Here is a 1,116,733-nt window from a genome sequence, read left to right on the forward strand (position 1 = left end):
GGAAGTGAAGAGGGCCTTGGGAATTCTTCATAAAAGGATGAGGAACTACTTTTGGGTTTTGAGGCCCATCTGAGGTCCATGATTTTGGACTTTGGTGTGTGGCATCTATGGAATGAAGGAGGGAAGGAAAGGCCAGACACTGAGCCCTAGGCCTGGCCTCAGGGAAGTGATTGACTTTGTGAAAGGCCCTTGGAGGTGAGGAGCTGACAGGGCTGATGAGGCCACAAGCATGGGATCCTTTCCTTTGCTCTGCACACTCTGGCCCACACAGCATAGGATGATGGCGCCTCTGGGAGACTGTGGGGCTCAGACAAGAGAACACACCATACCGGGCTTCATTCCTCCAGGCCAGCTTCCTGTCACACGTTCAAGCAAAAAATGGTTAAACAGGTGTTCAGAAAACACAAGCCAGTTGATCCTTAACTCAGTCCATGCTACCTTCTTTTTTGTACTTAATTATGTACTTTTAATTTTTCAAGAAACATTGTCTGATTTTTCGATTTTTTTCTTATTTTTGTCAAAATGGAATTTTACTTTGCTTTCTTCTTAGTCATAATCCCCTTCCCCCAATCCCTAACATACCTACCTCAAAGCATCACAGGAGATAATGCATGTGAGGCTGCCAGCCCACAGCCTAACACAGGTTAAGTACTCAATTTAGCTGACAACATCATTACTATTACTTTTGCCAAGTGCTTTCTTTCCTTGACACCTTCTGAAAGTCCTCCTGGGGGAGGGGATTCAGAGCACTCCTAATTTTAAGGACCCTGAGGACAGCCAGCTACGTTTGCAAATACCAGGGGTGGAGGATGGGTGAAATAACAGAGGTAGAAGACTGTCATAAGAGGGAGACAGATGGTGCGTGTGTTGGGGGAAGGGATCAGAAATCCTGGAAAACTTCTGTTCCCCCATTTGCAAGAATGTTTCCATTTAACCACTTCTTGCCTGACTCCTGATTCTACGTGACAGAGAATCGGGGAGTTTTAAGATTTGGGGCCACGTGTGCCAAAAGCTTGGACACTCGGGGTGGAGAGAGCTTGGAGCGTTGGGAAGCAGAGGCAGTGCGGGTCTTGCTGTAACCTCCAGGGGCTCCAGTCCGTGTCCGGGACACAGGTAAGAGGCGGTCTCCCTTTCCCCTAACTGGGGCGCCAGGCGGTTCGGACTGTCCCACGAGGGGGCGCGTCTTGTGCCCTAGGACCCGCCCTCTTAACTCCGGGCGCGGGGAGGGGACCTGGGCGCCCGGCGCTCCGCCTCCCGTTTCCGGGGCAGCGCGGTTACCTGCACCGCCCGAGCCGCACCTGGCGGAGGCAGAAGTCGCAAACGGAGGGAGCGCAGAGCGGCGGAACGGAGAGGAGGGACTGCGCTCGGCTGCGGGGAGGAAGAGGCAGCAGCGGCGTGGAGGGCGCAGTGCGCGGCACCGCGGAGGAGGGCCGGCGGCAGCTGCGCTTGGCTCGCTCTGCCCCGCCGGCCGGGCGCGCACCCGGGCCCGCACCGCGCCGCTGCGGGCGCACATGGCAGCGTGAGAGGCGGGCGGCGGGAGCAGCGGGCGGCGCCGGGCCGGGGCCGCAGGGCCGCATGGACAGCGGCACCACCCCGGCCGGCCCCCATTAAGGCCCCCAGTCCGCGGGCGCCACCCACCACCCTGATCATGGTGCCTCGGCGGCCGCCCGGGCCCGGTACAGCCGGCCGGAGCCGCTGAGCCGGGGGCCCCCGCGGCGGCCGGGAGCTGCATGGGGGAGCGCGGGCCGCTCTCGGGAAGATGCCCCGGCCGGAGCTGCCCCTGCCGGAGGGCTGGGAGGAGGCGCGTGACTTCGACGGCAAGGTCTACTACATAGACCACACGAGCCGCACCACCAGCTGGATCGACCCACGGGACAGGTAGGACCCCGGGGGGCCCCCTCATCCCCAGCCCCCTCCTGCCCCAGGGGCTACCAGCCGGTGCTGGGCAGGGGGTGCAGGGGAGCCCCGTGAGCCTTCTCGCGCCTTCCGCAGTTTGCCACCCGCCCCCCTTCTGGAGCGCTGCTAGTGCCCCGGTGGACTGCTGGGAGAAGCGGACAGCCAGTGAGTTGGCCCGGGTTGCCCCCTCCGCCATCCCCGAATGAAGGACTTAGGCCCCAGCCGGCACCTGCACAGAGTTTTGACCTTAAGCTCTAGCCCCGCCCCCCCCCATCCCTTTAGGTAGAGAGGTCGGGCGGGGGCTGGGGGAGCAACCAAGCCGAACCACGCTGGGGCTTCCCGGAGAGGCTTTCCCCGGCCGTGTGTGTGTTGGGAGGGGCGGGGGGTGGGTGGGGAAGCATCTGGTTTGGAGAGCATGGTAGGGACCCAGGATTCAGTGGGAGACTGCTTGAGGAAGGACACTACGCGGAGGGCAAGGCAACCGGGTGTGATTTTTGACAGGTGCCTTGGAGGCTCTGAGAAGTGCACTGGAGCAGCCAGGGGGCCTGGAGGCTGGGAGTGGGAAGGAAAGGAAGGAGTGGGGGTGCTGATTGGGGAGACTGGTTCTCCAGGAATCTCACAGCAGCTTGGAAGCTTTTAGGGTATAGATGGATGTGAGAGGAGCCTCGCAAACCCTGTCCATCTCTTTCTCCTTCCTTTCTTCCTCTGGGGACCTGAGCTCCTCAGCCCTGCACCAGCGCGTCCTGACCTTGGTGGGCACCATGCCAGCTGTAGCAAAGGATTTTTTTTTTGCTGAGGCAGGTGGAGTCTGATATGGCCATGGTGGCTCTTAGCTTCCAGACATTCTCCCGGTTTTGACTGCTTGGCATTTCTTTGCACACACACATACCTTCCCCGTGTTATGTCCTGAGGGTGGGGAGAGGCCCACCCTCTGGTACAGCTTTGTTGTCCTTTGCCATCTCGGTCTATGGTCAGAGTGTCTTAGGAATGTGGAATTTTCACCTGGTCAGTGTGACCTTGGGCTGCAGGTACCTGTAAAGCAATGGAGGTGAATTTTTTGGATCCTGCATGTTGGGCTGGGATGGAGGTTGCAGTAGTCTAGAATGGGGTGTGCAGCAAGATGAGGGTTAAGAAGAAGAAAAAGCAGAAAGAAAATATGAGCTGAGGTTCCTAGTAGTTTCTGTGAGCACTTAGATTCATTCATTCATTAACTGGATGCCTACTGTATGCTCCCTACCAGGCTGAATGTTTCATCAATGTAATATGGAAGAGAAATTCTTAGTCCTCGAGGGCATCCCTCGGGCAAGCTGCTTTAACCTCTGAGCCTCAATTTCCCTATTTGTCAGATTAACAGTTTGCTTGGAAGGGAAGAGTAATAATAGAAACTCTTAAAAGTTGCAAGGGACATAGAGTGTCTGAGCCCAACTCTGATTTACAAATGTAAGAGAAAGTTTAAGGCCCAAAGGTGTAATTTGCTCAGTATTTTTGTTTTTTCACCACTTTGATCTTTCCACCACTCCGCTGTTCATCAAGTTCTTTAGCAGTTCTGTAGTTACAACCTCAAAACGTGTCCTGACTCTTTCCTTCCCCACTCCTCAGGGTCAGTTGCCCCAGGGACTCAGTTACTGTGTTGGCAAACTGAGCAGCCCCTTGCCCTTTCCTACAACAGACATAAGTGCTTCTGTGTGTTCCGCCAGTGTAGGTCACTGCAGCTTACTGAGGCCCATGTACTGCCAGCAGTTGGATGTCAGAGGGCTAGGGCAGCCGCATATCCAGCCCAGGTTTTGCATCTGGGGACTTTTCTAGGACTCTGAAAGGATAGATAATAGAGCTACAGAAAAGCTTTTCAAACAACAGTAAGTTTTTATCCTTGGGAAGAGAGCAAGAAGTACAGCTTTAGTGGGAAACTGACTTGTTCAGAGCATTAATTTCCCAAATTTTTGTACTATTTGGACCACTTTTATTATTTTTTGGTACATCTACCTGTGTTATAGCTTACTTAGTACTTGGCTTTAAATCAACACAATCTGAAATGTTTGAGCCATTTTCACAAATGGAAACTAGTAATATCTGTGGCCATAAATGGAAGAGATCCTTAAAAATAAAGTGGAGAAGGAAAAAAAAAACAGTGCCATTGTGCTCTAGCTCAGTATCATTTGTGGCTTGCCCACAGCCCCAGCAACAGGTCTGCCCAGCCTTTGTTTTAGGCAGATTGGCACGCAATGGAGAGGATCAAAAACATACTGATGCTTAACTGAACTGCTCCCTTTCTTCACCTTGTAAGTCATTGGTTGTAACGCTGTATCTTTGTACCTCGTGGGCATCCCACCCACACTGGGCTGATGTGGGACCCCTGGGCTTGGGGTAGTGAGGGGTTCTGAGCACAACTCTGGGGTCACTGTTGTAGTGTGCCAACTTAAAAAATTGGGGGAGAAGAGCGGAGCAGAGAGCATCCACTTGTAGCTCCCTGGAATTTCTCTCTTGTACACCCACTTAGGAATTTCCGCCTTTCAGTCCTGCCTGCGAGACCTCAGCCCAATCTCTTGACCGCTTTGAGGTGCAGGTGCTCCAATGGTGAGAGAAGACGTTTGATTAGATGGTCTCCAAGGACCCTGCCCTCTCTCAGATACCATTTCAGACTCCTCAGCCTCTCCTTACGCCTCCTGACTTCAAGGCAGAATGGGGTGGGTTGGGGGAGTAAACGATCGGGGAGGAGGCTATGAGAAGGAGAAAAAAATTTAATAAAAGCCAAAAAGAGACAGACTTCTTTGAGGTAGTGGGGCAGGGGAGATCAGTTCTGCCAAGGTAATTACATCTCTGCAACTAGTTTATGCTGTGAATCAAAAAAAATCATATTAAAAAAAATTCTACTCCTTAAGTGTGTGTGTGTGTTTGCTGGTGTTTATCTTGGCCTTTTCCTTACCTGAATCAAGGAGATGCCCACCCATTCCCCCGAATTTAAAAGAAGTCAATCAAATAGTGCTTCAGTCAGAATAGTGATTTCTTAGCCACCGAGAACAAAATAGCGTCTCGGGTTACCAACCCTGAAGAATGTCTTGGCACATTCCTCCCTCTGGGCCGAGCTGTTTTGTGTGCTGTCCGGCATGGAGGCTGCTGGGGGTAGGGAATCCAGTTTTCAGCTCCCCTTTCACCAGGGGGTTGGAAGAGCAGCCAGGCAGCCAGCCTTGCCAACTCTTTCCCCTTCTCACCCAGGGGAAGACTGGGAGGCCGAAATTCCTGAGGACGGTTGTCCCAACAACTGGAGAGGGTTCAAGTGGGCAGCTTGGGTCCTGCCTACTGGGCCAAAGGCTGCAGCAGCATATGGAGGGGCTCCTCCTGCGGCAAGGCTGGTCTGGGAGGGTGTGTGCTCCGTGGGGAGTCAGGTGTGCATAGCCCCTTGGAGCCGGCTTCCTGTAACAGAATACCTCCAGGTGCTTCTGGGAGCTCCCAGCAAAGGGCCAGCATTCCATGTGTATTCAACTTAGTGGTATGCAAAAACAAATAGGCTGATTGTTCTCTGAAGAAGAATGGATTATTTGAACTGGCCTTGCCAGAGAAGGTTCCCGAAGCCTAACTCCTGCTCATTCTGTGGTTTGTGTTCAGCCCTTCTTCCAGGAACTACCTGGGGACTCTGTGGGCGCAGTTTCTGGGTCTGTGTAATAAGTGTTAGAGACCCACATGACTGAGAGGACTCTTCTACTTCTGTCGTGACTTGAGGAGAAACCTGTGCTAACCCTGTTTCAGAAACAATTTATATTGTGGAAATTGGGTCTACAGCAGTCATGAGATCTTCACCTCATTCTGGTCACAGACCCTTAAAAGAATCTTGACAAAGGATGCTTTCTGAAGAAAAATGCAAACGGTTTTAGGCAAATAATTTCAAGGGGCTCATGGACCCCAGGTTCATAACTCCTGCCATAGATTAACTGAGAAACTGCTTGTCACTACTTGTATGCCCTCTCGTTTAGCTAGGTAGGAAATACTGATGGAGCATTAATTGTATTTAGGCAGTCTGCTGAGAGCTTTTCGTGGGTGATTGCTTTTAATCCTCCTGACAATCCCTGGAATAGGTACATGAGGAATTATCTACCCAAGGAACCTGAGGCTCACAGGAGCTGAGTTTGGTGAAAGCCACTCAGCTTTCATGGAGCTGAGGTATGAATACTAGGTACACTGCTTCCAAAACCCACATTTCTAACCACTGCGTCACTCAGTTGCCTGCTGAATTAGTTGTTGAATCAAAACTTCGGCTCCATCGCTGAAGGATTTGGTGTTGGGGAATGGAGCTGGGACAGGCATGATTTCACTTACCTGCAACCATGCTGGTGGGTCAGGCCACAGTCAACCAGAGACCAAGTATGGACAATGGAAAGAGGTTGAGCCTTTGGATCCTGGCATCCTGGGTCTGTTGCTTGCCACCTGAGTGACTCTGGCAAGTTAAATATTCCTTCTGAGCTTTGGTTTTGTTTTCTCTATGATAGGGAGATGCACATAAGCTATCAAGGGCAGTTATGAGCATTAAATAAGCTAAATCAGGTAGGGCAGTTTGCACAGAGCCTGACATGCAGTAGGCCCTTGGGAATGCCAGTTCTCTTAGCTTTTACCATAAAGTGCCTATGAAACACTTAAGTCAAATGGCAACTGAGTCTCTGCCTGGCTCTGTAGCAGTTGGCAGCTGAAATGGACCTTGCTGATCATGTAATCCAGCCCTCTATTTGATGGATGAAACAGGCTCAGAGACAAATGACTTGCCCACAATCACACAGCAAATAAATGTCAACCTTGAGTCTCTAGTAAAGGTCTCCTTTCCTCTTTCTCTCATGTAAACATTTCCCTAAGCATCAGATCCAGTTTCTCCTCATCCATGGTAAGGATTTGGGAATTATCTTATGCTTGTGGCTGTTATTCTTCATAATTCTTTTTGACTGTGCAGACCAGCAAGTTTTTTTCATAGTGTCAAGATCATTTGTGGGTTGTGTGGCAGGAATTTGTTATATGTTGTACAGTTAGTACTGTTCACAGCAATTGCAAGTGAATTGCTATTTTTATAATCAATTAAAATGGATTTAAGGTTATTGTCAGACTAATGTCATTTTCTACCAATTTACATTCCAGCATGCTTTCTTAAGTGGGAGTTATATATAATCAGCCTACCAGGGAATTTACCCAAAGCCTCTATCTCCATGCTTCTGCTCTTAATGATCCACTAATACCTATAGATTGGGCCATTACACGTTATTAGAAGGCTTTTCTTTTCCTTCCAAGACCTGAGTTTAAGATCTACACATTCCCTGGTAGTCTGTGATGCATGGAATATCTTGTGTCAGTTATTAAGAAAGAAGGGTAAAAAGCACCAGTATAGAAAACAGGAAGAAATAAGGGACTTTGAAACCCACAGATGAATAAAATAATAATAAATGCATACATCTGAATATGCTACACACTAGATGAAGATTTTACATTATGATCTCATTGAATCCTTTCACTAACCATATAAGGCAAGTACTATTATCCATTTTGATTCAAGTATACATTTCCATTTTCAAATGAGGAACCTGAGACTTAGAAAGTAACTTTGCCACCAGTATGTGATGTGCCCAGGATTGGAGCCCAGATGGCAGAACTCCTGAATCCACAGTCATATTAACTGTAGCCATTTCAGGGCTCCAGAGTGTCCTCTTAATCAGTTGATCTTTGAGAGTTACCATTTATTTCTAAAATGAGGTGGACCTGCTCTGGATCCCAAGGAGACACACTGCAAAGGAGGCTTGATCTTAGAAGCCAGGGAGGTCCCCAGGTGGCTCAGCAGAGGACTCATCCTCAACAGAAATGAAGGCAGAGAAACACTGAAGGGTGCAGTGGGTGTAGAGAGTTCAAAGTCATTTCCAAGTCCCTCAGGTAAATGCTCCCAACAGCCAGGGAAGAAGTAGCCAAAGCAGCTACTCTCTGTCATTACCCCTCCCGCTTTTGACTGGGCCAAACTGACCTGATTCTCCAATCCCCTGGAGTCCCAGGCTCTGTGAAATGCTGCTCTTTTGAAGAGAATCAGGTTGCCTTGGTTACTGGGAGGGTTAGAATGCCAAGCTCAGGTGCACAGAAGGGAGACAAGGCTGGAATAAGCAGGAGTTGGAAGGTGGTCAGCATGTTGCTGCAGAGCCCTCTGGATGAAGAAGGCTTGGTCAGATTTTGGTGGTATTTGCTGGTGGGGCTGGGGGTGGGTGCAACTTAGTGGCAGTTGGCTGTCTGTGCTGAGTGCCAGGAGTTCTCTCAACCATGTCTACCCCCAGGTGATGAGGATCTGCAGCCCCATCCAGTTCCCTCGGAGAAACGGCTTGGGTGACATCTCCTAGCACTTCCCCTTGGACGGGGCTGAGGGCTGATCTAGGCTGGTTCTTGTGAAAAATTTGGGACATGCCTCTCCCAGTGCGGAGAGGGCCAGCCGGCCACACACCCTTAGGCAGAACAGTGAGAGACTGGGTGGCTGTTGCAGACGAGCTTTGAACCCGGCTGCCTTGAATCCGTGTTTCAGAGTGGGATAAAGGAAGAGAAAATTCAGAAACTGGATACAGTGGCGTTTTGTTATTTAACTTTTACCAGCAGTCCATCTTAAGCCTCCAGCTCCTGAGCAGAAACCTCTTGCCAAAATAATGGGGGAATTGGGAGGGACAGGCATTCACTGTTGCTGTGTCGGGAGAGCATAGAACATTCTATAAAGACGCTGGACAGGGAAGAGGGGGTGGAGTAGAGAAAGTGGAGAGGAGGGAAAAAAAGGACAAGTGCAGGGGTCACATGCTCCCCCAGTTGCCACCTCATACTTCTACCGGTGACTTCTCACCGTTGGGAGAAACGGGGTCTTTCAGTTTCAAATGTCTGCCAAAGAAAAAGGACTGAGGCTTAAGTTCTCGTTCAATGGTGAGCCAGAAAAAAAATGAAGCTGCATCAAGATTAGGGACACCTTTGTTGGCTTTTTTTTCTCCCCCTGCTCCATTCATCACTTTCTGTCAGCCAGGACACCAGGCCAGTGGCAGCTGCTGACTTTCCCCAGCCGGCTGCCGGCTGCCTGCTGTTGCTGGGCCTCTAGCAGCCCAGCTGGCCCCAGGCTGTCTTCCTCCCCACCCAGTGGCAGTTACTTGTTTGATTCATCACTGGGGCAGCCCCTAGGATCCACTGACTGGTACCTGACTTGGAAGGATAGAGTATCAAGATACAGGCATCAGGTGGCTGCTAGGATGAGATGACCCTGGGACAGCCTTCCAGTCCTGCATCTGTTGTGGCTTTTCTTGGATAGTTAGGGCTTTGTGAGCATTCTGCTGTGTATTCCAGGAATTTATTACAAGTGCATTGTTTGTCTTTGTATCACTAACAATGAGAACAATAACTGGCAGCTGGTGATAACTATGATAATAATAGTGATGTTTAATCATCTTTGTCTGGTACCTGTCATGTGTGGAGCATTGTTGCTCAGTGTATTTTTCTGGCATTTTGCAAAAGGGGATATTGATTTGAAAGTGACAAATCGAGGTCATACAGGTAGTAAAAGGCAAAGTTGGAATCTGAATCTAGGGGCCATGTGATTTCAAAGCCTTCCTCTTTGCACCACTGCATTCTCTTTCAGTGAATTTGGAAAGAGGAAGGGAGGGGGAGGGAAGCAAAGGGACCTTTAACTATAGAGAAATAAGCAGAAACACACCTATCAGTATATATACCGTATTCACCATGGAGAAAAATGTTTCTGTGGCTCCAGCCAAGCATTGTTTTGACATACACACTATTCCTTGCTGTAGATAAAGCCCTTCATAAAGATCATCAGAGGATATACTAAGTCAAGTTCTGGCTCTGCCGTTTGCACAAGTGACCTTGAATGAATTTCTTCTCAGCTGGGCAGCAGGGATAAGAGTAGGACATACCTACCCCTGAGGGTTGTGGTGAGGATGAGAGGACATGAGCCATGTCAAGTCCAAGCCCAGTGCCTGGTGCGCACCAGGCTCCTCATGGGAGCTGTTGCTAGTGAGGCTCGTTTACTCTCCTGTGCGTTGGTAGAGGAACTGGAACCGCTGTTCCTTCCTTGCCAACTCAAGTCTTTTCCTGGTGAGCCACGTTGACATCAGAGTTTGCAAACCACCTTGGCAGCACTCATTATCTAAATAAATCAATAAATTCTTCCCCCCTCCCCCCATCACTCTGGTCTTATCGGAGGCAAGCCCTTCTTTGGAATTTCTGGAGTGAAATGACTCTTGCCGATGAGCTGGCACCAGGGCTGTGTGAAGCAGCGGTAATGAATTGCAGTTGTCATGGCAGAGCTAAAAAGGCTGATACAGAAACTGGAAGTCTCTGGATTTATTTGTGATTGCTTTGATATCATGTTCCTTCACTTGGGGAGTCTTCCCCTTGCACTGTTTGAAAGCTGTTTTTGAGAACCTGCTGATTTTCGCATGGCGGTTTTTCACAAGGGCAGTGGTGTTTATCACGTTCCTCCCAGCCAGGGGCTGGCCATTCACTCAGCAGGTATTTATTGGGTGCCTACTGGGTTTCAGGCTCTGTAGCCAGTGCCGAGGATCAGAGCAAAGTCCCTGCCGCTGCAGGGTGTACCTATGGGCCAGGGAGATGGGTAAACAGGCAGAGATACTGGATTATGACTGGGGGCTTGGTGTCCTCTAGAATTCCTTAACCAATCTTAGGAAGGGGAAGGGGGGTGCTTGTCTGTGATATCTATTGTCAGTTGTGGTGTGAACTTAGACTTGGAGCTGGGAGGCCTTTGTGTCTTCAGTAGGGTGTCACCAGGAGCCTGTAATGATGAGCTGAGCATGAAGGGTGAGACACGATAGTCTCCAACCCATCACATTTACTACAGATTAGTGAGAGAAACAAGGGTCACCGAGCTTGTAAATATAGTTAAAAATAGAAGGCTCTCTGAACCTCGATTTTCCTTCCTCTCCTGATTCGTTCAAGCATTTAAAAATAGTTATTGGATGCTTGTAAATGGATAGAATGTTTATGATGTGCCAGGTATTATTCCCACACTGGGGATTCATCAGTGATTAAACCAACAAAAATCATGTAGTGGAGCAGTGTTGGGAGACTCTGGGAAGCGTCAGAACCACGTGGAGGGCTTGCTAGCCACTGGCCCCCTCCCACCCACCGCCAATTGGAGTTAGTAGGGCTGCTGTGGGGCCTGGAAGTCGGCATTTCCAACAGGTCCCCAAGTGATTCCGGTGCCTGCTCTGCCAGCCCCTGACAGCTGAGTCGCTGAATCCACACAGCAACCTGGGAGGGGTGCCATATTTATCCCTGTGTTATGGAGGAGAAATAGGAGAAAGATCCTGAGGAGAGCTGGCCCTTCTCCTGATGCTCCGAGAGTTAAAGGAAGTGGCCTCAGGAGCGAGTCCTGCTTGCCTGACCTGCTATGATAGCTATGAGCATGCAGACCTGAAGCCGAGGGCTGACAAAATCCGCTAGGGTTTTCTTCCACTGTGAAATAATTCACAGGGAGCAGGGGGTCTGAGGGGATTCCAGAACCAGAAGCCAAAGGGATTTCCTGATGGCAGCGTGCCAGGACGTTTGTGCTGAGCCGCTCTTCAGAAGAAGGGTCCCTGGGCTCCTCCGCCCCTGGAACCTCCCGGGGCCCATGCTGTCAGTCTTCCTTCGTCTTTAGGGAGTGCAGGGGAGGTGTGGGGAAGAGGCCAGTCCCTCCTCTCACCAAATCCTCACAAGCTCTCTGGGGAGGCATTGTCCACCCCTGTTCCCCTTGACCATGACTTGAATTTGCATCTCTGCCCTGTCACAGGCTAGTTCTGTGACCTTGATTACTTAAACCCTCCTGAGCCTCAATTTCTTCATTTACAAAATGAGAATAAATTAGAGCCTATCTCCCAGGGCTGGTCAGCATCAAATTAGAAGTCTTGCATATTCAGGATCCACGGTCCAGACAGTTCTAACTGCAGCAATCATGGTCTCCCAAGTACATTGTATAGCTTTACCTATTGTTAGCTAGTTACTGCTCAATTCATATATTTTAAGTACCAGCTTTTTTGAACATACACCCTTTCCTGTTTCTCTGGAAAAACTGATCATACTTAAGCAGTTCGACATCTTCCCAGTTACAGTGTGTGATTCAGTAGCCACAGAGTCACTGAGCCAACCAGCCTCTGAGCTACCTATCAACCAAGACACAGGCAGCCACGCTGTTCTACTACAGCCTAAGGTGCAGGGATCCTAGGCAAGGGAGACGGGAAGGCCTTTCTGAACGTCATTTGTGAGATGGATCCTGATGCAAAGAAGATGTCAAGTGACCGTAGGGCCTGGAGAATGAAGTGTGGAGGTCCAGCTTGGACAAAAACGGTTTGGGGATGGTATTAAAATGTTCATAAGCCAGTGAAAACCATTTCAAGTGGCTGCATCTACTTGCACTCAGAAGGTTCTCCATACCTGGCCTGTTTTTCCCTGCAATCACCAACAAAATACTTTAGGTCACACTGGCAAGACAGTTATCCAGTGGTTCCTAGACTTGTAGGGGCAGCAGTCTCCCAGAGGGCTCCACCTTCTGATTCAGTAGGTCTAAGGTGGGACATCAAAATCTACATTTCTGACAAGTTCCTAGGTGAAGCTGAGGTGCTGGTCTGGACCTACATTTTAAGAACCATTCAGGCTGGGTGAGGAGTAAGGAGGCTGCAGAAACACCCAACCTCCTGCCCTGGAGGCCTGCACACGTTTGTATTATGTCAGAATGGAAATAAACCACTCAGGCTAATGTTGAAACTTCTGGAGCTGTTAAGATTACCTCTTACTAGTCCTGCCTAGCAGAAGTCATCATTGTAGGCTGGTATGCAGTAGGCAGCGGACTCAGCCAGGAAATGAATGCTCCCAACTGGGAGTTTTGGGTCCTGCTTTTTTTTTTTGGCCCTTCCTCTCAGCAAGTCACTTACCTTTCCTGAGTCCCAGTGTCCATTGCTCAAAGATAGGGGAATAATGACCCTTGATCTCCTTTGCACCACAGAGAATAGGAGGTTGTATTTGGAGCTTAGGACAATAGAATCAGTCAATTAGTTTCAAGTTCAGTAGGACATCGGACTCATACCCCCACCCCACCCCAACTCAGAGATTCTGGTTTAATTGGTCTGGGGGATGTCCTGGGCATGGGGCTTCTAGATGCTTCCCATTTGGTCTGGGGTACAGCCAGATTAAAGAACCATGACCGTAGTTAAGTATCTTCCTTCCTCTTAGTTTGAATTAGATTATATGAAAGTACCTTGTAAAGGGTTTTTAAATTTAAGATCTACACAGTTCTACATAGAAAATTTGAGGTGATTCAGTAAGTATTAAAAAAAATAGTTGTGGCATGGGGAGAAGTAGATATTTGTGAGATATCAGGCACCTTGCTGTTTAGTAATTTCTCCTCTTCTATATCTGTTTTGTTATTTCTCTTCTGACAAGTTAAGTACCAAAGAGATTTGGGCTCATCCTTGCCTTAGTGTGAAAATCTTTCAACTACTATTGCCGCAGTGCTTTTCAACAATATTGGTCTAAGGTACTTTAGAGTTGTAGGCCTGGGGGTTGGGCCTCCCTTGCATCTGCTGTCTGCCATCAGCCATACCTGGTCTGGATTTCATGCCCATGTCTGTGTCCTTGAGACTCTGAAAGAGTTGGGTGTGCAGATGTTGTCCCCACAGAGGCTATAGCCTATGGATAAGAACTAAAAATAGCTAATATTTATTAAGATTTTAGAGTGTGCCAAGATCTGGGCTGTGTGCTTTGAGTGCATCATTCAATTTAAGGCTCACAGCAACTGTATGAAATATGAACTGTTACCATTTCTGTTGATGAGGAAACTGAGGCTCAGGAAGTTGAAAACTAGCCCTTGATTGCACAGCTAAAAGTGGCACAATTGGGATTCAAACCCAGTCCTCTCTGCTTGCAAAATGCGTGTTCTTCACCATCCTGGAGGTTGGGCCAGGCCGTCAAGGAGAGCACCACTGACTCAATCCTGGTAATCGAGACCAGGGTCATTTTTACTACTGTGATTTCCTGCAGGGGCAGCTTCTTCCAGTTGTCCAGGGTCTGTTTGGAGAGCCAGACCTTTCTGTTTGTGCTACTCCTGTTTTTTAGCAGATGTCCCTCTTTCAATAAGCAGAAAAAGAGTGAGCTCTTTTTCTAAGTAGTTGGTTTTTCAAAGCCCTTCCAAGAATCAGTTTCCTTGACCAGATCTCCCTGTCCATGGGGTTGTCAGCATCTTTGCTTCACCCTCCTTGTTGACTGTGTGCTCAAGGGAGGAGCTCCATCTCTTGTTACTTTGGCATCAGAGTAAGACTCAGTGAGAAAAGAGAATCAGTTCCCGTTGGACTCCTTGGTGTCTGAACAGCACATGGGCTTGTTCTGCAGCATTCTTACTTGTCTTCAGATTGTTCGTTTGGGGTTCAGTAGAAATGAGTTGCATCATCTCAGGCCTGAAGTGGCTCTAGTTGTGCATGAATTACCTTCCACTTCTGCACGTTGGGTAGAATTGAAACCAAAGAATGCCATTACCTTCGTCTGTTTGGTTCCTGGTGGGAGCTCTGCTTGGAAGGAGATACAGCAGCGAAGAAAGACAGACATTGTTCCTTATGGAGCTTACAAATAATAAAAATACAAACAAAATAATTATAGACTAGGAAAACAAGATGCCTTATTAGAAAGTAACAGGCTTTGTGAATCACACCAAAGGTCAAGCCATAAAGCTATAAAGTTCCATAATTAGAAAAACTGGGGTTTGCCTGTAACTTTTAACAAGAGAAATCTGTAGTAATCATCTCTCTACTTCTTAACCAGGTCTTCTCAATTCCAGTCAGGAGATCTTGGCGCTCACTGTAGCAGCAGTAAGTGGTATTTTTTATTAACTTTGGCCCAGGAGCATTTTCCGGAGGCAGCGTGATCTGTTGACAGCATACGTGAACATCCTGAGAGAGTGGCTCATATGCAGATTCCCAGGCCTGGCCCCAGGCAACAAAATCAGAATCTCTGGTATATGTGGACCCCAGACTCCACATTTGTAAAAAGAACCCCAACGTGATTTGGGTGCCATCTTAAGTTTGAGAGCCACTGATCAAGAGAACAGACTTGTCACAAGTTGCAAATCATTCTAGAGACCCAACCGGCACTGGAATACCTCAGCTTCCCTCACAGTCTGGCCTACTTCTGGGTTCCTCACTTCAAAAAACATGACTTTCTCAGCGTAGCACAGAGAAGACAAATAGTGACTCTGTGGCATCTTACTACACTGATGGACAGTGACTTCAGTTGGGTGTTGGGGGGACTTGTTAATATGGGTGAATGTAGTAACCATAATGTTTTCCATGTGAAACCTTCATAAGAGTGTGTATCAATGATACCTTAATAAAAAACAAACAGACAAAAACATGTCTTCCTTCTGGCATCTACTGATTTTTCCCCAGTGCACTCATGTGTTCCCTGTACAAGAGTAGTAAGTCTTCAGTCCCTCTGCCCCTACCTCTATGCCCCTCTCTCATGAAGATCACAGACGGATCCCATACCCACTGCCTCCACAGCCTCACACATGCTTGAGCCACACAGTGGTATCTTCCTGGACCTCTCTCTAATATCTAACAGTGCTGCTGACCCTCCTTCCTCCTTTACCAATGGCCATTCTTTTATTATTTTTTTTATTTTATATTTTTTTATTGAAGTATAATTAACAAACAACTTTATATGAGTTTCAGGTATATAACAATGATTCAGTATTTGTATATATTGCAAAATCAAGTCTAGTCAAAGTCTGTCACTGTACATAGTTAACAATTTTTTCTCTTACCAGAATTTTTAAATCTCAGCAACTTTCAAATATGCAATACAGTATTAGTAACTATAGTCACCATAGTGTACATTACATTACATCACCATGGCATACTTATTTTACAACTGAGGTTTGTACCTTTTGACCTCCTTTACCGATTTTTGTCATCCCCCACCTCCCTGTGTCTGGCAATCACCAGTCTGTTCTCTGTGTCCATGATCTTGGTTTGCTTTTGTTTTTTCAGATTTCACATGTAAGTGAGATCATACAGTATTTGTGTTTCCCTGTCTGACTTATTTCACTTACATAATGCCATCAGGATCCATCCATGTTGTCACAAATGGCAATACTTCATTTTTTTATGACTGAATAATACTCTATTGTGTGAATGTGTATATCATATGCATATATGATGTATATACATCATATATGCACATATATACATACACACATATATATGTTTGTTTCCACATTTTGGCTATTGTAAATAATGCTGCAGCGAACATGGGGTGCATATATCTTTTCAAATTAATGTTTCATTTTCTTCAGTTCAGTAACCCAGAAGTGGAATTACTGGATTGTATGGTGGTTCTATCTTAATTTTTTGAGGAACCTCCACACTCTTGTCCATAGCAGCTGCATCAGTCTACCTTCCCGCCAATAGTGAGCAAGGCATCTGGTGGTGTTGCTGGCTCTCCGTTGCCTGCAGTCACTCTTATGGGGAAAGGTAAAGTGTTCTACTACCTCCTGAAACCTACAAACTACAACAATCTAAAATTTGTTCATAAATTTGTAAACCCTGTTACAAATCAGCCCTGCCTCTAAGTTACTGGATGACCTTGGGCAAGCTATGTAATTTCTTGGGGCCTCACTTTCCTTGCTTTTATACAAATAAAACTAAGAGTAATAAAATAATAGCCAACATTTCATCGAGTGCCAACCACTGCTCTAAGCGTTTTATATTTGTTAGCTCAACTGTCACACTAACCTTCTGAGGGTGGTACTTTTACCATTCCCATTTAGAGAAGTGGAGGCACAGAGGGACTAAGTGATGTACCCAAGGTCACACAGCTGGGAAGTGGCAAAGCCAGAATTCAGGCTCAGGCCGTCTGGCTCCAGAGCTCATGCTCTTAAATTGTCACCCACTTTGAAGGGTTACTGTGAGAATCACAGGTAGTTCTATCACTTAGGGCATTTAGCAGAGAGCAAGGTTCAGAGTAAGTACTCACATATGTTAACAGTTATGACATCCTAACAGCATTAGTTTGCAGGTGACCCCTATCACCTTCACAGTCCCAGCCTGACTTAACCTTTCTGCTTAGCAACCACAGCTAACTCAGTGTCCCCAAATTCAAATTCTTGTGAAGATGCTGATTTGGAAATATCATGGAGCTGACATTGAATTGGACTCACCTGATACAGGAAACCACAACAGGGCTTGGGGATCATGTGGTACCAACCACAGCAGCTGCCCGCTTGGGAGAGGCCATGGGCAGCTTGCATCCCTAGGTCTTTCTTTCTCAGAACTTCCAGGGTAAGTTAGCAGAGGCAGTGGTCACTCTGTCTGAGCACATGTTCAATCCTGAGCTCTGCTTCTAGCCTCCGCCACCCTGTGGCAAGCTCCCGTTCATTTGGGTGCCCCTACCCTCTTGCTGCTGGAAGTGTGGACTGTGGACCAGCAGGCAGCATTGCTTGGGAGCTTGCTAGAAATGCAGAATCTCAGGCTCCACCCAGTCCCACTGAATCAGAAACTGCATTTCACCAAGATCCCCAGTGATCCTTACACATGTTAATGTTTAAATAACACTGACCATTCAGCACTACTTACGTTTGCATAGTCCTGGGTTTTTTGGTTTAAAAAAAAATTCTTTTGTTTTTGTTCTATGGCTGACAGTGCCTTTTACTAGCTCTAATCTAGGGCATGCCACATAGTTGTAATATCAATAAATGGAATATTACAACCAGTTATAAACATCATCAAGAGAAAGGAGCTTCTTAGCCTATTACCAGAACCCCATATAGGATAAGGGATTGAAAACCCAATTGAATAAGGGAGGCATTCCATGGAAAGGGGATCATACCTTCTGAGAAAAGGCAGATCCTGAGGCTACAGCATGTCCACGAGGGAGTTAGATTACAGCAGGCTGTGCAGGAAGTCCCCCAGTGTGGTAGAACATGGTCCCCAGGAGGCATGGGGCAGTCAGAAGTGGGAATCCTTGTGGGAGGGTGGTGTCTGTCTGCTCTAATTCACATGAGGAGGTGGCCCAGCAGACATTTGGCAGAAATCACAAAGGCAGATTTCCAGTCCTCAGAACAGTGGCAAGAGCAAAAAAGGAGGTTTGGGGTCCCTGTAAGATTCCCAGGTAGGGGCTTGAGCCAGTGAAATAAATGGCAGGCTCCCTGGAACTAGTTCTGGGAAGAAATACTGCTGTTGGGCTAACTGACACAGTGCCTTTGGCCAAGGGTCAGGCTGATTGAGTCAGAGCCCCCAGCGGCTAACCCCGAGCCAGGGGGAGCCTGAATGAGGTGGCACTTGGGCAGCAGAGGCCGGGGTCCTGGTGGGGGCTGCGGACAGGAAGGGCGGGCAGCCAGCCAGCGGGGGGCTGCAGGGAAGTTCCCTAAGAGGCCCTGTGGACCGCCTTGCCTTGCCTGGTGTGAGGGTGGTGAGGAGGTGTGGCCACATTCCAGAGGGCTTTCCGGTCACTGCTTGCTGAGTCTGGGTTCACCTGTGACCGGCATTTGGGGATAAGCATGGACCTTGCCCCCACACATTCCTGAGGTAACGCTCACCGTGATCCTGTGTAATGCAGTGACAGCCTGTCTGTGTGTGTGAGGCTTCTGACACCCTCCCTGGCTTCATTTCCAGTTTGTTTGATGTTGGTATGTACGTCTGAGTAAAATGACTGAAGAGCGAATCATTAGTGCGCTGTCCAGAGTCCCTTTGGGAACAGTCCAGGAAAACAAACCAATATTCATCAGAGTAGAGATCACAAAGCAGGACCACAAGCAGATTTTTTCCCCCATTCCTCCAATGCAGTTTCTCAGAGTGTGGTCCACAAGTCTCCTGCACTGACTCCCCCTGGGAGCTTGTAATAAGGTTCCTGGCCCCCACCTGAAATCTACAGAATCAGAATCTCACTGGGTCTTCCAGGAATCTGCACTGTTAATATGCTACCAAGACGATTCTAATACACCTTAAGCTTGAAAACATCTCCTCCCCATACCCGTAAGGTGCTCTCTTTCCTTTGCATAAAGCATGTGTGCCCTGCCTCCTGATATGCCCTCCCTGTGCTGTGCCCAGCTAACGGGCTCCCTTTTCCCTGTGGCCTGCCTTGCGACCTGTGTCCCAGCCCACATAAGGGGCTTGCTGTGCACCCTTCCAACGTGATTCTATCACATAGTCATTATTCTCATTGCTGTGTTCTCCAGTGAATGATGAAGTGTCCTGTCAGTGTCCCCCTGCCCAGCAGTTTTACACATAGTAGGTACTAGTACATGAATGAATACAAGTGAAGGCAGCTGAGAGGCAAGGGGGACATCCCAGAGTAAAGGGTGATGAGCAGATGCCTCCCAGTAAGAAACTGCCACCTTCTGACTCCTCTCTTAGTCAGTCTGAACTCCTAGGTCAAGTTTTGAAGCCAGAAGGCCAGCATTGGACCCTTCCGTTTGGGGCTGAGGTGACCCTAGTGGAAGCCCAGCTCTCTGTCTACATTTCAGGAAGAACCCAGTGCTTGAGAGGTAGAAAAAAAGAGGTAGGAAAAAAAAAAAAAAAGACTTGGCTGCTACAGGGCTCAAACTTCTCCCTAATCAGGCAGAGGAATTACAGAATAGAGCTATCAAACCATGAAACTCTCAGGAGTCCTTTCCCCAGTGTTTCTACTAGTTTGCTACTATGATTTTCTGTGTGAGGCTCCAAATTGCTGTTTGCCAAACCAGGCATTGTTGACCCAACAGAAATCACACAAAGATACAAGAAGCCCCGGACAGGCTGTCTTAATTGTGTTGGTGAAGGGACAGCTAGACACCTGTGATGTGGAGAATGCTGCCCATCACCGAGCTCTGAAATACAAAATGTATTTCCTTATTCTTAATGGCTTGAGCACCACAAAACCTGCTTTACCAGTCCAGAGTGCCTCCTCTGATCTTGCTTACCCCTGTTTACGTGGAGGATGGGGAGCTTCGGGGGTTGGCAGGGGGTGGGGTGTAGGGTGACTTTGTAGACGCCTGACCTGGCAAGGCTTGGGGGTTATTGCAGACTGCTGTGACTGCAGGGGACCCCAGCACGGGACACAGACTGGCCTCTTAATGCACGAGGTCAGGGTGAGGGCAGCAGGCACTTTCAGTCTGAAGTAGGGGCAGAATCCTTCTTGGTTCTCCGAAAAGAAAGCAAGCATTGGCCGAATTATAGGTGGTAGGGCAGAGCAGCTGAGGGCTCAGTAGCGCAAGGCAGGCCCTTAGGAAATGCTTTTTGAATTGAGTTGGTGAAAGGGGAGCCCCCAGTTTTAGTTAAACGTGGGCTCTGTGTCCTTCAGGAGGGAGTAAGGTATTAAAAGATTGTAGGTAATTACTAAGTTTCTTTTGTGCCTTTCTCATAAGACGTTATTTCTGAATCCACTCCCTTTCTCTTCTCCTTTCCCCAAATTACACCTGATTGGCTCCCAGGAGGAAGGCAGTACAGTGTTATCATTTGGTCAAAATTTCATAGTCAAAAAATGATAAAAGTCCAAAAATCTTGTTAGATGCTGTGGAAGCCCCCAACTGGAGACTGTGACACTGCCATTTGCTGAGGAATTTTACATACACTTGTCCTCACCTTCCAGCTGAGGTGGCTGAGGCCCAGAGAGGTTAGGGAATTTATCAAGGTCACACAGCAAGTTGGTGAGGAAGTTGGGTTTCAGGCCAGGGCTTTTGGAGTCCATGGCCGTAGTGCTTGTCAGTGGCGCATTGTCTCCCGGAGGTTGTTGGCTCAGAGTGTTTTGTGTATGTCCGGATTTGAGAATTAGTTAAGCGCTTGCACTCTCCAGGGTGCAGCGCTGGAATTCCGGCTCTGGAGGACGTTCCTGCCTCCTTCCTAGAGTCTGCCCGCAGCTGGATCGCACAGACCCTGCTCAGTAGGGTGGTGAAGACAGGAGATGAGGCCCAGGGGTTGGCGGGCAGCATGGTCAGTGGGTGTGGAGCAGGTGGGGTTGTGGTGACCCCACGGGGCACATGTTCCTGGTCACTTACCACGCATTGGCCCCCAGGACCCGCCCCCTGCCAAGACTTCCTCCCCTACTCCCACCTTGCCTCCTGCCCTCATAGGGTCTCTAGCTATTTGGAAACATGAGCACAGAGGCCTTTTCAGAAGGAGTCCTGTTCTACAGTATTCCCTGCATCCTCACTGAAGAGAGAGAGAGAAGCAGGATCCTATGGAAAGGAGAAACGAGTGTGAGAACAGTTTAAATCTGATTCTTAATGACTCCTGGAATACATCTCCTAAATGTCTCCATTTGCATTCAGGGACACTGTCTGCCTTTGTGAGGGGTTGCACCATGTTGAATGATGTGGCATCAGTGCAGTGCAATAACTGACTGGTGTCATGAAAATCCGGACTTGAGAATATGTTCATAGGCAGGAATGCAGCGACGGGAGATGGAAGGACCTCGTTATACTGCATAGTCCAGCTTTTAGTAACCCCTGCGTTTATTGGCCCTTTGTTCCTTTTCTTCTTGACAAAGGGTGATTTTTTTTTAACTTTCTGATTAGAAATCAGTAGTTTTAAGCCTGTTAATCACCTCTTTGGTTTGGCATGTGGACCAAAGAAAAAACCACCACACTTAATCTGTTTGCAAAAGTTCTCTTGGTTCCACAAGTTAAGAAACGTAGTCAGCCCCCAATTAAAAAAAAAATTAGGACTGTTACTCGGGATAATTCCTACTGTATAATAATAAATGTTCTGAGATTACTTTTTTTAGTTTATTCTAAAAAAAATTATTTTTAATTGGGTAAAAGATACATAATGTAGAATTTACCATTTAAACCATTTTTTAGTGTACTGTTCTGTGGTATTACTTACATTCACTTTGCTGCACAATCATCACTACTCATGTCCATAATTCTTTTCATTTGCGGAACTGAAACCCTATACCCATTAAACAATAACTCACCATTCACCCCTCCCTGAGCCCCTGGCAACCACCATTCTACTTTCTGTGTCTACCAATTTGACTGCTCTAGGGGCCTCATATGAATGGAACCATATAGTATTTGTCCTTTTGTGACTGGCTCATTTCACTTAGCATAATGTTCTCAAGGATCATCCATTGTGTAGTGTATGTCAGAATTTCCTTCCTTTTTAAGGTTGGACAATATTTGATTTCATGTAGATAACACATTTTGTTTATGTATTCATCCATGGACATGGGTTGCTTTCACCTTTTGATTAACATGAATAATGCTGCTCTAAACATGGGTGTAAAATATCTTTTCATGTTCCTTCCTTTAAATCTTATGGATATATACTCAGAAATGGAATTGCTAGGTCATGTAATTTTGTTTTTAATTTATTGAGGTCCCTCCATACTGTTTTCCCCTGGAGCTATAACAATTTACATTCCCACCAACAGTGCATGAGGGTCCCCTTTTCTCCACATCCTTACCAACACTTGTTTATTGCTTGTCTTGTTAATAATAGCCATTCTGACTGGTGTGAGATGATATCTCATTGTGGTTCTGATTTGCATTTCCCTGGTGATTGATTAGTGATGTTGAGCATATTTTCATATATCTGTTGGCCACCCGTATGTTTTCTTTGGAAAAATGTCCTCTGCCCATTTTTTAATCAGATTATTTTGGGATGTTTTTTGGTATTGAATTGTATGTGTTCTTTATATATTTTTTATGTTAGCCCTTATCAGATACATCATTTGCAAATATATTCTCCCATACAGTAGGTTGCCTTGTTTTGTTGATGGTTTCCTTTGCTCTGCAGAAGCTTTTTAGTTTGATGTCACTTGTTCATTTTTCTTTTGTCTCTCTTGCCTAGAGAGACATGTCTGGGAAAAAAAAAACACTAAGGCTGATGTCCAAGAGTTTCCTGCCATGTTTTCTTTTAGTTGTTTTTTGGTTTCAGGTCTAACAGGTTGTTCATCCATTTCAAATTTATTTTTGTGTATGGTATAAGATGGGCCCAGTTTCATTCTTTGCATGCAGCTGTCCATTTTTCCCAACACCATTTATTGAAGAGACTGTCTTTTCCCCATTGTATGTTCTTGCCTCCTTTGTTGTAGACCATTTAAGCATAGATTTATTTCAGGGCTCTCTATTCTTTTCCATTGATCTGTATGTCTGTTTTTGTGCTAGTACTGTACTATTTTGATTATTATAACTTCATAATATAGTTTGAAATCAGGGAGCATGGTACCTCCAGCTTTTTCTTTCCAAAGATTGCTTTGTTGATTCAGGGTCTTTTGTGGTTCCATTCAAATTTAGGATTATTCTATTTCTGTGAAAAATGCTGTTGGTATTTTGTTAGGGATTGTTTTGCATCTGTAGATTGCTTCCGGTAGCATAGGCATTTTGTCAATATTCTTCCAATCCTTGAGTATCAAATATTTTGTGTCATCTTCAATTTTTAAAAATTTTCCTCTAGTTTTCATAATGCAGGTCTTTCACTTCCTGGGTTAAATTTATTCCTAGGTATTTTATTTTTTTGATGCAATTGTAAATGGGATTTTTTTTAAATTTGTCTTTCTGTTAGTTCATTATTAAAATAGAGACACAACAGATTTCTGTATATTGATTTTGTGTCCTACAACATTACTGAATTCATTTATTCTAAACGTTTTTTGGTGGAGTCTTCAAGGTTTGTTATGTGTAGTATCATGTCATCTGCAAATAGTGACATTTTTGCTTTTTCCTTACCAATTTGATTGCCTTTTGTTTCTTTTTGTTGTCTGATTGCTGTGGCCAGGACTTCCAGTACTATGTTGAAAAAAGTATGTGAGTGGACATCTTTGTCTTGTTCTTGATTATAGAGTAAAAGGTTTTAGCTTTTCATCATTGAGTATGATGCTAGCTATGGATTTGTTGTATAGGCCCTTTGTTATGTTAAGGTATTTTCTTTGTACCCACTTTGTTGAGAGTTTTTATCATGAATGGATGTTGAATTTTGTCAAATACTTTTTTTTGCACTAATTGAGATGCTTGAGATGACCATATGGTTTTTCTCCTTCCTTTTGTTAATGTGGTGTGTCACCCGGATTTATGGATATTGAACCATCCTTGCATTCATGGAATAAATCCCACTCAGTCATGGTGAATGATCCTTTTAATGTATTTTTTAATTTGGTTTGCTAATATTTTATTAAGTATTTTTGCATCTATATTAATCAGAAATATTGGTCTGTAATTTTCTTTTTTTGTAGTGTCTTTGTCAGGTTTTGGTATCAGGGTAATTCTGACCTCACAGAATGAATTTGGAGGCATTCCTTGATCTTCTATTTTTTGGAATAGTTGAGAAGAATAGGTATTAATTCTTTAAGTATTTGGAAGAATTCACCTGTGAAACCATTTGATCCTTGACTTTTGTTTTTGGGAAATTTTTGATTACTGTTTCAAAACAGAATTGTTACCAGTAATCAGTCTGTTCAGATTTTCTACTTCTTGGTTCAGTCTTGGAAGACTGTTGTCCAGTTTGTTGGCATATAATTTTTCATAGTAATCTATTCCTTTGTATCACTGTGGTTGATTGTAATGCCTCTTTCATTTCTGATTTTGAGTCTTCTCTCTTTTTTTCTTAATGGATCTGTCTAAAGGTTTATCAGTTTTGTTTTTCTTTTCAAAGATCTGTTCTTAGGTTCATTGATCTTTTCTATTTTTTTTTTTTTTTTAGGTCTCTGTTTCATTTATTTCCACTCTGATCTTAATTATTTCCTTCCTTCTAACTTTGGACTTTGTTCTTCTTTTTCTAGTTCCTTTAGGTGTAAGGTTGGATTGTTTGAGATTTTTCTTGTTTCTTGAGGCAGACCTGTATCACTGTGAACTTCCCTGTTAGAACTGCTTTTGCTGAATCCCAAAGTTTTTGAACCATTGTGTTTCTATTTTCATTTGTCTACAAGTACTTTTTGATTTCCTCAACTTGTTTGTTGACCCCATTGATTGTGTAGTAGCATGTTGTTTACCTTCCACATGTTTGTGTTTTTCTTTTTTTTGTAATCAATTTCTAGTTTCATACTGTTGTACTCAGAAAAGATACTTGATGTGATTTCAAACTTCTTGAATTTGTTGATACTCTTTTTGTAGCTAACATGTGATCTCTCCTGCAGAATGTTCTTTGTACATTTGAAAAGAGCATGTATTCTGCTGTTTTTGAATGCAATGTTATATATATATTTGTTAAGTCCAACTGGTCTAATGTGTGAATCAAAGCCAGTTTCCTTATTGATTTTCTGCTGGATCATCTACCCATTGATGTTAATGGGTTAACCTAGTCTTTTTCAAGTGGGGCAATGGCTTTGGGAGTTTGAATTGAGATGGTAGCTGGAACCTGGTGGGTTTCACACCCCAGGGGAAGGCATTTCAGGGGAAAGAACAGTGAAAGCCTCTGATAGCAATCCTGAAACTTGGTAGTGTCTTGTTTTGAGAGTGAGTGTTTGCAGAGTTGGCAGCCAGGAAATGGGACTAGGCCTGGGAGTGTAGTGGAAAGAGAGCTGCTATAGTTCCTCCCCCAGTAACTATTAGAGCAAATAACCGTCTGGATGAGGAATGGCTCTTAATTGCCTTAAAGTAAGGCAGTTAGCTAAGGGCTTATGTTGCTACATATATTACCTTCGGCCACTGCATCTAAGGGCCTGGGTAACTGTCCTCAGGCCTGTGTTCCCTGTGTCTCAGCACTTGGGTCTCCGTATACTGTCCCAGGTATGGGACATCAGCTCATCCTACAGAGATCAGGGTTTCCCTCTTCCTGGGGTAAATGCCAGGAGTATTAGAAGCACCCTGGTTTACAGCTGCCCCTTTGCTTCCCAGAGCAGATCTCTGACGTGGTCACTCATCCCAAGGGAGGATGTCATGGAAAAGTGATCTTCATCCCTGATGCTTCTCTAAAGCCTAACCCAATTTCCTTGACGAGGCAGGAAGAGCAAAGGTACTGAGGAAGGGAGAGCGTACCCCCTTTCCTGCCTGCCCCTGATTAACTCCCTTCTCAGAGCCCAGCTTTAAATATCAGTTCCTCAAGAAATCATTCCCTGACTCGCCAAATGGGACCAGGTTCAATGTTTACATTCCCTCACAGAACAATACTCATTTCATTTAAATTAGTGATGGTAATTAATTAAGACCTCACGTTATTTCTGTTTAATATTAGCCTTATTACTTTTCTAAACCAGCTGTTCTCAAAGTGTGGTCCCTGGAGGTCCCAGAGATTCTCTCAGGAGGTCTGTAAAGTCAAACTTCATAACACTAAGAAATTCTTTGCCTTTTTCAACTTTCTACCTGTCACAAGAGGACAGTGGAGTTTTCCAGAGGCTACGTGATATATGATTTTATAAGAGATTGATGCAGAAACAGCTCTTAGGATCCAGCTGTCTTCAAGTAAGCTATATACTAAAGAGCCTTACAAAAATGTAAAATAATACCACTCTTCTCCCTAATTTTTTTGAGGGGAATTAGAAAATATTTCATTATAAAAATGTGATTTGTTAAAATGTCATGGGTTTATTATTGTTATTTTCAAAGGAATTAATAAGTCTTTTCAAATTTTCTGTTTTGATTTCTAATATGGTAAATATTGATAAATAAAACCCACATGACCTAAAACTTTTTGGAGTCCTCAAGTTCTAAGAGGTTGAAGGGGTCTTGAGACCAAAAGGTTTGAGAACTGCTGCCCTAGACATGGGTCAGCAACCTTTTTCTATAAAGAATTAGGTAATAAATATTTTAGGCTTATACATCACTGTCTTAACTACTCAACTCTGTAACACAAAAGCTGCCATAGATAATATGCAAACAAGGAGGCATGGCCATGTCTCAGTGAAAACTTTATTTACAGAAACAGGTAGAGGGCACATTTGGCCTGCAGGCCATAGTTTGCCATCCCCAGCTCCAGACAATGAGCTTTAAGATGGCAGGAACCACGTCCAAATTCTGAATTACTTTATTTGCAACACCTAGCACAGGGCCTGCCACTTAGTAGGTATTTAGTGATTTTAACACAAATAGTGTTTAGTTGCCAGCAGTACAAATCAAAAGTAACTGAGGCTTAGCTTCAAAATAGAACATTACTTCTTTATCACATTTTAAGAAATCAAGACAAGCCAATCAGGGTTGGAGTGGTGGCTCCACAAAAGGAACAGGGACTCTGGTTCCTTATGCTTTTCTGTTCCACCATTCTTAGCATGTGACTTGCATCATTAAACTCTCCTGATAGCCCAGCAATGCTTAAAAAGCCCCAAGAGAATGAAGCTGACCTGCCAGTAAATTAATTGCCCATCACAACAAAACTTAACATTCTTTTAAGAAAGATTTTCAAAATCCAGATGCTCAACAATTTAGTGTTCACAATGTCCAGCGCATACTAGAAAAGGTACTAAACGTATAAGGAAAGACAATCAGTAGAAACAGACCCAGAGATGTCAGAGACATTGGAATTGGTAGAAAATGACCTTATTTTAATTATTATAAATATGTTTAAAGATTTAAAGGAAAATAAATCAGAGAAATGGAACCTAATAAAAATTCTAGGTGAAAATGACAATTTATGAAATGGAAAAGTCAGTAGATGGGTCTAACAGTAGATTAAATGCTGTAGGAAAAATGATCACTAAACATGAAATCAGGGTAATAGAATATCCAAACTGAAACAAATTTTTTAAAAGCTGGAAAAAAATGCTTGCAATTTCAGTGATCTGTGGGACATTATTAAGCAGTCTAACAAATGTGTATTTGGATTCCTGAAAGAAGAAAGACAGAGAAAAATTAAGAAAGAAAATATATTTGAAGACTAATAGCCACAAAGTTCCAAGTTGCTGAAAAATATCAGCCCACAGATCCAAGAAGCTCAACCAACTCTGAGCAGGGTAATCATGTGGAAAAACCACAGCTCCACATACCATAGTCAAATTGCTGAAAGCTAAACATGAAGATAAAAAAACTTTTGTCAGCCAGAGAATGAAGATATACTACATACAGGAAATAAGAATAATTACTGACTTCTCATCAGAAACAATGCAAACTAAAAACTAATTGAGTAATATGTGTAAGGTGCTGAAAGCAGGGAGGGAGTCAGTTTTAAATTCTATATCCAACACAAAATTCCTTAATAAATGAGGGCAAAATCAAGATACTTTTTGATAAAAGCTGAGAGAAAATTTTCAACAGACTTACACAATAAGAAATACTGAAAGAAATTCTTCAAGCTGAAAGAAAATTATGTCAGGTGGAAACCTGGATCTGCAAGAGAAATTAAGAGTACCAGAAATATAGAAGACTTTTAAGATTTTTCTTAATTTCCTTAAAAGATAATCGACTGTTTAAAGCAAACAAAATAATATGTATTGTGGATGATTTTTTTTTTAAAAGAAGGGAAAAAGAATCAAACAGATGAGACAATAGAAAACTGTCAAGTTAGTAGACTTCAGTCCAGCAGTATCAACAGTTCATTAAAAGTAAATGGGACTAAACACTCAAATTAAAAGGCAGGTATTGTCAGATTATGAAGAAAAACAAGACTCAACTGTACAGGTGTATAGGGTGCCCTGTAATAGATTCCTTTTATATAAATATAAATACACAGATGGGTAAAATGTAACAGGATAGGAAAGATATACCATACACATACTGATCCAAAGAAAACTGGGATGGCTGTAATAACATACAAAGTACATGGAAAACATGAGTATTACCAGATACAGAGAGCAAGCTTTTGTAATAATAGGCCAATTCATCAAAAAAGACACAATATTCCTAAATGTGTCTATGACTAATAGCTGAGTTCAAAATACATGAATAAGTGCCTGGATCCAGTCGAGTGAGTTTTCCAACTCTTCCCAAGGGGAAGGATTGATGGAGGCATTTCCTCATTCCAGACCTGATTTGAGTCAGTGACAGGACAGAAGTGGGCAAAAGCAGGTTAAACTTCAGGGCCTCATTTGTGTCCTGCCTGTGCCTCAGAGAAGGCAGTCCCTGGGGGCTTCTGACAGGAGCCCTTATGGATACTTCCCACCTGTTCTTGCCATAGAGTGTTTTCTGGAACCGGATGCCAGCCAGTCCCTGGGACCAGGGTTCCTGAGGTTGGAGAGGGCTGGGGTCCTGGAGTGATGGATGGAGTCAGTGCTGGCCACCGGGAACTCAGAGCGTCCCAGGCTGCAGGATAAGGTGGCAGTGCCAGCCCTCAGGCTGGCTCCCACCATTCAGGTCCTAAGAGGTGCTGAGTCAGCATCAGGTGGGGCACGGGAAGGGGTTAGGGGAATTTTTAAACAGTAATGAAAAGTTGCCTGGAATAGAAGGAGGAGTTTCCAGATGGGGTGTTCCTGGTTGGCAGAGTTATATTGTTTTCAGCCAGTTCATTTGCTAACAATTCAGCAATGACTTCTTAATTTTTTTTGCCTTCCTTCCTTCCTTCCTTCCTTCCTTCCTTCCTTCCTTCCTTCCTTCCTTCCTTCCTTCCTTCCTTCCTTCCTTCCTGCCTGCCTTTTTATTTCTTTTAGACTTTTTAAAAATTGTGGTAAAATACACATAACATAAAAGTCACAGTCTTCAGCGTTTTAAACTACATAGTTCAGTGGAATTAAGTATATTCACTTAACAACCATCACACGCATCCATCTCCAGAGCTCTTCTCATCTTGTGAAACTGTACCTCTGTATTCATTAAATACTAACTCCTCCTTCACCTGTCCTCTAGCACCTGTCAGCCGTCGTCATACTTTCTATGAGTTTGACTATTCTAGGTACTTCATGTAAGTGGAACCATACACTATTCATATTTTTGTGACTGGCTTATTTTACTCAGCATAATGTCCTCCATGTCCATTCATTTGGTGGCATGTCAGAATTTCCTTCTTTCTTAAAGCTGAATAATATTCCATTATGCCTATAGAGCACATGTTGCTTATCCGTTTATCTGTCTGCAGACATGGTGGTTGCCTCCACCTTTTGGCTATTGTGAATAATGCTGCTGTGACGATGAGTGTACAGCATTGATTTCTTTTGTTTAATTTTGTTTTGTCTTAAGGTAATGAGGTGAATGTGGGGATAGGAGTTAGTGGTGCAGGACACTGGCATGACCACCATGAGAATAGAACAAGAAAAAGAATCTGGGAATTTTTCTGAGCAAGTCTGCATTTTTGACAGGACAGAGCTGTCAAGATATTTCAGTAGTTTAGGTCTTTAAAGTCCATCCTATGTTTCTACCAATTCTTTGCCCTATCTGAGTTAAGGTGTCACTTCTTACATTGGCTATCTTAATAGTCCCTGACTAACAGGATGGCCAGACTCCAAGATCCTTTTCCAGAAACTCACAATGCAACTATTTTGGGGACTTTCTTCTGCAAGGTTTTCCAGAGCAAATTGCTCCCCTTCTCAGAAACTCCTCATGGTTTAAAATGCCCATAGAAACCCCCAAAACTTCTTAGCATGATTCAGGGCTCCACTGGCCTTCCCAGTTCCCTCCTTCTCTCCTGCCTTCCATTCCTTCATTTATTGATTGGTTCATTTGTTCACCCTGTATTATTGTTGTATTTGTGTCCTGTGTTTTTGTATATGTTTCTAACCTGCATGTCTAGTACTGACTCAGTCAAATGGGGTTAAACCACCCAGCACATAGTAAGTGCTGAAATGTTCAAGATTAGAAGAGTTTTACCTTCTGGGGTCTCAGTAGCTCTTCACTGATAGCCTCATGAGGTAAATCAAGTCAGGAAATTGAGCTTTAGCAGTGCAGAGAAATGGGTTTGGAATCTAGGTCCTTGGATCAAATTCAGTCAGAAACAGAGTGTTCCTCTGAGTGAGACTGTGGCTTTATGACATAACCGGGAAGCTGGAGGCAGCAGGAGTAATGCTCAGGGTTCTCCGGATGTGCCCTCTCTTGCCAAGTAAAGATGAGGCCTTGCTGGGCCTGAGTTTGACTGAAGAACCATGGAAGGCCAGTGCTTGTAGATGTTCACTTAATGAAAGCCATGGTATAGTGTAGATTAAGTTGGCTGCTTTCCCAACTCTGGAATGATACATAATGGGAATATAAGCTTATGTTGGAAGGAACATGCTTCTCCCTCTATAGGGAACCCAGAAGCAAGGGGGAAGGCTTGACAAAACAAGTCACATTTATGTGGGCAGAATTCTGAGTGCTCGGGATTGGAGTGGAGCACGGGGTGGGTGTGGACTCCTTCCTCCAATGTACAACCCACTGAAGTGTTGCAGTGAGGACAGAAATGGGATCAGAAACACCTGCAGAGGGCTAAGTGACTTGCTCAAGGTCATCTGGCTAAGAAAAGCTGAGCTGGGCCTCCCATAGTATAGGAATCCAGGTCTTCTGCTGTTTCTAGCACATCACGAGCCTGTTGTTAGCATCACCTTCCCCTCAGAAGCCGTGCAGCGCAGCACAGAGAGCGTGGGTTTGGGCATCACTGCAGCCTTGGCCAGGTTAGCTTAGCCTCAGTGATCTCATGTGCAAGGTGTGGATAAGAACATTTGCAGGGACTAGTAAGCTGACCAGGTAAAGCAGCCCACAGGAACCTAGGACAGAGTCAGTTGTTAAAGGTGCTTTTTCTTGGTGAGCCCTTGCTTCATCAGCCTTTCCTTCACTTGGTGGTGCATGAAGCATCACCTAGGACTTGCCCCACATGGTCAGGAGTCTTGGTTGATTTCACCTTAAGTGCTATCAGAGAGGAATAAGGTTCTGATTGGATACAAATGTCAAACAACTGCAGTCATCGCTCCTTGTCTGATCAGAGCACTTTCATCCTTCTACATCAGCAATCTTGGTAGGTATGGGGAATTTTTTTCTCTTCCTTTCCCCCAAAAGTGTCTATCAACTCAGTGTCTGGTGTCTGTTGACTGTGGCATCTGGTACTTTGTCAGCTCAGCCAGAGACTTTCCTGGGCTCCTACCTGCCAATAAAGTAGACATGCTTCACTGAGAAAACCAGGTCTGTCAGGAGTGAACAGGTGGGCCTTAGGACCTTTGCCACCTGTAAAGTTGGTTTTGCCCTTTGGCACCCTCTTTGCAGGATACCCTTTCCCTTCCCCCCTCCCCCCGTCCGCTTTAGTAGTATCTCAGGAAGAAAGTTCTGCCCTAGAGTTTCCAGGAAGACACTTGATTGCATTACTGACTGATAACCCCATTACCCAGGAGCAGAGAGACTTGTAGTTTTGAGTTATGCTGAGTAATTAACATATGCTGGTGTCAAGGCGCAAGTGAAAAATTGAGAAGGCTTGGTTATGATAGCCCATGTCAGATATCACCTTAAGAAGGCTTTGAGGTTTCTTATTTTTATATGTTTTAAAGGGTTCCTTCTTTGGAGACAGAACTTCAAAGGACTCATTCCAGGCCACACTTCCTTTTGGTAAATCTTAACCAGTGTAAATGTTTACTTTTGTGTTGTAAATCCTAGGAGGTGGAGGGAGGAGGAATTTCAGAAGCAGGTGTCCTGCCAGCAAAAGTTAAAATTTAAAACTTAATCTGCTCTTTTGAGTATTTGGAAGAGAGAGTTAGTGGGGGAGGGGAGCATTGATAATTAACAAGCATGCTAATGAACCCAGAATCAATAGACATGGACTTTTTGCCACATTGTGTGAATTCCTGGACCTTGTGCCCGTGCGCCACTGGAAAGGAGGAGACTTTAGGAAAACTTGCCTTGCTTCTTCCCCTTTTGGGAGGGGTCAGTGAATGAAAACGGGAGGAACAGGGCAAAACAATTAAAAGGGTAGAAAGAGAAACAAAGGGGTAAGTGAAATGATGTAAAGCAATATTTGTTAAAAGCTGTTGCTTTGGATAAAAATGTGCATTCCTCAAGTGATTACTAAAAGAAGTCTCCATTCCCCTACCAACCCCAGCTGGGTTACCCTCACTGTACCCAGGGAAGGGATACCTTGAACAGGAGAGTTTTGGGGATTGGCCTGGTACCCCCACTCAGGAAAAAGACTTCTGAGTTTGTTTGCTGCCCAAGAAACATCCCATATAAGAAACCCTTGAAAAACTGGGAAATTCTGTGTAGGGAGCCCACCTTGTGTGTTATGTAGCTTGGGCAAAGGATTTACCTTCTCCAGGACTCAGTTTTCCTATCAATAAAATGGAGCTAGCCATTGGTACCTTCAAAATTGTGAAAATTAATTGGGGTTATTGATTACTAATGTCAGCACTAAACATCAGCACAATGTCCAGTAATCATTATTGTTACCCGCACCCCTACAGTGCCCACCATGTGTACATGGAATGTGCTGGAAGGGAATGATTTGGTGGAAGGCGACCATGGGTTAACAAAGCTAAGACCCCTGCCCACCTCTGCATGCTGTCATTCAGTGAGGCCTCTTTTGCCTTTGTCTTTCCTTTGTTCATCTGGAAAGGGTTGGGACTAGAAGGGGAAGAAAAAAGGACAGAGCAGAGAGAAGCATGCAGAGAGGGTTTCTGGAACTGTAGGTAGACAGCAGGCAAATTTGAGGCTACAGGGCTCTGCAGCTTAGGAGGAGGGAGATAGGGATAGAGCTGGGCCCTTTTCACTGTCCTCACCCCTAAAGCTGCTGCATGTTCTGACTAGAAGAAGCAGTTGGTGCATCCAGAATCCTCTACAACCAAGTCCTTCCCACCTCTCTGGAGTCTCAAACCGACCTAAAGGCAGACCTGCCAAGCTGGCTAACTCACATCCATCCTGTCTGGAGCTGTCAGAGTTCCCCTTCCCACACGGGGGATCATGCTTCAAACAGCAGTTTTACAGCTTCCTCACTTAGCCATGAGGATGAGAGCAACAAAATCAGAGAAATATCTCCCACTGGAAACTGCAGAGGTAAGTGCAGGACATCCATGCAGTGGAATTGCTGTGTAGACACTTAACCAGTGTGACGTGGAGCTACAGGTGCTGATATGGAAAGAATTTCGAGATGCATGGTTAAGCAGACATCAAGATTCAGGATTGTATGCGTTGTTTTTTAAAAAATGGGGTTAAAAATACACATCCATATATACTAGACTCTTATAAAGGGTCTCCAAGGGATTCTGTATTCCATAAAAACATTGACTGACACAGGATTGAAATAGCTGCTGGTCCAGGACCACCCTCAGAGAATCACTGTTTTAGAATTACTTTGTTTCATATAGTCCACGTCTCCCACTTCACTCTGTTACCTGCCTGGCTCCTGTTGTGGTTTCAGTTTGCAACCCCAAGTCAGCTGGGAGTGAGAGGAGGGAGATTGTGTATGTACTGCAGTATATTTAATCAGTTTTATGATTTACTTGTTTTTTTCCTCACAAAAATAAATATTAATATTGTTAATATCTTCAAATTGGAGTTTAACCTTAGAAATATTAGCCATGGTCAATGCCTGAGTACATATGCACAAACTGATTTTCCTGCTAACATAACTGGTACTGGAACCCCTCTGTGTTTTAGTCACAAATCATTTAAGAACTATTGTGGATAGACACTCATGAGAGAAATTAAAGAAGACACCAGAAAATGGAAATCTATCCCATGCTCATGGAGAGGAAGAATTAATATTGTCAAAATGGCCATCCTGCCCAAAGCAGTTTATGGATTCAGTGCAATCCCTATCAAAATACCAACAGTGTTCTTCAATGAACTAGAACAAATAGTTCTAAAATTCATATGAAACCACAAAAGACCCTGAATAGCTAAAGCAATCCTGAGAAAGAACAAAGCTGGGGGTGTCATGCTCCCTGACTTCAAGCTCTACTACAAAGCTACAGGAACCAAGACAATTTGATACTGGCATAAGAACAGACCCATAAATCAGTGGAATAGAATAGAGAGCCCAGATATAAACCCAAGCATCTATGGTCAATTAATATGTGATAAAGGAGCCATGAATATACAATGGGGAAAAGACAACCTCTTCAACAACTGGTGTTAGCAAAACTGGACAGTTACATGTAAGAGAATGAAACTGGATTATCGTCAAACTGCACACCCAAAAGTAAACTTGAAATGGATCAAAGACCTGAATGTAAGTCATGAAACCATAAAACTCATAGAAGAAAACATAGGCGAAAATCTCTTGAATATAAGCATGAGCAATTTTTTCCTGAACACATCTCCTTGGGCAAGGGAAACAGAATAAAAAATGAGCAGCTGGGACTACATCAAACTAAAATGCTTCTGCACAGCAAAGGACACCATCAGCAGAACAAAAAGGCATTCTAAAGTATGGGAAAATATATTTGTAAATAACTCATCTAAAAAATATATATAAAATATATAGAACATATTTTAACATCTAAAATGTATAAAGAATTTATATGCCTCAACACCCAAAAAAACAAATGACCTGATTAAAAAATGGGTGGAGGACCTGAACAGACACTTCTCCAAAGAAGAAATACAAGTGACTGACAGGCACATGAAAAGATGCTCCACATCTCTAATCATCAGGGAAAGGCAAATTAAAACCACAATGAGATATCACTTCACACCAGTTAGGATGGCCACTGTTCAAAAGACAAGAAACAGCAAATGCTGGCGAGGACTCAGAGAAAGGGGAGCCCTCCTACACTGTTGGTGGGAATGCAAATTGGTGCAACTGCTGTGGAAAGCAGTATGGAGGTTCCTAAAAACACTAAAAATAGAAATACCATTTGACCCAGTCATTCCACTCCTAGGAATTTACCCCAAGAAAATAAAATCCCTGATTCAAAAAGATATATGCACCTCTATGTTTATCACCACACTGTTTTCAATAGCCAAAGATATGGAAGCAACCTAAGTGTCCATCAATAGATGAGTGGATAAAGAAGAGGTGGTACATATACACAATGGAATTTTATTCAGCCATAACAAAGAAAAGAAATCTTGCCATTTGGAGCAACATGAATAATCTAGAGGGTATTATGCTCAGTGAAATAAGCCAGGTGGAGAAAGACAAATACCATATGATTTCACTTATTTGTGGAATATAAAAACAAAGCAAAACAGAAAGAACAAAACAACATTAGATTCATGGACACTGAGAAGTGACTAGTGGTTACCAAGGGGAAGGAGAGTGGGCAGAGGTGGGAGAATGGGGAGGGAGAATGTTGAACCACTGTGATGTAACTGTACATTTGATAATAAAAAACATTGTGGACAGACCTTTGTTCATACGTATATATAAATCTTTCTTTGACGTCTTCTGGTAAAACCAGGAAGGCAACCGAATAAAATCAAAACTCAGAGTAATTTTCAGTAGCTTGGGATAAATTGAGGGGCCGTTATTAAAGCTCTTTCAAGAAATGCTGCCTCAACTATGAGTAGTAGCACAAAGGACGTTTAAGGAACCCCAGGGTCTATGACTCAGTGCTGAGAAGGGCCTCAATCTTATCAGAGCTGTAGCTAGTTTGTTTTGCTTGTATTTTTCTTTCTATATATGGGAAAGAGAGCCATATAAATAAGTCCATGTCTAAATAAGTCTAAAAGCACTTTCTCAACTCATATCAAGTAAATATTCTAAGGTAAAGAAAGCATTTGGTCATAGATTGTTGGCAGTGTTTTTGTTTCTTGGTTATATATATAATAAAACTTCTGTAAGTGAGGCTTTCTTAGGTTTAATGAGGTAAAATGAGTGTGGTGTGCGTAGTGTATGTCAATGTGTATGATCACCACACATATGTATATGTGCTGGGCAGATACACATGCTGGTGTCTACGAAAATATTTCGGAAACGACACACAGGAAATCATTTTTTTGAGATATAGTTGGCATATTAACATTAGCTCCACATGTGCAACGTAGTGATTGAATATTTGTATGTATTGCAAAGTGATCACCACAATAAGTCTACTTAACAGTAATAGATTTTTTTTTCTTGTGATGAGGACTTTTAAGATCTACTCTCTTAGAAACTTCCAAATATGCAATACAATATTGTTAAGTATGGTCACTATGCTGCACGTTACATACCTATGGCTATAATGTTTGGACATTTGGAATGAATGGAAGTTTGTACCGTTGGACTTATTTTATCCACTCCTCCCCCGACTCCCTCCCGCCGCTGGCCATCACTGATCTGTTCTCTGTATCTACGAGCTTGTTTTTCTTTCTTTTTAGATTTCCACATATAAGTGAGAAGGAAATCTTAACTTTAAGGGCCTGCATCCTGTTAACCTTAGGGGCTTACATCCATGGGTGTTGAGAGGAAGGTTTTTGATGCTTGTGTATGTGGGGGGGAGGGGGAAGGGTTTGTTTGTTTTTTTACTTAGCATTATGTTATCTGTGATTTTTTTTTTAAATTTTGTAACAAAAAGAGAGGTGGAAACTTGAGCATCTCAAGCCCCATCTCAGACCTCTGAGTCTCTGGAAACGGGATCCCATGTGTTTGGCAGCGTGTGGGTTGTGTATCTAACCAGGCTGAAAGCCAGCCAGCAGCTCCATGTTCATGAGACCGAGAACCCAGGAGGCTCATCAGGGTTTCAGAGAAACTGCTAACTAGTCAATTAACTGTCGTCTTGCTCTCCTGTCTCCTTTCCTTCCTTAAATGTTTTCTTGAGCATCTTTTGTGCATAGCATCAAACAATCTTCTACAGACCCCCCTCTCCCTTCTGGAGCTGGAGGGGGTGCCCGCTTTGTGCCAGAGCTCATCCTGCTAGGATGTGTGTGTCATCACAATCCTTGACCATCTCTGCAGAGCCTTTAAGTCTGAGAATTTGCGCTCAGTTCTGTGAGCCCTCCCACTGGGAAAATGGCTTCTCCTCCCTAAGGTGACCTTGCCACAGGCCAGATACAGGTCTATCAAATTCCAAATGACAGGCAGCATCTCTGTGACCTTTGCATCCTCAAAAGGCAGCTTTGAAGTGAAGTCAGCCCACAAACACTGAGCTCAGTCCAGGTGTGGCCGCCAAGGCCTTCCCGAAGGAAAAAGACAGGCCACCCAACTCCACATGCACAGCTCCTTGTTCTCCGCCTGGGTCCATCATTCTGGGGATTGGGACACTGTAGAGTTCTCTAACTGGTGTCCTTGTTTTTTATCTTACCCTCCCCTCCTGACTCCATTCTCCAAAATGATCTTATTACAAGGTTTTTTGACAGTCTGATCATGCCATCCCCTTGCATTAAACTTTCGTGCTTTAACATGGCCCAGAGGACACTCACATAAGTCTGACCCTAACTTTGCTTCTCTTGCCCCAGCCTGTCCCCCTCCACCACCCACCACAGTCTAGCAACTGGTTTGCACAGGTGTTGCAGTTTTACACATTACAGAGCCTTCGCCAATGCTAGACCCTCCACATGGATTTTTCATCCCTTCTCTTTCCATCTGTTTATGCCAACTCACCCTTCAGCCCTGAACTTAATCATCACTAAATCAAGGAAGCCTCCTCTAACACTGGTGAGTAGATCAGAACCCCCTACATACAGTCTCATGCCACTGTGTGTTGCCACTTAGTAGAACTGCTCACATTATTTGTGTCACTGTCTCCTCCGCTGTACTGCAAGCTCCCTTAGAGTGGGGGCTCAGGCTGTTTTTCCATGAAACTGTATCCCCTGTGCCTGGCTCCAGTAAGCTCTGAACGTACATGTTGGACAAATGAATGAATGGTTGACCCTCCTGCTAAGCAGTGATGCTTCCCCTAAGGACCAGTGACAGGCCCTGCCCCCAGCAGTATGTGACTGAGGAGGCTGATTGGTAGGGTGGAATGTAGCAGGTCCCTCTGGTATCCTGGATACCAGAGCGGGTGGGAATGTAAACTGGGCTGAGAAGCTGCATTCTTGAAATTTCACGTTAGCCCAGGAGGAGACTACAGGGAAGTGACCCTGACCTTGAAATTCTTTTTAAAAAATCAAGATGAAAGGTGCAGTCATGCAACACGTTCTTTATGAGGGAGCTGCAAGGTGGGAGCTTCTACATCATGCTTGATCAATCACCCAGACCTGCATCTTGCAGGTGCACCTTCTAAGATTCTTTGGCATCAATTCAGTGCCCTGGAGGAGGTGAGAGTTCTGGCACATATTCCCTGGGCACTCGCAGGAACGTCTCACAGCATTTCCCCAAATGAGGTGCCGCAGAAGTCAAAAAGTGGTTTGATGATAATGGCCGGTGTTCACTGAGCATCTACTACATCTCAGGAAATGTGCTAAGCACTTTGCATGCTTTATATGGTCTTGGTTTCTCAACACACCTGTAAACAAAGAATCATGCCAATTAAACATGAGGAATTACAACTCAAAGAATGAAAACGACCCGCCCGTAGTCACATAGTTTGGGTAGAAGGGCTGGGATTCAAACACAGATCCATCTAGGAGCTTCCAAGCCAATGTTTCTATTCTGACTATTGTGTCATCTCCAAGTTGCCCTGATAGCCAGCACCTGGCCACTTACAGTTTTTCTAGCACTTCACATTCATTAGCTCATTAAATTGTTTAAAAACTTGATGAAGCAGATATGATTACTGTCTCTTCTCAGATTACTAAACAGAGGCAGGATTCAAACACAGCTTCATCCACCTGCAAAGTCCTTGCTTTCTTCCCCCTCAGGGAAGAGGGGAGTCTGTGTTGCTGAGAGTAAATATTTTCCTCTCTGGTCCTTGATTGCTCTGTTTATTAAACAAGGATATTGGATTTTATCAGAGGTTTTCAGAGGTTTAGTAGCAATGGGGCCATTCCGTCAAGCTCAGCCCCACCTCGAGTCCTGGCGGGTGAACCTCTCCCTGTGCCTCCGACTCCTGCCAGCCTGCCTGGGTATGCCGGTTCCACATGTTCCACATACTCTCATACAGAACCCAGTCTGAGAACCTCAGAAGTAGGTGACTTCAAAGGCCTTTCCAGGGTGGTCAGCCTTCTCTGTTTCTGTAATTTGGGGTCTGATAGAATAGCCAGGGCACATTCTCAATTTTTAAAACAAATACGTCATGGTCTCCCACTTGCTCAGGACCCCAGGCCAGAAGGAGCTGAGCCTGTGCCCTTCCTGCATTTTAGAAACTAACTAAAGGAGAGATTTTAAAGGTGAAATTCAGTGTCTTATGGTATGGTTGGTGTTCCCATGTGCTAGGAAATCCATATAAATTAGTAGTTACTGCAGGACTGCTGGAGTTAAACTGACTGAATTCAAATCCCTGTGCCTTCACTTCATAATTTGTGTCTGGGAGACAGAACACCCAAGCTGTGCTTCAGTTTCTCCCATGGGTCGAGAGGGTGCTGATCAATCTGCATACGGTGTATGGGCTTAATCTCCCATCCAGTATTTCAGTGGTTCTTAACTGGGGAAGATTTTGACCCCTCCTTCTCCCCCCACCGCAGGGAACATCGGCAATGTCTGGAGATGTTTTTGGTTGTCATGACTGAGAGGGTGCATCTAATAGCCAGATGTCAGGAATGCTGCTGAACCTTATAGCTCCCTACAGAAAGAGTTATCTGGCCCAAAATGTCTGCACAGGCTTATGGTGAAGGCCAAGGTTGAGGAACCCTGAAATCTATCTCAAGCACCAACTGTGCGGGTTTGAGAATGAACAGAACAGACCTGGTCCCTGTTTGCATGGATCTTGTAGTCTAGTGTGCATTGCAGGGGTGGGTAAGGGGGACCTTAATTAAGGTGGCTTGGTTAGATAAGAGCTCTCTGGGAAAGTGACAGTTTAACTGGAGTCTGAAAATCCAGGAGCTAGCCTTGAAGAGAGAGAAGGAGGGCCTTCCTGGCATGGGCAAGAATGTGCTAGGTGGCCGGGGTGAGTGAGCCTTGGAAAAAGTGTGAAGAGCTGGAAGCACCTGGAGAGCCTGCCAGGAGGGTCTTTAGGCTGGGGCGAGAGTGTGGATTTGTTCTAAAAGCCACGAGAAGCCACTGGAAAGCCTTTAACAGGGGCATGACAGAATCTTATTTATTTTTTAAAAATATTTTAAAAGTATTAATTGGAAGGGATTTTTCCTGTATAAAAAATACTGAGAGGTGCTGAGAAACCAGTCTTGGCCATCTTAAGGACCAAGGGATCTAGGGAGGCCACCCTCTGCAGGTGAGAGGACACAGGGCTTACCTGAATGCAGGCGCCTCGCGGCGGGGAGCAGGACCCACCAGCTGGGCTCCCTGTAGAAACGAGACCAGCCAGAGCAGAAGGTGGGATGGGGCCCTGGGTCTAGGAGAGGCAGGGAGCACCCCACAGTAAGTTGCCTAGGGGGGCAGGATGCAGGCCAAGAGGTCCTAGGCCCTGGGGGCTGGGGGCGGCCCTTTGATGTGATGGGAAGGAGAACACTGTTTTTGCCTAGTGGTTCCCACCTCAAGTCCGGGGGCCCCTGGGTTTGGGGAGCATTGTTTCCTCCGTATGTGGGGGTCCAGCACATGGGTTTTACCGCTTACCAGCCGAATCACCAGAGGCAAGTTACTTAATGTCTGTGGGCCTCAGTTTTCTCATCTGTAAAGTAGATGAGTAATTAACCTTCACGGGCTATGGAGTTGAAATAAGCTTCTACTTGTAAAGTGCATAGCAGAGGGCTCAGTGTAATCAAGGCTTAGTGAGTATTAGTTATTATGTAGTTACTTTCGATAACAGACACTTTCACAAATAATACATTTAATTTAATCCTTAGAGCAACAGTATGAGATAGGCACTATAATTGTTTTAAACAGCTTTATTGAGATATGTCACATGCCATAAAATTCATCCACATAAAATATACAATTAAGTGGTGTTTAGTATAGAGTTTTGCAGTCAGCACCACGACTTTAAAACATATTCAGCACCCCAAAAAGAAACCTTGTACCCCCTTAGCCACCAACCCCTCAGTCTCCTTCTACCCCTCCCCCCAGCCCTAGGCAACCGTTAGTCTACTTTCTGTCTCCATAATTTACCTATTCTAGACATTTCATATAAATGGAACCATATGGTAGGTAGCTTTTGGTGTCTGGCTTCTTTGACTTAACATGTTTTCAAAGGTTAATTCATGTTATACCCTGTATCTGTACTTCATTCCTTTTTATTAAATTCCGTTCCTGAAATATCCTATTATATGAATATGCCATATTTTGTTTATCTCTTCATTAGTTGATGGATATTTGGATTATTTCCATTTCTTAGCTATTATGAATCATGCTGCTGTGAACATTTACTTACAGGCTTTTGTGTGTCAATGAATTTTCATTTCTTTGGGGTGTCTGGTAGGTACTACTCTTACCCTTACTTTACAAGTAAGGAAACTGAGGCACGAATGGTTAAGTTACTTGCCTGGGTCACACAACTGGTGTGTAACAGAGCCGTGCTTAGAACTCAGGCAGCCTGGCTCCAGAGTCTGTGCTCTTCCTACACAGCAGCTCCTGTGCAAGGAGTCGGAGAGAGCAGGAGGGCACAGCAGATGTGTCCCTGCCCTCGTGCAGCTTACGGGGAGACCACAGGCAGGAACTAAAGACACAAAGCAACTAGTGTGACAGCCGTAGCATTAGAGAGCCGTAAGGTCCTGGCTGGTGGGCCCTGGGACTTGTCCTCATCAGAGGTACTTGGGCTAAAGCCGGGCAGGGTGTGGAGGTGCTGATCAGGCAGAGATGGTGGGAGGGGAAGCAGCAGCCTTGCTGGGCGCGAGCTTGCCAGGGTTAGGGCCAGAAGAGCGTGCGTTCTTCACTTAGCATTTAGTAGGCCCAGGGCTCTATAGATAATGGGTCCAAGGGGCAGTGCTTTCTGAGAAAAATCTCCCCCCCTTGAGCACCAGGCATAAATGCGTCTTGCTGTCAGATATGACTGATGTCACAGTCAGGCAGGCCTAGATTTCAATCCCCGTCTCTCACCTTAAACATCAGAAGGCTGGTTTGCTTCACATCTAAACCTGGGGTGGTGTTTTTCATCTCCTTCCCTCCAGGTAACTGGCCTTTCAAATGGGGGAGAATATCCATTCCTCTTCAAAGGGGTGCAGGTGCCATTTCCTGATGAAAAAATGAATTTGGGAATAAGTAAGGTATCAGTCACCAGATACACCCCTGTGGGGGTTTGGCCAGCGGGGTCCTCCCCTGACCCCTTCTGAAGTGAGCCGTGAAGAGAAGCTGGTGACTCACTCACAGGCAGCAGAATAAAAGCTTGTTATCTCCTGCTAGCGGCATTTGAGCCTATCCCATTTCCCCAGGGGGCTGGGAGTACGTGTTGTTAGCTGACTGTGAACACCCCACACATTTAGTGCCCAGCGGCTCCCGGCCAGAGGGCTCCAGGGCCCAGAGGTGAGTCTGTAGCCTGCGTCAGGAGCCAGTGTAATGGGAGGAAGCTGCAACCTGTCCCCAGGGCACTAGCTCCAAGGGCCTCCTCAGGCTGTGGAACTGGTGCACACACACAACCTCCCGCCGCATGGGGGAGTTCGGGCAGAGGAGTGTGGGAAGGGTAACGGGCCTCCTGGAAGACTTCCAGAGGTGGGGAGGATTAGACACTGCTCAAGCCCAGCTGACCTGGTTTTATTCTGAATTGTGTGGAGCAGAAGAAAGAAGAAAAACAACAGATCAGGGCAGTAGGTTCTGGGGGCTGATGGAGCTGAAGAACCAGGGGATGGCGGGTAGAGTTACTGAGCAAAAAGTCAGGCCATCTGCAGCTGGGCAGGCCTTTGGCAGGCCCTTGACTGGGAACAAGTCAGAGCTTTAGGTGCTCTGGGTGGACTGAGAAAGAGGTGGCACGTGCCCTGCCTCCCAGGAGTTAACAGTGCAGCCGGTAATGCATGCACACAGGTTTAAAGCAGTGAAATTAAGTTTTTGGGTCGAATTCATGCTGACAGGATTCAAGCAGAGGGAGATTCCTCTAGACTTCATGGAGCCCTTGTAGGTTTTGTGGGATTTAGAGCAGCCACACTGATGTTGTTGGGGGTGGGCAACGGGACCTGCATAGCCTTTCATGTGCTAGGACATTGAGGTGGGAAGGGACCCAGTGATTAGACCACATTGCATGGAGGACAGGTTTTGTGGGAAGGGAGAGCACTCCCACAGTGTAGATAAGGAAGAGCCTTGGACACCCAGCAAGGAGACCTGTAAGTAAAAGGGAGCCATTGGCAATCCTGAGCAGAGAATAGAGCATATATGCCTTGGTTGAGGGCACTGTTGTGGGCTCCTGAGCATTTCCATCCCCATCCAGTGGGCTTGTCCAGGTGTCCACTGCCGTGTACCCGTGTCTGGGCCTGAGGCAGGGAGCAAAGGGCATTTTCAATTCCTTCCAAAGTTAAATAATTCCTTCCTGCTTATACCCTCCAAGGAACTGGGCTCCCAGAAGCTTGGAGTTCTTATTCTGTAACCACCACTTGGCCCTAAGAGTTCCTCCTGGGGGCTCTGCATGTACTTCCCATTGCACACTGAGGACTCCCACCCCCAAACTTGCCCAACAACAATACCCCCTCCCATTTGCACAAACCTGTAGTCGTGGTTTTGGAGGTCATGAAGTCCCCTTCCTAGGGCACATGGAAGTGCCTTGTTGATGGTGGGACCTAACATTTATTGAGTGCTGCATTTTGCTGTGCACTTGATTTTATTCATGATAGCCTCTGGGGGTTGAGTGTTTACTGTGAAGTTAAGCACGGTGCTAATTGCATATCCTCATCTCCCCACACTTTTTGCAACAGGTGTAAATAGTGATGACCATTTTATGGATGAGGAAAACTGAGTCTCGGAGGGGATGTAACTTGCCTTGGGTCCCAGAGCTCAGGTCCGCCTGGCCGTAGACACCCCTGCTTCCACTACACTTGTGGGTGGCAGCACACACAACTGGTTGGAAGGTGTTGCTGACTTCCACCTCAAAAACTGAACTCTTGTTTCCAGGGTATTTCTTCCTTGTGCTCAGGGGTTCAGACTGCTCAGAGGTTTTGCCCATCACCCCAAATCAGTCTTCCACTGATGGCATTTCTTAATAATCCATGAGTGCTTCTCCCTTGGCTCCATTAGGGATTAAAAAACACTGCTGCATCCAGCCCTAGCTGACAGGAAGCTATCATGCAGCAGACCCAGAGAGTGGCCTGCAAGGCCTTAACATTATGAGCCTTTGAATTAGAGCTCCTGTGATACTTAGTTTCTGCATGGAAAGGTCTTGCTAGGGAAGTGGAAATGTATTAATTATAATTATCACTGTTTTGCTTAAAGACCTCGGACTGTTTCTGTGAAAGGAAAGGAGACAGGTTTAGGTGTTTCAAGGCATTTTAAGGCAGCCTTGCAGATCGTTTCTGCAAAGACTTCATTGGCCTGAGAGAATGTTCACTAGCCTGCAGAATTTTCATTTGTCCTAAGTTTGATAGAGCTGGGTATCCCGTGGGAAAGAGTGCTTGGTTAAAATCTGAGTTCTGCTTCCATCAATGAGTTATAGGGCCTTGGGCCTGTCCTTCTCACCCAAAGTCAGCTTCCTCACCTGCAACATGGGAGCACTATTTTTGTGCTGCAGAATTGTCCGGTGGGTTAAGGCAAGACAGCAGAAGTGATAAGACCTTTGTAAATTCCACAGTGGATATACTTATGGGGGATAATGGTACATTTCCTTAACTCCTGGAGTTCTTGAAAGCATCAGATGAAACAATAGAGGGGAAAGTTCTGTGGAGAGTGAAAAGCTCTCTGCATCTCTTTGGCAATGGTGTTATTGCTCAACCCTCCGCAATGTGTCTCCCACAGCAGGAAGCAGGGAGGGCTTAACAAAGCACTGCAAGTGGTTCACAGACCAAGAAGAAGCTCATTTAGAAAAGAAACTATGAAATAGAGGCCAAATATTTATAGTAAATATTGGAGGAAAAATTTTTACTGGGACTTTATTTTGAGAAGCCAAACTGAAGATTATGACAATAAGCGTATGTCATATTTAACAAAATTTGTTACAGTTGCAACTATGCCCCAATTCTTAGTATGAACAACAGTGTTCAATTATTTTTTTTTCATACTTATTTTGACACAATTAACAATAGCAATATAAGGGGCACCTTTCTCTTCTCATTTGACTTGCCCAGCGGACCCCATAAGGAAGGTCATTTTTGCAAAATAATTGAAGAGAGCTTCACCAGTTTTCAAAGGACCTCATTTAACCCCTTATTGTCATTGAAGTTCTTCTCTTTTGAGGGGCCTGCTCTCTCGCCCTCATCCTGGTGGGCCTTCTCCTTCATTTGTTAACTAAAGCACTCTGCTACTCCTTGGGTGTGATTTGAGCCATCCTTCAGCGTCCTTTTCACCAACTTCACGACATCCTGCATCATTTGGAGTATTAGCCATTTCCCGAGGTTGATGTGCATTGTGTTTGCATTGCTTTGTCAACTGCTAAGACATTGAACCGACCCATGAGGATGTTGAAGTGTTAATGGGCTGGGCTAGACACCAATACTAAATGGAGAGTAATAGTTGAGTAGGCACTGATTTTATAAGTGCTTGGTTCATGGGTTAAATTTTCCAGTTGTGATGACTCTTGCTTCCCTAACTGATCTTCCCAGTACAGGAGTCAAGATTATAAATATCCAGTTATTGAGTTTCCCGTGATGAAGAGGGCAAGCTAGAGTCAGAGTGCTTGGATTTCCATCCCAGCATCTATTTGTACAATCTATGTGGACCCTTGATATGATAATTAAGTTACCAGAGTCTCATTTGTCCTGCCTGTAGACAGAGGACACTGTTGATCCCTAACTCATAGGGTTTTTTTTGAGGATTAAATGAGATAGTTGAGATAAAGAACTTAATTTAATACCTGGAACTGACTATACTCTCAGCAAATGTTAGTTATTACTACCAAGTGTGGTTCATGGTTTTCACCAGAATGTTTTTACTCCTCTGTGGCCTAGTTGTCCTGTGGAACTGCACTTGGCAAGTAGAGTATCAGGGATGCTCTACATCCAAGTCCAGGGTCTACCATAAATGAGGCTTTAGCAGGAAGGAAGCCACTCAGAACCACAGTAATGTTGAGAACAAGAGTATCGCCATCATTCAAGATGTTTGTATGGTGTGAGAGACTTTACCCAGCATTACCTTATCAGGTCAAAGTGCCTGAACCTGTGTCATAGCAGAACCAGCCAAGGGAGGCATGCGTCTGTAAGAGCATTGGGCCAGGGTGCCACAGCTGTGGCCCTCTAGCTGCCTGGAGCTCTCTGCCCCTTGAAATTAATCAGGTGCCTCATGTCTGATGTAAGAAGCAAAGAGGTACAGAAACGTCAAGTTCTTGCAGACCTAAGTTAGCAGGTCTGAGTTAGGCTAGGAATCTATTTTAAAACACAAAAACATTTTGTATTTTATAAAAACACTCTAAAGAGAGAGCACCTACCTTGCACTTAGTAGGCATGCCTGAAATGCTTGTTGAGAGAATAAATGGCATGCATAATACACTGGAATACCTCCTGTTGTGCTGTGAGCAAAGGAATTCAGCTGAGCCATTGTTGAGAAACCTGTGTGACTGGTTAGAATTAGTTAAAAAGTAAAAGCTGAGGACCTCCCAGGGCCCAAGTTTGGTATGCTCTTTAAGCATGATTATTGCATAAATTGGTGGTGGTTTAGAAACGGTTGCCAGACGTGTCTTATATTTTAATGTGACAATGGATGTTGTGGTCGCTGTACAGCAATTTAAGTAGGAACCTTGTAGTTAAGTCAGGCAGTGTGTCTCCCTCAGTGCCCTACATGCTTTCCTTCTGATGTTGGGGCACTGGACCTTCTGAGGGTCTGCTGGGAGTCACGGGGCCATGAAGGGCAGGGGGAGCTGGGCAGAAAAGGAAAATAAGGCTTTTGCTCCTGTCTTAGGCTTTGTCTCCTAGTCATAAGAAAATCATTCTGCATCTATGACACTGGGCTCGTGCTCTAGGTTCCTCTTTCCTTTCTGTATGGGTCCTCAGAAATCGTGCTCAGGCACTGGCAATAACCCTGAACCCACTGGACTGGTCCCTGAGGGACAAGGGTCCTCCTCACAGGCCAAGGCCATGGTTTCTCCAGGGCAGCCACAACAACTTCGGAGCACTGGGGCGGATGTTGCTTCCTGGGTCCTGGGAATGACTGATTAAATGGGTTTGGACCATACATCCTGCAGGGCAGATTCCAGGAAGGAAGCCGTTCCTGGGCACTGCTTGTTTAGCCCACCACGCTGAAGGGTCCATTCTGAACTTCTGATTTGCCTTCCCCGGTGTCCACCCTTGAGAGGGAGTTTGGAATTCAGGGCCATGGATCCCAGCAGCTGCCCCACGATCTCCCTGCACCTTTTGTTGACATGCTAGTGTGGAGGAAAAGGTCTGGTGAAGTCCTTGTTTACTCTGTTGAGACCTGTTTGTGGGTCACCTGTTGCCATTCTGCCAGCTTATGAACACAGGCCTTGTTTTCCCGCATATACCGTCAACTTGAATGTGAGGGAGGGGCCCGAAAAAGGAGTAGGAATCCAAGAGAGGATTTATTTCATTCTTTAACCTGCGTGAAATCTGATAGAGATTTTTTTCATTGTCATTGACAAGCCAAGTCCGTCCCCAAATCCCAAATCCCTATATATTTATTATCATCATATGCACCAGGCATTATTCTGTGCTCTGTCCCTTGGGGAGAGTGTAGTGACCTAACAATCCTGATGCCTGCCCTGGGGAAGGTCACTGTCTACACGGAAAGATTTTAAGTTTATTTGCAGTGAAGCTGGGATCTAGTTTGGTCTGCAGGGTCAGAGGAGTGTTATTCAGGTGATGGTGATTTAATCATTTGACATAGTACCACCATAAAGTGCATTGCATGTAGAGTATTGAACACGTGCTGTATTCAAGCACTGTGCAAACACCTGGCATGCCTGAGTCCTTTACTCCTGTGAGGTGTTATTGTCAGCCCAGATTGACAGGTGGGGTTTGCAGCACCAAGAAATGGATGGAGTCATGTGTGCAGGACATATAGCTGCCAAGTGGCAGAGCTGTTCCTGCACGTAAGCTGAGGTAGGTTGCAGCTCAGGGAGGCCCGAGCCATCACCCTCACCCTCTCTGCTGTTTTCCTGCCAAGGAGGGGCACGTCCCCAGGATGTTTGCAGGCTTTCTTCCGCCTGGGCACTTACCCAGGCTCCTTTAATCCACGGCCGGATGGGAAGAGCTGCTGGCCCTGCTGGCAGAGGGAAGGGCCACACATCATTGTCCCTTTCACGAAGCTCACCTCTCACCAAGTTCCGGGGTGGGGTGGGAGCTTGGCGGTGAGCACAGGCCCGCCTTTATCCCACCTCAATGTCGGACAGGCCAGAGGAGAGCTTCTCTGACTTGCCAGCTGGGGGTGACAGCCATCACAAACAAGGGCTTCTCCAAGGAGGAAAGACAAAGACTCCCTCCGGAAAGCTGGGGACATGGGGGACTGAGGAGTAGTTGTCTGGTTAGGGTCCACTTGAGAAACACAGAGAAGGAAATGGTCAACCCAGAAAAGGGCTTTAAGAGGGCCCTTCCTGAATGTGACCTAGAATAAATTTGGTTGGGGTGAGGCTAGGGGTGACCAGTCCACAAACTATAGTCCTGCTTCTTCACTTAGGGATGTGGGAAGAAAGGGGTTTCTCTCCTGGGGGAAGAGTTTCTCGGTAATTGGAAAACCACCGCTAACATGCCTCGACTGCTTTGCATCTGCCAGACATGATGCCCAATGTCGTACTCACACTGTCCTGTAAGCCTCCCAAGAGCTCTGTGAGGTAGATGGGACTGCTGTTATCCCCACTGACAGAGGAAGAAACTGAGGCATGACGTGTTAATTGACATGCCCAAGGTTCTGGAGCTGGTAAATGGAGGAGCAAGCTGGGTATTCCTCCCAGCTGTGCCATAGCCAAGTCACCTCCCCTCCCTGGGCCTCAGTTTCCCCTCTCCACAATGAGATGGCTGTATATAGAGATTTCTAATAAAAGTCCTTTCGGGACCAAGGCCCCATGACTATGTCACATAGTCTTACAAGGTCATTCAGCCACTGAGGGGTAGGTCCTCTTGGGCACCTAGGTGTTAACACACCTTCCCTCTTGTCCCCATGCACACCTATTTCTGCGCAAGCCTCCTGAAATCTCCTTTTGTGTATAACATCCTCTACCTACAACTCTGTGGAGGTTTTTGTTTTTGTTTTGTTGTGTTTTAAATGCTTTCCATTTTTGATCTCAAGAAGTCCCTTTTGCTCCCCCCCCGTGAAAGCTTTCTGCCTCTTGTCCCACGCTGCAGGGCCCCATCAATGGCCAGGCAGCCTTGCGTTCAGCACAGCCCTGCAGACAGGCATTCCCAGCCCTCTAACATTTACTGAGCACCTGTCACAGGACTTGCCCAAAGTCACACCATCCATGAGCAGCTATTCCAAGCTGGAGCTTCATCTCGGGCTGCTATTAGGCATGTAGTAGGCCCTCAAGGAATTCTATTTTCTTTCCCCCTCATTAAACTGTCTCTTCTTTTTGCTTCTATTCACAGACAGAAGGCAGCACAAGGCAGGGAGCAGGGTTGACTGCTTCTCACCCTCAGGGCCAGACCTCCCAAGAGTCCTGCCTTTGGAGGCATTGGTCTGGACTAGCAGCTCCACCAGCCCCCACTCGAGGCAGCCTCCTTAGTAACCCACATTTTCTCAAAGTAGTGCCCAGCATTTCAAGCTGGCAGAAAAGGGTGGTGATTCACACAGCACCATCTGCCTGGGCTCTCCAATGTGAGCTCTCTCCACCTTTGCCACTTAAAACAATTGTTTCACCATCCAGGCCATTCGTCCAGGATCTCATGGGAAAACCTTCAGCCACATTGGACATTAAATGCTTGGAGTCACAGTGAAAAACCCCTGGAGAAGTTGCCCTTAGCTCCAGTTAGGACTCAGAGTCAGGACTTAGTTCTCTCCGTCTCCTGACTCTGTCCACTGTTATATTCCTTCATTCTGAGTTTCCACATGACAGGCTTCTGGAATGCAAGACAAGCAAAGAAAGAGGTCTCGGTCCTCCATGGCCCAGACAGAAGTCTGGAAGTAGACTCTCATGAGCCCACACTGGGTCACTTGCCTGCCCCAGCACCAGAAGCTAGGGTTCAGAGGCATAGGCTAAGGCTTGGTCAGGCCTGTATAAATGCCCCTCTAGAGCTGGGGTGCAATCAATTCCCCATCAAAGCACATGAACTGAGAATCTTAGGTGAATTCCCAAGAAAATTTGCAGTATGCTTACGAAAGAGGTGGAATAGGTGTTTGGTGGCAAACCCCCAACAACTGTCCTCTGCACCTTCCCTGCTGGTCCCCAGGGCCAGTCCAGGAGGCTGCACATGGGGGCTAGGTGGGCCCCTGGACACAAGTTGAGAGTTGCCCTTCTGGACTGACTCTCCTACTTTTAAGCAATGCTCTATTTTTTCTCCACTCAAAGATGAAGGGTATCTGGCCAAGGGCAGCACAGAGGGTGTAAAGGAAGTGGAGGAGACCCTGTCATTTTCACGATCATTCATTTGTTCATTCATTCACTCATTCTTCTGCTCATCAGATTACTCAGCTCTTTGCTCCATAAATGTTTGTTAACGTCTTAGACATTGGCAGGCACTCAGTTAATTAAGGATTTCCCAAACTTTAGTCATTGGTGGACCCTCTTCCCAATTTTTCATTCAGTCATTGGTGCAACTTTTCAATTTCCCTCTTCCCAGTTGTTGGCAAAAGCCAGCAGAAGCAAAATGATGTTATTGATCCTTGGCTAATGGCTCATGGGGAGGCTCTGAACCTGGGGTTTGATCTCCCTTTATTAAAGAGGGAGTCTGGCAGATGTTGGAGGTGTGTTAAAGACACAGTATCACCAGACTGAGACTGTTCATGATCAGATCTGAAAAACTGGAGGGGAGTTGAAAGGGGAATCGTTTTCTTCTGAGAGCCCATGCTTATTCCTGCCTTGTATGTATGCCAGCTAAAGTTGTCCTGCATGCTGCCAAAGTCTTCATATACATGTGGGAAATAAAAAATACTGATGGGATTCAGAAATGAGTCCAACATAGACCTTGCCTCAAAGCAACTTCGCTGTACCAGGAGAGAGAAGAGCAAGACGTGATGGAAGGAAGGGTGCAGGGAGCTCACCGGAGGGTGTGAGGGTATGCCCCTGGAGGCTGCTGGGGCCTTGATGCCCAGGGAGGATTGTGGCCTCCAGGGAAGAGGATAGGGCTCCCATGCAGAGGGAAAGCGTGAGAAAGGCATGGGAGTTGGGGGTGTTTGGAGAGCAGCATGTAAATGTGCCTGTGCCAAGTGCCACCTGCCCACTTGGGTGTCCTGTTTATACTTGGATCCTAATGGTGTTTAGTACACTCTCCACTCAGAACCGACACTGGGATATTTGCCCAGGGACTTGCTTATTCCCTGCACACTCTCCCCCGGGACACCCTGGTTTACTCCACCTTCTCTGCCCAATTCATCCTGGAGTGGCAGCTGGTGTAACAGAAGGAGCCTATGTGGATACGGACCCCAGAGCTGCTCCTTTCCTGCTGTAGGACTGGACCTTCTTCCTGTAAATTGGTGGTAATTGGACTGCCCACCAGAAAGGGTGGTTGAGGGTGTAAAATGAGACGGTGTACCTGGAGTGCCAAGTGCTCAATGAACATTAATGAAGACCATTTGAAAACGATTGTTCTGTATGCCCTCTTTAAGTGCTTACAGGTGAGACACGGTTGACTTCCTATGCCCTTTGCATCCCAGCTCTGGGACTTCAAGCAGGCTAACCTCTGGAGCCTTAGTTTCTTCTCATAGAAACCCTGAGCCTTGGCTTCATCATCTGAAAAGTGAGATATCCATGTCAGGTGATCCAATGACATGTACAAAGTCAGAACTACCCAGTATGCCCTCGGCAGATATTTCCTTTGCCTGAGTGGCATCAGCCGTGCTTTGCGTTAATGCGATGATTATTCAAACATCATTCACTGAGTTCCAACTTAGTGCCAGAGCCTTCCACACTGTTTTTTTTTTCTGACTGTCAAAATAACTGCAAGGTATTAATATTTGTATTCCCTGTTTTGCTAATTGGATGGTGCATGATGGTTGAGGGCACAGAACCTACTTGCCTAGATTCAAATCTCAGCTCTGCCGCTTTCCAGCTGTGTGGCCATGAGACCTGGCACACCCTTTCCATGCCTCAGTTTTATCTAAAAATGCAGATAATAATCCATACAAAATAGTGTCTTCTCCCAGGACTGCTATGAGGATTAAATTGTGTTAATACATGTCATGCTTACTTAGGTCAGTGCCTGCTAAATAGCAACACTCTGTAAATGAGAACTGATGCAGTCATTATTCCTAAGGAGGTGAAGCTGCTTACTCAGTTGGTAAATGGCTGAACTCCAATTTGAACCCAGACCTGAGTGCTCCAAAGCCCACCCCCCTTCCACTCCTCTAGTAGTCCACCTGTATTTTCAGCCCTTCGGGGGCCCAGGATAGTCACTCATGCTGCCTGTCACCCAGGCTCACCCCAGTGGGTTTGCTCGCTTCCCTCTTTCGCTTTCCCTGAGAAGAGGCCACCACCAACCTTCTCCCTCCTCCCCTAACTTTCCTGGAGCTATCTTGTAACCAGCCTGGCTCTTCCTTCCAGAATTTTCTTCCAGCAGTCGCATACTATTCTTCCAGACCCTGAGGCAGTTCTTGCCCTTTGCATGTGAAGTTCTTAAGTAAAGAGACAAGGTGCTACTAACGTGCAAACATGCAGCAGCCGAGCTGCTGGTCAGCCTGCTCTGACTGCGCGGAGCCTTCTCCTCTCCCACCCCCAGGAATTTGGGTTGCTGCCCTTCCTTGCCCAATCCTTCAGGGAGCCTCCCCTCCTTTCCCTCTGGGCTGCTGTCTTGAGGGCTTTTCCTCTGTAGTTGTGCGCCGTGGGGCCAATCACAGTCCCTTTTGAGGCCTTAGCTTCCTGTGCTGCACTGTGCCTGGTTGTGAAGGTTGAAGGCGAATAACACTAGTTATTTGGTGAACAATCGCTGCCCTTCAGGACCCTAGCTACTTCCTGCTTCCTTTCGGGAGCCTCCTGGGAGCTCTCCTTTATTTTAATCCTGTGGCACCTTTCATGGAAGTTTCATTTTGAACAGTGTCCTCATTGTTTTCATTCCTCCATATATATATATATATATACTACCATGTGTGAATGAATTAATATGTTTATGTGTTTATATAAGCTCATATATAGTGTTTGGGGCTGGGCACATGGTAGCTATGTAGGAGATACTCGCTATTAGCTTAGGCTCTTTCAAAAATGAGTATTTTTTCATTTGTTTCTCAATATTGATGCGGGTAGATCGGGTTTGTTGAATCCTTTTTCATTGGTCTGCACGTTCTCCAAGGAAAAGCAAAATCTCAACTATTCAGATAAGTTTCTAAAATTTGTTTTAGTTTACTTTTTAAAAATATCTTTTCTCCATTCTACTTTTTTTCAGGAAACCGAGATGTGTTTAGCACTAGCACTGTACTAGGTACAAAAATAATTATTCCTAAAATTAATGGGGCCCTTGGGTGTTCACCGTGGACTCGATTCCAGGGTCTGACTTTTACCAGTCCGCAGAGAGGTTTCTGGGTGCCCGCGCGGTCTACTCCATCAGCGTGTTTCTCCTTCATGGACCTCTTCTGGTCCTGTCATTCAAAGGAGGATTCTCAGGGCCTGTTCTTTGGTAATTTCCAGTTTTCTGTGAGGTTTGTGGAGAAGCAGTAAGGTTCAAGGGCGACCCTAATGCCTGAGGTTCCAGAGGTAGACCCTGGAGTGGGACCAGACACTTTGTGCCCCGGGAACTCTTTGTAGGAGTCTTGGTGTTGGCTTTCTAAGTGTTGGGTTCCAGGACTTTGCCTCTGGGGGAGGGAGAAGGGAAAAAAAAATACTCAAAACCCTTCCCCTTGGAGTAAAAGAGACACTCACAAGTCCTCTGTTTCATTCGTTCAGCAGATAGGAAGCATCACCTAACTGCTCCATCATCGGAAGACAGTGGTGAGCTAGGCAGGCTGGCTGCATCTGAGTGGGAAAGATGGCCAGGCAGTCCACATGCTGCAAACAAATACGGAGCTCGAAAGTAACGGGCAGATGGGAGGAGCCCTGGCCTCAGGCGGGGCTGCCTGGGAAGGCTTCTTAGAGGTGGCATAGCAGCTGCCAGCTGAAAACAGAAGGAAAGAGCCATGTGAAAGTGTGTATGGACATGTGGGCAGCTCAGGTAGCAGCGTCCTGGGCAAGGGGAGCTGCGTGAGCAAAGGCTGGGAGGCGGGCAGGAGGCTGCTGAGTTCTGAGAATTGGACAGAATAAGTCTGGAGAGGTCAGCAATGGACTGTGTCCCAGAGGCCCTGTGCAGTTCAGGTCTGAGGAGGCACTGAGGAGTTCAGGTCTCATTCTAGTTTTAGTGGCAAGACTTAGAAGGGGTTGAAGCAGGAGAGTGACAAGATTGGATTGTGTGTGTGTGTGTGTGTGTGTGTGCGTGTGTGTGCTCGCTAATGGAAGGGTGGTAAGCAAGATGGAGGAGGTAGAAGAATCAAAAAAGCCAACAGCTAGAGAAGTGAGGCGAGGGGAAGGCAGGCAGAGAGGGAGTTGCTGAGAGAAAGAGAGAGAGACATGACTAGCGGAGAGCGAAATGTCAGTGATTCCCCTGGGGATGGCGATTTAACAAGTGGGAGAGATCTAGGGGCTTTTGGAAACTGAGCAGGTGGAGGCCCAGCCCATTGACTGTGAGAGCTCCAGGCTCAAGGATCGGTCTCCCCATCCACATGGGGCAGACAGGGTGAGCCAGAGGGAAGAATCCCAGCTCATCCGCTGGTGCTGGACCTGCATGTGTTCTTCTGCACCATGAAATCTTGCCACATGATTTCTACTGATTAGATTTGTTAAGCCGCTAATGCATGTATTTCTTGGAAGGCTTTTCTGGAGATAAAGAGAAGGAAGTGAAGAAGCCCACAGTCCCTGAGCCCTCCTCTGTGCCAGGGAGCATGCTGCCTGGGCCTGCAGAGGTGACGTCTGGCCCTGAGCTTGCCCACTGCACTGACCCAGTTAGGCTTTGGCTTCTTTGTGTTGGTGTCCAGGGAAAAGGAGCAGTAGGTGCATTGTGTCAGGCAGGGGCCTCCAGTCAGCTGGGCTGGCAGGGCCCCGGTGCACCCTGCTCTCCTCTGGGGCTCATAGGCGGTGGTGGAGCAGTGGCTCCCAAGTAACTGAAACCTATAGACGCTCCACGAGGAGCCTGCCTACAATCGGGGGTAACTGCTTTCCCCAGGACTTTGAGCAGACTACCCAAGGGCTTCAGATACATGCACTGGAGAGAGTTTCCCCTCTACACGATGATAATTATACTGATGAAAGTGAAACAGGAGTAGGAGACAGAGGCCCCTATTGGGTTATTCACTCCCCAGGGAAGGAGATTGTTTGTTACCACACTTCTCCAGTTACCAGTGGGAATGAGGCGGGAGACCCACTGAGACAGTCGAGGTGGACGGGAACAAGCAGTGGGCCAGGGCTCAGGTCCTGTCCAGTCCTGCCACAAACCAGGGATCGGGGAGCCCTGTCAGTTCAGGAAGGTCTCTGAGTGTCAGTTTGCTCATCTGTAAAATGGAGTAATAATGATGGTAATGCTACTGCCTTTGAGAGTCCAATAAGATCAAGCATGCAAGCATGTGGAGGACCCCAAAGGATTTCTTCAATCACAAATTTTCCTTTTTCTTATTAGGACAGCAAAACTTGGAAGGTAGAGGGCCTAGCTGTGAACCTTGCTGGGAATTCCAATGAAATCTTTCTTTGTTCTTTTGTGAGTTCATTTATTTGCCCAATATGCATTCACTCAGTGCCCACTCATATAAGATGTGGGGGTTGCAGTGATTAATAAGACACTGCTCAGGACCGCATGAAACTCACAGAGGTGACAGACATGTAAACAAATAATACAAGCACAAATACTGTAAAGAAATAGGTATTCAACCCTTGCTTCAGATAAACGGGTGCCCAGGGAAAGATATTCTGGGCAAAAGGAGCAGCAAAGACAAAGGCATGGAGCATGTGAACTAGCGTAGAATACACATGGATGGTCTTAGAGTCGTGTTGTTACCAGGAGCAGCAGGAAGCTGCCACCTTCCCCAGGCCAGAACATTGTCAGGTCAGGGAGTTCAGGGGATGCACCAGAGTTGTTCTAGTAGCTCCTACAGCCAAATGTGCTAGCTGTGGTCTTGCCACAGTTTGTGTTGTGACACACAGGTCTGATCTTCATCAGCTTTGTGTTTATCACAGAAAATACTCTAAGCTCCCCCTATTTATTACCCTCTACCCACAGTCTTCCAGCAAAATCTAATTGGTTGCAATTTGGGGTAAGGGGTAATAGTTTTTTTGGGTTTTTTTTCTGTGTTCTTCATACCTAGATGCCTGTGGGGGAAGGATCAAGAAATAATCTCCAGGTCTCCCCAGGGCCTTTGCCATCAGCTCCTAGACAGCCTCTCAGGCTGGTGCCTCGGGTCTGCGGGCTTTAGGGAAGAGCCGGAGGGCTGACGGCATTCCTCTCCGGGCAGCTGCTGCAGGGCCATGCTGGGAGTCTCCTTGGCTTCCACCCTGCTGCACGGCTCCACTTGTAAACAAGGATCATGTAACTATGCTCATACTTGTTTTCTTTCAATATTTGAGTATGTTTCTATACTTTGAATTTTCCTCTAAGAAGAACATTAGAGTTCATTTTATAATGACTTTTGTATAAGGGATAGAAAGAGGTTTAATGGAAGGACTGAATTTGGATAGAAAAATGTTCCTGTTATTTTTAGGTCTTTTTTCTTTTTTGTCTTATTTCTGGTTATAAAAGCAGAAAAAAAAAAATCCTTGAATATTATCCTTACCACTGAAAAGCAAACACTGTCAACACTTTGGCATTTTTCCTTAGAGTCATTTTTCCCTTTTCTTGCAAGTGGGTAAGATTGCGCTGCATGCACAGTTGTGTGTACTGCCTTTTAATTTCTTTCTAAATTCTGTAATATAAGCATTCTCCCCTCTGTCATTCAAAATGCTTTGTGAACATACATTTCAAATGGTTATAAACCAACCCTTCAGTCCCTATATTCCACCAACCATTCATTTCCTACAGTTCTTGAGGCTGTATCTGTTTTTTTCCTGTGTTAAATAACATTGCATTGAACATCTTTGTGTATAAAATTTTCTACCTGGGTAGGTTGAGAACAGTGGTGAATACTGATGCATTTGTCCTCAAGAGTCCAGATAAAGCCCTTCTACCAAGCCTGCTGGGAGCATCCTTTGCTCTCCAGACCTTGGGTGGGCTTAGTGTGAGGATCAGCTGGTGCTCTGCAGTCCACCTCCTGTCTGTTGAGCCCCCAAATTAATCTCAGATTTGTGGAATATTAGAAACAATGTATAATGTCTCATTTGCATTGCCCAAGTGATCTTGGTGACATCTTTCTCCCTGTCTCTCTCTCTCACACACATATACCCTTGAGCCAGTTGGATATTCATACATTCCCCCCTGGCACCAGAAATAAAGGTGTCTGCCAACCTGTGGGTTTCTTTTCCATGTGGCTCACCATCTGGAATGGCCACCTGGCCTCCTTTTCGGCTGTGTGTGTGTGTGTGTGCATGCATGTGCTCAGGCACCCGTGTCCCAGGGCCAGGGTACTGTGTCCCCTTTCTGTGTTTGAACGGCTGAATGAACAGGAGCAAGAGAGCAGAGGCACAGAGGACACTGCCCAGAAGTCATCCTGGCAGTAAGAATGAATAATTCATATTGTATCTGCCACTTTCCAAAATAGCTATTTTAATTGCTTATTTGTTTCACTGCTGACTTTAATTCAGCTGCTTTCAGCTCACTTTGGTGTTTAACATTGACTTGCAGGTAGAGTTTCCCTTCAGGGAACAACAGTCTATTTATTTTCTTCTTTAAAAAGAAATGATGGGAGGAAAATAAACCCTTGAAGAAAGTCATGCTTTTCTGAGGCGAAAACCATTTTCTTTTCAATTCCTGTGCAGAGCAGCTTTGTAATCAGTTGCTATAGGTCTCTGTGGTCTTGGAAAATAAAGAAATAGCAGTTGGGTGGACAGACAAGGCAAGCTTCTGGGCTCTGTCAGTCTGCTTACTGTGATACAATCAGCAAACACTTGGGTGTCTGGAGCTTCTCAGATCCTCATACACAGCCATGCCATGCTTTCCTAGGCATGCCAGTGGCACCATGTAGGAAAGGTATCAATCAGAGAGGCCCTACCTGCCTGGGCAGGCAACCTGGGGAACTGGTCTACCCCTGCTGCCTATAAAATAGTGGGGGGCCAGTGTCATGTCCCCTCAGGGCTCTAACAGGACAACTCCAGTGTGAAATGTGTGGTTCCACTTTGAAATGGCTTCTTCACGGTCCTAGTAGAATGATCTGGAAAAGGGGGTGACTGGAAGTGAGGCTTTTGGAGTTCCCGATATATGTGTACAAGGGCTGCAATAGGTAGTGAGACAGAAGTAGAGTTTGGAGGGCCTGAGAAGATAAAAGCCATATGGGTTATGGTGTGAGGTGACAGGTGTCGATCTGAAGACACAAGAGCACTCAGAAATCCCATGGTGGTTGCAGAGATGGGGCCAGTGGGCACTGTGGCCCAGCCGTGCACCTGCAGATCCAGGGTGCCTGCAGAGCCGGTAGGCCAGGTGCAGCCGAGTGCCCCCTGCCCCAGCCCTGCTTGGCCTTCTGCCTGCAAATGGATGCAAAGGGAAGAAAGCCTTTTAATGTGGGAGGAAAGAAAATGATGTTCACTGAGGGCCTGCTATGTGTAGAGCAGCAGAGTGGTTGAGAACCTGAGTTCCTGGATCAGATCCAGATGTTGGCCCTGTGCTCACTGGCTGTGTGTCCTCAGGCAAGACACTGTGGGACAGGAGCCCAGTAAACACTAGTGAGGGCTGATACAGCCTGCCTGGGGCTGTGCTTGGAGGGAGGCTGGGTGACCATGACCAGGCCCTGCAGAGTGGGGTGGGAGGCAGAAAGCTCTAAATAAAGAACAAGAAGGAGAGGGATTTCTTGCACACCAGGTTGGGTGCCATTTTTTAAAGTACCTACAGATATGAGGTAGAAGATGCTGTACACCAATGCGCCCTAAATGTGGTGCTGGGACCAGCAGCATCAAGGTCACCTGTGAGCTTATTGGAAATGTAAATTCTCAGCCCAGCCCAGAACCAGAAACCTATTAAATCAGAAAGTCTGGGGGTGCATCACAGCCGTCTGTGGGTTACCAAGCCCTTCAGAGGATGTCGGTGCAGCTCAGGGTTGAGACCACTCCTGTATACGGTGAGATGTCAGGAGGGGTGTTCAGAGAATGACTGAGTATGGGAACGGGAACTGGGGGGATGGTGCCAGGAAACTGGTGCTCAGGAACATTCACTCCTCTGTGACCATGTGACTCTGGACAAGTCCTTAGGACATAGTCTGGGAAGCTCATTACTGAAAAATCCCTTAGCAAAGACTGTGTCATCTTTTCATGGTAAGGGTGGGGAAATAGCTGCCCAGGGTGGGGAAGGGATTTGGCACAGTCGCTCAATGGCAGAGCTGAGAACTAAAGCCGGTTGGATTTACCTTTCTGCTAGTTGACTGTTCCTGAATGTATCAGCTTACCTCTCTGTAATATACTTGTAACATTATTTTAAACAAGTTAATATCATATTGCATTGACTATGGAGCTTTCCTTAATTTTTTTCCTTACAACTTTACTGGGGACTTAATTATTGAAACACACTAAATTGTGTGTAATGAGTGCAATTTGATGAGTTTTGAGGTACATATATACATCTGTGACCCTCCTTCATAATCAGTATACAAACATTCCCATCACTCTTAAAACTTTCTTTGTGCCCCTTTATAATATCTTTCACCCCTTCTTTCCCCCATCCCCAGGCAACCACTGATCTGCTTTCTGACCCTGTGTTTTCTAGAATTTTATATAAATGGAATCATACATTGTGGTCCATTCTTTCTGACTTTTTTTACCCAGTATAATGTTCCTGAGATTCATTTTTGTTGTTGCATGTTAATAGTTTCTTCCTTTTTTATACTGAGTAGTATTCCACTGTACGGATGTACTACGTTTGTCTATCCATTAAACTGCTGAATGGATATTTGGGTTGTTTCCAGCTTGGGGTTATTACAAATCAACATAACCCTGATTTTAAAACCACCATTCGTGCATGTGCCATTAAAGAAAAAAGCTACCAATTAAATTATGACCCAATGTTTTTAAGTTAACTAGAATGTTTATTTCATAGTCACTGAAACAAATCTTTCAAACTTAGATTTTTTTACTCACCTATCTCTTATATACATACAAAAAAAGTATATAAACAAAATAAAACTCCAATACTCCTAAACATCTTCCCATTCTGAATTTCATTATTTGGAGTCACTTTTTAACTCAGCATTACTTATGTTCATGCTTTACTTTGAGTATCATCCTTGGTGCCCTCGAGAGTGTTGGAGATGCAGCCTTGTTACAAGGACCCACAGAGGAATTAATTCAAAGGCTTTGGTGCTGGGCTCTGAAGGCAGCAGGGCAATTATGTAGAGTTAGCCTACTGTGCACTCCTGCTTTGGGAATGCTGCTAAACGTGTCTGTTCACCGCCTCCTCCACCCCTCCCCACAACCATTTGGTTCCTAGGGGTTAAAAGTGCTCCACTATTGTCTCCGGGCTTTTATCCCAAGCCCATGACAGCTTGGATGTCTGTGCACACAGGCGGTGACGCCTCCTTCAGGACTGCAGCCGGGCAGACCGTGCTGTAAGAGGTCAGTAGGCCGTGGTAACACACACCCCAGTTTCAGAGATGTTAAAATCTTATTTTAAAATGTGCAGTTAGAATAGTTGAAATAGAGTCCATGTAAAGGAGCCTGAATAGTGCCTGGTACTTTGTAATAAACACACAATGAAAGTTAGTGTTTATTAGTAGTAGTAGTAGTATTACTACTACTACTACTACTCCTGTTACTATTAGGCGTTAGTTTCCTTGCAAGTTGAATGAGGGTGGTAGTGGTAGTATCTGCTTCACAGAAATTTTGGGAATATAAAGGAAATTATTTACGTTACATAGAGCTTAAGGTCCAGTGCCTAATATTTAGTTGACCTTCAGCAAAAGATTTTTAATTATTGTTTCATTGCAGGCTCACAATACCCTCAACCGTTGGGACAGGCAGGCCAAATAGTAAACTTAAGAAGGCTAGAACTCAAAGGGGGCCTTAGAGATGTTATTTTCTGGCTCCCTTGTTGTACAGGTGGGAAGCCCAGAGAGGCGAGGCACCTTGCTGCAGGCATGGCTAATGTGGTGCCAGCGTCAGGGTTTGGGCCCCGGTCTCGTCACCCCCTTCCAGTTCTCTAACACGTGCTGTCATGGCAGTGGCCTTAGGTCAGGGAGGATCCTGGAGAAAATTCACGGCCAGCTACCATTCTAGAAGGACCCGCTTCTCGGGCTGCATGGCTGAGGTGAGGGTCAGAACTCCAGGCAGAGGATCGGCCGAATTCCAGGGAAGGGTGGGCTGTGGCTTCTCTCTGAGAGTTGGAGGCTCCTGGAAGGCCCAGCACATGGGAAGACCCCTTAGAAACTGGGCTCATGGGATGAAAGGGGCAGAGCTGAGAGCTGAGTGGCCTCGGGGTCCTGAGTACTGAAGAGAGGAGCTCTGCAGGCCTGCCTGTGTTGCATGCCAGGTGCTGTGCTGAGTCACTCCCATGTACAGGTTCATTTAATCTCTTACCTGCCTGCCTGTGTTGCATGCCAGGTGCTGTGCTGAGTCACTCCCATGTACGGGTTCACTTAATCTCTACAAGACCCCTGTGAGGCAGAGTTTCTTGACAACTTTATCCCAGTGGAGAAACTGAGGCTTAGAGCTAGGGGAGGAATGGGCTAAGACTACACAGCTAAGAAGGGTGGGGGCGTCCAGTTTGGTTTGTTGGCCCTTTCTATAGGGCACAGAACTTCCTTAATCTAACTTGCAATTCAGAAATGAGGATGAAGCTGGCATGGAGCTGGGTAAACAGTATACCAGGTGGTCTTTTCTGCTGTAGTGTTGGGCTTTCAGGAAATTACCCTCTAGGGTCCATCTCCCAACTGGATCCCTCCATAAATAGGAACTTCATAATTTGATATGGCCTCTCACCCAGTGATAAGTCTCCAAGAATAATAGGGTGAGTTAGTCCAAAAAATACTATCAACAACTATTTCTTGGAGGCTGTTCAGATACTCACTGCATTTCAAGTGGAGCCAAGCTCAGCACCAGGTTGGCTTGATCTCTTGGTGTCATGAGTCTTATGGAAGCCACTGGGTTGATTCTTGGGTTTTAGTTTCAGCCCTGCCACTGGGTCCTTGGGTGGTTCTGGGCAAGTCTTCTCTCTGCATGCCTCAGTCTGCTCATCAGTAGAACAAGGGGGTTGGTTTGTCAGATTCCAGATAGCTCTTTCAGTTTCTCATTCTTTATTACCTTTATATTAGGGTCCTCATTTGGACAGCAATAAAAAAAATGCATTGCTTACATTTATTGAGCGTGCATTGTCTGTCAAAGTGCTATTTCATGCATTATCTCATTTAATGTTCAAAGAACACTGTGAAGTAGGTACGAATGGTATCTACCTGAAATGGTTGTTATAAGGGCCAAATGAGTTAATAGATACGAAGTGATTGAAACAGTTCCTGGCCCATAGTGAGTGCTCAATACATGTATTATTATTTTTCCAGTTTTGCAAAAGTGAACACTGAGCCACAGAGAGTTTAAGTATTTTCCCCGAGGTCATACAGCAGGAAAGTAGCAGAGCCAGAATTCAAACTCAGGGAGTCTGGTTCCAGAGCCCTGTGCTCTTTTTTTTTTTTTAAGTGTAATTTTTTTTAAATTGAAGTATAGTTGATGCACAATATTATATTGGTTTCAAGTATACTACACAGTGATTCAACAGTTACACACATTACTAAATCCTCACCCCAACTAGTACAGTTAAAATCTGCCAACATAGGAAGATGTTAACAGAATCATGGGCTATATTCTCCATGCTGCAGTTCCATCCCCATGACCGATTTATGTTATGACTGAAATTTTTGTGCCTCTTTATCCTCCTCACCCACCCACCCACTAGCCCTCCTACTCCACCATGGTAATAACAACCAGTCACTTCTTAGTGTCTATGAGTCTACTGCTGTTTCATTCATTTTGTTTATTTTGTTTTTAGATTCCACATCTAAGTGAAATCATATAGTATTTGTCTTTCTCCATCTGGCCTATTTCACTTAGCATAATACCCTCCAGGTCCAGCCATGTTGTCACAAATAGCAGGAGTTTTTTCTTTTTCATGGCTGAATGGTATTCCAGCATATACATGTACCACCTCTTTATCCCTTCACTTATAGACAGACACTTTGGTTGCTTCCATGTATCTTGACTATTGTAAATAATGTGGCAGTAAACATAGGGGTACATACATTTTTTTAAATCAGAGATTTTGTTTCCTTTGGGTAAATTCCTAGAGTGGAGTTACTGAATTTTATGGTTATTTCTATTTTTAGTATGTTAAGGAACCTCCTTACTGCTCTCCACAGTGGCTACGCCAATTTGCATTCCCACCAGCAGTGTGGAAGGGCCCTGTGCTCTTAACCACTACTCTGTGCTACCTCTTGATAAGACAAGAAGCAGGAGTAATACATTAGAGAGCAGTGGGGACTTTGTGCAGCTAGAGAGTACTTGCCCTCAAAAGGCATGCTAATTCCATCTTAAAAACATAGCACTGTAGTAGACAAACCTCTACCTACAGGCTGCATTTGGCCCCTAGTGGTCAGTTGGCCTGTAGTCAGACAGTCTATACAAGTCCACTATCTGGTTCTCAGAATCATAAGCCAGTCTTAAATCCCAGCAAGTGATACAGAGAATAGTAGCACAGATTCACTGCTATGTCAGCAAGCCAGAGGAAACTGGGGTATGACTAGGCGTAGAGGCATGGGGATGGAGGTGGAGGAAGCAACAGGCCCAAGGCTCAGGTGTGTGATCCCAAGACTCCTCAGGGGCAGACTGAAGACAAGATTTTAGCACGGAGGGGTGAGCCACTGTTTTGTGAGAGCCCTCCCTGAAAAAGAGAGGGGGCAAGGAGCATTCTGGAACCTTCCCTGCAGCTCTCTCCCTCCTCTTCTTTTCCTCATAAAAGAATTCCAGGAGTGGGAGTTACTTGGCAAGAACGATTCTGGATAGACCAGCCCAACTGAAGCAGGGAAGCAAAGAGGTCTGGGGGTCGAAAAACTAGAATGTTGAGACAGGTGTTTTGAGCTTGGAGGGAGGGAAGGAAATGTTTAAGAGCAAGAGAACTTGGAAATTCCTGGTGCAAATGCCTCTTTCAGAGAGCAAATTTTGAGTCAAATCCACTCCAGCTGCCGTCTCCTAACTTCTGTCATTCAATTTCCAAAAAGAGAAGAGTGCAGGCAGTCCCAGCTCCCCCAGGTAAGGAAGCTGTGGAGTACAAGCAAGGCTTATTCGCCAGTAGCCTGGATAATTATTTTGCCTCCGCTTCCCAAGCACGAAAATAGGGATATAAAACCCGACTGATAATAACAGCTAATGTTGATTGAGCCCTGTGTGCCGTGGGCTCAACATAGCTCATTTTGACCAGGTAGTTTGTCTGAGCATCCCCACTCCACAGACATAGAAGTGGATTCAGGCAGGTTAGGGTTCATGCCCGGGGTACACAGTAATTGGAAGTGCCTGCCTGCATTTGGAACCCAGGCGGCTGACGCTAGAGCCCGTGAGTTAACCACCACTGGGGCTCTCAGGATGAAGGATGACGATGGTGCAGATGATGATGACATGTGATAGCTAACGTATCTGACCACTTAAGATGAAAATGACACAATTCTCACTGTGTTCAGAGCATAGAAGTCTCCGAGCTAATCACGTTAACAACTCCCATTTATCGAGGGTTTCTTATATGCCAGGCCCTTCATATTACATACTAAACAGTTCATGTGGGCTATCTCATTAACCCACACAACACCCTTACGAGATTGGGACTTCTGAATTTCACAGAGAAGGCAACTCCTAGTGCGGGTGCATTACATGCCCATGGATGTGGAAGAAGTGGGGCATGGGTTTCAGCCCAGCATAGATTTCTGAGCCTTTGCCCATAGCATCTACCATCTCCACAGTCACTGGAAAGCTGACCATCGTTCTGTTCTCTTTCTTTCTCCCTGGACTCCTTCCTTCTCCAGCCTCTCCTAACTATGCCCCAATCCCTCCGTCCCTCCCTTCTCCCAGTGCCTTGGCCTTTCATGCCTGGATGGCTGACCTAGCGCCTCACTAACTACCCCTGCATCCTCTGTTGCCTGTGGTTCATAGCCTCAGGTAATGTAACTGCATCATATGTGATCACCAGGTGCCATGGGGGTGGGTCACTGCCTGTTTAAAGTATAAGCCTTGTCTGCCTGGCCAGACCCTGTGCTCTTAGAGGCAGAAACAGCTGATTCAGATGCCTGAGCCCCCCTCCTGTCTAGCATGAGACTGGACTGTTGTATCCAGGCAATAAGTGCATGTTGCTTGGAGAATTAATTGAAATGAGGGAGACAGGAGGAGAGTGGGAAGTGAGGGGAGCAGCTCCTCTGGGCCACCTTTGGCAGCTCTGCACAGTGGTGTCTCTCAAAGTCCTTGCCAGGGACCCCAGGGTCCAAAAAGCCCAACCTCTGCCTCCACACAGTCACTCAAACATAATGCTATGTTATGTAGCTTCTTTTGCTGTTCCTCAAACTCACCAACATCGTCCCACCCAAAGCCTTATACTGGCTGTTGCCCTTGCATCCCACAGTCTGGTCTTCCCTCCAAGATCACCTCCTCCATGAGGCCTCCCTTGGATGCGCACACCCTCCTCCCCCGTGATGCTGATCCCACCACCCTGTTGTATTTTCCTGAATAGCATGAATCTCTGAGATGGTTACTTCGATTTGCTTCCTCGTTGAGGTTTGTCCCCTGCCTAGACTATAAGGGCAGGCCCCCTCTGTCTCAGCCGCTTCTGCAGTTGGTGTTCATTAAGGTTCAGGTGTGTTCTGTGTGCACAGCCCTACTAACAAACTCATGAGATGGTTATGTTTATCGTGCCCAGATTTGTGAGACATGTGAAGAAAGGTGTTTGAAGGAACTGAATCAAAGGAGGGAAGGGGCTGCTTAGAAATGGTGCTCTGAAGGGCCCAGAGGTGAAGGCGTGTAGTCAGGAGTTGTGCAATGCATAGTTGAACTATGCATGGGAAACACCCTGGGGTGGAAGAACTGGCCTGCTTATTGAGCTGGGGCAGAAGAGAGGTTCAGCTGAAAGTTTGGACAGTTCTTGGCTTGGAGTCTAGAGAGCTCTTTGGAAAGTGATCCTGCCCAGCTGGCCCTGAGAGCTGGGTCAGGGGCCAGCATCCTGCTGGACGGCTGTGAAGATGGTACTGTGGGAAGCATTCAGATTGCTCGGGAAGCACTGGGAACATGAAAGTTACGTTACCCGTGCTTCAGTCCCCAGAGAATCACCACCCAGTGTTAGACTTGGCAAAAGGTTTTCTGCTCCTTCTCTGAGCTGCCTCCTTAGAGAAGATGCCCTATCTGAATTCCGAATGCCACCCAGCCGAGGCAGATTTCTCCCCGAGCCTCTCCCATAGACCCTAGGAAAGCAGCGTGCAGGGGGCAGAAGGTGAGAGGCCTGTGTGTTGTGCTCCCCGTAGGGTGGTCCCAGCAGAACCTACCTGTCTCCAAGGCAGCATATCTGGGCTGTTTTCCTGTTGTGAAACATTCGGGAATGTTTGTGTTCCTTCAGAGATTTGTGATTAAGAAGAGGCAGAACTAGTTCTTGCTTGGTTCCTTTCCTTCCCTCCCTCCCTCCCTCTCGCCCCTCCAGCATTTGGGTCATTTGATTTCATGGTTGGGGTTTTTCAGCATCCCAGGACTTGGAGGCTGGAGGCTGGATTGGGGTGAATCGCTTCATTGGAGAGTGGGGGCTGGGATTTCCAGGCAGGGCCTCAAGTCCTGGCCACATCTGAAAGCGGACATCTCTTCCCAGCTCACATTCTTGGCACTTGCCCAAGGGGAAACAGTGCAGGCCAGAGAAGCACCCACAATTTCCCGGGGGGACTGGTTCAAACAGACAGTTCCTCTCTCTGGCAGGAAGAGTGAATGTGTGCACATGTGTATACGTGTGTGTGTTTAATCCTCATGCAGCTAAAAACACTTCTCTTCATCCTGATTCTCTGAATGACACATCCCTGCACATTGAATAATTCATCTCCCTCTTGGCATTTGTTCCAGAGAGAATCTTGCTGTCCAGATTTCTTGTAACTTGCATAGTTCTCCAATAGATTTTCTCTTTCCCACGGAAGAGCTCTGGGAGTCAGGATATCAGCCCTCTGGCTTTCCCCCGATGAGCGCATCGAAAGGAAACCTGAATATCAGACCAAAGACTTCCTTTCTCCTGTGCCATCTTCCTCTGACTTTGGGCCTCGCAGATCACTCTTCTTTGTCTCTGTTGGGCACAATGTCTGCATTTGCTACAAGTGGGAATCAGCATCTCAGCCCCCTACCTCCCGCCTCTCACAGGGTGTCTACATGCCCTTCACCTCACTGAGGCTTGGAGCTTAACATTTTTTCAGACACTTTGCAGTGTCTAAGGCTGAGCAACCAATGGATTTAATGGTTTCTGGAAAAGTGATGATTTTTGGTGTTTCAGTCCTATCTCCACACTAAGCCCCATCCTCACACACAGAGAACTCAGTGCATCACTTGTATCGATGACTTGAAAACATTTGCTCATCTTTTCATTAAGAAGCGAGCAGCCGTGGCTTATCCAAGTCTGTTGAATATCTTTGTACCAAGACACAGATAACCAAAGGTGCAAACATGCTAAAGCACCAGTGCCTTTTGCTTGTTTCAGACATCCCTCTGCTCCAGATTCATCATCTTTATCTCTGACATAGCTTATGCTGCATTCCAGGTTGTTCTGAGACTCACTTGGTCTTATTAAATTTGATTAGCAAAGCTCAGGTTTTGGAATCAGGCAGTGGGGCTTCAGGTTATGCCTCTGGGGTTTACTACCTACGTGATTTTGAGCATGTTTCTCATTTGTAACATGCAGTTAGAGCCCCTATTACCCAGAGAGGGAACATAAGCTGCATAACTTGCATCTAGACCTACATTTAGCTGTTATTAAGTATTTTAATTATGTTGATATATGAACACGACAGAGAAATTAGCAAAGAGAAAGAAAAAGATTTGGAATTACATTAAAATCCTTCTGGTGGATATCATTTTAATGTATATCTTTCCAGTTTCTCTTGTATACATACACACACACACACAAACACACATTTTAGGCAAAATGTCATACTACAATAGTATCTGTGGATTTTCTCTTTTCAATAATGTTGTTTTTCTCAGTATATTGAGAGCATCCGTCCATGTTAGAGTATGGAATGCTACATTATTTTTTGTTCTATATATTCATTATTGTATTCACCTATTCCGCAAGGATTAGTTGAGCACCAATTGTAGGGGACATAGGATTCTTTTGCTTACATGCACCATTGATGAAATCATTTAATTAATCTCCAGGGAGGAATTTTGAAAGGTGATGATGCATGCGCAGATCCATGGGCACTGTCAGGAAGGGATGTGTCTTCTTGGTGTTCTGGGTTGTAAACTGTATATATAATAAGATTTATGTCTCTGCACCCGGGCTGGCAGGCAGAGCTTTCAGGGCAGAGGGCAGGGAGAGGAATGAGCCAGGAAGGGAGGTCACAGATTTATCTTTCCTCAGTAACAGAGTAACCTGGCCTGTGTGCAGTTTTTCCACAGAGATCCTTTCAAAGATTTCTTGGGTAAAATGTTGAATAAGATTTGGCTCTTGGTCACTGGTCTTCATTCTCCATAAGGAGAAGGGAATAAGCCACTTAGAGAAGTGTTTGGGTCGGGAGGCCTCACAGGATGTGTCCTTTGGTTTCTGAAGTCTAGGCAGGACATGAAGTGGAGATGCAGTGGACTGGGGACAACTTTGCAGAAACTTCATCCAGACTGAAGAGTACTCTTAGCTGAGGAGAGTTCCCAGCACCTGTGTGTCATCTCCACGTTTTCCTCCCTTTTACTCCAAGGCAGTGGCTTATGATTTCCCTGGGGCTCAGGAGATGCATTGAAGAAGTAAGCCAACTTTCAAGAGAACCCTTTAGCCCAGAGCAAGGGTTCTGGAGACACATTTCCTTGCTTGCAATCCTGCTTTGTCACCGACATTGGGAATGTTACTTAGTCTTTGAGGGTTACTGCCTTGGGTTTCCCCTCCAGAGAAAGCAAGCTAATAATAACTCATTTTTTGAGCATCGTTTGCAACATAATTTGTGCTAAATGCTCTTACAAACATGGCCTTATTTAACCCACGCGGCAACCTGGAGAGTGGTGATTATTATCTCCACTTTTCAGATAAAAGTGCTGAGGCTCAGAAAGGTTAAGTAAGTTGTCAGACTCACGCAGCCAATAAAGGGGTACTTACTGAATCCTTATTTGAGGTTTAGTCTGTTGCATATCATCTGTGCCACTGGATTCATCCTCATCGTCTCCCACAAAACAACAGAAAATTACTAATAGAAGTGTTTGGATTATCCTTTCATTTAGGCAATAGATATTTTGCACAGCCCACCTGACCCTGGGGTACATGAACACACCAGGTCCTGTCCACCGGGGGTTCTTTCAGTGTTTCTGTTTTCCCCATGTATTTTGCTCTAAGTTTGATTTGGAATGGGTTTAAGAGGGAGAGAGATTGCACAGGATAAGAGAGGGGATAGTTTCCTGCGGCTTGGAGGGAAGCTCTTGGTCTGGAACCTGAGACCCCATACCCGTTATCTTTCTCCCTGTCCTACTCTACCTCAGCTTGCCAATCTGTCAAAAGAGTGGTGAAGCAGAGCCTTTGGGCTTCCAGAATAAGGTGGGGGTTGGGAGCAGATAGGAGATGGGTAATATTAGAATATGTATTTTAGGCAGAGGCAGCAATGGGATGAAAGCAAAGGGGCTGTCTGGAGGGGCCACATGCTGACTTACATATATCTAGATTCCTGGCTTCCTGCACGCTGGGTAAAATGCTTGACCTCATGCTAAATGCACTGCACTCATGCTGAAATGGTGTGTGGTAGTTTCTAGCCTTGAAAAGCCTTTGTTTGTGTAGGTGGGTGATGTGTCTGTCTGATTTAGCCACCGTGGCCAGATGATTACCACCACTCCACACGCCACAAAATGGGGACTTAGGAGGGTGGTTATTGCTAAATGATCAGTTTGGCCTGGATTGTCTATCGAAGGAGGGCAGTGGGTATAGGCATTTGGGAGCTGACTCAGGAAGCAAGTGAGACTGCTTTTGGCCAGACCTCCAGGGATGGGAATCTGCTCCTCTAGTTGCTGTAGGACACCAGCTTTCTAGAGGGGAGGTGGGCGTGACAAAGACAGGCTAGAGCTAGAGTGAAGACTGGGCTCGAGGTGGGCCAGGACATTGTAGGTGGGGAAGCCAGAGAGAGCCGGAGTGCTAGTCCAGAAGAAAGACTTGGCCTCAAGCCCTTTCCCAGAAAAGCAGAAGAGAGGCCCAGAGGAGGATGACAACTTCCTCAAATCACTCCTCAGTTAGTGGCAAAGTTGGGGCTGGAACCCAGATTCCCTGCCTCCCTCCTGGGTGATATGACATTGTTGCTGCAGCCATGGGTTCACCTTACTGGGACAATGGGGACACAGAGCTGGTGTCAGTGCAGTTTCCAGGTCTTTTGGGCCAGCTCAGAGGAGCAGGGAGGCTGAGAGAAGCAGCCAGTTGTAGGACCTTGGAGATTGTAGGCTGATGGACTCTGTTTGTCCTCTCCTTTGCCAGGTACACCAAACCGCTCACCTTTGCTGACTGCATTAGTGATGAGTTGCCGCTAGGATGGGAAGAGGCGTATGACCCACAGGTTGGAGATTACTTCATAGACCACAACACCAGTAAGTTCCTGGCTGGCCTCCCTTCCTTGTCCCCTTACTCCATTCCCTCTACCTCTGCGCCCACCCCCAAGGCTGTAAGAGCTACCATCAGAGGCTCTTAAAGCCAGACTGTTTTGTTTTATATAGAGTTAGAGAGAGCTGTCAATGTAGATATAGATAGATATTATATGCTCACACAAAATAACAGTTAAGAAGGGTTTTAAATAGAATCTAAAAATCCCCTTCTCACAACTCCTCTCCCCAGTTTTACAGAGGCAAGCACTTGCGAATAATTTCTTGTAAATCCTTCCAGAAGTTTCCCAGTCATAGGTGTTTATATGTATATGTGCATATATTCTTTTTTTTTTAAACATATGTGCATACAGATTTTTTTCATATAAGGCAGATGTGTCATTTCCGACCATTTTGGGGCAGCCAGAGCCTCAGTGAGTCCCCTGCAGCGTGCACACATATGTGTCCACAGTGGATTCATAATGAGAGTGTGCATGTCTAGCCCATCATACCAGTCAGCCTACCCTCACTTCCCATCTGTGATCCAAGTATCCTGGTCCAGAATGAAGATTCCTAGTGTCTCTGTCTCTAGGACTATGATAGAGAAACGGCTGGGGGAGGGAGAAGCATGTTGTCTGACAGGTGGAGGAGCCCGGGCCGCACTCTCCCAGCCAGGGAGAGTTGATGTGTATTTGGGCCTCATCTCTTGTGTACCTTCTGGCCACAACTATTCCTGCCCTCTGAAATTTGCTATGCCATTTGTCCAGGTGTACAGAGGAAAGAGGATTTTTTGTCTCACTGTCAACCTTCTGAATGTAGAATTCCCTTTAGCCCTTCAGGCAAGAGGAGAACGGAATGAAATGGGAGATGCTTGGCAAATCCTGAAGGCTGAGCACACAAGGCCCCAAATCCTGGTAGCCCCAGTTGACTGAGCCTATACTGTGTGCCATGCGTTGGGCTATGCGCCTGGTGGGCATCATCTCATTTGGTCCTCCCCACCACCCTGTGGGTGTTGGGATGATAGCCCCATCTCATCAATGGGACTTAGAGGTAGTAATTGATGGCCCAATGCTCAGAGCTACAACACGGCAGAGCTGAGAATTAAATTGGCACTGGGAACACAGTTATACTTCCCTATCCACTTCCTCCTTGGGGTTTCAGGAGCACCCAGCCACCCCTCTGCTGTGCCCCTCATCACTCACAATCACAAAGAGGTAGATAACCCTTTACCTCTTGTTTAAGTTTGTCTAGAGCAGGAAAGTATCTAATTGATCTCTCTAGTTCCCGGCCTTTGCCCGGTAAGACACATAGTAGGTGTGTACTTGACCTTTGCTAAGTAGAAAAGGGCATATATACACGAATGCATGACTAAATGGATGAATGAGAAGACTGTTGTTGGCACCAAAGCGTGGAAGGATTTTTGAGAGACAGCTAATGGCATGAATTGCATTGTTGGTGGTAGCAGAGGTTTTTATTAGCACTCGTGATTGCATACTGGATAATGAGAAGTAAATATGCCTAATTGAGTGTGTACGGGGAATGAGGTTAATGCTTGGAGGGCTGCATGGTATGCTGGGTTAAACACTGATGTGCAGGAACCCTAATCAGCCCTTTCCTGTTGCTAATTGCTGAGCGCATTCCCCTCATTAAAATCTGATGGAGGGAGTGGGATTTTAAGGTACTTCTGGGAGTTGTTGGAGAAACAGAGAGAAGGAAGGAGTAGCAGCAGTCAGTGGCATAGTTTATCCTTGAGGGGGTGAGAGCAGAAAAGGGGTGTGGGGGGCTGTGAGGAAATGGGGTGCACAACAGAAGAACTCTGGTAGTTTTACTGGTTTCCTTTTGGTTTGAAGGTGCTTTCATTGGGTGGAGGGTACCACCTCTGCAGACAGAGCCAGTGATAACAGCACAGAATGAATAGGACCCTCAAGGCCCAAGAATTCAGAACTTTGGACTTGGACCAATCCTCTGTGTGTGTATTGTTCATTGAAATCATTCTCTTCAGAGTTATGGATACAGTAGATTGGAACAAGTTAAGACCACTATCTAGCATTCACTCATTCAACATTTATTGACCACCTGCAGTGTTCCGGGCATTGTTTTGGGAACTTTGGATACACAATAGTGCAAAATAGCAATGACCCTTGCCCTTATAGAACTTTCATTTTGGCAGAAGAGAAAGAAAATAAACAGAATAAATAAGCAGATTATGTAGTGTATTGGAAAATTATCAGTATTGTGAGAAAAAGAGGAAATAGAGTGGGGGGCTAAGGTGTGCTGGAGTGTGTTTAAGGGTGGTGGGAGAAGGATGGTGATAATGGTCTGCAGGAAGACCTTGTTGGGAACAGATTTGAGCTACAACCTGATGGAGGTGAGGGAACATTTCAAGTAGAGAGGGTTGATAGTGCAAAAACTCTAAGGTGTGATCACATTTAGCTTGCTCAAGGGGTGGCATAGAAGCAGGTGTGCACATAGCAGAGTAAGGAAGCAGGGAGAAGGACATCGGGCCAGAGAGCAGCAGGGCATGGATGGAATGTGGTCTGCCTTACATGCTATAGCTTCTACTGCATATGAGATGGGAGCTATTGGAGGGCTTCAAGCCAAGTGGCATGATCTGCTTTGTCTTAAAAGGGTCACTCTGGCTGCCTTGCTGAGAGTAGACCTTAAGGGAAGGACAGAAGCAAGGAGACTTCTGAGAGACCATTGCAAAGTCCAGGTGGCAGAAAACAGTTCCCAGGCCAAGGCTGTAGCAGTGGAGGTGGTGGGAAGTGGCCAGATGATGGAATTATTTCCAAGATAGAGCCAACGTTTCTGTTGGATTTCTGGTAGATTTAATAAGAAGGAGGAATGGGTGACCCTTGTTGGGCCTGAGCAACCAGAAGGATGAAGTTGCCATCGATTTAACAGCGAGAACTACAGGAGGACTGGGTTTAGGAAGGAAGAACAGGAGTCCGTCTGCACACATCAAGTCTTCCATGTTACAAAACTGAGAGAAGGTATTTCAGGTCAGTTTGATAGTGGAATCTGGAGTCTGAAAAAAAGGCTGAAGATACGTATTTGGGAGTGGTTGGCATATAGATGGTATTTAAAGATGTGAAGCTGGATGAGATCACCAAAGGAATAGACAGAGAAGAGGACCAAGGAATGAGCCCTTGGGGTCCCAGACAGTAAGAGGATGCAGAGAAGAGGAAAACAAACGTTTCTGAGGAGTGATCAGAAGGGGGAAAGCCAGGAGTGTCCCGACAGCCACGTGAAGAAGGGCAGTCAGCCCCGAGAGAGGCTTCTGACAAATCGAATAGAAGAGGACTGAGAAGTAACCGATTCAGCAACTAAGCTGACACTGTGACCCTGACTTTGGACGAGGACTTGGGCAAAAGCATGACTACAGTGATCCTAAAAGAAAACGGAGGGGAGGAATTAGAAACAGCAAATACAGACAACTCTTTCTAAAACAGAACGTGTTTTCATTTTTTCATATGTCAGTATTCAGTATTCCCACTGACTAATTACATCTGTCATGATTAGATGGTTTAAAGTCATAATCAAATATGTGATTTGCTGTTTTCTTTTCATACTATATCATGAATATTTGAGAGATGCCATTTGTCATTTTTAAAACACCAAATAGATGTGTCAGTGCATTTGAATACATAAAATGAATGTACTGTAATACTCCTATTGCTGACCTTTTGATTTATTTCCCTTTATTTGTTATAAATAGGATCACTAGGAGGAGAATCTTTACCCATATTGCTTTTTCCTTTGTGATAATTTCCTGAAGTTGTATTTCCAAATATAGGATTATTGAGTGAAAGGTTATGAACACTTTTGAGACTTCTGGTACATATTCCTAGATGGATAAGTATTTCCGGGAGATTGTATAAATCTGTATTACCACAGCAATAAGGTACTGTTTCGTCACACCTTGACCAGTATGGAGCTATTTTCATTTATTTAATTCTTGACACATTCATCATAGGTTTAAACTGTTACTTTGTTATTTGTTTGTGTAATAACAAGGTAGGATGTTCTTCAGGTGTTCAGTTGTTTTCACACAGTTGTTGTTAAAGTCCTTGATGAATACAGTAGTGTTTGCCATGTGGGGGTGTGTGTGTGGTGCGTGTAGAAAGCAGGTGTGTGGTATGCTGAGGAGGTGGGGTATGGAATGTGTAAATTGCTCCTGAGTATGGTGAAGATGTAGGCTTTTGGAGACTGTGTGTGCAGTCTGTTTGTAGGTGGAGGTTTGGAGCATGAGGGAGGATGGAGACATGGCTCTCAGTGATGGCTGGGCTCAACTAAATATTTGTTGGAGTCGCTGTCTTTTGACGAGGGATAAGAGGACTGAGGAAAGATGTTTTACGTAGCCATGCGTAACATGCTGACAGCTCAAACTATGTTCATGTTTAGCTTTAATAAAACAAGAACTAACAAACATTTGGTCAAGGCGACCTCTAAGATCTTGCCCAGGTATAAAGTTATGAGTTCTGGTGAGACAGACTAATGGAAAGGCAGTGTCAGCAGGAGCTGGGCTCGGGAGATACCCACTGGGTGACTGGTTCAGGATGAACAACAGCTAACACAGCTGCCTAGGGAGCTTTTAAAAAGCCCAGTGCCCTAAAGGAAGTCTTTTCAACAGTTGCTGACACAACCACTATTCACATGGAAAAAATACACCTCCACTTCTCCACCTCATACTATATGCAAAAATAAACTCAAAATAGATCATAGACCTAAACATAAAAGCTACAACTAGAAAATATCCAGAAGAAAATGTAGGATAAAATCTGCAAGGTTTTAGGGTCGGCAATTATTATTATTATTTTTTTTTGGACAAGACACAAAAGCACTCACCCTAAAAGAAAATTAATAAATTGGGCTTCATCGAATTTAAACCACTGTTTCTCAGAAGACACCATTAAAAAGCTGAAAAGGCAAGCCACAGATATTTGCAGTACATATATCGGACAAAAGAGCAACATCAGGAATGTATAAAGAACTCCTACAGCCTAATAGTAAGAAGCACAACAAGCTAATAAAAAATACGGGCAAAAGATTTTAAAAGATGCTTCACTAAAGACATACAAATAGTCAATACACCCATAAACATATGCTTTACATCATCAGTCTTTAGGGAAGTACAATTAAAACTATAAGGAGATACCCCTACATACCCATTATAGTGACTAAAAGGAAAAAGATTGACAATCCCAATGGTTGGCAAGGATGTGGAGGAACTGGACCTTTATTAACACACGACTGGTGACAGTGTAAATGGGAACAGTTTTGGAAAACAGTTTGCCAGTTTTTAATAAAATTCAGCATATACTTAACATATATCCCAGCAATTCCCTAGGTATTTTTACTTAAATTTTTTAAAATTAATTTTAATAATTCCCCCTAGATAGTTTTGCTTAAGAGAAACATATACTCATACAAAGACTTATGCAAACAAAGACTTATGCAGGCATGTTTATTATAGTTATTCATAATAATTCCAAACTGAAAATAATCTAAAAATTATTAAAAAGTGAATTGTGATATTGCTGAATAATATTCTATTGCATGAATATAATAAACGGACAACTGTACAACAGCGTAAATGTGTCTCAAAAGCCTTATGCTGAGCAAAAGAAGTGAGACTCAAAGCATGTAGTATATCCACTGATAGGAAATTCTAAACCAGACAGAACCAGAGGAAGGGGAGGGTGGAGGTGACTGATGGAAAGAGCACAGAGATCGTGGGGGTAAAGGATGTGTTTTTTTACACATTGATTCAAATGGTGGCATATGATATTTACATTTGTCAAAATGTATTGAACTCTACATTTTAAATGGCTATACTTCATTGTGTGTAAAGTATGCCTCAATAAAGTTGATTTTAGCAATATATTGATGCCCACTTCATACTGCAGGCCAATGAAATGGAAATCTCTGGTGTAATTCCAACATACAGGCAAGTTGAGACCAGTGTTCTGGTGTGTGGTTTTGTGCTGTGTTTACTGTATATCCATCTATCTTTCAATTTCTACTACAAAAGAGAGCCTTGGCCATCAAAAATGGTAGCCAAGACAGCCTTTACTTAAGGCCGTCACGTAGTTTTATATTCCAAAGAGCAGGACCTCAGCCAAAGGGAGGGTGTCACTCTCAGATTAAACCCAGAGCACCATGGGGAGGGTCCATCCCGGAGTGCCTGGGGAACTTGTCCAGGGCCCAGCCCTCCAGCAGGTTGCGTTTATCTTACCTTGAGCTCAGCGTCACATTGCTGTGAAGATTTAGTGACTGGTCAGCCCACCTGGGTTCTCACCTTTGGTGACACATTGGAATTACTTGGGAATCTCTGCAAATCTCCATTGCCTCCTTCCCACCCTGAGATATCCGAATGTAAGAGAGATTTGAACGTAATTGGTCCAGGGGAGTGGGCTGGCCATCAGGAGCATTAAAATTTCCCCACGTGATTCTAACATGTAGTCAGGCATTCTCAGCTATGTCTGCATATCAGAGTACCTGGGGAAGCTTTTAAAGCTACCAATGCCTGGCCACACTCCTTGAAACTGACCGAAGTGTTCTGGGGCAGGGTTCAGGCTTTTTTGTGTTGTTTTTTGAAGCACCTCAGCTAATTCTAATACACTGCCAGGACCTAAAATTACTAGACGAAGTACCATTTTTTTTTTTAATAGAGCAGTTTTGCTGAGAATCTGGGGGGAAAAGACACTCTCATAAGCCATCTGTGAGAATAAAAACAGGTGCAACCTTTCAGAAGGCAATTTGGTAGTATCTATTACAATGTAAAATGTGTATACCCTATGGCCAGGATCCTCACCTGACCCTTAACTACTTGATGATGTAATTGGCCTGCTGCTAGGCTACTGTTTCCACACCTGTTGGCAATGAGCCATTATTGTTGGTGTTACTATGTGGAGAGCCCCACCTGGTGCTGTGCCTGGAGTCAGAGTTGGAGAAGGGCTTGCTGCATGCAGGCTGCCTCAGAGGCAGACATAATTCCAGCACTCTGCTGTCACCATGCTACCTATGAATCCTTTTACCCCTAATGTTCTGTTGTTACTCAGTCTCATCCAATCCAGACTGAACTTGCCTCGGAAGCAATTCCCTCGCAGGTGAGACAAGCCTGCAGAATTAATCACGCAAGTTCGTAGAAATTATGTCTTTGAGAACCCTCACTGCAGCATTCACTGTGTTAGCAAAAGAGCTGAAAACAGTCCAAATGTTTCCCAGTGGTGGTCTGGGAAACTATTAATATCCTACGGTAAATAAACTGTAATACCATGGAATACTATGCAACCATTTATATGAATTAAAAAAAATTTTTAATTAAAAATAAAAAATAGTAATAAAACTGAAAAAAATGTGAGGTGAATCTTTATGCATCTACAGGGAAGGATGAATTGATACATCATTTAGAGATGAAAGCAGATTGACCAATATGTATGACATGGGACCATGTTGCATCAAGACTAAGTTTGTGTGTATAGACACGTATGTATGAAGAGATTGACATATAATCACAGGTCAATCTCTCTTGGTGTGTAAAACTCCTAACAGCAGTTACGTCTGAGGAGGGATTAGAGAGATGGTGTGGATAAAGTGAAGATTCCTATAGCCAGGATTCTCACCTGTCCCTGGTCGGCTAGCTCACTGCACACGTGTGGGCAATACATTGTTATTAACTGTATGTAAAGAGCTCTGCCTAGTGCTCTGGGCGTCACAGTGGCACAAAGCTGCAGGAGAGCAGAAGCCCTTTAGCTTTCATTCCTCCTGAACAGGCCCAAACAAGCATCTCCAAAGAAAGAAAGGAAAGAGAGAGAATGATCACAGAGGCAGCAGGGCCAAGTTCTCATCCCCACCAATAATGCTGTGTTGCAGTGGGCAGGCTGCTTAACTTCTCTGAATCTACTCTGTCATTCTTAAAGAGGATAATGGGCCCTGCCTCAATGCTTCCCATGAAGCTGTAAGGCCCTTATGCCCAGGTAAAGTAAACAAGTGATGGTGAGAGTAAATTCTCATAATTCTACCGTTGTAAATTTATAAAATAAGAGAGTCTCCATCTGTCTTGTCAATGGGTTTCAGCCCTGGGCAAGTGAACTATGGGTTCAATGAGACCAAAAAATGACAATGGAACATTCTTGGGAAAGGGTTTATACCCAACTTTATTCCCACCATAGCAGGTCAATCACTAGAATCCTGTCCTAGAGCGAGTCTGCATGCAGCAAGCCGGTCTCTGCCTCTGGGCCTCTCTGCCCCAGCAGCCGTCTCAGTCTTTGTCCTCTGTGCTGCCACCACTCCAGCTACTCTCCTGCAGCTGTGTGCCACCATGTCACCCAGAGCCCTGGGCAGAGCTCTTTATATAGTGACTCAGTCAATAATAGCTTATTGCCTACAGGAGTGGAAGCAATAGCCTAGCAGCAGGCCAGTCACATCATCAAGTAGTTTAGGTTCAGGTAAGGATCCTGGCTATAGGAACCGTCACTTTATCCCAGTGGGATTTTCCTTTTTTTGTGTTTTTCATTATTTTTCCCCAGAAGTGTAAAATTTTAGAAGTTACAAACTTTAAACAGCGTCTCCAGCCTGGCCATGACAAGCCAAGTTTATTTTCTGTGACCTGTATCAGCTCGAGGTTTGAGGCCAGCCCTTGAGGGGGACCCAGGAGTCACCAACCCTGAGGGGATCCACATCTGCTCCCGGGACATGGGGCCTCACAGCAGCCACCCTTTAGCCCAGCCTTAGAAATTCTGTCCTCCTCTCTTTCTATCTTTTCTTGCAAATGTTCCTCCCTCCTTCTTGGTTGAAGGGTTACAAAACTTTATGTATAGGGAACAATCCTGTGGCCCCTGCCAGCAATCTCCAGACTTCATTTTCTTTCCCAGAAAAAGAGGGAAGAGGAGCTTGAAGAACTGCTATTCACAGACGATTCAAAAACTGGTTCCAGTGAATAGCTCTGGCTTTACTCTCACCATCATTTGTTTACTTTACCTGGACATAAGGACCTTACAGCTTCATGGGAAGCATTGAGGCAGGGCCCATTATCCTCTTTAAGAATGACAGAGTAGATTCAGAGAGGTTAAGTAGCCTGCCCACTGTAACACAGCACTATTGGTGGGGATGAGAACTTGGCCCTGCTGCCTCTGTGGTCATTCTCTCTCCTTTCTTTCTTTGGAGATGCTTGTTTGGGCCTGTTCAGGAGGAATGAGAGCTAAAGGGCCTACAGAAAGAGGCAGACAATGACCTTAGTGAATGAAGCAGACCAATGATCAGCTGGTGGAGTGCTAGGGTCTGTGGCAAATTATGGACCCAAGGTGGCCAGATCTTCTGAACCATCAAGAAAAGTCCAGAGATCAGGATTTTAATGTATAAATATTATTGCTTTGACATGCCAGTGACCAGTTCAAAATTAATAAAACACTTTGAGTTAAGCAAAAACTATGGGCAGGCTGCTTTCACCTCATGGCCATGATTGTACCATTTCTGATATGTTAATCACTGCTAACCCCACCCACCCATCAACTGGGAAATGGCTGAGGGATTGACAGTTGATGGGCAGTGATTCTTTGACATTGCTTTGACCTCTTCCATGTCTGCTTAGCTACCCCTTTTTAAAATGTCTTTTTTTTGTTTTTTACTTTTTTTCCAATTATCACTGAATGTACTTAGTTGCACACATAATTTTGAATAATTTAAAAAATGAAAAAATACCCTACCTATATACCACTAGTAATTTGCTAAATTGGCTCCGAAACTTTTTGAGAATGTACATATTTATTTTGATAAATCAAAAATTATTTATGCAGTTTTGCACCCTGGAGTTTCACTCACTTTTGTATCATAAGCACCTTTCTATTTTATTAACTTCTCTTCAAAGACATTATTTTTATGGCTGTGTTAGTATATTATATAAATATAGCTGTGGGTAAAATTTTAACATTTCCAGAATATCCTGCCCGGCTTTCGTACATCTGCATGTCAACAGGCGTTCAGACTTGGAAAGAAGTATGGCTTTAGTGCATTTGCATCTTTCCTCAGGGGTGGAGAAGTTCATCTTCATATCAATGGGTAATTACCTGGGCAACGGAGGGCTTAACTGTACCTGAGAGGTGAGGGGGAGGGCTGCTTTTGCTGCTGCTTGAGAAGGAGAAATGGGCGGGACTGCAGTTTTGTAAGCAATGAATGGATTTTAAACTTTATTTCTCCCTTTGACTGATTTTGGGTTTTAGAGGTATTTTGCCCCAGGATTTCCTCTCCCCAGACTTACAATAGCATACTTACTTGAGCAGTTACTTCCTGTGTGACCTTGATTGAGTTACTTAACCTCGCTCTAATTGGGCTTTCTCTTGTATAATGGGGGTAATAATAGAATCTCCTTTATAGGGTTAGCGTAAGGATTGAAGAAGTAAATAGATATAAAGTGTTTAGAACAGTGCTTGGAACAGAGTAAACATTAAATAAGTGCTTGTTATTTATATTCATTATTATTATGGTTTTGTACAAATGCATCTTGGCCCGAATTTTTTATTACTTTTAATAAATTACTATAGGATGAATAATTGGTCATTAATTTGCATGGCCAGGTAGCCATCTTCAAAGTCTGTCCTAATTTACATTTCTAGCAGGGTATGAGTTGCCTATTTCTTCATATCCTCTGGAATGTTATTTATTTCACTTTCCTTTATTCTTGGCCAAAACAGGTGACCTTAAGCATCTGTAATGTCCTTGAGCCTCTCTGTCTAGATTAAAACTCAAACCTGTTCCTTTTCCTGGCTGTTCTCACAGATTGACCTTTTTTTTTTTTTAAAACATCCTGGTTTATTTCATGGTTATTTGCCTAACCTAATGAGAATCTCTGTTGTTCAATAGTAAGTTTAGCCCATTCACATATATTGTGATTCTTTCTTTATTGTGCTTTTTTTTCCCTGATAGTGGATTCCAACGGGTCACCAACCCAAATGATATTTGTGAGGTTGCTGACCCAGGGTCTCTGTGGTGTTTTCCAGAAACCACTCAGATCGAGGACCCCCGGGTACAATGGCGTCGGGAGCAGGAGCATATGCTGAAAGATTACCTGGTGGTGGCCCAGGAGGCCCTGAGTGCTCAGAAGGAGATCTACCAGGTGAAGCAGCAGCGCCTGGAGCTTGCACAGCAGGAGTATCAGCAGCTGCATGCCGTCTGGGAGCACAAGCTGGGCTCCCAGGTCAGCTGTGAGTACCTCCCACTGCCAGCACCCCCCACCAGTGCCACTGCAGGGAGCAGGGAGTGGTCTGCAGTGGAATCCTGCCTGCATCGCCTCCGTGCTCAGATCTGCCTGTGTTCCTCCATCTCCTCTCCTCTCTGCTGCTCTGCCTACTCCTGCGGGTGCCTTGCCGTGATTCATTTGCCATTTCCACTCCATTCACTTTTATTCATTTGTAATCCTCTCAGCATGTCAGTCCGGTTAAGAGTATCTCCTTGTTTAAAACCCTTCAGTGGCTGGGGAAGTGCCGAGCAGAGAGCTCTTGTTTAATGGGTAGCATTTCAGGTTGGGAAGATGAAAGAGTTCTGGAGGTAGATGGTGGTGATGAATCCACAACAGTGTGAATGTATGTAATGCCCCTGAACTATATACTTAAAAATGGTTGTAGTGGTAAATTTGGGGGTATGCCTATTCTACCAAAATTTTAAAAAAACCTTCAGTGGCTTCCCATCATGCTTTCTACTGCCTACAGGGCCCTGTGTGATCAGGCGTGTGCTGGCCACTCCCACCTCCTCTCATTCTCTCATTCACTAGGCCCCAGGTGCCCCGAGCCCTGCGTTCTGCTCCCCTAGCCTGCCTGCACTTCCCACTGCGGGGCTTTGTGCTTGCTGCTCCCCTGTCCAGATGTCGGTCTCTTTGCACAGCTGGCCCTCATCCTTTGGTGTCATCCTACAGGTCAGCGCTCTGAGAGGCTCCCTTCCGACCACACCAGCAACAGACTCCCTTCCCCAGCATTAGCCTCTGTCACGGCTTCTGTTCGTTTTCTTCATAGCATGTATCACAGTACATCTGCCTCTGTATCGGTATTCCACTAGAATATAAGCTGTATCAGGCCGGGCTCCTGTCTTCCTTGTTCACACTGGTGTCTGCAGGAAACAGGCATGCAGAGCCCCCGCGTGGACTGCAGTACCAGGACATGAGCTGTCGAGGAGCCCCTGACCTTGTACAATGTCAGGATTTTTTGTCTTTTACCACTATTTCTAATAGCCCGTTCTTTCCTATGTTTATTGATTGGTTACCACATACTGTACATTCTGCAGTAGCCTCAATATGCTATTTTACTTAATCCTCATAACAGCTCTATGAACAAGTACAATTAATATCCCCCTGTAACAGATAAGGAAACTGAGGCTTACGGGGGGATCATAAAATGCTCAGGGTCTTAACAGCAAGTAAGAGGCAGCAATAAGTTATAAACACATTCTGTCTGTCCCCTCAACATTTTCAGTGTGGACCAAGGGGCCAGCATTAGGCCATGCTTTTAGGTTGGCCATGGCTTGCCTGGGCTGGGACCAGATAGTCCTCCTGTGTGAAGCCCTCACATTGAGAAGTTTAGTTAGTCTACTAAGAGAACAGGGACAAAACTTGCCAGGTTACTCACTGTCTCAGCCCTGCCCTCTATCTTGGCGGCTCAAGAAAACCTCCAGAAATCTCAGATTGTAGAAAAGAATTGTATTACACTCTGAATCAAATAATGTTCCAGAGATTGTCATGAGGATTTTAGCATTTAACCTGTCTTAGCTAGGGCTGCCATATCAAAATACCATAGACCGGGTAGCTTAACCAACAGAAATGTATTTTCCCATAGTTCTGGCAGCTGGAAGTCCAACATGGTCTGGTTCTGATGAGAGCCCTCTTCCTGGCTGGCACCTTCTTGCTGTGTCACATGGCAGACAGAGAGAGACTAGCTGTCTGGTGTCTCTTTTTATATGGCCACTAGTCCCATCATGAAAGCCCCACCCTCATGACCTCATCTAAACCTGATTACCTCCCAGAGGCTCCCCCTTCAAATGCTGTCACATTTAAGTTAGGGTTCAACATAAGAATTTTGGAGGGGACACACAATTCAGTTGATATCATTATCCTTACCATAGACCTGGCAGGGAGATATTTTTGTCCCTAGTGAAACATAGGTTTGAAGATTAGAGTGAGTTTATTTCTCTCTGAAGTCCTGTAGTCTGAAAAAGTAACAAGTGTATATAAAAACAGTTTCCTGTTTTGGGGGGCAGGATGTTTACATGGACCCAACATATTACCCCATAAATCACTTACTGATTTCATGTATTTTCCCATGAGAGCTGCAGCCACGACCTTACACAGGTGTTAAATTACCATCACCAATAATGAGAACTGTCATCATGTGCCTTCTGGTGTGATGTCATAAGAACAATATGGAAGATTCTTACAAAAATATTTATCATGAATGAAATCATAAACATCCAGACACATCCATAATGTGGAATATCCTACCAGATAATTGGCCTGGACTCTTTAAAATAGAAAGTACTGTGAAAAACCAAAAAGAGGAGAAACTATTTCAGACTGAAAAAACACCTAAGGAGACATAAAGCAAATGAAATGTCTGTACCTTGATTAGACCCTGGACTGCAGGGAAAAAGCAGCCATAAAAGATATTCTCAAACAATTGGAAAATTGTCTTAGGTGTGATAATGATGTTGTGGCTCTAGGAAAATGTTCTTGTTTTTAAGACATGCATGTACTATCATGTCTGCAACTTAACTCCAAAAGGTGTCCAGTGAGGTTGGGGGGAACCCTGGTATCAGCTAAGTGAGCAGATCAGTATATGTTGATGATACATTGATGCCTTTGAATGTGGGATAGGTTTTCCAGTAATATGGAAATATGAGTGATATTCAATAATCTGGGATACTATTTCCAGTAGTCATTCATGGAGGGCTTAGTATGAACCAAGCATCCTGCTGAGAGAAAGATTGGGGTGAAGGGGCGGGATGGAACAAATGTGGAAAGTGTTAAAAACGGATGGATCTATTCCAAAATAAGAAGTCAGGGTGGGGAAGAGTCAAACAGGGCAGGAATGAAGCATTCCTGCAGAGAAACACTGTGGTAGGGAGTGGCAGTCTCTGGATGGTGAAGTCAGAAGGCCTGGGTTCCAATCTCTGTTTCATCATTACCAGCTATGCCCTCTTGGGGAATGTACTTTACCTCTTTAGGTCAGAGGTCCTGTCTGTTTAAATATGGAAATGTAAATAGTACCTTCATCTCATGGGTCCATGTCAAGGTTTTTTAGCTTCAGTATTACTGACATTTTGGGCCCAACAGTCTTCATTGTTGGACTGTCATGTATATTGTGGGATGTTTAACAGCATCTGTGGTCTTTGCCCACTAGCTAGCTGCCAGTAGTACCCCTCACTCCAAGCCATGGCAATTAGAAATGTCTCCAGACATTGTCAGATGTGCTCTAAAGGGGCAGAATCTCCCCAGTCAAAAACCACTGTTCTAGGGAAAACAGTTCCCTTAGAATGTGTTAATGGCTCAATAAATATTCTTGCCAGGAAACACTTTACATATTTTCAGAGCGTGGACTTTGGAGTTAGACTGCCTGGGCCCATATCCAGGATATGCAGCTTAGCAGATGGGTCACCTTGTACAAGTTATGCTACTTCTCTCTGCCTCTAATTCTTTATCAATAAAATTGGTATAATAATGGTATCATCTTCATTGGGGTATTATGGGGCTTAGGATTGCTAACAAACACTAGGAACTTGGGACTAGTACTTGTCATGTTCTTTTTTTTTTTCTTGTCACATTCTTAAGCTCTCAATAAATAATAACTATTTTTCGATATTATTAATTGATTGGCTTGAAATGACAGGCTTTTAACAGATCCCTGGAACCAAGGAGAATAAATACACTATCAGTGGTAGGAAGTAAATGGTGCGGTCCTGTCATATGACTTCTGGGCATGCCCAGGAGCTCTGCCAGGCTTAAAGACACCACCATCCTGAATGTTAAAGAACTTCATCTGAAGGGATGGAGTCACCTTAGGTAACTAGATATGAAATCCAAACTAGCCGGGAACTAGGGCATACCCCACCCAAGCATCCCAGTTAAACAGACATGACCCAAGCCTCCTCATGACTTCCTTCAGGTTCTACAAGGCAGGTTTGCCTTCCAAGTCAAGCTCTCTAGCATGTTGATAGACCGGTGAGGTTACATGCCTCACTTCTAACTCAGATGACCTGCCGGGACTTGTGAGAGTTCTGCCACCTGGCCTTGGCTGCTGTGGGGCCTGGCCACAGGTGGGGCCTTGCCCTGGGGATGGAGACTTCATTGTCTCCTCTGGAGCAATCTCTAGCTCCATGAGGAACGAGAAGAGAACGAAGATTTATGTGTACCTATTATATTCCTGCAGGGCAATGTGCTGGGCATGCTATGCACTAAAAGTAACTTCTCTCCACACACATACACACACACACACAATCCTGCAAGATATTGTCGTTCCCATTTTACAGATAAGAAAACTGAGGCCCAGAGAGGGTACAGTAGAAAAACTTCACACCGGAAAAAATGTCACAGCTAGCCTTTATAACCAGGATCATCTGCCCTCCAAAAACCAGCTTTCCTAATTTCATCCAGCCAGTTAACCTGTAAGGTTTGTGGGCTCCTCGCATCCTCAGAAAGTTGAGAACTCAGGATAGCTGGGTTCTTTGGGACCTCACTATGCCCCTTCCTCTCTCTAGGCCTTAGTTTCTCATTTGAAAAATAAATCACAAGGAACCTTGCAATTAAAAATGCCAGTTGAACCATCCACCTGAATTTACTGTCTCCTTAAACTAAGAAAATATCAGCTAAGAGATTTTTTTAAGGCATGCATGCACAAGGAAAGGGAAACCTGGACAAAAAGGAGCAGCAATAAAACAGAAGCTGGAAAGCAGACAGGCAGGCAGCAACCTATCTGATAGACCTGAGGAAAGAAAATGGGTGAATAGTGAGAAACATCAACACTCTCATCAACATAGAGCACTTGCAAAATCCTAGGGTATCAGAGGCAGCAGCTATGTCTGGGAGTGGGAGTGAGGTGAGTGGGGTCAAATAAAGAGGATTGTATGAAAGGTGTTTCTGAACCAGACCACCAGATCTCCCAGATGGGCACAGCCAGGCAATTGCCCATCCCCAACCTGTCAAAAGACTGGAGATATATTTTTTGGAAACAGTAAAAGAGAGTCTCTGGACTACAGGATACAAGGTTAGCTCAAAGCTGGGGTACACTATACCAAAAACACAGTGGGTAGGTACACACAGACATACAGGATTTTGAGACCCTAGCTAGACTGGCATGTACCACTTGGTTCCCAGAATGGTGCCAGGCTACTACCATCCAGGCTGGACAGTAGAAGAGTCTAAGGAATGACCAGAGGAAAGATGTAAAGACACTTACATTGAGGATTCCTGGGTGAAACAGTCCTGCCAAATCATGTACCACATAACCCACCATCAATAAGCTTATTGCTTATTGCTCCAGCCTTTTGGGCCCACTCTTAAATGTGAGCAAGACAGCTGAGATTCCAGACATTCCAGGAAAGCCTCTAACTTGAAAAATGAGATTAAAACAAACACATGGTAATAGGGAGGCCTTGGATCAGGGAGTACACAGGCAAAGAAAACATCTGGAGCAGCTACGTAACCATGAAACAAGAAAAGGATGCTATGTTTTATAAAAAAGAACTCTCAGAGAACACAAAAGAGCCTTTGGAAGTTAAAATATGATAGTAGAAATTTAAAATCCAGGATAACTAAAAGGTAAAACTGAAGAAATCTAAAGAGCACAGCAGAAACACAATGAGGTAGAAACTGAGAAAAAAAATAGAGAACCAAACCAGGAAATCTATTTCAGTAATAAAAGTTCCAGATAGATCAGAGGAAACAAGGGGAAGAAGAATCAATCAAATAATTCAGAAAAGTTTCCCAGAACTTAGCAGGGAGAGATTTTAGATTGAAAGAGCTCCATGAGCAGTTGCCCAACACAAGTTAAAAGTCAACTCACACCAAGATACATTATTGTACAACTTCAAACACTGGGAGCGATTCAAGGTCCTAAAAGCTTTCTGAGAGAAAACTAGGTTACACAAAAATTATCAGGACACAGAATAGCTCTGGGCTTCTCACACTAGGAACCTAAAAGACAATGGAGCAATGCCTTCAAGAATCTAAGGAAACTCATTTCTGACCTAGAATTCCATATCTAGCCAAACTACTTTTAATCAAGTATAGGGTAGAATCAAGGTATTTTTAGACATGCAAGATTTCCAAAAGTTGCTTCCCGTGTGGTTCCTTTCTCAAGAAGCCACTGAAAGTAATATTCTACCAGAATGAGGGGGTAGGCCGTAGAGGGAAAGGCATGGTATTTAGGAAAGGAGAGAGGCAAGGAGGGGAATATCAGGATGCCAGCAGTACAGTGAGCAGCCAGCTCACACTGAAACCACACACCCGGGCGAGACAGGGCCAAAAAGGAAACCAGCAGAGTTCAGTGGCCTCTGTGAGAGGAGATTTAGATAACTGGCAGAGGGTGAGGTTGAGTCAGTGATAAGGCTATATAGAAAGTAAGCAAGCATAAAAATGACAATTATTAACTCTAGGGAGAAAAAATGAACTGGAAAAGAAAAGTAAGCCAAGTCAGCAACATGCCTCTACCCCAAACAATGTGTACAGAGTAAAAGCAATGCAAACCTTGAAGATTGCATTCACCAAAATTATGCTGTAATTAAGCAGGATGGGGAGCTGGGAGGGAGGGAAGTTAAACTCTCCATCCTCCAGACAGAAGTGAATAAATAATGCCTAAAACTGAAAAAATCAAGAAGCAACAACACACGCATATTATTAGATACGTAGAGGCGGATATCCAAGAAACTGGCTGAACACACTGAAATGGTTCCCATTTGGGGAGTGAGATTTGGAATAGGGGCCTGTGCTCTCTTCTAGAAAACTACTATGTTCAGATATAACTTGAATAAAAGCAATTACAAACTATGAAAAGGTGGGAACTTTAAGGCAATCTCTAAGATCCTGTTCAAATATAAAATAATTGTAATGGAGGGATAGTGAGGGGATCAATGCAGACAGAAAGGGGAGGTGATAGCCTGTGTCTTGATTGGCGTGCTGGTTACTTGAGTAATTTTGTAAATTGTGAAATGTAAAATGTAAAATGTGAAAATTTATCAAGCTGCACACATTAGTTATGCACTTTTCCACATGTATTTTTTAATCCGATAAAAAGTTGATGTGAAAAATGGTAATAGGCTACATCCTGTTTCAGCATCTTTGGATACAAACAGAGCACTTCACAGTGATACCCCAGAGGGTAGCAATTCATGCCCAGTTGGAGGAAATCTGTTCTTTTGGGGGTTCCTATCCCCCCAGGATTTTTGAGCATGTCCAGGGAACACCTCTGCATTCCACTAGTCAGCCCTGGTGTTGCTGGTCCCCACAGCCACCCTCTCCCTGTTAGGATCAAGTCTTGCAATTTTTTAGGGCTCTTCCAGGCTGCCGTCGGGCTCACCTTTACACCTGCCCGAAGTGTAGGCCCAAGTCCTGCCGCACAGCCCAACAAGCAGGATGGCTGTGGGGCAGGGAGCTCACAGAACAGGCTTTCTGTGTGTATCCTTATTTTATTTCCACACTAACGACCATTCTTGTCTTTTCATGTTTTGACTGTCAGTGGGTAACAAATAGTTAACTACCTTAAAATTGTATTGAAAAGTACTGACCTGGAGAATATACTTAAGTGAATGCCTCCAACTATGTATCCAGCCAGGTCTTTCTCTGGAATCCTCAAGCCCAGCAAAGACCAGAGGAATTGGAATGCAGGAAATGAAAGCTCCCAACTGGAAATGAAACATGCCTGTGTCTGAAGTCCCTGTTCCATGCTCATGATGAGGGCTACAGGGCCCTCCCCACCCAGGTGTTCCTGCTACTCAGCTTCTCTGAAGCTCAGCTTTCATTACCACCACCATCATCATCATAAACTTGACAGAAATCCAACACTGTCCGTGGTGCAAAACGTTTGTGTTATTATACAGAGCAGTTTTATATCATTTTCCAAACTTCCCATTGTTGCATTTTAACTTTCCTTTTGCAAAATCAAAGACCCACTCAGTATTTTTACCAAATCCAAAAAGCAGCATCTCCTTCAGACCATCACTTCTACCTTCCGGACACTGGTAATTGCCAGCAGTCTCCACATAAGTTCTTCGTCCTCAGAAAAATCTCACTACACACAAATAGTGTGTTCAGGTGATGGTGAGTGGAAAGGGGAGGTGGTGAACTTGCTCATAGAGTGGGGTTAAGGACTCAAACACTTCTGTGGCCTCCCTACCAAGAATGACTGTCCTTTTCCAGAGCAGCGGGGTTGTGTTTACCTTAAGGACGCAATGCACCTTAATATTGGGCCATTTCCCTCTTCACATCACCAGTTAGGAAGCTGAGAGCCAGTTGTAGCAGCCTGGTAAGTGTGAAAATTAATAAAGGGAAACCTCACTGGTACGGTGTCAGAGGCCTACAGGGGGAGCTCACATGCCCACTCTTTCTTTTCAATTGCAACCCCCATGGAAGGAAGAGACCGACATCTTGCAACTCAAGACTATTTTGGCTGCTTTACCACCCAGTAGGATGAGGGAAGAGTTTCTGCTTTCATCAGCCCAACCTATGAGAGACTCATCTCAGCCAGTGAGCAGCCATCACCCATGGGACTCCCCAGTTTCCTCCAGTGGACTTTTGCCTAGAAAGTCCCTGCAGCAACCCACTTTCTTCTTTCTGTAAAAAAGAGCAGGCCTGTCCTTTGTTCTTAGGACATGCCTGTGGTTTTGCCGTAGCTTGCTTGTCCTGAATTGCAATTCTGTGCTATTCCTGAATAAACCCATTTTGCTGGTAAAATAACTGACAGTATTATTTTTTTGGTTAACATAAGGAAGTGGGACCTCATGGTAGGCAATGAGCCCTAACCTTGTGTCTCTTACCACTTTGATTCCTGTTATTTCCTCTTGTTTCGTTTTCCTTACTTTGAATTTATTTTACTCTGTTGTGTTCATTTTTCTAAGTCATGAAATCCTTTTTCAAGACATAAATACTATTTTAAGAATACAGTAAGATTACAAATACCACATGATAGAACTATAGATAAACATTGGAATGTAGCTTGAAGAAAAGATAATTGTATTAGGGCAATAGGATTATGCATTATTTACTTTCCTTTTCAAATTACACTAACATTATAAAGTACAGTAATTTTTAGTAATTTTTTTCTGGTTACAAAAATACATGTTTGTGTTAGAAAATGTGGAGAAGAAAGAAAAATACAAAGATGAAAATTAATATTCAGATCTCTAGATATCAGTGTTACCTTTTGCAATATTTCTTTCCAGTCTATTTTTAGATGGATTTGTGTGTGTATATATTTCCCAAATTTAAGTTCTTCTTTGTAGTTTTTTGTAAACTGTCATTTTCATGTAATAACAGGTCTGGCATTTTCCCCTTGTCCTGCAATATTCTGCACCATCATTTTAAATCACTTAAGTTGTATAGTCCCCATTCTATGCATATACCATATTTATTTAACATATCCCCCTTTGTTGTACATTTAGGTTGTTTGCCAATAATTGTTTCTTTCCAGATTTATCTAGATGGCCAAATAAGCCAACTTTACCAAATGTGTTTCTTCTACAGAATTTTTGTTTCTTTTTTATTGCAGTGGTCTCTGGTTCGTCCTCCAGCTCTAAGTATGACCCCGAGATCCTGAAAGCTGAAATTGCCACTGCAAAATCCCGGGTAGAGCCTCTTTGCCTGTACTGTTGATGGGGGTCCCTTAGGCCTTGGGCCACTAGCTTACCCACAGGACCAGAGTACATGCCTCACCCAGATGGTAGCAGCCAATGCTGATAAGCAAGATCCTAAATAATGTAGTAGCAATAGTAGTAGTCATCATAGTAATAGCAATGGTAATAACAGTTATCATTTCATAAGCAATCACTATATGCCAGGTACAGTGCTAAATGCTTTATGAGTGCTATGTCCTTTCAACAGCCCCTTGAAGGAGCTCCTGTCAATATCTGCACCTTAAACATGAGCAAACAGTGGCTTAGGGGAGGTAAATAACTTGCCCAAGGTCGCAAGAGACTCAAAGCTTACTCCAAAGTTCTTAATGTCATATACTGTCTTCCTAGCCACTGCTGACTTTGCATCATCATATTTAATTACTTCATGATTACCTTAGGAGATAGATATTATTCCCACATCATTGATGTGGAAACTGAGGCACAGTAGTTGAGTTGCTCAAGGTAAAATCAGTATTTCAAGCACTGGTTTAGTTAAATTTAAGTAGGTTCTATAAATTCAGATGCCTGCAAGAAAATATAAAAGGGGGAAGTGAACTGAGAGTGAGGCAGTAGGGAGCGGTGGGGGCTGTGTGACCTAGAGGGGTGTGCCCTGACTAAAGGGGTAGTTAAATGTCAGCCCTACCCCCATTGGGGCCATGCTGGAATGTGGGCTTGGTGCTGGCAGATCTTCAAGTATTTTTAGAAGATAATTATATACCTAGGTTTATTATACAAAATCTCAGTATTTAATTATTAGCAACTAATTTTTTTAAATTTAATAACACGGCAAGCCAAACAAAGCATTTCTGCAGGCTGATCTGGCTCCCAGGCCATGTCTTGCCTCTAAAGTCACTATACTGCCTCTCACCTCCATGCACAGCACTCCCATACCCATTACCTGCTTTAAGTAGTGCACAGCCCTGGACCTGCCATTATCCTCACTTGTCAGAACAGGAAAGGCTCAGAATGGCAAGATGCTTGAGAGAGGTCCTGGTTGGTGCAGGGAGCGCCAAGCTCTATCCCAGGTCAGCCAATTCCTGTGCACTTTGTTTCCCTGGAGTGAAGGCTGGCGAGGAATGACCTGCAAGCCAGCCAGGCTGGGTGCCAACTGATGTGCAGCTGCAGAACCAAGGCAGCATCAGTGAGAGGAGGGTGTTGTGACCAGTGACCAAGGGATGTTGATCTGAGTCATTTTGCAGGGGCCGTGGGGGCTCTGGGTTCCCTTTCTGGGAGAAGGCTGCCGAAGGCTCGGTGTCAACCTCTGACCTAGCCCTGTGTGTGGTCTTCTGCCATCCAGGTCAACAAGCTAAAGAGAGAGATGGTTCACCTCCAGCAGGAGCTTCAGTTCAAAGAGCATGGCTTCCAGACCCTGAAGAAGTAAGTCCAGCCTGCTGTGGGGAGCATGGAGATTGCCCCTGACCCGTGCTCCCCTCCTGCCCTCTCTGTCTCTCTGTCCTTCAGCTCCTTTCCTCCCTTCTTGAAATGAGGCTCCCTTCATTCGTTCCCAGTTCTATTCCTCTGACCTTTACTGAAGATAACATTACCCACAGCTGAGATTTAGAAAGGAAAGGAATCATTTCAGACCACAGAGTTCACATCCTCTGAATTCCTGAAGCCATTAAAATTTGTTCCTTTCATTTGCATTTTACCAGCCAGTCATAGAAACAAGTACTGAGCATTTCTGTGCGTCTGTCTCATCCCCTCTAGTAGACCCAGTAGGATGTGATTTGCACAGAGACAAAACAAACTTCTTTTCCATGGCCCAAAAGCGAGCAGCAACTTGGTTAGAGTGCCCCACCGAGGAAGAAGGGTGTGTCTCCCACGGCAGACAGATTGCTGGAGGAGCATGTGTGTGGTGCCGTACTCACTGGACTTTACAGGCAACTTAAGGAGTTTCCAGGATGACTTGGAACGAGTGTAATTTTCGGTTTTAGAAACTGACTTGCAGCCAAGCAAGGTACAGCTCTGTCGTTTCTTTAGAGCAGAAGTGTTCATTGTCATTATCATGATCATTCTAGCTAGATTTGTGAGTAGTTACTCTGTGCTGGGAAGCACTTGCAGTGTTTCTGCATGGGTGACCCCATTGCAACACTGTAAGGATGTTCTTTTAGCTAATTCCATTTTGTAAAATGGATGAGGAAACTAAAGCCACGTGTTAAGTGCCCCGTGTTGGCATATTATAATTAACCACGTGCATAACCAAGACGTACGTAATCCATTGAGTCGCATTCAGAATATCTGATGGGCCCAGAGGTGGTCGTCACGATGGTGTCTGGCAGCTCCTGGAAGCTCCAGGGCGGACATCTAGTCAGTCTCTCTGCTCTGAGGGCCATCTCAGTCAGATTCCCAGGTAGGCCATGTCTGTGCAGACAGCAGCCTCTGCAGTCGCTTGGTTTCTCTCTCTCCCTGACCTTACCTTTTCCTCATCCTCTGAGCCTCACGTGCACCCCCACCTCTCTGTGGCCGCAGCCCCACGCCTTCGGATGTCTGTCTCTAAGCCCTGTGAACCAAGGGGACTGTGGCCGCCCGTGGAAGGGCCATTTGGTTTTTACATCTTCCCATCCCCCAAGCCCCCAGTGTGTGAGGCGAGCCACTGCGAGTCCCCCACAACACAAGTGTCAGAAAGGACAACTCTGTGTTATTGTGTACAATGCATTTTTGTATTATAAATTACTATAAATTGTGTGATATAAATATGGTTTTATAAAAATACGCTTTATATTTCTATATATGTAGGTGCATTTAGATATATAGATACATATGTATATCAATTTTGTCTCTCAAATCAGATCCTAATCTCAGTAAGACAAGGGACCATGTTTTGTGCTTCTTGGCGATCTTCGGTAGTGCCAAGGACAGTTGAAGGCAGTACTGTGAGCTTAGAAAATACCCATTCTTGACCTATAAAGCAGATAGCCACACCAGTCCATCCCTCTGCAGTGGAGCAGCTCCTGAGCACATAGTTTAAGGGCTACTCACTCCCACGTAGTCACTGTCTACCTCAGGGGCCCTCTCCCCGCCCCCTTCCTGCAGTCCTCAGGAGCTTCTGGTTAGAACACTTCCCATTATTCTCTGAGCCACCACAAACCTGTTTTACTACTTTGTCAAGCTGTAGCAGCATTGAAAACTCTTGTCGTTTGGTAAGCTGATGCTTAAACCCCAAAGACAAGCCTCTTTTCCCCCACCCCCCCCACCGATGTTTGATATCAGGCCTAGATAAGACTCCGTTGCAGCTCTGACCACCCATGCTCCTCAGCCGGACGCCCGCTTCGTGTTCAGTGTGGAGGAAGGCATCTGCTGTAATGCACACCTTGGCACAGAAGGTCAGGAATGTAGCACAAAAGGCAGATGACCTGGGTGGGTTTAAATCCCAGTTCCAGGACCTTGGAAAAGTGACTTAATCCCCTTGAGCTTAAGTTTCTTTATCTGAAAAATAAGTTATTATAGAGACTGAATTGAAGTGTGTGGCAGTGCCTAGCACATAGGAAGAGGCCAGTGAGTGTGTGTGTGGGGGTGGCCTCTAGTTAGCTGCCTGTTGAGTCGGGAAGGATCCAGATGAGCTCTCCGTTCGCCCTGGGCTGGAGGCTGTGCTGGGTAAGCGCCGTATACCAGCCACCCCATTCAGTGTCTTTACTCCCTTAAAGGAAGTTTTGTTCTGCTCCACTGTATCGATGAGGGCAGTGACAAAGTTGAAAATTCCCCCAAGGCCACCCACTGAGTAAGCATCAGAGCTGGATTACAACCAGGACTGGGATTTTGAAGCTCATGTTCTAGTATCTCCCTTCTGGGCTTCATCCCAGGTAACTTCCCCCTCATACCCCGAAAACATGAGGCCTCTTCCCGTCTCCCCTGGGATCCTTTCCCGAGTCTAGTCCGGGATGATACAGCCACTTCTGCCTCCTCTTTGCAGAACATAAGGGGAAGTGAAATTCTTCCATTTGCCTGGTTTGTGGCTGGCAACCTCAGTTTTAAAAAGAGAAAAGGTTGGTGAGGATTGAAGGCTACCCCTTAGAGGAGACTGAAAAGTCCAGATGAAAGCTTGGCCTTTGGGTCTGCCAGCTGCATCGAGCCCTAATAAACAGGGAAGAGCTGAGCCTTGGCGTAGCATCCCTGGGGGAGGAGGGCAGGGTGGGATTCCCCCTGCTCATCCCCAGAGCCGCCCTGCCCAGGTGAGAGGTGTCTGGACAAGACCAGGAGGAGCTGGCAGCTGGCGGAGCCTTTGCCCTGCTTCTCCGTGGCCATCCTGTGGCTACGAGTCTCCGAAGGGCCCAGAGAAAGGACAGCTGTGTAATTTGGAAATCCTAAAACACATACATCCCCTACACACCCTCTCCTCCCCGGCAACCACACAACTTTTCTTTCCCTTAAAAAAAAAAAAAAAGGCAGAGAAAGACTCATTCACTGAGTACATAATGGTGACCCTTTGTTCCCCTCGCCCCAATCTCAGGAGTGTTCCCCCTTGGACCTGCTCTCTGGAGCCAAATTCCAGAGCCTGGGTTGCTAAGGCTCCTGAGAGAAATCAGGTAGAGGCTGTCTGAGGAGCCAGAAGCCCAGCAGACAGACCGCTTCTGTCTCATCCTGCTGAGGATTCAAAGCCATCCTCACCCTGTTGGCAGAGGACAGCTGGGCACAGTCCCTTCCCCAGAGCCCCCAGCCCCCACACATGCTCAAGCGAATAGTATTCGCTTGATGTGCCCTGCACATCCCCCACTTTGGGGCAGAGCCACCTCTGGTCCTGGACTCACTTGGAGAACCCTTTCCACAGCGCATCGCGGGCAGGCCTCTGCTGGGGGAAGCTCCCTTTAGACTAATTTTTCAAACTAAATCTGAGACCAGTCTTAGCGGACCTGGCAGGCTTGCCCAGGCTTCAGTCCTCGAAAGGAATAGACAGGCTATTTTTAGCGGGGAGGCATAAATGGGGCTTTGTTTTCTCTCCATGGAGGCTGAAATAACGGAAGGGAAGGGGGAGGGCCGTGCTGAGCCCAAGTTCATTCCCGCTCTCTGCTGCTCAGAGGCACAGACGCTGAGACCAAGGCAAAAACCCGCTCCCCATCAGCGATTCCCCACTCAGGTTATTTTTAGCCCAGGACAGTTTGGTCTCTAGCAGGAAACCAGAGAGAAATGCCCGTGAGCAGTTTCTCATCCTGAAATAATGGGTTTGTGGTGTTTCCTCAGACTGTAAAACTTCCTTTCCTCCGTGGGGGACTGAAACCTCCGGCCTAGCCTTGGTTAAAGTGTGAGGCAGGAAAACTCATCTCTGCTCCCCAGACCTCTGCTGCTCCACAGCCTTCCTTGTCCGGAGGGCTGGCATCCATACTGTCTCTAGTTTGGTCTCATCTTCAGGAAGCCACATCATGACCCTTAACGTGTTTTTTACTCTTTCCCCTCATCAAAATGAACATGTATGTAGGATGTAGATAAGCTCTTCAGGGTAGAAGTAATTAAATCCCTTACATGTGTCCAGTACTTCCTAGTGTGCCGCCTGATTTTCCATTCTTCATCCCATTTGACATTCCTAATAGCTCCATGAACATAGGCTGGGCAGATGATGTCCAGGTGTTTTTGAAGGCCATGCTCAAGGTCACACTACTAAGTAGTATGGCTGAGTATTTCATCCTAAACATTTCCTTCATTGTGTCCATTCAGGCGTGATTTTGCTTCTTCCCCCAAGGACATTAGGCAAAGGATGGGGACATTTTGGGTCATCATACCTCAGGGTCAGGGTGCTACTGGCATCTAGTGGGCATAAGCCAGGGGTATTACTACACGTTGTGCAGAGCGCAGGATGACCTCCCACTACAGAGAATGATCCAGCTGCAAACACCAAGTGTAAAGGACTGTTCTAGTGCCAGATACTGAAACCACTCACACGTGTGTAGCCTGCTCCGTCCCCAAGCCTGTCAGAGACAAGTCAAGGATACTGCCACATAAACTGTTAGTCATGATGCAGCATGGTGGGTACAGTGTCGCAGCTATGTGCAATGTGTTATGGGAACGCCTAGCCCAGCCTACAGGACCCAGTGGGGGCATCAGGGAAAGCTTCCTGTGAGAGCTGATGCTTAGTGGACTCTCGACTTCAGCAGTGGTGGTGTTCTGCAGCCCCACACCAGGGGATACCGCAGTTCAACAGGGACCTTCTGTGCCTTCTCGCATAGTCAGGAGCTGGGGAGGCAAGGTGTGCTGAACCAAGAGGACCCTTCTCGTGGGGTCTGAAGACTGTTGGTCTGTGCTTTTCCCCTGGGGAACTGCATCCCTTGCCTGGTCTCTGTCTCACCTTTCCCACTGATTGTCTCCTAGAATCGATAAGAAAATGTCTGATGCTCAGGGTAGTTACAAACTGGACGAAGCTCAGGCTGTCTTGAGAGAAACAAAAGCGATCAAAAAGGCCATCACCTGTGGAGAAAAGGAAAAGCAAGATCTCATTAAGGTATGAGAGCTCCCGGTTACATGGGACCCATCTCAATTTCTTCTGAGCACCTTTCTTGCCAGGACCTGTGGGCCATCTCCACATGCTACACAATCACCGAGTCCTCATCTAGTTTTCTTGGGCTTTCAGCCTCATTTATAGAGGAGGAAATGGAGGTTCAGGAGCATTACATGACTTGCCCAAGGTCATACAGTGTAAATGGCAGAACAGGAGCCATGGTCTAGTCCAGGGCCATGTCCTTGCCACTAGCCACCTGACTTACTTTTCAAAGAACCAAGTGGAGGGAGGTGGTTTTGACATTCCACCATCACAATGCAGCATCTTTTTATAAGCATTTCATTGCTTACAACAGTGTTTTGACTGTATGCTAGGAACTGAACAAATGGTAATAGGTAAGATTCAGTGTACCGGGCAGTTGTGCCAAGCACCTTGACTGTATCGTGCCTCACTTGTCCCTCACATCAGTCCTAGTTTATCCCCATCATACAGATAATGACTATACAGCTCAGAGAGGGAGTGGTAGAGCTGGGATTCAAACCCACGAATACCTGACTCAGAAGCCCATTCCCTTAATCCCTGTACATCCCACCACCCTCACAGGAACTACGCTGACCTCCCAGATATTGTATTTTTGTTTCCTTCAGCAGATTAGGAGTCAGGCTCAAATGTTGTAAATGACTTAGTGCAGGGAGCTCTGCTATGTCAAACAGAATAATCTCAAAGTCCCTGTCCATAGTAGCCTGGTGAAAACATTCAGATGAGGTACTAGTGGAAAGTGAGGTGTGTTTTTGTTGTAGTTAGCAGTCAGGAGCACTGAGTTTTCAGTCAGAGAGACCAGGACCAAATCTTGGCCCTGCCAATAGCCAGCTTCTGCTTGTAACAACTCTCATCAATAAAGTGGGGATAATCCCAGGTCATTCCTCACAGGACTGATGACAGGATTAAATGAGATCATGGTAAAGCAGATCATTGTTGAATACTGGCTGGCTTTACACTAGTCATCTCATTAAGTCAGGGTGATAGCCCTGTGAGATCGACCTATAATTATTTCTATTGTACAGGAGAGGAAACAGGCACAGAGAGGTTACTCCACGAGCTCAGATCACACAGCTAGGAAGTGGTAGAGCAGGGATTCTAACTCAGACAGTATGGCTCCAAAGCCCATGTCCATACCAGTCTCTGCTGTGTAAAGCATCCAGCACAGTGCTTTGTACCCACCTGCTGCTAGCTCTTTAGAAGATAAGTAGAATGTCTGGCGGGAGCATAGGTTTCTACAAATTACAAAAAGTGAACAGGAAACTAGGTGGAGTGTGACATGCAGAGAGCTCCCTCCCAGGAAGGTGTGTTGCTAACCCTGCCTCCCCTCTTCAGAGCCTGGCCATGCTGAAAGACGGCTTCCGCACTGACAGAGGGTCCCACTCTGACCTGTGGTCCAGCAGCAGCTCTTTGGAGAGTTCGAGTTTCCCACTGCCAAAGCAGTACCTGGATGTGAGCTCCCAGACAGACATCTCAGGAAGTGTGAGTAGGCAGTGCGTGCTGCTGGGGGCCTTCCAGGAGACAGTGCCCAGGAGGCTGGTCTAGTGGGCAGCCACCGTCTTGTTCCTCACCTGAGGCACTGGTTCCTCTGTGGGCCTGGCTGCTCCCTCAGTCTTCTGGAGCTCTGTTCCCTTACACACCCTAGGATGACATGAGATGAGGAGAAGCCAGCACTGACTCCTGAGCGTTGCCAGGCCACCTGCTTGTGCCTCTAGATGCTGCACAGAAAGCATGTTTGAAGGACCAAGTGTCTTTTCCTGGCTTCCTTTATTCTAATTTGGAGTGCCATTCTGTTTTTTTTGCACGAGCTAGAAAGCAGAGGATATTCCCTTCTGTTTGGCCTAAAACACTGCATGCAGCATTCAGACAGCTACTTGACTCCCTGTTCAAAAGCTCAGTCTGGTCTTAGTGATAAATAGTGCAAGTGCTATCCAGATGTAGCTCATGAAGGCACCAGAGCAGGACTTACCCACGGCAACCTGGAACTTTTGGAGAACTTTTGTTTCCTATACCAGGTGACACTGAACCAACCTACCTCCCAACCTCCATGGCCAAGTGCTATTCCTGTCTGGTTTCTATAGCTGTGTTCCCACTTGTGAAGAGAAGGTATGCCGTGTCTGATTGGATGAGCCTGATATTTTCTTGCCACTCTTTGACAGGCTGGCATGGCAAACAGGGCTGTCCCCTCCTCCTCCACACCACTCATGTGTCCAGCTACAAGCCACCTGTGGGCCTCCTTCCAAGTTCTAGGACCTTCTCCTTGCTCACTCAGTTTTTCTCTCCTGTCTGCAGCCTCTCTGGGTTTTCAATTGACCCCCTCCCCAGCACCCCCAGGGTGGCTTTTTTATATATATTGACTGTCCTTGTTTCCTCTTGACCAACCGCCCTCCATGCTTGAATGGCCCCCAAACCATTTGGGACTGCTAGATGATATTCTGGGGTCCCTCGGCTTCTCTTCTAGAAGAGATAGATTTCTGAGTTTGGGGCTCCTCCCCTGGATTGAAGGAAGGAGAGTGTTTTTGCCTAACTCGCTTCCTTGCGATCAGCGCAGCCAGTTCAATAACTGGGGGCTATTCTTAGCTACTTCCCACATGAGCTGTCAAGTCTCTCATGAGCCCTTGAAAATTAACTCAACCTCGGCCACAATAGCCACATAATTCTGTACTTTGTTCTTTCTTCCAGTTTGGCACTGGCAGCAACAATCAGTTGGCAGAGAAGGTCAGATTGCGCCTTCGCTATGAAGAGGCTAAGAGAAGGTACTTAGAGGCTGGATCATTCCAACCATAATACTGCATATGCTATTGTAGAGTGTCACTCTATGCCTGGCTATTTATATGCTTCCTCTTGTTTAATACTCAACAAGGGTTATGAAGATATGTGCTATAACTTCATATTTTTATATGAATATGATACTCAGAGAGGAAATGACTGACCCAAGAACACTTAGCTAGATAAAGAGTAGAACTATGCTTTGAACCCAGAGCTGTTAAACCTCAAAGCGTAGTTACCTTCCTGCTTGTTTTCTGAATTTCTATAAGCACAGTTTTCTAATGAGCCTGTAAGTAGTTGGTTTGAAGGAGCACAACTGGGGTTTTAGCAACAGGCTAAAAGACTATGGATACCACCTACTTCAGTGTCTCCTGCCCACTTGGGAGCAAGCTATGCTTTTGAACCATGTAGACCCCAGTGACTTTAGATGTGCTATGGCGTCACAGAATCCTAAGCAGTTGGAATCCACTGCCACAAATAAAATTAAAGTGATAATGAGAGCTGACATTTTTTAGAGCATCTGTTACGGGCCAGGCATTGTACTAAAACGTTTGTATGTGCATCATCTCATTTAATTTTAAAAGCAATCTTTTAAAGCATAGCTTGTATCTTATTATCTCCATGTTAGAGAAAAAGAGGGTAAGATCTATGATGCTTTATGACTATTCAAGGTGGTAGTCAGAATTTGAATCCTGGATGATCTGACTCCAAGTGTCTGATTTTCCTATACCCTGAGCCAGCCTTACTGAGGAAGAACTCACAGGGTAGGACAGTGAATGGAATATATTGCATCTATTCCTCCTTAGGCTATATTCCCTGGCCCATGGACATTCTAAGCCAGGCCAGGTAGAGTATAAAAGTACCTCTCTGCCAACTCTGTGTGAGCAGCAGAACCCTTTGCAGCAGTGACAGAAATGCTCTAGAAACTAAAAGAAGCAAAAAAGGGATCTGTAAGCTTATTGAATCCAAAGTCCTGGGGTAGTTAGCTTCAGGCACAGCTGGATCCAGGGATTCGAATAATGCTGCATAGACTCAGTTTCTCTCCTTTTCTCTACCCTGCTTGCCTTTGTGCGACGTTCCTGTCAAAGTAGAAAGATGATCCCCAGCAATTCTAGGCTCACATACTACCAAGTTAGCAATCTCAGCAGAAAGAGGACCTACCTTTCCAACAGTTTTAACAAGTTTCAGGTTTGAGACTCACTGGCTTTTCTGAGTGAACCAATCGTTATTGCAGAGTAAGAGGAATTAGAATTGTCTGAAGGTTCAGTCATGGGTGAGGTGCCCAACTCTGGGAAGGGGATTGAGGTCAGGTTTGTGGTAACCAAGTGACTTGAAAATTTGGGTGGAGTGCTTTCCCAAATAAAACTTGCAACATTGTTAACAAAAGGAGAAACTGAATACTGGTCAGGTAGGAAAAAAAGAAGTACTGTCCTGTGTACTATTTGAGCTCCCCCTAGAGGTCCAGCAAAACAGCAGGACTTCTAAATTTGGACAGACATTTCTTGTCCCCTCTGAAGAGGACACCTCTGAACCCTGGACCTATTCCAGCCTGCCATAATGTCTTTCTTAGATGATCAGTTCTGGGGACACTAACAGGTTGAAATCTTCACTCTGGGGTTGAGCAGTTAAACTTCTCATCACAGAACTTCCGGTCTCACCAGCCTTTGTCCAGCTTCCTGCCTCCCCCTTCATGCAAAGGTAGTTTAAATGTAAAGGACAGAGCTGCCTGGTGAAGGGAAAGCAAAGGCTGCCGGCTTGAAGGAGGGAAGAGAGGAGGCTGTAAAGCAAGGCCCGATCATTGTGTGCCAGACTTTGGCACATGCACATTTCTGCAGAGCCTCATAGTTTTCATCAGATTCTCCAAAGGACATATGGCCTGAGGTTTAAGCAGCACTCACACAGGACCAGTGCCATTAGAAAGCACATCCAAGAAAGCATCAATCACCCTTCAGTGTCCTACTTGTATTATAGCTCCTGCCCCCAAGCCCTGCCCATACCATTCTATCCTCAAAGTGGCTGAAGATACAAAGTTACCCAAAGCCGATTTTGATAGATTGCTGTGTATGTGACTATGGAACTTTAATTAATTAACTCTAAAATACTTCTGAGACACTTGGCTGGGGAATGGGCAAACCTAGATGTGTCTTTCTATACAGAATTTTCACTACACAGCATGGAGATCTTATCTCCAGTAGTGTTTTGATTGAATAAGAGGTGGGCCATGTTGTCTGCAGATAAGATCAAACTGGGAGTCCAGAGGCCTGGGCTCTCAGGAACTTTTGGCCATGTTTATGACTTACAGTCTTAGATGATCCATATTCTCTCCAGACATCTAGCCAACAGGGTTAACTGCCAGGTCTTAGCCACCCTTTAGGGAGGGAAAGAGGTGAGGCTAGGATGTGACAGGTGAAAGACTTCACAGATGCTAAATCCTAAAGGATCACATTATGATTGTTTTTAGATATTCACAGCAATGATCTTAATTATACCATGAATGTTATTTGGTGCAAAGGTGATCACACATAATGTCTGTGCAGCACTTGACAATGTACAAGGAACTAATGGTCCTTGTAACCCACCCTGAGGCACCAACATTACAGATGAGGATCCTGGGTTTCAAAGATGTAAAAGGATAGGGCTGTCAACTTCTTTTAACATTTAGTGGGTGCCTGCAGTGTACCAAGCACTGTGCTAGAAGCTTGGGATACCACAATGATTTCTTAAGAAATGATGCCTTCTGTCAAGAAGCTCAAAGCCAAGACTGGCTCAAGGCCACTGACCCCAAATCCATAGTTCATGCTGTGTCACCACTGCTGTCTGGACTGGGAGTGAGTGGTTAGCAGTTGTAGAATTTGCCGCCATCATCGTGGCCCCGTGACTGCCACCGATTGAGCACTGGTTATGGCCAGACACTCTGGATACATTATTGCTCATTTTCACAACTTGGGTGGACAGATAATCGTTTTCTTATCAACAGGGCTCAGGAAGTTTACATTAGGCTCAGGCATGATGTTGTACACCTAGTAAGTGGTCAAACCAGGTAATAACAGTAGCGGTAGAAACATTCACTGAGCGCCTACTGTATGTCAGATACTGTGCTTTATGAGAGTTTATGGATTATGTTATAAACTTTCAATCACAACCCCAGGACGAAGGAACTTTTTTTACTCTTCAGAGAGGTGCCTGAGGTCACTTAGCTGGGGTCAGAGGCTCCTGCCTGGTGATGAAACCAGCTTTCTCTCCTGCAGGGTTAGTGTCCCTTAGGGCAAGGATATTGCCTTGTTTATGTCTCTACCCCATCCCTGCAGAGCCTACTCGTTGGTGGCACATGGTGAGCACATGTTCAGTAGATAAAAATATGTTCTTTGAGACAACACACCAGTCTAAAGGAAGAGAGTGACTGTCAGAGATTGTTCAGATGTCATGGCTCCTCATTCCTCACCACCTTGGAAACTGTCACCCTGTTCCTGCAGTGCCACTGGCATGCCAGTCATGTTCGCCTTCTTGACCTGCAGGATCGCCAACCTGAAGATTCAGCTGGCCAAGCTCGACAGTGAGGCCTGGCCTGGAGTGCTAGACTCAGAGAGGGACCGGCTGATCCTCATCAATGAGAAGGAGGAGCTGCTAAAGGAGATGCGCTTCATCAGCCCCCGGAAGTGGACCCAGGGGGAGGTGGAGCAGCTGGAGAAGGCCCGGAAGCGGCTGGAGAAGGATCTGCAGGCAGCACGGGACACCCAGAGCAAGGCACTGACAGAAAGGTGGGGCTGGGCTGGGGCTGGGAGGCTGCATGGGACTGTACCCTCCCTGCGGGTCTAGCCTCCATCCTCCAGCAGCGGGAAGGGTGAGGGGGACAGCCTGGGGCACTGGGCTCCACCCTGAGAGCCCTCAGTTTAGAGAACTCACAACTTTTCTTTCTTTTTTTTTTTTTTTTTTATGATCATGCTTTTGATGTCATATCTAACAGACCAGCATCACGAGACCCACTGCCATATGAATCTTCTCTTTGCTCTTCAGATTTTGGTTTTATATTTTTACACGTAGATCTAAAAACCATTTTGAGGTGATGTTAGTATGAAGTATAATATATGTATTTAAGTCTAATGTTTTCTACATAGAATATCCTGCTGCTAAAGATGCCATTTTCTGAAACATTATCTTTTCTCATTGATTTCCCTTTGTACTTTGTCAAAAGTCAGGTGTTTTTATTTGTGTAATTCTGTTTCCTGGTTCTCCTTTGTGTCCGGTTGGTCTGTGTCTCTGTCCCACTGGTATTGCATTCTCATGATTATCGTCATCTTAGAGTAAGTCTTGCAACTGGGTCACATGTCCTCCAACTTTGTCCTCCATAATTGTTGACTAGTGCCTTTGCTTTTCCATATACATTTTAGATTCAGCATGTTTGTGTCGGCAAAAAAGTTTCTGTGTTTGGGATTTTGTTGACTCTAAAAATAAAATCGGGGAGAATCGACATTTTAACAATAATGAGTATTTGAATCCAGGAGCATGCATTTTGGATGTATGTTTAATTGGGGATTATGCCCTCTCTTGAGAAAATCTAGTTAATTCCCAAGGGCAACTAGCATCTGGTATGTAGTAAGCATTCAGCAAATATTTATTAGATAAAGCAGCAGCTTAGCAAAACATAGTATTGATTTTGCCTTTTCTCCTCATATGTTTTAAGCAAGAGAAACCTTTAGGGGTAACAGGAACTATGAACTTTTTTTTTGTTATCGTTAATGTACAATTACTTGAACAACATTATGGTTACTAGACTCCCCCTATTATCAAGTCCCCACCACAAACCCCATTACAGTCACTGTGCATCAGCGTAGTAAGATGCTGTAGAGTCATTACTTGTCTTTTCTGTGTCACATTGCCTTTCCTGTGTCCCCTCCGGTACATTATGCATGCTGATCGTAATGCCCCTTTTTCCCCCTTATCCCTCCCTTCCCACCCATCCTCCCCAGTCCCTTTCCCTTTGGTAACTGTTAGTCCATTCTTGGAATCTGTGAGTCTGCTGCTGTTTTTTTCCTTTAGTTTTTTCTTTGTTCTTATACTCCAGAGATGAGGGAAATAATTTAATACTTGTCTTTCTCCACCTGGCTTGTTTCACTGAGCATAATACCCTCTAGCTCCATCCAGGTTGTTGCAAATGGTAGGATTTGTTTTCTTCTTATGGCTGAATAATATTCCATTGTGTGTATGTACCACATCTTCTTTATCCATTCGTCTACTGATGGACACTTAGGTTGCTTCCATATCTTGGCTATTGTAAATAGTGCTGCGATAAACATAGGGGTGCATATGTCTTTTTCAAACTGGGCTCCTGCATTCTTAGAGTAAATAACTAGGAGTGGAATGACTGTGTCAAAAGGTATCTCTATTGTTAGTTTTTAGAGGAACCTCCATACTGCTTTCCACAATGGTTGAACTAATTTACATTCCCACCAGCAGTGTAGGAGGGTTCCCCTTTCTCCACATTCTCTCCAACATTTGCTGTTTGTCTTTTGGATGTTGGCCATCCTAACTGGTGTGAGGTGATATCTCATTGTGGTTTTAATTTGCATTTCTCTGATGATTAGCAATGTGGAGCGTCTTTTCATGTGCCTGTTGGCCATCTGAATTTCTTCTTTGGAGAAGTGTCTGTTCAGCTCCTCTGCCCATTTTTTAATTGACTTATTTGCTTTTTGTTTGTTGAGGTGCATGAGCTCTTTATATAATTTGGATGTCAACTCCTTATTGGATATGTCATATATGAATATATTCTCCCATACTGTAGGATGTCTTTTCATTCTACTGGTGGTATCCTTTGCTGTACAGAAGCTTTTTAGTTTGATATAGTCCCACTAGTTTATTTTTGCTTTTGTTTGCCTTGCCCAGGGAGATATGTTCATGAAGAAGTTGCTCATGTTTATGTCCAAGAGATTTTTGTCTATGTTTTTTCTAAGAGTTTTATGGTTTCATGACTTACATTAAAGTCTTTGATCCATTTTGAGATTACTTTTGTGTATGGGGTTAAACAATAATCCAGTTTCATTGTTTTACATGTAGCTGTCCAGTTTTGCCAACACCAGTTGTTGAAGAGGCTGTCATTTCCCCATTGTATGTCCATGGCTCCTTTATTGTATATTAATTGACCATATATGCTTGGGTTTATATCTGAGCTTTCTAATCTGTTCCATTGGTCTATGGGTCCGTTCTTGTGCCAGTACCAAATTATCTTGATGACTGTGGCTTTGTAGTAGAGCTTGAAGTCAGGCAACATAATTCCCCCTGCTTTATTCTTCCTTCTCAGCATTGCTTTGGCTATTCGGAGTCTTTTGTGGTTCCATATGAATTTTAGAACTATTTGCTCTAGTTCGTTGGAGAATGCTGTTGGTAATTTGATAGGGATTGCATTGAATCTGTAGATTGCTTTAGGAAGGATGGCCATTTTGACAATATTAATTCTTCCTATCCATGAGCATGAGATGTGTTTCCATTTATTGGTTTCTTCTTTAATTTCTCTCATGAGTGTCTTGTAGTTTTCAGAGTATAAGTCTTTCACTTCCTTAGTTAGGTTTATTCCTAGGTATTTTATTCTTTTTGATGCAATTGTGAATGGAATTGGTTTCCTGATTTCTCTATCTGCTAGTTCATCATTAGTGTACAGGAATGCAACAGTTTCTGTGTATTAATTTTGTATCCTGCAACTTTGCTGAATTCAGATATTAGATCTAGTAGTTTTGGAGTGGATTCTTTAGGATTTTTTATGTACAGTATCATGTCATCTGCAAACAGGGACAGTTTGACTTCTTCCTTGCCAATCTGGCTGCCTTTTATTTCTTTGTGTTGTCTGATTGCCGTGGCTAGGACCTCCAGTACTATGTTGAATAAAAGTGGGGAGAGTGGGCATCCTTGTCTTGTTCCTGATCTTAAAGGAAAAGCTTTCAGCTTATCGCTATTGAGAGCTCACAACTTTTCAAACTGGCAAACTGGGAGAAATTATTCACCATCCAGAACACCAGCTCCCCAGGACTTAAACAGGGAGTCACAGTACCAAAAAGCCTGTTCTAGTGCAGGTTTTCAGAAATTATCTTCTAAGGTAAGTCATGTAACTCTGTATGATTTAGAGCAGTCATTGCCAACTTTGTGACAAGAACTCATATTATACAAATGTGTCCCGAAACAGTGCATGCTCTTCCCATGTGTGATAGCCCTCTGATATTTTCTCTTACACTGCATTCCTTTTCACACTGGTCATGACTCACTTAATTGATTTCACCGCATGCTAATGGGTTGCAACTTCTAGTTGGAAAAACACTGGTTTAGATAGGGGTTGCAAACTGAGTTGCTTACAGGGGCCCAGCAGGTATGACAAGTGCTAGAGGCCCACTTGGTGGCAGATAGCATCCATGTAGCATGCACAGACCACATGTGTCTAAACTGGTTCTTTCTCCATCTCCAGCAAGTGGCAGTGCTGACGGCTGTGAGCCTCCTGTAGGAGAGAGAGGCCAGAGCCAACCCAGCACCCTGTCTGTGTCTGCAGCTGTTTCTTTCAGGCCCCAGGTTTGCCTGTGTTCATCTCTCTGACTGTTGTCTCTCTAGGCCTCATTCTCTCTGTTTCTTATGCTCCAATCTCCTCTCTCTGTGCTCTCTCTTCTCTCTCTCACAAAGTGGGAGTTATTATGCCCCTCACCTTCACACAAGAGCCTCTCCATTCAAGGTGTCTTTAAGAAGGACAGCAATAGGCACAGCATAGGGCCTCCCAGACCCCACTCATGAATCAGAGTCCCATTCATCCCAGCAGCCCTCATCGTGCCTCTGCTTCCCCCCTTCCCCCCCACCACCACTCATGAGAACCTCTGTGCTGCCTGGAGCACAGGGTGCTCAGTAGAGCAGAGCCTCCGGGCCCCACCCCAGGGACCAATTCTCCAGGCCTGAGATGCAGCCCAGGCTCTCACATTTTTAACCAGGACCCCAGGTGCTGAGCTACAACTTGTGGGAATTCCGGTTCCCCCTTCTGGACTCCCTACCTGCTTCCATGCTTGATGCCTTCTTGGCCCCCAAACACATGCCTCACACACAGATGCCATATGGCCTGCTGAGCCCAGTGCCTTGTGTTGCTGCCAGTGGTTATACCCTCGACCCCCTTAGCATCCTGTCAGGGCTCCAGTAAGGACCTGCATTTACTCCCAGAACATGCCTGTGGCTTTCCTTATAGAGAAGAGGAAAATGAAGGTAGAAGCAGTGAGCCCCAACTTCTCCTTGAGCTGTTCAGATCTCACAGCCATTCAGGGCTTTGCTGTTGTGGAGGGTCAGGAGATCGCACACTCCCATCCATCCCATTGAGAGCCAAGGGTTTCGTTCATTATGAGCTCTGTCTACCAGCCTGCTCCCTGCCCCACCAGCCCCAGGCAGCACTCTGGAAGAACCATGCCAAGGACTGAGCTGCCAAGACCATGCCAAGGCCACCCTGGCCACGGCTCGGTTCGTCTTCCCGTAATTTTGTGAGTCCAGTTGCCCAGGAACGGGTCCTGCCCATCCCTACCACCCCACAGCCTTGTCTGGAGTGACCTCAGGTCTTCATTGCAGGGCCTGTGCGTGAGGTCTAGGTGTGGGGCTAGAGGGATGGTGTGTAGATGGAAGGATGACATGGTTAGGTTTTCCATAAAAATGAATTCTTCTTCTTCAGTCCCCAGGCCGAGTTGGCTGTGCCCTGGAACAATGGGTCAGTCAATCCCCCTTTATCAGGATGGCATAAAGGGGATAAGAGGCCAACAGTGGAATGCATCTGTCCAGGGGAGACTGAGCATCTTTCAGCAAAGTAAATGAACTTTGCCTATGTCAGCTGGGAAAAAGCTATTTGTTCAGAAAATATTTATTGAGCATGTCCATGCTGTGGGCACCTTGCTGGGTGCTGGGAGAGCAAGGCATAGTCCCTGCCTTATAATCCCCAATCAGTGCAGCAGCTTATTAATATTAGTGTGCCTAAAAATCCCCTGGGATACTTAATAAAGATGCAGATTCCTGGGCCCTGCCCCCAAATTTTCTGATTCAGTGGATCTAAGGAAGACCCAGGAATGAGCACTTCATCAGCTCTCCTCCCTTCCTCACAGAGGAGGTCTGTGGGCCACACGCTGAGAACTACTAATCTAGCTGGTCCTGGAGAGCAGCCCAGGCCATGAGTTTGCATGGGCACAGCCTTGCTGGATGGCCAGATCAAGAGACCTTGAAGTGGGGTTAGAGGAAGCCGTTCCAGGAGCCAACACACTCCCTGGAGCCCACCCAAGGAGGCTAGGGGCTGAGACATGGGCCTGTATCCAGTGGTTCATTCTAAACACACAGGTTTTGCCTCCAGGGAGATCTTTACTGGATTAGGATTTAGTACCGGATATCAGACATGATCGGTGCAGGTCTTTGCTCCTAGGTTTAATGACATATGATCACACACCCCTAGGTCCTCTCTGGCTCTCTGTTCCCATTCTCTTTGGCTCCTTTGCTGACTGTTGCCAGTCCATTCAACCTTGGAATGCTGTAAATCCTCCAAGCTCGGTCCTGGCTGCCACCATTTTTTGTTCCCCCTCTGTATTTTACCCTCAGATAGCACATTCATTTGGTAGGGCTGTCAACCAAAGTACCACAACTGGGTGACTTAAGCAACAGAAATTTCTTGTCTCACAGTTGTGGAGCCTAGAAGGCCAAGATCAAGATGTTGGCAAGGTTGTTCTCCTGGGCTTGTAGGTGGCCATCTACAAGTGGTATCTACCATGTCTTCACACGGTCTTCTCTCTGTGCATGTTTCTGTGTCCTAATCTCCCCTTATTATTGAAGCACAACAGTCATACTGGAGTCGGGCCCACCCAGACAACCTCATTTTACCTTCATTCTTTAAAGGTCCGATTTGCAAATACAGTCACATTCAGAGATACTGAGTTGTTAAGACTTCAACGTATGAATTGGAGGACGAAGGACACAATTCAGCCTATAACAGATAGTAATCTCTCACACAGTGATCCCTGTGATGGTGGTTCCCCACCTTTATAACAGCCACCTGTCCAGCATTCATATCTGCACATCCATGAGATAACTCTTCTCTTTACCCAGATTGGTCTGCCTCCTACCTTACCGTCTTAACAAAAGCCATCCCAAAATCCATTCAGTTGCTCATGACAGTCATGTTGAAGTGGTCCACATTTACTTCCTTGGCCTCCCCCATTCTCCAGCCCATGCCCCTGTCTCTGTCTCCTCCAGTGTCACCCCAGTCCATGCCGTCAGAATTACACTGTCCCAGACATTGTAACTCCTCTCTGCCTTTAGTCTTCAGCTTCCTGCCCATTTGCTTCACAGCAGCCATGGTGACCTTAAAATGAAAGAGGTCACTGCTGAAACTCCTTGCTTGGGGTGTTCTTTTCCTGGCCAACTCCTGGTTCTTCCTTCTGATCAGCTTAATTACTCTCCTAGTCAAGGGAAACTACTACAACCCCCTTAAATCTCTGTGGCTTGACACAATAGTTTTATTTCTTGCCTCCTAGCATCCAGTTGTATATTCCTGGCTGACAGGCAGCCTTCTGTGGTTGGTCGCTCAGGGACCCAGGTTCTTCCTGTCTTGTGGCACCTCCCCTTTTAGGTCATAGGAGTCATCCAAGGGATAGCAGAGTACACACTACCACTTTTCTTAACTACTTCAGCCTGATGAGCATCACTTCTGTCACATCCTATTGGCTGGAACCTGGTCACATGCCTCACCCACCCAGCTGCAAGGCAGGCTGGGAACGGGTCCAGCTGTGGAGAGCACAAGTTGGGTGAGCACCAGCAGGCTCAGCCACAGGTTACTTGCTCAGAGTGGCTCGCCTGCCAGTCAAAACTTACTCATTTCTACCATTCCATGAACCTTGTCTTACAATGTGTTAATTAGATATTTGAGCATTTTCTTAATATCTGTCCTCCCTGCAACCTCCCCCATGGAATGTAAGCTTCATAAAAGCAGAAGCAAGTTCTGTTTTGCTCACAACTTTATCCCCAGTGCCAACAGCAAGGTCTAGTTTGAAGCAGGCACTCAGTAAATATTGGTGGGTGTGTGGATCTATGGATAGATGGATGGGAGGGAGGAAGGAAGGAAGAAGGAAGGAAGGAGAGAAGGGAGGGGAAAGGAAGGGAGGGAAAAATTGAGAAGGATCCTAATTCTACCACTAATTCTCTAGCTTTAAGTAAATTATTTAACTCTGAGAATCTCAGTTCCTTCAACTCATATATGTAAAGTGGTAAAAATCATTATTACCTTGCAGGATTATTGTGCAAACGAATGAAAGCAATGTCATAGGTTTCCTAGCACAGCTCCTGCTGCGTAGTAAGTGAATGAATATAGCTGTTACTATAGGATTATATGTGGAGGCCGCATCTTACCAATCATCATAGTAAAGTGCTTCCAGAAATTTCTGGTGTATGTTTCTGTGGGTCTGTGGAGTTGTACGAGTATGAGTACATGCCTGTGGTTCCTCTTTTAGGGAGATGGAGGCTGGATCCCTCGGGGGTCCCCGTCTCATTCCCTCTCTCCCTTCAGATTAAAGCTAAACAGCAAGAGGAACCAGCTGGTGAGGGAACTGGAGGAAGCCACCCGGCAGGTAGCCACTCTGCACTCCCAGCTGAAAAGGTGAGAGGGGGCAGTGAATGCTCCCCTGGGGGTGTCCGGATACAGGCATCCTGGCAGGGCCCAGCCCAGGCTCTGCCCTTCACGTGTCCTCTGTGGCTTGAATATGGACATTCAGCAGCACGGCAGGCAGGTGGTTAGTCCACTGGACTTGGCCTGAGCCTGGCGTGACTGGGGCGGGGCGGGGGAGGCAGGGTCCCTCACCTCTCCAGACTGCAGCCCCCTCAGTCCCTCTGATAACACCAAGGAGAAGGCCGCCTTTGGGTGCTAAATAGGTGTCAGGCTGGGCCTTGGCCAGCAACAGGGCATTATTGGAATTTAATAGCATTTTGTTTTCATCTGATACTTTTAATGGCCACCTCCTATTTGTAGTGGTACTTTTAAAAATTACACTTAGGATATAAAGTTCCCTTTTAAGATAAATGAATTAAACTGTAAATGGGGAGTTGATTTGAAGAAAAATATTGAGAAATATTATTTTGGGTTGGATTTGAATAGGGAAAAAGAACATGAAATGTAATGCATCCAGTGGAGGTTTGGGAAACAGAGACTTAGAGGAAAAATTGGACTTTTAAGGCAGCTGACTTGAGTTCATTTCCCAGCTCTGCCAATTTCTGATTATGTGAGCTTCCTGGGGTATCAGTTTCCTCCTTAGGGAAACAGGGTGCAAGGTCTCCCCTCAAAACTGTCAAGAGCGCCCAAGAATATAATGTATTCTGAGTGCCCGTGGTGCTTTTCAGAGCCATGCGGGGAGTTCCACAAGGCCCGCTTCACTCTGTGTCCTCAGCCTCTCTCCTCTCCCTGCCCCCAGCCTCTCGAGCAGCATGCAGTCCCTGTCCTCAGGCAGCAGCCCCGGCTCCCTCACGTCCAGCCGGGGCTCCCTGGCCGCTTCCAGCCTGGACTCCTCCACCTCAGCCAGCTTCACCGACCTCTACTATGACCCCTTTGAGCAACTGGACTCAGAACTGCAGAGCAAGGTGGAGTTCATGCTCCTGGAGGGGGCCACAGGCTTCCGACCATCAGGGTGCATCACCACCATCCACGAAGATGAGGTGGCCAAGACCCAGAAAGTGGAGGGGGGCAGCCGCCTGCAGGCCCTGCGCTCCCTGTCCGGCACCCCGAAGTCCCTGACCTCCCTGTCCCCCCGCTCCTCCCTCTCCTCCCCATCCCCGCCCTGCTCTCCTCTCATTGCTGACCCCCTCCTGCCTGGAGATGCCTTTCTGAGCCCTCTGGAGTTTGAAGACCCGGAACTGAGTGCCACTCTTTGTGAACTGAGCCTTGGCAGCAGCACCCGGGAGAGGTACCGCCTGGAAGACCCAGGAACACAGCTGGGCCAAGGTAGAGAGCAGCACCTCCCAGGGTGGGTGGGCCCCACAAGGAGGGAGGAAGGTGGAAACTGTGCTCAGGCCTGAGCGTTGACCCCAGTGATAATTATGGTCAGTGCTTACTGGCTGCTGTGTGCCAGATTGTTACATGGTATGTCGATTTATGTATTCATTCAGTAAGTATTTGTTATATATATATATATACTATGTCCTAGGTTCTGGGCTGAGGGTTTTTCCATTATGAATTCATTGATTTCACAAATACTTATCAAGTACCTACTGAAACGAAATGCCAGGTCATTTTCTAATGGGTGTGCCTGGATTCATTCATTCATTCAACAAATGTGCTGTGTGCCAGGCACCAGCTTAGTCACGGGATAATAGCGTCCCTGTTCCATGAAGCATACATGCAAATGAAGGCACAGACAATAACTACAACTAGACCAAAAGAATCACTAAGAAGGAACTTAAACAGGGGATGGGATGGAGCCTTTCAGGTTGGGGTGGGGCTGCCAGTTCAGACTGGGTTGTAAAGGAAGGCTACATTTAAACGCTGGCTTGGACACTGAGGAGCAGTGAACGGTACCTTGAACAGTGAGGAGGAGCCAGCCTTGGGAAAAGCAAGAGCATAGTCTCTGAGGCCAGAGGCAAGGGACTATGAGAGAGGCCAGAGAGAAGGGGTCACCAACAAGGCCAGAAAATCAGGCAGATTCCAGGTCATGTAGGGCTCGGATGGCTGTAGTCAGGAGTTTGGATTTTATCCTAATTGCAATAGGCACCCAGGTGACCATTTGGAGCGAGGTCATGGTATAGTCTGACTTCCATTCTGCCCGGGGTCAGAAAGAACATTCTGGTATGGATTGAAATTATAATTGGAATCTTCAAAGCAGAAGATGATGATGATGACAGCTAAGATTTATTAGGAGAAAAATTCTTTAGCAGCAACCATATAATGCATTATAATGTTTAATATTTATTGGGGTGTATTTTGAGATGGGCAGTGCTCTTCATACAGTCAAATAGATTGTTTCAGTTATGTCCTTTTCATAGATGAGGAAACAGAGGCTCAGTGAGATGATGTCACTTGTCCTAGGTGTCCAAACCATTGAATGGAGAAACAGAGATTGGCATCCGTTTTTTGTTTGTATTTTTTTGACCCCAGAACCCCACCTCTTTATAGTCATCCCTTTTAGGATGCAAGGAATGTCCTGAGACTTTCCTGGTGCTTGCTGGTCCCACCACGCCCATCTGGTGTGAAGGTCAGGACTGAGCAGGGTGCCCAGTAAGCTCACATGGGGCTCCTGGGCTTTCCTTGTTATGATTTATGAAGTATAGGTGTACAAGCACACTGCTCTACATATTTACTCATTTAAGCCTCACAGCAACTCTGTGAGGTGGGTGCTATTTTTTTTCTCATCTTACAGATGAAACAGGTTAAATGACTTGGTCCAAGATCAGTGTCACGGGTGGGAAGCAGTAGAGTCATGAATGGCACCAGGACCACCTCCAAACCCACCCTAAGACTTGTGCTGGCTCTGTCTGCAGTGCGTTCCTGCTTCCGGCTCCTTGTGAGGCCAGCTGGGAGAAGTGGGACCCATTTCAGCCTTAAAGCTCTGGGAATGGGTGGGAGGGCTGCTGGCCATTCCTGTGTAAGGGCCAGTGGAAGCAAAGGGGAAGACGAGATTTCCTGGTTAATTAAAGACTACTGGATGAGTGCCAGACATTTCCTTAGGAGCAGAGAGATCCCTGGGGCTCTCTCATCAGGAAGGGAGTCTTGCTGAGTGTTCTCAAACAAAAATAAAAACAGGCTTCCTACTGCAGCAGGTGGCAAACTTCAGAAAATTGTTCCCTGGAGAGGAGGGGGTGCAGGTGGAACCTGTAACGATGCTCAGGAAGGGTTCCCAACGCTCCCTGATTAATGGCGGTGATAAGCCAAGTCAGGGACTTTGGGACCCCAGCCGGGTGCCAGGAGTGACGTCTCCCCCCGCCCACCACAACCTCCTTGGGGTCTGTGGGCCACAGATGGCACATATCTCGGGATGGCGTTTCCTTCATGGCATCTCCAGAAGCCTTGTCTGCAGTGAGTGATACCAGGCTGAGCTCAGACGCTAAGCAGGTTATGCGATTAGTGCCGCTGTTCAGTCAGCAGACAAATTAATCTCCTTAAGTGGTTCAGTGGAGGGTGGAGATGCGTGGGTCTGAAGGCGGGAGGTCTCTGCCGGCCGCAGCAGGTGTGGGACACAGGCTGGGAAAGCCGCGCCCAGACGTCCGCTTGGCTGCTCCAGGCTCACAGTCACCATCCTTTCCCCCAGCCTGCCCCGCCCCAGTCTCTTCTCTGCCCCGAAGCCTGGCACACAGTGGGTGCTCAGAAGTACTGGCTGTGAGGTTGCAGGGCCTGAATCTGGCCTTCCTCACAGCACAGAGGTCAGGAACTATCCTGTTCATCTTGGTAGATGTAAACTTGGCAGTGGGCCTGGCTCGCTGTCGCCTGCCATCACCTGGGAGGAAGGAATGAGCAGCGTGTGCTGAGTGCCCCTGTCTGAGCCCAGGGTCAGAGGCATTCCAGGGCCTCCGTCCAGGGCAGGGACAGTGAGCTGAGTTAGGAGTGGAACGGGATAGGCCGAGTGGGAGACATGGCTCCAGTCCTTCCTTTTCCTCCCCTTCTACCTCCCTAGGGTCCAGGGACTGTTATTTTGCCCCAGGTGTGTAGAGATTGATCTTGAAGGCATCAGAATAGTGATGGAAATGACAGTTGCAATAAGGATAGTGGTACTGAATTTTGTAGAGCACTTTCCCTGTTCCAGGCTCTGCATTGAGTCCTCCCAACAGCCCTACAAGGTAGGTATTAGTACCCCCATTTTACAGATGAGGAATCTGGGGCCTGAAGAAGTTCAGTCAATGTCCTAGCGTCATGAAGCAGTAAGTGGTGGAGCTGAGATTTGAACCCAGGCACATTGACTCCTGAGTCTGGAATGCTAAACACAGAATCATATGCTCTCCTTTCCTTCACCCAAAAGTGAGGGAGGACCTTGGTATAAAGTTAGAGGGGTTGGAATTTGGCGGGACCATCTAAGGACAGAGTAAGTGTGTGTTGCAAAGACAGTAAGTATCCTGGTTCCTAAACCCCTCCTTGCCATCCCTCCTTTTTCCCCCTCTTCCTGCAGCTGTGAATACAGCCCAGGGGTGTGGCCTGAAAGTGGCCTGTGTCTCAGCTGCTGTGTCAGATGAATCCGTGGCCGGGGACAGTGGTGTCTATGAGGCTTCCGTGCAGAGGTGGGTCCCTGAGTCTGGCACCCTCTGTCTGGAACTCGGGAATGGGTAGAGCCCAGGGCCGCACAGGTGAGTGGGAGGGGCCTGCATGGAAGGCATGTCACGGGAAGGAAGGGTGAGCTCCGCTTCCGCCGGGCAGCCCTGTCTGGGGCTGTGCCAGAGATGCAGACAGTGTAGCTCCTCCTGGCACTGGGGGCACCTCGAATTTGGGAGAGCTCTAGTTCTGTGATTGCTGTCAGGAGGCGTACGGCCCGGAGAGCAGGTACTGGAGAAAGGACCTCCCCTTCAAGAGAGGGAATGGCATCTGTGGGAAGGTAGGCCCACAGGGAGGCCGAGCCGACCCAAACTTCCCTCTTGGAGGATCCAGCCACAGCCTCCCAGAGAACCCTGCTTCTGGAAAATGACTTTGGCCCCAGGTCACCACAAGGAAGCCTGACCCTCTTTCTTTCCCACATTGCCTTTCAGACTGGGTGCTTCAGAAGCTGCTGCTTTTGACAGTGATGAATCAGAAGCAGTGGGTGCAACCCGGGTTCAGATCGCCCTGAAGTGAGTGAGGGGAAGGGTGAGAGCAGAGGGGAGTGGTCTGTGTGGGGTCTCTCCCTTGTCTGCAGCATCGTAACAGCATTTACCTTCCTGGCTGCTCGGGGAGGAAGGCAGAACCAGCAGGACCTCTGTGGGGGGCAACTCTTAGCCTGCCTCCCAGCTCCCCACTTTATAAAAGAGAAAAATGAGGTTCTGAGGACCTTGTAATTTCCCCCATCTCACTGAGCCGGGCAGTGACAGACAGACTAGGACAGGACCTCCTGCCTCTTGTTCCCCGTGGTCACACTTGCCGTGGCTTTTGTCTTGCCATCCCATCGGGGTTTCAGGACTGCAGTTGACCCCAAGGGCTGCAGCCCAGATTTGTTTTCTCCTGTTACAGGATAGATTCTATTTTTTAAAATAGGAATTAACTGCCAACATTTAAATATCAGGAAATTTCACACAACCTTCTGGCTTCTTTTTAAAAATTCAGACTGTCAGCTCTGGAACCATGTCTGCATGGCAGCACGCTAGGCCTGTGCTCTGTAGCTCCCCACAGTCCCCCGAGCAGCCAGCAGCCATGTCTGTGGCTCAGAGAGAGGGAAATGTGTTACTAATAAGTGTTCCCTATGCCCCTTTTCATTTCAGGTATGATGAGAAGAATAAGCAATTTGCAATATTAATCATTCAGCTGAGTAACCTTTCTGCTCTGTTACTGCAACAAGACCAGAAAGTGTGAGTATGTAGCTGACAGGTGTGGATTATCCTCTCCCCCTTTCCAGATATCCCCAGGGAAGTGTTCCTGCTCTGTCCTGCTCTGACCACAGGCCTTGTAAAATAAATGGGGGTATTTGAACGCATATGACCACAATGTAAAGTGTCAGTACTGTGTATGTAGGTACAAGTGTGATAGCAAACATGCTGACTATATAAGACAGCATCTGCAATAAAGATATGCTAGACAGCTCCGATTCCTTCACATACACATCCTGTGTGCCTATCGTGAGCCAACACTGAGAGTGGGGTGGTGAACCAACTCCTGCCCTTGTGAACTTGGAGCCTCGTAAAAAAGAAGGTCATGGCACCTTTTATCTGCTCTAAGCTCAAGTGTTCCACACAGGAGGGGACAGGTCTGCCTTTCTCAGGAGTCAGTGCCTGTCACAGTACACATGAGAGGTATTGCCTTACAGTTGATAGCACAGCAAGTCCCTGCACCGTCCTCCTGCCGGCTCTTGCCATTGCCGACTGGGTTTGCATTTCATCGCACTCATCTGCCCACGTCTTTCTCCTTTAACGAGACCAGAGGCCTCGAGGGCAGCATGGGAGCTGGTAACTGCTGTCGTCTGCACCCAACCAGCATCTGGGGGTGCAGCATGTCAGGGAAGGAAGGCAGGAGGACAGCAGACCAAACAGAAGGAAAACAGGATTGGATGTCAGGGTTGTGTTCAGTCTTTCACTCTTGTAAACAGTGCCAGAATGAATACCGTTATCCGTATTTCATCAGCACTTGTGCAGGGGTGTCTAGGAGTAAGCCGTCTGGGTCAAAGGTTAAAGCATCTGTAGTTAAGATTGTCCTATTGCCTTCTGCAGGGGTGGTAGCATTTTGCCTTCCTACCAGCAGTTGTGCGAGGATTCCTCAATGTTAGCCAGCAAGCTCACAGATGTTTGCACACTGTCAGCCTCAGGCCGCTCATGCTTTGAGGTTCTAAGGAATGGAGGGATTCAGGAGAAGGGAGAGTGTGCCATGTATTTTCCCTGGGGCCCTTTCTGCTTCCCTCACAAATACCTATGTAAAGACTTCAGAACTTATCAACACTCATGCACCAGTGTTCTCTTGGGGATTCACAGCAGCTGTTTAGCCAAATACATCAGCCCCAGCCAGGGGATGACCCAGGCTCTCCTGCGTTTCTGTCTCCCTCCAGGAACATTCGCGTGGCCATCCTTCCCTGCTCTGAAAGCACCACCTGCCTCTTCCGGACCCGGCCCCTGGATGCCGTGGACACCCTCGTGTTCAACGAAGTGTTCTGGGTGTCCATGTCCTATCCGGCCCTTCACCAGAAGACCTTAAGAGTAGATGTCTGTACCTGTGACAGAAGCCACCTGGAGGAGTGCCTGGTGAGAGCTGTGTCTGTCTGTCTGTCCAGCCTTCCATCCTTCTGGGGAGTGGTCCACCTACACTTCAGGGGGAAGGCTTGGAGAAAACGGGTTGTGATATCAGTCAAGCTCATCGTGGGTTCTAGGCAGGAACTCTTCCACAGGTGAACAATGTTCTCAGACGTAAGGGGAGCAGAGGATGGGGGAGTGGGACGTTCCTTTCTCTGGGGTGGACCTGTAGGACCACATCCCTTGTGCCTGAGGCTGAGTCACCAGCCCTGTCCTTCCCCGCCATGTCCCCTAGGACTATTTAATTCTCAATATGTTCCATTATCTGTAAAATCCAGATAGCACTGCCTATACCACAGATGGTTCTCTGCAGATTAAATAAGGTGCTAAAGCAATGCTTCTCAAAGCTTACCATGCATACAAATTACCTGAAGCTCAGGTTAAAATGCAGATTCTGACTCAGCAAGTCTGGGGGAGCTAAGACTGATTTCTAAGAGCTCCCAAGTGATGGTGATTCTGGGGGATGTAAAGCAGCATAGTGTCTGCACCCACTAGGTGCTCAGTGCATATCAGTTCCCATCCCTTTCCTCTTCAGCTGGGGTGCTCAACAGCTTCCTCCCCTTTATGTTGTTGTTATTATTACTGGCAGTAATGCAGTTGTAAGTGTCGATTGGATGCAATTTATGTGGCAGGCTCTGAGCTAAGCTCCTTACACACATCATGTATTATCTCTACTGATCCTCACTATGACTTTATAAAAAAGGTAGTTATACTGGCAAGGAATCTGAGGCACAAAGAGGTGAGAGAACTTGCCCAAGGTTGCACAGTGAGGAGATGGCAGGAGCGCAGTCGGAGCCCAGCACGTCCTCCTCTGAAGCCCACCGCGTTAGACCCCTGGTGTTGGCTCTGCACCAGCGTAGCGCTGTCTGGACCACTGTCCCACAGGTGGGAAGTGATGCAAGAGTTCTGTGAGTGGCTTTCTGAACAGCAAAAAAAGCTTTTCCAAACCCAGAGAAGGGTTTCCTCAGCCCTGGGCATTCCTAAATGAGAAAAGACTCAATCCTGTTTTCTTCTCCTAGTTGGATGCCTTTTATTCCTCCTTCCTCTTTGAAGGCTGGCCGTTGCTGGTTGCCATGACAGCAGCCAAAACTGCTCATCTCTCTGTGGCTTGTCCCTGTCCATAGCCAATGGGAAACCTACTTTCCCGTATCCTGTGGGGACGTAGAGTGTCAGGCTGTCATGTTTTGGTGGCTGGAGGAGGAAGCGAGGAAGAGACACAAGACAGGGCAGTGTGCCCCTGCACCATCTCCCTCCACTGCTGGTTTGTGGAATCCCTGCTGTTGTGAGCCATTTAATCAGCCAGACAACAGTAGTACCCATCTTGAGTAATGGCTCTGTGTCTGTCCTGGGCTAAGAACTTTGCAGGCAGTATCTCATTTAATCCTCACAAGAGCCCTAGGAAGAAGTATGAGGACTACTTCCATTTGACAGGTAACTGGTTGAGTCCCAGAAAAGCTAAGTCACCTGCTCAGAGCATCCAGTGAATAAGTGGAGAAGCCTGGATTTCAACAGAGACTCCAGCTTTCTTATAGGTAGCCATCATACTATTCCTACCTGTCAGGGGGCTACTTGACTCTCTCGTGTCCCTAGAACTGAGTTGTGTTCGGATGAATACACGGCCTGCCCTCGTTGATACTGCAGATAACAGTTGTCCCCAGGGCTTTGGCGTGGCCTTAACAGAGGTCATAGGCTCTCCAGCTGGGCCCCCGGTGCCCACTCCCTGGCTGCTTTGCTCAGAGCCACTCAGCGCAGGTTCTGATAACACAGCCCTCTCCCAGGCCCCACTCATATCCCATCATTAACGTTATGGCAGCTCTTTGGCTCATTCCTATTTTGCCATCCTTACTTGGCAAAACCTCAGCCCTGTCAAAGTGAAGTCTCTACCTCCTTGCTACCCATGCAGTTGGAGAAAGACACACACAGCCGTGCTGTAAGGTCTCGTGTTAAGATTGTGGTTGCAAACCCCACATGAGCCCTAATGCTTCCCCGCATTTATTCTGCATCTCCCTCCTGGTCATCCCAGTGGTGAGTTCTCCTCCCCTCTCTCTTCCAACCTCCAGCAGCTCCTCCCGACCCTTACCCTCCCTCCGCTGATGCTCCTGCTCCACGGTCAGTTCTGAGAGAATGGAAGGAACCAGGGGAGAGCTGCCACCCCTCACCTAGCTGTTCTCATAGGTTCTGCATTTCTCCTGGTTCCCCTGCTCCCATCTAAGGCCATCCTCTCCCCAGGACACCATGCCCACAGTTATTCTCCTGCTCTTCCCTCTACCTGTTTTCCCCCCTCTTCTGGATGTGGTCTATCAATATGTCAACACTGCTGCTATTTTCATGTGCTTAAAAATCTTTTTTACCCCACTTCTACCTCCAGCTACTACATTGTTTCTTTCTTTTCTCTCATAGCAAAATGTGAAAGAGGTATTCACGTTCTCTTTGGGGCCTAACCCATGTGGGCTTTTGCCTTTGTTGTTCCACCATAAATGTGTTCGTTACATTCCCCCTGCTCTGGTCTAAGGCCATCAGTGACCTCCCTGTTACTAAATCCAGTGACCAGGTCTCCATCCTCATCTCTCTTGGCTTATCAACTGCCAGCTTATTTGGCTCAGCTCCTCGCTCCGTCGTCCTTGACATCCTTTGCTCTGACTTGGCTGCCCAGACACCTTGCCCTCCTAGTTCTTCCCACATCACTGGCTTCTCTCTCTCTTTGGCTGGTTCTTCCTCATTGCCCTGACCTGTAACTGTCAGAGGGCCCCAGGGCTCAGCCCTTGCTCCTTTACCCTTTTCTATTTGCATTCACTGCATTGGTGATCTCAGCCTGTCCTCCTGCTTCAAACACCATCCCAAATGTGTGGCTCCAGCCTAGGCCTCTCGGCTTATCTCTGCAATATTTAGCTGCTGCCTATTCCACATCTTCGCCTGCCAGTCCAGTAGGCATCTCAGTTGTGTATGTCCACAAGCAAGCGCCTGATCTTTCCTCCTGTATCTTCACTATCTCAGCTGATGGCAGCCCCATTCTTCCACTGTCCAGGTCAGAGAGCACAGGGTCACCGTTGAGTCACCTCTTCCTTGTGCCCTATAGTCAATCCTTCAGGAACTCCTGGTAGCTCCGCCTTCAGAAGGACCCCATATCCCAACCACTTCCCACCGCTGCCCCTGACTCACTGTCGTCTCTCACCTGGATTGGGTAGCAGTCTCCTGCTGGGTCTCCCTGCTTCTGTCCTTGCCCTGCTTCATCTCTTTGCAACACAGTAGCCAAAATGGTCCTATTAAATTACAAGTCAGTACATGCCCTGCCTCTACCTAAAGCCTTACAATGGCTTCTGTCTCCACCTAGAGTCAACATCTGGGCCTAGGCCTGGCCTCCAAGGCCCTCGGGACTCTCTTCCTCATCTTTCAGTATTCATGCTAAGACTCTTCCTCCAGCCTCCTGTGCCCCTTGGATACACTGCACGCTCCCCGCATCAGGCCTTTACACTTGCTGTGCCTTCTGACTGGAATTCTCTTCTCCCACATATTGACGTGCAAGGCTCACTCCCTCACCTCATTCTGGGCTTGACCTAAATGTCACCTTTGTAGTGAGGTCTTCCTTCCACTCTGTTTAAAATCACATGCCCCGCTCCACTCCTTCATCCCCTCCTATCCCTTCTCCCTGTATTATTATTCTCTGGAGCACTTTCGATCACCTAACATTTCTCTATATCACAGATGTTAGGGTACACATGATTTTCTCATTTTATCATCTCTGAAATCAAGATGCAGTTTATACTAGATTGCAGGTCATAGTTTAGTTGACAACTATTTTCCTTTCTTAGTAGTGCATGAAATAATAGTACACTTAAGAATTGGTGGCATCTTAAATTCCATGAAATGCAATATAAAATTTACTTATTTGATTTGTATCTAATTCTCTCAGATGGGCATGTAAGCTCATGAGGGCAGGGATTTTTATCTGCTTTAAATCCCGCTGTATCGCCAGCACCCAGAACAGAGCCTAGCACATAGAGTGCCTGGCACTCTTGGCGAATCTGTGTGTTGAATGAATGAATGTAAATGTCAGCTGAGGTAGACCATTTTCACACCTACGAGCCAGCCCAAAGTAGACGGGGTAACTTGTTGGAAGTCATCTCTTGGCAGTGTCACACCTCAGTGCTGTCCTCATGTTCATTACCCCTTTGCTCCTCATAAGTGAACTGGCACGTTCTGAACTGTGCTATCTGATGTATTTTTCCCCCCAGGAAACTCTGAGTCCCTTGGGGGCAAAATCATGTCTTACATGATACTGTGGCTCCAGAGCCTGCAAAGGCCTCAGAGGATATTTACTAAGTGGGCAAAATGAGTGAAGAGGGTCAAAAGGTACAAACTCCAGTTATAAAATAGTCATGGAGATGTAATGTGCAGCATGGTGACTACAGGTAATAATACTGTATTACAGTTTTGAAAGTTGCTAAGAGAATCAATCTGAAAAGTCCCCATCACAAGAGAAAAAAATTTTTTGTAGCAACATGTGATGACAGATGATAACTTACTGTGGTGGTCATCTCACAATGTATACAAATAATGAATCATTACATTGTAGACCTAAACCAATATAATGGTTATGTCAATTGCACCTTAGTACAGTATTTTTAAAAATATTTTTAAATTAAAAGTTTTTTTTACTATTAGAAAGAGGGCGAGAATAAGGACCCTTCTTATTCATGGGACATTTTGTACTTGTGTTGGTCTATCTGTGGGATAGACACAGATAGGATTACTGGTCAAAGAGAAAAATGCCTCTGTGTTTTTGCTAGATATTGCCAAATGCCTTCCATAAGATTTTTACCATTTGCATTCCTTCCAGAAAGGTAAGGGACTGCCTATTTCCCCATAGCCTCACCAATAGCATATCTTGTCAAATTTTTAGATCTTTGCAAATTTGGTGGAGGAGACATGATATGTGGTGTTTCATCTCATTTATAATTAATTACTTGTTCAATGTCTGAGTCAGCTTCCCGAGAAGGTGGGGAACCATCACTTAATCCCTGGTACCTGACACAGAACCTAGCATTCAATATGATTAATATAGGATAGGTACCCAACCACAAAAAAACGAACAACCCAATTTTAAAAATGAGCAAATGGCTTGAACAGGCATTTCTCCAGTGGCCAATAAGCACATGAAAAGATGCTCAACACCACTATCATCAGAGAAATGCAAATCAGAACCACAATGACTAAACTCATTAGGAAGGCTGTTATTAAAAAAAAAAAAAACAGAAGTGTTGACGAGGATATGGAGAAATTGGAACCCTTGTACACCATTGGTGGGATTATAAAATGGTGTGACTGCTATGGAAAACAGTATGGCGGGTCCTCAAAAAATTAAAAATAGAGCTACCACATGATCTAGCAATCTTACTGGGAATCTATCCAAAAGAATTGAAAACAAGGTCTCAAAGAGACATTGCGCACCCATGTTCATAGCAGCATTATTCACAACAATCAAGAGGTGGAAGCAACCCAGATGTCCTTGGATGGATGAATGGATAAACAGAATGTGGCATATACACACAGTGGGATATTACTGGGCCTTAAGAAGGGCAAACCTGTCACGTCCTGTCGCAACAGATGAACCTTGAAGACATTATGTTAAATGAAATAAGCCAGTCACAAAAAGACAAATACTGTTCGATTCCATTTATATAAGGTATCTACAGTAGTCAAATTCATAGAAACAGAAAGTAAACTGGTGGCTGTTAGGGACTGGGAGAGAGGGGGAAAAGGGAAGTTGCTTAGTGAGTATAGAGTTTCAGATTTGCAAGATGTAAAGTTCTGGAGACCTATTTCAGAACAATGTAAATATGCCTGACAGTGAACTATATACTTTAAAATAGTCAAGATGGTAAATTTTATGCAACAACATGAATCCACCTTGGGGGCATTTTTGCTAAGTGAAATAAACCAGGCAGAGAAAGATAAATATTGCATGATCTCACTGGTACATGGACCCTAAAAGAACAAACTCATAAAAACAACAGATTGGTGGTTGCCAGAGCTGTGGGGTAGCACAAATGGGTGAAGGTGGTCAGGAGGTACATACTTCCAGTTATAAGATAAATTAGTGCTGGGGGTTACGATATGAAAAAGAACTTCCAACATCAGCACTCTCTGGAAGACTCATGCCAGAAGATGATCATCAAAAAACCCCAACAAAGATCCACGCACTGCTACAGCTGTAGATGCACTCATCCCACCAGCTCCTGGACTTGCCATGGGAATGAGGAAGGAGATATCTAAGCTGGCCTGTGCATACGGTAAAACAACAAATTTGACTGGATCTATACTGTTGGGACTCAACCAAGAATTAGGAGAAGTGCAAATTGTAGCACTCCAAAATCTTACAACCACAGACTATTTACTCTTAAAAGAACATATGGGATGTGAACAGTCCCCAGGAATGGGTTGTTTTAATTTATCTGAATTCTCTCAGACTGTTCAAGTTCAGTTGGACAATATCCACCATATCATAGATAAGTTTTCACAAATGCCTAAGGTGCCTAACTGGTTTTCTTGGTTTCACTGGAGATGGCTGGTAATTACAGGTATGCTTTGGTTACATAACTGTACACCTATTATGTTAATGTGTGCGCACAATTTAATTAGTAGTTTAAAACCTATCCATGCTGAAGTTACTCTACAAGAAGATATGTCAAAGAAATAATCTTCCCAGGTTTTCTTCCACCTGCTACTTCTATAGCTTTTCTTCTTCCTACCTAATTATAACCCTTAAATAGAATTCGTGCCACATGTCGAATTTACCGAGTATCATAATTCTTCCAAGTGGTAAAGACACCTCAAGACAAATGCTGGGCATAGAAGCCACAGGGCATAAATATGCAAAGAAGTAAAAAGCTAACCTTTTCAAACAATAAGGCTTCTCTCTCACTTACCAACTTAACATTTCCCTGTATGGCCCCGGAAGATGACTGGTTAGCCAGAGACGGGTAAGATTCCTCAAGGGAGGAACAACCTAAGACAGGCACAGTCGCAGGGGGGCCATCAGGTGAGAAAATGGGGATCAGCAGAGGTGAGGCTTAGAACCTCCCCCCTCCTGTTCTGAGAGAAATCATCTGCATACGTGGATGTTTTATTGCCCTTGTCTAGCTCGGATTAACACATAGTCTACAGGCACACACCTGATCATCTACATTTGCTCTCTTACAACACTAAACTATGTTTTCTACCTTTGTCTCGTATCTACCTACCACTTCAGCATTTTATTAAAAATAATAATAATAAAGAGAGAAATGTGGTATCCACATATAAATCAAGTATAAAAATCAAATGAATATTCATATTTGAACTGACTTTATAGTTCATAATGCATGAACAAAACCGAAAGCTTCTGTGATGGCTGCCCTTGTAGTGTTCACCATGTAACTTATTCACTATGTAAGAATTTGTACTCCATGTAAGAACTTGTTCGTTATGCATCAGAAGATTGGAGACTGACGAAAATTAGGCTTGGGGTGGATTAATGATTGTGCATTGAGCATTGACCACCCTATACAGAATTTTATTGTTGTTGACAACCATTTGATCAATAAATATGAGAGATGCCCTCACAAAATATATATATATATATAAATAAATATATATATATAAACACACTTCCAATTGTAAAATAAATAAGTAACCGGGATGTAATGTATAGCATAAGGAATATAGTCAAAATATTGTAACAACTTGGTATGGTGATAGCTGGAACCTAGAATTATCATGTATATAAATGTTGAATCACTGGGTTGTACACCTGAAACTAATGTAATACTGTGTGTCAACTACCCTTCAATAAAAAATAATTATCCAGGGAAAAAAAAAATTAGTGCTGGGTATATAATGTGCAGCATGATAACTAGTTAACAATCCTACATTATCTATTTAAAGTTCGTAAGAGAGTGGATCTTAAAAGCTCTCATGACAAGAAAAAAATTGTAACTGCAAGGTGATGAATGTTAACTTACTGTGGTGATCAGTTCGTAGCATATACATATAGCAAATCATTATGTCATACATCTTAAACTAATACGATGTTTCATGTCAATTATATTTCAATAAAAGTGGGGGAGATGGTAAATTTTACGTGTTTTTTAATAATAAAAAAAGAACATTCTATAGGTGCTTAATAAAGATTTGGCAAACAAGTAAACCAGTGAATGAATAAGGTAATGAATGAGTGAATTACTGAAAATGATTAGCAGTGAGCCCTTTCTTCCTCGCAGGCAGCTCCCATTTCCCCAGGAGCCAGACTCCAGAATGCCTTGGCAGCCACCTCTTACACCCTCTCTTTGCCCATCCTCAACAGGGAGGCGCCCAGATCAGCCTGGCCGAGGTCTGCCGCTCTGGAGAGAGGTCAACTCGTTGGTACAACCTCCTGAGCTACAAATACTTGAAGAAACAGAGCAGGGAGCCCAAGCCAGTGGGAGCCAGGGCCCCCACCCCAGGGCCTGAAAGCACGGTGAGCTGGGCCACAGGTTTGCCCCACCCTCCGGCGTGTGCAGCACCTGGGTGGAAGGAAGGAAAAGCCTCTCCCAGAACTGGTGATGGCTGGGCATCGGAGGTGGAGGAAACCAGGACCAGAGGGTAGTGGTGTGGAGAGGGAGAAGGGACAGGGTAGGAAAGACCTCTGCCAAGGCGCAGGTAGCCCCCATCTGCAATGTTCCCTCTTCCCCATTTGTGCTCTCACCGTCTGTCCTTTGCTTGACTGAATATAACTTGCATGATTAAAAAATGAATTAATTATTTTTTAAATGAAGTGGAGAAGGGAGGAGAAACTGTGGAAGGTAGAAAATGTGTTGAGACCCTAGTACATGCATAGTGGTGGATGGTGGGAGGCAGTGGGAAGTAACAAGAAGAGCACTCCGAAGACTGGATGTTTCTCAACTGGGGGACAAGGATCATTTCTCTTCTCTGAGCCTCCATTTCTCCATGTCTAGTCTCAGTCTAAAAAGGTTGTTACGAAGCTTTGAAGAAGCACATGTAAAGAGTACTTGGTAAGGGCTTGATAAATGGTATCTGTTACATTACTGTTTAAGTTTCTTGAAACTCTTACATTTGCTTATTTTTGGTTAAAAAGTATGTATTGTTCTCATTTTAATGCAGTATACTTTAACCTATTGAAATATCATTAAACTTTTCCCTGCACTTGGAAAGCCCACTTCTGCTGACTGAGTAGACTGGCCAGTACTCAGCTGAGCAGTAAAGTTGCCCTTGGACATAGAGTGTCAGCGTATGTCAGCATGTCTCAGATCTAATGATGTCCAAAATAGAGAGCGTTTAGGATCCCGATTGGCTTGTCATTCTCTGTGGTGCTTCTGTCTTCTGTCAGTACTTGGTCACCTTGGACAGTCATGGCCCAGAATTTCAGTGGAGGGGATGGATGGGTAAGGAAAAGGGTAAGGGTTCAATCTGTTCTCTTCTCCTCTTCTTTTGTCACTATTGTCATCATTTTCTATACGTCCTTTTGTGTCTGGCACTGTCTCGTTTACTGTGTGCATTTTACCAAGGCACAGAAAGGTTACCTGAGGATACATACCTAATAAACAACAAAGCTAGGAGTCAAACCAAGGTCTCCCTCACTCCAAAAAAGGAGTCAGTGAGCTAGCAAAAGTCTTGAAAACAAATTTCTAGAGCATGTCCTTGGCTAAATAATGTCAGCCTTAGGCACATTATTTTCTTTATTCACATTTCTCAATGGAATAATCATAATTTCTACCTATCAGAATGATTGTAAAGATTAAATAAGATGCTATATGTAAGCCATCTATCAGCACCTGGCATATACTAGGCCTTCAATTAATTTTAGTTTCCTCTTTCTTTCCTGAAAAGAAAATTTCAGGAATTATACAGGCTCTGAGCCATACTTGAAGCGTATTTGCAAATTAACCATGTGCTCAGAAAACTACATGATCAGTTTTTGTTCTATTAGGTGCCATATACTGAGTGCCAATTATGTGCTGGATACTCTCTGCATTCCTTATGTATATATTCTCAATCTTCATAACAACCCCTTGTAGCAGTTGTCAGAGGGAACAGTCTCAGAAAGGCAAATAATTTCCTCAAGTCACTGTAGTGACTGTAGATACCATTTAGTATAGATGTTCTTCTTCCAGGAAGCCTTCCCTGAATGCAACCTCCCAGGCTAGCTATGCCACTGCTCCTCTGTTCTCAGACATCCAATACTTACAGTCTTTATCACATCATTTTGTTATTGATAGTTCATGTGATGGTCTTCCCGAATATACTGCAATCTCTTTACAGCCAGAAACCCATAAATCTGTCTCACTCAACAAATAATCTTGGCTGTCTTGCAGAATTCCCCGTGCATGCAGAGGCTATTCTTAGGAGAACTGCCAGGTAGAAGAACTAAGCACCATATCTCCAATTATAAGTGAGCCTGGGTAGATGCTTCCCCACTCCAGTCAGTCTTACCCTCTGTTCATTGGGAGGGTCACACTCTTAAGAATCTTTTGATTCTTGCCATGATGGACAAATGAATGCATCGGCCTTTGTCTCCACAGGATGCAGTATCTGCTCTGCTGGAACAGACGGCAGTGGAGCTGGAGAAGAGGCAGGAGGGGAGGAGCGGTGCACAGACCCTAGGTGACAGCTGGTAAGCAAGGGCTCCCTTGGGCCTCAGCTGCTGATCGGGCTTGGACCTGGACCCAGGAAGGAGATCCCCAAACACCAGGACGTTCAAGAAAAATGTCCCTCTGGGAAACTGAGAGCCTCTCTCCTCATGAGTTTTCTATAGGCAATGAGGCAATATATATATACAGCCTGGTACAGTGGTTCACAAAATTCCTTCCCAGTTTATCATTTTGTGTCCCATGAATCATTCCTGCCAGTTCACATCTTGTATTACTGTTTTGATACCATTATGTTTGTTTTGGTTAAAAAAATTAAGCTTTATATTACTATAAATGGAAAATTAGTATAATTTACCATAAATTGAAGATTCTCCAGTAAGGAATTGCATTTGACTGGGAAGAGAGAGAGTGGAAATAATAGGTTTAAATAAAATAGAAGTTTATTTCTTACTTAAGAAGAAAGGGAGGCATAGAGGCTGCTTTTATAGCCCCAAATGGCTGCTGTGTCACCTAGCCATCAGGCATCAGCAAAGAGGAAAAGCAAAAAAGTGTGCCTATGTGCTTTTTAACCAAGGAACATTCTTAAAGTCCCACCCAGCAATTTCTGCTTGATTCTCATTGGCTGAGCTTAGCGACATGGCTTGCCTAACTACATGAGAGGCTGGGAAATGAGGTCTGTTAATTGGGTTAAAAAATTAGGGTTTTATGATTAAGGAAGAAGTGTGAATGGATGCTGGGTAGGCCATGAGCCAAATCTGCCTCAGAAGGTAACTGTTGAAAATTAAATGTAATGAAAATAAAACAGAAGAATTAAAGTCTAGCTAGATAAATTGCTTGCTAAGGCTGTAGGTCTGAGGTGGTCTCTCCAGTGTTAAAAAGGAAGTTTAGTTGGTGTTTCAGCAATGTTAAAGACATGCTTCCATCAGAGAGAGACTCTCTCCTTGATGTAATCAGGAGGCGTGAAGGAATGGCACAGGAAACTACTTTCTCACCGCGTGACTCTTTAGTCCTTGTATCCTGACAGATCTCATTACATGTTTTAGGAAACAATGATGTAGACTAGGGTACAACGCTTTATCATTTTCTGTGTGAACTTTCGGCAAAACATTTTGAACTTTTCATCGCAGTAATGCATACTTATAGAAAAGTTCACTTAAGTGTACAGCTTGGTGAAATTTCAGAAACCAAACTACCCCTGCAGCACCCGGCATCCAGACCAGGGAGCAACGCACTGCCAGCATTCAGAAGCCCATACCAAGCTTCCTCCAGGCCGCTGCCCTCCACCTCCAGGGTAGCCACTATTTGGCAAGTCATTCTAACCTTGTCTGATCCTCAGGTGAACAGTAGAATCATCGCACCAACTGCGTAGGGTTATCGGAAGGGACTGGAGGAAAAGCCACTAATGAAGGTGAAGTGCAAAGCTCATAGTAGGTAGACACTCAGTAGATGGTAGAAACTATCATTAGGAAAATGGGAAGGAACATTGCTAGAAAGGGAAAAGGCAAGCCCCATCTGGAAATGACCACAGCTGATGAATCTTGCCATTTGGGAAGAAGTACTGGCGGTGGATTAAGTGACGTGCTCTGAATTCAAACAGATAGGATTCAGAGTCTTGCCCAGCCAGTTTCCTATGGGATTTTAGGTCTGGGTGAGGCCTGAGCACCGTAAGTTTTAAAAGCTCCCTGGGTAATTTTAATATGCAGCCTGGGCTGAGAACTATGGCTCTAAACCCCCGCTTCTTCGTTTGTGAAATACAGATTAAAAAAACAGCCACTATACATCTTACTACACTGATGGACAGTGACTGCAGTGGGGCATGGGGGGCACTCGATAATATGGGTGAATGTAGTAACCACATTGTTTTTTCATGTGGAACCTTCATAAGAGTGTATATCAATAATACCTCAATAAAAAAAATTTTTTTTAAAACAACCACTACAAATGGAGCATTTCATAGACTCAAAAAAACTATGAATGTAAGCACTTAACACAGACCCTGACCCACCCAGGAAGCACTCAATCACTGTTCTGCATTATTCTTGTACAGATTATACATTAGGTCTCAGGAGGAGTCTTTCATTAATATCTTTTACTCCAGGGGTCAGTCAGCAAATGTTTTCTGGAAAGGGCCAGATAGTCAATGTCTGCTTTGTGGGCCATATGGATTCTGTTCCATCTCCAAAACCCTGCTGTTGTGGTGTGAAGGCAGCCGGAGAGTGTATATATACCAACCGCTGTGTCTCTGTCATTGAAATGTCATTTATAGACACTGAAATGTGGATTTCACATAATTTGCACAAATCATGAAATAACCACTCACCTTTTTTTGTCCTGACCTTTGAAAATATAAAAACCATTCATAGTCCAAAACAGGCAGTGAACTGGATTTGGCCCACAGACTGACCCCTCTTGTGCTCCTCTCTTTTACTATTCCTCCATGTGATAAAGGGCATGGCAAGGTTCCTGAATTTTTCTGTGTTCATTTGTTTGTTTTCAGGTTCTCTCTGAATTGTCACAATTTCTTTCAACTCCTTCCTTCCTTCCTTCCTTCCTTCCTTCCTTCCTTCCTCTGTCCCACCCTCTCATTCTCTCCTGTCTCCCTGCCCTCCATTCTCCCTTCTTTTCTCTCCCCCTTTCTCTGGCATACTACGGGGCTGTGCTGGGCTGGGCTGTGCTGTGATTCACATCAGCAAGGTCTGATGCCGGAAGCGGGTCCAGGACCTGTCTTCTAAAACCCTGGCACAAGATCAGTGGTTTCCGCCAAATTCCAAGCTTGTGTTGAGACTTTTCACACTGTCTCCTAGCAACCGCCTTCTGTTCTCTTTCCTTTTGTGGCCCCCTGTTTCCCCACCCCTCACCATTCAAACTTCCCTAGACACTGACATACAAAGAGGGCTGGGAATCCCAGCGCTGCTGTATGGGGGTAAATCCATCTGCATCCCACCCCCTCCCCCAGACTGGACGCTTCTTTTGGTCCTGGAATGTTAACTAGCTTTGCTGTGCCTACTTAGCTCTGGAGGCATGTGTGGATGTCTCCAAAAGACTGGCCTTCTGTTCTAATGTACACTCCCTCTCCCTCGGCATCCAAGGCCCAGAGTGCCATTGTTATCTCCTCCTTTTATTTGTTTAGGTTTCTTTAGCGCATATAATAAGAAGACTGGGTTGGTGTTTTTTTTTTTAAGATCCACAAGCAAAACAAAACTCTAAGAGTATGAAAATATAAAAGAATATAATCAAAAACAATTACAGAGTAAAAATCCTTGTATTTGCCTCCTGGGGAACTTGCATGTGTTTGCCTAGGGTTGAGGAGTGGCATTGCTGGGTCCCAAGGAATGAGTGTTTTATATCTTAACAGGCATTGTAAAATAGTTCTGAAACAAGATTGTACTAGTGAAGGCTCCTACCCACAGTGATAAGAGTACCCCCAAACCTACACCCTCTGACTTTGAATATAATCAAACTATAGTACTTAATCAGTAATACGTACATTTTTAGCAAATACCGTTAAATTGACTTCACAGTGTAAATTGGCTGCTCTAATCTACATTCCCCACAGGGATGTGCCTATTTGCCATACCTTCCCCAGCTCTTGGTATTATCAGATATATGTATGAGTGTGTGTATATATATATTTTTTTTTGGAGGAAATACATTTTTTCGAGGAAAGGGGCACTCCAAAGGATGAAAAGATGTTGTTTGCTTTCATTAGTTTTCTCTTCACCATTGAGATTATTTTCCTTTCCAGAAATACTTAAATCAGAGTCACATTCAATAAGAAGAGACTCTGATAGTCTCTTGCTTAGTGGAGTTGGACACACTTGGAATGGAAACCTGGCTGCACCACTTGTGACACTGCACAAGGCCGTCAACTCTCTGATCCTCAGCTTTTGAATCTGTAAAATGGAGACAGGAATTGGCTGCAGTGTGGTTGTAAGGCCTTGGCGTAGTGCGCATAACTTATTAAGCCTTTGATAAATGCAGGCTAATGTGTCTGCAAAATTCTTCAGAGGTGCTCCTTTTGTGTTCCCATGTTTAATAGCTATTTTAAGAGTAGATCAAGAGGCTGTGGGGGCAAAGAAGGGGGAGAGAAAAGGCCCCTCCAATGTGGTTACACACATTTCAACACAGGGGAGATTGTAGTCTCAGAGCTGGGGTGGTGACTCAAGATCTGTTCTTCCTGTTGGGAAAATCCTAAGGGAGATCTGATGTTTGTCCACGGTCTCACTGAGTCAGCTAACTAGATGTCAGATTCTCTGCTTTTGACTGACATGCATCCATTCCATGTGGTAATGCTGCCTTATACTGATCAGAAGCTTGGTGGTTATATATGTCTCTGAGAAGTAACGATGGGAATAGAGATAAGGTAACTGATTAGCAGTACAGTCCATTTGTTACATCAACTCCTCCCAACCCTGAAGTCCAAGGGGAAAGGATAATTATGAAGAATATGACCAAAAACAAAGACTCATCATTAAATGGTGCCAGAGCACCATTGGAAATCCATAAATGAAAAAAAACCAAAAAAACTTTGAGCATCATGTACAAAAATTAATCTGAAATGGATCATAGAGCTAAACATAAAAGCTGAAACTGAAGAAAATATAGGAAGAATTCTTTGCAATTCTGGAATAGGCAAAGATTTCTCAAAGATTTTTTTAGGACAGAAAAAACAGAAATGATGAAAGAAAGAAATTGATACATGGACTTTATCACAATCAAAAGCTTCTGTCTTTGGAATACACCATTTAGAAAATAAAAAGGCAAGCCACAGACTTGGAGAAAATACAGTGATTCCTATCTGGACTATATAATGAACTCGATAATAAAAAGACAAGTGAATTTTTAAATGGGCTAAAGATTGTAACAGACACTTTGCCAAAGAAAACATGAATGATCAACAAATGCAGGAACAGATTCTCAACAGCAAAGTGTGAATTAAAACCACAATGAGATACGAGTACACATCCAATAGAATGACTAGACCAACAATGCCAAGTGTAGATGAGGAACTGGTGGTATTCTTACATTGCTGATGGGAATGTAAAATGGCAGTGGCCAGTTTCTTAAAAGGATAAACTGACACTGTATGTCCTAGCAGCTCTGCTCCAAGGTATATGTATGTTGAAACTTTGACCCCAGTACCTCAGAATGTGACTGTTTTCTGGAGATAGGACTTTCAAAGAAATGATCACGTTAACAAGAGGCTGTTTAAAGTTAGGGTGGGCCCTATCCAAAATGACTGATACCCTTGTAAGAGGGTGTTTGGATACACGTGTCAGGACACAGCATGAAGGCGGCCATCTGCAAGCCACAGAGATGGGCCTCAGAGGAAACCAAACCTGCTCATACCCTGATCTTGGATTTTTAGCCTCCAGAACTGTGAGAAATAAATATCTATTTAAGCTTCCCAGTCTGTGGTCTTGGGTTATGGCAGCCTGAACAAACTAGTATAGTATCCAAGAGAAGTGAAAACCTGTATCTGCACAGACTGGGAAGTGAATATAGAAGCTTTATTTATAATTGCTAAGAAATGGAAACAATCCGAATATATATCACCTGATGAATAGCTAAACAAATTAATGCTCTGTCCATCCAGTGGAACAGTACTCAGTGATAAAGTGGAGTGAACTATTGATACATGACCCAACATGGATGAATAGCAGAAACATTATACTGAGAAAATGAAGCCAGAGACAAAAGAGCATATACTGATTGCATTTACATGAAATACTAGAAAAATCAGATTTAATCTGTAGTGACAGAATGCTCATCAGTGGTGGGCTGGGTGGGGAGAGATGAACTGGGAAGGGTACAGGGAACCTTTCAAGGTAATGGAATGTTCTGTATCTTGAATGTGGTGGTGGTTACACAGCAGAATACATTGGTTGAAACTCATCAAAGTAGATACCAAACATGTGTTTTGTTGCATGCAAATTATACCTTAATAAAAAGGATGTTTTAAAAAAAAATGTGTCCTTCATCCTGAAGGTTAGTAATCCCTGCGCTGGATGTACTTAAAGACATCAGAGTAGCTTCTGGGGTGACTAACCAAAGCGCTTTGTCGTCACAGGAGGTACGAGATCAGCGAGAACGAGGCGGCCGCAGAGGACGATGGGGAGGAGGACATACTCGCTGAGGAAGCCTCACCAGATATGGGCGAGTGCCCAGCGTTAAAGGTAGGGAGGGCCGGGGAGACGGGTAAGGCTTTCTCGTGGATGTAGCCCTCAGTCCTTGAGCCCAGTCAGAAAAGGTTCAGTCTTGTCCTGCAGCAATCAGGGGACAGGCCCTCTGAATGAGATGTGACCTGCAGAAGGTTGTATAGGGGTGTCCCTGCCTGTACTCTGGGTCATCTCGGTGACAGTAAACTAGGAGAAGCTGACTCACTGCTCACCTTGCCTGCCCTTTGCAGGTTCCCCTGTTTCTTTGGACAGACCCCAGGCTTTCTGGTCATGTGGATCTGGGTTCAAATGCTAGCTTTGCTACTCACTAGCTATGTAGTCTTAAGCAGATGACTTCATCCCTCTTGAGCTTTGATGTCCTCATCTCTAAAATGGACACAATGATACCCACCTTGCAGACAGGTTCTAAGGTTTTGAAGGAATGTATTTATTTTGTTCTGCCCCAAAGTACAATAGGAAGAGTGTCCAGTCAAGTTCCCCTTGCCTCCTGCTTCCCTGCTGCACTGGGGTTACATGTTTTAACAGAATTCACTCTCCATAGAGATCTCTATGTTCTTTCCAACTGCAAGAAATTGAGCACCCCATTGTGTTTGAACAGGGCAGTTGGAGGTGGGGCTGCAGGGTATGCATTGCACACAGGTGCCTAGCCAAAGGGGGCTGGAGAAGAACCTGGGGCCACCTTCTAGCTGCACCACACATAGGGGAAGTCTTTCTGCAGTTTCTGCAGCCAAAGGGGAGAGCCTTTTCCAAAACACACAGAGGCACTGTTAAGGCTAACAGGGGCCCTGCGTTTAAGTGTTCTTGTTTGTTATCTTTTACTGGAAGCTTGTGAAAGGGTGGTAGAAGCCTTGATCACCTAGTTTAAAAAGCATGAATTATGGTTGCCTCCATAATTCTAAAAAAGCACCTGCAGTTCTGGGCTGAAGCCATGGAAGCCTTGGGTGTGGCTTTGTTAAAATGTGATTGGCATAAGCCTTGAGGGTGCGAAGTCCAGGACATCTGTGAGGTACCTCTCTGCTCACCTGAACTCACCTTTGGGGACTGAACATGCGCTCACTAGTCCCAACCCACAGGTGTCATGGAGGGAAAGGGGCTGGCACTCTGGGCCTTGAGCACTGTGCTGGCTGTGTAGGGCTGGGCTGAGGAAGCCCCTAGCTGTGTCTGTGGGCCAAAAATGAGGTGACAGGAGTGGGAGCAGCTGGGGAGTCTGCCCATGACTCTCAGGTGGGCCGCTGAGACCCTGTGGACGCTGGTGGCCTCAAAACTGTGACTTCTTCCTCAGGTGGACAAAGAGACTAACACAGAGACCCTGGCCCCATCTCCCACAGTGGTGCGACCCAAGGACCGGCGGGTGGGCACGCCATCCCCAGGGCCATTTCTTCGAGGGAGCACTATCATCCGCTCTAAGACCTTCTCTCCTGGACCCCAGAGCCAGTATGTGTGCCGGGTAAGCAAATACACAGCGCCTTCCTCCTCCCAAACGCCTGCTTCCTGTGCAGCAGCTCAGAGCCTTCAGCCTCACACTGTTCTAAGAGCAAATCCCTATTGTGCTCACCTTGTCAGGTGTCCCTGGGCAAGTGAACATCTCACCTCATGTGGAGTCACTAGACCAACTTCAGTTTCCTCACGTGGGGTTGACAGACTGACTTTGAAGGATTGTTTTAAGGATTGAACTAGAGAAAGTATGGAAAAGGCTCAGTAAGCAGTACATGGCCGGTGTTTATTTTATAATTCCAACCAACTCTCCCCTCCTCACACCCTGCGCTCCCTTCCACACGACCACTTGGTGAGATGAGACTGACCCCTCGCTGTCATCTGGAGTGATGCCTGAGGTCACAAAGCAGCAACAGGCCTGTGTTAGTTAGTCCCAGGTTTGTTTGGTTTCTTTTTAATTGAATTTGTCACTAACATTGAAAATTTAAGAAAAGTAAAGTAAGAATGAAGAGGTTTCACATAAAATCCCAGTTTCTCTTGAAAAAAGATACTGCCTGGCACCATGAGCCTTATGTTTTCTCTTGGCAGCAACTGGCTAGAGCTAAGCAGTGTGGCCGCTGCCCTTGGATGATTGGAGGGCAGGGGGCTTTCATGTTCCCTCTGGCCACCTGGCCCTCTTTATCTATTTTGGTTGCCAGTGTGCTCTTGCAGGCTTCCCTGGAATTTAGAAGCCCTGAAGTAAGTCTTTGAAACCCTTACCTTGCTACCCAATTAGTCTACCCCTTCCTAGGCCATCCCCTTTCTTTCATTCTGCCTTGAAAGGAGCATTTGAACACTTAAAACCACATATGAGGACTCATGCTGGTTGCTGGGGCTGCAGAACCAGGCCTGTTGCAACCTTCCTTGGGGATGGCATGGATAGGACACATGCACACTTTCCCTGAGTCCTGGACTCAAATGATGGATCAACATCCTTCCTTACTCTGCACCCTACAGAACCAGGGGACAATAATGAGAAGCATAAACAGAACCTTCCTGCCTTGTGTTCCCATAAGTGATCACAGAAGGGGAGACCCATGGAGCCTCCCTACATCATCAACCTGTCACCTACCTATGTATTGTTATTGGTGGAGGAGGATACTAAGGGGCATTTTCACTATCTGATATTCAGTATCCAAGGCCTACAATTTTAAGATGGAGTTAGAGAAGCTAATTTTTTCATAAACATGAGAGTTTCCCTACTTTACCGGCTCATCAAATTAGTCCACACAAAAACATACCCTGCAGTCTCTCCCAGAAATAACATAAGCCCCTCCCTTCTGTGTCAAGTCTCTCGTTAATCATTTGAGCTTGTAAGTGTCTGAAAAGACAGTGTAAGCACTGTGCATATTAGCTGCATATCTCACAGAAAGTTCAGGGTTTCCTAAAGCCACTGAATGTGATTTTGATGTTGGGGAATTCATGAATCATGGGTGAAGAATCCTGCAGTTAAGCCAGCTCACGGCTGAAGAGGAGAAAATATATAACCCACGTCTCATATGTGAATAATTTGAAGGATTTAGAAAAGCCCTTAGGATAATGTATAAAACCCTCTGTTTTTGGCAAAATTATCACCCTTATGAAAGTACAGTGGAAATAAAACACAAAGAATGTCCCTCGTCAGAAAAATCAAACCAAAAGAAATTAGTGTTGGATTCATTATTTTTCATCAGGATTAAAGTGCAGTTGTTAATTTGTTAAATGGAGGATGTAAATACACCTTTTGTAAACTGCATTTGTATCCTCTTGGTACATATTTCTAGTTGGTACTGCATTTATTCTGAGTGCCACCTTTGGAATAAAACAATAAAGGATAAAGCCCCTGTCTGGTATGATATCCATCCGGTCCATGTGTGTGAAGCACCCCAGTCAAGATGGTCCACCGCTCCATCTATGTATTAGTTTTGTCTCTTGAGGGAGAAAACATGGCCTGGGAATCAGACTGGACCTTGAAATCTCTCTCTGATACTCACCAGCTGAATGACTTATAAAAGCCTCATTCCCTCCGTTAGGATTATTTGAGGCTGAAATGAAAGCACATGGCACATAGTAGGTGCTCCACCCACCTGGCTGTTTTTACTGACACTACTCTGTTTCTGGTTCTGATTGAGACTCTGCATTGTACAGTAACCACTTCATCAGTTACATCCCTGGGGTTGCTGTGTTCGTCAACATTGCAGGACAATTAATATCACTATCACTAATTATTAATAACTGCAAAATTACAATGCAAACAGCTTCTCAGGAGAGACCTTCAGCAGTGAGCTGCCAGCTGCCAGAGCAGGCTCTGAAGAAGCGCCTCCTGCCTTGACCAGAAACCCCTGGTCTCTGGCTGTGGATGGGGAATCTGTATCTCTGGGGAGTACAGAGTAACTAAGTGATTGAAGGGATTCTGCTGAGGGGCTGTGATCGGCTCGGGCCTCACAGAGCCTGTCTGCCCCAGCTTATCCCATGATATATATTAATTATATATTATTATGTATCAATTACATGTATATCTCATATACAAATATGTGTGTGTGTGTGTGTGTGTGTGTGTGTGTGTGTGTGTGTGTGTATATAATAATAATCTTGGCAGTGGCTCCATTTGTGCCATGAAGGAAGGCTCTGTGGGTGACAGGGAAGAGTCGATGCACAGGGGCCTTGGCACAGTAGGTATAGGGGGTAGTATACCCTGGAGTCACTCTCATGTCCATCCCACTGTGCTTGCCAACTTTGGACAAGTTCCATAACCCCTGACCTCTGTCTCCTCATTTGTAAAGTGGAGGTGTTCCTTCCCATGGGTTGTTGGAAGGATTAAATGAGACTCCACATGTATAGCATGTGTCAGAGTTCATTGTGCTGAGCATGTGCTCAATAAATATTCACCTCGAAAGAAAAGGAAAGTGGCGTGAAACCTGCTTCATGCAGTCCCCAAGGAACAGAAGTGACGTAAACCTCTCCCTTCTGTGTCAAGTCTCTACTTAATCATTTGAGCTTGTAAGCATGTGAAAAGACAATTCAGACAAAAGCATCTGAAAAAACTCTGGTGTCTGCACAAGGACAGGAAGGCGTGAGCTGAGTCAGGGAACCCCACCATCCTTCCAGCCCCAGAAACCTTCGAAATGTACACTAACCTTAATTAACTTCCCAGGCCTTTTCTCCCGCAGCTGAATCGTAGTGATAGTGACAGCTCCACACTGTCCAAGAAGCCACCTTTTGTTCGAAACTCCCTGGAGCGGTGCAGTGTCCGGGTGAAGCGGGTAAGGCAGTCACCTCAAAGCTCTCTGTACACCTGCCTCCTCACTTTCCCAAGCTCATCCCCTAACGTCTGTTTCTCCTCAGCCACTGGCATGAAGAAAGTTGATCTTGCAAGTGTGATGATGTTTGTGAACTGCAAGGTCTGTGTAGGTCCCAGAGAAGGTGTCAGAGGGTACATGTAACATCATGATGATGATGAATAGGTTAGATCAGGAGGGTAGGTGCTTGGCCTTATCTTCCTGGGTAGAAATCAAAGTCATTGAGAACTAACTAACCCCAGGACATCACAGTCATCTAGGAGTCTACCTCACATAGGACTCTACTAGGCATGTTGTCCAGCTGACTGAGTAGCTAAAGGCTCTGACAGCCTTGCCTTCTGGCAGAGAAGCCAGATGCATCCAAGCACCAGTGGGAAGCAGGGAGGTGTGGATGGGCTTCTCTCAGTTCAGCTGGAAGAGCACAGGGAAGAAGCCACATACTGTCCCTGCAGATAAATCTCACCTTTCCTTATGGAGACTTGGCTGAGAGATTGGGGTGGAGTAGCATTAGGCAAAGGACCAGCTCCTGATGTGGACTTTTACCAATCAGGGCTGCAGAACATGCAGAGGAACCTTCCCCACATTGGCCTTTTAAACACGGCAGTTCTGGTGAGCCTGCAGAACATGAAGAAACAGGAGCCAAAGTGTCAGAGAGAGAAACAGAGCAGGAGAGAAAGAGAGCAAAGTGAAAGGCAAGGCTCAGGAAAAGGACAGTAATCAGGAGCCCCAGGTGGGGGAAGGTGTCTGGCAGTTGGCTGCTGACAGCTCAAATCTGGAGCTGGTCTTCGGTCTGTCACCACCCCTTCCCTCAAGTCCCCAGAAAGCACTAGAGAGTACAGGATAAAGAAAGTAATACAGAAGAGGGTGCACAGGGAGGGGAATGAGCACTGGCTGTGGGAGACTGTGGACATGGCCTCCGGTGGCAGAGATGGAGGACTGCCCACAGGGGGTCCCCCACCTCCACCCCTGTCTGCTGTAGCTGGCTGGGGCTGCAGAGTCTCTGGAGCACTGAGTCTCCTGGCGCGCTTGTTGGCCATGCAGATTCCAAGGGCGCACTCCCCGACAGTCTAGGTCAGGCAGCTGGAGTGGGGCCCTGGAAACTGCATTCTGATAAGCTCAGAAGTGTCTGGAGCAGTTGTTCCATGATCTATTCCTGGAGAAAAGCTTCTGGAGAAGGTCCTTGCTTGCCCTGCATTTTTTACAACTCCCTGCCAAGACACACCCCACACAATTCGCCCAAGTTTCCTTTAGGTCCTACCAATGTCTTGAGGACAGAAGGGTTCAGAGGCCAGGCAGTCCTTCTTCCACCCACTGCCTGAGTTTGTCTCTCTGCTTGGGCCTGAACGAGCATATTCTATGCTTGGACATCAGTCAAAGAAAAGCAAACGAATCTTGAGCTCCAAGAACTTGAGCCACATAGATCACTCAGCTGGATTTCCTAACCCTGCTCATTTATAAGCACAAACTAGGCCATGGTCACCCTAGAAGAACATTGTACAACTTGTGTACTAAGCTATTCATATTCCTAAAAGTGTGCTTGCCAGCCTTAAGTGAGGTTATGCCTCATAGTAATGTTTTATGTGACATTTCTCAAATCCCTTTAGCAGTCATTGTATTTGTTTTCTGTTGCTGCATAACAAATTACCACAAACTTAGCAGCTTAAACCAACACAAGTTCGTTATCTCACAGTTTTCATGGGTCAGAAGTTCAGGCACAGATGAGCTGGGATCCTTTGCTGAGGGTCTCACCAGGCTGAAATATAGGTGCTGACTGAGTGTATCCTCATCTGGAGATTTGACGGGAAAGGATTCACTTCTAGGCTCCCCCAGGGCTTTGGCAGAATTCGTTCCCTTGCATTTTCTTGGTCTCTACCAGCCAGGGGCTGCTCACAGCTACTAGAGGTCACTCTCAGGTCCTTGCCAATGTGGCCCTCTTCACGACATGCATTGCTTTTTCAAGACCAGCAGGAGAACTCTTTCCAGGAAGGAGAGCTTTTAAGGGCTCACCTAATTAGGTCAGGCTCACCCAGGATAATCTCCCTTTTGATTAACTCAAAGCCAGCTACTTTGTTTCCTGATCATGGGAGTGGTCCCCACCTTATTCACCGGTCCCATGTACACTGAAGGGGAGAGCATGATATGGGGCATGTATGTTACAAGGTGGGAATTCATCAAGTCTCAGTTTTCCTCCCGTGACACTGCTCTCTCCAGAGATGGTCACCCCATATGATTGTAAAGATGGCCACGATCAGTTCTTGCTTTTAGCTTGCTGGCTTACAATGTCTGTTTAAAGATGCGGCCTTTTTTCTAGTGGGTCAGCAAAAATACCAGAGTGGAATTATTCTTGCTGAGCTTAGATAACATAACTGTGAAGCACTCACTAAGAATATAATTGCCCGGATTCAGTTCACATTCTTATTCCTAAAGCTGCACGTGAACCACCATGGGGGCTGAGCATGGACGAGGAGTGGCTTCCCAGGGAGGAGGAGGGAGCTGTCATTGTAAGATTGGGGAAGGGGATGCTGGACAAGCAGAAACAATACATGAACATATATATGTATGTCCATTACACAAACATAAAGTCAAGATGACACAACCATCTACCCAAAGGGAAACAGACCTGCAGTGAGGAAACAACTTCAGAGCAGGATAGGGGCAAGAACTCACAAAGTGAGTGTGTAAACGTTGAATGCTCTGAGAGTTGGGGAACAGGGACAGTATGGGGAGTCCGTGGGTGGGGTCTAGAGCCAACTGCCCCCAGTGAAATCTTGGCTTTACCACTTATAATCCATGTGACTTAACCTCTGGGAGCCTCATCCGTGCAAATAATGATAGTTGGGACTTTCATAGGATTGTTGTGAAAGTGAACAGAAGTAATGGAAGTAAAGCTCCTAGCACTGCACCTGGAACATAAAAATACTCAATAAGCATGAGCTGTGGAAGCAGGAGAAATCGAGACAAGCTGCCAGGAGGGCAAGCCCCATTTTTGAGGGATGGGAAGCCTGCAGATGAGCAAAGGAGGGTATTTGAGGTTCAGTGGAGGGGGTCGTGTGGGCTCATTGGACCTGACCCTCTAATAACCCGCCTAAGCCATCCCCACTTCCACAGCCTCCATCGGTCAAATCCCTGCGCGCCGAGCGCCTGATCCGCACTTCACTGGACCTTGAGTTAGACCTGCAGGCCACCAGGACCTGGCACAGCCAACTGACTCAGGAGATCTCAGTGCTCAAGGAGCTCAAGGAGCAGCTTGAACAAGCCAAGAGCCACGGGGAGAAGGAGCTGCCACAGTGGTTGCGCGAGGATGAGCGCTTCCGCCTGCTGCTGAGGATGCTGGAGAAGCGGGTGAGTGCCCCAGGGAGGAAGGGAGGCAGCCTGGCCCAGCCTTGAAGACCACCCTCTGCTGCAAGGGGAGAGCCCTAGAGCCCTGTGACCCAGGGAGAGTGTTCCCAGGGCCCCTCTTTCCCATCAGTAGAGGGACCCAGGAATCCCTTTACTCAATAAATTTTATTAACACTTGACCTGGCTTCCAGGCCCCTTGGCTGCATTTCTGTGTTTATGTGTACAAGCTTTATTATTCACACTTATTCACCCCTGTAGTCCTTCTTCAAACATATTCAGTACCCAGTCTGCACTGAGGCACACACTTTAACAGAGTAAGCTCATTTACTAGAGTAAATACAGAACACTGACCCACACCAGTGCCTGCCTCTGTAGTCCCACAGAGCATATAACTCCAACATGGGCAAGAGAGGATCATGGCGGGGCTTTGTACTGATAAAGATGCCCAGGAATACAAGCCTGCTTGCATCTCTGCCCTGGTATACTGAGTTTGAGGGACTTCAGGGAGGCTCAAGGAAAAAGAGAGAACCACAGAATGGCACTTGCACAATGGATTTTATTTGGGTGGTACTGCTTTTGCAAGTTTGCATGTGGGGCAGTCCTCAAGCATGACACCTCCTTAAGGTAGCTGCTGTTCAGGGACCATTACCTAGAGAGGAGCAGGTGCAGGGAACTGGCTGGGCCAGGCTGGGCCCGGGGTGGAGGAGGGAGGGCGCTACGCATCCCGAGGGCATCACTCCGCGCACCACAGGGAGTCTGTGGGTCCAAGAGCTCCAAAGCAGCAGCAGCAGCTCAGGACCTTTTATAACCCTAGGGTTTCTCTCATCTGTGGCTAGCAGATATTGGGTACAGCTTCATGGGTCATGGAAAGCAGGCCAGTTCTAAGTGGCTAAAAAACCTGTTTGAGCTATATTTTAAAACAATTAGATCGGTAAAAATGTGACTTTGGCACCATTAGCTTTTGAGCTAACCATGTCCTAGACGGTGGTGAGGAAGTAAACAATAGAAGGCCAATACACAGAGGCCATCTTTGACTCATTTATGTAACACCTGCCACTCCCAGTTGCCACACATGGCAGGGATGACAGACCTCTACTATTTCTCTCTGCACATAGCCAGACAACGCAAAGAGCACCTTATAGAGAGTGCCTGCCTGGATTACTAGGAGGGCCATTAGCTGAAGTCTCAGCTCTTGACGCAGGTGGTGATGCCTTAGAGCAGAAAAATAGTGCAGGACTTCTTGGGTCTGGAGCTTCACACCAACTCTGGTAATCCGGAAAGTCCATAAATGTTTATTTCTTTGTAATTTATTACTTATACCCTATAGACCTAATAGGGTTATAATAAGAGTATTATGGGAAAGTAGAAAATTAGAGAAATTTTTAAGGAAGAGAAGGAAATAAATATATCCCTAACATAATTATAGTTGTCTATTACATTTATTTTTGGGCTTCCTGGTAGCCAAGGTAAAAATAGGCAAGAAAACAAGTGCATATGTGTTCTGTCTTAAGAAAACACCAACTAAGATAACCTGACCTTTCAAATAGTAAAAAAAAATAGTACATCCATGACTGTCTGATAATGACTTTCTACTAAAGAGCCCTTTAAATGATGGCTTCATTGACCAAAATTCTGTCATCATGCAATGTTTTCAAGTATATGGTACATGGATATTTTAGGGCTCTTTGCGGTTTGTTCTCAAAGGTGCTTACATAGGTTTGCATCAGGAGGAAGGGATATAATGTAATGAAGCCCCTGAGCATGACTAGGTATTGGGTTTTAACCACTTGTTAGTTGTTTGACGTAAAGAAATTTCTTAACATGCCTGGGCCTCAGTTTCCTCATCTGTAATATAGAGGCAATTATAAAATCCACCTTCTTAGGTGACCCTGAAGATTATAGAAGTAGCAGACATTTCACTAGGCAGCCCTCATCTCCTTATTTCCCGGAGGTCCACGTAGGTATCCAGTTCCCTGGCCCCTAAAACCTGTCCATTCTGACAGATGATGGGATCACTTCTCATTATTCTGAATAAAGAAGATCCTCCTCTGGAACAGAAGGAGTGAAGGTGCCTGTTCCTGACCCTCAGACCTTTTGACTACAGCAGACTCATCTGTGCTAGAAAGTTCTCCTAGGATGACCCATTTCTCGAGGCCCTAAGAGACTCTACTCCCTCATGGCTTTGCTTGCTTTGGACCTACAGATGGACCAAGCCGAGCACAAGGGTGAGCTTCAGACAGACAAGATGATGCGGGCAGCTGCCAAGGATGTGCACAGGCTCCGAGGCCAGAGCTGCAAGGAGCCCCCGGAAGTGCAGTCTTTCAGGTAAGCAAGTGGGTGCCCGGCCGCCTGCCTTCCCTTTTGCACCTGGCCGTCCCAGCCTGCGGCATCTTTTCTCAATCTCACTGCTCCCCGTGCCCTGCCCACTTCTCTAGCAGAGCACCAGCTCTCTCTGTAACAGATGTTCATCCTCTGCCAAGCTGTCCCTGGTGGTCTGTGAGCTTTGCAGTGCTTTCCCCTGGCTGTCTTATCAGTCCCCACACAACTCGAGCTAATTTGTTTGATCCTCTTGTTTAATGGATGAGCCACCTGCTCCGGCCTTTCCTCTTAGCGTTTCCATCACCGGTAATTGCAGAGGATTGGCTGAATGATTAATAATAAGCCTGGCGGTGACAGATGCTTGCTGGGCCTCCCTGGCTCTGCCTCCTGCCTGCCAGGATCTCAGGGAGGTCCTTTCTTGCTGTACTGGACCCAGGCATGTCACAACAGGACCTCAAATGCCATTTGGCCCAGGCCTCCCATTCTCAGAGGGCCTGGTGTTTACACTTGTGATGTCCTCCAAGATAAAGTATCCATGGTTGTATATGTGCTAAAAAAGCACTCCTCTATGGAATATAAACATTTAATATATGCTGTAATTTGTATAACCATGCTTGGACATCTCTTGATTTTTAACATTGGGAATCTAAAACAAAACAAAACAAAAAAACACACAGGAAGTGGCTTGAGAGCTCTTTTAAAGCTGGAGAGGCCCCTGATTTGAACTGAAGGTGACTGGTCCTCCTAATGTCTCCTAAAGAACGGTTCTCAACCAGGTCAATTTGGACCCCCCAGGGACATTTGGCGATGTCTGGGGACATTTTTGGTTGTCACAACTAGAAGGATGGGTGGGGGAGCGCTATTGGTATCTAGTGCATGGAGGACAGGGTTACTGCTGAATGTCCTATAACTAAAGGACAGTCCACAAAACAAAGAACTATGCTGCCCATAATAGCTATGTAGTGGAGTTTAAAACCCTGCTCTAAAGGGATGGCATCTCTCACAGGGAGAAGATGGCATTTTTCACCCAGCCTCGGATGAATATCCCCACCCTCTCTGCAGATGACGTCTAATCGCCAGAAAAGTATTTCCTTTGTTCCACTGACCACGCTGTGAACATAGACTGTGGCTAGTTGTTTATGTGGTGTTATATGAAGGTACTGAGTCACAAGTCCAGTAGTGCTCTTGTTGGTTTGAAAATGAATCAGATTTTTTAGTTTGGGCTCTGTTATTATTGAAACAAAAACAAAAACAAAAAACCAGCATTAAAATGACAAGATTGTATAGTTTGTATATTTAGGAATGTATTTTTGAGAAAGAAAATTTAAATGAACTAAAGCAGTATTAAGTTACTGCTCTTCTTAAAATTGTTTAGATTTTTTTTTTTGTACAGCTCTACCTTCTAGAGGTTTCACTGCAATAAGAAGTAATGTTTTGGGGACGGTAATCCTAAAAGGACGTCCCACAGATGTCACAGCACAGCTGACCTTTCCTACTTAACATATTTTGTACGATATTAAAAAAAAATGCACAAGAACCATTTGGGGGATTCTGAGGTGCATCCGTGAATCTTCACGAGCTGTGATGTGTTTTTATGTGATTGCCTGATGTGGAGCAGAAAGCACGGAGCTGGCTGAGCAGCCCAGCCCATGCCAGTCTCAGATGCCCAGTGAAGCCACTGAAGTGAGTGAGGGAGGGCTGTGGAGAACGCCTTTCAGCTTCATCTTCATCAATAAAGTGGCCTTTCTGAACGTATTTCTTCTCTCTCTCTTTTCCCCCACCCCTCACTCCATCTATGTTTCCCTGATTTTTGACTCCCCTTCCCAACCATTTTCTCCCCACCCGTTCCCTGTCCAGGTGACTTGTTTTTCTTTTGCCCACTCTTCCCCTGGTTTCTCATTAAATTAAAATGACTGCTCAGCTGCGGCTGTTGCAGACAAACCAAAGTCAGCCTTTAACAAATGAGAAGCAAAATCTCTTCCTGCTTCCTTTCGCTGACATCATCCTGTGTAACTTCCCACAAAGTGTGTTGCACCACCAGCCACATTAGAATCACTTGAGGCAGCTTGTTAAAAATACAGACGTCTTCCCCAGACCTACTGACCCACCCTTCCCCCGACCGGGATGGGTCCAGAGGCCTGCTACTAGCCATGTCCCACTGTCAGTCTTATGCACACTGTGTTTTGAGAGACCTACTGGTATAATGTGAATGAAGCCCAGGAAAAATGCTGAGGCCCTGCACCCTGTTAGAGAGTCACATGGGACACTGATCTGCATGGCCCTGTCCAGGCCTCTGAGGATCACTGCAAGAGAAGGTGGCAGAGGAAGTAGAGCCCCTTTCACTGGGCTGTGGAGGCTCCTCCGCCATCTCGCCACTGCTTTCCTGACCTGGCTGTTTCTCCTTCTGCAGAAGGAACCTATGGTGGCATAAAATCAACTGCTGTTCCCCATATGGCTTGCAGAGCTTTCAGGGGCCAGGCCTCCCTCCTACTACACAGTCCATTTTCTCACCACCAACCCAGAGCTTCCTTCTTCCCCAGGGCTTCACATCTCTGAACACACCAGTCCATGACACACAGTCGCTCCTTCCATGAAATTCCACCCCACACGTTGAGGGTTAGCTTTGCACTTTCTTCAAATGAGTATCAACATTGTCTAATAATTTGCAATAGGTCCCAGAGTACAAGGATTGTGTCTCACACTGCTCCTGTGGCCCCAATGCCTGCACAGCTCAGAGCTTTGAGACGGCTGCTGTCCTTGCTGACCCTGCCCTTCTGTTACGGGCACTGACTGCAGCGATGGAGCAGATGGCCCCAGCCAACCAGTCAGAGTGTCCCATCTCATTGGCTGCCATGAATAGACCAAGGAAGGGCATGGGGCCCTAGCTGGGCTAATCAGCTGGGCCCTGCGTTTTCCATTTGAAGGTTAGAGACTAGATTTTCTCTTCCCAAAGCTACCTATAGCTATGGTTCCAGCTTCAGGGACCAATCCTACAGAGAGAAGCAGATGAAAGGAGTGAGAGGAGAAGGGATATGCTTGGAGTCTGAGTGCAGAGGTCAGCTGCATCCTAACTCTGTTTGTAGTCTGTCTCGTAAACGGAGTCCAGAGTGCTCAAGAAAAATTTGAAAGTCATGCAATGGAGTTTTTCACTCAGTCACACCTTCATCCGTGTTAGCTGTCCCAACAAGGGTCAGCCCCTCACCCCCTCACAGCTTCAGTTTCCGTGAAGCAGAGCTCTAAACTGCCTCCTTGTGTATGGGAAAGGCCACATATGGAGCAACTCCTCCTGCCCAAGAAGCGTGTCTCAATGTCGCTGCAGCTGACAGAGCATTTGCAGGGAGTAGCAGACCATCTCTGCAGAAGGCAGACAGCCCTCTGTCAGCCATGGCATTGACCTCCCTATAAACAGTTCACTGGCAAACAAGCCACCAATACATCCTGTTGGTTGCCTGGCAAGAAACTAAAGAATAAATTTCCACTCATATTCATGCATGTGTGTTCTCCAGAATCTTCAGGAAAACAAAGCTCAGCAATGTGGAATGATCTGCTCAAGCTCTTCCAAAAGCTAGGATGCCAGCCTTGTCTTCCAACTTGGACATTTTCTACTGTCATTCAGCTCTAGTTTCTGTTTCATGGCATTGTGGTCACATGAGGCCTTACTTGAAGGGAATTTGATCATTTGGTTTTAAAGAATGAAGTCATGAAAACCTTTGATTTCTCTGCATGAGGGTATAGAGAAAGGTGGAGTGAGTAGGAGACCAGCCTGAGAAAAGACATTCAGCAAACCCTCACTGGGTTGGTTTGTTCCATTCATAAAGCCAATCTTATTGTCTTCTTGACTACAAATCTTTTGTAATATGCACACTGGCAGTCTTTGTGTTTGCTGCCTCCAAGAAGGCTAACAAGTAATATTTATCCAGGTAACTATCCCCCTCCTAATCAGACTGCAGCCATGCTGACCTTTCATTTCTATATTCCCATCCCATGGCCTTTACCTTCTGTCTGGCACACTTTCTCTCCACTTTTCCATCCCATCTTCATAGGACTTGCTCTTTATCACTATTCAGATCTCAGCTCAAGCCTCACCCCTCAGAGAGCCCCCTCTACCCTGATCCTGGGCCACCTTACCCTTACCCTCCTGTAAGTTAGCCTCTGGTACGATAGCATGATTTGTTTGCTTCAGAGCAGTGTTCTTCTCTGTAGTAATCCTATTACATCCCCTTCCTCTGTCTCTTCCTTCTAGAAAGTTAAGATCTTAAAACCAGGGTCCTTGTTTACTTTGTTTTCTGTTGAGTCTGATGCAGGCTGAGTCCTTAATAAGTATTTGTAGAATGAATGAATGAGAGAATAAATGTTTGCCCCAGAGGTGTGTTCAGTCACTTCTCCTTTGTCGTTCCTAATCAGGAAAAAGGAAGGTTCTGGGTGGAATAGAAGAACTGAAGGCTCTTCTTGTGGGGTGCCAGGTTGTAGACACCTCTCTGATCCAGCTCAGTGCTCACCGCTACAAACACACATGCCACCCTATGGCATAAAGAAACAAAAATGATTGGGATTCCTAACACACACATGCACACAATGTTCACATTCTTTGAAGAAAAAGGTTATTTACCCTGAATTAGTCTTCCTGTAACAGTTTATTTTATTTCAATAGCTAATACTTACATACTACACAAAATCCAAAGGGCACATAAGAACTATAGTAGCAAAATCCTCCCACTCACTACAGGCCTAGGCACTGTTCTAAAAGCTTGCTTATTTTTGTAATTTTCCTCATGACAGCACTATAAGATGTAGGTACTATTATGACCATGTCTGTTTTACAGTTGAGGAAACTCGCCCAGAGAGACTTAGGTTATTTGCCCAAAAGCACATAGCTGGTAAGTGGTAGAACTGAATTAAATCTAGTACATCCTCTTAAGACACCTCGCTACAGTGACCAGCAAGTCTTCTTCACACTTCTGTCCCCACCTACCAGTTTTTCCCTAAAGACATCCCATATTGCCAGTTTCTTTCATGTCCTCCCAGAAATAAGCAATGTATTATATGTGCATTATACATATAAGACTTATACATGAGTGCATCTATAAATCTAATCTGTAATGCTTATACAGTTGTACATGTGTATTCCTTTTTTTCCCTACCTAAAAATGCATACTAAAGGTATGTCCTGCACCTTGCCTTTTCTCAATAAGATACCTGTGAGCGAATTCACACTTTTTAACAACCATGTAGAACTCCATTAAGTGATGTACCATAAATCATTTAATGGACATTTATGTTGTAGCCAATCTCTTGCTTTTACAGTGTCCTAATTGCTCTCTTTGTCCATCATCCTTCCACACGTGTATGAGAATATCTGTAGATAAATTACTGCCTACATTTTAAAAATGTACTATCAGAGCACCACATATAGCTATAAAGTGCTTCTCAGACATTTCTCAGCAAGTTTGCTGTCTTCATTAAGTGGTGTGAAGATTCAAGGAGATAATATACTTTAGGTACTGAATAGTTGTAAGGAGTGGTGGGGAAGTTGTTACATTCTTACTGTATTTTAATGCATCTGGGAATAACTAAACTGAAAAGTCTGTCCTACACTATAATAAGGCTTCTCCCAGGGCATTTAGGACTATAAATTTATTTAGGACAACACAGTAAGTCATAAGTTTAAAAGCAACCATAAATATACATACAGCTAAATCAGAAGTAACAAAAGGACATAGGTTTGGCATTAATAATAATTTTTACTACTTGCCTTTACATACTTTATTTTTGGATTTGGCTATCTGCTCATGAGGATGTTGGAGACATAAGGCAGGCATCATGCATGTCTCCTTCACTATTTTAGCCCTAGAGCCAGAGCAGTCCCTAACAGATAGCAGATCTCCAAATAATTGTTTGGTGAATGAATTCGGCTAAGACCAAAGTTCTACTTCCAGTGCTGTAAGTAACAACTCAAACCTGGGCAAACACTTCCCAGTGGCTTTCATGACATAATGCTTCCCAAAGAAAGGCATAGAAGAAAATACTAGGTGGAGCCTAGCTGCATCATTTTAGTCATATGTTTATTTTAACATGCTCATCAAAGTTGTGAATTCACTGCTTAGGATTGATATGTAAATATTTAAGGTGAATCAGTTTAAAGAAAAAGATCACATATATAGTGGCACAAAGAAATGGCAAAAATAGTGATGGGGAAACATTGGGAAAAGATTAAGTTAATACATCTCAAACGGTCCTAAAGGGTCACCTAGCACAATTTCCTATTTACAAATGAAAGCAGGCCCAGGAGCTGTGGCTTGCTGGAAGTGAACTGAGCTCTTGGGAACTAAGGAAAAGAGACAGTGATATTCAGGTGCTGTTATGGGTTGTCCCTACCCCGTTTGGTCTGAGCTCCAGTAAGTGCTGCCTGGACAAACTGAAACATGAGGTCAACCTGAGTGTATCTGGGACAGCATCCTCTACTCCTTTCACTCCCATCCTACATCTGCATGCTCTTGGCTCATTATCCCTGTATCTTCCGTGTAATCCCTCTGCCCATTTTTAAAAGTTACATCTACTCTGTGAAGTAGTACTAAAACAATGGTGCCATCCCCAATATAAAATCACAATACGGAATATGCTTTTTTCTAGTACATCCCCCTCATCGAGAAATTCCAATAGACCTCTCCCTTTCCCCATCCACTCTTACAAATTACTGATCCACTTTAAAATTCAAAAGGCAGCAGAAAGCAGCTGCAGTGGCAACCATCCTGTCCTAGTTCAGGCCCCATCTCTGTGTTGGTGAAAGACTCCCGGGTCTGCCATCTCCCCGTTATAAGAGAAACAAGACAGGTCAGTACATTCTGGTTCTATCATAGGGCTCCAGAAATGGTGACAGTAATACTGCCACCACCATCCCTCACTACCGATTCCTCCTTTCATCTCAAGTGCAGACCCAGGAGCTAGAGGGAATGTTAACCCCAGAACCTCATCCTTCAACATGGCCTTGTGGCTAGGGATGCAGCCTGCCTCTCCACCTGCAACGCCTCTTTCCATCTGGAACACCCTTCCTCATCCCATTCCCAGCCTAAATATCACCTCTAGAAACCCTCCTCATCACCTACCAGCCAGGCCATCACACCTGCCACCACTAACAACCCACACACATCTTCCTATTTCCTGAACATTTTTTAATATGACTTCTCCCCTACTAGACTAGATTGTCAGTTCCTGTGGACACAGACTGTATGTCTAATTCATCTGTGTCCCCAGCAACCAGTCCTGAGTCATGGGTGCTGATGACTGCAGAACAAGGGTGAAGGATGGAGGCAAGTCAGGGGGCTCTGGGGCTGAATGGTGCCCACCTCTGCCCTTTATCCTTTAGAGTCCCCAGGGTGCTTTGCCAAGCTTGGGGAGTTTATGGGCAAGCTGCCACTCCAAGCCTCCCAGACTTTCTCTGGCTTCAGCCTGCCTGAGTTAGCCCCTCCTGTCCTAGTGTGAAGACCAACGCTGTTGTGACACCAGGTCACTTTCCCTTAGAGGGAAGACCCAGGGGATCTTCTGCAGATTACCTCACTTGTAATCAGGAAATTCCAGACTGATGGGTTTAAAATTACACACCTGGGAGAGGCTGAAACTGCAATTACACTAGGTACTGAGTCTTGGTGGAGCGTCACGTAAGTGGCTCCATTTCAGGCCTGTTCCTTTTTAACAGATTTGACAAAGAGGACTGGTTTTACTTATTAATTAATATGGCAACATTTCCCATAAATTAGATGAGCTAAATTTGCTGCTCCACAGTTTTGCTGAAAATAACATTGCGAGCACTTATACCAGAAACAACACACCAGAAAATATTCCACTGCCACTATTTAAAGTTGTGACAAAAGTTTTCAGATGTCAACTTTGAAAAGACGACACTCAAATATGAATGTTTAAGTATCTTTTATGAGGCACACAGCAAAAAAGATTTGAGACTGCTCCTCTAAGTAGGGGCCTTAGGAAAGAGGAAACAAGACAGTTCATGTCCTTGTTCTCCCAGAGCTTAAATCCCAGAATAAATGTTTGAAATTTTAACTCAAATATCACCTGCTCAAAAGACCTTCCGTGATCCAAATCACTCTACCACATGACCTTCCTGGCAATTAAATCTGAAACTACTTTATTGTCTACAAATCTCTTGGGGACCTTGTCTTTGTTTCCAGCTTATGTTCCAGCGCCTTGAAATAGTGTCTGGCATATTAATGCGCACAATAAATGCTTGTTACTGTGATAAATGAGTCTTATGTTAATTACCCATTTCACAGAGGAGCAAACTGAAGCCCTCGAGAGACAGAGGCTCTAGGTAAATGCCTTTGTCCAAGTCAGTCCAAGCACAGAGCTCTCCCAGCCCGCTCAATTCCTCTGCCCTCGCACCGACGGCGGAGTCTGAGGGCTGCAGACCCCACCCCGGCCGACCTCTGGGCGTGTCCTGCCTGCAGGGAGACCCATGTCCCGCCAGGAGGCGGCAGAGGCGGCCGTACCCAGAAGAGCCGCCGGAGAAGGCGGGACGGGTTTCCGCTTCCGGGCGGACTGGCAGCTTCCACTTCCGGCCACTGGGCGTGTGTGTCGCTGACCCGAGGATGGACGGTGTGGTGTCTGAGTGCTCCGCGCGGCTGCTGCAGCAGGTAGGACCAGTGGAAAGGTTTGGCGGGGAGGGTTCCTCCCCGGCTGCAGCCCGAGAAGCGTGGGGACGGCGGCAGCGAGGTGGGAAACCGTCCTCGTCCCCTCGGACGCGGGCAGCCAGGGTTCCGAGACCCGGGCCTGCGCTGCCTCCGATCCGAACGCGTTCGAGGACGGCCTCCCCGGGGTGAGAGAAGAACCAGTTACTCCCAGACTCGTGTGCATGTGGCGTTCATCGAAGTGGAGGGCGCTTCCCTCTCCCAGACCTCCCTACCCGCCTGCTCCGAGCGTCTCCGGTGTCGGAGCCTGGCTTGTTCCGTGGTTCTCCGGCGCCGCTACTTCCCTGCACATACACGTGCTGTCTCGGGATGCGGGGCGACAGGCGAAGAGGGGAGTAGGGTAAGAGCAGGATCCCTGGGTCCTGGTTTGCAGCTCAGCCCCATTTCCCTCCGTGGTACACTGAGCACAAGTAGCCCTAAAAAGGGGAGTGGTTCATTGTCAAGCAAACTCCTGGTGAAAGAACAGTCACAGTTTATGAAAGTGAAAGTGGGCCAATTCCATCATTACCTTTTATGCCCAGGTAGGGAGGAGTAAAAGGCAAGTCGTTTAAGTGCTCTTATCAAGGGAGCTGCTTTGTACTTACTTAATCAGCAGTCACAGAGCACAAGTGGTCAAGTAACTTGGCAAGTTTTGTCCCAAAACGAGCAAAAGGCCGACACTTAAGCTATTTTAAATGTGACAGAAGGCATTTGCTTTTTTAAAGAGCCTCAACTCAAGACTTGGGATTAAAGTCAGGTTGGTCACTCTTAAACTTGACTAATATTCTCACTGTAAATCAGAGTGGTTTATTGAGGCCAAAGAAACGGGATATGTGGCTTGTCCTGTCATATGCTTAACACTCCTATTCCTCTCCCCCAACACACACACACAATTTTTTCATATCAAGAATAATGTGTTAATGTCACCAAAAGCCTCAAGGTGGAAAAACTTAGCAAAGGGAAAGTGCTTCATTCCTATCACTGTCATGCCTTGGTGACACAGGGAAATGAGGTACATTTATGGTACAGTTTATCATGTGGAAGTCATCAGTCATACTGAATTGAACAAAGTGCCTTTTCTTTCATAGGAAAAAGAGATTAAGTCTCTAACTGCCGAGATTGATTGGTTGAAAAACTGCAGCTGCTTAGAAGCTTCTTCAGATTTGGAGCAGTTGCGGGAAGAAAATTTAAAATTAAAGTATCGCCTGAATATTCTTCAAAGAGTGAGTATTTTGGGCTCTAAAACAATGTTATCTAAGATTCTAAAAGTACACATTGGAGAAATTTGGAAAAAGGAGGAAAGAGACCCTATCCTTTAGTGCAAGTAATGGAGAAGTTGGTGCTGCCCTGTCCTTCCGCGGGCCTTTGAAATGCTTCATCATACTGAATGTTGAGTTGAGACATTTCCTTCAGCAATTTTTTTTTTTTATTTTAAATAATTGTCTCTGTCAAAGGAAAATATTTTAAGATATACTCACAGTCCTTCTGTGCCCTAAGTTGATAATTTTACAATTTCACTTTTATATTGCATGCTGTCATATTTGGTTATGTTTTGTTTTTGTTTCTGTTTTTTTCACTTAATATCTCAGAACATCTTTTTTCCATGAAGTTTGTGCTGTGTTTGTAATTTAATGACTCATGATCTAACACTGTTTAAAAATTAGGCAAAAAATTGAGCTTGGTTCAGTTGAGGTTTGACTTTCTTAGCCTGCCTTTCAGGTCTGCTGGTGATAGATTCCAGAGGATGACCTCACTCCCATCACTGTTTTCCTGTGTATATATACTGCTTTCAGCCAGGCTGCCCTGATACCTTTATTCCAAAGCTGACCCTATTTAACTCTTCTTAGATTCTGCCTGCCCCACTCCTATGAAGTCTTTTTTATTATGATTTGTTCTACTGAAGTAGCTTTGGATAGTCAAGAGTATTATTAAATGCCTAATGTGCGCTACAGGCTATGAGAGGAAAGTTACAAAAGGAAGTACAGTGAATTCTAATACATATTTCCATAATGTGAATTAGCTGTAATGTGTAAATAGAAGAATACTGTCACTGTAATGCAGAAGGCACATTTGTTTAGTCACAAACACTTTGCCCTACTGAGTAACAGTGACTTAACACAAGATACACAAACACAACAGAAAACAGCAAGCCACAGAAGAATAAAGTACTGTATGGGACACACATTCACCCTGCCTTCCTCCTGTGGCTCACTCAGGCTGCATGTCTGACTTACAAACAGTTACATGATTGTCTCAGGCATTATACCCTTGTTTTCATTAACTCAGCAGCCTCAACTCTTCCTTATTCTCCCTTCCATTGAGCTCCTTATTTTATTTAACATAAAAGCTTGTATTTATTTAGTCCTTATTAGAAATTACAGGTACCTTTTTAATAGTGGTAGTAAGATTACTGTGATGATAGTTTTCATTACACAATCACATGGATTTTGAGTAATTTGCTTCTGGTACTAATTTTCTTATAAGCTCTGTTGTTTCAGTGTGTAAATTTTCACATAATGTGAGGTGTTTCAGAATGCTTATATTGGGTTATGGAAGAGATCCTCATACTGTAAGTAATATTTCTTAACCTCATGGAGCCTACCATTCTTGAGGAGAAAAGCCTTGCACATATGAAATAGGTTGGGGAAAAGTCTTAAAATAATTATAATCAAATACTAAATTGCAGGGTGCAGAAATCACATACAGTGGATTTATATGTGAATGTTTACATATATACACACAAATATGCACACATACATACATCCACGTACTCATCCTTTAAATATACAAAGATTGAGGTTTATTTGTAATGGGTTTTGGGTCTTAGGAGCATATCTAAATAACTTTAATATTTGCTATTAAAAATCTTTAGATCATGCAAAGCATATTGTCCCTTTTTTTGAGTGTGTCACCATAGAGGGGAGTCAGTTATCAGTTAACTGAAAAGTTAGATCAGTTTTTTAGTGAGTTTAAAAATCTAATTTCTTTCATATGGTAAAGGCAGGTGATGCGGAAGCATAGCACTTGGATTTTCTGTTCTGATAGTACTATTTGAATTCTGATTTTGCCAGTTAACCTTTGTTACCTTTGTCAAGTTACTTCATCTCCAGCCCATGTGGAAATGGTAGTAATTGTAACATACAATTTCTGTTGGTGTAGATGAAGTAAGATAATGCATATAAATAAAGCACTTGACTCAGTTCTTGATACAGTACTACTCAAATAATAGCTTTCTTTGCTGCCATTAATATTGGGCACCATTGAAATATTTAATTAACATAAAATTGTGTGTACGCAGCCTTTTCATTTGTATTCCCTTAAAAGCTTATGTATTCAGTCACCATTTCTGACCTGCTACATGGCAGGTACAGTGCTAGATGGCAGGGATAGTGCTAGATGGCAGGGATAGAGCTATGAATAAGACACTTTCCCTGCATCCAGAAGTGTGGTGATAGAGACAAATAATTTTTAGAAGGTATGATAAGTACAATAATAAAGGTAAATAATTATTTGCAATCTGAAATGAATATATTCTACTTCAAAGGAGTTGAGAAATAGGAGGTAGGCATAGTCCAACGTGGGACACTTTTCTGATATGTTGATATTACCCATCAATATATTTGCCTCCTTTCATCTTATGCCTTGAAGAGGTCAACATTTTAATGGACAGAATACATTATTTGTTTTTGTCCATAGAGTTTTCACATCCAGCATTTGATAGGAAGTTAATTAAGACTGATTTTATATTTGCTCAGAGCTTTAGAGAAGCTGAGAAGATTCAGTCAGCCCTCTTTACTCCCTACTTCCAGTTTCTATTCTGATAAAAAAAAAACTGTAGAAAGACAGATCTCAGGGTATTTCCCATGTATGTTTTTGATGCTGTTGGATAGATTGTTCTATATTTGCAACTTATCTCAATTATAAGAGCATTGCACTGTGAGTGTATGTTTAGGTTCTTCTCCAAGACATTTGAAGGCTTCTCGATATTTGAGAATTTTTTATAATAATTTAATATTTTATTGACATATTTCCATTCTTTTCTTACAGAGCCTTCAAGCAGAAAGGAACAAACCAACTAAAAATATGATTAACATCAATAGCCGCCTGCAAGAGGTCTTTGGTTATGCCATCAAGGCTGCATATCCAGATTTGGAAAATCCTCCTCTGATAGTGACACCAAGTCAGCAGCCCAAGTTTGGGGACTATCAGTGTAATAGTGCTATGGGTATCTCTCAGGTAATTGTATTATTATAAAGCACACTTGGTGATTTGATTTTCTTAAACCTTATCATCATCATTACCATTTACATAAATAATAGCAAGTTGTATCCTCAATAAAAAAAACATTTTCCACAATTCTGAAAAACTTAAGAGGGAGTTCATGTTTTCAATTTTTTAAAAAGCCCGCAAACTTAAATATTTAGTTAAATGTTATATGCATTCTCGATATAAGGGCAATAGTTGGTACTTTTTTTGCTTTAGTACTTCCCTACAGGATTGCTGTATGTTTTTGGTGATTGTGGGAAGGTGAAAAATTGAAAGTTAGGGATTTCCATCAAATAATTGATGCAGCTGTGCTATCTGTGAGGTGGGCTTACACCCCGTTTTTAATAGCTACATTGTCTAATGTGTTTGTGGTTAACTGCCCCTGGTTTGGGACATTTTGCTTTCCTTTGTTGACTAGAAAGGGTTAACCTAAAGGGTCCAGATTTTTTTCTGGACAACTTGTATGTCTGTGCTGAAGTTAAATTTATAAGGGTACTATTTATTGCTCAAGTCTGAATATTGCACACTTTCGTACTTTGAAAATTAGAAATGTATATATCCTGGAAACAGGCACCATAATTAGACTGTTATATCTCATCAAAATGTTACAGATATGTGTGGCAACTGATTTTGAAGAGATCACATGGTTTTGGCACTGTGGCATTCCATTTGGCACTAATTATGCTTGATGCTTTTAATCTGTCCGTTTGCAAGGTCATTGGACTGCTCTGCTTTTGCTGTTTGATGGGTCTTATGTCTGATACATCTCATGCTTTGTCAGTTGTGCATTTCCAAGTAACTTGCTGAAACCTATTGTATAATGAATCGTTTTATGTTGCGTTATAGATACTCAAAGCCAAGGAACAGAAAGTTAATCCAAGAGAAATTGCTGAAAACATTGCCAAACACCTTCCAGACAATGAATATATTGAAAAAGTTGAAATTGCTGGTCCTGGTATGACAGTGTTACCTTCTTAAGTAGTTGTGTTGATGCTGAGTCCTTTTGAAATAAAGAAAACCATTCTAAATATGAATGTAGAGTTGAAACTTACATACTGAACAAGATGGTGAAAGTACCTTGGATTGAGAGTTAGGAAGTTAAGATTCTATGCTAGATTTAGCTGCCTGATCTTGGATAAGTTACTTTACGTCCCTATGATTCAATTTTTCATCAGCAAAAAAGAGAGATAATGGCAGTTAAGTCTGTAGCAAAAGGGCCATCTGTTTTTCTTAAAAGATGAACAAATCATTTGCTGAGAGTGAAGGGGCCCTGATTAAGTAGGAAGCTTTCGGGAAGTGGTAAGGTTTGAAATAGATGCTGATACAGGGAGCTTGTAAGAGGGCTTAAGTCAAGGCAGCAAGTAGTCTTAGGATTCTGAGGAGTTTTGTGAGAACCCAGTCAGCACTCTGGAGCTAGCATAAGTGAAATTGAGGTCTTTAGGAGTGAGTAGTCCTTCAAAATAGGAAACTATCTGATTTTTTTTCCCTCTCTTTTACTGTTCACTAGGTTTTATTAATGTCCACTTAAGAAAGGATTTTGTATCAGAACAGTTGACCAATCTCTTGGTGAATGGGGCTCAACTACCTGCTCTTGGAGAGAATAAAAAGGTACGTGTACAGTATTCAATTGAAATATTAATACCTTAGAACTGTGTGGACAGCACTATAACTGGGAATGGCTCTCACTTTCTGTATTAAGATTTAAACAAGGCATTTGAGGTAGCCAGCTGATAATTTATTAGGTATAGCTAAAATAGAGGACAGATAATCTGAATTAACAAATTTCTTTTTCAGTTAATTATGGACAACTAGATTCATCAGTAATTCATCAGGTTGAAATAGATTCAACCAAGTTGAATTACAACCCAAACTACTGTTTGAGTTTATTACTAAATGTTATTAATGAATGTGTTAGCAGAACAAAATGCTTAAACCTTTTTTATCTCATTGACTATATTTGACAAACAACATTGTAAATTAAGGTTTACAGCTATGCTACTTTGGTATGTTTATATACTGTAATATACTTGCCTTTATAGCTGTATTGCATAATCATAGTACAATGTTATTGTCTATGAGAGTGTCTCTTTATTGTCTATCCCAGGTTGTAGTTGACTTTTCCTCTCCCAACATAGCTAAAGAGATGCATGTAGGCCACCTAAGGTCAACCATCATAGGAGAGAGCATGTGTCGCCTTTTTGAATTTGCAGGATACCATGTGCTAAGGTATGTACTCTTGCCTTTGGAGATTACTACAGAAAATGAAAAATGTGACTTGAGAAAGAATCTTTGACTTAATTAGTGATTCCTGAGTATTGTTCTGCTTCTAATCATCCAGTAGGCTTTTTAAATAAATTTGGCCTTGAGCTTCTCCTGTGAACTAACAACTTTAGACTCTGTGGGGATGCAACCAAGAAAAAAGCTCCCCCATTGATTCCGAAGGTATTTTTGAGTGCTCCCTGTGTGCCAGAGGTTCATATTCTAGTAGGGAAAGAGCTAGACAAGAGATAGATTATGCTGGGCTTTCTAGGCCATTGTAGGAAATTGGGATTGTATTCTTAAGTGTAATGGAAAGCTATAGGGAGTTTTGCAGACCAGTTGAGGAAATAATTGAGTAAGCAAGATACTACTAAAAGTGACGACTGGCACTTAAATGTTAGTTGTTCGTAATGAAATGTAATTCCTCTCATTTAAACATGTTTATCATTTTTAAGTTATTTTATATTCTCTTAATTGGTATTAGATTAAATCATGTAGGAGATTGGGGGACCCAGTTTGGCATGCTCATCGCCCACCTGCAAGATAAATTTCCTGATTACCTAACAGTTTCACCTCCTATTGGGGATCTTCAGGCCTTCTATAAGGTTTGATACTATTTATTATATTATTTGTGTGTCTGCCATTTATAATTATTCATTTTCTTTAGTGAGTCCAGAATGGTGTTTGAAGCTGCTGTGGGTTTAAATAAAAACTGCTATACTCCCTCCCCCTTAACACATCATCTTTCCTTTTTTTTTTTTCTTCATAGTGGGATGCGTGGGTAGGTAGGTGGATGGGTGAGATGAGTGGATGGATCGATGGACAAACTGATGAATGGATAGGTGGGTGTATGAGTGTGTAGGTGGAGAGGTAGATGGATGAGTATGTGGATGGAAGGGGGGAGGGGGAGAGAAGGGGGAGGGCCATCTTTCCTTTTTTATTGGTGTATATTAGAAATTGAATTCTACCACATTACCATTGGTAAATGAATTTAAGAGTTTGTTAACCAAAATACGTTTTAGTATTTAAAGTTTTTTGATGCTATTATTTTCTTTATTTTATATACTTTGGAAATATTACTAAGCACATGTAATAATAGGGTTCTTTGACAAGTTGATTGGTAACTATTCTTGACTGTTGAGCTAGAAGAGCACTTGTTCTGTTTTTATTCTAAATTTTTGCTTCCTCCTCTTTGGTTTTTTATGGGAGGTGGTGATTTGTTATTTTAGAAATGAACAAATTTTAAAGCTAGAAATGTGGGTTGGTTCTTTCTACAGACCTTTTTACTTGTTTTAAACACAGGAATCCAAGAAGAGGTTTGATACAGAGGAGGAATTTAAGAAGCGAGCATACCAGTGTGTAGTTCTGCTCCAGAGTAAAAATCCAGATATTATAAAAGCTTGGAAACTTATCTGTGATGTCTCCCGTCAGGGTGAGTTTCGGACTTCATTCATATAACAAATACTATTGCATGTAGTTTCCTTGAGTCTGTATTCAGAATTAACCTTGAATGACAGGTTAAACTTTCAAGGACTGGCAGACAGATTTTTTTCTTAAATATTTTGTGAAAATGAAACAACTGTTAAGAAAGTTTATAAAGACATGCAGGTTAAAATTTAACTTCCTTAGAAGTCAGCAAATATTAAATAGAAAATAAAGTGGGAAAGAAAAAGGAAAAGATCTTATTCACAGTAGCTACCAAGGCTATAAAAAGCTTAGAAATAAATTTATCCAGAAATATGTAGGACCAAAATGAAGAGAAATAGACAACAGGATGTAATCAGTGTTTGAGTAGAGTAATGACAAAGTCCCCTAGTCCTCCACATTAATTTGTTTTAAGTCAATTTCAAGTTTTCATACTTGACAAAGTAATTTTAAAATTTCTTCACTTTGAAGACTAAATGAATAAGAATAATCAGCAGATCTTAGAAAAGGAACACTAATGGAGGTGTAAGTAATACAATGTTTTATAATGCTACTGTAAGTGATATTTTGTTATTGATACCTGGCTGGACAGATAAATAGTAATAATTAGGAAAAACTATTTAAAAATTCAGTAAATATGCTTTCCAAATAGGAAAGGCTTTTCTTTCTTTTTTTCTTCTCATACACATTTTTTAAGAAAAAAATTTTTTTAAGTTATGCAGGAAGTACATGTTCCTTTTTGAAAAAAGTGAATGTGGACAGGAAAAAAAATTAAAATTATCTTAAGTCCCACCCACTGTTAATATTTTGATATGTATCTTGTTCTTTCCATAGTTGCAAAATGACAACATGTATATATAATTGTTTGTATCATATACTCAATGTAACTCATTTCCTTGCAAATTTTTTAATTAAATAAAGTTATTTTAATGTAAGATTCATGTGTCTTGTTTATTTAAATTCCTATGCATGTTATTTGGTGACCTTTTTTTACCTAGAGTTTAATAAAATATACAACGCACTGGACATCTCTCTAATAGAAAGGGGAGAATCCTTCTATCAAGATAGGATGGATGATGTTGTAAAAGAATTTGAAGATAAAGGTAGGCAGTCTACATTTTTTTTTTTCATTATGAAAATTTTCAAACATAGGCAGAAATAGAGAAAATATTATAGTGACCCCCTAACTCCATGCATGTACTAGTTGTTCAACTTCAACATTTATGAATATAAGCCAACCTGTTGGATCTGTACCTTCCCATAAATACTGCATCATATATAACTTCATCTGTAACTACTTTGGTGTATGTGTTCCAGAAAGAACAAGCCCTTCCTTCCATCCCAAAATTAGAGTACCATTATCACTCTATGAAAATCAAGAATTTTGTAATGTTAACCAGTCAGAATTCAAATTTCACAAGTACATGCATAATCTTTTAAATACTGAGTTTTTTCAGAGTCTGTGAATTACATTTGTTTGGTATATCTTGAATTCTGTAAATCCATAGGTTTCTCTTTCTCCCCCATTTTTTCTCTTTTATTATTGAAGAAACTGGGCCATTTGTCTTTTAGAATTTCCCATATGGTGTTATTTAACAATAATTCCTCTATCTCTGTGTTTAAAGAAGCTTGATTAAATTCTGGTTTGCATTTTCTTCCTTTTTTTGTCTTGTCTTCTGTTTATTTGCGAGAATGCAAAAAAATGTCTGGTTGGATCTTTTGTTATGTTAAAATTGATCATTGAGTTCCAGTATTGTCAGTCTTATCTATACTTAAATTTCCCCATTAGACTTTCCCCTAGTGGATTTAGCAGCTGTGATGAGCAGGCTTTCATCCATTACTTCGTTAGAGATTGAAAAATGGTAGTATTCTATCATTCCTTTTTTGTTTGTTACCTTGAATTTTCCTCTGCAGAACTTCAACACATAATTATTTTGGTTATTGTCTGATATAGTTCATATAAGACAAGCAGTATACATGCTTAATTTGTTTTCTTTAATCAATTTCTGGAATAATAAATTTGTTCCTTAGTATCTTCCAGCTATGACAACTGAGTTGTTCTAAGCATTAGTAAGTGAGGTTTAATATGTCTTAGAGTTTTCAGTCATTTGCTTTTATTTATTTATTTTTTTAATACTCAGATTGTAGCTGTTATTTTCAAGGGAACTTGGCTCCTTGAATGGGAAATGGTATCAATCACAATCTAGAACCTAAGGATCATACTTTGAAGATAATAAAATTTTAAAGACTTTTTTTTTTTTTAATGAGAAGGAGACAGAGAAGCTAGCAATATCACAAGGTCACATAGCTAGTAAGTGGTAAGTCTGAGATTCAATCCTAGACAGTCTTGCTTCAAAGGTGTTTTTAACTACTATTTTATACTGCCTTTACCTTACCAAGCCTCAGTTTCCTACACTGTAAGAAAATAAAAATAGTAGTTGCTGCATAAAGTTTTTAGTTATTGTGAAGGTTGAATTTAAGACTTAGCACATAATTTGGCCCATAGTGGCACTCAAATATGTATGTTATTATCATTATGTTCCTTCCTATTCCTTCTTGCATCTGTGAATTTTGTCTTTCTCATCATGAGTATATGAACATTATTTTTTCTTTCCACTGATCATCTTAAATGCTACTGCCATGTTTGTTTCCTGGACCCTATTACAGTTCTGACTTTTTTTCAATACATTTTAAGAGGCAATGATAGAAATTGCATCTTTGTCTCAGAGGAAGACTTTGGCTCCAACTTGAAAACAAGCATAGACTCCCATGTTCTGTGTCCACTGAGAAGATGGGCTCCAATGAGGTGTTCTATAGAGTTTGGGAGCCAAGTGTGGTGTGAGTTCAGAAAACTGCCAGGATATTTCACCTGTGCCCTGAAAATACCCTGGGTAGCGAGGCAGCCCTGACAATAGCCACTTTCCAAGGGTTATAGTAGGTCATGGTGAGAAAAAAATCATGTGATTTTTTTGAGCTAATAAATATCATATAATGGCTAAGCATTTGTATTCCTTCGTGGTTCTTTTAGCATTATTAATAAGCTTTTTTTTTCTCTCTCTCTCTCTAGGATTTGTACAAGTGGATGATGGCAGAAAGATTGTGTTTGTCCCAGGATGTTCTGTACCATTAACCATAGTAAAATCAGATGGAGGTTATACCTATGATACATCTGATTTGGCTGCTCTTAAACAAAGACTGTCTGAGGAAAAAGCAAATATGATTATCTATGTGGTGGACAGTGGGCAAGTAAGTTTGTAGATTTGTATATATCCTATATTATTCAGTTATAGGTGAGACCGTATAATGAGGTTTGTGGCATTTGGCAGGGAAGACTCTCTAAATTTTCCCAAAGACTAAAATTCAGAACAGCAGTGTAACATAGGAGAAAGACCAACGTTTTAATTTGGCAAAACTGGACACTTCCCAGCTTGTCTCCTTAAACTAGAAAGGGTTACTTACTTCTCTGAACCTCAATGACCATTCTTATCTGAAAGGGTAGTTGTGACACCAAAAATTTAATTGAAATTATAATACATGAATCTGCCCTTAGTTCTGTTACTTTAAGAACTTTTGAACATATAAAATATAACAAACAGTTCTGCTCATTTTGTTTCTCACATATAGGAAATAAAGTAGAGATTTTATAATTATACTTGCCTTACAAGATTTGTGAATGATTTAAATTTAACAAATCTTTATCCCTAAGCACAAGAACTTTAAGTCATTTTTTATTATTAGAAAAAATAGCAAGTAACTTCATATTCCTTTCCTTTGTAGTCTGTGCACTTCCAGACAGTTTTTGCTGCTGCTCAAATGATTGGTTGGTATGACCCTAGTGTAACTCGTGTGTCTCATGCTGGATTTGGTGTGGTGCTGGGGGAAGACAAGTAAGTCTGGAAAACCTAAAAGTTATATTGACATGCCCGACACTCAGATTTCTTCCGAAGAAGCTACATTGCATTTAATACCATATTAGAATTAAGAGCAAAGCACACAATTTTTTTAGTCTGCATATGTTGTAATGGTGAACCCACATGTGCCATTTTGTACCTATATCTTAGCACTACCAGGGAATGTAGCTTTTTAGGGAGATTTGTACAAACTTGAATGAAAACCAGGCTATGGACTTAACAGATTATAAAAGGGTTTCTAGTTCCATAGATCTAAACTGTAAAATGTTTCACAGTACCCCCTCTCACTTCAAACAGTGTAATGCAAGCATTTTGTAAATTGTTTTTCCCTTCACAGTTGAGCATCTAGTCAACAAGTTTATTGAGACTCCAGTTGAGTTTTAAGGTTCTTCATGGCTTTCATTTCTGTGTTCATCTGAAAAATACTGTTTATTCAGACCTACATGTTAATATCCATACTTCAGTTTTTCTATTTTCCAGTTCTTTCCCCATGTTCTGCTAAATGTTTATGATGTAAAAAGGTAAATACAAACATTTGTACACACATTCATCAATTCTAAGGCATAATTTTTTTTTTTTTTGAGAGGGCAAAATATAACAAGTTCTTACATGGTGAACAAATTCTTACATAGTGAATAAGTTCTTACATGGTGAACAGTGCAAGGGCAGTCATCACAGAAACTTTCGGTTTTGATCACGCATTATGAACTATAAACAATCAGGTCAAATATGAATATTCGTTTGATTTTTATACTTGATTTATATGTGGATCCCACATTTCTCCCTTTATTATTATTATTATTATTATTATTTTAAATAAAATGCTGAAGTGGTAGGTAGATGTAAGATAAAGGTAGAAAACTTAGTTTAGTGTTGTAAGAGCGCAAATGTAGATGATCAGGTATGTGCCTGTAGACTATGTGTTAATCCAAGCTAGACAAGGGCAATAAAACATCCACGGATGCAGAAGATTTCTCTCAAAACAGTGGGGAGAGGTTCTAAGCCTCACCTCTGTTGATCCCCAATTTCTCACCTGATGGCCCCCCTGCGACTGTGCCTGTCTTAGGTTGTTCCTCCCTTGAGTAAGGCATAATATTTTTAACATCTTGTCATTCAGTAGTTTCTGAGGATTTCTTAGCTATTTAATCAGCATATCTCATAAAACCTATGGCGTTTTAGATTTGGTGACATTGCCCAGATAATATCATCATAGGAAGGTGGTGATGCTTCTAAAAACCACAACAAGTAGATCAAGCTGTTTGGCTAGACAATGTACAAAAGCCCTAATTAAGCGTATAAAAGGCAGGCTAGATGTGTCAAGATATTATTAGTTTAGAAAGAGGTTATGTGGAGATCAAAGACCTTGTTGGAGTCAACATCAAACATTTAGTTGTAACATATGACTCTTCTGTCCAGCTGCACTTTTCAAAATCACTGGGTCCTTATTCTGTTAACGGTCCTAAGAAAGTGCTTAAAAACTAACCAGTGAGTTAAATAATGCTTATGGTGTCTTAGTATTTGTTGTTTTTTTTGGACTGACACTTAGATGATTATTCAGACAGTTGGGTGAAATTATCAAATTTACTTTTATACCTGATATTTGTCATCAATATTCATATCTTGGCATTTATTATGTAATGGCTAAGGGCCTTTTTTGGGGTGAGGGAGGGATGTTTTATATTTCTGCACTCTCAGCAAGCATCATGTAATATGGCATCCTAGACTATAAATGAAGAATTATTTCAATTAGTGACAGCCTACCATATTTTAAATATTTACATTAAAATGTTCATGGGTTCTGCTGTATAAAACTTAGTGAAATTTTCCATTTTAAGGCTTTTAAAAACTAATAAATAATTTATCCTTTTATTTAATTATTCCTTAAACACCTGTTTATTGAGCACCCACTTTACATGGCATTGGCTGGGTTCCACAGTGTGTATATGAAGATAAATAAAACATAGCCTCTTCCTTGAAAGAGCCTATCATCTAAAGCAGAGCAGTTCCCCTATGGAACCTGTTAAAATATACATGCCAGTCTCCACCAGGGGAGTTACTAATTTACCAGGTCAAAAGTGGGTAATAGGTATCTGTTCTTCAAAAACTCTTTTGGTCTTTGGATATGGATCCCTCATATTAGAACCACTAGTCAGAGTTTTAAACAGACACAAAAAGACAAAAATTCAAGGCAGGGGAGTAACAGAAAAGACCAGTTATTGCAAAGTAGAGACATTGAGGAAGGCTTCCCCTAGCATTTTGGCTAGATTTTATAATGAGTATTATTTTATCAGACAGAAGGTTTAAAAGTTGTTGGACACTTAAGAAAGGAAGGGATGGCATAAGAAAAGCCATGAAAGTATTTCATGTATTTATGGTACAATAAAGGAGTTTTAATTCTGTGATAAAGGGCAAGAAAATCCTAAGTCAACTCTGAAAATACAACTTTAATAGATATCACAATTATTTTGGTAGGCTTTGTATTAGAAAAGCATGCTTCATTTCTACTGTTGTTGCATTTGAAGGATTTTTAACTTAGAAAAACAAATTAAATACTCAGTGTTGTGCCAACTTCTGTTTAATAAATAAAACCCAATTTTCATGAAATGCTTTTACTTGTGCAGTTGCCCAGGGCAATACTTACGAGTGCTTTTGCCTCATCCACAGAGGTTTCGATTTCAGTATGAATGGGACACTGGGGTCCCTTTGTGTGTTTGTTTAACTCGCATTTTAAAATACACTCAAATTTGGTTACCACTGAACAAATGGAAATATAATACAGAGAAATGCGAATGAGATTCTAGTTAAGAATTTGCTTCCTAAACAGTTCTAGAAGCAAACGGGTATTTTAATAATTTTTCTTTTAAGGTAAAACAACTAAGCCAAATTTTGCATTTAGGAAAAATGAACAACTTAACAGATATCTTCCTTCTTTCCCTTCTAGGGAATGTATTGAAGGTGAATATGTATAGATTGCTATTAGTAGCCTAAAGCATGGGATGCTTTCAGTTAAGGGCCTATAGATGAAGGAGAGTTGAAAGTACCCCTGTTTCTTTTGCATCCTCCTGGTTACCAACTGGAATAAGGCAGTGTCAAACCTTCACAGATTTCTGAATTTTAAGTTCTGTTTCAAGTCTATTTAATTGGGGCTCTTAAATTTTTTTAGGAAAAAGTTTAAAACACGTTCTGGTGAAACAGTGCGCCTCATGGACCTTTTGGAGGAAGGACTAAAACGATCCATGGACAAACTGAAGGAAAAAGAAAGAGACAAGGTAATCCAAAGCCTTATTTGCACATTGTGTATATGCCTTGTGTTGTGATTTTCATTTGTGTTTATAGTAAGAGAAACTGGGAAGGATTGTAAGGAGTCAGTTCACTTAGGACAGGCTTATATTACTCAGATTTTATTGCACAGTAACTTTTTTCATGAATTGCTGAGCATTTATTTTGAATACATACTCCTTGGCTATTATAAAAGGCCATGGCCTTTTCCTCCTTTGTTAATGTGGAAACAGCAGATTATTAGCAGCTCATGTGTCACTACTTCAAATTAATGAAAATTGTAGACCTAGAGCAATTCCCCAGCCTGCACTAGAGTCTACATCTGGGAGCATTGGTAGCATAGCCATGGCAGTCACCATCTACCACTGAAGGCCACTCATCAGCCATTAGAGTAGGCAACTGTTGGGCTTTCACAGCACCCATAAAAAGGACTATGATTAGGACAGAGGATTAAAGATGGCGGCGTGGGAAGTGAGACAGAGACTTCCTCCTGAAACTACATATAATACAAAAATATAATTAATACAACTAATCCTGAAAGACCAATAGGAAAGAGGACTGCACCAGACTGCATACACCTGGAGAAAAGAGCAGCCCTCATGGAACAGGGTAATGTAGCAAAGCTGTAGCCTGGCAGGACCTAAGCCCTTCCCCCACCCCAGCTTACGGGCAGGAGGAAGAGAAACGGAACAGGGAGGAAGTGGAGGCCTGGGACTGCTGAATACCTAACTCCAGAGATCTGCTCTGGGAGCACAAACCTACATTTCATGGTGCTTGCATGGTACTCTGGTGATTAGAGGGTTGGAAAGCTAAGAAGGCAGAATTCCTGGAGAGACTGAGATTCCAGCCACTTGTGGAAACAGGGATTGATATCTGGCTGCTCTGGGACAAGAGAAAGGCAGGCAGTCTGAGAAACTTCCTAACGAGGAAGCCCTTAGCAAGAGGGCTGCTAAAGGGGTGAGGACTGCACAGAGCTTACTGCTCAGGAGAAAGGACAGGTAGACAAAAGGAGCTTTCATGATCTTCAGGTGCTCCAGCTCCCTGGCTGGCTACACAGCTCCAAGGACCCCCTCCATGATACACAGCCTACTGCGCCTTTCTCCCGGCCAGCACCACCTGGCTCGCAAACAGCTAACCCTACCCTGGCATTAGGCCAGCCAGATGGAAGATCTGTCTACAGCAACTGCAAACACAAAGCATAGAGGCTTATACCTGTGTGCTCGGCCCACTGGTTCAGGCAGTGGAGACAGGGATAGCACCCGGGAAGCAGGAAACAGCTCTTTCCTCAACCTAGGCACCAATACCACTCCCCTGTGACCCCCAACATTGCTTCAGGGGCTGAGCAGCTCCAGAGAGTACAGCTTCTGGACACTAGAGGGCGCCATATACAAATGTGAAACACCAAAGGAACCTGGTTCAAAATAAAATTATTAATACAACTCCTGAGAAAGATTTAAATGACATCGACCTCATGAATCTTCCTGAAAGGGAGTTCAAAATAAAAATCATTAACATGCTCATGGAGGTACGGAAAGATATTCAAAACTCAGGAATGAATTCTCGTCGGAGATCCAATCGTTGAAGAGCACAATAAAGGTTATTAAAAGCAGATTAGATATGGTGGAGGAGATGATAAATGAAATAGAAACTAGAGAAGAGGAATACAAAGAAGCTGAGGCACAGAGAGAAAAAAGGATCTCTAAAAATGAAAGAATATTGAGAGAACTGTGTGACCAATCTAAATGGAACAATATTCGCATTATAGGGGTACCAGAAGAAGAGAGAGAAAAAGGGATAGAAAGTGTCTTTGAGGAGGTAATTGCTGAAAACTTCCCCAATCTGGGGAAGGAGATAGTCTCTCAGGCTATGGAGATGCACAGATCTCCTAACACAAGGGACCCAGGGAAGATAACACCAAGACATATAATAATTAAGATGGCAAAGATCAACGATAAGGACAGACTATTAAAAGCAGCCAGAGAGAGAAATAAGATCACATACAAAGGAAAGCCCATCAGGTTATCATCAGACTTCTCAGCAGAAACCTTACAGGCCAGAAGGGAGTGGCATGATGTATTTAATGCAATGAAACAGAAGGGCCAATATTACTTAATCTGGCAACATTATCATTTAAATTTGAAGGAGGGATTAAACAATTTCCAGATAAGCAAAAGCTGAGAGAATTTACCTCCCACAAACCATCTCTACAGTCTATTTTGGAGGGACTGCTATAGATGGAAGTGTTCCTAAGGTTTAATAGCTGTCACCAGAGGTAATAAAACCACAATAAAGAAAGTAGAACAGCTAATTACTAAGCAAATGCAAAATTAAAATAACTATCCCCAAAGTCAATCAAGGGATAGACAAAAAGTACAGAATATGATACCTAATATATAAAGAAAGGAGGAGAAACAGAAAAGAACCTTTAGATTGTGTTTGTAACAGCATACTAAGTGAGTCAAGTTAGACTCTTAGATAGTAAGGAAGTTAACTTTGAACCTTTGGTAACCATGAATCTAAAGCCTGCAATGGCAATAAGTACATACCTATCGATAATCACCCTAAATGTAAATGGACTGAATCCACCAATCAAAAGACATAGAGTCACTGAATGGATTAAAAAAACAAGATCCATCTATATGCTGCCTACAAGAGACTCACTTTAAACCCAAAGACATTCACAGACTAAAAGTGAAGGGATGGAAAAAATATTTCATGCAACTAATAGGGAGAAAAAAGCAGGAGTTGCAGTACTTGTATCAGACAAAACAGACTTCAAAACAAAGTCACAAGAGACAAAGAAAAACATTACATAATGATAAAACGGTCAAACCAACAAGAAGATATAACCGTTACGAATATATGCGCCCAACACAGGAGCACCTACATATGTGAAACAAATACTAACAGAATTAAAAGGAGAAATAAAATGCAATGCATTCATTCTAGGAGACTTCAACACTCCATTCACTCTGAAGGACAGATCAACCCAACAAAATAAGTAAGGACACAGAGGCACTGAACAACACATTAGAACAGATGGACCTAACAGACATCTACAGAACTCAACACCCAAATTTTTACAATAGCCAAGATATGGAAGCAACCTAAGTGTTCATCAGTAGATTAATAGATAAAGAAGATGTGGTTCATATACACAATGGAATGCTATTCAGCCATAAGAAAGAAACAAATCCTACCATTTGCAACAACATGGATAGAGCTGGAGGACATTATGCTCAGTGAAATAAGCCAGGTGGAGAAAGACAAGTGCCAAATGATTTCCCTGATTTGTGGAGTATAACAATGAAGCAAAACTGAAGGAACTAAATAGCAGCAGACTCACAGACTCCAAGAAGGAACTAGTGGTTACCAAAGGGGATGGGTGTGGGAGGGAGGGTGGGGAGGGAAGGAGAAGGGGATTGAGGGGTATTATGTTTAGTACACATGGTGTGGGGGATCATGGGAAAACAGTGTAGCACAGAGAAGGCAACTAGTGAATCTTTGGCATCTTACTACACTGATGGACTGCCTGCATTGGAGTCTAGGTGGGGACTTGATAATGTGGGTAAATATAGTAACCACATTGTTTTTTCATGTGAAACCTTCATAAGAGTGTATATCAATAATACCTTAATAAAAAATTTTTTTAAAAAGGACTATGGTTGGATTTGTATGGAATTTGGAGGAACTATATCAAAATGAAGAAAGCTTAAAAAAATTTTTAACATGGCTGTAACAGAGGTCTGGGTTTGAGATTCAACAGGTCTTATGTCTTCCTCTCCAGCAAGTCAAACAATATTTTAGAATGGACATGACTACTATAAATAGAAAAGTAAAATTACAGAAGGAGAAACAGTACAAGATGAAATATAGCCATGAAAGAGCCAAACACCAAAAAAAGCTTCTTTGAAGAGAAGCAGTCTTACTTGGTTCAGATAGATTACTGACTATCCAGAGAGCATGAAGGCAGGCCATGAGGCTACAGTCTCCTCACCTGCTCCCTTTGCTTTGCTAACAAAAAGATATGTAAATAGTATTTCCCTCTATTTCTAGTAGGTGGTTGCCAGGTCTGCCCAGCTGGTGTCTTTGGTGTAGTTTTGCCTTTTAGTCCTGGCCTAGGCACATCTGGCACAATCAGATGAAAAGTGGAAAATTTGGTCAGTCAGTTTGCTTAGTCTGCAGCATAACAGAAACTGCTTTGGCTGTTTTATTTATTTAGCCAATCCAGCTAGTATTTTTCATTTTTAATTTGCATACAATAAAATGTAAAGCTTGTGAATTTTTGCACATATATATGCCTGGTAATACCAGCCAATCAAGTTAAATTTTCATCATCCCAGAAGGTTTCCTATTACCATAAATCACTTCTATTTATTCTAGAGCAAATATAAATGAAATTATAAAGAATGTGCAATTTTCCAGGTGTACCAGTAGTTCCTTTCTTCTTATTGCTGAGTAGTATTCTGTTGTGTGAATATACCATGTTTTACTTACCCATTCTTTTGTAGGTGGACATTAGTATTGTTTCCATTTGTTGGCTATTATGAATGAAAACAATTTTCAGCATTGTTTTTCAAGCCCTTTTATGGATACATGTTTTCTCTAGGATATATATCTAGGAATGTCACTGCTGGGTTATAGGGTTGACTTATACTTAACTTTATTAAAAATTGCCAAGGAGAGAGTGGTAACCATTATGTATTCCCACCATTAATATACAGTCATTCCAGTTGCCGCATACCTTCATCAACACTTGATTTTGTCAGACTTTCTTGTTAGTCTTTTTGGAGTGTATAGTGGAATTTCACTGTGGTTAAAATTTACATTTCCTTCATGAGTAATAATAATTATATTTTCTTAGGCTTATTGACCATTTATATATATTTTATGAAAGTTCTGTTGAAGTCTTTTGCATGCTATTTGTTTTAAGCTATGTTTATTTATATTTGTATGCATGTTTACACTTTCCTGTGGACTTAATTCCTTCCTGTAGTTACTTGCTTCTATCTGGGATTATTTGCCTTCAGTCTCAAGATCTCTTGAGTATTTTTTTGTAGTGTAGGTGTGCTGGTGACAGACTATCAACATTTGTTTGAAAACATCTTTATATTGCCTTCAACTTTGAACAGTATTGTTATTGAATTGTAGTTTGGCAGGTGTTTTGTCAACTTTATAAAGATGGCATTCTGTTGTCCCCTAGCTTCTTTGTCTTGCATATCATTCGTCTCATAATTTCTCCTTTGAAGATAATATATCTTTTTTGCAGACTGCAGTTGACCCTTGAACAATAGGGTTTGAACTGTGTGGGTCCACTTATAGGTGGATATCCTTCAGTAAATGTATTTGGAAAATTTTTGGAGATTTCTGACAGTTTGAAAAAACTCTTTAGTTTTATTGGAAGAATACAGTATACGATACATACAACATATAAAATACGTGTTAGTCAGCTGTTTATGTTATTGGTGAGGCTTCTGGTCAATAGGCTATTAGGTTTGGGAGGAGTTAAAAGTTAAAGAAGGATTTTCAGTTGTGCAAGGCGTTGGTGCCCCTGACACCTGCATTGTCAAGGGCAGCTGTACTTCTGCTATTTTTCTTAAGCTTTGTTTTGGTACTTTGTCTGAAAAGTGCCTAAGTGTGTTTTGGGATTTGGGGGGTAGGGGGTTGTTTCTTTTGTACTTGCCACACTTGGGAGGTGGTTGGCTTCCTAAGTCTGTCAGTTGAGCTTTTCATTGGTTTAGGAAAATTCTTGGCCCTGTCTTCAGATATTGCATCTCTGCCCCATACTGTTCTCTGGAATTCTGAGAGTATATATATATATCATGCTAAAATTTGACTGTATATCCCATGTCTTTCACACGCTAATTTTTTTTCTCTACTTTTTTCCCTCTCTGCTTCATTTTGAATATTTTATACTTCCAATATTATATTTTGCTGTTGTATATTCCAAATATCTGGTGAAATTTTGCATCCTTTCAGTTTTGTCCCTCTTTCCTTTAATTTTTTTGAACACCTTAATCATAGTTTTCTTAGCTTTTCATTTTGAAATACTTTGATGCCCCAAACACTGCAAAATAATAGTCAACATGTTAACTTCTCAAATATCAGCATGTTATGTAGCCATAATAAGATTATTAAAATCAGGAAATTAACATTGTTACAATACTATTAACTAATCACAGAACTTCTTTCAGGTTTCACCATTTATCTCACAAATCTTTTTCCTAGTTCAGGATCACATGTTGCATTTAGTTGTCATAGCTCCTTAACCTCTTTTAAGTTGGGCGGTTCTTTGTTCTTTAACTTTCATGACCTTTACACTTTGGAAGGCTACTTGGTAAGCTTTTTGCAGAATGACCCTCAGCTGGATTTGTCTCATATTTCCTCAGGATTAAATTCAAATGCAGTCTGGTCAAGAACAGGTGTAGAATCCTAATCACTTCATTATTTCAGGAGCCACATGATGTTGATAAATCTCAGGACTGTCAGTAGTTCATTTTGATCACTTTAAGGTGATGGTGTCATTTTTTTCTTCACTGAAAGTTGTTATTCTTCCCCTTTGTAATTAGTAAGTATTTAAAGATAGCTTTATTGTAACCATTCCAAACTTCAAAGTGGCTGTCTTTTTTTCTGTGTTGCTATTGTCTTGTTTCTCCTCCCACCCCACCCCCTTGGTTTTTAGTCATTTCACCTGGCCTTTTTATCGAGATTAATTCTTTATTAGATGCTGGATGTTATGAATGAAAAGTTACGAAGCTTCTGGGTAAGGTCCTCTTTCTCCAAAAACCAGTTAAGTTTTTTGACTGGCAGAGAGCACACCAGCTCATTGTTTTAATCCTGACAGTCTTAGTCTTGGGCTTTGTTATATCTGAATTATTTCAGTTTTACCTTGATTACCGCTGAGGTGCAGTCCTTAACTCCTGAAATCAGGGGCTCTGCTGGCTTCACCAGGGTATTTACTAGTGCTCTTCCATCTTGCTGCTCAGACTCCTCAGCCTCACACAGCTGCTGAAGTCTCTGCTCATCTGCTCATCCACCCACTTGTTCTTCTTCACTGGATTATTTGGGAATCTTGCCACTGGACAATTTGAAAGAAATGTGTTCACAAATACCTAGGAATAAACCTAACCAAGGAAGTGAAAGACCTATACTCTGAAAACTACAAGACACTCATGAGAGAAATTGAAGAAGATACCGATAAATGGAAACACATCCTGTGCTCATGGATAGGAAGAATTAATATTGTCAAAATGGCCATCCTGCCTAAAGCAGTCTACAGATTCAGTGCAATTCCTATCAAAATACCAACAGCATTCTTCAATGAACTAGAGCAAATCATTCTAAAAATTCATATGGAACCACAAAAGACCCTAAATAGCCAAAGCAATCCTCAGAAGGAAAAATAAAGCTGGGAGGATTATGCTTCCCAACTTGAAGCTCTACTACAAAGCCATAGTAATCAAGACAATTTGGTACTGGCACAAGAACAGACCCATAGACCAATGGGACAGGCTAGAGAGCCCAGATATAAACTCAACCATATATGGTCAATTAATCTATGATAAAGGAGCCATGGACATACAATGGGGAAATGACAGCCTATCAACAGCTGATGTTGGCAAAATTGGACAGTTACATGCAAGAGAATGAAACTGTATTATTGTTTAACCCCATACACAAAAGTAAACTCAAAATGGGTCAAAGACCTGAATGTATGTCATGAAACCATAAAACTCTTAGAAGACAACATAGGCAAAAATCTCCTGAATACAAACATGAACAACTTATTCCTGAATGCATCTTCTCGAGCAAGGGAAACAAAAGCAAAAATGAACACATGGGACTACATCAAACCAAAAAGCTTCTATACAGCAAAGGATACCATCAACAGAACAAAAAAGGCATCCTACAGTATGGGAGAATATATTTGTAAACAACATATCCGACAAGGGGTTAACATCCAAAATATGTAAAGAACTCACACGCCTCAACACCCAAAAAGCGAATAACCCAATTAAAAAATGGGTGGAGGATATGAACAGACAATTCTCCAAAGAAATTCAGATGGCCAACAGACACATGAAAAGGGGCTCCACATCACTAATCATCAGGGAAATGCAAATTAAAACCACAGTGAGATACCACCCCACACTAGTAAGGATGGCCAGCATCAAAAAAACTAAGAACAACGAATACTGGCAAGGATGCAGAGAAAGGGGAACCCTCCTACACTGCTGGTGGGAATGTAAGCTAGTTCAACCATTGTGGAAAGCAATATGAAGGTTCCTCAAAAAACTAAAAATAGAATACCATTTGATCTGGGAACCCCACTCCTTGGAATTTACCCAAAGAATACAAGTTCTCAGATTCAAAATGCACCCCCATGTTTATCAGGGCACTATTTACAATAGCCAAGATACGGAAGCATCCTAAGTGTCCATCAGTAGGTGAATGGATAAAGAGGTGGCACATGATATTATGCTCAGTGAAATAAGCCAGGTGGAGAAAGACAAGTGCCAAATGATTTCTCTCATTTGTGGAGTATAACAATGAATCAAAACAGAAGGAACAAAACAGCAGCAGACTCACAGACTCCAAGAAGGACTAGTGGTTACCAAAGGGGAGAGGTGGGGTAGGGCAGGTTGGGAGGGAGGGAGGGAGATGGGATTGAGGGGTATTATGTTTAGTACACATGGTGTGGGGGATCATGGGAAAACTAGCACAGAGAAGGCAGAATTTTTCAGTCCTGTGGGCTCCTCCTCTTGGTGATTTTGTCCTCACTTCTTTGGCAGCCCAAACTCTGATCTCTGTCTTCTAATCCCCCAGTAAGACCACTTCTCTCTTCACGGGTTTTTGTCTCCCACTTGCCCCCCCGCACAGTGACTTGGGAAATGCCCTCAGGGGAAAAGCTAGGTGAATATGAATTTGCTTCCTATGTTTCCATTTTCCCTAAGATAATAGCCCCTCAAACTTAGCTTGTGTTGTTACTCTCCGGTGACTTCAGTTGTTTCATTTAATTTATCCAGCTTTTAAATAATTGCTTTGGTTTGTCTACTATTAGCTACTCCCTTATGTCTAAAACAGATATCTTTAATCACTTACTTGGTTGGGCCTGATAGTGCTTCACAGTATATAGCCAAATACTAGCAAAACAATGCATGAGTTCTTTGTCCTACTCTTGACACCCTGTTTTGATTTCAATTAACTACTTGACCCTAATTTTTTGTTTTAATTTTTCTCTATTACTTTATTTCCTGTGAACTACCTGAAAATCTTTATAGAATGAAGTGAACATAAACTAATAATTGGTGCTTTCAGTTTCATATCTACTGAATACATTGGGGGGAAGAAGTATTCAAGCTGATACTTCATATTTAAAAATCAAGTTTCTCATAGAAAACATTCTTTGTTGTGCAGAGCTGATGAGTTATATTTTCATTACTCTCTGTAGATTTGCCCATGTTGTTCTACCTTAGTGTCAATGTTTATTAAAGTTTACTGCTAGAAAAACTGAAGGAACAAAATAGCAGCAGACTCAGAGACTCCAAGAAGGGACTAATGGTTACCAAAGGGTAGGGGTGTGGGAGGGCGGGTGGGGAGGGAGGGAGAAGAGGATTGAGGGGCATTATGTTTAGCACACATGGTGTGGGGGATCATGGGAAAACTGTAGCACAGAGAAGGCAAATAGTGAATCTGTGGCATCCACTTTCCACTGATGGAAAGTGCCTACATTGGGATCTGGGTGGGGACTTGATAATATGGGTAAATGTAGTAACCACATTGTGTTTTCATGTGAAACCTACATAAGAGTGTATATCAATAATACCTTAATAAAAAATTTTTTTTAAAAGTTTACTGCTAGAAGAGCACCATTAAGATGCTCCCTACCGCCGTCTTCTGCCTATGAGACACCAAGACAAAGAGTGGTTAGTAAGCTATGAAGTATTTTTTTTGTTTTTCCAAAAGGTCTTAACTGCAGAGGAATTGAAGGCTGCTCAGACATCCGTTGCTTATGGCTGTATCAAATATGCTGATCTTTCACATAACCGGTTGAATGACTACATCTTCTCCTTTGACAAAATGCTAGATGACAGGGGAAACACAGCTGCTTATTTGTTGTATGCCTTCACTAGAATCAGGTAATTGTGGGTATAGCGTTGTTTTATTTTAAGTCAAATGATAATTTCTAATTTACATCAATCACTTCTTATTACATATTTTTGGGCTGGAAAAGAATGTACATAACAAAAGAGAACAGTGGCTCTTGTCTAATTTTTCAGGTCTATTGCACGTCTGGCCAATATTGATGAAGAGATGCTCCAGAAAGCTGCTCAAGAGACCAAGATCATTTTGGACCATGAGAAAGAATGGAAACTAGGCCGGTGTATTTTACGGTTCCCTGAGATTCTGCAAAAGATTTTAGATGACTTACTTCTCCACACTCTCTGTGATTATATCTATGAGCTGGCAACTACATTCACTGAATTCTATGATAGCTGCTATTGTGTGGAGAAAGATCGACAAACTGGTGAGTGTCTCATCCAGTGGCCGTTAGAACAGGGTACCAGCAACGCATTTATTTGAATTGGGTGTGCATCGTTTTCAACTTGTCTTATTTATAGAAATAAGACTTCTTCCCCAAATAACTGCAGGGTGATTCATATGTATATAATAGACAAAATTCAACAGTTCTAATTAAAATATAAATGGAATTTTTCCCATTCTCAGAAGACTACTGTCCCCTGCAGTCACATAGCATGGAACATAGGGCTCCAAAGAAAACAATTGAAAGACCACTACATATAAGACATTTCTAACAAAAGCAGTGTGACTGAGGGTCCCAGAATGAGTCTTTGGGGTTCTTGACAATGGAAACTGCCCTTGGAGAAAAACTGGGCTCTATTCTTACCTTATGCTTTCTGCTCTGTTATGTTACATAGTTAATGAAGTAGACTAAATTACTGAAAGAACTGGAACTATTAGGAAAAAAATCTCACCATTATCCTAGAATTAAAGTTTATAGTTATTTCAAACTATGAGGCCTAGGAAAGAACTCTGAATCTTAAAAGAAAGATAAATTTATAGTTCTAATCATTGTAGACCTTGTATTCCTTGTCTTATCAGTTAAAAACACTTGAGCAGAAATAACTTTGTTTCTTGAATTATCTGACTTTATAATTTAAAGTGAAGGTTTTTCCAGTTAAAGCCCCAGAACATCTATGGGTTAGGCTTTTTACTTCTCAGTAAAATCCAGAAGTAACAGGTTCTTTAATAATTTTCAAAAAGAAAAACCAATTTATATCTTCTTTTTTCTATTTTCTCAGGGAAAGTGTTGAAGGTGAACATGTGGCGTATGCTATTGTGTGAAGCGGCAGCTACTGTTATGGCCAAGGGATTCGATATCTTGGGAATAAAACCTGTCCAAAGAATGTAATCCGCTTTAGGTTTGAACACTGTGTGTTTTTACCAGAAGTGGCCGATAGCAGTTTGCTTTTTTACAATCATGTTAATACAAAAACAAGTAAAAGATATTTGTCAACTATCTACATAACCTGTGGTTCTTTATCTCTAACAAGTTGGCTTCTGAAATGGAAAAAATTACTTTCAAGGTTTGTGTACTTAAATAACAGTATTGGCTTGTCAGGGATGTATTGTCATTAATTTTAATTGATAGGGAATCCCATTCATTGAGCCCTACCATAGGCCCCAGGAACTTAATCGTCCCATGTATTCCTTATTCCACTGTTCTGTCATACATACTTACCCGCCATTTAACAAGTGACAAAACTGAGTCTCCACAGAAATAAGTAATTCTCCCTGGATTGCTCAGGAACAAAATCAAGGTTTGTATCCAAGTGTCAAACTCTTGTTTACATTCTTTACATTTTAGCAAATGATGGCATTTGCAATATACCAGACCTGGGTTCAGGGGAAGGGCATAGACTGGAAATTTCCTGAAGCTCCAGAATAACTCTTTAACATCTCATCAGTCATATGCCAATTCTATCTGCAAAGGAAGCTTGGAAAACTTGAATAAGCAAACAGGATTGCCATGATTTATTTGGATCAGTCAAGATTCATCCCCTGGACTTGGTATATTATTTCATTTCATGAAATCGAGAGTTCTAACAAGACAGAAAGTGAAGATTTCTGGTGGCAGTGAGGGCAGTAGGAGGAGACAGGTGCTAATAGTAATTGTTGGGTCAGTGGTTAATGTAGTCTGCTAACAAAGCTGAATTTAGAATTCATGGAGACAAGCTAACACAGTGTCTAGAAAGCCAAGTGTTTAATAAACATAAACTCTATTCCACTATGTTGTTTCCAAGGGCCTCCAAGCTCAAAAGGACCTTAGAGATGATCTTAATGAGTTCTAACAATAGCTTCTATTTACAAACAAACTGGTATGTAAATTTGACATATCCACAGGAAGTCAGTGCTTCCTCCAACAAACAGGAGGCTAAGCAGTTTCCTCTTAGCCTGCTAACTGCAAAGAGACAATCCACCTGTACTTACATAGGAGGAAATAAGAAAGACTATGGAAATGTGTTTGTTAATAATAGGTCACAATTGGTTCATATACTGACAAATATGCCTCAGCTTCTTGAGATAATAACTGTACCTGATTATTTCATCTTTAAAACATTGTCTGGCTAGAAATTATAGAAGTATAAATATCCTTAGGTAACACCAGAAACTTTTCCTTAGGAAATAAAGTTCTGATTGGTCTGTTTCTAATGTGCTAGTCTTTGAGGAAAATAAAAACAAAGCTAGAATTCTTAGTGTGAGGATGGGATTGAGAAAGATTGAGTACTAGCATAACAGACTTCGAGAGGGAAGGCTTGAGGCAGTCCTGTGTCAAAAAGCATTGATTGAGAGTACTGGAATATAGAACTAGCTCAGCCTACAGCTCTCTGACATTTTTTTGGCCCTCTGCTCTCCTGTAATGCTGAGAGGTGGGGGAGGGTCAGACTAGAACATTTCTAATGTCATTGCCTCTCAACCCTAATATTTGATTGATTCTAACATGCACATGACAAGAGCCCTAGGAAGCCATGTTCATGTGCTCCTCTGCAACCATCTTTAGTAGCTGGTTGGCTGCCAGATTCCAATGGTCTTTTTGTCCTTGAGTTCTATTTTAATTCCATTATTGTTGGAGAACACATATTGCTATTCTAAAATGCATTATTTCAATTCTCTGAAATTTGTTGAGACTTGTTTATAGCCCAACAGTTGTTTGGTTCTTATGAATGTTCATGTGCACTTGAATAGAGTGTGATATCTGCAGTTTGTTGGATACACTACCCTATATAGTTCTTTAAATCTCTCATATCCAGACTTCAGCAAAAATGGTGGAGTAAGGACCCCTTCCATAAAAGGAATGAAAAACTGGCAAAAGACTGTTGTAATCAACTTTTCAGAACTCTGAAAACTAAAAGATTGCAGTAACCAAAGTAATGCAAACAAGAAGAAACTATTGAATCTTAGTAAGAATGGAGATCTTTGTGGCATTTTACCTTACCCTGGCCTCATACTCCTCTCCTCACCTCAACAATGGCTCTGACTATAACAGCTATTCCCTGTGAGTGTACCAGGACTACAGTGAGTACAATGAAACAAATTTGCCAAGGATTGTGTTTCTTTTGAATTGTCTGTGGCACTCTGAAATACCAGCTCAAAGGGTTTGCCTTTGTCGTAACTCAGAACTCTTCTAGTACTGAGATGGTTACCTTGAGGCATTTGTCAAAAACATTTATAGGTAAATGTATTAGTTGCTGTCTTGGGGAGTGAGTAACATTTGGGAAAAACAGTTGACTAACCAAAGAGCTTGGGAAGAAAAGCTGGGAAATGAGACGCTTTAGGGAATAAGGACTTTGAAAAGCTCTGACATATTTCTGGGTCTCTAGAAAGCTATGCTCATGCCCAAGGCTGTACTCAAGAAAGACCTGAAAAGGCCCTAATTTCTCATCTCTAGGTGATCTAAGGCTCTGTGCAAGCAGGAAATAAGTACTAAGGCAGAGTTGTAGACGTCTGTAGAATGCTGAAGGTTATACCAGCATGCACAGAGCCCATCAGCAAGACTGGGAGATATTTTAGGTTCCAGGCTTTTAAGAAAATACCTGTCCAATCACAAACTAACCACTAAGCTAACAGAACAGAGAGTACAGTGGCTACTCAACAATGAATACAGGCTTTACAAAATTAGTTCAAAAAAGTCACTAAACAACTACAAGTAGAAATAAACTCTGGGAAGTAAGGAGAACCTGATTTCCAGAGTTAAAATATTAAAATACTCAAAATACCCAATTTCCATCAAAATTAAATAAAACCAGGTATGTAAAGAAACAAAATATGACCCATACATAAGAAAAAAGAAATTAGTGGAGGCTGTCCCCAAGAAAACCCAGACATTGGACTTCTAAGACTTATTCAGCTATTTGAAATATATTCAAAGAGCTAAAGGAAACCATGAGAACTATGTCCCACCAAATAGAGAATAGCAATACAGAAATTTCAAAAAGAAGCCAAGTAGAAATTCTGGATCTGAAAGTTTAATAACTGAAATGTAAGATTTGCTAGGTAGAAGGAAGAATCAGTTACTTGAAGATAAACCAGTTGAAATCATCCAATCTGAGAAACAAAAAGAATGAGGAATTTTAATAATTTAACAGAGCCTGAGAGACCAGTTGAACACCAGTAGAAGTACCAATGTATAATGGGAGCTATGGGTGAAGGGAGAGAGAGGCAGAATATTTGAAGAAATAGTAGCTGAAAACTTCCTAAATTTAATGAAAAACTTTAGTCTACACATACAAGAAACTCAGCTCCAAGTAGGATAAACTCAAAGAGATCCATTGAGACACGTTATAATCAAACTGTTGAAAGAAAAGACAGAGCATCATGAAAAGAGCAAGAGAGAAGCTACATACCACACAAAAGAAATCCTCAATAGCTAACTTAACAAAAACCACGGAGGCCAGAACACATGGAAGGACATATTCAAAATGCTGAAATAATCCTGTTAACCAAGACTTCCATATCCTTCAAAAATGAAGATAAAATTGAAATATTCTTGGTAAGAACTGAGAGAGTTTGTCACTGGTAGACTTTCCCTTTAAGAAATGCAAAAGCTTAAAATGTAAGGGCACTAGGCATTAACTTAAATCCACACAAAGAAATAAAAAATACCAGTAAAGGTAACTACATAAGTAAGTATAAAAGTCAATATTAATGTATTTTTTGTTCGTAACTCTTTTCTACCTGATTTGAAAGACAGCTACATAAAACAATAACTATATGGGCACATAATATGTGAAGATGTAATTTGTGACAAAAACAACCTAAAGAGGAGACACCCATGTAGGAGAAAAGATTTTGTACACAATTGATACTAAGTTGTTATTAATATAAACTAGATTGTTGTAAATTAAGGTGTTAATTATAATCCCTAAGGCAACCACTAAGTAAAAAACTCAAAGTAAAGTAAAAAATTACAAGGAATTAAAATACTACACTAGAATATACTAATTTAATACTCTTTCCAGTTGTTAACTGTAAAATATGTATAATAAAAAATTTACCATCTTAACCATTTTCAAGTGTGTCCTTCAGTGATATTAAATACATTCATAATGTTATGCTACCATCACCATCCATCTCCAGAACTCCTTTCATCTTGTAAAATGGAAATTCCATACCCATTAAACAGTAATTCCCCATTCCCTTTTTCCCCTGAGCAGCTGAGAACCAACATCCTACTTACTGACTCTGAATTTGACTAAGTATTTTTGTGTAAGTGGAATCATGCACTTACATGTCTTTTTGTGACTGGTTCATTTCACTTAGAATAATGTCATCAAATCCATTTTGTAGCATATGTCAGAATTGCCTCCCCTTTTAAGGCTATATTCCACTATATGTATATGCCATATTTTGCCAATCCATGTATCTGTTGATAGGCACTTGGGTTGCTTCCACATTTTTTAAAATTCATTTTGTTATCATTAATCTACAATTACATGAAAAACATTATGTTTACTAGACTCCCCCCTTCACCAAGTCCCTCAAACACATTATAGTCACTGTCCATCAGCATAGTAAGATGCTGTAGAATCACTACTTGTCTTCTCTGTGTTGCACAGCCCCCCCTATGCTCCCCCCCACATTATACATGCTAATTGTAAGGCCTCCTTTCTTTTTCCCCACCCTTAGCCCTCCCTTCCCACCCATCCTCCCCAGTCCCTTTCCCTTTGGTAACTGTTAGTCCATTCTTGGGTTCTGTGATTCTGCTGCTGTTTTGTTCCTTCAGTTTTTCTTTGTTCTTATACTCTACAGATGAGTGAAATCATTTGGTACTTGACTTTCTCCACCTGGCTTATTTCACTGAGCATAATACCCTCTAGCTCCATCCAGGTTGTTGCAAATGGTAGGATTTGTTTTCTTCTTATGGCTGAATAATATTCCATTGTGTGTATGTACCACATCTTCTTTATCCATTCGTCTACTGATGGACACTTAGGTTGCTTCCATATCTTGGCTATTGTAAATAGTGCTGCGATAAACATAGGGGTGCATCTGTCTTTTTCAAACTGGGCTGCTGCATTCTTAGGGTAAATTCCTAGAAGTGGAATTCCTGGGTCAAATGGTATTTCTATTTTGAGCTTTTTGAGGAACCTCCATACTGCTTTCCACAATGGTTGAACTAATTTCCATTCCCACCAGCAGTGTAGGAGGGCTCCCCTTTCTCACAGCCTTGCCAACATTTGTTGTTGTTTGTCTTTTGGATGGTGGCGATCCTTACTGGTGTGAGGTGATATCTCATTGTGGTTTTAATTTGTATTTCTCTGATGACTAGCAATGTGGAGCATCTTTTCATGTGTCTGTTGGCCATCTGAATTTCTTCTTTGGAGAACTGTCTGTTCAGCTCCTCTGCCCATTTTTTAATTGGATTATTTGCATTTTGTTTGTTGAGGTGCATGAGCTCTTTATATATTTTGGATGTCAACCCTGTATCAGATCTGTCATTTATGAATATATTCTCCCATACTGTAGGGTACCTTTTTGTTCTAGTGATGGTGTCCTTTGCTGTACAGAAGTTTTTCAGCTTGATATAGTCCCACTTACTCATTTTTGCTTTTGTTTCCCTTGCCCGGGGAGATATGTTCATGAAGAAGTCGCTCATGTTTATGTCCATAAGATTTTTGCCTATGTTTTTTTCTAAGAGTTTTATGGTTTCATGAATTACATTCAGGTCTTTAATCCATTTCAAATTTACTTTTGTGTATGGGGTTAGACAGTCCATCTGTTCTAGTGTGTTGTTCAGTGCCTCTGTGTCCTTACTTATTTTCTGTCTGTGGATCTGTCCTTTGGGGTGAATGCTGTGTTGAAGTCTCCTAAAATGAATGCATTGCATTCTATTTCTTCCTTTAGTTCTGTTAGTATTTGTTTCACATATGCTGGTGCTCCTGTGTTAGGTGCATATATATTTATAATGGTTATATACTCTTGTTAGACTGAGCCCTTTATCACTATGTAATGTCCTTCTTTATCTCTTGTTGCTTTCTTTGTTTTGAAGTCCATTTTGTCTGCTACTAGTACTGCAACACCTGCTTTTTTCTCCCTGTTGTTTGCATGAAATATCTTTTTCCGTCCCTTAACTTTTTAGACTATGCATGTCTGTGGGTTTGAGGTGAGTCTCGTGTAAGCAGCATATAGATGGGTCTTGTTTTTTTATCCATTCAGTGACTCTATGTCTTTTGATTGGTGGATTCAGTCCATTTACATTTAGGGTGATTATTGATAGGTATGTATGTACTTATTGCCATTGCAGGCTTTAGATTCGTGGTTCTTTTCTAAAGAATCTAAAGGTTCTTTTCTGTTTCTCCTCCTTTTTCTTCCTCCTCCATTCTTTATATATTAGGTATCATATTCTGTACTTTTTGTCTATCCCTCGATTGACTTTGGGGATAGTTATTTTAATTTTGCATTTGCTTAGTAATTAGCTGTTCTACTTTCTTCACTGTGGTTTTATTTCCTCTGGTGACAGCTATTAAACCTTAGGAACACTTCCATCTATAGTAGTCCCTCTAAACTAGACTGTAGAAATGGTTTGTGGGAGGTAAATTCTCTCAGCTTTTGCTTATCTGGAAATTGTTTAATCCCTCCTTCAAATTTAAATGATAATCTTGCAGGATAAAGTAATCTTGGTTCCAGGCCCTTCTGCTTTATGGCATTAAATACATCAAGGCACTCCCTTCTGGCCTGTAAGATTTCTTCTGAGATGTCTGATGTTAGCCTGACGGGCTTTCCTTTGTATGTGATCTTATTTCTGTCTCTGGCTGCTTTTAACAGTCTGTCCTTATCCTTGATCTTTTCCATTACTATGTGTCTTGGTGTTGTCTTCCTTGGGTCCCTTGTGTTGGGAGATCTGTGGATCTCCATGGTCTGAGAGACTATCTTCTTCCTCAGATTGGGGAAGTTTTCAGCAATTACCTCCTCAAAGACATCTATCCCTTTTTCTCTCTTTTTCTTCTTCTGGTATCCCGATAATGTGAATATTGTTTCATTTGGATTGGTCACACAGTTCTCTCAATATTCTTTCATTCTTAGAGATCCTTTTTTCTCTCTGTGCCTCAGCTTCTTTGTATTCCTCTTCTCTAGTTTCCATTTAACTTATCGTCTTCTCCACCGTATCCAACCGGCTTTTAATACCCTCCATCGTGCTCTTCAACGATTGGATCTCCGACCTGAATTCATTCCCGAGTTTTTGGATGTCTTTCTGTACCTCCATTAGCATGTTGATGATTTTTATTTTGAACTCCCTTTCAGGAAGGGTCACAAGGTCCATATCATTTAAATCTTTCTCAGGAGTTGCATTAATAATTGCATTTCCCTGATAATGTTATGTGGAGCATCTTTTCATGTGCCTGTTGGCCATCTGAATTTCTTTGGAGAATTGTCTGTTCATATCCTCCACGCATTTTTTAATCAAGTTATTTGCTTTTTGTGTGTTGAGGCTGGTGAGTTCTTTGTATATTTTGGATGTTAACCCCTTGTTGAATATGTTGTTTACAAATATATTCTTCCATACTATAGGATGCCTTTTTGTTCTGTTCATGATGCCCTTTGCTGTACAGAAGCTTCTTAGTTTGATGTAGTTCCATGTGTTCATTTTTGCTTTTGTTTCCCTTGCTCGAGGAGATGCATTCAGAAAAATGTTTGTCATGTTTATGTTCAGGAGATTTTTGCCTTTGTTGTCTTCTAAGAGTTTTATGGTTTCATGACGTACATTCAGGTCTTTGATCCATTTCAAGTTTACTTTTGTGTATGGGGTTAAACGATGATCCAGTTTCATTCTCTTGCATGTAGCTGTCCAGTTTTGCCAACACCAGTTGTTGAAGAGGCTGTCATTTCCCCACTGTATGTCCAGGCTCCTTTATCATATATTAATTGACCATATATGCTTGGGTTTATATCTGGGCTCTCTAGTCCATTCCATTGGTCTATGGGTCCGTTCTTGTGCCAGTACCAAGTCATCTTGATTACTGTGGCTTTGTAGTAGAGCTTGAAGTCGGGGAGTATAATCCCCACAGCTTTATTTTTCTTTCTCAGGATTGCCTTGGGTATTTGGCATCGTTTATGGTTCCATATGAATTTTAAAACCATTTGCTCTAGTTCATTGAAGAATGCTTTTGGTATTTTGATAGGGATTGCATTGAATCTGTAGATTGTGTTAGGCAGGACGGCCATTTTGACAATATTAATTCTTCCTTTCCATGAGCATGGGATGTGTTTCCATTTATTGGTATCTTTAATTTCTTTCATGAGTGTCTTGTAGTTTTCAGAGTATAGGTATTTCACGTCCTTGGTTAGGTTTATTCCTAGGTGTTTTATTCTTTTTGATACAATTGTGAGTGGAATTGTTTTCCTGATTTCTCTTTCTGCTAGTTCATCATCAGTGCATAGGAATGCAACAGATTTCTGTGTATTAATTTTGTATCCTGCAACTTTGCTGAATTCAGATATTAGATCTAGTAGTTTTGGAGTGGATTCTTTAGGGTTTTTTATGTACAATATCATGTCATTTGCAAACAGTAACAGTTTAACTTCTTCTTTACCAATCTGGATGCCTTTTTTTTCTTTGTGTTGTCTGATTGCTGTGGCTAGGACCACCAGAACTATGTTGGATAAACGTGGGGAGAGTGGGTATCCTTATCTTGTTCCCAATCTTAAAGGAAAGGCTTTCAGCTTCTTGCTGTTGAGTATGATGTTGGCTATGGGTTTGTCATATATGGCCTTTATTATGTTGATGTACTTGCCCTCTATACCCATTTTGTTGAGAGTTTTTATCATGAATGGATGTTGAATTTTGTCAAATGCTTTTTCAGCATCTATGGAGATGATCATGTGGTTTTTGTCCTTTTTGTTGATGTGGTAGATGACGATGGATTTTCTAATATTGTACCGTCCTTGTATCTCTGGAATAAATCCTACTTGATCATGATGGATGATATTTTGATGTATTTTTTTAATTCTGCTTGCTAATATTTTGTTGAGTATTTTTGCATCTATGTTCATCAAGGATATTGGTCTGTAATTTTCTTTTTTTGTGGTTTCTTTGCCTGGTTTTGGTATTAGAGTGATGCTGGCCTCAGAATGAGTTTGGAAGTATTCCCTCCTCTTCTATTTTTTGGAAAACTTTAAGGAGAATGGATATTAGGTCTTCACTACATGTTTGATAAAATTCAGCCATGAAGCCATCTGGTCCAGCATCTTGTTCTGAGGTAGTTTTTTTATTACCAATTCAATTGCATTGCTATGTTGGTAGCCATACCTGCCGCACCTAGAAATGGCGCCCAGCTTGAGAAAAAGTTGTAGGCAAAACAAAGACTACTTCTGGATAATCCCGCCACTTCCTGGCCGCATACCACATGCTAATTAGACCTCCACCTACTAGCCAATTGGCGTATCGTAACAGCTATGCTAATGAAGCATCACAGACAACGCGCAATCAGCTTGGAGCATGAGAACTATATAGCTAGCCCAGTCATTCCCTTTGGGTCCTTCCCCTGATGATTGTATCACAAAAGAGCTGAAGATTAAAGCTTTCTGCAGAAGAATCCTGCTGTTGTTGCGTGCTGTTCTTGCCGGCGAGGACGAGGCGCGCGACAAGTGGTGCCGAAACCCGGGACCCAGAACATCACCGGCACCGGGAGGACCCTTCAGACATCTGGAGAGGATTCAGAACTGCAGGACAGAAGAAAGCCCGGAGAGGTAAGTTCCGAGAGACGCGCTTTTAAGGGTGGTGGCTGATGGTTCTCTGTAAATAAAGAGGCACCATGGGAAACGCACCATCGTTAGTCTCAGCATTACAGGCAGTTCTCAAAGAGCGAAATTTGAAGGTCTCCACCAAAGTTTTAGGATCATTTGTAAAAGAAATAGACCGTGTTGCCCCCTGGTTTATCTGTTCAGGGTCCCTCTCCATCCCGAGCTGGGACAAGTTAGGGAAAGATTTTGATAGAGAAGAAGAAGAGGGACACTTGAGAGGAGGTACTAGACCACTATGGAAACTGATTAGAGCTTGCCTGCAGGATGAAAAGTGTGAAAAGGTGATAAAAGCAGGTCAGAGAGCCTTGTCAGACATCCAAGAAAGTATGTCAGAAACGGAACGGGAGACAGAGCTAGCTCGCGGCCGAAAAGGGGCCGCTAAAACGAAAGTTAAAAAGCCCCAGAGTGAGGGAGAGAGCCCGTCCAGGGCAAAAGCGAAAGAGCCCCGAGAAGCAGGTGACGACCGCCTCGGAGAAAATGGCAAATACCCCTGGAAAGAGTTGAGGGAACTCCAACTTTCCAATAGGGAATCAGAAGATGAATTAATGTCCTCGGAAGAGGAGGAAGAGACCAGAGTCTCTAGAACTGCTAAGTGCAAAAGTACAGATGCCAGCAAAACGGAGACGCAAACCAAAGGGAAAATGAAAGTGAGACGCTCCTCATCGCCCTTAGCCCCGCCGCCCTATGCGAACGGCGCACATTCCTTCTGTGCTCCAGAGGATTTAAGGGCAATTAGACAGATGTTCCCCGTAATCGAAGACAATGGAGCACGTGCCCATCAACCCCTTACCCATAAAGAGGTTAAAGACCTCGCAGAGGCCGTTCGGACCTATGGAGTCAGTGCTAATTACACCCTAGCGCAGATTGAAAGGCTGGCGGAATCCGCTATGACACCCTCAGACTGGCAATATGTAGCAAAAGCTTGTCTTTCTAGCATGGGACAGTATATAGAGTGGAAGGCACTATGGCATGATATAAGCATGACCCAGGCGCGTGATAACGCTGCTGCGGGGGAACCCGCGTGTCATTGGTCCTATGATATGTTGACAGGCCAGGGACAGTGGGTAGCCAACCAGATCGCTTTTCCTGTACCATTGTACACACAGATAAATGCGTGTGCTACTAAGGCATGGAAGGCCCTCACTAATAAAGGACAAGTGTCAGGTAATTTAACAAAAATAATTCAGGGGCCAAGCGAGCCATTCTCAGACTTCGTCGCTCGCATGATGGAAGCTGCAGGCCGAGTGTTTGGAGATCAAGAACAGGCCATGCCCCTTGTCCAACAACTTGTGTTTGAACAATGCACCAGAGAATGCAGACAGGCAATTACCCCCTGGAAACAGAAAGGATTGACTGCTTGGCTGAAAGCTTGCAGGGAGATTGGAGGGCCCCTCACCAATGCAGGCCTAGCCGCCGCTATATTGAAAAGCCATAAACAAGTAAAAACCCTTAATAGGAATGTTAAGTGTTTTCAATGTGGACAACTAGGTCATATGAAGAGAGACTGTAGAGGCCCAAACTTCGAACAGACGGCCCAGAAAACCCCTGGAGTGTGCCCGAGATGTAAGAAAGGCAGACATTGGGCTAAGGAATGCCGATCTGTTAAAGACATAGAAGGGAAACCCTTAGAGTCGCCAAAAAACTCCCAGAGGGGCCCCCGCCGCCAGGGCCCGCAAATATATGGGGCAACCAGCACACCAGTGTCCTTCAGGAGCAGCACAGCCCCCCAAGGAGAGCTACTCCAGGTTCAGCAGGATTGGACATCCATGCCACCACCAGAATAGTGTTAACTCCACAGATGGGAGTTCAACCCATCCCCTCAGACTTTAAAGGCCCCTTACCACCAGAAACAGTAGGGTTGCTCTTGGGGCGCTCTTCTGCTACCTTGAAAGGCCTTGTAGTCCACCCCGGAGTTATTGATCAAGACTATGAGGGACAGGTAAAAATCATGTGTTCAGCCCCCAGAGGAATCTACCCTATATCCCCAGGAGACCGCATAGCCCAACTCTTAGTGTTGCCTAGTCTCCATGCCAATTATCCAGCTACCACCACGGAGAGAGGAGAAAAGGGCTTTGGTTCCTCTAATTATAACTCAGCCTTTATAGTATTAGATTTAGCAGACAGACCAAAATTGACCCTTAAAATAGAGGGAAAAAGTTTTGAAGGAATCCTAGACACTGGAGCAGATAAAAGTATCATCTCTGCAACCTGGTGGCCCTCCAAATGGCCTGTAACACAGTCCTCACACTCTTTGCAAGGTTTAGGATATGAGTCTAGTCCTACCATTAGTGCCAAACCATTGAAATGGCAAGCGCCTGAGGGGCAAAAAGGCACAGTTACGCCTTATGTACTCCCACTGCCAGTCAATTTGTGGGGGAGAGATGTTATGCAGGGCCTAGGCCTTAAACTTATTAATGAATACTCCACCCCTGCCCAAGGCATGATGATGGATATGGGATATATCCCTGGTAAAGGACTAGGGAAACACCAACAGGGACGCACAGAGCCTATCCTACCCAAAGTAAAAAGTGACCGTCGCGGTTTGGGTTTTTCGTAGGGGCCATTGAAGACGCCATGCCCATACCCTGGCTTACAGAGGAGGCCATATGGGTTCCTCAGTGGCCCCTATCCTCTGAGAAATTAGAAGCAGCTCACCATTTAGTACAAGAACAGCTCCAATTAGGACATTTAGAACCCTCTGTATCTCCATGGAATACGCCCATATTTATAATCAGAAAAAGGTCAGGATCATGGAGATTGCTTCATGACTTGAGAGCAGTAAATGCTCAAATGAGGCTATTTGGACCTGTCCAGCGAGGACTGCCACTTCTCTCTGCTCTACCCAAAGAATGGGAAGTAATCATAATAGACATCAAAGATTGTTTTTTCTCCATACACCTAAACACCAAAGATAGAGAAAGGTTTGCTTTCACCCTGCCAGCTATTAATCATGAGCAACCAGACGCCAGATTTCAGTGGAAAGTCCTCCCTCAAGGGATGGCAAATAGCCCCACCATATGTCAACTGTATGTTCAGCAAGCGCTAGCACCAATTCGCGAAAACTACCCCAAACTGAAAATCATTCACTACATGGATGATATCCTTCTCTGCTCCCCACAACCAGCAGAAGTAGAAGAGGCCTATGTAAAGCTCACTAAATCCCTAGAGACTTGGGGACTGAATATAGCCAGTGAGAAAGTCCAAAAATCTAGTGTTAGCAAATTCCTAGGAGCCACCATTTATACAGATGTAATTTGCCCCCAAAAGCTTGAGATAAGACATGATCAGCTGCGAACTTTGAATGATTTCCAGAAACTCCTAGGAGACATTAATTGGTTGCGGCCATTTTTAAAGATACCTACCACTGACTTGAAACCACTGTTTAAAACCCTAGAAGGAGACTCACAACTAACATCTCCGCGTTCCCTTACACCTGAGGCAGTGCAAGCTATCCATAAGGTAGAACAGGCCTTAATGACAGCACAATTGAGTAGGATACAATCAAATGAACCTTTTGAATTATGCATTCTTCCTACTCCGGGACTGCCAACTGCAGTCTTGTGGCAGCAAGGACCACTGATCTGGATCCATCCCCAGGCCTCTCAGGCTAGAACTATAGAATATTACCCTGCTACCATAGCCAGTCTCGCTCTAAAGGGAATAAAAACCTCAGTCACACATTTTGGAAAAGCTCCAAATACAATCATAACACCCTATAACAAAGAGCAAATACAAACATTATGCGCCATGAATGACGATTGGGCAATACTTGCTTACAGCTTTTCAGGAACATTTGATAATCATTTCCCTAAGCATCCTCTCCTTAATTTTGCTAAAGCTCATCCCTTAGTATTCCCTCGAATCATTAGCCACACCCCGTTACCGCACGGAGACACAGTCTATACAGACGGATCCAAGACAGGTACAGGTGCCTATGTCCATAACGGCAATATAGTAACAAAAAGGTATACACCCAATACTCCTCAAATAGTAGAGTGCCATATAGTTTTGGAAGTACTACAAACCTTTCATGGGCCTTTAAATATTGTGTCAGACTCTCGTTATGTTGTTAATGCAGTTAATTCCCTAGAAGTAGCTGGGCTGATCAAAGCATCAAGTTCGGTAGCTACCCTGTTCAAACAAATACAATCACAATTACTCCTTAGACGCTCTCCTTTATATGTGACCCACATTAGAGCACATTCAGGCCTTCCCGGGCCTATGACCCAAGGCAACCACTTAGCAGACCTTGCAACTAGAAATATAGCTTTCCCTCTGCTAGACCCTGTCGCCACTGCTTCAAAATTCCACTCACAATTTCATGTCACTGCTGATACACTGCGCAAGCGGTTTAGCATAACCAGAGCCGAAGCTAGGAACATTGTTCTTAGCTGCCAACACTGCTGCAGTTTTCTTCCCACACCTCATGTTGGGATCAATCCTAGAGGTATTAAGCCTTTACAGGTTTGGCAAATGGATGTAACACATATTTCTTCCTTTGGGAAGCTGAAATATGTACATGTATCCGTGGATACATGTTCGGGAGTCATCTTTGCCTCCCCATTGTCTGGAGAGAAAGTTTCCCATGTCATTCACCACTGTCTTGAGGCTTGGAGCGCATGGGGGTTACCCCAAATCCTCAAAACAGACAATGGTCCCGCCTATACTTCTGCCAAATTTGCTCAATTTTGTCATCACATGGGAATTAAACATATCACTGGTCTTCCTTACAACCCACAGGGTCAAGGGATTGTGGAGCGCGCGAACCGCACTCTCAAATCCTATCTAATTAAACAAAAAGGGGGAATTGAGGACATACCCCCCACGCCCAAAACAGCTATAGCCCTAGCACTTTTCACTCTCAATTTTTTGAACCTGGATGCTCAAGGCCATACAGCGGCGGACCGCCATCATCAATGGCCAAAAGACCCACAAGAACTAGTAAAATGGAAGGATGTACTATCTAACCAATGGAAAGGCCCGGATCCAATTATAATTAGATCCAGGGGGGCTGTATGTGTTTTTCCCCAGGGTGAAGAAAACCCCTTCTGGATCCCGGAACGCCTGACCAGGAAAGTCCTGAACAAAGGAGATGGCGCCTCTGTGCCTGTGGATCCTGATCTTGTCGATGGGAATCCTGACTCAGGGAGTACTGAGATGGGGAATATTGTCAGTCTTCCCTAAGCCCATGCCTGTTCGCTATAATGCAGCAGTTTTTCCACGCTTTTTTACTACTAACTCTAGCATGAACCTGCCTTACTTACCATTAGATTCTCTAGCAGTTTCTTTAGGAGAAAACCGAACCTTTGAAACCGATGGATCTTTGTGCTTCACCACTCGTAACCACTCAAATTGCCTGTCCCTTAAACAGCATATGTACGGGTGGTTTAGCCGTGATAGAAAATCGGGTGAATTTAGTCAGTCCTTTCGTGAGAATAAGACCTACACTAATGCAGTAGTAAGCCTAATGGTCCTTTGGATCAATGGTACATTTGTGAAACCTCCTATTAAGCAGATTAATTATAGCAACATATTCTTCCCTTACCGTCCCCGTCAACCCAAATATTCTCCCCATTGTGTGGGAGATTATGAGGGAGAGCAATGGCCCTGGACTGATTGCCAGTCACATGCAACAACCTGGGCAGATGAGGGACACAAATTTTCCTTGTCCCCAGATATGGAGGAAATTTCCGGCAGCGTTTATAGAAGGGTGGCAGAAGGAGGGGAGTTCCTACAAGATGTAGGCAGGAACCCCTTCGATAAATGGCTGCTGTGTGGAGTTAATGGTTCATGTTCAGACCTTTCTCCCTTTATTGTCCTACAAGGGGGAGGGATTGGGATGTCTGATAGTTCCTGTACCTATGAAGCTACAAGCCCAACCTTAGATGGCAAAACTGTATACCAGGTGAATAAGACTACTTATAATATTTCATGTCAAAGAGTTGCACCAGCCCCTGCCCAATATCCACCTACTCCGGTATGCGTGTATCCCCCATTTCTATTTATCTTATCCAATAACAGTTTTGACTCTTGCTCCAATGACACCTGTTTCTTGTCTCAGTGCTGGAATATAACTGTCCATTCCAATGCTTTAGTGGCCCGCATTCCTCGCTGGGTCCCTGTCCCAGTGGATTCACCTGATTCCATGACCTTGTTTCGTGAGAAACGTGACTTTGGTGTCACTGCCGCCATAGTGGCTTTAATATCTCTGGCTGCAGTGGCTGCCACTGCAGCTGCCATAGCCTTGGACACCTCTGTTAAAGCGGCTGCAGAATTGAATAATCTTGCGGATTCAGTAGCCACTGCTCTGGACCGTCAATCCTCACTTGATGGAAAGATGAAAGGAGGAATTATGGTCCTCAATCAGCGAGTAGATCTAGTGGAAGAGCAACTAGATGTGCTCTGGCAGTTAGCCCAATTGGGATGTGAGCGAAAGTTTCGCGCTCTCTGCATTACTAGCATACAATATGAAAACTTTACGCGAGCAGCTAATCTGTCACGAAGCCTGTCCCAGTATCTTTCAGGAAACTGGTCCCAAGACTTTGATGGAACGTTAGAAGAGCTACGGCAAGAAATAACCCACATCAACTCCACCCGGCTAGATATTTCCGTAGCAGAAGGACTCTCTTCCTGGTTCCACAGAGCTCTCTCCCATGTTAAAGAGTGGGCGGGCATGGCTGGGATGGGTGTATTCATGCTTGGAGGTCTCATGCTCCTACTCTGGTTGTTATGCAGGCTCCGTGCCCAACACAGGCAAGATAAAGTGATCCTTGCTCAAGCCTTGATGGCGGTAGATATTGGCGCCTCTCCCCAAGTATGGCTCAACATGCTCAATAAAGAAGCTCAGCTTTAGCTTGAGGTAGCCCTTGCACCCTGAGCCCTTGTGGCATTGCACCAGGTTAAGGTACCTGTTCGCTTACCCGAAGCTTCTCATACGAAACTCGGTACAAGAGGGTCACTGCACAGGCCCAAGCCCTTTGTACCGGGCAGTCCCATCGTCAGCTAGAGGGTGCGAGGCACTGCACTGCAAGAGGTCATGGGCCCCTCTGAGAGACATGCCTGATTGCATAGGGGTGGATGTCTACAAACCCCTCTCCAAAAATAGGACATCAAATGTTTCTGGAGATCAGGTCTCTATCTCCACCTCAGCTGACAAGTTCCGCCCTGAGTTTCAACAAAACAAAAAAGGGGGAGATGTTGGTAGCCATACCTGCCGCACCTAGAAATGGCGCCCAGCTTGAGAAAAAGTTGTAGGCAAAACAAAGACTACTTCTGGATAATCCCGCCACTTCCTGGCCGCATACCACATGCTAATTAGACCTCCACCTACTAGCCAATTGGCGTATCGTAACAGCTATGCTAATGAAGCATCACAGACAGCGCGCAATCAGCTTGGAGCATGAGAACTATATAGCTAGCCCAGTCTTTCCCTTTGGGTCCTTCCCCTGATGATTGTATCACAAAAGAGCTGAAGATTAAAGCTTTCTGCAGAAGAATCTTGCTGTTGTTGCGTGCTGTTCTTGCCGGCGAGGACGAGGCGCGCGACATTGCTAGTAATTGGTCTGTTCAGATTTTCTGTTTCTTTCTGGGTCAGCCTTCAAAGGTTATATCTTTCTAGAAAGTTGGCCATTTCTTCTAGGTTATCCAGTTTGTTAGCATATAATTTTTCATGGAATTCTCTCATGATTATTTGTATTTCTGTGGTGTCCGTAGTGATTTTTCCTTTCTCATTTTTGATTCTGTTTATGTGTGTAGACTCCTTTTTTTCTTGATAAGTCTGGCTAGGGGTTTACCAATTTTGTTTATTTTCTCAAAGAACCAGCTCCTGCTTTCATTGATTCTTTCTATTGTTTTATTATTCTCAATTTTATTTATTTCTACTCTAATCTTTATTATGTCCCTCCTTCTACTGACTTTGGGCCTCACTTGTTCTTCTTTTTCTAGTTTCATTAATTGTGAGTTTAGACTGTTCATATGGGATTGTTCTTCTTTTCTGAGGTAGGCCTGTATTGCAATATACTTCCCTCTTAGCATGGCCTTCACTGCATTGCACAGATTTTGCAGTGTTGAATTACTGTTGTCATTTGTCTCCATATATTGCTTGATCTCTGTTTTTATTTGGTCATTATCCATTGGTTATTTAGGAGCATGTTGTTAAGCCTCCATGTGTTTGTAGGCTTCTTCATTTTCTTTGTGTAATTTATTTCTAGTTTTATACTTTTGTGGTCTGAGAAGCTGGTTGGTGCAATTTCAATGTTTTTGAATTTACTGAGGCTCTTTTTGTGGCCTAGTATATGATCTATTCTTGAAAAGCTTCCATGTGCGCTTGAGAAGAATGTGTATTCTGCTACTTTTGGGTGGAGAGTTCTGTAGATGTCTGTTAGGTCCATCTGTTCTAATGTGTTGTTGAATCCCTCTGTGTCCTTACTTATTTTCTGTCTGGTTGATAGGTCCTTTGGAGTGAGTGGTGTGTTGAATTCTCCTAGAATGAATGCATTGCATTCTATTTCCCCTTTAATTCTGTTGGTATTTGTTTCACATATGTAGGTGCTCCTGTGTTGGGTGCATAGATATTTATAATGGTTATAGCCTCTTGTTGGATTGATCCCTTTATCATTATGTAATGTCCTTGGAAAAGAGACATATTTTAATGAGTTTTTTTTCAATTAGTATATCATGGGTATCATCCCACAGCTTTGTATATTCTTCCAAAACATCAGTTTTAGTAGCTGAATTGTATTCCATTGTATGGATGTATTACAATTTACATTAATTCCTTGTTGAGCACAGAGCTTATTTCATAACTTATGCTTCAATTATGCTGCTTTGAACTTATGCTTCTTCAGATAATGCTAAAGTGAAGATTCTTGGAGCTGAATATTTATACACATCCATGATTATCTCCTGCTATACCAAAGAAGTGAAATCTCTGAGTCTAAGCATACATTCATATTAAAGGATTCAGCACACATTACCAAAGGGCTCCTAGAAAGAGGGTACCAGGTCACAGTCCCAGCAGCGTGTATGAAAACTCCATGTTCCTGTATGAGGGCTTTCTGCTAACCCTGACCTCCTTGAACCCCTATACCCAGCATAATTTTCTTGATTTGTTTTGTATAAATAATTTGCCAAATATCAAGGTAAAATTCAGTGAAGAGTTTGACAACTTTCCTTGCCAACACTGGATATTAAGTTTGACAGATTTGGTGATGCAAGGTTAGCCCTGGGAAAATTATTCAGCCTTAAGTTATTGGGCCTTACCTGTTAAAATGTAAAAGAAGTATATGTCCCTTCTCTGAAGGCGTTCACAGAATATAGGCTGGGTTTCTTAATCCACCTTAACCACTACTTGCCTTCTGTTTGACTCTGGAAAAGTTACTTAATCTCTCCTCATTTTCACCTTGCCTGCCAACTGTGAGGACGGTGAGTGTTATGGATTGAATTGTGTCCCCCTATTGTTGAGGCCATAACCCTCAATGTGACTGTGTTTAGATATGGGGCCTTTAAGGAGGTAATTAAGTCTAAATGAGGTTATAAGGAAGGGGATCTACTTTGATAGAACTGGTGTCCTTGTAAGAAAAGGATAAGGTCTCCCTCTCTGCCCATGCACAAGCATAGAGGAAAAGGCCTTCTATAAGCCAAGGAGACCATTCTCACCAGAAACCAACCCTACTGGCGCCTTAATCTTGGACTTCTAAGTCTCCAGAATGGTGAGAAAATACATTTCTGTTTTTAAGCCATCCAGTCTGTGGTATTTTTTTATAACAGCCTGAGCAGACTAATACACTGAGGATGGGGCCATGTACATTGCATTTAAGGGCAGAATGTATGAGGTTGGATGTGGTTTTAAACCCTGGTACCACGAGTTATTAGCTATGTGATCCTGGACACAATTTCTTTGGGTGTCTAGTTGGGGAAGATAAATGAGAAAAGAAAAGTATTATATGTAAATATATATATAAATATTGTATAATATAAATTATATTAATAATTTATATAAATATATCTTTAAAATATAAAAGTGTAAATATATTATATATAATATGTATAAATGTGAATGAGAATGTGTGTGTTCTTATTTACCTTCCCCAACTAGACACAGTTATATATATATGACATATACTAACTAGTAACAATAATAAACATGGTTAATATAGGCACAATGTTCAAAAAGGGTTGTCCTACCATTACTGCTACTACTCCTAACTGAGATGGCTCTGGGCAAACAGTCGACAAATGTTAGTTACCACCTACAAACTGTATAACTTGGCTGGGAAAGTTACTTCATCTCTCCAGTCATTGCCTTCCCCATCTCTTCAGGGGAAGTAAAAATTCTCACCCCCCAGGATTACTGTGAGGATTATAGGAAAGGAAACAATTAGCTCAGCACCAGGAACATGGAACTTTTCTTCCCTCAGGAACATTTTAGAAAACAATCTCAGAAAAAACAATGTGTAATGCCTGACAAATAGACAACTCAGAGGGTTTCTTTTGTATAGAACTCTAAGATCAGGATAGAATCAGCGAGAGTTGGTCTTTGCTTTGTCAAGAGTCTTCCTTTTCCCCTTGGAAGAATGATCTATATAACAATAATATAACAGTAATATGCATGATTAAACAACATCCTTTCCATTCCTTTGGCTCAATGTTCAGTTACCTGTTGCCAGGTGTGCCTGGGTGACTGCAAACTTCATAGGAAGGTGGAGGCACCAATCTAGAGGAGACCGAAATAAGAGCAGTGGTTAGGTGGAGGTGGAGGAATTCTCCCCACTTCCTTGCTTAGTAAATTCCTATTGGCTTCTTAGGATGTGGCAAACAGTTAAAGGTGTGTCAGTATCTAGCAGCAAAGGCACTCTGCCAACAACGTAAGCTTCTCAGCACCTGCTCTGGCTTTAATAGCTTTGATAAGAACTACTCATTATTGAGCACCTATTTTAAGACTGTATAATCCTTACAACAACCTGATTATTCCAATGAAAACACAGCTAACAATTCAGAGTCAGGGCTGGGACCCAGGTTTGTTTGCCTTAAAGTATATGTTATTCCTTCTCCTCTTTCTCTACTACTTTTCAGATTCCTTCCTTTTCCGTCTTGCGCATCCAGATTTCAGGCCTTTCCCTGTGGCTTCAATGTCACCTGTCCCCATGACCCTCTACTTGATGGACTGAGAGGGATGCCAGCTGCTCTTTCTCTGGAGGGCACAGGGCCCTGAATAGCACACCGAAACAGACAGGAACCTGGGAGCTGGGGACTCCTCAGGAACCTGAGTCTCTGAGTCACTGAAGACAAAGCAGGTATTTCAGTGAAAAGGGCTCAGCCTTACTAAGAAGCTTAAAGAAGATATTAAAGGCACTGGTTTTTAAAATAGTGTGTTTGAGGGGGTTCAACATTTTTGGCCAGAACAATTTCATACTGTGACCAAGGGAACTGAATAAAAGAGTTCAGTTAATATGCTATGTGGAAGCAGAATCATTGCATTTAAACAGACCTATGTTTTAACAGTTAAGATTTTTATACTTGATAAAAGAGCCAAGAGAACTCAATGGGGGAAAGTTAGTTTCTTCAATAAATGGTGTTGGGGAAAACTGGATATTCACATGCAAAGAAATGAAACTGGACTCCTATCTTACAGCACTCAAAAAATTAACTCAATATGAATTAAAGACTTAAATTTAAGACCTGAAACCATAAAACTCCTGGAAGAAAACACAGGGAAAAAGTTTGATGTTGGCAATGATTTTTTTAGATGACACCAAAAGCACAGGCAACAAAAGCAAAAAGGAACAAGTGAGACTATAAACTAAAAAGCTTGTGTACAGCAAAGAAACAAATCCACAAAATGAAAATCAACCTATGAAATGGAGAAAATATTTGCAAACCACATATCTGATAAGGGGTTAATATCCAAAATATATAAGGAGCTCATACAATTCAACAGCAAAAAGACCCCCAAATAATCCTATTTAAAAATAGACAAAAGACCTGAATAGACATTTCCAAAAAACATATTCAAATGGCACCAGGAATACAAAAAGGTGTACAGTGTTACTAATCACCAAGAAAATGCAAGTCAATATCACAATGAGATCTTACCTCATACCTGTTCGAGTGGGTATTACAAAAAAGAAATATCAATTGTTGGTGAGGATGTGGAGAAAAGGGAATCCTTGTTCACTGTTGGTGAGAATGCAAATTGGTGCAACCACTATGGAAAACAGTATGGATATTCCTCAAAAAAATTAAAAATAGAAATATCACATGACCCAGCAAATCTACTTCTGGAATGAATGAAATCCCTATCTCAAAGAGATACCTGCATCCCTATGTTCATTGGAGCAGTATTTACAATAGCTAAGACATGCAAACAACTTAAGTGGTGGATGAATATATATACATATATGGCATATTATCCAGCCACTAAAAAAGAAGAAATCCTGCTATTTACAACATGGATGAAACTTGAAATCATTATGCTAACTGAAATAAGTTAAAGAGACAAAACTGCATGATGTCACTTATGTGCGATCTATGTGGAGTCACTATAATGGAATCTAAAAAAAACCAAACTCCTAGAAACAGAGAATTGATGATTAACATGGTGTGGGGGAAATGGGTAAAGTCAGTCAAAGGATACAAACTTCTAGTTGTAAGATGAATAAGTTCTAGGGATGTAATGTGCAGCTTGGTGACTACAGTTAACAATACTGTATTGTATATTTAAAAGTTGTTAAGCAAGTAGATCTTAAAAGTTTTCACCACACACACAAAATTGTAACTATGTGAGGTGGTGGAGGTGTTAACTAACCTTATTGTGGTAATCATTTCACAATATATACATAAATCATATCACCATGTACATCTTAAACTTATACAATGTTTTATCTGTCAGTTATATTTCATTAAAGCTGGGGAAAAATAAATAAACTGATTTTTATTTTCATTAAAATAACTTTTGTTCATCTGATCATCTGACATTTGGAAAGTCAATAGTATTTATAAAAGGGTCAGTGATACAGGAGGGGTCACCTTTATTCTAATTATTTCTTTCTGGAAAACATTGATTCTTCCTGTCTTACTAGAAAATCCTGAAGAGCAGAGAGACCAAAAGGTTATAAGTGAAGTTAAACTGCAGTCAGAGTTACTTAGCATTAACAAGAAATCATGGGGTTATTCAAGAAGTTTTCTGTCAAGCTCTGATTTGACCCCACTGGAAAAAGAAAAAAAAATTCTAGAGAGATGAAGAAATATGTACAGGCAAGAGTTAGGCCACAGATAGGTTATTCGGAGTCAAAAGAGTAGCTGTGAGATCAACTGAAGTCCAAATGCCTATATTTGGGCTCTATTTCATGTCTATGGCTTTATTTGGGGTTTTCTACTACCTATCAAATCATTAGAAAGCGGAGCAAACTAGTGGTACAAATGAGGTCATAGAGAAAATTATTCTGAATATTTTGAAGTAAATGTGTCATCCAGCAGCCTTGATTTTTTTCCCCATTGAGCAATTAATTCTTGCAGAGGATTTAAAATAGGGCATGAATAGTATCAGAGAGAAGTTACTCAAGGTTAATTTGTATCAGCAGTGTAATTTTATGTTAATTTTTCCTGCTAGTATTTGACTTTCCCTCTTGGCCAGTGTTAGCCCAAATGGCCAGAGTTAACCATCCTAGAAAACTGGTTAAATAATATTCAGTTGGGTCACAGAAATCTCACCGAGGTAATCAAAGTATATGAGGTCAGTTGAGGTAAAAAAACTTTTGCTTTATTTTGCTGTTTGGCATGCTTTGCATTTCATGTTGGCCAACACCATGACTGAAGTATAGACAGTGCTAGTAAAAGGTAAAATGCAATGGATTGAAGGAAAGCAGTTAGACTCACTATATTTTTGTGAGGATTTTAGATAATTTGTAGGAATTTGTAGATGGTAGTATTTGTAGTGTAAACAAGCCAGCTAAGCCTGAATTTCAACTTCTTATTCTGTAAAAAGAGGAATTACTGATGATTTCTAAGGTTTCTTCTAGAAATAAGACCTTTGGAAAAGTAGCTCATTACAATAGACTAAATTGTATTCCTCCCAAATTCATGTCAAGCCCTAACTCTCAATGTGTGTATTTGGAGTAAGGAAGTAATTAAGGCTAAATGTGGTCATAGGGTGTAGCCCTAATGAATTAGTGTGCTTATAAGAAGAAACACCAAAGAGCTCACTCTCTATCCCCAGGAAGTGAGGACACAGTGAGATGATGACCATCTATAAGACAGAAAGAGGGCTCTCACCTGGCTCTCTGATCTTGGACTTCCAACCTCTAGAACTGTGAGAAAATAAATTTCTGTTTCTCTGGAGAGCCCTGACTGATATACCAATATAAGCTTTTTGGGAATTTACTGAGTGCCAGTCACTAATTCTACAGGGGGAAAAGGAGTGAAGTCTGAGTCACCTCAGAGATAAAGTACCACACCCAGCGAGGGAATGGCCAGATGTTAATGGGCTTGCAATTCAGGCTTAAACTGTTCTCCATGGTACAGAGACTAGAAGAGGAAAGATGGTTCTCTTTTCCTACTTTATTTAACAAGCTGTATTAGATATGTGATTGGGAATTGATGATGATTCTGGGTTTTAGTCATGTATAAAAGTATAAAAAGGTATTATATTTAGCTTGATGAGGTAATTTAAATACATGTACATTGAACAGTAAACTTTGCTTGTGATGTTTGTTTTGGGTGCACTGATCCAGATGTGCAGATATGTATCTATGTAGCAGATACTTATGGCAAAAACATTTGCTGTTCACTGATTATCCTACCCACATTTCCCAGCTGCCTTTCAGTTAGACAGGGCATGTAACTAGATCTGGCCAATAAGTTATGAGTAGAAATGACATGTCAAGCCCTATGTCAAAACATAGAGTAAAGAATGTGAGTTCTCCATGCATTCTCTCCCCAGTGGTAATAATAGAAGTCTCTTGTTTCTTATGTTACAGACACAAGCCGTTGGTGCCTGAGCCTTTCCTTGACTATGTGGAGCAAACCTCTCACAGACCTTCAGTGAAGATGAAATGTAAGCAAGAAATAAACATAACATTAATCCATTGAGATTTGGGGGTTATAATATGTTACTACTGCATCACAGCCCAGACCATCTTGACCGAATACAGTGTGGTCATCACTGGGGGTAGAGATGCAAATCCCTGGAGTCACCTTTGGAAGTGGACTGTGCAGACTGGGGGAGCCACTTCATGCATGAACAGTTAAATACTAATGAGACTGCCTTCCAGCTGGTTTTACCTAAATCATGGCTAGTCATTCATTAGGTAATTTTCTGAAGTGGTTTATGAGAAAAATAAGAGCAAAGTTTTGCATGTATCTTTTTAACTCTATGAGTAGTACTGATGCACTCCATTTTTAACTATGGAGGCCCAGTCATAGATGTAACTGGAGTATCACTAAATTTTATGGAATAATAAGTCAATTGTAAACAAAAGTTTAAGTGACCTTAGCTGTTCTTACTGGCTGTCAGAGAGAAATGTCTGAATCGTAATACCAATGTATTCCTTTAGGAAACCTCTTAAGTAGGTGGGACCTGCTGCTAAAGAACCTTTGGAAATGAGACAGATTTCAGCATTTTCAGTGGCTTCAGATGAAAATTTTAGTGGAAGAGTTTTTTTTTGACACTTCAGTCCTCCTATGATGCCAATAACTGGCACAAGACCAGGTCCTGGAGCATCCTTGGAACATGTACAGGGCAGGTGGAACATGTTCAGCTGCACTGAAAGTCTTACTGGCTAATGGGTGCTCCCAGTCTGTAGCATTCTAACAGGTGGACTATAGCAAATGGCTGTGCCAGGTAGGAATCAAAGCCAGGAGACAGAAAAGTTCTCTATGGGAGTCCTCAAACACTACCCTGGGAAAAGTTGCCTCTGGTGAGAAGCAAGATTTGAAAATTTGATTTGCATCAGTTCTAAGGATCTCACCAGCAAAGAGGCAATGGGAAGAAGCCTGAGAAAACTACCTAAGGCTTGCATACCTTGAAAGAGGGTGGGTCTGGAACCCTTAGTGGATTTTTGAAAATGAGAGCAATAATGTGATGAAACCAATGGGTAGATGGGGGTAGAGGAGGGTATAGATAGCTGGAGAAATTGTCACTGCTAGACTTGTAGTGGAGGCTGCCTCAAGCCCTGGTTTGAAATCTAGTCAGTAAAGTGGTCCAACAAAACATGGGGAAATGTGCTCCACTAATGAGGTGGCCCAATCTTATTGTTAGTTTACAGTAATTACTCCCCAAGAAAACTCTAAAGGCGTGAAGATGATGCTCATTAGATTTAGTTTGTAATCACTAGCCACCCTTCCCAAAGGATTCCATTTAACGGATCACATGGGAATGCATGACATCCTTGAGTATGTCAGTTCTGAAATGAACAGCAAGAAGAGTAGAAAGGCCACCTGAGTCTGTTTAAAACAGAGGCTATGAACAGGGGTCTGGGGAGATACTTGTAGTGAAGATGAGTTAATGACAAATTAACAGAAAGTGAAAAACAAAGGTCAAAATGTGTCAGTAAGTATCCCTGTTAAGGCTTACACCTGGAGTGAACAGAATTGTCTAAACAATTTTTAGATGTAAGTTTGGGAAATCTAAACTATTTAAAATTAACTAAACTATTTTAGGTAAAACTATTGGATTTGATCCCCTTCAGTACCCTGTAGTCATACTGGAGAGGGTTCACTGCTGGGGACTGGGCTTTATACCATGAATAAAAGCAAAGAAGAAATATACTATTCATATGTAACTGTAGACCTCCATGATACTGTGCGCCAGACTGAAAAATATTAATGCTCATTGATGAGAAATTTGTATTGCTGAGTTGAATACCTGTATTACAGGTAGTATTAGTACATTTATAGTGTGAATTTCTTTCTTGATGTAATAAGCCTTATGAACTTGTGCACATTTTCTAGGTTACAGTGTTCTGGTTGTATGTGAAATATAATGGCTAAGTGAAGCAGGCACTGTTGGTGCCCTACCTGATATACCCTAAGCCCACTTCTAAGTTCACCCACAGCTGTGATAAACAGTTTCCAGAATGATCCCAGCTCCCCACTCCAAGAACCTGCTTCTCTGCCTGAGGGCTTCCTGCAGCATCAAAGGAGTTTGCTGAGCCATGCACAGGAGCAGCTCAAAAGGCAGGGAAGTTAATGCCCCAGAAACAACTCTCAACAATAGGGAAAGAAAGAATTCTGGATTAATGCCCCAGCCTTCCAGCTTGCAGTAAACAATTCTGTGATGCCTTCCACACAGTTTCTCAGAGGGTGCTCATAACAAATTGAGCTGTAATCTCCCACTGGTAATCTGCTCATTAAAATCCCATTTCTTAGCCTTTCTATTCTCCTGCCTCATTTTCCCACTTTCACATGTGTTTTCTGGGGTCATCTCCCCAAAAGCCACCTGGACTGAAGTCCTTATCTCAGAGTCTGTGTTAGTCAGTGTTCTCCAAGGAAACAGAGCCAATAGGATGGATTGATTGGTGTATCTGTATCTACATCTATACCTATATAAAGAAAGAGATTATAAGGAAATGGCTCACACAGTTATGCAGACCGGGAAGTTCAAAATCTGCAGACCACTGTTGCAGTTCAAGTCCGAAGGAAGGCAGTCTGCTTAGAACGAGGAAGAGTCTGTGCCATTTCAAAGACTGTCCGGCAGAATTTTCTCTTACCCTGGGGGAAGGCCAGCACTTTATACTATTCCGGCCTTAACTAACTGATCAGATGAAGCCCATCCACATTACAGAGGGTGAGCTACTTTATTTGGTCTACTGATTTAAATATTAATCCCAAAACACCCTCACAGAAGCATCCAGAATAATGTTTGACTAAATATCCAGACATCCTGTGACCCATTCAAGCTGACACATAAAATTAACCATTACAGGGTCTGATTTTTGGAAAACCCATAACTAAGTCACCAAGCATATCTCATTTTGGAGAACACTCCTCAATTTGCAATGAGAGCAGAAACCTCTAAGGAATGTGTTTTATGAGAACCATCCACCTCAGGAACTGTACATTGCACTCTCTGATCCCTTGTCCACATTCTAACACATAGACTTCTGGCCCCCATTAAGGAGGCGCTTTGGCTCTTAGGGAAAACCAGACCTGGTGTCACTGTCATTAATTGAGACAGGGAAAGTCCTGGTCCCGGATGGAGTGAAAGCTTTGCTGTGTGCACATTTAGTATCCCCTGCCTGATATTTTCCCAGGTTTTCAGGTATGTCCTGTTTCTGGAGAAGACACTTATCTCCACTAATAGAGAGGTCTTCTAGTCGCTTACACCGCCATCAGTCTTTCCCCACCCACGTCTTGGATGGCTCCAAAGCCATCGACCTCAATTGATGTCGCTGTCCGCGGTGCTGAGCAACCGCATACGGCGGGCCTCCGCGTTCTGTAGTCCTTGTACTGCCCAGTGGTTCTTTTTATACTCAGGAAGATGCTGCAGACTGAAAGCTGGTTTTTGAAGCATAGACTAGAATTCAGGATAAACGTGAGATTTTTGGCTCCTGCTGAGGTTATAGGATTTAGGGCTCCAGCCTATGTGTTCCCATTCACACTGAAAAACCAACATTTTCTTGCTACCCTATATTCCCCAAACAAGTTCTGGGATTTAGCACAGTTGATGGAAGAGAGCAGAGCTATGCAGAGAACAACCAAGGCTGGCTTGTAGGCTGTTAACCACAGCAGGGGAGTCACTATACTCTGGCAACCCCTGGCTTGCAATTTTCCTCTTTCTGACTTCCTATATCCAATCTATCAGAAAGTTCTGTGAAGTCTATCTTCTAAATGCCTCTTGGATTAGTCTACTCTGTCTCTCCTCTGCCTCCACTTCCACAACAACAGTGATCAATCACCACTAGCGCTATCACCACCCTCCCTCTAGTAGTTCTAATTACCACCATTGGCAATTGCTGGTATCATCTGTTTAGGATAAAATTTTCAAAGCAGTATTACTAAATTGAAATATAGTTACATGTTTAAGGATTTTGTCAGAATATGCATTCCTACCAACCTTGTATAAGTGACAGAGCCACTCTTGGTAGCAAAAGCTCTAACAGCAATACATTTATTTAAAACCAAAAACAAATGGTGCATCTTATTGTATATAAATTGTATCTCAATAAAAAGGTTGACCAATAGAAATACAGTAAAAAAAAAAAAAAGCTAGTGCTTATAGAGCATTTAGCATGCACCATGGCTGGGTTATGTGTGTGTGTGGTGCTTTAAAGCAAACATTTGAAGTAGGTTGTTTTACAGATGGCATGATGAGACCCAGAGAGTTCAAGAAACTTGCCGAAGTTCAAACAAGATCCTCAGAGAGGGTCAGGTAAGCTTCCTCAGACCACACAGCAAACAGGTGGCACATCAAAGACTAAAGCCCATCCTGGTCTCCGCTCTCCTGCCGAGGAGACGCCCCCTGACTCCCCCACACCCCCACACCCCCGTTCCCTTCCCTGCGGTCGAGAAGTGCCAGGGATCCCCGAGAAAGCAGAAGATGGGGAAGGGGCAGGGGATGGTGGTGGTGGTGGTGGTGGTGGGTGTCAAGAGTTACAAGGCAGCAGGCTGAGTCTGCGTGAGCGCCGGGAAGGGGGGTTTCCGGGGCTGCAGGGTCGCTAAAGCGGGTGTGATGCAATCACGCCAGTCGCTGCGTCAAAGGGCGGCCCCGGGGATGCGGGGACTGCGGTAGAGCAGGACCTGACCGCCTCTCAGTCTCGCCCGGCCGCCGCGGAGGCTAACGCGGCCGGCGCCAGGACCACCTCCCGGAGCCTCCGCGACCCCTGACAAACCCTCCCAGTCACCGGTAACCCCTGCCAACCGCGTCCAGCCCCCGGGGCGCCCAGGGCGAGCCATGAAGTCTGCGGGCGCCCGCGGGGGCGGGTCAGGCGGCCGCAGGGGCGGCGGCTGGGGCGGAGGACGCGGAGGCGGCGGAGGGGGCAAGGGCGGCGGCGGCGACGGCGGCGGTCCTGGGGGCAAGGGTGGCTTCGGGGCGCGGGCGCGCGGCTTCGGCGGCCGGGGCCGGGGGCGCGGCGGCGGGGACGGCAGGGATCGCGGCGGCGGCGGCGGCGGGCAGCGCGGGCGCGGCGGCGTGGCCAAGAGCAAGAGCCGCCGTAGGAAGGGCGCCACGGCTGTGTCGGTGGAGCCGCACCGGCACGAGGGCGTCTTCATCTACCGTGGGGCAGAGGACGCGCTGGTCACGCTGAACATGGTGCCGGGCCACTCGGTGTACGGCGAGCGGCGGGTCACAGTGACCGAGGGCGGCGTGAAGCAGGAGTACCGCACGTGGAACCCCTTCCGCTCCAAGTTGGCTGCGGCCATTCTGGGCGGGGTCGACCAGATCCACATCAAGCCCAAGTCAAGAGTGCTGTACCTGGGCGCCGCCTCGGGGACCACGGTCTCCCACGTCTCCGACATCATTGGCCCCGAAGGCCTGGTCTACGCGGTTGAGTTCTCCCACCGTGCCGGCCGCGATCTGGTTAATGTGGCCAAGAAACGAACCAACATCATCCCCGTCCTGGAAGATGCTCGGCACCCGCTCAAGTACCGCATGCTCATAGGGATGGTGGACGTGATCTTCGCCGACGTGGCGCAGCCGGACCAGTCCCGCATTGTGGCTCTGAACGCCCACACCTTCCTGCGCAATGGGGGCCACTTCCTCATTTCCATCAAGGCCAACTGCATCGACTCCACTGCGTCTGCCGAGGCAGTGTTTGCCTCTGAGGTGAAGAAGTTGCAGCAGGAGAACTTAAAACCTCAAGAGCAGCTGACCTTAGAGCCCTATGAGAGAGACCACGCTGTGGTCGTCGGTGTCTACCGGCCCCTTCCCAAGAGCGGCTGCAAGTAGCTTCCAGCCCTGGCTGCCCCTGCGATCGCCCCAAGACTCTCTTGTGTTCTTATGTATGTGTTTTCTTTGTGCGTTGTTCTTTCTTTTATATTTCTATTAAATGGCATACAGAAACAGTACCCAGGTCTATCAGTGAGCCCCGATTGGGGTTTGCTAAAGTAACGTCAGTCCCCAAACCCTGAACGCAGCTAAGACACATGGTGGTAGGATCCCATCAGGGGACAGCTTGAGAGCTGTGCTTACTGTAATCACTCAGGGCCTGACTCCCCAGGACCCCTCTTCACATTGCTTCCTCATCAGTGGGGCAGGGGACACAGATCAGCTTGTGAAGCCCCCCCTTGGAAATGAGGGGGCACTTCCATGCACATTGGCCAAGGCACATGACCAAGCCTGACTCCAGGAAGTGGCATTGAATATTGATGGGCAGTTACACAGTTTAACACATCCAGTCCGACTCCAAGCCAGAGTCCTAATCACAATATATATTTAGTACTTTATTCTTCAACTAAGTGAGCCCTTTTGCATGCCCCAGCATAATTTAATCATCACGCCAACCCTGAGATGACTTTATTACCATTTTGCTTTCACCTGTGAAGCAACAGGGCTTCTGACAGCAAACTAGTCACCCAAGTTTACACAGCCAGTAAGAAGGTAAAATTTAAATGCACCTTTTGGTTTCTACATCCACTGCTATTTCCTCTCCCCCAGTGGGATCTTACCTTTCCCCGACACAGCCCTCACTGGGCAGACCGTAAGTCCCAACATGAGAGCAGGGCTCCTCAGCTTCACTGTGTTCTTTCTGTCACCTTCCTATGCCACCCTTTTCTTAGATTTCAAAATAGCAAAACAAGGGGGACTGGATAGGATGTGGGTCCAACTTGCAGGGTATTCCCACTGCAAGGCATATCATGCCCAAAGTGGTATCGCCAAGTGTCTAAGAAACAACCAGAAGAAGGATTCTCAGAAAGTACCCATCTTAGAAGGGCATTTTCTGCAGCCCCTGAGTTGCTGCACTCAGTACATTCAATTTTAGCACTGCAGATTTGCCTGGAAGAAGGAGCAGAACGATTCCAGGAGAATCGTGAATACTCCAAATCTGGACCTTAAAAAGGCCTTTCATTTATTCATTCACTCATACATTCAAAAAATCCCCATTGTCAAGGTCACTGACATTTAGTATGGGAATGATTGTTCACTAATGCATCATCTGGAGAGTGAGTGTGCCTTCTTAAAGATGTACTTGGGCAGAGATTGTAGTCAGCATTTTCTGAAGGCATACTTCCTGAACAAAATATAAAGATAAATGAGATTTTTAAAAAGGCAGCTATTGCCCCTCTCTTCCCCTCCACTCCCCTACCACATCTATAAAAAATCTATAATGCAGGAGAAGAGTTAAAGTTTAAATTCATTGGCCAGACAGATTCAGGAAGAAGAGAATGAGTGAAGTGAATGTCTACAGAAGCCCAAACCAGGCATTTTCATAAAGAGGGTGAAATCTTCATTACAACACTGCAAAGCAGGGATCATTATTCCCATTTAACAGATAACTGCAGTTCAGAGAGAAGACATGACTTGCTTAACAACCTCCGGTAAGGCTCACAGCTAGAAATCAAACCCAGAAGAGTCTGACTCCAAAATCTATAGCCTTTCCACAGAAATCCATCCTGGCTCCATTGCTTTGCAAAGCCTTCTTTCCAATCCTAAACTAATTTATTCATTGCTGGGATGAACCCCGGAGGCTGGGGATGGACTGCCAGGAAATAAGAATATTGCTTCCAGGATCTTACAGGATCCAGCCCTTCCTCAGAGCCAGCTTAGCCTCAATAAGGAGCTCTTAGTTCCTCCTTACAGGATAGCTCTCCTCTAGGATCGGGGACAGAGCAGAGGAAACGTGGCTTCCTTCCTTGGCATGAACACTCCCACATACAAGCAACAGAAAATTTATAGTCCATGTCTGAAGCTGCTTGAAGTGAGACCATCAATGGAGAAAGTCAAGAAACCACCTGAAGAATGTCTGAGTTGCAGATGGGTTCCTAGTTAGGCCTGGTAAGCACCAAGAGAAATATGGGTGTAAAGACTAAGGTAATAGAGAGGGTTTGGGAGGATAAAGGCAGGAAAAGTATAGAACTATTACCCCAGTGGGCAATGAGGCCCAGGAAATAAGCAATGACACTGGGCACCTGATCTGTTCAAAGCTGAAAATGCTTGGGTTCCCAGAAGGCATTCAATTGTCATCTCAGTGTGTCTTAGACTGCTAGGTCTATCATCAAATACCACAGCCTGGGTGGCTTAAACAACAGACGTTTATTTTCCCACAGTTCTGGAGAATGGAAGTCCAAGGTCAAGGTGTCAACAGGGTTGGTTTCTGATGAAGCCTTTCTGCTTGGCTTGTTGGAGGCCACATTCTCCCACGTCCTCACATGGTCTTTTCTTTGTGTGCATGAGAGGAGAGAGAGATACTGAGAGACTGAGAGAGGGAAAGGGTAAAGGAGGAGAGAGAGAGATCACTGGTGTCTCTTCCTCTTCTTACAAGGACACCAGTCCTGCCAAATTAGGGCACCACCTTTATGACCTCATTTAACCTTAGTTGCCTCCTTAAAGGCCCCATCACCAAACACAGTCACATTGGGGGTTATGGCCTCAACATTTACATTTGCCATTCAGCCCATACCTAACACTAGGGCTGGACAGGAACTTTCAACTAAAACGCCTGTCTTACTAGCTTGTGAGAACTGCCTGAGGAAACCAGTGTGCAGTGTGAAGTACCTGCATAGATCTCTGCGTATTGTTCCTTCCTCCAGTCTTACTGCCAATATAAGATAACAAGTTCGCTGAGAATTAAGACCTACCCTAAAGGCCATGGGAGTTGGGGGGATTTAACAGGGCTTCTGAGGGAACTGGTTCAAGCTGGGAGCTGGTTGGAACTTGCTGCTGAGTCTCAGAGAATCGACAGCCTGCCAAGAGCCATCGTTGAACCTGGCCCAAGTGTCGGTGAGTGGCCGGCTGCAGTCATCTCTGCAGCAGGTGCAGTGGCCCTGGTGGCTGGTGCTCCAAGGCCAGGTGAGATGGACCCTGTGCTAAAGGGAGTCAGCAGGAGCCAGCAGGGAAGAACACACAGATCCAACTTCCCACCTACCCTCACCCTCATCGTGTCTGTCAGCCTCCCCAGCCTGGATGCCTCCTGGGATGAAGGGAGGAAGAATGGGGTGGAGAAGAAGACCTGATGGAATGGACCTTTGTCCAAAAGGGGCTATATTAAACCAGAAGGAACCAACTTCCTTTAAATCAACAGTTTCCCTCCCTGCTGCAATCCTGCTATCAAACAAGACGCTTTAGCACATCTGAGCTGCAGTAAGTATATCTGGATTCCACTACACTCATATTTATCAGGCACTTACAATGTCCTAGGCATAGAGCTAAGTATTTGTTTATTTTAAAAGTATTGTTTTAAAACTAATTAATGAAAACAAACATGCCAGAAAAATACTGAAACATAAATGTTTAGCTTAAATGAACACTGGTATAGCTACCTCTAACATTTGTGTACCCTGGAGCAAGAGAACACACAAGAGCTCCTGCCAGTGGCCTCCCCCTTCCTCTTCCCGCCCCCCTGGTCTGCCCCACTCCCTGAAAGGCCTCATGTGCACGCCTGTAGACTCCCAACACTCAAATCCAAGATTCATCCCCATGCTCTTTAAAGAGCTTCCTTTAACACATGCCTTGGGGCTAGAGTTGCAAACTGGGATGTGGTCCCTTTTCAGGAGGACTGGCCTGGGGAAGACAACAGAAGCGGGCTCAAGCTGTTCAGGCAATGCATGATCTAGAAAATGGGAACACAGAATGCTGCGGGGCATGGCACTTGCTCTCTGTGGGTTCCCTGCCCTGTGAGGCAAGGTACAGAGGAAGGCCAGAGCACAGTCCTCTAAAGTATGGGGCCCAGGGCAGGGACCCTAGTTGCTCATGTCTATAAGAGTGGCCCCTCTGCCTCTCCACCCACCCAAATCTCGGCATTCCTTCTTAAGGAGACAGGTCCAACTCTTCCAAGGAGTCTTCCAGGCCCTTAGGCTCACAGGAAGCCCTCTTCAGAAAGCTCTTGATTCATGTTCTGACTGAGACACCATTTACTAAGCACATTTTATGTGTCAGGTGCTTCCAGATACCTTGTTTCACTTAATCCTCTCAATTCCCGCTGGAAGGCCAGTGTTATCACCCCCGTATCACAGATGAGCAAAATGAGGCTCAGGAAGGCGACATGAATCACCCAAGCTGGTACAGCTAGAAAACGGGAGATCTGGGATGTTTTGGAGCAGGATTATATCCTTTTTCTAAATCAATGAAATTAAAACACTCCATGGGAAGGACTGACATCAGTGTTTTTAATAAACCTCCTAAGTGATTCTAATGTGCACTCAGGGCTGACACCCACTATTTAAAATCCCATACAATTCTTATCATTGAATGGGATAGGCAGATTTAGGACAGTATTTTGAATAACAGGAAGATGACACCTGAGTTTTTCTGTGGTGCCTGCTGGTACTTGCGGCCTCTGAGACAGCCCAGGATGCTCCCTGACATTCCAAAAGGAGGGTTGACGTCTGTGTCTGAAAACAAAGTTATTGATATTTCTGTGCCTTTGGCCTCTGAGTGCTGTGTGCGGATCGTATTTGTTTGGAGCTCAGCTGAACTGGGAGAGAGAGCTGAGCTGCCAAGTGTCAGAGTAGCTCAAAAATCAAGGAGCCATCTAACTCCATACACAAAAGTAAACTTGAAATGGATCAAAGACCTGTTTGTAAGTCATGAAACCATGAAACTCTTAGAAGAAAACTTAGGCAAAAACCTCTTGAATATAAACATGAGCAACTTTTTTCTGAACACATCTCCCGGGCAAGGGAAACAAAAGCAAAAATGAACAAATGAGACTACATCAAACTAAAAAGCCAAAGGACACAATCAGTAGAACAAAAGGTATCCTACGGTATGGGAGAATATATTCATAAACAGCATATCCAGCAAGGGATTAACATCCAAAATATATAAAGAACGTACACACCTTAACACCCAAAGAAGCAAACAACCCGATTAAAAAATGGGCAGAGAATATGAACAGACACTTCTCCAAAGAAGAAATTCAGATGGCCAACAGGCACATGAAAAGATGCTCCAAGTCGCTAATTATCAGGGAAATGCAAATTAAAACCACTATGAGATATCACCTCACACCAGGTAGGATGGCCAACATCCAAAAGACAAGGAACAACAGATGCTGGCGAGGATGTGGAGAAAGGGGAACCCTCCTACACTGCTGGTGGGAATGTAAATTAGTTCAACCATTGTGGAAAGCAGTATGGAGGTTCCTCAAAAAACTCAAAATAGAAATACCATTTGACCCAGGAATTCCACTCCTAGGAATTTACCCTAAGAATGCAGCAGCCCAGTTTGAAAAAGACAAATGCACCCCTATGTTTATCACAGCACTATTTACAATAGCCAAGAATTGGAAGCAACCTAAGTGTCCATCAGGAGATGAATGGATAAAGAAGAAGTGGTACATATACACAATGGAATACTATTCAGCCATAAGAAAAAAACAAATCCTATCATTTGCAACAACATGGATGGAGCTAGAGGGTATTATCCTCAGTGAAATAAGCCAGGTGGAGAAAGACAAGTGCCAAATGATTTCCCTCATTTGTGGAGTATAACAACAAAGCAAAACGGAAGGAACAAAACAGCAGCAGACTCACAGAACCCAAGAAGGGACTAGGGGTTACCCAAGGGTAGGGATTGGGGAGGGTGGATGGGGAAGGAGGGAGAAGGGGATTGAGGGGCATTATGATTGGCACACATGGTGTGTGTGGGGGTCATGGGGAAGACAGTGTAACAGAGAAGACAAGTAGTGACTTTGTGGCATCTTGCTATGCTAATGGACATTGACTTTGGAGAGGTGGGGGGGGGGACTAGATAATATGGGTGAATGTAGTGATCACAGTGTTGCTATGTGAAATATTCATAAGATTGTATGTCAATGATACCTTAATAAAAAAAAACAAGGAAAAAAATCAAGGAGCCAAAATAAGAGTTTTTAATTTCTTACTAGAATTACACGGAATAAGAGGCTAAAACTGGAAAAGCACCAACTCCCCTGTTCCATTTCCCCCATGGATGGCCCTAGTCAAGGGTCAGGGTATCAGAGCCAGGTGGAAGGTCATCTCACTGTTAAGGGCACCCCAAAAAAAGGCTCCAGCAGTTTTAGGGCCCCTGAGGTAGGTGGGGGGCTGGGGGAAACAAGGAATATAGATGTTTGAGTACTGAGTCAGAGTGGGGAAAAGCATCTTCAAGATCTCCCTCCTTCCAGTAGATGGTAGAGCTGCCTGAAGGAGACTTCTATTGAAGACTTCAGGTAAGAGACCTAGGAATAGTGGTGATGGGGAAGGAATGTAAATTTACTGGTCAAGTGCCCCCCAAGTCCTTGACTGTACCCATTGTTAGAGACTGCAGTGCACAGGCTGTACCCCAAGTCTGGCATGGAGAGGGCAGCTAGCTGCTGACCCCACCAGGTCTGCCAGATAGTCTTTGTGATCACTTCTAGTCAGTCCTGAGAAATTGGTGAGGTGTGGGGGGGGGGGGACTAGATAATATGGGTGAATGTAGTGTTCACAATGTTGCTATCTCAAATATTCATAAGAGTGTACATCAATGATACCTTGATAAAAAAAAAAACAAGAAAAAAAAATCAAGGAGCCAAAATAAGAGTTTTTAATTTCTTACTGGAATTACACGGAATAAGCAAGAGGCTAAAACTGGAAAAGCGCCAACTCCCTAGTTAAAAAATCTGTTTTTAACTAGGAGCCAGATTCTGCAATGTTTATCTCCTCATCCAGTCTCTTAAGTAGGGGTCCCTACTATTTTCATTGGTTTGAATGGGCTTTCTCTCTTAAACAAAAATACTGATGGCTTTCTTTCCAAAATCTTGCCTTTTTATTTTTCCTTTATTTCTCACATTTGCCATTTCTACTCTCTGGTGGCTACCAAGCCCCACGTCAGCTATGGCTCCAGGCCTACTGTCCATTAGACACTTCTCCACTCACTGCCTTTCCCTGAGCCTCTGCCTGAAAACTTCAGTCAAGAATTCTGAGGAACCTCTGACTTACAGCCAGTTGGTCAGGAGCTCAGGTAACAACCTGGGGTTGCTACCAGTATCTAAAGTTGGGGTGAGGGAATAGCCCTGTACGACAGCCCGAGTGTGGGATCTGATGCTATCTCTGGGTAGTGTCAGAATAGAGTTGTAGGACACCAGACTGGTGTCAGAACTGCCAGTGGTGTGGGAAACAACTCCCCTCCCCACGTTGGAATTGGGGTACAGAACCAACTTTGGAGGTGGGGCCTTTGGGATGTGATTAGGTCCTGAGGGCAGAGCCCTCATGAATGGGATTAGTACCCTTAGAAAAGAGACCCACAGAGATTCCTTCCCCTTCTATCATTGGGGTCACAGCAAGAAGTTGACATTCTGCAACCGGGAAGAGGCCTTCACTGGATGCTGACCACACTGGCAACCTGATTTTGCATGTCCAGCCTCCAGAATTGTGAGATTTCTTTTGTTTATAAAACACCCAGTCTGTGATAGTTTGTTATGGCAGCCTGAGCAGACCAAGACGGCATGGCCTTCCAAGGGCCAGCTTCTGACTACTTCAGTCTTCTTTCATACCACTCTGAATTTATGTTCCAGTAATTCTGAATTGCATGTATCAATATACTGATTCGTTTGTATCACCTTGTGTTTGACATCTGGGCCCTGCTGATGATTATTTCATCCTGTAAACTACTTTCTTCTTTACAACCTTCTCCACAACTTACTCCTTCCTCAGGCTTTAAGACTTCTCTCAGGTCCTTTGAAGAGTTTTCCCTGCCTGCTCTTCCCATGTTTCCACCTTCACCCACGTGGACTGGAATCAGTGCCTCCCTGCTCCCATCGTTCAGCACTGTTTGGCCAGGAAACTTGTATATGTTATTAATACTGTGGGAAGCAGCCAACCCAAAGGCCCCGCTGCCTCCCGGGCACTCTGCTTCTCAAAGGATCTGCTTACTATACCAATTGTTGTTCATGGTGAAACAAAAGAAGTCTGGCTGCTTGCAGAATGTTCTCTCTGCCACACAGTAAGGCTTTCAGAAACACTGGCCAAGAAAAGCTGAGGAAGAAACTGGGGTTTTTTATGGAGAACACCGTCTTATTATGTGATTTTATTCTTCTCCCACTGGAACCAAATTTGTCCACCTCACTGCCTTTAGTAACCTCAAAGCCAACTGTGTATAAAATGAGAGTTCCTGTGGCCAGAATTCTCACCTGGCTATGGTTGACTAGCTCACTGTACACCTGTGGGCACTACATGGCTGTTGACTCTACAAAAAGAGCTCCACCCATTGCTCTGGGCACGACACAGTGGTAGGGCTGCAAGGCTGCAGGAGAGCGGAGCAGAGGCTGGAGTGGTGGCAGCGCTGAGGACAGAGGCCCAGAGGACGGCTGTGTGGGATGGCTGTGCAGGCAAAGAGGCCCAGAGGACAGCTGTGTGGACAGAGAGGCTCAGAGGCAGACTGGTTTGCTGCATACAGACTTGCTCTGAGTGAACGGGATTCTAGTGACTGACCTGCCACCTGGAAATAAAGTTAGGTATAACCCTTTCACCGTAAAGAGCGTTCTGCTGTCAATTTACTTTGGTCACATTGAATCCATAGCGAACTTGCCCGGGGCTGAAACCCATTGGCAAGACAATTGGTGTAGTCAGCAGGATTCATTGTTGACCAAGGAAAAGGACAAGCTGCCCTTATGGGAGGGGTGCTTCAGCGGGCTGCCCCTGTGAATGGGGAAACAGTGGATCGTCCCCCAATGGGTATGTAGTCTGAGGTGGCTTGCCTCCTGGAGGACTGGGCCCCACTCCAGGACTGGAGGCAAGTGGAGGTGACACCTGAGGCAGTAGGGGTGGCCCTTGGTATAGTAAGCAGATCTTTTGAGAAGCAGAATGCCCATGACGCAGTGGGGACTGTGGGTTGGCTGCTTCTCACAGTATTAAAAAAGTCTACAGAGGAGGCCCAAGAAATGGTGGCATGAGAACACGAGCCGCAAACTTCTGTGGATTCCCTGAAGAAGGAGATGGCATTGATGCAGGAGGAGGCAGCACTAGAGTGCTGGCAGCAAGGTGCCATTGGAGACAAGATGGCAGCGCTGCCAGGTGTTCTGAAGGAGGAAGAGGCCATCAAGAAAAAAGACAAACTCCTGACAGAAGCACAGGCGGAGGTGGCATGAGAACATCAGCTGTGAAGCATTGAGCTGAAGGTAAGAGACCTGCTGAAGACTGAGCTGGCATTGTTGCAACGCACTGTAGCAGAGGAGGCACTTAGGGGAGTGGAGAGAAAGGTGCCATCAGTCCCAAAAATGGAGAAGCTGGGGAAGGATGAAAGAGTGGTGCCAGAGGCACTGACCCCTCCTGTATTGAAAGCACACCCAGTGGTTGTAAAGAAAATAAAGACCCAGCAGCTGAAAGTTCCCCAAGGAAAGGAGCAGCCCCCTTCCTAGGTCGTGGACCACTCTATGGTCCACCCCTATACTCAGGCTGAGCCGGTGGCTGTGGGACTTAGGGGTGGATGGAATTCTTCTTTTGGGATCAGAGATGGGAAAGCTGTCTTCCTTGACAGTGCAGCCTGCCTTGAGGCAGCGATTACAAATGCAAGGTGACACGTACAGTAGCTGAAGCAACGAGAACCTGGAAAGAAATAAGACCTGTTATTCACAGGAGGAATTTGAGGGGCCTCATGAAGGTTACAAGGACCCAGATATGGGTTGATTTGATACAGCCAGGAGTAGATGGAAGGAAATTAGATGGGAAGCCAAATAGGATCTTACTGGAGCTATGGCAACAGCTGAAACCAGAGCAGCAGTTCCAGCCATTAAGACCAAAGAGGCAGAAGTCAGAGATAGAGCCATGAGTCCGGCCTGTGTGTCTGCAAGACTTTTTGCTGGAGAGGCTGGAGAACAGTGTTTGAGCTTCCTTGCACAGGGACCATTGCTGAGGACTAAGGGAACATAGATTGAGAGGAGAGAATCCTGGAGGTGTGGAGTGTGGATCAAATGAGAGCTCCTGTGGCCAGGATTCTCACCTGGCTTTGGTTGACTAGCTCACTGCACACGTGTGGGCACTACATGGCTGTTGACTCTATAAAAAGAGCTCCACCCAGTGCTCTGGGCACGACCCGGTGACAGGGCTGCAAGGCTGCAGGAGAGCGGAGCAGAGGCTGGAGTGGTGGCAGCGCTGAGGACAGAGGCCCAGAGGATGGCTGTGCGGGACGGCTGGCAGAGAGGCCCAGAGGACAGCTGTGCAGGATGGCTGTGCAGGCAGAGAGGCCCAGAGGACGACGGTGCAGAATGGCTGTGCAGAGAGGCCCAGAGGACAGCTGTGCAGGATGACTTTGCAGGCAGAGAGGCCCAGAGGATGGCTGTAGGGGACGGCTGTTCAGAGAAGCCCAGAGGACAACTGTGTGGACAGAGGAGCCCAGAGGCAGAGACTGGCTAACTGCATACAGACTTGCTCTGAGTGAACGGGATTCTAGTGACTGACCTGCCACCTGGAAATAAAGTTGGGTATAACCCTTTCACCCTAAAGAGCGTTCTGCTGTCAATTTTCTTTGGTCACATTGAATCCATAGCGAACTTGCCTGGGGCTGAAACCCATTGGCAAGACACCAACGATCAATCAACACCGTGGGGGGTGTCCTGCACTGACCCACTTGTTCTTCACCACTCCTTCAACAACCACTTCATTTCTCTGCCCTCTCCCTGGCTAAGATTTCACGGCCCTTTCTTATAGTCTCTTCCTTGCTTAATTCCTTGTCTCTCTCTCTTCATTTCTGCTCAAAAAACTGGCCAATTATTTTCTGAATGCATGTTTCCTGGAGTACATGATCAAATGAAACAAACCTTCCAATACATGCCACGATTTTCCAACTTCTACAGCCCCAAGCTCCTTGGTACAGTCTCTCCCTTCCAAGTTATCAGCTGATCAAAGCTTCATTTCTTCATAAAACTAGTCACCACCCTTCTATCCTGACAGTGGTTTCTTTGCCACTTGCTACTAGCCTCTAATCCAGTGCCATGTACTTTAGGTTTTTGTTCTTCAGCGTCATTCCATTTCTGGTATCGGTTGGGATAGGTGTATTAAATGGGTAAATCCCTGAAACCTGTGCCTAAATGAAGTTTGTTTCCGTCCTCACACTAGTTACTTCACTGCTTGGTGGAGGGGCCTCTGTTAATTTTAGCCACTTAGGGATCAGGCTGACAGAGCAGCCACCATCCTGAATACTGCTTGCTGGCTGTCATACTAGAGGGAAAAGATGCCTCCTGGTCTCAAACAGGTGATAAAGAGCTCTAGCCTATAAGTGGCACACATCATTTCCAAACACAATTCACTCAACAGATGGCCCGAACTAGTCATATGAACCTATTCAACCACAAGGGAAACAGAAGCACAATCCTACTGTTAATCTGAAAGGTGGAATACTGAAAATTTGCTTAATGTTAATGACTGTTAAGATATTAGCTTGTGGTATTATGTGCATGTGGTGAGCACTTGGAGGTTAAGAAATTTGAGGTCATATACATAGTTAAGTATGAGTATTTGAATCTGTTTCAGAATACATGCTCTTAACCACTACTCTATACTACCTCAAACCACCAGTAAGTTATGTTGATTTTTAATTCTTACTATTGGTGTGTAACTTAATTGGGGTGGTCACTATATTTGCTTTTTTGTTTGCTTGAATTGAGAAAGGTGCTGAAATCTCATCATGATGGCAATTTAATGCATCATTTCATCAATTTTAGCTTAATTTTCTGGCTATTTGATTACTTGCATATGTATTTTGTTATGACTTCTTGGTTAACTGAACTTTTTATGATTATGCAATGACCCTATTCCTTCCTTATGATGGATTTTATCTTCAAGTGTATTTTGCTTAATATAACTATGTAAGCTTTATTTTGCTACTACTTGCCTGATTTTTAACCCCTTTGATTTCAAACTGTCCAGGTCCTTATACTGAACATTATAGGCAACACGTAATTTTTTTTTCCTGTTAAACTCAATCTCTTAATTGGCAAATTTAGTCCACTTGTATTTGTTTGCAAAGATATTTGCATTTTTCTCATTACTTGTAGTTCTGCTTTTCCTATATTGATTGCTCCTCCTTGCGTGGATGGTAACTTATTTTTAAAATTTATTTGGATAACATTCTGGTGCCACATTACTTGCCCAACAAAGCAAGGGTTAAAAAAAAAAAAGCACTGGAATGTGGTAAGGAGAGCTAGGGTTGAGTTTTGCTTATATTAACTTGCTGATGTTTCTTCATAAAAAGAAGAAATATTGTCCTAATTGACCCAGGACAATTCAGTTGACTTCTCTGTGCTTTATTATTACTCCATGTAAAACCTCGAGTTTGAATCAGCAGTCTGTGAGATTCCTTCTAACTCTTGGATTCTGTCTGCCAAACTTGGCTGGTCAATGGCTCTTGGTGTGTGAAAGATTCTACAGCATCTCTAATCTGAAGTTTGCTCTTAAGTCTTTCTTAAAAATTTTTTCCCAGCATGATTGACACAAGTATCTTTAAGGCTCAAGATAGCATGCCTTCTTCACAGCATTATTTCAGGTAAAAGCAGCATTATGTAAAATAACCCAAGAAAAAACAATGTTTGTAATTTAGTTTTCTCGTGTCCAAGATTGGTCAAATCTTAACTTTCAAAGTTAGGGAATTGGATGTGTTGACACTAGTGTGAGTAGTTATTTTGTATCCATATTCAAAATAGTCAATATGAGTTTTGACATAACTCACACCTGTGGAAACATCCCCACAATTAAGATAATTAAACACATTCATTGCTCCCCCACAGATATTCTCCAGATTCTTTGTAATTCCTATCTTCCTCCTATCCCTGGACCCACACAACCACAAAATGGTAAGGATTACCTTCTGACACATGATGCTGAAATGACTATATGTCCCTATGCCAAAACAACACCCCCCACCAATGCCCCACAAAAACCAAAACGCCCCTGCAAAACCTCTACTCTTACTTCATGGATTCACAGGAACAACATACTGGGGATAAGGAGGAGAGGAGACTTTACAAAGTTTCTGCTCTCAGAGTTTATATTCTACTTCTACATTACAGTTCAAATCTTACATTTAATCAGAGTGCAAATGTGGGACTATAATATATAAAATAAAGGATAAAAAGACAGACATAGTAAACAACTTAGAGAATTTATTTGTAAAGTAGGAAATAAAAGGCATGGTTTTAAGATTCTAGAATATGAACAAAACTAGAAAAAGTTAAAGTACAGAAAAGAAGGCTTAAGACAGTACTTAAATTGGCCTAATGGCCATACAATACAAACAAGCAAAACCCAAGAGTCTCTCATGCGAATAAGCATTAAGGAAAAGAGGATGGGAATGTTTACAGAACAGGCCACAACAAGTATTTTTAAAATTTACATAAACTGTACGTAAATGAAAAAATAAATTAAACAATTTACAAGAAATGTTTGATAGGTTACAATAGGCTATAACTTAAGATTATGAATAAAATTTGTAGCACACCATACATTTTTATATCACAGATTCAGTGTTAGAATTCCAACATGTACAATGCTTATACTTGACAGAACGATGCATCACATACAATAAGGCAACTTAAACTGAAATGGCTTATGTAAGTACAATTAACTTGTACAACCTTCTTCTAGGTGTGATTTGGTCAATAACAGGGCAGACTTAAGACAAATGCTTTCGACTTCAGTTGAAAAGCCAAATTTCAAAAAATGCACACAATATATTAAGAAAATGTTAAAACCATCTTAACATGACTTATGTCCTAATTCATTCATTATATCTGGGACAAGGAGACTAACATATTGATGTTAGGTCTATAAAATTATCTTTTGTTTCTAAGTGTTGTAAACTAAAAGGGGCACCTCAGAAAAAAGTGGCAAATTTGAAGACGGCTTAGTATCTGTGACAACTACTGTACCAGGTATGATATCCATGACTCAAAGATACTCAGATATCTAAAATAATCTCAAAGTATTTACATTACTCATGAATACTTTATAAAAGATGAAATGTTTTCTTTGCAAGTTACTGAAACTGTAAGCACAGCAAGGTATGAAAGATGTTAACACTAAAAAAAAGGCAACATTTTAGAACTAAAATTGAGTTGCACACTTATAATCTTGAATTTTAACTTCACATCACTCCTTTGAAAAATACAATCATCATTAGTTTTTCTAAACATAAAATTAGTGGCAGCTGCAGCAAACAGACTGAAAATCTGAGGGAAAAATTACCCCTTGATTACAAAAGAGTCAGAATGTAAATAAAGGTTTTAGATTTTTTTATGGAAAAAAAAAATCAATTTCCCCTCAAACATATCATTCAGCACTAACTTTAGTACCTGAAGTACCGGTATCAGTACACTGCTACATTTATTTCAAATAGTAAGCTACGAATGTCAGATACATGTCCAATCTGATTATCACACCATTCTAAGGATAAAAGTATTTTAGGCCTTCATCATATTTGATGTAGATGACTATAGACTATAGTCCATGATATTTCAACTCACTTGCAGGTAATTAACATTGTGCTCTATAAATTTTGCTATGAATTGCATTAGACAATAGCAATAAATAATTTCAGGAGGGGTTTATCGCACATCTATTCCTATTCACAATGATCAGAAAAAACAGCTTAAAGAAAAGGGCCATTAAAAAAATCCCATCTAATATTCAAACATTGATAAACTTAGTGGGAATGTTTCTTTCTGTGCAGTGGAAAAGTTCTGATAATGCCCACGTAATTTAAAAATCAACATAATAAAAATTGCAGATACCTTTACAGATTAATGTACACACGAACACACTTTTATACAAAGCCCTTCGTATTACTTTAAGGTTATCCATGTGGCCACTGCAGGCAGTAACGTAGCGTTGTGATAGAATAACCAAATACCATTCTACTGGTTTGGTGGAAATTCAAGATGTAGCACCTACCAACTCACACAAATAAAAATTAACTCTAAAACATGACACCAAATATCTGAACAAACTGTTTTAAATTTAGTCTTTCCAAATGCTGCCATGGAGCAACTAACTTTCTTTCTCAGGATCCTGAATGATAACTGAGTCATTTTCTGTTCTAACAAATCAATTCCTTCATTTACAAATAAAGAAAATAACATTCAAAGAAGGTTAGGCCAGTGGCAGTACTTCAAATACAGTATCAAATTATGATCCCATGGTCTACTTATAAACCAGACTGATAATGCAAACAATAAAGACTGCTTTAAGAGACATTCAAGAAAGAAAAAAAAAGACATTTGAACTCTTTGGAAGTGGAAATTACTCAGAATTTAGATATGGCCAAAAGAGCTGGGATGACTTACTTTCATGCCACAATTATTTTTAGTAGTCTGTTGAAACAAAGTTGGCTGAATCCCTTCAGTATTAAACTAAAACACTAAAATAAGAAAACTTATTGGGAAAATAGGACATTGTTGAGATTTCATGGCAAATCATCTTAAATAAGGTCAGAGTATTATTACAAAAAGGCAATATATTTCTGATATTTTGTTTATACATACTACAAAACAGTAAGATAAAGGCAAAAATTGTATACTCATTTTTCTGGCGATTACCCTTTATCAGTTTTTACATGGCTTTAAAGGAGAATTTCTAAACTACACTCTCAAATGCAACAGACTAAAAGCATAAAGTGCTCAAGAGAAAAAGAAGATACACTAAGTAAAATATGAAAAATTTTGCATATAATAAGCAGAGTAGTTATAAAAGATATTTCAAAATTCTTACCTTGCTAAGCTTTCTACCCAAAAATGCAACCTTAGAAATCAAGGCAAGATGGGATGGACTGCTCTTACAAGGCAAGAGTACTGTCGGCTGTAGAGGAAAACCTTTTCCCTTTCAGCTGCATCATTTTTCTTTCAGAAATGAACTTTCAGAAACTGGTACTGACAATACAGCAATGACATTTGCATGCAAAGGTAAAAAATTTAGGAATAATTATAGAGTATATTTGGCAAACAATTTGAACCTCTTGAAAGCCTGTTAGTGACCATGTATATTATTGGTAATGGCACTGACTTAACCTAAATTAAGAACTCACCTATTTAAACTGGAGTAGCTGAGAAAGGAATGCCCATGTCAGTAGGCAAACAAGTGTAATACTTTGTACTTTGTCTCTGGAGAAGTCCTGGTGTAGAACTGAAGGCCATTAGTTCTAAAAGTCTCTAGTTAAAAGGCTGTTTTTTAGGGGGTTGGGGGTAGGAGTTTGGGACGTACTCTTCTTTACCAAATCCCAAAACAAATCAATAGTGCTCCTTTCATTGGAAAGTGTTGAGTTTTTAAGAATGAAAATTAAATCCAAAAGTTATAAAGATTCTCCCGTGGGCACAGAACTCTATGAAGAATTAACAGGGTCTCTTTTTTAATTCTTTAAAATTGACTTCTCGAAGTTCAGTTAGGTAAGGTGAGGGAGACTGATTTAAGTCCCTGGAATCATCGGATTTGTTGCAGAGGAAGAGTATGAATTTTGGAGACTGCTGAGGATGCAAGGATGTGTCTTGGGCAACCTGATGAGTATCACAGGAAAAATGATGCACACTATGATGAGATGGAAGAATGCAATGAATTTTTGGAATGGTCAGAAATACCACTTGTCTGTGTAAAATAAACTAACCCTGAAGAGCCACTTCATTATCTCTATATTTAAAAAAATAAGGCCCCCATATATTCATTCCCCTCTCAAACATTCTTTTTAAAAAAGCCTTTCTTTATAAAGTTTAAAAGATAATGATAGCGTTAATTTTTAGCAGCTAGTTCTAGAACTGCAGTCTACCACTACCCATATGTACCTAATGAGAACTTGAAATGGAATTTAGCCTAAATTGAGATGTGCTGTAAGTGTAAAATAGGCACTCATTTTAAAGAGTAAGTATCCCCCCCAAAAAGGAAAAATATTTCCTAAGTGACTTTTTATATTGATGTAACAAGTTAGATATATGGGTTAATTAGAAATACGTAATTGAAATGAATTTCACCTATTTTTTTTTTTACTTTTTAAATGTGCCTACCAGAAAATGTAAAATTACATGTGGCTCACATTTTATTTCTATTAGCACTATAAAGAACACAGAGCGTTGAGGCATTATGCTGACTGGGATTAGAGCCAAACCACTTTACCACTGAATGCTTCCAAGAAATTTCTTGAGATGCTAATAAAAAAATCAGAATCTTGGTAGACTTCACTGCAATTCTGTGTTCTTATTTATTACTCCAGCAATTCTAGATTATCCATGAGAAAAGCAAAGAGCAACAGTGTGAGATCATTGTTCACTGTGTATGTATTTTAGCAGGTAACTTTAGTTTCAAAGGACAAAAAGTATGAATTATAGTCCCAGATTAACCAAACTATTCATCAAATGAACCTATATACATTTTGACCATTCCATTTATTTCTTAAAGACAGCCCCAAATCTGTCTTTAAGCTAACTATATGTAGCTGCTAACATAGTTTGCCACAGGGATACAACTTGAAGTTACCATTTAAAAACAGAAACATTTTGTACAGACATCCAAGTCATAAAATTGTAAAGTAAACTGAACAGATGGCTTTTGGCTACACTACTTACTAGTCACTACAATGGAGACATTACAGTAAGAAGCGTTTAGTCACTGGAGGCTTTCACAGTGACTACTGACAGGAATTCAAAGGTCCAAATTCTAAAAGTTTATCTTCACATGTTTTTCCCACTAATTATTTACTCTTGCTATTCATACATTCATGTTTTTAGATAGAGAAAACTGAATTTTAAGTATCTGAGCACAAAATCTGAAAACCACAAGGAGAAATGTCTTTATCAAGCACTTCTTGATAGTCTATTGAAAATCTTTCTTTATGGAGAATTGTGTTCTGTAAGAACATGTTGTAATATACTCCCTTCTTCCTGTAAACAATTTTTAAGCTCTTCAAAGTACATCCAGATTTAATAGTACTTCGAGGAGATATTTTTCCCCCAAGTTTTTCTACTTCCTAAACCATAAGTAAGTCTCAAACAACTCTGCTGAACTACTGGACCTTGAAAATGTTACTGCCTAAGTAAAAATCTGAAAACATTTACATTATAAAAAATGACTTTAATTAGAGAACAAACTCCAAGGCAAAAGGTTTTACAAATTTTGGAACTGTAATGCTGTTACTACCAGAACATACAGAACACTGATCCTTTTATAATTCTGCAGTACTGTCTCAGACTCCCAGAATTTCGGAACAACTCTTAGATTTCCATAACATATGTTAATAATAATAGATTTTGTTGCTATTCATAACAGAATTAAGTCTTTAGCTTTAATAGTTCAGACAGACCTAATTAAACACAAATGACTGGTTTGAGCCTAAGGTAAATGTGGTATAGAAAGAGTACAGAACTCTACCAATGCATGCAAACCATATTCTGTTGGAATAGTCCTGAACCTCATTGAATAGACTTTCAAATAAGTAATTAAACCTCCAATTTAAAAATATTAAACATTTTGAACTGTATTGATTTACTCTTAACATAAAGTGCAGTATCATCAATTATGTGCATTTTTGAAGATTCATTTTTAAATTCAGGTTATTATGTAACATAGTATTTCAATTAAACTATGGCATTTGAAAAAAGTAATTTTAGGGAAAGATCACAACAAACATGCTTTTGGGGAGTATGTTAGGAAAACTAATAATAATGTTGTCTTAACATCTCTAAAATCACATAAAAATGATCATCTTTGATTGCTATTTCAATAGTTTTGAAACAGGGTATGCTACTGTCTGCTTACTAGTAACCAAAACACACATACAACAGACTTATAACAAATACTGAGATTCAATTATCTTCATGAGTTAAACATTTCTGAGACTTTAAGATTTGTATTTGAGCATACAGTATTGCAATGTTGGCTACATAAAATAAATAGAAAATCTTTTGAGAGGAAGCTCAATAATCAGAGGTTATATTGCATTTAAGAAATTAACACTGCTTATATACAGAAGAGAAAGCATTTCAATTAGAAATACTTCACGTTACCAGTTCTCTTTTAATATGGCAACATTTAGCAGCTTACCATTTTGACATTTAAATATCAACAGGAATGGAGCTACTCTTTTATCCTTTGGTTCCCAGTGACAAATAATCCAGTAATAATGCCTCTGGTTGTCAGTTCCTCTTGGATGACATTTATTAGCAGAGAGAAACCTGATGTTTTAGCTAAAATTTGGCAGCCCAAGAAGTGCACCAACTGCTCCAAAGTATCCCTGTATAATTTCAAAACAAGTATTAATGTAGTGCTTTTAAAGTAGCATGCAATATTAGGCACTAGTAAGAAAACATATCTATGTATAATCTATTTATTTTAAGAGAACACCTATTTCAGAAATCCACCAATCTCTGTTGTCAGCTATTGTAAAAAGAAAAACTGTATTCTCAATACAGTTTAACATATGTATTTTTAAATATGTATTTAAATACATAATGAAATGTATTTTTAAAGTCTGGCTTTTAAATACTAAAGCTTCTGTGCTTTTAGTATCCAAATTCTATTGCAAATCCTATATTGCAATTCTGTGCTCCCCCTTTCCTCAAAATATTTCCTCTGGCTTTGCTTGCCACTCTCAAAGCCTATGGCATGCCACATGGAGCTGCACAAGAGTGTATCATTCATTCTATCTGTATAGTAAGAGCAGTGACAATGAAACACGGCAAGCTGGTAAGAGCAGAGCAAATACCCACAACTTGTACTATTAAAATTCTCAGTAATATATCCATTTGAGTGACCAGAAATAACTCAAGTTTATTCAATCCAAAGCATTATATGAATTGTTACTTGCTCAGATTATAATTTAACTGAATGTAGTGAATGAATAGGGAACAAATCTTGAAGAACAAACTCTAAAATGTTAACATTGGTTAGACCTGTAGAGGTGGGGGTGAAGTTGTGGTGGGAAGATTAAGGAGAATTTTCATCGCTGAACTATGTATTTTTGTACTGTTCACATTTAACATCTGTTATCTCAGGGAAAAAAAAAAGAACTGTGAAACTGTTATCTCAATGAGGTGTCTGCCAGGTTACAGTAACCTCTATCTGCCTCAACTCCAACCCAACTGAGGGAATCAATATGCTATTTAGGTATATCATATACTTTTGTACCTTACTTGTAAGTACAGAGCAAGAAGCAATGTATGAAACCTTCATACAAAAAGCATGCTATTAAAATTCACAGAACAGTATTTTACCATACCTCGTGCTCTAGAAACAATGCTTTCAGCTGACCTTTTGACCAGTAGTCCAGTGCATATGCCAAAAGTTTCATTGAGAGAATATTGACACGTAAAAAGTTCCCAACAAAGACAACTCTGTTTATTTTCTAAAAGAAAAGAAGGTAATGACTTGAAAAAAGAATTACCAAGTAGATTTTACAATATAGTAGGGTTTACAAAATCTCTTCTTAAAAATGTAAACAACTACTACCTTTTATTAGTGCCTATATTACATTCCTGGTACATAACTCCATAATCCTGAATATTTAAAAATTATTTCAGGACATGTCACTACACATTTGTCAAGCCCATAAAATATACACCATGACTGAGCCCAAATGCAAACTAGTGACTTTGGGTGATAATGATGTGTCAATGTAGGTTCACAGACTGTAACAAACATACCAATCTGGTGCTGGTGCATGCATGGTAACTCTGTACTTTCCACTCATTTTTGCTATAAACTAAAATCCATAAAGAATAGTCTATTTTAAAGAAAGAAAAGTTCTAGAAATATCCTAGCAAATTAAATAATTATAGGTTAAAACTGGTTTTTTTAAATGGCCAATAAATAACCCATTTAATAAGTAATTTGGAGAAATACTATTGATGAGATTAAAAAGACAAACCAAGGAAAATTATTTTAAATGTATTTAGGATTACAAAAAAACCCATAAACTTGGCCAGCATGTTGAAATTATGCTCAACAATGACATGCAACCTGCAGATCTAAGGTGGAGAGCAACACTGACTAGGGTGATGGCATGTGCACCTAGCCCCTGGGCTTCCAGCATTCTCTGTCCCAGGACTAACCCATCAAATCATTCTCTCCACTGGGATTCTACTCACTCATTTGGCTCCTTAGCTATCTTAAGATGAGGAAATATCAGATGGAGGAAATGGTGTCTGAATTTTTGGAAAACCTACTTCAGATAATCCTTCAGATAAAAATAACCAGCCATGAAATAAACCTGGCTGCACAAGCTCTTCCTAAGTATGCAGCATCCAGACTGCCTGTGAAGATGAGGTCTCAGCGCCTTCATAGCCCTGTACAATGCTGCTTGATCATATGCAACAAGGCAGCACTGTAAAGAGGCCGAGGGCAGTAAGACCGCCTCCAGGAGCTCCACTCGTCACGCAGTAACAGCAAACCTGCCTTCAGTGATGTGTTCCCGCAAAAGTCCTCCTTACGAAGAATTCCTCTGTCTCTGCAAGACTTAGACTGTTTATTTCTGAAAAGGTTTCTCGGTAAATATGAAATGTAAATACCTATTTTTCCTATTTCAAATTTGTATTATCTGCTATTTTCTTTAAAGGTACTGAAACAATTCGATACATAACATATATACCTAATGAGTCTCGGAATCAGGAAATTTCTACCCTAGAGTCCTCCTTAAGGAACATGTAGAAAGCCTGGTGTATGTACATAAAACTGCAATTCATTCTTCATATAATAAAAAAATTTACCTCATTAACAGCACACATTCGTGCCACAGAACCGATGTTATTGGTGATAGTAACTAAAGTAGCTCTTGCTAGATCTTCTTTACTAACAGATTCTCGCTTCTCCTTATAAATCATATTCCCAAAACTGCAGAAAAAATGAAAAAATATCAAACTACTAATAACAAGCAACATTTTATACATTTTGTGAGTTTATTCTATAGAGAAATCTAAACAAGTATGTACAATGTGACTCACTGACCTGTACATAGCAAAATATTGGAACTACCCAAACACCCATCAAACTATGATATATTCACATAATGGAATCCTTGAAGCTGTTAACAAGGGAGGGAAGAAAGAACGGAGAGGAAAAGGAGGGGAAGGAGGGGGGAGAGGCAAAGGGAAGAGAAAGGAACGGATAGAGGCAGGCAAACAGACTAATATAGTGCTACTGAAGACTTACATATAGTGCGCTATACAACGGTGTTACCCTCTATATAAGGAGGGGACAAGGATATGTATTTACAGAAACACTGGAAAGACTCTCAAGAATGAATAAAAATGGTTTCTATAGGGTGCACTCAAGGGAGATGTCTAATGTCTAATTTTTCTTTTCAACTACATGAATGTTCAAAACTTGGAACCTCAACTGGATAAGAGGAAGCCCCCTTACAACTTAATTGTTTTCTAAAAACTAAATAAGCAACTTTATCACAACATAAATGTTAAACCTACCTAGATGCTACAGCCCAACCTGGCAGACCGAATCTTTCATAATCTCCTCCATAAATATCACGGACCAGCTTGTCAGCATGGGTGCTGTCACCTTTGGATGCCATTTCAAGAGCCTCTTCAAAACTTTCACAGCCCGTCAATAAACTGCATAAACCCAGAAAGGTACCACCTCCAAGGCTAAAAAGAATAAAGAAACAAGGTAAGTTGCATTTACACACCGTATTCTTTCTCCAAAGTAAAGGGTGGAACATTCATTTAGTCAATAAACACACAGAAAGAACATATTACTAAAGCCAAGTGCTGAAATATTAACATAATGAAGAAAAATACTTAGCAAACCCCAACTTGTCAGATCAAAGAATAAACCAAAGGGGAAAAAATCATTGGGTGGTAACTACACAAGGACAAGAGATCTCTATCTTCTAGTATCTTCACCTGATACCTCACACTCTTTAACTGCTAAACGTAAATGTTTTTTTATGAAAAAGAAATAAATGTTAAAGATTAATTCCATATGAATTAAAAGGAGAAAACTTATTATTCTAAATAGTTTCCAGGAAATCATTTTGTGAAAGGCCTATTACTGCAGCCTGACAAGGCTGAAATCAATTCAGTGTGATTAACATCAACATTTAACAGGACCCAGAAATGAATGCAGGGAGGAAATTTATGTCAGGTGGGTCATCATGTTAATGAGAGAAATTTACTTGGTTCTATTGTTTTTTGGGGGGATATGCTTACATAATGAAATGCTCCCTAATCCCTAAAATAAAAACCTTTGCTCTCTAGACTCACCTAAATTTCTAACAGGTCCTACTACCCCTGAATCACTGTTGGAATTTAAATAACGCTTCCTTTTAAGTCTTTGGCATACAAAGTTACAATGGAAGTAGATTTTTAGCCACCAGAGCAATAAAATACAAAATAAAGTATTATTTAAATAAAATTACTACTTTAAAACTGAAATGAGTTTTTTCACAAGTCAATGCAAAACATCCCCAAATCATTTTTCTTGACTAATAAATAGGAATTTCCACCTTTCTTGAAAGCCGATGAAGCACACATCAGAATCATAAAGAAAAAATTTTTAATCTCATTTCAAACATGTTTCAGGTATGACAGAAAATTTTATGGGATATTTTAAACATCTCATGTTAAATTCACCCTTTAAGAATTAATCAGTGTTGCCCAAATAATCCCCTTAAATTTAAAACAAATCAACATGTGGCAAGCTTTAGGCTTAAATATATCTATAAAGAAGTGAAAAATAAGGGAAGAAAAAAGTGCTTAGGAAAAGAAGATATTGTAATCATTCCAGTTAAAACTGACTCTTATTATGGAAATTTTGATCCCAATTGTTGCTAACCAAATATAAATACTAAATGATTTTAGTTTTCAGATTCTGCACACATAAATTATAAAGTAGTATTATCTCCAACACTTCAAGTTATACTTACACATCCACATTTTTTGCTATTGCACAAATACAAGTTATTTTCCTGATGAAGTTACCATTAATAAACTGATTTCACAACTTCCACTGTATAAAATATGAATGATACAACAAGAACAGAAAGGATACTACCTTGTCCCAGTTACTCGTTTATAGTTGTCTTTTGAATGGACTGCTAAAATACTGACTCCCGAACCAATGTTCACTACCAGCAGCGGATAAGGATCATCCAGGTTAAAAGGCATCTTTTGGCATCGCTCAGGTTCTGAAGCATTAGCAAAATAATAGCACTCTGCTTGTCCATTGAAACTGACAGAATCTATATACAGCAAGCCCTTTACAAGGCAGTCAAGTTCGTCCAGTTTGTGCAGGTGGAGGTTTCCAATCTGTAAAAAAAAAAAAAAAAAAACACCAAACTTTTATAAAGTGAACAAAGGACAGCATACAAAATACTTGACTCAGTACTGTGTAATTTTCACATACTCTACAAACTTCAAAATCATCTATGACCCCAAAACATTTTCAGTAGTTTCACGTCAAAACCTTGGTCCAGTGCTTCTCAGTGATGATGATGATGATGATGGTTGTACCTCAGTGATGAATGATGATGGAGGCATTTTGGAAATCTGTGGGTACAACTTAGTTTTCACAAAAGTGGAGAGGAGAGTAACACTTAGTGGGCAGAGCCTTGGGATGCCAGACATCTGCAATGGTGGGGCAGTTGTACAAAACAAAGAATTTTCCCATTTCTGCGTTATCTTTGAGTATCCTTACATTTTTGTAGGCAGAAAATTTTGTTTATAATTATCTGAGCCTATCTATGTGTATAAACACAAATCATTCTTTAAAAAAAAAGTTTTTAAAAAAAATGTTGACATAAAGTATGAAAAATCGAACAAGTTGAGGATGAAGTAATTTTCCTAAGGATATTCAGTATGTTCCCTGATTTGGTGCATAACCTCTACCTGTTCATAAAGAGTAGCTCAGGTGACCAAAGATGACTGCTACAAGGAATAGTAGGTAATATATTTTAATCATCAATTCTTTTCATTCATTTATTTATTTTTATTAAGGTATCATTGGTATACAATCTTATGCTCAGGTTTCACATGAGCAACACTGTGGTTACTACATTCCCCCTATTATCAAGTCCCCACCACATACCCCATTACTGTCCATCAGCATAGTAAGATGCTATAGAGCCATTACTAACACAAAGCATTTTTTACATGGTTTTAATACATACTAAATGTGCTAAGAATGCAACTGAGAAAATATTGTACTTTTCATATAAACTGAGAAAATATTGTACTTTTCATTGTCTGGCATTTTACCAAGTATTGTTTAGCATCCTGGCAAGTTGTATCACCATAGGAAACACCATTTGTGGTATTTGATTCTCCAGTAAAACATACCATATCAACCTAAGAGTTTGTGGCTTTAAAATTCAGTGAATCCATGCATAGGTGGCAAGCATCTAACTGCTTCATTATACCCTCTCATGTACCAGATTACCAGAGAATCTACCTACTACATATAAATACTTAACTCCCTGTCTTTATAGTGTAGCTTATGTACTACTTTGAAATTCTTAAATTCATTTCAGGTTAGTAAAGAGTATACTATAAAATATTTGTTATCAAAGATCTCAGCTTCAGTATCTGGGAAGCTTTCCAATTCACTAGGACTTATCACTCCTCTGTTCTCATGGCACCTCTCTTCATAGCAGTGGTATTAATTATAAGGCATTGAACTTTATAATTCACTTATGTGTGTAGTCTAGAATACTGCATTCTAGATGAATTCTGTGTCTAGCACAGTATCAGGCATATACTAGATGCCCAAATATTGGCCTAATAAATAACTGAACATCAACAAAACAAGTATTATAGAATTTCAGAACTTAATACCAGTACTTAAAAAAAAATTAAAACTTTGTATTTGGATAACACTATCTTCAATGGCCAGGTGAAAGCTGGCTTTATGGACAGTGTTTTTTGGCAAGAATACTAGCAAACATTAAATATCACATGTCCAAACAAACAGGCCTCAAATCCATGAAATTTATGCTCAGATTACTCAATAAACTGAATACAAATTAGTATTATCCATCACAAGAATGTTTTTTAATAAAAATTTACTTTTAAACTACCTCAAATTACAAGGGGCTCACTTATGTGAGCCCTATAAATGATCACTTATATTTTATTAACAGAATTTTCTTACATGAATTTGAGAAATTAAATGGTCCACATGTGTATTTTCAGGGAAAACAAACTTAGGTAGCTCCAATGCCAATTTTTAAATCCTTATGCTAATGGAAAGAAAGGAAAGGAAGCTTGGCAAATCCCTACTAGCACATAAATCAACACTTACAGTTCTCTTGCCATATCAAATGACCCCATTTGGGACAGGAACATGGTAGGTTTGATGGTATAAAACCAGGGAGAAAGGGTAATGGGACTTGCATTTCAGGCATATACTGACTTTAGTTGGGGTTTGGGAAGGAGATGGCCTTGGGAGAGATGACTAGACTCAAAAAATCATGCAAACACAGGACAAATTCATTGAAGTCCCCCTTCACTGTGGCTTTGTAGCAGTCCCTAAAATTAGCTTTATCAAATATTATGTACAACAGGCCCAAAGCTGGGCAATTTTTACTCATCCTATACAGGTGTTTAAATGTCCCCAAATCCAGTCATGAATACATACTTCCTCTGTACCTGCAGGGGAACTAATCTAAGAAACATACTAGATGGAAGTCTAGCCTCAATTTTCAGTATTAGAGAGAATGGGCATCAATTTTTGGCTTTGAGTAATAGACACCTACTGTGCGAAAATCTTTTTCAAACTTGTAAGCACCACCTCCTGTAGCACATAGCACCGTGTGTAATGTGGAGAAGTTTTTATCTCTCCCCATTTGGATAAAAGTAGGCAGGTCCTGGGTTGGAAATCTGATAAAGTGCAAGTTCCCTCTTCGGCCAAAGAGTGTTAAATCCTTCAGTTCAAGGTGTACATCCCGAATACCAGTGGATCCATATGCTACATTAGAAGTCAAATATTTCCGGATACTTTTTAAGCTCTCAACTTCCTCTTGTTCTTCCTCTGCTGTGATATCAATTGGTTCAAAATATGACAGCTTCACTAGAGTTCCCCCAATGTCCATGCCAAACCATGGGAAAGCTGTGGATAAAAAAAAATACATATGTACATATATGTAGATTTTGCAAATGTAAATTAGGAACTAGTCAATTAGCCACTAATTTCATTGACCCTGAATCATGCATTCAGTCAATACTTACAGAGTAAGAAACATTTATTTACAACTCAGCATTTCCCCTTCAAAGTGCTATTTTGTATATTTTCCAAAAATCCCTAACATAGATGGTTGGAGCTGGCCCAGGGCTTTTTAATTTCTCGTCTGGTAGGCATTCTTTTTCATTTATTAAATACTTATCGAACAAGTTATAGGAAAAATTTGGACCAATTCTGTTAATAGATCATCACTGAGAACTTGAAAATGTTTCTAAAAATATTTTAATAAAATTGTAGTAAAACTGGCCTATAATCACCTCAAGTAACTCAAAGAAGAGCACCTTCTTAAAAATAAATATTTTTTCTTTGCCCATTGAACATATTAGGGTTCTTTGGTACCTAATTGATTTATTTAGCTATTAATAATATTGATGGTAAGTCTATTTGGAGACAAGCACATTTGGAGAGGCACAATCGTTTGGGTTTGGGACTTGGTCCTTTCTCATTAACTGAACTGTATGACTTTGGAAAACCCATTAACCTCCCTTCCTCTTAGTTGCTTTCCGGTCTATTTCTTTCGCTAGGATTAAATCATTATGATAGAGACTCAAAAATAATACTCAAGATATGGATTATAAAATGCCTTATAACCAAATGTACTTAACATTTTTTCTGTGTAAGTTGTTATGGAAAATTAGTTTCCTCTAAAATCCAACTTTCTTAATAAATATTCATATCTTATCTGATACATGCATACCATCAGAAACTGGGAACAATCCTTGATTCAGTGAGAAAGGATTCTCTGTACTTCTCTATTTCATAATTTACATTTACTGAAATTAGTAAATGATATTGAAGATGAGGAAGGAGTAATTTTTATTATTGTCTTTTGGAGAAGAACAAAAAAACATTGTTTTTGTATCTGAACCTCAAGTTGCATGCAGATCCAGGTCTATATTAAAGACAATCTTTAAAAAAGGAACATTTTTTTAAAAAAGTAAAATGACTTAAAACCCTAATTTGGGAAGCTAGGGTAGCAATATCTCCAATAGGCACTATGCTTTTTATGTTATCTATAGATCTGTATAAACAAGTAAGTTGCAGGGGACAATGACTAAATTTTCTCCATTTTCTTGGGTGGCTAGGAACAGAGGCCATCTTAAATAAGGAACACACTCTTGAGAAAACAGGCCAGCTACAATTTTTTTCAAAAAGTAGAAACCATGTAATTACATATTCTTAGGTAGAAAGAAATGTGCTATCACTAAATTTTGCTACAGTTTATTCATGAAATCTAGAATGTTTTAAAGAGTATCCCATGATGAGTTACATATGGTATCTCCTCCTCTTTCAAATAAATCAGTACAGAGCTGAAGCAGTACAGGGTTCAAAGTTCATACCGTTTTCATTTTTAATTAGAAGTCCCTGTCTATGCCCAGGTTTAAAATACTGGAATACTGCCAATCTTGGAAGCAAAACGCCAATTAACACTTACATGAAGAACTCTTTCAAATCTTCAACAAAATCATGAATTACATTTCAAAGGAACCATAAGGCCTAGGAAAATATTTCAGGTTTATAGCTACATCACTGAAGAGTATTATAAAATTACCTAGTTTTCTAAAGCTATGTACAAGCACCAAGGGTTTTGACCCTAAAGGTATTATCAACACCCAATTCCAAAACACAAAACTGGAGCAGGCAGTAGAACCTTTAGCGTGCATAAAAGTGTTACTATTTTGACTCTTTCTTCAGAGAGAAAATGGCTGTTCGGGTATAGTTGTCATTAAAATGATAAAGAAAAAACAAAACCTTCCACAAATTTTTCTTTAAAATGCCTTTGTTGATCTACTTTCATGAAACAACCAAACCTGTCCTATCTCAAAAACTTTACACGCAAAGTAAAAAAAACAAAGCTGTTTTATTATTACACTGTATTAAATCTCTCTTTGGTTTAAATACTGAAGAATATTATAAAATGTGTATCATATGTAAGGCATAAAGAGTAAAAAACCACCAAGAACCAGGAACTCATGAAATAGGACATTACCATTCAATTTCAAACCTTTGTGTGACCTACTTGTTTGTATGTGGACTAAAGAAACAGAAGGTTCTATGAAATAACTGTAAATTAAATTGGAAGAACTATTACGATTTCCTTAAGGGTTATTGCCCACTGAAGTAGATTTTTTAAATCAACAATGCAAAAATGATCACAACAATCATCTCACATCTTTGCTGAAACACCTTTGACAGAGGTGGTATTCCTAACAGATTAGTGGAAGTTTGCCCAAATCTAAGTAATCAAATCACTAATCATAGCAAAAAGAAAACACCACAAGAGTCAAAATTTGAGCTTGTCATTGTTAAACTCATTTTCCTAAATCGAAATTCTAAGACAAGCAGAAAAAATGTATGTGTTGAGGGAAGGTTTCCAAGTGTTCTACCTTACTCCATCTGTTTACAATTAGTTTAAGTCAGCAATGTAAAACAAGTAAATGTTTCTGTATTACTTTGTCATTTAAACCTTCATATCACTATTTTATAGACTTTCTTAATAAGAATTCTTTAGCTATTACAAGAAATCATTAAATTTAATTTTTTTAAATTAGCAGATAAACCAGATCAGAAAGGTTTTGTGTTCCTCCAAGTATTCAGACTATGTTTTACAGTTGCATAAGCATGAACACTGGACTGTGAGTCTCTTGACTGAATGTTCTTAACCTCATTAGAACAGAATTGGTTGGTGTAGCCTTGGCAAAGTTACTTTGGGGCTCAGTAAATTCAATTTATTCTTCTGTAAAATTGAGACAATTATCTCATTTAAATAACAATTAGCAGTTTTGAGTGCTTTATGTCAGTGCACCTTGTTATGGCAGATTTCTCAGAACTGTTGGGAGGATCTTACGAGACACTGTGAAAACTACAAAATATCGATACAATTCTAAGATATAAGCATGCATCCCCACATGTACACTAGCTCTGAAACAATGTTCTTTAAGTATGGCTTTAATCACATGGCTGAGTGATTAAATAGGCCATTTACAGGAGTAAAAGGATTTTAAAAGGCTAAATATAAAGAAGCTGATCTCTTTAAGCATGGGAATGATGTTTTTTAAGAAAAGTACATGAATATATAGTCCTAGAAAAACCTTTATGAGTATTCACCAAAATATTAATGTGGCTAGCTCCGAGTGGCGGGAATGCGGGTGATTTATCTTTTTTATCTTAAAAAAAAAAAAACAAATACGAACGAGTTGATATTCTAAACAAAAACAAGCCAAGACAATTACCCAATAGCAGGTTACATGTGCGTGTCTAAAGCTCTAATTGTAACAACAGTGATAAGTCCCGGGAACCCCTGGATTTCAAGGACACCAACAGGAAGCCTAGAAATCAGCAAAGAAGGGTGGTAAATGACCCCGCGCAATTTGACAGCCATGACACCCATTTTTAACCCGACTTCAGAGAAAGCTGGAAAAGCAGACTAGTGGCTCCAGTCTTCCTAGGCAAAACCCGAATAAAAAATTCTCCCTTGCACCTTCCCAGATTTCGAGGTGGAAGTGGGAGGAAGAGGCCAGGGGGGCGGCAAGCGTTCTTCACGCGAATAGGGGGATGGGAGGGAGCCTCGAACCAGGGGCTGAAATGGTCCCTCCGCCCCATCCCGCGCTGGGCGCCAGCGAGGAGCCACGGCTTGGAACCAGGCCGCTCCGCCACGGGGCTTCCATACCGGGCCCAACATGCTCTCCCAACCCGGCGGACCTAAGCCCCCATCTTACAGGGCTTCTTGGCATCCTTGATCTTCATGGCGTCGGCCTGAGGGGCGAGGGGCAGTTTCCAGTTCGGCGCACGGAGGGTAGCGGCGGTGACTCCGGAGGTGGCTGGGCCGCGCGGGGAGGCCCAGCCAGTTCCTCCCCTCAGGCCGGGCGGGGCGGGCCTAGGGCGGGGCGGCGGCGCCTGAGGCGAGGCCCGGCCCAGGGGGCGGCCCCTCCACCCCAGCGAGGGGCGGCCAGGACCCAGCGAGCTGGGGAAGGCCGCCGGCCTCGCCGCTCCGGGGCCCCCCGCAGCCGCTCCGAACAAAAGGCCCCGATCCCCAGAGCCGCCGCCGCCGTACTGAGAAATAGCCCGCCCAGGCTGAGCTTCCACGTGACGCGAGCCCACCCTCCCTGCGATTCCCGCCCGGCTGCTGGGGACTGTAGTTCTTCCGGGCGTGAGGCCCCACTCTCTAGCTGCAGCTCTGCAGAAGGACCACAAAGCCCAAGATGCATCGCGGTCCCTCCTCGGAGGCTCCTTCACGTCCGGAGATCGGCTCAGAATGGGCCCAGAGAGAAGGGGGCGGGGCCTCAGTCACGCCAGCGACCAAGCGGCCAATGGTGGCTGAGATTGGCGGGCTGCGGAAGTCTAGGGCCCAGGCCTTGCTCCGCCGCCCAAAGAGAAGAGAAAGGCAACGCTTTGCAAGTACCGCCATGGCTGTTGTACGTCGCAGACTTCCCCAGGAGATAGAAGGCCAAGTCATTGTGCAATGGAAAGCGCTAAATACAAGACTCTAGAGCCGCTCTTTAGGCGAACCATTGGACGTATTTGTAAATTAAACTCATTCACAAAGGAATCCTCTGGCTTAAAAGAAACACATCGAATGCTGGAGTTGGAATGATGACGATAATGACAGTATCAGTAATAAGTATTGTTTATTGAACGCTTACCATGCCGCAGGCTCTGGGCGAAACACTTGTGAATTATTTGATTCAATTCAGCAAACTTGTTCAGAACTTACCTACAGTCACTATTCATTTTATTATCTCTCTCATTTTGAGAACAGGGCAGGGTCTGGGAAGTTAATTTGCAGAGTACGTGCTCTCTGCCTCCATTCGGTTACCCTCAGGGGCCCTGCACAGTGGAAACTGATTGCCAGAGAAGAAAAGTAAATGCTCTAGTTCTCACAGGCACCCCTTTCCCTGTGTCTCCTAAATTCTGAGTCCTCTAGCTGGAACGGGAAGGGCTGGCGTTGGGGATTTCTTGGCTTCCCCTCCACACCTGTCTCTCAGCTGACCAGGAATTCAGGACTATTGGGTGATGGGGAACCTTATTGCTCCTTTCTTGTGGAGAGTAAGACGGGTTGTGAAAAAAGACAGGAACGGACACGAACTACCATTTAGGGAGCCCGTACTAACAGCTGGCACTTATGCTTTCCTTATTTTTAAATTTTAATGTAAGTTCAATCCTCCCAACCACCCTTTGATATATAATGATTAAGAACTCAAACTTGAATTCATATCTTGGTCCTACAACTTTGTATTAATCTGGACAAATTGCTTCATCTCTCTTGTTTCCCATTGGAAATACCAATGCCTACATTTCATGGGATTGTGATGGGGATTAGATGAAAGAAGGCATGGAAAGTGCTCACTCATTGCCTATCGTATAGATAGTGATCAGTAATTGATGACGACGTTTATAATTGGTATTGTTATCCTTATTGTAAAGATAAGATGAAAGGTTAAGTATCTAGACTGTTTGCCCAAGATAATTATTTATGATTGGGCCCCATATCTAATTGGTGCTTTGTAGTTTCTTGTTATTTTGATCTGAGGTTCCACACTTGTTATTTAAAAATACATTTTTACTTATATTTCTTATGGAGATATTCTTCTGAGTTCCCAGATACATGACCTGATACCTTAGAACCCTGACAGTAGACTTAACTTTCTTTTCTCCTTTTTTTCCCTGTTGTTACTGCATCACACACAGAACCCTAGAGATCCTCGAATAGTCCTGTATTCCCACATTTTCACTGGGAGAGAGTCATGATTTCTGATCTGACAGGGCTTCAAAGAGTGTTCATTGTCTAATATGATTGATCCACTGGTTCTGTAACTCTCGAATGTGTACCTTGTTCTCTACTGAGATACATCTTTTGGTTGTTTCCTGCCTCTTTCTGATTGCATCAGGTTGGAAGTCAAAGGGGAAGTGATACATAGGCCTTGTGATAGGCTTGCTGTGGACAAAGAGGAAGGGGAGCTAGAAATGAGAAACCAGAGGAATTTAAGTGAGTTTGGCATACAGGCTCTTACTAGTTTCTATGGCCACAGAGATGAGTGTACACATGAATGACTTATATTAGTTTAGCTTAAAAGTTAGTTTTACACCTGTAAACACTGAACTTTGAAGAGTGAGAATTCTAGTCTTAGAATAGCCACAGAATTTCTGTATGATCCTGGGAGAGTCTTTTCACCCCCTGGGGTTTCATTTCATCTGTAAAATGAAATGGTAGTCTGAGATTTCTTCCATATCTGATTCTTGAGGTTCACTGATGTTTCTTTTTCAGGAGTAATATGAGATGTGCTCAACTATGTTTCTCTATGTTTTTCCTAATGTATTGAAACTGAGAGGCTATCCCATTTCAGCCTCTGAGCAGAATCTTCCTTCTGCAGCCCCTGTTGGCTATCAGCCCCAACCTGCTCCTCCAGCCCTGTCTAGTTAACTGCATTTTCTTTTAGCTTGGTGCATGTTCTCAAAACTCGTGCTAGCAGAGTGAGTGCAGGAGCTGGGAAGAATATCTAAAGGGGCGAAGATACTGTCTTCCTGTCTCAATATTGTCTTACCAAACACAATAAATCCACCCCCTCTTGCAAAGTGAAAGAGGAGACTTTACACGTCCTTGTTTTGCTCTGAGTGGTATCCATGGAGACAGGTGGTAGGTTTACCTAATGATGATCATGAGGTCTCCTGACTTGAAGAAAACACACAAAGATACAAACACACACATCCTAGCTTCAAAGCCCAGACCAATGGATTCTGTCTCTGGTTAGGTGTTAAAAACATGCTCCAGTCAGTCCTTAAATCCGCAAATTCAAATCAGGATCTCACTGTGGGAAAGAACCATTAGTACGAGTACCAGTGGTATCACCAGCATATTCATGGAAGCACAATTCCATCCGACAAATGTTAATTGAGCTTTAACTTTGTTCTGGGCACTGGAGTACAAATTAGGGGGCAGAGTGATGGATAAAGAGTGAGAAGTTAACAGGTTAGGGAACAACAGTAGTCTGTAATAAGTAATATGAAGGAAATAATGAGGTCGATGTGCTGGGAGAGAGGAGGAGGGCTCTATTTCAGTCTGGATGGTCAGAGAAGACTTCTCCTAAGAGGCAGCGCATGAGCTGGGATCCTTGCACATTGCCAGGAAAGACCGTGATGTGACTGGGACTGAAGGTAGGTTTGCTTTAAGAAAGAGAAGCAGAGTATGAGAGTGAGCAAGGAATAAAGTGATTGGAGAAGAAGTTGGAAAGATGGGCATGCTAGACCTTGAGGACACCGGAAGATTCTAAGTAGAGAGTGATAAGATCTATGATTTTAGTGGGTGTCGGTCCCCTCCCTGCTAATGACCCGCAGATAAGGGAGGAGACAGGATGAGGTATCGATGGTCTGAAAGGGCCAGCCAGGGGACTCAAGGCGTTACAGCCCAAGAGTGGTACTGAGAGGGCACCCTTCGTATTTATTGAGCAAATGCATGTTAATAACAATAGAATTCTGTGTGGGGGACCTAATAGACAACCATTAACTAACTGTAAACTGAATCCTCGGCAGTCTCTGGTCTCCTGGGGCGCGACATCTTACAAGGTATTGAAACAATAGCAAGGGCAATTAGGCCACAGAAACTGTTTTGGTCTTGTTTGTTCTGTTCTTGATCACTTATCAGGAATTACAGGAAAAATAATCAAGTCATATATGATTATACATCTGATTTCTATACTTGATTTACATATTAATCCCACAAGTGGGCTACTGTGGCTGCTTTGTGGAGAATAGGCAGATTGGACAGGTGCCATGACTTGAAAATTTAAAGACTGGTTACCTGAGTCTTTCCCTTGCCCTCCTGGCTCAAATGCAATCAGTCACTAAGGTGGGGGGGGAATGAGGGAGCACTCTGGGAACTGTGTGGAGGCTTGACTCAGTGCGGTGGCATCAGAGATGGAGAGAAGAGCTCAGATCAAGAATTTCATTTAACAAATGCTTATTGAACTCACAGTGTGCCAGGCACTGTTTTAGGATTAGGGGTACAGAGAACAGGACAAAGCCCCTTCCCTCCTGTTACCTATATGCCAAAGGGGACACAGACAGTAAACAAGTAGACAGATGTATAATATTATTTTAGTATATAAATTAGATAGGAGTATATTTAGACAGTATAATTGCTATGAAGAAAATAAAGCAGGGTGGGAGATAAGTGGTGATGGGGCTGTGTGAGACAGAGTGTACTTGAGGATGAATGGGAGAGAGAAAGGGGAGCATGAAGGTTAGGCATTAGATTGGGGCTTGAGCTTTGGTGCATGATAGTGTCATTTACCAAGAAAGGGGAGCATGGGGAATAAATAAGTGGGAAATCAAGGTTCTCCGTAGGCTTCAAGAGCCATCCTTTCCTCAGATTACGAAGCCAACCCATGTTTTGTGATAGAAGCCAGTTTATTGCAACAGTTGACCATTTGCATCTTAGCAGCTCCCAGCTTGGGTGTCCCTGCCTTGTCCAGGACTGAGTCCTTCCAGACATTTCCTTATGGGAACAGAGAAGAGTCTCTCTGGGAGCTCTGCTCTGCCTGGTGATCTTCACTTCCTGGCACACTTTAACCTAAACAAGTCCTGATATAAACTCATCATCCTCCCAACCCCTCTCTCTTGCCTGCTCACTCTCCTGAAGGCACTACTTCAGCTGGTAGTACCAGGGTCCACCCACTCACCTAACAGAAAGTTGGCATCATCCTGGACTCCTCTCGCCCCCTCACAGCCCACAGTCAACCAGTCACCCAGTCCTCTTGCTATTATCCTGGTGTCCATTCCTTCCTGTCCAACCTTACTTCTCTCACCTGAGCATTAGCCTCTGCATCTCACGTTTATACTTTTAAAGGCCCATCTTGCCTCTTGATGGCTTTATCCTATCCTCCCTCCTTATTGATGCCAGAGTGAGTTTTCTTGAAAGCAAGCCAGATCATTTCCATTTTCAGGGCATAGAATCATGCCTTTCCCCCTACACTGTCTTCGGTATAAAATCCTAGCCTTTTAGCCTAGGATATAAGACCCATCATGATTGGTCACTGTCAATGTGTTTAGCTGCATCTCTTGCATCTACACATCCTTCATTATATGCTCCAAGAGGACAAAAACTGCTATAGCTGATGGACTGCATGCTACTGCCCAATGCCGCCACCCCTTTTGAATGTGTAAAGCTTTTTGAGTTACCATTGAACACCTGTTTATACTTTAAAATTCAACCCAGAAATCCCCTCCTTTGGAAAGACTTCCTCTGTGCTCTTTCTAGTCTCTGTACTTGCTTCTCTTTGCCACTTATTGTGTAATAATACAGTGATCTATTTACTCGCCTGTCTCCTTCATTACTGGATGAACTCTTTGAAGGAAGATTGTGACTTATTCCATTTGGCATCTTCAGGCTTAGTATGGGATCTGACCCAGAATAGTGACTGACAAATAATTAAACTGGAGAGGTTTTGGTCCAAGTTCTTCAGAAGCAACGTGAAACTCGCATCTTTCTAGGAACTTCCAGTAACAATAATTATTGACCACAAACACAGTTTAGTAGGGGTGAATCATTGTACTTTATGGGGGTACTACTGAAAAGATTGACCTGAGAGCCCTCACGTACTTCCTAACACCATGTTTAATCAGAGGCAACTCTAGTTACAGCTGGGCTTCTTCCTGGGCCTGGGACGCCTACCAAGTTTATTTATAAAGGCTTTGACCAGGTTAGAGTACTGTGCAATGGTTAGAAACTAGGTATCACAATCAGGCAGAATTACGTTTTCATCTCTCATCAGTTGTGCAACTTTGGAGTGGTAATTTTACCTCCGTCTTGGTTTCCTCATCTGTAAAATGGGGGTAAAAATGGCTCTCATGCCATTCAGCCTTTTGAAGATGAAATGACTTCCTGCATCTTCGTGCTTAACATAGCACCTGCCACATTGGAGCAAAAGGGTGGCCTTGCTGGTGATATTAGAGAGACAAAGTATTCATGCTGATAGCCACGCCTGGGTTCTTGCCCTTGCCAGCATGCCCAAGCAGCCTGGATTAGGATACCTGTTTGACCTCCTTATAAAACATTAGTACTTTTGTTCATTGTACTCATCATGATACTATTTGTGTCACATTTAATCTGACTTCCTCCCTTAGCTCAGAAGACTCTCAGAGGACAAGGGCTTTGTCCTTTAATCCCCAACTCTTAAAATAATGCTTGCCACCTAAAAACTTCTCGCTGAATATTTGAATGAGTGAGCAAACCTTTAATTTCCTATCAGCATGCTGTCTTGTCATGGTGTGTGTGTGTGTGTGTGTGTGTGTGTGTGCGTGTATGTAAAGGGGTTGTTTGGTAGGGTTAGAAGTGAAAGCACTGGAAGAAAGCCCATGGGGATGGAGAAAGGGGGCCAGCTGTGGTTAGGGAGGCTGGCACCAGTGCATCTAGAGACTAAGAGCACGTAAGGACAGACCCCTGCCTCATAGGATTTTGAAGGCTGTCACTGCCTTAGGCTGTGAGGCCAACATGTATAAGAATAGCCTACACTGTTCTACTTTGGAAATCAGGAATTTGACTGAGAGCTTAGCCAACTAGCCAGCAAGAATAGCTTTCTGGGGGCTTAGAGCCTCATGAAAATTCCAAAACTGGGGAGTAGTCCAAAAATAGTTTTTTTGCTGGCTTTGAAAATCAGGAATAAAAAAAAAACTCTCAATATTCTCTTCTTCTATGATATAAATTATCAGATACTTACTGTGCACAAGTTCACAGCTGAGAGGAAGAAGGAGCCAGGAATAAACCCGGTGGCTGAGATGAGGTCATTGGCTAGAGGAGAAAGAAGAGTAAGGAGTGCAGTGTGGTGGTCTGACTAGAGCCATGCTGTTCAGTGAGGTGCACAGGTGGGTGCTGCCCCCCAACTCTGATGAGCTTGCAGCAGAGGTGATATGGAGCATGCAGGTGGGTGTATATCAACTGCATCACTAAGCACACAGTTTTTAGTAGGGCAGACATTTTTTTCATAGCAGCTATGCTGGGTGAAGATAGCATTGCATTGTTTTACATTTTGGCCTAATCTGTCACTGCCTTAGGCTTTGACCAGGAACTAGTAGTTCACTGACCAGCTACTTTGAGCAGCACTTGTCTAGAGCATGGACTCTGAAATCAGTCAGGCTAGGCCCTACTGCTTAAGCAAGTCCCCTAAACTCTCTGAGCTTTGGATTCCAAATCTGGAAAATGGAGCTTCATTTATGCCCAACAACAATTTTGAGCACACACTATATGCTAGGCACTGTTCTGTGAGCTGAGGATGTCATAGTGACTTTGGCTGATAGCATCTCTGCTTCAGGAGCCTAAAGATTGAGCAGCGAGATGATCACAGTTTATGATAAATGCTGTTAAGAAAGTCAACAAACTTTGATGTGTGTATGTAACAGATTTCCTGATGAGGGAGCAGTTGACATGAGCAGTTGAAGAAAGAACCAGGCATGCCTTGTGGTCGAGTGGAGTGAGGGAGAGGAGGTGGAGGGTCGGGGGAGGTGAGGGGCCTATTAGGACATAGAGAAGAGTTTGGATCCCATTCTAAAAGCAATGTGGAACCATTGGAGGGTTTAAGCCAGGTCATAAAATTTCTTGTGCATCATGTTAAAGAGTTTGGACTTTGTTCAGAGAACAACACGGACCTACCGAAGATTTAATGACAGAGGAATGTCAGGATCAGAACCACCCTTTAGAATGTTTACTATGGTAAAGGTAACAGATTAGGCAGGACAGAAGGCAGAGAAACCAGTCCGGAGAGCACAATCAGATAGAATGAGTAGGAAAATGTAAGAACGATTGAATTAACATCACTAACTATATTGCAAGTTTCCTGATGTCTTGAGCCTTACAACCTCTTGCTTTGGATATTCCACAGTACAAACTTTTTTTAGGTCTTTGTGAAAGTCAATTTTTAATTAATGTGCAAATAGCTGAACTGACTAGAGAACATAAAATCAAACTAGATCCTCCATCCACTCTATAGAAGCCAAGTCTTTGTGCACAATGCTGATTTTGTCAAAGGATAGAAGTCTGTCTCCTTTACCTTGTCTGCTTCTCATCTGTTTATCTTCATACCCAGTGATGCTCAATTCTAGAAGGTGAGCCATTTTCCAACACTGAACTGGAGTGATTTCTGTCTGGAACCAAACAAATGCCTAAGCCCTGCTTGGAATGTCCACTTCCAGAGTCATCAGGCCACAGGGCCTGTAGCACAAGGCAAGCTGGCAATGTGCCCAGCCTGCTGAATAGAATTCCTAGTGTGCTTCCATGAGAGAAGGCCTGTTCATCCTCAGGGGCCTTGCTAGCCAACATTAGCTCAACCAATATCCAGTAATAATGATGAGAGATAGTTATCGAGCAACTACAATGTACCGGGCACTGGGCTAAGAGATTTGCATTTATTCTTTGATACAGAACCTCACAAGCTTATTCAGTAGGTGTTCTTAACTAACTCTATTTTAAAGAGAAAGAAACTGGGAATTAGAGAGGCAAAGCAATTCATTTGATGTTATATGACTAATTGGATGCTGCCCAGGATATGAACATAGTTCTCTTCGATTCCAAAGCCTTCTGTGATTTTAATAGTAAATTTTAATTTATTTTATATAGTAATGACTTTATAATTGCTAAAGTTATGTATGCTTTTTATCATTGTAGGGGCCAAGGGCAGGCCACCCCAAGATGTGCCTCTTGAGCATGTATGTAACCCAAAAGACTCAAAGAAACTTTGCCCTTTCACCCTACCAATTGCATAAAATATTTAGATGGAGGAACTGCTCCAGGAGGAGATCCATCACCACAGATAACTACATTATCATGTGAACTAGGAACGGTAGTCAGGAAGGAATGTGGCTAGGTCTGTTAACTTCCTCTCTGTCCCATTGTTTCTGTGTGGGTCATCAAGCATTTGTTTACTGAATATTTACTCTTTCATATTCAAGTGCATTGCCTTCCTTTCCTATTTCCTTCTCCTTAGTTCAGGAGGAAGTACTTATCTCATTGTGCCTGATTGTCTTTGGAATCTCATGTCTATGGATTCCTAGTACCTATGTAATTTAACTTTGTTTTACTTTCCTCCGGTTAACCTGTCATGTGTCAATTTAATTTTGTTAAAAAACAAAACCCAAGTCAATTTGAAGACCTAATTGGCTTTATTAAGCAATTCATTAATTGGGCCACATCACCTCTAGTAAGCAGAGAGATGCTCTGAAGAGTTGGGCAAAATGGAAGGTTTTTATAGACAAGAGGGTGGGGGAAAAGTTACTAGCAATATAAAAGAAGGGGTTGTTTCAGGCAAGATCACTTCTCTCAGGGGGAAAAGCAGGGCTCTTATAGTGCAGATCACCTTATCTTCTTTTAGGGAAGATGGAGAAGACTCATGGGACAGATTTCTTATCCATGATGCTGATCAGAAAATTCCTGACTGCCTATGTTTCTGGGAGAGGTTGAAACTGTAATTGGGTTTAAGTATTAGGCCCTGATTTGGGGACTTGGCTAAGCAGAAGTGACACCTTTTTGGGCCTGTTGTCTTTCTTTTTAATAATTCTTAAACCAACTAGAACCTTGAAGAGTAGAGGAAAATTCTTCCTCCCCAACATCATACACTCAAACAACTAAAGAAAGTACTGTCCTGGTTATCTATTGCTGTATAACAAATGACTCCAAAGCTTAGTGGCTTTTGAAAACCAGCAAGAATTTATTTATGTTTCATGGTTCTGGGGGCCTGCCTGGGATCAGCTAGATGTGTCTCAGTGTCTCCCATGTGGGTATAGTTGGTTATCATCTGGGACTGGAATCTTCTGAAAGCTTTCTTACTCTCACATCTGGTACCTGATGCTAACTAGAGACTGAGACCTCAGTGTGTGCTGGGACAAGGACATTTGGCCCTGTGACTTGGTCTTCCTCGCAGCATGAGTGGTGAGATCCAAGAATAAGCATCCCAAGGAAGAGGAAGTAGCTGCTCATTTTTTAAGACTTGGGCCAGAAACTGGCACAGTGCCACTTTCTATTGTGCTATTTTCTGTTGATCAAGCAGCTACGGAGCCAAGATGGAAGGAAAGGAGACACAGATGCCACTCTTCCATGGTGAGAATGTCAAAGAATTTGGAGGCCAAATTTTAGAACTGCCACAGTCTACTACATCTGACCCAAATTGTGTTCCTCCTTCACGCAAAATGCAGTGGTCTCATCCCAAGTCTCTTCCAGACATCTCCTGCCATCAGGTTCAGGCTTCAGTCAGGAGCCTGTCTCTACAGCACTTCCTGGTATGGCCGGGGTGCCTTGAGTGCAGTTTCTTGGTTACAGCCTTTCAAGAGTGATTCTTTTCTATCTGAGTTACCTGTGAACTAAAAAGACAATTATCTGTCTTCCACACCCAGCGTACAATGGTGGGACAGGGGTCCTCTGAAAACTGCAGTAAACATATTGCAAGTTCCCTGATGAGAGTCCAGTTCTATTCAGTGCTTCCTCACAGCTCTTCCTTCTGAGCTCTGGTTCCACTTTCTGGATTTAACCTTCCTTTCCTATGAAATGTAACTTGTATCTCTCCTGAGTAGTTTTTGAGCCTGCTCCTGTCCATGAAAGTTCTGGAATCCAAAGCTCTCATTTTGTCCTGTACTATCTCCTCCTCCAGTTTAAGCTGATTCTAAAAAAACTTTAAGGATTGGTTATAATTCTTCCTGGAGTTCCTTCCATTTTGAGAAAATTCATGGCTACAAAGCCTTCAGTCCTTGTTAAATCCTTTCTACCTTGGGGGCCCTTTTCCGCCGCTGTGGGGCAATGCTTTAGGGTCTTAGAAATCCTGTTGTTTAATTAAGAAAGGCAGGCACACCCTTAAGGTCTATAGAAGGATTTTGTTCTGAAAGGGTTAATGAAGTACCTTCTTAAACCTTTCTGAGCTCTTAACAAAAAATGCTATACCCACCCTTTCCTGGAAAGCCATTTAAAATTTGAGAATTGTTTTCCCTCTGGAGAGCTTGGGCTTAACTAGTTTTATTTTCAAACCCAGAAAACCCAAGCTCTTTTATATACTCTCTAAAATTTGCTCAAAACCCAAACAAGTTCTTTTTTAAGCTGTTCTCTCTCTTTTGCTTTTAACTACAGGTAGGTTGGCCAGATCATTATGTTCATTATGGAACATTTCCTACTTTTCCACATTTACCACACAGCAGTGTCACCAAACTTTCCACCACCCACAAGGGTTCCCTTTCCTCCAGCTTCCAGTTGCATTTTCCTCCCTTTCCCTTAAGTCACTATCAAGATGCTTTAGCCTTTCACTATGTAAGTCTGGGGGAAAAATCCCAGGGCAAAATACATTTGAAACTGAAATCACTCAAAGGGAGAAATAAAGTGGGAGAAACCCATTTATTTCTTACAAGCAGTTATCCCATGTCTCTCTTGACCCAGCTGCAGAAGAGAGAGGTCCACCCAACCTCTCCAGTCCAGATAAGCCCTCTGCTTGTCCATGTAATTACCTATTGATATGGAGATCTACTACTTCCCTCCAACCCTTGGCAACACCTATTGATATGGAGATGCACTAAAGCCAGGCAAGAGATTCTGGAAATACTGCAGTTTTATCCACACACTAGTATGCCCTTCAGGACCCCTCCAACTTCTGCCTGCTGTTCAAACACAGGATGATTGTGACACTGTGGTCTGTGATAAGAAACATATATTTGCTCTTCAGATATTAGAATTGGAAGCAGAATTATAATTATGCCACATGCTTAAGTTTTTAGCAGCAACCCACTTTTGATATCAAAAGCTATTATATTTACTTATTGCTATGTTATAAATTTCCCAAAAGGTAGTTGCTTAAAACAACATTTTTACTGCTCATGGTCCTCAGGCTTGATGAGGTTCTGTTAGCCAGTTCTCACTCAGGGTATCTCATGAAGTTGAAGTTGTCTGGCTGGGGCCAGAGTCATCTTGAAGGTTAGCCCAGGCTACACCAATCTCCCCTTTGGGAGTGTATAACTGGGATATGGACAGACTAAGCTAGTTATCCACCTTAAAAGTCAAACAGCCAGGAAGATTGGATTAAAGATGGTGGAATAGGAAGGCAAGGCAGAAACATCTTCCCAAAAGCACATTAAAGAAGAAAATACAGCAAATACAACACAACCTGAAAATGACTTGAAGACTGAAGGGCCCCCACTCATAAGATGGCTAACTTCCTGCTTCTCTTCCGGGTCCTCGGTTCCCGCCAGCGCCACCTGAAGCCCAATCACCTCTCTCCCCCCTCCCAATCCCAGCACCTAGTAGCCAATAGCCACCAGCCCCGTAGAAGTAACACCACAATCACCCCATGCCCCTTCCTATATAACCCAGCACCTTTCCCTAATAAAGCGGAATTCTCTGGTGAATTGCTGCTGTTTGTCGCTCCTTTCCTTTCAAAGACTGCAGAACAGACCACCTACACCTGAGAAAGAAGAGAAGACCACACAGAAAAGGGTAAAGTGGCAAGGCTGAGACCAAGTGGGATCCAAGCCCTCCCCCAAGCCCAGCCTACAGGCAGGAGAAAGAAGAATGAAACAGGGAGAGAGCAGGAGCCCAGAAGCATTGCATACCTGGCCCTGAAGATCTGCCTTGGGATCATGGGCTCACATTACAGTGGGTTCTGGTGAGTAGTGGGGCTGGACACCAGGAACTGGTGGAACACTCTAGGAGGCTGAGACTCCAGCCAATGTGGAGGGCAGGCATGCTCCACCAGTCCTGGGACCCAAAGCAGAAGTGGCAGTTTGAAAGACTTGCCAGCGGTGGAAGGGGTACCAGTAGGATGAGGGTTGGATGGAACTTTCTCCTCAGGAGAAAAGGCTGGTGGACCAGACCTCCCTCAGCCCAACAGATTGGGAAGTCTTGGGAGCCCCATACGTGCCATTCCCCTTGCTGGCAATGCAGCCCTGAGACTCCTGCCTGCACATGCTGCTGGGAGCCAACCCATTTTGTCCAGTGGCAGCATCAGACTTTGCTGCCTGGCAGAAAGAGGGAGACTCCCCCATCTTCCTTGAGTCCATTTCAGCCCAGTCAGGGAGGTGCCTACAGGAGGCAACCCCAAGAATTCCTTCCTCCCTGCAGGTGTCCAAACCTTATACTGTGTATCTGGCCAGGGCAGAGCTAAACATAAGTCTGCCCAACCCATTAACCCTACAGGCACACTATTGCTGCAGGCCAGGCAGAGGGCAGCCCCACCCACAGTGAGCCCATCAGAGACTCCCAAGGTGATCACAAAGGCATGGATGGTGGAAGCAAACGACCCATCCAGAGAAGACAGAAAGGCAGCCTTGCCCATGGCACATCAGCAGCTGGGGCCCCCACAAAATGGAACCAGGCACTAGACAGAAAATAATTTTGAGTTTCTGGGCACCACAGGATGTGTTTTTCATAAAGCTATTATTCTATAGGCCAGAAAGCATAGCAGGGACATCTAATACAAAGGAAGAAACACAGAAACCCTAGCAAAATGAGTAGGCAGAGGACTATGATCCAAACAAAACTATAAGAACCCCAGAAAGAGGGCTAAATTAAATAGAGATCACCAATCTTCTTGAAAAGATTTCAGAGTAAAAGTCACAGATTTACAGAAAAGTATTCAAGATCTCAGGGAGAACTTCAACAAAGAGATAGAAAACCTGAAAAAGAGCCACTCAGAGCTGACGAATACAGTATCTGCTATGAAACATACAATGGACAGATTTAAGAGTAGACTAGAACATGTAGAGGAGACGGTAAATGAAATGGCAATTAGGAAAATGAACCTGAGGAACAGAGAGAAAAAAGGATCTCTAGGAATGAATGTTAAGAGAGCTATGTGACCAAATGAAACAGTATTTGCATAATAGGCATACCAGAAGGAGAAGAGAAAGATAAAAGGAGAGAAAGTCTCTTTAAGGAAATAATTGTAGGAAACTTCCCCAATCTGGGGAAGGAAATAGACACTCAGGTCATGGAAGCACAGAGATCCCCTAACAAAATGTACCCCAAGACAACACCAAGACATATAATAATTAAAGTGTAAAGTTCATTGTCTCAAGGATAAAGAGAGAGTGTTGAAGGCAGCCAGAGAGAGAATAAAAATTACTTAAGGAAATCCCATCAGGCTATCAGCAGAATTCTCAACAGAAATTCTACAGGCAAGAAGGGAATGGCATGGCATATTTAATATACTGAAACAGAAGGACCTCCAACCAAGTACCCTCTACCTGGCATGATTATCATTTAAATTTGAAGCAGATATTAAACAATTTCCAGATAAACATAAATTGAAGGAATTCACAACAACATTAAGCCAGCCCTACATGGTATATTAAAGGTACTGCTGTAGATGGAAATAACCCTAAGGCTAACAGACTTTAACCAGTGAAAATAAACCCACAGTAAAGGAAGTAAACCAACTAATTACCAAGGAAGTAAGAAAGTAGAACAAAACAAAAGAAGCAAGATCAACTATACACAAAATCAGTCCAGGGATACACAAAAAGAGCAGATTATGACATCTAACATGAAAATGTGGAGGAGGAAGAAGGAAAAAATACTGTTAGATTGTGTTTGAAATAGAGTAATAAGGAATTTAAGATAGAATATTACATAGTAAGGAAGCTATCCTTGAACCTTTGGTAACCACAAAACTAAAGCCAACCACGAATATACACACATGCAAAAATAAATTAAAAAAGAGAAATCCAATTACAACACCAAAGAAAACCATCAATAATAAGAAAAGAGAAGAAGAGAAGAAAGGAACAGAGAAGAGCTATAAAAGACAGCCAGAAAACAACTAATAAAATGGCAGTAAGTACATCGCTATTAATAATTACCTTAAATGTAAATGGAATGAATGCACCAATGAAAAGACATAGAGTGGCAGAATGGATAAGGAAACAAGGCACATCTATATGCTGCCTATTAAGAGACTCATTTCAGATGCAAAGACATACACAGACTAAAAGTGAAGGTATGGAAAAAGATATTCCATGCAAATGATAGGGGGAAAAAAAGCAGGAGTAGCAGTACTTATATTGGACAAAATTGATTTCAAAACAAAGAAAGTAACAAGAGACAAAGAAGGATGTCACATAAAGGGATCAGTCCAATGGGAGAGTATAACCATTATAAATATCTATGCACCCAAGATAGGAGGACCTAAATATGTAAAACAAATACCAACAGAATTAAAGGAGGAAATAGATTGCAACACATTCATTTTAGGAGACTTTAACACACCACTCACATCAAAAGATCATCCAGACAGAAAATAAATAAGGAAACAGAAGCAATGAACAATACATTAGATCAAATGGACTTAGATATCTACAAAACACCCCACCCCAAAGCAGCAGGACACACCCTTTTCACAAGTGTACATGGAACATTCTCTAGAATAGATCACATACTAGGTCACAAGAAGAGCCTCAATAAATTTTAAAAATATTGAAATTGTATCAAGCAGCTTCTCAGACCACAATGGTATGAAACTATAAATACGGTACACAAAAAACAAAAAGACCTACAAATACATGGAAGCTAAACAACATGCTTATAAATAATTAATGGATCAATGAACAAATTAAAACAGAAATTAAGCAATACATGGAGATGAATGAAAACAAAAATACAACATCCCAAAATCTGTGGGATGCAGCAAAAGCAGTTCTGAGAGGAAAGCACATAGCAATACAGGCTTACCTCAAGAAAGAACAATCCCAAATAAACAGTGTAAACTCACAATTAAAGAAACTAGAAAAAGAAAAAATGAAGCCTAAAGTCAGTAGAAGAAGGGATGTAATAAAGATCAGAGCAGAAATAAATAAAATAGGGAAGAATAAAACAATAGAAAAAAAAAATCAGTGAAACCAGAAGCTGGTTCTTTGAGAAAATTAACAAAATAGATAACCCCCTAGCTAGACTTACCAAGAAAAAAAAAAGTGTGTACATACATAAACAGAATCAGAAAAGAAGAAGGAATAATCACAACTGATACCACAGAAATACAAAAAATCATTAGAGAATACTGTGAAAAATTATATGCCAATAAATTGGACAACTTAGAAGAAATGGACAAATTCCTAGAAAAATACAACCTTCTAAGACTTACCCACAAAGAAACAGAAAAATCTGAACAGACCAGTTACCAGCAATTAAATCAAATAACTCCCCCAAAACAAAACTCCATGTCCAGATTGCTTCACAGCCAAATTCTATCAGACATTTAAAGAAGAGCTGGTACCCATCCTTCTTAAGCATTCCAAAATGTAGAAGAGGAGGGAATATTTCCAGACTCATTCTATGTGGCCAGCATCACTCTAATACCAAAACCAGGCAAAGACACCACAAAAATAGAAAATTACAGACCAATATCCCTGATGAACATAGATCAAATATCCTTAACAAAATATTAGCAAACCAAGTCCAAAATTACATTAAAAAGATCATACAGCATGACCAAGTGGGAATTATTCCAGGGATGCAAGGATGGTACAATATTTGTAAATACATCAATATCATACTCCACATTAACAAAAAGAATGATAAAAACCACATGATCATCTCAGTAGATGCTGAAAAATCATTTGACAAATTTCAACATCCATTCATGATAAAAACTCTCAACAACAAGTTAGGATGGCCAACATCCAAAAAACAAACAACAAATGCTGGTGAGGATGTGGAGAAAGAGGATCCCTCCTACACTGATGATGGCAATGTAAATTAGTTCAACCATTGTGGAAAGCAGTATGGAGGTTCCTCAAAAAAATAAAAACAGAAATACCTTTTGACCGGGTAATTAAACTCCTAGGACTTTCCCAGAAGAAAACAAAATCCCTGATTTGAAAAAATATATACACACCTATGTTTATCATTGCACTATTTGCATTAGGCAAGATATGAAAGCAACCTAAGTGTCCATCAATAAATGAATGGATAAAGAAGATGTGGTACATACACACAATGGAATATTACTCAGCCTTAAAAAGAAAAGAAATCCTACATTTGCAACAACATGGATGGATCTAGACGATATTATGCTCAGTGAAATAAGACAGGTGGAGAATGACAAATACTATATGGTTTCACTTACTTGTGAAATATAAAAACAAAGCCAAACAGAAGGAACAAAACAGCATTATACTCATAGACATTGAGAAGTGACTAGTGGTTACCAAGAGAGGGAGGGGGATAGAAGGGCACAATAATTCACAATTACAATATAAGTTGATCATAGGGACTATTCGAACCACTGTGATGTACATTTGAAACATAAGATTGTATATTAATGATACTTTAAGAAAAAAAAGTAGAACAACTAGTTATTTTACCAGCAAGAAAGTTTTATTCAGGAACAGCAGAACAATTGCCATTTGGGACATGCAGGCTATGATAAACCATAAGCAAGTCTGGAGATCAAAGATCAAAGTAGAGGAATGTTACTTTATAGAGAAAAGGAGGAAGTTGGGAGGGGATTTTTTGAATGAAAGTTCATTGCAGGAAGGCAAGTGTTCAGGTTAGTAACAGTTTCTCATTAGCTGAGTCATGGTATTTTCTTACTGGCTGAATTTGTTGCTGTGGAAGAAGTAATTCTTCCTTCCTCTATCTGGTGTAATAATGTAGGCTTCTTCTTATGGGAATGCAAGGTAGGAAATTCTATAAGTCTCTTCCTGTTTGCCCCTGCAATTGAGACAAGTTGTAGGGTGTGAAAGTACCCCCTTCTGGCCTCCCTACTGTATTTGAAATGAGATTTCCTTTTTTCAATTTCACAGTTAAGTAAAACCAAGGTAAGAGGCAATGGGGACTCTCAGAGTCAAAACAGAGCTGAAGCTGGTATATTAAACCATTTGCAAGATGGTTAAACAAAGGAAGATATCAGCTGGGAGAGAAAACCAAGCGGTACAGATGATGGAGCATTCTGATTCCTGATGGCTTTTCAAGCCCTTACATCATGGCTGTGCTTTGCTTTTTTAATACTTCTGTGTTCTCAACATAAGCTTCCATTTTAACTTGAGTGGGCCTGGGAAGTTTTCTGTTTCTGACCATGTTCATAACTGAACATGACCTGTTCCTTACTGGAACCCTGGAGAGATATTGTAAGGATCTTTATTATTCTCAAGAAGTGATGGGAATAAATGAGCATGTACTTCAGGGCCATTGACTCAGGCATTCATTTATTTATCCATTATTAATTCAAGTAAGTGTCTATTGAATTCTGTTAGGTACCAACTTCTGCTAGGCACTGGGTAAACAGAGGTAAGCAAAGTTGGCATGGTCCCTGTCTTTATGGAGCTCATAGTGTATTGAGAATCACCCAGAGCCAAGTTCAAATTCCTCCTCTGCCAGTTACTAGCTGGGTGAAGTCCCCACTTAATTTGGGATTCCATTTTCCCATTTTGGAAATGGACATCACTCTGTGGAATTGTGAAAATTCAATGATGTGTGTCTATGTATATGTATATGTGTAGGTCATATGACACATGAAAGGCCCTTAAATATTTGAGTTTCTTTTTCTTCTTCTTGTTTCCTTAAATAAGAGTTGAGATTTGGGGCTGGATAATTCTTTATCAGGGAGTGCTGCCCTGTGCATTATGGGATCTTTAGCAGCATCTGGCCTCTGCCCACAGCATTCCCCCAACCCTAAATTGTGATAACTAAAAATGTTTCCACAGATTGTCAAATAAGTTGGGCAAAACCATACCCGGTTGCAAAACACTGTTTTAGGTCAAAGGCAGATATCTATGGCTAAAAGCTATAGACCCTAACATCCTCCTCTGCAATCTACCTGACTCCCTTTTTATAGAGTTTTTGCCTCTGAAACTAAATGGCAATAGGAAGAAGTAGATACCAACGGCAATTTGTGGTACTGGCTTTTAAGAAAGGAAAATCTGCATGGCTGCCTCCCTCCTTCCTTCTTTGAGGCCAAGCCCAGTCCTGCCTGTTTAGGCATTAACAGGGTCTGTTGATCTACCTTGCATGAAAAACAACAGGCTTGGCCAGATCTGATAATGTAGAGAAATCGGAGCCTGTTCCTAGCGCTGCTCACAAGGGCCCCAGCTGTGGGGCAAGGGTCATGGATTTAGTGGCTCATGGTTGGAATACACTTGTCATTGCCTGAGGGAGAGAGAAGGGGTACAATTTCCAGTGGCTAATAGAGAATTACACAGTGGGGTGCCATAGGCTTAGGAATGTGATTTGTGAAGAAACTGAATTTGCACGGCAAGAATATGATTTATCTATAGATTGTTATAGAACTATACAAATATCTTGCCTATCACTTAGGGTTGACCTGGATATTGGCCGTAAGACATGGTAAACACTTCTCTGACAAGCCTATTGTGCTTAGTAAACGGTAGCTTTATTATTAGGTGCTCTACACTCGCACATGAAGTGAATGGGAAGGAGCCGGAGGTGACTCTGTCTACTTGTGTCAGGAGGAGCTCAAGGGGAGTTAGGAGAAAGAGAAGGTATGAGACTGAGGAGAGCTGGATTCTGCTCTGGCTGGCAGGATGCGGGGCCTGTCTCCTGTGGCTTCCATGGTTTTTCTTGTGGGGCTGGGGAGAGGCGGATTTAGTTTTTTCTTTCTTGGACAAGTTGGCATGTGTCTTGTGTCAGGTTTCTTAGAAGCTGAATCTGGGACAAGAAGAGGGATGCTGTTCAAGGGGCTCAGAGCAAAATGAAAATGTTGGGGCCCTTTTTCAAAAAACAGGGAAAGTGTCCTGTTAGAGATACTAACATGAAAAACCTTTTTCTTTCTTCTGCCATTTCTCTTTCAGCTTGCCACAGTATTTTTTATTTGCTATTTAATGTAATTCTAAGGTAAGTTGACATTTAAGATTATTAGCATGAATTTTACTGTTCACCTTTATCTTTCTTATGCAAAGCCAATTTTAAATGCAAATATTACAGGGTTCAACTTGGATGTGGAATCACTAAAGTTATACACTTTGCATTGTGTGGCTTCTCCCTAGAAGGTTCCTCAAACTAGTCTGAAGAGACAAACACAAACCAGACTGAGGGAGGGTGGAAGGGAGGGTGTGCAGGCATTAGGATACCTTCAGCACCTGACATGGTCTCCCCTTCCCACAGGCCACCTGCTTCAACCCACAGCGGAAGGAGCCCCTACAGTTATGGCAAGCTCTGTGCTGGGAGACCAGAGGCAGAGGCAGCCACCCCCATGCCCTGCCCTGGGGAGCCAGCATGCCCAGCCTCATCTCTCCTTGTGTCTGTACTCAGCTCTGCCCAGGCAGAGGGCTGGGGGGTCACTGGACTCAGAAGTGGGCAATGAGGCCAGAATGAGGGTAGCTACTAGGAGGTAGAGGATATGAGAGATGGTGGGAATGGCACTACCTTTGAGTCCCTGTTCATCTCTATTGGCTAAACCGAGCAGGACATCCCCTACAAAACAGATTTAAAGATAAAATTATTAACAATTTCAAGATGGCACGTGCAGAGCATTAAACCCCATCAAGAGGCCCTTCTAAGCCTTGCTAAGCCAACTAGGGTGACCTCATTGGTCCTCTGCCCCTGAACGGCTCTGACCTCATTCTTTTGCTTACCACTCAATCTTTTTGATTGTGTGTGTTAAGCAGCACCCTAGTTGGCTGTCTTAATTTGCTCCCAAGATTACTGTGTTTGATGAGCCATCTATCTAGATCCCTGTGGGTCAGGGCCCCTTGTTGCCCTTTATGGTAATTACAGCCCTTTGTTGCTTATGGTTGAGTGCTTCTCTTGGTCTTTGCTCTTCTGGAATTTTATTACCCACTGTCTTCTAGGGAGCCCAGTTCTACAGCAGCACCTCCTATAGAAGACAGCCACCACTGAGCTTCTCATGACACTGTCACCAACCTCACCAACACATTTCTTACCATGTTGGTAAAAGGAGAGTCCTCCAGGCCTTCCCAGGGAACACGGTCGGCTGCTGGGTGTGTTACTCAGCTGTCAGCCAGATCTGAACCCAAGTTTGGCTGCTCGTCATTCAAAAGGCCAAAATTTGAGAGACAAGTGTTGTTGAAAAGGAAAGGTTGCTTAAAGGTTCAGGAAGCTGGCAACCTGAAAGATGGTGGACAAGCATCCCAAGACCATCCCCGAAGTGCCGTGCAGAGCAAGAACACTTTAAAGGGGAAGTTCATGGAAACAGGAGGGGCTAACTGTGAGTCAGTGGCTCTCTGGCAGATTTGCTGGCATCAAGGAGGCTGTGCACTTTGAAACTGCCCAGGACTGGAATGGTGAGATTCCTGAAACTAAGAAGGTTGGGTTAGAAGTCCACAAAGAGGGGGAGGTTTAACTTCTTAGCTCGTTTCAAAAGGGAGTGTGTTAGTTAGTCTGTTAGAGCCTCTAACAGGTGTTCCTGTTTTATATAGTAGGCCCGTTTGAGAAAGCCAACTTCTCTGAGCCTTACAGTGTTTCTGTCCAGTGTGCAAGGGCGGTTGTGGCATCTCTACACTATTCAATTCATTGCTCTTCCCAATTTCAAGAGCCAACCCAACAGCATTTTGGAACTGTCACCTGGAGCCCTTGCCTCGTTGTCACATCCTATGACAACTGGAGAGGAGCCCTCCACCTCAACAAGCTTTACCTTATCCAGCTTCTGGGTCACCTGCCTTGCTCCATCACCCTTGGAATCCTTCATGGGCACTCTCCTCCAGTTTGGGCTTGGGCATGTTGGCCAGGCCTGATGCTCAATCCTTTGCTTTCCTCAGCAGCCTAGCACTTCCTGAGCTGGTCCATGCTGCGGTTTCACCCTGGGTATCGGTCTGCTGGCCAGGAGACAGGGTAGGGCAAGTCACTAGGAGGGCAGGGCACTGTTTTCTAAAGCACCTTACTTGTTTTCCAGCCAGGTAGGGGTGGGCGTAGAGCTCTATTGTCTAGCAAGGGGACAGGGGACACTTCTGCAGGCCCAGAGGGTTCAGACAGCCTCTCCCAAGAATCGGGGTCCCCACCTCCCCTATCAGGGCCTAGTCTTTGGTGTAAGGGGACACATCTAGCAGAGAATTGTCGTTCTTGGAAGTTCTGCTGCTCTTAGAATGCAGTGCAATGCCCGTTCCTCAGTTCTCTCAGCCTCCTGCTATCGGAGGTGAGGTCTCTAAATGCTGCCAAGCAAGCCCTCTGAAATGGTCTATCAGTGAGTCCCTCCTGTTCTCTCTGTAACAGATCTGCAGTGCTCAGCCAGAGCCATGGCAGCAGCTGGCGTACCCCTCCAGCTCTACCGCATCCTGCTTGCTGAAGGTGAAAGTCTTAGCAGTTGCTTTGCGGAGGCACGCAGTGTTTGTTTCCTAGGACATCTTCTGGTACCAACTGTTATGGGTTGGGTTTCTTAGGAGCAGAACCTAGAATGGTGTCCAGTGTTTAAGTGAGTTTTTTGAGGGAGCAAAAAAAGGAGAAGGGGACTGAGGTAGCAAGACAAGGCCGGTGAAAAGCTAAGCATGAATGTGGGCTCAATGGGAGCCTACTTCTTGCCTCATCTCCCTTGGGTGCTCAGAGCACATTCTGGATCACAGAGGTGGCCCCAACCCGAGGAAGGGCAACCTGCCTTTTATATTCCCCATATGGGCCAGTCATCGGCCTCCTCTCCCAGCAGAGGGGCACAGTCTGTGTTGTTCTGTCCTATTTCTCAGAAACCTAAAAAAAAAAGAGGAAAGTAGATCCTCAGCCTTAGAGGAGAGAAGCTTGAAAAAGAGCTTTGGACTTTGGCCTGATTCTCTGAAAAGTGATTTCAGGCTTGAAGACATTTTAATTCATTGTTAGTTACGTCACTGATACCATCTCTACTGGGGTAGCTGTTGGCAACGGGACAATGAAGAGGTCTGGCAAACTGTGGCTTTGCAGCCAGGTTTGCCTTCTGGGATGCCATAGTTGGATAACTATGGGCACCACAGGAACTGTTTTGCAAAGGTCTTTGTCTCCCTTGACTCCTGGGATGTTCACTACATGTTTACTAATTGTGGAATGAGTTAGAAAATCAGTAGGAAACCTGAAGAAATTGGGATATAAAAATCAACTTTCTTTGTTTCAACTAGATGTTTTGAGCTGGCGTGAGAAGCAAGGAAGAAAAGGGAAGGAGGAAGGTATGGTGGTTCAGAGCCTGTTCTTGAGACTCAGGTAAACAGGGGTTGGAATGCTAACAGTGACTCTTTGTAGCAGCATGACCTTCAACATGTGGCTTCACTTCTCTGAGCCTCAGTTTCCTCTTCTGTTAATTGGGGATGACATCTGTATCTACTTCCTAAGGTTGATAGGAGGATTACATGATGTAATATATGAAAAGATTTAGCATGGGCATCGATCAACTGCTTAGTAAATACTACTATGGGTAGTGGAGTGTTCTCTGAACTTGTTTGGGCAGCACATATTTTGGAGGCACTATGACAAGTGGAAGAAGCCAGGGCTTTGAAATCTGAGAGGATTCACAGCCACTTCCTGGCTGTATGACTGTGGGCAAGTCACTTCCCCTCTCTGAGCCAAGGTTTCTTCATCTGCCAAGAAGGAGTAATCTACCTATATTGCAGAATTTTGGTGAAAAAAAGCATTTAGCCCAGTTGGTACTCATCTTAATGTCAATTCTTTCTTCTTCTCACTTTATATCCACATAGTAGTAACTCTACACCTTTAATTTCTCACACATGGCTTGAGGCCAAAGTTGGCAATTAGATATTTTAAGTTTCTCAAGGATAAGAAGGTAGGACACACAATGAATGAGAGTATTAGGTAGAATGCTTACTTTGAAGGCAAAATACTCCTGTATTCAAAAAAGAAACAAATGTGAATTGGCATAGAATTATGCAAGATCAAATAAGCAGACAACAAGCTCTGAGAGGCCATTTTAACAGCAGAAGATGTAACCAATCTCATGAGTGTATGCTTCTCTTAACCCTTAATTACAAGGCTGATGAAAGGGAGGGGGATGGTGGTAGCTAGTATTTGTCAAGCTCTTATTCTTTTCTAGGTGTGGTGCTAAGCACTTGATATGTCATATTTCTTTTAATCTTCTTAATACCCCTGGGAGGGAGATATTAATATCCCCATTTTATAGATAAAAGGAAATTTCAGAGAAGGGAACTTCCAAGGTCATGGGCTGGTGGGAGGCACACTGGATTAGATTCAAAGTCCGAGTCCAGAGCCCTGGATGTTAGGCAGTACCCCCTTATATCACAGGAATGTCCCAAGAGTCAGTACTCTAAGGAAATGCCCTATGAGGGCTTTTCTGAGAAAAATTGGCCCCCATTCCAGTTTTATAAAAGGTGTCTATATAGCAGTGAAAACTATCCTCTAAAGGCAATAATTTTGAAACAATCTTTCATATTGCTTGTGAGATTTTTTTAATGATTGAAGAAATACTCATTTCTTCTTGTTAATAAATGACACAAAATTATACTTGCAACAGTAAGATTTCAGGCAAAAAAACCCACCAAAAGGTTAATAGTATTGTCTCTGGTCATTTGGAAAGACTGTATTTCTTCTTTACATTTTCCAAAGTCTCTGCAGTTTTTCATTTATTACGTTGGTAATCAGGAAGAAAAGGTTAAAGATCATTGGGAAAAATGATCTTCTATGTTGTTAATGATTAGAGCTCTACAGTTGTGTGGAAATAGACACTTGTAGAACCAAACTATGCAGTTGGGGTGGGGAAGTGGGTGTAAAAACCATTAGAAAGTTTTCTTCATTGTGAATGTAGGCTAACCTCATGAACGACTATGCCTCTAAGGACAAGGGATTTGCCCCCACCCTACCCTGATGATAACTGACAGAGCTTCAAATTCAGTGAATTATTTTAACAAGTGCAACATGAGCATGGAGTGACCTAGTTCAGAATATCCAAGGCTGGGACACCAAGATGGAAGGTTGATCTGGGGGACAATCTGTGAAAACAGTATGTTTCCATGTAGATGAAATGTCTGTGAGAATGGCAGGACACTTCTCATTAGCTACTTTTCTGTAAGGCGCCAGGAATTCTCCTCACCTTAGAGATTTTTTTTAAAAAAAGGGTTCTGTTACTTTTTACTGAAAAATTTGAGCTGAGATACTATCATTAAAAAAAAAAGATAAATCACTTAAAAAATATTTAATGTGCCATACACTGTTCTGAATACTGGGATGTATCAGTGAATAGGATAAGGTTTCAGTTCTCATAAAGCTTACTTTCTAGTTCTGTCATTTTTTGTTAAGTCAATAGATGGAGTTTACTTTACTCTCTATAAATGTTATTCTTTGTTCAGCCAAGATTATCCTGCTACTGTTTTTGTTTTGTTTTTTGTACAACTGTTTTTTCTAGTTATGAGGTGCTTCAGTATTTGTCATTTGCTTAGTTTTTGAGATATTTATTGCTCCTTATTCCCTGTGTTCCTTCAAATCTGCCCAATGCCTTGCAGTAGTATTTCTAAATGTTCAAAGACATTAGAGAATCAATTCCATGCTTTGTGGTTTTTCCCCCTGAGACTGACCTCCTGCTTCCTTACATCTTCCTTCTCCACCCTGGACAGCTTATACTTTGTCACACTTCTGGGTTGGGCCCTCTGTTGCTTGGATCCCGAGTCTTTGTGTTATCATATTCCTTGTATATCCTTTGCAACCTTCCTAAGACTGTTTGGGAACTTGCATAACTGAGTAGTTGCTGGGTTGGCTTCCTTTATACTTGGTTCAGTTTGTTCAAAAGTCTTGAAAATCATTTTCCATAAGAATTTTGAAGCCTGTTGAAAAATCTGATACAATTATGACTCCTTTAATTTTTTTCCTCTATGGGTTCTTTTAGATTTTTCTCTTAATCCCAGTGAAGTATTATTTCTCTGTGATGATTTAATTAAATTTATTTTGCCGGGTGCTTCGTGGGATTTTTCAGTCTGAAAACTCATGTCCCTCAATTCTGGGAAATTTAATTTACAGCAAAGGTTCTGTTAACTGCCTCTACTCAATTACCTTGCTAGATTAACCCACACCTGCCATTCTCTCTGAAAAACATATCAGCCAATGCTCACAGCATCCTAACTGCTCATGGGGTAGGAGTGCTCATAGCTTTGATTCAAACATCAATTTGAACATCAATTAAGTTTTATATGTGTGCAAACACCAATTAAGTTGTATGCATACCAGTATCAGGCAGCTACATTATTCCAGTTGCACTTATTATTGTAATCATAAATTAGTTAAAAATTGTATCTACCAAAGAACAAGTGAGTGAATAGAGAACTGTTCCCATGAAAACGAAGTTGAAATTTTGGGAAAAAGTTGCTTTTGTCAATGACTGGGAAAATAATAACTCTAGAATAATTCAGCACTTTGAAGGTGACTTGCAGTTCTTTTCTTGAAAGAAACTGACATTGAAAATCTTAATGCACTCCAGGACATGCACTGAAAATGGCTTAAAGATCTAGGTGCAGACCTATCCTCAAAGAAAAAGCCTAGGCCTGAGTCAAAAGCTTGGTGAATGAATGCACATTTATGTGGTTTAAGACAAACATGTAAAACATGGTTAAATACTAATTTTAAATCATAACTTTAAAGCATAACTGGCAGATGCCACTTAACCAAGTGATAAAATTGACATTATTAATACTGGGTCAGACAGTCCCTCTGAATGGGATGCACTGAGAAGGATGTCATGTATTTCTGCCAAAAATGTAAAACATTAATCTAAATATAAGGAAACATGAGATGAGTGCAAGTTGGGGGACCTTCTACAAAAGAACTGGCCTGAACAATTTAAAAATGAATTGTTCTATCAATTTTTCAATTAAGGTCAAGAAAGACAATGAGAAGCTGATCAAAAGAGACCAAGGAGACAGAACAACTAGATACAATGTGTAATCCTGGATTGGAACCTACTCTGGCAAAACGCACATAACTCTAAAGGATATTTTCAGGACAATTGATCAAATTCGAAAATGGACTGTGGAGTAGATAATAGTGTCACCTCAATGTTAAATTTCCTGATTTTGTTAATTGTACATGAGTATGTATGAGAGTGTCCTTGTTAGGAGAACACTCTGAGGTATTTAGGGATTAAGGGGGATGATTCTCCAACATACTTTCGAATAGCTCAGAAAAATGATATGAAAAAATAGAGACAGAATTATAAAGACAAAGTAAATGGGGCTAAATATAAACAGTTGCTGAAATCTGGGTAAATGCTATATGGATATTTATACATATAGTATAAATCTTTGTATTGCTTATGCAATTTTTCTCTGCAATCATAAAAATACATAGTTATAAAAATGCTTATAGTGGAAATGATTTATTCTGATAATCCATTGTAACTAATTATTTAAATAATCAAATTTCCTTTTAATTGACCGGCTTTGGAGTTGTCACCAGGTCTGTGTTTCTGGGTCACAGGTTGAGTGTGGGATAGCAAAGAGCAATAAGGCTGGAGAGGCAGGAGCCAGGTGGTGAAGATGCAAGACCCAACTTAAAGAACTTGAACTTTGGTGAGCTGCTGAAAGATTGTTAAGTAAGGGAGTTAGGTGAACCTTTTGCAATGACCACTCTAGCAGCTGGTGTGCAGTGTAAATAGGAGAGGGAAGGGGAAGATGCAGGATTGAGGCTACTGTAATCATTTAAGAGAGGAGTAATTGGATCTTGTATTACATTTGTGACAGTGGGGATAGAAAGAAGTGGAGGGATTCAAGACCACTTTAGAGGTGGGATCATCAAATGGGTAACCAACTAAGGAGTGGCAGTGAGGATGGGAACAATTCAAGTTGACTCAACTTACCTTTTTTAGCTGGTGGAGTAAATAGAGATGCCATTAACCTCTCAGGGACTTGAATAGAAGAAACAAAGTGGGGGTGGAATGCATGGGTAGGGCAGGGTGATAAGTTCGGTTAGTCATAATGAATTTAAGCTCCATTGGAAATTAGATGAATGGGCATAGTGTTATCAGCAAGACATCGCCCCCTCAGTTCATGGCACAGAAAAAACATGTAATTCAGAATTAATGAAGTCTGTAAATTCTGTCAGTTGCTTTTCAGTTCAGCTGATCTGGTTTTGTCTCCTGTTAGCTGTGCAAAAGGTTTGGTTGGTGTTTTCCCATATCCTTGGCAACATTTGGTATTTGCCTTTTTTTTTCTTTCCAATTTTTGCTAACTTGATGGGGATATCTAATGATAGTTTGCATTTCATTGTTTACTAGTAAGTTCAGGCTTTTTTTTTGTTGTTATTTTCTTGCTTGTTAGTTACTTGAGTTTCCTCTTCTGTAAATTTATATATATATATATATAATTTGCTCATTTTTCTATTGGGTTTCCTGTTCTTATTGATTTTGAAGGAGTTTTTGAGTGTTGTAGATATTAATCTCTCATTAACTCAATGTCTTTCTGGATATTATCCCTTGCAAATATCTTTTCCTATTCTTCATCTGTGTATTTTGTCTATAAAATCTCTAATTTTGGTATAGTCAAACATAATATTTTTCCCTGTGTGATGTCTGCTTTTAGAATTTTAACAGGTCCTTCCTCACAGGTCACACAGATATTATTTTCTATTAACTCCATAATTTAACCTTTTATATTTATGCCTTTAATTTTTCTGCAGTTCACCATTGAATATGGTCTAATGTAGAGATCCAACCTTATTTTTCATCATATGGTAAAATGCTTCTCTCAACATAATCTCCAAGAAAATCTGTCTGTTTCCACTTATTATTATTTAACATGGGTCTATTTCTGAGTTCTCAGTTCTGTTCTATTGGTTTTTTTGTTCCTTAATACCAACACACTAGATTTATTGTGACTTAAATATGCCTTAATGTCTAGTAAAGTGGACACCTTCTCTTTGCTCTTCTTTTTCAAAATGTATTTATTGTTATTTATTAATATCTTTTTCAAATTTACTTATTTATTGTTGACATAAAGTCTACTAGTCACTTATAGGAAACCTATTTGCTAGCTTTAAAAAAAATACTGTTTAATATTATTACTGTCTTTTGAGCAGTGAATTTACTTTTATTGAAACTAAAATTGATATTATGTATGTATTTATTTCTATCTTATTTTATGTTTCCTGAACTTTATTTTTTACTCCCTTTTTCCTTTTTGAATCTCTGTTAAATTGAGCTTTTTTTTTTTTGGCTTGAAGTACATGCATTCTATTTTTAATTAAGACAAGTATTTGTAGGTATCTTCCCTAATAATTTCTTAAGCTTATAAATATCACTATCTGTCCCCTGAACAAGACAAACATGTTAGCATGCTTTTACTTCCCTTATTTTTTATCTCTTTTGTCCCTACTCTTCCCTCACCCTCCCTTACCCATTAAGTTTTGAATTGTTAGTAATTGTTACAGTAATGTTATACATCAACTTGCCAGACCACAGTACCCAGATTGAAAGGAAGGGAGCCACACACAGCAGCAATTCACCGGAGAATTCCGCTTTATTAGGGAAAGGTGCTGGGTTATATAGGAAGGGGCATGGGGTGATTGTGGCGTTACTTCTACGGGGCTAGTGGCTATTGGCTAGGTGCTGGGATTAGGGGGGTGAGGGGTGATTGGGCTTCAGGTGGTGCCGGCGGGAACCAAGGACCCGGAAGAGAAGCAGGAAGTTCGCCATCTTATGGGTGGGGGCCCTTCACAGATATTTGATCAAAAGCCAGTCTAAAAGTTTCTGTGAAGGCGTTCTTTAAAAGATGAGATTTAAATCAGTAGGCTTTGAATAAAACAGATTATATTGCAGATTGTGGGTGGGCCTCATCCAATCAGTTGCAGGCCTTCAGAGAAAAAGACAGAGGTCCTCTGAGGAAGAGGGAATTCTGACTCCACACTGCCTTCAGACTTGAGTTGCAACATCAGCTTCTCCCTGAGTCACCTGCCAACTGATCTTCCTTGTGGAGTTTGGACTTGCCAGCCCCCACAATTGCAGGAGTTATTTTTCTTTCTGAAATATCTGTGTGTGTGTGTGTGTGTGTGTGTGTGTGTGTGTGTGTGTGTGTGTGTGTGTTCATATTCTATTGTCCTATTTCTCTGGAGAAACCTGGCTAACAAGAGGATATATTTACTTTTTGCAATTATTCTAGAGAATGGCATAACCCTGATTCTAAATTGAAGATTTAGGGTTCATTTTCCAAAGTCTGACTGGCTGAATTCTGCCTCAGTCACTTATTGGATAATTTCTGAAAAATTTAATTGAAGTATTACATACATATAGAAATGCAAACCCATAATAAGGGCACTGCTCAATGAATTTTCAGAAAATAAACACACCAGTGTAACTAGCACAATAAAAAACCAGAACATTACAAACTTTCAAGAAACTTCCCTTGTGCCTTTTTTTTCAGTCACTACCTCACCCTTACTAAGGGAAACTACAGTTCTGACTTCCAAAAGAATAACTATGTCTTGTCAGCTTTGGTACTTTATGGTCAAGAAATCATACAGTATGTATTTTTTTTGTATCTGTCTTCTTTCGGCTAATCTTTTTTTTTTAGTAGGATGTATGTGGATGTCTGTAGTTTGTTCATAGTTGTGTAGTATCTAGTATAGTAGTTCACAATATGACACACTGCATCAATTATTTATTGATTTTACTGTTGATGAGCATTTTGGTATTTTCTAGTTTATTGTTTTGTTTTTTGCTATTATGGATAGATCTACCATGCACATCCTAGTGCCTGGCTTTTGGTGAGCACTGCAGGCATTCCTACTGAGTGTATCACTCGGGGTGGAATTGCTGACTCATCAGGTGGGCATATTTCAGCTTCAGATCTCCAAAGTTGGTGTGCCAACTTACACCCCCATAACCCAAGGTATCAGAGTTCTAGTTGCTCCACATTCTCATCCACACATGATATTTTTCCATCTTTTTTATTTTAGCCATTCTGGTTCTGAAACGTTTGTATCACGTTGTGGTTTTGTGAGCATTTTCTTAATTATTAGCAAAGCTGAGTACCTTTTCATATTTTTATTGGACATTTGGTTATCCTATTTTGCAAAGAGTTCTTTTGCACTCTTTCGTACATTTTTCTATTGTCTTGTTGGTCTCTTTCTAGTTTATTGAGATGGAAGCTCAGGCTATTGATTTCTTTTCTGATATAGGTATTTAAAGGTATGCATTTCTCTCTAAGCATTGCTTTAGCTACATCCCATAAAGTTTGACATGTTATGTTTTTGTTTTCATTCAGTTCAAGATATTTTCTAATTTCTCTTCTGATTTCTTCTTTGACCCTTGGCTTATTTAGAGACATTAACTTTTAATTTCTAGGTATTTGAAGAATTGTCAGATTTCTTTCTGATACTGATTTCTAATTTAATTCTATTGTGGTTGGAAAATGTAGTTGGTATGATTTCAATCCTGTTACATTTATTAAGACTTGCTTTATGGCCTAGCATATGCATCAGATTTTATTTGACTTTCAAAATCTTAATTTAGCCCAGCTCATTTAGCCTCTTGCACTCCTAGCCTTTGGAATCAGTACTGTGTAGTCAGGAAAATCAAATGTGTCTGATGCTCCTTGTTTCTGGTTTTGTCACTCCAGCTCTAAGCCAGGGCAGAAAGCTTTGATGATCTCCCTTTCCCCTAGTAGTGGCTGTCTGCCTGGGCTAAGTCCTAGTCCTTAACCCATGCCCAGAGTTGGCACATGTCCCCAGGGGAATGTATCAGCTGTCATCTGACAGCTCTCCTCTAAACTATTCTCTCTTCTCTGGGATTTTTAGTCCATCTAGTCATCATTACTGTGATAGCCCTTTGACACTTTTGAAATGTGATTTTTTGTAATTTATCTAGGTTTCAATAGTTGTGTTAGTGGCAATGTTGGCCTGTTTCAACCTCCTCCATTCTTCCCAGAATGAAACTTCTTTGTCCTGTTTTAGGTATTTTGCTCTGCTACTTACTAAACTTTATTTCGCTTATGACTTGTAACATTCCTATGTGTTTGCTTCTCTTCTTGCTGGGATACTACCTACAAAAGTATTTTTCAAAGAAGACCTTTGAATGATAAAACTGAGACTTTTTATATAGATTACAATTCTGGGTGTGATGTTCTTTTCCTTTAAAACTTTTGAAAATATTGTTTCTCTTCATGGCCCCAAATTCAAACAACCTAAATGTCCGTCAACAGTAGAAAAGGTAAATAAACTTTGATTTGTTCATACAATGGAATACTATTCAACAGCAGTTCTAACTGGAGATGATGTTGCTTCCCAGGAGACATTTGGCAATGTCTGAAGATATTTTTTGGTTACCAGAACTTGTTGGGGAGGGTAGAAGATTGCCACTGGTATTTAGTAGGTAGAGTCTGGGGATGTTGCTCTACATCTCACAGTGCACAGGACAAAGAATTATCCTGCCTAAACTGCTAACAGTGTTGGGGTTGAGAAACTCTATATCAATAAGAAATGAATGATTGCTACATGGATGCAACCATATGGTCCATTGCACAAACATAATGTTGAGCAAAAGAAGCTAGACACAGAAGAGCTTATACAGTGTGCTTCTATTTATATAAAATTCAAAAACAGAAAAAAAACAACTCATGATGTTAAGACTCAGGATTGGGTTGTCTTTGTGGGGGCAAATGGGGATTGGTGGGGACCAAGAAAACTTGGTGGGTGGTGGTAATATATGTTTTTTAAATATTGGGGCTAGGTACATAGATGTGTTCACATTATAAAAATCAAGATGTGTTTTGTAATCGGTGTACTATCTACATATGTATATATGTGTTTGTGTGTGTGTGTTTGTATAATAATACTGAATAAATGTTTTTCAAAATTCCATTATTTGATTTTAAGAGGTGATCTATTCTTCTTTGGAAGCATTTACATTTTCTGTTTTGTTTTGGTACTTTGAACTGTTGTTTTAATATGACAAAAAGAGGGCTTATTCATACCTATTTATTGCTATAAGATCTTTAAATCTCAAGTCTTTCTTTTCTTTCTAATCTTGGGAAAACATTTTAGTTAATCTCTTCCCAGTTGTTTTCTGGGTGACTGGAATTTCCAATGCCACTAATTCATTCTTCAGATTTATTCATTCTGCTATTCAACCAATCTATTGAGTTACTTTTTTTTAAGCCATTATATTTTTTTGTAATATTTTTCAACCCAGTGTTGCTTATTGTTTTGTTTTTCAATGTTAGTATTCTTGAATTGTTTATAAACTCTGATCTTCTGTGCTTTTGAAGAAACTTGCTGTGCCTGTTTGGATTGTTATCTGTTCTGGTCCATCAGTTGCTCTTTATCCATCTGTCCACACAAGTTGTTCACTGTCCATCCTGTTGCCTTTCTTTTATGGTGCCAATTCTTTCAGTTATTGTACCTTGAGCTCGCACACACAGTAACCTTACTCTGGGGGCTTATCACCTTGGTTGGTGATGTGTGTCCAGAGGGAAGGCTGAAAGGCCTGGCCCAGGCTTGTTTTCTGTGAAGTTTTGAGAAGTAAGTATGTGTGTCAAAGTGTATACTTCAGGGTGAGTGCTCTGGCCTTGTAGCCTGGAACCAGCTGCTGCTGATTTCCCTGGCCTTGAGGAATCTGGCTATACCTTACCCCAGACTCTGCTCTTTCCAAGAGCTGTCTTCACTGGCTGAAATCCCCAGGTCCGCAGGCTGTGGGGCAGGGAGCAGTGCCCGGAGCCAGGCATCTGTGTGCACCTGCTGTTCTTTGCTCCAGAGCCCAGCAGAGCCTTCCTGCTTCTGTTTTGCCCAGAGCACTGGCTGGTAGGAATATCCACCCTCTGATCCTCATGGAAACAGGGAACAGAAGAGAGCAGCTCTGAGATCCCCTTCAGAATCTGTCCCCTGGGTGGCACTTGGCTGTCCTCTTATTTCCTAGGCTAACATTTTCCATCTACATTGGAACCTAACCATCCTCTGGCTTTCCAGAGAGATTCCTCACATTTTTGACATGATTTCATCAGATTTATCAACCTCCCTATCACCATCATGTTTTCTCCAGGGTCGGAAGTGGGGAGAGAGACAACAGCCCTTGTTAGTTTATCATCTTGCTGGAAACCAGAAATGGTCATGAGTGTGGACCCTAAAAGCAGCCTCTTGAGAATTGTGTGATGTCAGGCTCTGCACATCTGTGAAATAAGTGGCTGTTGATGGTACCTGCTTCAGAGGGTTGCTGTGGGCTGGCACAGCACGGGCACATAGTGTCTGTTAATAAATACTTACCATTGTTGTTATCACAGGGTTTGGGATGTCATTAGTGGGGAGCTGATGTTGGTGGTCGGAACTGTGGACCTGAATATCATGTCCCCATGAGAGGGAATAGAGTAAGGAATGAAGGAGGCTTCAGAAGTGGCTCTGGCATTTAAGGGTTAATGCACAAAAAATGAAAGGAGATGGAGAGGGAGGGTGTATCACAGGAAAAGATAGGGCCACAAAGGCCAGGGGAAAGGAGAAGCTCAAGAAAGGTGGTGGTAGGGGGTGGGGATCATGCACAGGACCCCAAGCTCAGGACTAACCCTTTTTTTAGTCTATTGCATTTTGCCATTAGCTGCTTCCTGGTGAACTTAGATCAGGTTTAGTGGAGTGAGGGGGAACACAAGCCAGATTGCAGCCAGATAAGAAATAAATAGGAGGTGAAGACCAAAGACAAATATAGACCTTTCCCCCACAATGTTTGGCTGTGATGAGAAGGAAAGAGATGCAAGCAATAGCTGGCAGCGGCGTCGAGTCAGAAGAAACGCAGTGAGCTTGCTTCCTAGGGAAAAGAGGCAGTTCATCTGTCCTTCTCTTCCTCTCTCTCCCTTTTTCTTCACTCTCTCCCTCTTCCCTCCTTCCAATTCTCATATGTGAGTCTGATTTCATATCATTCCTAAAATGAGTAAGGTGACCAGGAAGATCCAGAAGAGAGAGAGAGGGAGGCCGCGTGGGGAGAGTCAGCGGTGGATGGGACTTTGCCCAGGGAGGCAGAGGGCCGGGCCTGGGGCCAGCTGGGTCATGGATCCTTTCCCGGTGTTGTGGGAAGGGAGGAGAGGTAGCAGTGAGCATCAGGGTAGTGAGTGTGCAGTAAGGCGGAGCAGGGAGGGAGAGGAGAGTGGGGCAGTTTCTTCCACTCTCGTTAGTTTGGTTTATTAAGAACTTCAGTAGACTTGAACATCTTTATCTTTCCCAGAGGCAGATAATCCTCTTCTCTTCTCACAGAGTTCTGCACAGGAGTGAAATAAAGTGAGGTGTGCTAAAAAGCTTTGTGAGTTGTGAGCCATGCAGTGCTGACAGGGGAAAGGCTTTCACTGAAAATGTCTGATTTGGCCTGATTGTTGGCCCAGATGGTGCCAGGACTCAGTGACACAGGCTCAGACCTAGTGATGACCCAGGCACAGAAGTCATGGCCTGACAGTCCCTTTTTGGGGTGATTTTACAATTATGATGTGCCCCTGAAAGATTAGAAGTGAAGGAGTCAGACTGCCTCCCATAGCCCAACAGTAAAACAAACACATAGAAATGCAACCAGAGGGCCCTCAACACTTCACCACATGTGGGCCAGATGTCTCAACAGGCTGATGCATGACACAGTATTCTCGGCCCAGATGATATTTATGAAGATAACACCTCCACCACCCAGAGGTTTTCAGCTATGTGTGTGTGTATGTGTGTGTGTGTGCACACGTACACGTGCATGTCGGGAGTAGAATTTATGCACTATATTCAGTTGGGGGGTATACAGCATTCTTGACTTTAATATTCTGCTTATCTTGCTCATAAACTGGAGCTGAGAACAAAAGGTGTTAAGAGCACTCAATTTCTAAAGGGAGGTGCTAGACCAGCAATGCAAAACATGCCAAATGGGGATCGAAGAACCCAGTCCCATTGCTACTTTGAGAGTGTAAAAGAGGCAGGAAGATGATGGCGGGGGGGTGACCAAGAGCAGGAATTTCTTGAGAAGTGCTGTGTGTCTTTTCCCCATACCCATACACTATCTTGAGTGAAGTGAGGGGACTCCCTGAAAACCCCTGAGAGAATATGACAGGTCAAGGGGCAATCTGGAACAGATGCCTTTGCTTCCGAAAACCCAAGGCAAGAAGTTGTCTAGGGGAAACAAGCCTTCCATGGAGGAAAGTCAGGCTTCCACTGAGCCAGCTGATGAGGAAGCCCAAAGGATGCTGCCACTGGGATGGGCCTCTCAGGGCACAGCACAGAGACAGCAGTGATCAGGTGGGCTGATGTGTCTGCGTGCACGCACGTGTGCTCCTGTGTGAACTGGAGGTACATTGTCAGTGGGCACCGTGATGAGGGCTGCTGGGGGATACACCTTATTCTCAGTTTCTCCTTCAGAGAGCTTCAGTTTGGAATGGCCTCAAGACTTCCAACTGGAACCCTCTGCTGCCTCTGGAATTCTCTGGGGTGACCAGGAGGAAACACAGTGCTTCAGAGCCAAGGCATTTCAATAGCTTCTTTCATCTTGTCATAATATAGGAAATAGCAAAATAGGGATAGTTGGTGGGCCAGCCTGGGCCTAGTATCCAGGGTCATGGCTCCGCTTGCCTTCCACTCTCCCTGAGCCTCCGGAGGCCTGCTAATCCTCCCCAGTCCTCTGGCCTGTTATCCCTAGCCAGAGAGATGAGGTCACAGGACAGCTGCTAACGCTGCCCAGTGCTGGGGGCCAGGGCTGTGAAGTCTGCTGTAGTCAGAATCGCTGGCTGAGCTGAAACAGGATTAAGGATTTAGGAAAAGTCTTAATTACTATACTTCAGAGATCATGAAATCCCAGGACCACGCAGAGAGCAGACTGCTTAGCTGAGGTTTCTTTACCCCTGTGGACGATTTCACAGAGCCCACAGGCATTAGCATGTGAATCAGATTTCCCTTTCCTAGCCTGCACCTCAGATCAAGATGGGATGCACTCATATTATTAGGCCTTTTGTCCAGAAAGAACTTGGACCTCTGCCAGCAATCCCAGGCCCTAAGCCTGGCTTATCGCTTACCAGCTGTGGGAACTTGTGTGTGTGTGTCACTTCCCCTCTCTGAGCCTCACTTTCTTCATCTTTAGAGATGATCATATCTGTTCTAAAGGGTTGTTGTAGGAATGAAATGAGATAACACACGTAAAGTGACTTGCACCATGTCTGGGGAAGCTTATTGTGGATCTTAGTAAGAAAACACATGAGAGCTACTCATTAGAGGAGAAATCAAATTCCTTAGCATGGCTCACAAAGCAGGGCATGACCTGTTTCTGTCTCTACTGCCTCATCTCCCACCCACTCTTTCCATCTCTTCTCTTTGTTTGCCTCAAAAATCTTTTGCCTCTTTTTTATTTGTGGACTTCTAACTTGTCCCTGAATATCCATTTCAAATTTTAATTTTTCCAGGAAGTCTTCCCTGATCACCCCTTTCTCCTCTCCCTTTTGGCGCCTCTGTAACCTGTACATCCCTCTATGTAGTGCCAAGTGCCCTGTATTCTATCTCCTACCAAACTGGTTCCTTATACATGAGCTCCTTGAGGGAAAAACTATGATCCACCTTTAGAGTCTAGGGTGAAGTTCTCACCTTCTCACCTCCCTTCCATTATCCCTTCTTTTAGGAACAGTCTCTTGTTTTAATCTAGGGAGCTACTTTTCCTGCATTCGCAGTCCAGGTAGCTCAGAGGTGGTCCCATCCACCTGGTGTAAGAGACGTGCTTGTGTTTGTGATCTTGGTCTCTCAGCATACTTTGTATCCTTGTCCAGAGGGCTTGGTTGTATAGCTAATTGGAAAGGGCTTTGGGGGGTCATGGATAACATTTAATGTCTTCTCCATCTCCTGCTCACTCTGTGGTGCCAGCCCATTATATACGAGGCCTGTGCTAAGTGTTTCATGTTTACAATTTCATTTAATTTTCCCAGCCCCATGAGGTAAAGGTACTATCGTCACCCCCCCATTTACACATGAGAACTCTGTTTCAAAGAAGTTAAGTAGAACACAGCTAATGTACTTCCAGCACTAGTACTTAGACTAAAAGCTAAAGGCTGCCTTTGTATAAGTGATAAAACATGAAACTTTTCCTCTATGGAGAGCAGGCACTTGAAGAAAATACTTTTCATTAGGTTTTTCAAAGGTGTTACAGGAATGTCCCCCTTACTTTTCTCTAGTGTTTTAAAGATTTCATCTCAACCCTCTGGCCTCCATTGTCTCTGATAAGTAGTAAGCTATAATTATATTTGTTCCTCTGTATGTAATGTGTCTTCTTTTTTTTCTCCTGGATTTTTAAGATTTTTTAAAGATTTTAAAGATTTTCTCCTTATCTTTAGTTATCATTAATTTGATTATGATGTGCTTAGGCATGGCTTTCTTTGTATTAACATCTTTGGCGTGTTCTTCTGAGTTTCTTGAATCTGTGGATTGGCCTGTTTCCTATTGGATTTGCAAAATTTTCAGTTGTTATTTCTTATATAATTGTTTTCTGCCCAATTTTCTCTCCCCTCTTCTTCTGGGACTCCAATGACCAAATGTCATACTACTTAACATTTTCTATTGAGGCTCTGTTCATATTTTAAAAGCATTTTTTCACTCTTCTACACTTTCACTTATACTTTCAGAGTATCCAGTATGCTGTTATTCCATCTAGTAAACTTTTTATTTCAAGTACTGTATTTTTTAGTTTCTGAGTTTACATTTGGCTTACTTTTTAGCGTTTTCTTTTCTATCCTGAAATTCGCCAGCTCTTCCAACTATTACGTTCATCTGTTCTTACAGAATATTTTGAACATGTTTGTTATAGTTTTTACAAGGTTCTTGTCTGCTAATTCTAGTATCTGATTCATCTTTGAGTCTGCTTCTACTGACTATTCTCTTGATTGTCACATTCTCTAGGTTCTTTGTATGCAAAGTAATTTTGTATTGCATGCAAAACTCTTTGGAGACTCTTGACTCTATTACCTTTCTCTGAAAAGTGTTAAGCTTTGTCCTAGTGAACTGTTCAGTTGCTGACAGATCACCTTAATCCTGTGAAAGCTTAGTTTTAGCCTTTATGGGAGTTGATCTCTTTCAGTTATATCCTATTCCTAGGTGTAAACTTAGTCCTAGGATGTGGTCCTTATTCCTAATGTGTGGCCCTGAAAGAGTTTCATGGAAGTGTTTACTTAGCTTCTCTAATGTGACAGGACTTAATTTCAAACTCTGCTCAGTTCTTTGGTCTTGAGTTGCTTTCCTTTGGGTTAGCATCCCAACCTATGTATGAACTGTTTAGCTGTCAACCAAGGATTTGAAGAGAGTAGGTATACAGACTTTAGGGCACCCCTTCTGTAGTTCCCTCATTTACAGGATTTCTCCCCTCAATTTCCAGTCACTTCATACCTCATGCACAGTATACAAAGGGATGGACCTTTAGGGGAAGATCCAATTAAATGTGGCCCTCGCCAGAGTACTTCCTTTCTCTCCATTTCTGCCTATTTTGGTTGCTGTCCAGTGCCTTACAGCAGTTGTTTTTTAATTAAAACTTATCCAGAGTATATAATTATTACATGTGGGTTAGTTTGATATAAGCTATTCTGCTATTACCAGAACTTCTTCCTCACTTTTCTTCCTATAATTTCAACACCAAGGAACATGGGAGACCTAAGAAGTCAAGGAAGCAATGACAAAAAGCCTTGAGAGAGATTTACCAGGGCCAATAGGAAAGAGACAGGATGGTATAATGGTTAAGAACAGGCTGGTGAGGTGATCTTGGGTTTGAATCTCAACCCTGTCACTTATCAGCTATATGATCTTATGCAAGGTATTTAACAATTGGAACCCTTTATATTCTTATCTGCAAAATAGGAATGATCATTCCATTTTCATAGTTTTTTGAATGTGCTTAGCACCAAATCTGACATATAAGGCTTTAACCAAAGTAGTCGGTACAGTTATTTGAGAATAATGTGTTCTTTCCCAGGGGGCTTACAGGAGAGGGGACATGGCTGGAAGATTCTTTTCCAGACAGCAGGTGGGTGCCTTCCATTGGGACTGCTGGGACTAGAAGTCTGTGTCTCCAACTCCAGATGGTCACACTTGTTTGGAAATAAGCAAAGTCCCAAACCACAGAATTTCCTTATGTTCTGGTAAGGCTTATCAAGGGCTGGAGCATGTAAACCAGACCCATCAGGGACTTTAAAGGAAAGGGACAAGGATGGTGGAGTTTAACTAGAAGCTACCTGGAAGTTCTCATCAAGGACAAAGGCTAGGAGATGACACCTCCCCACAAATCCTGCTCCAACACTAAGGTCCCTTCCCTTAGTGTTCCAATTAGACATAAAGTGGTCTTAATTACCAAACCTAACATGTCTGGAAATTTTTTAAAATTGAGGTTTAATTCATACAGTAGGAAATTCCCATTTTAGCCATTTAAAAATGTGTAACTCAGAGACTCCCAGCACATTCATGATGTTGTCCAACCATCATCACTATCTAATTCCAGAACATTTTCACTGTCCCTAAAAGAGATCTTATGCCCATTAAATAGTCACTTCCCATTCCTCCTTTCCCCCAGCCCTACCAACCACTAACCTACTCTCTCTCTCTATGGATTTGCCTATTCTGGACATGTCATAGACACTATATAATAGGCAGCTGTTTGTGTTCGGCTTCTTTCACTTTTAGCATAATACTTTTAAGGTTTGTCCATTACCTGGAATTTTTTAGATACTCATTTTTGAATAAACTGTGTCCTTTTGACTTTTCCAAGTTAACTCCTTCATAGGGATTTCATATAGGGAATAGGGAACCCTGAAGTAGTGAGGAAGAGGATGGTGGGTGCAAAACAAGTGGGGCACATAACCACACTTCCATTTCTGTACTCCATTGACAGTGTTCTTGAAGCTCTTCTGTAGGAGTGTCTGTTTTTCTACCTGAAAGTTCCCTCACCCCAGTTGCAGTAAAAGATTGATGTCTTTCTAAGTCACACAATTAAATGCAATGAGGTAACATTTAGGAATGTCTTGCCAATGGGTTTCAGCCCTGGGCAAGTTCACTATGGATTCAGTGTGACCAAAGAAAATGACAGCAAAACATTCTGGGGGTGAAAGGGTTATACTCAACTTTATTTCCAGGTGGAAGATCAGTCACTAAAATCTCATTCACTCAGAGCAAGTCTGTATGCGGTAAGCCAGTCTCTGCCTCTGGGCCCCTCTGTCTGCACAGCTGTCCTCTGGGCCTCTCTGCAGTCATCCTGCACAGCTATCCTCTGGGCCTTGCTGCACAGCCATCCCATACAGCTGTCCTCTGGACCTCTCTGCTCAGTCGTCCAGCACAGCCGTCCTCTGGGCCTCTATCCTTGGTGCTGCCACCACACCAGCCTCTGCTCTGCTCTCCTGCAGCCTTGCAGCCCTGCCACCATGTCGTGCCCAGAGCACTGGGCAGAACTCTTTTTATAGAGTCAACAGCCATGTATTGCCTACAGGTATGCAATGAGCTAGTCAACCATAGCCAGGTGAGAATCCTGGCCACAGAAACTCTCATTTTATCTGCAGGAGTAAACACAGGGTCTGTGTTTTAGAGTCAGATGTGGATTTGAATCCCACTTTGGAGACTGCATATAGGTTTGGGGAATCCCAGAGTAGAGGAGACCTGTGTCCACTTTGCAGGCAGAACCTGGGCAAGGGGCACATACTCAAAGGTATTGCTGTGTGATAAGATGGTATGAAAGAAGTAGAGTAAAACAGCTGCTGCATACCATGTCTGAGTCAGCCTCGGAGAGTTCCCAAAGCCTGGTTTCTGTGTGTCTAAGAGAAGCAAGCGAGTGAACAGCCTCAGTTATACCTCATTTCTTACGGTCCCAGCATGGCGTAGTGGCACTGGGTGTATACAGATATCCATGGGGAACAGAAAAGTGGCATAGGGAACCTGCAGAGCTGGAGAAGTCTTGCTGGATACTTAGGGCAAAAGTAGCCAAGACAGATGCCCAGAGGTCCACATGAGTATCAGGGTGTCTCAGTAGCTGGCAAGAATACATGAAGACGGCAAGAGGCAATATGAGACACCTGGAATTCAGTGTAATTCTGGAGAAAGGGAGTGGCAGACACTGAACCGAATGTGATTTTTTGCTATGCAACAGGATGGGGGCTCAAAACAGGAATTCAGTTTCATTTAGAAAGGCAATGTACATTTTTAGCACTTCTGAATAGATAAGCCAAAAAGCCTAAATTAAAAACAGATTTTCCCACTGCACTTCATTCTGCTTTATTTCATTTTAAGCTTTTGAAAAACTAGGGCCTCTCTTGAAAAACATTATCAGAGAAAGGAGCCCCTATTGAACTGAGGATGGAAAAGGCAGAACTTTCTAGCTTTAGGGCGCCAAGCAGCTGACTCAGGGTGCAGTCTCTCAGCTGAAGCTCCTGGGAGACTGCTGCAGGCATTCAGCCCTGGGCTCTGGAAAGCCGGTGCTGCCCAGGAAGCTGGTGCTTGTGAAAGCTCACTTCAGCTGGAGTGGCAGGCCTGCCTTCCTCATCCCCTCCCCCCTTTTTCCTTCCCTCTTTTGATTTTTTAAAAATTGAGGTGAAATTCATGTCACCTAAAGTTAACCACTTTACAGTGTACAACTCCGTGTCCTTTAGTACATTCGCGCTGTGGGGCGGCCATCACCTCTATCTAGTCCCAAAACACGTTCATCGAAAGGCGCTCCCTAACTATCAAGGAGTCACTCTCCATTCTTCCTCCCCCAAGACCCTGGCAACTGCCAGTCTGCTTTCTGTCTCTAGGGATTTACCAATTGTGACTAAAATGAGAGTTCCTGTGGCCAGGTTTCTCACTTGGCCGTGGTTGACCAGCTCACTGCACACCTGTGGGCAATACATGGCTGTTGACTCTATAAAAAGAGCTCCACCCAGTGCAGGGCTGCAAGGCTGCAGGAGAGCAGAGCAGAGGCTGGAGTGGTGGCAGCGTTGCGGACAGAGGCCCAGAGGATGGCTGTGCGGGGTGGCTGTGCAGAGAGGCCCAGAGGCAGAGACCGGCTTGCTGCCTGCAGACTTGGCTCTGAGTGAACGGGATTTTAGTGACTGACCTGCCACCTGGAAATAAAGTTGGATATAACCCTTTCACCCCAAAAATGTTTTGCTGTTATTTTCTTTGGTCACACTGAATCCATAGTAAACTTGCCCGGGGCTGAAACCCATTGGCAAAACACCCATTCTGCACATTTCATGTAAATGGAATTGTATACTATGTGACCTTTGTGTCTGGCTTCTTTCCTCATCCCTTTTGTACCTTGCAGTCCTGTCTCTTCTCCCTGAAGCTTTGGGGCCCACGCAAACAGTTCCCTGCCTTCCAAACTCCATTCTCCAGGAATTAGGCCAGAGAAAGAAAGTGAAGAGTCGGAAGGCTTGGGGTGGGAATTAAATTGGTTTGGGAAAAAAGAAACCCAGCAGTTTCTGATCAGATCCCAGCAGCTGAATTTGGTTTGGAGGCCAATTATCTCAGGCCACAAGGTTTTAAGTACATCAGCTGGGGCTTTTGAGTACTTGCCATGTAGGAGGCAAGCTTGCCCTGGTTCCATGTGGTCTGTGTCCATGAAGGAAGGTTGAGTTTTGAAAAAAATGCAGCTAATTGAGACTGTGGTGTAACTGGATTTTTCACAAAGCTGTGTTTATGATCAGGCAGAAATGCATGGGAAAACAGCTACGGGGTCAAGTTGCTCCTTACATCCCGCATGACTACACCTGGCCAGGGGAGCTGGAGACTGTGGGGAAAAGCACATTGTAAGCCGTGGGCCAGGTCCGGCACTTCTCTGATGAGTACTGTGGAAGGGCTTTGAAACTGTAAGTGAAGGAAATTGTAGGTGGTGGCTTCTCTCTGTGTGTTTGGTTAAAGAGCTGGCTGGAGACACTGCTGGCTCTCTGGTTTCTTCAGTGACTTTTTTTGGGGAATGAAACGTCTATCTTCTTCTAGCTCCAGGAGGAGGAGGGGTTTCCCTGCCTGGGGCAGGTTCTCTATGATTTCAGTTAGACTGAAGAAAGGCAAGGGCAAAAAGTTGGGGGTAAGAGGGTTACCGTGTTTATTCTCACTGCGGTCACAGGCAGCTGGGTACTTGCACTGGCTCAAAAGCATTCCCCAGCCGGCTACAGGTTCTGCTCCCCTAATCTTCTAGGCAGTAGGTCTCAGTCTCTCCATGTTTCCCGCCCGCCAAGGCCCCCTACTCCAGCACTCGGGCTCTCCAGGAGCACTAGAGCTCCGTGGCTTTCTGCTCTCTCAGTGGCCCAGCTTCCCTGCTCCCACGCTCAGGGAGCACCTCTGCGGGTGGGTCCCTGGTGACTGGTGGATGCCTGACCAATTATGTACCAGGTTTGTCCAGTTCAAAAGTTCATTATTACACCACTGAGGATGTGCCAAAGGCCCATCTCCTTAATGGCTTATGGTTGTGTTTTAAAACCCCTTGGCGTGAGCAACTCTATTTGGTTTCACCTTCCACACTGGGTTCAGAGAGCTTCTGGGTGGGTGAGCACTTGGGGATTTGGGGAGAGGGGCCCTCTTGGAGAAGGCATGGAAGCTCTGTACCTTTTCCCCATACTTTACTCTGTGCACCCTTCCATCCAGCTCTTCCTGAGTTACAGCCTTTCATAATAAACAGGTAATCTGGTAAGTAAACATATCTCTGAGTTCTGTGAGCTGCTCTAGCAAATAAATCAAACCCAAGGAGAGGGCTGTTAGAACCTCTGATATGTGGTCTGTCAAAAGTACAGGTAACAACCTAGACTTACGATTGGCTTCTAAAATTGGTTGGGGGGCAGTCTTGGAGGACTGAATCCTTAACCCGTGGAATCTGTTACTGTCACTGGATAGTGTGAGAACTGAATGAGACTGTAGAACACCCAACTAGTGTCCGAGAATTGCTTGGTGTCATGTGGAACCTCCCTTCCTCCTACCTTGGAGATTGGGTTAATGCAGGATCTCTTAACCAGGTAACTTTTCTGGGCTGCAAGTAGATTTTATCAGCCCATTCCTTTTTTGCACGTGCTTGAAGAGATGATATATTTTCCCAAGTGACGTAGCAAATCAGTGGCAGCCGTAGGACTCCAGTTGGTGGGCTTTTTCTTCAGTGTAGGAGAGGGTAGAGGATATTGGTGAGGATACGCATAGGCCCCCATCAGCTGAAAAGTTTGAGTCCATGAGGATGTATATGGAAAATGACCTTCCTGGACCTGAGCTGAAGGCTGGTTGGGATGGGCCTCCTCACCAGCTGCTCCTGGGTGATCATGGCCAAAGTCCACCAGTAAGACTCAGGCCTCAGCTGCCGTGGACCCACACCTTCTCAGAGCTTTGTAAACACTTCTTGCAGCCCCTCCCTCTCCCCATGGAAAATAGAGCGTATTGTTCTCTATGCCAGTGGTAGAGTGGAAAAGTGGATAGATGTAGACTTAACAGACCCATGTTTGAATCTCAGCTCTGCAGTTTAGCTGTGAAGCCCCAGGTAATGACCTCACATCTCTAAGATTCTGGCTCTTCATCTATAATACAGAGATAACAATCCCTATCTTACAGAATTTTTGTGAGGTTTGGGGATAAACGTGCAAAACCTCTGGCTCACAGAAGCCACCCTATAAAAGCTGTTCCCATTATTTCCCCAATAGTTGCACTGGCTTTACTCCAACACTTACACAAGATCTGGTTTCAGTCTTCTGATTAATCGGCTCGTCAGCTTTCCTTAATCCTATATGAGCTCCATTACCTTGCGTAAGGCTCCCTTGTGTGTAGGGAGGCATCCAAGGAGACACTTACCAAGAGCTTGTGCAAATGATGGTATTGTAGTGAAATGGACCTGGGCATTGTTCTTAGTTAAACCTGGTTCAAATCACCTTTCAGCCATTTCCTCCTTGTGGGATTCAAGGCTTGCTCACTCTCTGGTTAGATGCTGAGAACAGAACCTGCTGGCAGCATTACTTAGATCTTACAGTAAAGGATGTGTATAAATGTGTGATAAAGAGCATATGCTCCATGAGTATCAGTTTTTCGACCTTCTCATTCCACGAGTTCATCTTCTCACCCATGATTAGGCAGTCTTCCACAGCCCCAAACACTGCTCTTACATCATATCAGCCACTGTCAATGGGAGATGGAAGAGGAAATCATTTCCAAAACAAGGTCACTGGAGAAGAGGTCACCCTGAGAATCCCTCTTCAGCGAATTATATTTTATTCTAGACTCAGAGCATGGTTTAGCAACTATTCCCTCTCTTTATCTGTGTCCCCTCCAATTTAGGTAGGTATATTCTTAGGCTGCATTTTAAAATCTAATTTTTCACATCAAATGCAAATCGCACCTTGAGCCCAATGAAGACAAGTTTTGCAGATTTTTAAGAATGTTAATAAGAAATTTAGTGTTATTTTTTAGCTGCCAAATGTGGGTATCTGCATTTACCACTTATGTTTACTAGGTGTGCCAGAGTCCACAAAGTAGATTGCTAGCCTTATCGAATCATCTCAATATTGTACCATATTTTTTTATTGAGATATAATTGAATAACATTCTGTAAGTTTCAGGTGTACTATATAATTTGATATTTAAATATATTGTAAAATGACCACAACAATAAGTCTAGTTAACATCCGTCACCATACATAGTCACACATTTCTGGTGAAAATAACTTTTAAAACTTACTCTCAACAACTTTTAAATATATAATATAATACTATTAATTTCAGTTGCAGATATACAATGCAGTCCCATATCCAGGACGCTGTATGTTATAATCCCAGGACTTAACTTATTTTGTAACTGGAAGTTTGTACCTTTTGACCACCTTCACCCATATTGCCAACATCCCACCCTCTCTGACTCTGGCAACCACCAGTCTATTCTCTGCATCTCTGAGTTTTGTTTCATTTTTATAGATTCCACATATCAGTGAAATAATATGGTATTTGTCTTTGACTTATTTTCCTTAGTGTAATACCGTCAGGCCTGTTTATGTGGTCAAACATGGTGAGATTTCCTTCTTTCTTAAAACATATATATATATATATACATACAACATTTTCTTTGTACAAAACACTTTCTTGTTTATAAAATGTTTATATAGAACATTTTCTTTATCCATTCATCCATTGCTGGACGCTTAGATTATTTCCACATCTTGACTATTGTAAATAAAGCTGCAATGAACATAGGAGTACAGATATCCATTTGATAGTATTTTCATTTTCCTCTGATAAATACCCAGAAATGGAATTGCTGAATCACATAGTAGTTCTATTTTTACTTTTTTCAGAAACCTCCATACTGTTTCCGTAATGTTTTTACCAATTTACAATCCCACCAACAGTACACAAGGAACCCTTTTCTCCACATCCTCTCCAACACTTGTTATTTCTTGTCTTTTTGGTAATAGCCATTCTAATAGGTGTGAGGTGAGATCTCACTGTAGTTTTGATTTGAATTTCCCCAATGATTAATGTGTTGAGAACCTTTTTATGTACCTGTTGATCATCTGTATGTCTTCTTTGGAAAATGTCTGTTCTGGTCCCTGGCCTATTTTTTATAAAATTGACTTTATTTTTTGCTATTGAGTTGTATGAGTTCCTTATGTATTTTGGATATCAACTCCTTATCAGATATAGAATTTGCAAATATATTCTCCCATACAGTAGATTGCCTTTTCATTTTGTTGATGATTTCCTTTGCTGTACAGTAGCTTTTTAATTAGATGTAGTCCTGCTTGCTTTTTTGTCTTTGCCTTTTGTGTTAAATCTACAAAATCATCACCAACACCAATCTCAAGGAGCTTACTCCCTATGTTTTCCTCTAGGAATTATGTTTTCAGGACTTACTTTCAAGTCTTTAACCCATTTAGAGTTAATTTTTGTGTTATGCTGTAAGATAATGGTCCAGTTTTATTCTTTTGCATGTGGCTGTCCAGTTTTTTAAACACATTTATTGAAGAGATTGTCCTTTCCCTGTTGTATATTCTTGACTTCTTCATTATAAATTAATTAACCTTATGTTCATGGGTTTATTGCTGGGCTCTCAATTCTGTTCCATTGACCTGTGTGTCTATTTTTATGCCAATGCTGTAGTTTTGATTACTACAGCTTTGTGATATAGTTTCAAATCAGGAAACGATGCATTTAACTTTGTTCTTTATCCTCAAGATTGCTTTGGCTACTCAAGGTCTTTTGTGATTTCACACAAATTTTAGAATTTATCTTTCTATTTCTATGAAAAATGCCATTGGAATTTTGAAAGGATTGCCTTGAATCTGTAGATTGCTTTGGGTATGATGGACATTTTAACAATATTAATTCTTCCAGTTCATGAGTATGGGATATCTTCCATTTATTTGTGCTTCAACTTCTTTCATAAATGTGTGTTATAGTTTTCAGTGTACAGGTCTTTTTCTTCCTTAGTTAAATTTATTCCTATGTATTATATTTTTGATGCAATTGTAAATAGGATAATTTTCTTAATTTCTCTTTTTGATAGGTCATTATTAGTGTATAAAAACAACTGAATTAACTGAAGGAACAAAATGGCAGCAGATGCACAGAACCCAAGAATGGACTAACAGTTACCAAAGGGAAAGGGACTGGGGAGGATGGGTGGGAAGGGAGGGATAAGGGAAAAAAGGGGGGCATTACTTTAGCAGACATAATGTAGAGGGGGGATGGGGAGTGTTGTACAACACAGAGAAGACAAGTAGTGATTCTATAGCATCTCACTATGCTGATGGACAGTGACTGTAATGGGGTATGTGGGGGGGACTTGGTGATGGGGGGAGTCTAGTAAACACAATGTTCCTCATGTAATTTTAGATTAATGATACCAAAAAAAAAAACCAACTGAATTTTGCATGTCAATTTTGTGTTCTGTAACTTCATTAGTTTATTATTTTAATAGTTTTGGGGGGAGTTACTTTAGCTTTTCTCTATATCACCTACAAATAGTGACAGTTTTACTCTTCCTTTCCAATTTGGATGCCTCTTATTTATTTTTCCTGTCTGAATTGCTCTGGCTAAGACTCTAATACTACACTGAATAAAAGTGGCAAGAGTGGGCATCCTTGTCTTGTGTCTGATCTTGGAGAAAAGGTTTAACCTTTTCACCATTGAGTATGTTAGCTGTGGGCTTGTATATGGTCTTTATTATGTTGAGGAACGTTTCCTCTATACCCACTTTACTGAGACTTTCTGTTATAAGTGGATGTTGCATTTTGTCAAATGCTCTTTTTGCATCTATTGAGATGATCATATGTTTTTTTGGTCTTCATTTTGTTTGTGTGGAGTATCACATTGATTGATATGAAGGTATTGAACCATCCTTTCATCCCCAGAATAAATCCCACTTGATTTTGATATACAATCCTTTATAAAAAATTGAGATAAAATTGACATACAATATTGTATTACTTTAAAGTGAACAACATCATTTGACTTATTTATATTCATGAAATGATTACCACAATAAGTTTAGTTAACATCTGCCATCTCATATAGACACAAAAGTAAACAAAAAAATATTTTTTTCCTTGTGATGAGAACTCCTAGGATTTACTCTCTCAACAACTTTCATAAATACCACATAGCAGTGTTAATTATAATCATCATGAAGCACATTATATCTCTAGTACTTAAAACTGGAACTTTGTACCTTTTGATCACCTTTATCCAATTAAACCCTTCCCACCCCTTCCCTTGAGACCTTTATCCAATTAGACCTTCCCCCACCCCTGCCTGTGATAACACTAATCTCTTTTCCTATGAGTTTATTATTTATTTATTTAGATTCCACATATCAGTGACATCATATGGTATTTGCCTTTCTCTGACTTATCTCACCTAGCATAATGCCCTCAAGGTGCATCCACATTGTTGCATATGCATGGCAAGATTTCCTCCTTTTCATGGCTGAATAAAATATTGCAGGGTAGTGTGTGTATGTGTGTACATACCATCCATTTATCTATCAATGGATGCTTAGGTTGTTTCCATGTCTTTTATATTGTAAATAATGTTGCTGTGAACATGGGGGTACAGATAATTGTTTGATAAAGTGTTTGCATTTCCTTTGGACATATTCCCAGAAATGGAATTGCTGGATCATATGGTAGTTCTATTTTTAATTTTTTGAGGAACTTCAATACTGTTTTCCTCGATAGTGGCTGTACCAGTTTGGGTGTACAATCCCACCAAAAATGCAGGAGAGTCCCTTTGCTTCATATCCTGGCCAGCATTATTCTCTCTTGCTTTTTGATGGTAGCTATTTTAACATGTGTGAGGTGATATCTCACTGTGATTTTGATTTGCATTTCCCTAATGATTGAATAAGATGTTGAATATATTTTTACATACCTGTTGGCCATTCATATATCTTCTTTGAAAAATGTCTATTCAGGTCTTCTGCCCATTTGTTAATTGGATTATTTGTTTTTGTTTTTTGCTATTGAGTTATATGAGTTCTTTATGTATTTGTATATTAACCACTTATGAAATATATGGTTTGCAAATATATTTCTCACATTCTGTATGTTGTCTTCAATTTGTTGATTATTCTTTTTGCTGTACAAAAACTTCTATTTTGATGTATCCTACTTGTTTATTTTTACTTTTGTTGCTTGTGCTTTAGGTGTCATATCCAAAAATCATTGTGAAGATCCCCATGTCAAAGAGCTTTTTCCCTGTTTTCATCTAGGAGTTTATTGTGTTTAGGCCTTTAAGTCTTTAATCCATTTAGAGTTAATTTCTGTTAGTGATTTAAGAATGGTGTATAGTTGCAGGTATAAGAAAAAAATATCCAACTTTCCTAATACCATTTATTAAAGAGACTATCTTTTCTTCATTGAGGGTTCTGCCTTATCAAGTATTAGTTGACTGTATATGCTTGGGTTTGTTTCTGGGCTCTTGATTTTGTTCCATTGGTCTATGTGTCTGTTTTTATGCTGGTACCATACTGTTTTGGTTACTAGAGCTTTACAGTGTAGCTTGAATCAGGAAGTATATGCCTGTTGCTTCGTTCTTTTTTCTCAGGATTTGGCTATTTGAAGTCTTTTGTGGGTCCATATAAATTTTAGAATTGCTTTATCAATCTCTGTAAAAAATGCCATTGGAATCTTGATAGGGATTGCACTGACTCTATAGATTGCTTTGGGTAGTATGAACATTTTAACAATATTAATTTGTTCATTCCATGAACATGGGACATGTTTCTATTAATTTGTGTCATGTTTGACATCTTTCATCAGTTTATAGTTTTCAGAGTAGTGATCTTTCACCTCTTTGGTTAAGTTGGTAAGACTTAGGTATTGTTGATACTATTATAAAAAAATTGGATCATTTTGTTTATTTTTTAGGTAATTTGTTGTTAGTGTATAGAAAAGCTACTTTTTTGCATGTTTGTTTTTGTATGTTTTTCTTGTATTTCCATATATTAATTTTGCATCCTGAAGCTTTACTGAATTTTTTGATTAGGTCAAACAATTTTTTAGTGGAGTATTTAGGATTTTCTATATATAAAATCATGTCATTTGCAAATAGAGACAATTTCTTCTTCCTCAATTTGTATGCATTTTACTTTTTTCTTGCCTGATTGCTGTGGCTAGGACTTCCAACACTATGTTGAACAGGAGTGTTGTGAGTGGTTACTCTTGTCTTGTTCCTGATCTTAGAGGAAAACCTTGTAACTTTTCACCATTATGTATGATTTTAACTGTGGGTTTGTCATTTGTAGCCTTTATAATGTTTAGGTATGTTCCCTCTTTTCTTAATTTGTTAGGAGTTTTTTATCCTTAAAAGATATTGAGTTTTGTGAAATGATTTTCATATGTCTTTTGAAGTGATCATAAGATTTTTATCTTTTATTCTATTAATGTCATGTGTCACATTGATATTTTCCCTATGTTAAATTGTGCTTGTATCCCAGAGATAAATTCCACTTGATTATGGTAAATATTCCTTTTAATATACTGCTGAGTTTGATTTGCTGACATCTTATTGAGATTTTTGCATCAATATTGATCGGGGATATTGGCCTATACTTTTCTTTTTCAGGCAGTATCCTTTTCTAGTTTAGGTATATGGGTAATGTTGGCCTTGTAAAATGAGTTTGGGCATATTCCCTCCTCTTTAACTTTTTGGAACACTTTGAGAAGCATTGGCAGTAATTCTTTAAATGTTTGGTGAAATTTACCAGTGAAGCCATCTGGTTCTGGAATTTTCTTCATTGGGAGATTTTAAATTACTGATTCAATCTCCTTACTATTAATTGGTCTGTTCATATTTTCTATTTCTTCCTGATCCAGTCTTGGCAGGTTTTATGTTTCTAAGAATTTTTCCATTTCTTCTAGGTGGTCCAGTTAGTTGTTTATAGTAGCCGCTTGTAATCCTTTGTATTTCTGTGCTATCAGTTGTTAAATCTCCTTTTTCATGTATAATTTTGCTGATTTGAGTCCTCTCTCCTTTTTCCTTGGTTAGTCTAGCTAAAGGTTTCCTTATTTTGTTTGTTTTTTCAAAGAGTCCACTCTGAGTTCTGTTAATCTTTTCTATTGCTTTCTTATTCTCTATTTCATTTATTACTGCTCTAATCTTAATTATTTACTCCCTTCTGCTAACTTTGGGTTCAGTGTGTTGTGCTTTTATAGTTCTTTAGGGCATAGAGTTAGATATTTATTTGAGATCTTTCTTCTCTATTCACGTAGGCATTCATTGCTATGAACTTCCCTCTTAGAACTGCTTTTGTTGTAGTCTGTAAGTTGTGGTATGTTGTGTTTCAATATTCTTTGTCTTAGGATACTTTTTGATTTCCCTTTCAATTTCTTACTTGACCCATAGGTTATTCAGGAGAGTGTTGTTTAGTTTCCATATAACATGAATTTTCTAGTTTTCTTTCTGTTACTGATTTCTGTTTTCATACCATTGTAATCAGAGAATATATTTGATGATTTCAGTTTTCTTGAATTTGTTAAGACTTATTTTGTGGCCTAATATATGGTTTATTCTAGAAAATGGTTCATATTTGTTTGAGAAGGATGTGTATTCTGCTGTTGTCAGATGGAATGTTCTGTATATGTCTGTTAGGCCCATTTTCATCCATAGTGTTCAAATCTGTTTCCTTATTTATTTTCTGTCTCAATGATCTGTCCATTGTTGAGAGTGGGGTATTAGAATTCCCAATTATTATTATATTGCTGTTTATTCTTTTAGCTCTGTTAGAGTTTGCTTTATATGTTTGGATGCTCTAATGTTGGGTGTACAAATATTTATGATTGTTATGTCTTCTTGATGAATTGCCCCCTTTATAATTATATAATGGCCTTCATTGTTTCTTTTTATCATATTTAGTTTAAAGTCTCTTTTGGTTAATATATAGGTATAGCTATTCCTGCTTTGTTTTCATACCATTTACTTGAAACATCTTTTCCCTTCCCTTCTCTCTCAGTGTGTGTGTGTCTTTAAGGCTAAAGTGAGTCTGTAGTAGGTAGCATATTGTTTGCTCTTACTTTTTATCGATTCATTGTTCCTATGACTTCTGTTTGGAGAATTTAATCTACTTACATTTAAAGTAATTATTGATAGGTAAGGACTTACTAATACCATTTTATTCATTGTTTTTGGCTGTACTGTAGGTCATTGTGCCTTAAATATTTTTTAAATTGAAGTATAGTTGACCTAATGTTGTTAATTTCAAGTATACATCATAGAGATTCAATATTTACATACATTATGAAATGCTCACCTTGATATGTGTTGTTACCATTTGTCACCATACAAAGTTACACAATATTATCGACTATATTCCCTCTATTGTACTTTTCATTCCTGTAACTTATTTAGAAGTTTATACCTTTTCATCCCCTTTACCTGTTTTGCCTTTCTATCCCTTCCTTCACCCCACCACTCCACAACCACCAGTTTGTTCTCTATGAGTCTGTCTTTGGGTTTTTTATTGTTGTTTCTTTGTTCACTTGTTTTGTTTTTTTAGATGCCACATATAAGTGAAATCATATGGTATTTGTCTTTCTCTTCCTGAACTTATTTTATGGAGAATATCCTGTAAGTCCATCCATGTTGTTGCAAATGGCAAGATTGAATTCTTTTTTTTTTGGCTGGGTAATATTCCATTGTGTATGTATACCATATCTTCTTTATCCATTCATCTGTGGATGGACACTTAGATTACTTTCATATCTTGGCTACTGTAAATAGTGCTGCAGTAAACATAGGGCTGCATATATCTTTCAATTAGTGGTTTTGTTTTCTTTGAGTAAATACCCAGAAGTAGAAATGCTGGATCATATGATATTTCTATTTTTAATTTTTTCAGGAACCTCCATACTGTTTTCCATGGTGACTGGACCAATTTACATTCCCACCAACAGTGCATTAAGGGTTCCTTTTTCACTAGAGCCTCACCAACACTTGTTATTTCTTGTCATTTTGATACTAGCCATTCTGACTGGTTTAAGGTGATATCCCATTATGGTTTTGATTTTACATTTCTCTGATGATTAATGATGTCGAGCATCTTTTCATGTTTCTATTAGTCATTTGCATGTCTTTTTTGGAAAAATGTCTATTCAGGTCCTTGGCCCATTTTTTAATCATTTTATTTACTTATTTGTTTATTTAGTGTTGACTTGTATGAGTTCTTTCTGTATTTTGGATATTAACCCCTTACCAGATAAATCCTTTGCAAATATTTCCTCCCCTTCAGTAGGTTGCTTTGTGGATGGTTGTCTTTGCTGTGTGGAAACTTTTTAGATTGATCTAGTCCCCTTTGTTTATTTTGCTTTTGTTTTTCTTGCCTTCCCTAAATATGGAGATGAAAAACATTGTTAAGGCTGACGTCAAAAAGTTCACTGCCTGTGTTTTCATTTAACAGTTTTATGGTTTCAAGTCTTATAGTTAGGTCTTTAATCCTTTGAACTTGTGTTTGTGTATGGTGTAAGAAAATGGTCCATTTTCATTCTTTTGCAAGTAGCTGTCCAGTTTTGCAATACAATTTATTGAAGAGACTGCTTTCAGTCTCTTCAAAAAATGGTATTGCATTGTATATTTTGTATATCCATTGTATATTTTGACTCCTTTGTTATAGATTAATTAACCATATACTCAGAGATTTATTTCTTGGCTCTCCATTCTGTTTAATTGGTCTGTTTCATTGTCTGTTTTTGTGGCAGTGCCATACTGTTTTGAACATTATAACTTTGTAGTATAGTTTAAAGCCAGGGTATATGATACTGCCAGCTTCGCTCTTCTTTCTCAAGAGTACTTTTGCTATTCAGTGTAATCTGAGGGTCCATACAAATTTTAGGATTATTTGTTCTAGTTTTGTGGAAAGTGCCCTTGGTATTTTGATAGGGATTGCATTGAATCTGTAGATTACTTTGGGTAGTAGGGACAGTTTAAAAATATTCTTTTTTTTTATTAAAAACTTTTTTTGTGTGTGAAGCAGAGTAAAACTTTAATTTGAATACACTCCAAAGGAGGAGTGGGCCAGAGTCGAAATATCTTTTAGCAGAGGGTCTATTTATCATGTCCTAGCTGGGAGGTGCCTCTTTGATTGACAGAGTGATGCTATTTGATTGCCAGTTCTATTATACACCCATTCCTCTTGGTGCACATGTCTTTTTCTAAAATGTACATGGAAAAGCCCCCAGGAAGGAGGGGGAACAAAACTTCAATTTTATTTTAGTGAAATTATGATGATGGGTGATTTGGGCATTGTGATCTCATTGGGACTGGATTGGTCAGGTCCCAACAGGCAAGGAAGTTCTCTCTCTGCAAAGCCTTTGTCTTCAAGTGGGAACCCTAAATGGGTGGTTTTTCCTTGAATCTTATCTTCCCCTTCCCCATAGCTGCTCATATCTATCTACCTGACATTCCCCCCTCAAGCAGTTGGGACTCAGTTCTTTGGGCATTGGGTGATGACTGCTCTGGCTGCTTTCTGCTTATGGAGAGGTGACAGGAATAGACTGGGTCCCAATGCTTGCTCTGTGTCAGTTGGGGTTAGGGGCTTATGACTGGTTGGTTAAATCCTATGGGGCCTGATATCTAGCGAACCATGCCCAGGTGAAAGTTCTGGTCAATCCAGAGATCTCATGTAGACTGAGGGTAAGGATGTCTGAGCTGGCTAATAGCCATATTGAATCATTACTGTAGATGTCGAGCCTTCTTGGGGCCAAGTTTCCTTACTGGGGAGTTTGTATTGGGGCCAGGCTGTCATGCAGAAGAATTTGAGCCTTTATCTCTTCAGGGTCTGGGGGTCAAAGTGTTGCCAGTGTTGGAGGATATTGCAGGGAATTGAGTATTGGTTCCCCATTGGGAATAGCGATCTGAGTCGTGGCACCAAATATGTTAGGGGTGGAGTTTGTTCTTCTCAGTTCTTGTCCCCATCAAAACAAAGAATTGACACATTAGTGAAGCAGAGCAAAAGTTATATTTGAATACACTCTAATGGAGGAGTGGGCGATAGTCAATGTAGAGGAAGGCCGCAATATTCATTCAATCTATGAGCTCAGTATATCTTTCCATTCATTTATGTCTCCTTCAATTTCTTCAGTGTCTTAGAATTTTCAGATTACAGGTATTTCACCTTCTTGGTTAAATTTATTCCTAAGTAGTTTATTCTTTTTAGTGCAATTGTATATGGGTTGTTTTCTTAATTTCTCTTTCTGTTAGTTTATTTTTACTATATAGAAATGCAACGTATTTCTCATATTGATTTTGTATCCTGCAACTTTACTGAATTAATTTATTTTATCTAATACTTTTTTTTGGCAATCTTTGGGATTTTCTATTCATAGTATGTCTTCTGCAAATAGTGAAAATTTTACTTCTTCCTTACCAATATGGATGCCTTTTATTTCTTTCTCTTTTTTGGTCTCATTGCTGTGGCAAGGACTTCTAATACTATTTGAAAAAAAGTAGTGATAGTGGGCATCCTTGTCTAGTAGTTCCTAATCTTAGAGGAAAAGCTTTCAGCTTTTCACCAGTGAGTATGATTTTAGTCATGGGTTTGTCATATACAGCCTTTAATATGTTGAGGTACATGCCCTCTATACCCACTTTGTTCACAGTTTTAAGCATGAATGGTCTACTTCCTTTTTTTCATCTGTTGTAATGACTATATGGTTTTTAATCCTTCCTTTGTTAATTTGGTTTATCACTGCTTGACTTGCAGATGTTGAACCATTCTTGCATCCTTGGAATAAATCCTACCTGGTTATGGTGAATAATCCTTTTATTTTTGAATTTGGGTTGCTAATATTTTGTTGAGGATTTTTGCTTCTATGTTTGTCAAGGATACTGGTCAATACTTTTCTTTTTTGTAGTGTCTTTGGTTTTGGTGTCAGGGTAATGTTGGCCTAGTAAAATGAGTTTGGAAAGATTCCTTCCTCTTCCCTTCTTTGGAATAGTTTAGGAGGATAGGTATTAGTTCCTTAATGCTTGGTAGAATTCTCCTGTCAGGCCTTTTGGTCCTGGACTTTTGTGTTTTGGGAGTGTTTTGATTACCAATTCAATTTCATAGCTAGTAATTGTTCTGTTCAGATTTTGTTTCTTTCTGATTCGGTCTTGGAATATTGTGTGTTTCTAGGAATTTATCTTTTTCAAGTATCCAATTTATTGGCATATAATTTTTCATAGAATTCTCATATAATCCTTTGAATTTCTGTGGTGTTGTAGCTTCTCTTTCATTTCTGATTTTACTTATTTGAGTCCCCTTTTTTTCTTGATGGGTCTGGCTAAAGACTTATCACTTTATCTTTTCAAAGAATTAGCTCTGTTCCATTGAATTTTTTCTATTAATCTCATTTTCTTTTATTTATTCTCTGATCATTATTATATCCCTCATTCTACTAGCTTTGGCCTTTGTTCTTTTCTAGTTACCTTAGTTGTAAGGTTGTGTTTGAGTTTGTTTTTGTTTCTTGAGGTAGACTTGTTTCACTGTAACCTTCCCTCTTAGAACTGCTTTTGCTGTGTCCCAGTGATTTTTGAACTGTTATCTTTCTGTTCTTGTTTGTCTCCATGTATTTTTCAATTTTCTCTTTGATTTCTTAGTTGGCCTATTGGCTGCTTAGTTGCATGTTGTTTAACTTCCACACTGCTTGTATTTTTTTTTCCTTGTGATTAATTTCTAGTTTCATAGTGTTTGATCAGAAAAGATGCTTCATATGATTTCAGTCTTCTTAAATCTATTAAGACATGCTTTTTGGCCTATCCTGCAGAACATTCCATGTGCACTTGAAAAGACAGCATTCTACAGATTTTGCATGGAATGTCCTGTATGTGTTTGTTAAGTCCATCTGGTGTAATATGTCATCTAAGGCCCATATTTACTTATTAATGTTCTCTTTGGATGATCTATCCATTGATGAAAGTGGGACAGTAAAGTCCCCTAGTATTATTTTATTGCTGTCTATTTCTCTTCTAGGTTTATTAATATTTGATTCTGTATTTAGGTACTCCTGTACTGGGTGCAGAAATATTTACAAATGTTATATGTTCTTGTTAAATTTACCCATTTTCATTATCTAATGACCTTGTTTACCTCTTATTACAGTATTTGGCTTAAAGTCCAATTTGATGTTTAAGTGTAGCCACCTGAGCTTTCTTAATGGTTTTCATTTGCTTAGAATATCTTTTTCCATCTCTGCATTTTTAGTCTGTGTATATCCTTACATTGGAAATGAGTCTCTTGTAGGTAGCATATAGATGGACCTTGTGTTTTTAATCCATTCAGCCACTCTGTCATTTGATTTGAAAACTTTGCCCATTTACATTAAAAATAATTATTAGTATGCATGTACTTATTTTTATTTTGTGAATTGTTTTCTGGCTATTTTGTAATTACTTTGTTCCTTTTTTCTCTTGCTGTCTTCTTTTGTTATTTGATTATTTTTTGTAATGTTATGCTTAGATTCTTTATCTTTTGTGTGTCTAATATAGGTTTTTGCTCTTTGGTTACCATGAGGCTTACATAAAATTGGTATTTTTAATAGTTTAAGTTGATAAAATCTTAAGTTTGAATACATCCTAAAGGTTTATGTTTTTATGCCTCCCTCACATTTTATGTTTTTGATGTCACAATTTAAATCATTTTATATTGTATATCATTAACAAATTATTGTAATTATTTTTATTACTTGTCTTTTCACCATCATACAGCTTTATAAATCATTAACCAACCACTTTACATTAGATTTTTCTGAATTTTACTATTTATCTTCACCAGTGAGACTTATATTCTTATATGTTTTCCTGTTACTAATGAGTGTCCTTTCATTTGTGTTTAAAGAAATATTTGTAACACTTTTTGTAAAGCCAGCATAGTGATGATGAACTCCTTTAGCTTTTGCTTGGCTGGAAAACTCTTTAAATCCCATTCAATTCTCAAGGACTGTTTTGATTGATAAGAGTATTCTTATTTGGCAGGTTTTTTTTTCTTTTAGTACTTTGAATATATTGTAACACTCCCTTCTGCCTGCAAAGTTTACAGTGAAAAATCTGCTGGTGTTACTGGGGTTCCCTTGTATGTATCAAGTTGTTTTTCTCTTGCACTTTTAAGATTCTTTGTCTTTAATTTTTTGACAGTAAAATATAATGTGTCTTGGTGTGGATGTCTTTGTGTTCATCCTTCTTTGGAATTATCTGGCTTTCCTGGATCTAAATGACTGGTTCTTTTCCGAGATTAGGGAAGTGTTCAGCCACTATTTATTCGAGTGAGTTTTCTGCCCCTTCCTCTTTCTCTGGTTTTTGGGGACCCCTATAATGTGAATATTGGTCTATGTGATATTGTCCCATAATTCTTTTTAGCTGTCTTCATTTCTTTTCATTTTGTTTTCTCTCTGCTGCCCTGATTGTGTGAGTTTTAGTGCCCTACCTTGAGTTCATGGATCCATTCTTCCACTTTGTCTAATCTGCTATTGAATCCTTCTATTGTATTTTCTAGTGCAGTTATTGTATTATTTAGCTCTGTGACTTCTATGTGGTACTTTCTTATATTTTCTGTCTCTTTGATGAAATTGTCACTTATACATACTTATAGTTCATACATTGTTCTCTTGAGTTTGGTGAGCATCTTTATGACCATTATTTTGAACTCTTTATCAGGTAAATTATTTATCTTCATTTCATTAATGTGTTTTTCTGAGGTTTTAGCTTGTTCTTTTCATTTAGAACAGATTCCATATTTTCCTCAACTCTCTGTGTTGGTTTCTAGCATTAGATAAAACATCCAACTCTCAGTACTGAAGGAGTGGCCTTGTAGGAGATGAGTCTTATTGCTCAACCTTGCCCTAGCTCATGGTTGTCCCTCAAAACGTCATGATTGTCCAAGCAGCCTACCAGGTTTTTAAAATGAGATTTCTCTATACTTTTGAATCTATATCAATTAAACAACAACAACATTGGGCAAGTTAAATAAATCAAAATGTATTTATAGACCAGTCTCAGTCTGTAGACTCCTTGCTTGGAAATTTATGTAGTTTTCAAATTCAAATTCAATGTTATAAGGTTCATAGCTGTGATATTCTGATTGACCTAGTTGATTCATAGCATATAAACTGCTGAGTATCTGTATGGTAATTCTTCTTCACATTTAGAATCAATTATAACATGAATTAAACTGAAGGTACTATTAGCTACACACCTAACATGCAATAAAATACCACCATTTAATGCCTAGTTTATGACATGTGCTTTACATACATTATTTCATTTAGCCTCTACGAACCATGCCAAAGAATTACTTATATTTAGTGGCTTTCAGTAGATGAGGGTGTGCCAACACTTGTCCAGTGTCCCAGAAGGGAGGATCTCTGTCAGCACTTAGATTCAGGCTAGTTAAAAAACAGACCCTTAGACAGAAGCTTTTTTTTTTTATTAAAGTATTGTTAATACACAGTCTTACATTGGTTTCAAATGTACATCCAGTGGTTCAACAGTCCCTGTGATCAACTTATATATATTGTGATTGTGAATTATTATGCTCTTTTATCACCCCCCCCACCCCTCCTGTCACCTGTCCAAACCCCTCCCCCTTGGTAACCACTAGTCACTTCTCAGTGCCTTTGAGTCTACTGCTGTTTTGTTCCTTCTGCTTTACTTTGTTTTTATACTTCACAAATAAGTGAAAGCATATGGTATTTGTCTTTTTCCTCCTGGCTTATTTCACTGACCATAATGCCCTCTAGCTCCATCCATGTTGTTTCAAATGGCAAGATTTCTTTTCTTTTTATGGCTGAATAATATCCCATTGTTTATATGTATCACATCTTCGTTATCCATTCATCTATTGATGGACACTTGGGTTGCTGACAGCAGTTTTTTAAGTACGCAAATATCTCTCTTTCAGGGGACGACTGGGTGATCGGTGTTTCTGTCTGCTCTCTTTGCACCAAGTCCCTGGTGACAGCCAGTTAGCAACTGTTTCTTAGTTTGTGCCTGTGAACCATTCATTGAGCTGGTGATTGTAAGCTCTGGTGGCCACTAGAGGCAGGCTATCAAAGGATGCATCCTCTAGGTGGCAATCACAAAAGCTGGGGTGCAAATATGTATACTAGCTACTTTCTTGGAGATACTGGGTGTCACAGTGAGTCCTGTTGGCTTTCAAAGGCAGATGTTTTGGGAGCTCATCTTTTAGGTGCAAGTCTTAAAAGCTGGGGTGTCAGTTGTGGGGCTCAAGCCCTTCACTCCTCAGGGAGAAGACTGGAGTGGAGAGTTCCCTCCCAACTGTGGGTCACTGCACTGGAGGTGGGATTTATGGCCAGATTGTGTCTCAACCTCTCCTACCTTTTTTGATGTGGGTTTTTTCTTAGTTATCTGATGTGTAGGAATTGCTTAGCTGGTTTTGGGGTTCCTTTCAGAGAAAGCTTTTTCTTATGTAGCTGTAGATTTGTTGTGTCTATGAGAGAAGGTGAACTTGGGGTTCTCCTGTGTCACCATCCTGAACGAGAACTTGTCTTATTTTCTAAGTAACTCCTTGTGAGTAGTTACCATCTGTAATTTTGGCCCACCCAGCATCTATTCCCTCTTTTCCTTGGGGAAACACCCATCCTCACCCTCCACTATCTGTGTCTGGCTCTGGGGTGGTCGTGGATAAAGGCTTGGCTGATCAGTGTACCCTAATATCTTGGCTATATGTTTGGTCCAGTCATGGGCATTTGCCTCAAGCCAGGCCAATCAGAGATAGTGACTGCTGAGACGTCTCTTGGAATTTTTGGAAAAGAGAAGCTGTTTTTCTTGGACTTAGTGGTGGGTACTGCTTTCCATCTGCAGTGGCTGAGAGTCACTTTGCCATCTTCTCAGGAGAACCTTGCTGAGAAAGAAGCCTGAGCATGTACAAGAGACCCCAAGCCCTTATGACATTGTATGAGCTCTAGGATCCACACACCCCTGCCTGATGCTGCGAGAACTGCCTGAGGTTTCAAGGACTTGAGCCAACATATTCCTCTTGTGCCTTAAGTTAGTTTGAATTACTTTTTGCCACTTGTGCTCTACAGAGCCTTGATTACAAAGTACTTCCACCCCTGTTCTCTAGATGGTGAAACTGCATCTCATGGTGATGTTGTTAAAGTCAAACAACAGGATAGGGGAGAGGATGAGGGGAGCTCTCAGGCAGTCGGGGCTGCTCAGCCCCACTAGATCCTCCCGGCTCTCAAGCCTCAGGGTTTGCCTCCTTTCCCATGACCCCAGTGCAGGGGCTGGCAAACAGGACGTTTACAGAGCCCTGGTTGGAAGCTGGGAGAAACTCCTGTGCCTACAGCACTTTAAAGGTTACTCGAGTGAGCGAGGCTACTCTGCCAGCCATCTAGTGCTGCCATCCTTACTGAGAGTTCCCCCAGAATCCTGTGCCACATCCTCAAGTGGGGCTGCTCGTGCCTTTGACCCACACTTTGTTCACTCGCCTTTGACATTCCACAGACAAATGCTCAGTGCTTATGTGCTGATGCAGTAGCCTTCCTGTTCCTCCCGTTGGGGCCTAGCTGAAGCTTAGAGTTGCAGGAAATAGAGACAACATTTTTATCTACCCTGTTCTTTATTTCAATGCCAATAGCAGGTCCGAAGGTGAATGCTCTCTGCTCTACCATATTTTGTGTGTGTTACCTAAGCACATTAAATCCATAATCTGTTGCTTTTCATCCATTTTCAGTGACTGAGTGGCAAGAACAGAGTGGCAGAAAGGATGATGGTTACACTCCATTGCTTGAAATGTCTTGGTCCCAGTTTCTTATCAGTGATGATGCTCTGAATACCAGTATAGAATAGACCACCAGACTGCCCTGTATTCCCACCAAGGGACCACATTCCCCTGAGGAGGTCACTATTTGTTGCCTACTTAGTGCTCTTATCCCCTCCCCCTTCCTTTGTAAATGATTCAGTCTAGGTATTCAGGGAAGGAGCTGGTTAGTCCAAGCTGGCGTTTCTTAATCTTAGGACTACTGGTATCTTGGGCAGGATGATTCATTGTTGTAGAGGCTGTCCTGTGCATCATAGGATGTTTAGAGGCATCCCTGGCCTCCCAGTAGATGCCAGTCACACCTACTGACCTAGTCATACAATCAAAACTGTCTCCAGGCATTATCAAATATCTCCTGGGGGACATAATCTCTTCCAGTTGGAAGTTCTTCAATTACTGACACAAAAGGGGATTTGAAAGGGATCGACAGACCTGTAGGTTCCAAACCTGGGAGGAGAGGTTGGTTGGCCTAAGCATGGAAAGTGGAGGCTGTCCTGGAGAATCCTGGAAGGGGTGCCCAGGACTTGTGAGCACTTCAATGCCTAATTCCCTCCTTTATTCATGTCTTAGTAAGTGTTCTCTTTTGCTTTGCATCTCCCCCATGACCTTTGACATCCAGTCTGTGACCATACACCCTGCAGACCCTTAATTATGTGTTGGGTATTCTTTCTCCCATGCCTCTGGGAAATCTGGATTAATTTCCCCCATTTCATTGTCCAAGAAATCACATTTTTTCACTAAGTCCACACCAGACTTGCTCCAAACCCTTGAATGCAGTAACCTTTGCCCCAGGGAATGTGAAGGTCAGGAGTAAAGATAAAACACACACACAGAGCAGGGCTGAGCTTATAGTGTTCACAATAGCATCTGATAGCTCTCCTGAGATTCATCCATTTATTTTAATGACATCAGAGTATGACAGTCTGTAATGCACATTATTTATCCCATATCAGGGAAGTGGCACTGTAACACAGTTTTTAAAAACATCATAGAATTTTTCTTCTTAAAACCTATTGTTGAGTTAGAAAACTAAGCTTTGCCAAATGCCCAATTCTGTCTTTGCTCATCCTGGCTAGCTGGCATCTCTCATCAACCTCCCCAAATGTTTCCTTTGGCAATTTCTAACCCAGACTGGAAAACATGGGTAAGTGCTACCAAACCAGACAATGCCCCAGCTTCCTGGCCATCTGAGTGCCCTGGGAGATGGCTGTGGGGGAAGGTGGAGGATACTTCCTGGCCACCTAGAAGGTACTGAAAGGTCTGTCTCAGGCTTCACTCTGCCTGGATGCCGCTGTGGAGTAGCAGGAAGAGCTTTGGCCTGGGTAGACATCTGGGTCTCTTCCTGCCTCTGACATTAATTTGCTAGGTGATCTTGGTCTGTGATTCAGACACTCCATTTCTCTGATTCTCAGGGTGCCCATCCACCAGGGACCCCTTTGGGTTCTTTCAGCTCTGGTACCTGGAATGCTGTGAGTCTTTGAGAGGCAGGTTCATTTTTGCTAGGGGCTTCTGTTCCCGGCAAAGGCAGTGGGTGGCTGGGTACCCTTAGGTTTCAGTCTGATGATAGCTTTGTATCTGGTGAAGGGCAAGGTTAGCTCAATCCCAGGCCTGGCTACTCCTGGGTGTCTGAAAGTTATCCTGGAGATTTTCTCCTCTTTTCCTGGCCTTAGGTGATCTCCCTTCATTTCCTTGCCCCTCTCCTCCTTGTCCTCCTCACTATCATCTTCCTGAAGTGTCAAACTCAGGTTCTTTCCTAGGAGATTGGAAAGGCAAAGCCATCTTCTACAAAGGGTCTTTTGGCATGTCAGTCATAGCAACAATGACGGTAATAACAACAACAGCATTGTACATATAAGGTTTTTAGTTTACACTTTACAAAGAGCTTTTAAATACATCATCTTATTGGCCATTATTTAGGTTTCTTGGTTGTGTCAAAGAGGGATTACTGCTCAGGGGAAAACAGCCCCCTCTTCTGCACATGTTCACATCTTTACCTTCAAGCATTGAATTATACTTTTTTAAGTGTGCAGATTACCTGATTGGACCCCTCTTGCTCCACAGGACTTCCTGTTTCTAGAATTTGGCTACTAAAGTAAGAGAGTTTTAATCTCCATTTGTTAAAACAACTTCCTTATAGGGAGAATTTTCTTAATGGTCCTACATTGGGCATTTCATAAAGTCAGGGCTTCTGAAATTCAGGGGAAGGCTCAGAATCACCCAAACCACACCAAGAGAAAGAACCTTGGGTTTTTTTTGGCTGAGTGGGCCTGCATTCTGGATTGGGCTTGGGGATGATTGGCAGAGAGGTCTCAGGTTCCTTGGGGAGACAGAGGGAGAGCCAGCAGTCTGGCAAGTCCTCCCAGAAAGCCCGTGATGCTGGGTGGGCTCTCAAGATGGCAGGCTGCATGGGCTGTGTGCTGGGTTAGCTGGAAGTGCTGGTGGTAGAATAAGGCTTAGGTCCACCTGCCTGGGTGGGTTGTGGGGGATGGGAGGGGTGTAGGGCAGACCTTCTGAGCATCTACAGAGACTTCTGTGACCTATCTGGAAACCAGCATTGTCTAGTTACAACAAACTAAAGTGAACAGCTAGGAGCCTACATACCATTTTGGGTGGTAGAACCCTCTCTCTTTCCAGGCCTCTTGCTACTTTGCTGCAAGTTCTCTTGCTAAAACAGAGCTTGTCTTGGCGTCCCCTCCTCCAAAGCCGGCGGGTCCCTTTGGTCTAGCCTCTCACACAGAGCTCTTCGTGGTGAAACCCCTGCCTTCCCTGTCTCCTCCATCTGTCCCTATGCTCTCATGTGCGTCCCATCCTCTTGCCCCCACAGACCTCTGACTGCTCCCCAAACATGGCAGGCCTTTTCCTAGTTCACTGCTTTGTAATAGGCCATTCCCTGGAAAGTTTGACTTCTTACCTGCCCCCCTGGCAAATAGCCACTTCTTTTGTTTATACTGCCCTTAGGGTACTTCTATAATAAAGCAGTTGTCCATTTCTATGATTGTTTGGGCTCCAGATTGTAGGATCCTTAAAAGTGGATGTTTCCTTTCCATGAGGAGCAAGTTCTGGAGTCAGACAGCCTGGTCCCAAATCCAGGTCCTGCAATTTATTAGGCATCTACTCTATGCAAGTCCCTTAAGTTTCCATGCCCCTCAATTTACTCAACTGTAGAATAGATTGGTAATGTCTTGACTAATGGGTGGGTCTGAGAAATGAATGAATATATATATACATTCACACAGGCATACCTCATTTTATTGTGTTATGTTGTATTGTGCTCTGCAAATACTGCATTTTTAAAACAAATTGAAGGTCTGTGGCAACCCTGCATTGAGCAAATCTACTGGAGCCATTTTTCTGACAGCACTTGCTCACTTTGTCTCTGTCACATTTTGGTAGTTCTTACACTATTTCAAGCTTTTTTGTTATTCTTATATTTCTTATGGTGATTTGTGACCAGTGATTATGACTTGCTGAAAGCTCAGATGACAGCTAGCATTTTTTAGCAATGAAGTATTTTTAATTAAGGTATACACATTCCTTTTTCTAGACATAATGCTATTGCACACTTTATAGATTACAGTATAATATAAACATAACTTTTATATGCTCTTAGAAACCAAAAAATTAATCTGACTTGCTTTCTTGTGGAACCAAACCTGTAGTATCTTCGAGGTATGCTTTCGTATGTATATATATTGGAATGGTATCTCATGTATAAGGTAGTAAATACTAAGTTAATCTAGCTATTAATATTTGAAACAAATCCTTTGTAAAGTCCAGAAAGTACCTAGAACATACTGGATATTAATATGCATATATTAAGTAAATTCTTCCATGTCATCCTTCCCCCCTTCTCTTCATCCCTCTCTTCCTTTCCCCCTCCGTGTTTCTCTCCCTCCCTATCTGCCGCTTGCTTGCATTCCTCCATCATCTTGTCTTTCCTTTCTCCCTTCTTGATTCTTTGAGGCTTTGACCCACTGTTGGTCTCCATGGAACCTCTACATTCCCTGGCAACCTGCAGAGCTGAAAGGCCCAGTAGGCCCCAAACTCACCCCAGACACATCTGCAGGGGAGGCTCCTGTTAGGAGGGAGGGTGAGAGGGAGTTTGTGTGAGCAGCTGCACCCCGGGCCATCTGCACTACTCTGCAGAGGTGGGAGGGGCAGATGAGGGTCTGGGAGAGATGGCACGTCCCCTTCAGGAGGGCTGGCAGTTCTGAGAGTCAGGGCTGGATGGGCTGCCTTGTTCACACTCCCTGATATATAAGCCCCCAAGTCTAGACTCTTTCTGAATGCTAGGGGCAAAATAAATGAACAAGGCAGAACAAAAGGAGGAAAAATAGCAGAAAAAAGCACCTACTTTCCTTTTCTGGTAGGGCTCCTCTGATGAACTAAAACTGCCTGTATCTCCTGTGTTTTCACCATTCTGAAGAAGGAATCTAGAACTCTGAGTCTGGGCTCCAGGCCTGGCTCTTCCACTTACCAGATGTGTGGCTTAAGGCAAGATGCAGAGCTGGAGAGAGGCCTCAGTTTCCTTATCTTTGCAATGGGGCTGTACTGTTTTAGCCTCCCTAGTAGACAGGGGTTGCATGGATGAAACAAGACACCATGCTGATATGCACTGGTGAATGTTGCAGATGGCTGAGGGGTTGATTTAGACGGCGGCCTGGAGGAGCAGGTGGAAGAGGCCTGACTGTTTCACAGCAAGAGCCCCCAAGAACTTTCCAGAGTCAGACTTACCCAGGTGTGGGAAGGCTGGACACCCAGCCTCCCTTGTCCCAGCAGCCCCGGCTGCCTGCTTTCCTAGTGTCACTGGAGGGAGGTGGCAGGTTCGGAACTTTGAGGAAGAGCCGTGGCTGGGCCTTGAGGAGACAGCAGGACAGCCCCCGTCCTTCGCCTCACCGGGAGGAACCACGTTCTTGAGGAGGGGCAGGAAAAGAGCAGCTGTTTTAAAAGTTAGCAGAACAATGTCTGATGAAGCCTTTGGCAGAGTTCTGACAGTCCTGTGCTGGACCCCAGGGCCAGCCAGGCAGGCGGTGCCGGCCCTGCAGGGGGCGTGGGCAGGCAGGGCCGGTGCTTGGTTTGGGTCACACTGAGTCTGAGAAGGCCGGCGGCGCTCAGCGGCTTTCCGGGAAGAACTGGGAGTTCTGGGCATTGACAACCAGGTCTTAAAAAGCTGGGAGCTTTCAGGGAAGGAAAGAGAGTCATTAAAAAGAAGAAGAAACCAAGAAAAACCTTTTTTCCTTCTCTTCCTCTTATCCTTCCTTTTCCTGAGCTGGTTAAGCAGTTCTTGGTTCAGCTGACACGGTAGTGTTTCAGAAACATAAGAAGTTCCTTCTTCTTCCTCAGACAGGTTATCACTTCTTTATTCTTATCCTGTTGTTTTAAAACTATTTTATTAGTCTTCTTTCTTAAACTTTTTAACAGCTGTTTATCAAAACACAACAAATACACAACCAAAAAACTCGGTAAAAATAACTCACTATGTGGAACATATACTCAGATGGTGTGATATATTTATATAATAAAAGATGAAAATAGTCACTTTCCATAATAAAAATAAGTTCTATTTTTTGTTTATTTTACAATATACTTAATATTCTCTTCTTCTTTTGCTTCCTCTCCAGCTTCTGCTTCTTCACTCTGAATCCCGAGGGGGCCCCACGCAGCTGTCCCACCTCTGCCGAGCGGGAGTCCCAGAGGCAGGGGGGCAGAGGGGCTCAGGAACACGTGCTGCAGCCGCACTCTAAGTGTCTCTCCACCTCCTCCACGAATGAGGAGCCGTCTGTGCACTGGAAGACATATTTCCGCCGCTTGCTGCGGGTGGGCTGGCAGCACAGGGGCCCGCAGCCCCCACGACACTCCATTATGGGCACCTTGGAAGCTGTGGCACAGGACGCATAACCTTTCTGGCGGCGGATCACCTCTCGGAGTACCTCCCCCAGGCAGGGATTCTCTGTAGAGGGCAGAAGAGGTTAAGGTCAGGGCATTGGTGGGGTAGATGGCTGGCAGGACCATGGGCAGCTCCTGGGTAGTGTAGGGGCCAAGGGCAGGCTGCCCCAAGGTGTGTCACTCTGACAGGCAGACTGTGCTGGAGTTGAAAATAATCTAGGCCCAAAAAGCCAGAAAGAAACTTTGGGCTTCCTGCCCCTTAACTGCATAAAAGGCTTCCGATGGAGGAACTGCTCCAGCAGGGGAGCCACCGCCATAGGGAACTCCTTGCTTATGAACTAGGTGTGGTAGAGAGGGAAGTGGCCAAGTCCGGTAACATTCCTCTAGGTCCCTTCCTTCTGTGTGGCCCCTCAAGCATTTGGTTACCAAGGATTTACATTCATATTCCTGTGAATTGCCTTCCTTCCCTTCCCTTCCCCCTTCTCCTTAGTTTAGGATGAGGTCTGTACCTCCTTTTCCCTTATTGTCTTTGGAGTCTGTCTGTGGATTACCCTAGGTACATAATTAAACTTTGACACGAGACAGATTAACAGGAGAAAAAACCAATTTGTTTCTTAGACCAGCTAAAAGAACCTTGAAGGGTAGGGAAATTCTTCCTCCCCAACAGCTGGCATAGTCGGAAGGAGACTTGAACTCACTGGCCATTGCTTGCTTCAGTCCTCTGCAGATGAGAATGTGGGACATCTGATGGACAGCTTGTGGAAGGTAAGATTTCTTACCATATCATCCTCCTTGAATCTCTGGGGGTGTGATGGGGCAAGAATGCTGAGAGTCTTTCTCTTTCTGAATTTAGATTAGCAGGAGAAAATATTGGTGGAACTAGGTCTTTGGGCTTGATGACTCTTGGTAAATTTGGTCTGTGTGCTCTTGGCTTTGCTGATCGATTTCTTCCCAGAGGTGGTCTTTGTCATAAGAAGAAAAACCACAGGGATAAAATGCAGGCATAGGCCCTGTGAGCCTGCCGTCTGAGTCTGCCTCACAGCCTGCTGAGTTCACGGTTCTCACCAGACTGTCTGTGCAGACCAACTTTGCTGTGGGTGAATGTGCACAGTAGGTTAAGGCTGTTGCTATGGGACAACTTGGAAGCCAAAGCTGTAACCTAGGTGGGCACGGGTTGAGCAGTTAAAGGCTGTTAGGGCATTTGCCATCTCAACAAGATTCCTGTGATAGGACAAGTTGATCACTGAATGGGTTGGATTGTTACTAGGGCATTGTCACTTCAAAGACACGTCCATGCAATGAGTTATACTTTCAAACACACATGGCATGTTTAAAACACCCCTGAGGCATGTCCCTCCTAGGTATTAGTTTAGTTTCCAAGAAGGCCCAAGGCTTAGCTAAAGCTGTTAATGTCCATGTAAGTTTTCCTTTTGTCTTATTGCATGCCTTGAAAGTTTAGCTTTGTGACCAGTGAGAATATTCTCTCTGGCCTCCACCACCAACCAGAGGACGTGTGTACCATGTGCACCTGTGGGCAGCCCAATAGGCTGTGGATCCAAATACCTGCATTCTTTGTCTCACTCTGCCAGCTCTCAGGGAGTTTGTCATAACAGGTCCCATCCCCTAAGGGACTTTTTTAATCTTAGCCTTTGTTGCTTATTACAGCCATCCTTAATGCCTGTGCAATGAAGGTCTTTGCTTAGACTTTGGGAGTGAACTTTTTAGACCATAGGGTCTGTATCATCTATGCCCTCTAGGGATGTTTCTTGTGTCCATGGTTTAAGCCTGGAAAGTTTCCTCTGGGTCTTTCCATAAAAATGGTTATGGGTTTGAATCACTATGAAGATCCTACTTGTCAATGAACAGACAATGGATCCTTTAAATGGCTATATTTGAAAGAAAAAAATCTTTTTGAAGAGCTCTCAATTGTCTTATTAGTGTAATGGCTAGCCTCAGGGATTCTGTTCACAAGATAAAAGAACTGAAATTAGGCTTGGAACAAAAATTAATATCCACATCCAATACAAATTCCCCTTAAAATCCCGCCCCATCTGCCTGTTTTTACTTGCTTTCTGCATGGATGTATAAGGAATACTTAGACCTAATTTCTAGGCCCAAAGAATACATGTTATTCCTATATCTGCTGAAAGCCAGGGTAGACTTTAACAAAAGCACCAGAGACTGGAGGTAAGGCTTAACTTTACTTCCACTTTCCAGGGCTCTGTAATCAGGCTCCACCAGGTTCAGGCAATCCTATGCAATCCCCTCTGCAGGTGTATCCTAGACCACCTTCCCTGCACCCGACCAAGAGAAATTTTTTTCATGACCCCTGGACAGCAGCAGATGTTTGACATTATACAACTCTTTAATCTCTATGCAGAATATCCTACCAAATTTAGAGCAGTTAGAAAGATTAGTGGCCATTCACAACCCCCTCACTGAGGAAGCAGTGGGTCAGAAGTTCTGTTGGGCCCCCCTGCAAATGACCAATAGAATGCCAATATTCTGGGGCTGATGAGAAAGGAAATAGAATTCGTGATGCCCCTTCTGTTGCAAATCCATACTGATTGGTTATTGATCCTCAGGAATAGCTTTTGACTTCTTGTTTGTCTGCTTGGCTTGCTGCCTCCCTGGGTCATGCAGCTTGTTGATTCTATTTTTTGGTTGTCTTTGGGAGTGACACTAGATCTTGTAAATATCCTTTGCATCCCCACTGAGGATGCCTCTTGCCTCCATGGGGGTTGTTTGATACTGTCAGAAATATTTACTGTTTGCCCCAGATGAAACTTGACAGGATGTTTACAAGGAGTTAGTAATTTTATGACAAAAAAAGTTTTTGGCCAAATTGGAAGCTGATAAATAAATACAGATAGAAATATTTTTAGGTCTCCCCTAAGCTAAATGTACCCAGAGGGAAAGAAAAACCTTTCAACAAAGTTGAATGGAAGTCAGTCCTTGTTAAACAAATTGGGTCTTTACTGGACCAAGGTGTGGCTCTAGAAGCAATTCAAAGCCCACCCTAGTCATTTAAAAATGCTTGTAGATATTAAAATAGACTAGGACATATGCAAATAGGATTGTCTTGAACTTGAGGAAAGGAGAAATTTAAATATTATCATAAGCGTCTGAAAATAGGCAAACATGTCTTCCCTACCAGGACTTAACATTGAAAGGAAACTAGGATACTTTGTGTTTTTGTAATAAAATTTTTGCCCCCATCTTTTCTAGGACCTAAGAGCCATTCTTTAAATGCAAACTTTAGGGAGAAGTTTCTTATCAGAAAAAGAGAGAGAAAGGAAGTATTTAGAACTTGGGTAAATAAAATCCCCACAAATATAAGTAACTAGAAAATCTTTGCATTTGTGTTTGGCTGTGTGTGTGTGTGTGTGTGTGTGTGTGTGTGTGTGTGTGTGTGTGTGTGTGTGTGTGTGTGTGTGTATTTATTTATGTAAATGGGAGATATTTTTCTATATCTGGATGGTATTGCTAAAAGCAACTGGTTTGAAGATAGGCACTTGTAAAATTTGGGCATTCCAAAGCTCTCAGAAATTCTTACAGGAACACAAGTGTTTTTCCAAGTTCATATGATCTGGGGAAATGCTCAGTATTAAAGCTCATCTAAATTTGGTTTAATTAAAAGAGACATGTCTTTAAGGTTATCTGCATTAGAATTAGAACTTTTAGTCTGCTGGGGTTTACTTAAAAGCCAGTTAATTATCTCCGTTACAAAATTGTTTTCCCAAAAAATGGCTTGGGGAAAAATGACTGACTTTGATGTCTAATGAAGTTTTTGTGGGTAATATAGACATGGCTTTTCAGAACAATTAAACTAAATAGATGTAACATGTGAACTCCTTAGCAATAATTATGTGTTATGGTATATGTACCTGAAAATAGCTCACTTAGGTTACCAAAAAGACTTTCAAGATAAATTAAATTCATTGAATATCTAGACATGACAAAACAATGAAACATTCATCAGTGAACACAGGCTTACCTTTTTCTGGTGTTCTTATTACAGATAAACCAAAGATAAATTGTGTTTGTTAGTAAACATTTTTGTGCTCATTGAAAGATGGCACTATGAAGCATGTTTCTAGAAATTATGAAATATTCATACATTTGCCAATCTAAAGAATGCTGGCATTGTAACAGTTTACATTAACTTAGTTTTCACTAGAAATTAAAGTTTCTAAGAGTTCCTACGGGTTAACTACTTGAAATGAGGGTGTGGGTAAAATTGTAATATTTCCAGAATATCTCGCCTGGCTTTAGTATATCTGCATATCAATAGGCGTTCAGAAGTGGAAAGAAGTATGGCTTTAGTGCATTTGCGTCATTCCTCAGGGGTGGAGAGAAGTTCATCTCCATATCAGTGGGTAATTACCTGGGTAACGGGAGGGCTTATCTCTACCGGAGAGGTGACCGGGAGGGCCGGTTTTGCTTCTGCCAGAGCAGGAGAGAGAGAAGGCCCAGACTGCAGTTCGTAGGCAATAAACAGCTTTTAAACTTTATTTCTCCCATTGACTGACTTCGGTTTTTAGAGGTATTTTGCCCTGGGATTTCTTTTCCCCGGACTGACAGAAGGAAACATCTTCATATGCAAAAAACCTAGGATGTGTGCTTTATGTGAAATAAGGAATGAGAAATGGAAATACATTTTTGTTAAAGGAAAATAAACTATTTGTTGTAAAGAGAGGCTGGAAGAGGGAAAACAGGACAAAATCTAAATGTAAAACGGAGAATTGTAGGTTTGTGTAAAAGGAATCTGAAAAGGAATTTAATGTGTGTTCATACTAAGATTAAAGTTCTGAGGTTTAATATCAAGTACACTTTAAGGTTAGAATTTGGTTTTCCCTTTGTGAAAAGGACAAGGTTTTCTCCTACTGTCTGTTCTTGATGTTAAGTGATTGTGAAGGGTTTTTCTTTGCCTTAATTATTTTGTCAGAATAATTTCTTGTGCTTCATGTTGTCCTAATTAGGTCTTTGATTACTTAAGAAAACAATCTTATAATAGGGGGAGTCTAGTAATAGGAACCATAATGTTCAAGTAATTGTACATTAACGATCAAAAAAAAAAAAAAGAAAATCTTAAAAGAGCTAAAAACTGTATAACCTTATATGTGCCTTTAAAATCTTTTATTGTCACATGGGCTAAATAAGTATTACATTTCATAATGACCTGTGATCCTATTTAATCAAATGTTTAAACCTCTTAATATTTTTGACAAACTTTCCAAAACCAAATTCTAAATAAAGTCTTTTTTACCTCTGGTTAACTCAGAGATTTTCCAGAGGGCCCCTGGAACATATCAGAGGATTTTCTTCTTATAAAAGAGAGATTTAGGTAATTAGGCTTATTTATTTAGTATGTTAAATGGGAAGCATTGTCAGATTAGTAATGTCAAACCTAGATTATATTTGTGTAAAAATATGTTAAAATGTGTTCTAGCCATTATGCAAAACTTTCAGAAAGTTGTCTTGGTATGTTATTGACTTAAAATGTTAGGAATAACCAAATTTGTTTGCATTATAATGAACTCTCATCAGATCTTTATGTCCATTTCTAAGTCGTTTGTCATTATAGACAATATTGTTTTCTTTGTGGCCATTTTTAAGTCTTTTGTCATTTGTAGACAGTTTTTTTTTTTTTGCTCAGATGCTTTTGCAAAAGTGTCCCTGCAAAAGAATTTCAAGGAGATTCATGGAAAGGATTTTTGACAAATACAGGTGTTACTGATAACTTTAAGATCATAAAACTGAACTACATAAAAATTTACAGAACTAATGGAAAATTGGATTCAAGCAGAACAAGAATTACATGGCGCTGAAACTAACTGAGGGTGATGATTTAGATTTTTGATTTGAAACATTTCTGGTTTTTAAAAAAAGTTTTGTCCAGATTTATGGAACATGCATCCTCTTAAACTATGACTTAGATCAATTTGGTAAATTATACCTCTGTAAGCAGAATTGAAACATTGTTTTTCTTCCTACCTTATCCTGCTAGAATTCAAGAACTCAGAACTTTTATTTTCATGGCAATATAGTTATTTGTATAAGTTCAATAAAAACCTGTTTTCCTTGTAACAGGACAATTGAAACATTGGTTATATTACCAAGGCTTTGACTGAAATGTCATATTTAAAGGAGATGTGCATAGACTCAGATACGACCAGACAGTGCTAAGGAACCAAGGTTGACAGCCAATGAAGTCCCTTGGAAAAACTGGCTTGGTGCTCTGCTTATAGCATTCTCAGCAGCCAGGTGAGAAGGCCAATTCCTGGCTGATGCAGGAACCTTGAGAAGGGAAGTAATGCAACCCATAGGTATTGCAGGTGAGTCTTGGCTTTCCTGGCCTTGAGAAGGCTTTGAAAGTTCAACCTCAAATTCCTTATGATAAGAAGATCCAGCAAAAAGCACATTTAAAAGAGCCTATTGACCAATTGCAGTATTGCTGCAGTGTAAATAATCAGGCCAAGTCTTTTTGAAACTAGTTTTAATTTGGTTACTTCTGATAAAAGTGAGGGTGATTTTAAAGATAAACTATGTGTCAGTAGCACACCTTTATGGATATTAGAGTCTAATATTCGTTGTAAACTGGACTAGATCCTTATTTGGAAACTGGAATCTAGTTTCCTCTAATGTCTGGCTACAAATCTCCGAAACAATGTTTTCAATTTTCCCCCACACTTAGCTCTCAGTGTTTCCAAATCAGAAAACTGCCCTTTATCCTGAAGCTTGTACAAACTGAAGATGCACATCTTGATATAAACTTGAGAGAAACTACCACAGCAGCCCATGTTTAGACAGTCTTTCTGCCCGTTGCTGTGGAACAAATGGGAATTTCTGACCAGAATTCCTGCCTGGCCTTAATAGCACCCATTGTATATATAATGAGTGTGCACATCCATGGAATGTTTACTGGGACAGAGTGGCTGTTCAGTTACCAAGTACCGGTCCAAAAGGGGTAGAGAAGAAACACCCATTCTCTCCTCTCCTCAGTTCCTGGTATGTACTTGGTCAGGCGCCTGCCAGCACCAGAGACATGTCCACAGAGTTCCTCCCAGGGTGAGGGGCGGGAAAGTAGAGGAGGGCTCTGGGAGAGAGGGGAGCGTGCAGCACCATTGGAGACCCGGCTCCTGGGTGAATGAAGCCTGAGCGGGAAGCTTGGCGAGAGGAGGAGGGGAGCCAGAGCAGATGAGAAACTGAGACCTACTGCAGTGAGAATAAAATCCCCTTTAAGCCCCCAACTTCTTGCCCTCGCCTTTATTTGGTCTTACTTAATTCATAGAAACTTGCCCCAAGCAGGGAACCCCCTCCTCTGAGAGCAACAGCCACTCAAAAGGATTATCAGAGACATTCTAACTACAAACCAAGAAAACCCCTTCAGATCACCACTTCCCGCAGTTCTGGGACATCTGGAAATCTCACTGTAGCGCTCAGACACTCGGTTTATAATTTCTTCCAACCATTAACCTCTGTTTCATATCCAAAGAAATGTCTCTTATTTAATACCTGATTGCTTGAACCACAGGCCTAATTTTGGGAACACACCTGCATCACCACCTCCTGAGAGGAGTTCAAGTAAACTGACCTATTGTCAGGACTCTAGACACAGATTCAATCAGCCAGATCGGTCAACTCAACCTTTAATGTGATACTTCCCTGGAAGTTTTAGAGGAGGAAACTGTGGAGGCCAAGGGCAGGTCACCCGAAGCTGTGCTGGTCTGGCAGTCAGATTACGTCAGAGCTGAAAATCACCAAGGCCCAAAAGACTCAGAAAGAAACTTTAAATCCATTTTATGCAGTTAAGGGAGAACCAGTAGAGCCATCACCATAGAAAACTGCATTACAAAATGTACTAGGTTTGGTAGATAAGACAGGAATGTGACAGGCTGATTAAATTCCTCTGTGTCCCTCAATCATTTGTTTACCATCTATTTGTTCTATCATATTTGCGTGATTTACTTCCAAGTCCCAGACCCCTACCCGCTTCTGCTTAGTTCAGGCTGAAATATATAGCCAATTGTCCTTGATTGTCTTTGTCTCCTGTCAAGGTTTAATTACATACCTAGCGGAATCCAATTTGATTTTTAGACCATCTAGAAGAACCTCAAAGGGTAGGGAAAATTCTTCCCAACAGTAGGCTGGTCTGAAGACCATGTGTACTTACTCGTTCACTCATCCAACCATCTCCCTACCTAACTCTGCCACAAATACTAAGCGCCTTTTCAGTGCCAGGCTCTAAACGAAGGTCCCCCAGATATAATGATGACAAAAGCAGGCATGGGCCCTTCCTTTGAGCAACTTGAAGATCAAAGTAGATGTGGTGAGCTGGTAGACTATGGGCTAAATCCTGTTCCCAAATTTGATTTCACCACCTGTGCTTAAAAATCCCAGATTTCACTTAAAAAATTGGGCTTTTCGGCTTTGAAAGCCAAGAGGTCTGGCAGAGCTGAGCCTGTGTCCCTCAAGTGCAATGACACACAATGACAGTGTGTTGGCTGGGGCAGGGGACCCCTCCAGTTTGCCCAAGTCCCCACCACTCTCATTAATCATTTGAATGAATGTATTTGTAATAATGACATGGGACGGATGGGCTAGGGAGGGGAAGGGCGTCCCTGTATCTGCTGGAATCCCCTGGACTCTGACCAACTCCTTATCTCCATTCCTCTTTGTCCTCATTACAGCAGCGAGCATCGGGTGCAGAAGGAAATGGGCTTACAGCCAGATCCTCAGCCGCACATCCCTGAACCTCATTTTCTTGTCTGGAAAGGGGTGGCATATTTCCCTGTCCTTCCTGCTGCTGCACAGGCTGTTATGAGCCTCATTGTGACTGAGAAAGGGCTTTAGGCATTTTAAAGTTTCAGGTGATTAATGTGATGTAATGTGAATACTGTTAAGCTTGAAACAATTTTTAAAAATTGAGATTGTTAAAGAATCAGAGAGACAACTGATAATGGGCATGTGTGCAGTGTGGGGAGAGGAGAGTGTGGATACGGATGCATGTTAATTGGGCATCTGGGTGAAGGGAATATGAGAGCTATTTATATTGTCCTGGCAAGTTTTCAGTTGAATTTGAAATTGTTTCAAAAATACGTTATTAAATAAAACTTTAAAAAATGGCCAGTTTTGGTTAAGAATGGTATTTCAACTAGGTATAAAAATGCAACAGTCTCTAGTGGTGTGGAGGGGAGGCAGAGAGGAAGGGAGGATTTTGAACTGTGATATTTTGGTGCTAAATCATTACACAGCAGTGGATAAATGATGCAGAAAGGTATAGTATTGGCTCCGTTTTCAAGGTGAGGGAAATTGGGAGGGATGAACTTGGTTAAGTCACTCTCTAAGTGGCCCAGTGGGCACTGGAATGAGTGGGATCTGGAGCCCAGCGCTGGCCCCTCCTCCTCCTCAGGTGCTCTCTCCCATGCACACAGACCCACCTTGTTCGCAGTGCTCTCCACTGAAGCTGGGCTGGCACAGGCAGTAGGGCTCCCCTTGATCTGAGATGTGACACTGCCCGTGGTGACACTTGAAGGCTGAGCAGGGGTTGGTGGAATCATTCTTGTGGTCACATAAGGCCCCTCCGTAGCCCTCTACACACTTGCACACATATGAAGTCCCGGTTGCCACACATTTCCCATGAGTGCATCTGCTGACAGAGGACAGGATGAGAAGGGGACCAGGCTCAAACCTGGGGACCCAGAGCTCTGGCACCTCAGGCCTTCTCCATCCCAGGGTCTGACCTCTGCCAGCACAGTGGCTCCACATCAATCTTTTCTTAAAACCCGGCCCCAGGGTCGAATAGGCTGCATTCTTATTTTCTACAATCGCCTCTCCTCTGCTGCTTCTGTTCTGTACATAGTCTAGTTCACATCTCACAGAAGGAGAAACTGATGCCAAAGTCTACATTCATAATCATGATGCAGCACTGTCTCTACTGGGATGACATTCAGAGCCAGGATTCACTGTAGACATATTCATTACAGAGTCAAAACACACAGTCAAGAGCCACACAGGAAACCCAAACCTTTTCTAGCTGCCCATCATTCCTGATTCAAAATAATCATTTCCCAGCTTGTTCAGCCAATCAAATTACCAGTCTTGGTTCTGGTGTTATTTTTGACTGTTTCAGGTTTCTTAATACAGATGGTATTAGGTTTCTTGTATTTAGCACAAGGCCTGGCACATTGTAGGGCCTCAGTAGATATTTGTCAAATAAATAATAAATGATTGTGCCATGAAATGGGATTCGGCTGTGCCTACTATTCACACCTGGTGCCTGGCCCAGGACCCTGAATTGGGGTGGAAGTTTCCCCTCGCTCCACGTGCCAAGCAGTGTGCTCCCAGGGCTGCATCTGCCAAAGCAGACCCTGATTCGCACACAGGCAGTGTGGAGGCTTGTGTGGCTCCCAGCAGGTTCTAAAGGCCACTTGGCAGAGGTGGGTTTTCAGCATGGCCCTGGCATGCAGTTGTCTCTGGGCAGGACCTGCTGTTTGAATGTTTAAGCTCTCAACCTTTTCAGCAGTCACATTTACACAGTCTGACCACCATTCTTCCAATGTCCTTCAGTGCCCACTTCTTGGGTGGGACAGGGACTGAGTCCTCGCTGTGGGCCTGAGAGGGGAGCCTGGGCTCTCAGGACACTGACCTGTGGCCGAGGCAGGGGTCCCGGACCTCCTGGTCGCACAGTGGGCCGGTCCAGCCAGGGTGGCACTCGCACGCCACGCTGTCCTTCTCTACCGAGCGGCACAGGCCGTGCTTGCACACGGTGCAGGACTTGCAGCCTGGCGAAACCCCCAGGGACTGTGGTGGGAGGGCTTTGAAGTCCTGCAGTTCGTTGTTGATGCGCACCTCATGGATGCAGCCGTGGAAGCCACCCAGCGGCCGGTCTGTGCCCTGGCGCAAGGCCGAGAGGCCCGTGGAGGTGGGGATGCCTGTGGGAGGGGCACCAGGACAGCAGCCTGAAGACCCACCCCTGTCCACTCTGCTCAGACCCCCCATCAGAGCAAGAACGGGCTCTTTATGTGTTCATAGTTAAGTGCTCACAGCCCTGCCTCTGCTGTCCAGTACAGGGAATGGGCCAGAACCTGGGGCCTTGTCTGTGCATAGACAGGCATCCTTTGTCCTGTGCTGTGACTCTTTAAAAACCTTGAATTTGTTGTCAATATTTAAACATAGGAAATCTCCCATACAAATCCATATTTCGGGTTTCTCTAGAAGAGTCTGGCCACCCACAGCTACATGGCCACAGTGATTGGATGAAGACCCCTCCCTCTCGGCACGGAAAGGGAAGCATGGCACATCCCGCTGGGTCCACACCAGCCTCCACAGCCCCTCAGCCCGGGCCCCGCAGGAGAACACGGGGCAGGAGAGGGAGCGTTTGGAGAGGAGGGGCTTGCGGGAGCAGCCTCGGTCAGGGGAACTTTGAGGGTCTTCACTGGGGGAGAAGCTGCGTCCCTTCAGGGGCTGGGGGCTGCTCTGGACTGGGTGTTAGCAATGCAGATTCCTGGGCCCCTCCCTGTCTTCCAGAGGGAGACTTGGCGGAGAAGTCTCAGGAATCTGAACAAGCTGCTCTTTTTCTGCAAAGAACCCTTTGAGAACTACTGGCCCAGGGCTGCATTTTAGGCCCCGACTCTGCCAAGCAGGTGGCTTCTCTTTCATCCTTTCTACAACCTTAATCTCAAACCTATTCTACATGCATTAGCTGAGCTTTCCAGGGTCTGAGGAGGCGGCAGAGCCCAGGGAATGTGGCCTGAAGCCTGCAGATCAGAGGACCTGGCCTCCATCCCCACTCCATCTTCACCTAGCCCCACCATCTTCTGAACAAGCCGTTAGTTCCCAGAAGGAGCCCTGCCCTCCCTCCTTTCCTCTTCTCCCTGTGACCTATTTATGGATAGTTTGGTTGTCACTTCCTCCAGGGAGCCTTCTCTGATTTGGTTTGACAGTGGGTGCTGAGCTAAGAGCAGAAGAACACCGGCCAGTGGGCCTGGGTGCTGGTGCCCGATAACAGAGGGCAGGTGGGAGGTGGCAGGGGTGGTAGAGGGGAGAAGGGCTTTACCTCCAAGGTAGAGGGGGCTATTGATGCTCACTGCAGGCTGCTTCTGGGGCTTCCCAAGGCTCTTGGGGACTCCTTTGTCCACCACCAGGTTCAGTGTCTGGTTTAGCATCACCAGCTCCACGCTGTGAAACTGCCCGTCATTCACTGTCTCCACGCTGCACAGGGGAGAGCCAGAGGATTTGCTGAGTGCCTTCAATGGCTGGGCACTGGGCTGTGAACTTGACCTGCACTTCACTTTTCATTTGGAAATAACTTCAAACTTACATAAATTACAAAAATAGAAACAGTAACAGAGAATGCCTATTACACTTATAGATTCTATTAGCCCCATTTGCTTTATCACTTTCCTTCTTCATATATACATATCTATATCTGTAACTATCTCCATGGATATACACACATATGTGTATATATATGCATATGGATATATACAGTTTTTCTGCATACATAAGCTATATGTATAGTATGACATACATACACCTTTACTGAATCATTTAGGAGTAAGTTGCACACCTGGTGGCCCTTTGTCCCTGGCTAGCTCAGGGTGCATTCCCTAAGGATAGGCTATCCCCTCACATAAGCACAGGGCAGTTCTTACCTTTGGTAAATTTAACCTTGATACCATGCTTGTATCTAATGTGTCTGTATTCTGATTTTTCAGTGGACCCCATAATGTCTTTCATAGCATTTTTTCCCTTCCAGTACAAGATCTCTTCTAGGGCCAGGTACTGCATTTGATTACCATTTTCTGAATTCTTCTAGCATTTTGCAGAGTTAAACTCCATCCTCAGTTTTTGTTCTACTATGGATTTTTACTCTCCAATGGGACCACTATTTACTTAACATATTTTCTTCTACTGCTCTGTGTACCCCTTAAATATCAAGAAGGCAGGCATTATTGTAAGAAATGGTGTCCATGAAAAAAATATTTTGGTGGGATTGCATGCTTTTTCTGGTATATATGAAAAACATTACCTCATCGTTAAAATGTCAATAGTTGGTCTTTGTCCCACCTAAACTCATCTCAGGCACTGCCAGCAGTGTGCATACCACATCTGGGGAAGTAATGCCTACAACTCTCCTGCAGGTGTTCACAGAGTCACAGACAGGACAAACAGAAGCCTAGGGAGGCTAAGTGATTTGCCTAAAGCCACACACCTACAAAGGCACGGAGGGGTTTAAGCCAAGGTCTGCTCAGCTTTGAAGTCCACACGCGTTCCCTTTCCCCATGACGCCCCCACAGGACCAACGGCAGCTCCCCAAAGGCTTGTGAGGCATGAGAGCCGAGCACGGTGCCAGATGGGCCACTGCTATTTTATATGAGCCTCATGAGAATTCTATGAAGTGGCGCCAGATATCCCATTTCACAGAGACTAAGGCCCAGAGAGGTTAAGTAATTTGTCTGAGGTCACCCAGCTCGTATGTTCCAGAGACAGAACTCATAGACAAACGTTTGACTCCAAAATTCTGCCTTTTCCTCTACTCTATCCTTGGCAGGGGCTGGGAGGGAGCAGCTATGGGAGGTGACAGAGGAGTGGGGATACGGCACTCCTTCCCTGAAGGAAATGGCAGAGTTGCAGCTGAGCTTCAGGTGTGGGCACTACATGTGGAGCGTCCCTCTCCCCGTGAAATCTCCTTGGTGAATCTGCAGGTGAATTATCTCCAACAAGAGGATCCTGGCATGGAGGTGGTGCTGATGCCCCAGGCAGACAGGGACAGTTTCAGAGACTGACTCGGAGTTGGAAACCTCAGCAGCCAAGAAGGTGAGGGAAATGCTTGGGAGAAGACAGGCTGAGCTGAGGCCCAGGGGAGAAAGCACGAAGCCCATTCCAGCCCCTTACTGTGGGTGGAGGACGGCCAGTCACAGAAACAGATCCGCTTTGGTCTCAGTTTCCTCATCCAAAAAAGTGGGAAAATAACTCAATTACCTGATGATGAAATCAGTAGCTACATGAAAGTGCTTTGTAGCCTGTAAATTACTAGGAAAATGTGAGCAATTATCATGTGTTATTTAGAATACTAGTAACCACAATAAGAACCTACCATTGTCTCCAAATTAGCTCTACTGCCAATCTCTGGGAGAAACTGATGGCAGAGAGGGAATATGTAGGTGCCCAGCAGCCTCCCAAACACATCAAGAACTCTCTTCTCATATCCACCCATCCATCTGTTATCTGTCCTTCCACCCATCCATCATCCATCTCCCGTCCAACCATCCATCCATCTATCCAACAATCCATCCATCTAGCCCCCTTCCACCCATCCACCCACTTGGCACCCACCCATCCACCATCCGTCCATCTGCCCACCCATCATCTAACCACCCAACAATCCACGCATCACCCATCCATCCATCCTCGCTCTTTCCCTCCCTCCCTCCATCTATCCATCCATCCATCCATCCATCCACTGAATGTCTACTAGGAACCACATTATCCTAGGTGTTGGGATCGCTGGCAAACGGACAGACAGGGTGTCTTCACTTACAAAGCTCACCTCTCTTTCCTTAGTCTCTCCTCTAAGTCAAATAACCATCGAATCAATCTAAGGCCTGGTCAAGAAAGAGAGCAGTGAGGGAAAGAGTAGTAGTTAAAAGAGTTGCTTGGGGGATCTGGTTTTGTAATGGGGAGTCAAGAAGCCATATGAAGGCAGGACTGTTCTGTTTCAGTAGCTTCCAGCTTTCTCAATGGTCAACTGAGGATAAGGCCAAGGAGGCCTGTGATCCTGCAGCCTAGTTGGTGGTAGTGGGTCGGGGAGAAGGGCTGCTGTGAAGAGACCACAGGCTTCCTTGATCTTGAGCCCTAACACAGTTTTCTAAACACACATGAAAAAATATGCAGATGTATCTCCTAATCATCTTGTAAACTGATGCTGTCCTGAATGAAAATGAGCTCTCTATTCCTTGAGGTGTATAACTAGACGCTGGACAGCCACCCGGTCAGAGAAAGAGCTGTAGAGAGGCTATAGCTCTGGGCAGGTGCTCTTGGCATTCCCTTCCCACATTAAGATTCCAAAAGTCTGAGGCAGCTGCTTTTCATGGTAGAAGCACAGTCACAGTGAACATTCACACACCATAACCCTTCCCGGCCGCTGGCTCTGGGCCTGTTCTCTTCTTTCCTTCCTGCACTCCCCCACTGGCCCAGGCCTTGGTGCACCACCACCGAGGGCATCTGGCTGGGAGCCAGTGGTTTGGTCGGAGCCACAGGAGCAGAGGGGACCGTGAGGCCATTGGCCCCTGTCTCTGATGGGGCCCTGGCTGCCCGGCTCCCTGGAGGTCCTCCCCTGATGCCCACAAGGAGAGTCCTAGGCAGGCCCCTTCCTCTAGGTTCACCTCTTCAGCCATTTCGGGGCTGGAGAGGTCGAGTATCACACTGGGCCCTCCAGCTGAGGGACCCTGGGCCAGTCACATCACTTCTGTAAGCCCCAGTTTCTACTTTGGTGCAGTGGCCTGGTGATGATGTCAGCCTCACTGGGTTTTAACAGGCAATGCATGACCCCTGAAACCATGCAAGTGCCCAGTAAAGGGGGAGGTGATGGTCTCCGTGGCCCTGACCCTGGCCTGGAGGAGCTGGGTGTGGCAGGCGGGACTGAGCAGGCAACAGGCTAGTGAGCCCCAGAAGAGCTCTTCTACTGATTCTTAACCGTACAGCTACTGAGGCCTTTGGGTTTCCATATGCCTTCACTGGCTTGTCGCACCTCTGAGGAGGGGACTCATGTGAACCCCATTTTACAGCAAGAGAACCTAAGTAACTTGACTGAGGTCCCACTGCTAGGAGGTGGTGGAATTGAGGTTCAATGTCAGGATTGAGTCTGAATCCAACCCTCCCATAACCTTGTCTGTGCCAGTAGATGCTGATGGATTCACAGGCTGCCTTCTTCCTGGCACAGCGTAGGGCCTCCTGGAAACAGGCCTAAAGCCAGTGGTTTTCAAATCATGGGTAGGTGGTGCTGAAGGCTCGAATTTCTTACCACCATCTTCCACATCAGGATAGCTCCATTTCTACTTGTTTTTTTATATTTTATTAAATCTTGGCCTATCAAGTAACAATAATGAGAAAAATGGCTCTCCTGCTACAAAAGAAGAGAAAAGAATTGGGGGGAAAACCCCCACCTGCTGTTAATTCTTAAAATAATTGACCCTCCTGTGGTTCTAAGCTCCATTACCAGCCTCCTGGAGAGAGACTGGGGGATTGCAGGGGAAGGAGGGGGCCCTGGCCAGCACGGAGTGGGAGGTGGGGAGCATGGGAGGGGTCAGAGCCAGGCTGGACAGCTCCTGCCTGTGTCTGGCAGGAGGACATGCATTGGCCAGAGTGGCCACTGAATTCTCTTGCTTTTCATATCAATGGAAGGCGGGTGTCGGGTGCTTGACAGGGGAAGACACTGTGCTCCTCTGTGCTAAGCACCTGGCCTGCATTCCCTCATTTAACACTAACAACCTCCCGTTGGGAGGTGCAATTTTTCTCCATTTTATAAATAAGAAGCTTAAGGCTCAGAGTCTTAAGGAGTTCAGCCTGAAGCCTTAAAGTGGAAGCGATGGAGGTGGGACTCCTATCCCGTCTCCCAAGCCTTGGACCCTGCTGCCACTGAAAATGATCCTCAAGGCGGTGGGTGTGCTCACCTGAATGGCTTGTGGCCACTAGGTGGTGACAGAGCCTCACAGGAACACAGAGTTCCTGGCATTTTGGTTAGGCAGCCACCCAGGCCGCACACCCCACTGCAGCCCCAGGACTGGAGCACGGGACCTGGCCCACCCTCCCTCAGATTCAGCACCATGGGAGAATGGCGTTTGGCGGCAGCCTGAATCCTAGCTCTGCCACTCACTGGCTTGCGTGCTTTGGGGCCATGGACTTCATGTGAACCTCAGGTTTCTCATCCTTGACACAGGGGTGATGACACTTGCCTGGGCTTGCGGTAATTAAGGCCATGGGAGCCAAATAGAGCTCTGTATTAAAACGGTCAGCATTTAAGTGCAGATATTTCTCATAGAAACCCCGAATTTCTAGCTTCTATTGGTGCCCCACACAGCCGCACCTGCTGGAGCTGAGGGTGGATGCACCTTGGACAAGGCCTGTACCCCTTAGGCTGCCACAGTCCCCACTATTCCCTGAAAGCTCAGGCTACTTTCCCCAGGTCTGCTGCCTCGCAGGCAGGAAATGATGCCTAAAGCCCCTCTGACAAGTCCTGGAAGTGAGGAATAGTGAGGTCTGCCTCCATTCCGGGGCAGGGGGCGGCTCAGGTGGGCTGTTCTGTGTACATGCCCCGGGGCCTGGAGCAGAACCTCTGTGCCCTCACGTGGGGCAGATGAACACAGTCAGGCACCCGCAAGGAGAAGGCCACAGAATCCAGCTGCCCCAGGCCTGTGTGTCCCTGCGGGGCCCTGGCTGTTCACTCCCCTCTAGGGACTGGTCAGTGGGGGCCTCAGTGTGTAGCAGTCCTCAGGCTGCCGGCTCCCCTCAGCAATACCAGGCCTCCCTCAGAGACAAGTGTTTGGAAGCAAAACCATTTTTAATATGGGATTTCTGGAGTCTTGGGCCCTTTAGGATTGAAGGGCCACAAAGGTCTGTCACCAGGCTTGGCATGTGGATCCAGGCCTGTGTATCCCTCACTAGGTTCTTCCCACAGGTGGGAGAAAGAGCCGGGGGTCTCCCCGGTGCCCCTGCTAACGCTCATCTGACTCCCTGACAAGGGCCGCAGGAGACAGCAATGCTCTGGGTCTCCACTTCATCCCTCATGCCCTGAGTCAGCCAACAGCAGTGCTCCACATTCCCACCGATGACAGCACCCCTTTACTAAGTCACCCCTTTGCCCCTGTGGGCAAAGGCTTGGTTTCCAAGTTCTGGACAGAGCCCAGCCCCTCTGGAAGCCTGGCTGTCACCTTCTGTGCTCCACATGCCCACATAAAAGTTCAGTTTGTCAAGCCCTCCCTCCACCTCCAGCCCTAACAGTACTCCTGGCGGTACATCCTGCTCTTAGCCGCAGTGCACGGATGAGGAAACAGGCAAGAGGTTGAACAGCTTGCTCAAACCCAGGTGTGTCTGACACCACAGACGGCCCCTGCCCTCATCTCTCTGTCCCGTCCACTTAGCCATGACCAGCAGCTCTGCGGCGTCCTGACTGTGGGAACTCAAAGCCATGGGGTGAGCTCTCTGCCTGGGATCCGTTGTACTCGACTGCCCTAACCAGGCTGCTCTTCCCCCACCCACCTCCACCCGCTACCATGAACCTTTTCATTGTCCCTTAGGCTTGTGATTGCTGTTCCCCTAGCCAGCCTGTCCACCTGTTCTGCTCATCAATTTCTTCCCTTTCTTCAAGACCCACCACAAATGGATCCTCCTCCAGGAAGGCTTCCTGTGTAAGCTGGCACTCTTCAGACTTGGGCATCAGAATCATCTGGAGGCTCCTTACAACAGGTGCAGGGCCCTACCCCAGCGTCTGGCAGCAGGTGCGGGCTGGGGTCTGAAAATGTGCATATCTAACAGGCTCCTGGTCCTGCTGCTGCCCCAGGGGCATACTTCAAGAACCGCAGGTTTAACCAGTGGTTTTCAACTGGGTTTGTTGGAGGTATACTGGGGTGTTCCTGACAGTATGAGAGAAGGGGAGGCCTTTGCTCCCTCCAGCCCTGCAGCATAGTTTTGCTTCTGTGTAGTTACCATTCTTGAGTTCAATATAAAAGATTTGATTAAAGAAAGGATTTAGTTACTGGGGAAAAAAGTCTGAGAATTGCTGCTCTTGACCAGCTCCCATCAAACATGCGTGTGCTTCCAGGAGCAGGAGGCCAGCCTCTGCATGTGGGTCCTCCTCACGCACTGTGCTTCCCTGGAGTAACGACTCGCCTTCCACAGGCGGGTTAATGTGGTTTCACGTGTAACGCAGGTAAATGTTTCTACCAGTTATGTTTTTTAACTATCACAAAAATATTTATAGCTAAGATAATTTTTCATTTTAATAGTTTAACATTTATTGTACTGAGAAAAAAAATCTAACATTGAACTAGCTGAAATCATGGATATGACTTAAGAGGAAGCTAAATTTAAAAAGTGAGCAGTTTAAGCTGATGTAAGGTAGCATGTTAAGCAATAGTACAGCTGACATAGCAATAATGTAAAAAAGACCAGGGTGATTGTCAGAAAGACTGACGTTTAGGGAAAACTGTCCTTCAGAACAGTTTGAAAGTCACTTAAGGAGTAGTCCTGCTCTCTCAGTGCTCTGGAATTTCTTTCCCTTGAGCTGCATGCTCATCTCCGCCTGTTTTCTTTCTTAAACTAATAAAAGATTAGGATGACATTTTGAAAAGGGCATCTCATTAAGCAGCCTTGTCCCCATTGGAGCGCAGGTCTCCTGCACAGTCGCCAGCTGGCCATTTATCTTATGGTAATGAGGTGTCATCTCCCCGCAGGGCCTGCCTCCTTCTCCTGCCTCTCCCTCCCACCTGCCACTCCAAGGGGGAGTGTGCGTGGGGGGCAGGGAGAAAGGCGGCAGGGTGGCCCCGCATCTTCTGGAGGGAGGGTCCATGCCCCTTACCTGTACACCGTGGTCGGTGGGGAGCTCAGGCTGTCGTAGACAAGCCTCACGTGGCCCTGGTACAGCTCCAGCGCCAGGGGGTCGTTGTCTCCCTTGTAGAGGAGGATGCCGTTGTCCTTGTCAGTGGCCACCTGGACAGAGGCACGGGGTCAGGGCTCCCGGGAGACCTGCCCTTCCCTGTCCCACTCCCAGAGCCCTCCTGCAGGCGGCAGCTTCTGAACGAACCCCAGATCCGCATTCATGTCTCTATTTCCTCTTGCCATTTAGTCTGTAAGTCCCCAGAAGGACAGTCTATACTTCTATTCTAGTGAATGTTGATAGAGCAGTTTAATTCAACAAATGTTTATTCTTTGTTATTGAGTAATCATTATGTGCGACTATGTTTACATATACAGTTGACCTTTGGGCAACACAGGGAATTACGGGCAACTTCCCCTGCCTCCCACATGCGGTAAAAGATCTGTGTATAAATTTTGACTCCCCCAAAATGTAAATCCTAATAGCCTACTATTGATTTTATGGTAAGCGATAAAACAGACTAGTGTCTACACATATTTTATGCATTCATGACAGCTTTTTCTTAATTTTTTCATATTTTCAGGCTACATAGTTCATCTTGAATTTTTTCAGATTGTTGAAAATCTTCAAAAAATTTTCCAATGTACTTATTTTAAAAAATCTGTAAGTGGACCTCTGCAATTCAAACCTGTGTTGTTCAAGGGTCAACTGTATATATAATGGACAATACCATATATATTATTTTATTATATAAATATATATGCATATATACATATATATACATACATACACACACACACACATATATATATATATACACATACATATATATATATATGTCAGGAGCCCTGAGCTCTAATCGAGCCTCTCTCTGTGGCATACAAAGTGATCCCACCCAAATCTCTGCCCCTCTAAGGGCCTCTGACTCTCGTATAAAGTATAATAATAATTATAGATAAAATGCTAATAATAACCACTTAATTTAATGTTTACTATGAAGTAGGCTGTGTGTTAAGAGTCATCTGGGGGATTTTTTAAAATACCAGTGTCTGGGCTTTACCCCAAACCAATTACACATGAATCTCTGGGGGTGGGGCCCAGGCAAAGATAATTTTAGTTCTCTAGGAGATTTAATGTGCTGCCCAGGCAGAGAACCACTGGTTTCAGAAGCTGCTGCCCAGAGGGCTGGGGTTCTCCGGCCTGCGTGTGGACTCCCACCGCCCGGCCCAGGTATAGTCTGAGGGACAGAAGGGAAGCAGGTAGCCTGAGAGGACATCTGGATGCCTGGGGCACTGGGTACTGCTCTAGGCACCTGACATTCCTGCCCCTGGGTGGGTGGGACTGAGGGAAGAAAGCGGGAGGGCAATGAGGAGAACCCAGGAGGGGCTGATGGCAGCCAGAGCTTCCTTCTTGTTTGTGCCCAGGGGCAGCCCCACTGAACTGTAAGCACCACAAGATGAGGCAGTTTGAACTTGTGCCTTTCTGCAGCCCCATTGCCTACAGTGGTGCCTGGCATGCATAGGTGCTCAATACATCTTTGTTGAATGAATGTTTTCTCCATGAGCTTAAACCTGTGCTACTGTGGCCAAGAGGAAGGCAGGGCCGCAGCTGGGGCTACCCACTGGCCTGCTCTCTCTAGCTGTGTCTTTGGAGTTCCTCATTCTCAGCAAGTCTGTAAGTAGGGGCCTGCTTTTCTCAATCATACACATTCCCTGCTTTCCCCAGTCTGCCATGTAGCATTTAGGTCGCCTGAAGTGAGGGATTAGTTTGGAGTAAATGTACTTAGGACCACATGTAGGGAATCTGAAAGATGTTAGTTGGTAAAGAATTTGCTTTGTGCTAAATGGACTTCTAGTCCCTGAAAAACACCCTGCTTGTCTGTGCCTCTGGGCCTTTGCACATGTTGATCTGTGGGGCTAGACTGCTTCCCCACTTCATCCTGCTCTGTCAGCCCCTCACCCTTCCATCCCTTTCCAGGCTAACTCCTAACCCTCCTTCAGGTCTCAGCTTAGCCAGCGTTGCCTCTGGGGAGCCTTCCCTGCTTCTGCCCAGCAGGCTGGGGTCACTGCCCCACTTATTTGCTCTCACAGCACTCAGGGATGTCATTTCCCCTTCCCTTGTCATCCTGCCCTGGGAAAGGGGCTTTGTGCAACTTATCTACCATGGAATCCCCACTGCTAGCACGCTGTCTGGCATATAACAGTTCAATGAATATTTTCTAGAAAAATGAGGGAATGAGGCTAGAAGTGGTGGCTGCTGTTGGCAGTGAGGGCTGGCCAGGAGTTGTGTATACAACCCTCTGGACAGAACTGGTCCAGATGCCCTGAAGCTGAATTTTTGTCCTTGATGACGCTTTAGTTGGAGGGGGCAGAGCTGCTATGATCTGGGGCCTCCCACCTGTTCTGGAGACATTCAGAGCTTGGGGGCATGTTGGGGTGTTTTTAAGCACTGGGTGGGGTGGGGCGCACCTGCAGGGAGATGTTTGTCTGGGGCCGGACCTTGGCAGAGGCCAGTTCCACGTAGGAGTCCTTGCCCACAAAGTTGACGGTGATGAGCTTCTCGCACCTTGGGCCGGCGAAGCCTGGTGGGCAGCGGCAGGTGGGCTCCTGCTGCACCACGATGCACTGGGCCCCATTCTGGCACTCATACTGGTCGCAGGGGCTGGTCTGCAGCAGGACCATAGGTGGGGGGTGCTCGCAGAAGAGCCCGCTGAAGGAAGAGGGGTAGCAGGGGTGGGGGGAGAGCAGGAGAGGAGACAACCATAGTTATTTGGGCCAAAGAGCCACTAGTAGAGAGGGGGAGAGTGGTGGGAGCTGGAACCGGCTCCAGCCCTGGCCCTCACTGGGACAAGCCTTCTCTGCTAAGCCCCAATGGCCCCGTTTTTAGAATATCAGGGTTGGACAAGAGTGTAGGACCCCACATTTCATTGTCATCAGAATAACTTGGGATGAATGTGTTAAAAGTGCAGATTCTTGTCCATTTGTGGAGGAACAGATAAGCAAAATGTATATGCAAATGATGGCATATTATTCAGCCTTAAAAAGGAAGGAAATTCTAACACAGGCTACAATACAGCTGAACCTTAAGAACAGACATTACGCTAAGTGAAATAAGCCAGTCACAAAAAGACACATACTGTTCGGTTCCACTAACATGAGGTAACCAGAGCAGTCAAATTCAGAGACAGGTGATTGCCAGGGGCTGGGGCTGGGAGAAGGGGAAGTCAGGTTTAATAGGTACAGGGTTTCAGTTTTGCAAGATAAAAATATTTCTGGAGATGGATAGTTGGTGATGGTTGCAAAACAGTGTGAATGTACTTAATGCCACTGAAATGTACACTTAAAAATGGATACGATGGCAAATTTTATGTTATGTGTATTTTTACCACAATTTAAGAACATTAAAAGAGTACAGATTCCCGGCCCCTTCACTCTACTCCCAGTTCTAAGTAGCTCTGGGGTGGGGCTCAGGACCTCATATTTTCACAAACGTCTGATGCAGAGGGTCTCAGCCAGGCCTTAGAAAGACTGGCCTTGGGAGCCCTGTGGCTCCTTCCCGGCTCCCGTCCCTGGAGGCTATCGCATGGTTGGCTCTATGCCATCCAGTGGCTGATGTACATGGACCTGTCACCCAGTCTGGCCCCTCATAAGCGTGGTCCCTGACTCCCCTCCAGTCCCTTCCTGTCAGTGCGGGAGCTCGACGTGGAAGCCAGGCGTCTCTTTCCACATACCCACAGACATCTCCTGACCGCCTCTCCCCTTTCTTATCTGGTTTCACCGATTCCAGTGACTGGCCCCAAGGACCCCTGTTTGTCTCCATTTTCTGCCATTGGGGCATCATGTTTTTGTTCTCTAGCCTAAAAAGAAGATTCTTGACCACATGGCCTCCCCTACCCTGAAAGCTGGGCTCTAAGATGGAGGCATCTTCCGTTAGATGCAATCACACCCAAGCCTGACATTATGTGAGCAGGACCCTAAGTCTAACTTCTGCGCAGTTGCCCTGGGTAGATTTTCTCTCCATCTACAACACAGGTTTAATGACATCAACCGGGGGACTTGGAAGGTCTGAAGAAGATGTGGGTGAATGAAGCATCACAGAAACCCGGGCTGGGCTGCCTGGGGGTGGGTCTCCACCCTGGTTGCCTTAGTGTGTCAGTCCCCAGCCCACTGCCCGCTGCTGTCTGGTCCAGATGTCTCCTTCCTGAGAGGCCCCTCCACCATACCTGAAGCCCTGGGGGCAGATGCACGTGTAGGCATTGACCGCGTCCACACACTGGGCCCCGTGGCGGCACCTGTGGGCCACGCAGTCATCACTGTCCACCTCGCAGAGCTTCCCACTGTAACCTGGGAGACATTCGCACCTGGAACACAGCAGAGTGAGGCTGTCCCATGGGCCCAGCCAGCTTCCAGATGTCCTCTCCTCTATCTGTCCACATTCCTAAGTACCCCTCAACTCGCACAGGCTCCCCAAAGCCTGCCCCACAGTCGGTTTCACTGGGCATCCATAGCCTCTGGTCCCTGTGAGCCAGTCTGTCTGCTTCATGCAGGGCTGTCCTGTTTTCAGGAGTCAGGCTGAGGAGCCCGGGGCTGGAATCACAGATATGGGCTTGGACCTACGACCTCCTCCAGAGAATTAACATGCAGCTCAGTCCTCCTTTGTGCTGGTCACTGCGCTAAGCACTGTTCACTGTCTCACTGAGGCCTGCCAGCACCTGATGAGGTCTGTCCCCCTCCAGTACCTGGGGAAAGCGGGGCTTTGAGGGAGCTGGAGTGATTCTCCAAGACCCTCCCAGTTAACACTGTCTCGTTCACACTTACTGATTGCCAGACCTGTTCTCAGTGCCTCAGCCGCTCATTCCCTCTGTTTCAGTTTCTTCATCTTTAAATGCAGTTGGTAATAACTTGTTATTTATTGTTCAAAAATTAAGTGGCATACTTTGTGCAGTGCACTTGATGCACCCTGAGCAAATAGTATGATACATAGAAGGTGATGAAGAATTTGTTGCTGTTTGTACTCCCTTTGATTCTGTGTTACTGCTTTTCATTATTCCCCCAAGACTGGTGCTGGGGTAAGAAGGGCAAATGGCCTTGGGAGGCCTGGGAACTAGCCTCCTGTTCCCCAGATGAGAGGACAGCAGCCGCTGCCCCAGCCCAGGCCCTGCAGGCTGAGCTGCACCCCCCGGAGCAGCGCCTCTGCTGCGCACCCCTGAGCCTGCTGTTCGGGCTTACACCTGGCTGGGGAAGGCTGCTGCAGCCGAAACGTGGCCTCCCTGAATGTGGCAGCCACACACAAGAAGGTGACCAAACACCCTCTGGACTCTGCTCAGTGGGATTGCTGCCTGCAGCTCTGGAAGGAGAGCTCCGAGAGAGATGGAGGTGGGAGGGGAGGGAAGGAAGAAGGGGGGTAAAGGAAAGGGGGGTATATAATCAATCAATCAATCTCACAATTAGTCAAAAGACACAGAGAGAGACTTACAGACACCCACAGAGACAGAGAGAGACAGAAACAGAGACAGACTGAGAGAATTAGACCATTACGAGTCAGAGATAGAAGTACATAGTAACAGACGGGTAACATGATGGGAGGGATTCGGGAGGGGGGGCGTGGGAGTAGAAAGTGGGGAGGGAGGGAGGGAGGATCAGAATGAGAATGAACATGGAGGGAGCCTGAGAACCTCTGCTGCCAGTGCAGACGGCTGGAGTCAGAGTGCTCAGGACCTGTGCTGGGGGCATGAAGCCAAGTGTTACCTGAATCCTTTGTCCAGGGAGATGCACTTGGCCTCATGCTGACAGAGGTTCATCCCAGGCACGCAGTGGTCAATCACCTCATCGCACAGCTCACCTGGGGGTGGGTGGAGAACTCAGCATCAGGGAGGGTGCTTGGGGAGAGCGTGGATGGAAGATCAGATTCATCTGGCCCCATTCAGGAAGTTAAGGACATCATGAGCCCTGTATTTGCTCCTTTGGCATATCCTGTCACCTGCACCTCTGCACTGGCTTCCCTAGCAGTGATGGGGAAGGACCCAGGACCTCTCCTGGGCATTGCCAGCACTATCATTTGGCTGTTTCACTTGGTTATTCAGGGGCTGCTGCAGCTGAAACCACAGGATGACAGCCCCTGACCTTGGGTCATGCTCATGTATTTGAGTTTTCATTTCACACCCATTTATTGAGCTCTTGTGTGGCAGGCACTGTGCCAGGTGCTAGGGACAACAGTGATGCGGTTCTGTCCTCCCCCATGGCCTAGTGGGGGAGATCTACAATAAGCAGGCCCCGCAGAGCTGTAAGCACGAGGGCAGAGGTGAACTCTGTGGAAGCCCAGAAGCTTCCTAAAGGAGCAGACATGGCTTGGCAGCATAGTCCACCTGTTATAGATAAGTAAGCTCCTTGGATTTTCTCAGAGAAGAAACTATGAAAGGAATTTGAAGTTCTGGTCTCTGGATACATTCCCTTTGAAATTCATAGTACTACAAAATGCCTAACGGGTCATAAATACCCAGGGATGGCCTTAGTATATAAGCCCCAAAAGCTCACGGTGCCTGACAATGTGTTTTGGGAATATGATGGATGAGACAGGATACGGCCGGGGTAAGGAGGGTTGTAGTGTACCTCTGAACTTTGTGTCTCCTCAAATTCCACTGGCCAAGCCAGGTGGAGAGTGATCTAAGAGAGGAAAACTTCAACCCATGGCAGTTCTCTCAGAGGCGGGGTAGGAGCCAGGGCCGGAGAAGGCTGCGGGCTGCGGCTCCCAGCGGACACGGGAGAGGACTGTCCTGAGTGTGGCTGGGGTGTACATAAACAATGGCAGCCCTGGAGTCTGTTCTTGGCTGTGGTGGGGACAAACTATCCCCTACCCTGTCCTCACTTTGCCACCAGCCTCTCAAGACCACCAGGCCACTGTACTCTTTACATAAGCCCCCTTCCCTTGCTCACCTCCTGGGGAGACCCAGCAAGGTGGACAAGTGTCTGCATGGGACTACAGAATAGTGGGACATCTCATCATCAGGAACAAAGTGCAACAGGTCAGAAGTGCACCCAATTAAGGGCAGCTACGGGCCATGGGGCTTCACTGGGGATGGGAACCACCTCGATGACTGTCTCCTCACCCCCTGCCCACTGCCCATCGCCAGCCATACATTCAGTTCAAGCCCTTCCTCTGCCCCTAAGCCTATTTTGAGCACCTCTACCTTCTAACTTCTGGGATTTTTATTACCTGCCTCCTGGCACTAAGCAGACTCTTCTGGACCAATGATTTTACTCTATACAATGATTCTACTCATCTTAGGTAGACCGGATGCCCCTTGTTGGCTGAGGGCATATCTTAGACTTTCTGCTATCTCTAGTAACCAATTCAGTACATGGTATACAGCAGATGCATAAAAAGTGTTGCTTGTTGCTAATTTAACTCTTGTTGCTAAATTAACTCCACTCTTGAAGGCAGAAGATAGAGGGCGTAAGGGAAGTAGGCCTTCAGCAGATCTCTCTGCACTTTTTCCCAGCACGAAGTCTTCTCTGAGACCCCAGGAGGCCTAGGATTAAGTAGAGTAGGTGGTATTCTCAGTTGGCCTTAGCACACTCCCACAGTCTCAAGAGTGTGCTTTGGTGGATGGTGGGGTGATACCTGGCTATTGGGCTGGAAGTCTGCATAAAGGCACAGGATTTTGAGGGGCAACCGGAGCTACTTGGCTTCCCTGTCTGCAGGCTTTAGGACTGATTCCATTCATCTTCCATGTATTCTCATCTCACTTGACATCAAAGCCAGGTTCCAACAGAGCAGGGTATAGGAGTCCCTGGAGTTGCACTGTCCTTATTTCCATCCTTGCCTTAGGCTGGTATTTCCTAAAATATGTTTCTTGCAGCACAGGGTGTTGATTGGCAATAGTGTTCTGAGGTAGGCTAAGAGGGAAGCTCTGAGATCAAATAAGTTTGGGGCTTTCTGGCTTAAATAAACAGCATTACTTAAAGTAGGAATTCTTAGAACCTCCTAATTTGTGTCAGGGAGCCCCCAAATAGGAAGCTATATATGCAGTGTTTCCCAAACTTTTTGCCAACGGAGACTTTTTCTTGAAGAATTCATGGACTTCCATTTTGGTATATGCTACTTTGGTATATACAAAGTAGGCCGTGTTCATACCACTTAGTGGTATTTTGCTTCACAATTCAATGGCATATCTAATTGTCCACATCAGGGGCTGTTGATGTAGGAAATGAAGGTGCTGTGTTTTGAGGGTGGAAAGATTCTCCTGATGGATAACCTCCTGTGGGGAGCCTTCTTCTATTCTCCGGCTGGCTCAGCTTCCTGCTCTGTGACACACTCCCCCTGGGCTTACAGGTGTTATATTCTCATTCTATTAAATACAGGTCTCTCTCTACTGGACTATCAGCTTCCTACGAGAAGAACTTTGTCTTGCTCATTTTTGCATCCATCCCACCTCCTAACAAAGTCCCTGGAAAATGTAGTGGATCAGGAAAGGTTGAAGAGACCTGAACAAAGCATAAACACAATGCAAGTGCCTCTCTACTAGCCTCTAGCACCACCGGGACCCCAGGGTTCCCACAGGAGGGAATGCCGCCATCTAAGTGGGCAGACAGCTGGAAGGGCCTCGGGGCCTGTTCCAAAGTGGGAAGAAGCTGGTGATTGGCAGGAGTGGGAGGCATGGACAAGCCAACAGATAGGCCTTTGGGAAGCCCTGATGGCGTAGACTGGGGCTTGGGGGGTTCAAGTCTCTGTCGACATGGGGAAACAGGTGAGATCCCTGGAAAAAGCTAAGAAAATGCTATTCTTCAGCGCATGACCCCCACCCCAGTGCCTACATGCGCCAGTTCACACTCAGGCATCAGGGAGCTTACCTGTGTAGTTAGGTGGGCAGACACACACGTAGTTGTTGATCCCGTCCACACAGGTAGCGTTGTTCTCACAGTCGTTGTCTTCACAGTCATCAGGGTTGACCTCACACCGCTGCCCCTCGAAGCCCAGAGGGCAGGAGCAGCTTTGGGATTGTGCGGCCCAAGGAGGAGGGGAGCCAGAGGTCAGGGGGTGGGGTGGCAGAGAAGCAGGATGGGGTAAAGGGTGGGAGGGAAATACAATTAGATTTCTCTCCAAATGGAGTTTAAGGCAGCCCTTTGGACACAGGTCTTGGGGTGCTGAGCAGGAAGGTCCTTAGAGACCTAAGAGGTCATTCATCTAGCCCCCTGTCTCCGGGCAATATTCCGTCTCCCTGGCCCTGGCCTCACTCCTGGGGGCAATGCCCACCAGCAGTCTCCTTCAGCTGGAAGTGGTTTTCTGGACCTTGTTTAAATTCCTCCAGCTGTCTTTTCAACCTCTCTTCCTCAGCTCTTCTATAGACAAAACAAACATTCCCCTTTGGGAAATGTTCTACTCCAGGGCAGCCGTCCTAATCTTGAGCAGGAGCAGGGCACAGCAGCCAGGATCAGCTCTGCAACCGGGTTTCCTGGGAATGAATTCTGCGCCTGCCACTTCCAAGCGACCTGCCCTTGGGAAAATCACCTAAATTCTGTGTCTCAGTTTCCTCATCTGTTGATTTATCCCTAGGGTAGTTGTGGGGATTAAATGAGATTATACAAGTAAAATTTAGAAGAGTACGCAGCACATGGAAAATGCCAGACTACATTAGCTAGCTTTAATTCTAACTGCCTGCACAGCCCACCTGCCTAACTTTTCCCTCACGTATGCCATTTCTCCCTGTCATGAGCCCTACTACTTCTGAGCCCCCTCTGGCGTCTGAGGGATAACAGACAGTGTGGGAGGACCCCTCTCCTGACAACACTGAAGATTTCTGGTGAGCATGGCTTAAAGCACCAGAGAGCAGCATGATGCATTTCCTTAGCTTGTCTCTGGGGTGTTAAATCTCTTGGATAAAAATGTTGACCCACCTGTCCTTTGGCCAACCTTGGTCACATTGTCAGGATTAGGCATGCAAAATCAGTCAGAACAGATAAAGGCTGGGCAGGTGGGAAGGGGCGAGGGAGCTGCTGGTTCAGTGAGCAGAGCAGTGAATCTTACTCTTCCTGTGACTCCATCACCTAGTCAGGGACTTACACCCCATCGGTGACCTGGAATTCCAGGCTTCTTTCTGGAGCTCCGATTTGGGATTTAGCTAAAAAAGCTAAACTAATAGGAAGTGGATTTCTAGAATCTTTCTTAACCTCCTCTTATCTACAACCTGAAAGCCATGTCATATTCTCTACAAAAGGCCAGGGGATTCTTAGGTGTGAGCTCTTGAGGTCAAGAGGAATGCTTTATTCCTTCATTTCTGTTAGGGACTCTGCATTTGTGAAAAAGGCTATTTCTTCAGAGCCAGACAGGGGCAGGTTTTCAAAGGTCTGAAACCAAAGTGTGCCTTATTTTCCTGGAACAAGTTACTCTCGTTGCTTCCACAGCCTTAGGATTGCATAGAAGTGGGACCTGGGTGGCTGGTTAAGGGAACAGGGGTTGCTCATAGACAGAGGGTGGGAAGGAGGCGAAAGTCTCCCCTGCCCTCACTGGAAACCCTGAGGGGAGGCTGTCCAGGAGACTCCAAGAGCATCTGGTTAGCTGCAGGACAGGCCATGTCTTTTGCTTTCCTCTTGTCCCTTGTCAGCCAGCTCTGCCAGTCTTTGCTCTTCTTGTGAGCAGACAATGCATCAAGATGGGAGAAGCATCTGTATGAAAGGTGGGTGATGCTTCTAGAATTCTGACTCAGAAGAACTGTTTTGGGTTGAATTGTGTCTCCTCCATAAGGTATATTGAAGTCTTACCTCCAGTACCTCAGACTGTGACTTTATTTGGAAGTAGGGTCTTTGCAGATATAATCAGTTAACTTAAGATGAGTTTATACCGGTGTAGAGTGGGCCCCTAATCCAGTACGTCTGCTGTCTTTATAGGGAGACAGCCATGTGAAGACAGGGACAGGGAGAAAGCCACGTGATGGCCAGGGCCCAGGCTGGAGCACTGCAGAGCAGGCCCAGGGATGCGGGGTTGCCAGCCACTGCCAGGAGCCAGGCAGAGGCAAGCGGGGCACCCCTTAGGGGTTGCGTGGGGAGCATAGCCCTCCTGACGTGTTGGCTGTGGACTTCTGGCTTCCAGAAATATGACGGAACACACTCTGTTGTTCTGAGCCACTGGTCCGGGGTTCTTTGTGACGGCAGGAGGGAAGAAGGGGGCAGGGTCCCTGACAGGTGTCCCTCGCTTTGCCAGCCTGCCGGGGTCTGACCTAAAGAGAGACCCTTCCCACTCGTCGGGAAGTCCCCGTGGTGGCGGGTCATCCTCAGTATGTGGGTCTCATTGCCTACATCCTCCACCCCATTTCACTAATCCTGTACATCTGAGCTCTTTTTCTTGATAATTAAGTTCTAAAAGTATTTCCAGTTTTGAATATTACCAGTCTTTTGAATATGCCCAATAACTGAGAGGGAAATGGAATTTTCCAGCTCACCGCACCTCCAGCCAAGAGGAGAGACACAGTCGCCTGCCAGGGGTGCTCTTTGCTCTTCCTTCTCGCCAAGCGCATCCCTCGGCTGGCAGGGCTGGCCCTGGCTCTCGCTCTGGAGGTGGTGCCTGCTGGGTCCACGTGGCCACCTCCATGGGATCTCCATGGGGTTTCTCCTCACCCCTGCTCCCAGCAAGAAGGGTGGAGTGGGTGGTGTGGCGGACTCCAGGCAGCAAAATGAGCTCTGCCTGAATTTCAGTTTTCAAGGGCCAGAGTGTGATGGGGCTGGCTTGGCAGGTGGACATGGGGGTGGGCTGGGTTCTCAGGGGGGGCGAACTGAGAACCCAGAGCCCAGTTTCTTTCACAGTCCACATGCAGCCCCTGCCAGAGTGCCTCTGATAATTAATTGTTGGCAACCTGAGCTCTAAGACATCCACACAGAGCTTGGCATTGGGGACCTCCTCCTTTACCACCTGACCCACTCAGTCACTGGGGGTGCCAAAGGAACCAGTTCCCATAGGTCTGCTTTTGCAAAGGCCATGGGCTGGGAAACCGGGTGACTGGAAGCATGGGGAGGGTGGGCAGCAGGCAGGGGGCCCGAGGCTTGGCAGAGGCCTACGAGGTGCACTCCCAGGAGAGAGATGTGAAGAGCTTAAGTGGCTTCTATCCTTTTCTTTCTGAGCTCTCAATGCTAGGGAGGAAGGAGGTAGGGTTGGAAGACCCAGGAATGAGTGTCAGGATATGTGACCTAGAGCAAATCAATCTCTGTGCCTCAATTTACTCATCTGTCAAATGGGACAGTACGTACCTATAGCCGATTGGGTCACTGTGAGGATTTATATAATGACTACCTACTTACCTGGCACATAATGAGAATGTAATCAATGTCACCTATTATTACCTCTTTTTTTATAACACAGAAAAGAATGGTGAAATGGCCAGGCTAGTGGGTCTTTGAGCCATCATCCAATTCTTCTCTGACTTTAGCCAACAACTGTAGTGTCCCTTGGAGTCCTTCTGGCTCTGGGGACAAACTATCTGAATTCAAATCCCTGCACCAATGCATACTAACTAACTGCAGGCAAAGGACTTGTCCTATCGACACCTCAATTTCCTTATCTGTGTAATAGGGATGAGCAGCTCCCTATGGGGTGTGAAGAGTCTTTAAATAATTCATGGAAAGGGTTGGCACAGCGTGGGCACACAGAAAGCCTTCGGTGAATAGCCTGCCCCAAGAGTCTGCCCATGAAGCCCTGTGTGGGGAAAGAAGGCCCCGGGGTGAGCTGGTACCTGAACCCATCCTTGTGGGTCTCACTCAGGTGGCAGGTGCCTCCGTGCCGACAGGGGTTCTGGATGCAGGTGTTGATGGGCACAGTGCAGTCTTTGCCCTGAGGAGCAGGAGAGGGGGAGCACCTGGTTAGGGGTTGCTAACGGCTGCCTTGACCGGGAGACCCCAGGGAGTTCCCAGCATCCTCTGGGGACAAGTCAGCCATGTGACTCGGGGAAACCCAAAGGGGGCCCTTGCCTTTGGTCCCCCACAGCGAGAAGGGGAGGAATGTTGACAGCTCAGGAGTTCCGACCTCAGCTGTTCCTCTGAGCAGCTTCACTACTTCCCAGAATTCACACCCTTCTTTCTACCCCAAGCGGCAGGGCAAGAGCATGGGCTCTGGATCCAGGAAAACCTGGTTTCACACTCCAGCTTCATCTCTTCCTGGTTGGCTGACTCTGACCTTGTATAAGCCTTTTAACCTCTCCAACCTTACCTCATAGAGTTGTTGTGAGACTTAAACTACACCTTTCATATAAGGAAGTATTTAATATTATGTAACACATGCAGCACATAGTAGGCACTCTATAAATGCTAATAGATGATATTAGTCCCACTGAGGCTTAAATATAACCCACAATTTAAGTAGGGTGGCCTGAGGCTGAAGTGTGGCCAAAAGACCTTGCCCTTATAAAGTGACAACCCCACAGATTCATCTTTGATTCATCTGCTATGGACCCAGGTGCTCGTGTATATGCTAAAGTTCTGCAGGTGATTCTAATGTGGAGGACCTCTGATAATTTTGGGTGGGGGTCCTTTGGGGCCGGCCCCTCTGAAGGGTTTGTTTGAGCTGAGCAGGAGCCGACCATGTGGCAGGTGGGGAGGAGCATGTCAGGCAGAAGGCCAGGGAGGCCCAGGCGGAGACGGACGTTATGACCCAAACACCCAGGGAGCAGCCCAGTGCTTGGCCCTTTGGCTCCAGCTTCTCTCCCAGGACCGAAGGCCCAGCACTGCACCCAAGTCTTGGCAAGCAATCCCCTGGAGGACCTGCGGGGCCTCAGGAGGTGTCTGTTGCATTTGTTTCTGGGCTGAGGGCTCAGTGTGGGCGCTGGGCCAAGCAGGGGTGATCACGGGAGCTCTCCCACTGCCACACCACCTGCTCGCCATCTGCCTGAGAAAATCCTCTTCCCCTCTGCCGCCACCAGTGCCCGTGATGGAGTGGGACTGGGCTTCCTGGCTGGGATGCTGCTGCCAAACGGGCCCTGGCCTCCGCTGTGGACAGCCTGCTTCTTACTGTCTCAAATGCTGGAGCCACAGGCTCAGTCTCCAGCAGCCAGAAGGCATGGCCACAGCTGCCTGGTTCTCTTCGCACCCCCTCACAGCTAAAGGGCCCATAAGAAGTTTCTTAGAGGGAGAGGAGAATGCAGTTTGGGGTGGGATCAGGGTTTATCCTAAAGCAGAGCAACATGGAATCCCTTTCAGAAGGACAGTGTGTGGAATGGAAACTGCAGTACTCACTCTCACGCACATTTATTGAGCACATTTTCTGCTCCAGTCCTCACGCTGTTTTATATTCATGATTGCATATAGTGTTCACAAAAACTCACATCCCAGCCAGGAAGCCCAGTGAGATGGATGTGATTGTTATTAACCCATCTTTACAAACAGGGAAGGCAGATGTGGAAAGGGAGACAATATGTCCAAGACTGCACAGCAGTGAGCAGAACAGGCAGCAGCTGAACCCAGACATCCAGTCCAAAGCCAGCGCTGGGCCATTTACTCTGTCTCTCAAAGCACGGGCTCCGGAGTTAAGCAGATCTGGGTGCATGTTGTAGCCTGGGGCTCTGTGCCTTGAGGAAATGAGTTCTCATTGAGCCTTGTTTTCATCATCTATAAAATGGGAATAATAATACCTACCCTGTGGAGTTAACAAATGATTAGAAATCACACACATACAAGGCCATCTGGCATGTAATGATGGCTCCATAAATAAAAGCTCTTCAGATAATGTTTAACTGGGTCTGAGGCAGGACTGAATGTGGGTAATTAAAAGACTTTTTCAGGTCTTTGGTTGGTGCTGAATAGTCCATGTGTGTAGGCGTGTGTGTGTGTGTGTGTGTGTGTGTGTGTGTGTGTGTGTGTGTTTGTGTGTGGTGCGTGAATGGACAGTGAAAAGCAGGACTGGAGAAACTTGAGGAGGCCGAGGCAGGCCTCCCTCGCCCCTGCTTGGGCCAGCCTCTCTGCTCTGGGGAGCTCTCCGCCACCAAGGACTCAGGGTGGAGTCCTCTCCTTGGGGGCTGGAGGGGTGGTGGAGACGGAGTTGATGGCGTCTTCTCCCTTCTTCTGTTCCGCTCAGACATCCAGGAGGCAGAGCCTAGCATTTGATGGTGTGGTAATTGGGCCTGGAGGTGGGGATTTCTGTCACTTACATGTCCTTGAGAAATAATCACCATTCTCAGTGCCAGCCTGATTAGCCCAATTCAACTCTTTTCAGCCTCATTTTGCTCAAACCCACTAGATTTGTGATGCTTCTTGGCTCGTCTCTTCCCATGTGCATGTTATGGACAAGCCTGGGGCTTCTGGCTTCCTTTAAAGGTGCTTTGGAACAGCTACCCCCATTGGCAGCCTCTTCTGAGATGGGGCCAGGAGGGCTGCTCTCAGAGCTTGCTACACAAAGTGTGGTCCTTGGACTAGTAGCACTGCACTCCTTAGGAGTTTATTAAAAATGCACAATCTTGGGCTTGACCTCAGATCGTAATGAATCAGAACCTGCATTGTAATAAGATCTCCAGGTGATTCTTGTGTACATTAAAGTGTGAGAAGCACTGTTCTGAAACACTGAACATATGTACATGAAGCTAAATGGCTAAGAGAATCAGCCAAAATACACATTTCCTCAAATCTTAGAATTGTGGTAAAGTAGTTACCCTCTGTGGCATGTCTACTGAATCCTGGCAGTGAGACTAGCAAAGCACATTTATGATCCCTTTTAATCCTTATGAAAGCTCTGCAGGAAAGTATGGTTATTCCCACTTACAGGTGGAGAAAGTGAGGCTTAGAGAGAGTTAGTTAGTGGTGGGGTGGAGTGTAGCGTGAGTATAGGCTTTCCTGCAAGAGAGCTGGGTTCTGGGTGTTGCTCATGTGCTTCCTAGGTGTGGGAACTTGGGTAATTATTTGATCTTTCTGAACCTCAGTTTCTTCATCAAAACAGGAGAGGAAAATTTATTTCAGAGGGTAATTAAGAGTGTTAACTTAGATAATTTGCTTAAACTGCTTCACAAGGCCTGGTATTATAGATTAACAGTTGCTGCTACTAGACATTTAGCAGTGTCTTCTGCGCTTTGTTTGGTAATATTGCTGCTTTTCAAGGTCACACAGCTAGTCACTGGAAATAGCCAGATAAATGCCTTAACTTTAAACTTGGTTTTGTGGGTATTCTGTTGATTGTTGTCTACTTAGCAGCTTTCCCAGTCGCTTTGCTTGGCTGGGCTCCAATCCCAGAAGGAAGGAAAGCAGGGGGAACAAATGCAGGACAGGGATTTGATGCAACCACAATTAAAGGTCCCCTTTTGTTGAACCTGCTGCATTTTACAGCTGGGGAGCCTGATGTGGGAACAGCCGTCCAAGGTCATGCAATCAGGTAGGGACCAGGGGTGTCCTGCTTGGTGTTCTTGCCCCCACTATGACCTACTTTTCTGTGTCCTGGAGACTCAGGTCCTAAATGGCCAATGTCCTTTACCCTCCGCCCCTGCAATTGTGGTGCTTGCCAGTGGGCAGTGAATACAGTGGCTGAGAGCATGGGTTCCACAATCAGCTCTGAGCTTTGAATCCCAGCTCCCTCACCTACTATTCCCAGTTTTCTCAACTGTAAAATGAGTCATTTTAGGACCTGCCCCCTAGGGCTTTGATAAGGAGTATGCAAGAAAATGCATATACTTTGTTTAGTGCATGTATGTCCGTACATAGGAGGCTGCTGACTGCTAATATTGTTATTGTCATATTCATCATAACCTCCACCATCACCACCACCATCATCATGACCCACCACCACCATCACCACCACCATCCCATGACCACCACCATCATCACCACCATCACCACCACCACCACCACCACCGTCACCACCACCATCACCATCATCACCACCATCACCATCATCATTACCACCACCACCACCACCATCAATGTATCCCAGACCTGCCTGAGCTCAACAGCTCCCTAAAGGGAAAAATCTGTTCAAATGTTTCTGAATCTACAAAATGTTCAGAATCTTGTGAACAAAGTCCAAACAAGTGGTGTTGTCCTGTAGGAGCCCTGTGGATGCATTCTGCTCCACGTGGCCAGGCTTGTTTTATAGTGTTGTCACGTGTAGTTGGAAGAAGCCTGGGGCTTCAAACCCAGCTCCACTACTTCCAGAACTCAGGCCAATTTTTAAAGAGAAGGAAGCAAGACTCAGAATATGAAGTGGCTCACCTTATCTTTCAGATAGGGATGATACCACCCATCTCGTATGGTGATTATAAAAATTAGAGCACAGAATAAATGCAAAGGTCCAGTTGAGTGCCTGGCTCATAGCTGATGCTTAAAAAGATAACCATACATGTATGGAATTGGGGATGTTATAAATGTACATGTCACAGTTCTGAGAGCAACTAATAGCCTTTAACATTTTACACCGTCATAGACTGAGAATCCCTGGTGAAACTGGCAACGTATCTCTTGTTACTGATGACCCCTTCCATGTTAGGGACCAGTATGCAGGGTAAAGGGTAAAGGTAGCAATGTGCCAGCTTATAGAGTGCTTACTGAATGCCACATACTGTCCAAGGTGCTCTCTGTATGTTATTGTACATTTGATTCTCACAGCAAACCTATGAGACAGGTCCTAGTTTATATGTGGGAAGGCTGCAGTGAAGCCACTGGCCATCGCCACATGATAAATAACAGAGCTGGAATCACACCTGCCTCTCTGTAATTTCCAGAGTCTGTTTTCCCCACTGAATTAATACTAAGGAGTTTGAGGATCCAGGCCTCCTAAGTATGCCTTATTAATTTCGACTTTTCTGCTACAATATTTGTATGTGTGCATGCATATGTGCACCTGTAGGGTGCATGGATCTGGGACTACAGTCAGTTTGAGGTCCTGGGGGTGGCTGCCTGGGGCAGGGCTGGCTGGCTTCAAAGGGACTCCTTTGGATCTCTTGTCACAGGCCTGTAGGTGGCGCTCTGACACTGTTTGCTGGAGGCACAGCTCCAGTGGAAAAAGCCACCAGGGATCCCTGTTCCCGAGTGAGTCTGCCCCCCAAGCTTGCCACTACACATACAAATCCCCCTGGGGCCAGGAGATTGAGGGATGCTAGCTTCCTCCCTCTCTGTCTGTACCAAATGCGTACATCAGATGGGCTCTGGGGCAGTCCTGCAACTCTCTGTTTGCCCAGTGCTTTGGATGGGTGTCCTGGGGAGGCTGGAATCTGGGAAGCCAGGAGGGTCCTGGGCAAGAGGATCCAGCCACAGCCGTGCTGACTCAGTGAGACACGGCCAAGGGTTCAGCCATCCAGCCAACCCTCCAGGGAAAGGAGTCATAAAGCCCTGGGTCTTATCCCAACCCTACTGCTTACAAGCTTTGGGACACTGGGTCAAGTTCTTTCAACAGTCTGAAGCCTAGTTTCCACATCTGTAAAATGGGGATTAATAAGTCGTTCCTCATAGGGGGTGTTTAAAAAAAGAAAAATAAAATGCCAAGCAGGCTGTTTGGCACACAGTCCATATGCTACAGTGTTAGGAGGCAGGTTGATGTGTTTAGGTGGTGCTGGGTGAGGAGAAAGGAGGCCAGGGTGACTCTGGGTTTCTGGGAGGACAGATGTCCAGTCCTTGCCGGCAGACCTGAGCCTGTCTGCAGTGCGGGTGGCATGGCAGCCCCCAGGCCTTTTAATCCCCATTCCCGATTCCCCTCAAGCTGGAACCAGCCCTTTCAGGGCTGTGCATCCTGAGGGCAGAGCTGGGGGTGGGTGGGAGGAGATTCTGGAAATCCCCTTGGAAAGAAAGCTGGGATACTGGTTCAAGGGAGTCATCTACTTAGAAGCACTTAAACTCTTTGCGACTTAATTTCCCATGTTTAATAAAGAAAATACAAAGATTACATTTGCTCTTTATCTCAGCGTCACTGTCAAGACTACATGGCGTTCTCTGTGATTGGCATGAGCATGACACAACTGGGCAGCCCCCACCGGTAGAACAGGAGTGTTACTGGCAAATGCCACACTGGGGTGACCTGTGAAATGGGGTTATCGAGGCTGCCCTCGGAGAAGGGAGGGTCAGCAGGGCCCAGTGCTCCTCCTAGGACCAAGAATGGTGGGGGTGGGTGGGACCTCCTGCCTTACCTTGTAGCCGTAGGGGCAGGCGCAGTGGTACAGCTCCACAGGATCCTGGCTACAGGTCCCATTGTTCTTGCATGGGCTGGAGAGGCAGGCATTGCACTTGGCCACAATGTTGACGTCCACAGGCCCTGGACAGTGAAACCACAGAGTGTTGGTGGCAGGCCCCCAAATGGGCTCACTGTCACACCTCCCTTCCCCTCTGCTCTGGTCCCTTCCTCAGCCAGCTGCCAGTCTCTCCCCATCTCTAAGCACAGAGAGCAGCGGGCCCTCTCCAGTCGGCATCATCCTGTCTAGCTAGAGTCTCATTAATTCAGCCATTGTCCAATGAGGAAAAAAATCACAGTGGGACATCATTCAGAAGCACTTCTCACAAATCAATTACCATAATTAGCCTGATCCGATTCTGGTGCTAATCTGCAAACAATGCACTGTAATTACAAACCTCCTGAGTATCTTTTTATGTTCCGGAAGCTGGGCCCAAGCTCCATTTGGACCTCCTCTTCCTCCACCCCATGGAATAGTCTGCATCAGGCTAAAGAGGGCACGGTGCCTGGGCCAAAGGCACATGTAGTTAAGTACTCCTTGCAAAACCCTTGAATTTAGCAGGAGGAAGTAAGAAGTGGCCCCAAAGGACACAGCAACGACTCTGCAACCACGCCAGTATTAACTGGGTTGGTCCCTTAGACAGGAGGGCTGGAGGGAGGCAGGCCATGGTCCTTGCACAGAGCTTTGCACAAGGGGCTGAATGCTTCTGCTGCAGCCAGCTTGACCATGAGCCCTGGATAAACAGGCTGTGCTCAATATCTGTAAGGACTTTAAACGATCCCAGGATAGGAATCATTGATTTGGCAGTAGAGGTAAGATCGACCCCCGGGGTGTCCGACTATCTGTGGGTGGGGTGAACAGAAAGGCCTGACTGAAAGCCTGCACCAGCTGGCCCACCCCTGGCGTCACATCAGAACAGGAACATGCTCTATCCCAGTTCGCCTGGGACTGAGGGATTCTGGGGACACAGAACTTTCAGTGCTGAAACCAGGAATTTCCCTGGCAAACTAGAGCAAGTTGGTCAGTTTATGCCAGAAGCAGCCACGGCACTTAAAAAAATCCCCACACCCAGGCTGTACCCCAGACCAATTTAATCAAAACCGAGAGGGTGGGCCGCAGCCACCTGTAACTTCTAAGGCTCCTCAGATGATTCCAAAATGTGCAGCTTGAGAACCATTGTTCTAGGGCCAGCTGGGCCTCTGTGGCATCAACCAGCTCAGAGGGACAGGCGGCAAGAGGAAAAAAAGGAAGAATCAGCTTAAAACCTATAGAATGTTTTCCTGCTTTAAGCAGGAAAGAGACACAGTGAAATTTTAGTGGGTAATCAAAGTATACCTGTGAGTCAAAATAGACATTAAGGCTCCAAGAGATGAGCAAAAGACAACAAACAGGTATATTAATAGAAACGGAAAGTAAATTTTTGAAAACAAAAATAAAAAACAACCAGTTTCACCAATAATCAAAGACAAACAAAATGTAAGGAGATACAATTTTTTGCCTATTGAATCAGCAATGATTACATAATGAGATAAAATAATGCCAGGGTCTGGTGAGAAATGCACTCAAATGGTGCTACTGGGAGCATAGAATGGTTAGAACCCTGTCTCTGGAAATCAATTTGGCAATATATATGAAAACCTTAAAAATGAACATATACTTTGGCTCAGTAATTTCTGTTCTCTGAATCTTACCTAAGGATATAATTTTAAACAGAAAGGAGTTTATGCCATCGATGGTAAGAAAAACATTGAAAATAGTCTAAAGGTTCAAAAACCAAGAACTGGTCAAGGAAATTATGGTGGGATATTACAGCTTGGTGAAGAAGAGTGTGTACTTTGGAGTCAAACACCTGGAATCCTCCTAACTGTGGTCTTGAGAAGTCATTTATTCTTGATAAGACTTGGTTTTCTCATCTTTTAAAATAAAGTCAATACCTCGGTCTACCCCATAGAGGTGTTGGGGAATTAAGTAAGTTAAAACATGGGAAGCAAAAATTAAATGAAATAGTACAAGAAAAAGTGCTTAACATAATGCCTACCACATAATAAAAACTCAGTTGTAGTTTGTTATCCTAATACTGATGCAGTCAATCAAAATCTCATGTACCAAAAATTTGCTATATAGTAAAATGGGAAAATGCTTATGCTTTAGAGATGTTGGGTAAAAAAATAAAAGTTAAAGATTCTTCTCAACTATGCAAAAATATATAGAGAAAGAAGTCAGAGAGAAATATGCAGAAATGCTATAGAGGATAGAGTGACAAGCAGATCCTTAGCTGCTGGTCCACATCAAATGCAGCTTCCAGGTCTGTGTGACTCATGGAAGAGACAGGGCGGTGGAAGACACACCCATTGAGATGTCCAGCTCTGACAGGTTGTTGGAGACCCAGCGGACCCCACGACAGGCAGGGAAGGGTGGAGGGAAGGGTCAGCACCTACCTTTGCACTGGAATCGGTGGGTGGGGGTGGTGAGCAGGAGTCTGTCCGCCATGGGCTCAGGGCTGCTGCAGCGGGCGATGCCGGGCTCCTTGTACCCTGCTTTCACCCATTCCGACAGCCAGCGCAGGCTGCAGTCACAGTGGAGTGGGTTCGTTCCCAGAGCGCTAGGAGGCAGAGCAGGAAGTCAGCCCTCACTGCCCAGCTTGGCCCATAGGCTCCATACCCTTGACCCTCTGGAAAGCAGAATTTTCAGACTTTGACTAGATTGGGGGTGGCCGACATGAGGCCCAGTGGGAAGTCATTTTTGAGGGAGCACAGTCGATGACTCTAGACTGTACTTCTAATACCTGCAGCTGATTCAAGCCCACCCAAATCCCTCCCACCTCGGAGGTTCTGCTCTCACCTACCTGGTAAGATTCAGCCCTCCACTCAACCTCAGTCCTAACCTAGCCCCGCTGGGAAGCTTCTGGACTTCTGGCTATCTAGTGATCTGGCTCGCTGGCCCTGCTGAGGGGTGCCTTGGTAGATGCACTTTGCAGAGAAGGTTTTGATACCCAACAAACCTAGGAGGCAGCTTCAGACCACTGAAGGGCTTCAGGAAACACCATGCCCCAACATGCTGCTTTGACATATTGATTATTTTGAACTAAGGCACTTGGGAAACAGCAGATGCAGGAAGGGCTCTCTGACCTCCCTCTTTCCACCTAAAAGCAGGTCATAACATTTCTCATGGGAAAAGTGCCCTCCCTGTACCAGGAAGACAGCATTCTTATTACCAGACTGGGAGTTGATGCTGAAATGGGCCTGTATGAACAAACCTACTAAAACACCCCAATCTTCCATCAGTTTCCCCCTATATTTTCTCAATTTTCTGCCCCCAGCCCAGGCCCCTTTGTCTTGTCATATCCTCACAGCTTATCATTCTTTGTATAAAAAAGGTTTATAAACTTTGGGGCCCAGTGGCTTCATAGAGTACTCATTTTCCCATGTACATGTAAAAATAGCAGGTATATTTGTATGCTTTTCTCCTGTTGATCTGTCTTATGTCAGTTTAATTCTTAGGCCAGCCAAGAACCTAAGAGGGTTTTCCCTCCTCTACATCACTCTGCTTACAAATGTACTGAAGGACATGGCACAGTCCAGGGCAGACATCTCCAAAATGGTGTCCAGGAAGAAAACACCAGAACTTCTGCTAATTTTTATCATACCCTTTAACTTCTATTTTCTAAATGTTTTATAACATGCATACATAATGTATCAGTATCGTAGTGTATGCACACAATATTGAAAATAATTACATATACATAGAGTAGGTAGTATACAAACTGAAAAATGTTCACTGGCAGAGACATGTAATGCTTAGTATTTATGGGCCTCAGTTTCCCCTGTGTAATGGGAAGGGAATACCTGAGGCAGAGTGCAAAGTGCTAAAGAATATGGAATCAAGGCAAACTTGAATTTAACTGGATCTCTACCACTTGCTACCTGTGCTGTTTGTTCCCTTGGACAAATTATTTACCTCATGCATAATAAGGGGATAAAAATGACCTTATTACTGTAAGAAATAAATGAGAAAGTTCATTAAAAGTGTTTAGCACATAGTAAGAGGTTTATATTAGTCCTTATTAAATATTTACATTGCTTATGTAACTGATGATGCCTCTGAAAGCAGCTGGAGTAGTGGACACACAATGTGCCCAATGTGGGTACATTTTTGTAAAGCTTGCTTACTCTGTGCACACGGAAAGATCATATTCTTTATGAACATTATCTCTGGCACTATAATGATTTTATGTTTTGAGCAGATGCACACTGGGGAGAAATACAGCCACTTACAGATGGGAAAGAGATGTCAGGTCACTGAAGGAGCCTTCAGGAACGCTGGAAATGTCATTGCCATGGAGGGTTCTGAAGTGGAAGCAGAGGTCAGGAGGTTAACACCTGGTGACGCTTCTGAACAGGGTATACTCTCCCGGAGTCCCAGCTGGCCTGGCACCCGTTGGCTTTGCTCGGAGCCGACTGCTAGCAGCAGCTACCATCTCCTTCATGGCGGGTGTGCGGACGCTTCCAAGCCCAGCTCAGCAGCAGGGGTGAGGGGGAAAGAAGAGGATGGGCTTTTACATTGTACAAGCCTGGGAAAGAGTCAGAAATCAGTCCCTTTTAGCTGTGGAACACTGGGTAAGTGACTTTACTTTTCTGGGCCTCCATTTTTGCACCTGAGACGTGAAGAGAAAAATCTACCTAATGGAGTGGTTGGACAGAGAATGTGAAGAGCCATGGTTGAGATTGTGAGTTTTGGAGCCAGGCTGCTTGCATTTAAACCCTGACTCTGCCACTTACCAGCTGTGTGACTGTGGGCAGTTACTTGCCCCCTCTGTGTCTCAGATCCTTGTCAAAATGGGAATGAAAGTAAAAAGATTTGCCACAGATGGTGGTTGTGGAGGCATTAATCTATGTAGAGTCTGGCTTGCCTAAGTGCTAAAAGATTACCCATTATTAATATTTGTTAAAGTGTCTTAAAGAATGTCTGGTACAGATCAAGAAATTGGTTCCCTTCATATCTACCTAGAGATTTTAGGGGGATTTAGAAATACTATCAACTCCAGCTCAAGTAGATAAGTAGATAGAGAAAGGGGCCCACTCAGCTCCAGGGGACATTCCCTTGAGCTGGACACTCATATTTATGGGAAAGGGTTTGGTGTCAACCACATGCATATGAGGGCCTGGTGCTGTGTGCACCTGCGTTCACTGCCCGACAGCAGGTCCAAGAGGCCATGCAACCTGCTTGGTATTACTCATACTTCTCTCTGCCCTGTGGTGTAGTAGCTGGGAGCTGTTCTCACTTGCAGACTGGTGGCATATACTTAGCTTTCAATAAATGACTGGAGAATAGGTCCATGAAAAGAATTTGAATGAACATTGCTCCACTGCTCCAGTAAGAACATGGACAAGTCCACAGCTCATGGATTATACCCTCCATTGAAGGATTAATCATCAACAGCATGCAAAAAAATCCCCAGATGGATGACTCACTTTGTGTCTGGCCTGTGAAGTGCAAGGTGGGTGAAATTCATAGAAATGGGCACGTCCCCTGTGCTGTGAAGGGAGCCCTGGTAGACCCTGGGGCGATTAGCATCACCAGTGAAAGGGTAAACAGGATAATTAAGGAATCTGCTCTTTTGTTCTCCCTTTGGCTGATGTTAGGCTGCCCTGGGCCTTCCACTGAAATACAGACATGAGCTTCATTACACTTAGTAATTAAGTGGCTCTCAGGCTGACTCAAACTGACTGGGCCCTGGAGCTGATACCCATGCAGACTTCTGAGCCTCTTTCCCAGAGATTCTCATGCAAAGTCTGGGGGCATGGGGGGCACCTGACAGGCTGCATATCTAACAAGCTCCTGGGTGATGCTGATACTCCTGGTCTTCTGATCCACACTGAGTTGCCCTAGGTTGCCATCCTCGTTACCAAAATCTCCTCCACCCCACCCTCTTCCCAGGACAGCACGAAGAGGGGCACCTTCTCATCTCCCTAGGTAAGCAGGGGCTAAAAACACTCCTGAACACTTTTACCAGAAGCATTTAGCCTCTAATTCATGAGGTTATTTATGAATCACACCGGCTGCTGCCTGCTCTTAACTTGGATGACTTCATGGCTGCTGGCTGCTTAGCAAATGCCCCCATCCCCACTGTTAATCATTCCAAATGAGGCCTAGGCCCCTGGAGAGGCACGAAGCCCTAATTTAAAAACACGAAGTGACCCAAAGGCAGCTTTGGTGCTGTGACTCCTCCAAGTCACGCTCCTATTTATTATAAGCTGAACTGCTGAGATCTCTATAAACTGCAGTAACGGGGCTATAATTTACTGGAATGCTAAAGAAATCTGCCTACACTGCAGGTTCTCACTCTTGATTTGGCCCCCAAACAAAGACTCTTGTGTGTCCAACCACCATCCTAAAGGATGCCCGGGTAGTGTCCAGTATGTGCCCTCCCAGGAAGCGGGAAGCAGGAAGCAGGAAGCGGGAAGCGGGAAGCAGGAAGCCCTCTCCCTTTCCCTCTCCTCTCTTACACCTCACAGGGGCTGGTGCTGGCAGCACTTCTGAATCAGAATGACTCATCTTCAAGGGCCTGGGACTCCTTTTTCCCTCCTGACTCTTAGAAGGTGTTAATGCAAACTTGGGGGTTGGTGGGTGCAGATGGAGGCATCATTGTAGAAACATGAGGACACAGCTTTCCCATGCCAGTTCTGGCTCTGAATCTCCAGGTACTTACTGTTTTGTATGACAGACGGCAGGAACTATCCTCACCCTAAATGTGGGTTGAGGTAGGTGAATTCTCTTCTGGGCAAGCTAGGCTTGCTCAGATAACCCCCAGGTTATCCCAGGTAACTTGTGGGATAAGGTCAAGGGTTGGACTGCCTGAGAATGAATCCCTATTTTGCTAACCACTGACTGTATGAGTAGAGACAGCTGACTTAATCTTTCTGTGCCTTTGTTTTCTCATCTCTGAGATGGGGGAATTCTTAAGATCTACTTGGAGCAGGTACCTTTTTGGGGGTATGGGTTGATCAACATCAATCTCCTCTTTTCTGTAATAGTTCCTCCCTTTTCCAATGGAGAATCAGTGCTCCCCACCTTTCAGTCCAAGTGGTGTGGCCTCTTGGGCAGAGCTATGGACCCAGTCTGCTCAGTCGGAGTCACCTGATTTGTTTGAGGCTGAGTATGTAACCTAAGCAGGCCAATGAGAGACATTTCTGGGGTGTTCTCTGGAACTACCAGGACAGAGGTAGGTTCACTCTGAGAGGCAGAGAGACATTTCTGCTAGCACCTTGGAGCCCCTACATTCAGCCCTAGAACCTAATATTACTGAATGTTTCAGTTATCTCTATCGATAAATTCTCTTTAAACCTGAGGTGGTTTGAACTGATTTTCTTTTCCTTTAGGAAGGGGTCTATACACTGCTTCATAAGCCAGTCATGGGGATCAAAAGATACAATGTCAGCGGTTCACATGGTGCAGGACTCACGGTGCAGGACCTGCACATAATAAGCACCACCTACGTTAGCTGTGAGCATCACTAACATTGCCAGGATTCCTTTCTCCTATTTTCTTGGGTGCATTTTGGGGGCCAGCCCTCTCAAAGCGTCACCCATATAGAAACCTGAAGGTGTGCATCCTACACATCTCAGAGGTGGTAGCAGGGCCCGTGACCGATTACGGGACTGGAGAGGGGACACACCGAGTTTTGGCAGAGCAAAGCCGTGCCTTCCAGCTTTCTGCCCCTTTCATTCCACCCTGCTCTTGAATTCTCATCAGAGGCCTCTGTAGGCCAGGAAGAAACACTTCATTTGTAAGTGGGTTATGTCCCTCCAGTCTTCAAGAAAAGTCTGAAATGGGTGGCAATAAAAACAGAGGACAACCTACAATGGCAAAGGATGGAATGTGGGGGAAGAGCACTGGGCTGTGAGCTGGGAGACATGGGGTCCAGCCCTGGTCCCACACCCACCCAATGGCTTGGCTGCAGCATTCTCTTCTTGCTCCCACCCCGAGAAGCCACATTCCTGTCATACCTTCGTGTAATTCCTCTTGTGCACATGCCCATCTTCACTGAGGGCCTCTGTCCAGGGAATTGATATTCTCCCTGCCTAGAAAGTCCTTCACCCCCAGTCCTACTTAGGTCACTCCTACCGGCTTCTCAGACTCAGCCTTAGGGGCAGAAATTAAGAGCAGTGATTCTGAGAGCAGTCTTGGTTCAAATCCCGACTTTACTCTCTAAAGGTTGTGTCACTTTCAGAAAGCTATTCAATCTTGCTAAACCTGTTTCCTCATCTGGGAAATGGGGTGAATAGTGGTATATTCTTTGTAGGGCTTGTGTGAAAAGTGAATATGCTAATATAACTAGAGCATTGAGATGAGTGTGCAGTGGGCAGCCAAGGTTTAATGCCTGATGATTGTATTTTTCTTTCAGAAAGCCTTTTGATGGCTCAAACTGGGTTCCATGCATATCACATCTGCTGCTGTCACATCTATCACCCTGTTTTGAAGTTGCTTGTTTCCTTGACCATTTCTCCTATGCAACTGTGAGCTCCCTGAGGGCAGGAACTGTGTTTCATTCACTAGTTTTCTCCCCAGTATTTAGCATATCATTTAACTCAGAGTAGGCCTACAGGAAAGGAGGAATAAGTAAATGATCTTGGGCAAGTCATTAAGCTTTTCTGAATCTGTCTCCTTATAAATGAGAGGTTTGGACAGGATCACTTCTAAGACTCACTCCTCATTTCTAAGATCGATTATTCAGCTTTTTTTTTTTTGGTGGCACCAAAGGTCCAAACCAAGACCATAGTTTGGAGGTAACAAGGAGTCATCTCTTGGCTCACAAGAATTGTCTGATGTCTAACAGCTGGTCAAAATGGAAGAGGTTGTCTGGGAAGGGAGTGAGCTCTTGGTCTTTAAAGGTAATCAAGCAGGAGGAAATGGGGCTTTTTGCAGAAATGTTGTAGGGAGGGTCCATGCAATCAGTACAGTAGCGGAGAACAGGCCCACGTGCGCAAACAGCAAGCACAGTCTTACTTCAGGAACTAGGAGCTAAAAATACTGAGGATGATTAATGATAATCCCACTTGCTTTCTCCTGAGCACACCCTGGTGTAGCCTTTCCAGGGCTGATTCCAGGTGGCCCTCCTGTGGCGGGGGCTGGGGAGTGACAGTCGGGAGCGTACATGCACACAAGACGTGTGTCTCCATGTGGGACAAAGATCAGGGACACCACAGGCCCCTGATGAAGGGCTAGAATGCCCGTGAGAATGCTCGCCTCTAGCTATTTTAGATGAGGAGTGAAGGAGGAAAAGCATATTTCACACACTGTTTTGTACTCAGGGCTCTCTGAGCACCCTCCTGTCTCTGAAATGTATTCACACGCACCCACTAGCACATACACGTGCACACACACTCGTAATCGCCTGGTCTTCCTGCGTCCCGGGACCCCTTCTGGCCTTCGTCTATGGCTGAACCTTGGTGCTCACTCTCCTCCCCACCCCACATTGGCACCATCCCTGGGTCTCTGCCATTTCTGAAGTTTTAATCAAAATAATAAAATCTTTTAGAAATGAGAAAAGAAAATACAAATGCTCAAAAGCAGCTGCAGATATTGCAATCCTGATTTCAAAAAAGCCTATCTTTTCCCCAACCCCCTAAGTTGTAAATATGTTATGGTCTTCCTTTATCTTCAACTTTGCCTTCATGTATTACAGAATTACTGCACATGAACAGTTAGCCAGCAGTTTTTCATTGTCCATGTTCCCTTATAGCCCTCCTTCATAGTTGTACATGTTTGTAAGTTATGACTGTAATGTATATACAGATGAGGTTTATTTTTCCACAGAACACTATGTGGTGAGCACTTAACCATACTGCCTCTAGGTTTCTCTGTCACTGTTTTCATGTTTACCTCCTTTAATAATTGCACATCGTTGGCTGGTTGCTTTATGCTTTCCTTACACATTTGCCCACTGTGGCACTTGTGCATAATATTTAAAGTGTAGGTTAAAAATAACAGTGCAACCAAGATCTTAATGCAGAGACTCTTTCCCTCACTTCGGATTATTCCTCAGCATAAATTCCTAGATGTACAATTTCTGGGAGAAAAGAAATATCATAAAAGAAATGTAGCCCATAAACATTTTTATTTTTCCTGAATTGGTCCTTATGCAGAAAATGGTTGCTCCCCACTGAGGTAGATGGTTGGAATGAGGGCCTCTAAGACCTCTTTTATCTACAAGCTCCCATGATTCTAAAACGATGACGCTAAAAGCCTGCTAATTCTTAATTCAAGAAGCAAGCGCAAGCATGTTGAATGTTTGTGTGTACCCCTGATGGAAGCAGTAGTTCTGGAGTGGGACAAACAAGGTGGTGGGAAGGAGAAAACCCTGGTGATGTCCACCCTACCACCTGGCAGACAGACAGATGGACAGGCAAGCATTCTCTCTCTCTTTCATGCGTTGAGTTGCCCCAACCAGAACTAATTATAATTAAAAGCATATGCATAAAGATTCCCATTAAAATTGGGAAGTCCCACCTGCTGGCAGCAAACCCATGCACAGAACTGGAAGGCCGGGATGGGGGACAATAGGTTGGGACTGAGGTGGGGGTGGTGGGAGGGGAGCGGGTCCAGCCTCGGCCAGTGGGATGAGCCCATCTCCCATTATGCTCAACTGGAAACTGGGAAATGCTTTTGCTGATGTTTCCATTCTCAAACTCCCCAGAGAAGGTGGATAATAAATAAGTGACAATAACAGATTGCACACTGTCAGCATGGGTACTTCTTTGCCCCTAGAGAATTGATTTTTAATAACAGTGCAGATGACATGTGGCAGGAGTTGTCGCTGACACCGGTGTTTTGTGGGCTTCAATAAATCACACCAGCCTGGAGGCTGCAGACTGGACTGGCTCAGTAGGTGCTGTTTCCAATTGCTATTGGGTCCCTGGAAGCATCCTGGGGCTCTGAACAAGGAGGCTGAATTCTGCAAACTCCTGACTACTGGATTGTCAGCCAGTTAATTCACTAATCTGGCCTCAGTTTTCCCATCTTCAAAGTGGGCACTATCCTCTCAATCTTACAGCACTGTTGCAAAAATTTACATGAGGCAATGGCCATGAAAAACCCATAAAAATACGGTTATCACTGTTATAGTAATAGTAGGCCAGAAAGGCAAGAGGTTGATAGGTTTGGGGGAAGAATATCTGGCATCTCTGTTCTCACGGAAATATCAAAGGATCCTCCTTTGCCCATAAAGTAGGTACAAGATGAGAAGGCACAAAAATTGGGTGACAGTCAGGCCTAGGGTTGTGGCATTGGGGTGCCATTCCTGCTCCTGTAAGCTCTGATGTGGGAACAGTAATAACAAATGAGTATTTATCAAATGCTTACAGGAGGCCAGGACTGGGCTAAGTGCTTTACATTCAGTATCTCATTTAATCCTCGTAAGACCTGGTTAGGCTCTTACCATCTGATTTTATGGATGAGAAGACACAGCTGGGGAGGGACAGAGGCAAGCTAGAAAGTGGGCACTCTCCCGGGCCATGTCACCTCTGCTTGAGCTCATCTCCCTCAATGGGCCACCCCCACCCACGTGTAGGCAAGGCCAGCCAGATGTCACTGGGTGACAAGGGGCCAGGCGTGGCGGCTGTAGACCACACAACCCTGTCTAAGGGCTGCTCTGCCATGCAGGAGGGCAGAGGAATGGCCAGGTCTCTCCATTTTCCAAGAGAGTATAGAAATTAAGACTTACATGAGAAATCTCTGATAGGTAGATGTTGGCAACTTACTGAAACTCAGTTTTTTCAAAGATATTCTTTGTGGCAACTCTGTAATTGCTAACTAAAAGCTGTCTGTGAGCTGGACGGGGACCCTGGGCCTCAGCTTGGGAGCGCTGATGTATGAGCGTGGTTTCCTCGCAAAGGTTCAGTGTTAGCATTGCTCCTCTGAAGCCAGAGGGACCAACTGTGAAATAGCCATCCTCCAAATGGCAGCTGCATGCCGAACCCTGTGTATGGCTAGGGTGCAGAATACACCTGCACATCCTAATCCTTGTGAGGGGGTTGCTATTGATCCCCTTTTGTACCTAAAGAGGCAGAAACTCAGAGGGCTTAGTGATCTGCTCCAGGTCACACATGCAGTAGTGAGCCTGAATTGGCAATGTCTGCCTCTCTGCCCCACCAGGCCAGGAAGAGTGCCGGGCTGGGGAGGGATGTATAGGGAGTGGGCTCTGAGCAAAGGAGAATGGGGAGTAGGAGTGCCAGGATGGGCTGCTGTTACCAGGGAGGTGTAAGTTGAACCCAGGGCTCTGGGGTACTCACAGCACGCGGAGAGACCGGAGCCCATTGAAGGCGTGGATGGGGATGCATCGCAGCTGGTTGTAGCTCAGGATCCTGAGGAAACAGACACATGTGCCCTGTTGGCTATTCCAATCACAGCTACTCATGGGTGCATTGTCCACACTGTGGACCAGTCAAAGCAAATGGTCTCTTTATCTTTCCAATTTTAATATACTGATGAAAAGAATCCTAACAATAAATGGAAAAGAAACATCTCCCACCACTCCAGGGAGCTCGCTGGCTTCGTTTTGCCACTTCCTCCCACGTTCCATGGCAGGGAGGCCTCCTAACCAGCTTTGTCATCACCTTCCTTTATTGTCAAATGGTGATGCTCACGACATGCAGAGCTAATGGGAAGTAAATGGGTCTGAGCAAAATGTAATTGTGTGGGGAAACCCTCTAGTGGGAAAGAAAATTCACAAATCACAGAAGGCACTCCAAAGAGGGCCTTGTTCAGAAGTAATTAGGCTCCAATTCCTCTCTAACTGCCTAGACAGTGGAGTTCTGATCTACTTTATTTTCCTTTTGATGATTAAGGTCTTCCCTCTGCAGAGGCAGCCACAGCCCTGAGCATCACTAGGGGAGAGAACTTAGGCCTGGGGGCACGGGGCAAAGCCAGCCACAGAGCACTTGCCACCAGGCCCATGGGAACACAGCACACCCTGTACTCACAGGGTGGACAGCTGAGACATGTTCCTGAAGGTGTGATTGGTCAGCACGCCAATGCTGTTGTTGCTCAGGTCACTAGGAGAAGGAAAACAGAGGGTCACACTTTACTGTTGGTTGCACCTGAAGGTCATTCCCAACGCTCACATATGCCTGCCTGCCTGCCATCCATCCATCCACCCACCCAGCCACCTACCATCCACCCACCCATCCATCCACCCATCTACCCATCCATCCATCCATCCACTTACCATCCATACACCCACCTGCTCACCTACCTACCTTTCATCCAAATGTTCATCTTTTTCACTCAAGATTTACTCAGTCATTGAAGCAATTGTTCATTCATTTGTCCATTCATTCAGCTGTTCAGTCATTCCATTAGAAGTATGTTCATTCACTTCATTATCCCAGCAAAGCATAACACCTAAGTCTCTCCTTATTCTATGCCACCCCTCCCTGCCCCAGTCACTGTTCCTCTACTCTCTCCCTTTCCTCTGGCACTCACTTATTCTATTTTATTACATTATTTCCTAGAGGGAATAAGGTTGGTGTGTAGCCCTTTGCCAACTTCCTCTTCTCTTCAGGGATCAATATGCCCAGCAGTGGTTTTTAATAGTTGCTGCACATTAGTCTCGCCTGGAGAGCTTTTACATCCTCTAAGATCTGTGTTCTGTGCCCAGATATTCTGATTTATAAATCAGATATTCTGATGGAATTGGTCTGGGATGGGCTTGAGCATCAGTATTAAAACACACACACAAGCAAACCCACTGAAGCTGAGACCTCGGTCGAGAGTGGGGGTTCTCACTGGGAGCACTTTTGCTCCCCAGAGACGTTTGGCAACATCCGGAGACATTCTTGGTTGTCACTGGCGGGGGAGGCGTGCTGCCGGCATCTAGTGCATAGGGTGCTGTTAAACATCCCACGACAGCCCACCCAACAGAGAATTATCTGGTCCCAAATGTCCAGAGTGCAGAGGTTGAGGAAGCCTTACCTAGAGGCTGGTTTTGGGGCACCTAGGAAGCCAGGCTGTGTAAGGCAACAAGTGGCTTTTGCTGCTCTTCCTCAGTGGCCCCCTGCCCCCTTCCCAAGCTGTTCCCTCTGAAAGAACTCTCATCTCCCCTCCGTGGACTGGCTCCCAGCTCCTCAGTGGACAGGACATATGACCTGTCACTGACCACTTGCCCAAGGAACTGTTTTGCACCCTTTGGGTCCCCTCTTGATAAGGCAGTGAGGCTGTTGAGGGACAAAGCTCATGGACCACCCAGCTCCCTGGGCCCTGCCTGTGCCCAGCAGTCTTGCTCCCCATCTGGGATTTTTCCTGAGTCTTGGTAGACCTGGAGCCAGTAGCGGTTACTACCTGAAGGTACCTCAGTTTGAACCATTTATTTGGAGCATTTTTTGGGCACTAAAGAAGGAAGAAGAAATGCTCATTTATGCTGTTGGCAAACCTAAGTGCAGCCACAACTTCCAAGAAATTGGAAACTGAGGAGTCTCAGGAACTTAATCGGGACCCCAGAAGGTCAGAGGCTCCCTGCCTACACCAAGTCGAGGAGAAGTGACGTGGGTGGCCAGTGATGGCATTTCTGGGCATTTCTGCACGTGGTTCTCCCAGGAAGACCTGGCTCGTCAGACTGGTCCGCTCCTCCCAGCTGCCTCTGCGGGCTCTGCCAGAGCAGGCTCTGTGCACAGTGCTGAGCCTGCCCCACTGTCCTCCCTCACCCTCCACAGCCCCTCAGGACAGAAAACGAAGTGTCCCACGTGTGGCCAGTTCCTTACATTAGTGTCAGGTGTCGGAGGGCGGACAGCTCCCTGGGCACGGCTGTTAAGTGGTTTCCTTCCAGGTACCTGAAAGAGAGGTGTGGAGTGACACTCGGCAGAGACACTGTGCATGCTGTCCTTTTCTCAGAGACGCCTCCCTGACTGTCCAGGCAAGGTGGGGGCCCTGTTTTACTCTCTCACAGCTCTTTCTCTGCCTGCAAAGCACATACTATATTTGTCATTTAAAATCATTTGTGTGCTTATTCAACTAATGACATTTCTCCCCACTAGACTGCTAAGTCTCAGGACGGCGGGGCTCTTGTCTAAAATTGTCCAGTGTTGGGTCCCTCAAGACTGTACAGAGATGTACATGGTAGGTGTTAAAGAAGTATTTGTTCAATAAATAAATACCCACATTGTACCCGGCCCTCACAATATGCTTGGTGGCAGGGATACGCAGTTGAGGAAATAGAACTTCAGAGATTAATCAAGAACACTTGCCCAAGGCCACATGGCGAGCGAGGATGCGAAGCCAGGTCTCTGGCTGTGCTCCTATCGCAGTTCATATGGCCTCTACTCAACACTCAGACGGCGTGGGAAGCGGGGCCACAATGCATCCCCAGAACCCTAACTCAGTGTTGAGTATCTGGAAACTGAGGAAACAGGCATGTTCCTGTAGCGCTGTGCTATGGATGGTTCCCAGCAGGGAAGCCACACGTGGGAGGGGACATGGGTTCAGAATGAGGGGGCACCAACAGATGGACACTCCTTCTGGATGGGCAAAGGCTCGCTGGACCTCAGGGTCTGGCCCTCACCTGTTCATCTAGGATGAGAAAAATTCCTGGGACACTTGAGTGTGGTGGAAGACGAGAGAACAAAGTCTCTTTTCCATCATGAATTACTGAAGTTATTTCTACCCTCAAGAGGCAACATAGGCCAATTCATTCAGTCCCACTCTTACTGTAAACCTCTTTCCCTAGGCTTCTTGCTGCTCTCAGGATGAAATTGCAAAACCTTAAGAAGGCTTACCACACCTGTTCTGACCTCCTGGGCGAGTTTCCCTTGATATCAGGCCCCCATGGCTTCGCTCTCAGAGCAGTCAACATCCAGCCACTGCAGTCCATTGGCACAACACCTGCCTTAAGCTCAATGAGGGCAGACCACCCTAGGTCGATCTTTCTTTAGTCCAGTGTTTCCCAAATTTTAATCACACATAAATCACCTGGAATCTGGCTAAAAAGATTCTGACCCAGCAGGTCTCCTGACAGGTCAGAGACTGCATTTCTAACTGGCTTCTGAGTGACAGTGGGATCTGCCAGTCTGCGTGCAGACAGATGACCTGGCTGACTGGACCAGCCACAAGATGATGAACTAAGATGAAATGGGTAAAACCAGGATCCTGGGAAGTTTGTCAATGACCAACTCAGGCTTAGCTTTAAGGGCAAGTTGGAATGGATATTACGTTAAACTAAGGCCAAGTGACTTTATTTCTATGGCTGGTCCCTGGGGACTCCCATGGCACAGAACACCAGACAGGATCCCACACGGCCTTAGCTCGCCATGGCATGGTGGAATAACCTCCCTTTGGTCCTCAAGCCGTGGTTGTGTGCCTGTTTTGTGCCAAGAGCTATGCTAGATGCTGGAGGAGATAGAGAGATGAAGCGGACTCCATATCTGCCTTCAGGGGGCTTGAGCATCTGGCTTGAAATTCAGTCACACACACACTTCGATCATGGCCTCCAGCAGAGGAGCTAAGAGAAACATATTCACTGATGCATTTGTTTATTCAGGCAGAAATTTCATTAAGCAACTGCAATGTGCCAGGTACTGTATATACTGGTGAATAAGGGAGGCAGGATGCCTGCTTTCTGGCATTTAAAAATCTAATGTGGGGGCACGTGGGGAGGGAGAGGACACATGCACATAAAGTGACATAAATTACAAATTGTGATGGATGCTATAAGGAGAGGAACAAGGAGCTGTGATGGAGAAGGCCAAGGGGCTTGCTGCAGAAAGATGCAGTGGAGCAGGAGACATCTGAGATGGAAGGAGCAGGGGAGGAGGGAGAAGCCGGCAAGAGCGAGGCCTGTGGAGGGCCCTGAACTTGAGCACGGACGCAGGCAACAATGTTCAGGGAGGTGGAAGTCAGGTGGGTGAGCGGAGGACAGTGGGAGATGGGGCGGAGCACCCCGAGGCTTTGGGGGTCAGTTTATGCCAAGTGCCGTGAGCAGCATGACGGCAGACAGGTGCAGGGGGCTGGTGTCGTGCAGAGCTTCCTGAACGCCTCTCATCTGCATTCAACCTTCTGCCCTGCCCTGAGTGCCAGGCTGTAGGGCACTCACACTGGCCCTAGGCCTCAACACTGGCGGGGGCTCAGCTGGTAGTGGGGAGGAGCAAGCGTGGAGGGGAGTGGGGGGAGGCTTCCAGCTTTCTTGGCTGGGCAGGGAGGCTCTGTAGGGGAGGTGGCATTCCGGGGTCTGTGCAGGCTGAAGGAGGGGAGGACAGCCAGGCTGCGTGCTCACCTTCCTGCTCGCCTGCAGCAAGTGAGGAAGGAAGCCTGGGGGCAGGAGGGGTGAGTGGGCAGGGCCGGTGGGGAGGCACTGGTCTAGAGGGTATCTCTGCTGGCCTGACTGGAGGCTAATTCACCCTGAGGGAGCCTCGGAAGGAGTGCTGCCTCAGACCTGCAGTACGTCTCCTGCTCTCCACTATGCTCTCCACTATGCCGCTCACTCTCTCTCTCAATGACTTGCTATGACTACCCAGCAAACCTGAGGCATCAGAGATGAAACCCAGGTAAGACACCAAAACCCCTAGTGTCCTTCTGGGGTATTTCTCGAAGGCCCCAGACCAGCCCATCTGAGGGCAGGTTGGTAGCCTGGGCTTGCAGTGTGACTTGTGACAAGTTACTTAACCTCACAGACAACTCGGGGACAAGGGCGACTGCAAAACAAGCAAGCAACTCAGCAGCCTTTCCTGAGGCCTACGTTCCGGGGCCATGGGACAGAGAGACTCCGGGCTGGGAGTTGATCTTCTGGAGCTGGGAGCATATTTTGCTGGGTATTTTGTCCATTTTGTTGATGAGCATACTGAGGCTCAGAGAGGTCAGTCAGTCCAGGAGCCAGGCTCTAAACTCAGACTTGTTGGACTCAGTGCCTGAAAAGTCAACCCTATATGATTTGCCCTTCCACTTAGAGCTCCTTACTTTCACTCTCAGTCACCTCAGTCCCAGGAAGATATACTCGCTATTCAATTTACTTGTTTCTCTCATTCCCACTGGACTGTAAGCTGCATGTCGCAGGAATTTTTGCTGATTCCATTTCTGCTACATCTCCAGTGCCTAATATAATGCTTAGTAAGAGTAGGGATACAAATATTTTTTGAGTGAATGAATGAATGAATGTATATAGAGAAGGACTGTTCACAGAGCCCTGGGTTAAAAACCAAAACCTCCAGTGGTCTCAAGGAATACCACGTGCCTGGCCCACAAACACCTGTGGGGAGGCTGTGCTCTGTAAATGTGTTTGCTGAATAGTTGAGTAAACTGCATAAATGACCACTCGAGTTTAGGGATGCCAATGTCTTCCTCATCGGAGACAGGGAGGTTCAGGGGGCAACATGACACAGATGCTTCTGGAGCCTCTGGGCCCAGTGGGCTGTTCTCCTGGGCTCTAGCCTGGCTTTGATCAGTGCTATCCTGATGCTGACTGGAGTAGCTGCTCTCCCTGCTTAAAATCCTTCTCTGGCTTCTACTGCTTGTTAGAGAAAGGCTACGCAATTCCTGCCCAAATTCTGCCAAGTTTTCTGTGGTCTGCCCCATCTCAGGGTGCCCCAGAGCAGCAGACCAATAGGGGATACACACACACACACACACACACACACACACACACACACACACACACACACACACACACAGAGAACCGCATGTAAATATAAATATATATATACACACACACATATATAAATGTGTATACACATATATAAGTATACACACACACACACACACACACAGAGAATTTAAGGAAGGAATGCCAGCAAGCTGCAAAGTCAAGCAGGATTTCTGTGCTATAGTCTTGAGGCAGAATTCCCTCCAGGAAACTTCAGTTTTTGTTCTTAAGGACTTCAGTGGATCATATGAGGCCCATCTCTACATTATCCTTGGTAATCGCCTTTACTTAAAAAGTCAACTGATTGTAGGTGTTAATTGTACCTACAAAATACCTTCCCAGCAACATGTAGCTGGGTAACACAGCCTGGCCAAGTTGACACATAAAATTAACAGCCACAGTCCCTGCCTCCTTCTCTGGTTCATTTTACAACAAAGTCCCCTTTCACCTCTGATTCCACCAATCTTAGCCCTCCCCAGATGCCCCCCACTCCTTTTGGAGGGGCAGGTCTTTGCACACACTAGCCCCTCTTCTTCCTCTTTGCCTAGTTAACTCAGACAGAGTCCTCCATCTCCACTCGAGCATCACTTCCCAAATATCTCCCATGCCCATTGTAACATGACAGGTTCCCAAAACCTTCGGTACATTTTCTTCATAGCATTTAACCCCATGGTAACAGACATCTGTATGTAGTGTGATTCTGTGATTAATGGGGCCGAATCGTGTCTGTTTTCCTCACTGCAGCATCCCAGCACACTAGCTGGCAACCAGAGATGCTCAGGCAACATCATCCCTACGATGAAAAGCCCAGGATTCCCCAGGTGGAGCTGCATTTGACACTGCGGAGCTGAGTGGGAGCTGCTAGGGAGCTCCTTTAAGTGCAGACATCCCTGGCGACTTGGCATTGAAGCTCTGAAGATGCAGAATCAAAACGTTTTACTTCAGAGATGCAGATGCGGTTGTGTGGAAAAGCATTCTTTGTAAAAAATCCCTTCATGGAAACTCTGAACTCCAAAGTTGCCTGTAGCCTGCAGCCCAGATCCCAGAGGGACGCTTTCAGAAGACTGCACTCTTGCCCTGCCAGCCTTAGAACTACCAGAGCATTTCTACTGGGTCAACTTTGGTGTTGATCTGCATTTAAATGATCCGTTTCAGCCCAGCGCAAGCACACGAGGACATGTCTGCTTTGCATGAAAATCCACAGAGCTCTGTCAAACGCATTTTCCCTAGTTCTGTTTTGAGGTCTGTGGTGCTGACGAGTGCCCCACAAAGAACCCTTGGACCTGCTGAGCAGCGAAGGAGGAGGGCAACTACCTTCCAGGAGCAACCCCTCTGGGCCAGGATTGCCAGCCGGGAGTTGGGGTTATGCAGGAGCAGTTCAGAAGTCAGACGGCCCAGCCTTACATCCTGGCTCCACTAGTCAGTGCTGTGTAACATTGGGCAAGTTACTTAACGTCTCTGAGCTTGTGTTTCTTCTGTAAAATGAGGCTTATAATGATCAGCACCTTGCAGTGATTATGAAGATTAAATGAGTCTCTCTGGAAAGCTCTTGGAGCAGTGCTTGGTACACTAGTGTTCAATAATTTTGAATAAATATACATGTATGTAAAAATATACACCTATATGCACATATATCTCCATCCAATAATACATATGATTACTGAACGACAGATAATGATCTTTTTTGTTTATTTTCTATTCTTATTCCAGAATAATATTTCTAAAATGAGAATCGGATCATGTCACTTTCCTGCTTAAAAGTCCCCCTAGCTCCTGCATTTCTCCTGGGATAAAGAGTCAGCCCTCACCATGGCCTACAAGAACTTAACATACCCTTCTTAAGTTTTACATACCCTTCTCACCACATTCTTTTCCATTCTAGATGCTCCAGCTCATGGTCTTCCTGGTTTCCTGATCTTTCCACCCTGGGGTCTTTGCAAAACATGCTCTTTCTACTCATTTCCCCCCTTTACTTTCCTGGGAAACACTATTCTACTTCCTACCTGAAATGCTTAATTTATTGGTTAACTTTCTTATTGTTTTCCTCCTTGAAGTTCCTGACATCAGGGAGCTCTGTCACATTAGCTGCTGTGTGCCCAGCTCCTGTGACATTACCTGGCGCAACAGACTGAATGAACACTTGACTGAGTGAAGGAGCCTCTCTTAGCCTGTGGCCTGTGCTCAGGCCTCCCTCAGCCCCTCCCACAGTGGCCATGACTGCACGATGGCCTAGAAGTGTCCTCTACTGAAGCCATCGGCTGAGGTCTCTGCTGGGCCAGGGCCTGTGCCAGGACTCATCGGGGCTGCTGGGCCCAGAGCCAGCTGGCTGCAGGCACGTCTGTCCCTCTCCCCGGCTGTGAGCAGAGCAAGGATGCAGCCAGCGCTGGGCAGTTGCTCTGCCGAGTGCTCTGGGGGGCCTGCACAGCAGCACTGCCAAAGCAGGCCCAGTTGCCAGGATGGACCCGGCTGGAACTGCTCACAGGGGCCTGCAGCATCATGGCCGGTGCTGGGGTTTTCTAACTGCAGGTGGCAGTTTCCAAGCAGACCCGTGGCTGTCTACAAGTCCCCACCAAGCCAGGATGCTGGGCAGAGCACACAGGCACCTGAGCCTCTGCCAAAGGGAGGCGGTGCTTTAGTGGCTAAAGGATGGGCCTTGGGGTCAGACAGACCTGGGCTCGAGTCTATCTTCTGCTGCATCTTGTCAGCGTGATCTTAAGAAATTACTCAGCCTTCCTAAGCCTCAGTTACCCCATCTGCAAAACGGGAATAATACCTGCCTTGTAGGCTTTTTGGGAGGATTAAATGAGGTCACATATGAGGAAAATCTAGCCCAGCACCCGGCACACAGTAAATGTGATGTAGAGGAAGCTGCGGGCTACACACAGGACATTCCCGTGCTTTCCTAAAGGCCAGGGCAGGCACAATTTCCTGGATTCCTTCTATCCCAGAGTACATACTGTGGTTGCCACTCACGTGTGCTTGTCACTCACTGCGTCGCCCTGCCCCTTCTCTGGCATGCATGTCTATCCCCCTAATTAGATCTAAGATGAGGAGAGAGAGTCATGTGAGCTCCTTGCTGTACCCTGGACCCTCCTCTCTAACCCTTTGGAGCTAATCAGCCCTGGGCCATGTCCCACCGTCTCCTACTCAGTGCGTTCTTGTTACCACTCCCTGCCACACTCACCCTCAAAGAGAGTGCCTCAGGCCTGTGCCCTCCTGGCCAAGCCCCATATGCACTATCAGTTTGTGTGTGTGTGTGTGTCCGTGTGTGCGCGCCAGCCTGCTTCCCATGATGTCCTCAGACCTCACACCCCAGTAGAAACCCCTCCTTCCAGCAGGGAGAGAGACACCATCCTTCCCTTCCCCTCTCCCCGGATAGTAGTGGCAGGACAACAAATGCGTGACCACGGGCCTCAGACTGGAATCAGGATGGGAGCTTCCTGTTGGGAGTGGGCTGCAGGGGCAGGTTGGTGGGTGGGAGAGCACTGTTTACTGGCGCTAGATTCTGGTTCTACTTTCTAGCCCTTAGAAGATGCAGGATTGTGGAGTTTGTCTGCAGAATCAGGAAGGCCTGATGTAAGTAAACATTTCCTTAAATGGAAACAAATTTTCAGGTTTCAGTTTTCCGGAATGGTAAGGTGCACGGCACAGCAGTGAGGGAACTTTCTTAAGATGATAAGTCCCTCAGCCTTTGCAGAGTATTTGTGCCAGGGACCTTGGGGGCTGTGATGGCCACATCTGCTTCTGCTCTGCTGGCAGGGACACTTTGTAGGTTTGCTTTTATATCAGGAACTTGAGCATCGACATCTAGCGGGTGTCTCTGTGCTCTTTGCCTATTGGTGTAATGACCTGAGTGGTTCTCAAAGTGTCATCCATGAACCCCTGGGGGTGCCCTACTTTCTTTCATGGATCTGAGGCTATAACTAGTTTTTTAATAAGACTAGAACATTGTTTTCCTTTTTCACTGTGTGAGAAAAACAGCTGGCACCTAAGTATGAATTAAGGCAGTGGCACCAAATGATATCAATGGTCACTGTATTCTTGACCTCCATTCACTTGCAAAAAAAAAAGCCAGTTTTACTTAAGAATGACCTTGTTAAAACAGTAAAAAGTCATTAATTGCATTAAACCTTGATCCTTGAGCACACAGCTTTTTAATATTCTGTGTGACAAATGGGAGGTATGCACAAAGCATTTCTCCTGCAGAAGAAGTACATTGGTTGTCTGAGGAAAAACACCTGTGTGACTGGATTACAAATTCAACTAGCCACTTTTGCCCATGACACACTACACTATTTTTACTTAAAAGAATGACCAGCAAACAAAGTTATTCAGAGATGGGTATTTAGTAGGCAATTTCTCAAAAATGAACCAGTGAGCCTGTCACTTAAAAAAATATGACAGTATTTGTTGCCAATGATAAAACTTGAGCTTCCACATAGTGATTAAAATTTTAGAAACCATATTGAGCTTCATAGCGTCCCCTTAAAGACTTTTCCAATGAGATCAGTGGTGATATTAATGGCTATGACATTCTTGGTATTATATAATGTGATGTGTCAACATTAGGAAGATCTGCCTAACTTGGTGAACCAGTATTTTCCAGATGACCAGGGCATGCTGTTACAAGATCATGCATGGGGGAATGTTCCATTCACAGTGCCAGACAGACAGACCAGTGGATGTTAATCTAACAGTGTTTGAAAGTTCACCGATATGGTTTTGGATTCCACACTGCAACTAGCCTTTAAGAACTAACCCTATGCATTTTTTGGTGTACAATCAAAGAAGACTATCCACAATTATTTGAAAAGGCTATTAAAATTTCCTCCCTTTTCCAAGTACACGTCTGTGAGAAGCTAGGTTTTCTTCTTGTACTTTACCCAAACCAATCTATCACAACAGAGTGAATGCTGAAGCAGGTATGAAAGCCCAGTTGTCTTCTACTACATTTGTAAAAGTGTAATCCCTCCCTTCTAATTAAATTTCTTTTGGTTTGTCATGTTATATTGTTGTTATCTCAAAGTGGATTAATAAATACATATTTTAAAAGTTTGTCATAGCTTTTAATATGGTAAATATCAATAGATATAACCCACCTAAACAAAGTTTTGAGAGTCCTCAGTGCTTTTGAAAAATGTAAAGGGGTCTAGAGACCCCAGAGCTCAAGAACTTCTGGAAAATTGAGAGCATGGGATTTGGGGTCAGACTAAACTGTTTTCTGATCCTGACTGGGCTGCTCACTGAAGGTGAGACGTGAGAAGTGGTGTTTACTTCTCTGGAAGCGCCTCATTACTGACAGGGGGCCAGGGGTACCATAGCCGTTCTTCAGTGGCTACTTGCAAGGACTGGATGAGCAAGTGTGAGTGAAGGGGGCCTCTGTGTGGCCCGCCTCAGCCAAGAAGAGAGACTGGAGAGGACGCACACAGCGAGAAGGACCAGCAGGGAGCTAACAGAGCGCTCACTAGAAGAAAAATCCCTCCCCGCTGGGATGGCACTGCTTTGCTCTCTCTGGGCTTGCAAAGACTCCCATACCCCGCCCTTTGGAGGAAAGCTATGTGATTTGTTTTCTTTCCTTCTCAGTGAATTAAGCTTAATTTTGTTTTGTAAGCTGGCAGCTCTGCCTGAGATAATAAATGATGCCTGAGGGAGCTGGGAAGCCAGCACTGGAAACACTGAATCTGTGCTCAGCCGATGTCCCTAAAACAGGCTTCCAAGCTGCAGTGCTCGGGGCCGCCAGCTTTCACCTTTTCTGGCATCTGTTTTAAAACCTAGGCACTCCCTCCAGCACCCCTTGGTCCCCACACACTTCTTCTCCTCTTCTGGAGACAGTTTGTGGACAGAGGTAAGCGCTGCTCCCCTTGGTGAACTTGAGGGGCCGCGTCTAGCTGGGGCAGTGCCATCATCTCCAAAGCAGGAAATCAGCTCCCCTCCCGAAGTTCTGAAGTTTACTCTATAATTACAGCCAATTATCTTTGTTATTTCAATCTGTGTTTCCTGAGATTTGGGGAAAAGCATCCGCAGGCCTGTTTCCATGGCATTTTCTTCTCTTTGTCATGTGTCACTTAGCACTCAATTAGCCCAGGAAGGACGTGTGTACCTGGGTCATTTTCAGCAGCCCCCACCCCGGCACAGCCCACTTAGGGACAGCGAGGAGCTTACTGCACTGCTTGGAATTCCCAGATTTCCAAGGGCACAACACAGATCTCCAAGGGCAGGCCCCAGCCCAGACCTGGGGCTGATGCGGACTTTTTGGTGACTATCAAAGACCTTACTTCCCTTGGACTGGCAGCCCCAGCCGCAGCTTTTCTCAGTGTCAGGAGCCATAACACACATCCGGGAATCTGTCTGCTATTTGAAGACAGTGGCACACTCAGGTTTCATCCCAGGAAGTACGGGCCCAGCTGGTCAGAGGAACACTTCCTGGAGGTGTCTGGGTTGAATTCTGTTGCTTGTGACTGTGGGCACCTCCTAAGCTGGCCAGAGGAAGGGGTGTGCTGTGGGTTGGCAGGAGTGCAAGCCTGGGGTGTGGGCAGCTGGTGGGGAGTGTCTTCCTGCTGGCGCCCTGGTTCTGTGGACTCTTCTTGCTGCTAACGGAGGGCTTTGCCCTGTGTGGCCACTCCCTTCTGGAGCACCCCCTCCCTCCTGGTCATCTACTCCTCACCCTTCAGATTTCAGCTCCAGCTTCATCTCCCCAGAAGAGCTTTCTCTCATCTCCACTCTCAGTCAAACCTCTCCATGTTAGGATGTCACAGCAACCCTGTTCCTCTATTTTGTAGCACTTTTTACAGTTGTCATCTCACATGTGCTTCTGAGATGACTGAGCAAATGTCTACCTTCCCTAGTAAACCGTGAGCCCCTGAGCATAGAGGGCACACCCATTTTGCTCCCCACTGTCTTTTCAGTGGTAGCAGAGCACCTGGCCTAGGCACCTGATAAATACACGCTGAGTGAATGAATGAGGAGCGGTGCATGGCTGGTGCTGGCCGGCTACAACCACACTGCTCCTGGGACATCCCAGGGAGGCCGCTGGGCCTATGGTACTGTCTGAGCTTCCTGGGGTGCAGAAATGAGGTCTTGCCACAATATTAAGAGCCCTTCAGGATGGGAATGGCACTTCTTTTGCTTTAAGTGGGACCTTAGAGTCCAGAGCTTGGCTCCTGGGCAGACAGTGACCAGAACTCAGAACTGAGATCTCATCTTAAGGTGGGACATGAGGATAGTATTCATAGAAGGGCTTGGTATGCCACAGTGCCTGCTGGATATGTTTTCACGATTATCCTGGGCTGTCTCTGGTGGCAGACTGACTGTTGGGAAATCTGGAAGGCAGCGAGCAGAGCAAGGGCTTGGGGGGTGGTTCAGGAAGGGAGACAAAACCCTTGCACTTATATTCTGGAGGTCAGGCACTTGTCACCTGCTGGGCAGGGGCGCTGGGAAGGAGAGTGTCTTGCTCCCAGGGCCAAGCTGACCCCTCTGGGGCTCTGCTGCCATCTTGCTGGGGTCCACTGAGTAGGGTCCCCCAGGCAGTTTTGCTTGAGACCCTAGGGATAAAGTGGGATGGATGCTCACGGTGGGACTGCAGTGTGTTCAGTGGGGTGGGGTACTTACAGTTCGGTCACGTCCTTGGGAATGCCTCTGGGGAGGGCATGGAGGCCCTTGTTGCTACATCGCACCACCGTCTCCACGCAGGCACACTGCTCGGGGCAGTGCGGGCCCAGCTGGCAGCTGCTCTCGTCATTGCCTGTGGGGAACCCCAGAGTGAGAGTGGAGGGAGACACACACTGCCAAGGGGACAGGTGAGCAAGGCCAGTTCTGGGACCAAGCTGTCTGCCGGAAAGGGAAGCCCTTGCTGTGAGCCAGAACTAGAAATAAGGAGCCTGCTGGTTTCACTGTGGTTGGAGGGGTTGGGGAATAGGGCTGCCTATCTTCTACCACATGTAATGAAAAGACCCTAAAACCTTGACGGACCAGAGTATTAGACAGGAGAGAGGTCACTGTCAGCCCCATCTGAAATAAGCCAAACTGACTAAGGAGTGCCTGGGGTAAGGGGCAGAACCTTGTCTGTCCCTTTGCTCTCTCTCCTCCCTTTCTCTACTCCTTCCACTACACAGTCCCTCTGAGGTGCTGAATATGTCCCCAGTCCCCATTTATACCTTAGCTTCAGTTCATCTACAAACCAGTTCATCCGTCTCTAGATAACCTAAAGCTGACCAAGTAAAAATAGTGCTGGCTTGAATTTATGCAAACAAATATGCCCTCTGGAATCCGGACACTCAAAGCCTTGGTTCTCCAGGTGTTCATACCCACCCCCGCCAGTAACAGGAATTTTCCAGGAGCTCATCTTAAAGTCTGTCTCTCATGAGCACATATCTGAGCCTCATGATGCAGACAGGAACACTGAGGCCCAGGCCCCCATGTACAATTGTGTAAGTTGCATACTGTACAAGGATGCCATATCATCTAATGGGCACCAGTCTCACTGTGGACATGGTAGATAAAGGTATGATACAACAGCGTTCTCAATGGCTGTAAAATATTTTGTTTTAACAAAATCAATATTTCATGACAAATTTATGACTGATGGAAGTAAAATATCTTTAAAGAGAGGCACCTTTTCTTAATTTGCACCAAGGACCCTTGTGTGCTAGCTAGCAGTGGGGCCCTCCAGAGATACAGCTGCATGCCTGAGGGCAGAGTTGAAGCAGATCTAAGGGGTGCTGCCCTTCAGTTACCTGCTGCACCTCTCCTCTCTTGTGTCTTCCTTGACTTCACAGGTACTGCCCCACCCTCAGCCTTCTCACCTTCACAGGTGAAGTCCTGAATGGCCACATCCTGGATGGGAATCTCCTTGAGGAAGAATGGCTTTTGGCACCGGGGGTTCCCGCTTACGATCCGCCTCTTCCTTAGCCACTTGCCGAGCCAGGCCAGGTGGCAGTTGCAGTTGAAGGGGTTGGACAGGAGGTTTCTGGAAGGAAGGAACCCACTGTGAGTGGTTAGCCTCTACCCTTTGACCGTGGAAGCTAGCTCCTGGGTCCAGCTCTGCAAACCTAGGGCCCAGCTCTACAGGCAGGTCAGCCCTGGGTTCAGGAGGAGAGGTCTGGGCAAGGGAATGCAGACTCTCTTCTAAAATCCAGATGCTGCCTTTGCAAGGTCTCTGCTGATTGACTTGACAGTGGTCTCCCGCCATACCCTCCCTGCTTTGCTGAGCTCCAGTTGTGCGAACTGCCTTCAATTCCTCAGCAGTACTCTGACACTCAGAGCCTCTGCACATGCTGCTCCTCTGGCTTTGGATGAATCTCTCTACTGTTTGCCTGGCTGGCTCCTCCTCATCCTTTAGTGCTCAATGACCCCTCATCTAAAGGGAAATGAAAAGTTCCACCCTGTCCCGCTGTTCTCCTGCATGCGCCTTCACTTCCTCCATAGCACCCATCAGAGCTTGTCATGACTGTCCAATGTCCGTCTCTGTCCTTGGACTGTCAGTCCCCTAAGGGCAGGGATCAGGTCTGCTTGTCTGCCGTGGTGTCTCTGGGAACTAGCGTGACATCAGCCAGGCGCTCGATCCGTATCTGCTGGATGCAATGACTGGACTGATGGCAGGGTGAAGGGGTGATAGCGGCTATTGCTTTCTGAGTGTTTCCTAGAGGACTGGCACTAGGCTAGTACTTCATAAATCCATTCTCTCATTCAGATTTGTCATAGCAGCCTGAGAATGGAGGTAACATTATTCTTATTTCACAAATGAGGAAGGGTAGGGAGGTTACATAAGTGGGCCAGACAGCCCTTGAGTGGCTGCTGCATGACATGGCAAGTATAGCTTGGGAGTCAGATATTCTGAAGACACTGTAGTCCTACCATCAGTGGCTATGTGAAGTTGGGCAAGTTCACCCTCATGTCAAAGCTGGTTCCCTTCATGCTTTGTGATTCTATACCTGTTGGCATCTGTTGTGTCTGGACTCCCAGTGTGGAGGCACCTGGGAGAAGTGACAAGTGGGCTAAATGAACGAACCCACTTGTGCTAGTTCCTAACCCGTAATCCCCTGTCTTGAAGTCACTTACTCATTCGATTCATCCATTTACTCAACACTCATATAATGAGCATTTACTTAGCACCAGGCACAGATGTAGATATTTGAGTTTGTAGCAGTGAACAAAACAGCCATATATCCCTGTCTTTCTGGAACTTATATTTTAGCTGATGGGAGACAGACAATACATAATTAACAACAAAAAGCTAAGTTGTCTCTATAGTATATTAGGAAATGGTAAAAATTAAAAAATTAGGAGAGCAGGGCCAGAGGAACTGGGGGTGATGGCAGAGGAGTGGCTGGGGGTGAGGCAAGTAACCCTTGAGGAAAGAAAGGAGGCGTGGAGGGAGGCCAGGGGGAGGGTGTTCTAGGTGGTGGGAGCAGCCGGCACCCGTGCCAGGGGGGAGTGCGCCCAGGGTGTGGGAGGGACGGCGAGGAGGCCGCTGGGGCTGGGGCGGAGGGAGGTCAGGAGAGCCTAGATGGCGTGGGGCCCGTGGGACATTCTGTGACTTCGGCTTTTGTTCCAGGTGAGATGGGTGTATGGGAGCATGACAATGGTAGCTACAAGGGATGACAGGGAAGAATGAACCAGCAACTCAGGTTTACAGAGCCGCATGGAAATACTTTGAGCAAACGTAGAAGCTGACGTGCTGAGTACTTTCTATATCTCGGCTCCTGCGGTGAGTTTTACAAATATTAACAGATTCTATCCTCATAACAATCCTATGAAGTAGCTTATACAAAAGGAACAATTGAAGCTCAGAGAGATGAAGAAACTTTTTCAAAATCATACAATAAGGCTAGGATTTGAACCCAGGAAGTTTTGCTCTAGAGCCCAAATGCTTAACTTTTATTCTGAACAGCATCCTTTACCAATACTGTGAATCACCTGGACAAGGACACTCATTTAGGTATTCAGAAAGCTAAATTCTAACTCTAGTTCTGATACATATTTAAGCAGCCAGTGCTATATTTTAAAACCCCTGTCAGATCACGTTATTGGCCCACTTAAAACCTTCAGTGGCTTCCTGATATGATTTGGATGAAGGCCAGAATGTCTAGTGGCAATCTGGCCTTACGCCATGTCCGCTCTCACTCTGTGCTATGATTATGTCAGGCTTTGCTCAGTCCCATGTGTCTCCTCTGCTCCAACCTACCACAGGGCCACTGCACATGCTCTTTTCACTGAAGGAAATGTGTTTCCTACTTTCTTGAACAAGATAACTCCCACTCACCCTCCAAACACAGCTCCAGAGTTCCTTGACAAAGCCTATCCTGAGTTTTCATATCACCGTGGACCTCCCTTCTGCAGCAAGTCACCATGCTGTGAGCTCCAGGAAGGAGGAACCGAGTGTGTGAATCCACAGCACCTGGATGGTGCCTGGCATGTGGAGAGAGCCCGGCTAATGTTTATTGCTTTGTCAGATGGGTAGAAGACCTTGGCCAAGGACAGGAGGGAGCTGCAAGGGCAGAGGTCAGCGGGAGAGGAGCCAGAGTGAGTGAGCAGTGAATCCAGGAGGACTTACATGGTGGACAGGGAGACAAGTGTGGTGAAGGCTCCGGGGGTGATGGTGGTGATCCGATTATCATAGAGGGACAGCAGCCTCACTGAGCTCAGGCCGGCAAAGGTGTCATTGCCCACACAGCTGATCAGGTTACTTCTCAGCATCCTGCAGGGGAAGAGGCGGGATGAGGGAGCACAAGTTTTATCCTTTCCTTCCCACTGCCACAGCAGTGTGTGTGTGTGTGTGTGTGTGTGTGTGTGTGTGTGTGTGTGTGTGTGTGTGTGTATGATGCTTTTGCCAACTCTAAGCCATACCAATCACACTGCTGAAGCTTTTTCTGTGCTAATAGGGCCTGGGTCCCCATTGGGCCTACCTGTAAGTACGTGTGTACATTCTTGTCTGTTCATGCTTTGTTTATAGTAGAAGCAGGTATCATGTGCATATATGTGTACATGTATATATTGTATGGTGGTTAGTGTGCATATTTCTGGCAGAAGAAAGAAGAAACAAAATGTGGCTGTGGACATCAGCTTGTGTGTGTGTGTGTGTGCTTGTATGTACATGCTTGTTTGTGCCTTTATTTGTATATTGCATGTGCGTGTGCATGCCATTTTTATGTGCATATGTATATGTCTCTGTGGGTAAATATATTGAGTGTGTGCCTCTATCGGCATGTTTCTGGTATGAATCTATATATGTGTATATATTAGGGCAAATATCTTTTTGTATATATGTGTGTGTGTGTTGGGGGTTGCTTGGCATGCTAAATTTGTTCCCATCCAGGGCTAGAAAATGCCTGATGCCTCTCTGGCTCCAGGGAGGAAGAGATTCAGCAGGCCGGGAGAGTGACTGGGCCTAGTCCTCTGCTCACCAGCCTTCACAGTCCCCCCAGTGGCCCTGCCCGCCCGTCTCCCTCAGGCCTGGCCCAAGCCCAGGCACTCACAAGGTCTTCAGGCTGCTGAGGCCACGGAACATGCGTCCATGCATCGTTTCCAGCTGGTTCCCTGTTAGCATCAGCTCCTGCACACTGGCCGCTCCATCAAAGGCGCCCTCTTTCACCTCCTTGATCTTATTGTTACTCAAATTTCTAGAAGGAGAGGACAGAATGGGTCGGATGCAGGGAGGGAATCACTAACTCTGCAGCCAGCAAAGGACACTCAGGAGCCCCAGCACTGAGGACTGGATGGTGGGGAGCTCAGTCTGGGGCTCCCCGACACTGGTCTTCAGTGCCTGTGGCTGGCGGAGAGGGACCCCAGTCCCACATGGGTGGGGCTACCTTTGTGAATCAGACTGCATGGAGTTTTGAGTCTTTCAGTGTAATTTTTCAGCATTTTTGCTGTACCCTGGAGACTGGTACATTTAAAACAGTGATTCTCAAAGTTATTTCCTCTCTTCAGCAGAAACTCTCACTAATAAGCAGTGATTCTCAAGAGGAGGGCAGGAGAAAAATATAGAAGGTGCCCCTGTGGCAGTGGGGCATTTGTAGAGCTTCTAGCTCTCTCACCAGTTGAGATCCCTGATGAAAATCGACACTTTTAAGTTATTACTTTTTGAGCACTCATATATACTAGGCTCTATGTGAGGGATCTGACCAGCAGAATCACATCAAATCCTCAAACCAGTGCCTATCAGATGGGTATTATTATTTTTTAATCATTGACTCATTTTATAGATCAGGTGACTGAGGTTCAGAGAGATTACATAACTTGCCCACAGTCAGGTGACAGAACTGGGACTGAGGCCAGGCTTTCTGGCACATAAAACGTCCGCTAGCAAACTGCCTCTTTCCCAAATGAATGTCCCTTTGGTGATGGGGATACTCACTCCCTCCTATTACCGCTGTGCAGAATTGAGGATTTGGCATGTTGTGTTTTCTTAAAGTAGGCTCAGTTCTATCAAGCTTGAGGGACACCATGGCCAAATCTGTCCCCGACCTCTGAGAGCAGGCGCTTCCCGCTGACACAAGCCTCATAGCAGGTCTGAGCAGCAGATTCTGCAGAGTCTGAGTTCCCTAAGCCTCTCCCTGGCATGCTGGGAGGGCAGGGGCCCTGCAAAGACCACCCAAATGTTCAGACTGGAAAGGCACCTCAAGCGGGATGGACAGAGTGGAGAGTGACGGTGTTTACACAAACTGAGGGACGAATCCAGCCTCCTGAGCAAACAGCCTTTCAGGGTCTGGCACAGGGAACAGCGATCTGCAGGCAGGGATGGGCCATGCTGACTGGCAGAGCACCCACTGAGGCTGTTAGAACTGCAGGCTCACTAGACGTGGGCCATTGGAAATACTGAGGCCCAGAGAGAGGAAGGCATGGCTCCAGGTTACAGAGCGTGGGAAATGGATACAGCACGACGCCGAGGCCCTGGTACTTTTGGTTTTCTCAAGTGCCCTCCTTGTGCAACTCTGGGCTGACTCACAGCAACACCAGGGGTGAAGCTTCCCTTGGCACTGACTCAGAGCAAGCCAGAGAACTGGGCAGCCAAGGGCTCAGAGCAGGTCACTGGCCCTCTTCTCAAGTAGTCACTGGGCCCATAGGCATGGCACCGCCCTCACCTGTAGGCAGTTGGAGGAGATAGATGGGGCCCTGATGGCTCCCTTTGTGTTTCTGCCATGGCCCTGCTCTCCTCCTCTCCCTTCCTGCTGGGAAAACATGAGCAAATACTTCTCAGAATCCCCCTTCGAAGTCTGAGAGATTTGGGTGATGCTCTAACACTAGATTTGTGCCCCTGCTTGGCAGCCAGTTTTCTTATAAATCCTGGTAGACCTGGTCTGGGGTAACCCAGGAATGAAGGTAATGCACACAGGAGACTGAAAATTACCCCCAAATTAGACATGGGAGGAGAGATAAAGGCTCTTCCAGTAGCCATAGCTCATTCCGATGCCAGAGGAGAAGGATTTTGCTCCAGAGAGTTAGGCTTCTTGGGGAATTAAAGTACATGGGATGGGCAATGAAGATGAGTTAAAGCAGCTACGAAGTGGGAGGCTTACCATTTCCTGACATCTGTTTCTTTGAATGAGGAAAATTAACATTACATTATTGTAAGGTTTGTGAATTGGACTTTGTCAGGCTGGGAGAATGGAAAACATAAGTAAAAAAGAGGGACAGAATTTTCCAGAAGACCAGGCTGCTGCTCTCTATCCATCAAAGCACTACTGAAAACTATAGGCAGCTCAGACTGGTGCAGAGAGAGAGAGAGGAGCTTGGGGCAAGCTCTGCAGACACAAAGCCCGTACACCAGCAGTCGGTAAGAGCCCTCTCTCATTCTCAGAGTGGTGTCTTCCTGAAGACACTCCAGATCCCCGGAAACTGCAACAAAACTCTCTATTTTGTCTCTGCAGACACAGCTGAAGGAAAATGGCTTCATCACGGCTTTGATGCCCCTGAGGATGGGAGTCTTTCACCTGAAAGGACAGAAACTCCTGCCCCAGGCGCATGGTCAGTTCAGTGAGATCAGCAGCAGGACAAACCTGGCATGTGGCCTCTGCAAGCTGCTGTGTGTACCTTTCCGAAGATCCTGTTCTCATTCTCCCCGAGAAACACTGAGGTCCCTGCAGACTGGGGATTCAGCTGGCTATCTCTGCAAAGCCTGAGTCTGAGGAGGCAGGCCTCAGCCTCCTCCAGATCCATGTCTCCTCGTGTTTGTAGGACAACCCATAAACTGTGGCTGGCAGCAGGGAAGCACTGGTAATCCTGTTTAAAACCCAGTCCCTTGTGGAAATGCAGTGGGGAGAGAGCTAAATGGATTTTTCTAGAAATTGAAGATGCTGGGTCATGATGGAACACTTTGGCACACTGTCAAGTCAGGGAGGTCCTGTCCACCTCCTTAGAGACCTCTTCCTTCTTCTGAGGTGCAAATGCTATTTCAAGGTGGGGTTGCAAGCTCAAATGTCCAAGCAGGTGACTTAATGCTGGAAGCCAGCCCAGTGGGGATGGCAGTGATCGGTGAAGCACATGTGCTCTCCAGGAGGGCAGCTGCTCCTCAACTGCGGCCATTTGGAAATGAGGGCCCAGGTTTTCCAGATCTTCTGATTTTCCAAAAGATTCCAGAAATCCACTTGTTTTCCTGGAAAAACTTGATTTTTATTTATTTATTTTTTTATATTTTAAAAAGTTTTATTTTTTCCCTTTATAACAATCCAAAATTGACATTTACATATGGCGAGAAATATAGACTTCTAAAAACTTGATTTTCAAAAGTGGGCAACTCATTAGAAACATAACCACCCAGGTGTCCCTGATTTTGGCTAGAGGGCTGCCAGGTTTCAGCTTCTGGTTGAGATGCTCCTTCAGTGTAAGAATTGACCTGGAAGTCAGCCTGAGAGAGATCACATCCACACTCTGAATGTGACATCATTTGAAAAGTTGCTCTGAGCCACTGAGTAGAAATAATCCTGTTGGGTAACAGCTCATACTTATTTTGCATCTCTTAGCACATGTGATACGCATGGAGATCTCATTATTCCAACATGACAGGTAAGGGCACAGAGGTCCAGAACAGCGTGGAAAGGCACAGCAGAGTCTAAATACCTGGCTTTCTGTTCCTCTGCTTTGCCTACGTACCCTGTCACAGGAGAGTCAAAAGTGTGACCTTAGGGCCCTGCCCCATAGTCCTTGAGGAAATTCAGCAAACTCCGGCACAGACTCGCTGGTTTTAACCACTCTGGTGGGCGGATATCCAGTTGACCCACTACCTCTGTGGGGGTGTAGAGATGGTGCTGGGTTCCAGCACATGAGGACCCTTCACTTAAGGAAAAGAGTTGCAATCAAGTTACTTTAAATAAGTCATTACAACTGGTAGTCTTTGGGATAGAGTCTGTCCCACTGGCTCATTTACTTGGTTGGCTAGCATTATATGCAGGGCTGTATGCACACATATGTGTGCACACATAAATTTACTGCCTTCAGATGGTGTCTCCAATCTGCACCGTCACCACTTCTGGCTCGGCTGCTTGATTTCTAACCTGGGACAAGTTATTCAGTTTTCTGTGTTTCTGCTTCTTCCTTTGTAAAATGAAGGCATCTCAAAGCATTTTGCTTTTTTTGGTGAGGGCTAAAGGAATTAATGTCAGTACAGTCTGGCACAGAGCAAAGCATGGCAGGTACTGGGGTAAACTGAGTGACATCTGCCTGTTTGGATGAGAACTGAGCCTACATTTTGCTACAGAACCCACCACTCCCTTTTATGGCATTGATGCTGAGGTTGGCAGTTGTTTGACATCTCATTATGTTTGTGCTGTTGTTTTCTGTGGTGCACAGAAATAGTTCTCTATACTCACATCCCTGTCAAAAGTGAAAGACTCAAAGTGCTTGAGTTTCACTTAAAATGGGAGAGTGCATAAGTCTTGATGGAAGCAAAGACTACTTGATCCTGTTTACTATGCAAATATGCACTTGTCCAGCTTTACTCATTTTAATACCTGCCTTAATCTCCTTATGCATGTAAGTTTCTATATTGAGGTTAAAAAAAGTGTGTATTTTTTGGGTTTGAATTAAAAAGGACATCTCCTGGCAGGCACTGAGTGATGTTCATGCTGGGCCCCTGAAGCTAGAGGGAAGCTTGACCACATGACCAGACAATATCCTCAGGACCCATCTGGGTCCTTCTCTCAGCTGTCCCTTCAGAGTACCGGCCACTGCTGTCAGTGACAGAGCAGCCACTGAGGCCACGGCCAAGGTGGTAGCTGTAGACAGGAGGCAGGGAAAAAGTCTGAACAGCACTAATGCAATCCAGATGCTGTGCAGGGCAGGGGAAGGTCTCTTTCCTTCTTGCTTGTAGGGGACTGATGGGTGGGAGAGCAGAAAACAAGATAAAAATAAGGGTTACAGTCAATACCCATTATTCATTGTAGTTATGTTCTACAAAGTTGCCAAGAAAAATGAATTAGTGAATGCTGAATCGTCGCTCCCAGGGGAAACAGAGGGTTATGTTCTGGCAAGCATAATATAGGGTGAGTCTCTGGTCACAACATTTCCATCAAGCGATCAATACGTAACCTTGTTTGATGTGTGTTTCCATTTAAGGACACCTTATTTAATATATATAGTTGATTTATGTACATTGTATTCCCAGGCAACAGCCCTGTAACTCAAGCCTGAACAAAGCTGGGGAACACAAGTACTTTCTCCATAATGCACACCCCAGCCTTCTTGGGCTTAGGATCCTGGACAGCGCTGCAGCACTATGCTTGGGGACATTTTAAAAAGCAAAATCACCCATGAAAAGCACAAATGTGCAAAAAAAAAAGCGGCACTAAATACACTGTGGAAAGGACATTTGTGGACAGTCTGAGAGCTGAAACAAGAAATCAGAGTTGTCTTGTTCCATTTCAGCTGGGAACATGCATGCAGGGTGACTCGAACTTTTTGCTGCTCGGTCCGTGTCTATGAATGACCATGGAAGCACCACGAGCATTCATTTTGAGAGTACAAATGAATTTCAGTGAGCAAGTGAATTATCAAATACAGGACCTTTGAATAATGAGTCTTGGCCTGATTTCCTTTGTTCTAGAGGCAGACCCAAGCTCTGGGGCCGGAAGATGTGGAGTATGGGTGTGGGTAGGGAGAGGGGTCAAGGAAAAGGTAATGAGATGGTACAGAGCCCCTGTCGGTGCTGGGCACCTGGGAAGGGAAGAGGAAGGGCAAGCAAGCCCATCTGCACACTAGTGTGATTACAGATGAACCCAAGTCTGACGGCCAGCTCCTACAGTTACTGGCTGTGTGGTCTGAGGGAAGTCATGGAACCTCTCTCAGTGCTGCCAGCTATCTCATCTGCACAAGAAACACAAAACTAGCACCAGGCTGCTGTGCAAGGACTAAACGAAATGATGGGTGTGAGGCAGGGATCATGGCCCCTGGCCCACAATAAATGCTCTAATAGTTCAACAACATTAGTCTTGTTATCTTTATGACTTGGCCCAAACTCCTAGGCAAGGAGAGGGTTATGAAGATAGGCAGCCGTGGCAGTGGGAAAGCCAATATAAGCTCAGGCTCTGGTCAGACCTAGAGATGCCAAGACTGAACCCCAGTATGTGAGACAGACAGTGTTTCTGCTCCAGTGCGCCTCACTAATGCAGAGGCCTTTAGGGTCCATCTAAAAACATCTTAACTGTCACTTTGTAAAAATTACTCAGTGACACGCTCCCTAGACCTCTGTGTCCCATTGCTGGTCCTTATCTGAGTCCCATGGGGTAGACGTTGGGTGTGGGGTGGGGAATCAGGGTGAGCCGAGGGGATATGGGGTGAAGGTCAGAAATGATACTGAATGCATGGTTTGCACAATACTCAATTAATTTAAGAATGATAAAGTTTCATTTTGGCCTGTCTCTACATGGCCATACGTGAGTGTCCTGTATCCCAATACATGCCCATAGCAGGTCAGGAGGAGTCTGACAGGGGCCAGAGCAGAGGATGAGGGGCCTACCAATCCCTGGCATTCTGCTCAAGTCTGCAGTGCAGACCCTGGCCAGGGCCTGGACCAGCCTCCGAGGCTGACTTACATTTTCCGCAGGTTGGGCAACTTCTTAAAGATACCAGTGGCCTCTAGAACAGATATCTCATTGTCGTTCAGTCGCCTACATGGGAAGCAAGGAGATGAGGTCGGGGGTTAGGTTGTGGATGGGTACCTCCTTTGCTGCCCTCTACTGGGCCCCCACAGCTTAAAACCGTCATGGCTTTAGCTGAGTTACTGCAGGGCCCTCACACTCAGCCAGAGTCAGCAGACAGAAAACTTCAGGGTCTGCCCCCTCAGCATGGGAGGCCCCCGCAAGTGAGAGGAGGAGCGTGTGAAGGGGTGTGGGGAAGAGAAGACTAGGCTCTTTTTCTGGTAGAAGCTCCTTTGATTAGAGTGTATTGGACTTTTGGAATACCCAGCACTCAAGCAATCAATTGGCAATGATTTGCCTTCATTTTTTAGGGGTACCCGTGACAATTTAAACCCCCCTGGAAGGTTTCCCCAGTTTCTCCCAGTGCATCCAGCCACTCGGCTCTTTCCTGACCTCTTGCTCTGCTAGAGGCAGCTCGGTGGCTCCATGCCCATGTTCATACACGCTCAGGGAGAGCAGGAAGGCCAAAAAGGCTGTGCCTGGCCATGTCCTCCTGTGAATTTGTAAAGTCAAAGAGAATAATAATAACAGAGCGCCATCATTTGTGCAGGAGTTACTCTCTGCCGGGATTCAAGATGACTTCTGCACTTGCATCGCTTACTTAATCTTCCTAATTCCCCAGGAGTTACCTCTGTTTCAGGAGAAGCTAAGAATCTGGCACTCAGATCTGAGAAGCAACTTGCCAGTCTCAGGAAAACTGGTGACAACAAGAGTCGGACCCTGGTCTGTCTGTCCCCTACAAACTGTGCCCTTGCTCTTCACCTTGCTGTAAATTTTTAGCTCTTCTACTTTCAGAAAAACCCTTTATCATCATAGATAATAGGAGGCTCAGATATATCTAACTGTATTAGTTGTTTTCTTGCTTTATGACAAACATTTATTTAATATCCATCTTTCTGGCTATAGTGAAAGCTTCAAAAGGGCAGGAGGGACTGCCTGCTTTATTCATTGTGGAAACTGGTGGGCCTAGCACAGTCCTGCTTCACCCTGGGTGCTCTGAAAATATTTGTAGAATGAATGTACTGTCGTCCTTCTTTTCCAGCAAGCTGTTCTGCAGGATGCCTGGGTGTCTGCCCTCCACCCAGGACATCGAGGACAGCCAGGAGTGCCCAGGTGACTGAGCCAGGAGGGGGTGGCCTCTGGGAGACCCTGCCCAGGCTGGCTCAGGGTGACTGGGTGTGTGGGGATGAGCAGGGAGTTCAGGCCTGGGTAGTACTTACAGATCGGTGACGTATTCGGGGAGGTGGCTTGGGACGCGGGCCAGCTTCTGGTTGGAGCAGTCCACGATGGTACCCTCGCAGCGGCACTTCTCGGGGCACACGAGGTCCATGAAGCACTCGCTGCTGAACCTGCCGCGGTAATCCTCCGAGCCTGGGCGGGGCCAAAGAGGGGGCGTCAGCGTCACCCGGGTTCCCGGCATGGGGCGAGGTCATGGGCACATGGTGGGTGGGGATCCAGGGACAGACACAGCATGGCCCTCAGTTTTTGGCCACCTTACTTGGTGCTGCTGTGCACGCCCCCGCCCCTGCCCCACTGCTTTCCATGTGGTCTAGGCCACTCAGCTATTTCCATTCCTCTTGGAAGCCAGGCTCAAGCTCTGTGGGCTCTTAGGCTTTTGTGGGTCACAGAATTTTTTGAGAAGCTGATGAAAGTTAGGGATGTGCTCCTCAGAGAAACACTCCTAGGTGCATGTGTACAGGACTTAGTCCAATTTAGGGGGGCTACTTAGTTCATGGTGCCCATCATTCATGGACCCTCTAAATGTTCATGGAAGTCCAGATGAAGAGATTTTGATGGGGGCTATGCCAGCGGGGGGAACAAGGGAAGGGAAGTCGGGGTCACCAAGAGTTTCCCTCAGGGCCTTAAGCAGGTAATGAAAAGGAGCCCAGTGTATGGTGATCAAGAATGACTGACACCAGGCCTCAACAGGGGGAAGGTCATAATGAGGGCTGGGGACCTGAGCAATCGGCGCCCACTGCCCTAATGCTTGGGAATTTGGCTCAGGCCTGCCTGACAAGTCTTTTTAAAAACAAATTTAAACTCTGTGAATTAGAAATAAATTGAAATTTAAAACTTTATGAAGATAGCCCGACTCTTGGGAGGGTCAGATTTGCTCTGTGTTTGAGAATAAGCTCTGTTTAGCTACAGTGAAAAGCCAGTTCTGAGGAGCTAAAAGTAGTTGTAGCTTAGATTTATTTTTCAGAGACTGACTTTCTCTTGAGGTTGCACGGGAATGGTAACAGGACCAGCGATGTGGTGTCTCGAGAAATGCCCTGGGGGCTGCTTTAATGGCCAGCAATGATCCCCCAGTACCTGGGCAAACCTCTGAGAGACCACAAACCACACCGGAGGCAATGGGGGAGGCTCTAGCTCTTCCATCAGACATGAGCTAGGCGAGGGGGTGGTGTCTAGTCATTCTTTTATCCTCAGCATTTCATTGGCATGATGCCTGGGACAATACACGGGCTCGGTCCACATTTGTCCAAGGCACAAAGGGAATGCCATTAGTGCTTCAGCCGTCCTGTACGTGAGATTTCTGAAGTGCTTCAGAGAACCTGAGTCATTTGTTTAACTACTTGAGGCATTGTTTGGTGATCTTATCGGTGCTAGGAGCGCGATGGGACACTAGTGGCACTGGGATCATCACAGTAGAGGGTGTAAGATTGCCCGGGATTCGGCACTTACAAACTTCAGTCTCTTCATTTGTAAAATTGGAGTCAAATAGGTGCCCCCATCTCAGGGGTCGTTGTGAATCAAGGAATATGAAGGCCTTGGAGAGTCTTTGGGAAAGGGTTAAGAGTTGTACAGATGCTTGTGATTCTACTACTTTCTTTTTCTAGACCCTAGTAGACCATCTGGCACATCAGAGGACACTAAAGTGTCAGTGTAGCAAGTGATAATAGCTGACATTCACTGAGCATGGCCCACGAGCCAGGCACTATTCTTAGAACTTCATGTAGGAGAGCCCACTTAATCCTTGCAAGACCCCACATTATTATGACTCCATTTTATAGATGAGGAAACTGAGGCCTCCAGGTCACTCAATATGTGGTAGAGGGATGAGCCCAGGCAGGCTGCTGCAGGGCCCATGTGATTAATACTGTGCTGTACTGCAGATGTGTCTCGACAAAACCTTTATCTCAGTCCTCTAGGCATCATCATAAAGTTCAGCTTGGTGTTGGCAGATTGGCTGGCATTTTTCTGCAGCAGGCTGTGGTGAGGCAGGGAGCAGACATCTTTCACACCCTTGGTTTCTCAGCCCTCACATTATCAACCTGTGGTAATTCCTCACTGGGAATGAACTTGATGGGTCTCTGATTCTGAAATCAGACCATCTACCTAAAACAGGGGTCAGAGGCCTGGACGTGTCTCCTTTCTCTTTCTGGTCCTTCCCCACCCCCCCTACTTCATGCCACCTTCAACCCCCAGGCTTTTATGAGCAAAGTAGTGCATGTCCCACAGTTATTTGGGTAGCATCCTGGTCTGAGGCATCATGCAAATCTCTTCCCCTTGGCTTGCCAGCATCCATTTCACTGCGTTACTCAGACCTGGGCCACCTCCCCCCAGACACATCAGCATGCAAAATCCTAGGAGAAACTCATTTTGCAAACCCTGCTGAATGACAACCCCCTCTTGTTTCCTGCCAGTCGTTCTACACAGTGATGGCGAGAAGAGGCACTTGGTACATATGCATACACTTTTCCTTCAGAAAGTGTCTACAGTGGGATCCTTGCAAAGTGGAGCCCTGAGAGCTGTTCAAAGGCAGAAAGGCAGGAGGGAGCACCAGTTGCTTTTCAACATGATGAACCTAAGACAGGCAACGCCTGGGCTGTGGCTGGGGACAGGCACCAATTAAATGCATTTCATTTTAATCAAGGTGAGAGTGACTGTAGTTAGCAGAATTGCTCTCTCTAGTACAGTTAGGTTATAACTGGCAGACCTCTGCAATGGAGCCGCTGACCCATTTTAATGAAATGATTTTGCAATTAAATGCGATGGACAAATACGATCTTTCCAGCATTGCCCCCCCCCCCCCGCCCCCACCTGCTGTTTTTGTTATTGCCCTGGTTGGTAATAATGAGGGGGTCAGAGTGTGATATTTTATGCAAGTGAGAGCCAGAAATGTTAATAACAGCATACGCACATAACCACAGTAGTTTGTTCCCCAGTCAGAGCCGCCTGAAATGCCACCTCCGTCACTTCGTATTTCATGACCGAAGCTACTCTGGGTTTCTCAGAGCCATTGGTTATGCCTAATGCTCATAACTGCCCAAAAGTATTTTTAACTTTTCCAGAGCTTTAAAAGTCAATTTCAATCTCAATGCGTATTTGTCACTGCCAGAAATACTTAGTAGGAGAGGAGTCACTGAAATAGGCTGCTGTTTCTTCCCTTTGGGGTGAGTTCAGACAGAAGAGATCTCAGAAGACTTGAAGGGCCATGAAACAAAATTCCAGTGGAAATGGGAATGCCGATATCATACGGTTCATTTTGCCTGCTCCTTTCCCTGTATCCCTTCACCCCTTTCCAGGGCATCTCAGAACAACAACACTTGGTACACGATCGGTACACGATCACAGAGAAGCTTTAATAGACCAGTGGGTAGAAATCCTCAACAACGTGATTTTATTACGAATCCCTGCCCCTGGCCACTTCCCAGGAAAGAATGTATGCGACATTAGGCTGGTCATGGGGTTGGGGTGGGTCGGGAGCCAGTGCTCCCATCCTTGGATGGCCTTGCCAGCACTGGGCCCAGGATGGCTGCTGCCGCCAGCAGTCTGCATTTCACGTCATCCTTTGGGCAAGCAGTTTGTTGAAGTCACAGACTCATCATTATCTGATGACAATGGACCTGCCACCACATGGATCCAGAGGTCTCTTCTTCTACCTCCAACATCCCTAAGATGGGAGGGATGAGAGAAGAAGGAAAGGAGCAGAAAGAGGAATTGGGGTGGGGGGGGGAATAGGACACCTGCCGGGGCTCATCAGCTTGAGAAGTGAGTTATGAATATAAGCAAAGGGTCGTAAGTGATGAACAGAACCAAGAGAACATTGCTAGGCACAGTTATCTCCTTGTGGGCAAAGGCTGTGGGACCAGACACCAGCGGCTGTAAACCACCAACTGTTTTAGTGGGAGTTTGGTGATCATTTGGGCAGACAGCTGTCCCAGGGCACTCTCTCCATCAGAGCCTGTCATGAACGCAGCTGGCCGCCTGGAAGTAGAGAATGCCTGTGGCCTGCACCTGGGCACTGCTGGGTCACAAGCCTGCTGCAGCAGGACCAAGGAAGTGCCCACAGGAGGGCACCACTGTGGACCCCTTCCAGAGGCCTGGCCCTGCATGTGGGGGCAGCCCTCAGGAAATCAGAATGCCCCCTCTGTTCAGAAGGAAAGGGAATTCTTCAGGTTCAAGGATTTGTTCTGTAACCACTGGACCTTAGTATAGTCCTGCTGGAGGGGAGGAGCCATTTAAATATTGCTGCTTGCTCTCTGACTCAAGCAATTTTCTATTAACAGAAGTAAGCCTGAAAGGGAGTGTTAAAAAATTCAACTTCCTGTCAATTCAAGTCAATCCTATCATTCCTTTTGATTTTATAATTCAAGGCAATGGGACTTGTCCATAGGTGGGAAGTCCTAGAATTACAGCCAAAAAGAGCAGCCATGCTGGAGACACAGAATGCTGGGCTTTAGTTGACCTCTCTGACTTGATATATTCATCTGTAAAAAGCCTTCCTTTGTAGGATTGTTGTGAAAATCAAGGTAGTGCTGTCCAACAGCTCCGTGCCTGGCCTGCAGTGAGCACTCAATGCTTGGTGAGAGGAGCCAGGGGGTGAACAGGACCCCCATTACTCAGCAGTGGCTGAAACCCTGGCCAGGAGGGTGATCATGGGGACAGGAGACAGCACGTCACGCATCACTGTGGGAGCCTGGAGCCTGCTCCTGGGCTGCAGCCAGGGTTTGGTTCCCAGCACGGCTCTCTCTTGCATGGCACAGGGCACAGATTCCATGGCATGAACTAACACCACACTCTTCTGATTACTCTGGGTCTAGGCTTTACCAAGAAATGAGCAAAATGGGAGGCACTAAGATCCCTCTCTCATAAGAGACAGCAGGTTTCTGCACGGCCCCCATGTGGCCCTGAACTAGCACCATGTGAGGAGCCCAGCACTTTGGCTCAGAAGGCCAAGGAGACAGACTGGACTTTAGGCTGCACAGGACACAGGGCCAAAGTACTCATGAGGATTGGGGACAGGGCAGAAGCTGACTCAGACTAAATCTAAAATCTCAGACTCATGCCAGCTTTACACATTCATTCCCATGCTTCCAGTAAAGATGGTAGGTAGGGAGTGGGTCACAAGCAGTATGACCTTTAGGTTAGCTACCACTTGGGAAAATGACCTTGGGCTGGGACTCTTCCATGAAACAATGGGGCATACAGCTTGGGTTCACCCACTGCCTTCAAATGGAAGAAGGAAACTGGTTTCTGGGCTCAAACCTAGCTCTTTTATGCTTGGCTGCATCCAGAAATATGGGACGGTGACTCCTCTCGGGGTAGGGGACGTGGATACAGATCTCAGCTTGCCTCCAGTGTGCTTCTCCATGCCCATGCTACCTGGACGTGGAGGTACTCTGTGCATCCTTCGAGACTCCCACCCCCTACCCTCTGTGAGGCTAGCTTGGGAGGGGCGGGTCTGGCGGGTGGTGGGCTGCGGTGCTCCAGAGCAGAGAAGAGGTGTCCAGCGGTGGCGGCGATGGCGGGCCATGCTGCAGGAGAGCGCGGTGCTTTCCGCGGTGCTTGACAGAACCATGTTCCGTTTCCATCGTTCCACCACATGGTTAGATCAAGCACAAAGGAAAGCTCCGCGGCAACTGGTCAGAGTCAAGGTCAGGAAGCAGCGTCAGAGAGAGGACAGGAGCGCTCAGAGGAAGCAGCGTGGAGAAGCGGAAGCCGGAGCAGGCCCCCACTGAGCGTGATTAGTACCAGGAGCGGGGTTCCGCAGGAACACTTCTGAAGACAGGACCCCCCACACCCTTCTTCCCACCCCAGGGGAGACGCAGTGGGGAGAGAGAGGAACGGGTGGGAGACTACTGGGCACCCTACTCAGGAGTATCAGGGAGAACAGATCTTTCCCAAGGGAATTGTGACCACAGACGTCTGTGGTCACATCACAGGACTGAACTGAATCTCTGACCCTGACTCAGTCACACCATTTCATCTGCCAAGATATCAAATGTAGCAGAAGCATCTTCTGCTTGTTTTGCAACCTGGGACCCATCCCCTAGCAGAGTAGTTCCACAGTAGTTTGTTCCCTCAGCTCCTTAAATAAAGAGACAAGCAAGAATTCCGAGTGGTCTAGCAAAGCTCTGATGCTCTTCATTAGGAAACGCCCCTTTGAAATTCCACAGTTCAGGAGTCTCCTCAGTGTCCTTCAGGTCCCCCAGAAGCCCTCTGGCTGACAGACATTCATTCCAGATCACTTGAGGTATAATAGAGGGCAGGTATGTTATCAAAATACATGCTCCTAGTGAGGGAGAAAGACAGGGAAGCCAATAGTGTCCTGCATTTGGGACTGAGAAACCGACAGTCACAATGGTCCGAGAACACTGACTTTCACAGAGGCGGTGACCCAAGCCCTTGGTGATACAGGCCCATCAGACTAAGAGATGGAAGGAAAGAAGACACCAGGTTCTTGGGTCCTTCTTGATTTCCTGACTTCTTCCATGGTTATGAATCTCAGGATTCGGTGGGGGGGTACTAACCACCAGCTGTTCTGGATGCCAGGGGCCCAGGTGAGAGTGCCCAGGCACTGTCTCTATCAGCAATAGATCGGGAGCAGTTTTTATGAGCTTCCTCCAAAGACACTGGGAAAGGATGTATGCATCTTGAAGAGACCAGAGTCTGGGTCAGGAGATGGGGAGGCCCCAGGGGCAGGGTCACTGTTCATCCACACTGTATTTTTGGGACAGGATAGTCACAGCACCTTGACAGTGCCTGGGTTGTCTGCAATGGTTGACTGCTTAGTCAAGGTTGTTCCACAGCTGGGCCTGGCCCCGCCTCTTGCTAAGACCTCCCATCAGACCAACTAGAGTTGGCCTCTGCAATCCAGACTCAACTCTGCTTGACCCCCAGACACACACGGCTCTGTAAACATTCTGGCTTGGGGATTTTATATTTAAGTTTGATCGGGCCTTTTAGTACAAGAGCAGGGAAAATCCATCCTTTTCCTGCCCCTGCTCTCAAGCCTTATGATCTCTTTGGTTTCCCTGAACAAAAAGAAATGAAGGGACCAGGGAAGAAGTTATGAAGAATTTTCACAGTACTTCAGAAGTCCTGGGGTTTAGATTTTGTCTTGAAAATATTACTCTATAAGCTAGGATGGACTGGACGATCTCTGAGGTCTCTAAAATTCTGGATTCCCTGAGAGGTGTCTAGCTCTTTGCCATCTTTGGACATAGTGTGTCACTACCCTCTGTATTTTTCACTAAGAGAGTTTCTTCTTGCTGATTGGATCGCCACATAAAAGGAGGGGAAGGCATGATGGAAGACAGCATCTTTCACCTGCCAAGTCCCCACCCCTGGGACCGGCTTGAGGTCCTAGGCAGCCAGATGGTGCCTTTTCAGGAGGACATAATCTGATGCTCAGATTACCCCAGCCGGCTGCATTCACCTCTAACCAGATATTGCCGCCGGGAGCAGCGGATGCAGCTGATGGAGGCAGACACAGGGCAGCTGGGAACCAGACTCCCTGCCTAAGGAGGGGCTTTATGCATTGCAGGAAGAGCTCTCAAATTGGCTCCTAATTACATCAACTGTCTTTGCAATGGGGGTGCTTTTAGGGGAAAGTAAAATGCAGAGTTATTATCTGTCAAATCCAGTATGTGTCACCTGCCTGTCCTTCTGCTGGAGCTTCCTGGAAACACAGAGCTTTAGTTCTATGGCTTCTGTATCCCTCAAGGCCAAGGCAGGTTTGGGCCCCAAGGTCTTTCAAGCCAAGGTCTTTGGAGATCACCAGTCGCTCTCTCTACCTCTTCTCTGCAGCTATAGAATAAAAGCATACAGAATATGCTGTATGTCAGGCTCATCACAGCTCCAACTTTATCCACCTTCATAGGAATAATCTGTCTGCTTAGTATTGATTTAAAAAAAAGATTATTTTAGACAGGTTGATCCAAGAACCCTGACCCTTCTCCCTATTTGTTTCTTCTTAAACTTTCCAACCACTCCTACCCCACACAGGAAAAGCAGCCAGGATCCGCCCAGTGCACAGGTAGGTAGGTGGCTAGCGGCAGAGCTAGGGTTAGGAATAAGATCTACTGCTTCCTAGGTCTACTTGCTATTTTCTCTTATCTCCTACTTAGTTCTGTCTGTACACCCCGCTCCCCACCCATCACCCCAACCCCAGCCCACAGTCATTCCTAGGCAATTGGGAGATGTTAGTCCTCGGACCATGGGCTGATTCCACCCCTGCCCTGCCCTCCCAGGGTCTTGGAGGGCAGAGATCTGGAGCCTGAGATCCTGACAGGACCCCCCATAAGACTGATGGGTTGGAGCTGGCACCCTGCCCTCTATGTCTCTTTAGTCCCTCTTTTTGGGCACAACAGCTTGTCAGAGTTAATTAACTCAGCCCTGGCCAGACACGGGTAGGATCAGAGGGGACAGAGAGTAAGAGGTATAAGTAATGAGGCCCTGGGGAAAGGATGGTTATGCCTCAGGCGACAGCTCTGGGCTAGGAGAGAATTTTTTTCCAGAGTTGCTGCTGGTCCCAAGAAGATACTTAAGCAGAGTTCATGGGGTGGGCGGCACATGCGACTGGGCAAGAAAGTCATCCAAGCAGGTGGACCTCCTTCCCAAATGTACTTTCTCTCCTACATGCTGCATGGAGTCCGGAGTGAGCCAGAACTGGGGTCTGGTCCTGCCTCCACTCTTTGCTGGTTGTGGCCAGGGGTGCCCTTCACCTCTGAGCCCTTGGCCCTCTCTGGTGCAGGACAGGGACCTCTCCTGCTGCTCTCACAGGACTACTGGAAGAACCAAATCAAACCAGAAGCACTCAGCACAGTGCTCATCACAGGAAACAAACTCCTGTAATTGACATTTTTTGAGGGAAGACCAATTGCGACCAATGCCTCATATTGCCACAAAGGCCCTGAGGTACCTCCAAGCTCTCTTGCAGGATTTGCTTCTGTTGAAGAAAATACTGTAGCTAAGGTTGATCATTCGGGAGATGTGGACCAAAGAATATGACTTAAGAGGACGAGAACAATTTTAAAGAAGCAGAAGTCTGCCTGCTGGCCTTCTCTCTGGGGAGACTCACTCACATGAAACACTGTTGGGCAGGGAGAGGCGGGGCTCTTGCTGACACACACGTTGTGAGGGTTGGCGCCAACCCATCTCAGCACATCTTGCCATTGGGAACACAAGGCAGCTTGGGGATTTTATCCCGTAGCAAATGACGCAAATGATAGTCATTTTTAACTGCCTGTTCATTTAGCTATTGGATCAGGGAGAGAGACTTGTTTTTCCAAGATGACCTGATGTTTCCCCTGCCATTCGCCCCTGGTGTCCTTCCTGGGTACAGCAGGGAGGAAGGCTTCTAGAGAGGACTTGGAACCTGGGGAGCAAGGCTTTGCTTTCTTCCCGAGCATAACTCTTTGCTATTCTCTCCATGATCGGAACACTAGTCTGGGTTAGGAGATAGCCAGAAATTGTCGGTGAAACCTGTAATACATTGTGGTCTGAGGTCGGTACCAAAGGTGGTCTTAGAAGGGGTGAGAGGCACCCAGGATTACATACTGCCTGCAGCCTGGTCTTGAGTACATTTTTTTTCTCTATCTGCTACTTAGGAACACACTTTAGCATCTAAAAAATGAAAACCATAGCCTCTAAAGGGCACATGCGTAAAGGCTGCCCCATCCCCGAGTTTCCACCTAGCCTCGGAGATACGTGGCCATCTGGGTTCTGTCTCTCCTGAACTCATGTCCCCCATGCTTTTATTGTGTGTGTGTGTTTTATTTTAAATCCATAAGATAATTGGGTTTCTGTGGGGCTAACTGAATTTCCCCAATTTAATTTGCAAAGCTGCTCCCCAGGAGCCATTACAGCGCTTGCTGTCCTCCAGATTGGATTATTGGCCTCTCTGGGGCCGCTGCGCTCTGAGTCAGAAGGTGGGGCCCGGCTGTAACCTGATTACCTGAGCAGCGGAACTTCTTGCTCTTGATCTGGCTGATGCGCTTGTTGGCCAGCCGGCGCGGGCTGCTGCAGCGGGCCCCACTGGTCTCGATGGGGTTGTCCTGGAGGTAGTCGGCCAGCCACTTCAAGTGGCAGTCGCACACAAACGGGTTTTGGGCTAAGTGGCTGTGAGAGGGACGGGAGTCCATGAGGAGTGACCAGCAGTGCCACGACCCACCCCACCGACCCGCCAGGGTCCCTCCCTCATTACCTCTGACCTGGCCTCCTCTGGGGGCTGCGTTCAGACAGGACCCAGGGGCTTGAAGCCCGCTGTCTGCATGACTGTTACAGGTGTGGCTGGCTTTGGGTCGGGGAATCAGCCTCCCTGCTCTCCCCACTTGGGGCAGGACCTCCACCATTCTGGCCCGGGCTTGGGCAACGCGAGTCACAGGCTTGGGGCTTATGCTCAGAGCAGACTGCATTTCACTTCTCCAAGCTCAGTAACACCGGTGCTGAGCGTGGCTGGCACGGACACTGGCCCACGGTGGGTGTTCCATACCTAGAGGCGGGTATTGTTACTATCCTCCTCAGCGTGAGAGCAGCTTTGGGAGTCTGGCTTCCTCTGCCCCAAAGCGCAGCACCTGGTGCTTGGTGCCCTGGGTGGGGTAATATGCAACAGCTGTTCTTGCTCTTTATTGGCGCCTGTCTCTGGCTATGGAAGGAGTTAAGTGCTGGAGGACTCAGAGCATCTCCAGAAGCCCCAGACTGTGCTCAGGCCTGGGGCTGGGGTGAGGCTCTAAGCTTGGGGCTACAGCCATCAAAACTATGGGCTGAGATCTGTGCTCAGGAGTCATCTGACGTAACTCTTTATGAACACCCACAGCACTTGGGAGTGAGGGACTGCTCCCTAAAGGTGAAATGTTCTCAGGGTGCTCGCATCGGGGTTTGGTTTTGCAGGGCGGTGGGAGTTGCTGGTGGGCAGGAAAGGGTTATCAGCAGAGATGGAGCCTGCTCAGAATACAGTAGCTGTAAATGGTTAAGAGAGCAGGTAAGTAACAACTCTGCCTGGATTCAAATCCTGCTTCTTGCTAGCTGTGCAACCTTGAGTAAGTTACTTAACCTCTCTGTGCCTTGGTTTCCTCACAAAGAAATAGGGGGTCACAATAATACCTATCTCACAGGGTTGTTATGAGGCTTAAAGGTTTGAATATAGGACAAGTACTCAACTCAGCATCGAGCAACATGTGAGTGCTTGGTGCAGGTAAGCTGGTAATACTCTTGCTGTCCATTCTCACTGCGGCCTCTATAGATCTGTCTAGACACGCTTGCTTTGCCTTCACTTCGGGTGTTCTCCATGACTGAGTGTTTGGGGTTGCCGGCTGCTCGGGCCAGTGCTGGAACTCACGGTGGCATACTCACAGCGTCTGGATGGCCTGCAGAGGAGCAAAGAGCCCCTTGCTGACGGTCTGCAGCTTGTTGTCATACAGGGAGAGCAGGTTGAGGTTCTGCAGGTCCTGGAATGTGTTCACCCGGAGGCAATTGATCTTGTTGGCATTGAGGAGGCTGCAAGCAGAAGGGAGGCTGGTGACTGCCCAGTCCTGGTCCTGTGGAGTGAGGGCTGCAGCTGCAGCGGGTGGGCTGCAGAGCTCCCAGAGCCCTCCTTCCAGGGAAAGAGAGGGACCTGCATTCTTGGGGCCACCTGTACATCCAGTCACATGGACGCTGGGCCGCACCCTGAAACCTCCGGGAGCCTCCCTTGCACACCGCCCTCAGAGGAAGACTGGAAACGGAACCCCATGCCCCTGACTTTCTGCTTCAGCATGTGGGGCTCCCAGGAATCAGACAAAAAAATTATTTGCCACAATTGTAAAGCTTTGGTTGATTGACTAAAGGAGTCTTGATTCAAAAAATGCCTTAGAGTTCTTTTGGATCACTGATCTCACTGAAAATTTGATGAAAGTTAAAGGTCATCCTCCCAGAAAAAAATATATCCATTGGTAGGCATGTGTGTATACACGTATGAATTCATTCATTCTTTCTCTCCCTCTCTGTGTGCACAGAGTTCTGTGTGATCTGACCTCTGCCCCTTTCCCCTCTCATCCTCTCCACCCCCAGTCACTACCCTTTAGTTCCTCCAATACATTACAGCATCTCAGCCCCGGTCCTTGAACACGCTCTTTACCCTGTTTCATAAGGGGGCTCCCTCTGACTCCTCTGCCTCTCAGCTCAAATGTCCCCTCCTCAGAGAGGCCTGCTCTGCCTATTTCCTCCACAGCAGGACCCAGAGGCCCCCTTTATTGTCTCTCACAGTCCACCATTTATTTCCTTCATAGCACTTCTCTCAATTTGTAATTATGTTTGTTTATTGTTTGCCTCCTGTCCAGACTATAAGCTCTCTGGGGGCACACATGACATCTATTGTATTCCTCCCTATATCCTGAGTGCCTCGCCCAAGCACTTAGTAAGGAATATACTCCACTCCATAAGGCAACTCCGGGGGGTCACACTCCTCTAAAGTGGCACCCATTCCCCCAGGGCAGCCTTCCTCTCCACAAGGGAGCTGTTCTGCTGTGGCCTTAGCTCTTCAGACCCCTCTCCTCACACACAGACACACACATACACCCAGACACCCAGACACACACACACACATGTATCAAAGGAAGCTGCCTTTCAGGTGAAACCGCTCCAGAATAGAGGATGCCATGAGGGTTATAGAAGAGTTTTCCAGAATGGAGTTGGCAAGTAAGGCAATTTTGGGTCCTAAGAATACAGTTCTCATTTATGATCCTAGGCCAACTAGTTATGCTCTCAAAACTAGCATAAAATAATTTCTCACTCCCTCCTGAATGAAAGTGGGGGAGGGAGGAACTAAACCAGCAAAAATGTTGAATTTTTAAAATTTCTATTTTCAAGGCTGGCTCAATGCTTCCCCTGTGGGGAACGACCCATGAGAACCATAATGGGCTGGCTTGCCTCTGGGGTCTCCTGATGCCAGGGCACCGGGGGACTTTAGCTGCTAATAGTAAGGCTGCCCATAGGAGATAAATCACCTGCGCCACCTCTTCCTTTCAGTGGGCCTGTCCTCCCAGTGGGCCCTGTGCATCCCGCGGGCAGGCAGGCAGCTGTGGCCATGGCAAGTGGAAGAACTGCCTGTTTAATCTGGCTAATAAGGGGCAGGGTCCCCAGGGCCCAGGCAGATTGTTTCTGCCTTGCAGAAGAAAAAAGCTTTCATTGCTAGAATACTTCTCATGTTTTCCAGAGTGCTTCTCTGACATCCTATTATTCTCACAATAACCTGGGCAGATGGGCAGAGCCGGCCTCCCAAGTTACAGGTGAGGAAACGAAGGCTGAGAGTTTGGTGGGCTTGTTCAAGGTCACACATGTTTCCAGGGAGCATGCTGCAAGTAGTTATGATAATTTAGGTCTCTAGAGGGTTCAGTTTCTTCTTTATGAATGCCCTATCTACCTGGCCCATATGTCTATCCCTTTAGTAGCATTTCCCCCAAGAATTTCCTGTGCTTTGTATATTAAATTTTAGTCAAGGTCATTCCATGTTGGGGGCATCCAAAGGAGAATGCTATGGAGCAGAGAAACAGGGAGAACAGCTAGAGGACCCCACAGGCCCAAGCTCCACGGGGGAATGGGCCTTCATACACACACACACACACACACACACACACACACACACACACACACTCACAATTTTTTTGGTTTGTTTAAAAAGGAAAAGTATGTGGTAAATAATTTTTTCCAAATCTTGATATTCAGGAACTTGTTCGGGTATCGTCTTGCTAGGAAATACTGAACTGTTCAGTAGAGACCAGGCCAAAGGTGCCAATCTGATGGCCTGAGGACAGACTCCTCCCTGCAACATATTGCAACATTCCATATGCAAATCTGTTCGTTCAGCCCTTCCTGTGTCTTAAAAATCAGGAAATTTCTCTCCTTCTCCAGTCACAAAGACACATAAGCACACATTAGATTTCCATTCTCTTGAAAAAAATTTCAGAAGCTCAAGCAACCCTGGGTCCATTTGAGGCAGCTAAGGGGTGGCTGCCCCCTTTAGATAGGACATATGCTCTCTATTTGCCACAGTCCTCACTACTCCCTATTGTTATACTTTACTAGTTTATTCTACCTACCTTGCCTGAGTAGGAATTTAGATTTGAGACTCTAGTGCAGATTTGTGAGCCCAATTGCAGCACTTAGTTCTGGGGACAAGGAAGATGGCCAGGGGGACATAGGCATGGCAACTTTGACCTGCCTTGAAAGGGCATCCAAGCTGCATGTCATGCTTGCAACCCTCCCCACCCATCAGAACTGCTGGGGCTTCCTTTTTCTGATCCAGAGAGAGGATCTTCCTTGTTCCCTACTGCTCCTAGATCTTTCAGCCTGGCATATTATTGCAAAAAGTAAGGCATCAAAACAACCCAGGCTGGCAGGATTAGTAGGCAAAGACAGCAGGAGGTGCACGAAGCAGAAGCAAAAGGAAACACAGCAGGGCAGCCCCTAGGTCACCTATCCTCTCCTGAGCCGCTTGGCTCCCTCAGGCAAGACGCAGAGGTGCGGGGAGAGATCAAATTAAGCCGATTATCAGATTTAGATGCCCAGGACAGCCTCATTGATCCCCAGCACCAGCAAGATTTCACAGCCTGTCCTTCTGTCCTCTCTCCTTTGAGAGGAAGTTGGCAGCTACTTAGCTCAGTCTCACCTCCATGAAAGACTCTCTGAGCTCTCTGGCATGTGGGCAGGAGCTGGAAGGAATTTTAAAAAAACACCCTTTGATGGAGCAAATAGAGACTAAATAACTATTTGAAATAGGGTATAGCAATTCTGTTGTCCTGACATAGGCCTCCCTCCTCCTCCACCAAGGCTGCGTGATCTGGCCCAGTCCACCCCCTCTGAGGAGCAGCCTTGTAACTGCAGTGTGAAACAATGATAATCACACAGCCTCATTTCTAGAAACCACAGCATTGTGTGCAGCCATGTGCCTAACATTTTTCAAAGCACTTTCCATGCAGTATTTTCTTTCATCCTCACAGCAGCACTAAAATCATCCTCATTTTGCTGATGAGGAAACTGAGGGTCAGAGTAGTGACAGATTTGACCGGTGTCACACAGTGAAGTGACCCAAGTGACCCAAGGTCACCTAAGTGAAGCTCTAGCCTGTCTGGCTCCAAAGCTCATTTCTTATCCACCACATAAAATCCACATTCTCTTTTCTGTGTGTGGCGGGACGCGTTCACTGTCTCTGGGGAGTGGCTATTTTGCTAGCTTTGGAAGGCACCAGGCATGCTTCAGGTAGACAGAGATCTGGCGGGGTCTGGAAGGCTGCTTGCCTCTGGGTTGCACTGCGGTGTCAGGAGTCCTGTTGACTCTTAGAAGGGGCCTGGCACCACGCAGAAAGAGACGGGATACCCACCAAACTGCCATTGGCACAAAGTGGCCGGTTCCCCACTGATTGGCCGGCACCTGTTTCAGCCTTCGGGGATCACTGACTCAAGCGCTGTTTTGGGAGCTGCTGTGGTCAGCTCTGTGCTCCCCTCACGCTGAACTCTCACTCTGTTCTGGACAGCCCAGGGGATGACGGTGAGGCAGATACAACAGCATCCCTCATGTAAGATGGGAGGCTCCAGTTTGCCTCATTCAAGGGGCTGCCTGGTCCTCAAACTCAAAATTCTGATACCCTAATTAGATCTCAGCTTGATCTGCTGTTGGATCCAGCGAGTTGGGGGTTTAGGAGCATAGTGTGTTCACAGATATTTCCCCAGAAACAGATCCAACCATCTTTTGGGGCCACCTGCTTCCAGACCAACCTTCCAAAGAAAGTCAGAGGTCATAGAAACAACAAGAAAGGGAGGGGCTGAGATGATGAGGCCAGATGGACAGCTGGGGCCACGTGACCCAACAGGTACTATGCACTACCTGTGAAGAGCCCCTCACCACGCACCTTATGAGTATCAACTCACTGAATCTCCCCAAGGCCCCACGAGGTGTTATTTCCACCTGACAGATGACACCTCTGGACTCAGAAGCTGGAGGACCTTTGAGCAAAGTGGTAGGCTGCCATCGGGATCCACGCTATCTTTAGGCTAAAGACTTCGCTCCCACCCACGATGCCGTCCTGATGCCTCGGTACAGCGCTGTGGAAATCACCTGATGGTAACCGGATGGGGGGCGGGGAGGTACGTTCTTTGTAGCCACTCCCATTAACTTAGTGATGATTCTACAATAAAACAACACAGAGGGAGCCGTGCTCCTGTCAGAGGGGATTAAGGAGAGTGGCACAACCGAGAGGAGGAGTGCCCGTGCATTACCTTCTAAATTTATTTTCCGAGTGTTGGCTCTGCGAGGCACTCTGCCACCCCCTCTTCTCGCAGCACTTTCAGCCTCCACATATGTTCCACGTCAAGAGGTATTAGCACTCAGCCCATTGACTAACCAACATAACGCTGCTGCTGAGAGAGAATCCTTTCCAGGAGCTGCTGCCTTCGGGAAAAACCCGGCAGGAAACAGAAGCCATTGAGAGCCACAGAGCTGGCGGGGGAGGGGGAAGTGAAACAGCTCGAGTCTGGGCTAAGGAGGGCTCCAGCGGCTCAAGTCCTTCTGCTAGGGAACCAGGCCGGGCAGGCAGGGAGAGTCCCAGGGGCCCTCACCCTCCCAGCAGCCTACAGCCTCACTCAGGTCCAGGGGATCTGGGAGCCAGACCACTGGAGAGGAATGAGGCCCACCCTGGTCACCGAAAAGGACACACCATGTCCACTCTCTCTAAAGCGGCCAGTGGGGCAGAAGAACACTGAGGCCCCATTTTTAGCTATTGCCCTTGCCCACATCTCCTCCTCCGTGAAGTATCCCCTGGAGCTCACAGGCCTTTGCTGCAAGGTTTGGAAAACACAAACATCTGGAGTCAGGTTACATGATAAATTGCATTAAAATCACCTTGACAACTCCAGAGGTTCACATGTTGATGCAGTCACCCAGCTATCATTTGGGGTGGTATTTATATTGTCCACCCCCACCCCGCCGCCCACAATCCTGCAGAAGACAGTGGTCATATTACTCCTCCTCTTTATGTGGTGATTATGTGGAAATGATGAAAGAATATTCTAAACTCTAGAGTATAAAGTCTTCTCAGAAAACTTGTGCCCAGAAAGAGTGTAGTGGCCCCTTTCCCAGAGAAGAAGGGAAGCCCTTCCGGGAAAGACTGGGAGAAGAAGGTGGGCACGGCTCCTTTCCCTAAGGCAAGGCTTGGGGGTCATTTGTGTTTCATAAACACTCAGATGCAGCTACATGAAGGAGAAAGATGGTACCAACAGCTATCTGGCGTAACCCTTTCTATGGCTCCTCCAGTAGGGGAATTGTTTTTAAAGAATGAGTTATAAAGGCTCTTTGTTATTAAGAAAATTACCTGTGTGTTCCTGGAAGTATTTATCACCATTACGCATGGGCATAAATTATCAGTGGGGACACCAATTAGGGGAGCGATTCTGGACACCTGATGAATCTGCAGGATATACAGTCAAATCTTTCTCATTAATGTCTTAAAAAAATTTTTTTTTCTCTAGATTTAACCCTCTGCCATCCTGAATTTCATTATCTATTAATTGTAAGAAGTGCCACTCTTTTCCCTGAGAACAGACAGTATGTTCTTACCTTCCCCTAGAAAATATGAGGGATTTATTTGACTTTCAGGAACCTACTGAGGCCAAACAATGGGAGGAGTCTGGTGATACCTGGTGCCATAAGGTCAAGGACCGCTGGCCCCAACCAGAGCCTACGCTTGTGGCTGGGTGCCCCGGGCCACACGGTGCCCAGCTCTCTGGGAGGAAGCAGGAGGGATCTTCCAGGTCCCAACCTGGGGCAAGAAAGACGCTGCCCCTTTCCCCTTTCCCCTTTCTCCTCATGCCTGCACTGACTGCCACAGGCTATGTGTTGTCATGGTGATTCCTGATGCAGGGAAACGCAAAGGTGCAATGCTACCGAGTGGCCTTTCAGAAAATAGGACCTCCTCTGACTCAGACATAGGAGGCCCCTGAGAACAGGGTGCAAGCAGCTAGGCTTTCCTCAGGTGAGCAGAGGGAAACTGAGGCTCTCAGCGACCAGACAGGGGCCCATCACATGCTGCCAGGAGATCAAGGGCCTTACCTAGTGAGACTTGGCTTGCGCAGCCCTCCCCCAGCAGCTCCTAGGGTGGTCACTTGCCTGACTGCCACCTGCTTACTGTCAGTCCTTGAAGAGGTGTGAACCATTCCCTCCATGGCCAGGCAGGGAAGGATCCCAGCGTTCAGGTTTCCCTGAGAGCTCTCTGGAGGGACCTCCGGGTGCCTGGGAGTGGGAAGAACTTCCTCCCTCAGAATGCCTCCCACTATTCTAAGAAGAGTAAGCCTGCTCCTGCTGCCAGGGAGAGCCCTCCGCACCTCACCTCGGCCAGGTCTTCAAGACCAAGCAGCTCCTTGACCGCCCTCCTCCAGGGCTCAGGGCAAGGCCGTGGGGCGGTGGCAGGGAGCCAGGGGATGGCGCACCGAGACAGCGTGGCCCAGGGCTGACAGGAGGCGCAGCAAGAGGAATGGGTTCATGGCTCAGCAGCGCCTCCTCTTGGCCCGAGCCAGTGGGGAACTCTTGTTCTGTGTATCAAACTTGTTCTGCAGGTCTGCCTATGACGGTCTGAAGCACAAACCTCTCACGTGGACTCTAGAATCAGACTGCCTGGGTTCCTCTGCCCCATCACTTATATGCTGAGCAATGCCACCAACTTACTCAACCCTTCAGTGCCCTGGTTTCCGCATCTGTCAAATGGGCCTTTCAACAACACCTTCCTTGTAACACTGTTGTAAAGATTACAGGAGATGATGCATATAAAATTGCTTAGCACAGGTTCCAGAGCATATTAAGTATTGGATCAATATTAGCTGCTATTATTAGCAGCAGTAGTAATCGTTGTGAAACAGCTGGTGAAGGAGAGTGAGCTACAGGGAGTGACAGTGAGGTACTGAGACAGGGAGAGAGTGAGCTAGCAGTGAGTTTTGTTCACTGCTCTGTAACTGGCATGTTGCTTGGCAAACTCCAAGATCCTCAGATGGTCTTGTCTGCCTTCCAAGAAAATCAAACAACAGGTGCCTGGGTGTCTTAACTTATTCCAGCCCCAAGACAAGCTGGTTTGGTTTAGGACCTCCTGGAGCAGGCTTAACATCGACCACAGCCAGCCTTTACATGAAAGCGTCCACCTCGAATGACATGCATGTCATGCAGTCAGTGAGCACTAAACGAATGCTCTTTGTTCCCTGGGGCAGCTGAAACAGCGCAGCTTGCGGCTGCCCATCAGGAGAGGAAGTGATGGCTCTAGAGACATGCTGAGGGCTTTTCTTGCTTTGGGGCAAGACTGACCTCTGAGCTACGAGGCCTCTGGGGGCCCTCTGACTGGCTGCACACCCAGGGTCTCAATCTCTACAGGTGTCCCAGTTGCCCAGAAGCCTGGAGGGCAGGGGACTGGAGAGGAGCTAAGCACTCTAAGCGTTCACCCTAAGTTTAGTCAAGGAAGGGAACGGATGGAGTCGGGGAGAAGAGAACAGGTCACTCCTCTGGTGATCCAGCTGCTCTCTTCCCCAGAGTTGGGGTTGTGCCCAACAGCATGTCCTGTGCTAACCCTGGATTCTGAGAGGGCTCCATGTGGGGTACTTCAGACCTCAGCAGTGTGAACTTCACACTTCTTCTTGTCCAAATGAGTATCTGACTCACTTCCCGGCAGCCTGTTTTAAAAGAGAGCTGCTGATAGACTATCTTGCATCCCCAGTGATAATAAGGGTTGTTAAGGGTTGTTACTAATAGCCATCGGATGTGTTTATACAATGAGTATCTGCAGGAGCAGAACTTGCTTATGATTAATTACAGCGAGACATACTAGCTATTTTCAAACACTTAAAGATTATGACAATAGCCTTTTCTGAGCTTCCCAGAAGCCATTACGGAGGTTTAGCATAAGAAAGAGCTTCCTAACCTTCTAACTCCGTGGTAATGACTTATCACAGAAAGTGTCATGGATGAGCCATAGGAAGATTGGTCAGAGAGGCCATGGGAGGCGTTTCTGGACAGAAGCCTGTGCTTGAAGCCCAGAAGTTTCTTTGAACTCTAAGATTTTGGAACTTAAGCAGGTGACTCTTGTGAGGCTGCTACCCAGAGGACAGGATATTGGGTTTAGGGGGGTCATTCCTAGGACTATTGAAGCTCCTCCGTGTAGACCCACTTGCTGCAGCCTCTGAATACTTCTGAAGCCTTGAGATATTCTATTTGTGTTGGCCATCTGCTGGAATGAATAAATCAAGAAAATGATCCAGGAGACTGGGTAGAGACTAGACTAGACAAATTTGGTGGGATGGCTGAAAACTTTGGAGAAACAGAAGAGGGCAGGCAACAGATGTACCCACTTCATCAGAGGCAGCATGACGAGAGTGCCAGGAAGGGAATACCCAAGATCACTTCGTGTGGCAGGGACAACCTGGCTTTTTGAGGCACCAATAATTTGAGAGACAGAGAGGAAAAAACACAAACCTCTTGCAAAAAGCTTTCAAGAGAAAGGAGAGGAAATTACCTAGATTACCAGAATATTCTCATCAGGGCCTTCTTATCAGAGTGTCTCCAGTCTACCAAGGAGAAATCCAATCTTTAGCAGGATGAACTCTAAATTAGATCTAATCAGGACTTGCTTTCCAACTGCTCAAAGGCAGGCAAAAACCCAATGACCGCTACAGTTGCTGGTTCTTTCTGGAAAGCGAGCCTGTCTGAGTTATGTCAACTCTTGGTTGTGAGAGAATGGGGGATGTTTGTCTTTACTCCCAGCTACTCAATTCCATCTGCTTAAAATGGTGATATTAAACTGGAGTTGCCTTCCTGGCCCATGCAAAGTCCTGTTAGTTCTATTAATCTCATGACTGCTATCTGCTTGGAGCTGGTATATTTCTTTTTGAAAAAGACATGCATCTCTTGAATCCTTACAACATACCATGCCCTGTGCTAGGCACTTCAGTGCATGCTATGTTTCTCCTTAATGCATGCAAAGGCATTGTCCTTTCCACACCAAACACACGGAATGTAAAATGATATTCAGCCCAGCAGAACACAACACCCCCAAATCTACCTCAAGGCGGACACTATTGTTACTCCTCTTTCAAGGGATTAATAGCTACAGTTAACTAGCCTTATGGTGGCAGTTATAACTTACAGTTTCTTTGCTACAAGCAAAGAACACCATCTGTGAAACACCCAGCTCCCTGCAGAGCCCCTGTGTGTCATTCTAACAAACAGCCTTAAAGGCCCACTGAGAGCTGGGATCTTTGAACACAAATATGCTTGCACAGAGATAACACAGAGTAAGACAGACATGGAGACAGAGGTGGGGGGACATGCATGGAAAAAAATAATGGAATTTTCTTTCTCTTGCTTCAGCTTCATTGAAACAAGCCTGACTCCTATTGTGATGGACAACTGTCTGGAAACTGGCTGGACATCACACTGTGACATGATTTGCATTACTGTATTGTCCTAGGAGAATCTGTCTAGGGCTGAGTCTTATAGGACATGAGAAGGTAGGAAGTAAAGATATGGGAAGGGGAAGGCTAAGGAAAAGTCTCACTTCCTCTTTCTTGCAGAGTCTTTGGGAGTCACCCTGTGAGATGTGTTGCCTCTCTCCATTCTTGCTTCTGGCTCCCACCCAGCCCGAGATCCAGTCTGCAAATTCATACTGCTGCTTCACTTAACTGCACATGGGAAGTGGGGAAGCCCCAGGCCCCTTTCTCGCTGCCCATGACTTGGAGGTGGTTTTACAGACACGCACACTCATGCACGTACATCTTGTGCTTTTCCGAGGACTGGACCCTCCTATCCATAAGACCATGTAAATGCTACTGCTGTCTCCACACCTCTTTTGCTGTGTGACTGAGGGCAAGTCACTTGCCTCTCTGAGACGTGGTATTCTCCATTGCTCCCAGGATATTTAGGATCATTTCCTACTACCAATAGGAACTGATGGTCTCTGAGCAGACATGAACACACACACACACTCCCACACTCACAGTACATGTGTGGAGATGCTCTGGCTATCTAATCACAAACCAGAGCTAATTCTCCCCCAATCAGAAATCTTAAAATACAGAATGAGCTAAATTCCTTTCCTTGCTTGCCTCCCCAAATCAGAGTTCAATTATCTTCTTCAAACATTTAAGCTCAAATGACTGGGATGAAATAAATGCAAATAAATAATCCCAGAGCTGCAAATTCAAGGCAACAAATCTTCCTTTAAATTAAATAAACACTTCTCCCCTCAGCCATATCTTTCACAGATAGAGTCACATTGGTGACAGATTATGCCCTTCCCTAATTATTTCACCACCCCACCCCCACCCTTCTTCAAGGTCACATGTCTGAGAGAGCTCCGTTTCAGCCTTCATACTGGAATACGATACATAAATGTTTTAGTTGCCTAAATTCTTAGCACACTCCTGCAAGATGCTCCCCCTTGAAGGAGTTAACTCTGGCTTAGTTTCTAGCCCCCAAACCGAGGGCTAGTACCTCATGCCTGGGTCAGGCTCCTGAGCTGTGTCATTTATATTTGTTCACATTGCCCTTGGCCTCCCCTTGCCAACTCCCTGACTCTCCTTCCAACAGAAAGAGGAGGTGGAGGTGAGGGGTGACAGCTCAGAATTTTATTTTTCCTTTTGGTGTATACAAAGTCAAAAGAAGAACTCTACAGAGCATGACTAAAGTTTGCAAGGAAGAGCCTGCCTGGGGTCCCAGAGACACACCGAGTGACAGGTGCCTACTCACAGCAGCTGTAGGGACACCAGCCCGTCAAATAGTCCCTTGGCGATCTCGGTGATCTTGTTCCCATAGAGCACCCTGGAAAAGAGTGAAGAACACAGCAGTCAGTCACTGTGGATGTGAGGTCACTGGAAGCCATTCACATGGGAGGCTGTCACCTTGGCTAACTCTGGTCGGGGGGAAGGACGTCTCAGCGTGTCTCCTTCCCCAGGTGGTCTCATTCCTTCCCCTCACCAGTGAGCCGCAGGCAAGCGCCACTAGGGGCTGGCGGGACAGGCTGTCTGGGAGGCCAGGAGAAACGGGCCCCGTTGTCTTTCATCCCGGGGAGCCCAGCTCAGTGAGTAATCCACAACGGGAAGCAGCAGTCCCTCTGGGTGCCTGCCTGAGCCACTCATATGACTCACACCCTGGCAATAAATAAGATGTGTGGGAAGCTGGCAGGCCTTGTGTCTTCTTGTCTTCAATGGGTATTGATCAGGCTGAGCACAGTCTATAGAATGTTTCCTTTTAATATCCCATTGCATCCTAGGAATTCCTTAGCTGAGTTCTTTGATCATCCGAGACAGGGCTTTGGGACTCTGGAGTCCTATCCAGATAGACTTGGGACTGCTGAGTCAGGGGCTGGCTCTTAGGAAAAGCTGAGGAGCAAGACTCTGTCATCTCACATTGATGGCAGCTCCTGTACTCCACTCCCTTTTCCTGTTCTTTGAGCTCCAGGAACCAAGGAACTCTGAAGTCTTTGATCCCACTGTCTTTTAGAGCTACAGGTTCCTCGCACTGATATCTCCTATTCATGGGCAAGTCCTTGACTTGTGAGGCTTGGGGAAGAAGCCTACTGTCCGCCTCTGCAGCCCAGCGCCCAGAGGGTCCTACTGGCCTTCAACACAGGCCCAGAAGACAATGCTGGCCTCTCCCTGCTCTCATCCATGGCACAGACTTTGCATCTCGTGGGTGCAGCCTCCTCTGAGATGGAGGGAACTGAGCTAAAGAGAGTTTCATTTTTATTTTTAATTCCCTCTCGGGCCCTGAAGAGCACAGAATGAATGCAATGTTCAATCTCCATTCAGATTACAAATCCAGATTTTTATGTGTCTTTGAGGAGGCAAAATATTAGGATGAAAAAATGGTAAATGAAAGTGATAAACCGAACTCCCCATTTTCCAGATGTCACCAGGAGTGAAGAGTGAGTGTGCCTCATTCAGTCTGCGGGTGTGTTTCATTAATGTTTCAACAAATTAATGAGTAAATAAAGTCAGCATGATGGCGCAGGCTCACATTTGTAATTCATATTAACGTCCCACTGCTCACTGTGCTGAAGGTAGTAATGTCACTGTCTGCTCGTCTTGGCTGATGTCAGGACTTTTGCTGTAGCAGAAGCTGGTAGGGTGGCTGGGCTGTGGGTCCTGCAGCCACAGGTCCTCACATCACCCATCACACCTCTGTAAGGGACGCTCTGAGCCTAGTGGCTCAAAACCACTCTTAGGCAGGCTGAAGTGGGCTGTGGACCCACCTTGGGGCATCTGGGACTCATCTGGCTTCCCCCCAGATCTTCCCTTGACTGCCTTCTTCCCACCTTTCAGGTCTGCGCTCAAATATCTCTTCCTTGGGGAGCTTCTCTTGAATATTGCAGTTAATGTTTTTCACCACCTGCCACTCTTTTTATTTCACATCATGTTATATTATTTATTTATTAAAAATTTTTTTCTGTGCCTCTACCTCGCAGTCCCCTTGAATGTGGGCTCTGTGCACGGGGTGACATGGGGCTAGTTTATGGCTGGGTACCTAGAGCTAAGAAGGGAATGGGGTCTAGCACAATGAGGATTTGTTGGAAGAATGAACAAAGAGGTACAGGGTAAAGACTTTCCTGCCCTTTACCTTGGTCACTCCTGAGGTTGACTGGATGTGTTCAAAGCCCTATGAGGCCAAGAGGCTTGCCAGTCCAGTTCATTGCCACATTCTCAGTACCTGTAACACTACTCAGTACATAGTAGGCACCTACTGAATGGATAAATGCATAAATTGGGGGTCAGAGGCACTTCCCTTAACAGTGTCCCAGAACATTTCAGAATTGGCTAATGGCGTGCCAATTTCATGATTGGCAACCAGATTTTGAATTTATTTTCCGCAGGACCAGAAGCATCTCACTGTCCTCAGACTGTCGCCAAATCCCAACAGAGGGAAAGCAGACAAGGGGATGGGAAGGTGGGGGCAGAGACGGGATCCTGGTGACAGAGGGCCACCCTCCCTTCTCCTCTGTGATCTTCAGCACAATAAGCAGACACTAATCTCACACACAATCCTGTCTTTGATATCCCAGCCAGATGTTCTATTCGATAAATGAAACTAATTTACTCTGCAAGCAGCAGGCAACAGCTGAATCAAGATTCTTCTCTGTCCTCAGCCCCTTCCCCGGGGGGTGGGGAGGGCAGGTGGGGGAAAGATGTGTATATATCTTGTTACCTGCCCGCTCATAAATTAAGCAAACAGGCTTCACTTAGAGGCAAAGCCTGGACAGCTTGCCTTGAGTATCCTGGCTCTTGCCCAGGTGCACAGGTCACCAAATGACATAAATCACATCAACCCATGCGAGCTTTGTTGTACCTCACTTATACTTGGCACAGTCCCTCCAGAGGCCGCACAACACGTGGACAAAGAGTGTAGACTCTGCGATCACGCTGCCTGGGCCCAGATCCTGCCTCTCCCACTTGCGGACTTCTCATAGGCTACCTTTATTTACTCAAGAAGTTTCATTTTTTGCAATAACTATGAGCCAGGTACTGTATGAGGAGCTGAAGATTCAGCCAGGATTGAAACAGACAAAAACCCCTATCTGTGTAGAGCTTAGATCACCCAGTTTCCTCAACTGGAAAAGACAGAGGAGAGTCCCTATTTTAGGTTATGTGAATTAAACTTGCAAGACTACTAAGCAGCACCCGCCAACGCTTACAAAGTGGTGTGTACCGCCGGCTGTCAGTGCTGTCATCTTGGCCACCAGGAATGTGGGGGCAGGAAAGGTGTCACTGTCCCCATCTTCCTTGTGAGAAAACATGCACTGAAGACTCAAATGACTTCCCTATGCCACAGGGTGCGCCACTGAGAGAATCAGGGCGGTGCTTCTCACCTCCCTGCCCCTGGGGGCCTCTGAGCCCCTGGTGGGGGAGGCTTGGCTCTACCCAGTTAGCTGTACTAGGGATTTGAGATCAAAGAAAGGAAGGGCTTCCAGGATGGGCCTGAGGCTTTCTCAGCACAACCGCTGTGAGGTTGGTTTGGAGAAAAAGCCTGAAAATCAGGGGGAGAAAATTAGCTCTTCCCTTGACAAGGGCACATACATGGTGAAATGGGCACCTGGGTAATAAACGTATGTTTCAATTCTCTCCCTACATCTCCCTGGAGAGCGCTGTGGAGGCATGGGGATTGCACTGGGCACGGGTTAGAGTAAAAGATGCACTTGAATTAGAAGCCAATAACTGGGAAGCCTCTTGGGCACTTAATCAATAAAAATAATGCATTTAGGTTGTAGAAATATTCTCCAAGATCAATTTCCCCTGAAGAAATATTTGTTTCTTTAACCAGGTTGCCACAAGTGTGTAAGGGAACATAAAACCTTGATAAAACACCTCCTGAAAAATATGGACACATCCCTCTTCTGCCTACCCCCACCCCTCCCGCCACGCAACTCTGCTTCCACTTACAGCGATGTGAGCGATTTCAGACCCTGGAAGGCATCTGGAGCGATGTCCGATATCTGATTCTTGCTGATGTCTCTAAAAACATTAACAGCGGAGTCTAAGAACACAGCTCAAAGGCATGCTACAGCCATTCCCAAGTGCGTATCAAGCATTTCAGGTACTCAAAATGGTGAGAATTAATCACTCAATCAACTTAGTTATTCACAGTGCAGGAGAAGGGGCTAAATGACCATTCAGTTGAATTACCTCATGCTAAAATATATTACATTTGTATCACTCTTCTTGGCTTTCAAAGGATGCTCACCCCTGGTGTCTTAACTTTGACATATGGCTTTGCACACATGAGCCCTCGCTTTGAAGGTGGAAAGCTGCACCTGTCAAATTCGGGCCTTGACATAGGCCGCGTTACCAAGCATTCACAGCATACACGAAGCAGAAACGAGCGCCACCCAAACGCAGGCCAGTGTTCCTGTAAGCATCATCTTTTGTTTCATGCCTCAGTGATGGCTTATTTTTCTCCCCAAAAGTCCTGAGTCATTTCACCTTCCTAGTGACTTTGCCTTCCTGACCTGAAAGGAAGTTTTGAGCCGTGATTTAAGTCTCTGTCTGGCTTGGTGCATCCTCCAGGCTGTGTGATGTAAGCGCCTCATGAGATCCTCAGGGGACGGCTGCCATGGGGCTTGTCGCTGGCAGTGCTCCTCAGACAGGAGCAAACCCAGGGCGGTGATATCCAGGGCTGGGGGATGCCCTGAGCAAGAGGGATGCTGTGCAGCAGGCAGCCAACCTGGCCTTGTGGTGCAGAGGCATCTCCCTGACCCAGCTCCTTCTCAGAGCCACGAGGCTCCCTACTTTCCAGAGCCCCAGAGATTCTGGGCCTATAGTTCTTGCTAATGGCACATCACTGAGGGAGAAGACTTTGAGTCACTAGCTCGGGAGGGCATCTGGGCTCCTGTCACTGGAAGGGGAGATGCTCCAGTTTCCAGCAACAACAAATCACTCCGGTCCTTCTTCTTTAACAGAATAAATCAATGGGTCTTTGCTTTTGTGTGGAAGAGCAGGAGCTGGGGTCTTGGAGGGTCAACGAGGAGGAGATGAGGGAATATCAAGAAGAAGGCACATCTAAGCAGATTCTTGAGCAATTGCCTCCAGTAAGGCCACACACCCCAGGCCCCCAGCCTCTTAAGCACACTCCTCAGGCCTGGTTCTCTCCTTCTAATAGCCTTCAAAGGGCTACATGAGCACCTTCTCCGGGCCTCTGCTCCCTTTGCTCCCTGTTTCCAAAGCCTGTGCATTTAAAGATACTTCAGAGGTTAAGGCTTTGTAGGCACAGCTGTAGAGCTTACCCCTTCAGCTGGCGAGATGGCATCTAACAAATCCACAGATTGTGCTAAAAAATGCGTCAGCTTACACCAGGATTTTCTTCAGCTCTCCATTTTTGTATAAGGGTCTTAACAAGCAAATTCCCCGGATTATCCTAATCTTGCTTGCCATTGGCGTGGCTGCCTGGCAAGGCATTTCAGGCAAGCGTGCAGGGTCTGTGCTCAGATCAGGCTAGTGAGAGAGCTTCATTTCCACCCACTCCCACCATGGGGTGTCCCTCCAAGGTCCTTAGACCTCTAGCAAGTGAGAGGAAATTTTGTGACCGGTGGGGAAGTCCCATGCTTTAGCCTTGTCAGGGCAAACTGGTATTCAGTCCACAACTAAACTTTTGGGTGCACCCCTCTCTATAGCATGAGGTGAGATGCCTTGTGGATTTGGAGATGATGGGGAGTAGAAATTGCAGAAGTGATGGTTTAGGTGGGAGTTAATCCTGGTGGTCACTTTATCTTAATTCTTAACTCTGCAGGGAGGAAACAGAAGCCCTGAGGGGCGAGGCTCTTTAAGTACAGAGGTGGCATCTCGGGTCTTCCTTCTACTTCACTAGATGGATGCAGAAGGCAATGGCCCTGGACAGGAAGGCCGGTGGGGGAGGGCTTCCACTGCCCACCCATCTCCACGCGTGACCCCTCCCAGTCCACATCAGGCAGTCCCAGGGCTGACGCCAGGCATCAGATGTTCTCCGACCTCACTGGGGTGTTTATTAGATGCCCCCACAGAGAGTCTGGTTTGGCTGGCTGGGGAACTGGAGTCAGGAGTATGCATACGTAACAAGTCCCAGCCATTCCCATGCAGGTGGTCCCTGCTTGTATTTTAGGCTACCAGCATTTTAGAATCTGGTCAGTCTCAGACTCACCCCACTGCCTTGGGGCTTATAAACTGGATGCCCAAGAGGGAGTGGCCTTTCCAGACTATTTTGAAAAGAGGTGGCAAATTCCAGTGCCTACAAGAGTCAAGAGGGGAATACGTGTGAGGCACTGGGAAGTGCGGGAGCGTGTGGAATACCGCTCTGCCTGAGAGTAGGGAGGTGAAGGAAGCCAGCACACCACTCCGGCCAAACGACACAGGTTTGGCCCTCACATGTCAGCATCGCCACCTAACCAGCCCTGTAATACCGAGAGCTCCTCTCTAGTCTCTACTCCCCCCCTACAAATGGCTTCTCTATCTTGATTCTAGCTCTTACCAGCAAGTATTTTTTATACTAAATACACCACTAGAAATAGGTAGGAACAGAGCCATTCATTAAGGGGGAATTAAAAAATAATTGTTAGAGATAAGAGGATGATGTGATTCATTTACAGTTGAGGAGATACTTCTTTCTGTTAGAGATTAGAGATAAACTGGCCACGTACACCTGGGAGGAATTCACACTTAGGGTTTTAAGATCCATTCTCACCAGGGACCCTACTTCTCCCCAGCCACTGCACTTCAGTCTGGGTTTCTGAAATTCTGTGAGTCGGAAAAATTTTTTAAGTGGTCTCTTTCTTCTCTACCACCATCCCTCGGGGAAAAAAGGGCGTCATAATAAATATCAATAGCATCAGAAGTGATCAAAAATTAAATTCACTCCCCAGGTCGTGACTGAGAAGGTCTTATGAATTTTGAATGTGCAGATCATGGCAACCCCAATGGGATGGAGAAAGGACAGTAAAACACCGCCATGCTCTAAATTACCTGGACTTTGCAAAAAATTAGAGCAGTAACTTAAATCATGCAAGAGATGTAGGTTGGGGCAGTGACTGAACTTGTCATTTGTCACTGAAATTACTATCTGGCTGCATAATCAAGCTGGGCTTTAAAAATGAATTGGGGGGGGAGGTACGGAGAGTGAGCTTGGGGAGGCAGGAGATTAACAGCCCAAGGTTTTAAATATTAAGGCCTATATTTATACAGCTCCTCCAGCAAGAACGCTGCCAAGGGAAGGGAAGAAGTCCGTGCTCAGGGCTGGCTCATTATGGTGGTTTCTACTTTTGGAATTGTACCAGGAGAAATTCTTGTTTGGTTTGGATTTCCAGGGAGATGGGAAGTTGGCTTCCTGAGATCCAAGGGTAAAGCCTAACGTCACTGTTTTGCGGGGATATTTATTTTTCACATAGAAGGAGTCAGCAAATAGTTAACCTCCTTAATGTAGTCCCTCCTACTCAAGGGAAACCGAGGAATCAGCCTCCAGTGGAGGGAACAAGACTGATTTCATGCATCTTTCTACCTGCTCCCTCCCTTTCCTGTGAGGGGCCAGAGAGAGAAAGTAACTGGGATGAGAAAAGCCCCTTGATTATTGGGCTCTAATACATGATTTCTTAAGCCTGGAAACAGGAAAGGAATCTCCCTCCCAGACTCTTCATATCAATTGCGGTAACAGCCAGGCGTTTCTGGATCCTACTGACTTCCCTTCAGAGCGGCCTGCTCTCGGTGACTCACGGAGCGGTGCTCACGGGCAGGTCATGTTACGGGCAGGGGTGGCAGTGTGATGTTGCCACGGTGGGGATGAGGGCCCTGGTGTGCCGACACCCTCAGGGGCGCAGTGGTAGGGAGGGGCCAGCAGTGTTGGTGCACCGGGTGCGGACAGCATGGGGTGGCAGCAGTGTGATAGATACAGCGGCAAGGGGAGGTTGGGGACAATCGTGGACAAGTCATTTGTTGCTGGAGGATCAGGGAGGCTCCAAAGCTTCTTACCTTACTCAGAAAGAACAGGAAGTCCTCACGCAGCCTCACGAGCCCACAGGATCTGGCCCCTGCCCACCTCTCCAGCGCTTTCCTCCCACTCGTTAGCTCCTCACTGTTGTGCCACCCGTCCATGTGCCCACAGCCTTGCATGGGCAGAATTCTCCCTGAGAGTGACTCAGGGCACTGGTGCCCTTCATTCGGGTCACCTGCATGTGGGGCTCTCATGGGCAAACCCACCTGAAATAACTCCCCGCATTGCCTTCTGTCCCCTTCCCTTCCTTTGTTTTACTTTTGGGTCCTTATCAGTTTCTGATATTTACTTCTTTCTGTTCTCCCACTTGGACATGTAAGCGCCATGGGAACAGCCTCGTTTGGGCGCACCCCTTGATCCATGGATCCTCGCACTGTCCCTTGCACAGCATAGACAGCACTGTTTCTCAGATGAGTTGTGTACATGGTTGCAGGGACTTTGGTGACAGTGCTGTGGAATGATACAGGGCCACTGTCACATCTCTACTGAAATTCCTACTTTAGGCCCATATCGCCAAAGCCAGGGGACAATAAAAATGGTCATAGGGGGTTTTTCAGCCAACCAGCTGCCCCTCTCACTCAGGTGATTTCATTTTGCTCTGGTTGGATAGCCCTTAGCTCTGAAGGGTCTAAACCCATACGCCTCCCCAGTGAGGGCAGCACTTCTGAACCTGACCCCCGATCTCTGCTGAGCACTCCTGGTCTGACACCGAACTCTCCAGCAAGGATGTGATAGGGGCTACCATCTGGGCAGGGTGCCCCCTACATGACACATTCCCCCCAAGACTGAAAGATTTGGGCTCATTTTTTCCCAGGGGCAACTCACATTCGCTTCAGTTTCTTGTACTGGGTGAAGGCTCCAGTGGGGATGGACCTGATGGAGTTCTGTTCCAGGCGTCTGAGAAACAGAGAAGGGTCGATTAGCTGTCCACCAGGCAACAAGTGGTTGCAGAAGGCCTTGAGGACAGGGCACACTTTCTTGGTTGAGGGACATGGGGCAGATACTGTGCAGAAGCCAGAGACTCATGCTCTAAAGTATGGAGCACCCACCCCAGGGTCTAACTCCTCATGGAGAAAGGTAGAGAAGAGGACTTCTCCTTGAGGATTTGTGGCTCTGGTTTATTATGAGCTACTTTTGGAGGCTTCTCCCAAAATAAGCTGTAGGAACTAGAGTGTTGAAAAAGGCAAATGGATGAGGAAAAGGAAGAGTAAAAAGTTGTGGACTCTGTCATGTCACTATTCAGTTAAGAACTCACCTACACTGCTCCTGGGGTACCATACAGGCAGAACCAATGGTGGCTGACTTCATTTTTGGGTTTTTATCTTTTATTGTGGTATAAGTGACATATAACATATTAGTTGCAGGTCTACATGATGATTCACCACTTGTTTCTGGGTCTTTCAGTTGGCTGTTCTCATATGGTGGGGAAATAGCCCTCAAGTCCCTAGGCCCCCCGCCTGTCATGTGTCTAGTTGTCTCCCTGACATCCTGAGGGCTCCCGGGGCGCAGCTGGACCACTCCCCGAGGCTGCTGCTGCATCGGTGGCTTTGCCATCTTAAGGACTTTCCTGAAATGCCTCCTCTCCTATTACTCTGGAAAGAATAAGATATGCTGCAGGCCCAGGGCCCAGAGCTTCTTGGAAGAGAAGGGGCTGTGGGGAGTGAGTGAGTGAGCATTTCCATCCTTTATGCTTTCACCTCACAAATGACTTCCCATCGCCAGGAACAGGTGTGGAGGGAAGCAGGCATGAGCGGGAGCCCTCTATTAGAGGTGATGAATGGTGCCCTGGGCCCAGGCTGAGGACACAGCATCTTCTCCTCATTCATCTCCCTTTCTCAGAGGTGAGGCTCTTTCATCAACGCCTCATTTGGCATGGATGCTCCCCAAACCCTCAGCTGGGAAGACACACAAAAAGGTGCGTCAGGGGAGGGATGGGGCAGAGGAGCAGGAGGAGTAGACGGGTGGAACCGGCTTCCTCGCAGGCTGTGTCTGGTGGATGCACATTTCTGGCTTGGATGAACCCATTCATCTTGAAGAGTAATCCCCACTGCAGAGTGGGGGAGACAGTCGTATTAATTTGTGCCTCTGCGATCTCATCTTCATTGGGGGAAGAGAGTATTTGTTACTGGAAGCGCTAATGGAGCAGTTTGCCAGCAATTTTCCCATTTCAAACAACATCTCAGCTGCTAATGTGGAATGGTTTGTCAGGCCTAGGCATAACACAGACAAATCACCCTCCAGGCCAAGGAGGTGGGGGGTGGGGGGAGAGGAGGGACCGGGGAGAGGAGATGGGGAGCGTCAGGACAGATCATTCTTGGCTGCTGGATGAATGGAGTCTACAAATGAGACTGCCACGGTCTATTAAGAAAGCCTTTGTGGCCTGCTGAACCTGGTGGGGAGTGTGCTCTGCCAGGCACATGGGCACAGGCTGGCTGCACAGCCTGGCTGGCTCACAGTGAAAAAGCAGGCCACGAGGTCTCAGAGCCCATGGGCTGCTGGATACAGCCACCTGCAGAGGTAGCAGACTCGGGCCAGGCTGCCTTGACTGTGAAATTCCAAGGATGGTTCAGCTAAGTAGACTTCAGCAGGGATTTGTCGGCCAAGGCAGCAGCTCCCTGGGTCTCTGGGGCTGCCAGTCAGGTGGCAAATGCTCTCCAGGAATCCTGTGATTCTGCTGTTGCTTTGGCAAAGGACTGTGGCTGGGTGATGCCCCTCTAGAGAGACACTGTCTGTAACGATGGCAACCCCTTCAGCTTTTGCAAGAAGCTCCACAGCTCCCAGCTGCAGGCCAAGAGCCTGTGCAGGTCAGGTCAGCACCGGGTGTGAGGTCAGCCAGCTGTCTGTGCAGTGCATAATCCACCTCCACGTTAGTCATGGGTGCAAGAGCTAAGGGAGGGATGATTCTGTGAGCAGAACACGATATCCATCCCTAGAGAGTTGAATAAGCAGGTGATAAGACCAGCACAAGATGCTGTATCACAGAACCAAGTTTTCTAGCTAACATAATAAACAAGGAAAGCTATCTTTATGGAGTTGATTTACTATTATCTCTTTTAATCCTTACACTTCTGAGGCAAACTGTGTTGGCCCCCTTTGGTGAATGAGGAGAATAACACCTAGAGGGATCAAATGGCTTGTCCAATGTGACAGAGCTAGTAGTGGCAGAACTGCCATCTCCCTGTTTCTGTCCAGTGGGCACAATGCCTCTCTCTTTTCGGAAGTGGAGAAACTGAGTCCCAGAGACTAAAGTAGCTTTCCCAAAGTCAGAGTAAAGTTTAAGGGGGTTATTCTGAGACATCAAGCAGCCTCTGCAGAAGTAGGTATTTTGTCAAAAGGTGTTAGGAGTTGAGAGAGCATGTAATATAGATAGATGCGTGGTTCACACACACACACACACACACATAATATGCAGAGTACGAAGGTGTGGCCTTGAACAAAGAATTCCAATCTCATTCTGTTCACCTGGCAGGGATATTGTTGTGCATCCTACATGCCTCAGACTTGCCCACTCTGGGGATGGCCTTTGTCTCTGTAGCCTCTCTACTTATGCTGCTGTGGATGTTGGCTGGACATCCACCCTTTATGGAGTGTAAATCATCAGGGTACTTCCAATGTAAAGTAGAGGTAAGGGTGGGGACAATAACAACACCTAATAGGCATCAGGTGCTTATAAATCAGACATTAGGCTGCTTTACTTGGTTTGTCTAACTTAATATTGACATCTCTATGAGGCAGATCCTATTTGTTATTACCATCCCCACTTTGAACATGAGAAAACTGAGGCTTAGAGATGTTAAGTCATTTAGCAAATTCACAAAGCCAGGAAGAGCTATAGCTGGGATTCAAACTGAAGTTCATCCAATTTGCAAGCCTAAACTCTCAATCACTGGGCTTTGTTGAAAACTCTTTGGAGCTGAGTTATCTCCATTATTTAGTTACTGCCAAGCCACCCTCAGGGACATGACCCCCCCTTAGGGAGCGAGGCTGGAGTGTGTGTGCACCTGCAAAGTCTCTACCCTGCAGGTAGCTCCTGGTAGGTTTTACACAGTCTGGAATAAGCCTGCCAAGATCCATACTCCCAGTGACAAAAATTCAGTGTGAAGGACAAAAAGAAGCATTAGCATCGGCAAAAACTGTCACAGTTAGGGATATGTCTGAAGCCAAAGCTGTTCTAGGTCCCTCCTAACTGGCACATGTGTCTTTCTTTGGCAAACATTCTGCAGGCTGCAAACTGATTTACTAAAACTAGCATAAAAACAAACATACAAATCAAACATCTGAGCATCTTCCGCACCAGTAAAAACAATGGAACATCTGATGGGGATTTCAGCCATTTGCGCTCTGTATTGATTTGCCCTAGTTCCTCGGTGCTTCCTCGGTGATCTGTCATTTGCAAACGTGTGACTGAACACAGCATATTTCTAGTAAAACATAAGCCAACATGATGCCAGGGAGACTGGCCGGGGCATGGCTAGTGCAGGGGCTCCACTGCAAGTCACCCGATCAAGAGGTTCTGGAGCTGGGTTGGAATACTGGTGGTGGTGTGGTTGAGGTGCCAATAATGATGAACATCCACCACTTACTGAGGGATTTTTATATGTCAGACACTGTGCTCTTTCCATACTGGCCCATGTTATTCTTTCAAGAGTACGACAAAGCAAGTAGTAATATTAATATAATAACAACAAAGTTGAGGAATGGGCATATGCGACATGAGTCATTCCTAACTCACTCTGCAGAATACACGGCATTATCTATAGAGAAAAGAGGTACAGACACAGAGTAAGACTTCCTCTTATTATATGCATATGCCCAGATACCTCCAAACAGAGCAATATTTATCATCTAAGGGGAAAAAAATGAATGTAGTATGGGGATTTGAGACTAAATCATTCTATCATGTCACATATGTGACATTTGCAAAGTTTTTCTTTTTAGATTCCATTTCATGACTTCCAAATGTGCTTATTTTCTATACAATTATGTTGTTAATCTTCATGGAAAATCTCTAATAGGTATGATGAGTCCCATTTTGCAAAGGGATAAAACTGAGTGAGACAGGAAATGCTAGGAAAGGTCCCAAAGAAGCAAAACCGGCATTCAAACATGGGACACTTTATCCCAAGGCTCTGTTCTTAATTCTGCTGCTGCCTCATGGGCTTCCCCCTGATACCACTTGCTCCTACCCCACCAGTCTCCCCTCCCTCCACGGGCAGTCCTGCAGAAACCTGGTGCTCTCAGAATGTTTTAAGAATCATGGATGTTGGTGAATTCCAGAGCCCTTTTGTTCTGTTGGCTGCTGTTGTGTGTTTTTAGTTCTCTTTTTTTGCATCCCCAGATGACAAGTGTAGTGGGGGAATATTTGCTTTATTAAGCAGATAAACCACTATTTCTCTCTTCACCACAGCTGTACAATGGGGTTGAAGTTGGCTACCTTTTCCCCTTGATACCTGCACTTATGATTGACATTAAGCCTGCCTGCAGCCTTTCCCCATCACCTGAGTTCACCTGCTGTATCAGAGGGCAGGAGACCCTGGATGGCCCGATGTGGGGATAGAGAATGAAAACAGAAGACAGTGGGACAGAGACTAAGATGGGGCTCGGGGACAGAGGGTCTTTCTTGAGCCCTGAGGACACAAGAGAGCGGACTGAGAATCAGAGAACAGAGGAGCGTGTGCTCTGACTCCTCCCCGAGTCTCTCCGGCTGGGGGCCAGAGCTGGCTCATAGAAATGACAAGGAGCAGCAAGAACGGTGTGGTTGTGGGGAGCTCAGTTTCGAGGAAAATCTGTAGTGAATGGCTTCACTGGGGGCTGTCTGGAAGAAAGCTATTTTTATAGGAATTGGCTCTGCTATGTGGGGAGACCAGCACACCCTCTTCTGAGCTGCTTTGGCTTTGAAAAAAATCGTCTGCCAGATCGTTTTGCATGAGCAATAGCCTTCCCTCCCCCAAATGCTGGGGAGAGCAGAACCCCTCCCAAGGTTTAAAAGCATCACTGCCAGCTAAGGATTGAGTATAGGGAGGAGAGAGCCAGTCACGGTGCCAAGCATCCCCAAGGAGAAAGGAGAGATCTGGATTATGTAGGTGGCCATGGACACTGGGTGGAATTCTCGATAATAAAATGAAAAAGTCACATTCAGATGTCTTCAGGATGATAAATCAGACATTTCCTATTCATTCTGGGGTGCAGTCCTATAGTTTCAACTCTCCACTCCCTCTTTCTCATCTTTCAAATCCCCCATCTGTTGGTTTTCTCTTACTGCTAAGAGGATATGTTTCAGCTGCTTGAAAGACTTTTAGGCTAACACACAGGTCCCCAGGCACAGGCTTTGTTGCCTTAAGAACAAGCAGGCTTCCTCCTCAAAGTTCACTCATACATGCCTCCTCTCCCTGTACCCTCCTAACCAGGCAGTCTTGCCTCATCTGCTTTTAATGTCTCAGCTTCATTTCATCATGGAGTTGAAGGAGGCAGGTGCGGTGAGAGCCGACCTGGGCAATCTGTCTGGGGGGCCGTGGGGGCTAGGGGAACAGGGGCGGCCTCGTCCTGCTGCTGCATATATTTGCATGATGATGAGCTGATGCCCAGCTCAAGTCCTAATGCAGGCTTGAACCTGTTCTCTCAACATAACCTTCAAAGGACAGACCTGCTTTAGGGAGGGGTCTCTTACTCAGGCAGCCTTGTCTACTACACTCTGTTTTCTAAGCTTCCTCCCATGCCTAGTGGTGGGGGGGTGGGGGGTGGGGGGATTACTAGCGGTAGACGTCAAATAACAGCAATAATTGCTGACATGACAGATCCCATGTGCCAGACACAATGCTAAGCATTTGTTCTCAGTATATGTTCATTTAATTTTCACATGAACCATTAAGAAGGTACTGTTAGCCTTTGTATTTTTCAGCTGAGGAAACGAGGACTCAGAAAAGTTATTTGCCAATGGCTAAGTGGCAGGGCTGGAGCTAGAACGTGGCTCTGCCTGAATCCACAGTCTGCACTCTTGAGAACCTAGTTGTTGGTGGCTGCTTTTTTCTAGAAGCATCTAGCTAGGTTGCTCATGTCTGGACTTTTAGGTTTAATAGGCTAGGTGGTTACAGATTTTTCATTTTGCCAATTTAGACCACCTGTGCATGTGTTATTCCTAATATATATTTATACCTAGACATGTAATTATATAACTACATATGTAATTTAACATGTGTTTATCACAACACACATATTCTGCCTGCAAGGACCATCATTTCATAAAATGAAGGGGCATTTTAAATAACAACAGTAACAGAATAAGGAAGTCCAGGAATTCAAAATAAAGGACACTCTGTTGTTTTTCTCACTTTACCTCATATTAGGAAAAACTTAGTAATAATCAGACAGCCTTTCAGGAATCCCTGCTCTAGCTTGCCAATGCCCCTTTTAAAAGTCGATGTCCAGGTGTGACCCACATGGGGCCCTCCCCTGCAGTGAATATCTGCAAATTCTCCCTCCCAGACACCGGAGCTGTGTGCCTGTAAGGCCCCAGTTGGAGGTGCAGAGATGTGGGCAGGCCCAGAGCTTCTGAGTCAGGGGTGGGGGGGCAATGGTTGCCATCTGAGTACTAGACTGGCCTCCTTCATCAGGCTTTGAGACCAAAGAAAGAGGATAAAGTCTGACAGAAGGAGGGAGAAAGGAAGGAAGTGGGGCAGAGAAAGCAAGCCAGCTCTGCGGGACTCTGAAAGGAGATGACCGTGGGCAGGACTTCTGTCTTGAATGCCCATCTTGGGGGACCACAGTCCTACCCCCAGCGTGGATGAGGAGGGAAGGCAGGGGCTCGTATGGTGAGGAGTAAAGGGTTAGGTGGGTAGAGGCAGAGACAGGGTGGTAAGTGAGAAGAGCATCGGAGGGGAGAGGGCAAGAGGGGGAAAAGGAATCAAGTGGGGAGAGAAAAAGAGAAGGGGAAACAGTGCAGAAAGGGACGACAGTGAGCACAGGAATTAGGAGAAATGGTGTAAGGAGGGAAGCAAGGGCATGGGAGGGAGAGGTGGTGAGGCCCATGCGGATTCCATGGATGGAGGGATCTCTGAGCTGGAATATAGTGGACCACGAGCAGTGAGGGAGAGGCACAGGAAAACAGAAGGGAGCTAGTTGTTGTTACTTGCTGAAACCTGAGGGCTGAGTGACCATGGATGCAGCCCACTGAAGGCAGGGTGGTCAGGCCGCAGGCCACGTCCCTGACTACCTCCCGCCTGCAGGAGGGCTGTGGAGACATGGATGGTGTTCACTGGGGCGGGGGAAGAAGGTTTTAAAGGGAATCAGAAAAGCTGGCAAAGCAGATGAAGAAAGAGGAAACCAAGGCTTCATTAGTGCAAATAATGTTTCTTATTTTCAATCTGAGTGAAACCAAAGTCCTTAAAATGTCCTAATGCTCTGGCCACTCATTACTCCCCTCACCTTATCCCCTAACACTTTCCTTTGTGTTTACTCTGCTCCAGCCACACTGGCCTCCTGGTATATCACATGCATTCCTACCTCAGGGCCTTTGCACATGCTGTTCCCCCTATCTGCGATACTCTTCTTCTAGATATCCTTTTTTTTCTTTCATTTGCTTTGTTTTTCTCCATAGAACCTACTACCTTCCTTCATATTATCTAATTTACTTTGTTTTGTTTATTGCACTCCACCACCACTCCCTACTCCCACCCCCCAAATTGAATGCAAGTAACATAAAGACAGAAATTTTATCTGTTTTGTTCACTGATGCTCTTTAAGCACAGAACAATGACTGGAACACAGTGGGCTCACCACAGACATTGTTGAATGAATGCATGTATGAATGAAAAGTGAATGGGACATCTATTAGAATGCAGTAGGAAAAGAGGGCATTCATGGGAGGAGGAGGAAGAGATGAGGCAGAGAAGCAAGGGAAATGTGTTTTTACTTGGAGGAATTTTATCTAGTGATGATTTCAGTGGGAGGGTTCCATCTAATCATGTTTTGAATAAAACCATCCAGTGTGAAGGCAGAAAATGAAAGAAATTATTGTCATTTAAAGTGATCTTGAGGTCAGTGTTGACTGACCCTAATCCAGAATGAGATGCTGGCCATTTTCTAATGTATGAGGGAAGAGAGGACAAGACTGAGCTATGTGGACAAGTTTTACTGGAATTTTAGACATCTGTGCACACACACAGGTACACACAATCTTGCCTCTTCACCTACGGATCTAATCTAGAGGACAACAATCTGATTTGAAATGATTAAGAATTCAGTCTCCCGCTCAGACAATGGTAACTATAGCTGTGCGATCAGTTCATCATTCATACACTGCACTGCCACTATTTTATAGAGTACTTGCCCACATGCCAAGGACTGTATTCAGTGCTTACATGCAGCATTTCATTTATTTTTCACAATGACCTATTGAGAATACTATAATTATCACATTATTATAAATGAGAAAACTAGAGATGAAAGAGAACAGTTATTTTGCCCAAGCTTGCACAGTTAGTAGACAGTAGAGCCAGGATATCACCACAGGTGACACCAGGGTGGAAACTGGCAAACTTAAGGGGCCTTAAAGATAAACCCATATCAGGCTTGGTGGGCCAAAGTCATGACTGCTGAGTACTGCCTTGGGAGAACAGCCAAGTATAATACGTAAACAAGTAAGTGTGAATGTGTTCCAATACAACTTTATTTGTAAAGATAGGTGGTGGTATATTTGGTCCACAGGCTGTAGTTTGCTGACTGGGCTGTAGAGGCTATGCTCTTGACCACTGAGCTCTCATACCTGGGAAAGCCTTGAAGGACAGCACAGAGATTACTGAGTGTTTTTAACAGTCAGCTCTAACAGCCCAATATGCTGCCAGCCTCCTGGGGGATTGGCTGAGACAGAGAGGCGCACTGGCCAGGGACAGAGGGTGGCAGATGGGGCACTTACATTTCGATGATGCCCTCTGGCAAGTTGGCGGGGATCTCTGTCAAGCCCTTCCCTCGACAGTCCACGATGTTATTACTGCAAGTGCAGGCTGAAGGGCAGGAGATGGAGCTGGCACTGCAGGATGGAGGCTCTGAATGGGGGCCTGTGGGGCCAGAACACAAGGGTCAACCCATGTCAGTGTTAGGAGCCGCCTGAGCTTCTGGGTCCCCCATAAGCAGCTTTCCAAGGAGGCAGCACAACCTGATAAGCTACCTGAGAAATTATCACCCGGTCACATCTGCCCTCATCTGGGACACCCACCTGCCACTGGCTAAATACTCAGCCAAGAGGAAAGATTCTGACTTTGACCTATTTCTGTATTGTTCCAACTGCTCTGTCATCCCTTCTAGTCTTTCAGAGAAAAAGTTGCACTCAAACATCCATGAAAATATGCTTCTGGAATGCAAAGAGCATAAAATGGGGCCACTCTCAGGGCACCAGGTGTCTGATGACACCCTTGAGCTTTAGGCTTTTATCTGGGTGCTGGCTGCAGAGTGTAGACACGCTTTCATTCCTTTCTCTCCAAGTTACTACCAAAACCAGGTGGGGGGAAAAAAGGCAGCAGAATTTCCCTCTTTGGGGCACAGAAGTTGTCCAGGTGTCAATACAGTCATCAGCAGTGACATCCAAGGCATTTTCAATCAGCTTCTATGTCCAGAGAATGTGAAAATACAATTTATCTCATTAGAAAAAAGGGCAAATAAATAACTACATATTTTGGAGTCAGTTTTTAATTTTTTTTGAGGTGAGAAACCAGTGTTAATTTAAAGCAAAGTGGTAAAAACCTAAGAAAATGACATCCAAGGAGCTTGCTTAGAAAGTGAAATGTAGATAAACATACACATTAGCAAACTAACTCAGGGTTCAAAGAGTCACAAGGATCTTAATCACTTCCTCTGGTGGTGACATCAAGTCTCTAATACAAGAAGTAACTTCAAACATTTTAAAGTCATTATAAAAGTTTAAAGTCATTACCTACTTCTTCAAAGTGAGTTGACAGTCAAACCTGTGGCCAGTTTTTCAAATGTGGACCTTGTGGTCCAAAGGTAAACTCGACCCAATGGCCCTTTCAGGATCTTATCCCACACCTGCTGGATCCAGCCAGCCGGGACCGAGACCACACTCAGGCTACCTCTGCAGACCTCCTCACTGCTCAGACATGGAACTTCTGGTGGGGAGCTCTTAGAGGGAGATTGAACACGAAACATGGAAAATGTCTGCAAGGGAAAAGTGATTTTGATTGGGGGCCCCTGAGTTCTGGCAATGCTGAATCTGAGAAGCCAGAGCAAGTCTAGCTACAGTGGCTGAATCAGAGGACCACCTGGGCTTGGGGCATGTTCTCTTTCAGACACTGAGTGAGACTTAAAGTAGTAGGTCCCTATCCACATTAGATAGTCCCCAAGCCTGGGGGCAGTCCTTCCATAAGGGCCCCAGTGATGTCAGTGGCTTAATTTGGAATATTTGCCTTGCCAGAAAGTGCCAACCCAGTGATCAAAGATTCTTACTTCCCTTGGCTTCAGCTGCATCACACACTCACCACCCTCCCTCCTACCCCAGAAACTGAAAAACATCCCCTTGGTTGGGACATTTGAGAAAATATTCCTGTCTAGGTTCCAAAGACTTCAAACTCTCTAGGGTCACACTAGTGGATCATATGGAAACCGTGGAAAATGCCAGAGAGATGATGATGGACACTAAAATCTGCAACTGGAACATTCTCGTAGAGAGAGAGGTGATACTGGCTTTCTTCCAATCTGGCCAAGTCTTTCCATTCCTGAGAAAACAGCAACCCCTGAGAGCCAGCCTGTAGGAGCATTGGGTCAGGAATGAGAGTGTTAGGGCTGTGAGTGTACGCTCTGGTCTCCCGCTGCCTCAGTGCAAATCCTGGTTCTGTCATTTCATTCTTCTATCCCTGGGCCTCAGTTTTCCCCATTTGTAAAATGAGAGAATGTAGCAATATGTATTTCATACCATGGTTTTGTTGTGGAAGCAAAGGAAGTTAATGCCTATGAGGTATTTAGAAGAGTGCATGGGACAGAGTAAGAGCTTAGTAATGTTAGTTGTTGTTATTGTTATGATTACTGGGTCTGGCTCTTGACATTCTCTGTAAGACTTCGGGCAAGTCACAGCACCCCCTCTGAGCTTTTCTGCTACCATCAATAAGGAGTTTGGATTGCATGACTTCTGAAGACCTTTCTGGGTCTAAAGGTTGATTGCCCCTGCTCTTCAGAAGAATGGAAGTAGGAATAAGACGCCTAAGAGCACCTTCCCCCAGCTCTGCTCTATCTCTTTGCAGGTGGCACAGAGGATCTACAGCCTGAATGGCTCCCACCCCCTCACCCACATCTGGGGAAGGCTGGGAGCAGTATGGCTTCAGATGTCAGGGCTTTTCAAGTGCAAATGGTGTTCCTCAAAGAAAATTGCCATGCCTGGCCCTCCAATTCAGGGGCAAGTGTCCCTGACAAGCCAGGGAGTCTCCCTGCACCTGGGGCACCTTCCTGTGTGGGGAATGTCAGGGCATCCACAAGGGGCTGGAGTCTGAACTCCTGCATTTCTGTCTATTAAGGCAGAGGATAGCGGACGGCCATCTTTCTTTTGATCTGTCAGAATATTACTTGGATGGGTTATGTTAGAAAAGGGGGAAAGAAAGACATTATATTCAAGGGCTTATACGGGCAACATAAAGTTCGGAAGTGGAGGTTTTACAAAGGTGCCCCGTCTGACTTCTATGCTGAAATGAATTCTGTTTAAGTCAGACCCAGGTTGTAGCCTTCAGTCCCTCTGGGAATGAGCTGGGTCTTTCCTAGGGTGGCTCTGATTCTGTAGGCAGTGTGTGTTACATTTCAACAGACATTGTCAAGGCAAAAAAAAGCCTTTGAAAAAGATTCCTTAACCAGGTCACTAACAACACCTTTAATTACACAGTGAGAAACAGCAGTAATTATAGCCTCTGTCAGCATCCTGAGCTGGTGGCTCCCAAGCCAAGCATTCACACACGGTGAGGACGTTACCCTCTTGTTGAAATGAAACATGTGAGGTTTAAAATGGGGTTGAAAGACAGGTTCATTTTCCCTCTGATCAATGCCGGATGGACCAAGCCCATTTCCTCTGGGGCTCTGAGCGCTGTGGTGGCAGAAGTCCCCTTTGCTCCCTGTCTCTGGACACACTGGGACTAAAATGTAAACTCTACAAGGGCAGTGACCTTCTCTGGCTTATTCACTGTTAGATTCCCAGAGCCTAAAACAGGGTCTGAGGCAAAACACAGACTCAATAAGCAAACCTTATTCACAATAAATGAATGTGTGAATGAAAGTGGCCCAGAAGCCTGGCAGATACGGGGGCTGAATGTCACCAGGCTACAGAGGTGAGCAATCTTTCTGGAAAGGCGCAGAGGGGAGGCCCCTTTGGTTCTGTGTGCCCTGGATTTTGGCTGATAGGATCAACCATAGCGTGGGGAGATCACGTGGCTATGGGTAGACGGACTTGCATGCCTGAAGCTCCTGTCTTTCTACCACAGCTGTTGGTGCTGGCAAAGGCCATCTGCCCAGTCCCCTGGGGCTTCCTCCGAGCTACCTCACCTGCACAGGTAAGGGTGCCCTAGGTACTCACTGAATTCTGCCAGCAAATCCATCTCTTCAGCCCTTTTTTCCACACATATTGCGGGGTAGTGTGTGTGTGTGGGGCAATAGATTTCCAAGAGGGACAAAGTAAAGAAACATTTACCTTTCTTTCCAGCAAATTATATGACTATGATACAAGCAGGGAAGCAGAGAGGAATGGGAACAGAATTTCCATATTGGGATAGGAGTCCCCACATACCTTTGAGGGAAGGGGGCTCTCTAGGCATGTGCCTGCTGAGTCACATGTTCTCCCGGGCCCATGAAGCCTCACTGCCCTTGAGCAAGCCTGTCCACTAGCACTACCTCCCCCTCTCTCTGGCAAAGAAAGTGGCTTAAACCGGAGGGTAGTGGTGGACTAGCGCGTGGAATCCTGCTGTCCATTTTCTAAGATGTTCTATTACAAACTTAGGAGTGCACTGGACCTGTTCTTCATTTCATCATTTTGAAATAAGTGCCCAAGCCATCTGCTCTTGGAATGCCTTCAGCGGTACTAAAATGCTGCTGCATGAGGTGCAAGGACATTCTTGTCCTGAACAGGGACAAGGCCACATGGGCCAAGCACCTATCTCCCCACCGGGGCCTGTCTCACCTTTCCTTAATCACTGCAGCTCTGGATTCCAATCTGATGCCAAAGCTATCTCCATGCTAAGGATGGAGGAAACTTAGATGTCCAGCCTCCTGATGTCTCCTAAGACTCCCGGGACAGTGACCTGAGGTCTTGAGGGAGGGCAGAGCAGGGCTCAGGAAGGGAGATGCTGGCCCTTCCGTACCTGTCACTGGTCATCGGGGTTGCTGCTTCCAGCCTGCGGGGGGGCCCCAGGGAGCGGAGGGCAGGAGTACCTTCTGAGCCAGACTCCCACAGGGAAGCACCTGTGGTTGCCAGCATGGATGGTCTACTGGTTACCCCGTCTCTGCTGGCTGTGCAGTTCCCCTCTGGCTCTGAGCGGGAAGAAGGATGGAGCAATGGCCAGGGCGGCTGGCTCCTGCCCAGCCACCTTCTCACCTTGGTGCCTCTCAGTAGGCAACTGGGGGCGATCATCACGCTGATGTGAAAGGCTGTACATTGCCTGCCCCAATGAATGCGGCAAAAATCACCAAACTTTGGATCTAGAAAGGGCCACAGAGATGGTGAGGAAACAGGAGCCTCAAGAGGGGACAGTCCTCACCTGAGGACACAGTGGTGGCCACACTGAGAGTGACCGTTATTCTCTGAATAGCAGCTGACATGGATGGAATGGGATGTTTCCTGTGTGCCAGATACGGCACCAAGTGCTTTGTTTGTATTATCTCATTTGATCCACATAAACCCCACAGTGTAGGTTCTATTATTATTATTACTGATGAGGACACAAAATAATAGGGAGTTAAGCAAACTGCCAAGATCATAGAGGTAGTGAACAACAAAGGTCTGTATTTTGGTCCAATGCTCCCTAATTATATCCTCTGTCGAAAATACAACCAAAATGCTGCTCTTTACTGCCATGAAATTGAAACCCATCAGGGTCCTGGAATCTCGGGAGATGGGACGAGGTGGCTCGGGGCAGAGATGTGGACTGTATAAGCTACACTGGAGATGGTGGGACACTCTTGCGTTAGAGCTGTGTTTATTTCTGTCTTTACGGAGAACTTCACCCAGCATAGCGCATAGAGTTGAATAATCCAATGGCCTTGTGAGCATGTGAAAGAAAATTAATTCCAGTATTCAAATTAAGCATCCCTGTTGGCCTCTGGCCTTTCAAAAGCCAACAACAGTCTGTAATGACAATGGGGCTCGAGCAATTATGATAAGAATATAAATGAATGTGATTTAAATACCAGAGGCATGATAATTTTGGGAATGGCTAAATAAACTTAATAATCTCATTCCTGCAATGTCCAATTATGGTGTTTTAATTAAAACCTCCTAAGGAGATGGGCGGCTCATCATGGCTTACCTTAATTATCTTTATACTTGGTAACTAGTCCCAAATTAAAAAAAAAAAGGGGGAGGGAAGAAGGAGAGTTTCTTGTTTCCAGGGAGATATGTCTATTTCAATTCTAATAATAAATGAGGTAGTATTTGTTGAGAGGATACTAGGATCAGTGACAGTTCTAGGCACTGGGGCACCTGAAAAAATGTTAAGCCATGGCCCTTACTTCTAGAAGACAAGACTAATCTTCACGCAAAGATATTTCACATTCAAAGGCTACAGACAGGTAAGTGTGAAATGGGTGGATGAAACAATAAATTCAAAGATGTTCAAAGGAAAGAGATAACTTAGGAGGTCAAATATTTAACTAATACTCTTGACTTACAAACTGTGACTGGTAGAAACTTTCTCAGATTAAGGTACTAGAAAGTCGACACATAGACGATAAATCTTAGAGTTTAGTCCCCAAAATAAGCCCCTTAGGTAAGGATGGGGGAAAAAAGATTGCAACTCACATAATGCGAGCTGAGTTGTGGCCAAAGTAGAACCTTTTCTCTGGTCTGTTACCTTGAACTTGGATAAAGTCCCAGTCTGGGTCAGGCAACAAGTATCAGGGGCAACAGATACTTCGAGTCCTAGGGCCCTAACCTTCCTTTTGAAACAAGAAAAGTCGAGAGAAATTTCAGCAGTAGCTGAAGGAAACCAAGCAATACAGTTGTATACTATAGAAAAAGTTTGAATAAACAATAAAACAAAGATATAGTCCCCAACTCTTGTGAAAAATTTCTGGTTGTCTCCCTAGAGGAAGAAAATAAATGCCTTCACTTGGAAGGGTGCAGTTGACAGAGATGAATTTACCAGAGGGCACTGCTAGCAAATGTCTGGGTTAGCTCGAGTGATAAGGAGCCCGTAGCCAGCCAGGGCTTCTGGGGGGAAGAGGCTGGTCTCCAGATAACTGGCTTTAATTCAAAAGGAGATATCAGGGTCTTGGGCAGGCAGGGCCCTCACAGGCTGAGGGGATAAGGCTCTTTTCTGTCTCTGAAGTCCTGCGTTTGGTGAATATTTTGATACCATTGAAAGGCCCAGGGAGGTTTTCTGATGCTGCCTTGACAGGGTCCATGGGTGATGAGGCTACACGCAGGATGGCTTAACTGGGGCCCACGCCTTTCTTCCTCCTGAGCAGATGACCTCTGGTTTTTAAGAGATGTTCTTGCCCCTCCTTCCTTGACTGGACTCCTCCTCCTGTGAGTTACTGGGACCAGCTCGAACAAGGAGCACTGGTGGTTTTGCAGTCGGAAACAACCACAGTAGGTCCCTACAGATGGGCTTTACTGAGAGGCCCTGATGGGCTCTGCCATGGGGCAGGCATGCCCCCTACCCCCGCGGTGGGTATGCAGGTGGGATGCTCAGGACATGTGCACAGCCTGAGTCTTGCTCCATGCTACTTCTGCTGGCTTCTTCTTATCACAGTCCCGGAAACTACTTGCAACAATTATTAAAAAGTTGCTCCTCCTGCACCCCACTATGAGGATAGTGTTTCATTTGTCCTGGATGTCCAGTTCACCAGTTCCCCCAGACCACTGCAGCCAACTTAGCACTTTCAGAAGGCAAACCCACATAGGATTCTGTTTTTAACCCAGGGAAGCCTGGTAAGTCCTCTAAAGAGTCTCTCACACACAGGAGTTCTAATGTGTTGCTCTCCTAAATTTGTACTACTAGTAACAGGGTGGGGATTAACTACATATTCATGTCTGGAGTCTGTGGACTAAATTTTTTTGTCCTCAAAAGATGCTGGCTTCATAAGAAGAAGCTACAGGGCGCTCACAAGCAATGGGCCAAATGGATAGGAACAGGGAGGCGACGGGATGCTCCTGTGTGACTAGCACACCATCTGCCAGATCTAGGCTTTTCAAAGAGGCAGACCCGGGGCCCTAGCATTCTAGGACCTGGGCTGGTCAGCCTGATGCCCTTGGACCCTGGGTCCTGACTGCTCTAGGGTAAGCAATGTCTTGCCATTCCTTTGACAGGAACATGCTTTTCTGATGAAGTGGTATGTGTATGTGAGTGTAGTGTTAAACCTGGCACCCACCTATAATGATGTGTTTTAACATCCTCTCTAATTCATTTTTCCCACTAGCTCTTGGATGACTCCTGCACTCTATAATTATTTCTTTCACTGGCTCTTATGCCAATATTGTTCTCTTTGCCTAATAATTACAGTAATTATAGTCACTATATTTGAGTATACTGCCTGTGTGATAAACGGTTTTATTATATGTGTTTGATGGGAAGTGATTTCTAAGTGGGCGTCTATAGGAAATCATAGAGGTGCTGCTCTGAGACATGTTAAAATATTTTTGGAAAATAAATAACTTGACAAAGTAGTAACATGATGGGAGAAAGCAGAGAACGGGATGAAGTGAATTTAAGGAAAATTCTTCTATGTTGCAAATGCAGCCTGAGAACAGAAGAGGCGATCGGCACACTAGCTATGTCGGGCCGCAGCACTGTGGGGCTAAATATACCAATACTGAAACCAGCCACAGGTAGGAACGGTAAGGCGTGCAGCCTCCAGCAGTGCTAAGCTCCCTGATGCCTTTGTCTTCCCTGCATGCAGGGATCAGCTTTTAGGGGCCACTGGACCCCAACTCCAGGACTGTGCTGCTGGAAATCAGAAATGCCTCTTCTGGAAACTCCTCAACTGAATACTGTCTCTTTGAGGAAATCCAGGGATTAGCTCTACTTCTTTACCACAAGAAAAGGAAGGGTTGCTGGTAGCAGAAGATGTCAATGAAAAGTAAGAACAAATGAGCAGGCAAATTTAGGGCTTGGTTTAAGAGCTCCAGTGTCCTCTGGCCACCTTCCATCTCTGGAGAGCTGAGCCGCCTTCACTCATGTCTGTGTACACTTCTGTTTTCTGTACTACGCTGGCAATCTGCACTTCTGATACACTTCAGTTACTCACACATCAAACTCTTATGTTCGTTCAGCACATTTTGTGGGCCCACTAAACTATAATAATTAAGCTCTACTTATTAGCTCTTACCAAGAGCTTTCTATGCATTTCTTTCATTTAATCCTCCCACCCATCCCTTGAGTAATGTACAAAGATTATTTCCATTTTGTAGACATGTGGCAACTTGCCAGTCACACATTACCAAGGGGCACAGCCAGGATTTCCAGCCAAGCCAGCTGACCCCACAGCCTTCCTTAGCCTGTCCCCCAATATCTATGAGCAATTGGATAGGAGAGTGTTTAGCAAATGCTAAAGTGCCTAACAAATGTTAGTTTTTTAGCACTGATGGGTTATGGGGCTTAACAGAAAGTGACTCACAAGTTCCTTGAGCACCTTCCTGTACCAGATGACAGGAGCTTCTTTCTTTGAATCCCTTCAGGCCCTCCAGAGTTCTTTAAGTGACTATAGAGTGCTGGGGTGACCCATGAGGTTCCACACCAACCTCTGGGCTGGGGTGTGAACTCATGGTGGACGAGGCACAGAACGGGGGGAAGTGGTGGGTGGCCTCACCTGGGCACATGTACTCTTTCTTCTGCACATCCGCCACGTTGAAGCCCCTCAGGTGCACAGGAGCCATGCAGAGTGTGAACTGGCCAATCGTCCGCCGTTGCCGCAGCCAATCCGAGAGCCAGGCCAGGTGACAGTCACAGTACAGGTGGTTGGAATGGAGGCGGCTGGGATGGGGAGGGGCAGAGGGAAGACAGTGTCACAGCGTGAAGTGGACAGAGTAGGTCAAATCTCTGTGCCCCTTTGTCCAGCGCAGTGCTCCTCAGGAGCCCAGTGATGCCTCTCCCTCTGCACTGTGGAATTATGACAGAAGCCTCCACCCTCTTATGGCCAAAGCACAGATGGCAGCTCTCTTCACATGCAGGCCACACCAATGGTGCCTCCAGGGCTCTGAGCAATTCCGTTTCTTACTAATAATTCCACTCTTTTCTTTCCCACTCAAGAAAGCCTCATCATGTAGGACAGGGAGAGTGACATCAATATAGCAATGTTCCTAATCAAGTCAAACTTCCAAAGGGAGACTTAATTGAAAATTTCAGTCCTTTAGTTACAGGTGGCTTGAGACAACTTCCCAATCTCAGTGTCTCTGTCTGTGGTGGCACTGTGGCCAGCTCTACTGTTGCCTTTACTCTTTCCCTCCATTGTTCCTAAGTGTCCCTTTAATAAATGCATGTAAGGCTGGTGGGCCAAAAACCAGTATCGCTTATGTGCACCAGCCAGGGTGAGCAGGGCAGAGGGAGAAAGGTACTTTATGAAGGATGCATCTTCTCTCTGTCCTCCTGTTAAGGTAAAGTGTTGCCCATTCCACACCCCTGCAGACCGTACAGTGTCTCCATGGTGCCCTTTCTCTCCTTCCCAGGGAGTCCAAAACTACCTGGTTTATTTGCTATCTGGTTCAGGTGCCTCTGCAATGGCTTCCTAACCAGTTCCAGGATGCTGGCTTTCTCCCTCTAGTAGCTGTGATTTCAGATCAGTTTCTTGCCCTTTAGTGAATAAGATTCTTTAGAGGGTTCTGCATATTCCGCTTCTGAAAGGGATCCCCTCTGGTTAAATGACTTCATTTTCCTTTCTCCTAATGGGGGTACGGGGTGACAAACTGAGGGTATCCACGGGTTTCTAAAGGTTTTTCTTCAAAGGTTTCTCTATTAGGGATTTCCATTTTCCACAATCTTTGCAACCCTAGGTCATTAGAAGTGGTGGTAGGTGAGTTTTAGTTACCACCGTTTCTGATGCAGACTTCAAACGCCCCAAACTGGACACGTTAATCAGCCTGCAGTGACTTAAGATTTTCAAGTACTCTCTGTTAGGCTGGTTAATACCAAGCACCAGCCTAAAGCAGAGGCTCAGGCTGCCTTCATGCCTCAAATGGGGAGAGCTGAAGGGCTCTTGACCACACTCCACTTAGCATGAGGTCAACAATGCTAAACATCAGCCAAGTTTAGCTGACTCGTGCTGCATGCCAGCCGAGCTCCCTGCCACTGTCTGGGATGCAGGCCGGGGCCCCTGGGCACTTTTCAGCCTTGGGAATGGGGGTCCCAGATCCCACACAGAATGCAATGTTTTTCTGCTTGAAAAAAACTTGAAAAGATTTCTATGATTTTGTTTAAAAGTGATTCATTTTGACATTGGAATGTTCTTGTATTTCAGAACCAATACTTTAAGGTTGAACACATTTTCACAGGTTCCTAGACCCAAGATACTACACCTGTAAGGGGTGGGACTCTCCCCCTTTGTGTTTCAGAGCTCAGCCCCCACGCCTCCGCCAGCTTCCACTGCTGAAGCACACAGGGCGTCCTCCTAGGCTGGCTCTCCAGAAAGGAGAGACGGGCGGGAAGGGGGAGGGGAGGCAAACTACTAAGCTGGAGGCAAGGACCTCACTTCTAAGAGGGAAAGCAAGACCTCCATTTTTTTTAACAAAGATGACCCCTTTGTGCCCAGGACAGAATGGGGGCCTGGTGGTGGACTTGCAGCTCGTTACTCTTTCTAAAGAGAATGAGGGAAAGGGGGGGTTCCCTTTTCATACTGGGCCTTCTTGGGAAACTTCAGCATGAGTGAAAACAATCTGTCTCCTGACCCATTAGTAAGCTGTCCTGTGGGAAGGAGGGATGGAGAGGGTTCCATGGCTGGGACTACACCACTGGGCGTAAAGTTTGCCTAGGAAAATGTCAACAGTGGGTCACAGTTTTTGGTGACAAGGTGGAACAAAGGCAGAGGACACACAGGCTGAGGTGCTGTTCTTCTGGGTGTCAGGAGAACCAGAAGCCTTTGCTGAGAATGTGGCTTTTATTAGGGGAGGCAGGTGGTCTCTCTGGCAGTGAGGTATGGAAGCAGAGGAAACAGATTCACAGGGAATCAGCAAGTGTGGGCCCACAGGAGGAGCGACAGACAAACTCCCGTGTGTTCCCATCGGGGGTAAAGGATTCAGGGGACAACTGAGATGAGGTTTGGCTAAGTCTGACCCTTACTGAGCTAATTCATTTCTGGGATTATCAAAATGTCAGAGGTTTCTCTTTTGGAAGAGTTTGGTTATCAGTTTGGTTCTTTCTCAATTTCCACCTGCCAGCCCCAAGTTACCTCTCTTCTTAGCATTACTACACGTGATTCCCATTCCTTCGTCCACTTTTGTAGGAATTCCTCTCCTTGGAAGTGGGACCATGGAAAAGACGTGGCCAAAACTGAGTTGGAAGCCATGTGAAAGCTCTTGTCAAAAGCAGTGGATGGGCTCAGATCCCCCTATTGGAATTTTACCAGAAATGGTGAAGAGTTGAGCTGAGCAGATTCTTGCAAACCACCTTTCACACCATGTTTGGGAGATCAAATAGAGCAGTTATCATCCCAAATTCTAATATGGAAAGAAAATCACATCGATCATGAAATGGAAGCCTGCACACTGCCAGGAATATTGATAATCCTCTTGATTGAGAAGGAAAACTATTTTAATTACTTTCAATTATTTTAGTGAGTGGGGTGGCAATGACAGGGGAGGGTGGCCCCCGTGAGGAAGCCACACTTCCTTAGGCCCTGTGGGAGCTCTGGCCTCTTCCTAGGCTCACCTGGAACACGTTCGTCTGCCTTTGTTCCTGCTGAATAGGCTGAGCTCAGTCTCTGACATCAAATTGCCCAAATCTGACACTGGCTCTGTGCTTTCTCTCTTTGTCTTTTGACAGCTGACTTAACTCTGGGCCTCAGTGTTATCTATAGAACAGGAATATTGGTAGTGCCCCTTCCTAGGACTGTGATGAGGATTGAAATGATTTGTGAGAAGTGCTTAGCATAAGGCCTGGCACACTGTAAACCATGGAAGTGATGTTACCTGTGGCCATTACCGTGTGGGGACCAGCTCCAGACTCGTCTCTTCCCAGCCACGGCCCGGCCTGTACAAGGCTGTCATCTCTCATTTAGACACTAAAGCATCTAGGTGGCTAGGTGGTTATTCTGCATGTTATTCTGCAATGTTTGCTGATGGAAACACCACATCTCACACTGGTGAAACCACCTTTACAGAGGATAAGGTGAATGAATACAAATGCCAATTTGTAAAAGGTGCCTTTTAGCCACAGGCGCTAAATTAAATTTCCAGCAAATCCTTTTAGAGGGGGCAGTGTTCATTTTCTATAAAATGTGGCTTTCTGAATTCAATATAGAAGCTTTCCTTTAGAAATCCCATTTAGGACTTCCTTCATCTCTCCTCTTCCCCCTTCTCCACCACCAGTCCCCTTCCCCCCACTTTAATTACAGTGAACGGGGATCAGTCAGCTCAAGTCTCCAGGGAGTTCCATACAGAGCCATCTCTGAAATTAAACTAAAGAGAAAATGGCAGCAGGCAGGGAGCAAAGGGAACAGATGAGATTGACTGATCTGAACTCATCAGATGAGTGTTCAGGACAACAGGGAAGAACGACAACAGGAACAAGGAGAAAAACCCTCCCGCCCTCTTTCTGTACCCCTGCTGGGCCAAACGAAGCACTGAAGTCCAGACCTAGCCACCCCGCTCTGCGGACCCTGTCCAGCTTCTGTGCTGCTGCTCCTAAACTTGAAATAACAGGAGCGGAAGGCCACGGGAGCAGGCCTGGTGATTTCTGCAAGTGAGGGCTGTTTTCCTTCTGTTCAACCCATTGGTCTGGGGAGATGCAGGCCCCACACCCGGAGGCTCGCTTTCAGCTTCTTAGCCAGGAGCCCTGGGCCATGCGCCTCTGCTGCTCACCCATGTTTTGTGTGGACTTTGAAGAGGTCTTTAAAGACCCGGTGGTTTCTCCTTCAAACTCCATTACTGCACCATCCCATGTTAAAAGGTAAGGAAAAAGGTAGATTTTCTTTGCTGAATTATGCAATCACAAGAGAGATCAAAGGAAGAATTGGGGAACAATGATGGAAGCGGGACTCGAATTCTTCCTCTTCATAATAACTACAATTTGTTGGGTGCACACTATGACCAGGCACTTTCCCTGTGAGTTCACCTCATTCTCACAACGTGGAGACAAGCATTCATTAACTCACTGTCCTTGAAGTGCAGACAGATGCAGAAAGTTGCCCAGAGTGAGTGGCAGAGCTAACATTTTAAACTCAGGTCCGTCTGCCTCTCAGCTCCGTGGGCTTCTTTGGGGGTTCCCTACTGTTGCCTTGTAAATTGCTCCACTGTCACAGATGCAGGCCTTCTCAGACCTTGAAGCATTAAAATCCCGTGGAGGGCTTGTTCAGAACAGAAGACTGGCTCCCACACAGATTCTGATTCCAGGGGTCTGGGGCGGGGCCTGAAATTTTGCTTTTCTAACAAGTCCAGGGGTTGCTGACACTGTTGGCCCAGGGACTGCACTTTTGGAACCAGTGTTCTAAGGATTTTCAAATCTCAGATTCCATGGTGCTCAGGGGCCATGCTTGGTACTCTCAGTCCAGATTTCTGGATAAACAGTGTGGTGAGAATAATAATATATTGATGTTACCTACCATCTGTTCCGTGCCAGGCACTTTACATATTTAGTCTAACTTGAGCCTCCCCATCATGCCTACTTATAGGAGAGGGAACAGAGGTCCCGGAGCTAAGAAAGGGCCCAGCAGGAATTTCAGCCCTTTGCCTTGGCCCTAAACATATTTGGCTGAAAGCTCCTGGGAGCTGGCTTTCCCCTGTTCCTGTCATGTAAACACCACTGAGGGTCCACCTATACAAGAAAAGCACTGGGTATGAAAGTCTTTGGAAAAGCCGGCAGAGTCTATTTGCAGAGAAACTCACAAAAGGGTCTCTGGCTTCGAGTAGAGGGGAGCTCTTCAGGAAGGAAGGCACTAGAGGTGCTCTCAGGATGGGTGCTAAGGGAGATTGCTTCAGTACATGTGCACCCAAACATGACAGATAAAGAACCGAGTTACTGCACTCCAATACCAGAATATCACCCAGGGAGCGGGTAAGCAGGGGGTGTGGTGGGTGTGGGCTGGGAGGATGGAGAGAAGGAGGGACTGAGACTCCCTCTGGCCCGCTGGTCTCCAAGTGGAAATGATCATAGCCACGGGCAGTAGGACAGAACTGCCAGGGGTACACGGCTGTAGCTAGGGAGATGGTGAATCATTACATTTCAGTTCTGTATGTTCTGTGACAACATACCACTAACAAACTTTGCCATCAAGATGGAAGACACAGGAAGAACCGCCCCGCCCCAGAGTGAAGGGGAAGGAGTCTGTCTGCTGCGGAGTGGTGGTTCCGAGCCCTGGGCGCTGTGGCCCTTCCCGCCACCTGCCCTCGCCCACCAACACCCCTTCGTTAGTGGTAGACGGAGGCGGCGTGTGGATGTGGGAACCAGCTGCCAAGTCAGCACAGTGGGTTTCGCCGGCAGCCTAGTGGGGGGCGCTCCGGGCTGCCTAAGCGGGCAGGGGCTGGGGGACGAAGCGGGGAGCTTTACTCACAGAGTCCGGATCTTCGGCATGTGGTTGAAGCTGGTGACCTGGATGCGGCTGATGTTGTTGTTATTGAGGGTGCTGCAGACAGAGGACCAGGGACATGGTTAAGAGAGTGGCAGCATGGCGCGGGGCAACCAGGTGCGCATGACAGGTGGGCAGGGGTGGCTGGCAGAGGGATCACACGTCAACACAGCGGGGCAGCTGGAGGCAGGTGGCCGCATCTCCAGACACGGAGAAGCCCTGATTCCCTCCCTCAGGCGGCTCCCTGCTCCCCTCTGCTGCCCTCTCAGTGCTGGCTTATCCGTCAGGAGCAATAATAACATTTCCTGAAATCCTACTATGTGCTGAGTGCGGCATTACAATAGCTCTAATTTTTACAACTACAGTGCCAGTTACACATTACAGCCCTCATTTTAGAAAGAAGGAAACAGTTACACAGTAGCTCCCCTCAATCCACAGGGATACATTCCAAGACCTCCAGTGGTTACCTGAAACCATGGATAGCAATAAACCCTGTATGTACTATATTTTTTCCTATATATACACACCTATATAGTTTTATTTAATTTAAAGTTTAATTTATAAATTAGGTACAGTAAGAGATGAACTATTAACTAGTTAATACAATAGAACAATTATAATATACTGTAATAAAAGTTGTATAAATGTGGTTTCTCTCTCGGAATAACTCGTTGCACTGTACTCAACCTTCTTGATGATGTAAGATGAGAAAATGCCTAGTGACGAAATGCAGTGAGGTGAATGAAGTAGGGGTACTGACATGGCCTAGGCTACTAGTGACCAAAGGATTCATCAGGAGGAGGATCATCTGCTTCTGGACCACGGTTGATCATGAGTAACTGAAATTGTGGAAAGTGATATGGCAGATGGGGGGGTGCAGGGCTACTGTATGTCATTTTGTTCAATAACACACAACCCTGAGCTACAGAGAGGTAAAATAACTTTTCCAAGGACCCCTAGCTGCTAAGCTCTGGAACTAGGATTTGAAGCCAGCCCCACCTTGCTGGGAACTCTGCTCGCCCATTGCATATACTGCCTCCCACAGGATGCTACACGTCTTCTGATTTTTCAAGCACATCTTAAATGAGTCTGTGAGCTCTGTGGGAACAGGGATTAAGTCTCCTTTCTTGTACCTTCTATGACCATGGATGGGAACTCCTACAATGCAATGTTAGCCCCGACTGGTATCTTTGTACAGGGAGAAGGAGTAAGAAAGAAGTGGACTCCAGAAACGGACCAAGGAAGCATCTGCAGAGGTGGAAATGTTATGTAGCAGGAGAGCCTCTTCTGGTCAATTGGTTCAGTGACTGCACAGATGGAGAGGCAGCCATACATAGGAAGGTTGAGCCTGGTTCTCAGCCCTCTGACTTCATACCTATTTCACTCTGCAGCCCAAAGAGCAAAAGCTTGATACAGCCTTGGCACCATCCTTTGTAGAGGCCACTTGTTCATGTGCTCCTCCCAGGGTCCACAGCAGATATCTCCTTCTCATCAGCTCAACTCCTGCCCACTCACAGGGTCCCACTGGCTCAGGAAGGAGCCTTTCTTTGGCAGCCTTCATGGGTTAACAGATTTCTTTTGCTCTTGGCTCTTGGTAAACACATTATCTTCTTGTAAAAATATCCTCCAACATTTTCTGTCTTGTGAATTCTCGTCCCATGACCTGATACATACATGGTTCAAATTGAATCTCATGTACCCTGGTTGTGCGGTTTTGGGAAAATTATCAACATTTGTCATCCACAGATTCTTTATGGGTAGAAGGAGGCAGGTAAAGGCACCTGGCTCACAGGCTGGTAAAGGGTTTAGCATGCAGTGTGCACTCCATAAATGGAGGCCACCCTTTCCTGATCCTGGTGGAGAGAATGCCGTCCTTTCCTGCTCATTCCTGGGCCTCCCCCAAGCCCCATGGATATAGAAACAGAGCTCTGTGCAGCATCCAGTGGCCTCCATACCTGCCCCACACAGGGCTCTGCACAGACTCCTCTCCAGCCCCTGTGACTCTTCCCGACATGACAGCAGGATTCCAGTGAGCACACCCCCTTATCCTAGGCATTCCTCAATTCCCCCTGACCTACCTGGCATTTTTGTGGCTCATAAGGCCAGGAGGAAATCTATTTACATAAAGGCACAGAATCTAACCCGTTTTCCTCCCCCCCATACTTTTTGTGTACCCACCCTGTGTCTAGCACTGTTTTAGGCACAGAGTGTGGTAAAGAGGAATGAACAGGCCAGATTTATGGTGCTTGCTTCTACCTACTCCATAACTTCACTAATGCACCAGTGCAGATACTTGGCATTTTATGAAGTTGAGGCTATGTAGCTGTTTTGTTTCTTGTGTCTTATCTTTTCTATAAGCGTGTGTGTGTGAGGGTTAACCCATCCTATGTCGATCGACCTGGGAAACCTTCAGAATGTCTCATCAGACAAGGCCGAAGAATCTCTCACTCCATCAGACCAGCGTCTCCTGTCTCAGGCAGGGAGCTTCCTGCAAGTGAGAACTATGCCCCCAAGTCCTCCAACAGATTAGAAATGCTTCTGGGGCAGAAACGATGCCTTCATTTCCCCTTCCAACCATCCATCCCAGAGTTCTAGCCTCTACACTTGGGGAGACCTAGTTAGGGTCACTGGCTCACTACCAGGCAAAATCTAAGCATTCCTTTTATCTCAAAGGCAAAGAGTAAGAAGGCTTTGCAAGAAAGAGGCTTCTTTCTGACCCTGCCCGGGCACTCAGCATCAGGTTGAGTTCACAGCCAGCCCTAATTTAGCTGAATATACAGTGCAGTTATATGCAGGGCTTGGACTGTAATGAATCCGGCAGGAGTCCGGCAGCAATGACTTATTAATGTATTACTACACTGATATTTAAATGTGAGCCATAATGAGGGCTATAAAACATTTACGATAATAGCAATTATTCCAGAACCAAAATGACTAAACACAGTATTCAGACTTTCATGATTTGCTGCATGGGGCTGGCCAGCCAAGGGATGTCAGAGGGCTGGCAACCTCTTGGGTGCTGATCTCCATGGCAGCTACAGTTTTTGTTTCCCTAATAAATGCACATTTATTTGATTTCCTTCCAGTCTTGTTGGCTTTTGCCTGTACAGGGAGCACGGTGCTCTGTCTGGTTCTGTGCCCCTGCCTAGGCAGGTGGCAGTCAATAGAGATGGTGTTGTCATAACCCCGCTGCAGGGGAGCAGAGTCAGCAAGCATGGGCTCAAAGGCACAGGCCTGCTTTAGAGTTTGCTCCTGCCACGTGGAGCCTGTGCAACCATGAGTGGGTTTTCTTAATTACTAGGTTTCCTCCTTTGTAACATGGAGATAACAATAGCACTGACCTCACAGAGCTTTACAGCGATTAAAGATGATATTCATAATTGCCAGTATTAACTGAGAGCTCTATGCCAGGCATGCACGGGGCTAAGGGTTCAGTTTGTACCATCTCGACCGAATTTCTCCTGCCACCCTAAGAGTCAGGTGCTTTTGTTACCATCTCCACTTCATGGATGAAGAAGTGGTGGTACCAGCATATGAATCCAAGCAAGCCTGACTCCAGGAATGATGTCCGGACTTGTCTATCGCTACTCTAACATATTACCAAAAATGGAGTGGCTTAAAGCAACACAGACCTGTTCTCTTACAGCCTGGAGGTCCAAAGTCTAAAATGGGTTCATGGGACAGCATTTCTTTTGGAGGTATCGGGGGGGAGAATTTTTCATTGCCTTTTGCCACTTCAAGGGGCCACCCTTTCCTTGGCCTGTGGCCCCTTCTTGGAATTGCTGCACCTGTTGCCTCTGTGGTCACATCTCCTGCTACACATTGTGAACTCCTGCCTCCCTGTCAGGAGGACCCTTGTGATGACGTTTAGAGCCTAACTGGATAATCCAGGAAAATTTGCCCATCTCAAGATCCATACGTTAGACAATCTATCAAATACCTTTTGCCATATAAGATGACATTCATAAATTTCTGGGATGAGAACAGGGACATTTTTGGGGGGCGGGGGCATGATCTAGCTGACCACCATGCTCTTGAAACAAGGTATGGGGAGCCTTGTTAGCACACCGCCTGGCTCACAGCAATGCTTACTGATCACGATCTGCTACTCCTGTAGCTCATGTATTTAGTCTTCTATAGCTTACAGCACGCTTTCACATCCCCCTCATTTGATATTTGTAACACTGTGAGGTTGGATTATTATCCCTATTTTATAGATGACCAATTTGAGGCTACAAGAGATAAAGGACTTCCCCAGGGAAGTACATGAGCCCCTAGACGATTCAGGAATCGCTGTTCTTTTTTACACCACAATTTCTTTCAACATACCCACTGCTCCCTGTTTTCAGGGCAAGTTTGTTACTCAAACTTGAGATTCTCTATCATCCACCCTGGCACTCAAAGCTAGCAGTAACTGCACAAGCATCCTGCTGCTTCTTATTCTATAAACTGCCTTGAAAATCAACCAACAGAAAAATAAATGGTTTGGTCTGACAATGTCCCACTCCCACCCATTGGATGGCTGGCCCGGCGACACTGTGGTGACCTCATCAACCTCATTATTTCCCTCCACCTCGTGGAGGAGCTCTGCCAGTTCCAGAATCCAGCTTCAACCTCACTGCTCTCCTCCTCTGGAGATATTTTTAGAAAGCATTCTTTACCCCGAGTCACCCAGACTGGAGGGATTTCTCCAAGTAAATGTTTCCAAAACAGCATTCCCCACCAGGTTTCAAGCTCAAGGTCAGGGTCAAATTACTTCTATAAAACTTCAGGACTGTTCTGGCCTCCCCTTCTTGCCCCATCACCAGCTCCTGAAAGGGCATTTCAGTATGGTGTGGAAATAAGGCCATTTCCCTTCTTGAGATTTAAAAGACAGTCCACTACCTCCTACTTCTCTCTTGTAAAACCCTGATCCTGTCTAGTTCATTCTTCTGTTCTGTCATGAGTGGAGCATAAATGCCCAATGAAAAGGAATAATTTTCTGTATTAAAATGACTCATTTGGACAATGCCACTCTATCAATAGATTCCAGTCTCTCTAGAACATGAGCGCTAGAAAGAGGGCATTTAACTTTTTCCCCCTAGGGCCCTAAGGAACTAGTGAACTTTCTATTGCTCTTATGATGCCCAATAGAACTTTAGATCCTGAAAAAGTTTGGACTTCCTCGGGTTCCTCAGCTAAATACTGGGGTACCGTGGCAGGACACAAGCTCCTGAACAATGAACATATGAAGAAGTGGGGCACAAATCGATCTGTTTTGGGGGTCGGCAATCTAATGCCCACAAGTCCCATCCAATGCAGCCTGCTTCTGTAAATACAGTTTTGTGCATTTGCTTATGTATTGTCTGTGGCTGCTTGTGTGTTACTACGGCTGAGTAGATGTGATGGAGACCATATGGCAGTCAGAGCCTAAAATGTTTACTATCTGACTTTTTATAGAAAATGTTTGCCAGCCTGTGGCTGCTCTGGACCCAGGCAGCTCTAGCCCTGCCTTCGCCAGTGATGAACTGTGCTATGCTGGGCAAGTTGCATAACTGCTCTATAAGAGAAGAGGATTAGTCAGAGGCTTGCAAAATCTAAACAAAAACAAAAAACATTGGTAGGAAAGTGCAAGCAGCACCTGGTAGAGCTGGAATTTGAAAGCAGGTGGTCTAACTCTAGAATCCATACTTCTCGCCCCCACACCATGCTCTTGCCTGGGAAGATGGGCCCCACAGCTTCTAGAACCCACAGAGATGTGACAGAGTCAGGTCCAAGGAGAAGGTCCTGTTCAAGAGATGGGGCAGGTGAATCCACCTTTGGGATTGGGCATGGAGTAAACTTGGGCAGGAGTTCTAAATGTGGTCCCCAGACCTGCAGCACCACAGGGGAGCTTGAGATGCCTCTCTCCAGGCCCTGCCAGACCTACTCAATCAGAAACTCTGTCTGGGCTGCAGCCTGTGTGATCTAATGAAACCTCCAGAGGATTCTCATGCAAGCTCACGTCTGCAAACCGGTGTACTAGGAAAAGGCTAAGCATAGAGCCTTTATCTAAGGGCAGAGGGCAGTGTAGAGGCTGCTGTCTTGCTGCCTCTGGGACCAAAGGCCTCTTTTATGGAGGGCACGGTGTTTCCCTGCTTAGGAAGAGGCCCAATCTCAGAAATAGTACACAGCCCGCAATAGAGGTGGCTGTGATGTCCCTTGGAGTGTTACGACTTGGCACCTGCTCCCCGGTCCCCAATGTGCTCTGCTGAGTGCCCAAGGGTGGTTCTCCCTCCCACCCCTCAAGACAGCCATCTTTGATCTGGAGGAGCTACGTCCAGCTGCAGTCACGCCGCCCTGGCAACCTTAATAAGGCTGACATTTCCCTCCATCTCCTCCGATTAGGGCATCACTTTATCACTGTGCTTTCCTGGCTCTGGGTGTAATCTGTGTTGTGTGTCCATAACACTATGTAATTGGCTTTAATGCAGTAATATGATCTGTGAGCATGTATCAAGACCAGGCATTCCTAGTAAGTGCCTTCGCAGTTTCCCAGCAGGGCAGCCTTCCTGGGGCACTCTTGCAGCCCCTCGTCCTCTCCACAAGGGGTCCATCCAGTATGGGAATCCATACTCCTTGGGTGAGGGGGCCCATTCATCCTCTATCTCAAGGCAGGTTGACTGCTCCTTAAGTGGAGATAAATAGGGTGGTTCCCTCTTTAACAGTCCCTGAGACCCTGAGTGAATCAGCAGCAGCCATGGCAATAGAATGTCTTTTTAAAGAAAGCTTGGAAATTCCTTGACTTCCACTTGCAAATGTGTGCCCAAAGGCCAGCACTCTAAGCCTGAAATATACAACAACTTCCAACAGGACCTATATTTGAATCACAGGGCTGGATGTGACCAAAGCAGGCAGAATCATTGCCTAAAGGGCAGCTGAGTGCAAATACTGTGGTTGGACCCTGTGGGAAATATCTAAACTGCTGTCCTTGGGGATGAAAAGCATGGAAGGTTCTGGTAGCACATGGACCTCAAAGGGAGGGTTTGCGGGGTGGGCTCACTTTTGCCTTCACCTGTTGCTGGCTTGGGCAGGAAGAACAGAATGGAATCAAGGGCACTTCAGGTCCTTCAGATGCCCACTTTCCTCTCTGGCTCACATGGCAGTGCAGGACTGGCTCGCCTCAGTCTTGCTTGGTGGCTGCTGACTGACAGCCATCATGGCACCAGGAATCAGGCCTACTGTTGATGACCAGGTCTTTGCACACAGGCCTAGATCCCGGGAATGTGAATGCTGTTAGCCGGCTTGGCCCATTAGAATGTGTGTAGGGAGCATCTCTTTGTGAACTTGGCCCCAGAAGAACACATAGGAGATCCCTCTTCCACCACCACGCCCTATGAAGTTGGGAGAGGCTTCTTCAAGCCTCGATACCAGCCAGTGGTCTCTCCCCAGCTGTTCTGACTCATTTTGGGATGAAGCTCCCTTGCTCCCCTCTTGTCAGGGTTGAACTTGCCTTTCTTACCCAGCTATGCCCTGCTCTGATTTGGCTGGAGGCTCTAGGAAACTCCAGAAATCAGGAAGGATAATGTACAAGAATGCATCCTTTGAGAAAACATAAACCGAATCTTACAGGGTCTCCTGCTAACTCTCTGCCTTCTTCTAACAAGCTAGACTAGAAAGGATATTGCTTTGAGGTCAGCTTGCCAAGATCTTCCACTAAAGATGCTCAAAATAACAATAATACTGATACTATTTATTATGTATTTGCTATATGCCGGCACTGGGCTAAGCAGTTTTCACACATTATCTCATTTAATTCTCCCAGTGATGCTGAGATACTACTGTCTTTCTCATTTTAGAGCCTAGAAAGATCAATGAACTCTGCCTGATCACACAGCTATAGTGCTGTAGAGCCCGTGTTTGAATCCAGGGAAGTGTGACTGCAGGGTCTATGCTTTCATCCATCCCACAAAATGGCCTCTTATAGGTTGTCTCTGACAGGCCTCAGCTGTCCAATTTCTACATCTTTCCCAAGGTAGAGGTGAGTCATACAGGTGAACGGTGGATACAGCCCTGACTTTGATGTTGCAGAGACCATGGCGTCTGTCTCACTGCAACATCTGCTCACAGGCAAGAGCATTGCCTTGTCTGAAGAACAGAGGGAGCTCAGCACAGAGAGCAAAGCGGGTGGTAGAGGCTGCCTAGAAGAGAGGGAGGTTATGTCTCAAAGCTTTCTAAGGTCAAGGTTTGCCTAACAAGGCTATGTGTTGCCAAAGGCTACTCTTGCCTTTGGATGGGTTGACTGGAATTTTTAAGGATACCCTCAAGGACCAAGTGTACAGATGTGTTTCTTAAGCAAAGCTCCTGTTTTGCCTGGTAGGAGCAGGCAATGAACCTCGGAGGGCAGATGGGGCAGGAGGAAGGAGATGGAAGGAGAGAGGAGACAGGATTGTGGAAAGCCACCTCTGAAATTACCTGCCCTCCTGCACTACCCTGGGTGCTGCATATCACTGATTTCCTTGATCTCCCTGTGGACCGTTTAAATTAAAGCTCATAACCATTGTGTGGGCATATAATGAAAACAACTGATGCCGCACTGATTAGGCCATTACTCTCAACTGTTAGAAAACATAATGATCTCACAAGGGGCCTTATTCACTGACGTATAGCAGTTGAGCTCTCATTTGACACCTCAAATTAGCAGCCAAAGCAATAACAGCTGGGGTTTTTGTCTCAATATTTGTACCCGACTCTAAAGTGATTTGGCACCGGGTGAGCGTTATTTTTAAACACAGAGCTCTCCCCGCCAAGTAACATTTTAAATGGTCTCCAGGTGTCATGTAAAACCTACAGAAATAAATAAAAACAATCAGCTGCCAATTTGGGCCTTTGATGATATGGATTCCTTACAAAAGGGCTTGTCTTGGGCTCTTCCTTCATTATGTATTTCTATGATGACAGGCAGAGACCCATCTTCTGGTGTTATAAGCAGCAGAGTTCCCGTGTTATAAGGGAAAAACAAATGCCTCCAAAATAAATGTAAAAAGTGGGAGATCCAAAGGGAAAGAAGAGTCTTCATCTTTGCTCGATCAAACTCTCAGGTTGTAAGTATTCCTGACAGTGTCAGTACTCCAGTGCTTTTGGTCCCTTGATTTTGAAGCACTCGTGACTCATTTTTTGAGATCATCATGAATACTGCCTAGTGGTGACTCAGAATGATTCAGCTGCCTCCCAGTGACCGCTTTAATTGTAAGATGTACCTGAAACAAAACATGAGCAAGATGGCCTCCGCCTCCCACTTCTATTTCATCATCTGTAAATCACCTGGACAATCAATTTTGTCTCCTGAATTATTCAGAAGTCGGGAAGTTGCCAGTGTGCCAAGATGTCTGCAATGGGCTGGGGAGGAAAGAATGAGCTCCAGCATAGAGAACTAGACAGGTGAGTGCAGCAGAGACGTGCAGAAACGGACAGTTTCCACCTCAGTTGCATTCGAGTCCGTAAAACAGGAGGAAGGGGAACATTCGAAGATGCCCACTAATGGGCACCCTGAGAGAGGGCAGAGAACACGCCTGCCTGGTGCCCTGTTGGAAAGGCAGGGCCTAGCTTGGTGTTTGGCACACAAGGTGACTCAATAAATATTGACTGATGGCACTGGTGAGTTTCCAAATATGAAGGGCCATGCTTTTGGCATCTTCTGATAAAAAATTTCCACTCTGAACAGCCTTCTGGGCTGATCCAGGAATATAAGCCCAACCGCCTGTGGGAGTGAGGCTGTGCTTCTGAATCAGCAGGCAGGCTGTGTGGGGCCTGCAGCCAGCTCGCCTCTACTACACAGGTCCTCACTTCATGTTTCAGAGGGTTACTGCTGCACGGGAATGCAGGTGCGCAGCAACCAGTCACTCCCTTTGCTCAAGAACATCAGACAGCCAGAATTTTTATATGAAGTCTCCATTAATGTTGGCAACAAAATCATCTGAAGGGACAAAAGTCACAAGTGAAACATCCGGGGACTGGATTTGACTTGCAGATGCCAGTTTTAATCTTTGAACTAAACAGATTAACAATTTGAATCAAATGTGTATGTGTATATCCACATATTTGTATATATATGTTTGACATCTGTCTCAATATATATAGCATAGATATGATATATATGTAAAATCAAAGTATTTTAATGGCATTAGGTGAAATGTGGTTAATTCCTTCCTTCCATACTGCATCTCCTGAAGGGCAGCCACCAGCTGACATGTGCTCCCGGAACCTACTGTTCAAATGAATTATCTTTAAATGATTGAAATTCATTCACTGTTTTTTTTTCTCCCACTATAATTTCTTGGGGACAAAGAGCCCTGAAGAAGCTTCTATTTGTAAGGGTAAGACTGTCTCGTCAGGCGGGTGCACTCTTGTCTGCTTCCCACATGCTACTTACCAGTTCTGTGTCTAAACATAAAAGTCATTTCTTGTGTGCAGTTTGGAACTAAGCCTTCAGAGCTGTTAGCAGAACCAACTGGGCAGGGTGCATGAAACTCTGTTTCTAGGCTGAGATGGCACAGAGGTCCTCTGATATTTGCAAGGGAGAGAGTCTCTCAGGGAGAGTACAATTTATTTAGGATACTTGGGCTCAAAGATAGGCAGGGGCACCCAGTGCTTAGTGACTGGGCCTCTGGTCACCACTGGTAGCCAAGATGAATGATGTGGAATTCGAGCTTTTCCCAGACTGCGCTCTGACTGGACAGCAACCTGCTGGGGCTCCGGGGTGGTTGTCTCTCAAGCAGCGGCTGCTGGCCTGAAGGCTCTAGAAAGGCAGGGTATTGGTCCCCATGCTTTGGCAAAAGGCTATAGAGATTAAGAGCTGGTGGGATGGACAAAGCGAAGAGGCTAGCCTCACTCTTCTTTGTTTCCTGCCTGCTAATCTAGAGGAAAGGTAGACAGCAATATAGAGCATTGGATAAAGAGCTGCTTTCAGGCCTAGTTAATCTGTGAAATTTTTCTGTGGCTGTGGGTAAGTCACTCAGCCTTTCTGGGGGCGTATTTTCTCTTAACATGAAGTGATGGCAACAGTTAACCCCCAGGGGCTTTCCATTCTACACTTGTGCTCTCTGAATGCCACGGGGCTGGTGCTGGCTCTAAAATGGCATTTCTTGAATGGGAATAGTTTTCCTGACAGCGGTGGAAGGGACTGTGGATGCCCAGATCGGCACAAAGATAGGACATCTGCCAAACTCTGAAAGTTGCGACCAACTCCCACTGGGTGGCATTTGAAAATAGTAGGCTTCTTCTCTCTCTATGCAGATACCAGCTCTCTGCTTCTGTGGGGTTAACAGGCTTGCTTCCCTCACCAGCTGCCGCATCTCTAGCTTATGTACAGAGAAAGGACAGGTCCAGACATGGGAGTGACTTTCCTACCCAGTTGACTTTGTGGAAGTTATTTGCAAGGCTGACAGAAGCGAATAATTGGGATGGGCAAACCAATTCACACAGGGAGGGTTTTGCTTTGGTGGGAGAAGGTTTTAACAACCATACTCCTGGGTTTTGGTGAAAATGGGTGTTTGGGTACAAGATACAGATGTTTAAATTAAAACAGAGAAAGGGCAGAGTGGAGGAGGGAGTGGCAGGTACTTCAAAGTATTTATTTCGGAAAATACACTGTTTAAACATGGTGCTTTTTTATAAAAGGGAGATAACTCCAGAGGTTTGCAGCAAGGCAAACAGGAAAGCAGCCCGGTGGAGACTCTGGAAATTTGCAGAGGGCGTGTCCTGTTCAAATGGGGTACTCTCCGCTCGGCTCTAAACCTACACCACCCAATAAGGCAGCCATAAGCTAAATGTGGCGATCTAAATTTTAATCAATTAAAACTAAGTAAAATAAAAATTTCAGTTTCTCAGTTGCACTAGCCACATTTCAAGTGCTCAAGCATCCCATGTGGCTAGTGGCTACTGTATTAGATGGCACAGATACGCAACATTTCCTCCATCACAGTGAAGCTATCGACCATCGTAGCCACGAGTGGGCCCAGAGTTGCCACAGCTCCTAGATATTCAAGGGGAGTTGAAATTTCACACTTTTAAATAAAATTACCCAAGTTTTAAGTGTTGGTAATTAATTCTATTTTTTTTCTAAGCATTGGAAAAGACCAAAACAATTAAAAAATAATCAAACCGCTCATTGGCAGTTTTTATCCAACCTATTGGTCAATAGTTGGGTCCTATGGCATTTCTTGAATGGGAATAGTTTTCCCGACAGCAGTGAAAGGGACTGTGGATGCCCAAATCGGCACAAAGATAGGACATCTGCCAAACTCTGAAAGTTGCAAACAACTCCCACTGTTATAAGTCAAAAGAGAATGGGATCTCTAGGGGTTCTTTACAATGAGTTCAAAGATTCCAACTATGATCTTGGAGAAGTAGAATGACAGTCCCTTCACCCTTCCTCCTGACCATCCCTTGCTGCTGAGTACCTATGCACATAGGAAATGGAAGTTCAGGGCAAGGTGGCAATGAGCTGATTACCCCCCAGCTCTGCATCTCTGTGTCTGCCCCATGTCATCCTCCCCTCTGTAGAGCCAACTGGCAGCAGGGGGTCAGTTTCCTGCTTGACTCCTGGGACTTTGGCTTTCTGGACTCCGTTGTGCAGAGCACTGGACTCATGGCCACAGGTGGGGCCATCCAGTCCTCCCGTCCTGGATAGAAGTGGCGGCAGCAATAGGCAGGTTCGGCTCTTCAAGGGGATCATGGCCCCACTGGCCTGGAGACCAATGAGAACCATGAGACAAGAGCTGATCAAGGGGCAAGACAGTCACAGAACGTGTTCAGTGGTCGCCACAGCCTCTACTAGCAGCTGGGGAATGGAGAAAGAGCAGAGGCTGACCAGAGGCACAGGAGCACATTGGCAGATCAATGTCGATGCTCCCTGTCTTGGGAGTGAACTGGCTGCCCCACGCATTTAGCAGCTCTGCAGCGCTTCCCCACTGGCCCCCTCATCTTGCCCCATCAGAGAAAACCCTCTGGAAGTTTCTTCAAAGATACAGAGGTATTTTCCCATTTTGTTTAAGTAGGGCAAAGCAAACCTAGTTTGACAAGCCAGAATATCAGCCAGGAGAGCTGGCTGCTGCAGTGTGTGGCCCCCGGGGGCAGCAAGACTTCATGACCTGATGCCAGTCAAGTCCTGCTCACAGAAGTTGATAATGGGAGTCCTACTGCTTCAAGATCCCCTGTTGGTGAAGAACAACTCAATGATCTCCTCCATATCCTCTCCTAACCCAGGAGTGTACACCAATACCTTTTCAGTTCAGAGACTAAACTAACCTTTAGGGAACAGGAAAATGACATCAAATGGGAACCACTAAACCTCCCAGGTTCTAGTTACTTGAACTGTTAAAGTACTGCTTATTTAAATGGGAAAAAATTATCTTACATTTCAAAGAAATTTTCACATTTTCCATAAGCAAATGTTCTCAAAACCAAGCTAGTCATTTCAAGAACAGGACTGTGATCAAACTTTGAGTCTGGATGGCTGAAGGAAGGGTGTGTTGTGTGGCACAAGCGAAGATTTATAGAAAACACAGTTCCTTTCCTAGTATTCCAGGGGCTGAATGAAAGTTACTGATGCTTTCCACAAAATGCAATTTTAATCCTGATTGCCTGAACAAATCACAATTTGCAGTACAGTACCAAAAAAAAAATCATATTCTGGAGGTATTTTAAGACTTTCATTAAGCAATGACAGTTCTATATTCAAAGCTATGTCATGACTAAACCACCCTGATTCCAAAGACTGTTGAAGCAAAATGTTTGCCTCGCCCAGAGAAAGCCAGGTGAAACATTTTGTAAATAAATGAAAATGAGTCTTGTCTGTTACAAAACACCAATTTTCCTGTGGCTCTAATTTTGTTCATTGTTCATAAGAAAAAAAAGATCACCATTTAGCTGGAGGCATTAAAAACCAAAGATAATGTGATAAATATGCTGTTTCAGTAAAATAGTATATTGTTCAATATTTGAAATTATTCTGGGACAAATGCAACCTTAATTTTATTCAGGGCCAGAGACAAAGCAGAATCTAGAGACCGAGGTAGAGTAGGCTTCAATTCAGTTAATTAATTTTAACTCAGTTTTGTTTCACTGACTACCTACCATGTACCAGACTTGTGCAAGGTTCTGGAGATAAGAAATTGAAACAGTACAGGGGTATCCTTCAACTTTGGATCATTATGAGCATCCTGATTATCTGCTATTTGCTAGACATACACCTATGACATCTCCTTCAATCCACATAACTAGCCTCAGGAGCTGGTATTAGTGCTTCTATTTTTCACTAAGGAAATGAACCCTACACCACCCAGTTTGGTAAAGCTAGTTTGTCAGTCCGTCCTATGGGAGGACTCTAACACCCCCAAGCTCAACCTCGGCCTTGTGCCTCCAGGTCTGGGGCAGGTCTGTGGAACTGGATGTGATGCTGATTAAGGTCGCAGCTTTGGATCTGAAAGCCCTCTGGGTCAGCTCTTCAAAAAGAGAAACTATTGCTCTTGAGTTACTCTGGGCATTTATTACAGCTGGTGATCTCATTAACACATATAATTGTTTTTCTGGTATATGTATTCTGGAATAGATTTTTTAATTTTAACTTTTTGGGGCAGAGCAGTTAAGTGCAGGGCAGATATCAGGCAGAGCTGGATTTGATATGGGGACAGCAGTCCTCTTGTACTTGCCAGGGTGGCTCTGGGCAAGTCATTCAACCTTTCTAAGCCTCAGTCTCCTCATTGGTAAAATAAGATTAATAGGATCCACCTTGTAAGGTTGTGCTGAGGATTTCCATAAAATGCTGCATTCTAATTGATCTCAGTGCCCAGCAGGTAGCAGATGCAAAAAAAATGGAGGTTATAGCAGTAATGATAACATTTATAATGACTATACTAGTAACTATAACATTATTGTTTTATATATTATTACATTATTACTATTTGTTAATCGAGGCATCTAGTTCCATATCCAGAGGAAGCTCAGTAGAAGTGGAAGACAGACCCCCATTTGCATTATTACATCTGGGTTTTCTGAACTGGACCGACAATGTCTATAAACATCCCTGCACCCAGTGCCCAGCACCCCGTGGCCAGGATAAGAGAGTGAGCTCATCCGATCTGGGTATGAGGATGGTGTCAATCTCCTTTCACTGCCTTCAGATTATACCAACAAATTCTTCTCCATTCTTGTGTCTACAAGTGAAGCTCAGGGTCAGGCCATGTCATACCACTTGTAAGTGGTTGAATTAGAACTACTTGTCTGGTTAATTCCCACCACTAAAAGTCTGGTTAATTCCCACCACTGCTTTAACCCTTGAATCTCTCTTCTCTAAACATGGGCTGAGAGGGAGCTTAGTACATGGGTTGAGGCAAAGGTCTGGGGAGCAAGAAACTGGGTAGGAGGTGTTGATCTCTTCTCATTATTTGCATAAACTTAATTACAACTACTTTAAAATCAAAGGGAATTTGGAAGCTAGTTCAACTCTTGAGAAGAGCTCCTCAGAGGATGGGGCATGAGAGATGCCTGCCTGCTCCCAGGGTGTCCTCGTTCAGTTTGGGAGTCCTGGGCTCCATGTCACTTAGCTCTCTGTACACATCCATTCAACAGTTCTGGTAAGCTCATGGTCAACCCCTGGAGTTTGATCCACCAGAGCATCTGTTCTTTTACAGCTTTACTGTCTCTGGCATCTGCACTATCCTGGCACATAGTAGGTCCCTGGTAGCCTCTTGGGTGTATTAAAGCAGGGACTACCTGGGCTGGCAGGTAACTGAAATGAGTGGAGGTCAGTGAGAATATGGAGTCTCCATGCCCCACCTAAAGGAGGGCAGGCACTCCTCAGCCACAACTGTCATCACAAAGTAGAAATGCAGCCCACAGTTGCCGATGCTCTGGTTTGCCCAAAGTCTAAAGCTGGAAATCTGGACTTTTATGAAAATATCACTATTTTAAATATCACATTAAAATGATACGTTAATTTCAATTTTTAAAAAGTACTCAACAGGATTAAAAAAACCTCATCTGTGGACCCAACATAGTCTGTAGTCTAGTTTGCAACCTCTGGTTTCAAGAGACCTGAAAGCTGGTTCATCCCTTGGGTCTGTCATGGACTAAAGTTCGCCCTCCCCAACCTCCTAAATAATACAAAACACTTGATAATGGATTTTGAAAGAATTGTGCTTCGGATCCTCAATCTGGTTGGGAGGTTTCTTCTGAACAGCTTAATTGTGTGGCGGTGCCCCATGTAGGCACAGAACACTGGATCAGGGGTCTGGAGACCCAGGTTCTTGCCCCTTTGCTGCCGCCAACCTGTTTCCCTTGGTGAGTCTACTGGCTGGGGCCGGGACAAGGGTGAGGGGAGCTGAGCACCCAGGGGGCAAGTGTTAGGAGGCACAGGCCTCGCTCTATGCCTGGGGCCTGCTCTCAGCCTCTCTGCTCTCTGTGCCTCATCTCAACAGGAAGAGGTCGTCCTGGTGGCATCTGAAGTCCTTCCAGGACCAACCTATAATAATGTCACTGAATTTCCAAAATTGGCAAGTGTCATAAATGGGAGTGAGACCTGCAAACAGCACCCACTGGTTATCTGCAGGCCTGTGGGATCTGCAGGCAGCATAGCTGGAACCAGTGATTGACCAAGGGCAGACTACTGCCTGGGAGAGGAGAGCCTTTTCAGGATATGTCACCCACATCTTTGGTTTGGCATTTTTGGCAATGTATTGACTGAACTTCTGATTTGCGACATGTAGTCATGAGACAATGTCTTATAATCTTTTTTCTCCCACAAGACTATTGAAAAAAATTTATTTTATTCACTAGGTTTTCTCGTTCTTGTTTCATTTGTCCATACTCCTAATTTTATTTTTTTCAATTGAACAGATTTCTGACCTAGGATGGCATGTTGGGCACAGAGGTGACTGGTGTAACTGGCAAAATGCCTGGCTGTTCTCAGCCTAGCTGTCAGGAGCTAGAAACCCACTGCTCAGAGCACTGTGGTGAATGACTCCTGACCACCATGGGTTGGAAGTGAGGTCTTAGTAAATTCAACTGCATATAAGCACAACCTGGAAAAAAAGTGATACATGAAACGCAAATGTATAGAACAGGTAGAAATAAAAGCGCAGTGACTTGAGTAGCAGAGGCATTGTGCTCACGGGAGGTGGACCCCCTCAGTTAAGAACCCTAAGACCATACAGAAAGGCGGAGCTTTATTCTGGGGAGATCTGGAGAATGGAGCCCCAAAACGGCTGAGTGCTAAAGTCAAATGGCATTGTCCAGGGATGACAGTGAATCATCTCTGGGCCTGGAACATAAGTCAATGAAAAAGCAGGATGATTTTCTTTCCCCTGCATGTTTGATTTACCTTCAGCTTTGGGGTAACCTGTTCACTGGGTAAACAAAATGACAATTTCATAAGCTTGTGGGAGGCGCTGACATTCTCTTTGCTGGATTGTGAGGCACTGACAGCTCGCCTTGTCCAGCTCCGGGGGGCCGGTTCACACCACTCTGTGGCACACATTGGCCATGCTTCAAGGGAGCCAGCCCCATGCAAGCCTGGGCAACACAGGTCAGAAAGGCAGTTTGGCTGAATGGTTAATCACACAGGCTCTGCTGCTTCCTAGTGAAGCGGTGACTTGGCTTCTCTGAGATGGGCTACTCCTTCGTAGAAGGAGGGCGATAGAGCAGCTTCATGGAGGGGTTGTGAGGACGTAGAGAGAGAAAAATGTAAAAGCACAGGTTGTAGTGTTGGGTACGGGGACCTGCCTAGCACACACTAGGCACTATCCCTTGTGTTGACTTCCTGTAGTGGCACAGGAGCCTTGAAAAGTCTCACCCATACTATGCTTTTTCTCAGTCCCTTTTCTGGCTAGCTGGAAAAGGGTGGGAGGTGGTTCTTTTTCTTTGTCCACCATGCTCTGTGATTGTGCATGAGTCAAAAAGGAGGATGAAGTGGGAAGATTTCACAGTCTTTTCCACCTGGTAGTGGTTCCTCTCTCCTCAATGCCAGTGGCGCCCTACCGGACTCACCTCCTAAGCTCTCATTCAATGTCACTGGTAAAACCAGCCTCAGCCTTAATGGAGAGAAGTTTGATGACATTGCCCTCTTCAGAAAGGATGGAATAACATGGTGATCCCATCTAAAATATTTCTATTTGTAGCTGACGTCCACAAACTTCCCCTAATTTTGAGAGCTTTCCAGGAGGTAATCCTGAGTCTTCCTTTGCTTTGTAGTTCATGCTGTCTAATGTCAGAGAGAAAACACACCCAAAATATTACATCTTATCTTGATTTGTAGACTTTCAAAGCTTTAGACACTTAGAGATCACCTTTCTGGGCATAGGGTGTTTTGAACTCCTCTGTGTCTTTCTCTTTGGCTCTCTCTGAAGAATTTATTAATTTAATGCATGATGCTCTCACTTAGTTCCTATTTATTATTTCAAGATTCTTTGTCAAGATTCTTTATGGTGCCTAAGTTGCGATTACAGAGTAGTGTTATAAAATGTCAATGTGTAGATGAAATTTGCAAGGTCTGGGAGTGGGAAGGGGAGAGTCTTTAAATGGAGATGTCAGCTCTAGCCAATTTCAGAATGGCTCACCATCAAGACGGATGGTTCCAAAGCCGTGTGCCTCTGCTGGAAATGAAAATCCCATGGAATAACTGATGATGATTAATTTTGAGTACTTAGTCATGTGAAGCCAAATGAAAGCATCTTTAAAACAAAGCTATTGATCTGGCTTTGTTTGGAATTGAGAAGATAAACTAATCAGAGCCTGTGGGCTCTCTGCAATGATGTGGAATGAAAACTACTCCCTCCACAGCCCCCAGCCCCCACCCGACCCCGCTACCCCCATTATAGGCTTTTAAGATTCAAGTTTGAGAGAGCTGGTGTACCTGGAGACCAACATTTTTTATAGCAAACATTGGGCTAGAGAGGAGCAGTCCATTTCTGTCCTGGACAGTGGTTTTGTGGGGGTGAGGGCATGGTGGGGAAAAAGGGGAAGAGAAGGGACAACATTTGGAAAGCCCCTACGTAGTACAAAAGGTCGTCTCTTCTTAAAGTTGAGGAAACAGACTTAGAGAGAGGTTGAGTAGCTTGGCCAAAGACCCACTGGGTCTGGGACAGCATGCCCGCAAGTGTCTTATGGTAAAGTGCTTTCCTCTCCCTGGTGGGGCGGGACAGCACGGCTCTGAGGAGTGAGTACAAACGTGGGGCTATTGGGGCATCACAGCTGGTTTGTGGCAGCTGGTGATTTCCGTTTCCTGGTCTCTTCCCAGGATTTTCTCATTCTTCTCAAGAAAAAAGTGACATGCTCCTAGCAGCCCTTTCTACAGAACGTGTTTTGCAGGTGGGAAATTTGTGCCTACAGCCCCAGCCTCTTGGTAAGAGAGGTCCTAAGGTACCAAATATGGGCTGTAATCCTCTTCTCGATAGACATGCACGTGTTGCTGGTTCTGGGGTCAGACTTTGGGTGAGAGGAGTCCATCCATTTTAGGAATGACAACCTGACCTCCCTGGCTGTGGTCCTCCTGCCTTTCCTGTACCGGGAATTCTCAGCTTTCATCAGATATCTAGCGGCTCGCAGCACAGCACCCCCTTTATTTCCCGTGACTCCTCTTGGAATCACCTTCCTCTCACACAACGTGGAGAGGCTTTCTCCAACCCACTGCTATAGTCTGAGGGGCCAGATGAAAAGGAAGGTGGAAGGAGAACCTTCCTTTATGTACAAAGGGACATTTTGAACTGTTCATTCATTAATTTTTTCATTCTTCTGGAATCAGAGATATGTAAACTGGTAACTATGTAATTTTTTTTTTCTGGGGGATGCTCTATAAATCCTACTCATATCATTCGCTAGATAGAACTGTACCATCAGAACTATTTTTAGAACCAAGCAATTACAGAACTTGGAAAGAGGAAGTCACCCCTAAGATAGAGCAACCAACCCCTTCATGTTCCAAGTGAGAAAATTGAGGCTCTGACTGCAGAAGAGACTTGCCCAAGGTCACACAGACAATTCCAGGGCTGAACTGGACTGAACCTCATCTCCTGACACAAACTCTACTAGGCTTTATTGCTTTTCCCTCCAGGTTTCCCCAAATCAGGGACAGCTGCGAGTGTAGATTTGGGTGAGAATAATTTTTCTTACACAATTCAACTTTAGTTTGAATGACCCCAAGACGACTTCCAGCTAACTTTGCCCCCTGGAAATCAGGCTTCTTTAGCTGGCCCCATTTGAAAACCCAGAACACAGAAAGGCAGCTACCTAGTTTTTTCTAGACAAGGTATATAGGGTGCAATTCTGGGGAGGAGTCTACCTCCTCTCATCTTTCCCCCGCCCTGCCATGTAAAGGTCACCTCTTAAAGTTTAGATTTAAACCTGAGATGAGATCCGGGAGCAAGGGCAATGACTGGACTTCACTGGCTGTTCGGCATTGCCCCCAGTCCTGTGCCCAGGTCCCTTTTGGATTCTGGCGATTCCCACTATCCCCTCTCTTGTCTCCCAGACCTGTAACCTGTCTCCTCGCATGCCCACACCCGAACAGACTCTCCCTGAATGCTCTGGCAGGCACTGGGGGGCTATTCCAGCCCATCTGTTCCACCCAGCAACAAACACTGAGGGAGCATCGGTGGGGAGAAAGGACCAATGGATATTTAATTAGCAGGAACCCCAGTCTGTGAGAGGTGAGAAATCACACTTTGCTGCCTGCAAACACTTTGGCCACGGTGAGCCAGAGGGATCTCCTGGTTCCCAGTTTTAATAGCACTGCAGCAAAAGACACAGAAATGCATCCACACGGACCCCTGCACACACACTCCCCCTCTCTCCTCCTCACACGGGCACACACACGCACACGCTCACAAGGCAGCGATCGCAGAATCTACTCACAGGATCTCCAAATCGCGCAGCGCTCGGAAGGCTCCATCTTCAATGCAGCTGATGTGGTTGTTGTCCAGTTGCCTGTGGGAAAGCAAGGGGACAGCATGAAGGCGGAGTGGGGGCAGTGCCGAGGAGCCAGGCGGCCCGGGCCACCGGAGCGCCTGTCCCTCCACCCCTTGCAGGCTCTGCTCGTCCCCGCCAGGAGCTCGCGCAGAGCCAGCCTGTCTGCCACGCTGCTGTCTCTCCTCTCTGTCTGAGAGAACTACACGGACGAGCGCACCAAAGGCTGTCAGGTCTCAGTAAATATTAATTGCGCATTTTTTTTTTTTTTTTTTTTTTTAGGCAGAAGGGAGTAATTTCATTACATTAGGGCATCCAATCCATTACGAGCTCTTACCGTCATGTCACTGAAACAATTTCATTAAGCTAAAGGCCTGTAAATCATTGGAGGTCACTGCTCTGCCCTCCGCGACCTCCCAGAATGCTTTTTCCCTTCTCTCCCTCTCCCTCGTCCCCCTTTTACTGGAAGTTGCAGTCTTGTGCTCTGACACAGTGCTAAATCTCAAGGCTTTATCTGCCCAAGAGCGGCAAGGGTGCATGGGGAATATACCAATTCCAAATTAGACTCAACTAATCTAATTTTATAGTCTTTTTATTATTCTAAGCACCAAATGTCTGTGGTGGTTTGATGCCTCTGTGCTTTGTTATGGGGCCCATCTGGTAGGTCATTCTATTGAAGCATTTTCTGACTAAATACAGATTCCCTACAACTGCACCGACCATCATCAGCATTAAAGATATCCACTGATGGAAGCATTCCTGATGGGGGAGAAAAAGGAATATCGTTATTGCCTTAAAGATGGACCACTTACATTTAAATTGGGGAGAATTAAATGCTCCTATTTCAGGGCTCCTTTTTTATTTTCCCTTTCCATCTTATGAACATGAAAATAATGTCTTTTAAAAGGATGCCTTGACTAATAAACATTCTAGTTGGGGACTGAGGTATTTTAGTTGAGGGATAAATAGGTACCATTATCTCTAAAGCAAGATGTATCTGATGCATAAGTCATGACCATACCCCAAGTTAAATATTATTATGTGTTACTCATTTATTTCTAAAAAAATAATAATGCACTACAGAAAATGGTTATTAGCACCACATTGTCTACTGTATTTTGTGTGCAGCTTATCATGGACTTTGGCGGCAGGTGGAGGCTGGCCGACACAAGCATGGCTGTATAGCTGGACTGAAAACTCCCTTAGAGACTTTTTTTTTTCCTTTTGTCTCAAAAAACCTCAGCACCCCTAGGTGGAGGGATTTCCTGATGCCAGATTTTCATTTGTAACTTGCACTAATCCATCCCAACAACTCTCCTCAAAAGATGTGTCAAAGCTACGTTTGGTAACCCTCACGGAGGTTTTTATATTCTGCTGAAAGAAGGTGGAGTTAGAATTAAAATATTGTCATTGAAAAAACATGTAGATGTAGGGTTGCATAAATGCACAACGAGTGAAATACATACAATTAGAGTTATGCAGTATATCACAACAGATGGGCTCGGCTATGATATTATGGGGAATTGCATCCTCTCAAAAGACACTCACAATACAAGATTTAGACTTTAAAAATTTTTTAAATAAACAGGAAATGGCTATCTCAAGAAGCGGAAGCACTTTTTAGGTTGATGACTTCTATATCTAGTGTTCAAAGTTCTTGCTCCTACCCATTCACATGGATTCTCAGTGTTCTTGTTACCCCCAATGTTTCCAGAGTCTTTCTTAACATGAGTTTGTTGAGTGTCCTTTTCCATAGATTTCCCACGAGCGCTGGGGCTGCTGAGTCCCTGCAAAGGTTCTGTAAAGGCAGCCTAGCACTGCCGCCCGGCTTCTGGATTTATCATCAGTTTAAGGGCCGATGAATCAACCACCCCCACCCCATGCCAAGACCATCAAACCTTACCCAGCAGAAATGCAGTGGAGTTGGCTTTTGGCCCCAAGAAATTGTTCATTGAACATGCTGAATTCGGCAAAAATGGCACTATCCACCTAAGTAGAAAAGTACCTAAATCATCAAATTAGGAAGTCCGTGGTAGTGAGTAGAGATGGCAGCTTGTGGCATATCTGCCTTTGTGCAGGTATTTTAGAGAGGTTCTTGCCTTTAGGATATTATTTATTTGCTGGATTGTGAAGCACTTTCTATTCCTTTTTTTTCTGAGAGCAAGAAACTAAATAGGATATCTAAATGTACAGAATTTTACATGGAAAGAATTCAGTCTGTGGAGGGAGAAGAGAAACTCATAGAAAGAAGAGAAAAAATGGAGCGGAGAGATTTAAAACAGTGGGGAAAGGAGGTGTGCTAAAGAATTTTTAAAACTCTACTACTCAGAGTCCCATCAGGGATATGAAGTGGTGGAGATAAAGAGTTTCAGAGAGGGCCCTGATCATTTTAAGGTGAAAAGCAGAGATGTCTAATACCGTATCAACCACGGGATGTGTAAATAGTTTCAGTGGCACAAATTGTTACCTCGTTTATTCGTAATGGTGAAAACAGTGCTTTACTATGAGCAACTCTGTGGATGTATTTTACAGACTATTTTAAAACATATGAAATGTATCAAAGTATAAAATATTTATGAAGTGTGCTCTTCTAGAAGACATTTATTATAACCAAGGTAATCTCATTTCATTCTACTGCAGATAAACAGTATCTGAGCCTTGGTAGTCAAAGAATCATTCCGAATATGCATTGTTCATTCATTATGGAAGTCCACAGGGGTACAAGGCCTTGTGAGGGTCCTGTCAGGCAGACAAAGCCCGAAGAGGCCATTCACTTCCCAGCTATTATATGTTCATGGCACTGAGCAGCAGAGTGTTTGTAAAAGCTCATTAGTTGTCTGCAATCAATCCTGGTATTTCATGCAAAGTAAGCTAGATCCGTAGAACAACGTAAACACATACCTTCAGAGAAGGTTACTTTCTCTTTCAAAATAACAATTCAAACAGGCACAAGTTAGTCCTGAAGCACAGGAGAGGGGAGTAAACTAACCACAAGCCTAGCATTTCTTTGTGGGTGTTGGGAGTAGATCTCCACTAAACACAGAAAGCCTTCTGGAGCTTAGGCCAAAGCATCTGACTTAGCAGTTTGCTGCTAGGGGTCGACAGAGGCTGCAGAGAGGTGTTTTAAGCTCCCAGGTGAAAGGTCTATACTGTGCCTTTGAAAGGACTTATTCAAAGGTCCTCTCAAAAACAAGTCAGAAAAGCCCAATTGCCCACTGCACAAAACCCCTTACTCAGGAGGCATGCACAAAAGGAACTTAGCAATTGGAGCACAAAGAAGTCAGCAGCTGTAGGGTGCCTTAGGGCTCTCTTCTGTTTTCCCTCAGTAATAAGAAGTGCGCATTGTGCTGCTACTCAATCCTTTCTGCTCCCCACACAAAATAACCTCCCCCAGTGCCTAGCACAGTGCCAGGGACGTCACAGCTGGTCATGTATGGCTGCAGAATGAGCCCTTCTATTGGAAATGTGGCAGGGTGGGCTCAAACTACATGGAAGAAAGCCCTAAGCCATGAGAGACACTGTCCTGGCTGTGGCGGATGGCCTTACCACTAACAGTGATTTATGATAGAGCTGTTCCTCCGTGACAGCATGAGGGGCCATCTTCCTGCCTGCCACACAGACCTCTACTAAGGAGCGTTTAGGAAGGACACTTGGAATAATGTGAGATTTATATGGACCCAGGGTGAGGATGAAGAGCAGGAAGGCAGTGGATGGAGGGGAGTTTGGCTGTTTTTCAGAGGTGACTTTTATTGCCCTCTACTTTATACAGAATACTCAATTTCATTCTCTCTCCTGCTTGTGATAAGTCTAGAAGCCTCAAAATGTTCATGATATTTATTAAATTAACTGCTCTAATTTCCCTGGCAGCTCAGGTTTCAGCAAACAATGTGTGCTAAAATGATACAAGAGTCCATTTAGAAAGGAATCCTCAGGCAAGAACTAAATGCGGATTCCCCGAAGGGAGATTTCTGACCACTGTATTTTTACACTCTGATAATATAAACAACTCAGGAAGGAAAGCCAGTGTGCGTGAGGACTTAAAATAATCTCCACAAACAACAGATAGGGAGATAGCACTTTTGTAAGAATTCCCATTTGTAAACACAATATCACAGTTCATCTCTTTTTGTCACAATTTCCAATTTCATAATTGAACCAGGATAGAAATGTTTTTGTGATTCAAAAGCGTAAGCCTATCTAAATCCTTAAAAAAGGGTTAAGAAAACCCCCAACTGATTACAATATTCAGTGTAATCTACCTGTCTTCTAACCACTTCCACCAAACTACAAGTGAAGAAGAAAGAAAATTTCATGATTTCAAAGATGCATTTGAGTCTCCAAGAGGAATACATTGAAAATAGAAATCTCCAGAATCTCATCCAGATGTTCTGAGGTGCCCTAGCATCTCAGTCCATGGATGGCTAAACCTAGCTCAGGGTGCCGTCGCTCTGGGCCCAAGATCCAGCCACAGCATTTAACTCTAGGACTGCGGCTGGAGTTGCTGCAGTCCTCCTCATGTTAAGTGGAGAGGTAGCTAAGTTTCAGCACCCTTTGGAGTTAAATAGTTTGCTAATTTCTGAACAAAACTACACAGAGTATGCAAAATAAGTGGAAGGACTTCTGCATGAAATTCACAAAGGAAGTCTTACTAGAAATTCAAAGCAAGTCTCTGGTCTTGGAATCTAACAATTAATTAACCCATAAGAGCAACTGAGTATTATTAGATGTTCACACTATGTTAGGTACTGAGGATGTAGAGTGAATTATAAGACATCCTTTGAAAATGTTTGGAAGAAAGTTACCACCCGTGGTTTTTACATCTCAATTATCTAAAAAGGTGTAAGAGTTCTAAAAACTGAACTAATTTGAATTTATTTTTGATGAAATGTATGTATACCACCATATCCACATTTGAAGTGCACTTCCTTTTCTAAGCTGAGGAGAAATAGAATGTTGCCACTATTTAAAAGCCCGGGGAATACCTGCTTTCTTAAAACAAGCCAGAAGGCTGGAAGACAAAACATGAAGTGTTCTTGCATCTGATTTCCTTTCTCCCTATTATCCAAATGTCCTGTGAGCAGGAAACAAGAAATCTAGCAGCACTTCTAAAGGTTGTTTTTTGTGACAGTTTACTATTCTAAAAAAATCATTATTAAAGAACAATTTGTAGAAGCATTTGTCTGCTGCTGGCTGGGGTCTTCAAAAGAAAAAAAATAAATAAAACTCAAGGTTATTTTAACTGGCAAAGGGAAAAAAGTTATATTCAAAAGAAATGCACACACTCATATAATTGAGTACTGGCCACACTTTGTAGACAAATCAAACACTTGATCTAAGCCACAGTCTGCTAATGAATTGTCACCAGTTCTCATTAAGGACCGACTGTAATTTCACATAAAAATAACATCTCAAATGAGCAAAAAGAGGTGAATCTATTATTTTGTACATTTTGTACACTTGTCCACCAGACCCAACTATACATGCCTGTATGCTTACTGATCCATGAATTATTTATATGTCCACAATTTCTGTCATAGAACTGACAACTTTATGTCTATTTTTCCTACATAATAATTACATGCAGTATCTCCCTATTGTATTCATGTAAATGTAAGTGTATGTAATAAAGTAGGTAAAAGTGATTGCTGACCTCCGAAATTTTTTATTCCCGTATCTAATCATATTTATAGAGATATTTAGGCAATTAAGTGGTTGTTAGCATACCAAGGACTTCAACCAACCAAACCTACTTTGTAAAGGACAGAGTCCTAGGTTAATTAAGCTCTCTGATTAGAACATTCTGCCTAGAACTAAGTTGAAATTGAAGCATGAGTCTATTTTAACAAGCACTGTTATGTATACTTTACCACACAGTGCAACACAAAAGACTAGCATAATACCTTTTATTTAGTATATATCATATTGCTGTTCAATGTACGCAACTTCTCAGCAGGAGAATAACTGCATCCACTCTGGTAGATGCTCCAGGAAGCAAGCTCTGCAATACTGCAAACACAGGTGATGGATTAGTGCCAAAGAGGCATGCCAGACCTGGGAGACTAAAGGGGGGTTTACACATCGTTGGGAAATAGCAATAACTCCACTTCTCTGTTTACATAGTTTCTGGTTTGTTGGGGATTTGGCATATGAATTTGTGCTGAAAAATGCAGGGGGAAAAACCTGCAAAGCAATTTAGCACGAAGGATAGTTGTTGGGAAGAAGCTGAGCGCTCATTTAATTTGAACAAGTTTCAATTTGAATCAAATCTCTGGCATTTCTTGATGAACACAACAACAAACAGAACCCAAATCAAATGAAAACATCCCATATTTATGATGCAAGAGTTTCATTTATATCCCAGCAACTTTTAGACCAAGGGACCAAATTTGGTTATTGTTTGCAAAACGTGCTCTCATGTTTTGAGGCTTGCCTCAAACCCATCCTTTCTTGTGTCAGTCTGACACTAGGATCAAAGGGCTTTCTGTGCAGGATGTCCAGCTTGCCAAGGTTTGCCTGGTCCTTTCCCCGTTTTAGCACTGAAACTTCTGAGACCCACTGTGGGAAACTCATCAGTCCAGGAAAGCTGCCATGGCTGTTCGCCCTACTATATCCCTGGGGTGGACTCCAATGGAACGTCATCGCTCCTTCATCCGTGTCCCTAAACCTTAAAATGTCTGTTGATTCACAAACTCAGCTTTTGGTTACATCAGCTCTCAAAGGCTCCTTACTGCATCTAATGCACAGCGGGCTGTCCCTTTACAATGCACTGCTGCAAGCGTGTTGCGGGAAACCCTGAAAGCCGCTGAAATATTCCAATGTCACTCTCAACCTTTCTCGGTGGGAATTTGAATTTCTTTGTAAGTAGTATCCATGTTTTACTTGGCAGCCTTGCTGATGTCACAAATACTCAGAGGCCAAACAAATAAAAGGCTATCTCCATGGTGACTGAGACTGGTTTGTGGTTTCCCTAGTTACACTCTTGAGTGATAACCATCTGGGGTTCCTCCCTGGCAGCAGCGAGGGTGTAAGAAACCAGTAAGATAAAATGTGCTTTTGTTTACACGCCTGAAAGTTATCTCCCGTATCTCAGTGTTTTAATTACTACTTAAGTCAACCAGCACGAACGGTAGTGAGTTTAACAATTTTAACCTTTTAGAAATATTCCACTTGTACTCTGGAGAAATCATTCTGTCCACGTGCATATGACCAACAAGCAGTGGCTCGAGCAGACTCCTAGACAGAGGCAGCTGCAGGCACCAGGCCCAGGCGGGATGCTGGTTTTCATGTGAACAGGGTCGTAAGCCACGCTACTCCAGGCTGAAGTCTTGGATCTTTCCCTGAGGGTGTAGGAGGCTGCATCGCGGGGGGCGGGGGAGAGGGGCGGAGAGGGGGGATCCCTGAAGACCTTTGTTTCCCCTTAAAAGAATCACATGCTCTCTCATGCAGAAAACTAAGATTTTCTTGAATTTACTCATATTTTGAACCTATGCAAACTAACCTTTTGGAGACTCTTAACATTTGTTACTCATTTTTATAAAATGGAAAACTAGGGCTCCCATAAATTTCTAGCTCTGTTACCAAAATGCTACACATCTGCTCCAGTGTGCACAGTGTGCCTGGGGGCAGAGTGCAGTCAGGGATGATTATTCTTGAGACTTAAGGTTTTGGGCTTGCTTGGAATCTGTCATCCTATCTTCTTTTCTATTTCTCCCACTTGGAATAGTGCTGTCAGTCCTATGCCTGTCCCACCACTGCATTTGGGAAGCACATAATATGTCTGATCTTACAGTTTCACAGCTGGACAGCAGTTTGCCTAAGAATGAGTCATACCTTGAGTCTCACCCATATCTGATAATATTTAGGTGAGATTTTGGACTTTAGACTTATACATTTATGCTAGACTGAATTTGGGTCTTTTGGGATGGAATGAACGAACATATGTGGCACATGAGGAGGACATGAATTTTGGGGGATCCAGGGGCAGATGCTAGAGACTGAATGTTTGTGTGCCCCTCCAAGTTCATACATTGAAACCTAGCCCCCAATGTGATTGTATTAGGAACTGGCACCTTTGGGAGGTGATTCAGTCAGGAAGGCAAAGTCTTCACGAATGGGCTTAGTGCCCTTATAAAAGAGGCCCTTAAAATCTCTCTCTCCCCTGCTGCCATGTGATACTGCAGCAAAAAGCCAGCTAGGAAGCAGGCCCTCAGTGGACAGAATCTGCCAACACCTTGATCCTGGACTTTCCAGCTTCCAGAACCGTGAGAAACAAATGTCTGCTATTTATAAACCACTAAGTTCTTGGTGACTGGGGGGAGTCTAGTAAACATAATGTTCCTCATGTAATTGTAGATTAATGATACCAAAAACAAAAACAAAAACAAAAACAAAAAACCACTGACTTTATGGTCTTTTGTTACAGCAGCCTGAATGGACTGACTCCATTCATGCCCCCCAGTCTTAGTTCTTCATCTGTAACATGGAGATGATAACATTTAGCTCAAAAGGAAGTTTTGAGTATGAAAGTAATGACACATATGCACTCTTTAAATGTATTTGTGGCATTGCTTACTTTTCTTTTCTTTGAAGTAAATAATGTTAAGTATAATAATTCATCTTATGTAATCTCTAAAGTCTTTTTCAGCTCTGAAGTTATGTGGCGTGAGGTCAATTTCTTATGAGATTCTTCAGAAAAAGTTCCTGTTCATGTTACTCAGATCCTTCTGTGATTTGAGCCTATGTCTTTATCCCTTTACCTTCCATCCCAGACTCAAGAATCTATTATTTGAGATGCAATATATTCTTTCTGGACTGAGGGCAGCAGTTCATACTAGCACGCTTTTTGTACTTCTCTAGTTGTTATGAAATTGAAATACAAGAAGCCATCAAAACCTTACACGAAAGAAAATACAAATGTTTCTCTTACCAGGAAAATGATGTCAATAATGGGACCATATTTACAGTTCCCAGAGGTGAGAACCACCAAGGAGAGTAATTGCAAAATTTAACCCCATTTCTTGGAGTCCTTTTTCGATAAATGACCAGCCAAGTAATGCACTGAGCACTTAAAATAGCAAACTGCCACGCCATCATCTATGGTGTATAATTTCTTACTCTTCACATTCCTTAATCTGTACATAAGCCTTTCATGACTCCCTGTGGCCGACACTATAAATTGTAACGACAACACAGACGGAGTCATAACTGCGTGGAGTACTTATTCACAGTGTGTTAGGCATCAAGGATTGAGCTGAGTATCTGCAAATTCTTACCTCATTTAGGTCTCACATTATGATCCCTATTTTACAGAAGGCAGCAAGTGAGGCATCAGAAGTTCCATCTCTGAGTCAGCTTTGAGCTCAGGTCTGACCATGCTCCTAGGACTACATGCTCGTGCTGACTGCATCTCTGTGAACAGCCCAGACTCCTAGGGTGGCGCTGCAGCAACTCCATCTGTGCGGTTGGTGAGTGTACCAAGTACTTGCACGTTTCCCTGCCTCATTTACGCCGGGGCTTCCCCCTCCTCCATTTGGGGAAAGCCTTCCCATCCAGCAAGGCCCTTCTCAGAGGCCATATCCTCTATGAAACCCTCCTATGCAAACTCAGGCAAAATGAACTGTTCTCTCTAAGTCCTCCAGACCCTTTGGTCTCCCCTCTCCGTTGAAGCATCGTTTCACAGCAGCAGGACTAGTTGTAACTGTGTGAGGAAATCAAGGTTCAGAGAGGTTATGTAGCATCTTTAAGGGAACTCAGCTAATACATCAGAGAATCAGGTTCAAACCTGTCTTCCTGACCCAGGAGCCTCAGGGCTTACCCCGCTGTGCTATCCCACCTCTCTCTAACTTTCAAAGTGCAAAGGTAGTGGGCCTGTAATAAGATTGTGTGGACTTAACTCACTACCTTTGGTTGGAAAGAGGTTGGTGAGAAAAGTCAAGGTGCGGTCTTGGTACCTGTTGCCCCAGTGGAAGGACCCCACTGCTCTCACTGGACTGTAATCATGCTTATTGTAGGTGTAATCAGAAGACTGTGGGTGAGGGCTGTACACTCAACAGTGTCACCACACTGTCCCCTGTGTTCTCTTAATTAGATTCTCTGGGAGTCCCAGGCCATTTGAATTTTAGGGTCACTGGGGGAAGCAGACTGAATTTAGCTCAGTTGCTGGGGATAATGGGCAGGTACCTGCACCCTAAGGAGAAGTTACGATTGCACCTCACCTCGTTGGGCCTGATGGGCGGCCTCCTGACCAGGCTGAGGAAGTTTAGGGCTTTCTTGAGCAGCGGGGAGGCATATCCAGGGAAATGGCTCTCTTTGCTCTAGGCAAGTGGCAAACTGCTCGGGTTTTAATCTGACTTTCCTGGGCTCGGCCTTCCCCAGTGGTGACCCAGACTTATCTTCCAAAGGTTTCGAAATGTTGAGAGTCCTGAAACAATTGAGCAGCACTAACCAGGTTGTGTGCTAGGAGTGCGGGGTCAGTGGCCGTTAGAGGGGCATCACTCAAAGGTATCACTGTGGCAGCAGAAGCCAATTAAAATGTGTCTTGGAAGCTCAGTGTAAGGGGATATCAAGTCCCTGTAATTAACTGCTGAAAAAAGGAGCATCTAAACTTAGCAACATGGGTGATGCTGCTAACAACATTCAGTCCAGCTAATGTGCAGAATGGAAATACTCTAGGACAAGGCCAGCTCCCTTCTCTTTACTACTGCTTTTAATGAATAACAAATGCCTGGATTCATTGGCAACAGGAGGGTAGGGCCAGGGGCAGGATCTGCCTTGCTCATGACTACACCTGCCCCACAGTGCCCAACATATAGACCTTGGGCATCACAGTGAGATACCAGTCTACAGGTGCTAAGATGGTTATGGTCAGAAAGATGGAAAACAAGTGTTGGCAAGGATGTGGAGAAACTGGGACCCTCCTGTGCCGCTGGTGGGAATGTAAAATGATGCAGCTGCACTGGAAAAGAGTTTGGTGGTTCCTCATAAAGTTAAACCTGAGAGTTACCTGATGACCCAGCAATGCTTCTAACTTCTAGGGATAACTAGTTTTGCCCAGAAGCAAAAACTTCTAGGGATACACTCAAATGAGCTGAAAACAGGTGTTCAAACAAAAACGTGTACACGAATATTTCTAGCAGCACCATTCACAACAGCCAAAAAGCAGAAACAATGCAAATGTCCATCACTGCATGAATGGATAAACAAACTGTGTCATATACATACAATGTAATATGAGCAGTCACAAAAAGGAACAAAATCCTGGTACATGCTACAACATACATGACCCTTAAAAACATTATGCTAAATCAAAGGGTCAGACACAAGCTGGTCTACGTTGTATGATCCCATTTATGTGAACGACCCAGAACAGATCATCTACAGAAACAGAAAACAGATTAACAGTTGCCAGGGACTAGGGGTAAGGGAGGAATGGAAATGACTGCTTAGTGGGTTATGGGGTTCCCTTTTGCTGGGATGAAAATGTTTTAGATAAAAAGAATGGTTGTACAACACTGTGAATGTACTAAATGCCACTGAATTGTACACTTTAAAATGGTGAATTTTACCTAAAAAAAAAGAGATTGTTCTTTCTGTGACAGGGAGGAGCTTTGTGAGCACATCACAGGGTGAGGGCAATTCTCCTGTGACAACATCACAGAGAAAGGCAGGGAAGCCTGGGGCCGGATCTCCTACGAGGCATGATCAGGCAGCAAGCCCAATTCTGTCTGATGTGAAAGAAATATCTTGACATTTGAAGAGCAATGAGAATGAAAGAGAGAAACAGGGGGGGATTTAACCCACCAACTTTGGCAGATTTTTTATAGGAGATTTTAAAACGCTCCTAGCTGGCTTTGGGGACACTACCAGTCTACACTCTGGAAAAAATACAACTGGTTTAAGCAAGGAGAATGAGGATGGTAAACTTGACGGAAGTGGGGAGAATCATCTGCTCGATTCCCAAGTCAAATATAAAATGTGGTGGGATTAGCCACTATTCTGTGTTTTCCACTCCACTGCTCCCTCCTCTCCGTCAGTACCAGCACAAATAACTCAGTAGATCATATTTGCATTTCAGAAGCTGAGTTTCCCATTTTGTTTTTGCCTTTCCTCAGACTGGCTGTTCAGCTTCCCTCTCCAAGAAGGCTAGAAAGGAGAAGAGAGCTGTTACCGCTGGGGCAGGAAGAAAAGCATCTCTGAACAGAAATCCTTCCCACCTGGGCCCCCTGGCCTGATTAGGCTATGCAAGCCCCAGCAAGCTCCTGTGCAAGAGATGAGGGGGAAGCCCAGGTGAAAATGTGAGTCATTTCTCCTACTGCTTGTCCCCAAATTCTCACAGCACTCTGGAGCAGCTGCGTTGATCTCACAGAGCTGAATGAATCCAGAAAAGGTGGCTTGGAAGGAAGGGGCCAGAGAAACAAAGGAGAGAAAGGGCCAGAAGCCAGAGGGGCCTTACTGAGACCATGCCCACCTAGGCACCAGGTTCGGGCCAGTTCTAGAGACAAGCTTCCCTGTCTGGAGTGACTGTTTCTGGCTGGCTATGGCGGCCACTGCTACCTAGTTGGCCATGTCAAGCACGTAGGCAGTTTCTAATTCCTGCCCTGATTCCTAAAAGGGAAATAAGGACATGGCTTACACTTTAGAACTGAGGATAAGAAACACTGTGCTGGGGGGGAAAAGGAAAAAGAGTGATTTTCTCTTTCCAATTTGGCTGCAGAAGAGTTTTATTTAAGATGGTGTGGTTTAGTGGAAAAAATAAAATAGTTTGTTTGGGAATCAAATGACAAGAATCTTTGGCCTTGCTGAGTTGGGGCCTAACTTCTCTGGGCGACAATTTCCTTATCAGTAAAACAAATGGTTGAAATAGATGATTGCTCTGGGCCCCTCCACCGCTGACATTCAGGGCTGCGGAGACTAATCTAGCCCGAGTCCTCACACGAGCGTTTTCTCATTTTGTTGTTACAGGTAGTATCCGAGGAGTCAGATTTTATTTTTAATGCAGTATGTTGAGAAAGCAAATATGAGTTTCCTCCTGTCTAGAACAGTTAAGACAAGGACCCTCCAATGCCTTGGAAATCTGAACGGTGGGTTAGAAAAGCAATACATGTGTGAATGAAACATGGTATTAACTTCTGCCAAACTGCTCCATGGAAACTCACCAAGCTCAGAAGCCCGCAACAGTGCCTACCAGGTAGACACTCACGTAGCATTTCTTAGGTAGGACAACATCAGCATTCTCTAGCTTCTGGATATTTATGGGGTTAGAACTGAGCAGTCAGGCTGCTGTGGCCCCTTATACAATGTCTCCTTGACATTTCTCCTCTTCCTGTTCAGAAACGTCATGTTTCAGGAACGGCATCTTTCTCCCTCCCATTAGTCACAGAGATGACTTTTGGCAAGTGTTCTATAATTTTTACAGTGGCTTCAGAAAGGTAAGGTTAGACTCCCGCATCAAACAGGGGATTGGCAAATTAGAGTCTAGAAGTGGGGGACACAGCCTCTGAAGGGGCAGTAGAGAAGCCATCCCCTCAAGTTGACTGAGTGACCAAGAAGTTCCTGAGAGGTTCAAGGGCAGAGAAAGCTTTCTAGGACTTCCTAAGATTTTCCACTACAGTACATTAGAGACAGGATCTTTGGACTTGCACAGAAAGTTCACTGGAATTTTACTTCCTTGCTAAAGGCTAGTTCCCTCTCAACAGTTGGAAGTTGGGCCTGAAGGGGGAACATTTCCAAGATGGAAGGGCTGTTTTCTCAGCCATCCAAACTCGGCCCTGATCCTCCAAGTCCCCTCAGCAGGCTCCCTCTCTTCTTGGGAGCCCAGAAGCTCCTCAGCTCCCTCCCTCAGCTCTTGCTGGCCTTTGCAGCCTATGCTTGAAGGATACAAACAGATGAGCATGTGTCTCTGTGTATTTCCTCAAGCTTTCTATTTTTTTCCCCTTAAGAAATTCCTTTTCAAATCCACCAGGGTTTCCATTCTCTGTCCTTGGCTCCTCACACCCTTTCTGGGGCACTTCCCTTCTGGCACTGACCTCAGCAAGGACCGTACAATGCTTACATCCCAGGACACTTTGGTTCCTCTGCCTCTGGCCAGACAGGAGGCATGGGGTTCAAGATGCGCCTGCGAAGTGTGGAAGGGGGTCACCACTGCTGTGAGTCTTCTCAAAACAGAGGGCAGATGAGGCTTGGGGCTGGGCAAACCCGACAGTCCTGCCACAGTGAGCGATGCTATCTCACAGGACTTCAAAACTGAGAAGTCGGAACTCGTCTGATCGGAGGAAAGGGTTGAGCAGTCAGAGCTAACATTTCCTTTGTCTGTGATGGATAGCCACTTTGGAACTACTTCCCGTCCTGGCTTTTCCTTCGGTCAGCACTGCGGTGGAAGTAGGGGGTGGAGGGATGGGGTCTATTTCGGTCATGATGTCCTATGTGAAGCCCTGCAAGAAGAGCGCAGCCCCAGAGTTGTGTCGGTACAAAAGGTTTGCATTAACTGTAATGAAGCAAATGACAAAATCAATAAAGCGGGAATTGCGCGGCTGTCATAAAGATGATGTAAATCCAGGGTTCACGATGGTTATGAAGCTATTTAGAATTGTAATTAAAACCAGCACCATTTTTTTCAAGATAAAAGCCCCTTTGACAACTATAAATGCAAGCTACAGGAAATTTTCAACAAATACATTCAAAATTAATGTATGGCACAAAGATGGCATAAATTAACTGAGGATAACCCATAAGCAAAGGCTTCGGAATGTAAGAGCACTGAGTAAAGAGATTTCGATTTCACGTTTGGTTTTCAAGCAATGTGGTTTTCAATTTTAATCAAGTTAAAGCTTGACAGAGCACTTAGAGACTCTGAATGAATGGCATGTTTCTGACAACTACTTTTCAATGAGACTGAAAATGCTGTCTCTGTATTTGCCCAACTTGAGATCTGATGGCATTTGCTATTTTATGCATCCCACATATTTCAGAAAAGAATCAAGGTGTGTGTGTGTGTAGAAGATGACCTTTTTGTTTCATTTGGGAATGAGATTAGGATGAGTTTGGGGAGGAAGAGGGTGGGATACCCAAGTCTTCCAGTCCTAATGAGCTATTTTCCTTGCACTTGGATTTCCTGAGCCCTGACTGCAAACTGTAGCCTGAGATTTCTTGGGAAACACCTACCTACCTACCTATCCACCCACCTAAGTTCAGAGAATCACTGTTTGCTTTTACGTCATTAACAAAACATCTGCTGTGGTCTTGAGCTCTGCTGAAGGAGACTGCAGCTCCCTGGGTGATTACAGCTGTAGAGTCATAGAATGTCAGTGTTGGAAGCAGTTTTACAGATCATCAGGTCCAAGTCCATCATTTTTAATAGAAGAGGAAAGTGAGGATTAGAGAGAGGAAGAATTACTTAGAATCCTAAGGCAGCATTTGGCCGAGTAGTCAGGACTTGACCACGAATTTCTGAGGTCACACTACTTACAGGGGGTGGGAAGGAGGAGAGAGACATATGATATGTCAGATAACAAAAAGTAAGTGATGACTAAATTGTATCATCAAGTTTGAAATGCCACTAGAATTTGGGGGTATTTGATTTTTTCCATTCATTTTGGGCTTCAAGTGTGCTAAGAAGGTAGAATGGGCTTCTAAGTAGGAATTGAGGAGTCCTAGGGATTTAGGAGCATATTCATGTTCTTTATTTTCTGTATTTTATATGGTTTGATATCTTGGGGGGGTAGGTCTCGCTGACTGGGGAGAGTCTAACCCTCCCAGAGCTAGGTAAGTCCTCGAGATAGTAACAGCTGGTCAGTGAGACCATCTTTGATCTACAAACCAACCAATTCTGAGTCGACACCGCCAGCCACCTCCTTTATCTAACTCACACACCAAGTCCACATTTCCACTCCTAAATCAGCCTGGGGCCAGGCATCAGACCCCTGGGGATGGCCCTTAACATCCCAAGGCCCCCCTCCCCCAGTTGTTCAAACTTCCAACCCCAAGCTGACTCCAGAGGAAACCTCAGTAAGGGCGAAGGCAGATCCCACGTTTGCCTCCTGTCTCTGGTGCTCCCCTGTGTGGCCCTGCATGGCATGGTGTGCCGCTCGTTTCTCAGAGAACTTTGAGTTTCAAAGAACTTTTCTTCCAATAGCACCGACTAGCCTGTGTTATCACTCAGTCACTTTTATAAATTAAGACTTGGGCATAGGTCAAAGGGACCCAGCTTCTGGTCACAACTCTTGCCCACTGCCTGAATGGTTCTAGTTTAACGGTTACATTTTTAAAAAGAGAGATGTATTTTCTTCAGGTTCTTTCTACTTAAAGTCTACAGCTTTAAGTAGATAGCAACCTGCATTCCAAGACCTCAAGTCAATAGGCAGAGAGACTGGCTGCGGTAGAACTGCATGCTAGCCAAAAACCACTTCTTATAAAAGCTCAGCTTATACTTGTCTCAGTAGTAAAATTGGCAAAGAAAGGAATTCATTTTAGGAAATCTAATTGCATTAAACAGCTGATTCCAGAAAAGGGTCTTGGACTGATAGGCTACTGAGATGGCTTATCTTCTGTGATGAACAATCCAGCAGAGAAAATTTGCACATCCATGACTCAATTATACTGGTTGATGGCAGGTTCCCCAAACTGCTCATGAGCCATCTTAATAGCTAGAAAGGTGCAAATGCTGTCAAGTAATTTCACAACAGACCCCAAAGGAAGTTGAATGCAGCCCTTGTTTTAAAATGGCCTGAGACATGTAAAGAGGACACAGGAAGGTTTGATTCAAACCATTCGGCCTCTGAGACACACTCAAGTAAGCCCCTCAAAATTCAAAGCAGGGACTCCCTAGCCTGGGGACCTTGGGATCTTTGTATACAGGACAAAGAGGAGCCCTTATTAACATCCATAGCTGGTTAGTAGCAGTGAGAGCATCCCTCAATGGCTAAAGGAGATGGACCTAAGGAGAAATGGGCCTTCTCTTAAGAGAGAACAAACAGGATGATTTCTTAAGTACAGTTAAAGTTTAGAAGCTTGGCTTTGGGTCTAGGTATCTCACCTGTAGCTAGAAGACATGCCTACGGCTGACACAGGCCTTCAGGATACTTAAAATAAGGCTAAGGCAGAAAAAGGAAGGCTAAAGAAATGGGGCAGGGATATTCTGCTTAAGGAAATTTTTGGAAAACCCCTTCATTCCAATCTCTGTGAAAATTTACAGTTTGAGTGTAGAAAACTCCAGAAATTGATTAGACCTAATTGAGGCTTTACCGTTTACCTGGTGGTGTCCTCTTACCCTCTTACTCTATTGTTCTGGTTGAATCACTGTCACCCAACCACGCCCTCCTCCCATTTATTTCTTGTCTGTAACTCCTGAAGATCATCCAAGAGAAAGCTGGGCTTTATCTTCTTCATCATCTGGCTTAGGCAACACTCCGTGCTCATACTGAAGAGGGAAAATATGCCACTTATGGACACTCTTGCTATGACTGCAAGTATTCACAAACCCAAATCAAATGCAGTCTGCTCACAACACCAAGGAGTTTGACTTGCCTGACAACTGACTAATGACTCAATATTTGTATCTTCCCAGTGAATCAGTGACACTGGTTTCTTTCAGTGACCATGCAGAGCCAGGAGCACACTTTGAACCTGGGTGCAGAGTCTTTATTTTAGAAAGAATCAAGTCAACATTTGCGGGTTTGTGAGCTGAATATGCCTAAGTGGACAAAAGCGATATTTAGCCAGTGATCTAATTGACATTTTATGGGGACAAGAGGACTGGGCTGGCCCAAGGCAGGCAAATTCATTTTCCAAAGGTCATGGGGTTGGCTGTTGGTGATCCGTTGTTGAAAGATATCTCAGGGTTGGTCAAGGCCACAATCAGAGATGCCGGTCGAGTACAAATAATTCCCCTCATTCAAAGCTGGCAGCCAGGATGGTGGGTCAATGTGGTTGTACTTATGCAAATGGTAATGATCACAGTTTCCAGTTACAGAGGTCAACTGTGAGAGACAGGTGGCATGGGGCATGGCTGGCTCAGGATCTTCTGAGTTCTTGCTCAGAAAAGCACATTCTGCTATCTATCTCATACCAGGAAATCAGGTGAAATTGGAGTACTCCCATCCTTTGGGCTGGGGTCAGATGTTTTAACTCACAAAAAATTTTTAAAATATGTAAATATATGCATACAATAGAGGAAAAGTTCGAGAGCATCAAAGGGTCTAGCCCTGAAAAGCAATTCCCCTTCTGCCCCTTGCAGTTCTGCACTTTGCTTCCAGTAGCAACTACTAGAGTTTCCTATAAGTTTGTCCATAAAAATTTCACATATATGAAAGCATATGAGGACAAATACAAGCATACTGTTTTAAAAGCACAAACAGTAAAAAACTGTACCAACCTTCCTGCGCCTTGTTTTCTCATTTATCAGCTTTGGATGCTGTTCTGTATCGTTAAGATCAGTCTTCTTGCTCTTAATTACTCTGTAATAGACCAGTGAATGACTAACCATGATTCATTTACCTAGTGTCCTATTGATGGGATTTTAGGTGGCTCCCAAGACATTTCTCTACGAATGACGCTTATCTATACATCTTCTAGGGGGCTTGTATGAGTTTATCTTTAAAATAATTAATGAAAGTTAAATGGATGGATTGAGGAGGATGTGAGCTTCCAGCGTGGAGAGCTGTTGCCAGATTGTTTGTTAGGGGGTCATACCAAGTGACGCTCCTACTGCTGTCAATTCGATGTGCCGTGAACTCTTACCAGGCGCTCAGGAAATGTACTGCTCTAATCACACCTAAACTGCATGGGAGAGGCTGGGTGCACTGGCATCAACTAGACATGGCCAAAGCTTATCAACTAAGGCTTTCTTTCCCAACTTAGGTTAGCTTTCTAAAACAACGGGCTATAGGACAGCTTTTCCCTACTCTGATGTTTGCTGTCATTGTTGTTAAGTAACATATGTTCATTGTAAAAATACTGGAACCTGACTCTCATTTTAACTCAGGTAAAGTAAAAATAAAATAAAATAAAATCACCCCTAGGTATTTACCCAAGAGAAATGAAAACATACATGAAGGTCACAGCAGCTTTATTCATAATAACCCAAACTTGGAAACAACTCAAAGTCCCATCAACAGGGGAGTGAATATTTTGTAGTACATCATTGGAGTGGAGTATTATTCAGCAATCAAAAAGAATTACTGATACAAGACAACATACTGCATGAGTCCATTTATATGAGCTAGTTCTACAGGCAAAATGTGACTAAAAGCAGGTAGGGGGTTACCAGGGTTGAGGCATGGGAAAGGGGATCGACTGCACAGAGATACAAAGCACATTTTATGTGGTTACATGACTGTATACTTGTCAAAATGCACTGAACTGTATAGTTGAAATAGGCATGTTTTATGGTAGGTAGATTATACATTGATAAAATTGATTAAAAAATTAAAATCACCTAAATTCCTAACATTGACAGCTAACCATTGTTAGCAGTTCGGTTATGTCCTTCAGACTTTATTTCCTATACAAATGTATATATGCATATATATATATATATATGTACAAAACTATATTTACACTTCTAATTTTACCTTTCATTTCATTTTTTTAATAAATGGAAACATATGGTTTGGTAATCTGATTAAAAAGAAAATCTTAAGGATACATTGGCTAGATTCTTTAATAGTTTAGTTCCTAGTCTCAAACTGTTTTCTGTTCGTAACATAAACAGGAGTTGGCTTTACCATCCCACCATCCTAGTTATAGGTAAAAAGTCACCTTGGGAGGGTACTCAAGTTTGAAGCGCTGAGATTTTATGTCTCTCTCTTTTTTAAAGCCTCTTCCCCTCCTCCTACAAGAAGTATGGATTTTACTGGCCTCAGGCAGATGGCACCCCTCTCCCCACCCAGCCAGGGTCAGGGTGGTACAGCGCAGTCAGCATAAACTGAAAACTGGGCCAGACTCATTCACAGCTTGTAGGGAGAGACCCAAAAAGGCTCCAAAGAAAACCAGAGGCCCTCCCCCCTTCACTGTTTGGGGAAACAAAAGCCTCAAAGTAGCTGAAAAGGATGCTTTGTTCTCTGGCTTTGCTCTGGATGCAGCCCTCCCACATTCTCCAATCATTGTCAGGACATGGGACCTCCTCCACTGACAACACTCCAAGGGGCTGACAAATTAAGAGCAACAAAGGCTAGGGCACTAGGCACAAAAGGAGTCAGTGTGAGCCACAACGACAGCCTCTCTCATCCCCAAAAGCACACAGTCCAGCACAGAAGCAGACACTTGCCTAGCTTGTGTGGGTTGGTTTCCCCCTCTTTGCCCTCCAGGTCTCTTGACTCTCATTTTAATTCTGGATTGATGCCCTACTATAGTTTTCAGAATAGTTAACAGTTTGAGTCAGACTAATGTAGGTTCAAATTTTGACTCTTGTGTGATCTCAGAAAACTACCTAATCTGGCTGAGTCTAAATTTCCTCATCTTTAAATCCCACCAGCCCCATTGGGTTGTTAGGACACTGAAATGAGATAATGCTAATTAACACTGTAAGTGCTCACTATCTGTCAGTTCTAACTCCTTTACAAAACATTATCTGATTTAGGTGCTACCTCTCGTCTCCAGGAAAAACCCTGGGCTTGGAGAAGTCAGCAGCTCGCTCAAGATCAGCGGGGAGGGCTGGGACTCAACTACAGATATTTCTCACTTCAATGCCAAGTCCTTATTCAGCATGCCAGTCATTCTCAAATGTTATAGAATCAACTGAGAAGTGGGTTAAAAAATGCAGATTCCTGGGACTTGACCAGAAATGATGATTCATTCAGTCATTAACAGGGTTTAGGCATCGGCATTCCTAATAAGGCCCAGGAGATTTGAAAGTAGGATGTCTTCCAACCACATTTTGGAAACACTGCACATGGTTATAATGAAACAATATGATTATTTTATTTTATAATCATTCCTTTGACAAAGAAATGGAGAGAAATTCTAGGGTGGGTCAGGGATAGAGGAAGGAAGGGGACTATAGGGCTTGTGAGTTATTGACTCTGACCAGTTCTCAAAGAACATGCAATCAATGACAGGGCGAGAAGATGCTGGTGAGAGTAGAGGCACATAGATCTGCATATATTGAGTAAACAGTCTATCTAAATAGATAACCACAAGTTCGGTTAATGAATGCGTTAGTCTCTTGGGAATGGGTGGCTCTGTGATGTTTCAGTGAAGACGACCGCTGGGGTGTGGCTTTGAAAGAAGCATGGCAAAGTCACCCACTTCAGGTAAGGGCCAGGGCCATACCCTGATATAGCAAAGCCAATTCCTGACATAATATTTGGCTTCAAAACACTGTGGGATGTGGTTGAAAGGGAAGTTCAAGTTCAGGGTCAGCATTCTGCTTAGCACAATTAGCAATGATCCATGTGGCAATTTCAGGAGTATCTATTCCCAGATTTGTCCCTCCCCAACTGTCTTGATTGCTACCATTAGAGTCAGTCTTTCAGAGCTGTTAGGAACAGGATTTTAACTGGGTTAAGGAATTATGGTACTGTGACCTGCCAACAACACATTAAGCACAGGTCAGGTTTCTGACACGTGGGGCTTTGGAACAAACCACCAGGACCTTCCATTCACTTTTGCCCCCGCAGCAGGCTCTTCCCAGGGAGGGGGGGCATATCTAAATCTGCCTGTGGTTGAATCTGATAATTCTGAATAGATGGTGTGATTTAGCCTGTATGGTGTGGACATTCAGTGTTTAAAAAGATTTTGCATTAGATGCCAACATGTCAAAATCAAATGATTTCACATAGAAATTTAAGTTTATTGCTTCATTCAGGAAAAGGAAAAAAAATGCTAAAGTGGGTCTATATGCATCTGCTGGAACCAATGGCAGTGACATAGATGGGGCACATGTTCTCAAATCAGCCCAGTTCCCACCCCTTCTGGTTATGTCCTAAGTGTGCTCAGGCTGCCCCAACAGTCATTTGTCAACTCGTGGCATATGAGTTTACAATATCTTAGTGGAGGGTCTCTTTCCATAAACTGAATCAGAGAGACTCCTCAAGACCACCAAACCAAACCCTCTCCTCCAGCCCTGAATGTCAATAGACCAGCTGGGAGATAATCTGCCTCAGTAGTAGAAGAAGGATGTGTGAGGATGAGGTGCAGAATACTAATATTTATTGAGCATCCACTGTGTGCCAAGCTCTATCTCAAGTCCTTTCTACTTGGCATCTCATTTAACTTTTACATGAAAATTTATGGCTTGGTTAAGGGTTAATCACCTTCATTTTATTGAAAAGGAAATGCAGGCTCAGGGAGCAGAAGCTGTGTGCCCACCTGGCAAAGGGCAAGGAAGTAACTCAGCTGTTATGGTAGAGACGGGGCTCCTTCCAGGGCAAGAGGCAGGTTTGCAACTAGTCCTTTAAGACAAATACCATGTGATTTCTCTCATTTGGGCAATGTAAAAAGAAAGCAAAACAAAATGAACAAAACAGCAGTAGCCTCACAGATACTGAGAAGTGACTGGTGGTCACCATGGGGGAGGGGCTGAGGTGAGTGGCGGGGAGGGTGAGGGGCTAAAGTGGCACAAAAATTCTCAGGCATAATGTAGGTTGGTCACACAGATGGCAGTACAGAGTGGAGAAAATAATTAATGATTCTGTAGCATCTTTCTATGTTGACACATAGTAGCTGTACTATCTGCAGGATGTAATAATATGGTAACTGTTGAATCACTGTGTTGCACACTTGAAACTAATGTAAGATTGTATATCAACTACTCTTCGATTAAAATAAAAAGTTCTACTCGACAAAGGGATTCTCTAGAAGCTTGTGGGACCAGTGAAGTGGGTGCTGGGGATGGGAGGGTACACACTGTATTTGAGAGGGAAGATGAATTCAGCTTTATATTGTTGCCTCACATGACTGAGTATCCTGTATTAAGACATCTCATTTTTCAGAGAAACTGGAAATTACAATTTTTTTTAAGGCAAAATTTACTGATTTTTGAAACTCCATTAAGAAGAAATAGAACCTGTGTGGAAGTGGGATTTGGTCCATGATTTTTGATTTTTATTTTATGCTTATCTAAACTTAGGTAATGTTGAATAGTATTTACAGGTTCTATGTTTAAACTCTTTGGGTTCAAATCCCAGCTCTGCTGCTTATTAGCACATGATCCTGGGTAAATCATTTCACTTCTCTGTGCTTCAGTTTTCTCATCTGTAAACCAGTAATACTTATCATAATGTTGTTAAGAGGATACGTGAGATAACAGATAGCACTTAATGAGAACCATGTCTGGTACACCGTCCGGGCTCTATAGGAACTTATGAGTGTCTCATTCAGGACTACTCCTTTCCTGAAACAGCCTGTGTTTATACTGTGTGGGGGTAGGGGTTACGGGGTAGATAGAAACATTTCAGTTTAAATTATGGGTTTTAGAGGGATCTCAGAACACATACCTTGCCCCTGAGCCTAAAAAATGGGGTTGCCTCTAAGAGCAGAAAAACAAGTACAAACTTCCATAATTAAATGCTAATTAGCTATAAAATCTTGTAACTGCTGCTGGATCATGTGCCATGTAAACCAAACCTTATCCCAGGTAGTTTCCCTGGTGGACACAGTACCTGAGGACTGACCATCAGCATTTAGAAGAATTTAGGTTTTTGGACTTGTGCCTGGGGACTGGTTAAACAGAGAGCTTTAAAGGAGAATGTTGATGGCAAATAATAGCTGTCATTCTAAATGGACATGTAACACTGTCTGTCTACAGAGCCAAACACTGGGGCAGACACCAGTGCTCCGCTCTGGTATAGTAGGTGCTGTGCACATGGATTTGTTAGTTCTGATACAACAAGGTGCTCTGAAACACCAGCTCCGATGTAGGCAATGTCACAGCTGATATCTCAGGCTCTGCAAGCACCATCCTGCACAAATGACTTCTTTATTCACCCAGCATATATTTTCAAGCACTGATTCCCCCCTGAATCCTTAAGAACTCATTTCCCTGAGATGCAAAGCAGTTTATCTAGGGCAGCAAGCAGGAAGGGAGATGGTGCCGGAAAGCTGGCTGAGGTCAGACCTGCTGCAGAAATCTCTAACTAGTCCTAAGGATGTCCGAGAGGATGTTCAGAAATTCCATTCCAGAAATATCTCTCAATCAACATCCATCTTACTCTTCTCCTTTTCTCTGAAGGTAAGCCCAGCCCAGACTCTCAACCTTGGGATCCAGCTTCCAGGTGCTAAGATCTGGTGTTATTCAGATCCCCTTTTCTGCTGACCTCCACCAGGCCCTGGCTTCTTGATTCTGCTGCTGAGTTTTGTCTCAGTGACAAAGCCTAGCTCTTCCCTGATGGAAGATGGTCTCAAAGAATCATACTTTACAGTTTGAACTGACTTGAAAGATTATCTATCTCATCCAGTGATTTTCAAGTCTGTTATTTTTTTAAGTAGGGCTCTTTGTTAAACAAAATCGCATGTTGAATCCTAATGTCTAAAAGGGAAAATTTTAAATTTTGTCATTATTGAAAAGTAGCTATTTGTGGGCTCTTGATGCACTAAAGTTTCAAAGAACACACACGAAAATCCACTTATGATAGCATGTCAACGACTTAGTTTAACAGATAAGGAAATCAAGATCAAGAGGTTAAGTGGCAGCCTGAGGGCTGTATTAGTATTGGTTTCCCATTGCTGCTTTAACAAAGTACCACAAATTTAGTAGCTTACCACAACACAAATGCATTTTCCTCGCATTCTGGAGGTCAGAATTTCCAGATCAGTTTCACTAGGCTAACGTCAAGGTGTGAGCATGGCTGTGCTCCTTCTTGGGCTCTGGCGGGAAGTCTGTTTCGTCATCTTCTCCAGGACAGCTGCTGTCGTCACTCCCACATCACATGGTCTTTCCCCTGCTCTGCTTCCAGCTCATGACTTCCTTTTTATAAAGACACTGGGTTCACTTGAATAATCCAGGAAAACCTATCCATCTCAAACTCTTAATTTAATCATGGCCACAAAGTCCCTTTTGTCATAGAGGGATCTGGGGATTAGGACATCTTTGGGGGACTATTATCCAGTCTGCCACACATAGCAGCAGTAAATAGCAGAGCTGGGACTGAACCCAGACCTCCTGAGCTCTTTTGATACATTCTGCGTCTTGATGGGGTCATGGGGAGGGAACAGGGTAGGGAAAATACACACTCCTTTTCTTTGACCTATTTTGGCCTCTTTCAAGCCATAAATCAGAACAGGAGAGCCCCATTGGGAGAAAGAAGACAAGGTGTGATGGAGTTAAATATTTTTAAGAATTAGGGCTACCTCAGAACAGAACACTATAAATATAACCTTTTCCTTTGGATATGCATTTGTCAAGGAAGGGAAGATTAAGTCTGTTAGATGAGATAACCTGAGCCAAATTAATTCTCAGAGATGGAATAATGGAGCAGTAATAGTTATTATTAATCTTCATAACAACATCATGATGAGGGTAATATTATTTCCACTTAATATGTGGGGAAACTGAGGCTAAGAGAGTTGTGTAATTTGCTTAAGATCACACAGGTGGTAAGAGCCAGGGTTTGTTTGACTCAAGGCAGCCTGACTTGGGAACCTGAGTACTTGAGCTTCATCTAATTGTCCTCAGAGTTTCTGCAGAGTTTGCATGCAACCCCAGGTCTGGCAGGTCCTTTGAGCCTCAGGTCTTCCCTGAAGGAAAGCTGTTGGGAAGAAATTCAAATGCTTGTACCTCAGGGGTGGGAAAGCAGCAGCCGGTCCTGGCCTTCTTGCTGGTTATGTGACACTTAAATGTCACTTGCCCTCCCTCAAAGAAGAAACAAGAAGGCTCACGTTAGAGTCTGAAAAAGAATAAATATAAGCTATTGTGAAGGGCTACAAAAACACAAAGGGATTTGCCTGTACATTTAAGAGCTAACACTTGAGGGCCTGGGAGAATGGAGGGAGGGATGAATGGGCAGAGTACAGGGAATTTGGGGGCCGTGAAGCCATCCTATATGTTACTACAATGGTGGATACGTGTCATTATACATTTGCAAAACTCCAGACTACAACACCAAGAAGAGAACCCTACGTAAACCATGGATCTTAGTAAAAACAAATCAGTATTGGTTTGGCAATTTTAACAAATGTACCACACTAATGCAAGCTGTTACTAATAGGAGAACTGGGTGCATGGGGGCAGAGGTATATGGGAATTGAACTTTCTGCTCAATTCTTCTGTAAACCTAAAACGGCTCTTAAAAAATAAGTGAAAAAAAAAAAGGAGCTCACCCTTTCAGACAGTCTTGATAATCTGCTCGGAATTCTTTCCTAAGCGTGACCATCACAGCTTCTCCCTGCCTGGGGTCCTGCCTGTAGGCCAAAACTGCTCTTCCAGCATTCCCAACTGACCTATACCTGTAATTTCCTACAAAACATCACTCCATGCTCACCACATCTCAGAGCTTTTCTAGCTAAGTGCTCAGAACGGCACTGACTGACGCTCCAGACTCATCCTGGGATCTCGGCCTTGCTGTACTACTGACCAGCTCTGTTGCGTTAGGAGAGTTCCTGAATTTCTTTGAGCCTCCACTTCCCCATCTATATCTAGAGGCTAATGAACTTTGCCTGATGATCTACCAGGGCTGTTGTGTTAAATAAACAAGATAATACCTACAAAGGCTTTGGGCAAACCACAAAGTATTATTATTCACACATGTGGGGAATGTGCTTCCCCTGATTTATTCCTCACTCGTATTTTCCCCATTCTACAGAGTAGGAGACTGAGGCTCAAAAAGGTAAGTAACTGACCCAGAATCACATAGGTCATACACAGTGAAGCTGGAATAAAGAAAAAAAAAAATCAAGTCTGACTCCAAAAGTCACAGCTTTTAGTTGCTACCCTACATGGACTCCAGTGGGACAGAGGCCAAACACCAACAGTTACTGGAGTCTCAGACTGTAATCTCCACTGTGACACTCATCTCCCCTCTCCTTTAGGCCATTTCATTTCTCTTATGAACTAAAAATCTCCAGGCTGAGGCTTACTCTGTGCCTTCCTGCCAGGATGGAGGAAACAATGGGATTCTATTTTACATGCTTGTTTAAAACCCCCTGGTTGTTGTGGATTTAGTGCTCAGAGGGGTTAAATATATGTTATGAGTTAAAAAAGAATTTTGTCTACAAATGAAAACATCCCTGATAATAAATTTATTGTTCAAGTCAGAACCATGGGGTCCATTATCCTGAAAAAAACACAAAGGCTTCTCTAGGCTGGTTCTTGCTGCATTGTACTGCTTCCTCTTTGCTACTGGATGTAATCATGCTCTTTCATTCAGAATTTCAGTGTTTCTCTAAGTGCTGGAGTCTCTTTGTTCTCAAGTCACCCATCTATTCATTTCTTCATTGTTTACTGAGCACCTACTATGTCCCAGGCATAGGGCTAATTCTTGCAAATAAAATAGTAAGCAAAATAGACTTGACCTCTCCCTCTATATACCTTCAGTTTATCAGAGGAGAAAGAACTGAGCAGTAATAACTTAGGGTGAGGTACTTTGAGAAATAGCTAAAGCCCAATGGAGGACCTCTAACATAGCCTATAAAACTGTGTAATCTGCCCAGGAAGGGATTTGACATGTTACCTGACAACTTCCAATTCTAGGCACAGCTTCTGGGGTGGGGCACTTACCACCATCATCTCCTTGCCTTTGGGTAACAATTATATCTTTTCCAGATTAATAGAGTCTAATTTACCAGATTCTTTTATTTTTCTCATTTCAAGGTATTTACTTGAATAATAAATTAAGTGGTATTTATTGAGCACTTAAGTTGTTGGCCATGGGGCAGATATAGAGGAATGCCGTAGGGGAGAGCTTATCATATATGCTCTTTGTGTATCTGCTTGCCTCCCTCTGCAGAGGAAATTTCTCAAGAGTAGTGACTGCATCTTCCTTATTTATTTATTTCCAGAACTTGCTTTGGGCCTGGCAAAGGTAAGGGCTCAATAATAACGTGTAGGAGGAGCAAAAGGACGGAAAGGAGGGAGAAAGGAGGAGAGGGAGGCAGGCAGGCCTGCATGATCCCTTTCTCTAGCTAGCTTATTTGGGGAGCGCTTAGCAGACTGGGGTCCAGTCCAGCTTCCCCCAGAAGCACTCCTGAACCTGACACACTCAGCCAGGAATGCAGAGGAGGAGAGGCTGGAACACCTGCTGCACTTCGGGAAGGTGATAAATCAGCATCTGCTGGCCTCCTGCGAGCACATTTTCCCAAATCCCCTTCCAAGATGCAGCGTCGCTTTCATCAGGAGAGGCAGGCGTCATCCCTGAGTCGGAGTCCACAGCCCCTGCGTCCACCAGATAAGCCCTGGTGACAGGCCCTCAGTTCGCCCCCAGCCAGCTCCCAAAGGCCGGCTGGCTTTCTCCCGCAGGTCTCTGCAGCTTGCAGCTGCCTCTTTAGGTCCATTTTGCCAGCTTGCTTCGGGGCCCTGTGATCAAACAGCAATGGCACGTTTCTCCTGCCTGGTCACCCTGACTTCAGCCTTTTCTTGGCAATCTACCCTCCTCACTGTTGCTGGAGCCGTCCTTCCTACGTTGAGCATCTGATCACACCAGTCCCCCATCAGAAGCCCTTCAGTGGACCCCCACTGCTTCACAGATAGGTGTTACTCCCCGCCCCTCACTAATCTCCCCCCTCTCCCCTGCTCCCTTGCTGGGTACGCTGCTGTCATGGATCTCTGACACGCGTCAACTCTTTCACACACCTCTGACCGCTGGATTTTTCACATGCTGTGCCTTCTGCCTGGAATGCCCCTCTCTCACCTCCCCTGGATGAACTCGTAAACATCCTTTGGGGCCCAACTCATGTCACTTGCTGAGTGAAGCCAGAATCAGGCCTGTCTTTCTAGGCTTTCCCACACCTCTGTCCTTATCTCTAACAGAGTCCCGGTGCACGCTCTGCAATGCTGGCCTACTAGTCTGCCCCGCACTGGTCTGTACGTTCTCCAGGGGCAAGGATGATGTCGTATTCTTTCTATAATATTATTTTCATATTTGAACAACTGTGCCCAATTTCTTGTAAATGATTAGCAAACTGAGACTTCTTGAGGAATGAACCAACAAATACATCCATGTGATGCACTTTTATGGGCACTGGTGATTCCAGTGTGCACATGTGTGCACATGCTCTTTCTATTTGACATACAGAGATGGGTTGACAAATAAATGTACACGATGATTTCAGAGGGCACTAAATGCTCAGAAGAAATATGACTGGGTAATGGGATAGAAATGAAGGGCAAGGGGACTGGGGAAGGTGCTTGGATCTGTCAGGGAAGGCCACTCTGAGGAGGTGACATGTGCACTGAGACCTGAAGGATCAGAAGCAGCCAACGGCCTGGGGTCACAGGGCTTGGCATCCCAAGCAAAGTGCAAAGACCCAGAGGCCGGGAGGGGCTTGCGGGTATTCTGGAACGGAATGTAGAATCTCACAGGACATGACCAGGAGTGTGAGCTCTGTTCCAGGTGCAATAACAGAATGAATGGCCTCCGAGATTAGCAGACAGAGATGCTGCCAATGAATGAGTGCTTCGTGCCCCTTCCCACACCTCTCCCACCCTCACACAAGATCACACCTGCTCACCAGGGTGGAGACAGCCCTCATTAATCTCAGGAAGTGGGAGGGGCAGACGGCAGTGCAGCATCTCGGATTAACTAGAGAACACAAAGGCCGCCTGCCCAGCTTTGTTTTGAATCTGTCAATTCCAAATTCTGCTAGCTGGCAGAGACAGGGGTTATTGATTTTCCCTTCTGGAATGCATGTCCTACAGAGTCCTCGCAAATAGAAGCTGAAAAACAGAGGCAAACATAACTGCTGAGAAAGACAGGGCAAGGGGACATTAAAAAAAAAACACTCTATACTGGTGTTTGTCGTCTTCTCATCATGCTCTTTTGGGTTGTGGCTTGTCATTTCTTTTTTTCAATTCATTTTTCCCCGTCTCTCTGTCTTGCTGATGATCTCTCTCTCCGTGTCTTTGTCCAGTACTTAGCACAGCATTTGCATACAGTAGGCACTTAATACTGGTTTGTCAAATGTTAGTCTATCTACAGAATCTGAGTGTTCTTTCTCCAGATCAATCTGTCCATCTAACTTCCTGTTTTTCTTTAAATATAGCACCCCTCCCACTTCCAGACAGGCAGCAGAGTGGAACCAGCTCATAAAACCAGCTTTAGTAATTGCAGAGAGTGGTATTCCCAGTTAATCACTTTTTCTCTCTTCTCTGGAGAAGCAGGAAGCAATTTAGAGGCTTCCTTCCACTGGCCCTTCAGCACACGTCCTACACTGGGGCTTCCCATTCCCACAGGGTCCAAACACTACCTGCATCCTCTCCCTCGGCTCTGCTGAAAGCTTGGGTACTTGCCTCCACTTGCTGGCAGCTTCCTGGGCTACTCGTTGGTTCTTCTGTTGTTAGGACAGCTGAGTGGTGAGGAATCTGGGCAGACAGAGGAGTCTCTAGATAGAGTCCTAAGATGGTTGGGTGTGTTACTAAGGGCAGGCTAGGTAGGGAGGCCTTGGCTGAACTGTGTCTGCTGACTTTACCAAATTATACACACAATTTTATCATCTGGAAAATCGGAGTATCACCATCTCTTCCTTCTTGAAGGGAAATGTCAGGACAGGCAAAGACAATCTATGTTAAAACTACAAAATTGTATGAAAAGTAGACAATCCTTGATTTTTCTCTTTGTAATGAAGCAATATAGTAGCATAGATAAACCTAGTTGTCATTTCATAGCTTGATCCTCCAATAATTTATCTTCTATTCCTATTTTACTTAAGTAACAGTAGAACAGTGTTATGTCCTCTGAGCTCACACAGAAGATGGAGAAGATTTGAGGGCTGCGAGGAGATTCTCAGACTGGGGACATTCCTGAGATTGGAAATTTGCTACTCATAACTCACAAGAGACAATCTACATGCGGGCGACTGAGGTCGGTAAGAGTGCTTCCTTAACAGGTTTTACATAAACTTCATTTCTGTAAAGCATCTCCTATTTTACATGTACTAATGCATATTTAAATGTATAATTTCAATGATCACGTCTATGCAAATGCTTTCCCTCCTTGAACTTGCTCCTCAGCTCAGTACCTATAGCTCTAATTACCCATGTGACATTTTCTCTTCAGGCTTTAAGATTGTTTAGTTTAACTCCCTTTTATTAAATTCATGAAAGTTCAGGCCCATAGTTGTTGCTGTGGCCCATAGACCAAATTCATTTAACCTGCAGGAACAACAGGACCCGAGGTCAGGTTCACCGATTTCTGAACACACAGAAGATACTCTATCCATACGAGGAGACCTAACATCACACCCACCTGAGGATCTATAAGCCTGGCTCTTCCTCCTGGCCTTTCAATCTCCATGGAGTGGAAGCTCTAGGAACGCAGAGCTCACAGACTGATCTCTCTTACTTTCTATGGCTTCCCCCAGAATGGGCACTTACTGGGCTCAAAGAATATTTTGATGGTTGCATGGGTGAATGACTATGAGAATTTGCCACCATTCCCTATATTGTCTGAGTTTGGAACTCATCGTTTTCCACTTCTTTTTCCCCGGTCTCTAATAACTCATTGATAGCTCAGTTCTGCTGACTCGGTCTCTTCGGCAACTTTGGGCTCCCGCGTTCACTTCCGACGACTCTTTCCCGAGCGACAGCCCTGATCCCTGGGAGTCTACAGCCTCATCTCCCGCTCCAGCCTTTCCTTCTTCTACCTCCTCCTTCCTTAGGTTCCTCTTCCAGAAGAAATGTCATCACGACCTTTAGGTGGGAAGCCATCCACATTCTCTCAGTCTTCCTTCTAAAGTCCATGCTCCTTGCAAGCAAGGCTTGCTATCAACCTCTCTTTCTCACCTCATACCTTATCATCTGCTTTATAATCTCTACTCCCATGATGAGCTGGCCCTGTGTCCCTCGAAACACACGTTACACAGGTTTGCTTCCAATCTTTATACACACTGTTCACCTTGTTTACTCTAAATTCCAGTTGACACTCAGGCTGAGTTAAATACTTTACAATTTTAACAACAAAGGAATAAAGCCATAATAGTAGCTAAAACTTCTAAAGAAACTTCCATGTGCCAAGTATAATGCTAGGTTACTCATATGCATTATTTTATTAACCCTACAAAAACCCTAAAAGATTAAGTACAAGTCTTATCCTAAGAAGTCTGGGCTCAGAAGCATTAAGTAAAGTACCTAAGGTCACAGACAGTATGCACAACAGCTGGAAATCAGGTGTTAATCTAGCAGACTTCCAAAGCCTCCTTTCTAACCTAAGGCTATGTTGCCTAAAGCTATTTTCCTTCTCTGAGCTCTGATAGCCTTTACTATGCAGAGCCACTCATTTACCTATTTGCCCGTGGATGGTTAAATCACTGAACTTTCTCCTGTAGGCACCATGTTTCTTACCCGTTTACTGTAATCCACCTGAGAATATGAACTATACTTCTGGGCTTTATAGATTCTGCCCAATAAATGCATGCTGACCAAAGTGGTTAGAAGTATGAAGTAATCAATCCCCTTTAGTTCTTGTTGGTTAATTTGTCCTTTAAGCAGTGAATTTTCTTTCCTCCCATCTTCCCCAGGACCACATGCTGACATTGGGCATAAATAAAAGAGATCCTGGCTGAGTTCAGGCCTGGAATAATCCATGTTTGCATGGCCTGGAGAAGGAGGGTCTCACAGGAGTTGCTGGGTGACTCAGGAATCTGTGCTTGAAGAATTCTGAAACTTCTAGCCCTTGAGATATTTTAGAAGTTAGTGATATTATAAGAAAACAACAAGCCCCTAAAACTCCAGCAACTATTGAGACCCATTGTGAGATTTAATCACTTTCCTGAGAATCAAAGTTAGTTGGTAATTATACAGCCTTATTTATACATCACCATGGTGTGTGTGTGTGTGTGTGTGTATGTATGTATTTTAACTAGCCCATTTAAAATTAGAACCATGAGTAGGGCAGACATAACACTTTGTATACGTAAAATGTTAATTTGGGGCTCCATCATCAAAAAGTTGGTTGACCTTGAGTTAGTCATTGTCCTTCTCTAGTCCCCAATTTTCTCACCACTGACCTGCGGGGTTTTAGAGGATCTCTAAGTTCCCCTCTTGCCTTGCCTTTCTGGGGTGCGAATTAACACAACCTCGTAGTTTTGGATTATGTGCACAATACTGAGTCACATTCTCCACAGCCTTTTCTGCTCCACCCTGCCCTCTCCTGCTCCGGGGCAAATGCTCCCGGGTGAAGCAGTGAGCGGCCTCCTGTCCCGTAGCTCCTTGCAAAACCCCCTCTGTCTCCTGCTCCCTTCACCCTGAGGTGCCTCTGGCCTCTGTGTGCTTTGCCTGTTACACCAAATGCTCTCCTAAGTTCTCAGCAACAAGGGAGGCAGATAGGCTATATCTGGAAGCCATCATTGGCTCCCAGCACCCTCAAGTTCCTGTAACCCGTACAGGGAAAACTGATAGCTAAAGAAGTTAAAACAAAGCCAGACCCCTTCAGGGCTTCTCAAGTTCGATGTGAGCCTCCGGAGGAGGCCTGGGGACAGAAATGCCTTCTTAGACAAACCAGACCTGCTTCTGCACCCTCCCCAAACACAGGTTCTGGGCACATGGACACAGTGGTATAGGTAGAAAATTCAGAAGGCATCTCCTTGTGAAGGTAAGGACCCAGGAGTCATTGATGAGCAACAGTGAGGCCATGTCGGAAATGACAAGGGTTATTTGTGAAGTTCAAAAACATATCGATAGAATAGTTGTGCCTAGACTGTATCCATGGGTGCAGGAATCTGCATGTGGTAACGATTACACAGAACAACACGTTCATGCACAAATACGCACAAATGGGTGCACATAGAACTGTGAAACCTGAAGAATAAGGTCTGTGGTCACCCCAATGTCAGTGTCCCAGCTTTGATATTATACAACAGTTATATAAGATATTACCATTGGCAGAAAACTGGACCTGTCTACTATTTGAAACCTCCTATGAATCAATAACTACTTCCAAAAAAGAAACAAACCAAGCACCTAGTGGTTCTGGCTACGTCTCCCCACAATCCTGAGACACGAATCCCAGTGCTCTCTTGCAAGGTCCTATTAGTAACAGTGAGATCTTCACCATCATGATCGTCATCATCAAGGCTGCCATTTATTTAGCATTTACTATGGGCCAGGCACTAAGCATTAAAAATATTCTCTCATTTGCATCAACACCCCCACCAGGCTATCATCCCCAGTTTACAGGAGATAATGACCTTGGGAGAAGTTGAGTTGAGCCCCAGGCCACAGAGGCACTGCGGGGCCAGGCTCTGACCAAGGTCTGGGACACTAATGCTCATATTCGAGGGCAAATAACCAGAGAGGAATACGACTCTGCAGAGCTGTTGTGGCATTCGACGTGTGCTCCCTGGAAGCCACTAAGCGAATCCCTCAATCTGTCCCCCGAGTCACCCGGACTCAGGCAGCACCGGACTCAGGGACACTGCCCTCCTGACTCGCCCCTCGTCCCCGCTCTGGGCAGAGCTGCGGCCAAGCAACAAAAATGCCACTTACAGGTTCCTCACGGCGGCGATGCCTCGGAACGCCTTCCTCGGGATCCCCAGGATCTGGTTTTCGCTCAGATCTCTAAACAGGAAGAGAAGAGGCACATTACGTTAAGCACCAAGGCCCGGCTTTATCTGCATCTCATTATGATAACAAAACCCCTCGGAGGCTGCCCTGCGGTCAGGAGTGTTTGAGGGGCTCTTTAGTCTCAGGCCCCAGACGGGCTGCGAGCCTCCCTATTGTTCCTCTAGCGACGGCCTTTGCAGGAGCAGCTCGCCACCAGGGCGGGCTCTGTGGGTGGTCTTGCACCTCCAGGCCACGAGCCAAGATGCTGGGTTATTTGTTGTACACACGGCACCCAATTCTCTGTTTTGCCACCTCTCAGAGACGACCCCTGCCCCCCTCTCATCCCCCACAGCATCCCTCCCCCACCGCAGGGCCAACACCACTCCATCTCCCAGCTCAGGGACTCTCTGCCTTTGTCATCTGGAATTGGAACGGAGCCTGGCCATCCTGATTTTCTGATGGGGGGTGACCATCTCCACTTATCCAGAGCCTCAGAGACCCCTGGGGGCCTCCTGGATTGGCCTAGTGACAGGCATGATGAATACAAATTGCATTTCCACAAGCCCACCCCAAATGGGGTCCCACCGGCACCTCATCTAGCAGTAAGCAGTACAAATGCGTTGCTTTGAGGAGGGAAGGTGAGGGACAGAGCGTCAGGTCTCCAAGCTGGCTCAAACCCAAGTCTTGTGACAGGGCCCTTTTAATAATCCTGAAAGCCTCAATTTCCTTTCCTAAGACCTACACAGTTGGGTTTTTTTTTCCACTTTATTTCTTGTTTTATTTTTTGCTAGACCAAACACATATAATTGTTCTCATTCATACCTCAAGCTTGCTTGGAATCTCAATCAGTTATCAATCATATCTATGTGTATCTACATATATTTACACAAACATATATATAAATTGAATATTTATTTATACATATATAGTCTACTCATAGATATAGACACATATCTTCATCATTTTGAAAAGAACACAAAAGCCTTCAGCTATTAAGCTAAAACATTCACCTACCCAGACATAACCACTGTTACGAATTAGAAGTAATACAAATTTCACCAATATGGTCTCATAGCATAGAGTCAGTCACAACCTCTTTTTTTCTATCATATAGAGAAATCTGTTCATGTTACTAACAGTACAGCTACGCCAACACTTTCAATGGCTGTATATTATCCAGTTGTATAGATGGTTGGATATTTATTTATTTGCCATTTGAGGAAACACTTGGATGGCTTCTCCTGTCCCCACATTTTGGGGACACTTGTTCAGCTACTCCCATCGTATCAAGTCCTATGAGGAGAAGGTACAGGGTCACAGTCTAAACGCATCTTTAATCGCCGAGCTGTCCCAGAGACAGATTGTACCATCAGACCCTCTTGCACTGATTTTCCCACAGGCATCTAATCAAAAGCTATAGATGACTCCAAATATACTTGCAAAGAGGTCAGACAACCATCCTTCACTAAAAGCTGGGCCATCTAAATTAACATTTCACAAGGGGGTTTAAAAAAGGCCAGAAGAAGGGTGTCAGTTTCTTGGCTCTCACCTTGCTGAGGTGAGCTGCCACACCTCGAGCAGCTGGCTGGTTATCTGGGGCCACTTGTTAGGCCCCAAGGCAAACCTCAGAGTTGGGATATGGTGCAGATATGAACACTAGCGGCTTCTGAGGATGAATAACAGGGTGCTCCCCATCTCAAATCCAGTTTCCGCTGTCTGTATCTGATGTAAGTAAATTTAGATGCACAATGAGCCCCATTGCAGACTCCCCAGGCTGGGCCTTGATTCAATGAGCAGGGCTCCAGCCTGGAGTCGGGGCGCTGAACAAAGCCCATGATGACAGCAGAGGTCAGGCAGTGTCACCAAGGCCACTCCTCTGCTCTCCATCAGCCTCCAGGAGAAGGGGGTTCAGGTCTTGTCATCTGACTAATGCAATTTCCACGAGGCATCTGGGCTGTACCCAGGGCTCCAGCAGCTACAATGGGCCCAGGCTCTTCTGCCAAGCGAAGGCTTGTCTCCAGGACAGCAAGCCCCTGCCTGCTAGCCTCCCAAGCTTGGCTGTTATCTTTGGCCACGTTGGGAAACAGTTCAGGCCACCCTTCTGGTAAATGACTGATAATCAAAATCAGGGGCAGGGGAAGCAAACAGGAGAGAGGTTTAGAACAGTCAGCTCTAACTATGCCTGGAAGCCAGGAGAAAGGGCACATATTCCAGTAATGCATTAACACTTTGTGTTTAGGTGCCCCAAATGTACTGAAGAAATAGCAATTGTTTGAAGGTCCTGGTTTGCAATATGGTGGGATAAAGAGAGAAGAGTAATGTTTAAGCAGAAAAATCTGGTAGAATTGCTGGGAAACCTGCCACTAAAGCAGTCACACAGGCAAAATCCTCCACTTGGTGGGGTAGTCACTTGGCTATTTTCTTGCTGTAAATGTATTGAGGCTTATTACTCTTAGCTTAAGGAGCCTGGTTTAAAGGTTTCCTTCTGCCTCCCTGCCATGGCTTACCTCTTGCCACAATTGAACAAAACAGTAGATTGTAGGGAATTTATCTGTTCCCCATGACAATCTGCTTGTAAATTTTATTAATTTTGTTTTCCATTGAGCCTCTCTTCTCTGGCTAACAATACCACTGCCATCCATCTGCAGGATTGTATATTGATTTCATAAATACCTCCACTGGGCTGACAAACTGACAGCTTTAATGGTGTTACTGATGGGGCATGGAGGAGGGTTCAGGGCTGGGTGCTTCATTTTCAGTAAGTGTCCCTTCACAATTATCTCAGGGCCTTTGTGAGGGTTCCTAATAGTGTGTTTATCTCAGCGTGATGCCTGAGCATGGAGCTATTGTTAAGTACTCTCCTTGAGAGAGACAAGAGCACCATTTTCAGCTGACACTTAAATAAAAATAACAAAATCTATGTGTAGTGCCCAAGAGCCTAGTTCTGCCAATTGCTTTTTGGGGGTTTTGGGCTTTGCCCTACCTGAGGGAAAAATGCTCAGAAACGACCAGGGAAAGGGAACTTTTAAAAAACAAAAACAAAACTATTAGACGAAAGGTAAGAGGTTGGAGTAGAGTGAGAAGGTAAGAGGTGTGCTGGGACTTTCTGAAGGGATAAGAAGGAAGGGGCTGGGGGAAAGGCGTTCCTGGTTGGGGAGTGGGCATATGGATCAGAATGCTTTTTTAAACAATTAGGAATCTGGAGGAAAGGAAAACTGCATTAGCTGGAGTGCATTGTCCTGCTTCCCAAAAACATTAACTGACTGATTATTCCATCCAAAAACACAAGACTAAAGAGGAATTATTAAGGAGACAGAAGTCGAATAGGAGTTGCCAAGAACCAATATATTCCCCTTCCAGGCAACCCCCCCCCCAACCCCCTTTTTAATTTACTAAAATGCTTTGGACACAGATTAACTTTCTTCACAAATTTATTATTGCTTCATCTACATTGAAATGGAACTGCAGACGCTTTGACAAATGGATTGAAAGGTTGTCTAGTTCCAGCGGAGCTTTTGAAATGCTTCCTGGGGCTCTCCCTGCAACGTCAGGCATGCTTTGTTCTCAGAGCAATGGTGAATGACAGTCCCTACCTTCACCTGACCCTGTGTTTACCAGGCAAGACTGCAAGGCAAGGAGCAGGGAAAGTCTCCTCTTTACTCTGCTGGGAACAATGTGCTTGTCTCGGTCACATTCATGCCACTAGGAAGTCCTGTCTGTTTTAAATGGCAGTCTGTAGTGGGGGGAGGGGGGATTTGCTCTAAGATGTCCATTTCAAATTATTCTGAAGGTGTAAAGTGGGGCTTAGAAGCTCCCTCAACCTTGGGGAATTCTTGCTTTTGAAGTGGGTGGAGCCACTTACTAGCTGTGTGTTGTGCAAACTGAAAGGCTTTATTCCTCAATTTCTCCACCTTTACAGTGGGGCTATTAATTTTACTGGCCCCATAGGTTAATTGTGAGGATGAAATGAGTTGATGCATGTGCACTTTGTAAGCATTCCCTGAAGGTCACTGTTTATTTCTTGGACCTTCCCCTGCATTCAGCCCTGGATTTACATTGCTGGTGTCCTTTATCATCATCCTCAGGACATACGCCTGCAACTGTGCAAGGAATACCACATGCAAACATTGCTAATAGTCCTTCCATGAAATCTGAGGGAGGGAGTAAAGTCTCCCTCATCTACTGCCTAGACAGGAGTATCTGTATTTGATTGTAGTTTCTTTTGGACGAACAGGAGAGCTTGACTCAGGAGAAAGGTCTGTCTGAGGTTGAGCTCTCTGAGAAGCACTTAGCCCAGTGATGGATTCACAAAGTGCTCCTGGGCAAGACCAGCAAGGATTGGAGGAGCCAGAATGGAGAAGGGGCATAAAGGGCAATTAGGTAAAGTCCTGGCTTAGCCCAATACCCTGGCAGCTCCTGTCTCTAACCAAGGGATCTGGGCCTTTGTACCTCTGCATCAGAGACCACCCAAGAGAAATGCAAGTCTCCCAGCTCAACCTGCCCTCTATGAGGCTGAACAAGGTGTCTTCAGTAACTCAAGGAGAGATCGCTGAAGAGGTCCACAGCTATGACCTTTAGCAGCAAAGTCCAAAGGGTCAGTAAAGGGGGTCCAAAGGATCCCACCCAAAGCATTTATAAGAAGGCTTTAAGGAGAGTTTTCCTGACTCAGGAAGTTCTCAGATTAAGAAAATCACTCCTGAAAGATGACATATCCAGGATCAAGGATCAAGAGGCAACAGGGAGAAGCTAACTGACTAAAGAAAACTGGAATAATCTATTCTGGTACCTTCTTTGTCTACTTTCCCAAATCTTTTGTACTGAGACCAATCAGGTGCTTTTTTAGTAACATTAAAAAAAGATCTGTCAACTCCTTTTTAACCATACTAACCAGAGGATGATCTAAAAGCATTTATATTTGGAATCATTATAGGATTTAGGATAAGAGCAGTGGATAATTATTATGATTCTCTCCAACCTGAGTATATATTAAATTACCTTCTCAGCCACTGCCTAGTAGGAGGAAACTTGCCCATTGGTGCAGAAGGTATCAACCAAAACTCACTTAAGGATTTTTAAAATTTCTCATGGATAATCCACGAACCTAAATTTCTTGTGCTTTCAATGCTGCTATCCTATATAAGGCTGAACCCTGCTCCCACCAGCCCTGCTCCTAATAATACAGTAACTGTGGCACATCACTCTGCTGTAGAAACCGAGAGAAATATATTGTTTTGCTTATTTTATACAGCAGGAGGGACAGACATGCAGGAAACATTGTTCCCTGGGGATTTTACAATGTGGACTTCAGGGAGTATTTATCTTAAAAGGTAAATTTCTTCTGTGGGCAATTTATCTTAATAAGCAAGATTATATGTTTACAGCTGGGTCACTGTCAAAACCAAATGAGCTCTAAGCACATGTCCCAGCTAAGAAGCCCTGGAACCCCCAGCTGGGGGTCTAGTCAATAGCATCCTTTGAGGGAGATTACAGTGGAGTAACTGAATCATTTCCTGAAAGAGCTGACACCTATCTCAGGATCCAGAGAATCCAAGGTATAGATGGGGAACAAAGAAACCCACGATTATTTCCCACTGTTTCGGTTGGTTTCTGAATATTTCACTGTAGCAGGAGTTTACAATGCTTGCTACCTTATGTTAAAAAGTTACTAAATGAAAGATAACAATTAGAGCTCCTTTCTTTCTGCCCTATCTGACAAGCTCATTAGAAAAGTCCTAGTCATAGCATTTATGGCATATGTAATGCTGGCAGATTAACTGGTTAGCTCAGATTTTTATTTCACTCAACAAAAAAACTGAGCAGCTAGTATGTGCTATACTATGTTGCATATCGAGGTGCAGAAGTTTGCCTTCTCACTGACCCAGAAAGGAACAGACTCCTTTACATGTATGAATATAAAACAAACATCCAGACCTCTCAGAAGGTCAAAGTTGCAGTCTCACTGCTTTTTTCTACTTTCCAAGAAGCAAGACTGTATCTAAATTCACATTGGAGATTCTTCCCAACCACCAAGGAAAATAATTGACACCTTTGTTTTACGTGACGTCCAAAATCTTTTGAGATTTTGGGGAGGGAAGAAGAGGAAAGATACCAACCAATCACTGGCACTTGCATGGGGGTAGGCTTCTTTCAGTAAGCACCTGGGTTTTGTCTTTCAAAGTGGATAATTTGATAAAAATCAGGACAGTTTGAAGATATCTTTAAAGAGTCAGCCTGGCACAGGGAAGCTGTTCTCACATGGGGCTCATGGTCTAACTGATCAGAATTTACCGATGGTGCTTCAAAAAAAAACGTGATCCGTGGTTTTTAAAATAATTTAGATACGATGTTGGTATTGTGGATTAGGCTTCCTTTCATTTATGCCTTTATCTTTGTGGGACACACACTGAAATTACTAAGGATGAAATGATGATACCTGAGTTTTGCTTCAAAATAATACAGATGAAGGGAAGGGGGGTAGAGGTACAGGTGAAACAAGGCTGGCCGTGAGTTCATACTTACTGGAGCTGAGTGATGGGTCCAAAGCGGGTTCATTTATTATCTGTACTTGACTTGTTCATATGTGTGAGATTTCTCAGCATAGAAGATTTCAATACAGATTCCTGGTACCCATCCCAGATGTACTGAACCAGAAACTCTGGGGGTGGGCTCTGGAGTCTATAAACTTTGAATCAGTTTGAGAATCTGGGTAGAATGATTAGTGCATAGGATTAGGTGCCAAGTTCATGTCCAACCTGTGCTACTTAATGGGCTGTGTGTCTTTAAGAGTATCAGTTTAATTGTCTGGGCCTCAACTTGTACTTCTATGAAATTGGGATAAGCATTAGGGATAATTAATGGACAAGTGCTTTCTATACTGTAATGCAATATATAAATGCAAATCACTGTCTTCATTTAATTAGCATGAAGTTCACAAATATAGCATCCTGCTACCTTAAGTGTCTAGTCTGATTTTGTGGAAAATATTGTGTCCAAGATGCAAAGGCGTCCTGTGTCTCTTGTATGAGCCTGCTGGTATTGGGCAGGATCGCAGCCTATGGGATGGGTAGAATCGCAGGAAATGGCTGAAGGGGGAGGCAGAGTGACAATGTCCACTCCACATCTGAGAAAGCCATTCATGGGCCCAGTTTTGGAGGCTGACAGAGAAGGGGCAAGACTCCATCAATGGTTATGCTCTGCCCTGGGATCCCAGAGATATGGCAGAAGAAAACCAAGCACTTTACCCCTGGATTCTCTCAAACCTGCAGGGAAGACTGGCTGACTGGAATTAGGACATTCCTGGTGGGGCTTCACAGACAGGTGATCTCCTATAGCTTTCTGGGAGAGCTGCCATCTAGGAGGGAAATCACTGGAAAGCAGGTAGTAAGCAGGACTAAGCAGCCAAGCTGAGAGGCAGATTGAGATGAAGGTCTGGCATTCAAGCACAACTGAGCTAAGGATTGCTCTGGGGGACACAGGGCTGCAAACTGCTACAAAAGGCTGCCAGTGGAGTTAGGGTTATTGGTTTGCTCTATGGCTAGTTACTCATGTGGGCACCCTTTTTGTCTCTTTATGGGCAGATATTCTAGAGACCACAAGCCAAATGCAGTAGGTTATACAGGTCAGTCAATGAATAAAGTAGGCTGGGTATGGATAATAAAAGTAGCAAGAGGGTGAGCTGGGGAATTCAGGGCCCATCTAAATTAATTTCCCCCAAATTAAAAACAGCCCTCTGTGCTGGCCAACGGAACACTTCAACCCAGGGCTGAAGGCTGCAAAGGCCAATACCCCTCCAGAGGGAATCTGCTCAGTCTAGAACAGCACTGTCCTGTAGAAATATAACATGAGGCACTCATGCAATTAAAAATTTTACAGTAGCTTCATTAAAAACAGTGAAAAGAAATAGTTAAGATGAATTTCAGTAAAGTACTGTACTTACCCCAATGGATCCAACATATTTTCCTTTCAACATATAACCAATCTAAACTTTTATTAATGAGATACTTTACATTTTCTTTATTCCAAGTCTTCAGAATCTGGTGTATATTTCATGTACATCTCAGTTTGGACCAGCCACATTGTAAATGTTCAGTAAGCACACACAGCTAGCACCTATTACATTGGACAGGGCAGTTCTAAAATAAGGCTAGGTGCTGGATGTTACAGCTGTGTGCCCTCTCATTGCCAAGAGAGGGAAAGAGTTTTAGATGTTGGAACCAAGCTAAAGGAGACCAATGTGGGACTCTCAGGGTTGGGGGCTTGGGTATACAATAGGAAATGTGAAGGGGAGCCATTCAAGATAGAAACCTTTGGATTCAAGGAAGCAAGCCATGGCCTGAAATATTCCAGTCATTCAGCCATCCCCTCCTATGAACAGGGAACCCCCTTCCAGCCACAGGCCTGAGTGTTTACAAACCAACGCCCTTCCAGGGCTGACAGGGTTAATTTATGCTTCCAGTCCCAACAGAAACTTTCTTTGTTGTCATGCAGCTACAACTGAGGCTCTTCATGTTCATGAAACAGCATTATAATTAACTGATCATCTCCAGTGAATGGTACAGAGGCTGAGCTTCTCAGCAGCTCACTAATCCCCAGAATTATGACAATTTAGCGATAAGGCAGTTACATTAGGTGGGATTGGGGAGCTTTCACAACAGCCCAATTGTGCCCTCTATTCTGGTCCAGACTTCCCTGATTAACTAAGTGGTCCAGGAAACATCACCAAGGCTTCAACTACCAGCATCTGGCTCGAAGCCATGTGTCCATCACCATATACCCTTCAGGAGGTACAACTGTAATTTTGGTGTCCTTATATCATGTGCAGAAATCAGATGCTGAAGATCATCTGACCGTAAGGATCTAATTATGTACCTGAGATAGTCCCCTACAAATTCTTAAGCCCAATGAGACGTTGTATTAATCTTGGTTGGTGGGGTGGAGGGGGTCCATCTGTTTTTTTGTTTCGTTTCCCTTTGTTTGAAGCTGTATGTCAGCTCAGCGGAGCTGGGAAGGGGAGCCCATTTCTGTAATCCAACGTCTTCCTAGGCTGACATATTGTTCCCACCCCCTCCTTCCCCTCCGTCCCTTCCCTTGGCAGCCCTCTGAGGCTTTCATCCCTAATTTGATTGTCGTAGCTGACACTGTCAATCTGAAATCCAGTAGCATGTCTAATGCTGGCTGGACAAGGGGAATGCATGGGGAGAAGGGGAGGAAAATTCATCTTGAGAAGTAGCTTTATGTAAATCGATCCTCTGGCTGAATGCTGGAGTCAAGCATTTGTTGATTAATTGGAAAAGCGTCCTTGCGCCTGTGTCTTCTTTAGAGAGATGGCCCAAATCGAGTCCTCTCTTCTTCACAAAGACGTGCCTATGCCAAAAAGCTTTTGTAATTAGGAGAAGAAACCTTTGAGTGAGGGAAGGTGGCAGGGATTGGGGGGCATTTATGGAATTATTCTGAAATGAAGTGGGTGTATTTGGGCTGTTGCATGATTAATTGCTGACCTGGGCATCCTTGTTTACCTCCCAGATAGTGGCCTGACTGCCTTGGTTCTGAGGTAGAATATCTCTTGGGTAAAGGTCCGCTTGTGCAATGATTAGCTAAAATTAAGGGGTGGAGAGTGTGCTTTCTACCATGTTTCTCTGGTGGATTCCAAATTTATATTTTCAGTTACCACTTGGGCCCATTTCTGTTGGCATCAGGAAGGACAGAGTGAGTTTGTGATTGACTAGATCTCTTTCCCATGTACTTTTACTTTCTCTGACGAAGCAGCTCAAGTGAAATGGTAGATCATCCACCAATATGGTCCTTTCACTCAGTAACTATTCTGGGGTACCGTTTAATCAGGCTTTACCAAAAAGCTGAAGGCAAATGAGGAAACTGGGCACAGGTTGGATTTGGAGAGACTTGCTTATTTGCTAACTTGCATGCTGGCGGGAAGTCAAGCTTGTAAGGTAACATGGTCTTTTGCCCTGGAGCCCTCCCCAGATTACTAGTTTCATGCGGTCAAACTTTTGCTGAGCATGAGGCCTGATGCATAGTTTAAAAAATACCTGTTGAATGGATTAAAAAAAAAAAAGAAAATTATTTCATGCTTTTGCCTAGTTCATGGATGATTGAAAAAAATAAATCTTAAGCTGTGGGGATTTTTTCCCCCAAGTCCAGTTTGCCCCTTTGGATTCTAAAGAGCTTCTGTTCTATTCCCCAAGCCTTCCATCTCAGCCTCCCTGGTGCACCGGCTTCCGGGAGAACTAATGTCCCTAGAACAGGCTTGGTTTCTAAAGTCTCCAACTGAGAAAGGTTCAGCGAGTTAAACTGAAGCACGGGAATATTGGGAAGGGAGGCTAAGCAGACAAATAGTTTGCTTTTTTTTGGTAGTAGAATTTAATTTAAAGCTGGCTTGAGAGGGTACAGTAGGCCTGTGAGGGCTGTGTGCCTGAGAACGTTCGTCTCCAAGAACAGCTGCTCTCCATTTCTGAATTCTGGCACTCACTGGAGTGAGGATAATACGGATAATGAAGCGTAGGTATGGAAGGAGATACCTGTAGCGTCATGCTACAGGAGATGTTAGAAGGGGCAGTGACCGCCCGTGAGAAGGCTGTGATTATCTCTGTGATATGTTATGCGGTCAGTATCCTCCATGTCAAACTGTCTAAAAGATCTAGAAACCCTCATGGAGCCTGAGGATTAGGAAGTCAAACTGGGATGGGGAGGTGAGGATGGGGTGGGAAGAAAAGAGGCAGTCTAGAGGGCTAGAGCCCTCTAACTTGGGAGCTGTTGAGGCCACTTCCTAATTTTTACCCTGTAACTTTTTACATGTTCAACTTGGTCATGAAGAAAGGATTCTCTGAACACCCCTCTGGGTGCCCTGTGTGCCTGATGTAAGACTAATGTTTTGTGGGTGGAATGATTCCTCTTTTCTCCTCTGGTGGAAATGGCACCGGGTTACTCTTCTGTGGTCCACGCTCTTGTATTGGAGACAGGAGAGTGTGTGGGGGCAGCGGGGCTGGTGGCTGAGGAGGGCTATGCCGCGGGCTGCAGCCACCCAGAGCTGCAGCTCAGGGAGATATGACTTGTTCTTTCTTGTAACTTTTCAGAACCCCATTAAATAAGTAAAACCTCAGTGCTGAAGGTGAGATGCTATCCTGGGGCCATCTGCTGATAAAATCAGCGTGGCTTCAGAAGGCTCAAAATTATCTTCCACCAAACAGGAAAGCAATTCAGCAAGGGCTCAGCACCCTGAGTTGCAAGGCCAGCTTCTGGAAGCCCAGCATTGGATGAAGTATGGAGCAGCTTAAGCCATGAAGTATGCTAACACTACAGAACGACATTTCTCCTCATGACCCCCTGCAGTATTTATTGTTCCATTCAAAGCAATTACAGTTATTGCTAATAACTCACACCTGTGGATGTCCTCGGTATTGACTAAAGGAGAATAGATGCTGTTCTCTTGCTTATTTATGTAAAAGTGGATGCAGGTCAATAGATTTACACCAAGTGTGAAGTTAACACTAATATTGAATCCCAGACCTGCTTCTGGCCATTTAGTTTGACAGGCACTAGACAAGGGATGTGAAGGCTGGGGGAACCCAGCAAGCTGCAAAGATGAAATTAATTCGTGAAAAATGTGAGGCTGCTGCCACTAGCCTTATGCCAAGTACAATAAACATCCCAGACAAAGAGGAAGGACCTCCATGGTCAGAGGTGGGGGGAAGAGGGAAGGGAAAGAAGAGACTTCCTCTGAAACAGCTCCCTTGCCTCTCTGAGACTGTTCATTGACAACAGTCTGAGCCGTACTTCTGGTAACTCAACTCCTTTCCTTTCCTAACTGACCCCACAAGTCCTGCATATGGTCAAGATCCCAGGAGGCAGTGAGTCACAGTATGGAAATCATGGCTCAGAAGCCTGGAAGAGGTCTGTGTGGGGAAGTTAGGGTTCCTATGGCCAGGATCCTCACTGAACTTAAATCACCTGATGATGTAACTGGCCTGTTGCTAGGCTACCGCTTCCACACCTTTAGGCAATAAGCTATTATTGCGCTATATAGAGAGCTCGGCCCAGTGCTCTGCATGGTGGTAGAGACGCTAGTGCTTGACCTACCACCGGGAGAACAAGCGGAGTAATAAACCCTTTCACCCCAAAGAACATTTTGCTGTCATTTTCTTTGGTCACATTGAATCCATAGTGAACTTGCCCGGGGCTAAAACCCACTGGCAAGATAGTTGGCATGAACTCCAACTTTGCCTCTTGCAAGCTGCGTGACTTTGAATGGGTGGATTACTCTTCCTGAGACTGTTTCCCAATCTATAAAGTGGGGACAATGAAAACATTTATGTCAGGGAATTATTATAAAATGGCTAATGAACTTAGAGCTCTTTGTATGTCACCTGGCTCATAACAAGCACTTAATAAATACTAATTATTATGAGCACTTGCATCTGTTCAATATGCATTCAGATACTATGAGTAGAAGATAAGCAAATCCCCACAAATTCCTTGTCCCAGAGACTATTACACAGGAACTCTAGAACTGTGCAGCAGTAACTCCAAGTCATGTTCAACACCAAAGAAAACAATAATTGGGTTCCATTGAGCTTGTGGTTCCTCAAACCTTCCCGGGATCCTGCAGGGAGACTCAACCTCATGGACTTTATCAGGCTCTCTAGGAGGGAGAGGATGTGGTGCAAAGACGGGGACATAGCTTAGAGCCACACAGCTCTCTATAAACACCCTTGGAAGCTGGCTGGAAGTGGTTGGTCGAGCAGCAGCTGTTGTGCAGAGGAGATGCTGGTGGGAGACTCCACAGAGAGGAGGGAAGGGAGAGCCTAAGGCAGCTGGTGGAACATCTGGGGAGAGAGCTTGAAGATCACCGCCCAGGCAGGCTTACGAGTGGGAAGTGACTCAACCCAAACACGGCTTCTGGGCTGAGAGCAGAATGCTGGCTTGCCTCTGCACGGACTCAGGAGAAGTCAACGTATCCCCCCCACCTTTCAAAGGAAGCTGGGGACTTGAGTGAGCTTTGAAGGGGTGCAGAACTAAGTGGGGAATGGCCATTAGAGGAAAAGCTGAGGTCAGTGAGGGTGGGAAGGTGACTGCATTTGCTACGAAAGCAAATTCCCTGGCTGTCCTCACTGCCCTGTTAAAACTGTCCTGGGGCTTACATTTCAATAAACAGTCATCATTAATAGGGTGACTCTGATGTACCCTTGGTGTTATTGCCACAGCTAAGAAAATGAGAAGACACTGTCCATGGGAGAGGACAAAGGGGGACAGCAAGTATGATATCACCTCTTAGAAAAGGAGTGTCACCTCTGTGAATGGGCCCAGCTGCTCAAGGCAAGACACAGTGGGCCTCTGATCTCTTTCCGAGCCCCAATCCCAGTGGAGGAAGCTGCTCCCCGAGAGAGCGGAGGGAACCAGGAAGTCAGCCTCTGAGTGCTGGTGTGGACAGCTGAGCCTGGGATCTTTAAAGTCAGCTACTGGTGGGCAGGAGACCCCAAGCAGAGGGATGGAGATAGACAGAGGATATGAGAAGGAGAGAGAGGGAAGGAAAAAGGAGAAAGAAAGAGTGAGAGGGAAAACAGACAAGCAGAGAGACAAAGACCAAGAGGAAGACAGAGGGGCTGGGGGTGGGGGGTAGGGGTGAGGTAGCTGACACAGAGGGAATAACACTAGAGAAAACAAAAGGAAAAAGCAAGTCAGAGAAGCACACGCACATACAGAGACAGTCGTTTCACAGAAGAGACCTGAGAAGGCAGGGATCCACAGGGAAAGAGAAAGGCACAGATACGAGATGTAGAGATGCAGAGTGGAGACAAGTTCACACACACACACACACACATGTGTGCACGCTCACGCACGCACGCATGCATGCACACAGGCACACAGGCAGAGAGAGCAAAGAGACAGAGCAATAAGAAAAGGATCAGGCAGAAGCCCTACAAGTGGTATGAGGCTGGCAGACAGGTTCTTCTCCAAAAGATGCTTGATTTGGGGCTTTCTCAAGATAAGGTGACCAAGAAAGGGAGGGGGTCCAAGGCCTTTCTCACATCCAACTTGGGGAGCTGTTCTGGGGACAAAGAAGTGTCATACTTGCTGTCTGGATGCTGCACTGAGCTCAGGCCTCTGTCCCCCTCCCAAGCCTTGTGTACCAAGATCAGCCCCTGGCACGAGGGTGGCTACCCAGGCCAGGGGAGGGTCTGCTGGGCCCCCCCTCAGCTTCCCTTGCTAAGGAACTCTTCCAGTCTTTCCCATCTTGCTGAGCTCCAGAAAACTGACCCCCGTGGTTTTGGCAAAGGAAATTCGCGGAGGTTTCAAACTTTTTACATTACAAAGAGAGTTTTTAAAAGCTCCATAAAATTTCAAGGCACATACTTAATGTTCAAATGGCAGAATATATCGATCCCTGCCTATCCTCTAGTATCTTAAGTTTACCCAGAGGACCATTTTATTTAATTAACTTGGTGCTTTATTAATATAAATATTCTCCTATTGATCATAAGAGGGCCTGACAGGCACTCAAGCTGGGTACACATCACCTTCCCTCTGAGCAATGCCACTTAGATGAGTAGTTGGCTCGGAATCAAGGAGAGTGGCAGGAAGCGGTCCCCTGGGATGTCAGGCGCAGATGAATCTATAGCTTTTTTTATGGAAGGAGCCCTTTTTAAAAAAAAAAAAAGATTCAGCTTCTCTATTCTCTTAAAGCAAAAAGCATATGGAAATGAGATGTGAAAATGGTCTTGGCTTACACGTATCAATTAAGCATGTCAATACTTTAATTAAATCGCTCAGCCTAATGAGATTTATACCAATGGGTATGTTTTATAGTTATAATAGCTTTTCTGGCCACTGTTCAAAATGTCAAATAAATTGTGAAAAGGGGATTAAAAAGAGACGTAACTGGCGGTCTGAACTGAAGCCAGTTTTTTTCTTCCTTCCTTTCTTTTCCCTTTATTCATGTGATTTTGGAGAATCTATATAAGTAATAGACCCTATAATGGATTGGCTTTTAGAGAGTCTTTTTTATCCTTCAATTCTAATCCTTCTTAGCAACTTTTCTAAGCTTCACAACACTGAACCTGTGAACACCCTCGCTTTCTTCTGGTCCTTTAGAGCTTGCTTTTTAAATAATCTGCAACTGGAGCTACCCGGTCCACCCACAGAGAGGAAAACCGCTCTCTGCTCCGGCCAACAACCCCCCACCCCCAATAAAACAGGACAGAAGGTTAAAAGGCACTATTACTGAGAAGGCTATTACCATAACATCAAAACATCTGGGTGAAAGTGTTCTTAATCTTTTGGAGAAAATCGTTTTACATAACTAAATAATGTGGCAAAGAAAGAAGATTCTTGCTTCTCTCTTCTTATACTCTTTGGCCTCTGAGCTTTTCTAAATCATTTATTTCTTCATCAGTTTGTTTCCGTATATAACTAGAGTGTATTTCCCTAAGAGTAGAGAACAAAAAAAGAGCTTCAGGATATGTACAAACACATACACACAATGAAGATGAAACCGGTAATGGGGGTATTTGCACTCCTATTGCAGGTTCTTCCCTGTAAGTCATCGAGTGAGCGCAGCCGGAAGCACTGCGACGTAGGTTCAGAGCAACTGCTGAAAAGCGTGATGGCAAATAAGAAAAGGAGACAAAAAATACAAATTATTTTGGGGCCCTCAACTGAAATACAGAAGTGTATTTCAAGTCTTGATTAAATACTCCAGTCCTGAAACCTCAGCCAGGCCACTGGGTTGAACGCTGCCCTAACGTAGGGTGACAGGGGACAGGAGGCAGGAAGCGGGTACCCCTCGGACTCCGGATTCCCCGCAGGCTCTGGCACGTGGGGGCTGTGTCTGCGGCCTCGCAGCCCTTCACAGCCAGCCCCCCGATAGCTCCTGGGGAAGGCTGACACCAAACAGAGGCTCCAGAAAGTCGCAAGAACAGTCAGTCCTCCCAGTGTGACTCGCTCTGCTGACAAGATTTGGCTGAGATTAGGGGAAAAGGCCAACACTCTGACCATTCCTGGATTCAGAATGGAACATCTTTCCTCTGAACTCATGATTCTCAACAAATTTTAGAGCTAAAAGATCCAACCTTCTTGGTTTACAGGTGGCAAAACTACGGCTCCCAAAGAGAAGGGACCTGTCCAAAGTCACACAGCCTGGGGCAAGGATGCAGGACCAGGCCTCTGGAGAAGGCTCCTACCCTCTGTGTGTGTTGTTTGTTTTATAAGAAAAGGGTAGGATGTGAGAGAGCTCTGGTGCAGTAGTTGTCATGTCTTAGGTTGCCAGGGAGTCCTTGGCTGATCTGGTTCACGGGGCAGGTGCCTCCTCCTCTGCTGCCTTTGCCACGGGCTGGGCAACATGTGAACAGCCCTCCTAATGCTCGGCCCACATCTAAAATGGGTAGTCTTTCTGTATCCATCCACCCATCCAACAAACACTTATTGAGCACTGACTATATGCTAGGCACAGGGGATAAGTGGTGAATTAGTTCTTTGCTCAGGGAGGTTATAGAATTATAGGGAAGACAAACAGCAAATAATTGTATAGATGAGCATAATAATTCAGTTAGATGCTTGTATAATAGGAACATGTATAATAGGAGAGCTCTATACCCGTTAGGCAGCCTGTGGGAGTGAGGCTCAGATGGAGACATGAGGCGAGTAGGACTCATACAGGGAAGTGTGTCTGTGGGGGTTGGTGCAGTGTCCTCAAAGTGCAGTCTCTGGACAGCAGCGCAAGTATCATCTGGAAACCCATTAGAAATGCAAATTCTTGCTGCAAATCCCAAATGTTCTAAAATAGAAACTCTGGGGGTGTGGAACCTGTGGCCCAGCCCCCCACCCCAAGGAAATAACTTTTTACTATTTTTAGTGAAATTTAAAAACATATACAGAAGCAGAGAGAACAGTAAATATCGACTTCAATAAAAATAAACTTCAACAACTATCAGTATTTTACTAATTTCATTTCATCTGTTCCTACCTCTTCTTCCTATATATATATATATATATATATATATATATATGCATATATATTCTTTCTGGAGTATTTCAAAAGCAAATCTCACACATGTCATTTATGTACACAAATATATATATTTTAGTATGCAACTCTAACCAATAAGAACTTTTAACCATCTAGCATTATTACACCAAAAAAACTTAATAATAGGTTCTTAAAGTTGGTTTGTAGTCAAGATCAAAACAAAATCCAGACGTTGCATTTCCGCCACCTGTGTTTTACACAAACCATCTGGGTGACGCTAACGCACATGGAAGTTTGAGAAGCACTGGTGTAGAGACTGCTGGGAAAGGGACCTGGGGAGGACTTGGCTCGTTAAGCACCTGGCATGTGTGGTTTTGTGAAGCAGACAAAGATGAGTTTGCCTAGAATGGAGTAAGGGGAGGGTAACAGCTGAGTGGAAGCTGGCTGGGATGACAGGAGGTGATGGCAGGTGGGATCAAGTTGGACATAACCGGGCAACAAGGAAGCGCCACTGAAGGTTTTTAAGCAGGGATGGGGACAGTTCTTCATTGAATGTTGATGAGAATCTTACAATGAATCCAGCACACCAACAGGAATAGGCCTTCCTTATGCTGATTTGGAAAGCCAATTAAAAAATAACCAATATTTTAATGATTCACATTTACATGTAAATTTTCATTTAATAAAGCTGCAGACTGCCACTCTCTCCCCATATGCCTCCTCCCCACTCGGTTCTCTGCTGTTAGGAATAAGCCTTGTCTCCACACACATGCAGTGGGGCAGAAGATGCACAGGTAAAGAACTCCAGGGCAGCCGGGCTCCCTGGGCGTGCGAACCTGGTGCCCCTGGAAACCCAGAGTTCTTCCTTCAGCAGGTTTTCCCTGTCAGGACTTCACCTGTTTGGGCATCTTTTGGGGACTTATAAACCTATCAGTCCTTCAACATTTTCATTAGCAGAGGAAGCTGGGCCCTGTTCTTTAGACCAAGAGGACAAAAGATTTTCCCCATCAGTCTAATATCACAGGAAGCCAGGAGGAACCCTCAATCTCTTGCTCTGTGTTCTAGCTGCCCAGGCTAAAAGAGGGCACTTGTGGGGCCATGGGATGGATGACTTGGGGGTCAAAGGGCATTTGGGTCTGGTCCCACTGCTATTGCTCAAGATTCCTGCCCATCCCTCTCCTCTCTTCTCCTCTGGTTATTGTCCTGAGCCTCTGTATATCCCTCCCTACCCTCTGTAAACATCAGACAATGTTGGTGGTTCCTTCCAGCATGGCTTAAACCAGTTCAGAAAGCTTGAAACTGTTATTTAAAGGCAGAACAGTTTAGTCAAATGGACATTTCAATAGTACACTGATATATAGACTAGATCACACTGGAGCTTCTTGGGCCAAAGTGGTGAGGTGGCACCCAGCTTGGTTGCACCCCTGTGGGTAAAACTGCAGTATTTCCAGAATCTCTTGCTTGGCCTTAGTGCATCTCCACATCAACATATGTTTCCAAGGGGTGGAGAGAAGTAGTCTATCTCCATATCAATAGGTAATTACCAGGGGTAGCAGGGCAGCTCTGTACCAGAGAGGTTGGGTGGGGCTCCTTTTGCAGCCAGGTCACGAGAGACATGGGCAAGCAGAAGTGGACGACTGCTTGGAAGCAATAAATGGGTTTCTCCCACTTTATTTCTCTCTTTGAAGGATTTCAGTTTCAAAGGTATTTTGCTCTGGGGTTTGCCCTCTGGAATTACAATCCCCAATAACCCGGGCACTCTGACAGAGTTTGAACATTAGCAACTGCTTCGGTTTACTCACAAGGAAGCCAAGGCACAGAGGTCAGTGCCTTTGTGCACACTCGGCAGAGGGGACTGAAACCACAGCCCCGCCGTGCCAACTTCTAGTGCTCTACTCCCTCTCACCCCACTTTCAGAAGCTCAGAAATCTTCCAAGGAGGACAGACCATACTCAACGGAGACTCGAAGTGCTGCCTCATTTTCACTGGTTTACTAGTAACCAGCTTGGGGACCGCACCTTCTTGATGTGAACAAAAACCACATTTCATTCCCCTGGCCTTTCCTGCTCTGCTTGCTTGGGGTGAAGACAAGTGAGGAAAAAAAAAAACCCAAATAGCTGAGTTCTCCATTCCTGATAATCAGTCTCTCTGTATGCACAGCAGTGAACCAGAGCCCTCCTCAGAGAGGAAGCTATGAAATTTTAAAGTTCTGACTCTTGCCTTCCCTGCGGTGCTAATCCAGAAAACTTTACTTTTGAGTTAGTAATGATAATAATAGCAGTGATCAAAGTACCTCACACATACTTAACAAGCACTTACCACATTGCTATTATTCTAAGCATTTTGGCATAGGTTTCAATTTCTCTTTCCTATCAGGAGAACACAGAAAAAAAATAAACCAAACCCTTCCAGACATCACTGCAAAATGCTAATTCCAGCTTCAAGGGCAGGCATAATGGCAGGAGGGTGAATTGCTATGGAGCTAATATGTTCTGATAGACACATGTGCATAATTAGAGGAATCCATAACAAAAGGGGTCATGCCACTGGTCTCTGGAGGCAGGCAGGTCCTCTGTGCTATAGTTTTGGTAGCACAAGGGTGCCCTGGGCTGGCATAGAAGGTCTAGATAATCTTGGGGTTCCTCTATGTTATTATCTTACAACCTTCTTTAAAGAGACAGATTTCCAAGCCCCCACCTCCAACGGGAATGTACCCATAAAGTGCTATGAAATACTAGTAGTCCTGGCTTAGGTCTGCACTTAGATGAACATTTGATGGGCACCTACTATGTGCTCACCTCAACTTCAAAAACAATGAGGAGGCAGGTAACACTATTCCAATTTTGTCTACAAGGACACCATCGTTCAAATACTAGGCACCTTGCCCATGGAGACAGAGCTGGGATTGGACGCCTCCATCTGACTCTGGAAGCTTGTCCTATCTTTGCTAAACCACAGTGTTTACCCAGAGCAGCCTGTCTCATCACAGTCTTCCTGAACCCCCACCCCTCTCCAATATCACCCTGTTAGAAAGAAGGACAGACTTAGGGACCCAAGAGAATAGAGATGACATCTAAACTTTTTAACCTTGGAAAGAAGATGGTGTCTTCCTGGTTTAAGATTATTATTCTGGAGTTCAATAGTATTTTATGTCAACACATATCATTTATTGGGGTCACGCTAAAGCTTTAGCATTAGTGAGGTGTTAGGGGTACAAAAGAAGTTGAAGAGGCAGTCTCCTTTGAGATTTTGACTGATGCTCCATGTCATGTAGCATAAACATGTATATGGAAGTTAGTTTCTGAGTAACTACTTGTTTGAAGTGTTGGAGTTTGGAGTGCTGGAAACAGCAAGCCTGGAACCCTACTTTATCAGCAAGTCCTAATTTCTGCCCCCCCGTACCTTGGAGTCTGCAGAAACAGGGCTAGCTGTGGGTTTTCTCATAACGAAAATATCACATTCCCTTTCCCACCTACCCCCTATATTTTAATGTTCAAGAAAGGAAAGAATGAAAAAAATGTCTTAACACACCCTACCATGCTGTTACGCTTAAAAATACCGAAAGGATTAAAACTGCCAGACCACATTAAAACTAATGACTGGTTTGGTGGGACCCTTCATTGCCTTGGCACTGACCATTGTCTCGAGCGATAAAGAAGCATCACAGGCAATTTATTGGGAGTTATTCTCAAATGAATTGCATTTGCTGAGAAAAGCACATTTAGCATTTGGTGATTCATATGTGGGAAACATTATTGCTCTGGAAAAGAGCTTTAGAATGAGTGAGATTTAGAGCCCAGGGGTAAGAAACCAAAGAGTTTAAGTTTAATTAAAAAAAAGCATGCATTCATTATGTATCTGTGTGTGATTATAGATTTGGACACGAGTGCATCAGACAAGTTCTACCTAGAACCCAAACTGTTAACAGTGGTTATCTCTACAGTGAGGAGTGGGAATGGAAAAAGTGGGTTAAAGGGAATCATCTACATTTTTCAATAAAAAGTAGAGGAAAAAAATATATGGTCAAAAACATACACTTTTATAACTCTTGGTATTTCTGTATTTTAAGTAATTTTTATAATGAAATATCCATAGGTTATTTGTGTGTACTTGAAAGTTAAAATTAAAAGGAGTGATTATTTTTTCAGAGCTTTATTGTCCCTGGGAGCAAGGTAGGGAGGATTTTATACTTTCTCACCAAGTCTTTTAAGCCTCTGTGCTCCAAGTGGCTGATGCCAGGCCCTCTGCTGCTTGAAGGCCTGCGTCCATGCAGAACCACAGCTGTGGGTTGCTGGGAATGGTGGCCTCAGTCCTAGGACCTCAGGCTGAAAGGTAGATCATTGGAACATAGCTACCTACTCTCCTTTTTCCTCACAGCTGTTGCTGGCTTATCAGGGTGCAGATTTACACATAGCCTCCCAGTTAGAAGACCTTTCTTATTTCCTTCAACACCTGTATACACAGAGAGGCAGAATTCTTTTGAAAGTTATTATTATACAGGTAACAGAAAAGAATCTTGAACACTTTGTTAATCAGAAGGCAAGGTACAAAACCGTATTAAAGTGTGATCATGTATATGCAGAGAAAAGGCCAGAAGGTAGGATGCAAAAATATTAAGTGCCATCAATTGTGACTTCTGGGTTATAAGAAAATGAGTGACTTTAATTTTCTCCTTTTTTGATGGTTGGTCACGTTCAATTTTGCTCAAGTGATTTCAGTGATGGTATTATAACAAAGAAATGTATTTATTATTTCCTTAAAGCAATACACACAGAAAAAAAGACATTTTGGAAAATACAGGAAGGTAGAAGCAATTACCTGTAATCCTCCTATTCAAAATAATCACTATAAACATTTTGCTTACTTCTTTTTTTTTCCTATGGATGCATTTGTATGTATATTTGTGTATATATATGTAAATAAATACATACAAATAATATATACAAATATACATCTTTAGAGAGAGATTGGAAGAAAGGTTTAGCTTTATACTCTTATTTTTTTCAGTTAATAGCACATCAAACCTGGATAGCTTTACACAGAGGTGGGAAGACTTTTCATTGTATAGCCTTTTATATCTTCTGAATTTGGAACCACTTGAATGTATAGCCTACTTTAAAATAGATTAAGATAAAAAATGTGTTAAGCATTTTCCATGCTATTACATTTTGTATACTCATCTTTTTAAGTGGCTGCATTATATTCCTTGTGAACATTCTGGAAGGGATGGTGACTGTGTCACTCACCACATCAGTGGTGCTAAAGTCACCTCGGTCTTCCTGACCATCTCACACCCTTGTCCAGTCTCTCCCAATTTGCCTAAGTAGCATGCGGTCCACAGCTTGGTCTGCAGAGGACTGAGGGCAGGTTTCCAGCAGAACTGATGTCATTCTATGGGAATGAATCCGATGTCAGGAAGGATGAGTCAGGAAGGAGGACAGGAGACTCCAAAGGGCCTGAATTAGCAGTGTCTCCAATTCCCAGACCTTTCGTGGACTGCACTGCTAAACTGAGAAGGGACACAATACTATGGATGGGTCCCCTCCTAAGGTGGCTCCAGGGACTTCTTCTGCTTATGACAAGAGGTTTTGGAACATCTATAATCAGGGTAACAGATTGTGCAAGGAGCTGCACTAATTGAAAAATAAAAAAAGGAAATTCTGAAGACCAGAAAACATGGCTTGTTACAGACCTTCCTTGTCCCGAAGTAGTATTAAAAAAACAGACTGGCTAATAAACTTCACTGTAATTCTTCCTGATTACTCTATACTATATATTGAGAATGATAAAGGTGTTCAACCTCTATTTCAATAAAAAATTCCCCCCATTAAGAGCTACAGAGGAATTGCAGTCATTTCCTAGGCAGAGACCTACTCTTGGCAAACCTTGTGTGAGGGGCTCCCCAACAATGTCCCAGCACCGACCTAACCCCTAGCTTGACCTGTGGCCTCCTTACAGATACGATGGTCATACCCATCGTACCACACCCACAGATACCTGCCCGCCGGTCACACATCCATTATGTGTGCATGTGTAGGCAGAACAGCACCAAAGGCATCAGGGACTCCCTGAGTAATGCTCACGCAGAGGACCAATAACGTAGAGCATAGTTTTACTTCTTGTGGACTCTCCTTTCGCCTGCAACAGGTAGTGCAAACTGGTGTTAACTGGGCTTGCACAGTCTAAACAAAATCTGAGCCAACACTTTAAATTTGGGAAACTTATATAAACACCTGAATTTTTGGCTACTCTCGAAGACTCTGTATACCCATCAGTTTAGGCTCTCTCCTGCACAATGCTCAGTGGCAGCTCCCCTCTGTGGAAGGTGCAGGCAATTTTTATTTCGAGTTCAACATTGCTCACACAAGTCCCTGCTGCCTCTTCACACAAAGGTCCCTGTGTCCGCTGCCATCGGTCATTGGGCTTGCATTATTGTTTTGCTTTTTGTAGAGAAATAATTTTATTATGTCTGCCCATTTCACTCAGTTACTTTACTTGAAGACATTTGAGCTGTAATCCCTGGCCTAGAGTTTTGGGTGTATGGCCTGAAGATTTATTTAGGCATTATAAAAGTAAGACACACAAAAGAAGAAAACAATGCCTTTGCCCCCATCTCCACTGTGCAGAGTCCCCTAACTCAATTCCTCACATCAAAACTGGGTTTTGGTCTGGGTTTGAGCATGTTCCTTAGGGACTGGAGCTCCTGGTATCCCTTGGCCAATACTCCAGGCCCATCTACCTAGTTAGCTGTGCTTTCCAGTGGTCTCGCAAACAAGCCTTGCCTTCTGCTCTGCATGAGCCATTTCAAACCCATCAACTTAATTTGTTACAAATGTGCGGCATTCCCTTTCTTGTTAAACATGGACAGATAGGTGCATGATTTCAAAGCTGAGACAAGCACATAATCAAGTGATTTTGTCCAGAACCAAACCATCTGGGCTGAAAACAAGCTCCTTAAAATAATTGTTTTCTCCCCTTGATGGTGGATCACGTTAGAGTATTTAGCTCTGGCTGATTCGGTCTTGCTATGTAGATGAAGTCTGTTTACTTACGTGGTAATGGAACTAAAGGTTCAATGTAACTTACTCTCTGATGTCATAGACAAATCAACTTCAAGACTAAAATATGTAAATGTACAGAATTTCCATTACATTAGCTTGCTCCAATTGTTTAAAGAAATATTTTTATCCACAAAGACACACACATATGTTTATATAATCACTGGTGCACATCTGTATGTTTATGCATTTACACACATATTTGGCCATGCATCAGTGATGGATTAAACCAACACATGATACTTGCAAATTTAGATGGTAATAACAAGGGGGTCTGTATACTTGATCAAAATGACCTCTGCAAATAGAACCTCTTTTAGACCACAGTTTAAGCTTTATCTCTGTACAAAAGGCATCGGGAGCCCCACTACGAGACTGTGAGGAAGTCACAGCCCCTTATCCCTCCTTTGTAAAGAGAACACCAATGAGAATCTTAGATGGTGGGAAATGGAGAATGCAGCCTGATGTTTTGCAGCAGGTACAAAAGCAGAAACAGAAAAGCTGTGTTTAAAATCAAGCAGCTTCTCCACTGGTTTGATGAAAGCCAGGCTCCTCTCTCTGCCCTTACTCTCATCTCAGCCTGACTTCCCGGGACAAATAGTGCACATTAATTAAATGCCAAATGATTATTTAAAACACTTGTGAAGGAATAATTATTATTCCTTATGAAACAGATATTTGCATGTTAGCCTGCAGTGCACACATTTTGGATAATTTACAGGGTATTGGAGCTATGCAACTATCCTGCTAAGTTCCCCCTTCTCTGTACAATCTCCACATGCTGGTATAAGTAGTACACGTGGAAGAACAGCTGCACTGTGGATTTAACTTATTTTCTCTCACTTATCATTAGCTCCCAATGGGCATGCTTTTAATGAAGAGTCTGATTAAAAATGGGGTTTTGCAAAATCTAAATTAAATGCATAGCTTAGGAAATACTTTCCTGAAACAGTCTCACCACACTAAGTCTTGTTAGCATAGTAAAAACATGTACATGCACTCTAGTAATAAGAAGTGGCCATCATTTAACCATCCTCCGGTTACTTCCCTAAATAATTCCAGCCCTTGACTTCAGAATAAAGGAGGTTTATATTACAGTGTATTTGATGTCAGGATTAGAGTGGGGAGAGCCAGTAGTTTAGAGTAGAACAGATTCAGGTTCAAGTCTGAGCTCCGTCACTTTTTAGAGAAACCTTTTTCTCACTGTGTCTTAGCTCTCTTGTCTCATTTATCTTAGAGAGTCTTAGAGAGGATTCGATATAAATAACATTTTAAGATTGTATGAATAAATGCTGGCTGCGCTTCAACTTTTGAATTGATTCATTTGCACAATGACCACTACCATTTCTCAGGCACTGAGTATGCACCAGTTTTTCACACTCTCCCCATTTAACAGACAAGAAAAGAAAGCTAGAGCTATGTGAGGCAAGAGGCAGAGAGGCCTTACATCCCATAGCTAGGAATAGGAGAGTTAAGAATTAAAACCAGGCCATCTGACTTTGAAGTCAACCCTCTTTACCATATGCTGCCTCTATACTTCCTCTTTTTTGATTTCACTCTCTCTCTTCCCACACATACAGCCAGAAAAGTTTGGGTGTGCATTCTACACAGACTCACCGTTGAATGTGCATTATATCCTTTAATCCTTACAATGTCTCTGTGACATATTTTACACATTTTACAACTAAGAAAAGTAGGATGCATATATCTGCCTGTGGCTCCTCAACTAAAGTGGCCAAGTCGGGCTGTTAACCCATGTCCAAACCAAACCAGAGCCCTTGAACTTCCTGCATGGCTCCCCTTATGCTCAGTCTCTGCTCTGCTGCCCCGGTCCTGCCTATGCTTTCCCCGACCCGTTCTCCCTGTCTTGGTGCCTATCCAGCCTGGATGCATCTATTACAGTTCAGCCCTACCTGACCAGTCTCCTGATAGGAGATTCTGTTCTGTATTCTGAAGCCCTAGGAGCCTAGAAGCCAAGATCAGCATTTAATTCCAGACTGGCTGCTATTGTTCTAGGCATTTTTGGTCTGTTGGTCTTTTCTCCCTAATATGGCAACAAACTCCTTACACCTCTGTCACTGCATCCTGCCCAGTGCTTAACACCTTCAGAGCCCCATACATATCCATAGTAATGCAACTGGTTGCTGGTAGTTTGAGAAGCTCTACTGCTCTTTTGTTTGTGACTGGAAGACCATATTTAAAAACTGCAACATTAGTTTTTCCCTAACTCAGTTTTTTTTTTAACTAACTTGTGTATAAATATTTTTAAATTAATACATGTCCATGATTTTTAAAAATCCAGATATAAAACAAAAAGTAAAATCAATGTCTTTCACTCTCATTCTGACCTCTGGTCTCTTCATCTATTATCTTGTTATTTTCTTATGTATATCTTTCTTGAAAATGTTTATACATATACTGGTATCTATATATCTTATTTAAAATAGGCACAAGTAAGTATACACAGTGTTCTACATTTTTCTTTAACTTAATGGCACCTTTCAAACTCAACTGTATCTTTTCCATATCTGCACGGGCAGCTCTTTTAAATGATTACATATTATTCCTTCGAAATGGATGTACCATAAACTATTAACTGGTCCCGTATTGAGGGTTGCTTCCAGTTTTCCGGGACGACAGTGAACGTCAAAGCATATATATCTTGGACTGTTTGGTGAATGTATCTGTTAGAAAATTTTGTAGCAGTGCAATTGCTGGATCTAAAAGGGTATGTGCACTTCAATCTTTGAGAAAATATTGCCCAAGGGGTCTCCAAAGAGGTTGCACTAATCCTATTTATTTTGAGTGGTTCACATGGACTCTACTCTGTAGGTCAAAGTCCCCAAGGAAGATCCCAAACTAGAGCTGATGCTGTGGGCTGCATCAGAGTCTGTCAAGGGTTTGGGAAAAATGTAATCACGGTCAGAGAGAAGCTCAGTACTGAGCTGTCATCTGCATGTAGAAAATGAAGAGCACAGACTGAACGGGTGCCTTCCACCAGCTGCTGCACTTTTACTTAGACTTTCTGGGAACAGCCTTTTGGTAACTGAGGATGAATACACTGGTCCTCCTGGGAGGGAGGAAACCTGGCTTCTAGTCCCAATGCTGCCATTCATTTTGCTATATCACCTCCAGCCAGTCCCTTCTCTTCTCTGTACTTTAATTTTCTTATCTATGACACAGGTGCACTCAGTCACAAACTAAAATAAATACTCATAGGGGGATGAGGCAGAGAACTAACTCAGTGGCTGGGCGGAGATGGCCTCAAACAGGGCAGCACATGCTCCATCTAGGGACTGAGCTGAACACCAGTCCAGGGTACTTGGGGGTGAACACAGGGGCCCATTGTTGCTATATCTCTCTGTTGCCAGGGGGAATCCACAAACATATTTCATGCAAACTTTCTAGATTTCTTACCCTAGATTTTTAAATACTAGAAACTGATTACAATTTTGAAAATTCAATTTGATATTTACAATTCAAAAATCTCCAAGTTCATAATACACAAAAAGAGAAAAAGTAAACTTCTCTTCCAGACCTCGTCACCACCGTTTAACTCTTTACTCTGCAAACTTGTAGTTACCAAACATTTATCTGGTCTTTCCTGTGGGCACTGCATTTCAGGCTAATGAAATAGCTCAGGGTTCTGAGCTTTTCTTTATATGTGAATTCTAACTAATAGAGGTAAACAGAGTGGTAGAAAAAATCATGTTTTAAACTCCAATTAAACAGTCATCAGTGAATGCTAAAATTGTTAAGTTAAAGGTTGACTCAGGATGCCAAATTATTAGTCACAGATTATTGCTGGTAGAGAGGGTAGAAAAACAAGTGACACTAAGTCAGGAGTATCCTGATGTGGTACTCTGAAATACAGCCTCTTTTATGAGGTATTCTTGTCAAAAAATTTAAACCTGAATCTAAGCAAGCCCAATTAACTAGTTGCTAGAAATATGAGGGATAGAGGAAAAAACTGAACTGTATAGCAGTGAAGCCAATCAGAAAAATCTAGAGGGCAGGGCATTCTTCAGGACCTGGTTTCTTCAACAAGAGAAAAACAAAGGAAACCTCCAGATTAAAAGCAGAGGGTAACGTTTTAGACCAGCACTATCCAACAGAACCATATTATGGGCCACACATGCCAGTCACATATGTAATTAAAAATTTTCTAGTAGCCTTATTAAAAAAAGCAAAAACTGCATTAAATATATTTGGACTAGATATTAGATGATACTAAAGGAATTACTCATTTTGTTAGGTGTGATAATGGTGTGTTGTTGTGAGAACATAATTTGCTTTTTAGTGAGGCACTGAAATACTTAGGAGTAAAGTGTGGCAATGCCTGTCATTTACTTTAAAATACTTTGACAAAACAACAATAGCAACCTCACAAATAGCAAGGTATTCATGACTCCTATCTTTAAGGATTCTTCCAGATGGGAAATGTTAGGATGCCAGCTGTATATCTGCATTTGAATTCCATGGCTCTGGGAATGAGAGGCACATACAGCAAGCAGTGATGTGCAGAAAAGTCACTCTTAACAGGACGTTTCTCCTCTCCTCTAAAGGGAAGGACCGGAGAATCTACAGCCAGGGAAGCTGCCTGCTGAGCCCGGCAGGGCTGAGCTGCACCCGGGGCCGCACGAGTGCGGAGCCAGAACGGGGGCCTTCCGGGCGCCAAGCGCGCCACTTACGGGACTCTGGCAGGACGCAGCCAGCACCGTCCTTCATTAGCGCTAATGGAATTTCAAGGTCAATGACCAGTCATAAACATGAGCCCTAAATTAAGTGTATCAGAGGCTTCTTGCCCAGAGGATTTTTTCTTTTTTCTTAAAAGCCAAGTTGCTTAGGAGATAGGGGAGTGTCAAAAATAGTTAACCTTTCAAGATGAAAACATTATCAATTCCATTGATTTAGATCATAACTCGCTTCCACTGAACTCATCAAAAAAGACTGCCAATTTTAGAAATAATGTATTTCTCAGTCTTAGGAGTCGTGTCTCCCCTCCACCCTCCCACCGCAATCCCATCTCTGTCTCTTCAGGCAACTTTTCCCTTGGCTCCCCTGGGGAGCCTTGTACAGCAGGTTGACTGGGGGCCAGCCGAATTGCTGACAACACCAAAGTGCTGCACACCTCACTTGTGGGGCTTTGTATTATTGACAGGAGCTTCTCTGCTGTCATTTCTCCCCCTCTCCTGAATAGCTGCGAATATCCCTGCAATCCTTGTCATACAACATGACTAATATGGTCAGATTCAGAGGTACAAAGGAGATGGAAATAAATGAAGGGATCGCTAAATAGTTTTCTATCCCTCCAGTGGAATGGTGAGTAACTAGGAACAGCCATGAGCATCATAGTAATCATCAAACTGAGGGTTTGAGAGACTCTAAAAGAATCTGAAATCAACACCCTACCTAAGGGTCAAGTGTATAGTGGGTTTAAGTGCCAGGGCCAGGGTCAACAGCAATTTTTAGTTAGGTCCTAGCATTACCACATCTTGAGACTTAACAATGGCAGATTTTAGCATCTCCAAAGTCCTCCTGCTCGTCTTTGTCTGGGGCGTTGTGCCTTGGCTGTCTGTATACATCAGCTCACTGCCTTGCCTACTTCTGAATCTGTGTGGGGCACTGCAGGAAAGAAGGAACTGGTCCCCTGACATAAATCACAATCAAAGCCCCATATTTGTTCTTTATTGATATTCCATGCTGAAGAATTCCAACCAGAACTCCAAATAAGGCACATCTTGCTGCTGACAGAAATTTTCACTTTTTTTTTTTTTTTTACAAGATTCTGTCTGTACTGAAGAAAGATGGTCATAATCCTTCCACCATGCCCCTGTGGCTCCCTGCCAGCCTTCTCTCTAAATCTTGGGGTCTGTTGTAATGTCTCCTGTTTCCCATAAAAAAAGAAAAATTTGGTATTGCTTTTACATCCATGTTATCTCTAGGAGCATACCCTCCAATATGGAAGATTTTGGCGTGTTAAAATCGTATTCATCTTTGGAGAAGCCAAGGAAACCTTTGCAGCATTATTGTGCAATTCTTTTCTCCCCAGGCTGAAAGGGTTAGCTTTATCAAGCTAATACAATCTTCTCTCCCAAGACAGACTAATTCTGACTTTAAACAATCTGTGAATAAATAGCCCAGCCTTCCCCAAAGTCTCTTTCCATTCATCTCAGCTGAGTAGTGAGGGAATATGGATTATCATTTTGATTACAAATGTATATCTATCTGGAGGAAGATCTACAAAGGGCTAAAGTCACCTCTATAAATTTAAACAGTCTCCAGTTAGCCCTGAACAGTTAAATCCTCTTAAAAAATAAAAAAGTAACATCCTGGTGATTCAAAGATGTTATATTAGACAGATGTCACATTGAGTATAATAAACAGCAATGCCAAATCTACTGAATTAAGGGAAAAGAGACCACACACTGAGATTTTTCAGATGAAAGCAGGTAATGACAGGGAAGAAAAATGAAGCTGCATTTAAAAACGGCCTGAGAGTTCAAAATTCAAGGTGTGGAGAGACTCGTAGCAGGAGAAATCTCAGCTGCGCACTGCATTCATCTTACGTACATATGCATTTCTGCTGATGGTCTGACTTGGGCAAAAAAGAAAAAGAAAATGAGATTTAAAGGGTCCCTGGGGCTAGTAATACTTTGGTAAAGGGAGTTCGTATATCAGTTGTCACTAACTCCCCAGCCATGTTGTCAGCGGCTGCACTGAGGTGAGGATTTTTAGCATGTATTTTATAAGGGGTTTGTGAACCCGATTTGTGTTTCCAACAACTTCCTTGCACTTGCCATTAATTATGGTCAGGTAGGAGAATTCTGTTTTCAGCAGCATGGATCTGTGGACAGACAAGTGGCATGGCTACAGCCTCCTGAAGCATCTGTGTAGCAGTGCATTATCGGGGTGCAGACAAGGGATGGCTCTTTCCAAACCTCTTTCAGAAAATGAGACGTTACAACCTCAGTGAAGCATTCAAGGTTATACATGAATGGCAAAGCTCTGCTTCTGGTCTAGTGCAAAGAACCCTGGCTTTGATTTGTGCCCATTTTTTCTTAAAAGTGTTTTGAAGATATATCAACATCCTTCTTAAAACAAAAATCAGAATGTCCTCCCTAGGACCACCTAGCAATACCTATCCAAAGAGAAAGTGTTTACACCCGTTTCCCCAGCTGTTCCACTTATAGAGATTTATTTTATAAATATACTCAGAGTAATGAACAAAGATATATGCACAAGGATGTCTACTGCAACACTGTTTTAGCAATACTAGAAACAAGTTAAATTTCTGTCAGTGACTACCTGTTAATGTTAATGTTAAACTAAATTCTACTGCCTTTAGAAAACATGTAGTTTAGTAAAAAGAATAATCTAAAATGGAAACACACCCGTGATGTATTGTTAAGTGAAATTGCAAACTTCAATAACAGTATACAGTCTGATTCCATTTGATTACACATAAAATTTTCTGGGAAGGTACCTAAGCTTTTAATAATGGCTACCTCTGTAGAGAGGGATAGGGGAGGGATGGGGACTTACATATTGTAAGTTTAGAGGATATGTGATTTTAAAAAAATGAACATTATTATTTTTATAATTAAAAACTAAAAAAACAGTCCACTATCTAACAAAGATAAATTTTATCATCCATTAGTCTTTTCTTTTCCAGATTAAATACCAAGAACTTTAGCTTTTTAATAACAAGTATTTATATTTTAGATTCTGTACATTTGTTATTTAAAGTCACTTCCTCATTGATAAAAAGCAAGAATATAAGCAAAGAACCTTTTACCATGCCACATTTGGGTGACTTACACTGAATTTGACATTGTTCAATATGCTTTCTTCAAGGACTCTGCTTGGAGAAGATTCACTGTCTGTAACCAGTGCCTGCTAAGTGATTCAAAGGGGTTAAAGTCAAATGGGGATTTTGGCTTTTACTACGTAGAAGCGGCTGTCATTTCTTTCTAGCAGGGACCCCTAGTCCCTTGAATTATCTGAACAGCAAAATCTCTGTAACAATGACCTTGATTCTGGAAGATAAAGGACTTTCGGAGACCTGGTCCCATTGGCAGAGAATTCTAGAGGATGACAATAAAAGTGTACAAAATGAGAAAGTCAGCTCTGTCTTTGGGGAAGATGTCCATGCTTATTTAATTTGGTTTATATTCTGGGAGTCAAAGATTTCAGCAAGTTGGAGCCTCTGGCTGCTTTATGCCAGCTCTCCACATCTGTGGAGACCCTGAATCCATGACCCTCACTGGGATGCCACCTTCCCCTCTCCAGAACACCTTACTCTTAACTCAGTCACAAAAGCTCCACATCCTGGGTGGATTTCACGGAGAGAAAGAACAACTTAACTAGAGGCAGGGAGGATAATCCCAGAATGAATTATTCAGCAGTGAGACAGTCACGCTGCATGGAGGGAATACAGATGCCCACTGTGGGGCTACATCACACCAACGTTTTTATTCAGTTTTAATGCACATTTCTAGCCCTTGTGAGCCAAGTGAATTCACACTCAGGGTGCTTCTGCAGCGATTCGCAAACCTCTGACTTGTCTCTCCATCTTCCAGGTTAAGCTGACTTCTGTGCATGTGGGTGAAGTCTCTTGTCTTGTCTTTTGTTTAAGTCAGTTTCTCTGTCTCTCTCTTTCTGGCTTATTAAAAGTGAGCCTCTCTCCCTACTTAAAAAAAAAAAAGGAATCACAATCACCACCACCAAGTCTTCCACACTGCACTCACTGATATGTTAGATATAAGGCATCGCATAAATACCCACATCGCATCACTCATTTGTTCATTTACAGCCCACGGAAGAACTGCTTGCGATTTCACTATTGTGACACATTGCTATGCTCCTTCAGTGGGGGAGCAGCTTAGCATGATGGCTGAATGTGGAAGCTCTGCCATCAGATGGCTTGAGCTTAAATTCCAGGTCTCTCATTTGAAATATTAATTTTTTCCCCTCAAAATCTGTATATTTAGACATCTATCACCTGACACATGGAAAGAAAGATGACAGAGAATGTCTAAGAGGATACCTCCCTGCACATGATCATGCACAGAAAAGCTTTCCTTTTTCTTGTTCCTCTCACCCCAATCTTGAAAACTCTCACAATCCCACACTCTTCATATTCCTAAACACCCTACTTCCTTCAATCCCTCCACTCAGAGGTGCACACTAGCACTCATCCATTCACTTCACGTGCAGGATGAAGAGGGCAATTTTATGTAGTAAAGATATATGGGACAAGCCAACCTCAAGTTCACATCCGTTAAAGCATTTCTCTGTTGGCAACATTTTTACAAGCCTTGCAGAGCTATATGCTTAATTAAAATAAAAGGGTGATATTCATCATTGCACCAAATCCTTGCTGATGTAGAGGAAGGGAGGGGAAAAATGAGTGCATTAGTTCTCCTTTATTAAAAGAGTTATTTCAGCGTAAATCTCAAATAAAGACTAGCCATTAGCAAAATTAAAAATTTGGTGAATTTGATTTTGGGAAATGCATACATCAGTGCCCTCCTGCTGTCTCTGGCTGCATCTCCTCCTGTCCAAGCTCCAAACTGCCTACCCACCCCACCCAGGTAGTACTCTTGATCTGCAAGTTCCCCAAACTGGTTATCAGCAGATGGAAAGACAAGGAAAGGGAGAATAGCTTGTTTATAAAGTCTGTCTGATAAGTCCTCAAATTAAATAAGAAAAATATGGTTAACCTTTACTGAGCATGTACTATATACCAGACACTATTCTAAGTTCTATTCATGAATGTTTGTTTAATTATTTAAACCACTCTTAGGGAGTGTGGGGGAAGGATAGCAATGTCTCCCGAACACCTACCACCTTCTAACTGCATTATATGAGTTTCATCTGTTAATGCTCATACCAACCCTACAAGGTTAATGAAATGAACCCCATTTTACAGATGAGTAAACTGAGGTTTTGAAAAGTTAAGGAGCTGGCCCCTGCTGCAGGTAAGAAGCAAGGTTTCAAGCTGAGTTCTCTTTGCAAACAAGATCAATCATATGTAGCCACTGTAAGTGGAGAGTGGGAACTGACGTGAACACAGATCTACAGAGGTGGGAATGTGCGTGGTGTGCTTGAGAAGTGGCTGACCAAGGCCAAAGAGCCCCAGGAGGAAGAGACACCAGGGTGATAGACAGTGGCTGGGCTTCAGCTGCGGTGCTGGGCTGAGGGCTATGTGCTCCGATTGGACGTGACGGGCAACCAGCAAGGGCTTTAGGCAGACACACGAAAACAGTGCTTCATGCGTTTTGACCAGGCAGGCATGATAAGCTGATTATAAGGGAGATAAGCACGCTGGTAAGGGGTCTGGGCTTGAGACTGGCTTTGACCAGGGGGGCACACTGGTGATCAATAGGTAACTATGGGTGCTGCTCAGGAGGGGAGCCCTTGCTACGTTGCCTCAGGAACTGAGTGGATTTAGACAAATATTTTGAGATTTCCATGTTACCTGAACACATTGTATCACAAGCCTCGCTATCTGAACTAGGAATTGAGTAGATGTGGAAATCAAGGATATTTGCATTTAAGCACTGTTGAGAAGTTGAGTTCATAGATTATGTACTTAATTAACCATAGGAAAGCGGGACTTGTAGGAACAAAGGAGTCCAGCCTGGAGTCCGTGTGACTGGGTCAATGACTGTGAAGCCATGAACGGAAGACAGGTGACAGGACCGAAGATGTTTGGGGAATGGTTGGTTTACTTAAACAAATCTTTAGATGGAAGAAAAAGAGGGTGAACAAGTTAACCCCTGGAACATCCTACAAGTCAGAGACCTGGGCATCAGTCTTGATGTTTCCCTGTCTGTAATTCTTACATCCATCCAATCACGTAGTTCTACCATTTTTACTTTCAAATATCTGTGCCATCTCCTCCTCAACCTCCACTGGTAGCCTCCTTCCCTAAGAGCCTGTCACTCTTCCTGGGCTGTTTAAATCCCTCTGCTCCCCTCCAATCAACTTCCTACCTGGAAGTCGGAGAGCTCTTTTACAAACATAAATAAGATCAGGTAACCCCCTTCCTAAATATCTTCGAAAGGCTCCTTGGTGTCCTTAGACTAGGCCAGGTGACTAACAGACGATGGCCTGTGGGACAAATCCAGCCTGCTGCCTGAAAAAGTTTCCTGGCACTCAGCCACACCTGCCCATTTACATGCTGTCTGTGGCTGCTTTTGTGCTGCAATGGCAGAGTTGAGTGGTTATGACAAAGACTGTCTGGCTTTTTACAGAAAATGTCTGCCAGCCACTGGACAAGAGTCCTTAACGTGGTCCACAAGGCCCTGTGTGATCTGACCCCTGCCTCCTTCTCCAGTCTCTCTTCCTGCCACTGACTCCCTTGTTCTTAGCACTTCAGTGAACTCAGGCCAACTTCTGGCTGCTCAGAGGGGTCACAAAAATGGGGATAAGTGGTTATGCATTAGCATGGCCTGTAAAGCATCTGAATTCCATATGTTCCTGGGGCCCAGGCCTTTCAGACTGATGGCACTCCCAGTTCCAATCTTTGTTGGGTTTCTCTTCTTATGTCCTGCTTCTCTCTTTCCTAGGAATTGGAGTCCTGTATCCTTCATCTCTCTCACTCCTTCCTCTTCAAATCCTCCTTTTAGGAAAGGCGCCCAAATCAACCATTGCATCTCATTTCAACTTAGACCACTGTCATGAACAAGAATATTGAGTTCTGAGCCTTACTTCTAAGTAAGAAAGTCCTTCCCTTTTTTAAAACCTTCCAGAGATCACCAAGTAGGTAGGAAGACTTGGCTAAGTGGAGGGAAAAAGAGAAATCCCTTCCTCACATCACTGAGATCTCATCATGGAGAGAAACAGTGGTCTCCTTCAGCAAGGTGAAGGTCAGCCCCAATTTCAGATTCACAGCCAACAAGTATTTACTGAGAATGTTCTAGGAGCCAGGAATGGTGCTAGGAATGTGTGCTTGCTGTCTTTTGTTTTCCTCTTAAACAGTGTACAAGAGTCTGGGAGTGGCTGCAGGTAACAGGAGTCACTCTACAGAGATTAAGCAGGAAGGCCAACCATTTTGTAAGCATCTATCAATTTTGTAGTAAATAGGATTAGATGCTCACAAACTTGTTGGATGGGCTGGAGGAGCAGGCTCCAGGGCATACCTTTGGGAATAGCTTGCAGGAGCAAAGCTGCAGAACTGGCCAGCCAAGGGGGCTGTTGCCATGCCCCAGCTGGGGAAGTGGGAAGCTGCTGCCCTAGCTGCTGGTTCCAGAACCAGACCATCTCAGCTGCCCTGTGGAGATTTAGAAGCTACATCCAGAGCTGCTGGCTCCAGAGACATACCATACCTGCAGGAGCCACACCAGCAAGGGGGATCCTTGGCAGGCGTCCTCTCTTCCCAACAAACTCAGTTCTGCCTTCCAGATGTGTATAAGCACATCAAATACCAGATATTATGTCACCCACAAAGCCCTGGCTGTAGGGGAGCTGAGATTGTATTTTTGAGCTTTCTCATCCTTGTATTACAGGAAAGTGCACAAGGAAGATGTTGGCATGGATGTTGGGTAAGACAGTCTGTAGTCTCCATCTTGTTAAAAAAAGAAAATAGGGGCTATTTCCCTGATTTTATGGAAGCAGAAACCAAAGTTTTGGAGAGTGTGATATGCTCAGTACAAAGTCAAGTCCAAATCTGCCAGCTGAATGCCCTACTGCTTGTTCGAATACAAGGAAAAAGGATGTTATTTGTCTTATTCAAAGACAGTAACCAAGGGAAGTCTTGGTCCTCTTACTGCCAAAATGACACACCTCAGAGCTCAGCTACCTGCTGGAAAACTGATTAAAATTCTGCTGATGAGGGTCAGTGCATGAACTGGAAGGGTAGGAGCTGAAATTTCTACCTTTTCCAGCAACTCACCATTCAGAAAGTGATTTGCACAGGGTATGTTTCATCCGGTGGAGCACTCAATGACAAAAGGGATTTTCCCTAGGAGCAGGAACTCAGAATTCAGGATCATCATAAAACTACAACCTGTTGCTTTCACAAAACAGCAAGTCTGAGTCCATTCACCCAACAGTGGGGAACATGTAGAAACGAGGTCCTGAGAAGGAGCTCATTTCTCTAGGAAGGAACACATATCTCCAGTTTGAGGGACAGCAGTTCTCAGGAGTGAGTAGGCCTAATTAGCTATTCAGTTAGTCTTCACTGTATCCTTGGTCCAGCTCCTGTCATTTCTTAGTGGATCACTGCTGCATCAACTTCCTAGGATCCCTGTTTTGTGTCTCTACCCTCCAATTCTTTCTTTTCTACCGCCAGACCTGTATTTCTACAATCTGGATCTAACTATGTTAATGACTTGCTTAAGAAGCTTTTAGCTTGTCACTGTTTAATAAAGTCCACTCAACAACCACACACCACCCAACTGAAAAATAGGCAAAGGAACTTGAATAGATATTTCTCCAAAAAAGATATACAAGTGACCAACAGGCACATGAGAAGATGCAACATTATCAACCAGTGAAATATAATCGAAACCTCAGTGGGATACCACACACTTTAGGATGGCTAAATGAAGCTAATCAGCATGATACAATGAGATACACACTTTAGGATGGCTACTATTTTAAAAAATCCTAATAATAAGTGCTGGAAAGGATGTGGAGAAATTGAAAACTTGTGCCCTGTTAATGGGAACATAAAATGGTGTACTGCTGTGGAAAAGATATGGTAGTTCCTCAAAAAGTCAAAAATAGAATTACCATATGATCCAGAAATTCTGCTTTTGAGTATATATCCAAAAGAGTTAAAATCAGGGTCTTGAAGATATGTTTGTACACCCATGTTCATAGCAGCACTATTTGTGATAGCCAAGGGGTGGAAGGGACCCCAGTGTCTTATTCAGCCTTAGAAAGGCAAGAACTTCTGACACATGCTACAACGGGTTGAACCTTGAGGACATTATGCTAAGTGAAATAAGCCAGTCACAAAAAAACCCAAATACTGTATAATTCCACTTAGGTGAGGTACGTAGAGTTGCCAAATTCACAGAGACAGAAAGCAGAGTGTTGGTTGCCAGGGTCTGGGGTGAGGGGTTAGGAAGTATCTGATGGGTGTAGAGTGTCAGTTTTGCACGATGAAATGCGTTCTGGAGCTTGCTTGCACCCAATATGAATGTACACTTAAAACCAGTTCAGATGGTAAATTTTATGTTATGTGTATTATGCCACAATTTAAAGCCATTAGAAACAGATATGAAGCCCATGGTACCAGGCACTGGGCTCCAGCCTGCTGATCGAGCTTCACCTCCCGGCCCCCACCCTCCACTTCTTCCTACAATGCACTGTACTGGCGCTTCCTGAAACTCATCATCTCTCACACATCAAACTGTCCCCTTGACCGAGAGTGTCCATTTTCCCAAATGCCTGCCAGACAGTGCCCCAGTCACTCTTCTTGACTTCTCAGTGTGTTGAGAATCAAATCCAAACTTCACTGTGGTCCACAAGGCGCTGCCCCACTTTGCCTGTGGACCACTTGCCCTCCTGTTCCCTGTTTTGCTGTCACACTGGCCTTCTCTTGGTTCCTAAAACCTCCAGTGTTTTTTGGTTTCACAGCCTTAGCCTGAGTCCCTCCCTCTGCTTGGAACACTCTGCACCGCCCTTCCTCTGGCTGGGGGCTTCTGGGCATTTATGTCTCAGCTTCACCCTTCAGAGAGGCCTTCTCTGATCACTCGCCCAGAGAAGGGCCCCCATCATTATTCTGTAGCTTGTTTCCTTCATGACATTTATTAAAACTTGCATGTGCATCATATATTTCCTTGGCCATTAGGATTCTGCCTACCTTGCCTGCAAAAATGTTAGCTCCATGACATCAGGGACATTGTTCACTGCAGTACTGAGTGCCTACTACTAAGTGGATGACTGGGGCGTGTTCAGCACCCAGTCAGCGTCATTCCTCTGAAGCCCTTCTCAGGTATCCCAGTAGAATGGATCACTCCTTTACCTGGTTTGGTCTGCAGTTCCTTCAACTGCTAGCACATCACCTGTAACATTGTGTGGGTGTGGCTATTTCTCACGCTGGACAGAAAGCTGTAAGCTGGTGGGGGCAGGGTCACACATTATTAACTGTGACATTCCTAGCACCCAGTAGAGTGCTTGGCAAATACTAGTACTCAGTAAAGTTTAATGTGGCATTTTCCAAAATTTTGTCACTTTTTTTCACCTTCAAGATGTTTGTTGTATTTATTTATACTTCCCTTTAAATTGGCTCACATTTAAAAACCTTCTTAAGGATGAAAAACAGTAAGATAAGTAAAATTAAGATTTTAATGTGCATTATATATTTCTTTTTCACAATAAGTTAAATGTATAATAATAAATTCTAAACAGTTTTTCCATGTACTCCTAAATCATGTTGACTATCATTCTTTGGGAAATGCTATTTTAAAGAATGAATGTCTTGGGAAAAGGACAATCTCTTCAATAAATGGTGTTGGGAAAATTGGATGGCTATGTGCAAAAGAATGAAACTGGATTACTGTCTTATACCATACACAAGAATAAATACAAATGGATTAAAGATTGAATGTAAGACCTGAAATCACAAAACTCCCAGAAGAAATCATAGCAGCAAGCTCTTTGACATAGGTCTTTGCAATATTTTTTTGGACCAATTTATTTAGGCAAGGGCAACAAAAGCTAATATAAACAAATGTGACTACATCAAACTAAAATTTGTACAGCAGAGGATACCATCAACAAAATGAAAAGGTAATCTACTAAGAGGGAGAAGATATTTGCACATCATACCTGAGGGGTAAATATCCAAACTAATGAAGAATGTATACAACAGCCAAATGGACACATAACCTGATTAAAAAACAGGCAGAGGACTTGTTTTCCAAAGAAGACATACAGATGGCCAACAGACACTTGAAAAGATCAACATCACTAATCATTGGGGAAATGCAAATCAAAACCACAATGAGATAGCACCTCACATCTGTCAGACAGGCTATTATCAACAAGACAAAAAATAACAAGTGTTGGTGAGGCTGTGAAGAAAAGAGAGCCCTTGTACACTGTGGGAATGTAAACTAGTGCAGCCACTATGGAAAACAGCATGGAAGTTCCTCAAAATATTAAAAATATAATTACCATGTGCTTTAGCAATTCCACTTTTGGGAGTTTATCCAAAGAAAACACACCAATCCAAAGAGATACATGCACCCTATGTTTACTGCAGCATTATTTATAATAGCCAAGATATGGATGCAATCTAAGTTTCTGTTGATAGATGAATGGATGAAGAAGCTGTGGTATATTTATACAATGGAATATTACTCAGCCATAAAAAAGAATGAAATCTTACCATTTGTAACAACATGAATGGACCTAGAAGGTATTATGCCAAGTGAAATAAGTCAGATAAAGAAGGAAAAATACCATATGAATTTATTTATGCATGTCATCTAAAAAACAAAATTAATGAACAAACAAAACAAAGCAGAAATAGACTCATAGATACAGGAAACAAACTTCTGGTTACCAAAGAGGGTAATATAAGGGAGCAGGTGAAACAGGAGGTATGAACTTCCAGTTGTTCATAAATTATGGGGATATAATGTAGAGCATAAAGAATATAGTCAATAATATTATAATAACTTTGTATGGTAACAGGTGGTAACTAGATTTACCATGGGGATATAGTTCATAATGTATAAGAATATCAAATCACTATGATGTATGTCTGAAACTCATAGGATATTGTATGTCAATTACACTTTAATTAAAAAAAAGAAAAGAATGAGCACCTTGAATCCATGCCACTCTAGTGGCCCTCCCACAACTCTGGAAGGGATTGGATTTGGGGCCAAGCCCAGGAAAGAGGGGAACCAGAGGCTGCTGAGTAAATCACATCTACCCACCTGTCTTCCTTCTGCTTAGAAACCTGGCACAGTGGGCCACTTCCTGCCCCCTCGTGTATGCTCAAGTCTTTTTAGAAGGAGGAAATGACAAACCTAATGGAGTACCACATACCTCTGCTCAAAGTCCCTGGGCTGGTCAGTGGTGCACACTTTTGACTCTAAGCATAAGACTTCCATTAGGATATGTCACTGGCCTAGACCCTATAATAAATAATAAAATATTCATTAAAAATACTGAGTAACAATAATGATAACAGCTAGGACCTTGTGTATGCTTATTATTGTCAGGAATTGGTCTAAGACCTTTTCAATCCTCACAACAACCCTGTGAGTTAGATACTCTTCTTGTGTCCATTTCATAGATGTGGAAATCAAGGCTAATAGTGGTTAGGTCACCTGCTCAAGGTTACGCCAGTAAGTGCTTCCCAATTCCACTCCACATTAAGGATTGCTATTGTTGATGTGGTTATAATGGCAATAGCTAACATTTATTGAGGGCTTACTATGTGCCAACCTTATTAAACATTTTATGTGATTTGAAACATTTAATCATCATGACAATCCTATGAGTAGGTTCTGTCATGACCTTCTTTTTGCACATGAGGAAATGGAGGTAACCAACCTGTCCAAAGCCGTATGGGCAGCACAACAGTGGCACAGGTGGGGGCAAAGCCAAGTGTGCCCTGGAGCCAGGGTGGGTGTGGGTCAGAGGAGAGCAAAAAGGGGGGAAATTCTGTACAACTGGAAACGCCTCTGGCTGGGATTGAACCTGGAGGGATAGCTGAGAAGTCTGTCTGTGTGTGAACAGACAAGTAGCGCCTGGCTCCTCCGGGGAAGGGAAATGCCTGAGAAGACTGACCAATACTTCACACCCGCTCTTGGGCTGTAGTCAGAAGAAGGGGCTATAGGGTGCGGACCACCGGGAAGTGGCAGGGCTGACCTCCCCTGCTGGGGAGGATGATACCTCCTCAGGCAGGCTCTGGCCTGGTTTATTTGTGGGGTGTCCCTCCTTGGGGAGCACACCGACCTTTGGGCCCACTGTCTATAGATAAGGAAGGCGGGTGTGGAGGAGACAGAGCGAGCCCAGGGGTCTCAGCGCAAGTCACCATCATGCGACCGAAATGGGGTCCTAGTCAGTGTTACGCAGGTGGGGGAAGTGGCCCACCTGTACCAGGGGGAATTAAAGCACAGATTCCTGGGTGTTCCCCCAGATGCAGAAGTGCCTGCAGGGGGAGGACTGGGCATTGAAGTCTCCCTCTCAGCTTTGAGAGCCCAGGCAGCATCTTGGCCTAAAGGAAAGATGGCTGAAAGGTGGGGAGAACCATCCAGTACATGAAGCACCACCAGTGTGGAGGAGGTCAGACCCCTTTTGATTTTCCCTACACAGGCCTGCCAGGGAGACAGGTGCACATTTAAGCAGCCAATAAAGCGAGCACACAGAGGTGGAATGGTTTTGGTTGGAGCCCTAAGGCCAGGCAATCTGATTTCCCACCTGCACTCTGCCACTTCTGGTCATGTGACTCCGACCAGTTAGTCGACCCTCTCCTAGCCTCAGTTTCCTGTCTCCACAGTGGAGAGAACCACACCTACTGTAGTTGAGTGGGGGAGGCCATGAGGACAGCCCTGAGCTTGGCACCTGGCGCACAGTAGGTACTCAGTAAGAACAAGCCCGGGGTGGTGCTGCTGCTCCTCTGGGCCTAATAAGGATGTCTGGGGCACTGCCTCCTCCCAGCAACAGAGCCCTGGAGAGGGGGTGGCAGCTGACACCTGCAGCTTAGTTCACATGAGAAGCTGAGCAGCAGTTCGGGAATCCTCCAACCAGGAGTCCCCTGGAGGTCTGATCCACCCAGCACCCTGAGGCCCCTGTCCTGTTTCACAGTGCCACATGCCATGAGCGATGTGCCTGATGGTCGATAACTTGTGGGCTTTGGGGTTCATGGAAGATGTAACGTCCTATTTCAGAGGATAAACGCTGCAAATGTACACGGAGCCTGCAAAGCTTCCTGGAGTCTCGGGCCTGACGGTGCCGCTGCCTCCCTTTGCAAATACTATCTCCTGCCCTGATGGCTGACTTCAGCAGCACAGCCTACAGTTTGGGTAGCACCCCCAGGAGTTGACTACTGTGCAACACGAATAATCTGGGAGAACTTTGCTAACTGTCTTGCTGATCTCGCCCGTGATTTGGCAGGAAGGAATCATAGGCAGAGATCAAATTCCCCAGAGCAAGTTAGAGCAGCTGCTGAAAAGGTGTCCCCAAAATAAAAAGACCCCATTTACTTTCATTTTGCTTTTTCTTATGTTGTGTATAGAGTCTAGACTGCCTCTTACTAGCAACTGCATTAAAAAAAAATCAGATGAGTTGAAATAACGAATGATAATTAAATTACTGACTGATTGATTCATCCATCCATCCTGCAAATATTAATCTACCTCTATTATGTGCCAGACATTGTGTTAAGGTCTGAGGATGCAGGGGTGAATAAAATAAGACATGGTCCCTGGTATGGCTGAGCCTAAGGTTGAAGTAGAGACAGACCTTTACCCCACACATTCCTCCACAAAAATCTCAAGTCACAGGTTCAGAGTTCTGATAAAAGTTTTCTCTGGGAAGGAAAATCGCAGTGTGTCTGAGAGGGATAAGACCTCAGTTGGGTTGGGTGGCACTGGACGGCCAGGGATCTCATGGCCACAGGCTCAGCCTTGCGGCTTCAGCAGCTCTGCCCCTGTGCTGCGCTGAGCGTCAGGGAGTAAAGCAATGATTTGTGGTTGGAAGGCCCATGGCACAGGTGTCTGTTAGCACACACTGCTGCACAGGGGGGAGTGCCTGGGACTCCTGGCCTGAGATGACACTGGGAGGTTCTCCTTACAGCTTCTGCTTTCATAGCTTCCTGGAAATGTTTTCACCAGGGACTCAAGCCCTGGAGCCAGGCTTGAAAATGTTCCTGACACATCCACGCTGAGCCACAGAACCGCAGGGGAGGGGACCCTGCCTGCTCGCCAGGCCTGTAGCCATCACAGTGTTCACAGTGGGATAGGGATTTCAAATATGGTAGACTCAGGTCCATGCCGATCACTGGGAACTACAGTTGATGAAGAGAGAGGAGGCTGCCTGCTGTAGGGGAACGTGGGGGCCACATGCCAGGGGCTCCCTGGCAGATGGCTGGGACTTGCTGGGACACTTTCTCCCAAGTCAGCCCAAATCCCAACTCCCTATCCCACTCCTGACACTTTTCTTTTCGGTTGAAGGCACTATAAATATCCATATTATTTTCTTGAACCAGATAAGGAGGAAAGAAAGGAGATGAGGAAAAAGAGGCACATGTGTATGGGTTTCTTCTCTGGAAGTCCTCTCTCTTCCCGGCCCCCACCTATAAGGAGCCAGAGAGAGTAGTAGTTCCTGCCTTTTTTAGCTGGAAAAATTCCTTGCAGATAGCAAAGCCTTTGGTGGACTCATCTCAGTCAATCAATCAACTTGTGTGATGTGGGTAAGCAACTGCCCGGGTATGCCCCTTGGGGCAGTGTAGTCAGCCACCAACAATACTGGGGAGAAGCAATCCTGGGGTTAAGTCCCAGCTCCTCCACATCCTTGCTGTGTCACTTGAACTAATTCTTATCCTCTTAGTCTGTTTCTGTATCTGCAACACAGAGGGGCCTACCTCCCAGGGCTGTTGTGAGAATTTAGTGAGGTCGTGCACAGCCAAACCAGCCCCATGCATGTAAAGGTTTTGGCAGCACAGCTTATGATTTGGTTGGTGCCCCCAAGAGTTGAACACTGTGCAACATGCATAACTTTTTGGGGCCTGTCCCACAGCAACAGCTCTACCAACAGCAGCTATTAGTACAAGATGCGATCCTAGCCTCTGGAAGCTGACACTATAACTGAGCCTTCCCTGTAAATAATACTACCAACCACACCAGGCAAAGTGGGAGAGCTGACAGTTATAGAGATTACAACATTCAACCTCAGTGGATAGAGAGAACCTCACAGGGTAGGAGAGAAAACTGCATAAGCAAAATCTCAAGGCAAAGATGTGCAGGGCTGTTAAATAGAGCAAGTGGGCTGAAGTGAGGGTATTTAATAATCACTAGCATATCAGAAAGGACTTACCAGTCTGCCAAGTGTTTCTGACTAGCATCTCTGCTATTTCTTGTAATTGTTAGGGGAGGCAAAAATCGTGATTCCACTTTTAGGGATGATGAAATTGAGACTCTGAAGGACTTTGTCCCTTCCCCTGGACAGCATCATTACAATAAAGTACTGGATTCAAGACTTGGGTCCAGGGCTTCTGGCTCCAAAGCAACAATGTGGGTAAAGAGTTGCAGAGAAAATGACAAGGATAATTTGGAACCAGCACCAGGCCATCAACACTCCAACAGGAGAGTTTGGATTTTATGGAATAAGCAATAAGGAGGGAAGGATGGTCTTTCAGCACAAGAGTGACATGATAACTGATATGTTTGAAGAGGATGGACCTGGCTGGCATGGGCTGAATGGCATATGGAGCAGGGAGAGGGGCAGGGGCAGGGGAAATTCATAATTTATTACTCAACCCGTGTGTACCGACATGGTGCTGAGCTGGCGACACTTGCTCCATCTTCTGCCTTTCTGACTGGCAGCGTGCATTCTGTTCTACCAGGCAGCAGTGGCTCTGGAGTCCTGACAAATATATAAACTGCAGTTCTGATAGGGTAAGGGACTCAATTCGCCTCCTGGAAGCCCACTAGGACTTCATCTCTGTCGTCTTTTAAAGAGATCCATGTGCTAATTGAGCAAACCCTGCCGGCAGACGGCACAGCAGTAATCACTCACCGAGAGCTCCCAAAAGGCGTATTTGACCACCCAGAAGCTCCTGCTGAAGAAGAGACCGGAGAGCTGAACAGACTGGTTTTGAACCCCTCAACCCTGCTTTCCCTTCCTACTGTCGGGGTTCTACTTAAATAGCCTGTAGATGATCTACTCTCTGATTCACATTTTCTCTGCCAATAGTAAAATCACACTAGATAAACAGCTCAGTCATTCATTCAACTATTAATTATTGAATGTATTGGGGGAGGGAACAGAGGACAGTGTGACAGGGTTTGCCTCCAGGAGACATCAGGTCGAGACCACACCACAGTAACAGAGACGTCACGAGGCTGTGGGAGACACGGATGAGGGGGATGTGGAACTGACATTCAATTTCAGTCCTGAAAAAAGAGCAAAGTCAGCCTTTGAGACTGGGCTAGAGTGTCATAGGAGGGCAGAGAGCCTGTCTTGGGAACTAAAACAACAACAATAATAAATAATGGTTACGATTCTTGAGTACTTTTTGTGGGCCAGGCACTATGCTAAATGCTTCATGTATATGCTCTCATATATCTTAAAGTATAAAACAAGAGTAATAATCCTATAAAGGTAGGTCTTACCCTCATTTTGCAGATAAGAAGTTGAGACAGCAAGGGTAGCTAACTTGTCCAAGGTCACTTGTTAAAACATGGTAAAGTAGGGATTCGGTTGCAATCATCTCCCTCCAGGTCCTGAAATCAGAGCCACTGTGCAGTGCACTGAATGACCCTCTGTCCACGCCTCCTCCAGGAAGCTTCCCTGATTTCATCAGCCTGCAGGGATGATCTCCTCTTACCCTGATTATCCCTGGATTACCTCTTATCTCCACAATTAGAGTATACCTTCTTCAAAGTCAGGGATGCAGCCTCTACTCTGTTGTTTCAGTGTTTGTGTGTTCCTTCCTTTGTTTTTGTTCTCCCACAGCACCTTAAGAAGTATCTTGAGTGACCATTCTTTTGTCCCAGTGCCATATCAATGAAATGATCTGCTTAAATGGAAAAGCCTGTTGGATGTACACATGCCTCTAACTACCCGCCAAAGAGAAGTTTGAGTGTATTTTAGCTTTCATGGTGTTCTCAAAAATAGGGATGTATAGGGTTACGATGAATAGCAAAGAAAGAGAGCTTCAGCACAAATCATGCTGCTCCAAGCGCCCAGGGCCCTGGAGAAAGTCAGAGAAATCCCATCACAGCACTTATAGACCCTGTGGTGTGGTTTCTTTGAGAAGCATCCTTTGTATTTGTGTCTGATTTTTGTTTAAAGAATATTCTTTCCAAGATGGCAAACATTAAAGAAGCAAATCTGTTTATATTTGGCAACTAAAAAAATGCATTAGACAGAAAGCAAATTTCAAACAATGAAATAAACCTGGCCTAGCAAATAAAGGCTCTGGAATCCCATAGTTATAATTAGTTTCCCCTACACAATTAGGGATGCTTAGCCTAGGGAGGATCACATGAATGTAAAATTAGTGAAACAGAACAAAGATTCTCATGAAAGCTGCCCCCTGGCACAAAGGTACTTGGAACCCATTACTTGTAGATATGCAGTCAACAACCGTTAGGTGAAGACGGGGTGGGGGCGGCTCATTCACATGCCCCTCCTGGACCACAGCTTCTCCACTCAAAACAAATGGTCACTGCAAAGCCCTCCCAAGCTATGCTGTCTACCAGCAAGAATGATTGTCCCCAGAAGGGAAGAAATTAGCTCTATGAGTAGCTTAGATCATGCCAGATTAAAAAACACACAGCTTTCCATGACCCTTGACCTCCTGTGATGCCCTGTTCCTAGGCTGCAGTGACATGCTATACTGATCCTCAATGGATGCAGGGTGGTGTTTAGCAAAGGGAGGGGGCTTTGGAATCATTAGATCATTTAGTCAATCAAAATGTTTATTGAGCGCCGACTAGGTGCTTGTGCCATGCTAAAACTGGGCCTGCAGTGGTGAATATTTAAATATAATCCCCGCTCTCCTGGAGTTTCCAGTTTGGTGGAGGTAACTGGAGATGAAACTGCTGCACAAGCAGCTCTTTTATTATCACGAGGCTTGGTGCTGTGGAAGCAAGTCTGTCATGATGGAGGTGTATATGGGGGCAAGGGTGCAGCCAGAGAAGGCTTCCTGGAGTAAGGGACGCTTGAGCTGGGGTTTGAAGAGTGAGTAGGACTTAACCAGGTGGAGTTCAGGGAGAAGCTCACATGAGGCCTTAGGGTAGGAAAGAGTCCAACCCTTTGGCAGGTCAGAGAGAAGGCTAGTGTGTTTGGAGCCCAGGAGCCCAGGGAGTGAGAGTGGTGATGATGCTGGGGTGGAATCATGCAGAGCCCGTCAGGCCACGTGGGACAACTTTCATTTCTACCTTAAGAGAATAGGGGAAACCATTAAAGTGTTTTAAGCAAGAGAGGGATGTGTATTTGGAAGAGAGAGCCTGATTCCATGAAGAAAGAGTTGGACAGGGAGAAGAGTGTATGAGGAGAGATCATTTAAGAGGCATCAGTCCAGGCAACAGGTAGTGACTGCCTGACCTGGGGAGGTGGCAGTGGGGGAAGATGAAGTAGATGGGTTATGCGTTTGAAAGATACAACCGACTAGATGGATGGCACAAAGTTGGGGGAAGGAAGAGGTGGTATCCAAGGTGGCACCTTTGCAGCTGGATAGGGTGGCTGGCATTCTCTTAGGCTGAGACCCTGGGAATGACTGTGATGAGGGAGGAAGATCAGACTGGCTGAGGATCTCAGATTGGCCATTCACTGTGTGCATGACCTTGGCTGAGTCATGAAGCCTTCCACAAACTCAATTTTCCTTTCTGAATAACAAGAAGATTAATAGCTACCTTGTACATTTTTAATGATTAGAATTAAGTATGGTGTCTAGTACAATGCTAGGTATAGAAAAGACTATTAGATGATAGCTGTTGTAATCATTACTAGTATTTTTTTCCAGTGCAAACCATCAGATTTGCACTGAAGCTCCTGATTAGAAATACCTGAGATGGAACTTTCAACTTCCTGAATGCAAGTATACAGTGTGGCCACAGTCCTAGGGGATTCTATCCACATCATAGATGCTATAGATCTGTACATTTATTACATTTTCTTCCCAAGAATATTGCAATAAAGTCCTTGTTCTAACAAATCAATATATTACAAGAGTTTTCTAACATGTAGGAGTAAACTACTTGGAGGAAGGGTAAACTTCTAATTCATACAGTTTGCTATGGTTCCGTCTATGTGAGAGAACATGAGGTGTATTCTGACTAAATACTCGGCCAAAAAGCACCTAAAAAATTCCTGTCAGTATTTAACTGTCAGTATGAATGGATTGTAGCCCCTAGCTTTTATAGACATTAGTGTGAGAAGGGGGTGTTTAAACAGGAAATAGGTGAGATATGCATATATAAGTGCTTAGCACATTGCTTGGCACCTAGTAAGTGACAAACACATGGTGGTATGATTGTGCTGCTAATGATGATATAGCATGTCCTAGAATAAACCTCAGTTCTGAGTATTGTAATTTAGAAGAACTCTTTCAGGGCACTTATTAAGTACCTTAAATTTACATGCCAGGACATTCAATTTGGTAATTTAAGAAACTTGATTTGTGATCCCCTCTATCCTGCTTTGTGCTCTTTCTGCACAGTAATTGAGCAGAAGCCGATCTATCCCAGTTTGGAAGACAGATAATTTCCCACAGTGGAAGACATGACACACCTCCAGATCCACTACAGGACAATGACATGAAAAAATGTCCTTGCCAGGTGTAGAAAGCCCTGTAGACAACACAGGAATGGACAGTCAAGGGGAGGGATGCAAGGAAGCAGAAATAACAGAATAAAGGGGCCCCAAGGCACATGAACTGGCAGCAAGCCCGACAGAGGCCCTGGGGCAACACTAAGTGCAGAGTGGCTGCAGGTGAAGGCTGGGGCAGATGGGCGCGTCTCTCTGGATGACACAGCTGCGCTCGGGCACATTTTACCATGGCAAGCTGGTGTCGCCTGGCCCCTGGCTTACCACAACACTACACAGGGAAGAGGGAAGAGGGAAGAGCACGGATGTGTACCTAGCTCAGGAACTCCGGCTAGAGCTGTTTTCTGGTGAGAATAGTATATCCCAGACATACAGCAAAACCTGTGGATACTCACTCTTCAGACATTTGGAAATTTTGTTAATTCAGAAAGGTTTAAGATGATCTAAGTAAATTCTGTGAAAAAAGGCTTGGCTAAACAATTTGCTGCTACAGACACGATAGAGGGAACCTTATGTTGCCAGAAAAGCCCAAGCATTCACAGCACGCTGGCTGGCTTTGGTGGTCTTTGAAAAGTAAGCTGCCTTATGTGTGCCTACGGTCATCATTTCACTCTAGGGTATGTATGCCTTTAAAATGCAACAACATGGATTTTTTTCCATAGATGTTCTATAACCAAGAGTTTTCACCAATGCACATTATCTACTTTCATGCAAGGCACTTTGGTATACAAAACGGAAAGTAACATTTAAGACCACATTTTATGCCATTAGTATTATCCCTCTAATTAGTCATAATGATAACAGCTACCATTTATTAAGCACCTTCCATGTGCTTGGCACTTTGTTAGAGATCTTTCATACATTACTTAATTTAATCCTATTATCCTACTTTTATCCCTGTTAATCAACTGAGCAAACTGGGATGAGGTTTAAGTTAAACAGCCATGGTTACCCATGGTAGTAAGTGGCAGAGATAGGATTTGAACTGAATTGAACTAACTCTGGGGCTCATGTTCTCAGCAACTGGTAATACAGTAGGGGAGGAAAAAAAGCTAAATAAAACTGTCAGGCAGTAAATGATAAGTGTCAAATGCGATGTGGGTGATAAACTGCTAACAGGGAGTAATAGCCCTTGGCAAGTGCCATTGGCTGGTTTGGTAATAACAGGTTGGTTCTGTTCAAGTCTTCATCTTGAAAATCTTTGATGGCTGCCCAGGGCTTAAGAACGAGAAGATTTAAATGATGGAATGTTTCTGGATGGTGCTTCTATAGGTTTGTTACAGTGAATGCCAGATGTCACCAGTCCTTCATGTAGAGTGGCAGTTCCAGAGAAAGTGCATGGTTTCCTGCTGCTAAGAAGGACCAAATCCTTGAATATATTTACCACTCTCAATATTCAAATGACATCACTGATAGCAAAGAAGGAAAAAAAGAAAAAAGTCAGAATCTCTTAAACACATAAAATTATAAAGTATTTTTATCATCTCTGCTCAAGAAAAAAAAAAAGGGGGAAGCACTAGAGTCTTCAGATCCTTTTACAGCCTGGTCTATTTTGCAAACACCAACTATCATATGAAGGGTATCAACAAGATGAGGGTGATTTAGTGCCAACCTGGAGATATGAAATAAACTACGAGGCAGGTTGCATTAAATCTATCCTGAAATGAGTCTTCCAGATATCAAATCAGGGCTTTTCAGGACAGTTTTATTTGCTAATGAGCCTAATAAATTGAAAGCTGCTAGCATTGTCATGAGACATGTACCTTCAAAAGTATAAACAATGTGAAAATGTGGGTTTGCACCCAGCAGACATGGAGAAGGATGGGGCTGGGAGGAGGGCCGTGTCCGCTGTTTTAGGGAAACTCTGGCTGGTTGGCCTGTCTCCAGACGGAACCACTCAGGATCCCCCAAGGACTGTTGTCATTCCTGAGGGAGTTACAGGAGCAAGTGAAACACAAGACCCTTGTGTGAAAGCAAATGAGCCCACAGGGCTCGAACAATGAAAACTTAGCCAATTTTAACTTTTGGAAATCTTTGAAAGATGTTTATTCTTGTTTTAGCCTGTAGCCTGTAGTTTGCCTGCTTGTTTGTTTCTTTTCATTCTTTCGTTCTTTTGTTTGAGGCCTTCCGAATCACCAGGAGTTTGCTTACAATCTAACTGTCTTCTGTTTTTTCTGTGCTCTCCTAAAGTTTGGGGCTGTGTGCCTTACTCATCTCCCACTCTACTCAGTTTGCTAATGAAGTCTCATCAGTCCATGACTGAAATCAAAGACATTCGGCCCATTCATCTCTTGGTAAGAGGAACAGAGTCAGAGCTGAGTTCGAACTCCTGCTCCACACACTATGAAGGTTGGCCCATTTCATCCTTCTGACATTTGTGTTTCTCAGCTGTCTGATAGGAACAAGGAGTGCTGGTCCATACAGTTGTTTTTAGCATTCCATGGACTATTCTTTGTAAGGTGCTTACACAGTGCCTGGCACACGGGAAGTGCTCATTAAGTGAGAGCTCATAGTGTTTTTATATTGTACCCAAGTGCTGATGAACAGAGGGGATACGGTTCACCGTATCACAAACTTGAGCTTTAAGGCTTGTTCCTAAGTGGAAAAATTGAAATCTTGTCTCTGACTTGCCTCTCTCAGGTAAATGAATGAGGAATTTCAATTTTTCATGTCAATTTTCTCATCTATACAGACAAAGGGATCACGGAAAGGGCACAGAATTTGGAGTCAGGTAAACTGAAGGTCAAGAGCCAGGTCTACTGGAGTAGGTTATACAGTCCCTCTGAATATAACTTTTCTCATTTCTACAATAGTAATAATAAAATATCTACCTTGTGGTATTTGGGTCAAATAATATTATTTACATGAAAAGAGCCTGCATACTGCTAAAACCTACTTGTAAAGTCTTCTGTTATCATCTAGCACTGGGTGGGAATGAACAAGCCCTCAACTGACAGGTGGTCAACGTTCCCTCCAGTTACTGTATCTATATCATGTTCAGCGTTAAGTAGTTGTGTGTGTGTGTGTGTGTGTATGTGGGGAGTGGGGGAGTAGGGCTAGTCTCCAGAGAGACCACATGACCCAGGCTGGCCAATATGAATAGTGTCTCCCTGGCAGCAGTGATTGGTTCAGGGATGGGTGCAAAGCCAAGCCAGATCCAATCAGAATAAGTTCCAGAACTTTTATAGGACCTATTGGGGAAATTTAAAAAAAGCACTTTGTTTTTTTTTTTTTTTTGGCCAAACTCCATGCTGAAGAGATAGGTATGGAAATGCTGGAAGCCACTATGTAGAGAAAGTCCCAATGACATTATTGAACTGCTAGGTCCAGCTTTGCCTGAAGCCCTTGAATTTTTAGTTGTCTGAATTTCCTTTCCTTTTTGTTTTAAAGCCATTCTGAACTTGGGTTCTATTATTTGCAAATGAGAATCCTGACTACTTCAGCAGTCCATACTGGCTTTGTTTATTTGCTTGTTTTTTAACCTTGATCTAAAAGCTTGATGTGCTTTAGGGAATAAAAGCTTTACAAAATATTGTATCTATATGTATTTCTTTTTGGGGATGAGGGGTTATATAGAATCACTAGTCTGTAGCAATCTAGATTTCTGCTTATGTACAAACCTCTTTTCTTCTCTGGTAGATTGACTTCTCTGCTATAATTGTATTCTGAATATATTTACTTCCTAAATTGATCATTCCTCATTCTCTTTGACTTTCTTTGGTTGTCTTGAATTGCTGCTGATGAAATGAGGCCATGAAGATAGTATCAGCCACAAAGGGACTGACTAGCTGGTCTGGTTGTGCCTTTTAAAGCCTCTGGAGTTTTGTGAGGTCACAGGAGTCTAGGATCAAGAGGGCAAATAGATGCCATCTTGCCAGCCAATTCCTGACCCTTGGTGGTGGCTGCTTGGAGGTCAGTTTTGATATGTGTAGGAAGTCTAAGCCCAGGCTAAGCACAGAAGTATGTGATGACTCTTTAGCAATATCTGCAATGGGTTTAGGAGGTGGAAGTAGGGTATGGTTGATCCTAACAAACATGAGGAGTTCAGATTTGCTACTTAGGGTTTTAATTCTTACCAGTTCACCCAGAGGGGGCTCCAAAAAACTACGTCATGCTAAGTGAAATTGTAAGAGATCAGCTGGAAATTTACATTTTCCCACTGACCCTACTATCCATGTCTCTTATCCCAGTATCTTCAGAAGGGTCTCAGGCATTTAGGAAGATGAAGTGATGACGAATTTCCCGAAAGGAGGACAGACTGTAGTGAATATACTAGAAGAAGGGCTTTGGGTAACCCCCAGAGAAAAGGTCCACGATGCCGTGTGTTGTCAAAATTTTCCTGAGTTCAGGAACAGGAGAAGAAAGTACTTAGCAACTAAATTAGTTGTTCAAAACTGATACATGATATAATTCTCATGGCAAGGAGAGGAATAAAACTGATTTCAACCAACTTGGTTAATCTAAATATTCAACTGCCATGAGCTGAACACATACTGTGTGTTTAAAATACATATGTAAACTAGTTTACATGTGTTTGTAGAATGCTAGGCTAGGAATAGCAGATCTGAGTTGTAACCTCAGTTCTGGTACTATCTAGCTTTGGTGACCACAGAATAACCTGAGTCTCAGTCTCATTATCTGTAATATCATTATAATGATGATTTTATAATAGTTTATAAAATCATACAATAATGCCTATCTACCCTCACAGCATTGCTGTGTGCATCAAATGAGAAATGGGAAAGTGCGTTGTAAAGCTCTGAAGCATTGTGCAAATTCAAGGTATTCCATGGGCACACACTCCATACGCGTACATACACACAGAGTTAATGAGTAATATACGCACTTCTCAGATCTCAGATCCATTCTGATTAATAATCTCACCTCTATGCTCATAGAGAACATTGAAGGCAAACATTTTGGAGTGATACTCTGACAACTACAGTGGCATTGAAGAACCGTGTTGAAAAAGGAGGACAAACAGGAAACTGCTTTAAGCCACAATCTCTAGCTGAACAAAACTCCTTGGTGAATCCCAAAGCAGTAATTCAATAAACAAAGCCATTCACTTGGTTTTACCCCCAAAGTCCTTGGTGGCCCAGCAGCACACATTCTGAAGGTTCACTTTGTTATGCACAGTCCCCATCCTAGGACTAATCTTTTTATAATGAACTTAATCCAGTTAGAACTCCCTAGAATGGCCACATGTCAAAGTAATTGGATAACGGCCTGAGATTTTCTAATTATTCCTACTCTCCAAGCAGAGCTGGTTGGAGTCTGCTCACCCCTCCTCTGATCACAGACTATGCTTCCCAGTGATACAGCTAATGCCAGAGGGGAGAGAGAGATGAGCTCTGTTTGGGGGGACAGGGGTGTGAGCAGGAGGGAACGGAGGTAGAGGGGAAGGGAGGAGAGGGGGAGAGTCAGCTGCTCCCGGTAGACAATCTGTCTCTCTCTAATAGGCTGCTCCTTGCAATAAAGACGCTCAGACTTTGAAAGGCGTAGGTGTTTCGGCACCATGGGGAAGCACAATTAACCCAGTTGAGAAAATGGTTTTGAACAGTTTTGCAGCTGCTCAGGCACTGTTTCCTTCCTCATTTTCCAATTTGTCTTTCCCCCACTGAAGCGTTCCGCCCTTGCCTCTGTCTCCCCATTGCCTCTCAGACACAAAGACACAAAACCCCTTTTGGGGCATTAGGCCCAGAATACTTTGAAAGAGGAACTAGAGTTGGGGTTAGTGATTACGAAATTAAGATGCCAAAAAGCATTCCCTAAAAACAGAAAATTCAAACGCACAATAAAACTAAAGAGTGTATTCCATCTTCCATTTGTTCTTTGATTGTCTATGGGTGGAAGTCATTGGCAAGTTCCGGGTTTGCCATCCCCCAAGCTATTTTATATGGGGACTTGATGGCCCTTTACTGCCAAGAGAGCCTCTCATCTATATCCCTACCTTCCCCTGAGCTGAGAATGGTGATCTCACTTAATAAACCCATTTCAATACATCGAAGGGCTTGTGTCTCCAATCACCTAAAGATGCTGAAGAAACAGAGATGAATGTCTGAGCCCCAACCAGGACAGACCTGTGCCACTGAGGAGACAGGGAGAAAGGAGGGGAGGAGAGGCTGACCAGGTGGTCCATCTCTCCTGCTCAGCAGGTCCTCAACTACTGAGCTTAACTTCTGCAAAGGGAATGGTGCTCTGGCAAAACTGGCAATTTATACCAACTGAGACCGACCCCGACACAACTCGCCCATGCCACCTGAGGCCACACCATGCTGATTCATGTCAGGGAGTTGTCTTAACAATTTACAGTGGGATATCTCATTGCAGGGAAGGAGACCAAAGGCAGACCAGGGGCTTCTTGATCTCCACTATCAGGAGTGGAGAAAGGCTGACACATTCCGATCTGGCCTCACCTCAGAGGGTCTTCGCTGCTCCTCGCCTGTCAGTGATAGAGACCCTGCCTGGAGCGCTCTCTGCATGCTTTACTTTTAATATGTTCTAAGTCTGCTTTCAGTTATTCCAAATATATCAACACTGAGATGGAAAAAAAATCCCTTGACTGCTTTAGGGCTAAACTCAGGTGCTTCCTCCCAGCACATGAATCAAACACATGCATATATGGCATATGGCTCTGTGAAGAGGCAGCCAGTCTTAGTGAAACTCAAAACCAAGTAATGAGAAAAGAGGGCATTGGCTCTTTGAGGCCTGGGCCAAATCTCTCTTGATTTGTGCTAATCGCTGAGCCAGTGCTTATTTTCATGATTGGATTAGAAACAAGATTTTCCTTCCAGGCTAAGGCCTTGGAAGATTCTTTAAATATTCTTCCTAAATTCCTTGCTATAATAATAGCTGCATTATATGTAGTAAGTTTTGCATTATTCCCATTTACTTCTTACAATGATGCTATGAGGGAATCCCATTTAATGTAGGTGATAAAATAGGCTCTAAGATGTGAGACAATTTCTCCATATTTATTCTCCATATTTCTCCACTATAAGCCTAGTCTGTTGATAGGGAGGCTGGGATTTTGACTCACCTCTGTGCTTCTAACCCCTACCCACAGCTGGCCCAGAACCTTTTCCCCTGCTTCTGACTTGGTAATTAAGGGCCTGAGAAGGGTGGGGCTCAGCTGAGCCCAGTTCTCTCAGCCACCCTAACCTCTTAGCCTCTTCGTACTAGAGATTGGCTCTGCCCCAGGACTGGTGGGACTAGAGACCCTAGGAGTCACCCACCGGTGCTCTCATGGGCAGTGCCATTCAGCTACGGGACATTGAGCCCTAACCTCCCAAATGCCTGCAAGTAGCCTGGCCCTGCCTTTGCCTACTAGGCCTCCCCTAGCCCCATGGGGCAGCGGCTTCCAGGGAGGGTTTTTCATGGTCCCGTAAGTGCTGCCCAGCATTGTTCACACAGCACAACAGTGACATCCAGGGGAGAGGCTGGGTGATGGCAGGACTGCCGGGCTTTGGCATCTTCTGCACATTTTGGGCTGACTTACAAACATGCAGACCCCTGAATCGCCAGGGGCTGAGCATCTTGAGGTTATTGGTTAATAGCCCTCCTCAGCTTGCCTACAGTCCTCCCACACTGACTACCTGCCCTCCCCCAGTCCGTCCCTCACACCCCACATACAGCCTTTGGCCCAAGAACTCCAGAGTTTAGGGAGGGTTACCTCTAACTTGACCTAGATGAATACGTCGCAGCTCCCCCAGCACTCAAACATTCTCCATTTATGCAGTCTTTTATCAGCATGGCCTTATGATAGAGAAAACATTTCTGGAAATTATAAAGGTTTAATCGTTTCCTCTAAGAGAACGTTTCACAGGCAAATGGCAAATGGACCAGGTGTCTTGCTATTGTTACTATTAAGTCTCTCACTACCATTTGACATTCATATTCATTATGCTCTTCTCTTTGGTTTGATCTGCACTATAAAGAGTAAAGGTTGTCTAGGGAAGCAAGGAGCATACATTGCTCAAAGAGAATCAGATCCTAAACACACACACACACACACACACACACACACACACACACACACACACACACACAGAAATATGCAAACATCTAAACAGGCACCCGGGGCAACATAAACTGAAAGATTGAAAGAGAAATGCAACAAGAGAGAAAACAGATCCTTGCCTCTGCCAGGGTCATTTCCTAGGGGACCCATGGGGCTGTTGCCTGCGCACACCCTGTCCAGGGCCTGTTGGGGCTGCATCCGCAGATTACACTCGGGACTGCCTCAGTTGCTGCGGGAGAGCTGCTGCCAGCAGCTGGGTGGCAGGACTTGACTCCCACGTGCCTCTGCTCGCTATCTGCTTTGGCCAGGAGGTGGCAGGGCAGAGATACTGTGCAAGACTGAGGCCCCAAAAGGCGGCATAAAAGCAAAACCAGACTGGGCTGTGGGGCCCTGGTCATGTGCACCCTGGGAAATAGGGGGAACACGGCCTTGTCCAGGCTGAGCAAAGCTGCAGGGCTGCCAGCATTACCAAGGGCCAGCTCCTCTGCATGCTCTGTGGGGTTTACTGAAATTTTTCTTGAAGCATGCGTCCCACATCCAGTGCCTGAGGCAGGGTTCTTCAGACCCAAGTCCTGGACAACGTGGAGGGAGCCTGAAAGGTAGTTCGCATCATCTTGGAAGAAAAGCAGAAGGCAAGTACACTGGAAACTGTTGCCCATGGGAGCCTGAGGAGAAACCACATTCTTCCCTTTTCTCCCCACTGGACGGTCCACCCAAGCACCACACTCTTCCAGGGCCTCACACCGGGCCCGGCACACAGCAGGCATGCAACCACTATTTGCCTTGTAGTCATGACTATAGGAGGGTTGGAACAGCTGAGGTAAGCTATCATTTTCTGGGTCTAGAGGAGTCAGAGAGGGAAGGGGCTCAGTTTGGAACAGGGAGGATTTAGGTACCATGTGATTTAGGTACAAACAGTTCAGAGATGGAGTTTGTGGGACACCTCTGGACACATGGCTGCAGGTAGCAGTTTTCTCTCAGCTCCAGAGATAAATGCTCACGAGGATTGGGTGGCATGGCAGGCAGGCTTAGGTGATGGAGTCCCCTCTCTGGAGGTTTTAAGAAATGGAGAATCTGGTGGGAAAGGTTTGGTGGATTGATCTGCTGCAAGATGTAGGGCTGAGAGTTTCCATTTTTTTTCCCACAGCAAATATTTGCTCTTGCCTGTTTGTGCTCTAGATACAAAATCTAATGTGAACCTAATACATAAAATGGAGCCAGTCTGGTTGAACAAGGCCAGAGCTTTCCTGGGACCTCCCCCTGATGATCATTTTTTCCCCAGAGTAGCCTCAAAGACACCTTGGTGAAAATCCCAGGGCTCCGCCAACATGGGTCTGGAAACCACTGGGGGAACAGATTGTTAAGGCCTCCAGGATTTGGTCCTGGCTGGTCATCTGCTGGTGAAGTTCAGATTCATCTTCCTGAGACTCAGCGGGGACAGTGTGGACTGAATCTATACCTCCCACACCTGGCTGTTCCTCAGGCTCCTCAGTGAGCTTGTTAAAAACAGATGTGTACAACCCACGGCACACCTCCAGGAGAATTTCCTGGGCCAGGGCCTGAGCATCTCTTTTTCATATGCATCTTTGGGGCCTCTGATGATCAGGACTCGGATGCTCTAGACAAGGTGACCTGTGGGATTCTCTTCTCCTTGAAGAGCTCCAAGGCTCTGCAGTCCTGCTCTTAACCTTGGACAAACCTGATTGGGTTTGTTAAGCTAAGCTTCCCTCCCAGTGATGTGTCCCCAGAGAACAGGTGAACATCAAGTCCAGGCAGTCACAGGGGCCATGCAGCATCTCCATGGACACTGAAGAATGATACTATGAGAAGTACACAGCAATAGAGTCATCAGTGAAAGCTCTTTTACATGTGTAGTACATCACCCACACATAGCTCTTGAAACCCCAGTCCACGAAACACACCACAGGGATATTCTCACTCTTGCTATAGCCAGCTCATCCTTTGGAGAAGGCTTCCTTTGAGTATCCTCTGAAAGCACGTGCCACAACTACATATATGTGAGTATATATAAAATAGTTGACCAGATTGGGTTAAAAAACAAAACAGAACAGCAAAGTGCCACAGTGGAGGGGAATTTTTGCTGGAGTTTGGTACAGAAGTTAATGTGTAAGCAAAGTCACAGCTAGTTAAAAATGCTCTTAAAATCTCTTAAGTCACCCATAAACTACCACATTGGATAGCTTTGGCGATCTGTATACAGCTCTGTACAGTAATATGTACTTGGGGATAGACAAAGCAGGGGCAGGAAAATTTTCTTAAAGGACTTGATGGTCAATTTTTAGGCTCTCTGGGTCATACAGTCTCTGTTGAAACTACTCAGTTCTGTGGTTGTAGCAAGAAAGCAGCCATAGACCATGAACTAATAAGCATGGCTGTATTCCAATAAAACTTTATTTACAAAAACAGGAAGTGGGCCAGACTTGCCCCTTGGGCCTCTTGCCCAGGCCACAGATTGCCACCCTGTTATAGAACATAATAAATAGGGAAGGACTTGTTTTATGAAAAGTGTCTGTCTCAACACACTACTACACAAGGGTGTAGGGTGAGGAGCAGAGTCCTGTTTTCCACCTCAGGCTCACCTTAGGCATACCTAGACCAGAATCACAGGTTAAAAAAAAAAAATCACCCAGTCTTTAAATGATTTATCTGCCTCTCACTGCTCAGCACACAGAGTTGAATTCCATAAGTTGACTATTACCCTTCACAGCCCAATACGTAAATATAAAAACAAACACCAAGACTGTTTTTCTTTTTTTTTCCCCCTACTTTTAATGAGTTATGCTGTATCCTGTAGATTTGGCCTTTGCCACATCTAAATCATGGGGGGTGGGAAGGGGCAATATTATAAAGGTCAGGTTCCAACCCCCTGAGAGGTGGCAGTCACCACATGACAAATCAGCTCCTGGATGGAGCATTATTAGGTAAATAAGCAGCTATTGGTATGAGAGAGGAAAGCTCAGGGTTTTCTTACTGCCAGCATTCCGCAAGAATCCAGCACCACTCTGTTTCATAATGGTCAAAGGGCAGAAGTCCTTGTGAAAGCCTTACAGATACTTGGCCTGGTATTTAAGGCAGTGTGACTTAATGTCAACACTGGTTAAAGGAGCAGCTAACTCCCAGCTGTAAACTATACTCACTATTAAGAAGACTAGCACTTGAGGCAACAGAAAGAGCGGCACCATTTGATGAGAAAGTCCAAGAACTGAGGTCCTGGCGTATTCCTTATAGGAGGCCTTTTTTGTAATAATGGGTACCTGCTGACCAGAAGACTGATCCCTAGCCTGGTCTGATGTGTCACTCCCTCTGTTTACCTACAAAACCATCTCATATAGAGATACTTCTGCCGAAGAGAGATGCAGAACTAAGAGTACACAAACCAGTGACTGAAGTTCTTTGGTGCATAAGGCTGTTACAAACAGGAAATACACCATACAGCCCCAAGAACCAGCCAGGTGGAAGGTTACAGCACCCTCCCCTCACCCCTGTCTTCCAGGCTCAGCGCCAGGAGAGCCACCTTGCTCCAAAGCTCAAACCTGTCTTGAATTTCCTGGTGTTTCTTGGGGAAGTAGGGGGCAGCTCCAAAGATTTGGGGAAAAGATTTAATGAGAAATATTTCCCAAACGTTCCCAAGTGCTGTGGGTTATAAATGAGGCCACCTATAATATTTTATAAGCGGTGTTGGAAAACCGCCTCTAATAAATTTGGAGAAAGATGGATCACCTTTCTGAAAAAGCAATATTGGAGGCATAAATATACACAAAGACCAGATTTTGATCCATCTCTGGTTAAGACGACCTCATTTCCCCCTCCCCTGGCACTCCCAGCACTCCAGCTGTAAGACCTTCATCACTGGAGCTCAGCGCAGGTTTACATTTCAGGCTGATTGTTGGCACCAACATCACATCTGGTATTTCTTCCCCCAAGTTGCTGCATGCCTCCCCCAGCTCCTTCACCCCCAGAAATCTCTGCAAACATTTCCCATGCAATCTCAGGGGCCTGAGGGTCAGGCTTGTGGGAGTGGGAGGACGATGAGGAGGAAGAGGAAGAAGAAAAGAAGGAGGGAAAGGAGGAAGTGGAAATACTAAGAAGAGTGGGAAAGAACGGAAAGGGCAAGAAAACCAATGAGACCAGAAGGAAAAAGGAAAGATTACAAAGACAACAGGGAAATAGTAAGAAAAGGAGATAAAAAAACGGAGTGAGGAGAATGGGGAGGCAAACCCACCATCCCTTTCTGTAACATGTTGATCCAAGAGGAAGATGGTTTTGCTGATTTCTGTGCAGAAGTTTAGGAACGACCCAAATGGATGTTTCTTATACCCATTACCATGGCTGTGACTGACTGGTGCAACTTTTCATTCATTCAGGACGCCTAAGGAATTTCATTCATTCACAGTGCCATGAGGATGGTTGTGAGGATTCAAAGCAATAGCCACGTGCTTAGCTGACAGGCTTCCCCCCAGAAGGGCCCCACAGCATCTTAGCAACTATCATCATCCCAGGTGCTCTTCCCTGAATCTGCAGCTGAGGATGGGAAAGGGAGGAAAAAGCAAGGATATTATTTTCTCTTTCTGGGCCCATGTCTACACACAACAGGTCAGAAATAACCTCAGCTGTTTCTCAATTATAAAGTGAAGCATTGTGGCAATTAAATGTGATAATTAGTGCAAAGCACTAGGCAGGTCTCCTGGCACACACAAGCACTGTGCAGCCGTTCACCACTGCCGCAGGGCCCAGCGCCTGCACAGAGTAGACGCTCCAGAGAACGCTGTGGAGGGAATACAGGTGCTGAATACATACCCACAACTGTACTCTCTTTGGGACCCCTAACTGAGTCTCAGCCCAGGGAACTGGGGCGACAGAATCAAACATTTACGGTGCACAGAGCCCTCATACATAAATATTTATTTGCCCTTGAAAATGCTTTTCTTGCTGCTGGCACCTGAGAACCAAAGAAATGCTATATTTAAGCATCTGAGTTGACGACTTCTAGAATGTAGCCATAATGGGCTGCCAAAGAGGTTTTTACTGTGGAGCAGGGAGCTCAGAAAATTTTACTTCAATAGGTGTCATTCCTGCTCCAGGGAAACAGGTGTCACTTCAGAGCCCAACAAGTCCCTCAAAATTGTCTTATTCTAATGCTGATCAAGCACAGGAAGGAAGGAGGCAGCAGAGGGTGGCAGAGCTCTCTGGGCAGGTTATTCAACCTCCTGACGCCCCCCACTGCTCAGCAAAAAACTGGGAAGAATAACTCCAGCTTTGCTGGGCCAGGAGGGGCACAGATAATGGACACAATGTGAGAGAAGCACACAGGCTCTCTCTAAATGTTCCTATTATTATCATTACTTCATCCGTTTTTGTTAGAATACTGGCTTACTTTTGGTTGGGATCTGGGAAGCAAAAATACTCCTTGACAGTAAAGGAAGAATATTAATTTCTAAGGCCTTCAAGATTCTCATCTCACAGTTTTAAGCTGGTTAACGCTCCATGAAGTAGGTTCCTGGAGATAATTATTCTATCGGCTAAGTGACACTCCTACCAGGTGGGCTATCTCACTTCCATTTCACAGATGAGAAAACCAAGGCTTGCAGGCAGGATGCTTCCTAGATTTCTAGGGTCATTTGAAGCCAAGGTTCTGTCTTCAAAGCCTCAGACCTCCAGGAGTTCAAGCTCACACACCAGCGGGGGCAGACAGGTAGAAGAGTGGAGTAAAGATGGGGAGTATAGGGCTTACAGGAGACAACTGTTCTAGCTGATTGTTGCCATGAAAGAATGTGGACCAGAGAGGCCAGATCTTCTGATTTTTAAGGAGGAAAAAAAACCTCTGGATTTTAATGGTGATGACTTAAAAAAAAACACACGTGCTTATGTGTCAGATTTGACCTAAAGTCCAAAGTCCTGCCAGGTGCTGCACTCCCCTTACCCCCCACGCCCCCACTCCCACTCCCGCCTCCAGAGCCTCATGAATGTCTCCAGGCATTCTATGGGAAGGCCTCTCCCCTCCCAAGGTGTCTCTGGCCACCTCGCAACCTCGCAGCACTCCTGACCCTCCCCGTGGAGGGGGTGGTGGTGGTGGGCAGCTCACCAGGTGTTTCCTATTTAATTTTGATGTGCAGGTTTTAACAAGAGCAATTTATAAGTTTGACATTGTCAGTGGTGGTCTGAATGGCTTCTCAGACTAATACAAAGGCTGCCAGAACCCATTAGCAAATCGATCAGGTAGTGCTGCATTTTAGAAAAGAAAATTATTTTTCTATTTTTGCAGGTTAGACAGCAGTGCTCCCTGAGGCCTCCCAAGAGGGACTCCATGTGGCTGCTTTCTCTAAATTTCTAATACTAATGGTTGGGAATAACCAGTTTCCTGCTCTCCTCCCTCACCTGCCCCTTCCAAGCAATAGGCTCAAGTCTGTTCACTAGGTCAGGCAGCTGGAGTTTGTTCACTAGCTCAGGTGGCTGGAGCTCCTTCAGTGGGTCAGACTGTTCTGAGGCCTGAGAGGTGGGGAAGGCATGGGCTCAAAATTTGTGCCCTGGTAGACACACTCCAGTCTTAGCCCCACGGCCCGGTGAACTGGTGCGTGTAAGAGGCAGGCTTGGGAAACGTGTCACCATCAGACCAACCTCTAAACACTTGTTGGGCCCAGAAAAGACACCAGGCTTTGGGCAACTGCTGAAAAGTTTAGGGTGAGAGAAGGGATTTTAAAGATTGTGTGTTGCAGTAATGGAGGGAGATGATACCCCTCAGCAGGGAAAAGATCTCTAATGATGAGTCTGTCCAAATTTTGCTTTGTGACTTGTGATGAAACCTTCCTTTCTGCACCTCTATCCCTCCCAACAAATCCTGTAGGAAGGTTTCCAATAGTGGCTAAAATTTCAGGTTGGGGAGGTGACTCCTGCTGAATCTGGTCTTATGTTGCTCAAGCATCAAGAGGAGAGGGCAGCCAACAAGCCATTGAAGTTATATGCATGCCGGCATGTAGGGGGGCCGGCGCTGTGCTGGTCTCCTGCAACACAAACTCTGCATGCAGCCACAGCATGCACCAGGCAAGCTCATTTTGGGATTTAAAGTGGAGGAAAACACACAAATGGGACCTGTAAAATTAAAAATCAAACTTTCCTAGAGAGAAATAAAATGCTTTCCCATCCCATTTCACATATGAAGGCTTGTTCACTATGCACTTCATGAACACCCACTATTAGAAGGAATGTAAGAATAAAACTCTTCTTAAGAAATAGTCCACTATGCCCCAAAGGGCATACAACAACCTTTAGGGTCTCTGAAAAATCAAGATCACAAGAAAGGCAAGGTAAAATTGTTTTCTGTAGGTGAGATAAGTACAACTTGGGGAAACCTGTTCACATGGGCAATACTAAGATTGACGTATGTACATAGGAAGAAATAGTAAGGCTTATTGAAAACACATCAAGTTACCTTTGACCTGCAGCAGAAGTCTCAATCAGCTGCTCCATGAAGAAAGCAAGAAGACCTGTCTTTGAGGTAGCTGGGTTTTGAAAATATTGCTGATACCCACAAGATCAAAGGCGTAATTTTACTTCATCCCAGGTCTGTATAGTCTCTTCAGCTCCAGGCAGATACTTTTGGTAATCTCGGCCCCTTCTAAAGTATGTTGCTATTGGAACTGCTGCAAGGGGCCTCATGGTGGAGTCTTTTGCAGAGTGGGGCCAACTCAGGTTTTAGTACACACACCACTCAGTGGGGCCTGTTAACACACCCAGATTCTTGTTCAGGAGGCCTGGACTGGGGCCTGGGCTCCTCCGCATTGCTATAAGCTCCCAGGTGATGCCTATGCTGTTGGTTCCTGGGCCCACTTTAAGCAGCCAGGACCCAGCAATGGCTGCCTGACCTGATGGTGCCTCTGGATCCACCTGTGCAGCTGCTTTGATCATATGGTTCCTGGGCTCCACCCAAGAGGCTCCGACTGTGTGGAACTGAGGCATGTTTTTAACAAGCTTCTCAGATGATTCTGTTGCACTCTCTGCTGTGTGGAGATGGGGGTAGGGGAGGGCTCCCAGTCCTGGTTCTGCCACTTAGTCACTGTGTGACCTTACGTAAGTCACTCAACCACTCTGAGTCTCAAGTTCTTCAGCTCAAACATTGGGGTGGGGGTTGGATATAAACAGCTCAGTTTTGTTACCTAAACATGGTTAATTCCTTCCTGTTTTTACCAAAGATATTTTAAATACTGGAATGATCAAACCACTTCATTTTCTCTGTCCTGCCAAATCCCCAACTGCCTTCCTAAAACTCTTTTGAGGGGCTGTTGAAAACTGTTGCCTCCCTATTACCCAGACAACTCCAGTACATTGTGTGGATGGAGTACGCTGAGGCACAATGCATCCTAACTGATCATATGTAACTCTATAAGCCATTGGTTCATTTTTTAAGTTATCAGGATCTAGTAAAATTCACTTAGCACATTCATTTTTGAAAGGTCTCACTGTCGATTCAGAAAATGCTCAAATAGTGAAGAGGGCTCTGAGGGCCTCTCTGTGCAACAGCAGTTATCCAACTGGAAGACGACTTATTAGCAGTTCACAGCTAGAGGGAACTCTATGTTTTCAAGGTACATTCATGTCCAGCTGCCATTTTATTATTTGAGAATTCATTATATACCAGGAACTGTCTTCAATGTTTTACATGCATTCTCTCCTAATCCTCCCCCAAGCTCTGTGCGATGGGCAGGCATTATCACCCCCATTTTACAGATAAGGAACCAAGGCCCAAAGAACTATAATCACTTTCTTAATGCAAATCAACAATCAAGTGGAAGGCTGGGGTTCAAAGCTAGAACTCTCTGCCTGCACAGTTTGTGCACGTAACCACTATGCATGTGACCACCTTCCTCATCTACAGTCATCCGTCAATGCCTTCCCCTAGACTGGGAGTTTTACCTGGAAGAGAGAGGAGGAAGGGCTGGAGGGGAGGCAAGTGAGAAGGTTGCCTCCAAGGAGCAATTGGATTAGGTGTGTGTTGAGAGAGGGTGAAGCATATTGACAGTCTCTCTTTTACATTCCCCACGTTCCCCTCCCCCGAATTTAAACTAACACCTTAGATTCTCCTCCCCACCAGTGGCTTATGATAGAAATTCCACCAAGAGCGGTGCCCTCTTTTGGTTTATGTTAAGCCAAGGATAACAGATATGTGCAATACCTAGCCCCCTCTCCTACATATGCAAACAGCGCTAATCAATCATGGCTCTTTTTCTCCTGAGACTGAATGTAGCTGCACCACCCTCCCTTGTAGAGCATTCTGGGCAGGCACAGCCAGAGATTTAAAAATGAAGTGGTTACCCTTTGGAATGAAGCCTCAGTGGCACTATGGCCAAACAGAAATAGCACTTGTCTGGAAATCTGGAAGCCTGAGTTCCAGTCCTGGCCCTTGCACTAACTTGGCTTATGAGCTCATGTAGGCTATGTCTCACCCTGGGCCTTGGTTTACCCATCCATAAATGAAGGAGTTGGCCTACACACAAGAGAATCTAAAGTCTCTCCCAAGAATAACATCTGAGGTTCCACTACGTGTTCAAAGCCAGGTGGAGTTCATCCGGAGAAAGAATGGCTCTGTTAATGTGACTGCATGGCCAAACTTGCATAAGAAAATCTTCACACACACATGAAAACCACCCCGGAGAGTCCACAATTTCACATCGTCTACAACTTTGCAGGATAAAGCGCCTATTGGTAGAAGAAAAAGCAAACACAGCATCATTTGTTCAAATGATAAGCAACAACCTGGCATAGGTCCTACCTCCCCGCTGTCTGGAGCTGGTGATCTCTCCAGAATGAAAGCTGAGGTGTGGAGGCCCAGAATCCATCCTAGTGATGTGAGCAGGGAGATTTGGAGCCTTGAGGACATGACTGCTTAGTTCTTCTGCACCCCTGAGCCCCCAGCTTTGTCTTCCTTGGGCCTGGGAGTTAGCTTGGCATTGCTTTGCCTCCATTCAGCTCAGACACACAGGAACGTGGCTATGACTTTTCAACAAAAATCAAGACGTCTGGCCTTAGTGAGAACACTTCATCCCAGTTAATAACAAGAAGGAACATTTATTGAATGCTCTCTTTGTGCCAGGCCTGTTATGTATGCTTGAACCCTCACCAGCAGTCCTATGAGGCAGGAACTCATATTATTCTCATTGTGGAGATAAGGGAATGGAGACACCGGGAGGTTAAGTAACTTGCCCAAGGTGACACACCCGCCAGGGCTCAGTCTCAGACAGTCAGAATCCAGAGCTCTTCATGTTAGCCACATATTATACTGTTTCCCTAACATGGACACTGGCTCTAGAGAGACTCAGAGACTCTGTTGCATATTTTCTGCACACTTGTTTAAATGACTATCTTCTCTGCTGGGTTATAAGCTTTGAAAGGACAGGGGCCATGTCTTACATATTCATGAGTGAATATGTACCTGTGGTGCCTAGCGAAAACATGGCATCTAGCAGGTGCTCAGTGAATCTCTGATTCATGCTTGCATAAGTGGATGAGTGGCTAAAATCGAGCAGACAAGAGTTAAGGATCGAGGCCTCCTCCCTAGAATTTTAAACTTTCTGAAAATAAAGAGGTTAAATATATTTGTTAAATGCTCACTGCATGCCAGATATTGTGCTAAACGTTTCACATGATTGGTTTCTGTAATCATAACAAACAAATGAGGTACAATTTCATACTTCCTTTACACATGGGGGAAATTGAGACTCTTGGCACTTCAGGACTGACTGATTCCAAAGCACCATGATCATTCCATGACAGCATGTTCTTACTAGTGTGCATCACAAATTAAACCAATCCTGATCAAAGATACCTTCTTGGCCAGGAAGGTTTGGTTTGGAAAAAAAGAAAGAGGTAAAACATACTAAAATGTAGTTAACATAAAACTGAGTGAGTGTCAGAAGTTATGGATTTTAGGCTTGGCCCTTTACTACTTAGTTATGCAGTCAAGGACAAGGTCCTCCTATGTCTGGGACCTCTTTCTAGCATCTGAAAAATGAGAGGCTCAAGTAAATGACTGCTGAAGTACCCACCAGTTCTAATGGTCTATGGCTTGATGGGGGAAGCAGAGCCCAGAAGGTGGCTGGGACCTGTAGCAGTGGTCTTGTGGGGCTGGGGGCAGGGGCTCTCCTCTGGCCCACTGGGTTGGTGGGGGAGCAGGACAGAAATGAGAAGGAAGGTATGATACCCTTACATTTTTGTCTTCTAATTCCTTCCTTCTGTTCTGAATCTTGTGAGCCTTCAGAGTCCTTAAGTCCTCCAGGTATTCATCGGCTCAGTGACAGCCAATGGAGGCTGCTTCTGCAGTGTCCCAGGTAATGCTAGGATTCTAAGACAGAGCTGACAACACAAAGCCAGGTTATGCCCATTGGAGGAAAATCCTGGGGGTCCAGCAAAGATCTGTGGTGCCAAAACCAGAGAAAATTAAAGTCAGACCCCTAGAGCCCTGGGAGGTGTGGACTAGGAACTCACAGAGAGGTTTTCTTTGGTGCACATGGTACTTTAAAATGAAATTTAACCTAAAAATCCAAATTTCCAGATTTTGTTGGGGAGAAAAAGGATTTGAAAATGATAGTCCTGTATTCTCACATGGTGAATATTGGATGGAGCTAAATTGGGTAAGAATCTTGTTACAAGCAAAAGAAAACCCAAGCCAAATGTCTAAAAGGCCCAGAAGTAGATTAGAAGGCAAGGTTGATTAGATTTAGAGCTCAATAAGGTCATCAAGGACCTGATTTCTTTCTGCTTTTCCATTCTTCTTCTAAAATATTGGCTTCATTTATAAGGCTGGCTTCCCTCATGAGGCCAAAATGGAAGTTGCGGTTCTAGACATTACAACTGCATTCTATGCCATTGGGAGGGAACCAGCTTTTATGTACCAGAATTTTCAGCAAAGAGGCTGAGCTCTGGTCTGACTGGACCACCCTGAGCTAATACCTGTGGCTTTAGGAATACTGTGCTATGGGTTGGCTTAAAGCTGGATTACCTGAAACAATCACAATAGCAACAAGTACAGGCTATACCAGACAGGGGCATAACATGTAGCTTGGGGAGGCCAAGCACATGGCTGCCACTCAGTGCAGGAGGAATGAGAACTGATGCTGGAGAGACAACCTCATTATCCACTAGATCCTGTTGTCCTGTCCTGGGCAGTTGGCTCTCCAATTTCCTGCCACTCCCCATTGACTCACACCTGGATCATTTTAGCCATGTCTCCCAGGTATGAACCTAATTCAAGTCCCCCCTTCCCTGTTAAAGAATGTATAGGCATCTATAACACAAAAAGCAGTTGTTGGGTCAGAATTATTTTACAGATGGGGAAGTTAAGGCCCAGGGAACTGGGAAATATTCCACAGTTGCAGTTAGGCAGGGAGTGTTAGATCCAAATGGTGTGACTGAACCAATGATGGAGCCCAGGAAATCTCACACCATCCACAGGTCAGCAAGACTGACATGGATCTGAATGACAGATGGTCCACTTGGATGGGACAAATCCCACTTAAGATTTAACTTTCAGCCCATGTATAGATGGCAAATGATAGAGAAATCAAGTCTATTCAGTTTTGATGAGCTGAGGCAGTTTTTAATACTTGCAGGCCTGGGGGAACCCCTGTTTTAGAGGTGAAAGCTAGAGTTTTTTCTGCTGAGACAGGGCTGAACTAACATTAGTGGACTCTAGGGGTCTGACTTTAATTTTCTCTGGTTTTGGCACCACAGATCTTTGCTGGACCCCCAGGATTTTCCTCCAATGGGCATAACCTGGCTTTGTGTTGTCAGCTCTGTCTTAGAATCCTAGCATTACCTGGGACACTGGAGAAGCAGCCTCCATTTGCTGTCACTGAGCTGATGAATACCTGGAGGACTTAAGGACTTTGAAGGCTCACAAGGTTCAGTGGGGTTAAAAGCTCCCACAGTGGTTTGTAACAGTGTCCCAAGTTCCTATTGCTAAGAAACTCCAGGAAGTACTGGTGCAAAGTGGGTATTAATAGAGCTATTAAACTCATGCACATAACTAGGTGGTTTGACAGCTGAGTCAGCAAAATCATAGATCAATGTGTCATGAAAGAATATAGGGCAGGTAAGTTTTGAGGATGATAGCAGGTCAGGAAAGGTGGGCATACGGGCGTCTAGAGGATTCTGGGCACCCATGAGGTAGAAAAGGCTGCTGGGCCTGGTTGGGGCCAGACAATGAGAGGAGAGAGAGGAATCCAGGAGGGAAGAAGAGATGCCAGAGCCTCATTAATTGGCTGAAGGTTAATCTTGTAAGGAAAAAAGGGCAATGTGCTCAGGAAAGACCTAGCACTGGGTCTGAGGGCGGGCAGCAAGGCTCATGGTAAGAATTGGTGTCCTAAGTGGTGACAATTTGGGCTGTAAAGATAGGCTGGTAATGTAATATGAGCCCTTGACCTTGAAAACCTTTATCTGCTCACCTGTATAATGAAAAGTCAGTGGATAATATTTAACATTCTCTTTCACTCAGAAACTTCATTTCCAGAAAGGACTGTCATTCCTTCCCTTCCCCTCTTCCCCTTTCACTGTTGAAATACCTGGTCAGGTACTAATGTATCTTTGATTGGGTAAAATCCCCGGCAGAGGAGAAACCCCCAGGATGTAAGTAGTGGATTACTCAGGTACCCGCTGCCGGAGGAAATAGCCAGCACATGCACTCATTTGTTAAAAAAATGTATTTAGTTTCAACCATGTACCTGACACCGTTTTAATGCAATAATGAATACACAGAACAAAAGTAATGAATACAACACAACCAAAACCTATACACAGACACTGCCCTGTTTTTGCCCCAGGACTGATGAGGAGGGAGGGGATAAGAACCAAGATTAATTCAAGATTAATCAATATTATTCAAATAATACAATATAAAACTATAGCAGTAATAAGTGCTTTGAAAGAGAAATACAGGGTGGTATAGTTCAGGGAAGAAAGAGTGGACCTAATTAGAAGGCGGGTGTTTGAGTTGAAAACAAAAGGAAGAGACACCAGAGAATAGAGCTTTCCATGCATGTGCAAAGGCTCTGTGGTAGGAGGAAGCAGGATGGGTTGGTAGAATTGATAAAAAGTTCACTGTGTTTCCAGAGAAGTGCAAGATGAGTTTGGAGAGGACCAAGGGCCTAACTATAGGGATATTTCGTTCCCTGTTAAGAACTTTTGTCTTTATCTTAAGACTAATAGGACACCATTTTAGGTATGCAAATGTAGGATTGTATGCATGCATATGCATGTGCGTGAGCAAGAAAGAAAGAGGCAGAAACTCAGAGAGGAAGAGCTGGTCAGAGTGTGCTTTGACAAGATCATTCTGGGTATTGTATGCAGCATGGATGGGGAAGGTCAGGGAGGTGTGGTAAGGTCATGAGGCCCAGGATTTGTTGACACCACTGTGCAGGTTTGCAGTGGGCCAGCATTCTGACTGGGCAGAACTATGGGTTCTGAAGCTCTGAAATATCTGGCTGTCTACCTGGCTGAGTCCTGCCCCCAACCAGGAATCTCTGGCCAGCTTCAGTACCCATGAGGAGTTTCAATATACCCTGGGATTCAGGCTCACTCTCAAGTGGCCGGCCAAACTGAAGACATGGCTTCCAGATGTAAAAAGCACAAGCATTCTGCCCTCCAGACAGGACCAGACAGTGAAATTCTGCCTTAGAAATCAAACAACACACACACACACACACACACACACACACACATGCACAATGGTTCCCTGCATATCTGTCAGAAACCTTTTCCCTGGACAAATGATGATTTATGGGAGGCTGCTCTATTTCCCGCCTCTCTCTTGCTCTGTTTTAGGAGAATATATTCAGACCATGTGTTTTTGCTTAGCCTGACACATTCCAAGCAAGCTTTCTGTATTCCATGTGCTGGTGAAAGGTCCTCCTTTAAGAAGGAGAGGAAGAAAAGAAAAAGTGAGCTCAACCCCCTTCTTCCTTGGGCGGCTAGAGGACAGGTCATTAGCCACACACTGGTAGTGCCAGGGAGTGCCCCAGGGCAGCCTGAGCAGCCGTCTCCACGGCCAGATTCTGCGGCATGCCAACAGACATCCCATGTTCCTCAGAACACCCAACTTCAAGCCCAAAGAAAACTGGGCAGGAGGGCCCCCCTTGCCTTAAGCTCCTCAGAATCACCAAGCACTTGCTCTCCTTGGGGCCTTTGAACATGCAGTTCTCACTGCCTGAAACCCTCTACTTCACACTGAGACCATTTACCTCCTCAGAACTCAGCCTAACAGATGCCTCTCCAAAGCAACCTCTCCTTTCCAGACTACCCTATCCAAAGCAAGTGTCCCTGTCACTGGCTATCTCGGAGCCCTGCTTCTTTCTTTTATGGCAATGATCACATGTGACAAGCAGTATACTTAGTTGTTTCCACTTCTTTTTTAAAATTTCATTTGGTTAGGGGTCAGCAAACCATGGTCCATGACGAGATACAATCCCTTGTCTGTTTTTGTAAATGAAACTGTATTGGGACACAGTCGCTCACACTCATTTCTTCACAGACTGTCTACGGCTGTTTCTGTAACACGTGGCAGAGTTGTGAGAGAGACCATATGGCTCTCTAAGCCTAAGACAGTTACTCTCTGGTTCATTATAGAGAAGGGTTTAGTGAGCCCTGTGTTAGACAGTAAACTCCATGAGGGCAGAGACTACACCTGTCCTGCTTATCAGGGTATTAATGGTTTCTAGCCCAAAGTCTGGCCCATAATAGCTACTTGACAAGCTTTGTTGAAAGGCAATCCCTCAAAAAGGCTAGATTTGGATTGCTGAGTCAATGACCAAGAGGGTGACCTTCGTTTTTAAACCTCAGATTCTTTTGTTTTTTCTTTGTTTAAGCTTGCCTTGTGCTTAGTTTGGGGTTAAAAACAAGAGGATGCTTTAGTTCCACAATATAGTGTCTTTAAAAAAGAATAAAAAGTAAAGTTTTAAGAGAGGGGGGGAAAAAACAAACCCTCAGACTGGATTTTAAATGGCCAACAAAGCCATAAATAATAACAGTTCTGATTTATGAGGCCACAGAGGGTTGCCCCTGTTACAACAACAAGCTCAAAGGCAGAAGCCCAAGTGGAGAGAAATGCAAGGACTGGCAAAAAAAAAGAAGACAGAAAAAAAAATTCATTAGCTTGACTTTTCTCCAAGTGGGCAAAGACTTCCTGCTGATAAAAGGTAAACATTTGTGCAAATCTTAATTTAATAAAGCACTTGGGAAAACTTTCTTGTAGCATATCAAGATTTTTAAAGTCACCCAGTTATGGGAAAGTATTAAGTACAATTTAACTAGACTCAGTGTTGGAATATTTTGAAAATTATAATTTGATCAGAGACAGCCAATGTGTGTTTATGTAAGGGAGAGTTTAATACCTAACCTGTTGGAAATGTTTCCTGGATAAATTACTACCATGGGAGATAAAAGGCAGATATTTACATGCACTTCCCGAAAGTCTGGGGCATAGTTTCACGTATTATTGGCCAACATGACATGTGAGGGGAGATCAGGAAACCTGAATAACACATAGTGCCAACAATGAACTCATTTCATTTTCCAAGCTGAACAAAAAGGTAAGAAGCCAGGTGAACCGCGTGAACTTTACCATTTATAATGAAAGGAAAAATGTAAAATAGTCCAGTTCAACACAATCAACCATTGAGACTTCTGCTCATCCAGTGGTATTTGTTTCAAATCTTTTGGATCAAAGGTTGTAATGGAGGCAAAGACATAACATACACTTGATGGCACTTGATGGGCACTGAAGTAACAGCAGTCAATCTGTAGTTAGTAGCTGAGCTGCCTGAAGATCAGCAGAGGGACCTCTTTACCATAAGGTGTGTCTCCTCGTCAGCACCTGCACACATACACCACTAAGTACATTTCCTAACACCTTGAAGGGCCCTTAATACATTTCTAATGAAGGAGGCTCTTGAAGCCAGGTATCACTGATGTGCCGCAAAAAGCCTGCAGATCGTAAGCCAGGACTGGAGCGGGGCTAGTGGAGGCACCTTGGACCCAACTCAAAGAGGCCCTCAGTCACAGGTGCCGCCCCTGCGCTGGAGCATCCCTGAGAGAGAGCGCCTGCTCACATGGTGCACTGGGGCAGCCTGCTGGTCTCACCCTAGTCTAGGCTCTGACAAGGACTTCTTGTTCTTCTCAGAAAAACTGCCCGAATGGATCACTCTCAAAGAGGAGAAATGATGATTTCCTTCCTTTAGTGTTTCTTAAAAGGGAAAAATCTTAAGGGTATAAATATCAATTGAAGATAAAATGGTACGAACAAAATTAAGGCATAAGCTGGTTCTCAAAACATCTAGGAGATGAGTAACATGTTAATTAGGTGTGAGAATTTGCTCTCTTTAACAAGGAAAGATACTGAAACACTTAGAGCTAAAACAAGAAGATAAAGTTTGAGACTATGATAGCTAAGAAGCAAGCTTTGATAGAGCTTTCTTTCATCTTTCTAATGTGGACTTGAGATAGCTATAAAAATACTAGATTTCCCTGTCCACTCTAGTCAGTCCCCAAATATATAGTTGTGACTTTCTTTGCGTTTTGGTCAAAATTAAGTTAGTTCAGGAAAATATGATGAGTTCTGCCTCTTCAAGCATGGGTCCCCTATGGCATATCTGTTGTTGGTTATTCAAAATGAACTTACGCCAAGAGCACTTTGACACACCAGTGTTGCAAATTGATATTATACGGCTACTCTAAGTACAGATTTCTTCTCTATCACTTATCAGCAATGACACCTAAAAGTTCACTGTCTTTCTGAGGGCAAGTCTTCCACTTGAGATTCTGAGTTGATGCTTCTGGTTTCCAGGTAAGTAGCTCAGCAATTCCAACCAGAGTGTGCTGTGGAATGTCTCCCTTCCTGAGTGGGACCTTCCCCACTATCTCCGTCTCTGTCTCTGTCTCTCAGCTTACCCTGTTTCATCAGGGAAACAAGATCTGCCTGCTAAGTCACCTAATGGCAAGATTGCAGAACTGAGTATCTCAGCGAGCTAAAATAAGCAATAGCATATGGCTCTTTTATCTGAGGTAGGCCAGAGCTTACGTGCTCGTAACATGCACAAGGGCTTGAAGAGATGCTATATTGATTGCAAGATACAATTGTGAATTTTATTACCTTCTGGGAAAAAAATAGGAAACATAAAAGCAAGAGTTTTGTGCCAGATGTAAGAACTAAACGCTACAGTTATCTGATTAGCATTAGAGACATGTGCTTTGAATGTGAAACACTTGTAAGTCTCCCCAGGTGAGCTCTCGATCTTATCTGCGCCATTTATGTCAGACTTTTATATGCCTGCTCTTCTCAAATGGGACCCAGATGAAGTTCAATCTTTTCCCTAGAAGAGTCTGAGGAGTTCACTGGATTTCTTTATTTGAAAGCCAGGGTGATTTTTTTCAGGGCCCTGCTAGAATCAGCAGGAAATATAGGAAGGAAGAGGCCTTCAGGAAGGCTGCGTGGCGCTTCCTTCCCATGGGCCACCATGGCGCTCTTCTCCTTGTGGCCGTACTCCCAGTGGAAACCCCTCGTGAAAGCCTCAGTTCTGATGGCAGAAGCTGTCTCTTAATTATATATATTAACCCTGACAGAGAGAGACCCTCCTAGTCACTGCCATCGCTGTGTGTTAAATGTGTTCATCTGTATGTGGTTTGATTCCCCAGATCCACCCCCAGGGCTCTCACTATCCCCAATGCCTAAATTTTTTCTGCCTGAAGAGTTCTGTGGGGTTCAAGGTGCCATTAGGTCATGGAGTTCCTTCCAGCCTCCCAAACCTCAGCAGCATTAACGTTTTTTTTTTCTTTAATGATGATACCTTGTGAAGTGAGAATGAGGAGAGACAGATGCTCTCACCTTTCGAAAGAACATAAACTGGCAATGCCTTTCAGTTTGGCGATTTGGCGATATAGCTCAAAACTCTTAATGTGTGCATAACCTTTTATTTAGTAACTCTGCTTGTAAGGAAATAACCTCACAAAAGTACAAAAAACTGTCTACACAAGGCTGTTCATGGAGCATTTTTGGTGATGGAAAAACTGGAAACCACCTAAACTTCTCAACTGTAGTCGCTGAATGTCATGGCCACTACTCAATGGAAGACCAGCAGCCATTTAAAAGGAGGATAGTATTCATAAAATGAGACAAATGCTCTGGATATATTTTTAATGAAAATGGAGGTTTCTAAAGAGTATGCATTGTGTAATCCAATGCTATAAATATAAGTGTGTGTGTGTGTGTGTGTGTGTGTGTGTGTGTGTGTGTGTGTATAAAAGGGAGATGAAGGTCTCGTGGAAAACTGCACCAAAATATTAATAGTGATTATTTCTAAGTGAGGGACTATGGGTAAATTATTCTTATTTTTTGCTTTTCTGTATCATGTCTTTTTTTGACAGTGACTACATTACATTTGTATAAGATTTTTTAAAGGTGCTTGCATTCCCCTGGCACCCCCATCTGAAATCTTTGTGGGTTTTTTTCACCCCCTTCATTGCTTTGCTTGCACCTGTGCCTCTCAGAGCTCTACAACTGTAACATCTGATGTGGTCAGCTGTCCTCTGCAGAAAGAATAACGCAATGGTTTCCCACTTTACTTCCTACCGTGGCAAACTGGCAGAAAAGATGAGGTCTGCACTCTCAACACTCTCGCACCTCCTGCAAGCATTGCCATGCTTGCATCAGATTCTCTTCCCCAGCCCTGCTCACCTGCTCTGGCAGGCATCCCGATTCCCTCCCCACCGCTCTCCCTGAGCCTTGGAAAGAGAGCAGGTTTTTAAGATTCCTCACCACGTTCCTCCCTGAACATAGAGATAAAGAATTATTTATCACTGCCCTCCTGTTAAACATGGCATTCCTTCCATCCCAGCCTATCTCCTCCTTTGCTTTCCCAGGCCAGTGGAGCTGGGGATATTTCTCATCACCATCCTTATCAGCAAGGCTACCCACTCTTGGCTTCCCCCCATGCCCTTGCTCAACTGTTACCCTTCCTGCATCTTCTTGCACAACATGTAAATCTTCTCATTTGCCTCTCCCTGTTAACCTGGAATTTCAAACTCTTCTCTCCCCAAATATGGCTGGGATGGGAGCTCCAGTCTCCGCACATGGACAGCTGCAGAATCCCATCCCTGCCATCGCCCACGCAGGCGCCAATCGCCGACAACAGCATCACTGTAAACTCTGGAAAGTATGTCTGTGGTTGGCTCTCTTGGGTGCATCAGAAAGGAAATCCTCCTGCATCCTAATTGTATTCTCTTTTGAAGTACTTGTCTTCAAGGAGCAAAAAAATCTCCTTATGTCCCATGTGACATAAACCTTAACTTGCTCATCCACAGCAATCCAGTTCCCTCCTCACCTGTCAACAAAATCTGCTCCTCTAGTGGCAGTCACCCCTCCTGTTTGCCGAATCTATCTCCTACATCACAGTGTCTTGGCTACATACCTCTGTATGTAGGTCTTTGCCCTCCTGACCTGGATTTCCTACAAGAAACTCAAACTGAGGTCTGTCTGAGCGCTGACTCTTTCTAGCTGTATAACTTTGGGCCAATCACTCTACCTCTCTGATCTTCATAAAGTGGTGACAATAATGTCAGTTGTGAACTGACATTTTCAGAAGCAGAAGAAAACCCAGCTAAACTCTGTAACTGGGGCTTTGTTTTCCTCATCTACAGAACTTCTGCTTAAAAAAATCTACTGTTTTTTTCCAGAGACACCACACTTACAATAATAATAATTGATCACTTCAAAACAGAGATGTTTTTGTCTTAAGCAGCAGAGAGGAACAAGGTCATCTGAGGAATAAAATGAAAGAACTGTTGTTGTAGTTCTGTGTTTCGGTTTATCTCTGCCCCTGAGCTGATTCTGCTGTTTTCTCTTTAAACATACACAGTAGAAGCAGTTAAACGAGCTCAACCTGAATGCAGACAAGCTGGGAGTCAATTTTAGGTTGTGATGAATAAATTATACAGAGGCTTTTGGATTAATTTTCTCTCAGGTGACATGTTGGACCTTGAGCTGTCCATCCAGGCGCTGTTTAACTGGACAGAAATGGACAAAGCTGACCCAGGTGACCCCTGGCCGGGGGTGCTTCCACTGGTGGCTCTCATGCTACCTCGAATTGCGGGGCTCCATTTGTTTTGGGTTTTCTCCTGTTCAGGGCAACAGCAGCAGGGCAGACCCCTTCCCTCTCTCACGTCGTCCCCAAAACAACCCCTGAGCTATCAGCAGGAGGAACAGGCTGATGGGGCAGCTCGGTTCCCCCTAGCTAATAAACTCGAGCACATCTAGATGGTTTTCTGACAGATTAGGAGCTGACAGTTTGATAAATGGGAATGAGAATCTGTGACTGGTGCAGTTCCATGAACCCGCTGTCCCTTCCTAGCATGGCCCGGGCTCCTGGGGATGGACAGGGAACACGTATCGCAGGTTCTCTTTAGAGGCCTTGAAACATTTCTCCTGGTGATGTAAGATCATTAACATCCTAATTCTTCCTTGCCACCCTTTAAAAACAAGACAAAGCAGAAATAAACTTTTCTAAACTGAACACTGTAAGAAAACGGGAGTCCAGCACAGCTGCCGTCTGTCCACAAACTACATCGCTTAAAGCCACAGTTATAAGATTTATTTTTGTATGTGTGGGTTACCTCAAACTCACTCCTGTGCTTCACCTACTCTTTTCCATGTGGGTTCTTACTCCCACCGCTAAGCTAGAAGTACCCTTTTCTTATAATAATTAAGAGCCTGGGCTGTCCCCACCTCAGCACTTCCTGACTTACATGACCATGAGGAGTTTATATAATCTCTCAAGGCCTCAATCTCCTCATCTGTGGAACATGGAATTATTTATTTAGCAACTATTTATTGAAGGCTTGTTTTATGTCAGGTGTTTTCTAGGCACAGTATGTATCTGCGGTGGCCAACCACTGCCAAGCAAGCCCCTGGCATTAGAAGGGCTCGCAGGCTGGCAGGTCGCTATAGGACCCGCCTCTTCACTCATTCATCCAACAGACAATTACCAAACATTTTCTCGAAGCCAGATACTACTCAGATGCTGGTGATTCAGTGGTGAAAAAGGCAAGTGTCTTGCTCTCGTGGAGTTAGGTCTGCGTGGAAATCATGGTGGGGCTAAATGAGAGAAAGTGCCGAGAGTGTGCTCAGCACTGGCACAGGGCAATTGTGTCTGTAATGCTCATAGCTCTCATCATCACCCTCCTCGATATCATCATGTGTGAATCCCCTGACGTCACAGATCAGTTGTCCTGGAGTGGTTGGGCACAGGGCTCTCATGCGCTATGCCTGCATTAGAACCTGGGGGGTCCGGGAATCTGGTCTGAGAACCCAAGCTGGCTAGCACCGTTGCACTGTATTGCAGGGACCAGAGTCATTTCCTCCATTCCCGTTTCTCAACATGGCTGTACCTAATGGAAGCTAAACCAGATTGGAGTTTTCCTTTTCCTTGTCAGTCCTGCCCCTTCCCATACCCAGCCCAGGAACAAGACTTCACAACTGCACTCCAGGGTCAAATCTAAACTTCAGCATCCATATTTCCTACCTCCTGGGCATCTGTTTTTAATCACTGAGAAGTGGATTTTATTCTTCATAAAACATCTTCACTAAATATCTGGAAACAAATGCATGGGAAAGCTGTTCAGATATTTACAGCAAATAAGTGAAAACCAGGACATCCCAGAGCCCCCCCTGCTGCCCAGAAATGTCTGCTCAGGAGCTCTTTCCTCTGTGTGGTACCTGCAGAGAGCATCCTCCTCCTCATCTTCCCATCTTCTCCTGAAGCATTTTCCCAGGGAAGGAGCAGTCATGCATGACCTTGAGGGACCAGGTGAGGAGTCTGCTCTAACCTGGCTTGCTGATGGACTGGTTGGGGGAACAAAGCATGGCTGGAACCAGAGAAGGAAGAAAGACTCCTAGGTTTCTGGCTGGAGCAACGGTGGATTATGGAGACCCATTTCCCAGGCCTGCTTTAGGACAATGTTGGTGAAGACACCCTCTCTTGCATGCTTAATTTCAGTTTCCCTACCTGTTAATTGAGTACCTTCTGAAAAGGCATATCACCATTCTGAGCCTCAGCTTCCTTATCTGTGAAAGTGTATAATAACACCTACTTTTTAAGGGTGTCCTGGGGATTAAGCAAGGTGACCTGGTATGGTACGAAACTCACCCTGGGGATTCCATGGCTGCCACTTCCCTGTCTTCCTCTTCCTTCGCTGGCCTCTATGTGCTCACACCTGTCTCCGCCTGGTTTAACTCAGAGTCGGCTTGTGCCTTGCGCTGGGTGTGAGCAGAGTGCAACATGTCATCTACACTTCAGGACAGCTGTTGTCACTCTCCTCCCTCCTCCCAACCCGGGGTCACACACATTCTTCCCCAAGTCCTTTCCTCCCCCCAGGCCGTGCCACAAATATCCCCCACATGGATTTTTAGGTTCCCTTCTCCTCTCTAGGTGTAATTTCCTGGTAAAAGCAGAGATTAAGAAGTGTTTGGTGACTCGAAGTGCTGGCAGTGACTGGGGCATGCTTTCCTTAGATGACCTGTGAAATGTCTTTGGAATTCGTCAGCTTAGCATTGATTCTGGGTATTGTCTTTACAGAGCCTGAAGGAATGAGGGGCACACACAGATTCCTTCTGTCTTGCTTTCCGTGTCTGTCACGAATATAAGAAAATTTTCTAACAATTGGTAGCAGATTCACGGTCGGAAGCAAAATCATTCAGACACATAACTTTTTTTTTCCTTTTCTTCATTGAAAAGTTTTAAGAAGATTTGTTGAGACATGGTTCATATACTTTATAATTCATCCATTTGAAGTGTACAAATCAATGGCTTTTAGTATATTCATAGTTATGTGCAGCCATCACCGTAGTCAATTTATACAGTTTCCCTCACCATAAAGAGAAATCCCACAACCTTTAGCTGTCACCTGTCCCCCCATCTCTGCCCTACCCCCAGCCCTGAGCAACCAGTGAACTACTTTTTTCTCTATAGCTACCCCCATTCTGGATTGTCCTTTGGTATTTCGTGATGGGCTTATTTCACTCAGCATAATGTTGTCAAGATTCACCCACGTGGTAGCATATGTCAGTACTTCATTATATTTTATGGCTGAACAATATAGCGTTGTATGGATATGCCACATTTTGTTTATTGATTTGTCCATTATGGACATTTGGACTGTTTCTACTTTTTGGTTATTATGAATGCTGCTATAAACATCTGTGTACAAGGTTTTATGTGGACATACATCTTCATTTCTCTCTAGAAATAACTTTCTAAAACTTCTCTTTCAGTAAAGTTTCCCACTAACAGGATGGTAAGAACCATTATCCTAACAATAATACAAACATAAAAATGTTTGGTAATTGTTTGTTGGATGAATGAATGAAGGAGGTGGCTCCTATAGGGATCCACCAGCCTGCGAGTTAGTTGGTGTTTGGAACTGTGCTAAGTTTATCTCATTAAATGAATACTCATGTGATGGGCCTGAGAGAAGTGCCATTATTATCCCAAGTAACATAAGAGGAAAGAGAAACTCCTAGATATTATGAAGGTTTGTTTTTCCTCATAGGAGAACCAAACAGAAAGACATAGGTAGGGTGATCCCGAAAATTTTTCTTCCACATCCCCCATGACATTTAGGGTTCCCCTCAAAATTTGCATTCATTCTTCCAGAAAAGAAGTGATAACTACCTTCATAATCTCCATCCACAGCCACCTTCCTGTCCTCCAATGACTTCAATATAGAATAAGAATGCTGTAAAATTACACAAATACACACACACATCAATAGACATAAACTTCAGGTTTGTCCTCAAACCCTGCTAAAACTAAGGTCCCTGTGGTCTTGTTTCTACATGGAGTTATACGTAAAGAAGCAATTAGGCAAGCACAGATGGTTAAAAGGGAATTCTGGCATTTATTTGAATCTCTTAAATGATTGGAGGAAAAACAGACACCCTTTGTCCCAATCTCCACGTCTCCACGGATGTACTTCACTGATGCTCCGCACGCCCTTAGCTGCCAACACCCGCCCTCCCTCGGTCAATCCTGTCACTTTACCACCTCTCAGGTCCTGGCTCTGTACCCATTCTCCATATTTTACATCACAAGACATCCAGGAACTAGATAAGACTCTATAAGTCTTAAAGATAAGACTCTCCTTTGGAAGGGTGGGAGTCAGGGGAGGTGGCTGTAAATGGTGGAGCTGAGAAAATTAGGGGTGAGGGTGAGAAGGAGGGAACATTATATTTAATTACATTTTAATCTTACAAAGCATTCATTTTCCATTTTATTTTTTCACTAACTAGAATGGGAAAATTCTGATTTGTTCAAGGGGTCCCACCCAGATCGTTTGACCAATAGATTACCATGAAAGGCAAACAGGTGAATAAAATGTACTGTGCACATGAATAGCAGAACATAGATTGCATAATTTCCCTAGTTTTAGCTAGAATGCAAATGCCTGGCTTTACATAGATACCTGATCCTCATTATTCACAGATTCCATCCTTGTGAATTTTCCTACTTGCTAAAATTTATTTGTAATACAAAAATCGATTACTCATAGTGCTTTTGTGATCATTTGTGGGCATGCACAGAGTGGCCAAAAATTTGAGTTGCCCACGTGCAGGTTTCCAGCTGAGATCAAAGAAGGCAATACTCTGCCTCCTCGTCTCTGGTCTCACAGAGTCTGCACGGAGGTGGAGAACCTGGGCTAGACCGTGTAGTGCAAGAAGATCGGGCCAGTTGGGTATTGGGTACAGTTTAATCCTAACTCTGGCATCTTTCAGTAAGATGGCCTCAGGCAAGCCACTTAACACTTCTGAACCTTGTTTTCTCTTCGTAAAGTAGAAAAAATAGAATCTACCAGGATGAGTTGTTTTTAGGATTTAAGATGATAATCTGAGGTGTGTGTGTGTGTGTGTGTGTGTGTGTGTGTGTGTGTGTGTGTGCATATTTCACCTTGGAGCCTTGATTCAGTATTCACTAGTGCAGTGTTCAAGGTGACTTTATGGAATACAGATATTGTGAATATGACAATTGACTGCAGGTTGGTTTCATGGCCCTGGTGTGACTTGAATGATGGAACGGAATCTACACCCATTTTTGGAAACTAGCAGAGGGCTGGGTATTCTGCTCAGCACTCCTCTTCCCAGGATTCATGAACTCAGATTTTTGTCTGTTTCTCTATTTAAGCATCACAAAAATGTAGGCATTGGAGATGTAAGACTTTAAAGATCACCTATCTATTTTTTCCCTTACTGTGAACCCTTTCTTTAAATGAAATCTGACATGGAAACCTTGATATATAAATCAGACAAAAGTAGAGCCATATCTTTGAAAGAAGGGGCCCAGAGGAATGTGCAGTCTTGACAGCTAGGATTTTCCTTGAGTCCTTTCTCCCTACTCCACATCCCTGGAAAGAACCATGGGGATGTCCAGAGAACCCAGTAAAAGAATGTGTGGACCATTGGTTTTGTCCAACATCCTCATACTTTGTTTGAGTAAATTCAGACTCTGAGAAGTAAATTCCCTAAAAGTGTAAACTAACAAAGTCCTAAATATCAAGGCTCTCACATTCTATAAAATATTATGATTCCTCCAAAGTCATCTACCTGAGGTACCAAACAGTCAACCAAGACTTGCCTCTAATTTATCTTCTTTATTCCCAACACACACAGCATCGAGAACATAGAATGGAAGGATTTTTCTTAGTTTAAGAGGAAGGCATCATTAACATTAGCTGATTTTAATCCTAAAATAGGATATATTCAACACTTTGTATATATATGCTGGCCACATATAATCCAATTCAACAATACCAAGGGGCAAATGTTGGATTTCTAGCTCATAGGACTTCCATGAAAAATACAGATAACTATAAAACCATAATTATAAAAGCATACCATTCTCCTCTGGTTTGGAACACCTAAATTATGCATTTTGTTTAAAGCTAGGATCAATTTATCTACCCATGTACCTATCTAAGTTTTTTCACTAAAACAAACTGAGTTTGTTTCAAAGTTTAGAGGACTTATACCCAGAGAAGTCAGTTTTCTTATTCAAGGTCACACAGCTAGTTTGCAGTGGAGCTAGACCTCAGGCTGAAAACATTTTCTCTTGGTTCACTGCTTTCTTCACTCTGAACATTATTTACTGAAATCATATCAGTAAGTCAGTAAGGGCATCTAATTTAGGGAACAGAATCATATTACTCAGGAAAAAGAGAGAAATCCTTTGTTGATCCCATAATTTTCCAGTTCAAGACAGATCTTGGCCTCTACTCCATGGAAGGTCGGGTCCCAGAAGAAAACAGAATTTTAAAAAGTAAGTTCCCTTTTGGCTTCTTTTAAGTTTTGAAGCAATCAGGTTCTGGAGATTTAAGGGTGATTCAAGAGATTTTCAAGAGTACAGTCACTGCTGACTTCATAACCAAATGCTTGCATTAATTGGACTATTTGTATTTCCCTCCAGAAATAGAGCCACTGTCCTCTGCCAAGGCATTCTGGCTGCCTGACTCCTACAGGTCTGATCCCACGGCTGCAGGGCTTCAGGAAATCCCCAGAGGAGGTGGCCCTGTTCTTCCACCTGCTAACACACCGCTAGCCTCTCCTCTGTGGATGGGCAAAGGACTGGGAAAATCCCTTCTTGAAATCCTGCTTATTTGCTGGCTCTTACCCCTTGGCCTTACAGGGCTGGACTTCCATCATTCTCTCTGCCATCATTCTCTACACCTTTTTTCTGTAAGGTTCAAACTCCTGCATTCCTCCCCGGATCCTCTCCTTTGCTTCCTTCTCTTGAAAGAGCCCTCTGGAAACCTGTTCTTCACTCCCTCCACTTTACTAGGACAATCTAACTCTGCTGAGTCCCCACCTCCATGTGGAGGGCCCACTTTCACAATGCATCCAGATCTCTCAGCGGGCCCTGCTCAGGGTCCCGTTCATTCTCATTCTCACAAGCAGAAGGCAGCAGGACAGAGATTAACTTCTACATCTGATAACGCTTCTTTAAGGGCCAGAGCAGCTAGGGTTGATTTAATCTTAAACAGTAATAAACACCTCTCCATAAACCACCCACATCAGCTTTATGCGGGCTTAGGAACTCCATGACCACCACCAAGAGGGTACCAGGTGCCACCATGATTCTAAGTGCTTTTCAGTCATTACCTCAGGCAGTCCTCAAGGGCTTTATGAAGTAGATGCTATCATTACCTCCTTCTGCAGAGAGGGAAACTGAGCCTCAGAGAGGAATTGAGGAGCTGAGTTTCCAGGTAGGTGTAGGTGTAGAGGAGTTAAAGGGGCCGCATATGCTGTGCACACTACTGCCTAGTCATTGTTAGAGAGCCTTTTCAGCCTCAGAGAATGCGGCTAACCAATCATTTTAGATTCTTACAATAAATGAAAAAATAAACACGCAGCTGAGGATATAATTCAGCTAACCTCACTCCCAAATGAGGCTGATTCCAGATAGAAAGCAGATTTTCATATTTACTGTATGTGACAGCTGTAGGAATTAAATGAATCATCTGTCTATCTCTATCGCCTTGCTCCTTCTGCGCTGTATGTATCTATCCCAGGGGTTGTCTGTCTTCCCATTCCAGGAAGACAGATCAGTGTAGTTTCAATTATTAATTCCATGTTTGGATCACAGTAACACCGGTTCCAGTTCAGTGACCTGCAGTTCTTATTGATTTAAGTGATGAATTATCTACACTGCAATGTATTATTAACTTTATTTTGTCTCTTATTCCTTCCGCATTCATGCATCAAAATAATAAAGCACCATTCACAGGCTAAAAGGACCCGTTACCCTTCTCATATTTCCCATAAGGGCGAAGCCAGTGCACACCAGGGAGGTAATTACACAGAGCTGCCGATGGGGGCTGGATATTTATGTTGCCTATGAATTATTTATCTTAGCTGTGAATTTGGGGGAGGGTGTGGGACAGGGATCTGCGTGGTGGCAGGGATACGAAGGGGGAACAAAGAGACCCAGGAGGGACATTAATGAAGACAAGTGAAGACTGGAACCTTGGAGATTCAAAAGAAATGAAACAACCTCAATTCAAAAGGTCAAATTCTGGGGGCCTATATGCCCATTCCGATACTGACAGGAGGATGGTGGTGCAGCAAAGGTAAGGAGGCAAGAGAAGAGTGTTACCAGGGTCTCTCATAATGCCCCGTTATGCTCTGTCTGCTCTGTCTGCTGCCATGGCAAGACTGACATAGCAAGGTCACATCCTAGTGGGACATGGAATTAGCTCTATTTGGCAGAAATTTGTTGGTGTTCAGCTGCCACCACCATCTTCATCTTCTTTGGATAACAGCACACTATCTTGCTGCTTGCTGAGGAATTGCCTTTCTCTGCAAACATTCTGGCAGGGCTCTTAGTCAAGATGCCCTACCTTCCATGGTCAATGCAAGTCCCAAGCTGGGCCAATGAGATTCTCTCTCTTTGGCATTGAAATTATAAACAAAGGAACCAAAAAAACTGAATGCACTAGGCATGTATTCATTAGCACTGGTGCTGGGTATGACTATTGAGCCATCACTGCTCCCAAGACCTTCTGAGGATGATCAGTGCCTGTCTTTGCAAGTCCTGTTTCTCTATCTTCTCTTTATTTTGAGATGTGCACCCCACGCCCCCCCCCCCCCCACCATTTGCTTTCAAAAAATTCTTTTTTATTTAACTAGTTTGGTTGTGTTTTGTCATTTTCAAGCAGATAACTCTGGCTAAGCAGCCTAAGGACTTGACTTATCTGGAGTGTCTCTGATCCCTGAGAGGTGGCAAATGTGCAGAAGGAGACACATTTGAATTATATCCTCAGCTGCGTGTTTATTTTTTCATTTATTGTAGGAATCTGAAATGAGAGGTTAGCCACATTCTCTGAGGCTGGAAAGGCTCTCCGACAATGACTAGGCAGTAGTGTGCACAGCATATGTGGCCCCCTATGCTTCCTCCACCAATCAAGCAACAATCACACGGATAGGAAGAGATGGGCAGGATGCAGAGTGAAAGAATTCCTCTGTTCACTTTCTCCCATTTCTCTTCTGAACTGAGCCCAGCCTCCTGGCCTCCAGGATTCCTGTTGGGGTGACTCCCAAAATCAGAAAGCCTGGAGAGATACCTCACGGGGGCAGCCCTACCCAAGGGAAGAGCTCAGTAGATTGCCTGGGGTCAAGCACCCACCTATGAGCCAAACCCAGAGAGGTGGGAGGGACCCCCAAAGACCTCCCAGCTTGAAAGGGACGGGGAGGACGCTAACTGTGTAAAAGCTTCCACGTGTAGGCAGGCAGAGGATCCCCTGGGTCTCCTGCCTGGCTCTACTGAACTCAGAGACTGTGGGTGAGGAGGCCTGCCTCACCTAAGACTGTTGCCATTTTGTGACTCAGCTGGGGATGTGGCCTTGGTATGAAACAGATGTCACACATGTTTTACTGTGCTTTCTGTTTGCCACCCTTCATTCCTCTGATTCCCAAGAGCCTTTGGCCTCCCTTTCCTTTCTGTGCTTCTCTCCCTTCCTGCTCCCCGCAGAGCTGAAAACACCTAGCAGGTGGAGTCTGATTTTTACAGGTCAACCCAGCCTCTTACAAGAAGTAGGGAATGGCCAGCAATGCCAGAGAAATGAATTCTTTCTCTTTCTTAAACTTCCCCAAATAAGGAGAAGGGGATCAGAAAACCACTGTGATTAGATTATACGGAAGAGGGTCAAAGATTAAAAATCCACTGCCTCTCATTATTAGAGGAGGGTTGACAGATTCAGACCAGAGCACAAAAGAAAATACATTATTTCAAAACAGGATATGAAACCCAGTCCCGGGTGATTAGTCTCTGTTAAGTAAATTTACTATCTAATCTTTTAACTGTCTCCCGAAATTGCCTGTCCAAGATTCCCTCCCTTCTCAGATGGAAGCTCAATGTTGGGCGGGCGCTGTCATCTGTCCTGACTCCCTCAGCCTGCTAATGGGACTGGGACTCATCTTATGGGACTGGGGGTTGAGGTGGTGGGAGTGGAAGGGGCTCAAAATGAAATGCACCACGTAATAAAAACAGGATGTGCGCACCACAGACGAGCCCAACTGGAGGAAGACAGGAACGCAGGACAGGGGACCCTGCCCCGGCTTTGGCTTCAGAGCCAGGCCCACCAACCAGGAGGCTGTTCTTCAACATCAGTAGGCTCATTCCTGGGAAACTAGACTTTCCTTTCCACTTGGCCCCAAAAGGCCCGCATGCCAAGGAATCCCATGCTCTCTGTTTTCAAATCAGACCAACCTTTAAAGCTTTGATTTTAAATGAATGTTGCTTTGTAGGCCAAAGACCACAAGCCCATGTTGGGGCCTGGAGAGGAAAAGATGTGCACTTGGAGGCCAGACAGGCTCACAGCACCATCCAAGCAATGAGAAAACAAAGAGAAAACTGGACACAGTGAAAAAGAGGCTCTGTTCCTCAGTATCATTCTTGGCTTGGGTGCCGCTGTCACAATATGGAGCATAGGAATCAGAGAGAATGTCAAAACCAAATCAACTCCTTCCCTTCTCTATTTACCAAAAGGAACCCTTTTTTCCTATGCTTCATGATTTTCTCATCATCTGTTTAGTCTAAAAGGCTGAACTATCGCACAAAGAAAGTTCTCTCCAAGAATGAGTTTTCCAGAAAAAGCTCTTCAGAAAGGGTAGTGTGTGTCACGCTCTCTACAGCCTGGAGAATGGGGCATGTGTTTAACAGGAGGGGCCTGGAGCAGAGCTGGACTCCCTGAAGGATTCCCAAGGTGCTCTGTTTGTGTGATTTATCCCTTCTGGAAAATCCAAACACACAATGTACCTGCTGCAAAAGCAAGGGCAGACAGACACAGGGCCTTGGGCTCCTGAACAACAGTAACCGCACACTGCTCCCTTTCCACGGGCCTTTCTCAATTTTAGTCTTTGTAGGTTTCAAGCAAAGCAGATTAAAGGGAGAAGTGTGTAGTTTTGCTGCAGATCAGTGGGTGTCATTCCTCTCTCTCTCCTTAGTTCACAGCGCACTTCACAAAGAACCTGAGAGTGGGAACTGGGCAAAAGGGGCTTCCCTCAGCTCCTGGGGTTTCAGAATCTGACATGTCATCTTGCTCATCAAGGAAGAACAACACGCAACTCAGAGGCCCCCCATTTCTAGACAGGGGGGCAAAACACACAGAAGACTCAGGCCCTAAACCCTTTTCATCTAATAACCATTTGTTCACAGGAGGTTTTATTTACATTGCAGAAGAGCTAGACGAGTTCTGCATGCCTGTGAAATTCCAGCCCCCACACCCCTTCTCCCCGCCTGAAATGTACTATGGAGCCATGCCCGGTTTGAGACTGGTGTGGAAGCTGATGGAGATGGCAGGCAGTTAAAAACGTGTCCTCTCTCACATGTCATCTGACCAAGGCAAAGGCCACTTCTTAGGCCAAGAACTGTGCTCAGGGCTTGAAATGCATGATTTTATTTGAGCTTCAAAACAGTCCTGTGAAGCCAATGCTTTTATTTTCATCCCTGTTGTTTTGAGGCAATTGAAGCTCAGAGAATGTCAGTCCTTAACAAAGGTCACCCAGCTTGGTTAAGTGGCAGAGTGACGATTAGGACAAAGACCTGCCTTTCTTTATAGTCCAAGATCTTATCTTCCCATACTGACTTCAGCAATATGGCAAGTCTTCAGGAAGGCCCCAGAATTTTCCATGCCCTTTGATACAGTGCTTACAAGGCTATGGACTTCACCTACAAACATAATTATGAAGGCAAAGATATATTTACAAGTAACACTATTGGTAACAGCAGATATTTGGAAGCAAAATATGGTATTGGTTGAACAAAGTATCATATTCTTACAACAAATATTATGTAGCCATTAAATCACTAGAGTAGAAGATTATCTAATGGCATGTGAATGTTTACAATGTAAAGTGAAAAAATTGAATGTGTAATCAAATGTCCATCGATAAATCTATTTTGGTATAGATGGACAATGGAATCTCTGACACTATGGAAAAGAATGATGGAGTTCTATATAAATACTTAGAAGTATTTCTTCTTTCTGCTAATTTTCACTTTCCCTCCAAACATTATTTTTTAAATAAGGAAACAGCACTAAAAACAACTTTCAATAATCATGTGCAGGCATTATTTTTAGAAACTTTGCAATATATCATTTTGTTATTATGTGTGTGATATTATATATGAACAAGGTTGCTTTTGTTTATCAATATACATGTAGTTTGAATCACACATTGGTTTATTCATTAATGTGACCGTGGCACATTGTGGGGTGTATGCTAACACATTTTTGGTAAATGGGGAGATACAAGGGAGGTGGAGATCAGATATGAATAGAGAAAGGGTGGGAAGACAAAAGACTGACTTGAGGCTTGGGGGTGTCAGGGAAGGAGGTGGGAGAATTATTCCCTCCTCATAAACAGAAGTGCCAATGCACATGGCGGGTGTTCCAACACAGATCCCTCTCATCCCCATCAAAATAACATAACAACAGAATTGAATGAAATGAAATAAAATAAATAAAGCCTCGGGTGGCAGAGCCAGCAGAGCCGAGGGCAGGCCTAATCAGCTGGCACTGTTCCCAGCCAACACTCCTTGACTTGAATTATTGCAGATCGAGTTAAACAGGTACCCAGTACCCCAGGCACTGCTGCCCCTACCCCCACCCTTTACTATAATAACCATAAGTCCTAATTTCTTCTCTGATCAATAACTCCATACGTGAATTCTAAAGATACATCATCTGCTCTCATATTCCTCTGATAAATGGTTTGAATCAATGTTAGGTGCCTTATTTTCAGATCCCTGGATTACTGTGTCAAAGGCATCTGGTTTCCCAGGAAGCTTCCAGGACCTTGGATATTTAAAGGCATTGAAGATTGAAGCTAAGACTGGAGTCCCATTAACTCTCAGGTGATCACTGTTGTCCATTTATTGATTATTGGTCCCTGAAGATATAAATGCTGAATTTGGGAATAAGTTATCTAGAACCTTTTATAACAATTTGACATTGCCACTACCTAGTATGTGGTATTAATCACCTAGACTTTCCATGGTCACTTTCCATGACCAGTGTGCACAGTATTGTAAATATTTTCCTTTATTCTTATTATGTGTATTCTGATTATACTTTGATGAAGTGCCATCCTACGCCTGTTTAATAATTAAATATTTGGGCTTCCATTTTCTATGTATTTTTAATTTCATTTTTCTAATAAGTCATTTTTATTATGTTTTACAAATGTATTCATCTATTGGTTGGGGATTATTTTTTAGAAAAGGAAAAAATCCATTTCCACAGATAGTTTCAGAAGCACTAAGTAGGTATGGGTTCAGTCTTCTCAATTTTTTTTTATTAATGGAGATGGTCAAGAGCTGAACAGAGCTGGCATTTGGGGTAAGGCTTTGTCTTTGAGTAGAACTCACCAGGGCTTCTAAGAATCTCCTTGGGTTAAGCTGATGGGAAGGTCAATGGAGTGGGCGAATTCTGGAACATAATCTCCTTAACTGTGTCAAGGGGCTCCTGTTACTAATAGACTTATTTCAATACAGTCATTATACCCACTGCATCCTGCCTTCTTGAAATTTCACTCAAACTTTTTTGTCTGCATAATTTGCCCAGCAACAGTAAATTTTTGTTTAAAACAATCTCTGCTACAAGAAAATGTATATAAAAATGGGGGTGGGGGTGGATAAGATATTGCCCGTTGCTTTAACTTAGTTGCTGAGTTTCCCTTATGAAAAGATAATCATGCATTTTAAGCCATGCTATCTAAGCCACAGAATAGGTAAAACTGGAAGGCGTGAAGTGGTCCTACTGCTTTTCTGAAGACCTTGTGAATTGATGTCCCTGTCTCAAGCGACATTTCCATTAGCATTTGAGATAGATTTGAACGTCAAAAGGCTAAGTCTGACTTCCTGATACCTACTGGCTCCAGAAAACTTAGCGATCAAAACATCACTCTCTGTACAATAAAATGCTCCTTGCTTTGTAGAGATCTCACAAGCCTCATCCCCCAGGTTAACTCCCCAAGATTACCTAAAGCCAGGGATTTCCCTGTCTGGTGCCCAATTTATCTTTTCACATAAATCAATAGTAGGTTAGTTTTAAAGTTTTCTCGACTTAAGCCCTTCAATCCCTTCCCTTAGGATGAGAGCAAATATCTTCTTCATCAGAAATACCGCAAACCCTAAGTGGGACTTTGATGTTGCCTCATTTCTGTGAGGCTAAAATTCTTTTTGGGAGGTGGCACAAGGTGGTAGAGAAGGGCAAAATCTGAGGTCCATTCCCTGCTCTACCTGCTTGTAACTGTGGGCTCTGTGGGAGGCCACATAACCTCTGTGCCTCAGTTTCCCCATCTGCAATATGGGGCACCATGACTCCTAGAGTCATTATAAAAATAAGTTATAAAGTACATAGAATGGTGCTTGGCACATAGTAAATATTAGCTGGTATAATTAATTATTTACTTATTTAAGAGGGTATAAGCTATCTTCAAAAGGTTTTTTAAAGTGCATGATACAGACAGAGAAATCACAGAACCATTTTCCTTTCTCCAAAGAACCAAGCCCCCAAATTTGAGTCTTGGTTTGAAACTACATTAGGATATCTTTACCAATGTAAGAGAAGGCCAAGGAAGAAAAGGAAAGGAAAAGAAAGAAAGAGAAATGAAGACTTTGATAGGAAAAATAATAGATAAATGGAGGGCAAACATTGCAAAATGCACTTGTGACAAACCAGAATATCACTTGACTTGGAAACTACCATAAAATTAAAAAAATAATAACAGAACTTAGAAAACTCCCAGGGAGGAGGAATTTAGACAAATACTAAGTGAATTTAAAATGCCAGTGAGCATGAGCAGGGGCAAGACCTCAGTGTCAGGACTGGCTAGGTTTCTAGTGCCTGATGCAGAACTCAAATTGCATCTCCCCTTTAACAAGGAACTGGTTATTCAATCTGAATTTCCTAAATGAGAACCAGCTACCCCAACTGAATTGCTCCAGTTCAGTTAAGTTACCTGGCAGGCTTCCTGTCAATACCCTCTCAGCTGGCTTTGTCTTTTGTCCATTATGGCCTCTGATCATCATGAAGTTAGAGCAGCCACACTTTATATAAGGCCAACAGCAGAAGAAAGCTTTTCCAGTCTCAGTGAAAAGTCAAGGTGAGACTGCGTGGGGGCCTACGACCTCTAGTTGGAAAAATGTCAGGATACCTCTGAAAACCTCTTGGTTGCCTTACTTTTCCAAGATGAGGGACCCTAATTATAATGTTTTCTACTCTAATGAGCTGCTTCTAGAATTCAGAGGAAAATAATAAGAATATGAGGCTGATTTGCAGTTAGGAATTGATAAAACATGAGTTACAGAGGAAATTTATACATAATAGGGGAATATCTCAACCCTCAGTGGACTTAGCAACCCAGAGTGCTTGTTAAGCAGGGAGATTCCTATCTGATACCTCCTTCCCCACCCCCCACCCCCGTCCCGGTTCTGAATCATGAGGTCTAGGACCAGTGCTGCACTTTCAAGCACCCAGACAATTCCAACAAAAAATTTTAAGAAACAGTGATCTGGACACATTCCACGCAGGAGAGAAATGCTCGGAGTAAAGCAACAAAGCCATAAAGCAACATCTAAAATTTTCAGATCACTGATCGAACTACCTGCCATGACCCTCATGTGCCTTTCCTTCTGGGTGAGAATTCCTTAAGTCCATGGAGTTTCAGTGTTGCACCTGCAGCCACCTGGGCTCTGTGCACTGCAGGAGGAGTTCAATTCCTGGGTCAGGAAATAATCGGTAGCCCAAGTTCACCTGAACTCTTTCAATAAACAGCTCAGGAGTCAGGCCCAATTCCCACTGTAGCTGCCATTCGGGCTGAGCCAAGAGTATGCCATCCTGGCCCTCAGCATTAGCTTTCCCATTCTTCAGGGTTTTGCAAAGTCTAAGGAAATTGAAAGAGATTAGGCTTTGCTGTCATCATCAGCCAGTCATCAGAAGAAAGTAGATTTGTTTATACAGGGGGTGTCTGTATCTCAAACTGAAGGGCAAGGTAATGATGTGGGGGAATCTGTTAATTGATAGTTAATCTCCTCAGTATTTATCTCCCTGTGTTTTTCTTTTTTAATTGCAACAGCCCCCATTTTTTGTTTGCATAGCCAGTCCTCCCACATTTCAGATCCTGTACATGGGTGGGTGGAGCATGGGACCTGGGCTGAGCCAATCAGAGCTTCTCATTTCTCTGTCCCATGACCCAGCTGGAGCCAATGGGAATGGGAGGAGGTCTGTTTGCATGAATGGTGGAACAAAGACAGAGGCAGGTATTATTCTCTATTCAACTTAAACCTGCAGGGTGGGATGTCTGGAGCTGTGGTGGCCATCTTGCTACAATGAGGGGCGCCTGTGTCTGCAAATGGAGCCAAGCAGACAACACTAGGGCAGAGTGAGAGAGAGAGAAACTGGGTGAGGTGGTTGTATCTGAAACCTGGTAAAATTAAATCATCCTTTTGGGCATTCTATTCCTGGACTTTCAGACCCATGGGGCAGTCCCCCACCCCCACTTTTTTTTTTTTTGTACGTAAACTTGGGTTGGCTTTTCCTAAAACTTTGTACCTGAATGACACCTAGCCAATATAGTACGGCTTTTCAAATGAGCTGTCTATCTTCACAAAGAAAATGTCACTTTCACGTTTTTGCACGGGGTGGTGATATGGAGGCTTTCCCATAAGGCATATACGTTCCGTTTAGGAAATCAGAATACATCATGGAGCTCACACTTTTTCAGAGTTCTTTTACATCTGTTCTTACATTTGATTCTCACAATTTCCCCTCCTATGGTGCTAGATGCTAAGTAGGTTCATTCCAGGATGCAGGGCAAAATGGTGATGCAGCATATCACAGGTGAGAAACCAGACAGAGAGGGGAACTAACTTGCCCGAGGTGACTGATCAGTGAAGGAGCCATCCCGCTGCACTTCCCAGGGCTGTGGGAATGGGAAAGCCCACACAGGGACTGCCAGGTCCTCTCCCTGGGGCGGCAGGAAGGCAGCTCTCAGCCCACTTGGTGGCTGGGGGAGAGGGCTTCCCACATATTCATCAGCCAGAACACTGCCTTCAGGCCTGTTTTATTTCCTAGCATTCTGGTCCCTCGATCCCCTGCACAAATCCTCCCTTACTGATTGGGTGACTTCAACTCTTCCAGAAATGCTGTGAACAAGGGGCAACCTCCATACCCACACCAGCTTTGTTTTCCTTCACTAGTAAACATGATGCGGTTTTAGCACAGGCTTTGAGCCAGAAGGACCTGAGTTCAAATTGTGACTCTCACTATTTATTGATATGACTGTGGGTAAGTGACAACCTAAGGCTTGGTTTCCTTACCTATAAAATGGGGGTCATAATAATAAAGATATCATGGGGCTTTTGCAGATAAATGAGATACGTGTAAAACCCTCAGCATGGGTCTCACTAATGATAGCAAATAGGGTTAGTAGTGCCTTCCACTTACTGCACATGGACTCTGTCAGCATGTCATTTCATGGTCACTAAGCTTAGTTTGCTCAATGTATCTGATTCCTACCTTTCAACAGCTGCTTCAACTCCTGCCTTCAGCCTTTATGTTTAATCCTGACAACTTTAGTTCTCTCTCCCCATGTCCTCTGGATTCCACTGCATTTGACATCAGAGTCACTCCCCCACTTGTATCCATCCTTTATGTCCACTAAATGAGTTTCCCCCATATATTCAGGGTGACCTACTTCTCCCATCCGGACAATTTGTGCTGTCCTATTAGCTCATGCTAATCTCACCTCCAGGATAACCTGGTCAAGGCCATGAGCTTTAGGTCCAGGCTGTCCTTTTTTCAACTCTAGCTTTTTGTTTCATCACCTTAAAAAAAGTGACAACCTCTCAGTCTGTTTCCTCATCTTGTAAAATAGTGACAGTATTGTTTACCTACCTCTCAAGGTTGTTGGACACACTCTAGCAAAGTGTTTGTTTATCACATGCGCATAGTAAGTTCCATCCTTGCTAAACTAGTCATGGCCTTAACTGAGGCCCTTCGCTTGCTGCCTTATACCAGGCAGGAGCTGAATTGATTGAGCAAAGAGTTCCTTCTCTGCTATTATGGGCATTTTCCCACATTCCCCTTATGGCCACAGGGTGGTAGTCTATCCATTAGAGAGAAAGCCTCATTCCCTGAACAGGGAGAGGATGAAATTTCTTACGGAATATAGAGATGACTTTTCTTTTTCCTTTTTGGTGGTGGAGGGGCGCAGGGTGGACTGAAAATCCTCACAGGCTCCAGCTTCCATTTTCTGTGAGTTTTAATATTGGTCCCCAGCAGCCCAAGTGACATAGCTGAAGCAGGTTACAGTGTCAACTGCACTTTAAGGTGTTACCTTTTGAGGAATGCAGTTGACACCTTCCCTTCCGCTTTTCATCAGCTAGGCTCTAGCAGAAAGTCCACTGGGTTTAGAAATCCCTCCTAACTTGGGCTTCCCTTATCCCACATCTATTTGAAGGTGTGGGGGAGGCTGACATGGGGCACCATAAGTGCAGCTAGAGTGACTGTTTTGTCCAGAGCTTTCCTGGTTTTAGAACTGAAAGTCCTGCCCCCTGGGAAGTCCTCCAGTCCGAGACACACAGGGGCGGCGGGTCACTGCAGGCCGTCTCTCTGCCATATTGTTCCTCTAACTCATTGACGTGGTTTTCCTTTCTTTCTCAATGACATCATGTGATTTGCCAAAGCCCTAGAATTCTTCAGTTTTATATTTGGAAGGGACCACAGCATTCAGTTTCCCCAGGATGGGGAGGATGGAATGCACTTGCCCTGGTCGTGTGACTAGGCTGGCAAGGAAAGATCCAGAACCTTGCATCTCATCCACAGTTCTTTCCTTGAGTTTCCCGTTCACTCAGAGCCACAGGATACAGAAGGAAGGGTGTCTGGCTTCCTGGCCTCTCTCAGAATAGCTTCTGGAAAAAGGCAGCCCAGGGTAGGAAGGGCAGCCCAGGGTAGGAAGCACCCAGGGAGACTGGAAGATGTACCATAAAGCAAATTTCACACCAGATGCTTAGGGATGTAATTAATGTGCCCCTCAACCTGCACATTTATATATGAGGGTAAAGGGTAGATTTAAATTTAACCTGGATGGCAGACCCTCACACAACTCACTTTGATAGGCTGGAGGAGGATAAACTAGGAAATTCCCCCCGGGGATCGGCAGGGCAAGAATGGAGCCAAGAAAGCCTTCCTGGGTCTTGCTTCTGGAGCACAGGGCACCCCAGCCTCCTCCTAGAATCTCTTTGGCACGCCTCACCTCAGTCATGGCAGCCATTTGCCTGCCTTGTTCACTTTAGAAAGCAAAATTTTCTAGACTTATTTTCATTAACAAATCCTGCTGAAGAAAACCCCTGTTCTCAGTGCTATCGGCCATTTACATCTCCACAGTCCCAGCCCTGGCACTAAATTGATTTGCCTCAGAGACACACCACTGAAGTTGAGTTTTTTATTAGAAAGCTACACTGAATGCAGGAAAGCTTTGCAAAACAAGATAGAAAGAATGCCTCTTTTTAAAGCACGAAGACCAGGCAAATCCACTGATCGAATCTTTAAGAAACCACCCTTTTTGTTATTTTGGTTAAAAATTCTCACAAAACAAAATTACTAGTAACAAAAACCTTTAGACATTGGTTTTCCAAAACAAACTTTGTAAGGAATGGACAGATGTACAGGAGAAGGGAATAAATCCAAGTGATTCTACGAATAGAAGATGAACTGCAAACTCAGGTTTTGCGACTTGAAGGGAGTCTGCTGAGGACACACTAGAGAGACTTCTAGCAAGTCCCCCATGGGGTGTGTGGGACTTGCCACACTTGCTCCCTCTTCAGGGTCAGTAGGAGGACAGCCCGACCACGAGAATGCTGTGGGGTGAAGCCACAGCTGACCTGTGTATCTGATATAATTCCGAAGTTCTGCGTATGAGTTAGCTGAATCCTGAGAGAGCTGGGCAAGTCTGCGGTGTGACCAACACCCACAGGAATGGAAAAGATAGACACAGACAGGTAGTAGGAGTACAAGGTCTGGGAACAGAGGTGGCAGCCACGGCCACCCCGTTGCTGTAGTAAAATGGGAGGAGCCGAGGGCGAGCTGAGACTCAGGGTCACCTGCAAGATCTGGAGTTTAACCACAGGGCCACCGGGAACGGTCCAGGTGGGTCCTGAAGAAGTTGTTTACCTGAGATTCAGTTTCCTTCTCCCATAAAGTGATGGGGTCAGGTTGAATGTCCTTTCTGGTCTCTTTTATTTCTAACAGTCCTGTGAATGAATATGTAGCTGACATGTAACAGTCATGATGTTAAGCTGAGGAAACAAGAAGTCCAGGCCCATTCCAAAACAACTTCACGGCCTCCTCTCCAGCTGTTTATTTGGGTTCAGAATAGTGTCTTGAGCTCCTGTTCTCGGACCAAGCCAGCAGATCCTTAGCTCCTTTCCCCTAAAGATGAGCTCAACCAGGAAACGGACTGCAGCCCAGCTGAGTGGAGATGTCTCTGAGTAGGGCTGCAGGTTGCCGTCTTCTGCCTTTGGGCACTGTGGCCTCCCCGGCTCCTCGGCCAGAGCACCTTGTCAGCTCACACTCTATTCTGTGCCTCCCTTCCCCACTCCCAGTCAACAGAGGAGAGAGCTCAAGGGGACTGGTTAGGGTGGCACAGGCCAGGGAATCCCAGTTCCAGCTCCAGAATGTTCACGAAAAGTCTTTGTTTTTATGCCACACATTAAAAAATTTAAAAAAAGATCCATATCCTGTGAAATCCTGTCTATTTGCTTCATATTCACAACCAGGTCTTCACCTCTCCTCACACCCGCCACCGTCACCTGCTGGTCTTGAGAGCATTATCTTTGCAAACTCTGATGAGAATAAAAAGGTTTAAAACAAGGGTATCCTTGTCCCAGCCGGGAGCCTGAAAAGCATGCTCCAAAAGGAGTCTTAAGGGGACCGGAGTACAGGACCCCACTCTTGCAGGGGTCAGTACTTACGCCTGTCAGCAGACCACTGGTTTGGCCTGGGGAACTCACTCTGAGGAGGAGGCTTTAGGAACAAACACCTATGTTTTCACTGAAGAACAGCATGTGTGAGAGCTAGCATTACTAAAGATATCTGTCATTACGAATGCTACATGCCAGGCCCAGTGCTAAACACTTGTTTGCATTACCTCCTTTTATTTCTCACTGCTGACTTGGGAGATGGGCATTATCATCTTTACCCTGCAAAGGGTGGGGGGGAAGGGCAGCTCAGAGAGGTCAAGGAATTTTTCCAAAATCACACATCCAGCAATTGGCACAGGTGAGACGGGAGCTCAGATCTTTTTTATTGCTAACTATGAGCTCTTACTAGACACTATAGTAGAGCATTTGCTTCCCAACAAAAATAACGAAGTAATTATAGCTGATACTTCCACGAATGGTTACTCTGCCAAGGACTGAGCCGTGGGATGCATACAGATTGTCTTCTTTCATCCTTCCAAAAGCCTTATAAAGCAGTTCCACTCTTACGCCCACATCAGAGCTGGGGAAACTGAGGCTCAGAGGGCTCAGAGAGAGGAGACGGCAAAGCTAGGATTTGACCCACTCCGAGGTTCCTGCTCTCAGCAGCACGTGCACAGCCTCACCCTGCCTGCCGCCTGCCTGGCAGTGAATCCTCCGCTCCAGGCTCTGGACAACACGGCAGCCCTAGATGCTGAGGCTGGCTCACAGGCATCGTAAACTGTGGCTGTCCATTTTAGCTTTTTTTCCAGGGGCAAACTTATAGCACTGGGGAAATGCTGGCCTGGGACAATACAGTGCCATGGCGGTCTGTCGGCAGAGCCAGGGAAAGGCTCACCAGTCTTTCATGGCTGTGCCTGGGACCCTATGAAGATCCATTTTGGTCTTTCTAGCAGGCAAATTGTTTTCAAGGGCCTTTCCTGGAAACCTGAGCAGAGACAGCCCATTCTCAGATGGCCCACCCCTGCTTGCCCTTTGCCATATAAAATCAGCCCAGACTCCTGCCGGCCTGTCCCCACACTTCCCTCTTGATGCTGCCTGTGTGCTTCCCATCCGCCTCTGACCCAGGAGCCTGGGAGTGGGGGTGCGGGCAACACTGTGCAAACCCTTTCAGGGCCTGGGAGGCTCACTGGCTGGTAGGCGCTCATTTTTTATTTTAAAGGAAATCAAACAGCAATATAAAAGGGCCCATATAGGAACTCAGTGTGCAAATGTGACCTGCCTGAGGCAAATTTTTCTAGTTTTCTTGAAAACGTGTGTTGTACCTTTTGGCCCAAGGCAGCTGCATTTGCCTCTGGGCGTGCCCCTCCCTGTCTCCTGGGCCACCATTCAGGGGTTGAGAAGTTGCCCCTTACAGAAAAGAGAACCACTGCTGCGACTTATTCAGTTACTTTCTGGGGGCTGGTGAAGGCTGCTTAGTTTGCTCACTCTCCAGCCAGAGTCCATGGAAGTTTCTCATGCACAGAGCAGGGCGACCGTATGAATTAGGAGCAGGGGGGGTTGATGACAGATGCAAGGACCCTCAACTAAATGCAAAAGGGAAAAAAAGATGATGATGACTCAGAATCCTATCAAATTTTGCTGAGGTTCACTTTCAGTTCATGCAAGGGCTAATTAAGCTGGATTTGTAAACGGGTTTTTATTTATTTTTTCCTGTGACTATAATTACAGCTTGAATTCTGTGGATAGAACCTCTGAATCAGTCGGTGGTGCTCAAGCTCTTTTTAAAAGCAGTGGCACCTTCTGCCAATGGAGCAATATGTGGACCCCAACATAAAGAACAAGCAAAAGCAGAAGTTCCTGAATGGAGGCTGGAGGCCTGGGGCCATGCCCACGGGGCTTCCCAGTCCCCTGCCCTTTCCTCCTGACTCTGACCATCCCCCATCTACTTCAGTCTCTGACATTGTCCATGGAACCTCAGGGTTCCAAGGGATGCAGTTTGAGAAACACGGCCTCTATCAGTGGGTACTCCTTGCAACATGCCTTCTAGTTGTTGCCTCCTAGGATTACTGAACATACAAGGGGGACTGATTTCATACCACAGTGTCATTAGCATTTCCATTTTGTGGGGATTGATACAGTGACCCTTTGTACTAGAAAATACCAGTGGGTATTAGCAAAGGCCCTTTGCATGAAGAACAATGGCCACGAGAGCTTGTTACGAGCTTCAAAGAGTTCTCATTATTGGAAAGGGTGACAAGGTGCAGGAGCTACCTACCAAGCCTCTCAAGAAGGGTTAGCTTCCGGGGCTTCCCTAGATGGGTATTTGGGGGCCAGGAAACTCATGCAGCTCAGTCAGGCCCCAGATGAAAACAGCCCTTAGGTGCTCACTCAAAGCCTTGGGTCTGACATTTAGGGATTTATCTTTATTCCCAAACTGAAAATATACATTTCCTCTCCATCTTGTAAGGGACTGAGGAAACCTTAGATGTTAGCTGAGTGCAGAATGACCAAGTCCTTGGGGAGCTGCTGACAGGCTGACATGATGGAGCAGGACTCGGGCTCTGCGCTGTCCTGGCTCCCAGGGCTCGGGGTCTGGCTCTGATATGCCAGTCTTGGGGAAGGCCCCACACACAGTGCCCCACCTGCAAGGGTCCCAGCTTGCATTTCCAGAGGCTCCTTCTGTAATCCTTCTGAAGCAGGCAGGACAGACAGTAACCCACCATACACATATGGAGAAGGCAGCAAGAGGTGAAAGGTCAGACCACAAAATCCCCCGGGTGAGCAGGCTCTCTCCATCAGCTCAGTGTGCCCTTATGCCCAGCTCTGAAGGTGATTTAGCCATAGAAGTATTTGCCATCTTAAGTGACTGCATGCTTTTCTACCTCCCCACGAGATTGAAGGGAAAGGGTGTTTGTTTTCTCATACACTAAGTAACCAGGAAAAAAATCCTGACTGAATGATGAAAGGCAGAAAATAAAAAGACGTGATGACTTGCATGGAAAGCCACCACTTTGCTCCTAGGCAGACCTACCTTCTCTGGGGCATCTACCACAGAGCCACATAAAGAAAAGGATCAATACATCCTACCTTTTTCCCTTCTAGCAAAGTCTTTGGATTCCTCTTGATGTTGTATTATAATATAAATAAAACAAAAGCAAAACACAAAATTTATAGAATGTCAGTTTCTAGCAGCAGCTAACTAAGGGCTTCTGGAATCTGCTAGGATTGTAGGGCACCTGGGTTGGCGGTGGGAATATGTAGACGAGAAATCAGAGGCTGGGTTCCTGTTCTGACTTTGCCTATAAAAGGCTGGCTGTGTAGCTTTGGGAAGAGATGAAGAAGAAAAGGACTTGCTCAGACTCTGTACAGATGCCCCATCTCAGAGGCACTGGAGTGGAAAGGCTATGTGGTCTCCTTGGAAGTCCCCAGAACCCCATGGATTATGAGACTCATAACCCTGAAGAGTAGCAGGTTTGATGGGACCCTGGGTACTGGGAGTGGTGTGATGCTATCTGCTGTAGCTGGTTCAGACCCTCAGGGCTTTCTGGGACACAGAGAAACCCAAAAGCCATCTTCCAGATTCCTATAGAAAAAGAATGCTAACTTTTACATGGTCCTGCACCTTTATTTTCCACACTTTCCCACCTGGAACTTGCTCATACCCCAGTAAGAAAGACACTATCCCAGGATTCGGTTATCTGTCTATCTTGGTCTCCGAATTCCAACCAAAGTATTTACAGGCCCACACAAATCCTACATCACCCCCAAGACTAACAGCCCTGCCATCCCCTGGGCAAAATGGTGACAAACAGAATAATAATATTTAGTGCTACTAAGTTCCACCATGCGTCAGTCTTTCTATTTTGCCTATATTATCTTACTGAATGCTTACAACAAGCCTATGGAGTCAGGAGCCATCATATCTGCATTTTTTCATGAGAGAACTGGGGCACAGAAGACTCTGGTACCCTGCCTAAGATAACACAGTAAATGGGGGACAGAGGCAAGGGTCACACCAAGCTTACTGAAAAGCCCCATCTTTTACACACACATGTCAGGCTGCAGTGTACATGCCACGCCTCTGATATTCACAACCAAGCAAATCCACCCAGTATGACAGCACACAAGCTTTCCTGCCATATAGCAGAAAAATGTTCATGAAGGAGCTGTTTAAGCCTGGGCTACAAAGTGGGGTATGTGGCTGAGACAGGGAAAAATAAGCCAGTTGGATGATACAATAGGATGGACACTCCAGAGGTCATTTATTCTGCTATCAAATTAATTATATGATTTTAATACTTCCCTCATTCTTAATTATGATTCCGAAGTCATGGTTTGCACAAGCTAATACTAAATTTAGTTTGTCTTTCTTGGATCCTCAATGATTAAGTGGTGAAAGAAAAGGATTTGAATTGTGTTGGGGGTAATAAGGAGGGAAAAAAAACTTGGTTAATCTTCTGTCAGAAAATTCAGAATCATCATCCTCAAGAAGGCGCTTCCTCTGAGAGAATCCACTTGACACATTTGCAAAATAAATGATTCTCATTAGTCAGAGGGAACCAGTTCCAGTAGATGGGAACTTGTGGTCTCCGACGGTGGCAGCTTCCCTTGCTTCCCACCCCCCCACAAGCAATATGTGGCATATTTGCTTACCTGGCAAATCAGCATCAAGCTGGCCTGCCAGCTCCGCACACAGCCCGGCTGCCAGGAAGCGTGGCCAAAGCATGGTGGACATCTGGGTCTCCGTTCTTGCACACAGCTTGAGAACTCTGGTTGATTTCCCAGAGAAGGATGGCTATTGAATCCAGTGCCCCCAGTACTCCATATCCTTTCTGCCTCCTCTTGACCAGCCCTGAGCATCCCCATCACCCTCCCACCCCCAAACGTTCAGCTGATAACTACCAAGATCATTAAGTACACAAAAGCACTTAGCACCGTGCCAGGCACAGAGTAGGAGCGCCACAAAGCTCACAGAAGCTCAGCAGGCTGGAGAGGGGGAGGGAATAGACTTCTGCTCCGGGAAGCTCCTCCCCGAGGGAGGCCTGGGCCCTTTCAGATGGAGGAACAAACACAGAGGCATTAGGTTTGCGAGCAGAGCCCTTCCACAGCTCAGCCTGCTGTCCTCCCCAGACACACATGATTTACTTAGGCTGAAGTCAACACGGGGACATTTGAGCTACAAATATCCTTTCCCATTTCACACCAGAGTGACACAAAATGGTTCCATTTTAAGTGGATGGGGGATGGGAAGAGAGAGGACTGGAGCTAAAGTTTCATTTTTAATGAACACCAATAAAATATTCTTTCCAACTTATGCAAGAGAAAGAATCTATGACTTCCAATGCCCCAGGCTTGCTTTAATACATCCTTCAGCTACAATGTCAAACCCCTCATGATGCCACTGTTTGACCTCCTAAAAATGGTGAATTTGGAAACCCATATGGAATGCTGTCCACTCTGATCCTCAACAACTCTTAGCTTACTGGAATTTACCTGATAAAAGTTACAGCAGGAGATTTTAAAAGGTCCTTGGGTATGTCATGTCACTCTAGGCTGGTCAGTGATCGGCGTCATGCCAGTTCATTCAGTCCCTAGGCAGGGCAATGGGAAGTCGGGCTCCTGACAGTGCGGAGTCCCAGGCACCCGTGCTCTTACGGCCTCTGCTGGAAGGCAGAAGTGAGACTCAGCCTGCCCCTTGAGGTAGGTGGCCTGAGCCAGGGAGGCGCTAATGTATGGGAGAATCTGGCTCATGATCTCACCAAGTTTAGGAGACTTTCAGCTTTCGCAGGTCTAGCAGGGGACTGCTGCAGGTTCGCAGTGTGAATTGGTCATCCTGACAACTGTGAGGCACGAAATCACAGAGGGAGGGAGGGACCAACGGCCTCATCAACAAAGATTCCTCACTCTCCTTGCAGTCCCTATTTCTATCCCTGGATACCTCAGCTTTCTGGCCTAAACACTGGGGGATTTGACACTTGACAGCCCTTTCCCCGACTGACATCTGCACCTCCCAGGACAGGGGCCTGGACCTGGGCCCCTGAGAGTTCACGTGGTGATCTAGGAAGAGCTGCATGGCTTCCCGAGGGCCTGGAGGGCTGGGGAGGGAACTACTCCTCTGCTGAGAGCCACGGCTCCAAATCTAAGGTCAGCCTCATTGTTTTAGGATCCCATATATATAAGCTCTGCTTGTTTTCCTACCCCTCTCCCCATTCTAGAAGGATAGAATGCAATTATTTTCCTGCACTTCTTGAGAAGAGTTGAGTATTTTGGGCTCTGGGTCTAGTGAGCATCAAGTCCTATTGGGGAAGATGGGATTTGAAGGGAGTTGAATAGTGGTCTGGAAAAGAGGTGGGAAGGAGCTTCTTTCCCAAAACTGGGCAGGGATGGGCATGGGGAAGATAGGCATACGGCCTCAGGACCTGGGAAAGGCTTCGCTCTTTGCTGTGCGGTGGTGTTGAGGGTGGGGGTGGGGTGAAAATACCTCGGGGTCACAGCTGTGTGGCCTGTCTAGAAGCCTTGCCAAAAATTCTGTCTCCCAGGGCTGTGCAACACAGTGAAGACAAGCAGTGATTCTACAGCACCTTACTAAGCTGATGGACAGTGACTGTAATGGGGTGTGTGTGGGGGACTTGGTGAAGGGGGGAGCCTAGTAACCATAATGTTCTTCATGTAATTGTAGATTAACGATAACAACAACAACAACAAAAATTCTGTCTCCCAGCAAAACTCAGAAAAAGCAGGCTGCTGCATCCTAAGGGACCTCAGTGGACTGGGCAATGGGGTGGGGGGAGCAGGGCTAGTCTCCCTCCCTTTCTGGGAATCTTGCAAACTCCCAACTCTGATGGGAGGGATGCTGGAAGGGAGAAAGGCAGAGGACCCAGAGAATGACTGACAAGGGATTTCCAATCATCCTGGGAAGAGGAGGACTTCAGGGTCAAAATTAGGCTGGTGGGAAGGTATTTTTTCCTGGGCACAGCACGCCCCTTACAGCCCTTGTTTGGCGTTATCTTTGGTGTCTAAAAAGGATCAGAGTTGCTATTCTTGATGTAATTACCTCTCCCTGAATTTGGGACCAATTTCCTCCTCCCCCACCTCTTGCTCTTATTCAGAACGAGGTGGAAGGTTTCAGTAATAAATTCTGGGAATCACCCAGGACATCGGGCTGATTCCTGGTTTCACAGAGTTAAAAGAAGGAAAGTCATCCAGGTTGTCTCTAGAATAAAATGTATTTTAAGAAATGACAGTGTCCCTGACAGGGGGTTGGGGGGCATGTTTAACCTGAAGCACTGCCTCATGCTGACAAAGCCCAAGAGTGTGGACAGAGGGCACAGCCACAGGCCCCACAGGGGCAGTGCTGGTCCAGTCCAGGGGCAGCCCGCCACTGAGCTGGCAAATCTATACAGAAGGGACCTGCTGGGCTCACCGCGGCTCTGGAGCTCAAAGACCTTGTAGCTTGGGGCTTAGCCTACGGAGAGGGGAGTGAAGGAGTGTGGAAGACAGAAGGAAGGCCCTTCATAACGTGCCCTCTCGGGGCCTGGATGTTCCTGCCCCTCTATGAAAATAGGAGGTATGGGATACAGCAGTATCCATCACTTGCAAAAACCAGCGCTCAATAAATGCTGTGATCATTATTAAAAAGCTACACAATATTTATAGATTGCTACATGGGGGGGGAAAAAGGTAATACTGAATGCTTCCTGGCAGGTAAGAATTAACAGTCAACACATATGGAGAGCTGAGTATGGGCCAGGCATGTATCAATCAACGTATTAAACCATTAATTCTTCTACCACTGCTATGGGGTCAGGGCAATATTATTCACTGCAGTTCTACACATGGAGAAAACTGAGGCACAAGATGCTCAGCCAGTAGCCAAGGGTGACATAGTTAGTATACAGGGCAGCCCAGATTCAAGTCTGGGTGGTCTGCCTGCAGGGGCTGTGCCCCTGGCCACTGTGGTGCAGCCCCACTCCACTGGCTTGGCTGGGGCAAGGCTGGGACTTCTCAAACATGGGTGCCTTGCCTTAAAAAAGATCAGTAAGAGCACAAAGAATTGTGAAAAAGTTACTCACGTGATCCTTTCCAGAAGGGGCAAGTTCTTTCTTTGTATTAACGCTTAAGTCTACCATTCAGAATTGTACAAGAAAAACAAGGAATCACAAAAAATGTTCAACAACCTAAAAATAATAGTGACAATAAAAAATCCTTTAGGTAAGAACTAATAGCAGAAACTTGATGGTACCAGAAGTCAGAGCATGAGATGAATCATATAATACAGAGTTGAACATGATATAACTTCTAAGTGTTTAAGGCACTAAAGAATGGCCGGAAATTACCTTAACATAAACATAGCCACACACACCTAACAGTTTTAAAAACCCTGAATGTATAATAAGCATCTGGTAAATACTGATTGATCACTGTTCAGTAAGAACAATCCTGAGAAGCTTTTTAAAGTTGTTCTCTATTTTATCCTAGATGTTCATTATTGAATAACTTATCCTGCTAATCTGTCATTTGAGTTGTTTCAGAAATCTTTTTAGTGAATTCTGCACTGAGCAATGTCTCCATAAGAAGTCTATTACTTTGTCATTTTTTAGTAAAGCTGTGATATGTCAGAGGGGCATATATAGTTACATTCAATTGAAAAAATGTTTTTCTGAAAATACTACTTTTCACATTTCAAACCACTATAATGTTTATCCAAATGCTTTGCTATTTTTTAATGAATGTCTGATGAGGCTGCAATGAGAAATTCTCTGCTAACACTTTTAGGAAGTTCTTGCATCTAGCGCTTCTCCATCAGTAGGTTTTTGAAGCTGTATCTTCTCTATTTAATCCTGAGAAAATAAGTGATCAAAACACCCCCAGTGATTAATTTGCAGTCAGTCTCCCCTACTAAATCGTTTAAAATTTACCTTTTGCTTGGAATGAAGGGAGAGGCCCCCATCTTTTGCGTTTGGTCTTAACAACAAAAAGATTCAGATAAAAACACAAAATGACTATAAAGAAGTACATGGATATTCACTGCTCATGCCTTTTCTCCTCCAGTGTTTACAATGGAGCATTTCAACTTGTTGTAAGAGCGGGAATGAGAAAGTGAAATAGACTAGAAACAGACAAATTTCATTTTTCTGTCAGCATCTCATGACAGGCCAAAGATAAACCTCATCAACTGTGAAAAATGGACAATGCTTGGTTTTGATAACCTAGACTGGGATGAGGACCAAGGAATCAGTATCTCTGGAACCCAGGAGTTTATCTCACTTGTTTTCAATGATTAATCCTGAACTTATCCCATTTCGTCAACAACTTCAGCAAGCCAGAAGGGAAGATTTAGACCCCTGGCCATAGCTCCTCTTTCCGTCTAGGCTCACTGGTGCCAAATGAAGTGGTAATTAACTGAAAGTCCCCTTTACTGACATGCAGAATTGTAAAGCAGCAATATTCCAGACAAGGAAAACATTGGTGGGAACTGCAAACACATTTTTAGAGGTGGGGTTGGGAGAAGGCTTAATTGAGAAATAAGAAGCACAGGTTGTGGAGGTAATTACACTGGAAAGAGCAACAAGGCAGAAATGAATATGGAATTTGGGGAGTTGGGATGGACAGTAAGAAGAATGATCTGGTAGGACAAGAGTTTCCAAAGCAGGAAATGGTGGGGATAACATTGGGTAGAAGACTGCTCTAAGAACTCAGAGGAGTTTGGACATAATGTGGTGGCCACAGGGAGCCACTGTGTGTTCTAGAGCAGGAGAGTCTTATGATCTGAGTGGGTATTAGAATGCACAACAGTGTGCAGGCAACTGGTGGAAGAGACTGGAATCAGGGGGCTGAATTCAGAAACATCTTCCTCCTGAGGTTATGAGGGCTAGATTCTTCCATGTTTTCCTTCCTTGGTAAAGCATTTCCCTACTCATCATCATAGAATTTTGCCATAGAGCTCATACTACTATTTACTTATTTTATCCTTGTTCACTATTAACCTGACTTATGTTTACTTAACAGAATCTGTTTTAACCTCACCTTGGTTTGTAATATCTGTAAAATCAAAAACTTGATATATATGTATTTCTACAGGAAAACAAGTATGTGCCTACTAAAATAAGTTTATCTGAGTTGCACTTGAAATCATCTCAAACCACCAGTGAAGCTGCCTTGGTGCATAGGTTTTTATGTTTACTGGGTACACAGACATCTTTGCTTCCCACTAAAATCTATCGAGATTTTTCCCAGAAAATTGAGTGTGTGTCTGCATGCCATGCAATTTTGTATGTCCTTTCCAGTCACCATGGGGTCTTGAGTTGAAACCCTTTTGACTTAGCTGAGACTTGCAGAATATGAACCTTAGCTTCCCAGCGGTCCAGGTCACTTGACAAATCTTCCCGAAGCTCATCGTGACTTTGGACAAGTCCTTGCAAGAGCTGATAACACCCTCTGGGGGAGATTGACCCCACTCAGCTTCCAGACATTCTGTGCTGAAAGCCATTTCTAACGGCTCCACAGACATCCTTGCTTTTTGGTGGGGGGGTCCCACTGAATTGCCATGAGGAAGGTCTTTCTACAGTGCTCGGTTGCATGGGCCAGAGTGAGCAAGAGAGGCATGTGCCCGCTCAGGCAGAACCTTGGCATGGCTGGATCAGCCCTGGGGAGAGGGGAGCTCTACAGTCCCGTGGTTCTCCCAGCCTGTGGCCGAGAGAAATGCTTGGTCTCACCCATGGCCTGTGATTGCTCTGTCAAATCAATTCAAGAGACTATAAAGATGTAAGAGCTGAACAGTACCAGCAGGGGACTCCTCTTTTTTTTTTTTTGTTAAGGCTCCTTGCCAGATAAAACAAGAATAAATATGAAATGGCTTCATATTCCAAGCATGAACTAATGTTGGGGTTGCGGCTGATAAGTAAAGAATAGCTAAACAGGCTTTGACACCGTGACTCTGGAGAGGGCAACATTCTCACTGGAAGTGGGGGTGTGGGGATTTATCGGGGCTGCTGGGGAGGGAGCTGTCTGGAAGAGGTTCCTCCCTCATAAAAAACCCAGGCCCCTGCTGACCGATTCTCACATTAGGAAAACATTGGTAAATCATCAGCCTAATCCCAGAATTATTCCCTTCCTCTGCTCGGAGCACGAGGGCTCTTCTCTTCTTATCTGTTTCTAATTTTCTTCACGGGTGCAATTCCTAGTCCATTAATTGAAAGGATTTTTGGCTAGAAGCCCATGACCTGCCTAGAAAAAAAACACAGAATCGGAGGGGCTGATATTCTGTGTGTCTAAAAGAAGTACAGTCGGCTGGGAATGGTTCCTCTGGAGGCCCTGCTGGGTTAAGTTCGGAGCCCTGAGGCACAGACAGGGGAAACTGGCTGCCTGGACATCTTCCCCTAGCCAGGGAGCCATGGTAAATCACTGGCTTTCAGAATGTACTCTGGAGAAAATAAGGTCATTACGAGGCTTTCAAGATCAACCGTAATAGACTCCCTACAATTTGTTTTTCTTCTGCTGCTTTTACTGACCCCTCTGGGCCTTCCTCCAATGCTGAGTCTCATATTGCTCAGCATGATGTGGAAGCAAGAGATGGCGCTTTGGGGTTGGTCAACAGCCCTGGATTAAAATAGTCCCTCCACACCTTCCTACCTATGTGGCTTTGGACATTTGGGGTAACCCCTCTGAGCTTCAGTTACCATGCAAATACAGAGAGATGGAAAACCTCGTTACAGAAAGGCTATGAGAGTCGACGAGATGGCGCATGTAAAACGTACAGGAGAGTTCCTGCATGTGGGGGGCTCTCAGTTATTGGCCTTCAGCAGCAGACCCCTCCCAGCACCCCCAGTATCTTTCCTGATGATCCCGGCCTGGGTTGAACAAGAACAAAGACATGAAGTTCAACTCGACACCATCAGAGTGGGTTTGCAAAGGTACTGGCCATAGTACCAGTATGTAAATCCCCAGTTTCATTCTTCAGCTAGATAATCGGGATGTAGGATAAGAAACAGCTGTAACACTCATTCACTCAGCAAATATTTATTGTGTGATTCCAGACACGTTTCTGCAGTGGCAGCCACAGCCATAAGCAGAGGACACAGCTGCCCTTCTTCAGTCACCTCTGCCCTAGGGTGGGGGTGGGGCTGGAACACAACCTCAGCAAACAGTGCAAGATGCCTTAAGGCCACCTGAGTCACTACTCAAGGTTAGCATTGTGACCAAATGGCAGGACATGCAGTCCTCAGGGCCACAAGAACTTAGGGGCTGTACTATCCCCCAAATGCTTACAGAAAATCCAACAGGTATTTGCTGAGATCTCCTCAGTACCAGGCACTAGGCCTGGGGATGCCATGAGGTTAAAGCTCATAATCTAAGTGGAGGGAAGGACAGAGAAGAAAACAATCATCTTACTACATGGCCATGCCTGATTCCCAAGGCATCTGCTACATCACTGTATTTTGGCGCCTTACAGCATAACCATCCACCAGCCAGGTCACCTTCTGAAGCAGGGTATATGCTAAACCTTAAACCCACTTTGCATGCTCTCATCATCCATTTCATTTACAGGATAATACTAAAAATTAGGAAAGCAAAGATTACCTTCCCCACCTAAGAGATGAGACAACAGAGAGAGAGTTAGTAGATCTGAATTATACTCCACTGTCCCCATGGCTGGTTCTCCTCCCCCCTAACAGCACAGCTCCCCATGGGACCCATCAGGAATCACCCCCCTCCTTCTTTCTTCACTCGCCCCCAACCTCCCACATTAACGTATAAGTTGTGATCTGGGACTAAGAGGGTTTTGTTTTTTAAACAGTTAAATCTTTCATTGAAGACCAATTAAAATTTAAAGACTCGCTCCTCCCCCTATACCATTCCTCTCTGCCTCCCTCCCTTCCTCTCCCTCTTTCTCACACACACTCCCCCAACACAGTCCCACTTCTCTGAGCACGAAGAGCCAATGACAGCCTGGTGTTTACTCTTAGCACTAGTATCTGGAAACTCAATGAGAGAAAACCTGGCCCTTCACCTCCGTGTGTCCTTCCTGCCCTGAGTTCCCTACGTGAGAGACGGCTCCTCCAGGAACACGAACCGCCTCCAGCCCAAGCGTTCTTTTCACCGGCGGGTAAAGCAATCCGTTTGATCTTCTCAGCGCTCAGTGCCTGGCAGAGTGTGAGGAGTCACATGTGATGCCCAGGAAATGGCCTGGCTGCTCCTGTCACACAGCTCTGCCCACTGCACTCCCCAGCTACCCACTGCACATCTGCAGGTCTCAGAATGTAGGATGTTCTCCTTTCCTATCACCATGACTCACTGACAGTTTCAGGGGACCTTCCCTGATCAGCAAGGATGAAAGGACATTCGGTTACTCCTCTGGCCACAATCTCATTGTACATGCTCTTTGATCCAAAAATAATAAATAGACTTTAAAATGGGATTAGGTAGAGAGGGCCTGGGAGTCTCTGGCTAGGTGTGTAATAATGTATTCACATCATATCTGTGTATGCGTGTGTATACTGGAAAGTGTATTTTGGGGTACACAGTTGGTGTATGTTTGACTACACACACCACAGCCTGTCTGCCTAACCAAATACGTATGGAATTGTTTTGTTACAATTTTAACCATTCTGACTTTCCCAAAGTAGAAAGCTCCTTTCAATAGCATTTCTTCCCAAGATTTATCAGAGCTGAAGATGGCCCCTTCCTAATGCAGTCATGTTGTACCTACACAAGCATGTATGTGTGTGTATGTATGTGCACATACACACATGCATGCACACACTTTGATTTTAGAGATCTTGGATTTTCCATGACTTCTCTCATTAGAACACTACTTGTTGATTTGGAGGTCAATTGTCCTTGCCAATGTCCTTTTCCCTGTTGCCTTAATGGGACACTAAAGAGCGACCTCCTTGCAAAGCAGCCAGCCTGCCAAGAGGTTCCGGATCTGGGCTTCACGGAGCCCAGTCTGAGGAGAACTAGCCATGTTCCTCTGGTATTACTGAGTAGAGAGCAGCTGTCTGCCATGATATTGGGCATGTACTCCCAGCTTTAGATGGTTCTTGGTGAAGTGATGCTAACTTTATCCTTCTCCCAGGTGAAGTCCATACAGGGAAAGACAAATCAAGAAGCAAAAACAGATCAATTATTTGTGATGGAAATAAAGAATTTCTGGTGGGATGTGAGTTAGAGAAAACTCTGGGTCCCATGGAGAAGAGGGTCTCTAGATTCTTATGAACAAGGAAAACGAATCCTGTGGTGACTCACCTGTGGGTCAGCACATAAATCTGTGGCAAAGAGCTGTGATGCTGGGACATCCTAAGAAAAGGAAAAGCACATGGAGAATGGGGCCTTTTCCCTGGCCATGCAGACGAGCAGAGAGGCTTGGAAAAAAGGTAGTAATAATTGCTGGATCTGGCACTTGGAAAGAGCCAGAAAAACCCATAGATCCTGGCCAGGTCCTTCTCTTTACTGGGACAGAGGAGCTCCAGCCCAGCTACTGACTTCCCTTGTGTGTCTGGATGAGCCCCTTGGTCTCACCATCCCCCTTTTAAAAAGAGAAATCTCCCTGCCCTTCCTTCCAAAAGCTATAATAGCAAACATGATGCCCTTACTATTATTATAAGCCAGGTCCTGCAGCAAGCACTTCTGCACATTTTCTCACATGACACTTGCCTGCTTCACGGCAAACATGTATGTGCTGTCATTGTTCGTGTGTCTCTGAGGCGGGAGCTGAAGTTCAGAGATGAGCTAACTTGCTTGAGGTCATACTGCTGGTAAGTGGATGAGCTGAGATTTGAGCAAAGGCACCTTGACCTTTCTGCACCCAAGCTAACATTTCAGTATGAGCAAAAATCACTGCTCTTCTTAGAAGACACCAGGGAAGGTAAATTAGGGGAAAGAGATAACTTTGGAACAAAAGCAAGTATGAAAGGTCCTCAAAAGGTATCAAATCAGAAAATTGTCTTCCTCCTCTGGAAACTTCCATTCTACATCCATGTACTCTTCTGCAACTATGGGGATCTACTGCCCCACTAATTTGCTTTCCAGATCTCATGTAGCTGTGTCTTTGGGTGACTTGGATGAGTCATCTGACAAGGTCTGCAAGACTCTTGGAAAGATGTTAGTTGCAAATCATGCCAAGTGTCATCTGTAAATACACTCTACCCTCCTTATCAAAGAGCAAGCACTGTGTGTAGCTACCAGCCCCTTTACATGTCATCCTTCTGTGCCCAGCCTCCTCCAGCCCACTCAGCTGTCCATGCCAATGAAGGACAAACCAACAGGAACACACAGAGGTAAGACTGAGGCTTCTATTGCCATTAAAAGCAGCCAATTTTCCTTAAAGGTGCTTAGGATTGTGATGGTGCTAGCCCTGCTGCTGACCAAGGCTGTATGCCAACATCACACTAGGCAATTATAAGCCACTGAAATAAGTTCAACATTCATGAAGCACCTACTTCAGGTCAGACAGCAGACATGATAAGGTATGGTGCTTATCCTTCCCCCAAATTAGAAATGTAAAGTAGGAAAAGACCAGTAAAGATATGCCACAATGTAAATGTAACAAAATACATGCTAAATGAGCATCATTTTAATTATGGCTGGAACATGTCTTGAACCACTCATTTGTATTTATTTTTCATCTGTGTTCTCCTTTTCTCTCCTCTCTCCTCAAGCAAGTAGCCAGCCAGCCTTGCCTTCCTTGCCTCAGAGGCAGTATGTTGCAGAGAGAAAAGGGAAGCCACATGTAAGACCCGCTGACTTTGATGTTCCAGAGGCTGACACCCAGAGTTGAACCAATAGGGTTTTCAGAGAAAGAAGGAGGCAAGAGAGAATTTTTAAGAAGCAAAGTGCACTAGAGAAGGTGAAGAAAGTAGAAAGAGGCTTTCTCCCAGAACAGAAAAAATAAATACCTGGGCTAGGGGCAGATTACAGGGAGAGTGAGAGAATGAGAAGAGGGGGAAAGAGGCTGGACTTGTTGGGTGCTTAGGCAAAGGTTTCCCACATCCCAATGTGTCTGAGCAAGACCCCAAAAAGCAATGGCCATGTCTGTGTCTAGGCAAACACAGGACCAGAGGCAATTCTGCAGAAGAAATTCTCAGGTCCGCAATGTGCCCACAGGGAGCTGCCAGCTCTGACCATGACATACGGAGGGGACCAAGGGTACCCCAGAGGTAACTTGCTTGTTTTCTGCCTTACTCTGACACTGCACAAGTCCTTACAACTGTGGCCCAGACTGTGGGTCGAACCCAGGCAATTCCTACCATAGTTGCCTGATGGCCTGGAGGGATAGGGCTAAGGTTGCCAGAGACAATATAGGATGCCCTGGACTGGGTGTCCTGTATATTCCTGTGCTAACTCTGGCTACCTTAGATTGGACTGGAAGTAAAAATTAAGTTGACAAAGATGAAGTGGATGAAAATTCATACCTGAGATTGTACCACTGAATTTGTGGATGGAGATTGATATCCATTCAAATATAATGCCTTTTATTTTTAGAGTGCTTTACGGTTTATGAAGCACCTTCCCATACACTATATCATTTGGTTTCCCAATAACCTGGTGAGATGAGAAATTCAGGTCTAATTATTTCCAGAAAAAAGAAGCAGGGCTCAGGGAAGCTAAGCCTGCTGAAGTCGCTAAGTCCATGGGGCCAAACCTATAACCCAAACTTGCTTCAGCTTCCAGGCTGCTCTGCTCCTGGCCCCCGACTGCCTCTGATTCCCAGACTGACCCAGGCTCCAGCATTCCAGATGACACCACTGAATTCAGTTCCAAAATGCCCCTCACAAGCTTTTGGGGAGCATGGTTTTAGGGGTGTCTGATTCCAGGTGACCTCGCTCTGCTTTGCAGGAGAGCCACAACTAGGGAACGATTTTACGTGGTGAGGTGACCCCAGGTGAGCCTCCACGGCCTGTGGGTCTAGGATGACGAGAGTGTAACCAGTCTAGCTGCTAATCCTTCGGTTGGGTATCCAACAGGCTCAGCGACACCTTCCTACAAATATGACGGCTTGATTCCTCGGCTGCTCAGTGAGGATGGTGATTTATGGAGAAGGGAGCCGTGCAGAGAACAAGGCCAGACTTTGGGGATATTTTGCCGACCCCCGACGGGGCAGGGCTGGGGGAGGCTCCACACAGCTCGCCCCAGACAGTCGGTGCCCTCTCGGTCAAAGCTCCGGGTTTTACACATCCTAAAATCTTTACTTATAGACTTCAGGTCAAAGGGAAGGGGTAAAACTCAACCAGACTCGAAAAGTTACCTGCGCTGCTGTCAGCAAATGGGCCGCAGCTGTTTCGCCATTGCAGAAGCTGGTGCTTTGAGGTTTTTTTTGAAGTATGTTGTAGGAAATAAAGAGCATGATCCTGGCGACGAAGCCCCCGTGTATACAATGGCCCACTTTGATAAAAATGTCATTTCTCACTCTACACAGGGGACATCAAGGCCAGGGAGATGTTCTTTTGTTTTAAGTTTTGGAAGATAGGAACCAGGTGGGGTTTTTTTTTGGTTATTTTTTGTTTTCCATACTTAGATGCTATAAATATTATTTATTATCTACTAAATAGTTAATACAAACAACAATAACTTTCATTGTTGGTGGAAGCCATTTTTGCGATGTGGGAAAGGGCATCTTTTAGATAGGGAAGATAAGGGTTTTGACCATCACCCCAACATTCATTACAAACACCCATTTTGTCATGTTCCCAAATTGATGTGTTTGTCTGTGGACCTGTGAAAACTGCATTGGAGTATTTATTCAAGATGCTGTTGACTGGCAGCCACTGACATGGGGCGTGTCCTCTAAGGAGCTGGGCCCTTCTGGTGTCAGTGGGAGGACTCTCGGCCACTGGCTCCGGGCAGGAGAGCCCCACTCAGGGCGAGGCGCTCCTTCTCGCAGCCTGCAGGGCTCACCTGAACAGATGGAAGGTCAGCAGGGCTGCGCTCAGCGAAGCCCTAGCCTCCGCCCCAGGCCCGTGACTTGTAAATGTGGAGCTCTGCTAAGCACTGGGATTTCATTAAGGGCCTTGTTAAATTTACGAGAGTCAAATAAAGAAAAGATCCAGCCTTGGAAATCATTCTCCACCATGTCTCTCACGGCTTCCCATCCCACCCCCAATCCCACTTATTCATCCATTAAACAGCTAACAACTGAGCTAATTCTGGAAAGCTGCCCATATCAAATATCTTTAAAGTCACTTCAGAAAACGCCTCTAGAAAAGTAGTCACCTCTTTCCTTCTCTTACTCTAGCAGGTCTGGTGTTTCCACGAAGAAGAAGTGAGGTAAAATTGTGAAGAATGCAGATTCTTAAGACCTGGGATGAGTCCTGCCCATTGCCTGCTACCTGGATGGCCCTGTGCAGGTTACATAACCTCTCTGAGTTTAACTTTCTGCATTTATAAAATGGGAATAGTACTACTACCTATTGTAACAACAAGTTGGGGTTCAACAAAATAATGTGTGTCCACTGCTTAACCCAATGCTTAGCACACAGCAAGTACCAAAAATGTGGCTATCAAGCCAGGGGGACTTTTGCTGACAATACCTGTTGCGTTGCTCCGTCTTGTGTTTAATAGAAGTTTTGCCAGATGCACGGGAACTAAGGAGAGGAAATGTTCAGGTGCCTGGACTTGCAAGTCTTCCCATCCTTCTGTGATGTCATATTTTGAGCTGAAGCCCACAAATCTGAACTCTAAAACCCCTGCAAGCAGTCCTCGCCTCCCACATGCTTTTCATCACCTACTTGCACACAACATCCAGGGCTGCTGCTTCCATCCTAACATTTCGTGAGCCTGTCCGACTCAAGTTCCACGTTCGACATTGCTCAGAGCAGCCAGTATCTGCCTGAGGTAAGCACGCCGGGGCTTCCGAGATCTGAGACAGGAAACCCTCTTCCGGGGAGGCCGAAATTTAGCAAAATGGGGTATAGGGAGGGACACCTCTTTGGTTTCATGATTAAAACTGAAACTCAATCCCTCTGCTCTAGGGCACCTGACCACAGGTTTCAGTTTTCAAAGCACTACCTGGAGGCTTGTTAAGGGCAGACTTATCTCTGAAATTAGGTTACTCTATGTTTAGCAGCTGCTTGACCTCTCCTTCCCAAGCCCGTCCTGAGGGGAAGACTCACATGGAACTAAGCCTGGGCTAGATAGGCAGCCCAGGGCAGCCAGGGCCCAGCAGTTCCTTGATTGACAAATCTGGGGGCAAGGCTGGTTCCTACTCACTCAGGTCTCTGCCCAAATGCGCCTCCAGAGAATCCTTCCTGGACCTCCAAGAATGGTCACACACCTCTTACCTCTTCTTGCACATGTTCTTTTTCTGTTTTTTTTCATGCCATGTATCTCAAAGCAGCTCATTTGTTTGCTTATTGCTTTTGTTTGCTGTCCCTAAACCATCATTTACATGAAAAGAGAAACTGTCTTAATTATGCTATAGGCCCAGAATGTGCTAGTTTTTGCAGTTTGGTGAGGGAGGAGAAAAAAGCATTTTAAAAATGCTATTCAAGAACCAAGAGGCCTGCCTGCCAGTGAGACTTAGAGTGAGAGAAGGTTCCATTGAGGAAGGAAGGGGGGACAGTTCTTTTACTCTTGATGTCCCAAAGCTTTGTACCACACTTGTGGACTGACCATACTCTATGACATCATCCACAAGGACTGAGCAACTCAAGGTCATTTCATTGGGAAGCATCACCGACCATTATACATTATATTTTCTCTGCTCTCTCCCTGTGTCTAGTGAGGTTTCCGAACCAAACTGGTGAGGGCTTGGATGTCTAAGGTCATAGAGTGGAAAGTCAATATAAATTTGATGGGAACCAAGAAAAACTGAAGTATGGGGAGGGGAGGGAGGTTGGTGAGATGGGAGAAAGGAGAAAGAACAAGAGTAGTCAGGGCTTGAAGTCTGAGACAGGTCACAAAAAAAGCACATGTCAGGACTACGTGCACCTAGCTTCCCTCACATGGACACATGCTTTCCTTGGCCCCTCTGGGCAGGCAACAGTGCTCTCTGTACACGGGCCTGCAGGGAAGGAAGTGTGGCTGGGCAGGGAAGGGCTAGCCGTGTTTGCAAGAGGATCAAGTAGCAGCCTCAGGAGGTGCAGAACTTTGATGGCTACAGAACTAAACTTCCAGGAGGGCAGAAAGCAAAACCGGGTCATTGGGGAGGGCTACACATCCATAAAAAAAATTAATCGCAACCCTCCTAACCCAGCAAAAACAAAGCAACACCCTTGACAAGTTTATGTATTGGGCCCAGCATGGATTTTCTGTGTATTTTGAAAGCACGGAACAGGAGAAGCTTTGGCCACCCCCCTTGTCATGCTAACTATTGCTGCTTGAAAGACAGCTGTTCTTATGCTCACAGAAGGCTCCTATAAGGCAGGTTCACAGCATGTTTTCTGGTGACCTAAGTCCAGTGGGAGGGCTGCTGCAGGTATGCGTTTAACAGCTGGGGGTACCTCTGTGAAGGGATTCACAGAGGGGCTGCAATTTGGAGTTTCAGGAGCCCATTAGTAATGGGGTTCCACAAGCCAGGGTCTGGTAATATGCATGTCTGCATACACACATGGACAGGCAGGAGCAAAATTTCTGCTATGGTTGTCCAGAAATGACACATAGTCTGTAGCTGTGTAACTTTGTGCAGTAACTCTCCAGACCCTTCTCACCTTACTGGTAAAATCAAGACATTGGTGTAGATGCTCTCTAAGGATCTTCCAGTTTAAAAATTCTATACTTTGATGACGAACATGATTTTCTCTATACTCTCTTTTCTTTCTCTCTGCCTTGCTCTTCCATCTTATCTTCTGCCTTTCTTCATTTCTCCCTCTTGGCCAAGACCCTGAGCCTCACAAGGACGAGTGGTCCCCCACCAGGAGGCAACTAGAGAAGCCAGCAAATCAGCAATTGTTTCCACAAGGTATGGAGTAGCTGATACCCCATGATTATGATTCAGCTAGCTAATTCTTAGGTATAGGGTGAAACTTTTTAGGTATAGAGAATTAGATGATAAATCCCCAAGTCTCCCAGTAAAAAAAAAAAAGGAAAAACTAGCCAATCAGCAAGTAAGGGTCTCTGGACTGAGTCCTGGGGTACAGAGCAATAAATGCAGCCACTGCACCGAAAACTCTGGTCTAATACAGAAACAGGTGCTCACAGAAATGTCTGCTTCAGAAATCAAGACAGAGCTAATGGGTGAAATACTAGCAACTAAGGCATCATGCTGATTATAGGAGGAGTGACTTTTATGGCTACAGAAAGCCTTCCTAGGAGAGGGCACAGTAATGTGTGAGTATAGTGAAACATAATTAATGCCGTCATTCTTTACTAAGTGCATCTCTCCCTATAAATTGAGAACTCACTTCATTTGGGATGGGCCCATCCATTAAGTGTATATAATATATGTAATTATCATTTATTGAGCACTGTAGGCTATGAACTCTGCTAAGCTTCTCATACACATCTCATTCAATCTTCATAATAAAATAGGAGATTGATGTTAGCACAGTGTTAAGAGCATGTTAATGAGTCACCCAGATTCTGCCTTTTTCTGCACCTCAGTGTTTTTGTCAGTGAAATGGGGAAAATAACATTATACATCTCACAGGGTTGCTGTGATTTATCAATGAAAAAATTATGTAAAGCACTTAACACAATGTTAGGAATGTAGTAAATGCTCCATAAACATCATTTATTGTTGCTAGTATTCTCCCACATAAATGGCTACTAATGCCCAGAGAGTGTAAGTGGCCCGTCTGAGGTCACATGGCTAGTATGGGCTTTGAACTCTAGTCTCTGTTTCTCCCATCCTCTGCTGGCCCTTGTGATGTAAACTATCACAGCTAAACTCAGGTTTGCTAGATGGCAACTTCTTTAAATTTTCCAGTAAACACAGCACCTTTTGTGTGACTTCTCAATCTACCTTTAAAAGTCATTATGGACCTGCAGTTCAATTAATTTTGCCCTGGAAAAGGTTGTGCAAATTTGTGGCATATACAGTTAGGCCTTAATTAGAATTAAAGATGCCTGTCACCTTCACTCTGAGTAGGTACATCAGGCTGCTGCATCATCTGTGATTCCTCCTCCCCTCCCCTCCATTCTGGGCTCTTCTGGGACATTCCCATCCACTCTTTCTGAATGACCCAGCTCACAGGCACTAGGGTCCCCAGTAGAGAAAAGTCAAGGAAAGAAGAGTGATGGCATGAAATGGGGCTGGAAACTAGAAACATTGGAGGCTCTCACCAAAGGGTGCTCTGAAGGAAAGGAAGCCACCATGGGAAACATTCCTAACACTGTGGCAGAGAGGCCGAACTGCACACCATCTGCAGCCAGCAACCCAAAGTCAGCCGAATGCTTCCTGAGCGCCTCTGTACAGCAGTGGGGCCAAATGTCTGGGAGAAATGGTCAACCCCAAAGGTGTGTTCTGCAGTGTTAACTCTAGCAGGGGGGCAAAATTGGCACAGGTAATTGGTTATATGAGGAAGTCCTAAAGGAGTTCCATTTATAAGGCAAAAAAAAAGAAAGGAAAAGTCTATAAGGAATTGCTTAGTGTCTTCAAGCAGCTCCAAAGTTTTATTTGGTTATTTTGCTTATAGGAGGAGAAGTCAGAAGTAATCTGGAGTCACTGAGGATCAAAGAAAGGAAAATGGGCTTAAGCCAGAGGAAAATTCCAGTTGGACAAAATAGTTCTGATAAGACTGCTAGATTTCCCTGCTGAGTGAGGCTTTGCTTCTACCCATTAATCTTCAAAAAACAATTCCAAAACAAAACAAAACTCCCTCTGACTTCTGCCCCCAGTCCTGTATGCTTTCCACTTACACTGCTTGTCCCAAAATTACCTACATCATTTGTACCGTCCACTAGAATCACCTGGAAAGCTTAGGCACATGCAAGTTCTCAGGCCCTACCCTAGACTTACCGAGTCAGAATCCCTGAGAGGGAGGTGCCCCACAACCCAGTTTTACAAACTTCCAGGTGAGTTCTATGTACACTGAAGTCGTTGGGCCATTGCCTGTATTGGGGGGTGAACCAACGCAAGGTGGCTTTCACCTTGAATTTTCTGTACATACACATTTTCACACCCTCATTAGAGGGTTGCCGGCAAGAGCACCGATTAAGACTGACAGTGCCTTTTGCAGGGAGATGGGCTGCTCAGCTGCTGGAGTACCATCCCGAGCCCGCTCAAGCTGCTGAGCTGAAGAAGTGGTTTGGCTTTGGCTACCCTTGTTCATAGACAGTAAGAGGGGCTTGCCAGTAAGAAGCACCTCCCAGAGGGCAGGGGAGGAACTTCAGCTAAGGGCAAATTCCCATGCCCAGAAATCCGATCTGAGCACCACACTGCCATGCTCTCCCAGAGAAAGAAATTTTGGTGTAATTCATATTCTCCCCCTTATTATCTCTGCCTTGGGTAGTAAACTGCAGGCACACACTTACTGATCTGCTCTTCACTCTTCAATGCTTCGCATCTTCTTACTAAGGGAACTGAAAACATTCCCTCCCGTTCTGATGGTAGATGATTGGCTAATTCTAGGAGAAAGGAGGGGCCTCCAAGGCAGGTTTCTTTTTCCTTCTATTGCTACTGCATCTTGGGAACAGGAACACATGGGCTGGCATATGGGACCCCATTCCCTGGGCACTCCTGAAGTGACTGTCTCAAGGTCACCCAGAGAACACTTAGCAAACTGCCATCACCTACCACCTCTACCATTTGCTTAAGACCAGCTGGAGAGCTTGCCGAAAATGCAGATTTCTGGGCCCTAGCCAACGATACCAAGGGTGGAATCTTACATTTTCAATAAACTTCCTTCTCACAGCTCTCACTCCTTCCCTTCAAAGTACAGCTGAAAACATTTCCCTTTTATGTAGAACTAATTAAATATGTCCCCTGACTTCTTTTATGTCCTCTTAATCTATTTTCTTTTGCTGCCTCCAGCACCCAGCGAAAATACGCATACTTTTCTTCAATTCTTTGCACATAGTCTAAACTGTTCCAGTTCTGTATTTAGCTTGGGAACAAGCATTTTTCCTGGTCTTGAAAAGAGGTTGGCAAAGTACAGTCCTCGGGACAAATCTGGCCCACTGCCTGTTTTTGTAATAAAATTTTATTGGAACACAGTTGTGCCATTTTGTTCACATATTGTCTAAGTGCCACACACACTCTTATACTACAATGGCAGACGTGAGTATTTGCAACGAAGTATGGCCTGAAAAGCTTACAATATTTACTATCTATCCTTTAGCAGAAAATGTTTGCTGAATGCTGGTTTTAAAGGGTGGCAGAGATTGGCTAGCTGTTCAACAAACTTATTTCCTTGTCCTCCTGGGCGCATACCTAGACTACACTTCCCAGCCTCCCTTGCAGTTATGCATGATCATGTGACTGAGTTCAGGTCAAGGAGATGAGAGGAAACAACATGTGCCCTGGCCGGGCTTATTAAATCTCCCTGAATTCATCCTCCATGGCACAGACAAGCCTAGCCTTGAATTTAGGCAGCCTCCTGCCTAAGGTGGCAGAGCCTCATGAAGGAGTCTGGGTCTCTGAGTCATTACTTGGACACAGCCACTCACCCATCTGGAAAAGCCATTTTGGCCTGTATATGAGAGAGAAATAAACCTCCATCAGTTTGAGTAATTATATATTTTATTGAATTCATTTGTTATAGCAGCCCAGATTAATTTAACTTAAACACAGAGCTTCCTCCTTTAGGTAGAAGTTACTAGAGTTATGGAGTGAGGTTTCCCTATTCGGAACACCTTTGTTTTCTCCAAAAGCATGGGTGGGAAGTGTAGGGACTGCTACTTATATACAAGGGAAGGAGAAGGATGGAGGAGAATCAGAGAGGGCAGTGGGGGTGGAAGCTGTTTTTCCGGAGGCCCCCACTCATATCCTCCAAGGCCGGCATGATGAGTTTGCTCTCCCCATCACCGACGGGTAGGCGCCCTGCCACACACACTGCTGGAGGAGGGGACCTGCCCCTTTCTCCGGGAATAGTAATTTCCAGGGAATGTGCAACAGCCTGGCATCGAGGTTAGAATTCGACAGAAAGCTGTTAAGTATAGGGGAAAGATTTCTGAAGGAGGTGAGGCAGATTTGGCTCCCAGGTCTTTCCGGGAAAAATTAGCTGTGTGGCTTAAGGCAAGTCACTGCCCCTTTGAAGCCATGATTTCCTTGTCTTTTCAACTCTATGTCTTAGAAGTCAGAACCAGTCTAGATTTTAGACATAGCTAGCTCAGTGATTTCTAAGGCAATTTCCAAGGACCTTGTGACTCTTCAGAGGTGCCTCAATGTCTTCTGCAATATTTAAGGGATGGGTAATGGGCAATTCTGGGCTTCCCATTGATTGAACCAGCATAATATGACTTTTTATTTATTCATGGTGGGAGAATATTTTGAAGTGATAACTGATGGGCTCCATACAGTACCCTCCAATATTCGTACACTTTCTTTTACCCAAGCAGACAGTATATATTTCACCTTTGCCTTAGGGATGGTTTGTACCAGAACAACACAGAGAACAAAGACATTAATTCTCGGCTTGTAAGTATGAAAAATCTAGACCTGTGCTATCAAGTGTGGTAGCCACTAGCCCATGAGGCTATTTGAATTTAAGTCAATTAAAATTAAACATTCAGTTCATTGGTCAAACCAGTCACATGTCACTGTGGCTATCATAATGAACATTTCCATCATCATAGAAAATTCTGTTGGACATTGCTGATTTGAACCCTAAGTGGACTAGGGATATAACTGATGAGTCCGAATTTATAACCTCTCTCCTCCAAACATCTCTCTAACTGGGAAAAATATTAAAAGGATAGTGAAGGGAGCTGAGATACAGATGGGCATGTGGTAAGAGACCTCTTTCTTAACTTCTTTCTGCCAAGTAGCAGCTCTGGAAGTCGGTGGGATGAAGGGGAATGACAGAAGCTGAGGTCTGAGGAGACATACTCCCCTCAATCAGGTAGAGCAAGTGAGGGGGAAGGCCTCTCAGAATTCCCTTGGCTCCATCCTGGTACAGGGGTATTAGAGGAGTAAATGGATTCATAGTTGCAATCAGCAGCCTTGCAGGAAAGACAGCCTTCAAGGGTTTCCCAGAACCTCTAAGGAGCAAGACTTAGAAGGATAATTTCCTGTACCCTAGAGAATTGCAGGGGAGAAATGAGTTGAGTGAGAGGGGGTCATCTTGTTGGATGTCAAGGTGGATAGACTTAAGTTCCATGAACTAGATGTCCATCACCTCCTCCCTTAATGCTGGGCACCACTTAAGCACCCTGGGACTTGGACCATTAAACAGCCCTGGGAAAGGGGGAAGAAGGACTCAGAGTGCCTGAGATTTAGTTTTTGTGGGAAGAGGAAAATGAACATGAGTGAGAAATTATTATATATACTGATATTTGCAGACTGAGTTGATACCCACTGTGTATTTATGTTTGCCTTGTACAAAAATAATCTTACTGTTGAAAGCAATGAAAGGTTGAACAATTATATGAGTCAGAGGTCTCTGTTTCTTGCACCTAAAAGCATCCTATTGGATATAATGGGTTTTTGAGTAACAGGCAGATACAGGAAATGGTTTCAGGCCCCTTGCTATTTCAGATGAAATGCTGGGTGTGTAGCAGAGACAGAATTTTCCAGCATGTGCCCTGACACCCCTCCCAAAGGGAGCAAGAGCCATGCTATTGTAAGTAAATAATAGTGTGCTCTGTGCTTAAACACAGAGGTGTACTGAGAAGAAACACACCCCATCCAAGTTTCAAGCCCTGCTTTGTTCCACAAGAAAGTGAGCAAAAGATGAGCAGATTAAGCAAAAATGCATCACCTCGGTAAAAGCCATAGATTGCTTGTACTTCTAGTGACACCCACTCTAAAATGATGAATGACCAATAGGGTCAGAAAGATGAAGAACATGACCAGTCGTCTGGCTGGCAGGCCTCTGAGCTGGGAGCTTAATCCAAGAGAAAGCTGCCGAATGTGAATGCAGCGCTGGAATTTAGCAACTCTGTATGGCCAGTGCACACTGGGAGAAAGCGAAGGGGATGTGATAACAGCGTGTATTTGTTGAGCATTGTCGCTGGGCCTTATCAGGTAAGCAGTGGGGCTGGGATTCAGTTGACATACTGGAGTTGAGTCCTCTTCTAACAAATACACTGTCCCCAGTGTGAGCTGTGGGCAGACACACATTTTATTCTCCAACTTGAAGTGGCAGCATTTTCCACTGGGCAAGAAACTGGGCAAGAAAGCTACCAGCCAAATACCTCTCACTGGGCAGTGGGAGCGGATGCACTTTTTTTTGCCAGAAGTTGCCAGAAAGGCTGTGAGACTTGTGAGGCTGACTAGGCCATGATCCTACTCCAGATCGGCGGCTGCTTCAGTTTCCAGAGCAACAGCACAGAACTGGGAGAACATACGTGTTATCAGATTTGGACAGGGAGGCGAGCAGCAGTGTTTGTCAGTGGGAACGGAGTGTGACACAAACAGCCTGGGCTTCGTGCCTTGCCCAAGCTGTCACACGCTCCACGTCCTTCAGCAGCAAACTGATAACAACCCAGAATAAACCACCCCCGCTTGTCTTTAAGAGGAGTAACAGAGAATGGGGGAAAAAGAGACACAATAAAGACAGGTCACAAACCCAAGACATAGGTTCAGCTTCAAGCAGTGGCTACCTAGGTGCACAATTCTCATGGGGCCACAGAATTACAGAGCAACGGTGATGCCTAACATCTCCAGACACCTCTAAGTCTCACCAAGTAAGAAGAGAACTTGTAAATTTAAATTACTTCTTATTAGGACACTGTTCCTCATTATTGGGACTGGTACTTTTCCAGAGAACAGGTCTGAATGGAAGTGTGAGTCACAGAAAATGTTGGAAGTTTCAGAATGCAATCTATTTTCTTTTGTTGGGTCCAAATCAGAGAAGGACATATAGAACGGCCATCTTTAGACACAATTCTGGAATCTATGGAAGAGAGAAGATCTTTTTAAAAAATTACTTTGAATCCATCTGGAATCTTAAACTATCACTCAAAGAAGGAAAGATGTGAATTAAGAAATGGCTCCAGCCCAGTAAGGGAAGCATCAACTCATCCCGAGTTCGCAGCTCAATCCGGGAGGTCATATTTACTGCACCCACTCCTCCAGCTCTGCCTGTGGTTAATTTCGTAGACGTGATGTTCAAGAGACCAAATCAGGGGAGTCCAGAGAAGTAGTAGAAAGACTTGAAATCATTACCCTGGAACAGATGGTAAATTCTTCACTCTTTTTCCTTTTCTTTGATGATTTTGTTTTCTCCTGAGATGCTTTTGTGATATGGATTATGGGGAATCGAGAAGCCTCATTATATACTTGGTAGAGACAGACATACAGGAAACTTGGACTTTCTGTGGCAAAGAATCTAAGAGATGGCTGAGATCAACTCCCTTCTTGATAGAGAGGGAAGCACACAGCTCTAGGGGCCTCCTAGAGTCACAGTATGCAAATAATTCAACAAATGGTTTAACAGCAATGTTATCAGGAAAAGAATTTCCAATTCCATCACCATGGTAACAGTTCATCAAAAAAAAATCTAAGTCTAAAAATTGCCTTCATTTGGCAAATGAAAAACAATAAATAGGGCTTCTGAGGCCTGGACTTTATATTAATTCTTACTGCAAAGCCCAGTTCTCCCTGAGCTCCACCTTCGTCTGAGCTTGGTCCGAGCACAGCTGTAGCCACCTGTGGGCCCCAGGATGCACTGGAGCCCATGAGCCTAAAGGAGGAGTAACTTATTCCTCAAACCCTGAAGCACAAACCCGCAGCATGCTGCTTCTCCCATGCTCTTGCTGGCATTGATTAACCCTTGCCCACAGGTTCATTGGCTGTCCACAGCACTTCTATAGAGAGGGCGCTACGGCGCCAAGCCCCAGGTTGTGGTAACTCCAGGGAGAGACTGCTCACAGCAAAGGAGACCAGAATGTCCTGGGGGTGCTGAGTCAGGAATGGGCCCTTGGGTCTTCCTTCTGTCTAAGGGAAATGCCACAGCTTAATTTTTATATAAAAAAACAAATTGTACAAGTCTCCGAGGTACCCCAGAACAGACAATGTATAAGCTTAGCCATTTCTAGAACTGTAACCCAAGCAGCTGCTGTGGGAGTGAAGATTTCAAGAGGCAGAGCCAAGAGCAAGGACTGACAGACAGGTGAACCACCCTTGTATGTGCGGGAATGTTTGCTGCACCTCTGCAGGAACAGGAGAATAGTGAATTCTGGCACAACCACACAATGGAGCACTGAGTTCAAGACTATGGCATACAAACTGCTGACGATCATGGTTATCAATGTGGGAAAATGTTCATGGTATGTGGTCAGCAAAAAAATCAGGCTGCCAAACAATATACATAGTATAAACCTACTTAAATTATATCTTTATATGTATATGTACACAAGGAAAAGAGTAGAAGACTATATACCAAAATGCTAATGATTGTTACACTATGGTGGTTTCTTCTTTTTATCTTTATACAATTTTGGTTCCTAAAGCAGTATTTTGTGCAGTAACTTTGCATAAATAGTATAATCAGGAAAAATCCCACAAAACCCTAAAGCTATGTTTAGACCGACTTTCCAAGAGTTGAAGGTAGGGCTTGGGTCTCTATGTACCAGGCACGGTAGTGGGAGGGAAAAATTAAAGGACCACATGGCTGCTGCCTTCAAGGGGCTTGACATCTAAATGAGGGGCTTGACATCTAAATGAGGGGTACATGACATAATCACCAAGTCATAGCCCTTTAGGAGTAAGTGAGCTAAGCCTTAGATGGTGGCACATCATCTTCACATGGGCAGATAGAGTTTAGTGGTTAAGACGAAGAAATCATTCAGGTTCCCATTTCAGGTGGACGCAACACTGGTCGACTTGCTTATCTGCCCTGAGGCCCAGATTCCTTATCTGAAAGTGGACTTAATAATAGTAGAGGCCTCACCCCTGAGGATGGCTATGAGTTTTCAATGAGTTAAAGACAACACAGTGCCTGCTGGGGGCACATTAAGGAAATGCCACCTGTTATTATTACTTCACTGTCATTCTCACCCTGAGCTCTGTGAGAGCAGGCGGGGGCCAGCTTTAGCAGGAAGACTACCTTTTGGTATAATGTCTCCTGGATGCTCACAGTCATCCACCTTCTGAAAAAGACCCTTCTTTTAGTTGAGTGTTTAGACAAGTTTTAAATGAAATGGCACTGATTTTCACGGGAAAGTGGGACGCCTGGCCCACACTTCCCTGGGACAACGCAGTTTTTATTGTAGTGCTTAATCTGTTAGTTACGTAATCTGTTGATGAAGTCAATCAATGGCTTCTCCCTTTCCTAAGCAAATGACTTGCTCCCCTCCAATCAAAAGGCACGTTTAATCTGACTCGTCTTCACTCAACTCTCCACACTGACCCACATGTCATTTCATTCCTCCTTTCCCCGCCTGAAAGTAATCAGACTAGTCCAATTTGCTTGTATAAACAGGAGGCTGAGGTAGGGGACGTCACTTGGCCGTGATGGTTCTGCTTTTTATACATCCCCTGCCTTGTTTCCTGAGACCTTTCAATAGAGCCAGACTTGGAGGAGAGTTATATTAAACAGTTTGACTCCAGACCTAAACAGCCCCTGAAGCATTAGTGGTTCAAAGATCTCCTGGTGCATTTATGAAAAGCCATTGATCTGGGAAGAGGTGTTAGCGGACTTGAAATGCACTAGGAAAACTCCTTTGCTGGCAGGAGGCAGACTGGTTTTCATTAAGGAGCTGCCCTTTATCTTGTCACATTACTGACCTGCCCAGCTGAGATGGGTACTTCCCCCTGCCTTGAAAGGAGGCTGCCTCTGGTTAGAAACTGTGTGAAGAATGTGTTCATTTTTAAGACAGACACAAAGGACAGAGGTGGCTTGCTTTTCTGAGTCTGAACCCCAAATCTTTAAATTCTAAGTTTTGTGATTGCTTCTGATGCATAAAAGTTTTGAGAATATTCTGGGTCATTTCCTCAGTGTTTGGTTCTTAGGACTTGGAAAAAAAATTGTGAATCTTAGGACTTCAGAGCTCAAGGAATTAAAATATCATCTGGAATAAGGTCCATTCCTAACTCAGGGTCACATATGCCCAGGGGACCATTTATCAGTTTCAGGACTGTGTAGATTGTCTCAAATCCCCCTTCTGTTGCTGACTACTGGGGTGACCCAAGATGAATTCCTCCCCATCTTTGCCATGATCTTCTCATCTAGAAATTGGGTGTGATATAAGATTGTATAGCAATGATATTTTAATAAAAAAGAAAGAAATTGGGGGTGATGGCCTCAGAGGGTTGTTGCAAGGATTAAATATGTTAATATGTGTTCAATGCTCTACACAGTGCCTGACATCTAGCTGACATTTGATCAATGCCAGCTATTATGATTACTTGTTATTACTATATTATTGTTTATGCAGTCTAAATATTGTGATATTTTGTATGTGTGCACACATGTGCATTTTCCAGGGAAGAGGTCTATATGTTTCATTTTTATTTTCCTCTAAAAGGGAAGAACCACTAATCTAGCTAGACTCTGCCCTTTAATTGATGAGTAAAACCGTACCCAGAGGTTTACAGCACTTTTCCCATAGTTATGTGGAAAAAAAGATACAAGGCTAAAACCCACAATCTGTTGACTCACTGTCCAGTGCTTTGCAAAATTCTGGAAACATTTGCAAAAGTAGACCAAACCTTACCCAGGCTTTCACAAAAGAAGTGATCTGTAAGCAAATGTGGACCAGGATTACATGTATATTGGTGGTGTCAAGGCAGAGCAAATATTCAGGGGTCTGGAGGTGTAATGGCTGTGGAGCTGTCAAAAAACTACTTGACAGTAATAAACAGAAGAGGAGAGTGAGCAGACTGACTGAAGGAAGAATAGGTAGGGGGCCCCAGGAAGAACCTGCCTTAGTTCCACACTCCTTTACATTTCCTATGCCACAGCAAAGCACATTTATCCTGTATCTATAAGCTTTATACAATCTAAGAAAATATATGCATACCTGACTGAGGAAATAAGTTATTTTTAAATTTTGAGTGACTGTACCTCCTCTTTCAAGGAGACCTATTCCTAGGTCTTTGAAGTTTGCATCCTCTTTTCTTTGACCAGGTACTTTAAAATACTTTGATATTTCTCTAGTTTAATGGTTCTCAAAGTGTGTCTTCGACCACTGCCATCAGTGTTACTGGGAAACTTGTTAGAAATGTGAGTTTGGGGGAACTCCTAACTAAATCAGAGACCTATTGAACCAGAGACTCTGGGGGTGAGGCCTAGGAATGTGCTTTAATGGGGTCACCAGGTGAGTCTGAAATATACTCAACTTTGAGAACTATTAATTTAGCCCATTGGTGTGGTAGAGAAACCTAAAAGGAAGGAGGGCTTGGAAAAACCTTCCAGAAATCTGAATCCCTGGAATACTTTCTTATTTTGGTTATGAAATAAACTGGAATTAGATTAGTAACATAGATCCTCTTGTATTTTGCAAACAAGAGATCTTGGAGGAAAGTGGAAAATATTTCAAGGCCTTTCATCTCAGTTACAATGACATGTTCATTTAGCATTGTGTGCAGAGGAGGAAGGAGGGGCAGTGGTTAGGCTTGTGGAGGGGAATACACAATTCCAGTGGAATCCACTGTAATTAAGGGGCAATTAGTATCACATTCTCCATCCATGAGACTCCACTAATCCAGTTAATCCTTACCTTTTAATCAAAAACAAACATCCCTGAGTGTTCTTGGGATCCTTTTAACACGTTCTGCCCACCTGGATGCTGCCCTCTGCCTTGTAATCCAGAATTAGAGCGACTTCAATTCCTGGAAAGGGGGGACACCCTGCCATCTTGGTTGGGTCCTGCCAGCCCCTTGGAAATAAGCCCTCTCCCAGGGCGCACCTTCACCTGAAGCACATGCTTTCTGGCTAGACACGCCCTCTGCCTCCTGCCATTACTGAGGAGACTTCCTTGCTATTGGGTAGCCTTCCCTGACAGAGCCTTGACTTCCCCTTTGGCTAAGTAATGGAAGTGCTTGGATAACACTAATGCCTTGCATTGCTAAGGCACTTTGCTGTTTCCATAGGCCTCTCTTAGCTGCTGTTTCATTTGCTACTCCAAACTGCCATTATGTCATTACTATTCTCCACTCCCCACCCCTCTACAATTTACAGATGGGGCCACTGAAGCTTCCAGGGGTTATATGAACTACCAAACTCCCACAGCTAGTAACTGGATGACAGGGTAGGTTCAAACCCAGGTCTCCTGATCCTCAGGCAAAGATCTTCCTGCGACAGAACACTGTCTTTTTCTGGCCACCCACCTAAATCCATAATGCTAATAAATAATGCATTTATTGTTTCACTATGTTTATGTCTTTGGAATGTCTTTGAATCTATGAGATCACTGTATTCTCCTTCATTAAAAAGCCCTCAAGGAGAAGAAATCATAAGTGTATAGCTTGGGCTCAAATAATAATGTAAAATGGTACCTATTCAGAATGTCATTTTGTTAAGTAGGATGAGCAATACTGTACCTATTTTAATGATAAGGAAACTGAAGTTTGGCCAATAAAAACAACTTACTGTCTCAGAAGTAGAAAGTGGTATAATTGGGAATAGAGTGCAAATTTCTAATTCCTGGTGCTGTACATATCTACCAGATATGTGGTTTTAAAATTGTGTTCCTGAGAGCCCCAAAGTACTTATGCACACCAGGCACTTCTGGGGGAGCCATGGAGAGGTGGGGTCAGCAGGGCTTTGGGTATTCTACCCTGGGTTTAAGTAGAAGGTTCTTTCTCTTCCTGAAAATATAGCTTGGAAGCTGCTGTCAGGCTCTCACTTCCTGTCTAGAGAATCCAGCATTCTGGTGATAGCACTCTCAGTATAGACAGTACCATTAGGATAATACAGTTGCAGGAGGCCCTGATCAGCTGCGAAGTTCTCGCAGCCACTTCTGACCTCCTAGCTTGCTGTCAGCACAAGCAGTGGACACGGCTCCCTGTTTTTCAGGGAGGGTAAGCCACCATCGGTCTTCTCATAGTCTGTGTGTTAATTCAACAAATACTTGTTGAGAAATGACTATGTACTAAGTTCTGCACTAGGGTCTGGGACTAGAATGGTAGAAGACCAATATGGAGGTGATTCCATCTCTGCTATCATGTAGCTTCACTCCAATAAATAATTCTAAGTCATATTAAGATCTAGGAAGGAAAAACTTGCTGCCTGAAAGAGTAATGCTCATCCAGTCGACATCAGGGATCTCCACTCTCTGCAGACAGAACTGAAGCTGGGTTTTCTCCCCAGAGAGGGAGAGGGGCGTGTTTCTGTCACATGGAACAGTGTTGTCTGGACATGAGTGACAGGTGTGTGGCTCTTTTGAGGGCTTGGAAAGAGAAGCTGGCTGGCACCCAGTGAGCGGGAACAGAGAGCCAGGGATGGGAGACAGGGCTGTGGCTTACCCTTTATGCAAAGCAAAATGGACAGTGATTGCAGGGATTTAAGTAAGGAGTATCATGGTAGATTGGCATGTTTTCAAAGTGATTTTGGCTGTTGTCTGGAGAAAATATCGAGGTAGGTCAAGAGTATAAGTGAAGAGATCTGTGAAGAGGTGATTAAGGTGGTTGTCTCTGAATGTGACCTAACCAGCCTAATGAACTTCTGGTACTGGAAGTTACCCTGCATGCTCTTGAGTGTGGAACCTATTACCAGAAAGGAAATCCACAGCCACATGGGGAGAGATGCCCTTGAGGAATTTTCTTATTTAATGTGGAAGAGAGAGCAGGCAACATGGATAAGACCTAGAAGAGCAAGAGTGATAGCAAATAGAAAGTTCTACCTTAGATTTAGATGAAGACATTCCAGTATTGCCGCATGACATCCTATCTGTGTAATGTGGACAGTCATTTAGCCAGCCCTATGGGTGTCATTTTCCCCTTTGTGACAAGGGGCTGATATCCAACCTCAGCAAGTTATTAGAAGCCCAATTAAATAATGTAAGTAAAAGTGCTTTGTAAATGGTAAAGCATTACTAAAAATGTATGATGTCATTATCATTAACCATACCAAGATATGCAGAACAATTATAATTACAATTCTGAGTAAATATGGAATAATGTTTTCATTTATGACTACATTCCAAAAATGTTACTAGAAACCAAGGATTTTGTGTTCTTACATTGGTTAGAAGTTTCATCATATTTCATTAATCTACCTTTACTTTTTCAAATGCTAAAAATTATACAATTACTGAATAATTTTATTTTTTAGAATTATCACATTTACTCAGAATTCTAATTCTAATTGTTTCATACTGCATTTCTCAAACTTTAGTCATTATATATACCAGTCATATTTTTTTAATGTGTAAATATTAACTTGATATTTTATTTAAAGTGAACTTATATTTATTCCCTTTCACTTTTATTTTTAAAGAAATTTCAACCTAATGAATATTACTTGTGAAATCACACAGCTGATATGCTTGTGATATTTTTTTTCCTAATTCACACTAAAATAGTTGGAGGACTATTTGCATAGAAATAATCTATATTATCTAACAGGATCTCCCATTACACCAGCAATAAACACTATACCTGGGAAATAATACTTTATACCATACACATTTCATGACCTTTTTAAATATCAAGATGAATATGGCTTTCCACTAGCTTAGTGGTTCTTAACATTAGAATCACCTGGAAAGCTTTTAAAACTCAATTCCTAGCTGGACCCCAAGTAATTAAATAAAAATCCCCAGGTATGGGACCCAAGCCTCAATATTTTTTGAAGTGCCCTGGGATGTTGCCTATGTGAACCCAGGTTGATAACCACTGACCTAGATTCTTTGATGCCTTCCAGGATTGCCTCGGCCTCCTAGGACTGTACACTGAGGACAGACTGTACAGGGAGACCCTGGCATGAGTGGAGCCAGTCACTGTTTTTGCCTCATTCAGAAGGGGATAGCCATCGGGATGGATAAATGGCAGTAGTTGCAGTCACTACTGCTATTAATAGGTAACGATAACTGAGGGCTACCTTGATGTCAGTTACTCTTTGAGTACTTTATAAGAATTATCTCACTTAATCTTCACAGCAGTCCTGTAAAGGCAGCACCATAGTGATCCGTTTTTGAGAGGAGGCATCTGAGGCCCAGAGAGGTGTAGTAACTGGGCCAAGGTCACACAGTAAGTGATAGAGCTGGGATGGGAGGCTCCTTGAAAGCAATCCTGGATTGCCATTCTTTCTTGATGGCTTCCTACTTAAACAGATACTGTAGGGACTAGAATCCTGTTACATAAACTCCAGGATCTCTTTTCTCTCTCCCTTTTTATTAGACTTCTTTCCCCAGCCCTAATTTGGCGGATAAGCACATTTTACTGATGTGAAAATGAAGACCTGTAGATGCTGCATTATTTCCCAGGTCATACAGCCAACTACATGTGTGGTCTTGTGAAAGTCCCTTAACTTCTCTTGAGAAAGATGAGACTATTTCTCATCTGAGTTGCAAAAATAAATGCTTCTGCCTTGCAGATAATGATTTTGGAGGACAAGGAGGCATCCAAAGGGCTGGGTCGCCCCTGTTCTTGGCCCTGGAGAAAGCTCCCGAGGGAGGCAAGAAGGGTTTCCTGAAGCTCAGAAGTCACTTTTCTCCTTGGAGGATCCAGTTTCACCCCAGACTTCAGTCTGAATAAATGAGACTAGATTACCACACCTAGGGGGTCTTTGAGTCCAGTCTCAGTGTTTAGTGTCCGTCTACAGGGAGGCAAGAAGAGCCTGTTGTTTCCTAAAAGAGAGATGAGGAAGCCACCCTCCACTTCTGCTTCTCAGTTGAACAAGGGGCATGAAATCGGAAATTTTTCAAGCTCAAAATAGTGCTGTGGAAAATCTACCTCCCTTCTCCCTCCATAGAGAACATCTAAACACATTGCGTTTAATTTCCGAATAGGGCAGTGTTCTTTTTAAGGGAAACGTTAAGCAGGGATTAAAAACACGATGGGCTGTGTAATTCTATCCTCAGCCCTTTCGTCGTTAATAGTATTTCTTTTGGCAGCGTCTGTACAGAGATGTGGGAAACACCAAAGTCTTATGTAAATGAGAATTGACACCCACTGATAAACCAAGCGCCAGACCTGAGGTCTTAATTACACAGGAGTCTAGATGTCAAAATGAATGTGGCTTATTGACACTCGGAGGTTTCACTCACTGTTAAGCTGGACGCCTTTCTTCCGGAGCAGAGAGCAAAGCACAGGTTTCTCATCACTCAGGGCCACGTTCGCAAACGGCAAAGGGCTGTGGTCTTGCCCGGACACTTTTTGGGATGGACTATATCGCTAAACTCCTATGCCCACACCTGCTTGCAGGGGCACAGGCAAAGCAGTGTTTTCAGGTGTTTCCAGCTATGGGGGAAAAGGCTGTTAACTGACTGAGGGCTTTTAAGGGCAAAGGTTTCTGAAGGTGTCTTCCCCGCTCCTCCCTCCCCTGCCTCACCAGTTAGCATCATTTGTGCATCCGAAGCACGGTCATAGGCATTACCTCATTTCAACAATGATTACTCTTTCGAGATACATGAAAGCATTAGTAGCCACTTTTTAAGGCTGAGAAACACGCAGAGTCAATAATTATCAAGCACTTAAGTTGTGAAAGATGAGGACACTTGGGGGCATAGCTAGCTCACTCAAGTTTCTCCTGGTGGACTGAAGTCTTGCGAGTTTATACAGCCTCGCTCATAGCTCTTTTCACGAGTTTGACACTGTGGCCGTTATCCTAGGGGGTACAGGCTGTGTTTTTAAAAGGAGAGAAGACTACATTCAGGGTTGGGCATAACCAAACAGTTCTCAGTGGGTGTTAAGGTCTTTGCCTTGAGACAGAAAAATAATACACCCTTTCCTTCCACCCGAACTAATTAAAGTGTCAGGACGGAGCCCCAACACTGATTTGACACATGACATGACGTCCTGTGTAATCTGATGTGTTTTATGCTAACATCAAAGCCCCGTCAAGAATAATGGAGCAGGATATTTAGTGCGCGCCTGTTGCAGTCTGACATATAACTCCATCCAGCTTCATTCGCAGGCCCTCGCTCACCAGGAGATTAACCCGTCAGGCCGCCAAGTGAGAAGGGACAGAGCAGAGCCTGACAGGAGGCCCAGGATGCAGGGGAAATCAAAACAAATCCACCTGCTCAGGGAAGACTTTGCCGACAACTGCCACGCTGTGACCTCGTCCTCCTGTGGACATCTGTGGCAAGTGTTATCTCGACCATTGATGTGGCACTGTGTCATTTATGACTGCCTTATGACATTATTTTTCATTATTGTGTTTGCACTGCTGTTTAACAACTTTGTGTAATTGTCTCCTCCCACGTCAAATAAACCTTCACACCTGAAAGGCAAGGAGTAGTTCATTATGTGTCTGTCTTAGCAAACTTCTCTGGTGATTGCATGAAGGGCCAGTGTTTTGTTTTGCTTTTGTTTTATTCTGCAGTCTATCATGCAGCAATAACTTTATAGAATGCAATAAAAATGAAGTATTAGAAAAACGAAAATGGGCATGGATGACACTTAGCAGTGTCAAATTACTACGTCTCTGCTTACTCTCAATTTCTGCACTTATCTGGCCCAGACCAGTAACAGTGTTGCCAACTGGCACTGATCTGTGGACCACATTTCTAGTAGTACTGAGCTAGAACACTGGAATGAATGCCTGGAACAGTGTGAAACACAGGGTATCTTCTCAGTGTGGAACTGTTGATTGAATATATATGCATATATACATATAACACATATACACATATTATCAATGTACATCTATGATACATTTATATTAAATATAGCAATGTGCACATGTTTTTAATTAAATTATATTTTACTTAGAAGATAGGGTTACCAAATGGAGACCTCCACCTAGGAAAAAGAGAGCATCTTAGTAAGCCGGCACTGAGATCCCCTCAATGAAAAGGCTCCTGTGGGAAGGGAATTATGTTTGAGCAGTGCCCACCCTGTGCTTGGCGCTGCATGCTTGAATTCTCACAAGCTCTCTGTGGATCAGTTCTCATACTCATATTTTACCTAAGGGGCAGTGAAGCCAACTGAGGGTAAGTGATTCACCAAGGTCACACAGCTATCTAGTGATGGAGATTCAAATACAGGACTATTGGCCTCCCCAGCCCATGTTCTTTCTACGGTACCATGTGAATTCGGTCATGTCAGGATGGTACTAGGAGGGTGGTATATTCCTACCACCACCTTCATGCAAAGGTGTCTATAAAATAGTCACCAATAGGCAGGTAAGATCAAGTGCCCTTGAGAAAAGCAAAGAGAAGAGAGGCCTCCTTTGTCTGGAGACTGAAGCATCAGGATATGATGGCTGGAATGGTCTACAGTCATCTAAGACCCAATCAGAGGATGGTGTCAACACAGCGAGGAAGGCAGAGAACACTGAGAGAACCAGAGAGCAGAGCAGGGGCCCTAACTTCCTGCGTCTTGGGTATTCCCATTCTAAAGGCGTCTATTGTGTGAAATTCAAATTGCTCCCACTTTTCCGGAAGTACAGAGTTCCTTTAAAACCTTTCCTGAGCCAAAATGGTCTAAAGTGAGGCAGCAGTTACCATGTTGTGAAAGCAAAAATCCATGTCAGATTTCTTTCAGTTAGAAAACAGGTACTAATGCAAGTCTTCCGAACAAGTGAAGCAATATTCAGGGAACTTTCAGATAGCGGGGTAAACCTGTCCGGCAGTCCCTTATTACAACTAACTTGAGCGGGGCTTGTTCTATTACTTGCAGCCAAAGATACCCTGCTTAACGCAACCTCCTCTCATGATAAGGTGACACTGAACTTCTCTGTCCCTTTTAATAAATGGCAGTGTTTGATTCACACTGTTGGGTCAGAATGTGCAAGGAAAATATCATCTTATTTATGGCAACAGCATACATTTTTCAAGTCACCCTTTGAAATGAAATTCAGATGTCTTGAGGGGACCATAACGAGTTTAACTTGGAAATAAATAAAAAAAAGAAAAAAAAAAGAAAGAAAGCCCACAATATGTAATGTAATTCCTACTGACCACATCCAGGGTTTAGTTCTCCTTTCAGGACGCAGTACACTGAGGCATGTGCAATCGCAGCCCGCCAGCTCTGTTTAGGAATTCCCCTGCTCTTCTCGCATGTTTACAAAGTTAATACTTTTCTATATTGGCTCAGTAATGCATTTTTCTATTGAGATGGCATTGCTCATCTGTATTTATCCCATAGAGAGGAGGCTGAGCTATCTTAACAGTTCATTCTGGTAAATGTAAAACTGATAAATTGTGTAGAAACAGTTTCAGGAAATAAAACTGGAAAGAAGAGGATTTTGTGGCAACCATCTTCGACAGTCTTGCGTACTTAGAGATTAAGGTAGAGGTGTGGGTCTCTTCTTTCAGCTAAACTCTCATCCCCCTGCCCTTGACAACTTAATTTCCTGTCCTCTTTGGGAGACAGACGGATGAATATTTAGTGTAGAACATGATTGTGATTAAGCTTCCAAATGTATCTTCATCTGGATTCCAGCTGGTGTGGCATCTCAATTACTCCTCCATCCCCCTACGGAACTGTCTTACTGATGTAGTAAGCTTTGCATGATGGCACTGGATTAAAAATCTCCCAGGACTCTCCAAAATGTCTGACCTCAATCAATTATCCCTTAATACAGGGGAAAAAAGAGGTCTTCTGCATACATTATGACCCAAAGAATCCCACCAATAGGTATCAGCCCATTGCTTATTAGCTACCCTTAAAAAAGGGAATTATTTTGTACAGCCAGCTCCTTTCTCCTACTCCCTGCAAATGATGATTGATGCATTAATGTGAGGCTGATAAACTGATAGGGGTGGTGATTAATAGGTGTACTGTCAATACAACATGAAGAAGGATGCAAAACATTCAGCTGCCTATAATTTCTTTACTGGACCATATTTCATATTTGTCACCCTTCCCATGCACCCTGCTAGCATTATGCCCAAACTACATTACAGGAGTATCAGGCTCTGAATCAATTCTGAGTATCTTAGACATGCACATAGTATTTTTTTAGTATCATTTCTTTTGAGAAGAGGCCCCAACTAATTTACATGATTCATTCATTCAACATTTACTTAGCAGTGTGTAGGCTGTGAACTAAGCACTGGGCATAGACCTGCAAACAAGACATAGACACAGAACAAGTTCTTTGTTTTCAGGGAACACAGTACAGTGCAGGTGACAGTCCTGCACACAGGTAATCACAATTGAGCATGAACAGTGCTGAAAGGAGCCAGGCCAGATACCATGGGTACACACAGGAGTGGCATCTACCTCGGATTCAGGATGATGAACAGGGGAGGATTCCAGAGCTGCTGTTTTTATCCATTATGTTTGCAGTGGCTTCAGCACTTAGACTAAGTCTTCTAAACTACAGAAGAGCCATATACCCTCCCTCCCCTGCCCTCCCTTCCCCTCCTCTTCTCTTTCCCTTCCTTCCCTTTCTTCCTATAAAATTGTGTCAGACACTCTCCAATTCTTGCACTTACAATCTACTGAAAATGACATATTCATGAAATGTTAGGAAAGAAAGACAGGCTAAAAGATATTTTCTGTTTTTCCTGCCACGAGTATGTATTACCTGATGAATGGCTATGACAGTATGGCTGCTATAAGAGTTTGGAGAATGGAGGCGATCAGTGTGGATTAGAGTATTTGGGAGATGCTTCAGAAAATGAGGCCCAGTTTGCTTTCTCAGACAGGCTAACAATGAAGTCAGTTCTTTCTACTTCCATTAGACAAGACCCTCATTTCCAACAACCAGGCTTATGAGGGTAGAGCTTCCCAGGAACCCAAGTGGGACAGTAGAGAGCCCCAAGCCCCCTTCCTGGGAGGAATAAGAATAAATAAGCTGTGGACCACATCCCTCATCCAAATTTTTCAGTTCTAAAGAAGTCACTTCTTGACAAGAGGGAAACTTGATTCTCTTGCTTGCCTTCTTGGTTCAATGACTGTGTGTATGTTGCCAGTATACAAGGCATATGCAAGGAAAATGGAAGATGCAGGAAGAATATTTGGTAGCAGAAGGGGATAGGCTAACTCATATGGCCTAATGCAGAATTTTCAAACTCACCAGAATCCGTCTTCTAGCCAGTGACCAAGGAGAAAATAGAGCTCCTCATATACGGCAATGTGGAGACACTTAAAACAAATCACTCTATGCATTAAAAAAAACAAAAATCCTCAGAAATTAGAAAAGGCTGGAATGGTAGCCAGAAGCACTACGAACTCATGCAAAATTAATTCAGTCCTCAAAGTCAGCGCTAGTAAGGACTGTTCTACATAACAAAAAGTTCTCATGATTAAAAACACTACTTCAGAGTGACCAATTAATTTCAAAGGCTCCCCTCTTTAAGTCAAAAGGGTTCTCTCTATCAGATCCAGTGGCCATCTGTGCTCCCAAGGTTGTAATTGAGATCTTTAGTATGATTTGAGTACTCTGCTTTGGTTCTAACCTAAAGGATTTTGTGTTATTTCTCCTAAAGGCCCAGTGAAGAACAAGATTAATGAAATCAGTCTTTTCCTCTGAGGAGCCAGTACCTCCTTCCACGCAGAGACCCTGGGCTCTCACACACAGTCAGGTCACATCTGGGGGGTGGGAACTGTTTGCCACACCAGCATTTGCTAACCGGAGAAACAAACTGTGACATTTTCCAAGCAGAGGCAGGAGATGGGGGCTTAAGATTTTGGACATGTGTGTCCCATTTTAAGAAAGCCTGCTATTCAAAAATAAAAGGTATATAAACCAGATAAAACTAGAAGTGTTTTACCCATTTACAAAAGAGGACTTGTGTGGGGGTTCCTTAACAATCAGTTCCCTGATCTAGTTAAAATGTTTCATTGTCCACAAAACCAAAGTAAGAAAATGTTTACTTGCACCATTTCTGCAACACACTTATTATTTAAAGAAAGATACATCTATTGTATTGCTAGTACTAATGGCTTCCCTTTATTGAATTCCTGCTATCCCCATTATGTGACCATCCGCTTTCCAACACTTTATACACAAGTAGTATTATTTGCTTACAGAACAGCCCTATAAACTACATATCAGAATCTCATTTTATACTAGAGAAAAGTAACTTGCCTGGGATTATATTCTTCCTGAGCTGGATTTCAAACCAAAGTCTGTTTTGCTTTGCACTTCACTGTTCTGGTCTTGCTGGTAATCAGACTTACTGGTCATACTTTAAAGCCTCTTTGATATGGGCTGGTTGAGACACATGATAGTTCAAATATACTAGAAACTTTTGAATTATAAAATATGCACAGATTACCCACAAGTATACAAGATGGGTTGGTGATTTCACTGTTTGCTAGAGATGTTTCAGGACTTATTTTAATGATAAGAACAATATATAAGTCATAACTCTGACAGTGATAATAGAAACACACAAGTAAAATACATAAAAAGTACTTTGTTTCCTTAAGTTCATTTAATATAACTTGGTAACATGCATATTAAATTCTCTTTACACCAGCTATGTTCAAGGGACCACAAATTCTTTTTATATCTATGTATAATTGACCTACAATATCCTATTTGTTTCAGGTGTACATCATAGTGATTTGATATTGCTATATATTACAAAATGATTCCCACGATAAGTCCACTTACCATCTGTCATCAAAGTTATCAGAATATTATTGACTATATTCCCTGTGCTGTACATTATATCCCAATGAATTATTTATTTTATAACTGGCAGTTTGTACTTCTTAATCCCCTTCACTTATATAAACCCCAATGCCTCTCCCTTCTAGTGGCCAACAGTTTGTTTCCTATATCTATGAGTCTGTTTCTGTTTTGTTCATTTTTATTTTTTAGATTCCATGTGTAAGTAAAACTATGTGGTATTTGTCTATCTGTCAGACTTATTTCACTTAATATCCTCTAGTTCCATCCATGTTGTTGCAAATGACAAGATTTCATTCCTTTTTTATGGCCACGTAATATTCCATTGTATATATGTACCACCTCTTCTTTATCTATTCCTCTGTTGATGGGCACTTAGGTTGCTTCTATATCTTGGCTACTGTAAATAATGCTGCAATAAACATAGGAGGCATATATCCCTTCAAATTGGTATTTTCTTTTTCTTTGGATAAACACCCAGAAGTAGAAATAGAATTGCTGGGTCATATGATATTTCTATTTTTAATTTTTTGAAGAACCTCCACACTATCTTCCATAGTAAATGCACCAACTTACATTCCTACCAACAGAGTATGAGGGTTCCCTTTTCTCTACATCCTCACCAACATTTGTTATGGTTATTTTTTGCCTTTTTGAATTTTTTTTGGTAATAGCCAATCTGACAGGTATAAGATGCTATCTCATTGTGGTTTTGATTTGCATTTCCGTAATTATTAGTGATGTTGAGCATCTTTTCAATTGTCTGTTGGCCATCTATTTGTTTCCTTTGGAAAAATGTCTTTTCAAGTCCTCTGCCCATTTTTTAACCAGGTTTTTTTGTTTGCTTGTTTGTTTTTTATATTTAGTTGTGTAAGTTCTTTATATATTTTGGATACTAATCCTTTATCTGATGTATGATTTGGAAATAACTTCTTCCATTTAGTAGATTGCCTTTTCATTTTGTTTCTTTCACTGTGCAAAAGCTTTGTAGTTTGATGTAGTCACATTCGTTTATTTTAGTTTTTATTGCCCTTGCCTGTGGAGACTGGTCCAAAAAAATATTGCTGAGGCTGATGTCCAAGAGCTTGTTGTTATGTTTTCTTCTAGGAATATTATAGTTTCAGGTCTTACATTCACATCTGTAGTCCCTTTTAAATTTGTTTTTGTATGTGGTATAAGATAGAGGTTCATTTTTATTCATTTGCACATAGTTGTCCAATTTTCCCAAGACTATTTACTGAAGAGACTATCTTCCCCCAGTTGTATATTCTTGCCTCCTTTGTCATAGATTAACTGACCATGTATGTGAAGGGAACACACATTCTTGAATAGTAAGCCTAATGTGATTATGCTTTGTTTTTAATTTCTTTCAAACCAAAGTTTGTTGCATATTTCATTAACCCCTTGGTTTAGAAATAAGGAGGAGCAAGAAATTGCATATGAAAGAAAAATGCTCCTTCTCTCCTCTCTCCAGTTGTGGAGCAGGAAGGTTGGTTGTTTAAAAGTGAGTAGCTATCTCCAGCTTATCAAATTCAGGCCTTGTAATTAGCAAAGAACAGAAATAAGAGGAATCTTGATCTTTAGAAGACATGTGAATTGGGAGCTCAAGTTGAGATGAGCAGATTCTAGTCAGCTTAACATTAAGAATGAAGTAAGTATGAGAGACACAAAGTATTAAAAATTGTCCATCATCTTTCTCTCCATTTTAGGAAAAATTCTGGATCTTAGATAGGAGGAAATTATGCTTGTAGGAACAATGCATGGAGAGAAGTGGAAAAGGCCTAAAGTGGCCAAATTAATACACATAGGAAGGGGTACTTACTACTTTACATCCAGTACATGCTAGGATGGCCCTACTAAAAGGACAATAACAAGTGTTGATAAAGATGTGGAGAAACTGGAGCCCTTGTACACTGTTGGTATGAATACAAGTGGTGTAGCCACTGTGGTAAACATTTTGGCAGTTCCTCAAAAAGCTAAACATAGAATTACCACAAGATTTAGTAATCCCACTCCTAGGTATATACCCTATGACAATTAAAAGCATACATCTACACAAAAACTTGTTCATAGCCGTATTCATAGCCAAGAGATTGAAAATCCATAAATACCCATCAACTGTTGAATGAATGGATAAACTAAATGTGGCACACCCACATGATGGAACATTATTCAGCTATAAAACAGGAATGCAGTACTATTACATGCTACAGCATGAATAAATCTTGGAGACCTTATGCCAGGTGAAAAAGGTAAACATAAGAGGTCACATATTGCAGGATTCCATGAAATGCCCAGAAAAGACAAATACATAGGGACAAAACATAGATTAGTGGTTGCACAGGCAGTGGGGAAGGGATGAGGGAGAGACTGTGAAGCGGGAGTGGGTTTTTTGGGGGGTGATGGAAATGCTATGGAATTAGATAGTGATGACGTTTGCACTACATAGTGAACATGCCAAAAACTGAATTGCATACTTTGAGAAGGCAAATATTAAGTTATTTGAATTATGTCTCAAGAAAAAAAAATAGGCAAACCAGAAAGGGCATGGGGCTTGGTAGAAAGAGAATGGCTCCAAGCAGTGGTGCTTTACTACCTTTGAGTTTGAGGGGCTGAAGAACCCAGCTCTGTGTTCTGGACCCAGAGGAGGGGACTACTTACTGCTGCATCTTTGGAGCCTCGATGACAGCAATAAGAATGAGCTTCCTTAGCTCCCGCCTGGGCAAGTTTATCTTCTCCTGTGCAAGCAGCCCTGGTCGTTCACAGCATGGGGAGCACCCCTCCTGGGTTCAGAGCTGCTCTGGGACAAGGCAGCCCCAGAGAATGGAGAAGGTTGAGCTCGTGGGTGGTCTGCAGTCTCCCCCGCGCTCTGTGGGATGGGTCTGAAGCAGCTACGGCTGGACAGGCAATGAGATGGCCAGGTTCTCCCTGAGAAAATGCTACAGGGCGCATTGCATTTTATTTCCAACGACTTCACGTATTCAGCAGCAGTGGGCGCGTGTTAAGATTTAAGGCACCCAACTTGGTTTTAGACTGTTTCTGACAGCCAACAGAGGATGCCAATGCATTTCTCTGTACCTTGTCATTATAAGCAGAGCTAAATTTGAGACAGGCATGGGAAGGGAGGTGGTGGTGGGAGAGGGTGACTCCTGTAGGCTGGAGCCAGTGGACACCAGCTTGGAGCTGCAGGTGAGATGAAAACCAGAGCCGAGCAAGGGGGCACGGCTACATGTGCTTCTTTCCCGCACCCCAGGAAAGTCCTTGTGATTCCTGCCTCAACAGGCAGCAAAAGAGAACTTCTATTAGTATTGCTTCTAAGACTTTCCCAAATACAGTCCATGCAGAAGAAAAAGGACTGAGATGAACTAATTTACTTCCCAGAATTATTGATATTCCAAGACCAGGGCACACCTCTACACACCTTCAAGAACATTGCCTGACACATGGCAGGTACTCAGTAGGTATTTACTGAATGAAGGAGTGAATGAGTGAATGAAAGAACATACCCTTATTGAGCATTTACCATGTTCTAGGGACTTTACTAAGTTTTAAATTCATTATCATGTTTCAAGCACAGAGGTGCAAAGTGACTTGCCCAAAGTAACACAGCTTGTAAATAGTAGGAGATCCAGGATCCAACCTGTAGCAAGCAAACTTTTATTTCTTACAGGAAGCATACTCTGCCTCACTAAGGGGAGTTATGGGCCCATATTTTGTGTTTGCATAGCACTGAGCACTTACCCCCATCTTAGCACCTGCCCTCCCAGATTATAAATTTACGCCCACTTTTGTGTCATCTCCCCCACAACACTGAGCTCCTAGACGCAGGAACTGACTCTTTTGTTTGTTGCTAGATCCCTGGGGATTAGTAGATCACTCAACATACACACATGAACTAACGAAGATGACTTGGTGAGTGGGAGTCATACAGACTGAGGAGAGAAGGCAGAATGTGAGTCGGGTGTGATGAGCGGAGGCAGAGGCCGAGGCAGCGCAGGGAGGGACACCCCTTCCCCTGACGGAAGTGTTCTGTTTGTATGCCTAGCTGCAGGTAAAGGGGAGGTATTGCCTAGAGGGACTGTAACTTGCTAGGGATCTCAAAGCAAATTTGGGGGCTCTAGGGTCTGGCTGTGGAACATCTGTACCGCACATTGTGAGCGCCAGATGAAAGGCACGCATAGAAAAGCAAAGATCACAGCCCTATTTTTTGCAGAAATGAAACATTCCTAAATTAATACAAGAAGGGAGGTGAGGCTCCCAGAACTGGATACACTGCAGCATATACTGGTTCCCTTTGACACTGAAAAGTAAGTAGGCAAGTAAGTAAAAATAAGACACAGGAGAGAGAAACAATCTCTTCTGCAAATTTGAAACTTCTCCAGATCCCTAATCTCATGGGTATACACTCTGGGCAGATCAGAGTGGAGAGATGGATGGTGCATCTAGGAAAGCATGAAGAAGGCCCTGAAAGGGTTGGGAGTCACTTTCTCTTTGCCCTTCACCAAAAATAGATTATTTTGAGCACTGGAATCTGTTCAGCAGAAAGCAATAGTGCCCCCAGCCTCTCATGAAGGGAGGCTCACCCTTATCTCTCCATCTCTCTCCACTGCTAAGCCCTGTTCTTGCAAATATTATGAGCCCCATGTGTGTGAAATTAAAAACAAAAGTGATTTCTTCTTAGAGATAATTCTTCTGCCCACCCCCACCCCCCTGCTCTATCCTCCCCCAACACTCCTCTGCTCCCAACCCCCTCTCCAGGCCTAAACCCCTACTAGCAGCTGGGTGCCTGTCCCCCACTGCCAAAAACACCATTTGCTTTCTATATTCTGGGCCTTGCCACAGGGGTCTACTCCAACCACAGTCAAGACACACTAATTCTGACATTATTTTTACTGGCAACTTCACTCCTTTAAGGAGGATTTAAGTTCTATTTATAGACTAGGAAAAACGAAAAAAACCCCACAACAATGTATAGCCATAAAAATATACTTCTCCACCTGGATGTCCTGGAGGCATCTCAAATGCAGCATGTCCAAGACGGCACTTGTTGACAACTCTCTGTCCACCTCCTCAGGTCACCTCCTCATCCTCATCCTCGTAAACAACACCCCCGCCCACCTACTGCTTTAGCTGAAGAACCTCAGATTCACTTCCGCCTATACCTCTCTCCTCCTTTTCAAGTCTGTCTTTAAGTCCTGTGGTTTTTTGTAGTTGAGATCTCTCGAATCCATCTCTTTATACCACCTCTGCTACTTTGTCCTAACATAGGCCCTTACACACCTCTTTATTGAGGGTCTCTGCCTATAGCGGCCCCCAAAGGGCTCTCACCTATTGGTCCACTCAGTCTTATGGCCATCACTCCCATGGCAATTCCTTCAATCCATTTGGTCGGAGAGAATCCCCCACCTGCACTGCCACTCCCAGAAAGTGTTGCATGCTTTCATTTTTCTAGGCTTTTGCACACAAGGTGGTTTCTTTTTTTGCTGCGATGCCTGCAATCCCCATGTCCCTGGCCCCCCCTTCTCCTGTCCTATAGTGAACCAGGACACAGTCCTGTGACAGTTCTCAGCCCACTGTGTTGCAAGGATGTGCTGTGCTGGCAAAAGCTCCTCTAGGTGATGAGTGACTTGAGAGCAGGACCAGGTTACATCCTACTTAGCCCAGTGTCTAATAAATGCTTGTAGGAGGATGCAAGGAGGAGGAAAGAAGAAAGGAAAATAAATGGAAGAAAATGTCAAACTCTGCTTTATCCCTGTTCTCAAAAGCCAAATATTGCCCCTCCAAGATTCATTTTGTTTCTTTTAATGTCCCTTGAATGAACTTCAAATTAGAAAGGAGAAACTAAGGCAACTCAAAGCACAGAGTTTGTAGCTGATAAAGGTTTGAATATTCATATTCTGGTCATGGGTGGTCTCAGCTCATTCAATCTCTCAAAGCCTCAGTTTCCTCATTCTTAAAAGGAGAATCATCAGCTCTTCTACATAGAGTTGCCTTAACATTTGACCAGTGGGGTAAAGTGCAAAACATTCTGATAACAGAATCAAGCATTTAGTAAGCCTGTATGATATTTTCTATCATGATTCTTTATTGTTGTCCTTCAAGATCTTCACTGAATACAGCTCCGCAAACCATGACACCGGCACGGCTCTAACCTATCTGTCCATTCAGCCGTGTGACCACCACTCCCAGCATCAGTCTGCTCTGGTGAGGCCGGTAGTCTCGTTGGGGTAACATGTGAGGTATGACGATAAAAAAGGCCTCAAACCAAACTTAGAAGAATTTAGGCATCACCATAGGCATGGCCATTTGCAGCAACAGTTATTTAGGTTGCCTACAGACTTGTTCCAGTGTTGCTGCCAAGGACTCAAAATTGTTTGTATTTTTTAGCTTTGAGTATAAAAAGCAAAGCCAGATCCAAGTTCTGAGTTCCAGATCTGAGAAACAGTAATACTTACAAAATGCCACCATATTTTCCCATGCCACCGTATTTTTGCTTCAGTTAATAGTAACCATATTAGGTTGCTATAGTTAGTAGCTCTATCTCATCTCTGCAGATGGCATGGGACTCTTCTAGAAGGAATCAGAATCTGGAAAAGGGAACTCAGTTCCCTTGCCCCCATTGGTTCAGCTGCTTGGAAGAATTCCTTTCTGAGTTAAGATACTGTTACTGAAATGCAGAGAGCCAGATTAGGCTGAGCAAAGAACAGGGCAGAGCACGGGGCCCCTGAAGTCGAGTGATGCTATGGCCAGCATAATGCTGGACCTTTAGTGGGTGACTGAAAATCCAGCTTGACTGAACAGAGACGACAGTCAGATAGTTTTCTTATGAAAGCCAACAGCCTGCGAGGGGACTGCTAGAATCACTAGGGCAGGCGGGGCCATTTCACCTTATGTCACATGAGCTTTCTCGGGGCATATGATGATATTTGGAGTTGGAAAAAGTATATTAGCTCCTATATGCAAAAATGTACAAAATCAAAACTATGAGAAGTAAAATCATAAAACTTGCTTTGTCTGAAAATGCATATTTCATGTGTAATATACGTGTAGTTTACTGTACTTGACATGGTGGAGAATGGGACTCCTCCAAGAGTAAGAGCTCTTCCGGCTCTACAGGTAACCTAAGGTGCCCAGATCAGGTCAGCAGGACCAATACACATATTTACTGGGATCAGGTATTGCTGTTTGATTCTTGCTCCCATAAGTTACATTATCACCCCTCCTCTGCCCTTCAAAAGAGCTACATAAGAAAAACCAACTGAGAACAGAAGTGGGAAGTGAAGAGGATGATCCAAGACGTAGACGGCTCCGTAATTTTCAATTGCTCATGAACAAAGGCACCAGAAGTGCTCGCTTCCTCCAGGAGCTCCAGTCTAGGGCCCCTGCCCCCTGCAGGAAGCTGGACAGTTTCTAATTGTCCAAAGATTTATTGTATGGGTAAAGGAGAGTGACATTAAGATACAGAAACTGGCATGTGGTGCTGACAAATGATAGGTGACACTTAAACCGGTTAGACATAAACCTAAATTTGGAAGTGGGTGAAAGGGAAACAAATAAACATTTTCTGGAGCTCCCAGGGTGGGTCTGTGGTGGTGTTTTTATGTTGTTGATGGTTCCTTTTGGTCAAGAAATGCTGCCACAAGCATTTGATCCTTATCAGGGAGGTGGGACCTTGCAACAATCGGGCTTGGACACTGGTTTCCTGGCATAGATGAGGCATTTATTCCTTCTTGGCTGTCCCCCATCCTCCCTAGTTCTCTATTAAGTAAATGATAGGGTTCTAGAATGAGAAATAAAAGAAGAGGTGTACTGGAGAGAGTATTTTCTCCCATCAGCAAAGTGTAGAGGAAACACCTCAGCAGACCCTGGATTTGCTGGACCACAGTGCTTGGTGCCAAGGGCCCATCCGCTGTTCTTGCCTCATTGATCAGACCTCAGTGAAGGAGAGCCATTCAACAGTTAGGGGTGCAGTGCTATGTCCCCTTATGGAACTACCCAAAATCTATGAGGTCTTTCCGGAGAGTGATATTGAGCCTTAGTTACCCATTATCAGTTGTCCAAACAAAACCTCATCTCCTTTCTTCTAATCTCACCATATCTAGTCAATCTGTCCCTCCATATATCCATCCATCCATGTATCCATCCATCCAGCCATCCATCCATCCATCCAACAATTATTCTCTGATCAGCTTTCTGAGCACAAAGTCAGCCCATATTTCTTTGGAATTACTGGGTCTGTGCCCAGAGAATTAGTTTATTCAACAAATATCTACCAAGTATCTGTGACATGCTAAGCACTGTGCTAGGCTATCAGAATGTGGTGATCAGCCAGACCAACATTATGTTTGCCCTAATGAAATTTATAGTCAAATAAAATTCTAATTAATGTTAGGATTTGACTAACCACTGCCTTTGAACTGGATATCCTGCAGCCTATAAGTAGCACTTTTTTGTGTGTGTGCAACCACGTAACACTGTTCATATTGAGCTTGCTGCCAACTGTAACACTTAGATTTCCTTTCTGACTAGGAGGAAAACACATGGAGAGAAGGGGATGCCACAGGTACCGCAGCCAGATCACATCTACTCTTTATAGACGTTTCCATGTATCTACATAATAGGCAGAAATATGTGTTGAATAAATCTGTTGGCTTTCTTTCTTTTATATTTCATATTTAGATTCAGCATCATTCCAGTCCTCTGTTACCTTTTATGGAGCCTGGTTTGGTATCTGACATAATCTCTTTCTCGTTTGCTTTTTTAAAAAAATTCTTAAAATCATCAAGATCTGTGTCCAAAAGATAGAAAATTGAAATTTGGCTGTACCAGAAAGTTTATGTCAACTTTTGAACTTGTCAGAAGTAATCAAGAGTAGACTTTGTGGGCCCTTCAGAACTGGAAAGGAAAAGGAAATCAAATATTCAAGGGATCAATTTAGATTCATAAAAAATAGAAAGGAAAATGAAAGCCAACAGAATTAATGTTAGTTTGATTCAAAAATAAATTGCCATAAGAAAAGAACTTTCTAGCCTTTTTTTCCCCCTCTACAAGACACTGTGGAATTGTATATAAAAGAGTAAATCAGAGCTGTGGGTGCTGAATCTCAATTCTCTGTTTAAGTTTCCTCCTGCCCAGGAGTGACTCCAAGAAGGAAATGAATTCTCAGTGGGGGATCCTGGAGCTGATTAGCTTTTACCTTCCAGAGGAGATGTCAATCATGTTAATTGGAATCAATAGACAGCTGTTCAGGGGCCCAGGATAATTAAGCAAGTCATAAAGGGTAGAATTAGAGTTCCCTTTAAAAATTAAAAAGGATCCCACTGTTTGCTAACATTTTAAGCCACTTTGGCTACCTAAGACCTATTCTGATTTAAACTCACTGATCAAAGAGAGACCAACTTTTGTGTGGAGGAAGGAGAGCAAATGCTTATCCTGTGGGAAAGAGGAAAATCCACCATTCAGAAGTGAACTTCTACTGCATTCCAAGGGGAATCTAAATTTGCTGGTTTTAAGCTTATGAACCAGGTTGTTCTTGAGAGACAGAGAAGGAATGAGTGAGCGTGCGCACTAGCCCTCTGGGCTCTTGTCTGTTTCAAGGTTGCACACCCCGAACAGCCTACAGAATCCATAACCCAAACTTTCTGGTATGACCCAGGTCTTCCCTGAGGGCAGCACAGAGCAAACTTCGCAGGAGCAGAAGGAAAAAAGACATATTGACAGCAAGTTACAGTAACTGGACATCCCCAGTCCCCTTCAGAAAGATGCACCCTGCCCACCCGTGCCATGAGCACTTCTTCCCAGAATGCATGTGCATTTTTATGCCCCCTTTAAAACTTGAAAGGGAGATCGCATACCACCACCAGCCCCCACCAACTCCCCCAACACACACACTTTTGCTTAAAGACAGAGAGGGCTCCTTCACCCACATGGCAACATGAAAAGAAAATGAAATTCTGTCCCAGGGCTTGTGATTTTTTTCTTCCTTTTCCTGAGTCAATGAATGCCAGATGTTCTCACAAAACATCTTCATATCTTCAGGACAGCCTGTGAGATTACTATTTATTATTGCTCAGAGGTCAAGAGGCCACAGCAGATTTATAAGAGGGTTGTGGTCACTCTTTGTGTCTCTTATACTTAGGAGATAAATGTGGCAAGAGTCATAGACAGCTCTTCTTTCTCCAAAATGTACTTCCTCAGGACCAATTAGCTGTGTCAGATTAAGAGCAGAGGTAGTTTCCCTGCCTTAGGCAACAGAAAGATTGTCGAGGCCAGCTAAACCATTCAAGCCTGTCCAACTGTCAGAAGAACTAGAGGCAAGGTAAGTGCCCCGAAGAATACAGAGTGTGAGGGCTGGTAAGCCCATCTGTCAACCATCTATACAATGTGGTAGCTCACATCCTCTTTGGCCTTGACCCAGCAATGTCTCAGCCCCAATAAGCCATCACACTGTTGAGGTCTTCCAAGGTTGAACTGGGTTCTAAGTAGAAGGAAGGTAGATTTCATTCCACACCACACAGCTCTCTCTCAGACCACTGCTGAAATACTGTATCATCGCCTCTGTCTGGTGCCTAAAAATTCAATCAGCCTTTCACAGGGATCACCCACCCATCTCCAACCTACTCTGTTTCAAAGCATAGGCGGATGTTGCAGAGAACCACTGCCTCCAGGTAAACATGCTGAAAGGCCCCGATGCCCATGGGAAAGTGGACTGTGTTTGGTCTGGACATCAAAGAGGCTTGCCAATAAGCACCGGATAACCATGTCAGAACAAGACCCTGGATCACTGGGGCCAAAGCAGAGAGTGCCATACCCGTAGAGTCTGCCATTTCCTGTGCACATACGTGACTGCTCCTCTGAAATAAGCTCTGTGACTAGAACTGGCCTGTCTTTTCTAAGGCTTTCCAACCAAACAAGACACTATTGATTTCAACCTTGCTTCCTAATAAATGAAGGGACTATAGATTAGGCTGGGAAAGCAGATTTCCTTCCTTTTCCTTCACAAGGAGAACTCAGGTTGTATCTGTGCTCCAGCTTTTAAGAAATCAATTTAATTCAACAATCTGGTTTCCATTTCAGCTTCTGGTCTGAATTTTGAGGGGAGTAGTGTTTTCTCTTGCTTCACTCATGCAGTTGCCATCTTTGCCATTTCTTCCTCTTCATGGGAGTTCTCCTCAGATTGCTTTGGAGGATGGACCGACTACTTGAGAAGAGAAACAGGATGTTGGGTGCTATGCCTTGTATGATGCAGTCTCTCTCTCTCTCTCTATTTTTTTAATTTTCTATTTTTATTGTAATGAAATACAATATAAAATTTACCATATTCAGCATTTTTAAGTGTGCAGTTCAATTAAATGCATTCATGTTGTTGTGCAACCATCCCCACCATCCATCACCGGAACTCTTTTTATCTTGTAAAACAGAAACTCTATCCCCATTAAACATTAACACCCATTCTCCCCTCTCCCCAGCCCCTGGAAACCACCATTCTAGTTTCTGGCTGATACAGTCTATATTTAAATACTGGCTCCACCCACCATGTGACTGCATAAACCAAAAACATGGGGAACTCTTTCTAGATTATCACATCTTCTTGAAACTTTTGTATCCATTTCGCTTCTAAGACTTACTGAATCCATTTCTATTCAGTTCTGGAATTTCCCCCCTTCTTTCCATTCCTTCTCTGTTATGGGTTGAATCATGTCCCCCCAAAAGATACACTGAAATACAAACTCCCGTGCTATGGATTGAATATTTGTGCCCTTCCCTCCACCAATTCATATGTCAAAATCCAGTGCCCAGTGTGTTGGTATTGGGAGGTGGGGCCTTTGGGAGGTGCTTATAGATCATAAGGGTGTAACTCTTTTGAAAGGGAGTAATGTTCTTATAAAAGATCCCACAGAACTCCCTAGCCCTCTTTCCCCAACAGAGGATCAAGTGAGAAGTCAGCAGTCTGCAACCTGGAAGACGGTTCTTACCAGACTGAATCTGCCAGTGCCTTGATTTTGGATGTCTTAGTATCCAAAACTTTGAGAAATATTTTCCTTTGTTTATAAGCCACCCAGTTTATGGTATTTTGTTACAGCATCCTGAAAGGACTAAGACACACACTCCAATGCCTGTGAATGTGCTCTTCTTGCAAAATGGGGTCTTTGTAGGTAAATCAAGATGAGGTCGTTTGTATGGGCTTTAGTTCAATGTGACTGGTGTTCTTACAAGAGGAAGAAAAGGCCACGTGAAGACAGGGGCCTGAAAGGAGAAGATGGCTGTGTGAAGACAGAAGCAGACGTTGGATTGGTACTACCACAAGCCCAGGAGCACCTGGGCTACCAGAAATCGAAAGAGGCATGGAAGGGCCCCCTCCTAGAGACTTCAGAGGGAGCACGGACTTACCCCTGCCTGATTTTGGTATCCGTCCTCCAGAAATGTGAGAGAACAAATATCTGTTTTAAGCCTCCCAGTTTGTAGTAATTTGTTATAACAGCCTTAGGAAATTATTAACCTCCCCTAGTCCAGGTCCAGAGGGTCTCTTAAGACCAATATTTGCCTCCTTTGACACATCCTCTCCAGTGGGACCAAATGATTTTCCTTAAAGAGTGGAGTTGTTTCAAGATAAAGTCCAAACTCCTTAATGTTATAAAGGTCCTTCTTAACCTAGCTCCTATCTGCCTCTCAAGTTCCTGCTTCTCTTTCACAGGAATCTTTTACTCCAGCCATATGGAGGGACATCTGCCAGCCTCTCTTGGGCCTCTCGATACTTTGCTTAGAATACTTCAATTCCTTGTTTGACTAACTCTTGTATATCCTCCAAGTTATAGCTCAATGTTTATCTCCCTTTAAAATATCTCCTTTCTTTGAAACCCCTGACCTAGGGGTCCATTTTTCTGAGTGCATGACATGCAGCTTTGTTATATTTCTTACCATACTGAACAAGTATCATGGAGTTTTCTAGATCCTGAATTCCTTGATATCAGAGACTAGCTCTGGCATACAATGTTGCAAATAGGGAATTGATGAATGTTTGCTGAACAAATGAATTTTAAAAATGAATGACTGAATCTCTGGTAAATTTCAATATGGTTGTTTCTCAATTGGCAAAGGAGGCCAACATCAGGTAGGAGGAGAAAAGGAATCAGTCCAGCTAATGAAGTTTCATGAAGATATCAATCATGAACCAAGCAGCACTCTAAATACTGGGGATGCTCCTGTGCACAAGACAGAGTCCTTGTTTTCTGGAACCTTCTATTGTAGGGAGATGGATAATAATTGAGTAAATAAATTTCAGATAAAGATTTAGACTAAAATAAATAAGACAGGGTAGTACCACCTGTTTCAGTCTCTTGAAGGAGGTGACATTTGAGGTTAGACTTGAATTACATGATTACATGCTGAACCAGAAGTCGGACATTCAGGCAGAGGTTGAGCAAAGGCCCTGAGGTAGGGACATCTTGACCTGTTCAAATAAAAGCAAGAAGGCCAGAAGAAACTGCATCTTAGGGAGGGTGCTAGGCAAAGGTATGAGAAGTCAGAGAAGTAGGTAGTAGTCCAAAGATGTAGGGCTTTGTTGGCCATGGTACAAAATTGGGACTTCATTGTAGACACAATGGGCCACTGGTGAGTGGAGACAGGCTTGAGCAGAGGCAAGCATAATCTGACCTTGGTTCTCAAAAGACTGCTTTGGCTTCTCTGTGGGTGTGAATTACAGAGGGCAGAGTGGAATCAAGGTGGCTGGTTAGGCAGTTTTCATGGAAGTCCAGGTGGGAATGGAGGGGGCCCTGGGGAGGCAGTGGAGTAGGGGTGACCCATATTTTCTTCTCAGGTAAGAGTATTAAGCAGACAGTTGCCTGAGTAGGTTCTGGAGCCTTTGCTATGGGCAGTGGGCACCTTGCTTTCTCTTAAGCCCGGTGGATGAACAAGGGGCTCCTACTTGATTCAGGGGCCTGTGGATTCTTGGCTGGGCAGGTTTCCCAGCAAGGAGAAAGGCAGGGTCCAAAAGATTCCTCAATCATTATGCCAGCTTTTTGTTTCTTTTGTGCTCTGTTAAATATATATGTTCATACATACTTATATATCCATGTGCTGTCTCCCAAAGTACCTTTGGAGTGGCCCAGGGATAATTGATTTGTCTTTTCAGTGTGTGTTGTTAAGTTGAGTGATTTTGACATCACATTGCCATCAAAAGAAGGTTTGACTTACAAATTATTTAGTGCTTACAACAGATCGTTGGCCACCTCCCAGACATTCATAGCTGGCAATCTCTTAAAAAAAAGATTAAATGAAGCTCACAGTGACTTCAGCATTAACTGCTGGCTTCCAGGATTTGTGCCTATTTGAGGCAGGATTCCTGCCGTTTTTGCAGCTGCTAATTTCATGGTTTCCATTTTATAATCACTTTAAGGGACAGGGGAGCAGATTGGCACAGCTGATGGCACCCTGCAGCTGACTTCACAGCTCCGTGGAGGAGAGGGGTGCTTTAGCAGGGGAAGCGGCACGGGGCCACGGAAAGAGCACTCAACCCAGAGTCAAAAGTCTGTGTGCTCTTCTCAGCTGTGTCACCCACAAGCTGTGTGACCTTGGCAGGCCTCTTAACCGTCCTGAGTCTCACTTTTCTCAGCTGTAAAATAGGAAAGTGCTATGTACCTTACCCCTGTCCCCATAATGACAAGAGAAAGCACATGGTACATGAAATGGTGTTAATATTTTAAAAATATTTCCTATATATTTCCTTTTTTTCTGGTAAGCAAGATCCTCTCATCCTCTCTCTCCATCCTATCTGCCATTAAGCCCACATTGAAGGTAGATACTCTAGGAAAGAAAAGGGCAGCTATCACCTGTCACCTAGGGAAGGTGCGAAGGATGTAGCATAGTAGTGAGTTTTCTTTCATCAGGAAAGGGAAAGGATGGTCGTTTGGACAATAAGGGAGACAGTCAGAGGGAATGAGACTTAAGTGGGGACTGGGGAAAGATGTCCAGTCACTCCATAACCCTGAGCTTAAGTGGGGCAGGATGGGTCAAAGAGGACACACTGGGAGGACGCTGAGCACAGTGGAGCCTTCGCCCTCTCTTCTCTTTTCTGGGAGGAGGCTGCCTCGCCAAGCACCCTGGCACCAGCATGCAGCAACTAGGGAAGCCTGAAAAGGGGGTATGGTGGGGCCAGGCAGAGACAATCCAGAAACAGAGCTTTGAGAGTGGAAAAGCAGAGTCTGGACAGTGCCTGTGAGCTCCTGGCAGGGATGTGGAAGGCGACTAACAGTAGGGGTATGGTGGATCCATCATGAGGCTATCATGTGAGTGGTGAGAGGATCCCTCAGCAGAAAAAGAGGGAGGAATAAGCCAGGGGGCAGGACGGAAAGCAAGTCTGAGACACAGAGAAGCTGCAGGATGCAGGTGGAGCCCAAGTTCAGAGGGAGGGGTGGGGTCATCCCGCCTCCCCTGTGCTGAGAGAAGAGACCATGAGTGTCATCAGCCATGGACTTTAGCAATGGATACAGATGACGAGGAGGGATGGGGCCAGCACATGGATCTGACCTCCACCTCTGTAGGAGAGGTACATGAGTTTCCCTCTATGCCCCAAAGAGACTAGGTAAACAAAAAGATGGCTTTGTCACTGGGAAGGTTGGGGAGATTGCCCCTCCCTTTCAGCAAGATGGGGGCTTGAGATCAAGATGAGATTGGCTACAGAAAGTTACCTTGTTTGCCCCATTATGTAGTGAATCACAAGATCAGACCCATTCCGCTAGGTAAAATAATGGGATTTCCTTCTGCATCTAATGGGACGCAGCGATGAGGGTGGGTGCACGGCTGCCCCATCCTCACGTGAAAGGCCCACTTGCACTGCTTCTCACCTCTTCTGCCTATCAGGAGAGCTCCTTCTCAAACAGCTTCTCCCCAGCCTGTGACATCCACTGTATCTGGCAAAACTGATGCATACATGTTCCTGCACTTTCTCCCTGCTAGCCTTCCAATGCAGATCTTCATTGCCTGCTTGCTTTTACTGCACTGCCTGGAGTTCTGGGGCCAGAAGGTGAGCCTCATTTACGTGAGAAGGCAGCTTTAGGAAGAAACAAGATCTGAAAGGTAAGAAAACAGTTTCGAGGAGGTCCGAGCAGCTCAGGCTACTTTTGGAAGGATATTTGGAGGAAACTGGAGAGCAGGCAGCACCTGCCTAACATGTGAGATACAGAGAGGACTCAGAGAAATCACTGTGTGTCATGAGTGGGATCCTGTGCTGTAACTTTTGAGAAATTGTTTTAAGATTGAGCTCGTTGGGACCTCATTTTGGATGCTGGTCTGTGCTTCTGTGTGAACACTTTGTGGTGCTGGCACAGGCTGGGGGGCACTTTGGCTCTCTGTGGATTGCAATCATTTCTCATTCTGTTTTCTGGTCTGGCATCTGCACCTTGGTGAATGAGCCCCTACTCTCTCCTGTTCCTTCCATGAGGGTCAGACAGTAGGCTGAGACCAGAGGAAAGAGTGAGATGGCTTCAGGTTTGGAAAGTGCATCTCCTCAGGGAAAGGATTCTTTGCTGCCCCAGAGGGTGGCAAAACAGAGCTTCCAGAATATTCCATGCCAGGGAGCTACTATCTCAGGTCTCTTTGCACTGACTAAACGTAGTGAGGAGCATAGATGTTGGAGAGTTTACCACAACCTCTGGGGAGAACTCCTGAATATGGGTTTATTTTAAAGCACAAACTCCAAGGACATCTGCTTTTGTCCTGGAGCTGGTGCTCTGGGACCTGATCACAAGCTCACGTCATCCTTTGACCTTCTTGGTAAGCAAGTCACTGTCAGAATCATCCTGACAAACAGAAAGCTGCAATCTCTTCTACTCTAGAAGACCACAGAGATTCTGTGGATACCAAACCACAGAAGCAGCTTGCCTTCTTCTTTGGAGCAAAGTCAGGCATCTCCCTCTTCATACCTCTGGGACAACAGGGATAACAACCACATTCTCCAAGTGCTCACTACTTGACAGGCACTATATCAGACGTTTCATAAGTATTGCTGTTTTAATCCTACAGTAAACCTGCAGGATGGCACTAGGATCCCCATTTTATCAAGCTGTCAAGTCATGTATGTTAGTTGTACTGCAAGCACGTAGAAGTGCAGGGCTTTGAACCCAGTGCAGTAGGTCTCAAAGCCCTGACCCTTATCCATGAGTACATTGCTTCCTTCAGCCCACAGACCTGCTTAGTATATACCCAGCACAAAACTAAAAACAGTTTTTAACATTAATTGTCAACATTTTAAAGATGGGAGATTTTGCGTTTAAAAATCCAAATTTCTGTCTTGACTTAAAATAAAATTAAAAGACCTGAGTATACTATACCAGCTCCACAGAACCATGAGGCCCAACAGGTGGAAGCTGAGGAGCAGCTGCTCCTTCGATGGAGGGCAGACTTGCATGTGGCTGGTTTCTGTCCCTCAGGACCTGCCCCACCCCGCAGGTATGTGTGTTGCCTTAGGTTACCGCCCCCTGAGTACAAGGGCAGCGTGGGAGCATCACCAGTTGGAAGTCTGGCCTAGGACTCAGCACATCTCTGGTTCTCTCTTACACCAAATGATGCAGCTCTGTCCCCTGCTCCTGGATGAGAGTCTAGTCTGGGGTTGACCAGAAGCACAGCTACAGGAAGTGAAGAACCTTGGACAACAGGATAACAGCAGTGCTCACTGGGCTGTGCAAGGCGCTGACCACTGCTTGGGTCTGATCCACGTGGGGCCTGTATTCGAAAACTGGACAGCTGTCCAAGCGCCACTGGGATAATCATAGGCCCTCCTCCTGCATGCTTATGATGAACCACACATATACCCTAGATAGGAACTGCGGGGGTGCCCACATGGACTGTGGGGCCAGAGACACCTGGGTTCAAGTCCTGCATAGTCACTTTGTAAGCTGTGTCCTTGAGCAACTCTGTAACCTCTTGACACCCCAGTTTCCTCACTTGCAAACTGCCAATAGCAACAGAATCTACCTCACTGGGATGCTTATGATTCAATGAGGTAATCCACTAACCTGGCGTCTAGAATAAACATCCAATAAACAGAAGCAATTCTTATTTTCCTTTTAGTGTTTCCTTTCTGGACAGCTTAGAGGGATTTCCAACTCAGCCGAGGGCGGAGACTGCCTCTTTACAATGGAATGGATGCTGTGTGTGGCGTGTGACTTCAGTGGTGTCCTTGGAGAGATCTCTCAGCAGATTGGTCCATGGGGTGAAGAAGAAAAACCTTCTGAACTGATGTTTCCCATCTGCTGTGCATGTGATTAGATGCTGACTGGTGACATGTCTGCTTGCCTCTCAGGTCTGTATCCATTCTGCATAATTCTTCCCACACTTAACTTAGAGGCCCACCGACCTACCACGTGGCTCCATAATGTCCACCCCATAGTCCTGACTGCAGGGAATGTCCTGTTAACCACACAAGGTAAGGGCTGATGGAACATTTGATGTCCCATCTCCACTTGAACTTATTACAGAGCTCTGAGTCCCTGAAAGGAGCTGGAAAGGCCAAGATTGGCTTCATTTCTCCCATATTAGCCATTGACAATATAGCATAAAGAGCCACTGAGTTCTTGGACTAGGATGCTAAAGTGAGCATCAGTGAGGTGCACCAGTCCTTCCTGGGAACATGCTGGAAGATCATTTACCTAAGATCATGACTTATGCTGAGAAACACCCCTCCTTCCTTCCAGCTGGAGACCAGTGTCATGATGACAGAATCATCTCCCACCCCCACCCTCCACCTTCTGGGGTCAAGAAGGGGTCCAGATAGACTGAGACCATTCTTTGGATATAACTAGTCTAAGTCACACCAGAAAAATATTCCAAACAATTCATTTGACAAACCTTTGTCAATAAACCTACCCAATTTATTCAGTGCTTGTCACTAAAGTTTTAGGAACCACATTATTGCTCTGCAGATATTTAGGAATAGACTAATGCTTTTCCTTAGGTTTATGGTTTAGATAAGGACTCACATCTTTAAGACCCCACCTTGACCCTATACCACTTGGCCTCACCTCCCTCTCTGATTTTACCTGCCTCTACTTCCCCTTCCCCCACTCACTGTGCTCTGGCCACACTCGCCTCCCTTCTGTCCCTTGAATTTGCCAACCTGGCCCCTTCTTGCCTTTCCACCATTATATGATCCTATTGTGTTTTCTTACTATTTTACACTTTTTGAAATTATTTCATTTACTCATATATTTGGTCTTATGGCCTCTCTTCCCCACGACAATGTGAATTCCATGTAAGCTTAGACCTGTCTGTGAGGTTTTGTCATCCATGGTCCCCTGGCACAGAGCTGGGCTTAATGAGGTGTTACCGTTACCATCACTTTCCCATTAATGTTTCCTCCCTGCCTTAGCCCATTAGAAGTTCTCAACATAGCCAGGAAGATGAGCAACACCTTCATTAAGAGAGTTTGTGTGTGTAATCCTCTTCAAATTCAAGCCTTTGCTAAGATGTTTCCTTACATTTCAGAATGGAAACTTTATTTGTATGAACAGTTATAAAAATACACCTGTTGGGTTGTCTGCCAAGCTTAAATATGACACTTGGACAAATTAGCACCTTGGCGGCTGCAGAGACCCAGAGGAAGGAAGTCTGGAATTCTCAATGCCAGCCAAGCCGCAGGGCTAGGTGTGCACAGAGGGACACAAGCCTGCCATGCTGCCAATGCGGGCCTTGGCCAGCAGTTCTATATTCTCCAAGGTCACTTGGTTCAACCTCCTTTTAGAGGATTACTCCTCGGCATCCCATTAGATCCAATCCCTGGAAAGAGAGGCTGTGGCTTTCTTTCCTACTAGGAGCAGATGATATCCCTCCACATTGCTTTGCCTAAGTATCTACTCCTTCAATCCTCACATTTTCTCTTCATTCTTTTGTGGCTGATGGATGGAAGAGGAACAGACTTGTCAGAACTGAGGCTCTCAAACATTGCCACAGTCCGAATGGCTTTCCTGATGCTCTTCTTGGTCCTTACCCCCTGCAGGTGACTATAGCTCCACAGTCCATTCCACCGGCAGCCACAGTTGGCTTCCTTCCATGCATGAGAAAGAGGGTGATCCAGTCAAAGTTTTATGGTGTGATGTGGACACCATAAATCAGGACCCCAGCAATATTTAAATCTGTGAAATGAAGAAGGAATTTAAATAACAAGCCAGCCATGCAGGCAGGTGGCCCCTGAAGCTCCAGAATGTTCATCTCCTGCTAACAGCTTGCACATTGTATTATTGGACTAGAAGCAGTGAGCAGGAGTGGAAGGTGTTAACAACTACTGCAAAATATTTTTTTAAGGATACATTTCCTCTATTTCCTTGCAACATAAATTCTGACAACACAAATGCAGTATTTATCTATGAAATCATGTATCTGGGAGGACTGCTTTAAATTTATGGAATGATTTGAAAAAGCAGTTCTTTAATATACACTGGGAGTAGCTGGTTAATGTGATATAATTAGCAGGGTAAATTATTTTCATAAGGGAAGGGTTTAAGGCACAAAACCAGCCCATTACAAATGAACACCTTTCCATTCTTCCTTGTGTCACAAAAATGGATTCCATTGCTCTCCTTTAAATAGATAAGCTGATGCACTTTCTTGGGTTATTAAAAGTCAACCTTAACTCTGTGATTCACTGGTGACTTCCTACAAGGACCCTAACATAAGTGGGAAGGGGAGACAGGGGGACAGAACACACAATCTTTGCTTGCTCAAACATTTCGTGGCTCTGGGCCACTGCCTTGTCTATTCTGTGGGTGGCTGAAACAGAAACTTGTCTTCTCTGTTTTGCTCCAATAATAGCAATGGTGGTCACATTAGTGAATGCCCACTAAGTGTGAGGCCCTAATAATAGGCAAGTATTTTTAGACATATGATCCTATTTGCCACTCACAAGACCCAGCAGATGTATTATCCATTTTTTTTTTTTTACAGAGATGGAAATTGAGACCAGACAGGTAAAATGACTTATTTCCAATTACATAGATAGAAAGTGACCAAGCAAGGTTCTGAACCCAGGTCTTCCACTGCCAAATTTAACATGCAGTGCTGCCTGTATGCTGAGCCTTACTGCTGCCTATGCTGGATGGAAGCTATAAGAAAGGGCAGTCTCACCCCTACATGCACATCTTCTGTCCCATGAAACTGGATTTCTTTCAATATTGACTCCGTTCTAGGAGCACTATCTATGTTCTAGGGATTTGCTGTTGAATCCTTTCAGACATTTCATATAGACTCCCAGGATGTTATAGCTATAAGGGATCCAGTTAAACCTCTCATTTTAAAGATGGTGAAATAAAAACTTCAGAGGGGTTTTCTCTAGCAGTTTTAAAATGAGAACCCAGACTAATCAGACTAATTGTTCACCTTGATACTATGAACTTTGACCCTTCACTCCTATTATTTAATTTTTCCCTCAAAACTTTCTTTGAAGAAGCTATGGAAATTATTACTATTGTCCTTGAAGAAATGGAAGCCTAGAGGAGCAAAGTTCACAGGGTTAGACAGTCATATGTAATATTAGTGGGAAGGTTCAAAGCTGGACCTGTAAATACTACCTTAAATGCTCAAAGAGGATTCCTTAGAGAGTCTTAGATGTTCATAAGAAGAGTAGTGTCTCCCTTAAACCAGCTTCAAACAGTCACATCTCCTCTCCAACTATAAGATAAACAATCAGTACCCACCTTTATTGCAGCCATTGTTTATAGTATATCATACCCTGTATGATATACTATATTCCCTACTCCATCCTAATTCTCCCTACTCCATCCTAAATGTATAATGTGGAGATCATCATACAGAATAGGGCTCAAGATTCATGCTGGAGTCCTCATAAATCCATTCCCTTCTACTTTGGTGGTCCCTCTGAAGTGTTTATAGAGTTGGGCCAATGTCCTGGTGTCCCCAGAAGTTCTAAGCCTGTGTCCCTTGAGAATGAATTGAGAGTCTGACCGCCAAAGTGATCCTCATTTTGATTTGACCTTTGACTTGACCACATCAGGCATCCCACTCATTGCTGGGGCATGTGAAGGCCAAGTCATCCTTTCCAAGGCATCCTTGGATCCTGGGGACACTTCTGTTCTCATGATGGGCCAGGACAGAGGTGGGATACCTACAAATCCGTCAAGAGGGCCCATTCTATGTCAGCTGGAAGATGTCTTTCTAACATAGCACGTGCCTCTCGCCACCTGTCTTATCAGTAAAGAGAGAGGGATAGAAGGTGAGGGCAGACCCAAGGGTTATATCAAGGCTACTCAAAAGTGACATGTTTCAGCAGAAAATTGGACATCATTCTGCATAGTCTCTTAAATGATAATAATGATAATTAAGGCATCTTTCAATGACTGCCATCTTTGTGCCAGGCACTGTCTTTTATAAGCTTTATTGCATATGCTGCTAGAAGAAAGCTCTGTGAGATGGGTTTCATTATTTCACTTGACAGATAAGAGAACTGAGGCTCAGAGAGGTCAGGCAGTCTGGCCCAAATTCACAAAGCTAGTAAATGGCAGAGCCAGGACTAAAACATGGTCTAACTATAATGTAATAACACAACAACAGAATTGGCAATAAAACTTAAAAAATATCTTTGGGTAGTTTGGATTTTGTTACGTATTCTTCGGTAGACTTGATTGTAGTGGTACCATTCTATTTCCCCAATCCCCAAACCCAGAGTTGATCCTGTTCTTCCACTTAGTAACAAGTAATATAGCCAGTCAGTTACTTTTTTGGTAAACTAGGACACTAAAAGCACTTGGAAAGATACTCACATGAAAATTAACATCACAACATGAAGTGGCAAAAGGAGAAGAGGCAGTCCACAAAACAAGAATTTCAAATGGCCAACATACCCGTGAGAAACATGTTCGACCTAACTTGTGTGGAAAAGAAAAAAGCTCAAATTAAAATAAACTACCATTCCCTGTGCCTTGTAACCTAGAAAAGAATATTAATCATAAAAATTACAGTCCCAAGTGTTGGAGAACATCAGCAAAAACATTAAGTCCCCACTCTCTCTGACCACCATTTAAAATTTTCACATGGCGAAGTAATCATGGCTATGCTCAAATATATTTCTAAAAGTGTTGCTTATAATAATGTAAGTCTTAAAATAATTCAAATGTCCAACAATAAGTGCAGATTAATAAATTACAGTACATTTATGTACAGACACACTTTGTAGACTTTCAAAATGATTTTGTAGAGGATGATTTAATGACATGGGAAAATATTCATGATATATTACAAAGGCAACAATATGATACCATTTCTGAAAAATGTAGAGATAAAAATATGCCTAGAAAAAGAAAAGAAGAAAAAACATGCAATGTTAACAGTAAAACAAATTGTGATTGTTATTCTGTTCCTTCTAGGCATTTTCCAAAGTTTCCATAATGACCACATCTTTGTTTATATATATATATAAATATATACATATATTTATATATATATATTACACATACACACACACACACACATATAATTTAAAGGATAAAGAATGAAGACTAATTATTCCATGTAGGCAATGGGGCTTATCATACACAGGGACAATTCATTCACCTCTGCACCCCCAAAGAGAAAGAGCTGGCTGCCAGCGGGAGGATGCTGCAAGTTTTAATTCTCAGCCCAATGGCCTGGGTAGGTTCAGCTGAGCCGTTGAGTTAGCCGTTCCAAGCTAGCGGGGCTCCAGCTAGTTGGACTTCCCAACTTACATCCCAACCAGAGACCTAAATATACCTGGGGAAATACTCCCACTGGGGTAAGCTTGTTAGAAGCCTCTGACAGCAGAGGAATGCAGTGAGCTTGTTGCAAGCAGACTCCATGAAACACAAAGACATGGGCTCAGAGAGACCATGCACTCAGTCCCCTGTGTTTCCCTGTGTCTGCAGGCTTTCCAGCCTCCAGCACAAAACGGTGGCTCTGTTGTGCCTTGCAAAGAAAAAGAGATAGGGCTTAGACCAGCTATTGCCAACAAGCAGGGCATTCAGCTAAGCTGGAACACTTGAGGGAAAGTATTTAGTTATGATCATTATTAGCTGCTTTTAATCACAATAATGAACTAATACAGCAGTACTTATGCTTGGGAAAGTCAAAGAGGATCCATTAAAAATCTAATTAAAAGCCAGTCCTTAAGAAGAATCATGGCTTATTTATCTCTCTATTAGGTAATATAAACTAGTGAACTGTGCAGCTTGGAAATTTTCCACCAGTTGAGCTGGTAAGGACTATTCCCTGTTTGGCTGTTAAAGTACAATAAATCCTACTTTAAGGGAACTCTCACTATGTGTAAAAAGAGAGACAATGAGGGAGGGAAAAAGGAGAGGGAGAAAGAAAAAAATGTTAATAATAGTGTCTTCTCATTTATATCTTGCTATTTTCTGAAAAAGTCACATAGATATTTCTGTGGAAAAAAGCATGAAGAGTGATCTGTTGGTAATAGGCTACAGTTAAAACATCTGTACTATGGTCCAAGCATTGAGCTAGGTGCTGAGGTGAAGAGATTAAGGTAAAAGGAAAAGAAGGCAGAGCACTGATGGAGCCTGGGATGAAGGCAGAAGGAACCCTGGTCACCCAAGGGCTTTTGAAGGTGGCTGCAGGCTATATTCTGCTTCCTAATGGCCAAGAGCAAAGAGATACAAAAGTCCAAAATATAGTGATTGCTCTGCAGAAATAGAGTCCTTCCTGGCAACCAAAAACAGAAAGGAATTTCTTCAGTGAGCTTCCATAAAACAATGTCCCCCAAAATACCCTTAGAGATGTCATATCCCAACAGGCTTCATAGGACTGCTTCTTCTGATGTCCCTGGACTCTTCATGTATTTTGTCATGTCGCTGGTTCAGCAACAACCACTCTTCAAAGGCCTAAAGCAATGAGGTCAAAGTACTTAGGTGACTGATGAGACAGGCAAGTGAGGAGACTTTTGATGGTGGTAGAACATGCCTGGGCATGCCACACACAGCCCACCCAGCTGGAGAAGCTTTGCCAGGCTGCTTTTACTTATTATGGGGAAACTCCTTTTACATATCTAAATTTTAAAAGCCTCAAAAAGAAAAATAGCAACAGCTCCGAGGCAATTCAATTTCAATTAATAAGTTTGTTGGGTTTGTTTTCAACTCAACATGTAAGAAATAAGTGGGTTATGATTAATGTCGGGTGGGGGGCCACGGGGAAGGCAGTATACCACAGAAAGACAAGTAGTGACTCTATAGCATCTTACTACACTGATGGACAGTGACTCTAATGGGGTATGTGGTGGGGACTTGATGATGGGGGGAGTCTAGTATCCACAATGTTGTTCATTTAAGTGTATATTAATGATACCAAAAAAAAAACTTGTAAAAAAAGGAAAGAAGTAGGTAGGCATAAACTCTGCTACAGTGGAGCAGAAGGCATATGTTGAATAAAACTGCAGTTTTTCCAGAATCTCTCACCTGCCTTAGTGCATCTCCATATCAATAGCTATTTCCAAGAAGTGGAGAGAAGTTGTTCCTCTCCATATCAATAGGTGATTACAAGGGTCGGGGGAGTGAGGGTATATCTGGACTGGAGAGGTTTGGTGGGGTCCCTTTTTGCAGCCAGATTCCAAGACACACAGGTGAGCAGGAAGTGGAGGACTGCTTGTAAGCAATAAGCAAGCTTCTCCCACTTTATTTCTCCCTTTGACTGATTTTGGCTTCAAAGGTTATTTGTCCAGGGCTGGGAACATATCTCCCCCCTGGAGTTATAGCCTAGATAGGAAATAACAAAAGCAGCAGCTACTCTTTACTGATTAGCAAGACATGGGCTATGTTTTTTATGCAAATTATCTCAATCCTTACAACAACCCTTAGAGGGGTTCAATTACTATACCCCATTGACAGAAAAGGCACATATCAAGAGGCAAGGAAATCCTCAGCGTCAGAGATGGGAGTTGAAGGCAAGCCCGACTCCAGAGATCATCCAATCTGTCATGGCCTGGGACTGTTCTTTTAGATGCTCCCACAGAAAGAGGAGAGAAGTGACATGTGAAGAGGAACTGCCACGGAGAGCCCCAGAAAACAGGAGCAGGAGATTTGTAGTCAGTCACTCTAGGACCAGAGTTAGCTGGATGAGTAGTGACATGGAAGCTCGTTGAGTTCCCATTTGTTCCACTGACAGCTTCTGGCATTTACCGCCTACCAGGTCCTACGCAATTCACTGGAGGAAGGGCCCCTGCCCCCTGAAGTCACAGCTCAAACTGGTAGGAGTGGTCCCAGAGGGCTTAGGAGCCTGGAAGAAAGACACCTGACTCCACTGGAGGCTTCACATACTCTATGTGAAGACTATTAATACAACGTGCAAATGTATAGGAGAACATGGCCTATCTGGGTTTGGTGAGAGGGGACTGGGGAGAGCAGAGAGGGCAGAGGGAGAAAGTGAAATGAAAAAAAGAAACATAGAGTGCGGAGAGTGTAACACATAAGACAGAGAAGCAAGCAGGAATATTTGTCCAGTCCACGGAAGAGTTTGGGCTTTATTCTGAGAGCAGTGGGGAGTTCTGAAAGATTTTAAGCAGGATTATGTCAAGGTCAGATGGGGTTTTTAGACAGGCCATTCTACCTGGAGGAGGCACAGGAAGTGGGATGAAAGGGTAGCCATAACAGGTCAGGCAAAGGGTCATCCATGTGAATGAGGGCGCAGCAGTAGTAACAGAAAAGGAAGGGAAAAGAAAGGAGAGGGTGGTGAGGAAGCCAATCCTATCAGACGCTGGGTAAGATGAAAAGCTGAAGCGGATTCCTAGGGTTCTCACTGATGGTGACAGGTGAGACAGAGGGAGAGGGGTCTCAGGGATTTCAACAGAGAAATGTGGTGGGGCCCGCAGTAGGGTCAGATGCTGTGTCTTGGAGGTGACTGGATGTTTCTGGGGTTCAGGGACCAACCCAGGGGGTAACCCCTGTAATGGATTGAAGAGATTCCCCTTGGAGAGGCTGCTGCCTGTCACTATGCCCCAGCATGAATGTCTACCTCTGCATCCAGCCCAGATGAAGAGAAACTTTTTGACCACTGCACATTCTGTGTCCAGTATAATCTCAGGTTGTCTTCTGTCACCGACAATGTGCTGCAAAGAGGACTAAAATTTGAGGTTTTGGCTAAAACTCCCACCAGGGAAAAGCAAAAGGCAAACTTGAACTAATTGCACCGCCAGTTGAGATGACCTTTAGAAACAAGTCTGAACTTTTGTCAGCACGTTATCGGTATTTCCATCAGGAAGTATTTCAACCAGCTAATGTTTGCCAACTGGGAGGACCAAGTGTTCAGTTCAGCATCAGGGTTTCTGTGCTAATCTGACCTTCTGAGGTATTTAAAGATGCAAAGGCCAGATTCATCACCTGAGTTCCCAAACCCACTACCTGAATGCCATGGTGCTGCAATTACCAGTAGGTGCCTACACCTTCTCTCTACCTTTCCTTCGAAAAAAGCCTGATGCCCTAACTTTTAAATTGACCTTACAAGCTTTTTAGAATCATATTCTGCTGAGCCATTTTAATGATCATCAACCCTCCTCCTTAAAAGGAAGCCTGGGTAGCAGTTGGGCAATTGGGCTTTGGAGCCAGCATACTGGGTTTGGATCCTGGCTTCCCTACTTCCTGATGTGTGCCTTTGGGCAAGAGACTCAACCTATGTGAGCCTGAATTCCTCTATCTGTAAAATGAAATGTATAAGAGACTCACTTTACTGTAGGAAAGGTAGTAATAATACAGTGCTTACCACAGGCAGTGGGACATGGGTAGCTCTTGGTATGTGTGGCCACTGTGATCAGTCTTTGTTACCCTTAACACACAGAAGGTGGTGGGTTAGTTCAGTCCCTGAGGGGGGCCCATGCAGTGACACAAATCCAGGAACTGTGCTTGTGTTTCTTCCTCTTTATAAGCAGAAGCAACAGATACAATCATTTCTGCACAATCCAGTACCTTCAATTGCATTTCACTGCTCTAAGAAGTAGCAGCAGGAGAAACCCGGAGTTTAATTAAAATCTTATTTTGTGTAAAATAAGGTAGAAGAAAGGGGTCTTGAGGGAAAGGTAGTTCACAAGACACTGATTACTGTGGTGGAGGCCACAGAGATTGACAAATTGCTATCCTAGAAAAGGACATCAGACAAAGGCTTTTGCTCACTCTAGAGGTTTCCTGTGGGTTACAGCCCGTTTGATGAAGTTGCATTCCTCTAGAATACGTTGCACCCCACTTTCTCCTGACAACATTAGCCTCTACCCTAGGGGAGTTTCTGTGGTAGTCCTTTGACAGGAATCACTGCTGGGGGTAAGCCCAGAATCAAGACTTGGAATGGAAACTGCCTGCTCTGTCTTTTCCACCACTTAGGCCTTGTGTTCTTGAGTTACTACCATGACTGACTTGGCTTCTTATTCAGGAAATAACCATTCTTGCCTTCTCAATTCCTTGTGTGAGCAGTTGGGAGGGTGGACAGGGCAGGCAGAGGAGAGGTATTGGGTCCTTATGGTTAAGGGGGAAATGACAGGTGCAGAGCTCTAGGAATGTCACAGGGAAACACTAGAAGGTAACAAAAGCTCCCTTTGATGTTTCTTGGATCTAAATTGCCTTGAGTTGGGACTAGAACAATAGCTCAGTTTTGATTCCCAAAGAGCCAAAGAGTCCTTTATTAACAGGTATAAGAATTTCTACCTCCAGATTCTAGAAATCAGTGAGGGGGAGATGACCCCTATGTGAAACTATGCAGAGGGGACCTTCTGCAGGGGCAGAGGTTTGGTGGTGGTGGGGTCCAGACACTTGAGAGTGTGTAGGGAAAAACAGATAATAATGTAAGAAGTGAAAAATAAGAACATTATTGAATGCTGTCATTAGGCTCTGTGCTAAGGGTTTTACACGCATTGTCTTCTTCAGCCCTAACAGCAGACTGTGCAGCTGGTGGTGCAGTCCCAAGGCTGTCAGGTACGGTGTGCTCCTCCCCTCTACAGTGACATGTCTCCAGACAAGGAGAGTGACAACTGCACTATCACTGGACTGGGAGACAAGAGACCTGAGATTAGCTATCTACTTACTGCTATGTGACCCTGGAGAAGTCACATAAGCTTCTTGAACCCCAGATGCCTCCCTCACCTATCAAACTGAGGTTTGTAAATATTTGCTGGACCTTCCTCAAAGGGTTGAGAGGAGTAAATGACTTAAGGCACGTATATGTCTGCACAAAATCAACTCTTCCATTATTCACATCAGGTCTCTCCAGCTCCAAAGGGACTGTGATGAAAGGTGAGTACAAATGAAGATAAGACTTACTATTCAAGGGTAAAGAGTCTCAAATGGATCAAATGGAGCCACAGTGCTGGGTCTAGCTTGTCTGGAGAGGTTTTGTCATCCTGCCATAGCCACCCAGGCAGAAGGCTAGGGAGGTTTCTAGACTCCAGCTGGGCAGGGGTAGGCATGGGGAAGAAAACTCTCATGCAGATCATCCACGAGGCCAGGTGACTGGCTGGAGTCATCCACTGGGCATCCTTATGCTTAACCTTGGTCTGAGAACTGCATGCCCTTTCTGCCACTGCTGGCCATTCTCAGCCTCCAGCACCCTCCCTCTTGCTTCAAAACTCTGCAAACTGCAGCAGCGCAAACTGTTCCGGTAAAGGGTGCCTGCCACTTGCTGAAACACTGCCAGTCTCCACAGCAGACCCAGGTCTACCTTGAACATGCAGGAAACATCAAGTGTCCAGAGGGCTCATCCAGTAATTACAGCACATTCATTTAATATTTATTGGTAAATGCTCACGCAGTGCAGGGAACATGCAAAGCACTGGAAATTTATCCTTCCGACCAGATCCTTCACATTCCATTTTTAGGCTTCTATTTTAATGTTCTTTTCTTACATTGCTACCTCCCCTACCCCATGCCTTCATGTTACTTGGTTTCTCCTTGCGGAGGTGGGTGGAACACAGTCTCCTAACTGTCCTCCTGTCCTTCCATAAGCACCAGTATGTTAAATGGGGGTGAGGGTGGGAGGCTGTACACCTTGTGGTCACCACCATCCAAAAACCCAGTGCTGCTCATACCCCCACCCTTCTTCCAACATTTGGAGAATGTTCCACATTTTGAGTCTTGGTGGGAAGCAGACAATGCCAGATATTTGTATCCTAGACTCCCTTGCAGTAATGATAGGGACACACCACTGAGGCTCTACCAATCAGACAGAGCAGATCCTCAGGTGACTGAGGAATGGGTTCCTTAAAGAAGTGGGGACTTGGAAGAAGGCTGAGCAAGATGGAATTCTAGGGCCGTGGTGGCTGGAGGAGGCAGTGCTGTGTACCATACAATCTTCAGAGCTGGTGGGCGGGTAGCAGTGTTGCTTGGGGGCAGGTCTCAGGGTGATTCTGGGTGGGGTTGTTGGGTGGGTGGTCTTTAGGTCTCATTTCCCATCTCTTTGAGCAATTTGGTAAGTCAGCCCATATCATTTTTAATCCATTCCTTTCCTGCTCAAATCAGCTAAGTAGCTGGAAACTAGGAATCTGAGTGATATGCCAAGTGGCATAATAATAATAATAGCTAGCACTATTGAGCATTTCCACATTCCAGCAATTATCCCAAAGTTTTTCATGTAATAATGCATTTACTCTTAAAACATATCCTATGAAGTAAGTACTATCAGTAACTCAACTTCACAGTTGAGGAAGCAGGAGGTCAGAGAAGTAAGTAACTTTGCAAAGGTCTCAAGTGTCACTCTTTCCTTCTACCACCTCCTGAGAAGCAGGTTTAAGTATGAATTCAGAATTCAAGCCATCATACTTGGGGCTCTTGACTCTGGCTCCTTTGTGTTTGGACCTGGGTAAGCCTTCTTTAAGGGAGAGCACTTACATCATCACATGTTCTCTGCAGCAGGGCTGAAACTGCTCCCTGGGAAACTGAACAGAGGCCACCTCCTCCGGTCAGCCTTGCTATAAACAACGGGAGCAAGGGCGCGAAGTGCAACATGCCTGGGAGCCCCTTGGGTCCAGAGCCACCCAAGGGGTTTGGAGCCCTGGGACAAGCTGGCTGCTGGGAAGACAGAGGGTGCTCTCTGGAAACGTCACTGTTGGCCTCTCAATCACCAATCGTGATTGGATTAATTAGGCTGAGAGCTCTGCAGATTGAGCTGTTCTCACACATGAAGTAGTTTTATAATACAGGAAACTCATTGCAGAAGGCCAACCGACGAGGTGGAGAGTCAGATATAAACATAATACATCACTGAGTGGCTCTGCTTGCGGCCAGGTCATGATTTGTCACCTGGCAGTGACTGGCTGTCTTCTCTTTGTTCTAATTTTGGGCCACATACTTCGGGATGATGGCTGGGCTTGACATCTGAGTCGTTTTCTCATTCCATGAGAAACGTTAAAGGAACCGTGACTCCAGTAGGAGAAGCAAGAATGAGGGGATCTGTTGACACTGGATTTTAATATTTATTTTTTTTGAACCAACTACAATAAGTATATACTTGGGAATAAAATCTCTCTGCATCAGGGTGAGCGAGGACTTGGAGCTTTCTCTGCTGGTGCGTTTCTGGTACTGCTGCTGTGTGTCTGAATCCCAAGAAATAAAGCTGTATCCTAAAATTTTGAGAAGTGTTTTGAAGGCATTCTGTTAAATTCTCCCTTCTAAAATTCCAGAGCGAGGAAAGTTGTTTGCCTACATCTTAGCCATGCCAGAATGGGCTCTATGAAGGCTTTCTTTGCAGACTCAGCCCGGCAAAGGGGTGATGGGTTGGCTGAGCTTGGTTCATGCCCAGCAACATTCCAGGCAGAAGCACATGGGAGATTTGCCTTCTTATATACACATCGAACAATTAAGGGGAAAACTATGAATGGCAGCCCTCTCTTCAGAATTCCACTGCCTTTTACGCAAAACTCTACATGATCTGGCTCTTTCCTGACTCTTTCTTTGATCCTATCTAGTACTTTCTCCAGCCAAGCATCTCTTCTGGTGCTTCTAACAAGCCAGGCTAGTCCTCTCATGCCTTTCCATTGGCTATTCCCCTGCCTGGGGCACTCTCATTCCAAAAGAGGGTCTAAAGCCACCCCCAGGTGAAGTGGGCTCTTCTCTCATAGGCAGTTAGAACCTTGTTACTCACAGGCCAGGGATCAGCAACCAAAATGTCACTTGGGAAGTTGTCAGATCCAAAGTCTCATGCCCACTCAGGCCTCTGAATCAGAATCTGCATTTTTAACAAGCTCTCCAGGGGATTCTACCACATGAAAGTGTGGGAAGCCCCAAGTGAGGATTCAGCTTGAGTATCACCACCTACCTCCCTGTCACACAGGGAGGCCTTCCCTGACCATCACACCCTCCCAAGCAGGGCTCACGCCGCTCCTAAACATGTGATAGACTGCTCCATCACATCCTCTTAGTTTGTTCTCTGTACTTATTAGAGCTTGACATTTCTATTTTACTTTGTTTGTCTATATGTTTGTAGTCTCTGAAGCCTCAGTGGATCATGGAACTTGTCTGTTTGGTCTACCTGAGTGTTCTCAGGGCCTGGACCAATGCCTGATGATAATTCAAGTGGACATTCAATGAATATTTTTTTCCCAAACAAATTATTTTATTTATTTTTTCAGCTTTATTGAGGTATAAGTGACGAACAAAATTGTCAGATATTTAAGGTATATATCATGGAGATTTGATACACATAAATGATGTAAAAAGATTCCCCTGTCTAGTTAATTAACACATCTCTCACCTCACATATTTATTTTTTTCAATAAACATTCCTCGAATTAATGAATCAATCAACTAATCAATTATTACAAGATGCAACCCTTCTTCCCTCCCTCTCTGCTAACTGATCTGATCTATCCAGACTGTGTCTGTGGGCTTTAATACAACAAATCCCCACCAGAAGGGTGGGGAGGGACTCTCGGCATCTTGGAGTGGGTGCTGAGCTCTGCCCGTCTCTTTGAGAGTCTTCAGTGTGGTGAGAGATGCCAAAGAGAGGTTCCTTGCCAAAGCTGAGCCCATTGTGCCGTGGGTGAGAGTTCTTGGCACGAAGCCCGGCAGTCAGGGCAGGCCCCTCAGGGGAGCTGTCATTCAGGAGAGGAGAGGTCAGCTGCTGGCCCCAGCCTGGGTTGCTGTGACCCTGATCGTAGGGAGTTGTGAGGGGATTACGAGAGCGAAGATGAATTAAGTTTCTCTCGCAGTTTGTGAAGAGTGCTATTCAAAGGCCAAGGGGACTGAGGGTCCTCATACTTAAGAGAGATCAAAGGGACTGTGTATTAGGGCCAGGTTTATTCAGGAGGCCGCAATTATTACCTATGGCTGGCATGGGATGGGCATTCATTCCATAAATACTAGCTAGATGGATGACTACTGCAGGTCCCACAGTAGAGGAAACACCACTGCAGATTCAACTCATTTTTCTGCCTTCCTGCTTCCACTGTCTCTGCCTTTCCTACCTCCCTTTCCTTCCCTACTTTCCTTCTTCTCCCCACCTCTCTTCAGCTTGCTCAAACCTCTTTTTATAGAACATATTCATAAAAGAAATAGTCAAAAATCAATCCTTGGAAACTCTCGGCTTGGGAAGTTCTAGAATAAGTTGTAGAATATTGGAACTAACAACTTTACCCAAGAATATTCTTTTTAACTTCAAGGACTTGAGAAATGCCAATCAGAGATAGTTCACATCTTTGAGAAAAGGAACTGAATATACTGTCAATGAAATATTATTAAACTGATGGGTCTTGGGAAAACTAAATACTGAGAAAATAATAAAAATATAGCCCAATTTCATACTACCCTCACCGAAATGAAAGGCTTCTGTGCACACATATGAAGGTATATATATCAGAATGCCAATGGCGGATTATATCTTGGTAGACTTATAGGTTTTCTGTTCTACATTTTCCAAAGTTTTCAGAATGGATGTCCACCCTTACTTAATCATTAAAAATGAAAATACCATTGTAAAAATATTAAATGTTATTTAAAAGAATGACAATACTTCGTTCGGACGTGTACTTTTCTCAGGCCATGTCTCTGTACACACAGCCAATTTGTGGCCTGCCTTGCTCGGCCAACTGACAGAGCCTCCAACCCACACAGGATAGAGAGAGCTGTCTGTAAGCTGCCTCTAAGTTGCAGAAACCTTGGAAACCTCATTTTACTTTCTAGCAGCATGGTCTGGAGCCCTACCTTCACTTTTCTTCCCCAGTAGGGACTGTATCCTGTGCATGCATTGCCCACTCCTGACCCCGACCATCCATTGCTTCAACTGAATCACATCAGGTTATGTCCAGGATTTAGCCATCAGAAGATGTCCAAGTACAATGACTTGTCAGGCAGAAGTCTAATCCATGTTGGCCAGAAGCAGCTGGAACTGGCTACATTTTGAAGAAAAATCCAAACCCCTCCTTTTTTTCTCCTTTGGCTTCCCTTGCTTCACATTCTCCTTCTTTCTATTTGCTTTTGCTTTGATTCTCTTTTCCTCTACACTTCAGATTTCATACCATTTTATACCTAAGGCATGCCAGGAACTCTGGAGGCTGCTTTACAAATAGATTTCTCTTTGGATACACACCACCAGTAAAAAGAATGTTTTATTCTCTTCTTCCAGACAGGAGCCTGAAACTCAGCAGGCAAAAAGCCAAGTGGAAATCACAGACCTAGTGTGTGAGGGAAGGCTGGCCTCCTCCAAATCCAAGCCCTTTGCACTTTACCACCTCTGTCCGTTTGCTTCTTTACTTATCCCCCAGCATCCTTTCCCACCACTTTCCTTTCTTCACCCCTTATCTTCTTCCTTCTGAGGAGCAAGTATAAAATGAGAAAAGGAAAAATAAACATACAATGAAACAACTGTGCTAAGAGCTTTCACACACAGCATCTCAATACATGATTCTGACAGCTCAGCAAGGTAAGTGGTATGCATCCTCTTAAATACATACCGAACACTAACATCACGACAGATGTCGTAGTAGATGCTCCGAGTGACATAAGCTAAAAAAAACCCCAATTATTGCCCTCAAGTCACAGTATAGTGGATACTCCCGTTATCATTTGTTTTCAAAAGAGAGAGAAACTGAGGCTTAGAAGAATTCAATAGCCTCCTCGGTGTCACAGTTCAAACCCAGAATCCTCCTTTTTGACTCCAGATTTCAAGCATTTTATTGGTACAGAATTCTGGATGGCATCAGAAAAATCTAGCTTTCCAGAATCAGCCTTTGCCTTTAGCTCTCTCAACAGGAAAGAGAGGGAGAGGGAGACACACAGACAGACAGACATAGACAAGCAGATCCTTGACCCTCATCCTGCTGTGCCCCAAGGCAATGACTCGCTGATGAATCCCCTCCTTTTCCACTTGGGAGACCACAGGCTCCAAGGGGCCCAAGCTCTCAGGCCAGGGTTGGCCCAGGTGGTTGTGTAAACCAGAGACTCAAAGGCTGAGGTGGTTGTTATGCACCTGCCCCGGCTCAGCTCTTTGTTTTCAAGATTTCACAGCCCCTGGTTAAACAAAGAAGCTTTATTTCTCATCCTCCGTCTCTCTCTCTGAAGAGAGAATTTCAGTTCTTTCAGCTGAAAGGAAGACTCCCACTGCCCAGGCGGAAAGAGCAGGGTCAGAGACGGGATCCCAAGCTCTCAGGCCCCACAAGATGATGATGTTGAGGATGATGACAGCAGTTAACACTTACTGGGTGTTGATGTGCTAAGCGCTTTTGCATATCATATCTTATTTAACCCACAATAAAATAATCCTGTGAGGTAGAAACTATCATCAGGACCAGTGTAAAGGCTGAGAGTCTGGGGCTGGGAGTCCTCACATTACTTGCCCAAGGTCCCATCAGTAGGCGATGGAGCTAGGATTTGCTCCCAGGCAGTCTGGCTCCATACCTTATAAGTGCACTGCTGTGTTATGATGCCTCCCTGGTGAAAGCTGTAAAGCACACGTATGGCAGCTGTTCAATAAATATTAGTTTCCTCTTCTCCTTTAAAAACACCCCTGGGGAAGTTGTTTTTCCACAAACCTCCCTCTCTCCCCGACCCATCAGCCACTCTCCATTCTACTATGTAGCCAACTCTGTGGTCAGATGGGGAAAGCGTGCTAGAGTCTAACTTCCATCCCTCCTGCTGCAGAGGAGCTCTCAAGAGTCTTCAGCTGGCTGCCCACAAATGGCATCTCCCCCTGCTCCTCCCAGATTCCCGGGTGATTTGCAAGCACATTCACATTTAAGAACCACTGCTCTGGAGAGCCTTTGTGCTTGGCTTCTCTGAACAACCATTTATCATATTTCGTGGTTTTAAAGAAAAAAAACCCAAAACATAAAACGCCAGCACTCTGAGGAGCAGACAGGATAACCTCTGACCCATGGCTTGGATGGGAATGAAAGCATAGCCAGCTCTGGGCTGTGGCTGCCCCTCCCCACGGACCCCCTCCCTCCTGGCTGTGTGGACTTGTAAATGGCCTGGGGCAAGCCGGGGAGGACAGGAGAGGGCTGTGCACATGTCACAGAGGCCCTGGGCCAAGCCTGGTCAGCCAGGTGCCCGCCACTTACAAGAAAACAATTTTCTCAGGTTGAACTCTACCTTTTGCTCTGGGGACCCCTGAAGTAGTGGATTCCTTTTTTTTCCCATTAAACAAAGATAGGGGGTGCACAGCGGGATGGGAAGGAGCCTAGCCAGGGAGGAGAGGAAGAAGGTTTCATGCTGTGCAGGCAGGGAGCCAGCGGGGCCTCTGCCCCCACCCCACCTCCTAGCCTGGGCCAAATTGAGCCAGAGAGACCCACAGGTTCATAATTCATCTTAATGAAGGGCCTCTGTAAACCTGTCATGCCCCCGGGGTTCGGCAGGAAGCTCCAAGCCATTCTGCTGACATGGGTCCCCAGTTGTGCAGGTGCTAACGGGCTTTTTCCTCCTGGGATTTTTATGGCATGTTTTTGGGTTGACTGGAGCCTTCTTCCATCAGGGTCTGCAAGGGGAGGGGATACTGAACAGAGAGGTCTGCTCTGGGAAGGTCCCAGAAGCCACTGGAAGCTCCTCCACTCAGCATCACACATCCCAGCTCAGCAGATAGCTAGTGGGAGGTGGAAGCAGTGGGCAGTGGTGTTGGCAAAGGAGGCTGAATAGAATTCAAAGTTAGATTCAGAGCAGCTAACACCCCAAGTTTATCAAAAATTCATTGCAGGCCAGACCCTGCACTGTGCTCTTTTACATACACAGTCTCACTCCCCACAATGACATGCACTATCAGCGCAAGTTTTTCAGGTGAGAAAAACTGGAGGTCAGATGGACTGACTGATTTGCCTGAAGCCACACAGCTGGAGAATTGCAGAGTCTGAATATCTGAACCCAGGTCAGTCTGACTCCAGAGCCCCACACATCACAAGGTTTAGCGAGTATTTTACAAGGTAATGTATATAGTTTTCCCTTCTAACATAACTCTCTGTAAGGTCCTTATTACCAACACATTTTGCAGAGGAAGACAGAGCTCAGAGAGGCATAGGGATGTGCACAAAGTAACACTGTAAGTGCCCTTGGCCAGAACTCCTACAGCCTGTGGCCACTGCAGTAACCAGTCTTGTGAGGGGAAAACTACACTGAACAAGCTGCTGCTTCTCATGGTTTGTTTAAAACTCTCAGTCTTTTATCAATTTTATCTTAAGCTTTTATCAATTTTCCCATTATACTTCCAAGGAAGCTAGCTCACAGGCAGTGAACATGCAGAGCTCATATTTTATGTTCTGAGTTTTTTTTTTTAATCTCCAGAGCTTCCTGTTCTGAGTTTTCGGCAGAAGATCCTGTTAAGATAATGTTGGAGTAATTTTTTTTTAAATACTGTATGCCTCACCTATTTCCAAAGGAGGAATGAGACAGTTTACTCAAAGTAACACAGAAGCCTCCTCCACCACACTTCAACTCTTCAAGGCTGGATGTTTGTCAGTTGACTCCATATCCTGCTCTCGCCACTTCAATGCTGAAGATTCTGGGAAAGAGAGAGAAACAGAGAGAGAGAGAGACAGAGAGAGTGTGTGTGCGTGTGTGTGCGCTTAACATTATGCGCAGAATGGGAGAAATGATTTCACTAGGACTGAGAGTTACCACAATTTATCCTCAAATCAGTTCAGAGTATTCTGGCAACCCTGGAAAAGAGTATGGAAATGACAGATGTAAGACCCACCGTTTATCTCTTGCCTCTGATTGGCAAGAGCCTTATGCGACTTCATGCTATACTCCTTTTGGCCGAGTTTATCCCTGCTTCCTCCTTGCTTCAACAACACCATCCATGCAGTCATTGATAAATGTGTTCCCAGAAATTCAATACAGGGCAAATCCACAATTTGAACTTGTTCGTTTTTCTTATAGTCCCAAAGCAAATGGAGTGATCACAGAATCAGGTAGTCTGATCTTTACTGAATGACTAGCTTATGTAACATAACTTGTCTCAAATAAGAATTTGGTTCTTTTGGTTGCTGGTGAGAAACATTGTCTCTCAGTACTATTTGGGAACAAACTGGTCCCCCTGAAGGGAGAAGAGGACACATAAGGGCCCCAAACCAAACTAACCTCATGTTGACTCTACTTCCATCTATATTATGTGTATTTGCATTTACCTAACCAATGCATCTGGTAATCTCTATGGGAAGAAGAACATTTATCTGTTCCTTTAATAGAACAGGGTCCTAGGAAAAGACCTTCCGAGTTAACTGGGCCCTTAGAGCTTGACTGATGTAACATCATCCCCCACCTCTCCACAGCCACATACCTGGAAATGAAATGGGGAAAGACAGACCACCACCAATCCATGATTAGAACTTCCAGCAAAGGGGGAATGGTGCTGAATGCCATCAACATGTTTGAGTTAAACTTAACACAATCCCAAACTGATGAGGTCTGGGTTTGCAAACTGGCAAACAGGAAACTGTCCCCGTGCCCTCCAGCTCTTAAAAAGGGAGCCTCTTTAGTGTGTTTGTCAGTTCAGAGTTTAATTAGCCATCTCTGCACTCAATCTGGGCTCAGCAGGGAAGACCAAACTGTCAGGGCTGGACTCAACCATCACAGACCTCTGGGAAGCACACAGCATTGCTCAGAGCTCTGTCTTCCAGGCAGCTGGCATATCAGCCACTCTCCAGGAATCCTTCCTTCCCCTTCCCAATTTTTAATGCCCCAGGGCAAGACATGAAATTCTTCTAGTCGGCCTGGCAATTAAAGAGGTGAAGCTCACTATGGGTTACTGAAAATACCCACTTGGAGCAGAACTATCCCTCCTGGTTATCCCTGCTTGCCTCACTTAATAAAACCCCTCTGTTCAGGGTCTTGCATCTCACTGCCTTGGGATTTTACTCTGTTCTCTTGGAGAACAGCCTCCACTTTACCAGTTTAAACATGCTCATGCATGGCCTTTGTTCTATTCCAAAAGTGTGCTCATTTGGGTGTAGGAATCAAAGAAAAGAATCCTTTACTTCTTTTGGTTCAATTGTGCATGTGTGTGTGCATGGGGGCGGGGGGTGTAGGGAGGAAAGGTGGTACATTAATAACTCCTTTACAAGTCTGCAGACGAGTAGCCCAAGTCGCCCCTCACACATGCCTTGTTGGTTCACTCCAACACTATTTAGGAAAATAAAAAATTGAAGTTGCGGCTTACATTTTAAAATCAGGATATTTCACACACAAAAATTAGATTTCCAGTTTCTTTTGGAAAAAAAAACAAATCAGAAGCTGTTAGCAAGCTGGGTCCCACCCTTGCATGCCAAATGTTGTCTTGAACTGAGTGAGGCCACCTTTCGGGGGCGAGTGTGGGGAGGCACTGCATTTGTTGGGTAGGTTGCGCCTGCTGAAGGGGCCCGGAAGGGCTGAAATCAAAGCTGAAATCAAAGCTAACGCTTCCCTGCAGAGGAAGGGGCCCTTCTTCCCAAATCACACAAAGGCTCCCTATGGGCCATAGGGGCCCAGTTTCCTCCACTGGCTACCTGACCAACCTCACTCATTCCTGTTACCTGCTCTCCCGGCAGAAGCGTCTAATCCCTGCTACGGACAACAAAATTTACAACTGCAAACTTTTTACAAGCTCAATAGCACCAACACAGATTAGATTTCTACCCAAGCTTTAGACAAAATTCTTACTGGATTAACATCCAAGTCCAATCTTTTCTAGACCCCAGGTTTCTTTCTTATATTCAGCCTTCCCCACGCTCTCCCTTCTGTTCAGGCTTATTTGCTTCCCTGAGTCCTGGAAAAACACAAAACCCGACTCTCTGAGACAGAGCAGGTCGGCTGGAAACATGTGTGGCTTATTATACCACTGAGTTACAAGGAATGAGAAGGGCCGGGCGGGTTTTTTTTGTAGAGCAGCCCGGTGTCTCTGAGGTTCTCAGCAACCTTGGGCTTTGGCTTTTATGACATCTTCTGACCCAGCAAACAGACCTCGGCAATAAAATGCAAATCATTCCGGCAGTCAATTAATCCCACTGAAATCGCTTGAACTAACACAGCAGTAAAAGGTGGGTGGGGGAGAAGAGTTTTTTTCTCTGGTCTTTCTCTACTCAGAGATAACCTGCAAAATTTAAAGGACTTTTAATTGTCCAGATCTACCCCAATTCCCCCAAATCCAGGCCACATGCGTGGCTGTTTAAGCCTTAATGAAAATTAATGAAACAGAAACAAGAGGAGGTTACTGCTGTGAATCAGAACTGCCTGGTGTCAATACCCAAACCAAACACAGCCTGCCCCAGTGCAGCCAGACGGATCGCAGTCTTAAAGGGACCATGCAATGCTTACCCCAGTCCTAATACTGATCCATTCTCTCCCTAGTTTCTGAAATAATCAAAGGTCTGTGAGTTCATGATAATCCCTTCTGTGATTTTCATGGCTGGATAGAGAACATGTTCAAGCCACAAGCAGAAAAGACATGGACGTTGCCAGGCAGCACCACCTTGCCCTCTTTTAAAGCTGGTTCAATGTTGGCATCTTTGATCTCCAGCTGACTTGATGACAGAGCACCAGCCTGAAGCATAGAGTCAGCACCACCCTTTACTCCATGGATATTCCTGAAATCATTTCTCAGAGGCCTTCAGATTCCTCAGTAGAAAACATCAGCCTTCGTCTAAAACCAATGGCGATTTCCACTCACAGCCGCGAGGTGTCCTTCAGAAGCTCTAGCATCCTGTATAATCGATTTTTATTCTCCTCTGAGAATGGTCAAGGCCAAGGAGCATAGATGCCTTCCTATTTTAAGAGATTAGAGGTTACACAGGCCATTAGAGGTTACCACCCCATTTTACTCATGAACAAAGCATAAATGATGCAGGAGAGCAAACACAATCAGAGCCCAGGAATCCAGAGTCACTATTTTGAGTTCTAAACATGTGTTGGCATTGCCCCAGTCCCTCCCCCCATTCCCTTTATTCTCCTATCATCCCATTCTTCCATTTACAAGTGGGAACTTCCCTGGCTTCTAAAAGGATGGGGCAATGGACACAGGAGGACAGTGTGTGCCCTAGATGCCAATATTGACTCCTCTCTACATTTGATGACAGTCCCTACTGCTGTTTTCTAGGCAGATTACTCCCTAGATTCTCTAACTAGGAAACAGAGGACAATGGCGTTAGACAGGGTGGGAACTAAGCAACTGTACCTCCTATAGTGGGGGCTGTCTTTCTGGTCCTGGTGAGTGAGAAAGCCTGTCCTCCCTCCTAAGGGTTCTTATCTTAGCCAGGTGACAGGTGGCCCTTCAGAAGTTTCAGAAGACGTAACATGTGTTACAAAGGGTCCAGCACGGCATTTGCAAAATTCTCGGTTTCACACTGTCCCCTCCTTGCCTGTCAATGCTTTTTCTTATAATAAGTTTTTCTTATTCTTTGCCACCACCACCACCACAGCAACACTAACAGCAAAAACAGTGGGCATTGGAACAGCCACCCACAAAAGAATCATTGCATAAACCAGCATTTCTGAACCAGGGATTTAAATGAGCACAGGAGTGAGCAAGACCAGAGAGAGGGAGGTAATGTGGAGGGAGCAATAATTACAACACAAACAAGACCTAGGGCAGGGTCCAGGGAGGAATCAGACTGTGAGTGCTCATTGCTAAACACGGCTGTGCATAAAAATCTCCAGGAACCTTTGAAGAATTCACCTTTCAGACCCTTCCTCAGAAATACTGAATCTGAATATCCAGAGGTGGGGTTGGGAGATCCGTGTTTTCAGCAGTTGTGCCTGGGACTCTGATGGGGCCAGCCCTGGACTCCTGGCCTGCACATGAGTGCTAAGGAACCATAGGGCCCCCGCCAGGCAGCCAGAATTTGCTCCATCCTTTTTTCTGCCTATCCATCATTGAGTTCAAAGGCTTCTTCAGGGATGGCAGGCCCCTCTGTGGCTGGAAATTTCTAGATGCCTCTTCCTGGTGTCCAGGTCTGAGGTCCTTTCATGTGGCTCGGTGTCGCTTAGGAGCTATCTCATTTCTTGAGAAGAAAACTGGTTGCTCAAATGCTACAGCAGGGTTGGGGGTCAGGTGGCATCCGTCTCAGATCTCTTGTGACCCGGCTCAGGCTATATTCCCTGGTGCTCCAAGGTAACAATACCACTTGACTGTTTTTCCCAAACCCAAACCCCACAGGGCCCTGCACCTCCTTCTTCCCTTCTTGATGAAGTCCTTTACTTGGGCTGCTGATGCTTTAGTCACAGTGACCATCTTCTAGACCCGTGAGGGCTCCCTCCTGCGCCAGGGCTTCTGCATGTGCCTCATCCTCTCTCTGGAGTGCCTTAGCTGGGTTACCTCGTAACTCACTCTCAGATCTCAGCTCAAACATCCCTCTCAAGGAGCCCTAATGACCACCCACCTGGATTGGGCTCCCACGAATTTTTCTAAAGCTATCCTACTTCCATTCCTACACTGCCCATCATTTGTCAGCATATATTTATTTGCTGAGTGGTGAATTGGTTACTGTCTGTCTTTTCCATTTGACTCAGGTCCCAAAGAGGCACGGCCTGGCTGGCTCACTATTAGCTCTTGGTACAACCGTCCTCTTCCACCCCCTCCTAGACTATGTAGCCTTCAAGTCTCAGCTTAGACTTGGCGTAGGGCAGGGATCTACCAGGAAAATCAAAACCACTGTAAGTATTTCCTGCAGAAGGAATTTAATGCCAGGGCATTGGCTATGAAGGCACCAGAGGAGTTGGGAGGCCTACAGAGGATGCTGAGCTACCACACAGGTAAGCAATAGTAGGAAGCTGTCCCACCCCTAGGCTGGAGGGGCCAAGGGAGAGGGTGATGTTATCAGAGCCTGGTAAGAGATGCAGCCATCAAGAAGGCACAGCCACTCCAAGAGAGGTTGTTAGGCAAAGAAGAAGGAAAAGAAGAAGAAAGACCTTAGCTTTACCCTCCTTACCCCCTCCTCCCATATGTCTTATGAGTGATACACCTTGGTAGGACCCAGATGGAAGCCAGCTAATGGAGTGTGGGAAACATACCTGCATGGGTTGGCTCTCAAAGACACGGAGCAGAGCAGGGAAGCATGAAGAACTGGTCAGAAGGCAAACAGGACCAGCCAGTCCTTAATTCCTCTAGGAACCTTGTCCACCTTGGACAAGGACTTTTAATTGTCCAGATTCCAAGCTCGATTAGGGGACTTAGTGGCTGAAAAATGGTTCCCTGAAGATGTATTCACTCCCTAATCCCCCAGAACCTCTGATCATTACCTTTTATGACAATCTTCCCTTATGTCCCAAAAGATGTGATTAAGTTAAAGATCCTGAGAAGAGAAGTTTATCTTGGATTTTCTGGACAGGCTCTAAAAGCCACCCAAGTATCCTTATAAGAGAGAGGTCAAGGGAGACAGACGCATAGAAGAAAAGGCAATGTGAAGACAAGATGAAGACTGAGATGGGAGTGATGCAGCCACAAGTCAAGGAATGCTGGCAGCCACCAGAAGCTGTAAGAGGTATGGAACAAATTTTCTCCTGGATCCTCCAGAGGTTAGTACAGCCTGGCTGACACCTTGAATTCAGACTTCTGGCCTCCAGGACTGTGAGGGAATACATGTCTGTTGTTTTAAGCTGCCAGTTTGTGGTCGTTCATTACAGCAGCTAGAGAAACCAGTCCCATGCCCTTCCCCTGTGTCCCATCAGCAATCCCTGCTTACCTCATGCTCCATGATCCCTTTGCACTCAAATCACCTATTCCATTGTTTCATTTGCCCTACTAGACTGACATCCTTGAGGACAGGACTATGTCTTGGGTAATTTCCCCACTTCTCAACATAGTGACTGGCGTGTAATGGATGACAAATAAATATTATTGAATTGAATTAAAGTTTTAAGCCACACCTTGTCTTTGACCTCTTTCTAGGGACAATATTGCCCAAATGAAGAGGTTAATATTCTAATATTTCTAATTATCAAGCCAGACTCTACCCTGCAGGTTTCTCTGCCCTGCAATCCAGCCCCCACCTCCCAAGGCCCTGCAAGGGACACTCTGCTTTAGGTGGCAGAAAACACAGTCCCAATGGCAATTGTGCTCCCAGTCTTCCTATCTATCCAGCCCATACTTCCTGAAAGTGATGGGGAAAAAGCATCTTTTTCACCCAGCTTTTCTCTTGAATCATCCAGTTCACAGCCAAGGGCCAGGTCAAAGTTTCTCTGGAGTCCCTTGTGCTAACAAGTGAGAAGCCAAACTGCATGGTGTCTTACAGCATTTTTCTGAGTAGTTAATTACCGAGGAGATAAGCTCCCTTGACAATCACTGAAACAAGCAGCCTTGCTGTGCAGTCGCCAGAGGGATGGGATTAGTTTCCAGGGAGACAATAGGGAAGTGACAAGGAGGGCAGGCTGTGGCTTCCTCAGCGTTGCTCCTTGCGCAATTCTCCTCCTGCCCCAAAGCAAAGAAGACGAGGGCAAAGCCTTGCAGCACAGCTGGACGAGCCCAAGAATTAGTTATCACTCAGGGCTGGGGGCGGATTTAGAGTCTGCTCACAGATGGCATGAGCCAGGCTGAGGGCCTTCTGGAAATCACATTGTCCAAGGCTGTCAGCCCAGGGAGGTAATGTGTCCCAGGGAAATCACTGAGTGACCCAGAAAAGTGACTCAGAGGTGGACAAGGCTGGTCAAGTCATGGGTCCTGGTTAACCCACAGGGGGCAGGAGGTGAGCTCTGGTAGTTACTATGGGCCAATGCTGGTAAGAAGATACCCATGCAGAATGGGCAGCATTTCTAGGAAAGAGAAGATGGGCCATAGTGGAGATGTGCCATTTTATTTTATTTACTTCTACTCTACTCCACTGTACTGTACTCCACTCCACTCCATTGCATTCCATTTTTATTTTTTGCTATCCAGTCTCAGGGGGAGGTACAGTCTGACTCTAGAAGTCAAAGTGGCCAGATCATTTTCCCAGACTCCTTTGCAGCTAGGGTGTAGGCTCGTGACCTAGGCCCAGCCAATCAGATACACCTGCCAGCAATTTCTGAATCTGTAGCTTTTGGTGAATAATGCAGTGGTAGTCAGCATGTAGAATTCTTGCTGGGGAATCAACACAGTGCATTTCTGGAGTGCCAGAGAGGCTGGCTGTATCCAGGACCAGCATCCTGTGCTGGCAGTGGCAATGGCCTTCTGTCTACCCTGGCCTTTTGTGATGCTGGCATATGAGCTACCCTTGCTCTCACCCCATCCTGAGCCCAGTTCTCTAGATCTCTAACAATTCTGAGACCCACCTGATTTATTTTCTATAAACCAGTTTGCTCTTCACCTCAGCCAGCCTGGATTCCTGTTCCTTGAAACTATTAACCTGGCCCTATCCAGAGTGTCAACTGGCTTATTTCTAAGCCGCTGAAGAAAGTGATTGCCCTGATTTATACAGAGGAGAGTTCTGGAAAAGTGTTTTCACTTCTTTTTTCTGTCACAGCATAATAGACTGGATATATTTTGGGGGGCCTCTTTGAGGTACAAGTGATAGAAACTGTAAAAACAATGGGAATTGATTTATACTGTAAACTATGGGGGTTAATAGGATCCAGTACAGCAGGATCAGGTGAGGTAAGTAATGTCAAGAACTCTCCTGCTTTCCTCTTTACTGGCTTAATTCTTGGGAAGATTCTGCTCACATAATGGTCTCAGATTCCTCCAGGCTTACATACTATCAGCTTTTTAAATCTAACAGGAAAATAAAAGGCTCTTTTTCCCCAAATGGCCCCCCAAAAATCCTGGGGCTGACTATAATTGGGCAAACCTGGGTCACCTATCCACTCCAATCTGTGGCCAGGGTTGGATGGGGTTGAGGGTAGAAGGTGATTGGCCTAGATCTAGATTATGCCGTGGAGTCTAGTTGATCATTTACAGTTAAATGTTCTGAGATTTTGCTGAAGACCTTCACCCCCCACCCTCCCTATGTTCTCAATTCATGGAAACTAAAGTTTTTGAAATTTTTTACTCTTTTGCAATAGTTAGCATATTATAAGTAGCATTTAGTTGTTTTCTCCATTGGTTGTGCCAGATCTAAGACAGGTTGCTGATTATAAGTTGATGTTCCATTCATTTCTCACCTCTTAAAGAAATACATAATATTGCAATGCAAGTGAGTAAGAGTGACATTATAAGGATAGCCTTAAATCAGCTTTAACTTATTAACTTTTAAGGCAGGCAAAAATCTATTTCATTTAAAGCAAAGTACTTATAAAGAAGTAACTGCTGCCACTTATTACCAGTATCTGATGTTTACCAGGTGTGCACTATGTTCTTAGCACTGTTCTAGCTCTTCCTATCTGTGAACTCACATCATAGTCCTAACATACTATGAAGTAGTTGTCATTATTAATTCCATTTTACAGATGATGAAATGGAGGAATAGAAATATAATAAGGCAACTGGCCCAATTTACAAAGCTAATAAATCCTACAGCCAGGATATGAGTCCAGTAAATCTGCATTCTATATTCTTATCTACTGTGCTATCCTGTCTCCATTCGTTAATCTAACTTAATATTCAAAATAGCCCAATGATGTGGGCATTATTTCTATTTTCCAGATGAAGATACTAAGGTTCATGAGGTCATGCCATTCATCCAAGTTCACAGAGCTAATAAGGACTTTGGGCCAAAAGTCAAAGCTTCTGCCTTAACTGCTTCCCAACGTATTGCAAATCCCCTGGAACAGAACACACTGTTGAGACCCCAAGGTGTTGAATCATTTCTTTAGAAGAGAAATTGGCAAACTATGGCTTACAGGCCCAATCCAACATGATACTGTCATTATAAATAAACTCTTACTAGAACACTGTCATCCCTATTCATCTATGTACTGTCTATAGCTACTTTTGGTTCACAACAGCAGAACTGAATAGTTGTGACAGAGACTACATGTCCTGCAATCCTAATATATTTACTATTTGGCGTTTTTCAGGACCACCTTATTAACCAACCCCTGCCTGGAGAGGACCCGGGATGGGTCATGACTCACTCGTTCTGCTTTGTACTACAGGGGCCACTATGGGGTGGAGAGGAGAGCAAGGAATGAATACCTGCTCACGGAGATAAAGTTTACCAATCACTTCTGCAGCTTTGAAACTGTATTTCTCTGTTCTACTTCTGGTTTCTGCCAAGTGCCTATAACCAGGGTATACCCTTGTTTCAAACTACAGCCCCAAATCTGGCCACTTATTCACTTTATCCTTGCTCATTGTATAAGTACTGCTCATCCTGGGAAATGCATCTAAGTTTTTCTCCAACTGGATGGATTTCCAAAAGTTAAAAATATAAATGCAGAGTCATCTTGCCCCAAACCATGTGTGACTGACAATTTTACATGTTATGGCACCTGTTTCAGAGGCAGGCATTTTTTTTCTCTCCTAATGCTAAAAACCAAACCCAGTTACCCAGTGAGTTTTATGAAGCCCTGAGAAAAAGAGCAACCTTTCTGGTCCTCTTCTGCTAGAACATAATCTGAAGAAATTAAAAAATTAAAGGTGGGGCTTGAGAAGAAGCCTCTACCCCTTATCTGGCAGCCCAGTGAACCCCAGGGCTCTGTCCAGCCTCACTGTAAGTGTCCATGACCTTGCCACCTGTTGCTACTCTGGGGAGTAGCCCATGGTGGCATCAGGTGTGATGCTTTAATTCCCTTTCATGACATTTACTGTGATAAATGACTCCGCTCTGTGCTGATTGTCTGCTTCCCCTCCCAGTTGTCACCTTCCCCTGCCTTTCATGGGGTCGTACTGCCCGGCGATCATCAGTGCCTTTCCAGCCCCCACTGTTCTGCTCTGTGGTCCCTCTGCTTGGTGCCATCACATTCCTCCCTCATCGTCCCACCTATCAGAATCATACCCACCCCTCAATGTTCTGCCTACATGTCTCATATTTTTCATACAATGCTTTTTCAATCAATTTTAATTAAACAAGAAATACATGAATACAATCTTCTGGTCATGATGTAAAAGTATTATGGACAGGGCTGAAGTCTCTACTGACAAAAAACCTCCAAGCTCCATTCTTCCTCAAAGACAAGCATTATCCATTTGTTGCACATTTTTTCAGTCCTTTCTAAGCATTTGCATATTTACATATGAACAGGCAGAAAATATAAAATACATTTTGCATGTTTTTACACAAACGGTAACATCCTTGCTTTTTTTAACTCAACAATCCCTACTGGAGACTTTTTTCACATTACTCAGTATAGATAGAATGCATTCTTTTTATCTGCCATAGCATGAGTACAGCATTCCTCTTTGGCCTGACATTTAGATTGTTTTCAGATGCTTGACAGTAAAACGATGATGTTATTAACATCCCTGTCTACGCCTCCTTGTGTACTTGTGAGTTCTCCAGGGTAGATTATATATTATTTATTGTTTCCTAATTGTTTAGAGCAGGGTTTGGCAAACGTTTTTCTGTAAAGGGCCAGGTAAGTATTTTAGGTTCTACAGGCCATAAGGTCCTGTCCCAACTACTTGTGGTTTGAAAGCAAATATAGACAATATGTAAACAAATGGGTATGGCTGGGGCCTAATAAAGCTGTATTTACAAAAAGTGGGCAGGTTTGGCCCACAGCCCATAGTTTGCTGACCCTTGGTTTAGAGCACACCTTCCAACTGGAACACTGGTGTTTTATGGTATTTCTAGGCTATCACCCCACAGCACCAATGATCACCAGTATTTGCTGAGCCCTTTAGATGTGTCGTGCCCACTGCTATATGCTTTGTCTGCATTATCTCATTTAACACATTCAACACTCCCGTGAAGTAGTGGCATAAATAGCAGCTCAGTGACATTAAATAATTCTTTAAGGTCACATAGCTGGTAACTGGTGGAGCTGGCATTCTTGTCCAGGTAGTATGACACCATGTTTTTTTTTTGTTTTTTTTTTTGTTTTTTTTGTGAGGGCATCTCTCATATTTATTGATCAAATGGTTGTCAACAACAATAAAATTCTGTATAGGGGAGTCAATGCTCAATGCACAATCATTAATCCACCCCAAGCCTAATTTTCATCAGTCTCCAATCTTCTGAGGCATAACAAACAAGTTCTTACATGGAGAACAAATTCTTACATAGTGAATAAGTTCTTACATGGTGAGCAGTGCAAGGGCAGTCATCACAGAAACTTTCGGTTTTGCTCATGCATTATGAACTATAAACAGTCAGTTCAAATATGAATACTCATTTGATTTTTATACTTGATTTATATGTGGATACCACATTTCTCTCTTTATTATTATTATTTTTAATAAAATGCTGAAGTGGTAGGTAGATACAAGATAAAGGTAGAAAACATAGTTTAGTGACACCATGTTTTTAACTACTACACTTCCTACTATTAAGTAGAGAAGAGGTGAACTGGTCAGAACCTAGCTAGTCAGTAATTTAAGTCCCAGGTGGCTCTGAGAATGAAGAATCTGATGGTTCTGGTGGACCATCTTCTCAGGAACAAGCACATACATTTCCCCCACAATTTCAGGTCATTCAGAAAGCCCCTGAGTGCCACCCATGAGCTTCAGGTTAGGATTCCTTGCATTAGGGCCCAATGTGGCTGGGTCCCTAGCAATGCTGGAACACCGCCACCTGCCTACTCTGTCAGCAGTGTGGCTATGCCCTGTTCGCGGGGAGGTGGCCCTGTAACTCTTCACTCCCTTCTTTGGAAAGGGAGCCTTCTTTCCTTGCTCCCCTAAGTTTGAGAGATGGCATTAAAGCTGGCATGCGTTTCACCCTCTAAAGGATGAAAGGAGGATGGATGAGCAACTAGATGGGTGGGTAGGTGGATGGAGGGGAAGGAAAGGAGGACGGGGAGGGAAGAGCGGAGGGAAAGAGGGGAGGAAGGAAGAAAGAGCCCAGCTGAGAAATCCACATGCCCCTTTAAAACTGTATTTACCCAGCGTGCTTTTACCTCTTAGGGGCCTGCTAAAACTATCAAGGCCAGACTACAGGGAGATGTTTATTCTACAGGAAGAGCAGTTGTGTGATCATGTGAACTTAGCAGCTGTGGACAATTCTAGCCCCCGGGGGTCCTTGTGGGGAGCATAGGTGAGGCGGCAGCATAGGAAACACTGTCTGTTCGATGGCTTTGCTGCTTCCCAGGGGTCCCCAAGTGCTGCTTCTCAGCTGCCGTCTGTTAGGTCCAAACCCAGCTTCCCAGGCACAACTCGGACAATCAAGTGCATTTTTCCATTCCACTTCATTCCAACTGGAAAGCCAAGTCCTGCGAAGGACTGAGCTTTTAAACATGTAAGTGGTGGAATCCCCTAGGGGGCTGCACCAGGGGCCATTCAGAATATTCTCCATTAGAAGTTCCTAATATACTTGACAAGAGCTTACCCCCAGTCCGGAGGAGAACCTGTCAGAGGGATGCTCAGAGCAAAGGAAAACTCTGACTCCAGGCAAGCAGCCCGTACCTTCCTGATGGTCGTCACTGGGCCCAGGTGGGTTTTGTTTTATTTGGAGCACTAGTTGCTTCTTCTCTGTGGTTTTTCATGGCTTGGGGGTCATTCTTCAGGTGTGAATCACTCCAGGAAGAAGCCCCCTTTCCAAGAACCAAGCGACCAAGTGTCTTTCCTTCTACAAAAAGAACCTCATCCTTTTAAACGTGGGTGCCTCCTGACCAAACCATGCCTAAGTGGGTGCACATTCACCCTACACACGTAACCAGTATCGAAGCACAGTCTTAGGCACATTTTTGGCCTGAGTGTGAATAACATTCCTAGTAAATGCAGGTTTTCTTTCTGGGGCTCAGGGACTCAGGGGAGACTATTTTTATGACTTTAAACCATAATCTGAGCTAATGCTGGTAGACACAGAGAATTCCATTTATCAATAGACTCACTGTCTATTATTCCACACATCACATGACTTTAGTTCTAGATATTTACAGCTCTGGTAATTCCAGAGAGAGATACTGCACCTAATTTGGTGGGCATGAAATAGCTCAGCAAACAAACAGCAATGAAAGTGGGTGAAGTTGATGTGCCCACCTACAAATGCATCAAATGATATGAATTATATATGGATGGCTTCTGACAAAGATGTCATTTGAAATCTTAGACTTCTACTTTGCAGCACACACGGTCATTACAATGGGGCAATTGTTCAGGCACAAGAAAGAGGATTCACATTTTCCCAACCTGTTTGTATTTTTCCCTCCCAAAGGGGCATTTCTTGAGAAGTCTGAGGAACTCTGCTGATTACATCTCCAGCACAACCACATTCCAGGGGTAGAGGGTCACACACCTGGGCAGGCAGAGGAAGGCTGGAGCCCTGAACTTCAAGGCCAGTCCCCTCCCAACAGCACAAAAGCTCAGGGCCTGCCAGCAGCCTGGTGAAGTTCTCTTATTCTGCCACCTCTGCTTCACCTTCTCCAGAGATAGCTGAAAGATTGAGCAAGTTTCATCCCCACCCCACCCCTTCTTCTCAGTCTTCTGCCATCTCTTCTTCTGACTGTACTTCCTTATTTCTAGAATTCTCCAATCAGTGTGGAATGTGCCTCTCAGATTAAAGTTTATGTTTGTACAAAATACTAATTTATATAGTCCCAACAGCTCCCAAAGGCAGTGGCCTTGACACAGCAGGCTGGTAGAAGGGCTCAGGGTATTCCTGGGGGTCTCGTTCTTCATGCTTATATGTAACAGTTAATTTTATGTGTGTTAGTTGGTCATGGGTGCACACATTAAACACTATTTCTGGGTGTATATGTGAGGGTGTTTCCAAATGAGATTAGCATTTGAATCAGTGGATGGGTAAAGTATATTGCCCTCTTCTATGGGTGGGTGGACATCATTTAATCTATGGAGGCCCTGAATAGGACAAAAGGCGGAGGAAGGAGGAATTGGCCCCTTCTTCCTGCCTCACTGATTGAGCTGGGACAGCTCAGCCAATCTTCTGTCCTTGAACTGGGATTGACATCAGCTCCCCTGGTTCTCAGACCTTCAGGCTGAGATTACACCACTGTTTTCCCTGGGTCTCCATCTTACAGATGGCAGATTGTGGGAGTTCTCAGTCTCCTTAATTGCATGAGCCAATTCCTTACCTATCTACCTACATATCTATCTATCTATCTATCTATCTATCTATCTATCTATCTATCTATCTATCTATCATCTATCTATCTATCTATCTATCTATCTATCTATCTATCTATCTATCTATCTATCTATCTATCTATCTATCTCCTTTTGGTTCTGTTTCTCTGGAAAACCCTAAGACACTGATATGACTTGTTCATCATCCATTGAGTTATTCATCATTTTTTAGTTAAATCAATTTGTCCTTCCTTCTAGGTTTCCTCCCTCCCTCCCTCCCTCTCTTCTCTCCCTGTCACATGCATTTATTAGACATAATGCAATAATTAACATGTTTTGAGCACCTACTGTGTGCCCTGCACAGTTCTGAATAATTTATAGTCATTATATCATCTTATCTTCATAATACCTTTTTGACTAGGTATGACTATTAGCCCTATTTTACAGATAGAAAACTTATCCTGGAAGTGGACAGCACAGCTATTTCAGGCTGGAGCTGGGGTTTAAATGCAGGCCATCTGACTCTTCACAGCCCATCCCAGTCCTAACCATGACAGAGGTCTGCCACAGGACCCTGTTCTCCACTTCAATGTGCTCACAGTGCAGTGGGTATGGTGGCCAGGCAATGTGGGGATTGCAGCAGGATGTGACATGTGCCACTGGAGGAGAAAGTGCTCTGGAGGGGCATCTAACCCAACCTGGGGGGAAGGAAGCTAGGGGTTGTCACAAGGAAGAGGTAACACTTAAGGTGAGTCCTAAAGGCAAGTAGGACTTTTGCTACTGGGACAGAAGTTCCACTTGCTGGGTTTTTATTTAAACGAAAGCCAACTGACCACAAGCCAGAAAGCACTTCTTCCCTGAGGAGCAGATGTCAGAGAGACAACTGGCCTTTAGCTTGAAGCACGTTGTTCCATCTCACCTTTACTTATCTAATCACCCTGTCAAGACCTCTTCTATTATTGCAAAAGCTCAGGATTCAGTGATAACACACAGCGAGTGTCCTGGCCCCTAGAAGCAGGGAGGCACAAGCCTGGAGCAGAGCCAGGCAGTGTGTGGGATCCAGTCCAAAGCAAGAAGAGCCAAGGAAGAATGGCAAATGCAGGACCCCATGGGCTCAAGGAGACAATGTGAAACACCACCAGCAGGCTGGGGAAGAGAGGACAGCAAAGCACTCTGGACATAACAGTTGGCTCCAGTCCTGGTGCTGTCACATGGAAGCTTTGGGAACTTGAGTCGAGTCCTCAAAGTAAATGAGCCTTGGTTTGCCTATTAGTAAAATGGGGATTATGATGCCCATTTCACAGGGTTGTTGCAGGCACAAAGGAAAGAGTGGCAAGAAAGTGTTTTGCAAATGGAAGCAGGGAAGGTGCCTTTGCAATGTAAGGGAGTCAGGAATATGGGTCCATGCTCTCACCTAGGCAGAGGACAGTAATCAACAAATGTTTTATGAGCCCTTTCAGTGTGATTCCTTCAGACGCTGAGGGTGGAGAGAACAGGGATGCAAAGATACCAAAAACATGATCCATGACCTTCACTGTGACCATCTGACCCAGAGCTTCCATCCCTAAACTGGTGGCTGGTGAGGAGGCTGGAGCCACCACTGAGTCATTCTGTCTTCCAGTGCTCCTCTGGCTAATCCCAGATAACTCCACGTTCGCTAAAGGGCCAGAGATGTCTCAAGCTTTAGGATCAGGCTGAAGCATTAGTGTTCTCTCCATGGTCATTGGAAGACAACAAGTGACACGGAAAAATCCCATTTATCAGTGAAATCTGCAGGCAAGAAAATGCTAGTTGCTGCCTCTGCAAATATCCTCTTGTGTTTAAACAGCCTAGCAAGGGAGCCACAGTGAAAGTTGACCACTGAAGTTCTCCTCCCAGGAACTCTTCCTGGCTAACTGGTGTTGAGTTCTGTTTATTTTGACAAAGGAAATGTTAATGTCGAACACTCAGCCTCATCCTGAGTCCCATGGATTTCTGAAATCAGAGTTTTCACTTTGATGGTCTTAGGGAGTAAAAGAAAACTGGTTGTCTTCTAAGAAAGCCATGAACAGAGAGAGCATCTGGGGGCAATGAGACCTTTGGGTTGCTGCACAATTAGTCCAGAAGAATAGTCCACAAACATCCCACCCATGGTCATTACTGAGCTCTTGAGCTCTTGAGGGGTCCTTCTTCCAGGGCAGGACCTGGGCAAAATTATGAGGCAGCTGAAGTTTGTTTTCAATGCCTAAGAAACCTCTACACCTCCCACCATGGAAACTTGCTCTTGGAGAAGGTGTTTGAACTATTTCACGTTGAAGTGTGATTAGAGATTAAATTTTTATCCCATTCACAATAAGATAGGGGTCAAAGCTTTAACAACTAGAATGGAAATCTAGGCTTCCAGGCAGCTGTCATGGAGAATCCTTGGTTGCCTTACCTGCACTTTCCCCTCAGTTCAGACTCCACAGTGCAGCTAGTGAGATCTTCCTCAAATGGAAATATATCAGTTATTTCTCTGCTAAAAATCCCTCAGTGGTCTTAAATCATTTTCAAGAATGATCCTGGTGATCCTGCTACTCCCCACGTCTCTGGCCCCAGTACCTGAGCACCATCATGTGCTCCAGCTATGGCAAACTGTTCCTGAAATCCATCCTCATTCCCTTACCACAGGGTCTTTGTCTTTGCACATGCTATTCCTTCTGCTTAGGGTGTCTTTCATCATCTTCTCTACCTGTCCAACCTTATATGCAACTTTCAAGACTCAGCTCAAGGGTTCTCCACTTTACAGTGGCTTTCCTTAATATCTCCTCTAACCCAGGCCAGATAAACTCTGAGAACCTGGCCATACATTTATCCCAGCACTTACTATTCAGCACTGCATCCTTCCCCCTACGTGTTTGTGTTCTCCAACACTGTGACCTCTTTAAATAAAGTGACCCATGTCTTACTCACCCTGCCACCTACCAGTGTGTACGGCTATATGAATGAATCCTGTATTCTGGAGGGCAGCCAACTTTCTGAGTATCCTTCAAAATGTTTCTCTATTGCTAAGTGGAGCTGAGCCATAAAAAGGAGTATGTATGTCTGAGTGGGGGTGAGAACTGGATTCACATACTCTGTCTGATGGCATGAAATCATTGCTAGCCAATTTGAGACGACTGCTGCCGCATCTTCTGGTTTTTCAGAGAACCCGGATATTTGGATTATTTTAATATGAAAATATGTAGACAGTTATGCATACATGCATACATGTATGCATATACTTACAGGCACACACACACACACATATCAATGAGGGCCAAATTTGGCCCTTAGGACATGTATTAGGGTTCTCCAGAGAAACAGAACCAATAGGAGAGGTGTGTGTGTGTGTGTAATATAGTCTTCAACTGACTAGATGAGGCCCACCCACATTACAGAGGGCAGTCTACTTTATTCAGTCTACCAATTCAAATGTTAACCTCACCCAAAAACATACTCACAGAAACACGCAAAATAATGTTTGACCAACTCTCTAGGCATCTTGTGCCCCAGTCAAGTTGACACATAAAATTAACAATCACAGGTTGCTTCTGTTCCAATCAGTAGATTTCAAATTTGTTTTATCCTTCAGAAAACCCCCCTTTTTCTTCAGACTGAACCTTCCCTACAACTCTAATATGATAATGACCATAATAATACTAATAAATACTAGTAGTAACGTTTTTGAGTGACCATTATATCTAGGCCCTATTCATAGTGATTTATGTTACATTAACTCATTGAATCTCCATAGTAGCCCTATTAAATAGGTACTATTTTTCTTTTTCCCACTGAACAGAAGTGGAAACTGGGGGCAAACAGAAGGTAGTATAACATATTCAGAGTCACACACCTCTCAAATAGCAAAGGCTGCTTTGACCCCGAGGATCGGAGTTTCTTCCCGGTGTCAGACAAAACAGACCAATGAAGCCCATGCTATTGGAAGTGGAGATGTAGCCCCTTCCTCCCAGCGATGTCTCTGGAACTGCAGCCCCTGAGGAAGGATTTGAGAAGCCCTGGCTCGGGTGACCCTCAGAGTCTGTGAGGAAAATGAAGCCGAGGATATGCAGCCCTGTGGTCCCCAGAACAAGACAGTTAAACTCTGCCTGGTGATTTTTGAAAGCAAGTGGCTGTCAGTATACTGAGCTGTCCTTTGGGTCGAAGCCAGTAGTATATGTGGACAGTGAGATCTCTTTCCTGATCTGGGCCATTCCTTTTCCATTTGCAAAGTGCTGAGATTGAATTATATACCTCTAAGCCCCTTCTCCAGGGTCCCTGTGCTGTGACTGGGAGATGGCAGGGAGTGCCCTCTCTCTAGGCCCAGATGGGCTTGCCTGCAGCCTGCAGTACAGGAGTGTGCACTCGGGAAGCATGGCGGGCACTCTGTATTCCCACCCGCTCCTATGCATGCCCATCTCTCCATTCAGGAGCAGGCCTGCACAGGCCTGGGGCTAGACCTGCTGCCTAGAAGCCTTGGCTCCCTGCCCTGGCCTCTCACCAGCAGGAAGGGCAGCAAGACCAAGGAGAGAGGGAGCCACGGCTGACCCTGTGCCCACTCCTACCACCAGACGGGGCCTGGGACTTGCTGCTCTGTGCTGGGGTTTCCTCAAGACCTGTCTGCAAACTCCAGAGTCACTCGTTAGCAGGGCTGTCTACAACTTGTCAGGGATCCTGTTACTGCTGAATCCAGTTCCAAAAACAATACGGGGCCTGATATATTAGCCCTGATTAAATTGGCCCACAACATGCTTTTCACTTAATTCACCTATTTTTCTTTTTGCCTCTCTTTCCCTGGGCTCCACCCCTCAATGCTCAATTTGGAAATATTCCCACGTTTGAGCCAAAGGTGGTCCCCTGCTGGGATGTACTCATGAAGCCGTGCCAGCAAGGAGCCAAAAGCCGTGGAGTCACCTGCCTTTTGTGCATTTTTACATTGAAGCCCCAATTAGGGGAAATGGCCAAAGAGTAAATGCACATGAAATAAATAAGCCTCTGCAGAAACAACAGGGCAGAAGATGTGCACGCTCAACCCAGTCACATTTTCCAATTTCCTCTTGTATATTTTTCCTGACATCTTTTCAGAGGGTAATTCTGATGAGGTTTTCACCTGTCAAAATGAAAAGGCTTTTAAAATTAACAGCTGATTTCACACAGGGGTACTACTTTATCTTAAATCACAGATCCACTGAATGCGATGAGGAATGTCACATGGACGTGTGGCTCTGAGGGTCAGCTTTCTCCACTGTAACTGAGCGCACGCATTCACTCTGCCCCGGGCCGCAGTAGGAGCCTGGTCATCTTCTGGTCACGAGCTTTGGTGAGTTTTTCTTTTGCTTTGTGGGGAAACTTCATGGAACCATCCACCCCGTCATCTGGTTTCCTGGCAACCAGGGCACCATCTGGGAGCCAGACAAGAGACCACACCCCGGTGGTCAAAAATCAGTAGCTCCGCGGAAAACTCCCAGGGGAGACAAGGAAGAAACCCAAAGCGGTGTCCAGTTTTCAGGAGCTGGGCTCATCTGCCCTGCACTGTGTCTGCCCTTCTGATGTGTGCCCTTCTTGACTGGGTGTGACATTTTGAAAGCAACATGTACAACACTTTCATGTCAAGAGAAGAATTAGTGTCTCAGAAAGCCTCAAGTCTGATCACATGTAATTGTTTTATAGATGCTGGCACAAGTTCAGGGAAGAATGGGTTTTTAATACCAAATCTTTCCATTTCTCTTTGTTTCCCTGTGATTTGTGGCCTCTGTGAATGGCAGGTTTCTGGCAGATCCACAATTGTGATTTCCCCTTTGTTTTCTCAAGACTGTGGAGTTCAGGGCTTCTTTCTTTCTTCCCTTCCCATGCATCACAAATATTACTTAATGGGGTTGGGGGTGGTTTCCTTTCCCCCCACTGCCAACACATCGTTTGGTTAAACCACACATAAATTTTACCTCTCTTCAAAGAAACATTAACGATCTGACGCACATATGTGTACAGGCTCACGCAGACTGAGAAGGCTTTTCTTTTTCCTCTTAAACCAAGGCAACTCCCAAGGTATAACTCCTTGACCATCTTCATCTCCATGGAGAAGCAGTTCTCAGGCAAAGGAATGCGGGAGGGCCATATGCAGTTATGCTGAGAACACTCCCACCACCCGTACCACAAAGGCACGTGAAGTGTTTCTAAGGTTTGGGGACACCTTCTGATTAGAGGGACATCTCAGGGGGCATCAGGCGTGTGAAGATAAGACTCATGCACAGCCTCAAAGGTCATCCTTGGATGAGCTAGCGTGTTGCAGAGTGGAGGGAAGTTGAAAAAACAGGATTCAGAGATCAGGGTCAGCAGCCTTGGGTTTGTATCAGGATGCAGAGGCCCAAAATACTCTCTTAAACAGAGGGATTTTAGAAAAAATTTCTCTGGTTGCAGTATGGAGGGCAGACTACAGAGCAACCCAGCGTTGGAACTCATGCAAGAGTATGAGTGAGTGATGTTGAGGGTCTAGGCCAAGGGTGTGGAAGGAGGTGAGAGAGGAGAACTCTATGGAGATTTCTGCCAAATGGACCCTTCCTCAGCATCACCAAAGCAGAGAGGTTCAAATGATAGGATCATACTGATACAGTTATTCCAATGTCAGTTGTATCAACATGCAAAATACTGTTTTAAAAATTACCAGTATTGAGTGCAACCATCATCTTACCCCTAATGTCTCCTGGCTCTGACCCTCTCCTCATTCTTTGTCTCCGTCCCGAGCATCCCTTATCCGTGATGTTACTTCACAGGTCCTGCCATCCCCTCCCTGTCTCCCTACAGCATGTTAAGGTGTCACAATACGCACTGACAATTCACTGGTTTGATTTCTAGGGCGTGCCAAAATGATCCTGTGTCAACACAGCTAGGTCAAAATATCACCCATCTCTGTGCTGAACTTCAAAAGAAGCAGAAGTCCTTCAGCTTTTGTACATAAATCCTCAAAAGCGAGGGCTGGGGAGACAGTCATTCCCTGCAGAAAGCAGTCCCCAGAACCTTTAGCCAAATCCATATTCCCTGGGCAGTCCAAGGTCACATGCAATTCAGGATGAGCTGCAGGGGCAGGTGAGATGCCGCCAAAAGTGCCAGAGGAGGCAGCACCTGTCGGCCCCTTTATCCAGGGCTGCCTGCCCTGTGCAGGAAATGGTCCCCGCCGGGTGTCCTTGCAGCCACTTCAGCCAGGCCTTGGTTTGCTTCTAATTAGTGCTGAGCAGGGCACACAGGCCCTGCCTCCTCAGGCCTGCCCATATGGCTGGCCCCTGCTCCTCGCTGCTAGGGGGCAACAGGAGTGAGTCAGTCTGCCTCCCTTTCTCTTCCACATAGATCAGTCCTGCCTCTCACACTCCTCCCAGCTCAAGTGTGCATTCCCAAACCCAAAGTATTGGGTGGGGTCGGGGAGGGTAGACAGGGCAGAAAATCAAGCCTCCTTCTCCCATTTCACAAACCCAAAGCCCTTCTTGGCTTTCCTCGATTCCCTAAGAGCTGAGGCCTGTATAATTCCCGGGTGCTAAGGCTGTCACATTGGTCTTTCTTTTGTAGTAGATGTGGGTTTGACATTTCTGAAGACTGAAAAAAACTGGTTCTAAGCTGTGTGCCTTGAACATTGCAAGTAGATCGGTTGGGTTTCTGTGTGGTAACAACCTCTCCCACGGGGTAACAGCCCCAGGGAGGTGGCCCAGCAGGGCTCTGCAGAATGATAAAGGGAGGCCCTGGCACATTGGGGTCACAGGGAGCCTTGGAGTGAGGTGGGCTTAGGGTTTGTAGTCTCTGCTTAGGTCTCACTGTCTGACATGAGGCTGAGCAAGAACAACCACCTGGCTCAACTAGGCTTCTCCAAACTCTCTCCCACTCCAGGGCCTTAGCCCACATCTCCTGGGGCAGGAGGTGAATGACTGCTTGAATTACTCTTCCAACTGCCTCCCCTCATGCCTTTGGCTTGGCGAAGTTTTCTTCTTCCTCCTAGTTTCAGCTCAGGGACCCTTCAGCCGGGGTGCCTTCCCTGATGTTGCTGACCAGCTCAGACACCACCACGGGCTCTGCCATCACCATGTCCTGCTCACTCTTAACGTTTGGTACAAATGGGCTCAAGTCATTTCCACTCACATGTGTGATACTTCAATCCTTGCCCGTTTGCCCCACAAGACCCTAAGCTCGCTATGGGCAGGCCCTCTGCATGTGTTTACCCCAGGGCACCTCATACAAAGTCTGCAGCTGAGTAGGCACTCAGTAAACTTGTGGAATAAATGGAAGGTCAAAAGTTCTCCAGATGGAAGGGCAAAGACCAGGTGCTCTCAATCCAGACAGCAAGGTGCGGTAGAAGAAAAGGGTCAGGTGATGTGGGTTCAAGTCCCAGCCCTGTCACTTGGATGCTGGCATCACTGCATGTGAGAACAGATTTTGGCAGACCCAGACTGAGTGGCACAGCCTACTCGAAGGACCAATGACACAACAGACCAAAGAGAGGTGTCTTATCACTGGTCTGAAGCCTGGAGGGAATTTTCACAGAGAGAGATTCCTTGAGGCTAGGGAAGAAGCCAGTTTGGAGAAGGGGTAGAGGCAGAAGATGGACTCAAGGCCATGGAGGGTTTGACTCAATTATCGTAAGAGTGAGCAGTCAGCAGCTTCCACTGCCAGGGGTGAGTGGGGACACTACAACCCCTGAGGCCTGAGGGCTGTGAAATCAACAGCTGGGCAGCCACCCTGCCTAATGCCCTTGGGGGATGAAACCGCTCTTGAGAAGCTCCCCTGCATGTCAGGTCAGTGGACAGACGATGCTCAAAGGCCAGCCCGGCGAACATCATCTCCTCCTCTCACTGCATACTCCAGCTGCTCTGAACGGAGAAGCTCGACGAGCACAGATGGGTGGACTGCCCCGCTCTCCACTGCGCTCACAGTGCCAAGAACAGTGCCTGTTATAGAGCGGGCACTTTGTCAATCCTGCCCGAGCGACAGAGGAGACAGTTGGAGTTCTCACACAATTCTCTATGGTGGACAGACCCTACTGTGGCCCCTGATGGTTCTCTGCCACCTGGTGTCCATGCCTTTGTGTGATTTCGCCCCTTGAGTGAGGGTAGGACCTGGGACTTACTTTTGACCAACAGAATATGCCAAAGGCGCTAGACTGTCACTCCTTGATTGAGTTAAATTATATAGCAAAGGAGGCAGGAATCCCATGCTTACTTTATCTTATCTGGCAAAAGTGATGGCTTGTCACTCCTGTGATTACATTCACTTACCAAGACTCTGTCTTAGTGGAGAGAAGTCTTCCTTGCTGGCATGCTGAGGCAGCCCCTGTGGCAAGGAGCCTCTAGCCAACAGCCAGCAAAGAACAGGACCCTCAGTCACACAGCCACAGAGGGATGAATTCTGCCAACAACCTGAGGGAGCTTGGATGTGGATTCTTCCCTAGTTAGGCCTCCAGATGAAAATGTAGTCCGGCCATCAGCTTGACTGTGAGACTTGACTGTGAGAACCTGAGCAGAGGCCGCAGCCAAGCTCTGCCTAGTCTCCTGACCACATAAACTGTGAGACAGTAATTGTATGTTGTTTTGAATCTCTAAGTTTGTAGTGATTTGTTAAACAACAATAGAAAAATAATACAGCCTCCAGGCCTTTCATCAAGCTGTCCCTCCATCTGGAAAGGTGGGACAAAGGGACTTGAATGAGACTAAGTCTGGGCACTCCAGGAAGCCTGTGCTCTCTCTGCTCCACGCTTAGAAGCCCCTCATCTGTGCTTTTACAAGGCTTCCTGCATTAGCTTTTTACTTTACTTTTGACACCATAGTGTCACCATATTTTCTGTTTGCACATCGGTTTCCCTAACTAGGCCTTGAGCTCCTCAAAGGCAGGGGCCCTGGCTGTCTTTCTGATGTCTCTCCTCCCATCTCCTTACCTTTGGCAGGTGGTTTTACAGAGTTCACAGTGAGCCACACAAGGTGCTAGTGGCCAGAATAGAGGCAAACAACAGAAGCAGCATAAGGATCCTGTTCTTATCTCACAGAGTGTCTGATTTAACCACAGAGTCACATCAATCTCAGAACCACACACACTCACTCCAGGAGCATGATGGTTGTGGATAAATGCCAGGAAGGTGCTATAAAGCCGATGCAGGGTGATGTGACTGAGTGAGTAAGGCCAGAGAAGGCTTCCGGAGGAGGGAATGTTTAGGATGGTATGTGAAGGATGAGGAGGAGTTGCACAGGCAGAGGTGACGTAAGGAGTGGCTTAGACAGAGGGGTGGTTTGCAGAAAGGCCTTGCAGAGGAAGGATGTGCAGCAAGTCTGAACAACTCAAAGAGGGCCAGGGGTACTCCAGCAGAAAGGGCGAGATGGCGTGAGGGGCACTAGGAAGTGGCCAATGCCCTCCTGGCTAAACAGACAACATGCCGCTGACCAGGTCAGGGCTCAGCCTTGACCCATGGGGTGTAAATTGGAGGGTTGCAAAAGTGAGAGTAACATAATCCAATGTAAATTGTGAAATGTTTAATCTGAGACATGGGCAGCAGGTTGTACAGTAAGGATATGAGGGTGAGGGTGCCATGCAGAAACGGCCATAGGGAAACCAGTTAGGAGGCTGTTGCAATAGTCCAGGTGAGAAATAATGTAGGTTAGTGTTAAGGGTGGAATTATGTTGCTCCCAAAATATGGTGAAATCCTAACTCTGAATACCTACAAATGTGACTTTATTTGGAAATAGGATATTTTTGGATGATTAAGTTAAGATGAGGTCATTAAGATGGGCCCAAATCCAATATGACTGTCCAAAAGAGAAAACTTGGACATAGAGACAGACATGCTTAGAGGGGAGACAATGTGAAGACCCAGGAGAAGGCCATCTAAAAGCCAAGGAATGCCTGAGACCACCGGAAGTCTGCAGAGAGGAATGGAACATTCTCTCCCCCCAGCCTCCAGGAGGTACCAACCCTGCTGACCCAGTGATCTTGGACATCTAGCCTCCAGCTGTGAAACAATACATTTCTGTTATTTCAAGCCACTTAAGTTGTGGTACTTTGTTAGGGCAGCCCTAGCAAGCTAATACACTTGGTTGAGATCAGGAGTTAGCAAACTTTGTCTTAAGAGGACCAGATGTAAGTATTTCTGGCTTTGGGGGGATGTAACTACTGGACTGAGCTGTTACAATGTGAAAACAGCCATAGGCGATAGGTGAACAGATGGGTGTCACTGTGTGCCAATAAAACTTGACATCCTAAAAAAGCCAGCAGGTCTAGGTGACGGCGGTACAGATGAACGGGGGGATGGTGTGCCAGATACCCAGGGCTGGGCCAGAGTTTCCCCACATCTAGTTCACGCTGGGCACTAGCCATGGGCTCTGCTAATGCTGAACTTGGGAACTAAAATTACTCTGGACTAATGGGTCATTTTGGCCCAGGCAAAATGAAGAGGTTTGATAGATAGTTTCAAATGTCTCTTTCAGCTCCTGCATTCTGGCCTGCTGACTGGAAGGAAGGCTTTCTGTGTCCGTGCCGAGTGTGGCTTGTTACAAAGTAGGCGCCTGACCTTAAGGCTCAGTGCAGGTTGGAGAGGTTCAGGGGCTATGCACAGAAGCTCCCTTTGTCCCGGCACAACACAAGGGGGCCCTTGCTCAGTGATTGCGTCCCTAGGAGATAATAAAGGTGAATAACTGCCTGCCTGGAGGTTCCTGCAGTTGGTGGAAAGAGCTCAACTTTGGGGTCTGAAATTCAGGATTTGCCGCTTATGAGCTGCCTGACCTGGGCAAATTAAGTGAAATAAGCTCTCTGAGTCTTTTCTCACTCATTCAAGGAGGAAAAAGCACAGTGCAGGCACATCACAGAACTTCATGACATTTTAGTTTCTGGCCCTTTTCCTCAAGGTGCCCTGGGCCAGCCACCTTGGGCTGCAAACCTGCTTTGCGTTTACCAACTGTGTGACCTTGGGTGAGTTACTTCACCTCACTGTCCTCATCTATATAGAATGAGAATAATGGTAGCTGTGCCAAACTTTTCTGGTTGCCTCCCCAGTCTGTTCTCCACACCCTGCCTGTCTCCAAGCATGGGGAGGCTGCCTCCCTGGACAGCATCACTGGCCTCCTTCACCCTCTGATTTGAGCTGTGTGTGGGCGGGGCAGGCAGAGCAGGAGGACGGAGGTCAAGGTATTGATCCCCTGGCTCCTTCCTACACCTAAAGCCACCCTCCTGTTGGTGGCCTGTGGCCCATGGCTACTGATTCACCTGGTTCGGTAAGTTCCTTCCACTTACCCCTCAGGCCTCTGGGCGGGTGTAGCTCCCCATGGTTGCTGCTCCCCTCCTTCCCTGCCTAATCACTCATTGGCACCTATAACTCATTTATATCTTTATGAATATCCCCTTCTACAAGCCCTCTTTTAAGATTATTTTAAGTTGTGGTGAAATACATATAACATCAAATTTGCCACTTAAACCATTTTAAAGTTAACAGATTAGTAGCATTAAATATATTCACATTGTTGTACAACCATCACCACCCTCCATCTCCAGAACTCTACAGCTTGCAAAACTGAAACTTGGTGCTCATTAAATATTAGCTTCCCATTCCCCCCTCCCTCCTGCCCTGGTAATGACCATTTCTGGCTCTAGGAATTTTCTACTCAGGGACTTCATATGAGTGGAGTCAGATAATATCTGTCTTTTGTGACTGGCTTATTTCACTTCGCATGATTATTCTTAAGGTTTATCCATGTTGTAATGTAGCATGTGTTAGAATTTCCCTCTTTAAAGAGGCTGAATCCTATTCCACTGTATGTACATGCCACATTTTGCTTATCTGTTTACCTGTCAATGGACCCTTGGCTGTTTCTACCTTTTGGCTAACATGAATGATGCTGCTATGGACATGGTTGTACAGATATCCTTAAACCCTCTTTCATTGTCCGTTTGACGGTACCACTGGGCTTCTATAAAGACTCTCATTGTTATTATATATGTAGCATCCTCATGTCATTTATTTTTTATTTTATTTTTTTATTAAGGTATCATTGATATACAATCTTATGAAGGTTTCACATGAGCAACATTGTGGTTACTACATTCACCCATATTATCAAGTCCACCTACACCCCACTGCAGTCACTGTCCATCAGTGTAGTAAGATACTATAGAGTCACTATTTGTCTTCTCTGTGCTACACTGCCTTCCCCGTGGCCCCTCTACTTTATGTTTGCTAACCATAATGCTCCTTAATCCCCTTATTCCTCTCTCCTCACCCACCCTCCCCACCCCCTTTCCCTTTGGTAACCACTAGTCCCTTCTTGGAGTCTGTGATTCTGCTGCTGTTTTGCTCCTTCAGTTTTGCTTCGTTGTTATACTCCACAAATGAGGGAAATCATTTGGTACTTGTCTTTCTCCACCTGGCTTTTTTCACTGAGTGTAATACCGACCAGCTCCATCCATTCTGTTGCAAATGGTAGGATTTGTTTTCTTCTTATGGCTGAATAATATTCCATTGTGTATATGTACCACATCTTCTTTATCCATTCATCTACTGATGGACACTTAGGTTGCTTCCATGTCTTGGCTATTGCAAATAGTGCTGCCATAAACATAGGGGTGCATATGTCTTTTTCAAACTGGGTTCCTGCAATCTTAGCGTAAATTCCTAGGAGTGGAATTCCTGGGTCAAACAGTATTTCTATTTTTAGTTTTTTGAGGAACCTTCATACTGCTTTACACAATGGTTGAACTAGATACATTCCCATCAACAGTATAGGAGGGTTTCCCTTTCTCTGCATTCTCATCAGCATTTGTTGTTCCCTGTCTTTTGGATGTTGGCTATCCTAACTGGTGTGAAGTGATACCTCACTGTGATTTTAATTTGCAGTTCCCTGATGATTGGCAACGTGGAGCATCTTTTCATGTGCCTGTTGGCTGTCTGAATTTCTTCTTTGGAGAAGTATCTGTTCAGATTCTCTGACCATTTTTTAATTGGGTTACTTGCTTTTTGAGTGTTGAGGTGTGTGAGTTCTTTATATATTTTGGATGTTAACCCCTTGTTGGATATGTCATTTATGAATGTATTCTCCCATACCTTAGGTGCCTTTTTGTTCTACTGATGGTGCCCTTTGCTGTACAGAAGATTTTTAGTTTGATGTAGTCCCATTTGTTCATTTTGCTTTTGTTTCCCTTGCCTGAGCAGATGTGTTCAGGGAAAAGTTCCTCATGTTTATATTCAAGAGAGTTCTGCCTATGTTTTCTTCTAAGAGTTTTACAGTTTTATGACTTACATTCAGGTCTTTGATCCATTTCGAATTTACTTTTGTGTATGGAGTTAGACAGTAATCCAGTTTCATTCTCTTACATGTAGCTGTCCAGTTTTGCCAACGCCCATTGTTGAAGATGCTGTCATTTCCCCATTGTAGATCCATGGCTCCTTTATTGTATATTAATTGGCCATGTATGTGTGGGTTTATATCAGGGCTCTCTATTCTATTCCATTGATCCATGGGTCTGTTCTTGTGCCAGTACCAAGTTAACTTGATTACTGTGGCTTTGTAGTAAAGCTTGAACTTGGGGAGTATGATCCCCCCTGCTTTATTCTTCTTTCTCAGGATTTCTTTGGCTGTTCAGGGTCTTTTGTGGTTCTATATGAACTTTAGAACTATTTGCTCTAGTTCATTGAAGAATGTTGTTGGTATTTTGATAGGGATTGCATTGAATCTGTAGATTGCTTTAGGCAGGATGGTCATTTAGACAATATTAATTCTTCCAATCCATGAGCATGGGATGTATTTCCATTTATTGCTGTCTTCTTTAATTTCTCTCATGAGTGTCTTGTAGTTTTCAGGGTATAGGACTTTCACCTCCTTGGTTAGGTTTATTCCTGGGTATTTTATGCTTTTTGATGTAATTGTAAGTGGAATTGTTTTTCTGATTTCTCTTTCTGCTAATTCATTGTTAGTATATAGGAATGCAACAGATTTCTGTGTATTAATTTTGTATCCTGCAACTTTGCTGAATTCAACATGTCATTTTGAATAGTTGAGTTATATATATAAAATTCTTAGAACAGTGCCTGACACATGGTGAATACTCAATAAATGTCTGCTGTTAATGGGAAGGTTTCTCTGTGGCTGACCAGGTGGCAGTGCATCTTCATCTTGAGTTCCTTCTTGAGTTAACTTCTTTCGCTGCCATGTCAGGCTGGGACTGTGTGACTGTATCTAGAGAGTGCAACGTGACTGGAGGGGGGCACCCCCTTGTAAGCCTGGCCCATCAGCACCTCTCCCATCCAATTCTTTATGCTTCTCCCTTTTTGTGCACTAGACACCCATCTTGCAGAAGACCCTGGATGCTGCACCTGGGTCCCTCGATGTGTGGAACAGAGGTGGGAACTCATATTATCATCCATGTTTTACAGAAGATAAAATCAGATTTGGTAACTTGCCTAGCAAGTAGCAGACCCTAGATTTGAACCTAAGCAAGCAGTCTGGCCCCAGGGTCCACACTCCTGAACACTGCTCTATATTCTCTCTCTCAAACTTAAGAATGGGTCTTCACAATTAAATTTTCCTTTTCTGGAACAATGCCCAGACTCAATCTAAACTCAGAATTCCTATAGTGGGAGTCCACAGAGCTAACCACTGCACCACAGGGCTGAGGTTCTCTGGTCATTTCAATTCATTGAATTCATCACCCAGTGGTGCAGGCAGCAGAGTGGCATGGGGGCATGAAGGAAACAGATCAGTGTTAGCAGCAGTGTCCATGGCCACCTCTGATCTGCTCCTTGGTGCTCTTTCTACTTAGAGCCAGTGGCCTGCTCTAACCACATGGGAAACAGACTGAAGAAAGAGGGGTGCTCCCTGGCACCTTGGCAGCAAAGCCAGGATTATCCACTGACATTACAGCTGGCAGCCTCCAGCTGCTGGCACCCTTTAAAAGAGAATGTGATGGCAATTTTCCAGCTAAATTCTCCCAATTAGGCAGTTAGAGAAACATTATCCACCTCAGGATAAAGCTGATGAAATGGAGGGGCAGGGATGGGGAGGAGGGTGCTAATCTGCCTGTATTGGATCTCAAAGCCTAGAGCACATATTTCCAGAGGTACTTGGGTTCCCAGAGAAGCATTTGCAGGGGGTCTGATGAGCTGCCTGGGGACAAACAGGTGATCTGTCCATCTCAGCCACTTGAAGGGCCCCATCTTTTGAATAAGCTAGGAACACAGAACAGTCTCTGAAGTCCCCAAACTCTCCCAGCTCTGGTCTGGACTAAGTGGGCAAAAGAAAGACAGAGGAGCAGAATTAAATAAAGTCTGAGCCAGAGGAAGCTTCTCCTGCCCACCCCACCCAGACTCAGTGCAGGGGCTGGGGAAACTAAGGCCCATCAAGGAAATCCAGTGATGTGACACAGGTCGGAATCACCGACCATTCACCCGTAGCTCTTCCAGACTGCCACGGTGTACTCGTTAACCAGAGTCTTTCCTCACTGGAGGCATTTTACAGCCATCCTCACATCATCACATTTAATTCATACCACAACCTGGGAGGTGGTGGGTACTCCTGTTCTTCCCTTACACACAAAGAAACTGAGACTTAGTCAGATTTTAGAAGCACACCAGGGTCCCACACACAGACCAAGCTAAATGTCAAACCCTTCAGCAAGGCCTTGGATGCTTTTTTCAGAATTCTATTCATCAACATCTATTCAGTGAGAAAGAGAATGATAATAGTAATAGTGCACGGAGCACTGCATCAAGTGACTAACCCAGAGCATCTCATTAAATCCTTCTAACTATTTCTGTCAAATGTGTCATCATGGCCCACTTGGCAGACAGGGCGACTCTGGACTGGAGAGATACAGGAACTTGCCCAGGGTCGCACTCTGTGGTGAGAGTCAAGCCTCACCCCCCTGACTTGGGCCAGTGCTCTTGACCTCCACATAAGTCCACCTCCACTTGGCCAAGCCTGGCCCAGCGCAGCGGGCACAGAGGGCCCTGCAGGAAGGCAGAGAGTAATCCTGCACCTAGGGCAGGAGCTCTGTAAAGTGGTGAAGCATAAGTGCCTACTCTGCCGATGCTAAAGAAGCTGGGGGAGGGGTGGGGGGAAAGACCTGGGGTTGGGCTGTGAGCGATGAGGATTTGAATGGAGCATCATGGCAGAGCAGTGTAGCCAGGAGAGGACACTCTAAGCAAAGATGAGGTAGGCTGGGGTTCTGAGGGACCACGGGCTCTCTGGTCTGGTTTCCACAGAAGCAGAGTGGGACATGAGGCCATCACCAGGGGTCGAGAGCACACTGTTTAGAGATGTGACGTCAGATACAAAGTTATGGCTTTTCCCTGGGGAAGAAGGGACCTATTGAGTATTTGGGGGCAAGGTACCATATCTCTCCAGAACGAATGGCCCAGTGATGGTATTCTGGATGGTGTAGAGAGAAAGACCCAAAGACATTGGTAATGGAATGAAGCAGGAATTGTGAAGACCGCGCTGACAGAACATGGTGGCTGACTGGAAAAACATAGGCAACAGGTCTGTCTGCATCACTAATAAGATGACAATTCATGCATGCGATCTTTCTGTTAATAACATTTCCTGTGGCTATGAATACTTGAGGAAAGGCTGAGGTCCGACAAAGAACCAGGCTCTTCCAGCCTGCGTTATGAGAAGGAGCTCCAACTGCTTGGCACCGGTGCTGGAGACAAGTCCTCAACCATCAAACAGCCTGCTGTCCTCTGATTCCCACAGTAACCATGGCCTAGTCATTTATATGGAGCCTAATAAAAAGTAAGGGGCAGCTGATTTGTTGAGGTTTCCCTGGGCTAGCCTGAAAGTCCACGGAGTCTTTCAGATTTACATTACCCTTGAGGAGGGGCTACATCCTCAGGCTTCTTTCACTCCCACAACATCCAGGATGGGCTGGGGACCCTCCACCGGGAACACAGCAAATCAGGGGCTGCCCTGGGTCCAGAAGGAACATGGCTTCCTACAAAAGGCCTGCAGGGGCTAGGGACAGTCCTTCATCGTTCAGAGACATCGTGGAAGGGGAAGGCACCAACAAATGTGTCCCAGGGCACATATAAACACAAAGGAAACACTGCTTTACAGACTGCCAAAATACATAACTTCACAATGGACTTAGAATCTCTAAAAAGCACCACTCTGTGCCTGGCCTGAGGGGCATGGGAGAGCCAAACGGGAAGTGAGTGAGCAGAGATCTCCTGAAATTGCCTCTTGGATGTAGCTCCTCACCACTGGGCCATTCACAGCAATTACCCTGGATGCGCTCCCTCTCCCCTCCCTCCTCTGCCCCCACACCTCTTGCCAGCCTGAAGTTGCCAGTAATTTTGAAAGCCGTGGATATGTTTCACTAGGACTTGGCTCAAGTCTGCCAGGAAAAGCAAATTCGGGCCAGAAATAGTGGAATTTGGACATGATGGCAGAGCCAAGCTGCTGCCAACTTGAAATTCACCTCAAGTGTGATGTGGTGAGGAGGAATGGAGGACTTCTAGGCACCAATGGGCAGCGCTAGCCAGAATTCTGTTTATTTAAGACATCTTACCCAACCCACAGCCAAGGGTTCTCATTCCCCGGAAATGTCTGACAAATACTATTCCATGCCACCAAAGGTCTCTGTTCTCAGGATGAGAACTCTCCTTTTCTCTGAGGCAAGGTGAGTTCTGAATGTTGCCAGTGAAGTCAGAAATAGATTTAATAGATTTGAAAACTCTTTCCCTTGACTATTTAAATAGCACTTGAGAACCCTCCAGACTGGTTCCTAAGCATTAGTTGGCTTAACAAGGAAAAGACCCTCTGTTATCCACCCAGACAACATTGTAGTTCTTTGATACTATGATGCATGTTTTCCACTTTAATATTTTTGAAATGTGTACCTTTCCAATGTGCATGTATAACAATGTCTCAGTTTCCCCAATTATTCATGTTAGATAGATTGTGTGATACACATTATGAAGTCTTAAATTGTGGGCAGGGGGAGAGGCCTTTGGAAGCTGCGCTGGGAACACACACTGGTCTTCCTGGAGTTTGTCTCTCCAGGTCTTCAGTTGCCTCTGGCCCGAGCGCTCCCTTCAGTCTCTGAGTGTTCCCTGACCTTCAAAAGGCCAGGTGAGACCCAGGAGTGGAAAGAAATTTGGAGTTGGTGGTGGTGTCCTGCTCTTCTTGAAATCCCAGGCAGGACCAGGCCAGGATCAGGTTGTGAACCTAGGACAATGGGGTCAAGGAACAGATCTCAGTCTATGCTTTAAGCTAAAGGGATGTGGTCTCCCACGTGGTCTGCTTTGGAGAGAGGAGATGACCCAGGAATGTGGATGGTATATGGATCTGGGGGATTTAGGACCTTGGCCATCACTAGGAAATGAAAGTTAACAGCTGTTAAAACAGATGGATGTGTCATTTGACACCTGCAGGGACCTGTTTACCTACAAACCTGTCACTCTGACAGTGACTGGCCTTGGGAGTAGGAGGTGCTCTAGCCACCTTTTCACCTCAACATTTGTGACATTCTTGTTTGTTTGCACCCCTCAGGATGTACTCCATGGTGCTAAAATCCCAGAAAACAGACTCAAGATCTTTTTTAAACAATCTCAGTGGTGTTCTCAGTTTTAAACTACCATTTGTGAGCACTTACTATGTAGTAGGCACTATGTTAATATATTCTACATAGATTATTATATTTATTTCTATGTTAAAATTTTCCCAAGTTCCCATGGCCAGTTATTGCTGAAGCTCATATTGGAACCCAAATGTGTCTAGATACAAAATCTGTCTACCGAACGAACCATGATACTTGGATTGTCTCTGCAGCTATTAAAGTTGATACATATGGAAGTCAAGGATACTGGCTGACCTAGAGCAAAGGTGTTGGATTTTCACCAGAACAGACTTCTTCAGTCTTGCCTTGTGGGTGATTCCCTGGAACTTATCCAAAACTCACTTGAACATTTCCCCTATATGGGCAGACACAGCTCTTCCAGAAAATAGCATTAATAGAAGGATTTTCTGATCTTCATGATGGTTTGATAAAGGGACATTCAATAGGCATAAAATCTGGTCATGTTGTTAATGACCAGAAACTGTTATCATGCTGATTAATGCTGCCATTGTTTAGAACAATGATTAACCCAGCAGGAAGGACCCAAGGGAATGATATAGTGACTAATCAATATGAAAGGAATCTCCAGGTGATGTTTATTTCGTGAGAATGGGCAGGAACCAAGGACACAATCCTTTTTCCTTGACACTGACATTCCATCCAACAGGCGGTCAGCAGCGGCAGCCAGAGCTCATCCATAGTCCATTTCAGGTATAGTCAGCAAATGCTCATTCAGGGGCAGCAGGAAAGGGATGGGGAATCTTTCTTTGGCTGACCACCCAACTGTGATATACTGCTTTGGTGGTTCTTCTCTCTTCCTGCCAATCTTAGCACCCACTTTCTCAAGAGCAGCTGTTCACCTGAGTTGCTAATTAATTTCCTTGTTCATCTGACTTGAATGGTTTTCTTGCAGCATTGCCAAGTGGAAATGACTCTTAATTATATCAACTCATGAAACCACAACAAAGACAACCTTATCAGAAGACTCGTGTGTCATATTATTTAAAGAAGGTAAAAAATCAGCTAACTGATGGGAGGCCAATAAAAGGCCTTTTCATCATACAGTCTTCATAGCTGTACCATTCATCAGCTTCCTAAACCAGCCTTGGATCTGGCTATTTAAAACCCTACTCCATGTACAGGAGCAGAATAGAACCAAAAAGGCTATCTACTTTAAGTGGGAATGTAGAGATCCTATCTTTCTTCCCATTTAAAATCAGAATTAATTTGATCTTTCAGGAAACATAACTGATTACAGATATAAAGTCAGAGTGCTTGGCTTGGAGGGTAAGGTGGAAGGCATAAGATGGAGAAGCAACGGGGACTAATTCTCTAGCCTTCTCCGTATTCCTCATCTAGTTGCTCTATGAACACGTTTGGAGAAATCCTGTGTGAGGGAGGTGATTTCTGTCTAACACCACTCATCAGAGTTGCAGCCCAGGTCCAGGGGGAAAGGCGATGTGGCAAAAGAAAACAGAGTGAGACTTAAATGCTACACTGTTGCTTTGACAATGGAAGAAGGAGCCATGAGCCAAGGAATACAGATACCTCCAGAGGCTGGAAAAGGAAAGGAAGTACATTCTCCCCTACAGCCTCTACAGAGACTGGCCCTGTCAACATTTGATTTCAGCCCAGTAAAATCCATTTCAGACTTCTGAATTCCAGAATGTAATATAATAAAATTGTGTTGCTTGATGCCACTAAATTCACGGTAATTGGTTGCAGCAGCAGCAAGAAACAAGTACATGTAGTCCTAGACTTGGACCTTGCACATATACCCGCTCTACATTTATCCCCTAGCTGTGTCTATCGTGCTTAGCTTCCCAGCGGTCTTCTGTTGACCTTGGTTTATCTTTGACCCACCACTCACATCCCATCCAGCTAGCCCCCTTCTCCCTGTTTTAGTGCTGCTGGGCCTGATCCTAGTGCAGGTCTCAGGATTGGTGCAGGATCCTCAGGGATAATCCTAGCCTCTAAATAGCAATAATAGTAATAATAATAATAATGATAATCTTAGTCTCTATTCCTTGGGAATTTACCATGAGGTCTTTTACTTCTCAGAACTATTCACTATATGGAACATACTATATTTAGCAATAAGGAAGCTAAAGTTAGAGAAGTATTAGCTTATCCAAATTTACATAGCTACCAAGTGGTAGAACCAGGATTGTCATCCAGAGCTGCCAAACTCCCAGGTCTCTGTTCTCAAGGACTCTTCAGTACAGCCACATCTGTGAACCTCCATTATGGAAGACCCCAGGAGTTGCAGTGGAGAGACTTCTCTCTTAACCCCAATGGCTCAGAATTAGCTTTAGGATCACCAATACCTTATACCTTTCTGACCAGAGTTGAAACTCCCTTATCTCTACTTGATTTCAGTCAAGAAAGAGCAAGATTAAATCTAACTTCTGGAGTGGCATACTTTGTATAGCTTTAGACACATCTACCACAGTGATGCAAAAAATAGCCCCACAACTCCCAACCCTGTGGACTCACATCTCTTGTGTCTATGCCTAAAACACCTGACTTTTCCAGAGGAAGAGTCTGTGATCCCTGATGGCCTGTTTACCCCAGGCACTGACTGACACTGAGGCTGTCCTCTCCTGTCAATGTTCAATGTTCAGAACTGAGAGGGCTTGGTTTTCCCAGTCAACCAGTGTTCGAGGGATCATTCATCTATATATTCCTTGCTGCTGTGTATTTACTTTTGAAGGTTATTCTATGAGGTTAAACACAATCTTATCATTAACATTTTTAAACATCATACTGTCAGTAAAGGTTGGAGGCCTTTATTCTGTGAAGAGAAAGAGAGAGAAACAATCAATACTCCTTTCTGTTTTGAACGTTTTTCCTCTAGATACGAACTGGAGATGATATGATCATGGACGGTGCCATATGTGAAGTTCTCCAGGAGCCGCTGTGATTCCAGTTCTGTGTTTTCCTCCACCTCACATCACCACCCGACACTCCAATTCTATTGACTTCTCAGAGAATTCTAGAGCTGCTCGTGAGCCTTCCTGGAAGACTCCCTCTGCTCACCAAGTGGTAGCTGCTTTTACCATCCCCAAAATGGGGAGGTGCGGGGAGGGTGGCTTCTTGTTGCTTTTCACTGAGCTTAGAGTAGGGAGTTGCCCGGCTTGGCTCCAGACTCCCCTGCAGATACTGCTGTTTCTAACTTCCGCCTCACTAAGGCCTATGTTTAGGTGCTCCCAGATAGGAGGGCATTCTGAAATAGAACTCAAAGTGAAGGCTGTTACAGGATCATTGGGAGCACAATCAGATGTTATTACATACTTAGACTACACAAGCCAACATCTCAGACCACACTATCAGGGGAGAACCCAGAATAACGATTTGGTTGTTCATAAAACTGAAATTAAAACACAGCCACCCCAGTCTCTGGGGTCAGGGATGCTATTTCTGGAACGTGCCTGCCTTTTGCATGCACATCAAAGCCCTGGGTTCTGGTACCCAGAGTCCACTTGGCTCATTACAGCTTTTCTCTGACTTGTGGAAAGAACTCTGGGAACCATTTGATTTTATTATTTCATACTTACTGAATAGCTCATGCTTACTGTGTATTCTCTCTGTTAAGCTACCTCAGTTTCCCCAAAATAACAAAGGTGAGACTTAAACAAGAGGATGGAAGAACTTGACTGTCTCTCACCTCGGAGCACAGCCACAGTGCCGTGCTGTCCCGTTCTTTTAAGCCACTAGTAGCACCATCACCACTTCCTGGGACAGTGAAGGCTACTGCATCCCATTGGCCCTGGGAAGGCTCACCTGGGACTTTTATTGGTCAGCGTTGATTACTGACATTTCAAAGTTGCATATTCACGGCCCTCCCCCAACCCATTTTCATCCCTAAGATAAAAGGATTTAAGCACATAAAAGGGTCATAGCAGGGCTCAAAGAGAAGTGGTCCTTCTGAAAAACTCTTGAACTTTACCTACCCCTACAGAAAGCCTGAATTTTACCTACCTCTTTAGAATTTCCAAATTCTGAACCTGAGTATGAAGTATCCTTCCTGTCACACTTAGACTGTAAAATAATTACCCTCTGTAATACTTAGATGGTTGTTATATGAGATTATATGACCAAATGATTAACACACACACACACACACACACAGAAGGAGGGCTGCTGTGAGAAACCCAGGGTCACTGTATGAGTTAGGAAATGGCATCCCTTCAGGGCAGACACATTAGAACAAGGCTTGCTTTCCTCTAGGAAGACCTAGTCCAGGATGGCTTGGCAAGTGGATTGAGAGATAGATTTCAGACCCCACTCATCCCTTCTAAACCAGTGCTGGTACAGTGCCCAACCTACGCTACTGTATAGAACAACCCTGAACAAAGTATAGATGGATATGGAATATGGACATATGTAAAAGTTGCTAGAGCTAGAGTAATTGTAAGTCATCAGGGGAGAGAAAAAAGGTGGGAAAACAGAAAAACCTCAAAGGAGAAATAATCGCCTGTAGTATTTATTACCTTGAGAAGTGATGACTACTTAAATCTCTGGCATATTGCTTTCCATTCTTCTTTTTCAAATGCATATTGAAAAAATAGAGAACAGGGAATGCCAACAGTAATGTACTGTACTTACTGTTTTGTGGTCTTTGCTTTTTGCTTATTATATCCTGCCCATCTTTGCCTGTGAGCTAAGATATATCCCCAACATCACTTGCAACAGCAATGCAGCACACTCTTGAACTATAATGTGTTTGGCGTGGCCTCTGGTTGGGATGTCAGGTTAACTACGTCTCTCAGTTCCTATTTTAGACACCTGCTTGCAATGAAAGGCCATCTGGCTGGAAAGAGAAGCGAAGAGAACACTAAGCCTCGTGATTAGGATGAAGCTATGACTGATTAACAGCACGGTGGGGTAGGTGGGGAGGACATCCTTTCTTGGGAGCATATCCAGAGTATATCCGGAGCTAAGTCTTCGCAGCTTGTTCCTGACCTGCAGTGAAGTTTCACCTTGCTGCCCACTGGTCACTCTACCTCCACCACTGGGCACATTCCTGGCTTCCTCCCTTATTGAGCCAGATGCTGTTGTTGGAAATCTGTTGATAAGTGGCAGCTGGCTGAGGCTGAGAGTGCTTTTTCTGCACCCCTCTCTCTGCAGAACATGCCCTCTCTACCACAGTGCTTCTCCCCAAAGCAGAAAAAGGAGAGATAAGAATGTGACTTCCATTTGTGCCTGGGCACAATCTAATTCCTGCCAACAAATGCATTCCTTCCATACCTGTCTATCAGCTTGAGAGGAACAAGGCCTGGGAGCAGGGGCTCACATTTCCTGAGCAAAGTTCTTTATCTTTCCTCAGGTAGAGAGGAAACCAACTTACTAAGAGATGAAACACCCTTTAGCCTGGCTGTTGGAAGAGCACATCAGCTGGTGTCTCAGAGTTCACACTCCAGAGGGAATTTATTTTGGTAAGCTTGCCTTTAGCTCTTCTCATGGCAACATGTTTGCATTGGTGCCCACAGAGAGAAAAGGCCCCATGGAATTATAGCAGGAGAAGCTACATTTACCACAGGAAGACTGGTACTAGCTGAGTTCCAGCTCTCCAATGATACACCATTACACTTAAAGAGACCTTATGGGGATATCTTGCCATGCAAAATCCTGTGATAAACTTTTATTTTAAAAAGTGTCCACTTTCGATATCCTTTTTATGTTCTGAAGTGACAGGTACTTGACCAATATACAGAAGAGAGAGAGCAGGACAGCTGGACAGGGGGAAAAGAAGAGGAATAAGTAAAGACACACAGAGAGAGATGCCAAGACATAAAGGGAACACTAGGAGGTTGCTAAAGGTAAACTAGTCAGAGGTATTTAGAGGTAAAGGTAAAATATCCTCAGAACCTCTTTCCCATCTTACTATCAATTAACAAAAAAAGTTAGCCTAAGAGAAACAATTGTCAGAGCCAAGGGACTTTAGTGGTGACATCATGAAGGACACAACCAGGACTGGGCTCTTTCAAATGACATCATGGTTGACACTGAGCACTGCCTTTCACAAATACTCCATGGCAGCTCTGCTCACAGACATAGACTCTGCTCCCCTGACACAGTGATATCAACGATTTGAGGCACCAGGGGGCAAGGGCAAAGATGGAGATGCATGAACCTGCTGGTGCATCTGGAGCAGGCTCGGCAGGGAGGCCCTGAAGAGTCAGAGCTTCTAAGAAGGACACAGCATTCGCCAGAGGCTGGCCACAGATGGGGACTACCTCATGTCTCGGCCTTGGTTGCCCAGATTTTTCTCCCCAACTTAACCAAGTGACACCAAGATCCATTAGTCATTCTTTACTGAGACTCACTGGGAGTCATCAGGGCTTCATGACCCACATAATTACAATGAAAAGTCTGCACTGACTTCAGTGATTCAACTGATTTAAACAAAATGTTCCCCAGACAACTCTGACCATGGTTTCATTCACCAGAGAGTTGGTCTAAGAGCTACTCCTGTTGACTTCAGTCAGTCACAGGCTGCCAAGAGGCAGACATTTTTTCTTCCAACTTATGGGGAAGCAGTTTCAAGATGGCACCTCTCACAACCAGATATCATCACAAAAAGGACAAGGTCACACGAAAACCGTTTGTATGAAGTTAAGATACCAATCAGGGAGATCTGAAGGGTACAGCCATAAAATCAGGGACTTTACTTTTCAGTTCAGAGAACAGTAAAACAGGTACTGTCTTCACAACCAGTGGAGAACTCCTCCAGGCTGCAGGTCCCATTGCTGAGAAATCTGAGTGCATTTCAGTTGTTGAAAGAAGGTAGCAGCCCCTGAGCATCAACCTTCTCACCAAAATGGTTTACCCACCACAGAGAAAATAACTTTATATCCTGGGCATAAACTGAATGCCCCTCAAACTGAAGGTGGAATGGCCATCTTTCTCTAAAATCAGAAGAGCTTCATTAGGAAAACAAAACTACAGGTAGTCAGTTGGCATCAAGCCTCTGGTGAAAAGAGATGCTTCAAAAGGGTTTATCTAACTCTCCTGTCAGTCAAATCAGGGTCTACCTGAGCCAGATGCTGTTCTAAACATAAGAGCAGGAGCTCTGGTTTAGCTAAGCATCTTATCCTCAGCATCTGGCAAAGTGCCTGACACCTAAGCTTATATGAAGGAATGAATGAAGGAGAACTTCAGGTGTGACAAAGTCAAAGTTTGTTTAAATCCAGAGAGCAAGCAGTGACCCAGGACAAAGTTCTGAAATTCATCATCAGTACTTGGCTTCTAGAGATCTCTAATAACATGGACTCCCCCTCTACCCTCAAATGTATCAAAAGCCTTAAAGATGTTCATAACTTTTGACCCATTAATCCTACTTATAGGATTCTATTTTATAGAAGTAATCTAATATATAAGGAGAGGAGAGCTCTGTTTTCAAAAACATTTCTCCCAGCATTGAAAATTAACCAAATGTATCAGAGAATGATTAATTGAACTCAAGATTATGTAAATGAGAAACTATTATGTATTCACTTAATAATTACTTAAGAGAAACAAATTGTTTATGATGGTGTTATATGAAAAAATATTTTAAAAGTGTATTATATAATATGTTCTGAGGAAAAAAGCATAAATATGTAGAAGCGAATAGCAACAATAATGTCTTTTGGGAAGTGGATCATGGATAATCATTTCATATGCTATTTTCTGAAAACTTTCTAAAATTTTTGCAGTGAACATTTATTTTATAATGGGGGTATAAGTAAACATAACTATATACATAATTTTAAATATACTTAAAAATAAAATAAATTTGATATATTGATATATATTTACCCACATAAATTTAAAACAGAAAGTGTCCAAAACACTGCCCTTCTAAGAAAATAGTTGGCTATTTAGTAGGCCCTAAGAATTGACCCTTTCTGAGCCCTTCCTTCTCGTCATTTAATAACACATTTAACCAACAACTTGGATATTGTTTCAGAGTTCTCTTATCCCTCTAAGTTGCCTACCAACAAGGGCAGTGGGTCTGGCAAGTGTAATTATTAAATTCTCTCTGGGGACAGCATCATAGGACCCAGATGGCAATGGAAGTTCACTCTCATCCCTTTGTCACTGAAGAAGGTTTTATTTGGAGTCATCAGAAACAAGGACTAACTTTTGAAAGACAAGGATGATCACTGAGAAAGGCAGAGCTGGTGGACACAGAGCAGCCTCAAACTGTGGTTACAAGACAGTTAGGGTACAGGAGGTTATCATGCCCTAGGCTGCATGTTTGCTGACACCTATCACTGTCATACTCAGTAAGCACTGGAGCCTTTAACCTCAAGACAATGTGTCACTTCATTTTTTCGCTTTTGTCCTTGTACCAAAAGAGCCCTCCAGGCAGCTGTGTTGAAAATATGTCCCTTTCTGATGTGCTGAAATGGCTACCTCCCTTTACTGTTAAGGATCCACCACTCACTCACTCTCAGGTGAATTGGTTATGGCTCCCTAAATTCTTGATACTGCCTCTTTTAGACATTTGTAACGAACTAAACTAAATCAAGGCCTCAGTACATTGATTTCTAAGGTCATGAAAAACAAGGAAAAACTAAAAAGTTGACACAGGCCAGAGGGGACTGAGGAAGATAAAGTTGACTAAATGCAATGAGGTTCCCTGGATGGGATCCTGGAACACTCAGGGGAAAACTGGTGATATCCAAATAAAGTCTGGAGTTTAATAAATAGTAATACATAAATATCAGTTTCTTAGTTTTGACAAACATGTCAGAGTAATACAAAATTAATAATGAGGGAAAATGGGCAAGGGGTATATAGATATTCTCTGTATTATCTTTGACACTTTTCTATAAATTTAAAATTATTCTGAAGTTTATTTAAAAAAATTAAGACCTCCAAAGAGAATTAAGATGATGAATGATAATTGTTATTAGGCTCACCAGGAATCTTGGTGAAATATTAGAAAGAGTGTTAGAATTAGATGAAAAGATTTGATTCAAAACTTCCTGCTCTTTCAATGGGAACCTGGGGAACTCACTCAAATTCAGTGAAGCTCAGTTTCCTCTTCTGTAAAATGTGAATAACACGTGTTTGGTAAAGTTGTAAGTATCATATGTTGTAAACATCATGAGGGAGGGAGGTAATTCACACTCTGCTGTAGCTTCCCCCACTGCCACCTCCCCATCCGCCCCGGAATAGTGCCTGGCACAAATTAGCTCCCTGATACATGTTTGCTACATAGTGAATATATAAAAAGAGTTTGACATGGCATCCCAGTTCAATATATTATTGCCATTAATAGCAATATCAAAACCTTATCAATCCTATTGAAAATACCTGAAACATGGGGAAAGCATAAAAGGATAATGGTATATGAAAATGGAACACTACAAAGCAGTTAAAATAAATGAACTAGATTGAGATATTATCACCATGACTAGAGTTTAACATAATGTTGAATAAAAAATACAGAACAATACATGTAGAGTGGTACTATTTATATAAAATATTTAAAAATATACAAAAATTCACCATAAATGGCTTATAAATACTGATTTACAGGGTGGGAAAAAAAAAATCAAGGAACAATGACCAGAAAGATTCACTAACTATGTAGTAGTGGTCATCTTGGGGAAAGCGCAGGCTGGCTGAGGACAGCCTCTTGTCCATTGCTTCTGAGATGTAGCCAGGTCAGAGAAGCAAAGAGATTCTGGCCTCCAAACAAGTGACCACGGACAATTCCAAGACTGAGTGAGGACAGTTGGCTTGCTAGTCACAATGATGATCTGCTACTATATTATTTAGTTGCTAAAGAACACAAATTAAAATAGCACAATTAAAAAAACCCAGCAATGGGAGTACTGGTCATAAATTCCATGTTTGTGGTTCTCAAAGTAGGGTTCCTGGCCCCGTAGCCTCAACATCACTTGAGAACTTTACAAGAATACAAATTCTCAGGCCCCACCCCAGGCCTACTAAATTCTGAACGCTGGGGGAGAGACCCAGCAATAGGTATTTTAATAAGCCCTGCATGTGATTTTGCTGCTTACTCCAGATGAGAGCTCCTGGATTAGCAGGGGCTGCACAGAAAGGTTCCTGGCATGTGGAACTTCACTAAGCCTCTTTATCTCTGACTTAGTTTCTTCATCTCTTAAAATATGGATTAGGTCAAACAATCTCTTAATTTATTTCCAATTCTACAAATTTAGGACCAAAAACCAACTTATAAGGTTAACTTTTGGTCATACTTTAACAAATCGGAGAATGTAAGGCCAGAAATCATTATCTGCACCTCTTACTATCCTTCCTGTCAGATGACTCTGTGGCTTAGTACTTACTAAACCATCCATAACCTGGCTCTCCCTTGCCTTCCTCTACTATGGAGACTATAAAGCTAGCCTCTCTCCACTTCCCTGCGGTTTAGTACACCCACATGAAACAGTTCTGGCCAGTTGGATGCCAGTGAGGGTTGAGCTTCCTAAATATAAAACACAGTCTAGAGGTTAGGAGGCCCTTCACATGTGTCACTCCCATGTGGCAGCCTCCTTGCAAACATGAAAGTCACCTGGGAAGGATGGAGGCTCAGGAAGTCTCTGAAGTCATTTTGGAACAGTTGCAACAGCTCTACGCTGCCTCCTTCAGGCTCAAAAGCTCCTATTTCTTGATGCCGCCGAATGACTTTTCTGTTCCTGCAGCTGAACAAGTACCTGTCTGATGTACCCCCACATGACCAGCTTACATTAAGCTCTAATTAACACCTGTGGATAACAACAGGGAGATGGAAGAGGAAGGAGGAAGAGAAAGCAGAGGAGAGGAAAGAACTAGAGAAGTAGGACAAAGAGCGTTCAAGAGAGCCAGGTGGAATTATTGAGCGAGATACCTAAAAGGTGTAAGTTCTGAGCAAATCTGTAAAGTGAGAGAAGGCCTAGAAAAGAGGAAAAAGAAGTCATGCCAAACCTGTATTTATATAAGAAATTTTATTATATCCATTAAAACATGGGTTTGATGTGCTGGTCATACATATTTTAATGCACATTAAAATGAATACACAGCTATTAAAAAAAATGGTCCATGTGCCACCAATAGAGGTTGGTAAACCCATCGAGGTTGGTAAACCCATCGAGGTTGGCCTGGCCGCTGACTTATGCAAATTTCTGGCCAGAGGGTTTGCAGCTTTTAGGTCTGAAACAGCAAATGTAAGCTGGAAAGATCCAAATCTAAGATTGCTTGAATGTAGCAGGAATCAGTACTTCTCAAAGAGCACATTCTGTCCCAAGCCTAGGGTCGTTATGTCTATTCTCTTTATTTCCCTAAGGTGCACCAAATTTCTTGGCTAACCCCAAGTATCCAAGGAAATCTAATGAACAAAAAGAGGGAAGAATGGCTCCTGCTTTAGCTTTAGCTTTGGGAAGGCTCCATCATCTCTAAACCCCCAGGACATTTATTTTATACTCATAGCAGGGTTTGTGTGTGTATTTTAATGTGCATATGTTCTGTGTTGAGATACAGAGCCCTGTAGTGAGACACATTAAAAAAAAAACGCCTTTTGGTGTTCTGGTAGCCTTCATTTTCAAGCTATTCCCTCTTTTCTTGTCCTGCTCTCACAACTTCTTTTTTTCAACTACCTCCCTGCAGCAGAGGCACAGACAGCCCTTCCCTGTTTGTCAAGAGGCTGTTACAGACTCACCAGCCAAGATGACAGGCCGGCAGGAGGTGCTGACCTGCCTCTCATCCTCCTTTTCCTTCCCTTATCCCAGCAGAGGTTTTGCATTTCTGCCCACAGGCAGGCATTCCTGTCTTTCCTTGTGCCCTCCACCAGGCCCCAGCCCCTAGCCCCATCTTTGTGGGTGTGGCCAGCACTGAGCTGGACAAAGCTTTTTAGTGTTTGCCAATGGCACCCACTGAAGGGCTTGCCACAGCCCTGGTCCAAATTCCTGGAATCTTGAGTGGTGAGCCCACCTTTGTCACTTCCCCATGAATGCAAAGACTGGAGCCTGTTTGTCTACCACCCACAGCTGCTGAGCTGCGTCATCTATGCACAGGGCCATGGGAGTCTGCTTGCTAGCAGTCTCCATGGAGAAGGGCAGAGGTCGCAGAGAAGCCACTGAGAGACACGCCAATGTATCAAAGGATGCTCAAGGCTGACAGGGATCACTTTCCGTTCTCAAAGTGGGAGAAAAAAAAAAATCTTTATAGTAGAAGCTAGATTGGAGGGAGGGACAGCAGAATGGGAGAGTGAGAATGACATCTGTGTCAACTGTTTATTTTGGTGATTGTCTGCAAGTTGCAGGCAACATGGCTGAGCAAAGCTGTCATGGAAACATGATTTTGTCACAGATGACAAGTTGGCATAAAGACAATGTAGGTGGAAAAGAGGTACAGGAAATAAAACTACCTGTCAGGCAGGTGGATGGAGAAAGAAAAGCTACCCTCACATACTTTCCTGTAATTAAATGTCAGATGTACACAATGCAGTAAAATAATTAGCATGGCATAATTACTGTTCAGATGGAGTTCCATGTATATGCCAAACAAATTGCTGTACTAGAGCACAAGCTGTTAAAACAAATTGAGTTACTTAATTTTACATGTAGCAGCCTGTTTTATCATTTCCTACGATGCAAATGTTTCATTAATAATGGGGTCTTTTAGGCATGCAAAGCTCTGGGCCACTGCAAAGGCAAACCTCCTGGCCTCCCTCTAGGGACTCTGCAGACAAAAATCAACGGATCTAATCTTTTCTCCACATAGTAGCCAAGGGGCTATTTTAAAGCCATAAATCAGATCATGTCACATACCTCCTTTAAGATCTTTCAGTGGTTCCCATTGGCCTTGGAATAAAGTCCAAAGGCCTAAAGGTGTGGGCCCCGATGTCTCTCTGTGACCACCTGGGGCCTTAGTCCTGACACTGGGCTCTTACCACACTGGCCACCTTTCAGTTCAGGGTCAGTGCTTCTTTGGCTCAAAGGCTTCATATTTGCCATTCCCTTTGCTCAAACATTCCCCCTTCCCTCCTCCATCTCCTGTTTGCCCCAACCCCCACCCCTCCTACTTGCCTAATCATCTTCCACAGGATTTAACTTAAAATTTGCCTCCTCAAGGAGACCTTGTGGCCACACTACAAAAAGTGGGCCATGTCCCTCCCTGACCCCGGCTGATCTCCACTAGGGCCCTCAGCTTGCCTCCCCCATAGCACTGACCCCATTTTGTACTATAATTTTATATGTCAGTTTGTTTTTTTATTTGTTTATTGTGTACCTTCCCCAGGAGACTCTAAGGATCTGGAGGGTGGAGATCATATGTGTTTTTCTCACCACTATATATGCACCTAAGGCAGTTCCCAGCAGAGAGTAGTTGCCCAATAAATATATGTGGATTATATGTGGTCCTAGGTTAGTTATTTCCCTTCAGTGTTCATCTGTTTTCACCTCTAAACAATGACAGAGTATGGACCAGATCAGCATTCTTTCAACCTATGGGTAGTTGTGTATTTAATTCTGGGTTCATGAGACCAACTCAGTGATTGTCAAGACTAATGCTTTCAAAACATGAAACAGCATAGAAACTAGTAGAAACATAGCAACAATTCTTAGCCTAATCACCAGTGAGACCAAAAGGGTGCATATTATTTCATGACACTCTTCTTCGTTCAGTATTTACGCATGTACCTGCATTTGTTTACAGGTCATGATGTAAAGTGTATATATCTCTTTCCACAGAAAAAACATGTCAGCATGTTTTAAAAACACTAGAAGCTGGACAAGGACTGGATCAGACAACTTCTAACACCTCTAAGCAGGCTCCTGGTCTTGGCCTTCCACATCCTCTGCCCCAATGGCCCTTCACCACTGAGGGTAGGCTGGGAAATGGGCCAGAAGCACTCCTTCCCCCAGGGACGGAGGAAAGACTTCAGGGAACAGACTCAGTCCATGGGAAAGCATTTCCCCCATCAGTCCTGCTCTCCCCACCACCACTCAGCAGAGTGGTCTTCTATGCCCCAAACAGGGAAAGACAAACACCTCTTTCTCAACTCCACTCCCTCCCTGGACAGTCTCCTGAATACAAGGAAATGGGTCAGTGTGCCAGCTGAAATTAAGGTGACTCATGATTTTCCTACCACATGGGGAGCAGGCAGGCTGGACATTACAGTCAGAATCCAGCTCTGGAGAGACAGGGGGACCACCTCCCCAGAGCAGTCCTCAAAAGTGGCAGACTTCTCAGGGGTTAAGACTGATTAGGAAACATTGGAAAAAGTGGCATGAAATATGAGATGGCAACATCAGCGGTGAGACTGAAGGCCCCTCAGTGGGAGGGAGTCAGCGGGTGTTACCTCTCACAGGCACTGGCTCCTTTACCCAACATTCTTCCAAAGCCATGCACCAAGCCCCATCCAGTCCCTTCCCTCACACAGGCTTTCTGCTCTCTGCTCTGGCTACCGTGGATTCTTGACCAGAACTTCATTCTAACATGTCCTATGCCCCTGGACAACCATGTGAGCCCCATCATTCCCAAAGAAGGAGGAAATGGCAGTCCAGTCATGGGGTCAGACTGGACCATGTGTTAGCAATGCTATGGGGCACTGCTAATGGGACCACCTTGGAGGGTAAACTTGATGACCCTTGGCACATTTCAACTCCTACAAATTAGTTTAGGGGGTGGTGAGTTAAAAAAAAACAAAGACCTAGTTTAACCTCCAATCTGGACCTCAGCTTTCCCATTTGGAGAATGGGCCAGGGCATTTTTCTCTCTAGAAGGAGATTTTATGTGTGCATGTGCATGTACACACACATGAATACATATGTATGTGTTTACATAAATATATACATTATATACATCTATGTGAGAGCTAAGCCATTATAGCCTAGAGCTCAACCCTGACAACCTAATACCCACTTTTGCTCTCAGGACTACATCTCAGGTCTTAACCACCCTCTTTGCCTATTATGCAGAAAGCTTCACCAGAAGACATGATTATTCTTGAATTTCATGGCTCCTGGCTTCCTGTTAGCTTCTAAAGAAGGTTACCTAGACTCAGGTGTTTGGGCCTTTCAGAATCACAGAAGCGTATTTCAACTTGTCCAGCCCTATGGATGGGGTAGGAACTTTACAGGACATTTACTCACTGGACTAATTCAAATGTACATCTTCCTCTTCTCTCTCCCTCTCTTTCACATGCACACACACACAAAAGCATACCTACACATAGCAAACAGCCTGCTTTCAAAGCAGGAGGTGAGAGAAGGGTGTCTATTTCTGGCAAGCTCCCTGAGGAGGCCTCCGGGGGCTGGTAACTCACTCCCCTCCCCTTCTCCAATCCATCCAAGTCTTCCCTCTCATTAGCCCTCCCTGGATCTCAGACCACCCTCTCTGCTCAACTCCTGGCCCTGACACCCTCCTGCCAGGGGCTTTCCCGGCTGTCCCCCCTCACCTCCCCCCTTACCCAAGTCCCCCAAACAAACAGTCCCTAGTTGAGATGGTTGTGATTTCAGGACCCTCAGGGAACAACAGCTCTGATCACCTTTAACTGCCTCGCCTGGCACCACCCAGTGCCCTGTATCCAGACCCTGACATCCTTAACTTGTTCCCTTCCAGAAGGCTAGGCTGACCAACCACCCGGATTTGCCCGGGCCTGAGGGGGTTCCCAGGATGCAGGCTCTCAGTGCCAAAACTGGGAAAGCTGGGCAAAGCAGGGCGAGTCAGTCACATTACAGAGGACTAAAGGCAGGTCTTGACGCTTAAGGTCATCTCACGACCTTTCCCAAATCCCCAGGCCTCCTGAGCTCATCATGTCTTACCTATCTCTGGTTTCCTGGTTCCTACAAGACCCTCAACTGGAACACAGGAGTTAACAGGGGAGGGCGTATGAATCATGTAAGACCAAAGGCTCTGAGATAGGTGTCTGGGTTTGACTCCTGGTTCCACACTGCGGTGGGCCAATTACATAAACACTCCAGGCCTCGCTTTTCCTGATCTGGAAAATGGGCCTATTAATTGTACCTGCAGTGGTAGACGCTATTGATACCCCACCCCGTTCCCCTTTACTGGGTTGTTATACTCATCCCCCAAATGAGGTTTGGCTGCTAATAGCTCAAAGCTTCCCTTGGAATATGGGAGTCACCCTCCCAGAAATGCAAAGGAAGTTATGCCACACTCTCCTAACATGTGATCTACAGTCAAAGACTGATTGACACAAGAGAACAGAGGCCCAGACCCCTTGACTGAAGTGAGAGCAGCCCTGTGGTGCCGTTCACATGCTGCCCCTTCCCCTGGGATCAGGCTGAGACTTGGCTTTTCCCTCAGCCACATCTTTGCTTGGTTTCCTTCCCTCTCCTATCCCGCTTCCCTCATTTCCTCAGTGTTTCCTCCTTTGAGCACATCCTCAACAAACCACTTGCCCAAGAATCTCTGGCTCCGGCTCTGCTCCTGGGGAATGTGAGCTGAGACACCTGCTTTATAGAATTGCTGAAAAGACTCAGCGAGCTTGTGTACATAAGATGCTTACATCAAAGCCTGGCACGTAGTAAGTTCCATATTGCAGCTGCTCTACCTGAGCCTTGGGACACCCCTCCCTGTTTAATGCCCTACGCATGACACACTTGCATGGCATACACCCAGGGGTATGCAATGCCTAGCCACCAAGTCAGGAAAGTGCTTCGGAATGAAAGTGGCTATAAGTGACACTGTTATGGGGGAGACTGTTGCGGTTTTGGGAGTAACTGTTTGAAAGCCTCAGTAGTATTACAGGTAGCAGGTTACTCATGATGATCATAGTTGGGATCTGCTGTGTACACCTGGCCGCTGCTGTCCCTTCCTGGAGGGATGACTTCCCCAGGCCTAGAGCCTCTGTCAATCTGCATCCTAAAGAGATCACAGACAGAGGGCTCCTCCTCTCATTTCTCACTGGCAAGCCCAGTCCCAAGTCCAGGGACAAGGTTTCTCCCTGGGTGCTACTGCCCAGGGCTGTGAGGGCACCAGACTTGATGTAGGATGCTTCCGTTAAACTCCAAAGCTGTAGGGAGCCTTTCCTATGGATCTAGTGCTGGGCTGCTCCAAGAAACAGAGGCTATATAAGAAACTGAGGGATCAGTCCTTGCCTTCGAGAAACTTAAGGCAGACAAAGGATCCAAGACTCCTCAGACATTTATTGAGAGAGAAAAAAACATGATTAACAATATCCTCTCTTTATGGGGCATTTACTAGGCAGAGGATGTACTATGCTTTGCATGTCTGACATTATTTAGTCCTTACAGCTTTTCTAGCATCCTCTTCCTCACTTCCCAGAGGGATGTCTGAGACTGTGAGCCGGCAGGGAGCTTGCCCAGGGTGCATGTCCAGCCCGCAAGAGCAGGGGTCATCCCAGGCAGCCTGACTCTGGGCCCACACTCTCACCAGCTCAGCCTGACTCCTAGGGGTTTCCAGATGAGTGGATGAAACAAATGTGAGTATAAGGAACAGAATTCCAGCAGAGGTGGAGTGAGGGAAATAGGCCAGGAAATACTGAGTGATGGGAACAACACAATGCATTGACAACATCCTACAGTGCCAGGTTGTGATATTGAAAGCTCTTGGGAAAAGTGGGGCTCTTTTTCCATGCTCCTTGTCAACAGCTAGTAACCCCTCCACCCCTGCCAAAAAAGTGAAGAATGCTGCAGAAGAAGGCAATCTATCTGCCAGTATCCCAGGGACCTGCTCCATACCAAATACCCTCCTGAGCAAATATTGATATATTAACCGCAGCTCAAACACTGTGAGTGCCGTGAGCATGCTTCCCTAGGGAGTGGGTGCCTGGCCTGCTGCCACCTCCCCATGGCCTCTTCAGAGCCAGAAATGGGCTCTCCTTAGGGTGGAGGAATCTTCAAGGCCCATGAACCAGGGCTGGCTGGGAGGCAGGAGTCCAGGGGATGCTAAGAACCCCCTGATGATGGGTAAGTGGTACAGGCAGGCTGGGGATGGAGCTAAACGCTGTTCATAGGGAGTTCCAGGGACTGCCTTCACTTCCCCCAGCAGGCTTCAGGGATGTGCAAATTGCGCCAGGAGCAGGGACCTGGGGAACAAGGAGCTCAAGAGATGTGAGATCCTGAGAGTCTAAGTGCAGACCCAGCATTGAGTTCTGTTCAGTTATGAGTGCAGAGCTTTTTATATTTATATTTATATTTATATTTATATTTATATTTATATTTATATTTATATTTATATTTATATTTATATTTATATTTATATTTATATGTAAAGTAATAAAAATCAGAAACCTATTTTACCTCTTTCCCTTGTTACCTCCATCACTAAAGGAAAGACTGGAACTTAGTTTCTTAAATTTAAAAGGGAAACATTCAATTAATTATATCAGAAAATGCTAGAGCTAGAAGGGACACAAGATACCACTTCATTCAAACTCTCATTTTACTGGTGAAGAGACTGAGACCCAGGGAGGTGAACTAATTGCCCAAGAGCCCAGCTAGTGAGAAGCAAGCCCAGAAAAAGACCCAGGCTTATGCCTCTTGCAGCACTAACCCCTATGAAGCATTAACCAGCATATAACCCTCTCCCCTGCCCCCACCATCAAGCATCATTGCTAGTTTCCGGTGGTGACCACTGTGTCTTCTCAGCTTTGAATGAGTACAGAAGGGGTTGGGTGGGTAGAGAGATGAGGGGATGAGGTGGTACGTGGGGTGTGGGGGGGATGCCTGGTCCTCTAGGCATGCAGGGCCATCTGTGTAAGGGAAGTTGGGCATGCCCAGGTGGTATTCAGTAAGGATGTCAGACATGCAGGACCAATCCCAGGAGCCCACTTTTACTAAGTGGAGGTTGCTGCCTTGAGCACTGTGTCAAGAATGGTTCTGAGGCATCTTCCAGGCTCTATGAGATAGCGTTTTGTGATCTGTTTATGATATTGGTCATGGACACGGAGGAGAGTCTCAACAAATATGCTAATTACTTGCCATCTCTTTCTAAATGTATAAGGATAATGATGATGCTTGAGGCTGTGATCTTTCTTTCCCAAGAAATCCTTCTAGGTCCTTTCAAGGAGAAAATGGGGCATTCTATGCAGAATGCCAAGTACATAATAGGAGCTTAATAGCTGTTTGTTGGAAGGAAGGGAGGAGGGAAGGGTGCAAGCAGGGTATCTTTGGCATCCTTTGGAGTTTTACTGCCTTGAAAAACTCCACCTTGACTCCTAGGTGGTTTCTCTCCCCCTTGGCAAGGTTCCTGCAGGAAGACCTCAAAGAACTTGTTCCATCCACTAGGGGCCAAAGTGTATGTAGAAACTCCTGAATCACCAATAGGTCTTGCGTAAGAAATTCAGAAACATCTGCTTCACAGAGAACCTGAAGTTCCCCCTTCCTCCCTTCCAAGAGTAAACCTTCACACAGAGACCTACTTCCACCTGGGGCTGCGGCTACCACAGAGAGAAGGAAGGAAGGTGAGGGTGAGGGGCAATCAGGAGGGGAATGTGGGGCTGTCCTTCCAGGGTTCAGGGAAGATAGAGGTTGAAAGAGGAAAGAACCATTTCTGAGGAACGGTACCAGTTGGAAGAATCACACAGGCCAAAGGAAGTCCATCTGGGCCCCTCCCCAGCTCAGGGGTTCCTACTGCCTTCTAAATCAAGTAAAAACAGTTTGGATCTAGCCACCACCCTCACACAAGACCCCTATCCTTTAATCTAATTTCCCTAAGCCATCTTCATGTCCTCTGGAAATGGATCCTCTTGCAATATCCTAAACAACCACAACTCTTCCCCTTTGCCACGAATTTGACTCATGCATTTTTCCTTTCCTTTTGTTTCTGTAGTGGTCAGAATGTGACCCATCCTTCAAGACTCAGCTCAATGCCACCTGTTAGGAGGCCTTCACTGCTCCCTTGAGTTGCAATTTCTCTCTCTCTCTTTCTCTCCCTTTCTCTTCTTTACACACACACACACACATTCAAAAAGAAATAGACCTAGGTCTATTCCAATTCCATCCCCCAAATCATAGAACTGTACACAAAGACATACTGCTTGCTCTACTGTCAAATAAACAAAGACAAAAAGAAACTACCAAAAATTCTACTGCCACAAGCTCATCTTAGGATCTTAAATTCCTCCACACCAACCTGTTCCGCTCTGGAAAAGGTTTTGTTCAGGCTGCAGAGACTTTTATACAATTTTTTTGAAAGTAGAGTGAGGCCATGAGTGCGCATAATTCTATGGTGAGTGCCCATCCATTGCATATTCACTGTGAATATAAACTAAAACTTAACCAGTTAACTTTATTTATACTCTGGATGGAGCCTTCTCTTTTAATAAAACAGAATCCATTAAAGATTATAAACAAACAGTGTTTTATGAACTAAAACTGCAGTGCTTTAGTCACTCAAGGGCAAAAACTGGGCTCTGGGAGGCTCAGCCAGCTATAAATAAAGATAAGGCCCTGCCAGGCCTGGGCTTAGGCAGAGTAATTGCTGACTCCATAATCAGCTTCCCTCCTCCTCCTTCAGGCCCACAAATCACTTGGGCGTTGGGTCACTGCCCACTGGATGCAGCCCAGAGACAGAGAAATGGCAAAGCAGCTCATTCGCTCTGAGACTGAGTTGTAAACTGGGACTCATGAAACATCTAGGCCCCACATCAAACTACAGGCACTGATCCTCGAGGCCCACAGGCCTGGACATGTCAGGTCAGCAGCACCAGCGGGTTGAGCTGTGTTGCACTCTGGACACGGGCCCTAATCAGGGGGTGTCTCTGTTCCACTCCCTACCTTCTATGGGAGACCCTGCTCCTCCCACCAATACCCATCCCTCAGTCCAACCATGTAGTGGGGGCTGTCCATCACCCAGCTCAATCCTGGATCACCATAATTGGTCCACAGGATGGGTACACAGGCCAAGCAAAGCCAGTAAGAACCCCCATGGGGGTTGTTTGAACTGTAGCTACAAGAGGACAGCCTTTTCCAGGTTGGCTACTGGATGGACGAATACATCTTCAGAGCTGCCAGAGACCACCTGGTGGCTATGTGAAGAAAGTCCAGTGAAAATGCTCTGTATGATACTACAGTGATGGATGCCTGTCATTTCACATTTGTCCAAACCCACAGAATACACAGCACCAAGAGTGAACTCCAAAGTGAACTATGGGCTCTGGGTGATCGTAGCATGCCAATGGAGGTTCATCAACTGTAATATGTCCCACTCTGCTGGGGGCTGTTGGTCATGGGGGAGGTTATGCACATGTAGGAGCAGGGGTATATGCAAACACTCCACCTTCCTCTCAAACTTGCTATAAACCTAAAACTGCTCTAAAAAAGTAAGTCTTAAGAAAAAAGATAAGAAAGAAAAACAACCTATTCACCTAAGAGAGAATGAAGCTGAGATGCAAAAAGAAGAGAGAAGAAAAGAAGAGTCTTAACAGTCTAAAAGTTCTAATGTTTGTGTAGGTTGTGCCTCTGCCTCTTTATTCAAGAAAGTCCTCATTAACCCTATTTTTAGTAACTGTAGTAGCATTTATTGAGCACATACTAGGTGTCAGACAATGTACTAAGCCATTCAGTACTAATAATGTTATTGTCAATCTTTGTTGAGGGTTTGCCGTTTGCTGAGGGCTTCCCAAGGATTGTCACATCTAACCCAAACACCATCAGAGAAGGAGATGCTTTCACATTCATTTTTCAGATGCAGAAACTGAGGCTAAAGTTAAGTATTTTGTCAAGGTTATGCGGCTAGCAATTAGTGTAGCTAGGATATAAACTCAATCTGACACGAAAGCCCATGCCTTAACCCCCACATTATTCTGCTGTAGTCTGATTTCAGTTTTGTTTGCACAAACAATGTGTATATGTGTTGTGTACATGCGTGTGATAGAGAAAGGACTCACAACAGGCAGGATAACATGAATACATGGTAAAAAACAGGAAGATAACACAGAAATATCAAAGCAGAAGGTCTTACTATATTGCGCTGCCAGCATTACTCAGTATCGTTAAGTGGAGGTTTGTGATTCCAGCCTCGACCTCTGTGAGGGAAAAGCCTGGTGCGGTAGAAGCTCAGTGAGTACCACTGCCCACGACACATGACACAGAACTATTCTCCCACTTTATCCTCATGATTTCTCTGTGGTGTAGACGGGAGAATGCAATACCATTTTAATTTCATGGATGGAAGCAACACAACTTCTTCCCTTTATCTTGTGACACTCATTCCCTGTCCTCTGTGCTCAAGTCCACTGACCTGCATTTTTGGCGATTTGAAGGTATCACTCTTGTCTTTTTCTTGGAGCCCTGTGCCTTCTCTTCCCTGGGACCAGAATGCTTCCTGCTCCCACACTGACCTGGCTCGTGGAGTTCCACTCTCTGACCTCAAAAGCCCCTTTCTTGGGGTCCTCTTTCCTGACCACTTTGGTACCCCCAGGTTATGCTCCCAAAGCCCCCTTTCTTGCATGCCGTGTTTCACTGCTTCCAATGATGTATTTGGGTCATTTTTCATTAACATCCAGATGGTCCATCTGACTGTCAGCTCCTGAAGGCCTGGAATGTGCCCGCTGTACTCACCCTAAAAGTCTACCACAGTGTCCAGAATGCTCTCAAAAGACATTTGACAAATGATGAATGAATGTGTGTCTATTCATAAGGAATAAGAAGTGCCCTAAACATAAAATACTAAGGAGCAGTCTGGTCTTTTTGGGAAACCATGCCCACCACCCAAGGCCCCAGGCCACTGAGATTGGCCCAGGCCTTCTAGTTGACTTCTATGGCCAAAAAAGGACCACTGGTCAAGACTTCAAAATCAAAGGTCTATTAGATGCCGAGTCTTGTAACTGGGCAAAAAAGATGGGCTTGTCCCCTACTTAACCCTGTAACAGCTGAGGCAGTTGTGAACTAAGAAAAGCCAAGAAGGAAAATGTCGCCTGCTTGGGACACAAGCTCCTTCCCAGCCACCACATTTAATCTACCAGGGAGCACCTTTTACATCCAGCTGATTATGTTTAACCACAGGCTTTTCATCCTCACCTTATAATTACTACCTTTTTAAACCCAGTCACAAAATTAATTGCCCCTTAATGAAGCAGGGTAGCAATTAAGAGCAGCGAACCTTATGAGGAAGAAGAAACACACATTTGTTTGAGGTGTGTCGTCAGGAGCCCAACTTTGGAGGCATTGTCGTTACAGTTGTAATTATTTTCCAAGGCTATGTGACACCTTCTTACACTTGATCAGAACTGCCAGGCTCTGCAGAAACCCATGTTCCTTCAGAGTTAATTAGAGTCCGTTTGGAGCTTCCTGTCTCCTGGACTGGAGAGGAAATGCAATGTATTACTGCTTGATGCCCACTAGGTCTGCTGAGGGCTGGAGGCCTTCCCGGGGAAGCTGCAGCACATCAGCTTATCCCCTGTCAATGCTGCTCCCAAGGCACAAATGGGCAGATGCCCGAGGAGCTCAACGCGGCAGACAGAGCCCGGGGTCTCCCCTTGATGAGGCTCGCCATACAGAAGAAAGCACACCTCTATTACTGGCCTTGCAGTAAGGGGGCTGTGAAGACGTTCATCAGAGCCAAGCAACCAGGTCACACTGATTGGGGGGCTGTCACCCTTTCACAGAGCTCATGCCTTTAGATGTCCAGGAAACAGAGGGGTGGATGACCCTGTGCACTCATAGGTAGTCTGTGCCTTGCCATCCTGTGGGCTCTGGAATAATGCTCGTGTCTCAATGCTGAAGATGATGATGATGATAACAAAAACAACAGAAATGAGAAGTGCTAACATATGTTGAGGACCTACCACATGCCAGGCACTTTATTCTTACAACAATCCTCCACGAATGCACTGTCATTCTATTTTACAGCACAGAAAAGACTGATGCACCAAGAAGTCGAGTCACTTTTCCAAGGACACAGAGCTAAGTAGCAGAACCAGAACATAAACCCAGGCATTCTCCTAAGCACAAAAATGGATCCCCAGTCAGGAATCAGCTGGTGGCATTGTAAAACAATGGTAATGCAGTGGTTGGCCCATGGTCCAATTAACTACCGGCGGTTTCCATCTCTAGGACAAGGTGCTCGACTGCCCCGATGGAGCCCGGTGCCCCCTCCACCCATACACACACACCACCACATTCTGCTAGCTGCAGAACTTCACTCACTTCATTTCCCCTCCCTCTGGTTTGTGTCAAAGGCTTGAAGTTCAAGGCCCTTCACAAGCCAGCTGGCACCAGCCATCCTCCTGCCTTTCACATACCCTCCTTTGTTCAGATCACCCAGCTCCTCCTGCCTCAATGGCCACTTGCACATTTTCTACAACTACGATGCTCTCTCCGCTTCTCTCCAAATTGGAAAGTTCTTCCAAACCCAGTTGTTGCACTGCCATGTTTTAGGACACTTTGCCAAACATCCAACTCTTGGACCCTCTCCTCCTTGAAATCTCTATTGCCCTGAGTTTTTTCAGGCCTTTCTTGGTGTGTGTGTGTGTGTGTGTGTGTGTGTATAATTTTTAAAAAATTCCTGCTACTAGTACACTATTATTTTATGCAGCAGAATCCTGAGCTGCCACTTATTACTTATGTGACCTTGGACAAGTTGATTAGCTTCTTTACACCTTAGTTTCCTTGTTTGTAAAATGGAGCAAACAGATTGTACATAGCTCATAGAGGTGTTTGCAGTTAATATAGGAAAAGAATTGAGCCTGGTGTCTGATCATAGTAAGTGCTCAGTAAATGCCAGTTGTTATTATTCTCTATCAGACAGGGTTACAGCTCCTTGAGGATAGAACCATGTCTGATGGTTTGTGTGCAGGTACGTATCTGTTTGTGGACTAGTTTGAGAGTACCCGGTGCTCTGTACCTTTCTATCTAACTTGCTTTGGCAGTGCCAGACTGGAAGTGGGGAGAAATTTGCAGTCTCCTGCTTCTTTTGGAAGGTGTCTGGTCCAGCCTGCCCCAGGTCTAGTGTCCCTGGGCCTTGGAGGTCTAAGAACTGGAGTCATCCTGATGCCGACACACACAAGCTCCAACCCAGCAAGCAGTATGCCTTTCCCTCTGCTTGCATGTCCTCCCTGTCCCCAGCAGGACTCTGCTCTGCATTCCTGAAGCTGAAAGGAAGCCCCTGTACATCTTAGAGAAAGATCTGAAGCTGATAAATCCCTGTCTCTTTTTGCAGGTTAGAGTAAAACAGGAAGAGATGTGGGTCAGCAGCTCTGGGAGCCAACCATCACATCTCCTCACACCCAGATTCTAGTCTAGCCCTTCCTTCCATGTAGCTCCACCCTCCAGGGACTTCCAGAGTTTTCCAAGCTTTGGTCACTAGTGCTGCTTATGTTCAGGGCCTGAATCATTCAGATATGTTTTGATGTTGCCAGAAAACCCTGGTGGGTTTTGAGAAATGAAGATGGCCCTACCAGCCAGCGCAGGGCTGGTATTTAACCAATTTAACTTTGCAAAATGCTCCAACTACACACATGCTTGGGCTGCTGCTCAGCTTCCCTTTTTAAAAGGCCAGCAAGGAAATAAAAATGAATGATGACAAAATGTCCACATGGGTAGAAAAACAGAATAGCCTGAAAGCTCCAGGGCAGGAACTGACACAATTTAATTAACCATTGGAATAAACATGTTTGGTGCCCTAGCAGAGCTGTTTGTTTGCCTGTGCAAAATAATGCTTTTAATAAGTCTGAGATTAAACCTTCTAGAGATTAATTAAATGCAACACCTTAACTTGAAATGTTAGGAATGGCCAAGAAGGCATAATATTTTCTTTGCACATTGTTCGGTGGCTGCTGTCTTGCATAAAGAGCTCCCGACCTCTGTTATGTGTTGTATAAAAATTACCACTGATTGTAATTTGGCATTGGCACTCTATATAAAATGCTTATTTCATAAATAGTCTAATAAATGCTTAACAAGGAAACAGGGTGGATCAGATTTAAACTGTGGTGGTAGTGGAGAAGACACATTTAATTATATTCTGAAAGTCGTAAGTTGCTCACCAAGGCAGATCAATGATGTTTGTCACTAACAGTGTGATTAAAAATAATCAGAATAATCATAATATTTGACACTTATTGAAAAGCTACTATATTACAGACATTGTACTCACTGTACATGTACTATGCACAGTTCTTTAAAGGAACATTATGATTCCTATTCTATAGAGGAGAAAACTGAGGCTCAGAAAGATGACATGACCTCAAAATCTAAACAGCTGTTGAGTGGAGGAAGCTGTGATTTGGAGCCAGATCTATCAAGCACTGACGTCCATGGCTACTTGGCCTCCTAAAACAGAAGAAACACAGTCTTGGAAATTCTAATCACATGTGAATTGCATGACACATTAAGAGGAAATGATACTAGCCAATTTTATTTGACTGCTTATAGAAAGGCACTTTGTACTCAATGATTGTTTGGGGGTAAAATCATTGTAAATGGTTCAGTTAGAAAAAGATACACCCTAACCTCACAAAGTAATGCAATAGGGGCTTGTTTGGGTCATGTGGTAAGTAAGACTTCTTTATTAATTCCAGCTCCAAAATTCTGTTCCTGTCATCTGCACTGTAATCTGGCTTGTCCCCTATAAGGCTCTGTAATTGACTTTTGCCTATCCAGTTTATCAGTAGGAGGCCACTCCCCAGGGACCCTGGTGCACCGTCTAGTGGTTATCAGCAAAAGTCCATAGAATTGAACTGGGAGCTTCCACAAATCAAGGTGCCACCATTAATCTACTTTGTTTATGCCCATGAAAGTGAAGAAGGGCAAATTATCTGATATTGCATAACCTTTAATATCAAGGGCATGAATCATGTAAAACAATTTTTAAACTCTGGTTGTACAATGTTGTTTCAAACTAGAGGGAGGTCCTGGGGTACTCCCTTAATATTTAAATTCCAACAGATTCTGCCCTCCTGAGTCAGGAATGATCAATATCAGATGGCCCAACGTCAACAGGAATCTGAACTGTAGGCACAATGGGTGCAGCTGGGCTCTGGAGGGCCACGGCAGGTTACACAGGAGTCCCTACTTATGTTGACCTCCTTGTATGCCAGGAATAGTGACAAGTGTTTTAATTGCATATCTCATTTAGTCCTCATTTTATCATTCCATTTTACAGTTAAAGAAACAGAAGCTCTGAGAGATAAAGGAACCTGCCCAGGACTGTGAAGCCAGTGACTGGGATTCCAACCCTGGTAGCTAGCTGCCAAAACGAGGGTTTTTCCATTACGTTTTGATGTAAAATTGGACATTATAAATATTCCTTACACAAGCAACAAATAAGCAAATAATTGGTTTCTATTTTATAAAGATATCTGCAAATTAGCAAGAGCTTTTCTGATTTTTCTATCCATATCCTGTTGTATCCAAGATTTCAAAGGTAATTACTTTTACTTCACCAGACGCTCCATGGCAGAGATAAACATCAGGGCCTCTTGCCTTGTGTGTCTGCCATTAGGATGTGGCCCAGGCAAGCTCACAAATGGCTAATGAGGTTAAATATTAAGCAAGATAAAGATAAAGCCATGAGGCTATGCAGGTTCTCGGGGACAAGCAGAAGACACTTGGGTCTAAACAAAGGTCTAAATAAGGAAAGGAAAGAGGTTTCTGTACCAGGCTGGGATCAAGGAACAATTTCCCATCCTACTTCACACACACACACACACACACACACACACACACAGACTACCACTATCACCACCTCTCTGTCTCTGGCTTTTTCACGCAAATACAGCACACACATGTAAAACTTCATTGTCTCTCAATCACTCTCTCTCACACATACCCCTATCTCACAGAGAGACGTAAGGATTTGGGGAGAGTAGCTGCTCTGGCTCCTCTTTGTCTTATGGCTGCACCAGGATGTAGAGGGAGAGTGCTAGTCTGGGAATCAGCTAACCTGGCTTCTGTTCTTTGTCATTGCTAAAGCACTGTGACCTTGACCAAAGCCTTGAACAAGAGCTCCCATTTGAACAAGAAGGGTCCTATGCAGAGCAGCTTCCAGCTGTCACTGTGACTACCTGCCCTTCTTGAGGGCCCACCATCGCATGTCACTCTGGGAATCAGGAATTTGAATTCATGCCAGAGATGCTGGAAACAGCTCCTGAAATTAAGTCCCTAGGAATTTGGAAAAAGCATAACTCAAACTTTACTTTTCCTAAGAGAAGGTCCCCTCTGCATTTTGCAACTGGACTTCCAGCTGTGAGGGGTCCAGCAGTGGGAGAACCCAGGGAACACAGCTTGGGACTGGGAGCCCTGAGGCAGGCCAGGAACTGGAGCTGGGAGGAAGGGAGAGAAATGAAGTGTAAGGGACACTGGGATCAATGCCTCAAATGAAAGTAGCAATTTCCCCCTGCTTCACTTTGAGCCAGTGGCTTGTGGCCCTCTCTCACAGCACAGCAGGTAGCCATTTCCTAATGCACTATCTGCACCCCATCGCTGCCTGGGAGTATACTTCCCTCTGCCCTGCAGGGCCCTGCTTCCTTCTTTATTGGGACAAACCTGGCCGTCATTTCTGAAAGTTCCCTGAGCTCCATTGCACAGAGCCATCAGGATGGCGTTCTAATAGCCCACAGTGTTGAAGATGCAGCATTCCAAAGAGCTAACTTGCTTTCAAAGTCAGTCCAGAATAACAGTTTAGGCAGGAGGACAGCCAGTGTAGGGACAACCCTCCTGTCAGGGACCCTAATGAGCTTCCTCTGGAAAGTATAGCGTGCAGCATCTGAGGAACTCTAACAGTATGCGCGGAAGGGGGGCTGGCCAGGATTTCATTTGGCATCAGTGTCAGCCTTCTGGGAACTTTATTTATAGATGACAGAGTCTTTTGCTACTAACTTCCCAGGTCTGTGATTGAGAGCAAGCCAGAGAGCCCAGGATAAGGTGCTTAGGTCTGCTCCTTCTTGCCTCTGGAGGGTTCACCTTCCTTGGAGGATATGTGGGCACATGGCTCAGTGGTCAGGGAAAGGGTGAAAGAGGCAGAAGAGCAAAGTGGCTAAGGGCATGGCCTTGGTAGATGCCTAGGCCTAGTTTCAAATCCTGTCTCTGGCTCTTACAAGCTTAGTGACCTGGTTCAATATTTCTATGTCTTAGTTTCTCCCTATCTAAATAACGGGAACAATCAAAGCACATTATCTCAAGATGTCTGAAGAGCAAAGAAGAAAAAGCACTTTGACATTAAGCCTAAGACGGGATCTCAATACTTGTTGCCATTGTTATTGTTATTATTATTATTATTGCTGAAAAGCCAGCAGCCAACAGCTCCTTGGCCAGGCAACAATGGACCAAGGGAGGTCACGTGACACTGGTATAAAGAGCCTCATGTTTGATGTTGGCAGCCCTGGTGGAAATGCCTGCTCTGTAATGAACGTACAGTACAATTCCGGCACATGCTCTTTAAGTCCAGCAAATTCAACTAGGTGCATTTGCTACAAAGAACAGATAGTCAACTGAAGGAGTCACCTGCCACACTGCTCAGAAGGTAAATGCCCTCTGTGAGTGGTGAGCGTGGGGCAGGAGACTCAAGCCTGCCACTCCCTCACTCTGCCGGCAGGCTCAGCTCCTAAGCGCTTCTTTCTTGTGGGTGTGCAGCTCAGCAGACTGAGCATTAAGAAACTTTCCCTTTTTCATTAAACATGACTTCTAAATGCAGATCAACTACTCCAGCTGGCAGTGCACTAAAGAAACTGAACTCTTCCAACTTTGGAGGACAGACTGGTCAGGCATGGCTCTTGGAGGGTGATTTGTGTTGTGTTTTCAGGGTAATTCTGATGGTACATGATTTTTGGCCTTATGTGCTGAGTCTAGGGGCTGATTTTTGATGCAGGGTCTCCTATAGAGCTGTGTGGATATGTGATGTGAACCTCAAGATCCTCACCAGAGAAGGCGGGGCAATAGGCCTGACCAGTGTATCCAGGGCTGTCAGTGATACAAAATCTATCCACGTGTTTAGAAAACCACATTCACAAATACAGGGAGTAATTACTTCCTTCTCTGACACTGTGGGTATCCTAGTCTTAGGCTAAACACAGGGGGTAGGACAGTTATGATTACAGCATCCCCTGCATGTCAGAGTCCCAGAGCAGAACATAGGCACTCACACCCTGACCCCAGAGGAGCAGTCAGGGGGCCTCCCCCAAATTGATTTTAACCTGGTTTAGCTCTGAGCCATTCCCCAGAAGGGAGCACTGTTCCTTTTTCAGGTTAAAAGCATTCTAGAAATACCTTGCGAAGGCCCTGAGGTCCCACAGGCTTCCCTGCTCTGATTTCGGTCCAGTTCACATCGCCTATGGCATGGGTCTGGGTAAGACATTACTTTTGTTAATGTGGGCCTGGTTTTAGAACTCACAGCCAAATATTGACAGGTTGCCTCAAATCATGTTACATGGCCCACTCCTCCCTCCTTTGGGCCCAGAAGGAGGGCAGGGGGACCCCCACCCCACTTTAACTCAGAGAAAGTTTCAGTAATTGGCAAATGGGCAAAAAAAAAATATGACTTTTTCTCCCGGAACAATCCCCTGAAGTCCAAAAACTTCATATCCAACTTCCAGACTTCACAAAGTAATGGAAATTATACTGGGCAGTTCACAGGTCTCTTTCTCTCCACAAATATATCTTGTAAACTGTGACAGCAGACAGGGTTTTATCTAGTGAGCAGCTAGGTGGTATTGCAACATCCAAGTCTGCTGTTTTCATATCTCCACTAACAGTTATCAGATGATACTCAGATACTTGGCATATTTTTTTGAAATACCCAGGCCTGGGTTTTCTCTTTGGCTCCAGGACAAGCTGTGTGTCAGGCACAGCCTGCATGCATTCTGCCTGGGGCATTGTCCTGAATCAACGGTAGGAGTTAATTATCACTTGGGCAGACAGGATCTTGGGGTTTCTGCCTCACATGTTGGGGCTCCCCAGTATCAACAAGGCTTTGACTCTGGTTCTAACCCTTACCTTTCAACTCAAATTTGCCTTCAGTCTCCACCTTGGACTCTGGTTTTCGTTATTGGTTCTACATATTTTCCTTTGGCCTAAGCCCCTTCAGGTGAACTATAAGAACCTGAGACCCTTCACTTATGGGTCCTGCCTCTGAACCCTGCCTACCTAGCTGAAACCTTGACAAATTGCCCAGATTCTGCAGCCTTCCCAGATCTCTCAGTAATGCAGACTCTGACTTTTCCATCACTTTGTTCTGCTCCCATTATGCCTAATTGTGCCACCCGTGCTGATGGCTCCTTGGCATTTCTGCAGCCATGCCCTCCACTAAATGCTGCCATCACCTACAGCTGGGCATGACTCTGCCCCTTCTGCTTATTCCTAGGGTTCTAGGTCCAGCCCTTGTCTGCCTGTCTCATCACATTTCCCAGAATAGGGCAGTGCCCCAGCCACTTCAGAGAGAGGATGCGCAGGCTCAGAAATTAGACTGCTGGTCTCAAACCCTAGCCCTAGTGTTTCACTGGCTGTGCAAACTTCAACATGTTTTTCAATCATTCTGTGCCTCAGTTTCTTCATTGTGAAGTCAAGACGGCTTCATGGAGTGTTGAGGGGATTAAATCTGATAATGAATAGAAAGGATAGCATGATGATGCTTAGTACTTAAGTGAACAATAAATGTTACCTATTATACTAACTATGTGGTGCTGACATTTAGGAATTCTAAACTTTATTTTGAAATCTGTAGCAAACTGTGAATGAGAATCAGAGAAAATCAACATGGTTACTTGGAACATTCTTTTTGAACACATAAGCTCACCAAGGCTTTCTTCCAAATTAACCTTCAAAGCAATCTCAGACCAAGCCGTCTTTTGGGCATATCTCATGGCAAAAATAATGCTTTACTCAGGAACATTAACAGAGAGAGTCATCAAAAAGTCATCTCTAAGAACCAAATAAGATTTTGGCCTACCAGCTTCAAAAAAAGTCCTGATTAAAGTAACTACATATGCACAAGCCCTTGCAGTTTTTGCAACCTAGTGTTGGTGGCTGGTGTTTGAACTTTTCAATACTGTGTCTGTGAGTCAGGTAAGGACTAATTTACAAAGCACATCCACATATTTGCCTTGACAAAAGGACAATGCATGCAAGTCTTCCCTATCAATGTGGTCAGCTTCCAGAGGTTACATTCCTACTCAGACAAAGCAAGGCTGTTCCAACTACTGTCAGCACCTCGGTGTCTGCAACTGATAGCGATCAGGGCCTTTCTCCTGGCCCAAGTCACATTTACATCATGAACCATTTGGATCTGAAATTAATTTATTGAAAACCCCAATGCCCCACCAAGATGCTAAAGGTATAAATCTTTTATTTCAGGTAAAATTAAATCATTGAAACAAATGGTTCCTAAATGAGCAGAGTTCTCAATTCCAACTGGGATATAGTGCTTCACATCAGCGAAGTGAGCCTACCCTGTGTAACTTGGCAGACTTGACTCACTGGGGAAAATCCAAAGTAGAGGCCTTTCCTTTAAAATAAGAGTTTACAGGGGACATGGATTTTACTGTGATTATAACTCTCCAAATCCCTAGGTGACAGATGCAAACTGGCATTGCTTTTTCTGAAGGCACAGAGGTGGGTACAGATACAGAGAGAGTTGCTTGTATACCTTGGTTAGAAGGATCATCATGAGTCCTTCTCTTCAAAATTGTGAGACACTTGACCTTGTCTATGACAGCATTGCCTACAAGATGTGCCCCCAGGACACCAGTCTCTAGCAATGCCCCATAACAAAATGAACCCACAACTAGGTTAATTTGGGAATGCACGTCAGCACACTTAAGGTTCTTAGAAGTCCCACAATAATGAAATGTATTTAATTTATTTTAACCTTGTATTTAAGTGTTTTTGACCACAGAACTTTTTTTTTTTACTAGCCCACAGAAGCTTCAGGAAGCAGTATCAGGCTTATTATTATAAGCTGCCTAGTTTATTCTGATTGTTAAAGGAAAAACCAGTAACTCTCATCCCAGCTCATCCCTTCCTTCTACATTTCTCCAGAGTGAGAAATCAATATGATGGTAAGGAAGCCCTTTGAAACATGATTTCCTCTAAAACAGATGTCTCACAGAAAGCCACAATGCACATGTGCACATACACACACAAGGCTAAGCAACATCCCATGTAATGGTTTTTATGGCCTGAACTGAGTCCCACCCCCAATGGCTACTCTAACAAATGTCCCGCTCAGCCTGCCAGCAGTGTCCTGAGACAGCAGGGTGGTCCTTGGACTGGCAGGAGGAGCAGCATCACAGGCTGTGGAAGGGGGGAGGCCCATCGGTGCTTCTTCTTTGCCCAGTCTTGGGCTGTTTCATCTCACTGAGAGCAGTTTTTCATCAAGAGCTTAGTGGAGACCATCTCCCATCTAGTTTCTGATGGGCATGAGGCAGCTCTTTAAAAAAAAACAAAAATCACTGGGGAATTTTAAAGTGGATTTGTATATGGACAAACCATGTCCTGAACCATCAAATGTATCAGGTTTGTTCTGTCAGCACTGTTAAGGTACCTGATAAAATGCTTAAGGAGCCATGTTAGAGGACTTTCCCTTCTGGGAAGATGGAGTAGATGGAGATACTTTTCCTAAGCCTCCCATTGAACTCCACTTAATGCCCTGGACATAACATGAAACAAATATCAGAAGATTCTACAAGGTGGAGAGAAGAAGGCAGCCTGGCTCGGGACATAGCACCAGGGAATACCACAGTGGTGAGTTCCCTGGATTTTCTTTTTGCCTTATATATCCCAGACTTGGTGCTGGTGAAGCCAGCAACCTCAATGTGCCAATGAGCACAGGAAAACATAAAGCCTGTTCCCTTAATCCGAGGTATAGAAAAGAGGAATGCTAGCAAATAGAATTGTATTAAATGTAAATGGTCAGATACACCAATTTAAAGACAGAAATTGGTGGAATTTTTTAAGCATAACCCAATGCTTTGAAGTGCAATGTAAACAGCAATGTTATGTAACTATTTCTTTTAAAAGGCAACTGACAGATGTATTTTCCCCTTCTTGAATTTTCCTTTATGCTGCCTCTTGGAAAATGTATGTGATGGCTGCCAATCCAACTTAGACTATTAGGGTAAGGCCACAATACAGGAATAATGAAACCAAAAGCTGGAGCAACCTAGCTCTCTGAGTACTTATTAGAGCAAAATTTCTGCAACAATTCTGGACTTCCTCTCCATGGACTCTTAGTTCAGAGACAAATAAATCTCTACCTTGTTTAAATCCTGTTATTATGGGGGTTTCCATTCCTTGCAGTTGAACCTAATCCTCACGAACACCAGAGAATTATGCTTATGGCTACTATGGGTCTTTCACTGTGCCAAGCCCTTCAGGAGATTATTTAACGAACTGAAGAGGCAAGTACTATTACACTCCTCCTTATAATGATGAGGAAATTACTGTTCAGAGAAGTTAAGTGACTTGCATTAGGTCACACATCTCACCTGCCCAGTGCAAACCTGATTAGACTTACTCTAGGGCCTGGGCTGTTAACCTCACAGTGTAATATGAAACCCAGTGAAATCCCTAAAAAACAAGCTTGTCCCATCATTTCCTATAGCCTGGCGGAAAAACTTCTCTCCATAGTCACACAAGACCACGATGAGCTCAGAGAAAGTTTTTATTCATCAAGCATTTCTAAAGAGTTAGTTGAGATTCTTTTTGAATTCATTATCCTTTTAGACATAATCAATCAATTATCAATCAGTCCCCTCATTCATTCAACAGACATTTATAAAGGCGTCATGGTGCCATGCTTTGAGATAAGCTAGAGGAATGAAGCAAGTGACATGACCCCTGTTTCTACAGGGGTCCCCATTATGGACTGGGCACAGAGCTCATTCACTCTGAAAGTTGATTTTTCCACATCTCATAACTCAGTTCCAAGCCCAAGATGTCAAACAAGCAGACTCTGGGGGTTCGCTGGTAAAATCCACCCTCCCAGAAGCCCCACTGTTCCATCCCATTTACACTTTGAGGGATACAGGTCAGTTTTTCCCCTTGACATCTCTCACTGGGCAATGGAAGACTTTGGCGCCTCACCTTGTGGAGAGAAGAAAGGGCAGGAATGTTTCGGAGATGGTGGCCAAAAGAGCTTTGCGATTATGCCAGGCCCCCAGCGGCATGGGCTGGTCTTTCCTCTATGTTCCCTGGAATGAAATGTGGATTTTTCTAGCTTCCTTCTCACTCCCACGTCCCCACCCAGCTCTTGGCTCCTGGCAGTGCCAGCACTCACATCCAGGGATAACAGTCAAAATCGCATCCTTCTTCTCCAACAATGAAATATAGCAACCGTTTGGCATCCCAGTGTGCCCCAGTCTCCTGACCCCTGGCTGGGTCCCAGGGGGTTTGTGGTCGGCTGCTAATCAGAGCCCCGGCCATAGCCATTTCCCATGACATAGCTGGAATTCTCCCACTGCCCGCCCTCTCAGCTTCAGTCACCCAGCCAGGCCGAAACTATCTGCTCCCTTCCCACTCAGTCTATCCCTGCCCCTTCCTTAGGCCCCGCCCGCACGCCCGCCGCCGGTCAGGCTCCGGAGGCCCTCAGCGGGGGAGCCGCAAACCTCTCTTCACTTTTATTACTGACCCGAAACCCACCTCCTACACTCCTTGGTCCCACAAGGCTTCTTTCAAGCACCCTCCTCTTGAGCAATGATAAACCTTGGTGCCAGGGACGTTTAAAGAAAAACAGCCACTCCCTGATCAATCATTGGTATCAGAAGGGAGGTGGAGCGTGTGATTTTCAAGCTGTGGTCATAAAACGGTTGTCTTTTCTTTGTCATTTCTGGTTAATGTGCCTATGAACTAGAAAACCTCTCTCTGCCCTTTTGGAGGACCCAATCTTAGCTTACTTGGGAATGGGCACGGGGCTGTACACCGTGTGGTACTGAGCATGTGCCTTCTGGAGCCAGGCTGCCTGGGCTGTGATCGAGCCCGGTGGACTTAGTCATATAACATCTCTGGACATGGAGCCATATCCATGTGCGGTAAAGCAGTTCTGTGTATATATATGATATTCAGTTCATTTTCACAACAGCTTGATGAGGTTATCATTCTCTCTCTAGAGAAAATGCTACTGGGTCTCCCAGAGTTGTAGAACCTTGCCGTTGGTCAGACATTAAGTAGCATTGCTGGGATTGGAACTTGGTTTGTACAGCCCATCATGTCAGTGCTTCTGAAAGCGAAGTCCTAGACCACCTAGGAGCTTGGTAGGAATGCAGATTATGTAGCCCTTCCCAGGCCTACTGACTCAGGAACTCTGGGGGCTGGGCTAGCAATGTTTTAACCAGCCCTGCAGGAGGATGTGATGCCCGGAGGCTGACATGAACCATCACCACCTGCCCCTCATGGCAGGAGAGGCTCCCTCTTTTCCTGTCTCCTGATAACCAGTACAAAGCAAACACAAGCCACACACACCTCTAAAGGTCTGGGTGCAGAGTGTTGCACTGGACACCATCAGAACACAGAGAAATGTGAGCTTCCTGCCTGCAGAGAGCATTCTGTCATTACGAAGCCCAGACAATCATGTGCCCAGTTACCCAACAGCACCAATGGTGCTAGGAGCTGTTTGGAGGTTGGGGGCCAAGCCGAGCAGGGTGTTAATCATGGCCTTCACTGCCATGAGCTGGGGCTTTAATGCAATCACAGGACCTCACTGGGGCCTGATTCCCTCCCTCCCTCATGGGGCTGCTCTAAAGATCAAATGAAATTAGGGCAACCACCTTGTCCTGTGTTTGGTACAGGGCTTAGTTATCAAATAGCCAGGGTCATCATTAAGATCTGTTACCAGATGATATAGGTTTCATTGCCAGATCATGATAGAAGGTAAGGTGGGGTTGGGGAGATGGCTCTGAGGGAGGAAGACTTACAAAGAATGGAAACTTGAGCTTGACTTCAATGCAGGGTGAAAATCTCCATACGCAGGCATAAGGGCAAAGAAAGAAATGTTGCCATTGACTTTTAAAAAGGGAAATTGAAAGGCATGTCGGGCTAACAGGTCAAATCTGTCTTATTTACATGACTTCCAGCTGGAGAGTATAGACTCAAATGCATGAAACCCAAACTGTGCTCAAGATCCCAGAGTATCGTAGCTGCTGACACAGGCTTCCCAGGCCATGCCCTGTTAATCCACCAGGTATTTAGGAAGAGGACTGTGGAAATTCCGTTTCCTCTGGATATTCTTTGCAGGAACAGCTAAATTATAACTAGTGTGCTGGGGAAAAACTACTGAAAAAAAAATTTAAGCTCTGATTCTCCCACATTTTCTCCCTGTTCTGAAGGCCTAAAACCTCACCAAAGTGATTAGATAGTGTGATACAGAAAAAAGGCAAAAAATGTCTGTAAACTTCATTTTACCTTTGCCTGGAGCATATCAGCAAATACTAAAGATGTCCAGGAACAATATCCTGGACAAGGAAGGATGGGCACTTGTCCGCCTTCCTCCTCTTCCAACCTTATGACCTGATGGCTACTCTTCCTGTAGAATTCACCAAGGCAAATTCCTCCAACTTGTGCCCTGACGGTTCTCTGTGGGCTGGACAGAGGTGCTGCTGTGGGCTCAGCCAAGAGCAGTTCTGGGGCAGAGGGCAGAGAGCAACTGGAAGACTCTGGGAGACGGGCACTGGGCCATCTCACCAGGAGCCCTGACAGCACACAGCCCCCAGCCCTCACCCCAGTGATTTATGTTCTGGAGGATTTTAGCAAATCAAGATGTTTTGGCTGCTCTGTTTGAAAGCCAGGGTAAAGCAATCCAAGACATCTCCACATGACCACATATTTGAGAGTCTAGTCTATTGTTTCAGAATCTCCCTTGAAGGCCCTCTGAGCACCACCCTCAGACTCCCCACCAAGACCAGTAAATATAAGTCAATGGGAGGAGAAATATGATCTGAAATATTTCTGGCTAATTTGGTTTTCCTGGAGAAGGCTTCGCTTCCAAAGGTCCCACTCTAGAAGGTGTTGGAGGGCTCACAACCTCAGCATCTTTTCTCGAAGAATCAGCAGAGTCTGTGGTTCCATTTTGCTCCATTGTTTTAGTCAAAATTATCTCTGTGGCTTCAGGGTGTGCACCCACTCTGGGTGGGATGGTAAAGGGAGTGATTTGTCTGCCACATTACTCAGCCCCAAGTATATGCCAACTGGGGGCAAACTTGGCTTCTACATTTTCTCACTCTCTCTGGGCTGCTCTCTCATCTCTGTGAGTCAGCCTTTTCCTGGGACATACCCAGCCAAGCCCTCCAGGCCCTGGCTCTGCTGGATAAAGAGCAGTTGTTTGGTTCGGGGGCAATGACTGTGCCCTTTCCCGCTGGTATGTGGAGCTATTGTTCTCTGGGCCCACGGCTGCCTTTATCTCTGGCATTCTTATGATCAGGATTAGCAGCTCTGTGCCTGTCTCATTCGGTTGCTTTCCACTTCACTTCCACTATGGGCTGACTACAGGCCCTGTCCCCTGGCTTCCCATGCATGTCTGGTCACCCCAAGATGGTACCCCAAAGTGTCACACAGGGACAAAGATGGAGACAGGTTTACAATGTGAGCCACAGAATATGTTGTGCCACAGGCCTCCTGGCAGGCAGCCCCAGCAGGCCACTTACTGTGGTGCCCCCCTGGGCCAGCTGCAGTCCTACATGCACTTGGTTTTGTCACCTTTCTAGCCATAGTGAAACATGCATTGTCTCCTAGACTCGGGGGAAGATTAAGGGAAGCAACATACAAGTGTGAGGAAACTGCAGAACGCCTGGCACACAGCAGCTGCTCAGGAAATGCTAGATCCCTTTGCCTTTTCAAAGGCAGGTGGGCAGCGGGGAGGCACCTGCTTTACCTAACCCCAGGGCTCTTGGAGGAACAACTAATGCAAAATCGGCACAAGTATGAAAAACCACCACAGGGCTACATGAATAAGGGAAACTGTTAGGACCCGTGTATGTGTGATGAGTCTTAAGTTGTGCCCAGGCCAGCCTGAAGAGAGGTCCTACTGCACATAGGCTGCCAACGGACTCAGAAGAGGCCTCTGTGGCCTTCCTTTCTGCCTATATTGAATATGACTTCAGAAAGCTAGAAGTAGAGGTGTGGCAGCAACTTCATTACTTAACCTGCTAAATATAAAAATAGGGAACATTTACTGAGCACATAGTATAAGCCAGGTGCTATTCTAAATGCTTTACATTTATTATGATTATTATTATATTCATCCACACAACCCCATCCATCCATCCATCCATCCATCCATCCATCCATTCATCCATCCATCATCCAGTAGTGCTCTTTCCCCAGATATCCACAAGGCTCTTTATCTCACCTTCTTCAAGTCATTACTAAAATGTTCCTTTCTTAGTGAGGGTTTCTCTGGCTACCTTATCTAAAATTCACCTCACCACCTGCAATCTTCTCTGTGTAATGGTTCTTAGCATGTATCACTTTTCAAAACCTGTTGTTTCATTTGAAACCTTGTTTATCATGCACATCCCCCACTACAATATGAGCTTTCCCAGGACAGGTATTTTGCTATTTTGTTTCCAGCTGTTTCCCTAGCACCTGGAACAGAATCATGTCTGGGGTTCTAGTTCTGAGTGCATGCTCAACAGACACTTGCTAATTGATGAAACCTATGAAGTAGAGATGTGAAATAAGAGAGCATGAAAGAAGTTTTCATGGTGCAGAAAATTAAAGAGGGAATCCCTGGCAAGAGGAGTCTCTCTATCCCTTTATCATGCCTGTTGTACAGATAAAGAAACTGGGGCACAGGGAGGTTACATAATTTTCCCAAGGTTACAAAGTAAAATCAAAGTCAGCATTCAAATCCAGAAACCATGCCCTAGATTCTTTCACCTTTCTGTCTAAGGTCAGTGTTTGCACTAATGCTACCATTTTTTGTCCTCTTCCTCCTTCTATTCTGGGATCATTGCTTTTGTTTCTGGCCTTCTTTTCCATGGAGACCAGTGACTCCCCAAAAGGACTCGTTCATGCTAAAATACAGATTCATTTGCTAACACGTGTTCTTAATGAGAAAACTGCTGCCCAGTAAATGATTCACTCATTGTGTTTATGCTCAAATGCTCCACAGAGCAGCAGACACACCAAGGTACATAACAGTGGTATTACTGTTGGCAGTGCCACAGAGATCTTCTTGAGCAATGGGGCAGTGGCGTGAGGTGGCAGACCTAGCCTGGGTCCCAGAGCCACACACATCTCAATTTGAATTGTAGTGAGACCTTATTAGTCTGGAACTGGGGGTCTTGGTCAAGTCAGTTACCTCTCCTGGCACCTGTTTCCTCACCTACAGAAGTAATCTGTTGGGTTCTGGTTAGGCCAATCCAGTAAGCACTTAAGGTAGGTGCTTCATAAATGCTATTTCCACACCATCTGCTACTCACCCCCACCCCCCACATGACTTCTAATGTTACAGGGCTCATCTTTTCCAGTTTCTGGTTTATTTCATTAAGATACTGAAAGCACAGGTGAGAGAAATTCAGGGACGCTTCCTATCTGGAAAAGTTTGTGTATGTTCTCATATTACTTGGAGAATCTAGAGTATTCTCCAAAGTGACCTTCCATCTCCCTTCCCCCATCTCTGTGTTAAAAATGATTACATTAGCCAGCATGAACTAAACGCTTACTTGGTTCCTGGTCCTGTTCTACCCACTCATATACATTAACTCATTTCATCCCTACAGCAATCCTGTGAGCTAGGTACTATTATCATGCCCACTTCACAGATGACAAAATTGAGAAACTAAAGGGTTAAATAATCTGCTGGTAGCAGAGGTAAGTAAAGTAGCAGAAGATTGCTAAGTACAGGCCGTCTAGCACCCTCCTCATTGGTCCTCTGGCAGCACTAAAGAGACATGAGTGATGCAAGGGGAGGGGCAGAAGGCAGGCTGGGATTCTGGAACATGCTCTGGCTCGGGGGGAGGAGGAGCCTGAGCTCTCCTGGAACACTACCTGAGAACTCCCTAAACTCTCCACAGGGATAATCTGAACTTTAATGTTCTGTTGAGGTTCCTGGCAATGAAGAGGGGCATTCATGAGGGAATTTCCTATGGGAGGTCTTCTTCATTTTTTCAAGCATTTCTCCTATACCACAGGTCAACAGAACTCAGACCCCTCACATCCTCCTGGGCCATTCATTCTGAGCACCGGACAGACCCTTTTGACAATCACACAGTAATGAAAACAGTATCCAAAGACTAGGCTGCATATCTTACAAAACTGTGATTTAGTACTTATTTCCAAAAGTGTTCGCTCAAATCATTCTTTATTGGGTGAAAAATAACTTTTTAGAAAGCAATAAATATTCTACCATCTTGTTTTCTATTGTTCCAAGACTCTAGGGTCACAGAGACAGAGACTACTCAATAATTTGCTAAGTTCTCCACCTTAGATCTTTTGACAGGGCTCCATGGAGTCAGATGATAAAAATAGCTAACATTTACTGAGACAGTGTTAATTAAATGCTGTGCACTGTGCTAGAAACTACATGCATCATCTCATTTAATTTTTACAACATCTCTCTACTGTTACGTGTTAGTTATGCAGTAGGTGTTAGCATCACTATTTCAAAACAAAACAAAACAAAACAAAATTGAGTCTCTGGGACATGAAGTAACTTGGCCCAAGACACTAAAATGGCAAAGTCAGGATTCAAACCCAGTTCTGCCTGGACTTAAAAGTCTTAAACCACTCACTCATACAGAATCCCCTTCAAGCTCTTAACTATAAGGAATGCTCCTAATAGTTCTTGGCTGATGTCTGATCTGCCTGCATCCTTCTGATGAAACAATGAGAAATGGTGATGGCAGGCAAATTGTGTTAAAGTTTCTTGACTCCTGGGATGTGGTCACTAGTGACAGATGGTGCTGGGACAGAGGGTCAGGGACTGCCCAGCTCTATACCTCCTTTCTCCCTCCACCTTCGCATTGGGAAATTTTGTTAGGAGACATTCAGTTAAGATTCATCCCAAACCCCATGACCCTGGAGTACTGTCAGCCCAGGGGTCTCCTTCTCCAGCTCACACAGGGGTGTTGTAAGGGTTAACTACATGCTAGTTACTTCTAGTTCCTGGACACAGGCTCCTTATCTGTAAAATGGGGACCCTAAACTTCATCAGGGTGGTCAGACCTAGGGAATGTGCTGCTACTGTGACCTGGGTCCATGGCAACCAGGCATAATATATCCCATGGTGCTTTTCTGAGCTTGGAAGGGCCTTAGAATCCTTTTCAACATATTAACCTCAGCACCATTTATTTAATCACAGTTGGCATTCAAGATGTAGTATATTTTCCATGCCTAAGCTAGAAGGTCCCAAAGGACCCTTCCAGATTAATGTATCATGTTATGGTATGTCTACACACAAAGTATATGAAAACACACATTTTTTTCTGTAATAAATAATGGAATCCCAGAACTTGGGAAAATAAATTAGCTGGCTTCTCCCAAATCTTTCCTTATGAGAAGGTGCTGAGCCCAGGGATCCTAGAGATGTCAAATAAGAGAGCGTGAAAGAAGTTTTCATGGTGCAGAAAATTAAAGAGGGGATCCCTGGCAAGAGGAGTCTCTTTATCGCCAACTGGTCCCTATCAGAGAGTCGCTACTCGGTTGAGGCAGTAATTAGCACATCCCAAATCACCTGTCTGCACCAGCTTAACCAGCCTTGAGACAGAGAGGACTAAACTTGTGAGAGAGGCTGCATTACCACAAAGACAGGGCTCTAACCAAGGGACTCCAGGATGAAATCAAATAACTACTTCAATTAAAAACAGACCTAGACCTACCTATTTCTCTAAACTCCTTATTTACAAAGCCCTATCAGGCATAGGAGGCCTGACTTTGACTGCGTGACACCCGACGCTGTATGGACAAGCCCCAGAGACTGAATCCAGCCCTCCTGGGCAGAAGGCCTGTGATGTGGGACTGGGAGCACAGGCGTGCCTTCCTTGGGGAGCGAATGGTGCGGGTGGGCAAAGGGCTTCCAGAAGGAATGCCCAGATGGAATCCTGTCTGCGCTTCCCCGATTGCACCCAGACAAGGGGACTCAGCCTTGTTGGATTGGAGGTGGCAAATGTGCTGTGCATGTTCACAGATTACACGGACACCTGCATTTGAAAAGGCTCCTGCCGCCTCCTCAACCCTGGCCTTCAGAGTCCTAGGAAGAGCATGGGAGGATCTTGACTGTGCTGGGCAGCCTATTCTGTGGGATGGAGATGGTGATGTCTGCCCTGCCTGTTTCTCAGGAGTGAATGGACTGTGGAAACCATCAAAGAGAGGTCTAGTAGAGTCTTCAACACTGCCTGAATCCAACAAAGAAGAAGGGAGCCCTGCCTGTGGCTTGCTCTTCACTCTGGTGAGTGAAGCAGTGGCCTGGTGGCCAGCCCCCCTCAGAGGGACCCACCACCAGTGAGCATCGGTAGCCCCAGCCTTGTGGGCCTCAGTCGCCTCCTGTGTGCAGTGCAGTGAGGGAATGAAGAAGGTCTTGGCCCCGAATTTAAAAGACTACCAGGGTTACGAAAGTAAATGAGCAGGGCCCATGTGAGTCAGTGAGAGTGATGGGAATTTTAGCAAACTGGGGAAAGCATGCTCCTTGGAAGGGACCCCTCAGACTCGGCCCTGAGGACTGTTACCACACAGGAACTGGGGCCCTGTGCTGCTGCCAGAGCTCCTAACTGGAGGTAAGAACAAGCAATCGAGACTTTTATGTGAAATCTCTCAATTTTTAAATACAGTCAACTTATTTTTTAAACATTATGCAGGCCAAACACACTATATCTGTGGGCAGGATTCCACCTGTGGGTCTGCCATTTTGCAGTCTCTTTAAGTGAAAAGGTGGTTACAAGAAGAACAAGTGTGATTTTCTCCAAATCCTTGGCTTTAGCCAATCAGGTGGCTCAATTAAACAGACAAGTATAAATTCACCAGCTGATATATGACATCCAACCCCAGTAGACAACATAATTATCAACTAGACAGTTGGGAGGGAAAGGTATAAACAGTAGGAGCATCCTATTTAATCACACCAAACATGAATAGCAGTCCATTAAAACAATGTAAAAAATATGAGAGGTATGATCAATGGGGTTCTGATAATCACATGGGGAATTCAGGGCACCACTGTGAGATGAGACTGCCACAGTCTTCACTGAGTGGGGAGGATCTGAGGCTTCAAGAGTAGATAAAAGCAGCTGACACTTACTAAACACTGGGTAGCATGCTAAATGCTTTACAAGGAACACTTCATTTAATGTTTGCAATGATCTTCTAACAGGACCTTCACTGTTAAGAACCATATGGCATCATCTCTAGACCTGGACAAGTCTTGGAAGAGAAGGTAGGGTATCTCAGGCAGGGGGAATGGACAGGAGCAAAAGCATGGAGGTAGTAATGGGTCAGACAAATGTGTGGGTCAGGAAGGGCAAAGTCTGTGTGCTGCAGGTTGTCTCTGGTTTGCGTGCCTTGTGCAAGTGTCTGACACCAGGACTCCAGGGGTTCCCGGGAGTACCCTGGGGCTAGAGTTGAGTCCCTTGATCTGAAGTCTCTGGAAAGAGATTTAGGCTGATGATGCGGTGTCACCTTAAGAGGTACATGGGAATCAGACCACAATCCTGAGGGACAGAGGGACACGGGGGGTGAGGGGTGGTGGTGGGGTAGGTGGGGTGGTGGGGGGAAGGACCTGTCCCTGCCCCCAGGCTGGAGCACAGTGCACCAAGTAAATACACAAATATTCATTGTTTGGGGGAAGTTGTAGGCATCCCTGTCAAAGGACTAAGCTGGGAATAATTCAGACCACTTCTGAAGAGAAAGTGGGTAGTGTGGGGGTGGGATGTTGGATTCAGGCAGGTATCTGGGTTCCAAAAACCCTCCCAGAATGCCTCTGGGCTTACAGCTACTCTCTACCTTTGGGACCAGAGGAATCCTTGAAAGAGAGAGCCAGACTGGAAGTATTGAGGGGGATGGGCCAGGAGAGGAAGAGAGAACCAGTGACAGTGCAGGCATGGAGGGACGATGGCACCTTTCTTCTAGCAAATCAGGGGAAGATTTGAGAATTAGTGTATTAAGAAAGCCTTTCAAATGCTTCACAATCTCAGTGCCAGTGCACAGAGGATGAGCTTGGCACTGTAGCAGAACCAGCAAGAAGGTGCTGGAGGGCTGGGTTGAGATTGAAATTAAATGGGGCCTTAGAATCACGAAACCTAGATTGACTAATCCATGGTTTTGATGACCATGGCATTCCCAGGAGAAATAATGAAGTGTGCTTGGACAGTTTTTTCCGGGTCTTTTTAGGACTCTTTAACCTATGAGTTAATCTAATTTTAAAAAGTTCTAACCTTACATTTTCTCAACACCAGTCCTAAAAAACTCAAGTCGCACCAAATGCGGATCATATCCTCTGTGTCAAATACCTCCAAGGTAAAGAGTTCCCTAAAATGAACACAGATTCCTGAGTTGCAAAATGGGAACTAACTGCTTACTTATTTTTACCACTTGGAACTTCACAACGTATATTAATAAGGTAAAAGCTCTGAGAAGTCCTGCAATCATGAAACCTTCCATAGTTCCGTTAACATGTTTCCCAAACATTTCTCATCAGGATCTTTTTGCTGTTGTTATCAAACATCTATTAAGAAGGAACACATTTGGGAAAAGCACGTATAGACATTTGAAACTGATCATATCCTCTGTGTCAAATACCTCCAAGGTAAAGAGTTCCCTAAAATGAACTTCTACTTTATAGCATTGCTTCCCATTTGTTATGGACTGAATGTTATGGACCCAAAAATTCAGAGCACGCTCACTCTTTCTGCCACATAAGGACATAAGATCACCATCTGCAAACCAGGAAGATTCTCACCAGAATCCAATCCACTGAGAACTGATCTCAGATTTCCCAGCCTCCAGAACTGTAAGAAATAAATGTTTATTGTTTAAGCCATTCAATCTTTGGTATTTTGTTACAGCAGCCTGAGCTAAGACACTACTTATTCAGTTTTTCCATCAAAAAGAAAATTTAGCCCTGTACTAAAAGCCTGCTATTAAAAAATAACAATATAATTCCTCATTCAAAATAGCTCATAGTCTGGTGGGGAAGGCAGACAAAACATCTGTCTCAAGAGTTGGTGCAGTTGATGCTCAGATGTATTTTCTCTATTTTAGGGAGGACCCAGGAAATGAAATTGCAAGGTACGCTAGGCATAACTGTTGGCTTAGTCTTGTGTTCTGGACATAAGGGTAACTGTGATCTTTGGCCTGCCTCATAATCAGAGCTCCACTTGGCCTGAGGCATGTTTACCCTGGTCTCTATACTCCTAGGATCAATCCCCCTTCCTTCCAGTAATAGAAGGTGAGCATGTGAGTCAGACTGGGCTAGTCATATATCCCAGGCTCTGGCCACAGTGACTGGTCTGGAGAGTGGTATGGGGCTGAAGCCAGACCCAATAGGAATCTTGCCCTGAGAACCTTTTGAACTTCAGGAAGAAATCAGGGAAGACCCTTTGCCCTCTGGTCACAAAGCTGCAAGGATATGGTGCCAGTCTGCCAGGGCACCATCACAAGGGGGCACCTGAGGGAATGAAGCTGCCAGGCAGAGATGCAGAGATGAGATTAGCAGAGTCACAGAGACCCAGCGGGCTCTGGGTCTGAGTCCCAACATCCGTCCTACCTCATGGCTTTGTGTTGTCATTATTGATCCTTGTTTGTTTCTCCTTCTACTTTGTTTTAGGTTTCTGTCAGTGGTCACCTTGAGAGTCCTAAGAAGCCCAGTTTCTGTAGCCTGGAAGTGGTCAGATGCCAAGAAGTCACAGGCAGACCCTGGGATAACTTCTAGAAATCCTTTGGAGACACTTGGGATGTCATTAGGAAAGCAGAGGAAATGATGAGAGTGAAGACAGGTCGCCCCCTGTGTGGAGTGCAATGAGCTCCAGAGTTAGAAAGAGTAGATTCTGATCTTGCTTTCCATCAGTCTTAACTCGGAGAGCAGAAGTTCTTTAACCCTTTCCCTCAATGTCAAATGGAAATAAGACTAATATCCACCTCACATGATAGGGAAGAAAAATGAGAATGCTGGAGAAAGAACTTGCCTAACACATAGTACAATACAAAACGATGTTAATTTTCTTGTATTTCAAGTTTTTCTATTGAAGGCCAACTCATCAGTGCATGACAATCCATGCCACCTCCAGGAGAGGAGATGACTGGAATAACCAAGAGGCTTTGCCAGTTTGATCACAAGGCAAGTGCCAGTCAGCCCTCACCTGTCCCCTGCTGCATATTTCCCAATTTTTCTCTGCTTTCTATCCCCCAGAGCAGAAGCTCAGCAAAGATGAATGAATTGAAAAAAGTCCTCCTCTAAAATGCAATTTCTCTTGACATGCATGTGATGCAAATACCTGTTACTTTATTCATGTTCAGCAGGATGTTCTCCCCCTCTGGCTGCACAGTCTGTAGATGTACATCCATTTCTACCGGGGTAAATACATATCCAGTTTTGATGTTTCCACCTAATCTCAAAGGGAGAGATTGCTCTGTGTATCCCACTCATGGCAGACCTCAGCAGAGCACCACAGACAATGATGGTAGTGATGAAAACAATTGGGTTTGTCTCTTATCAGACACAGAAAAAGGGAGGAAAATTGACAAAGGCCTGCTGAGCTCTTACTATGAGTCAGGCAGTAGGTTTACTCTGAAAATATACCATCAGCCTTGATTGTTTCCACAAACCTGGCTGTTATATCCATTCCAACACTGAACACTGAGGCTCAGAAAAGCAGAATCATGCACCCATGTGGCAGAGATGGCCTATGGTAATTTGGCCCTATGTTATGGTTCTCCCACCTCCCACCCCTAGGATGTGGGACAGTTAAGGCGTCAGGCAGATCAGCTTCTTTCCACCACCATTTACACATTAGCTTGAGCAAATTATTATCTCTGAGTTTCCTCTTCAATAAAATGAAATAGCTATACCCACCTCACAGGATGATTAGGAAGATTAAATGTGATCAGGAAGATTATAAGGTTTAGAACAAAGCCTGGTGCTTTGCAAACATTCCTCAAAAGTAGCTGCTCCTGCATGGCGGTGTTATGTATTATCATTTCCACTATGCTCTCTTATCTTCCCAGGTTCAGGGCTCAAAGACCATTTTTCAAGGGGTGTTTTGTTCTTGTTTTCAACCTGAGGGTTCTATAGCTGCAGCAGGCACACTGGTGATGTCTTCAGACTGTGCACACACCACCTTCCCTCTACCTGTTGTGGGAGGTCAGGGCATGTGAGTCTGGCTACAGGCTGCCTCAAAGCCTGGCGAGCTGCTCTCCAAGGGTGCAAGAGCCAAGGCCACCTTTGCACCCTAACTGCAGCAGAGCTGATGCCATCCACCTCCCCCACACGGAGGCCATATGGACCATGCTCTCTCTCTGGCAGTCAGCACTGCACAGGCAACGTGGGCCATGAAATAAGCTTTTTATCACCCAGGCATTCTTTTCTTTGGTTTTCTTTTGCTGCCTGACAAACAACTGTCATGTTTCCCCAAATAACCAAGTACTCTTGAGTCTGCTCCACCATCTAGGCCACAGTGAGTGTGTCCTGAAGAAAACAAGATTCCCTCACTTCTTCTCTGGCTTTTATGTTTTTTTGTGACCTGGCTGCTCACCTGTCCCCTTTTAGTGGTCCTTCCACAGAGTAGAGCTAAACCTAGATAAATCTTCTTCCACTGTCAACGGCTTCATCCTTCTTTGTCTTTGGGAAGCAGTGAGGCTTAAATGAAAGAAGACAGAATTTGGAGCCAGACAGGAAAGGTATGAATCCCAGTTCTACAATTTTCTCTCTGAATAACCTTGGGCCAAACACTTCACCTTCCAGGGTCTCAGTTTTCTCTTCTGTCAAATGGGTTCAAAATCCCTACTAAGCCATACAATTGTTGAAAGAAGTCACAGGAATAGATTCAGAGCAAATGATAACCACCCTAGTTTCCTTTGCCATGGAATATAACTGCCAGGAAGAAGAAAGGTAAGGGAGTGACCCAAATTAATCTCTCCATCTTCATATAAAATATATGTTGGAAGGTTCTCCTGGTAGAGCAAGGATCAGCAAACTTTTTCTGTAAAGGACCATATTTTACATGGTTTTGGCATTTGGGGACATACAGTCTCTGCCATAGCTATGCAGCTCTGCCACTGCTGTACAAATAGGGCCATAGAAATATGTAGATGAGTGGGTGTGGCTGTGTTCCAATAATACTTTATTGACAACAGCAGGTGGCAATGGGCTGGTTGGATAGGCAGGCTGCAGTCTGCCTACCCCACCCTTAGCTGTGTATAGAGTCTGGAGCTGAGGAAAAGCACCCCCTTGCCATGCAAACCAGAGGGCTAACATCTTCTTTCTGCCAGCGCCATCTCAGAAGCCCACCCATCAGGGAGGCAGAACCCACGTCAGCCACCAAAATTCTCTCTCTGCCTTGAGAAACTGAAGGTTTAGATTTATGGGCATGGCCATTTGTTTCACATAATTCTGTCAGTAATTACACCGACTTCCACCAGCAGCCATTAGGTAAATGATTTGGCCCTTTCCCCTGAGTAATATTTTCCCCCATTGAAATCAATGGAGGGTGCGCTTCTCTCCCATAAGTTAAGCATATTATTTGCCTCATCACACAAGGCAAATGTGGTAGCTCCGAGCTATTAGTCTATCACTGCAGTGATCAGACAGCCAGGAGCCAGAAGTAATTTACAACAGGGAAGTATACAGGGCCCCAGATAAATAAATAAGAGGCTGGGACTGGTCTAGGGCCTGAAAAGATTAGGTAATGAGAGTATCTAGTGAGAGATTTAGTGCTAAGTGAGCTAGGACCAGAGCAGCCTCCCATGGAGGAATCAAATTATATCATTGTAAAGAGATATTATTGAAGTCCCTCATGCTGAGCAGGGAAATCAGCACTTCTTGGGAGGGGAGGGCTGCCATCATTAACATAGCAATTTGGGACTCCACACTGAAGTTTAGCTAATTAGCTGCCAAAATGGGTTATATATGGCAGGTAGACAGGGCACAGTGACCCTGCCCACTAGGAAAACCTGGTCACCTCAGGTTACTGGATTACAAGTAACAGGTTTGGGTCTTTTTCCTGAAATGCACAGGCTCCTTATAAAGGATGTGTCCTTAGAAGAAGCTAGTTGGGATGGGAAAGAGAATGCAGCTGAGGCTGATACCAAGCTGACTTCAGTTTTTTAGCTTCTGAACATCCTAGGGCATAGAAACCCAGATGTGCCGGGGCTTGCTGTGCCCAGGAAGGCTGGAAGCCCTGAGCAGCAGTCTCCCTCCCCGCTACTCCAGAAGACTTCCTCCTCCTTCCCATTCCATTGAATTGATGACACCTCTGTTTTTCCAGTGCCAGGATGGGAGCCTCAGGCAGCCAGGCCCTACCCCTTCCTTTTGATTGCCTATTTTGTTGATCCTTTACTTGGAATGACTCGCATGTGAGGTCTGCCCTTTCAATTCCCTTCCTTAGATACTTTGTGACATAACTGCATAGAGGCATATGAATGCTTCCACAGATCCCCTAACAACCCTTTCGTAGGTAAGAATCACTCATTGTTACTTTCCCAGGAAATCTATTAACAGTATTACCTCTTTCAAAAGAATAGCCTTTTTCTTATAAGATAGTTTCCACTCCAGCCAGCCCTGGCTCCTCAAGCATCAGTCCTGATTCCTTATACCCCAATAATCCTTCTTTTGTGGTTTCTCTTCTCCATCACTTCATGAAAAATCATGACCAAGGTAAGAACATATCTTTGGGCTTCACCTGCAGCACCAGGAATCCAAGAGCTGAGGTTTCTGAGTTCCCTGAAACTCTGTGCCTCAGTTTCTCCAATTGTAAAATGAGGGCATTGGTCTAGAATTTCCGGAAGGTGACATTCGGCTCTGGAAATCTATGATGATGACGCTTACCTCCTGACCCGTTGTTGCAGAGACAAGAGCTCACACGGAGCTCTGCACAGAATCGAGAGGTAGGTGTGTGATCAGAAAACCTTTCATCTGCCGTGGGAGGAACCAGAAAACAGACGAAAACAAACCTGAGATATATTTCCTCCGAAGAGTCCTGTTTTCTTTCTTTCCTTTCCTTCTTCCTTCACTGAGTCTCCATCTTCGCCACCTTTGTTTCATGTTTACATTTTGTTCCTGTTGTTCTTCCTCCCTCTCTCTCCTCCTCATCCCAGATTTTCTTTATTTCCGCCCTATCTTTCCTTTACTCCCTTTCATCTAATGAGCACATCCTCACTGAAAAGACACCTCTTTTCCTCAGGATGTGTAATGAAAGGTCAAGGTGTTCAGAACAGCAGCATCTCTCATTATCGTGGGAGCGATACAGAGAGTCCTGAAGCCGGCCTCCCACAGTGCAGTGCGGGTGAGCGGCCGCGGCCGCGGGCGGGCAGGTCTGCAGAAAGGAGCATGGGATGGGAAGCAACCGGAAGAAGAGAAGCAAACAGGAGGCTGATGTTGCAGCTTCATGCCCAGCCGGAGACTCAGAGAAAGTTACTTTGGGAAACATTAGTATTCTGATGTTCCAGTGAGGTTCTGGTTCAATTATTTTAGAAGATATGGTTCACTTTAGGCTTGGATTAATTCACCAGGTGTCTTTCAAACAACCTCTGGTTTAAATCTCAGATCAAGAAAAAATAATTTGGAGGTTGAGATCAATGTCCAGTAAATTAGTGTAATTTATTCCTTTTTATTTTTCAGACTGAGATTTGGTGTTTGTTTTTATCAGTGTAAGCTCCCCCTCTCTTCCTCCTCCTCCTCATCTTTTTCCCTCTTTTTTGTAAAGACTTCACTGAGCTGAGGCTTCCAATAGCGGGACAATCCCTTTCAATGCTCGTTAGAGGTGAACAATCGATGAGGCCTGAAGATGAAGCAAACACAGCTTGTCCTTCCATTGCATTGTATCCCAGAATATTACTTCTGGGTCTTTGAAATGAGCACCAAAAAATAACATTCCTCCCCAGTTCTCAGTCTCGGGTACTGGCTCACATCTGCTAGCAGAGTATTCTAGCAGGGGCTGTTCATGATTTGGTGGAAGGACGAAATCCCACCCTCCTGGCTCTTGAGATCAGCTTGCCTGCAGGCTGCATGGCCAGCAGTGTGTAGGTGGGCCCATTCCATGGAGGTCCTCTTAGAATTTCAGGGCAGGTTCTTCTGCTTTTTAAACTATAGTAATTTGTCTTGCAAAGAGTGAAATAGAGGCCAGAAACTGAGGAAGAAAATCTCCTGTGTTAGTTTTATCAGCATTCTTGTGTGTGCTTGTTGAGTGTGCCTGTGCACTGTCTGTGTGCATGTGTATGCACATATGCTAGTACATAATCATTTTGGGCTTTTCAGGGCAATGGTTTATAACCAGTGGTGTCTTTGACCATATATTGAGAGAAAAGAGCAGATTTGGGAGAGACAAAGTTCCTTCTCTCATTCATTCATTTATAGAATATTTATTGAGTGCCCATCATCTGCTAGGTACAGCAATAGGCAACTGCAGTGTCAACAACACAGACAAAACCCCTGCTCCCAAGAATCTTATATTCTACTAGGAATAGAAGAGCAGAAAATAAGCAAGTAAAAAAAGTAAGAGAGCGAAAGAATTTCAGGTAGTGGTAAGTGCCATGAAGAAAATAAAACAGGGTTATGTTACAGACAGTGACTGGTAAGGAAGGGGCCCTACTATAGGCACGGTTATCAGGAAAGGCTCTGTGAGGAAGTGGTGTTCGAGCCAGAACCTGAATTCCAAGGAGGACCTGGCCATGTGAGTATCCAGGGCAAGCAGGATACAGGTAGAAGTAACCCAAGGCCAAGGCCCTGAGCTGGGAAGAGACGGGCACACCTGGGCGGCAGGAAGGAGGTGGGGGAGGCCGTCATGGCGGGTGTGTGAGAGTGGCCTACTAAGGCACAGGAGGAGCAGCAGAGGCTGATTCATGTAATGCAGGAGCTTGGGTCTCTTCTTAGGACAATGTGAAGTTACTGGAAGGTTTAACTGGGGGAATGAGATCTGATTTGTCTTAAAAAAACATGGTGGCTATTGGATGGACAGTGGATGACGAAGGAACACAGTAGAAGCAGGAAGATTTGGTGAGGAGGGCCTCATGGTCATCTAATTCTGGCCTCATTAGGCCTAATGATCTACCATCCTTCACTCTTATTTACATAAAGGATGTACCATACACAGGGGAAGAGGATCTGTAGAGAATGCCATTAGCAATGGAAGCCATAACAATTATTTCCTAAGATAGTTTTGTTTAATGGCTGAGCCCTTGGGAACCGGTGGTTGACAATACCCTACTCTGTCTTATAAAATAGCATGAAAGTCCCTGAAAATATCAGGTATAAGTATGACACATGCATATCTCTTCCACAGAAAAGAGAAGCTCTCTCTGGGGGCTAGAAAACATTTACACTAATGATTTACTGCTTCTGACACAGATATGTCACTACCATCTCTATGCACCAAGAAAAAACAGATTATAAGCCAAGGAGACAAAGTGTCTCTCTCCTTTACAACTGCTTCTTCCTTTCTGAGCCCTGATATCTCCTCACAGTGTTGCTCAATAATTTGAACTAATTTAAAGGTCAGTATCTTGCACTACAGTGAACTTATATCTGTGCTTTGATTCAGCAGCCTGGAATGGATCTTAATTTATTTGTGTGTGTTTCTCCTACAGACAGCAGGTTTTATATGTATGTGTATGCTATGTTTTGTGTATGTGCATGTGCTTTTGAAAAAAGGAATAGAGTAGGAGATGTAGAAATATAGGAAGATAAGGGCCATGGTATTAATAAAAGTGATGATCCAGCCTTTCTTTCTATATTGCTACCACTGATACTCATTTTTAAAAATTTATTGAAATTAGGTCTCCCTGAGCATCTTGATGCATAACTTATAGAGTCTCATAAATCCCAAATTAAGTAACATTGAAATGGAGGGGGGTCAGTACTTGGTTACCATTATACCCTTTTAGAAATGTAGTTTTCTTCCTTAGAGCATTTTGACCTCCCAAAGTCAGGATGATTCCCTCACTAAGAGAAATGTTGGCATGATTCTATGTGCATTTCAATCAAAAGCTGACTCACTGATGAAAAAATTTGAGTCCAGAACATGAGATGCACCCATGAAAGGCCAAACCATCAGTTCAATAGCTGAATACTCCACTTGGCGAAATACTCCACATGGTGAAAGTTTTTGGCCATACAATAAGCAGTTCCAATCAAGATGGGACCCGACTTCCGAACAGGCTTCATCACCAGAAGTGGGGCATGGAGAATTAGAGAATGAATGATGGGAAGAAAGACACATCATGAATAAAACATTAAAATATTTCTCTAATCCATAAATCAAAAACTCAAGTCCAGCACATGACATCCAGGCAAGAGGTGTGAAATTTACTTAAACTTCCCCATTTCTTTTTTTTAAACTTAAAACAGATATTTATTTACTATTTTTTTAATTGAGGTATAATTGACATATAACATTTATATTAGCTTAAGGTGTACAATGTAATGATTCGGTATTTGTATACACTGAGGAATAATCACCACAATAAGTTTAGTTTCCCCATTATAATATAAAGTTACATAATACATGATACAACATCATTATAGTCACCATGCTGTACATTATATTCCCATTACTTACTTATTTTATGCCTGGAAGTCTGTCCCTCTTGTCCCCCTTCTCTCTTTCAACCATTCCCAAAACCCCTCCCCTCTGACAGTCATCAATGTTTTCTCTGCATCTATCTGCTCTATTCTGTTTTATTTTATTTGCTTATTTGTTTTGCTTTTTAGACTCCACACATAGTGAAATCATACAGTATTTGTCTTTCTCTGTTTGACTTATTTCACTTAGCATAATGACCTCACGGTCCATTCATGCTATCACAAATGGCAAGATTTCATTCTTTTTTATGGCTGAGTAGCACTCCACTTCTTTATCAATTTATCTACTGATGGACACTAGTTATTTCTATATTTTGGCTATTGTAAATAATACTGAAGTGAACACAGGAGTGCATGTATCTTTTCAGATTAGTGTTTCATTTTCTTCGAATAGTTACCCAGAAGCAGAAATGCAAGGTCATATAGTAGTTCTGTTTTTAGTTTTTTGAGGAACCTCCATCCTGTTTTCTATAGTAGACACAGCAATTTACATTCCCACCAACAGTGCATGAGGGTTCCCTTTTCCCCACTTCTTCACCAACCCTTGTTATTTCTTGTCTTTTTGAAAATAGCCTTTATGACAGGTACAATGTAGTATCTCATTGTGGTTTGATTTGCCTTGCCCTGATGATTAATGATGTTGAACATCCTTTTATGTTGGTTTCAAGATGGCTTGTTGCCCTCCTGTATGTCTTCTTTGGAAAAATGTCTATAGGGGTTCTCAACACATTTTTTAATTGGATTGATTATTTTGTTGTTGTTATTGAGTTAGTATGAGTTCTTTATGTATCTTGGCTATTAACCCCTTATCAGATATATGATTTACAAATAACTTCTCCCATTCAGTAAGTTGCCTTTTTATTTTGTTGATGATTTCCTTTGCTGTGCAGAAGGCTTTGAACTTGATATTTTCCCATTTGCTTATTTTTGCTTTTGTTGTCACTGCCTTTAGAATCAGATCCAAAAATATATCACCAACAGTGATGTCAAGGAACTCACTACCTATGTGTTTTTCTAGAGGTTTTATGATTTCTGGTCTTACATTCAAGTCCTTAAGCCTTTCTGAGCTGACTTTTGTGCATGTGCAAGATAGGGGTCCACTTTCATTCTTTCAGATGTAGCTGTCCAATTTTCCCAACACCATTTACTGAAGAGGCTATCTTTTCCCCATTGTACATTCTTGTCTCCTTTGCCATAAATTATTTGATCAAATAAGCCTGGGTTTATTTCTGGGCTCTGTATTCCGTCCCATTGATCTATGTGTCTGTTTTTATGCCAATATTATACTGCTTTGATTAGTATAGCTTTGTATATCAGGGAGTGTGATGGCTCCAGCTTTATTCTTCTGTTTTGAAGATGCTTTGACTATTCTGGCTATTTTTGTGGCTCCATGCAAATTTTAGCATTGTTTGTTCTATTTCTATGAAAAATGCCATGGGATTTTGATATAGATTGCTTTGGGTAATACACATTTTAACAATATTGGTGAGCATCTTTATGGCCATTACTCTGAACTCTTTATCAGATAAATTAATTATGTTCACATCATTAATATTTTTCCAAGGGTTTTATCTTGTTTTTTCATTTGGAACATATTCCTCTGTTTCCTCATTTTGTTTGCCACTCTGTGTTTGTTTCTATGTATTAGGTGAAACAGCTATTTCTTCCAGTCTTAAAGGAGTGGTCTCAGGAAGATGGATATGGTTTCAGTCTGTTGCCTGTGCAATGCTCAGGAGATAACAGCCTGCCCAGAACTGACTCTGTGATTATTTCAGTCCTGTGGGATCCAGAAAGATAAGTCCCTCTGACCACTAGAGCCAGGGTTCAAGTGGCACCCTCTGTGTGGACTCCATGTACCCCCCAGCTTTGGCAGGGCCACAGGAGAACACAGGGCCAGAGTAAACTTGCCTGTCAGGTTTGGTGGGTGGAGCCACAGAAGTGCACAGGGAGGGCAAGGGGTGCTAGCAAGATAGTGGGAGAGTGCAGAAATGGAGCTACCAGTGTCTCTGTCCTCGGAGACAATTCCAGCAGACGCCTGCTCATCTGACAGATGCTTAGCCTATGAATCTCCTTCGCATGTGGTCCAGGCATTTTTAAAGCTGCTGCTTTTGTGCTGGGTCCCAGAGTGAATGAATTTGTGTGTGAGCCCTTTAAGAGCGGAGTCTCAGTTTCCTAGAGCCCTTGTGTCTTCGGGACATAAGTCCTGGTAATTTTGAAAGCCAGATGAGATGTTTTGGGGGCTCTTCTTTCCAGTGTAAGTCCCAAGAGTTGGGGTGCCTGATGTAGGGTACAAGCTAGTCACTTCTTGTGTGATCCTTCCTGCTAGTGGGTCATTTTGCCAGGGCGGGGGTGGGGAGGAGTTGGCAAGACTACCTCTGTACCTCTCCTACACATCTTGATGTGGCCTTTTTATCCTTTATCGTTCAACTAATTTTTTAGGTCTTTTACAGAGAGAATTGTTCTATATGTAGCTGTAGATTTGGTGTATCCATGGGAGGGGGTTAAGTTCAGGGTCTTCCTGCACTGTCATTTTGAACGGCCCCATCAAATTTCTCCATTTCTATTTGGTTTGACCAGTACTGTGTCATCACAGCTTTGCTGTTGTTAATAATTTATCAATACTTCCTTTATAAGCATCAATCTCCAGGACTTTGTAAATGGATCGCAAACATTACAAATGGAAATGAATGTTCAATATCCAAGATACTGAGCCCATAGGAAAAGCAGAAGAAAGTCAAAGTTACAGATTTTTTACTTGTGATTTGAAATTATACTAGGATGTGGGGCATCAAATTAAAACATGATTTGTCCCCTGGAGAGATTCCCAAATGTTGGTTGAAAAAAATGAGAGATGATTAGGCTCTTTAGAAATGTTTCTGTTGATGCTGAATGTGATTCAAGAACAAATATTTCAAGATTATTAGATGTGGGTAAATTTGCATCATTCAGGCAACTGAATAAGGTGTGTCTGGGGTCTGCCCACCTCAAAAGGCTTATATTTTTCTATACACAATGTGGTATTTCCCTGACATTTTCAATTCCTTTGATAGTTTCTAACTCCAGGTAAGGAGAATAAGCATCTTGGGGTGTAAGTGAAGGCAGGCCTCAGGTTCTCATTCTTGACAAAGGGCCATGTTGACACTGAGAACACAGTCTTTATTTGAGCCCCCTTGGTGATGACCACATAGTCCTACTGAGACTGGTTGACTCTACCACAGGCCACAGGGTGCTTAGAGTAGCACATGGTGCTGTGCAGAAAGGTTCCAGCCCTGTAGGTGGGTCCCTGCCAAGGAAGTCTGAGAAGGAGCCAGGTGGCAAGAAGCCCATGCTCACACCCCCGGGCTCAGATTAGACATGTCGGCATTCTGTATTCGGCATCCCAACAACCAGCATATTCCAGTGACACACACACACATACACACACACACACATGGTAGGTGTTCAATAAATGTTTTAGTTGTCCCTAGTCACACAAGTCTCTTCCTGGGAATTGAGTAGGAATGTCCCCAACAGAGAACTGACTCTATGCCAGGTATCGGCTGGGTGTTATTTTTTCATTTTCCTAACTCATATTTTTTCATATATAGCATAGAGAACACACCAATAAATGAAGGGTTTTTTGCTGTATGTGTGAGGGGCTGAGCTCTTCTTGCCATCAGCGGTGTAATACACTGTCAAAGCAAAGATTCAGGAGGCTTCCTGAAGCCCTTACACATATAACCCTTCTCTCTACATTTTTCCTTTTTCTTCAGTTGGCCCCTGGGTTTCACCATTTTCACCAGTGTCCAGCGTTTTTCACCAAAGGTTGGTCAGACTTCCTTCAAGGATGGCTTTTCTCACCCTGATCCACGGCATGACTCTAGAATGGTTAAACCCTGGCACACACCTTCAGGAAACCATCTCGGAACCCCCACCAAGTAGACCAGCAAAGGCCCTTACCTTCGAACCAAAGAAAATACTAAGTCCATGAAATCACTTAAGCCAGCCTTCCAAAGAGAGGGAGACTCAAAATGTTTTATGCAGCAACCTATAAGAAACTCATTTTGTGGGATGTTTCACATTCCAGCCTATGGTTTATTCCCCCATATATCCCTGCCAGTAATATCAACCAGATGTGGCAAAGAAGTCTGTGCAGAATTGTAAAAATTACAAGCATATTCTGTAATTCTAAAGCATTGTAAAGTCACAGCTTGGTTTTCTTTCTTTCTTAAAAATTCTTTTTTAAAAAACTTTTTAAGCTGGCAGAACATTCTCAGTATAAGTATTGCCTGATTACTTTCAAAAATTCTTCTGCTGGCCCAATGGGCTACAGAGTCTTTAAATGTAAAATCCAACTGTATCTTTGATAAATTGTAGGGAATTTAGAAAGGTCTACTTGCAAACATGCATTTGAGTCCATAAATTTTCTGTTTTAACATTTCAAGTCTTAATACCTTAGATCTCAGGTATGAGCATGTGTTCATATATGTTCATATACACATAAAAGTACAAAATACCAAACCTCAAAATCTTCAGAGATCCATGATTGTTTTTTCTCTGTCTCTTTTTTAAGGTGTGTTTCAGAACACCTTATTGGCACATGATAAGGTAGGAAAAACACAGAATTGGGGGTCATAAATACCTGGGTTTATTCCTCATGAGCTAAATTCAAGCCTCAGTTTCATCATCTGTATAGTGGGCATAAAAAGACCTCTCTTGCAGAAGGACCAAAGAAAAGGCATATTCATAAAATGCCTTAATGCACAGTAGGTGCTCAAGAGATGTTTAGTTCCTTCCCTGCTCCCAAATCTATAAAATAACAGGGTCATATTAATTTGGAGTTTCTCAAAGTATGACCCTGAGTGACATACCAAAATCACCTAGGGTGCCTATTTGCAAAGTCAAATCCCTAAGTCCATTCCAGATCTAATGAACTAGCTAGATGTCTTGGGGACATGGCCTGGGAATCAGCACTTTAACCAGCACTCCAGTGGATGTTTTTCGATATGCTAAGTTTGAGAACCACTGAAGCCTAGATCCTTGCTCTGCAGAGTGTGGTCCTGGGCCAGGAGCATCACCTGAAAGTTTTTAGAAATACAGATTCTTAGGTTCTACCCCAGACCTACAGAACCAGAATCTGTATTTTAACACAATTCCCAGGTGTTCAGATGCACAGTAAAGTTTGAGAAATGCTGGCCTAGATATCTTTTATCCCTGTCTAACATTCTACAGTATAAGAATCTACAAGACAATTAAAACTATTAGTCTTGTGATCAACTCTGTGGATAGATAATAAGCTTCTATGCTCAGCTGGATAAAGCCTCAGTGGAGGAGAAAAGGAAAGAAATCTTCCATGTTATCTTTCCTGGCTCTGACTTAAGGCTCTACAGAGAGAGTACAACTTACACAAGATAGAAACCCCAAGAGTAACATGGCGCCCACTGAAGTCCATTTTCTGTCCCCATGCAGATTAAACCTACATGTGACTTCAAGCACATGATGAAACTGGCAGTTGATAAAGATGCCATAAAGCCAACAGAAGGCTGGCCTCACTGCAGTGTTCAGGGTCTGGGGCAATGGAGGAGGAGGAAATGGAGCTCCAATTTGCAGGGACATTTTTCATGAGCTTAGGTGGCTGTGCCCCTGGAAAAAGTGCCCCCACATCTGAACAGTAAGACTGGTCTGTATCTTGGCCTCTGAAGGCTGGGCTAACTCAGGGCAGAGCAGGTCTCTGGGACCCAGCTGCAGGGAGGCAGGCAGTCTCTGAAGCCCCCACCATCTTGATGGGATTGGTTTCCCCAACATCTTATTATCATTTCACCACATCAGATAACAACTCTGCTGGAAAACTGAGTAATGTGGTTTGTTTTTCCACTGGTTTTTCACTTTTATAGCACTCTTTCATATCAATATAGAGTTTTATGGACACACATATTGTATGTAGTTATGTTTTCAAGTTTAGTGCAGAATTGGAAGACTAAGATAGCTGCAAAGGGACCTATGAACAGCAGGAGGTGCTACCTAGAGGTACAGGGCCTCAGTCACCCAACCAATCTGGGCTCATTTAGGGCTTCAAAGAGATAAAGAAACTAACACTAACTGAGCTTCTACTAGATGCCTGGCACTTTAACTTACATACCTGTAGTAAGGAAATTTGGTTATGAATGTAGTTCTGGAGTCAGGAAAGCATGGGTTGGAACTTGGGCTCCGCCAGTTGCTGGCTCTGTATCCTGGGCAAGCTAAATCTCTAGGACTCTTGTTTCTTTTGCTCTAAAATGGTGATAATATAGTATCTACCCTCCCAAACCTGTGCTGAGTGAGAGACGATATGAAAAAGCAGTTCACAGAGCATGTGACTCCTGGTAAATATACAGTACATGCTTGGGAACTACTGTGGCTGATATGCCCCTGCCAAATTCCTACATTGAAGCCCTTGCCCCCAGTACTTTAGAATGTAACCATATTTGGAGATCATGTCTTTAAAGTAGTGATTAAGTTAAAATGTGGACATTAGGGTGGGGCCATAAACCAATACGACTGGTGTACTTATGAGAAGAGGAAGAGACCTCTGGGGTGAGCATAAACAGACAGACAACCCTGCAAAGAGGCAACAGAAGACTGCCATCTATGGGACAGGGAGAGAGGCCTCAAGAAGCCAGTCCCGATAGAACCTTTATCTTAAGTTTCCAGGCACCAGATGAGAAAATTAATTTCTGTAGTTTAAGCCATCCAATCGGAGGCTTTGTTTGGCAGGCCGAGTAAACTAAGACTGGAACTATGATATTATCGCTATGGTACAGCTAACCAACCTAAAGCTGAGAAGAAAACCTGCCCAGGGTCACCAGAGAGTAGGATCCAAACCCTGGTCTGTATGGTCCCAAGGTCTCTGTTTTTCGCTGTAATCCTGGGCTGACTCAAAGAGACGTGAGATCACCGTGCTGAGTGCATCTTCTGGTTTGTTTGGGGGCATGGGACATGTATACCCACGGCTGTGACAAGAGCAGAAAATGGTAAACGCGCAGGAGAAGTGCACATGAGCAGAGCTGAGAGCTCAGAGGAAGGCTCACTCAGTGGGATTACGTTCCCTGGAAGCCCGGATCTCACGGCCTTTAGCTCTTTGGAAGGGACACTGCTCCACCATGACGACAGCCCAGGGGCTCAGGGCTAATTGGGTGGCCACATTTCATATTGTGTTTAGTTGCCTGGGGATTAACATCCCAAGTCTCTTGCAACTCCACTGACCCAAGTGACTGACAGCAGGTTTAACCCCAGTGGCATTTTTTTAAAGCTGTCAATTGCCTCGTAACTGAGCAGAGAATAATTGGAGGCCTCTGTCCTGCGGCAAGCACACTGCTTGCTCAGCCACAGGTTTTCAACCACTAGCAAATATTTAATGGACTCTTTGGACATGAATCCAGAACCGAGGGGCCAACAGGATCCTGGAGGCTTGCTCGTCCTCATGTGGCAGAGGCAGACTTGAAAACAGTTGTGAGCCGCCACATCCCTCGTCCCCTTCAGAGCTCTCTAATCCGGGGAAATGCTGAGGGACTTTTAGTCCCTGTTTTCACCTTGTGTTCTGTGCCTTCTAAGGAATTTCTGGCAACATTAACCGCTTAAACTCCAAATGATTAGAAATCCCTCACTCCCTCTCCCAGGTGTAGGTAAAAGAGAGAGCTGGAGAGGACACAAAATAAGAAAAAAAAACCCTGTAGACTAGAGAACAGACCAAGCTCCACCCTTCTTCTCCAGGTAAGCCCCCTCCCCCCACCCCAGAGGTGAAGGGACACGCCTAGGGCCACACAGCTTGTGGGTGGTGGAGCCAGTATGAGGGCCAGGATCTTCTCACTCCAAGTGCAGTACTGCCTCAACCCTCATCTGTTTTGGAGGCTGAACTCTGCCAGGTGCTGAAATGTGTATGCCACAGATGTCAAAGCCCTAGCATGTGAGCTGCCCCCATCAGTCAGCTAGCAAAATCAACCACAGCTGTCTTTCACCGAGCACTTCCTTCACGCTATGTAGTCAGTGCTAAGGTTTTTCCATGGGTTATTTCACCCATCCTCAGAGTAACATAGAGAAATAGGCTCTATTATTGTCTGTTTTACTGACGAAGAACCTGAGGCCCAGAGAAATTAACTAACTTGTCCACAGTCTCACATTAGTAACTGGCAACACCTGAACCCTTTTACTTTATTGCCATCTCCTAAGCTCAGCTGTGGGTCAGGAGTGGTAGGGAACCTAGAAAGAGCACAAACACAGTCCCAACACTTGAGAGTCTTATGATCTATGTCAGGATGGAAGGGAGCCAGTAGTAATCGAGTACCCAAGGCATGACAGAGGCCTTGCTGGGGGCTTGCAGACTACAGTGATTTCACCTAAACCTCAGGGCACTTCCAAGCTCTTGGAGTCTATGCCTGGGAGCTCTGTGCTTGAGAACAGGGCAGTGATAGATACACCACTAACATACACAGGAATCAATGAATCAATGAATCAGACAGCACTGGGTCTGAGGGTGGACAGGGTGGGGTACCCAGTAAAGGCCAGATAGAAGCACTTGGCTATATGAAGGTTCATCATCAATCCTTTTCAGCATAACTTGAGCTTGCCACAATAGTTGGCATGGCAGTGTGCGGTGGTAGAAAACTGAAAGACTGTGTAGCAACATAGACGTACATTTGAGTCCCAGTCCCATTGTATCCCAGTTATATGACTATGGGTGAGTCAGAAAGCCACACAGTGTAGTTCTACTTCTCAGAAATATGTGATACATAGGCAGGTAATTTAAACTCTGAGTTTTGATTTCCTCATCTATATATAAAATGGGAGAACTGAGGCAGGGAGCTGATTGTAGTAGAGAAAAGCCCAGACTCCAGAGTAAGATTACCCAGATTTGAATTCTGCTTGTCTCACTAAGTAGTTGTATGATGCTGGCAAGTTCTTTAACCTCTCTGAGGCTCAGTTTCAAATCTGTGAAGCAGTAATGATCATAGCAGCTATCCCACGGGGCTGTAAGGAGCATCAAATGAGTTATATGTATAGTGCTCAGAATAGCACTGGCACTCAATGCATTTACTACTGTTATTGTCTTGAAGTGTTACTGTGAGGATACAAAGTGCTCAATTAAATGGGGAGCTGCAAAAAGTAGAAGCTCAATAAACTTGTAAACATCTATTGTTTTTAAGTTTGGTGTCTCTTCCCTCATCTTCTGATAACAGACTTATTCTTCCTTTGGGAAACCCCTTCCCAGGTCCTGCATACTCTCATCCCCAAACAAGTGGAATGAACATTTAACCCCAACTCGATCAATCAGAGGACACCATCCCACCGGTAACAGCCATTTGCTTAGACATGGACAAGCTAAGAAATCTACCCTCAATTCTTTCCTGTGGGACAGTTGTTGGGGCACTCTCTCCAGCTGGGTTGCTAGATCAGTATCCCTGAGTGTTCTGCTTTTCCCACCAGCATACACACTGTTCCAGGGATGGCAGGAGTGAGATGTAGTTCCAATGACATCACTAGGCTCCTGGATCCAGTTGTTCCTGAAGCCATTCATAACTATCACTGTCTCAGACATACTAACTAATGTATTTCCTGTTTGGGTTAAATTAACTTCAGTTGCATTTCTGTCACTTATTGGTTAGCAGTGGTATTGTAATAGCATAGGTTCTTAATAAATATTGTTTCCCTTTCTCAACACTACTCAAAACATCTTATTACACATCCACAGCTTTTCCAAAAGGTATTCTTTGGTTAAACATTGAGCATCAAGGAGTTTTTGTCTAGAGATATAATAAGAAAAGAAAGGGCATTTCCAGAATTGCTGCTTAGCCCTCACAACATACTAAGGAGGAGACAGCCACACAGTGTCTGCATTTAGCATTCTCTGGAAAATTGCTTGCTGTGTCTATTGAGAAGCAGTGCTCTTTTAAAACACAACCAGTGGCATATGTATACACACTCATGATTGCACATTTATTGATTTCTAATTTGTACCCTGCTAACTTCCAAAAAGGCCCTGGAGTGGCTGACAAAATAAGACAAAGACACAATAGGGCCATTAAGAAAAATCAAAGATCAAGCCCAGAGAGAAAAAGGGATTGCTGATTATAGCCCAAACCTGGGTTAGTATAGTTGCTTCAATTTTAAAAAAAATTATATTTAGCTCCCAGCTTTTTGGCAGCCATTCAGATTGTATCATGATGGGGCACATGGAAAACTGGGCCTCCTTCATGTCTGCAGCTCAACACCCAGCAGAGGTCAGGCTGGAACGAGCACTGGGGAAGAGCTTATTGAATGAGTGAATGAATGAATAAGTGAGTGAGTGAGTGAGTAAATGAGTGAGTGAGTGAATGAACGGTGGATAAATGAATCAAACCCGCTGAGCGCACTGTTTAAATCTGTAGACCTCTATGATGCGTTTATTCATCCACCCATTCACTGAGTACCTATGCGCGTCAACCCCCATGTCTGGCTGGGGATGTGGAGAGGGACAGACACCAAAATGAGTTCATTGTCAGCTCTGCCTTCCCAGCTGCAGCTCTCTGGCTTAGGCAGAAGCTCAGTGAAATTTATCTCAGTGCTCACAGCAACAACTAGATTATTCATGCCTCCCAGAGAAGGAAGAGCAGAAAGCAAGGTTGTAAAGGTGGGAACTGTAGGAGTCACAATAGTTATCTTGGTGGCTACAAGTTAACAGCACGTTCAGACCCCAGAAAACACCATTATCTCATTGGACAGGCACAGCATCTCAATGAGGAAAGTAAAAGGGAAGAGGGGTGTCTCCCTTCTACTGATGAGGATATTTGGGCACAGAAGGCAAAGTGACTCTCCCAACCTCTCTCAGTTAGAAAATGGGGATTTCCTATGCCCCCCATGCTACCTGCCTGGGCTTGGCCCCCAGCATCTCAGAGACCTGTCACCACTGCCTGAAATTCCTCCTCTGACTGGATCAAGACCAGCTGCACACAAAATGCCCATCACCTGATGGCTGTGGGGAGCAGCCATGAGGCCACCTTCTGCGGGCAGGAACCAGCCCACCTGACATCCCGCAGCAAGTGGAACACTCAGATCCATCCTGCTCAAAGCTTTCCAGCAGCCCCACCCCACAGACACCTTCTGTTTGCCTAGAAAGGGACACTGAGATTCCAGATGAATGGCATATAGTCTGTACTTCATAATTAGGATCAGGTTGAAAAGGCACAATTTGGTTCTGGGTGGAGAGATGACTATTAGGTGAACATTTAAGGAAAGAACTATATAGGGAAGAGGAAATTAAAAACCACATAGCTTCCCCATAGGCCCATTTGGTGTTGTTTATCCAGCTCTGCTAGACACTCAGGCTGCCAAACCCTCGCCTCGTTTACCCTCATGTCCATCAAGATACAGTCAATGCAGAAGAATGGAAAGGAGGGCATATTCTTTTCCATATTTACCAAGGTCAGCTGGATGGACTGAACAAGAGAAATGGGGTACACGGCTGGAGGAGACCTTGACAAAGTACAGGTGTTTCCTAGAGGAGGCAGGCAAGGCCGCTGTACCACTGAAACACCAGCCAACCCTTACCTGATCTTGTTCCAACAAAGTACCCTTTAAGATACTTTTATGTACATAGTCTGTGTATGTGCGTACAGACAAAGATGTAGATACAGATTCCTAATTCAGAACTCATTCTTAAGTGCACACACTGACATGTGTTTCATATTTCCCAATTTATCCTGGAGCCTACATGCATTGTTTGACTGCATAAGTTAGTATTAAGCACAGCCATTGGAAATGAGAATAGTGGCCACAACTCTAGAGCCTCCCCAGTAATGTTAAGAGTTTTTGAGCAAGGCTGTAAATTTCACTGCCTGACTGCTAAGCAGCCAGGCACTGTGTCACTCCATTCAGAAAGTCAAGCCTTAGGCCAACCCAGATCATCCCATGATCTACACAAGTCACTGCCAGTATGACTTTTAGGTTCAAAATCATGGAACTGTTCACTGTAAATAATTAGCACATGCCTAACACCCCCCATAATACGTGAATCACGATCGCCATCTTGACGTACATCCCAGCTCCTGAGTCTCCAAACCTTCACACTGAATAAATGCACAGAGGTATCACCATCTCTTCCCCCTTCACTACAATCTGGATCATTCCGGAAGATAAAGCAAAATTCAAAGTGTTTCTTCCTTTTCCACAAAATCATAGAGTCCAGACCCAGGCTTCCCAGATTGGCAGTGTTAGGAAGCAGGCAAAGGACAGTTGATTGATCCATTAAGATGGTGAGGTAGAAATGTTTAGTACAATCCAGTGCCCCCCTGAGACCGGTGGCAGTCTTGTGAGAATAAACTCACCTCAGTTCCCACCCTCAGGGCATTTCCCTGAGGTAAGGTCAGACCCAAGCTAACAGAAGACTTCCTTTCTCCTTGCAAAGGACCGATCCACTACCACAAGCCACTAAGCCCTCACTTACCACTTAAGCCCGTCTCTGAAGGCAACAAGACAGGTGGGCCTGGAGGGGAATGGGCCATTCCGCCCACGTTGAAGCCCTGCTCCAAGCTGCCATATGTATGGCCTCAGTGCCGAGCTCCGCACGGCACGAGGTTCCACGCGCTAAGGCAACCACGACTTCCATAGCACCAAAGCCAGGCAAGACAGCAAGGAGAGAACACAATTCAACTGTACTCACAGTCTGGTGAGCTTCGGGGTGCTCTGGAAAAGCAATTCTGGAAGGACTTGGAGCTTATTCTTGTTCAGGCGTCTAAAGATGAAAAAAGAATGAAAGGATGTCAAGGAGACATTAAATTGGATCAAGTATATTCAGACACTACTTCAGTCAATCAATCAGTCAACAAGTATTAAAAGACTTTCTAGATCTTTCCATGTGGGATGCTCAGCGTGTGTGGGATATATTCTGTAATCAAGTTGGGGATATGAGGCAAAGGCCAGTCATAACAGCACAGCATGTGTGCTGCAGCACCCCCATCACGAGCCTAGGACACATGACCAGGCTTTTGAAATTGTCTGGCCACGTGCTCCAGGGAGCTAGTGCCAAGTGACAGAACTGGCATGTGAAATGGGTCCCTAAAAAAAAATAAAATACTAGAGAGAATATTCCAGATTCCAAGTGGTGATTGTGGCTGCGGTGGAGAGACAGCAGTTCCTATGGGAAATAGAAGGCCATGTGCTGAGGGGCCAAATGAATCCTCGGACCAATTCAGGGCTGCATTATAACTTGCATGGGCCCCTGGCACTATTGCCCACATGAGCCCCTTCCTCCATTAAAAAAGGTAATATAAGTTTATAATTGTGTTGGTATAAAAACAATATATTAATATCATATATTATAACATTTACTTTGACCTGATAGCTCTTTCTTTCCTTCTAATTTCAAAAGAAGTTAAAACAGTTTCATGGCCCTAAAGGATTGCTGGCCCTGGGCACCAGCCCCGCTGAGCCTAGAGGAGCAGCTGGCACTGGGTCAGGGATCAGGACTTATGGCTGGAGGTAAACTCGGCTGAGAAGGGTCACCCCACTTAGGAGGGTGGCAACAGAGCCAATCAGAAACTCTCCTGAGAATGGTCAACGCTAATGTCCACAGAAAAGAGGCCATCTGAGTTTCTAAGGGACACGAGCCTTTGTTGTAGCCTCTGTGAAGGTTGCTCTCCTGGGAGTGTGAGGCCAAAAGGGAGGGAGACCCTATTCTGTGCTTGCTCCCGTGCCTCTCTGTCCTAGCATCTTTATGCAGCTTAATCAGTGAATGCCTGAACTGTCCCCAAATCTTCCACCCTCAGAATCCGCAGAATCTCCTGCAGCACAGGAGCAGTTCAGAGCCTGGCAGCATTTCTGCACTTAGAGTGAACTGCACGTTGGTTCCCCAGGATAACCATATTACCCTATTATGGAGTTATTAAATGGGAGGAAAGAAAAGGTGAGCGTTGTCCCAGCTTCTGGCCCCAAAGCCCACACTCGCCCCACAGCCCCACGCAGACATGAGTCCTTGGGGAGGAAGGATTTTACTACTTCCCCCGTTTCAACCCTGGTCAATGGCCAAAAACTTCAGAGGCACAGGGGACCAGTGGAGGTCACAAAGGGCAAAGCACAGGAGAGAGGAGCATCTGCAGGCTAAGGCTCCTGTCAGAGGTGTGCTGCTCAGCCAAGAACCGGTCAAGTGGTGTGCGGGCGGGTGAGGACGGTGAGGACGGTGAGGCCATCGGTGTGACACCTGAGGGAAGGAGGCCAGAGGAAGCCTGGGAAGCAGGTCGTGATAAGCTCAAAAGCCCTGCCCCACCCCAATGGGCAGCCGGATTCCTATACTGGCACTTTTTTTCTGGTTTTCATTTTTTATTAATTGTGGTAAAAAATAAATAAAACATTTACGATGTTAACCATTTTTAAGTGTATAGTTCCGTTAAGTATATTCATATTGTTGTGCAACAGATCTCTGGAACTCTTTCTTCTTGCAAAACTGAAACACTATACCCATCAGACAACTCCCCCGTTCCCCTTCCCCGGGCCCTGGTGGCCACCATCCTGCTCTCCGTTCCGTAGGTCTGACCAAGTGCCCTTTTGATCACTTCCAGTATGCACTGTGTGTGTTTCTGTCACTGAAGTGGAAAGACAGCGTGGAGCCCAGGGGAGAGGAGGGCCAGGGGGAATCCAGTTGTTTACCCAGATCAGTTCCCATGTGGTGATGGTAAGTTCCTTTATATCACGGGGAAGCACTGGTACAAGAGAAGGCAGGGTGCTGTGCCTTCGGGGTTGGCCAAGGCTGGCTTCAGTGTGTCTGTATCATGAGAGCTCTCCCCCTGGGAACTCAGAACTTCAGTTTTATATCTGCAAAATAACCTTACTCACAGGGCTACAGTAAGTTTTAATATAAAAGTGTCTAGTATTGTAATAAGAACATGGTGATAAAAATGATGCTTATTGAGTTCTAACTGCATGTCAGATGCTAAGTTACATGCTGGATGGGCAGGACTGCAGACAGCAGAGCTGGGAGGCAGGTGTCAGTTATTATTATCTGTGATTCATAGACGAGGACACCAACCCCTGCAAGGGCTGGGCACACTCCACAGGCTACAGTGCCAGGATGTGGTACAGGCAGCACGCGGACCCAGGCAGTCTGCCTCCGGAGCCCTGGTTCTGGACCGTGGGGCTCTCAAAGCCTGGCAGAAAGTGACAGCTCCCTTGTTGTCTCTGCTTCCTTTCATCCAGGCTTGCCACCTCCTCCTCCCAGCCCAGACAACCATCCACCCTGAGGACATTTCCCTCCCTTAAACGTCCCCTCTTGGAGGTCCCTAAGGCCAGAATTGAGTCTCTTTGTGGGTCTGTCTGGAACAACCCTCTATTGTCATAGTTGCACAAAGCCTGGTAAGAGTTACATTCAGACAACACTCTAGTCTAGGCAAAAATTCTAAAACCCAGCACCCCACTGCCTGCAGTGGGTTGGGTGTTGAGTGTGTGCTAAAAGCCCTAAACCAGAGTTGAAGCTAAAAATAAAACCAGCTTGGCTCTGAGGCTCCACAAAGGGAAAAACTCGTTTTCAGTTCGTTGCTGGTATTTGTGGCTGGACAAAAATAAAAATACAACCAAATTTAGCCAGTTGTGCTCTGCCTGCCACTCCATAAACCCTGACTGAGGATTCCAGGGCAGCTGGGCTGGGCTCTCCTCCCAAAAGCCTCAGGGTTTTCCGCTTCGGCTTGGGCGGGCCACACGCCGGTTCTCCCTGTCAAAAGGAGCTCCGGGACTTCATTTCATTTCCAGTTCGTTCCAGGATTGATTCATGTTTACTTAGTTAACCAAGCCAGCCAAAAGGTCTTCCATGAAGAAATGGTGAAGGTTCCAAGCTGCCTAAGGTGCACTTCTCATGTGGCTGCTCTAAGAGCAGCTCCTGAAGGGAAAATGAACAGCATGAAATATGCCCTTCTCCTGACAGAGGGGCAGGGAAGCACTGGGCTGCGCACAGAGGCTATTGGCCATAGTGCCCTCCGTCGCTCATGCCATCTGCCGCTCTGTCGCCCTGGGCCCAGAGGCAGGAATCTCCTGCATAGTTTAAGCTGGAAATAAATCCATGATGCTTAGATGGAGAAGACTGGAGAGGACCTGTATGAGGGCAGACCCAAGGAGGTTGACAAACAGTCCATAGGCCAGGTCAGTGATGTGAAAAAGCCCACCTGGGTGTTCCCTGTAAGATCAACACGCTTTTCCAGCTTTCCTGCTGGAACACTGGTGAGCATTAAGGTCAAAACCCCACTGGCTGCTAGTTACAAGGTCATATGGTTTTTCTGCCTGAACTGTGAAGCTTCAAGAAACAGAGCCTTGTCTTTATATTATAGTACAGTTGAGCACCTTCCTGAAAGTATCTGGGTGTAAAGTCTAATTAGAGGTTTTTGCCACTTTATTGAATTCACCCTTTTATCTGTTCATTCAATTATCTACCCACCCATCTTCCCATCCAGCTATTCATTTATCCATCCATCATCCATCCAACCATCCATCCACCATCCATCCATGCATCTCTGCACTCATTTTTCAATGTGAACGTTCAAAGATGAAAAAGATGTAGTACCTTCCTTTCAGGATGTCAGATGCTAGTGGAGGAGACAGACATGAAAACAAAGATATTATGGAGCATAGAAGAAGGCCAGCTGCCCCTGACATGGGTAAAGAAAGGCTCCCCAAAAGAAATGGTTTGCAGTTTAGTTTTGAAGCATGAGTATGACTCTTCAAGAAATACGGACCAAGTGTTCTAGGCTTGGGCATGGCTATGGAGGCCCATGAGCCCAAGAAACATTTGGGGAGGAGGCCTGCATTGCTGGAACATGGAGGTAACTTGAACAACATTAGCAAAGAAGCTGTAGAACTAGGCAGGGATCCTAAGGGCCCTTGTGCATCATGGTTAAAGATTTGTGCTTACCTGTTTCCTGAGAGTAACAAGGGGCTATAGACAGAGGTTTAAGCAAGGGTGCACTTAATAACAATCTGGTTTGGATTTTGGAAACTCCTCTTGAGTATCAGTAAACCTGGTTTTGCAGAGGGTGAAATAGGAAGTGATGAGACCAGCTAACAGGGCTCCTGAGTAATCAGTGTGGCTGTATGAGGATCTGGTTAAGGATGAGAATGGTATTGGAGTGTAGGAGATAGATGTGAGGTACAATCAACAGAACTTTGTGATTGAATGCAGACAGTTACAGCAGTGGAGATGTTAAAAGTGGTCCCCAGGTTCCCTTTGAGTAACTGATCAGTTGAGATTGCCAGTCACTGCTGAAGGGCATAGAGAAGGGAGGCCCACCATGCAGAAGGTGGTATGTTTAGATTCAAGATCTCTGTATTACTGGGGCCTCTCAAATATGTTTTGATAACTAATAACAGTAACTAGTAATAATACTGAAGCCAGGAGTCAGGCACTGTACTATGCACTTTATGTGCACTATCTCATTTAATTCCCAGCAGAAATGCTTTGAGGCTGGTATTCTTTGTAGCCCTATAATAAGGAAACAGGCCTAAGAAGTTTAAGGCACTTGAACAAACTCAAACTTGACCAAAATTCTGGTGTTGGGATTTGAACCCATGCTCTTAACTTCTATGGAGAATAATGTATTTAATTTAGTTCTTCATCATAGACCATCTTGATTTATTACCTAATGTGTAAGCTTCCCCTTCCCATGAAGGGCTGTAGGTCCTTAAGAGTGGGAAATACATCTAATATCTCCTTGGTGTCTCAACTTTAGCTCACACAGCCCCAGGTGCTGAAGAGGAGCTTCAAGAAGGGCCTGCTGAATTTCATGAATAAATCATAAGGTAGGAATGGCTATCTGGGGAACTTGAAGAATCAACAGCCTTCCTGACCTAACTGAGGGGAACCATCCTATTTGGAGTTGAAATTAAACTCCCTGAGGGCCCATCTGCCTGAGTCTGTCTGCATTTTCTAGAAACTTCTTGGAGGCTAAGCTTCCAGACTCACCTGCTCCTCTACCAAGCAAGTCAGAACTGCAGGGCTCACTCAGTGCTTCTGCTCTCTACATGAGGGGCAGGGTAAGAGGCCTTCAGGCTGGGAGGAAGCACTACTCAGCCGCAGGCCAGGGTATGGCCCACACTGCAGCAAGTCCCTTCCATTCTCAGTAAGGTGTGCAATGTCCAGCCACCCAGCTAAGCCCTGAGGGAGGGAAAAAGTCCCTAGACCCCCACCACCCCGTCTAAGCAACAAGGGCCAAAGAGGCTTTGTTATTCAGAGCAGAGGCTCCATGCCTCCCCCAGGAGAGAGATGGAGAGGCCCACGTCTCCCCACAAGCTGGGGCTCCTGGAAACCCAGAAGAAGGGCAGAATCAAACTGCAGAATCCTTGAATCACAGCTCAGAGGTGGCACCATCCTCCAGGAGGATGTACAGATGTCACGAGACATCAGGGGACCTCTGTGAGCATGAGAAAAACACTTGAACTTAGAGTTTAAACAAGCAGAGACCCCTGATTTGGGCTGTTCTCTTTCTACAGTTGCTCCCTGTAGTCACTGATGGCGTCTTATTTTCTTGGTTTCCTCACCTGTCAAACAAACCAAATTCAGTCTTTTTTTCTGCTAGGCAAATTTTCATAAAGTAAATTTAATGTAACCTCATCAGTTCAGTAAGGCGGCTGCTTTGTGATGGTTGTTGGTTTCGCCATTGTCTTGATCAGCAACAGTCCCCACGTGTGGAGAAAGCCTATTTGCCTCAATACTCACGGTCACTTTAGTTGGGTGACTGGCTCTTTTTTGCCATTGAGATTTCCTTTTATCAATTTATTTATATTTTTTGGTAGCAGTTTCATTGAGATCTAATGGGGTTTCCTTTTCCTAGCACTTCTGGAGCTAACCACAGTTTATTTTGATGGTTCAGAGGCAGGTTGACTAGAGTTTTGCCTTCCATGGAATTTAGTATTTGCTCAATGACATTTAGGTTGGCTTATGCCAATTTAAAAAATATGTTATTTTTAGTTTATAACTTCAAAATGACCTAAGAGCAATTAAAAACCTTTATTTTTGACATTTCTGTGGGAGAAATAACTGTGTTCCCGTAGTCTAAAATTCTTGCTTCTAAGCAATTTTGTCCTCATTGAAGTTGTTTAAGAGAACCCATTTAAAAAATAACTTAGAACTTATTTTAGGAACACAACTATTATGTCATAGCAAAACATGTACCTCAGCAGATACCTGAGAGGGCTGAATGGTTAACAATTCTGAAAGGTTTTACAATGTTCCTCAAAGGCTCTATACGTGGCAGCTATTGCAGCTACTGTTATCATCATTATCATCATCCCCAGATGCCCCAAGAGGTCAGAAATACAGGAGATTTATTTCTCCTTCACAGATGACTGTATTGGTCAGCTGATAGAAGTAACAAATGAATTCCAAAATCTCAGTAGGTTAACAAAGTAAACAGATTTCACACTCACATAAAGGGCTTGCTCCACCGTATAAGATGTCATGGAGAGCATGTGGCCTCCAAGGCAGTTGTGTGGGGGAAGAGAGGGAAGGAGGAGCCATACCAGCTCTTAACTTCCTTGACTAGCAGTGACTCATATCACGTCTGCTCTTAGTTTATTGGCCAGAACTAGTCACATGACACAAACTGAACTGCAAAGGAAGCTAGGAAATCTACAGGGAAACATGGATATTTGGTGAGAACTATAATAATAACCACTTGTCTAAGCATCAAAGCGACAATAATGATCTCTTTGTTCTTATTGTTTCTTCCTTCCTTTATTCTGTTAATATAGGGCACTTACAGTGTGTAAATACTGTGTGAGATGCTTATATGCCTTATCTCATTTCACCCTTAAAGTGACTCTATAGAAGCAGACATTATTTCACATAAAGAAATAGAGGCACAGAGAGGCTATGTAACTTGTCCAAAGTCACACAGATAATAAATAAAGTTGGACAGAGGTCTTTCTAACACCAAACACTGGGCTTTGAACCCTTTCATCATTCTTAACTCTTTGGCACTTGGTTGGCCAGGAGGCCTCACAATAATGCTAGAAGGGAGGCCAGTAATGGAGTATTTGCCCATTTTATAGCTGGAGAAACTGAGTCAAGGCAGAATAGGAAACTGACCCTTTGGCCTTACTGTTCAAGACCTATTTAGTGATCCTGTCTCTCTGGTTTCAGCAGAAGGCTCTGAGGGTCCTAGGAAATCACTACCTCCCGGGCAGAAGAGGACTCTTGAGCCATCTCTCAAGAGCATTTATCCTTGTTCCCCTTTCAGACCTAAAGTGTCTGTCCATTCAGAACTTTCCCAAGGGTATTTGCAGCCCCTGCCTGTCCTTGTAGATAACTTTGTCCTGAGATATACGTATAGTTCTAGAGAGCTCTGGGGCTTGCCTAGGATCTCACCTTGCTGGGATCCAACTCAGGACTCCAGCATGAAAAGAAAACAGGCACAAAGATCCTCAAACAAACCCTTCTGAACTTTCCCGCACCTCACATTGGACCAATTTTCCTCCAATTACATGGTTGTTAGGGAGAAAGCAGAGCACATCAGTGGCCTGAGCATGCTTTGCCTTTGACCCCTGTCTCAGCTGCTGCCACATGACCAAATACCACTGCTTCCAGAAGACCCTGGTTTCAGGAGGGGAGAAAGGGGTGGAGGGATAGAGGGACAAGAGTCTTGTCTATTCAGCTGAAGCAGAATACTACTGGCTACAGAGAATGAGCCAAAGGGCATTGAAAGTCCTCTTGTTGCAGAGTGGGTAGTACATAAGGCATAAATCATTTTTGCCTAGAACAATGCACAGAACTTCAGGGGATGTGACCCACAGTATGCTTTATCTAGGGCTGAATTCATGAGCGGGGGCTCTGAGGATTCCCTAGCAGATTGTATGTGGAACCATATTAGTACACTGAGAGCTCAATCTCCAGGAAAACATGTCTAGGGTGGCAGAAAACACACATTTATGCATGCATACGAATGCACATACATAGATACACACAAGCAACAGACATTGCAGACATAATGTGCATGAAACTTAACAGTCATGTGAATCCCTCAGAGCTGACCAGATCCATTTCAGACAGCAGACCACTTGGCAGTGGCCAAAGCTCAGATTCATAGTGATCTCTTCACCTCACATTTCTCACATTTCATAAGGGGGCCAGTATGGCAGGTAGCTTCCTAGACTCAAGAATCATGCCTCAGTCCCTCCTGAGATGCTAAAGTATTGCATCTCCCCCTGCCTCCAGGTTTTTGCTCCTATTCCTCCCTTTTCTGGGAATTCTCTTTACCCTGCTGCAAGAAGGCAGCTGCAGAGGTGTTAAGATGGAAGTATTTTGAAGGCAGAGCAGACAGGACTGGCTGATAATTGGACATGAAACTTGAGAGAGAGGGGAATTTAGGGTGACGCTGAGATTTGGGCCTGTACATCTGAAACTTTGAACTATTGTCACCCAAGATAGGGGAAGTCTGTGGGTAGAGTAGGTTTGGGGGAACCAGATTTGGAAAGTTAAACTTGATATGCCTATAAAACAAGTGGAGATACCCAATAAATGATTGGATATGCAAATCTGGGCTCCAGGGAAAAGATCAACATAGAAACATAGACAGTGTTTAAAGGCATAAATCATGGTCACCCTGGGAGATGAAGGAAAGGAAGAGGAGTAAAAACTGAGTTCTGGGCTGCACATCCATTAGAAATAGAGGGAGGAGGAAACAGCGTGGTAGGAGGACAAGCAAGAGAGGGTGGAACTGCAGAGGCCAAGTGAAGAAAGAGTTCTAAGGAGGGAGTGGGAGTGATTGGTTTATCAGGTGCTGCCAAGTGGTAGAGAAAGATGAGGACAACATTGGATTTAGCAATGTGGAGCTTATTGGTGACCTGGAAAGAGCAGCTTGGGGCAAAGGTAGGCATGAACTACTGATTGGAATAGTTGAAGAAAGAGCAGAAAAAGACAATCAAGAGAAAACAATGATTTTGAGAGCTTTTGCTCTAAAGGGGGGTAGAAAATGGGTTGATAGCTGGCAGGGGATATGGAGACAACAATGGTCTTGTTGCTTTTATTTTTTAAGATGGGGGGAATTGTAACATGCTTATATAATGATGAGAATGATTTAGTAAACAGGGCAAGTTGACCCAGGGGATGAGAGTAAAATTTCTAGAGTCTCCTGAACAGGTCACAGGGAAATTCCAGTGCACATGCGATGGTGATGACCTTTGACAGGGCCAAAGACAGGTCATCTGTGGCGACAGCCAGGGAGGCAGAGGTTAGGGACACAACCATGGCAGATGTGGTGGTGGGTGTCTGTGGAGGGTTTCTTCTCATTACTTCTATTTTCTTGATGAAAAAGGAAGCTAGATCCTTAGCAGACACTGAGGAGCAGGAGGAGGTATTTGATGACTGAGGAGGGAAGGTGAGAAATAGTTGTCTAGGGAAGAGGAAAGTGGATTGACTAGGAAAGGCTGGAGGGCTGGCAGGTAGCAGCAAGTCCCCTTGAGGTTAGTGAGCCCGAGTTTTAAGTGTCATTTGTTTTTATAAGCATTTTTATATTCTCCATCCACGTCTAAACTGCCTGGGTGAGAGGGTGCAAACAACTGAAGACTGAATTCAGCCCACATTAAAGATTTCTTCTGGAGCTATGATGGAGGAAGACATGGGCAAGGGAGTGGAGGGAATGTGCTTATAGTACTTATGAAAATGGGCCATGGAATCTTTATTGGTTAAGGATGTAATGGAGGTTGTTTTGGTCTAAACATTTGTGTCCCCTCCAAATTCATATACTGAAATCCTAACTCCAAGGTGATGGTACTAGGGGGTAGGGCCTTGGGGATTAATGCCTCTACAAAACAGGCTATAGAGAGCTTCCTGCTCCCTTCTCCATGTGAGAACACACCAAGTCAACATTCTGCAACCCAGAAGAGGGCCCTCACCAGAACATGACCATGCTGGCATCCTGGTCTCAGATTTCCAGCATCCAGACTGTAAGCAATAAATCTCTATTGCTTATAAGCTACTTAACTCTATGGTATTTTGTTATGCAGCCCAAATGGACTAAGACAGAGGTCATTAGGAGGGTGAGGGACAGTGACAAGATAACATACTCAGTGAATTACAGTTCCTTGCAAGGTCCAAAAACCCACAGACATGGCATAAGGCTGGCTCTTAGGGAAGCTGGGGTCCTAGCTCTGCCCTTATGAGCTGTGTGACTGTGTAAACCACAACAGCTCTGTAAGCCTTGGTTTTCTATGTCAACACAATCAGTGAGTTGGATGAGATGGTTCCTCAGATACTTATTCTATCCTCCTTATTCTGAGAACAGAATAAGGAGAGGATATTTGCATTGTAAACCCAGCTCTAAATGAGCTGTGGGTCCTTAAGGTCTGAACTCTCTTTATCTTGGTTTCTTCATGTGAAAAATGTGAATAATGATACCAATTAGACTATACATTCAAATATGAAGTGCCAAGAAAAGAGTTTTTTATCTGTTTTGTTCACTGCAACTCAGAGCTTAGGATAGTTTCTTGCAACTAGTAGGTGCTCAGTAAATATTTGCTGGTTGGTTAGTTTGTTGGTTGGTTGTTTGAATGAATGAATGCCTGAGTGAATAGATACCTACTTCACCAATCCCACAGAATTACTGAAGAACAGATGAGATAAAGTTTGCAAACTTTGTGAACAAACATAAAATGCTATCAGTTGTTCTGCAATGCTGCCCAAGCACCCTGGCTATGTTATTTGTGGCTACGAAAATCAAAGTGTCTCATTAGGGACATTTCAGAGTATTGCAACATTGATACTAGAGGTTGCAATCACAATTGCATGGATTAAACATTTTGCCACAGTGCCTGAAAGAGGGTCCTGAGAGTGTGGAGCAGCGGCACGCGCCAACTGATTTGTATGGTGGGCTGATGGAGAAGCAGGGACAGCTGAGAACTGAGAGAAGCCAGAGTGAGGGTGAGGGTCCCTCTACCACATGGAGAATTAGAGTGAGGTTTCTACATCAGCATAACAAGGGGTAAAAAGAAAAAGCAGAGGCCCCCAAAGGCTAACTCTCTCTTGGCTGTGCTGCCTGGGAATAAATATGGGAGAGCTATGTTGAGGGGCAGGGGAGGAGGGTTGAGAATTCCTTAAAAGTTATTATTGCTCTGTAAAAGCATGCTCCATCAAGACATTAAGCATGCCTTGAGCAGCCTATGGTTAATGTTGAGTCATTTCTGCCGGGAATTAAGAGAGAAATACTTTAGGCAACTATGAGGATGTTTTTCCCCTTGAAAATCCCCAAAACAATGCAGCAAAGCTGGTTCTAAAAAGGATGTCATGAGCACAGCCCACCCCAGACTTACCACGTTCTTCCTGGATCATTCTAGGCCTGTCATCTGGGTCTCCAACCCCTTCAACCCACAGGTAGGAAAATGACAGATGCAAATTGAAGGAGAAATACTCTAGTCAGTGGATGTCACAGAGGGCAGGCGCAACTCAGCACAGATTTTCTGGGAGTGTACTGTTTAAAATGATATTGTTTGAACCCACTGGCTTTTTCTTTTGTTTTGATAAAGTTCAAAGTTAAAAAAAAAAAAAAAGGGAAAAGGAGGCCTGACAGCAAAGCATTCAAATGTTCCTAATTTGCAATTGACAAATTTCCCTTTCATTTCTGTTCTAAACACTCACATTCTGCAAGATCTGTTAATGACGGTGAGCTTCTCTGTGTTTACCTAGGTATCTAGGTATATGTTTACATTTCTAGCAACAAAAAGATCTTTTAAGCCTTCTCAGGCATGAGCCAAGGAATGGAGAATAATTATCTGTGACCAATTCTCATCTATAAATAATTAAAATTTTACTTTCTCATAATATTTCCTTCTTGGTCCAGGTCCATTTTCCTTTTCTCCTACTTTTCTCCTAGAAAAGTAAGAAAACTGGAGATATTTAGAACTATGAGGTGCAAAGGGAACAGGGTGAATGGAGAAAGGGGGTGCTTTTCAGATTGCATTATTGCTTTGATCTGATGGAATCTTGTTTGGTTATTCCTTGTTTTTGAATACTTTTCTGGCATAGGGAGGGTTTCTCAACTCCCTGGCTATTGCATTTGAACTGAAGTCTGCAGAATAGTTTAAGAGCCTCTGTTCACCTCCTCACTCCCACCTCAGGCGAGCAATTCCCCATCTCAGCCACAGCTTTGAGATCCCATCCAAACTTGCTGGTGTCTCAAACTGAATCCCAGATGTTCACTTAGCAAGAAATAAATGACTGGTCCAAGCTGTGGACTGAACCAGTGATCCTCACAAATAGATTCCAGGTGTGTTGGCATCTGGTTTGCTATCTCTCTTTTCCCCTGTTTTACACACTCACACACACACACACAATACCAGTTCCATCCTGAAAATAATTTGACACCATCTCCAGGTATAGAGTTAATATACAATGGACAGGACTAGTTACCTGACATGAATTACATCTTCTCCATCACAGACTAAGACAATGGGCTCCAAATACATCCCCCCTGTGGGGAAGTTGGGGTTCCTATGGCCAGGATCCTCACTGAACTTAAACCACCTGATGATGTAATTGGCCTGCTGCTAGGCTCCCACTTTCACACCTTTAGGCAATAAGCTATTATTGTACTATATAGAGAGCTTGGCCCAGTGCTCTGGGTGGAGGCAGAGATGCTAGTGCCTGAACTATTGCTGGGAGAATAAGCCAGGTAATAAAACCTTTCATCCCAAAGAACATTTGCTGTCATTTTCTTTGTTCACATTGAATCCACAGTGAACTTGCCTGGAGCTGAAACCCATTGGCAAGACAATTGGTGAAGTTGGCAGGGTTCATTATTGACCAAGGAAAAAGACAGGCTGCCCTTATGGGAGGGGTGCTTCAGCAGGCTGCCCCTGTGAATGGGGAGACAGTGGATTGTCCCCCATTGGGTATGTGGTCTATGGTGGCTTGCATCCTAGAGGACTGGGCCCCACCCCAGGACTGGAGGCAAGTGCAGGTGACACCTGAGGCAGTAGGGGTGGCCCTTGGTATAGTAAGTAGGTCTTTTGAGAGCAGAGTGCCCGTGAGACAGCGGGGGCTGTGGGTTGGCTGCCTCTCACAGTATTAAAAAAGTCTACAGAAGAGAAGGACATGCTCCTGAAAATGACCCAAGAAATGGCAGCATGAGAATGTGAGCTGCAAACTTCTGTGGATTCCCTGAAGAAGGAAATGGCATTGATGCGAGAGGAGGTAACATGACAACGCTGGCAAGCGAGGTGCTGTTGAAGTGGTAAAAGATTCCTTACAGAATGAGACAGCAGCACTGCCAGGTGCTCTGAAGGAGGAAAAGGCCATCAAGGAAAAAGATGAACTCCTGAGGGAAGCACAGACGGAGGTGGCACGAGAATGCCAGCTGTGAAGCACTGAGGTGAAGGTAAGAGAGCTGCTGAAGACTGAGCTGGCATTGCTGCGAGGCACGGTAGCAGAGGAGGCACTTGGGGGAGTGGAGATAAAGGTGCCATCAGCCCCGGAAGTGGAGGAGCTGGGGAAGGATGAAGGGGTGGTGTTGGAGGCACTGGCCCCTCCTGTATTGAAAGCACGCCCAGTAGTTGTAAAGAAAATAAAGACCCAGCAGCTGAGAGTTCCCCAAGGAGAGGAGCAGCCCTCTCCCCAGGTCATGGAGCACTCTATGCTCCACCCCTATACCCAGGCTGAGCTGGTGGATTTGGGCTCCTGGTTTAGGCAGAAGCCCTCCAAGTCAATATCAGCTTGGCTCCTGCATCTGTGGGACTTAGGGGTGGATGGAATTGCTCTGTCAGGATTAGAAATGGGAAAACTGGCTTTCCTGATGGTGCAGCTTGCCTTGAGGCAGCGGTTACAAAATGCACATCAGACCCCAGGGAGTCACTCCCTCCTTGATTGGCTTATGGCTGCACTTCATGCTGTGTGGCCAAATCAGGGTGATCTACCACCCTCTCCTGTTAGATGGCAGACATATGCTGAGCTCCAACAGGTGTTATGAGAGCTAGGAATAAGAAATGCCATCTTTAGTCCAGAGAATTATTACCCAGATGAAAAGATTTTCACTACTGGGATGAGAAATATTGTGCTTCAAAGGGCTCCCACATCCCTCTTGGGTCTCTAGTGGCCATTCTTTCCCCTTACTTAGGGCAGCCCATAAGCGAGGTGACACCTACAGTAGCAGACTTAGGAGAGGCTGAAGCAATGAAAACACAGAAAGAAGTAAGGTCTGCTACTCACCAGAAGAATTTAAAGGGCCCCATTAAGGTTATGTGGACCCAGATGTGGGTTGATTTAATATGGGCAGGAGCAGATGGAAGGAAATGAGATGGGAAATCAAATAGGATCTTACTAGAGCTATGGCAACAACTGAAACCAGAACAGCAGTTCCAGCCATTAAGACCAAAGAGGTAGAGGTCAGAGACAGAGCCACAAGTCTGGCCCGTTTGTTTGCAAGACTTCCTGCTGGAGAGCAAGCCAACCTCACTTGAGCCCACAGAGGAAGATGATTGGGAAACACAGTTTGACTGAGGGGAAGGTCAAGGTATCTGCCCTGAGGGACCAGAGGCCACATGTTGAAGTAGCTATCCATTGGTCTCCAGTGAATATACAACGTGTCCTGGCTCTGGTGGACATAGGGGCTGAATGTTTACTGATTCATGGTAACCCTGAGTGGTTCCCCAGGACCCCCACTATCATGGATGGATATGGGGGTAAGGCTATCAGAGTGAAACAAGCCCAAATCCCTTTGGGAATAGGGCATCTACCCCCAAAAGAGTATACTGTGTATATATCTCCTATCCCTGAGTGTATTTTGGGGATTGATATCCTGCAGGGTTAATGGCTGTAGACCACTGCAGGTGAGTTCAGACTGAGAGTACGTGTGGTGAAGGCAGTTCTGAGGGGACATGCTAGGCGCCTGCCCATAGCTTTGCCTGTGCCTTGGCGGGTGACTAATACCAAACAATACAAACAGCCTGGAGGGCATAAAGAGACTGGAGAAACTCTCCAGGAGCTGGAAAAGGTGGGTATTATAAAGCCCACCCATGGTCTTTTCAATTCCCCAGTGTGGCCAGTAAAAAAGCCAGATGGCTCCTGCCATATGACTGTGGATTGCAGAGAATTGAATAAAGTCATACTCCCTATGCATGTTGCTGCCCCCTCTATTGCAGGCCTGATGGATACCCTCAGCCATGAACTAGGAACATATCATTATGTGGTAGATCTTGCTAATGCCTTCTTTTCCATTGACATTGAGCAGGAAAGTTAGGAACAGTTTGCCTTCACGTGGGAAGGACGGCAATGGACTTTCACCATCCTCCCACAGGGATACCTCCACAGCCCCACCATCTGTCATGGACTTGTAGCCCAGGACTTGGCTACATGGGAGAAACTGCCAATGGTGCAGCTGTACCATTATATTGATTATGTCATGCTTACATCTGATTCTCTTTCAGATCTAGAAGTTGCAGCACCTAGACTGCTGCAACATCTACAGGAGAAAGGATGGGCTGTGAACAGCACCAAGGTTCAAGGGCCTGGTTTGTCTGTCAAATTCTTGGGGGTCATCTGGTCGGGTAAGACTAAAGTTATAACAGCAGCAGTTATAGATAAAGTCCAGGCCTTTCCTACCCCTACAACTGTAGCATTGCTACAGGAGTTTTGGGGTCTTCTAGGCTACTAGAGAATGGCACAAATTCTGAAGCCCTTATACCAGTTAGTACAAAAGGGCATCAGGTGGGACTGGGATGAGACTGCATCTGCCTTTACTACAGCAAAACAGGCAGTCAAGGCTGTGCAGGCCTTGAGTGTGATAGACCCATCAAGGCCCTGTGAGCTGTTTGTTTATGTGACTGAAGGTCTTTATGGCTGGGGTCTCTGGCAGCGGCTTGAATGAACTCGCCAACCTGTTGGACTGGTCACAACTCTGGAAAGGGGCAGAGGTACGATACACTTTCATAGAAAAACAACTGGCTGCCGTGTGTCACGCCTTGCTGGCTACAGAACCCATCACTGGAATGGCCCCGATAGTTAATAACCACCTATCCTATCTTGGGGTGGGTACGAGAGTGGACCCAAAAGTCAAGGAGTGGTGTGGCACAAATGCCCACACGAGCCAAGTGGGATGCTTACTACAGCAGCGTAATGCCCTCTCTAGTAGCTCCTTGAGTGAAGAACTCCAACGCTATTGGGGCCGGTGACATATACTAGTGAAAAGCAGGAAGAACTTGCTTTCGAACCATTAGTAGCAGGGAGTCCCTATCGGGAGGGAAGAGCCCCTATACCCAAAGATGCATGGTACACAGATGACTCCAGCTGTGGGCAGCCCCCAAAATGGAGGGCCATAACTTTCCATCCTAAGACTGAGACAATATGGATGGAAGATGGTGAGGGGAAGAGCAGCCAACGGGCAGAGTTGTGGGCCATGTGGCTTGTGATCAGCCAGGAGCCCTCCCCTATAGTTGTTTGCACTGACAGCTGGGCTGTCTATTGGGTCTTGACCCTGTGACTACCAACCTGGTACCATGCCAACTGGCTGGTTGGTCACTGACCTGACTCCTTTGGGGGCAAGAATTATGACAAAACTTATGGGCCTGTGGTCAGACTAAAATAATTACAGTATACCATGTGACAGGTCATTTGCCACTGGCACCCCCAGGAAATGATGAAGCAGATAAATTGGCCCAGATACATTGGTTAGAAGGAAACCCTGCCTCTGATGTAGCCCAATGGCTACATTAGCATTTGTTGCATGCAGGGCAAAAGACAATATGGGCTGTAGCCCATCAGTGGGGCTTGCATTTGACCTTTGAAGAAGTTAGTAGAGCCTGGCAGGAGTGTGTCATGTGCTCCAAAAGGGACTTATACAGAGTTCCACAGCAACATGGGACAATAGCTAAGGGGCCTATACCCCTCATCAGGTGGCAGATAGACTATATTGGGCCTCTACCTGTGTCAGAGGGATATCGGTATACTATGAGCTGTGTGGACACAGCTACTGAACTTCTGGTTGCTTTTTCTACCCTTTGTGCAGACCAGCAGACAACCAAAAGAGGCCTGATGCATCTCTTTGCTGCCTATGGCCAACCACATGTAATTGAGAGTGATCAGGGCACCCATTTTATTGGACATACACTGAAGAATGGGTGTGACAGCTAGGAATCAAATGGAAGTTTCATGTGCCATGCAATCCTACTGCAGCAGGCATGATAGAGAGGCACAATGGCTTGTTAAAATCCAGACTAAAGTCAGATACCGATAGCCTGCAGGGATGGTCAGTCTGCTTATGGACCATGCTACAGCGTTTGAATGAGAGACCCCAAAAGGGAGCCCTGAGCCCTGTAGACATGTTAACACATATGGCTGCCTCCCCTATTCAACTTCAAGTACAAATCAAGGGAGAATCACTGAAGCCGAGGTTCTGCCACCAGAATAACATCTTGCTGCCAGCACCAACTGCACTGAACCCCGGAGACTCCAGTGAGTGGACATGGCCTTGGGCCTTTTGACACATGGACCAATGATGGCTGGCTCTCCTGGCACCTTGGGGACAAGGCCTGGAAGCTGGCCTCCTGTGTATTCCTGAAATAACAGAGGAGTGGCCACCAAAGGTCACAGTTGTATATCCTGAAAGGCCAGAAGGTAGGAGTATCTTACCAGGGAGTTTTGTTTTATCATTATGGCCAGTGCATGCACCTCCAGTAGCACTATGTATAGACCCTTCAGTAACGTCCACGGGGAAAGCAGTAAAAGTATGGTATACTAGACCTGGAAGGGACCCCCTTCCTGTTACAGTCCTATCACAGGACCACTCTCTTGCATTCATCCTACCTGATGGACAAGATCTGCCTATGTTGGTGTCATTAAAACATGTCTTATCACCCCTAAGGTCTTTGTGGATTGGGAACTTCCTGTGGCTTGAGGATTAGTATAATTTTTGTTATTAGGAACCTCCTCTGGTTTGAGGATTATTATAATTTTTGTCACCTGTATCAAAATCTTGTTCTATCTTAATTTTTTTTATTATCTCTAAATTGTTGTTATCCTCTGTTGCTGCTGTGGAATCTGGTTACAGTGCTCCAGCTTTCTCATACAGAGACTGTTGCGGAAGACTGAAAGCATGTAGATTGTAAGGTGAGAATCCTGGAGGGGTGGAGTGCGGGGAAGTTGGGGGTCCTATGGCCAGGATCCTCACTGAACTTAAACCACCTGATGATGTAACTGGCCTGTTGTTAGGCTGCTTCTTTCACACCTTTAGGCAATAAGCTATTATTGCGCTACATAGAGAGCTCGGCCCAGTGCTCTGCGTGGTAGCAGAGATGCTAGTGCTCGACCTACTGCCAGGAGAACAAGCCAGGTAATAAACCCTTTCACCCCAAAGAACATTTGTTGTCATTTTCTTGTTCACATTGAATTCATAGCGAACTTGCCCAGGACTGAAACCCATTGGCAAGACACCCCCTTTGCCTTCTAAAATCAAAATCATAACACATTTGATGTTCAAAATAAGCTAGGCCTGAAAGAACTTAGAATTACCAGACTATCTTAATTGGCATCTATCTTCATTGTTAACCTTAGTCACCTCCTGCATATCCTATAAAATGTATCTTATTGCAAATTTAATAAGCACTTACTGTTTGCCTACTTGGGGAAAGCAATATTTAGAAGGAAAAAGACAGAAAACAAGATCTCTGCCCTCAAAGAATGTATAGTCCTGTTGAAATAGCAAAGCTCAAATCATATAATTCATAAATTGGTAAATAAATTCAATGCTCTTCAGTGTCTATTCTATGTAATGCTCTGAGACACAAAATATGGCAAAAACCTTTCCTTAGGTTGCTACGCTGATGGACAGTGACTGTAAAGGAGTATATAGGGGGGACCTGGTATAGGGGAGAGCCTAGTAAACAAAGTATTCGTCATGTAAGTGTAGATTAATGATTAAAAAAAAAAAATGCAGTTCCTATGTGGTGACCTCTAATGAGTTCTACACAATGATATAAAGGACATATAAAAGTGTAGGCAAAGGGTCTGTTTGTGTTTATACAGAGGATCAAAGCCTAATTTGGCTACCCCGAAAATGAACTAAGAAACGATATGAAAGAGAACTTCCAACATCAGCACTCTCGGGAAGACTCATGCCAGAAGATGATCATCAAAAAACCCCAACAAAGATCCACGCACTGCTACAGCTGTAGATGCACTCATCCCACCAGCTCCTGGACTTGCCATGGGAATGAAGGAGATATCTAAGCTGGCCTGTGCATACAGTAAAACAACAAATTTGACTGGATCTATACTGTTGGAACTCAACCAAGAATTAGGAGAAGTGCAAATTGTAGCGCTCCAAAATCTTACAACTACAGACTATTTACTGTTAAAAGAACATATGGGATGTGAACAGTGCCCAGGAATGGGTTGTTTTAATTTGTCTGATTTTTCTCAAACTATTCAAATTCAGTTAGATAATAACCATCATATCATTGATAAGTTTTCACAAATGCCTAGGGTGCCTAACTGGTTTTCTTGGTTTCACTGGAGATGGCTGGTAATTACAGGTATGCTTTGGTTATGTAACTATACTCCCATTATGTTAATGTGTGTGCGCAATTTAAGTAGTAGCTTAAAATATATACATGCTGAAGTTACTCTACAAGAAGATATGTCAAAGAAATAATCAATCTTCCCATGTTTTCTCCCGCCTGCTACTTCTATAGCTTTTCTTCTTCCTTCCTAATTACAACGAATTCTTAAATAGAATTCGTGCCTCATATCAAATTTACCGAGTATCATAACTCCTCCAAGTGGTAAAGATACCTCAAGACAAATGCTGGGCATAGAAGCCACAGGGCATAAATATGCAAAGAAATAAAAAGCTAACCATTTCAAACAATAAGGCTTCTCTCTCACTTACCAACTTAACATTTCCCTGTATGGCCCCGGAAGATGACTGGTTAGCCAGAGACGGGTAAGATTCCTCAAGGGAGGAACAACCTAAGACAGGCACAGTTGCAGGGGGGTCATCAGGTGAGAAATTGGGGATCAACAGAGGTGAGGCTTAGAACCTCACCCCCCCTGCTCTGAGAGAAATCTTCTGCATATGTGGATGTTTTATTGCCCTTGTCTAGCTTGGATTAACACATAGTCTACAGGCACACACCTGATCATCTACATTTGCTCTCTTACAACACTAAACTATGTTTTCTACCTTTATGTTGTATCTACCTACCACTTCAGCATCTTATTAAAAATAATGAAGAGAGAAATGTGGTATCCACATATAAATCAAGTATAAAAATCAAATGTGTATTCATATTTGAACTGACTGTTTATAGTTCATAATGCATGAGCAAAACCAAAAGTTTCTGTGATGACTGCCCTTGTACTGTTCACCATGTAACTTATTCACTATGTAAGAATTTGTTCTCCATGTAAGAACTTGTTCGTTATGCTTCAGAAGATTGGAGACTGACGAAAATTAGGCTTGGGGTGGATTAATGATTGTGCATTGAGCATTGACTCCCCTATACAGAATTTTATTGTTGTTAACAACCATTTGATCAATAAATATGAGAGATGCCCTAACAACAACAACCAAGAAAAAGTACACACTTCCAATTGTAAAATAAATAAGCAACCGGGATGTAATGTATAGCATAAGGAATATAGTCAAAATATTGTAACAACTTGGTATGGTGATAGCTGGTACTTAGAATTATCATGTATATAAATGTTGAATCACTGTGTTGTACACCTGAAACTAATGTAATGTAATACTGTGTGTCAACTACCCTTCAATAAAAAATAATTATCTAAAAAAAAAAAAAAAAAACAAAACCTTTCCTTAAAGCGCTAAAGTCAGTCTAGTGGGGAAGGCAGATAAGTACACTGACAACCACAGGCACATGTGATCTGTGCTAACAGAGTTCCTTCTGTGGAAAGCTGTGGGGAACTTCTTGATGGCTTCAAAGAGGAGGCAATATTTGATTAGCATCTTGAAAGGGAAGAGGAATAAGCCAGGAAATGAAAAACAGAGAAAGGGCAGAGAGACATGATTGAAGGCACTGCGATAGCACACCACAGAAATAGTACCTATTTTAATATGCAGAGTGAAGGATGAAGAATACTTGTGGGGTGGATGGGGAGACTTGGCAGGCACAACTTCATGTGGCTTAGGGCACTCTTAGCCAACTTGGTAAGATCAGCACATGGAAAACAGTAGAGAAGCATGAGCTGGAACACTGAGCAATGGGCACAGACTATAGTAAGTGAAGCAGGAAGGGAAAGCCAACTAGGGGTTAGGGGACTTATGGAGGAGGCAAGTCTTCAAGGGCAGGCACAGAGAAAGGCATAGGGTGTTCCAGACTCAGAGGCTGGTACGAGCAAAGCTATGGGTAAATGGTTTTCCTTGACAGGTGCACAGATAGTGATGAGACTGCCATAATCTGAGTGATGGAAATACACAGAGATGAGAATGAACACTAGATAGGTGGGGGGAAGCCCCAGGGGCTCGTGGAAGGCCAGAGGGTCCCCAGATGCAATTCTCAAACCTCTAGTAATTTCAGAGGGTAAATGCACAAACATGTTTATTTTAATCAGTATATAATTTTTATATTTTTAGAAAAATGTGTAACTCTCATGGTCATTATTACTTAAGATGAGACTAAGGAAAAAAAGGTAAGTTAACTTAAAGTCAAATTAAAGCAAATATTAATTACAGTACAGGTGTCATACAGATTGACCAAAACCATAAAGGGCGTCTTGCCTCAGGGTTTCAATCCTGAGCAAGTTCACTATGGATTCAGTGAGACCGAGAAATGACAATGGAACACTCTTGGGGTAAAAGGGTTTATACCTGGCTTGTTCTCCCAGTGATAGGCTGAGCCCTAGAATCACATCTGCATCCAGCAGTCTGCAAGTCTATAATCCACCTCCATCTCTGCCTCCACCCAGAGCACTGGAAGGAGCTCTTTATGTAGTGACTCAGTCACTAATAGCGCATTGCCTACAGGTGTGGAAGCAGTAGCCTAGCAGTAGGCCAAGTACATCATCAAGGAGTTTAGGGTCAGGTGAGGATCTTGGCCATAGGAACCTCCATTTTCCCCACAAGGGGGTACAGAAATTATTGGCATTTGGGGAATCCTGTGTTGCTACATGGCCGGTCACTGAAGTTTCTCAAGCAGGACTGGCATGAAAAAAGAAATACTGTAGAAAGAAAACTCAGGCAGGGGCTTGCAGGATGTGTTGTTGGGGAGAAACAAAAATTGATAAGAGAACATGAAATAGACCACTATGTGAGGCAACGTGTGAGTTGTCAGGGACCAGAGTTAGGAATGGATGACTAACTGGAAGATGACTGGTCAAAACTTGGCAACACTGGATGAGAACAAATTGGCATAGAGAGAGAGAATGGTACATTGGTTTATTGTTTCCAACTCTTCCCTCCTCTGCTATAATTTCCTACACCCAAGACTTTGGCCATGTGTCTTTGCAGTATCGCTCATTAAAGTGGGCAGTATATATTTCCTTGCTGTACTGATGTTGGGCTTGGAACCTTGATGTGACCAATAGAAGGTTGGTGGGTGTGCTGTGAGCAGAGGCTTTAAATTTATTTAAGTGCTTCTGTGACTTGGCTTGATCTCATCATATCTTCCATCTGCCATGATAAAAATATGCTTTGTGTAGCCACTAGCCCAAAGAAAATTAGAAGTCTTATGAAAGATCCAATCTATAGCCCAAATCCAAGTCCTGCTGAGCTGAGCTGAGATCAGCTGAAATCAGCCAAATCCAGTCAACCCATAACCTATGAGCAAGAAAAATAATTCTTTTTGTAAGTCCCTGAGACTCTGAGGTTGTTAGGTTAGAATGGAGAATTAACTAATACAGAGGAGGAGGAGGTGCACTCAGATTTTGTCTCTGGACTGGTCTCCCTGCTTCTACCCTTCCCCCCTACATCCTATTCTCTACTAGCAGCTAGAGTAATCCTTTCAAAACCCGCATTCCTTTCCTTGGAACGCTCCAATGGCTCTCATCTCAGAATGAAAGGCAATGTCCTTGCAATGCGCCACATGTCTCTACATGATCTGTCTACCTCCCTGCCTCTTAACTCCCCAAATTCACCTCCTTCTACTCTCCCACTTTCTTCCTGTGCTCCAGCCACACAGCTTCCCTACTACTCCTGAGACACATCAGGGTGCACCCTCCCCTGGGTTTTTCCTTGCTTTTCTCTTCCTAGAAAACACTTCCTTCTGATACCCAAATGGCTAATATCTTTGCCCCCAGTCTTAAAGCGGTGGAATGAATGACACGGGCTGTTCGAAAATAATCTAACTTGACATCTCCTCATGGACACCCCATAGGCATGTCCAATACAAATGTTGCCATCTCCCCCCACCCCAAACTTGTTTTGCCTATGTGGTCCCCATTTCAGGGAGCGACCCTCTTCCATGCTTCACTCCTTTCCACTTGATACTCCCCATGTCCAATAAATCACCATATCCTGTGAGCTTTGCCTCTTAAATGTATCTCCAAACCATTCTCTTCTCCTAACCCCATCACCACTTTCCTATTTCAGACTACCATGGTCTCCCCCTGCATTACTGAAACGGGCTCCCGCTGGCTTTCTTGCCTCCAGTCTCGCTCCTTACCCTCCCACTCAGTTCCAAAACAATCCTTCATATTCCAGGCAAACTGATCTTCTTATAAAAGAAGCCTAATTATGTTATTCCCGTGATGAAAATCCTTCAATATCTTTCCACTGCCCGCAGAAAATCATTAAAACTTCATCCTTCTTGCAGAGCTTTGTGCTGTCTGTCCTCTGACCCTCCAGCTATGAATTTCATTCCACTCCTGAATATACCCTGCTCTCTCTCACCTCTGGGCCTTTCTTTGCAAATGTTCTTCCCTCTATCCAGAACACTTTCCCCTTCTCCTCTATTTCATTCCTATTCGATCTCCAGGTCTCAGTTGAGAAGGCATCTCTTTTAGGAAGCCTGTCTGATCCTCCTCTATTCCTGTGTCCTCTGAAATCATTTTACTGTACTGCAATTTCCCATTGACTTGTCTCTTTCATTAGAGAGTGAGCACTGCACTGACATGTCTCTCTAGATCAGGTTGGCAAATGTTTTCTGGAAAGAGCTAGGTGGTAGTTACTTTAGGCTTTGCAGACCCTGTGCTGTCTGTCACAACTACTCAACTTTGCCAATGTAGACAGAAGCATAAACAAATAGGAATAACTATGTTCCAACAAAACTTTATTTACAAAAACAAGCAGTGGGCCAGATTTGGCCCTTGGGCTGCAGTTGGCCAATCCTGCTCTAGATTATCATGGTCTCTCTGGGCCTTGAAGAGTGCCTTTCACATCAAAGGGGCTCAGGAAAGATTTGAATAAAGAAGGAAAGATTGAATGAATATATGAATAAATAGAACATTTCAAAGGCCAAGCTAACCTAGTTTGAAAAACTTCTTTCCTAGTATTAAACTCATGTTTTAGAAACTGTGTCTTTTCTTGTTCCCTCATATCTAAATCCCTGCCTGGAAATAATAATGGCATTATTGAGTACTACTCTTTTAAACATTTGACAACGATTAATCTATTTTATCTTCAAAATAACCTCATGAGCTATGACTATAATCTTCAGTTTCCATAGGAGGAAACCCCAGTGAAGTGCCTCAAAGACAGGGCTCTGTCTTGCCCTCAGGGGACTCCTCCTTCCCTAGAGACCCTCACTCAGTGCCTGTGATCCAGCCCCTTGGTTGGGCTTCTCCCCCCAGTGTCTTTGTAGTCAGCCTGAACCCATGCCTCTCCTTGGCCTGCTCTGCCTATGCGCCCTGCACCCAGCGTGGGGTCAGACATTCCTAATTTGGATTGTCTGCCTGCCTAACCCTCTAATTCCTTCATCCTCCATCTCCAGGTTAGATGCTGCTGCTTGCCTTTTCCCAAGGGCTTATCTCTGCTCTGGGCCCCTTGGAGCTCCATTCTATCACTTTTTCTCTCTCTCACATTTTTTTCTGCCCTCCAAGGATGTTCTTTCTAATACCAGCATGACATGTTTCAAAGGCCAAAGCACAATTGATTGTATCTAGAACTTGAAAAGTGAGAAAAATCCAAGAGATGAGAAAAGCTCTGATAGAAGCAGTAGCAAGCTCAGCGGTCTTCCTACGGAGATTCGGCCAATTACCGAAAACACTTCCTTTGGCTGAAAAGCTCACCATTGAATCAGACTCCGGGAAGGACATGCTGTAATGTTAAACCCCAAAGGGCTGCTCTTTGCTCTGAGGCCCTGATTTCATCTGTAATTCCTCGATGGTTATCTGAAGTATGTTCCCCGTGAGGATTTCAGGGCTCCCAACAAAAGCAGATCCTTCACTGAGAAGCTGGAGGCAGCGCTTTCAGTTGGAATGTGTCTTTTCCCCCCTCTTCCAGACAGGAGTCTCTCTGCTTCTCACCCTGAACTCAGCAGCCCCTGGTGGCTGACAGTGCTGGTCTGAATCTGACTTATGGGCCGATGGGTATTGCCATGGCGGGATGTGTGGCTTGGATGCTAATTGCTCATTAGCCATCTGTGCATGCTGTGCCTCAGCTAAAGACAAGAAAAAGAACGTGAGCCGCCTATACTTGGGAGTCCAGCTACCGACACGTGGAAACCATCCAGGGAGACCTCAGGTTCAATCCGCAGCTTGGCCACATATTTATTTCTCACTAAAATAACATCTGGCTTTCATTTTTTGGTGACAACTCGTTTGGACAAGACCTTGAGTAGGTTAAAAAAAATTAGACTTTCCACCCTTCTCCCAGCCTTAGGGAACCAAACTTTGTTTAAGCTCTTTTGTGAGCCCTGGTGTGAATAAGAAATAAGAGTGAGAACTACAAGCTGGGGTGTAAACAAGGAGTTATTGGCTTCTTCTTATTAAAAGATGATGATTCTGAGGAATTCACACACTCCCTATTTACAGGCAAGGCAGAATTCCTGGGGAGAATATATAGCAAATTACATGTAGATCACAGGAGTCTGCAGCTAAAGTACTTGGCAATCCCAGGGCTCGACTCCGTGGCTGAGGTGTTTGGGATCTGAGTGGAGGATGACTGGGTTTGGGGAGTGACCCAGGAGAACATGACACATTGCCACAAACACTGCAGGTTCCAGGAAGAGTCAGTGGCCCTAGCTGCAACACTACAGGGCCCCCTGGGAGCCTCCACTACAATACGAGCTCCATGAAGTCACGGGTATTATTTGTTTTGTTCTTTGCTGCACCCTCGACACCTCACTGAGTTTTTGTAGGAAGTTCTCACAATTGTTTGCTGAATGAATGAACAAATAGCACATACACAGGTTCTACTGAGATTTCAGCCCCCACCTGTGGCCACATCTCTTCTAAACTACACCCAGAATATTTCCCACAATCCTGAGAGCTGCAAGGTTGCCAGCCATATGTATGGTATAGGAAGTTCCTTGAGACAAAAAGACAAAATTCCTTACTGACTGGAACTTCCAGAGAAGAGAGACAGAATGGGAGCTCTTGTTCCTGGCTCTCCAGCTCAGGCATTTCTGAGGAGGAAATGGGAAGTGAGACCTCAGCATCATACATCCAAACTTGGAATTTAATTCAGTGCCTACTATGTGCAGAGCATGGTGCTAAGTGCTTTGGAGATTTCAAAGAAGAGGGAAGAGGGAAGATAGTGTCTGGTCTTGGGCTTTCAGAGCTCTTCTCATAGGTTATGTGCTTTTCTACCATAGACCATTTGCACATGCTGCTTGCTTATCTGCATGCATGCCCTTCATGCATCCACCCATTCTTTTGAATAGCTTCAGATCTTTGCTCAATCACCACTACCTCAGGAAAGCCTTCTCTGAGTACCACCACCACCAGATTAGGCCAGATCCTCCCCATGCACCTTTATGCAACTGTGTAGTTCTTCTACATATTACTTACTACAATTGTAATTCTCTATTGCTCTTTTTGGATTATTTCCTTAACAGTTCTCTCCTGCTCTCTGCATTGCCCAACACAGTGCTCACTAGCCACATGTGGTTATTTAAATTAAAATTTAAATTAAAAAAATAAAAATTTAAGTCCCACAGCTTTATCAGTTGCATTTTGCATGCTCAATAGCCACCTGTGGCTAATGCCTATCATGTTAGACAGTGTAGAGATAGGACATCTCAATGACTGAATGTTCTATTGGACAGTGCCGTACTAGAGTATACACTCTGTGTAGACACGACAGTTATTACCTCCACTACCTATCCCCATGGTAGCACAATGCTTACCCCATAGTGAGTGCTCATGAAATATTTGCTAAAGGAGTGAGGAACCTTATAATTGAGCAAAGGAGACAGACTTATAAACTAGAGCACAAGACAGCATGATTCAGTGCTGCATGGAAGATCATAAAATGAGAGTATCATGGAACAGAGAGAGCTGTTCTTACAGGTGAGATTGGTGAAGGCTTAGTGGAAGAGGTAATATTTGTGATGGGCTTTGAAAAGTGGGTAGGAATTTGTCAGTGGAGAAGAGGCAGGGTTCAAACAGCAAAAGAAAATAGCAGTTGAGTAGACTCATGTAATCAAGAAAAAGTGTTTCATACCTGGGGAAGAATGATGATTCATTCTGGGTGGTACATGGGTGTTTGGAAGGAATGTCTTGGCACAGCATGCTGAGGAAGCTGGATTTAATTCACATGTAGTTTCAGGTTAGATTATTGTCCGCTTAGTAGGTGTCAGAGCTAAGTGCTACATACATGACCTTATTTGATATCTGAAGCATCCCAGTGGGACAGGTACTATAATGATCCCCATTTATAGAAAAGAAAACCAAGGCTCATATGAGCCATATGGATTCATAAGAGTTAGAAAACCTGATCAAATTCACGTGGCTAATGAATAGTAATACTGTGATTACTGAACTGAAGCTCCATGCAGGTAGGGAGTGTGCCTGTCCCACTCTTCATTTGTTGCCAGCACCTAGCAGAGTGCTGGAACACACTACAGGCCTAATAGGTAGCTGTCAAAGAGTAAGTGATCAGATATGTTTGATCAGTGGTTTATGGCTAGAAGAACAGAAAGACCACAGAAAGACAACAGTTCTAGCTGTTGTGGAGATGGCTAGAAAGGCGAGAGGAGCAGAATTGCAGAGGGCTTAGGTGTAAGAGCTTTGGGTTAGACTCTCTGGGTTCTAAACTTAGTCTGGAATCAAAACATAGTCTCTGGGTGACCTGGAGTGAGTGTCTTGATCCCTGTGTACATCATCAGACCAAAGGTTTCACTAGGTAGTGGTAAGAGCTTAATGAAGTAGCCAATTCACCGGTCAGCTAACAAATAAACAACAGCTTACGTTATTAAGAGGTGATCAGAATGTTGTCCCTTTTTCTAGGTTTCGAATCTTGTCCCTTTCTCTAGATGCCAGAGATATTAAGCAGGCTGAATCAACTTGGGACTCCACAACCAAAGGAAAGATGGGCCAGGGAAGGAATCAGACTCTTGAAAGAATTTGAGTCCAGGGAGAATGAAAGGCTAAATGAGTCCATGTTCAGAGGTGGAAGCACAAGAAGAGAAAGAAGTTTGAATGCAAAATAAACATAATGGTGACTTCCCCTAGGCCTCAAACCCAGAAACCCAGCCAGCCAAGATGAGGAAAATGCACACATCCAGGGGTACAGAGGAAGCATCTCTCTCAGTCAAGTAGGAAGGATTTGAGACAGAAGGGGAGGCTACCCTGCTTAACCTTCTATGAGTAGAGCAACTGCCTCATCAGTGCATCCCTCAAGATGTGGGGTTTAGCGCCTCACCTGCTGAGAGCCCCATATGACCTCATCTTCACCATGAGTGGGCGAGCTGAAGGCTGCCAGGCAGCTGTGCAGGAGGTCAACCCACAGGCCTAGGCTAAAGTGGTGTGTGATCCTGGTTTGATGCCTTGTCACCCAAAGCATGATCTGGGACCAGCAGCATGAGCATCACCTGGGAGCTTGTGGGAAATGCAGCATCTCAGGCCATGCCCCAGATCCCCTGAGCCTGTCTCTCCTCTTAGCTGCGTGTCCAGGTGACTCATGGGAACATTAGGGGCTGAGGGTTTAGGACTCTGCAGACAGGCTGCCTGAGCTCTGGTTCTGCTCTTACTACATCTATGTATTAAGATGTGATTTAACATCCCCAAGCCTTCATTTCTTCATCTGGACAAAGGAGAAAACAATCAAGCTGACTCACTGGGTATTCTGAGGCTTGCCCAAGATTATGCATATGGAAGTGGTTAACACAGAGCTTAGAACTGGTAAGTGCCCAATTAATGCCAGTAATGGTATTATAATTAAAAACTCAGTTTTCAAAAAGAAGGCAGAATGATGGTCCAGTTGACTGCTCTTTAGGTAACAAGAAGTTCTCAAGGAATAGAGACAACGCTATCAGCAACCAGCCATCTTCTCAGGTGCATTTACTACTCCAACTGCTTGGGAGGCTCCTCCCTCCAGACTGCATGAACCAGATCGGGCCCATCTTCTTGACTTACAGTTCAAGACAGACAAGATGAGGCCCCGAGCCAACATAAACACTGGAATGGGCCCTGAATCACTCCCCTGATTAGATCAGCAAACACTACAGGGTCCCCGAAGGACACATTCCCTGAGGACGGAGGCAGACATGAATCAGGTCAACTTCCAGCCCTGCCCAGCAGTGGTTTATGGCCAGAAGAACAGAAAGACCACAGGATTACCCTGATCCACCTCGGCACAGCTGGGGCCATGAGCGGACAGTGGAGGCAGAATAAGGTTCCAATGTAACAGTGGTCACAATGTGCATACCAGCCATGCTCTAAGGGCTTGATGGATTTTAATGAATCAAATTCTGCTAACAATCCTATAAGGTCCAGACCATTATCAATCTCATTTTACACATGATAAAACTGAGGCTTGGAGCATTTAAGTTCCTTGTTATACAGTCCATCAACCAACTAGGAAGTGGCAGAAGCAGGATTTCGGCTGATACAAAATGGACCGCTCACATCATCTGTGCCTTAACTGACCATCGCTCTTCTGTTCTCTGTCCCCCTTATATGGCCAGGAGCAGTCTATGCTGCCAAGAGGAAGCAGGAGCGGGCCAGCGGAGACATGCAGCAAGGAGCCTGCCTACCTTGGGAGGGATAGATTTCCAGACCCCTGAAGGTGGGCTTCTCATCTTACTCAGCCTCAGCTACACGCAGGTGGTGACATTTTCTGGGACACCTATCCCTATCCCGAGAAAGAGCAATGTGGAAATTCAGAAGATGAAATCACACAAGCAATTTATCACCCTAGGTACAAAGGCAGGCATCTGTCAACAACGGCACGCACTTATAGGTGGGTATTCATTGAGTGGCCCTTCCTCTATTGCATTTAGAAGCCTCTGAGACCTCAAGTTGTCAAGAAGTCTCGAGCTGCAGAGATTCAATGTTCCTGTGCTGAGACACATGCAGAGGCAAACATGGAGGCTGTGGTCTCTGCTCCACACCTGCCTCCACCAGTCTCCTCACCACACACAGGGTGTCCCACCCCAACAAGCCTGGGCTCTTGTCCAAGTGTAAAAGTGAAACTAGTACATACATGCAGATCCAGTGTCCCATCCCAATGAGCCTGGGCTCTTTTCCTGGCTCCCAATTCCCCAGTCATGTCTCCTGGCTCCCCTCAGACATGGCACCCCTCTCAGCCCCGGGCTTTCGCATTCAGCCCTGCCATCTCCTAGGGCTACCATGCTGGGCACCACAGTGCTCTATATGACCAGTGTCCCCATGAGGTCCCCACAAGCAGAGATAAGATATCAAGACTGACCACTTCTAAACAGGCCCTCTTCGTTCACAAACTAGCAGATAGATTATAGTCGAATATAAGAAAAGTCTTAATTTGGAGGGTTAAATAAATCAGAATCCAAGTCCACAGAATGTACAACACCAAGAGCGAATAGTACTATTATCTCTGGGCCCTGGGGGATAATGATGTGTCACTGTAAGTTCATTGATTGCAACAACATCTCATTCTGGTGGGGAATGTTGGAAAAATGGGGGAGGCTGTGCATGTGTGTGTGGGGGGGCATATGGGGAAGCTCTGTACCTTCCCCTCAATTTTGCTATGAACCTAAAACTGCTCTAAAAAATGGTTATAATAATTTTTGCAATCTAAAGAATCATTTCCAAATGGTTAAAAAAAATATTGGACCCATAGCAGGCCTTAAGAATGTTTTTGTTCTTTGTTTTGGTTACGGGACCTTCTGACTTTCTTCAACCATACTAAATGAATGATTATCTTCTCCAGGTATGGATAAAGCTCTGATCAGTGTAGGGATCACACATAAGAACACACACACTTTCATAAGTCTGTGCAAGAATAATTTTGGGGAGTATAAAAAAGAATGAGACAAAGGCTACATTGGGCAGGGGAACCAGGAATTAGCTAAAAGCAGAGATGCTTACCTTTTATTGGCTCCTAATCCTTAATGGTTTTGTACCATGAATATGTAGAACCTGCCACTTTCAATTTCAACAATATTTCATAATAGCAATAAAAACATGTGGACTCGGTGAATCACATCATGTGCCCACTCTAAACTGACTCTTTAAACCAACTCTTCACCCCCAAAGCACAGTGAATATATGTCAATGAGGAAAAACGTCCTTCAGGACAAACATATTGAGTCCACCTCAGCCACCCACAGCTGCCTGCCTTCTGAACCTACCCCTTCTGGTGTCTGACACTTCACTTGGCCTCCACTTCCAACCGCCACTCTTTGTATTAATCAGCTGATCTGGATTCTTGGGACAAGCCTTTACCTTTGATGTGCCCTCAGGGTTTTCCTTAGAATGTCAAGTCTTGTGCTGACTCCTAGGATCCCAAGCCCAGAGTCCCACCCCAGTCACTGGGAGGGGCCAGGACTCCAGAACTCACTTTATCAGCCTTTGTGCTAGACCCTGATTTCCTTATGTAATCAAACTTGATCTCTTTTGGAACTTCAAGTGTAAAGGTGAACCTAGAACATATCAGGGTTCAAAATCCTGGCTTACACTGATAGAAGAAAATATCATGACTAACTCATTGCAGATATGGCTGGGAAAATTAGTGCTTCCCCTCCGGCTCAGCTGTTCTGTTTACGCACCACTTCTTCCCATTCAACAGGCTGTCATTATGTGAGTGCCAATAAACTGGGCAGAATCATGAACACAATATCTCACTGTTCAGCGCTGCCGGAATTAGAACATAAAGACCCCTTAACTTGGAACAAAATCAGGGAGTCCACAAATTAGTCACTGCAGAAATGCCAAGACAATGTTAGTCAATCCACTGCATTCAACAGTATTATACATCTGAATGGGTTTAAGGCTACTTGGAGGGGCGTGTGGGGGGTTGATTCACTGCGTCTCCTGTGGGGCACGGGCTGTCACTAGCTGTGGCACATCAGGCCAGCAGCCCCCATACCACAGGACGGACTTTTCTCTCTGTCCCTCCGCTGACCTCCGGCCATCAGCTTGTGGTGCTGTGTCCACTTTTTACCATGTGCCCAGCATCTCCCTTCCAAGGCTAATGAGCAGAGCGGGATGTGCAAAGTTTAATGGGAAGCTCATTTCTCCCTACAGCGTCTCCTTCTCATCCAGATAATCAGGGTTGCAGCGAGTGGTCAACATCTCAACATTACTGTTGTGTGGATGGTGAAAGTACACAGGACACGTGCGGGAGCAATTTAATCAAAAGTCCATTATGGCTGGACCCTGCGGTGAGCCCTGCACACTAATGACCAGGGATTGTCAGACTTGCCAAGGCCTCTGGTCCACCTCCCTGAGTAATAAACTGACTTGCTTCCTTGGTCGGGGGTGGGGATTAAGTACATCTAGGATAGTTGTTTGTGAGAGTCTAATCATTCATGAACCACCTTGTTTCTAGGCATCTGTAATTAACATATTTCTGTAAATTGTCTTACCTGTTTTATTATATTTAAATGCCTGCTTCCACTCTCATTCTAAGCAAAAATACCCATAAGGCCACACACTTGAGGAGCTATTTATCTAATACACATCACAGAAAATGTGTGAAAATGTTTTATCTGTCACATGTTGGCACACTTAGAAGGAAAATCATCACTCAGAAGTCAATAGGTTCCATTGTGTCTTAAACCCTATTTCTCACCACTGCTAGCAAGGAATCTTGCACACAGCAAGTCTCAAGCTCATTTCACTTATTTGAATTGATCTCAGGTGCCATTTAACCAAACCGCAATTGTCAGGACTATGATGAAAAGAAAAAGAAGATATTCCAGGATCTGAGCAGATTATTTCCCTGATTTGTAGGCTTTGAGACTTGGAAGCTACTGAAAAAACATCTTAGCCCTAAACTTCTTGGTTCAATTAGAAATGGGTAAGGAAACTGACAAAGTCATGCCGTAACTTATTCTTAACAGAACATGAGAGCACTTAGGAAAGCAGAGCTTGCAAAAATGAGGCAGAACTTTGCTTTCCATGTCTTCAGGGGAAGAATGTCTGCAGATCCAGGCCTGCTGCACAGAGTTGGTATATGCGTGGGTGTCTACATAGAGGATGTCAGCACTTCAACAATTGTCATTAGATACATGGATCAAGGGCTATGGTGGAATGCCCCCAGCCCACCCTTGATCATAGCTGGTTCCTAACCAAAATGGCCATGGCATGGGTGTTCATTCAGCAAGGACAGGAACAAAACTGAGTGGGAAGGTCTGCTTCTCACTGGAGAAACTGGACTGTGCATGGAAAATTCCACACCACAGTTCAAAGGGGCATTGTGACCTAATAAATTTAGCTGCATGGGTTATTAAAGGCAACTGTAAATTCAGCCTGAGATTTTTTATTTCCCCCACCCCCCATGCTTTTCCCACAGCTGAAACATATGTTAAAGTGGAGAAAGTTCCCAGGGAAGTTGGGTGCCTGTTTTGATTGCGTCTGACATGCCATGTGCCAGGATGAGGGATGTTTCTATAAATGACTTGTTGCTGAAGATTTGGTCCCAGGAATACTGATCTAGAATCTCTGCTGAAGGCCTCAGAGTGGGGCTTCTTGGTCCTCCAGGTAAAGAAGACCAAGAGGAACTGAATCTGTGGTCAGCCAGATTTGGGAACATTTCCTTTTTGCTGGCTGGTTGTAACACCTAATCTCTCCAGAGAAGCTGTGTTAGAAGGTGAATAATTCATATTCTCTTCCTTTGCAGGGTTTAGCAACATAGGCGTTCTGACAAGTCAAACAACAGTAATAAAGACATGTCTTTAGGGATTAGTGTAAATCGGACTCTTGCTTGATGGGATTTAGCTCTTCTCAGCCCCTATTCTGCAACCTGTGTGATCTCAGGGTCAGAAAATAAAGTAAAAAAGGCAGAGCACTAGGTTCAGAAAGCATCACATGGGGAGAAGCATACACAGCCTCTCTTTTTATTTCTCCTTCAGCTCTTTAAGAGAGACATTTGGAGATAAAAAAGATTTTAAAATTCCAGAATGATGTACAAAATGGGTCCTTGTCAAATAAATCAACCAAGAAAAATAAAACCAGCAAAGAGGTTTCTTTTTATTCCAGGGGCTGACTCAGAGATCTGTTTCTGTAGCAATGCATGCGCATGTGTCTCCCAGGCCATCTGCAGGGATGACTGGGAGGGAAAGGAGGAGGCTGCAGAGAACAGGGAAGGCTGAGCGGGTCCTCCACCTTTGGTGCTACCTTTTGAGCCTGTTTACAAGGAACATGGGAGAAGCAGGCTTTTGACTTTGTAACCACATCTTGTCTTTACTGCTTAGGTCTAAGAAGATGCACAGATCAGCCAATGGCAGAATCACCTGCTTTGGAAGCAATGAGAGCTGCTGTCAGATCCTGCCTCCGTGTCTCACAGTATTGAGATTTTGGCCAAATTATTGAAGCTCTCTGGAGTCCAGCTTCCTTACCAGTAAAATGCAAGGGGAACAATAAATACTCCATTGGGTTACAGTAAGGATTAAATAAGGAAATGTATGAATGCTGAGCACATAAGATATTACTACAGAAATTGGAGGTTACATTACTGTCTAAGAAATTACTGTGACAAGAGATGGCCCATCTTACCAACATTCTATAAATACGTGACCGGGCTCCAAACAGTTTACCCACTTTTTAATGAAATGCACACTCTAACAAGTAAAATAATACTCAAATTTTATGCATTTTATTTTATGTAAATTATATCTCAGTAAGAAAAAAGTGTTTGCCACTAAAAAGAATGTTCAAAGTAATATGCTGCTGAGCATTTCACAAATGTTCCCAGAATCACTGCCATGTGCCAGGTCTTCTGTCACTGCCAGGAGAGAGGGCAGGCAGTTCTAGGAGAGGGGTTTCACAAATGGGACAAGCATACGGCCTCACAAGGCAACAAGCTTAGCAGGCAGGTCTCCAGAGGAAGCTCGAGATGTTCATTGCAGGTGGAGTGGACGAGAGCTCAGCAGAGCCTGTCTAACTGGAGGTGAAGGGGAGCAGTGTGGTCTAAACCTATGACCCTGGGTCTGGCTACACCCCTGTCAGCGCTCTGAGTCCCCCAAACCCGGGGATCACCAGTGACACTGCTTGCTCACATGATGGATATTAATAAGTGCAGGTTCTGGCCAGACACATTAGATACCAGCAATGCTGTGCTGAGCATCAACGCATGTGGTTTCTGTCTCAAAGGGCTTATAGTCTAATGAGGGAAAGAAATATCAATCCAGCAGAGCCATGGAATGTATAAATACAGACTGAGATGGGCAAAGGGACAGAGCCCTGTAAGAGTGTGTGAGTGAGGAATTTAACAGTCTGGAGGGGCACTGGAGGCTTCCCTGAGGAACTGACCCTGTTGGGACCTGGAGGATGACCAGGTGAGGAGGAGAAGGGAGAGCAGTGGGGGGAGATGGAGACTGGACAGGGAGGGCCCAGACCCCTAGGTCCTAGGGCTGGAGGTGATTTTAAGAGACTGGAAAGGGTGGAAGGATTCTAAGCAGTGTCTGTGTTCGAGAAGCCCACTCTGGCTTGCCCCAGTGTATAGAACACTTCCCTGGGGCCAGAATGGAAGCACACAGGAGAGGGGGTGTTGATGACTGCTTGTCGAGTTCAGCATCAGTGGTTATGGGAACAAGGGGAGAAACAAGAGGCTGTGGTGAGAGGCAGCCCCTGCCCATCTCCTTCATTGCTCTGTTTCCCCTCCAGTCCCTGCCACCTCCTGGGTACCCTGATGTGGATGCAGAATCCCCACCTGCACACTGGCTGGGCAACAGGAGCTCTGAGGGTACAGAGCTAGGTGAACCCAAGAGCTCTCGGGGGTGCAGGAGGTACTAGAGAGTGAGGCTGAGTGCTGGGACCTTTGTGGGGGACAGATTCCTACCTAGACATGCCTTTGGGAGGCAGGACACATTCCTCCTCAGCCTGTTTTCTCCCTTCCCCTTCCCCACTCCTGGGATGGAGAAGGAAGTGGCCTTATAACCACTTCCCACCAACTCGGTCCCTAAAACAAAATCAAAGGCCAATTGAAACCAGGAGCACTTGCTCTGGTCTAAGCTTTGGTCCAGGTGCCAGTCCCTTCTCTGTGGGACTGAAAGCAAGTGGTTCACCTTCCCTGAGATTCAATGTCCTCATCTGTAAAATGCTGAGAATAGCCAGTGCCTTGCAGGATAACAGCTCAGAGAATGTAGTCCAACAGTACCTGTAAAGCTCCAAGCACTATGCCTGAGTAGGTGTTTAATAATAAATGTAGCGCTATTCATTATTCTCAGGGCAAGGTTAAGGCCAAAATAAAAAATGCAGTCTGTTACCCCAGTCCCCTCTCTCGCTCCGTCACAATCTATAGAGGTGGTAATGATAGGTTGAAGGATACTCAAAGATTCAAGGAAGAGTCATCTTCCTTTGTTTGAAAAGACCCAGGCCTACATTCTCTCTGACATCACACAGTGTGGATGCTGGAAGGGACATTTTAACATTTTGAGCCAGGAGGGAATGCCTTAATGAGACGGACTGGAGGAATGACAGGATGTGAAGTCCCCTTGTCCCTGGGCTTAGCATCCTTCAGTCTGGCCACTACAGACCCCACCCTATGTGGGACCTTGGAAAAGGGTGGGCCCCAGGCCCCAGCAGGTCTACAAGAAGGTGCAGAGGCTACGAGGGAAATGGAGTGCTTCTGTGCACAGGTGATCGGGTGGCCAACCCTGGATGGGCACCTCACGTATGGGATGCACGTCCTCGAGTATCTGTGGGTGAAGGAGCAGCAAATGGTCCCTGCTTGCATATACAATTGCTTCCGTTCTTGGAAGAGTTTTTATATACTAAATTATGTCACTTAAATATAATCATGATGATGATGTAATTAAGTTAATATGTATTAACCACTTACTTTGTTTCATGTCAGGAGCCTTGCTAGACACAAGACATGCATTATTTCATTTAATCTTCTCAACAACTCTGGGGTAGGTAATTCTATTACTCTTTTTAACAGATGAGCGATTAAGGCACTTGCCTAAGGCCACGCAGCTGGCCAGTGAGAACCTGAGATTCCCAGGGAGGTAGCCTGAGGACACAGTCTGTGCTTCTAATCACTATGCAAATCTCCAATGAAAATGAGCGTTTAGCAGTACAGTTTGTGTGGCACCTGTCAGTCTTCTACAGAGGACTGCAGTCCCACCCTTTTTCATTCGATCTCATAGAAACAATGTTATAGAAGGTGCCCAGGTTCCTAATGGAGGACCTCAAGCATATTTTTCTAGAAATGACCACAATTGCCCTACTTATCAATTATAAATGGTCTATTTGTACACTGTGCAGTAGAAAGTTCTCTGTGTACATATATCACATAAATAAAGCAGAACAAGAACCAATCACATACATTTAATGACATTTTATTTATTTAGGTGCTCCTGGGAGAAGAGCCTAGTAGTGCTGTGGGGCCTGGAGGAAACAGCTGCAAGAATCCTGGGCAGAGGGTTGAGGCAAAAGCCAGAGAGAGCCCCCAAGGGAGGGGAGTTGCCATGTAAGATAGATCTCCTAAACGACAGAAGCAGGAGAACATGCTCTGAAAGCACGGATGCTGTCAGGAAGTGAAATTACTGGGTGACAGGGAGTGAGGGCTGCCAAACAAAGTCTCTAAGTAATGGCATGGGTGCAGGTGACAGGGCCTCTAGCCATTTGAAGTGCTGTGAAGCAAAGGTGTGCTGGGACCATTTGTTAAAAAAAAAGTACATTTGTTTAGCCTGGCTGCCTCCCTACAGCACTCACATCTCAGAGATAAATTGTTTAACAACAGACACTTAACGTGTGCTTATTGTGTGCTGCTTGGTCTCTGGGCCCCTAAAACAAAGCTGCGCATGCAAAACACAAATTTAAAAAGGAAAGAAAAGAAAATGGAAGCATGCTGGGATGTCATTCTTCATGTTACCACTTTAAAGCTGCTAGGGATCTTCCTAGTTAGAACCTTAATTATAGAAATTCTCATTTGTATTACATGATTTATTTAAAACCCTGTCTTTCCGAGAGAATAAAATCCAGGTTTTGAAGCACCTCTCAAAACAATTTATTCTTCTCCGCTGACTAACTGCTTTGGCCAGCAATTGTAAATTTATAGTACATTATGCCAAAGCAAAACACTCTAATAACTTAATCAAACATTTAAAATCCAGCTCACAGCCTTATAATATGCAGAAGCAGTTCTCTCAGCTCTCTTGTTAAAGGTCAATTACCATTTTTACTCCAAACCTCCACATCTTGGAAAAGGCACACACACACAGACTGAGAGAGAGAAAGAGAGACAGAGGCGTAAGCATTTTAAGATTCACAACTTGGCTGACATATTCCCAGGAGTAGAGCAATTCTCCTTGTTATATTTTGAAATGAGAAAATTGATCCTTCAGATACGTATTTTTTTAATTCTAGCAAGACAATTTGATGAATGTAAAGAAAGAGAATAAAACAAATGAATCTAAACTGCTGATCTTCAAGGCATTCAGGGGAGGAACTGGGTACAATTCTAAACTGGTTATTTGGCTGTACTCCCACAAGGATAGTAATACAGAAAAAATAATGATAATTGGCATTGTTTTGTCTGTTTGCTTTTTAGAGCACTTAAGCAGGTACTTAATTTTTGACAACACCCTCACTTCTGTCAGACAGAAAATACTATTAAAAGTTCATTTCTCGGATGAAAAACTTGCTTTGACAACTTTTAATGGGAGAACAAGGACAGGAGGGCATTTGGTATGTATTTGGCATGGGGTATCTGGCCTAAGAGATGGAAAAAAAGCCAATGAATAAAAATGTAGTCATTCGGTTCACCTGATCAAATAAATTGCTTTTTCTGTATTCATTACTGTTAACTTGTGATAACAACGGACATAAAGAAGAGAAGGAGAGACTGGGAGGATAGTTAAATATACTGAGTGGTAACTGTGCTGATCACTGTGCAAAGCACTTCACATGGACAGCCTCACGAGAGCCTCATGAAGTGAGTTAATGGAATTATGTATATGTGCCCTGAACCTATGAGTGGACCAAAGTATAGACACTCAGCAAAAATTAAAGGAGAAGATGAGAAACGCAGGTCCAGAAGGTCCTCCCAGCCGTTCTCCCCCTGCCCCCATGCCCCCACACATCCTGGGATGAGAGCTGCGAATCCGCTCTTTCCTCAGCAGCTCAGTTCTCAGGTGCAGCTTGCGGCGAGCATCTTGGTGATGGGGAGTCCAGTGGTCAGTGTTACTTTTCTGTATAACCTGGTCCCTGCATGGCTTGTTTATGGGAGTTGGAACTGTCAGTACTTTTGAATAGTTTCCATTTTTATCTTTCATGACAACTTTGGAAACAAACCTCTGTTTAAAAGACAATTCCACTCAACAATCATTATCCAAACTTAACAGATGGTAAACTTGCCCAATGTCTCATGGCTGGTAAGTGAAATGAGAAGATTTAATCCAGGTTCAAATCCAGATCTATCCTAACTTTAGAATCCACAATCTTAATATTTAAATCATTAAGCAAAGTGTCCACCATACATACACTCTGACAAAATTAGCAGATCAAAGGGCCTGTGGAAACTTCTAGGGATTACTATTCTCGCTTCCCTCCTGAATGATCCCAGATGTATCATCCTTTGCTAAACTGGTGGTCATGATTAATATTCTTATTTGATCTTCAAGATTCAGTTCAAGTGATGCTTCCTAGGCAAAGCTTTCCCTGACCTCACTGGTAGAGGGGGTCATTCCTCTATACCCTTGAGGGTTCAATATCCACCAAGCTGCAAAGTTTGGGTTTACATGCTTGCCTTCCCAGTAGACTGTACACATCTTGCAGGCAGAGGTAGCATTACTTTCTTCTCAAAACTCATGCTAACACAATAACTGGTACAAAGCAGATGCTCAATATATGTTTGTTACATCAAATTGTCTAATACACAAGATGAAAAATAGTCCTATAGACCCCCTCTGGAGGTGGGTGAGCTATTGTGAGGTGGAGTGAGGAAAGAAGTTGTTGGAGAAGTTTGAGAGTGCTTGTCTTAGAGATTTTTCAGGAACATGTAATCAGTCTTTTTTATTTCAGTCCTGCTTGAGAGACTGCAGTGGCATGCTTATGAGGATCTGTATGAGTGAGAGGGGACCCTATGTTCTCTGTAAATGTACTATTTAGTTTTCTAAACAACCCTATGAAGCAGATACATAGATGTTTTATAGAATGAGGTAACTGAGGCTAAGAGATGCTCATTAATTTGCCCAAGGTGAAACCACGTGTAAGTGTGGGTGAGGATATCAGAGCCCCTGTTTCTTACTTCTCTGTAAATTCCTACCATCATAAGCTTATATTCCTGAGTTTTGTTCTCCAGGGAGACAGTGTCATCCTCCACTACATGATAATTTGAAGTTTTTAGGCTTGTCTTCCAAAAACCTCCTCTTCATGTGCCTCAGTCCCTTTGACACAACAGGAGAAGAAAGAGCTTGGTGGGAGAGAATCACGCAGAGCTGGCCTCGGACTATAGGCCTGGAGTCCTGCCTGGGTGTCTGATGGCCTTGAAAATTTCCCAGAGCTTTTGTTCTCTCTCGAATATTTCTCTACTTTTATGGCTTCTCTTCAATCTGTCTTACAATTCTTAAAGAAACAACAGAGAATATATTCCAAGATAGCAGTTACGTTTTTTTAAAAATAAGGAATAACATAAACCAATAAAAAATCTGTCAACAGTGGTGTTTCTGGTGTTGGCAGCATATACACCCACATAGACACTGTGCTTTTTTTCCATGGACTTAGAGTAATTTAAGTGTAGACACCGCAGGCGATACATTTCACAAAGAAAACCCTGTCCATAATTCTGAGTTAATAACAATGGTTAGTCTTTGATGTTGATACAAATGAGGCTGAATGAAGAAAAAGCCACATTCATAAGCTGTTTGAGTGCCTGGCCTCTAAATGGTCAGCTCAAGAAACACAACCCATGTCAGTTGTGGCCGGACAAATAGGCTTCTATCTACTAGGAAAAAAAAAAAACTATCGCAATAATTAAAAAATTTATATATTTGTCACATATATACATTTAAATATATAGTCTATTTACCTCACATCTAGTTAAAGAGCAAATGTGAACCTTGGGTTAGAGTTAAGGACATCATTGTGTTCTGCTCTTTGGAAAAGCTGAGCTAACACCAAGGCAACTCAACCGCTGCATGCTGCATTAACATTTCATGGAAGTCACATTCCTTCAGACTGGGTCCTTGTCTATAATATACAGAAACTGGATAATAACAGTTATCTCAAACTCCTTCCAGTTTCTCATAGTTATGTTTTCTTGTTCCAGCACCTGAATTCAGAATAGCCCTGGATGTAACTCTCTGCATGGCAAATTATGTTAACTTTCTGAACTTCAGGTTTTTTTCTCTGTGAAAATGTAATAATTTTCAAAAATGCATCTTACATTTTTTTAATAAAAAATGTTCAAAAATATAGAGAAGAAGAACATCCATATGCCCACCACTTAGATTCAACAACTTTTTTGATTTTGCTGTATCTGTTTTGTTTTCTGTACTGAACCATTCAAAGTAAATTACAGAAATCAGGACCCCTGGTCCCTAAAAGTAAGTCCCTAACATCATGCTCACGATACTGTGTCCATGTTCAAATTTCTCCATTTGTTTGGGAATTTTATTTTTTACATTCATTTCTTCAAACTAGGCTTCAATTAAGAGCCGTGCATTGAATTTGGTTATGTCTATCTCTAAAGTCTCTTTTAAAGATTAAGTTTTTTGAAATGTAACACATCTGTAAAATAATGCACAAATCAAAATTGTAGGGCTTGAAGCATTTTTATCCAGTGAACAGATTCACAAAACCTTTACCTAGATCTAGAAACACGATGCTATACCCCAGAAACCCCTTAATGCCCCCTTTCATTTCCAACCTTCCAAGGATAAACACTAACCTGACTCTAAATGCCATAGATAAGTTTTGCCTGTTTTGAATATTATGTAAATGGAATCTGGTAACATATATTCTTTTATGTCTGGCTTTTGCCATTCATTCTGTTTCTGAGATGTATCAGGCTATACGTAGCAGTAGGGTTTTCTTTTTTTAATGTTGTTTTCATTTCTTACCAGTCTATTCCATTGTATGAATATATCACAATCTATTTTTTCTCATGTTGATGAGTATTCGGCTTGTTTCCAGTTTGGGGTTATTTCTAATTATGCTGTTAGGAATATTCTGCTGTATGTCTTTTTGTGGGATGTATATGTACGAATGGAATTACTGGGTCATGGGGTATGTATATGTTCAGCTCTAGTTGGTTCTGTCCAAGAGTTTTCCAGAGCACTATGATCAATTAGCCCAATAGCAGCATATGATAAATGCTGTTTGTTTAACATCATCATCACCACTTGTAAGTTTTAGCCATTCTGATGAAGGTGTGGTGTACATCACTGTATTTTTATTTTACATTTCTCTGAAGACTAAGGACACACTGATCATATTTTTGTACAATCACTGGCCATTTGGATATCCTCTTTTGTGAAGGACCTATTCAAAACTCTGAACCATTTTTTTTTCTTATTTATTTGTGTAAGTTCTTATATTCTTATATATAAGTCCTTTGTCAGTTACACACTGCCAGGATCCTCACCCACTCTGAGGTGTCCTTTTTCACTCACTTAATGATGTATTTTGATGAACTAACATTTTTTATTTTAATAAATATTCAGTTTAAGTTATCTGGTTTTTTTTCTTTAAGTCTAGTGCCATCTGTATCCTGCTTAAGAAATATCAACTATCTCAAAGCCACAAAAATATTCTATGTTATTTTCTGGAAGTGTTCTTATTTTATCTTTTATGTATAAATCTATAATCCACTTATAACTGGTTTTGTGAATGGTGTGCTAGAGGGCAATGTAACTTGTTTTCCTCATGCGGATACAATTCCTCTTTCTGGGTTTATAGACCATTTAGAGACTGTTCACTCTAAGCTGCTTCACAGCGCCATCTTTGCTCCATCTCAAGCTTCTATGTCTGAGTTTTCAAGACAGGCTTGGCTCTCTTTTGCCATTTGCATTTCCATATAAACAGAATCATAACAATTCCCACAACAACCTGTTAGCATTTTGATTAGGATTGGACTGGATCTACATATCAATTTGGAGAGAACTGACATCTTCGAGATATCGAGTTTTCCACTCTATGAACATAATTCACCTATCTATATATTTGAGTCATCTCTCATGTTCCCAGTAATGTTTGTCACTTTCTGTTTCTTGCACATCTTTCATTACATTTATTCCTGGGCAGTTGATAGTTCTTGGTGCTGTCATTTAAAAAAATTTCCTAATAATTTTTGCTGATATATAGACATTATTACTGATTTGTTGGTATATTGATCTTGTGTCCTGAGACCTGAAGAATTCAGTTAGGAATCCTGATAGTTTATATGTAGATTATTTTGTATTTTCTATGTACTCAATCATGTCATCTGCAAATAATGACATTATATTTCTTCTATTCCAATCTTTATACCTGTTCTTTCACTTTGCTTGCTTGCTTGCTTCCTTCCTTCCTCTCTCCCTTCTTTCATTCCTTCCTTTTTTTTTAGATTATTGTCAGAAGCACGATTTCCAAAACAATTTTAAGCAGAAGTCATGATGACATGTTATCTCTCTGGAGAAACATTTTCAATATTGCATTATTAACTGTGATATTTGTTTTAGGTTTTTCTTGTAAAGAAGTTCCATTTTACTCTTAATATTTAAGTGCTTTTAAATCATGAATTAGTGAATTTTATTCAATACTTTTTTCTTAATCTATAGAGATAAAATTACTTTTCTTTCTTATTCTAGTAATGGGATAAATTACATGGTTAAGTTTATTTCTTGTTTATGTCATACCCAAATATATGTCAAGCAGCAACAGAGGATCCTTTCATTCTGTGTTTCCACAGCCTTTAAGTCCTTAGAGTACTGTCAATTTACCCGGCCTAGAGAAAGAGAGCAGGTGTGGAGGGCCACAGCACCTTCCCTTTGATTCCAGAGAATTCCAAGTCAGTCTCAAGTCTTCACCTAACTGGCAGGGAGCTTGGAAGTGTAGACTACATCTGGCCTTATGCCAGTATCTCTCCAGGCTTTCGGTTGTGTGAAACTTGTTCTCTGAGAGAGTCCTTAGAAAGGGCTCTATGGGAACCATGATGGCTGAGTTCCTGAATGAGTATAATAGTCTGTTGTCATTATATATGGACATTTGTGTGGCTCTGATTCACATTTTATAAAATCTGGTTCACAGTTTATTCCTTTAAGAAGTATTCAATTGAATTCTGGCTTTGGTGTCAAAAGTATGCTGGAAAACCATCAACAAAACAAAAAGGCAACCTATGGTATGGGAGAATAAATTCATAAATGATACATCTGATAAGTGACTGATATCCAAAAAAAACCTCATATGACTCAACATCAAAACAAAACAAACCATACAAATAACCCAATTAAAAAATGGGCAGAGGACCTAATAGACATTTTCCCAAAGAAGATATACAGATAGACAAAAGGCACATGAGAAGATGCTCCACATCACTGATCATTAGGGAAATGTTCATCAAAAGCACAATGAGATATCACTTTACACTAATTAGAATGACCTGTGTCCAAAAAAACAAGAAATAACAAGTGTTGACAAGGATGTGGAGAAAAGGAAACTCTCCAACACTGACGGTGGGAATGTTAATTGGTGCACCCATTATGGGAAACAGTATGGAGATTCCTCAAGAAGCTAAAGATAGAAATACCATTTGATCCAGTAATTCCACTTCTAGGAGCTTACCCAAAGAAAAAATTCCAATTTGCAAAGATATATGCACCCCTATGTTTATCAATGCATTATTTACAATGGCCAAGATATGGAAGCAACCTAAGTGTCCATCAATAGATGAATGGATAAAGATGTGGTACATATATATGATGGATTTTTATTCAGCCATAAGAAAGAAAGAAATCTTGTCATTTGTGACAACACAATGGACCTAGAGGGTGTTATGCTAAGTGAAATAAGCCAGGTGGAAAAAGACAAAAAGCATATGATTTCACTTACAAGTGTAATCTAAAAACAAAACAAAATGAACAAAACAGCAAAACAGACCCTGAGAAGTGACTGGCGGTTACCATAGGGGAGGGTTTGGGGTGAGTGCGTGAAATAGGTGAAGGGGATAAAGAGACACCAAATCCCAATCATAATATCAGTTAGTCACAGGGATGGAAGTACAGCATAGAAACTATAGTCAATAGTTCTGTAGTATTTTCCTATGTTGACAGATAGTAACTGTACTAGTTGGGGTGAGCATCTAATAATACAGATAATTGTTGAATCACTATGTTGTATACTTGAAACCAATATAATATTGTTTATCAAGTATATTTCAATAAAAAAAAGTATGCAGAGAGTCAGATTTTCTTTCCATTGCAAGTGCCTACTGGATTGAATGCTTAAGGATATTTTTCCTAAAATGTAATAGTTTTATTAGAATATGTTTTGATTTTGAACTCCCAGGGTATATTTCCCCAGGCATTCTGTGTCCTTTCAATATGCACCTTCACATCTTTTACTTCAGGAAATTTTCGTTCTATTTGTTTTATTTTGTCACCTTGCTTCAGTTTTCTTCCTCAAAGATTTATAATCTAAGTGTGTTAAGGCTCCTTTGACTTCTCTATCACTTTCTTTTAAATCCTTTTCATCTCTATATTAAATTCTTATTGTTTTTTAAAAACATACCTTTCCATCTCTCTGAAAGCATTGTCCATTCCATTTATCTGCTCTCGGATTCCATCTAGATTAGTATACATGTAGTACTTTTGGTGTAAAACAACACCAACATTTATTTTGCTTATGAAGCTGTAATTTAAGCAAGGCTTGGCAACAGTAAACTTTTAAAAAAATGTACTGTTTCAATTAGGATAACTTTTGCTGTACATAAAAATTGGGAAAATAATACAGAGCAATCTCATAAAATCCACTCTTAGTTTCTCCTATAATTAATATCCTATATTAGTATAGTATACTTGTCACAATTAATGAACCAATATTGATTCATTATTATTAACTAAGGTCAATACTTCATTCAGATTCCCTTAGTTTTTACTTACATCTTTCTTCTGTGTTAGGATACCATCCAGGATGTTACACTACATTTATTTTTAATGTTAGTTTTAATTTTTTTTCACATCACATTTAGTCATCATGTCTCCTAATGCTCCTTTTGGCTGCATCAGTTTCACTGACTTTTCTTGTTTGATGACCTTAACAGTTTTGAGGAGAACTGTTCAGGTGTTTTTAAGAATGTCCCTCAATTGGGAGTTGTCTGATGTTTTACTTGTTAGACTGGAGCTACGGGCTTTTGAGATGAAGATCACAGATGTACACTGCTATTTGCATTACATCTTATCAAAGATAGATACTATCAACATGACTTACCACTTTTGATATTGACCTTGGTCACATGGCTGAGGTAGTGTGTGTGATATTTCTCCACTGTACGGTTATTATTCCCTGCCCTCCCCTTGGCACACAGTACTCACATGAAAGAAGTCACAATGCAAAGCCCACATTTAAGGAGTGGAGAGTTATGCTCCACCTCTCTGAAGGCAGAAAATCTACATCAATTTCTCAGAATTTTTCTGCATTGGAAATTTCTTCTTTCCTGATGTATTTATTTATTCAAGAATATTTATATCAATGTGGATTCATAGATATTTATGTCATATTTTAGTTATAATCCAGTACAAATGTATTTCTTTTGTTGCTGAAATTGTGTCAGCTTTGGCTCCTGCAGTTTGCTCCTGTGTCCTTCGACATACTCCTGGAATTATGATTTTTTTCCTAAAGCATTTCCTTTCTGACACGACCAATTTCATGCCCCAGTCCTAGACTCAACCCATTTCTCCCAGATGTCTTAGTCCCTGTTTATTGGAGAACAATATCAGAAACCAAGATCTGGGCCCTAGGCATGTTCATTGCTACTGCAGTGTTATTGCTTCAAGGCCCTCTTGCTAATGGAGCAAGGAAATATTTGCTGTGTACAAACCTATGTATATTCACATATCAATAAGTGTTTCTATGTATCTATCCATATATATTAAGTGACAACATCTCTGTTAGACTAAATATTTGTTCATACTGCTATCTCCAACTCTAATCCATTACCACATGGATCATCATAGCTTTCTCCATTGCTTGTCTCTAACCACCCATTTCAACAGTGAGAAACCTGTCCCCACCATCCACCCTTGTTCAGTTCTAATATACATGTATAGTGATATCAGAACTGTTAAGCCACACCCCTGTGGGAACAACTTTGTCAACCTGAATACAGTTCTTCTGTGCTGGTCCCTTTGCCTTCAGTCTCACAGACTCCACTCATTTCCAAATCTACTTAGGTTGGCACCTTTCTCCCCATCACCTTCAACGAGGTTAATTCATATATTCATTACAGTGTGTATTCTATTTTGGGATCCTCCAATTTCTTGAATAATTAAAAAAATTCACATGCATTAAGGCTCACTCTTTGTGCTGTAAAATTCTTTGAGTTTTAGTCAATGCATATGTCATGTATCCACTAGTTCAGTGTAATATAGCATAGTTACACCATCTTAAGCCCCTCCTTTCCTACACTAAACCTATTCACCCTCCATTCTCTCTTCTTCCTTGAACCCCTACAACCACTGATGGGGATTTTAAGACTTGACTTTGTTTAGCTTTGTAAGAAACTTAAACTATCTTCCAAAGTGACTATAACATCTTGCACTCTGAGCAGCAATAAATTAGAGTTCCTGTTACTCTGCCTCCTCACCAGTGATTAGTATTATCAGTTCTTAGTATTTTAGCCATTCTAACTAAAGTGTGTAGTGGTATTTCTTTAATTTGCATTGTCCTAATGAAAAAGATGTTGAAAATTTCTTCACATGCAATTTGCCATCTATACATCTTATTTGGTGCATTGTGCCTCTTCAAATATTTTACCTATTTCTTTTTCTTTAGGGGATGGGGGTTTGTTTTCTTACTCCTGACTTTTGAAAGTTGTTTGTGTATTTTGTATAAAGTCCTTCATTAGATACACATTTTGCAAAAGTTTCTCCCAGTCTGTGATTTGTCTTTCTATTCTCCTAGCAGTGCCCTTTGCAGAACAGAAGTTTTTATTTTTAACAAAGTTCAATTGACCAATTTCTTTCATGGATGCTTTTGGTATTAAATGAAAACAAAACTCATCTCCAAATCCGAGGTCATGTAGATTTTTTTCTCATATGCCTTCTTCTAGAAGTTTTATGGTTTTACATTTTATATTTAAGTCTATGATCCATTTTGAATTAAATTTTATATATGATTTCAGGTTTGTGTCTAGGTTCGATTTTCTACATGTGAACATTCAATTGTCCCAGAGCCTTTTATTGTAAAGGCTGTTTGTTCCTTCTCCATTAAATTGTCTTCACACCTTTGTCAAAAAAAACAGTTGACTATATTTGAATGGGTCTATTTCTGGGCTTTCTATTCTGTTCCATTAATTTATATGCCTGTTATTTTACTAGTACCATGCTGTCTTGATTACTGTAGCTTCATAGTAAGTCTTAAAACTGGATAGTATAATTTTGTGAAGTTTGTTCTTCCATATTGGCATTATTTATTTTGAAATGACTTCTTTTATTTCTGAATGGTTTCTTGAGCTATTTGCCCCTTCTCTCAAATCCCACTTTTCTCTAATCTTCTAATATCTGAATTTTTAAAATTGAGGTTCATGTTCTTCTTTTATAGTTTATAAGATCCTAAATTTAAAAAATAAAATAAAATAAAATAAAAAAGATCCTAAATTTGTAGCTAGTTTAGAACTATTCTATCACAGTTTTCATACATTTTGTGGGTACTTCTATCTTGCATGTTTTCATTGTTTCTAGGAAGGTTAGTATACCTCTCATTTTTTATTTTTCTTATAAAAAACATTTTGTGTGAACTTCAGTCATAATCCTTTTGGCTGCTTATTTCTCAGATGAAAGAGATTCCCTGTAGTTTTATATGAGGGCAGGGGTGGGGGATTGATAGCTTTTTTAGCTTCGAGCATCTATAGCTCATTCTTGGTGTTTTTGCATAAACTAACGAAAAATATGGCCTTGTATTTTTGAAAATCTGAGTCCTCTGGTGATTTCTAACACTTTCATCAAGACATTATTTTTTCATTTCTAGTATTGTTCCTGTTCTGATCAATTACTTCCAGAAATTTCTTATCAGTGCTAGGCTTGCTTTGAAAGAGCTGTGTTCCTGTTAGTTTAAAGAATTTTATGCGGCCCGGAACACTTCAAGTAATATCAGTCATTATGGGACCACGGTTCCTTGGATCTAATTAAATTCCCTTCTATTTTTGGCAGCTTTTCTTAGGTTGACACTGTATCCCAATGAGTATACACTGGTAATTTAAGCAATCTCCTTCTTTCCTTAGGACCATAAGAATTTCAGTTGCCTGCCCTCCTCTTTCTCCCACACAGATGAGACAACACAAGTCTGTACCCACTGGTTGTTTTCCCACCTACATACATCACAGGGCAAGGGTTTTCTAGGAAACTTTGTCTACTAGTTTTCTTGTAACTGTTGTTTGTATGTCTTTGGTTTGCTATCCTAGTTTTTCAGCATGATTTTAATTGGGGAGAGGGATTTTCAAATATTGTTCTGTCTCAAAGTGAGCCAAACTTGTAATATATTCTTTTTCATGTATTGCTGAATTCATTTTGCTAACATTTTGTTGGGAAATGTGTATAAAAATTCATGGACTATGTTGGTTTATAATTTTTCTTGAAATGTCCTTGTTGTGTTTTGCTATAAAGGTCATGCTACCCAAATGACAAATGTCTATTCTTTTTATAGAATGAGTTTATGTTAAATTGCTATTATTTATACCTTAAAACTTTGGTAAAATTTACTAGTGAAGCAATCTGAGCCTAGACAGTTCTTGGTGGAATGTTTTAAATAAGTACTTAATTTCTTTAACAGATACAGGACTACACAGACTTTCTATCTCTTCTTGTTTCAGTTTTCAATTTCACTTCATCTTTAAAATCATTTCAATGAAATTGTTCAAAATCTGCTTTTATTATCATGTAATCTTTGTAAAATCCAGTTATGTCTCCCCTTTTTTATCCTTTATATTGATTATTTGGTCTCTTTGCTTTTTGTTTCCTAACCAGTCTTGCCAGTTTTTATAATTTTATTAATTGTTTCAATAAATAAAGTTTGGCTTTTTAGAGTTGTTCTATTTGTATACCTTCCTATTTTATATATTTCTGCTTTCATTAATTTCCTTTCTTCTTCTTTGTTATTCTTTCTCTGGCTCCCTAAGATGGATACTTGCATCAAGATTTTAGTCTTACTTCTTTTAAAATATATATTATATATAACATATATAAAATTAGACAGTGACTTCAATGGGGGTGTGTAGGGGGACTTGATAATATGGGTGAATGTTGAAATCACAATGTTGTTCATGTGAAACCTTCATAAGATTGTGTATCAATAATACCTTAATTAAAAAAAAAGAATATTCACAACACAACCTTAAAAAAACATATATCATAAGTTAAATGACATAGCTAAAAGTTTTATGTTTCCTTCTGAGCATGGCTTTGGCTGCAATCCACACATTGTGATACATTGTGTTTATTAGCATTCAGAAAAATATATCTTTCAATTTCCACTGTGATACGTCCTTTGACTCAGAAATTATTTAAAAATATACTACTTGACTTCCAAATATTGAAACATTCTACTTAGTGTTTTCTTATTGACTTCATGAATTTTTCTGCTGTGGTCAAAGAAAATACTCCATACTATCTCAGTCCTTTGATATTTGTTTAGACCTGCTTTCTAGACCAGTAGCTGATAAAAGTTCCATAATCACTTGAAAACAATTTTTATTCTACACTTGCTGGTTGCAGTGTTCTCTAATAACAATTAGGTCACATGGGTAAACTTTGTCATTAAATATCCTGTATTATTACTAATAATTGTGTCTACTTGTTCTATTAATTATAAATATAGTATCTTAACTATGGTTATGAATTTGTCTATCCTTTTAGTTTTGTCAACATTTGCTTTATGTATTTTTTAGGCTATGTTTTTAGACACATACAAACATAGATTCACTATGTCTTTCTCATGTACTTACTACTTTATCACTATGAAATAGCCCTCTTTGCCTCCAATAATGTTCCTTGTTTGAAAGTCTGTTTTCTCTAGTATGAACAGAGCCACACCAACCTTCCTGTGGTCAGTGTTTTCATGGTATCATTTCTATTCTTCTGCTTTCAACTTTTCCCTGGTTTTGTTTAATGTTTCTCTTTTGTAAGAAACATAATTGCTGTTTGCTTTTTATCCAATCTGACATATCCTTTGTCTTTTAAATGGAAGATCAACCCATTTACATACAAAATATATGATACATTTTTCCTGCTGAAATGCATCATCTTACTATGTGTTTTCTCTTTGTCTCAATTTGTTCTAGTTCCTTTTTCTCTTCTTTTATCCTTTATTTGAATTAATCACATTTTTTTGGAATCATTCTATGTCCTTTTTCCATCTATTGGGTTGTTACATATTTTAAACTATTCTTTTTAGAGGCTAGCCTACACATTACAATACATCCTTGAATCAATGAGGCAGTAAGCATTAGCACTTTTTTGTCATTTCCTGGATAATTCAGAGATCCTAGAACACTTAAACTCCATTGACCAAACCCCCTCATCCCCAGTTTTTGAGTTACTGTTTCTAGCCTAAAATTCTTTTAATTTAGAACAGTCAACTCCCACTCTTTCATGACATTGGCTTTTTGAAGAGACCAGGGTAGTTGTTTTACAGAATGTCTCACCTACAGGATTTGTTTGTTTCCTCTTGGTCTCATTTAACTTGTTCCTTTATCCTGGAAACCAAAGATCAGATCTAGCTAAATTAGATTTAGAGTAAACATATGTAGCAACAAAACTTCATAGAAAATATATATATATTTTATCACAAAGGCAATGCTTTGAATTTATAGGACATAATTCTAACCTCGTAATACTGTTGTATGGATTAAACGAGATGGCATATGCCAAGTGTCTAAGATGCTATCTGATGCATAGTAGGTAAAAAGTGGAGTATCCCAACCTCAGCACTATTAATATTGTAATAATACTCATTGGGTAATTCATTGTTATAGGAGCTGCTCTGTGCATTGTGGAATTTTTAATAGCATTCCTGATCTCTACCCATACTTGTCAGTAGCAGCCTCCAGCAGAGACAACCAAAAATGTCTCCAGACATTACTAAGTATCTTCTGGGGAAGAAAACTGGTCCCAGTTCAGAACTTCTTGTATAGAACAAAAATCCAAGTATCGATCTCACAAGTATTTACAAGGCTTTGAGATTAAGAGTAAAAAAGATCACGATTCCTCACCTCCACATACTCATAGTTTCGGGGAGTGATAAACAGGCAAATAGGGTATTAAAATATAGTGTGATAAGTGCTATGATAGGAACAATCATATGTTGTTTTACAAGGAGATGCACCTAACTCAGCCCATAACAGGGGTCTTTTCATGGAGGAATACAGTTCTGATTTGAGACTTGAAGGACAGAATTCTTCCTCTGTTTCCATTAAGGCTCAAAATATCTAACCAATAATGACCATTCCAAATGAAAATCAACACTCCAAAGTGAATTATTAAAACCCACATAATTTCCATACCTAGAGGGTATTATGCTAAGTGAAATAAGTCAGACAGAGAAAGATAAATACCATACAATTTTGCTTAATCTCAATAGCAAACAAAAACAAAACAGAAATAGACTGATAACCACAGAAAACAGACTGGTGGTTGCCATAGGAGGGAAGGTGGAGAGTAGGCAAAATAGGCAAAGGGGGAAAAAAAGCTAATGTGGGTAAAATCACAATAGTTCCAGAATCTCTCACCTGGCCTTAGTCCATCTCCATATCAATAGGTGAGGACAAGGGGGAGCGAGGGCATACCTGGACCTGAGAGGCTGGGTGGGGTCCCTTTTTGCAGCCGGGTCACAAGAGACACAGGTGAACAGAAGTGGATGACTGCTTTTAAGGAATAAATGGGTTTCTCCTACTTTATTTCTCCCTTTGACTGATTTTTATTTCAAAGGTATTTTGCCCCAGAATTTTCCCCCCATAGTTACAACTGTCAGTAGTTGGCAGGACCTTCAAATCCAAAATCTGTCTTCATGGGTGTGACCCTTGGGCAGGCTGCCCTTAGAGATGGTGGGGAGATGCTCAGAACCTTCCCTGTGGATAGTGGGGAGGCCCCAGTGGCTGCAGCAGCAGAGGGTGCAGCTTCACCTGTTATTGTCCCCCTATCTGTGGGGCTTCCATTTGGGGAGCCCCTAGTGGGGAACTGGTCTAGGGTAAAGCACCTCCTGGTGTAGTGGGGTCTTCCCAGAATTGGGAAAGGGTGGAGACACCAGACGCTGTGGAATTAACCTTCTGTGAGAGAGAAGACTGCTGAGAGGCTGTGAATGGCCATGTAGCAGCTGGGATTGTGGGATGTCTGTTTCTAGAAATAGTGAAAAAGGTTATAGAAGAGAGAGAGAGACTTTGGCAAGAGACAGACACACTTCAGCATTTCTTGGAGGAGCTGAATGATGACCTATGGGATGCCCTTAAGAAAGAGGGACGGTTATTGAGAAGACCAGTCATGTTCCTGGAAGATACATTAGCAGCAAGGGAGGTGGCAGCTGGAGAATCTGCAGTGCAGGAGGCCATAGGGAAGGGGGAGGAGAGAGCGGTGCCCTCAGCCCTGGAGATGGTAGAGGAGATGTCAGGGGAGGGCCAATCTGTTGCCAAGGCCACTGCCGGAGGCACCAACCTCTCCAGTACTAAAGGCCTTGGAATTAAGAAAATAAAAATGCAACAATCATGGGATCCTCAGAGGGAGGAGCCACCCTCTCCCCAGGTTGTGGAGCACTCCATGCTCCACCCCTATACTCAGGATGAGCTGGTAGATATGAGTGTCCAGTATTGGCAGAAGCCATCAGAACCTTTGCCTATGTGCTTTTGTGTCTCTGGGATATGGGGGTGGAAAACATTGTGTCGGGTTCTGAAATGGGTAGACTGGCTTCCCTGATGACTCACTCTTCCCTCTGGCAGTAGTTGAAAAGTATCCATCACACCTCAGGGAACTGGGCATTTCTGGATTGGCTGACAGCAGCCATCAGGCAAGTTTGGCCTAATCAGGGTGATTTACCATACTTACCCACTAGCTGGAAAACGTATGCAGAGCTCCAGCAGGTGTTGTGGGAGTTGGCCATGAGAAATATCAATTATAATATGGACCTCCAGGGCCCTGATTAGGAATTGTTCACCTTAGGAATGAGAAATCTGGTGCTCCATATAGCTCCCCCATCTCTCTTTGGGTCCCTACTGACTATTCTTGCCCCCCACATAAGGCAACCCATAAGTGAGGCCATTTGTACTTTAGCAGATCTGGGAGAGGTTGAAACAACAAGAGCACAGAAGGAAGTATGTGCTATGACTAAAAGGAGAGGAGCAAAAGGCCCCATGAAGGTCTCGAGGACCCAGATGTGGGTTGATTTGATAAAGGCCAGGGTTGTGAAAGAATAACTTGATGGGCAGCCCAATAGGATCTAGTTAGAACTGTGGCACCAATTAAAGCCAGAGCAGCAGTTCCAGCCACTGAGGTCCAGGACACGGAAGCCAGAGGCAAAGTCTCATGTCTGGCCTCTGTCCCTGCAAGCCTTCCTGGGAGAGATTACTCAGGCTTTGTCTGGGCCCTTGCCCCTACAAGAGGAAGACTGGGCATCACAGTTTGACTGAGGCGGGGGAGTGTCAAGGCCCCCACCTTGGGGAATGTGATGGGGACCAGAGGCCAAATGTAAAATTAGCAATTCATTGGTCCCCTGTGAATGTACAACGTGTCCTGGCACTGGTGGACACAGGAGCTGAGTGTTCTCTAATTTATGGCAACCCTAAGTGATTTCCTGGGACCGTTGCTGTGATAGATAGCTATGGGGTAAGACAATTAGAGTGAAGAAAGTCCATTGGGGATAAGGCATTTAACCCCAAAGGAGTATACCATGTACATTTCTCCCATCCCTAAGTATATTTGGGGGGTAGATATCCTGCAGGGCCTGTGGTTACAGACCACTGCAGGTGAGTTCAGACTGAGGGTATGTGTGGTAAAGGCAGTTCTGAGGGGACATGTTAAGCACCCCCATGCAACTCTGCCTGTACCACAGCAGGTGACAAATACTAAGCAGTATAAATTGCCTGGGGGACACAAAGGAATTGCAGAAACTCTACAGAAGTTGGAGAAGGTGGGCATCATAAAGCCCATTCATCATCCTTTTAATTCCCCAGTGTGGCCAGTGAAAAAGCCAGATGGCTCCTGGTGTATGACTGTGGACTACAGGGAATTGAATAAAGTCACACACCTCTTGCATGCTGCTGTCCCCCCTATAGCAGCCTTTATGGACACCCTCAGTCATGAATTAGGGATGTATTATGTTGTGGACCTAATGCTTTCTTCTCTATTGGCATAGCACAGGAAAGTCAGAAACAGTTTGCATTCATGTGGGAAGGCCGGCAGTGGACATTCACTGTCCTTCCACAGGGATACCTCCACAGCCCCACCATTTGTCACATACCTGTAGCCCCAGACTTGGCCACATGGAAAAAAACACAAACAGTGTGGCTGTATCAGTACACTGATGATATCATGCTCATGTCTGATTCTCTTGCAGATTTAGTAGGGGCAGTTCCTAGACTGCTGCAACATCTACAGGAGAAATGATGGGCTGTGAACAGCACCAAGATTCAGGGACCTGGTTTGTCTGTAAAGTTCTTGGGGGTTTTCTGGTCAGGTAAAACTAAAGTTATCCCAGAAGCAGTCATAGACAAGGTCCAGGCTTTCCCTACCCCTACCACTGTGGCAGTATTACAAGAGTTTTGGGGTCTTATGGGCAATTGGAGAGTGTTTATCCTGCACTTGGCACAAATTCTGAAGCCCTTATACTGGCTGTTATGAAAGGGTATCACGTGGGACTGGGATGAGACATGTGCAGCTGCTTTTACTGCTGCTAAGTGGGCAGTCAAGGTAGTACAGACCTTGAGTATGATGGACTCATCAAGGCCCTGTGAGCTGGATGTTCATGTAACTGAAGATGGTTATGGATGGGGCCTTTGGCAGCAGCTTGAATGGACACTCCAACCTACTGGATTCTGGTCACAAGTATGAAAAGGAGCAGAGCTTTGGTACACCTTGACAGAGAAGCAACTGATTGTCATGTACCATGCCTTGCTGGCTATGGAGCCCATCACCGGAACAACTCATACCAAGGTAATAACCACCTACCCCATCATGGGGTGGGTGCAAGACTCGACCAAAGGCCATGGAGTGGTGTGGCACAGATGCCTACACTGGCTAAATGGGGTACATACTTTCAGTAGCATAGTGCCCTGTCTACTAGCCCCTTAAGTGGATAACCCCAACACTTATTGGGGTCAGTGACATATACCAGTGGAAAACAGGAAGAACTTGCTTTTGAGCCACGGGTAGCTGAGAGTCCTCATCAGGAGAGAAAAGCCCCTATACCTGAAGATGCTTGGTATACAGAAGGTCCAGTCATAGGCAGCCCCCAAAGTGGAGGGCTGTGGCTTTCCATCCTAAGACTGAGATAATATGGATGGAAGGTGGAGGGGAGAAGAGCAGTCAATGGGCTGAGTTGCAGACAGTATGGCTCATGATCACCCAGGAGCCCTCCCCTATAGCTGTCTGCACTGACACCTGGACCATCTATTGGAGCTTGACCCTGTGGCTACTGAAATTGTGCCATACCAACTAGATAGCTGGTCACCAGCCCCTTTGGGGGCAAGAGTTGTCACAAGATCTATGGGCCTTTGGTCAGACTAAGACTCTTACAGTATATCATGTGACTTGCCATTTGCCTTTGGCAACCCCAGTAAATGGTGAAGCAGACACATTGGCCCAGATGCATTGGCTAGAAGGAAAGCCTGCCTCTGATGTAGCCCAATGGTTACATCAGTGTTTGTTGCAGGTGGGGCAAAAGACAACGGGCTGTAGCCCATCGGTGGGGTTTGCCTTTGACCTCTGAAGAAATCAGCAGAGCCCAGAAGGAATGCATTCTGTGCTCTAAGAGGGACTTACACCAAGTCCCACAGCAACATGGGACAATAGTAAAGGGGCCAACACCCCTTGTCAGGTGGCAGAGAGACTATACTGGGCCTCTGCCTATATCAGAAGGATATCGGTATACCATGACTTGTGTGGACACGGCTACTGGACTGTTGGTTGCTTTTCCTGCATGTCATGTAGATTAGCAAATCACCAAAAGGGGCCTAGAGAATCTTTTTGCAGCCTATGGCCGGCTGCAGGTGATTGAGGCACCTGTTTTACTGGACATGCATTACAAGAATGAGTGCAGCAATTAGGAATGAAGTAGAAGTTTCATGTACCATATAACCCTACCAGGGCAGGCATGATAGAGGGGTACAATGGTTTGTTGAAATCTTGCCTGAAGTCAGACTCCAGTAGTCTATGGGGCTGGTCAATTAATTTATGGACAGTGCTTGGTGTTTGAATGAGAAGCCCTGAAAGGAGCCTTGAGCCCTGTGGGTACACTAACACAACTTGCTGCCTCTTCTATACAGTTATATGTGCAAACCAAAGAGGAGTTACTGAAGCCAGCATATGGCCAGCAGAGCAACATCCTGCTGCCAGCCCCAACTGCATTAAACCCTGGAGACTCTGTTGAGTAGACGTGGCCCTGGAAATTTTGACACATGGACCAGCTTGTGCTGGCCCTTCTGGCACCTTGGGTGAAAGGTCTGGAAGCTGGCCTCCTGTGTATTCCTGGAGTAACAGCAGAGTGGCCCCCAAAGATCACAGTAGTGTAACCAAAATGTCCAGAAGGTGAGAGCATCTTACAGGGAAGTTCCATTTTATCTTTATGGCCAGTGCATGTACCTCCCATAGCCCTAAATACTGACCCATCTGTAACTCCCACAGGGAGGGGGGTGAAAGTCTGGTATACTAGACCAGGATGAGATCCCATTCCTGCCACTGTCTTATCACAGGACCACTCTCCTGCATGCATCCTAATCCTGATGGACAAGATTTGCCTTGGGGATGGAGAGAAGTAGTCCATGTCCATATCAGGAGGTAATTACAAGGGGAAGTGAGGGCATATCTGGACCAGAGAGGTTGGATGGGGTCCCTTTCTGCAGCCAGATCACAAGAGACAGGCGAGCAGAAGTGGACGACTGTTTGTAAGCGATAAATGGGTTTCTTCCATTTTATTTCTCCCTTTGACTGATTTCGGTTTCAAACATATTTTGCCCTGGGCTGGGAAAATATTTTCCCCCTGGAGTTACAACTAATTAGTGAGAAAAAAAATATCCATATAATTTCCAACCTGTATTTGAGAGTATGATAAATAAAGATTAAACTACTATCAAAGTAGAGATGCAATCAGGAGTAAGTCAGGAATGAGAAGGAGAGATGGCATAATCAACCATCTAGTTCTTCAGTTTTTAATAGCAAGTAAATTATACTTCCCCATGGATTTCCATAGCTCTCAGTCTGGGGACAGACTGGATATCCACAACAAGATTAACACTAGTCAGTATAATGTCACACATACAACCCCTCTGGCTGACACTGAAAATCCTTAAAGGAGGGTAGCTACCCAGCTGTGCATTCTAGTCCAGCTGCCTGTTTCTGTTGCCTTCCTAACCAAGGACTTCTTCAGAGCACTTGCAGTATAAGTTAGACACTGGTCAGCTGTTCACTAAGCCTGTTTCCCCTACTTTCTGGGCATATAGCTCAACCACCTTTTCCAGCCTTCCCCAAAGCTTACTGTGGCCATGTAAATAATTCCCAGCTCAACGTAGGTAAGCACGAGGTGACAAGTACTCCTTCCAGGCCTCGCCCATGACACCCTCCATTGTACAGTCCTTCATGCTGTTTTCCCTTCACTGGCTCCATGCACTCAAACATGGGTACCTTGGAAGCTACAATTTAAAAATGGCGGAGCTAAGGGTTGGAAGGAGTATGTGTCCTTAAGTCTCCCCTGGGAGGAGAGAGACCCAGGAACACATTGGGTTTGAGATGAATAAGAGGTAAATTTCCACTGTGTCAAGCCATGAGATTGGAAGGTGTATCCAGTACAGCAGCTACACTGCTCTCCTAACACACCAGTGCAGGGAAATAGCCAGGCTTACCTTACAGTATTAGTCCCCTTAGTCTCTAAAGCATGCACAGAATTTCAGCCAGGGTCACCACGTGCCTTTTGCCAGACTTTTTCATTGATATTGCCTGAGTTAAATGGGTATGTGAGCAGCTATTTGCAGGGCCATTACTAAAGATCATACTTCATCTAATGTCTGTAGCACAGAAGTATGAAAGGCTTTGATGTCAGACAGATGTGGTTTTGAATCTTGACTCCCCCACCATCCAATAATTCTTTAGCTTCATCTCCCTGGGCCTCTGTTTCGTCATCTGTAAAATGAGGATAATAACACCTCCCAAGAATTTTGTGGGAATAAAATAAAAGATAGCATATAGAACACTGGCATAGTTCCTAGCATGTCAAAGGCATTGGATTAGTTCACTCTCAACAACTATGAAATTAATGAACTGGGAATTTATTTACCTTTCTAATCAGAAGATTAAGCAAGAGGTGGCCTTTTTCACAAAGGACTGTATATTTATCCTTCCATAAAAATGTTGATGATTTCATACAAAGGAAGCAGTTTCAACACATATTTATTTTTTCCTTGATGTGAATAAGGATAACTATTTAAGTTTTAAGAAACTTAAAAATAAATGTGTAAACAGATGCAATATTATTTTATAGTTTTTCCTTTGAAATAAATAAATGTTGTATTGCAAACCAACAGTTGAATGTGCTAACCTTTGACACAGAAAGAGAGTGATAAATGAAACTTCTCACACAACAGAGAGGAGTAAAGGACATTTCCAGGTTACACTCCTTCCCCTCCTGAGGGTGCCCCAGATGGAATGAATCCATGGGAAAAGACGGAAGATCACACACCTAACAAGTTGGTGGCAGGCCCTCCACCCTATCCAGGTCCATCTCTTTGGATGAGATTTGGCAACAGGACAGGTAAATAGAGCGTGATCCTTCTAGGTAAGCTGAGGGAGCAGTAAGCTATTGCAGTCCCAACCCCAGCTGCAGGAGGAGGCTGAAATGCCAGGTCAACCAGGTTGTGGAGGGAAGCATGGAAGAGAGCTGCCTATCAGCATGACTAAGTGCTCTTGGGGACAATCCCCACTTAAAGGACAGAAAGCAAATATCCAGATGTTAGGGACTACGAGATGTGATTCACCAAGGAAGGGTAAACCTGCCCACTTAACCATCTGAACTTCCCCTCTCATCAAAGTAACCTAAGAGTTTTCTGCAAAAGCATTAATCCACAAAACAAATGGAGGCTCCATCCAGCTTCTATTCCCACCCCTGTTCCTCTCTCCCTGTCAGAGTTAGAACATCGGCCTATTTTTAAACCGCTGGCAACGCATTCTCTCATAGAAATGTGTGGGCTTCCTGACACAGGCTGATGCTCACTCGGAGAAGATACAGGCACGGCAAAGGCTTTGCCAGTTCGCCTGTCCCTCCTCTCCCACAAGAATGGGGTTGAGGGGGCTAAGGGAGGAGCAGGCCTGGGAGGGGGAGCCTGCTACCCATGCAGAGGAGAAGGGAGTATCTGTCGCTGGTTTCCATGACAGGGACAATGAACTGCAGGCATCCTTCCTCTGCAAAGGGGAAGGCTGAGGCTTGGGCAAGAACCAGCCCCATACAGATATCAACAGAAACAGCTCAAGTCTGGGAAGAGAAAAACAAACCCCAGATGTGAATTCTAGCATCTACTAAAGAAAAAGAGCTTAAGTGGATCTCAATGTTTCTTTAACATGCATCTAATGTGCTTTAAATATAATAGCAAACATTTCATTAAACATTGCAGACGTTTTTTGCAAGATCGCAATGAAGACAATTTAAAAAACAAAACAAAACAAAACCCAAGACCTTTTAAAAAAGGTCTGCTGTACTTACAATCGCTCCAGCTGCTTCAGCTCCTGGAAGGCACCTCTCTCGATGACGCTGACCTGGTTGTCTTCCAGATGCCTAGAACCACAGAGGCAGCAACGGTCAAGGACAGGTGGAACACAGGGGTCCTCACACTAGGTTCAGGCCATGCGGGCATGGTCACTCAGCCCATCTCATGACCCTCTGCCCCCGCACCCAGCCCCCAGCCCCCAGCCCCCAGCCCAGATCAGTCTAGTAGGACAGGATAATTCACATCCCAGCTTGGCGTCACGGTAACCAGGGTTTTGCCGCCTGCACATTTCTACCTGACAGATTGGTTTCCATGCCTCTATTTTAAGAATGTTCTCAGCAAATGTCCCCCCAAGCACTACAGGATGTTGCACAGAAAAAGAAGAGGTAAAAGCTGCTTCTTATAAAAAACGCACACATATTCAGCATCTCTTCCCTCAGAGCTCCCTCCTCTAAGGATTCAAAACACTTCATTGAAAAGGGCCTTCTCTGCACACCCTGTCTCTGGGTCACCTCACAGAAAGGGGGAAGCTATTGTTGACAACCGTCTGTGCCAGGAACTCCATGTGCCCAGGACTTGGCTGTTCCCACCATGGGGGTGATGGGCACAAAAGCTTGTTCTCCCAACTCAGGCTCAGATGACCTCTGACATCCTCCATGCAGGTGATTAAAAAAACCTCAATACTCGGCTTATGTGAGTGTGATTCATGCATGTGATACATCCCAAGAATTGAGCATACAATGAAACATTTCTTTCCCTAACTTAAAAAGAAAACATGGCAGCTTAAAATGGATTCACTTAACAGTAGGGAAGGAAAGCAGTAAGGCTGCATAGTTTCCATCCAGAGCTGACTGGTGGCTGAGCAGAATTTAGGGTGATGCAGTTATGATTGAAGGATATTTCTTTGAAAGGTGGGGTTTAGGAAGGGCATGGGTTCCTCTGGATTATACAGCAGGAGAGGTGCCCGAAGCACCTGAAGGGAGAGCAGAAGGAAGGAAGAGTGACCTTGAGGAAGGTAGGCCTTATTTCATTTCCTTCCATGACAGCCCTCCACCTCTGTGCCATGTCATCTCTCGCACTTCTTAGGTTTACCACTCAGGCCCTTGCATTTATTTTCAAGTCTATCCTTCCCACTAGGCCTAAGGGCCAAGAGAGGAAGGACTTCTGTTAATCTTCATACCCCAACCCTAACCCAGTTGCCTATCACAACAGCCACTTAATAAAGACTTACTGAATGAATGAAAAACTAAAGAGGACTTTGGACCACAGCACATACTGATTTTATGTCAAGGTAAAGGCTTGTCTAGGACACATGAATTTCTGCCTTAGACCACCAGAGTAATAGGGGTATTTTCAATGAGATTTTACACTTTTGTGACTGTCGCAAACAATTAAAAATCAGGATATTTCACACACACACACACACACACACACACACACACACACACCATAAAAGAAACTCCTTTTGAAAAATCAGCTCTTGTATTTCCAAATATCAACAACTGGCCAGAATCCAGTAGGTGTCAGGCAGGGCACATGGCTCCCCCGGTTGCCACAGTCCACACCCACTCTGATTCACACAGGCATGTTACATCTGGGCCCTGTAAGCTGTGCCCTTATAGGTCCTCACTTAACAGGTAGGACCACCATGGAGCAGAGGTTAAGAGACTTGTCCAAGGAGAAATGATTTGTATAAAGTCGCTCAGCTAGCTGGGGTTGACTCTAACTCCCAGTCTGGCGTGCTTGCCAGATTTGATTGGGAATCCCTTTCCTGCTTTCTTACCAGCTGGTGGTGTAACAGTGGGATATCTAGTCAACCTCTCTGAGCCTCAGTTCCCTCTTTCAAAATAGAAAAAATAAAACATCTCAAAAGTCCTCATGAGAATAAAAATGGAATAAAGTATGCCAATTACCCAGCCCAGATCTGGAGTACAATCAAAGGCATCATACATGTTCTTTTCCTTCCCTTCTCTTCCTTTCCATTCCACCATATGGCAAGGAGGGCTTTGGAATGCTAACAGACTCACACTAGCACATCTTGCTAAACAAGGAACCAGTTCAATATTAGTGACTGGGGGTTGGTTCATCTGGGTTTTTACTATCAATCGACCCATCACAGAGCTTGTTATTCCTTCCCAATTATAACAAGGAGCAACACTAGGGTGGTTGAGTGTCACATTCCCTCTGGGTTTCCAAAAGAGTTTAACTCCAACCTCCTATGATGAATCTCTAAGTTCTGTACTAATTAATCTAACACTACTAGCTTCTTTCAGAAAGAGGAGTAGAAAAAATGCGAATATACCTGTATCAAATGCCTGCCCCTCCTCCACTTGGCTCATACCTGGGAGGTTTAACATTCAGTGGCCTCATCAAGAAGCTTCTTTGTCTCTGGCTTCCTACTGGGTTTAGTCAATGGGGGGCACCAGCAGGAGCCAAGAAATGAGGAGCAGAGTGAAGTTGGGTATTTATTCCCAGCTCCCTCCCTGCCAAGTCATTTCAGGTTCACTGTGTGCCACTACCTAAGACCACAGGTAGAGCCTCTACCTAAGACAACAGGCAGTCCTGACCTTTTGTGGGCTTAGGTAACCACTTCCTCCCTCTGCTCCTTGAGGCCCCCAGGGCAGTCATGGTGCCCTATTTCATTGTCAGCTCCAGAGTGCAGGATCTCTTCTTGGTGTCTCTTAACCTTGCCCATACCTTTGTAAATAATTCTTTATTTAGCTCTCTTCACTTGTTCTGTGTGAGTGTCATCTCTTTCCTGCTGGGATCCTGACTAGTAAGGGAGCTAGGGCTCCTTCTAGACCTACTCGCTAGATCTATAGAAGTCCAGCCTGGTACCTCCTGTCCTTTAAAGGCTCAGTAGCCAACATCTGATGAATTAGTGAGTCAAGGACTGAATAAGCTTTGAATATCCCATCCAGATTTGTAGGCTGAGATGCATTTCTGGAGCTTGTGCTAATGCCATAGATAACAACTCTCATTATACTGACCAGACTCGGGAGGTAAGGGGGATCCAACAAAGGTGGATTCCCAGAAGGACTGTCCATGGCGTGAGTCTGTTCTGCATTACAGGAACACTTGGCAGTGTTATTTATTGATTTTTTTCAGTTTTAACACTGGATCAGAATAGGAATCACCCCATGTATTGATGGCTGAGGTGGAGTTTAACTCCTTTATTAACCCCATTTGGGATAAAGCTGCTTCCACATTGTGGACATGGCAAAACTCTTGCAACAGACTACTAAGAAAGGGAATATAATTGATACTATCGCAAGAGACCTTTTCCTACTTCTACCCCATGGGACAGAGGATTGTTATGTGCAGTTCTTGTGTCTTTTCCATGAATGCACCGCATTTGGGAAAATTGCCTTTGGATGAGGCTGAAGTTACCCAGTCTCCACTTTATCTGCTTTTGCCCATTCACCTGCACTGAATTAATAGTTCTGCATGGAAATAGGTGGCAAGCTCAAATTATTCAAGACTATTGAGTCTTTTCTGGCTTCACTATAAATTGTAAATAAGACACAGATATAGGAAATGTGCCAAGGTGTGATGAAAGCTTTTCAAAAAAGATAGTTGTCTAGGTTACTCAGCTAAAAAGATTGAAGGAAATATGGTTTAAATGTCTGGACATTTCACTGGTGTCAGAAAGCAATTCAGCTACCCCACCTAGCAGATCCTTTCAGAATAATAAAAGGCCACTTGAGTGGGATTGTCTTTGAGTTGATAAGGAAGATCATGAAACACAGTATATTAACAAAGTCTATAAAATGGGGCAAGGGAGAGTGTTTTGGCATTGCTTATCAAAATAAGAAGAATGCACCAATTAACTGGAAAGATAAACTTTAGTCAAAGGAATGTTGTAGACCATAAGAGGATATTAATGCAATCTTTTGTGATTATTTCAAATTTTCTACTTCCTCAGATCAGACATGGAAATTGGAATTTTTATTTGTCTTTCTGATGTAACGGTAAGGAAATTAAAGGGTTTCTTTTTTCTGACTTTGTTAGAAAAAGAAGCATTAGGTGAAATTTCTGACTTGTATGAAAAGAGATCTCTCACAGATGCAGGGGGAAAAGAGAAAAAAATAAAGGGGGAATCTAAATGTCTATTCTTTAAGCTGGCAAGTGACCTGAAAGGGGGAGTGTACTGCCTCTCTCTCTTCAATAAAGATCACCCTAAAACTGAACCATGGAATTCCCCCACCCTTAACCCAATCGCAGTTCTCATCCACACATACCTTATCAGAGCTACTAGCCATTTGACAGACATATGACTGTTCAGGGTACAAGGAACACTTGCCAGAAGGTAGGGTCTCCCCTCTGAGGATGGAGAAAGGAGAAAGGAGAAGGTACAGGACAAAGAAGTTACACATGGAGGGAGGAGCAGCTGCTACCTGGAGGCCCAACATCCAGATGCCAGAGTCCCCACACACCGAGGCTTAGGGAAACAGGTAAGCCCCTTGCACACCAGTGCTGCAGTCACAAAATGGGTAGACTCCTCTTTCTTGGTCTTTACCTTTCTTATTAACTTGATAATGCGAATGATCAGAGGCACTGCGTAGAGATTAGAAAGTACAAATTTGGGTTCTGATTCCTCCTCCTGCACTTAATAGCCATGTGGAGTTGGACACTTAACCCCTCTGTGCCGCTGTTTCTTCTGTCCAGGTAGGGCATCATTACCACTATCTACTTCTCAATGTTATACAAGTAATGCTCCACAAGTTGTAGTGAGAATAAACAGACTCTTCATGAAAATGTTAAAATCATAGGGCATTGTATGTGCAACTGTGAGAGATAGAAGGACTTCTAACCACTTGTTACGGGTTGAATTGTATCCTCTGCAAAACTCATGTGTTGACATCCTGACCCCCAGTCTATCAAACTGTGACCTTATTTGGTGATAGGGTCCTCCCTGAGGTAATCGAGTTAAAATTAGGTTATTAGGTGGGCCCTTATCTAATATGACTGGTGTCCTTCTAAAAAGAGTAAAGTTAGATACAAACATGCATAGAGGGAAGACAATGTGAAGAGACCCAGAGAGAAGATGACCATCTAGAAGCCAAGGAATGCCTGAGGCCACCAGAAGCTGGAAGAGAGGCCTGGGCCAGCTCCTCCTCTCATGACCCTCAGAAGGAACCGACCCTGATGATGCCTGGATTTTGGACTCTGGCCTCCAAAACAGTGAGACAATTAACTTCTTTTGTTTAAGCCACCCAATTTGTGGTCTTTTGTTACAGTAGCCCTAGCAAACTAATACATTATTCATTCGGTGGTTTACAGATGAGAAAACTTAGGTTCAGAGAGGTATAGTGACTTGCCCAAGGTCACACAGGCAGTTAATTCTGAATCAGGACCAGAACCTGATACTTCCTGTTCTTAGAACAAAATTCATCATATTATAAAGGACTATTAGTAAAAAGAAGGAAGTGGCTTTAGATACCAAAGCAATAGCTGCTACTTCTAGTAAAGGTCTGACATCCAAGATTCTATGACACAAAAAAACACCAGGGTAATGGCTGGATTGCCCAGATTGTGCTCCAGATCTGGAGCCACATTTACAGGTCAAAATCAACCTCTGAGTAAAGAAGGAAAGAGGGTCCAATTGCTCCTTTCTTGTGCCTCTGAATGTCTGAGACTTGTCAATGGACAAGCGTGTAGGCACCTCCTCACCACGCATAGGATTTAGCAATGAAATCTGACATTTGTTGCTTCACTGTTGCACCAAAGCCCATCTCAAATTTTGCTACCGTCAGCACAGCTGTGGGTGTTCAGCAAGAGCTCTGACCCTGTCTGACTCTCTCCCACCCTCCTCCCCTTCTCTCCATTAAGCAACAAGATAAATAACTTTTGTCCTGATTGTTCTTTTAATGCACAGGCTGGAGAAGAAATTATAACCTCTATGGAAGGGAAGCATGGTTAGTCAACCTGACATTGCTGTCATCCTATAAGCTGGGCATGTTGATTTATTCATGCATAGCCTTCTGTTTTCCCTGTTACTGGCACAGACTTCTTCGATCAGTCCAGCCAAGCCTACAGCATGGAGATACAGAATGAGATACCTGTGAAAACCTGGGTATACTTATAAAGGGCTTTTTGCTGCAGAACGGTGAATTCCTGCTTAGGGGTGTGATGTCAGGGCAGTGGAACATTTTCACAAGGCTGAAGAGCTGAAAATGAAATTGCACTGGAGAGCCATATACTACTTACAAGACTCGGAGATTCTTGAGTCCAGCAAAATCCATCTTGGTGATTCTGGTGATATTATTTCTGTCCAGGTCACTGTAATGGAGAGAAATTTGGGTAAGATTTTTGCAGACTACACTTGTGGTCTATCTAACCCAGACTGGCTTGGACTGGAGGATGTTGCTTGTCAAGGAGAAGGCAATTCCAATGATTAACGTTATCCCCTGAGCATGCCCAACCAACCTTAAATTAAGGACATTGTATGGAATAAGCTGTCTATTATGTATATAGTAGAGCCCTGTTATATTTATCTACTTGGCTTCTGTTGCCCCTTCGTCCAGTAACAAAGTTTCTTTGGAAGCCCCCTCTCCCAATTCTCAGGTAATGTCATATAAGTGAGGCTGATTCCTCTTCTCAGCTCCAGGCTTGATCTAGACCAGGCTTATAACCATCTCCATTCCTTCTAACCACAGTAATTGTTTCACGAACATGTACATGACTCAAATTCCCAGTAGCTCCCTCTCCACTGGGCTTTCTAAGCTGTTCAGCACCACTGGAAGCCACCTGGCCACCACAAAAAAGAGCTTTCCAGAGTCAGGAGACTAGGAGACTGATTCCTGGTGCTACCCTGTGAGTATCTGGATCCACCCATGCCTGAAGCCAGATACCTCTGTATTTTGAAATTACATGACCCATACTATCCTACCTCTTTTACATTTTGTCTTAAACCAGTTTGAGTTGAATTTTCTATCACTTGAAATCAAAATAATCTTGGCTGAATTTGGTGCCTGGCTAGGTACTGTCTCTTTTCTGGCTAATGTGCAGATTCCCTGAAGGCAAAGATAGTATCTCCTTTAACTCCATAGCCCAACATAGAGGGTATGTGACTGGCACAGAGTAGAGGTAACTGCACTAATCTCATACATTAGGTAGACAGCTACATGGACTGCTTCTGCCTCAAGCTTAGGCTTAAGTTTTTGAAAATGGCCCCAAAGACGAGGATTTGCCATGAAGAACTGAAAGCGTTATGGTGGTATTTGCACAAGGGGGTGGGAAGGGGGGCACCAAAACCTGGGTTAGGGAAAACCAAAGTCAAGAATGAACCTAGGAACAACTGTATAAATATTCTGCATTCACAAAAACTATCTAAGACTTGATGCAAAAAAAAAAAATTTTTTTAAAGCACCGTGAATGTTACAATTCTTAATCATGGATGCTGATCAGTCAATCCCTATTAATCATTCCTTCCTTATGAGAAACTTTTCAGGATTTTGGCAAAATTGGAGTTTTGGCAAGGTTTTCTATAAACTGGTTTTGCTTTCCTCCAAAACATTTAAGTACTAAGAGGCCATTTTCCCAATGACAGATCCCCATCCAAATATCCACAATTTCTTTGCTTTTCCTAGTCAGGTCCTAAAGTTGCCATCCTGCAATCATGCTTCAGAAAGACTTATGAGTTACAATTTTCAGATTCTAGTACTTTGTATAAGGAGGGATTAGTCTCCTGGTATTGGCAATAATACTGAACTGGAAATCAAGTGAGTTCTTGAGTAACCTCACCTGGAAATCACTTCCTCTCCTTCTTCCAGGCTTCCACTACCTAAAATAGCAATCACAGTATTTCCTACACAGCCTGTGATGAAGAAAGACAGTATTTACACTGCCCAGACTAAGCTGAATGCAGGTAAAGGAAGCGCAAGAATTACCCAGGGAAATAAAGACAGGCTGCCCGTGCAAGGATTAAACACCAGCACCCAGAGAGGAATCTGCGTGTGCTCATAATAACCCTGAGTGTTCTTCTCACCTCCCATCTCAATTGGGACAGATGTTTGAGGACCTTGACAACTGCAGATATGACATTGCAACTAAGGGTTTAATTAAGGGGACACAGCATGGTATCTCTGAAGCTTGTGCTAGTGGCTATGGCACCAATATTTTCAACTAATATTTATGAATCCCTGCCTTGCCACATAGTGAGTGACCTAAGGGCAGTTTACATCGTTTCTGAGGCTCAGTTTCTCCATCTATAAAATGAGGGTAACCATCTTGACCTTAAGAGTTTTTATGAAGGTTAAATGAGATGATGCATACACAGTCCTTATCTGGCACTTGTTCAATATTCGATAATGGCAGCTATTGCTACTACAATTAGTTGAACTGTGCTCCCCACCATCTCCACTCTGACATTTCAGTGCATTGAGAGCAGCTGACCACACTACCCCAAACTCTGTGCCTAGAGATAAATCCTGGACTCCCCAAGAGACTTCCTTGGCATGCTGTCTTCATACAGATCAATGAGGGGTGCATGCGGATGACAAGCAGAGTGACAGTGCCACAAGTGGCCTCTTGTGCTGGCCTCTCTCTCACAGCATTTCTATGACACCTATTTCCATGGTATCTCTCCCAACCCTGCCAGACTTCCAGGGAGAAGGTCAGGAGCATGTGGGCTCTGAGGGGAGATAGGTCACGGTTCAAACCTCTTTCCCATCCCCAACTCCCAGCTGTGGGAGTCAGAGAGATTTACTTGACTTCTATGAGCCCCCATGCTTTACATACTATTCCCCTACTTGCAGACTTTGGGATCTGAGAAGCCCAAAGCCTGGACTGCAAACATGCTTAGTTGAAATGGGAATTAATTAAATTAACACTGAGAAAAAGATACACTACTTCATGTGCTAGCCCCTCCCCCAGCCCCTATCGTCCCAATCCGGGCCTCTTCTTTCTGGAACTTTAGCCAGATTTCTTAACGTTCACCTTTGGCCTTTGAGGAACTCGGCAGATCTCACCTTATATGAGTTCAGAACCATCTGCACACATGATCCCAAGGAGTGGTCCTAGATGGGGAAGCCACTCCAGTGTCTAGACGTGGGGTAGGGCTGTGGAGCGGTATTAAAACATGTCTGCAAATAGTTTCTTTGACAATTCTGCCATCAAGAGGAGGAGTCTATTCTCTTTCCTCCTGAACCTGAGCAGACCGTTGTGACTGCTTGGACAAATAAGACTGGAGTGGAAATGACACTGGGGAACTTCTGAAGCAAGGTTAGATGAGGCAGTAAGTAACTGCCTGGCTCTCTCACTGGAGCCCCGAGCTGCCATGTGAAGACCAGAAGACCTAAAGCTGCCACTGGTAAGACCATGCATGGGGACCAGAGACAGACGGGGGTCATGGGAGGGGTGCCTGAGGAGCCCTAGCTTCTCCACCCTGGCTATTTGATTCTTCCTAGCCTAGAGGTACGTAGGAGGTACACCTGTGAGATTCCAACTCCAGCTATGACTGATGAGAAACTCTAAGCCAGATCACCTAGCTGAACCACTCTTGAATTTCTGCCCACAGAAACTGTGAGAGAGTGTACTAAAATGAGTGCTGTGTCTTAAGACATTAAGTTTTGAAGTGATTGTTTTTCAACAATAGAGAGATGGAAGAGAAAGATAATTCCCGAATATTTAATTTGCCATTAACAATGAGCTCCATTCACATGATTCTCAATGAAATGCCATTTCTAAGGCTTTCTTACAACCCTGAGATCCTCAATTATGGTCAAGGAAAGCTCACAGGGGCCAAAGATACCATGTCATTGCAGGAATGGGGTGGGAACTGGTCCTTCTCTCAGGCTCTGAGGAGTAAAGACTGAATATTTAGGGCTGCCCATCCCTTCAGGTGGGGCTTTCCATACTATGGGATTCACCCCGGTGTTAAATTAGTAATCACAATAGTTGGTGCCATTCACTGAACATTGTGGCAGGGGCTGGCAAGGTGTCCACCAAACACTATTTTCTGTCGACCAACTTCCCTATGTCTGGTGTACAGGGACTACACTTCCCAGTTTCCCTTGCAGGTAGGTACAACCATGTGACTGACTGGTTCTCACTATTACATGGGCAGAAACAATATATGCTGCCTTCAGGCCTCATCCATAACACTTCCCTGCCTGATCCTCCACACTCTTTCTCATCCCTCATCTTGGGCTGGATCCAGGGGAGGATTCCAAGAATGGAAGATTCAAAGAGCTTGAGTCCCTACATGACTTCATGAAACAGTCCTCCCTCTCTGTTTACCACATTAGATTCAGACATGTTCAAGAAATAACTCTTAGTCCACTGAAATTTTGGCCCTATTTGTTACAGCAGTCTACATTGACAAATGCAATATCTGAGTCAGGAGCCTTCCAGCTTTTTCTGTTTGTTTTTTTCCCTCCTCTTTGCAACAGTTCTGAAACATGGGTATTATTATCTTCCTTCAAGAGATAAAAATACTAAAGATCAGCCTTAATAAGAGCTGATATTTGTTGGGCCCAAACTATGCACTGGCCAGTGTGCAAAAAACTGTATGTTCCTTCTCTCCTATCCAGATGGCAATTATATGTGGTAGGTACTATTATTATTCCATTTTTCACATGAGGAAGCTGGAGCTTAGTCTCCCCTGTCCCCACCTAAGCTTAGGAGATTTGCCCATAAAGCAACTTACCATGAGGTCACACAACCAGTAAGTGCAAAGGCTGGGATGTGATCTCAGACTCTCTGAATGCAGAGGTCATGTTATTGATCACCTCTTGCTGCCCATCTATAACTAGAGTCTAAGTTTTTTCTACTGCTGATCAGGTTAACTGCTGACTGAAAGAAAAATTAATGAATAAATGAATAAAAAGAATAGAACAGAACAGAATTTCCCATCCCTATGATTTGAAAAAAGGAATATGGTACTCCTGCAGTATCCATACTCACTGTTCCCACCCCCAGCCAAGATGGAGGTCTGGGCCAGTGGGAGTGCTGAGCCCCTTTGCAAACTTGAGGGGGAAGTGCTTTCTTGCTCTTTTTGCCCATGTCTGGTTTCTGCCATGCTGCTCATCATCTACCATCTTGCTTTCGTAACCAGCCATCACCATGGAAATTTCCTGCATTCTTTTTCCCCATTCCGGTGTGATATTTTCACATCTGTTTGACACTTTTTGTAGGGTGGGGATGGAGAAAAACTTAGAACAACACTGGAAAAAATGAAACAGAAATGTCCTAGGGCAGTCCACTGTCCTGATCTCGGCACATAAACATTCATACCCTTTTTCTGATCCACTCTGTGGCAATCCTGCAAAATTTCCTTTTCATCTTGGCCCCTCTGGGAAGGGGAGCAGTAAAAACCACCTGCAGTAAAGCAGCCTGGTGTGGAGGAAAGAGCATCAATTGTTAAACCCAGCTCTGGACTGAGTCCTCACTTCTTAGCTGTGTAACTTTAAGGAAGTCATTTCACTTTGTTGAACTCCAGGTGTTGGTATCATTAAGAGTTTTGTAAGCTATGACTGAGAATACCAGCTTTCTAGGATTACTGTGAGACTCAAGAGGTAAACTGTGTGAAGAAGTACTTTCTAAACAACATTTGGAGTGGTTAATTATTCACCCACAGTCAACAACTAGGAGGGAGGGGAAGCCGAGGTAGAGATTACGATTGGCTTCAAAAAGATGTTTCTCTGTGATGGTGAAGCCTACAGAGTTAGAGACTACACCGTCAATTCAGACCAGACTTTAAGTTCCCCTGCACCCTGTACAAGAATAAAGAGTGATTCCACTCCTAGGAATTTACCCTAAGAATGCAGGAGCCCAGTTTGAAAAACACATATGCACCCCTATGTTTATCACAGCACTATTTACAATAGTGGATAAAGAAGATGTGGTACATATACACAATGGAATATTATTCAGCAATAAGAAGGAAACAAATCCTACCATTTGTAACAACATGGATGGAGCTAGAGGGTATTATGCTCAGTGAAATAAGCCAGGTGGAGAAAGACTAGTACCAAACGATTGCACTCATCTGTGGAGTGTAAGAACAAAGCAAAAACTGAAGGAACAAAACAGCAGCAGATTCACAGAACCCAAGAATGGACTAATAGTTGCCAAAGGGAAAGGGACTGGGGAGGATGGGTGGAAGGGAGGGAGAAGGGGGAAAAAGGGGCATTACAATTATCAGACAATGTAGCAGGGGCATGGGGAAGGCAGTATATACAGAGAAGACAAGTAGTGATTCTATAGTGTCTTACTATGCTGATGGACAGTGACTGTAATGGGGTTTGTGGTGGGGACTTGATAATGGGGGGAGTCTAGTAACCATAATGTTGTTCAAGTAATTGTACATTAATGATACCAAAATAAAATAAATAAAAAGAAAGAGAGAAAGAAAGAGGAAGGAAGGAAGGAAGGAAGGAAGGAAGAAGGAAGGAAGGAAGGAAGGAAGGAAGGAAGGAAGGAAGGAAGGAAGGAAGGAAGGAAGAAGGAAGGAAGGAAGGAAGGAAGGAAGGAAGGAAGGAAGGAAGGAAGGAAGGAAGGAAGGATTGATTAAGAGTGCTGCCTTCTGGGTTTCAGGAAGGAACGTAAGGTCTTAGCATAAGTTGAACTTGTAAGGACCACCTTCCAATGCAGGAGTTCTCCACTATAGGGGTAACCAGTGGGCATTTGTAATAAACGCATGTTCGGCATGATGCCTAGTATATATCCTATTGTGATAGGTTGTCATAATTTTGAGATCTATAATTCTTATATTTTGGGGGTCCAGACCATGTGGGTTTAAAAAAAATGGCTTGATCCTTGTCCTCAGAGAGCTTGGGTTCTAGTTGAGGAGAGGGACTACTTGGAGAACAATGTAAGAATGTGAAAAATTAAATATTAAGAAGTGTGGCCTAGATTCCATGGGGCATAGGGGTCAGAGGTTTGAGACTGCTGTAAGAGTAGGACCTTAGAAAGAAGACCTGGAGCAGATGGGAAGGAAGTGCACTGTGGTGACAGCAGGGGCAATGATGGGAATCACAGGGAAATGAAAGGTCTGAAGGCAAGGGCAGCAAGCTCCTGAATAAGCCTTCCTATGGTGTGATGCACTCATGTGTGAGACCCTAGGGCTGCATGTGGGGAGCCCTGCTCAAGAAGAGGGTGAGAGGAGCCAGAGTTCAGGCGTCCCATGGCCCATCCTGACCCCTTGTTTACCACCAGCAAAGAGGAGGTTCCAACCACACCAGAATATGTTGGGGAGGGGACTCTGGCCTCAGCTGCACTTATTCTCTCTCCACCTTTTTCTAACCTGGGAGGTGGACTTAAAAGGACCACATTGCAGGGCTTGCTCCTGGGCCCTATTGCTCGTCTTTAAGTTGAAGAGGAGGTGGGAAGAAGGGAGCAGAGTGAGGAGAGGGTATTTATTGTCCTGGTTCCCTCCTTGAAGGATCAGCCAGGTTAGCTCATGTCTCCACAAAGGTCACGGCTCCTCTTCATGACTGACTACTCGCTGGTTCTAGAACACTCTAGACCCTCAACTCTTCTGGCTTTGGGGTGGCAACAGCTCCCTTGCTTCCAGTCCTGTTCCTTGAACCACACCCACACTTTTGAAATAGTCCCTTTGTAAATCAACCATCTTTAAATAATCCTAATGTGAGTTTTTCTACCTATCTTCTTTTTCTGAATGACACATTTTTCATTCATTCATTTATTCATTCATTCAACAAATACGTCTTGCGCATTAAATTTCAGGTACTGCACTCACTGCTGGGATACAGAACTGAGCTGTAAATAGCACTGCATGGTCTCTGCCCTTGAGCAATGTGGAGTTTCGTGGGGAAGAAATAAATAGAGAATCAGTTACCATAGATTTTAATAAACACTTTATACTAGGGGTTGGCAAACTTTTTCTTTAAAGGGCTAGATAGTAAATAATGTAGATTTTGCCAGCCATATTTTTAATCATAACTATTCAACTCAGCTTCCCAGCATGAAAGCAGCCATAGACAATACACAAACTAATGGGTATGGCTGTGCTCCAATAAAGCTTTATTTACAAAACAGGCTGAAGGCTGGATTTGGCCTGGGGGCTGTGGTTTACAGAATCCTGCTCTGTACTGTGCCAGAGGTATAAACAAAAGCTTATGGGAGAGTATGGAAAGGAATATGGAGTAATTGGGTTTTAAGGGGTCAGTAGAGGCTTCCAGGAAGAGGAAACATTTTAATTGAGACCTTAAGAATGTGTTGGCCTTAGCCAGGTTGGCTGGCATGGGAATATGTGAGAGGGAGGAAAGGATTCTAAGTAAAGGAAACAGCATGCATGAAAGCCCAGAGGCACTGCCTTAGGAGAAGTGCGAGCAGATTTGTTTTGCTGTTAAAACATGTCGAGGGGAAAGCAGGACGTCCCTTCTTTCCTTCCTTCCTTTCCACTCTTCTCTTCCTACAATATGCCTTTCTTAAACATCTGCTCTTGACCTGGCATTCTGTTGTGGGTAGGGATAGAGTGTTGGACAACAACAAAAAGCTCCTTCCGGGGAACTCTCATTCTCTTGGTGAGTGTGGCAGACAGATTCTAGGGCAGCTTCCATGATCCCCGCCTCCTGGTATTAGCACCCTTGTGTAATCCCTTCTCCTTAAGCATGGGCACGACCTATTCACTTGCTTCTCACCAATATATGGCAGAGACGTCAGGATGTCCCTTCGAGATTATATTACATACAGCTGTTTTATGTGTCTTGCTCAGGGAATCTTTCCCTTGCTACCTGTGTTGAAGCCAGCAACCCCACTAAGGAAGACCACATGGCACGGAGCCCAGAACAAACTCCACAACCAACCAATAGGGAACTGAGGATGGCTCCCAAAAGCCCAAACTCTCAATCGCACAGGCTGCAAGGAACTGAATTCCGCCAACAATCTTGAGAGCTTAGAAGTGTATCTGTCCCTGGTTGAGCCTCAGATGAGACCACAGCCCTAACCAACACCTTGACTGCAGCTTTTGGAGATCCTGAGGCAGAGACCCCCAGGTGACTGCACAATAATAAATGGAGTTGTTTTAAGCAGCCAAGTTTGTGGTAAGACTGTTATGCAGCAATAGAAAACTAATTCATGGGACCCAGGCAACCACAAATAAACAACAGGACCACAGATTACAAGGAAATAACTAGGAAATAATTTCAGGGTAAGACCCAGACAGAGCATGAGAATGGGGAGAATGAGAAGGAAGTGGGGACACTAGCTAGGGTGGCCAGGAAGGGACTCTCTCAGGGAGAATTATTTGGTCTGAGACCCAAAGGAAAAGAAGGAATCAGATGAGGGTAGAGGTTGAAAGAAAAGATTTTCAAGTAGAGGAAGAAAATTGCAAAGGCCCTGAGTAGAAAGAGCATTTGAAAGGCCTAACCAACAGAAAGGAGGTCAGAAGACTGGAGCAGAATGGCACCAAATGGGATCATAGGGGCAGGTGGCACCTGAACGGTGGAGCATCCATGGGGCAGACTTGATGCCTTCAGCAATCAGAATCACAGAAGGGGTGAAGCAGAGAAATTACTGATTTAATAGTGCTCAGTCTCCCTCCCCAGCCATTCAACCTGCTCTCTACAGCCAGATTCATTTCCCTCAAATCCCAATTCCTTCACAGTGCAACAGCTCTGCAGCTAGGGGTGTCTCACAACTGTTCTCAGCCTGCCTCATTTAATTCTTTCTTACTTCGGTCCACAGACATTTACTGAGCACCTACCCAGTCCAGGAACTGTGCTAGGCACCCCACTGACATATACGTTGCTGTTTTTTCCTGGCCTCCAAAGTCCTCAACATCCCTTCTCCATCCAAATCTAATCACAATATTATGGATTGAATCGTGAGCCCCCAAAAGATAAGTGAAGTCTTAACTCCCAGTACCTGGAAATGAGGCATTATTTGGAAATAGGGTCTTTGCAGATGTGATCAGGTGAAACTGAGGCCATTAGGGTGGGCCCTAATTGAATATGACTGGACTCCTTATAAGATGAAGAGACAGAGATGCACAGGAACAATGCCATGTGACAACAGAGGCAGAGACTGGAGTGACAAAGTTGCGAGCCCAGGAAGGCCAAGGACTCACAGCCACTACCAGAAGCTAGGAAAAGCCTCCTCCCCTATGGATTTCAGGGCAAGAAAGGACTCTCCCCTGTAGATTTCACAGTGAGTGCAGCCCTGCTAACTCCTCAGATTTCAGATTCAGCTTGCAGAACTGTGACAGAATCCATCTCTGTTGTTGTAAGCCACCCTGGATGTGGCACGGTGTGAGGGCAGCCCCAGGAAACTGATACACTTCTTTCCAGCTTTGCAAAGCCTCCCACCCTTCTCTCCGCAGCTTTCCCAGCCTCTCCGGCCTGCATTGATGTCTCGGTTCTCTGAACTCCTGAACTTCTGCATCATTTAGCCTCTGCACAACTCATTTTGGTCTTTCATCACATTTCCTTCCACCTCGTGTGTTGCTGTCTGTTTGCCTCACCTCCCAAAGGAGAGTAAAGCTCCGTGGGAGCCAAGACCACAGATTCTGCTCCTCTCAATTCCTCCCAGACGTCTCAGATGCAGTGAGGCCCCTCGGAGACACTATGTTGAAGAGTTTTGTTTTTTAGAATTTTTTACATTTTACTTATTAAGATTGTCAATGTTTTCCACAATAAATATGTGTTACTTGTGCACCTTCCTTTCCTCTCAAAAAAATATTGGAAAAAGTGGTCCAGTTGGAACAGAACTCTCCCCATAGCTTAAGTCAACAGCAGAGCTAAAGCCATACAAGACTTTGGAACTCTGGCCGAAAGAAGATGATCTCTGGTGAGCCCAAAGGCAGTTCTGAGGAGCTGCTCAGACTGTTCTACCCTAACGGTGTCTTTCTTCTTTGTTTCCTCTCTGCAGCCCAAAGGACTTAATGTCATCCATCCATTTTCTCCAATGGAAGACAGAAAACAGCATGTGTTCAAGAGCCATCAACTTACCACCCCACCAGGCCATGAGCAGCCACGTCTCACTGTGGATCACCCTCACAGAGCCCCCTTCTCATGCTTTACCTCTCCTGACATGCAAAACAGGAGGCATTATTCAATTATTCTCCGACTTTCACGTTGTTCTCATTCGTTACATAACCACATACAAGTTTAAAAACATATACATGCATTCAGGAAAGAAATGATTGAATTTGATTTAAAAAATTGGCTTCACACTACCTCAGTTGTTTGGGAACTAAGCCTCCCTGGGCTAAATTTCTGGCTTGGCAAAACTCTCGCATATATAATTTTACACCTGTATAAGTTTGCAGCCAGCACTGTGCAGACAGCTACCTGCAGGGAGGAGAATGGGCCAGACAGAGGGGCAACCTGGATGGCTTAATGTAGGGGTAATGAAGGCCCTGCACAGAGCAGGGTGAGGGGGGGTCTGCACTCTTTCTCTCCCTGCAGCAGATGGGCTCCCTGTCTGCCCGTCTTGCTCTGTTCATCTCCTCGCTCCAGCAGGAGAGCACATACATGGGGCATATCTAGCCCTTTGCTGGAGGCAGTAGAGAAGAACTGCAAACTGGTAGCACACAGGCCAGTTCCGGCCTACAGACATGTTTAGTCTGGCCCTCAGTATGATTTTAACATTGGAAAGTAGTTGCCAGTTTGGAAGCATTTCACATACAAACCTGGAATTCTGGGTTGTCTCCAGAAAATCAGATGATCTGATAACCCTGGGCCTCAATGGCCACTGTAAACTGGAGCTACGAAGCAACTGCCCACTTTGGATGAGGCATGTACTCTGCAATTCCTTGGTCCTATTCATCTGCTTCCCTGCTTGGTCCTTACAGGCATTTGAGTTTGAGATCCTTGCTCCAGAGCATAATGCCGAAGAAAGTAGGCCCCAGAATCAGATAGCCTGGGCCCTAATCTTACCAGATAGTGGTGTGATTTTAGGCAAATTCCTTAAGTCACCCCCAAGCTTCTGTTTCCTCATCTGTAAAACTGGTATAACAGCACCTAGCTCCTAGGATGTTGTGAGGATTAAATGAGATGAGTAAGTGATTTGAGTACAAAGTATTCAGTAAATAATCATTACCATCAATTGCTGATTATTATTCATACAAAATGTAAGCACAGTTAGACATAAAAGCCCTTAGGGGACCTCAGTGCTCAACTAAATTTGGAGGGGCATCTGACCTAATCCACAGCTCTTCGCCCAGATCTTCCTAGTCTACCCAGTCACATCCTCAATAAAGCATCTGTAGAGATCTCTCCCTTTGTGACATACCCCAAGACATCCCAGCCCTCACTCAGAAAAGAAGAAATAAAAATAAATCCTTCCCAAATTCTTCTCATGACTACCTAAGGCAACTTATTCCTTTCTAAGCAATAACCTCCAGGTGATGACTATCAATCCAAAAGGTTCCTCCTTTATGTCTCATTTTATCATGCCCAGAAATCTCAGATGCTTTCCAAATCTTCTCGGGAAGCCTATTCTCAAAGACTTTCTCCCTGCTGCTTATAACAGCATATGAAAAAATAGCAAACCCTTGGGAATTAAGAAACAGAACTCTTAGGAGAGACTGGGGTCAGTCTTTGAACATGTGACAAGAACTGCTGAGCTCATGGTACAGCAGGGAGAATTCTATGTGTTCACCAAACAATTTCATTTTCCTTAACAGCAAGCTTAAATTTCCTGGCACCCCTTGTATTAGGTGGGGCCACGTGACTTATTTCTGATTAAAGGAATGTGGATAGAAATGTTATATGCCATTTCTAGGTGATGTCACAGAATACCCTGCACAACATTATTCTCTCTTCCTTGGTCTTGTCTTCCTTGACATGTGTAGGCCGTGTGTCACAAGATGAAAAGGCCTGTGTTCCTGAGTGACTATATGGAGCACAGGCCACCCACCTCTATCCAAACCAACTGTATTGGACTATGATATAAGGAAGGAATACAATTTTATTGTGTTTTGCCACTGACCATCTGGGCTTACTTGTTCCTGCAGCATACATAGGCTTGTCTATGCTAACTGATACATATGGAAGTTTGATACAGTGGGAAAGAAGGCTTACAAGTTAAGCATTAATAATCTTTCTCTTTGCTCTGTTTTTAATTCATAGCATGACCTTAGAAAATCTACCTCCCCTATATTTAAAAGAAGAAAAATAAACTGGTTGATTCCCTGGGGCAGAATCTCATTGACCCTGGCTTATCCCCCAGGATAATTCCCACAGACCATGAACCCAATTAACACACCCTGCCTTAAACTATGCTTTTTTTTTTAAGAAGACCACATAAGTTCTAGTCAACAGAGGTACAAAAGCTGTGCCAGCCCACATTAGGGTCTAAATAAATATTTGCAGAATGAGTAATTATTATGCAAGAGCCAATGTGTATTGGGTATTTACCATGTGGCAAGCACTACACTAAGCACTTCACATTCAGTGCCTCTTGTCATCCTCACAACCAGCTTACCAGGTCACTGCTAATATTAGTCCTGTTTTCTGAGTGAACAAATAGAGGCATAGGGATATTAAGACCCTCATCTATGATCACAAGTTGTTAAGTACCAAACGGGCATTTATATTCAGGCAGTCAAGTGTCAATGCCTGAAAACTTAGCAATCGATTTGCAAGAAATAAATAGAGTCTTGATGGGTGAAAGACAAACTGAAATGATCTGATCAGAGAATTTTCATACTACAGCCAAAATTTTAGCTAACTCAATAAACTCCATATCTTATTTATGTATGAACCCTCAGAATTCAGCACAATGTTCAGTACATAAAAGTCACATAAACATCAGTTGAATGACTGAATGATCTGAACTTAGCTTTTTGATAGTTTTATCTGAGTTACATTTGCTTTTCACTGACAATGGCTTGAGACCCAAAGTCAATGTCAGTATTTCATTTATACGAGTAAACCTGGGCACCAGTCAGAACTACAGTGACCACATAACTTATTATCCAAACTTGAATGATTTCGTGAGGCAAAGGGTATGCCATTAATAAATGTATCAGGAAAACAGGCAGAAATTAATACTGGCCTGAGCAAATCAATACAAATGGTCATCCTAGCTGGAGCCACAAAACACCCACAAGAGAGGTGAGTGACCAAACAGGTGCTCACAGGGGGCCTGGTTGCCCACCATGTCTGTGTTCTTAAAGATCTCTCCTCCCCCATTGGCCACTTGGGCTGCAAACCACTTCAAAGTCTATTCTGTTTGTAAGATATGCTGTGGTTAAGTGTCATTCTCTGAATGGAGCACATCTCTAAACCCAACAGCCTTAGAGAATACACACTATTAATCTCTAATATAGGTGCAGTGATCACTTTAAGAAAACAGGAAGGGGCAGACCAAAAAATGCAGTGATTGCTAAAGGAATATAAAGGTGGATTGCATTGCAACAGACTACATACTTAGTATAAACACTAATAATGTGAGTTCAGGCTGAACTGTGACTTTAGAGGAAATTCTTCCTCATAAACATGTCCTGCCATGCCCTAATAACTCTTTAATTTGATGCACATTTGGGAAGGATGATGCAAAGCAATCACAGAATAATGTTACGGTCTGTTGTGAAGGAAGAGTGGCGGAGGGGAGGAATGTGGTGCAACTCGGAACTAACACCATCCACCAGAGAGCTGGCTCCATTGCTCATTTCACACATGGAGGGCATTTGCCGAGTGACATGTAGGAGATCAGAGACAGGTTCAGCACAAGAAAATGCTGAGTGTCATCTGATGGTGCCATAGAAAACTCCGGGCCAGTAAATTTCTGACCTGCCTTCTCTTGTGAGAGACGGCAAAAGTGGCTTCCACTTGTATGTAGACTCTCCTTCCTCGACCAAGCCTCCTCAGATTTCAACTAGACAATAAGCTTCTTGAGAGCAGAGAATGTTCTTACACATTTGGGCATCTTCCACAGGGCTGACATGGCCCTGTGCCACTGCAAGAAGGCAGGAGGGCACAGATTTGATGACAGCCAGATCAGGAGCTGCAGCCTCAAGGCTCCCAATGCAGCTCCATAACTTACTAGTTGTGCGGATTGTGCAAGCCACTCTTCTCATCTGAGAAGTGGTGAATAGCACTTGCTAACCTTAGAGGGCTTTGGACATGATCAAATAAAGTATAATGAGAGAAAGGGCTTCTGAAGTTAAAAGACAGTTGTACAAATATAGAAAATTACACTGTTAGGAAAAGCATAATAGTAATGAATAATAGTAATAATATATCAGTTTTGCCATGTATTGAATTCTCATGATGTATCAGGCACTGTTCACCTCCTTTGAGTCCCTGCAGCAATTCTAGGAGGTGGATACTATTATAGCCTCACTTTACAGGAAACTGAAGTCCCTAGAGGTTGAGTGACTTGCCACAGTTCACATATCTCCTGAGTAATATTCATCAGGAAATGATTCTGAAGGGCAGAGCTGGAGTGTCAGGGCTCCTGCTCTTTGTTCCTGCAACTCCCAGCAAATTGAAGGAACGGAATCTGACTAGTTTATTATGAGCAACCAGGAGGCAAGGGCTGTATGAGTCCTCTCTCTGTTTCCAGAACCCAGGGAAGAACTGGGGAATTAGAACTTCTGAATCAAATGCCAGCAGCTCCTCCCTCTCTCAGCCATCCTATCTTGTATACCAGCTCTTGGTGTCCATGCCAGACAGCATTTGGTCAAACACACAGCTGATCTGATTTCTATCCAGATACATGGCACTGGTTGCTCAACCCATCACGGTTCTCTGCCTTCACCAAATCAAGAGGCCTCAGCCTTGTGCCCGAGCTGCTCATCCATCCAGGCAGGTCCCCCACACCGCCAGGCTCACTCCGAGTGCCATGCCTTTGCTCCAGCAAGTCCCCCATCTGTCATGCCCTCTCCCATGGGCCAAAATGAACTGCATCTGGCAGGAAGCGTGGCTGAGGAATGGGGACCTTCTTTAGGGGTGTGCTGAAGAGCTAGAAAGGAGGAGAATGTCTTTGCAGGAAACAATGGGACCACGATAGGCCCCCAAACCCCATTCAGATGGGGGCCATTGTCTCCCATCTGGCACTGATAAAATGCCAAGGAACAGGAATTAGGCAAGGAGAGAGAAGTGCCCATCTGATTCTCCAACCAGTCCTGTATATTCAGACCCAAGGCAGGCAAACCTCCCTTTCATCATTCATGAAATCATATCTTCCTTATTATGATAATTAAAAAAAAAACTCTGATTAATCTTTTGAGAATCCAATTTGTTTCTTTTGTAAAGAGGAAACAATTCTCTTCTCGGTTTCGGAGGTGGAGACATTCCATTTATCTGTAGGGAGGAAATCTGTTTCCTATTACAAATCATGTTCTTTAGATCTATTTGTAAAGAATTAATCTCTACACTTTATATAGACAAAAGAATTTTCTCTTCACTCTCCTCCAAATATTCATGAAGGGAGTTTTCTGCCTTCTTCTCAGTCATTATGACAAAGACTGGATTTCTTACTTTGAGAAAGGGAAACTTGACTCATTCTCTGAAAATAAGCAGTATCCCAGAGTCATCTAGTACACCTAAGAGAGAGCCTATGAGGAGTAATTCATTCAATCAGCATTTATGGAGGGAGGCCAAGTGCCAGACCAGAACCAAAACAGAACCTGGGAAGGCACAGACTACAATTAACACCCAAGCCTCCAAATCCTCGTGCTCTAGGTCAGGGGTCAACAAACTATGGCCCATAGTTCAAATAGAGCTCCTTGCCTATTTTTGTATAGCCTGTGAGCTAAGAGTGGTTTTCATATTTCTAAATAGTTGAAAAAAATCCAAAGAAGAATATTTCATGACATGTACCTCAAATTTCAGTGTCCTTAGGTATAGTCTTCCCGGAACACTGTCACTCTTACCCAGTTATACAGGTTGTCTGCAACTGCAGAGTAGTTGCAGCTGTGACCGTATGGTTCCCAGAGCCTAAATATTTACCACGTAGTCCTTTACAGAGAATGTTTGCTGACCCCTGACCTAAGAGCTTATGTAGTCCAGTAGGGGCAAACAAAAAAGGAAACAGCAGTGTCATGACTGAACGTTTGTCTCCCCCAAGAATTTTCATGTTGAAGCCCTGCCCCTCAGTGTGATGGCATTTGGAGGTGGGACCTTTGGGAGGCACCAGGTTTAGATGAGGTCATGAGGATGGAGCCCCACGCTGGGATGACGGTCATTATAACAAGAGGAAGAGACACTGGAGCACTCTCTCTGTTACATGAGCCCACAGAGAGAACATGGCCATGTTTAAGCCAGGAAGAGAGCTGTCCCCAGAACCCAGCCATGCTGGCACCTTGATCTCAGATTTCCAACCTCCAGAGAAATACACGACTGATGTTTAAGCCACCTACTCTATGGTGTTTTGTAATAGCAGCCTGAGCTAAGACAGGCAATCACAATAACAAGTATAAAAATCACAACATTAACACGGAGGGTGATGCATAATGGTTAGTGTGGGCAATGGGGTCAGGCTGAAGCTTACTCTGAACTTGGCTGACCTAGTGTTGTAACTCAGGAAATTGTTTAAATTCTCTGGGACTCCACTTCCTTACTTGTGAGGTGGAGATAACCACAATGTCCTCCTCCCTGGGTTCCATTCAGAATTAATTAAGTTTATACACATCAGGAGGAGAGAACAATGCCTAGCCCGTAAGTGCTCAGTATCTCTCTGCTCTTATTACCAGTACTGCTGCCCGCACAGCTCCAGGGGTGTGTGGAAGAGGACACAGCAGAACGGTACCCATGAAGCATATAATGTGCATGGTGGCCCCGAAGTTCAGCAACATGGTGGCCCTGATTACTGCTAATATTGCAATGATACCTGCAATGCTTTGAGGAAAGAGGAGGAACAGATTCTCCATTCCAGATGGGCTAGGAAGGTCCTGTTTATTTTTATTGCCACATTGTTCACATATCTATTATGCAAGAGACTCAAGAAGATAATATCAAATAAGCTGTGAGGGACTCCAGCCCAGACCCCCCACCTTCTATGTCTGTCTTTCCCCAGCCCACAGGCCCTACTTGGTCATCCTGAGGTGGGTTTCCCACACCCGTCCCTGCGACTGCACCCTGCTCCCTCGAACTCTCAGGCTGCGGGCTATTTTAAGCCCAAATGAAAGGTTCCTTCTCTCCTGAATGGCTGCAATTTCAGTCTGTGGTTTGTTCACTGTACGTGGCTTGGGGCCATGGCGGTGGTGCACAGGCCACTGCAAGGCGGTAAATTGTTTTAGGAAGGGGCAAGGGGCTTTACAGGAACCTTTTACTGCAACACATTCTCTGTGGAAAACAAAGCACATGGATGAATAAATAAAAGAAAACAACAGTAGGAGAGTCCCATGTATATGGAGAAGGATGCTTAAAAATAAGACGTCAGAAGCAAGAACATGTTGGAAGCTATGTAGTCCTTCAAACCTTAGAGAAAGGGACTTGCCACTAGTTCCACAAGCCCATCCTCTATTTTTTCATTAGTCTCTTGAAGGAAGGACCCTGGAGGCTCATGCAGGTCTCCTGATCTACAGAAACCTTGCCTAGCCTCTAGTATCACGGGGTACAGCCTGGGAGGTCGAGACTAAGGCAAAGTCTCCAGGATACCCCCTAGGGGATGTAGGTCCATAGTTCAGTGATGGGCAATGAGCACAGTGCTGGAGAAAGCAGGTGAGGGAGGACAACTGAAGAAAACTGAGTGGGAGCAGGGCAGAAGCCCACCACACCTCCGTGTCTACATGCTAAGTCAGAGGAGGCATGGAGAGGATCTCTCGGGATTCCCCTCTCTTCCTTTCTCTTCCTTCACTTCTCATGTTCCTACAGGGACAGAAGCAGAGTCACTAGAATTTCTTCCCTATCCCATTTGCAGCCTCCACACTGACCCACCAGCCTAGGTCAGTTCCTCATTTGTCTGGTTCCATTCTGGAAGCTTTCTCAGATGCTCCATTGGTATGGAATCCCTAAGCAGTCACTGGAGATGAAAGTGGCTTCAGAAGAGAACATCTCCAGGATAGTGAGGGGCTTTGGGTGACACAGATGTGAGGGGGCCTGTGGCCCAGGAGTGGAGTGCTCGCCATCCTAAGTGGCTAGAAGTGGGTGTTACATCGGGTCCCCACCATGGAGGCCCTCTGTATAGACCCTGTTGTGTTTTCTCAGCAAATAGAGTTTTAAAACAATGCTTTTTGCCTGGGCACGTGGTCCCCAGTACACTTACAGTTCCTCTCAGCCCCCACCACTCTGGTGTCACAGGCAGCCCAATTCACCACTTAGATTACCTGTCTGGCCCAAGTAGGTAGTTGTATTTGATTCCAGACTTTAAAATTAATAAAAGCTTTCCCACCTAGTGTAAAAACTCTGTTAGGACAAAAACCAAGTTTTATGGATCAGTCCTGGTGCCAGTGCCCAGCATAGTGCCTTCCCCAATGCTTCTTCTCAAACAGCAGTGGGTGATTTGAATGTACTGATTGTGATCGGGTCTGTTACACACAGCTTCTGAGCCCTCATGAGAAGAGAGAACAGAAGGGAAGGGAATGAGAGTTACTCACCCAACCATCTCTCTGGGAGACTTGATCCTGCAGTTCTACTGAAGTGGACCCTAACCGCCCAGGGACAAACCAATGGAGACGGCTGTAGGTGAGCCAAACCTTGGCTCCAGTAAAACTGAGAACAGCTGGCACTTCTGAATACCCTGGTCCCTGGGGGTCTGGGTTGAGTGCACACAGGTAAGCATGAGCCCTTTCCCCTTTTTCTTCTTGTCATGCCTAATTACTCCAGGATTGTGCTGAGTCAAGCAACCTGCTGGGGTGAGGGCCCAGGCATAACCTTTTCCATTGCTCTCAGTCAGCTTGTGGGTCTCAAGTAGCCGTGTGCATTTCCACTAAGAAATCCAAGAAAAAACTTAGTTCTGATGCACATGATGCCAGATGCTAAGCCCCACACCTCAGCCCCTTGGAGGACGGCCCCTTCTGAACCAAGGGTGAACAAAAGGGTCTTGCAACAGCCACACCACCTGTATTCAGCACACCACCTCTGCGTTCAGCCTTGAAACAGAACCCCTCAGCCATGGAATGTGACAGCCAGCCTCGGCCAAAGGCGGCCATAGGAGAAGTAGGCAGGCATGTTTTATGCTTGTATGTAACCTCTGGCTTGGCCAAGTTTTTTACCAAAGGCTTGACTCCCAATCCCTGCACCCTCATCCTAGAGTCAGAGATGTTCACTCTGCACTACTTGAGAAGGAGCACATAGCTCTGTACTTCCCTGCACACATGTGCACCCACAGGCAGAGGTGTGCACATCCCTCTGTAAATGTGTGAGAGAAAATCATGCAGCCAAATGCTCTAGACCAGGGTTCACAACTTTGGATGTAATTAGAATCACCTGGGGAGCTTTAAATGTCTTGCTGCCCAGGCCACACTCCAGAGCAATGAAACCAGAATCTCTAGGGATACGTATCAGTCATCAATATTATTTTAAAGCCCTCAGGTGATTCCAATATGTAGCTGGGCTTGAGAATCATTGCTCGAGGTGAACTCAAAGCCCCGGAAAATTCCATCCACCAACCCATGATTTTAGGCTCAGCTTCCAAGCTGGAATGGAGCTCAAAATATCAGATCCTCAGGCCATAAAGCCAGAAGGAAAGGTGATATTCATTCAACAAACACTACTGAGCACCAACTATACATAAAGCCTCTTCTAGGTATTTAGAGATTATCTCAAGAGCTATATACTCCCAGAGTTCAACTGGCTTGCAAGTTGAGTCTTAGCGGGGTTGGTCTCTGAACCAACCAGCTGACATTTGCCTAATACTCAGTGTGTCCAAGGCTCTGCAAAAGGTGCTGAGAAGTAAAAGGTGGAATTCCTGATCCCCAGGAGTTTAACCTCTAAATGGCAAAGCCTAAGAATTTGCATATTGAAAACTAAAAATACAACATGGTATATAAAGGAGAGATGAATGTGTGATTAAATAATTCAAAATAACAAATACGTATAAAGCAACTACTTTGTACCAGGTACTAGAGGAACAACCAAGGCAGGATCCCTCTCCTCAGAGCTTGAGCTAGAGCAGCGGCTCCCAAAGCGGGCTCTGCTGGTGAGCATTGGCACCACCTGGGAACAGGTGAGAAATGCATTCTTGGGTCTCACCCTGACCTACGAAATCAGAACTTCGGAGGGTGAGGTCCATCAGGGTTCAACAAGCCCTCCAGGTAATCCTGGTGCCTGTTTGAGTTCGGAAACCACTAGTCTAGAACACATATAATGCTGCAGGAATTGGAAAAGGGAAGATATCTCTTTGGGTCTAGGGATGATGAAAGCCCTGGAGGATTTGAATCCTGGCTCTGGCATAATTTCTGGGACCTTAAACAACCACTTTAACCTCTTTATGGCCTCTGTATTTTCAACTATAAAGTCATAATAAGCAGTGCGTGGTGCTGTGGTCTACCTCATTCTCTACCATGCAGAGGTATAGGAAGAGTACATAGAATAATGTGTAAATGTCACCAGGTCGGTGCTTGGGGCCTCATAAGTTTCCAATAAATGACCTCCAGCACTAGTGTCATGGTACAAGGGAGCCGTTCAGCAAATCAATGTTGACAAAATGAATAAAAGAAAAGAATGAACTAATTAACACATGATTGATGGGGCCTGCTTTTGTCAAGCAAGAATGGGAACTGCATTCAATGGGCAAATGGGGAGATGTTCAAGATAGGACAAGGGCTCTGTGGATAAAGGAAAGTTTCCTATGGCCAGGATTCTCAACTGGCCCTGGTTAGCTTGCTCACTACACACATGTGGGCAATACATCATTACTGAATCCTACGTAAAGAGCTCCGCCCAGTGCTCCGGACAACACAGGTGGCACAGCTGCAAGGTTGCAGGAGAGCAGAGCAGAGTGGAGGTTAGAGTGGTGGCAGCACTGAGGACAGAGACTGAGACAACTGCAGGGGCAGAGAGGCCCAGAGGCAGAGACTGGCTTGCTGCATGCAGACTTGCTCTGAGTGGACAGGATTCTAGTGCTTGACCTGCCACCGTGGAAATAAAGTTGGGTATAACCCTTTCACCCCAAGAACATTCGACTGTCATTTCTTTGGTCACGTTGAATCCATAATGAACTTGTCTGGGGCTGAAACCCATCAGCAAGACAGGCTCTAAGACTGAGCAGTCAACACATGGCAGATCTTGAGACTGGCATCTTCTGGCTCAGCCTCCAAAGCAAACCTGAGGAAAACCTTCCTGCTCACAGCAGCCGGTGTGTTGGTCACGCACCTCGGTTCTGGAGTCAGGCTGTCTGGGGTCAAGTACTTACTAGCTGAGTGCTTTCGGTTGAGTCATGTAACTTCATCAAGCCTCAGTTTTCTCTTCTGAAAAATGGGTATAATAAGATTACCAACATCATAGAATTGTTGTAAGAATTGAACATAATAATGTGTGAAAAGCTGTGAGCTCAGTGCATTAAATATACTGAGTGATCTCTAAACCTTAGCTCTTTGTAACATGGCTGAGTGTTACTGTGACCTCTGCTTAGTTATGGCTGGCTGGGATTTTTCAAGCCAACCAGCATCTAGTGCAAGACCCAAATAACACAAAATCTGCTTCTTCATAACAGCATGAGTTGTGTTTAGGTGCTTCTTACGTATAGGTGCTATACACATGAAACCTGGGACACAGGTATCATTTTGCCCATTTTACAGATGAGGAAAGTGAAGTTTACTGACTCACAGAAATTACAGAACTACCAAGTGTGAAAGTTTAGTTTCAAATTTAGCCCTAATTCCAGACCCCATGGCAGTGTTTCTACCACCATAAAATCCCCCTCAGACTTCCCCAAGTGGCTGCCTACAGACCTTCCCAAGTGGACTTCACCCAGCAGCAGTGGCTCAGGGTTGGGCTCCTCCATGGTGTTGCTGGATCACACAGTACATCAGAGGGGCTACAGCTCAGACTCTGGGTCTGGAAGGGGACATCATAGGAGGGTCGGGGCCTGGGCCCTGCAGGAGATCAGGCTCTTGACTTCTAAGGCGGCTCTCCCCTTGCTAATAATGATTAAGTGGGTATAGTGCACATTTGTGTGCCTGTGTATATCGGTCAAAGGGAAAGGGTATTGGAGGGAAAGGGAGCAAAAACCCCTTCACAATCCAGAAATGGCTATCTAAGTCTAAACACAGCAAGAAACTGAATGCAACACAAAATTCGCATCAGCATTTAGAAAGCTTTTCTTCTTCTAAAAGAAACATTCTGGCCCCTGAAATAACGTGGCAAGATTAATCCTTTTTATCTCCTCCCAGGTCTATTTCTTTAAATGCCAAATTTTGGTCTTCTTTCTCTTCCTCCTGAATACCAGCTGTGACTCTGTTAATGGCCAAGGAGATCTGTAGACCCACAATGCCTCTTCCCAAGGATTCAAACTGTGTTATGAATAAATGGAGAGAAGTGTGGTCGGCCTCCTGTCTTCCCTTGAGAGCTTCTAACAAAGACTCCTGGAGTCCATTACCAACTTGGACTTCACCCTCTCACCCCTTTTGGTTCAATTGGTCCAATGAGCTGCCTGGATGCTCTCAAACAGAACAAATTGGACACAGCCTAGTTGAGATTCTGTATTTTTATAACAATTACTAATAATTCACTCTCCTTCAAATCTTATGTTTACCTGCAATGGGCTGTTACCTTCAGCTGACCCCACCTGCCAAAAATATTACTGCATTTTCATCTTTATCATCTTTGTGTTCTGCAGTTGCCATGGTAGTAAAATTTATACTCAACAGCCTCACTGCCATTCTCAACTACAAATGGAATTAGTCTGTTCTCAGTTTGGTGCAGAAAAAAAAAAACGCATCTACTGTAAGCCAGGCCCTGTGCTATGCATACAGCCTGGGTGCTGAGATGAAAAAGAAAAGGATTTCTGTAAGATTTTGTTCCTCTACAAAAGAGACATTTTGTTTTGTTCCTTAACAAAGAAGACATTTTGTTCCTCTTGTGATGAAATTGCTTTTTATTATGTTGTGGTACAATATATATAACATAAAATTTACCATTTTAACAATTTCTATATACACAGTTCAGTAGCACTAAGTACATTCACAGTATTGCACAACCATCACCACCATCCATTCCCAAAACTCTTTCATCACCCCAAACAGAAACTTTGTGCCCATTAAGCATTAACTCCCTATTCCCCATTCCCTCCAGCCCCTATAACCTCTAATCTATTTTTTGTCTGTATGAATTTGCCTATTCTGGATATTTCATATAAGTAGAATCATGCAATATTTGTCCTTCGTGTTCGGCTATTTTGCTTAACAATGTTTTCAAGGTTCATCCTCATTGCAGCCTGTATCAGAACTGCATTCCTTTTTAAGGCTGAATAATTGTGTGGAGAGACCACATTTTGTTCATTCATTTATCTGTTGATGGACACTTTGTGTTGTTTCCACCTTTTGAGTATTGTGAATAATGCTGCGATGAATATTGGCATACATGTATCTGTTTGAATCACTGCTTCCAGTTCTTCTGCATATAAACTCAGGAGTGGAATTGCTGGATCACACAGTGATTCTATCTTTAACTTTTTAAGGAGTCGCCATACTGCTTTCCGCAGAGACTGTTCCACTTTACATTGCATTTTGCTTTCTCCACATCCTCATTAACACTTGTTATTTTCTGGATTTTTGGTTTTTGTTTTGTTGTTTTGAGTACAGGTATCATAGTAGACATGATGGTATTGTTTTTGTAAGAGCAAATTGGTGAGGTAAGAAATGACCTCGTCACCAGGGTGTCCCAGGTGCCTGTAGGGGCACCGAGTATAGCTTTGTTGAATGACTGAATGAACAAGTGGGCTCTCCTGTTTACAGAACTGTATTACTTCCTTGAACTTGATGTCCTGCACAGTTCTTCCCCAACTCACCTGTTGATAGGATTTGGAATTTGCACAAGAAAGTCCAGCTCCACGAAAGAGAGTCAGGCAGCAACGAGATCACAAGTATCTCAGGGTTTAGTTCAGGGACCATCTGCACTGTCTCTCTGCATTTGTTTCCACTGTTAGGAATCAGTAAAATCCACTGCTTTAAAATCAGGGGAGCCCACTTGGTAGCACCTCAAAAATAAGACACTATAAGCTATAGAGTATGGTGGTTAAGAAACAAAAGTTGTGGGTCAGAGTGTCTGAATTACAGCTCTACTGTTTGACTTTTGTGTGATTGTGGACAAACTATTAGTCCCTTTGTGCCTCAATGTAGATCTCACCCTATTCTTGTAAGGACTAAATGAAGTAACAACAAGTTTTTGGTGAAGTGCCTGACACAAATGAGGTCTCAATGAACGTTAGCTCTTAATGTTACTCTGGTATCAGTGCACAGACCCACACCGACCCCCGCCTTTGGCGATCACCTCTAGTCCCTCAGACCACTGGAAAATCAGAAGGGGCTCTGGGGTGAGGACAGACTTCCAGGCTGACTGGAGGTGCTGAGAATACGCATCCAGAAGCACAGCTGGGATTTGAGACAAGAACTCCCATCTTGTTTCTTCTCTGCTTGGGCCACCAACCTATCCAACCTCATTTTGGCAAAGGGTTTGGGGTGAGAGCTGGGCCATAACCACAGAGCTCTCCTGCAAAGACCCAGAGCCCAATCCCAAGAGGTCACAAAGAACTTTGATTAAGGCCCACAGATGGGACTGGAGGTGGGTAGAGTTTCCATAGAGAAGACTGACTGACAAGCCAGAAATTCAAAATAAACAGCAGGGGCTGTGCCATGGGGACTGTGGGAAAGCACAGAAGGAACGAGCTACGAAGCTGGGCAGGGTGGTATTTCATGCTGGCAGCACTATAATTCTTATGTGCAAGGAAGGCAACAGCATTCAGCTTGGCCTGACAGGAAGCTTTATATTAGACTGGAGCATATTGAAAATATCAAAGTCCCATGCAATGAAAAACAGCTCATGGGCCTAATACATCACCTATAACTTAAAAGTTTTATTGCATATGGAGACCCTCAAACCAAAAGTGAAGCCACTGGGGGTAAAAGAGGGAGTATTACATAGTAGGAACCCACAGATGTGTGAGGAGCCCTGTCTGTGCCTGGAAAAACAACAATGGATCCTATTTATTGAGCACTGTGCTAGGTGCTTTCCACACACTATCTGGCCAATACGGTACAGCAAAACTGTGTGTTAGCCCCATTTTATAGAGGAAGAAACTGAGGTTCAGAGTTAGGAACTGGCAGAAGAAGGTCAGAGAAGGGAAAAATTTTGTGATTTCTGTATCATAAATTAACTATGAAATTACTGCTCTTCAACTCTTTTTTTTACTAACAAAAATGGCAATTCCATAGGGTCCAACACTTTATCTATATTATTTTGTACACAGTAAATTATATATAAATTACATCATACTTAAATATCCTATTTTACTTGATTATATAAGATACCTATACATTCTATAGTGTGAATACGAGGTAGAAGGCTTAGAGGTTAAGAAACTGGATTATTGACTCAGCCTGCATGGGAAATTTAGCCCTGCCACTTACTAGCTTTGGGACACTGAGTAAATAATGTATCCTTTCAGTGTCTTTGTTCTTCCACTATAAAATGAGCTAATAATAGTACCAACCTCATAGGATTGTTGTAAAAATTAAGAAAACACAAGCACGTGCTACAACAGTGCCTGGCGCGTGTTACTTATTAGCAGGCATTGGGCTGCTTTTGTTGGCTGATTCCTTGTAACAACTCTTGGCAATAGTCAAGGCTACCTTGATTTCACAGCGAGAAGCCAGAGACTCAGAGATTTGGCCAGGGTTATACATCTAGCAAGGGTGCACAAACAACTCAAACTCAGGTCTGAGTCCCAAGCCCTGCTGTTCTTTCTAAGTTGCCAGCTTCTCCTGGTGGACTCTCTGAGCTTAATTTGCCATTTGGTGAACGGAGTGGTCAGGCCAGCTGATTTTATGGTTCCTCCAGCATTCTTAGGCAAGCGGGCAATAGCATAGCAGCAGCATAAATAACAATCAGATGCTTTTGGTTCCACTGAAGCGGTATCTTTAGCCATGTGGCCAAAAGCAGTCTGTATTTAGGGTTCCAAATTTTTTTCCCTTTTCTGCTATTTCTTTCCAGAGTCCTCAGTACATTTCCTAATTAATCACTCCCACTTAATTTCCTAAAGCAATCACATCCTCCCCGCAGGCAAACAGCCTCATCTCAGGCAGAAGCACACACACCAGCTGGCCCCTCAGCTACGTGGGAGTGTGTGAGCAGCCCTTGGACGCAGACCAAAGAGTGGCACAGACGCAGGAAAAATGCAGCTTGGGAGCTACACTCAGAGGACACTCTCCTATACTGATGACATGTGGATTTCCTGGTGAGCAAAAGGACATTGAGCTTTGCTTCTCCAAGGAAACCCTAAGATGCAGAAGAGTTGGCTGTAGCATCCCAGGATTCAAGGAGACTCTACCAGCAGCTAGTCTATGACGCCAGGCAGGGCTATGCTGCAAGGTAGGAAGGCTCACATTCCTCTCCTAGTTACTTTGTTGCTTATTTGGTGCTGCTTATTTGTTACATGGATTCGGACAAGAGCTTTCCTTCAGCTGAGCCTCAGTTTTTCCCATCTTTAAAGATGAGAACAGTAATATATGCAACATGATGTGGGTTTAAGAAAGGAGCTACAAGTACAATAGCCCTAGGAGGAGCCAGGCAGATGATATTAATGAGGAAAGTTGGGCTGAGCAAAGGAAAATAACATGATGCCAAATACACACCATCTCAGGGTTGGTGCAATAGGGAGTGGTGGGGCCTGAGGTAAAATGGAAACATGCTTCATCTAAAAGCCAGTCAGTTACTGCCATGGAGCCAAGCTGACCCTGTAGCTAAAATTTTCAACTTTTTAAAAAAAAGCTAGAACTAGGTTTTTATGTGAATTCACCCAATTTAAAGCACTGGCAAGAAATTGACATTATGAAAAGATTATGTGAGCCAATATTACATGAGCCAAGCACAACATATTTGGAGGGCTGGATTTGGCCTGCTGGCCACAGGTTTGCAAACTCTGTCCATGTAAGTATCAACTGAGACAATGCAATATATAAAGCACTTAGCCATGCACATAACACATAGTAAGCACTCAAAAAATGGTAGCCGTAGTTATTACTATTACTATTAACTCTTCTATAACTCAGAACGCCCATCTGTAATAATGGATGTAAGGATTCCTGAAAGCTGTGTGGCTCATGAGCATCTGAAAAAATCTTGGAGGGCACTATAGCAATTAATCACTGCAACACAACATTTATGCTGCCTTATAAACTTAAACACACTTCACTGAGATTAGGCTAGAGCAGTGGTTCTCAACCGGATGTGATTTTGTCCCCCTGGGGACATTTGGCAATGTCTGGACTCATTTCCTGGTTGTCAGATTTGGGGCGGGGGTGCTACCAGAATCTAATGGGTAGAGGTACTGCTAAATATCTTAAAATGAACAGGAAGCCCCCAAAACAAGCAAAAAAATATCCAGCCTCAAATGTCAATAGTACTTAGGTAGAGAAACCTTGAACTAGATGGAAGTTTCCCTTTGCATCCTTTACCCAGAAAGGACTTTATAAAGGACAGAATTTCAGATAGGTTCCTACATGGTAAGATATGGGAGAGGCTGTTGGGTAGGAGAAGAAGGGAGCTTGCAGATGGGAGAACAAATGTCTGTAATGATCTTGTCTAAGAGGCTAAAGGCCCTGCTTTCACTCTGCTTCCTATAGAATTTTCTCATCAGTGTCTCAACAACTGTCACATCAATATATTCCTTAAAAAATTCTGTTGAAGCTGCACCATTGGAAAATGGGCTCTGGGGAAACTAAGGACTTGAGAGATGAACTGCTTGAGCCAAGGTCAGGTAACAAGTCACACAGCAGATCTGGGAGAGACTCCTTGTGGGTCCCGGTGCAGGGCCCTCAGGAAGACAGCACTCCATTTTGCCATTGCCATGGTAGTTATAAATCAATTTCGTCTATCCATTAAAGCAGTTATTCCTTAGAATACTTTCACAAAGCATTGTTGAACTTGCCCTAGTTACTCCGTGGATATGAAAGTAATCACGTTTTTGTATATTCTATAATTCTGGCCATATTTATGATTGCCCTTCACCTCACTGGTGTAAATGAGCAGGGTTGTATTGCCCTGTGATTGTGAGACATTGCTATGACTACTCCAAACAAAGCAAACTGTGCTAGAAGCAAGGTAAGTGATTCTGGTCAGCCTTAAGCAAGGAAAGGAAAGGAGAGTGACTTTTGTCAGTCTTTTCCATTATGATGAATGTTTTGCATAACTTATCTCATTTAATCTTTTCTGCAATTTGGAGGATTTCTTTAGGTCAGTTTTCTCAAACACTGCTGCGCATTGGAAATACCTGGGAGCTTTATAAAACCACAATGTCCAGGAAACACCCCAAAATCATTAAATCAGAATCTCTGGGGATGAGATACAGGCATTGGTAAAATTTTAAATCTCCCTAGGTGATTCCAATCTGTAGCCAAGTTGGAGAATCAGGGTTTCAGGATTCATTACCCTTATTTTACAATGATGCTGACATGCTAAGAGAAAAATTAATTTGCCTAAGGGCACCCAGCTGGTGAATGGTAAAATTCCAATTCAAACCTGGGTCTGCCTTTTTCCAAATTCCAGTCATCATCTTTCTCATTATGCCATTTTTTCCCCAGAAGTTTGTCTGTGGCTTTCTCAGAGCTGTTTGATTGCAAGTTTATGAACTTGAGCAAAAGGGAATTCACTACAAGGCTATCAGGAACTTCTGGGTTTGGTGGGAATCTTAAGAAAAGGTCTGGAGAAATAGACAGGCATGTCTGGTCATTGCACATGTGCTTAGATGAAATGGCAAGCCATCACATCCAATTTCTTAGTCCCTCTGGACAAGATTCCAGCTCCAGGAAGGAAGTACCCAATTGGCCTGATGTGTGTCATGAGTTCATCTCTTGACTAGAAGGGTGCAAGCTTCCTGATTACAAATCCACTCAACCAATCCCATGCATGCAGAAGATGATATTATGCTACGAAGGGGGACTGAATCCTAGGCAGCCCAAACTCACCACATGCCCACCACAATAGAGGGGATGAAGGGACTTACAAAAGCAAGAAGATGTAAAACAGTCTCACAAGTACAGTATAATCCTCAAGCAGAACTCAGCAAAAACCCATGTAATCAAAATCTATGAAACAGTCATTCTGAAGAAATATGCCACCTGGGGAGGTGGCCATGAATGGCCTCAAAATCATCTGCAAAATATTGGGAGTTTGTGAGTTTTCTAAAGGACAAGGACAAAATAATTTTCAAATTACCTAGACTCTTAAAAAAAAAAGGCTAAGTTGGAGCTTTTGGGAGATATTAGGGAAGCAAAGGAGGAATTCCTAGTCAATATTTCCTAACAAAATCTCAAGTCCCAGGAACTTCCTAGGAAAATTAAACCAGGAGTCTTACTTGGCATCACAGAAACAAGACTGGTAGAGTTTGCCAACTCTGAGCCAGGAAAACAATGTTTTATAAAAAGGTAACAACAAAAACAGACACAAGGTAAGAGTTGCATGTTGGCCTGTTGTTACACAACAGTAAGGAAGAGGACAGAGCCAAAGAGGACAGGAGATATCTGAGCAAAATAGTTACAGCTTGGAAGAAGCCGGAGAGCGTTCTGGGGTTAAAAGCCAACAGGGGCAATTAAAACTCAACTGCAGGTGTGTTCAGTTAGAGTGCTGTCCCAAGCAGCTGGCCTGGGCCTGTAAGCTCCTTGCCAAAGGGCCAGTTCTCAGTCCTGTGAGGGTGCCTTCCCAGATCTAGGCATCAGCAGACCCAAGCATGCAGGGACTTAGGAAATGAGGCTATTGTGAGTTATGAGCATTAAATAAATAATTGGTCAACATATAAATCCACGGATGAATCAATATACAAACAAAAGAGCAGCAATGTTGACTGTGGATACTCAGTTTGTACAGGTACTATGTATTAAGACCCTACTGTGTGTTAGGGACTGAGCTAGAAGCTTTATATGACATGTTTCTGATCCTTACAATAACCATAAGCGGTATATACTATTTTACCCATTTTACAGATGAGGATCCTAAGATTAAGAGAGATGAAAGGGCTTATCTGTAGTCACACAACAATAAGTGATGGGATTTGAAACCAGATCTGTCAACTCGAGCATCTGTGTGCTTGCTACAGCACCACCATGCCTCACAATGTGCATTAGCATCAGCTATGTGTTAGGCAGTTTACATATATTATCCCTAATTCTTACAACAATTCCTGAGATAGGTGATTCTGTCTCCCATTTTGGGGATAAGGAAATTGTGTCTAGAAAGGCAAGCAAGCTGCCAATGGGCACATTTTTTAATACAGACTCTTGAATCCCATCATCTTTGGCTTAAAAGCTCAGGGTCCATCCACTGAACCTGCCTATTCAGGTCAATTTGATTTTTTAAAATGTGTTAACTGAATCTTATCTTCACAAGCATTGTGCTAAGCTTCTGTAGAGAAATGCATACATAGCTCCTGCCCTAAAGAAGCTTTTAATCTAGTTAAGAGATTAATTACACAGTATAGAAAACAACAACAATAATTATATGGCTATAGAGGTTTTAAAACATGGCTGCAAATTCTTTGGGACTTATTCCTTTGAGTATTGGTCCCCACCCTTGAATCTTAGCTAACTTGTGCTGTTTAGAGCAATAAAATACAACAGAAGGGACAGTATGTTGCTTCTAAGTCTAGGTAGTAAAAAAAACTATGCAACTTCTGGGTCGTTTACTGACACAACTGGAGCTCTGAGCCTCCATGAAAGACGTTAGACCACTCAAAGCCACTTGATACAAGCAGACACATAGAGAGGTCCAGCTACACACAGAGAAGTCACATGTAGGGACTCTGGTCAACAGTCCCAGCTGAGCCACACCTTCAAGTCAACCCACCTGGGTGCCAAATGTGTGTGTGAAGAGCCTGCAGATGATTCCAGCACCCAGCCATTCAGGTTTCCTCCAGTCATTCTCACCCTTCCCAAATGATGCCTCAGACAACAGGGAGCAGAGACAAGCCATCCTTTCGAACCACATCCAAAATTCTGACCCAAAGAGATATGGGGCATAATAAAATGGTTGTTGTTTTATATCACTAAGTTTTGGGGTGTTTTGTTAAGCAGCAATAGGTGATGAGAATGATTTTTGAGTGGTTTATTAATGCCAGGCACTGTCCTCTAAGCCTGACATGTATTAGCTCATTTGATCCTCCCAGCAACCCAATGAAGCTGGTCATTGTTAAAGGACATGCCCACGATTACTTAGCTAGCAATGGCATTCCAGTCCAGCTCACACTAACTCCAGCCTCCACACTCTGCAATGTTCTGCTACAGAGGAAGGGAAACTGTATCTGTGGACAAAGCCTAGAAAGCCCAAAGCCAATCAATTTTAAGAAACACCGATTGCTATTTTTGAAACTAAACATCTTTTTCTTTCTTAATTTCAAAAGGCTTACTGTGGAGCTGAGCTAATTATTTGAGCCTTAATCAAGGACCAGCCACTCCCTGAAGCAGCTGTCCTGGCTTCTCTATTGCCTCTAGAAGGTCCCTTGGGTGGGCTGGATGTTGGCTCAGGTCTAAACCCCAAATCCCAGCCCCCAGAAGTGAGGATGCATAGGGCTGAAAGGATCCTTGGAGATCATCCAGTCTACTCCCTTCATTCCCTTTCAAGACAAGGAAACTGAGGCCCAAGAGGTCAAGTGACTTGTCTAAGGTCACACAGTGTGTTGGAGGTACAGCCGGGTCCTCAAATTCCCAGGCAAGCATTCTTCCCACTACACCATGCTGCAGTTACTAAAAATTCCCCAGAGCCACCTCCCTCAGCTCTTCTCTTGACAAAGCTGCTTTCCCCCGCACAACTACACACAGTCACATTTGGCAAGAGGTGCTATCAGCCCCGCTCTGCTTCTGAAATGCTATTTTGCAATAGGGCCTCTTTGTTCGTTAGCAACACAGACAAAGAAACTGTAGTGCAGCCTTCTCGGGAGGAGATGTTTCTTGTTTTAAAGATGGGAAGAGAGCTTCCACAATGAATATGGCTTCAATCGGCATGCAGCTCCAGTCAGAAATAAGCCAGAGGAAATTTAGGTCTTTGTAAAATTTCTAGAATATACAAGGAGGGCACATGGCACAAGGATGCTTATGGACAATGTTCAGAATGTATTACAATGTATGCCTAAACAGAGTAAACAGAGCAGGTTGGTTACCATCTTGGAGTATGAAGTAATTAGAAGTGGGGCACATTGGGGTCGTTACAAACTCCAGTGAAGTAACTGGCCTTCCTATGTTGGATTCCTGCTCCCGTTCTGGTTCCCAGTGTTCCTTCCCTTGCAGTTTTCCTATCTGAGACCTTCCCTTTCTAGTCCCTAAACAAGCTACCTTGGTGCCTGGGATCCTCGGGTTATGATTTGCAATCCCAAGTCACACATCTGGTGTCTCTTCCCTCTGGCTCCACATTATTCCTTATTTTTTGGTACTTGATTTGGTTCCTTATCTGTCTCCCTAGCTTCTCAGATTACCAGAGGCTTCCTACAGTTCCGAGAGATCTTTATTGAGGGCCAAATACTGTGAAAGAGACTGAAAGGAAAACAGGGTAAACTTCTCAGGAGGGCAGCTCACACTGCAAAGCTGAGGTCCCTCCTATCAGTGCTCTAAGACATTTATCTATCCGGGTGGGTTGAGAGCAGCAAGGAGGGGGTGGACCAGATGATCTCCAGAGATGCCTCAGAAGCCTGAGAATCTCTTGGCTACGGAAGGACATGAGAGGGGGAGGGCCAGAACCAAGATCCATGGCAGAAATTCAGGACTTGTAAGCTGGCAACAGATGGAAAGAAAAGTGCCAAGTTCTAGTAGGAAGAGATGTAGTATGCATGTTTCTTCAGGCTATTGCAAGCCATGAGTCTTCCATTCCAAAGGCCCAGGTGAATGCTACCTGACAACCACCCTCCTATACACACAGACATCACTGGTCTCCAGGCACAAAGGGAAGAGCTCCAAATAGAAACTGGGCCAAATGACAGCTCTCAGACCCTTCCCCTCCAAGCTGAGTCTTCCCCATAGTGGACCCCACTCATAGGCAAACTTGTCCTAAGAGCAAAGTCAGTCCAAAATTCCCTCCCTCTTTTTCTCTGGGAAAATTCCCACCTACTTAGTAAACCTGAGAGAGAATAAGGGAATTAACACCATGGGGAAACAATGTCCAGCGGTCTAATTACAACTGGAACCACCCAGAAGTGGAAGCTTGCCTCCCAAAGAAGGCCCTGTATCTCTTCATGGTCTCAAATGCTGCTGCACTGTGTGTCAGTGTTTACGAAATGCTTCTCAAATAAGGTCAGTGTTCTACAGAGTCAGGACTCTAATAAAATGCAGAACTTGCGCTGTTTGCCAGCTAGTTGCGGAGGCATACTTCAGTGCTTTCTCAGACACAACTGTTCTCGGATAATATTTTCCCCATGGGTTTTTTAAAAAATTCCACTTGTACTTTTTCTTTATGATGTGTGAGTTATTCTACATATTTGTACCTCTAAAAGGGTAAGTGGGGCTTGCTTTCATCAGTGGTTCCTGATGGCTTGGGGTTACATTACATCCTCATTGTCCTGGCGTTTGCCCGGACATCCGGTAAGTCTCCTCTCCTAACCTAGCATGGTGGCCTTTGCCTTGTCAACCATTTGGTGGGAAAGGACAGGCTGGACTCATCTCCATATTATTTTGAGCTCTTCTAGTTATAAGGACACTTCACTTGCTTTATTCACTGTTGTTCCTGGCACAGAGTAGGCACTCAGTAAATAGTGCTTTTAAACAATTCCATCCTTCATGGAGCCCCTTACTTGGTTCTATTTTCTTGGAAACTGCCACTTATTTATTAATTACTTAGTTAGGTAAAAAGCCCTCTAAACTCCACTTGGTTGGGTTGCTGACTTGGCTGGTGTGACACTGTATTTGGATTTTATAAAAGACATATCTTAATAAGTGGAAAGGAAACCCCTAGGAAGAAGAGGTTGAAGACACAGATGACTACGGGTGAGGTTTTTGAGCTCACTGAATCTCCTCACCTGTAAATGCAAGATTCTAAGTTGAACTCTGATCATCTTTCAGATACAGGATTTAGTGGTTAAACCAGATATTGTGGGTGTACTCATTAAGGTATTTGCATAGCACTAAATTTAGGAGGCATCTGCAGACATCTGATCCCATTAAAACCTTGCATCAGTCCCATGAGAGAAGTGCTATTCCTAACTCTAACGGTTACAGATGAGACACTTGAGACTCAGAAGAATATTCCTCCAAGATCCCAACAGTTAAAAGAAATATTTGATACCAGGATTCTGCCTTGGTCTTTTTACTCATTTAAGGTCACATCAAATTATACTCCCTATTGATTTCCCATTAGTACTACTTAGAAACCCCATGTATAAAACACTTCTCTACCTACACTTTAGAGCTGGGAAGAGATGGGGAAGAGAAAAAAGAATGCCTGAAAATTCCTAGAGAATCCACAAACTTCTGCAACATATTTCTGAGCAGGATAGTTCTCCAATGAAATCATCATTGTTGAGCTTCTCAATCACAGAACAATCTACTCTCCTCTTTGCTGGGGTTGTAGGGAGCTCAGGAGCATGCTGTAAGTATTCATCCTTCACTGAGTCCAGCCCTGGTGCCTCCTTACACACCACCCTGGACATCATAAAAAGTTTCATTTGGCATGAAGATGAGGTATGAGGTTGTTTCCAGGACACAGCCATGAGTTGGGAGTCTCCAGTCTCCAATGAAGGTCCAGGCCACAAAGATATTCCTGAAATACAATTTCAGGACCTGAGGCCCAGATGCTCAAATCAAATTCAGTACTGAGGCTATGGAGAACAACACAGAGGGCAAGAAGCCAAGCTGGCAGGGTCAAGACTGGGGCAAGGAGCAGATCAGCTTCAAGGAGAGATGCACAGGTTGCACAAGCCCATAGTTAAGCCCACAGATTAGAAGATGACCGTGGACTTCATACCCTGCAGACCAGTGTGAGGCAGGGCATACACTAATCTGGAGGGCAGGGGAGCAAGAGGTGGGTAAGCCAGGGAGAAGACAGGCTAAGGCAGCCAAAAACCTCAAGAGGGAATCAAGATGGTGGTTAATGTGCTGGCAGACTTCCAGAATTCAAGGTGCAGAATGAATCCGGGGTCAAGACCGCAGGCTGGCACTTAGGACAGGCACAGAGGAGCCTGAGCCCACACAGCAGTGATAATGCCTTGAAAAGCTATGTCACATTTTCAGCCAGGATGCATCTTATACACATCCTCTTCCAGCAGGATCTGACCTCAGGGTGGGGGAGCCCAGAGAGCATGGCTGAGAGAAGGCAATCGGCCCACCTCCCTGGAAAAGGAGATAGTCCCTGCCAAAATTTAAGCAGATACTTGTGGGGAAAACATTGGCCAAAAAGGCTTACCAGAACTGTTCTTAGAGGGTATCCCCTCAAATGCAGAATAAAGATAATAATTATCCAGATAACTATGGTGTTATTTTTCCTAAGACTTGACCTGCTGAATTCTGTACAAATACCTCTGTTAGATAAAACTTCCTGAAGTGTAGCTCCTGTCATTTTAAATTGGGCTCAGGCTCTCTTGGGTTCCATGTAACCATGAACTTCTGAATTTATGTACCGAATTCCCATTACTATCTGTGAGAATGCTGTTCACCCTCTAAGCGCCAATCTGAATGCCACCTACATCCCCACAGCAGACATGATGGCTCTTTGGCCAGGTGTCCAGAACGCGGCATTGGCGTTCCTCTCAGGACGCTTTACACCAAACAGGTGTGCGCTGGCTCAACTGGGACTTGTTCTTTTTTTCCCCTTCTGGTTGTTGAGAAATGGGTTTGGAAGACAGGGAAGGGGCGGACTTAAAAGATTTTGGGAGAAATAACATGACCAGTGGCTGGAGCACAGACCTGAGCCCAGCCTGCCTGGATTTACCATAACCCTACTGCTCCTACCCAGGGGAGGCACCTCGCCTCTCTGACTTAGTTACCCCATCTGAAAATGAAGACAGTGTGAGTTCCTGCTTTGCGTGATCGTTTGATTGAGTGAGTCCATGCGTGTACAGTGGGAGAGCTGTGCCAGCACGAGGAGGGGCTTGGGCGGTGGCAGCTGTTGTGGTGGTGGTGACTGTTGTCATTATTACTGTTACTTACAGAGATTTTGGGAGAGCCTGTGGGCCTCAGTCCTCCAGGCTGCATCCCTCATCACATTCATTCCTAGCACTAGTCAAGCAAATATGCCCTGTGCCAATGGGCACCTAAGATGTTATAAAAAACCACTCTGAGAAAGTGAGGTTTCTCAGCTGAGCTCTGCTGCTGACCAAAGGGCCCAATTTCTCAGGCTAAAATATATTACAGGAGAGAATCACACACACACACACACACCCCACCCCATCCCATGCCAGTGGGGCCTCTGACACCAGCCAAACAGGACAAAGACGAAGCTAAAGTCATGATGGAAAGTGCTATGAGAAACCAAGAGTTAGAGAAATTTCACAAGTGCTGAATTAAAAGGAATTCAACATTAATAGGAAAGCACATGCAGCTGGAATGTAGACAAGAGGACCCCTTTCACCCCTGACAATCTATATTTTTCTCAATCAGGCTTTCTCTTGAGTATGCTTGGAAGGAAGATGACAATCGGTAAGAAGTATGAGAATAATGACGGTAATATTTCTATTGGATGCATCATGATCCCCTCAGAATATGAGTCAATTCAGTACTTACAGCATCCTATGAAGGGGGTAATTTTTTATTATTCCCGTTTTACAAATGAGAAGGTCACCTAGCTAGTAAGAGGTGAAACCAAGATTGGAACCCTGTCTCATTCTGATGTCCACACCTGTACACACAAAGACTGTGTGTACCTTTCCTACCTCCCTATCCACTCAGTACTGATGCCTTCTAATCACACGCTCTTGACCAGTGTTTCCCAGGGAAAGGCTGTACCAGTACGGTGCTGGGAACAGAGCTAGAAGTCCTCAGAGAGTGGGGAGGACAGTGCAGCCTTTGGCAGGCCAGGGACAACACTAGTTACAAAATACAATCCAGGTCTTCAGAACAGAGAAGTGGAGGCTGCCTATTACCAGCTCTTCCCACCTGGCCAAGGCTCATTTATATTTAAGGCTGGAGAATGATGCATAATGGCGAGCCTAGAAAGCTTAACACTGCGCACCAGAGCAGGCCACCCTCTGCATTTAACCTACCCAGAATCAGTGGTAGTCCAGAAAAACTCTCTGGGAAAGCTTCCATGCCTTGTGTTTTGTTTGTTTGTTTCTTTCTTTCTTTTCAGCAATTCTAAAAAGGGTTAAGACCACCTTACATAATGAGGGTGGAGTATGCTAGTAAATACAGCTGTTTCAAGTAAAAGCAGTAATGGAGGCAGACACAGGAAGTCAGTAAAAGGAGGTATTTAAGGAAAGACAGGAGGAATGAGCATTGAGAAAAAATGTCAGGGCTAAAAATTCCCCATGAAAATCCAACCCCCCAAAACAAATAAATAAAATGCATTCCTTATTTAAATATACCACAAAGCACCACACCCATGGAAAAGATATAAACCATTTCAACCATAATCCCCTTTTTATGGAACAGAGGCCAACCTGGGTTTAGCTGAAAGGGAGAGGGAAGGGACCAGGCATAAGGGTGTTGGGCACAGCTTACATACAGGCGAGGAACTTGCCCTGAAAGGGCACATTTAGAGTGAGCATCTCACCTTCCCTCCGGGTGGGGCCTGAGATGAAGAAATGGAAATAACAGTTATGGTCACTATCACTAATAGTCTGTGGAGGCCTGTGTGCCAGATACTGTAGTCAACACTTCCTGTATATTATTTCACTTATTCCTCCCCAAGAGAATGTTTACTAGGCATACTTTACAAATAAGAAATACTAGCTGGAGAAGCAATGCACTGGGCACTGTGCTGAGCGTGTACACGGACTGCCTCAGGCCATGTTCAAAATGAGGCCAGTGCAATTATCCTGGTACTACAGGTGTAGGAAGATGGTGAAAAGGCATTAGATACACTGCAGCCCAGAAGAATGGAGCAACTCACCTATGGTGTAACAGCAAAGACGTAACAGCTAGAATTCCACCCAGAGCGGTCTGTTTCTAGAGCCCCTGTCTGAACCACTGGGCACAGGGCTCTGAAAGCTTGCCACAGCCCACTTAGTCAGCACAGAAGACCCCATGGCTCTGAGATCCACATTCTCACTTTCCAGGGGAGAAAGAACTCAGTGCCAATGAACAGAACTGGAGAGAAACAAAATACAAAATCAAAATGGCAAAAATGCAGAAGTAACATAAGACCCCAGTGATCAGCAAAAGCAAAACTTAATAATGATCCTACAACACACCAATTAATGTAAGAAAAGCAGCAATCAAAATCTACAGAAAGCTCAGGATGATGCTGATGAGTTCCTGATTAGAAAGTCCTATGGTTTAAGTGTTTAGGATTTCTAGCTCTTTTCATGGCATGTGCACAGTAGGAGTTTTTCTGGTTGCTAGGCTAAGCAATGCCTAGCAACCAGACTCCAGAGTGGATCACTCATTTGGAGTCCTTGGCAACTCTAGTAAGGCCATAATTTTAGTTTATGAAAGCCAAATGTTAGAAACCCTTAATAAATCATGTTATAGGTTACTAGTAAGTTGCCCTTAGCCATACATTAAAAATGCAAAACTATAATTACCCATCTTTCATTTCTAAGAACTAAAGAAAGATTTGCATTTTTGAGACTCACCATTCATTTAGCCAACATGTACTGGAGAAGAGGACCATACATGGAAAACTATTAAAACTACACTAGAATTCTACTTTCAAAAAAAGAAAAAAAATGAAGTCCAGAGAGGTAAAATCATCTGTTCAGAGTTGCACAACACACTGGACGCAAGTATGTTCAGCTGCTCATGACCAGCCCAATAGACTCGCCAGGACAGCACTGTGCTTCCCTGAAATGTCGCACTGCCACGACTGTCTCAGAGAGGCCCTGTGATTCACCGGCTTGACCCCAGTCCTTTGAGCTGGCCCCGGGGGCTGGGAGTACCAGGATGTAGAGCTTGGCTGTTGAGCATCTTGGAAAGTCTCCTACTTGACCTCAGGACCTCTGTGGTCAAGTGAGGGAAAGCCTATGACACGGTATCGGTTTTTATTGGACCCAACCACCGGCGAAGCCTGCCGTCATCTGGAGTGATGGAGAAAATTAAGTTACCACATTCTCACGTTTCAGCCATTCGCTCGTTTTCCTTCACAAACAGGAAATGTTTATTTAAATACAGCAGTCTCCAGCTTGTTCTGGAGCCAAGTGAAAAACCAAAGATGTCCACTCTTGCCCCACTCCCCTGTTCAGGCCATCACCTCGCCGCGGGTGAGAAGTGGGCCTCTGTCTGCCTTTAGGCAGGATGGGGAGGAGGGGCCCCACATGAGCGTTCACTTTCATCCATCTCCTCTTTTTCCAGGCTGAGATTGTGGTTGGAGAAGAATTACATCTGTGGGCTCCTTTTGTACTCAGAAGGGTAAATGCAACATCTGTTTACTCTGCGCTCCATGGTAAATGTTTTGTTTCAGGCACCACCATTCACTTCCTCGCCTCTTGTCCTCTGTCTTTGCTGCGTGGATAACACATTACACTGAATTCTCTTCTGCCTTCAGTTAGCTTTTTGTGGGTGCCACCTCCTCACTGAGGGAAAAAAATTGTCAGTTTATAAATGACAGTTTCTCCTTCTGCGTTATGTGCTGATATTATGGAAAAGAAGCTGAAACACAGATCCCCTGACTCTGATACCAGCTTAATTATGAACAACTGAGTAAGTCCCATTTCAGACCTGAAGCAAAGGCCAAATGGTGACAACATTAGCTGCACACAGGTTTTCCTCAACGGCATACCATGAGCCGACAATGCCTCAGAAGTCAAAAACATTCAGAGAAATAACTATAACCACACATGCACACACCCCTGCAGAAAAGCCTCTTTGGCAGATAAAGTAACAGGAATGAGAAGGTAGCAAAAGCTTCATCTTTGTTATAAAACACAACATAAACATTTGAGATCAGAAAAACTGGATTTCAGGAAGATTCTGAGCATGTGACAGCATTACTGACAAAACTTATGCCTCATGAAAAAATGAGTCTTGGGAAGTTTAGAAGGCTCACTAAAGGAAGTTTCCTTCTTCCACCCTTTGCTTACATTCTTTCAGTTGAATTGATGGTTTTCTTCAGTATATGTAATGATTTTATATACAGTTATTGGAATGGAGTAGAGGCTCAAATAATGTTTGTTGCATGAATGAAGGGAAAATGAACGAGAAATTCCTCCTTAAAGAAACTCTTAGCATAGCTTAGAAATGTCAACTATTCCCCCAAGAATGTGCAAAATTGATATGTTACATCTGAGTCAACTGAGAGAGGGTGAATTGGTGGGCTGCTCCTAGCCCTCATAGTAATCCTGACCCAGTGTGCTTCCAAAGTCTGCCCTCTTCTCCCAGGGAGGAAGGAGACGAGAATGAGGAACCAGGCTTTGCAGCCACACCACCCCCATACACTCTAGCCGAAGAGGCATCAGTGACCAGAACCAGGGCAGACGAATCACAGATATTTCAAAGCACTTCCTCCTGCACCAATGCCTGCCGGTGACCATGACTATAAGGGGCTCATTGGAATGCCCAGGAGTCCAGTTTCCACCTAGTTTCTTCAGCTGGAGAGCACATGGGCGGCCCTGAGCTGCCTCGGTCTCCTGGGGGAGGTGGTTGGATGGCACAGTGGCATCAGTGCTGTTCCTGCAGCTTTTGAACACTTGCTATCTGCCAGGAGAAGAGGCACCCACTCTCTTTGGTTTCCCAAACATGCAATATGATTTTGAGATTGGGGAGAAGTAGTCTCAAGACTCCAAATAGGAGAACTAATGTCCAAGTGAGCTGAATGTTTGCAGGGCATACCTTAAGGAGCAGAACAGCAGCCTCTTCTAAGACAAGTACAGCCAGAACCCTCCCAGGACCATCTATTTATAGATCTTGGCCCAGACTAACCCTTGTTCCATGGATGTACAGCCGAATGTAGGGGGCATGGACTTAGCAGCCAGACATGCTCAAATTCAAACACTCAACTAGCTACATAACCTTGAACAAATGACAGAATGGTTTAACCGTAAAGCAGAATAATCATCATTACCTGTGTAACGAATACCGTTGTAGTGATTCAATAAGATAATACACGCAAACAAATGGAGGCACAGAGTGCACTCATTAAGCCATAGCTATCATTATTATTTCACTAACTCATGTGATTGGTCCTGGTATGAGAAGGGAGAGGAAGATAGTTTACAAGGTATACATACCCCAAATACCACTAAAACAAGTTTTTCAGTATAATATCTGAATTAAGTTGTAGAAACCTGGATTACAGACCCTTTGTTGCCATCAATTTGCTGTATGACCTTGGGCAAGTCATTTCACATTTCTCAACCTTGTTTTCTACATGCATTAGTGAAGATTCATCTCTAAACCTCTAAAACTGCATGGTTCAACCACACAGAATAATCAGTGAATTTGAAAAAAAGAAAGTTCTCAGCTAAAGGAAAGCTCCAAGAAGAAAGAAGGCGGTTCTACTGAGTCTCTGCCCAGGGGCACATAAAGAGTAAGCAGAAGAGAAGTGGGTGACAGGAGGTGATTAACAGGAATAACACACTCTAGGACAATTCATCCTAGTCTCATGCCACTCTCTTGGAGCCTAAGGTCACAAAGGCAAAATGGAAGACCCACGCACCTACTCCGAAGACATGTGGGGATGGGGACAGAGGGAGAGCAAGACACGGAGAAGTCTCTAGCTAGAGCAAACCCTCACCCACTTCTGGGCTGTGTTCCCAGGCGTGTTCCAACCCCCCTCCACCATCTCTCTCCCTCCTTCTTCACTCCCCAACTGTGGGCTGAGAAGAGCCCACCCCGGAGTCCAAGTTTTGAATTTGGTTCGAGGATCAAAATGATAAATGTTTCCAAAACGTTGACATATGAAAAGTAAATATTTGGTTGCACAATTGGGGTTAAAACGAGGGTCAATCCACCCCACTCTACAAGCGTCTCTCCTCTTGCTGCCAAGCCCAGAATCCGAGGCTGAGTGCGGTTTGTAAGATTATAGCACTCGGTCGCATTTAAAGGGCTGTCAGCATTTCCATTCTCCGGCCCGTTTGGGGAGGCAGTTATAACCGAGCCATTAAAAATTCACCCGGGCTGCAACTTGGCATCTCCGAGGCTGCGCTCCAGGCAGGGCGGGTTTTGCAAGCATCCACTCTGAATTCATTCTGTTCCTCAGAAGTTAGACCTTCACACACACTCTCAACTTTCCTCGCAAGGGCAGCCAGGGAGCCGCTTGCCCATTCTGATCTCCAGGCTGGCCAGATTCTCAGGCTTTCTCTCAAGTTTCCATGCCCTAATGCCCCATCACCCTTCAGCATCCTCCTTTGCCCCCTCTTTAAGGAGCATGGACCCCTTATCCTCGCCCTAAGACCTCTCTGGCTGCAGTGTTCTCTCCTTCCCTCGCCTCCTCCTAGCGTTGTGCTTGGAAGCTGTCAGCGGGCCCTGCATCTTGGGCCCTCCCCCCTCCCCCCGGAGAGACACTGCTGTTTGCGTGTAACAGGGGGCTTGGGGACCTCTCTCCCCAAACCAGCCCAAAGCCACAGACCCCAACTCAGAGAGTGAAGATCCTATCCAAGAGAGGCGAGAGCAGAGACTGCATCCAGCGCAGCAAGGGGAAAGCAAGGATCTAGCGCCTGGGGCCCTTCTGCGGGACCCAGGTGGGTGGCCCGGGTGGAGCGCGGTGGGGCGAGGGTACTCACAGGCGCTCGGCGTTGCGGGGAATGCCCCGGGGAACCGCCCGGAGGCCCAGCCCGTGGCAGTCCACGCTGGCGGCGGAGCAGGTACACTTGGTGGGGCAGGCGGCGGCTGGGGGCCCGCTCAAGGCGCTCGCCAGCGCCAAGGCCAGCGCCAGGCGGGCGCGCACGGAGGCGCCGACCCCTGTCCTCCCGGGGGCCATGGTCCTGAGAAGGCTGTTTCGGCGGGACAGGGCGCCTGGAGCCCGGGGAGGCGCGCCGAGAGCTCTGGCGGCCTGGGGAGCGGGCGGCGGAGTTCGCGCGGAGGAGGAGCGAGCTCTGCGTTCAGGCGCACGGGGCGCGGGCGGAGCGGGGCGCGCCGGGCGTCGGCGGCGGCAGCAGCTCCATCGGCGGGGCCGACGTTGCCCCGCTGCGCATCGCTCGGAGTGCCCAGGTGCCGAGCGCCTCCTGGTCCCGCTGGCCCGCGGCCCGGGGCGCGGCCTGGCTCGGGGACCTGGGGCGAGCGCAATGGGGCGCAGCGCCGGGGCAGGTCTGGCTTGGGGCTGGGCTCGGGAGCGCGGCGGAGGCGGCCGGGGCACGGGGCGGCTGGACAAGCTAGCCTGGCTGGCTCTCTCCATTCACTGAGCTGAGCAGACACCGGAGACGTGGGGCCCAACCCTCCTGCCCCCCCAAAAACGCCAGCTCCGCCTCCCATTGGCTGCGCCGCGCGTCATTTCCACTAAGTTGGGAACTTTGCTGGAACAACCAAGAGCCGGGAGGGAAGAGGCTGCAGAGGGGGGAGAGGGAAGGAACGCGAGAAGGAAAGGGGCTTGGTCGGCAGGGCCCCAGAATTGAGAGTCATTCACTGTTAGGAGCCAGACACTTTTCTGTATTCTGGCACCAAGCTAGGCACTCTGTTCATAGTCTTTCCATCTGTTCCAAAACCGTCCTGCAAGGGAGTGTTAGAGTACCCCAGTTTTATAGATGAAAAAGCAAAGCTCAGAGAAGTGAAATGCTTTGGTTAAGGCCACACAGCTAGGGACCCGCACCCGCAGCACTCTCATTCACCCCCGTTTTCCATCACAGCCCATGGGAGCTGTGTCCCTACCTCAACTACAAAGGTCCTCAAAGATTCTCATCTTGTAAAGAACAACTTCTTCCTGGAGGACCTACTGTATTGACGCCAATGCTTTCCACAGTCACGTATGTTACAGAAAATGGTTGTCCACATTGTTTAGGTCACTCTGGAAAACCCTACCCAGAGGCCTGTCCTGCCTGCTTTGTCCAGACCCAATGCCCGCTGTGCAGCTAGAAATAGTGATGGCAGGCGCTTGGAGCCCTAGACTGTCTTCATAGTACTTGAGCTTCCTGACTGAGTGACTGAGCCAATCATGTCACCTCAGAGCCTTGTTTTCCTCAAAGCAGTGGGGCCACATCCCTGTCTGGGCCCACCCCCTTGGGTTGTTTGGAGCATCAAAGAACAGAAAGTGTTTAAGGTGTTTTTGCAAAACGGTCATTTGCATGTGAGGCATCCCTTCTGCCCCTAGCACCTTAGTTCTTCCAGGGCCCACTCTAAATTGGGCAGGTCTGAGCTTTTCCAGATGCCAGTGGGGAGGAGCATGTGTGTTAAAAGGCTCCATAAATACTTGTAGGAATGATTTTGTTTGTTTGTTTGGAGGGAGAGGGCAGGAACTGGAGGAAGTATTGGCCAGACTTCCTTGAGGTCTGCTCACACTGGAAAAATTTGAATGAACCCTGCACATGCATACATTCTCTCTCTCTCTCTCTCTCCCTCTCTCATACACACACACACACACACACACACACACACACACACACACACACACACACACACACACAATCACACACACCATGACGGCAGCTATGCCAATGAGAACTCTTTCCTTTTCTTTCACATAAATGCTATTCTGATTTCTTCTACCTCATTTTCCTTCAAGGAAATGTTCAACTACCTGGCCACATCCTGTGAATATATAGTAGAAGTGCAGATTTTATTTTATTGTATTTAGCAAAATTTCTAAGTCTTAGCGCTAAGCGCCCAACTTGACACACACACACACACACACACACACACACACACACACACACACCATCATTCATAAACACATTAGGTGCAATTTACTGCTGTTATTCTTGGGAGCAATTTTCTGTACAGATGCTGTTGTCATCGCCCTCTGGTGGCCATAGAGGGTCTATACTCCAGTCCACAGGGTGACTTCAGCATTTAAGAACTCTAAACATCTTTTCCTCTGAAGCTTTTCTCCAAACCTTGAACCAATTTAGTACCAGGATTGAGGCAGATGAGAGAACTGGGCAAAAGCCCAAGGGTGAAAAAGCGTCTCAGACTGTCTGGAGCAGAAAAGGGTAGGGTTTTCTTTGTTTTCCCAAATGCACGCAAGAGCATGTTTTGCAATCCCTTCAGGCTGGTCCGGGGTCTATGCTCAGCGCACAATGTGTGTGTGTGTGTGTGTGTGTGCCTGTTGCGGGAGATGCTAGGTTTTCCATTTAATCTGATAGGGGGTTTCATGAGCCTGAATAGATCTTTAAGTGACTTCATAGGTATTCATGTGCTTTTCCCTATGAGAAGGAAAACCACCTGAGAACAGAGCTGGAAGTCAATCATTCCAGAGGATGGGGCAAGTGGAAAAACAGGAGGTGCACAGGACATTGGCCGCACAGAACTAGGGACTCTCTGGACTGGCAAAACCTTAGAAATCACCTAATCCAGCATTTCTGCAAGTGCATTCTGACAATTACTAGTTCCACATGTGTTCTAAAAGGGATAGGGAATTTTCTTGAGCAAAAACCTAGTGAGAAATGTTGCTCGATTTCACCTCTCTTAAAGATTTGCATTTCCGATGAGTGTATTTAAGACACTGAGAAGTCCTGAAGTAAGGAAACCAGTTTACAATTTGTTGAACTCAGTTGCCCAGTATAGCTGACTCTTTTACATATAAACTTAAAAATTCTTTTGGAGTTTTTCCCAATAAAATTCAGCCCTGAATTTAATAACATGAAAAATGAGTCCTAGAAAGGAGAGGGCACTGGTACAAGTCCACCTTAGCTTATTAGTGAGAGAGGCAGAGCCAGGACCAAGGAGTTCCAGTGCCTAGAATGGGGCTCTGCCCACTCTCCCCTACTGAGTGTGAGGCATCTGTACAATGTGTCAGCCTCCCCAGTGAAAGACTTACTCTCCCCAGAGAAGTCGGGGTGAATGCTTAGGAGGCCAGGCGGTAGAGTAGGACCTTTATATCTAGATGGCCCTTACACTCTATAGTGTGATTTTTAGTTTCACATAAGCCTCCTGGGGCCAACTTTTGGATTTTTTTGCTTTGCTTGTCCATGGTCTTCTCAAAAGCAAACTGCCCACCCCTCTTCCCAAAAAACCCAACCTCACACTCTCTCCTACTCCTGTTTTCTGTCTCTTAGTGAAAGGCAAAACTATTTACATGGCCACCATAATCAGCTGAGGTTTTCTGGTTGTAGCAATAGAAAATAACTAACTGAAGTTTTAAAAATGACTTTTTAAGACGGCCTTTGGGTAGTACACAAAATTAGGGGAAAAACGGAAGAAAGAGGCTTCAACAAAGACAAGAACCATGACAGGATCTAGGTGCCAAGTCCAAGATTTCAAAATTCCCAGGAGGAAAAGACTAACTGGTCTGGCCTAGGTCATGAGATGAACCTGTTGGCCAGAGAAGATAAGAACCTACAGATGACAGTCCTATGGAAACTACACTCAACCAGGCAGGTAGGAGCAGTGTTCTCAAAGGAAAACTGAAAAGCTGTTAGCTGAAAAAGTAGGCAGATGATGAGAAGGCAAAGTAGCATCTTCCCTCTGTCTCACACCTCAGCCATTCATTTTCTGAGTCTTGTTAATTTTCCCAAGATTATCTCTTAAATCTGTTCCTTTTCATCTTCGGGCCTCTTGCCTTTGCTCAGATCCTAGTTTTGTGCATGACCATTGCTCATATTGGCCTCCACATCAATTCTTTAACATTTTGTTTATTCCACCAATCCATCTTTTGCCCTGATGATCAAGGGATTTTTCTAAAACGCAGACCTGACAATGTAGTTCTTAACTTTGAAGTAGATTTCCACCTCTACCACCTCAATCTCCCACCACTCTCCCACACCTGCTCAACATCCCTCCTGGAACATCCTTCCCTGCTCTTTCCAACCTGGCTGACTCAGAGTGCATTTAGCTGTCCATTCCTCCAGGATACCTTGCTGGTCCAGAAAGGCAGTGACCCTGTACAATCTATTTATTCCAACATTTTATTACAAAAATTTTCAAGCATTAAGAAATATATAATCCAACTTTGTATGCTGGATACCTAGAGGTACAAATAAATCTTTGACGATTAATGAATAATGAACAAATACATGAATGATCTTCCTAACCAGCTAGCTTATATGACATTCTCTTTTTGCAATTTCACTTATTTTGATCAGTGTTACTTGATCTTTTGAGGGAGGAGAAGGAGACTACATTTTTCCAGAATCTCCAGGTGGGTTTTTTGAAAACTATTCACACATACCCTATTCTGATATTTTTGCACCCACCCCATAGAAACTTATCATTTGTACTGGTTGTTCTCCAGTGAATTGTCCAGATCATTCTCTGCCCACGGTCATCCTGTTCTATTCCCTAGGAGGCTGACCTCTATGGATTGTATCACCTGCACTTCCTGGGCTTTGGCCACATGGAGAACTAGCTCAAAGATCTTGAGGAGATGCCTTGGCTTCCTTCACAAGGACAGCAATTTTGCAGTGGCTGTCCTCCACTACTTAAGGTCACAGTTCATATCCTCCATCTACCACTTGCACCTAATCTTTTTAGAGAATGAGGGAAGAACAGTTTTTCACTGTTGCTAAACCTTAAGAAATCTTCATTATTTGTTGATTCCTTACCCTGCCTCATGCCTCAATTTTCTCAGTAGTTCCTTTACTAAGCTTTCTTCAATTACTCCTTTGAGTTATGTCATCTGTTTCCTACTAGGGGCCCTGAAATTGACATACTACCTCACTGAACCACCAAGGCAGATCTCTGAGGAGTAGGTGAACAGGGAGGGGAGAGAGAGATGATGAGATTAAGACTTTGATCCCTATTAAATTCCCCTGGGGGAGAAAACAACTCATGAATGTAAATTTTAGGTCATTTCTGGAGAACAGAGTTAAGAGAAAGGTATCATCAGTTGGGCCTGGAAGCTTTTTTTTTTTTCAGTGAAAATGCCTCTTTCTGTCACCCTCTAGAAAGAAAGAACAATAAAGATTTATTGCCAATTAATCTATTGAGCTTTCCCATGGAACAGCATCTCCTCTGACTAAATGAATGTTTGATGAATGAATACATAGTTTTGAATAAATAACCTATTCTGGAGAAGAGATAGAGCGGCAGAACCTTCCAAAATCTAGATCCACCTGTATTGGACAACTATCACTTGGTCTTTTGCTACAACCATGTGATTATGGTTCAGAACTTTCTTGTTCTTATATGATCTTACCTCACTCAAAACAGTGATTTTTCTAGGGATGGACACATGAATGAAATCAATCAGAGTTTTCCCTGGGATTTTCCCAGCCATAGCTGGAGAAAGAGATCCAGTTGCTCTGTATTTGTAAAGCTGGAACATGTGAGGAACAGGACTGAGTGGCCATCATTTCAGCTGTGTGGCCCAAGTTGGTAGAACAGAATGGATTGACCCTTTCTAGAAGCATAAGTAGCATCTAGCTTAATTTAGCAATCAAACAACTATTTGTTTCATACATGGCCAAGAGAAAACATAGCCCACAGCTGCCAATAATCTAATTAAAGTAAAATATAAAGAGTATATGAAAGATGAGATATATGGTAAGATATATGAAAGATAAGATATTGTATATAATTAAATATTGATTGATGTGGGTCAGATAATAAGTGCTACAAAAATTCTAAAGATGGAGAAATCTTGGTTGGAAGGACTGAGGAATACCATTTGGCTTTTGAAAGATGCATAGATATGATAAGGTCATTGGGAGAGAAAAGGGTCTTTGCACTGAGAAAAGCAAGACAAGGAGGCTGGAATACAATGGTATGTGGGGATGGGGAGAGGGCTTTGGAAATGTGGAATAGAAGAGAGTTTGGGGCAGATTTCTCTTGGTCTGAGAGCAAATTTGAGAAAAAGAGTTTTGATGCCTGATTTGCCCTTGAACATGGCTTGGCCACCTTACTTTAGGAGCTGGAAGGCTCTGTGCAGAGGCAATGGCTCTAACCTTGAGAGATGACACAGATTAGAATCCCCAGAAGGGAACCACAAATAGCCTCCCAGATCAGCTTTGCCCTGGTCTGAGAGGAAGCCAGATGATGTGGGAGGCACTTATTTCTCTAAACTGATGCCTCAAGACAGTGACTCAGCCAGATGTGGGGTCAGGTTCCTAGTCCTCAGTACCAGAGTGCTGACCTGAGCAGCCTGGCAGACAGGTGAGTGCAATCATGGGCCTCTCCAGACTAGGCAATGAAGATTTGTCTCATATTTGAGCAAAGCAAGAACTGTCACTGGGGAAATGGCTCTCCAATTTGAGGAGTATTAATCACCCAATTAACCAGAACACCTGCTCATAAAACTCATCCCACCCAGGGAACCAAATTAAACAAAGCATGAGGATGTGCGGTACAGACTTGGCAGTGGCATCTGCATCTTTGGCTGGCCTCCCTGGGCACTGGGGCTCATAAAACTCTCCAGCCAGCTGTTGGGCTTGACAAAAACTTCAGAGTATCTGACTTGTTTAGCAAGCAATGATAAGTGCAAACTCAGAGAAACTCCTCTTGCAACTTACCTGGAATCATGGATGCCCCTGAGGTGCTGGACACTGTTCTGAGTATTTTGCAAATATTAACTCTTTAATCCTCACAACCACCACATGAAGTCCCCTACTGTGGCAGAGGCTAGCTTGATGTTCACATATCCAGTTTCTTCTCCCTCGGCACACAGGAATACTACATTTCCCAGACTCCCTTGCAGTTAGGTTGGGGATGCGCCTTATTCTGACCAATGGAGCCTGTGCAGAAGTGATCCGTACCACTTCCAGACTTGGTCTTTGAAACCTGACACAATCAGGCAATCTTTGCCTGTTGGCTAGACAAATAGAAGAGACACAGTGAGGGATCCCAGGATCCCAGAGTGTATAGTGGAGTCACAGAAAGGAAGACCCTGAATCAGCACATAGAAGGCAAACAGTCTGTAACATGAGAAAAACCTAAACCCCCTACTGAAATGTGGTGGTTGTTTCTTATAGCCATTGACATTACCCAGGTTGATATGCTGATGCAGTCCTGACAATTATGTTCCCCCAAATCATATGGGACCAAAATTAGGGAAAGCTGTTATCTACATGATATGATTTTAGAAATAACAAGAAATTCCCCCCTCCCCAAAATAATATCTCCTCCTATTGATTAATTGATGAAATGCTTTTAAATAGTAACCCTCATTATTTGCCCTTCATTTATTTATTCAACATATATTTACTGATTACTTTCTAGGTACAGGCAATGTTATGCATTTTGTAGCTACCCAAAGTAAACATGATTGCTTCTCTCATGGAGTCTTGTATGGGCAACAGATGTAAAAAATTAAACAAGAAAATAAATATATAATTGCAAATAATAAAGTGCTGGGAAGGGAATTAATAGAGTGGTATGATAAAGGTTAATCAAGGCTGGAAAAGTTCAAAAAAGCAGTCAGGGAAGAAGACTCCAAAGACAAGAAGAATCTAGCTATGATATAATAAGGTATAGTGTGAGGTAGGTTACTATGCCAAGAGACAAAACAGCACATGCAAAGTCCCTCCTACAGTACAAGTTGGCTAGCTGGAAGAACATGAGGAATCTGGGCCCTGTGGATGGATCCTAGAACATGAGGGAGACTTGTTCAGGGAAGGTCAGAATTATTCATCCTTGGATTGACCCCAGTCTATCTGATGTATGACAATGAGTGATATTGCTTCTATCATTTGTATTATAGAAGCCTAAAATTTTGGGTTAGTCTGCTCTGACACAGAATCTATTATAGTTTCAGGGGTATTTGTATACAAGGGGGCTGATAAAAAGCAAAATTATTAGGGAATTTATATTAAAGCTATCTTGTATAGGCAGCATCATATTTTTCTGCAGCTTAAAAATTTTTCAATATGGCTGAAGGATAAGGGATAGAGCTAATGGAGACCATCATGGTAAGGGGTTAAAGACCCTCTTACCTACTCCTGGAGCCACTACCTCATTGACTGATTACTCAGTGCTAGGTAAATTATGTACATTTCTGTAAAATATTTTATTGTACAAATTTTTGTTTTTCCCAGTTTTAGAAAAAGAGTGGTATCACCGCCTACCAAGATAGCGAGACCAAAAACCTAAATGTAATCTTTAATTCTACTCTTTTTCTCTTCTTACTCCACCCCATTGATCAGCTCACCAAGACATCTTGATTCCTTGACTTAAAACACTGTGAGATCCTACTCCGAATGCTCCAACTCTTTAGATTTTTTTCAGGCCTTAATGGCCTCTCCCAGGTGCTTTCATTGGCTTCCCTGCTCAACTCCACCAGTCATATTGCAGAGCCATAAAGACATTTTCATTACTTACAGAAGTAAGTATAAAGTATGTACATGGTAAAGAAGGGTCTTTGTCAACTAACCTTGTCTCTGCCTTTATTTATCACTTCATTTATTCACAAATCCCCATTACTAGCTTAGGCTGAGCCATAGAAAATTAGTTTCTGAGAGTGTTGAGTTGTTTGCCGTCAGTCAACTTATCCCATGCTCCTCTCTCTTTCTGCAATGCCCTTGCCTTCCTTCTCCCTCTGGTGAAATTGTCTGGGCCCTTCACCATGCGACTCAAGCATCTGCATCTCTATGAAGCATCTTATGCTTCCCTCCTGTAACATCCCCATTATATTAGAGACCTCTTCATTTGATCTGTGGCAGTAGAAATTTCCATTAGTATACTCCTTACACTAATGCAATTATCTTAGTACAATTCTCTCTCAAAGAGATTATGAGTCCCTTGAGTGATGTAATGTAATTAATTGAACTTCTTGAGAAAGCTGTCTGTCCTCACTGGGTCCAATTCCTCTTATATTCTTTCTTCAGTCCACCTCACCCCTTTCAGAATTTCTCCCCAGCACTGAAACTATTCCTTCAATGACCTCCCCATTTTTCTAGTTAATTAAGCCAAAATTCTTGGAATCATCCTCATTTCTCCCTTTCTTTCATACACAATGTCCAAACAATTGGCAAATCCTGTTTACTTTTTCTTCAAGTCCAGAATTCCACCATGTCATTCTGACATGAATTCTAGTAATAGTCTGCCCTGAATTCAAGTAATGGTCTCCCAATACCTTGCTTCCGTCATTTCCCATTTTGTAGCCAACCTTTCACCAAGCATCCCCATACTGTTAAAAGATATGTCAGATCATGTCATTCTTCTGATCCAAACCTTCCAAGAGAGAGAGAGGCTTCTGCTTCTAGCTGTGATGGAGTAACAGGAACTGGATTTACCATTCAGTCTTAACTGGAGAAAGCTGGACACAATATATGAAAAAGATGGTTTTCAAACACTGGAAAATAAAAAGTGTTATTATTGCTCCTTGAAATGAGAAACAGATGAGGTAAGCTGTACAATTATGCCACCTTACTGTCTAGAGATAATTTCCAGACTGCAGTGAAGGGATAAGAACTCTGCATTCTCTCTAAAGTGATGAGGCTAAGTTCGGAGAGACCAGTATGTCTAGAGCTGTAACACTGTACACCTGGGAGGTGGGAGCTAAACAGAAGAGAGTTTCAGAGATCTATAGAGAGGTTCCCTTCAGCCTTTGCTGAGTATTACTGTGAGTATTTGTAAGAGAATTAGTGTTACATGGGGCTGGGGAAAGAACTACCAGTCAGCAGTAGGCTGAAAAATTCCCAGAATTCACACAAGACGGGGAATAGCTAATGTTTCAACTGGCCACAGTGAAAGGCCCCCATAATAATATAAGGAATTGAGTAGAAATTTCAGGAAGAGTATTGCCTTTGTAGTAGCGCTAAAAACACTTGGATACACCCTAAGACTTCAAGTCTCAAAAGGCTCCAACTGGTTCCATGTAACTTAACTGTGAGATAGAACAAAGTCCTATACTCTTTAAAAAAATACAAGAGCACCCACCAATGTAAATTTCACAGTGACTGTCATCCAATCAAATATCACCAGGAACACAAAGAAGCCTGGAAATATGACTTATAAAAAAGCAAAAAATGGTAAAATCAATACAAACAGACCCAGAAGAGGTAGGAGGTTAAAACAGCTATTGTAAATAAACTTAACATACTTAGGAAGTAGGGAAAGAATGTAAGATATAAAAGGAACCAAATGGAACTTCTAGAGATGTTAAATGCAATAGCCAAAATGAAAATGCACTGGATGGGATTAATAGCAGGTAAGATCAAGCAAAAGGTCTTATATCCAGGATTTATAAAATTCATAATTAAAAGACAAACAGCCAAATTAAAAATAAACCAAAAACTTTTAGAGTCACTTCATCAAAAAAGATATATGAAGAGGTATAGATAACAGGTAGACACATGGAAATATGCTCAAAATCACTAGTCATTAGGAAAATGCAAATTAAAATTATAGTGAGATACTGCTGTACTGCCCCTAGAATGGCCAACATCAAAAAGACTGAAATTGCTAAGCTTTGATGAGGATTAGAGAAACTGGAACCCCCAATCAGTGCTAGTAAGAATTAAAATGATGCAACCACTTTGGACAACAGTTTGGCAGTTTCTTAAAAGTTAAACATATATTTATCATATGACCCAGTAATTTCATTCTTAAATGCTTACTGGAGAAAAAGGAGCACATATATCTACACAAAGACATGTGTAGCAATATTATTCATAGTAGCTCCAAACTGGAATCCATCTATGTCTATTAACTAAGGATGATAAAAAACTAAAATTGATGTATCCATATAATGAAATATTACTGAGGTTAAAAGGAACAAACTTCTGATACACACAAAAATGTGGACAAAGCTCAAAAATATATGTAATAAACCAGACACAAAAATAAGAATAAATATTGTATGATTCCATTTACAATTTAAAGAAACGTAATATATACATAGGTGCAGAAAGCAGACTAGCAGTTTTCTGGGTAGGGGTTAGGGGCTGGGCAGTGGGAATTGACTGGTAACAGGTATGAAGAAACTTTTTGGAGTGATTGAAGTATTCAAAGACTGGAGTGTAGCAATAGTCACACACTATATAAACTTATGAAAACTCAGAGCCCAACTGGACTTAAAATTTTTATTGTGTATTTAAAATTAAACTTCAGTAAAGCTGTTAAAAAAGATAACTGTTTAAATAAAAATAACAATGTACCAAGGAGTTTATAATATATGTAGAAATGAAGTAAATGAAAATAGTAGCACAAAGGACAGGAGGAAAGTAATGGCAGTATAGTGTTGTGAGGTTATTACATTATAGGTAAAGTGGTATAATATTATGTGAAGGCAGAAGGTAAACTATGATAAATTTGAAATACGTGTTGTAAACCATCAAAAAGTAAAAAATAAAACAAACATATATAGCTAAAAGCCAATAGAATAAAGTAAAATGATAAAAAAATTCTTATTAAATCTAAAGTAAGTTAAGAAAGTAGGGGGAAAAAAGGGAGAAAGAACAGTTGGGACAAATATTAAACAAACAGAAAAACAGTAGATTTAAACCCAAATGGCAATAATTACATTACATATACATGGTCTAAACAATCCAATTTAAAGCCAGAGATTTGTCAGGTTGGATTAAAAAAAGCAAGACCCAACTCAATGATATCTATAGAAATATACAAACATGAAGATGATAAAAATAAAAGGATGGAAAAGAATGCAGCATGAAAACACCAATCAAAGAAAGCTAAAGTGGTTATTAATACTAGACTAAGTAGATTTTAAAACAAGCATTTCTCAGAATAAAGAGGGGACATTTAATAAAGATAAAGGGGTTAATTTACCAAAAAAGACATAACAATCTTAAATGTGGATGCATCCAACAATGGGCTTAAAAATACATGAAAAGAGAAGCTAGAAGAGCAAAAAGAAGAATAGGTCAATGCACAGGTATAGTTGGAGTTATCAAAACTCTTACTTCAGTAACTGCTAGACAAGAAATCACTAAGGATATATAAATACTTGAAAGCCAGTAGTAATCAAATAAGCCTAAATGACATTTACCACCAAACAACAGCAGAATATACATTAGTTAATTCCACTTGGAACATTCACCAAGATAAAATTAAACATAGTCTGGATCATAAAGCAAGATTCAATAATTTTAAAAGGTTTCAGATTATATAAAAATATTCTCTGAGCACAATAGAATTAAACTAGAAACCAAATACACAAAAATATGTGGAAAAATAATTTTTAAAAAATTAAAAATTAAACAGCACTCTTCTAAATAAACCATGGTCAAAAGAAGGAATCAGAAAGAAAATAAGAAAATATTTTTAATTGAATGAAAATGGAAACACAACATATGAACACTTGTGGAATAAAGCTAAAGCAGAGTTCAAAGAGAATATTTTGGCATTAAATAGTTATATTAGAAAAGAAGTAATGTTGAAAATCAATAACCTAAGCTTCCACATTAAGCAAGTAGGTAAAGAAAAGAACATCAAGCACAAAGTAAACAGAAGGATAGAAATAATAAAAATCAGAAATCACCAAAATGGAAACAAGGATGTAATGGAGAAAACCAATTAAATCAAAGTTGGCTCTTTGAGAAGAAATATAAAATTGAAAAATTCTAGAAAGGATAATCATGAAAAAAAGAGAAAATATAAATTATTAATATCAGGAATAAAACTGGGAATATCTCTATAAAGCTAACATTAAAAGAAAAGAAAATATTATAAAAAGCTTTAGCTTAACTTTGATAAACTTAGATTAAATGGACAAATTGTTTGGAAGACACAAACAACAAAAGTTCACTTAGGAAGAAATACATAATAGGTTATTACAAAATTTAATTCATTGTTTAAAAACCCTCCCACAGAGAGAATTCAGGTTAAATGGTTTCCCTGTCAAATCTGACCAATTTTACACAAACTATTCAAAAAAACAGGAAAGGAGAGAATACTTAAGAACTCATTCATGTGGTCAAAATTACCCTGATATCAAAACCAAAGACATTATAAAAAATAAAAAATTATATACCAATGCCTTCATAAATCTTAAAAACCTCTGACAAAATAATAGAAAGTAAATACATAATAAAAAGGATAATATATCATGACCAAGTGGTACTGATCCCAGATATGAAAAGTTGGTTCAACACTTGAAACTAATCAATGTCATTTGCTATATTAACAGAGTAAAGAAGGAAAAAAAACCTATGATCATTTAGATAGATGCAGAAAAAGCATCTGACAAAATTTCACATGATAAGCATTCTCAGAAAACTAGGGAAAACAGGAAACTTCCTCCACCTGATAAGGATATCTACAAAAACCTCTATAACATATGATTAAAGAATGAATGCTTTCCTCTTCAAATCAGGAACAAAGGAAAGATGTTTGATCTCACCACTCATTTTCAATACCATACTGGAGGTCCTAGCCAATGTAGAAATATGAGAAAAAGTAAAAAGGCATAAATATTTGAATGGATGACATAAACTTCTATTTACAGAAAGTATGATTGTCTACATAGGATATCCTGAAGAATCTATTCACAAGTGAGTTTGGTAAGGTTGGAATTTATATAGTCAGTGAATGAAAATCAATTGTTTTCTTAGATTCTGTCAATGAATAACTGGAAATAGAAGTTCAAATTAATCTATACATTCAATGTAACCCCACTCAAAATTCTAGCATGAATATTTTTGTAGAAATTGACAGGGTAATTACAAGATTTTTATAGAAAGGCAAAGGAACTAAAATAGCTGAAATAAGCAATTTTAGATAAGAACAAAGTTGAAGGATTTACATGACCTGATCTGAAGACTAACTACAAAGCTAGAGTAATCAATACAAAGTGATACTGGCTAAAAGAGAGACACATAGATCTAGGGAATGGAATGAAGAGTTCAGAAATAGATCCATATATATATATATATACATGGTCATTAATTTTCAACCAAAGTGCCAAGATAATTCAATGGGTAAAAGATGATGTTTTCAGCAATGGGTGGTGGAACAACTGGCTGTCTAAGTGCTAAAGAAGCAAATAACCTTGACTTCTTCCCTGCACCATATACAAAATTAACTTGAAATGGTCTATATATAAATGTTAGTGTCAAACGCATAAAAATTTCTAGAAGAAGACAAGGGGAAAGTCTTTTGGAGCTTGTGTTAGGCAAAGATTTCTTAAGATACATAAAGACAGACCAGAACAGAAAAAATTAGTAAGTTGAACTTAATAAAAATTAAAAACATTTCTTCTTTGAAAGATATTAGAAGAATAAAAAGATAAGTGACATATATCTGATAATGAGTCCAGAAAACACAAAAAACTCTCAAAATCCAGTAAGACAAGCAACCCAATAAAAAATGGGTGAAAATCTGACAGACCCTTTACCAAAGAAGATATACAGATGGCAAATAAACTCATGAAAAAAACTTAATGTTATTAGTTATTAAGGAAATGAAAATTAAAATCATGAGATACCACTACATATCCAATTAGAATGGCTAACATTAAAAAGTACCATTGAAAATGTAGGGCAACCGGAAGTCTCACACACCTTATTGATGGGACTGCAAAATGGTAAAGTCTTTGGCGGTTTCTAATAAAGTTATGCATTCACTTACTATCTGACTCAGAAACCTCACTCCTAATATTTAAGCAAGAAAAATGAAAACCTATGCCCGCAAAAGATTTATATACAGATGCTTATGGAAGCTCATTAATAGTAATCAAACAATAGGAACAAGTTAAATGCTCATCAGTTGGTGAGTGTATAGCCAATTTGTGGTATATTAATATAATGAAATACAACTTAGCAGATAAAACAAAGCATCAATACAAGCAACAAAATGGATGAACCTCAAAAGCATTATGCCAGTGAAAGAAGGTACAAAACTTACACACTCTTGAGATTACATCTGTATGACATTTTGAGAAGGCAAAATGCAGATCAGAAACCAGATCATCGATTACTAAGGACTCGGGGTGAGGGGATATAATTAGCTACAAAAAGATACAAGGAACCTTTTTGCAATGATGGAAATGTTCTATGTCTTACTTATGGTTTTGGTTATAGGACTACATACATTTGTTAAAATTCATCCCAATACACCCTTAAAAGGGGAAAATTTTATCATCTACAAATATCTCAATAAACCTGATCCGAAAAATTTCACCCAAGCCTCAGTTTCTTCATTTATAAAATTGTAGCCACTGTTATTAATTTTTTTCTTAAAAATGATGCTTTTCCATGGAAATATTATTCTGGTCCTGATTTCTAATTTATTGCTTTGATTACCACTTGCCATTTTGTGTCACTGATAAATAGAGATAAGATACATTTATGACAAGCATCTATTATTGTGCTTTATATGTACTGGTAACTTGTACAATACTTAAATTTGAGTATGATATTTAATAAAAGAAGAACAAAGAATATTTTCAGGGGTCAAGCAGACATACCAAATTCCAGACCATGATGAGAATATTTTGCTTTTAGAATTCATGCCCTGACCTCTCAGTATGCAATGGAATTTTGACTGGGTAGAAGGAAGAATTCTCAAAAATGTTCCTATTTACTTCCCATGGCCAAGGAGGTATCAGGGTTCTGACATAAAGCAGTGAGACTTGTAAATGCATTTTCATAGCTGACATAATTACAGTCAGAGTAATTGAATCCATTTTGTGTTTCTTCCCTTCTGTTTCCTCTGGAAGTAGGGTTGCTCCCTTATTTGGCCTCAGAACTCATCCTGTGTTTACATCCTATTACAGCTCTAACAGTAATTCTTATTGCTTAACCTTCACGTCTACTGCCTTTACAAATTTTCTCCCTTAGCTGAGTGATATATTTCCTACTATGGGTCCCAATTTTTAGTTATTCATTTCCACTGGGACAATCTTCTTAAACCTACCATAGCTGAATTTGCTAAACCAGACCTATCTGTAAACTGCACCATCATGATCATTATTTGACTTTCTAATAGTAATCATAACAATAATAATAATATGGCACCCATTACCGATAATTGGTAATTGGGCTCAGGACAATGCTGAATACTTATAACTAATCCTCACAACTGTCATGTAGCATAGGTGTGGGCTCCATTTCACAATGAGGAATTGAGGCACAGAGCATCTGAATGGCTTTGCCTGGGACACTTATACTATGAATGGCAGATGGAGCCTCCAGCACAGGTCTGACTCTAAAACCTATATTCTTTCTTTGGCTGAGAAGGATAAAAAGCTCAACTCTACTTATGAGCAAGGACATATGGACCCAGGAATTAATTTAGGTCAAACTTTTGGAAAGAGAGAAAGAAATGACACTTCAAAAAAATATTTGGCAAAACTTCCCTCTTAATGTAGCCACTGACAACCTTTAGATTTCCTCTTTAATTACAACAGAGCCAATCTCCAGACAATTGCTTTTTCTTGATGATTGCTGGTAAGCAAATCCTGGTGGCAGGTTGGTAAGTATACACCCATATGACTGCTTACTTATATCCAACCTGCAGCAGACATCACTAAATCAATCACAGAGATCCTCAGCACAGAGCCCTTAGGTGGCTTCCCAGTCATCCCCATTATTCCTTTGGGGTAGCTTCCAGCAACTGATAACCATTGATAGAAAAGCCAAGAATTGTCTGCCATTCCTGTCCTAGCTGAGCTTGTGTGGCTTGTGTTTTGATTCTTCCCTTCTACAGAAAAAAGCCTAGACAGACGTCGTAGATGAATGACAAAGGTGTCATCTAGCAACCTGTTATGAAATCTCTCTTTTGAGAGATCATATCCACAGATATCCATAGCTGCTCTTAAGATGTCAACCCCAGAACACTGAAGAACATTCTCAGCAACTGGGATTTTATGCATCTAATTCTACAATTATAAAGTGAAAAAGTGGGGGGTTATTTAACTGTACCTGAGAAGGATAAAATTTAGATCAGCAGTTCTACACACTAGAAGCCCTGGAGGGCTTTTAAACTATATAGATTCCTTAACACCATTCTAGACAAATTAATTTCACATCCAGATATACATCTGAAAGAACTCAGCAATTCTACAACTGGTGCACACATATTAAAACATGCTAATTATAGCACTGCTTGCAAATACAAATTATTAGGAAAACCTAAATGTCTACCAAATAATGGGTAAATAAATTTTGATTATACATACAGTGGAAAATATACAACTGTTTAAATCAATGAGAGCTTTGTGTATCAACATAAACATACTTTTAAAACACAATTAGGTGAAAAATGAAGTTCAAAAATTTTATGCGACATATTATGCTGTTTATATAAAGCTTTCAAACAAGCAAATTTGACACCATTGTTCTTTACTGTCATTTCCTGAACAAAGTAATTAGAAAAGCAATAGGAATGTAAACACCACATTATGGATAATAGTCACCTACAGGGAAGAAGGGAGGTCATTGGGGTAAGGAACTTCAACTCTTATCTGTGGCATTTTTCTTCTTTAGAAAATTCTAAAACAAATATGGCTAAATTTTAAGGTTTAGCAAATATGAAGAGTTCAAGAGCATTTCTATATTATTTTTCAACTTTTATATATGCTAAAGTATTTCAGTATGTAAATCGCTTTTCTGCCATTAAAGTCGTCAGATAAGATGTATGAAAAATTAGCACAATACCACATAACTGGGAGTAAATAATTGGTCATTAAATGGTAGATAGCTTTATTATGAACTCATCAATTATGGTAGATTATAGAGGTGTATCTGTCTGACTCTAAACAAAGATTTCCTACTAAGCCCATGCTAAAATAAGTTATTCACATGCTTGTAGGAAACCATTTTTTTTGTAAATAAAACTTAAAAATAATAATAGGTATGTTGTATTTCCAAGGACCCTAAAAACTTCCATTCTCTTCCCAAATATACCTGAGGAAGTCTCTTCGCATCTCTAACTCTGGGTTTAGGCCTTATCCTTCTGAAAGTATATATTTGTTGCTACAACATGTGTATGCAGAAAGCAGCTTATTACACCATTATTGTCCATTAATCTCTGAACATAGATATGTAAGAATAGTAATCCATGGAGTGGAATATAAGCCATATAAAATATCTTACCATGACTGGAATGAAAGATTGGAAATGAAAGATCCATTGGACTGTGCCTAACCTTAGTGAGAAGAACCTTGAACTCAGGGAAGCAGGCAGGGTAGCCCCTCATAGTATGGCCTTGGAATCAGTCACAGTTGAATTACAGACCCAGACTTTCCATTTGCTAGTTTTGTAACCTAGGGAAAGTTATTTAATCAAAGGGAGCTTCATTTTCCTTATCCATAAAAAAATAGATAGTGGTAGTATCTATTACACAAAGCTATTGTAAACAAAATAAATTCTATGATATAGGCAGAGTTTAGCACAGTGTCATTTAAATAGTACACTCAGTTGATGTTGTTTATACTATTAGTATTTTTCTTTTTTGCCAGTAAGTGGGATGTTAGTTGGTGAGTTTGGTAGATATATTATTACTAAAATACTGAATGCTTCCTAAAGAACAAATGAGGATAATCACTCTCATGACTCTTATTCAACATCATATTAGAAGTCCTAGCCAGTGAAATAAGTCAAGAGAAAAAAACTGTTAATATTCACATTAAAAAAGAAGAAATAAAACTGTTTATATTCACAGATAACATGATTTCTATATAGACATTTTTTTCTATAAAATAAATACTCTATATTTTGGAGTAGAATATCTAAAAATCTACTAGTGGTAATATGTTACAAGATAAAGGAATCAATTGTGTTTCATATATACTAGCAATGAAATTTTAAATTTTAAACAAGAATATAATTTACAATATCACCAAAGTCATGAAATAAATAGGTATATATCTAATAAAATTTGTGCAAAATCTGTATGCTAAAACTACAGGGTAATGAAAAAAGTTTTAAAGCTTAAATATAGATACCTTAGAGTTACAGACTGACAGACACAACATTCTAAGATACCAGTCCTTCCCAAAATTGATATATAGATTCAATTATCATAATTAACATAATTTCAACTACCATTCTAGTAGAAATTGACAAGTTATATCTAAAATGTGTATGTAAAGGTGAAAAAACTAGAGTAGTCAAAACAATTTGAAAAAGAAGAACAAAGGTGAAGAACTTACACTACCTTATTTCAAAACTTAATGTCAAGATATAGTAATTAAGACAGTGTGGTATTGGTGAAAACAAGACAGACACATATGTCAATGGCATATAATAGAGTGTCCAGAAAAGGAACCACACATATAAAATCAATTGATTTCAACAAATGTTTAAGGTAATTCAATAGAGAAAGGTGATCTTTGAACAAATTGTTTGGATAAGTGAATATCCATACCAAAAAAACAAAATAAAAAACAAAACCCTTCCATCCATACCTAGTACTACAGACAACAAATTAAAAATGGATATAGAAATAGGTATAAATCCTAAAACTGTAAAATTTTTGTAAGAAAACAGGAAAAAATCCTTGTGGTCTTAGATTAGGCAACTATTTCTTAGATATGACACCACAAGCACGACACATAAAAAAAATTCACAAATTAAGCTTCATCTAAATTAAGAACATCTGTTCTTCAAAACATACTTAAAACAATTAAAAGAGAAAACAACAAAACAACTAAAATCGGCAAAGATTTGAACACTTAACCAAAGAAGTACACCAATGGCAAATGAGCACATGAAAGGATATAAATTAGAATGGCAATGAAATATTGCTACATGCAGATTAGAAGAAAAAAATGGATGTTGTGAATTGCTAGTGAGGGTATAGAGCAACTATAACTCATAGGTTGGCTGGTAGGAATGTAAAAATGATATAGCCATTTAGAAAACTACTTGTTTCCTCAAAATTGCCACATATGACCCAGCTATCTCATTTCTAGGTATTTAAATACATGAGAGCATTATGTTCACACAAAATGGCATATGCAGATGTTTATAGAAACTTTATTCATAATGCCAAACACTGGAAACAACCCAAATGACTTTCTATTGATGAATAAGCAAATAAACTATATTTATTCTGTGGAATACTACTCAGCAATAAAAAACAAACAATAGATATACACAACAGCTTAGATGAATCTCAAATGCATTATATTGCATGAAATTAGTCTGATAAGGCTACATTATCTATGATTCCATTTGTATGATGTTCTGAAAAATGAAAATTACAGAGACAGAAAACAGATCAGTGGTTGCCATGGACTGGGGTGGGAGGAGAGGTTGACAACAATGGGGCATGAGGAACTTTTGTGTGCACGACAGAACAATTTTATATTTTGGCTATGGCAGAAATTGCATGACTATGCATTTCTCAACTCTCATAGAACCATATACTAAAAAAAGAAAATTTTGCTTTATGGAAACTGTATTTGATATACCTGAGTAAAAAAATAAAATAAAAATCTAGGTTGACTGCTCTGTTACTTCCTCAGCACTTTGAAATGATTATTCCACTGCCTTCCATCCTCTACTGATGTTAATGTTATCTCTTGGCTTAACTAAAATATACCAAGGAATGTATTTATTTTTACTTTTTAAAAATTCTGCTTTCCAAATCTGAAGGATCATATCTTTTATTAGGTCTGGAAAATTTTCAGCATCATCTCTTTGAATATTTCATCTCCTATTCTAATTCCTCTTTATGTAACATTTACAATAGATAAAATTGATTCTTCCCATTCTTATATTCCTTTTTATATTTTCCATCTTTTTATCCTCTAGTTGCATTCTGGAGAATTCTTCAGATTTATTTCTCAGTTTTCAATTCTTACCTCAGTTGTGTCTGATCTGTTTTTTAACAATCCATTGCCTTTTAAAATGTTCATTGAAATATAGCATACACAAATAAGTATAAGTCATAAATGTCAACTCAAATAATTTTTACAAACCAAACACACTGTGTAACTACCATCCAGATCAAGAAATTGTTGCCAGCACTCCATAGACACCCTTTGCATCCCTTCTCAGTTACTGGACCCACTGCAAAGGCAACCACAATTCTGTTTCTAACACCACAGATTAGCTCTTCTAGTCCTGAGCTTAATATAAATGGAATTTTCAATCTGAACTCCTTTGGCTTATTTTATTCAACATTATTTGTGAGGACCATCATATTTTTGTGTCTAATGTTCATTTCTCATTGTGGTTCAGTAATTTACTGCGTTAAGACTTTAAACATGATCTCTTGTACATTTATATAAAAGTGGGTAGCTTCCTATTTGAGGCAATTATGAATAAGGCTGTAAGAACATTCTTGTCCATGTCTTTTTGTGTAGATAATTCTGCCTTTCTGTTAAATGTATATAACTGTCTTCCTCCAGTAACTTTGATCTGAAACCTCATTCTTTCATCTGCTTTTGCCTTCTGAATTCTTCTTCCACTTTTAAGGACACTTGTGATTACATTGGGTATACTGAGATAATCTCCCTTTTTTAAGGTCAGGTAATTCACATCTTAATTCCATCTGTAGACTTAGTTCCTCTTTGCAACCTAACATATTTACAGATTCTGGAGGTCAGGATATAGAGTTCTTCTGGGAGCCATTATTCTGTCTACCACATAGGGCATGCATATATTCAGTTTATTTTACTGTATAATAGTTTTCCAAAGCAGCTATGCCAATTTACACTCCTACAACAGTGGAAGAAAGTTTTAATTGCTTGATATCCTTGTCAACATTTAAAAAGCTTTTTTCATTTTATTCATTTTGGTAATGTTGAACTGGTACCTCACTGAAGTTTTAATTTGTACTTCCCTAATGATTAATGATGTTGAACATCTCTTTCAGTGCTAATTGATTTTTCAAAAGCTTCTTTTCTGAAGTGCTTGAGTCTTTTGCCCATTTTTCTACTGGGTTTATGTATTTATTATTAATCTGTAGGAGTTCCTTAGATATTATGGATAGCAATCCTTTGTCATATATATGTACTGTAAATATCTTCTCCCACTCTATAGCTTGCCTTTTCATTTTCATAATGGTGTCTTTTTACAAATAGAAGTTCTTAATTCTAACATAGTTCAACTGTCTTTTATTGTTAGTATTCTATGCTTATTCTATTTAAGAAACTTTACCTAAAGATAGTTTTCCATGTTTCACATAGAAATTTTTTATATTTAGATCTATAATACGTCTGGAATTTTTATATAATGTGAGGTATAAATCAAAATTTAATTTCCTCTTATGGTATCCAATTGATGAAAAATTAATTTATTGAAAAGACACTTCAGTTCCTATTCCATTTCAGTTTCACTTTTGTGATAAAATGAGTAAACATCTATGTGTAGCTTCTATTGACTTTCCAATTTGAAATGCAATGCTTTTCACTTTTAAAATATTTGTTAATTTCTTTTTAAAATGTTTTTTTTAATCCCCCAAATAGTACCCTATATTTCTTTAAGTCGTATGACCCATGTCACTTCCACTTACAGTCCATTGCTTAAATCTGCAAGTGTCCTGGAAATTGTGGGGGAGCACAGGAATATCTGGTGGGCAGTAAATATCTCTGCTTTTTAATCACTAAACATCCTTTTGCCTCCTTCTTCCCAACTGTAGAACACACTTAAGCCCTCCACTCCCCCAAAGGAATCACCCAAAGCACCAACCAATCATTTCATGCAGTTTAAATTCCATCAGAGCCAGACATGGTTTCTCTTTGCCCTGAGGCCTATAAACTAAAAAGACAAATATCAGCCCCTCTTCCCAACAAAGTGGTGGAACACCACCAGGATAATTTCAGTGAACACATCCATTCAGAAATGGGAAAAGGGAGATGCACAGCAATCACTGATCTGTAGCAGTTCTGAAATGGCATGGGGCAGATGTGAGAACTCACTTCACTGGAAATGGGAACTTCTTGATTATCTAGTTTCTTTAGGAATCTTCTATAATGTCAGGTTCTTGGAAGGCTCATTCTCCAGTTAGCAGTATCTGATGACTCTCCCTCATGATGGACTATTTACTTGTGTGTTTTTTAATTTTTGTTTGTGAGCTGATCATCAGTAAGGATTCATGGGTGCATGATTGTGGTAGTTAGTTATGTGTACCCCAAGCTGTGAAAGTGTTTCTGCCAAGTACTTTAAGAAATTCAGCAGTCCAGGACTGCTTTTTTAAAAAAGCAACAAGTTCTCAGTTGGACATTTTTATGTCATGAAAGTAATATAAATTTAGACTACTCACCCAAGCATAAGGTTGGGGATTTGATTTCTCATGGGAAATTTGTGATTTCTCTTGAGAGATAGAGCTCTCAGTTAAAGCCCTTCTTATACCTTTCCTAATCTCATTTTCCCAACTCTCTTCCCCAGAGATAACTGGTATTCTGAATATGTACTCTTCCATTCATGTATTTACAGTTTTACTGTGTATTTTAAAATAGTATATAGTGTTGATCTGTGGTTTAAAATGTATAGTAATGGCAGCATATTGTTGTTATTCACTGCAACTTATTTTCTTCCTGGTAAATATATTTTCAAGATTTAAATATGCAGATAAATACAGATCTAGGTGATTCATTTTATTGCTGTGTAGTATTCCATTGTTAAAAAAAAAACCTCCAAAATTCAACATTTAGGTTTCCAGTTCTATACTATTACAAATTACTGCCTCCTGAATATTCTTTGTACATGTGCATTTAAGTATACTTGGGCTATATACTTGTTATAGAATTATTGGGTCATAAGACTTGGATTTCTTTAACCTTATTAAGTATTGACAAACTACTATCCTAAGTGGTTATGTTAATTTATAAACATAAGGATTTTCATACAGAATATGATGTTGGCTTTTCAATATTCAATTCAAAACTTGGTTTTGTTAGACTTTTTTCTTTTTTTCTGTATGATATAAAATGTTATCTCATGGTAGTTTTAGTTTGCAGTTATAAGATTACTATGAAGTTGAAATGTTTCATGATTATTAGCTTTTTAAGTATCTTCTGTGAATATTCCATATTTCTATTATGATTTAGTCTTTCTTTTATTGATTTATGAGGAAGTTTAGTTTATTGAAGTATCATTGGTATATAATCTTATATTGGTTTCAAATGTACAACACAGTGGTTCAACAGTTACCCATATTATTAAATCCTCAACCCCTCTAATGCGATTATTATCTATCAACACAGAAAGATGTTACAGAATCATTGACTATAGTCTCCATGTTGTACTCCATGTAGTACTCCATACAGTACTCCATCCCTATGAACAACTTACATTTTGATTGCAAATTATTGTGCCCCTTTACCACCCTCACCTTCCCTCCTGTCTACCCCAACCCCTCACCCTTGGTAACCCACTAGTTGCTTCTCAGTGTCTGAGAAAATTCACATGAAAATTTATGATAAAGATTACACAGTAATCTTGTAACTGCAAACTGCTGTTTTGTTCCTTCTGTTTTGCTTTGTTTTTATATTCCACAAAAAAGTGAAATCATATTTTATGAGAAAGTTTTGTATTTTCTGGATGTGGTCCTTTGTTAGCTCTGTGAATTTTAAGTATTTTCTTCCAGATTGTGGCTTGGAAACCTTCTTCAGAGTCCTAAGAAAAACTTACTTAGTTGAGATTTCTGGAGTCTGCCAAAATGAATTGTTCACGTTTTTCCACCTTGCTAAAGTATGGCGTGGATACCAGAGGGGCAGGTGACATTTTCATGTTCCTCTGGGACCATTGAAAACATTGTTCTTGAAGCTGGATTGGTTTTCTTCGTGACTTGTGTCTCTGGGACTCTTGACTGCCACGAGGACCAAGGGTGCACTGTTTACCCGAGACCTCCTGCAGCCACTTCATCTGATGCCATCAGAGTGAGAGCTAAAAAGACTGAAGACCTAAAAAAATCATAACTTGAGCAACAGCTCACTAGAAGCTGGGGAAAGACTCCCTATAAGCCTTCCACAACTGGAAATGGTGCCTAGATTCAGGATCACCAAATAGGAAGCTTTTTATTTGACAGGGAAAACTTACAAGCTATCAAAACCACTGCACAAGGTTTCTACCATGACTTGTAAGGTTGAATTTTGAGAGTCATAGAATTAGGGGAACAATTTTTATAAGAGTCAAACCACATATGAGCTCTCTCTTGGTTATTTAAAAAGCACTAGAGAGCTTTAGCTGTGCACCAACAGGCAAGGGTTGCCTTCTCTTAGAATTTCATTCTCTTTATAGACAGAATTAGGGAAAGGGGTTTGGCATCTAAGATTTTACAATTCTTTTTTTCCTCTCACCCAAAACATCTCCCACACAATTTCTATCACCAGGAACATTTCTCTGCTGTAATTGTGAATCTCAAGCTTTGTCCACAAAGTATTCTAATAGAAAGTTTTCCATAAGATCGTGGCACAGCTCTAAGAAGCCTACTGAAATGCAGTGTTTGTAAATTCTCATTCTTTATCATAAATTTTCACGTGAATTTTTTTGTCTACTCTACATTATGCCTGGATTTACTTTAATGAAAAGAAATGAAATATTTGAAATTAAATTTTCAAATAAGTTGAAGCTCCAGGAAGAGATATGTTTATCCTGTGAATAGCCCCTAGTTCATGCGTAAGAACATCCATGCAGCAATGGTTCCTGGAGATAGGCTTTCTCTAGCCATATGCTCTACTACTCTCCAAACACATACAGGATGCTTTGAACATATTGTATATGTCCTTTGAACTTGCTTTTCTATTTCTTACCTAACGATCTTTATTGATGTCATTTCCAATCTAGAATACTTATCCTTCTCCTGTTAATTTTTCCAAGATCTTGAAGACTGCTCTCTGATAAGATATCTAAAGTTCATGGAGCTGTTTCCTTCTTCTTTGCTCAAAACATTTGACCTTTTTTGCTAGGAACTTAGAGCTCTGCTGTCTTATATTGTTGGTTCCTGTATTGTACACATTCATCACTACCTGGGCTGCATGCTCCTCAAGGTCAGGTCCATGTCGCAGACCTCTTTATCTCTCCTGAACCTCATTAGGACAATCCTTTTTAGTAGAAATCTCTCTTTTTTTTTTTTTTTTTTTAGCATTCCTTAAGTATTGGTAGACCAAGATGAGATTACCCTCATAACAAGAAGAGGAGAACTGTCTTAGTCCATTTGACAAAATACCACAGAATGGATAGCTTATAAACAGTTTTAAAGGCTGGAAAGTCCAAGATCAATGTACCAGCATGGTCATGTACTATAAGGGTCCCTTCTTGTTGTCAGATTGTGGAAGGAGCCAAGTCTTTTTTATAATGGCACTGATCCCATTCATGAGGGCTCCAACCTCAGTATCTGATGTCCTCTCAAAGGTTCCACATCCTAATATTATCACAATTGAGCATTAGGGTTTCAACATATGAATATTGAGGGAACACAAAACATTCAAGCCATGACAAGAAGATAACACTGAGTGCTAAGTATGTGTAGGCACTGTGCAGACATTCACACACTGTACACATCACTCTCAGTCTTTGCAAGACCACTGGGAGGTAGGTATCACATTTTGCAGATTAGAATACTAAGGCTCTGAGTGGTAATAACTCCCCAAAGATCACACCGCAGTCACAGAGCTGGAACACAGGCCCCTAATTTCCTGATACAAGGTATTAGGTTCTTAACTTGTAAGGGGATAGAGCAATGGGGGCATAGGTCAGACCACTTTTACATGGGTCAGGGGATTGTTGGAAGCAGCAACACAATTTATTACCTCTGGTCAGGGGCAGGAGGCTGTGCTCTTTCTAGTAGACAGAACTACTATTTTCTAGTGGACAATAGATGGTTTCTACTAGAAAGGATTATCCTAATGAAATCCAGGTAGAACAAAAAGGTCTGAGGCATGAGCTGGTCTTGAGGAGCATATAGTCCATTTAGGAATACATCTGTACAATACAGGAATCGATGCGATAAGATGGTGTTCCAAACTCAAATGGGGGTCACTGAGTGTCAAGAGAGCCCAAGGCACTGGGAGGAGAGCCAGAAGAAAGGGCACCGAGAACACGAATTTCCCTAAAACTAACTTCCTTTCTGCCAGCTGACCCCTTACAGACACCAAACTCTCACCTAGCTGTCAGTCTGAGACCATGGCTGGCCCCAGCAATCATGCCTGCTCAGCATTCCTACAGATGGATATCATTTTCCAGAATGGAGTACAGAAAACAATATTTTTCTTCTGTCATGAAAACATCCCCACAATTAGGGGGAAAAAAGCCAGGAACTGATATTTTACAAGGTCACGCTTCATTTTCCCCAGCTTGATGCAGCCTAAGGAGGAGGACTTGGTTTCTAAGAAGCCAATGGGAACTCTGGGGGCTGAGTATTTGGTGGGCCTTGTGCCCTCAGTGTTTGGCTAGTCTTTTGCAGAGTTCCCTTAAGTGGGAGAAAATATAATTGTGCAGAGAAATGGTTTAAAATGCAGCTCGTCAATGAGGATTTGTCAGATCAATAAAGGCCAATTCTGAGTGTTCCCTGCTGGGCTCCTTAAATATCCTGGGACACTCGGCTGAACTATCCATTAAGAATATTTTCCCAAGTCATTTGTGTTAGGTTATAGGCTATAAACTGCTTATTGTTGCCCGTCCACCATAAATAAAGCAATCATTTTTAATGCAAGCAGCTGTTGGTCTGGCTTCTTCAAGATGCTTTGCCCAGAAAGTCAAGTTCTGCTGTTTTCTCCTTCATCAAGTGCATTTCTGATTGTTTTTCTGCTCTGCTGCATACCACACACGTCGTGGGGATGGGGATATACATTTTCCTTGCAGAGGTTTGTTTGGACACAGGGTTTCTAAAAATATCCAAAAGCAATTGAAGGTGCAGAGGGGCAATTTAAGTTGTATGAAATACGGTGACTCTGGCCCTCATCACCAGCCTCTAGCTTCTTAAAATGACCTTAGAAGCATGAACCCATTTGTTTTCCTAGTCTCCAGCAGTTAAGATTAGGGATTTGGGATTATATGTATTAATTCAAAAATTCCTTTTGGAGGGTCTGCAATATTCTAGGGCACCATGCTAGATGTTGAGGATATAAAGGTGAGCCAAAATTGATACGGTGTGTGCATACCTGCCTCTTCTATTCCAGCTTTTGAGGTATAATTGACAAATTAAACTGTAAGATACATAAAGTGTACACATGATGATTTTATATATGTATACACTATGACATTATGAAAGGATTCCCCCATTGAGTTAATTAAGACATCTATCACCTCACATATTTATCTCTCCCCTTTTTTTGGTGAAAACATTTAAGTTTTACTCTCTTAGCAAATTTCAATTACACAATATAGTGTTATCAACTATAGTCACCATGTTACATATCAGATCTTCAGACACCAAACTTACTCATTTTATAGCTGAAAGTTTGTGTTTCTTTTAATCAACTTTCTCTATTTCCTCTACCTCCAAGCCCCTGGCAACTTTTCTACTTTGGTCTTTGGGAGTTGGATCCCCTGCCTCTCAGTTTAGTAGGAGAGACAGACTGATCAAATAATTGCATAAATTGTGATATGATACATGAAGGAAATTTAAGGGGCTAATAAAATGCCTAAATTAGTAATTGATGGAGGTTTTCCTAGGAAAGTAGCATTTGAGCTGAGGGTAACTGGAGTTAACTCTGCAAGGAAAGAGGGGGAATGAAAATGAGATTCTACGAAGACGTAAAGTCACATTCAAAGGCTGGGAGGTAGGAATGAGCATTAAGAACTGAGTCAGGCTATAGCACCAGATGCAAAGAGACAAAGTGTGCACAGTGGGGCTGGGAAAGGCAGGCAGGCTTTACACTAACAGGTCTGTGGGGCCGTGTGAAGAGGAACTTGGGCTCCATCCTGAGAATAATAGGAAACCAGTGGAGACTAGCTGTTAAGGCTTTAAGAGGAAATTGCTACCTTCCTTGAACCATGCTTAAGTAAAATGTTGGGAATAATTGACAGAAGGAAATTTTTTTTATTGAAGTATCACTGATATACAATCTTGTATTGATTGCAAGTACACAAAACAGTGGTTCAGCAGTTACACATGTTATTAAATCCTCATTCCAACTAGTGCAGTTACCATTTGTCAACATAGGAAGATGTCAAAGAATCATTTGTTATATTCTCCATGCTGTACTATCATCCCCATGACCAACTTATATTATGATTGAGAATTTTTGTGCTTATCCCCCTCCCCCTCCCAACCCACCCACCTTAACCCTCCCTTAGGGTAACCACCAGTCACTTCTCAGTGTCTATGAGGTTATACGTATTTTGTTCATTTTGTTTTGTTTTGTTTTTATATTCCACAAATAAGTGAAATCATATGGTATTTGTCTTTCTCTGCCTGGCTTATTTCACTTAGCATAGTACCCTCTAGGTCCATCCATGTTGTTGCAAATGGTAGGACTTATTTCCTTTTCATGGCTGAGTAATAGTCTCCCATGTGTATGTACCACTCTTCTTTATCCATTCATCTATTGATGGACACTTTGTTTGCTTCCATATCTTGTCTATTGTAAGTAATGTGGCAATAAACATACGAGTGCATATATCTTTTTGAATCAGGGATTTTGTTTTCTTCAGGTAAATTCCTAGAAGTAGAATTATTGGGTCATACTGTATTTCTATTTTTAATTTTTTGAGGAACCTCCATACTGCTTTTCAAAGTGGTTGCACCAATTTACATTCCCACCAACAGTGTAGGAGGTTTCCCTTTTCTCCACATCCTCACCAACACTTGTTATTTCTTGACTTTTGGACAGTGGCCTAGACTGGTGTAAGGTGATATCTTATTGTGGATTTGATTTGCATTTCTCTGATGATTAAGTGATGTGGAGCATCTTTTCATGTGCCTGTTGGCCATCTGTATTTCTTTCCTGGAAAAATGTTTAGGTCCTCCACCCATTTTTTAATCAGGTTATTTGTTTTTTGGGTGTTGAGGTATATGAGTTCTTTATATATTTTGGATGTTAACCCCTTATCAGATGGGTCATTTATGAATATGTTCTCCCATACTATAGGTTGCCTTTTTGTTCTGCTGCTGGTATCCTTTGCTGTACAGAAGCTTTTTAGTTTCATGTAGTTTGACTTGTTCATTTTTTATTTTATTTCCCTTGCCCAAGGAGATGTGTCCAGGAAAAAATTGCTCATGCTTATGTTCAAGAGATTTTTGCCTATGCTTTCTTATAAGAGTTTTATGATCTCATATCCTACATTTAGGTCTTTAATCCATTTTGAGTTTACTTTTAATCCATGGAGTTAGAAAGTAATCCAGTTTCATTCTCTTGCATGTAGTACCCAATTTTTCCAACACCAGTTATTGAGTAGACTGTCTTTTCCCCATTGTATATTTATGGCTCCTTTCATTTATTAATTGGGCATATATGTATGGGTTTATATATGGGCTCTCTATTCTGTTCCATTGACCTATGGGTCCGTTCTTGTGCCAGTATCATGCTGTTTTGATTACTGTAGCTTTATAGTAGAGCTTGAAGTCAGGGAGCATAACACCCCCAGCTTTGTTCTTATTTCTCAGGATTGCTTTAGCTATTTGTGGTCTTTTGTGGTTCCATATAGATTTTAGGATTATTTGCTCTAGTTTATTGAAAAATGCCATTGGTATATTGACAGGAATTGCAATCTGTAAATTGCTTTGGGCAGGATGGCTATTTTGACAATTTTTATTATTCCTATTCATGAGCATGGGATAGATTTCCAATTATTTGTGTCTTCTTTAATTTCTCTCATGAGTGTCTTATAGTTTTCAGAGTACAGGTCTTTCACCTCCTTGGTTAGGTTTATTCCAAGGTATTCTTCTTGATGTAATTGTAAATGGAATTGTTTTCCTTATTACTCTTTCTGCTAGCTCATTGTTAGGATATAGGAATGCAACAGATTTCTCTGTATTCATTTTGTATCCTGCAACTTTGCTGAATCCAGTTACTAGTTCTAATAGTTTTTGGTTGAGTCTTTAGGGTTTTCTATATATACCATGTAATCTGCAAATAGTAACAGTTTTACTTCTTCCTTACCAATGTGGTAAAGTTTGTCTCTTTAGTTTGTCTGATTGCCATGGTTAGGACTTCCAGTATTATGCTGAATAAAAGTGGGGAGAGTGGACATCCTTGTCTTAAAGGAACAGCTTTCAGCTTTTTGCTATTGAGTATGATGTTGGCTGTGGGTTTGTCATGTATGGCCTTTATTATGTTGAGGCATGTACCCTCTATATCCATTTTGTTGAGAGTTTTTATGAATGTATGTTGAATTTTGTGGAATGCTTTTTCAGCATCTATTGAGATGACCACATGGTTTTTATCCTTTTTGTTAATATGCTGTATATATCACACTGATTGATTTGTGAATATTGTACCATTCTTGCATCCTGGAATAAATCCCACTTGGTTGTGATGGATGATCCTTTTGATGTTATTTTTGAATTTAGCTTGCTAATATTTTGTTGAGGATTTTTGCCTCTGTGGTCTAAAATTTTCTTTTTTTGCAGTTTGTCTGGTTTTAATATTAGAGTGATGCTGGTCCCACAAAATGAGTGGAAGTATTCCCTCCTCTTGTACTTTTTGGAATACTTTAAGAGGATGGGTATTAGATCTTCTTTAAATGTTTGGTAGAATTAAGCTGTGGAGCCATCTGGTCCCAGAATTTTGTTTGTTGGGAGTATTTTGATTACCAATTCAGTTTTGTTACTGGTAACTGGTCTGTTCAGATTTTTTGTTTCTTCCTGGGTCAGTCTTGAAAGGTATTTTCTATGAATCAATCCATTTCTTTTAGGTTGTCCAATTTATTGGCATTTAATTTTCATAGAATTCTCATAATTTTTTGTATTTCAGTGTTACCTGTTGTGACTATTCCTTTTTTGTTTCTGATTATTTGTATACTCTTTTTTCTTGATAAGTCTGGCTAGAGGTTTGTCTATTTTGGTTATATTCTCAAAGAACCAGCTCTTAGTTTCATTGTTTTGTTTTCTATTATTTTATTTATTTCTGCTCTGATCTTTATTATAGCCTTCTTAGTAACTTTGAGTTTCATTTTTTATTCTTTTTCTAGTTTCTTTAACTGTGAGTTTAGATGGTTTATTTGGGATTGTTCTTGTTTCTTGAGGTAGGCCTGTATTGCTATATGCTTCCCTCTTTGAACCACTTTTGAAGTGCCCCACAAATTCTGGACTGTTGTATTTTTTTTTCATTTGTCTCCATGTATTGCTTGATTTCTGTTTTGATTTATTTGTTGATCCACTGATTATTTAGAACCATGATATTTAGCTTCCTTGTGTTTGTGGGCTTTCTTTTTTTCTTTGTGTAATTTATTTCTAGTTTCGTACCATTGTGGTTTGAGAAGTTACTTGATACAATTTAAATCTTTTTGAATTTATTGAGGCTCTTTTTGTGGCCTAATATGTGATCTCTTCTGGAGAATGTTTCATATACACTTGAAAAAAATGTGTATCCTGCTGCTTTTGGGTGGAATGTTCTGTAGATACCTGTTAAGACCATCTGATTGATTGTGTTGTTTAGTGCTTGTTTCCCTATTTATTTTCTGCCTGGTTGATCTGTGTATTGATGTAAGAAGAATTCTTTTCATGGGTGTAGGTGCAGTTAAAGGAACCAAGGAAGTATGTTGAGGCACCCAAGAAAAGTGACAGCAAGAACCTATTATCACCTGTAGACCTGAAGAGACAAGGGAAAGTAACAGTGAGAGCTAGAGCTAGGAAGGCAAGCCACTCTGCAGGGCTTGTGGCCACAGAAAGTCACAGACAATGAATGACAGAACTGCAGCACTCTAGTGGGAATAAATACTTCAGGCTCTCCCACTCCTTGCCTCCAGTCCTCTGCTGCATCCTTCATTGGCTGAACCCAAACAGCATCCAGAAAACCAAAGGAATCCACTGAGATCAGCACCTCCACCCCCATACAACCAAGTACAAACAAGGGCAGAGAGAAAGGCAAATGGAGAATAACTAGCACAGAAATTTTTTAGCCTATATGCTATGTGATCAGAGTTGTGTTACAAAATAGATTATTCCAATTGCTCTGCAAAAGACAATTGGGCAAAGATTAAGAGCAGGGAGACATATAAACAGGCATCTACAGGATGGGAACAATATTGAATGGTAGCCTAAGTCAGAGTGGTGACAAAGTTGATGGGGAGAAGTGGACAAATTTAGAGATTTCTAAATGGTAGAGCTTGGCTGAGACTAGAAGGAACTCTGCAGCCTTCAAATTACACCCATCCACTGCTATGAGATAATGGAGGCTCAGAAAAGAGAAGGGACTTGAACCAGAGGCAGAGTTTTCCCTACTCCCTCTACCACACTGCCCCTGTCAACTTCCTCTGCCTAGATTAGATTTTGCTCCTTCAATTTTATTCTCCAGGACAAATTCCTTTCTTCTCTAATGCCCCTGTAAGGGTCACCTTGGAAATGCCTATTGCCAGTAGGTCTATTCCTTATCTGTTCTTTGAGTGATAACTAAATTACCTTTCTTGGGGGGTGAGGTGAAGCTTAAGCCACTTTGAGTTGGCTTCTTTATTACTTGCAACCAAATTTGTGTTGAGAAATAGAGATAAATAGCTATCTATAGTATGATTTCCTTCATGAGTATTGAGTTCCCCATTTCCAGAATGGTCATGCAAAATCAATATAAGTCTATCAGAAGAGGAAATGCTGTATTGTCAGGGAACCCTAATCCTTTCCAGTCTCTCTGATTGAGGCTAGAGGTTTGTGTCTTTTATCCGAGGCAGAAAGTCCCTGTGAAAGAAAGAAAGGCAGGAGTGGAGGAGAGAATCTACACCATAATGTCACCAGATTGCCATTAGGCTTTCAATAAAGAGTTGATATGTTTAGCCTGGCATATCACTTCAGAATTGCTATTTATTGTCAGCTTTTTTGGTGAATGACAAGATTGGCCCACACCAGGGAGAACTGACCTACTGAAAATGTAGTTAAAAACAATTAATAAGGGTGCAAGCTGGTTGAGAGAAAATGTGGCTACTGAAACATGGCAGCTGAAAAAGATTATTTTTCTTTTCCCTCTTTTATTCTCTAACTGCACCATCTAAGGGAGAATTACTAACAAAGTCCAAAGTCCTTCAAACTTCTTGACAAACACAAACATCCTCACCACAGTGCCAACCTTGGCAGGGACCAAAGGAGAAAGTGTCCACTGCCCCCACCTCCAGGGGTCTGAGTCAAGAGGCCGAGGAACCTGGTAACCCATCTGGGGCAGGAGAACAGATGTCTAATGTGGCAAAACCTAGAACTGGAGAAAACATGTTTTATGAAATGGAAATATAAATAAATAGCTGACACCAGAAGACAGAGTGTCTCCTGACTGTTTAGAAACCACTGGGCTTTGGTTCCATTTATAAAGATGGCATGTTCCACAGAACCAGTTTCCCCTGTTACTAACCAAGGAAAGGCACCAACATATTCCAGGCACATGTGGAAAGGGATTGAGATGTGGGTTCAGAGCTCCGACCTCTTTAACAAATGCATTCTGGCTCTGGGTCAGGACACATGCAGAGTATTTTTGTATTTTCTATTCTCAATAACTGGGGGAGAAATGGATGCACAGCCTTTCTCCAGATTTCTCACCTTCCTAAATGTTTCAATTTTTTTAGTTTTTCTTTCTTGCTTGCCTGCTTCCCTTACATTCTTTTTTCTCTGCTTTAGCAGAAAGAACACTCATGACTTGTCAAGAGGTGTGGATACTGGTTCAGGATTTGCCACTAACTGGCTGTTTGACATTAGACATTCTATTTAATCTTCCTGGACCTCAGTTTCCTTGTCTGTAAAATGGGCTTCGATAAGTGTTTACCCAATTCATGTTTCCCAGAATATGAAGAACTGGTATACGTGTGTGGATTATCAAAGGCACTGCAATGTATTGCAATAAAGAATTATGTTTTATTTTGTTTGTACAGTTCCAATTTGGGGGCCCAAATGCATTTGAGAACAAAACCTCTTAAAAAATAACATGTAGCTGTATCTCATTATTCTATGGCATATCAGTTGAAAAATGCTGGTTTTGGCCAATACTTGGATTGGTTCTCTAAACCTTCCTTTTATTATCCTTCTATTTAGAGAGCGTGGGAACAAAAACTGTATTTCTCAGACTTTCTTGCAGCTAGGCTCCTGCATTGGATTACATTCTACCAATTAGATTCATTCATGTGAGAGAGGGAAGACATTTTCATTTCTTGCTCAGTCTTGATGGATATCCTGACCTAGATGATCTCAAGAGTCTAGTTCAACCCAAAGGGACTTTTATGTTTTCTCTCCTGGCCGGAACTTTCCTAAGGCAAAGAACTTATTTAGCTATAATGGGTGTAGTTCATGTCTTCTCTTCTGAGTCCTTGCTCCATCATCTTTACAGTTCATTTCTGATTCAGTAGAACGTAATTCATCTTTCTGCAGTCTTGCAGCAATTCCAAAAAGAGAGAGACTTGCTAAAAAATTGGAACTGTAATCGTGATGTCCCATGGGTTCTCTGCTGGCCATTATGAGGCTGGATTGAACTGGGCATGTAGAAGCCTATCTTTGGCTGCCCGATGACTTAGTAGACAAACTTTGTCAGGAAAAATAGCCACTCTGTCCCTTAGATTTTCTGAGTCTAAAATCAGAGAAGCACCATTTTCCCCAGTTGCCAGTACTTCAGACAAATAGGAGACTTTGGAGTGCAATGAGTTTTAAAATTGAGCCTTTAAGGTGGGTGTCAGATACTACCAAGGTCAGTCCTGAACTTGACTCCATGAAATTTGTTAAATATTGCAAGTTAGACTCACCAAAACATGTAATGAAGAGAACTTCTGGGAGGCTGGTCCTTTGGCAAAATTGATTAAGTAGATAAAATTTGTCTCTCCTTTCAAAAGTTTTCCAACTTTCAGCACCAGTAAACTTTCCCAATTCTCCTGCCTTCTAGAATTGTGCAGTATTTTAGCTGTGTTCTCCTTCTTAGAAGAAGGAAAAATAGTAAGCTCATTTATCCTGGAGCTGTGGTTTGAACGCTGGCTGCACATCAGCTCTGGATAGCTTCAGAGAGCCTAGATGCCAGGGCCCCACAGCTAGAAATCCAACTCAGTTGGTCTTGGATGGGGCCCAGGTATACTAACTATTTCAAAACTCCCACGGGTGGAGAACCACTAGGGTATTGTTACTGAAATACTCCTCGTTAAAGAGAATAATGGAAAAGGTTCCAGGGATGAACTGATCTTGCCTACTCCCACTCAAAATTTCCATAAAGCAGGTTATTGCCATTCATTTTTACTTGTAAGCTTCAAGATAGCCAAACTGTGAGTGTGATTCTTGCCAAAACCAAGCAGGAAATAAAATCTTGCCATAATACCAAAGTCAGTTGGATACAGAGCTTCACCTAGTAGCTGGTGCCCTGTTGCAGAAATTTAGTGTCTATTTTGACTCCTGGTTTCACTGTGTTCAATCATCCCACCCTTGAATATCCCCGGAACTGTTTTCATCCTCTGCCAGTTGTTCTGTTCCTCATTTTACCTCCAGGACTAACCTGATAGTATCAAATAATGACAAACACATGGGCTTTGAGTTAGATCTTGTTCAAGTCTTGACCCCACCACTCAGTAACTCAGAACACCTTGGGAAAGTTATTCTGAGCCTTGATTTCTTCATCTGTAGAGAAGGAATGATACCACCTATTCTTTCCATTTAGGATTTTGACACACAGTAAATACTCAACAATTGTGAGGTCCCTTTCCCCCCATGCTCATTGTTTACCTTATATTTATTTTCACCCATTGTTATGTAACCAGTAACACAAAGGGTTTTAAAAGGCAGGATTTGGGGTATCAGTGATAAGATGTTTTGGGGGCAGCAAGATCTTTGTGTGGCAACTGAAATAAACCTGACTGGTTCCCACTAATTCTGTCTTAGTTCCATCACAGGGGTCTGGCCAAGGCATGCAGGGCCATGATAGGATAGGGGCAACTAAGGGATGTGTGGGGAGGAGTCATCTCAAGAAACCCTCTGATAGTCACTTGTGTGAGGCTAAAAATAAACCCTGAGAAGACCTGGAAAGGGCAGACAACCAGATGTCCAACTAGGAAGCAGAAATCCTGACTGGAATTTGTTTCAAACCACAGAATCTGAATTTGGGGAAGAAAGCATTAAAAACAATAAATTACCCAAAATGGCAAATTTAGGATTTAGCTGCCTCAAACTGTAACAACTTAGGCACTTGTAAAGAGAAATATTCCAGATGGTAAAGTGGAAGGATGAATTATAGAGAAGGAAGTGGCTAATATCCTGTGCAAAACTTTGAAGCAATGCAAAGGGAGAACCTTCCTTGAAGGAGCAGGCTGTTATTTGCAGGAAACAGAAAGAGGGGTGTCATGTGATCAGGTCAGTTGGCCCCACTGACTGGCCAGCCCTGGGTGCTCAGAGTTCAGGTTTGATTTCAATTTGCCTTCAGTCTTTCAAGAGATTCTGGAACAAAATGGCTCTGGCAGCTTCACGAGACCACCTGGAGTGACAGTTTAATATGTACAGGACTTTAACTGGACATGGTCCACTTGGCCTTACTACTTAACTCAAGGCTCCATGGGCCTACATATGATTTCAAATTGTTTCTTGTGCCTTTTTATCTTTCACCTCTCTTTACATGACGTCACTCCAGCCCTGGAATCAAGGGGATTGAATCTGAACAGGAAAGTTTAAGGAACTTGACTGCATCCTGGTCAAAAGGGTCTTAGTTCTGGCTCTTCAAAATGTAGACCTCAGACTCCATAATTTGACTACATAATGCCTCAGCAACACCTGGGAGACTACTGGAAATACAGTACCCTAAATACACCAAATCAGAACCTGCATTTTATCATGTTCTGCAGGTGTTGTCTGTATGTTAATGTTTGAGAAACAATGGTCTAATAGATTCTATAGACAAAAGAGGGATGTAGGCTCACAAAGACCCCGTATTCATCAGATATAACATTGCCCATTGAGGTTTCTAATCTATTCAACAATACTCACCTCATGGAGTCTACAAGTTCCTAATAGCACTGTCAAGGCCTTGACCTATATATAACTAATAAAGGCCTTTCAGTCTGAAGTTGGTCCAAAGCAAAGGACCGTCCAGTGCTCATTCTCAGCCTCAGTTACTTTGTTCTATTGTTTATCCTCCTTCCTTCATGGGGTGATCCATCCCAACTGGAGGAAAGTCATGGATGAAAGAAAGTTGCATAAAACCTTCTACTGGTTTGCTATTACACTCAGAATAATTCAGATTGTTTATTGTGGTTGCACAGGCCCCTTCTTTCTCTAGCACCTGAATACATCTTAGAATTTATTTTTTGCCTCTCTCACTCTGCTCCAGCCACTGTGGCCTTTTTCTTTCTTGGACATACCAAGTACATTCCTAGCTCCTAGTATTTCCAGTCAGCATTTGCTCTCACTTTCCTGCTATCTTATCATTGCTGATTAGGTCTTAACCATAAATACTGTTTTCCTGTAAAGATCAACCTTGTCACTGTACCTGAAATCCCATCCCACTTCATCCACTTCTGTCACAATATCCTGTGTGATTCTCTTTATTGCATTTAACATTACCTGGATTCCTCTTGTTTATATTTACCGATTTATTTCTCCTCCCCTACCACATATAAGCTTTAGAAGAGCAGGGAACAGGTTTCTCTCAGTGCTTGCTGTATTTCAAGTGCCTAGACCAATGACTGACAGAGTATTTTTTCAATGAATGTTTGCTGAATTTGAGTAGATGACAGCACTGGGGTGAAGCTATTGACTTTTCAGTTATCTTTGCATTCCTCAGTTTCCTGCTCTGACCACTCCACTCATGTCCACAGGTGAATCAGAAGGGAGATGTAAGCACCTATGTTAATGATGTTTTGGGTATGGCCCATAGGATTGAGGCAGGTCAGGCTATGATCACTTCAGAGCTGTGTAGTATTTCAATTCAACACAGATCTGTAAAACCTTATTGACTTCCTGCCCATATACAAGGCACTATGAAATATAACAGCAAAATATAAGCATAAATATAAAGGCAAAAGGCATTCTAGGGAGACAAAAATGGCATGTACAGAAACACAGAAGCAGGAGGGGCATTGGGTGAGCTGTAAATAGCTTGATGATGCCAAAATGCCAAGTGTAGAGTTTGGGCAGGCTGAAGGCAACAAGGCTGGGAAGAAGCCAGGGAGCTTGTAATAATACAGCTCCTTGAGCTGCAGGACCAGATGTATATACCTCAAATTATTTTTAGTCTAAAAGAGCCAGTACTGAGTTTAGCTGAGAGCTTGTTGTACCCTCTAGCCCTCCTTTTTGCTCCCCGTGGGCATCATGAGCACCATACCCAGCAATCTCAGGAGCCCCCACATGCTGGACCCATCAGGCACTGCATGCTCCACTGTCTGAACCACTTCTGCCACTGCTGGCAGAACCCAGAGGAACTCTCCACTAACTGAATTTGAGATGATTCACTCTAAACTAGGGACTTGAGAACCTCAGCAACAATACCTTGGCAGTAAGACTCTTGGTTCAAACTGCCTGGCTTGTTGTCTGGGGAGACAGTGGGAATGAGGGGACAGAATAGGGATTTCAGGGGTAGAGCATTTGGAGCAGGAACTCTGAGTTCCCTCAGAAAGCCAGAAAGACAACAGCACCTAGTGCATGTCATTGTTTGAGATCCAGCTGGTTCCCAAGAGCTAAAACGTGGCACTTAAATATGTTCCACTTGGCATACCTAGTTTTGTTTACAATATTTGATGCAATATTTAAAAATAAAGGACTTTCACATTAAATTCTAGATTTCTGGGTTCTCTCAAAAATTTAAAAGACCTAGCAATAACCCACTGCAAGGGAGGAGTGGCTGGCCTTTATATGGGCTATGTGCTCCTGAGATTTCCATGGTCCACACCCCAACCTATATTCTGGTGCCCCAGCATGTATGCTCAGAATGCTTCATTTGTTTATTGTGCCATTTTGTCCCCTTCGGTATTTGAGTTTGCAACCCCTATTCGGAAGCTACCACTGAGAGGACAAACCTGATGACATTCTCAATAACAGGAAAGGACCTCAAAATATCATCTCATTAGAAAATTTTATCTGCTCAATGCTGAGGAATTTATTAGAAAATAATAAAATGAAAGGGCGTGAAAATGGCCAGTCCCCACCCCCAGCTTTCTATCTCCTGGCAGAATACAGGATACTTATATTTAAGGCTAGAGTTATATTTTCTTCATTGTTTTTTATTTCCCATTGGAGCTGAATCATGCTTTATATTTAACCAATGCCCAATAAATGGGTAAGGGTGGCATGACATTGCTGGTCTAGGTCTTGCGTGTCTGGTATCCTCTGCCAGGAGACCTGACATCCAGGACACTATGTGTTTTGTTCTCTCTTCCATTTATTCCTGTTCTAATGCTCTCCTTCCTTCCATCTGTATTCATCTGCCTGATCTTCCAAGAAGCATTCTATGACTTCACCAAACTGGAAATATTTGTCTTCTAGTCTTTATTCAAAATTAGTCCTCATTTGTTTTTGTTATGTAACTACCTGAATTTTCATTTCCTACATGGGAAATATAATATTCATAAGATCATGTTGTACATAATCTCTGACATGGTGAAAATAACCACTGTAGACACATATATCGCTTACTATATCCCAACACCCTCCCAAACGCTTTGTATATATTGACTTATTTAATCTTTACAACATTGCTATAAAATAGATACTCGTGCTATAACCTCCATTTTTTTCAGATAAAAAAGGTGAGGCACAAAGAGTTTAAGTACCTTGCTCAAGGTCACCTGGTTGATAAGCGCTGCGGATAGGCTTCAAACTTAAGAAGCTGAATCCAGCATCTACGGCCCTAACCACTAAGAAATAATGTCTCTATTCTGAAGTGAAGTTTACAACATAAGGCAGTAACCTCTGTGTTCAAGACTGCAAACTGTCCTCCATTACCTATTCTATTTGTATACCTATTTGTATACAAATACAAAATAATACAAATGTTATTTTGTATTTTAAGTCACATGCAACCAGACTGAATCCTACATGCTCTTGAAGCATGATTTGACTAGCTAAAGACAAAGGTGGGGAGAGATCTCAGATAACATAAACCTTTGGAGGTTGGATCCTCTGTCCTTCCTTTTCTGCTGTTGTTTAGGCAGGGGAGTCTTCAGGCAGAGAAAACTTTTCAAAGATAACTTCATCAACAGATCCATCCTGAGAGCTCTTTGTCTTCCAGAAGTATTGTATTTCCAGCATAGATGCAAAACATCCCTGAGGCCAAGTAAAGACTTGGAACTATCAGAATGTAAGTGGCATTATTTTTCCACTTCATCATTTTCAGATACAGATCTATTTCCAACTCTAACACTAGCTTATCTGTACAATGTGGTATAGGCTCTTCTATATTTGTCCTTAGTTTCTCCATCTGTATAATGAAGACATTGAATGGCAAACATTTGCTTTTGTAGGCCATGTCCAATGGATCCATTATATTTGCCTAGAGAATTGCAAGCCATAAGCAGTATTTGACCCACTGTCTGCTACTGGAGAGAAGTGTGGGTCAGTATATTTGCCAAGAATTTGCCTTCCTGGATTAGATAACCCTCTACACTATTTTATGTTCATGTGAAAATAGCTACAAGGGGAAAAGAGATTAACAAAGTAAGATACATGAATAAGATTTGTGTGTGTGTGTGTGTGTGTGTGTGTGAGGAACAAAGTATAATTGTAGCACTACCACTTATACGGGAAGCAGTGAAGAGCAGGGTTGATGTTGGAGAAAAACAAACCAGTAATGTGGTAGACGAATGTAAAATGAATACAGAGAAAAAGAACAAAATGGGAAGTAGGGCAAGAAAGCTCTGGGTGTGATTATAAAAGGGCAACGTGAGGGATCTTTGAGATGATGATGGAATGGTTCTGTGGCTTGACTGTGGTGGTGGAAAATGGACCAACACATCTAATGAAATGTACATACACACACACACACACACACACACAAATGAGTAACAAGTAAAACTGGGGAAATCTAAACAAGATCAGTGGATTGTATCAATGTCAATATCCTGTTTGTGATGCTCTACTACATTTCTACAAGATATTGTCATGGAAGAAAACTAAACAAAGGGTACTAAGGATCTCTCTGTACTATTTCTTACAATTCCATGTGAATCTACAATGCTCTCAAAATGAAATGTCAATTCACAAAAAAAAGAACAAAAAATCTCAATCACATATAAATTAGCCACGGGGATGAGATTAAAGCATAGAGAATACAGCCAATAGTTGTGTAACATCATTCTAAGTTGACAAATAGTAATTACACTACTTGGGGTGAATATCTAATTATGTAGATTACTGTTGAATCAAGTGCTGTTGTGTACTTGAAACCAATGTAATACTGTATATCAACTATACTTCAATAAAAAAAGACACTAAGGGAGAATTAGAGACGAGAATAGAGGTCCAATATACATATCACTTGTGTTATCAAATGGAACTAAAATCAATGATAAAAGGTAAAAATAGATGTTTCTATGCTCAAAAAATTCCAATATTCATGGATTTAAAAGTCTAGGCATAATGAAAGAAAACAAATTGATTCTTAAACACACTGTGCCAAACTTTTCGTATTAGAGACTTCCAGCCAAAAATGATAGCCAAATGAAATTGCTAGGAATTAATAGTTTATGAAGAGTCCTTGGGGCCACAGTGAAAACTCAAAGGCCAGTGGCACTGATGATCCAATCCCCCCATGACTTGTTTTATGGAGTCTGTTCTCCCTTAAAGCTATGGACTGGTGACAAACCTGCAAATGCTGCTGAATGACAGACGCTGCATGAAGAACATCTGCACTGTGAGGGAGACTGGATAAGTTCCCTACCATTCTAAATGATTCCCTACCATTCATAAATGGATTCTTGAAAAACATGAAGGCAACTTTTATGATTACTTTTAAAATGTGGATCTGGGCACAAAGCAAATCCAATCATCCCTATACTTGCCCTCAGAAACATTTCTTTAACCTTAATGCCATGCCTTCAGTTAATGGACATTTATAAACACGTGACAGATAGAAGGCACCAAGAATGTACAAAAATACTGAATCAGGTATGATTCTTTCCTAAAACACCTTGTTAAAGATGAGTATATAATACTAACAATAAAAACTATAAATTATTAAGTGTTATCTGCATTCCAGGCACTGCACAATTGCTTTATATGTTATTTAACTCAATGATCTCAATAATTCCATTGAAGGTAGACTTAGGATTTTACTTAGTGTTTGTGTGACCAAATAACTGTGCTATTCTCTATGCTCACTGCATGCAATTTTTCAAGGTGAAGGTCAAATCATATGGCCACCATGAATCTTCTTTATCACCATAAATATGTACAGATTCAGCATTCATTTATTTATTCATCAACAAATATTTATTGGCATCATGTATATACCAGGATCTATGCTATGTTCTGGGATACAATGATAAGAAAAACAGACAGAATCCTCCTCAAGAAGCTTCAAGTCTAATAAGGGAAATTGGTATTACTCAAATAATCAAATGAATATAGAAATATATGTGTCCATGGAAAGGGCTACAAAGAAAGATATATGTTGCTTTGAGAGCATGTAAGGTACCAATTTGACCTAATCAGTGAATTAGGGAAGGTTTCTCCAAAGAAGTGACCCTTGTAAAGAAATCAGAAGAGAGATTAAGAGTTTCTTTGGTTGAAAATGGAAGAAAGTCATGCCAGGAAGAGGAAACAGCATGGGGAAAATTCCTGTTGTAGAAAGGGGCATGGCAATATGATGGACTAAAGGAGGACCATAGAGGAGAGAGGGAAGTGTGGTGAGATGAGGATGAAAACTTGGAAGATCCAGGTCATGTCAAGCCTTGTGGCCCATGTAAAGAATTTTGCCTTCATCCTAAGCGCAAGAGGAAGCCACTGGAAGGATTTTAGAAAAGGAATGGTAGGGAGATGATAAGTTTTTATTTCAATCAGTTCTTTTTCTTTGCTTTCTGTAGCTAAAGCTGTTAGTATAAACTTCTCAATTACATTCTGTCTTATACTGCTTACTGTGACATCAAGTGACAAGATATCATCTTCCTAACTAGAGGAAAGACACCTTTAAGGTTGGGGCCACTTTTCAAACCATAGTTTATTGGATTTAATACATCCAAATAAGATTCGTGTTCATTGCTGCATTCCACTAAACTACAGAAAAGTCTGCCAATTAGACATGCCATTAATTACAAATAGCATTATCTCCAAAGATGTAGAAATGTGAAATAATGTGCATCTTTAACTCAGTGAATAAATATTATACTTCCTCTATAGTGCCTAGTATAATATTGAGTTGGTCATAAGTGTAGTGTGGAGAGTGCTAGACTTCAAATGAGGAAACTGAGTTTGCAGTGGTTCTGCTCTGTACCTGAACAAGAATGAATTTTGGGGTCCCAGTCCACTCTTCTGTAAAATTACTGTATAATCCCTGTGGTTCCTCCCAGATCTTCATTTTTCCTGTGCATCAGCTGCCTGTCAACAGCTCTAGGAAGATGACTTTGAGGTTTTACTGTGCTGGAGAGAGTGCCTGGCAGAGTGCTATAGGACCGCCCTTACTTCTCCAGGTAGAAGGCAGGAGGTACACAGCCCTGAGTTAGAATCAGAAATCTAAAGACTCAAGAAATCTAGTGACCAAAGAAAGATTCTGTAGGCCTCATGTTAACCAGAAGATGGAGGCAAAGCATGGGCCATGTTAAGGGTTGAATTGTGTTTCTTTCAAAAGATAATAAAATTCTAAGCTATAGTATCTGTGAATGTGATCTTATTTGGAAATAGGATCTTAGCAAATGATCAAGTTAAAATGAGGTCATGAGGGTAGGCCCTATTTCAACATGACTGTGTCCTTATGAAAAGTGAAAACTTGGACATGGAGAAAGACCAGAGAAGAGGGAAGATATGTGTAGATGTAGGGAGAATACCATCTATAAGCTACAGAATCCCTGAGGCTACCAAGCTAGGAGAGGCATGCAACAAAATTTTCCTAACAGTGCTCAGAAGGTACTAACCCTGCTAAAACCTTGAGTTCAGACTTCCAGCCTCCAAAATTTGTTCCAGCAACTGGAGAAATCCACTACAGGCTATTTCCTGAAAGAACTATATCCTCCCCTGCCTCTATGACAGTAGCAGATTATCACAGACTACAGATCAGAAACACGTGAAATTGTTAAGAGAGTGCAAATTTATCCCCAATACTCTCCCAAACCTGCTTCTCATAGCTGGCAATTCCTTCTTCTGCCACAGGCCTTGGGTACCAGCATCCCATTCTGCCCTCCAATAACCAAGAATACCTCCTGGTATCCTCTTCAACCCAGGAAGTATTACTCTCTCAACCTTAGTTCTATTCTTTATCTTCCCCTTTCTTCATCACAGGTGTGTTTTAAAAACTAGTATGTGGCACAGGAAAGGGATGGGGAAATAGCAGAAGTGATAAATCTTGTGGGTGTTGGACATACAACTTTCCAGCTGGTGAAACACCCATCAGGGTGCAAGACACTGGTGACCTGTGAGGACACTTAACATTTGGTTTGGTGATTAAAGCAATGTCAGACTTTCTCCATCAAAAATCTGCTCTTTGCTAAATGTAAATGGTCTGAATACATCAATTGAAAGAAATAAAGTCACTGAATGGATAAAAAAAGAAGATCTGTCTATATGCTGCCTACAAGAGACTCACTTCAAACCCAAAGACATACACAGACTGAAAGTAAAGAGATGGAAAGAGATATTTCATGCAACTAATAGAAAAAAAGCAGGAGTTGCAGAACTTGTATCAGACAAAATAGACTTCAAAACAAACAAAGTAACAAGAGACGAAGACGGACATTACATAATGATAAAGAGGTCAGTCCAACAAGAGGATATAACTATTATAAATATCTATGTACCCAACACAGGTTCACCTACATATGTGAAACAAATACTAACAGAATTAAAGGGGGAAATAGAATGCAGTACATTCATTTTAGGAGACTTCAATACACCACTCACTCCAATGGACAGATCAACCAGACAGAAAATAAGGAGACAGAGGCACTGAACAATGTATTAAACAGATGGACTTAACGGATATCAACACAACACTCCATTCAAAAGCAACAGAATACACAGTCTTCTCAAGTGCCAATGGAATATCTTCAGGAATAGATCATAAACTAGGCCACAAAAAGAGCCCCAGTAAATTTGAAAAGATTGAAATTGTACCAACCTGCTTCTCAGATCACAAAGGTATGAAACTAGAAATAAATTACACAAAGAAAATGAAAAAGCTCATAAATACATGGAGGCTTAATAACATGCTCCCAAACAATCAATGGATCAAAGACCAAATAAAAACAGGGATTAAGCAATACATGGAGACAAATGACAACAATAATTCAACAACACAAAATCTGTGGGATGCAGCAAAGGCCATGCTAAGAGGGAAGTATATTGCAATACAGGCCTACCTCTGGAAAGAAGAACAATCCCACATGAATAGTCTGAACTCACAATTAATGAAACTAGAAAAAGAAGAACAAATGAGGCCCAAAATCAGTAGAAGGAGGGACAGAATAAAGATTAGAGCAGAAATAAATAAAATCAAGAAGAATAAAACAATAGAAAGAATCAATGAAAGCAGGAGCAGATTCTTTGAAAAAAATAAACAAAACAGATAAATCCCTAGCCAGACTTATCAAGTAAAAAAGAGAGTCTACAACACATAAACAGAATTAGAAATGAGAAAGGAAAAATCACTACCAACACCACAGAAACACAAAGACTTATGAGAGAATACTATGGAAAATTATATGCTAACAAATTGGATAACCAAGAAGAAATGGACAACCTTCTAGAAAAATACAACCTTGTTGACCCAGAAAGAAAGAGAAAATCTGCATAGACCAATTACTAGCAAAGAAATAGAATTGGTAATCAAAAAATTACTGAAGAGCAAAACCCCTGGAACAGATTATTTCACTGCTGAATTTTATCAAACATTTAGTGGAGACCTAATATCCATTCTCCTTAAAGTTTTCCAAATAGTAGAACAGGAGGGAATACTCCCAAAACTCATTCTATGAGGCCAGCATCACTCTAATACCAAAACCAGGCAAAGACACCACAAAAAAAGAAAATTACAGAGCAATATCCTTGATGAAGATAGATGCAAAAATACTCAACAAAATATTAGCAAACCGAATTCAAAAATACATAAAAAACTAATACATCATTATCAAGTAGGATTTATTCCAGGGACTCAAGGATGGTACAACATTCAAAAATCCATCAACATCATCCACCACATCAACAAAAAGAAGGACAAAAACCACATGATCATCTCCACAGATGATGAAAAAGCATTTGAGAAAATTCAACATCCATTTATGATAAAAACTCTCAACAAAATGGGTATAGAGGGCAAGTACCTCAGCATAATAAAGGCCATATATGACAAACCCACAGCCAACATCATACTTAACAGTGAGAAGCTGAAAGCTTTTCACCTAAGATCTGGAACAAGACAAGGATGCCCACTCTCCTCACTTTTATTCAACATAGTTCTGGAAGTCCTAGCCATGGCAATCAGACAATACAAAGAAATAAAAGGCATTCAGATTGGCAAGGAAGAAGTTAAACTGTCCCTGTTTGCAGATGACATGATATTGTACATAAAAATCCTAAATAATCCACTCCAAAACTACTAGGTTTAATATCTGAATTAAGCAAATTTGCAGGATACAAAATTAATATACAGAAATCTGTTGCACTCCTATACACTAATGATGAACTAGCAGAAAGAGAAATCAAGAAAACAATTCCATTCACAATTGCATCAAAAAGAATAAAATACTTAGGAATAAACCTAACCAAGGAAGTGAAAGACTTATACTCTGAAAACTACAAGACACACATGAAAGAAATTAAAGAAGAAACCGATAAATTGAAACGCATCCCATGCTCATGGATAGGAAGAATTAATATTGTCAAAATGGCCATCCTGCCTAAAGCAATCTACAGATGCAATGCAATCCCTATCAAATATCAATAGCATTCTTCAATGAACTAGAGCAAATAGTTCTAAAATTCATATGGAACCACAAAAGACCCCAAATAGCCAAAAGAATCCTGAGAATGAAGAATAAAGCAGGAGGATTATGTTTCCCAACTTCAATTTCTACTACAAAGCCACAGTAATCAAGACAACTTGGTACTGGCACAAGAACAGACCCATAGACCAGTGGAACAAACTAGAGAGCCCAGATATAAACCCAAGCATATAGGGTCAATTAATATACAATAAAGCAGCTATGGACATACAATGGGGAAATGACAGCCTCTTCAACAACTGGTGTTGGCAAAACTGGACAGCTACATGCAAGAGAATGAAACTGGATTATTGCCTACCCCCATACACAAAAGTAAACTCAAAATGGATCAAAGACCTGAATGTAAGTCATGAAACCATAATACTCTTAGAAGAAAACATAGGTAAAAATCTCTTGAATATAAATATGAGCAACTTTTTTCTGAATGCATCTCCTTGGGCAAGGGAAACAAAATAAAAAATGAACAAATGGGACTACATTATGCTAAAAAGCTTCTGTACAGCAATGAACACCATCATCAGAACAAAAAGACATCCTACAGTATTGGAGAATATATTCATAAATGACATATCCAATGAAAGATTAACATCCAAAATATATAAAGATCTCACACACCTCAACACCCAAAAAGCAAATAACCCTATCAAAAAATAGGCAGAGGATATGAACAGACAATTCTCCAAACAGAAAATTCAGTTGGCCAACAGGCACATGGAGAGATGCTCCACATCACTAATTATCAGGGAAATGCAAATTAAAACCAGAAAGAGATATCACCTCACACCAGTTAGGATGGCCACATATAAAAAAGACTAGGTACAACAAATGCTGGTAAGGATGTGGAGAAAGGGGAACCCTCCTATACTCCTGGTGGGAATGTAAATTAGTTCAACCATTGTGGAAAGCAGTATGGAGGTTCCTCAAAAAGCTCAAAATAGAAATACCATTTGACCAAGGAATTCCACTTCTAGGAATTTACCCTAAGAAAGCAGCAGCCCAGTTTGAAAAAGACAGATGCACCCCTATGTTTATCACAGCACTATTTACAATAGCCAAGAAGTGGAAGCAACCTAAGTGTCCATCAGTAGATGAATGGATAAAGAAGATGTGGTACATATACACAATGGAATATTATTCAGTTATAAGAAGAAAACAAATCCTAATATTTGCAATAACGTGGATGAAGCTAGAGGGTATTATGCTCAGTGAAATAAGCCAGGTGGAGAAAGACAAGTACCAAATGATTTCACTCATATGTGGAGTATAAGAACAAAGAAAAACTAAAGGAACAAAACAGCAGCAGAGTCACAGAACCCAAGAATGGACTAACAGTTACCAAAGGGAAAGGGACTGGGGACGATGGGTGGGAAGGGAGGGATAAGGGCGGGAAAAAGAAGGGGGATATTACGATTAGCATGTATAATGTGGGGCGGGGGGTGCTGTACAGCACAGAGAAGCCAAGTAGTGATTCTACAGCATCTTGCTGTGCTGATGGACAGTAATAGGGTTTGTCGGGGAGACTTGGTGAAGGGGGAGCCTAGTAAACATAATGTTCTTCATATAATTGTAGATTAATGATAACAACAACAACAGCAAAAAAGAACAAAGCAAAAACTGAAGGAACAAAACGGAGACGGTGGGTGGGAAGGGAGGGAGAAGGGGAATAAAGAGCTTTATGATTAGCACACATAATATGGGGAGGGGGCACGAGGAAGGCAGTACAGCACAGAGAAGACAAGTAGTGAGTCTATAGCATATTACTACGCTGATGGACAGTGACTGTAATGGTGTATGTGGTGGGGACTTGATAATGAGGGGAATTTCATAACTGCAATGTTGCCCATGTGATTTTATATTAATGATACCGAAATAGAAAAAAAAATCTACTCCTTGCTTTATCAGTTTTTTTACCCTCTGAGCCAATAGCAGATGACCTATTTGTAGGTTGAAGGCCTCTGGGGGAGGCCAGTCCCAGTCACATCTGTTTATAGGACTCCATCCATTAATGCTTCACAAATTGTTGTTGCCCATCTAAGAACAAGACTCTGCCCCAACCTGGCCCCTTTCCGCAGCTCCACAGGGATGGAGGGTTGACCTAGAAGGTGGCTGAGATCCCTTCCCAGGATTTCAGTCTTGTTATGCAATCTCTGTTCATGGCCCCACATCCTCTATAGCCACGTTTTCTTCTACTTTCCAAAGCTTTCTCACTTTATACCTGCCATTAAGGCATAGCTAGAAATGGGGGCAAGGTTGAAATTCCATTTTCATGCAATACCCAGTGCTGAAGAACAGCTAATAATTAGTAATTATATAGCTTTCATTTCTTGAGAGCTTACTGTGTGCTTCAGTTGATGTTGTGTTTATAAACACTTTTTTAACACTCTCTATAAACATATCAAGTAGTTATGAATGTGAGTCCAATTTTAAAACGAGAACTGAGGCCCACATAGAGTAAAGAACTCTTGTACAATCAGATATGCAGAGGTGTAAGTGGAAATCAAACCCAGAAAGAGCCAGGAGCCCATGCTCGTAATCACTCTGCTATGCTGACATCTCAAGTTTAGAAGTTAGAATATGTTTGCTTATGGTCTATGAAAACCTGCTTTTATCAGTTAAGTTGAATGAGTTTTGAATACCAGGGAGGAATTATGAAATTGCAGAATTTTAACATTAGAAGACATCTTAGAGATCTCCTTGTCTTTCCCCTCACTTCAGAAATTAAGAAACTGAAAACTTCATGGGCAAAAATACTTGACAGTGGATAAACACCTACAGACAAAGCTTTGCTCTAAATCCAGATATCCAGACTCCTAAGCTATGGTACAACTGAAGAAGAAAAACATGCTCCAAATCCTTGTATTACTCGTTCTCAAACTTGAGCAAACCTCAGAATTATGTTTTTTTAATTGAATTATCATTGATATACAATCTTACATTGGTTCAAATATATAGCACAGTTGTTCAAGTTAAACACATTATTAAATCCTCACCCCCGCTAATGAAGTTACTATCTTCCAGCATAGGAAGATATTACAAAAATCATTGGCTATATTCTCCATGCTGTACTACTATCCTTGTGACCAACTTATATTATGATTGAGAATTTTTTAGCCCTTTTATCCCCTTCACCCTCACCACCCACTCACCCTAACCCCTCCCCTTTGGTAACCACCAGTCATTTCTCAGTGTCTATGAGGCTAGTGCTGTTCTGTTCATTTTGTTTTGTTTTGTTTTAGATTCCACAAAGAAGTAAAATCATATGGTATTTGTCTTTCCTTACCTGGCTTATTTCACTTAGCATAATACTCTCTAGGTCCATCCATGTTGTTGCAAATGGCAGGATTTCTTTCTTTTTATGGCTGAATAATACTCCACTGTGTATATGTGCCACATCATCTTTATCCATTCATCTATTGATAGACACTTTGTTTTGTTTCCTTCCATATCTTGGCTACTGTAAATAATGTGGTGATAAATATAGGGATGCATACATCTTTTTGAATCAGGGATTTTGCTTTCTTTGGTAAACTCCTAGAAGTGAAATTATGGGGTTGAAAGGTATTTCTATATTTGAGGAACCTCCATACTGCTTTCCACAGTGGCTGTACCAATTTAAATTCCCACCAACAGTGTAGGAGGGTTCCCATTTCTTCACATCCTCACCAACACTTATTATTTCTTGTATTTTGGATAGTGGCCATTCTAACTAGTGTGAGGTGATCTCTCGTTGTGGTTTTGATTTGTACTTCCCTGATGATTAGCATGTTTTCATGTGCCTGTTGGCCATCTGAATTTCTTCTTTGGAGAAATGTCTGTTCAGGTCTTCTGCCCACTTTTTAATCCAGTTATTTGTTTTTTGGTGTTGAGGAATATGAGTTCTTTATATATTTTGGATGTTAACCCCTTATTGGATAAATTATTTACAAATATAGTCTCCCATATTATAGGTTGCCTTTTTGTTCAGCATCAGAATTATCTTGTAGGATGGTTAAAACACAGATGGCTGAGTTCCATTCAAGAGTTTCTGTCTGAGCCAAGGTCTGGATGAAGGCCTAGGAATTTTCATTTTTAAGTTCTCATATGATGCTTCTGAAGAGACCATTTCTGAAAATCACTGTTTTTAAACTCAGAGGATACTGTAATATTAAGTGAGTAGGCCTCTGACCCTGGTCATTGAGTAAGAACTGCACATTAATATAACGGTTTTTATCCTTGGCTACACATTGGAATCACTTGGGAAGATTTAAACACCCACCAGGGTCTGATTTAATTTGAGGTGTGGGCTGAGCATTGAGTATTTTACAAGCTCAAGATGATTCTTAAAATCAGCACTGGGAACACCTGACTTAACACTTCCAACTCTCTAATTATGGGTAAGTTATATAAACTTTTAGTGCTTCAGTTTTTCATCTATATAATGTGAATAATGATGGTATTTACTATTTTTGTGAGTATTAAATGACTTAATAAATTCAAAACATTTAGAAATATGCTTAGCATTTAGTAAATGTTGGATGTTGTTGTCAACATTATTTTAGTTGTAATTAGTGTGTTATTTCCTCTTTCTCTTTTTTCTATGTGTTCAGATTTTCATGGACTGTTTTACATATGGGCAAGACAGGATCTTTTCTAGATAGGGCCATATTAAACCATCAAAATTAAATAGGGCCAACTGGCCCCTTTCAGTCTCACCTTACCCACACATCTCCCTCGCCACCAAAAAAGATGCTGGTCTGTTCTTTCAGTCAGTATTGTTTAGTGGAAAGAGCACTTTATTGGTAATCAGGTAATATGGATTCTTTTTTATGATCTAAATTCCAAAGCACTCTTGTTGAAAATCAATTGATCATAATTTTGGGACTTTCAGTTCAATTCAATTAAGTTATATGTCTACACTTATGCTAGTATGACACTGTCTTGATTAATGTAACTGTAGTAAGTTTTAAAATCAGACAGAATAAGCCCTCTAACATTATTCTTCTTCAAGATTGTTTTGGCTGTTCTTATTCCCTTGCACTTTCATATGAATTTTAGAATTAGTTTGTTAACTTCTGAACAGAAAGCTGGGATTTTAATAGTGATTACATAGAATTTGTTGATCATTTGGAGGCATACTGCTATCTTAAAAATATTAAGTCTTCTGATTCATGAACATGACATTTCTTTCCATTTATTTAGTTCTTCAGTTTCTTTCATCCATGTTTTGTAGTTTTTAGAGTATAAATTTTGTATTTGTTTCCCTAGTTAAGTTAATTCTTAAATATTTTATTCCTTATATTATATTTATTCTTTTTGATACTAATATAAATGGAATTGTTTTCTTAATTTCATTTTCATATTGCTCTTTGCCAGTGTGCAGAAATACATTGATATTTTGTATACTGATCTTGTAGTCTGCAACCTTCCTGAACTCACTTATTAAACTAATAGTTTTTTAGTGGATTCTTTAGAATTTTCTATATATATGATCATATAATCTACAAACAGAGATAGTTTCATTTCTTTCTTTAAAATTTAAATTCCTCTTATTTAATTTTCTTGCCTTATTGTGCTGGCTAGAACTTCTAGCACAAAGCTGAATAGATGTGGCACAATGAACATCCTATTCTTGTTCTTGATCTTAGAGGGAAAGCACTGAGTCATTCACAATTAAGTATCTTATTAACTGTGGATTTTTTGTAGGTGGGCTTTATCAGGTTGAAAATATCCACTTCTATTTCTAGTTTGTTGACTGTTTTTATCATAAAGACATGTTGGATTTTGTCCAACATTTTTTCTGCATCCATTGAAATGATTGTATGGGTTTAATTCTTTAGTCTATTGATATGGTTGCATTACACTGATATTCAGTTGTTAAACAAACCTCACAGTCTGGGTATGTTAAAGCCCTTATGAAAAAAACTTGTAATTATGGAAAAATTTAAAAATACAAAAAGTATAGAGAATAATATGAGGGACCCTAAGCTTTAATTATTATCAATTCCAGGGCCAATTTGGTTCATCTCTACTTCACTCTGCCACATTCTAATAATCTGAAGGAAAACCTAGCAATTATATTTTTCAGCTGTTACTATTTATGTATGTGTCTCAAAAGTATAATAAGATGTTTTATAAAGAAAATAGTCATATTATTATCATATTTCAAAGCAATAGTTTTTAATATCATAAAATGCCCAGCTAGTGAAAAAAATTCTGTAGTTATCTCATACCTTTTAAAAATTTGTTTGAGTCAAAGCCAAAATAAGGTCTACATATTAAAATTGAGTCAAATGTCCCTTAAGTCTCATTTAACTTATTGGATCACCCCTCCATCTCCCCCCATTCCTTTTTTTGCATGAAGAAATTAGATAATTTATCTGGTAACAATTGCCACAGTCTGGATATTGCCAATTTCACCCCCATGGTATAGTTTAAAATGTTCCTTTGGGCCCTGTATTGCCTGTAAACTGATAGTTAGATTCAGGGATTTGATTAACTCAAGTTGGACTTTCTGGAAGTAATGCATCACAGATAATGCTATCCACTTCCACCAAAAGACACATAATATCTGATAGTCTTAAGTTTTGTTATGTTAGGAGCTATTACTACTTACCGTTTAGATTCATAACTTCATTAAGGGTTTCAAAATAGTTATATTCTAATTCTTCTTCTGGTTTTAAGTAACATTTTCATTCCACACAAGATTAAGGGGGGGGAAGGGGGCACTTGAGGGAGTGGAGTGTGACTTATTTGGAAGAATTTATGGGGTATTTTCAGGAGCCAAGGCCTCATGAAAGACTATCAGAGCAATACGGAGCTTCTCTTTCTCACCTCTCCCAGGCTTAACCCCATTCCTCTCAACTTAACTTGTTTACCTTTTCCACAGCTAAATACAGATGCCCCATACTTCCCAACTTTAAATTTCCACAGCAAAACAACTTACAGAGATATTGTGCAAGGATATTTCAATGTCAGATCCCCTACCTGATAGCTTCTGATTGGTCCAGTTTGGGCCAATTAGCTATGATTAGACCAGTATAGCAGTTACATAGGACAAAAATGTCCACCTGTGGGTCAGATGAAGGAGGATTCTTAAAGAAGAAATATATGTATTGGACAGATATTCCAAAATATTGGTTATTGGTATCTCCTCCTCCCGTGTCAACCTATGGCTTCAAACCACCATTTTTTTAAATTGATGAGTCTCCCTCTACTCCCCTCCCTTAAATAAGCTTCAGACTCTCATACAATAGTGCCAACAGAAATATCTCCAGCAAACCCAAATCCTAACATGTCAAAGACTGAACTCATCATCTTACCCCAAAAACTTGATCCTCCTTCTTTATGTCCTATTCAATGAAAGGAATCATAATCAATGCAGTGAGCCATATAAAAAACACGAGAAGTGCTCTAGGTTCTTCCCTCTTCAGTCCTTTTCTTTTCATCTCACTCCTCTTGTCACCAATTCATACTCCTATAATACCATTTGTAGTTTTCCCTCCTATCTGATTCATACTAATGGCCACTGCTTTAGTTAGTATCTGTCGCTTCTACCTTGGTTACACCATAGCTTCAAAACTGGATTCTCTGGGTTTCAGAATGATTCTTTTCCCATTTATCATTCACACCTCTCCTAAGAGCCATCTCTTTAAAGTACCATTATAATCATTTCACTTTGTTGATTAAAATCGTTCAATGGGTCGTGATAGCATTAAGGTAACAGTTCAAACTCCCTATCTTAGCAACCAAAATTCTTCACCATTTGGATCCTGACCACTTTTCCAGCTTTGCCTCCATTGCTCCCTCACAATCAGTGTATTGTCTAGTCATCCAGAAGCATTTGCCGTTTCACAAGTTGGACAAATTATTTCATGCTTCTCTGCTTTCCCTTAGCTGTTTCCCTATCTGGTATGCCTAATCCTTTCACCTTTCTTCATCCAACCAATAGCTAGTGGCTCCTCAAAACTCAACTAAGAAGTTGAGTTTCATCTTCTGCGAGAAACTTCCTAGGGGACATATTTAGCTTGACTTTTTATCTCTAGCACTTAGTCCAGTGTCTAATACAGAGTAAGTGTTCAACACACTTGTAATATACATAAACTGAACACCTACTTACAGTTAAGTCTTTGGGCAAAAGTACCTGCAGATCCGCTTTTCAGATGTTCTGGGCAATGACTACTCCTTGCTTCCCAGTCATCGCAGGATTCCTCACAGCCTCCTCTGATGGCTTCCTGTAGCTCAGTGTATCTCAGTTCATGGACCACAGCCCAACAGGAGTGAACCAGACAGCTCTGAGAGTCCGCACTGCTGCTGAGTACCGGTGCAAACAGAAGGGGACCCGCAGGCATTGGAAAGTGAAAACAGATTCCTGGAATCTCCAAGGAACACAATGAATGCCTTCTTGCTTGATTGTGGAACACTCTTCTGGAGTCTAGGGTTATAGTCCTTACCATGCAGCCTTCATTAATACCTGCAGCCCACACTGATTGCCTTCTTGACTATCTAGGATATTTCTCTATTTGTCACATATTTTAATACCTGACTATATTTTGTGTAACTATTTATCTATTGTCTAGTTTCTCTCAAATTCATGTAAGCATTTTTTAGGCAACACACACACACACACACACACACACACACACAGAACATGGCATATTTCTCAGTGGAAGAAGTACCAGAAACCTGGAGGATAAATATTTGATTTCTTTTAAGAAAGAATTGGTGATTCTAGAGCTTATGAACTTATGCCCAAATTTAAAAACTAGCAAAAGCAAAGATTGAAAGGAGATTTGTCAGTTCATATAAAAAAGTGAATTTGTAATCACTGAGAGGATAATTTGGTGCACTGATGGCAAAGAATGCCAAATGAACCAAATTTTTTATTTCAGTAGAATTTCTAACTGGTAAACTAAATCATACAATTCATATCAATCTTCAGTTTTATAATACTATATTATCTCAGTGAGGTGCCATGACATTGTGGAAAGAATGATGAATTTTTAAGCAAGACAGATATGAGTTTGAATCTTGGTGCAACTTTACTCTCTGATCATATTTTCTACATCTGTCTAATATCTTTAAAACATATAAAAGAGTAGAAGATAACCTGTGGTTCAGTCCAGTTATTGAAATACAACACCTGTATTTTATGGAGAATTTATTCTAATTATCACCATTCTTAATTTTCTCAGTAAACAGTGAGGAATGTATTAGTGTATTTGTTTTTGCATATGAGAAAATCAAGGGTAAGTTTAGTAATTTTCCACAAGACACCCAACAAGTATGTTAAAGAACAAAGATTTCAATCCCTGTTTTCTGCTCTGATCTTTCTCCTGTGCTATCAGGGAGTAAGATCACATTCTCATTTCCTCATTTTGCAAGCACAGAATATGTGAAATGGTGAAGAACTATGAGCTGGATGGTAACACAGTGTGATGTAATACACAATGATGGTATTACACGGGATGTAATACAGTGTGAAGAATTTATAGCCGTTTGACTGACTAAATCTCTATAATGTTGATCAAACTTCATCAGAATGGGGTTAGGGTAGCTCTCTTTCCCCTCACAGAGGTCTGGGTTGGCCTATCCTCCTCAAGAATATAATTGACTTAAGTAAATAAAGGACATTTTTATTAAATCTGTAAACAGAAAGTGTAATGAATACAATATACTGAATATCAAAATCCAGGTTTATTTTAAACAAAATAGATAAGAAGAACGGGTCAAAATAATCAGACCAATTTTACCAGAGATCAGGAGAAAACCCTATTTTATGATTAAAAAAAGTAAACTCCATTAGTATGGAATTGGAGAGGCATGGTTTAACAGCAGGAAATGTGAAAGCAACTTCATGATTCAAGTTGATTACAAGCCCAATATGAATCAACAATATGGCAAGTCTACCACTTAATCTTTGTCAACTAATCATTCAAAGAAACTTAGCATCACACACACAATGAAGATGATGGTTTCAGAGTATTCTGGGATGGTTAATTTGCAGCTGGAGTTGCACATTTAAATGTGAACATTATATTTTGAAAAGAACCTTGACAAACTCAAGTTCATATAGACTTCAATTTGCTAAATTCTTTTTTAAACTCTCTGGACTCCTTCTACAAATGAGGGGGTGGAAAGAAAACTCAGAAGTTTGATAACTTGAAAAACTTGGTCCGCTCACCCCAATGTTGCTCACATGACAAGTTCAAATTCCCTATTCAGGGCTCATTAGGCTCAGCTCTGACATTTGTCCTCTAATCCTCCTCTCATTGTTCATACAAAATGGTTAAAGATTTAAAACCTTACGCAAGAAATGCCTTGGAGATACTGGGGAAGTCTACACCAGAGGAAAGAAAACCTGTGGGAGACATTATAATGAAGGTTCCACCTTAGAAGAAAGATTTGATTTGGTCTGTGTGGATCCAAAAAGTAGACTAAAGATCTTGCAAGGGAGACACCTTTCAGGCCAAATGGATGGGAGTGAATGATAATGAAGTCTACGATTTACTAAACACAAGCTAATATGTCTCTAAAACGTTGTATTTCTCACAAAAGCCCTTTAAGTAGCAAGCAATACTACCTCCATTTTTAGACATTAAAAAATTCAAGCTTAGAAAAATTAAAGTAACTTGCCCAAGGTCTTAAAACTAGTAAGTTCCTAAGCAGGAATGTATTCTCACAATCCTATGTTGTAGGTATTTTAGTTCCAATAGAACCCGAGGTGACAATATTTGCTGAAAGTCAAAGACGACAATATGGTAGAACTGGCTTAAAAAACACCTAGTTTGTGTTAGCACAAATAGCTTTTATAAGCACAATTTATTTTAATAAACAGTGGCTTGGGATGGGTATTGTTATTCCACAGTTACAGATGAGGAAACTAAGCGATAGACAGATGAAAAAACTTGCTCAAGACCTTGAGTGACTAAGATGGGATTAAAACCCAGGTCTGTGAGGCATAAGCCACTGTACTATGCTGCCTCTTCCAGAGAAGCAGAAATAATTTTCTACCAACTAAAGGTCTCAAAAAATGCTTTAAGAGTCAATCAGTTCTTCATCACTGAAGTGGTCCGAATAAATGCTGGTGAGCCCTGTATAAGGATAGAATTGTAAACTGAGATGCCTGGAAACTCCAAGCCTTTATGACTGTCAAATTTGCTTTTCTGATTCATTCTTCACAGGGTGTGCTAAGCACCAAATGGTTGCTCCATAAGTAGTTGTTGACTTGAATGGAAGTCCACTCTCTAGAAGGGGACCTGTCAGTGCATTGCTGTGGGAGTTGTGGCTTTGCAAACGAACTTTCCAGCTATTTGTGTCAAGACTGAATTAGAGGGAGGCAGGCTTCCCAGCACAGCTAGCAATTAGACTCCAACCCACAAATTCATGCACTGGACTGCCTGCCTGCATGGGAAGGAGGCACCTTCAAGGGAAAGTGGAATACACTAAGGGCAGCCATGGGCAGTAGCCCTGGGAGCTGTGACCACAAGAACAGTCCGGACAGCTGGCCTCAGTCTTGATTTGGATAAAGATGTTTACTCTGCTCTGCCTCCCAGGCCTCTCCCTTCCTGTCCCAAGGGCTGCCACTCGAGTGTCTGAAAAGGTGATTAATTGAATACAGACTCTCAGACCCAGCCAAGAAGTATTCTCAGAATAAGATTCACATTGGGGATGAAAGACATGCTCCCAGTGGTACTGTATGAAATTCCCTCCCCTCACTCACTCCTATAAAGGTCATAACCTATGAAAAATCTGAATTAAATGCATGCCATACTAAGCTTTTGCCTGAGTACAGATTTAACTGGCACTGTGAAATGGTAATGCAGGAGTAGCATGTGACCAGTCTTGACTGGGGCTTCCCTGGGAGCAAATGTTCTCAGAGGAACAGGCCTAGATTGTCTATTTGGTTTTTGGAAGGAGGATAAAAAGCCTCTGGCTCAATGACCACCTCACTGGTTTATCAGAAACATCCAAATTATCACATCCTTGGGTTAAAACAGTGGTTCTCAAAGGTTTTAGTCTTAAGTCCCATTTATACTCTTAAAAATAATGGAGGATCCAAAAGAGCTTTTGTTTATTTGACTTATACTTCTCAACATTTACCATATTTGAAGTTAAAACTAAGAAAATTTAAAATTATTAATTTCTTATAAAATAACAATACACCATTATATGTTAACATAATATTTTTTTCTGAGAAATGTATTTTCCAAAACAAAAATATTTGGTGAGCAGACTGTCATTTTTTTACATTTTTGAAAATCTCTTTAATGTCTGGCTTAATAGAAGGCAGCTGGATTGTAAGATCTGCTTCTGCTTTCAATCTGTTATGATACATTGTTTGGGTTGAAGGTTATGAAGAAAATACCACCTCACACAGTATGTAATTGGGAAAGAGAGGAGTATTTCAATAGTCTTTTTAGATAACTGTGGTGATTCTTTTTTTACTACACCAAAACAGGTTAGCTGCAATGTGGATCTGGACCACATATCAATGAACTTTTCATACTCCATTATGCTAAAGTCCATTGATCTGTCTTGCACTTTGAATATATCTTTTACCCATGCATAGTTTTGTAGTATCATACATTTAGCATGTGGAGAATATTGATTCACTGAGTTATGCTGATCTTCCAAATGTTGACATATTTCACTATTAATATAAAAAAAATCTCACATCTATTCATATCACTACTGATCTGATTAAAAAAATTTATGTATTGGGAAACTGTCAAGCTCATAATGGCAGATAACAATTTTTCAAAATTCGAATTTTCACTTGAAAGCTCAAATGTTATCATTGATAACTGATACTATCAGTTGTTTTTCTTGAAGTGACAGACTCATTTTCTTCATCTTTGAGAAAATGTCTGCCAAATACTCAAGTCTGAATAACCAGTTTGTCTGTCAGTCATTTTTTCAAGAAAATATCATGTTCTCTGGCAAAAGTGGTGAGTTCAGTTCACAGCTCAAACAAATCACACAAGGTGCTTTTCCTTGGAAATTTGGTATGCAACAGAGATGTTTTACATGTGTTTCTCATTTTGTCACAGAAAATATTAAGAATATGTATACTCAGGGTTGAGATTTTAATAACATTAACAATACTTACAGCTTTGTCACAAATATTGCTAAGAAAACTACCTTTTTGTTTTTACCATAAGTGTGTGGTGTTGAAGAATACAATGACAACTGAGTATCACTGCCTCGATTTGCTCTAAAGTGACAGCAATTATGTCCACAGTTGTTTTTGCATCATCAGTGCAAATGTTAACTCAGTGAGAATGGCAGATAACATCTTAGAATTATTATGAAAATAGTTTTGACTTTGCAGACCTTCTGAAAGGTTCTTAGGGACCCCAGAGGCCACAGACTGCACTTTGAGAACTATTGTGCTAAACTGTTGAAAGACTTTATTAAAATGTAAATGTCATTTGGGAGGGATGGGTAAAAAAAATAAACTCTTGGCAGTCAATGTCAGCTTTGGTGTGAAGGCAGGAAAGTTCAGTAAGTATGACCTTCAACTTAGGAGTCAGATAAATCTGGAACAGAATACCAGATCCTACATGTTGTAGTTCTGTAAGTCATAATTTTTAAGTTTTGGTTTTTTTTTTCATCTGTAGGACTTGGCTTTTGAAAAAAAGACTTGATTTTTTGATCTGTAAATGGAAATAATTCTAAACCCTCAACTTTGCTGTAAGGATTTAATATGATAAGTAAGTGCCTAATGCATTGTACATATTCAATAAACAGTAATTGGTTTTATAATTTATGTTCTTATAACGTTGAAAGAATGGGGTAAAAGATGGGTCAGTTTTTATGGGTTTAGAGAACAGGAGAGGAGCAGTCTAGGGGCCACAGAGTAGAAAATTCCCAAGTATCAACCAAGATTAGCCATCTAGACGGTACATAAAAAGAGATAAGGAAGGGACTAAAGACAGCCTTCACTTTTTCGTTCATCTATTCAACAAATATATTACGATCATCTAGTGCATACCAGGCTCCAATTTTATACTAAGAAAAGCCACAAAGTAATGACAACAACTGGTACAGTAAGCAGGATGTGGGATTCAAGTCAGGAAACCTGGCTTTTGGTCCCTAGCTGTGTCACCTAGGGCAAGCCCTTTAAATCCTCTGAAATTGGTTTCTCTATATGCAAATGCTAAATAATGAGAAAATAAATGCTTTCCAGCGATGTTTCAAAGGATAAATGTTAAAATGTGGTTAAAGCAGTCTTAGTTACTTTCTGCCTATTGTTCTTGAATCACCCAAACTCTTAATGTCTTGAAAAGCAGCATCATGTGGATGAAGGAATCCCTCAATTCTTATTTACTTGACTCTAAACTGTAATAACACCTGTCTACTTTTGAGGGGTCTTAGTGTACACATAGTCAATGTTCTTTGTTTGTGGCACATAGTAAGTGCTCAGCAAATAACAGCTATTATTTATGATTTTGCAGTGAGATAGGTATACCTCCCATGGAAGCTGGTGCACAGCAAGCTAAGAAATAAAACAGAGGAGGACTTGTAGCATAATTCCAAATTTAAAAAATACACCATCAAGGATTTAATAAAATATTGATAGAATGGAAGGTCTGATTATCATTTAGAACCTCATTCTGTGGTCAAACCATGGTGAGGACATCTTCTTGCTTCCCTACACTCAATCTCAAGAGTGGACTGCACTTTGAGCAATGTTGGAAGTAAGAGAGCAATATAAATGATAAATTCTACCAGTTTTAGCAAATGATTAGCCAGAACCTTGGTGAGGGGTAAGGAGTGGAGTGTGGGGTAAACAAGGAATTGAAAGGATTAAGAAAGTGTGGGAACAAAGAGATGAAGTAGCATTCAAGAAGGGATGGTGAAGAGTCTTTGCTGACATCGGGGATTCTACATGGAACACCCCAGGAGCCTATAGCTAATACCCCAGGCCAGTGTGATGACCTAAAAGATGGACAGAATAGCACAGAGTAGCCTTCTTTACTCTACCTCATAATGAATGTGTATAACATGGGAAATAACCACTAAGTTCAAATACTGAACATTCTCCTAAGGAAATTTGTCAAGCTGGTAGTTAATCCACTTTGTTGTGGGCTGCATTTTATATTTTAAAACAAATATTCATACAATAGTTATAAGTGCCAAGAACTATTATAAGTACTTCATACATATTTTTAAATCTTTTATCCCAATAAATTTGTGAGATAAATTAGAGTGCTCATTTTATAGAGAGAAACTGAAGCAAAGTAACTTGCCTAAAGTATTCCATTAGTAAGGGGCAGGTTCGTAGGAGCCAGAGAATCAAGTTCCGGAGGACAGGCTCCTAATCATACAGCTACCATTTATAAAGGGAATAAATTAGGACTGTAATTATTTTGATGCTGATAAAGGTACTCAGTGATGTGATGATAATATAGGAGACAGAAGGCACCCATTGTCAAGGTAATCTTTACATTACAGAGCAAATGAACTCTTTATCCTTCCAAACTCCCTGTAGAACTTAACCGGGCTTGCAAAGTTGCTGTCATTGAATCCCCTAGAGATGGATGGAGCCTCAAACTTCACTAACCATTTATCTCTTACTTGAAAAGAAATTGCTGGAGGATGGTAGGAAGAGAAATGTGGATAACATTTCCTCAGGGGCTGCTCAGAATGAAATGAAATTTTGTAGGTGATCTGAGACAACTGTTCAAATGATCCTGTGTAACCAAAGAGCCCCTAGAAATCCTCTTCATCCTGTTTGCCTCTCAAAGTTGTCTCCTCTCCAAGAACACCATCCATGGAGAGCTGTAGGCTCCCCATCAGACTCCAGTCAACCAGATGCTGAAGCTGCCTGCCCACTTGGTCTTGTCAGTGGGCTTCTGAAGGGAGACATAGTCCAGAGAATCACCTCAACTTGAAACAGGCAGACTCCTTCCAACCAAACTAAGACAGCTTCTCAATCACTTGGAGCACATTTTAAAAATATAACTGGGACCCAAATTCCACCACAGTCCAATTCAACCGAACTTCCTGGAGGAAGGGCCTAAAACCAATCTTTTACAAAAGCTCTCCATGAGATTCTTTTATGATGTCGGGGTTGACTGTTGCTGACACAGAAGTTTAAAACTTCTGCATAGGCAGCATTGTTCTTACAGCTTCCTGGTCTCCACGAAAAGGCTTAATAGTTCTGGTTCAAGTAGTGACTGACACTGCACAATTTAAGGCAGTATGTTTGCTGGGTGCTAAGCAATCCAACAAGATAAATCATACACAGGGTCCACTTTCAAGTGAAAGAAGCATGGGGTTGAGTCCAAGTTCCTCCGGTCACTAGCTGTGTGACCTTGCATCTATTTATTTGCAGAATGGGTATGTTAATGCCTTCCTTGTAAGGGAGTGTGGTTTGAGATTATAAATTCTTTAAGTAAACCTTTTAGCACAGGGCTGGGCAAATGGTAGCTAATATTATAAGGGCTCTAAAATCTCTTGCAGATACTCCCCCACTGCATCTGCTATTGAGTCAAACTAAGCCTGTTTGAGATTTCTAAGAAGAGGCTGAGGATAGACAGTGGCTGTATCTGAAAGGCCTTGCGGAATATTGTGACCATTATACTACTTTATGTAGAAGAAGCACAGTCCAATTTATACTTTAAGAAAGTCGTTCTGACTGTTTTGTGAATAGGCTGGAGAGTGATAAGAATGGAAGAAAAGACACTGGTGAGGAGGCTTTTGTGGTAGTTGTGATGAAAGATGATGGAGGTTTAGAGTAAAGAAGTGGCAGGAGGGTTGACGAGACTTAATCTAACAAGATGAACTGTAAAAGTAGCAGGGAGGAGGCTTGTAGACTCACTGTGTACGGGGGCAGGGGTGGTAAGAAGGAGAAGAGCATTTAGTATGTCTCCCATGTTTCTGCTTTGGAGTCCTGGGTGGAATACAGTTACCAAACTGGAGACGGTTGAGAAGGATTTTAGAGGACAGTTGCATTCTGGTCAAGTGAACTTTAAGATTGATGTGAGTCATTTAAGTTGAGAAAACATATAGATGGTTAAGTGCATGGTTGTGAAGCTCCAAAGGGGGCTGGGCAGGTGACATATATTTGAGATTCATCTTCATAGAAATGGTGTGATTTCATGAGAATGGCCAAGCTCACCTAGGTGAGAATATAATGTGAAAAGACAAGGAAAAGAAAAGGAACCCAGAATGCACCCCTGAAGAACACTAAAAGAAGCCTGCTGTGTTTCCTACTAGACTGTAAACTCCTTGAGGCCGGGAACATGCCTTAATCACTCCTGGGTTCCTAGCGCCTGACATATACTAGGCACTTACACAATGTTGAGTAAATCAATTAGTGAGACAGTGAAGTAGGTGATATCTCAAGAAGTATCTCTGATTCTTATATTTCAGACTGTGAGTGTTCATGTGTGTGTGCATGTGCTTTCTGTGAAGTAAAAGTAGAAAGTTTTGGAAGGCAAGCTCAGACCCCGAGGAAATACGTCCAGAAAATTAACGGTCCAGAAAATTCTTACTAGTGTAACTCCACAACTCGCTCCCACTGTCTTTGCCTGAGAAAGATATTTGATGTTCAGGCTTCACACAAATATGTATTTAAGGCATTAAGAAGAACAAAAATGGTTTAGTTTAATTACATGCTTTCAAACCATTGGTTCTATTTAATGAGGTTCATGTCTTGAGATACTTTAATCAAGATGCAAAATAATCCTTTCTGAAAGGGACTGACATTTCCACAGAGACCAGATGGGGCCAGTTCATCTCTGATAGCTGTCAACCCCTGCATCTCCCTTGGTAACCTCTTCATGCTCCCTATGAGCTACTGCCCTCTCCTCTTTAAAAATCAGTGAACTCTCCCATTACTTCTTGTGCAGCTCTGGCTCCCACAAGGGAAAGACAAAGAAGCAATTCCTCTACCAGGCTCCCTTAAAAACATCTACCAGCCACCTGGTTTAGATTTGCCAATAATGGTATGTTAGAGACCCAAACAGAGGCTGCTTAGGCACCCTGCAAAAAATAAAAATTTAAAAGAGAAATCCTCCATGTGGTCTCTTTTCTCCCACCTCTCTGCATGGGAACGGGGAGGTGGCGACAACAGTGCAGTGATTACAAACACTGGCTTTCAAGCCAGGCTGAGTTGGCAACTCACTTAACTGCTCCTTAGCTGTGTCTCCTTGAACACATTGCTTTCTCTCTATATACCTTAGTTTTCTTATCTACAAAATAGGGAGAATAAAGTTACCTACAGTATAGGGCTTCAGAGAAAAGGGAATGAGATGATAGATATAATGCATTTAGCACAGCATCTGGCCCAAAGTTCGTTCTTAGGAAATATACACTGTTATAATTGAAAGAATCCCAGGTCCTTCAAGAAATCAATTATGAGTGCAACTTCGACTTAGCATTCTAGAAAACTCCAAAACTGTCTGTAGAATTAATAACTGGTGGACCAAAATTAGGGTTTTTTTTCAAGTTGTTGCTGTCATTCTGGATCTCTCTGATTGCTTTCTTATGCTTTGAAATGTCCAAGTCACATGTTAATATCCATAAGCAATCAAATGTAGATTTAAAATTATGCATGTAACATTAATATAACTTTCCTCAGGTGCATGCAGATTAAGAAAACATGTGCCCAGGATGTCTGCATCCCATCCCTGCTGCAGAATATTTGCTGGAGTAACACCTAAGGAGCCCACTGGTACATATATATTAGATTAAATCCCTCACTCACTGAACTACCTTGAGGGAGAAGAAATAACAGACATCATGTTATTCATGTCTGGCATTTATATTACATACAGGCCCTATCTAGGCACCATTCTGAAACTCTATCAGGTACAGCTTTTACATTACTAAAGCTATTTTCTCAGACACCACTCTGCTCCATTTTAAAGCTATATTCCAGGAGAGATATTAACAAGTAAATAAAGCTTTTTAATGAGGACATTTCATAGAGAGGAGAGTTATAATCATGTCATACATACGTAGCAGGGCCTTCTTAGAAAGATGGTTTTGTTGTTTAGGGAAATATTTTGGTAAATAGTTTGGTGTGGAAGATAATGCCCATGGGCATAGCTGGGAAGGAGAGAGCTCTGTATAAGTAATGAGCAGGGATTTGAACACTACTTGAAAAAAAGAGGAGGAAGTAGGAAGATTACTGAAGACAGAGAAGCTAAGGCAATATGCTACATGACCTAGTCCAAGGTAAAGGGGGACAAGTAATAAATTCCTGGTGGCATAATAGATAAGAGATTTGACGAACTATACTCTCAAACGTTATTTTTAAATTGTTTGTGTTTGGCAGTGAATTGCCTCTATTACCACCATTAGTAAACTCTGTCATGCAACCAAATGCTACATATGTGTGGATTGATGGATCAAGAGGATGACTTAATGTCAAGATCATGGTTGGGTAGAAAGTTGAGAAAATCCAAGGCCAGGAAACATCAATAAGACAGAGTTCTATGGAATTAGAAACTCAAAGTCAGAGGTTACCTTAAGAACATAAATCCCCAGGAATTCTCAGAAACCTTGGGTTGGGCCTTAGATTTCCCACAGGATGTGGGATAGGAAGCTCTAGCCAATTTTATTTAAATCTCAAAGGACAGACTGTCCTGAATTGACATCTGGTTTATATGAGGGCTTATGGAAGTTATGGGGAATATTTGACGTGGAATGGGAGGTACCAAATGGACCTATGGGCTGTAGTACAATATCTGAAGGAAGACTCAGGCAAAATAAGAAAAAAAAGGAAAACAAAACAACAAACAAAAAACCCCAAACAAAAACCAAACCCTTATTCCATGTGCTTCCAGAAGGCAGATTCAGACTAATCTTCTAAATTCACAGATCATTGACTTTATATAAAGGAAGAAATTTTTAAGAGTAAGAATTTTTCAATATTAGAGTAGATTGCCTTATGAAAATGGTGAATTAGTTGCATTCCCTCTTTGGAAGTTCCCTAAAAAAGGATTCATTAAATGAATCACATTGGAGTAGGTGACTTCTAAGGTCCTTTTTTAACTCTAAGGTTTACATGCTTCCATTTGAACAAATTCTTTCTAGGCACCAATATTGTACAATGCACTATGTTAGGCACTGAGATACTATAATGAGAAAAATAACCCACTCAAGGGAATTTAGTAGATTCTACAATTGTATGAAATGTCTCTGTGTACATAGGTAACTCACAAAACTGAATGCCTACCATAAGCCAGGCATACTACCTAATTAGTTACCCAGTCATACCATCAAGGTTAATTACTATTTAACACTTTGCATGTGGAAAATATAAAGTCAGGAAAGTTAGTAAGAACTTACTCAATATGTGACTTTGAATGACTAATTAAACTTTGTTTGCATCCATTTCTTTATGGGTATAGTAATAGCAGTCAATACTTGGAGTTCTTGTGATGATTATAGTGACTTAGAACATGTAAAGTGCTTAATAGTTCATATATAATTTTATTATTGCCATTATTGCACAGCTTTCGGTAGTGGATCTGAAAGCAGAACACAGGTCTGCTACTTTCAGAATGCTTAACTTCACATAGAATGGGGCAAAATGAGCAGTAAAATGAGCTAGGGGCCCTTTATTTCTCTCGAGCAGAAAAACAAAAGGTATTATAACCACTGGATATGTGAGGACAGGCATCTGAATCTCCAAACTTATATCATTTCATTCCAAGTGGTGCTAAAGTTGGTAGTCACTCCTGCCAATAGGGAACTCTCAGCAGAAAGATATTGAGGAGAATATTAAATTATCCCACACGTTTCATGATCTTTTGTTAATTCCACATTTTGAGAAATTAATGTACTGAACTGTCTCTCCTATAGACCATGCAATCTTAGAAAGTGTTAAGTAGATGAAGACCAGAGGACCAATATGGCTTACTTTCCAGCAAGATATGGAAGATAAAATACAAACAAGATAAAAATACTAATTCATATCCCTTCCAGAAAAAATGGATAATTGGTTGAAATGTTTCAGAAGCAGGAATGGGTTCTAACCATTCTTTAATCATTTCTTCTCACCTCCCTCTGATAATCTTAGCTCCCAGGTAAGCCTTGACTGGCAAAATATTTTCTTTCCATTTACATACTTTGAAGTTCTCAATGATGTACTAATTATATGATTATTTTCCTTCCTGCCAGAGAAATTTAATAGTTGTTGCATAGGTGTAACAATTAATGAGACATGGTCCTTGCCAGTAACACAGTGATAAAAATTGTTATTCTTAGTTGAGAGTTCACTATATGCAAAACACTTTGCTAAATACATTATTAATATATCATTTGGGTCTCACATAATACCATAGGGTCAATATTTATGGACTTTTTCTTTCTTTTTTTAATTAATTAATTTTGTTGTCATTAATCTGCAATTACATGAAGAAAATTATGTTTACCAGGGTCCCCCCTTCACCAAATCCCCCCAAATATCCCATTACAGTACTGTCCATCAGCGTAGTATATGCTGCATATGCATAACATTATACATGCTAATCGTAATGCCCCCTTTCTTTTTCCCCACCCTTATTCCCTCCCTTCCCTTCCTTTCTCCCCAGTCCCTTTCCCTTTGGTAACTGTTAGTCCATTCTTAGGTTCTATGATTCTGCTGCTGTTTTGTTCCTATAGTCTTTGGGTTTGAAGTGAGTCTCTTGTAAGCAGCATAGAGATGGGTCTTGCTTTTTTATCCATTCTATTATTCTGTGTCTTTTGATTGGTGCATTCAGTCCATTTACATTTAGGGTGATTATTGAAAGATATGTACTTATTGCCATTGCAGGCTTTAGATTCGTGGGTGCCAAAGGTTCAAGGTTAGCTTCTTTAGTATCTTACTATCTAACTTAACTCGCTTATTGAGCTATTTTAAACACTGTCTGGTCATTCTTTATTTTTCTCCCTTCTTATTTCTCCTCCTCTGTTCTTTATATGTTGGTTGTTTTATTCTGTGCTCTTTTGTGCTTCCTTTAACTGCTTTTGTGGGTAGTTGATCTTATTTTCTGCCTTTAGTTAGTACTTGGTTGGTCTGCTTTCTTTGCTGTGATTTTATTTTCTCTGGTGACATCTATTTAGTCTTAGGAGTGCTCCCATCTAGAGCAGTCCCTCTAAAATACCCTGTAGAGGTGGTCTGTGGGAGGCAAATTCCCTCAACTTTTGCTTGTCTGGGAATTGTTTAATCCCTCCTTCATATTTTTTTTTCCTCGATAATTATTTTTTATTGAAGGGTAGTTGACACACAGTATTACATTAGTTTCAGGTGTACAACACAGTGATTCAACATTTATATACATGATAATTCTAGGTACCAGCTATCACCATACCAAGTTGTTACAATATTTTGACTATATTCCTTATGCTATACATTACATCCTGGTTACTTATTTATTTTACAATTGGAAGTGTGTTTATATATATATATATATATATATATATATATATATATATATATTTTTTTTTTGTGAGGGCATCTCTCATATTTATTGATCAAATGGTTGTTAACAACAATAAAACTCCCTTTAGTCCATTCTTGAGTTCTGTGATTCTGATGCTGTTTTGTTCCTTCAGTTTTTCCTTTGTTCTTATACTTCACAGATGAGTGAAATCATTTGGTATTTCTCTTTCTCTGCTTGGCTTGTTTCACTGAGCATAATACCCTCCAGCTCCATCCATGTTGCTGCAAATGGTAGGATTTGCCCTTTTCTTATGGCTGAGTAGTATTCCATTGTGTATATGTACCACATCTTCTTTATCCATTCATCTATCGATGGACATTTAGGTTGCTTCCAATTCTTGGCTATTGTAAATAGTGCTGCGATAAACATAGGGGTGCACTGATCTTTCTCATACTTCATTGCTGCATTCTTAGGGTAAATTCCTAGGAGTGGAATTCCTGGGTCAAATGGTATGTCTGTTTTGAGCATTTTGATGTACCTCCATACTGCTTTCCACAATGGTTGAACTAATTTACATTCCCACCAGCAGTGTAGGAGGGTTCCCCTTTCTCCAAAGCCTCGCCAACATTTGTTGTTGTTTGTCTTTTGGATGGCAGCCATCCTTACTGGTGTGAGGTGATACCTCATTGCAGTTTTTTTTTTTTTAAATAATTATTTTTTATTGAAGGGTAGTTGATGCACAGTATTACATTACATTAGTTTCAAGTGTACAACACAGTGGTAGAACATTTATATACATAATTCTAGGTTCCAGCTCTCACCCTACCAAGCTGTTACAATATCTTGACTTTATTCCTTATGCTATACATTACATCCCAGTTACTTATTTATTTTACCATTGGAAGTCTGTCCTTTTTTTTTTTTTTTTTTTTTTTTTGTGAGGGCATCTCTCATATTTATTGATCAAATGGTTGTTAACGACAATAAAATTCTGTATAGGGGAGTCGATGCTCAATGCACAATCATTAATCCACCCCAAGCCTAATTTTTGTCAGTCTCCAATCTTCTGAGGCATAACAAACAAGTTCTTACATGGAGAACAAATTCTTACATAGTGAATAAGTTACATAGTGAACAGTACAAGGGCAGTCATCACAGAAACTTTCGGTTTTGCTCATGCATTATGAACTCTAAACAGTCAGATCAAATATGAATACTCATTTGGTTTTTATACTTGATTTATATGTGGATACCACATTTCTCTCTTTATTATTATTATTTTTAATAAAATGCTGAAGTGGTAGGTAGATACAAGATAAAGGTAGAAAACATAGTTTAGTGTTGAAAGAGAGCAAATGTAGATGATCAGGTGTGTGCCTGTAGACTATGTGTTAATCCAAGCTAGACCAGGGCAATAAAACATCCATGTATGCAGATTTCTCTCAGAACAGGGGGGGTGAGGTTCTAAGCCTCACCTCTGTTGATCCCCAATTTCTCACCTGATGGCCCCCCTGCGACTGTGCCTGTCTTAGGTTGTTCCTCCCTTGAGGAATCTTACCCGTCTCTGGCTAACCAGTCATCTTCCGGGGCCATACAGGGAAATGTGAAGTTGGTAAGTGAGAGGGAAGCCTTATTGTTTGAAAAGGGTTGCTTTTTACTTCTTTGCATATTTATGCCCTGTGGCTTCTATGTCCAGCATTTGTCTTGAGGTATCTTTACCACTTGGAAGAATTATGATACTCGGTAAATTTGATATGAGGCACGAATTCTATTTAAGGGTTGTAATTAGGAAGGAAGAAGAAAAGCTATAGAAGTAGCAGGCAGAAGAAAACATGGGAAGATTGATTATTTCTTTGACATATCTTCTTGTAGAGTAACTTCAGCATATATAGGTTTTAAGCTACTACTTAAATTGCGCACACACATTAACATAATAGGAGTATAGTTACATAACCAAGGCATATCTGTAATTACCAGCCATCTCCAGTGAAACCAAGAAAACCATTAAGGCACCTTAGGCATTTGTGAAAACTTATCTATGATATGGTGGATATTGTCCAACTGAACTTGAACAGTCTGAGAGAATTCAGATAAATTAAAACAACCCATTCCTGGGGACTGTTCACATGCCATATGTTCTTTTAACATTAAATAGTCTGTAGTTGTAAGACTTTGGAGCGCTACAATTTGCACTTCTCCAAATTCTTGGTTGAGTTCCAACAGTATAGATCCAGTCAAATTTGTTGTTTTACTGTATGCACAGGCCAGCTTAGATATCTCCTTCCTCATTCCCATGGCAAGTCCAGGAACTGGTGGGATGTGTGCATCTACAGCTGTAGCAGTGCGTGGATCTTTGTTGGGGTTTTTTGATGATCATCTTCTGGCATGAGTCTTCCAGAGAGTGCAGATGTTGGAAGTTCTTTTTCATATCGTATCTTAGTTCATTTTCGGGGTAGCCCAATTAGGCTTTGATCCTCTGTATAAACACAAACAGACCCTTTGCCTACACTTTTATATGCCCTTTATACCCTGTGTAGAACTCGTTGGAGGTTACCACACAGGAACTGCCCTTTTTTTTTTTTTTTTTTTTGCTTTTTTTTGGTACCACTAATCTACACTTACATGACGAATATTATGTTTACTAGGCTCTCCCCTATACCAGGTCTCCCCTATAAATCCCTTTACAGTCACTGTCCATCAACATAGCAAAATGTTGTAGAATCACTACTTGCCTTCTCTGTGTTGTACAGCCCTCCCTTTTCTCCCACCCCCGTATGGATGCTAATCTTAATACCCCCCTACTTATCCCCCCCTTATCCCTCCCTACCCACCCATCCTCCCCAGTCCCTTTCCCTTTGGTACCTGTTAGTCCATTCTTGAGTTCTGTGATTCTGCTGCTGTTTTGTTCCTTCAGTTTTTCCTTTGTTCTTATATTCCACAGATAAGTGAAATCATTTGGTATTTCTCTTTCTCCGCTTGGCTTGTTTCACTGAGCATAATACCCTCCAGCTCCATCCATTTTGCTGCAAATGATTGGATTTGCCCTTTTCTTATGGCTGAGTAGTATTCCATTGTGTATATGTACCACATCTTCTTTATCCATTCATCTATTGATGGACATTTAGGTTGCTTCCAATTCTTGGCTATTGTAAATAGTGCTGCAATAAACATAGGGGTGCATCTGTCTTTCTCAAACTTGATTGCTGCGTTCTTAGGGTAAATTCCTAGGAGTGGAATTCCTGGGTCAAATGGTAGGTCTGTTTTGAGCATTTTGATGTACCTCCATACTGCTTTCCACAATGGTTGAACTAACTTACATTCCCACCAGCAGTGTAGGAGGGTTCCCCTTTCTCCACAGCCTCGCCAACATTTGTTGTTGTTTGTCTTTTGGATGGCAGCCATCCTTACTGGTGTGAGGTGATACCTCATTGTAGTTTTAATTTGCATTTCTCTGATAATTAGCGATGTGGAGCATCTTTTCATGTGTCTGTTGGCCATCTGTATTTCTTTTCTGGAGAACTTTCTGTTCAGTTCCTCTGCCCATTTTTTAATTGGGTTATTTGTTTTTTGTTTGTTGAGGCGTGTGAGCTCTTTATATATTCTGGACGTCAAGCCTTTATCGGATGTGTCATTTTCAAATATATTCTCCCATACTGTAGGGTTCCTTTTTGTTCTATTGATGGTGTCTTTTGCTGTACAGAAGCTTTTCAGCTTAATATAGTCCCACTTACTCATTTTTGCTGTTGTTTTCCTTGCCCGGGGAGATATGTTCAAGAAGAGGTCACTCATGTTTATGTCTAAGAGGTTTGTGCCTATGTTTTCTTCCAAGAGTTTAATGGTTTCGTGACTTACATTCAGGTCTTTGATCCATTTTGAGTTTACTTTTGTATATGGGGTTAGACAATGGTCCAGTTTCATTCTCCTACATGTAGCTGTCCAGTTTTGCCAGCACCATCTGTTGAAGAGACTGTCATTTCGCCATTGTATGTCCATGGCTCCTTTATCAAATATTAATTGACCATATATGTCTGGGTTAATGTCTGGATTGTCTATTCTGTTCCATTGGTCTGTGGCTCTGTTCTTGTGCCAGTACCAAATTGTCTTGATTACTATGGCTTTATAATAGAGCTTGAAGTTGGGGAGTGAGATCCCCCCTACTTTATTCTTCTTTCTCAGGATTGCTTTGGCTATTTGGGGTCTTTGGTGGTTACATATGAATTTTTGAATTATTTGTTCCAGTTCCTTGAAGAATGTTGCTGGTAGTTTCATAGGGATTGCATCAAATCTGTATATTGCTTTGGGCAGGATGCCATTTTGATGATATTAATTCTTCCTAGCCATGAGCATGGGATGTGTTTCCATCTGTAAGTGTTCCCTTTAATTTCTTTTAAGAGTGACTTGTAGTTTTCAGAGTATAAGTCTTTCACTTCTTTGGTTGGGTTTATTCCTAGGTATTTTATTTTTTTTGATGCAATTGTGAATGGAGTTGTTTTCCTGATTTCTCTTTCTGTTGGTTCATTGTTGGTGTATAGGAAAGCCACAGATTTCTGTGTGTTGATTTTGTATCCTGCAACTTTGCTGTATTCCGATATCAGTTCTATTAGTTCTGGGATGGAGTCTTTAGGGTTTTTTATGTACAGTATCATGTCATCTGCAAATAGTGACAGTTTAACTTCTCCTTTACCAATCTGGATTCCTTGTATTCTTTTGTTTTGTCTGATTGCCGTGGCTAGGACCTCCAGTACTATGTTAAATAACAGTGGGGAGAGTGGGCATCCCTGTCTAGTTCCCGATCTCAGCAGAAATGCTTTCAGCTTCTTGCTGTTCAATATAATGTTGGCTGTGGTTTTTCATAGATGGCCTTTATTATGTTGAGGTACTTGCCCTCTATTCCCATTTTGCTGAGAGTTTTTATCATGAATGGATGCTGAACTTTGTCAAATGCTTTTTCAGCATCTATGGAGATGTTCATGTGGTTTTTGTCTTTCTTTTTGTTGATGTGGTGGATGATGTTGATGGACTTTCGAATGTTGTGCCATCCTTGCATCCCTGGGATGAATCCCACTTGGTCATGGTGTACGATCCTTTTGATGTATTTTTGAATTCGGTTTGCTAAAATTTTGTTGAGTATTTTACGTCTACATTCATCAGGGATATTGGTCTGTAGTTTTCTTTTTTGGTGGTGTCTTTGCCTGGTTTTGGTATTAGGGTGATGTTAGCTTCATAGAATGAGTTTGGGAGTATCCCCTCCTCTTCTATTTTTTGGAAAACTTTAAGGAGAATGGGTATTATGTCTTCCCTGTATGTCTGATAAAATTCCGAGGTAAATCCATCTGGCCTGGGGGTTTTGTTCTTTGGTAGTTTTTTGATTACCACTTCAATTTCGTTGCTGGTAATTGGTCTGTTTAGATTTTCTGTTTCTTTTTGGGTCAGTCTTGGAAGGTTGTATTTTTCTAGGAAGTTGTCCATTTCTCCTAGGTTTCCCAGCTTGTTAGCATAGAGGTTTTCATAGTAGTCTCTGATAATTCTTTGTATTTCTGCGGAGTCCGTCGTGATTTTTCCTTTCTCGTTTCTGATACTGTTGATTTGTGTTGACTCTCTTTTCCTCTTAATAAGTCTGGCTAGAGGCTTATCTATTTTGTTTATTTTCTCGAAGAACCAGCTCTTGTTTTCATTGATTTTTGCTATTGTTTTATTCTTCTCAATTTTATTTATTTCTTCCCTGATCTTTATTAAGTCCCTCCTTCTGCTGACCTTAGGCCTCATTTGTTCTTCTTTTTCCATTTTTGATAATTGTGACATTAGACCGTTCATTTGGGCTTGTTCTACCTTTTTAAAATATGCTTGGATTGCTATACACTTTCCTCTTAAGACTGCTTTTGCTGTGTCCCACAGAAGTTGGGGCTTAGTGTTGTTGTTGTCATTTGTTTCCATATATTGCTGGATCTCCATTTTGATTTGGTCATTGATCCATTGATTATTTAGGAGCATGTTGTTTAGCCTCCATGTGTTTGTGAGCCTTTTTGCTTTCTTTGAACAGTTTATTTCTAGTTTTATGCCTTTGTGGTCTGAAAAGTTGGTTGGTAGGATTTCAATCTTTTGGAATTTACTGAGGCTCTTTTTGTGTCCTAGTATGTGGTCTATTGTGGAGAATGTTCCATGTGCACTTTAGAAGAATGTGTATCCTGTTGCTTTTGGATGTAGAGTTCTGTAGATGTCTATTAGGTCCATCTGTTCTAGTGTGTTGTTCAGTGCCTCTGTGTCCTTACTTATTTTCTGTCTGGTGGATCTGTCCTTTGGAGTGAGTGGTGTGTTGAAGTCTCCTAGAATGAATGCATTGCATTCTATTTCCTCCTTTAGTTCTGTTAATATTTGTTTCAGGTATGTTGGTGCTCCTGTATTGGGTGCATATATATTTATAATGGTTATATCCTCTTGATGGACTGAGCCCTTTATCATTATGTAATGTCCTTCTTTGTCTTTTGTTACTTTCTTTATTTTGAAGTCTGTTTTGTCTGATACCAGAATTGCAACACCTGCTTTCTTCTCTCTGTTGTTTGCTTGAAATATCTTTTTCCATCCCTTGACTTTAAGTCTGTGCGTGTCTTTGGGTTTGAGGTGGCTTTTTTATCCATTCTATTACTCTGTGTCTTTTGATTGGTGCATTCAGTCCATTTACATTTACGGTGATTATTGAAAGGTATAAATTTATTGCCATTGCAGGCTTTAAGTTTGTGGTTACCAAAGGTTTAGGGTTAGCTTCTTTACTATCTTACTGTCTAACTTAACTCGCTTGTTGAGCTATTATAAACACAGTCTGATGATTCTTTATTTCTCTCCCTTCTTATTCCTCCTCCTCCCTTCTTCATATGTTGGGTGTTTTGTTCTGTGCTCTTTTTAGGAGTGCTCCCATCTAGAGCAGTCCCTGTAGGATGCCCTGTAGAGGTGGTTTGTGGGAGGCAAATTCCCTCAACTTTTGCTTGTCTGGGAATTGTTTAATCCCTCCTTCATATTTAAATGATATTCATGCTGGATACAGTAGTCTTGGTTCGAGGCCCTTCTGTTTCATTGCATTAAATATATCATGCCATTCTCTTCTGGCCTGTAGGGTTTCTGTTGAGAAGTCTGATGATAGCCTGATGGGTTTTCCTTTATAGGTAACCTTTTTTTTCTCTCTGGCTGCCTTTAATACTTTGTCCTTGTCTTTGATCTTTGCCATTTTAATTATTATGTGTCTTGGTGTTGCCCTCCTTGGATCCCTTGTCATGGGAGTTCTATGTACCTCTGTGGTCTGAGAGGCCATTTCTTCCCCTAGTTTGGGGAAGTTTTCGGCAATTATTTCTTCAAAGACATTTTCTATCCCTTTTTCTCTCTCTACTTCTTCTGGTATACCTATAATTCTTATATTGTTCCTTTTCGATTGGTCACTCAGCTCTCTTAGAATTCTTTCATTCCTGGAGATCCTTTTATCTCTCTCTGCATCAGCTTCTCTGCGTTCCTGTTCTCTGTTTTCTAGTCCATTAATGGTCTCTTGCATCTCGTCCATTCTGTTTTGAAGTCCTTCCAGAGCTTGTTTTATTTCTGTATTCTCCTTCCTTAGTTCTTGCATATTTCTCTGCAAGTCCATCAGCATGGTTATGACTTTTGTTTTGAATTCTTTTTCAGGAAGACTGGCTAAATCTATCTCCCCAGGTTCCTTCTCAGGGGAAGATGTAGCAGATGCCGAAGCTGTCTGGGTTAGTCTTGTCTGGATCATATTTTTTTGCCTTTTCATGTTGATAGGTGCTATTGACTGTCAGCTGGGAGGGCCAAAATTTTCACTTGCTACCGGCCTTTCTTTACTGGGACAACTGCGACCCCTAGTGGCTTGTGTTGGGTATTTGCGTGTAGAGTGGGTCTGTGTCTTGCCTGGCCGGAAGGGAGGAATTTCCCTTTCTGTGGGCGGAGTTTGTCTCAGGCTGCTTCTCTGCTTTCACAGCACCGGGAGGGGTAATGGATGGGGGGGCTGCTTGGCTGTTTACCTCCGTGAGGGGTCTCAGAGCTGTTGCCCAGGGGGTTAGTGTGCCCGGTTTTCCCTGTAATTTCCAGCTACTGGACTATGACCTGTGTTGTTTCCGTCAAGCTGTTAAGTCCTGTCCCTTTAAGACTTTCAAAAAGCCCCTGCTTTTCTTTGTCACAGGGGCATCAGCTTCGGCACGCGCTCAGAGGTCTTGTTGCCCTGTTTCCCCAGTATCCAGGGCCCCCCGCCCATGCACTGTGTCTGTGCTCTGGTGGGGGTGGCTGGGGCTGGGTGTTCAGCAGTCCTGGGCTCCGTCTCCCTCCCGCTCTGCCTATTCTTCTCCCGCCGGGACCTGGGGGAGGGGCGCTCGGGTCCCGCAGGGCCGGGGCTTGTATCTTACCCCTTTCACCAGTCGCTGGGATCTTGCTGGTGTAGCTGCAGTCTGGCCACTGTCCTGCGTCTTCTGGTCTCTCTTTTAGGGCTAGTTGTGTTTGTTGTATTTTCAAAAGTATATATGTTTTTGGGAGGAGATTCCCACTGTCCTACTCATGCCACCATGTTGGCTCTGCCCCCCCCTTCATATTTAAATGGTAGTTGTGCTGGATACAGTATTCTTGGTTCAAGGCCTATCTGTTTCATTGCATTAAATACATCATGCCATTCTCTTCTGGCCTGTAAGGTTTCTGTTGAGAAGTCTGATGATAGCCTGATGGGTTTTCCTTTGTAGGTGACCTTTTACCTCTCTCTAGCTGCGTTTAAAATTCTGTCCTTGTCCTTGACCTTTGCCATTTTAATTATTATGTGTCTTGGTGTTGTCCTTCTTGGGTCCTTTCTGTTGGGAGTTCTGTACACCTCCATGGTCTGATCGATTATTTCCTCCTCCAGTTTGGGGAAGTTTTCAGGAATTATTTCTTCAAATACACTTTCTGTCCCTTTCTCTCTCTTCTTCTTCTTCTGGTACCCCTATAATGCAGATATTGTTCCTTTTGGATTGGTCACAGAGTTCTCTTAATATTGTTTCATTCCTGGAGATCCTTTTATCTCTCTCTATGTCAGCTTCTATGTGTTCCTGTTCTCTGGTTTCTATTCCATCAATGGCCTCTTGCATCTTATCCATTGTGCTTATAAATCCTTCCAGAGTTTGTTTCACTTCTGTAATCTCCCTCCAGATGTCTGTAATCTCCCTCCGGACTTCATCCCTTAGCTCTTGCATATTTCTCTGCAGCTTCATCAGCATGGTTATGAGCTTTATTTTTAATTCTTTTTCAGGAAGACTGGTTAGGTCTATCTCCTTCTCAGGGTTTGCCTCTGTGATCTTGGCCTGTATCAATTTCTTCTGTCTTTTCATGGTGATAGATATATTTGTGGGGAGCTGGCGCATGTGTTGGGTAAGAGAAAGTCCCTTCTTGCCAGTTTGTGGCCTTCCTCTCCTGGGATAACAGCGGCCTCTAGCAGCTTGTGCTGGGCAGCTGCGTGCAGTCAGGGCTTCTGATCTTGCCCGGCCGCCATGGAGTTTACTTATCTCTGTAGTTGCTGTGGGCGTGGCCTGCCTCAGGCTGCTTCTCCAATATGGCGGAGCCACGTTGGAGGGGGAAGAGGCGGGAGGCTGTTTATCACAGTGAGGGGCCTCCGAGCTGTGCTGCGGGGGTTCGGGTGCCCAGAGTTCCCCAGGATTCCCTGCCCCTGGGCTAAGTGTCCCGGGGCACTTCCGTCCAGCTGTGGGGTCCCTGTCCCTTTAAGACTTTCAAAAAGCACTCGCTTTTCTTTGTCCTGGATGTGCCAGCTGCGGGGACCTGCTTACAGGTCTTACTGTCCTGCTTCCCTAGTTTCCAGCACCTCATGCATACACTGTGTGTCTGCACTCCAGTGCAGATGGCGAGGGCTGGATGCTTAGCAGTCCTGGGCTCTCTCTCCCTCCATTTTTGACTCCTCTCCTCCCGCCGGGAGCTGGGGTGAGGGGCGCTTGGGTCCCACCAGGCCACGGCTTGTATCTTACCCCCTTCATGAGGCGCTGGGTTCTCACAGGTGTGGATGTAGTCTGGCTGTTGTCCTATGTCTTATGGTCTCTCTTTTAGGGAGAGTTGTCTTTGTTGTATTTTCAAAAATGTATGTGGTTTTGGGAGGAGATTTCCGCTGCTCTACTCACGCCACCATCTTGGTTCTCTATGGACTTTTATTTTGCATATGAAAAAATTAAGTCTTAGGTAATGGTGTATTAGGTAGTTCAGGTTGATCTTTCTGCTGAAGATAATTATAAAAATTCTAGAACAAATATGTAAAACATCTTCCTCTAAAAGCATTACAGGACAATCAAGTTAGAGTGGACTTCTAGGCAAAGATTGGGAGAAAACAGACATCCAGAAAAGTAAGCCTGCATTTGCTCAGCAGACATTTACTCATGCAGAATAAATGGATGAGAAGCTGAGCAGTACTTTATAAAACATTATACAGGCTTAGGGAGACAAAAGTTGAAATCCAGAACTTACCAAACTTAGGGGTCTTAAGAAAACATGTTACATTAAGGATTAGAACCTGGAAGGATTAAATCCTGGAAATAATGATGAAATCACATTTAAATGGAATAGTTTTAACTTATCTGGGTGATCCAGAAAAATTTACAGCCCTGAAATTGGATTCAGATGGTCCTATGTTACTAGTACCCACAAGCACTTAGAAAAAGCAAATGAAAATCCTCTCTGGATAAAGACAAGATAGTCATCAAATTATCTTTGCAAATCAATTTTTATATACAATAGCAAGCACACAGTCAATGAGTAGCCAGGCCAAGAGAAGACCAGATGACCTAAACAAAAGCCAGTAAAAACAACTTAGGCCACAAGTGCTCTAAATAGTGGATATCTTAGGCAGAGATTGTGAAAACAGCTAGCTTACTATTCCCACAGACATAAAAGTTGAACTTAATATTTTCAGTAAAGAACTAGAAATTATTACTGCTAGCTTTTCAGAGTTAGAGAAAACTAGAAATTCTAGAATTAAAAAGGAACTCATTGGTTAGACCCAACAGCTTATTAAACAGATTTGAAGAGAGAATAAGTAAACTGGAAGAGAAGTCAGAAGAAACTATTCAGAGTATATCAGAGGAAGAAAAATTAATGTAAAACAGAGTAAAGTAAGTGGGATCTCAGAGGATGCCATAAGGAGGTCTCATATATCCAGAGGAATTGCAAGGAGGAAAGAGAAAATAGGGAAGAAAAGATGATGCTTGAGAATGGTCCAAACTTGATGAAAATACTGATTCCCAGATTTGAGATAACCTAATAGATCCCAAGAAAAATACAGAAAAAAACACTACTAGAAACATCATATTGAAATTCCTAAAAAGTAAATATTCCTTAAAATAGCCAAAGGAAAATGCAGATAACCTTCAAAGGAGTAATTATAAGAGTGACTGATGACTTTCAACATCAATAGTGGAAGCCAGCAGAGAATGGAATGAATCTTAATTTGCTTTAAGAAAACATTTGCTATTACAGAAATCTCTATCCAGCAAAAATATTCCTCTAAAATAGAGGTGAGAGGGGAATTCTGGGAATAGAGCTGTGTTTGTGGTAATAGTTGTTTTTCAGTTTCTCTGAATCACCCCATAAAAACATACAGAGCAATGAAGATTGAAAACCGAAAAACCAAAAAAAAAAATCAATAACAAAAATAGAGATTAAGGTATCCTGACCTACCCAAACATAAGTGATTTATATAAACAGCTTCTAAACATACATAGTGTCAGTGTGTATGTGAGAGACAGCAGAGGGAAGCAAGAGGGCATTTGATTTTCCTGAAACAAGACCACAAAATGTAAGAATCCAGTCTGAGACTGAGGAGCTTAAACTAGGAGGATTTTTCATATTACAGTTATAATTGAGAGCAAGGGATCTGCGGTAAGGTTTGAATGCCTCTAGCAGCTTGGGCCCTACAAATTCTCAAAACTAATCAGCTCAAGTTTCTTTCCAGAATGAAACCCTCCACTGGAAAGAAATGACTTGGAAAAGAATTAAAATTGAATAGGACAGGGTCAATAGTGGCAAAGAAAAGAAAAGAGCCAGATAAAAGTGGGGAAGGGGAAAAAAGCCAGGGGGTCTTATAAAATATGAGGTCTTTCATTTTAACACTTTATAAAACAACAGAAGGATGAGGTCTTGCATAGCAAAGCTAGAAAAACTATTCACTCTCTTTCCTAAAAGCTCAATAACACTAATATTACATGTAAAGAAAATAAGCTGAAAAGAACCTTAATCATTACCCATATGAAGTTATGATGAGGAAGAAGAAAATGAAGAGCAAAATAATATCCCTGTAGACACTGAAACTATACCAGAAAGACATGTCTACTAAAGACTGTAACCTAATATATCAAATCAAGCTAAAAGAGACCAAGAAAATCCACAGAGATATATAAGAACAGCTTACACCAGAAATTGAAAAACTCAGAAATGAAGTGACAAAGTCAAGAAAGAATGAGAAAAAAAGGAAAGCAAATGTATTTCAGAAAAGAAGATAAAACTAGGAGGAACATAGGAATAAACAACATAAATAATGCCTTGAGAGAAATAGAAAGTGAAAAGTAGAAAAAATTAAAATCAGCTAAAATGAAAAGACTAAAATTATATGAGAGAAAATAAAAGATAGAGAAGATAGGTTAAAGTCCATGAATCCAAGTTAGAGTCTCTTAAAAAAAAAGTAAAAGCAAAAGGAAGAAAATATTAAACTATAATTCATAAAACTTTGTGGAAACAAACAAAAAAGACATGAACTTTTGTATTGAAAGGACACACTACTTGGCTGGGAAAGGAAACCAGAACAACTAATGCCAAAATATATTCTAGAAAAAATAAAACTTTATAAAAATAGAAAAATTTATTTGGCTATCCAGACAAAATTACAAACAATTATTAAGAAAAAAATATCACATAGTCATCTTACTTTTTAATAGCTATAATCTATGCCAGAAGACAATGATGAAATGCATTTAAAATTCTGTTGAGGGAAATGTGAGCTGATTATTTAGTCATTCAAACTGTCTTTCAAGGATAAAGGCCCAAACAGACTATGAACATGTGAAAATATTATTCTCATTAGTACTTGTGGAAGGAAGGACTACATGAGAGACTTCAGACAACCAAAATTAGTTGTCTGATAGAAGAATTACTGACATAATATGGTTACACTTGATCAATAATCGCTGTTTTCTATTTAAAAGCAATTATTGTAAGACAGAGTAAAGTAAGTGGGATCTCAGAGGATGCAATAAGGAGGTCTCATATATCCAGAGGAATTGCAAGGGGGAAAGAGAAAATAGGGAAGAAAAGATGATGCTTGAGAATGGTCCAAATATGGTGGATATGATGTGCCTCCTGATGAAATGACTCAATACCACTCAAGACTCAAGGTCTGAAGAGTCTTGCCAAATAATTGAATCTGAACACAATAAATCCATTAACTACCAATCTGCGAGAAATACAGGGAGAGAGGAACATTAAGTTACATGGACTTAAGGAACATGGAGTTAAGTGACACTCCAGAGATACTATCAGCAAAACTAAGTTTATGAAGTCACTCTAAAAGATGAATGATAGTAGCTTCAAAAAATTAATTGTAAGAAAAAAAAAGACATGGAGAGCAAACTATAGTTTAAAATAATTGAAAGTTTTACTAAATAATTACCATGTATAGGCTTTAATAGGCTCCTGATTCAAACAAACAAACTGGGAAAGAAGAAGATTAAATAGTCTTTTTCAGACCAAGAAAAAAACTGATGGAATTTTCTGCCAATGGATCTGCACTAAAGGAAATACTAAAGGATGCTCTTCAGACAGAAGGTAAATGAGGTGCGGGAAGGAACAAGGAATGATTAAAATGGTAAATATCATAAATGATCTAAATGAAATGATTAAGCAAAGTAAAATTAACAAGGTCAATATATTTAAATATCAATTGCATTTCTAAATTCAAGCTACATTTTGAAAATAAATCTTATAAAAATATACCATTCACAGTAGATTTAAAAAAAATTAAATTCCTTGGAATGAATATAATGAAATCTGTGCAAAATATCCTCATAGAATATTATAAAATATGAGAGAATTTTTAAAAGTCTTAAATAGATGGAGATATATCTTGATCATGAATTAGAAGATATGTCATTGCAAAAAAAAAATTCACTTATCTGCAGACTGAGTCTGCCTTTAAAAAGCTGCAAAATCTTTTCTGTGGAATTTTCAATATGCTTTAAAAATATAAGGGGAAATGCAAACATACAAGAATAGCAAAGACAACTTAAAGAAGGAGAACAATGTGGGTGGATGTGCTCTATAGGATATCAAGATTTATTACAAAATTATAATTTAGGTAATGTTTTATTGTACCTGATTAGATAAATGGACCAATGACTCATAATTGAAACAGGTCCGTGTAATAAATGGACATTTTCTTTTTGCTAAAAATGTCACTGCCCAGAAGTATGATCTTTTTAATAATGCTGTGAAAATAAGTATGCATATGGGATGAAAATGAATGTTGCTCCTATCTTAACACCTTAAACAAAAAAATCACTCTAGGTGGATTATACACATAAATATGGAAAGCAAACAATAACATTTTAGATTATCCCAGAAGAGATTTTCTTTATGACTTTGGTTCAAGACAAAAGTTCTTAAATGTGACATAAAAAGCACTAGGTTGATAAATTTGACATTAAAATTAAGAACTTCATTTCCTCAAAATGTACTGTTAAGCAAATGAAAAGGCAAACCATGGAGGGTGAATAGACATTAACAAAACATATAACTCACAAAGGGCTCATATCTTGGGCACTAAAGAATTCTTACAAATGAATAAAAATAATACAGAAAATCCAGCATAAAAATAGGCAGGGAAGTAAAAGAAAGAAAAATAAAATAGAGAAGAGATTCTAACAGGTCCTTTGCAAATAAGAAACTCCAAATAGCCCATAAACATAAGGAAAGGTACACAATCTTCAATAACCAAGAAAAGACTAATTAAAACCATAATGAAATATTACCACACACCTACCTGAATGGCTAAAACTTAAAAATATGGACAATATAAGATGTTGGTGAGGATGAAAATTGATGGGAATACTTATACACTGCTGATAAAATTATAAATTGGCACACTTTGGAAACCTTTGTGCAATAACTAAATTTGAAGATAATGCATACCTATGACACAGCATTCCTGAGATACATGCACATGTGCCCCAGAAGACACAGACAAGAAGGTTCATAGCAGCAATATTTGTCATGGCCCCAATCTGGAAACAACCCAAATGTCCATCACAAGTAGAACAGCTATAGAAACTGTAGTATATTCATACAATGAAATACTATATAATTACGGACATGAGTGAATTACAGCTTAATACAACAAAATGATTGAATCACAGATAACACAATATTGAGGAAAAGAAGCCATGCACCAAAGAATATATATATGTTACAGATTTCCATTTTAACAACATTCAAACCAGGAAGAACAAACTACAGTACTTAGCAGTATTTACATGGTAAAACTAAAGAAATGCAAAGAAGTTATCACCAATTAAGAATTGTGGTTATATTTAAGTAAGGGATGAAGTGTAATGGGAAAAGGGCACAGAGAAGGCTTCTAACATTCTGATAAAGCTCTATATTGTGCCCTGATTGGTGTGATGTGTGTGCATTCACTTTATAAGAATTCATTAAGCTGTATATTTACAATTTATACATTTTCTCTAATTCACATTATACAATTTTTAAAAAGGTTTTAAATGAAGATAAGTAACTAAGGCTAAGAAGTTTTAATTGAGTTTTCCAAAGTAGGGTGCCCATCAACTGAAGACATGTGAGTCATCATCTAGTAGAGAATATCAGTTATATCTATAATACAAGAAGGAAATACACAGTGACATAAGAGAGGTAGAGAATCGAGCCAAGAAAGAGATCATGTTCAGCCTGACTATTGGAGCAAGTTTCATGGAAGTGACATGTACTAAATCCAAAAAGACCATGGCTTTTGGGATTCTAAAACCTTCTAGGTCTAGGTGGACATGGTCTCCCTGACCTTGAAGGGCATATATGATGCCAAGGCTGCAATTGGTAATTGGCAGATGCAGACATTCCAGCCCTCTCTGGGATGGAGATAAGTCTCACTTTTGGAACAAGAAGTCTGAAGAACCTCAGACCTGAGTGTCCAAGTTCTTCACAAACAGGCTGCCAGGGTGAACTCTAAGGGATCTGCAGTCACAAAATTGTCCTCTTTAAACAACAGCTTAATGATTTAATGAATGAACCCATACGGATTAAATTTCTCCTTCAAATGTGCAGATGGACTCAAAGAGCAAGAAGGATGTAAGAATAACCATCTCTAGAGAACTGACGAAACTTTTCAGGACTAGGGAGAGGAGACAGAGCTCAATTCCATTTAAAAACAAATCTACATGTCCCCCAAACCAGCTCCCTTTCCCCTCTCCTCCCTCAGTCTGATCCCCCATCCTTAACCTCACATTCCTTCACAGGAGCCAGAAGCTTCTGCATCTTCCATCTGGCACACAGAAAAGTGACTCATAGCGATAAATACCTGGAAGAAAGGAGCCCTTCATGAATAAAAGGGAAGGAGTGGGACTGGCATGAAGCACTCAATTATCCTTCCTATAGAGTAAATAAATAAAGCAATGCCAACAACTTAAAAGTGTAGTGCTCCTTTCCACACTCCCTGTCACACGTCCCAGTGTCTTCATTGCATCTGACAGCATGACATGGCAGAGCCACTCACTAGTTCCTATCTTTCTGGGCAGGCAGAGACATGGTGTAACTTTCAGAAACTTACCTGATGTGCTCCAACCTAGCACCATTGCCTAACTCTTATAAGAAACACCATCTAGAAGTTGCATGATGAAGTTGGGTTGGAGGGTTCCGTCTTGATTTTCTTCCAGGCATCAGACTTCTGAGCTCTTTTGGGTGTTCTCATCTCTGAATCAGCCTCTGCAGTTCTTTTCAAATTACAGAGTATTTAAGAAGGGCTGGTTCTGCCAGGTCCTCTGACAGGTGGTGCAGACATAACCTATACTTAGTGCCCACTCTCAGGAAGCAGTGTAGCAGTAGGTGCCACATTAACACATGAGTGCCATTAAGAAGGATAAGTACCACAATGGAGGACTAAAAGGTACCAGGATGATAGAGAAGTTCTACACGGGAGATCAGGGGAGGAATAGGGGAGGTATCCTAGAAGAGATGGCATTTGAATTGGATTTTGAAGGCTATTTTGATATCTACAAAGAACACAGGGGAAGAGCCAATAAGACAGAGGCATAGAATATGTAGACATGGAGTACTAACATTAATATTTACCCTATTTCTAATTCCAGTTGCAATGGTATTGCTAATACTAATTCCATTTATTGAAGATTACTGTGAGTTAGATGCTCTACCAAACTGTTTATTTTACTTGCTTCATTTAAATCCTATATAAGCCTTATGAAGAAGAAATTATTATCATCTCCATTTACAGATAAGGACCTGTGGTTGGAGAATTCATAGTACTTGTTCTTGAGGGTACCTGGTTAGGAAAGCTCATGTTTGGCCACTAGATTATATTGTCCTTCAGAATGTAGGCATCCCAAAGAAGAATGGTGTTAAAATACATAAGAAAGATAATCCAACTTTTAGAATCTTTCCACTTCTCATAGGACACCAAAGATATTGGAAGAGAGATGTGTGAATAGCTCTTTAAATGGGCATCTGTACCTGTGAAGAAATTCTTCCTTATAGGAAAGAACCAAAGGCAGGTGTATAAAATTATGCAGAGCATGGATAGAGTAAACAAAGATAGGTTTATGGATTCCTAGAAAACTAGAACTTGAGGGGTCAGATCAATGGCAGCTGAACTGCTACTTTACAGAATAGACAGGAATCTTCTTTGACTTATGAAAATAATTAGAAATAACTCCAAACATGATTTAGGTAAACTTCTGGATAAAAAGCAATATGTTTGGAATATAGAACTGATGTCAAGAATACCCATTTCTACCCAGGCCCTAGGTTGCTCAGTCACTATCTGCCTGTCAGGTAGCCATGAAAAAATGAGAGATTGTGGAGGGCAGGATTCAGAGAATTCCACAGGACAAGGCTGTGTCTTAGGATATTTAGACTCACTTGTTGACATTTAATAACCATAACAACAACCAAAACAAGCTAGCCATCACTTTTTGAAAGCCAACAACATTCTGAGCACAGATCGCCATAGCTCAGTGGCCCTTCCATGAATCCTATGGCATTATTTTACAAGGGGGCTCAAGTAGATACAAGGGGGCTCAAGCCCTGGATTCCCAGACTCTGAATCTTACTCCCTTCACCTCAGTGGTAAGGAAAAGTATGAGAACAGAGAGCGTGTCCTGGAGCTAATCAACAGCCATGGCTTGCAGGGACTCCAGGCTGAGTTGGGAGCCAACAGAAACCTTCCACAGATGCTAACCACATCAGTCACTCTGTGGGTGTCAGCACAGAGAGCATGTACTCTGCAGTCCATGATGGAATCTGAATGAAATTCCTCGTAGAATTCCCAGCCTATCTCCAAAGCATCCTGGAACAATGGGAAGCTCTTCAGAGTGCTCTGCATCCCTGCAATCTTAGAAGGGTATGAGCCAATCTAATCAGACCAAGCTCATGCTTCACTGCAGCAGAGAGATGCTCACAAGTTAGTCATTAGGCAGGAAGCAGCCAGGATCACTCATGAAACTGTTCTTTGTGATGAAGGCTGGAAAAAAGAAAGGATCCATTTCTGGATTCCTAACAGTGAGACATTGACTTAGCCCTTGAGGATGTTTTGAAAAAAAGGGGGCTTGGTTCCTCTGACCGAGCCCCTGGGTCCATCTCCAGAAAGGAAGGGAATGAAGACAAGGCCAGTGGGTCTCAGAAGAAGTCAAGGGGGAGACTGAAGACTGGTTTCTCTAAAAGACAAACATTCCCACCATTCAGTAATCCAAGGGTGGTGGTTGGGAGAAAGGTGATGAATTATGTAGCTACTAATGTAAAAAGTCAAATTTTATGATCTCCTCTGAAAAGTAATTAGTAATATATTACATAAAAATCAGTCTCTTCTAACACTGATTTTTATAGAAGGGTTATTCCAGCAGGTAGGTCATACTCATTGAGGAGGGACACACTAGGGTCATACTCACTGAGTAGGGGTTATTTAAAAAGGAATTAATTGCAAAATGGAGTGTAGGAGAGTACTCATAAGCCACCTCCTTCTCATCTTCCATTCTCTTTCTTTCCCGTAATTTTGGAAATATCTGGTAAATGACACTAGAAAATGTATTTTAGTCTACTTCCTCCTTTAACAGATATGGTTAAGTCTGCAGAGCAGACTTATTAACCCTACAATCTGTGTGGCCTGGGATGACCAGGCTGCCCAAAAAGAGCAAGGCCCTGTATGAGTAGAATAAGGAGGCAGAAAGAGAAGGAAGACCATACCTGGGGCCTGACACAGGTAACGAACTCACTAGCATCAGATGTTCCAGTGAACTGTTCTGATGTTCACTGTATGACCAATCGAGTTAGCAGAACTTCCTTGGGAAGAAGAGTATATATGTTGGAGTGGGGAGAGGAGTTTCCTCCCTTATGGACTCAGGCAGAATTGTGCAGGGAGAGGAATGAAAGTTCCCTTCCCCATACGAAGGCCTTTCCTCAGTTTAGGATGCCCATACAAGCCCGTGTCATTTGTGAATGGTGTAATCTAAAAAGGATCATTCACCAAAGTTAAAACTAGTAAGAGAGTATACAGACAAGGAAGGATATGTGTGCACGTGAGTGCAGCTACTCTATGAACATAGCTTGAGAGTGCTGATGGAGAAAGCCAGGTCCACATTCCCTGTACTCACAGGAACATATAATCGGCACCATGGGGGAAGGCAGAAAGAGAATGTTTGAGCCTTGCCATTACAAAGGGAGGACAGCTCAGAGATACTCCTCTGCCCCTTAGGAGAGAACTTGTCTACCCACCCCAGACATGTGTCACTTCATCTGAACCTAAATGATCTCTGGGGAAATGACATCACAGTTTCACTTGAAAATTCCTCAAATTCCTGGTAGGAAGTTCTTCCAGTTGTCCCCACCCTCAGTGGCATTGGGAATCCATTTCCTTTCTACAGGTCCTAGGACAGACTTTATTAAGTCATTCCTCAGTTTCAATTTCTGTCACTAGGTAACTACAGTCCAGTGGGATTTCTTCATATCTTGCCTGTCAATAATTAATCAACCTCTCCTGAGAGCTCTGAAGGGTTAAGAGGTAAGGTTAAATGACATATCCATAGTCAATCTTATCTAATCATCAGATCTAATACTTGCCTAGCCTCCTATGCATTATGAGAAACTGTTCCTAATGAAGAGCTTTTGTCTGAACTAATCTTTCACATTAAAAAAAAAGCCAGAAATCTACATTTTAGACTAATTATTCACTCTACTATTCTACATGTGATCTGATTTGTGAGCCACTCAAGACTAGCACCAAGCTGGCCTTTCCAATCTCATGAGTAATAGGGAGAGAGTTAGGACCACTTAGATGGAGCACTGTGGCATGCTCGTCCTTGCAGACAAGTACTGAATCACTGCCATGCATTCAGGCATTATTATCACAATTTGGAAATGAAACAGTGCATCTGACATAGGAGATAGGCCTCTGAAATGCCAAGAATATACACAATTTTTATAAACCAAAATTAACTTTCCATATGCATTGTCAATCACATTTTAAATATCCTTAATTTCTGATTAATTGTAGGCAGTCTTGGGCTTATTTCCAAATTCCTACCCATTCCCATCCCTAGACAAATAATTTCATGGACAAAAATAAAATTCCAAACTTAATGGAAGTAGTGATAGCCTTTTTTTAAGAGATTATTTTCATAAAGGAAATACTTTAGGCATAAGGGATGAAAATAGGAATCTCCTACTACATTGATTCCCATAGTCCTGGATTTTACTGTGTAGTAAAATAGCCCAAAATACTTTAGAAATTGAAAGGATTGTCAACATTTTAGTTTACCAAGTTAGGACATGAAGAAAAAATTTAATTAATGCTATTTAGAATCATCACTTCATGACAGGAAGGATGCATGAATACCAAAATGTAATAAAACTATAATTTCACAATGAATTAAGAAACAATAGCTAGCAGTAGTGTACTGATTTTTAAATTGGTATTTTAAAACCTTTTAAGTGTTGAAGAATTACAGAATACATTTTAATTTGTGGTGTCATTTTGCATGTAATTTATTTTGGTACATATTTGGTCAAGTTAGGGATATCCATTCATTAGTGGGACACAAATTATACCTCAAACATTTAAGTTTTTGTTTTTATCATGGACCTTGTTTAAAATTCAGGTTGACATAATGGCATGTGAACCCAGATGGAAATAATATGCCCGATAATACCATTTCTTTCAATAAAGACTGTGGTAGGTTGAATGTGTCACTGAAAGGGATATGTTGAAGTCCCAGCTCCCAATACATAAGAATGTGACCTTATTGGGAAATAGTTTTGCAGATGTAATCAAGTTAAGATGAGGTCACAGTGGAACAGGGTGAGTCCCAGTCCATTGATGGGTATAAAAGAAAGGAGAGCAGCGCAGAGACAGGAGACAAACATAGAGGGAGGATGGGCCTGTGAAGATGGAGGCAAGCCAAGGAATGCCAAGGGTTGCCAGGAACCACCAGAAGCTAGGAAGAGGCAAGGAAGGATTTTTCTGTAGACTTCAGAGTGAGGCTGGCTCTATCAACAGCTTAATTATGGACTTTTGACCTCCAAAACTATAAAACAATAAATTTCTGTTGTTTTAGGACCACCCAGTTTGTTATACGTCATTACAGCAACCCTAGGAAACTCATACAGAGACTATTCTGGGTGAATGGAAAGAAGCCATGGGAAAACAGCTCCTCTCCTAGTTGCCAGCTCTGTCTTCTTCCTACATGGCCAAGAAAAGAGCAGAGGAGGTGACCAGGGGTCTGGACATCAGAGGCTGTAGGGAAGTGTGCCCTATTCAGCTGTTGCTTACGTGGGGACAGCAGATCTCAGAGCCCTGTTCACTCACAAGAAATAGTCAGAAATTATATAAGAAGATTGCCACAGATTTTGTCCCACAGTAGCACTGGTCAGCAGAGTTTTCCCAATTGATAAAATTATGAAAACCTGACCATGACAAAGGAACAAGAACATTGTGCATCTGTACATTCTCATTTCCTTGTAACAGGTTTTCTTGATGCAAGGTTTCTCTTGAGCTGAAGCATCATGCTGAAATGCTCTTCTGGAAGCTGAAGCCCAAATGGCCAAGCTTGGGAGAAAATTTCAGGGCCTTTGGCCTTCTGAGTAAAGAATTATCTTCCCCTGCCTTCCAGGCTCTTCAGCTAAGCCCATTAACCCAGAGTTGCCTCCAGCGCCCAGCTGTCCCCAGCAATGGGTCAGTGGTCTCTAGGGGAACAACTGCCCAGGCCACTCATAGCACTTGAACAAACCAATGAGAGCAGCTCTTAAACCAAACACAAGAGGCCCCATCTGTGTTTGCCTTCCTCCTCTCTTGTTTGCAAGCCTAGGGAGGGCAATGTCTTCCCAATGGCTCCTGGGTTATGGAATGTATTTAAAGGCCTGGTTCAAAACCCTCATCCACCCCTCTCAAATTTGACAATTGTTTAAGCATTATTGCTTGAATGGATGCAGATGTTCATTCAGCTCATGTCTTGTTGGGAGAAGTGTTTCTTTAGAAGGGGGAAAATGGGCTTTTTTTTCTTCTTTCTTTTTCTTTTTTTTTCCAGACACATATTTTATCTTTATGTTTGTATCAAGGACTGCCAAGAGATGCATCTGGTCTCCAAATCAAGAATCTCACACTCCTCCTTCCAACTCACAGCTTTCCAAGCATGTTTCTTTGTGGTCTCTGCTCAAACAAGCTATAGGCAGAGCACACTGGGCAGATGATCCACACCTTGTGGAAAAAAAAGAATCACTCACTCAGCAATGCCAGGAAGAATGGCACCGATGGCATTTTTCATGGTGCGCCCCCCCTTTACTTTTTTGTGCAACTCATTTTCTGATTAATATTTTTAGCAGCTAGTTTAATTAAATTTCCACACCATTCCCCCCTTTATCCAATTAGTGGGTTCACTGGCTCCTCAACAACCTTCAGTGTCTGCATTTTCAGTGAATTCTCAGTTGCTCATGGCCTCGCCAAAAAAATCTGTTACATATTAAGTTATAATAAGATATAGGCAATTATAGTAGCAGCAGGACAAATAGATTTGTATGGTTCATTACAAGGGATTTCTGGAACATACGTAGTATAAATAACCAATTTCTGGGACACAGCATAGTTTGAAGAAAAAATAATTTTAAAAAGACAGCACACTGTTGTTAACAACCATTTGATCAATAAATATGAGAGATGCCCTCTCAAAAAAAAAAAAAAAAAAGACAGCACTGGGGCAGGGGGAAGAGGAAGAGGTCATTATTAATCATTATGAGGGAATTCTGGATGTAAGGAAATCCTACCAGCTAACTAGTTCTCTGTTATGTAGATGAGCAGTGTTTCACCATGTAAACCACAAACAGGAGTGAAGGATAAAAGGACTGCCTTGGAAAGTGGGTGGGTCTTGTTTCTCATTTTTAGAAAGACTAATAGCATTGCCATGGCATTGGAATAGACTGCATAAGCAATGAGAATGAACTAACGCTGGAGCAGCATCTGACATATGACCAGCCATGTGCTACACACTTTGCACACATTATCTCATTTAAACTCATGACAACTCTAACAGATATAAGATTGAGATAATAACATGACAATTTCACAGAATTCACCCTAATAGCTATTATTTTGTAAAGGAGAAAACTGAGGCTCAAGAAGTGATAACTGCTCAAGGTTATCCAGGGTCTGCCTGGCTCCAAAGACTGGGGTTTCCATGATAGTATTCCAGGCAAAGAGTTACAGGATCAATGTATAAATAAAGCAGAAGAGGAGCCTTTCTGCCTATAATAATTTTAGAAATACCAGAGAAATCCCTCTCTTAGATTAATTAATATATTAGATGATGGGCATCACCCAATATACATTAGATTATAGTTGACACTTAGCAGATTTTGATAACAAGAGTAAAGGAATGTTATTCCACTTGGAGAAGGAGAAAAGAATTTCCATCATGAGAGTGAAAATATGCCTAAAGGAATGATGAAGTAGTAGATTAGTTGAATTCACAATTCTAAGTAGACCCTGAAGCAGACTGACTGATGCCACAGCTCCGCCTCAAGGACTTAAAAAGAATTTCAAATTGGGAAATGTATTATCCTCCTCCTTTTCACTATTCTTAAGAAAAATACTACTTCCTAAGAGTTGCACTGGAAAGAAACTTGACAAATCTTGCTCCTCCTGTAGCCCAATTTGTCCCTAAACCATAAATATTAGTATTTTATCTTAAAAACCTTCAAGGACGGTGGTTTTCCAGCTCTTTTTCCTATTCAATATGGAGAACTATTTTTTAACCAATACTGCTCTGCAGAATTCATTTTATGATTCCCAGGATAAATTCAAGGCATTTTGCCTAATTCTTGAGCCCAGATTGGAAAGTGAAGTTGAAAAATCCCATATAAGTAAATACACCACAAGTTTATACAGGCTGAAGTCTCTGAGCTGAAAATGTTATCTCAATCCCAAGAGAGCCTATAGCAGCATGTGAAAATGGCTTTAAAGAGATGTGCCAGGATGCTGGCCTCTTTCTCTTTGAGAAGCAACTGTGAGAATGGGAGATTCTGGGCTAATGCTGGGATGGGCAGAGAGTTGGGCTAAGTTAAACTTGCACAGTGTATCAATTTAGAGTGCGGCTTAGCTGGACCTGCAGGTATCAGCAGCCAGCCAAGGAGCAGAAACCTGGTTGCTAAGTTGTAATAGAGTGAGCAGTGTTTTCTGTCTGAATGGGGACTTGGTGGTGTCAACATGGGCCCACCTGCTATGTTTTGTGTTCTGCGTATAAACTCTTGCTGTACCCTAATTGCCAAGGGCCAGCAAGGAAGAAACATGGTGCAGTGGAAAGTGCTGGATATGGAATACTGGGAAGTCAGTTAGGTCTGTCTCTGCCTGTATGTACTTATGAATTACTAATCAACACACTTCTGAAGTCTCCATTTACTCATCTTTACTAAGAGGGGTCGGGAATTCTTAACCACATGCTCTTTTCAAGTGCTAAGACACTTAAGTGTATTTTCTAAGTTATGAACACAAAGGCCAGGATTCACAGGGCTGTCCCAATGGAATTATGTGGCAGAATTTAAGAGCTGCAAACTGGCCATTAGACATAAGACAGAAGCTCTGGAACTGACTCCTCTGGACTCTTTGTCCCTTTATAGTTATACTAGTTAATTATCAAATCCCATGAGGAAGGGCAAGGTAAAAACAATTTGTACAAGTCATGTCCCTAAAATGACTATACTATCTATAACCTAATAAGAGGCAAACCTAGGCTGTTAAGGTTACTGCCACTGGGCCCCATCCAAATCTGCCCTAACTGATAGAAGACAGGAGTTAAATCAGCAAGCCATAGGCTGTCCAGGGAAACTGCATCAAACAGAGTGCTGCCTAAAGAGTTTGGGATTTTTGAACTGGATGATTAACCAGTAAAAGTAAGCACAGGAACTTTAAAGGATGCCCTGGGAAACATTCTAGAGAGGCCAAGGGCAGCAGTCAAGATGAATCACAAGCAAAAACTTAAGCTATAAGGGAGCAGAAGCTGGGTAAGCAAATGAATGGTCCTGTAGTAGCTGGTCTTCAAAGCTGGGTCTCCTAGTCAACCAGTTTTTTGGTATTTATGCTCTTATGTAGTCTTCTCCCTTTGCATATGGCCTGACCCTGCAACCATTTCAACACGGAAGCAACAAGAATACAGTTCCCAAGGATCGGCCGTAAGAAGCCTTCCAGCTTCCATCTGGGTCTCTTGGAATGTTGGCTTTTAGGATGCTCTCTGTTAGGAAACCCAGAAACCATGCAAAGAGAGATCCAAGCCACATGGGAAGACCATATATAGTCACTTCAGTCAACAGCCTGAGTTGAACTGCCAGCATCAAGTGACAGCCCATTTGGGTGAGCCATTTTGGAAGGCCACCCAGTTGAACTTTAAGATCACTCTAGCTCCAGCTGCCATCTAACTGAAACTACATGTACCGTTCCAGGTGAGAACTGCAGAGTATATAGTCAACTCACACAACTATGAGAGACAGTGATAATTGTTATTTGGTCTCTCCTTGCCTCTTCTCTATCTCCCTGCTTCTCCCTATAAGCCCTGGGATTGAAAAGGTTGGGAATTGCTTTTACCTCCATTTCCTGGTCATCCTGCACTTCCTTTAGGGACAGGTTGTTCCAGACCTCCCACTTCCTCCATGGCATGTCCTTCTTCTTCCCTAAACCTAGACTCATGGCTAAGCATCAATGACAGAGGTGGCCATTAGAAATATAAACATTTTAGTAATGAGGCAGAGTCCATAACTTATCATAATATATGATACATAAGAAGCTCCCAATATAAGAGAGGTGGCAAAATCTATTATTTCTCAATGCCCTTGGCCTTGCTCCAAACTCAGTTTCTTAACCTATATTTGCTTAAAAGTAAGTAAACAGATAAAATCTTTGCAACAAGATGCCCTTTCCTCTCTGGCCCTCCAGTGCCTTGTATGGCGTAAATTATTGCAACAGTTAGTTTAATGATTGCTGCTGTGAGTCATGTACTACTCTATAGAAAGGAAAGCCCTTCCACAGGCTCTACCTGCCCAAAGTTACAGAGAAGTAGTGAGTCAACAGGGAGCAGGGTGCATGGCACCCACTACCAGCCTTCTCCATAGGTAGAAGATCAAAGCTTGGGCAGAGAGCCCAGTGATCCTGATTTGCATTGTGAAAGTCACCTATCCAGTTCTGCTCAAAGCTGGGATGATAGCTGGGGGCAGGGAAGAAATAAAATATTGATTTAATGAGATGCATAATTCTCCTCCATCTACCTTTTCAGTAATTAAGGAGGGGCAGGCAAGTGACAGTTGTTCATGCTCCTTCCTTGAGCTCACATTATGGCTCCCATTTGCTCTGCCAGATGGGTCTTATTCAACTTTGCCCAGAAAAGGGAAAACAGGAGGGAAAGGAAGACTGAGAAATGTGGAACATTTTGACAGTTTCCCAAGCACTGCTGCCACCTCTGTAAGGAGGTAGGTTTTGAATTCTTGCAGTCCCTCTTCGAAAATAATTATACACAGAAACTCAAAATCTAAAACAGATAAAAGGGCAACTGCTGATATTAAAACGGATGGGGAAGGAGGTTTCCTCTGGAGTCTCATTCCTTTTCCCTGGTTACTGAAGAAGCCACAAAGGAGAAATGGAAAATGACTGTTCTAGCTTCAGGCATTTCTATTGCTGAAGTTCTCTGAAGTTCACCATACTTGAGCTAGGCTTTGATGGAACGGGGGGTGCGGTGAGGAGGATGCATGAGAGGAAGAAGGGATGTCAAGCTTGGTGGCAAGCTGAGATATTAGAGCAGCATATAAATCCCAGGGAAATGGACATACTTTCTGACTGGGAAGGTGATGGGGATGAGGCATTGCAGTCCTTGGGGAATTCTCCATCTGAAACTTCTGCCAAAGATGATGTCACTAACCCTCATCAGAGGCCAGACCCTTGGGACCTGTGGCTCACCACAGAAGCAGCTCCAGTTTCTGGGGAGGAAAAGTCAAGCTCTCTTTGGTCCTGGCGGCACAGTGTGGGCAGGTGACAGAAGACTTAAGGATTAAGTGGTGGAAATAATAAGTGAACATGGGCTCCTTATTCATTATCTAGATCTTAAAAATTTTCAGCTTCTTTTCTGCGATATCCAAGAAGAATAGCATATGTACTTTTCATAATTCTAAAAACATAATAAAAGTTATCTAAAAAAAAAGCTGACCCCTCTCCCCATGACATGTACCCCTGGTGTCATTTGCAATGAAGTCTCCAGCTGAGTCTACCCACTTACCTCTACGTCCCATCCTTTCACACCTTTGCCTTACATATGCACATTGTGTCTCTTCCCAGATAGCCTCTCTACCTTCTCTATAGCAACTACTGTCACCAAGAGCAGGGAATTTTGGAATTCTAGGTTCAAATTCTGACTCTCCTACTTATTGTTTTTTGTGTCTTTGGGCAAGTCATTGAAACTCTGATCCTCAGCTTCCTTATTTGAAAAATAGGGTAAGGATGAAAAGAGAAAACAGATAAACATGTGCTATGGAGAGTTGCTCTTCTCCTGGCAAACTAAAACTCAATTCCTCAATATGTAGCTCTGGGGAAACAAGCTCTGAAAGCCACAGTAAGTAGTTACTCACTTCTTCCCAGGCAGAAACCTGTACTGTTGACAGAAAGTTGCCATTATATTGCAGCAAAACTTACTTCCACCAGCAGGTGCTGAAGATGAGCACCCTCGCTGTAGGTCAAGAAAATGTTTTGTGCAGGTTACACTGTATAGGTAAAATAGAGTATCCACTGCCCAGTGTGCCTGACTCCCCGTTGACAGAGTCACAGAGAACCAGGATGAAATTGATCTCTTTTAAGCTCCTCATGGATCCAAGCAGAGGAGGTGAAAGCCTCCAAAGACCTTCTCTGTCCCCATCTCTGGATCCAACAAATCCTATCACCATTAATGCATCAGCCCAGTGGGTTTTCAAGCCAGTTATTCCTAACACCTGTCATTTAGGCTCAAATGCCTTTTGTTTGCCAATAACCCATCCAAAGCAGTGGAAGCTCTGAATGTAAAGCAGGTATCTTGGATGGTAGAATCTTACTAAGGAAGGTAGGAATAAAAAGCTCTTGAAAGACACTGAAAATTGTCTGTGATCCACACACCTTATAGGCTTACACTTGCAAGGGCCTCAGGGTGATGGGGAAGAATGTTCCAGTAGGAAGAAATGGAAAGTAAGAGAAGTGGAATCTGCAATATTCAGGGCATCTGTCCCGAAGCCCAGGTTCAGCAAGAGGAAGAACTGGAAACTCCATGACATGAAGTCAGACAAAGAAAGAGATTCAGTATGAAATGGCTCTACATATACTTCTTAATCAGGATAATTTTCTTGACTACTGCTGCTACTGAGAGCCAGTCCCCTTAGGATTATAGATCCATCCAACATTTTTCAGCAAGCCATCAGTCTCAAAACACCTGGGCCACACAAAGACATCATTCACTGATTCACAAAGTTAGTGCAATTCTAGAACCCTCTAGGTACTGCTCTAAGTCCTGGAGATACAGTTAAGAAAACAGATAATAACTCCTGCCTTCAAGGAGGAGAATGCCTTACATTCTAGAGAGGCATTCTTGGTTTAGCTAAAGTGCAATACTGCACTGAGAATCAAGATCAGGATTCACAAACGCAATGCCTCCAGAGGCTGCATGGGTAGCAGACATGAGCAGAGTGACTCGGTTGCAAGACAGTAGGAAGCTGGGGGGACTGTGAAGACTAGGGACCTCATGCTTCACTTAAAGGAGGAAGCTGCTGTTTGGTTCCAGATAATTGTTTCCATACAACAATGCAATTTCATTGCTTCCAGATCTGGTTTATCAGTAGATGCCAGAAATCTAGATTTCTGTGAAATTCTCCAATTTTTTAAAACTGTTTTGAAACAAATCAAACTAAATTCAACTGTTCGTCAGGTCGCATCTGAAAGACATCTGCCTATGACTCCTGCTCTTGATATCCTGTGAGGATTCTTGGGAACTGAGAAGTGAGTAAATCAGTTACAGAATGTGGAATCAGAAAGACAAGGTCTCACACTAGCTTCATCATTTACTGCTAAAAAATAGTAAAGTTGCTTTTTAAAGAAGGCAAGTTACATAAGCTCCTTAAATCTCAGTTTCATGACTTATAAAACAGGAATAAAATCATAGAAAGGTTACAGTAAGCAATAAATAATAGATGTATAGCACCCATGCCTGGTCCCTAGTAAGAGCACAATAAATGTTAACTGTTACAACTATCAGGGTTCTGGCAGGAAACAGATGCACCCTCAAAGGTTTTAACTGAAGGAGATTGTTCTATTTACAGACGCATAAATAAGGTTTGGGGGAAATGCATAAGGGCTGATGAAGCACCCAGACTAGAAATACTGGGGAACTGTTGTTACTACCACTGACCTGCAGGAGCAAAGGAATACAAAGAGTTAGACCAGATCCAATTGAAACATGGGGTTGTAGAAGAAGGGCCCTTAGCAGGAGCTGCCGTCCTAAAAGAATAAAGACCCTGCCAGAACTGCAGTGAGACAGTGAGGGAGCAGGAGAGAAGAATACCCCTAACTCACAGCTTTTCTTCATAATTTCCTGCTGCTGCTGCCTCCCATTGGCCAAACCAATCTAGAAGTCAGAAGGCAAGAGCACCTGCATGGTGCAGTCTGACGAGGTCAATCTCCCAGGAGACAGGCGAGGGTAGAAAAGAGGAAGAGCATAGATCAGTGGATCTGTCCTTCACTTTTTTCCACTGGGTATGAACCAGTTTTCTTTCTTAATCTTTGCATGCTGGGGACAAATATTCTAATGAAACTGTCTCAATTTGATCTCGAAAAGGCTCATGTCTTTGAATTGTCAAGAAAACCAAGAAGTGCTCAAAGAATGATTTTCTGGGAAAGGTTAGGGTATCTGCTCTGGGTTCCCCATGGAAGGTCTTGGCTGTGTACAGGCTCAAGAGCTAAGAATGGACAGAGCTGAAATCATGGTTGTTCTTAACTGTTAATAATCAAGACTTCTCTTTTTTATAGATCACTAGGATAGGGAGTTTGTCAAAAGCACATGAAGCAAAGGAAAGAGCAGACTCAAAGTGAGCAGAGGAAGATAGGGGGGAGGTAGGAAGCAGGTTAATGCTACTGTGGGTTGGGAATGGAGGATTGAGCAGGAAAAGGGGTGACCAGGAAAAGCCAAACCTCAAGTGATATTTTAAAAAATATCAGTTAGCACATGGTAGGCTGCAAGTAACTGGAAAATCACTCATGTAAACAAACAAGTCCAGAGATAGGGCAGTGGATAGGTGGGGCTTGCAGACATATAGATCTGATGGCTGGTCATGAGAAGGCTGCAGCAGTCTTGGAATCACATCCAGACATGACAGTATTTATACTAGAAGGAACAGTTAGCTTCTAGTAGCTTATTCAAAAAACAATGCTCTTTTCTAGATGCACCCAGTAAACTTCTCACCACATTTCAGGAGCCCAAACTGAGTCATTCACTCATTCAAGTCATTCTTGAATCAATTCCTATGTCCATGAAAATTCTGCATGATGACTGGCTTAAACTGAGTTAACAGAAAAAATTTCTATATCAATAAGGGTGGGTGAGATTACTCTGATGGAGTAACAGTTTTCTCAATTTTTCCTTAGATGTTACATAACTACTACCATTTAGATGGATAGGAGAAAAGATAATTTATTACATACAATAGATGCCTTAGGGCATTAAAGCTTGGTTCTCCTGATGATCCTCATAAAAAACAACCCCCAAGTTTTAGTGCCTTTTAAAAACAAAAGTTTATATCTCATTTATGCAAAGTATCCAGTGAGGGCTGGCTTGGAGCCTTGCTCTACATTTCCTCTCTCAGAGACCCAGAAATGCCCACCAACTGGAATGTCTCTGGTTGCTGGGGCAGGGGGAAAGAAACAGTGACTTTCACACTGTCTATCAAGCTTCCATCTGGAAGTGACACATGTCAATTCCACTTGCATTCTAGAAACCAAAGCAAGCCACACAATCACTTCTAACATTAAGGAAATAGGGAAGTACAATTTAACATTATGCCTGGAAGGAGGAGAAAGAAAATATTTGTGAGGAGCCCTAGTAACTACCACACAATGTTGGCAAGAGTTAGGTGAGATGGACCCTCACAGGCATCCTGGTAGCAATGTAATTTGGCACAGATTCTCTAGAATTCAAGTTGGAAAAGCATGGTAAGGATCTAAAGAGAAGTTCATTCTTCACGTAAACTTCTCTCAGAAAGTAGACACTCAAAGATTATGAAGGAATGTGTGTTGAAACACTGCATGTACAAACAAAAAAACCACCAACCAAAATCCAAGAGCAGGATAATTGTTCAATAAATCAAAGCACAGCCATATGACAGATAATTCTTTAGTGTTTTAAAAACTGCTTTTGAACAGTGTGTAACGAATGACATGGAAAAGTGCTCACCATAACTAAAAATTAAGTGAAGGTTGAAAAAACTGTACTGTACAAGTTAATATAAAAATAAAGTACCAATGAGAAGGACAAAGGAAACACACTGAAATATTAGTGATGTCTATGTCTGGGTGAATGTTACTGTCTCCTGTATTTTCTATATTTCTTTAGTTCTTCATGCATATGAGTAAATATTTCTTAATAATCAGGAAAAAAGATTATTGAAGCATATAGAAGGATATTCATTATGGCAATTTTTATAATAGCATAAATTGAAAACATCTATATTCTTATCAATAGGGAATTAGTTAAATGAAATATAGTTCAGCCAAATAATAGATTTTGATGAAGCACTTAAAAAGTAAGATCTATTTGATCTACTATGGGGTATTTGCTAAAATATGTTAAGTAAAAAAATCAAGGTGCATAAAAGTTGGTATAGTACACTGCCATTTGTATCAACATGGACACATACACATACACACACACACTTCTGAAAAGAATGCACAAAAAACTGGTAACAGCAGTTACCTTTGAGTGGGGAAATCTGGGAGAATGGAAAACTGATTAACAGTTATGCAAAAGAAACTTTCAACTCTAAGTCATTTATTTGATTTTTTTAAACCTTATAAATGTGTGCATTATTTATTTTTACATTCTAATAATACACAAATAAATAAATTAGATCCTGTCTCTGGCAGACACATCATAACTATTTATCACCTTCCTTGCCTTTTTTCTGTCTTTAGACCATTTTACTCAATGCCTTAGTGCTGGGTCAGGCTGGGATTGAGAATGGATTTCATTGACCTATTTGCCATTCTGAGCATGAATAACAGAGGGTCCCCCAAGGAGGCTGGACTCATGCGCACGGAACACATGTTATCTTTTCACCTGGGCTACGTGCATCTGGCTTCCTTCCCAGGGACCTATCTGCTAACATACAAAGGCTGCTTCTTGGCTGATATTGAACATTTCCTATAAACAGTAGACATCTTGAGCCCCGGCCTTTGTGTCTTCCCAGAGTCATCTAATTCTTGGGAGTTTCTTATGTCCATGGCCACTGGGCTGGACCAGTCACTATGGACAGTCTCAGAGTTAAGCTTTCTGAAGAAAGAGGCTCCAATGCTGATGCAGAAAATTTAGCTCTCAGCTTCCCACAGCAAGGCATTAGGGAACAGCTGCTGCTTCTAATTCTATGACTCGGGACAAGCTTGGTGAGAGAGCAGTTCAATGTAGAAGAGTTTGCTTTTTATAAACATTGTTCTGAAATTGGGTTCTATTGTTCTTCAGATCTCTGCCATACAGGCTTTCTCCCAGTATCTCAAGCAGCAGATACTTCTTTCTACCTCTGCTGGGCATGATCTGCGACAAATGTTACTTATTCATGCAACAAATCCCCAGTCTAAGCATCAGGAATACAGTAGTGAACAGAATTGAAAAACAATTTTTATTCTCTTGTGGAGTTTGCATTCAGGCAGACATGCCCAAATAATAAACAAAATTCAAAAGGTAAAATATATAGTATGACACAAGTGCTATGGAGGTCAGTAAAGAAGGGATGTGGATAGGGAGTTCCAGAAAGAGGCCTCACTCCAAAGCTTGAGTGCAAATCTGAAGGGAGGAAGGAGCCATGCAGATATTGTGGGAAGGACGCTTCGTCGAAAGTGGCTTAATTTTATCCCTTAGTTCAGTAGAAGGTAAAAGAAGATGGTCAGCTAAGATGCAGGAATACTTATATAGTTCTAAAATAAAATGCTTTAAAGTATATTTACAAGATCTAAACAGTTATAATAAACAATCTAAGTGCCCAAAAGTGTTATATCATAGTATGACTATGAAATGGATTATGATCTAGTCCTTAACAACCACAGGTTTGGAAGAATATTTAATACGGTGAGAAAACAAATTCAAAATGAAGTGTCCAGTGGGAAAAGTAGAGTGCAAAATTATTTTCTAGTTTGTCTTGATCACTGTGATAAACTAGTCTCATATCTCAAAGTGCTTGGTACATGGTAGATATGTAGTAAATACTAATAAACCCACTGATTAAATTAATCACTGAATTTGGTGGGAAAAAAACCAGAAGATACATCCAATCATTAATGGTGGTTGGCCCTCAGTGATTTAATCTTGATGATTTTCTGTAGTTTCCAAATTTTCCATATTTAAAAAAAAAGGCTACTTACTTTTTAAAGGATTTGAACACATAGGATTGCATCTAATCCCCTTTCCCATGAACTCATTTGGCTGTATTTGCTCTGGTACAGTACTAGTGGCTGCAAAAAGCCAAAGATTTCTTCACATAGCCTGAAGTTTCTACCATTAGAAACTTTCTTAGGGAGGCATTATCTAAGAATTTCCATTTATCAAATGCATATTAGAGGGACAGAAAATGTGCTCTTCTTTTTATATTTGGTGTTCTCAGCTTTGGCTGCACATTAAAATTACCAGAAGGCTGCACTGAAGACCAATTAAATAATATTTTTGGAGATGGGGCTGAGGCATCAGTATTTTTTAAAGTTACCAATGACTCCAATTCAACTCCAGGGTTGAATACAACTGTTTTATGTGTGCATTATTTTATTTTTTTTTTGTAGTATTTTATTCTGTGAGGTAGGTATTTCAATCCCCAGTATATACATGAGGAAATGAGGTTCAAAGAAGTGAAGGTCAGCTTCCCCAAGGCCATATGCTAGGAAGCAGGTAAGCAGGTGATTTAACTACAGACTTGATGGAAATCACTCGGCCTGGTACTTCCACTTGAAGCAGCTGGTAGGCAAAGAGGGAACTGGAAGGACTTACCCCACGGTATAGGCTGATTCCTTGTGAATCAGTATGCAAGCTAAGGTTTCTACACCCTGCTTTCCAAGTACTCCTTGCTGCTGAGACAAGGAAGAGAACAGAGGATACATACACACATAAACACACACACACATACACACTCTGTTAAGTTCCACCACTGCCTTAGGTTCAGGAAGAATTCCAGGTTTGGTTCTATCCAGTTCCACCTTGGTGAGTTGCAAGGGCTCCCCTTTCATGCCAATACTTGGCTTCTAGGAGTGCAGAGTCCACTTAAGGACGCATGAGACACCTGGGCCATTAAATGAAAGATGTCTGTATGGGGTGGTTGGATGGGACTGAGCAAGGTTTTGTGTTTTTTTTCACTATATATATATTTTTTATATATAATTTTTATAACAGTATTATTGATATATACTCTTATGAATGTTTCACATGAAAAACAATGTGGTTACTACCTTCACTCATATTATCAAGTCACCTCATACCCCATTGAAGTCACTGTCAATCAGGGTGGTAAGATGCCACAGTCACTACTTGTCTTCTGTGTGCTACACTGTCTTCCCCATGATACGCCCCCCATCATGTGTACTAATCAAAATACCTTTCAATACCCTTCTCCCCTCCTCCCTACCCACCCAACACCATCCCTCCCCTTTAGAAACCGCTAGTCCCTTCTTGGGGTTTGTGAGTCTGCTGCTGTTTTGCTCCTTCAGTTATTCTTCATTGTTATACTCCACAAATGAGGGAAATCATTTGGTACTTGTCTTTCTTTGCCTGGTTTATTTCACTGCGCATAATACCCTCTATCTCCATCCATGTTGTTGCAAATGGTAGGATTTGTTTCTTTCTTATGGCTAAATGGTATTCCATTGTGGATATATAACACCTCTTCTTTATCTATTCATCTACTGATGGACACTTAGGTTGCTTCCATATCTTGGCTATTGTAAACAATGCTGCAATAAACATAGGGGTGCATATGTGATTTTTAATATGAAAACTTGTATTCTTTGGGTAAATTCCTATAAGTGGAATTCCTGGGTCAAACAGTATTTCTATTTTTAGTTTTTTGAGGAACCTCCATATTGCTTTCCACAATGGCTGAACGAATTTACATTCTCACCGGCAGTGTACAAGGGTTCCTCTTTCTCCACATCCTCACCAGCATTTGTTGTTCTTAGTCTTTTCAGTGCTGGCCATACTAACTGGTGTGAGGTGATATCTCATTGTGTTTTTAATTTGTATTTCCTTGATAATTAGCAATGTGGAGCATCTCTCATGTGCCAGTGGCCATCTGAATTTCTTCTTAGGAGAATTGTCTGTTCATATCCTCTGCCCATTTTTAAATTGGGTTATTTGATTTTTGGTTGTTGAGGTACATGAATTCTTTATGTTTTGGATGTTAACCCTTTGTCAGGTATGTAATTTACAAATATATCCTCCCATACTGTAAGATGCCTTTTTGTTCTGCTGATGGTGTCCTTTGCTGTACAGAAGCTTTTTAGCTTGATGTAGTCCCATTTATTCATTTTTGCTTTTGTTTCCCTTCCTCGAGGAGATGCATTCAGGAAAAAGTTGCTCATGTTTATATTCAGGAGATTTTTGCCTATGTTGTCTTTTAAGAGTTTTATAGTATCATGGCTTACTATCAGGTCTTTGATTCATTTTGAGTTTACTTATGGGGTTGGACAATAATCCAGTTTCATTCTCTTGCATGTAGCTGTCCAGTTTTGCCAACACCAGTTGTTGAAGAGGCTTTCATTTCCCCATTGTATGTCCATGGCTCCTTTATCATATATTAATTGATGATATATACTTGGGTTTATATCTGGGCTCTCTAGTCTGTTTCATTGGTCTATGGGTCTGTTGTTGTGCCAGTACCAAATTGTCTTGATTACTGTGGATTTGTAGTAGAGCTTGATGCCAGGGAGCATAATCCCCCCCAGCTTTATTCTTCCTTCTCAGGATTGCTTTGGCTATTTGGAGTCTTGTGGTTCCATATGAATTTTAGAACTATTTGCTTTGGCTTGTTGAAGAATGCTGTTGGTATTTTGATAGGGATTGCATTGAATCTATAGATCACTTTAGGCAATATAGCCATTTTGACAATATTAATTCTTCCTATCCATAAGCATGGGATGTATTTCCATTTATTGGTATCTTCTTTAATTTCTCTCATTAGTATCTTATAGTTTTCAGGATATAGGTCTTTTACTTACTTGGTTAGGTTTATTCCTAGGTATTTTATTCTTTTTGATGCAATTGTGAATGGAATTGCTTTCCTGATTTCTCTTTCTGCTGCTAGTTCATCTTTAGTGTATAGGAATGCAACAGATTTCTGTGTATTAATTTTGTATCCTGCACTTTGCTGAATTCAGATATTAGAACTAGTAGTTTTGGGGTGTATTATTTAGGGCTTTTTAATTTTTTAAAATAATGATAAGATGCTTTACTACTTTGAGAGACATGGGGAAACTCTACATCCATTTAGGTTCCTTAACCCTCCTTACTATTTTCTTTTTTTTTTGGTATCATTAGTCTACAATTACATGAGCAACATTATAATTACTAGACTCCCCCAATCATCAAGTCCCCACCACATACCCCATTACAGTCATTGTCCATCAGTGTAGTAAGATGCTATAGAATCACTACTTGTCTTCTCTGTGTTGTACAGCATCCCCCATGCCCACCCTACATTATGTCTGCTTATCATAATGCCCCTTTTTCCTCCTTGTCCTTTCCTTCCCACTCATCCTCCCCAGTCCCTTTCCCTTTGATATCTGTTAGTCCGTTCTTGGGTTCTGTGAGTCTGCTGCTGTTTTGTTCCTTAAGTTTTTTTTCTTTGTTCTTATACTCCACATATGTATGACTGAAATCATTTGATACTTGTCTTTTTCCACCTGGCTCATTTCCCTGAACATAATACCCTCTAGCTCCATCCATGTTGTTGCAAATGGTAGGATTTGTTTTCTTCTTATGGCTAAATAATATTTCATTGTGTATATGTACCACATTTTCTTTATCTATTCATCTACTGATGGGCACTTAGGTTGTTTCCATTTCTTGGCTATTATAAATAGTGCTGCGATAAACATAAGGGTGCATATGTCTTTTTCAAACCAGGCTGCTGCATGCTTAGGGTAAATTCCTAGGAGTGGAATTCCTGTGTCAAATGGTATTTCTATTTTGAGCTTTTTGAGGAACCTCCATACTGCTTTCCACAATGGTTGAACTAATTTACATTCGCACCAGCAGTGCAGGAGGGTTCCCTTTCTCTACATCCTCCCCAACATTTGTTTTTGTTTGTCTTTTTTATGGTGGCCATCCTTACTGGTGTGAGGTGATATCTCATTGTAGTTTTAGTTTGCATTTCTCTGATGATTAGTGATGTGGAGAATCTTTTCATGTGTGTGCTGGCCATCTGAATTTCTTCTTTGGAGAACTGTCTCTTCATATCCTCTGCCCATTTTTTAATTGGCTTATTTCCTTTTGGTTTGTTGAGGTGTGTGAGCTCTTTGTATATTTTGGATGTCAACCCCTTATTGGATATGTCATTTATGAATAAATTCTCCCATACTGTAGGATGTATTTTTGTTCTACTGATGTTGTCCTTTGCTTTACAAAAGCTTTTCAGCTTGAAATAGTCCCACTTGTTCATTTTTGCTTTTGTTTCCCTTGCCGAGGGAGATATGTCCCTGAAGAAGTTGCTCATGTTTTTGTCTTAAAGTTTTTTGCCTATGTTTTTTTCTAAGTGTTTTATGGATTCATGACTTACATTCAGGTCTTTGATCCATTTCGAATTTACTTTTGTATATGGGTTTAGAAAATGATCCAGTTTCATTCTCTTACACTTAGATGTCCAGTTTTGCCAAAACCAGCTATTGAAGAGACTGTCATTTCCCCAGTGTATATTCATGGCTCCTTTATCATATATTAATTGACCATATATGTTTGGGTTAATATCTGGACTCTGTATTCTATTTCACTGGTCTATGGGTCTTTTCTTGTGCCAGTACCAAATTGTCTTGATTACTGTGGGTTTGTAGTAGAACTTGAAGTTGGGAAGCAAAATCCCTCCTGCTTTATTGTTCTTTCTCAGGATTGCTTTGGCTATTCGGGTTCTTTTGTGGTTCCATATGAATTTTAGAACTATTTGTTCCAGTTCATTGAAGAATGCTGTTGGTATTTTGATAGGAATTGCATTGAATCTGTAGATTGCTTTAGGCAGGATGGCCATTTTGACAATATTAATTCTTCCTAGCCAAGAGCATGAGATGTGTTGCCATTTATTAGTGTCCTCTTTAATTTCTCTTAAGAGTGTCTTGTAGTTTTCAGGGTACAGGTCTTTCACTTCCTTGGTTAGATTTATTCCTAAGTATTTTATTCTTTTTGATGCAATTGTGAATGGAATTGTTTTCCTGATTTCTCTTTCTATTAGTTCATTGTTAGTGTATAGGAAAGCCACAGATTTCTGTGTGTTAATTTTGTATTCTGCAACTTTGCTGAATTCTGATATCAGTTCTAGTAGTTTTGGAGTGGAGTCTTTAGGGTTTTTTATATACAATATCATATCATCTGCAAATAGTGACAGTTTGACTACTTCTTTATCAATCTGGATGCCTTGTATTTCTTTGTTTTGTCTGATTGCCATGGCTAGGACCTCCAGTACTATGTTGAATAACAGTGGGGAGGGTGGGCATCCCTGTCTTGTTCTCAATCTTAGGTGAAAAGCTTTCAGCTTCTCACTGTTAAGTATGATGTTAGTTGTGGGTTTATCATATATGGCTTTATTATGTTGAGGTACTTGCCCTCTATGCCCATTTTGTTGAGAGTTTTTATCATGAATGGATGTTGAATTTTGTCATATGCTTTTTCAGCTTCTATGGAGATGATCATGTGGTTTTTGTCCTTCTTTTTGTTGATGTGGTGGATGATGTTGATGGATTTTCAAATGTTGTACCATCCTTGTATCCCTGAGATGAATCCCACTTGATCATGGTGTATGATCCTCTTGATGTATTTTTGAATTCGGTTTGATAATATTTTGTTGCGTATTTTTGCATCTATGTTCATCAGGGATATTGGTTTGTAATTTTCTATTTTTGTGGTGTCTTTGCCTGTTTTTGGTATTAGAGTGATGCTGGGTTCACAGAAAAGTTTGGAAGTATTCCCTCCTCCTCTACTTTTTGGAAAACTTTAAGGATATTCGGGTATTATGTCTTCTCTATATGTCTGATAAAATTCAGCGGTATATCCATCTGGGCCGAGGTTTTTGTACTTGGGTAGTTTTTTGATTACTGATTCAATTTCGTTGCTGGTAATTGGTCTGTTTAGATTTTCTGTTTCTTCTTTAGTCAGTCTTGGAAGGTTGTATTTTTCTAGGAAGTTGTCCATTTCTTGTAGGTTTTCCAGCTTGTTAGCATACAGATTTTCATAGTATTCTGTAATAATTCTTTGTATTTCTGTGGGGTCCATCGTGATTTTTCCTTTCTCACTTCTGATTCTGTTGATGTGTGTAGATTATCTTTTTCTTTTAATAATATGGCTAGGGGTTTATCTATTCTGTTTATTTTCTCAAAGAACCAGCTCTTGGTTTCATTGATTTTTTCTACTGTTTTATTCTTCTGAATTTTATTTATTTCTTCTCTGATCTTTATTATGTCCCTCCTTCTGCTGACTTTGGTCCTCATTTGTTCTTCTTTTTCCAGTTTCAATAATTGTGACTTTAGACTATTCAGTTGGGATTGTTCTTCCTTCTTTAAATAGGCCTGGATTGCTATATACTTTCCTCTTAGAACTGCCTTCTCTGCATCCTACAGAAGTTGGGGCTTTGTGCTGTTGTTGTCATTTGTCTCCATTTATTTCTTGATCTCTGTTTTAATTTGGTCATTGATCCATTGATTATTTAGGAGCATGTTGTTAAGCCTCCATGTGTCTGAGCCTTTTTGTTTTCTTTGTACAATTTATTTCTAGTTTTAGACCTTTGTGATCTGAGGACTTGGTTGGTAGAATTCAATCATTTTGAATTTACTGAGGCTCTTTTTGTGGCCTAGCATGTGGTCTATTTTGGAAAATGTTCCATGTGCACTTGAGAAGAATGTGTATCCTGCTGCTTTTGGGTGTAGAGTTCTGTAGATATATGTTAGGTACCTCTATTCTAATGTGTTGTTCAGTGCCTCTGTGTCCTTACTTATTTTCTGTCTGCTGGATCTGTCCTTTGGAGTGAGTGGAGTGTTGAAGTCTCCTAAAATGATTGCATTGCATTCTATTTCCTCCTTTAATTCTGTTAGTATTTGTTTCACATACATAGGTGCTCCTGTGTTGGGCACATAGATATTTATAATGGTTATATCCCCTTATTGGACTGCCCCCTTTATCATTATGTAATGTCCTTCTTTATCTCTTGTTACTTTCTTTGTTTTGAAGTCTATTTTGTCTGATACTAGTACTGCAACACCTGCTTTTTTCTCCCTATTGTTTGCATGAAATATATTTTTCCATCCCTTCACTTTCAGTCTATGTATATCTTTGGATTTGAGGTGAGTCTCTTGTAAACAGCATATAGAAAGGTCTTGCTTTTTTATCCATTCTATTACTCTGTGTCTTTTGATTGGTGCATTCAGTCCATTTACCTTTAGGGTGATTATCAATACATATGTACTTATTGCCATTGCAGGCTTTGGATTTGTGGTTACCAAAGGTTCAAGGGTAGCTTTTTACTATCTAACCATCTTACTTAACTCTCTTATTAAGCTATTATAAACACAGTCTGATGATTCTTTTTTTCCCTCCCTTCTTATTCTTCCTCCTCCATTCTTTATGTGTTAAGTGTTTTATTCCATACTATTTTGTGTTTCCTTTGACTGCTTTTGTGGATAGTTGATTTTATTTTTTGCCTTTAGTTGGTATTTGGTTGGTCTGCTTTCTTTTCTGTGATTTTGTTTTCTCTGGTGACATCTATTTAGCCTTAGGAGTGCTTCCATCTAGAGCAGTCCCCTTAAAATATCCTGTACAGGTGGTTTGTGGGAGGCAAATTCCCTCAACTTTTGCTTGTCTGGAAATTGTTTAATCCCTCCTTCAAATTTAAATGATAATCGTGCTGGATACAGTATTCTTGGTTCAAGGCCCTTCTGTTTCATTGCCTTAAATATATCATGCTATTCTCTCTGGCCTGTAAAGTTTCTGTTGAGAATTCTGATAATAGCCTGATCAGTTTTCCTTTGTAGGTGATATTTTTTCTCTCTCTGGCTGCCTTTAATTCTCTTTCCTTGTCCTTGATGTTTGCCATTTTAATTATTACATCTTGGAGTTGTCCTCCTTGGACCCCTTGTGTTGGGAGATCTGTGGGCTTCCATGGTCTGAGGTACTATTTTCTTCCCCAGCTTGGGGAATTTTTCAGCAATTATTTCTTCAAAGACACTTTCTATCCCTTTCTCTCTCTCTTCTTCTTCTGGTACCCCTATAATGTCAATATTGTTCTGTTTGGATTGGTTACACTGTTCTCTTAATATTCTTTCATTCCTAGAGATCCTTTTATCACTGTCTGCCTCAGCTTCTTTGTATTCCTGTTCTATGATTTCTATTGCATTAACAGTGTCTTGCACCTCATCCAGTCTGCTCTTAAGACCTTCTATTGATTGTTTTGTTTTTGTTAACTCCCTCCAGGCTTCATCCCTTAGCTCTTGCATATTTCTCTGCAGGTCCATCAGCATAGTTATGACTTTTATTTTGAATTCTTTCTCAGGAAGATTGACTGTTTCTATCTCACCAGGCCATCTCTGGGGTTGTCTGAGTGATTTTTGACTGGACCAGATTCTTCTGCCTTTTCATGGTAATAGAAGTGGTCACAGGCAGTGGGACATGTGTCAGCTGGGAGAAGAAAGTTCCTTCCTGCTTGTTGGTTGCCTTGCCCTTCTCCGCTGGCTATGCCATCTACCCACACACCAGGAGCAGTCTCAGGGATAATCTCCTGAGCTGCTGTGGTTCGGGCAGCCCTCTGGATAGCCAAGTGCACTGTGGGAGGTCTCAGACATGCTAGGTGCCTTCTTCAAGAACGTCACCCCTTCATGCCTTCCAGACCTTGCTCTGGCTTCTGCTGCCTGTGCTATCTACCCACACACTGAGAGCAGTCTCTGGGGTAATCTCCTGAGCTGCCATGGGCGAGGCAGCCCTCGGGATAGCCTCGCACCCTGTGGGGGGTCGCAGATGCACTGGGTGTGTTCTCCTGGGAGAACGGCGCCCCCTTCATGCCTTCCAGACCTTGCTCTGGCTTTTTCTGTCTGTCTGGTTAGCTGCATGCTGGGAGGAGACTCTGTGTGGTTGATGTGATCGGGGCTGTTCTCCAGTTGCTCTGCAGCTGTGGCGGGTCAGCTGGTTTCATTGCAGCACTGGTGGGGGGGAATGAATGGCAGGCTGCTTATTGCTGGAGGGCCTTCAGAGCTGTGTTACCCCCCAGGGGGTTAGGGAGCCTGGAGTTCCTCAAGATTCCCCGCCTGCTGGGCTGAGTATGCTGGTACAATTTTGTCCAGCTGTTGAGCCCTTGTCCTTTTAAGACTTTTAAAAAGTGTCCACTTTTCTTTTGTCCCAGGGAAGCCAGCTGTGGGACTGACTTGTAGTCTCTGTCTCGGATTTCACTTGTCCATTTCTCTAATATCCAGTACACCGTGCAATGTGTGTCTGTGCTCCTGGTGCAGATTACTAGGGCTGGTTATTTAGTAGTCCTGTGCTTCCACTCCCTCCCAACTCTGATTCTTTTCCTCTTGATGGTGAACTGGGGCAGGGGGAGTGCTCAGGCCCCACCGGGTCATGGCTTTGTATCTTAACATTTTTGTGAGATGCTGAGTTCTTGCCGATGTAGATGTAGCCTGGTTGTTGTACTGTATCTTCTGGTCTCTCTTTTAGGAATAGTTGTATTTGTTGCATTTTCCAAAATATATATGGTTTGGGGAGGAGATTTCCACCACCCTACTCATGCCACCCTCTTGAGCCACTCTCTTTAGGGCTTTTTATGTACAATATCATGTCATCTTCAAACAGGGACAGTTTAACTTCTTCCTAGCCAATCTGGATGACTTTCATTTCTTTGTATTGTCTGATTGCTGTGGCTAGGACTTCCAGAACTATGTTGAATAAGAGTTGGGAGAGTGTCTTATTCCTGATCTTAAAGGAAAAGCTTTCAGCTTCTCACTGTTAAGTATGATGTTGGCTGTAGGTTTGTCATATATGGCCTTTATTAAGTTGAGGTATTTGCCCTGTATATGCATTTTGTAGAGTTTTTATCATGAATGGATGTTTGAATTTTGTCAAATGCTTTTTCGAGATCTATCGTGATGATCATGTGGTTTTTGTCCTTCTTTTTGTTGATGTGGTGGATGATGTTGGTGGATTTTAGAATATTGTACCATCCTTGCATCCCTGGAATAAATCCTACTTGATCATGATGGATGATCTTTTAGATGTATTTTTGAATATGGTTTGCTAATATTTTGCTGAGTATTTTTGCATCTATGTTCATCAGGGATATCGGTCTGTAATTTTCTTTTTTTGGGGGGTCTTTGCCTGGTTTTGGTATTAGAATGATGCTGGCCTCATAGAATGACTTTGGAAGTTTTCCCAGGTCGTGTATATTTTGGAAAACTTTAAGGAAGATGGATATTAGGTCTTCACTGAATGTTTGATAAAATTCAGTGGTGAAGCTATCTGGTCCAGGGGTTTCATGCTTGGGTAGTTTTTTGACTACCAATTTAATTTCGTTACTGCTAATTGATATGTTCAGATTTTCTGTTTCTTACTGGGTCAACCTGGGAAGGTTGTAGTTTTCTAGAAAGTTGTCCATTTTTTCCTAGATTATCCAGTTCATTAGAATATAATTTTTCATAGTATTCTCTAATAATTTTTTATATTTCTGTGGTGTCCATGGTGATTTTTCCTTTCTCATTTCTGATTCTGTTTATGTGTGTAGACTCTCTTTTTTTCTTGGTAAGTCTGGGTAGGGATTTATCTATTTTGCTTATTTTCCTGAAGAACCAGCTCCTGTTTCCATTGATCCTTTCTATTATTTTATTTTTCTTGATTTTATTTATTTCTGCTCTAAGCTTTATTATGTCCCTCATTCTACTGATTTTGGCCCTCATTTGTTCTTCTTTTTTTTAGTTTTGTTAATTGTGAGTTCAGACTGTTCATAGGGGATTGTTTTTCTTTCCTGAGGTATGCCTGTATTGCAATATACTTTCCTCTTAGCATGGCCTTCACTGTGTCACACAGATTTTTCAGTGTTGAATTACTGTTTCATTTGTCTCCATATCTTGCTTGATCTCTGTTTTTATTTGGTCATTGATCCATTGATTATTTAGGAGTATGTTGTTAAGCCTCCATCTGTTTGTGGGATTTTTCATTTTCTTTGTGTAATTTATTTCTAGTTTCATACCTATGTGTCACCTCTGGTGACAGCTATTTCACCTTAGGGAAACTTCCATTTTCAGCAGTCCCTACAAAATACACTATAGAGGTGGTTCTTTGGAGGTAAATTCTCTCAGCTTTTGCTTATCTGGAAATTGTTTTATCCCTCCTTTAAATTTAAATGATTATCTTGCCAGATAAAGTATTCTTGGTTTGAGGCCTTTCTGCTTCATTGCTTTACATATTTCATGCCACTCCCTTCTGGCCTGTAATGTTTCTGTTGAGAAGTCTGGTAATAGCCTGATCGGTTTTCCTTTGTATGTGATCTTATTTCTCTCTCTAGCTGCTTTTAATAGTCTGTCCTTATCCTTGATCTTTGCCAGTTTAAGTATACATCTTAGTTTTGCCTTCCTTGGGTCCTTTGTGTTGGGAGATCTGTGCACCTCCATGGCCTGAGAGACTACCTCCTTCCCCAGATTGGGGAAATTTTCAGCATTTACCTCCTCAAAGACACTTTCTATCCCTTTTCCTCTCTTCTTCTTCTTCTAGTACTCCTATAATGTGAATATTGTTCTGTTTTTATTGGTCACACAATTCTTTCAATATTCTTTCATTCATAGGAATCCTTTTTTCTCTCTGTGCCTCAGCTTCTTTGTATTCTTCTTCTCTAATTTCTATTCCATTTAATGTCTTCTCCACTTTTCTAATCTGCTTTTAAATCCCTCCATTGTATGTTTCATTTCTGATACTGTATTCTGTAATGATTGAATCTCCATCCAGAATTCTTTCCTGAGTTTTTGAATAAATTTCTGTAGCTCCATGAGCATGTTTATGATTTTTATTTTGAAATCTCTTTCAGGAAGGTTGATGATTTCAGTTTCACTTGGCCCTTTTTCTTGTGTTTGTGGAATTTGGGTTTGAACCAGTTCCCTTTGATGCTTCATATTTGTGTGTGACACTCTCTAGTGCCCTAAAGCTGTACTTTCTGGAGTTGCTCAACCCCTGGAGCAATGTCAGGGGTCACAGGGTAGCAGTGCTGGTGCCTGGGGCAAGGTAAAAGGTCATTCCTGCTTCCTGGCTGCTATGCCTGTCTCTACTGCCAGAACCAGTGGGCCGAGCACACAGGTGTAAGCCTCGATGCTTTACATTTGTAGCTGCCATAGGTGGGGCTTCCCTCTGGCTGACCTGATGCTAGGACAGGGGCTGCCGGTTCATGAACCACATTCAGGCCAGCTGGGAGGAAGATGCAGCAGGCTGCATATCACAGTGGGGGGCCTTGGGGCTGTGTAGCCAGCCAGGGGGTTGTAGCACCTGAAGCTCTTGAAAGTTCCCAACCTGCTGAGCAGAGTGTGTCTGGACAATTTTGTCCACCTGTCCTTTCTTCTGAGCTGTTAGCTCTGTGCAAACCTTGTCCCTTTAGCAGCCCTCTCATTGTTAGGAAATCTCTCAGAATGCCCACCTTTATTTTGTCCCAGAACAGCCAGATGTGAATCTATTTTCTACAAGCGGCTGGAATTTCAGTGTACCTGGTATTCCACCTGTCTTAGCTTTCCAACCACACTAATCTCCAGAGCACCAGGCAATGTAGTTTTGTGCTCCCAGAGCAGATCTCCAGGGCTGGTTGTTCATCAGTCCTAGGCCTCCACTCCCTCCCCACTCCATTTCTCTCCTTCCCACCAGTGATCTGGGGTTGGGGAAGAGCTTAAGTCCTGCCGGATTATGGCTTTGGTACATTACCCTGTCCCATGAGGTCTGCTCTTTTCTCCAGGTATATGCAGTCTGGTGCAGCCTTCTTTCCTGTTGCTCTTTCAGGATTAGTTATATTAATTATGTTTTTGTATTATATGTGATTTTGGGAGGAGGCCTCTGTCTCACCTCTCACACTGCCACCTTTAGTCTTCCTCCCATCATGCTGATCAAATTTTAAGCTGAGGCAATTGTTAGTAGATTACTGGGGACCATCTGACGGTTGTTTCCTCCTTACTGGTTGGCAGTAACAAAGAGAAGTTGGTGCTATCTAGCAGCTACATGGCACTGTTGATGAATGGAGTCTTCTGTGTTCATCAATGTCATACTGTTGGGTGTCTCCCACCATTTTCCTCAACCCACTGCCTTTTTTCTAGTCATAAAGTGGGAAAACTGACCTTCTAGGTATCCACTAGAATGTTCCTTCTGTCTCACCTTCTGTAAGTTGATAGCATGGGCTTGTGACCGTCTCTTGGCTCTGTAGTGGATGACTCATACCCTGTTGTCAGGAACAGGATGGGGTGGGGGTGGGGAGCAGCCTTCAAAGTCATACTCATCTTGTCCTACTGCCTCAAGGTGCAGGGCAAACATGGAGAGGAAACCAAGCTGACTGATAAAGCAATGCCTTCCTGTGACAAAGACAAAAAGCCAAGCACCTGCTCTCTAAAACTGTTAAATTTTAAATTAAATGTGGGCTTTAAAATATTTCTTTTCACTCCTGAGTGAATGTATGTGTAAGTGAATTGGGTGTTATTAATATTCCTGCAACTATTATCTGAGCTTTAGTCTACCTACATTAAAGCTTAAAAGGAATCTGACCAGAAGCCTGGCCCTCTAACAATTGATTTCCTTTTCAGGTAGGCCAAAGAATTTGCTTGGAGGGCTGCATAAACCAGCAAGCACTCTGTGCTGAATGGTACACACTGCCACAAATGCAAAATGTCACCTTGGACTCAGCCAAGCTAGTGAATGCCAATGAGCTAAGGCTCCTTGAAACTCCAGCTCATGCATGTCAGGCAGCTAACCACCATTCGGCCTGAGGCCCTCCTTCTGTTGCCCATGCTGACCCAAGTAGAAAAGATTTTCCTCTCTGAGGGACTCCTTCAGAATTGTTCATGTGGGAACCTTTCCATCCAGGGTTCTCAACCTGCTAAAAGCTCTAGCCATGCCCTTTTGTAAGCTAGTTTTTTTCCTGCACATAACCATTTACATATTGGGTTTCTCCCTCCCTGACATGAGTAAAAATAGTTACAGGGAAGCTCATGGAATCACAGAATCATGAAACACAGCTTTCTGCACCATTTTTAATAGGCATACCTCTCTGTTCCATGCAGAAGCTCAGTTCTTCACTGTTCCCAGGGCTTCTTGCCCAGAACTGAACTTCAAAGAAAGAGGAACATAAAGATCCACATGTCAACAAATCTATAGAATACCCAAGAATCTCTTTGGAATGGGAGGCTTTATACCCCTTAAACATTAACTGTTCCACCCCAGTCCCATATCATTGGCCTAAGTTGGTTGAGAACTTGGTCTTCTATTAAAACACATACCTTCAGGGAAAGGTCCTGCTGGTTTGGTATCAGTATCTCTTTGGGAGTGTGTATAGCGATTGCCTGCACTCAAATCCAGCTTCCAGCACTTACCAGTTAGGTGAACTTGGGCCTGTTCTTGAATTTTCTTGACCTCCGTGTCTCCATCATTAAAATGGAAGTTAAAATAATATCTGCCTCTTAGGGTGTTGTGTGGATAATCAAGTCCACCATGGAAACTGTTTACAATAGTGCCTGGGGCATAATTAGTGCTTAATAAATGTACTTATTTTATTCCCTAAAAGTATGGTTGGATCAGGAGAGGCATTTGGCAGAATGGGACCCTTCTGGGGAAGATGGATAGAGAAAAGGGTAGAAAAGGACATGGGAAAGAAAAGCTGGGGGTATTGAAATTGAAACGCCATCATAAAATTGTACTCCTTGCAGATAGATTCAAGTAGAGATAACAACATAAGAAATAGGGTCCCAACATAATGGGATATAGCACTGATGGGGTGCTGACAGATATGACAGTGGCAAAAATAACACTTTAAAGTTTTGAGGGGTTAAATTTGCATAAAATTATAAGCATAATAAATGCTTCTGTAGAAGATTTGCAAGAATACAAAAAGAAAATAAATTTAAATCATTATTTCTACTGTCCAATATGAAATCAGTATTGGTATTTCATTCCAATCTCTTTTTCCATGCAGAATTTATATGCATAATATTCATTATGCCCTACTCTATATCTAATTTTAACAATATTGGGATCATATTTTAAACTACTTTTTCCCCACTTAATACAGCTTAAACACCTTCCCCTCATTAAATATGGGTTTCAATGGCTACCTTATATTCTATCATATGGATTCATTTATCCAATTCACTATAAACATTTAGGCTAGTTCTAATTTTTTTATTATTATAAAACATGAAGCAATGAGCCTTCATGCACATAAATCTTTATGTAGATATATGGTAACTACCTTCGGATAAATTCCTAGAAATGGAATTACTAGATGAAGATTTATACTCATTTTGAAGGATCTTGATACACATTGCCCTTTTTCTTGCTGTGAATTGATGCACATAGGAATGACAGTTATAATTCAAGTGCCCTTTATACCTTCCTTTACTTCCTTACCTTGGTTAAATACTTTTCATCCCTGCATACTCAGTCTAAGCATCACCTCCCCCAAGAGGCCTTCTCCTATCCTTCCAGACTGGTTTAGATGCTCCTTTTCTGTACTCTTATAACCCTTGCCCTTCACTTCAATATAGCATTTAGCATATATATTACACTTGCTGATTTATGTGGATGTCTACGTGGCTGAATTGGAAACACCTGAAGGGTAGAATAATCTCTATAATCTTGACACCCGGCACATAATGGATGCTCAACAAATTGATGGAGTCAGTGCAAAGCAAGCACTTGAGTAGGCTGGTGCTCTGCAGGGGCACATTCAGCCTGCCTCTCTGTTCACAGGGGCCTTCTCCACTATGACTTCTTTAGGCAATGGATGCCATGTAATGTGCTCTACTTCCCACCAGACCAGTGAACATGCTGACCCAGAGACTATTAGTACACGTCTCAGGGGAGGCTAATGTACACACAGGATCAAGGGAAAATAACCTACAAGGCTTGTTTAATAGAAGGCTTGACAATCATGATTTCTGGCCAGAGGTGTCAGGAGCAAAGGGCCCTGAACAGCAGGCCATTAACAGGATCACAGATTTTTAACGTTGAAAGGAACCTTAGAGACTACCTTGGATTACCGCTCAATGTACCAAGTTCTAAAGAAGACTGGCTAATAATACTTCTACCATAGAGTTCTAAGGATTCAAAGAACAACAAACGGAATTCATAAATTAATTAACTCAATCATTTAGTCAGCTAACATTTATTAAATGCCTTTTATGTGCTGTTATGGACTGAATCGTGACCCTTAAAACATTTATGTTGAATTTTATATAACCCCCAATGTGACTACTTTGAAGTAGGGCCAATAAGTACATCAGATTAAATGAAACACTAAAGGTAGAGCCCTAATCTGATAGGACTGGTGTCCTTACAAGAAAAGAGACACCAGACAACTCTCACTCTTTTTTCCCCTCTCTCTCTATCTGCACACAGAGAGGAAAGGCCATGTGAGGATATAACAAGAAGGCAGCCATCTACAAGTCAGAAGAGAGGCCTCACCAGAAACCCTGACAACACCTTGGTCTTAGAATTCTAGCCTCCAGAACTGTAAGAAAGTTAATTTGGTTATTTGAGCCACCCAGTCTCTGGTATCTTGTTATGGCAGCCCAAGCTGACTAATCAATATGCCATGGTCTCACAGCTAACGTATGTTAGCAGTCACACCCAGTATAACTTAAACTGGGAAATCATAAAAGGATGCCCGGAATAAAATGTAAAAGCATCCTTTTGATCTTTAAGGTATTTCTGTTTTCTCATTATTCAAGGATGCCTCCCTGATCTCAGTTGGAAAGCCATCCATTCAATACACTCTATAAGTTGCTACCTATTCAACACTGCTCCCCAGTTCTCTCACCAGCACAGAAATGTTAGAGAAGGCAGCTTGCTATTCCAGAAAGAGCAAGCACTTCTGAGTCAAACAGACCCAAGTCGGAATCTCAAATCTGTCACTTGCTAGATCTGGAACTGTGGGGAAGTCGCTTCACCTCTCTTGAGTTTTAGCTTCTTCATCTGTAGAAGGAAGCTGCTTGTATATACCTTTGTGGTAAACAGAATAACAGCCCCCTGCTCCCAAACATGTCCACACTTTAATCCCCAGTACCTGTGACTATGTTATCTTATATGGCAAAAGGGGCTTTGCAGATATCATTAAGAATAAGGACCTTGAGATGAAGACAATTTTTCCTGCCTTAACTAGGGGGTGAATCTAATCATATGAATAATTTAAGAAAGTGGAGAACAGATCCTGGCTGTTGTCAAAGGCAGAGTGTGGCAATGGAAGTGTGCCAGAGAGACTGCAGCATGAGAATGACTTGACCCACCATTGCTGGCTTTGAAGATGAGGTAAGGGGTCACAAGCCAAAGAATGGAGGCTATTTCTAGAAACTGGAAAAGACAAGGAAACAGAGTCTTCCCTAGAACCGCCAGAAAGAAATGCAACCCTGCTGATACATTGATTTTAGCCCAGTCACACCCATGTTGGACTTCTGACCTACAGAGCTTAAATTGGTATGGTTTTAAGCCACTATGTTTGGAGTGTTTTGTTCCACTTATTATTTGGAAATTCATAAAAATTTATATGATTGTTTTAAGTTTCAGAAAAGAATATGTGCTCATTACATAGGAGGCCCACCAACACAGGATCATTCATGGGCCTGTGAAGGAGTCCAAGCTGTTATTATTGAAAAGAAATACTGTTTATATTTAAGTGTCTTATAATAAGGGAAGCAAAGGAATCAATAAGCACAGGTGATGAAGGTGTGCTTACATCTGCTCTTCACCCACATTTTCTTGGCATGTCACTGGATCAGCAGCTGCTAGCTGGCTCAGGCTCCTCTCCCAACAGCCAACCAAGGTCTCCACCTTGTATGGTGACCTACGTTTATTCCCCTCACCTCACTGAAGTAGGATCGTACTGGATTTCTTTTTAATGCCTCAGCATTCAAATGAGTCAATCACAGCCTTGGGTTCAAATCCTGTTGTTGCCATTTCCTTGTGTGACTTTGGGCAACCATGACAACCCTTGAATCTTAGATTTCCCTTTTGAGAATTAAAAGGAACTCCTACTTTATATGGTTGGTCAGAGCAGGAAAGAAATACAGCTGCTAATTGCTTAGCACGGTGCCTATAACACAGAAGTTGCCAATAAATGGATTAACTTATCCTAAAAAATCAAAGAGAACAAAAAATAAATGTATGTATATACACACATAAAAAATTTACATACATAAAAATAATATGTATAGTTATATATGCATATACACATATAAACACCTATACATGCACACACACGTTCATGCGAGCGCATGCCAGGTAAGAACTAGGGTTTGTCTTCAAAATTTTCACAGTCCACTGGGGATAAGACAAGTAAATCAAGTAATTGTAAGATAATGCAATAAGTGCTAAAACAGGATATACTTTCTAGTATTATGGATTCACACGGGAGAGACAACTAATCTGGTTTGCGTGGTCAAGGAAGGCTTCTGGGTGAAGTCACTTCTAAACTGAATCCTTCAAGATTAACAGGAATTGGGTGCATAAAAGATAGAGGACATAAATATTATATGCCGATGGAATAGCAAGTACAAAGGTCTAATGCAAGGGAGAGCACACACCAAAACATCAACGAATGAACATGGTTTAATATTACAAAGTTGGAAGGGAGAGAAAATGTATAGAAATTACTTACTGATGTAATCATGTGTGGGCATGACTATTATTATAAGCTTTGTCACACAAAAAATATGTTTTCATTAGTACAGAGCCTATTTCTCTCCCTTACCTGCCAAAGAAAATTCAGGTTGCCACTCAACCTTGTCCTGAAAAGTAATATGAAGACTGAGGTAATCAGTGAAGTACAGAAGTGCTGAAATAGGTAGGTAATAATTTACCAGGAAAGATGAGAACCTAAGGGGAAAGAAAGATTGGGAAAGAGGACCAGAAGTTCCCCAGCCTTTCTATCTTCTTAAGAAGCTGCAGTAATTGAAATTAGTTTCCATTTTTCCAACTATAAGTTCTTTGAATTTGATTCCATGCCAAGAGTAGATTTTTTGGGGATAGGTTTTAAATAGCTTTCACATGTATGTAAAAATCAAAACTTTCTCCAGCCAGACTGTTTTATTTATTTATTATTCCTTCAAAATACCTAACTCTAACCCTTTCCTTATGCTATTTTCCCTGCATGGAATGCTTTTCCTACTTTCCTAAATCCCTCCCATTCTTCAAAGCCCAGCTTATGCTCTAAGTGCTCCATAAAAACTGTCCCAGCACAGAGGAATGTACCCTTGATGAATTTAATGCATTTGTTGTCTGAATTGTAGACTTGAGTGGTTATCTTCTAGAAAATCTTTAATACAGAAGAAAATATATCACCGCTTAAGACCATTACTACTAAAGGAACAATTATTTATGTTCAATCCCTTCTGATCCTTAAATATGGGTATAGATAATCAATAATATTACAACCATGATAGTAACTTTGATTTCATCTCTTAATCTTCTGCCTTCCAATGTTAGTGACCTTTTTATGTCCAGAGAGCATAACACCTCCACCTTTCTGGCTTTATATACCATGGGGTCTTATAAGGTTATAATCTTAAATCTGTAGTAGAGAGCAATATCTCAAATAAAGAAGATGCTCAATAAATATTAATTACTCCCTTGAGTAGCTTAAAGCTCCTAGAGAAGCTGTATCATTTTCCTTCTTTTAAATCTGCTCAGCACCTTAACACAGATCACAAACTCAAACGCCTCTAGGAACCAAAGTAGATTCTGCAAATGAGCAAAACAGGCTAAGGTGACAATGCTTTGGACAGGTTCAATATGTTGGGGTGGTTGTTACCAACTTGCAAGAGCCAACTGTTACATTGTCAGGACTTCTGTGAGCCAATTTAAACCAAACTTTTATTAACTTACCACTATATAAATTATATTAAAAATAAAGACAACAAATATTCATAAGTCATCATTCCTAATTATTTCACTAAATGTTGCTCTTACCTATGAGTTTGAGATTGTGTCTCTTGTATCTGTATAAAGGAAATGCTATCCTGTGTGTTCCTGTGCATCTCTTCCCAATTCCACCCTCAATGATGTCAAGTCGGTAGGCTGAAATTGGTTACAGTGAGAATTTAGACATTATAGAAATCGGCCAATGCTACAAATCAGAGCTTGTGTATCATTTTGTTGATTTTCTAGACTGAATATAGTGATAGCAACAATGTCATTAATGATGATAAAATAAAATTGTTATGTTTGCAGTCATTATATACTGAATAGCAAAAAAAATTGAGGAAATAGTCTTCTAGTATTGAAGCCCTAGTATGTGATTCAGGAAAGAAGTCACTTGTGTCATTGAAGAACAAGTGAATTTCTTCAATGCTACATAAAACACAGTATGTCCAGTTAAATTTGAATTTCAAATCAAGCATTTTTTAGTGTAAGTATATCTCAAATATTGTTCAGAACATGCTTACATTAAAGTTTTATTTGCTGTTTATCTGAAATTCAAATTTCAGTTTTCTGTATTTTTATTTGCTAAATCTGATAAACCTAGACATACATGTTCATTGCTTCACTTCCATCTTATGTGAACATAAACAAAAATATCAACATTCATTTTGGAACTATCCTTATTTGTTGGGGCAACCCTACATTGGCTATAGATAAAAGTTTGATAAAAATCAATTAACCCTGTGAGAATCAATTAGCTAAATGAAATTTACAATAAAAATATTGTATATTTTGTTATTATTTAAAAATTTTTCCCCAGGAATGGGTTGTTTTAATTTGTCTGATTTCTCTCAGACTGTTCAAGTTCAGTTGGACAATATCCACCATATCATAGATAAGTTTCACAAATGCCTAAGGTGCCTAACTGGTTTTCTTGGTTTCACTGGAGATGGCTGGTAATTACAGGTATGCTTTGGTTATGTAACTATACTCCTATTATGTTAATGTGTGTGTGAAATTTAAGTAGTAGCTTAAAACCTATACATGCTGAAGTTACTCTACAAGAAGATATGTCAAAGAAATAATCAATCTTCCCATGTTTTCTTCCGCCTGCTACTTCTATAGCTTTTCTTCTTCCTTCCTAATTACAACCCTTAAATAGAATTCATGCTTCATATCGAATTAACCGAGTATCATAATTCTTCCAAGTGGTAAAGATACCTCAAGACAAATGCTGGGCATAGAAGCTACAGGGCATAAAGATGCAAAGAAATAAAAAGCTAACCATTTCAAACAATAAGGCTTCTCTCTCACTTACCAACTTTACATTTCCCTGTATGGCCCCAGAAGATGACTGGTTAGCCAGAGACGGGTAAGATTCCTCAAGGGAGGAACAACCTAAGACAGGCACAGTCGCAGGGGGGTCATCAGGTGAGAAATTGGGTATCAACAGAGATGAGGCTTAGAACCTCCCCCCTGCTGTTCTGAGAGAAATCTTCTGCATACGTGGATGTTTTATTGCCCTTGTCTAGCTTGGATTAACACATAGTCTACAGGCACACACCTGATCATCTACATTTGCTCTCTTACAACACTAAACTATGTTTTCTACCTTTATCTTGTATCTACCTACCACTTCAGCATTTTATTAAAAATAATAATAATAAAGAGAGAAATGTGGTATCCACATATAAATCAAGTATAAAAATCAAATGAGTATTCATATGTGAACTGACTGTTTATAGTTCATAATGCATGAGCAAAACTGAAAGTTTCTGTGATGACTGCCCTTGTACTGTTCACCATGTAACTTATTCACTATGTAAGAATTTGTTCTCCATGTAAGAACTTGTTTGTTATGCCTCAGAAGATTGGAGACTGATGAAAATTAGGCTTGGGGTGGATTAATGATTGTGCATTGAGCATTGACTCCCCTATACAGAATTTTATTGTTGTTAATAACCATTTGATCAATAAATGAGAGATGCCCTCACAACAAACAAACAAGAAAAGTACACACTTCCAATGGTAAAATAAATAAGTAACCGGGATGTAATGAATAGCATAAGGAATATAGTCAAAATATTGTAACAACTTGGTATGGTGATAGCTGGTACCTAGAATTATCATGTATATAAATGTTGAATCACTATGTTGTACACCTGAAACTAATGTAATGTAATACTGTGTGTCAACTACCCTTCAATAAAAAATAATTATCTACAAAAAAAAAACTTTTGCTGCATAGCTGTTTTATCTATGAAACTTATAACAAATTTATGTGTGTGTGTGTGTATATATATTATATATATTATATATATATATATAATATATATACCCACATATCTATACTCTATTAATTCTAGGAGAACCGGTCAGTAAATACTTATCAGCAAACCAATGAAACATTGAAAGAGTGATAAACCATCACCTGAGAATGCACAAAAATTCACTTTCTAAACACTGTCCCTCTAAACAAAACTTCTTCACTACCACCCTCCAGCTGCCATTTTGCTGTGTCATATCTAGGACAGGTCAAGATCAGGGTCCATTTGAACAATCACAGCAGAGTTCACACTATTGAGAAATCAATCATCTCCAAAGCATCTAAACACAAGGAAGTGAACTTATCCTCTTGCTTAAAGGCTAAGTTTAAAAAGAATTAAGAAGGAAGATCATTCTTCCCTAATGCCCCACCGTCTTGTGAGCCCCATCCAAACATATGAACCATTGTACACCACACCCATCTCCACCCACTCAAGTTGAAGAGTCATTTCTGGGTGCCCTCGGGCTCTGACAAATGGGACTCATAACCACAAGCCCATAGCATTTCTTCTTGCCAGAGTGGCATTCGTCTTGGGAGGACTGATGCACTTGGCGAGCCTCCCTGGTTATTTTTTTTTTACAAGGCCACGTGGACCTTGCTTAGGGCAGCTGTGGATCCCAAGGGACTCCTGAAATAAAGAGTCCCTCTGAATCAACACAGTTAAACACACGAAGAGCAGTAAGCATGTCAGTGAGGCAACATCTTTAGACTGTCTCATCTCCAGAGAGACAGATTGGCAAAGGCAGAAAGGAAGACAAGCTGGGCCTCTAGTCCAGATGCCTGGAAAGAGCCAGGGGCTCCAGACAGACCCAGTTTCCACATTCCAGGGCTTAGCTCAGATCCCACTTGGTTTTCATGCCATATACTTGCTTTGTGTTAGTGACAAGAGTGAATCAACAAACTTCAGAGCCATAAATACTCTGCTGCTTATTTTATGGGTAGTCTCTACACCACCTCCCCTTCCTCCCTCTCTCCTCCCCTGCCCTCTGTCTTCCTCTCCCTCTCCCTCTCTCTTTCTGAAGGATAAGCAAAGACATAATAGGAACAAAAAAAGAAAAATAGGATCTCATTTGGGTGTAGCTGTAGTATTAAACACATTGAGATATTCCCAAATCTATGTCATAGGCCAGTATTTCCCAAAATGGGTTCAGACAGATGTTTATGTATATTTTATGGAAAAATGGTGAAGAGTTCCATGGTCAAATAAGTTTGGGATATTGCAGGTTTAAAGTTTTAATTGTATATATTTTTTGCTGCAGTACTTCTCAGAGCCACTAATATGCAGATATATTCTGGGAATCTATTCGCAAGAGTAAAGATTGCCACATTTTCCAAATTTATGTGAGCCAAGTACCTGCTTTGCATGGAACATCTTACAGAACCAGTATTCTGTGGAGGAGACTTTATAAAACTCTTCAGCTCCATCTACTTTCAAAGCATCTGATGACTCAACAATACACTGACATTCACATTTCCATGGCTTTATTCACCTACTCTCTTCTCTTATCCTCAGTTATGATAGGATTTTCCTTTCTTCAAGGCCTATGGGTGCTCTCAGAGTCCCTATCATAATTCCCTTCTCTCCTTGCTTTGCTCAAATAGGACTTGCTCAGTACCAATGTCATTATCATTATCACAAGGTTCTGGAAAGCAGTGGCCTGGTAGGGAGGGCCTGGATCAAAGCCACATGGCCTGGAGTCAAGATTTAGCCCCAAGCGACCTTAATCATGGTGCTTTACCTTTTAGAAGCTCAGTTTCCTTTTATGTAAAATGGGTATAATAATTTATTTTTGTCACAGACTCATGGTGAGGCTCTCATGAAAGGGTTTCATGAAAGTGCTTTGTTATCATAAAATGAAACTGAAATTTTTTTTAGCCCCATTTTTCCTAAATTCATTGGATCATAATAAGTACATAGGGTACTTTAATAAAAAGAAATACTCTCCTGGGTCTGTTTCTGTGAGTAGAACCTAGAATCTTTGATTTTAACAAGCATCCCAGCTGATTCTTACCATCAGAAAAATTTAGAAGGTTCTGAATAATTTTAAAGATATGAGGAATAAATGGTGAATTTTATATCAAAAGCTACAGACAAGTGGGAGATATTTAGTTGGAGCTGAGGCAGGTGAAATGGAACACTACAGGGCTCTCTACCTGTTTAGTATACCAGGTAGGCATGTGTATATCCCTTCATTGGGCAAAGGTAGGTCAGGCTTTTGAATTTTATACACTTCTTCTTAGAGCACACACCCCAAAAAACATATTATAAAAATGTATTATTAAATATTCTACTGGTCAAAATTTAACCAAAGTAGCCCTAGTTACTTCTTCATTTGAATCTTGGATCTCTTTAAACAAAAACAATTATAACCTTGTAGGTCATTATAAATAGAGATCTTCATTCAAGAAATCAATCTCATTGCATTTAAAATCAAGGGTTTGCTGGGCAAAACACATACATATACACATGCACACATATCTCTGCACTGCCTGGTGCCATATTTGACATTTACAACTCTCCATGTATTTGTTGAAGTGTTAGTGTATGATCGAAAAAAATAAAAAAGAAAGAAAGAAAAATCCCCAAAAAACAAAAACAAATGACTCCCATCTCTGAAATAATCTCTGTGCATATATTCTTTATGCTGCTGGCATACAGGAGCTGGGATTACTTAAGAGATTTTTTTTTTCCAGTGGAGATGCAAAAGAATAAAAATAATATTTGCTTTATTAAAAATAAACACCCTAAACAGAACCTCATTATTTCTAGAAAATCCCCTCTCATGTTCAACCACCAAGGGCGCTTCTACTGCAACTGACTTCTTGAAAAATTACAAATCAAAGCTGGGAAATTCTTGTGGCCATTAGACTATAATCTCTATGAATCACCAATTTGTTTTTCATGACTTTTTCTGCATTCTTTCTATATTCTGTAGTTTATTTGTTCAATGTTTTCAGCAACAGCTTTGCCAAGTCCCAGAGTACAGAAGCCATTCAAGCCAGGAGCATGTGTTTTCCCACTTCACAAGCTGCTTGCCCAAAGAGCAAGGTGGGAATCTTGACCTCTCTCCCAGCCCATTCATTCTCTGTGGTTACAGGCACAGGTGGAAAACAACCGAATCTAAACACTTATGGAAGAAGCCCTATCTAGTTGAAGGTACCATGAACAAATTCTGAGCATTAGAACCCTTGTTTCCTATTACTCAGAATGTAATTTGCAGAGGCTGAGGCCTTTAAGAAAAAAAAAAGCAACGGCAGTTGTAACCAGTTGACAGCAGCCACATTGTGGCTTAGTTAGTGCAATAAATAGTTTACTTTAACTTAACTCCAGCTTACTGAGTCTCTCCCTTCTCCACTCTTATACACAAACAATCCATTGCTCATTTACAAATATTACACATCTGCATGTGTAACCACACTCTATCTTGCTAAATAGATATTTATTTCTTCTTCCCAGTATGGGAACTGGTTTTGAAGTCAGTTAGACAGATCAGCCTCTTTCGCTATACTAGGTAGACTGGTATTTCTGGATCTACTTGGTGGTGATAGCAGGGTAGGTATTTAATTTATTCATTCAGCCATCTATTTATTAATCCATTCATCCACTTATTCACTAAGTAAATATTATTGTCTATTTTATGGGTCACAGATTTTGGGGGTAGGGACTGGGGGCACAGTGGTGAACTGAATACATGAAGTCCATGCCCTGGGGACAAAATACAGTGTAATGGGAGGCACAAACATTAAACAAATGATAACATGTATTTAAACATTTTAAATCTAATGGAGAAGTAAAGGGATCTATGAAAGTTAATAAAAAGGGAACTAAGGACCATGTATTGTATGATTCCATTTATAAGGAATGTGCAGAACAGGCAAATCTGGACAGAGAGAAGTACATTAGTGGTTGCCTAGGACTGGGAGTAGTGCCTGGAGGTGTTGGAGATGCTGGCTAAGAGGAGCAGGGTTTCTTTTTCAGGTACCAATATTCTAAAATTGATTGTGATGACTGGTGCACAATTCTGTGTATATACTCAAAGCCTTGAATCCTTCTTTCTCTATTCACCTCTATTTTTTGGTGGGGCAAGATCATTCTCAGGTAGCATATTCACTTGCAGGTATTGGTGTTTATTCTATCAGACAAGCAACCCATGGAGAGTGAGGGCCTTTACCTTCTAGCTTCAGCCAAAATTGTAAGTAGGGCTTAACTGGTTTGACTTGTGACATATACCTATTTCTGCATCATTCACTGGGTTGGGGGAACATGGTACCAGAGTGGATACATGCCTACCTTAGGAGGTAGAGTCAGCTCTATTTGAAATTTTTGCTCTGAGGACAGACAAGTTGATTCTGTTACAAGATGCAGAGAGGCTGAACAGGTGAGGGCAGCAGTTACCCACTTGGGATGATGAGTTGCCTCATGCAATGGTGGAACAAAAGTTTCATCTTGAGAGACTACAACCCTTCAGGATACAGACTCACTAAATTCAACTGTTGCAGACAGCTTGCAATTGCCGAGACATTCAAGTGTCACTCAGAGAGCCTGCAAAAATTTTAACTCTTAATGGATTGTTTTATTTAAATTAAAAATATATATATAGTCATTAGAGGTGGGATAAGATTAAAAAACAGTGACTATATTTGCAAGTTGACTTGTGAAGACATATTTAATGCATATCAATAATCCTAATTTGTATTGTGGGCTTGGGCACTTTTTTGGTGGGTGAGTGGGGGTGAAGTTGGGATTTTCATTTAGTTTGGTTTGTTTTCCATGTGCATACATTGACTTCTGGGAAGCTTGAAGTTCCAAGCAGTATGTAAGAAAATATAGTTAAGTAACCTACATCTTGGGGTAGTTCCTCTAACAAATGTAGAGGAACTATAGGCAACACACCCATTTACTAATTACTGCCCTGCTAACGGGAAAGTGTAATCACCAATGATGGTGAATGCGTGGCTGGCAAGTCTCACTGCCCTCTCACAGGCAAACAGCATGAATTGATTGCACTGCTTTTCTCCACTGTAATCTGATATGACCTCAGAATCCTCCTCAACACAATGCTCTGAGGCCCCAACACTAATGAAATTTAGTTGTAAACCAGGTTTAGCTGTGTTAGTTTGGAAGAATTCAATTTTACTAAGCCTTAGTTTGCTTATATTTATGAAATATACTTGTGCCTGACAAAAGGTAGTTATGATGATGATGGTTGTTTTCAGATTATATCTAAATATATTACTCTATAGTTTCTCTCCATAGGTTAGGGGGAGGAGCACAGTATAAGCGATTCCCTTTTTGGTTTATTTCAGACTCTTTCAGTGCATCAGAAAGGAGGTTCCTAGTTAACAGAATGTTTGTTTTCATAAATGGTCAAGATGAGAACATGCACATTATGCAAGAAGCTACAGAGGGAGATATTGTCCATTCTGTACCACAGTGTCCTTTATACAATGATTCATGTGATAAATGCCTAAGTTTGGTTCCAGGAAAAAGTTTGTCTTTACAGAAAAATTTGTATACTTTCCATTGTCAGAAAACCAAAACTAAATAACCCAACATGTTTCCACTTTGACTTCACTGCCAGGAAGTTTGTGCCGAAATTGTATTACCCAAGTGTAATAACCCAAATCAGGTGCCTAAAGACATCAACTCCTTTTGAGACCTTCAGATATTTCAAGTTTTCTTTTAGCCTTAAATGTTTTATTTTATACTGAGTGAATCTACAAGCTTCTTTAATTCTGCTGAAGAATTGGGTCACCTGACCATTTAAGGTCTCTTTTAACTACAAAGTTTTATGAACTCTTCAATAAAATTCAATCATTACAGCAAAAATGATTAGTCCTAGACAGGACCTATGGACTCTGGCATCCAAATAAATGGAAGAGAGAGATGAAGGGATTTAAAATGTATTAGGAACCCACCATATGTTAAACAGTCTACATGTATAACTGGTGTTCTAGATGTTCTCATTGGCATGTGGGTACAAATGTGGCCATACTACCCCTCATAGCCATGTGCACAGCTCAGTGCCCCCACCATCCCTGAATAGCAGCAGGGTGTCAGGTTCCCTCAGATGCTTTTTGGAACTCACTACTTACCAGTGTCTCATAAATATTCCATGCTGTCAGAATACTGCTGTCATGGATATAGGGTGTTGGTATTTTTGGACAGCTAACCATGTCCCCATTACAATGCACCCCAACTGTTCCTCTGGTTGGCTCTGACCTCCCTAGGGTGATGTCTTCTGGAAAAATCCCAAACCTGAAAACCACTTGGGGTGCCAATATGTTTTTATACATTCCCTTACTCTTGGTTCTGTTCCACGAAGTAATGGGAAAACCATCTTCTCATCCCTTCTTAGGGAGTAAAAATTGATAAAAGTATATGTGAAATCATCCAGGAGAAGAAAGAGTTCAAGGGAGAAGGTAATCGTTTTCAGATCCAATCCTTGAGGAGCTTCAACTCAAGCTAGCCTAGGGGAAAGAAAAGGCAGCTGAAGAGGAAGATCCAGAAAGATAGGAATGAAATGCAAGAGGGTATGGTGTTGCAGACCCCAGGAGGAGAACATCTTTCATAAAGGAGGACCAACCTCTGCTACACATTGTTATCAAACATTTGCAACCTCATGAAGCAAATATTATCACTCCCATTTTACAGGTGAAGAATCTAGGTTCAGACAGGTTAATTTTATTTACCCAAGATCATAAAGCTTGTTAGTGTCAGAGGGGAAATCCAAAGCCAAGCTTGCTATGCTCTTTCCATGACACACATGTGTGAATAGATTGCAGAACACACCTTTCCTGTCCCTTTAATGTTGTCAACATCTATTTCCCGAGCCTACAGTAGACCATTTCTATTATAATGCTTCCAAAATCAACTTCTCATCCTGACAAATGCCAAAAACAGCAACCAATGGCTTAAAAATCAAACTTCCATTCTCTTATCCAGGCCATAGTGACAAGGAGGGAAGGACTCACAGGGCAGATTTGAAGCTGAGATAGAGCTTGTAGGTTTATCTTGTTAGTTTTGTGTTTTCTATGAATATTCTAAGAGAAGGAAAAATGCTTCACAAAAACTATAGTGTGTGTGTGTATACACACACACACACACACATACATATATATATATGTATACATAGGATTGGCTTTATTGGAGCATGAGAAGAGAATGGATCTTTGGGAATTTTGTATTTGCCTAGTCTAGCTATAAGCCAACTTAAATATATAAAGTAAGAGTGGCAAACTCTATAATAATACTTTCTCTTCAGAATTCTCTCCCTATCTGTATCATGTGTGTTGACTGACATTTCCAGAGGTGGGGCAGGGTGGATTAAAGAGGCCAGAAATATTCTGAGAGTATGAGATAAATTTTTTTCTGAGCAGAAGAGCATATTATCTGAATACTGTATTTGGTTCTGGCCTTTCAGCACTGGAGCTCCCTTGACTCCTTATAAAAAGGCCAGCAGCACCTTTAAGATCCTGGGACTGTGCCTGGAGGAGCCCTGGCCAGGGCTCCTGCATGTACTCTTCCCAATCCAGCACCAGAAAACTTGTGCTAAGGCATCTCACACTGCCAGAAAACTTTATTTTCCCAGAATCACAGAATTTTAGAGGCTGAAAACACCCTGAAGACCAAGTCAGTGTTTTTAATATTTATTTTTGAGATATGGAACCTTTGTGTGTATATATGAATGCAATAAATTGAAAAAAATATTATCTTGACATTTGACATCTTAATCCCTTTTACAAAGGAAACTATCATTGTTTGGGAAAAACCTTGGTAAACATACTTGGGATATGACATCAGCAGGAGCCAAGACATCAGGGGAGAAATAAGACAAACTATTCTGGGTGAGAATACAGGAGGGTCATGGGCAATTTTCTGGTTTTGTTTCTGAGAGGTAAGTGAGGAGGGAAAAGAATGACAAAGGGAGTTTTGAGGAGCCAGAAATAAAAACACTCTAATTATATATGTATATATAATGCAATATGGATATTATCTATCTATCTATCTATCTATCTATCTATCTATCTATCTATCTATCTATCTATCTATCTATCTATCTATCTATCTATCTATAATTCCTGGCCCTGTTCTAATTGTTTTACTTACATTAACTCATTTCATCCGTACACTAATCCTGTGAGTAGATATTACTGTAGTCCCCATTTTAAACTGTGAGACTGAGGAACAAAGGCTAAATAACTTACCCAGATCCTACTAGCAGATATGGAGCAAACAGGAAGTAGGTGAAATGGCATCTTAAAAACAGTAATGTCTGCTGCTCCATACGAAGTTAATTTACCTCACTGCTAAATAAAACATTTTCTGTTTTCCCCAGCCCCACCCCAATCTCTACCAAAAATGTCTCCTGTAAAATCTAAAAATATTTGGGTGATTGAATTAGTGTCTTGTGCAATTCAAAGAAAGGGCCAAGACCCATGTCTAGGCCCAATGCATTCAAACGGTGATGCAGCAGCCTGGGAGGTAGAGGAAGACATGAAAGCACATACTCCACTTCCAGGAATTCTCAGAATCTTGGGCAGGGTTTTGAACTTTGGAACTGGTGGAGTTTAGGCAATTTGATATGGATATCAGGGGACAAGGAAGAACTAAATAACATCTGGGAACACTGGTAGAAACAGCACTCTGCTGGTTGAAACTGGGCTGGATGATGCCAGTGCCATGCTGGATGGCCTCCCCATCACCCAAGAGCTGCCTGTAAATCACTGCACAGACTGTCAAGCTCTATAGATTTAGGATTTTTCTCTTACTGATGAACAAACTGAGGAGAAAGACTTTGTGTCAAGAGGCTACAAACTGGATTTTGTTTAATTTTTCCCAAACGAGTGTTTTAAAAAAACTAAGTCATCAGTATTTAAAATCAGGAGATTTTGCATTTTAAGGGTCAAGATTTCTTGTGCTTCTTGAAAATCTGGAAACCTGTGCCGTGTTCCTGAAGAACAACACTTCACCAAAGGTAGGTCTCACTATTATCTGCACAAGGGGCATGACGTTTCCAGAGAAATTTCCTGCCTGCTCCTTTCATTTACTATTTGATCAAGCACTGAATTTGAAGCTCCTGATAGAGCACGCAGACAAAAAAGTTAGTGTCAACACAGACCTGAACTTAAACCTCTGGCTTCCCTTTTCAGAGCTTTATTGTATCATAGAGATCAGATTTCAGCACCAAAGTTTTTCTTACCAATGTATTCTGGTGTCTAGTACAGTGCTTGGTATAACAGAAGAACTCAATATATATTTCTTAACTCATGGGGAGATGGATAGGTGGATGAAGGCTCATAGTGGTCAGTTAGCAGCAGAAGGTGTATCTCCATTTCTTCTCCTACCACTACCACCATCACCAAAGAACTTCACAGATGGGAAAACTGTCCTTTGTGACTTTGCCTCTTTAGTGAGACCTACTAGATTCACTTTTCAAGGTCTGAAGCTGCCACCTCCCCAGTGAAGAAATGCACCACCTCTTCTTCTTGTCAATTGTTCTTCCCAGTTCCCAGGGTCATACTTCTCAGACTGGGGATCTGAAGAGGACAGGCCAACTCAAATCAAAAGCAGAGGTGTAGACAACTCAGAGGGTCTTCAAAAGGTGGGTGGTGCCCAAGGAATCAGATGCTGAGTCATAATAATAAACCCTAGATCCCAAGGCACCACCCTGGGCATGCTTGCTGTTGGCTGGATGGCATTTCAGCCCTAATTATTATTCTGTTTTATACTTGCAGCCTCAGAGCCTTGCTATTAAAGCGCTTTCAAATGTTTGGGAAGTCAGTCGTGTTCAAGTTAATCCTTTTACTGTTTGGTTGACAGGAACTATTTGTAAATGGAGTACCCTGCCAGTTACCAGCATTTATTTGTAGTTTTATCACAAATGTTTTTGAAACTTGTGTTTATCTATAATTTGACACATCAAGAGGACTTTTGCTCTTGGCCTGAGCTGCTGCCAAAGCAAACGGTTATGTGCTAAAATTGCTTTCATCAGACCTTCACAGACCTAATGGCTGACTTATATTTCCCTCACATCAGGGTTACCCAAACTGATGTTAAGAAAGCAATTGAATACATATGTGACAAGCTGGAGAGCCCAAATAAGAGAAAAGGGGGTGAGGCTGGGGGACAAGCTCTGCTTGGAGTAATGTTTTAAATAAAGAGCTGTTTTCAGAGAAGCTGGCTCTGACATTCACAAAGGCAATTTGGCAAAAGACCTAGTTACACTCTCATCCACCTCTGTACTGATTATGATGATTGCTCTTTGCTCTGTTGCTAAACTCAGAGTAATATGTGCCGGCACCCCAAGGCATCTGTTTCACTCAGCTTGCTTACCCCCACCCTTTCAGTTAAGCCCTGGGAAATCCTATCTTGACCGATTTATGGAGAAAATCTCCCTGTTGGAAAGATGAATGCTTTTTGTGATCGATCTTGAAAATCATAGTATTTCATAGCTGGAAGGAGACCCTCAGGTGATTTAGTCCAAACCCCATCTTATCTAATTCATGTATTCATTCAACAAATATTTGCTGAGCTCCTTTCACAAGCCAAGCACCATACAACATGGTGGGGAAATACTGGGACCAAAAGAGCTAAGGTTCCTCTTTTATGGAGCAAGTTAACAAATAGTATAATTTCAGGGAGTGTTTGTTTCTATCAAGATGACAAAAACAGGATAATGTGATAAAGAGTGATTAGAGAAGTGGTTCTTTTGACAGATGGTTCTTTGTACCATCTAAAATCATTCCCTATGAGTAAGAGGAGGCAATATTGGAGCTGAGACTAAGTGGTAAGAAACCAGCCGTGGGAAGATCTTTGGGAAGGCAGACAGAGGAAAGAGCAAGTGCAAAGGCTCTGAGATGCAAGAACTCTTGTGTGCTGGAGAACAGAAAGGTGGTAGTAGAACTGGAGCTTACAAGGGAAGTTGGAGAGGAGCAGGGACCAGGTCACGTTGGGCCCTGAGACTGATGATAAGGCAAGAACAGTAAAGGGACTGCCTTATTGTCTGTCATACAGCATAGGCTCCTATTCAGAATGTTTTTCCTAGTGCATGTTGTCCCTAAAACAAAAGCCACCATTCTTTCTCATTTTATTTTCCCAGATTTGTGCTGTAGGAAGCACAGGATATGGAAAAATAAGTCTTGGCACAACACAGAGAAATTAATCCAGGAATATGTCACTCTCATAATGAAAATCACTCTTGATTAAAATGATATCTCAGCCTGAGTTGTGTATGTTTATTTTCCATGTGCTTTCCAATATTTTTTAATTCCCTATGATCCAAGTTAGTAGGAGAAGAAAATTCCTAGATCAAGCATTTCCCAAAATTTACCTGTTTGTGAATAGCCTTAAGTTTATGCCATATCTGTATCCCACCCAGGGACAGATATGTTTTTTTTTGTTTAAGCTGACTTACTATTTTATACTTCTTTCTACCTGCCGCAATTGATAACATCCATAAAATTGAGTTTGATGTTTAAAAAAGTTTAAAAGTTCCAACTTTGTACCATCTAAAATCATACCCTATGAGTAAGTTTTTAGAGGAAAACACTCACTTCCTGTGTCCAACAGGGACATGCTATCTTAGAAGGTAAGCGAGATAAACATTCCCTTTCTGTTTCTCTTTTATTTTTGTTCTTGACATAAACACTTGTGCCAACTTTCAATTGCTCTTATCTCAATGACTAGACTATACAGAATCTCCTGAATATCTTATTTCTGAAAAGCTTAGATGAGAATAAGTAATAAAATCATCGACTCTTTTTAACTCCCTTGGAAAGGTGCCACTGCAGTTAAGTGGCGCTGTAGGGGGACAGGGGAGAGAAAAGAGAGATCCCCTCTGGAAAGCCACCATCAAGTGGCAGAGGCACGCGCGTGCCATGGACCCAGGATAACAAAACATAGCCACAGGCAACATTTGTCAAAACCAAGCACATTTTAAAAATAGGTATTAAAATATTTAATCTTTATTTAAAAAATATTTGTGTAAGTAAAGAGGATAGTATAATGAACACTCATGCACTCATCATCTACTTTCCAGATAACCAACTCATAGCCAATCTTGTTTCTCTATACTCACACCTATTTCTTCCTCCCCAGTGGATTACTGTGAGCCACCCACAGACATTGCTTCATTACATCTGTAAATATTTCAGTATATGTCTTTAAAAGGAGTATGATTTTGACTATACATAATTTACTGTACTAGTCTTATACTTAACAAAATTAATAATTCTTCCAATACCATGAAATAGCTAGTGTTGAAGACAGAACTTTTTATAGTTGTTTTGCCCAAATAAGGATGCAAACAAGATCCACATAATCTGATTGGTATATTTCATAAGTCATTTTAATTTGATAATGACCCCCACCCCACATCTTTTTCTTGCAACTTATTTGTCAAAGAAACCAGTTCTGGATCTCTTCTGATTACATCTGGGAACATGTGTAACATATTCTGTTCTCCAACTGCCCTACAAATCAGTGTTTTACTCTAGAGCTCTTCTGTCCAAAACTGCAGCCCCTAGCCATGTGCCTATTGATGATTTGAAATGTGGCTAGTCTGCATGGGGATGTTCTGTAAATGTAAAATATACACCAGATCCCAAAGACCTGGTACAAAAAAAGCAAAATATCTCATTAATAATGTGTATATTGATTATATGTGGAAATAGTTTGACTTTGTTTATATTAGTTTGAATAAAATATATTATTGAAATTAATTCCTAGCTGTTTCTTTTTATTTTTTAATGTGGCTACTAGAATATTTAAAATTCCATATGTGGCTCATATATTTCACACAAGTGCAGCACCAGAGGCATGGCCAGGTTCAGATGTGATGTTTTGGTGAGAATAGTTCAAATACTCCATGAGGGGGCATGGAAAGACTGCTTCTCTCTCCTTTTTTGTGGTAAGACTGGCTGGTGTTGTCAGCTTCATCCATCTATTCTAAAGTTACCTATCAGCTCTCACCTAAAAATTTTAACAGCAATTAATGATTATTGTCTTAACCAGGGTTTTTTAGCCTCAGCACTACTGGCCCTTTTGGGCAGGATAATCCTTTGCTGTGGGGGCTGCCCTGTGTGCTGAAGGCTATGTAGCAACATCCCTAGTCTCTACCTACAAGGTGTCCTACGGCCTCCCCCTGCCTCCAGTTGTGACAATAAAAATGTCTCTAGAAGTTGCCATATGCTCCCTGTGGGGCAAAATCACCTTCACTCTGGTCTAGTTGCTTAGGAACCTTTGAAGTTTGTCTTTTAGAGGGCCCCTGTGTAGAATGTCCTATTTGTGAGAGGTTTGGAGTCAGAGTTATCACTGTACTTGAGAAATTATTCATTCATTCAAGAAACATACTGAGAACCAACTATTGGAGGAACAGTTTACTCAAATTAGAGATACAATGAGGAACAAGCCAGAGATAGTCCTCCCTGAGGAAGATACATCATAATGGTAGAGATGGGGCTGGAAGGTTAATAAACAAATACACAAATAAATACATAAATAAACAAGATAATCTCGATTTGGGATTGTAGGTAAAAGAAAATAAACATGGTATGATAGAAAGACTGAAAGAGACTCTACTTCAGAGAAAGAATGAGATGAAGAAAGCCATGGGCAAAGAAGGGAAGAGCATTCGTTCCAAGCAGAAGAAGAGCAAATGCCAAGACTGCAGCAGAAAAGAGCTAGATGTAGTCAAAAAACAAATAGCAGGTCAGGATGACTGGAGCACACTGAGCAAGGTACATGTGGAACAAGACAGTTCAGAAGCATGGGCAGGACAGTGTAGGCCACGGCCAGCTTTGGACTTTGTTCTAAGAATGAGAAGCTTTTGAAGAGATTAAAAAATAGATTTGTAATAATTTAATGCACATTTTAAAAACATAGTTTTATTGAGATTTAATCAATCCACATTTTTAAACTGTATAATTTAATAGTTTTTAGTATGTTCACAGAGCTGAGGAATCATCACCACTATCTAATTTTAGAACATTTTCATTACCCCAAAAAGAAGACCTACACCCATTAGTAGTTACGCCCCACTCTCTCCTACCCTAAGACCCTGGCAACTATTAATCTTCTTGCTCTGTGGATTTGCCTGTTCTGAATATTTCATACAAATGGAATCATACAATATGTGACCTTTTGTATCTGGTTTCTTTCACTTAGCATAAAGTTTTCAGAGGTCATCCATGTTGTAGCATATATCAGTACTTCATTCCTTTTTTTATGGCTGAATAATACTGCATTACACAAATATACCACTTTTATTATCCATTCATGTGTTGATGGACATTTGGTTCTTTCCATCTTTTGACTATTAAGAAACATACTGCTATAAACACTCATATAAAAGTTTTTGTGTGGGCATATGTTTTCATTTCTCTTGGGCATATGACTAGGAATGGAATTACTAAGTCATATGGTAACTCTATGTTTAACTTTTCGAGGAATTGCCAGACCATTTTCCAAATGGCTGTACAATTTAATAATCCCACCAGCAATATAGGATGGTCCAATTTTTCCACATCCTCACCAATACCTGTTATTATCTGTCTTTTTTTATTTTAACCATCTTAGTGGGTATGGAGTGGTATCACTCTGATTTTGATTTGCATTTCCAAAAAGACTAATGATGTTGAACATCTTTCCACGTGTTTGTTGGTCATTTTTACATCTTCTTCGAAACCATTCACATACTTTGCCCATTTTTATTGGGTTGTCTTTTTATTTTTTTTTTTAGTTCAAAGAGTTCTTTATATTTTCTAGATCAATTTCTTTATCAGCTTTATGATTTGCAAATATTTTCTCCTATTCTGGGTTTTGTCTTTTCACTTTTTTGATCATGTTCTTTGAAGAACATAAGTTTTAATTTTGATGAAGTCCAATTTACCAATTTTTCCTTTTGTCCCTCATGGTTGTGGTGTTTTATCTAATAAGGTTTTGCCTAACTCAAGTTCCCAAAGATTTACTCCTATTATTTTCTTCTAAGAGTTTTAGTTTTTACATTTAGGTCTATGATCACTTTAGTTAAGTTTTTTATGTGGTAATGAGAAAGGAGCCCACTTCATCTTTTGTAGATATCTAGTTGTCCTAGCACCATTTGTTGAAAAGATTATCATTTTCCTATTGAATTGCCTTGTCACTATTGTAAAAAATCATTCAACCATAAATGTAACAGTTTATTTAGGGATTCTCAATTGTGTACTATTACTATATGTCTATCCTATGATGGTACCATCCATTCTAGATTACTGTAGAGTTGTTATAAGTTCTGAAGTTGAGAAGGGTTGAGTCCCCCAGTTTTGTTCTTCTTTTTTCAAGGTTGTTGTAGCCTTTCTGGTTCTCTTGTGCTTGCATGAGAATTTTAGGTTTAGGGTGTCAATTTCTGAGAAGCAGCTAGAATTTTGATAGAAATGGTGTTGAATCTATAGATAAATCTGGGGATCACTGCCATCTTAGGTCTTCCAGCCCATGAAAATAGGATACTTGCCACTTAGTTATGTCTTCTGTAACTTCTTTCAACAATGTTTTGTATTTTTCAGTGTGCATATCTTATATTTTTAAGATTACTTTTAAGTATATTATTCTTTTTTAATGCTATTGCATGAAAAATTTTAAAAATTTTAAATTTCATTTTGGATTGTTCATTAGTAGTGTAGAGAAGCACATTTGATCTTCATGTATTGATCTCATATCTGCAACCTTGCTGAACTCCTTTATTATTTCTAATAGTGTATGTGTGTGTTCTATTTTGCCTAATTGCCCTGCATAGAATTTCTGAAACAGTGTTGAATAAAAGTGGAGTAAGAAGAAGTGGAACAAACGGTGTAGTATTTTGTCAATGCCTTTTTGGAGTTAGTGGTATTATATATTTTTCTTATTTGTTCTATTAATATGATGTATTACACTGACTGATTTTCATGTTAAGCCAACTTTTCATTCTTGGGATATACCATTTGATCATTGTGTATAATACTTTAAATATGTTTTTGGATTCAGTTTGCTGGTATTTTGTTGAGGATTTTTGTGTTTCTATTCATAAGGAATATTGGTCCATGGTTATCTTGTGATATCTCTGTCTGGTTTTGTTTCAGAGTAATACTGGCTTCACAAAATATGTTAGGAAGTGTTCCCTCTTATAGTTTTTTTAGAAGAGTTTGCAAATGATTGGTATTCATTTTTAGACATCTGATAAAATTCAACAGTGAAGTCATCCAGCATTGGGATTTTCTTTGTGGATTTTTTATTTAGTAATTTGTTTTATTTACTTATTGTAGGACTATTCAGATTGTCTATTTCTTCTTGAGTCAATTTTGGTAGTTTGTGTCTAAGAATTTGTCCATTTCATCTATGTTATCTAATTTGTTGGCATTTAATTATTCATATTATTCCCTTATCTTACTTCTTATTTCTATAAACTCAGTAGTGATGTTCCTTCTTCTTTCCTGAGTTTGGTAATTTGTTTTCCTTGATCAATCTTTCAGTCTTGCCAGAAGTTTGTGAATTTTATAGATTTTTTTTCAAAGAATAAACTTTGGCATCATGGATTTTTCATTACTATTTTCTACTTGTTTTTTCATTAAATTCTACTCTTATCTGAATTATTTCTTCCTTCTCCTAACTTCTACTTTTAGTTTGCTTTTCTTTTCCTAGTTTCTTAAGTAGCAGTTTAAGCTGCTGATTTAAGATCTTTTTTAATGTAATAAGTTACAGGTGAAATTGCCCTTTAAGTACAGTTTTCACAACATCCCATAAGTTTTGGTATGCTGTATTTTCTAATTTACCCTATGATTTCTTCTTTGACCCATTGGTTATTTAGGAGCATGCTGTATGATTTCCACATATTTTTGAATCCCCCAAATTTCCTTCTGTTATTGATTTCTAATTTCATTCTATTATGACCAGAGAACATACTTTGTATGTCTTCAATCCTTCTAAATCATTTTAGGCTTGTTTTATGGCATTAAATGTGGTTCTATGTTCTTTGTGTGTTAAAGAAGAATGTCTATTCTACTGCTGTTGGGTAGAATGTTCTGTGTGTGTATGTGTGTGTGTGTGTGTGTGTGTGTGTGTGTGTGTGTGTGTGTGTGTATAGATAGATCTGTTAGGTCTACTTGGTTGATAGTGTTGCTCAAGCCTCTATTTCCTTTTTATTTTCTATATAGCTGCTCCATCTATTATTGAATGTAGGATATTAAAGCCCCCAACTTTTACTGTTTAATTATCTATTTCGCCTTTCAATTCTGTCAGTTTTTGGTTTACGTATGTCAGGTCTGTTTTTAGGTGCATATGTTTACCATTCTTATCTCTTTTTCCTTACATATTGACACTTTTATCATCATAAAATATTCTTTTTCTCTGATGACACTTTTTGTCTTAAAGTCTGTTTTGTCCTATTTTAGTATTTTCTCCTCCCCACCATAACCCCAGTTATCTGTGCATGGAATCTCTTTTTATATTATTTTTTTTCAACGAGTTTATGTATTTGAACCCAAAATCTGTCTCTTTTAGACAGTATACACTTGGACACTGTGTTTTTTTAAATCCATTTTGCCAGTCTCTACCTTTTGATTAGACTATATAGACCATTTACATTTACTGAAATTACTGATAAAGTAGGATTTACATCTGTCATTTTGCTAATTGTTTCTGTATGTTTTGTGTCTTTTTCATTCTTCCAGTCCTCCATTATTGCCTTTTGTGTCAAAATAGATATTTGCTAGTGTACCATTTTAATTCCCTTGTCATTTGTATTACTATATATATTCTGTTTTATGTAGTGTCTTTTAAAATTGTATAGGAGAAAAAGGATTGTACATTTATACTTTGCTTTTTTATTTACCTATATAAATGGTAACTATGTAGTTCCAATTATTGGTGTTCTTTATATCTTACTGTGAATTCAAATTACTGTCTAGTGTCATTTTAGTTCAGTCTGAAGGATTTCCTTTAGTTACAGGGCAGATCTGCTAGTGATAAATTTTCTCAGTTTTTATTTATTTGAGAAATACCTAATTTCCCCTTCATTACAGAATGATAATTTTCTGGTTATTCCTAGTTCCTTGTTGACAGTCTTTTTCTTTTGGCACCTTGAATATATCACCTGAATTGCTTTCTGGCTTCCAGAATTTCTGAAGAGACATCAGTTTTAATTATTATTGAAGATCCCTTGTATGTGATGAGTAGTTTTTCTCTTGTTTCTTTCAATATTTTCTCTACATTTATCAATAGTTTAACTATTATATATTTAGATGTATATCTCTTTGAGATTTTCCTACTTGGTTTCACTGAGCATCTTGAATGTGTAGATTAATGTTTTTCACCAAATTTGAGGAGGTTTTGGCTATTGTTTCTTCAAATATTCTTTCTTCCCCTTTATTTTTCTCCTTTCCCTCTAGGACACCATTATGTGTATGTTCTTAGGCTTGATATTTCCCACAGGTTTCTGAGGCTCTGTTCTTTTTTCTTAATTCTTTTTTTCTTTCTGTTCCTCAATTTAGTTAATCTCAATAGATTTTTTTCAATTTTGCTGATTCTTCTTTTTCTAGCTCAAATCTGCTCTTGAGCTCCTCTAGTGGATTTTTTCAATTTATGTTATTATATTTCACAACTCCAGAATTCTATTTTTTAAAATAATTTCTATCTCTATATTGATATTCTCCATTTAGTAAATATTTCCATACTTTTTACATGGTTTTCTTTACTTCTTTGAACTTATTTACCATAGCTGATTGAAAGTATTTATCCAGTACACACAATGTCTCAGATTCCTGAGGAAATCCATTGTTCCTCACAGACAGTTTGTATTTATTTACTTATTTTTATTGTGCTTAGGCCATACTTTCCTGTTTCTTTGCACATACTATAATTTTGTTATTAAAAACTGGACATTTAAAATAATATAGGTTACAACTCTGGAAATCAGATCCTACTCCCTTCCCAGAGTTTATCACTGGTGCTCTGTGTTTAGTGAATTTCCAGGACTAATTATATAAAGTCTGTATTCTTTATTTTGTGGAGCTGATGAAGTCTCTGCTTTGTTAGCTTACTGTTCAATTAATGATTGGACATAGATTTTCTCAAATGCCTTAAACCAATATGTTTCTCAGCCTTCATCAAGAGATCATCTGTGTTGGGGCATGATTTCAACACCCCAATAGGTAGTTGACAACTGTACCTTAGCCTTCACTTTCTGATTATGCAGATTCTCAAGGTCAGGTGTGATGGGGGCCTTCTCAAAAGTCTTTTCTAGGTATGTGCACTGCTCTGCATTCATATATGGCCTTCTAAATTTCCAAGAATATGTCACAGCTCTTCAAATTCTGTTATGGACATATTTCCTGATTTTTCCTTTGGAGATTTTTGGCTGTCCATTTCTTGTTAGCCTCAGTTGATATTGCCACTATAGGCAATTGTGATGCTAAACAATTGCCATTGATTTTTTCTGACAAATTCTTTAGGGACAGGGCTGTTCACAAAGAACAGAGGCTCTGTATCAGTCAAATAAAGAGACTCCCTAACACGGGGGGGGGCTTTTTACATTTCTTGATTTTTTATAAGTCTCATTTATTGTATCTTATTCACATAACAGTGAAATTCACCCTTTCTAAGAATATTGATGAATTTTGACAATGCCTACATTCATGTAACCAATGTCACAATCAAGATACAGAACATTGCCATCACCTCCAAACAGCTCCCTTTTGCCCCTTTATAATCAATCCTTTCACCTAGACACAGGCCCTGGAAAATACTTTTTCTTTCCTTCTAGTTTGGCCTTTTCTATAATGTCATATACATAGAGTCATAAAGTAGGTAGCCTTTTGTGGGATGTACATTTTTTAAAGTGCATTCTTGATGTCTTGTAAGAAAGAACTGGAGAGAGCCAAAAGAGGAAACAGTGGGAACAGCAGAAAGCTACTATTCTAGTTCAGGTGCAAGATGGTGGGAACTGAAGTACATTGGTAATAGTGGAGATAGAGAAAGGATTCATTGTACATAAAAACCACAAAAATGACTCCTAATTAGTCTGTGTGGTTGTAGCTTTTACTGAGCTGTGAATACTGGTAGACAGAAATACCAAGAATTCTAATTTAATTACATAGGAAACCTTTTAGGTTAAGAAAAAATCATGCTCCCTAGAGCAAGCTATCAGAATTTACACAGTTTAAAATTTAAGCCTAGAATAAAGATGGTGGCATGAGAGGTAAGACAGAGGCTTCCCCCTAAAACCTCATATAATACAAAAATATAATTAATATAACTAATCCTGAAAGAGCAACAGGAAAGAGGACTGCGCCAGACTGTATACAGCTGGAGAAAAGAGCAGACCTCACGGAACAGGGTAACATACCAAAGCTGTGGTACAGAGGGACCCAAGTCCTTCCCACACCCCAGCTCACTGGTGGGAGGAAGAGAAATGGAGTGGGGAGAGAATGGAGGCCTGGGACTGTTGAACACCTAACTCCGGAGATCTGCTCTGGGAGCACAAACCTACATTTCATGATGCTTGCATGACACTCTCATAATTAGGGGGTTGGAACAGGCAGAATTCCAGGAGAGACTGGAATTCCAGCCACTTGTGGAAAGCAGGGATCCATATCCAGCTGCTCTGGGACAGTGGAGACAGGCATAGCAGCCGGGAAGCAGGAAACAGCTCTTTCCTCCCCCCGAGGCATGAATACCACTCCCCTGAAACCCCCGACATTGCTTCAGTGGCTGAGCAGCTCCAGAGAGTAGAGCTTCTGGACACTAGAGGGTGCCATATACAAATAAGAAATGCAAAAAGGAACCGGGTTCAAAGTAAAATTATTAATACAACTCCTAAGAAAGCTTTAAATGATATCGACCTCATGAATCTTCCTGAAAGGGAGTTCAAAATAAAAGTCATTAACATGCTAATTGAGGTACAAAAAGATATTCAAGGACTCAGGAATGAATCCCGGGCAGAGATCCAATCATTGAAGAGCACAATGGAGGGTATTAAAAGCAGATTAGATATGGTGGAGGAGATGAAAAATGAAATAGAAACTAGAGAAGAGGAATACAAAAAGCTGAGGCACAGAGAGAAAAAAGGATCTCTAAGAATGAAAGAATATTGAGAGAACTGTGTGACCAATCCAAATGGAACAATATTCACATTATAGGAGTACCACAAGAAGAAGAGAGAGGAAAAGGGGGTAGAAAGTGTCTTTGAGGAGGTAACTGATGAAAACTTCCCCAGTCTGGGAAAGGAGACAGTCTCTCAGGCCATGAAGATACACAGATCTCCCAACACAAGACACTCAAGGAAGACAACACCAAGATACATAGTAATTAAAATGGCAACGATCAAGTAAAGGACAGACTATTAAAAGCAGCCACAGAGAGAAATAAGATCACATACAAAGGAAAGCCCATCAGGCTATCATCAGACTTCTCAACAGAAACCTTACAGGCCAGAAGGGAGTGGCATGATGTATTTAATGCAATGAAGCAGAAAGGCCTTGAAACAAGTTTACTTTATCCAGCAAGATTATCATTTACATTTGAAGAAGGGATTAAACAATTTCCAGATAAGCAAAAGCTGAGAGAATTTACCTCTCACAAAACATCTCCACAGTACGTTTTGGAGGGACTGCTATAGATGGAAGTGTTCCTAAGGTTTAATAGCTGTCACCAGAGGTAATCAAACCACAGTAAAGAAAGTAGAACAGCTAATTACTGAGTAAATGAAAAATTAAATTAACTATCCCCAACATCAATCAAAGGATAGACAAAGAGTACAGAATATGACACCTAATATACAAAGAATGGAGGAGGAAGAAAAAGGAGGAGGAAAAAAAAGAACCTTTAGACTGTGTTTGTAATAGCATATTAAGTGAATTAAGATAGACTCTTAGATAGTAAGGAAGTTAACCTTGAACCTTTGTTAGCCACGAATCTAAAGCATGCAATGGCAATAAGTACATAACTATTGATAATCACACTAAATGTAAATGGACTGAATGCACCAATCAAAAGACATAGAGTCACTGAATGGATTAAAAAACAAGACCCATCTATATGCTGCCTACAAGAGACTCACTTTAAAGCCAAAGACATATACAGACTAAAAGTGAAGCTATGGAAAAAGATATTTCATGCAACTAATAGGGAGAAAAAAGCAGGAGTTGCAGTACTTGTATCAGACAAAATACACTTCAAAACAAAGAAAGTCACAAGAGACAAAGAAGGACATTACATAACGATAAAGTGGTCAATTCAACAAGAAGATATAACCATTATAAATATCTATGCACCCAACACAGGAGCACCTACATATGTGAAACAAATACTAACAGAATTAAAAGGGGAAATAGAATACAATGCATTCATTCTAGGAGACTTCAACACTCTGCTCACTCTGAAGGACAGATCAACCAGACAGAAAATAAGTAAGGACACAGAGGCACTGAACAACACATTAGAACAGACAGACCTAAGAGACATCTACAGAACTCTACACCCAAAAGCAGCAGGATACACATTCTTCTCAAGTGCACATGGAACATTTTTAAGAATAGATCACATACTAGGCCAGAAAAAGAGACTCAGTAAATTCAACAAGATTGAAATTGTACCAACCAGTTTCTCAGACCACAAAGGTATGAAACTAGAAATAAATTACACAAAGAAAATGAAAAAGCTCACAATCACAAGGAGGCTTCACAACATCCTCCTAAATAACCAATGGATCAATGACCAAATAAAAACAGAGATCAAGTAATATATGGAGACAAATGATAACAATAATTCAACACAGCAAAATCTGTGGGATGCAATGAAGGCCATGCTAAGAGGAAAGTATTTTGCAATACAGGCCTGCCTCAAGAAAGAAGAATAATCCCACATGAACACTCTAAACTCACAATTAACAAAACTAGAAAAAGAAGAACAAATAAGGCCCAAAATCAGTAGAAGGAGGAACAAAATAAGGATTAGAGCATAAATAAATAAAATTGAAAAGATTAAAACAATAGAAAGAATCAAAGAAAGAGCTGGTTCTTTGAGAAAATAAACAAAATAGATAAACCCATAGCCAGACTTACCAAGAAAAAAAAAAAGAGAGTCTACACACATAAACAGAATCAGAAATGAGCAAGGAAAAATCACTACGGACACTACAGAAATACAAAGAATTATTAGAGAATACAATGAAAAATTGTATGCTAACAAACTGGATAACCTAGAAGAAATGGACAACTTTCTAGAAAAATACAACCTTCCAAGGCTGACCCAGTAAGAAACAGAAAATCTGAACAGACCAATTACCAGCAATGAAATTGAACTGATAACCAAAAACCTACCTAAGAACCAAAGCCCTGGACCAGATGGCTTAACCACTGAATTGTATCAAACATTTAGTGAAGACCTAATACCCATCCTCCTTAAAGTTTTCAAAAGAGTAGAAGAAGGAATATTTCCAAACTCATTCTATGAGGCCAGCATCTACTCTAATACCAAAACCAGGCAAAGAAACCACAAAAAAGAAAATTACAGACAAATATCCCTGATGAACATAGATGCAAAAATACTCAACAAAATATTAGCAAACTGAATTCAAAACTACATCAAAAAGATCATCCATCATGATCAAGTAGGATTTATTCCAGAGATGGCAAGAATGGTACATTAAAAAATCCATCAACATAATCCATCACATCAACAAAAAGAAAGACAAAAACCACATGATCATCTCCATAGATGCTGAAAAAGCATTTGACAAAATTCAACATCCATTCATGATAAAAACTCTCAACAAAATGGGTATAGAGGGCAAGTAACTCAACATAATAAAGGCCATATATGACAAACCCACAGCCACATTATACTTAACAGTGAGAAGCTTAAAGCTTTTCCTTTAAGATTGGGAACAAGACAAGAATGCAAACTCTCCCCACTACTATTCAACATAGTACTGGAGGTCCTAGCCATGGCAATCAGACAACACAAAGAAAAAAAGGCATCCAGATTGGCAAGGAAGAAGTTAAACTGTCCCTGTTTGCAGATGACATGATATTGTACATAAAAATCCCTAAAGAATCCACACTCCAAAACTACTAGATCTAATATCTGAATTCAGCAAAGTGGCAGGATACAAAATTAATACACAGAAATCTGTGGCATTCCTATACACTAACAATGAACAAGCAGAGAGAGAAATCAGGAAAACAATTCCATTCACAATTGCATCAAAAAGAATAAAATACCTAGGAATAAACCTAACCAAGGAACTGAAAGGCCTATATTCTGAAAACTACAAGCCACTCATGAGAGAAATTAAAGAAGATACCAATAAATGGAAACATTCCATGCTTATGCATAGGAAGAATTAATATTGTCAAATGGACATACTGCCTAAAGCAATCTACAGATTCAATGCAATTCCTATCAAAATACCAACAACATTCTTCATCGAACTAGAGAAAATCGTTCTAAAATTCATATGGAACCACAAAAGACCCTGAATAGCCAAAGCAATCCTGAGAAAGAAGAAGAAAGCTAGGGGTATTATGCTCCCTTGCATCAAGCTCTACTACAAAGCCACAGTAATCAAGGCAATTTGGTACTGGCACAAGAACAGGAACAGACTAGAGAGCCCTGATATAAACCCAAGCATATATGGCCAATTAATATATGATAAAGGAGCCATGGACATACAATGGGGAAATGACAGTCTCTTCAACAGCTGGTGTTGGCAAAATTGGACAGCTATATGCAAGAGAATGAAACTGGATTGTTGTTTAATCCTATACACCAAAGTATGCTTGAAATGGATCAAAGACTTGAATGTAAGTCATTAAACCAAAAAATTCTTAGAATACAACATAGGAAAAATCTCCTGAATATAAGCATGAGTAACTTCTTCCTGAATGCACCTCTTCGAGCAAGGGAAACAAAAGCAAAAATGAACTCATGGGACTATATCAAGCTAAAAAGTTTCTGTATGGCAAAGGATACCATCAACAGAACAAAAAGGCATCCTACAGTATGGGAGAATATATTTGTAAATGACATATCCAACAAGGGGTTAACATCCAAAATATATAAAGCACTTACACACCTCAACAAACAAAAAGCAAATAACCTGATTAAAAAATGGGCAGAGGATATGAAGAGACAGTTCTCCAAAGAAGAAATTCAGATGGCCAACAGACACATGAAAAGATGCTTCACGTTACTAATCATCAGGGAAATGCAAATTAAAACCACAATGAGATATTACCTCACACCAGTAAGGATGGCCAGCATCGAAAAGACTAAGAACAACAAATGCTGGTAAGGATGCACTGAAAGGGGAACCCTCCTACACTGCTGGTGGGAATGTAAGCTAGTTCAACCATTGTGGAAGCAATATGGAGGTTCCTCAAAAAACTAAAAATAGAAATACCATTTGACACAGGAATCCCACTCCTTGGAATTTACCCAAAGAATACAACTTCTCAGATTCAAAAAGATATATGCACCCCTATGTTTATTGCAGCACTTTTTACAATAGCCAAGATATTGAAGCAACCTAAGTGTCCATCAGAAGATGAATGGGTAAAGAAGATGTGCTGCATGTACACAATGAAATACTATTCAGCCATAAGAAATAAACAAATCCTCCCATTTGCAACAACGTGGATGGAGCTGGAGTATATTATGCTCAGTGAAATAAGCCAGGTGGAGAAAGACAAGTGCCAAATGATTTCCCTCATTTGTGGAGTATAACAATGAAGCAAAACTGAAGGAACAAAATAGCAGCAGAATCAGAGACTCCAAGAAGGGACTAGTGGTTACCAAAGGGGAGGGGTCGGGTGCGAGAGGGTGGGTGGGGAAGGAGAGAGAAGGGGATTGAGGGGTATTATGTTTAGTACACATGGTGTGAGGGATCACGGGGAAAACAGTGGGGCACAGAGAAGGCAAATAGTGAATCTGCGGCATCTTACTACACTGATGGACAGTGACTGCATTGGAGTATGTGTGGGGACTTGGTAATATGGGTAAATGTAGTGACCACATTGTTTTTTCATGTGAAACCTTCGTAAGAGTGTATATCAATAATACCTTAATAAAAAAAATTTAAGCCCATTCATCTGTTCTCATGGGTTCTTAGAGTTCCCTACGCAAATACCTATTTCTGCATGCAGTCAAGAAAATGCTGGTATCAAGCAGATCTACTGTGGGGAAGTTGGGGTTCCTATGGCCAGGATCCTCACTGAACTTAAACCACTTGATGTAACTGGCCTGTTGCTAGGCTACAGTTAGCAACAGGCTAGGCTAGGACGTTGCTTCCACATCTGTAGGTAATAAGTTATTACTGCACTATACAGAGAGCTCAGCCCAGTGCTCTGGATGGAGGTAAAGACGCTAGTGTGCGACCTACTGCCGGGAGAACAAGCCGGGTAATAAACGCTTTCAGCCCAAGAACGTTTGCTGTCAATTTCTTTGGTCACACTGAATCCATAGCGAACTTGCCCGGGGCTGAAACCCATTGGCAAGACATCTACCATGGACTGTATATTTGTGGGCAGAGTCCTAAGTAGAGCTTTAACTTCTCTCCTTGTACTGACAAGCTGAACAGGAGACTCTTTGCTTTGCCAGTCTTCCACTTAAAACAGAACCTAATTAGATCATCTTCTGGTTTTGATCAGAGAGGGTCTTCAGAAAGTGTAACAGGTTGGAATGGACTTGATTGCCAGACAGAATCCAGCATACCAAAAACAAAGCACAGAACCCAGCATACCAAAAACAAAGCCAAGAAAACAATATAGGCTGAGACATGGCTTGGTATGGGGCTCTAGGTATTTCAAACAGCCGGGTGTGATAGAAGCAATTAGGAACAGCAGTAATTGCCTGTCAGGCAACATTGCCATTTGCTGAGGAGAGAGTTGATATATTTAGACAGAAAGGCTGCCAGGCTGCCATTGAAGCCTTTCACTTTGGGAGACATCTTCTTGTCTCCATTACAATGAAGTTTAAGCTGCCCACCCCATTAAAATATCAAGGTTGTGGGGAAAAGAGGTCTTGAAATAAGTCTGTCAAGGCTATTGCCATGGTTGGTTTTATTTATGAAGTGAGGTTCCTTTACACACTTTTTTTACTGTTTCTTTCCTTTAAGTGATGAAAGAACCAAGTCCCTTAGCCTCATCACCAGAATGCTGTGGAGCCAAGTTTTGTTCTCTCCACGGTGGGGCTATAATCACACTTAGTATATCCTCTTTTGTTCTTTCCCATACTTGGAAGAGTGAGTTCAGGTGCTCTTCTGCACATTTTCTGTGCAAGTCCTGAACCTTTCATAGAGTTTTAGAATACCTAGCTCCAAAACTATAAATGTTGTGGCAATTTGGAATCCCCCTTTCTTTCCCCTTGTTCAGAAATGCCCAATCACAAGCAGCTGTTCTTGCATCAGATTACTTTATTCCAAATTCCAGGTCAAGAAAAAAAAGAAGGGTCCCCACCCTCAGAGCTAGAGAAGATTGTGACAATACATACAATATGTCTATAGGGAAACAGAAATTTGCCAGCAAGGAGATAGGTTCCTGAGCTTCCTAGGGAAAAGTAAAAAAAATCTGGGCACATTCACAGGCAATATAAGTATTGCCAGTATTAAGGAGTCACTCCTTATTTTGGAGTATATAATTGAAATAAACCAAAACAGAAATGCTGATCTGGAAGCCTAGAAAACCTAGATCTCACCATATTGTGCTTAACAAGCTGTGTACTTTAGATAATGACTTTAACTTTGTTCTGTTTCAAAGAGTTTTGGGGGACATGACTCAATCCATAACAGGGATAATTCCAGTTGTCTAATCTACCTCCCATTTGTTATGAGGACTCAGGAGGATAATGTCTTTAAACATGATGTCTTTATGGAAAACTTCCTTTGGAATGACAGATAACTATTCACATGCCTGAAAGAATGTCTTCCCCTTATCACTTACTGTGAGGATGTAGTAATATTTCATAAAACTCAAATTGTCAACATTAACACTTTATAAGATTTCACAGTTTATTAATTCATTAATATACATTATCTATCCCACTTTAGCCTGTGAGGTGAGCAGGGCAATACTATTATCCTCATTCTAGAGGTGAAAAAAATGAGACTGAGATACTAAAATGACACAATCGAAGGCACAGTCTAACAATGGAAGAACTGATACTAGTTCTTAAGGTGTCCGCCTCCTGGTTGTGATGCGTTCTGCCACACCATGATACTGAGATGACGATTTCTCCTTGGAGCTTTCCTTTCTTCATCATTAGGTGGCCTGTTTCAGAGACCAGAGGTCCTCTCCTGATCCACTAAAACTTGTTAGTGTTATGAAACTTCTGTTCAGTTGGAGCTAACACCCAGTATTGTGGTGATGGAAAGGAAAGGTGGGATAAGAGAGAAGGGGCTAGTAAAAAAGGACGAAGGTCAGAAGTAAATACAATGAGTAGGTGATCTCCCAACTCAGCCAACAAGCCATGAATTAAGTGTGGTTTATACGATAACTAGCAGTCATTTAGTACAGGATAATTGTTACCAGCTCTTCAAAACCCAAGACTGAAGGAGTGATCTGTAAACAGTCATCTGAACAAGCAGGCAGACAGCTCCAAAATGAATCTGTGCACCAGGGCCTAAAGGCTATGTTTCATTGTCCAGAGATAGCCTTGCCCTGAGATGAATCCTTTATGTTCATTAACTACTGTTACACAAATCTATTGGCCTGGCCGAAAGTTCCTAGAGAACACTTTGTCATGAATCTGTGGGGGATTAGCCAAAGAAGGGGTAAATAAGAATGTCTGAGTCCTGAAACCCCAAGAGTACTTTTAGTATGGACCTCCCACTTTCTTCCATGTAGCTCAGTAAGCAAACACAATCTTATCCACCATCAATGCCCATTTCCTCACTGAAGTGCCCTGCCTACCTTTCAATAGATAAATATAAACATGACTCCAAAGACTGATATCTATCTTTAATTTAGCACTCAAATCAGCTGAATTACCTGGAAACCTTCAGAACAACAACAAAAATACAGGCAGAAAATGAACAAGAAGATGCTGGAAGGTCTTAGCATACCTGAAAACAAGGACACTGTCAAAGACTAAGAGTTAAGTCAGAAGTTCAAGAATCATCTCAAAGAAGCTTCCATTGATCAAAGTGGGGCAATTTGAGCAGTGACATGAATAAAACCATACCAAGGAATTAAACACTTCAAATATATTAAAACCCAAGAGTTCATAAGATTACAAACAATACTCACCATCATCTTCAGAGCTGGCTAGGGAATTAATACATTACTCTAGAAACTGCTAAATAAAAGACTCAAGCAGTTAGCCTGATTTCATATAGGAACTGTACTGCAGACAACAAACAGTTGATGAGGGAAGGATTTTCTTTATAGAAGGTTCCCAGTAATAAATATTATCATTTTTCAAACTAAATAACGGATCTAAGCAAAGATCAATTATGGCTACTAATAAAAAAGTGAGACAACGGGATATTATGTTTCTCCTCATAAAAGTACACATCACTACTTACAAAGGATCCTTGTAAGAAGTCATGCCAAATCAGACCTCAAGATCTAACTACCATTAACAGGATATGCAACAAAAAAACACACCAGAAAATCAGAAAAATCCAGAATGTGGGAAATTCCACAGGACAAATTATTTAGTTTCTTCAATAATTAAAATAAGAAGAAAGAGAGACAGACAGACAGACAGACAGAAAACTGTGATTGACTGAATAGTTGGCCTCCATTATTCACCACTTTCTACATCCACACCCATGCCATGGCCCCACTGTGGAAGGAGTGTACTTCCCTGCCTTTGACTCTGGGCTTTGCAATAAGAGTTGCTTGAAAGAACAAGATGGAGCACAAGTGACAGAGCAAAGCTCTGGGCTAAGGTCTTAATAGGACTCATGATTTCCACTCACACTCTTCTTTTGGGAAGAGCTTCCCTTGGGTAGCTGTTGACCCTTTAGCCTGGGCAGTGAGCAGATCAATCACAATAATAGTGGGCTGAAGACAGGAAGCCACAGGCTAATATTCTAGACAAGACATACAACCCCAAGAAAGGGAGGGCATTCTCTCCATCCCAGCTCATCCCCATATCTGCCACTACCACCACAGTCATGACTACATTCCTGACTTCTCTGAAGATGGAGTGAAATCAGGGGAAGCTGATTGAAGAATAAGAAACAGCATGAAGTATCTAATTCAAACCTATCATAAATTAATTTTTGTTCCCAATCTTTAGTAGATTGAATACCAAAGCTAGTAAAATACATCAGCTGTACACTAAAACAGAATCCTTTCCTCTTGAGGCAGAGATAAATACCTACCATCACTAGGTTAAAATATTTATGTGGAGTGTTTATGGGTAGAGACCTGAGCTGTAAGTCTTTACTTTCTTGCTAGAGAAAAACAACTGGGAGAAATCTAAAGGGACAGGGCCCCACTCAGCCCTCAGCATACCACATAAATTCAAACCATCAACCCAAGAGGTCCCAGAACCACTTCAATTAGCAGTCAATCCAGAAGGTGAAAGTATGTGATGATCTCTCCCAAATCCAGGAACTTCAGCATTTATAAGCTGTAGAAGGTGATAATTTCCAAAAATGGCCTCAGCAATATTTCCAGGCCCACATGCTCTTCCAGAACTTTGTTACTCTCCATCAACAGGTGGAATCTGTTTTCCCTCCCCTTAACCTAGGCAAGACTTCATGAATAATTTGATGAACACAATGCCGTGGAAGTGACAATGTGTGACTCAGACTGTTACAAAGTTTCTCTCTCTCTCAAGAAGCTTGTGCTTGGAACCCTGTCACCATGCTGTGAGGAAGTCCAATCCAGCCCATGTGGAGAGACCATTTGGCGGAGCCCATGTGGACAGGAACTGAGACTGCAAGCCAGCAAACAGCATCAATCACCGAATGTGTGAGTGAATAAGCCCTCAGATGATTCCAGCCTCTAGCCTATGGGTCTCTTGGCTGAGACCCAGACATCCTGGAGCAAAGCATGCTACCACTTTTGTGCCCTGTCTGAATTCCAAACCCACTGAATCTGCAAGAAAGCAGAGTTAATATGTAAACGCAGCCCCTGAATACCAAGCATCTCAACTGCCAAGAGTCCCAGTGCTCTGATACCCCTCTACTGGTTTCCCATCATAGTCATTTTGGCCTCAGCAATGTATAAATAAAACGACCAGAGGAGTTAGCCCTGGTTGGAAGAAGCTTTATTTTTTATTATTATAAAAGACTTACAGTTTCATTGTGACTTTTATTTTAATTTAGAAGTCTTACAGTAAAAGTGAAGGTTGTCCTTTGTTCTCTTATCTAACTCAACTATCCTACTCATCTCAAAAGTATTAAGTATTTGACATCTCAAAAGTAGCTACTGGTATACTACATCTTTGCAAATGTATCACTGGTGTTCTACATCTTTCAAGAGCTTTTACTGTGTGTGTGTGTGTGTGTGTGTGTGTACATACATATTTAATACATACATAGGTACATATATATATACATTTAAAGAACATAAATGGGTTCATACTATTTTGTGTCATGAATTTGCTTCTGCATTTAATAATATATATGATACATATGTATCATATATATTATTAACTTTAGACTATTACACACAACAGTGCAACAAGCATCTTTGTTGAACACATGGGGATACTACTGTGGCATTGATTCCTAAAAGTATGACACATGTGGGAGTACTCTGGTACTGATTTCTAAAAGTATTCTTTCTGGGACAAGGGCGTGTGAATTTTAAATTTTGTATCATCCTGATTTTTAAGATAAGGGAACATATTGAGGGAGCTTAAGAAATTTGTCCAAGGTCACACAACTGGAGAATGGCAGAGCCAAGACTCAAACCCAAGTTATCTGATTCCAAGTCCCATGTACTTTCCATGGCGTCATGCTGTCTAGGAAGAGCCAGAACTGAATCACAACCAATGCCCGTCAGATGGATCCCTATGTTTCCTTAAATGCTTGACCACTGCTCCGGAAACAAGAAGGAAAAACAGAGCCCTAATCACTTCCTATATAACTTTTAAGCAAAGTGATTCACTTCCTATAATTCAGGGTACACTAAATGCTATTACAAACACCACCACCCCCCAACCACCCCAAATATCAGTGGAAAACACAATATAGTTTTATTTGCTACTTATGTCACGTTCAAAACAGAATGGTAGTGGAGAGATACTCTGTTCCTTGCAGTCATTCAGAGACCCAGCCACCTACCACAAAGTGATCTCAAGTTCTGGAGCACTCAGAGGGGTGTGAACTAACTACCACTATCTTAATCAACTTGGCCTAGAGGTGTCAAATCACTTCCACTCCTGTTTCATTGGCAAAACTCAGTCAAATGTCTGGACAAAACTATAAGGAAAGTTGGGTATTAAAGTCTACCTATGTGCTCAGGAGGAAAAGTAGACATGTTTTGATGAACACATAGCATTTCTCTGCCAAAGTAAGGAACTGGATCATATAAATATAATGAACATTGTAATTTTATGTCAACTTGACTGTGTCACGTGGTACCCAGACACACTATTTCTGGTGTGTCAGTGAAGGTGTTTCCAGATGAGATTAGCATTTGAATCCACAGACTCAGTAAAGTAGACTGCCCTGTCCTTTGTGGGTAGGCATCTGCAAATCTCTTGAGAGTTCGAATAGAACCAAAAATGGAGGAAGGAGGAATTTAATGCTTTTTCCTTCCTGCCTCACTCAGCTGGAACATCAGTTTCCTCCTGCCCTTGGACTGGAATGTACCACATCAGCTATCCTGATGCTCAGGGCTTCAGACTCTGACTGGAATTACACCACTGACTTTTCTAGGTCTCCAGCCTACAGATGGCAGCACCGTACTTACCAGCCTCCATAATCAGGTGAGCCAATTCTTCATAATCTCTGTCTTTGTCTTTCTCTACTTCTCCCTCTATTTGTTTCTCTCTCTCTCTACACCTGCACCCACACACTCACATGTATCTGTTTGCTCTGTTTGCCTGGAGAACCTAGACTGATACAACATTATTGAGCAATTACTCAATAAATACATTACAAACATTTACTGAGCAATTGCTACATGGTAGTTAATACTATAAGCATGCTAGTTAATGATTTCATATAATCTACACACCAGCTCTAGATAAAAACTATTTTCTCTTTCACGTGTTACAGATGAGAAAACTGAGGAACAGAGATTAAGTTATTTGCTCAAGTTCATACAGCCAGTAAGCAGAGCAGGAGTTCGGACAGACTGGCTCAGGCCCAGGATTTCTTTAGGTGGCCTTTTAGATCCCAGATCAGACCCTCTCATCTTGGGAAAACACACCAACGAACAGCACTGGGTGTGCTACAAAAACAGTTTTAAATTCACCTTTTTTCATGTAAATGTATTAGAATTTTTTCCAGGAATGCTCTTTATTGCATCCTGGCCTCAACACCAGATCTAATTAATCATCTTTTTGGGTCCCCCATTCATTATTCTCTGTGGCAGCTACAAATCCCTCTCTAGAAAGAAAAACTTCAAGTCTGGCCCTAAGAGGAAGGCAGGGGGAGACAAGGAGGGGTCTTGTTCCTGTTTGAATCAATTGTTTACTTAACCCTGTGGCTGAATTATAAGCAGTTATTTTTAAGGCTAAAGAAAGAATTAAACTGGTCAATATAATGACTTAGAAGGGAGAGGGCCAAAGTGTGATCAGGGCTCCAAATGTGCAGGAATGCATCCATTTCTTTTCATATATTTGGGTTTTTTGCCATACTGTTTTAAAAAGTAGCAAAGAAGAGAAGGAGTGGAGAGGTAGATGAGGAGATAGGGATGAAGAGGGTGCAGAAAGGGAGAAAAGTTGAGGAGGAAGAGTAGGAGGAGGCAGCTCCAGGCATACCACCCAACTTTTCAGAGATGCTAAAGATAAGGTTTGTGTTTGTTATACTTGAGGAAGAGGCAAGTCTGATACTCATCTGCTAGGCTTAGCCAAGGCAGTACTGAAATAGTTTTACAATGGAAAAACAGAAAGACTTGCAAATCAGTTGGCAAATGTCCAGTGCTTTCAGCCTCCTGAAGCTCTGCCATCACACTAGGTGCTTGGTCCACATCCTATGACCAAGACTTCCATACCATCTGCAACCAAAATGGTATCTTCTGATACTGCAGGGGTCTTCCTGGACCTTCCCCATCACCAAGGTGATTGCCTGGTCTTCCTGTCCTACATGTTGTTCAGTATTTTGACTATAACCTCTGGGCAGAAATCCTTACACTGCAGCCATTATCTCAAGCCTTCCTTGCTGATGGGATTCTGGGTAGACTAACCCAAAATATATCAATTTGGCATATTGATTATTTTAAATTAAAGTTATTTAAGAAACAGCCTGACCATCTTTTGTCCTCCTGGAAGCAGGAAATAAATCTCCTATGTAAAAGGTACTCTCCCTGCACCAGGAGGTAAAGGGACATCCTTATCACCAGAGACAGGGAATCCAGGGCTGAGAAGGCTGTAGAAACACACATTATTACTTCTTCATGAATTTATTATCCCAAACCCGATACTGGTCAGTATCGAACTTTTTTGTCTTGTTAGTTCTTCATAAATTTATTGTTTCTTTGTTTAAAAGGTGTAAAAGCTGCCTGCTTTGGTCACTTGAGTCTCATATTTCAATGAACTTCTACACATAAGAAATTAAATTTGGTTTTCTCCTGGTAAGCTGTCTAGGTCAATTTAATTATTAGGCCAGCCAAGAACCTAGAAGGGAATAAAGAAAAGTTGAAGTTGTCACTGAGTTCTTTCACTCTTCTCTCCAGTCCCGTGTGTATCCTTATGACCATTACTTTGAACCCTTTATCAGGTCAATTGCTTATCTCCATTTTATTTAGCTCTTTTTCTAATGTCTTTTCTTATTCCTTTGTTTGGAACATATTTCTTTGCCTCCTCATTTTGACTAACTCTCTGTGTTTGTTTTTATGTCAAGTCAGCTGTCTGCTGGTCTTGAAAGCAGTGACCTTCTGTAGTAAACAGCACAGTATCCCTGGTCACCAGAACCAGGTGTTCCAGGGATGTCCCCTTTGTGGGTTGCATGCACCCTCCTGTTATGGCTGGGCCACAAATGGTGAGAGCATACTAGTGAGTGGGGTCAGCCCTTGCCCTGTTGTCAGCAATGTTTGTTCTGACTGTTGTGGATGCACTGGTGGGGAGGGCTTACTCCTGGTGTGGTTGCCTGAGAGGACCAGCTCTATCTTCTGTAGCTCCTTCAATCCCCTAGGCAGGAGTCACTTTGGAGGGGTGCCTTCCTGGTGGGCAGGTTGGTTGAAGTGAGTCCACAAGGGAGTGCTAGAGCACAAGCTGTGTTGGCACAGTAGATGGAGAGTGTCAGAACTGACTCCCACAAGCCAGCCAGTGAGGCTAAAAGAAAGAAAGAAAAATGGCACCTGCCAGCATCTTCTCCCCCAGAAAAAGTCCTATGATTTCCACCCCTCTAGCACATACTGCAAAGTTAGTCAATAAATCTCTTTCACATATAACCTGGAGCTTTTCAAACTGCAATTTCTGTGCTGGGTCTCAGACCTATTAGCACAGCATGCTTGCCCTCCGTGAGTGGAAACTCAGGGTCCCATAACTCTTCAGCAATCCTGGAGTTATACCCTGTGATTTTGAAAGTTTCCAGAGTTAATTCCTGCTGATTTTAAAAACTGGACATTGTGGGGCTTGTCTTCCCAGTGCAGATCCCCAGGTCTGAGGTGCCCGGTGTAGGTAGGTTCCCTTACTTTTTCATGTCTCACTCCCTTCCTACTTGTGTGTTAGGAGAGAAACATTTGGATGCTGATTGTGCCTCTACCCCTTTTACCCTTCTCAGTGTGAACTTCTCTATGTCAATAAGCTATGGAAAGTCTGTTCTGACAATCTTTAGGTCATTTTCAGAGTGAGTTGCTTTACATATAGTTGCTACCTCAGTTTGTACATGGAAAGAGGTGATCCCAGGAACTTCCTATTTCACCATCTTTCCAGAATCCCCTCATAACTCTTTTCTTATTTTATTGGTTGCTTTAGGGTTATAATATACACCTATAACTTATAAGTCTAGCTTCAAGTGATAACATTTTATGTATAAGAACTTTTAATACTATACATCCTTTTTGCCTTTTCAAGCTTTTGGTATTTCTGTCATACATTTGACCTATGTAATAAAGTCCAGAATACACTGATACTATCATTGTTTAAACAATTTTATTTTAGAGACATTCACTTAAGAAGAAAAATTATATACATGTACCCATATAGTTATCATACCTATGCTCTTCATATCTTTGTGTAAATTTCCATATGGTATCATGTTCATTCTGTCTATAGAATTTCCTTTAATATTTCTTGTAGTGTAGGCATTATGAAGATGAATTATTTCAGTTTTCATGTTTCTGAAAATGTCTTTATTTCATCTTTAGTTTGAAAGATATTTTCAGTGGGTATATAATTCTGGCTACATAGTTTTCTTTTTCTTTCAGTACTTAAAAGATGTTCCACTGTTTGTACACCTAAATTGTTTCTAATGAGAAATCTGCTATGATTCATATCTTGTTTCTCTGTATGTAGTATGATTTTCTTTCTCTAGCTAATTTAATGTTTTATCATTAGTTTTGAGCAATTTCAAATGGTATGCCATGATGTAATTTTTGTGTTTTTTGTGTGTGAGGCTCATTAAAGTAAATGATCTTAACCTTCATGGGTTTATAAGTGGTTAATAGTGGGTTTATAAATTTCATCATTTTATGTACTTCTTGGTCTTGGCCATCTGTATATCTTCTTTGGAAAAATGTCTATTCAGGTCCTCTGCCCACTTTTCTATTGGGTATTTGTCTTTTGGTTTTGAGTTGTATGAGTTCTTTACATATTTTGGATGTTAATCCCTTATCATTTGTGAATATATTCTCCTGTACTGTAGGTTGCCTTTTCATTTTGTTGATGGTTTCCTTGGCTGTACAGAAGCTTTTTAGTTTGAGGTAGTCCCACCTCTTTATTTTTGCTTTTGCTTCCCTTTCCTGGGGAGGTATATCCAGAAAAAAAATTACTCATGCTGTGCTCGAGATTTTTCACTATGTTTTCTTCTAAGAGTTTTATGGTTTCATGTCTTATATTTGTATCTTTAATCCACTTAGACTTTAATTTTTTATATTGTGTTAGATGGTAATCCAGTTTCATTCTCTTGCATGTAGTTGTCTAGTTTTCCCAACACTATTTATTAAAGAGACTTTTTCCCATTGTATATTCTTGCCTCCTTTTTCATATATTAATTGACCATATAGGTGTAGGTTACTTCTGAGCTCTTTCTGCTCCATCAGCCTATGTATCTGTACCTGTGCCAGTACCATACTGTTATAACTGTAGCTTTGTAGTATAGCTTGAAATCAGGCAGTGTGATACCTCCAGCTTTGTTCTTTCTCAAGATTGCTTTGGTTATTAAGGGTCTTTTGTGATCCTACACAAATTTTAGGATTATTTTCTCTAGTTCATTGAAAAATGTCATTGGTATTTTGATAGGGACTGCACTGAATCTGTAAATTGCTTTGGGCAGGATGGCAATGTTGATAATATTAATTCTTCCTCTCCATGAGCACAGGATAGATTTCCATTTATTTGTGTCTTAAATTTCTTTCATCAGTGTCTTACAGTTTTCAGGGTACAGGTCTTTCCCCTCCTAGGTTAGATTTATTCATATGTATTTTATTCTTTTTGATGTAATTGTCAAATTGGAACATTTTCTGCAATTAAATTCCTTTAAAAAATGTTCCCACTTCCTCTTTTAGGGACTTAAAGTACATGTATGCTAAGTTATTTGTTCTTTTCCTATAGCTCATCATTATTATTTTTATTTTTTAAACTTTTCTGATATGTTTCATTTTGGATTATTTCTATAGCTATGTATTCAAGTTCACCAGTAGTTCTTCTGCAATGTATTATTTGATGTTAAATCCCAAACATGCATTTTCATCTCAGACACTGTAGTTTTTACCTTTAAAAGTTTGAGTTGGCTCTAATTAATATATTCAATCTTTTCTTCAGATTTATGAACATACAGGATAAATTCATAACAATATTTTAATATCTTTATCTACTATTATTATCCATTTTATTTCTGTAGCAGTTTCCATTGATTAGCTAGTAATTTTGGTTGAATAGAAGATATTGTGAATTTTATATTGTTGAGTGTTAGAATTTTTGTATTCCTATAAATATTCTTGAGCTTTGTTCTGTGACACAGTTTTGCTTATTGGAGAGAAATAGATCCTTTTGGTCTTGGTTTTAAGTTTTGTTAGATGAATTTATTTGAGGACTAATTTATTATACTACTAAATAAAAATACTTTGAGTAATCTCCTTGATATATACTTAAGATACTAAGATTTTTCACCCTAGCTGGTAGGAACAAGCACTAATTCTAGCCCTGTATCCCTTTATTAACGAGCCCTAGGGAGTATTCCTTTATTAATTTCTGGTGATTCTTTCCTTGGTTTTCCTCCCATGTATGCACTAATGAGTACTCGTCTGAATACCTAAGGCGCACCATCTTCGTATCTGTGAAGTTCTCTTCCTGTACTCTTCTCTCCCTCCTGCCATTCTGTCCTAGTTACCTTGGTCTCCCCAAACTCTCCACTCCATCTCTTCAACTCACAAGGTATACCAGGTACTGCCAGGGTTCCTTTTATGCTGAAGCCTAGAAAATCTCTCAAGGCAGTGAGCTGGGGCAATTTTACTGCTTACCTCATTTTTTCCCTGTCTCACATGGATCACTGTCCTTTGTTGCTTGATGTCTCGCATTTTGAAAACTGTTGTTTTAAAGTATTTTTCTGTTTTGTTGATGGTGGTTGTAGATTTTTCAGATGGCAGGGTGGATCTGGTCATGTTTACATTAAGCGAACATGGAAGTCCTTCATTTATAATATTTTGATAAGGCTCTGCTTCTTCAGTTTTGCATTAGTTTTACTTCTGCTCACCCTTTAAAACTTGGTATTTTTTTTCATTGAACTGTTCTTTACCCTCATCCCTCTCTCCCTAGGGGATCTCATCCCAAAGTTTCAAGTAAACCCACATGTTGATGAATCCCAAACTTTCATTATCACCTTGGTCTATTCTTTTAATTTCTTGGTCTATCTAGTGAATGACTTACTGTTCATCTTTTCCTAGGTGTCCCATAAGCTGCTTGAACTCCACATGTACAAAACAAACAGCTGCCTACTACAGGTTCCTACCAACTTTTATATAAATCTTCCTGTAACATTCATCACACTATTTATAGCTAGTTGTTTATGTTCCTCTCTCTCTTTAAATTGTTACCATAGTGTTTCTCATTGTTTTTCCCCAACAGTTAGCATTACTCCTCACATTAAAGAGCTTTTCAACAAATATATTGAATTAAAGTAAATTCCACATATAAGTACATCGGTCAGGGACAGGAAAGTGAAATAGTCTAAGCTAAAGGCTATCACACTGAAAAGGACTTAGTCCTTCTCTCTGAAATAATGGAATGGGAAGTGGAGCCAGTCTGGGGTACTAGACTTTCATCTTTGGTGACTATGAAGGAGATACCTGGGTATAAGCAAGGATGGAAAGTTAAGTGGAAAGAATTGAAGGGAGCCAGAATTCTGGGCTCCTAAATGCTAAACATTGCTTCTTTAAACTGTGTCCAAATTAACCACTCCTGTTGCTCTCTTTGTGCTGCATGTGCTTATGCCAAATTCATTACATACCGCTTTTTGAAGTGTTCTTGAGTTGCTGTATGTGAAGATATTTTATGTCATCAATTATATTATAAATCCCAACTAGACATAACAATACTTATTTTCTCAGCTCTGGGAGAGTTTAGGAGAAAGGACCATGTCTCTTTCTCAAATTAGGATAGGGATCATGACTCTTTTGTTTCCAGGGAAAAGTAATACATAAAAGTTTTGACCATGTATACAGAAGTGGAGATGAAGCGCTGGTTTCAGATCTGTAGCCCACATGTAGTCATAAGTCCATTTTCACCCCTCCTTCTTCTCCATACTACACATACTCCAATCATACAAAGGGGCTGGGCTATTTCACATTGGCAAATCAACTTCAGCTTTGCATGAAACAATGTTGCCAAGGAAGTCTTGGCCCAACGTCTTTGAATACAGACTCCCTGGCATAATATGTTAGTCTCTCTTTGGGGAAAGTTCTCATCATGCTCTGCCTCTCTTCAAACTGTCTGGTGGGGCTAGAGTCAACAGGGGATTTGGAGAACAGGCAGGCAGGTGTGAAGGCCTCTTTCAGGAACCCAAATATTAGAAAAGCTTTTCAATCATCTTGTCGGATGCCCAGGTCTGGTTCCTCTCACTGAAAGGGCTGGGATGGCTCAGTCCTCTAAATTCCAAGGCCCAGTGTTATAGTGTGAAGTAATTAGATCTGCCTTAGAAGACTATTGTTATAAAGAACAGTTCAATTTCTCAGCAACCACACTGTACTCACATCCTGTTCTAATAAAATTTAATAAACATTTCCAACTGGAGATCCAAAGCAAAAAAATTTTTAGATAAAGGTTAAAAATGTTTGATAAATTAGAATAATCATGGGATATCACTATTTTCCCAAATTGACAATTTCTTTAAACTGATAATATCCAGTGTTGACAAAAAGTGTGAAGACAGAGTAAATCTCATGTACTCTTGGTAGATGTATAAACTGGGCGCAATTTTAGAAGAGCACTTTAGGAGTATACATCAAAACTTACTGTAACTATGCCTTTCAACTCAACAATTCCAATTCTGGTTATCTATCTTTAATAATTACATTCACATGTACACAAAGATACACACTCAAGGATGCTCGATTCAGCACTGTTTTTATGTTAAAACGTTATGAGCAGTCTAAATCCCTGTTAAGAATAAAAATAAGGAAAAGTTATTCCATATGCTCACATTATAAAACACTATAGCACAACACAAAAGAATAACAACACCCTTTGTATTAGAAAAATCTGAGAGATATTAAGTGATTAAAAACCATTACAAGAAAACATGGATAGATGCGAAAAGTAATGAAAAAAAGTAGGAGTATAAATTTTTCTATCAGACAAAATAGACTTTAAAACAAAGACTGCAACGAGACAAAGAAGGACATCATATAATGATAAAATTAAACATTCATTCATGATAAAAACTCTCAACAAAGTGGGTATAGAGGGCACACATCTCAACATAATAAGGCCATATGTGACAAATGAACAGCTAACATCATACTCAGCGGCAAAAACCTGAAAGCTTTTTCTTTAAGATCAGCAACAGGACAAAGGTGCCCACTCTCACCACTTTTATTCAACATAGTCCTAGAAATTGCAGCCACAGAATGCTGGTAAGAAAAAGAAATAAAACGCATCCAAATTGGTAAGGAAGACGTAAAATTATCACTGTTTGCAGAAGACATGATACTATATATAGAAGACCCTACAAGTTCCACTAAAAAACTATTAGAATTAATAAATGAATTCAGTAAGGTGGCAGGATATAAAATCAATCTAAGAAATCTGTTGCATATCTATATACAAATAATGAACTAGCAGAAAGAGAAATTAAGAAGATGATACCACTTATAATTGCATCAAAAATAATATAATACCTAGGTATAAACCTAACCAAGGAGGGGACAGATCTATACTCTGAAAACTACAAAACACTAATGAAAGGAACTGAAGATAATATAAGTAAATGGAAAGCTATTTCATGCTAATAGATAGGAAGAATTAATATTGTAAATGTGGCCATCCTACTCAAAGCAATTCACAGATTCATTGCAATCTTTATCAATATACCAATGGCATTTTCAATGAACTAGAACAAATAATCCTAATATTTATGTAGAACCACAAAAGACCCTAAATAACCAAAACAATTTTGAGAAAGAAGAACAAAGCTGAAGGTATCAAACTCCCTGATTTCAAACTGTGCTACAAAGCTATGATAATCAAAACATTGTGGTCCTGGCACAGGAACAGATATATAGACTGATGGAACAGAATAGAGAGCTCAGAAGTAAACCCACACATATATGGTCAATTAATATATGACAAAGGAGGCAAGTATACCCAATGGGGAAAAGACAGTCTTCAATAAATGGTGTTGGGAAAATTGGACACCTACATGCAAGAAAATGAAACTGGATCATTGTCTTATACCACATACAAAAATAAACTCAAAATGGATTAAAGACCTAAATATGACTAGAAGAAAACAGGCAGTAAACTCATGAACATCAACATTGGAATTTCTTTTCAGAAATGTTAACCCAGGCAAGGGAAACAAAAGCAAAAATAAACAAGTGGGACTAAGGCAGGTTAGAATAAGAAGTAGAGGGACTCAGGGTTCAAATCAGAAGGTATGGGATAATAGGATGCTTAAAAAGTGCAAAGTAACAGGATGCTCAGGGTTCAAAACAACAGGTATAAAACAATGGGATGTTTGCAGACCTGAACATACCATACATAAATTCTTATGGTCTGCCTACCAAGTCAATTTCCTCATAAGAGGAAACATTTTCTCTTTCCCTCACTAGGCTTATGCCACCCAGCCCATTAGGCAAATTCCTCACCCTCTCACCCATGAATATTCCAAGGAGAGACCACCCCATAGAGGCTAGATCCCTTATAAGAGACCCAACTCACATACCCTAGTGCTGCTCATCTCTGGAGCATGTGTGCACTCCCTCCTTGAGTGTGTACTTTACCTTTAATAAACTCCTGCTTTCTTACACCTGCTTGACCTGCTCATGAATTCTGTCTTGGCCACAGTCAAGAATGTCTCAAAGGTTGAGTTCTTACCTACAATGCAAGGAGACTTCCCCAGATTGGATTTCCTGATAATAGGACTAAAAAGCTAAAATCAAATGAAAATCAACAGAAACACTTCTGCAAAGCAAAAAAAATCATCAACAAAATGAAAAGGCAACCTACTTTATGGGAGAATATATTTGCAAATGACATATCTGGTAAGGGGCTACTATCCAAAATATATAAAGAACTCATACAACTTAACACCAAAAAAAAAAAAAATTAAAAAATGGGTAGAGGACATAAATAGACATTTTCCAAAGAAGACATGCAGATGGCCAAAAGAAACATGAAAAGATGCAGACCATTGCTAATCATCAGGGAAATGCAAATAAAAACTACAATGAAGTATCACCTCACACCAGTCAGAATGACTAGTAGCCACAAGAAAAGAAATAACAAGTGTTAGCGAGGATATGAAGGAAAGGGAACCCTCATATTTTGCTGATAGGATTTCAAATTGGTGCGGCCAACAATGGAAGACAGTATGGAGGGTTCACAAAACTAAAAATAGAAATACCATACACTGTGAATCTACTCAAAAAAATCCAAAATCATTCATTAGAAAGGATATATGTACCCCTATATTTACTGCAGCACTTTTTACAGCAGACAAGATATGAAAGCAACCTAAGTGTCCATGAATAGATGAATGGATAAAGAAGATGTGGTACACACACACATATATACATATATATATAATGGAATATTATTCAGCCATAAAAAGGAAAGACATCTTGCCCTTTGTGACAACATGGATGGATCTAGAGGGCAATATGGTAAGTGAAATAAATAGGTCAGTCAGAGAAAGATGAATATTATATGGTTTTATTTACATGTAGAATCTGTAAAACAAAGCAAATGGACAAACAAAACAGAAATGGATTCATAAACAAAGAGAATAGCCAGTTGGTTACCATGGGGGAAGAGAGAGGTGAAATAGGTGAAGGGGATAAAGAGGTACAAACTGTAAAGTAATTTAGTCACAGGGATGGAAGTATGGCATAGGCAATATAGCTCATAATACTGTAATACCTTTGTATGGTGGCAGATGGTAACTACACATCATGGTGAGCATTTAATAATATATATAATTTGTGAATCACTAAGTTGTTCATCTAAAAACAATATAATGTTAAATATAAACTATATTTCAATAAAAAATGGCTATAAAAAATAATATGGGTAGATAATGAAGTTCATGCAAAAAATAAAAACTTAGAACTCTACATCTAGGTATGAAATACAGTTCTACAAAGTAGCACATCAAACTGTTTGCAGCAGTTAAGGCTGGGACTCAGAAAGTGAGTCGATAGGGAATGGTGAGAAAAAAGTGGTAAAGAGAGAAATTTAAATTTAATTTTATATTTGTTTTGAAAAACTAATAAAAGGTAACAACATTAAGAGAAACCTATTCCTGTGTGATGTTCTTGAAGAGATGGGAATTCAGGTCTTTCTCAGAGGCAGCGTTTTTCAGTTCTGGCTATGTAGAATCACATAGGAAAAAAAAAATCTGTCTAAATTTAAGTTCTGTAGGAAGCAGAGCCTCAAGCAAGGATTAAAATGTCTGATACTTTATTTGGGTGGTGAAAGCCCAGGACAATGAATTTGAAGAGATAAGAGAAGTAGGCAAAAAAAGATGCAAAAGTAATGTTATGCAGCCTTACTTTGGTGGCCAACATGTCACAAAAACTACTGAGGAGCCAGAGCATTTGTTCATCAGAACTTCTCCAGATGTTTAAGAGCAGCTGCAAGGAGCTGTCCACAGAAGAGAGAAAGAAGGGGATCTTCATCTGTCTAGTTACCTCCTACCTCCTATTTCTCATCCGTCAAGGTTTGCCCAATGAGGAGCTGCTTCCCAGGCATCATTCAGCCCACAGCTACTCTTAGGAAATCAGATCCCATGCCCTGAGTTGTGGCATTTTATCCAAATCTATATAAAAAGAGAGATGATTTGAAGTTGCTGAAGTTAACACATGGGTCCTGAGATTCTCGCTCTTTCAGGTTTTACCTTGAGCTCTAACCAGCTTAGGGGAGGTGGGAGTTGAAGGGGTGATGGTGGTGGAATTGGTGTTCAGCAAGGGTCTAGGAAAGATAGAAGCAATGGAACATGGTCAGTGAGGCAAGGGATGCTAACAAGGTGCAAAATATGTGTTCCCTATAATTCTGACCCTACTTCACTCCTAACTAATTAAATCAAAAAAATGTCTGTGAACTTTAACATAAAGGCCTAGATTATTTGAATGTTCAGCTGGATTGAGAACCACTGCTCTAAAGCATCCATCAAAACAGACCACTTGGAACAAATTTCATATCATGGTACCCTATTTATTTCCTTTCAACTAAAAACTGGCAAAGTTACCTGGAAGGACATCTTAGAAAGCCATTGTGCCTCAGAAGCTTAAGTTATTTCTGAGTATGTTCTGGATGCAAATACTCCATGACCTTGGCATCCTGTTAGACAAAAGGCCACAGAAATTCCTAATGCAAAACAATGAAATTTTCCATTAGGCTACATTTAAACAGCAATTTTGCAAAATGAAGGGAGAAACAGCAGGTTCCTCAGTCAGACTAAATAGGTTTTGTTTGAAAAAGAAATAATCAGTTCACTGCCTTGAATTTGGAGGGCACATCCTTCCTCAAAATGAACAATGTCACATTTTATATTCTCCACATAAATTGTGTTCTAACCATGTGTATCCAGATGAAACCAAAACATGAATAAAGTGATTTCTTAGGCTTTTCCAAGATATGTGTTTCCTGGCACAAACCTTCAGTTTTTACACTTGTAATCTATTGCATGCTGGTTTATAAATGGATAAAAGAGCAAGAAACTGCTCTGAAAAGAGGTTAAATATTGCAGCTAAATGCAACTTTCTTAGATGGCCTAGTATTATTTGAATGTTTTTTTCCTCTCACTCCAATTCCTCACTCCCAGCTGCCCCTTGGTCAGTTCAGAAATTAGAATAAAAATTATCACAATTGATGATGAAGTTGGATGATGAACTTTTGAGAGATACATCCTGAAAGTCCTGTGAGATATATCACTTAGGTATAGCACTTCTCCTATCTGAGCACAGTTTCCCCAGATACAAATGAGGGGGATAGGACTTGATAACGTATTCAGTCCTTCTGACTCAGGTTTTACACTTCTAAATTCTTAGACAATTTCCCATATGCATCTGTCTATACACATGGCTGGCTGTGAATTCTGCCTATAAAGTTTCCAAAGACTTAGTGGTCAAGAAAAAATATTGCAAAATAAAATAACTAAAATGCCTATTTAAAACAGGCTTGCATACTGGGTGCATTATATACTGCAAAACGATGTGGAAAAATGTAGAACCCTCCTCTGAGAAATTACATTTCATTCTCTGGTATCAGCAGAAATAGAAGGAAAACTGATAAGGACAACAGAACCCAGGTATTGAGAAACTGTATGACAACTAAATTTTTTCAGAATATGTATTATTTTTGTTTTTTGGATTTTGAAGATTACATTTGTTTATCATAATCATGAGCTAAAAATAGATGAATATTATAAAATGTCAAATAATGAGGGCACAATTCTTTATGCATAAAGCATCTCCTTCAGTCTCTGTCTATACATATCAGCCAGAGCTTGTTGATAGCTACAATTCAAATTCATGGAGTGCACAGAAGCCTTTTTACAGAATGTGCACATGAGGACCATGTTTTCCTGTGTTTTCTATTTCACATCCCTGTAGGACCCAGTGCTTCTCCTTTTTAGTAATTTAATTTAATACCTATTCTCAGTGGCTTATGAGAATTATAGGGATGGAGGCAGAGGTTCTTATTTACCTCTGATTTCTCTGAAAATAGTACAGTGCCTAGTATATAATGAACCCCCATAAATATTTGTTGAGTGATGGTGTCAATAATCCATGAATAGATAATATCTACTTCCAGAAGAAGATTTGAGGTAATTCCAAAAAGTATATATACTGATAATTTTTAGAAGGATATGGGACCAAGAATCACGCAATGGTGGAGAAGGGGAATATAATCCAAACAGAACCCTTGCCTAAACACAAAACTTTAACTCTGGGATTTCTGACAACTAAGATATAAAAAGTGAACATCATCTATGAGCAAAAAAAAGTACTATATTGTTCTCTGCCAATGAGAACATGAAATCAGAACTCTTTTTATAAGTTGGGTTCCATTATAACCAACATAATGGAAACATCTTCACTCCACCTGAATTCAGAACACTCCAGTTACTTGGGTATCTGCCAGTGAGTCCACCGTGACACACCTTTTTTCCAAGATGAATTGTGCTTGGTGAGCATTCCTTAAGCTTCTTCAGGGTTCTGTTCAATGTAAATCATTCTGCTCCACAGCTTTTTAGTTGGGCCTGTCTCAAGGACACTGAAATCAAATAAGTGCTTTTCTGATACAGTGAAATGAGACAGACCATTTTAAGGTTTTTGCATCAAGACAGGGGAAAGTTTCATTATTTCTCTTAGCACATCATTGAAAACCAAATGCCCATTTCCAAATGTTTTACAAATGGCAATAAGTATGAAAAGGCTCATTTATAACTGGTATCACTCCAATGCTCAAGAGCCCTAATGTCAAGATCTTCATTCAGGGTAGTTTAAATATCTGTGAGTAAAATGGAACTCTGTTTTGATGAACTGTCTAATACAGTTTTATGTAGATTCATGAATGGGAGAAAAACATGTCTGTATTTTAGCACAGTGATTGGTGGCACATAGGAAAACCCATATTATTACTACATATGTAATTTTATTTAATCCTCTCAGTAACCATGGGATATGAAGACTATTTCCATCCTAGAGATAAAGAAATTCAGACATATAGAGATTAAGCAAATTGCTCAGGGTCACAGAACCAGTAAGTGGAACATTAGGTACTTAAGCCCAAGTATTTGTGACTACAAATTCCAAGTCTTTTATGCTACAATATTACTGCCTCCAAGAAATAAAGGGTCTATTGCTTTTGAAATCCCTGAGTACTTGGCATGAATAACTTGGAAGACAAAAAATACTGTCCTTGACTATGAATAATAGTTAACCCTTTAACAAATGACTAATTTCTCAAGCACAGTTAGTAACAATGGGAACAATGGAAGTTTGTGGTGATGTATGCCATGCCTCCATTCAGAAAGGTCTACTGATATGTAATGTTAAGGATGATTTTTGTTAAAAGTAATGTGAGTCTCAAGGAAAATTATCCCAATAACAGGGTATGTATTATCTGGCAAAGCAAGATGCCCAGTAGTAAGTAAATACAGAGAAAAAGGTTAGAGTTAATTCATCTTCTGAGCAATAATATTACACAAGGGTCCTACCATCTTCAGTGTGCTGGTAATATGCCCTTCACATTCATAAAAACAGTACTTGTTGAATGGCTATTATGTCCTAGACAGCTCTATTTTACAAGCATTTTAACTTAGTTGGTCCTCTGAATACCCCTATGAAACAGATATCATTACACTGAGATGGACACCCTTCATGGGCATAAGATAGCTACGACAGTGCCAAATTCCAAAGAGGACAAAAGGACAACCAGCAATATATAGAAGGTGCGTTGTCCCCCATGTACCTCTTCTTCCCAGAAGCCACTGAGCAGATTTCTTTGAGGAGCTATGCTCAAACTAATCACCAGCAAGTGGAATGGAAATTATCACCATTATCTTAAGCAAATCGTGATTCACACAAGCTCCTCTAGAATGGAGCCCCCCATTTCCTTAAGCACATGGCCACAAAGGAGGTAACACCAGAACAAAAGCTGGGCTCTGATGCTACAGTTCTTCATCCTCAGCTGTAGAGGAAATGTCCTTAGACATATTCAAGGTTGATGGGTTTCTCAGAAAAGCAAGGTGGGCAGGCTGTAGATATTTAAAGAACTTGCTAGTTTCCTTGATAGATACTAGAAAAAGTGTAATTGTAGAAGCTCTAAAGAAAGCCAGAAACTGAATTGAAACAAACAAAAAAATATTGGTTCTTTCAGGAGACAAGGTCAAGTTCTGAGTTTCACAAATACAGCACAACTTAAAGTAATACCATTCGGAGTTTACAGATGTGGGGCAAGAAGCCCCAGAGTGATTATAAAGAGTGCTGCACAGGTAGGGCTACATCATGCTGCATTAGGTAGAATATACTGCATATCCTCCACACCATGCTTCCAGAAATGGCAGAACTCCTTCAGCCCTCACTAAGATGTATGTTTTGTGTAGCAACTAAGAACATGTAGGTCTTCAGATGTACAGTGTGTATGTGTGTGCATGCATGCACATGGGTAGAAATTTCCCTGTGGATGCCTTGCTGTTATGCACTGAATTGTATTCCCTCAAAATTCATATTTTCGAGTCTTAACCTCCTGCAACCCAAAATGTGACCACATCTGGAGATAGGTCTTTAAAGAGGTAATTAAGGTAGAATGGGGTCATATGAGTAGGCCTTCACTCAACAGGCCTAATGTTCTTAAAACAAGAGAAGATGAGGACACAGACTACATAGACTGAGGAAAGACCATGTGAAGAAAAGGGAGAAAATGTCTATCTACAAGCCAAGGAGAGAAACCTCATGATGAAATCAACCCTGCTGACACACTGTTGTCACACACTGATCTCATGACACACTGATCTCTAGACTAGCCTCCAGAATTGGGAGGAAATAAATTTCGGCTGTATTCTGAAATGTTTCATATAGGAAAGGCTGGCCTTACAAATGGCTGGCTCTTCTTTAATTTCTTTCTCCTGAATGTGCTGCTGAAGAAGGATGATGTGGTTGGGCATTGCCTATTGATCAGTTTAGCTATCTTAGCTAAATCAGATCATATCTGCAGCTAACTGGGTATGTTATGAAAAATTAATCATTCCATAACCCTAAAATGTGATCCGGATAACTGCTTTCCTCCTAAGCTCTGGCTTGTGAATCCATGAAAGCATGTTAGTCATCAACATGGACATGAAATTACTTCTCCTTCCTCCAAAGAAGTTGGAAGATTTCATAGGAGAGATGATAGGTGAAGTAAGGTGGGAAGTCATTTATGCTAATTACCCTGCAGAGAAAAATCTTAAACCTTGTCTTTAGCCTTCTGTTTTTCACTCTCAAGTTTTTTCCTTAGAATTTGTGATCTCAGAAGTCACCTCTTCTTCCCCACAGCATTCACTGTAAAGGCACATCTCCTTTAGATGTCCCTAGGAAAGCCAAATCCCAATTCCCTCTCCTCTAGCAGTAAAACCTCTCTCTCCCTCTCTCAAAACCTGGATGCCAGATGAATTCATCAAGTCCTTGAAAACCTAAGTAAATTTATCAGTGTATTTTCTCAGCAAAATGTTGAGAATGTTTTATTATAAGAAGTTCTGATACCAGCTGCTGAGCGAATAAAATTTTCCTATCTGTATAACAAAAAGAGAACAAATAAAAGAAAGAAAAGTGGCTGAATACAAGAATCTTAGATCCTCTAATTTTCTTTTGTCAGAGAAGAGAGGCTAGTGCTTTGTGCTCTAAATCACTGGACAAGTTTACCAGCCTAAAAAAGCTAGAATATGAAACATCACATAGCACTGCCTTACTGAGGGGCAACTAAGCCTATTCCCAGAGGAAAACATTGGTGTTTTCCTTTTAAACTAACCTTAACTTGCATTAAACACACACACATACTCTATATTTAGAAATGTTTTACATTTTAGTCCTGACTTCTCAGCAGGGTAAGTGCCTCAATTTCCTGCAAATCATTGTCAAGTGTCTAGACAGGAGAAGTGGAAGGAAAGATAAGAGATCCTGAATTTCAACAGAGGGGCCATCAAGCTAAACCCAACTGAGCTGTGCTTTTTCACTTGGCAACAAGCTGATAACCTTCTGATAGCCACATATCTTACATGTTGCCTTTGACTTCTGATAAGGAAGAGGAAAGTGGAAAACAGTGATGAGCACTGATGATAAATACTCCTGGCTGTGCATTTGACTTAAGTCTTTTTAAGTTAACTGAGCCCCAGAGGGAACCCAAATCCTATAGGCCTATCTAATATCTGGAAAGGTTTATGAGAATTTTAAGCCACAGATTAAGATGAACAATATATTTTAAAGGGTTTGTGACTTGTTTAGCACCTTAACTTAAAATACAGCTCTAAGTCAATCAAACATGTTTTGTAGAAATTCCTAAAGTTCAATACCGTTTCTGAAAGAGGATTTTATAATATCTTAATCTTTAAGAACTGGCTGAGACCTCAAAGGTCAGCAACAGCCTACACACAACACCCTAAATTCACTATAGATTTCATGGGATAGGTAGCAAAGTTTCTTCCCTTACAAACATTCAGAGGATACCTTCCCTAAGAATCTAATCTCTCACTTTGCAACAAGACTTGGACATGTCTTTTGCCTGATCCATTCCTCACTCACTCATGCATCCAACAGCCCTTCTTTGAGTCCCTTACTGAGTACAGTAAGGATCAAATGGGTAGGCAATGGAGTTAGATTTCCTAGTTTAGAATCCTACCTCTACTAATCACCAGCTGTGTAAATCTGACCAAGTTACTTAACCTCTTGGGACTCATGTTTCCTAGTAAGATGGGGATAATAACAAGACTTACTTCTCAGGAGTGCTGTGAGGGTTAGAGAGTTATAGATGTAAAACACTTAAAACAGCACTTGATATATAGTAAGTGTTTAATGAATTTTAATTGTCACTATTATGTGCCAAACACTAGTCTAGTAAGAAAAGGGAGAGATGAAAAGAACTTTTTAGGGATGACGGTGGAGATAAATTTACTATTTAAAAATTAAGAAATCAGAAATAGAAAGACTAAATACCATATGATCTCACTTATATGTGGAATATGAAAAACAAAAACAAAACAAAGAAAAAACAAGCTCATAGATACAGAGTACAGATCACTGGTTGCCAGAGGCAAGGGTTGGAGGAGTGGGAGAAATGGATGAAGGTAGTCAAAAGGTACAAACTTCCAGTTATAAAATAAATAACTGATAGGGGTATAATGTACAGTATGGTGACTATAGTTATAATACTGTATTGCATATTTGAAAGTTGCTAAAAAAAGTAGATCTTAAAAGTTACCATCCATCACAAGGAGAAAAATTCTGTAACTATGTAAGGTAAAGGATGTTAACTAGACAATATGATGATCACTTTGTAATATATACAAATATTGAATCATTATATTACACAACTGAAACTAATATGTCATATCCATTATACTTCATTAATAAATTTTATTTAAAAAATTAAAATTTAAAATTAAAAAAAGGAACTAAGAAATCAGATGACACAGTGGTATAGAGTTGATTCCTAACATTTCTTTAGATAAAACTATAATGAGCTTAAACAATAACTTTAAGACAGTGCTTAGTTAAACTTACAACAAAAAATTAATCAGTTTTGGCTTGAAGGAGTTCAAGGAGAGATGTCACTAAAGGGGCCAGACAAGATTTCATGAAGGAAGCATGGCTTGTCCTGCACCATGTTGGACAAGTAGGATGTAGATGATGGAGGAGGTTACTGGGGGAACAGCATCGAAGCAGAGAGGTGGAAACTGTTGTGACATGGGCCACACTGAACACCTGCACTAATTTTCAGTGATCAGTCCAGGAGGCAGGCTTGACATAATCTTTATTATCTCTCTTACAGTATCTGCATGAGCCTCAGTTTGCCTCTGGATTCACCCTTTCCAGCAGATCTTACATACCCTCTGCCAGTTCAGCCTTCTTTCCACACTTCTGCCCTCTTATCTCTACCCTGCTCCTAAGGCTTCGGTGTCTACCAACCCTCAGTCCCATCACCATTGCTTTCTAGATAAAACCAAGCTTCTAGTCCAATACTCAATGCTCTTCACAATCTGACAATGAACTTCTTTCAGTTGTATCTTCCAATGTACCTTTCCCCTCCTTTTTCTCATATTTCTTCCAGCTAGGCCTTTCTTTATTGCTTCTAATCAATCCAAACTCCAGTATAAAATGACCTCCATTATCCCCTTACCTACCTAATTCATCATGAACAATTTATTTGTGAACTTTCTGATTTTTTGCCAATTTTCTAATTCTTTTAAATTTTTACCAACTTTCCAATCTGTTTGCTAACTTCTCTAACATTTCCTCTTGAGCTCACAGAATATGTCTGTTCCACTCACCAAGCAAGTAAATTTGTAGTATTGCTTAGCTAGACTTTTATACTGTTATTGCATTTGAAGTGAGGTTAGCTGATTTTTAAATTGAGATCTTAGTTTTCAATCTGGACTCAAAATTTCTCAAGATCTGGACTTGTATCTGATTCTTTTTCTTATAAGTATAGTGGATTAATTAACTACCAGGGATGACAGGAACCAGGACTATCAATTTATGTAACTAATTTAAGCCACCCAAACGGGGACAGTAAAGCATAAGAAGAAGTTTGATTTCAAGGTTAGTAGGTTGAAGGTCAGGCTATCTAGAAAACAGACCATGAAACTTAGGGATTTTTTTTTTATTGTTTTATTTTCACTTTTGCTTTTGTGACTCTGAGATTTGTACTCAGAAAGTTACTGCTCTTAGATCAACACCTTGCGGGCATGAGGGAGGACAGGTGAAGGATGAGGAGTGGGCAGAGAAAGAAGAGGTGGAATTATGTTATTGTAATGAGCTTTCAGCCAAGCTCTTGGAAAGCTCTGGGGCCGAGATGGCCCTTAAATCGTCCCAGTTGAAGCAAAGGGGCCAGGTCTTTGTATGCCCACTTAGACCATCCTTTGGACATAAGCAAGGCAACTGCTTCTGGCCATTCCTGGGGAGAGATGTAGCTGTAAATTGTCAGGAGTCAACACTCCTAGAAGCTGGCAGCATAAGTACCTTTGGTCCTAAAGGTAGTCTGGTGATATACCACAGTATCCATTACAGTTGGGTAACATGAAAACATGAGCTCTTAAACTTTCTCATCTTACCCTTTGTGCTTGACACTGAGCTCCACCTGGAATCATTCTGTTCTCTGGCTACTATGTTCTACAAGGCTGACCTGAATTAAAACATGTTCATTTGTAGATCAAAAATTTAATCCTTTGTAAATTCTCCCTTCCTTGAAGTTTCTTGTTCAATTTGCCAGAAAGAAGCTATCCAAAACTGCTTACTAACTGGACCAGCAACTGGTCAATGTCCAAATCATCAGCACTTGCTGTAGAATCAGATAAGTAACTGATTTCTGAAATCTCAAGGGGAGATTCAGCCTTCATGGGATCCTCCTGAGGCAAGACTAGAAAAATAGCCTTGGGATTTCAGTATTTCCCAGGAACACCAGCTGACCAGACACATGGAAATGTCAAGAAGCCAACAACAAGGTAGAGCGACCTTAATGAGAAGAAAGGAAACCTGACTTAGCAAAGAGTAACAAGGAGACAGTCTGAACTAATCTGCTGATTCATGGCCACCTTGAAGAACGGCTGCTTCCACGTGGGTGGCCCTTGCTCCCAATCCATCACCCCTGCCACTTCTCATCTTTAGATCTTTTGTTACTGATGATGATGATGATGATTTAAGAAATTTAGCAAGTACAGAAAAGAACCAAGAATAATAAAACAAACATTTAAATGTCTTCTTTCCAGAATTCACTATCATTAACTTTTTGTCCTATTTTCTTCATTTTTTTAATTAAACAAATTATAATTCAAATCATCTCTCTTGCTGCTGCTTCTGGATGTGCATCATTCCAGTTCATTTTTATTAATTTTAAATATGTACGCTACTATCCATGAGAATACAAAATGTTGTGTGTAGTTTTTAAGTTTACATAAGTGGTATACTACACTATACTATAATTCGCTTTTGTTCATGAACTCTTTTTGAGAATTTTTCATATTACTATATATAGATTTAGTTCATTTTTAACTGCTTATGATAGTCATACTACATTTATTCATTTTCCTATTGATGGACAGTTAAATGGTTTCCAAGGTTCTCCTTTCTGTGCATTTTTTTCCCCTGAATTCCTTGACAGCTCAAAATGAGTGAAATGTCTTTTTTTGTTGTTGTTAATTTCTAGCTGAGATTGACCAGGCCTCCAGAGAAGAATTCCTGCTGTATCTTTGTTCTTTGCCCCTCTGCCTCAGCCCTGACAAATACCAGGTGCTGGTTTCTACAATTCTCATTGTTTTCTGAGTTGGTCCTGCCAAAGATTTCATTCCTAGCCAGACCTAAGAAACAGATTGTGGAAGAAATGAATACAGACAAAATGAATACAACTCACTGGACTTCAAAAAAATTGGAAGTACATCCTACAAAAATAATTCAAAAAAGGAAAAAAACTTACACACATGAAAACTTTTATCATAGAACTATTTTTTAATGGGGAAAAATAAGAAATAACTGAAGTGGTCAACAACGGGGATCCCTTATATAACTCATAGTACAGCAACTCAGTAGAATATTATTCATTGTTTTACAATAATTTGAAAACTCTTTATTAGGTACAATATATGAAATTGCTTTACCCAGTCAAAGTAGCTGAATATCAGCAATTTCATGTAACTGAGGAAACCAAATGATGATATAATACTAGATGATAAATGCAAAAAGCAAAATTATATATGCAGTATGTGAAAGTGTACCTGCATTTGGACAAGAACTTGAAGGAAACACAACAAAGATAAAAATTGTTACAGTGAGAAAGGAGAGTATAAAAGAATTGAAACTTATTAAACATACATATCTAGAACCTCAAAACAGTATTCTTTTAATACACACACACACACACACACACACACCCTAAAGAAGGTTTTATTATTTCCACTTATAGATGAGGAAACTGAGGTCCAAAGTGATTAAATTGTTCAGTGTCATAAGATGATAGAATTTTCATCCAGTCCTTTCTGATTCCAAAGCCTGCACTACACCCACTCTACCAGTCCCTCTCTGGTGGGACAAAAGAACAATCTTTTCTTTATAGCTTTCATAATATTACCTGTGTAGCAAATAGAAATTCGAATTAAAAATTCCCAAAGGGCAAGAGGATAAGGAAGATAGGTGACAAATACCTTTCCCCATTCCCATCTGGTCCAGAGTGACAGGGCACATGCTAGAATGGCTCTTTGATTTTCCAAACTTGCCCTTAGGGTTCCTGGTGTAGAATAGAAGTCTCCTGGGAAGAGGGTGACAGTCAACAGGCAGAGCCTATTGAACTGGGAATGGGTAAGCCATGTACTGCCAAAGGCCAATTGATCAAAAGCTCTTGAACAAAGAGACCTCAGCTATTATATGACACTACTGAGAGCAAGTTGAAAACCGTTTGTGGGTGTTGTGGGTGTTCTCAGGGAGAAGTCTCTGAGTTATGGCCTGAATCAATGAACAGACAAGTGCTGGGCTGGTTGCCAGGACTTCTGGGTTCCTTAATCTAGTTAACTCCTAAGCAGATGTGTACCTTGGGCAAGTCACTGAGATACTCAGTTTTCTTATCTACAACATGAAGGAGTTTGCCTCTTCTAACACTCAGTGTTCTTCTATCTCTTTTTTCTACTCAGAAAGAATTCCATAGTCTGCTACCTGGAGAAATCATGTGTCAGCTGAGTATTAAAGAAAGTGCTTATTCCTCTTCACTCTCTTAGGGAAGTGGGATTTCCACCACCAATACTGCTTCTCTCTCTACCCACTAATGTGATCACTACTTCATACCTGGGGAAGTCTCAGGAAGGCTGTGTCCTGGATCTAATGTGTGTAGATACTCTGCCACAAAGGTAGAAAACAGGCTCTATCCATTCTCGCTGCATCTAACCCACTGACAAGTGAGCCAAGCGGCACTCTGTACCCTTACTCTTAGGCAGAAAGCATGCCAGGTCAGGCTGTGGATCTGCCTAGAAGCTCTCTATTATGGAGACTCAGCCCCTTCTCCTCAGCTATATATCCTTCCAGTTACCAGCTATAGCCTTCAAGGTAGCTATCTGGCTAAATATAAGCTGTGCAGACCCCAGAGAGGGCACCAAAGCTTAGACTTGGGTTATGGAGAAGAGGAAGTAGTGGGAAGCCCCATTATGACTTCAAGGTCAATCTATGTATTCCAGCACAGAGTACCAGCAGTTCCAAATCATGGGAATTCATAAACCTGATTCTGGACTTTGATCTTCCCCAAGCTCCTTTTTTCTGTTTGCCACTGATAAGGAATACAGAGGGAAAAAGAAAAATGAGTGAATAATTGGCAGTCTCAAACCTCAAATATAGAACTGAAGTCAGAAGAAATACCATCCCAGGTATAACCTCATCAAACTGTTACCATGAGAACTGGAGAACAAAGAGGTCAGAAGATAAATGGAGGAAAAGCAGATGGCAGAACTGAAATGAAATTCTGCAGTTGAGCTGTGCAAGGGACAGAGGTGAGTTAAAACAAGAATGTCAAATTCCAAACTCCAAAATCTAAGAGTAAGTTGTAGGTAAGCCAAGCCTAGCCAGTGATGTGTCCTGGTTCCCAGGGCACCAACCTATGTGTACACAAAGTAGAGGTAAGCTATATAATTCTGTTTAGGGGATGAAGTCGGGAAGTGGGGCAACAGGAAGAGCAGGTATACTGTCTTATACACCAGTATGTACCCCATGCATACCCCCAATTTTCCTAACTGCACAACAAGTATCATAATAACCCTCTCCTCCAGTAGGGTTGTTGGGATATTTAATGAGACAAACCATGTAAAGTACTAGCACACTGAGCTCTGAAACACTGATTCCCCTCTTGACATACTAGGTTCTGAGAGGTCAGGGGCCACTGCCGCATTTGCTTATCAGTGGATCCCTAGTGCCTAATACAGTGTCTCAGAAAATATTTATTGTTATTGACAATGTGGCATTGGCAAAAGGAATGAAGAAGCAACATCTGTATCCTCTGCATCCTCCACATATCACCTTCCGTATAATTGAAGCCAGCTATATTGCTGGGGGTAAGCTTTGGCCTTTCCCATCTAACGATTCCATTTGTTCCTGCTGCTTCAGGAGCTATTACTGTATGGGAAGATGGAAACCAACCTCAGCCAACACAGCTGGGATCTAAGTCTGATTCCTGCTTGCCAAGACAGGGCTAGCAAGGCAAGCAGCACACTATGATTTGATTAACTTGATTCCTTTTGGTTGATTTCAAATTCCTTTCTCATTTTTACTCCAAGTTCCCCAAAATTCAAGGGAGAGAGAATATCAGGTACTAGGAGACAATCTCCAAGGTCAGAATAAATGCCCTTGATTGGTAGTGGCTGGAGAGGAAAGGGCTTCTGCTGGAGTGAAGATTAAAGGAAAAGATGATTCTTTCCAATTTAGATAACTTACTTTTTGAGAATAAGATTTATATACTTTCTTATAACTAGACTAAACAGTTGGGAATGAGGGTTTGGGATCCTGGGATCCTGCCAATTAGGAGGAAAATTGAGTTTTATTCATGGTAGACCAGAGATAGTAGCCTAAGAAATTTCTTAGTATCATTTAGAATCTGAATTCTAGGTAAACTGTAGGCAGAGTCTTTCCCATTCATTAATTCACTGTCTTGTAACACCTGAGTTGCCACAGTCACACAACATCTTTGGTGGCTAGGCCTCAGGTGACTATCTGCAGGCTGGCATAGCATCAGGAGCATCTTAGATGGTTAACAGATGTTCTGTCAAATCAAAACACTGAGGTTGTCTGTCTAGACAGCTAGTCAGACCTCTTCCCAGCTCCCATGAGTCCCGCCCTGACTCTCCCTCCCTCCAGGTGTAGAGATGACTGACATTTTGAAAACCTTAGAGATGTATACTTTCTAAACATGGGAGTCTGAAGTGAGAGAATGGAAGAACTGAATGGGGTCTGTAGGACCCCACTAGGGAGGTTTCACAAAAGAAGGAACTTATTAAAACCCCACAGTCTGTGGCAAAATAAGAACTTGAGTTTAGGTCTTCAGACTCCAAGGCTTGTGTTATTTCCACTAGATGACCTGGATTCTGAAAAATATCTTGCTCTTTTCCCAGATTTAGCAGAGTATTGACTGTCTGTGAAAACAGTACCCATTAAGCCATCTTTTGCACCTGCTGGTGGGCATTATAAGCACTTAGAGGTTCCCAATGTGTAAAAGCCCACATTTCTGAGATTTTAATAATCATCCAGGTGAAAATTGGTCTCAAGCATATGAAAATAAACTCTGTATTAGTTTTCCAGGGCCACTATAATAAAGCACCATAAGGCAGGTAGCTTAAATAATAAAAATGTGCTGTATCATGATTCTGGTGGCTAGAAGTTCAAAATCAAGGTGTCAGCAAGGTAGGGTAGTTGTTTCTGAGGCCTGTGAGGAACGGTTCTGTTCCAGGACTGTCTCCTTGATTTGCAGCTGGCTCTTTTGTTTCCTCATATCATTTTCCCTCTATGATTGTCTGTCTCTGTATCCAAATTTTCCCACTTTTATAAGGACACCAGTCATATTGGATTGTGGCCCATACTTAGTAAGTCACATTCTGAGGTTCTGGAGATTAGGACTTCAACATTTGAATTTTTGGGAAATGGAATTAAATCCATAACAAACTCTAAATTGGTATTCCCAAATTTCAGTCATTTGTGTATGCATTATCATTATACCTTTGCCTATATCCATATGCCATCTGTATGATTACCCCCTTAATAGTTATAAATCAACTTGTCTTACTGAAATAGATTTGTTATGAGAGGTAGTTTTATCTCTTATATAAATAATAAATGAATATTTTTCTAATATATATTAACATTGTTATTAAAATTAAAAAGTCCTTATATGACCTAACATTATCTCATAAACCATTACTAGAGAAAACAAAATGATTTACAAAAATAAAGGAGAGGTTGAAATAATATTTTTTAAGGATCTACATTAATTTGTGGCATTAGGTGGCCCATGACAAAGGAAATTGTGACCTTTTGAAACAGCTTGGACCATGAACCATCTCACCCATAAGCCTTCTATGATCATTGCAGAAAAAGTAGCTTCCCTAACCTCTTATCTCCTGGTACTTAGATCTTGTGTCATGCTATTTGCACTTCTATCTACTATTGGGGATGGTCAATGTCCCCAGTTAGATTGTCAATTCTTTAAAGAAGGGAATTACATTTATGCCTGACACATCTTCGTATCACCGCATCACCCAACATCTTGTCTGAGAGACATTAGAAGCAGATTAAATAGTTTGATTTTCTTATTGGTATATTCCATATGCCAAAAAGAGGTCACATTCATGAATTCAACATTTGCAGGTTGCCTGCCATAGACCAGAAACTATTCTGGGATTTGAAGCTACCCCAATGCTGAGGGTGATGAGGATAATACTAATACCACTAATATTAATAATGGTTAGAATAGCTAACAGTTATAGAGAATTTACAATATTCAGACACCATTATAAGAACTTTGCATATATTATCTCATTTAATCCTCATAGCAACTTATGAGGTAATTACTATTATTAAGCTTATTTTTCAAACCAGAACACTGAGGTACAGTGGGAATAACTGCAACACAGACCCTGCCCTCAAGTATTTCGCCATCTGGAGGGGAGTCCAAATGGAATGATAGTGATGATGATGATATTCATAATATTAATAATAGTACTAATTTAAATGCAGTTTTAAGCGAAAAACTAAAAGACCATATATAAGACAAAAGAAGGTGTGCTAACTGTATGAGTGGTGTGGGGCTGCATGTGTATAACAAGGTATCTTAATCAGATGAATGAGTGCTTCTCTTCTTCATAAATGTTAATGGATGTAATGCAGGGGTGTTAATGAATGTTTAACAACTAGACTTCCAGGTGTAGTTCCTAATAAATGCTGGTTGACACTTCATTTATGCTGATGAGTAAGATGAAAGTAAAATAAACACTGAGAACATATGTCAGAATTTCATTTGTTTGTGAAATATGTAACTTCTTTGTTAAATCAGGTAATAGGTTTTAAACATTGGAAGAATATTTCCTCAATTTTTTCTGCTATTTATATTCTAGGAATCATAGTGTGAATCCTACATACACAACAAACTCTTAAGTTAAATCTGCACTAACATTTTCTTTATCACTTTTTTATGTTTATACCAGGGGTTAACAAACTACAGCCCATGGGCTCCTCTTTTTGTATATGCATTAGCTGACTGTTGCCACCCCCCATTTTTAAAGGATTATACACAAGAGAGAGGAGAAGGGGAAGGAGGAGTAGGAGAAAAAGCAGCAGGAAGAGAGACTATATGTGCTCAGCAAAGCCTAAAATAGTTCCTATCTGGATCTTTACAAAAAGGGTTTGCCAAATTTAGGTCTACATAATCCACAAAACAATAAATCAAGACTTTATTTTGTAACATTGTTGCTTTCTGGAGTGTAAATACTCCCTCCATGGCTGATTTCAAGCTAACAACATGAGGCAGAGTTGAGAGGAAATGTACAGCCATGCACCATCATACAGTATTTCTAACACACAGAAATAATAGATATAAATAATTGCAAGAGTATAGACGGCCTCTAGCAAAACAAAATGAGCTGGCCCCTGAACACTGCAGACTGATCACAGAAGCAGCTGGTTGTCCTTGATGTTAATGTTGATGGTACAATAACCCATGTATTCCTGTGAAGTAGGCAGCTCTAGCTAGTAGAACATGTTAAGAACATTCTTTAAGAGGATATTTTACAACCTTGTTTATAATTGTGAATATTTTAAAAAATTGTAAATATCCACTGGTAGAAGGATAGACAAAAAACCATTAAAGATGGCAATGTGAGAGGTGAGACAGAGAACTCCTCCCAAAACCACATATAATATGAAAATATAGTTAATACAACTAATCCTAAAAGAGCAACAGAAAAGAAGGCTGCCTCAGACTGCATACACCTGGAGAACAAAGCAGAGCTCACAGAACAAGGTAATGTACCAAAGCCTTGATCCCGGCAGGAACAAAGCCCTTCCCCCACTCCAGCTCACTGGTGGAAGGAAGAGAAATAGAGCAGAGATGGCCTGGAAGCCTAGGACTGCTGAACACCCAGCCCTGGAGATCTGCTTTGGGAACACAAACCTACATTGCATGGTGCTCTGGAGATTAGTGGGGTTGGAAAGCTAAGACACATGGAATACCTGGGGAGACTGAGATTCCAGCCAGTCATGGAGGACAGGGATACACATCTGGCTGCTCTGGGACAAAGGAAAGGCCGGCGGTCTGAGAGCCTTCCTAGGAGTGAGAGGGCTGCTGAAGGGGTGGGGATTTCACAGTGAACAAGGTTGTCTGGACATGCTCTGCCCAACAGGTTGGGAATTTTTCAGGAGCTTCAGGCACTCCATCCCCCTGGCTGGCTACTCAGCTCCAAGGTTCCCCACTGTGATATGCAGCATGCTGCATCTTCTTCCTGGCCAGCCAGCACCGGCTCACAAACCCACAGTCCCTGCCGCTCCCCGGCAACCCCCAGCATCACCCCAGGGATTGAGCAGCTCAAGAGACTAGAGCTTCTGGGCACTAAAGGGAGCCACATACAAATATGAAACATCAAAGGAACCTGATTCAAAGGAAAATCTCAAAAACACCAGAAAAAGTGTTCAGTGAGAATGAACTAATTAATCTTCCTGAAAGAGATTTCAAAATAAAAATCATAAACATTCTCATGGAGGTACAGAAAAATATTTAAGAACTCAGGGATAAATTTAGGACAGAGACTCAATCATTAAGAAATTACAAATCTGCAATGAAACATACAATAGAGGGATTTAAAAGAAGATTAGATATAGTAGAAGAGATGGTAAATGGAACAGAAATTAGAGAAGGGGAATACAAAGAAGTTGAGGCACAGAGAGAGAAAAGGATCTCTAAGAATGAAAGAATATTGAGAGAACTGTGTGACCAATCCAAACAGAACAATATTTGCATTATAAGGGTACTAGAAGAAGAGAGAGAAAAAGGGATAGAAAGTGTCTTTGAGGAGGTAATTGCTGAAAACTTCCCCAATCTGGGGAAGGAGATAGTCTCTCAGGCCATGCAGGTGCACAGATCTCCCAACACAAGGGACCCAAGGATGACAACACCAAGACATATAGTAATTAAAATGGCAAAGATCAAGGATAAGGACAGACTATTAAAAGCAGCCAGAGAGAGAAATAAGATCACATAAAAAGGAAAGCCCATCAGGCTATCATCAGACTTCTCAACAGAAACCTTACAGACCAGAAGGGAGTGGCTTGATATATTTAATACAATGAAACAGAAGGGCCTCAAACCAAGAATACTCTACCCAGTAAGACTATCATTTAAATTTGAAAGAGGGGTTAAATAATTTTCAGATAAGCAAAAGGTGAGAGAATTTACCTCCAAAACCCATCTCTACAGTATATTTTGGAGGAATTATTATAGATGGAAGTGTTACTAAGGCTAAATAGCTGTCACCAGAGGAAATAAAACCACAATAAAGAGAGTAGAACAATTAACTAATAAGCAGATGCAAAATCAAATCAACTACCCCCAAAGTCAAACAAGGGACAGACAAAGAGTACAGAATATGATACCTAATATATAAAGAATGGAGGAGAAAGAAAAAGGAGGAAACAAAAAAGAATCTTTAGGTTGGGTTTGTAATAGCATACTAAGTGAGTTAAACTAGACTGTTAGATAGTAAGGCATTTACCCTTGAACCCTTGCTAACCATGAATCTAAGGCCTGCAATGGCAATAATAACCCTAAATGTAAATTGTCTGAATACATCAATCAAAAGACAGAGAGTCACTGAATGGATAAAAAAACAAGACCCATATATATGCTGCCTACAAGAGAATCACTTCAAACCCAAAAACACACACAGACTAAAAGTGAATGGATGGAAATAGATATTTCATGCAAGATATAGGGAGAAAAAAGCAGAAGTTACAGTACTTGTATCAGACAAAATACACTTCAAAACAAAGTAAGTCATAAGAGACACAGGAGGACATTGCCTAATGATAAAGGGGGTCAGTCCAACAAGAGGATATAACCAGTATAAATATCTATGTGCCCAACACAGGAGCACCTACATATGTGAAAGAAATACTAACAGAATTAGAGGGGGAAACAGAATGCAATGCACTCATTTTAGGAGACTTTAACACACCACTCACTCCAAATGACAGATCAACTGGACAGAAAGTAAGTAAGGAGATAGGCCCTGAACAACATATTAGACCAGATGGACGTAACAGACATCTACAAAACACTCCATCTAAAACAACAGGATGCACATTCTTCTCAAGTGCACGTGGAACATTTTCAAGAACAGATCATATGCTAGTCCACAAAAAGAGCCTCAGTAAATTAAAAAAGATTGAACTTGTACCAACCAGTTTCTCAGACCACAAAGGTATAAAACTAGAAATAAACTATGCAAAGAAAACAAAAAAACCCATAAACACATGGAGGCTACACAACATGCTCCCAAATAACGAATGGATCAATGACAAAATAAAACAGAGATCAGGCAATATATGGAGACAAATGACAACAACAATTCAACACCGCAAAATCTGTGGGATGCAGCAAAGGCCATGCTAAGAGGGAAGTACACTGTAATACAGGCCTACCTCAGGAAGGAAAAACAATCCTATATGAACCGTCTAGACTCACAATTAATGAAACTAGAAAAAGAAGAAAAAATGAGGCCGAAAGTCATTAGAAGGAGGGACATAATAAAGATTACAGCAGAATAAATAAAATCAAGAAGAATAAAACAAAAGAAAGAATCAATTAAAGCAAGAGCTAGCTCTTCAAGAACATAAACAGAACAGATAAATACCTAGCCAGACGTATCAAGAAAAAAAGAGTCTACACACATAAACAGAATCAGAAATGAGAAGGGGAAAATCACTATGGACACTACAAAATAGAAAGAATTATGAGAGAATACTATGAAAAATTATATGCTAACAAATTGGATAATCTAGAAGAAATGGACAACTTTCTAGAAAAATACAACCTTCCAAGGCTGACCCAAGAAGAAACAGAAAATCTGAACAGATCAATTACCAACAATGAAATTGAACTGGTAATCAAAAAAACTATCTAAGAATGAAACTCCTGAACCAGATGGCTTCACTGCTGAATTTTATCAAACATTTAGTGAAGACCTAATACCCATTCTCCTTAAAGTTTTCCAAAAAGCAGAAGAGGAGGGAATACTCCCAAACTCATTGTACGAGGCCAGCATCACTCTAAAAGCAAAACCAGGCAAAGGCACCACAGAAAAAAAAAATTACAGACCAATATCCTTGATGAACATAGATGCAAAAATACTCAACAAAATATTAGCAAACCAAATTTAAAAATACATCAAAAAGATCATCCATCATTATCAAGTAGGATTTATTCCAGGAATTCAAGGATGGTACAACATTCAGAAATCCATCAACATTATCTACCATATCAATAAAAAGGACAAAAACAACACGATCATCTCCATAGATGCTGAAAAAGCATTTGATAAAATTCAACATCCATTTATGATAAAAACTCTCAACAAAATGAGTATAAATGGCAAGTACCTCAACATAATAAAGGCCATATATGACAAAACCACATCCAACAACATAGTTAATGGTGAGAAGCTGAAAACTTTTCCTTTAAGATCAGGAACAAGACAAGGATGCACACTCTCCCCACTTTTATTCAACATAGCTCTGGACATCCTCGCCATGGCAACCAGACAACACAAAGAAATAAAAAGCATCCACATTGCAAGGAAGAAGGTAAATTGTCCCTGTTTGCAGATAACATGATATTGTACATAAAAAACCCTAAAGAATCCACTCTCAAACTACTAGATCTAATATCTGAATTCAGCAAAGTTGCAGGATACAAAATTGATATACAGAAATCTCTGCATTCCTGTACACTAACAATGAACTAGCAGAAAGAAAAATCAGGAAAACAATTCCATTCACAATTGCATCAGAAAGAATAAAATACCTAGGAATAAACCTAACCAAGGAACTGAAAGGCCTATATTCTGAAAACTACAAGGCACTCTTGAGAGAAATTAAAGAAGATACCAATAAATGGAAACACATCCCATGCTCATAGATAGGAAGAATTAATATTGTCAAAATGGCCATCCTGCCTAAAGCAATCTACAGATTCAATGCAATCCCTATCAAAATACCAACAGCATTCTTCAACAAACTAGAGCAAATATTTCTCAAATTCATATGGAACCACAAAAGACCCCGAATAGCCAAAGCAACCCTGAGAGGGAAAAATAAAGCTGGGGTGATTATGTTCCCCAACTTCAAGCTCTACTCCAAATCCACAGTAATCAAGACAATTTGGTACTGGCACAAGAACAGACCCATAGACCAATAGAAAAGACTAGAGAGCCTAGATATAAACCCAATCATATATGGTCAATTAATATATGATAAAGGAGCCATAGATATACAATGGGAAAATGACAGCCTCTTCAACAACTGGTGTTGGCAAAACTGGACAGCTACATGCAAGAGAATGAAACTGGATTATTTGATAACCCCATACACAAAAGTAAACTCAAAATGGATCAAATATCTGAATGTAAGCCATGAAACCATAAAACTCTTAGAAGAAAACATAAGCAAAATTCTCTTGAATATAAACATGAGCAACTTTTTCCTGAATGCATCTCCTTGGGCAAGAGAAACAAAATAAAGAATGAACAAATCAGACTACATTAAGCTAAAAAGCTTCTGTTGAGCAAAGGACACCATCAGCAGAACAAAAAGGCATCCTACAGTGTGGGAGAATATATTTGTAAATGGCGTATCCGACAAGGGGTTAACATCCAAAATATATAAAGAACTCACACACCTCAACATCCAAAAAGCAAATAACCCTATTGAAAAATGGGTGGAGGATATGAACAGACACTTCTCCAAGGAAGAAATTCAGATGGCCAACAGGCACATGAAAAGATTCTCCACATCGCTAATTATCAGGGAAATGCAAATTAAAACCACAATGAGATATAACCTCACACCAGTTAGGATGGCCAACCTAGAAAAGACTAGGAACAACAAATACTGGCAAGGATGTAGAGAAAGGAGTACCCTCCTACACTACTGGTGGGAATGTAAACTAGTTCAACCATTGTGGAAAGCAATATGAGGTTCCTCAAAAAACTAAAAATAGAAATACCATTTCACCCAGAAATTCCACTTCTAGGAATTTACCCAAAGAAAACAACTTCTCAGATTCAAAAAGACATATGCACCCCTATGTTCAATAGCCAAGATATGGAAGCAACCAAAGTGTCCATAAGTAGATGAGTGGATAAAGAAGATTTGGCAGATATACAAAATGGAATACTATTCAGCCATAAGAAAGAAACAAATCATACCATTTGCAACAACATGGATGGAGCTAGAGGGTATTATGCTCAGTGAAATAAGTCAGGCAGAGAAAGACAAATGCCAAATGATTTCCCACATTTGTGGAGTATAACAATGAAGCAAAACTGAAGGAACAAAATGGCAGCAGACTCAGGGACTCCAAGAAGGGACTAGTGGTTACCAAAGGGGAGGGGTGGGCGAGGGTGGCAGGGAGGGAGGGAGAAGGGGATTATGGGGTACTATGATTGGTGCACATGATGTGTGTGGGGTCACAGGGAAGACAGCAGTGTAATTCAGAGAAGACAAATAGGGACTCTGTGGCATCTTACTACACTGATGGACAGTGACTTCAATGGGGTATGGCGGGGGACTCGATAATAAGGGTGAATGTAATAACCACATTTTTTTTCTTGTGGAACCTTCATAAGAGTGTATATCAATAATACCTAAATTAAAAAATAAATAATACAAAAAAGAAGGAAAGCTTAAACAATAAAAGTCAACAAAATGCTTTTCTTATATTCCAAAAAAAGATAATAATAGACAAATAAAATATCATATATTTGTATTAAGGTACATTTTTATCATGGAATCCTTATTATGCCACTATTGTAATGCACTGTCTACTTCTATATACATCAACATGTATAGAGTTCTAAAACAAAATGCATGTAAAGGAAGTTTCAGAAAAATATGCACTGATGATGCAATTTATATTGATTTAAAAAACAACACAAACCCACACATTGTTTTATGGATATATCAAGTGGGGTATGGGTATAAAAAACATGCCAGGGGAGGATGACTCCTAGGCTGTGATATCAGTTGCCCCTTGGGTGTTGCAAAGAGCAAGAGAAACGGAATGAAATGGGTGAGCAAATAGAACTTAGATTTTTTATATTTATAATGCTTTGTTCCTTTTTAAAAATAATAAACAAGTAGAACAAGTGTTGGCAATATTAACATTATGTAGTGGGAATAAGAGTGCTTATTATCTGGTTTTAAAGTTATGTAAACATAATATAAAAATAAAAAGCCTCTAAGTTCAGTTTAAATGATTCAAACCTATCATTTTACATACTGGTTTATCTAGCATACGTCGAAAAGAATTTCTCTTCCATCCCACAAGATCTTAGCAAGATGAGGACACAAATAAGTTCCCTGATGACAGAGCACCAAGCAGGACCTATTTTCAACCAATGGCAAGCTGCATACTGCATATTCTTCCCAGATGTGTCATCTTACTGTAATCAATGTGAAAATACTTTGATTGGAGTGTCTAGTTTTACAGGTTGGGTTCCAAATAATGATCACTCCCCACCCAGTTGCAGGCCAAAGTACAGCAAACACTCAGATGTCCCATGGCCAAGCTTGGTGGGAGAGCCCTGTTTTTCCTCACACTAGATTATCCTCTTTTGCAGTGTCCAAAAAGTACAAACCTAGTAGTGCTTGCTCATTATGCTCCAACCCACATTGAGGTTGGGATGTTCTAGTCATTGCCCAAAAAACTACCTGTTTGCCATACATGCATCAGTTGGAGCTGGAAGACTACCCAATGGAGTCCTCGTTGTTCTGGAAATATGCACCCTGACAGATCACAAGCATGGCATATCTCCATGTCCTGCTTGTTGCAACTATGTACACCAAAACCAGAGTTCAGGTCATCATTCAAGGAAATCCCAGCAGTACGAATAAATGTGGGTAAGGCTATCTCCTGGTCACTTTGCTATTGCAGATCAATGAGGCTCTTCTTCCAAAGGTGCTTAAGGTCCAAATGCAAATTTACCTACCTTTTTCTCTAAGCCTCCAAGCTCCAAAAAGAATTCTTGTAAAGCAAATGCTGAAGTTTATTTAAAGATATCAGCTCTAGAGTAAGGGCTTTACTTGAATTTTCTCATTTGCTCGTCACAACCTTAGACTTTCATATTCTTAATTAGCCCCATTTTAGAGAGAGGGAGAATGGAATCCTGAGTGGTTACTTCCCCAAAGCCACAGTCTTACTAAGTTGCAGTCAAGACTCAAATTCAAAAGTCCAATGGGAGCTGCTTCACATATCCTTTCAGTGTCATTGCTATGCTCCTCCAATCGCTGTCTTTGCATCTTCTCTTGGTTGCATTGTTCAATCTCTGGGCCATTTTCAGTATCCCAACTCCAGTTGAAGGCAAAATACGTTTAACTTTTTAATTATTATGAAACAGTTATTATACCACAAGAATATAGGTAACACATACGTCAGTTATGAAGCATAAAAGCAAAGCTAGAACATTACCAATACCCATATGCTCCTGCTCAATCCTACCCGCATCCTTTCCTCCACTCCACATAGTAACCATTAGTATTAGACTGATCACTATCTAAAAAATGTTTTATATATGTGTGCCTAAATATTGTTTCATTTTACCTTTTCTTATGAATGTTATAAAAAGAGTATACACTATGTCATCTTTTGTGACTTTTTCACTGTATTATTGCTTCAACATTTAGGTGGATGTTTTGCAAAGATTGGTTGGTCTGATAATACCAAGTATTGTGAGGATTTAGAGAAACATGAACTACCTGTAGTAGTGTAAATTTGCATAAGCACTTTGGAAAACAATTGGATATTATTTTGTAAGGCTGAACAAATGCATTTATTATTTGCCAGCAATTCCTCTCCTAAGCCAATACAACAAACACATGCACCAGAAAACACATACAAGAATGTTCATGGCAGCTCATAATGGCAACTACTGGAGGTGAAGTATTTTTGATCTTGGGGATTATTCCTACACTCTCTCTGCTTGAATTATTTTTGACCTAGGCAACATATTATTTGCTATGGGAAAAGACATGAAAAAGTAGTTTCATTTCATTAACAGTTAAGCAATTTGGATTAGTGCTAGGCTAAAGTATGGCTTTATGATTATATCATACAGTTAGGCTGAACATTTTTAAAACATTAATTTCTAACTCTTGGAATTCAACAGGGTTGATGTCATAATTTAGTAACAAGTTCTCTGAATTCATTTGTAACAGGTTGGAGGGGAAGGGAGAGTAATGCCAGAGGCAGATTGAGGGGAAATGAAAAGCTTATAGATTTTGACACCTGATCACCACCCTCTCCCCACCCCACCCCACCACATCCCATCCCATCCCACCACACCCCACTCTATCCCTATCTATTGAGCATCAAAGTGAGAACTACGTTTGTTGAGTCTGTGAAACTATTAGATTATTTTTTGGCATTGTTACCTATTTAGAAGTATAGATATTTTGACTTCATGTTCAACTTTGAAGGAGCTCTACCTTGGAAGAACTGAGAGAAGTTTGAGGGTTGAAATTTCCCCCAAATATTATTTTTTGTAAAAATGAATAATTCTTTTCAGATTATTTAAAAATAAGCTACATAAGCTCAGAATTCTGAAATTTGCTGCTTTCTTGAAGTGACTCTTCTGTGGTTAAAATGCAGCACAGAGATATATATGTACAAATATATCAAGAGAGTAGAAAAGATCTTCCAACTTATACAACAAAACACAAAACTCAGGGAACATCTTGCTCTCACCCTTCCCCAATTCCAGCTTGCCCCAGCACTCATAGCAAGATGTGCCTGCATTTAATCCTATAATTCTACAAAAATGAACAGTTAACCCTGTTAAGTGTCAGAGGTTAAGTGATCTGCCTATGACCTCTTGGTGAGCATCAGGATTGGGACCGGAACCCAAGCCTGAGAAAAAATTTGTTCCTTGACAGGCGGTTTCTGGCCTCTCCAGACGTTTTCATGTACAAGTCACTGAAAAGGAAATGCTTTGTTTTCATTTGTTGTTTTGTCTCTACCATTCCTCAAATGCTTTGAGAGCTTTCTTGATTTGACTTCCCAGGTGACATGGTTTGCATTTTCATCAAACAAAAGGGAGGCCTGGCAGCTCACCTGGCAACTCCACCACGACATATACAAAAAGAATACCATTTATCACCCTATAAGACCAATTTGATCTTCACTTGTCAATAGCTTCCTTCCTGATAACCCTTTCCACAGCTTCTAAAAGCAGCTTTTTCCAGGCTGAAGGGATAGATTTTTACTTGAACCCCTCTACCTCTTTCCCTCTCTGTCCTCTTCCAAGTACAACCAGAAACTTAGCAGCAGGTTTTAAGCACTAATTGCAGAGGCATGTAGGGATCTTCAAGAAAAATGGCAAGAGGATGCTTCAGCTCTTTTGCTGCAGAGGATTTGCAATGGAATGATAAATTCTTAATGCCTAGAAAGAATGTGACATCTACTGCGTACCCTCCAACTCATGATACATGAGCACATGTGTCTAGCCATGCACACATGTGTGTGGGCACACACACACACACACACACACACACATTTAAACAAAGCATCTAAACACTTTTTCAAGATTTCAAGTGGCAGAACCTAATACCTTTGCTGTGGTTTAAGAACCATTGCATTGCAAGAGTATCCACAGTTAAAAAGGAAAGACTATTTCCCAAACAGAAAGGCTACATTATCATGGGAAACGTAGGGAGAGAAAAGTAGTTCCTTAGGGAATTCCTGCATAATTCAAGATTTAGAGGGATGCTTTGAAGTCAAGGAAATTGGTAATTTATCTCTTAATCAATATGACTATTCTTTGCATCCTGATACTATGGTAACGCATTTTGTGCAGTTAACCCATGTGAGGAAGGATATATGTATCACAAATAGGTCAAAATAAAGGAAAGAAAAGGCTGAATATCCCTGATTCTTCAGAGTAGAAATTCTTCTAACACCCTGTAAGACTGTAGCATGAATATGACCAAATGGCCCTGGAAAAGAACTGAAAAGCTTTCTGTCCTTGGAGTTACCCTGGGCCATAACATATCACACATCCTGCATTACTGAGAATGCATTGCCCCAGATCCAACAGCCTCATTTTTTCTTAACACTTCTAATATGCTAGTGAATTAAGCAGAAGTAGAAGGGAGTCAAAGCAGGTCCCTTTGTGTGGATGAACAAGGCTGGGGGATTGAATGTCAAAATCAAAATGCAGAGGTAGAAATATGATTGTAGGCTGTAGTTGAATGCATTTGCAAATGAATGTCACCATGTGCAGAAACATTTCTTCTGAGAATCCTCAGGAAAAATTCACTGGTTGAGACTTGAGCAGGAAGCCCTGTTACCACAGAATGGTGCCTATGATATTCCTGGCAAAATCTCTGTAGAAACATACATTCACTCTCAAAGGAGGAATAGGTATCTGCAGCTCTGGACTTAAAAGCTATACTTATAAACTCATTGCAGACAGGAATTCCAACTCTTTCCTTCTCAGTGCGTCAATTCCCATATTTGGAAGGCAATAATGGCTTCCTCACAGAGCTTTGGTGACTAAATAATATACCGTAGGTGACAGTGCTCCAGAAAAGGCAAAGAGGCAGACATTCATTATCTAGAGCAGGAGTTTGAGTTCTGGTTTCCCAGATACACCTCAGTCAACTAAGAGAAGCTTCTTATTTATGTAAGGTAGGCAGTCCCCTTGGACAAGCAGCCAGGTAACAGGAGGGCAAGTCTGCTTTTAGAGTGTACACTAAGTGTGCCACACATTATATGTTGGGCCTTTTTACCTCCTACGTCATTTAGTTCTTGCAAAACCCCTGCAAAAATACTATTATTCCTACTAATGCATAAGGAAACTGAGGCTTCTATTGGAGGTTGGTCAGGTGAAGTAACTGGTAGTGACTGTCCTTCATATAAGAGGCTACAAATGTCAGGTGCTCACTCTCAACACCTCTCCCAGCTACAGTGTGGATGTATGCCCCAATTCTAGTCAATAAGACCTGATGGGGATCTCTTGGAAGCTTCCATGAAGGTCTTACTTCCTAATTAATAAAATGTATATAGGAGAAAACATGTCATGTCTTCTCACTGCAGATCCTCACCTCTCCATGTGACATCTGGAACCACTGCAGCCATCCCACAGCCATGAGAGCTGAATTTACCAACTCACCAAAGGAAAAGCAGGGAAGAGAGGGAAAGTGCCTGTGGGCCACTCATGATACCATAGCCCTGAGCCACTGAAATAACTGACAAGAACACCAGCCTGTGGATATCTCCTCATATAAAAAAAAAATACATCTTTGGTCCTCCTTAGTGTTTACCCAAGAGTGGAAATCATATGGCTACACAAAATCTTCACACACATGTTTGTAACAGATTCATAATTGCTAACACTTGAGAACAACTTAGAAGTCTTTCAGTAGGTGAATAAACTGTTGTACATCTAGACAAAGGAATATTATTCAGCATTAAAAGAGTATGAACTATCAATCCATGAAAGACATGAAGGAAACTTGAATGCATACTGCTATATGAAAGAAGCCAACCTGAAAAGGCTACATGCTGCACAATTCCAACTGCATGACATTGCATCTGGAAAAGCCAAAACCATGGGGACCATGAAAAGGTCAGTAGTTGCATTGATGGGAGTGATGGTAGACAAAATAGGCAAGGCACATAGGATTTTTAGGGCAGGGGAAATACTCTGTGTGACATTATAATGATGAATATAGTCATTATACATTTCTCCATATCCACAGAATGTACAACACCAGGAGTGAACCCTCAGGTAAACTATGGACTTTGGGTGATTATGATGTGTCAGTGTGGGTTCATCAGTCTTAGCAAATGTCCCACTCTGGTGAGGGATCTTGATAATGGGGGAAGCTATGCATTCATGGGGACAAGGGGTATGTAGGAAATCTTGGTACCTGCCCCTCAATTTGTTGCAAATCTAAAACTGCTCTAAAAATTTAAAGTCTTAATTAAAAAAGGAAGAGCCTTTGGGTGAAGCCATGGTAGTAAGGACTTTCTGTTATGCTCCCCAACCCTCCTAACTGGTATACCTTCCCATGGCTAATTTGAGCAAAGCCAAGGACTACAGACTGCATCAGTCAGAGCCCAGTCAGAAAACATAAACCACATCAGTTATTTTAAGGGTCAAATATACACTTATGAACTAGGTACAAAGAACTACAAAAGAACACAGAACAGTGAAGGACAACACAGAACAATGAAGGACAGCACAGATACTAACTGCAACTGCCGGCCCCAGGACTGGGGAAGCAAAGGTAGGAAGTTGGATTATTACAATTTAGAAGCTTAGAGGAGGGTCTCTTAGGACCTGGAACACCCCATGATTATTGGGGGGAAGTTAGAAGCCTTGTACTGGTTTCTTGGCAGGGGGGGGTTCAGTAATGCTGGTTCTGAGAGGGGGTGGGGAACAGCTGTTATTAGAACCAACTGCCCATGCTAAGGTGAAGAAGCATTGCTGTGCTAATACAGACAGGACGGGGAGCAAACATTATTATACCCAACTCTGAAGCTGCCTTCTAGGGTATTGGCAGGTCCTAACAGGGAGCAGCTAGCAAAGTAGAAACATGGTTTCAAAGTCCCATCCCCAGCATCACAGAACAGAATCTAGGAGGGAATACTGAAGCTTCAAGAAAATAACACAAAGGGTATATTATTCGTTTCCTGGAGCTACTGTAACAAATTACTACAAACTGAGTAGCTTCAAACAACAGAAATGTATTCTGTCACAGTGTGGAGGCTAGAAATCTGAAATCAAGACATGAGCGGGGCCATCCTCTCTCTAAGGAATCTAGAGAAGAATTTGTCCTTGCCTCTTCTAGTTTCTGGTGGTTGCTGGCAATTCTTGCCATTCCTTGGTGATAGCTGCATGACTCCAATTTCTGCCTCTGTTTTCACATGTCCATCTTCCCTCTATGTATGTGTGTCTTCACATGGCCTTCTCATAAGGACACCAGTCACTGGGTTTAGGGCCCCTTATAATCCAGTATGAACACATCTGAACTAATTACATCTGCAAAGACCCTCTTTCCAAATAAGGTCACATCTGAAATTCCAGATAGCTATGCATTTGTTGGGGGATACTATTCAACCCAGTACAAATGGTTATGTCTTTTGTGGCAGAGTTGTAGTCTGAGAGGATTCCAGAGCTAGAGTGAGACTTCAGTTGCTGGATTATTTGTCTGAACAGTGGTCCATGATATGGAGGATCCAGAGAAGAAAGGCATTTCTATTTCTATGAGAATACAAAGATATTCCTGACTGCTCAAAGCTCAGGATGTTTGTGCTTTCAAATGGAAGTAACAATTTCCTCATTTTCCAAGACTAAAGTCGAAAACAGAAAAACAAATAAAATAGCAAAGTATATTGGTTGAAAGAAAACTAGGATGTGGGTAGAAGAACTGAATCCATATTAAAAGCTTACTTTGGGTCAGACTCTTTCATAGTATCTCTGTGGTCAGTCTGGGTCAAGGGCAATGCTAGCCCTGCTATATATACCAAGCAAGGAGATTGGTCAAAAACAGTGGGGAGCACAAGACATGTGCCTTGGTGAATCTGAAGTGCAATTCAAGCAAAAGACAAAGCAGAAAATAATGAGGTAGTAGAACAAGGCTAATGAGTAGGAAATAGTGCATTTAATACATTTAAGTTCTTTACAAAGGAACCTTTCCCAGACTACCTGGATTCAAATCCTGGCTCTTATTCCTACTGAGTGTGTACAAATGTCTTAGCCACTCTGTGCCTGTTTTCTAACTTGGAAATTAACTAAAAAGGAATAAGAATAGTATATACCTCATAGGGTTTTTGAAGAATTGAATCAGTTGATACTTTTTAAATACTTAGAATAGTACCTGGTACATATTTTTGTTAGATAAAATATTGCTTATGGAATAAAATAGACATGGTTAGTGGCATTAGGGAATTGTTTATGGTATTACAATGACACCCTCAAGAACTATAATTTGTTGGTTATGCCATATTAATTAATTTTTATTTTTATCATATGAGGGTTTCTTTCAGAATATTTTAGCCAGGCCTGTAACAACACTCTGTGTGCATGACTTTGTATGTACATATGTGCATGAGTGTGTTTGGGTGGGGCACAGCAGGTTACAGGACAGAGAGGTATAGAGCAGACAAAGATAGGCCAGTACAACAGATTTTTGCATTTCCCTTCTCTGATACCTTTAGGAAACCCATCCACATATATAGTCCCTGTGGCTGTGTTGGGATTATCAATCCCACTGTCGGTGCACTCCTTGAAGTTTGATACAGATGTGTCAAAACAAAGGAGATCTCTCTCTTCCTTTGAAGCCTGAGTTATTAAAATGAGAATAAGATGTGGCAAACTGCCATTTTTTCCCACTATGTGTAAAATGCCTGGCTGAGAACATCTAGTGGGAACCAAAGCCAAGGGATGAGGAAAAAAAGCTCCCTGACTTCACTTGATGTCCTGGACCACACTGTACCTGAAGTTCTTCTTTGGGTATCCCAGTAATATCATCCATTATTTTTTCTTTTGTGTCTATGCCAGTTTGAGCTCTTTTTCTGTCTTGTGCTACCAAAAGAATACCATCTAATTCATCTGAATCATCCAGTGGAGATATTTTTAATTTCTAAATGAAAGCTTGGGTTAATACAACATATGGCACTCCTATTAGATAACCAAACCCAACCCAAGAATCTCTGATCCAAGGTTTCCTTGATCTGGATACAAATTCAGATTTCAGCTTTTTCACATGGGACCTTCTTAGGCATTCTGCTTCTCACAAAGTTTGTACTCAACCATTGGGCCATTGTGGAGTGACCCTGCTTCCAGGTCCCTACACCAACATCAGCCCACCTGGAAGTCCAGAAGGGGGCAGTGGAGCAGAGCCCCATCTGGCAGATGTGAGGGAACCCTTCCTCGTTCCTGTACCTCATCAAACTTCACAATGCACTGAGATGATTTATGAGGAAAGGTTATTAAAGCATGTAAGAGCTCCTGCTGGAAAGAAAATTATCTGTATAAACAAAGTGTTATTTTCGGAATCTGGGAGGCCCCATGTGGGAAAGGTCATTAAAATAGGAAAAAACTGGCTTATCAGTCTCTTCAAAATCACTGCACTTACATGAGGAAGTTAAATATCTTTATATTTCACAGGTTGCTTTTTGATTATTAGTCTTTTCAGCTCAGAAGGGGACATTCTCAGATGCTAAACTGTTGAATATTTTAAATTAGAGGGACTTTCTAAGACATAAATTGTGAAGTTGGATTTTTGAAGGAGAGCTCAATTAGAGACTGCCTAGTAATACAAAGCAGACATTTAAGTCCCCGGGGTGTTATTTTCTCTCCTACAAATGAAAGACTAATTTTTTTCCTTTGCTTCATTTGACAAGATTTGATATTTTCCACTCTTTCTCCTAATGAGGAGAATGAACAACAGTCACACTGTATACAGTGGTGTACTTCACAAAAATGACTTCAGGCTTTGGGTTAAGAAAACAAATCTCCATAGCAGATTAGTTTGTATTAAAAAAAAAACTGAGTGAGGGCCAGATTCCTCCCAAGGAAATCATATTAGTAAACAGTTGGTTCCATTAAGATGTTTTACTCAAGTTTGGTTCTCTGAGTCACATTCTTTTGTTCTTAACAAGGAGTTGTGACAGCCCAGCTCAGACTTTTCTATATTCTTCAAGAGAGTGAACAATATAATGTGCCTTTGATTTCCCTTTTTTTCACTCCTGGGACCTTCAATTCTAAAGTTTAAAGACAATAATATTACATCAAACCGTTCTCAAAAGGTGTGTTTGGAATGTATAATTAGGTGCAATTAAGTCATGGTATAAAGATACTATGATGATATTTTACCTAGAGGCCCTCACACTACCTCAATTCTCACCTTGGGTACACCACTACTTCTTTCATAATGTCTCCAAGGGAGATACTAAACAAAGGAGGTAAAGTACAGGGGCTTTGACCCCAAATGCCAAAGCAGAATTCAAGCAAGCTGGAATTGAATCCATAGAGAGCTCCTATAGCCAAGTGAGAGGCAACTTTGAATGGACTAAAAGCAACTAGAAAGGCTCTTCTGTCTCAGCAAAGCCCAATCACTTTAAGTGCTTATCTCTGCAAAGTTTTCAGTGCCTAAAACTGATCAGGGCATTCACAGGATCTACTGGAAAAGAAGCACCCAAAGAGACATGATGGCATTCTCCAGTGTAGCAGGACCAAGCCAGTATATCACCCCAAAGGAGAGGAGACAGATTTTCTAACGGTGTATAGTGACTCCACCCAAAATAGCCAACTCTAGCCATAATACCCCTTTTTGCAGTTGAAGGGAAGAGGTGGTAATGAAAAAGAGAAGATCTGAAGAGCTCTTCTCCATTCTTAGCAGCCAAAATGTGAAAATCTTTCACACTCCAGCATTGCATATATTTAACATATGTCTTCTTGGCTCTTTTCAGGAGACCTACTATCTTAATTCCATTAGTGTTGTCTTGTGTATAATACTAGACATTTGATGTAATGAGTTTGGACACACAGAATTGTAATCTGTACTAGAGTCCTCATACTTACATTCAAAGTCCTCCAAATCTATTTAAAAGAGTCCATGCTGTGAACATCTATTATTTTGCTGTTTAGAATCTTTTTGTATTTTTGCTGATAGCTATACCCCAATTTCCCTCACTTTAAGCCCATATTCTCCCAACGGAGTAGACTCCATTTTTAATTCAAGAATGGGGTGAATAACCCAGACCCATCCAAAGTCCTTCATCTTGATGGCATAAGTTATCAAATCAAAGATGAGCACATGGACATACTTAGTCCGATCAGAGTGGACTCCAGAATGTTTTCTGGAAATGCTAGAATAAAGATGCTCACTCTTTTTCACTGGATTTCAACACAGAAGTGTGGAGCTCCAAGAGCTAGTGACAGTCATCTTTCAAACATGAGAAGCAAGCCACCAAGAATGGAGGCAACAGAGCTGAGAAATACATGGGAAAAAACTAAATTTTAGAGACATCATTTGAGTCTTGGATCAAGCCATATCTGAAGCTGGTGTGTCCTTGAATTCCTTGATTTACTGATTTACAAGGGCCAGTAAATCCTTTTCCATGTTTAAGCCAGTTTGGGTTGAATTTTTATCTTTTGCAGACTAAAAAAACCCCATAAGTGATACACATATATACATATCATAAAAATTATCCAGGATAAAATAACACTAAAGGATAAAGATAAGTCTATAAACTCGCATTCTAATAATAAAAATTAGATCTAAGATTTTGAGTACTCGCTGTAGGACACTGTTGTAACTTCATTATGTTTTAACTCGTTGAATCCTAACCAAACATTCCCTCAAGTGGTGTTATTATTTTTTTCTTCTTCACATAAAGGAAAGTGAGGCACAAAGATGTCAGGAAACCTGCCCAAGGTCACTTAGAAGTAAGGTGATGCTCAAATACTAACCAGGGCAATTGATCCCAGAGCCTGTGTGCATAACCTGTACATTCTATTGCTAGGATCTCCCAAAAATATCTGAGAGATCAGGATCATCTTATGGTGTTAAAATCAAGAAGTAGTCTTAATGTGAAAATGAAGAGCTTCAAATAAAGGTAATGTCTTTAACCTGCAATACAGCTGGAGTTCATGGAATAATTTCCATGTTGAGAGAATGGCCTTAGGCATTGCGTTAGTCTTTCCAGTCATGGGCACAATGAAAGGTGTTTTGAAGTCTCTCTTACTCTGATGGATGGCTAGTGGGGGAAGGGTGGAAATCAGGACATTGGGCAATGGGGTACTAAAAGCAAAGGTTTCAATTTCCAGTTGGCTTCACATTCTAAGGGGTCCCTCCTCTAAGGTGGTTTAGGCAACAGTCTACTCTAGCAGGGCCAGTGGTGATAGTCAAAGGCAGACAGATACACTATTGGGAACCCAAGTAATCAGTTCGTGGACAAATGGCTCTGAGTTTCTGCTATGGGCTGAATTGTTGCCCCCCCATACATATATTGAAGTCATAAATCCCTGTACCTAAGAAAGTGACTATATTTGGAAATAGCATCTTAAAAAAGGTAATTAAGTTAAAATGAAGCTGTATGGTAGGCTCTAATTCAATCAGATTATTACATTATAAAAAGAGAAGATTAAGACACACAGAAAGACACCAAGGATATGCACACAAAGAAAAAAGACTAAGTAAAGATACATTAAGAAGACAGCCATGTGCAAACCAAGAGGAGAAGCCTCAAAAGAAACCAACCCTGAGACACCTTCTTGATCTTGGACTTCTAACCCCCAGAGCTGTGAGAAAATAAATTCCTGTTGTTTAAGCCATCTGGTCTGTGGTATGTTGTTATGACAGCCCTAGCAAACTAAGTCTTTAACTGAGAGTTCAGGGTGAAAGATATAATCAGGGACACCGCATGGATATAACTCTAATTCTACCTGGGTAGAGTTTATTAAAAGCTAGGCAAATGCTGTGGTTTCCAGTCAAATGGAGAACTGAAATGCCGAACAGAATGCCTAACTAAAAGCAAAATTGTAGGGATAGGCCAAAGGGCAATATTTGAAAGGCAATGGTTCAGATACCCAGAGTAAAATTTTAGCCCTACTACAAACTGGCTGTGCGACCTTGTGTATGACTTTAACCACTGTGAGCCTGAGTTTCTTCATCTATAAGGATTCCTATCTCTTGGATATAGCAAGTATTAAATTAAAAGAGGTAATATATGAAAAACCCTTGGTGCAGTGCCAAAACCACTGTAGGTGCTCAAAAAATGGAAGCCATTTGGTAACTGAGTTTTGGTGGATTCTGCACACCTAGGGTTTCGCCTCATTAGAAGCTGTGACTTCCAGTCTGACTCAGTGAGAGTTCATGATTATGGCAAGTCCACATCTTCTGGCCTTCTACCTGCCTTAGTGGAAATTAACTTTCCTATTGGGTTGTGCTCGCAGGAGCTGAAGTTCAAGGCCCTTGCTGAGCAGGCTGAAAAGCCAGGGCTGAGATTTTTTTCTCCATGCTCCCGCACATAGACAGTAAATCTGTTAAGTAGGGTCATTTTAGAACATAAAGGACAATACCAAGCATGGATTCCAGTGCTCTGTTTAGTGCCCCTTTCAAAGCACTTTGACCCTCTAGACCTCCCATGAATATTAGTGGGAGAAAGCTCCAGATGAGGAAATTCCAGGGATAGTATGCAAGGAAAGGGTCATCATTTTAATATATGGGTGTCATCTACCTAAAAAAATAGCTCTTGAATAATCAAAAACACATCAAAGAGCAAGCAGTGAATTAGAGCTATTTACCAAAAATGCCCCCACTACATTCATTGTAGATCACCACTACAATGAAATTAGAAAGACTTTTTTTGGTTAGTTATAATTCTAATAGAGGAGTTTCACAAGAATGGAAGATAAATTTTAAAAACATTTCCTGAGATTTAGTCACGTTAGGGAGGAGCTATCAATGTATTTTCATAAACGATGACTTTGTTGTCTCTCTCTGATGAGTAAGAGACCCATTTACAATCCCAAACCATTAAAACAAGACCGATCCTGTTATGACAAATAAAACTGCCCTGGCCAGTGGTCCACGCACTGTAAAATGTATTTAATAAATATTCTCTGAACCATCAAGAGTGGAAAACCTACGGATGCCATTTCCTGATGAAGGGTCTGAAGCCTAATGGGAGAACACACAGAGGAGGGAATGCGGGGAGCAGTCTATGGTGTTAAACCTTGTGGTGTGTTTACTCAAAGCACCTTAAGGGAACTCGGCTAAAAATGGATAGGGGAGGGGAACTAGTGTCATGAAGAAGTCAAAACAGTCACTAGGAAAATAACTTCAGATGTTAAAAAATGGGTGAGGCAAGGACAGAGATTGGAGGATGAGTAGCAGTCTTAGCAGATAGGAAACTGAAGCGTAAGTGGGAGAAAAGGGTGAAGTCAAGACTGGGGCTCTGAACCTTAAATAATGGCTTTCTTTATGGGGTCAGGCAAATAAATAGAGTACAGGGTTGGACATCAACTGAAACCTATTTCTTGATATGCACTGTTGGAAAAACCTAGACTATGAAGGAAGACAAAATTATTCAACTATTGTATAAAACCATTACAAGTGACATGTTGAATTCCATAAAAATGAAGAAAATTTTATTTTTAGTATTATTGTCTACAATAATATAACTTCAATTTTTTAGTCCTAAAAATTGCAACCAACTGACAAATTTAAAACCAGAATAAATATAATCCAGAGGTTTCAAATTGGGTATCTGTGGGCTGAATCTAGGTGTGTTTGCACAGAATTTCAGAAAATGAACTAGTTGTTACTATGGTAGGACTTCCATTCCCATGGCCTTATACTTTATATTTTCCTGTGTATGTGATGGTGGCAACCTATCCAAGGGATCTCTGCCTTATGGGTAGGATGCTAGGTCTGATATTCATTGGTGTTCATTTCTTAGTTGGGTAGATTTATTCTACTAACAGTGTGATCTCTTTCTTTTTTCACTCTTTCTCTCCTTATGAGGCAGTTCTGCTTACTGAGATTTCTTGAGGAAAGTGGTAATTGGAAAATTACAAAATTACATTTGGCTGTAGATATTAGCCTTTATCAATTGGCTTTATCAGTAGTAATGGTGACATCTTGATCTCCATCTGTCTTACTCCTGTGTTATTTCTCAATCAGTAATGAACTCAAGAGAAGATGAGAGGGGGTGTTATTGACTCCCACAAACTCCAAGAATTTACCAACATTTCAACATCGGGAAATTTCATGTAAAGATCTAGATTTTTTACTTTTGTTGAAAAATGAAAGGTCTGGCAAGACTGGGAGCATATTTGCACACAATATCCATTGGCTAAAGCAAAGTAACAGATGTCACCTTCAGATGGATTATGGATGTTTCAATTTGCCACAGTTCCCACCACTCCATATTACTTACACTTAGGCATTTAATTTAGCTACTTTGTCTGGCATTTAAGTTTGTATTTCCTACTATAATAATATAAATACCCTTCTTTAGAATATTGATTTTTTTTCTAAGTTAGTAGAATACTGATTACTGGATAGAATAATTAGCAAAAATTTTGAAAACAACTGGTGTGGAAGATCCTATTATCTGTAAGCTGATTGCTGATTGCTGAAAGGCTAAGTGTTATGGCATTCTAGTTTCTGACCTAGAACAGCTACAGATCTCTGTTATTTCACTCCACATTCTTTGAGTGCAACCAGATCTAGATCATCAACCTTTTCCCCAATTTTAGGTGATACTGTGTCTGTCCTTTCAGAAAAATCCTATTTCAGCCATATAGCAAAGAAAATCCTCCATCTCTAGCTTATATTTTGTGTCGAGACATTGCAGGGTTGTGTCTCTGGCAAAAGCAATGTAGAGGATTGGAAAAATTGCCAAAATAGTTCAAGCAAAACACATGTCAAATGACCCAGGTAATTTCCAGAAAAGCCAATGTTTTCTCTGAATTAGAGTACTTGGAGAATTGCCCCAACCACCTGTATTACTTAAGTCATGGAGACTGAGACTGTGTTTTCACAACTAAAATAACTATAGTTGAATGAGCCATAGAGGTCTGTCTCCAAAACAGAATTTTACTGTATCACCATGGATCAAATTACCTTTAACATAATCAGTTGTGGGTTAGCAAAACATACTAATTTGATTGTCCCAAAGCAATTAAACCATGTAACACAGATATGACTAATATTAACTTATTCCCAGTTTCATCTTATAAGAGCAAAATGACTAATCAATCAACCAGTTGTCTAACTCAAATGACACTAACAGCTGGTTTGACATTTTTATTTAATTAATTGACTGCAAGTTTGAAATTCCTTTATACACTCTAATGGTCGAGGTGCTACAAAGAAGATTTAGCTCCACTAATTATTTTTTCCTTTTTTGGAAACTAGTGTTATTCTCCTTCATACATCCTCACTGGATGACTTTTAAATAAAGCCAAGTTCCTCCACTGACTTTCTTTCCATGGGCTCTTGCTTAGATCTTCTCTGTCTGATAATAAAATCTCTTCTAGCTTACCTTCTGAAAATCTTTCACATTGATTGTCTTGAAAGGAAAAGAATCTCCAAACTATCCTTTAGTGTTCAATACCTGGAATCCCCGCCATCATGATATCACTTACTTCAGAAAATAAATGCAAAGTAAATGTGTCTCTGGATTTAAATCTAGGAATTTGAACAACCCTGCAGACTGGAGTGTTTGGTTTTATTTCTTGCTGTGAGTCAGAGCCAGGAGGTTCCTATTAAGGTGTACATGAGTTGTATTATTCCATGCCAAAGTTTGTCTATAACGTAATGTTGTATGGCAGCCAAGTTCTTCTAACAATCTTATGGACCAATATTCAAAACATATCAGTATCTCATTAGATCCTTCATTTATAGAAAGTTTTACATTCTGCTCAGCAAGCTATAGTTACATAGATGTTTTGTTTTAGGGTAAAGACAAACCTGTCTTAAATAAGTTTATTGCTTCCATTGTATTAGTACCTCTCAGGTTGTCATATTCATCTGGAATGAGTTGCCATAAAAAGAGGAGATAAATGCACAGAATTATGTATGGAGTGTGCTTTGATATAGTTCAAAGTAATAGGAGGGGAATTTTCAGGGGAAATTTGTTCTACATTCCCATCACTGTTCAGAACCAGTGAGAAAAAATCCCTCTAAGTCTCCTGGCAAGACAAACACTCTTCAGATAAGCTCAAATTATCAGAGAAAAAAGGCAACAAATAGTTTCTCTGCAGCTTCAAACCCCTTTCTTTCCCTCTTGCTCCTCTCCTTTAAATGAGTCCCTGAAGAATTTTAGGCAAATATATTTTGAAAAAGTGCTGAATCCCAGAAGACAGCAGTTGTAGAAGAGAGTTCACTGCTAATCCCCTCCCACATCTCCTTATTCTTCAAAAACCACTTCTTCAAATGATAACTTGTGAAGACATCCCTCATTATTAGGTCATCTCTCACCCTAGTATGTCACCACCTTCAAAGACAAGTGCCCTGGTATGAGGATAAAATGTACTGAGTTTCAAAAGCTCCCATGAAGTGATGGTCCCAGAACTTTAACTGGAAGATTTCTTTTCTTGTCTTTCTAAACCTGGTGTTCTGTGCTGAAAGGATAATGATTATTTCATCGGCTCCAGCAGTGAGACATGAAGGATCAGGACTGATAGAAATTGGAACCAAGGAATATAATCATGTGTTTTCTAGGGGGAAATATCAGACAAACAAACTGAAAAAGAAACTCTGACAGCACAAACAAAGAATTAACACGGGTCTATTAAACCTTTAAATAACATATTATTGAGGTACCTTGAGGAATGAATCAGATGTTCCCAACTGTCACTGAGAAAAATTTTTAAAAATGGCACTGAAATATGCCAGGAGAAGATAAGGGTATAGACAAAACTCCATGACTAAGCAACTGTCTTCCTCCAAATAGGTCTTTAAAACTGAAATAGTAATATCAATAATAATTTTTTGCTCTAAGCAGGAAGGTGAACAAAATTTCTAGAAGAATTTGTGCATGACGGTCTCTGTTTTCTATTCCTCCAACCTATTTCATGAAATTTGACAACTAACAGGTGACAAACAGGTTTGTCCTGTGTGTTGCTCCTATCAAACATTGCAATGCATATTCTCTATATTTGCACATGTCTATTTCTTCTCCCAGGCTGAAAGCTCCTGAAGGAAGAACTTTTGTCCTGCTCAACTCTGAGATTATACTATGGTGACAAATATTATGAGGTTCAGTTTCTAGTCAATATGAAAGGCAAAAACCTTACATGGTCAAATCATCCTTGGAAATCTCTTAGAAACAGGGACAATTTGGAGATCATTTTCATTAAGTGCAACATCAGGTTTCCTCTGGTATTGGAAATAGTCAATGTATCATTACATCTTTCATCTGTATGAAGCTTTTCAGTCAACTGTTTTTTTGTTGACCACTAGTTGACTTCTGATTAAGGCCCATTTTACTTGAAAAATATAAACATTACAATCTCATTCAGTGTTACAGGATGTCTCAATCATGAGAAGCACACAAAATCTGATACTAAATGAGGAAAGACAATATTCATGTCTCTAATCTCATGCTACTGTACTCAGCACGAGTAGCCTAGGAAACAACTACCACTCTTAGGACTGCGAGAGCAAAAGGGAGGCAATGGTACCAGAACCTGGGAGCTTGGGAGAAGCATCTCGACAGAGCAGCGCTCAGACCCCCAAGGTGCCACTGCTCAGCTATTTCTTGGACCTCTGGGAGGGATCATCATATGACTGCTACATGGACTCTGATTGGGAGCTCTAAGAGCAAGTGTGGCACAGTTGCTACTGGTACCTCTCAAGGGGCCATGGTAGAACTGGTGCTAGAAATGCTGAAATAAGCTTCCAAGTGCCACTGCTAGAGGGAAGTTGGCTAAAACTGAAAACAGGAAGAGTATTCCTTCTGCTCTCCTATCACCTTCTTATCTCCTGCAAGTGCCTCCAGTCAGCATAACCTAACCAGAAGCCAGCCAGCAAAGAAATCTAGGAAATGTAGTTTGTATAGTTCCAGCTCTACTGTTACATAGTCGAATGTAAAAGTCTGGGCTTGAGGCTGAGAGGTAGTAGGTAAAATTACTCTTCAGGGATGAATTCACTGAATGGAAAAAGAGGCAGAATTTTCCTTCCTTTTTTTTTTTTTTTTTTTTACCATAGTCGAATTTCAGTAGGTTAAATGTAGGCATGATGCAAATTCTCTTTTTCTTGGAATCCCATAGTTCATTAGCCAAATATCCTGCTTTTGGCATGTGATTAATGTACATATTGAATGGATAAATGAATGCCTTTTGGTGCTGAGGGGATTTTCTCTGATTATTAGTCCTGTTTAACTGTCACTGAGAAATGAGTCTAAAGAAAATATTTAAGAACCTAAGGGCAAACTCTGCCATAGTTCACTGACATTGTAAATGTACCTACCCAAACAGTTCAATTGGTTTCTGTCCTGGGCTATATCTCCTAACTCTTCACTTATAACTCACTATCGAAAATTTCTACTACACTCGCACTTGCATAGCTTAAGAGTGACATCCAGTGGCTTATAACTTAATCATTTATTGTAATGCATCTACAAATCGAATCAGCTTTTAATTATCAATATAAATAGAAAGCAGTACAGCATATAAAACCCTAAATAGAATATGAAACTTAAAACCATTAGATTTACTTTGGGAGATTATGGAAGTAGATTTACCTACTTAATTGTTTAAGATCTCATATTCAAGTTTGCATGTTTCCTTTCCTGAGCATGTGCCTGTCACAATTCTGGCAATGTCTGCTAAAGGCATGAAGTGATGTGCAGAAATGTAAACTGGGGATAGATAGGACTAGGACTTGAAGCATTAACCACTAACAAGTTCTAGACAGGATTCCCAAGGCTAGAAGTTCAATATTTGGGACTGAAAAGAATATAATAAACTCAGCCTTGATCCAGGTTTGAACTAATCTCTAAAGGTGTGCAGTCTGGCAGTAGAGCCTGTCAGTACAAGGTTCTAAGCAGAGTCAGTATTTAGAGTTGGGTGGGCTCATCAATTGTGGCCTCAGGGGATCAGGCTACTCCAGGAGGACCCTGAGATCAGCAAAATGAGAAAGCTGAACCCAAACTGCCTCAAGTTCAGGATGGTGCTCCATTCTCAATGACACACTGCAGGAAGCCGAAGGTGACTTACTTGTGGCCTGGGAAGTCAATCTCATACCAGTATATACACAACCTCCAGGAAGAAACAATGCAAAAACATGTTTTAAATTCTCCTCTTTTTTAAATAGAATAGTCAAAGAAAACTATAACTCAATCATAAAAATTTCACACTTAAATAAACTAGGAATAAACTTTGTTTAGAAGGAGCTTAGCTTGAAAAATACTACCAACACAAAATCTGTAGTGATTTGAACGTTTTTCTGCTTAAAGGAATGCAGCCCAGACAACTTCTACCCCTATTTAATATTTTCCAGAGGCAACACAGGAAAAAAACATATTTATCCATAAACATACAGCAGTGAGTTCAAAGGAAATCTCAGCAGTAGTTGTAGTTAGAATTATTCAGACAACTCTTTGATTTAGCTTGATTTGGGAGCAGGATACTAATAGTGAATCATAAATATGATTGGTAAAGCTCATGATATCAAAATATGCTAAGGTATTTGTTGTGGCTTCCTTCCATGTAATCGAATCCCACAGGAGAGTGGGATATGATATTTTTCTGACTATGGAGTCCAAAAGGAAACAGTGCCCACAAAGTTTGTTTACCTCTCATGTAAGGATGAACAGTTAGTCTCTCCTAGGGAAACTTCATGTATTTAAAATAATATATGGAATCTGCAAAGCAGAGCTATGGAAATTCATAAATGCTTACAACCTCAGAACAGACTCTCTTAGCAAGAATGCAATGTCATGATGAAAATGAGGATGATGATAATGATGATCTTACCTTTTTACCAAGACAGTATCTTGTTCCTGTGGAAAACAGGAACTCTCAGCACTCAAATGGAAATAATTTGAAGATCCAGCCTCTTAAATTATAATGTTTTAATTATCAGAGTAAAAAACAATATCTGATACTTAAATAGAAAACTAGATGATGTATATCTTTTGTCTTTTCAATCAGTCCAGCCTAAGAATGGCTGGCTGGCTGGCCATGTGAGTATATATAGATATTTTAATGAAGATAGAAACTTCTTTATTGGTATTTTGTCTAGTGAGTTTTTTCCCTAAAATGCTTTTTTGCTAGGACATTAGTTGATTTTAATAGGAAACAGATTGTGTGTTTCAAATCTAATCAATAATGCAAGAACATTTCCTTATCCCCTCTTGTTTACTGTCTATATCAAGTCTGCTTCTGTGTTTTGTTTACTTAACCTTGGGCATTTTTCTACCAAAAAGGAGATCATAAGAAATGGAGTAAATCTGGGAAATGCTCTAGAATTTGAAATGCTTTTTGGCTTATTCTACATGGCAGCAGACCTGGTGATAACAGAAGGCACTATTTTCAGGAGACGCTTCAGTTCTGTTAGTTCTTTCTCTATTGATGGCTCTGTATCTGACTGACTGTAGGTCATTGTACTGTAAGCTCACTGGCAGACTCTCCCTTCAGGAGGGAAGACCTATCCTCATGGCCTCTCAGCTAACATGGGTGGGGATAATTTTCAAGAGAGAGACTCCCAAGAATCTAGAAAGAGGTCAAAGTTATGTTTTGGGAATTGACTTTAATTCAGAGCTAAAGCTTTCATGTTAATTTCTGTCTTCATGGAGGTGAGAAAGGCCACCTTACTAAACCTATGTAATGAAGAGTTATAGTTTTTAAGAAGTGTATTTGACTGAGGAATTTGTATGTTGTCCGTAAAAATGAAAAGAACCTTGTTACTTTATGTTCCTTAAACACCTAATTTAGACTTTCTACCTTCAATTCGCCTGAGGCACAAAGAACAAAATACAATATTAAATATTTATTAAAAGCCTAATGGAACATAGATTGTCTTGAGGCACAAGCAAAAAGAATGTTTGTCAGGAAAGCAGAACATCATGCTACCAATAAGCTCAACCAATAAGCTCAGATTCTGTCTTCTCTAAAAATTATCACAAAGTCAGACCCTTGTAAAAATGTCCTTCTTTGCTTCTCTGGGTCAGGCGGTAGCTCCCAAGAAAGAAGGGTTCATATTTAAGATGATTTCATACTTCCTATATCATATCCCCTGCTTACTACATACCCAGAACACTCAGATGTGAACCCTTGCTTGCATTTCCAGTAAATCAAGGCAAAGTTATTTAACTACTTAGAAATTCCATTTCTCTGGACCCAGTTAAGATACCATCTAAATTAGACACTTAACATAAACATGTGACCTTGGATGAATGTCTATGTTGAGTATTCAATATTGTTCAGAAAGTTAAGTTCAGAAAATATGTTATAGTGGAGGAAAGAAAGGTAGCAAAAACAATAAGTAAAAGTAACAAGTTATATTAGAAAAGTTAGGGAAAAAAAGAGTATTAGCTGATGAGATCTTTAAATAAACAAAATGGGTAGAGATGATGTTTATATTCTGTGACTAAAATGATAAGCATAACTAAGAGCACTCTTAGAGTCCAACCAACCAGGAAGACCAGAGGAGGTCCCAGTTGATGGAACTTAGGTCCCAATTTGCAATCCCCTGTGCAACTGCACCTTCTCTGCAAGTTAATTTCATCATTAGGAGACAAGTCAAAGGCAAATGAAATAAACAGTAATTTGGCACAGAGAACATGTGGACTAAGCAACTTCTCCTTGGAGACAGATCAAGGGAGGAGTTTTGGAGGGCCTGAGAAGCGAAGGATGAGATCATAGTATGAAAGGATCAACTGGGCTTGAAAGTTCAGATATTTCTCAAGTCATGCAGATGCACCAGTCATAACTTGCTCTGAAATTGGTCATGATCAGGTTCTATAATGAACCAAATGCAATATGCTTCTTTTCACCTGAACTATCACACTTTAAAATACGCATGACTTTTGACCCAGAGAGTGCATTTTTTTTGGAATCATTAATATACAATCACATGAGCAATATTATGGTTACAAGATTCCCCCCATTATCAAGTCCCCACCACATACCTCATTAGAGTCATTGTCCATTAGCATAGTAAGATGCTACAGAGTCACTACTTGTCTTCTCTGTGCTATACTGCCTTCCCTGTGCCCTCCCCCATGTTATCTATGCTAATTGTAATGCCCCTTATTCCCCTTCTCCCTCCCTTCCCACCCAACGTCCCCAGTCCCATTCCCTTTGGTAACTGTTAGGTTACCAAACATTCTTGGGTTCTGTGAGTCTGCTGCTGTTTGGTTCCTTCAGTTTTTCCTTTGTTCTGAAATCATTTGATACTTGTCTTTCTCCACCTGGCTTATTTCACTGAGCATAATACCCTCTAGCTCCATCCATGTTATTGCAAATAGTACGATTTGTTTTCTTCTTATAACTGAATAATATTCCATTGTGTATATGTACCACGTCTTCTTTATCCATTCATCTACTGATGGGCACTTAGGTTGCTTCCACTTCTTGGCTATTGTAAATAGTGCTGCAATAAACATAGGGGTGCATATGTCTTTTTGAAACTGGGCTCCTGCATTCTTAAGGTAAATTCCTAGGAGTGGAATTCCTGGGTCAAATGGTATTTCTATTTTTAGTTTGTTGAGGAACCTCCATACTGCTTTCCACAATGGTTGAACTAATTTACATTCCCACCAGCAGCATAGGAGGCTTCCCCTTTCTCCATATCCTTGCCAACATTTGTTGTTGTTTGTCTTTTGAATGTTGGCCATCCTAACTGGTGTGAGGTGATATCTCATTGTGGTTTTAATTTGCATTTCTCTGATGATTAGAGATGTGGAGCATCTTTTTATGTACTTGTTGACCATCTGAATTTCTTCTTCAGAGAAGTGTCTATCCAAGTTCTCTGCCCATTTTTTAATTGGATTATTTGCTTTTTGTTTGTTGAGGCACATGAGCTCTTTATATATTTTGGATGTCAAGCCCTTATCAGATATGTCATTTATAAATATATTCTCCCATACTGTAGGATGCCTTTTTGTTCTACTGATGGTGCCCTTTGCTGCATAGAAGCTTTTTAGTTTGATGTAGTCCTACTTGTTCATTTTTGTTTTGTTTCCCCTGCCTGGGGAGATATGTTCATGAAAAAGTTGCTCATGTTTATATTCAAGAGAGTTTTGCCTATGTTTTCTTCTAAGAGTTTTATGTTTCATGACTTACATTCAGGTCTTTGATCCATTTCAAGTTTACTTTTGTATATGGAGTTAGACAGTAATCCAGTTTCATTCTCTTACATGAAGCTGTCCAGTTTTGCCAACATTATCTGTTGAAGAGGCTGTCATTTCACCATTGTATATCCATGGCTCCTTTATTGCATATTAATTGACCATATATGCTTGAGTTAATACCTGGGCTCTCTAGTCTTTTCCACTGGTCTATGGGTCTTTTCTTTTGCCAGTACCAAACTGTCTTGATTACTGTGGCTTTGTAGTGGAGCTTGAAGTTGGGAAGCGAGATCCCCCTGCTTTATTCTTCCCTTTCAGGATTGCTTTGGCTTTTCAGAGTCTTTTGTGCTTCCATATGAATTTTAGAACTATTTGTTTCAGTTCATTGAGGAATGCTGTTGGTATTTTGATAGGGATTGCATTGCATCTGTAGATTGCTTTAGGCAGGATGGCCATTTTGACAATATTAATTCTTCCTACCCAAGAGCATGGGATGAATTTCCACTTATTAGTGTCCTCTTTAATTTCTCTTATGAGTGTCTTATAGTTTTCAGGGTATATAGGTCTTTCACTTCCTTGGTTAGGTTTATTCCTAGGTATTTTATTCTTTTTGATGCAATTGTGAATGGAATTGTTCTCTTGATTTCTGTTTCTGCTAGTTCATTGTTAGTGTATAGGTATGCAAAACATATTTCTGTGTATTAATTTTGTATCCTGCAACCTCGCTGAATTCAGATATCAGTTCTAGTAGTTTTGGAGTGGATCC

General features: G+C 43.2%; 6 protein-coding genes and 1 long non-coding RNA gene across 9 annotated transcripts; 5 read left to right on the forward strand and 2 right to left on the reverse strand.

Moving 5' to 3' along the window:
* Positions 1–1,322: 1,322 nt before the first annotated feature.
* Positions 1,323–149,533, forward strand: WWC1 (WW and C2 domain containing 1). Its single transcript, XM_036884839.2, has 23 exons — positions 1,323–1,878; positions 71,459–71,568; positions 82,560–82,763; positions 92,301–92,377; positions 93,722–93,801; positions 98,722–98,851; positions 100,223–100,369; positions 101,570–101,643; positions 105,172–105,414; positions 113,199–113,288; positions 114,097–114,623; positions 117,775–117,883; positions 118,346–118,426; positions 119,051–119,137; positions 120,325–120,517; positions 128,907–129,059; positions 131,122–131,213; positions 137,261–137,366; positions 138,652–138,816; positions 141,992–142,084; positions 145,229–145,462; positions 147,663–147,784; positions 148,785–149,533. The coding sequence occupies exons 1-23, from the start codon at positions 1,760–1,762 to the stop codon at positions 148,849–148,851; spliced, it is 3,303 nt and encodes a 1,100-aa protein (XP_036740734.2). The 5' UTR covers positions 1,323–1,759; the 3' UTR covers positions 148,852–149,533.
* Positions 149,534–156,287: 6,754 nt separating this feature from the next.
* RARS1 (arginyl-tRNA synthetase 1) lies at positions 156,288–183,138 on the forward strand. The gene is made up of 15 exons (XM_036884841.2): positions 156,288–156,423; positions 157,545–157,679; positions 160,504–160,692; positions 161,569–161,677; positions 162,230–162,330; positions 162,827–162,948; positions 163,466–163,586; positions 164,284–164,413; positions 165,405–165,509; positions 167,474–167,652; positions 168,184–168,293; positions 171,481–171,586; positions 181,563–181,735; positions 181,877–182,124; positions 182,921–183,138. The coding sequence occupies exons 1-15, from the start codon at positions 156,379–156,381 to the stop codon at positions 183,028–183,030; spliced, it is 1,983 nt and encodes a 660-aa protein (XP_036740736.2). The 5' UTR covers positions 156,288–156,378; the 3' UTR covers positions 183,031–183,138.
* A 10,423-nt stretch (positions 183,139–193,561) lies between these two features.
* On the forward strand, positions 193,562–194,776 carry LOC130682656 (igE-binding protein-like). Its single transcript, XM_057497501.1, has 2 exons — positions 193,562–194,359; positions 194,744–194,776. The coding sequence occupies exons 1-2, from the start codon at positions 193,562–193,564 to the stop codon at positions 194,774–194,776; spliced, it is 831 nt and encodes a 276-aa protein (XP_057353484.1).
* A 17,834-nt stretch (positions 194,777–212,610) lies between these two features.
* On the forward strand, positions 212,611–213,923 carry FBLL1 (fibrillarin like 1). Its single transcript, XM_036884829.2, has one exon. The coding sequence runs from the start codon at positions 212,809–212,811 to the stop codon at positions 213,799–213,801; it is 993 nt and encodes a 330-aa protein (XP_036740724.2). The 5' UTR covers positions 212,611–212,808; the 3' UTR covers positions 213,802–213,923.
* Positions 213,924–227,087: 13,164 nt separating this feature from the next.
* On the reverse strand, positions 227,088–245,257 carry PANK3 (pantothenate kinase 3). Of its 2 annotated transcripts, XM_036884706.2 has the most exons (8): positions 244,883–245,257; positions 244,397–244,492; positions 240,679–241,031; positions 237,981–238,234; positions 236,396–236,572; positions 235,682–235,805; positions 234,196–234,321; positions 227,088–233,211 (listed from the first exon to the last, which is right to left on the reverse strand). In XM_036884706.2, the coding sequence occupies exons 3-8, from the start codon at positions 241,012–241,014 to the stop codon at positions 233,161–233,163; spliced, it is 1,068 nt and encodes a 355-aa protein (XP_036740601.1). In that variant the 5' UTR covers positions 241,015–241,031; positions 244,397–244,492; positions 244,883–245,257; the 3' UTR covers positions 227,088–233,160. The 2 variants fall into 2 exon arrangements, with proteins under 2 accessions (XP_036740601.1, XP_036740600.1); XM_036884705.2 differs by lacking the exon at positions 244,397–244,492 and having other exon boundaries at positions 244,883–245,256.
* Positions 245,258–309,057: 63,800 nt separating this feature from the next.
* On the reverse strand, positions 309,058–897,473 carry SLIT3 (slit guidance ligand 3). Of its 2 annotated transcripts, none has more exons than XM_036884704.2 (36): positions 896,851–897,473; positions 853,258–853,329; positions 847,044–847,115; positions 785,181–785,252; positions 502,670–502,741; positions 468,055–468,126; positions 447,175–447,246; positions 441,286–441,449; positions 432,191–432,332; positions 423,106–423,177; positions 418,212–418,283; positions 414,526–414,597; positions 403,129–403,272; positions 401,732–401,895; positions 391,767–391,917; positions 390,442–390,516; positions 383,890–384,033; positions 382,968–383,111; positions 380,218–380,381; positions 379,025–379,157; positions 367,551–367,619; positions 365,775–365,846; positions 365,085–365,156; positions 357,069–357,140; positions 355,233–355,396; positions 352,753–352,877; positions 346,396–346,493; positions 342,527–342,666; positions 339,425–339,518; positions 337,900–338,037; positions 336,146–336,386; positions 333,660–333,790; positions 326,139–326,293; positions 324,729–325,014; positions 323,521–323,729; positions 309,058–314,141 (listed from the first exon to the last, which is right to left on the reverse strand). In XM_036884704.2, the coding sequence occupies exons 1-36, from the start codon at positions 897,459–897,461 to the stop codon at positions 313,906–313,908; spliced, it is 4,986 nt and encodes a 1,661-aa protein (XP_036740599.2). In that variant the 5' UTR covers positions 897,462–897,473; the 3' UTR covers positions 309,058–313,905. The 2 variants fall into 2 exon arrangements, with proteins under 2 accessions (XP_036740599.2, XP_036740598.2); XM_036884703.2 differs by having other exon boundaries at positions 323,521–323,732.
* Positions 314,156–323,513, forward strand: LOC130680632 (uncharacterized). The gene is made up of 3 exons (XR_008993668.1): positions 314,156–314,842; positions 320,171–320,415; positions 322,771–323,513. It is a non-coding gene; the product is annotated as an uncharacterized LOC130680632 (long non-coding RNA).
* Positions 897,474–1,116,733: the final 219,260 nt, after the last annotated feature.

This window comes from Manis pentadactyla, chromosome 2, assembly GCF_030020395.1.
Source record: "Manis pentadactyla isolate mManPen7 chromosome 2, mManPen7.hap1, whole genome shotgun sequence".
NCBI lineage: Eukaryota > Metazoa > Chordata > Mammalia > Pholidota > Manidae > Manis > Manis pentadactyla.

Coding starts and splice junctions, on each gene's coding strand:
- WWC1 (XM_036884839.2), top strand. CDS start 1,760: ATGCCCCGGCCGGAGCTGCCCCTGCCGGAGGGCTGGGAGGAGGCGCGT. Junction 114,624..117,774: donor AGGAACACAGCTGGGCCAAG/GTAGAGAGCAGC, acceptor CTCTTCCTGCAG/CTGTGAATACAGCCCAGGGG. Junction 142,085..145,228: donor GCAGTGTCCGGGTGAAGCGG/GTAAGGCAGTCA, acceptor CCACTTCCACAG/CCTCCATCGGTCAAATCCCT.
- RARS1 (XM_036884841.2), top strand. CDS start 156,379: ATGGACGGTGTGGTGTCTGAGTGCTCCGCGCGGCTGCTGCAGCAG. Junction 160,693..161,568: donor GTGCTATGGGTATCTCTCAG/GTAATTGTATTA, acceptor GTTGCGTTATAG/ATACTCAAAGCCAAGGAACA. Junction 164,414..165,404: donor CTGTGATGTCTCCCGTCAGG/GTGAGTTTCGGA, acceptor TTTTTTACCTAG/AGTTTAATAAAATATACAAC.
- LOC130682656 (XM_057497501.1), top strand. CDS start 193,562: ATGAAAGTGAGACGCTCCTCATCGCCCTTAGCCCCGCCGCCCTATGCG. Junction 194,360..194,743: donor TATTGAAAAGCCATAAACAA/GTAAAAACCCTT, acceptor CCATCCCCTCAG/ACTTTAAAGGCCCCTTACCA.
- FBLL1 (XM_036884829.2), top strand. CDS start 212,809: ATGAAGTCTGCGGGCGCCCGCGGGGGCGGGTCAGGCGGCCGCAGGGGC.
- PANK3 (XM_036884705.2), bottom strand. CDS start 244,910: ATGAAGATCAAGGATGCCAAGAAGCCCT. Junction 235,806..236,395: donor GGTTGGGCTGTAGCATCTAG/GTAGGTTTAACA, acceptor TTTTTTCTGCAG/TTTTGGGAATATGATTTATA. Junction 234,322..235,681: donor GAATGTGTGCTGTTAATGAG/GTAAATTTTTTT, acceptor CTTTTCTTTTAG/AAAATAAACAGAGTTGTCTT.
- SLIT3 (XM_036884703.2), bottom strand. CDS start 897,461: ATGGAGAGAGCCAGCCAGGCTAGCTTGTCCAGCCGCCCCGTGCCCCGG. Junction 447,247..468,054: donor CTGCGCGATTTGGAGATCCT/GTGAGTAGATTC, acceptor CTCTGTCTGCAG/CACCCTCAATAACAACAACA. Junction 418,284..423,105: donor TACAAGAAACTGAAGCGAAT/GTGAGTTGCCCC, acceptor TAATGTTTTTAG/AGACATCAGCAAGAATCAGA.